This window comes from Ciconia boyciana, chromosome 5 (genome assembly GCF_034638445.1).
Source record: "Ciconia boyciana chromosome 5, ASM3463844v1, whole genome shotgun sequence".
In the NCBI taxonomy this organism is placed as follows: Eukaryota; Metazoa; Chordata; class Aves; order Ciconiiformes; family Ciconiidae; genus Ciconia; species Ciconia boyciana.
The window spans coordinates 41,762,019-42,915,451 of record NC_132938.1 but is presented as its reverse complement, the minus strand read 5'-3'; the positions used below and the strand labels follow the sequence as shown (position 1 = coordinate 42,915,451).

Here is a 1,153,433-nt window from a genome sequence, read left to right as displayed (position 1 = left end):
TGTTACAAAATTGGTGAGGCAGGACCTCTAACATTTTCTTTTCTGAGATAGTCAACATTAGGAGCAGAAAACCATCCATTTTAGTGAAGCGATATCCTGAAGTGTACAGTTCATTGAACTCATGGTATTTAAGATCACCAGCTGGCCTTTCTGTTAGTGTCTTGAGGAAACTTTCAGGGGTTATGCAAGCTGGCTATTCCCCTTTGCACTTAGAAGGTCATCTTGTGCTAAACTGTGGACTTACAGCCTGGGAAGCAAAAAAGCCAGAATGACTCAAAAGGGGAGGCGTACTTATCTCTTTGGCCTGCTGTGAAAACCTGTGGCATGTTTGCATAGGCAACACCTTCAACAGAAGAACTGAGAAGTGTGTGAGTTCAGGTTCCCCTTTAATCCAAGGTTTAGAGTAATTTTCTGAAAATCAAATTTTTGGTTTAAATCCAGAAGAGTAGAAGAAGAGTTTGAATCTTGGCATCCCACATACTTCATGAAAAATTCTGTACATGGGTATACAGAATAAGAGTATTAGGAGGATTGGGTATGTTCCAATTCCTCCACCTTTTTACAAAAATAATGTTGTTTACTTGATATAGACACAGAACAGAGTTTCTGGGTGTGAGTCCTAAGAAGAAATGTATCTGAAGAAGAAAGAATTATCCCTGCAAATGTGTGTGGGTTTTTATTTGGGCTTTTTTCTGGAGGGCTGTGAATCTCATCGGTACTGTGGTCACTTAAGCAGTAAGCCATTCATCATGCTGTTTTGACTCTTTATTAATAGTACCTAAACTTTTCTATGCAGTGAGAAGGTCATGTTCTTTACTTAGGCTTGTGAATCTCAATGAACAGTGGAGAATCTAAAAGTTAGGTCTTGTATTGGCCTGAGCCAATAACTAAGTTGGCCTCTAAGTGCCTTTGGTCTTGGAACTGGTGATCGGATCATTCAGGGAAGCAGAACATGAAGATATAAGAAAGCATATGAAAGACAGGGACCTGCTCAAGCGGGTCCAGAGGAGGGCCACAAAGTTGATTGGGGGCTGGAGCACCTCCTGTATGAGGACAGGCTGAGAGAGTTGGGGTTGTTTAGCCTAGAGAAGAGAAGGCTCCAGGGAGACCTTATAGCAGCCTTCCAGTACCTGAAGGGGCCTACAGGAAAGGTGGAGAAGCACTCTTTATCAGGGAGCCTAGTGACAGGATGAGGGGTAACAGTTTTAAATGGGGAAAAAAGGTAGATTTAGATTAGATATTAGGAAGAAATTCCTTACTGTGAGGGTGTTGAGACACTGGAACATGTTGCCCAGAGAAGCTGTGTGCCCCCTCCCTGGAAGTGTTCAACGCCAGGTTTGATGGGGCTTTGAGCAATCTGATCTAGTGGAAGGTATCCCTGCCCATGGCAGGGGGGTTGGAACTAGATGATCTTTAAGGTCCCTTCCAACTCAAACCATTCTGTGATTCTGTGATACTGAACTGGAAAGTAAAATGGTTAAGTGGAAGGTCCTGAACTGTGCCTTTATTTGCATTGGGGAAGTCAAAGACACTGCAATTAAGGTTGCAGTGAAGACAAAGTAACCCATGGACAGCTCCAAGTTACATGAGATAGAAGAGGAGAGTGTCTAATCTTGAGGGAGAGGTACAGCTCAGCGTAATACCGAGAGCTGTAATAAAACAATTTTTTGCTTTCTTTTCTTTTTTCCCCCCTCTTCCCTATAAAGGAAACTTAAACTTACAGGTAATAAGGATGCCATGAAAGACATCAAGAATTATCTCTTTTGAGAACAAAAGCTTTTATCTTACAGTATTGTTGTCCTCCCTCCTGGCCTTTTTTAAGACTTTAAATACTGTCTTTTGAACTATACTATGCTGTATTACAAGTAAGCGTGTACAGCTTAAGTACATGGCTCTTGAACAATTTGTTCTCACCAGACTTTGTCTGTTTCTTTTGCACTTGTCTCGAACACATATATCTCTTTGAATTTGTATTAATTTTGTTTAATTGCAATTGGGGCAAGTCAAGCAATAATTAATAAACTTTATTCATTAGAGGAAGGTTCAGAATTACAAAAAAAATGAAGAAAAACATAAGTGGAAGACATCTCATTTCACAGTCAGTGGTCTATTAAAATTTGCAGTGCAAGTAGAAGTGTTCCCAAAACAGTAAGTCTGCTCGTGTCATTGCACAGTATGTCTTCTACACACACCAGCTTTAGATTACTTTGATATTTGCTCAAGTCTTCCAATTTCTCTTCAGTGATATCTGAATTATTTAAGGCTTCAATTTTTTTTTTTTCTTTTAGAGAATGGGATCTTAGAAATGTGTTGGTAGTGTGACCCTGACCATTAACATATAAATAATGTAAGCTGCTCTATACTATGAGAGAGATGATTGGCTCTGTAAAGATATTTGGACAAATGTGTTCGCTATTTAATCCTCATCCACACAAAAACTAATCATGCTAGAAACAGCCTATGAAAGATAAACTAATAAATCTTTGCAAGAACTATGGATGCCTACAATATTTGTTTTGAAAAAGTAGTGAATAAAGGATATGTATTAGTGAGCAAAATATTGATTGATAAACCTGTCATTTCAAGGGGCTGAAAAAGTATGGCTCTTGGAGACTTATTGATGCAGAGATGATAGTAGTTTTTATTTTAGTAACAAATCACAGCATGACAGATACAAAGGTATTAGGTGATAAATCATGAGATAGGAGGATTCAGGTAGCAACTCTGAGAAAATAGTCCATTTATAGAATAACATTTACATTTAATTTATGTTTTAAATAGAAGAAGTATATCTGAAGCTAGATACTTATGTCAGGTGTTCCCATTCTAAATTAGTAGGGGAAAGAATGTCAAGGTCTTAAGCCACAGCATATTTCAGTGACCTAATTGTAAGAGAAGAGTAGGACACTTCTTATGTGACATTTCTACTTAGGGAAAATGGATTTTATGTTCTGGTTCCTTAAATTAATTATTCAAAATGCTGAAACAACTAAAGTTGGTTTATCTGTTCATTGACTTAGAAGTGGCATGACCTAGTATGTGTAAAGCCAGGCCATTTGGGCTCCATTTGCAGATCTCCAGTGATCTAGTTTGTGACCTTGTCTTGCCTTGTCTTACTTCTTCAACCTTCTTTCTGCCTTATTTAGGGCTTACTCTCCAGTGCAGATGCTGTCCTCTGTTCTCATTGATAGTTTCTGTCTACACTGTTCTTTAAAGGCAGCTAAATCCACCATCCAGGTGAAACACTCCTCTTCTGTACATTAAAGTCCTCTAAAAGCCATTTCAGGTTTGGTTGGAAGATGCATTCTCACACATCCTTTGGGTTAGTACATTGTCAGACCTTCCAGGGTAGGCACATGGACAGTCTCTGGGTTGTACGTGAGAAACAGATTTGTGTGGGCTCACACAGAAGATAAGGAACTTTAGAACTAAATTAGCAAAAAACTGGGGGTTTGGTCACTTTGGAAGTCACTATTACAAAGTGATGCATGCCTAACTGTAGTGCTGACTACAGTAGGATCTTGTGGTACTAATGTATTACAAATAGTGAATAACAGTATTGAGGCAGTGTTATCTTGTAGGTGTTCTCTCAAGTGATGCTTGCTTTTAAACCAGGTGTAATTCTATTCTTGATTCCTCTGTCAAAAGGTAAAAGAAGTTGCATAGACGTAGGAATTGGGAGCAAGACCTCATTAGTTTCTGCTAGTGAAGCTTGGTAGTGAAGCTTGGTAGCTCTTTATTGCAGATTTTCTGAGAAACTGTATATGAAATTTTCATTCTTCAAAATACAAAATATTGGGATTGCAAAAAAAATCAGTCTGAGAAATTTGTGACATCTGATTTGTGACATCCAGCTTCTTGAAGGATCCAACATTTTGCTCTTAAGGTTCAATACAGTTATACAAGTCTCTTCTGGTCAATCACAGCAGATCATATTTGTCTCCAAAATGGCCAGAAACTGAGTAGTGAACATGCAATATTTTTAAACAAAGTTTTAAATTGCTTTGCAATTTAAATGCTCTGCATGTAATTCCTAGTATATCAGAGAACTAATGCAATACTTCACTGTTGTATAACAACCTGTGAGTTACATTCAGTATTTGGAGAGCTCAAAACGTGTTAGGATAGTGGATGTAAGATTAGCACCTGACAGTAATAGCTTGAGATACTCTGTCTTTAGAGGATGCTGGAATAAAGAAAATGTTCAGCTACTGTGGGAAATGTGCATTAAGCTATAGCAAATAGGACAGCTTAAAATTGGGACCTTGCTTTGACTGCAAACTCTGTGAACCATGTGATGCACAGTATTGATGAGTTCTTCTGTACGTGTCTATTAATTTCTCCATGTTTGTCAGCTTTGCCACTATATCCACTGTGTAGTCTGAAGGAAGTTGAGCAGTCCTGATCCACGTAGCCACATGCACGTGATAAAGGGTGAAACATGCATCTGGAGGGGAAGGGGCTTTGCTGTGTACCCTGAATGTACCCATTTGCCTTGTCTGTGGTCCTGTTGGCCTTGGATGATGAATGAAAAATGAGTTTTCATCATTAAGACTTACAGTTCACCTTTGAACATTCATACACAACTGATACTCTTGGGATGCTCAATTGTAATTCCTACTGAGACATCATGGTCCTTCTTCCCTGCAGCAAGGAGAGAGGACTCAAAGCATTGAATGTATTTGTGTCTGTGTGTTAAACAGATATAATATGAAGTTCACTGTATGCTCTCATCTAGCTTGTATTCTCTCAGTTGGAGCTAAAATTTAATGAGATCAATGCTCTTTGTATCTGACAGTCTTAGTACGCAGCAGTCTTAAGCTGCTTCACTCTGTGTTTCACAAACCACCAATGGAGACAATTGACCTCTTGTCACAGAGGATGAGGAGTAGCTCCATGTTTGTTTTTTCAGAAAACAAGCATATGAATAACTCTGACATTTTTACATGAAGCCCAGTTCAAGGTGATACTTGAAGTATTGGAGAAGGTGGAATTCATGAATAGCCCTTTGCGAGGCCTCTCTGAAACTGTGATGCTCAGCTCAATTGGTGACTGCTTATGGCAAAGAAGAGCAAGACTTCCTCTGGGGCCCTGGGCACTCATGCTCATTTCTTTCTAAGGTTGCTGATACAGCATCTGGTAGCTTGCTCAGATAGTTTGTGACTTGTATGCTTGCTGACAAAAGAGAAAGGTGAGGAGACCACCCTATGCTCCTCAGTCTGCTGTGAGATTCACATTTCCTCAGTGTATGCTTCCATACGACTAGAGACCCTCTCTGTCAGTTATTAAAAGGTCATGACAACACCTTAGGTCAGTCTCACATTTATTGTGTGAATATGAAATAGAAATTGAAGGGGAGATTATGTGAATCATTATACCTGCTTATTCTCTGAGACCTGATCTTGGTCTGAGGAACTGAGAACGCCCTCAAACGTGCTGAGCAGTATGCAGGCAGCATTTATAGCCGATATATTAATGGAGCAGGAAGGCATCATGCTTCTTGCAAGCTATAACACATTCTTTTGTTCTCTTGCCAGCACACAGATGTCTAGTGCCATCTGAGATGCTCTAGGACATCCAGATGTAGCTGGCAGATATAATGTAGGACCTGCAGGAGAGCTGTTGACTTCAGAAGTTGGCAGGGGGAGGTTGGCTATAGTACCCTGGAGCATCTCGGATGACACTCCATGCCTATGTATGGCAAATGACTCAAGGCTTAATTGTCTTGTGTATCACAGTTTCTGAGGTTTATGAAGTTTAAGGCAAGGCCTGTGGTGGCCAGACATAATATCAAATAAGTATCTAAAAGCATTGCGATTTTGCAAAGAATGTATCTTGTGCTCATAGGAATGCTTTAATTAATTAAATTAGTATTCTCTATACAGAAGAGAATTTGAGCACATTTACTTAATTTGTCATGTACCTTTCCTTTGTCTATACTAATTGTGAAATAAAGATACCAGGTATCAAGAATCTGATGTTGGCCCCTAACCTGGGTTTCTGTTATTCAGATAAAATCAGTCATATTTTGAATTTTACATTTATCTTGTGTCCACTGTCACAGATCTCTTTAACAGAAAACTTTGCTGGTAATTATAGCAATATCTGTCCCAATCTCCATAATTTTCTTTCCAAGCCAATTGATATTTTAATTTTGATTTAGGTATCAGATACTTCTAAGTGTTCTAGATGAATTTATCAAGATAATAAACTGAACATGTTTTCACTTTGTAGTTTTCTGTGTTTTGAATTTGCAAACAGGCATAGCTTTCCAATCAGAATAAGTTAGCCTTTGATTCTTAAACTGTTCTTTTTTTAATGTAGAATTTTAATTTTCTCTAATTCTCGTTATAATCCCATCAACTGACATTTGTTAAAAGTACTGTGGCAAATCTCTAAAACACTGAAGAATTCCAATTAGTAATAAAGCATGAGAATTTAAAAATGAGTGACCTGATTTACCTGCAAGACAAACTAATTTCATGGTGATACTGGCTTTTAATCAGAGGAATATGCTGAGAGTGATCTAGTTTGGTGTTTGTACTAAAAGCAATAGTAAAACCTTGAGTAGTCACTAAATAGTCTTTAGTATTAATCTCAGAACTGTTATTTAACCTTCAAACTCAATTAGCACTTCTAAAAAGAGCTGTGCTACATCTTAATTTATATATACAGAATTAACATTACTTTTATTTATTTTATTACTATAGGCAGAGTGACCACTGTAATGGCTAGCAAAGTCTGATTTTCAATTGCTTGTTAATAATGTAAAAAAAGTTACAATTATTTCAGACCTGTTTTCAAGTTTCTTACATTGAACTTGTGTCAGTTCATATTTATTTTTCTTCTTTTTGGAGGTGAAAAAATAGAAGCCAGCATTAGTTTATATTTGACAACTAATTGGGTAAAATTATTAAAGACTGCATTTTTTTCTTATTGTTTCACTCATTATCATTACTTCCTTGGGATAACTTATAGAAAAAAAGGCTGGCATTGGCAGCTGCATTTGTGAGAATGATAAACATTTTATATAGCTCACAAAATTAGAATTTATTTTAATTTCCAAAAAACTACCCATTCCCAAAACTGCAAAGATTTTTTTTTGCCTTTGTGTCACAATATTGGAAATATAGCTAGATAAGTTATGTAGAAGAAACAATTTCTTATAATTATAAATAAGGCTGAGTGAATATAGTGTTTCATTTATTTGAATAAATTCATTACCTCTTCTGAGTTGTATGTCTAACTGGCATTTCATACATGGAAGTTGGAGCTTTCACAAGAGAATGAATACATTTTCCGAAGATATTTTTGTAAGGATTGCAGCATATTAAGACTGAGCTGTATCTGAATAGTACTAATTCAGTATTCAAAGTATCAGAAAATTATTTGTATTATCATAATAGCAAATGCCTCCTAAATTTTGGCAAAGACTGACATTTAAAAGAATTTCCAATATATGCAACAAGGGCATGTGGAAATAAGATGCTAAAAACAACCACAACATGAAAACTACTTTAAGACATATTTTACATTTTACCTTTGTTAATGCTGTGAAAAGTTTATTATGAAAAGGTATTATTAAGTCTTGAAAAGAGCAGTAGTAGATAATTCTTAAATGTAGGGTTCGCATTGCTATTTTTATTATCTCTCAAAAGTTTCTCCTTAAGTGGGAATATTAAATCTCCTTCAAAAAGCTTCAGGAAGAACTGCTGTTCTTCCAGTTCTTTCATAACCTATTGCTCTCACGTGTGTGAGGGCGGTTGGACAGCACTAGCAAAACCTGTCATTTCTTCCTTTAGTTCCTGGTAGGTGAACAGTAATTGTGTTCCAGAAAAATGTTGGTCTTCTCAGCTGTCAGCAATCAGAGGAGGAAGGAGAAAAGCAGAGGTTGCATATTCTGTTGTACTAAGAGCACAATGAGCCTATACAAGCTATGGGTTCATGTTCATGGCATCTGTATCTATAGGCTCATTTTGAGGAAAGGGAAATTAAAACCACTTAAGAATTATGCAATTTTCTTGGAGTTTATGTAACCAAGAACATTACTCTCTTGCCTCAACTTAATGAAAAATTTCTGAAGTGTAAGGTATGATCTTTAAAAAGTTATTTGCCTCCTGCCACCCTATATTGCAAATGATGTACAAACTCAAATACACTCAGTGATCACTTCTCTGCTAACTTTAATGTAAGCATAAGATACTATTTTTATATCTAGTAAGTTTGCTAAAAAGGCTGTTTTAAGATTTCTTAAACTTGTAAACTAACAAATAGATTATTTTTTGTCAGGTCATAAGTCATTCTGTACTGTAATTTTGAAGAGGAATAATAGTGCATTTTTTAGACATGAAGAAATGTAAATGTTTTCTCTAAGTGCAGAATAAACAGAGAAATCTGAAATACAGAGCCAGGATAAGGGTTTCTGCAATGAAAACAGCACAAACACTTTTCTCACAGTGGAAGCAGTACTCTTCCTGTGGTAAGGCTTCACAAGGCCCGTGTGATCCTAGAATAATCAGAAGTACATCTAGACTTAAATGTGGGATCAAATCTCCACTTTATATTCAGAGGCAAGTTTCCATTGGAGATCAAGATACTCAACGTGTTTTGAAATTGAGATAGATTTACAAAGTAGGCATAATGTCTTAGCTGTTCTTTGGCTATGCTTATACATTTTTTTAATTTTACTTCCACTTAAGATAATCAGTTAAATAAAGTTAAAGCTTAAACAAAAGACAATGAGAAAGTGACACATCCAATAATTTCTTCCTCTTGGACACAAGAGAGTTTGAGAAGTTAGAATAAAATCCAGAGGTCCCTTCAAACTTTTAAAATTTCCTTTATTAAATCAGCCATCCTTTGAATTCAATGACTGGTTTTTGCAATGATCTGTGTGAAGTGTGAATGAAGACTGTAGGCTTTGAACTCCTGAATGTTTTAAGTCCATCGTGATGCATGCTAATGATTCTTTACCAGCCTCAAAAGCCATGCTGATTTTACTGTCAGTATAGAGGGTTTATAACATAGCTGATCAGCACTGTATCTAGCTAGACTTTAAACATATGTGGATATTATTATGCACCTTTTTTCACTGGACTGGGGACAAGCTGATCCTCTTATGGTAATTGCAGTTATCTGGTCAGATGAAGTTTTAAATCCAGAGCAGGATCCTACATCCTACAGCCTGTAGCTGCCGATGCTGTTGTCCAGCACAGAGGTGGGCAGGGGGTGCTGGTGAAACAGACCCTGCAGCAGCAAGCAGAGGCTCGGAGGGGGCCTGCGACCAGCCTCGCAGCCATGCAACTGCCCCACAGCATTTGCTTCTCAAGCAGTCATTTGCTTTTTCCCCCCAGAAAAAGGCAATAGCCCGGATTCAAGTGTCCCATGGGCTGGGTGGGTTTATAGGCTGCTGCCAAAGATCACCCTGTGCACATCAGTATGAAGGAGGCGTTGTGACAGGAGAGAGATGCTGGGCTGCAGTGGTACTTCAGTCACAGCCAGTGCTCTCTGACTATAGCTTTGTTCCTGTATAAAATGAATGCTCTATTAATTTGTTAAAACAGATTGAGGAGTATTCTGAGACATCAGCAGCCCTGTATTAAATGTCCTTGGAAGGCCAAAAATTGGGTTTGAGCCTTTTTCTACAGGTATTTTCCGTTCAACAGACAAGTTGTCTCTGTATGAAGGTCTACATTCTTTCATATCGTGCTTGTGTTACATAAGGTTAATACATGACTTCATTTAATAAATCTAAAGATTACTTTAGGAGCAGTGTGTTGAAGAAATTCATTGGCAGATGGCTGAGAAATACCACTGAGGTTATTCCAGTCACTGCTCTTTCCAGCACTAGTTCTTGTCTAAGGAGTGGATTTCAGTATCACATCTGATATGTTAGCATGCAGAGTGCTGTCTCTAACCACATGTTTTAGGTGTCTACATTAGCAATAGATGTGTGTGAATAGCAAATTATTCTATTCATTTATTATTCCTGATGACTAGTAAATTATTTTAATGATGTTGACTATCCTATTCATGCATTACTTGAAAGTGATTGGAAGCAAATTGCTGTCAAAAAGGCTTTGCAGCTGCAAAAAATTACACTTCTACTTTTATTGTATTCTCTTTACCCCCAAATAGAATATACTATTTCTATCTTTCCACTTGATTCAGCCAGCTGTCACTCACAGATCCGCAGACAATTACAATGCACTCACATCCTATCCCAGCTGCCTGTGATAGACTATTGTTTTGTAGTGCAGTGTGTACAGGATAATCTCTGAATATCTGTCTCCCACTGGAAACTAGTCTTTCCTTGGCCACACTCTTTTTCAGCTGAATGATCAAAGATATTCTGGTCAGGTTCCCAGCACATCTTAATCTAAGATGAGTTTTGTATGATCTCTGTAACACAGGGCTGTCTAAAAGGAACATATCACTAATTTCCAACGATTTTGTTTCAAAAATGAATTAGAAATAGTTAGATTTAGTTTGTAGAGCTTCTAATGTCTCAGATCAATAATTTGACATGATATGCTCATTCCAAAATAGTTGTATAATTACAGATGGAAAACAAAATTGTTGCTTTTAATACCAAGTGGTCTGTGACAAGTATCATAAAGAATGCTTTCTAAAAGGCACTTGTTCTCTAGGAATACATTATTTTTATTTAGGGTCACTTGAATTGGGAAATTATTTCCTGGTCTATTTTAATAATTGTGTCCATGTGTTTGGTGTTTTTCTGAGCGTGAAGAACAAGTCCTTAAAGGAATACGTGGAATTAGGAAAAAACTATGGTCTGGGGACAGTAAAAGTTGGCTACCTTCAGCTGTGTAACCCAGACTGAGTCAAGTTGTACAAAATGTTAAGCTTATTCTGATGTCTCCCCTTTCTTCTCTTAGTGATCAGATAATAAATTTATAAATGCTCTATTTCCTAATCACGTGTTCTGTTTATAAGGCAACAAAGATGACACTTGGTGGGGGGGTGAGTGGAAAGGAAAGGTTATTTCTCTTACATAAATTCAGGTAGCCAAAAAATTATTGGCCAAGTTACTGTTTATTTCAGACATAGTAGATATAGTATTACAGATTAAGTCTAAGTGAATGTGAAAGAAAACAGTGATTGAACTATTCCTTTTTTATAATGTCATCCAAAGTCTCCAGCTGAGCATTACTGATGCTCAGGAGATGAACAACTTGAGGTACGTGATTTGCCATGTCTGTGCAAGCAAATTCTGAGGAACTGCTGGTTTTACTCCCTGCCAAGGGCACACAGATAGAGAGTGGATCTTATCAACTACAGTGCTAATCTACAGAGAAGTTAGTGTACTTTAAATCATGAGTCATTTTTCTCGTGTAATTTTTGACAGTTAGCTTTGTTCTGGAGAGAGATCCTGGGTTTTAAGACAATTTCAGGAAAACTCGAGTCTTGCTTCTTCAACAGCATGACAGACATCTTCCTCTGTCTATTATTATTTCTCCTTTAAACAATCTTTTTCACACCTAATGGTGCTTTTCAGTTCTTTAAGCCTCATACTGCACTATCATGTCCAGTTTTCAAAATAATTCTAAACTGATTGTTATATACTTTATTGGTAATATTTCCTATTATACATGGCTCTGAAGTAATCTACTAATTATTAAATTAACTTTAAATTTTTTTGTGTGTGTATACATATATGCATCTCTTAATCACTAATTATTATGTTATGTGATAGAGCAGTTTTTCAGTATGGTTTTAAAAATAGTCTTTTACTTCCCTTATGAGTGGTTGGGTTAAACGGTGATGCTTTAGGTAGGCATGAGCTGGCGCATACTTCACTGATGCAAAATGGTATGTTCAGGTTGTCGAAAAGAACATTAACATCCAGTGTGATTTATTTTTTTTCTTTGTGGTAACAGTGAGATTTACCAAAATAATGTATGATCCTTATTTGTGTTGACACTGAATTATGGCTTTAAAAATACTTAAGATATTAAAGTATGTTTTACACTTTCATTTTTTTCAGTTCTTAATTTAGAATGATTGTGTTTTTCATCCTTTTCCTTTCTAAGGGATAGTCCTTAACACCCTTGTTTCAGCTTCAGACTATGAACTTCAGTGAAGTCAGTAAATAATGTCTTTAGAATCAGTTGCTGTTAAATCATATGGTCTTTATTGTCACAAACACATAAGTGAATTAGAAAGGGTGACATCCAATTAACACAGACTTTTGCAGGTTTAATGAGCAAGAATAAATTTAAATCCTTTCTTTGGCACTCTTAAAGTAAGTGAAGTCACAAGTAGAATGAACTAAAGAGATTGTTGTTCCATTGATTCATAATAAATTATTTGTAATTTATTTATATTGGGATAGATGGCATCTTCTTTGAAAAGAAACCCATAAGTTATTTGAATAAATATGTTATAATAAAATCCAATAAAACATTAATTCCTACAGTGTGTGGAGTTGCATAGTAAGATGAGCCATGCTGTTTCATTACTTGGGTTTGGGTTTTAAATATTCAGTTAGTATCCACTAAAATGTGTGGCTTTTCTTGATTTCCATTGACATTACCTTATTAATAGCTCTGAGAAAGTGTTGCTAGTTTTGTAGCAGCAATTTTATAGACTTTGCAAAACAATTATGGTTTTAATTAGCAAGTTAGGGCTTCTGCATAACAAATATTTTCTGCTCTTATTAAAGCTAAGTAAGAAACTCTGTGGTTTTTTGTTTTAGTGTTTTGGGGTTTTTAAATCAGAACAACTTTAGTTATTCAGAAATAACAGTAGTTAAGGAACATGGTGCATTTTATTTTTTTGGTTCCAGTTTGTGTAGACAAACTAGTTGTGACTGGGGTTTGATAAGGTGCTTTTTGGTATCCCTGAACTTTTCCAATCAACAGCAGCAGAACGATTTGTATTGTTCTGTAAGTCATCTTCCTAGTAAGAGCATCTCTGCTCTGTGTTCCTTGTGTATTCTTTGGGGTCCTTCTATAAAGCCAATAATTTAGATTCTCTTGTCACATTAAGGTACACCAAATGTAGGAGCAAGTCAGCTCATCTCACTATGGTAAACAAGAAGAAAAAAAGAGCCTTACAGGACACAGTCAATGTTTATGTAGTTCAAGTGAATTCTGTGGAGCTAATTATCCTTTTCCTTAGTATGGCTTTATTAGCTCTAGATGTTGTGTTTGTGACTTGCATTGATATAAGTAATATCAGAGTTAAGGTCCTCAGAGTTTCTAAGAATACATCTGGGATGCTGTGTTGAGGAATTTTTTGGTTGTTGAGCATCCTCCATCAAATGAAAGACAAACTGATTCAGAGACTTTAAAAAACAGTGTAAACCTTCAGTCATGCCTATATCGCATTCCCTTTTGAAATGTGAAGAAGGAGGATTAATTTAAATGGCAGTTGTTCCTTTCCATGAATTTGTATTTCTTGATACAGAAATTAAAACCTAAAATTGAAGTCAGTCTGAGCTTTGAAACAATAAGAACTGGAAACCCAAATAAAAATAATAACTTAATGAGTTTTTGTGAATGTAGTTCAACTAATTGTATGTGCTAGCAAATGAACAATTTATAAACTAGTTTAAATGTATCTTGCTGTGGGTATTTGAGGGCACTTCAGCATAGTTGAGATGCTAAGGTATAGAGATATTGTCATCATGAAATACATAGTAAGTAGTTCTCAAAAGATTGAAGATGGGATTGAAAGCTCATTTTCTTAGAGATGCATACATTTTCAGATAATGAAATAAAAATAGACTGAACTTTTTTCTTGTAAGGGTTCTCATGCTTCTTACTAATTTCAGTTCAAATGGAAATACACAGTAACCTGAAATAGGCCATTATTTTACTTTAGGAGTATAAGCTTGCATAATTTAATTAAAATTATGAAGGTTCTCTCACTAATTATTAGATTTAATTGAATGTCTCCTTTTCTCCATGTGACCAACTGCCCTAGTTATTCCCTACATTTTCTCCCCTTCCTGCTGGATAGTTCCTCTAACCTTAAACTCCCCAAAACCCCCATAGTTCTCTTATCTCTTCAACTCGGTGCCCCCTCAAAGTCTCTTGCTTGGCTTATTGCTGACTCTGCCTTTTGGACACTGGGATATCTTTCCCCGTGTAGATGCCAACGTAGATTGTTTGCCTGAAATAGTGCTTCCATTCACTTTGTCTTCTTTTGAAACAAAATTCATGTATAAATGCTTATATTGATTATATTTCTGGTTTTGATCATCCTTATTTTATTATAAAGTGCTAATGCACTTCATAATTCCTCATGTATCTCAAGGGAATGGTGTGAAATGCAGCTGATTAAAGCTTGACAAACACTGAAGTTTTGTTTGAAGGGTGGAGGCATGGAAAATATAATGAAGATTCAGATAGTGGCCATGTCCATACTTGAATACTAATAGCTTTAACCAAATACACTCAAAAATAACTTGGCTTGGAGAATAAGAATGAAAAGGAATGGTGGTGTTAATCATTATAAAAGCCCTCAGGAAGAACCCCTCATGAAGGATGTGTTTTCTACCTCTAGGAGAAGCTTGTGAGAACTTAATGGAATACTGAAGGTCTGCATGTTGAACATAAGCTCATAAATGATGGCCTTTTGTTTCAAGGGGAATGCTTAGAAAGCCACCATGAGAATATGCGTTGGGAAAAAAGTTGTTCTTCCACCCTGTATTACTAGGTTGTCATTATAGTCTCACCAGTTATTTCCCACTCTAGTCCATACTGCTGATCTTTCTAGAAAGGCACACATCAGTCATCTAGAAAATGCAGGGAAGGATCCTTTCCTTCTAGAAAAATTATGGGGATTATTTAGATGACTGCTTGTAGATGGACGACTTCTTGAAACTAGTAGGCCCTCAAATTGCCATAAATTTACATATTCAACGTTTTTAAATTTGAAGCTTTTGTGTGAAACTGTTTAACGCCATTTGAGGGACCACCTACAAACCATTTATCATGGCCTCAGTGATTCTTATAGTTCAAGGATCAGGGTTTGAGATCTACTGTTTTCCTCATTATTTTAGTGGGAATTAGATATTTAAACATTCATTGCACACACTAGCAATTCTCTTATTTATTCTCTTAGTTATCTCATGTATACAGCTGAAGTAGCGACAAAATAAAATAGGCAAGAATGAATTAATTCAATTTTTTCACAATCATATCTGAGAAAATTTATTTAATATCTTTTTTCCTGAATTAACTTTAGTCTTCCTATGAGATGTTTCAACAAATAACTGATAGTCTTTGCTATTAAACATTGTGAAGCTAGACTTGAAGAAGGAAGCATTGTTAATTTTCCTCATATTTGTTTTTCCTTCATATTTCCTCAAGCTGTTCATTGACACCTTGCTTAACTGTGGAAAGTGCTTGAACTTCTTTAAACAAATAATTTTTTAATGGTTAATCTTTCAAAGAAACTATATCAAAGCCTTTTGTTTTCATCTACACTAACCCAACAAAAGTCATGACAGTTTGGGTTTCTTTTGTTCTCTTATTCTTAAATATATTCCTTGAAAATATTACATTTACATTACAAAAAAATATTACATTTTTTTTTCTGGGAATTTTGGCATTCTGTTACTGTCTTCCTGTGTTAACGCATACTTGACGGTTTACATAAATCCCTTCATTTTTATAGCTCTACTCTTCTGCCAAAATTTTTTCTCCTATGATATGATTTAGCTCAATTTCCTTAGGAAGAGCCGTAATGCTTCATATCCCCTTAAGGGAGAAGACCACATTATTGTTGTTGCTTTTTATTATGCCTAATCCTAAATTTCTAACTAAAAGTCATATTGTATCATGGATTGCAAAGCTAAAGGCTTCATTGAAATGACTGTCACAGAGTAGCTGAAAACTGATCTATGAATCAATTGGAGAATTAAGACTTCGAATTGAGAATAGAAAAGCATGGACAATCCGTGGAAAGACTGCCACTCGGGAGAATACGCTCATGGTCACTTGGCTCAGTGAGGCAGCGGGCGGCTGGATGAGATGCAAATGGGAGGATTCTGCCCATTATTTTCACAGTCTGTCCCTAAATAAAGGCAGCTATTTACCATAGCTGTCTGAATATGATGACTGTATGGCTCATTGTGGTCATGTTAGTGGGACAGAATACATGAAAGACCTTGGGGAGCTGCTATAACAGATCTATTTTGTCAATACTTGAAAGGATCAGGATGCTTTGGCTTAGCAACTAGTTTGAGCAGAACCTTTGAGCAAAACCTATGCCTTCACAGACATGTGAAGAATGAAGAAAGGGAGAGTGGGAACTGGGTAAGGATGATGCTCAGTTAGTTATCAGGTTTTTTCCTTCCCATTGCACACTATCACCTCACTTTTTCACCTGCCTTGGTCAGAGCTGAGTGTATTTCATCTAGGAACAGAGTGTTTTTCGACTTTATATACTTGCTTGGGAAAGTGGTACCTAGTAGTACATAACTCAGAAGTCCAGCCACAGATAGTTGCAACTTGACTGTATTTGGGAATTCTCCTGTTTCTTAACTCTTCCTTTGTTTCTTAACTTATACTGAATAGACTGAGAAAAGGAGGTATTTCCAGGCATGTTTTATGCTATGCGCTATTTAGAAATTCAGCTGTAAACCTAAGTAAAACTGAAAAATGAATTTCTTAAAATAGTTGACGCTGAAAATTTTAAACTACAACACTGCTTTTATGCCAGCATTGTAACAATTCTGGCAGAAATATGACAGCATTCAGTTAATAGGACTGTGACGTATAACAACTGATGTTCCCAGAGGAATTATAAATTAATCAAAAACTGCGTCTTCCTTTTTTCTGCCAGTAGTAATTTCATGACCACATTGGATAGCCCAGTCTCTCCACTTGTCTGTCTTTAAATGGCAGAGGCTGGGCAGTCCTCCGTTCCCTGCCCAAGCACAATTTTCATCACAGAAAGTAAGGCTTCAGTGCTCTCGAACTTCATGAAAGGTAGTGCTTCAGATGGTATTCCTTTTATCTGATGAGCTTTAGGAGGTTACTAGGTTTTCTGTTTTATGAGGGCCTATTAGATAATAAACCTTGGCCTGCAACTAACCAGCACAATTATAGACCAGTAATATCCTGAAAACTCCAGTCAGGCAAGTTTCAGGCCTTTATTAACTGAAGATTAAAGACTAACAGCAACCCAAGAGTCCAAATTAGAGGATGGGTTTGTAATAGTTGTTGGTAGCTGAATATCAGCTTTATATGCTATATCTGACAAACTTTTTACTTCTAAAATTTTTTATCTTCTCTCTCATTTCTTCACATTTTTCGTACCAGGTATAAGCTACCCGAATGGCTCATCTTCTTAAGACCCTCCTTTCAGAAGAGCATTCAAAGCCAAACATTAAAAAAAAAAAAAAAAAAAAAAATCAGGTGAGACTGGAAAAATGCAAATCCTTCCTTCTCACTTCCATTTAGTCCTTGTTAGCTGAAGTATATCTTCTTAAGAATCCCTTCCCTATGGTATTTTTTTATGCTAGCACTATCAGGGGTAGTAAATCCGTAAGTCTGGAACTTGTGTGTGCAGTTGTTGCTCTCAAAAATCGTGTGTAGTCAAAAGGAAGCTGAGTGTAAGCCATTTCTGTGCAAGCGGGGGAATACCTGTATTGATTTATCAAGGGGTCATTTGAAATATTTTAAAAAGAAGTAATCACTGAATATAAATGTGACAGCTGTTAAATTTATTGGGTACCATACATACATTGTAATCTTGGTTTAAAAAAAAAAAAGAAGATATTCAAGCCTAACCCCCAAAAAAGGTACCAAACCTCTCTTAAAAGGCCTCAAGCTGAGCAAGGTTTTATGACAAATATTCCAGGAGGGTTTTTTCATATGTAATTTCCAAGGTTATTGTGTACATTTCAGAAGTATTATGACTTGTATATAATGAGGGCATATTTTTAGAGATGAATATTCAATGTTCCAGGCTATTGCCTTTCTCTGTTACCAAAAAATTAAGCTAGAAGGTACAAACTTATATATAAAAGGCATGGATATTCTAGGAGTGGCTGGTATATATTGAGTATCTTTGGTACTTCTATTAAATATGACAGCTTAAACTCCTAACAAAATTACAAATTTGGGCTCTGGTTTTCATATGATGAAAATTACAAGCACTGGATTGTTTGAATTTAACCTTTCTTGTTGACTTTCATCTTATTTTGAACACTGGGAAATTTAACTAAAGCTAAGTGCCTGGAGATCATAATATTTTTAGATCCCCATCATCTTGCCAAGTAAAAGAGTTTTGAATGACCTTCTGAAGAACATATGAGAAAATTGCCTACTGTAGATAACACAGTAACTGTGACCAAGGACAGAAAGGACATATAATTCTTTATAGTGAACTTTTTACTGGCTAGTGGCAATCTATTACTGACAGTTTGAGGCTGAAATGAATATCAGACAGTTTCAGCAAAAAATCCATCTTTCACATCTAAGGAAAGCCATGCACCTTTTGATTAGTACTGCATCAGGCTGTTCACCAGAGATTCAAACACTTGCAAACAAGTCTCTTTAATGACAAGTGAACTGGCCTTTTTGATGGTTCAGTTTAGCATGCAGTTCAACGAAGTCACTTTATTTTTGGGGAGAATCAGTTTTCTGGAGTCTTTTAATGGAAGTGAGAATCCCACCTACACCCTTTTCATTTACTACTTACATTCTTTCATCTCAGCTAGCTCAATCTATTTGGACTAAAAAGCTTATTTTTCTGAGTGTGAAGGCACTGCTGTGTTTACTGGGTAACCTGTTCATATGTTTCTACTAACATTTATTAAAATATGTAGCATAAAAAACACAATATAACACAAAATTGGCCCTTTAAGCAAGCACTTTAGTGAAAGAAATTTACATATCAGCTCTGCTGTTGTCTTTCAGCTGGCATTTCTGCCAGTAACTCTAACACTTGGTGGGAAACAAAGTATTTTGGAAGGAATTCTCAGAAATCCACTGAACAATAACTCAAGTCCCCTTGACAAACCTTATATCAGAGATAAGCTTTGAGAAGCCTGTCCAACCTGAAGTATTCTAAAGAATAGATTGTGAAATATTTCATTTATATACATATGTATGTATATATTTATGTATACATATGTATAATATGTATATATTATATACAAACAGATAAGACTTTGTGCAGCATAATCCAGGATATAGAAATAGTTATTGAGAACCATTATAATCAAGTGACATATTAAAATGATCAATATTTGTGATAGATAAAATTCAAATGAGAAAAGTTAAACACTCTACCTCAACAAGGTCCAGAGTATTATTATACCTATTCATCTCAGTTCATATGTTAGAAAACAAAGTTATGATTCCTTGAAAATACCCTTTTTGTATGAATAAGGTTGGCTCATGGAGTTTTCTGTAATTGATAGAATTTCATCATCTTTTGTCTACTATGCCTACTCCTGGGGGACAGTCAGGAGAGAAATATAAATCTTTCTCTAATCTTAGTCTTTCTCTCTAGAATACATTATCTGAGCATGATTAACTATAGAATAGCATTTTAGCAATGTTAAATCTACTTTCATTTTCACTGCACATCACTTTCACTGATGGAAACAGGAAAATGTGTATTTCAATCTAAAGACAGCACTGACTAGGACAAAGTTTACAGTCTGTCTTCCATATTTTGTCAGCAAACCTCTTAAAAGTTGGTAAGTTTTTATAGTTAATTACCATAGGAAAGGGTTTAAGCAAGCATAAGCTCTTAGATTTATCATTGGTCTTTCTGTGAAAATACGATTTTCCAAAGAAAAACTTGTAGTTGCTTATAGGTTACAGCAACCTACAGATAGCAGTGTGCCAGTAGTCTTTGAATCTTATTCTTGCCATAGTACTACATACTGTTGGCAAAAGCAGTTTTCAAAAACTTTTGTAATGTAGGTCCTATCTTAGTAGAAAGATCACCTCAGGTACCAGCTGAGATCCCTCCTTATGCAATTATAATTGAGTACTAAAGTAAAAACATATAACTTCAATAGCAGATGGAGATAAAGGGAAAAGTCACCAGTATAAAAAGATCAGTTAGCTACAAAAATTATTCTGTGGACAACGGAACTGTGTGGGAACACTCTACTCTGTTTTGTTCTTGTTATAATGTACTTGGTTTAATGTACATCACTGTAGTACATTCATCCTTCCAGTAATGCATAAAGCACAGCCACATGAATGCATATTTCTTTTTACAATCTATGGTGCAAGTTGTTGCAGTCTGTTCTTTAAGGTCTGCTTATATTTGATAGAGCATTTTTAGAGTGTGTTTGTCTTGGGTGATCAGTCAGGGAGATCCAGTAGTAGTTTTCAGACCATCAGCTTTGGAAAATGGTGCCATCCTATTTTCATTCCTTTGACAAATACTAAAATTAACTTAACGCACTGCTGTTGTCATGGATGGATAAGTAACTCTTATTTCTTCTGTCTGATTTTTTTTTTCTATCCAAATGCAACAAAAGGACGGACTTCACGTTTAGAAAGTCTAACTTTCCTGTTGAACTTCAAAGAGCACAAAATTAACACTACCAGTTTGTCAGTCACAGTATTTTGTTTTTCAGTTAGAAGCTTTTATTTTTTGCAGTATTTAATTTGTGTATGAATAAAATTTGTAGCTGTTTAAGAAATTATATCTCAAGTTTTCATCCCTTTGCAGTACTACAAATTAATGAAACTAACTAGTTTTCTGCTATCAGAACAGATATTAAGATAAGCAACAGCGGGATGAACCTGTAAGGGAGGTAATTTGATTCCTCAATTTACATATCTAGCAAAGTATGACACTACAAAGATCTCATCCAAAAGGTATGATTCCTGACTTGACCAAATGAAAGCTTCTAATGTTGTCTGTAGGAATGCAACTTAATGGAAAATCATTTGCAATGTACACATTCCTCAGTTTTGTTGGCTCTTGTATTGTGATGTTCTTCCTTCCCATTTTTGTTTCCTTTGGCAGATTTAACCTTCTTCCTGTTTCATTCACTTTCTTCCCCTTTTTAACTGCACATTTCTCCACTCTTATTTTTCTTCACTGCAGATGTTGTCCACCTCCCACACCTCTAATAGTCTCCTTTTCTGTTCCTTAGCTCTGATGAAAGACCTGTCAAGTGTTGCACACCCTGCACACCTTTGTCAACCCTGTCACACCTTGACACTGCTCTTGCATCCAGCTGGGCTGCTGTAGCACCTTGCTTTGTTGATAGCCAGACAACTTGCCTCCATTTCTCTTGCTGAGGCACTGCCAGAGCATGGCTCGAGAAAGGAATTAGTAATTTTAACTGTGCTTATGTTTCAAATGCTCAAGAAAATGCCCAGAGAAACTGAGAAACATGTTATGAAGACAGCCAGCCTAAAACCCTACGTGCTTGGGAATTGTCCTGGTTTTGGCTGGGATAGAGTTAATTTTCTTCCTAGTAGCTGGTATAGTGCTGTGTTTTGGATTTAGGATGAGAATAATGTTGATAACACACTGATGTTGTAGTTGTTGCTCAGTAATGTTTATACCAGTCAAGGACTTTTCAGCTTCCCATGCTTTCTTGACTGAGAAGGCTGGAGGTGCATGAGAAGCTGGGAGGGGGCACAGCCAGGACAGCTGACCCAAATTGGCCAAAGGGCTATTCCATACCATATGACATCATGCTCAGTATAGAAACTGGGGGGAGTTGGCTGGGGGGCAGCAATCGCTGCTTGGGGACTGGCTGGTTGTCAGTTGGTGGGTGGTGAGCAGTTGCATCTCTTGATTTTTTTTTCCCTGGGTTTTGTTCCTCTCTCGCTCTCTTGTTGTTTTCCTTCTCATTATAATTTATTATTATTATTCTTTTTTGTTCCGATTATTAAACTGTTCTTATCTCAACCCATGAATCTTCTTACTTTTGCTCTTCCGATTCTCTTCACCCATCCCATCAGAGGGGGAGCATGAGTAGAATTCCCTGTTTTTAGTTCCTGAATCAGTCTGCATACTTTGATAGTGGTTATGTTTTGGAATTCCCTAATGAGTAGCTTATTGTTTCTTATAGATTTCAAAGGAAGACTATAAAATCTCCTGGAGCTTATCTGTGTAATTCCATAGGACTTGTCCATAAGGGAGCCTAAAAACATACTGGATGCACCTCACATCTCTAACCTTGTTCACGTCCTATTTGCGTGTCTATGTATGTATCTGTGTGTGCATGTGAGAGAAGGAGAGAGAATTTATGGTAGGAATAAAGTACAAACTCCTTTTCAATAACAAGGTGTAGATAATTGTTTGTAACTGTGTTGGATAAAAGAATGAAAGCTAGATGATGGAAAGATGATAACGGGAAGGATGATTTCTAATAAAATTGGAAAGGTTAATAAACTCTTATCCAAGAGAAATAAGATAGAAAAAGAATTTGTTTAATTTTTAGCAAAAAGTGACATTAGATAGTAAGGTAAAAGGCAAATATAAGATTAACAGAGCTTTAGCATGAATTAAATCCTAATTAAAGAGGATGTGGCTTATATGTGTGACTGGCAGTATTAAGGTGACTATCCATGCCTGATGGCATGGAGTTACTATGATTCTCTGGTTGTTGCAACATCACATTGGTGGCCTGAGGTAGAAGCTTTGCCTGCATTTCTGGCCAGTGAATCTTAGCTACTTTAAACTAACGTGTCAATGTTGATTTACAGTTGAGGCTAGTTATGAGCAAGAAAGATGTGATAACTGAATTGGAAGGTGGGTGAAATATAAGCATTTATTGCAAATTGGAATATGAAAAAGAACTAGGAAATGAGTAAGGCATGGAAGACTGAAAAATATGCATCTTTATCCTGGATGATCTAAATAAAAATAAAAAATATTTTGAAGAAAGTCAACTCAAAGTTTAAGCGCTCAATGCGATTTTACAATCAGAAAAATGGGTAGAAACATTTACACTTTTGTTTTAAGACTTGCATTTTAGAATTGCAGACTCCTGAGAAACACATTTGTCTTATTTAATATCTTCAAAATGCCTTGCACATTGACAGAATGATGCAAGTATTAATCAAATTAAAACATCTAAATGTAGGCTTTATTCAATGTCTATAGTCTTCATTTTATTTCATCCTATTAATCCTATCTAATCTATCCTTATAGACTCTTCAAAACAAGAAGAAATGTCCATGAAAAAGCATGCAGTACAAAAGCTGACAATCTAATAGACGTAGCAAATATATGTTATTCAGTGAAAGGACAGAAAGCTTGAATTCAAGTTCTGAGTCAAGAGCAGATTATGCCTACTGAGAATTGCATTTCGACCCTCATGTCTGTTTTTCTCAATGTCCTTACCAGCTTCACTAATCCTTTGATTCATAAAGGCAGAAGTTTCCTCTAGGGTTAAAGTGATGTGATTGACTTGTATATTCTGTGTTCTGCCTAGAAGGGTATGATGCAGAACAAGATAGTCCAGTAGACTATAATTGCTGTTTTACAAGAGAAGAAGGTTTCCTTTTCCTTTAAAAGAGCAACAATATAGTCGGGGAGAAAAATCATGTTGGAGTTCCAACATTTAATATCATGTTGAGCTGTCGCAACTTTTAAAATCATATGTGTAACGTTCTCAAGACAGTTATTTTTGCAATTTTTATAGTGATATCACTGTATAAAAAGTTAATAAAAATCAGGAAAGGCATCTGCACAGACTACAGTCCCTTTTTTCAAAATTCAAGCTCTGTGGCTGCTATTTCTGCAATGCCGTATATTCAAACGTTATACTTTGCTTTTATTTTCCATTGTATTCATGATTACACATAATTCTCTTCAGTCCACTCTATGTATTTTTCACCTCAACTACCTTCAGTCTCTCTCTTGTCTGGAGTTAATTTCTTTTTTTATTCATTTCCTTAAGAAGATTGAATTAAATCAAATATATTGTTCATCACCTCAAAATGTGAGGTTTTATCTCCAGGACCCTGAAGTATATAAATGAGTTTCCTACTGAAAATGTCACGTAGGTCATTTTTCAGTACCCTCACTTCCAGCAAAACTCTGGGTGTGCAAATATATAACTCCAGCTACAGGAAAAGAAGTAATTCATCTGCAAATCAAAAGACCCTGCCACATAGTTAGAATAATTAAAGGCATTTTACTGTAACATATTCTGAAGGTATCAGTTTAATTCTATAGGTGAGATTCTTATCTTGTTTTCAGCTGATTTTTGTACAAACCTTTTGGCCTTTCCTTAAGGTTTCTGTGAACTGTCCTTAAGTTCTTCTCTTGCACTGAAACAGTTATGGCGACAGCATCATCGGGGTAGTAACTGTGTGCTTTAGATCCAGGTCCATCAGAAAAGGGACGATCAAGACAGCCCTGGCTGGCTGGGAACAAGTGGGATTAGAGCGATGGACCGAGAGAGCATCCTGGGGTATATTCAGTGAATCTTCCCAAAGCACTGGCAGGGGTGTCTTGTTCTTGGAAACTGTTTGCTTAGTTGAACTACTTTAGTGAAGCTACCCTGCTTCTGTTAGACATTGACAGATATGACAGCAGCGTGAATGGTACTGACCTGAGGACATGCTTTGCTTTTTTTTTTTTAGAAATCATAGATAACCAGTCAGGTAAAGGAAAATAAATACCCCATGATTTTGGGACCCCTGGTTTATAAATCAAAGGAGAATTTAAAATATTGAATGCTCATTGAAACATTCAAAATGATTGATCCATAAGCTGAAAAGAAATATCTGTTACTATAAATTGTTTATTGCATGTCAAATATAGAAATTTTTTTCTTATTTTTTGTTAGAAATCATATGAATTTGTGGTTATGCATTAATTTAGGCAGCTGGATACTGGTGCTTATGGTCTCACATAAAACTTACATTTTGCTCCACCTTTTTTCTCAAGAAGGTTTTTTCCATTTTTTCTACGATAACTGGTTAATAAACATATAGATCTACTGTCAGTACTTTGCTGACAAACATGTGAGTGATTAAATTCAAAATATTATATGAAATTGTTTTCAGTGTATTTTCAGTACTGTAATTGGTTTGACAACAGTTTTAACCTCCCTTTGCAGGTATTTTTTTTGCTTGGCTTGCTTTTCCTTTTCAATTTCATCATTTACTTCTGCTAGCAACTGGCAAGTGTCTGTCCTCCCTAGGCAGTGTTTGCTGTTCAGGTATGTTCTGCTATTTACTACAGCTTTGTATTCAAATAATACAAATGTATGTTGAGCACACAAATAAAACGTTAATTTCTTACACAAAAGGAACAACAGAAGTCATTGTCAGGGAAAGTATTGGAGCATTATAAGCAATGCCTAAAACTGGTCTAAAGTACTATTATGTGGTATTTCAGATGAAATAGGCATAATGCAAAGCTGCAAAGGAATATTAGAAGATCATCCTGTCCAAGAAGCTGCCTCTGGAAGCGCTTAGTAAGCAGACCAAGTTAAAACTGAGGCTTTGCTGTATATGCAAATGCTTACAGTGATAACTGTAAATGCAAAGTGCAAAAATACTGCCAGTCTGATTTTATAACCTCTTTTTCCTTTGCTTTGTGACACCTTTGCATTTAAGTAGTCATATGGACTGCAGGATCATGCTGATTGGGACCATATCAGTGACTAAACTAATTTTTTTTAATGTGACAGCCAAGTTTGAGTGGATACAACATTCAGCGATATCCCAGCTCTGTGACAGCATCTGGTCATCTTCTTGGCAAGGCAAGTCTAGTTTCTCTGTATTGACTTATCCTGCCTACTGGTAGTGCAAAAGGTACTAATTAGGCGCATCTTCTCCCTAGAACTGCAGCAAGGGAGATCTTGAGCCTGAAAGTAATTTTTGCTTTAAGAAGCTGATGTAATGTTAACCTCCGATATAATGGTTTTCATAAAGTAGTTGTGCTTTGAGATCCTTGGCATATTATATGGCTAATGGGGGAAAAAGGTAAGAAAATTTTAGTAAGTATATTAACAACTAAACTTTTAAAAATCACAAAAGAACTTAGATAGCTCCATGCTGGCATTTCAGTGTATCAAATACATTCCTGGAAGTCAATGGAGTTGCACTGACAGTTGATTTTTGGCTTTGGCATTTCCACATTGAAAGAAGTGATGAGTGTCTTCACTTCCTTATACTCACAGTGAATTCTGAGCTCCATAAGATTATTGTTAGTCAGTTAAACTTTGAAATGCTTTAAGATAATATCTTATCTGAGCTCAAATAGGGTGCTCTGCAAGTGTGGATGCTACAGATTGTAACTATGCTTTAAACTCTGCAAAGGTAGGAAACTGTCAGGAGGCAGTTCTATCTTCAGTTCACTCCATCAAACGCAGTACTTTAAATTTTCAAGATTAGCAATCTTCACCTACAAACTGCTGAAGGACAGCAAAGTTTTACAGATTTCATTTCCAATGTGTGTGACAGCATCAATGGATTTGTCACTCTCAGTAATAGTTACTTCCTGAAACATTTTGACAGAGTTAGGAAACATTGAACTAATTTCTGCATCAGCATTAAAAACATCTAGGAACAACTTGGTATTTTTCCACCGTATTTGCAGTATGAGTGAAAATACCTACAGTAAATTTCGAGGTCACTTGTGCATTACGAGTCTGAAAGACAACACTGGGTTTCTGAGAAGATGCTGGATATTGCGGTACGCAGACTTGAGCGTTGTAGGTCAAACTCTGCATTTAGATGGTTGCCACTGATGTTGCTGGAGATTGCTGGGATAATGGTGCTGTACTCCAGACCTTGCTGAGGTAAAATGAAGCAGGAATCCAACCTGATCCATTTTTCTTCTTTGGAATTATGTACCTGCATACTTTTTGAGTAAAACCAGATTAACAGTAGTATGTTGTCATTGTTACTGTAGCGCTACTCATTTAATCACAATAAAGTAAGTTGGTAATATTTGAATTTGCATGCATCTTCCCCATCACATGCCCGTTTCCTTTTGTTTTTGTTAACCCTTATGGTTTACTTAAGAGAAAGATTGCAGGGATCAGTTAGCCCCCACTTGTTTGTCCAGTAGTTTGCTGCTGTGTTTGGGCTGCAATAATAAGCTATACAGAAATAGCTTGTGTGGTCATGCACATTTTAATGTATAGATTGATTAAAAAAAAATTAAAAGATATTTCAGTGAAAGAAATATCCCTCTGAGGAACAGCAAGTAGTTTTCAAAGGGAGAGACAAGAATTTTATTCCTTATTGAAAAAACTGGTTAAGTGAGAGAGGTAATTTTTGGTATAATGGAGTAACATTTACATACTTGTGGAAGGAGAAAAAAAATCCCCAACCCCCAAATACACCTTTCATTGTAAGTAGGAGGGTGACTATGATCTCTTCTATGCAGTGAGAGAATAGAATGAGTTTAAGATAAAAGATATTGTCTAAACTGTTGACTGATGCCCTGAGTACAGACAAGGGTGGATTACTCTGACTTAGAGACACTCTTGTAAATCTTGGCATATGAACATGGAAAAGATGCATATTGAGTTGGCTGCTCCTGGAATCCCTCTAACATCCATAGCCCCTTGCAACTGCTGAACACCCCATAACCTTACGTAAAGATGATTTAAAGTCTGTTTCATCTGCAAGAAAAAGACATTTCAATTACATTTCTTAAACAGTTCTACTGTAGGCTCTAATTTTTTAACAATGAATTGCACCAGTGGCAACAAAAGGAACAATTTATAGTGAGTATGTTCCTTGTTTTGCACATAATACCTGTTTTCAGAAAAGTGTTACTGTATATACCCATGAGGTTATATATAGAACTGATTTAGGATTACCACTTTCAATTCATTCATCAGATTTAAAATGGTAGAACATACTTTTCAATTGAGTAAATTGCAGATTGGGTATGCTGGGATAATTTTTAATAAACAAAAAAGTGCAAGTTCAAAAAGTTTGAAAATTAGGTAAATAAGAATGGACAATATTAAAGGATTCTTTACTTAAAAGGAAAAATAAGAGTCAGAGGAAATACAGATTTCAGGGAATATTTCTGCAGTTGCAGTTGAAAGCAATGTTGTAAAATAAAACTTCCATAACCAGATAAATAATGGTTTGATATAATAAAATTAAACTGAAAGCACAGTAATTTTGTTTAAGCTTATTGCATGTAATTTTTGTAGTAAAGGATGAGAAGGGAGAATGAAGAATAAGGTAGCATGTGAACACAGATTTGTGTCAATGTGAGTAACGTTCAAGATAAAGTGCTCTTTTTAATGTTTTGCAGTGCTAGAAGCTCCAGAAACACAATTCATTGGAATGTATGTGACTCCATTTTTCTGTTTTCATTGTTGTAAACAGCAGTCTAAAACTTAAAATGCCCTAGTCCCTTATGCTCAATCTGTTATTTGTTTGTTCTTTCACATTCAAGCCAGGTTATAAAGTTTTAGTGCCATATTCTCTTATTTGTTTGTAAAATCTTGGCTTTCAAAAATATTAAATGATGCAAAGCAAATCAGGAAAGATGGTGGATGTTTGCAATTTTCCGTTAAGTCAATATGTATTGCAAATTAGCAGCTGTGCTTTTCATGATGTGGCCCCATAAGTAAGCAAAATTTAATATACACTACCTTATGGAACAAAACTTTGTGAAATTGGCAAGCAACATGCGTAGTTTCCTGTTTTTCCTAAGGGAATCACCAGTTTTTATTTAGTTTGCACAGTGACCCTTCTTTTGGGTACAACATTTGAGGAAAAGGAAGCTGTGCTGTGTAGGAGGCTGGGTACCAGAAGCAGCGTAGCTGTCCTAGCATGTTATTCCACACAGGTCAGGTGAGCCTGGACCGTGTCACAGTGTCTCCTGGCTTCCACAACCATCTTATTTTAGATGAATAACACACTCTAGCAGAAGGCACTTTGGTTTGTGGCTACTCCTGGCACTGACTGGCAGCATCAAGACCAGAGTAATTTCTATCATACAACCCATCCCAGACACTTGAGAAAGGGACTGATACTACATTCTCAAAGAGCAATGCTTTCCCACTCTCACGTAAGCTGAGCAAGTAGACACAAAGAAAGAGATATTCTGACTGTATGTATTTTATAAAATATCTGAGCATTCTAGTATGATTATGGAATTCACTGAATAATTACTCAACAAAGTAGTTGCTGCAAGATGAAAGGACAGCTCATTTCCCACCTTCCTTCTTTCCCGTTATCCTGAAAGTACTCTAGTGAGCACTTTCCTGCTCCTTAGGCTTACAGGACTTGCTGGAAAAGGCAACCACTGCTCCCCTTCATCTCCCCACTCTGTTTTCCACTTGCACAATCTGAGAAGACTACAGCTAACAGGCAGATTGCTATGAAGATATTATTTAATTTCCCAGGCTTTTGCCTCAGTGTGATATACTTACTGTTTTAGGTATATAGTACCTCTAGGTATATACCCCTAGGTATAATAAAGCTAGGTATTGCTAGGTGTCCTGCTTAGTTATCTTCATTCCTAATCTCTCACATTAGCTGTACTCCTTTTTTTTTCTCCTTTATTTATATTATTTTGTACTTTTGGATGATCAGCTCTTCCACAACTGCTCTTAGCAATCCATTTCTTGCTATAGGTAACTGTAGTGCTTAGGATGGTCAGGCAGCTTGGATACATTCCTGTTGGCTTTCCCGGTTATGACTGAAGCCACTTTGGGTTTCTGAGTGGGAGGGCTGGCTCCACTGTGTATGAGTGTATGTTTGCCCTGAGTGTATGGAAACCTATAGTATTATTTCCTATAAATCCATTCTTTGGATTTAATGGCCTTAGTATAAAAGGTAGTCTTTGGGTGTAGTGCCTCAAAAGTACCCAAATCATTACAGACCAAATAGTCTTCAAGAGAAAACTTGTGATAAAAATTCTTTGCTCAGGGTTAATTTTGAAATAATGTCTTTGCCTGCAGGACTAACGCAACTGAAGGCTTTTGAGCAGGGCCATTCCCTTTCCAGGCAGGACAAACAGATGGTGTGTGTTTTTTAAAAAAGCAATACGTTGTAGGACTTGTACTCTGAAGGAATAACTTTGTTTATAGAATTATAAGCATTTAATAGATTGGTTTTACGTATCATCACCCTATCCCCTAAATAGAATAGTCTTTCATATTATTAAGAATTCACTATCATTAGCATAAATGTAGCATATAAAATTACCACCCACCAACTGTGAGGGGGGTGGCAGACGCAGGGGGGTGAAGCTTGTTACCTGAAAACTTGAAATTCTCCTTAGGGATCTAGGGGGAGAGTAACACACCAATATCAAGCAGAACAATAACATGTACATATTATGCATCTTCCGCAGAAATACACTTAGATAAAAGAGAAGTAATTGAAATGCTGAAGTTTATTGTAGCAAGATGCGAACATTTTCTATTTTATTTTTTATTAATCAGCATACCATTAATGATTGGAATATAAACCAGAATTCTTTGTCTGTAGATTTCAATGGCGGTTTTCCCCAGGGTGTAATTAGGAGTGTTGTGAGACATTTTTTGCTTCATTTCAAATATGTGAAGTCTGGTTCTACTTCTACTTAAGTCAATGGCAAGATTTTCATTTACTCTCTTCTGTGATAGCCCAGTCAAGCTCAGAATGAAGGAAATAGGTACCAGGGTGCTTTGTTAAAGCAATGGCTTTAACTGAGATTAAAAAAACCCTGAGATTAGCTATAAAACAATTTAAGATTAGTACACATAAACTAATTTATGTCCCTCCATGCTCCAGATATCTCAAATGTACATGAAACATGGAATTATCAATGTAATAATTGGAACTTAGATATCCAGTACTATGTTAGTAAAGTGCTTGATGATGAGAAGAGAAACAAAATGATGGTACACCATTAAAAAAAAAAATCCTATAAACTAAAGAAGTCTGTAAGACCTGTATAAATACTAGTGTATATATAAAAAGATGTGTTTGGAAAGAGAAATTTCCCCCTGGAATAACTGGAATATCTTTATTTTTTGAGTAACCCAGAAGAAATAAATGGAATATACAGCACATCAGAAGACAAATGCTAGGAGAAAATTTATTGTCAACAGGAATTACTTGAAAGAAAATCTTTGGACTAGTATTGTGATTGATTAGCATAGTATCCACTTAAAATAATTTTTTGTGTAAATATAGTTATCGGAGCAAAAGAAGCATTTTATTTATTAGTAAGCCTTGTCAACAGAACTCTAGTCCTCAGGCAGATTTATCTGTAATTTATTCAGATCTGGGCTTGAGTTTTACACTGTATTCTAGAGAGAAATGGTAATCTTTCTATTAGAATTTGACTCATTCAAAGTATTTTTAACAGAGGTTTTTCTTCTACCAGAAGGGATTTAATCACGATTTACTAGACTCCATTCAACACTGCCAATCTAGTCTCTTAAAATTACATTTCTTCTCTAGCTCCTGTTTTGAAGTCATAAATATTATTGTTCTGACTACTCAGACTACTCAGTCTTGGTCATATGTTGAAAGATGCTCAGCTTCCATCAGAAAGTTTAATGTCAGGGGAGATGAGTACTCTGAATAATTCTCAAGTATCCTGTAAAATAGCAGCAGTTTCAAGGTATTTATAAAGCCAGATAAAGCAACACTGGCCTATTACTACAACACAAACAATGAAATGTCATTAGAAATACAAACCACATAAAGGCGGCAAAGTATTTTCAGAAGTGACTATAGTGCTTTTATAGCTTGATATATAGACAAACAGCTGAAAACATACTAGAATGTTAGCAGACATTTAAAAAACAAAGCAAACAAAAAAGGCATTAAAAACTAAAATCAAACCTAAACCTAAAATTTTTAATTCTTTGCAAGTCCAGTCCATTGGAACTTGGGCTTTTCCCACAATAGCCACTGAATTTAATATGTATGAAAGTAATTTGGGGTGACTGTGTGTGTGTATTGCATGGCTGAGAGTATATTATTTTAGAGCTAATTGTCTGGCTGCATACCCCACATAAAAATGTAGCCAGATTTCTAGAATTTAGTTTGGAGGGATTTGAGGAGCCAATATTTAATTCTTGTGTAAATAGCTAGTTTAAAGAGCTAATTAAGAGTAGATGTATGTATTATTCATGTAAAAATGGATAAAGACAACGCTTCAAACTCACTTTCTTTAGCATTACTCATATAATATGCCTTTAACTGTTTAAATAAGAGTGGCCTGATATCCAGAGCTGTTGATTTCTCATTTTTGCTTTCGGTAGGTGATCAGTAGCTTTATTACAGAGGCTACCTGTATGCATAGTCTTGTTTGAAAAGGTTGGCCATGCTGTAAAGTGTGTTTCCTTGTGTATGTATAGTACCACATCCTGAAGTGCAGTAAATTAACCCGCCTCTTTAAATTTCACTATTGTGATTTAGTCTACAAATCTGGTATGTAAAAAGTGGATTTTATTTTCTTTATTTTTCTTCTGATATGCAAAATCTCATTGAAAAGGTCAGTCATATAGGTCTTATATCACTTTCAGAATTGTTAAAAAAAATTGGAGGTGTAAACTATTTCATAATTATTAAATTATACAATGTACTTTTTTCAGATAAACAGCATCTTTATCCCTTGTCTCCCTTTGAAGCATTTTTTAATATATCTTGATGTTACATACGAAAAAAAATACAGTCCAAAAGCTGATGTAAAAGGTTTTGACATATAAAATCAAATTATATTAAGTCAACAGTCTTTAAAGTCAATAGACACGAGTTTGGATGTTGATAACCAAATGCATGACAGGCAGGTAAGCGTCAGCAAGTTGTGAGAAGACAAGCGAATTAACATAATTTTGCTAAATATTTTCAGTGTGTCAGATTAATGATTTTATTTTTTTTAGGGACCAAAATTAGATTTTGTTTTCTCAGCTGAGACTGCAAAATTATCTTTGTAAACTGGGATTGCACATTTATGTATGGGCTGCACTAGCTATATAAAGATTTTGATTTGTTGCTGTTATGGCATCGCTAAATGTTCTTTCACTAAAGCTGCTTTTCGTCAGAAGTAATTAAAGGGATTTTTTTGTGAAAAACAGTAAGACTTGATATAATTTTGTTAGTAGGAGTTAAAATGCTACAGTTTTTGATTAGCAGTAATTGAATATGTTTGAATAGGTGACATATACTTAGTGAAAGCTGCAGCTTAGATGGCTTCATCTTAGTTGTAGTTGACCCACGAGTCCTACTCCTGAATACACTAGATTAAGTACTTTGAGGGGCAAGGGGGAGGAATTATTTTTAAAACAGGATTTGCCATTCCATGCTAAAGGAAAGTGCCCTACATCTGTCTCTGCCAGCAAAATTCAGGCTCAGCAGTTTGATATGACACTAATTTACTTGCAGAGAGATTTATAAAGCTTCATAAACAGCAGAACAATATGATTAGATAGTACTTCTGTTGATTCAATTACAACTGAGGTTTAAAGATACTAAGAAAAAAACCAAATGGCCCAAGCTGGAATTAAGCTTTCTTAATGGAATGGGAACAAAAAGTCATCAGTGATGAAAAAGAAACAAATAATTTCTACTGTGATCAAGCAGGGAAACTATTTCTTAAGATGTGATGGATGTATTGCATCAAAAGATGGACTTCTGAACTACATGTCATTCTTGTTCGGGATCTAGATTTCATTTATAACTTTAGTGAAATGTTTTAAAATTATTTATTTTGTTTTCCACTGAACTTGTGTCTTTTCATGCCGAATGAGTTATGGAGTGGATCACTCTCTCATAAATGTACCCAGAATACTGTGAAGACTTTTTTGGTAATGACATATTATGCTTTTATTCCCTTTAATGTGCAATGTCAGCAGTTCTCTGATGATGTCTGTTTTTAAGCTGAGCAAGGCAGGAGTTTCAGACTAACCTCCAGCATACAAATCTATTTGTAATATCGATAGTTCAGCCATATGTTACAGATATGACATGTCTCTTGCTACTTGTCTGCATCGGGCAGTTTCCTGTGAGAGGCGGGGGTACTCCATTGAAATCAATGGGGCATACAGTTGTAAACTTCAGCATGTGGCTTAGCGCCAGTAAACCTTCAGTCAAAATTCTCCAGCAGAAAAGGATTTACTTAAGAAAAGGTTTTAACTGACACTATGTAAAGCTTGGCTCAGTTTTTTGCCTCATCTACTTATTTGAAGAAATCTACATATATGTACATGTGTGCACATAGAAAAAAATTTTTCCGTAGTTTTCTGGCAAAAGCAATTTTTCAGATGCTAATTCAGGTTGAATTAAACATTTCATATCTGCAAAAATGCTGGAATACTCACCAGATGAGAGAAGCTGTGAAGAAAATGAGTACTGAGTGCCTATCAGTGGGTAGGGAAGTTATTTAGAAAGTTGAATACCTGTATTTCAACCCTAACAATAACAAATATTCAAACACCATATGATATTTGGTCCTGTCATTCCAAGAAGTAGAAGCTGTTTTGCTCAATCCACTAAGTCAGATTGCTTTTTCCTGTTCCTAATCAATAAAAATTAGCTCTTTGACCAATAATGCTGGATTACAATACAAGCCTAAGTATAACGTATTCCTACCCTACAGCTTTGAGCCTAAAGCAGGAGTGAAGAGAATTTGATGTGGCTGCTGCTTTTAAAAGGCTCATGTTTGATACCCATCTTTAAGCTGGTAGCTTCCCAGTGAATATGAAACTGGAGGAAAAATGGTCTTGTGAATCCCTAACACTTGTGTCCTTCTTAAGATTGCTTTTTGGGTTTTGGTTCTTTTGTTTTGTGTTTGTTGGGTTTTTTAGTTTGTGGGCTTTTTTTTGTTGGTGGGTTTGGGTTTGTGGTTTTTTTTTCTTTAGAGAGGGAGAACAGAAAGGAGGAAAGGACAAGCTGTTTACCTGTTTTTTAGTTCCATTCATGTATTCTTTATAATCTGAGCCGTTAATGAATTATGGAATTTCTTGGATATGAATGCTTGAGCAAGATGATACAAAAGGCCTCTGTAGACTTTTCTATTGAGAGATTGCATAAAGGCAGAAGTGCACTGACATGCTTGTTCTGATGTCTAATTGACAAATACATTGAATAACTATCCATGAAGAAACACTTCCTTTATGAATACAGGTCAAGGAACACAGATTTAAGAAGGGAAGAATAGAGGTTTAAAATTAAAATTATTTGGTAGTGTGTTTACTAGTAGGACTTAAGGGTAAAGAAAATTTTTTGCTATTTGAGGTTATTTTATGCTTAGCAAAGTTTGTTAATTTATTGACGCTCATGCCTAAATGTGTCTCTATGGTGTAATAATTAAGTAATAAAATCAGTATATTTACAAAGGGGTAGGAAGTTTTGTAGGATACTCTTGATGGAATCTATAGGGAGGCAGAGAGAAGCAACTGGATTTGAAGGCCTTATTTGCAAGCATGTTCTTCCATGGTTTGAAGTGATTTGAAGTTGAGTCAAATATAGTATTTGCTGGAAATTATATTGACAGAAACAGTTGTCTCCCAGTCGTATTAAGGATTATTCTTAGCAATGTCAGGATTATTCTTAACAGTGCCTCCCTATACTATGATAGTGTTAAAAAGCCTTGGGCTGAGATGGTAGAAGGGGAGAAACTCCTCTTTGAGTTGCAGGTTTGGGATCTTGTGTATCACTGTGTCCTTTGAGGGCTTACTGCAAGTGGTAAGCAGTCAAATCATGACGGAGCAGCACAGGCTGCTTTTCTGAGGCTACTGAGGCTACAGCAGCTATTGCTTCCTGGCAGGGGATTACTTAGCTAGCAATAGACCTGTGCTTGTTTGTGCTGGAAAAGCTCTCCAGAAACCTCCAACACCTGGAGTCCTTCAAGCCTGTGAAATGAACTATGATTGCTGTATAACCACTGTTAGAAGTATTTGATTACCCTGACAGTTGCTCAAAGTGGTAGGAGGATTTTACCAGGATTTTTCCGTTATGCAAGTACTCTGAGAGACCATTTGTAACATCATTACTGTTGATTGTGGTGATTTCCAAAGTTGCTGGTTTATTGTCCTTTGCTTTTTCTTCCTGAAGTATAGTGAATATTTGAACATGAACTGACTTAGCATTTGAAAATGTGGAGGTATTTCTCATGAGGGGGAATCTAGCTGTTGTGGTTTATTTCTCCGGTTTTCTGACTGCATCCTTAGAGGGATGGTAGTATCAGTGGTTAGGAGCATCTAAACATTGAACTTTTATCTGGGGCCTGGAGAAGATTAGTTCATAGGGATTAATGCAGTTGGAATTGTATGTAGAAAAGGGGGTTGTTTTGGGGAGGGTAGGTAGGCTGAAGACCCTTCCTCCTGGTGGAGTCCTTACTCTGAGCCTGTATGTATTTCAATCAATGAAGCTTTTAGTAACTTTTAACTGTTGACTGCCGCTGCCTCAGCAAACTCAGCAATGAAATATCCTATCAGAGCTGGGCAAAACACCAGCACGGAGTTACCTGAGGTTCTGTTGGGAAATTGATTAATGGGACCTGAACTTTAAAAGCTGAGCAGTTTCCTGTTTCAGAAGCCAATGAAGATACCACCAATCCTTATTCTACTTGGGTAGAAACTGTTACGTTGCAATAGGGTTGCAGAAGCCATCAAATGAAGACTCAGTAGAGCCAAGTGCTGCTCCTTAATAAGAACATAAAAAGCTTGGTCTTTCATCCTAACTGGTCTAATATAACCCAGTTCAACTGCTTGCAGAGGAAATCCTATTTGTCTGTTCTAGTTGTCTGCAAGAAATACGTTTACATACAACTTGTATAGCAACTAAGCATACTGCTTGGTAGGACAACTGTATTCTGTAAGACTCTTCATTAAAATGGTTGACTTATTCCCTTATTACTTTTTTCCTCTTGGAAGGGCCATGACCTTTCCATGAAAAATATATCCACAACACATTTGGGAATATTTGCCCAGAATCTTCTCATGTTTTCTGCAGTCAGAAGAGTTATGGTCATTTGTTTTCAAATTAGAAAATGAAAATACAGACATGTAACTTAGAAATGTGAAGAGATTTTCTTAGATGCAATCTGTCCTTTGAAGGAAAAGAAGAAAGAAGAATACCCAATGGGATTTACCAGTGACTTTTTCTTTATATTATTCTGTAAGTCCGAGCGCTTACAAATAAAGTACACTGAGAGGTAAAAACATCCAGAGGGAATAATACTGAAACAATGGTTATAGCTTTCCAGAAGAAAGATTTCTGCTTCCAGCAAGGTCAGGATCATGTTATTGGCTGATGAAAAATAGTCATAATTTGAATTTTATCTTTAACAATGCAGAAGATAAAAACTCAAAAATCCCAAACCCCTTCCACTTGCATCTTTTATACAAATAATAGAGAGTGTAGAAGTGTGACTAATAATGTATAAAATTATGCATTTATTAATTAAAAAGAATCATTTAACTATTCCAAGTGTTAGAAGTGTATAGAAAGTGATCAGATAACTGGTAGTCTTTTAAACAAAAACATTTTCATGGCAGGCAAGAGAGACTAACTTCATAGCTTTGCTCTATTCATGTCCTCTAATGTTCAACAGAAAAATAAAAACTAATAATTATTCACTCAGTCATGTAAATATCACCAAACTGATCTTTTGCAGAAAGTGACTGAATTACATGTTGCTTATTTGAATGCATTTTTGTCTGTCACAAAGCAGGGTAGAAAAAAAAGATCCTGAAAGGTTGAAATCTCTCCTCACCTTGACAAACACAAGCTAAACCAAGAGCTCCAGGTTATCTTTCAGTAAATATTAACACATAAAACATTCAGAAAAGGTTTGTTTTAAGCTAGTCACTTCTCCACAAAACTTCCTTTGAACCTTCAGGGTTCAAACATTTAACTGTATGTCAGAAAACTTGTGTGACAGTGACTGATCCCACTTCTTTCCTGTTCCCTTTGATATCAGATATAATCCTATAGACTTTCTATGAAAAAACATCTTAGTCTTCTTTGATTCTTTGGTATGCTGGACCTTTATGTCAGAAAGCTGTGGCACTGGGCTCCAGGACTGCTATTTTTAGTCTCTCAATATGTTTGGATGAGGAAAATTATCATCTTGAAATTTTCTGTAGGGGTTTGAGCTAAGGAAAGATGCAATATAAAGTGTTTGTTTACATTTCCCAGCAGACACAGCATAGTTACAAATGTCTGTAAAAACACCACCAAGGAAGGAAAATAAACCAAGTTTAAAGTAGTTAATCAAGACAAAATGATAGTACTCTCCCATCAGTTGGGGATCCTGGCCTGATTTTCTTATGAGATCCTGCTGAGTCGCATCATATCTTAGGTTGTCCTCCTCAGAGAGAGCACCTATTGGCAAAGTATATATTTTCTGTCCAATCCACTCAGATCCAATTTTCTTCTGCTTCTATTCTTTTCCTTCAATTTATTTTGCCTCTAATTCATTCAGGCAAAAGACCAGTGTCAAAACTGACTAAATCAAGGACGGATTTACCTTTTTGAATATGTAGATATTCTGCTGGTAGGTGGGTCTCTCTGGCCTATTGATGCTTTCTCAGTTTAGCAAAGGTAACCCCCCAGATCTCCATCATAAAAGTGATGAAGTGCTCCATTCACACAACTTTGTTACATAAGCTTGCTTACTAACAAATACTATTGCTAAAAACATTGCAGTGAATTTAGGGTATTGGGCACTATCACTAATACTTGCTCCGAGATGTGATCTGTTTACAGTCAATAGCTGTAGAGCGCTAACAGGTATTAGACTGACATTCAAAAAACTTTTTTTCAGGAGTATTTTAATAGCAGAGAACACATATTATCCAAAAGTATTTATGTTGAAGCTTAGCTGCATTGAAGCAGCATTACTATATATCTGTGTACACCTGAAGACTTGCATACAATCTATTAAATGGAGAGACTTATTGCTTATCTTCCATTAGGAGTATTTTTGCAGTGAACCTCATGCAAAAATTTTGTCTAGAATTTTTGTCTATATTTACAAATTGTAGAATTTAGCTAATTAATTAAACTAAATGTCTATGCTAAGTAACTTGCCTCTAATTTACTGCAAAATTTGCAAGGCATTTATTGGGTTCCAGGGCATTTCATGTGTGGCATGTTAGTTTAGCAAGAGCACCTCTGAGTTTCTGTATAGATTCTGAAAGCCATGCTGTAAACAATGTTAATGTCTCTGTTCTACACCTGCATGCATTTCATTTACCTGTCCATTTCTCTCTACTTTTGCATTGCAAACAAGCTACAGCTGCACACCTCATAAACTGGTGTTATACACACTTAAACATTTATGAATTCATAAGGTGATTGAATATTTTAATACAGCTGCCTCAATGTATCTAAAATCTGTAGTATGTATGGCTGTGTAGTAAGGTGTTAGCACAGTTTCTAAAGAATTAGTTGTCCAGTTTTCCTATTACCTTTGACAGAAGACACATGTATATGATTCACTAAGCTGGAAATCTGTGTAACACACTACATGCTTTATAGCACATCACAGAAGGTGCAGTTCACATGAGAACAAGCAGAGAGGAGTCTTAAGGTACTACCACCAAAAATAATTTTTCTATTCACATTCTATTATTGAAAAGGAGATTTTTTTTTTTTTGTTCGATTCTGAAAACTTTCTAAAATTTTCTCTAAAGAGAACTCTGTCCTGGTACTCTTCTTTCTGCATTTTTACATGCCATACTATGACTCACACAGATTTGGTGGCTTTTGTCATTTTATCAGGTCTGTGGAGCATTTGAATGGAAAAGGTTTCTTGGGCTAAACTGCAGAAAAGATTGCAGATATCAAAATTGCCATTTGAACAGCACTTAAGCAGTTAAATCCAAAATTGTGGTCCTGGAAACACTGCTGAGCTATTGCCTAATCCCAAAGGGATCTAAACTGTGAATGGACCCTAATTCCAACCTCGAGGAAAATCTCCTTGCATCTTGACAGTAATGTCTGTCTTCATGTTTAGGACCAGCTGGTCCTAAGAAAATTTTGTCTGCTAAAGTCTCCTGATGACTCAGGATAAACACCTGAGTGTGCTTCTCAGACCTATGCAGAACTGAGTTCCCTGTAAAATGCAGTAGTGGTCAACACTCAGTTTTGAAATCTCCTCTTCTCCTTTCCCTTTGCTCTTACGAAATGCACGCAAGAGAAAGGAGATTCTTCTGTTTCACGTCTTCTAACAGTCTGGTTGCTTTTTAAAATACATAAGTGATCTTTGGAAAAGGGACAAAAATTGAGGTTTCACTGCCACTGATTTTTTTTTTTCTTCATGGATGTGTCTATTAAGTGCAAGAAAGAAGTAAAGTTGACAGTGCTGCAAATTCAGCTTTGTAGTGTAATCTTTCCTACTAACTTTAGTTTACTTCAGTGTTACCTTAAAGCTTTAAAAAACCTTTAGTGTGTGCAGGAATAATAAAAATTAGTGAAGCAAGGCACCCCAAAACTAGCACATGTTGTAATTACTTCAGCTTCATTGTGTTGAGTGTAATATACTTTTCATACTTAATTGTACTGTCACTTTTTTTCTTCCAGAGTCTTTGCTTTATTATTCAGGATACCAGTTGAACAGGACTAAATGAAAAAGGGAAAGCCAGTCACTATTTTAGTTTGGTTTCATCTTGAAATGTGTGGTCTGAAGTTTTGATTTATAAATCATTCATATCTTGCTCTAAATACAAAATATTAATTTCCTCATAACCTTTTCTGGGTTTCTCAGCAGTATAGCACCTGAGTGCTTCACAAGCAAGATTTGATGAATTTCTATTTGCTGAAGTCCTCTGAGTGAGGTATGTGATTTACACCCTGCAAAGGAAGAAGGAAACTACAGCTCCCACTGATTTCAGCTGCAACTGTGAATTGTCTGTGTTTTAACAACTCAGACCTTCAGATTTCAAGTAAGGTTCCCAGAAAATAGGAACACATAAATTCTGGCTGCCTGTCAAGAGCATGCTTTGAAACTACTGGATTGCTGGGGAGAAGCAGCCAGGTGAGAATCCAGTTTTTCAGCACAGCATCCAACCATCCTCACCTATAAAAGGTGATACCAAGCCTTTGTTAATACCCTTTATTACTATAGGGGTGTTACAGACAAATGTATCTCCATAGACCTTGGAGATCGTCCATCATATGCTCTGATAAGAGGGGATTCTCTGAGTGGAATGGGATCACATAGTTAACGCTTATGCAGGGCTATGTAAAGTGCTAAGGTACAAAGATAACTGTGAATCTGACTTTTCTCAACTGTTAAATTCACAACCTTGAAACATTTATGTCTTGCTGCCACCTGCATATCACTTCCTAATCCCTTTGTGATTCACAACTTTTTGCTTATAGAAAATAACTATTTCTGTTAATTCCATTCCAGAGTTCTATTTCATCACAATTTTTTCTAGTGCTAGCATAATGTTTTTAGTCAAGTAATTTATCTACTAAAAATACAGTTCAGGACTGAATAAAAGTTCCCATATAATTGGGTTGAATTCAGAGTACATTTTGGTCCTATAAATAGGGGAGGAAACATTTTGGAAAGTTTATTTTTCCTTTTTTATTTTCCATAAAGTCAAATAGATAAGGGTTTTTTCCACTTAAAAAGAAGATTAATTAATATGAAAACCCTAGTATTTCTTAACATGGAGGCTTTAGACCAAACTGATCTAAAATATCCTGTATTTAGTCAAACAAAATCCTTAGTTTTGCAAAATGACGTTGTTTATATTTTTCTTGGTTGAGAAAAACAAACAAACAAAAAACCCCAACTCCAAGTAATTTCCTCAGTTCTTGCTCCCACCTTTTTTAACTCTTTTTTTTTTTTTCCCAAGCTGTCCTCTGCTGCTTGATTCTACACTTGCTTGTCCCAGTCTGATGGTCTGCTCTTGTCTTTGCTCCTTCACGCTCTGACTCTGCCTCAGTTCTTCCTCTCTAGCCATGTTATCGTTATGGATATCATCAAGTTATCTCCTAGCAGCTGGAGTACAGAAGTGACCTGGAGAATCTAAGGGAGAAAAAGCATCTCCCTTCCCTTAGAACCCAATCTTTAACTTCCTAACTCGTGGAGTACAATGAATACAGTTAATTACTATGCAATGGTTGTGCATACCCTTCACAGTACAGGAATATAGTCAGGGAAGGCAAGTCTTTGCAGAATTTAAATGCTAAATTCTGACCCATGTTACTTCAGCATATGCAAACTCAATTTTTATAGATTTATAATATAGGAAGTTCTTTAGGAAATCTGGAAAAGGACTGACTCGAGTCAGTCCTCTTTAAAGTTTCACATTCTGCTGCAGACTTTGGGACTTCTGTGTGAAGTGGCTCTAAGAGTTTAACAGGACATAAAACCATATTTCTTTCTGACTTTGTTCTTAGAAATGATTGATCCTTTTTTGCCTGAGTTGTCTCAAAAGTTTAATCTGGGACATATGGCTTGCAAAATTTTGATGCTATCGGTTTAAGTTTTGCCAAAATTAGTTGTAGCTAAATGAAAAAAAATTAAAATAAGAATGTTATAAACTTAGAGGTAGCAATACTTGTCAGAGAAATTCTTTCCTGATTACTTTAAAAGCCAGGCATACTTTCACCCAACACAATGACAGGACCATTCAAGTGCTTTCCCGGGAGAAAATTCCTGTAGTAGTTTACCTCTGAGATGAAAAAAACTGTATGAAGACTCCAATTACAGAAGGAGCTCTGGATGCAAGAGAATCTAGCCAGGAGTTACACATTTACAAGAAACCAGGCTTCACTAGCTAGTATAACAACCTCTAGTGTCTTTTTTTCCCCCTCTTTTTTTTCTTTTTCTTTCTTTCTTTTTTTTTCCCCCTGCACTAGTCTCTTGTTTCAGTCGTCTTGCAGTCTAGCTGCAGGTATACTAACAATGTAAATTACATTTCCATGCTTCATGTGGCAGTTTTGCCGTTGGATAGTCACTATACTATTTTCTAAGCAGCTGATGAATTTAAGCAGCCTACTCTATTCACTGAAGTCAATGAGGTTTCACTAGTGTGGCTGTAAGCAGAATTTGACCGATAAAATGGTCTTTTTCTTCTGTGCAGTATTGCTTGCGTCTGCTGGTGACAGGGTTGCTTGTTTTGTCTCAGTGCTTTTATCTGTTCTACTCTCCAGTAAGACCCTTCTTCCAAATGGCTCTATGCTTCCAGGCATATTTTAATAATTCATCACAAAAAGCTACAGTAAGCAAGATATGTAACACAGTATGATCTATGGCTGCACCTCAAAGGCAGGAAGCACAGATCGTGTTTAACCACATAAACATCAAGCTCTCATCTCACTTTACAGACAGGGAGTGGTACACTAGGTAAAAAACTACCTAATTTATAAAAACCTGACTTTTATATTAAAAAAAAAAGAGATGGTGGGAAAATTCACAAAAAAGATGGTAATTACTTAAAAGGAACAATATTCAAAAATATAAAGGTACATTCATGTGCATAAGAGTTCTTCAAAAAAGTATTGATATAAAACCAGCTAAATAAGTCAGTGGTAAATGTCAGCTCTATTTCTCTTATATTGTGGTTTTTTTGGCTTTCTGTGAAGAAAAACCTCAATAGTTAAGTTCTTTGTTAAAACTGAGGTCTTTGCATGTTATTGAGGGTTATTTGGACTATTTTAGTAGAACTGGCTGATAAAAAATATACCTGACTATGCAACTACTTGATAGTTGACTTCTCTTTCTTCTTTGTCCTCCGTTCCTCTCTATTTGCTTCAGAGTCCCTAGTCTTCCAACTACCCAACCTCTCCAAATCCATAGCAATTTCCTACTTCTATACCTGTCCTCACATCTCCTAGCTCTTCCTCTAAACATCCCTTGATGATATAGAGTTTATCCACTCATCATATTTCTAAATATTTATCAAAATAGTTAATAAACCATTCACAGTGTTCACTGTATGATCCCTGGTTTTTGTGATCCAAGGGACAGCAAAGAGCTAAACATCCCCAAATACTGGCCAGTTGGGCAGTGAAGATATAAAATGACAATGTGTAGAGGGAAAGAAGGCAGGGTTTTTGGGATACCCAGTGGAAAAAAAAGTGGAAGCTTATAATGTTCATAATAGCATTAGCTTCTGCCCTTTGCCTGCTGTTCCAGCTTATGGATAAGAGAAGAGGATTAGGCAGCCACGGGGAGAGCAGGGAGATAAGGTTCACTGTGCAGATGCCAGGGGAAAAATCTCTGGCTATGACATGGGTGCTCCAGGAGAGTGCCAGCAATGTCCAATAGCCCCATAGATCTTTAAGCTCACTGGCTTTTCTAGCACTTTTCTCCTTTCTTGGAGACTTGCAGAAACTATTTCATTTTCTACAATTTGTCACAAATCTAATGCTATGTCTTAAAAGACCCCTTTAACTTAGATGTTTTTGTACAGCAAGTTTGCATTCTGATAAACTTTTGGTCTTCACCTTATGCTTTTCCTTTGGCCCCAAGTACATTATTTGCACCTTTCTCTTCACATCCTATATTTTTTTTCCTAATCCTTTTAGTCTTATGAAGTGTCCCACTTGTTTGTATAACAGATCACAATCTAAGTCATTGGCTCAAGATACGGGAGTGATCAAATGGTTGGGTTTATGTATTTTTAAATAAGAATGATAGCGTAGTTGGATAAAGCTCCTTTCATTCACCAGGATTCTTGATCTCTTCACCAACTAATTCACCAACTGTAAGTCGTGCAGAAAAATATCTGATACCCGTGAACTCTCACATACTGACAATTAAGATGGTTTCATGTAATTGAAATAATCCTAGGCATATTAGTTAAACAGAATGAATTTGGACAGCACCCAGAGGGGTTAATGCGGTGTGAATGCTTCCAATACTTTTTTACACTTTAGTGATCTTGAGTCTCTTGAGAGAGCCAAGTATTCTTATTAATGAGTAGCCACATAATGTATGGTATTAATAATGTAACTACCAAATACAATCATCGCTGAAGGAAGTACTTAAAAATACACTGTATTTGACAGTGGTTAATGTGGATGTGTCTCTTGTCTCTCACCTTTTCTGTGCTCTTTTTAGGACAAAAAGTTGGTTATTGCCATGTTCCCATCCTCCTATTTATCCTTCTCCATTTGCAAAATGAGATACACAAATTCGTGAAAGGACTTGTTTCAGAGGAACAGAAGGGCATTGCATTTCTGACAAATTGTGCTTGGTGCGGGAAGAAATCTTTACCTTATATTTTATTCAGTAGCTAAATTATTTCCCTGATCTGTTTCAGATACTTAAGTGCTGCCTATAATGTATGCTACTGGAATTAGACAGCAGGTGTTTGCTTCAGGTACTCATAAAGTCTTTTAAAAGACTTTAAAATGTCAGTATCACTTAAAAAGTCTTGGTGGGAAGTTAGTTACTGTGGAGACTTTATGGAAATTTTCAATACAGTGCTTTTCTTCAAAGAATTATATCAAATTTTCATTCATCTATGATGGAAGATAGTCAACTGGATGCCTCCAAGAGTAAGACTCTTCTGAAGCCCGTGCACACAAGAGTTATGCTGTTACTCCTTGTGCTATTTTTAGGCGATTGCTAGTTTTGTCAGACTTATAATTTCCTGCATGCATTACATACCTGCCAAGAATTCTGCTTGAAGCAAAACTATCCTGTATTAGAGTTTTTTCTTCTCTTTCCCTTACAAGCCTTTCCTAAATTTCTTATGATTTCCACTGACCCTATTCTGATCGTGCTAATTTATTCTTTTCTCCCTTGCTTCTAAGGAGAGATCTTAGCTGAACCATCTGAATAATCACTGAGAGGATTAATGTGTTATGTTGTGTGTGTAAATATCCAGTTAAAACTAGAGTTAGGGACAGACATTGCCTCAATGGAAGATGGCTAAAACTTGTGAACTGTTTTAATTTAGAGATAATTAAAAATATAAAATTAAACAGATAGCTAACAAACTAAATGCACCCAATATACTACATCCTTAACTTTTTTCCAGAATGAGGTACATAACAGTTGTGATAATTATTTTTAAAGCAATATTTAACAAATTGTTATTCATTAGCTGTATAAGGAACATACATATATTAATATGAATATATAACATATGAATGTATTCCAACAGCTAGGAAATTTACAGAAAACATTTACAATGTTTTACATACAATATTTTACATGAACAATTTTTACCTTTTTATCTGTGATGTTCTCAGAAAGTTACATTTCACTCTGGTCTATCTTTCTGCTGACTTAGCTGCAAGAAAATCATGGTAGAATAACTGATCAATACTAATGCACATTTTAGTGACAACATCATCAGTAGAAAGGAACTAGAGGTAGTCCCTGATGTTATAAAATGGTGTATTGGATATATTTAGGTGATACTCCAAGTTTATGACAGAGCTTCTGAAGTTTCTTATATTTTAGTAGCATATTGCTTTTTACAGAACTGTTGTGGCTTAACCCAGCCGGCAACCAAGCACCATGCAGCTGCTCGCTCACCCTCCCCACCCCCAGTGGGATGGGGGAGAGAATCAGAAGAGCAAAAGTAAGAAAACTCGTGGGTTGAGATAACAGTTTACTAATTTAAATAAAATCTAATAATAATCATCATCATAAATTGTAAGGAAAAGGAAAACAACAAGAGAGAGAGAAACAAAACCCAGGGAAAAAAACCCAAGTGATGCAACCGCTCACCACCTGCTGACCGATGCCCAGCCCGTCCCCGAGCAGCAATCGCTGCCCCCCGGCCAAGTCCCGCCAGTTTCTATACTGAGCATGACAGCATATGATATGGAATAGCCCTTTGGCCAGTTGGGGTCAGCTGTCCTGGCTGTGCCCCCTCCCAGCTTCTTGTGCACCTGGCAGAGCAGGGGAAAAGTCCTTGACTGGTGTAAGCACTGCTTAGCAACAACTCAAACATCAGTGTGCTATCAACATTATTCTCATCCTAAATCCAAAACACAGCACTATACCAGCTACTAGGAAGAAAATGAACTCTATCCCAGCTGAAACCAGGACAAACACTCTTTGTTTTTACCTCAAAGGGACATAAGAAAGAACACATCTGTCCCCAGATGTTTACAGCTCCTTTTTGTGAGAGTTAATCGCCAGAGAGGTAGCCGAATGCAGCGCTTATGTTTTACATGTAAACTGCTACACAGTGCATGTTTCTGCAAGAAATAGAGGCAAGGATATTTTGCTTATTAGCCTAGCATTCCAGTGCAACAACATGTAAGGTTACAAACAAAGAAAAATCAGTTTTGTTCCAATCCAGACCCTCTACAATTCTACAAATTGAATTCAGAGAAACAATAATATATAAATATAACTGTCAGCTGATTGTATTGAGTTGATACTAGATTATATCAATTTTGTTTAACAATTTTGTTGAACTATTTTACTACATCAAATACTTTATATGGGTTTTGCATTGCAATTTTTCATTCATTTTAAAGGACTAGTATATCTTTAAAACAAACACACAGAGAACACAGTCATATTAATTTCAGCAATCCACATCTATTACAATGTAAACACTCTTTTTGGTGACCTGGTTTTCATTTTGCCTTTAAGATTTCAGCGTCAAGGCAGCCTGTTCCTTTTTAATAGATTGATTAAAGTATGTCCTGCATATCATATAGTACTGTTGCTGTCTTGAACTCTGTATTATTTAATTTAGTTATCACTTGGGGGCAGAGAGGATATAGATATCAGCAGTAAGACTTCATGCTACTTTTGTGAATAAACAATGTTTGTTGCTTTACTTTCTAAAATCATCATTGACTGTCCTTCACAACTGTTTATTGACAGTTAGGATAGGACTTGATGCAAAAGGCTGATTCAACACTTACGAAGTGGTGAATCACCTTTTCTAGGTGCTTATGTCTTTCATTTGCTGTAGAAGAGCTGAGACAAGCAGCCTGAACCGGACATTTGACTTTCGGTCATCTAAAGTTCAGTGAAACATCTCCCAGGTACGGTGTATAACTTGCATTCTCACGGCTTTTCAGAGTTTTTGTTTCAAAATTGGTCCATTCTATGCCGTCCTTGAGAATTTGGCTACTGAGAGGAGATTTGTTTAAAAGTTGGGGTTCCCTTGCTTGAAACTGTCCAGTCCAGTGGAAATGAGTATGAGTAAGGAGCATGGGTGAAGCAGCTGAAGGTGCACAGACCACACAGCTGGTCTCCTGGCTGAGCTCTTTTAGAGTCTCTCACAGAGACATTATTCATGATAGGTAGCAATGCACACACAACTTAAATGACAGGTAAATTCTTTCTCTTCTTTTCTCTTCTCATTTGTTTTTGACAGTGATATTGATGAGGTGATTTTTATGAGTTTCAGATATTGTGCTGGCATGATTTTTTTCAAAGAGTCTGATTTATGTACCATATTTGATCAATTTTCTTTTTCTCCAAGGTCCTTACATAAGAAAGAAAATTGATGTTTTCAAGCAGGCAGAAATAATATTTGCCTAAAAAAAAGATGACAATTTTTAAAGATCACGAAATCAGCACTACAGCTAAGCATGAACTTCTATGACAATTGTGGTAAGAAAAAATATTCATGACCATGTTTTTTTCTTTTTATTTCTGGTCAATTTATTTCACATTATAGCTTACTTTCATTTTATGTAGATAGTGCCAAACATAAAAGACTATTACTAACGTGGTGAAAAATGTTTCTCAATTTAATACTCTCCAAGAGATTGACTGGGTTGTCCCTCTGCATTTTGTTAAAGGGAATGATAACAATGTTTCTGATGCCAAAATTAGTTTCGGAACAGTTTTCGAGCACTTTTTAGAACACCTTATTATCATCTCTCTAATTGTGCTTCTACATTGCTTGGATGAAATATCAAGTAAGGTTTTATTACGTGTATTTGTTCATGCTGTAAATCTTTGATTATTTTACTTGTTTATCTGATGGTCAGACCATTGAAAAAATATATGAATTCTGGTCTATTTTACTATGTTTTTATTACTTTATCACACCAACTGCAAAGGGATAAATCTACTTTATAATTTTTCAAAAGGTTAATGTGACCATCAGTCTCTCTTGAATTTATGCTACACACAATATCTGCTTTATTGCATATCCATTACAGAACTAAAGCTTTGCAAATTTGATCAATACCAAACAAATTCTTTTTCCTCTCATCCTCCCCAAAACTCTTGTCTGCCTGGAAACTTTAGTGTAACTCTATTTTGTTATAATCCCTTTAGTGTTTTCAGCAAATTAGCTAGCAGGCACAGTAAGAGTGTCTAGATGACAGAGTCATTAGATATGCATATTTCCTTCTTTATCAGCCATAGCATAGTTTAAAACTGTGCTAGCAGTGAAGCTACTTCAGTGGAAGCAGTTTTTAATCTGTAGAATTGACTGTTGATATTTCTTTAAAGACAGAAACAGGATTTATAATTTTCTTCATTAATAATGGTGTCTTGGAGTAAAAAAAAGACTTTGCTATGTGGAACTTTGGCAGGTGCCAGGTCTCAGATTCCATAAACCCTCAGAGAAGGCTCTTCAGAGTGCATGGTCCACTTTAATCTATGGGCAGCCAGCTCTGTTTCAGAGATATGAAATAGGCTGTGAGTCATTTGATATTATCTATTGCCCATATAGGAAAGCTAAAGCAGTAGGTGGTGAGAAGATCTGGAGCCGCCCTGTAGCGGTATGATGGGTGCTACCTATAGAACGGCTGTTTACTGTAGGAGTGTATTTAGTGTGGCTTAGATATTTTAATGGAAGATCCCTCAGTAAGTGCTTAAGATGTGGTAAGAGACAAGGTCACAAGCAGGAAAAAAAAGTCCCCATGGAGCACCAAAGGAACTATTGTGAATTTAGAAGGGAGGATACTCTCCAAAGAGGTGCGTAATTGGTGCAGATATCTGCAAGGCGTAATGCACAGTGCTGTGTGTTGTCTCACGGATGTGACAGCTTTGGGGCAGAGTGCGGTTTAATCATGGCTGCATGTGGTAGCCCCATGTTTATGAACTCTGCTGGGAGGACTTTACCAGCATGTCTGCTTTTCTATTTGTGTACAGCTGTAATCCTTCGGACCCCAGCTGGCTCATTGTCAAACCAGCACAGATGCTTTCTTATCTTACTTTCCAGCAGTAGCATTGTGCTTAAATCACTTACTCTGTAGACATGCCTTGCAACACTGACAGGAAAAAACTTTATCTAGTCTTGCTTAGGTAACCACTGGGAATCGCAAGACAGATGTGTACATTGCTTGTTTTACAGTCCTTTTTTCCCCCTAAGTATTTTGTTTTTATTGAAGCATAAATAATATTTTGTTTTACTTTGGCCACAAGCTTTTGGAAAGAAGAATTGCAAATACTTAAATCTGGTCAAATATGTTTTCATCTAGTTCAGGCTTGTTAAAGGAGTGGGAGAATTGCAAAAATAGCAAGAATACTTAGTCCAGGAAGGAGACAGTGGCACAATTAAATCTATAACCAACAGATGGTACCAGCGAAAAAATATTGTTCAGGTTTTCCTATTAGAAACCTCAGCTGGCAAAGCATACTGATGAACCAGAGACAAGCTTACATACAGCGCCTGCCACTCAGTTTTGGAAGGTACATCAGTACTCGCTCTGGGTTGTTGCTTGTCAGTTTACAAAAAACAGCCTAGAAAGTGCCGTATGTATTACTGTAGCTGTAGTTTAAAGATAATGAAAAGATTCAGATACTCAGTTATCTTCCTAGCAAGAGCCATGTGTATGACACTGAGCAAAAGATTCAAAACTTCAGGCTCCTTTCCAAATTAAGCTTGTTATATTATCTTCCTTTCTAAGTTAAAAATAGGAGGGATCATTCCTGTGCTTTCCTGCATTTTGTTTCCTTTGCAAGCATAGTAAACATAATACGTCTGATTATCCATAAGCACAAAAGGGAGGACATGCTGTCAGCATTTTCGGCCTTATTTATTCCCAAGAATGTCACCGGGATTACAGAACTAAGTAAACGTATGCTATTAGAATTAAATATTTCACAGCCTGCAAGGAAATACTCATTTTTCTTCAACTGCTTTCTCTTCTTGCTAGCCCTGCACAATGGACTTGGTTATGACTAATTCTTCGTCTTGGCTACCTATTCATTGCCCTCTGTATTTCATTTAAAATCCCATGGGTGGCTTGGAAAGACTAGCTCCGGAGTTGCTCAAGATTCACCCTGGAAAATTTAAAAAGAAACAGAAAACATATCTACCATCCAACACATTCTCTGAAGGCATCACTTTTGGTTCCATGATTTGTTTTTCTTTTTCAAACAGAGGAAGTCCTTAAGCCCAAAATGGATCTTTAGTTTCATTGTGCAGTGCAACAGGTCCAGACAATTGAATGCCTCTGCAAGTCTTCAGCCTGTGCCCCAAGCTGCAAGACAAATTATAACAAGAAAGCATTAAGAAACAGTGATCAGCTCCAGGCAGGATACTTAACCTTTCAATAATTTATCATTTTTATACAGAAAAGAGGAAAGAGGTTATTTATGGCAATATGAGATCCTAATATGAGAGAATCCTAAGATTTTTCATCACCCTTACTAATCCTATTGGAATTAAATAAACAAAAAAGGCACTAAGGGCACTTCCCCTCTGGAAGGAACATAAGGCAGGATTTGATGATGCTTGACATCCTGGACTCTCAAGGGTCTCCCTCACAGAAGGAAAACAGTTGGATGAATGGACAAGTAAATTGTAGAGTCTTCCAGTTAACTCAAGCCACTTGAAAATGAATAGCAAAAGGCCAAAGTTTTTGCAGATTGGCTATGAAATGTTAAACATCAGGAAAACTGACCCCCAAAAACATTTTCATTCTTAACTGTTAGTCTTTTCAGTGGTTTTTCCTTACTTTTAATTTCTTCTCTAAATAAAAAGCTTTGATGAAGAGAAATCAAGGGACAGACTTGAAGATGCTTTGTCTGATGATATAGCAATCAAGTTATATCTTTAATAAAGTGACAGCCAGCAGAATGCACTGAAGATCAATTAACCATATGGCGAAAATACTTCACAGATGTATTGTGCTGCACTGTAAAGAAAATGGTCAGGGACTGGCTGTTGTAAAGGAAGGTGAACATTTCTGATCAAGTTGTTGGCCAGAAACCCCAATGGTTTTCTTTTTTCACCTGAAAGTGTTAGAGGAAATATATGCTCATTTTTAAGACTAGGCAACTAATTCTGATACTGGCTTTTTTAAAATTTATCTTTTATTTTTACTCTACTGTGGGCATTCTGACCAATTATAAAATTTGAAAATGACTTTACAATTCAGTAATGGAGAATGCTGAATTTTTTTTAATTGAACAGAAGATGCTCTCAGTACAAGAGAAGTATTTCTAGCCCAGCTCTATTCATAGTGATTTTGGATTGCTCCTGGAGATGTTATTTGGATGAAAGCTCCTGTCAGACTTGATAAAATGACTGACAAGGCCAAATTGGCATGCATTAAGGGAAATGACAGGAGAAAAGCTTAATCATGCCTGTACCAATAGATTCAAGCTATTTTGGTGATCACACTGCCATCCTGTGTGTGTCAGTAAGGCTTCACTTTCATCTCTGTAGAAAAAGCTACGAGGCAAAAAAGGCAATTGGCCTTGATTACATGCAGAGGAGAGCCCAAAGAGAAAAGTAAAGCTTTCTGGGCACTGATACCAGTCACGCTAATACACTCTGCTGTGTCCCACAAAACAAACAGGAAGATAGTAGTAAAATGGAGGAATGAATTCTTTCGCATGGAGAAAGCTTGGAAGTGAACAACTCAGTCCCTACCCCTGACCCAGTTCGGTGAGAAAAAGTCAGTGGAATTTGTGGAATAGTGTTAGATGAACAAAAACCATTTGAGTAACCATCAGGTTACTCTAATATAATGACTATACTATTACTATGACTGATACTAAAGATAAGCTGCTAATTAAGGAAAGGTTAGTCCAGCCCTTTTTTTATAATTCCAAGTGGTTCAACTGAATGTCCACCATGAAGAATTTGGGTTTCTCCATAGCCACAACCTTTGCTGGAGGCTGCAGAAACTCACTACTGAGAATTTGTGAGCGGCACAGCTGGCAAGCCTTTAGCTTCTTGGGGCAATATTGGAAATACAAGAGTCTGGCTTGCAGGTAAAACTTCTGAGTGTCTCCCTCTGTCATATTGACTTGTTAAAATCCTAACGTGCAGGATAGCCATGACAGTAGCATTATCCTGAGAAGCTGAAGGCTGTCAAGTGCATTAAGACACAGCTTTGGAAGGAGATTTTATTCCACTGACTACAACTTACCCCCCTTTGAGTATAGGTGGGTGTGATCTAGGGCTAAGTTATCTCCTTGAATATTGTTTCCCTGTTTTCCTTAAATATTGCTTAAGATTGTTACTAGACAAAAATCATCTCCACAGGACTTCTGCTTTCTGCCAATCCTTTGCTAAGCTTACAGGAGAGGTGAAAATGCTGAAGAACTATTAGTTCTCTGTGCTTGAAAGAGAAAAGGATGCTGCTGTGTCACACAGGAGTTTATCTGAAGTTCCTAAGCTTAGTTTCAGTCCTCCAGATGGGATATGCTGAGACATGCTAGTGAGAGACAGAATGATAGACAGGATTTCTTTGCTTTTCTCAGTTTTGGTTTTTATGTCTCATTGCTTCAAAAAAAGGAGTGATTGGGTTAGGGTGGGACCTTCTGGCAGGAGGGGAGCAGCTGAGCATGCCTGTGAAGGGAAGTTTAGTAGCTGGAGTTTGTGGGGAGCAGGAGAGCGAGTGATCACAGATAGGAGCCGGGAGCTAGCAAGGCTGGGAGGCTGCTGGGAGCAGGGTATAGACGGCCCTCTGGGCTCCATGCTGACAAAGACACTTCCTACAGACCAGGAGGGGTTTTGGCTTTGAGTATCCTGACACCAAGGCACAGCCTCCTCTGCAAGAAGTGGGCGAAAGATTTGTTATATATATTTTTATTATTATATCTATAGTGTTCTTTTAAAAAACCCTTTGCTCTCTACCAGGAAAATACGTAGGCAGATCTGTTTCAAAGCTCTGGGATCCTTTTGCAAGCAGAGACATAAAAAACGGAATGCAAACCAGATATTACACTTTCACAGCTTTATCAACACTGGGCTTTTTTCTTTCATTTATACGGCTTTGTCTACATAGGTATAAATCTGGCAAGAATGGCATTTCTGCCTCCATGTTGTGCAGATGTTTTTGTAATGGTGTTTAGCTGGAGTGGCACTGAAAACTCCAGTAGCCACAGATATACCCTCCTCAGTGAGAAATACAAGCGTTACCATTATGGCCAGCGGATAAAAATATTGTATGTCTCCTTCTAATTCTCACTTTGTAATATCCTAATGCACAGCAACATGGCCATAATAGTAGGCAATTACAGAAATTGCATTCATTTTAAGATGTGAGTCACGATATTACCACATGGTACCATAATTACACAGGCCATAAAGGATTTGTCTCTTTCTCTAAACCACGGGGGGAATATTAGGGGGTTCCACCTCTTACTCCTTTCAGTCCATTCTTGTATTTTCTACCAGTTTTGTCTGTTTGCACATTCTTCCCTTCCAGCCGTGATCTAAATGTGATTCCCATTCTTTTACCTCTTTGTTCCTTAGTTTCTCTCTACAGTAAAAGACACTTCATGCATTCAGAGGCATGATCCCACTTTTTTTGTTATGTTGTCACTGCTCTTTATTTACCACATCTTCAGCTTCTCTTCCCATTTTATCAACAAATTCCCCTCTTACTAGCTACTGTGGGACTTTGTCACAGTTTGGTTCCTCAGCATGTTGCTTTAATTTTATTTGGACTTTTACTTACATTTATTCTTTTCTGTTATTTTTGACCTCGTGTCATTCATTAAGCTGCCTCCCCCTTATGGCATGGCAATGTGTTCACCGTTTACTGTAAAACTGCAAAATGCTTCTGCTTGATGGTGGCTATTGCAGCCTTTCTCTGTCTGATACATTTTTTGTTATTTCCTACCCTAACTAATGCTCCTCATTTTCCATTCTCAGACCAGTCACCATGTTTCTTTGCTGCTCATTCTTAATAGTATTAAGATCCTCAGGGGATTTCTTAAGCTTGTTTAGTGCCATGGAAGTGTCTGATGTGTTTGTGGATCACAGTGCTACCCTTCAAAGAGTCCAGAGTTGCTATTAAAAACATATTTGCCAGATACTATGAGAAAAGCTATATGGAATTATAAAAACTTACTTTATCTAAGATATAGCAAAAACACCCCCTACAAATTCTTTTCACATGACATAAAAATGTGATGCTCTTTAATAGTGTGAGTTCATGCTTTATTAAGACAGAACTAGCTATCAGAGATGACAGTCCCTAAAATGTCTATGTATTAAACAGTAGCATGCATAACTTGGTTGTTTCTGACAACCTGAACTGAAGCAGACTTACACAAACGCAAGGCTTTACAATTAATGCTTAGTAGCACTAGGCTATTAAAAGTCTTAGTTGATGTTTCCTTTACGATGAGGATTTTCAACAGAACTTGGGAATTTCAGATCACATGTCCCACCAAATTTCAAGACCAAAGGGATTTGTCTGGGTTAGATTCTGCCACTTTGACATTTACCAAAATCCCAATCCCATAGAGTCAGTGTGAGTGTTAACAAGGACTTAAATGAAGTTCAGGTTTCACTCATGGGTCTTTTGCTTCCATTAACTTTAATGGGCTGTGAATCAGAATTATTGAACGATGGCAATGGGAAATCAATTACTTTTATAATAAGGTATTGTGTGTGAGAGGGACAGAGGCAGATCCTACCCTTTGATTTCATGCTTTCCTACATCTCTGAGGTTTATTTTTCATTTACAAAATCACAGATGGACTAACTTGTGTGGATTCACAAAAAAACAAACCAGACTCAGATAAGAGTCACTTTAAAGTGGTAGCCAAATCTACCTAACACATATCATGTTCAATGAATTAGCTAATAATATAACATAGTAGGAGGTAAATGAGCTAATAAAATATGTAATGTAGTTCTATGCTGGAGACCAAAACAAGTGTTAAAATAACATTTACCGTTATGTTTGTAGTAATTTGTATAAGCTGCCTGGCAGGAGGTGAGTGTGCTGCACTATTATAAAAATTACAACAGGAAAAATCTCATTATTTGTATCTGGGACAAAAGGAAGTCTGTGAATTTATCCCACAGAATGTGCTTTATGAAGAACTGACTAAGCACAGAGGTCAGCAATGGGTATTAAAATTTAAAGCCCAAGAACTAAAGACAACGTTACCCAGTGAGTCAACAGGGACTGGAGTAATTGATCATATTAACAAAAAAAAAAAAAGCGCACCATTGTATGCTCTGGAAAAGTAATTTTATGACTTACATAATATTAATTTGAGTAATTTTTGCTGATTCCACAGAAATATAAAACAAAGGAGAATTGAAAGCAAATCCTAACTGAGAAACCTAACACAGAGAGCTATATCCCCTGACTGCAAATTCTACAGGAATTGCTTTGAAATATACCTAAAAAATTGTGTAGTGAAATGATCATGCTGGGCTTCATTCTGCACCACTGACTTTAATGGGATTTTCCTGAGCAGCAAATGCAGGATTCAGCTCCGGTTAGTGGCAGTGCCACTTGACTCCAATCACATAGCTAGTCAGACAGACCTGGGAGTAGAAACCATGCATTGAATTGTATCACCTACCTAAATCGGGAAAAAATGTTCACAAAACTTTTTTTCCAGTATAATAACTGGAAATATGCTCAGTTCTTTTGAACAAAGGGTCAGTTAAGTTGTTATTTAATTGAACATGCTTTGACTATTAATGCTTGGGGATACCTGCTCAGGAAGACACGTATACCGATGTTTAAATCCAGTCCCATTGAAAACAGCATTTAAGCATGCACTAACTTTTGAGCTTAGTAACTCCACCTAAATGCTCTCTTCTGCTCTCTTTATCCTACAGACTTCTTCAGCCAGGGTTTTTTGGGGATGCAGGTGTAAAACGTAGAATAACATCTTGAAAATGAGTCAGCAATGCTCCCTTGGGGTGGAGGAATGCTAACCTCAGCTGTGCTGTAAGACAGTAGCCAGCAGGTCAAGTGACATGACTATTCCCTTCTCCTTGGTTTTCTTCAGGTTGCACCTTGGCATATTGTGTTCAGTTTTGGGCTACTTGGTTCTAGACAGGGGTTTGTTTAGCCTGCTAAAAAAAAAGACTCTAAAAGGACAGCTAATTGCTGTCTTCCACTACTTGGAGCTAAGGAAGAGACAGGCTTTTCAGGGGAATACAGTGAAATAAATAGAGATCACAGTCACAAAATGCAGCAAGAAAAATTTGTACTTTTACATAAGAAAAATATTTTTCATCGTGAGAGTGGTGAAGTACTGAACAAGGTGATCCAGAAAGGTACTGGAATCTCAGTTTTTTTAAGATATTCAGAATTTCACAGCACAGAGCTATTTTGAAGTATGAAAATAGATTTTTAATAAAACAGCTAGTATTTATTGTGAAATTAGGTCATTGAAATCTTCTCCGAGTCTTTTTAATGTTTAAAAGAGACATAGACTTGTATACTCTTACTATCTGGAAGTTATACTTAGATACTCTATCATAGATTTTTGTGTTTCAGCTGCTCAAGTTATTGCAATAATTTGCTAGTTCAGAGAATGCCAGTGGGTTTCTGGAGTCCTAGCATATGGCTAAAGTAATGTCAGAGAAAGTATATTTCAATATCATAAGACACCAGACGTTTTGCAGAAACTGAAATGCAGATTTTCGGTTGCAGATAATTTACATGCCACTTTAATTCTCAATTTATTTTATGTTCTGTTGAAAAACAAATATTGATTACTGGGATTTTTCTGTAATTGCAAGTTATAAATACACAAAAACTCAGAAGCCATCTAATAAAGAGTGTCTCCTCAAACTGGAGTATTTGAATGGGAATATTGGAATTATTTTTAGCTGAAAATCTGAGGTTGAGATTGATTTTGAAATTTCCTTAGTACAGAACAATGTAAGGGTATTCTATTGAGGGACAAGCAAATATAATGGTATTGAGATCCTAATTAGAATTGTAAATGCTGTTACAAAAAACTTGCTTCTATTCCTTTCACAAGTAAAGACCTCTGATTCACAGGAAAGTATTTTCAATAAAAGAACATAGTAAAACCATTGGTTAGCTTTTATTTGACTCGTATTTCCTCTCACTATAATAAATCTTGGTGGTTCTTTATGGCTAAGATGACGAGAGCCTTTTAAGATGTGTTGTAAATGCTGTATATCTTTATATAACCTTCATGTAATAATTTCTTAATACAGTTGTAGATGAATAATTACATGATTTTGAAAAATATATTGAGGTTATTTGATAATACAACAGGTTATTAGTATAAGAATATTGATACCAACTGGAGAAAGTAATTACCTGGCAACACTTAGGCAAATTCCTTCCAAGCACAGGAAACCCAGAGCACTCTTTCCAGAGGATGCTAACGCTGTTTCAGAAGTTGAGAGGATTTGTATAAGAATCCAATGGTTTGTTTCTTGAAATAAAACAGAAATAAGCATTTATTAAACCCAAATAAAATGTAAAAGCTTACACAGGAAATGAAATAAGTAAAAGAAAAAAAATACAGTTACTATTTAAAAGGTACTTGGAATTTTTAGAAAAAAGTTTAAATCACTCCAAGACTAATTTTAAAACATCTAGATAAAGCTGATGTGGATTACTGAAGTTGTAGTATAATACAGAAACCAGTTCCTGTGAAACACCAAGTTGTTCAGTGATCACCTGTGCTCAGAGGGGAAGCATAAGCTAAAGTTTGGTGAAAAGAAAGGAACTGGGCAATTTAATTCAGATTCAGGACTCTTGGGCAATTTAATTCAGATTCAGGACTCTTGCTGTTCAGTGATTTGCCTGTTTCAAGGCAACTTCTTATGTGCCTTTTCTAGGTAACTGACTTAACTATTGTTTTTGTATTTTTAGGAATTATTTATAGGTTACAGCCCCTAGTCCTATTATAAGATATTCAGGGTATCCAGTCTGCATAAGGCAGAGTTAACCAACATAAAGAATGTTTACCTATTTATTTCTTGCTTTAGCTCTCTTTAGTGATCATTTATATGGGAGACAAGATAGTCAGGTCCCCCCACCCAGGGTAGGCACTCCTGTGTTTTCTCAAAGTCTTTTAATCTGAGGTATGGAAGAACCCTGCAATTTTGTTTTCTGTTGTCTATTTTGTTTACATTTTTATCTTTTTAATGTAATAATAGTAATAGTGATAATGTTGATCGTTATAATTATTTTATTTTTTTCAACCATAATAGCCCTAGGGCTGGGCAAAGGTAATAAAAATAGTGGAGTTACCATTAGGTAATTGTTTCCACAGAGACAGTAAATAAGCATTTAACCCTCCCTTTTCTCAAAACTGTGAGTATCTGTTTTTAAGATAAAATTATTTGACATTTAGAAACAGACATATAGTAAGCACAATTGCTATAATCAGTGACAGGGAAGCTCATGAAAGAGAAAAAAATACCTTACTAGAGATGTACTCATTTAAAAAAATCTAGAACCCTTTGCCTTAGTTGGTTGGACAGAACAGCTATTAAATGAAGAGGATGTCTATGCTAATAGAATTGGAATGACAGAAGGCAATTTCTGCCAACAAGGAAAAAGGAATTGTTCTTTGTTGTTTCAGTCTATTAAAATCACACTGGAAAAAGCACTTTGGACTATTGTGTAGGAAATACTCCTGCACTAGCAGGGCATGAATGGCAGAAAATAGACAAAAGGACATAAAAGGTCTTATGAGTTTCTAATTAAATGAAATTAAAGCTGAAAGGGAATATATTTTTTTTAAGCTACAGTAAAGATTTAGACTTGTGGTGAATGAACTAAAATGTAACCTTTAATGACAAGGAAAGATAGTGGTATAAAAAAAATTGCCTTCTACTTACTGACACAGCTAGATCAATGTTTGATTAGTTCACAGATGGTAATTGAATTAAAGCTTGGAAGTGCAATGTATAGAGTATTGATTTTTCCTGTTGACTAATCAAGAAGCAACAATTTAGATGCTGAGAGGGGGAAAAAAAAGGTTGCCAGAAAATATAATTGCTATTAAAACACACGTTGTAAGGCAATGACAAAATCAATAGAAGACTGATACCATGCAAGTGTGGGTACTTCTAATTACTCACAATTACACAGCCTAAATTCTGTATTGGCTTTATACCACATATAACCTCATTGATTTCAGCATGAAATTTGGTCCAGTACCTACAGAACACTCCTTTTTGTTTTCCTTTCTCACCATAGGTCTTCCCCTGCTGAAATTAATAGCAGAACTCACATTAAATCTTAATAATACCTGATCATGGAATATTGCTACTCAAGGAGACATTTGTATGAAAAATGGGAGAAATAATTTCTCCATTGATAATAATGGCAGCTATATTGATGAGGCTGTTGCTTTGCTACTTTAGTTGCCTATTTTTAATCCAATTTTTTTAAAAAAGGCAGTTACATACAGAGGCTTGTGATAAGGAAGAGGACCTGAATAAAGAATCCAGAAAAGCATATCTGTGTATTCTCAACTTCAGCTATATGAGTAAAGTCAATAGAAGTCAATCGATGGTTCATTCAAGTGTAAAGCTAAGGATGTATATAAAGAATTTTTCTTGGTCAGTTAAAGCATACACAATAAGTAACTACACAAATATTTTCTGAAAATGTCCTTCTAAAGCTTTATCTTTTTCTCCAAGTGACTGTGGATTTGTAAATGTGTACATTTTGGAGGAGCAGCCTACCATCCATGCTCTTCTGAACTCATAGCTGTTTGAACAAATACATCATATTTTAATTTTTTTTTTACTGTCCCACAGAGCTCTCCGGTTACTAGGTGGTGAGAGACAGACTAGTTGCAATGTGTTTTGTGGTCCCCAGCTGCCTTTCAAAATCTGTCCAATATGAGGATTTTGTATTGCTCCCTACGTTGCTGTTTGGACTAGCCTGTGCAATTGTTGAGTTTTGTAGTTGAGTGACATTTAGAGATGAATACTTTTAATGTTTCCACATAGTGTACTTCACTTCCCTGTTGGAGCTATAAAGGCACTCCTTTATTATGCTTTAACATATAATCATTACCAAAAAGGGCTGCGTTTAAACAGAAGTACTTTCAAAATCCAAAGCTTCAGATGTAATTTGCTGAGGCCTCAGTGACTGAATGAAAATATGCCTGCCTGTCTATTATACCAGATGTCCCATTGGACATATGATAGCTATTTTCAATCTCAGTGATTAATATACTGTGACACCTATAGATGGATGGGAATTGAAGCTGATTCTATGTTAGAGAATATTACCTGGTAATTTAGAATATACAACTATATACATACACACACACAACTTTTACATTGACTATATGCAGATGTAAACGGAGTTCTATCAATTTGGCAAACTTATCATGACATTGGTGACAAATATTTAAAATCCATTTTGGTTTTTAACTTAGTAATTTTGCTTCAGACAACATCCTGCTCCCTCTCACTAGCCTTCTGAATAGCATCCATGTTAGTTACATACCTCCTGCTTTACCCTTAAATGGAACCATTGTGTGCTGGAAACCTCCAGTTCCTGAATAAGGACTTACAGCTTGGAAGACAAATATTTTTTTCCTGTGTAAGAAGAAATTAACATTTCTATCATGGCCACACAAAATGAGAGAGATGGAATCTGGCTACTCTAAGAAAATGAGTTCTTTTGGGGGATTAAGCAAAATGTTAGTCAAGATATTGATCAACACAAGTGTAGAGATTCAAAAAAGGTAAGTGAGGTGACTGATGGAAGTAGAATACAGAGTTCAAAAGTGAGAGGTAGAGGCAGCCTGGTGAATGCATCCCTCTCTGAAGAAAATCCTGTGGAGGGGAGAAGGTAAGGTAAGGTACGTGTTGGACTTGGGAATTTTGGAGTGAGTTGCTCTGGGAAAAAAATGATGCAGAGAGCAGGGATTGGTTCAGCTAGAGAAATTCCTCTTCGAACTGGTCTTGGATAAAGTTGTATTTGTGAGACTAATGATTACTGTTGCCTGTTAGGTGAGGTTCAGCAATTTTCTGGCTGAAAGTCCTCACCATCTTTCCTGTAAGTGCTCTGACCTCCAGGCTAGGGAGAATAATTTGTATTTGTGAGGTACTGAAGGAGGAAGGCACTCTTTACAGTACTTTGATTTATCTCTCTTCCTACTAATATTTATGGAAGTTTTGGCAGGTTTGTAATATAAGAGCTTATTGAGTGAAATAAGAAAGAAATAACATTCACTTTTTAGTTGTTCATAGCAAAATCCTGGTATTTTCCTCACTTGTTATTCATATTGTTAAGAAAGGTTAAGATATGAAAACATTAGAGTAAAAATATATGAAAGGCCAGTTACATGTCAGAAGTAGTTAGTTTATGCTCACAAACAGTTCTGTTATGAAAATGGTTTGTTGAGAATATTTGGTGAATATATAAATTGAAAAAAGGAACAGCTTTCAGCAAAATCATTATTCTAAACTCACCGATTTTTTTATACAATATAGTATATGCATTTATTTTTTATATAGTATAGCATGTACTCTGTGTATGCATATATATACACACACAAATACATGTGTAAAACTACTAGCATAGAACACTGATGGGCAGTTATGGTGAAGACCAATTTGAGGTGATATGCAACAAACATAAAGCAACATTGTGTAATAACAGTAATATCTGAACAGTTTTCCTTGAACAGTTTTCCTTGCCCACAGTCACCTTTAGAAATCTGCTGTGATTTCATGCAAAGTGTAGCCATGTTGATTACTCCAAATCTGCACTGAACTACTTCACCATGAAATCTGGATCTCTACCTGGAAAGACTGTGGAACATAATATGTTTGTGTGTGTTGTCTGTGCAGAGTTTAGGATTAGGCATCTGAGTTTACTCGAATGGAAGCTGTCAAGTGCTCATCACTCTTGATATTGTCTCTTGCCCTTTGATCTAAGTATAGATTCAGAAACCTAATTGTTGTCCCCTATCTTTAAAGGTTGTCCTGCCTAGGGGTTAATTTGGGATCCTGTGTCTTAGTGATAATTAATGTATTTAGTGTTGTGAATGAAGCTTCATTAACTAAAGTAAGTTTATACTTTGATTTATATTGTGCACTTTTAGCTTCATCCTGGTATCTCATTTATATTTATCAGTTTAGCCACCTAATGGGCTACAGAGTTTAAGGACTTGTCTATAATAGTTCCCAAATCTCTTTTTAGGTCAATGACCTGATGTTCATTTTCCATTTAGCAGCTATACACTGTCTCTTTTTTTGATCCAAACTCATTAGTCTACATTTATTTGCATTTTTCATCCGCCAGCCAGGTGCATTTGTCAGTTACATCATTATGTATTGCAGTGCTTTTCTTCATTTGCTGTTTCTCCCAAGCACAGTTGATAGAGTAGTAGGAAATAATCCACAAACACACCAAATCAGTATCTATCTTTTTAGTGCTTTCAGGAAAAGAAACACTGAGTTTGGTTCAGTACAATTTATTCAGTTGTTTATGACAATTTGGACAGATATTGGCAAAGCACAAAATATTCATTAATTACTGTATATTTGTGAATTATCAACCATAAATCATTGCTCACTAGAAATCTCTAGAGAACATATTGTCCTGTCTGACATCTGCTGTTCTTTAATTGTTTTTTTTCATTCCTAAAATGATTGTCATCCCATCACAGAGAAGAAATTGTCATGATGTGACTGAGGCAAGTAAGCAGATACCTCAAATGTCAATAACCCTATTTCACGTAACTCCTTTGGTGCACTTGCTTATCTGATGATGAATGGGTTTCTCTCACTAGCACAACTGTATCCCTATGCATTTCCATATACTCTGCTTCTCAGATGCATGGACAGAAATGTGTGAATACTCTCTGAATGGCTACACAGGTGGATGTTTATTTCTTGTACCAGATGCCTGCTAATACATTTCCTCATCATTCATTTTTTACTCAGTTTCCAAATATATAATTCAATTGAATCATATTTTACTGGTTGACAAGGTATAGAACTCTGATTATAAATCAGATATCCCTTTCAGATATCTGCTGAAAGCACAGTCTGCCCTATATAAAGCTTTTTGTGTTTGGGTTTCCGTTCTTGTTTATCTTTATCACTGCACTCCACTCAGTCTAATCAAAACACCACCATAAAAATCACCAATTATTTTTTAAATGTGCTTTCCTACTGTATTATGTTCAAACTGTGGCTTTTAAAAATTTATTTTATTTTTTTTTATTTCTGCTTTCTCCTTTTCTCACAAGGAGGAAAGTCCTGACCTCCTTTGCCAGGGCCTGACCCTCAGATGACTATACTCCCAACTCCCAACTTGGGAAAACATACTATTTAGTGTTTCTGATACTGTAGTTATTCCACCCTTAGTGGAGTCTGACCTGTAAGATTTATGCAACATTATGTGGAAATTCACAAGCAGGTACAGTACCTAAGTAAATCCTGAAGACAGCAAAATCCACCTCTCACTAGACAAAGATGGAGAGATACACTCAACAGTAAAAAGAGTGTATGAAAGTTATCTAAAACTGGAAACTTTTTTATTTATATGTTAGTTGTTTTCTAAACCAGTCTTATAAAAACCACCCATAGGTTTTGAGCATGCTAAGCTATTCATGAGAAAAACAACTGTGTAAATAAATGAATTGGGAAGAGGAAGAGACCAGTTCTGAGCTATTTTGGGGAAGTTTTTCCTGCTGAATGAGAAAGGGAATAAACACAGTAGTTCCAAAACTCATGTAAAGCAAAATAAGGACTTTTGGCAAGATAGATCAGGTCTGCACAGACTGAAGATAGACAGCCCAGCTAGAACTCAATCTGGCTACTGTTGTAAGAGATAATGTATTTGTAAAAACATTTTTTATTAACAACAAAAAGAGAGCCAAGGAGAATCTCCTTCCTTTATTGGATGCGGGGGGGGAACATTGCCACCAAGGATGAGGAAAAGGCTGAGGTACTTCATGCCTTCCTTGCCTCAGTCTTTACTAGTCAGATGAGTTATCCCCAGGGTATTCAGCACCCCTGAGCAGGAAGACAGGGGTGGAGAGCAGAATAAACCCCCCATAATCCAGGAAGCAGTTAGCGACCTGCTATGCCACCTGGACACCCACAAGTCTAAGGGGCCAGATGGGATCCACCCAAGAGTACTGAGGGAGCTGGTGGAGGAGCTTGCCAAGCCACTCTCCATCATTTATCAGCAGTCCTGGTTAACATGGGAGGTCCCAGATGACTGGAGGCTTGCCAATGTGACACCCACCTACAAGAAGGGCCAGAAGGAGGATCTGGGGAACCATAGGCCTGTCAGCCTGACCTTGGTACCAGGGAAAATTATGGAGCGGTTCATCTTGAGTGTGTTCAACAGGCATGTGCAGGCCAGCCAGGGGATCAGGCCCAGCCAGCGTGGGTTCATGAAAGGCAGGTCCTGCTTGACCAACCTGATCTCCTTCTATGACCAGGTGACCCACCTAGTGGATGAGGGAAAGGCTGTAGATGTTATCTACTGGGACTTTAGTAAAGCCTTTGACACTGTCTCCCACAGCATTCTCCTGGAGAAGCTGGCAGCTCATGGCTTAGGCGGGTGTACTCTTCGCTGGGTAAAAAACTGGCTGGATGGCCGAGCCCAGAGAGTTGTAGTGAATGGAGTCAAATCCAGTTGGTGGCTGGTCACAAGCGGTGTTCCCCAGGGCTCAGTGTTGAGGCCAGTCGTGTTTAATATCTTTATCAATGACCTGGATGAGGAGACTGAGTGTGCCCTCAGTAAGTTTGCAGACGACACCAAGTTGGGCAGGAGTGTTGATCTGCTCGAGGGTGGGAAGGCTCTGCAGAGGGATGTGGACAGGCTGGATCGATGGGCCGAGGCCAACTGTATGAGGTTTAACAAGGCCAAGTGCCAAGTCCAGCACTTGGGTCACAACAACCCCATGCAACGCTACAGGCTTGGGGAAGAGTGGCTGGAAAGCTGCCAGGCAGAAAAGGACCTGGGGGTGTTGGTTGACAGCTGGCTGAATATGAGCCAGCAGTGTGCCCAGGTGGCCAAGAAAGCCAACAGCATCCTGGCTTGTATCAAAAATAGTGTGGCCAGCAGGACTAGGGAAGTGATCGTGCCCCTGTACTCGGCACTGGTGAGGCTGCACCTTGAATACTGTGTTCAGTTTTGGGCCCCTCACTACAAGAGAGACATGGAGGTGCTGGAGCATGTCCAGAGAAGGGCAATGAAGCTGGTGAAGGGTCTGGAGAACAAGTCTGATGAGGAGTGGCTGAGGGAACTGGGGTTGTTTAGCCTGGAGAAGCGGAGGCTGAGGGGAGACCTTATTGCTCTCTACAAGTACCTGAAAGGAGGTTGTAGAGAGGTGGGGGTCGGTCTCTTCTCCCAGGTAACAAGCAATAGGACAAGAGGAAATGGCCTCAAGTTGCAGCAGGGGAGGTTAGATTGGATATTAGGAAAAATTTCTTTACTGAAAGGGTTGTCAAGCATTGGAACAGGCTGCCCAGAGAGGTGGTGGAGTCACCATCCCTGGAGGAGTTAAAAAAAACATGTGGACACGGCACTTTGGGACATGGTTTAGTAGGCATGGAGGTGTTGGGTTGATGGTTGGACTAGATGATCTTAGAGGTCTTTTCCAACCTTAATGATTCTATGATTCTAGGATCCAAGAATAAATGAGACATGACCGTTACCAAAAAAATGCAAACTAGCCAAGTAAAACCAGCTCTCAGTAAGTTGTTCTGATCCTGGTCATGGCATTATCCTTGTGTAAGCCTTCCATTACAAGCTGAATGCTAGGTTCTCTTTCTCTGCTCATATGTTGAAAACATGTTGATCGTTTCTTTAAAAGTCCTCCATAACCCTTCAGTGTTATAAGCCATTTTCTATTTCTTTGCTCACTGTGCTAGTTTTGGCTGGGGTAGAGTTAATTTTTTCTAAAATAGTTAGTATGGGGCTATGTTTTGGATCTGTGCTGGAAACAGTGTTGATAACACAGGGATGGTTTTGTTCTTGCTGAGCAGTTCTTACACAGAGTCAAGGCCTTTTCTGCTTCTCACCCCACTCAACCAGCGAGGAGGCTGGGGGGGCACAAGAAGCTGGGATGGGACACAGCTGGGACAGCTGACCCCGACTGACCAAAGGGCTATTCCATACCATATGAAGTCATGCTCAGCATAGAAAGCTGGGGAAAGAAGAAGGAAGAGAGGGACATTTGGAGTGATGGCTTTTTTCTTCCCAAGTAACCATTACATGTGATGGAGCCCTGCTTTCCTGGAGATGGCTGAACACCTGCCGGCCCATGGGAAGTAGTGAATGAATTCCTTGCTTTGCTTGTGTGTGCGGCTTTTGCTTTCCCTATGAAACTGTTCTTATCTCAACCCACGTGTTTTCTCACTTTTACCCTTCTGATTCTCTCCCCCTTCCCACTGGGGGGAGAGTCAGCAAATGGCTGTGTGGTGGTCAGTTGCCGGCTGGGATTAAACCACAACATTCACATCAAATCCCTCCTGATTCCGTAATACACAGTTTTAGTTGCATACTGTAATTGCATAAATAATTTCTTAGGGAAAAAGGTGAAGTATGATTTTAAGAGTTTATTTAAGCAAGCATTTTAATATTTATAATACATTTAATCTAGAAGGCAGTTAGATCCAAGCATCTTTGATAAAGTGATATTGATTTGTTCAACTGCCCTAAGCAAAATGGATAGTATAATTTCTCTTGTTGTTGATTAGTAAATGCTCTGGCTCTTCTGGTTTTATTTTTTAAATAGTTGACAGAATGTTTGGGAGAAATAAACAATGAATTATCTTTTGAGAATTGCATCATTAATTTAAATTTGTTTTAATTTATTTTGATGTTATGTTTAGAACTATGATCATTGCAAAGATTTATACTTTTGCAGAATGTAGTGATGAAATTTCAAAAAAATGCAATTGATAGTTCCTTTTACAGTATATGAATATTATTTCAGAAAGCAGCAACAACTGCGAATTATACACAGTGACATCTATAACATTCATGTGAAAAGTGAAAAGCAAATGTGAAATTTATGAAAAAACCTAATCATTCATTGTTCCTCAAAACTGAATGAAATAATAAAATTGCTGCTGGAACATTCTCAGCAGGCTTCAAATGTACTTTTCAATTATATGAGTGTCATTCACCATCTGTCAGCCCCCATATCTGGTCATTTATCTATATGATGACTCACTGCAGGGTGCCATCAGTATCACCATTACTTTATTTAATGAGTACCCTGTCTATTTGCACCCCTCTTGACAGCTTGTGTCCATATCATTCATTCATTTTCAGCGTACCATCAGCATAGCAGGAAAGGCATCTCTGGCTTCTGTCTTACAACAGCCTTCTGCCTTTGGTGACATCCGTTCTGCATCCATCCTGTCACCACCGAGTCCATTCTCATTGCAGCACCAGTAGCCACAAAGCTACTTCAGCTCATGCTGTCGCAGTACTTCTCCCAAAGGAGGAATGGAAACTCACCCAGGGAATCTGACATCACTTTTGACCTTGAGAAAAGGTGATTATCTGATATAAAGGGAGAGTGAAAAGGAGATACTTATTCACATAGATCCTCTCCATGGAAAACATCAGGAAGGTTCTGGTGCAAGGAAAAAATTGCATGGAACTTCCTTATTGCTCTCGTAGTTCAAGTTGTTCCATGTGCGAGACAATTCCTTTTCTCACTACTCCCATATAGGAAATCTGGGGTCCAGGTACACTCTGTGACACAGAATTAATACTCAAGAGTATTAATTAAAAGCTGCAAGTAATGCTGAAATATAAAGAGTAAATTACTATGACCAATATGGGCAGGGTCTGTAGAGAGGTTAGAAAGAAAACCCTATGGGAGGAAGTGCAAGGGTTGCAGGTGCATTTTGAAAAGCAGTTTCTGCTATTATTCCTCATAATTTCAAATTTTCTCAACTCATGCAATTAAAATTCTCACAGTGAATCAGCATATATCAGTACAAAGTCATTAGACAGGCATCTAGTATATCTTTCCTTGTAATCTAGTAGTGGTATGCCATTCCTTTTCCCTAGTCATCCAAACCTAGGAAAGTTGAGAAAGGATTTCCTTTGAAGTCAATTCTACTCTCTTTCTATACCATATGTAAGTAACCAGTCTGGATGTGCTTAAACAAGGGCTCTTATTCTGTGTGATAGGAATCTGTTGGGGAAAAAAGAAAATCCCACATGGAATTATTAATCATGGAACAAGGTCTCCTAGCTCCAACAGCCTCTATTGGAGGATATACTTCCAAATTAATTTTCACTAGGGAGGGTAGAAGGAAAGCAGTGCAATGTTTCTTTAAGCAAAATTAAGGAACACTCATTTGAAATGAACTTCTATTTGATTGGTTAAATTTTACAGTGGCATAAAACAATGTTTCTAGATTTGTTATTCATTGACTGTATAGTTTAAAAATGTATCAAAAGTGTGGGTCAGCTATATTAATGTTAATTTCACTAGCAGAATGAAACAGAATTTAAAATTTAATAAGAAATGTCTATCTGAAGTGGAAATAAGAGAAAAAATATTACAATTTGCAGTGGTATAGGTGTATAGGTGGTAAGATTTAACCCTGCTGATGGGAGAAGTTAGTATCATTCTCATTAATAATGAAGAAGGATAATAGCATGACATTCATAGATCACCTTCTGTTTATCTCAGATTATCATACTCACTCACACTCAGATTATCCTAAATTATAACTCTCTGGCATTGGGTTAATCAATGTCCACAGACCCCAGGAGAAGATTTTCCAGGTCTTTTCCTCTTCTGTCTTGTTCTCTGCCTCCATGGAAGGGTCACCTTGGAGTGTGAATGATCTTACTCTTTTGCCTCAGCTCAATCACAGAGCATCCTCTTGTAAATGATGAAGCAGCAAGCAAAAAAACCCCCTTTCTTCTCAGTTATTTTAAGTTAGATACTCAAAAGCATAAGTGCCTAAAATATAGGAAGCAATTAGTATTCTAGGAGGGGACGCCGTGAACACAATACTTCACCTTATATAAATAAAGCAGGTAATAAATATAAATGAGGAGATACAGCTACAGCTAAGCTATGCAGAAGAGATGTAAGAGATTAACGTATGCTAATAAATTTCCCTTGAAGTAAGGAACTATAGCCAAGGAAGGAAGAGTTGTCCCAATGCTATTAGATAGAAAAATATGGATCACAGTTGCTAGCAAAGATTCTAAATGTGGAAATTCCCATCTGTTTTTAAGTGATTCTATCTATAGTATTTGGCCGGTATTAATATCTGACACATGTAAGTGGTCAAAATTGAAACTGCCTGACCAAATTTTGAATATGAAGTTCAATACAAGAGCACATTCAGTGAGAAAATCCTCAGAGAAGACATGGAGAAAATCCAAACCTGTGTTTGTGAATCCTTGTAAATACGTGAAATAAAAATATACTTATTTCCTTCAAATAAACAGAACAATCAGTTCTGAAGCATCTGTTACATGTTATTGTACAAAACTGGCAAGTAAAGCAGCATTTTTAATGCTCACGTAATTTAAACAAATATAAATGCAATTGCCTTGAACGAGCTGATATTTCCTTGGAGTACTCTAAGCAAATACATCCCTTTTTCTAACTAAGATGCAAATGAAAATGGCTTCTTGCTCAATAATAAATAAAGTGAACTGGTTAATCAATCTCTTTCTCATTTCTTAGGCTTTGTATTTCTTTTAGATTCCTAACAGAATAAACCAAATCAAAGCCTACAATATACTAAACTGTTATCTAATATTGCTCTAACTAGATTTGCTTTTTCATTATTGTTGGGAGGAACAATTGTTTAAAAAAAAAATAATTACACAATTGTTTCCTGATTTTGAAAAAATTAACTCTTGTCAACTCTTAAAAATGTTTATAACTATATGATATAACCACATGAATTGATGAACTCTAAATATTAATTTTTGTTGTGGTTGCACAGATAGCTGCAAGCCAAATTACCCATTTTGCAGGCTTTTGCTGGTATGATCCATTATCCTAGAGCATCAGAAAGAGGTTCTTCAAAACTGTAAATACTAATAACCTTTCTATGAGTAATCTGGCTGGTGTCTGGTACGTTAGTATTCTACTAGGCAAGACAAAGCTTCCAGTTAATGAAAATCAAATTCTACTCTCTTAAATTTGCCATTCCCGTAAAATTGCCTGTATTGGCACACAGTGGTTGGTTGGTTTTGGTTTTGTTTTGTTTTTTTTTAAACAAGAGCAAACCTGAGATCTCCTACTGCATTTTTGTTCAAATAGTAAGACTACTAATGGACAAAGTTTAGTTCTTTAGGTCCTATACTTCAACATAGTCAGTGTGTGGTGCAGAAATTTGATTTAGATTTAAGTTGCATATTACTGAGAAGTTAGCCCTAAAATTTTGTAAGAACTCCATCTTAGGATAGTTTGTCTTTAAGTAGCTAGCTGTTTTAGTCAAGAACAGAAGATTTCTCAGTCAGTAGACCATTTTCCAGTCAAGTAGTAAGCCATTACTTAGTACTGGAGTGGTCTAGACATGTCACTCATTTCTGACATTTTACAACTATTCTCTTAATTTATCAAAAATAGATGACATGTTGGTTAGACAAGGATAGAGTTACTACAGAGTCAGGGTTATGTGTTAAAGAGCCAGTGCAAAGTCAGCCAACAGCACACTTGACATCTGGTGAGATTTCTTGGCATTTATTAAATACCAAATCATGACATTTAGGAAGGCAAAAGCACTTAAGCCACTCCTAATAAGTTCTCAAGACGCTATTGCCTATATGAACAAAACTAAAATAGCAGCAAATATGTGTATGTATACACACACATAAGCACACATACACCAGAAGTTACAAAATCACTAAGCCATATGCTGGTCCATGTGTTATTTAGCATATTATTACTCATTTATCGTATTCTGTTTTCAAAAGGCTATAACATATGTACAACTACTCATCAATTTTGCCCATCCACACCACTTGCTTCTGGGCTGCCTGCTGATACTGATGTGCATACTGAAGTTTGATTTTGTGAGTGAGTTTAGTCATACACCCTTTTAAAAATTGTTAATGGGCAGTCTGAAAAGAATCTGAAACACTTCAGAACCTGAAAAAAATCCACTTTTTCATGTCATTTTATGCCCAGGCTTGCTTTTTCAGGGTTTATGCTGTCAGCATTTTTCAAAATTCGTTCATTGGTCTTATTGCTCTGTAGATGTGTAACATCCACATCAGAACATCAGTAATAGGTGTGCAAGATTTTGACCTCATATGTATTGAAAGTTCACTGAGGAGAGATTTGGAGAGAGTGTTTTGTTTCTAACCATCAAGACAGGAAAAATTTGGTGGTAATGGACCTTGAGCAAGACTGGTTTGCTTGATTTTTTTTTTTTTTTTTTTCATTTTAAGTTTAATACTATTTGGGTTGTAAAAGTGTTTCTAGCTTGGGAGTGTTATATATCAACCAGCAGGTGTTATTATACACGAATAAAGCATGGTGTATTGCAAAGAAAATGGATCACAAATAATGTGTTCCAGATATGTAATGTATTATTCTTACCTTGGACTATTTTTCAACTACAATGTTGCTTGGGAATATTTACTTGTAATTCCTGATGATATATACTCTTTGCTGATATGTATCTACTGCTTGGAATTATTAAGAAGATGCGATACAAAAATAAGTGAATAGGAAAAAGAGATGCAAAATAAGGAAATGGGCAGAGGCTGTTTTTTGATTTTTATTCTCAGGTGAAGTAAGCTGTTTTGAGAGCTCTGTCAGGAGATGACCTGTCAATTCCAGCTTTTGCAAACCTAGAGAGCTTTTGCGTATGTGTTAGAACAATAGGCAAAACAAAACCAGGTTTGCCTTCATTGTATTTTTTTTCAATAGCCTACAAGCAAATAAGAAACAGGGATTTTAACTAAAGAAATGGTACAATGTAGGCTCGAAAAAGACAATGCCTAAGTCTTATACTTGTCAAACTATTAGCAGGAGCTGGTAAACAGATAGATCATGGTTGATAGACTATTAATGACTTTCCATAGTCCATCAGAAAACAATCAAAGTGTAAACAGATGAGCAGACTTTCATGAAATTCTGAGACAGTCTCTGAAGTGTCAGTGGTACCTTTGAAGGTGGTCGCATAGATCAGATTGTATGCACATACTGGAGAGGACAGGCAGCAGAGTCTAAAAACTGTGAGAAAATGCACATTTCAATATACAAGGTGCCAATTAAAAGATTTGTATTCAGGTGTTTGGGGAGGTACCTCTGCCATGATACCCTTTATTTTGCTGTAGACTGAAGTTGCTATTGCTACTGGCTGCAAAGCCTTAATGTTGACTTGAACTCTAGGAGGAGACATGATTGCATGAATCCAGTCCCTGGAAGAGACTAAAAACATATTCAGGAGTAACACCGTGGCCAGTATGGATGATCAGCTCTCCCTGAATTACTGGCTGTTGTTTAGTATTCCTTGGATGCTGGTGGTTCCTAGAGATCAGTTGTAAATCAGTGTCCTGAAGTTTCAGGAGTCTCTGCTATGCCTGCAGGTAGCTTTTGGGATGAATCAGCCAGCAAGAGAGGCTGACTCCATAAGGAGCAGGCAACAGAAGTCAAACATAGTGAATTCACATATTGCAAACTACATTAAAAGCAATATGTGCTTATACAGGAATTCTAGCTGTGCTGTGACATTACTTACTTGCTGCCATCACCCCAAATTTAAAAGCTGATCATCAAAAACAAGTGAGATGGAACAAACGTAAAATGAAGCCACAAGATTAATTTAGCCCAATCTTAATTGCAATGATTTATCATTGTCCACTGGGCATTGCAAAAATATTAACAAATCTTGCAGAAAGATTAATAGATACCCAGTAATAAACTTAGTCTCCACATCATGCATAAAATTAAACATGAAGTTTCCTCATGAGACTCAGATTATTATTTAAATACTTGAATTATTATCACTTTAGTGTTTCCATTTTGTGGAATTTCCATTTCTGCTTTAGCTTTAAATGAGATCATATTTATCCAGAGTTGTCTTGACAACCTCAAGAGTCATGAAACACACAGTGCTCAGTGCTGCTTTGCCATCCCACAATGAGTACGTGAGCTTGACCTCCACTGTTCTCATATATCACTGCTCACTGTGGGAGAAGTCAGGAGCCCTACGAGGTCCTTTACAGGTCCTCTTGCTTCATTCCACCAAGCTATTTTCTGAGGGGCTCACCATCCCACCACTTCTGAGTGCAGTTCTCTTGTGATAGGTAACCACTAAATGCTCTTGGAGTCAGATGAGGAAACGTGCTGATAGCAACAATATTAGGATGGGAAGCGCTCAGGGTTCTGTCTCCTAGAGCTCAACCCAGAACCCCGCCAGGCATCCTATGCCATGTGCAAGCAGAGGAAAGCACCTCACAATGAACCCAAAACCCTCACAGATGAAGAGGAGCAGCTAGTATGACAATACAATTATTTATATATTATCCAAAACTTACTCTTGAGTGTTAGCAAGTGGCTCAGGACATTAAGCGAGGAGCTCTTTGTGTTTAGCATATATAGACCTGAGGACATTTTTGGAAGCAACCCCTGAGTAGTTCTTTTCTTTTGAAATGTGATAGTAGCAAATTCACTTTTTTACATGTTGCCCTCTCTTCAAAGTGCTTGTGATAAGACAAGTCATGAATACTGTGTGGTTTTGGCTGGGATAGAGTTAATTTTTTCCATAGTAGCTTGTATGGGACAATGTTTTGGATTTGTGCTGGAAATAGTGTTGGTAATACAGAGATGTTTTCGTTCTTGCTGAGCAGTGCTTACACAGAGTCAAGGCCTTTTCTGCTGCTCACCCCACCCCACCAGCAAGTAGGCTGGGGCTGCACAAGAAGTTGGGAGCGGACACGGCTGGGACAGCTGACCCCAACTGACCAAAGGGATATCCCATACCATATGCCGTCATGCTCAGCATATAAAGCTGGGGGAAGAAGAAGGAAGAGAGGGACGTTCAGAGTGATGACATTTGTCCTCCCAAGTCACCGTTACGCGTGATGGAGCCCTGCTTTCCTGGAGATGGCTGAACACCTGCCTGCCCATGTGAAGGAGTGAATGAATTCCTTGTTGTGCTTTGCTTGCATGCATGGCTTTTGCTTTCCCTATTAACTGTCTTTATCTCAACCCGTGAGTTTTCTCACTTCTACCCTTCAGATTTTTTTCTCCATCACACCAGGGGGAGTGAGCGAGCGGCTGGGTGGGGCTTAGTTGCTGGCTGGGTTAAACCATGAGAAATACCAAGTGGTTTAGTGCATTCCTTGGTCAGAGGACCAAGTCATCTTCCAGGCTCCTGGCATAGCATGGCAGGCATGTGCAGCAGTTGACTACAACACCTTGCCACCAAGGAGGGCTCTTCATCCCATTTTCCTTGCTGGGGTAACAAGCAAGTCTGAGAGATTTCCTAGGAAGACTGGAAGCGAGCAAAGAGGAGGCTAACCTATGGGCTTTAGGGATACATAAAACTAGCCTCTCCTAATTTAGAGGGGCTCCTGATCGTGTGTCACCATAGGAATAGCAGCTTCATAGCTACAAGAAATGGATATTTCTCCTTCTCATAGGTTGAACTGGCAAATAATGAATGTATGACATGATGGATTCAATGGATATGTTTAATCCCTTTGGTAAAACACATTTCACAACTTCTGACAAGAAACATCCATTAACTGTTCTTCCTACCCTCAGGTCATTTCTTTCTGATGTCTTTAATTAGACTTTTAAAAATGGACTGATTTTATTGCATGACATTTTCTGCAAAATTCCTATGTGAATAGAATTTTATCAAATGCTTAAAGGTAGTTCCTGTTTGAAGCTTTATCAATAAAAGAAACAAGTAGAGATATTAGGGAAATACAAATAAAATTACACAAAGTTATATAAACATTTCATAATCAACATATTTCCTACAAGTAAAGTGATAGGTAGAATGGTGTTTCCCAGAGGATCTTAAGTTTAGGTATAGAAAGGGCTTTGCAAAAGTTATCGGAAGGCCATACCAGTCATTGATTTCAGTATGTGGGCTGAGATCTGATGGGTGGCTAAGACGTTCCTTATGTATTTGCTTAGGTGCTCCTTTTTAGGAATGTTCTTCTCAAGTATTATCTGCAGTAGAAAATCCCCCAAAGTTATAGAGTATAGCTTTCAATAATGAAGTAGCTGAGAGCTTGTATATAAAGACAATAGAGTTGATGGGTATCTGCCTGTCAGCATCCTGCTTGTGTTTCATATCATTACTTTCCTCCCCTTTTTCTATGGATGTGAGTTTTTTTGAAATGATGGAATATTTGGTTGAAGAGTTAAAATAAAAATAAAATGATACATAAAATAATCAGCAAAAAGTACAAGAATATGCAAGAAAATACTAAACTACAAAATGACACACTACAATAAAATAATAAACTGCAGTACCGGCTTTTCATTCAATATTTTCTGGATGTGCTGAGACTTTATAGTGCTTACTGCTGTTAACAGTTCTTGGGCTAATTAGTAGATGCTTAAAATCTCTAAAGATTTGGCCCAGAATTACTAATTACCTACTGTATGTCCCAGACTGAAGAGAAGCTGTAAATATATGGTAAGTGCCATGCACCTGTTAGGCATTCACTCCCTACTCATAAGAAAAAGCACATAAGGTTTTCTCAAATACCAGTTTTTGATTGTGTTAGGGTGTGGGGTTTTTAAAGAGTTTAAGATCTGGTCATATTCTCCTCTCTGATCCCTCACATTTCAACATCTGATGAACCTGATAATGTTTTGATACAAGCTTTTGACTGAATAAAATCTTCAGGAGAAACGCTGGAGAGAAATGGAAGCAGCACCTATGTTTATAAAGAGAAAAGCTACTCATTGTGTTAAATAGTGTCCATGTAATGCTTATGTGCTGTTTGACACCCACACATTTAAATCTTACAAAACCAAAAAACAAACAAAACCCCTCATTTATAACAGAAGCTTCAGAAAGTGACTTTCTTAGATGGTAGACTGATATTCTGTTTGGAAATGGCTGGGGTTTTATATGGCTACCTTTCTACCTTTTAAAAAATACATCACAAATCACTAACAATTGGCTCATCTTTAAGAAAAAAAAAAAATCTCACAACTACCTACCTTTTAAAGATGTTTCAGTGTATCTACAAACAGGTACTTCTGTATGAATGTATGTACAGTACGGAAGAAACACTGTCATGGTCTAAAGTTCCTGTTTTATTATTTTTTCACCTATTTAAACTAACTTCTTCTTTGTGTAATGAACAGAAACAGAAACACCTATCTGCAGTTAAGCTAGTTTTTCTAATACTGTTATTAAATAATCATGGCTCGTGTAACGCCCTGATATATTTTATTTCCAGTGCTTTTTACACAGTACATTATTCTTGTTAGCTCAGCTTAGCATAACGACTGTCAAAATTGGGCCCATGTTGCTTAGAGCTCCATTAGTCGTGTTGATTAAAACACTTATATCTGTCTATTCTTAGTTCAGTCCTACACTATCTAACATCTTAAGGCCTAGAAAACCTCTTAAGAGTATAGAGTGGTTCTACATGCCAGAGGTTACTGTTCCAAAGGTCTTTTGAAGGACAGTATCATATCAGATCGGTTAGAATCAAATTCATTAAATCCTGGTGAAAGCATTTTGAAGTTAAACTAATCAGATTTTCCTGAAAAGGATGTTGGACCTCTCACAGTATCGCCTCTCTATTAGAGTTGTGCATAGTAGTAATAACCAAATAGTGGCTTCTGACCTCTTTTATCAACAGAGAGGTAAAATCTGGTCCTGGCTATGCTGGTTTTGGCTGGGATGGAGTTAATTTTCTTCATAATAGCTAGTATGGGGCTATGTTTTGGATCTGTGCTGGAAACAGTGTTGATAACACAGGCATGTTTTTGTTATTGCTCAGCAGTGCTTACACAGAGTCAAGGCCTTTTCTGCTTCTCACCCCACTCCACCAGCGAGGAGGCTGGGGGTGCACAAGAAGCTGGGAAGGGACAGAGCTGGGACAGCTGACCCTGCCTGACCAAAGGGCTATTCCATACCATATGGCATCATGCTCAGCATAAAAAGCTGGGGGAAGAAGAAGGAAGCAGGGGATGTTTGGAGTGATGGTGTTTGTCTTCCCAAGTAACCATTACGCATGATGGAGGCCTGCTTTCCTGGAGATGGCTGAACACCTGCCTGCCCATGGGAAGTAGTGAATGAATTCCTTGCTTTGCTTTGCTTGCATGCATGGCTTTTGCTTTCCCTATTAAACTGTCTTTATCTCAACCCACGAGTTTTCTCACTTTTCAATTCTCTTCCCTTTCCCCCGGGCGCAGGGAGTGAGCTGTCGTGGATGGAGTGAGAGTGCACTTCACTCGTAAGAGAGAAGTAAAAATATAATGTATTGATATAGATAGGGAGTTAACAAAGTTCAATGCGACAGTGATTTAGCAAGATTTGATGGCAAGGTACACTTGATTATTTACTGCATAGAAGACAGGGTCAGACAAAACTGTCAGGGAGACCCTCCTGTTGAGTCATGAGGTTTGGAAAAGGACCCCCTTGCTTTCTAAACTTCTTCTCAGAGAGAAGTCTAAGTGTGGCTAGATCCAGTCCTAGTCCCAGACTTGGTCAACAGTTTATGTCTAAAGGATTATATGTGCACAATCAATCCTTTATATCACTTAGCTAAGATTTCAAAGTTTAGCATGCTGTTAGTCACTTACCGAGGATCTGTTGCGGCAAGGAATCTCTCAGCCTCGAGGAGTAACCTTGAGACGTGTCCCTGCTCAAGGGGAGGTCCTGGCATGCAGCCCACTGCCATGCAGGAGAGCTCAAAGGGCTCTTGGCTGCTCACTATTTATGGGGGGTAAGATGATTGACCCATAGTCATATTTCCATGCCGACCACAGATTTTAGTTTCTTAGGTGAGTGCATTGCACAATAGCCCTAGGCTATTGTGTTGTATTGTGTACAATACAATACAATAGCCCTAGGCTATTGTGTTGTATTGTGTACAATACAATACAACACAATTGTATACAATAGCCCTAGGCTATTGTGTTGTTATCTGTCTCCTGAATCCACTTTGAGCCGATGCAGCCATTGTGACCAGAGGCATCCGTTATGGTGGTTATCACCTGAGCAGGGTTACAGAAGGTGAAGGTCAGGGGCAGGGAAAGCACACCGTCACATGAGCGAGCGGCTGTGTGGTGGTCAGTTGCTGGCTGGGTTAAACCACCACACTGGCCTAAGAGTTTTATTTTGTTTGGAATACTCTTAAGGCTTAATTTTAGGGTTTGGAGTACTGTTGAAAACAAGGAGTGTCAGCCTTTGCCTGTTATGTATGTTTTAGCAAGCATGGGCCTAAATGGTGGGGAAACACGTTTTATTAGTCAGCAGCTGACTATTAAAATTTTCTTCAGACTGTAGAGATATGGACTAATGCTACTCTTTTCACTTTAATGGTTGTCTTTGTATTTTTAACATCTAATCATCCTAATGAATCTTGAAGATGTTACACATAGATATACCGATTTATTTCTTAATGAATTTTTATGGATGTCTTATCAGTAAGCTGGAACCATTCCTGACTGAGTGAGTCTGATGTACTTAAAAACATACTAGGAATAATGAGTAAGCAGTACATAAAATCACAAACCTTAACATAACAAAAATTAGGTGGCATTCTGTAATGTATTTTGTATCTGATTTTTATGGTGGCTCAACTTTTCTACTACATTTCTTCCTGATGAAAAAGGGCATTGCTCATACCTAGTGACACTACTGCCTGTTTAGCTTCACTGCTGCATTGAAATCAAATAATTTTTGCCTGAGATTCAGAGACTATATTTTTCCAGACAAAGAAGCAGGCCATTCAAATGCACAGGAACAGATCCAAAACCTACAATAGTTAAAGGGATCTTTCACTTAGAGGACAAAATCTGGGGTTTTGCCAGAAAAGAGAGATGGAAGCTCTTACAGCTTTAAATGTCATATTTAATTACAATCGTGTGCTTTGACAAAAAAAGAGTTTGATAAGAGAAGGAAAAGTTGAAAGAATATAACTTTCTTAATTTTTCATATATCTATTCATTTGTATCTTCTTTATTGACACTCTGGTATAAGGTCTGCATATATAACCATTTTTTGAGAACTCAAAAATGAGTACATACTATGCTGGTTCAATGTTGGTTTCAGTAGTATTAGCAGTAGTAGTAAATGTGAGCATAGATTTTATACAAGGAAAGTGTTAGTTTAAATTCTAAGAGATGTTAAAAGCCTTATCATTTGGAAAGAAAATCAAAGAAAGTTCTGGCTCAGGAGAAGCTGTTGCTTGCCTCTGGAGTCACTTCCTTGTTAATGTGTTTGGTATTTGTATTTGGTTTGTGCTTAAATTTTCAATATTTACACAATTTAAAGGTTAGTTTGACTTTTTGGAGTAGATGTATAAGAAATTAAATAAGAAAACAATCATCAAAATAGGTGTTTGAAATGAACAATGTAAATTTGCTATCACTGTTTAGGCTTCTGCCTGCTCAGAATTTGCCTTCAACATTGAGCAAGCCAAATTATGGTTAAAAAAGCCTGTCATTCACTGTCATCCTGCTTTCTTGGTTTCTGTTGTTGTTACTTGCATGGTGTCAGTCATCAATGTGAAGTCTGTGAAAATGCATGTGGATCACAAATGTTTTATGAATGGTAGTTATTCAGCTACCAGGCAGATTTCTTTCTGTTTTGTAATTTAAATGCAAAATTAGTTTGTGTGTGAACTGTTGCACAATTCAGTGAATTGATCAATGCATAATGAAGAATACTGGAAATGTGGAATGGGTAACAAGCAGTAGCAGAGACTGAAATTGCAATGAGTAAGTCAGCAAATATTTGAATGTTTGTTCCTAGCTTATGACATTTTGATGCAAGAATAAAATTTCTTTACTACTTACATATATATAAACAAAGTCCTTGAGAAATGACAAACTTGGAACAGATGTAAATTTTAGAAATTAAGGCAATGATGGAAATAATGACTTCCTCTTATAAAAAGGCCACTGCCATTTTCAGACCCTCATGCTTTCCTGGAAACTCTCTCCTTCAAGCTTTTTTATATTTTTTTCTGTCCTTTGTCTACTCATGCTTTATTATTTAATGCATTTCTTATTCTAACAAGTAGATGGCATCAAAACTCACATCAGTATTTCTTCAGAAATCCATACAAGACATTACAAAAATCTTTAAATTGATTTAAAATCTAAGGGATGGGAGGGTGAGGTGCAAAAGTAGTAAGACTAATGTAAAAGCAAAGTAAGAAAATAAATTCAAGGAAATGTAAAGAGAGTAAAAAGGCACCATTGTTCAAGAACATTTTATGGTAAGATCTGAATCCTCTTTTGAAAGTTTGGCACATAAAGAAGGGACACTTTTCTAATTCTGATCTAGCTAAACTGGAATAATGAATTGAAATTGAACTACAGAAAACATAAAGTTTTACTGCATTGGCCTTCTTGTCAAGCTCACATACAGTTTCTCTCTTTTTTTTTCTTTTAAGAGGAAGTGACTATAAGCCTGAATTACTTACGAGTTCCTTTCTCACTCTGATATAATAAGAATAAAAAATGAGTAAACAGCTGTTATGGTCATAAGAGTCTAGCAATATTATGCCCAACAGGTGGTGTAAAGGTCTGGGGATGTTTATGAAAGCTGGAGCATGTCAGGGTATCAGTAGCAGACTATAAAGTGGTAGCAAAATCAGACAAAGAAGGCATGTTAATCAGCATGCCTATGCAGAATATAGTGGTAAGTCATGTCTGCTTCCTACTCTCTTGACTAGCATCTTAATTTTTTTCATGTCATGGATTTAACTTAATTTAGAAAAATATCTGGCACCAAAAGAAATCCAAAACTCATTGTATTATTAGTGCAGCAGAACAACTCAGCAATTGCAGAATGTTATACTTTCGGTTAACTAGAGATGTTTAGGCATGCCACATGATGCACGGACCACACATGTTACAACAGTGACATCTGCAACTTGACAATGCTAGACAGCAAAAGAAAAAAAGACTCCCTCATTCCACTCCTGAAATTGAAATCTCTGGTAAGTTAATTAATCATTAAATATTGTTTAATGCTATATAAAGTAGACCCTATTAGGGAAAACAGAACTGATTTTATTATATCTAGCTTTTAAACCAGCAACCACTAATGTACTGGAGTGTGTGTGTGTGTATGGACGGATGAATGGATGGACTCCAGCATGGATTGCTGCTTCAAAGGCAGGCTTGTGCCTTAGGGTAGGCTCAGCTGCTTCTGTTATCATGAGGAAACCAGAAACATATCAAAATGATTGTCATGGCAGCTAGTAGGTGGCAGGGGGCAACTAAAAGAAGCCTCCTACTGCTTGGAAGCCACATCACATTGAAAATATTTGAGTTTATATTCAACTTATGTGCAGACAGGTAAAGCAATGACACATTGCCATTATTACTGTCTTATTTCAGATGAAGCTGATAAAAAACGCTCAAAATAAAATGCTCCAACCAAATAAAGACTATAGTATCTATTTGTCAATATTATTGTTGCACAAAGAATATTGAGGCAGGTTCACATGAGAAAAGTTTTCATAGTGGGATCTGTAGCTAATGGCATATGTTGGAACAGTGAAAGGTAGTTTTGGGGTAGGATTAAAGCAAAGCAGAAAGAGAGGGAGAAGGGAAAGGGAAAACACTCCCCAGCGGTCAGCCTCGGGGGCACTCTCCAGTACAGCAAGTGGAAAGAATTAAGGTGACGAGTGATGAAGGTGATGATGGTGATTTTTTTGCCGTGCTTTCTCCCTAGTAGTATATGCTTTACACTGGGGCTTGCTCGAACTCCCTACAGCTTGTTCTTGCTTACGAGGCTGTTAGCACTGATTGGAGCATGCTAAACAGGTGCAAGCACAGCATCCTGTTCATCTGTAAAATTCCTGTATGCATGTATTATTGTATAATATTTACAGAGTATTTCAATGGTTATTATCTACCTTGTTTTGCACTGTATTTAGCTTTCTCTCATATAAACAAAACCCAGAAAACAGGAGGTAAAGGAAAGAAGGGCGATGTCCCACCAGTGGTATTTGCTTCCCACGAGAACTGCCACAAGAACACCAGGGTTTTGCAGGTGCAAGATCCTGGGACCAACAGCACAAGAACAACAGCATGGGAACACAAGGGAAAAACACTGCCACAGAGGTGCTAAGAAGAGACTGCTACAGCAGCCGAGGAGAGAGGCTCCAGAGTTGCACTAAGGCACCCAAGGTACTGCACAGCAGCATCAGCCAGCATATCCTGAGGTTTGGATTTGATGCGTTTTAGAGATGATTTTTTGTTTTCTTCTCCTGTGTCCTGTAGAAGTGATACCCCAGTGAATGGCAAGACATGGGTAACTTTGTAAAGGAGAATAAGTCCATTTGCAAAGGGAAAAGACATGATAGACATTGTCTTGCATTATGTCATGAAGAGATATCTTTAAACGATTTTTTCAAAGTAATTTGAAATGTTTTGACAATTTACAATACTTCTTTTTGGTTTTTAACATTTTTATGTTGTATTAGAATATTTTCAGAACTGTTCTTATGTTTGAGCTTATTTCATAATTACTTTACTAAACACACTTTATTGTGAAAAAAATCTGCATTCTGAAATTTCTCCTTATTATTTAAAAAATGTTTTTCCATTATTTATCAAACTGATAGTGTTAGAAAATAATGTGCCATCGACCCAATTTTTCTTAAAATGGAAAACCCTTAACTGTTTTCCAAACAGTTCTTGAAAGGACGTTTTAGAAGGGAGTGAGCACCCTCTTAAACTACAGAACCAGATGACTGAATTTCCATATTAACTCTCAAAACCAGCATTAAGTATTACTGCCTCTGCTGATTCTATGCATTTAAGAAGTAACACCTGAACAGTTAGTGTACCTGGATACCTCTTACCCATGTACCCTTGTATATATACACATATGTAAACATACACACAGTGCTTTTATTTACTTTTTGTTTTATCTGAAAGGTTAGTGACAGTTATACTGATTTCTTCCACTTGAGAAAGATCTAAAGGACGAGTGAAAAAATTTCTCTGGCCAGCCTAAAGCACCGTGCTTTACAGTCAGTGCTGTTCAGTGCTGTTTGGTGGCTACTGCTGTCTACTTGCATAGAGCAAAGCAAAGACAAACTCTAAATCTAGAAATTTCAATTTCGTCTGCTGACTAACCATTTTTTAAATGCATTTTTGTTTTACTGGCAAATACTCCTACCTATAGACATTGTAGCATGCGGGAATGAAAAGCTTCCAGAGAATTTGTAATTTACATATAAGCAGATGAGCAATAAATGAAACACAAATAGGGGCATTTACTCTGGGAAACTTCCGGGATAAAAGACAGAGAAAATTGCTTAGAAAGATGCAAGACATGTCAGCGACTTTCTGTGTGTACAGGCGAAAGTCAGTGTCAAGTTACAGAGAAAGCGTATTACTGCCGAGGACAATAGCTATTTGGAGCAATTTTTTCAAGAAAGAAGGCTAGGAGTCTGTTTAATGGGGAGTAGGGGCTTGTGCCACCCTAAGAGCTGGGGAGAGGAACTGAACGAGGGCAGGATGTGAAAGGGACAAAACCAGAGGGATGAAGCACGGTGTGATGCAAGACAACAGGACAAGAAACAGAGATACAGCTTTGCTTTACTTGCAGGCTAAGGTGGGAAATTTAAATGTGGTTTATTAGGTGCCAGTGAATGCTATTCCTTTTTCCCTCACACTGATCTTTTTTTTTTCTTCAAGGAATCCCAGAGGACAAAGAATTTGAAAGCAACCTACAGTTAGTGGCAAGAAGTTTAAAGGGAGATGTTGAAGGATGGAAGAAGAGCAGAAAAAGATAATAAGTAGGACTTTTACTCCCCATATGTAACTGCAAACATGTCAGTCAATGTCAAAACAGAAGCAACCTTAATTCTTTTTGTGCAGTTATGACGGAAGAAAACAATATTTAGCTGGGGAAGGACACACTTTTCCCTCAACTTGTTTTCCTGTGGTGCTCTTAAGTGGCAGCTTACCAGTTAACTTAAAGTAAGCTTGATTATCCTTTTTTTTTTTAGAAATATAAGGATCTGTACATAAAACAAGTTTGGTTGAAACTGTCTCATTCAGACTCTTCTTGGTGGGATTTGTATTTACAGCTGTACATCCAAATTCTTAGATTATGCCCTCCTTCCTGAATATGTGCTTTCCTACATAGTGCCTTTTCAATAAGAGTCTCTTAAGGTCTTCTTCTCCAGAATAAAATTTAACAAATCCCTCAAAATCAGGTCTGGAAGGTGGGGCGATATTTAATATCTTCAAATTTATGTTATATCTGTGGCAATAAGGGACATTTCCCAAGAGCTACATTCTGAATCCTTTGGTAATGATGAGTAACACATTGCTATGCAAACAGTACCATTAAATTTCCTGTGGTGTGTCTTTTCTATCACCTTACTTTGGGTCTTAATGAAATTTGAACTTGGATTGCTTCCATCTGAGTCTGGATCATTAATTCTGTTTATGTGATGGCTTATGCTCCAGCTCATCTTTCGTGTATAATGTTGCTTCTTCTGCCAGGAAAACATGGGTTTGGGGTAAAGCTTGGCTTGTATTTGAACTCTGTCCCAAAACTCTGTTACAACTGCATGTGAATGCTCTTCCATAGTTGCCCCAGCACATTTGGTGTCTTACATTACTCTTTCTGACATATTCAAGTACTATTTTAGCACTTTTTATTCTTCTCCTCCTTTCCTTAGAGTCTCACCATGAAAAAAACGAACAAAGAACAATAACTGCAAGATAGTTGTAATCCGTTGCAGGATGAATAACTTGACTGTTAAAAAGACTGCCAAGGAGCAATATGAAAACATCTTCTGGGATCTTGTTCTTGCAGAACAGTTTAAGATACTGGGGTAAAGTTTAAAAAAAAAAAGTGAAATAGCTTTGCAGCAAAATGAAACCAGCTCTACAGGGCAGTGCCCTACATTTCCTTATACTTGAAAAGTTTTAATAACTTCTACAGTGCCAAAGACATTAAGGATGAAATTTTAAGAAAAACAGAGAGATTGTTTATTAGGAAATCAGAGCATAATTTACTAACAACATGAATTTGCTAGACTTTTATTTCCTGTGTCTCTTTTGTCCCCCTGGCCTCCAGGCAAAGTTGGAAAATTCTATTTTTAAAAAAGAATAGTTTCATTCTGGTATCTGAATCAAAGTGGTTTGCCAAGCATTTTATGAACATTGTCGTGGTTTAGCCCCAGTCGGCAACTAAGCACCACATAACCGCTCACTCACTCCCCGCTCACTGCGGTCAGGGAGAGAATCAGAAGAGTAAAAGTGAGAAAACTCGTGGGTTGAGATAAAGACAGTTTAAAAGGTAAAGCAAAAGCCACGCACGCAAGCAAAGCAAAGCAAGGAATTCATTCACTCCTTCCCATGGGCAGGCAGGTGTTCAGCCATCTCCAGGAAAGCAGGGCTCCATCACGCGTAATGGTTACTTGGGAAGACAAACGCCATCACTCCAAATGTCCCCCCCTTCCTTCTTCTTCCCCAGCTTTATATACTGAGCATGACATCATGTGGTATGGAATAGCCCTTTGGTCAGTTTGGATCAACTGTCCTGGCTGTGCCCCCTCCCAGCTTCTTCTGCACTTGGCAGAGCATGGGAAGCTGAGAAGTCCTTGACTAGTGCAGCAACAACTAAAACATCCCTGTATTATCAACACTGTTTTCAGCACAAATCCAAAATATAGCCCCATACCAGCCACTATAAAGAAAATTAACTCTATCTCAGCTGAAACCAGGACAAACATCTTAATGCTTAACAAATCCTGTTAAGACTTAGTCATTACTAGATATTTATATACAGTGCTGTAGTTTATTTTATCCTTTCAGTAAGAGTGATATTTGTTAACATATCATTAGCTAAAAAGAATAGGCATGATATTTTTCTATGACTGTCCAAGACAGTAATTATAGGGTTAAGTACATAATATAATATTTGCTACTGGGAAATATAAGAGATTTTAAATTTGGCATTGCTTTCCATCAAATGTCTTCTGAATACAATATACCTTTTTTTTCCCCTGTATTGGTTATAGGACAAAAGTTCAGCTGATTCAAATAAATAACCATACATTTTATTTTTAGCTCCTGCTATAGGTCTTCCATATCAAGATGTCAGTGAACTGAAAGAACAGGAGGTAAAAGGTCTATGACAAGGGTAAAGTAATATTTTTTTCAGAGGAAAAAAACCCCACAACTCTGGTTCACAATACTTAGTGGACTGTTTCATTTTCCTTTCAGTGTGTGGTTTCATTCTTTTTTCCATGTTAATAATTCTAAGAACAGACTACCAAAGCACCTGGAACTGTTAACTTTCATCAGTGTTTCTCATGGAACAAATAAGCAAAATGTTTATGTGTATACTGGAAATAAGAAACATTTCAGTATCCCTTTTTTGTTATGAGTTCTGGTCCAACTTTTTTAGGTAAAAAGTAGGAAGAAAGATCTCCTAGATTTAACAGATTATCTGAAATCACAGTAATTGTTGACAGTCTGAACAGCCAGTTTAAAAAATAATACAGAATTCACTTTCTGTTTTGTTTGATCGGATTCTTATGTTGATGTTACATGGCAATTTAAAATACAACAACAAAAAAATCCGGATGTCTTGTGTTGGACTGAAAAGGGCTTTGTACATTAGTGTACAGGGCTGCATCATTTAAACTGTTGCCTCATGTAAAGTGAGATGAAAAGCACAGACTACATGGATATATCTTTCTTTCTTCTCTTCCCTGAGGTTTGTGTACCTTATTCAATACTCTTCATTTAGGAGTCACAAATTGGATTTCTTTCTTGAGTGATTTCTTTCAAAACTTTCTTTCAGCTTGTCCCTTCCCAAAGGTGGTCTTAGTCTCCCACAACAACTTGGTAGTTAGCACATTTGCCCAGAATATGGGGGAGAAAAATTTAATAACTCCTTTTTCAGAGAGGGGTCCAAATCCACATCCTCTCTCTTCTGGGAGAATACTCTAATTAAAGGGCTCGCATATAGTGTCTGGGATATGACTTCTTTTGTGGAAAATCCCAATTTGGACAAAAAAGTTCAAGATCCACTGATCGATGAGAAAAAGCTTGAGGGAATATCCTTTCTCTTGCAACACTGACCTGGAAAGGCAATGCAGAATCCTAGTTCCAGTGCAAGACAATTAAGTTTATATTAATTCTGTTAATGAGTTACGTGGTTACACATGCTAAATGTTGCTAGTAAAATGTCACACATTATCAGGGATCTGGTGTACAATACGCTGGCCCATTTCAAATTGGTCTTGACTGAGGAGGGGAAGGGCCATGCAAAGATGAGTGTTTTGGGGTTTTTTTTTTGCTGTATAGATAGTAATTTATTTGAGCTATTGGAAAAGCTATATTCCATTATGATTTTTCAATTTTCTTTTAAACAGACTTCATTTTTCCCCCTAAGAAATTGTGTTAGTATACATGAAGATAGCAGTACAATGTTGGGAATATTTCTCAGACCCCATAACCTTAGTCTTTCTCTGAAATCCTATAATCTGTCAGTCCCTTCTCTTTTATCTAGACTAGTATTGTATACCCTGCTAGCTTCCTTTCTTATAATCAAAGCAGCACTTCTTTTCAGCTTCTATCTACTTTCAGTTTCCATTAGAGCTCCAAGATTCATTCTCCTTCCTCTATCTCCTACAGTTTGTCCTCAGGCCACCTCATCTGGTCCCATTTACAGATGGTATCGCTAAATACCAACCCTGAACTGACACCTTCTAGATCTACCCATCACACTTGACCTTTCGCTGTCAGTCTGCTTTCTGTCATTGCTGTGCTGCTGGCAACTCAAATTCAAACTGGCAAACTCATGTTTATGCTCCAGAGCCCTGCACAGCTCTAGTGAAAGGTGATTTGAGTGGCAGATTACCTCTCCTGCATCTCTTTTAATGTTAAACATGCAGCCAGTTCTGCCTGAGCAATGACAATTTTTCTCTTTGCTACAGAAGGACCTGCAAATTATGTAGTCAAAGCTCAGTTGTGCTACACATGATGCCAGTTTGGCAACTGGGAGTTGAACAGAGTCAAGAGGGAAAGACCCTTTGTCTGTGTGGCTGTGGAAAACATTGCTTATTGCAGGGTCCCTTTGTGGAAATCAAAGTCCTGTGCTAATGAGGAAATTATTTCCGTGCAGGCACAGCTTTTTTGAAGTATTTAGAATAGAACAGAATAGAATAGACTATTTCAGTTGGAAAGGGCCTACAACGACCATCTATTCCAACTGCTTGACCAATTCAGGGCTGCCCAAAAGCTAAAGCATGTTGTTAAGGGCATTGTCCAAATGCCTCTTAAACACTGACAGGCTTGGGGCATCAGCCACCTCTCTAGGAAACCTGTTCCAGTACTTTATCACCCTCTCAGTAAAGAAATGTTTCCTAATGTCAAGCCTAAACTTCCCCTGGAGGACCATTCCCATGCGTCCTATCACTAGATAACAGGGAAAAGAGATCAGCACCTCCCTCTCCACTTGCCCTCCTCAGGAAGCTGTAGAGAGCAATTAGGTCCCCCCTCAGCCTCCTTTTCTCCAAACTAGACAAAGTCCTTAGCCACTCCTCATAGGACATGCCTTCCAGCCCTTTTGCCAGCTTTGTTGCCCTCCTCTGGATGCATTCAAGGACCTTCACATCTTTCTTAAATTGTCAGGCCCAGAACTGCACACAGCACTCAAGGTGAGGCTGCACCAACGCTGAAGACAGTGGGATAATCACCTCATTTGACCGGCTGGGTATACTATGTCTGATGCACCCCAGGATGCGGTTTGCCCTCTTGGCTGCCAGGGCACGCTGCTGACATTGGGCTCACATTGAGCCTGCTGTCGACCAGCACCCCCAGATCCCCTTCTGCAGGGCTGCTCTCCAGCCACTCTTCTCCCCATTTATACTTGTGCCCAGCATTACTCTGTCCTAGGTGCAGAATCTGGCATTTCGACTTGTTAAATTTCATCCCATTGATCATAGCCCAATGCTCCAATCTATCCAGATCCCTCTGCAAGGCCTCCGGTCCCTCAAGAGAGTCAACAGCACCTCCCAGTTTGGTATCATCAGCAAACTTGCTGAAGTCCATTGACACTTCCAGAGAGCTTATAGTTTTATTTCTTGGTCATTATGTTCCATTAGTCCTTGCAAGGGAATGATGGCAAGGCCTGCCATTATCAGTAGGTACATAGCATCAGTTCTAATATCATGGGCTAAACTATACTGGAAGTAGCAGTGAGGAAGATTGCTGTGTGCTGCATTTTTATTACAGATACTGTATCATTGTAATGTGTACATAAGGGCTTCCTGTACCGTTCAATTGATCAAGCTATGACATATGGAACTGTTGAAATAATTATGAATTGAGGATACAAGTATAAAGGTCCTCCAAAATTGACTACATTTCTGTAATGCATAATTAAAATGTCATGTCAGCAAATACCATTGATTTCACTTGATAGTGTATTATGGGACTGTTCCATTGAACTGGCAGAGATACTTGCAAAAAATGGTTAGGTTTTTAATAGAAAGGGACTGGAAATCTATTTCATATTCTCTCTTTGTCTCCTTACCTATAATGTGACTGTATACATATATTGTTTAAGGGTAAGTATTGATGCCTGGGACAGTTCTGAAGAACATATAATAAGTATGAATGAAACAATTGTTTAAAACTTCCTTGGATTTCTAAATGTGATCAGTCAGAAGAAAAGTGAATAATCTCACTGTATTTTGAGTGGTGAATAACATTCCTTGCAATAATGCTTACAACTGGGTAGTCACCAGCCATGCCTGGCTACATGATAAATCAAAACATAGATTTTTTTTTTCTGTAGCCCTAGAAAATATAATGCTTAGGATACAATTTTGCCTTAGACAAATTTGAAACAGCGTAGTATAACACTGACTTTAATAAAGCCATTCTTGATTCACGTCATGCTGTGATCATAACCAGATTTAAGTTCTTTAATGATGTGATTAAAGAAAGTCTTCTAATATATCTCTTCTCTTCTAGTTTCCTCACCTTCTCTGTTTCTCTGAATTTGAAAATTTAAGCATGATTTTCTGCCTTGCTCTACTGCTGCTCCTGCTGAAATCAGCAATGGCCCAGTATTCATACACTCAGTATCTAGAAATCTATTAATTCCTTTCTTCTAGGTTGGTAATGATGTTAACATGCTCTATATGCAGTAGGCAGATTTTCCTCCTGGGGCAGTGTAATTAAAGTCTAAGTTTAATTCCACATCTCTTTCCTTGAAATGGGTTTATTAGCTGTGGAAGATATGGGGGCTTAAAATAACACTTAAAATAACTGAAGGTTATCCAAATTTGCACTTCATTCAAATTACAAAGAGAAACCAATGCTGAGTTTGATTCAAACTTTTTTTTTTTACTTTAAAAAAAGATGTTTTAAATACTTTTTCCCTAAACATGAAGGAATGTAGTGAGAGCCATTGCCTTTCAGCACTCCATGCTGTTTTTCAATACAGACTGAGGTGAAAAGGTTTGTCTTCAAGTTTTGTTGAAGTGAGGGAAGGCAAGGGAAGAAAAATGAGCAGGAAGCAGTGTTTCCAGTGGTTGCACCAAAATTGCCTTTTTATTTCCTATTCCCTTTGTTATTGAGATAAACACCTGCTAATCCCAATAGGCATCCTTCTGCCTTTGCTATTTAGCTCTGGGAAACTTCTTACCCACAAAGTGCAGTATTGGCCTCCGGGTCTGATGTTGATATAGCAGGCAATCAGCTGTTGATTCAGTCAGTCTTGAATGTCAAGCTGGGAATGACATGTGTCAATTTTGATACCATTTAACTCAATGTTCAGTGCTATTTAGCTCAACACATGACTTTCCAAAACACATAAAACTTGCTTCGAAAAGAATAAAGGAAATCTTTTTTCTTAATTAGCTCTTTTTGACTACTGAGATGAGTCCTTTCTCTGACCCCTGATCTTTTCTATTTGCTTTAGGGACTATATGTGGTTTTCCATATAGCACATGAATACTGACTCTCAGAATAATAAAGTTTGGAAGTACTTAGTTGGGCTTAACAAACCTGTGCATGCAAAAAGATGTACAATAATTTTCAAGAGGATATTTCTACACCATCCTTTATTTACTCCACAGTCTAGACACAGCCTAGCTTCTAAAGATACTTAGGCAAAATTTCCAAGTCACTAAAAATATAAGCAGATGCTTAGTGTAATTTTCAGAAGCAACTATGATTCAGATCAAATTTCTGTTACCCTTATGATTCAGATCAAGTTTCTTTGTGCATGAGATTCATATTTGCCAGTTCCTTATGGTTCTAAAAGGAAATTGAAATAGTTCGTGCAAGGACATGAAACTCCACTCGATGATGCATTTGTGATACCTGTGACTAGGCAGTGCTCTCAAACATTCCCTGCAAGAAACAATAACAGATAGCACAATCTTTAAATGCTTTCTAACAGTATGTTATGTATGGAACATGTCTGTGCAGAACAAAAATGTCTAGAGGAACATTACATACGAATTTACATACAATGAAAAAGGAAAAGAAAATGGGTGTTCTAAAACCAAACATTTAACGAGCTAATTCAAAACGTAACATATAAATGCAGTATTTCCACAAAAAAAAAAAAAATTGAAGGAAGCTATGTCAAAACAATAAAATAATGATATAGAATAAAGTTTTGGAATGTTTGAATGTTTTGAAAGTTTGAAAGTTTTTGAAAGTTTGAATGTTTTGAATGGTATGTTTTTGAACTCAATGTTTTGAGGGGTTTTTTTAATCCCAAGATAATATATTGGAGCACCTCTTCAGGGGCAGTATAAGAATTTGAGTATAATATTAGAATTTTTTTTCTTCTTTTCTATTTAAAAACAAACTGGAGTTTGGATTAGCAATGGACAGAGACCATCTAGGTGAAGTGCAAGTCTGTAGGCAAAGATTCTTATAACATTTTGGGAAAATGTATTAATATACTTCTTGTAGTTCTATCCAGATATCAAAATTGCATGGAAAAGACCTTAACAAAACCTTTTGCACACAACCTTTGTCTACCATCAGCACATTTGATGTGATTAAGTAAAACATCCAGGAGAAGTTCTATTCTTGGGTGAAAAATTACTGATTACACAGTTGTTCCTCCATGTATTGTAAGCAGATTAAGCAAGCATGAAAGATAGGACTCTATTATTAGTACAAAATAAAAAGGTAACTGGTCCAGTTATGGGAAATGTGACACGGATGTTTTACATTCATGTTGTAGTAGAATTAGTATTATGGACAGACCATTAGTATTATGGACAGACCACACTGGATTTCCATCACTACTATAGTTGCTATATAAGAAAAACATATCAATGTCCATCACAAACCCTGACGGCAGCAAACAACAGTGCCAGGCTGGTGGGGAGGAAACACGGGAAAGATCTGAGTGTGTCAAGGGTATGAAGCTACCATGGGTTTGGAATTAGTTTCGGTCAGGAAAAACAATAAGCAGTGTGGAGATATTTCCAAAAGGATCCTCTGCAGTGAACAAACGTATTTTAGTGGGGAAAACCACAGCCGGGAAGAAAGGACCCATCATGCTGTGTCTAAAAGCTGTGGAAATAAAGAAAAAACTTCCATGGAGTTTTCCAGAGCATGCTTGACTTAGTCGATAGAAATTCATAATCAGAAGCATCCCAGAGTTACATCTCATATGACTATATAAATGCATGCAAAATAGTGTAAATCTGATAGCATACACCTGGACATTTCCTATCCCTCTGGGTATGCTCACTGTGCTGTGATGAGAACAGGGTTAATAAATGTTTTGTTTTACCCTCCTCCCAGTTGCAAATGAATGCAAGATCAATGGTCTTCTTTCTCCATCAGTGTATTTCTGACAATGTGCACTATGAGCATAAGAGGATGATTTGACCTCTTTATTGTAGTGGGATGTGGCAATTAATTTTTTATTGAAATTTCAATTAGCTTTTCTGTTCCTATAATGTTTTACCTAAATTCTCTTTTTAAGTTCTTACTGAGGTTACCAGAAAAGATCATCTAAGCATGACTGTGTTAAAAGGTAGAGGTAAAGAAAACAAATTATTTCTATTGTGTACAAAATTGAGGTCACTTTAGGTTAACTGAATCAGATTCCTTGAAGAGATGAAGACTTTCCACATCATGAAGAATCATTCATAGAATTCTAATTGAAAAAAGAAAGACAGCAGTCTCCTGTAAAAAGAAAAAGATACCAAGATTAGTACAACTGAGCAAGAAAACCTGAAACAGATTTTACAGACTGTTGCCTTTATGACCCTTATAAAAGAAGAATTGCCAAATGAAAAACAATGGAGAAAAACCCTGCAGATTACAACTTTATATTAAGCTGTCTAGCATCCTGCACCAACTAAAGAACAAAGGCATTTGGTCTTACAGTTAGAATTCTTATGCATCTGAAATACTTAAATGCTAATAGAAATGTTAATAAAGAAAAACCTACTCTTGCACTTGATACCAAATTAAAAAATGTTGTTCACAGAGACAATTTTAAATTTCATTTGGCAGTGACTACTGTTGCTAAGATTAGGATGATTTTTCCTTGGAGAACTGTTATTTTTGTTACATGCGACTTCCTGAAAAACATAGTAGTTAACTGAAATGGTATATTATTAATGAAAACTTAAAACACTGTTCTTCCAATCTTTAGCCTGCCTCATGCAGAAGACATTTTGTACTGAGCAATGAAGCTACTTTGAGGAAATGTAGTATATATGTTACAGGAAAAGTATATATGTTAAATACAGGGAATCTGAAGTTCATTAGCCCTTGTATTGTATAAGTGCTAAACCAGCATTTACACTTAAAATCAGCTTTACTCAATACCAAAAGCTGACTATGTTCAAAAATATAACTATATTGCAGGGTCTTCTGTTTTCTGTGAAAATTTATGTCATTTGCCAAGCTTGATCTCTGGGATGTGAATGCTTTTAAGAAAGAGAAGTTCATAAATTACATACTAGTAACTTCCATAACAAAGCAAGTCATTCTTACTGTTCTAGCTAAGAAGCCAATAAGCCCATTTTCACAATGGTAATGCCAATATAACTCATAGGGCATTTAACTCTGTCCAAGAAAGGAAGAATAGATAGATGGGTGCCTGTGCATGCGTGTATGGTGCAGGAAGGTGTTTATCAACTATTTCAGTGGTATTGAGTCCCTTTAATGAAGTGCGGGGGCGGGGGGGCGGGGGAGAAGGATTTATGGCCTATTCCATACTGAAAGGAGACTTTTAAAAGACATGACAGGAAGAAATTAATGTAAGCTTAGGGATTCAGTGTATATCCTCTGATTTGCAATAACACCAGAGATTGGCTGAAATTCACGGTCGATACAAATGAATGCAAGTCCTCCGAATGGGGTGGCATCCTGCCAGCCACGCAGGTGGATGTTTTGTACTTCTCGCATTTCCAGTTGGGGATAACAATGCCGCGCGATGGATGAAATTCCTCCATGCATTTTGAAACAAAAATCTGTACCTCTGGAAAAGATGTATTTTCCTGAGTTCTTATGTAGCCTACAGGGAGATTACAGCAAGAGGAAAAATGTCAACTACCTCCACTGTAATCAAAGCTGGTTGCCATAGTAACAGCACCTCGGTTTTGTATTAACGGGGGTCAGACTCTGGTGTAGTCCCCAGCTATCTCTTGCTTCTGTCTCACAGAGCTACTCTCTTAAGCTTTGCAGATGCGCAGTTGGTCATTTGAGCCCATTTTTACTCTTTTTGGTTTTAATCTTCTAAAAGAAAACAGCTCAAAGCACATCAGTGCAACTGCTGCATATCCGTACATGAACAGCTCAGGAAAATGAATAATTCCTTTGGAATAACATTGCACGCATACATTTTTTCACCTATCTTTACGTACGTGAAAGTAGTTCAAATCCATGATTATCTGATGACAAAAGACTGATACAAACATAAGGACAGTTTTCTCTCTTCTTATTCTCCTTTAAGCATGTGTCTCAAAAACTTTACTATTTAAAGCTTATCTTTAAAGGTAAAGGAACATAAAGAATGTTTCCTTCTGGGACAATGGAGGAATGGTTTGTAGAAGGAGGGCCTACATTGCTAACTGCTTACCCTAAAATTATGCTTGTACTCAGCGTACCTAAGATTTTTACTCTAAAACTTTTAACCATTTAATTTCCTAACTTCTGACTGTTGCTATTCTTAGTATCTTAGAAAAAACAGATATTAAGTTCATTATTTTATGGTGAATTTTTATGGTGACATTTTATGGTGGCAATTTGTCTCCCTTTTTGAGAATGAAGGTGAACATAGATTTTCTTAAAACTGAAAAAATGCATTGCTCTCACAAATTGCTCTTGTAGTATATCAACACTGTTTCAAAACAGATCATCACCCATCCAAGGACTGGATAACATGCAAATGAATAAATCAATAAAGTTGCTGCCAGATCTATAGGTAATGCGGTGATATAAAAAAGCATTAGGTAACAAAAATATTTATATCTTGAAATATTTTTCCGGGTGTCTTCAAAATAGCTGAATGTCATAAAGTTCAGTAAGTAAAACAATGATAGTAAGGTGTTAATGAAGCATATTCTTCACATCTTTCATGTGCTTGGATTCTCCCTCAGAGTTACAGGGAAGTGTGTCTAGAACATAATCACTGAAAAAATAAGTTTCCTTTTAAGTAAATCTGAGCTTCACTGGGGAAGCCATAGGTCCTGACTATGTATATTCAGTAAAGTGATAAGAAAGTATACCTGGTTGTTCTGAGATTGATTTAACAAAATGTGTTCCTGTTTATTTTTGCATGAAATACTTGACACTTTAAAGTTAAATCTGAAGCTCCTGTTTACAGGGATCAATAAACTCTGTAACTGAATGCAGCATATTTTTCAGCTTAATCTGTTTCTAGCTAAAAATGCTCCTGAATCTTTTCTCATTTATTGGTCTGTTGAATGAAGAGTATTTGGGCCAGTGAACAGCCTGAAACAAAACTTACTGGAATGAACAGGAACCTCCCTATTGACTTCAGTGATCTTTGAACTGATCTAAGGTTAGTTTCAAATCATACAACTAAATTTCAGCAAATAAAATCATCTAGCATGGATTGAAATATATGGACGATGACTGTGACACTTTCAACATCATAAAGAGAATAATATAAAAATACCAAATGTTCAAAATCATCATCCACAAAAAAATGTATAGAATCTAAGCCAAGGAAATCTGTGAGCATTTAGGGGAAGATGAAAGAGTTGCTGTGCTTGACATCACTGAGTTGTTTTCAAATGCAGATGGAGTGTATGTATCTTGGACAAAATACACCACTAGTGTGAAGAAATACATCATATATCATAGGAGAAATGGACAATGTTGCAGTGGAAAAATGAATAAACAATTACCCTAAAAGTAAATATAACTTCTATTAATTCTAGAAAAAGACATGTACAAGCCTATGAGATACTAGAAACTGAAGGCAGGAAAAGAAAACCTAAAGGCCATACAGTAAGAAACTCAGGTCTTACTGTGATTAAACTACTAGCATTTTTGTTATGAACTTGTTTTTTAGCTTAAATACATAATATTGCCTGAATATTTTCTGCTAAGATGTTACTCCTTGATGTTATCTTATCAGAGTGAACATGTGAACTTAATTTTGAATCCTTCTCCAAAACGCTTCTATTCCCTTGATTATGGATTTTTTTCCTCAGGTTTTGCATTTCCTGTGAATGAGTAGACCAACTATGCTTGATTTTAGCATTCTGTTCTTTAAAAGTCAGAGCAAAACTATGGTTTCCTTTGGTGTCCTTCAGCTGTTTTCTGCAGTAAACACGCACTGCAGCTGTTTTCTTAAACAAAGGTCTATGGTTGTTTTGCTAGTATAAGCTTAGCCGTATTCTTCAGCTAGTCCATTGGATTTTGGGTAATATCTTATGGTTTGCACCTGTGTGCAGGTCAAGCAGGAGAAACTCCAGGCCTTTGCAAATTACTGGAATTATTAAGAAGTGTGTTGGTTTTGATTCTCTGAAATTAGGTCATTTTGCTCCTCTCTCACATAGCCAGCATGTCTGACAAGTGATGCTGTGGAGTATTTCACTGTAGTTTTAGCGAACAGATTGCCCACTGAGGAATCTTAAGAATGCTATGAAAAGGTGATAGTGTTTTCTGAGGTTATTTTTTGCGTAGTATATGCTAGGATGCATGTGTGATTTTTTTTTTTCTTTAAGTATTTCTGGGTAAATTTCCATTAAAAGCAGTCACTTCTTTCTTTTCATCAAAATTTAATTCTTCCCAGTTAGCTGGTTGATTTTTTTACTTCATGAAGGTTTCCATTAGTAAATGACAATTACTGGTTTTGTGTGTTAAGATTCATTGTTCTATGTTTCTCTCACTATTTCTCTTATTTCTGGATGCTCCCAAATGCTCCTGTATTATATAACCAGTTCTCCAAGTCTCCTCTCCTGCCCCCACAAAAGTGTGCATGAAGATCTGGAATGAAACTGTTTTCTGGGCCTGCTTTTCACTTCAGGTTGTCTTTTTATTACTTCAAGATCATATAATGAGACTTCTGTGGAAAAACTCCCTCAAAGGCTGGAGTTTTGTCAGAAATGTTCTTCTGGGTTTGAAATCTGATTAGGTTTATGTGTATATATGGTCAGAAGGAGACCGAGAGAGAGAGAGAGAGAGAAAGATGATGTTTCTGACATGTATTGAGAAAGGCAATTCCTTCTCACCTGAATAAAACTCACCCCAAAAGGACAGGAGAGATGGTGGGTTGGTGACGCTTTATATGAAAGACACTATTGGTTGTTAAAGTCACTGAACTCTTCAAATGCTTATGGCTTAGACTCTGAGACTAAACACAAGCAGGCATCTCTATGCTGCCCAGAATGCAAATAAAAAGCAGGACTTTCACAGGTCACACTATGGTTTTGAGATAGTTACCACCAGGAGAAAGAGACATCATCAGGAAAGAACACCAGCCTTCTCACTTTCATTATCAGGTCCTTACAGATTTGATTATTGTGCATTTGACATTACCAAAGGTCAAAGTAGATATTACAGTAACATTATCGGATTCAAGTTTTTCTTTTATCAGCAGAAGTTTTTCCTGTCCTTGATTATCAGCTACATTTAAAATGTTTCAAATAGCCTTGTGCTGTTACTGCTGGAGAAAATGCTCTTGTATTAATTTCCATTCTCCAAGAAAGCAGAAAACAGAGGAATAGGTCATTAACATGTGCCTGCTTTTAAGGAGAGGCATACTGTCCTTTCTAATTTATATATCTATATTAAAAAAAAGGTTATGAGATTTTTAAGCAATCTAAATAGCTATATACCCCAAAAGCATGAAAAAACCCCTCAGCTAGACCATTTTTCTTCTTTACATCAAGCAGGGTGTTACAAAGATTTCAAATCTGAGCAGCTGTACATCAGGCTGAAAGAAGACCCACTTCACTGCAGTTTGCATCCTCCTTTCTCAAAATCATATGCAAAAAAATTATCATTGTTGTGTTCTTTATGTACTGGTCTAGAACCATGAATTTCTGTGTCTGTATATTAATTTCTAAGTGGACCAACATAAACCTCCTGTTCTTAAAATATCCTGAGATTTGGCTTGCGTAAAAAAGAGATGGCAAATAGCATTATCTGTTTAGCTAGTTTTTGTCTGTTGGTTTATAATGAACAAACTGTGTGGCTGACGTATTTTCAACTGTCACACTGGATTTACAGGTGAAACTATATGAATAGGTCAGCATGCGCAAAAGAAAAAACATCTTTCATCACATGCATATTTTATTACTCTCAGGGTACGTAGATCTTGTTTATCCATAGGCCATTTTATTTTGCTGTGGAAATTGCTTTTGCACACAAAGTTGAGGACAACTTCTATTTAAATAAGTACCAGAGCCAAAACATCTCGGTTGCACACCTCTATTTCATTAAGACAAATGTCCTATTCACAGTAATACAAAAAGTATCCGTTAAATGATCTGTTTCCTGTCCTGAAGAGATGAAGTTTATTGTTTATAAAGCTAATAGACATAATGCTTCTATGTTTCCAGCCATATTGAAAAAGAACAACTATTACTGTATCCCACAAGAATTGAATTCCCTGTGTCACACTATTTAGTTTGTACAAATGCATCCCTTTCCTGAGAGATGGTTTGAACCAAACCACTTCCCCAGTAAGTTCCATGTGAATATGTTTTCTGCTCAACAAAAAGTTTGGAACAGTTTGGGCATTCAAAAGAAGAATTATTTGGGGAACTCTTCCAGGGAAAAAGAGTGTAATGCTGCTGTTGGATCCTGCTTTTTCTACATGCAGCAGTGAATGGCATCATCACTGTCAGGTAAGCTTCTCTTCAGGTATGCAGTTTGTATCAACTGTGCTTTTTATCCTGTTTAACCATTAGGTTTGACTATTTCATATACTATCACTTGTCACCTGTCCACAAGTACAATAGTATGCTGCTCCACTATCATACCATACTTTTAGAGGTAGACCTTGACTATATTCATGGCCTGATTCTTGAACTAGCCAATAAGCTATATCAGCTTGCTGAGCCTGCATAGGCAACTTCTTTGAATCACCAACCTTTGTTAGAATGAACCTGCAGATTAAAATTAATTCTTACTTTTTTACAAAATTTATTTCGTTTTGGTTCACTCTCCTTTTTAAAACCTTATTTCTTTTCAGATGCTTGGATAGACTGATTTCCATGTTGTCTTTTCCTCCACTCTCAATTACTCTATTAGGCACTTGGGGGGGGAGAGGGAAGAATGTGGGGGTTTTTTAAAGAAGCTGTCATTCATTAATATCATATGCATTGGTGTTCTGTTGTACTTGTGATTTGATGGGTATGTTCATACAGGAAAGGTGTGAATATCACAGCTTATCATATCACAGAAAGTCCTTCTTCTGATAATGACTTTTTTAGCAACAGCCCGTGGTTTACAGGGTAAAACTGTGACATGGCCAGTAGAGAAATAAGGCCTTAAAAACCTACCTCCTGAGCTACGTGGGAAACTCAGAACACTGTTATTTAGGGCATGATCAATGTTACTTTTAGTCTTCTAGTGTTCAAATACCATTATGCGAAGTGGATTCAAAAACCCCTAAATAGATAATGCATCTGATTTCCTCGCCGTTAGTCTGAAACACTTGGAGAAGAGCACCTGAAGAAGTTTAGCAATCTAATTCATAGAGGTAAAGTACATTCGTTGCCTATCCTTTTTTACTGAATTTCACTTCAAGTTCTCTGTTTCTTTTGGTGTTATTAGAAAGATAGGAATGAAAGGGAATTGGTGCAACTAGAAACAAATTCAATTTTTACTCAAGTATCCTAAAATACTTAAGAAAAGTCAGTATAGGGCTGTTTCTGGATCCTTGTCAAAATTAAACAAATAAACTTTCAGGACCTTTGTCTGCCAGATTGGTGGTGTTATAAAGCAATTCCTTAGGTCTTAAAAGAGTGACCCATTGATCTCTGGATAATTAGCACCAGCCTAGTATTTTTCCTGCTGACCATCTGCCCTGATAACTTCTGATAGCCTCACATGGATTTCAGCTGTCAGCGGTCAGGTAATCCTTAGCACTGCTACAGCAACCATAAAGCATTTGAGAATTTGCACAGCATTTTTCAGTTGCCCGCTGCTTAAAGTCTCTTTTTTCTTACTGAAACTGTTTTGTGCTTTCAAGTAATTGTATTTGAACCTAATTAGATTCATGTGCCTATGTAAATAAGGAGGGCTTCCTCTTTCCTTCTGCCTCTTTATTGTGGTAAGACCTAGGGAAGTGAAAGGATGGATTTGTTGTACCTGGTACGATGTTAATAGGCTCCTTAAAAATAGGCTCCTTAAACTTTGTGTGTCCTGTTTAAGGAACTATCTGGTGTATCTAATGTTAAATGTTAAATGCTGGGTATTTTTTTTAATATTTGAGGTTCAAAGTTTTGAAAATTTAAAGGGAGTTTTGAATAATTTATGAATAACTTAAAATGCTTAGCAATAAGATATTTTTTTTTTTTTACTTTAAGGGAAGGAAAAAATTAGATCAGGGATTAGAGAGTGGTTTAATCCCAGTGGGAGTGCCTTTGTGGTTTGCAGAAGAAATGACAGAACAAAATGCTCAGAGGAACTTTAGACTACACCCTCAAAACACTTAAGAAAGGTAGGAAATGGAAACAAGAGGCATCTACTGTTTTGTTTAGTATATGTTTGTGTATTTGTTGCCTTGTACAAAGACTGCTTTTTTTTTTAACTCTGCTTTTACATCATCTTATGTTGATTTAGTGAATGCTTGCATATTTATTTTTCTATTAATTGCATAAAAACTGATTGTTTTTTGGAATGCTTTCATAGGGCCTGCTAGCTGTTTGCTTTTGTTGCCATAGGCATCTGAAGAAGTGAAGAAAGCATGTATTTGAGTTAACATTGGTTTTAGGGATTACTCTTGCAGTCTGCATTAAAATAATCACAAATTTTGAGTTTAGCATTTCTCTCCAAAGATGGGGATGTATTTTAGTGGGGAAGCTTCTGGTGCAATTTGGTTAAGTAATGACTGAAGCTTTTAGAGTGCTCCTGTTGACTACAGAATTTAACTGCCATTTTGAATGTATATCTTTTGCTTTTGATGGCTATAAATTGTTCTTCAGAAATAGACTTTGTTCCATCCCTCCATGTGTTTTGCTCCCTATGTTAATCTGCCACCTGTGTGTTGACCTTGGATCACTTTATTTTCTTGCTGGAGGTGTAACTTTAGGTAACATGTCCTTCTGATAGTTTTCTTAGTGGCCATACTATCAGATTAGGCTCTTGTGACAAGTACAAGTGATTAATTTTGGATTGGGTGTAGCAATATTCTTGTTCAATTGTTGATTTTTAAATTAATTTCTGTATCTTTTCTGCATCTGAATCTGTGGGGAGAAGTAATATGCAATAACACAAGATAAGCATGCTGTTAGAGTTAAAATATTTTTAAATCAGAAAATGTTGCTGTTGGTATTGTCATATGGTACAACTAATTGGTATTTTGGAGAAGTATAATCTCCAGATATATTCACTACATTAATTGGGAGAGGTTTCCTTTTTGTGAGTGATACTAGCAAAATAAACCCAGAAGTATTTGTGCTTAAATTGAGAAATGAGAAAACAATTTTTTTGTTTTATTCTGAGAAATCAGAAAGTCAAATACCTATAATACCAGTTGTTCTGAGCAATGCATATCTTAACTTGTTTGACATTAGTACTAGACTATGCAGGCAGTTTTATATCAAGTTCCTTCTCCCGTCTCTGACATTCCTTATTGCTCATTTAGACTGATGTTGATGACTTTAAGGGAACCAGTAGAGAGCTGTTGTGAAACAGAAATGCTAGGAAAATAAATAAAACCACTGAATCTTGTTTCCAGAATATGACTGAACCCTGAATGGCCAGGAACATGGAAATGCTATGCAAGATGCTTTTGTTATAGTATACAAGAACCCAAAACTTCTATAAGGAAAGAGGTAAAATTACTCCACAATTTAATTGTGTGAAATTATCCAGAACTTGAAATGCACAGTCTGTAACTTTATAGCAAAAAGCAGCAACAGAAACTGCTTTCCCCGCGCACCCCCCCCGCCGCCCCCAACCCTGTCTCTGGTTTTTAATTTTGATCTTTTTCTCTCTAAGCAAGATTAGGCTCAAAGCGCTATGATTGACCAAAATCTGTTAAAACTGACTTTCACCCTTTCTGGACAAGGGCATTTAATACTATGTTAGTATAATTTAAAGTCCGTTGGGTAAGGGAGTTTCGTTTATACATCTGACAGGAATGGTATCGTAGGAGAACATTTGAAACTTGGGTTTTCCCTTCTGTTGTATGATTGCACACTAAACTATGGAAGTGTGCTGGGCATCATGTGATTTAAATTCAAAACTTTATTCTCTCACAGTAGTTCTCCTAACAATGAATTTTCTTGTTACAGTGATCTCTCTCTCAATAACACAAATCTGTTTTAGCAAGAGCATGATATCTGAGTTGCAACATGAAATTGATGGAGCTGCTTTTATTTTAGGAAATGTAGAGTTTCATTAATGAACATGGACACATGACTGTAAATGGTCAAGTGATCTGCAAAGGCTCTTGGATGAGAGCTTTACTAGGGATATGAAACGGATAACAGATGTAGCTAGACGTAAAGGCACTGAATGTATGATGGCTATAAAAATGCAAAACCCATTGGCTTGAATCATCACTTGCCAGGTTTGTTGGTCTGTGCTTGAAAATATAGACTGACTCATTGAACCATCTACCCATCAGGAGATTGGACGAGTCAGAACATGGCTTCAGTTTTCATGGCTGGGTTTCTAGGCATGCATGAAAGAAGACAGTGGGAATTTATATGAGTGTACACTGAACCTGGACTACAGCTGCTTCTTTGCTCGTGGTCAGAACCCAGTAGTATGATTCTAAGACTGTAGAATTTATTTTTGGAAGAGTGGGGGTAGAAAGAAAATGCATTTCTCTCATGAAATGTGCCTTACATCATATCTCACCCCCCACTGAGTTAATATTTTCCGGTGCATCCATCTGACAGTCCTATACTAGAAGTTCATGCAACCTATGTGGTCAGTTCTTCAGGTTGCATAATAAAATCTGAATGATGAAACAGTGGAATAATAACTCTCTGGGGGGGCAGGAAACAAACCCAAATGAACAACCAAAACACAAAAACCAACTTGTAGTAACTGGCTAATAATTCCAATATGAATAACCAGGGTGTTGAAAGAACACTAGTAATTCAAGGTTTGTATCTATCAAATAAACTATACAGCAATCTTCTACTGAAGGGTAGAAAGGAAAGAAACTGTGACTCTTGGCCAGGGGTTTCTTGGACTAATACTAACTCCTATTTGAGATGGTAGGAAATTATTAAATTTAGGCCAGTTAACTTTTTGCAAAGTAATTTTTCAGTCTATGAAAGCAAAACTCTTATTTAGCCAAGACACTTCAGTATGTATCATTTGCATACTGAATTCCTTTTATTGGTATTTCTGGCAAGTACAAGCCCTATGTAATGTTAGCGTAATTTGTTTATAACGTTCATGACTCGCTCTGGGATCATTCACAAGGAAAGTGCTCTATAAACATTAAAGATGACCTATGACTACAGCAATTTATCTTATGCTGCCTGCAAACTTCCCTGCTGTGTAGGAAATGGCACTTGGATCCCATTTAGCTCTTGCTTATCCACCTCTCACAACTTGCAATATAGTAAGAAACACTAAGGTGATGTTTTCACCACCCTCTCTTATAAAGCTGCTTAGTATATTTTCCCTTCATATATGGATGTAGTCCTCCATAAAGCTAAGGTCTCATACTTTTCTTCTGTATTCTTGTTAGAAGGAAGATGAAAGAAACGCATCTAGATGATACAGGGACTATTATCATTCACAAAGAACGCTGAATACAGCTTTGCTATATCGGAGAAAGGGCCCAGAGGTGCCCAAAGCTTTAAATTTTGGTTTGATTGTCATTTTATTTATTAAGATCAATTCACTACAAAAGTAAGCTGTTACATTTTAAATACACTGGCTTCAGGGAACAGAAGAGGTTCACTTCCAAATTATTTTTTTTTAAAATTGCCTACTGGCTTGTTGTGAGAATGTGGAAAAGAAAAAAGAAGGGGGGGGAGCATAATCTTGAAATACTCCAAAAAGACTAATGCTGTTTTTCAGAAGAAATGCTGTATTTTTCCATAAGGTTATCCTACTAAGATTCTGTTTACTCTGCATAATTCCAGATGGCTGTAGAAATAACCTGATTTGAATATTTCAGTATCCTATGGATATGATTTTGTTCTGGGGTTATTACTATGCCAAGACACATCTTTGATTTAAACAAATCAGTAGACTCCTGAAATAAGCTTAGTTCCAGATTTTTGCCGCACTTACCAAATTGTTCTGTTTACTACCTTCAAGATGCCTTTATTAGCCTGGTGTTGTGGTGTATTAAATTTAAAAGAACATGACTTAATCTCTAGGTTTTGTTCATAAATGGAACTCCTGTTTAGAACCTCACAATGCTACTTTTCTGGAACAAAAGTACAGATTATAATTCAAACCTCAGCGATTCTACAATGCCTACTTAAATCCTGAAGTCTGCTTTCTTCCACTGGCCTTGACAAAAACTCCTGAACTATGGAGGTTGTATGCATGGTTCTTTCAGCCTCCTTTGTTCTAAAAATATATCATTGCAAGCTTATTGATGTAACAGTTTTCACCAGTTTCTCTCTCCTTTATCCACTAATTCTTATTCTAGCCCTCTCAAACATAGCTATTGCAACTGTCCTCTGCTGCTTTGGAGAGTCTAAAAAAAAAAAAAAAAAAAGAAACCATCTGACCTTAAGCAAATTCCTCCCAGTTCTAATGGTTCTTTTGTAAGGATGGGCTTATGAACAAAATAGTTTTAAAGCAACAGTATTTCAAAATTCCAACAATATTTTGTTTTCCTTGTCCCTCTGTGATTTGCATTTATGCTATTTTTCATGACTATTACTGTTTAGTCTCAGTCTTTGGCCTAATGTACATGGCAGTGATGGGTATGTTGCTCTTTGGTCACTGCTCAGTTGGCGATTCTGTTGATTGACCTTGAAGAAATGGTCAATAGCTGTCACAGTCTGTGCTCCCTGTACAGAAGGGTGTTGAAGTTGTATATGGGAAGGCTACTTGCAGCAATGTGGTTAAAAGGGAGTTAATGTGCTTCACTGCCTGATAAATGGGTAGGAATTACAGAGGCTATACAGTGGATAACACTGTAGGTAAGGTGTGTATGTGTAGCAAAGGAAAGAATTCTAACATTTCAGGGAGAACACAGTGTGTTTTAGAAGGAAAAAATGGGATAGAGTCCTTAATTGCAACCAGAACAACGTCCAGTGAAGTAGCATGTTTCCTTGTGATTAAAGTTACCACCTAAGGGGTTGTGATTAATATTGCTTCCTAGATGGTTGTTAAAATAGACTGAAACTGAAGGTGTTTTCTTGGTCACCATATAATGGAAAGGAAAACTGAGTGGGATTTGCCCATTAAACGTGGAGAGAAGGAAAGTATGTTTAAATTGGAAGGGGAGGATTTGGAATTCTTTCCAAGCTGTTTTTTTACTTTTAAAGGCTACTAGTACATGAGCAGCTCAATTTTGAACTAATCATTGGGATACCTGCTGTCCCTCGTTATTAGAACAACCCCATAAGCATCAACAACCCCATCAGCAGTTTTTAAACAGAATATCTTCTTTTAATTTGCCTCTGTGACATCACTGTAATTTTTCAGTGGAAATATTATGGCTCCAGGTAAAGAATAACCTTCTAAGGAAAAGAACTTGTTTCCATGTAAATATCCAAGATAACAAAAATAAGAACTACAAAAATGCTTCTCATAGCAAATTTTGTTGAAAATTAAATAACTGCCTAGAGAGCCTCAGTAAGGCCTTTGACAAAAAGATTCATATTCTTGATCAACACATAGGCATGTACTTACAGTGAGTGCTACAGAAATGCTTATGTTTGCACTTGCAACACTCAGCTATTTACTGTGCATTTTAGCATTTTGAAGAACCCTTCAAACACTATGCTTCCAAAAATCTAATAGGCCTTACCTTAAAGTTCAGTGTTTATCAATAAAAATGACACACTTGGGGATATACCAAGACCTGAAAACTTGTTCTATTTAATTAGCGTATTTTAATTGGCCAGTGAATTACTGACACAGCCCAAGCTCTCAGTCTTGGTCTTCGTTATTACCTTCTGTTACGCGTCTTTCTCTTTCCCCCACTTCCTTCTTACTTTCATCCTTTAGGGGAAATAAAAATGGGTGAAATGGTGCATATCTTTTTATGAAATTGGACCTGAAAGTAACCAGCGTTAACTTATTGCAGGTGATAGAAGCATTTCTAATGCTAAAGCAAATGTGCTTCTGGAAGCCTTTTAACAATTATCCAAATTATTTTTTGGGTGATCAACATGGTTCTATCCTTTCTGTAAACACTTTGTGCACACAGAAATAATGAAAGCAAAGTCACAAATAACAGCAGTGAAGATAGAAATAAAATGTCTGCCAACACTTTTTTAGGAAGCACAGATGTCAAACACCTGAATACTTCATCTTCAAAGTTTATATTTGGAGAGGGGTGCCTAATCCAGAAAATAGTTCCAGATCTTTTTTGTTTTATTTTTTAAAATTATTTTCTAAATCTGTCTGCTTAGGGGAAAAATTACTTTAAAACAAAGTTTGAAGGTTTTGGCAAAACAAACATAGAATCGTAGAACCGTTTAGGTTGGAAAAGACCTTAAGATCGAGTCCCACATGTCACCCATAACCGCAGAAACAACCTAGAATTATTCTCAGCCAGAGGAGGTGATAAGATTTAAGTACTTCAGATTTTTGCAAAGTCTAAATGGGAGATTGTCTTAAAAGAATGTCATGCAGGGCTCTCTTTTGGGCCCTATATTAAGCAAAATCCAGATGTCTTCCTGATGCAGGAAGGTGCCTTTAGGTACTTGACTACATTGAAGTATATACATTTAGAAGAGTGGTATATATCAACATAAGAGCAGACACTGAAGCACAGGAACACAGCACATGTTGCTCAGATTGCATCATTTTTCTCAAGAAACTTTTGGTGTTGAAAGAAACTGTTGTCTCTGGAAAAACTTGAGAAATCATTTTTTCCTCCATCTTGGAGTAGTTATGTGTGTGCCCTTTCTTTAAATGTTTTTGTTTTCTCCAGACTTTTAACACCAATTTTTCCTGAAGAAAAGCAGTGGTCCTTTGCTGTGATTTCCATCTTAAGGCATAGGCTCCTAATAACTGCTCTCCACATCTGGTCATCAAATCTGTCACATCGGCAGGAGGTTACAAGTGTCTTAAGATATTATTAGTGTGTATCTCTCCACTACTGTGCTACAGAAACTGTTGTGACACCATATAATGAATATTTGCTCAAGCTGTCAGTATTCAGTTAATGTTCCCATTTAGCACTCCATATACCTGAGGACCGTGTGGTAATTTATTTTACCATATTTCAATTCACTTTTATTCAGTAAAGGGGAAAAAAAACCCCAACTATTGGGTGAAATTGCTACATGCTGTATAAATTTTGCTCTTATCATAGTTACATCAGTGGAAGCCAGTTTATTCTAGGAGAAAATAGATTTACATCCATGTGTTAACAAATGTGAAACTAAAAAGACCCTGGTGTGCAGGGACAGAAAGATAACCCAAAGCAAGCCCATGTAACACCAGGGGTGGCTGCTTTTCAGTACTGCATTTTAATCCACTTGTCTGTACATTCAGCTCTGTGTTGCACTCTGAGTCCTTTAGCTCAGGAATTACTGAAACAGATTCTCAGCTGTTTAGGTGTGGAATTAACTGTATTTTCTATCCTTTATTTGTGAACGTGTGTGTGTAAACTCATTGCTTGGAGGCTAAGTTTTACCAGCTCTGTTTTCAGGCTAGTTTTGAATCAGATTCTCCTCCTACCTCTTACCACTACAGCAAAACAAAAATAAAGGGTGTCTGATTGCATAAAACACACTGCTGCGACTAGTGCTGTCAGCTGAAACTCGCTAAAAACCCCTTAGACATTCTGTATTCTTGGAAGACACAGGGACTTTAAAGAATAACTATTTCTGGAACCCAGCAGATGTCCACTCCTGTTAATGATGCCTGAGGCAGCAGTGAAAACAGCCACTGTAATGTGCCCACTGTGGGGGTCTCACTTGGAAGTGCTGCATTACCACTGAGGCTTTTTACAACATCAGACACTTAAATGAAGTACAAGAGTGGCGGAGACATGTATCTCATTTAGATTAAGTATAAATGGAGCAAAAACATAGGGCAGACTTCCCTCTTCAGTGCACTTGTGAGGGGAAAATATCATCTTGGCCATCATTTCAGCAATGACCCATTTGTATGCTGGGTCTATCACAAAGGTCCCAGTCCTGCTAACTGGAAGGGAGGAGGGAGAGCAGTGCCTGGTTGGACTATTCTTCTTCCTGTGGAGCAGTGCAGCTTGGTTCTTGCCAAAGTTCCCATTGCTAAATGTAGGCATGTATACATATGCTGGCTTTTAAATAATAAAGACTACAAAAATACATAGAGATCAATTGTCATTAAACATGATTAAAAGTACATGTCTGTGTGGCAAATGGATGACTGGTTTGTTTCTTCAACAAGCTACTGTGTATACATTGTGCTTTTTTTAACTATTATTTAAAAGTAGTAACTGTACCTTTAGAATAAATGCTGCTGCTTTTGCTTTTTTCCTAGTTTCAGTCTGGGTTTCTTAAAGGGAGGCCCTTAGATGAGAGTGCTCAGGTGGGAGAAACTACTAAAGTGTGGGTTTGAACAGGCAGAGAAGGACTGAGCAAGCAGGGAGCTGCAGGAGCAGAGAAACAGGCTTTTGGGCAGACCGAAAGCTAAGCTGCTACAGGGCAGAAGAAATGAAACTTTTACAAGGATTTAAGAGGACTCAGAATTCCACCGAGAAAGCCAGTAAAAGTTTCCACGCTAGAAAATAAAACTGGAGGAAAGGGTCCTATGCAATACTGGACAGAGATGACATCTTTATCCGCTTCATCAATGAGTTCTCACATTCTTTGTTTAGAGTTACCTTGTTCCCGGTCACCATTTCTGTGATATAATGAGTCATCTTTAGAGGCTGAGAATGCCTAGGCTAGTTAAATAAGCTCCTCTTAAGGAAAATACGGTACAAATCCACCTCAAAGTTCTGGCTGTAGCCACACTTCTTGAGGAAAGATCAAGAATTACTGGAAATAGAAAAGTATGATCAGGAATTACCAAGTTGGCAAAACTTATTACTATTTATTGGATAAAATCTGTAAATTTTATATACTCAGGCTTTACAGTTACCATTTAATACTTAAACTTCCTGAGCTTTAAAAACCAACATCTAACTTCAAACAAAGTCTCTTGAAGTGGTCAGAATTAAAATCTAAATGGTGATCTGCATAAAGTCAGTTATTTGGTTTTATTCTCTCTCTCTTTCAGTATTATTAACACTTACCTTCAGAACATTTCTATCTGCCATTTATAAACATAAATGTTTCTAGTTCACCCTACTTTTCCACAGGACAACATTGTTTTAAAACCCTTTATTTTGTAGCTTATAGTCAACCTAATAATATAAACAATTTAATTCAGATGCTAACTAATCAATAACTTTGTTTTGTCCTTGCATTGTATGTTTTCAACACTTTAAACTTGTTTACTATGATGTTTCCAAACAAGACTTCTTAATCTTTTCTGATGACATCTGAATTATTGAAAGATTGCATCTTGACTGCAAAACTCACAGAATGTCTGAAAGAATCTAAGTCTATTCCAGACTGTATAAATAATTCATGCTCAATTCTTCTCTCAGCTGTGGGAATGCTGCTGCTTATTTACAGCACACTTCAAGGGGAAAAAAAAAAATCTCATTTTATTAACATTTCTCTGCTATTAGATAAAACTAGTCATACGTTCCTATAGTAGCCACTCAAATCCATTTACTGTGAGTTGTAATCATCTTTAATTTTTTGTGAATCAAAATTGCCCAAATACTGTCCAGTTGAAAATCTTAGATTTTTTTTTTTTTTCTGTGGAGGACTCCCTTCTTCAGAACTGACCAGCAAGTCCAGCCTGTCCTAGCCAGTGCCCTGCAAGGATTTCATGCTGATTACCTTCCATGAAGTGTTTTGATATTGCTGATAACAAGCATAGCTTGCTGGATTCCCTTTAATAAAATGGGTTCGGATAGGCTCTGACTATTGTGGTTGATTCCAACTGAAGAAATAGGGAACTAAAAAAATAAATGTTTAACATGCACTTACCCATGCTTTATTTTCTACATTATTGGTATAGGAAGACTTTCTATAGGAGGATAAAATGTTCTATGTAAGCTTCTAACTTTTGGATCTTTGTTTTATATTTCAGATCAGACATGTCTAAGTGCAAATGTAAACATAAGAGTGTTAACTGTTACAGTTAACAAAGACCACACAGATTTTGTTTAGCACTACTGCATGATATGTTTGCATGATAACTTAGAGGGCTGATACTGGAAGAAAAGCTGCTGCTGCTACAACGATGTTATATTGACACTTATAAGCCTTTTCAGTTACATAAATTAGTAATTCCATAAGTATAGTTCTGTTCTCTGCACTAGACAAACTATTTCCCTCTTGTAGCTGTAAATCCAGATAAATCCTATCAATTATGGGAATAAGCCACTATGAGTGTAAGACTATCCATCTTTGCTCAGAATAGATGTAGTAACTGGTAACAGTGTTTCAGAGAAAATGAATCCATTTGATACTGGAAATTATATAATTACCTGCTCAAGGATGTACTTGCTCTTTTGTCCCCTACAGGTAATGTTCCCTTTCAAGGAGGTTTCTATTATGATTAGTGTTTATATCTTAACTTGCAGGTATAGATGTTTTCACTAAATGTTTGCATTAAAATCTCTAACCCTTTTTTGAGTGTTACTGCTTTTTGGGAACTTATCTCAATATGTATCCCATGGTAGTGTCTTACAGGTTAACTGAGGTCTGCAGAGAAGTTCATTGAGCATTCTGTATCCACTCTTCAGTGGCATTGAATGGGTGTTACCTCCAGTAGTTACCTCAACCATTCATGTTTCTGTTCTTGCAGTTTCCAGTTTACTTAAGTTAAATATGAAGGATTCTAATAAAATGCATCTTCCTCTTTTAACCTCCAATTTGCACCTTAAGAGACTTATAGATATTTTTCTACTGACACAAAGGATTATTTTACTGACTAGTAAAGATTAATGCAACAAATACAAAACTTTTAAATTAATGTTTAAATTAAGTGATTAAATAATAGTAACAAGAGAGGTATTAAATGTCATTTTTTTCCAAATACCTAGAATGAAAACAAATAGGTACTAAGCTTTTTTTTAATGCCTTCTCCACACACAATGCTTCAGGATATTTTTCTCTGCTGAAGGGATAAATTACATTCACAGAAACTAATTCTTTTAGTCAATATATATTGTTCCTGTAACATAAAGGATCATACAGTATAACATTTTTAATGAGGTCTTTGTTCAGAATCACAGAATGGTTGAGGTTGGAAGGGACCTCTGGAGATCATCTCTTCCAACCCCCCTGCTCAAGCAGGGTCAGTTATAGCAGGTTGCCCAGGACTCTGTCCAGTCATGTTTTGTATATCTCCACAGAGGGAGACTACACAACCTCTTTGAGCAACCTGTTCCTGTGTTTGACCACCTGCGCAGAAAAAAAGTGTTTTCTAGTGTTCAGATTAAATTTCATGTGTTTTCATTTGTGCCCATTGCCTCTTGTCCTGTCAGTGGGCACTGCTGAGAAGAGTCTGGCTTCATCTTCTTCATTCCCTCCTGTCAGGTATTTATATGCATGGATCAGATCCTCCTGAGCCTTCATTTCTCTAGGTTAAACAGTCCCAGCTGTCTCAGCCTCTCCTCATGTGAAAGATAATTCAATTCCTTAATCACCTTTGTGGCCCTGTGCCAGACCCATTCAGTAAATCCATGTCTGTCTTGAACTGGGGAGCCCAAAACTGGACCCAGCACTCCAGATGTGGCCTCAGCAATGATGAGTAGAGAGAAAAGGTCACCTCCCTCACCCTCTTGGCAAAGATCATCTTAATGCATACCAGGATACTGTTGTATGCATTGATGGCTCATGGTCAGGTTGTTGTCCACCAGGACCACAAGGTCCTATGCCAAGCTGCTCTCCAGCTGGTCAGCCCCCACTGTGTACTGTTGCATTTCCCCTTGTTGAACTGCATGAAGTTCCTCTGTGTCCAGCTCTCCAGTCTGTTGAGACAGACGACTTTGAATGGCAGTAAAACTATGAGTCACTCCTCCCAGTTTTGTGTTATCAGTGAACTTGCCGAGGGTGCACTCTGTCCCATTGTTCAGGGCACTAATGAAGAGGTTCATAGAATCATAGAACAGTTTGGGTTGGAAGGGACCTTGAAAGGTCATCTAGTCCAACCTCCCTGCAACGAGCAGGGACATCTTCAACTAGATTGGGTTGCTCAGAGCCCCATCCAGCCTGACCTTGGATGTTTCCAGGGATGGGGCATCTACCACCTCTCTGGGCAACCTGTTCCAGTGTTTCACCACCCTCATTGTAAAAGAATTCTTCCTTCTATCTAGTCTAAATCTACCCTCTTTTAGTTTAAAACCATTACCCCTTGTCCTATCGCAATAGGCCCTGCTAAAAAGTTTGTCCCCATCTTTCTTATAAACCCACTTTAGGTACTGAAAGGCTGCAATAAGGTCTTCCCAGAGCCTTCTCTTCTCCAGGCTAAACAACCCCAACTCTCTCAGCCTTTCTTCATAGGAGAAGTGTTCCATGCCCCTGATCATTTTTGTGGCCCTCCTCTGGACCTGCTCCAACAGGTCCATGTCTTTTCTGTGCTGAGGGCTCCAGAGCTGAACACAGTACTGCAGGTGGGGTCTCACCAGAGGGGAGTAGAGGGGCAGAATCACCTCCCTCGACCTGCTGGCCACGCTTCTTTTGATGCAGCCCAGGATATGGTTGGCCTTCTGGGCTGCGAGTGCACATTGTTGGCTCGTGTCCAGCTTTTCATCCACCAGTACCCCCAAGTCCTTCTCCACAGGGCTGCTCTCAGTCCCTTCATCCCCCAGCCTGTATTGATACCAGGGATTGCCCTGACCCAGGCACAGGGCCCTGCACTTGGCTTTGTTGAACCTCATGAGGTTCACATGGGCCCAATTCTTGAAGTTAAACAGCATTGACCCCACTATTTACCCCTGGGGTATACCACTAGTGACTTACCTACAACTGGACTTTGTGCCACTGATCACAACCCCCTAAGTCTGGTCGTTCTGCCAATTTTCAGTCTACTTCACTATTCAGTTGTCTAACCTGTACTTTGTCAGCTTGTCTATGATTATGTTACAGGACACCGTGTCAAAGGCTTTACTTAAGTCAAGGTAAACAACATCCACTGCTCTCCCCCCATCCACCAAGCTAGTCATCTTGTTGTAGAAGGCTATCAGGTTGGTCAAGTATCATTTCCCCTTTGTAAATCCATGCTGACTACTTCCGGTCACCTTCTTGTCCTTCATGTATTTGGAAATGCTTTCTAGGAGGATTTTCTCCATCACCTTCCCAGGGATCAAGGTGAAGCTGGTTGGTCTCTGGTTTCTCAGATCTTCCTCCTTACCCTTCTTGTAGATAGGAGTGATATTTGCTCTCTTCTTGTCTTCAAGAATCTCCCCCAATCACCAAGACTGTTCAAAGATAATTGAGAGTGGCCTTAAAAAGACATGAATCAGCTCCCTTGGCCCTTGCAGGTGTAATCCATCAGGTCCCATGTACTTATATACATACTGTTTGTTTAAGTGCTTCCTAACCTGGTCCTCCTCCACTGAAGGCAAGTCTTCCTTGTTCCAGACTTTCCCTCTAGTCTTGGGGGCCTGGGATTCCTGAAGGATGGTTTTACTAGTAGAGATGGACAAATTAAGACATTAAGTACCTCAACCTTTTCCATGCCCTTCCTTTTGCTGTTTATGTATTTGTAGAATCCTTTCTTGTTGGACTTTAAATTCCTTGCCAGATTTAACTCCCGATAAGCCTTGGCTTTCTTAATCCTATCCCTGATCAATCAGACAGTAACTCCATATTTATCCTGGAGTATAATTACAACTTATTAATGTAGAATTAAAAGATATGAAAACTATGTGGGGGCATTAAAGTGTATTTAAGAATAATTCTTGAACATATACATTGTTTATATTTTGCTTACTTTTGCCAGTAGAAGATATTATTTCCCTTCTTATGAAAAATACAAACATGAATTATTTTTATTTGGGGAAAATCCACTGTTAGCTATATGAATTCAAAGTTACCCTGTGCTTTGTAATGGAGTTCTTGATTTACCATGGTATAACTGCATGCAATGTATGTCCTATTGCTCATTTGTCAGAAAACAAATGTTAGTGAATTCTGATGGAGGTTCTTCCCTAACCCATGCTCATATACTCTTCTCATATTAATACTCATATTACTCTTCTCAAAGCTTTGACTACTTAGTGACTACCCATCTACTCTCTCTTAACGATGATGGAAAGAACACTGAGCAAAGGTCATAAGACAGCCTCAGTTACCTTGGAAGCACTAAAAGGTGACTCAGAATAAAAGTGGTAAAAACCGTTATGCAGAGAGTTATGGGGTTTTTTTTAAGGTACTTTGAAGAAAAAGTACATGTTCAGAGCAGTGCAGTTACTATTTTCATACTTACTATTTGTTAGGTGCAAAAACTAAATGCTAAAAAGTGAATCCTGGGTTTGATTTCAAAAGCCATATTCAAGCAGAACTCTCACCGACTTCTCAAAGTAACTTTGAAATTCATGCCATCCCAGTGACACTGAGGAAGTAGCAGAGTTCTGATATACTTCAATGATGGAGTGCTTTTTCTTCAGCAATGATATTCTCTTTGAAAGTGATTGCAAAGAGAAGCTGTAATAATTCTATTCAGATGCAAATATGTCTGGATTTCTGCTGAACTTGATTTACTAGTGCTCTTTGCTTGCTTTAGTAATCTATACCTGTGTAAAGTGCAGAGTGGAGAAGGGAGAAAAGGAGAAAGCCTCTGCTGTATTTTAGTGAAAATCCCTGATTACAAAAGATGCAAGTCAGTGGAGAACTGATCTCAGCTGTGATTGTTCTGTTAAAGCTGTCTCTGCTTTCTTCATGGGTCCATCTTCTTTGTTTCCTTAATACAAAGCAGTGAACTCCTTGGTTTTGTTCTTCTGAATATTACATTTTATGAAATTTTACTGAATATTACTTTGTTATGAAATGATTTTTCTTCTGCCATTAATGTTCCATGAATTGCCAAAAAACCCCCAGGTTCAATAAGAATTGCATCGTCTCAGACTAAATCTGAACTGGCTGAGGAGAGATCAAAACAGTCAGTTGGTCTTAATATTTTTGTTCTTGATGAAGTTTTAGTTAATTGTTTGTTTAAGGAAGAGCTATAATTGTTTTCTCAGACCATCTGGAATAAAGAAAATTTTTCTAGTAGATTTTTTCTCTCAAAGCTAAATTTTTGTGTATATACTCAAACCAATTAAAACTGCTAACATTGTTCAGTGTTACAATAAAACCTTGTATATGTTGAATTTTGAGATTTTTTACTTTTTGAGAATAGCCTCCATGCATTTTCCTCTTTCTAACTGGAGGGGAATGAAAAAGCTGTTGTATCACCACCTCAATTTTATCTTCCAGCAGTTTTTGCTTCAGTGACTCCACTCCCCCTGTGACTGCTTCGTTTTCTTCTGGAAGAGTGTTCTGCCCATCATGACTTCTGTCACACGGATACATTCCTCACATTGTACTTGGAAGGAAACTCTCCTCTGACTTCCGCCTCCATTTACCTAGATGTAGATCAGAGCTGTTCCCTATCTTGAAAGCCCGTGGAAGGGAATCTTGTGGATGTTTCCATTAATTCTGCTTGGCATTCTTCACTGGTCAGACATAGAGAACAAAAAAACACCTTTCTTTTCTAAAGCCCTTGTTCTTTTCTTGTCCTTTTCAGTCCACTTCAAACTTTGTGAACTATGAACAAGGCTTTCTCTATATAGCTTTCACTAATAATTCTTAGTATTTCCATATATATATCTCTCCTTCTGTCACCTTCCTCCCCACCTGTTATATATCATTAGCTTTCTAAAGTAACAGGAAAAAGAATTACAGTATTTATTTTTTTGTTGGCTAAAATTACCACTTCAAGTTTGGAAACTGTAAATTGTAGAGGAGATATTTTACCACAGGAGAAAAAAGTAGTTCTTATAAACTTAATGATTTTCTATTATACCTTGGACTTAAGTGTCTTATGCTTGTGTAGTGCCTGTCACATTAGATTCTATCTATTTCACACTGGTACAATGAAAATAATAGTATTTAACTGTTTTACTAACCACATGGTTGTCTGCTGTAGAGAAGGAGCATGTTCAATTAGAAAGGGGATGCATAGTGTAACCTATTCTAGGTGACCCTGCTTTGAGCAAGGGGTTGGACTAGGTGATCTCCAGAGATCCCTTCCTACCTCAACTATTCTGTGAATAGGCCTATGGGTGGAAGGGAAGACCAGGTGCCCTGGTTCCCTATTTTGCTCTTCTACATAAGCCATATAGATCTTATGTCCAAGCCTCTCAAGATACTCTTTTCTCACAGCTGGGAACTAATCAAGAATGAATGAGACCTTAGCTCTGCCTCCAGTCCTGCTTCCTGGCCAGGTTGGCTTGAGGTTGGATGGAGTGAAGGGTAAATTATGAAGGGTCCTTTCTAAAACAAAGAAGTGTACCCTCAGAAAAAGAAAACAGGAGAGAACAATTGTGATTGACATGTCTTCTGGACTATAGTGACTCCTGGTATTAATATTTCTTGGATAGTAATAGAAGTAGCTAATATACTATCTGTATCTCTCAGCTGTGCCTAGAGTCACACTGTTGCCTACAGTGTGCCTGCTAGTATCCTGATTTGATTTTTTTCTGTCAGCAAGAAAGCTCCCACTGAATTTACTGATGTGGAAATAGGTCTGTAGCCCTTTAGGGACTAGAGGAACATATACTGTCTAACCAATTCCATTTCAGAGGTTGATATGTGTTCCCACTCAGATAAGGGATGTGCTAGTTGATGATGTGTAGAAGATGCTGGGCAGTTTGTTTTGTACTGTTACATGGAAGGCTTCCGTGAAAATTACAAATCTGAATCAATTTCTTTTGATCACCTTTCCAAAAAGTGCTATGGGAGAAATGTCCATATGTTCAAATTGCTACTCTATGTACATAGCTTATATATGGTATTTTGACAACTTTGTGGACTTTTATTTTAATCGTCATGCAACTTAGTAGGCTTTTTTTCTAAAAAAACTTAGGGAAATCTAGTATGTGGTAAAGGACACATGCCCAGACTGACTGAAAGAGAACTTGCAGATCCTGCTTCTCACTTCACTGCCACCACTCCAGAATTGTCTGTTGCGGGTAGAAGGGTGTTGTGGTTTAGCTTCGGTCGCGAACTAAGCACCACACAGTCGCTCACTCACCCTCCCCCCAGTGGGATGGGGGAAAGAATCTGAAGAGCAAAAGTATGAAAACTCGTGGGCTGAGATAAGAACAGTTTAATAATTGGGAAGAAAAAATTGTAATGAAAAGGAAAACAAGAGAGGAACAAAACCCAGGAAAAAAAACCCCAAGTGATGCAACCGCTCACTACCGGCCAACTGATACCCAACCAGTCCCCAAGCAGCGATCACTGCCCCCCAGCCAACTCCCCCCAGTTTCTATACTGAGCATGATGGCATATGGGATGGAATAGCCCTTTGGCCAGTTGGGGTCAGCTGTCCTGGCTGTGCCCCCTCCCAGCTTCTTGTGTGCCTGGCAGAGCATGGGAAGCTGAAAGGTCCTTGACTGGTGTAAGCACTACTGAGCAACAACTCAAACATCAGTGTGTTATCAGCATTATTCTCATCCTAAATCCAAAACACAGCCCTGTATTAGCTACTAGGAAGAAAATTATCCCAGCTGAAACCAGGATAAGGGGAGTGTTCATTTTGTGCAGAAAAGAACAAGAACTAGCAGAATTACACTTTTTGTTAGTCCTTGGGAGACCTAGATTCCTGGAATAGTCACACTTTTCTGTGACCATATGTAACACTTTAAAGGTGAGTTCTGTGTACCTGATATTTATTTATCCACACACATTCAGTCAAATACTTCCCTTATGTTGCCTCATTATGTTTGAAATAATTAATATCCCACTTTCTCTGTGCCCTGCCTATTTATCTTCCTCTCTCCTCTTTGTATAAATCTAGGAATGGATGGGAGTTATGAGAGTGAAGGATATTTTGAATTCAGTATCATATAGCTAATCCTAAATACCATTAGAGTTCAAGATAGAAGTGATTGCCTGTATGAATTGCTCTTTAGTCAGATAACTTGCAATAATTTGACTATATCAGAACTGAAATTTATTTTCTGTTGAGAGAATTGAAAATCTGTGGAAATATTTATGCTTAATTTTGTACTTGTAGAGTGAATCTAATCTTACTTCACTTCTGGAAACATTCAGCTTTGTATTAAGATGTGCTATCAATTTATATAGTGATTTACAGCATAAGGAATACCTGCTCTTATAGTCTCCTAAGTATTTTCATTCCAAGGTCTTATACAAAAGGTGTGTCGGAGTAAAGGTATTTTTCTTTATACTGTTATTTGCTCCAAACTATCCTTAAAAGGTTCAACTAATGTGAGTTCTGTCTTGTTTTAGTGTGGGCTTGTACTTGTTTAATAATCAAAAACGATCTTGAAATCCTCCCTAATATATAAGAATACCAAAGAAGCTTGGTCTGTTAAGTCTTAATTTTTGTTCACCTTCAGTAGCTAGCTTTTCAGGGTAGGCTCTCTCTGATACTAATAAGAGCTCAGTAATGAAGGAAGCTGCCTGTTGTACAGATTCCTGACTCTTTTCCCCAGTCAGACATGCTAATGCCTATTAAACATAAAGACATCTCTCATTTAACTTCTGTGAGCCCACTTTTCCCAAAATTTAAGAGCATTCCCAGTTAAGAACACTCTTGTAAAGAAAAATAAAGATTCATTCCAGGAGAGGTAGGTACTTTCTTGGTTAAATCTTTTCTGTCATAGATTTCCTTTGATGTGCGAAGCAAATCCCTTAAATCAGTACTCAAGGCAAAACAAAACAAAAAAACTCTGTTCCTTCCCTCCTTGTGTTGGGCCATATGATGGGGATATTGAAAAGCTTTTGCACATAATGTGCTAAAGCACATGTGTGCTAAAAACAAGCCTGCTTTTCCTCCTGATTTTCTGACCTCCAATCTCATTTTTTCTCGTCCCAAATAGAAAATATAGGTAACACAGCCTCTCCTCTTCTAAATATTATCATTCTAATAGTGATAAGGACTAAACACTGCACAGTTAATAAGAAAACAAATAATTCTGGATTCTTAGAATACCTTGTTAGTGTTCTGAAAATAATGTATGAGGTCAATATCAGATTTTTTTTTTAAATTAGCAGAAGAAATACTAGCCAAAGTAGACTTCTGATGGAGAAAAACAATTGGTGATCATACAGAAACATGTCAAGTGCATATTTTGAGATGCCAGTATGTCTTGATGTCCAAGAGCTTCACTCTTTAAAGTATTTAATTTCATGTCTATAATTTACCCTCCATGATAGATTACTTTGACCACACTTTTCACTTCTATTGCAATGGTAAGAAAAGAGATTTATAATAAAAAAGGCAATATCAGGTTGTTCTTGTCAACTGTCACAGTGTATACAAGATGTTCTAGAAAAGGAAGGAAATGCATCTTATTCACCAATTTTGAGGGATGGTCCAGTAAGAATGCATGGGGGGGAATAGACAATCCCTTTAAACTTGGAGATCTCACATACTCCTGCCTCAAACAGTTGCTAGTCACTGTCTTCGCAAAGTTGAATTTGTTTGACTCAGTTAAAATAGAAAGACTGAAAGTCATAGAAAGGAATACAGCAGATATCGGTACTAATCAGTATTCAGAGGAGGGAAATGGACTCTGAAAAGAAGAAAGAAAATCAACCTGAAGCCATATTGTTGATGAGAGGCCACCTTGACTGTCTGACAAGTACAAAGGAATCTTTGTGTCATGTGAAATCTCTTCAGAGTAATTCTTCTGAAGTAGTGAATTTGAGAAGAACCAGGGGATGCCAGTCCAGAGATCACATTGAAAATGAGTTATTCATTTCCCTGCTTGTTAAAATCTTATTATCGGTCATAGGTACATGATCTTCAGTACTTGATTGGTTTGATGAGCTGCGAGAGAGCAACCCCTCTAATTCATATTTTGAACTGTTTTGGGTTTTTTTGGACAGAACTTGATCATTGAGAGGAAAAGATGAGAAGGAGACAAAAACATACTACAGGATTCCTGAATTTATTTGAAGATGGGTAGAACACTTTGCTCTCCAGCTGATGTGGCACAAACCAATGTCTTTCTCTGTTGAAGTGGGGGGACATTGGGGGAAGGAGGAGGAACCCAAAACACACAAACTGGTACCCTCTCAGATTGTGTTATTTTATAGAAGACTCTTAGGATCAAGTTTAGGCTTTATTAGATCTGAAATTGATCTCAGTGTCCTAAATGTCTCATTCCATTGAGATTACAGATACTGTTTTTGGAACTTGCAACACTGAAGGAGTGGACTAGCAGATGTGCTCTCTCAACACAGAAAATTCTGTAGTTTGCGAAGCTAACTAAACGCACAGCAGTGAATTCAGAATCTACCAATGTTTTTCTCACTAACCTTCTTTGACTTTGACAGTCGACTTTAGTATGGTTGCCTTCAAGTCCTCTGGTGGAAAGTGGTAGATATCTGTACAGATAGATAGTCCATATATTGATATCTAATATAGATACATAGATATAAATGTGTATCTTAAGTTAAAAGCCTACAAATAGCTTTGAAAGTACACATTAGTACTTCAGACTGCTACTGGATGAAAGTCAAGTCTTCCTATGCCTGGTAGTAGTTTGGGGGATCCCTGCATTTTTCTTCATTGTAACATACCCTGATAAGGCAAAGAGTAGTGATGCTGCAAAGTGTGAATGCACAGGCATGCATATATCTTGCTAGCACATTTTACTAAATGTTTTTGATATATCAGTTCTGTAGAAATTTGAACTCTGGTAATAAAACTGTAATTCCCTCCAATAAAATATTTATTTATTGACTCTTTCTGTGGTTTCTTCATGTATCTTTGTTTTAAAGAAGAAATAATCAGACATCTAAAACCTTCTTAGTACTACATACTCCTAAAGAAGAGGAATGAATGAGTAGAATATAATGGTGAGATCTTGAAAAAGCTGTGTACCATGTTCACTTGAAAACTTTTGTACCTGCCCAAGACACAAATGTGACTTCCTTTTCCATTAGGTGAATGATACATAGCTTAGGGCTTGTACACCACTGTCACCTCCAAAAAAAGAAGAAAAGAAGGTACCAAGTACCAGCTGTTTCACCTGACTTTGTTTTGAGACTGTGATGTGATTGTTTTCAGGTTTATTATGCCTCCTATAAAGCACTATTAATTTCACTAAAGCATCCTTTTCAAGTGTGTGCCTAAAATGCAACAGTTTTTCTGTACCTGTTACTAGTTTTAAATATTTGGGTTTGAACATGTCTGTTATTAAAAAGTAGCTGATGGAAATTAACACGAGAGGAAGAAAAGAATGGGTGACAATGTCTTGAGATTACTAAGAAATTACAGAGTTCTTCAGATAGGGATGCATGAGGCACGGCAAGGCAAGAAAAAGTGTGAGATACAATGTACAACACATTTGCACCCTAGTAGCTTCTTAATACTAGAAAAACTTGCTAGACTGGATCACCAAAAGAAGTATGAGCTCCTAGTACTGCATGTGTTAGGTATTAGGGCCAGTATTAGGGTTCATTAAATCACTGGCTCAGTACAATCATGAGTTCAGAAGGTTAAATTTCATACAGGATTTTGTACACTTAACTGGAAATAAGGAGTTCATTTCTGTGTGCTGGTGTGTTTACTAAATTCAGTGAGGACACCAGAAAGCTGTTCCACTGGGATAAGGAATTTTGGATTTCACAGGATGTTCTTGGAAATGGTAAGTTATTCCACAAAATTGATCCAGAAATTTACTATTTCCTTGATTTTATTTTCTTAGATAAGAGGTCAATTCCTGTTTTAAATTCTACAGATTAACATTTACACTAGAACTTGCTGAATAATGAAAAGTTTGTTTGAAAATAATTTTTTAACAAAAAAAAGTCAAAAGTACTATTGGGAGCAATTAATCCAGACCTATATTGCACAGATAACTCCATTAAAATAATTGTAGTCACTGCTTCCTCTCCCAAAAGGTCTTCATTTTTCTTCATCTGGTCCTGACCTAAAGTCTGTAGAAGCCAATGGAAACAGTTTCTTTTTAAATTCAGTGTATTTACTTTTTAATTCAACATTGGTCACCCCTGGCTATACATGCAAGGGATGGCTTATGCTCAGTTCTTGCTGGCTACTGTCCTTGGCCATGTATGTCATGTCTTATTTGGCCAATGTAAATTTTACCTTTTTAAGTACTATGACTCCCCCATCACATGCATACAGCTTTGCTTGCTAGCAGAATTTTCTGCTTCATCTTTGTGGGGTTTTTTTGCCTTGCATACCTAGCATGTATTTGTATTCAAGTTGCCATTCTTAAATCTAAGCAACAAACTATGGGGTTTTGTCAGTTCTGCGTTGCTCTGGCCAGCTTCTGGAGGCAAGGACAGAGAGACTATGGTACAGTTTGGTTTGTGTCTGTACTTAAGTTGTAGTTGTCTACCAGACAACAGTGCCCTTTCTTACTCATTTCCAGATGATTTCTACAGCTTGTGCATTGAAGGGTTGATTCATTTGGCAAAGAATGTTTAACTCGTCTGACTTAGAACTAGAGGTCATAATAGGTTTGACAACTTTTAGCGTAAGAGAGTACATTTACAATCAAACACTTCTATACTAAGATCATGACTTTGCCTTAAACCTTAATTAGTTTACAATACCATCATGTCATTCTTCCTGTGTAATGATTTCTTCCTTCTCAATATTTTCAACATATTCATGAACCTGTGTACTTTTTACACTGTGACCGCTCAAGTTAAATGATAGAGTTGGTCCTACACCAGTGTTTCCATACAATACAAGAAGGTTATGCAGAACACCCAAGTCTCATTTGAATGACAGTTGGGAACTGGCCAACATGTTCACCTTCTCCACTCAAGGTCTAGGTCTGAGGTCTTCTACTTTAGTCCAGAGATTGGCCCACAAGAAACCAGAAATCTTTGCATATAATCAGTTTTGTTTGTTCATTTCTGTATTGCTTACATGTGTTTGTGTTACAAATTAATATTTGACTTTCCCTCATAATTTATTCCTTGGTACTTGATAATGTTGATTTGTTTCATGTTATTCCTATTTACTTTAGGTTTTTAGGCCTCACATAGGCTTTCAAGAAAGGTTGTCTATAAGCATCAAAGTTCTAACTAAAAAAAATAATCAAAAAACCCACAACTTCATCTATCAATAAAATTGAGTGGTTAATAAATAGAAGCTCTTAATCAATAGAAGAGGAATAGATAACCTTGACAATTCACTAAGTCAACTCAACTGAAATACAAACAGAAAGGAATTACAAAACCTTTCTCAACAAGTCAAGAAAGAGAAGGAAACAGATCTACATCTTAGAGCATTAGAGAAATCGAAGATTTAATCAATACCACAATCTTTTTGTCCAGTTGGTATCCAAACTTATGAAGCTTAACTAGGATGAAGCTTAACCTCATTGTTTGTGTATCTCTGTTGTGAGATAATGAAGTTGTTAGGGAAAATTTTAATTTCAGCGCATTGACTGTATTTTCCCTTTCTATTTGGCATTTGGAGTTTCATAATGAATGTACTATAATATGTTTATTTCAATCACCAGCTGTTTCACATAACTCATCCTGTTGGAATATTTTAATTGTGGAATGGGATTTGCCATTTTTAACATGAGATTAGTAGACTGATAATGCATTTGGAACAAAATTTAAGGCTATGTAGCTGAATTAGTGCCTGGAGGAATCAAGCTCATGTTTGACTAGTACCAACTTGCCAACTTTTTTTTTTAAGAGTGTATTTATACAACTTGTGTCTAAGCCAGGCAACCTTCATCACAGTGTTTGAAAGATATAGTATTAGATCTAAGGTAACTTGCTTAAAAAAAAAAAAAAATTACCTAAATTACAAGAAGAAATGGAGGATGGAATTGGCAGGTGTGGAAAGACAGTGTAATGTTTTAATCCCTTTTGACTTTTGAGGTATGTAGCAGAATCTTTCGCTGACTCTGGTTTTCATCAGTGCTCATCCATGAGTTACATTAGCTATAGGTGCTACAGTCACAGGGCAAGTTTTCTACAATATAGAAAATATATTACAGGAGCCTCTACATATGAATAATGCAAAAAGTTTGAGTGGTTCAATGAGGGGAAAAAAAGCAATCCAAATGGATTCTTCCACTTTCAGCTTTTAGGGGTCATTTCTAAAGATTTCACCCTAACAAATTGGTTGCATTTAAAAGCCTAATAAAACTTAAAGCTGTGTTACTAGACTGCATCTGCTCTTGGTACAATGGTTTATTTTAAAGCATTTAAACTGTGCCTGTCAAGTAAATTACATACCCAAGAAATACAACTGACAAGTACATTGGATGGAATATAGTCTGAGCTGCTTTGAATTTTAACCACTGTGATATGTGGTACATCAGAAAATTTATAATGAAAAACATCAATTTCCTTTTTGTGAAATGTTCTCATTCCTTGGAACTCTGGTTCCAACATGTCCTCTCACTCTGAAATCATTTGAGGGGAGATGTTGATTCCTTCTCTCCTGTTTTTGGATCTCTCTGCATTCTTTCTTGGCTTGTTAGTCTTCATATTGATTTTGTCTTTCTTTTTTGGAACCTGGAGAGAAAAGTGGAATCTCACAGACAAATTAATGGAAAATATTTATTGTTTTAAGAGATCATACTTAAAGACTGTATTTAGATAGCCCAGCAGCAGGTGGATTTGAACCTCTTGTTCCTTGCTTTTCAGACTATGCATAAAGAAACTGACCTGCTTTAGTATAGTACACAGTATTATTCATAAAAGATGGTACTTTGCCTTTTCAGGGGTTGCCAGCAAGCTCAGCTGCTGCTTCACAGTAGTTATCAAATTACTTCAGAATTTCTTAAAGTTACTGAAGTAACATAAATATTTAATGTACAATATTAATTTCAGTATCAGTCTTACTGTGATGCGGGGAACTGGCATGCACAATGAGACAATGAGTTCTTTCAACTGGTGGTAAAGGAGCAAGAAGACAACAAACAGCAAAGGGGTCATTTCAGCCATACCTGGGACCTCTGGATATCACTTCACACATTGGCTTGAATACCTAGCTTCATTTTGCTCTCTCTGTATGGTTGCCATTGTAACAGAAGGCCAAAAATCACAATGATAAAGGTACAACGGCATTCCAAAATGCTCTCTGTGGGGCCTGACTCTAAACTACAACACTAAAAGCATGAGCGTGGATAAAATAGCCAACTTCCAGAGCTCAAAAGCTACAAAAGAATATGAATTTTTTTAGCTATTAAAAGGCTACAGAGGTATTGGTACTAGAACAGCTTGAATGTGTGTGATGAAGACATGCAACTGCAGCACCAGGAAGAGCAGCAACTTGAGCTTAAGCCAAAATGAACATAAACAAATCCTATAGGTTGTATGTAATACCCTGAGCCTGTTTCTACTCATTTCCTACCCCATTACAGAAAAGAATTCAGTGCTGAAGAACTTGCTTCCTTGTTCTTTTTCAATAAAAATTAATGATACTAGATTAATGATACATTTTAATGTTGAGTTTAAGTTTACTGTTCTAAAGTGGCCAAAGGGCAGGTGAGGGGTTGGACTAATTCAAAAGTTTAATCCTCTGTGGCTAGACTGAGGATCAGAAACAGTATTTGATAATGTGGTAAAATACAAAGGCCAGGCTCCAGCTTGTCCCAAAAGGCATCTATGAAGATATCTGAAGACACTAAGATGCAGGCTCTACTTGATCAGATGTTTTGCTTTTTTAAAACAGAGTATTGTAAAGGAAGGATTTTAGGTGCTTTGAGCACTTCTAGAGAAACAGAGAAGTACTTTGTGACTGATTTTTTTTAAACTGATACAAAAATCATGAGATGTGGGAGTCAGGAACTTCCTCCTTCACCCACTGTTCGGATGAAGAGCACTGACTTGTCTCTTGTATCCTAGGCCAGTGCTAAAATAATCAGATGCCAGTAAGGCAAGTTGAGGTTCTCCCTCCACAACCCTCTATCAGAAAGAGCCAGAAGAAGGTAAGAACTTGGAGAAAACCTCAGATTTTTTGATTATCAACACATCACTGGAAATTACTTGGATCTTAAGAAGGCAGGGAAATAATGACAGCTGCAGCATTTTCAATTTCAAAAAACTTGGCATTCCAAAGAAAGACTTTTCTTCCTCTGGAGAGTTCTCAGAGGCGGTTGCTCTTCAGCTTCAGCTTGGTCATCCACCAGGAGGTGGCTGCAGGACTGATCAAGTCTGAAGCCCAAGTCTCTTTCCACCGTTACCAGTACATGCATGTCTATGTCTGTGAGAGCTCCTACATTGCAGAGTAAGGATTGGTTTGGATTAGATACCTTCCAAAGTCTCCACTGAGTCAAGATCCTTTGTGCTCATTGCTAAATGCAGATACTTCACTTGCTTTCAGAATGGCAATATGTCTGCTTCTGCTTTGCTTTATCCATCTGCCTTAATCTCTCACTTTGAGGTTAGTTCCAAAACTTTTGCACTATTAACATGCCTTTTTCTTTGTCTCTTGTTTGTTATTTGTTTGGATTTTCTTTGGCATTTTTTTTGTCTCTCAGTCTTAGCTGAGTCTAAGAACTGTATGTCAAGGATCATATGGCTAATCAAATATCTCCTATCACTTGCCTGTATCATTTAACAAAACAAAGAATTTCTTCTTCAAGTTGGAGAACCTTGATATTACTTTCAGGAGCTAGGAATTTGATTCAGATGAAGATTAATTAAGATAAATAGTCTGTCCTTCCTCATCACCTCAATTGAATGAAAAGATGGTGACTGATTTCCACCCCCCCTCCTTTTCCTTGCTGCTTCATATAATGAAAAATGTAATATTGTTAATGACAGGCAAAATGAATGGAAAGTACTTACACCTGTGTTTGTGATAGTATTAAGAGCTTAATGAAGGTGGAAGCCTCATTATTGATAAAATTCAGCTGATTTGTATTTAATAAAATGCTTTTGTTCTGTAGCATAATTGCAGTTTTAATCATTTTTTGGAGACATCAGGCTTATTGAATGTTATCTATACTTACTGCTCTCAAGAAGTGGCTAATTAAGAAGACAGTATGACCCTTTTATTCAAGGCTAAATTCTACTCAGTTAACAGGAATTCTTCCCTGATGAGATTTACCTGTATTAACCTAAGATCCAAGACTCTCTGATTCATTCTGCTCACAACAGAAGGTAGGAATTGCACCTACTTGGACCATAAGCTGACACAGCTAAACCAATAAACAATATTTAAGGGACAACTTTTACTTTAGCATTTGTATGAATTTTTTTTTCTTACTAATACCTTGCTCCGGTTACATTCTGTGCTATGTAACTCAGCTGACATTGTGTGCTGAGAAAACTAGCTGTATCGACTTTTTAATATAGATTTAAATTATTGGGCTTTAAAAGTTGTCAGAAATCTTGAATACATAAAAAGCAAAACAATCCAGAGAACATAAAATGGGAGACTTTTAAAAGGATTTTTTTAAAAAATTGATTTTTACTTTAAAAAGTTAATTTGGTGTAGGAGCCAACTCTGTTCTGTGTAAGAAACTTCAAGGGATCACTTGTATTGTAAGTGGGCTGTATAAGAAGTTGGATCCTGACTTCTTGCTGTAATCTTTTTCTAAAGGCTGTTATCAGCTCTTCAAGACTGGATGTTTTCCAAATAGACAACAAAAGCCATAGTAAGTACATGTACAAGGGCATGTTAGGACACACAGGAAGGAATTTGTACTTCCATGGTGCATCTTGCTTACACAATGTATGGAAGACAGTTTAAAATGCAATGGTTTTGGAAGATCTTTAGCCCTTGGATAAAATGAATTAGCAGACAGAAACATTAAAATACTGGTGAATGCATTTAATCCCCTTTAGAGCTGTCTTCACTGTCCTTTGCTATCCTCAGGCACTTGCAAAACTAAAAATCTGTTTAAAACCTTTTGTGGTTTGTCTTCAGGAAGAGCAGTTATGAATTGTTCATAACTGCTCATTAGCCTGAGCTCTTGAACTCCATTAAAATGCTTCCTTAACATTTCATGAAAAATCAAAGAAGAAATGGGAGATTAAGGAAAAAAAAAAGCATGAATTTGAAGACATTAATATCTGTTGAGCCCAAGGTTTAGATTACAGTAAAGGGGAAAGAGAAGATGGAATGCACTCATAGTGCATCAAGGGACTGACAAAAGAGAAATAGGGGGAGGACATTATTTGATGTGTGATAAAAAAAAAAGAGATTCAGAAAAACTGGTATATATACAAATATACAGTTTCAGAAAAACAGAGGCACAAGGGAAACAAAGTAGAACCAAGAGAAGAGAGGAGTAATGAACCAAGCTTTTAGTAATTTCTGCTTAAATTTCAGCCAAGTATGTAAATGCTGTTGCAAGCAGTTCTGCATAGACAAATATGTTTTGGTTTTGTGGTTTTTTGGTTTGGTTTGGGTTTTTTTTGGGGGGGTGGTGTGTTGTTTGTTTGGTTGGGTTTTTTAATAAAGTTTTATTTGGCCTTAGGCATGAAATGCTTCAAGTTAATAGGATCTTAAACTTTAATGTTATTTTTAGAAACCCTGTGTTTTTGTGTGTGTGTGTTTGCTCTTCAAGCATAGTACTGAACCCTTGTGAGATTTTTAATTTTTATCTATAGAAAAGTGAAGTGTTTAAGGAACCAAGGTGTGGAATCCAGTATTTGGAGGCTACCTATTTTGGGTAGGATGCTTGAATAAGAGATAGACTATTCTTAGATTTGGAATTAATGTTTACATTTGCTACATGAAGTAGCTTGACCTACCTGTGGAGTGCTGAGTTTGGACTCTCTCCATTTTTATACCTGCTTTAACTGAGGAGCTACTTGAAAACATATTTTAACCTCCAAAGCCTGTAAGTCACATACTGTTAAGGTCAAGTTTTATTTAAGATTAATTTAAAGCATAGATTGCTATTCTGATCTAATAATGGAAAGCCAGGCTGCCTAGTTATGACTCCTCCTTACTGCCAAAAGTCAACATCACCATTCACCTTGACTTGACAGGGTTCTAATAATGGTGGATATACTAGTTCATAATCAGTACATTTTATAAAATATGAGAAGGATGTTATAAAGTTCTTATATTTGAATACAATTTAGTAGAATTGCATCTGAAAGGTGGAAAAGATGAAATATTCAGACTGCAGATGTACTTAGAGGTTCCAAGAAAATCTGTTTGTTTTAATGAAATCTATTAAAAAAATTAACCTTTTAAATATGGTCTGTCTGTAAATTGACTTGACAAACTACCAATGAATACACTGTCATAATTACAAAGAATACAGAATAAGAATATTTTTTAAATGACATTAGTGCTGTCACAGCATTTTCTGTCATCTTTGTATAGTAGTTGAGATACTACTGATGTATCCATTTGCATGATAAATAATATGCCTTCTTTCTCATGTTACTAATCATCTGACTTCTAACACTTATATTAAACAGTAAGTACATCTGACCCTATATCAAGGTGCTCATATCATTTGAGTATTACAGTAAGAAAAATGCACACTGAAAAGTTGCTTTTTTCAGTGTTATTCCCCGTCTGACTGTCCAGGGAAAATGCATATTACCCTCCCGAGACATTGAGAATACAGATGAGAAAGCTGGAGAAAAAAATGTTAATGCACCAGAACACTGCATAAAAGACTGGAGGAAGATGGGAAAGTGTGACATGGTTTTAAAAATTGATTTAGAAAGCATGATTTCATGCCAGCACCATGATTACTGAGAAGTTTGCTGCTAACAAATTAATTCACTTTTCCAGGTTGAAGGAGGGTTATAGATTTGATATTTAGTACTTTGAAATTCTCATATAAAAAGATAAGGCAGGGAAGAGGCCAAAAATACAACAAAAAGGCAAACATGCATACATTTTTGCACTGATTCACTGTCGTCTTTGCATTTCTTTTCATTGCCGTCATGACTATTGGCAGCAAGACTTACCTGAACATTTAACAGCTCCAGTTCTGAAATACGGGATTTTTCCTATCATTATATTTTGTATAAGACCAGGGATCAGAGCTATAGTCTCTGTCCTGATAATCTTATTTTTGCTTTGGTTCTCTCCAATTACATATCCAGGCTACTCTGCAATTGATCAATTGATGTTATGGACCATGACTGTGTTTAATTGCTTGCATAGATAATTAGGTGATGGATGCCTAGGTGCTGTGCTTTTAGAAACTTAGGAATGGCTGAGGAAAGCTTGATTTTGAGTTCATAGCATGTCTTGTTTGTCTAATAATAGACAAACTTCCAACTGGTAATGTAAAATGGCTTCCTGGTTGTATTTGGCTAGCAGTAAATATTATTTCTTACTTTGTCACCATAATTTCTGTGCTAAATGCTGTATGTGCATGTGCAAACTAAATGTAGCTTTAGTCCTCTGATATTAAAAAAATCACAAGAGAATTATTATGTTTAAAAATTGTGGTTAAGTAGATAAATGCTGAATTAGTGGCAATGTGACCACTCACTAGAGTTTAGGTATTAGCTGCTCTGAAGAACTGTCCCCTAGTTCCAGGGGAAAGAGGAACTCAAGCATTCAACCTTGAATTCCAATGGCTACAGCAGTTCTGGTCTGACTTTGAGGTGCTGAGAGGTTACCAGAAGAGGAGCTGGTGGTTCTCCTGCCTGAATTTGGCAGTGGAGTTGTGACATGGAACAACAAATGGCTTTGCTTTAAGCTTTCCAGATCTCTGAGGAAAGCCTAGAAATAAGGTTTCACTCAAAAGTTTGAGATGTTGATTAGTGATCTTTGAAAATGAACTTAGCTTTTTTCTACTTGTTTTATACTTGCTGCCAATCAAGTCCTGGGAGAGGGGTTACATCAACAGGCCTGAAACTTCTAAATGTTCAAACAGTTTTTCAAAACTTACCTCACATTCTTAGTTTACCAAGCTATGGGTACTTTAAATCCAACCTGAAATACTTTCTGTTTCAGTTAATACTTAAACTCTTTGCAATTATGTTACTTCAGACTTTTATTCTCTTGTTTGACCAATATGAGAGTGCCTAGCTACAAAAATCTATGAGTTTCAGCTAAAAAAAATAATAAAAATGATGGGACCACAAACTTATTCTAAGTTACTTAAAGATTACTCAGTTGTGATATTGTATTTACAGATTTACTGCTTGTAAACTGAAAGCTCCACATTTTTTCATGTTCAAAGATGCTTAGTTGTAAAAGATGCAGCGTCATTCCATGGCCTAAAGAGCAGGTTTTGTCCTCCTATTCACTTTGCATAACTTCAGTGAATACAGTAAAGCAGAATAGAATGTAAGTTTAGGTGATCCCTAGTCTGGAGTTTCTGATCAAAATCCTGTATGCAGCATCAAATTAATTAAATAATAACAGGTGGTGAGGCTGATCTAGTTGCTTCAGGGTTTTTCCTCTAAAGAATAGCTATATTTCATCTATTTTTTTTAAATTAAATTACACTGGGAAAGTATATATGTTTCTTAATGCAATCTATTTACGATTGCACTGGTGTTCTAGTAGATTTTCAGCTTTCGGTCCAAATCATTCTCTGTAGATGTAATAAACTGTTAAACACTGTCTGAAGAGTAAAATCTGCCCAGGACGTGTTCTTGTTCTATCACTAGCCGTTTTATTGGAAACCTTTCCTGGTCCCTGCAGACAGAGTAAGAGCTAAGGAACTTTTTAATAAGGCAAAGATTAAAAGACAGCAGAAAAGAGAGTAACATATAGAAAGAATATTGAAGAAAGTGGAGATACAACTAAAAATAAGTGAGTAAAGAGGGGAGAACAAAAGGAAATTAAGCTTTTTTTTAAAAAAAAAAAAAAAGCAACACTCTTGTATCTGCCTGTTTGTTTATGGTGGGTTTAGAATATTAAAAGTCTTGTCCAGGAGGTGTGCTGGGGCCTTCTAACCAGTCTGGATCTGTTTCAGTCTGATTGTTCTCAGAACTATAGCACACTCCTGGAAACCATAGACCTAGGGATGGAAATATCCTGTAAACATCTGTCAACACTCCCTAAAGTATTTGTCATTCAGAATACGGAGCTCCTAGAAAGAACACAAATATTTTCATTATAAAAAAATGATGCATTTGAGTATAGCAGTCAAAGAATGTCTCTCCATGCCACAACAAAAGCCCGAATTAGTGCTATATGCTGCCTTGGTCAGCAGGTGTAAGGAAATGTGTATAAAAGAGTGACAAAAAAGCAATAATTTCCTAGCCTCCAGATATTTGAACTTTGTGAGCCTTCCAGAGACACATACATATTTGTGCATTTGATAATCCATAGCACATTTGTCATCAAAATATTTTTCGAGTATCTCCTTGAACTTTTATTAGTAGACTTCTATTAGTCACAATATCCTCTGGCAGCAAGTCCTACAAGTTTACTATCTGTTGCATGAAGAACAACTGGCTTTTGCTTGTTTGAAACTTATAATCTTTAATTTGGTGGCATTTAATTCTTGTATTGGGAAAAAAACCCCAGTGAACAAGTGATTCCTGTCTGATTTTTAGGAATCAGAATCTACCAAACATCTCCTCAGCTGCTTCTAGCCTAAGGAGACCTAACATTTAGTTGTCTGTCCCTGTAGTCATTGTTACAGTCGATCTCTGAACCTTTTCTAATGCTATTCCATTCCATGGTCAGGAAGTTTGAGGTGGGGTGAGCTAGTTGAATACCATAACTTGAAATTGTCTTCTGTTTTCCTAGAACTAGAAATATCATAGACCTGATTTCTGTCAGTATTACTCCTCCCTCTAAGGAAACGTCTATGTAACAATGGGGTTTGTATGCTCTGACTATCTAAGAGAAATTAATAAACTCTTCTTTAAGAAAAATAATAAATGAGTGCAGGAAGAGGCAGCCCTCAGGAATTTTCCTAGAATGCTTGCTGGAGCAATAAGGCAATATACACAAAACAGAAAAATATGGGCTTTTTTGTAAGAGACTACAGGTTCTGCCATCTACAGAGTTACTCACCTGAGAGAAGTGGGGAGCTAACACATAAAGCTGTATCAGCCAAAGTCCTGAAGAGCATCTATTGCTTCTAATGGTTATCATTCTCTAGCTAAGGATTGATCTTGCAACATTAAACCAGACATTGTTTTGACTTGCATAGGAAGAAGTTAAAATCTCTATTAATGAATCTTCTCCTGTGGCATTCTTTGGCCTACCTACTTTCTGACTTTTTTTTTTCCCTGTCTTTTTGAAGATTTTTGCTTTTTCATCCATTATAAATTTATTCTTGTCGGCCTATGTCCAGGAGATAATTTTAAAATAATTCCACAGTTTGATCTTGTGAAAGTTTCTGAAGACCCAAGGCAGTTAAGTGTCATGAACTTAATGTGTGCTGTGCATTTAATTTACTTTTTAAATGGTAAACATGAATTTTATTCTTCCGGTTTTCTTATGATTTACACTGTAGCTTTTCAAAACCAACTGATTTTCTATTACTAACTTATTTTGAATGCACTTTTAATATATATAAACTGTCAAGCATAAGATTTCCCTCTTCAGAGGAATCCTTAAGCAATAAGGAAGAATATTACAGAAATGACTTTAATATTTATTTTAATGCCTTTTATGAATTTTAATTTTTAAGGCATAACTAAATATTTTTCTGTTTTGGTATAGTATAAGAAGTCCATTATAGTAATTCTACCTGATGTTATATAATTAATAAAACCAAATTAGCTGCTTCTAATATTTAAAAATATCCTGAAACCAACAGATAATTGTTAATATTAGGTAGCCTGGTTTAAACTGTCAGTCAAGCTAGATGTCTTTATTGCTAGACTATTTGAAAGGAATGATGGACTAACTGTGGGCTTTGGCTTCATGCTTAAGATTTCTGTCTGCTTGTGAGCAAGTGCCAGAATAGGTGTTCACTTTTCAAAGATCCTGTTTGTGTGCTGCCATGGCTTATGAAATATGAAGGAAATCCCAAGTGGGTCTAGAAAGACAAAGGAGAGCTTTTAGAGAGGTATTGATGTTGAAAAGCATAACAATACAGATCTCCACTTGTGCTAGATGTAGAAATATGTGACTTTCACAACATCATTTTGTGAAGGCTGGCTTTTGTCTGATTTCCTCTCTACTAATCAACTTTGTAAAAGACATCTGGACCCGATTTGTAAGTTGCTTTCTAAATCACTCTATTACTTTTTTAAAAAAAATTATTAGTTTAATGGTAGAGCTTCTGGTTGATGGCTTTTTCTCCTTTCTCAAAAGGAAAAGTAAAATTGAAAGTCTTTCTGTTTGCCTCATCCCTTTTCTTCTCCTGAGAACTAGTGTTGTAATGATGGCTGAAAGTTCAGCGGAAAAAACTTAGCTCTGTGGTAATTTTACTCTATTATTAACAGTATTTTACCTGTTCAGAAAATATTTGTAATGTAGGGGGTTTTTTAATTATTATTTTTTCTCCCCTAATAGAATAGTCCATTTCAAAACTCAAAAGGAACCCACAGGGAAAGAGGAACACTGACTTGGACAGAATTTTTCTTTTTATAAATAAGTAGTTAGTCTGTATTATTAGTTTTCTTTCACTTCAAATAAAGTGTATGTGTGTACCTAAAACATCTTTTTACAATAACTACATCTAGCTGTGCTGTAGCAAGATGGCATCCATTTGTGTGTTAGTGTGACTGTGATTCCTTTTACAATTTCTCTCTGAATGGAAGAAATGAAGGTTCAGTAAAATTGCATTTCACACTTTGAAGGGAGTTTGAAAGAGAATTTAATCGATACCAAAATCACTCAAATGAAAAAGGGAATATTCTTAAATCTACCCATGACAGTAGAACTGCTAAGCTAAACTAGACATGATCCATGGAGCTTAAATACTGGAGCAGACATTCCCCTTCTGAGCACCATAGTCTGTCTCAGTGCTCTGGGACTTCTGATTTTAATCCTGGCTGAAAAGAGAGAAGATGAAGGAAGAAACTATGTCACTGTAAAAAAAAAAAAAAAAGTACAGTGTTTCAGTTCAGGTTCAGGATAATTTTTATGTTAATCATCTCAACTTTTTTCTTGTTTTATTCATCCTACATTCTTTTTCTCTCTTTTTAAAGTTTAGAACAAGCACTGACAATGGAATATCTGAGGACTCTACCTATACTTACTTAAAATGCTGCTAGTATTTTATTGTAAAGTATGTACATTTCTACAAAAAAAAAAAGCACTTTATACTGCCATGCCCATGAATCAATTGTCTTTTTTTCCTAAATATCTGGTAGATAAATACATTGTGCTTGAAAAGGACAGGACAATTTCCATTTGTTTTTCTTGAAGTGAATGTGCAGGTGGTTGCCCTGAGGGGTCTAATCTTTGTGGTTAACTACTGTATTGGAAAAGAGGCAGGCAGCTATGACCCCACAGCTAAAAGGAAATAACTCTTTAGTGTGAAATATAAATCCTTATGAGAGAGCATGCATGATTTTTTTCCACTTGATCTTGAAAGTTAGAAAGAAGTTAAATGATAGGTAGGGTCTGAACCATAAACAACTAAGATAAATGAAAATGTAGTTAGAAGAGCAAAAAGAAGAAATAAGAACAAGTGAATGGTAGGGCTTGGGGTCAGCAAAAGTGAAAACTAAATCCTTGGAAATAAAAGCTAGACATACTGCTTGCCTACTGGTAGCATTGCATAGTAGTTCTTTGCTATTGACCTGAACTAAAACTCCCTGTGGTAAACTGGAGCAGGATGGAAGGAGGAGGGCTATAAAGAGGTAACTCTTGGAGCTCGCTGAATTGAATGGATTGGTGTTGATGAGGTATGGTTTAATGCAACATGAAGTGCAAACACCTAGCTGATCACTCCTAGGAAGGAATTGTTTTAAGATACTCAAAAAGAAACCCCTAGTTTTGTCCATTTTAGTCTCTGATTAAAGACACCATTAAGTATCTTGTTTTGTGTTAGATGATGTGAAGCTGTTCTGTGCAGTGGAAGAAGTGAGAACAGCAGCGCATGGATAACCTGGCAGAGGTTTTATTTGTTTCACATAGACTATCAGATGGTAACCGCTTTAAAATGCTCCTGATTTGGAATTTCTCTGTCACACTGCAGAAATATTAAGCTTGTTTTTTCTCCTAAGGATTTACTCATTAGTTCATCTAGCTTGTTGCCTCAGCTGCATTAGATCTGCAGTTCGTACATGTTCTGCAGCTGACTGATTCATAAAAGATTATTAAATTGAACATGCATGACAGAAGCCACTAACAAGTGTGCCATTACCTAGTCATTTGCATGCTTGCTGTAAACTATCCTTAGATTGAATAAATAAGTTAAAAGAGAAAGCAGTAATGCAAGCAGAGATGAGAAAAGACAGGCTTGAGATGGGGAGGGGGGAGAACATACTGCTAATTAAAGGTCATAAAAATAGAAGTCTGATTGCAATTTTTGTTGGTTTTTGCTGTGACTCAAAAAAAAAAAAGACAAGTTCCTAGCAAATGGACAATATTCCCAAACAATTCTGTTATAGCCTAGGTAAATCAAAAAAGTTGATGTTTGAAAAGTGATTACAAATGGCATTCTGAGTGTGACAATGTTATGCGAAGAAAACATCTCTTTATTCTGGTGGAAGCAATACAGGAAATAATTTATGTTAAGTTCTGCCATATTTCTATGTTTATACAGGAAAAAAAATTAATCAAGCTTATTGATTATTTAATTGCTGTTCTTTCCAGAAGGAGAAATGAACAATAAAAATGGAATTCAGTTTGGTTTCTGCTGCAAGACCATACCATATACAGTTGACAAAATAGTATTGTCTAAATCTGAGCTTGTCATTTGACTGGCAAAGATATTTAACATGTGAGAAAAAGCAATATGAAAGTGACTGGATTATATTGCTACTAGATAGTACAGGTGTTGTGTTTTTATTTGTAATTAGGGTAAAAGCCGAGAAAATGCACCTTTCTAGTATTTGTGTGGGGGTTTTGCTGTGTTTTTAACAGATGTTTACTACTGTGATGCTTTCTTGCCTCTTGACAATGCTGCAAGCTGCCAATAAAGCTACTGTTGTCCTCAAGGCAGCAAACAACAGAAGAAAGGAACATGTACTGCTGCAGATGTACAATACAAATTTAGAACTTTTTTTGGTAATCCACAGTGCAGTTCCTAATTGGACAGTCAGTACTTTGACCTCAGATGGAATTCTGAACAGAGAGTGTGTGCCCACCCAGGGTATGGTGAAGATGCAGCACAGATCAAAGTGGTAAGAGCACTGGAATGCAAAGCCAAGGAATTTAATATAAAATGCAGATTGGCCAGAAAATACTTGGTGTGTGAATGGTATGTAGCTCAGGACTTTAAGGGTTGCTTGGTATATTTCTTAAGGACACAAAGATATGTACTGCTTTATTAAAATTGGGTAAGCTTATCTAGGGCATGATTGTGCATTTTAAATCTGATGGGATGCTTTAATAGATTCTGCCCTTTCTCTAAGCATGATTTATGCAGATGTTAGCCATAACAGCATATTGTGACATGAGTTGTCCTATATAATGCATGTAACCCTTTTCTATAAGGCCTATCTGGGACTCCAATAACTTTTCTTTAGAAGAACACTTGAGTATAACAATAATCAAAGGAAATCTCAGATGCTGTCACTGAGAATGTTTTCTGTGTCCACCAAATGGAAGATACATTGAAGGGTAGCATTAGAATGTCAGATGAGATGTCATGACATGGACCTGTACCTACATGACTCTTAGGAAGTGAACAATGAAAGAATACAGCTACTATTCCCTTAAAACCCTCATAGTATTTGTCCCAAAGTAATGAAACGTGTTTGTGTTTTGCCTTCCTTGTAGGGCATGATCTGGAGAATAGAGTTTCCCAATCCATTGGACTTGAAGAAAATTCTATGTTTGTGCATCAATGTCTTTTGCCGCTTTTTGTTTTTAACTAACTTCACAAAAATAAATCTAAAAATAATCTTTCACACCAAAAAAAAGTGAGAAGAAAACAAAGAAAAATAGACCATAGAGACTTGACACAGAATTATGATTTGGCTAGACTTAATCCTTTCCTTCCTGTCAGATGGACAGGAAACAAGTTGCATCTGCAGTGGAAAAAACTGTTCTTCAACATACAGATAGAGCACTGTGCAATTTCAACACTGAGTCTGGGAGTAGTGTTTTTAATTTGCGATGCAAACTAGCATGGACTTAGGTAACAAGAAAGTGAGTTTGTAGGCCGGCTTCTGTTGGGATGTCTATTTCAGATGTTGTTGATAACTTTCTGTGTTTGTTCTCAAGACTTATTTCAGTCTATTCAGGCTAAGCAGGCACTTTGTAGCGTCCACACGGACATTTGAATCTCTTTTGTGAAAAGGCTCTGAATTAGTTATCAACCTACCTGTGTACAAGTAGGTTAAATTGTTCCTTCCAAAGTACATTCCCTTGTACATGTTTAAAGCAAATGCTTCACCTGTCATTCTGCTGGCAAATTATACAAAGCTAACCTCTTATGGACTTTTGAACAACTAGTCTTAAAAGAACACCACACCTCCTTTTTCCTCAGAAACAAGAAAGCATATCTGTACTAATTTAACACATTCCATGTTTCCTCCTAATGCTTTCCTGATGCTCCAACAGGATTTCACTTTCTCACGTCTTCCAATCTTTCTGTTACTGAGCTGTTCGTTGTGATATTGAACAAGTTCCAAACACTACATGTGTGTGTCTTGCCTTTCAGTTTATTTTTTGGTAATGCTCTTGCATACTGCTGTTCATGTCCTCTTCAGTCTGCCCTCAGTGATAGCAGCAGTCTTGTTCTAGCTACTGTTGAACTACTTCACAGATCATAGGAGTTCAGTTATCATATGAACGGCAAGACCAAGCTGTATTTCTAAATCTGACACTTCCTTTTTGAACTTGCAAATTATTGTTCTGGACTCAGCTGGTGAACCTCTTTATTTCTATTAATTGATTTATCCAATAAATCTGTTGGCCACTTATTCATTGGTGTTTGGGATTAAGACACCTAAAATTAGCTCTCTACATACAGTCACGAGCATACTTCTATGTGTGCTAAGTATATCAGTTCCCATTATAGGTTTCTGACTGTATGAGATGACCTCATCTCCTGCTACTACTTCAGGATGAGTTTTCCATAGACTGTGTTTGATCTTGCAGCTACATGCAGATGTTTCAGATACACCCAGGCATCTCATATACTACTAGACCACTATATTTATGCAACTTGGTCTGTCCAGAATTTGGTTTGTAGAATTTTAGGAATCTTCCCTTGATATGAGGGCTGAGAGAAACTCCATTAACTCCTGTGTTGGCTCTTGTAATGTATATACTATTGTTCAAGCCCTCAGTATTCACCAGAAGGATCTAGGAAACTGTCTAAGCCAATGCATGATGGAGGTTAAAAAAAGTTACAAAACTGTTACGGCTGGCTCTCAGAAAAATAAAATTGTCTGATATAGTAGGCATGGTTAACATGGAAGGTTAGGTAGCTTTAGCATGAAGTAGTTCACAATTTCATGGTCATTTTCGCATCTCTTTGTTATAAACAAAACATGTTTTTTTCCTACTATTCAAAATCATTAAGTTTCTTAGGCTTAAATTTGCTTATGAATAAATTAATTTTTAAAATTATGTAAATCAAATGGGATGACTCTTAAGAAAACATGATGTTTTCTTTCCAGAGAGTTAGATAGAGGAATTTGAGTAATTCAAGAAATCTAAGAATTTAGAAAAAATTTTTTTTCAAGGACCCACTTTTATGTCAGATACATGAAAGTAAACTTTGAAAGTAGAAGAGATTATTGTGATCAACCTTTAAGTGACTGGATTCATTGAAAGGGTGACTTATAGCTTTAAGGCATGTGCACGAAGTAAACCAGACAACTTTAGTATTTGATGAACAACCTTCTTGATGCCAGCCAGATGCCATGCGGAACACCCTTCATCTCCCCCTTCTATTTCTCATCTTTGCCCCAATTTCTCCTTCCTCTTCCTTCATACACCCTAATTCATCCATGTTTCATTAATTTCTTAATTATGGAATAAGGAGAAAAACCCTTTTAGCCACAATGGGCATTTGTTCTAGTTTCTTTTTCCTTTGTAATTAAGAAATAAATATTTTAGTTAGAGTTTTGCAAAAGACTTGGAAGTTCTATTCCCTTGTCATTTGCTTAACAGACAGCAGAAATGCACTCTGGTTGATGTATTGCCATCAAACATTGTTGCTTTCTTTTTAATGTCCCAGTGTGCGTGTTGGATAATGAGTCATATGCTGTCAACAAAACCAAATGGAGCAAGTTATCTGTGGAGGCAGAAGGAAAGGGGAGGAGGGACTCGAACAAAGGATTGACAGTGCTGTGAATTAGTGAGGAATAAATAATAATCAAATACATGATGCTCCCTGCAGTCTGATGTCTTTTCTGAAAATAAGTTACTCATAAAAATGGAATAAAGTGGATCTAAACTAGGATATGACTTGCCACTCCCCATTGAGAATAATTAGGTTAATGAGGACAAAGTCATGAGGTCTTCAATGAGTTCTTTAAGAAGGTTTGAGCTTAGGTTTTGGTTCATGCTCCTTTCTAGCATGAACATTTTCAGGTAATAAATTAAGCTGCAACAAAATAATTATTGGAAAATAATAATTTTGGACTTCTGGTGTCTGTTTTCACATTTGCCTTGCACCTGCTATCAGACCTTAGTCAAACAGCATGGATCTTGCGTGATGAATCTCTTGTTCGTGGATAAAATGGAAGCAATATAATTCCCTGTCTCACAGGCTTTGTCTTGTATCTCTCAATGCTTCCAGATTCTTGTGCAGAACTTCTACAAGCATATGGACATCAGTGTAATTTGGTCTCTAAATTGGAGAACACAGAACCAAAAGTTGAGGTTGCGATACTAGTAACTGAGGATCAAAATTAAAAGGTTTTTGGTGTGTTGTTTTTTTTTTTCTTTGCCATTCAGTGATCAGCTTTATGTTCTGCTTAAGGCAACATGAATTCAATGTGTAAGACAGGCAACTAGAATAGGGCATAGTACCTTCTAGATAAGCTTGCAATAACAATACCTCTGGCAGATGTAAAAGTGAAGCTCTGTTAACTCAGAAGCAAGATTGAGTGAACTAGAAAAGGACATATGTGACTTGACAGTACTAAAAATCCTCAAGGTTACTTAGTCACTATGGCATCAACTTTTGGGGTTTGTTTTCATCATTTTCTTTATTAAGAATAAATTTTTGGAATTTCTTTCTTTCTCCCCCCCCCCCCCCCCCTTCTCGTTCTTGTTTCCAAGAAGTTTCTAGATTGTGAGAGCAGAACACCATAGCCCTTTTTGGGGGGAAAGGGTCACAGTAACAGTCATGACTTTTAAACTTACAAAATAATAGTGAGAATGACTTCTGAGTATATTTCATTCTATACCAGAATATCACTGAACTAATGAAAGACTCAGTAGTAAGGGAATAATGTAACTGAACAATAAAGTCTGTGCTTTGAGCATATTTCTCCCATTGCCTTCAGTATGTCTAGGATCTCCATCAGAGTAAACACCCAGGCAGCTCTGACAGCTCCCAGATCCTGGGCGAGTCATGGAGCAGAGAAATGTTTGACCTTGAATAATCTCATCCTGTGCTAATAACAAAATAAAATTCAAACATTCACAGAAAACTTCTCCAGGGGTTGGTTGTTTGTGTTATTCCTCTTTCCAAAGAACTTCCGGAGAAACCTTCAAAACCTACTGTCATTTTCTTATGTGCTTTAAGGATACTGACTTTCACAGAAATATTTGGCACAGGAGAAGGCTTAAGTCTCCAGCAGTCACTTAGAGTCCTTCAGACTGAAATGCAACTAAGCAAGAGCTATATTCTGGACTTTGTTAGCTGAAGTGCCTGTATACCAGCTAAATTACCTGCTAATCTTCCTGAGTGTGAAGAATGTGAACAGGAGTGATTTCAGACTTCTTTACAGGGAGTAACCCTGTTCCTCAGTGTTTTCAGTGTCCACAGAGGAGCTGTAACTTTGCCTACTCTTGCCTGCAGGGACGGATGCAGTTAATGTTCCTGAAGTGAGCCTACCTGCAACATCACTGCTCGATGCAGAAGCTGTAGGAGCCTTCTGACTCCAAAGTCTCCCTTGACAGAAGACAACAGGTGTCTGCTTTGACTTTGTCTCATTCTACACAATCGTGCTAGTCCCTAGATAGGCAGGGGGAAATATTTACTTCTGAAACAAGACCAGTTTAGCTTTCTGTGCTTAGTTTTACCATAGAGCATTACAGACTCTGGATTACAGCTCTTTGTAATTAAGACTTAGGCCCCTACTTTAAGGGCTAAAAGGATTTAAAGCATTGCTTAATTTTCTTTGCTCACTTGCACAGACAGCTGCACGTTTCAGATCCACAGTGAATAACCGCATGTGCCCAAGTCTCACTGTGCCTTGACAAAACACAAGGAAGAACAAAACAACAAAAAAAGTCTACTCGTGTGGTTGACCTTGGAGATCAACCATCACTCCTTCACTCCTTTGATCTTCAGGGATCTTATTAGTTCCCTAAACAAACCCGTGTGTTCTTCTGAAGCCCAGCATCCTCCTCCTGCTGCTTGCCTTCCTCACTTCCACAGTCTCTTAAACTCTACCCTCTTACGGTTATGGCAATTAAGGCTGCCTTGCACTACCAATCCTCAGCCAGTTTCTCCTTTTTCACAAATAGCAGATGCAGCAGAGCACCTCTCGTATTGGCCCACGTAGCTAGCATGTATCAAAAATAGCGTCCAATGCAACTCAAAAATTTCCTGGATTGCTAATACCACTCTATATTGCCGCCTTGTCTTCCCTGCTTGTTTTTCCTGAAATGTCTGTATCCATCTAACAGCACTCCTGTAGTATGTGCTATGGTATTGCATCTCTATAATTCCAAGGATACCACAACTCTGCGACTGCTCACTGACTTCCAGTCCCTCTCATTTTTTCCCCTATTTACATCCTTTTGTGTACAGGCACTTCAGATGACCCCGTTTCTCTGGTATGTAGTTTGAGCCAAAATGCGCTTTATGATTTGCCAAAGTTTAGTTCAGACTTACAGTTTTTAATGGTTAAATAGATGCTTACCTTTCCATATAAGTGCCTTTTCTGAGGACTGTCAAAACAGTCATAGAAGTAATAGTATTGACTTTGTTTATAAATCTGCTGCCACTGCTCTTACTTGTATGATGCATACCTGCATTCTGTGTAGTAAGCACTGTCTCTAAAGATTTATGTGAAGGAGAAGTTAGCAAAGTTACTTCCAAATACTCATGGAAAATATGTATACTTAGCAAAATTTCAGAATATTCAAATAGCTATTTGTTGTCACCTTAGGTCACGAACTGATGAATGTTTTGGTCAGCACTCCTGGTGACACAGTTTTGTTCCAGTTCTGAATGCAGCCAGAAACTTGTAGCAAGGTGAAGCTCCACAGACTTAATACTGTTAGAAATGCCTCAGCATGCTTAATGGGAAAGTTTCTGGATGTATGAAAATAGTCTATGGGCTTTAGAGGCAAAAACACTCACAGACTATAACTACTTCCAAGCAGGTGGAAGGTTCCCACTGTCTCCTGATGCTATAAATGAAGGGGCAGCCACTGAGTCAGATCAAAAGTTGGATCCTCAGTGTTAAAAAGTGTCTGTACTTCCATTAATGATATGGCAGGTATGTACAAGGATAAGGACTGAAAGATAATCTAACTGCTGATGTTACTTACTTAAAAGAGGCGAAGCTTATGGTAACTGCTTATTCTTATTATTACTCATGCATTTGATTTACCACGCTGTTTTGTTCACTACAATAACGTGTTTTATATTGGGTTAGTATTAAATAATTGGGTTAGTATGGGCATCTTATGTAAGAAGCTGATTTCTGAATCTTTTCTTTGCTCACTGCTGCCTTTTGCTATGGTAAATTGTACTCTGAATACTCTCTGCTAGTGTGCAATAGGTAAGCGATGCATTTATCAGCTACCTGGCTTCTCATTTCTCCTTTAAAATGGACAATTCTCAGCTCAGACTGTCTCTTTATGATACAAAATCCCAATTGATCAAATAGTTGAAGAACTAAATAAAGAAAACAACACTGGTCTCTGGGAGGTAAGAAAGACAATGCTGACTGGCTTGCTGGTCTGATGACCCACTTGGCAGCATAAAAGGAGGAAAACAAAGCATGCGGTCATTTCCCTAAAACTAACTTTCAGTTATTCTGCTTCATAGAAATCTATGGCCAAATGTCTAAAAAGAAGGTTAACTGAGAAATGAGGAGGTTGGAGAGAAACTCTGGTAACAGCCATAAGTGAGATGACAAAATTCCCTTTGTAGGAATTCTTCTCCTTGAAGCAAGTGAAAAACCACTATGAAGAAAATTATCTTCTCAAATCAAGTTATGAGGAAAAAGGCATTTATAATTTTTGAGTACTGAACTATAGGCAAAACGTATAGTGGATAAATCTGTCCTAAACATAGCTGAAGACAGTTATCTTTGTGCTCTGCATTGGACTCGGCAATAGCTTATTTTACACAACAGAACAGAAAGCTAGAACTCAGGCCCAGTTCAGATCTAAGGTTAATGAAGTAATAGGCTCTTCTGGGATTTTTCAGGACACTAGTGAGGGGAAGGGGAGAGGGAGAGAGATATTTTTAAAGACCTGTTTTTTCTGTACTGTCCTTCCTACTTACTTTTAAAATAATTTTTTTTTAGATGTGAGGAGTTTTGTAGTGTGATAAATGTTGAATTTTTCCTCATTGAAGAACCTTGTCTTTTTGGAGTGCTCACTACAATGAAAATGTCTTGTTTGATCCACCTCAAACATCTGGCCAGTTTGGAGTCTTGTCCCTAAATATGTTAACAATTTTATTGACGACGCTTGACAGCTTTTCTGCACCACAAAGGGTGAAATGGATTTCAGTCAGCCAAAGACTCTATTCCAGAGTGCATTACATATTCGAAGGAGTCCAGCCCTTATTGTCTGAACTTTCTATGCCAGGTTCAAGGACAGTTGTCTTTTAATGTTTTTTGTTAACTTCTGGACAAAAGGAATTTGGAAATTTATTTGTTGTCCCACAACCAAAGCTCTTCTGAAGTTTCTGAAATCCAACCCTCTCCGTTACTGTCAAATCAAAGAGCTTGTATGCATTCATAAGTGATTAAAGTGTGCAAGCATGTGCAAGTTGGAATTTTATATCAACCAAAATACTGATGATAATAGTGTGCAAGATTGTTAAGAACACATCCATTAAAATGAGGGGAGAATTATGCTGTCTGGAAAATATAGGTACTGCACTAGCTGCCTTGTAATATATGAATTACAAATTGATTTAATGTGCTCCTTGGTTTAACATTGAGCAGAAACTTTAGTCCTTACTTAGTGGTCAAAAGCTACTCTTACTATATGCAACATACTGCATTATAATCATTTCTGCTTGTCATTATGTGGAATAGTGTTGATATAAAAAGACAATTCTCACCATTAAGATGCTTGTCAATGAAAATTACTTTTATATATAAATTTTTAATACATAAATAAATTTTTTGTGTATATTTTATGTTATATATACATATAAATATATATATATACACCAAATCTACAGATACAAATATCTCTAAAAAGAATAAATACAGTTTATCAGCTGAAGTCATGCTAATAGCTAACACTTCTGATTTCAGCTCATTGACTATAATGGCATACAAACCTTGAGGGGCAATGTGCAGTATCTTCAAGACTGTAATGCCAAATATGCCCTATAAAAGATTTCCCCTCCCCCCCTTTACTCCATAAAAGTCTTTATAAAATGTTTTTGCTGTAGTGTACATTATCGACACTACATAAAAACATAACACGCTTTATTGTCAAAAGATAAAACGTGGCTCAAAAGTCTGTTCAGTGAATGAATTTTACTGAGTAAGGCAAATAGTGGGAACTGAAATATGAATATATGGGATATTTTTGGTTTAATATATGTAAGCATGGAAAAAAATATTTGATTTGACTCATTATTAACCTGAATAAGCATATTAAACAACTACTCTCAAAACATTGTAAAAAGAGAGCTGAGAGTCTTTAAGGTGTTAAAGTCTCATAGATTAAATAGTTAAGGATTCAAGAGTCCTGATCTACAGCTACTCACTTTGGGGTGGAATTGCATATAACTGAGAAAAGAATTGGACTCTACTTCTTAAACGAAGCAAACAAGGTGTATCTCTCCTTTTCACATCAACATAATAACTGTGTATGCTATACACATCCATGTTTCTCTGTTGTTACTTTTTCCAGCATGCTCATGGATATTTGTCAATAGGCAAAGTTTTATATTTATAGTGGAATCTCATTCTGCTGTAAAAACAAAACATATTTTGGGAAAGTGTTTGGTTTACAACTTTTTCAGAGGATAATAAATATAGACTTAGAGTTTAATGCTAAAAAGAATTATTTAAATACTCCAGCGGAAAGCATGCTCCTCAGGGAATTATTCTGAGAAGTATATAAGGGTGGATCCTCAAGCCAGAACTGGAATGAGAATGTGAGTTTAAAGGACTGGGTTTTTGGAACGAAAGACATGGCATAACTGTCCAGCATTAAGAGGACTATTTTTCCTGGACAAAAACTATAATATAAGTAAAGTATTCTTAAAACATCCAGAAGGAAAAGTATAGAAAGCCTTTAGGCTAGCCTTTTCCTAGACTTTTCCAAGAGATCATGACAGCAAGGGATGTACTAGTCATAATGCAAACATTCTGGGATTCATATATATATATATATATGAATGGAGTACATATACTCCAGCTACTGAAGATAAAAACCAACTTTTGAAATGCCATGAGTGCATAGGAAAAAGAGGACAGCTATGCCATGCTTGTTCATGCTGAGGCTCTTCAGTGCCAGGCAATTTTCCCAGTAAAAGGCCTCTCTTTAAAACTACTTTTAGTTAACTAAGTTCTTTTCTCAATATCAAGCACTTGGGTAAAGAAATATTAAGCTTTAAACAAGTGCAACAGGATGCAACCCAGGATACTTATGCCAAGAAAAAAAAACCAAACAACAGATTCTTACGAAGTCATGGGGAATTGTCTGCTCTTCCATGTCTCTGAAAGTGTTGAACTTCCTACATGGAAAAAGAAGTCTAAGAATTAATCAAGAGATTTAATTTGGCATAGATAGACAGTTACCTGGAAAAGAACGGTTGTTGATATGAACATTCATCTGTTCTTATGATTTAAAATCATTATTCTTCTGTATTTAATCTAGTTTTACATTTTATCATCTTGTTAATACGGGCAGGGGGTGGGGGGGGAATGACAAACCACAAAGCAACATTCTTCATGTTTTTCAACTGTCTTCATTTTTGACTTGAAGCAAATATTTCTTCAGTGTGAAGCTCCAATATGAGTACCTTTAATGATGAGCTGACTTTGAAATGCAGTCTTTGATCAGGCTCACTTTGAAAAGTTTCATTTGAGTAATGATAAGTAACAGGCATAAACCTGAGAATTATCAGTACGCGTGAAATAAAACTGATTTGAATCTAAGGTTTAAAAATTTAGTTTAGCTTGTTTTCTCTTTGTCAACTGATCTGTATTGCTAAAATAATATCTCTAATTTTTGTTTTAAATTGCAAGAAATCCATATTTTTCCCCATGGGGAAATTTTCATTACTTATTTTGTTGAACTACCTCTGAGGTATTCTGGATGATAGTTCTAGGTAGCTAAGGGCCAGTCGCCATTCTAGCCAACTGCTACAGAGCCAAAAAACAATGGCAGGAACTTTGCAATTCTCTGCATTGGTTTACTGTACAAGAACCTCAAAAATATTGGTTTATGACTTTGGAGAGGTATAGATCTACTTGTAAAGTTTCTTGCTGGTTGTGACAGTGATAAATTATCTCCAGAAACAGATGGTATATCTAAATGACACATGAACTATAACTGTCTCAAACTATTTAGCTATTTGTTTCTTGTGCTCTGATTTCATTGTGAGTTTTTCTTTCTTAGCTTCCCTATTAGGTCAGTTAGCTCAGTAGTCTCATTTTGTCAGTGCTCCATCAGGACAACATGTGTGAATCACCATCCTGCTAAAAGCAAGCATTTTTTTAATACCAATTGCCTGATTCAGTGCTTGATTGTTATTAGTCTGTCTGAAAAGTTCTTGTTTTATTATTTGAAACAAATTACTAAATCATGTCTAAACCTTTTTTAATACAGAACTCACGGCTAAATTAGTGACTCAGTGCATCTATTCTAGCATAAAACATTTTCCCTGGAAGTTTACTGAAAAGCTGCTATTCTGAGGGGTGGCTGCATAAGGAAAAGAAAACATTGTTAACCTGCTCAACTCCATTAATCTGACTTATTTAGCTAGTCTCCTTAGGCTCCCTCTAGACTCATAAACAGTAAGGGTCTCGAAGGTGATTCACAGAAGGATCACAACTTACATTTTCTGAACTACCTTTTGTAGGAACCCACCTCCCTTACTTATAAAGGCTACTGGCTCAAGTGGTAAAAAATAGGCCTTTAATTTGTGTGGTGAGAATATCTGCATGAGTCATTCATGTAGTAGAAGAACTTGGACTTAAATGAAGACGGAGTGGGGGGGAGAGAAAGGAATGGAGAGGAAGGCAATGATTGATAGGGTAATGGACAGATTGTTCTTTGTAGTTTTCAGATAGAAACCACAGATTTTTTTTTTTTTTATTGTGATAGCATTTGTGAAGTTAATGTTTCAGAATTGATTTACAACAGAAAATGCGCTTCAATAAAATTGAAATTCTTACTTTTTTCCAGAAAAATCTTTGACTTTCCATAAGTGAAATAAAAATAAATTGTACTGATTTCTGTTACCTTTTGCCCAAATAAAAATGATTAATTAGAAAGACATATTTGTAAGGTCTGGGAAAATGCGGTTTCAAAACTTATTTGAACTGTCAGTGTCTGTAAGAGTTGGTGGAGAATAACATTTGCTATGATATTTGCTGGTCTTCCTGAGTACTGTAGCTCCCTTAAAAGAAGAAAATTGTTTTCCTCAGCAACTCGCCTGATCCACATAATATCTACAAAAAGACTGGCCCATTAGGTGGTGCAAATGAAATGTATAACTTTCTTCGCAATGCGATGGGTTATGGAGAAAGTAATGTTTGATATTAAGGAAATTAAAATAAAAACATTTCCTAACTGTTCAAAGAAGGAATTAAATACTTGAACTTTGTCACTTCTTTAAATCTACAAAGTTAAAATGAAATATCCTAACTGGGATTTTTCCTCTTGTAAAAACACACTTAAAATTTGTGCTTAGCTACCTCACTTCAAATCAGAATTTTAAAAAAAGATATTTTTTTTAAATGTCAGAAATTACCATTGTTCACAGAGTCAATTTTTTTTCAATTCTAATTCAAAACCAAGGCCTCCTGCATTGTGTGCCTTTGACCTGAATGTTTCTGTAATTTCTCAGCTCCTGTTGTTTAAAGGGCAATAGGAATATGTGTAGGCAGGAAAAAATAAATGTCCTCCCAATTTCTTGCATCAGTCCCTTGAAATAGTTTTGTTTATTCTATTTTCTGTACAGCTGTCTTACACTGCAGGATTGTTTTTTTAATTAGTTTTAATATTCACAGCTTCTCATTATTCCTTCAAACGTTTCTCTGTACTTGTTTTTTCAAATATTATCAAAACCTGTGGGTCAAGATGACCACACAAATCTTTTCATATCTAATTTCAGTGAGGCTCCATCCGTAGTGCTTTTTCTTACTGTGTGGGGTTTTTTCCCCTATCTTCTCTCCTTTGGCCATATTGGCTTTTTAAACACATTGGCTTTTTAAATTTTTTTTTTAACTCCTCGCTTTATTGCTGTATGTTATGTATTCCATATCCTTTGGGCACACTTTAATCTCATTATACACATTTCAGTTTCTCTCTGCTGTTTCCTCTCTGCTATTCTATTACACTCGATTGCACTCAACCTGCTGAATTTTTTTCCCCTAAACTCTGTTATTCTGAAACCCAGTATCTTCATTCCCCCCCCTTTGGCTTTACTCTAGATGTAATTTTACACTTAACTAGATTAAAATTACAGTGCAAAGCAGACTATAAACTTTATCTCAAACACTGTCCAGAACTAAAAAAATTCAGTACAGTAAGAAAAACACAGAAAACAGAAACACAAAAAAAATGATTACATGACAAATGCATTAACCGTTCAAACAGATCTAGACGTGAGGGAGGGTAAATTAAGAACTCCTTGGAACAGCCTAAAAGTATGTTCAAGAGACTGGAAAATAAAACACAAGATAAGAGTAGTGATGTAAAAATAACAAAAAATATACCAAACATAACACAGATAAATAATATTAAACAGGTGAAGAAGAACAGGGAAATAAGACAGCTGGGATTGAATGATTACAATAAGAAAAGAAAGATGTCTGTTGGCCTTGCTCACTGTCAGTATCACTAACTGCTTCCTTCTACATCATCACCCAAACTGTCATGTCTTATAGAATTACCTGAGAGAGATGGCCAAATGGGAATTAAAATTTCCAGGGAGAAGTTAAAGGTATTTGAAATTTAAATGAACTTTTTCTCCTATGCATTAGTCAGAGGTGGAGAAGATAGCTTCTTCATATGCCCCATAAACATGACATTAGTCAGGTGTGACATACCTTTACGGACTATTTCTATTTTGTATAATTTGTACTTTACAATGGACTTTATCTAATATGTTTGTTTGCTTTCACACTCAGTAACATTATCACTAATTACATTTATATCAGCTGTGCTGTGTCCTTGCATGTGCTTTTCTTGTTTTCTAAAAAAACCTCTCTTTGCCTATAGCAAAATTAAGATTTATTAGTGTAGAGTTTGACCATCAACAGAAATGGAGCATTTGGGATCATTAGGATTTCCAGAGGAAGGAATTGCTGCTATTTTCTTCAAACATCAGAAGAATTATGAAAGGAATTAGAATTTATTTTAATTTGCATGAGTATTCCATGATTCTGTTTCTCTACTAGCACAAGAAATTAATAACAATGAGAAGTTTATTGCTTTGCAAAAAACATTAACTTGATTTTGATTCTGTTTAGAATACACTTCATATTAAAATTATTTGTCATGGATATACTTCTGTGTATTCTTATTTTTTCAGCTTTCACCTTGCCACTTTGATTCCTACGTTTTCTTTTTAAAAAATTCCTTCTAAGCAAACCTCAGTTAGATGTTATATTAGATGTCTCTAATATACTGTTATGTCTTCTTACTAAATTAAGAAATACCCCGACCTGCTTTTTCAATGGATAGCTATACATCTCAGCTTTTTTGAGAACTAATGACACAAGCATGAGCAAATTTTTAATTCTCTTGTAACTGTCTGAGAAGTGGTGGGATGCTTGCTCTGGTATTGTTTCATTTTTTTATTAGGAATCTGCCAATATATTTTTTTGAAATCTTGGTTTCTCCTAGTCCTCTGTGGCTAAAACCCGGTCTGTTTATGTCTGGGAGAGAAATATTAAATAGATTTATAGAAAATGGATAACTGTAAGTTTGAAAAAGGAAAACTATTTACCTACTTTTCCTATACATTAAAAAGGTGCCTACCTTATTTACTATGTTACCAACTTTTACTATAACATGCAGATACATTTTGAATTATATAGAAACAATTTCCTTGAACAATTAGACTTTAAGTTCATTCTGCAAGAATTTTCCTGTTGATTGGCTTCAAGCATCTTCCCAAACCAAGCAGTATCATTTTTTGGTGGTCAATAGCAAAATAGAAAATCTGAAGTTATGCAAGAGAGATCATTAACAATATTCTATATAAAAAGATTTGTATTCCAGATAATTAAAGACTTCCATAAAAGTCTTAACTACCTGTACACGATTCCTATCTGTTCTTAGAGGAATTTGAGCAGTCTGGAATCAGAAGACTGTGCAGCTAGATTACCTTGTACTCTCCACATGTCCAGCTGGACCTGGAGGGGAGTCAGGTTTTAGGAACAGGGTTTTTTTGTTGTTTTCTTCTCAACCAGCACTTGCAGGGAAATTAATTTTATATATTGCTATCTTGGCAAGAATCGGAATTCTCATTCTAAGTCCTTTTTCAAATTGTTCATCTTCAGAAAAAAGCCTTTTGCCTAAGTGGCTGCAAAACTAGAAGATCCTCAGAGGAGGGAGTTGTCTTTTACTAGATTTGGTCAGTTTTTGGTGTGATACAGGTTACGTTTAGAGAGGAGTGGATAGAGGTCATCTTGAAGGAAAATGACAAGGAGGAGTAGGAAAGGCTTCATACCCAAAACAAAAATTTTTTTTTTTTTTTTAAGCACTCAGATATGTCTACCTTAGAACATAACTGAGGTAAGAATAAGATAGAGCGTGGTTTTGGTGACTTTGGGGACTTTTAGCACTGTGGTACTCTTTCATCTAAATATATGGAACAGGTCAGATTATTCCCAGTTTAATTTTATTGAGTGATTTAGGAAACAGTGATTGCTCAGACACAGTACTCTAGCACGCTATGATTTGGATAGGATGTCCTGCTGAGAAAGTCCATTTAAGTTGGAAGGAAATGTTGGTGATAAATTGTAATGAATTTAAAAGCACCAAATCAAATGTGATGTCCTTAATGAAAATAGATTTTGTTCAGCTGCAATGGGACCATCATAGGAAATGTAGAAAAATAACTTTGAAATTGTGACCTCTCTAAAAGCAGCCTAACACAGATCAACATTTAGACCTACTCTTAACTGTTAGATACCACCATCTGAAGGAATATCTAATTTTCAGAAATGTATTTGGTTCCGTGAAACTTACTTCTTTTTTTTTTTTACTCCTACTGTTGAATGTGTTTTTCCAGCTACTGATTTTTAAAAGACTGATGAATTTAAGGACATTTAGGAACTTAGGCATGAAATTAATATCAGGAAAGTAAAGAAATAGAAGCATAGAAAAGGAATTGGTATGCTGTTAAGATGAAGGATTAAACCAGAGTAGTATGCTCATATATCAAACTAAACCATAATATTGACTTGTTCTTATTTTTCTATCCCCTCTTTTCAGGAATCAAAATGTTCTTAAATGAATAACATGATAGAAATGTTGATAGTCTACAAGAACTTACTAATTATTCATGGATCATTCCTCCTGTCAAGCTCTTGGTAATTACCAAGAAAATCTGTGAAATGGCCATTTTTTCATTTCTGCTACAATTTGTTCAATTAGAAAATTCCTGTAAACCGCTAGTCAGTAAAGAAAGCAAAGGTATTTGAAATATCGTTTTAGAACAATAATAATACTTAATTCCATGGTGGATTTGCCTTACTTAGTACTATAAAAAAGTTAGATTATATTTTCGTACATGTACAAACTTAATTTAAAAAGGGACTAAGGGACTTTCTTAGTAGAGAAATTTTCATGGTCATCAGCAATAAAGCACAAACTAATTTAGTGTTCCCTTGATTTTTGTACTTGTTTATTGCTACGTTTGCTACAAATAATTATTGAAACATATTTTTTTTGTGCTCATACCATTACTGCATATTTCTCAGCTTTTCCCTCTCTGAGTTTGTACCGTCCCTTTTTTTTGCACTGACATTGCATTGAATTTTTTTGGATTACTATCCTACATATAGAAAGGGGCTTTCACACTTTGCCATTTGACACAAGTTGACCTAACAGCAGGAGCATAAAGATATGACAACTGAAAATCTCAGTAATAAGGTATTGTTCTGTGTGTTAAATACTACCTAAAGGACAGCATAAATGGCTCTGAATTAATTGTGTATCATTATAAATTATATATAATTCACTTAATTATACAAAGTCACCATTTATCCCATGGCTGTCCCTGTTTTCAGATACATTTTCATATATTAGCACCATAAAATATTAGAAGATTAAAAACATCAGACCAGAAAATCAGATGATAAACTCAATTTAGGGGATGGACACATGTAGAATAACACGTGAAATGCCTGCGACCCTTTTTTAATACAGATTGGACTGGTTTACAGTAGAAAATCCAGCACGATTTATTTAGCTTACCTCATAACTTCAAAGATTGAACTTCCTCTTCTGACTGAAAGATGTGGCCCACTGATCTGATTTGTAGAGTGTGCAAGAATATTCTTTCTAAACTCCATTCTTTTCTCATACACCCTCCAAAGCAGTGAGGTGTGAGACATTGCTAATCTAAAGGTTCTGTGTTTGAAGAGGGCAAACTATGCTGAGAGACCCCCCGCTGATGGGAAACAGTGCTGGCTTGGAGTGCAGGCAATGCACATGTATGCCCTAAAGATTGTTTCTGCAGGGATGAAAGAGAATTTGGGAGTCACTAGTAAGCACTGTACTGTGTTGTTTCATGTTCAACTTCCCTGTGAAACATAACCGTCTAGAGCAGATAGGCTTCCAACCAAATATTGGCTAGATTTGAAGGTGCAGCCCAGGAGTACAAGAGACAGGGGCTAACAGAAGTTTTTCCCTCTCATAAAAGGAGCTGGGGCTCTGCCTGGTCAGAACCTCAGCAGATAATGGGATGGGGAAAGGTGGGTCTCTAAGCTGACATTAGGCTGTGTAGCGAAGGAGGTAGCAGCAGATGCATCAGAGATTACTGGAGCTACTTTAAAAAGTCATCTTACTGAACTGAAGTATTTCTAGCACAATTATGCTTTGCAGTACGTGATGTTCCTGGAGTTGCATATAAAAAAGTGTCTGAAGTTAGTAATTTCTTATGGAGTTCAATCAGCAATGGACTGTAGATATCAGCATTAAAATTTTTGGGGGGGAATATATTGGAAGGATGAGGAGTGAGAATGGGATTTCCTCTTTAGGGAAGGAGATGCAGTAAGGAGTTGCCATGTTGGCCAGGGAAAAGGAAAGACCAGAATCCTTCCCCATGACCAGCGCAGCATAGCCTGAGCACAAAACAGCTACCTTAGCTCTTACCTGGTTCTGGTGAATTGTAATGGGATAAGAATTGTGCCGCAACTAAATGGATGTGTTAAAATCTATCTACATGTGGTGGCGGTCTAAACTGTATTCATCGTGCTGTATTCAATTAATACAATGGTTTCCTCCTAAATTTTCAGTCTTCATATATAGTGTTACCTAATTTAGCTCTAATCGGATGAGTTTTGAAAACAAAAGTCAAATGGATAAATAATTTCCATGTGATTTCTGTCAGACTTGGAGTTTAACACAATGTTGGGTGGAATGGCTCCCAGCTCTGTAGAAAGGTATAGACAATCCAGAGGACTTGCAGCAATGGCTGTTAAGTAGTTTTTATTAACTATTATAAATGAACATACTTAAAATTAGGTTAGATTATAAATGTTTTAGATAGCACTGTATTTACAATAGGAAACACTGAAGGAAAACAGTTGTGAGATTGAAAAGTTATGACCATCGTTCCCTTATTTTTTTCTGTTCAGAGTTTTTTCACTTTTCAATTTCAGTGCTGGCAAATTAGAGGAAAAACTTTTTGGTGACTGAATTTTACTTAATGAGGAAATTTTTTCCAGTGGGATCTGAATACTTACATGCACATCTAGGGCTAGGAAAGGAAGGTAGAGCTTTTAATATTCTTACTCAGTTTTACAAAACCATGAGGTTTTTAAAGGTTAAAAGACAGTCAGCTTCTGATCTTCAAGGTGAATCGCATGAATGTAGGTGAACACTAATTCAAGCCAAATAATGCTTGTGAGAAGACCAAAGAACAAGAAAAATCTTCATATCAGTTTAACAAAGACATACATAATAATATGTCTGCTGTTGGTTGTTTTGTTCCTAATCTGTAACCATGTACAGTCACCTTGATTTTTTTCTTTTGGTACATATCCAGTTAAAAGATAAAAAGCAATAGAGAAGTTGTTATCTCCAAGGAAGTTGTAGGTTATTGAATCAGACTGAGCTTAATAACAGACCCATGGAATAGTTCACTTACCAGTAATGAAAATGAAAGCTCTACTTAGTAATTCTGGCAGTTGTCAGCTTGCTGTGCACTTTAACACACTTACGATATGTAAGTGACCCATGTGTATGTAGAGAGTTGATGGGGTTAAAACAACAAAGAAAAAAAAATTGAAACTTCATAAGTATATCAAAACGTATTTACTTCATTGTCAGGCAAAGGCAGGAAATAAAAAAGTACAGCTCAAAGTGTAAGAAACACATAGGCTACAAAACTTATGTAGGAGTATTTAAAGGTATTATGTGCATAATCTTTAGTCAGCTAATGAGATGCAATCAGAGAACCAAAGCTGGAAGCCAAACTGAAATTCTGTTTCAGTCTCTAGACCATAATTTACTTCTGGCTGCCCTCTTTTATCAAGACCCATGAGCTGGGCAAACTGGAAATTACTGTGTCTGTACACTATAGTCTGGCAATTTGCCAGATTTCTTTTGCATATCTACCATCCATTATATCTAAAGACTGAGAAAGGGACGGTAGACCTCATTACACATTGGAATTTGGTCTCATTAGTAGTAAGTCAGTGATTGCAACCCTTTCTGGAAGGTATAGAATCATAATTTAGGTCAGAAGAAACCTCCAGAGATCATCTAGTCCAACCACCTGCTCAAAACAAGTCTAATTAGATGAATTTGCTCAGGGGCATGTCGAGTCAAGTCTGGAACACCTCCAAGGACAGAGATTCCACAGCCTCTCTGGGCACCTATTCCAGTATTTAACCAGCTCTCAAGGTAAAATGTTTCAACTTGCATCTGTTCTCTCTTCTCTTATCACCATGCACCTCTGAGAAGAGTCTAACTCCATCTTCTCTATATTTGCTTATTAGGTAGTTGTAGACAGCAATTGAGGTTCCCTCTGAGCCTTCTCTTTTCCAAGCTGAACAAACCCAGTTCTCTCAGTCTCTCCTTGTATGTCATATTCCCCTGACTGAGGTCCTCTACTGGACTCACTCCAGGATGTCAATACTCTTTTTGTACTGGGAAGCACCAAACTGGACACACCACTCCAGATGCTGTCTCACAAGTGACAAACAGGGGGGAAGGATCCCTTCCCCAGGTCTCTGCTGGCTAACTCTTACTGACAGACCAACATTCAACTTCTTGTCCACCAGGAAGCCCCACACGCCCCATCTCCTTTTCTCTAAAAAGAGCTGCTTCCCACACAGTCAGCTCCTGCATGTATTACATTGGGTTATTCCAACCCAGATGCAGAACTTCACAATTGCTCTTGTCGAATTTCATGAGGTTCTGGTCAGCTCATTTCTCAGACTTTCCTAGGTCCCTATGAACAGTAATCCTACCCTTCAGCATACTAATTGCTCTCCTGACTTGGTATTGTCTGTAAACCTGACATCCCACTGTCCTGGTTGATGAAGACAGTGAACAGCACTGGTTCCAGTACTGATCCCTGAGAAAACCCATTTGTTACTGGATGCAATCTGAGCTTTGTACAACTGGCAATAACTCTTCTGAGCCTTGCAGTCCAGCTAATTTTCCACCTACCTTATCTATTAATCCAGCCCATATCTCACCGATTTAGTGTTAAAGGGACTATGGGAAGCTGTATCAAAGGCCTTGATAAAAATCAAGGTACATGGTGTCCACTGCCCTCTTCTTGGCCACAGTGCCATTCAGCTCATCTTAGAAAGCAATGAAGTTAGGTAGGCATGATTTGCCCTTAGTAAACAATTCTCACTGCTCCCAATCACCTTCTTGTCTCTTGTTTTAAGAAATAGCTTCTAAGAGGATTTGCTCCATAACCTTCCCAGGGAATAAGGTGAGGCTGACCAATGTGTAGGTCTCTGAATCCTCCTTCTTGCCATTTTTGAAGATGGATAGGACATCTGCCTTTTTCCAGCCATCAGGAACCTCCGATTGCCATCACGATAGACAGCAGCCTCACAATGACACAACCAGCTCCTTAAATCTCAATCCCATAAACTTGTCTATGTCCAAGAGGGTTAAGAGATCCATAACTCTTTCTTCCTCTACTGTGGGTACTACTTCACTCCTACAGACTCTGCTTGGAGGACCCAGGATGCCTGACAACAAGTTTTACCAGTGAAAACTGAGGCAAAGGCAGCAGTGAATATCTCAACCTTATCAATTGTCAGTAGACTTCCTGCCCCACTGAGCAATGGGCTCACATTCATCTTAGCCTTCCTTTTGCTACTGAGGAACCTAGAGGAACAGTTCTTATTACCCTTTATTTCTGTTGGTAGTTTCAAATCCATCTGAGCTTTGGCTTTTTTCCTTCATGCGGGCAGTATATTCTTATTCCTCCCAAGTAGCCTGTGCCTGCTTTCACCTTCTGTATACTTCCTTTTTATGTTTAAGGTCAAGTCAGGAACTCCACATTCATCAATGCTAGTCTTCTTGAATGCTCGCTCAGCTTTCTGCAAATCTAAATCTGCATTTTTCAAGTCCAGATTTGTAATTCTGTTGTTAATCTTGCTCAGTACTCTTAGGATCTTAAACCTCACAGTCTTGTGGTCACTGAAGCCAAGGCTGCCTTGAACTTTACATCATCCAGCAGTTCTTGTTTGTGAGTAGTAGATCCAACAGAATATCTCTTCTAGTCTGTTCATCGATCACCTGCATCACTCACCTTTTCCCTGTTGTGTGGGTATAAGGTTCGGGCTAAGCTGGTCCTGATGAATCTTAACAGGTCTTGTTCTCACCACTGCCCAGGGCACTAAATACGCCTGGAGCTGCAGCTCTGCAGGTGGGGCAGGAGCCTTTCTCCTGCTGCCAGAAGCCAGGTGCTTCCAGCCTGCCCTGCACCAACAGCCCCCACACTACCCTGGCATGGGCAGCAGAGCACAGATGGGCTGCAGCATGCACTGGCAGCACTGCCTGCACCTTGTCCATGCTCTAATCAAACTCATTGACCTTCTTTGGTCATTCTATTTCTGCTCTTACCATTTAGAGATCAGGTAATCAAGCTGAACAGAATTTTCGGAGAGTTTCAATTTCATTGATTTATATAATGGCATTTTAATGTGTTTAGTGTTACTCTCATCTCTTACACAGCCTGACACCTTCTTTGCTTTCTGACTGTTGTGCGCTGAAGTGACAGTTTCATGAGCTATCCACAGTTACTTGCATCTAAGTTGTTTCAGCTCACTTTGAAAGCTGCAAATATGCATAAATCTGCTGTTTCTTAAAATCTTCCTTAGGTGAGACTGACTTCAGCAATTGTGCTGCAGATTTTGGTATCTCAATTTGTCTTCCTTTTCTCAGGTTACTCTAAATACACTATGTAAAATGCTAAATGACATGCTAAATTGACAAGGATGTGTAAAGGATGTGTGACAAGGAAGTGCTATATGCTGAAAATGGAACTTCAGCCTCATAGTATGTTTGTGATTGCATTTATTAGTATGCTGATTGTTCAGAAGTGGAAACAGAAAGAGAAGTGGCAGGCAGAAGGTAATCTGGCCAACAAAACATTAATTTCTTTGTACCTAAGTCAGTTTTCAAAAAGCTTTTTGAACATATTGCTTTATGGCTGAGCGTCATGCTCCTGATACATTTCTTCTATTGTGTATGAAAGATACATTTTTTTTTAACAGAAGCAAAGGTACACAAAGCACTACAAACAAACTTTTAAAATAAGGCAACTGAAAAACATAAAAAATAAAGAAATAACCTAAGGAGCTAATACATGTGAAAAATGTAAAATATATATTCTGCCCTCTATTGGTCTGCTCCTCTCCTCCTTCCCCTTCATCACACACAGACAACACCTGCAGAACCTGTCAATTTCACATCATGTGTGCTGTAATTTTTGTGCCTTACTTCATCCTTTCTATTATTCTTATTCCTTTGCTTCACCCTAGTCAGCCTTCTCTCATGTTGACTGCCTTTTTTGCTAGTATTTTTTATTTAAGTAATACTTGCATGTTTTCAAATGCTGCCGTGATCCTCTTGTGGCAGGCACTGTTTCAAATACAGTTTTAGAGATGCTTCCTGCCTGAAAAGCTTTGCTTGCGAAAGAGGTAGGAGACAACAAGTGAAGAAAAGAGTCGTCTTAGTCACTTGGCTGACTTGCTGGTCAGAACTATCTGCGTGATATCAATGTATTCAGCAGGCATTGGGCTGAGTTAGTCAGGTTTCTGGTATTTCAAAAATATTAGCTCCAGCTATCTCTAAATGTACTTATGTAGGATAGGAGTAGACAATAGAAATCCTACTGTTTTCTATTGTTAACTTTAGAAAAAGTGTAAGAGTGCAATTTTTTTCTTTGCAGTATGCGTATGGCAAAATAATGTCTGCTTCTCTTGAAATCAGTTGTTTAAATGTGGCAGTTTTCTGCTAGAAAGATTGTTCTAGGCTACATGGGTCTCAGCTGTCACTCAAGCAAAGAGGTAACTGACCAGTCCTCGCATTAATAATTTGAAGTCATAAAGTTAAAAAGGGGTTTGAAGTTTTATTTAGAGATGTTATCTTCCCTTCCTCTGAGATAGGAGAACACTGCCTTTAAAGCTCTTTAGTCAGTAGAAAATATATGAGAACACTGCCTTTAAAGCTCTTTAGTCAGTAGAAATTACAGGTTGTTAATGCTGTCTGAATACTTAAAAATATGTGTCAGCATCTGTATTAGTATTCTACTGAAATGGTAAAGAATATTCATGTTAGTATGTGCCTGTACCTTCTTGAAGAACATAAATCTATATAAAGAAAAAATTACTGTAACATTAATACTAATTTTTGCATTTTGTCCTTTGTTTATATGAACTTTTCCACATCATCATAATTTCCTCTGTTATTAAAAAGTTAAAAGGAAATATTCACAATAGATGACTAGTGAAGCAACAGCAGGATAGAGCACCAGATCTGATTAAGAATATTCAAATACTACAAGATTTAAAAAATCTAGATATACTCTCAATGTTCAATAAATTCATGTGCTCAGTTAAGTGTGTGATTATCACACTAGTCTGATAGATATACTTGTTTCTATTTAATAATGGTAAAAATGGTAAAAGCTTTACGGAAAATGGGTAAAAGAATTTTAAAAGTTAAGAGAAATCTTTGAAGCTTAGAAAAGAAACTGAGTAATGTTACGGGACATCAAGGCCAAGTGGTTTAGAACATATAGTTTATGTAGAATGGTGTGTCCTTTCATAGTGAGATAATCAGCTGTGACCTAGTTGTGACTAGTCTTTGACCAGTTCTAAACCATGGGTTGCCTGGACTGAAATGTCAATAATCAGTACTGATCACTGGAAAGTGTGTTGGTAATTAAGTATTAGACACTGATCTTCTTCCTGAGAGTTTGCAATAAAAATGATCTGGCATGTGTAAAAGTAATTATGTACAAATGCATCACGATTGGACACTCACTGGAAAGACTGAGATGAACTAGAGTAGAAATAATGAATGTGTAGATGCTATTTCATTGCATTGTGTGCAGGCAGATGTCTGGTATGAAATTCACTGGAGATGCATTCAGTTAGTAATCAGTTATTGTTTGGGAATATGTATTAGTGTTCCTTTGGAAAAAAATTGTATAAAGTCTGTGGATGAATATAAGTGAGAGTTTAGAGCAGGTTGGGGTCAACTCTGGCTTCTCTAAGCAGATATTTAACTTCTGAGTTTTATAGACCTGGGAAGTAATTTGTTGGTTTAGGTTTTTTGTTCCATCAGCCCAAACCCTGATTCTGTTAGAGCATAACTTTTTGCATCTCTCTCTTTTCTGCAAACACACACGTACATGGCTTCTGAAAAATAGTATGTGTTAGATTTCAAAGAGAGGAGCTTAGGGTAAAAGTTACACTTGTGAAAGGGAAATGCACAATGTCTTACATTTTGGTTAAGTTCCAGTGATGTCTCCTTAAATATTTCACCTATGTGAAAATTGAACAGCCTTTAAAACCATTTTTTAGTAACTTCTACCTTCCTTAGTTTTTAATTTATTTCCAGATCAGTAACTGTATCTTCTTCTGTCTCAACAGCCAGGTTAAAATGAATAGCTACTCAAAATACAGCTCCAATTAATCTCTGATATCACTCTGCTGACTTTGAAGTACCTTCTTTGCCTACTGTATCAGTGGAAGTAAGGTTGGTCTGGTGTAGAATGTATGTATCGGTGTATAGGAACACATACTTTATAAAACACAAACTGACATAGGTATATAATACTGGGGAAAAAAACCCATATGTATCGTGACTATATGAAAAGTATGTACTATTATACCATCTCTCTATTATAGCTTTTCTCTTGCAGGCGTTCTCTCCCCCCATAGTCTATTAAAGTATGGCAACGCATTTGCAACCAATTTCCCTATCACCTTCAAGGTGATTTCCAGATTTGGCATAGTACTTCTGCAATACTTAAGTTTAAAAAACAAACAAACAAACAAAAATAATAAAAAAAAACAACTTCAGTGGAGGGTGCAGCATGAAATATAACCAGTTTAAGTTAGAAATGGTAGCAAGAACAGCACCAAGGGAGCCATTTTTTAAAATATATATTCTGTTTTCTCTATAGTTTTAATACTCTTCATTGGTATTCTAAGAAACAGGAATTCTGAGAAAAGGATTAATATTTTCTTAAGAAAAATAAGTAGAAAAAATAAAGAGCTTTATAAGGAGAACAGTAGTGCTGAAAAGTATAATTTTTGTGTGACAAAATAATAGGGACCTGGCAGCCTAAAGATTCCACCACAGCATAAATGCTAATCAGTATAGATTGCTATTCAAATGGGGGGAGGGGGGAGAAGGAAAAAAAAAAGATTTATACCTTCAGAAACACATTTTTAGAACTCTCATTTTTATAAGAGAAAAATAGGTCTTTCATGCTGAAATCAATGTCACATGTTGAACACCAGGCAAAATTCTGATTGTATTATATACAAGCCCAAATACAGATAACTGTAAAAAGTCAGAATTTGGTCTAATCCTTCTAGAATAATTAGTTTAAAAACAATAACAGTGTACATTAGTCTTTTTATTACAGTCTTATGCATACTAACGTTGTGGGTAAAGGAAGGTGAGTCTACCCATGAGAATACACTGTAAGTACTGTATTGATGCCAAATTGAAAACCTTCTAGCAAATTGTTCCTTTACTTGCCATTATAATTAGAGCAGAAAAGAGTGGGGAGGACATATACAAACGAGTATCCTTCTATATCCCTTAACAGCCAGTATTCTTCTTTTAGACCTTTCTTCTTCCACCAGATGGGAGTTGTCTTAGAGTCTCATCATATTGAAGAATCACATCATTAATGTAGGATAGCACTCTCAGACCTATTGCATAATTTTCACCTTGTGTTTGTATTTGCTTACATGAGCCCTGCTACTGTGCTAGTGATTTTTTTTAGCTTAGGGATCCCAGTTCAACATTTAGTTCTCTCTGTTAGCTTTGATGAGCTCAACAGTGCAAAACAATTACATTTTGAGATAACGCTGGATATCTACTGAGTCAATGAGGTAGGCTACCTCATTCCATACAGTGCTGTTATCAACAGTAACATTGTACACCTTAGATGGAATGTGTGAAAAACTCTTGAGAGAAATTTGAGAACAGTTGTCTGTCTCAAAAGATAACAGTTAACTTTGTGGCAGTTAGCACACTGTCTTTGAGAAGAGCACTCTTCAGGAATTAATATCTGAACAGGGCTTAATAAGTAAACTGTCTCTGATGCAGATACCTCGGACCTCCCATCCGCCTATATATGTCTAATGAACCAGCAGAGGAGATGGTCAGACTTTTGTAGTCTTCTGTACTTGCTCTGATTCAGATAGTCCTCAGGTCTTCCACAGAGACTTGAACAGTTTCAGTGGAAAGGACTGAATGTGTTACTGCAGATTAGTGGGTAGTGTAGTTAAGGAAGCTTCCAGGAGTGAGGAGCTGTGGCAGTCGGTAAGGGGGAAGAGGGAATTAAACCACTCTCTGTGTATTCTAACCCCTGAGCTACGCAGCAAGAATGAGAAAGATTGGCAGCTTCTCCCCCACGTTTTGAAAGAAATGAACATTTTTGAGAAATGGATTAACTTAAACAAGATAGGTCAATCTCTGGTTTCAGTGATTTTTAGCATAGACTGTTCCCTTGAAGGGGTAAATGGTGACTGTTCTTCCATATGCTCAGAGCTGCTGGAAAATTGAACATGCTGTTGATCTTATGTAAATAAGTAGTAACACAAATTCCTGTTAAGTTACCTGATTTCATTTGTGTGTTCTTCCTTTGTATAACCAACCGATAACAGTCATATAAAATTGATACACACTAACTTTGTAGCTGAGAATGTGGGTTGAAAGAATTAATTTCCTTTAAAACAGTATCATAAAATACTCTCTATCTTTCTTGCTATTTTGAACTATTTCAAAACCAAGACAGTCCAGAACACATATGATGAATTTTCTGCTGATTGTGCTGAGATATAGAAAGTAATAAAACCAGAGAAGGGCCATGTCATCTGTAAACCTGAGAAATTTTAAAAATTGTTCAGTATCTCAGCCATGAGTATATAAAAATTACATTACTGTGAGTCAAACATTTTTTAAAAATACAGACCTTTTAAAGCTGACAGAATCACTGCATAACTCTGTCTTCATGCTGACATTTTTTGTTGACTAATTGTATGTGGTTCAGAACTTCTTTACAGAAGTGTCTGATCTAAATCAGGGGACAGAGAGAGGACTGATTATACCACCACTACCACCATTTCATTCCAGAATCTAATCATCCTTATAAAAAATACCTGCCTAATTTAACAGAATCATGAATATCTTGAGTTGGAAGGGACCCATAAGGATCATCAAGTCCAACTCCCTGCTCCTTGCAGGACTACCTAAAAAATCATATGACTAAGAGCGTCGTCCAGACGCTCCTTGAACTCTGACAGGCTTGGTGCCATGATCGCTTCCCTGGGAGCCTGTGCCAGTGACTGACCACCCTCTCAGTGAAGAACCTTTTCCTCATGTCCAATCTGAACTTCCCTTGATGCAGCTTCCATTTAATTTTTTCCAATTTTAATGTCCAGCCATTGGTTGCTGGTTCCTATACTTTTTCAAAAGAACTTTTGTTTCTCCACTGTTTGTTTTTTCCCTTGTGAAGCTTTATAAATACTATAATTAAAGTAATCTCTCAAAAATATTCCTGAGAGGTAGAGCAAACTTATTTAAATTACTACACAAAACAGTTTTTTAGCTATCTCTTGCATACTCAACTTTTTTCATCTCCTCTTAAACAAATGTTGACTGCAGCTTTGTAGTGTCTGCTAGTATTCATCCCACCACTACAGCAGACAGCTACAATATCATATCCATACTCCAGCTCGCTAGTTAGCCATTTTCCCAGATTGCTGTATTAGTCACTCAGATTGAACCCTCTCCTAGTGGTGCTCCGCTAATGCTCCATTCTGAAAAAAGTGTGAGATTTTATTTCTCTAGGCAGAATTTAGAAGAAAATTGCAATTCCTTTGTGAATCCCATGTTTAGCATTTTCATCCCTCTGTATGTTATCATTTCTGTGCATCAATGATTTTATTCTCAGGGGCCTAGATTTGCAACAGACAACATAGTTCTGACAGTGTGCTGGAGGCTAGATGGGAGTTATCAACACAGTGCCTTCTGCCTTTCAATTTGGATGCTCTTTAAGGTAATGTATAGTCTGGACATTGTACCACTCCAGAGCTGCTGTAGCCTCCTTTTCCCACAGCACGCACAGGAATGGAAAGAGAGACAACACTAAACCCAAACTGGTAAAATATTTACAGTCTCCACTTCTGTTGAAATCCATCTGTGCAGTCCATCTATGATAAGAAACTTTCATCTCCCTAGGCTTGTAGCTTTTAAATTCTAGAACATAATCTTATTGCACAATAGAGTCATTGGTGTATCAGCTAAGCGAATGTATACCAGCCTTGGGATTAAAATAAAATTTATTTAAGTATAACATGGCAGTAGTTTGGTTGAAAAAAAAAAAAAAAATCAACTGTTTAGTGCTACTTTATTGTCTTTGCAGAGTACAGTTCTTGAGAAACATTTATTTTTCACAACTTGAGGCGACAGCTCAGGTAAATTTGACTGTGCTCTCAGAAAATGGTTAGCTTTTCTTAAAAGAACATTGATAAAACCTTAATCAGTTATTCACAATGTAACTGTGGATAATACTTGTCTCATGTCAACTCTTACATTAAGAGTTTGGAAATTTGAGAGAAAAATATGTTATGTCATAGAACTGTTTTTGCATACTGCAGCTGACTGCAGGCATGTTACTATAGAGATACTGCTAAAACTGGGTCTTTGGCATTCACTGTTGCTTAGAAAAATAACTTTTAAGCCTTTGGAGGTAATTTACAGGAAAACAATGCATTTCAAAGGTTCCATATCTTGCTCCCATACAATAATGCTGAAACTATTCCCAGCCAGCAATAATATTGCATTATCAGACCTGAGGACATCCTACCGCAAGTTGAGCTAGGGCTAGGATGCCCAAGATGGTATTTCTGGAAGCCAAATACAGCTACCACTGTGCTCTTTTCTACTATAAGTATATAAATGCATCTTATGGCGGGACTAAAGGAATAGTGTATGCATGGGGTCCACCTTGACAGGCCATCTGTGGAGTTCACTTATTTATTCTCATTTCTACTGTTTCTTTTAGTTTATTGCTGTCATACAACTGTCAGTTTCAGAAAATCTGATATGATTCGTACAGCGATTAACTGGAACAATTTGGAACAAACCCAGTAAGTTGCTGAGAACATGCTGTTAGGAGTCTAGCAGCACTTTTGTCTCCAGGGCATGCAAAAGTTTTAAGCAGTGCAGACATATGTGGTTTGTTCATCAGTGTTTAGCATGCCAGGGCTTAGCCCTCTGCCCAGGCAGTTTCTGGCCAGGAGAGCTTGGTGCTCTTATTTGTCTGCTCTTGCTACAATTGCTATATCCGGGGATTAAATATCAGTGGTACAGTGTTATGGTAAAGAGGCAGAGTTTGGCAGTTATGGGTTATAATGAAGACTAGCAGGACAATGCAGTGTTGTTATAGAAGACAGAAGCAATTGTACAAATAAAGCTATATTAAATCTAGAATTTGCCTTGAACGTGTCATTGTGATTGCCTCCTTAACTTACACTTGCTTTTTGAAAATGTAAACTCTTAGGGCTGGAAAAGAATTTTTGAGAAGGATTTTTCTGAGAAGGTTTTTTTTGAGAACATTTTTTATAGCCATATTTGCATTGAAACTTTTCTACGTTTTTCTTTTTTAAAAAAAGTAGAACACATTCAATAAGTACAATCCTGAAGTCTGTTCTTAAGCTTTATTCAGGTAAACTCAAATGAGTTTCAAAATGTCAGATTAAAAAGGGAATTTGTGTTGCCTAAATAGTACAGGCTTTGGATCATAGAATTTTGCAGAGTAATAAAGAATCAGTCCACAATCAGAAACACCAGTTCTAGCCAACTGCTAACATGCTACAATAGTAATCTTTGGTGTAAGAAAGCAGAGCTCTGGGCTGGATGTTCAAGATTAGAAATAAAATAAAAAAAAAAAAAAAAGGCAAGCAATTTTCCATGGAGAGAATATATTTTTAACTAACAGGAACTATTTCTTATTTTTCTTACCCTTTGGGACTCTCTCATGCTCTTGTTTAAATCATGTGTAGCTTCATTGAGTTACATTTCCATTATGCCAGTTTAGTATCAGAGATTTGAACTCTAGAGCAACCAGCACACAACATAGTTGGCGCGTATGTTTCCTTTCTTGATCCATGAATTTTACTTATTACGTTAGCCTTTGCCTAGAGGATTTCAGATGCATGTTGATGTCAAATGCCCTTCCAAAAGCCACTGTCAAGAGAAATAAATACTTTCAGAGTGATTGACTTAGGGGAGAAAATGTACAGATAATAAGCAAGTCAGCAACATACAATTTTATTTTCAGATAAATGGCCTGAAATTGGTGATTTGCCCTCCCTGGGAGATCAAAAGGGATCATAAGATTTAGTGAGTAGGAAATATAGAGTGCTTTTTTGCTTCAAGTGATGTTGGAACTTCTGGGGTCTTGAGGCAATGTTGTAAGCTAGCACAGTGGTCTTTGCATTTATTCCTCAGCAGGAACATTTGATAACACATTTTCTGAGAGTTGAAACGCATTATTGGAAGATTCTTATCATAAATCTTGTCACGGGGTTTCTGAAAGTTAAGGTACTTGAAACACTGGTAAAAGCTGATGAGGTTAATGTAAGATGAGGGACTAGGAGAGATCTGGGTTGCCATAAGATTAAAGATTCCAGACAACTTGTGATAAATTAAAAATTACAGAGAAGATTTATCTTTCATTGCACCTCAGTGAAGCAGTAAGAGTAAAGCAATGCTCCAAAGGAATTTTTCCTTGTGAACTTCTGTATGAGCAACCCATGCCTATACATAATACTCTTTAAAAGGTACCAGTTGGCAACCACTTTGAAAGTCCTTTTCCATTTACATTATTGAATTTCATTTATAAGGAGTATAAAGAACTAAAATGATGACCATATCTCCAGCATTTGTGAATTAGCCACGGAACACCAAGATCTGGTGGCTCCTGTCAGTGTAGTGAAAAGTGACTGTGTTTCTGTTGGTCACATATGTTAATGTGAATCAAATGTTAGTAGTTCGTTAGCAGCCTTTTTTCCTGTTTCTGTCTTCTAATATGTATCTCAAAGGAGAATTAATTCCTTTTTTTTTCTTTTCATGAGAGCCTGACATGTCTCCATTAAGAATTCTCATTGTAATAAAAAAGATAAGCAACCAGGTGCTTGTCATGTTCTTAGGATGTTGGCAAGCTATTTTTGCAGTGGAGCAGCCTCAACTTGTAATGATGGGATCATCAGCCCTTAATTGGGATCATCATGTGCATTTGACTGCTAAATACTTGATGATATGTATAATATATTTGTTTGCAAATTGTTCTCATGTAAATTACATTGAGATAAAAATTGCACTTATCACTAAATCACAAGGGCCAGATTCTATAATTTTTACTAAATCATCTTGCATTGTTATTATCATGATGAATAATTGAGATCAGTAGCAGTCCAGGCTTTGGGGAATTTGGTCTTTAACAAAGTCTGGAAACTAATGCGTTTTCTAAATGTGTTATAGAAAAATCTGAATGCCACTGAGGTCTTCAAAATAGCACCTGGGAAAAAAAACCCCTCTGATTCAGATATATCTTTTATACATTTTCTGCTTTTCAAATTGCCTTCTATATTTTTCCCATTAAATTGTCAAGTGCGATCAAATTTGGAAGTTCTCAGCTCCAATAAAGTGCACAAAGTAGCTTTATGTTTTCAAATGTTGCCTTCCAGTGTTCAGGCGTTTTACTGTAAGCATTTGCATTTGAAAACTGATGGTGAATGAGAGCGAAACAAACTCCAGCATAAACAGGTATGTTGATTACTCCTGCTCTTCAAGTCGATTTTAATGTCTGTTACATGCAAAGTAGGCTGAAATTCCTCTTAGAGTGCTTGAGGTGCTTGGGTTTAATTCTTATTCTGATTCTTCTTTTATATGGCTTTGACAGAAGCTGAAGATGGAGAATGCCCTAAGTATTCTTTTTCTTCTCTTTTTGGAAAAAAAGCCAAACATTGATTAAAATACAGGCAAGAAAAGATGAAGTAAGCTTCAGAAACAGACACTTGTAGGCAGAAAACATTCAACAGAACTTGAATAGACTGGCACAAGTTTATGCACTTTAATAGGAAGAGCTGAAGATCTTGTCCCTCATCTCACTGCGTTGTCTATGGTGAGTAAGTGATGACTATATCAGATATCCAGCTTTAGGCTGATGCTCTGTTCATTCTTTGTTGGCTAGCAGTGCCACTGCTTTACCGTATGTTAAGGACAACTAATTGTGCTCTAGTGAGTATGCCTGCAGTAGTATGTTACAGGACTTAGTTACAGCTGCCAATGTGCTCTGGTATTACAAAGCGGTATCTACTCCAAGTACCTTCCTTTGCATCCTCTTCTGTAACTTCATGTACATGTACATCCATGCCTCTCATGGCAGTCTTTAGCCTGATGTTCATTAATCTCATGAAAAAAGTTCAGGCAAGAGAAATACAAGAAGAAAGGAAGTGGATGGTTTCAGCAATGCTAGGTCACTAGAGTCTTCACTTCCTTGGTAAATTTGAGACTAACAAGCACATTTCTCTTGATTACCACTTGCTTCCTTGTTTGTTGACCATTCTTCACAAATGGAGAAGTGTTCAGTGCTGCTATTTCCTCTCTATTGCAAATTCTCAGGGGCGCAGGCTTGGTACTTGCCCAACCCCAGAATAAATGCCTTCCTTGTCCTTGTGGGCATAAGGATTTATAACCTTATGTGACAACCTTCAACAGCTTGAATGATGTAGCAGTTGCTTGTAACTCAAAAATATTAATTTGCAGTTTTGTTTGATTTATTGGTTGTAATTTGTCTGTGAGCAGTTTTTCATGTGTATCCATTAAATAAAATCTGACAAATGGATCCTGTTGTGTATCTCTTTTCTGATCGGCTCAGAATAATATTTTAGAAATAGATATGGCATTACATATACAAACATAAATTTGAAATTCTCTTTTTAATATCACAATTCAATAAAGATGGTGAATTTGCTTTGCAGTGTTTCTGCTAGAGCTCAGCCAGTCTCTTAAGCTGAGAGAATGATTGGCTTGCCCACTAGAGCCTCACCTGTGCTTGGCCACAGCTCAAAGCTGAGGGAAAAGTTGGAGAAATCCCTCGTGAGAATATTCTTGGAAGGATGTTTTATCTTCTACAATTTTCTGTAGCTTTCCCTGGGGTGAATGACCTTTGCAGGGATAGGTTTTCCCCTCCATTTTCTTTTAACAGCCTATGCATATTAATACAGTTTTTAAAAAGCTGGTGATGATATTCTATTAAAAATAATAATAAAAAGTCTTACAGCTTGAAACAGGAATAGTTTCCTTTGACAAATGAGAGGTTTTTACTTAAGCGGATGCCATATATATTGAGGTGGAAACAATCCAGACAGGAGACTGACTGCTCAAAATAATTGCAGTCCAGCAGGATATGTTTAATTAAGTTTTTCAACAAAGTTTTGGACTGGGTGGAAGCTTTTGAGCTTTATCTCCTTCCTGGTTTGCCATTTTCAAGACAGCAGTCAGAATTTTCCATGATGAAATCACTATAGTTGGAAGACTTGATGCTGGTACTATGCCCTGCCCGTATAGCAGAGGATCCTGAAAAAGTATTAAGCAATCTGTCTACCCTCAGTCTGACCACCCTCATCTATCATTTTTACACCAATGAATATATTACTTCTGAAAACAGCTTGTTCCTTCTCATTCACCTGAAAACCACTGTAATATCACTGTTCTCACAGAATATAGCTATGGTTTAAGAATTCCTGTCAGCCAGAAGTATATCATGGTTAGACCATGGAATGCTAAGATTTCTTGATAAGTTTAAGATGCAATGGACTCTGCTACCCGAATTGGAAGAGAAAAAAAAATGGTTTGTGTGGTTCCCCCGCCCTCCCTAAATATTTAGTATAACCTCAGTAGGTGTAAATTACTATTTTCCCACTGACTTGGATGCTGTTCTACTAATTCACATCAGCTGGGAAACTTCCTCAAGATTTCAGGAATAGTAGAGGATACCCTCCATTGCATCTTAGAAACTGCAGTTAATCTGAATAAAATGTTAAGGTATTATTTAAACTGTCTTCATAAAAACTTGTGGTAATTAGTACACCAGGGACTTGAAATGAAATGGAAAAGGGAGAACATACAAAAAAACCAGCTATCTTCTAACTCCCCATCATGAGATAAGATACTAATTTAATGGGCAGAGCAGTGCAGCCTGATCCGTACAGTATTGAATAAAACAGGACCACTTTGTGAAAAAGGACAGTGAATAAGGACATATTCTTGCTTGAGGAAGACTGTAAGTTGCATACACTCATACAAAATGAAATGTCTAATAGTTCTTCTGTGTAGGATTTTTATCTTCTTTCCTGTCTATAACTGAAATTTTTGATCCTGCTGTAATTTAGTTTCTTGGCATTGGTGCAGACACCTTTTTGTCTAAAAAATGGTTGCTCTTCAGGAGGGAGTTTTAATAGACACATCGGTGAGACCGGATAAAGTGAAATCAAGGAAGGGGGAGTGGCCATTATGAAGTGGTAAAAACCCTTCCACCTATCAGTCACTATTAAAGACCACCTTGATATGGAGATATTTGGAGTTTCCTTATTTGCTTGTGTCACTCGGTGCATATGTGTTCTCTGAAGGATTTTTGTTTTCCTGATCTTCACTCTTGAACATCTTCATCAGCACTCATAATGCTGATTCATCATTTTAGGGTTGATGCAAAGCTATGTGTGGGGATAGGAGAATTATATTTTGCCTCTGTTTATTGTAAGGTTTGTTACAGCTTGATAAAGATGAGTGGTAATAAGATGCCTCAGTACACAACAGTACTGAGTCCTAAGACTATTTAGATGCCTAAGCAAAACTGCAGGTGCCTACAGAGTTTCAGAATGACTTAGTTCAGTAGGAATTTGACAGCTAATGCATCAAGGACTCTCATGAAGTCTCATTTGAAAAACAGGCAAAATTGAAAGACAGTGAAATAATGGGCAGATTGTGGCCTTAATTCTTTGGCGAAACTAATGTTGCATATCTGTCCACAAGCAATAAAATATGTTTCAAAATCTTCCTCTCTCTTTTATGATGAAGGTGATGAAACACTGGAAAAGGTTGCCCAGAGAGGTGGTAGATGTCCCATCCCTGGAAGCATTCAAGGTCAGGTTGGACAGGGCTCTGAGCAACATGATCTAGTTGAAGATGTTCCTGCTCATTGCAGGCAGGGTTGGGCTAGATGACCTTTAAAGGTCCCTTCCAACCCAATCTATTCTATAATTCTTTCCCCTCCCCATTCCAGCATAAAATGACAAAGTCTCCCAAGTTAATTGTCATTAGGTATACTGACGGATTCAGGCTCTAGAAACATCAAGCATGGTCTTTAAAAGACATACATGTATCTCTTCTGCTGGAGTTGGTGTTCCGTCACACTATTGAACTGAACCCCCAACGACTTACTTTTCACTTGAGCGTTGCATTCAGAATTTGAGGATCATTTCCCCCAGTAGTGAAAATGCAGCAGACAGCTTTATGCCAGTTACTTCTCTGGGAGTCAATGTCTTTATGCCTGAGTATTCCACACAGGCAAATAGAATCATTCCTGACTCATAGCAGGGCCACTTAGAACAGGGTGGATGGTCTTGTTTATGAAAAACCAGACTAAGACTCAGTAGATCTGTGTTCACTTACTGGTGCTATCCTGGGTAACTTAATTTTTCCACCTTTCATTTTCGCATTTGTAAAATTATACTTTATCCTTCTTGTCTGTTTAGAGTCAAGTTGGAGATGACTATTGTTTGGCCTCAAAATTTTTGCCAGCAGTCTTCCTTTGACTGCGTTTTGGGCTTGGGGTCATTTTGATATTTACCATCACATGATTTTTCTTCCCCCCCCCCCCCCCGCAATTATTTTTTCCTATTACAATGGGTATATGATAAACTATGTTGTTTGGTTGAAAGATATTTTTCTTTCATATATTGATTCAGATGACATATGTGAGATCTAACTAGTGTCAGTACTACAGTGAGCAGAGATTGATTAAGAATGTTGACTGTTCTTAAACCCATCATGCTGATTACCAAAATTGCAAACCATTGTCTGGTCCAGAATATTTCTTTGCAAATCATCTAATAGCTGTTTTATTCTATGTTTGAAGCAAGCAGCCATCTTCTGTACTATTTCTTCATAAGGAAGTGAAAATCAATGCAGAATGTGTAATTAATTTATGAACTATGTCTGCAGCACAGGACGTTTGTCTTGCATTAAATTTTACTTTAATGCTGCCTGAGCATTTAAGATATAGATCACTTGTGCTGTGATTGCATGGAGTTTTCCAGAGCAGTGGACACTCTTTCATCAGGCATAATAGTCCTTGCCCTTTTTCAGAGGATACACATATTCAAGATAAAGATATTGGAATAATATTTATGAGGACTGCAAAGAACAGAGGCTGTGAATTACAGCAAATGGAGCTGATTTATCTACAAAAACTCCAGTGAGGCAGCTATAGTTTAGACAGGTCACCTAAAGCCAGTGTGTGTTCCTTGTAGCCAGGTGAAAGTGCTTTGCAGAGTGTTTATCTTGTATATTTGACATCTTGCAAGGTCAGAGATAGCCCTGGTAATACTGAGAACATTTGGCCTGGAGTTCTTTTCCAGTTGCTGGGAGAGAAGTGTGGTGTCCTGCACAAAAAAAATACAGTATAATTCCGAGACTTTCAGTAAAGAGCAAAATTTATATTATATGTAGATTTTGCTGTTGATAATGTGTTTTAATTCTCCTTATTGCCTTTGGTATGTGGTAGAAATTGCACACAGAAACTTCTACTTTTAAAATTATTGAGTTTGCCTGCCTATCTCCCACAGCACATGCATTCAACTTTACAACAGTGGCCCTTTCCTTTGTCAATCACAGTGTGGGTTTAACAAAGAAAATATTTGGATTATTTTGATATTTTTTCAGGAGGGCATTTTATTCACCTTTGGAAAGCATGTAAATTATTAAAGCCACCCCTGAAACTCTGCAATTGAATGGGATTTCTAATCCTTGTTTAAAAATATAAATTATTCATTGTAGGATTTAATTTAAAAGTTGGCTGTGTGGCTCCCTTGGTTGTTTACATTGCATTCTGGTGAAATTGAAAGCACAAATGAATTCCACTAGGTTTTGTTAGAGACCTTCTGACTCTATATCTGAAGGTTGTCTTTCTATTTCTTTAAAAATATAATCCCTTTGGTTTTGCTTCCTGTATCAAAATAAAATATAGATAAAAAGATAAAGTTACTAAGTGCCTTCAGCAGTAGCATTTCACTGAATGCTGCCATCCATTCACACTGGCCACAGTTGGCTCTTGGATGCGAAACATCCGAGGAAAATTGATGTCTGAAGTGGTAGTACTATTATTTCAGTATATTGTGTTTCATTGTGAGCAAGAAATGAACTGATGTGCTTAGACCCTGATAATTTAGAGATACTGAATAGTCTATGCGATTTTTTTGAAAGAGGAGGAATAGCGATGTGGGCTAAGTGACTTTTGTTTGGATAATTTTATCCAGTGTAAATGCCCTGCTCCCCCATGTCTATTCCATTCTAATGTCTTAGGAACATTATTGTTATAGCTTAATGCTAAATTTACTGAAACAAGTGAGCAGTGTATCTTCTCTTTCATGCTAGTGTTGAATGCTCTTGCATTTAACAGATCAAACTGTAGAGATCAGTACCTAATGCCCCCTCCCCAACATGCAGAGATGAACAAGAGGTATGTCACACGTAAAATAATTTCCTAGTGACTGTTATAGCAAAGGAGAGAGGGGTTAGGGAATTCTCTGATCAAGCTCTCTGTTTCTTTGTGTCTTTTTAAAAAAAAAACATCAGGGAAAGATGAGCAGAAAAGTCAAGGACAGAGTCAAAATAAATAGTATGAAACCATGGCATCCAAACCCAAGAATATAACTTTATGTCAACCTCATAGCAAGTGAATGCAAAGAGCAAATAAATTAAGGAGGATATGCTATATAAAATCTGGAGATTGTTTCTCTGATTCCATTAAAAATTTTCATAAATTGTTATATGTTATTTTTATTGCTATAGGAATATTTTAAGTATGCAGGGCTGTATTATGTCACTTCAAGATTTTTTTTTTAAAATAGCATTTATCCCCCTTATTCCTATGAAAATCCTACACGTCAGTAACAACTGGTCTGGAGAACAGAACAGACTCTATGCCTTGAATATGTAGGACTCTGAAGCAGAGAGAAGCTCCATACAGGCTGGGCTACATATGAGCGTGACACAAGGATCAACTGTATAAGTCCAATGCAGACTGACTGAGACATGATAGTTTTGTGGGAATCTAGAGAAAATTGGTCAAAGCAGCCATTATTCTGTATTTAACTTAGTTTATCTGGGATGAGAATATGGTATGCTGCTGGCTGAGTCTGTTTCCTCCAAGTTCACTCCTGTGGTGTTCTGCTTTAAAACTCATTCCTGTTGTGTTTCTGACACAATTTTCAATGCATACTGCTTCTGTAGCATGATGTTATAGTATGGTTTTTGTACAAATGCTTAGTTTCAAATTGCTTCTTCCCTTCGATCATCCATACTCAAATACATTTGTGTTTGTCTAAAAAGTGTAATGTTGCAACTGGCTGTCATGCCACCAAGCAGATTTACATGCTGCAATCCTATGCAGTGCCCCTGCTACAGGTCAAGAGCAACCGTACGCAGCCAGTTTTTATATATCTCTGTCATTTCACATCACGTCAACAAGTTTGCCTTTCTCTCCTTTTAAAAAAGAAGCACCTTAGAAGAAAGTTTATTCAAAATGTCAGCTGAAACAATCAAAAATCTGTGATTGAGGCATTAGTGCAGAGAACACTGTGAGATTATTATATGTGTCAGCAAGTCTGAGAACTTATTGAGGTTGTGCGGGTTTTGCTTTAATGCTTTAGCAAAACAGGGTGTAAGTGAACAGTTCTTGAAAACTTTCAGGAACTTAATGCATTTCTTGTCTCCTTTAAGAGACATCATTTTATTAATAAATATGACATTCAGTTTTATTTTTCTGAAAGATACTTCCACTGTGGGCAGTGTTTCCCTCCATAGTCTCACTAATGATATTTACCTTTTGCAGTGTTCAGGAACTGACAGAAAATGTCATTTTCTTCCCCACAGGATTTTTGTCAATTTCAGTGAAATGTGCTTAAGTAGCTTTGCATGGGGAGAAAAGAAGCAAAAAAAGATTGATGTCCTCAAAAAATATGTACCGAAAGGATGTGAAGGAAAATTGCGAAATGTAACTTTAGTGTTAGAATGGGAAGTGACCACATTTGGGGTTTTTGTTTGTTTTTCTTGAACCTTCTGGACGTGCGTTCTTGGTTCCGTCAAATATCACAGGTGACTTCTGCATAGCTGGGGAAATGGTTCTTTTTCTCTATTTGTTGTTTAATACCTTTTCCTGACTGCCTTTACCACAGTACCAGTATTCCATAATCTCCAGGAGTTTGTCTTCATTGACTGTAGAGTACTTACTGTAGTATTTTACTGTATGTTTCTGCTGTCAAATTTGTAGTCTTTCATATTTGGTTTGGTGTTTGGACTTTCTTTTTTTCTTCATATCTCTGATTCCAGTATATGGAATACACGTTTGCCAATGGTTTTCTGCCATGTCTGAAGGAACCCCAGTGATTCCTTCAGTATATTCTTCTAGCTGCTCCTTAAAGTTGATTATATCATTCCCTGTAGCTTCAAGCATCTAGCTAGAGTCTGTCAAATATGCAGGTTTGCTATCCTAAGGTACTGTCACTTGAATTCTTAGGTTCTTCCTCTCAAAATTATTTATGTAAAACAGAACAAGGAATGCTCTTCCTTTCCTATAGTTATAACGAATGTTAGGTTCTCTCGGCAAAAGCTAAAACGACATCAAAAAGCAACTCACACACTGAATAATTTGCCCATCTTCCTAACAGCCATGTCTATGGCCTGGACATTGTATAGCATTTCCAATCTTAGCATAAAACACTCTCTAAGGTTTGGTATTAATACCTATGGAATCAAAAGAAGAGCTGAACGGTGAACATGTGCTGCAAATGCTTTAAATTCTGAAAACAAGGAAAGTTATGTGGATTTTCTGGCTTCCAGACTATACTTTCTGGAACAATTTCTATTCAAAGAATATCATACATAGTCTCTAAGGACTTGGCTTATGGCTGAGCTTTCAGGAAGCAAAACTCAGAAAATAAGAACAACAGTTCCAAGTCAGACAAATCATTATCTAGCCTTTATCCTTTGGCTAATAGCAGATGCCTAGGGAAATGTGCAAGATCAGAACAAGTACATAATGATACTGCCCTACATTACTCTCCCAACAACAAGTGATTTGTAGCTCAACTATTCTTGAACCAAAGGTAGTTTCTTTCTGTTTAAGAGACTGTGCTTCATCTGTCTGTCCAACTGTTTTTTGAACCACTGTAGGCTTCTAGCCTCAGTAATACCCTTTGGTTGAGGCTGCAAATATAAACAGTGAGTGTTAGGTTAGCCTAAGCTTAGGCTCAAGCATATGTGGAATCATATAACAAACTGTAAATTTCTTGAAACTCCTGACTTCTTGCATGGTAGCATGTCCATCTGTCAGTGAATCTTGTCAGTTATACACGTTTTTTCTGATTTACTGTAAATGTATATAACAATTATACTCTTCCTTGGGTTAATATCTTAGGTCATGCATGCTTAACTGGCACGAACATTTTTGAGCACAACTACACAAACATTTTTGGTAACACCTTTTAGAGGGGAGAAAAAAGTATTTTATCTGAGCTGAAATATTAGCATATTGGCTTTGACACAGGTTTTCATCAAGAAGGCTTTTGAGGCCCTCAATGGACTCTGAGGAGAGAAAAGGAAGGGGGGTTACAGGGAAACAGTTTTTGGTGGGGTTTTTTATTTTTTTATTTTTTATTATGTAAAGGTGGACAAGTCAGTATAGTCCCATTCTGCTGTGAAAGAAAAGCAAATTTTGAATATCTTATAACTGCTGCAGGACTGATTGCTTTTCTTTAACCACATGGTTGCAATGCTTTTGACTAAGTGGTTATGTCTCCTTCACTATATGCTTCTAAAAAAGCATATTTTGAAATGCTTATTTCATAGTCAGAATCATGCTCCTCTCAGTGCTTTGCAGGACAAGTACAGATGAGAAAGACCTTAGACAATTCTTTAGTCTTCCCTTTTCATCCTAAAATAGATGCTACTAATAAGACTGAAAGACTTACAGTACATGAAGAATTTTCATCCTCCTTTGGTTAATATACGCCTCATATATACTACTGATTTTCCTGATATACTGTTTTATATATCTCAGAGGATTTCTCAGTGTGTTCTGGGGTTCTTTCAGTAATGATATGTTTACAGGGACAGAGGAATCTTTTCTCTGAGTCTTTCTACTGTGGGAAAGAAGTCATCCAATAATAAACAGCAGTTCTTGCCTTTGTGAAATAGGATTGCTGAAGTATAAAAGGGAAGCAAAAGATTAACCAGGTCCTGAAAGCTGGGGTAAAAGGTCAATTTCAGGTTACATTGGGTAGATAGTGATTATGATCAATTTATTACTGCAGAAAAGGACCATATTTTTATCAGAAACAGCCAAAAAACCATAAGAAATTAACAAGGAGAATGCTTTGATTCACAATGCAAACAAGAAGCTACGGTTATGAGTCAAAAACAAAGCGAGCAGTCTACATGCTGATTCCCAAAAGACATAAACAAACATTAAAGTTAGGCTTCTGGAATGATTCTGAAAGTGATTAATATTTTATAGTGGGTAGCTATTGTAAACTAGAACAAGTTGAGAAAGTGTTACTTACTTGTGGTATGTCTGATTCTGAGGCACTCTTGAAATCATGGTTCAAAAGGGTGGAAGAAAAATTTCAGAAGCACCTGTTTCATTTTGCATAGCAACATAAGCATGAGTGAAAGTACTTCTAGTCCTTAGAGAATTAGTACTATTCTGCCTTGGGCATAAGGTAGAGACCTAGGTCTTGCATACTGTTACACATAGCACAGCGCAACAGGGAAATACCAGTCTGGGCCCTGAAAGTAATACAGTCATACTAGTGCATTTTTAAACTAAAGTTTATAATGCATTTCAAGGGCACAGTCATATAATGGTAATTTGGGATTCTCTTGACTACGCTGTTTCAGGGAAGTGGATTTGTTCATGACTTCAGTTGATGTAATGCTGTAATCATTGGCCTCAAGCTCTTGTTAAGGTGTTTAAGACATTCCCAGATGATAAAACCCTCTCAATATTGAGTGTCTTACTATCTTTCAACTGGTTTAATGGCATAACTCTTGCGGCAGAACTCTGGCTTCTATAAATCTCATGTTAAACTAGAGAAGGTGGCATTGATATGACCATTTCAAAATCAATGGCAACATGTCAGATTGTGCTCAGTAGATACAATATATTCAGGGTTCTAGTATTTACATTTCTTGATGTGAGAAGGAAATCTGAGCTGGTGTCAAAGAGGCTTCACAGCAAGAAAGATCACCAGAACAGTAATAATTTCTGCATTAACTTACAATTCTATACATCTTGTTGTATTTTGTTAGTGTGTAAAAACTGCAGACTAAATTTGTAACACACATAGGATGTCTAACTTAGTAAATAAAAGTTCTAAATTAATTTTACTAATTTTTTCATGTCAGCTTTGGAATTGTCTTGAACTCTGTGCTGACTTGAAGTAGCATCATTTTATGATTTCTGTCTATGAAGAGTTTCTATTTCAGTAGTATGTGGGGAAAACTGAATAATGTTACATTTTTTTTCTCAGATTTCAGATCTGCAGGGTTTTTTTCTCACAAAATTCAGCAAGGGTTGAGGCTAATGCTGCATCACAGTTGTATCTATCATCATTGCTGGTGATAAAAGATTTTGCAATCAGAACTTGGTTGATGATTCTGTTGATGATATGATAGGTAGAATAGAGTCTCTGCATTGCTAGCTGTAGTTATAGCTAGTTTATTGTCCATAAAGAAAGCAGATATGTCTCCAAATATCATGGAATACAGGTGTCGCATATAAAATATTCATAGGATTGCATCTTTGCCATTCTTGAAATTTGAAAATTGCTAGGAACCATCTCAAACATATTTGATTAAATGTTTAACTATAAAGGTATAATTTTTTGTAAAGTGGAAATGTACTGCAGGCATAGAATTTTGACAGTTTTCTACAGGAATGTTTCCGAAATCCATTGTGGACTCCCTGGTCACATCAATAGAAAGAAACAAAATAATAAGAGTATGGTAAGCATGAATCTGAAGTTTTTGATATAGACTGGATGCTTTGACACAGTTCCATTTTTCAAAACAGTCTTAGAATTTATTTTTTTGTCTTGGAGTCAAATGAAAGCAGAGTTCAAAAACTGCATGTATGCAAAATATTTGCTTTAATACTTCAAAAACTCAAAATTTGATGATGCCAATTGTGGAATTTTTAATTTAATTTTATTTTTTTTAAGGTCAGAAAACTGTTTCTGTAATGTATTCTTCATAGTTATGATAAAATTATGTTTTAGCAGATTTGAATGCATTTAAAAATAATTTAGTCTGTCTTCTGTATCTATGTAAATGAAATGAAGATATATTCTTTAATACTTCTTTTTTTGCTTTCAGATTTGATTTTTTTTTCTTTTTTTCTTTCTCCCATTTATTTAGATAGCATAAAGTAGACACTAAATGCAGTGTAAGCAAAGGTAACCAAGTAGGAATTTATATGTAACGTTAAGCTATGATTATGACTTTATCACCCAAAACACTGCATTTGCAGATAATCTGCAAATTTTTAAACCTAACTGTGATTTTGGGTGGTTGGTTTTTTTTAGATAATGTAAGTTGCTGCATGTTTTACCCTTATGTGGCATATTCTTCTATACCAAAGAAAGTAGAAGCACTCCAAGCTAGTATGTATTCCTTGTGTATAGCCTGGTGGTTAATACGATGTCTGTCAAAGAACTGTATGATATTATGTAGCTTGCTCTAAAGAAAATAGATTGTTGCATGGTTGAGATTTGTGTATTGGGAAAACAAATTCACAATTATCAGTTTAAACATATAAGTAGTTGGTAGAAGCCAGGCAAACCCCTGATCTGCTGTATGTCTTGCACTGTACATAACAGAGAGGAAAATCTATATTGTTATTTCCAAAATTTAGGAAACATAAGAAGATGCAGATATAATACACCCTGGAAAATCTTATCTTAAATCAGTGACAAGATTGGTTGAGCCAAAAAGACTGATTTAGACTTTGCCAAAATCATGAAAAAACAGATTGTCCCAGTTTGCGCACTGAATGAATTTGATTGATTTCAGTTAAGAATTGTTCCACACCTTGAGTAAGAATGAATAGAATTTGTACTTAATTAAGTGAATATTGATTTCCTAGGACAAAAAGAGTTAGTATAATGAATTTGTACAGAGGTAAGCTGATACCACTAGCAATAAAGATATAAAAGGTTGCACATTTGGAGAGTGTGATGAGACTGTCTACTCTTAGAAGTTTCCTGGTGGAATATACTGTTTCCTAATTAGAATACTTTCTTACATCATTATCTAGAAAATTTGAGTAGTATCGTGCGTATGATATCACTTTGGCATTAGAGTGTTAGTATTTATGGGAGATGCAAGTTGTATACTTGTAAGCGCTGCACACTTTTATTGCATACTTTATTCTTATGCAGTTTTGCACTCATGGATGCAATCACATATTTCGGGTTTTTGTATTATTTATTAGATTATGTAAAAATATCAAAGATTTTCTTCAAATCTTTATATATCCATAAAATATATATTTTACTGCTCTATTGATACATAGCATCTGATACATTAACAGTATTGATAATTTACAAGCTACATTCTGACAATTTCTGATAAATTAGGGGGTTTTTAAGGAAAAATATAAAATTACTGAAAAAGATTTTTCCTCTAAGAATCTTGAACATTTTCCTCTTTTGAAAATGCACCTTTCTATTTTTTTTCAGGATAAAATAACTTTGTGTTTGTTGTAGATTGAAATTATTTTAAATTTAAGCTTTCTGAAAGCCTCAAAACATTATTTTTATATGGAATAATGATTTGTTAGTATTTTTAGTTTTGTTTTCATAATCACAGTGGGGAAAACACCTAAACAATCAGTCTTCCTTTTTTTTCTATTGAATGGGAAATCAGTTTCTTAATTATCAAAAGGTCTAGTTGAAGACCCGCACAATTTTTAACCCTTGCTACCTCTTTGATGCTCCAACTTTCTAAAGCTAGTAGGCTAACCAGCTATAGGAAAATTAGATTTAATAAAGATACTATTCATTTCCTAAACTTTCTTTACTGAATTATAAAAGTTAAACTGGCACTCGTCAATGCAGTATCTGGTCTTGAAATTATTTTGTAACTTCAGTACAAGAGTGTATTCAAGAGTGGTTATTTACCAATAAGCTTCTGTAATGAAGGTAACATCTTACAGCCTCTTTTATCTATTTTGAAAATTCATATTTGCAAAGACCACTACTTTTGCTATGAATAGGGCTGTATATTTTCCTATATATTAAAAACTTGTTGTTCTTGCATATTATTATTGTGTAAAATACTTATGTATTTTCCATCCTTGCCACTGGCAGTATAGATGTGCTACATGGTAGTTTTTCACTGTGAAACAGTGCAGTAAAGCATGAAAGATTGCTCTTGCCTCCCATACCATGACAGCTATTTGTCCTGTGATGCTGTGTGAAGAACATTAAACCGCACAATACCATCAGCAGGATGAAGCCTACAGTGGAGGGCTCCAGTTAAAATAAATTTATTCTCATGAAATTATAGAGCATCAGTCTAAGGCAATCCAAGGAAATGAAAGGACATGAAAGATTTCTTCTTTGTATATTGATTTTTACTTTAAATGGATTTGTGACATTTCTGCCATCATAAAGTTTATTTAAGGTATTTCTCAAGGTATTTGTTTAACTGTTGAACATAACATCTTGGGAATTAAATGTGTCTTTGTAGGAGGATGTGGACCTGAGCCAAGATGTTTAAAATTTAGGCTACATAAACAAGAGGAAATTAAACATTGAAATGTTGCAGGCATTGGAACTTGATTGTCATGTTGATAAATTGTTGGAACAGTTTTGCCTCGGTTTTGACCCACAGGCTTGCAGATGCTTCTCAGGTGCCCTTTGGGGGTGTGCGTGGTCAGGGACCGCTTCCAAAAAGCAGTTTGGACATAGTCACCTCCTCTTAGAGCATAAGAGAGTTTACAGAAAAAGCCATTTAATGCCAAGGTAGCTTCAGTGCCTGAGGATGCTCCTGAGCACATAAAATATATTAGTGTAAAAGTATCTTTGCAATCTATGGCACATGTACAAGGGAAAAGAAGGGAAAGCTATGTATATAAAGCTTCTTGTTTTCACAGAGTACGTTGCAGGGAATTTTCTTTAATTTATGTCATATTAGGTGAGTGATGGTTATTGCTGGAGACCTTCAGATTCATTTCATTTTTATCAAAAAATGCATTTCTTTGTCAGTCTTGTCTGGTGAAATCAGCTCTATCAAGCATCCATCCTTTAAGGGCAAGTTGTAATGACTGCATTTTGTTCTGGATTACAACCTGATTCCATTGTGGCACAAATGGGAGGAAATAATATCATAAAATGGCACATGTGTCACTCTAGGGGTAGAGAGAAGATGGGAGCTTCACAGCAAACTCCCTCTCTTGATAAATGTACAAAAAGCTTACTTCTCATCCTGTGTGGCTGGGTGTGGATGAAGAATGTCAAGCCTAAAGAAAATCAGAGCTGGAGAATGACCATTTTGTAGGGTATAACTTTTTCTGGATCAGCAGAATTTATGGTAGATTTTAGAGGAAACTAATATTTCTCCTATTTTCTGTTGAAGATATAAATCCTTCTACATTAAGGTGAGCTGGAAAAATTCCAAAGGGAAACTGGTGTAGATACTATATTGCTATCATCAGCCTGTACAGTATTCTCTTTAAACCAGTTTTTTGATACATTGTCCTTTGTCTCTATGTACGCCTACTGCAGCAAACTTAACTCCATCTCTCACAAACCACTCCTTGTCCCATAAACCTTACTTTTCCAGTTCCTTTCAGCTTCTTTAAATGCTGTTATCATACCCTCACTTCCTTTTCTTGTTCCTTAAGTACTGTCATGGTAAGTGACAGTGAGTGCTGTGGCTAGCTTCAAAATACACGTAGTCTAATTAGCTACACATTTTATGACTGGCTAAATAAAAGGTGTCGTGGTTTAGCCCCAGCCAGCAACTAAGCACCACACAGCCGCTCGCTCACTCCCCCCTGGTGGGATGGGGGAGAGAATCGGAAGAGCAAAAGTAAGAAAACTCGAGGGTTGAGATAAAGACAGTTTAATAGGGAAAGCAAAAGCCGCGCACGCAAGCAAAGCAAAGCAAGGAATTCCTTCACTACTTCCCATGGGCAGGCAGGTGTTCAGCCATCTCCAGGAAAGCAGGGCTCCATCACGCGTAATGGTTACTTGGGAAGACAAACGCCATCGCTCCAAATGTCCCCCCTTCCTTCTTCTTCCCCAGCTTTATATACTGAGCATGATGTCATGTGGTATGGAATAGCCCTTTGGCCAGTTTGGATCAACTGTCCTGGCTGTGTCCCCTCCCAGCTTCTTGTGCACCTGGCAGAGCATGGGAAGCTGAAAAGTCCTTGACTAGTGCAGCAACAACTAAAACATCTCTGTATTATCAACACTGTTTTCAGCACAAATCCAAAACGTAGCCCCATACCAGCCACTCTAAAGAAAATTAACTCAATCTCAGCTGAAACCAGGACAGTATCCACCCCTTATTCCATACCATTTACGTCATGCTCAGGTCTCACACTATCCAATACATTCTTATTACCCACCATCACCCTTCCCATCCTTTGATATAATACACACATATCATTGCCTTAGTCTATGGACCACCCCTACAAAATATTTGTAAAATGTCCATAAATGTCCACAAAATGTCCACTGAGTTCATTTAGTCCATGACTTTGGGCTTCATCTCTTATGGTTGTTACTCAGGACAGGAGAGGTGGTGTGTTTCTTGGAGTTATTGGGCACCAAAGCCAGCTCAGGTCAGGTCACTGCTGCACTTGCACTGCTTCTTGTAAGGCTTCTCCTCCATTGGTTCAGGTGGTTCCGGCTGTAGTAATTCCTATAACATGCAACTCAAATCATGGGTTACAACAATTTAAAGGTATATCCATTACAATCTCCACCCCTGGTCCCTTTGGACCAGGATATAGGGTTTAACATTGCAACGAACTCCTCCCCTTGCTCCTAGCCTGGCTAGCAACAAGGGGTTCCTGCTATAGTAATTCCCACAACATGCAACTCAAATCCCGGGATACAACAATTTAAAGGTATTTCCATTACAATCTCCACCTCTGGTCCCTTTGGACAGACCATCAGGTTTAACATTGCAATGAAGTCCTCCCCTTGCCCCTGCTCCAGCTTGGACTTATCCACAGAATGTAGTACCTTCAGAAGTAAACTTGCTCCAACATGGCCTCATGCACAGCCACAGATGCTTCAAGGTGTACCTGCTGCAGCATGGACTTCATCCACAGCCACAGATGCTTCGAGGTGTACCTGCTGCAGCATGGACTTCATCCACAGCCACAGATGCTTCGAGGTGTACCTGCTGCAGCATGGACTTCATCCACAGCCACAGATGCTTCGAGGTGCACCTTATCCAGCGTGGACTTATCCTGAAGGGCCACAATCCCTTCAGAGGGATACCTGCTGTGGCACAGACATAACCATGGCCACAGACGTTTCAAGATATACCTGCTCTGGCATGGGCTAATCCATGGGCACAGACGCTCTGGGGTATCCTGCTCCCACGTGGATTCATCCACAGGTCACAGTCCCTTTGACTCGAGTTCACACCGGAGTTCCAGCCTGTCCAGTACAGCAGCACAGAAACAGCAGTGATGTCCTGGCCATCTGCCAGCCCAGGCGCAAGGCTATTGCTGTTATCAAAATGTTCCCAGGCACAGCACAGTAAGATGATCAGCAGTACAGCAGCACGGCAAGCAGTGAAAGCAAAAAGCAGCCACTAACAAGCCCTAGACTCTAACATACAGTAAGGCAGGCAAGCCCTATGGCAAGCACAGAAGCCTGCCGATTAATAGCTTAACAGCAATAACAGCTATAAATTTTACCTAGCACATTCCAATCAAATCCGTCATTATCTCAAAGCCTTCGAGCCCCACGTTGGGCGCCAAAAAGGACTGTCGTGGTTTAGCCCCAGCCAGCAACTAAGCACCACGCAGCCGCTCGCTCACTCCCCCCTGGTGGGATGGGGGAGAGAATCGGAAGAGCAAAAGTAAGAAAACTCGAGGGTTGAGATAAAGACAGTTTAATAGGGAAAGCAAAAGCCGCGCACGCAAGCAAAGCAAAGCAAGGAATTCCTTCACTACTTCCCATGGGCAGGCAGGTGTTCAGCCATCTCCAGGAAAGCAGGGCTCCATCACGCGTAATGGTTGCCAGGAAGACAAACGCCATCGCTCCAAATGTCCCCCCCTTCCTTCTTCTTCCCCAGCTTTATATACTGAGCATGATGTCATGTGGTATGGAATAGCCCTTTGGCCAGTTTGGATCAACTGTCCTGGCTGTGTCCCCTCCCAGCTTCTTGTGCACCTGGCAGAGCATGGGAAGCTGAAAAGTCCTTGACTAGTGCAGCAACAACTAAAACATCTCTGTATTATCAACACTGTTTTCAGCACAAATCCAAAACGTAGCCCCATACCAGCCACTCTAAAGAAAATTAACTCAATCTCAGCTGAAACCAGGACAAAGGTCAGGAGAATAGATAGTGTAGAGCTTAGATCACACTCTTTCCTTCTGGGCAACACAAAATTAAGCCTCCTCGACCCCATTATAACATATGTTGTAAGCAGCTTGTTGTTTTAGTAAGTGTTGCACTCCCCCTGCCTCCTTTCAAAATTGATTGAAATGAACCAAATATCAAAATTTATTAGATGGGGGTAGGGAATGGATGGGCAGACAGAAATAGTCCCATGAACAGTCTGAGGTAGATTGAGTCTGAAAGCTAAGGATAGTGTTTATTTTCAGCAAGAAATAAATCTGTAAATAGCCAGTTGTCATTTTTATGTTCCCAGCACAGTACAGAGTAGAGTCAATATCGCTGAAGTGGGGTTTTTTTGCTGGCCTGGAGTTACAAAGGTTTTTTTAAACGTACAAGCCCTTTCCTCTCCCCTCTCTTCTTTCTCTTTTCCTTTTTCCTCTGTATAAAATCAACTTTAACTTTCAGGTGGGTTAACTTACCAAATTTGCAACAGCTATCTACATCTTAATCTAAAATATATACTTTCTTGAAAAAAAAAACAAACCCAAATAAGCTTTCAATAAGATTTCAAAATTGTCAATAGAGCATGATGGGTTGTATTTTATTGTTCATCCAGTTTACGATAGACTCAGCAGGGACATGGGTTTGATGAAAGAGTGATTAGTGTTCTCTGAGTCTCTGGCTTCCACTGGCCGCAGGCCTATTTTAAACCATGTTTGTTCACTTTGCTGTACCTGCTACATGTGATCTGGATTGACATAGCACTTTTACTCTTTTTCCACTTCCAAAAGTGGAAAGTTTCCAGCAGCTCCATCTTCTGCCAGTCTGGGCCTTCTATTAGCAAAGCAGCAACATTAGAGTAGAGCTGATACGCGTAGAATGGATCAATATCTGCAACAAATGGAGTTTTTTACTACCTACCTGTTGGCTGTTTGATTTCATAGTCTAGATATACCTTTCATTATAACAGAGTTTCTTTCTGGTCTACACAATTTTATCTTGAAAGAACTAGATGTACTGTTCTATGCTTTGATATACTCATTAAGCCATTTATTGTAAATGACTGAGAAAGATTCTTAAGTATGCCCTAAGAAATGCCTGGAACATTGCCTTGTTACAGTATGAATATAATAGGAGTCTAAGTCATGCAAGAAAACATCTATAGATAATTAATAAACTATAATCAGACAATTAAATAAAGTTTTCCTAATTTTCTTATTTTTTTAAATGGTCTCAGATGCTTTAAATTAAGATTTCATCTTTAACCTTTTCAAAGTGCTTTAAAACAGGCAGGTTCCCCTGCTCTCTACTTCCAAAAGATAATATTCTAAATAGTGATTAAGGTTTTGAACAGGTTTGACCACAACTGAAATGGAAGATTAGCAGCTGTAAGCCTAAACCACACTGTCTTTCTTTGACAGTCAGACTTTTAGCCCTGGATCTCCTCTTGGCTCTTCCACTGGGACATATCTGCCATTGCTTGGCAAGGCCTGATCCACGTAACAGGGGCAAAACAAACCAAGCCCATCCTCATGTTCTTCCTGGAGGAAACACAGCATTCAGTGACATTAATAAACAGAAACACAGAATATAGTAATTCACTAAGTGCTAACTTTCAGTGATTAAAGGTTTGTTACTCGATGCACGGACTTTCCAATTTATCTGATCTAACACATTATGTTCAGATCGTAATTTTTTTTTTTAATTCTTAGGTATGCCATCTACTATGTATATAAAAATATGAAACCTTCAACATAGAAGTTATTTTAGATACATGTTAATAACTATGATTAAATAGTTCATTCTTCATTTTGGAAGAAAAGTCATTAAAGATTCCTGAAATGTATATTTTTAAAAAGCTTAAAAATATTATCCTGATCTTTCATAATATTGAATAATCTTTCTCAAAAAGTTTGGCTGTAATTGCATTTTTATCATCTGCTTATGTTTTATTGCTTCTTTTTTAAGGCATTATGATTCACAATAATGTCTATCTATCACTTCAATTAAATATTTCCAAGGTCTATCGTAGTAATAGATTCGTGCTCATTTTCTGCTGTATTTTCAAGGTAGAGCATTTTTGTACAGAATTTTTAAACTTTATTTCAGTTTTAGCACAGTTGCCTGTCAGATCTATTTCCAGATACATTCTCTTTGTTTTTCATCCACCTAAGCTCTCAGTTTTCTTTAATCAGTGGCATTGCTGCCTTTCTGCATCTTGAGCATTAATATAAATTATGGAAAACACTCATGCAAGTGGAAGATCCTAAGAAACTCCACCATAGAGCCCAGATCTCTGGTAAAAATTTGCCACAGTGTAGCTGGAGTTCAGTCACAGCTGCCTGGATGCTACTTTATGTTTCCTGATATTTGAGTCCAGATCTATACCCTGTAGCTGCCTAAGTCTGCAATTGCCACATTACCCCCAGGGCACTGTGGTACTGCAGTCACGACTCCAACGGGTTTTGAAACACTTCCTACGTAAAGTTTTGAAACCGGCATAGATCCACTTTGGCTAGGTAGTGTGCAAATTTCAGCAATATTCATGTCAAAAATTGTTGTATTCCAGGTGTTGAAATGATGCTGTACAAAAAGCCTTGGCATTCAATTATATATTAAAAAAAAGCTCAGCCTTAACGTGTTGCATGTAAAAGTTTAAAAATATGAAGTAACACTGGACTGAAGGCAGTGAGGACATTTTGCAGAGTTCAAGAACAGGCTAAGCTGTAAACAAATAGAGCTTTCAAAAGCCAGAAGGGAGATGATCCGAGTTTTAATTTGCTTTTTTCTGTTTACTTGTTTGATTTTGTAGAAACACAGTCATGATTTTTAGCCCTTGGGACTGACAATTTCAAGCCAGCTTCAGGTATTTCACCTTTTTACAGAAAAGTACCTGTGAAGCCCAACCAGAGCTTCTCTACGGCACTTTTATACTGCTTGAACTGAAGCTTGGGCAGAGGCGTGAACACAGTTATTTTCAGTTTTGATCAGTCGTTGGTATGTTATCTTGTCTATACAATAAAAACATTGATTCCAGCACTTAGAGAGGACATCTAATTAAAGCCTTTCTGTGATAAGCATTGTGAACAATTCCAACATTGCTTTTGATACAAGGAAAGTGGGGGCAAGGATTAATGGATTGGTTGAAGGCTGGTGAATAAAAGGGAGAGCTTAGAGACAAGGTTAGAATTTACTGCTCTGTAGGGCTCACTTCTGCTGCTGGAAAAATTGGGAAAAAATACTGACATGGAGTTAGAGACTCTTTACCCATTAAAAGACATTTGAGAAGGAAATGAAAGCATAAGCCACCGTTTTATTCAGAAGAGCTGCCATGCAAGCCTGATCGCTCTCTGTTTTAACAAGAGATAATAAAGTTCTTAGACATCACATATTTTGATGGTGAAATTTAAATTTTAAGAAATTTAAGAAATCCAGTTTTAAGAAAACTGGATTTTCTGTCCTGGTTTCTGACCACTTTGGGATTTTTGTGTGCTTGAATGTTTGTGTATTTGTATATGCATAGGTGCGTAAACAAAATTGTACATGTATGGAAGTGCATTAAAGATATCGGGCCACTTTTGTTGTCCAGTCAGCAAAGAGATTGATTGCAAAAACCAGTTGCTAGGAATTGCTGACTCCAGCATTCTTCCACTATCCTTTTTAATCCAACAATCGGTTTTACTTCCAGCCAATGAGACTAACAGGGTGATATTTTGCCACTTACCGGTCTCTACCTTGTGAAGTGAAGCTTAGGTGTCCTTGCCTTAGAACTGCTTTACATTAGCAAAACACCACAGAGTACCCAGAAACAGGAGAGAAATCCTATTCACTAGTCCAGATTATCACCTCCAATCTAGGATACTAAGGATGAAGGACCAGCCAATAGTTCAATGGGTGCAAATTTCACCGCAGGGTAAACTTAATTTAAAGGAGGTGAGGACTTGCTGAATATGACTGATAAACTCTTATTTTTAGATATAATGATTTGTATTGCTATTAGCTATTACTGCAGAGTGATCCCTTTGTTAAACATGAAAGAATTGCTTAGCTTCTAGCTCTTTAAATTCTTCATGAGCCCCTGCCCAGGCAACAGACTACATATAAAAGTTCAGTGATACTGACGAGGTAGTAAGAGTCAGATTGAATAACAGAGAGGATGAGCTCCTCTGTGGGGAAAGTTGCTGAAGTTATTGTACCGCTGGTTAGTCTGTAACATCTCCAACACTAAAAAAGCTGAAATCTGGCTCTATTTCAATATTTACAGGGACCTCAGAAGAATGACCAGTCATGTAACTTGTAAACTCTTTTTTTGATATTTCCCCACAGCAGTAGCAGCACTTACCTGCTGTAAAAATTAAACTCATGTCACAGAGCTGAACACCAGGCGTTCCTTCCTCATGACAAATCCAGGTTCTGCCAGCTTCCTGAAGCCTCAAGATTATTGAGTTACATCCACAGGCTCACTTCCTCACTCTAGTGTGATGAGATAAAGCTAAACTACTTGGCTAGCTTCAAGTATTTTTTTTTTTTTTTAAGTTTAAAGATGATAGTTAATTTTAAATTACTACTGCTACTACATTTAGTTAAATTCTGAATGGATATTTTCATTGGACACAACAACCTTTAAGAATTCATGAGGGAAAGCTTTGTGTTATGTGTTTTTTAATATGTGAATCAACTAAACGTGCCAGAAAAATGTGATCTATTTAAATATATAATGAAGGGCAGAAAAGTGTCTACGTAGTCTCATCCTTGGCACAGCTAATTCAGAAGGCTTGCTGAGAATTCTACCCCAATATAATATTATTTATTTCCTGACATGACTTTCATGTTACAACTCGTAATTCTGTGAATTTGGGGTTTGCCTTATAAACCAGTAATAAAATATGACCTCTTTTCACCTCTTTCATTTGACTAATTTTGTTGTAATTAGTAGCAAAGTAATTTCTGGCAGTTTTGAGGATTCTTGTATATATTAAAAAAATACCTCTGCTATCATTATGCAGACCCACAGAAAAAAGCTATGATCACAGCTCAGTACAGCATAGACATTCGTCCTGATATATCCAGTCCTCTGAGTCTTTCTCTTTTCTTCCTGAAACAAAAGCCCAGGAAGTAGTAATCCCTGTATTATTTTTTCTAGTGCTATAAAACGAGCATTGATATCTCTCTTCTGGTCCTTAATTGGTGGTGGCTGCTCTCTTTTCTTTCTTGTCTTTCCAAAGTTTTAAAACAGCAGCTGACTCAATGGGAGGCACTGGTTTCACTACTGTGTCTGTGAAGTCCAAATGAAAGAAGAAGGGAAAAAAAAGAAAAAAAAAAGTAGTACAGGAATGTGACTGGTTTAGAAATAATCCTTAGCTGCTCTCAAATTAATACTGAGCTGGTTTTCTATCTGCAGCAGTGTGTCTGTGCTGGAAGTAATGGGAAATAATAATGACTGCTACTTCTTGTAATTGCTGAAGTGATCATTATTGCATCTCTCTCAGCTGCTTTCTGGAAATCAGGGACCAAATCTGAGTAAATACTAAGAACTTTAAAAGTAAATCCAGAAAGGTGCATTGTTCAAAGAGGGGCAGTTTTGGAAAGAAAGTAGGCTAACTTAGGGCTGATTTGCATGATTATTCTTTGCTTGCTATTGTAGCCCCAGACCAGAATACAGTGCAAATCACAGAAGAAATGGAGAGCCCTACACTCTAGTACTGACAGGAGGCCACAGGCCAATGTTCAGAACAAGCTTACACTTCTTGTTCCAACAGGTGTAGCTGCACAGGTTGATTTTAATTCATCTTCTAGACTGTAGCCACAATATGCACTTCTATTAGCCTTTCACGTTAGTCTTCCCCAAATGCAAGACAGTTGCTTCTCCAAATGCAGGACTGTTGCTTTCCTTTGATTTTTTATTTATGACAAGTAATGTCCACGTTTTTACCAATTTCCCTTTATTTCTCCACCTTCACCTTTGCAGAGAGTGTGATGCTGCTTACATTTTTATAATAGTTTTTTGATTGATTTCCAATTCTTAATTAATGGAAAACTTAAAACCCACTGAGAGCACCCAAACATTCTATTGCAGATGCAGGTACTTTTTGATTGTCATCTTTCTGTTGACATCCACTTCTTACAGATACACAGTGTTGAGATGATTAACTTATTTTATTTTCTTTTAGAGTTTTAACTTTTGCGGAAGTTTACTTGCTCTAGTGTCTTCCTCAGCTTATTTTATTTTTAACTCTGGGAATCAGTCAGGCTGTTTGGTGAGCTCTTCATTGGTGAATTACCAACTATTGCTGCCCCTAGGAAAAATGCTTCTCTGACATCTCTTCTGCATTTTTCCTGAGTTTGGAAAGATAAGCTACTTTAAGGAACAGTGCTCAAGAGTGTACATTATATACATGCTGTAGCCATTGGATCCCTGAACTGACTTCACTGATTACTCATGCAGTCAAGAAGGGCACTTCTCTATGGGCTGAGTTACCCAGGTCATTGAAAAGGGTGTATTTATGGCTGTACCACAGTTTAAATTGGTTTCTGGAATGAAGATAAAAGTATAATTTAAAAGTTAAAATAGAAAATAATAATTTTCCCTTGCCTGTTACTACCTCAATATGCTGCTGATGTTCTGAAAATTTCTTGAATAAAGCAAGCTGTTGTTTTTCATCCTTCTGAAAAAGGATCAACTGATCATCTAAAAACCTTTTTCTTAGTACAGGATTCGTAAGTCCTGAAGTTAGAGACAGGTTATTTTTAGATTCAAAATGGAGCAGATGAAAGAGAGAGCTTTCTAGAAAGAAGTGAAATGTGGTCTCTTCCAGTGTGACCTTGCTTCCTACTTATTTGAATGTAGGGGAGGGTTTTTCTCTAGAGAATGGGTCTACGTGAATGTAGAAGAAACTTTAAAAAATAATGTAAAAATGCCAGTTTTGCCAAAATCTTTAGGATGGATCAAATTCTGATCTTTGTTTTGAAGAATTCAGCAATAATCCCATTTAAATTAGTAATACATATTTGGGAAAGGCACTTGCTCTTGAAGAAAATATACGGCATGTATTACTGAGGACAAAATTGACTTTGCAATGCATTGTAGTTGGTCTTTGAATGATTTGAGCAACAGATAAGAGACTAGCTATGTTTGCTTTCATTAATTGTTTCTTTGCTTTGTTTTCTTTCTTTACCTTTTTAGCAGGACTGAGTTGTAGTTATACATTCGTTCTTGATAGATGTTCCCTCTGGGAACCATGCAACTATGCTAAGAATCTCAGTTTTAAGTAGCATTATATTTCACAGACAGTACCTTGATTAAGATGAACTTTAATTAAGATAAATAGTGGCTGCTTAGTCATCTGTTTGGCACGGTGAGACTTGTCTCTTCAGACTACTGCTAGAAGTAATGAAAATTTTTCATTTTCTTAGTGAAAGCACAAATTAGATTTTTGCAGGATTGTTGCCCACCTGTCCTGATAAGTGTACACGTGTTAGAAAACAATAGTAAGCAATTTCATTATACAGATTTTTCTCTATAATGAAGTTATATTATCTTCCCAGTTATCCTATAAGGATGCAAGTCAGCAGTATCTGTTCCGGGAATAATATTATTTAATCAAGGCTTAATTGGTACTGATGCAAATAGTCTTCATTTCTTAATTCATAGAAGAGTTGGGGGGTAGTGTTTTGTGATTGCTTTGGGAAGATGATCCATTCAGAAATCAAGATAAATTGTTCAGTGGAGAAAACCACAGAATGGATACATTCTTTAGTTTGACATTTCATCTTTGTTAGCAGTATTGAGCACATCAGCTTGAATAACAATCCATAAAGATACCATTTTGTCTGTACATCCATAGGTAGGTTTGGATCTTGTGCAATGAGAAACATTGGAAAATAGCCAGTTTCTTAATGTAAGGTTTAAACTGAATAGCCTGTTATCTTTCTGGGAGTAATTGAAGATAGCATGGTGTTATTGGTTTTTAAACCAAAGCATTCTCAAGGTTCCACTTAAAGAAATAAAGAAAAAGATGATCTACATGACCCAAATCTGCTATAGCAGGGTTATGCATGCATTAAATTTTTATCCAAACTGTGAGCTCTTTGAACATCCAGGGTCATGGAGAAAGTCTTGACCTTTTTCTGGTCTCTGGGTTGTTCGCCTGGGTTCCATCTTTCCACCTGCTCAATGCCTCAGACTTTTTCAAGGATGTGTACATGAAAAATTTGACTCCAAATGGGTCATGGAAAATAAAATGCAATGTGGAGATGCCAGTTGCCTAACATTTTTACACTTTTATGGGAATGGTGTTTGGGTTACCTGTGTATTTTGGCTGATACCATGGATTTGTTCTTATCCATATAGATATGAGAATTTATATTGGAATACAGCCAGATCAATTAATATCTTTTCTCCTACTACTGACTTACAATGCCACCCTTACAAAGGAGGTTAATTTCTCCTCTTGTGGGCAATTATCTTACATTCCAAATGTATGATTAGACAAACCACTTAATGTGTATAATAAAAATTGTATACAGGCTCTTCAGGATCTCACACTCTTCAAGGTTACTTTTTAATAAATCAGCGACAGCGATAAATAACCTGTAAAACACAGATCCAGCCTAATCTTGGGCATGATTTAATATAATACCTTTGTTCAGAAGTAGATTATGACATCTCTTCACTTGTGTATATACGTTTTCTTAGTCAGAAAACCAAAGCAGACTATCAAATGTGGAAAATAAAAACCTATTTCAGAAAGGCATATTTTCTATTACTATTAGTATACAATTGCCTTTTTCACTGTGCTAGCATAATTTGAATAATTCAATGAAACACACATGCAGTTTTTGCAAATCTAAAGGCTTGTTACTGTAGTCACAATATTAAATTTTAATGTTAATGTTTTCCTGATATGAGTAGTCATACAAACAAGTTATTAGGAGTAAAGAAACAATACAGTTTACTTTTGCTTCAGATTTGATTTAGAAATAACATATTTCTCTCAGCTTTTGTTAATGCATATTGAAAGGACAACAAGCTTTTTGTTTTTACATTTTATCATACATATAATCTTGGCTACGTATGATTTTTCAAAGGATATTTTTGTATCATAGGTTTGAAGTAATTGAACAATTGTCCATGATGATACCTAACTCTTGTAGAATACTCTCAGTATAGTTTTTGAAGTGGTTTAGAGAAAAAATAGTCAAACAATATTTTATTATATAATAATGAAATATTTTCAGTCCACTTGATTGTGAAAGCATGTTATATACACTTATGATTTAAACAAAAAGCTGAACGGAGGCCAGAATTTCATGAAAATGCATATTTTATGAAATTCTACAACTGCGTATTTTATTATTTGGTTTTAACTATATACCATTTACTACTAATTACTCTTTTGCTAAAAGCACTTTTTGCATCCAAAGACAATGATAAGGGAAAGAAACCACATAACTTCAAAAATAAGAAGCATTGTTATTCTGAAGTATTAGAAGAGAAGTAGAAACCATATGTGGAAGCTGTACATAGAAGAAAAAAAAACATCCAACCATTTAAATTTGACCTCTTTTTCTTAGAAAATACAAACAGTATTTTCCCAGACTGCTTTATTCATTTGGAATATATGTTCAATATTTACACTCCATGATTCAGTTGCAAAATGAGATTGTATGGCAGGAGGCTCAAAAAACCGAATAGCTTTCAAGTATGTATAAATATTTATTGGCCTTAGTTTATGATAAATGACAAAGGGCATAGCTTTAGAATTTCATAGGTCTTGGCATATTTTTCTATTTTAAGTGAAAGACAGGAACACTAGCTACAGTGTTATGCAATGTAAAACAGGTATGGGTAATAGTACAGTGTCCAGTTAGTTTTTATATGATTTCTAGGCTTCCTGTTTATATCTACTTCATAAGCAGTACAATGTAGTAAAGGCAGAACATTTTGAGAAGGTGTAGGACCGTTTCAGACAGACTCAAACAGATCTCAGAGGCAAGATATCCTGTACTTTAAAAAAAAATACACAAAAACCTCTTTCTGCTTCTTGACCTCTAGTAAATATCTGCAGTCTTCATCTTTCTTTTGCAAAGGCTTTCTAATCTTTAGTGCAGAGTAGCATTTGGTATTTGATTGTAGCCTTAAGCACAAGTGTCACTATTTCCGTGAGGTAAAGCTTAATCTCTTAATCTTAAAGAATCTATTTCTAGAAAAGTTGTGGTTTAGGAAGAAGGTTCAAAGCAGCTGCATTTTCTAATTCTATCAGGGACTTGGAAAAACACACCCAATAAAATGGCTTCCCACCCCATTTCTCTTGCCCCAGGTATCTGGGCTGTTATACAATTTTTGTGGACATTCTCTCTTTTTTCTACCTAGAAATGTTGTCCTGAGGTACTTGAAAGATTTACATTTATCTGGGATTTCAGTATATCTGGTAGTCTTAATAGACTTCACGGCACCAGCCAGGATATGGCTTACCTGGAAATGCTCTATATTATGGCCACATGTAGTGAAGCCATGTTCAGTAAGGTGGATTATTTTAAAAAGCATCACATGAACTACCTGGGCATGTAGTTAGATTATGTATGCAAAGCTTGGCAAAGCATTAAATCTGCTATGTCCCAATAGTACCAGGTACACTGCATCTGCAGAGCAACCACTCAGCACATGCAAAGCAGACTGTGCTTCCTTGCAGTACTGCATACTCTCTACAGACCACGTGGCCATAATTTCCAGACAAAATTTGGTGGGAGCCAGTCTTCATAGCTCCAGAAACATCTGCATGGGGCTGGAATATATGATACTTCAGTTATGGGTGACCCATAACTTTATGGAAAAGGCAGTGAGAAAGCAGGCAGGATGGTGTTTAACACCTCAGTTGACACTAGGTTCATGTGTGGGCATCCAAACTGAGCCCCAGTGTAAGGACACCTGATACAGGCACAGACTGATTCCAGAAATTCTGCTGGAACTTCCCATGTGTCAGTTATAGAAGGATATACAGAGCATCATATCTATATCTGGATATGTAATGTATGTTTTCTATGTACAGTCACACTAACTTCCTGCAGTGTGCGTTGTGGTTTTGTTTTTTTAATATAGTCTGCTATCTTGCATTAGTTGAAGAATATGAGTAAAAGCAAGTATTAACTGAAAAGGGCTTTGTACTTAAATCTTTCAACTTGGGAACATAATAATGAAAAATCACTTTATAAACTTCAAGTATTCTCATGAGATAATGAAAATTTATTGTTCTTACTAAGCAGAACAAAGGAAAAAAACTGATTTATTGGCTCCATTTTACAAAAACAAAAGAAGTATAATGTAATATTATAAAAAGTTTTAAGGTTTGAAGCAACATCTGCATGCTTGTTTTCCAGGACCAGAGCTTGGTTTTAGTTATATTTATTTGTTTATTGTTTTAATCGCACATTTTATTAGTTCTTCCCTCCCATTCTTGGTAGTGGGAGCACATGCTGTGCAGAGGATTGGCTGGGACATCTTACCTCAGTTAAAATAAAACCACAATCTTTTTCTTCACAAGGTACAGGGCATGTTTTTGCATATAGAAGCACTGTTACAAAAAGATCATGACACATTTTTTTACAGGAAGGTGTCGTGGTTTAGCCCCAGACGGCAACTAAGCACCATGCAGCTGCTCGCTCGCTCTCCCCCCCGCCCCCCCCCGACCTGCGGTAGGATGGGGAAGAGAATCAGAAGAGTAAAAGTGAGAACACTCGTGGGTTGAGATAAGGACAGTTTAATAGGGAAAGCAAAAGCCGCGTGTGCGAGCAAAGCGAAGCAAGGAATTCATTCATTACTTCCCATGGGCAGGCAGGTGTTCAGCCATCTCCAGGAAAGCAAGGCTCCCTCATGCGTAATGGTTACTTGGGAAGACAAATGGCATCACTCTGAATGTCCCCCCCTTCCTTCTGCTTCCCCAGCTTTATATACTGAGCATGACCTCATATGGTATGGAATAGCCCTTGGGTCAGTTTGGGTCAGCTGTCCTGGCTGTGTCCCCTTCCAGCTTCTTGGGCACCTGGCAGAGCATGGGGAGCTGAAAAAAGTCCTTGACCAGTGTAAATACCGCTTAGAAACAGCCAAAACATCAGCGTGTTATCAATATTATTCTCATACTAAAACCCAAAACACAGCACTACACCAGCCACTAGGAAGGAAATCAACTCTATCCCAGCCGAAACCAGGACAGAAGGCTAAGCAAGGTGATTCTAGTTCTCCTTGCTTGCCTGTGTAGTAAAGTACTAAATTAAAAAGCCAAGAGACCACACACGGATCAAGCAAGAAGTAGCAGGAGGATTCTCCTGAAAGAAGGACTTTTGATAAAGTGTAAGTTTTTAAAAATATTTTTCACTACTTTGAGACTGTTGACCAAAAAAGACAAAAAAACCTGAAAATCAAGTATTTTTTTCAAATTCCACCAACTCAAAGAGAGGATTTGGAGGCTTTTGAAAGAAAAGGGAGAGAGACTGGCAAAAATATTGAAAAATGTTGTCAAAGGCAAAGTATTTGAGGAAAAATTTCCAGTACTTTTAGACATCCTGGGTCTTTTTAATTGCCTACTTCTTTTTATCCTTCACTTCTCTGACACACATTTGATTTTCATGATGTTTAACAATCCAGTTGTTCTGAGCTCTGTTCTGAGCATGATGATTTCTTAATGCATTTGTTCACCTAAGTATTTGCAAGCTGCTTGTGTGCAAGCTTTTTCCCTCGCATCCCCAGGGTACGCCAGTTTGCAGATCATCATTTCAGTGACACACAGTATCTGAACTATATAACATTCAGAGTTTCCCGAAGATTTAAAAAGAAGTACCCTGCAATTTGGGTAACAGAAGTACACGGGTCTAGATAAAGCCATGCCCCTAGGAAGCCATCTTCGGGATTCGGATGAATTGCCTTTCAAGATTAAAGTCTTTTGCCAGGAATGTCTCCTCCCATTTCCTTTCTGAAAAGAGGGGCTCACTAGCAGTCAGTTCCTTGCAGTCCTTTCTGGTTCATGGTCAAGAAAAATCTCCAGTATTCTGTGCCCCTGGCATTTTAATCTCCCTTATGTTTGCATTGTCCACTTCTCCTTTTATGTTGGATTGCCCTGCCCTCTTCTTTTCCCCTCCTGTATAGAATGATCTTTGTTTGTTTGGGCCAATCCTTTTATCCCACCTGTATTGAGCTAGAGCAGATCAGGATTTACAGTATTTATCTTTGATTCCATAGTGGTTGATACGTGCGTGGAACCATGTCATCCTGTATTTAGCTTATTACATATAATTTTATAAAATACTTTAGAATATCAGAATATCTCACAGATTTTAAAACAATTTAGTCATAATAGAGTTCATATATCTTTTTTATTATTTATTATTTTTCTAGTCTACCTTTTCTGGGTAAAGTGCATGTGTGAACACTGGTATTTCATTCTGCTCTTAGGGCGCATCTTTTTTTTGTTTTCCAGTGCTCATGTTGGCCAGGATGGCATGTACTATTAATAATACTGTGATAAATTTTTACAAGGTCCGCATACCTTATGTGGTTATGATACGTGCAATACTGTAGCGTCAGTTGGTAAAGGATTAGTTACACAATAAAAAAATAATAATAATAAAAAGCTATACCTTTACATTACATAACAAAGTGACATGGACTCGGAAATTCTATGTGGTTAAGGTGTAGAGGAAAGCATCAGAAAGAATCTTATTGCTGTTGTTTTTTGCTTTCATAATGCAAATGACGTTTGAGAGCAAACTCCATGAGAAATCACCTGTATCTTCATCAGCGTCTCTGCACAGTCAAGCGCTGGAAGGTATACCTGGCCAACACTTTTGTCAGCTCTTATGAGCTCTGAGTGGTGATCGTTAAACCAAGGGCTACTTCCATTGACTTTCACAATGTAGCAATGTTAATGAGGTTCAGTTATTGGTATAAATAGTCGTCTAATTTTAAAATGCTGAAACCATGACAGACAGAATGAGAGCTGTCTGTCTGTTTGACCGGTGATGTCATTTTGTTGCTGTTGTGATGGAAACTCATGTGTTCACATCTCAAATAATAATTTTGTACTATTTCTAGCCTTGTTCTAAACATATTCTTGGAGTAATTTTCACTGTCTGTTCCAAATTTATCTGATTGTCTCAATAAGTCTGATAAAACAGCAGCTGACATCTGTGGGTGCTTTGCCTCTCACAACCAATCAGCTAAAATCAACTTAAAAAAAAAGCATCTGTCACTGTCACAGCACAGATTTAGTAGAGGAGTTTTGGGTCACAAATTTGTTTAAATGAGTGAGGAAAAGATGGGAAGAAATAAGTAAAGAAAGAATAGTAGGCTTTGGAGGGGGATAGATGTGTTGTTTAAACCTGATAATACAATTACTTCACAGTTTTATGTGTAATTTGTGTTTAAAAATAGCAATTGTTCGTCATTCCAAGTAACCCACAATGTTTTGGATTTTTTGCTTCGGTGGGAAGGAGGGTTCAGGGGGGAAGGAGGTGACTAACTCAGCTGCTTTTAAGATAGGAACAATGTTTTGGGGGTATTAATTGGACCTTTAGCCAGAAGAAAATATTAAAGGAATGCCAATGAATGCACTTAACAAACAACAAAAAACCTACACCCCCCTCCCCCCCAAAAAAAACCAACCCCAAACTTTGTTGCTTTCTAAAACTATTAATTGGTAACATTTACGGTTTTGATCTTGAATAGTCACTGTTCTGCTAGCTAGTTCTTCTGGCTCAAGTTAAAGGAACTGAAGAAGCTAAATAAAGAAATATATCCATAAGCAAGAGAACCCAGTGCCTATTTTATCAGATTGGCAAGAAGACAGTGACTCGATTATGTGTGCCTTGGGGTTTGTCTGTCTCTTTGGATTTCATATAAAGTTCTCATACAGGTTTAAATAAAATCAGGACAGTATAGTAGTCCTTTAGGCTCTTCCCCAGTAATATGCTGAATTGTCACAATCATAGCCTTTGCACTGGATAAGAAGGTAGCTGGTGTCTCCTTTCTAAATACCCAGTATGTGGAATTTGGAGCAAGTGTAGGCTAGGTCTATGTAAAGAGCAAACACTGTTTCTTATTATTGTTAGATGTCAAATTCTCATTCTTCAAGTTGTTCTTTGTAAAACTTCGTAGAAGACAACAGGGATATTTATTTATTGTGATAACTGCTGGCTACATTGTCACTTTTCTGTCCTGGGGAAAGGTGTTGACTTTTCTAGCAAATAAGGTTTTACTTTTCTTGGATGTCCTAACATAATTTAGTGAGGATTTGAGCTATCAGAGGTGGGACAGTAGGGAGCTGGTTAATGTGGGTTTTTTTAGGCAAATGTTATTTCTACAGCCAAATTATTAGTTCCTATTGTCTTCATACAGGCCTATATGTTAGAGGCAAGACAGTAATGCAACTGTTATTTAAAAACAGTAATAGAGCATCTAAAATTTTAGGAGTCAAACCTACTAGCTTTTGGATGGGACTGCTATTGGCTCTGCTCAATAGGCACTTGCCCCAGGAGCCTTTGCAGACTGACAGATAGAGATGACTGTCTATGTGAATCCAATTACAGCACCGAGGCCACAGTAAGCTAAATCAGCAGAAGTTGTAAATTTAGGAGAAACACATTCTGTACCAGCTAAACACCTGAAAATAGCCCTCTTCTGACTGTCTGATATGCTTCCTTCTTTTCCTTTATGTTATTTTTCTCTGATCTTTTAAGTGAGGACTGAGTGATTAGTAAATAATCTATGCCTTTACTGTTCTTTTTGACCATATAGTTATTCTCTTAAGTCTAGCTCTGTTATGTACCAGCTGTTTGACTCAGAAGCAAAATCTTAAGATGTCTAATGAAAAATTAGCCTTCAGAGAAAATTGCAAGTCAATTTCAATATAATGCTTCTGTACAACAAGTTTTCCATGAACATAGTCTCTTCTCTTCCCGCAAAAATTTCTTCCAGCAGAGAAAAGTTTGGTTGGTTGGTTGTTTTTTTTTCTTGGCACTTGATTGGAACATTGTCACTTAGATAGTAACTTCTCCTGAAAAAATATTTAGCAAGATATTTAGAATTTCTTCTGAAATATCTGTAGGAGAGATGGACCATGTGGGGATTTGTTTTCTCATCATTTTTGTGGAAACAAGCCTGGTCCTGACACTTTTCTGTGTATCCAAACCCACAGCATAAAAATACTTCAGTTGAAGTGTTGTTAATTAATCAAATGTCACCATGGAACATTTTGCCTACCTACTACCTCCAGCGACATGTCTCACCAAAGATATTAATTGAATAGAGAATAAATTAATACCTGTAGCTAACGGGATTTTTCATATAACTCCCTTGCTTTATGAAGGCTTGGGGTTAACCAAGATAACTAGGTCCTGATCTGCTTATCTAAACAGCCCCGTTGAGGCAGTTGGACTATTCAGCTGAGAAAGAATTGAACAATGGGGTCTCATTTCTTCTGTATTATGTGCCTAACTTGAAATTCCTCACAGCAGGAGAAAAAAAACATAGGCAGAGTCTAAATTGCCTTTAAGACAAATACTTAAATTGAAGTGAATTAGATGGAAGGCGTTATGCAAGATGTAGGTCTAAATCACAGGTATTGTGCAGGCCAGGCATAAAAGCTACCCTAGAGCCTAAAGCAGTGCCAGTAGTTGGAGTTGTGTGATAGCACTCTGAGTCAGGTTTCAAAGTAGTAAACACAGGTTAACAAATTCCTGACTCCTTCCACAGACTAATAAGTCTCTTGTTTTTTAACAATGCCTGCTCATAGGGATTTCAATGAATAAATGTCAGAAAACATCAATACAGTTTGGAACTTCAATGGTTAAAATGTATAACAACTTATATATTACTCTCCATTTGAAATAGAACAGCTTTACGATACTGATATTCCAGACACCTCAGCACTTTTATTTTTTTTGCTTTAGAAATGCACAAGTGAAAATTCTCAGTTGGTATCACCATACATTCCTCTTCTCTGTGATGGAAGGCCCTAGGAAGAGTCTAGTGAAGTTGTAATTATAACCTGTACATGCAGCTAATCTGTAAAGAACACAATTTATGTTATTACATTCTGACTTATCAACTATGTCGTGAAGTGATGTCTCACTTTCAAATTATTCAATATATACAGCATCTCATACTAAAATCGTTTGACCTCTATGAGATGTCCTGTGAGAAGACTCAGATGAAGTATTGGAGGCTTTGGTTATAAATTTTGGGGAACACAGTGGAACCAATTCCTGGTTGCTGTGGGTAATAAAACAATATAAATATAGTGTTCTTGAGTAAGAATATAGATGATGCAATAGTGTGATAACTGCTAGTAAATATTGATTTTTAATTAACTCTTGCAAATTGGTAATGCATGTAAGCAATATTTGAAAATAAAAAATAAAATGAAAACTATGGTGTGGCATTACCTTTCCCTTTCATCAAATGGATATTTAAGTTTTGGGGAAAAAATAGCAACAGACAATTCATGCACGCTGTTTTCAAGATAAAAAGCATATAGGTAAAGAATGGGATTTGTAGTACATAAAGCTTTTAACTCTTTTAATTCAACAGTATCTATCTCCTTTCTTGCAGCAGTGGCTATAAATGTGTTTATTTTTTCACTAGACTGGCAGCAAACATTTATGTGAATTACTGAGTCTGACTTCTAATTAACACAGTCTTTACAGGTTTAATGAGCAGTGATAAATTTCTGTCCTTTCTTTGGCACATTTTAATTAGTTGTAATTATGAGTGGAGTGACCTGAAAAGCTTGTTGTCCCATGGATTCATCATAAATTTTTGTAATTTATATATGTAGAGACAGAATGAGTTTTTGTAGAATTGAAAACACAAAGGTTATTTAAACCATTACATCAGTCATATAATATCCTTCTGTAAAACTCAGGTAAGCAAAACATTGGACATAAATATTTGACTACACTGCAGGTGATGCTTCATAAATTAGATTTATTGTCTTTTTTTGTCTGAAGAATAAGTAGGCATTGAAATCTACTTCATCTGTTGCTCACAACTGAAACATTGACTGTTGACATTCATCTTTAGTGGCGTTATACGTTTCAAGAAGAAAGAGAGTGTATGCGTCTAAAATTTATTTATAAAGATTTTTAGCACTGAATAGTTGCTGAAGTGAAATGCAAACAAATGGAAATATAATCTTAATTAAGATGACAACATGAGTATAAAGTGGTTTCCTTACTATAGCCATCCTGCAAAAGTAAAGAGGAATAAAACTTTCTAGCAGCCAAGACTATTCTTCCTTCACAGGGAGTTTTGTATACTCTCTAGGGAGATACATGAAAAAACTGTTAATGAGATTAATACAAATTTACATTACCTAACACAGCGTATGAACATAACTGAAAGGTTCAGCCATTAAAATAAACGAGTATTTCATTAATAACATTTTATAAAGATCTCAGTCATGAACTGCTTTTTGATCAAAAAGGTATAATTTCATAAAATGAGACTGTGTGTAGCATTTCTCTCCTGTTGTCATGGTTTAACCCCAGCCGGCAACCAAGCCCCCCAAAGCCGCTTGCTCACTCTCCCCAGGTGGAAAGGGGGAGAGAATCAGAAGAGTAAAAGTGAGAAAACCCATGGGTTGAGATAAAGACAGTTTAATAGGGAAAGCAAAAGCCGTGCACACAAGCAAAGCAAAGCAAGGAATTCATTCACTCCTTCCCATGGGCAGGCAGGTGTTCAGCCATCTCCAGGAAAGCAGGGCTCCATCACATGTAACGGTTACTTGGGAAGACAAACGCCATCACTCCAAATGTCCCTCCCTTCCTTCTTCTTCCCCAGCTTCATATACTGAGCATGACCTCATATGGTATGGAATAGCCCTTGGGTCAGTTGGGGTCAGCTGTCCCAGCTGTGCTCCCTCCCAACTTCTTGTGCCCCCCCCAGCCTCCTCACTGGTGGGGTGGGGTGAGAAGCAGAAAAGGCCTTGACTCTGTGTAAGCGCTGCTCAACTATAACAAAAACATCCCTGTGTTATCAACACTGTTTCCAGCACAGATCCAAAACATAGCCCATACTAGCTACTGTGAAAAAAATTAACTCTATCCCAGCCAAAACCAGCACACCTGTAAATCTAATATTTCACTTCTTGTATGAGTAACAAGGGCTATTAAAGGAGAGCACGCTGAGTCAGGGTTAAAATAATTTGAGGCCCAAACCTGTGAAGTGCTATACCCTTTGGGAGCTGATGGGAATCCAAGGCACATAGAATCCTGCAGGAATCACTGTTCTCCATGCTGTGAAACATGATGTCCTTTTCACAAGGAAGTGGGTCTCCTGGTAGTGCTAGTTTCTTGGCGCCTTTCATCCTAACTCCCCAAGTAGCAGGCAAGTACTGCAGCACCATGCAAAATATCTGAAGACATGAAAGAGAGGAGAGAACAGGTGGGTTATTTTGGCAGAATTGTGAAAAAGGGACCAAAAGAAATTTCACTTGTTGATACAATAAGAAAAATATGAATAGTCTGTATTAAGGGTGACTACAGTATTTGTATTCAGAAGTCAGAGCAACATCTGAGTGTGTCTGTTTCCATGATTTGGGCTCAAATACTCTTTCCTGTGATCACCAAAGCACTGAACAAATTCCTAGCTTCTACATTAGCAGAAATTGGTGATCCCTTTGGTGTCTCTTGTTATTCACATTTTGGGACAACACAGCTTTGGGCAGCTTCTGCTAAAGAACATATTTTATGGTAAAATTACTGAATGGGATCTTCTGTTGAACCTGAGTCTCATACTTGGTAGCCTGTGAATGGTCAGGGTGGAGAGGGAGCAGTATCCCTTTGACTATGTTTTTTGGTCACTTGAAAGTATTCTGTGATCTAAACTGTAGTCTCAGTCAATCCAGAGATTATCACTGGACTAACCTGAGCTGAAATATATAAGAACAGAACTCAAAAAGGAAGAATAGCCACAGTAAAAAGAACAAAGGACTAGAAGTTGAAACAGTACATGGATTGGGAAACTTAAAAATTTCAGAAAGATATTTTTTCCTCAGAGAACCTCTTGAAGATAATATTAAAATAAAGTGTCACTGTCAAGCTCAGGTCTTAGCTTGTTGTAGTGCCTTATTTTAATGAACTTCCTTCTTTATTCAGTTCTTTCACAGTGTTTATTACCCTTGTTTTCTGCCTTCATTTTCACAGCAATTTTTTCTATTCCTTTTATGAAAGAAGTAAATTGCTCTCAATTACTTTGCAAAATGATTGATGGCAGTGTCTTTTTTAACCATTTTTTGATGTTTTTTTCTGTCTGTTGAGCTACACAAGGAAGCGTAGCATTTGTTAATACAGACAGTAATCGCAATTACAAACAACTCACTTTTTTATTTGATGAGAAAGTTGCGTAACGTCACATGTGCAACTATGGGTTTGTTTCCTAGAGAACATTTACTGTCGCTTTATTAGGCTAGTTTTAAACAGCAAAACAGATAGAGTTTCTGTCAATTTCCTTGGGAGCCTAGACCAGATCTAGGTTAGGAGGACATTTTCTTTCTCATAATCATCCTAAATTTTCTCCTTTGGGTATGGTTTGTGCATTCTTAGAAAATGAACTGAGACTTAACATTTCACTCTAAAAGGTACAGGTAAAATTTCAGGGTATCTTATTCTGAAAGCAATTTATTAATAGCAGAGTACTTCTTTGACAAGGACCATTAGGTGGTCCTTAGAAGTCAGGAGACATGTGACCTCATATTTTACCAATTTGTTCTTTTGTGGTCTCACAAGACTTTTTTCAGAATCTGGTCCATGTTAGCCATCAATACAATATCATTCCAAGGTCTGTTTGCTCCCCTGGTAACTTTGATCCGTAGAGTTTAAGTTTGATCTGTAGCCTTCTCTTTCATGTCATTTATTTTGTTTAGTGAATTGAAGTAACTTCAGTTTTTACTGTATTAATTTAAATTAAGTTTTTCTTCTTCAGCAGCACGATTCTACAAAATGATTAAATCAAGTGTAAGTATTTTTGGTGTGACATTTTTAAACTGAACTATGAAGACATAAATGAGAGCTTCAGCAGATGGACATCAGACATGTGAATACTGTTTCTCAGATTGAACATTAACTTCTCACAGTAACACCTTTGAATATAAAGGAATCGGACTTTAGTGTGTCAATTTGTTGAGCTGGCTTTATTTTATCCCCTGCTAAACTCATCAGGAGCAAAATGATGAAATAAAATATTATGAAAATCAAAGTGAAAATTATCCAGCCTGTGAGTCTGAGACAGACTGAGACAGATCCTGGAATAATTATCTTTCCTCAAGTACTGCTGCTCATATCTTTTCCATTGCTCTTGCGACTTATGCAGTCATCAAGGAGAAAAATGGTTGAGTCCTAAATCTTCACTGTATATATGAGCAGAGATAATGAAAACTCCTTGGACTCCATTTGGGGACATAATTTGACCTTTCTTGTAAATTCTGTCAAAACTACTCTGTAAATGGGAAAGGAACAATGACAGAGGATACACATCATTGTCCTTACTAAATCTGCAGAGACTACTTAGGAAAGATAATGATGACACACATTAACTCTGACAGGTATCACTTCCAAACAGTGGAATTTCCTTTTGGGCAAGTTTCTAGTGCTTTTCTAGCTCAAAGCATTGTGTGAAGGGCCTGGCCATGCTGTTTTGGACTGGGTATGCTCATATATTTACTGTGCAAGTAAATACTTTCCCATTTGCAATCATGCAAAGGGAAGATGTGGTCTAAATGGTGCATGGACTGAATTAAACTGGTATGTGTAATAATGAGCTCAAATAAGTTAGTTTACAACATTGCAAATAAATTAATAGAAGCACCATTCATTGTATGCAAACTACCCTTCCACATGCACTATTTTGCTAGTTTTGATTGTTTTTAAATCAAACCTGTGTTGATAAAAGGATGAATGAATGAAATAAAGCTTTCCACTTAAAAATGGTCAGACCCAACCAGACCAGTGAAATCAATGAAATGCAGAAGAGGATAGCTATATATTTAATATTAGAAAAGGAGCACCGTATATGTACTCTACTGCATATTTATTGCTTATTAAAAAGTTGCATAGGCCCTTATTCTTAAAGGTATTTATTCAGCTCTTCAGAGTTTAACTGAATTAATCTAAATTTCATTGGCAATGGATGAGATTGAAAGCTAGAACTAGTAAAGGATTTAGATGCTTTAAAGTCTGTTTTAGGTTTATAAGTCCAAAATTGTTATTAAAAAATCCTAAACTTATTGATGCTGTGGGTCAGGGCAATTTTAAAGTATTTAGATGCCTTCTTGATTCGTTTAAATATCTCTCTTTGGCTGTACAGAGAGTAATTCCAGCACTGTTTAAGCCCCAGCAGAATCTAGTAACTAGATGACGCTCCTCTTAAATCTTCTGCAGGCCCAATTATTACACCTCTTAAACACAGACAAGGTCTTGCTCCTCAGCAAATACAGCCATGGCCATTCTGTTTCAGGGGAAGGTCCGTGATGATATGTTTCATGAAACAAAATGTTGTGTAGACTATTTGCCTGGAAAATAGGAAAGCCGGTGATCATTTGGAAGAGAAATAGAGTTGAATGTTTTAGCTGCTAGAAGAGTCATTGCTTTCCCTTATGCTTTTTGTGCATTTTGTCTCATTATTATTAAATTCTTTTTTCTAAAAAGTAATTGACAGGTTATTTCAAATAAGAGTTATGGTATACCGTACTTAAGGATGCTACCTGGCCCAAGGAGAACTTCTGCCTTCTTGACTGCACCTTTTTCATCTGCTATAACCATGAAAAAGAAGTGGAAATTAGTGAAGTGTAGTGCCACCTTATGTACAGGTTGTTTTTATTTGTATTAATGCTTAGAATTAAAAGGAAGGTTCTTAGTTAGGAAATGGAAATTCTGGATGGCATGACTTTTCAGAGAAGTGTTTTGAGAAATATTTTAGTTCTTAATTTTTCACAAAGCTTTTTCCAAATGGAATAAGCAAAAGATTACTTATGCACTATGTTAAATGAGCACTGTCCCATGATGCAGAAAAACTGTCTCACAAGAATGCAAATCTGCTGCTGAACTTTGTTGATTAAAAAAAAAAAAAAAAAACAACAACCCCCCCCACACACACACTGGTCTGTGTAGAACTCTAAAAAGTATCTATTGATTGTTTTCTACATGAAGGATTATTTTTATTCTGATAAATCAATTCTTGCCTTTGTGGCTCTCCTTGACTGCAACAGAAGCTATACTTGTGTAAATAACTGAGAGTATATATAGTCTTTTCTGTTACAGTAAATGAGAGGAAAGAAAAGTTTCAAGTGTTATGTGATAGAATATTTTATGTACTGTGGTTAGCCCTTTTTTTAACAACAAATTTGAAGACCTTCCTGCTCTGTTCCTTCTACATTCAAAGAAACAAAACTGAGAGAACTAGATGTTGTTCTGGAAAATGTGCGCAAAATCTTTATCTGGCTGTTTTAATAGTATATTTGTGTTTTCTCTTCCAATCATATATGCCAAAAAAGCAATCAATTATACTTTAAAAAGCTACCAAGAACCAAAGTACAATCACTAAATTTAAATATGTTTCTACACCTGAGCTTTGTAATTTTTTCTCTTATACACTGAGCAGTCATAGTTACAATAGTCCCAGACAGGACCAGCTTCTACTTCAAGTTCTTTATGATGCTACTGTGGCTGTAAGGAGCAGGATTAGTTCCAAGATTGCCATATTTTGGGGAAACTGTGGTCTGTGTATAAAGCCATGTTTTTTTTCTTGGGCTTCGACTTCCAAGTGGCTTCAATGGGTAGCTTTGGTTAGCATGCATTATAGCTGCTGTCAAAAAGGCAAAGATATGGATGGTTTGTGATGGGGGCTGCACTAAAAGAAGCGGTGGCTCTTGTCCCTTTAAAGCAAAAAGAAAGAAGCATAGCTCTCTTGGTTGCAATTACCTGAATGTATCGGGCAGCTGAGTAGCTACCAGTAGTGTAATATGCATTTACTTAGTGTTTAGCATAGACTAAATAAAGTTCCACTCCAAATTAGATACTAATATGCAATTCCAATAAAGGGAGCTGCTGATATGTAAAAACTACAGGGTAAAAATCTGAGTTCTGAGCAGTTCTACTCCTGCAATAATTGGAGATCATTTTTCTTTACTTCACCTTCAAGCATGTTTATGTGGGAAACATTTACTTCTGTTGGATCTTGATCTATTTTTTTTTTTTTTTCCTCATTCTCCTTCTTTATCGGCTTTGTGGACATCCCAGTGTCAAGGTGTAGATTTATAATTAGCAGTTTGTAAAGGTTGCTGTGTTAGCCTTTCTACCTGGTTGTACTGTGTCATCTCCAGTGGTTGTGTCCTCTCTCTCCCTGGCTTTTCTGCTACTGCTCTCTGTGTCCTTGCAGTTTCGCACAGAAAAGAAATACACCTGTATTTAGACATCTGAAGTAATTTGGTGAGACATTTTAGTGTCATGGCAGGTATAAGGCTGAATTCACTGTGCTAGCATTCTTTCTCTGTAGTAGATGAATAAGTAAAATGTCACTCAAAACAAATGAAGAGCATTTCATTGTGATCTGCATTAAGATGGTTGGGATATTAGCTGGGTCCAAAATAGCAAAAACCTAAACCAAGTCAGGACTAGAGGGGCAGCTAAAAGGCGGCTAGAGTAGGGAACAGAATCGCTACTGAAGAAGAAAACTAGGTAGACTGAGGGGAAGAGAGTTTAAGCAATCTTTTTGCTGTGGTCAGAACTGGGCTCACATACTATGCAATACTACTTGAGTAGTATACAAATATTACTTTAAGGAGGTGCATAAACCACTTCTCAATGACCTGTTGGGAATGAGGTTAGAGGGATGACTTATGTATTCCCATCAAACATCTTTGTCCTCCTCCCACATAAAGTAACTAAATACAAACCCAAAAATGAATCTTGGGAATGTAAGGTTTATTCGTAGTGCTGAATGTTGCTTAGTGCTCTATAAATAGGCTCAGGTAAAGAATATAATTCAGTATATGCAGTACAGTGAAAAACATGGGAAAAGTCTGCCATGGTTTCCAGAATTACTAATGAAGAAGTAATTAATTTACTTATGTAGGAAAACTTGACTATAGCATGCTGAATAATAAGTGCTCAGCTGGGTTTGGAACAGCCAGAATGAATATTTTTCTTGATATAAGATTTTTTTTTTTTCCCTCAAAAACCCAAGTGTTCTTTCTTGCATGTAAATATTTCCAATCTTTAATGGTGCTTAAATTAGATTTTATTTATACTTAAATCAGTACATTGGAGAATTGTCTGAAATTCAGTCAGAAATGCATTTCAGTGGAATTAATTTTTCTAAGTTTTTTATAGTACTATACTAGGGGCACCAGAATAAACTATAGCAATGTAAGAGAATGAAGGTGTAGACTTTTTTTTTTTTTTAAATCTCCCACTTTAACCATTGGGTCTGGTTCTCATCCCGCCAAATTTTTGCAGATGATCAAAGCAGGAGGAGTTAATTTAATGTGTTTAGTAACAGAATGCATCATCATTCTGGAGGTTTGCCATCAAAGAGGTGGAGATCAGAGATGCACATACTTTCTGTGCACCTTTCAGAGCTGCATATGCTTTTCAAGGTACAGGAAAGTAAAAGAAGACTTTTCCAGAGAGAAGAAATGAACAGCTATTCTTGAGGGATAGTAGGTGAAGAGAGAATGCATATGCATTATGTGTCAAAAACATTAAAAAGAGGTTTGCTTACACTTGAACGTTGCTGAAAGATGAGCAGCAAACCTGCAGCACAAGGCTTGAACTGATTTGTGTACAGCAGCTGAATGGAGATAGCGCTCCATTCTTTAGCCATCTGAGCAGCTTTCTGCTTTTTGCTGTGTCAAGCACGACCCAAAAGGAGTGTAACAAAAGGAAGAGAAATGATATAGCTATTCTTGATGCTTAAACACAATCTAAAGAATGGAAACAGCCATTGGTTTTACAACGCTAATTAACTGATGGGATTATGCACTTCATAAGTGTGTAAAAGTGTTGCCTGTTTAAAGTGAAGACTGGGTAGGGGAGGAGCTGGGAGAAATCTCCTAATAGCAGTTTTTCCAGACTTTATACTACAGCTCTCACAGGCAGTTGTGGTATACAAAGGATACTGCAGCGAGTGAGCGGTTGAATTAATGGTATTCAGCAAAGGCAGGAGGAAAAGGTAGGAGAGGAAGGGAATGTGGCATAAGATCTGTGGAGACTTCTGTATGTGATGGGAAATTGTAGGAGTTGCAGAGCCAGGTAAAGGAGTTAGAAGGGGTTAAGATGGCATCTCAGGATCTGATGAACAGTAGTTCATTTACCCTTCAGGATCCTGTGGACAAAATGCTATCAGATAACACCGCTAAGGTTTCTACTACAAATTGTATGCATGCAGAAGGGCTACCTGGATTCTATCTTCTCCTAATTTTTGGTGTTTCACTCTGAAATCACCGTGGTACAATAAGAGAGTTTTTAAAAAAATTAATTGCTACTATTGAATTTTAATAAAGTTAAATTTGTGAAAACAAATTCACTTTTCTATCAATATACAACAGATATCTGAGGACATAATCTGAACAATAAAATGTAATAAATGCTTTTAAAATCATCATAACAATATGATTTTTAAATCAGTAATACAGTCATAAAATCTTTCAAATATCAGACTGATGCTGTATACTATACAGGAAGTAATAAAACACAGATGCAAAATGACACATTAAAATAAATAAAGTTTGAACTCTTAAAATAGATGATATATAGGACACTTTAGTAAGCTTTCCAAATTATGAAGAATAAGCATCTTTCAGTGATTATTTTTTCAGACGTGACAACTTTTTAGGCATCTCAGAATTGTACCTGCCAAGGAAAAATAAAATCAAATTATTAATGACAGCATGTACCTTTCTTGTCCAAATAAAAAAAAAAAATTCAGATTAGAAACACTCCCCTGTGTCTATGGGGGAAATAAATCTTCATTTATGTATGAATGCAAAATGAAAAATGTCTTTAAAAAAAAATCCCCACATGCTGAGACATGACATGCTACGGAATGATGTTCAATGACTAAATGCCATCCTCTGAAATCTTGTCATTTTTTTTTGCAAAAAATCAGCATTTCTCTCAAATAATAATGAGATGTAGCTGGCAGATAAGACCAGCTAAACATGTTATCAGAGAAAAAGGCAATTAGAGCTATGTATGTTACATGGTATTTGCTTGGAAGTCTCTTCACTTATCAGCAAGGAGAGCAGAGCACTACAAGCACAGCAAAACTGAGTTTCTTACCAGCTTTTCAAAGATTTTCCACCATTTTTTGGTTGTCATCTAATTAGAGGCTTTTCTCTTTGCAGAAATTGGGTATACCACACAGAGTATGACCCAGTGAATGAGCTGCCAGACAAGCTGCCATAAGGGTGATCCTCCTGCACTTGTTTTTCTGAGCTATTGAATTTGATTTGAATTCCTATTCAGGTTACTTAAATGCCAACACTGTTAACCACCTTACACTGTTAACCACCTTACACTGTTAACCACTTCACTTGGATTTTGGATATATGGACCTAAAATATGTATACATGATTGAAAGTTATTTTCCCAGGTACTCTATAGATAAATGCATACTTTAAGAAGTGAGCCAGCCAAAACAGCTAGGTCATATTCAGTTTTCACTCACAGCAACAAAATCTTCTTTCTAGTCTCTCTTTTTATCAATGCAGAATTTATCCCTGGTGTATACTTTATTTTTGTGTCTATGTTCTTTTCATCTGTACCATGTAATTCGGAGACTGGGATAGTTTTTCAGTCTAACAAGTTTTACTAGCTGAAAGCTTTTGAGATACTACAAGTCATCCCTTTTATTTCGTTCCAGATCACATCTCCTCTCCAAGTATACAGTGGAGCTAAGTTTGCTTCTATGTTTCATACAGTATTTTTTTTCTTTACAAAAAGCCCTTCTTGTTCTCTTACAACAGTTGTTTTGTACATGCTCCCATTTATTTTCTGGTAAGAAGGAACTGAAATAGAAAAGCATGTTCTTAGTGCAGTTTCACCAGTGTCATGTGGTCCAGGTTTGTTTGATGACATGGTAGATCTGCTTTAATAGTCAATCTTTGTTTCCATACCTGCCAATTTGCATCTGATTTTCTCTTCATTTCCAACATATGAAGACTGCTGCCCTAGTTTCTGCTCTTCTGTAAAAATTGTGTTCAGGGTTCTTTCATATCTATCAATTTCTATATTTTCTTACTTTAATATTAATTTGCTTTACCCATATTTCTAATGCATCCTATAGCCCCTTTGTAGATTTCTGTATTCTGACCTGCTAATATCACCCATGAATGTTAATAGCACTTATGTAAGTTATTAATAGGAAATTTGGCTACAACTGAAATTTATGCTATTTGCTTGCAATAAATCTGGGAAATTTTGACAGATTTTATTGTGGGAATCAACATTAAAAAAAAATGGCTATCTGAGTTTTGCTTTGGAAACTCATGGGTGCATCAGTATATCTGCATGTATTTTCCTCTCATTTTTTGTGTTCTGAATTTTTATCTGTAGAAAGTTTACCTGGATTCCATAGCAGAGAAATCGGTAATTACAGTTTTACCCCTAAAAAATTGTCAGTAGAAAAGAGTTATAAAGTTCTAGGTTGAATCTGCCCAAGTTCCACAGTAACAGTAATGCAGACTCCCTAACAGTAGTTTGGAGGTCATTTCTGAAGTGTACTGATAGTTGGTCTTAATACCTAGTTGACTTGTGTCAGCATAACAATGCCAGCAACGTATATTTATGGATTAGCACCTTTGTGCCAGTCTCACTGCACAGAACAAGAATTTTGGGAATTAGAAATTGAAACATCCTGTCATGACTGCAGCTTCTGCACAGGTGCTGTTGAACTGTTTATTCCAAAGGCAACTGTATTGTTTCTTTTGTTTGTTTTAAAAAACAAAGAAAAGAAACAACTGAAAAAGAGACAAAGATCTGTACAGTGCAGAGTAGTTCAGTGTCCTTACATTAACCCAAGAAATGTTTTTTCTTAATGTCATTTACTATCTTGTAGAACTATTTTGTGAGGTTTTTCAAGAAGTTTGAGCTTCAGATGCTGTCCAACCTGAACCTCTTAGTTATTAAGTTGTCTCATAAGATCATAGGGCAAGTCTCTTCGGAAGGGATCTCTGAAGGCCTTTAGTCCAGCCTTCTGCTGAAAGTAAGGTCTGCAAGGTTAGAAAAGCTTGCTCAGGGCTTTATCCAGTTGTGTTTTGAAACCTCCAAGGATGGAGACTGCACAGCTTCTGTGAACTTGTTCCACTGCTTGACTGTTCTCATGGTGAAAACGAGTCCAAAACTCTTATTTCAACTTAATCCCCTTGATCCATGTCTTTCAGATACTGGGCATCCCAAAACTGTATGCAGTATTCTATGTGTGATCTAGCAGGTACTGAGCATTTTTCTTAGACTTCTTTGCTATTTTCAACCCTACTGTTAAAGGAGCTCTCAGTGCTGAAGATAGTGGCTTCAGTCCTTTCTTAATCCTCAGCAACTTGCAGTCCTTCTTTCCTGGGGAAAAATCTTGCTTATAATTGCTCTCACAAGACATCAATGTGAGTCATGGAGGATAAGGGCAAGAAGCACCCTCTCTACTAAATTTCTGCATTTAGCAACAGCATGTTGTCTATGGGATTATCCTCCTTTGACACAGCTCTTTTCCTTGGGCAAGTCACCCTGAATCACCTGAAGTAAACAGTGCTCTTATTATTGATTGTGGTACAGCCATATTTCAGGGTACTCAAGTACTAATTTACATGGCAAAGTACCATCCTCACAGAGATAGAGCGTAACAGAAATCTTTATCCAGAAGGTGGCTGAAAATTTTAGCAGAATTGTTAGTGTAATTACTCAGGAAAAAGAGCTACATTTTTCAGGATGGTTTAAGCTCAGCAGCCATGCAAAGTGATTCTAGGTTTTGGGTCCTGCAGGCCGTTTGCATTTTCTCCTCTCTAAATATCCCCTGCCCCCAGCTGCAGCAACCTACTTCTCCGTAAGCAAGCATCAAAAGTAGATATTAGACTTTCTTCCCTAAACAGCAGCTTACCAGTCCCACACAGGTATCTGCTTCCTCTTAATGTTCATCGCCTGCAAGTTACCTCCTCCATCAAAAAGCCACTGATGTATACAGATCAGCCCTTCTTGCCACAAAACAGTGGCATTAGTGGGCCTCTCTCCACACTGGGATGTGGTAGGTATAGCAAAAGCTGCTGGAACAGTAGGTTTCAACTGGGAGAAAAAAGGTGGGATTTCACAGAATCATAGAATCATTTAGGTTGGAAAAGACTTTTAAGATCATAGAGTCCAAACGTTAACCTAATACTACCAAGTCCACCACTAAACCATGTCCCTAAGCACCACTGCTACACATCTTTTAAATACCTCCAGGGATACTCCAGCCTGTTCTAATGCTTGATAACCCTTTTGGTGAAGAAATTTTTCCTAATATCCAATCTAAACCTCTCCTGGCACAACTTGAGGCCGTTTCCTCTTGTCCTGTCACTTGCCACTGTCACTTGCCACCTCGCTACAACGTCCTTTCAGGTAGTCTGGTGGACCATGTTCATTTCTATCAAAGAAGGATACCTTAAAATGTTCAGCTCTTTTGTGATGAACAATTATGAACTTTAAGGTTTGAATGAACTTCATTCAGCCCAGAGGAAGTTTCTCTGTACAGCTTTCATACCAAACAGATGCTGTGCCTGGCAGGGATCTTTTCTGCCTAAAATACAAATCACAGCAGCTTCAGGGCTGTTCAGAACTCTGCTAGCTGCTAATCTTGTCCAGTGGACGTTACCAGATGGGCTGGCTGAGTTGACTCTGCTCAGCGGAAATTTACCTATCTGTCTGAAGAGTTTCCCAGCTTTTATAGCTTCTTCAAGGACTGAATGAATGGGTAAGGATGAGGAGGAAGAGACAGAGAGAAGAGAGTGGACTTCTTGTGACAGAGATAGACACTAGTAACATGCTTGTAAGAACAGATAATGAAAAAAATTGCTTTTTATAAAGTATTTTCTGTGTTATTTTATTTGCTTAGTCAGAAATTATTTTATATCACTCCAAAAAATAACAGTTCATGGATTTATTAAGTGCTAAATTTGTAAAATATTTGGTTCTTTTAGATATCGTGACTTTCTGTTTCTTTTTCAGGTTTATTTTTTTAATGTGGAGGATATATCTCTAAAGCACGTAATAAAAATGCACCAAATCTTACAACAGCTTGTGATACTGAATGCTATTAATTAATATAGTTTTAGGTAAGTTTGTTTTTTCATAGTGTAATCCATTGAATGAGTGTAACTCAGAATAGATCCAGAAAACCAGATTCTTATCTATATCTAAACTTAGTCGGCAGCATTCAATCAGAAGTCTCCTAAGAGAGGGTGCTGAAAGATTATTCAATATTGTTAAAAAAGCATGTCTCTGCCCCTCTGATCCCTTTCACTTTCTCATGTAATTCAAACGTTCTGGATTTGGTTTGACCTGGAGTCTGATGAATTTCTTAAGATTCAGACTCACGGTCATTTCATCAGGGGAAGTAAAGGTAATCCTTCAGTGTTTCCATTAGATTCAAACCTGAGCTTTGAGGTGACCATTCTATGCATCTATGCATGTGAAACTGCAGATTGATCTGTCCTTGATGAGTCCAAGTATGATATATCTGAACGAGACCAAGTGGTATTTGTAGAAGGTATCCAGGCTGTCAGTCAGTGGCATGTGTATAAACAACTTAAACCACTTTCTCGAGACTATGTCTCGAGACACAGAATATCATCTGTGTTAATATTTTACCTCAGATCAGAAATGGACTTTTGAAGCAAATATTCTGATCCCCCTGATTTGCCAGCCTGGTATATTGCATAGTGATCCTACAGTACATAATGTGGATTTTCTTTACATGAAAGTAAAAGAGAAAACATGCTGTAGGAGCATGCATGATGTGATCTAAACACTAATGGTTATTCAATCAGTTGAGATCAGACTAGAGCTATGCCAAAATAAAACACGCTGAAATGTTTATAATGTAGATGTCAGGTCCTTGGCCTGAGGTGTTTTTTTTCTCCAGATCCGTTCCATGCTGCCTTCTAATGTCCATACTACCTCCATGCTACCACACTATCTCCTAATGTAGTCATACACAGCCTGTTTCTTCATAGGTTGGCTTATATAGAAGTAACTTGCCTATTGATGTTGCAGAAACCTTCCAGAAATCTCATCAACATCAAAATAACATTTTTCTATATTCCATACTGTTAGCAAAGAGATAAATATCAATAATATTTAAAGGCCATCTACTCTTTTATTAAAAGTGTTATTAGCCATTACTATTGAGCTTTCAATTTTATTTTTTTTTCTGATGATTTTATTCAGTTACTATTTGAGCTGCAAAACACTTTTTTTTCTTTTTTTTTTCCCCTCCTTCTCCTGATGGTTTATCCCAAACTTGTTTACCATCCTTGCTATGAATAAGCCGGGATACAATCAGCCTCCCAGAAACAGTTTAAGTGAAGTGCATTGTGGGATGGGAGTAGGACTGGTACTAGTAATAAATTATCCATAAGTGTTTCTGTTTTTTCTGAGGTGTCTTCCCATGTGAAAATAAATATTGATTAATTTGTTTAGATTGTTGATTTTTCAGAGGATCTTGTTTTTATCTCTGTGAGAAGGGAAGTTAGATGCTTCAAATTAAACCAGTATGAATAATCAGCTTTGATTTTACCAGGTGGGATTAGCATGGCTTTTATAGCTCAATTTTTGTGAATAGTTTTTCCAGTCAAGGTTTCTGTCATTTCAGTAAAAACTGGCTTTTTAATAGTCATAAATACCATAAGGTTTTTATACATATATGTAACATAGTGGAAGGTCAAACAACCTTTTCCTAAATCAAATGGCAGGTTCAGCATATAGTGAAGCCTCAAATTCTGCAAACAGGGAAACAAAAGAAAAACAGCCGACCAAAACAAACCAAAAAAAAAAAAAAGAAAAACCACCCCCAAATCAGGGTTGCAATACACTAAAAGCTCACTGGAATGATAAAAGGCAAAAAATTTCTGAAGCAAAATGAGCAGAACACTGTATCCTAAACTCCACTCAGAATAAGGCCTCCATCTACTACGTGCCGTTCAAATACATAAGATAATAAATACTCACATTCAAAGAACAAATTACACTGTATTTATGCCATTTCCTTTTATGCAGAAATGGAGGGAAAAAGCTAATTATAGCTCTACAACTCTGAAGAAAGTTGCCTATAAGCATGGCTGTGTAATACAGTTGTTTTGAATGGTTTCAACTTCTGGAGGTTTTAGATTTGTATTCCAGGAAGTTCTCTGTGCAACCACGAGTAGTGTGATCTTACAGGGTTTTTTTTCAGGCATAAGACTGTCCCATCAGTGGATTATCCCACTGGTTTGGGGTTTTTTTGTTCCCCAGCTTCCCTAAGGTCCTGCTGCTGCCATGTGCTGCTATTGTGAATTTCAGGAATAGCATATGATTTTTCAGGGGGATCTTAAGCAACAATGTCTAGGGCAACTATAAGTGTGTCCACTTTAGTGTTCTATGTTAGATAAGGAGTCTCTTTACAACTGTGCTTTGGCTCACCTCAGAGTATTTTCAGAGTGCTCTAACTCAATTCTTTCCTGATGACCCTGAATTGGTAAGAGGTGCTGTCCTGTAAGAGCACAACTAATGAGCTCTAACCCCTAATGGGCATTAGCTCACAGGATCAAACTGGAGCTAGTCAGCTATAACCCTTTCAAATATATAAAACATGGACATCTGCAGCACATGATTCACTCTACAAATTTCACTCCCCTTGTGCCGTGCTACTTGCTAAATTAGATATAGTCTATGTTCATCCTTCTTCTATTGTATTTTCTACTGCTCCAACAGCGGGAATGTTTCTTCTCTATGTCATATGACTTGGAGAGTATCTGTAAGGGGACACACAGCTTTTGAAGAAAAACAAGCATTTTTAGATCCAGTGATCTCAGCTGGATTGAGCTTCAGAAGTATCAAGGACAACACAATACAGGTAAAAATAGAGTGGACATTTAAGATTTGATGCAGCTATTTTAATGCCGATATCTGATAAGAATGCTATGTCTGAACTGATTTCTCTGCTTGGTAGTAAATGGACATTTCACTGATTTCAGCAGAGGTTATGCGGCAGAGTCAGAGTTCAGCCTTTATCCAAAAGTCACTTCTGTTGAGAATATGGGACATTCAGTTCAAGCTTTCAACTCAAGTAAACAAGCATGTTTTACAATTTTTTTCAACCTGCCAGTTTTACAAATTGGAATTTTAAACTAATGCATGCCAAGCATGCCAAGGTGTGAGAAATTCACTAGGGAAGAACAAAAGGATAATTTATTGACTGCAGTATTTTTCAAATTATTTAAATGTTATTCCTTTCCTGTCTCTGTTCTCTGAACTTACTACGCTATACCTTACTGAGGACTAAAAATACAAGGTTATGATGAACACCTCCATACAAATGAGTAAATTTGTTTTATTATTCAGAAGAATGAAGGGCACTAGAAGGTCTTGATATTCCCGGAAATAAACCCGCAAGCTGTTTGTTGTGTTTTCCCCTGTCTGTGATTATGATGAAGACAGCATTAAATCCACTATGTTTGAAACTGATTCCAGTTGAAGTCCTGTAGAAGAACTGTCAATCCATTCACTGACATCATGGCAATGTGCAATTAATAGGGCTTCCTAAGCTGGAGACCTCTGCCTGCTATCCTTCTGCCCTTACAGACATCCATCTTTCTCTCATTCTTTTTTCTGGAAGCTGACTTACTGTGGCACTCCCAACAAATGCCAGCAGTAATAGTTTACAGTTTTCGGTTCCTTGACTCTAAACTCAGTGGTCTTCCAGTGCTTTCCAGGTTTTGTTTCACCTCACTTGGAGTCCTCAGTGACTTGGACCCAGCATCTGTCATCTCAGTTTATTCCTTCATTTTCAATTCTACTTGGGAGGCTTTTGTTTCACAGCTGAGAACATTTTTCTACATTCCTCATCCCCTTGGTCTGCTGCCCAAATGCTCTAAATTTCCTGGAGTCCTTTCAGGCTTGTTCACTAGTTTTGGGCTGACTATTTCAAGGACTTTCTACACGAACTTCAGGCTTGCTATCCTCTTAGTTAAAACTGTCAGAAGATCAAATACTTGTTTGATTAAAGACCTTGCTAGGACCACCACGTGTTCAGAGGAAGATGGAAGCAGAGGAAGGTGGAGTATCCAGACAGGATGTTGCAAGAAACGTTTACCCATTCCGTATCTTATTTTAAATTTTGTATTAGTATATTCTTGTGAAAATACTCCTTGAAAAATACTCCTCAAAACATTCACTTTAAACAATTTGTACTGATTTTGCAGAATTCTTGAGAGAGGTATGTGGTATCCATTTGGGTCTTGTTTAATATATCCTTTAGCCATAAATTTCAGAGCTGTTAGTGCTGTGATCAAGAAATAAGCTTGGTTTAGAAATTGGAAAATGGCCAATATTAAGGGAGAAAAAAACCCTCTGCTCTTCTGTTGGAAAATGCTGCAGACCGTGACAGAAAACAATTGCCATTGCTTTTTTTGTATTTTTATTTTTAATTCTGGGAACAGAGTAAAATGTCATCACCTTATAAAGTACACATTTATACAGCCTTTCAGAGATAAAGCAAACAGCGTGCTCATCCTCTGTGAAGTAAACTTTGAAGGAAACTGGATGACCACTTTGTTTACTATATGCTCTGCCAACTGTGTTGCAAATTAATGTACTGAAGACTGCTGGGCAAAATGGTTTGCAGATTTTCAGTATGAGTGTGAACTGTTGCCATAAATATAGGTTTATAGATCAAACCCTTGGCAGTGCTGAGAATATCAAGAATGATGGCAGCCCTCCACAGAAGGAAATGGTGTTTTGTGTGACCTTCCAGGCATCTTCCATGTGGATTAGCACAGACACAGTCTCTGGATTGATGACACCAGGAACAAGCTCAGTAAGGAAAGTATGTGTGTTTATTTCTGAGGGTAAAGGGCATCGTTGCATCTTCGCCACAGGTTGTTCCCTCCCTCTAAAATACTGTTGTTTCCTGTCTTCCAGCTCCGATTCTCAAAACTGCTCTGGGAAAAACAGACTTGACTAGCGCAGTAGCCGTTACAGCTTGTGTAGACAGGCTCAGAAGCTGTGGTGTTGATAATGAAACGAGGTTTGAATTTGGGCCTAATTCTTCAGTGCATTAAGGACTCTCAGTTCCAATAGTAAGATCTGAGGACACTCAGCATGTTTTGCAAGGAATTCAACACCTTGCAGAATTAGTGTCTGGCTGAATTCAGATGAGATGCACGGAATAGGTAATTATGATGAACAGGTATTAAAGAAATATTTGACACTTCAAGATTCAATAAAAGAGATACTGTTGTGGCTGGTCACTAACATCCAGAAACTGTGAGTTGAACAAAAGATTAATTGCTTATAGAGTATGTAAATACTTTTATACATTTTAAAAAATTGACTCCTGGTTGTTTTTTAAATACCTGGGATCATGTTTTTGGGCTTTTCTTTTCAACAAGTAATCTCTTTCAGTTTTAACATAGACTGGAAATGCTCAGCCCTGATGTCATCCTTTAAATGCAGGCTGCCCCAAACAGTGCAATTAAAACAGCAGAAGCTGTAGCATCCATTAAAAAAAAAAAAAGAGTAAATATGGAAATTCTTGAAAATCTGGAATAAAATTATTAATAATTTAATTATTTAATTTATATGTCATTGTGCTTTATATTTAATTACATTTTATTCAAGTTTATTTTATATTTAAATAATTTAATTATAATAAATATCCATTAATAAACATTGGATACATTTAAACAGCATATTTTGTCCTGGAGTATTCTATGTGGAATAACTTCCAACTCCTACCCTGCTCTCTGCTTAGTTTCAATACATAGGATCTAGTGAAATTACAAAAGTGCCAACACTGATTTGTTTTCAGTGCTGATTAATATATCAGATAAGGTTTTCTCTTCTTAAGTCAATATTCAATTTTTTTAAACTATGATAATGGAAAACTAAGTAATTTTGGTTTAATTCTCACAACTCTAATTACTGGTGCTAAATGTAGCATATCATTTTACTGTATAATTTGCTATAAGATAGGAGATGAGTGCCATTTAGAATATTTTCTTCTTGCTTTAGAAGATCACTTTTTCTGTAGTAGGCAGTTATAGCATTAACAGCAAATGCTGTGTAAATTCATTCTTATGGCTACTTCACATTGCATGCAGGTACAGAGCGCTGAAGACACTGGAACTGTCAGGTGGCCCTGGAATTTGCTGAAGATCAGAGTGCTTTGATACTACTTCATATTTATTAATAAACCTGAGAACGGCAATAGCTTGTTATGAATTTCAGAAGTATGTGGAGGGAACACTGTAAGACATACATGAGAGAGAGGGCAACATTTACAAAGAATTGGTTGAATTACAGTCTACTCAGTTCACCTCAGAGATGACTGAGGTGACAGTTACTTGTTACCTAAAGGACAAATTCTCATGTGGTTGCTTTTCATTATTCTGCTTAAAAATCCTTAGAATTACAGAAGTATTACCAAAGATTGTGAATGAGTAATTGATGCACTTGATGTTAGGTGGAGACAATCACTGAAAGCTTTGCTTTTTGGAACAAATTGAATTAAATGGCTAACTGCCACTTAAAGTTTGAAGTTTGAAGGCATGCATAAAGAAATACAGGGCAGAGCTTTTTGCTAAGAAATAGCTTTTTACTGAAAGTATATCTGAAATTACAGTCTATTAACAGCACTGTTGCGAAAGTGCTTATGAAACAGTGTATTAATCTAATAGTAAGTCTTGATGTATGGTAATTCTTTCAGCATCACTTATTGCTGTTGGTCACCCCAAAGAGTACTTTGCATTTTTCTTGGGCTCTCTGAGCGTGTTTGTGTAGTAACTTAACCTCTAATCAGAACCTTAGGTTTAAATCTTATCTGCCTTTTTCACCATGATGAAATCTGCCTTGTGTTGGGACAGGAACTGTGCCAGTGCATTGCACAAAGTGAAGCCTAGTCCAGTGGACCTGTATGCAGTGTTGAACTGGGATGTCTCCGGCTTGTCTTATTTAAATATTCTCACCCCCAGACCTTTTTGGACTGCTTTTACTGTTGATTTTCTCACTTTCCTCATATAGGAACATGTTTACAAGCTCTTAGCTTCACTAGTAGCAGCCTGCCACTTAAAAAAGCTGTCAGGTGCACACTTGAGAACAAATAATGTGGTCAGTAACATAGTTAAGTTGAATTCAGTCCAAGCTGACATATTCAGTGACAGGATAACTGCTCATGGGGTTGTGAGTAAGTGGAGGAAGTTCCTAAGACTTAATTCCTAATTCCTAAGAATTAAGTGATGTTTATACAGGAAAGCTTCCAGAATCAATAGTTTACTTATAGTTTTGTACTGCACTCTTCATGGATATGAGTGATGAAATATGAGAGGAAGTTTAAGAGGACATATTTTTTTCTGTTTTGGAGTGGACGTTCTGCATTTGTACTTGCATGTGCATGTGTAGGAGAGAAGAGGAAACAATACAGTAACTTGATTTTTAATTTATTTTGAGCAGTGGAATAGTTCTGTGACATGGTAATTTCTTTATAAACATTGATCCTTAAAATACGGTATTGCTGTTGTGAACAACATTTTGACATGCAGTCTTGGTTGGTCAGTAATGACAACATCTTTAAACTAGGATCAAAAGAGATTGCAAATATTCATAGATACCTATAAAGAATAATGACTAGGAAAAGGACCTAAAATTATTGAGTTTAGGGTTGATTTTAAAAAGGTCATAAGAAGGACAAGTGGAATAGTAGTATGTCAATCCACCAAATATTTTAATTGTTTCTATACTAATTTGAGAAGTAAGGGAAATAAACAGGAAGAGCTGAAATCTTAATTAATGATCACAACAGTTATTCAGTTGACATATGAGACACTCAGTGGGATAATTCACATGATTAGAATATTAGTGGGTATAATTTGCTCCAGAAACATCTGCAAGGGGGGAAAATGAGAGAATGTATTACTTTGCATGGCAAGTAGATCCATAGAGAGATGACACACATTTTCTGGTTAAGGATAAAATGGTCAAATCAGCTGTGAACCACCAGTTAAGATTTGATTTTTGGGGAAACAAGACTTTTTCTGGAAGAAAATAAAAAAAGCAAAATTTTGAACTGTAAAGACAATGGTAGTAAAAGCTTTTAGAAAATAGACACAACAAGGCTCAGAATTTCCAGCATATTTTGGAAAATGGAGGAAAAAAAAGGGAAACTAAAAGAAAATTAGAGATATATTTCTAAACATTGTGGAGGAATGGCAGAAAATGTCAAAGTAGCAAAAAGCCTGGGTGAGAATGACTGTGAAAAGAGAAAGTTTACAGTCCTTAGAAAAGAAAAAAATCTTACAAAATGAAGAAATAAAGTTCAAGAAAGTAGGCTTCAACAAATTCAGAGAACTGGTAGGAAAACGTGAAAGGAAGCAAGTTTAAGTAGAAAAGGAGTTCAGAGCAGTTCCATCTCCTTAAACAGACTAAGTTAAAGACATGCATGCACTTATCCTGGGACAGAGAAAGACTAGAAAACATAAGCAGGGATGAAATTGATAATGTAATGAAATCCTCAGTGATCTCAAACAAAAGGGTATGTACATAATGTGGAAAATACATAGAACTATTAAGGACATTAGAAATAGCATAAAAACTGAGGCACAAAATCAGAAGTGTCAAGGTAGAAAATTAGATTCTTTGGGCAAAAGGTTGTGAAGGGAAAAAAGAAAATATTGCATAAGTGAATTTCTTCTACTTAGTGCTAAGAGAAAGACTAAGGAAAGAGTAGATTTACCAATCAATAGGAAGGAAAACCTATTGAAAAATAAAAGCTGCAGTTCATTTAAAAGCTTTCATGGTGACTACTTCATTAAAATTACTCTTTGGCTCTCAAAGGACTGGCTCAGGTAACCTCAGAATCTTGAACTGTTATTACTGGCAATATAAAAAAAGAGAAGGTTTTAGAAAAATGAAATCTAGTGCCTGTCCTTAAAAAGATAAACAAGAAAGATATGACAGCCAGTTTACCTTCCTAGACAAGTACTGGAGCAATAATCAACTATTGAACTATCCATATAGAAAGAAAAGGAGATAGGTCTAACATCAGTTCACCAAGAAAAAGTCTTGTGCCACCAACCCAATTTTTTTTCCTGTATCAAAGTAGAGGATCTTGTAAATAGGAAAGATGCAATAGAAGTTTTATCCCTTGACTCCAGTAAGTCTGCTTTCCTGTTTTACGACATTTCCATAAGAGAGCTAAAGGAACATAGAATACATTACACTGAGAATATCAGAGGAGGAAAAACATGCTCAATGTACCAGGGTTGTTTAGCCCCAAAAAGAAGAAAACTGAGTTGGGAACTAGGATGTGAATGAGAAAATTAGTTAAGAAAAGTCATCAATTAGGAAAAGACTTAAGTGAAAAAAAGATTTTTAGCATCAAGAAAATAAAACTTTCTGATGCTGTGGACAATGATGCACTGGAATAAATTATGCAGGACAGTTGGAAGTTTATAAGCTGTACATCTGCTAGAAATGATTTAGGTACTGCTGATCTTGCTTGGGGCAGGGAAATGGTGTAAATCATCTTTGAAGATCCCCTACAGCCACACTTTGTAGTTATTTCCATGATATCTAGCTACTTAAATTAGCCATGGTTGGTTGCTAGCTTCCACTATGTTAAACTTACCAGAACTTGTATGCAGTTTTTCCATTTCAGTCCTCAGAGAGAGTGATTCTACTAGCCTTATACAAGTTCTACTGAAAAATCTTAATTTCAGACAGTGACCTACATTATTTTCTTTACTTCTACAGGGATAAAACATAAACATTTATCTTTAAATTGTTTACAGCATTAAGTAAGTTGTACATCTGTTACTAAGAAATTAAGAGTTGTTAAGCAATACCAATAATAATAAAATAGTATCAGCACTTTTTTTTTTTTTCCTGGTGGGTGCAACATTTGGAAAACAAAATATTTAAGGAACGTTTGTACCCTCCTTTAAAAAAAAGTCAGAATTCAAAATGTACTTTTTGTTCTCTTTCCTGAGCATCAGGCTTTTTATTTAATCAAGTGCAGTTTTCAATTTTCTTGTCTTGACACCCTTTTCCTTGGGAAGGGGTGTGGATCTGGGAAGCGTGTATTATCACAGCGCTTCCCCAAATGAGGTGGTTCTTCATACAGGGGTCTGTAGAGAGCCTTGCCTCAGTTTGCTGAAGGTGCTAAAAGCTCATATGGGCTCAAGGGAAGATTGGACAAGTTTTTGGAAGAGATAAGCACTAATGGTTGTTACATGCTTTAAAAGATACATCTGGCTCGGGAAGTCCCTGAACTGATTGGAGCCTGGGGGGTAATTAAGGAGAAGTACCAGATATGCATGCCCTGTTCTTCCCACTTCTATCATAGGCGCTTACGGTCATTGCTGAAAATACGATCCTGGCCTGGAGGGATCGTTGGTGCAATCTACCGTACCTGTGAGGCTGGAGCCTGGAGCCCCAGCCAGTGGATACTCTTCCTGTTGCAGGGCAGTATTATGGTGTCTCTGCTGTTCCCTGGCAGATGCAATGCATCAGGATGATCACAGAGCTGGGAAGCTCTGTTTGGCTCCATAGCAAGGCAAAAGAAATGGGGTGATGCCAACTGAAATCGAGATCTGCCTGCAAAGGCAGTGTAAGTTGTTTTGTATTTGTTTGTTTGAAAATTGACAGGATGCTTTTTTGAATAATATTATAAAAATGTGTCTCTTGCCTACACTACATGAGGGAGGTAAGACATTAGTCTTTTAATCCTATCACAGATGGACCTTTTACTCCCACTCAGTATTTTCAGTTCATTAGGGTTAGATTTTTTTTTTAAAAAAAGGCAATTTTAGGTTAGGCAAGCATACTTGCACTTAAATTGGTATTGAATTATATTCTTTAAAGTTTAGATGTAGCTTTTTGTTTCTTCCTCAGTGTGCTGAGATTACTGTTTGTACAGCAGGTTGTTAACAATTGGACTGGGAACATTTGGAAGAAAATAGATATTGTGGAGCAGATATCAACTTAACAGCATTAACTCATCTCCATAAATTTGGATTTAATAAGTTCTCACCCTTGAGATTTTACTTTATTTTATAGTGTTACTATTCTCAGATTATCCTTTGCTATATTGTTTAATCTTGTGCATAACTTCTAAATATGTAACATTTAAAAAATATTAACTTCAAATTCATGTTACAAATTGAAGAGTGGAGCTTGTACCTTCATCAGAATATTACCACCAGTTTTCCTGTCACGTTCTAGCCTGCTGCTACTCCAGCGTTGCAAAGCTCCAGTTGCCTGAATAAACATTGTCTTACATATCATTGGTAATCACTGATGCAGAAGGAAAGGGAATAAAGGGCACCGTTTTTACTGCAAGAAAGTACAAAAATCATAGCTCTAATACCATCTTTAAAATCTCAGGTCTATTTTTTGTATGCATGTGTGGTCCAACGCGCAATGTAAGACTCCTATGTCAAGTGTGGTGTTCCTATGACTCTAGTGTCAGAACAAACAGGAATGATAAGACACATCCTTTAAGCCTTCTGTCAGTCATTATTTCCAGCTCTGGTAAATATCCCAACTGCACAGAACACTTCAGTTTGCCATCTTATTCCCTAGTCTCCTTTGTGGAGGAATTTGTTTTTTGATTAGTTGCTGAGATAATTGCACAGACTCTCTGTCTCTCTTTCTCTTGCTCAGTCTCATGTGTCTCTCTCTGTCTCTCCTCACCAGGGTGTGCTCCCTCCAGTGGCCTAGAAGGACATCCTGGAGGTGGTCTGAGGTGCTGTGGTGGAAGACTGTCACTGCCTATTTGTCAGGAAAGAAGCAAGGGGGAACTGGCCATTGGCAATTTCTTGTAGCAGCTTCTGTTTGAAGGAAGCAGGCAGGCAAAGATGGTGCAAGGAACAGGGCATCAGATAAAAAAGGATGCAGAGAAGCTCACATTTAATTTACAGGTAAGGTGCTAGAGATAACACTCAGAAATGTGCAATGACTGTTTATTTGATCAGTATGGAGTTTATGCATTGCAGCTGATTTATTGGGTGCCTCTGCATTGCAGGTCCAGTGATGGTGACCAGGGTCAGACACAGCCCAGTGATCACCCATCACGGCTGTAGTGCCAGGGCAGTCCAGGATCAAGCTCTGGATCAGAATGGCATATGGCCAGGCACAGGGAAGGCACAGAAGCAAGGACCAAGGGAGTGGCCTAAAGCAGCTCCCAAATGAAGTGGGGGCAGGTCGTTCCCTGCCCCGCAAGTCTTTTAAGGTCCTTTCTTGAACAGCTCTTCCTTCAGAGTGGTATGAATTAAGATGGGTGCCACATCAGGGAGCTGTTCATGAGCACAGGCAGCTGAACTCCTGGGAGGCAGGGAGTAAGCTTCAGGCCCTGATAGTAAGCAAAAATGGTGTTGGTATGCAAGACGTTATTGAAAAGAAGAAAGATAAAAAAATATTAACAGGCAAAATCAATTACTTGGAAAATCTGTAACTGCAGGAAACAAATAATTGCTTTGTGAACCTTTACGATTCAAAATAACTTGACTTCTTGTGAAGTAGTGTCAATTCATGCAAGTCAACATATTGTAATCTATTTATGTAATTCTTCTGTGTGGAATTAACTGATGGAAACAAGAGAGTGATCAAGGTTTTAACTGTCCTTTTAAAATTGTTTAAACAATAAGACATTTTTCAACCAGAAACAAATATATTTCCCCTTGAATGTGGAAATTTAAATTACACCCTTTGGTGTATCGCTATACTATTTTGCTTAAAGAAGTCATTTTTCTACTGCAAAGTTGGTAGGTCTCACCAAAGCTGGTTTGGTTTGGTTTTCTGGGCCACATATCACCACAGCCCTTTTTTTGTATCAATTCTTTTGCAGAGTGCAGTGACATGCAATATACAGTTTTCAGTTCAAAATATCTGTCACAAGAAGGAGACTGAATAGATTAATGACCTTTTTTAATCTTCAGAACCTTTGTATTTCTTCTGGTCCCTGGTTTATTATAGGTATTTCCCCTATGATGGTTGTTGAAAGAAAAATCCTATCTATTTAGCCTTCATAAGGATACTCCTCCTACTCAGAATTCAGGCCACTAGTTTTACGTACAGTATGGAGAACTCATTCTGTGAAATGCCCTCACCTCTTACTGGCTATGTTTAGGTTCAGTTAATGAGAATTCTAAGAATAAGCGTAGTTTGACATTTCAGATATGTGCAGGGAGGTTTAGTATCATAATCATCTATAGAGAGGGTTTATAACCCTGTATTTACAGTACAGGTATTAATCCAGTACATTTATAGGCACATACAAAGATGTTCTGAGAATATGTTATGCATACATTTTCAAGGCAATTGCCAGCATGTTTTGAAAAACAATTTTCGTTTGGTATGAACATACAGTGCAAGAGGGATTATGTGCTTGTTTTTTGATATCTCTTTTAGTTCTATGTGCCTCCCCATCACTTAGCAGTTCTTCAGAGTACATACTGCTTATGGGAATTTTCTTTCATCACCCCTTTCAGTCCCTTTGCCAGTTCACTTTCTCTTTCATACTAGCTTTGAAACATTAATTCTCAACTTCAAAGTAATTAATTTATTTATCTCCTAATATATAATTTCTTTGACTTTCCATCTCCTGTTCCTTACTGTGTTCCTTTATACTTCCAATCTCTGTTTTACAAGTGTTTTCTTGCTGTTCCTTCATCATCTCTTCACCTTTCCCCATGTCCACAGGGATATGGCGGGAGGTGGGGAAGGGGAAGGGGAAGGGATTGCATTCTTGAAATGATCTCTCCCCTTTGTTAAATCACAGCTTAGACTGATTTCTTATATGATGGTTACAAATAGTTAGTGACATAATTACATAATTATCTGACATATCAGATATGTTACTTTTACTTACAGAAAAAGAAATCACTTTTAAAATCTTACTGCTCATGTCATATATGAAATCAGTTTACAGTCAAGTAGTGATGACACTTTGTGGGTGGGCTCTATTTTCATTGTGTCCAATTCCTCATTATTCAGTACACTGCTTGCCATCTTATGCTTCAAATGATATGAGTCAGGTAATATAATTTAATACAATTATAAAATAATAATTGTATAGTAATTTATTCATTAATTATTATAATTGGTTTGAGAATAATTTTGTAGATACAGCTCCTGAGAATGAGGGCCCTCATCTAGCTAGTAGTTTCACATTATGATAGGTGAAATCATAGTTACAAATACAACCTCTGTGTGATCTTTTGACACTTACTGATAAGTAGCAGCCAACATGACAGAAATTAATGCATAAATATTTCCCAAACCTTTAAAGTCAATTAGGAATGATTATAAGGAATAAAAGCCACCTCAGTGTTACTGGAAGGGTGGGCTCTGCAATTCACCTTTAGCATTAATTCCCTGTAATAAGACTGTGGGGTCTTTGTCTCTTGTAACTTTGCCAAATGCTAAACATTTGGGTTGATGTCTTCCATGTCATGTACCTGCCCTAAAGATTATTTTATAAACGTTTAACCCCACATGGCTCATCTAGGTATGAAAGCAAGGCCAGGTTGCACATATCTTGTGTTGCAATAGGAAGGAAAAAATTCTGAAGCTCTGTTTATTATTTCATATTTTATATGCAATATATATTTTATTATAACTACAGTATTTCCTATTGTTATATGCAGTATAATGCTAACGTCTGTGTTTTTGTAGTGAGAATTTCAAACTTGACAGGGAAATGGTTTCTGTGAGGAAGTGTCTTTTGCCTTGTGCGGGATCTACTTAAATGTGTCTAAGCCAAAAACTTTTGAAAAATCCTATGTGCTTAGCCTGGCAGCTAAAAGCTTTGAGGTACTCTATTATTGGCAGGGAGCGACTGCTCTTAGTTCTCTTGCAGCTCGTGCTGCAGACAAGACAATGCTCTGTTTCCACAGAGAAGCCAGACAGGAGTGCGGCTGGAAGGAGGACAGAAGTCTGTTTCTCCTCTGCTAATAACTGAGGCAGCAGAAAATCATACGCCTCAAGTGACTTTCAGTTAGAGAGAAAGGAGTAGGCTGTGGCTTTGTAAGCCTGGGGAGACAAAAGCTGGGTCAGAAGGGGATAAAAGTTGGAGGAGGAAAAAGGGGATGGAGAATGGGAAAATGGAGAAAAAGCAGAGCTAACTGGGCAGAGGAGTGAAAACTAGTGAGTTTGACGGAGGGAGAGGCGATCTCCATTTGTGATTTGGATGCTCTGTTTAGCACCTTTAATGTAAGTTTGTATATGCAGGGGTGTCATTTTCAGTGTTCCGTTCTCTCCCAGACAGCCAGGCAGGTGTACAGGTGGATCTGAGATTGTTTTGTTTGCCAAAAAAGATTAGAATTTGCTTCTCCAAGAGCATGATAAAACTTGCATAAGATCTCACTGACACCATAATCTATTACTTCCAGGAGCTCAGGGAGAAATTCCTCCTGTGATATGCTCCCATGAGATCAACATTTAAACCCAGAAAATATAAACAACACTTTGAGGACATGAAAATTTAGACATTTACATTGAGGTGACTTCTTTTGAGGTGTTTAAATAATAATATGGTACTCTAAGGATAAGTTAGAGCTTTGTGTTGCTCTATGATTTAAAGGTTTGTTGAATATTTAGAGCCTTATTATTCTCTCACTGTATATTCGTTTTCTGCTAGCACATGTTTAGAATTAGGCCCATGTAGAACAACACTGGGAAATGTCCTGTGTTGGAAATGTAAGCTGATAGAATCAGTTCTGCTTGCGAATTGCAATGTTACATTTAGTTCACGTGCATCTCACGTGTAAACCTGTAGGTGGTGGTGAGTGGGTGGATAGTTAACGGTGAGTTACGGTTGAAATATACTTAATAGTCCAGTCAAGATGGGCACTTTGGGAAGGAAGTGAAAATTCATGAGTCCCCTGTTGTTTGAGTGAGTGGCTTAGGGTGCATCATGCTGACCAAACTGGCATGTCTGAGCTGGCTGCACAGTAGTCAGCCTATTTTTATTCTGCAGGTACAAGTCCATTTTGTCAGGCAGCAAAATCTCTTATTGTGTTGTTTTCTTCTCTCTAGTCTGACCCTAGTAAAAATTAAGCCTTTATATGTTTTGTTTGAGGTATCTTTTCCTAGAGAAGATTGCCTGCTAAAAAGTTCAGATGAAGCAAGGAACTTCACCTTTGCTTTTACTGCGTTTATGCCTCAGTATAATTAGGCCGGAGTTTGTGAGGCAGAAGAAAAATAAATACATGTTCTTACTTGAAACAGAATGTTCTACCTTCCATTCAGCCTCCAATACAACTCTCAGGGGATCCTAATGTTTGTTCCAAATATTTAATATGAACATCTATTTCCTTAATCAGCCAGAGGTGTTGCCAGTGTTAAGCCAGGAAAGCAAGTAGCTGGAACCTGGGAACTAGCAGAGCAGAACACTGTGTGTGTTTTTAATTGAAAGGCAGCTGAACAGAATCTTTCACTTGGATGAATATTGCTCAACAACATCTGAAATCATTTGAAGGCAGTCTTAAAATTCACTACCTTGGGTTCTTGCCTGGATCCTTAGTATGTGTCAGGGAAGGTAAAAAAGGCTACAAAATCTCTGCTGTTGAGACCTCAGTCATCATTGCAAATATTATTTCATACGGTATTTTCACCTACACAGCAATTGTCACTAATCTTTACCAGGAAAGCACGTAAAACTGCACATGGAAAATATCCCCTTCTTCACAGAAAGCTTTTACCAGTTGGTTCTCTTCTGAGCCCAAGGCAAGATGATCAGTTGACAGAATACCATATTTTGATGTCAGCTGCCATGCTTACTAGACAAAGAAAAAAACAACCAAAACAACCAAAACCTTCAGTGACACTTTCAGCAGTCTTTTATTTTTAGAAATCTGCAAATGAATCATAAATGAATATGATTGACTAAATGGCAAAACATGGCTACTGCTCAGGTTCAAAAAAAGAAGGTAACCAGTTGTAATAGACACCTAAGAATTGTGTTCATCTCATGAGTTCCTGAGGCTTCAAACGAGAAGTCCTGTTTCTGATGGGTGCATAAGGTTGTCTAAGCACTTATAAATAAATAAAAATCTATATATAAAATGACAGGATGCAAGAAACATTACTTCTGGTCACCTAAGCACCACATGGGCAGCTGCGCATGTATTTTTCCTATTTACTGTGCTCATATACTGTTCAAGTTCTCAGGCTGACATGGAAGTTAGAATCCTATACTAGACTAGCTTAAATCTCACAGACATTTGATGTCACAGGCATTAGTCTAGTGAGGTGCTACTCACTAAGTCCATATTGCTGGGCTACCCACTTCACTGGAGGAAGTGCATTAGGAACTGGAGCTGGAAAAATTACTAAAACTCTCTTTTTAGACACAATTTGAGAGATCTGCTTCCATAAAAATAAAACTCTCATCAAAGAAGGGCTCTTCACCAGTTTTTTTCATATTATTGCCATCCACATAAACTTGGAATGAAGACTTTTTTTCTCACCTTAAAATCCATCTCAGAGTTACTGCTACTGTACAAATTGATGTATGCAAACACAAATTAAGCCACTTGATACTTTGGGCAAAGGTATTGCCACAACTAAGTGCGGTGCTGCCATAGTGTCAGGTCCTTGAGTATGCTACTAGATCTTAACCATCTTGACCAGCTTCACCTGGGGCATCCACCTACACATCCTCTAGGAGCTTCATTTATCTCCTGGGCACCTAGATCTTGTCTGAGCTATGTTAGAACTGACCCAGCTTGATGACTGGTTTTCCTGGATGAACCATAGGCCTATATTGTAGGTTGCTTTGTCTTCAGTCCCATTTTTGGCCACCTCCTGCTGTTTGTGACTGAACTACCTGAATAGGCACTGGACCTCACCTTGTCTGGGCCTGTTCAGATACTGTGGGACTGTGGCGTTGTTGATGAGAGCACTGTCTGTGCTATGGTGGTCTTTGGCTCCTGGCTTGTCTTCCCTCTTGGAGCAGCCACACTCTTGCTGCTCCTTGACACACAGTTGAAAATGTCAATAGTGCAGGTGTTGCTGCGTATTGAGGCACAGGTGGATATTCGGAAGATGGAACATGATAAGGTCATGCAGGGCATTAAACGCTATCCCTGTAATTACCCAGAAGTTGATACTTGTCAGACAGGCCAGGTATCTTATCCTAGCGAGCGTATTAGAACTCTGTCTCCTTTCCAGCTTTACTGATGTTTCTGTTTAAATAATATATAATGTGAAATAATAAACTGCATTTTATTGGTTCTCACAGTACGTATAAAGTACACAGTCATCCTGTAAATAGTAAGCATGATTTAAAGAGAGAGATGGAGAATGTCAGCATCCTTGAAAAGCTGTCAGGAAGTTGAGCATCTTTGTTCAGCCTTTCTGACTCTTCCATTTCATCCTCACCAAAACAAAATTACAAAGGGCAAAATTATAAAGGGCAAACCACCCCAGACTATTCCTGCTATAGATTGTTGGAGTATATTGTGGTACCACAACCACTATATATGTTGTAGCGAGACTTACTGGCTCCTCTATGTTGTATTCCAAAAAAATCTCTGAATCAATCTTATCTGTATTCAAAATAAATCATAAGAAAGTATCCACAAAAAAAAAGTTGATGCCTTATAGAAGAAAAATCCATATATATGTTCTAGTGCTTCCTTTTCCCCTAAAGGAAAACATTTGTCAAGTGAGGGAGCTTTGGTGCTGCAGTTTGACAGAAAGAAAAAGGATTGTGCTATATACAGCAAAAGAAATGCATTTCCTGCTGTTTAAAAGCCTTTTCATGGGAAGGGAGGAACACACAGTTAAAACTAAAAGACCTTAAACCAAAACCTAATCTGGCAAAAATGATTGTGCTCATTTTTCATTCCTATTTCTAATTGATTCAACATTGTTGATATGCGTAAGATACTCATTGTATAAACGTTTTCTTTAAGAAATAGAAGTCAAGTGTTCAGTAGAGAGTCTAGAGGAGATATCCACCCACACACTTAATATCAGTTGTATTTTGCATTACATTTTTGGCCTAGTTCAATAATCATTGTTATAGTTATTGACATTAATTATTACTATTAACACATTAATTATTGTTGTATTATTAATAATAGCCATAAATAAAAATCATGAGGCAAAATTCTGTTACCTGACTCAAATTGGAATTTATTAAAATAAATGTTCATCTAATCCAAACACATGTGAATGAAAACACAATAAAAACTTGTCAGGGAACTCTTTTAATCCAAAGCAAAGGCAACCAGATGATTAATACCATGATAAAACCATAGGAATGAATGAATAACTGATAGAATACCTGATAGAAATGATTATTGCTACATATGAGAAAAGATACCCTACCCTCGGGGAAAAAGGAAATGAAAGAGTGATAAAGCAAGTAAGATATTTCATATCATATCAATGAAACTCATTTAATGTAACTTAAAACTTTAAAAACTAATTTTATAAAAGGAAAAAGAAAACTTAATTTATTTTTGAGCTAGTAAGTGTATCAAACAGGTTTTTTATATTTTCAAAGTGCCAAACTTCTTCAGGTTCTCCATCTCTATTGCTTCTTTATGTCTATGATGTGTTAGCATTGCTTCTTTAACCTCTAGCACAGTAAGACACCAGAGGGCACACAGAAAAGCTTTTGTCTTATAGGGCATCTTGGATTTTGCCATACTCCATTCTTTTGTCTGTAATAGAGGAGGAAACTCTTGAAATACAAGGACAATCTCTTTTTTTTTCTTCTCCACATCAATTTTTGTCTCTGCAATTCTACTATGTTTTTCACTTGCCGTGTGAAGGGTAGTCCCTTTGTGTGAAAAGCTCTATTGCTAGACGGGAAATCAAAGTACTGTCTCTTTTCAGGAGGAGATGACTGTATTTCAGATTAAAATTCAGAGGAAATAGATCTGCAAAGAAAAACGTGGGAGCAAGTTTTAAGCTTCCTTGGGGAGTCCTACGATGTGCAAATTTATTCTTCAAGAATCTGTGAATCTTTCAGATAACTTCAGGTTTCCAAATGTCTTGCTAGACCTGTTTGAAACTCAGAGATGCATTCTGAGATGTGGTAGATGTAATTTGCTTACTCCTTAACATTTGTTATTCCTGCCATATGTTTCAAAAGTTTATAAAGCTTTATTGCTACCAAGCTTTATTGCTACTATGCAACAGCAGTAATTTCAGGGTTAAAGGGAGAAGAGACACCAGTTCTTACTTCAGGGCAACACCCTTTAATTACTGTATCAGAAATTCATCTTTCTCTGCTTACTGAAAATTAGCTGCAGTGTTTTCTCCCAAATTGTTCTTTTGAAGTTCGAACGGCAGCATTAGGTATTTCCTGATATCATCAGCAAATATTTTAAATCTTACTTATGTATTCCTGATTTCATATTACTAAGAATATTTTAAAAAATAAAGCACTTTTACACTTATTTCATGTCCCTTTATTCAAAAAGGTTGTATTGAAGTTTCCTCATGTGGAATGAAACAAAAAAAATAAATACCATGTTTCTACCAAGGGCATATGATTGAAGACTTCTTGTAATGCAATATTGGTTACTGATAAGGTTCTTAGAGTTTCTAGGCAAAGCAAACTAAGTTATCCCAAGAGTATTGACTCTTGGAAACCAGGAAATCAAAATAAATAACTAATAAAAATTAAATAGTTCTGCTCCCTTGGTCTACTACTGCTAGACTCAGGTATTTATCTGTAATTAGAATTAATGTAGCTCAGTTCTACTACTTTTACTTGTGCTTAAATCAATAAAGCTTTTTGTGTCTGGAGGAGTACGTTTAGACTACAAACTATGCCTAAGTTGTCTTTTACAGTAACAATCAGCCTAGAAAAGAAGGAAAATGGCAGAGTGGGGACTACAATTTTGTATGAAAACTCAGGGTAAAATAATGGTCTTCTGGTATTCAGAATACTTTATAAAATTAGTTAGTATGCCATGTCACTGCGAGAATGGAATCCAGACAGGAATTCAGTTAGGAATCATCCTAAACTATTTAGGAATGATAACATTGCATTTAAATATGTGACACAGGCAACCCTAGCTTCAAAATACTTGGTTTACACACAGTTTACGTGCATGAGGCTCCCTGTGGCTGCAAAACTGTGTCAGGGCATTGATAATAAATACTGAACTCCAGGCTGCTATGGCAACAATGGTAGCAGTACAGGAGTCGGCTAATTTTAGACTAGCTTGGGTATGCCTACAAAGATTGCAGCTACGCTATTGCCTATAGGAAAATCATAATCTTAGATCACTTCAGCGTCTTAAAATATGAAGTAAATCCTGAATGCCCAAAAGTAATATTTAGATGTATGTGATGTGTTACTGGATGTTTGAGCAACTTCAGACTTTTTTTTCTTTTTGCTGTATATTCTAAGATGTATTGCAGTAATCAAATGTGAGGCATAAAAAAAACATTGTCCTCCATGACCAGAATAGATACCTGCGGGAAAGCCAATCTGCTTGCGATTTCTTTCAGTATTTAGTAGATTGAAAATCCAATAATCTCGTTGACAAGAATGTTACTGTCCATACTTTTCCTCTGGGAATCAATGGAATTTTTCAAATTGGTATAATATTCATAGGCAATAGTTATGACATGAAGATGGGAACAGAGCATCTAATTTTACACCAGTGGGGTGTAAAATTACACCAGTGGGGTGTACGTAGTGCAGTGATTGAGGTCACCTTGAATAACAACAGATACATCTCGCAGACTTCTCTTGTCTGGGCAGAATGTCAAAATACCTTGTGCAGGTAGGCCCAAAAATAACAAGGCCTTCAGCAGTCTGCTTTCACTTTGCCTATATTGCTGGTGGCATGTTGAAATTAGGATTTGGTTATAGACTAATATTAGTAAGCTATTATACCCCAAATGAATATGATCAGGATGCTTGAGGAAATGAATTAGAGAATTGAGCTGAACAGCTGCTGTAGGTATAAAAATACAATACCTGCTGAAGACAGGTACTCTGACACAGGTAAGAAAAATTCTATTGATTTTTTTTTTTTTAATAATTGTAGGCTGATTTAACAAAATGTGCTTGCAAATCTGAGTCATCTTAAAGGTTTTGATGAGCTATATATGCTTCCCATTTTGGAAGGTGCTTGAGAAATTTTTAGATTAGGGGGCCTAAAATAAGTATGTTTAGATTATTTGCCTGACACTGCTTCCATTATCAAAGCATGGCTTATTTTAATTTAAACAGAAGTTTGCATTGATCTCACAGCTGAGAATAGCAGTGATTCCCTTGCCAACAAATTAGCTAAATAGTCTCACTTTACACACCTTATTACCATTTCATCCTAGGTTAGCTAACTAACATTGTTATCGCATAAGCTACCTTGTTCACAAAGAGTTGCCTTTTAAAGAGCACTTATTTAATGTTTTCTAATAAAATGCAAAACCAAAATCAGCACTACTTGACTTTTACAAAGGCAAGGAAAAAAAATGGCTTGATTTATAAAAGGCTTAAATTAAAGCACTGCCTATGTGCATGCATGCATTTCCACACATGAGTTCCAAAGCCAGGAGAAGATGGTCCAGGGGGATGCATCCTAAATGGCTCAAGTGACAATCGTTGATAAATAGCACCTTGTTAGAGCAGAGAATGCAATAATGTCCACACTTGCAGCACAAACACATGAAGATTTGCTGCATATTGGAAACATGTGAGTTACTCCTCCTTAGAGTAAGAGCAGTGGGATTGCCACATTATCATTTTGGGGATTTTTTTCCTTTTTTTTTTTTGCCCTTTGTATAAGAGGGTTGTTCCAGTGTGCTGGAATGTATTTTATAGCCTCTGAGGTAGACCTTGACTAAACCCTTTTAGAACTATAACATTAGTACAGTTCTGGGGCACTGGATCTGGTAACACAGGTGCTCTCTTTCAGGATTTTTGTTTGTTCCTGGTTTACTTGCACTGAGAACATGGGAGGAGAAATGGCAAAGTGATTCTGTATGCAAGAAAGGAGGAGAGGAAATTCTTGTTGCTCAGACAGAGCAGCAAGTATTAGTCTTTTATTGCAATGTGTTTGTTCTCTTCACCTCTCTTCACCAAATAGTCTTCTTGTGGATTTGAGGATGGTTCTGATGTCTTTTTGATGATTATTTTGCTGGTGCTACCTGAAAAATGTGGGTTAGTCACAGATATCTACCAGGGGAAAAAAAGTTTTTGAAAAAAGATCACTTGGCTCTAGTGCTGATAGAACAAAGGAGTTTTGAAAATTGGGTGACAGAATGGTCATGAATGCAACTTTAGGACTAATGTAACTGAAATATATCTCAGAATTTGATGGAATTTGTGTAGGAATAATATTTCCCTACTTGTGTTATTAGTGAATTTTTAAATCTCAGTCTTTCAGAAACAGGGGTATATGTGAAAACATGGAGGAGACAGAAGGCAAGGTGGGTGAGTGTCACTACACAGAATGTAATTCTGAAGAATGTACTGACTACTGAAACAGTAAGTGCCAACAGACCATTACATTAGAAGGGGAAATGTGTTCTTGTCTCAAAATTAGCTTAAAAGCTACTGACGTGCCTATGAAGCTTTCACTGCAGAATTAAAAAATCAAAACTGATCTTGTGTCAGCAAGATAACACATTAGGCATATTGGAACAATTCCTGAACTCAATTGTTCAGAAAGCAACGTGCACCAACAGGTTGCATGGGTAAGCCCCAGCACAGCAAAATGGCTTCAGCGGTTAGCAGAAAGTACAATCTGATATTTTCCTTAATGTGCATGCTCAGAGGATCTGTTGAAATGATTAGGAAAATAAATATTTACCTCTTCGGAGGGATGAGGAGGGAATACAGGCTGGCCAATGTTTACTGAGTGTGGAGTAGTAAGGTCTGTATCTACTCATGCAGAAATTGGTAGGAGTTTTGCAAATAGGTTAGCACAAGCAGCTACTGAGATTGGAGAACATAAGCAAGAAATGAAAAGATGAAGTATGGATGGTAGACTATGGAAGAAACCCCTCAGATGTAAACCTGGCTTCTGTTCAGATTTTTTTTCTGTACAAATTTGTGCAAGGTCACTTCTCTGTATGCCGTCTCTCTCATTTGTAAATTAAGAATAATACCTGCCTGCCTTGGATTATTTATGCTGAAGTTTAATTAAAATTCATAAAAGCACTTTCAGAATTTATTGTTACAAAAATGCCAGAAGAAGATTAGTAATTTTGATAAAGAGGATACCTGTGATGAATAGTAAGAGGAAATACCTCATACTAGACAGCTAATGTAGTTAGAACTACCAAAGTTTTAGTCAGCCTTTGTGATAAACTGTTTCCCTGAATGTTGTAGCTTTTTTTCTGAAGGATGGAAGTTTTAAGAATTATTCTTCCTTACTTTTTCTTGAAATAAAGCTGTTAACTGTACAACAAAACATGCACACTGTGGAGATTTTAATGAGAAGCTGGCTTATTTTCATACTGTAGAAGTCTAATTATGGCTTTAAATCATGGGCTGGCTCAAAGAATCTGAGCAAATTATAGTATGGGAAACTGACCATCAATTACAGTGGAAAAGGAGACCCCATTTTCCTTAAGTACTCTAACTTGAATGGAGTACTTTCACAGGGGAATTTCCTTTGCAGACATTGTGACTGTTTTCTAATCAGGAAAGAGGAAGAGGAGACTCACTCCTTAAATGTTTTTCCATATACCATTTTCTGGTACCGGTGCCAGTCACAGTCTGGGCTTAAATTTTTGCTCCCAAATGGTAAGTGTACATATTGCCTGTAATTCAAGTTGTTGCTGGGGAGTTTTGCTTTGTGCTAATTGCAAATGTTACTGTACTCTCTGGGTAAGAGCCTCTTCACCTCCCTTGATGCCTTGTGACATGACCTGGTGGAATTCTATAGGTGCTTGAAATAGGTGCTTGTGTAGCCACTTGTAGAACAGTGTCAAAGCATTTTGGTGGAAATGTGAATGAGATTCATTGAATATATCTAGGAATATTCAAATAATAGCACTGCCTGCCAAATTCTTGTGGTCACCTAGATACTAAACGTTGCAGACATAAAACTCAATGAAGGAGGTACTGACTCTTCATAAATGCAGTACATTCATAAAGTCACCCGTGATGGTTCTCAATGCACATCTGTTAAATTCTAGTTTATTTTCAAGCAGAATATCTCATTAAAATATTGAAAGATTTTTTTAGAACATAATTTGAATTTCTTGGATACATTCATCTAATTATCTTGGGGTTACTGCATAACATCTATGCATATATAATTTCCAGATAATACTGCTGAAACAAATCTATTTTTTAAAAGAAAGACTGAAGAATCCACTCAAAGTTTACATGTGATCTGTTCTGTAGTGGTTTTATTTGTAATAAAACTAATAAAAAAAATAGTATCAGTTCCTGGTTTTGAACAGAATTGGTGCTTTATAATAGCATTTCAGCTTGCTTCCTTGATGCATTTTTCCTTATATTTCCATGTAATTGTAGTGCAATGTAAATGTAATAATATACTGAAATAAAATGGAAATGGTAAAAAATATAATGAAAAGTCAGAAATATTTTTCAGCAGTAAAAATATTCTCTGTTAATTCATTTCAAATACCAAGTGGTAGCACTTCTTTCATTTGGAAGGTTAGTTGAAAGAATGTTTGAGTTTATCATATCTGAAAGTCCTAACTGTACTCTACTATCATTTAAGTTCATTTCCCTAGCTATAGATTTTCAAATTAAATTTAATATTAGTAATCATTAAATTACATTAAAGGTTTTGCTGCTTGCTCTTTTCTTCTTAAAGGATTGTCAACATCACAATCATACTTAATAAAAATAAAAACATGCAAATATGTGTTACTGACAAATGAAATAAAAAACCCATTTTATTAAGGCTTTTAATGAATAGTCTATAGTTATCATCAGCCACACATTTTATTTCCCTCTCAATCTTATCTTATATCCTTTTCTTCCAGTGGAGAATGCCCATACATGTGGGTACTTCTTCTTTTATCATTAATTCAGCACTACAATAAACATTCATTTCCAAAGGCTCCTTTTGTCCTCCACAAATTATTTCCTTATTTCTTTGCTTTAAATTCCTCTTGTCCTTAAAGTTCTTTGCTACCTTTTTCTTAGTGCTTAAAAGAGGTTCTACATTTTTTAATAAATGACTAGTTCCTTGGTAAGCTTTTAAAATAACCCAGACATGGAGCTGATAATTTTTACACTCCCCACATCTAACATATGCACCCATCAATTATTTCTAGGCATGCTACCCATTCAGAAGTAGGTGAAGTAAACATTTACAAATGGTGGTCGAGTGAGTTTTGAGCAGCGTTTTTGCACTCTCCATAGCATTCGTGCTTTGTGAAGCACTTGCATATGAGAACTGCTAGTAGACAGATATTTGTGTCACAGAAGATTGAGGAAAATTGAGATTCTGTCAGATCAAAGAGGAAACAAATTCAAAGAAACATACTACCTTTCTATATATGAAGTAAGAATCTAGATACTACTTTGAAAAGTGTCTTTGCTGATTTCAAATAGATGAACATGCATCATACATACATGTGTATGAATTCCAAGATAGACTTCAAGCGTGATAGCTAGAATTCAAAGTTGGTGTTTTTTTAGACTGAAGTTATTAAGCTGAAGTTGGAACTTGGCTTGATCCTGGAAACTAGGATGGAAAACAGAGCAGTCCTGTGGACCACAGAGTTTGTGTATGCAGAATGCCATATTTCTTGTTCCATAAATTATGTATAATTAATTAATTGCAATTATTGAAAGTATATTTTTCTGTATAGTTTGGCTCAATTACGTTAAGTATTATTGTTGAATAGAACTGACCTCTGTATAGATGTAGAAGCTTCCATTTTCTCTTACGCTTAAGTAGAAACTAATTTTCCTTGTTTCATGTGAAAAAATGCCTTCCCCTATTTTTCAAGTAAACAGTCTTTCATTAAAGCTTGATTTTTCTCTGAAGTCTCATGCAAATCTGTTAATTAGTTTCTGAGTTCCAGTCAATTAAATACTGGTCTAAAATAGTTCCTGTTTGGAGTCTCATGGTATTTTGGGCCTCTGCAGTGTGAGTGTTAGACTATACAGAAAGTCAAAAACTACAGAGCAAACATTAGTTAATCTCTTTGGGTTACGTAATTATTTAGTTACCTACCAAAAGAGGAAAAATACTTGCTAAAAGAGAAAGCTTTGCAACAGCTGTGTGGAATAGCATGTGTCCCACTAGTTCAAGCACTGTAATAATAATAAAAACAGATATTCAGTTTTCTTAATGTTGAAATGGCTCTAGGGTTGGTTTTTTTAATATAGCTGTTAATATTGCATAGGTTTTATTTTTGCAAATACAGACTAAAGTATTCCTGAAAGTTACTGTGTCTGCACTTTTCCCTTAGTACAAGGCATGGCATTCATTTTACTCGTTCACATCAGTTTAACATTGGTGTAATCAATTGTATTGATTACAGTGGATTAACTGATGTATTTGTAGATGAAAGGAGGTATAGCTGCGATTGTCTCAATAACAGAAGGTGTGGATCTTACTGTGTTGTAGTATATTCAATGAAAGGAAAATAGACTGAAGACAGGCAAAAAGCTTTCTATTGTACTTTGTACTGGGAAACAATGATTTTATGACTTAAAATATGAACAGAATTATTGGTATTTCTTACGTTGCCCCAACTCTGCAAATTGTAATGGAAACCCACTGATCTGACTTTTTTTGTTGTTGTTTTTTCTTCTTGCAGTATGTCTGTGTTTGAAAGATGTTAGTATTATCACCCACTATCATTGTGGTCTACGATAATTACTATTATTATTGTTACTATGTTTCTTTTTATTAAAAAGTGAACTAGATGCACAGTACATTTTGCAAATACTGATCCTCATCTCTCTTATGTTAATAGAACCCAGGAGTAACTAAGCTCAAGGGTTAATTTGATGAATGCTACAGGACAGGAAATTCAGCTTGTGAAAGTTTGCCCAATTTTTACTGAATATCAAACTTCTACGTCCCTGTTAGAAAAGAAATTATTCTCTGCCCTAGTGAGAGCTAGGGTTTTTTTAATCCTGGCAAAGAAGATATTTAGAATTAGTGTTTTTGCCTTCTACCTACTCTTTTTTTGAGGCTTAGGCAAACTTAATATACGCTTCTTGAATGCATGCAAAGTGAGTTGTTTAGGTTTTCACATTACTGGTGAATATCTTTTAAATTAAATGGATACTTCACTTCTCTATACATTTGTATAGTGTCTGGCTTTATTTTGCTTTTCTTTTTTAAAAAATCCTCCTCCTGCCTAGCTTATTGACAAGATGAGGATACCAGCTTAGGAACTTCAATGTCCGAAAAGCTGCTCCCTGAGCACAAAAGCTAATGAGTTCTGGTTTCCTGCAGTTCTGTGTCCTTTCTTCTTCCATCACTGCTGCAATACCTCTAGCTCCCCTTCACCCTGCAGAGTATCATTCTCTTTCTTCTATTTCTCCTAACTCCTGCTGGTCTACAAGCAGCGTGGGCTGTAACTCATTCCAAGCCAAGTGCTGAGGGCCATCTGGTAGGCTTAACAGAGCAGGTAAGTCTTGAACTGTTTAATTGAATGTGACTGGAATATAATTCACTACCAAAAATTAACTTGCAAACCTCAAACAACGCTTTGGAAAAAGAGAACCTGATTAAAAATTGTGAGTTTCTTACAAGATATAGAGATGTCCAACTCAGAAATGGAGTTTTTGGATTCAGACTCTGAAAAAGTTGTTTAGATATGTGAATGAAGTTGGGAGTCATCCAGCTTGAGGAGTTTGGTTCTACAAACTAAGTTAACATATTTCATGAATTTATTTGTTAGAAACTGCATATGTGTTTACTGTAGTTATTATTTCAACCTCAGCAACGTTGCATCACTTTTTTATCCTTGTTAGTCAATCAGTGGATGCAAGTAATTGTTTTTCAATTTTCATATTCTCAGCTCATGCAAAACACATAAAGCTCTTCAGCTGCCATTCTCCTTTTTTTAACCTCTTAGAAAATATGAAAATTCAACCAGGCTTGTTTAAATGTTCTTGTATGTATTCTTTTACTTTCAAAACAGGTGCCCTTTATTTTTGACATGTCTTTTCATGAATGAATTAAAATTTTCTGATTAAATAGCTCAATACACTGCTGTGGAGAATTAAAAATCAAATATTATAAGTAGTTCAATTGTCTTTCACATGTTTCTTTAGTCATTGTCTCCCAGCTGGTATCTTGCATTGCTTTCTTCTTGTTGTTGTTATTTAAAATTGTTTGCCTTCTTTAATTTCACTTGCTGTGATACAGTAATTAAATATTCCCATCAGTGTACTAACAATTATTTAGGAAAACATCTGGTCTAAATAAAAATTAAGTTACTCATTTTCATTCTTGATTTTATTACTGATGGTTTGAAATTTCATGCACTTCTGATAATAATATGGCAATAAGAGTATTAGACATATGGGCCAAATTCCGTAAATTCTTGCATTTAAGTTTAGAGATGGGAGTAAGGAAACTCTACTGAAAATACCTCTTATAGTCTCACTTCATTATCTTTAAGTTGTCTTCTGAGAATAACTATTATATATCTTAGGAAAGCCTAACTGGCAGGACTGCATTATTATATTGAGCTTCACGGTCTTTGCAGTAGGTCAGTGGAACCAGACTGGAATAAGTTTCTTTAGATTGAAGTAGGCTACTACTCTCTGAAGAGCTGATAAGCACATGTGCTTCACTAAAATAGGTTTATTTATCAGATAAACACTCATATCAGCATCGGTTTTCGTATGCAAGCTTGACTTTGTCCTTTTTATAGTATTCCTTGTGTTGTCCCTTGATGGTGTGCTGTTTAGGGAAATGAAGAAAACATGTGTATGTTACAGTCCCGCTAACACTTTTAATAAAAACCTTGAGAGGTACTTCCAACCAATGAGGAGCTAGAGGACAACGGAATTCCAGGGATTTGGGGTAGGAGGTGCTTACAGGAGCTGAGTGAACCTGAGTGACTAGCCCAGCAGTTTTTTTACGTGATTTGAACATGAGCCATTTATATTTATTTGTTTTGCCAGCTTAAAGGTGCAGTGGTACAGGCTGGTCGAGAGGCTGATTAGCCACATGCAGTATATAGTTAGCAAGGAATGAGTATTTGTAGAATCCAAAAATCCTATCCACATACTTGAATATGCCAGGAAAAATGTTTCCCACCCTTTAAAATGGAATCTTACATTTAAACCTGTTTTGGATTGTGCCCGTTACCATTGCATATGCAATTCTTGGTATTTTATTGCTGCTGCAGGGTAATTTAGCATTCAAATATTGAGTTTATACACCATCTAAAGTGGTCGGCTTAAGAGATTCAAATATTCAGTTTAATTCTATCCTTCTACTTACTTGGAAGCATCTCTTGAAATTGTCAGTCAAGTTGTAATACCCCTACCTTTTGTTATCTCTTTAGATGCTAAAACTGTGAACATTTTATTTCACCAATTCTTTTAAATGTATTACTGTAATTGAAGAGGGATTGCTTACATATTTCACAATAAGAGCACACTCTGGAAAGAAGTTGAGAAGCTGAAGGTCTAACAACAAGCAGGTAAATGACAAAGACTGCAAAGGAACAGTATTGAAAATGATTTTAAATGTCATTAGAGATGAGTTTAGACTACCTGCTTTCTGGGATGGGTAGAAGTCAGAATCTTATTTAAAAAAAATCAAATGCTGCTTTCTGTTGCATTTTTATTCCTACCATTTTTATTTAGATGACTAGCATGAAATAATTATTTAGTATTTATTTTAGTATTAGGAATTTTTCTCCAATGATTTAAATCAGATATTCTTAATGACTAGGTACATGATTTGGTTCTCAGTACTTATTCAGGCTGATCTCCCATGTCAGGACCCATGTCAATACTGACATGCGATGATACTATTTCCTGCTAAGCTGAATGTCTTTCGGAGCTAATGGAGGACCTTAATGAATTTGTTGGAGGCTAGATTAAGTTTTGTAGAGGGCAAACCATGGCTTTGTGCACTTTTACTGTAATTATGAAGCTTAGCAAAATATTACTATAATTAGGCTAACATAGTCCATATTTAGTTAATTTCACATATTAATTGAAGTTAATAACTTCATTCACTTTAATTACTGAGACTAATTTAAATAACACACACATAACGTTTTGTATATGCATAGAGGTATATTTGCAGGATTGCAAGCAGTCACAGTATCTATAAAAATCAAAAGAATTTACTGCCATTCAGAAGGTATATGGAAACTTTCTAATCATAACCCATTGCAATGACAAATAAACATGGATTAGCTTCTGCAACCCATACAATAAAACCTAGCTAATGAGCAGCTGACAGCTGAAGAGCTCACCTACAATGGAAGACGCTGATTTGGGAAAGACACAGCTCTCAGAAATGTGAATGTTCCAGGAGCTAGTGTGAAACAGGTGCAGCAGGAACTTTCCTTCTACTTCTTTTACAGTTCAGATGGGTGCTATTAATTCAAAGCAATATGCTATACTTGAATTCCTTTCCTGTTAACAGTTTTGTTAAGACTCAGATAATCCTCTGGGAAGTATCCATTATTTTTCTGTGAGAAACCTGATAGTGTTCTTACTATGAACAGCAAATGTTCTATTGTATAAAGTGAAACATTTTTTAGTTTTATCTGGCAGCAAAAAAATGGTTAATGTATCAACAATAATATTTAGCAAACTGTGTTAATAGGTATAATAATGGAATTCAATAGCATCTGCAATCTTAGGCAATTAAAAAAATAATTTCCATTTTAAACATTTTGGTATGAAATAAGTATTTGTATATAGGTAACTCATAACAAGATTCTTTTCATTGATCCATCAAACTGGCAGCATTAGAGTTTTTGTGGATTGTGTCAATCCTATTGATTGGACAGGCAAAAGAAGTTTAAAAAAAGTTTAAATAGTAATTAAATAGCATCAAAAGAAAAATTAAAATTGGACTGAAAATGAAGTCAGGTAAAATCCTGGTTCCACTGACATCAAAGGGAATCTAGGTCCTTGATTCATGCAGTTAGGGTTTCATCAAGTGTATAGAGTCCTGTTTTGAGGAGGATGGAAATTTAACATGCTCAGAAATTTTGGATACACATTGCACCATTGTACAGTTACATATTTTCAGATATGAAATAAGAGCAATCAGTCACCTAAGACTGATTAGTCATGATATAATTGATATAACTTCTTGTTCATTAGGTTAAAGTTTAAATAGTAAAATTCTTTATTGCTGTCCCAATTCTTCACAACATAGGGCATAATTCAAGAAAAGAAAGAAAGACTCAGAAAAAAAGTAAATGTGAGTACCTTTTTATCATGTTATTTATTTAGTCTATGAGTTGATGTGGAACTGAAGGAAGTGCTGCATACCATACTATTTCTTGATTTTAATAAGGATCTTCTTGGACTGTTGTTTGAATGCTTCATTTTCTGTAGTGTTTTCAGGCTACCCATTTTCCCTTTCAGCAGTAATCCATAAAATTCATGATAGGAACTTCAACAGAAATGTAGAAGGTAACCAACTTTGTGTCTTTGTCACTTAAGCATTTCCTGTGAACACCAAGGACTTTGGAATTCAATTCTAACTTTTAATTTTATGAGTATTTTTCTGTAATACTCATTTCATTTACTGGTTTAATTTTTTTTTCTTTTGAGGGGGTTGAATAGACAATATTGAAGCTGTGAAAAAGATAACATTTTTTATTATTTGTTTCCAATAACTAAATAGTCTTACTTTTTTATCCATATCCTGTGCAAAAATTACTCTGATTATTTTAAATTTGTACCTCAGTTACTCAACAAAACAAAGAAGACTGCCAACAGCATGTTTTACATGATACAGATATCAATTTATTTAAAATGCTTTCTAAAATAAATTGGAATGCACTGTACTATAATTTAAGTGTGCTTCTGTGTGGTTACTCAAGAAGCTGTTAATAAAAAAAAGAAAAAAAAGTAATTTTACTGATACCTGCGGGAAAATCTAGAATAGTGGTAATTCATATTAAATTTATATCAACTTTATGAGGTTTTTGTCATCTTGACACATTTATGGAGCTGTTAAATTTTTTCTGCCTGGGGGATATAATGTACTTGATGTGACCCCACTTATTAAATCGGGACCATGCGAGTAACAGTGATGACATGTCATTCAAGAATAAAACAGAGCCAAGTCTTCTCTAGTTCTAGAGGAAGGACATATTTGACAGAGAAATAGGTAGGGAAATAGGTATTATGATCTATATCAAGAAGATACTTGAAAAGGGAAAGAAGGAGAAATATACAGGCATTTAATCAGGTATCTCACAAAACTTGTTCTGCAATTGTTCATGGGTGATAAAACAGGGTATGACTCATGCTACGATGGTCTGAAAGACCTTCCATTGTCCTAACATTAAACCTGAGTGGACAAGCAGTTATATAGGATTTGTTATACATTTCAAATTTCCATATTAATGTACTTTATAGAAGCTATACTTTCTATATGGATATGCAAGTGACCATACGTTGTATTGAAGCCTTATATTATCACTGTGTTTTCATCACTGCCTCAGAATTCCCATGATCATTAAGTTGAATCAAATCCAATTTAAATACAAAAATTTTTGTAAGCCTAATTTATTCATGTTGGAACCAGATCCAATAACCAAAGAATACCAGTATCCACTGTAGTTCAGAGAGATCAAATTTAGTATTCTATCTGGAATAATTCTAAATTAGGATTTCATATCATTGATCATGAAGATTTCAAGTTTATCAGTAATCAATTCATCATGAAGAAAGTGGTTGTGTTACTACATCTCTGAGCTTTGTACTTCATTCCTTACAATCACTCACTGGAAAACATGTAGTTGTTTTCAAAAAATTCATATTCATGCCTTCATATTCTCTAGAACACATGGTATTTTGGGCTAAAATTTTGGGTCAGAAGGGAACACTTCAACTTCTTTAAATATTTGTTTATGAACTTGAATAACAAAGGTATTTTGGTTAGATTCAAATTAATAGTAATACAAATAATTTTGCTGCCGGCAATTTTTTGTTGTATTACACCGAGCTGGTGTAATATAAATGGCTTTATATTTGAAATTTTAGAGTTAATTTATGGGTTTATTTTCACTAGTTCATTTCTTTTTTCTGTGGCAGGGCACATTCTTCTGGTAGAAAAATGTATTCTCTGTTTCACAGCCAAAATCTTTCTATTTTTACTAGGTACTAACTGCACGGTTGTGCACATATTGCTGAAACTCTCAGTAGAAAACATTGGTTATATAGCTTTTAGCTTCACTTAGGGAAATCTCATGGTAAATATTCCCATTTCTAAATATAGTACTATACGTTATTTACTGAACTGAATCATAGCCATGCAGATTCGTAACTTGTGCTTTGCAATGTCTGAAGTCCGTCCTTTTTATATTTTGTTTTGTGTAAAGCTACCAACACCCTGGTGGTTCTCTGATATTAACATTGTGAACCTATTTACCTTGCCAAACTGGTAAATTTGGTAAATATTTGGTAAATATTTACCTTGCCAAACTGTGTACTGGCGAGCATTCATTGCAAATTTTTTCTGCCCAAATGAAAACTACCGTGAGTACATCCTCTTCTTTAGTATTTTATTACTTTAGTTTTCTAGGTGAAGAAATTCAATGACACATGAAAACATATATGGGAGTTAATCAAAGCTTTTGTGTGTTGGGGCTAGAGAATTCACCTTTTCTTATTCTTTCCACTTTTCTCATGGTCATTACTGTTCTTAATGCATAGAAGTACTCACAAATGAAGCCCGAATGATGACTTGTTCCACAAAGGCATGTTGTATCATGTAGGCAATAGGAAACTCTTCCTATAAATTCTGGAGTGTCCCTATAGGTCATGGACTTTAAATCCTAAAGAGGTAGGTACATTCCAGCTATTAAAAAAAAAAAAAACAAAACCAAAGAACCACTACTAAATATTTCAGAGCTAAGTATGTCTTTGCTATTCCAAATAGTGGCATTTAATAAAATTCTGAATGTAGTACAAAGTACATATAGTGTCTTTTCTGTGTAGAAGATAACCAGCTATGACTAACTGTAAAGTAGCCACAAGGTTTTCTCATGAGAGTAAATTTTTTGTGCTAAACAGGCAATAGACAGGCAACTTCTACAAATCTAGTTTAATCCACGAATCTTCTTGATAGATTGTAAATTATAGCATCCAGAATTTTTCATCAGGGAGATGAATGAATTAAGCTGAAAACAAAGGTATCAATATTATCACGTCAAAGATATATATCCAGTCATGTGCTATATATTATATATAGCGCTGAATTTTAAGTTTCTTTCTTTCATTTATGTAGCTGTATTAAAAACTTAGAAAATTACTTGAGCAGTGGATATAATTTTTGTATTAAAGCCATTTTTACTGTGTCTTCAGTGCTTATATTATTTATTAATATAATGTCAGAAATTTAATTTAGCTACTTTTATTTTTATCCTGTTAGTGGGGTTTTTTGGTTGTTCTTCCAAATGATGTGTTGCAAGTTCATTTACAACAGTTTTCCTATATAACTCCGGGCTTAGTTTATGAGGAAAATATAAGAATTTTTAATGAAAATTGAACAATCTGTGTATTTTTACAACTAAAATTAGAATATGTATCAAAACTAAAGTTTTCTACATATGCACCCGTGTTTAGGAAAAGAGGGCCTTCATTACAAATACTTCTCTATTATTTTTTCAGACTAATCATAGAATTTCCAAAATTATTCTGCTCTGGGCCACATCTGTTTCTTGTGGGTCAGTAATGAAGCACAGACCGGTACAAAATTATTTTGAAAACCCCACCAGAACCATGTTCAGATTATAATGTGTTAACATACTACATGGTACTGTAGACAGAGCAGCTACTTTGTACTTATGACTTACTCTAATTAAAAAAAATACTGTATTTAATATTCCATTTCTGGTAAGGTATACAGATGTTAGTACCAAATATTTTAGAAAATAAGGCACATAATTTGAATTTTACTTGCTTAGCCATCTCTGTTTGGAAAATGAGCCCTCCATGTTTCCAACTGTTGTGGGGCCAGGCTGGTCAGGCTTGGAGAATGGCAGCATGAGTGCAACTCTCTCATCTACACTAAGCATCCCCAGCTGCTGTCCTCTGTTTCTTCGCACGCTATCAGTTCTGTCCGCATGCAGATCCAGTACAGAGTGGACCTTGATACTGGAAAGTGGACCTCAGTTTAAAAAAAAGAAAAAAGTGAGTAGTCATGAAACATGCTGGCTGTTTCCTTTTTTATCTTCTTCATTCCGTGTTTTCTTGCATTCATCAACAGATATATTTTTAACCACCAAATGGACTTAGTCTTATTGTCGTAGTTTTTTTAATAGTTAAACAGCACACAAAATATGCTTAGTAGAAATAATGTATTTATTACAAAAATGTAAACCACTGAAGAAAACTAAACTGCAGGCATTTTAAGGCATGCATATCACACATAGCAATGTGAGATATGCTACCTCTAAAACATGTTATTTTCTTACTAAGGATTACTATGTCAGCAATATGCAAAAGTACTTTATTGACTGCAATAGGTGTATCTGAAAGAGATTTTCATCCTACATGGCAAGAGGTGTCTTTTATAGCCCAATATTAGGAAAAAAAAAACTTTTAAGTTTAGATTCTTCTAAAGGAGCAGCTGTTGACTCTGTACCTGACTTAGAAAACATTATTGGAATTTGGGTGTATGGGATGACTATGTTAACATGCCAAGCATTCTTATGAGATACTGAAAAACGACTGTTCTGAGCAAAAGAAAACTGGAGAATTTTTCTATGACTTGATCTTTTGACAACTATATCACTAAGAGCTTCTAGTTCCAAGATTCATACAAGGTTCCAGATAGAAGTAAGTTTATCTATTAGTTATTTCAATTTTTTCCAGTCTGTGCTCCTGCTATTTATCAAAAGCCAGTCAGACAAGATGAGCCTTCTCAGTAAAGTAGATAAAGTATTTCATTACAAGTTCCATTATCATAGAAACAGAGAAAAATCATTCTGAACTGAAAACTACTTCAAAATATTTAAAACAAATATAAATTGCAGGAGTTGAAATATTTAGCTCATTCATCCTGTTTGGGTCTATTTTTAAAGCCAATGCTTTGAAATCTGCTTGTGGTTTTTAAATAAGCTGTTCTGTCAGGGTATTCATCATCTGCAGGATGTTTTATTTTATCTATCCACCTGTCTTCTCATTCATTTTGTTAGTAAGGGGAAATAGGTATTGAGCTATTTGAGGGGGGAAATCACCTCTTCAGGAAAAAGAAAGCAAGCTGTAAATGTACCAGCTTTTACAACACTATCTTGGTATCGGTGACAAATACCACGATAAATTAGTTATTGTAGTGGACTTTTCAGCTGCTAAGCAAAGGAGTGTCATGACCATTTTAGGTGAAATAATGTAAGGTCATACAGGAAACAGACTTTTATCACTTGGATATTGCGGAATCAACAAATAACCAGCAAAGATTAATGGAAAAGAAAAAGACTATATCATGGTTTACTGTATAAATGTCACTGAGGATACATATTAGTTTTAGAAAGTTCAAAAAAATATGTTTCTAACTTATTTTGCATTGTGTTAAACTATTCTTGGTGAGAAAACAATGTTTTAATAGTAATATGAAATGGTAATTTGTGTGGTATTGAGTCTGTTACTATCCTGTGGTAGCTAACTTCTAGTGAAGGGCAAGAGACAACAGCTTGTAGAATTGTGTGAAATGCAGGAGGGAGAGTCCTATTTTTGTGCATTTGAAGGTGCACGTATGAGAGCCATGCAAAAGGTTTATCTAGCGCAAATCACTTTGTTTTCAAAATTGATCTCAGCCACATAGCAAACCCATGTTTTTATCTGTAAAACAGTTTTGTCCACAAAACTACTCAAAATATGCTTAAGGAGTTCTGTCAAACTAGAGCCAGTATTCGACACCTTAGGCAGGAAAAGAGCTGTACTGAGTGTGAAGTAGAAGAATTGAAGAAGTACATGCAGTGATTTTCCTCCCTTTTTGCTTGGTTTTAAGAAAAAACTGCATATTTTAGAATAGCATTGACCTCACGGTAAATGGAGATAGCATAAATACAATCACAGTATTATCTCAAAATTACTACAGCCCATTACAAGCAATTCGTTCTGGTGAACGAACCACAAAACCAAAGTTACATAACCAGTATTTTTTTCACTTCTGCTGAATTAATGCCAAGAAGTGTAATTTTACTGAGTGCCTGTTGGAACCGGTAACTAGTGACTAGCCTCTGAGCATTCAGTGTCAGTTTTGGATGCTCAGCACCTTCCTGAGTGTCTTCGCGGATTCATTTTCTCTCTAGTTCTCGAATTTTGTCATATTTAGGAACATAATCTTGTTCCTAAATTAGAGCGGTGTGATTCTGGAGCAGTTGGGTAAATCAGTGTACTCGGTGTACGTTGGATTTAGATCTTGATCTGGTTCCCAAGCAAGTAAAAGGAGAACTTCCTTGGAACATCATCATCCAAGACCACGCATAGAGTCTCAGTGGAGAATGAAGTTCAGCCCCAGAGGTATTTCTTTGTCATCTAGCCAGAATACTTTCATACTTTTAATTGGAGAAACAAGTTAATCCATGTGTTTGTGAATGTGTAGATAGAAAAGAATCTTTTAAGATTTCATTTTGAAAAGAAAAGAAAGAAGACCATGAATATGCACTTGTACTTTTCCCAAGCAACAATACTGTTCAGTAAGAAATGGTATTCCAAACTGGTCTTTCACATTTACAATAGTCTTTATGCAATTTCCTAAATGTGTAAAATGTAATGAAGTGAAGTATAAAGTGTTTCTCATGTAGCATTTGAAATTCAAAGAAAGATCACTTTTACCACGCCACTCAAAGATTTGCATGTATGTAAAGGCATGTTGAAATTATAACAGGCATATTAAATTATAAACACAGAAAAGCAAAAAACTAAATATCACAAAGAGCTTAGAGGATACAGAAATAAGGGACTGGGAAAAAGACATTTTTTATGCTGCTCTTTAATTCATGTTCTCACTTTGTCACGCGAAAATTTTTATTTTGAAGGAACACTGGAAAAAAAAAATCACTTTCTTTTTCCTCACCCAAAATACTAACTGCAACCCAAAGCAATTAATGTTAATACCATGTGTAAGTGGAAATTCCCTTTTCCAGGACATTTTCTAGGTTATACTTGGTTTCAGTGAGTTTCAAATGACAAGTCTGTCCAATACACTTCCAATATTAAACCAAAGGTTTCTAACTGTTAAAAAACTTATTTGTCACGTTTTAATAAATGGTTACCAATATGCTGTCCTGACAGTGAACAATCACCGTTTCTTTTTCCTGAAAGAAGGAAGTTGTCTGTTGGTTTCAACCCTGAAGGAAGAAGGACAAATTATAGACTAGATAAAAGTGAACTTGGGGCTTCGTTCTGTCTTGCCTACCAAATGATTCCTCTGGCTCCAATTTGTAAGGCAGAACTTGAAATTTAGATCTTGCATGCAAGACCCCACTTTCCAGGCAGCATGATGCCTAAAGATACTTCCTCTGCGACTGCAGTACAGGAAGCACGAACTGTAGTATTTCTCCAGTTCTGTATTTACTTGGCACTGTATCTTCGGCTATAGTGCAGGCTGGTGGCTAACAGCCCGTATACTTCCTGAATACATGAGCTTGGCACAAGTAGCTCTAACATTGTACAGGGGCAGATTCCTATAGAAAAAAATGGGTTCAGGACATATATGATGCAACTGCATGTAAAAGTTTCATAGAAGCCTATAGAGAAATCCAGTGTCATATGGGAAAATATATTAGTCCCTTTGGAAATGCCAGCCACACTGACCACTGACAGTCCAGTGTGTTATAAAAGCTGTGACTCACATGAGATTTCACTGTGGGTCTGGCCATTGAGTCTTGTAGTCTGTGAAACTGTACTTCCAGTCTTGCCACAGAGTGCTCTCTGCTCCTTCCCGTCTTTCATCCGAATTGCTTGGTGTGGCTGGTTCAACAATGGTATGATTATCTAAATCCCAGAAGAAATGGTATAGAATTGAAAACAAGTGAATAAACAGGTGAGCATCCTGATCTCAAAATACTTAATTACAAATAACAGATGATGATCTAGTTCACGGTGTGCTAAGGCAAGATGATAACCTACCCTGCCCATGCAGGTAAGGTTGTGTGACCAGGTCAGGGGCTTTCTGTTCTCTCAGGAATATACAAAACACGTCCAATCCTTCCACTGTGACCAAAGAGGAGTGATGTGTGCTGCAGGGAAAAGACAGATTGTAACAACCAAAGAGTGGCTACATAAGGTCAGCCCAGGAGAGACTCTCTAGCCAAGCGTTCCACCTCCAGCAGAGAAGAGGCAGGCAAAGGCAGGACGCTATCCTGAACTCCCAAGCATACTTCTTCCAGCCCACAACAATTTGTACCTCAGCTAGTCAGTAGGCCAAGCTATTTTCTCAACTTTTAAAAAGCCCCTTACATTGTTCAATTGTGGGGTTTTTTAAGCCACATAAGATTTTAGTATCCACATCTTACAGCAAGAAGTTCTGTAGATTAATTAAACATGTGACCACACAGTTTAAAAAAACCCAACCAGACAAACCACATTTGTTTTCTGTCTGACTTCTTGTTTAATTTGATCTTACATACTTCTTGGAAAAGATTCTTCTTGGAAGAAAGACTTCTTGGAAAGAAAACTGTTTTCCTTTTACCTCTCTTACCTTTTTTTATAATATATAGATGCCCATCTTTTTTCCTCTCAATTGTCTTTTTTCCAGACTGAAGAATCCCAATCTTAAGTCATACCAGTTGCTTTTCTCTGGAGGTTTCCTAGTTCTTCCATAAACTTACTGAGTTGTAACCTGACTGCATACATTATTCAAGACACGGGTGCATCGTGCATTTCCATGACAGCATGACAATGTTTTTTATTTTCTTCTTTTCCTTATTGTTTCTTGCATTCGATTCATTTTTTTCACTGCTACTGAGCTTTGAGCTGATGTAGTGAAAACCCCAAGACACCACTCCTGAGAAAGCATGGAGTCCATTGTTTTCTATGTGAAATTCAGATGCTTTTTTTCCATATGCATCAGTGTATATCTATCTTGCTACTCCTAATTTTATCTGCCATTTTATGTTACAATTGCTCACTCTTCCTCCCCCCCCCCCAAATTCTTCACACTTGGCTCCTATTCTCACTATCCTAAATAACCTTATATTGTGAAGCTTCGTTCTTCACGTTCCCAGACAAGTTGTGAATATACTGAACAAAGCAGGTCCTAGTACAGATCCTGAAGTATTCTCTGCTGAAAGCTTCTCATTCTTTTTTCTTTTTTTTTTGACCTTGAATTCATCCTTGCAGAGCCTTCCTTTTTAATCTAGAGCTGGAAGAGAAACCTTCTTGAATGCCTTAGAAATAGACAATAGTTCTTCCTTTTCCACACACTACTTCATAATCGAGAGATCTGCACATTCTCTTTTCCTGATGAACCTCAACAAAAGCCTGTGTTGAAACCAATAGAGGAGAAATATTTTCCTCTGTGATCATGACTGCTGCCGATGAAAAGTGTACAGAGTAAAACGAATGTGGATTTAGTTAGTCTCAAAATAACATCTTTTATTTCTGAGATATTCAGCCATTTGCAAAGCATGAGGCAGTACAGCCTGTATATGGTTGCTTGCATTATCCTTCTTTTACAATTTTATTTAGGATTCCAGCCAGGAAGTAACAAGTGGAGCCCATTTGCCCTTAGTCATTATATATCATAAGATATGCCAGAATGCTGACCAAAATGATATGTGTTCTACTTAATGTATTACGTTTTGTGCTTAAAAGTAAAAAGATTTATTGATAAAATTATCTTGCCAGTTTTTCAAGTTGAATTCCTTCTCATTCATTCATTCATCCATTCATTCTGTTCTTTGTGGTTCCTTAATATTTGCAATTCAAAGGATAGACCCAAATTTTGCCCTTATTTTACACTGTGTTGAATCCAATGTGTAATGGACTGAATCCAGCATGTGAAAAACACAAGTAATGTTATCTTTCTTAGAAATTAAATACCCGTGATTATATGCTACTCTCTTCAGGGATGGCTGGGCAAATATATTCTAAACATCACAGAAAACAAGTTCTTTGTTCTTGGTCAGATTTGAAGAGGAACAACTTTTTTGTGAGACTGATTTGCAGTACTCTGAAAGCCATTATTGGTATCCCACTGGCAATTACTTTTTGATTATTATGTATATGTATGGTTTAATAAGAGCTGCCTTTTCAAATCAGCTCCTCCTTAGACCTAATCTAGGAATAAAGCCATAATGCCAAGTTTATGATATCTTAGTGTGTTGCTATGGAAGTGATATTAGCAATATTAGAAATCCAGCACTGTGGGCTGTGTAGCAGTAGAATGTGATAGAAACTGAAAGCGTGGATGCGGTAGAAGAAGCTTTCATTTCAACACAAATATCTTTGATTCTTTGGAAAACCATCAGAGAAAGAGGACAGTATATCAGAGGAAAGTAAGTATATTTAGATATTACAGTTTATCTTGATGAGGATGTCTAGAATGTAAGAGCATAAAGTTCTTAATTGTCAAACAATATGTTTTGAAAAAAATAAATTTAAAGGTTAAAACGACTGCACTTGAATTAACATTCTTATTAAGAAAGGAAGATTTTTTTACTGTTTGCTGTTGTGGTCATAGACTTATTTTTCTTTCATGTTTTCTTAATTTTTTTCATTTCTTTCTTTTCTTTCCATTTTGATTCTGCAAGCAGATGGTAGCAACCTAGTTCTGTTCCTTTTTATCTGTGATTATTTCCAGCGACAGTTAAGGATGCCTGGCTCTCTCTTGGGCCCTTGTATAGTAAGCCTGTTGATATTGAGTGATTATTGAATAGCTCTATAATATATTTATGTGCAATTTAAGGTACAAAATGATCAGTTGAAGTTTGTTACAATGTGCTTAGATGCATGGAAAGATGAAAGACTGAAGAATGGATCAATAAAGTCATTACTAGATGGAAAATGCTATGAAAACATATCGGTGATGTACGATTAAACTAAAGAACAAAAATCATATACAATCACTGGTTCCAGCTTTTGACAGGAAACATGAGCCTTTAGGCATAAATGACTGTGAATGGCAAAATGCAGCTGCTGCCTTCATTTGAATAGCCTAAGGAAGACAGGAGAGCAATCAAAACATGCCCCAGCAATAAGCAATCATTTCAGAGCTTTAGCTGACTTAAAAAGCGATAGCAAGTTAGACCCTGAAGAGTACTAGACAGGATCCTGTGATGTGGCGTTGCCAACCCCTTTGGAGGAGATACAGTGAATAAAGGAATATTCATGAGAAAAGGGACGTTCCATAGGGAATTAAGCAGCTGCAGAACCCGCAGTCTCTGCATGAAGCATCACATACGTTCCAGTTTCTGCAGCTGCCCTTCAGCCTCTCTTCAGCTGCTGAAACACCCATCCTTGCCTCCCTCTTTCTCATCTTAATGAACGCTCCCCAACAGCAGCTCAGAACTGTTTGCATGTTCTGCAGCAATCAGATGCAGTGCTAATAAAATCCGTTCTCAAGTGCACTGTTTTACTTTTACTGCTCCTTTTATTCTTTTTTATTTTATTTTGCTAAGAACTGAAAAAGTGACAACATATCGGTTGCCCTAAGAATATGCTGGAGCTGTAGACCTGTGTGCAGTAACTAGCACAAATAAATTTCAGTTGCGAGTACAATTTAAGTACAAGAGTGGTTTCAGGAGGAAAGATTCCAGAGGAGGTGCAAACAAGGGGTGGCATATCCTCACAGCCTAGTGCAGTGCCATTTTTTAAGAGCCCTGGAGGTAATAATAGCACACGTCTAGAAACAATAGGACCATATTAGCAACACACTGTCCCAGCTAAAATCCCTTATTTTTTTGCCTTCTGGTTTTGAGGCAAACTTGATCCGCAAGGGGTTGAAGGTCTGTATCATGCTGCCTAATGTATTTTGCAGACATGCCCGCAGCTATCTTTACTCTTACTGACATCAAATAAAGCATTTAGGGGGAGGTGAGAACAGGTAAAATTGTGTAAAATATAAAAATAAATTATCTACAGCATCAGACAAGCATATTTTATTGACCAGCATATTTTGTTGTCCAGATTTTCCTGCTTTACATAGTTCCATTTCTCTTCATTCACCATTCCCTCTTTTATTGCATTCCATAATTGCCAGAAACAAATGAAATCCAAAAATTCTGTGGAGAAAAACAAGTTAAGCACCCCCAGCTGTTCACAGCAGCATGAACTGCTGCTCCATTAATTCCAATATGTATGTGCACAGGCCTCAAGCACCGCCTTGCCCCAGCAACTGCTAGGAATGTAGAATTATTGCTTGTAATAAATCATTGTAAGCCAATCGGAGCTCTGGATACCCTGGTGTTTTGACACATGCTGTATTTGTGAGAATGGCATTTCCAAATGTTAAAAATCTATAGGACGACTTCAATTTGTTATTGTCTTTGTTGAACTTACTTTTCACTTCTGTCATCTTAACATTATTCTTAAAAAAAAAAAAAGAAGAAAAAGAAAAAAAAAGAAAAAACAGTTTGGTTGCTAGTGTAAAGAAAAAGAATTTAAGTTGCTCATAGAAGTGTAGACCATTGTATAGCTTTGCTTACACAAGCAAAAATTTAACCCAAGAGCTGTATTAACTTGTGAAGGTTTAACTATGCCTATGTCACCATTTAGATGTTTATTGTTGCCTGCAAATGAGTTCTCTATGAAGGTGAAACAAAAAATAACGCTGTATAGCAGAAATTGCTAAACTGACACCAAAGATATCGTAAGAATTTGTGTTGCCCAACTAGAATAAATAATCATCTCCAAGTTTTCTTGAAAGGTATGGTCATCAGTCATATGGCACCATTTTTTTTTCCTTAACAGATCATTTCATAGTGGCTAATGGAGTGTTCTGCTGAAAATTTCTTGAAATAATATGGCCAATAGCTATATCAGGTAATATGTCATACTTGGAGATCATAAGGAGCTTTTCAGATGCATCCAGAGCCTTATATAAATATAGGAAATACACCAGTTCTAATTGGTTTGAATTAACTAAGCTGAATTGAAGTCTGGTTTATAAAATAAGTCTCATTTTTAATTAAGTAAATGTCCTTGCAATCTTTTCCACTATTTATCTATGCCGATTTAAATAACACCTTAATCAATTCTTTGATTGGAAGATGTGAAGGTATGAAAAGGTTGTTTGGTTTGGTTCGGTTTAAAAGAAAGGTTTTAAAAACCTACTTCTGTTTGTTTACCTTATTCCACTCTGCTATCTGTCAGTATCTAAGTTAAAACAGCTCCAGTTCCTTTAGCTGCAGTGAGAAAAATTCAGCTAGCGTTTGCAACTGGCTTTCAAACTGATACTGATATTTAGCAGCATGTTTTCACTGCACAATTAACTGGACACTTTATTTGAGTTGTAACTCACCCCAACCTCACCATCTGCACAAAGTAGCTAGGTTTTAGTGTGCTCACTTATTTAAATAGGAACACAAGCAAGTGTCTAAGCTCTGCCTTTCAGCTGAAACCCACTGGTGGGGATATGGATAATGTCAATAAGCAGAGGATAGTCATCCAGTGTCAGGACAGGCGTCAAACTTAGCTGTTAATCTCCTGTATACACTGTGCATTGAGAAGCCAAAGTGTGTCACGCAACTCAGCGTAATGAAACATTGGAGCTTCCTGGTCTGCACGGTCCAGTAATAAAGTGAGGCTGGGAGACAGTGAACAGAGTGTTGTTTTGGGACTAAATAAACCTGCCTGTGTGGGGTTAATACTAAAGAGCACTCCCAACTGTGCTTATAATTTAAAACTTTATAAAACTCTCCATACATAAAGTCTGAGGTTTGCTCAGTGTATGGACAATTTCTTCAATGGACGAATTCAAATTGTTAGTGTTTACCTGAAGATACAAGTCTTAGTATATGTGCCCTGCTAAATAAACAGGTAACATATGTAGTTTGGGAAGAAATACAAAATAATGCTGGAGAAATGTGATAGCTAGTATCTCTTAATAAAAACAAATTTTGAGTAAAATATCAAAACTGTTGAGTGAATTGAAGTCAGTGGTAGAAATGCCTTTGGAATTTAAACAATTTTTCCTAAACACTGTGGAAGAATCACAGGATAATTCTGGGTGTGATGCAGATGAAATGTAGTGAAATAAATCTTGTGCAATAGATACAGTTGTCAGAGCAACCACACTGTGGAATTGCTCTGATGAGAATCAGAGAAGTTTAGTTTAACCCCTGTGTTACTAATTTTTTCTCTTAATTCCTTTACAGTCACTGGTTTATTTCTCAAACTGAGCAGTGTTGGCAACCAACAATCCAAGGGAAAAAAAAAAAATCAAGCTAATGTTAATTCTAAAACATTGTAGCTAGAAGTTAGTGCCCAGCACTGTGGGCCAACAAAGCCCAGTGCCCAGCAAAGCTTGTCTCATCTCAATTCAATGAGAGCTTTACAGTAGTTTAAGATTAATCTTGAATTCAGTGGCAGTTCTACACCTGACTACATATGACCTTCATTTGACTTTGGTGAACTCAAGAAATTCCCTATCTGTAAACTGGATGTAATTTTTCTGCTTAAAATGGATGCTGTGAGACTTAATTAATTGGTATTTTCTGCTTATAAGGAACATGAGGGTCTTGTGACAACAAAGCCTATAAACAGGCAAAGCAGACAAACTTTTCATGAGTATTGCAAGGGAGAAATCACAGGGCAAATTGTTTAGTTAAATTTTGGATATGCACTAAATTGCAAGTCATGCCTTGCCAGAATAATTTTGGTACTCTTAAAAAAATTTCTTCTTGAAGAATGATAGTGAAAATATAGAGAATTGTCTTCTGTGCTGGTGTTAGAAAGCTTTATTTTATTTTGGTTTTATTTGGGTGTTCTAAGGAGGCTGGAGAGGACAATATATTTCTCCTGAGGATTGTTAAATGCTGGTAGTGCCCTAGTGTCCCATATTATTATTATTATTATTATTATTATTATTATTATTATTATTAATTATTATTTTAGCTCTGATGATTTTTGTTATACTCTTTTGATTGTACTTTTATAAATGAAAGTATATTTCATTTAAATTATTGCTTATATAGTTGTGACCTCAATTTTTATGTATTTTTATACACATGCAATGGATATATATATTTTATTTAAACAATCTAATAATTGCTCAGAACATTAAATTTGTTTGGTTGCACAATGTTTATACCAAAAATTTTTTTTTTATAAAATTGAAAAGGTCAAGTTTATTCTATCATATCCTAGGTTAACAGATACTGAGTTTGAGTTAGGATGAAAATGTAGATGTCTATTTTGCACACCATTTTAACAGTTTAAAGAAAAGTTAGTCTACTGTTGAATTTTCTCATGTGAATTAGATTACATGATCACAGTGCTGTGAAAATACTTCATCAATCCAAAATAAAGTTCCACTTTAAGTTTCCATGCGTTCCATAATACATTCAGCCTATAAAACCAAAATGTTGTATAATAGCTGTACTGAATCATAGTTGGATTTTAGTCTTAGTATTGGCCAGAGAAGTATGGCCTCAAGACAACTGATCTACATTGACTTTTGTGCCATGACTCCAGAGCACAGCTTCCTCGTCCATTTGTCTGAGCCTGAAATTCTTTTTTGCTACTCTCCTTTTTTCTAGCAATACTGATAAACTCAGTCACAAAAGTCTATGCATTTCTCAGTTCCCCAGTGTACCAGTATTTGAGGTATACATCAAATAGCAAGCAAGATATTGTGAGATGTACGTTGTGTCATACACCTCCTAATTGGTTGTCATTACTGCATGTCTATCACATCCTCCTCTTATTACACTGTTTGGGCTCTCTGCACCACACAGTTGACCAGGTCTTCATTCCTTTCTTCAACACTCACTCTTTTTCTGATATGCCACTTCATGTTAACCTTGGCTGATGTTGCATCGTTTGGACGATGATTGCTTGTCATCATCCTGCTGGGAAGGATGTTTCCTGAACTAAAACACTGTGTGCAGATACGTGATGCATCTGTACAAAAATGATAGCCTGGCATCTTCTTTCTCCCTCTCTCCTTGATTCCCACACTACAGCAGATTTTATGAACTCCCTTTGATAGTGGCTCTGTTCTTCTGGAAACCAAAGCCAAATATGGGAACAATTATGTATATGACTCCTCCTCCCCCCCCCCCCCTTTTTTAACCTTTAAAACGTTCTGTGCTTTTAGGAAATCAAACAATGCACAGGCTTAAATGCTCTTATAACAAAGCAGCATAACAAAGCAGCATCAAGGTCATCATTTCCATGTTAAGGGTAACATTTCTATATTAATTTAAATCCTTTTGGTTCAATACTGAAGTTATAAAGGGGGGTCTGTCTGAAGACATGCTTCTCCCTTTTTTCCTCCACCAAAAGCATCTATTAGTAGGTTTATGCTAGGACCCATGAACTGCATGCCCATCAGTTCAAGCTGGATTTATATTAAAGATATTTCATTCTGAGTAGATAGAATTCTTTTCATTTTTGTTGAATTTTTCAGTGGTTAGTTGGTGGCAAGTTTTTTCTCATTTAAGCTGTGGTTTCTTCTCTTCTATCTAATGTACTCCTATGGACAGTGTAATTTACTGCATTAATTTAAGTAAAGTTTTAACTGAGTTTTGAAGCTAATCAATATTTTCTAGTTACAGGAATCTCTTTAGGTGAGCTGTTAAATACTACACTGTTACACTGGTTCAGTTAGAATGGTATACTAGTTAAATGTTGTAGAGTATGACCATTTCTACCAGTATTTACTATTCTCTGCATATATCTTTCAAACTTGTAACTTTTTCAAATCAAGTAGAAGTTGTTTTTATCATGACCAGATGTCTTTTTATCAGTCTAGAGGAAAATATGAAGCTATTTAGGTTAATTTGTGGGGGGTTGACCTTGGCTTAAGTAGGAAACTCAAATTCATTATATTTAGGAAAGGTAATAAATTGATTGGAAAGCTTAGACTGTATCATTTATCTTACATCATGACTTTAACAGTTAGGCTATGATTCTAATCAAAAAATGTCACTTTGGATTTTAAATCTATTTTTATCACCCAGAACATCTCATCTGTCAATATTTGATTAGAGGTCCTCGCTGCTTGAGACAGCTTTTCTCTGTCTGACAGATAATCTGAAGCTCTGAGACCATCGATTGAAGCTTCATCTCTAAGAGGAAAAAAAAAAAAAAAAAGAGCTAGGAGATAATTTTTGATTACACTTCAACCTGTGACTTCTGCCTTGAGCCCAATAGAAAGGCTGAATCTTCCTGTCTTATCACTGCAGACAGACTACTCCAGTATTGATTTAGACAGAGAAGTTCAAATAAGTTCCAGCTTGATTATTTCTTCATAACATCTCATCTAAGTTTAAGGGAAACTTCCTATTTTTCTTCTTTTCAGCCTCACTTTTTCTCCTTTTAATTTTCAGCGCAGTAGAATATAAGTCACCAGTCTAATACAGGCATTTGATATGCCTGTCCACAGTGCTACGCATACCATAAGAAGGTTTCTGCTCAAGCACTGTCTGAGGTAATTACTTCATTACAATACGGTAACTGTCCTGAAGATAAAAAAGAGGCTAAAATTTCAGTCTAAGATATATGTAAAATCAGAAACGGAGAAATTGATTGTTGGAGACCCTGAAAGATCTTTTACACTCATCTGCTATAGTGACAAGTTCTTGTCTTATCTGTTCATAATTATGTCTTTTGAGAAAAATTGAAGGCTATCTCTTGGTACCTGTAAGAAAAAAATACTGCATTTAATATTTTCAAACATTCAGTTTAGTTCACAAATCTGTATTTGATAGTAAGTATCACAAGCGTATTTTCCCCACATAGCAATTTTGAGTGCTGAAAATCAGTCATTTATTTAGATACGTACCATAAATACAGGGGTAGATTTCTACCTTTAGTTATCCAAGTAATTTTTTTATCTAAATGCATAGCTTATATGTATTGCTTACTCTTACTAGAAGGATAACTTGTGAGTTCTTCCTTCTACTGACATATTTGGATCCTGGATAAGGTAAATTCAGAGCCTAACAGGCAGAAATGTGTTAGCTGACTATACAAAAGCTGTTGTGTATATTTTATATTTTTATATTCATATCTACTGTGTTGAAATTTGACAGTATTCTAGGTTTGAAGTTAGATTTTATGTCAGACAGGGAAGTATTGGTGAAAAGCTAAAAGGAAGGTGAAACTTTGCTATGCCTAGGAATATTTAGTATAGACATAGAAAGAGCCAACCTTTTTGTCTGGTGTCAGAATGAAAAGGTATTGATATTAGCCAAAATAATCAGGGACAGGGGTGGGTACCCAAGATTGTAAGACATCTAAAGGTGTAGGGTCAAACTTATTCAACCCAAACATGCTTGAAAATAAGAAATACAACCACTAAAAAATTTGCCAGTAAATTTTTACAAAGAACTCAGCTCTGTTGATATTCACATTAACAGCTAAAAATTTGAATATAACATGTAGGTAGCTGGAAGTCAATATAGGACTTAAAGGGAATGTTCTTGAATTTAGCTGTAAGGTTGAAACAGTGATAGGGACCCTTAGCAATAGGTCCAAACAAATGTACATCAGAGATACTCTCAATTATTGGATAATTCATAACCATTTAAGCTCTCCTTTGGGTTTCTAAGCTAATGACCTGATTAATTTTGACTTGCAGCTTTGTCAATTATGTATTTTCCTTTTATACGTCCGTTTTTGAAGCAAATTCACAGTATGAGCACAGAGCAGATCACAGAAATGCTATCATCAGCCTTAAGTGTTTCTTAATCATTCTTGTGAAATACAGTATTTTATCTACCTCAAGTAATCTGAGATTTCCTTGCTGGTTTAAGTTTAGATTAATCTGCTCTGTCAAAAGCCTTGGAAAAGAATTAATAGCTTAAATTTGTTGACAGCAATGGGCAACAATTGTTGGTTTTAACCAAACTTCATGCTGAGTCTGGAGATTTTTGAAGCTTGAAGCTCAAAGCAATGAGCAAGAAGAATGACCCTGCTCAGATTCCTGCAGTTCCAAAAGTTGCCAGCTGAAAAGTAGCAGTAATGCATTAGTTCAGCAATGTTGAGTCATGAAATAACATTTAATGGCAGTCTGTATTTCCCAGCTACCTGAAGAAAAGGATCTTGGGTATCATGATGGCAATTATAAGTATAGCAGCAAGAGAAGCTAAAAGCAACAGGAGAAACAAAATTAAGATAACCTGTCTTTCTTTTGAAGAGAAGGAAAGCTGCTTATAGTGACAGATATGCACAAAACTTTCTCTGAGCCTAGATTTAAAAGACAGCAGAATTACTGCAGAGGAAAAAATATATTTAATTCATTTTCATTACTCCAGGAATGAAAATGTCATTTTAAGTGACATATTGAATCTGCTGCATATTTAATGTCTAACAACCATAACAATAAACATATTAGTTAAGAAAGTTAACAAAATTCCCATATTTGCATCAGTTGTTTATACTGTCTTAAAATATGGGTGAATAAGCAACAGTTAAATAAAGATCAAAGATCTTCCAGCTATTATACTCTGGAGAGCAGGTAGAAGAATAAAAGTCAGTTCTCTTTCTATATACTAGAAAATCCCGTCCTAGAGGAGAGAGTTGGATTGGGATATTTTTTCTGTCTTTTCATTTGTTCATTGATGTGTCATACATCTGTTGTGAACTTCAGGAAGGAAATAACACCTAGATGGTTAATCATTCAATCCACCTTCACACTATAAAAATGCCCGGGGCATTTTTTTTTTATTTGCTTTTCCTGAAGAGATTCAAAGGCTTAAAATGAGGTTGGATTCAACAGATGAACTTCTGAATTTCTTTTTGCTTTTCTCTACTTCCTTTTGTGTTATATGAACCTATTCCAACTCCAAAATTTCCAACTATGTTTTTCCTTGCTTTTCTGTGGCAAACATCTCTGCTTTATTTGTTTAAAAAATATTTATTTTCAGATTGCCTTGCAAGATGAGAAGGTGACATACTGTCATATACTGTCATACATGGAGATTAAGGTCAAAATACCATTCTGTTTGTTTGACAAACTGAGCTACCCATGACCTGCTTTCCAGACTATTTAGCATTACAAATAGCTCAATGGTACAGTAGTTTAATGCAAAGCTCCTGCTGACTTCTGTTGCAGATGTTACTATTCAGTATGTCCGCATATCAGGATCATAGGTCAGAAATCAGATGATCACTAATTATGTGTCCCTATTTAATGGCCATCCATGAAAAGTCTATTTTAAATGGCTTGTTCATTAGCACATAGGAATTCAGTAGCTAAGGAAAGAATATGATTTAGTTCTATGTGTTTTCATTCAGCTACTTTAATTCTGAGACTCTTTTTGTGGTGGTGTTATAATCCCAGGTTTATTCTAGGGAAGCTGAGGTTGGGGAAGGAAGGAAGAAGAAAGAACTGAGACTGAGGAGGCAGGATCCTATTATCAGTGTTAATAAACAGACTCGGTTCTTACACGGTTCTCGGATGCTGCCAGGAAAATAACTGGTGGCCTCGGTCTGAAGCATTCTTAGTACAAATGAAATTTATCAGTTACAGTAAAGCTGTCTTTTCTAAGCACATGAAGATTGTATTTTTAAAAGCAGATAATCTGGGCAGACTTCCACAGGCATGGGTATCTCATGCTTCCTATAAGAACATGCCCTGCTATATTTTAGCTGCCTGCTTTGAAAGCACAGAATTTCTATAGCTTTCCAATTAATAGTTGGTGAGAATGAATCATCAATAAGAATTTCTTTTAATATTAGGGAACAACAGACTTTCTCTGAACTGTTTTTGCTAAAATCAAGACAAAACAGATTAAAGTAATCTTGCATGGAAAATTTCAGCCTTAATGATTCTATTTTGTCAAAATTACAGTTAATTAAAACCACTGCCTTAAAAAAATACTAGGAAACACCAAAGGTGATACTCACTGTTCCACAGTTCTAATATTCAATGACAGAAGTTAAAAGAGGTTTTTGTCTCTCTCCTCTTTCAGCAAAATACACTGTGCCCTGAAACCCCTGAAGTGAGCTGAAAACCTGTCACTGGTTGTAAATGGGCTTTGAACAAAGCCCATAATGAAGCCACAAAATAATTTTTACAAAATTTTTCATCAGAACAGATATTTTTCATTCTCTATAGGATACAGGTAGAAAGAGCTTTGCTGAAATGACATTTGTAATTGTTTCTTTTTATTCCAAAGCACCTTGTCTATCAGTTCAGTTCTTTGATGTAATTTTTATAATATTGTTAAGGCAATTGGCCAGTCAAGTTTCTTTATACCTGTCTCAGCAGACGGGTTGTTGGAGGCCCCACCTCGCAAATGCTAACCTCTTTTATCTATTTATTTGAAACTTTGATCATTCAATTAAGTTCTCCACAGTTTCTTTGAGTGAAGATGTGTTTATGTGCCTATAGATGTATGTATGAATATAAGTTTTGGTGTACACACACACACACATATATGTATATGGTGCACACACACACATATATAGTTATACGCCAAAATTAACCAAAATGTTTCTGGTTTTGATTTCTGTGTTCAGGAAAAGAGCTGTCACTATGCAGTGGCTGGTCATAGCTAACTAGATAGGAAAACTCTTAACTTCACTAGTCTTGTGTGCAAAGATATGTTGACAGAAAACTGGGAGGTTTTGTATCCCTGACTAAAAGGTAAATAAGTATGTCAATTATATGACAGACTGATGGGACACAAACTGTTTAAGGAAATGTCTATCAGGTATGCTTATAGAGTTAGCTTCCAGGAAGAAGATGCAGCTAGGAATGTAGTACTTTGATGATTATATTAGTCCAGCTTTTAAGAAATCATATTCTGATGCTGTTATGCTTTTGGAACACTCTTTCCTAATCTAATGTTATTTTTTCACAACTTGATAAATATATCCCTTAGAACTTTGCAGAGAAGTGCAAAGCTTCCTTATTCTTCCTTTTTAATCATGCTCTAAAATTTAATAAGGATTTATATATTTTTATTAAATGGTCAAAAAATTCCAAGAAAATTTCTTATTCATTATTAAATTCTACCATGTTTCTTTATCTACTTAATACTGTTTCTCTTTTGCACAGTAAATAACCATGGAGACTAGTAGGACTCCTGAAGCTTTAAGTCTCTGCACTGCTCATAATGCTGTCATCTTTTGGTATTTGTAAGAAATGGCAAGGTGTTTCCCCAAACTCAAAGGCTTCTTTTCTGACTTGCCTAAAATTAAATAGTAGGAAATTACAAGACATCTCCTTTTCTGTGTATGAGAACTGACTTTTTCGGAAAGCTCAGAAACTCAGACCTTTCTAGAAATACCTTGCTATGCTTATTTAAAGTAAAGCTATAAAGTACAATTAAGGATCCTCAGGACTTTCCCTGGATAACCAAAAACTAGAAAATATGAAATTATATTGAATATCAAGGAGCTGAAATTTGGGTACAGAAACAAAGCAAACATCTCTAGAGCTTCCATTTTACTGCTTTATGTTCATTTAAAATGAGAAAGAATTATCTCCTCATCTTTTAAAACTGATGAAACCATAAATGCTCTGTATTATATTGATGTGCAGGAGTTTCCGTTCTCTTGAGCAGGCATACTCATTCTCTTCTTTTGTTTGCATGTTTGAACATCTGACAGAATGTGAGTAAATGGTAAAGAAAGTAAATTGGGCTAGCTGGGCTTTCTTCATTCCCCATTCCTTGCTATATATAGACTATATTTTTCAGGGGTTCAAGTTCAGTTTCCACATCTGTGAATGAGAGAATCTTATTTCAGACACCTCATGAAGAAGTCGTCTTAACATATTATTTCAAAAGGGGAAACTTGGGTTGAAATAGGTTACTGTGTAGATTATACTCTAGATGTATGTAAATCATTTCAGTCTTATTTGAATGTTCAGGTTCAGGAGCAGCTTTCTGCTGAATCTAGTACTGAACTTAATGTCACCATGAGTAGTCACGCATCTCATGAGAGAACTGGGTGCTTCAACAGAAACATAAATGGAAGCTGTTTGGAAAATGCCATGTTAATTCTTTCATCTTGTTTAAAGGAAAAGTGTCTTTCTGACCTATTGATCCAATTTAATGACACTAGTTGGATGTTACAAGCTCTCTATTTTTATATCTTAATGGTTAGTAGCAAAAAAGGAGTATGTGAATTTTATATTTAAAAAAAAAGTCTGGAAAAGCATGCAGTGAAAAGTACCCATAAAAAACAATCATTTAGTCAGAAACACTCCTAAACCTTCAAAACATGTTCATGGTTTTATAAGTAAATGGGTTTATAGTTTCATGTACAAAAGAAATTTGGGTTTTTTTCTGGTAATTTTAATCATTTTTTTTAAATATCTGCTGAAGCTCACTCTAAATTTGACCAAGTTTTCTTTAAAGTATGTAGTTGTCAGCTAAAAACAAATAAAGTTTGTTTTAATTCCTATCTCTAAAAATCTTCTTTTTAGTTTGGATATTTGACCTTTAGGATAGCATTTTCCTTTCATTCTGTATTAGGTTTAAGACCAGGCAATGCATTCCAAACAAAATCATTGAATCATGGAAAGGGATACATGATAAGACTGCTCAAGAAATATTTGTGTTTGGTTCTGAGGTTTGTAAATAAATATTTTGTAAGTTTGGAGAAATGAATATATCTTTATTAAATACTATTTTGGTGCTGGTGAAATGGAGATCATTCCATAAAAAGTTTATTGCATACATCAGTCCTTAGCTGCTATTATAGAAAATGTTAAGTTTCTATTCTCTAAACTGCTTTAAAGACAGTGTGAGCAGCACCTTTTTCAATACCTGCTGGTACAAATTCAAGAAATCAGTGATAACATTTTTGCATTTGAAAGTAACACAGCTGCAGTTCTGATGTTGTGGTTGAAAGATGACAAAATGTGTACAGTAGGACTAGATCAATGACTAGTATTTTTTATTCGTGAGCTTCATTGTTTTCTTTGCTCTGGATAATCCACTCAGTGTCATTCTTGACTCCTCTCTATTCTCTTTTGCAGCTCAGTAAGCCTTCTTTCCATTTTATCATCAAAATCCATCCTTTCTTCCTTTCTGTTCATAGCCTTGTGGACAATTTGTCCCTTCTTCCTTTGTATCTAAAATTTGAATAGTTGACATGTCTTCTCCCACGCTTATCTCTTTCTGTTCAACTCTGGGGTTTTTGCCTTCATATCTCTTGCAGAATCAAATTCAAGCCCTTTGCCACATTTTTTAATAAAGGGTCTAGCCTCACATGTCTAAACTAATAACTGCCTCTTGTTCTTTATCTTGTCTTGCTTCACATTACTGGTTTGTTTTTCTTTGCTACTCTTCTTGCTTCCTGTGACGTGAACAGTCATTCTATTATATTCCCTTCTTACAAAGTCTTTCTAAAAATACTTGCTTCGAGAAAACACCTTACTCCTTTTGTTTCCAGAACTTCCAGTTCTTATATTTCTGCAGCAAAGGTCTCTGAAAGTGTGTAGAGGATAGTATTTCTTATTAGCAGTGATATTGATAAGTTAGCATGCTAAAATGAAGTGATGTGACACAAGAGTGACTGAACTGGTAACATGGGTTCAGATTCTCTGACCCTGTTTTGGTTGTTTTCCATGACCTGCTACATTAATTTTACAGCTTCAGCTGTTTTAGATGTAATGATTTACAAAACATAGAACATCAGCTGCCAAAAAGATGACAGAGAGAAATGACTAATGTCCCTTTTTAGTAGGGAGGCTTTCTTTTTCTTTTTTTTTTTTTACTTTACTCTTTCAGGCATGAATTATTCTATAGTATATTAAATGAATATGCTGTTGGTCTCTAGATTTTCATCAGTAATGAAGACTAAGAATAAAAAGCCCTGATCTGAAACAAAGCCTAAATGATCCTTCCTACCAAAAGAGATATTAAAGGAAACAGGAGAAATCTAATAAATGAAATCACTCCCATCTTCACCCTTGAAATGGCTAGTATTAAATATGGTGTGCTCTGCAAAGCATCAGTATTCATGCCAGAGTAAACTGAATTAATAGCACTGAAAAATGAATTATTTCATAGCATAGATTTTGGGTTTTTGTACTGCAGTCTTTTTAAAAGAGAAAATGAAAATTCATGAACTTTCTGCTATGAATTATTTTCTTTTTTATAGTATTTAACTTCACTAGGCCATCATTGTGCATGTCATTTCTGATGGATAAAATATTCCTGCAGCAGCTGTATAACAATATAATTAAACATGTTTCCTACTTTTGATGGATAAATTACTGGAAACATTTATATGGTGGAACAACTGCACTAGCCCTCATTTCTTTGTCTGGTATATTGCACTAGAGAGGCTTGTTCTTCTATATATACTATAACATAAAATTGTGGGGAGGAAAATTACAATCAGGATGAAATAGCTGATAGGAGTCTTTTTAGTTTTGACAATGGAGGTTTCTTGGGGAGTGGTGGTAAAACATTGTTTAGGAAGTAAAAGGTCTGTTTTCAGATTGCTTGAAAGGAAGTTAATCTATTAAACATCAAATTTGCAAATGTGATTTTAGAGTGTGCCAAAATTTGAGATTTTCCTTTCCCGGGGAATTGTAAATATTGCTGTTAGTTTTAACCTTGAAAATTCAATCATACAAGTCTATTGTTGAACAAACACCAAAACTTCCAGTTGAAACATTTGTGTGGGCTTGCTTCACATTTAACCTGCATTCTTTAAGAATGTTTCTCCACCATTCTCAATGGGATCACTTAGTCCCAGCTAGCTTGTATCTTCTTTCATGCTCCATGAAGACCTGACTTATATGAAGCACAGCAATAGATCAGTAAGTGGGGACTCTGTGACCAGATCGGACATCTTACCAACCTAAACCTTAGAGACAAACAGGGAACATGAAACACCTGGGATGCATTTCCTAAGAGACACCCAACACCTCAAAGGAATGCATGTATTAATATCCTGTGATTGGTATATGCAGTGAAGATCCCTAGTCTATAAACTTGGTGGACTTACACTGGGTGGTTTGGTATTTTTTTATTTACACCTTTTTCCTCCTTTAGATGTAAAATGTCTTTTACAAAGGAAATAAAGCAAGTAGGGCTACCCTGCTCACTTTCCATTAGGAATACCTCTTGAAGACTGGTAGGAAGTAAAAAGAGACAGCCGCGCTGTTAGCTCTGCGCCATCAGAGTTATCAGGTAACACTGCAAGTTGTATAGTGTTTAGCTGGGCATCATTCCTACTTCAGTATATGGCTACTGGTAGTTATAACTGCTTTGGTGTGATGCAGATCAAACCTAGAGCCACTGTGGCATTACACAATTAACACAGAATGCATGAGTTAGGGATTTAGCATTTGCTGTCAAAAGGAAACTAAACTGCAGTAACAGTCTCTTGGAAAGGGGTGATCTGAATTATATTTGCGATAGCTTGTGGTACCTGAGTGAGGAAAGGATTTATCTTCCAGCTCTACAGATAATCAGTATTACCACTTCAGCCATTTGACCATTTAATTTAGCAAAAAGCTTCTGTGTTCTTTTCCACTGTTGTTTGTCCTTATTTCCTTTCTCTTCTTGGACGGTCAACTCTAAACATAAGTCTGCCTGAGTCCTTTCCTGAAACTCCTAACCTACAGCTTTCCCGATACAGAAACATCAATCACAAGGACAAGAGAGTTCTTTGAAGACTGGCATCAATGTGACTCTAGGTGGAAGAAAATGTGACTTTTTCTCTTTTGTATAGGACAAATTCTGCTTGCCACAGCCCTGTCAGTATTCCAGAAAACAGTCAGGTTTCAAGCTCCATTTAAAAATTGCTTCAGCCAACACTGGAAACTCGTTTAGAAGGAAACTTTTTGTCTCCACTGAAACTACATTTCTAAGCTGTGTGTGCAAAGTCTATACAGACATTCCCATAGTCCCCAAAGTACTTAAAGCAGAACAGGCCATTTGAAATAACTGGATTTTCATTATTATTATTTTGAGTCTTTTATGATAGTAAAAAGTCTTTCCTTTGAGATGGTTAGCAGTGGAACAAATGCATCTTACTGGAGTCTTGGCTTGGCACCATGCATTTATAGGTGATACAAACAGCATGCACTATAGGAGAAAAGGAACAAAGGTGACAGACAGAAGGGAGTGTGAGGAAAATGAATGGGAGGCTTTTCTGAGATCAATTCCTGCATTAACAGCTGAAGCATCAGCTCTGGAACCCAATAAAGTCCACAGGACAGATATCATTGGTTTAAGTGAGTTTCAAATATTATTTCAATTTCTTCTTTAGGTTTATACAAGCCTCCTCTTACTAGTTCACATAAGTGTATTCCCAAAACTAAAATGAAATATGAGAAGTTCAAAACTCATCCGTGATATTTATTTATTATAAATATGCCTAAGACTGTTCTTCATTAGCAGAAGTATCTATGTTCTACTAGCAAAATGTTCAAGCAAATGAAGAGATGCTATCTTCTCTGGGAATTGCCAGGAACAAGCTGGAAACTTTGATCCTGAAGTGTTACAAAGGGCTTTTCTCCTACAGATCAGCTAGGCTGTGCAGTGGATGCACTCTGACACCTAGATATCTCCTGCTGAACTTGTGATAACCTGAAGTGCATTTCTGATCTTTCGTTCAGTGTAGAAATGATAGATGTGTTTTGTTGTTCCTTTTACCCCCCCTTTATATAATCTAGGCAAAAGTATGGCATAGTATGGCTCTAGATATGCTCTGTCTATACTAAAACTAAAGACAGAAAGCTGTATGTAAAGGAGGTTGTTTATATATCTTCATGATATAGGCATAAATAAAGTGAGACTAATACTGAGCTAATATGCAATTTAACAGTGAACAAAGAGTTGGAAGATACACAATTTTGAAGACAGAGTGCATCAGAGCCATCCAGATGCATGCAGGAGGATATGCCTGTGTACTCTACTGCTGTCTTCCAAAGCACTGTTTTTATAAATTCCATTAATTAAGGAATTTTAATCATTGATGGTGTAACCTTGAGTAAAGCAGTCACTGTGTTTTGAAGCCAAAGTATGACCAGTATGAACAGTAGTGTACATGCAGAATAAGATTTGAATGTAGCTTTGAGCTCAACAAATTGATTCAAGTGTCTGTCTCCTTATGTGACTGTGCCTGAAAGAGAAATACCACCTGCAGGTCCACATAAGAAAACCGAGCACTTTGAAGTGTTATGTTGCATATTATTTTTCATGTACAATAGTGAAATTTAAATATTATTCAGAGAAGTGGTAATTAGGAATTCATGCCATTAGTGAGAAAACCTGGCCATATGTTATTGAAAGGTGCTAGTGTACTGTTTCACTCTCCAAAGTATGTTCAAGCATACATTTTTACAACCCTCAGTGTCTGTAGATACTCTTATTCTCTCTGCCTCAAAGGGAGATTTATAATTTTTGTTGCTTGGTGGTGTATCTAAATGGATAAGTAGAAAAACTTTACCAAATCTTCGGCCTATGTAAAAAAAGTTACTTCTATTGCTAAGGACAATGAATAATGGCAAAATTGAAAAAGTTACACCTTACCTGCCTGAATCGCCTGAATATTTGTTTGAACCAGAAACACTGTGCAACAATTTTGAAGTATTTTGATTTAGTGATGAATATTTCTCTGCCAACAACTTATTTTTATAGTCAAATCACTTCACTGTTTGTGTGATTAAAAATTATGAAGAACTTTTTTTAAAATATGAATATTTTTTCAAAAGCTGATTTCTGATTTTTTTCATGTAAAAACATGAGCCCATGAGGGAAAAATTTTGGAAGGTTATTGGTGATGTCAAAGGTTGAATGGAAGAAATTACACTACCTCTACTCTGGTTGTCACTATTTTACTTGATATCATCGTAAAGAAAAATGTATAAAAGATATTTTGATCATTAGTTCCTGCATGTATAAGTGGTAAGCCGTCTTTATGTTTTTGAAATCTTGAATTTATAGGATTAGCACATTAAATTTAATGCTAAGTAGGACTCTAGGACTTATACTTTTGTCAACCGGTCAATTTACGGTTCACCTTAAAATTTAGTCTTTATTTAAATACTATGTAAATATACACTGTGTAGAATGACCACAGTAAAAGATTTCTTTTTCATTAAAAATGCAGCTCAGCAGCTTTGTGATAAATGGTGACATTATGTGTATGCCAATCCCTTCTGTAAAATTGGAGCAATTCTAGACTTTGCCAAGAATTTGATATGCCACCCTAAATGTTTAATCAGGGATGCTGTGACATTCAATGCTCCTTGTATAAATGTGTCAGTCTAAATTTTATTAAACCTCTTCAAAATGAAACAGAATCTGCTTCTGGAAAAAAAAAATCATGACTGAACCACACTAATGCTATTAATATGTTTCTCAATGGATATGTTATAAATAATCTAAAATTAACTATGATCCTCACTTCACTGAGCACAAACTTCCCTAGTAAAAGTTTTGAATTGGAATAGAACTCAGAGGAGTGCTGTGTCAAATTAATGATCATGAAGCAAGGCTGACAGAGCATTAGTAGTCAGCTTCTGCCTTGGGTGAGACCAGGGAATAGATGCCATTCAGTCATCTGAACAGAATTTCTATGATAAAATCTGTCCTTCAAAAAACCCAGAAGAACCTAACGGGACTTTCCTGTGACTTCTTCATCAGTTGATTCTATTCTGCCCATGGAAAAACATATTAGATTTCAGATAAGGGACAGAGAAGCCAACTAAAAAGAATCATTATTAATCTGTTGGTGTTGATGCTGCAGATTAAAAGGTCTGTACAAGTTAGTAGTTCTAATCCTGAAAAGCTTTGCTTATATGTATTATCTCTTCATTTTTATATATAGCCTGACTTTGGTTAGTGTGACTAGCTTCATAATTTAGGAGAATTTAGCAGAATTTAGGTTTATGTGTATGAATTAAACTTCACAAGATGGAAAGTATTTTTTATATGAATATTTCTAGTTCAAAATGATGCTCTTATTGGTGTTTCTTCAGTTGTTTCTTATATACGTTTTACTTGCTACTTATCCTTCCTCTGATGTTAAAAGAAAAAAGTAATTAGGTTCTATTCTGTCATCAACAAGAGACAAATGTTTTACTAACGCCAGCTCACCCAGGATTTAATTCCCAGTGCTGTGAGAAAGTAGTGGGCCCCATTGTAGTTTCCATATTGTTGTTTATTTGTACTGGCATAGAACACTGGATCATAGGGGTGTACTCTATGAACAAGAACAGAAAAAAGCTCTGTAGGATGGACAAGGTAGAGATGTATGCACAGGGGAAGTGGAAGGCCAGGACACAGTGCTGGTCAGTGTAATAAGCAGTGGTTTCGGTGTGTATGCTCTAAATCTTCTGAAGTTTTACAGAAAGCTTGACACAAAAGAATAAAAAGATATTTTGCATACTTAAATATTAAAATATTAAAGGAAGAGAGGGAGAGGTCTCTTGTTTTTATACAGCCAAAGCTTCCAGCCAAGTTGAAAGGAGGAAAGAGATTTTCTTACAGCTGTTTTGCTCCCAGTGTTTACAATAAGTGGTACGCTATTCATTTTTTGACAAAATAATAAAATAAGACTGTAATACCTTGACCAACTGTGGATTGTAAAGCTAATAGCTAATGACATGCTCTTACTTAATCAACTCAAAACTGCAGAATTGCTGTATTTGCCAGCATTCTTTCCTACTTGGAAAGTGGGTACAGGCAGAACCCCCAGAATCCTTCCCAGTCGTTGAATGATTATATGTGTCTAGTGGCAGCAAATATTGTTGTTCTCTATTTTCTTTGGTGTAATGCCAGGATATGTACTGCAGCACTTCTACCGAGACCTGGTATCTACCTGTGCTGTTTGGCATGAACAAAAGGTAAAACCCAGGATTATATTCCAAAATACAGATTATGCTTAAAAAGAGGCATTAGGTGCTCTGTAATTTTCATGGCTCCTGTATATCCAAGGTTCTTTTGAGAAAGTTGGTACTTAGCTTTTACTACAGAGATTCTATGGCTTAAGGTAAAGAAAAACACTATTTCATTCCCTATAGTCATGGTTCAGCAAGAATTACATGATAGATATATGATCAGAAATGTATTGTTTGTAAATATAATATATACAGTTTAGTTTTGTAGTGTAATTGTAAAATAAAATACAATGGAATAGCCAGATCTGTAGGAACACCAAATTACGGAGAGCAAATTTATATAGGAAGGACGATTTGGGGCTTTTAAGAGATAGAAAAAAATATTCATAGCTTATCCTGTACAAGGTCTAGTAAAATACCAACTTTCTTGCCTGGTAGACGGATCTTTAATCTTATGTACTCGGCCATCATTCTTGTTATGTACCCAGTCATCATTCTTGTATCGTCAGGAAGCAGTTGGTATATCCAGCAACTTTCTGAAATGCTGGATTAACCCAAAGAGAGGGCAATTATAAACAGAAAAAATAATCTAATCTTTCTTACAGTTTTAAGGCTCCCTTTGCCATGTGGCTGAAGCCCTAAATTTAGTCACAAATGCATTATCTTTCTCTATGCTTGAGAGGAGATTTCTGGAAATTATAATATGACAATTCTAGAAAATAGCAGCCTGCCCATTTGTTCTTCCACCCTCTAAAATTTCCTGCCTTCCAGTTACCCTGGCATATGGTTAAATCATGACCTTCAGTCTAATTCATTATTAGATGAAGGATGAGGAGGCTTTAATGTAGATGCTGAGGGCATTATGCTGTTGAGGGTTGTTGAGGTCATTGGAAGAATGTATTGTTCATCAAGATACTTCTTTTTCCCCTTTCAGCACTTTTAATTTTCTGTTTCTCTGTGTTTATACGTAAATGCCATAATTCTGGAACTTACAAGTATTTCCAGGCAAAACTGAAGAGGCAGTCATATGAGTCATATGGTCTCTTTGGGGAACAGTGGAGAAGTTTGACTATGGGCAAAATAGTATTGATTTAGTATCCAATGCTATCTTGTTTACTCCACTTGAAATATTTAGGTTGCATTAACAGTAATGTTCCATTGGGGCATTGCTTGGCCTTTGATGACCAGTTAGGAAGAGGAGAAAAAAAATGCAGGCTGACATGAAACCATCTGTTCATTGTCTGAAGGCAGCTACCTCCCAGGCCTTTTAACACAGAGAGGAAAGAATTCTGGATACAAAAATCTTCCCACTAAAAATGTGAGGAACAACAAGCCTACAAAAGGGTTTCTGAAGAAACACCAATGAGAAATCAGATAGAAATATACAGAGAAGTATGTTTGATATTAAAACTCCCCCTGATTCGATCAGTATGTTTAGCAACTCGGGAAAAGCAGCACTTATATTTTATATATTATAGAAGAGAAGGAACAGCAGGAGCATAAAATACAGAAATGACTGGGAAAAATTATCTTTTAATGTAGTGCACAAAGTAATGTTTGTGTTCTAGGATGAAACAGCAAACAACTGGAGAGCCCTTTTAATCATACTAAAGACTGTATGATGATATACCAAGGCCACAGTGTTCCCCAGTTACTGCATTGTGGTAAAGTCATACTGGTTATTCATATCCCAGCAGTAAAAGGGAGGAAAACTTGCCTTGGTCTTGCAGAGGCAAGCTGTCCATAACCTTAGTGTGTGGAAAAGGAAGAAGTGAAGCAAAAGTTGTGGAGTCTTTGAAGTTGGCTAAGGTGCCCTTTATGGCAGAATGATTCCTAGCCTCAGAGTAAAATAACTATTACTTGATTGATGTATCACGGAAAGTACTTTATTCTGTAATCTTATGGAGCTTTGTTTAGTTCATAATTTGTTTTTGAAATGTTTTATTCTACGGCATACCCATAACAGTAACTGCCATAATTTTAATGACGTTTTAATATCATGAGATCTCATTATAACAGTCTGCTTATTCAGTTTTTGCTGATAAGTGAAGTAAGAATGCCAGCTGTTCTGGTTGAATTACTGAGTCCATCAATTACTAAAAAGAAAATTAATACAGTCATTATTCCTTTTTTTTTCTATTGAGCAGCATTTAGAGGCTCCAGTCAGGATTAGAGCCTCATTATAATAGATGCTGTATAAACATTAAAGATGGCCTTACATGGTAAATACAACATGCTCTTATTGTTTAGTTTAATGTTGAAACAAGCTGAGTTTTGTTTATAGTTTCAGGAAGAGAGGTCATGTTTAAATAATGTTGTTCATATTTAACTAATACAATTAATTCAGTCATCCAAAACCTGTGTAAAGACTAACAAAAAGTATATCTTAGATCTGAGATTACACTGAAAACTGTCTACAACCTGCTTCACTGATTTTGTACTTACAGCCTAAATATTGTATTGCATACTGATCTGGGGGTGCGGAAATGGAAGTAAAACAAATTGTTTTCCATCACAAAAAAACAGTGCATACGGTAGCACTATTTTATTTACAGCATCAATGTTTATTTAATCAATTTATTGGTAGCAACCTAGAGAAAATTGAACGAAGTTGAAAAAATATAGCATTTCATCACATACTGGAAAAAAAGAGTGTGTACAGATATGTTGCAATTTATTGAAATTTATTGCACTTTGAGATATATTGCATACTGCAGGAAAGATAATTTATCTTTATATCTTATGTTATTATTGTATGTGTCAAATAGAATTTTAGTTTGTCATATTTCTAAAAAATATAGGCTCGTTTCAGGAAAGCAGTCATCACTGTATATGTATGTTTGTCATACTTATTTTGAAGTCTTAACCATCACCTCACCTTGATTTTTCTTGGAGTGATAGAAATAAATGACCATCTTTCTCACTGTTTAAAAGAGCAATAAAGGGTTTTTAATAAAAAAAAGTATTTAGATTTTTCTATTTTTAAGAGAATTGCCATATCTGTATACATTTTTTTAATTCTTAGTGAAAATGCTACATTAGATGTAATCATTTTTCATCGGGGTTTTTGTATACCAAAATTAACCTCTCAATCATCAAATGGAATTATTGAAGTAATTCAAACATTTTTAGCTCTGCTTCCTAAAAATCATCTTTAAATCAGTAAATCATGACAAAATACATCTATTCAGAATTCTTTGGGAGAGGGAAGCTTCAGAATTTTGCCCAAATTTCACTTCTTATAAGAACTTCCATACTGTTTATGCTATCATTCGAGTTTAACAATGACAAACCTTAAATAGCAAATAACTCACTTTGATTATTTATTATAATATAATAAACACAAAGATAAGCACGTCTGTTTCTTTTCAGTTATTGGCTACAAGGAGAGAAGCTTCAAGTTTATTAGGCTGGGGTTGGAAAGGTCTTTGAGGATCTACTAACAAGTCAAGTAAGTGACTGTTTTTCTGCTTTTTGCTTTTGTAAGAAACCTTGCATTTGAAAGAAAAAATACTGTTCAAGATTATAATATAGCTACCTTATTTTGGTTTTTGGTCTTTTTTTAACAAAAAAAAAGTTTAAAAATGAAGATGTGAAAATAGATTTTACTTTGCTTTTTATATTTTGCATTCCTTTGCACATTTTCATATAACTATTTTTTGAAAAGGCATTAAACTTTGAAATTATATCATTGCAAAAACATTATGTCATACAGGAACAACAGTTAGCAATGATCACTTGAAAAAAATGCAACTCATTTATATAAATTGATAGCCCAGAGGAAGTCAAGAACCATAAAATAAATATTCATAACATTATAGCAGATAAATGTAGCTTCTGCAGAAATCACTTCCAAAACTTAATTAGAAATGGTTATTTTTGACAGAAATCTTGTGGTTTGAATTAACAAATGTAATAAAATATTCAGACTAGGAGTAAAAAATGTGTTTTCCTTTATCCTTTGAGACAGGACTTAAATGGGAATGGAGCACATACAGGGAATTTTTTATTATTATTTAGCAGTACATTAATACAATGTTATAGCCAAAAAAGAATCTTCAGTGTAGCAATCTTTTCGTACTAGTATATAGTCTATGGTTTAACAATACCAAACATGTTTGATCACTCAGTGTTTCCTAGAACCACTTCATCACTTTTAGCCACAAGTCTGTGAGTACTGGAGCCGGGTGTGGCCAGTACAGAGCACAGAAAGTATTTTCTATATTCAGTTGGTTTTTTGACATTATCACATTCTTTGAACAGTCTGTTAACAAAAACTCCAGCTATTTTTGTTATATAAGCTAAGAGAAATACCAATAACTCAGTTACAGGTGGTTCATTCATATCCAAAAAAATTAATGTCATTTAGTAATGTCAAAAATTGAAGTTCAGCATAGCAGAGAAAAATCCAAGAATAATAAGTTTGCCTATATCAGTCAATCTTACTGGTATTTTGCAAGCCTTTTTACTCCTATCATTTTGTCAAAGGTTACACATTCAAGAAGGTTTGTGTGAGCATGTCTCAACCTTCATAATTACAACACAAATGCTCAGAACATATAGGAAATGTTTCGATTACAGAAAATTTCTATTTTGCGAACTTTGTGGTATCTCTTGCAGTAGTTCACCGTGACAAGTTTCAGGGGTTTTGCAAAGATTAATTTTATGCAACACACAGGTCAGTCAGAACTCAAACAGTGAATAAATTAGACCCATGTTGCACTTTAATGCAGTGTGATTGCTGATTGACAGCAAGTATTGCAGGGTAGCTTCAGTAATATACAAGCATTCAATTCTCAGCCACCATACTTCTGTAAATATTTGATATTTTCCCCTTTCTTTCTTAGAGCTGATTCAGTTATTCCTTACCCTCTGTCATGATTCCTAATGACAGGAATTGTCTGGCAGTGTGCACCTGCAACAGAGAAACTTAGAGACACTTAAATTTGATCTTATCTAGCCAAACAGTTCCTCTCTCTTGATTCTGAGCTTTAGGGTTGGGATTTCTGTTTTGTTTGGGGGTTTTTTTGGTTTGTTAGTTGGTTGGGGTTTTTTGAGGGAATAAGAATAGGAACAGAAAGGGAATGGGAATCAGTTAGAATAGTAAATACTCTTGTCTTGTATCATATGGTATTCCAGCCAAGCGTCTAGTTTGTTTATTAATACACCTTGTCCTTCCAGGATGCCTAGACTATCAGAAACGTTAAGAGAATGTGATGAAATTTATTCTCCCCAAATCTGAGCCCCAAGGTACTCATTTTCCACCTTGCTCAGCTGATTCAAATTCCAACTGATGTATAGCATGGCCATATTACAAAAAGTTATGTCACATTAACTATGTTATATTTCAACAGGCAAACACAAGGCACTCTGTAATAGCCTCAGCTGCTTACTGGTGTAGTGATGATATCTTCTGTCCTATTATGGCTGCTTGGATGCTCAGAAGAAAGATTACTTTGAAGGTTTCTAAAAGTGTGTCTTTTATGGCAGACAGGTAAAGGGTTGTGCAAATCAAAGGACTGCTGTCATTTCTGGCTGAAGGCCAAACAACTTGGAACAATTCAATGGAGAATTTGAATTGCTCACTCCATCACCTATAGTGGAATAAGACTAATAGTCAAAATTCTTTTTAAGTGATCAAAAATTTATGCCATGGTAGGCTCAAAGTCTTGGCAATACATCTTATGTATTAGGAGTAAAAATATCAGATTCGGATACTTCTGGCAATGTCTTTCTCTGGTGTTGCTATAATTTCAGCAGCACCTGACAGCTGTAATAGAGATCTGTGAGTTATTGCAAATAAGTTGCTTATCGTGTAGCTTTGCACAGGAAGAATATTTAGTGAAATTAGTGTCAGCGTTAGCGACAGTGAAACCCTTTGGCAAATCTAGCAGGGAATTTAAAAACTAATAAAGAAATAATATATGTATCTCACCCTCCTTGTCCCTGTAATGCCTAAACCTGAGGACTCTCATATCAGGTAAGAGTAAATCTCCCATCTAATCTAAAATAAATGTTAATAATTAATTAGTTACAGAAGTATTGATATCTCTTCTAAAAACCTGATAGCAAGTTGGCTAGAGTTATCATTTTCAGATAAACCTTAGACATATGTATCTTTCCTATTGTCTGTGAGTGGCTTGACAACCGTGCAATACAAAGGCACAGTTTTCTCCCATGTTTATTAAACATTATCTGTCTTTATTTTCTTTAGACATCAAAGTACAGTTTGGTCTAAGTGGAGGAAAATACTGCTTGTCTTGGTTGCAGGTGGGGAGATCCTGGCCAAGGAAAGGAAGACCAGAAATTTTCAAAGGTTATGTACCAAGTATGAAAGGTGAGGACTGGGACCAGGGGGAGGCAGGAGCGGGAGGGCTGAGGCGTTGAAATCACACCACACAAGTGGAGGGATGCTAGGCAGAACTCACCAGGAGGCTGCTACTGTCTTTGCCTTCATCTTCCACAGTAAATCTGCACCTACTGTGTTGTCTTCTTGGTGCATCAGCATGCAGAGGAATGGACCATCTTAAAAAGCTTCAAAGGTCTTCCTCCTCTCTGCTCATGACAAGAACTGGATAATTGCCTGTCCATTGGATTATAGCAGCCACCACGGATTACTCAGGCAAGGCAAAGAAATTTCCTTTTACCTGTGCTTTTGAATGTATCTGCCCACTCCTCTGTCCAACTTTTATACCACATCAGGACAGGAATTGAACATCTAAATTACAGTAAAATTAAGCATAAGGTTTCCTGTTGTATTTTTTTAAAATGTATCACAAAATGACTTAATTAAATAAGGTTTGATTATATTAATGTCAGGCATTCACTATCAGACTTCTTGCTTTTCAGAATACCTTCAATGCTGATAAAAATTATTCTAGTGAAGGTTTGCTAAAATGTAAATTCCATGTGTTTACTTCTGCATTTCAAACCTAAATGGTACAAGCGGTTTCCTTTTAGCATTCCTTTTAGCATTCTGGGTTTCTTTATAATCTGCTGAGAAAAAAAAAAAAGTCAGTGTGAGTTGCCTTATCTTAAATGGTGGACAATGAAGCCAACATGTAAAACCATCTATTAGCATGTCAGTCAGAGTGTTATTGTACTCCCCCAAAATAGTAGGTCTACTTTGAAAAAGATTGTGAGTTATGATTCAGAATCACAAAACCTCACTTTCTAAGCCAGTAAAGAAGACATCTGGGAAGAGCAAATCTAAGCCTATTCAAACCTCAGAGATTTTACCATTTATAACTTCAAATTATCTTCTTTCAGCATTGAAATAGTGTTTCAGAATGACAGAAGGAATTGATCACTGGTGTACAACAGACTTACTTAACCAGTGGCTTCACTGGCAGTGTGCAAGAGAGGTTTTGTAAATGTGGCATTAAGAATAACTGGTGGTTATCTTGTATTTGGTGTGAGCAGGAAAATAAATTCAAGTAAATATAAATGATAGATCTTAGATGGCAGCTCCCTATAAATTTATGTCTAATATTAATAATTATACTTCTGAGAAAATTAAGGAGCTGTACAGGTTATTGAATTCAGATTTTAGATGAAGCTTTAAGAACCTTGGGGTTTGTCAAATACAGAATAAACAAAGGCAACTGAAGGATCTTCACACACTGAAAGTCAACGCGGTTGAAACAAGCTGCAGAAGCCAGAGCAGAAACATGGACCACAACAGTCTAGTGTTTACGAAATCATCAGATTCTGGTATGAAGTTTGGTGATGTTATTTTAAATGCCTGTTTTGTGCTGAGTGTGAGATCTGGAATAATAATGTGATGAATAAGGATTCTGATTCCAGCATATTTGAGGGCAAAACTTGCATTGACTTCAGCTGAGCCAGGAAAACACCCAGTAAGTATTTTGCATGTTGTTGCAAATATAGCACAAAACGTAGGAACTATACATGCTGAGATCTGGCTCAGTATTATTTGAGCCTCTTGTCTCTCTTTTCTACCTGACCACGCCACAGAATTCCTGTTCATCCCTTTTAACAGACTTGCCACACTGTCTTAAAAAAAAAAAAAGAAAAATATACAGAAATTTTGGTAACATACTATCAGACCAACTTCTGAATTAGAGTGGAAGCATTTTGTAGAAGGTGAACTGGAAAAACTCACACTGAATTTGTCAATGCAAAATGCTAAGTCTTGTTCTATTAGCTTTGTAGAGGATTTACCGACTGAATCCAAGTGCGTACACAACCGTGCTAAGAAATTTCAAACATGACCGTCAGCATCACTCTTGTGCAGGAGGCGGACAACTGTCTCTCAGAAATTGCTAATTCTGCACACACTGAAATCTACCACTGGCTTCAAGTAAGGGCAGGATTTTTCTCTGGAAGAGGCATTTCCAGTAGTGACGAATGATGTAATGGATTTTTTATGTGAGCAAATGGACGCTTAGTGTACATAATTGTATTTCCTTAGTATCATTTACCTAAGTTCAAAACGTGTAATTCATTTAGTGTTTTATAAATTGTTATTTTGGAGTTGTTCCAGAAATTAGAGCAAAAATTGAAATGATCATAATATTATTTTTTGATATGGAGTGCACATATAAATGGAAGGAACCAAATCAAGACATAATTCAGACTCATTATAACTAGCAGCTTAACACTGAAATGTGCTGATATGAAAAAAATAAGTACAGGATTAATTATACAGAAAAATAAAGTGAACACATGCAATAAAATAATTAAATGTGAACTTGATCATGGAAAAAGAATGTTTACCCTGTCCAGAGATAGATTTAAGGTCTACTGATAATTAGAAAATTCTGCTAATAGTACTACAGGACATTAAAAATTCCTATACAATATTTCATCAAATGATAGAATTTGAAACACGGGAAACTGCGTGCACTTTTCATTCCTTTTAGTACTATGTGCTTCAGCAGTTTTTAGATACGCTGCCTTCTAGAAAGCTATATCTTCCGGATGGCACTGGCCTTGCAATATTTCTGCTCTGCTCTAGTTCTCCTGTAACAGATTGGATTTGGTATTGAAACCCTTCCAGGTTATTTGGAGTATTTACGCCTCTTGCACCAAATGGAAATTAACTTGTTACATGATCAAAATTCATTAGGGCAACAAATTATTATAACAAATATTCACCTATTCTGCTCTAAGTGTCTATTCTTGGAGACTTTTGATGTGTAGTTTATGGGAAATACTAACTTTAAATGAAGAAGAAGAAATTTAGAGTTACACCAAAGGTTGTGTGTCAAGTAGTACACATTTGGTAGGAGAGTTTGTTGCTAGGCTAATGGGGAAAATAGAGTAAGGTCAATGACATGTTTAGAAGTTTTTAAAAGGCATGTAGCTGTAGACTTTCTTGTGAGACCCTGGTTTGCTTTAGCACAATATTGTAATTTGCTGCAATCCAAGGATGCTCTTATCACTTCAGCACTGTGTGCAGTGCATTCAGATGACATAATGTATCTGCTTTTCCTGTTTCCTACATTCAGTACTCAAGGACACCTTTGAGAAAGGATCAATCCTTTTGCACACATCTACGAACTTTTAGAAAGGTTCCCAGACTACTATAGGGCCACATTTTTTGTTATTGTTCATATTTTCAATTTTCAATAACATCCACAAAGCTTGGCCATTAGAATTATCAGAACACAGTTTTTTATCTAATTTTAATTACAATTGTATTCATCTTTATTATATACATTTATAAAAATTGTTGGCTAAAATAGAGATGGCCCCGAACTGAAACGTTGGTTCCAAATGTTGGTTCCAAATGGGTGAGTACAGATTCAGATTTTGTGTTTCTCATGAGATTCTAGTTAAAAGGTAATTATTTCTGCCATAATTACTGTTAATCCCAAACTTCTAAGTATGATTCAACCCTGAAGTCTCTTCAATAGTAAAGGTGTGCTGTCATGATGAAATGAATATTGATGAAAACAGTGGTTCAAGAACAATAACAGTTCTTTATTAGTCAAAATTTCCACTCCGGAGACTTCTTGGCAGAGTTTCCAAAGCACTAATCTAACTCCAGCCCAACACTCACAAAAAGGGACGCAGTAGGCACTGCTCTAAGCTGGATCTCTAAGAGATTTCTAAGCATTAAACAGGGCATGGACAAGGGTCCGAGGGTCATGGCCTTATCGCTGATCTCTTGTTTGAGCACGAGTGAGGTAAAGGCTATTCCAATGAGTACATGGAGCCAGTTGTCTCTATAGATGAGAGACGAGAAATCATAAATGGTCACTAAGCAACAACAGTTGTTCCTGAGCTTTTTTGTTTCAAAGAAGGATGGATTTTTTCATTATTATTTTTTTTTTCCACCCATCCGTGTACTCTGTGTACATATATATGTTTCAGGAACAGATGAGAACCTTGTGAAATGAAATAATTTTTTTTTTTCTTCCTTGTTATGTTTTATCCATAAGAGCTTTTTCCTTTTTTCTTGTTGTGTTTTTCTTTCTTGTTAAGGGGTATTTCCATTTGCATTTACCTTCAGACCCACTGATTAGAAGGAGTGTTTTCGTGGGTTTCAGAGACACCAGTTTTTTAAATCCCTGAGACAGCACCACTTACAGAGAGTGTTCTGGACCCTTTATGATGTTACATTATGGTGAATTTTATAATTGTCTACTACCGCATAGGGTGCTAATAAATGCCTTTCTAATAGGAGAATACTTTTATTCCTAAAATGTCGATTACTGTAAGTGATTCAGAAATCCTAATGAATAGTTACGTATAAGGAAGCAATTTTGAAAATGAGTTTTTGGAGTGCATGAAAACACAAAGAAATGCAGCTTGCTTAGGAGGTGCTGATGAGATCAAGCAAGTCCAGCAGAAAATGGAGCTCTTGGACTTGACAGGAATAATTTTGTTAAGTGTGAGCAGATATGACTCCCAAAAAGAGTAAGCATCCAAATAAGAGGCATTTAATCTTACAATAAAACAGTGCTTGAAGCATTTGCAAACATTCATCAAATCCTGTCAGTATGGGCAAGGAATATTTTAGGCTGGATTGTGACTATCCTTTCTGGCAGAATTCAAGTTATGAATACAAATGACCTCTACCTAGATGGCTAATAGTAACAGGTTAGAGGATGCCTTAGGATCAGTACTGAGACAGTATGTCTTTGCGCCCACAGGTGGCTTGAAAAGAACATGAGGAATGAGGAGGTTACAGGTATGATGTTTCTTACAGCAGTGGTTAAATTTATAAGTTTGGCTGATATAATTTCCTGGTTGATATACCACAGCTCAGATCTGCATGCTTATGTGTTTCTTCCCTGGGTTTATTTCTTTTGGAGAATGTATTTCTTGTCTGGGCTCAGTCCTAGAATTTCTTTTTCCTCTCAAGCTTTCCATAAGCCTCCTATTTCACTTGTCCTCTAAGTAAAAACTTTCTTCACTATTTCAGGAGTCATACAGTGTTTCTACTGTCCTGTTAAACTTCAAGTGCTGGGGAGGTTGGAGTTTATTTATTGGTTTGGGTTTTTGGGGTGAGTTTTTTTCAGTTAAAATGTAAGCCTTTTTTTCTGCAGGATTTTTTGAAGTTTTCCCCAGAGTGTCTGAGAAAAATCTTCTAAACAGCTTCTGGCTTGTTACTCTTCTTTTTCAGCTCTGTACACAACACACACAAAAGTTTTTCTCCTTTTTTTTTTCCTTTCTGTGGGAAGAAAACCTTCAGAAAGGCAGCCTTTCCCTTTGCTTGCTATCTAGTTGTCTCAAAGAGTCTTCTATTTGAAGTATTCAGGTAGTGCTGAGTGAAGTGTATTTATTTTTTCATTTGCTTTCAGGTAAGACTGGATTATCTCATGATGCCTTGCATTAAAATTTGAGCTATAAAGGATGATGCTGCCTACATACTGAACCCTGTGTGCTAAGATGCCTGAGGATATGATGTGCCTGATGTGCAAACCCTTCTGAGATCCTCTTGCACGTCACATACATACCCTCTTCTGTCCCCAGTTCAGACAGGATCCTAGGAGACTACACGTAGTATGAACATCAGCAATGCCACAGCATTGTGCTCAGGCTCCGGGTCCTGTATTGGTAAAAGTGATCTTTTAGTTGCTGATTTGAATCCAGAAATTAATACAGAAAAGAATTATACCAGGTGGTTTAGACTGTGAAATGAAGACAGGAACATTTGAACTGCCAACTACTAAAATACAAATGGTTCACTATTATGCCTGTAGTTTTACTGAAAAGGGTATGCTATCAATTTCACAATAACACTTCCATGCTGACTGCTGTGCACATATGCACTGATTAAACTCTTGTTTAAAATATCACCAGTGAGAATCAGCACATAGACACAGACAGTTATCTCATATTACCTTTCTCAGAAGAGCGGATTTTGGCAGATGGCTACACCTAAAAATGCTCTGTGAAAGACCTGCTTTTGTGAAAGATGATTTGTTCCATAAAGTTTAAGTAGTAGTTATTATTAGTAATTTTACTTTCTTAGAGGATGCTATTTAGCAGGCTGGCATCTAGGCAGTCAGACACATTTAACTGACGTTACTTGACAACCAAGCAATGGTTGGTTATCAGCTGCCAAAGGTTAAAGTGAGGTTTATTCATCTATGGGAAGTCAGCAGAGTCCGTTTTGATGAACTAGAGCTTCTGCTTTTCTTTTGTTACTTTGGATCAGGAAAGCAATGGCTATATCACACCATCTCAGAAAATGTTTCTGGTAGTCAGACAACCATTTTCCCCAGAAAATGCAGCAAGTAACATGTGTGCTTTCATGGAAGTACCTGGAGGAGAATCCAAGATCATGCAGCTCTTGGGAAAAAGGAACTCCAGAGCTTGACCAGTTCAGCACCTGCCTAGGGACATGAAAGATGTTTTTAGTCCTTTATGTAAGCTTTTAGTCCCAGATGACCTGGCTCTGTGCTCTGAGAACTCATAATGAGTAGCACAGAGTTTAAGCTTCCTTCTGTGATTCTTCCTAACCTGTATCTGCTTTTGTGTCAGACTTTATGATCACCTATCTTTTCAGAGTGTTTTTAAGGCATCCAAATGGATGGTACCTAGGCAAGCACAACTTGACCTCACTGAGAACTTTACTCTGAGCCCCGTTATTGGTAACACCTCATACGTATTTGATATTCTGAAAATGGTGAAAAAAGTCATGGTTTCAGTACTGAGGCAGGAGGATGGAGTTTACAGATGGAGAGGGAACACTGGAGACCCTGGAGTTTTCATACAAGTATTCAGCACATTTTACATTCCAAATTAATAGCTGATAATCAAGTTATTTGACCGTACTGAGTTTTCATAAAATTTATTAAACAGTGTAATATTTCTAAAATACTAAACAAGTAAAGAATGTTATTCAGACATCAGATTTTTTCAGAAAGCAAAATAACTCTTTCAGCACAGACACGTCTGGTGACCCATTAAAAATATATAAATCACATTATCAGTGGAAGAAGGAAACAATCCTAAGGAACATTTAATCTTACCTTTTGTATATACAAGGAAAGAACCCATACTGCTTTAATCTGGGGTTGTATTGGTTTCAGTTTGCTCCAGTGATGGATAAGGATGTGATTATTTGTGACAAATATGAATTTCTTGTAGGTATTTTATATAAAAACACAGAGAAGTGACAAGAAACGTAATAGGCCTTCAGGCCACAAGGGAAGTTTAATCTGGCTTTGAACCACACTTAGTTTGGTACGAGTATACTGCACTCATCCCTGAATGAGATTTTATTATTTTGTGCACAGATTATGATATCACCACAATAAGCATGACAAATGCTCCATTTTGACCAGGAATCCTATCTGAATGTTAAAGATCCCTTTCCAGGCATTGCCTCTGGATTTCTAATTTCCTAACCCTGTTCATTATGAAAAATATATGAGACATCGGCAAGTCCATATTTTAATAAAGAAATGGAAAGAAAGGAAAGAAGGAAATGTGTCCAATTAAAATTCCCTGGGAAAAGGCTTGTTCCCTATAAACACACAGACACACACATGTGCACCCCCCCCCCCTTTCTCCAGTACAGAATTCTTCCTTGTTTTGGGGCTCTCTCTTCATGGGGGACCTGACCAATATTGTGTTTTATCAGGTGCTCCTAGAAAGTGTTTACTGTACAATCTCTGTAGGATGGACCAAGCAGGTGTAGTCTGAAATCCCCGAGTCCAGTGTAACAAAGTGAAAAGTGAAGATATTTGCTGCCAGTGAAAGTTCTTTCACAGGGAAATGCAGGTAGAAAATTAAGAGTTTTTCGTCAGGTCTCAAATGCATATAGCTTAGTCTTCTTCCACTAAAAGAATGGTGATCACCTGTAAAGCTTTCCAGAGAAATTAGAAGAGGTAATGTAAAGAGAATATATTTTTCACTTTGATTAAGTTTATTTGTGAGGCATTATATATGACGTTAACTGACTTGTTAAAGCTCTCAAATTTAGCTTCATAAGGCATTCCTAAGGCTTATGATTAGTGATTGTGGCCTTAAAATGTCCTTGATCTGAGCACACTTGTTATTTTTTTTAGTATGTATACCTACCTTGCTGAGATTCTCCATTAGTATTTTTGTTGTTGTTTTCATTTTTGTATTTTGTGAAACTATCCACTGGCTTCAGTCTGAAATAGTGCTCTTATTTTGAACTGCTGTTGCTTGTTCACTGTAAATTTAAACTCTTTTTGGCTTTTTCCTTGTGTATAATACCTTGTTCTCATACAATAGCTGTCTGTAATCAGGAAGGTTCTGCTGAAGTTGGAAAATTTTAATGAAAATTTGAACTGGGAAACAGTGGCTGATGGTTTGGAGTGTCAGTTGGACTGTGTTCATTATCGTCACATGAGTTATAAAGCCTAATTTTTGTTAACATACTGCCATTAAACATTTTGTGAAATTTCTCTTACAAATAGTTGCATAAACCTAGTTGTCCTGTGTAAAATTCAGCTCAGTCACCCAAACCTCTATTTATCTTTTCGCTAAATTCACGTGATACACAGAATGATGCCTTTATATATGTAACTTGTATTTCCATTTGTAAAGATACTTTGATTAACTATTTGGTGAAAGATAACTGCCAGAATGCAAGATGATTCTAATAGTTAGAAAAGTTTAACTGTAGTATCTATTTAGTAATAAAGGTAAACTTATTTATTAAGAAAAATAAGTCTTTTATAATTGGAAGTAATCAGTGTACTTCATGTAATCTGGCAGTAAATGACTGTGTGCCCACAGGGCTACTTAAGTTCAAAACCAATTTGGTAATCTTCCAACTGGAAATTACAATAAATTAAGGTCATTTCTCCAAGGAATGACGTAAACACTTAAGTAATGGAGCTCCTCTCTTTATGTTGAATCACATAAGTAAAATTAGAACCTGCTTAATTACATCTATTGTTGAATATTTCGATTGGGCATTTAAATACCTGCAGTGGGGCTCACAATCACATTTCTCCTTGCTAAGCTGGAAACATTAAACCCCCAAGCAATCAGTGCAGGCATATCTTTTCTGCACAAAAGGCAGCAGAAGAAAACAGGCTAACTGACTAGTGAAGCTATCAAAAAAAAAACCCCACCCCAGCCCTACAGATTGTGGTTTTTTACATTTCGTATTAAAATATATGTTGCTGTCTATTATACTTTTACACCATGTCATTAAAAAAAAAAGATTATCAGTTGCTCATAGCAGCTTATGGTTTGTGTTATATTTTTTTCAAAAGGTATAAGGGTGTAGGATATAAGGGTAAGTAGGCATTTTCCCTTCTTGTTTCTCCACATGTCCATGTAATTTTGCAAGATATACCGTATCTTCAGAGGAGAGTCTGATCAGTGTACAATACTGTGTGGGACTACACAGTCGGATTGTCTTTAGCCTTCTCTGAACTCCTAAAATGATCATATGTAAATACTGTCAGTTTCTAGCATGACTACGTGGAAAAACTCCTTTTGGTACTCAGAATTTGCTTCTTGGCATTTTTTATTGATGTAATCTTTAATCAAACAGCAAAGTTATTCAGTGACACAAAACCAGATTTTTGAAAATATATGTTTAAGCAGCTGGAGTCCTTGATGTGCTTTCCACGTTTCATTCCTGGTAGCCTGATTCTAGCTTTTGAGATTTGCACAAGCTTTCTGATAGTAGCACTGCACTAAGAAAGATGATCCAGCTTGGGGCCACCATGTGTCTTCTAAGAGAGCAGACATGAGACTTTTGGGAGGATTCTTTGCTGTTCGGTTTACTCACTAACCTACTTAGTTCTGCACTCCATGATCCTTCATTTTCCTTCCTAATTTAAGACAGTAAGACCAGAAAATGCTTTTTCATGGGGGCTGGAGAGGTAGAAAGCATTCTACCTTTCTGCACTGAGCAGATGGGAAGGCACAGATGGAGCAGGATTTAATTCAGTCCATTAGGTTTTGTGAGCAATAGACACCAAATTTACAAACACCTGTGAATTTAATGTTTTTCATGTTTAAACTTTTTGGCCTATCCAGGTAAACTGATATGCAATAAGTTGACTCAAGAAATGCAAAGAAAGACTACATTCAGGTGGATTAGCTGAAAAAGCCTGTGCAAACTATAGTTGATGTTGACAAATGAACTATGGAGTCTGTGTTTTATTGAATTTTGTTCAGTTCAATAACATATGAAAGTGACAGGAGGAAATGTATTAAACTTATACATATGGATGTGACAGTCATGCATGAACATTCTGGACATAAAAAACTACTTAATCATCTTTCTCAGATAATAATGTTTGATGTTGTTCTCAAGTACTTTAAATACAAGCAGATAGTATTAATAAAACAATAGAATCGAATTTTAACAGGAAATTCATTTAAGTTAATGAATATGCATCCAGGTATCTTCTGCCTCTGGACTAGATATCCATGATTTTCAATGCCTGCACAGCATGACCATAGTCCTAGGTAGTCAATTAAAAAACCTATTATTCAGAAAAACATATGAATAAGCCAAGACCTCCTACATGTCTACAAGTCGTTATAAGTAACATTCAATTTCATGTAGACAAAACTGGATGTTTCTGAACAGTAATTATGCTTTTGCAATACATTATAATTGGACGAATAAAGTTGAAAATGTTTTCCTTTTTATATTTTGTGGAACCAGAACAGTGGTGGATGAGAGATATTAAAAATACATGAAATCAATTTCTCTTGCTTATTTCACATGGCATTTTATGTTTCATTGCATATTTATAATTAGACTTTGTGAGTATGAAAATGATACAATGAGTGACAAAATGTTCACTTTTTAAAGACACATCCTTATTATATTAATGTTTAACGACTGAGTTAAAATGATTTTTAAAAGCTTTCTTTGCTCTGTACAACAACAAAAGCAAAAAAAAAAGATAAAAGATGCATTTCAACCTTGCTTAGCAATTAAAAATTTTAAAAATATTTATATTCCTACTATATGGCATTATTAGCGCATGAAACATGGGGTTTTCAGAAAATAGAGGGAAAAAAGGCTAAATCCATCCATTGTGCAAAGAAGATAAAGGACTCTAAATTTACTTAATCCTTGCTTAAGGGTTTGCAAAGTCACTCTTTATTTTATCTCAATGGTGAGGTACTTGCTTCATTGAAAGAAAAAAGGTTTGCCATTGGCTTTGGTGGAAACCAGAATTTTTCCCTGTGAAGTGGAGAGTAATGTAGAAATTTCATTTATTTTCTCAATAGGGTGCTTATTATAAGGGATTAGAGAAGTTTGTCCAGATCTGTACTCAAATAAATTTCACCCAGTCAGTATTAAACATCATGATGACATTCTGGGTTCCAGGAACTAAATTACGATTTCAGAAGGATTCACTGAAAATATTCAAGTAACAGGAATTTAAAAATGCTGTGACTGTGTTTTAGAATCTATTTTAAACACAGATGGACTCGCTTCTCTTTTCAACTTCAGCCCAACTTCCCTTACCTGGCTGAGTGTTCCCACCTGGCTGGATATTTCCACAGGGATCTACATGAATTCCTGTCTTGTCTCTCATGTGGTTTTTATGTCAGAGGGACTGGTTAGAGTGAATCTCAGCGGTACTCACTGGCTGGCACCTGAGTAGAAATGCAAAGAAACACCAATATATGTGTAAAAAAAGTTTTATTTAAGGTGCATCTAAGTTAGTAATATTTTTTAACTTAAAACTGTATGCTCTTGAGTTAAGGTTGTTTTTTTTTAAATTGAAAAGGTTATGTTTTGTATTTCTGCATAGAAAGCACGCAACGGTTTCCTCTAGCTGGCTAATTTGAAAGCTCAGCTAAATATGATTGGATTGTAGCTTTCTTAATAGTGAACTGTGCTTTGCTGTGAGACTAGTCTTTTTCCTAGCCAGAGACAGAGACTAGGATATGCAGGAACTTAAGGAAATGCTTTATGACATGGCTAGCAGTCATCGCTCAGTTTATCTCACTTTGATTTCAGTGAGAATTGGAAGGGCCTCTGTACTGATTATATGGATTTTGTGGGAATGCTAAAGTATAAACAAATTATTAAGAAGAGTATTGGCTTATTACACATTGATTGGCTGAGACCCAGTATCACCTGCCTAAATGGCTGGTTTAGATTCAAAGTTGCAGATCTTGAAGATAATTTTAAAATTCTGCCAATAAACTAAAGGAAAGGTTAGCATATTTGTTCTACGTTTTCCTTCCTTCCAGTATTTCACTATTAAACTGCTCCTGACAGAAGCAGCTTTTCCACTAGCCTTCTGTAAATACCCCCCCTTTAGGACAGATATATTTAGTTTTGAAAGGCAGGGGAAAAAAAACCCTGGAAGATCTCAGAAAGATCTTAATACCCTTGCTCACTCTGCATATCATAAAGTGTAAAATGGATACCTCACTTTAATCATCTGTTAGTATTTCTATTACAACAGCGTCTATAGACAATGGTTCCTCTGTGGTAGACATTGCACCCTATAGTACAATACAATCCTACCTCCAAGAGCTTATGATCTTAAGGTCCTAGTCTTGTAATGGATCCCAGGGACCAAATGGAGCACAGAAAAGCCTAAAGAAAAGCCCATAATATCCAAACTTATGGACCTTTGATTGTAGAATTTTAAAAGCAACAAGCAGTGCTAGCAGCAATAGGGAAGAAAAATGTCAAGCTCCTTTTGTTAGTTTATAACAAGGATCCATTCAGCAGTGTCTAGTGTGCCAGCTAGCAGACTAGAGTCAGAGTACTTTAAGCAATTTCATTATAAACCCTGCTATTGAGAAATTTATAAGACTGCTATAAAACTTCACTCAAGGCTGATCGCTGCCAAAGAACATTCCTTTTCCACTTAAAAATAACATGTGGCTGCTGTTTATAAATGATAGGGTTGCAAAAGTGGAGAGAGAGTGAGATTTTCAAAGGCATAAATTGGGATTGGACACCCATTCTCTGTTTCTTGGAATATCAGTCAATAAATTCAAAACAAAAAAAGTGAGGCAAAAAACTTTTACACAATTCCTGTGTAGCAAAGCATAAATTTTGATGAATAGGAGGAAGTAACGATGGAAATTTGCCTGCATAAATTTTTTCCCCCTCAACAGGCTATTTTTTTTCCAACTCTGTCTTTTAAAATTATAATTAGATTTTGGATTATGTTCTTTTGGTGATTGAAACTTTAAAAGGATGAGTTGCTAGAGTTTCAAAATTATCTTCTATAACTTCTCCTTCATATAATTTTATATCTGCCCATATTGTCCTTTTAACAGTTTCCTGCTGTGATAAATTGTAATGACCATCTGCCCATGATCACCTGTCAGCTATAAAATATTGCAATATACATTTTGAAATTGGACAAATTAATCTTTGCATGATAGACTTTTCCACTGTCTTATTTCTTATATACCTCTGTAATATTTCTTCTTCTAAATTTGGCTGCCTTCTAATTAATAAAATTAAATAAGAAAAGTTAGACAAAGGAAATTAAATTCCAAGTTGCCAAAGGACAAAGAGTTTGAGTAATATACACAAAACATATGACAAATCAGGGTTCCTGTTGCACCTCTGTTCTTCAAGGATTTACAGACAATACAGGTTGTAACATCCCTTTTCTTTCTTCTTTAGTATGTATAGTGAGTATGCATGGTATTATTAATGCTATATATTTGCTGGGTGTAGTTTCTCCTTTCCATTAACAACACTCTAATTTCTAGTAAGGTGCAGTTGGTCCTCATTGACTTGGATATAAAAGTCTCCCTTATAAGCATTCCGTCTCCTCTGCAAGAACAAACTTGTCGTACGCTTTTGTAGCACATTCTTGACCCAGACACAAAAAAAGAAAGGGTAGTTCCAGATGTGAACAAAAGGAAAGGTGATTTTCAGGAAAAGGGATTTCTGACCATTACTCTAAAATGAACAACTGGAAAGTAACTCTTCTAACAACTCTGTTTTTAACTTCTTTTCTCTGGTGCTTCCTTGTATGGTGGAAGATCAAGAGAATGCCACTGGTGGAAGACAAACTAGTAAAAAGGAATGAATGCAGACATATTGCTAGTAAAGTGATCTAAGTCCTAGGAATACAACTAGAGGTCAGGATGTTTTTGCAACTTGCCTCCAGCCTTCTGAGTCCTTAGGTTTTGTGGGAATAGACTGACTTCTGCTTACAAGGTACAGAGCATCTACCTTCTCCCTCTAAAATCCTCAGACACTGAAAGGGAAAATCCCATAGAGTTGCCTCTTTGGAGAAGATACAAATTATGTCTAGATCAGTAAAATTTCTTAAAAGTTCTTTCAGTTGCAGCTAAACCGTTAGCCAGATCAAGTTCAGAATTAAAGACGGCCTTATGCCTCCTATTGCGTCTGATGGCCTTTAGCTCAGAAATCCTAACTAATTCGAGAAAGGAAGGAAGGACCTGTTACAAATATGAGGCAAGTTTTATCTAATCTAGCATTGTGTTATTATTTCCCTGTTTCAAGATATATATTACAATACCTACATAAGGAATAAAGGTGAAATAACCTCGTTGGATTTTCCTATACACGTGGTTCATCATCTCATATATATATGTGTACACATAAAAAAATGTTCCATATACTGTGTGTGTAGGGATGTTTTGTTGTGACATGGAAAATCTGCTTTTCATAGTAGCACATGATGGCAGGAATTTCTTCCCCATATATGACATGGCACTGAAATATGAGGCGTATGATTTTGCGGGAGAATAACAGTTTTAACTATATTACATGTTTAAAATCCCAACTGAACATAATATAACTTTACTAGCTCATTTCTCCTGAGGCATCAACACCATTTATCACTACTACTACCATCTGGCATGTCTGAACTATCATGATCAGCATTTTATGTGGAAATGAAAGCATTCAATATGGTCTCTCTTCTCTAATGCTCTGAGGTCAGATACAATACTGCTGGAGGCAGTGAAGATGCATTTTTATCACACACTTGAGAGACATCCTTTTGACGTATTTTATAGTTTTCTATGTTAAGACCAGCCAAGCTTTTTCTTATTTGCATTGACCTGGCATGGGGTCATTTGCTGTAATAACAATCTAAGATTAATTCAAACAAGTTCTGTTATACTGCAGTGTTAAAAGTTCCGCACATGCAGCCAAATACTTGGGGGCCAAAAAATAATTTCTAGTACATTTTTTGCAGAGCTTAGAAAGGCAATGGAATCACTTGCCCAACTGGTTTCTCCCCAAGGAAAGGCTGCATGTGGTTCACTTAGCTGAGGTCTTTCTGGAGAGATGTTATTTGCTCTCTTTTTCTCATGGAGGATTCATGGAATGTGGGCTGATGACTTAGTTAAGAGTATCTTGTAGTTTAAGTTTAAAACTTCAATTCCAGTGTGTAAAAATATATGGCTGTTCCTTTTTACACTGCAAATTCATGAGTCTCTGTCAATTTCTAAGCCTCTATAATCCATCATATGAGAAGCAGTGTTACCACAAATACGTTTTATCATCAGGTCCTTCACAGCCATTTGTGACCATTTTAAGACAGAAGAGGAATTATGGAATAAAATATTGAGTCTGTAACTCTCCATAGATCACACTACAATCCTTAATTTCTTTTGAATTCCTCTTAATATATATCTACTTACATAATTTCAAACTCCATTTTTCAGTGTGACATTAAAATAAACATATTGTTTTTATTGACATTATACAGGTCATGAAAAATACAGGTAAATTTAGTTTAGTCAGGATGTGGTGAGTACATGGGAGGTTTTGGGTACATCTGAAAATTTATTCTGAGCATTGTCTTTTGTTGGCCAGCCGTGACTGAATGGCCTCATGCTTTTTGTTGGTTGGGTAATATTATGCTAAGGCAAAGTATCTTCCAAAAATTGTCATTTACTAAGATTAAAGAACTGACACTTTATGGCAAGCACTGTGAGTTAGTCAGGAGAGAACAAGGTCCTTCTGTAGACTACTGCTTCTTTTGCTCATATAAATCTACTCATCGTCACTCACGGTGGTTGTAAAAAAAATAAAATTATTCTCAATGCTTATTGATTGTCAGTAATTCTACATTAAATCCACTGAGCAGCAGATAAAGGGTCAAATTCTAATACAATAGCTAGCGCTTTACTTTGCTATTGATCTTGAATTACTGAAAAAAACCTGTGGCGTATGATACTATGCTACATGAAGAAGACTAGAATCTTCCTCCACATGATCTATTTTAAAACCATAATCTTGTAAATACATTCAGAAGGCTAAAAATTACTTGATGGAAAACGTAACTTAAAAACCACACACTAGTAAAATTTCTTCATTTTTTATTATCCTTGCAAATTCCATATGTTAGATGTTGTGCTTTTGAAAAACAAACAGATAACTTAATTTCTGTGGCAAGGTGTTTTACAGATGTTTCCTAAATGAGAACCATCAGCAGTTATCTGCATTTTACAGGATACTTACAGTGTCTACCATGTTTAGAATACAGTTGGAATTAACAGTAGTGTCTCCTTCAAATGTAGTGATGTGACACTACCCAGGAGTTATAGTGCCAGTGCTTTTCTACAGTCATGTTTCAGGGTGGACCTTCAGTTTAGAAACTCGTGAACATTTTAGCAGGTATTTCCATTATTTCAAGGGCCAACACATAATCAAAACTTGGAAGAATTCTTCAGTAACTTTCCTAAATTCAAACAATAGTTTCTAATTCTGAAATATGTTTAAACTCCTGGGGAAGACTGCATGGAAAACTGACATTTTCCTTTGGTTTCAGATACTGCTAAGAGAAAGGCACAAAATGTAAAGAAATCCAATGTAAGCAATCTAGTGCAATGAAAAAAAAAATGTAGTATCTCAGTTTTAAGATGTTTGGGCTTGATACTTTTCTAATGTTGCCTGGCTGAGTTGAATGTTGCCTCTAACATGCAGCACAGCACAGGCAATGTATTTTTTTTCTTATTTTTACTTCTTTTTAACTTTCTACAATCCTAATCCTGAAAAAGCAAACAGTTTCTCTTTCCCTTTCTTTATTTTTACATTGCTGTGAAAACTTTTTTTTTACCCTTTAAACAGCCAAAATTCCTATTTGTACCTGTAGTCATCTGTCTTCTTCCACTTGCCAGCTCAAAAATTAGAAATTCTCTGTCCACTAAAATATTGAGAATTGAAGAGCCCAGAGTATGAATGTAAGATTCGTACATGGTACAGCATGTACACCATTTCAGACATTGGGAGACATTATTTCTAGGAGAGAAAATGTACATAACTCATATGGTCACCCTCATCTCTCAAATTTATCTTTTCCCCTCTCTTGTGTAGTGTCTGAGGACTAAATTTGGGTAATCATTACTGGTTCATGAAAGCATAATGTTGAAATTGCTCATTTTACTCTGATAACAATTGAAAATGGGACTTCTATTAAAGCCATCTTAATATTGTCTCTATCTTGGAATTTTATTCAGAAACATGTACATCCCTGCAGTTCTGTTATATAATATAATTGATGAAAGCTTTTTGAGGGGGGGAAGCATATCTGTGCCTACATTAAATAGGTTGACAAAATCAGACAGCAGATTCTCTCTAGAATTGGGAGCATTTTTTCTCAATTACATTTTGTTCTTAAATGTTGGTAGGTTGTTGTGTTTTGGGTTTGGTTTTGTTTTTTGGTTTTTTTTTCCCACAAATCCTACTTCATTCACAGAGTAAGCTAAGCACATAATTAGCCTCATGAAATAAAAATCAGAGGTTTTTTATATTCTTCATTCATTTCTGTGTGATTTTCAGAGATAATAAGGCTATCTTGCCAAGTAATTCTTTGTTTTCATATATCAAATAATGACGTAAAAAACAATTAAGGGGGACATCCTACAATAACTATATTGCCAGTCCACATGTCCAGTACGTAACAAATAGTGTTCACGTTCAGGTTATTTTAATGCAACACTGTAAGAAATACAGTAAACCATTTATTTATAAAATGGTGTTCATACTGGTTGTGTGTTTGTATCAAAATGTGAAGTCTCTTTATGTTATGCTTGAATTATTACAGAAAAGTCATTTTCATCACTCTTCTAGCAGATTTGAAAATAATGGAAGAGCATAAAATCCTGCCTTCCACTCTATCATTTGTCCTTTTAACATGGCATTCTATTCTATTTATTGAATCAAATTAAGGAAAATGTCCTATGTAGTGATGTTCAGATTATAGTCTTTAAACTCCTTCTTAAGGATGCTAGGAAAACTAACTTAGACAAGTCAGCTCATTGTCAGTTGGTCTCTATGCATTACTCAGGAGTTCACGACTTTATAGACTATACCAGAGGTCTCCTGTTTGAAAAATCACTTTTCTATGAAGTATTAATTATGTAAAAATTCAACAACTCTGCCATCAATTCTATGGGGAACCTGACACCAGTTCTCTAACTAAGCTGAAGTGTATCTACCTCAGACAGAAAAAAAGAAATGGAGTAAAATGTCATTTAGATTTAAAAAAAAAAAAAAAAGTAACAGGTTTCACAGTTAGGTATTCCTACAATATTACAAGCAGCCCTTTAAAACATAACAGTGAAGAGCAGGTCCCGTAAGTGAAAAGTTACTATCGGTTCAGCTATGGAAATCACAGCTGACCAGAATGCAGGCAGACCTCAAACAGATCACAATAACAGATCTGCTGAATTTACTGTCTTCAAGAGCAACCCCCAAATCATCTATCCTATGCTAGAATAAAACAATCAGCAAAACAGAGGGGAAAAAAATAAATCTCTGCTAGCAAAACCTTTGCACTAAGCAGGCTGACTCCCTACCAAATGTGTCTCTTAGAAGCTGACAGGGTTCATGTCACCACAAACTGCAGAATCATTGGAAATGAAAGAAACTGCAGATGTCAGTAAATCCTTCAAGGCAGAGACAACATTAAGTTCAAGCAAGGATACATGAGACTATGTAATGCTTTTCCAGAAGAAATTCAGAAGCAGCCACTGGGAGCGCTCACAACTGAACCAACTCCTTTCATCATCTGCTGTAATACTGCTAGTCAGTATGTCTTGTACAGGATGGTGTCTTTATTTCTTTTGCATATGTACACTATGAAGACTTCAGCTAAAGGCAACCCTTCTTTACGTAAATACAGGTCCAGCTTATGTTAGGACATAGTTAATACCAGGTTAGGGCCTGAGCTCAAGCCCCAGCTCCATATTTCCACTCCAATCTGCCAGCAAAGCTGGATGTATATACATGTAAACACGTGTCCCCCCATCCAAGAGCATTTTTGTAGAGAGAGAGCGCCTGATAAGGGAAGCTTAGTTCCTAAAGGCTCTTGGTATTTAGAATACAGGTGATTTTTCTAAATTCCTTGCCTAACACTGAAACCTGACTTAAGCATCCTATTTCAGGGTTTTGAGCAGAGGAAGAACCTCTCTCAGCCCAAGTTAACCACCTGTGAGCAGGAGGAAAACCATTCCCAACCTACAGGCTCTCTGGTGCAGGTGACCTCTCAGGTGTGTCCAGCTCCTCCTGGTAGCGGCACACGAGCAACTCCACCTCTGCCTTACCGTATTCTGCTTGCTGTGAGAACGCGGTCTCGAAGCGTGACCCCGCTCTCAGTGGGGGCACCCAGGGGACCAGGAGCCTGAGACAAGCCCCTACACATACCACCTGTCCAGTGCAGATAGATAGTCTTGATGGTGCCCAAACTTGATCTTTTCCTCTATATTTCACTCTCACCTAGTTTAGGTACTGTATCACTAAGGTCAAAATTCTTCACATGTCTTCTTGGGAAGGCTGGTCACTCATGCTAGGATCAGCAATCCTGTTAGGAAGACTTCATTTTGGAAGGTAAAGTTTAGAGATGTCTTTGAAAAATCTCATGTGTTAACCCAGTGCTTAATGTTGTGCTCAATAGCACACAGATGCAACGCATACCTTGAGGAGAAGCAAACAATCACGAAGCACTAAAATCTGTTATAAACTCTAAATTCAGCTACATTAGTTTTCTAATACAGATGTTTAGTTTACTGTTAGAAAATAGGTAATTCTGGAACAAAGGCGAGGCTAAAAGACTTTCACTGTTATCACAATTTCTGTTAATAGAGTGAAAATTACTTCTGATATATATTTATTTAAAATATATTTATATTATCACAACTACTTTGCACAAATTTTTAGGACCCATCTCTGTTAATACTGAAAAGCTGAATATTTTAATTATTTCTTTCTTAACTCACTGCCTAGCCATTAATACTTCCAAATAGCTTTTCTCATTCTCTGAAAACATACATTTCAGTACTCATTGAAGGAATTAAAATTAGGACAAATTTGGAGAATTAAACATGACTGACTAAGATAGCAAAGAGTCCTGGGGGAATGGTTCTTCCCAGTTTTGCAAAATACTGTTGGAAGCCTGTGGGAAATAACTAGTCACCAAGGTTTTTTCCTAGGTTCATATACCCTTTCATACTCTTCCCAAGAGATAAATATGTTTTATATGCTCTTTAAAGGGAAGAAGGAACAGCCTGATTTATTTATATTTGTTTTTTGAAATCTCAGACTTGGAATCCTTTGAGCAGCCAAAACAAAAATGGAAACTCTAAAAATCAGAGTTCCTAAATTACTACCATCCCAAACTAAACTGGGGATCTGTGTGATAGTCAATGACAGCACTGACAGAGGTCCTGAAAGGCTTTAAGTATCCAGATCCAAAGCAGCTATTTATTATGCTAAAAAAAACCAGAATTCATCACAAATATTTGCTTTTGTATTAGATAAGATGAGATTAGTGTAATATTGTATACCAAACAATATCTCATCAAGGGAATAATTATAATTTATACATTGATTTATATTTTTTTTTTCCAGATGGTTTTATATGATTTATATACAAAATTCATGTTGCTGTGAATTATGGTTTTGAGCTACCATCTCCCTGGTGGCTTTGAAAGTTTTATTTGATCTGACTTTATCACCCTTCAAACATATTTATTGAATATTCCTTTTCTTTTATTTTAGTTACAAATAAGTAATACCATGGGGAAAACTATGAAAACTACCTTAGAAGAACATAACTATTTGAGTGAAAAGTGCTTGTATGTTAGAATGTTTGTGTTTAATCTGCATTTATGTACCACTTTCCTATTATACAAGATATTAGACACTGATTTATGACAATTTCTGTAATTTCCCCGCAGTTTTATCATGACAAAATTATATCCTTAGGTAGAACTGAAATGTCAGTTGATGATTAGTGCACTATTACACCTTTTCACTGGATGGTAATGGAAAGCGTCTATAAATCTACCTGTTAAGAAGTCAATACAGATTACACCAGCAGTTAACTTGGGGTTTTGCTATTCTTAGGTCGGCAATTACGTCACGTTAAAGACTTATTAAGCCAAATTTCAAATACCTGTCAAATGGTATGCTTTTCTGCAGAAGCATCAAAGAGCTTATTTTTCCACTATTTTATGGTGATCCAACCAATGCCAGTTTATTGCAGAAAACGTACCTCACAAATGAGCTGAGACAAGCTAAACAAACCTCTCAAAATCTAGGACATGGCATTCACTTTCAGTGTGTGCATGATCATTTGTACAAGCCTGAATGAAATCCATTATGTCATCTCTGTTCAATGAGGCTAGAGATAGCAGAAACAGCATCACCGAACTGTCAAAAAGCAGATCTATTTGCAAGTGTTGAGTTTGAAGCACAGAAGGGAACATTCTGCACAGGATCACCAGCTTTGCCTAACAGAGGCACGCTTGAGATGTGGGGCAAACAAGTCTCAGGCATCACGGCTTAAAGGACATATTTCACAGCACATTCATGGCTGAGCTTTTTCTGGTTTTTTATCATGTTTCTCAGCAGTGTATGGTGGAGAGATGGTACAGGAGAGGAACCACCTCTGAATTAAGTGAAAGCAGAATTGTGCTCATTGATCACTTCAAAACCTATTTCTTTTAACTATGGGCAATAGCAGTTAACAGAAACTACAGTTTATAATTCTAGGTTTTTAAAGATCCTGCAGCAACCAACATACAGTGCCATCAAAGTTTCAATAACCAGTCATTGCACCTCAAGATCTTTTCCTTGGACTTCTGGTCACTGTGAAACCCTTTGTTTTCAGGGGGGAATCAGTGTCTGCAAAAAATCTTGCAAAAGAATCTTCCAAAAGAACTTGAGTGTCTGTGTAAATATAGCAAATATCAGCTAACCATTGTGAAGTCTAGAATTTATTCATGTCAGATCTCATGATGTCAACGCTACTTTAGTACAAATTAAGAAAATCGTTCAACACTATTTTAAATGTAGTCTGTCTTTCTGCCAGTTATAAACAAAATTTTAAAGACTATTCTAAAAGAAACTGAAAATCCAATTTGGAAGCCAATTCTTAAAAGCACTGAACAGCACTGATACCACTGATAACAAATGATACAGTCTCTTGCTGTATGAATACTTACCATGCATGTAGCTTAATTAATATTTGTGATATTAATAGATCATGATACAATCACAATGCTGGGATTTTTTGCCATAATTTACATAAAGTGATTGTTCTTTATCTAGTGTAATTAACTGAGTGTTACTCAATTGATAGAGCTTGGAGGCTTTACTTCCAAATCTGTCTGTTGTCTGTATTATCAATAGTGAAGACACCGAAAACTTAAAATTAGGCTAACAAACAATATCATGTACTTAGATAGTCAAATCTAAAAACTGTAAACAAAACAGTAACTAGCAGCTTGCTGTTTCTTTGCACTAAGTAGGCATTCAGATAGTAATGGCGCTGTGAATAATCCGTGGATTTAATTTTTGCTGGAGCTGCTAAACAGTCTAGAAGATGAGCCACAGTTTTTATCCTGGAACAAGAATGATGATGAAAACTAGAAATAAACTGGACATGAAACTAGAAAAGTAGATGTAAATTTTAAACAGCTAAATGAAGGTAATACTCATCAAGTCCAAAATAGAAGGATAATTAATCCTGCTGCTGAGTTTACCATTCAATATGTTTATGTAGGGAAGTTAGGGTGTAAATACATATACTTTTTTAAATTACAACCACAAATTTACACCCCATCAATCTAGCAACAGGAATAACTTTATTTTAGTTGTTTATAGGTCTAGAACAATGACCTTGCTTAGAGTTGTGAAATAGAAAACTGAATCTCTGATAGCTTTAGCTTCAAAGGTTTGATACCTGAAAAGGAGCTCTGTATAAATCCATGTTAAGTTTTACAGAGGCATTGGAACTACTTTGCTAAAATAAAAAAGATGATAAACAGTGATTCCTGAGCATGACAAAGAAATAGAAGTATAAAGACACTAAAGAAAATAACTTGAGTGAAAGAAGACAATAGGGGAAAAAATCCACTGGAGCTAAAATTGAAGAAATAGTGAAGAAAAAACATAAACTACAGCATATCTTCAAAAAATGTGCACAGGTGAAGAGTATGCTACTTAGCTCAAAAAAACGAACAGTGGTTTTTGATACACTAGATGTACTTAACATTTTTGTTTAAGTCAAACAAAAAGAGACCAACTATAAACATATGCTACAAAAGTTTGAGAAATATGACACTACACATAGAAATGAAACTTTTTTAGATTTCAGAAATTTATTTTACAGGTAAGGCATCATTCTGACAGGGTCAGACTTGTGCTGAGACCTCCCAAATTCTGCCCTAGTACTGGTTTCATAAGTAAAGCTCAGAATGGAGCAATAAACTGAGAATGTAGTTTAGTGGGCATGAGATTACATGGCTTGCAGATAAGCATCACCTTAATAATTTGGTTCTACCATCACAACCTAACAGTGAAAAAAGATTGAAGGTATCAAAGCAATGATTAGACAAAGTTGTGGAATCAGACTGAGTTGAATTTAGCATTGCTAATTTATAGGATAACAGCAGCAAAACATGTTTCAATGCTTACAGAAATTTTTATGAGTAACTGGGAATTTCAATGCCTGTCAATAGATGCTGATGTTAGAGGAACTGAGAAATCACAGACATATAAAGACTCAAAGTGAGATTGGAGAAGAAAAAAATCCCTGAAATCACTATTTCTTTATCAAAATTACACAATGCCTATCTACGATGGAAATCTTTTTGTAGGGGTATGACACAAAGTTGTCACTTTGAAATTGATAATCCAAGTCACTCTTAAAATAGGGAAAAAACAGCATATTGAATCTCAAGTCACTTACATGGGAGACTGGCAAGGAAAGGGCGGATGAATTACCAAAAAGGCAAACCATGCACAGTATCATTTTAGAGAGGGGATTTTAATATGCAGCTTTTGTTTCCCCTCCCTATTTCAGAAAAGGTCAGTGTTTCTGAACAGAAGTATAACATGCCTTGTAAAACAGCTGAGACCCTCCTAACACTGCCTGAAAGTGATTGTGCATCTCTTGACAGCAGTAAGTATGAGTGATAGACAGCACTATGCATTTCAGAGGTTAAATGGCATTAATAAATTCAGTCAGTGGATAGATTACAAATATTTGGAAATACACAGCAGAGTTCTGCAAATTGTTGTCTTCTTTGCCTGGAAAAGAAAGACGTGAAATTAAAACTTATGTGCCAGTTCCAACAAATGCCTTAAAAGCCTTAATTCCATGTAAATCTCATTTTTTATGCTGGTTAGATCTGTCTTGGTATCTTGGTTGGTTTAGGGAGTGTGAGCTTGAAACTGCAGAAGCTCATGGATTGTTTGGCAGGTATGGGTCAAACTGATCATCAGGTAAAAGGTGCATTTCTTACAAGTATGTTGGGTCCAAACAGATTTTGTACTCAGAGGCAAAACTCGTGATATATGAGATACATGTCCTTACTAAACTGTAATAAACGCAAAAAAAGCATACGCTAGGTGTTGATACCAGCAATAGCATCCATCTCTCTGGGTGTGATTAACTGAATTTCTTTAAGGATAATACCTTTCCTACATTCCTGCCCACTGTAAGAGGTAGATAGCGAGGATTTCAAGTAGGACTTTGTTCTATGTAGACCCCAGTGAGGTCTTCTGCTATACAGTTCAAGAAGGGACCATGCTCATCCAGGTTTGTAGAAACTTAGGCAAACTCCTGACTAAGTTAGTATGGCTCGTACTCCTTGCACTCACAAGAAGAAGTTGAATGTCTGAGCTAATTTGTGCAGTTTACTAGAGATTTAGGTTTTGACAGAGTGCCTTACACACAGCTGTGGTGTCTCATCAAAGCTAGTCCCTGCTCTCTGTGCTTCATAAACCAATCTCCACTATAACTTCACTCGATTCCCCAGTCGTCTTCCTCCTCCTTTCTACCTGCTACAGAGAAGTGTGATGTGTTAATTACCTAATTAACACATCTTCATTGTAATTAACCTGGCCTTCTCATTATCCTGACTATCCACACCAGAAAGAAGGATGTCAGGTGGATCAATTTACAGCAATCTAAGCTGTTTACAAGCATATAGGCAGTTTAAAACAAATAGTATGTTAAAAAGGTCTCAATAGGGAAACAAGTTTTATTACCAGCTACTGAGGTAGTAAAAAAATGACATTTTCATTAGAATAATATCTACGCTGTACTCTCTAGTGCTGAGCTTGGGAAAATCTGAGGAGCGTTCACTAGAAAAAAATTGGAAAACATGCCCCACTGGGCAGAGAAAGGGAAGAGGAAAAGATTTGTCTGAAACAATCACCTGCTGGAAGGGTGCAGGATCAGAGAGCACATTTCCTGACAGCAACCGTTGGGTGAGGCATTAGTCATTCTCCCCTGCTTGGAGCGTGCTGCTTTGCGTAGGTGGGTCTCCTGGGGAAAATCCTGCTAAAGGGTGATTAGGAGCAAGAGGTTTTCAGGGATAGATTACTACTCTATTCTGTTTGATTTAAGTGGATATTGTTATGGAGGGATTTCATTTTTAATTTGCATGGTTGTGAGTGTAACAAAACATTTTTAAAGACCTAAGGCTAATTCAAAGAAAGAGAGTTATGTATTGCTTCAAAATACTGCTAGTGCTTTGCTTTTAAGTGATTGATCTCCTGAGTGGAATCCAAAACCTGATAGGAACTGTTCAGTGTAGACATGTATTTTAAATCCATTCCCTCTCCAGAGCATAGGTGACCTACCTACCAGAGGCTTGAAGTTTTAATTTTGTCTGCTTCGGAACTATGGTGTGGAGAGATTTCTTGTCAGTTCTCCTTTAAAAAAGAAACACTTAAAAAAAAGAAGGGAAAAGGAGGGGGGGACACACACCAAACAACCCAGTTAGTTGCATTTCTGTGATGTCAATGGTAGCTGATTACTTTGAGAAGTCTAGTCCGTAGAATTTTACATATCTTACCCTGTTAATGTTTCATGAAAATATATAAATAGCCTTGGCACCTGCTGCTTCCCTTTGGAAGGAAAATATTTTTTTTCTTTCTTTCATAGTTGTACATGTTCTCTTTTTGTTCTCTTTTTACATGGTCTTTCTAGCAACTGAGTTACTGCATAAAAGGAGTTGATAATATTTCCCATGCAAGGTTTAGAAGAATTAAGAGGCCAGTAGTATAACTTTATGCATAGTTTTATTCTGAAGGCATTCTATGAACGCTTTCAAGCAGTAAGAATCACAGAAAAATTAAAAAAAAAAAAGCCAGTTTCTTATATGATATTAGGTTTGGGTGGAGATTGTGTGGTTTGTCTGCTCAGCTCTGTCAGTACTGAGGTGTTTGTGGAAATACACTGAAGAAAAACTTTCAGCGCTTGAGAAATTATTAGGATAAAGAGGTGGAGGCAACAACGACAATTGTTGTGTTTCAAGTGTGCGGAGGTAGATGAACAGGGATTTTCAGAACTATAAATTCTAACTTAAGTGCCTGTCTTCTAAGTTGTGCTTCAGATGCTAAAATCTTATTTTAAATCAGGCTACTAAAGCTGAAGTAGGAGTGGTATAAACCCAAAAGACTAATAGTGCTATATTCCTCGGGTGCAGTGAAGAACAGCAGAACCAGAATTTTTGTCTTTCTCCCCACCCTTCTCACAGTCTCACAGCCTTTTTCTTAAGAAAAAGTGAGAGTTGAGTTTAAAAAGGCTTCCAGAAAGCCTTTTCAGCTTATTCTAGAATTTGGCCAGGGTTCAAATGCAATGTAGTAATTAACTCATCCTCAAATTAGGTGATTTTTCACATCTTTTCTAAAGATAAAATTCTTTCTATTGCAAATGAAATTTCAGGAGCACCCTCCTGAGTGCAGTGCACGCTGTCTGGTGATGCATGGCATGAAGGATGCAGTCCATATGCTGCTGAGTGACTCACAGGGGAGAATGTCCTCGGTGCAACGGGATGCTGTCAGCTTATCCTGCTTTTTTAATTTGAGTTCATTGGCTGTAGTTGTTCTTCTGGAAACATGATCAACTTAAAAAATTAGCGCCCAAGACACCTTTAACAGATTTGGGTTCTTAGCTGAAAGAAAGCATAACATTTTTCACTTTGCTCTGTTGCAGTCATCTGTCTTGGCCAGAGCTTAAGACTGAGCCTGTAGATGTAAAGCCTTGCCTTATCTGTATGTCTACAGAGGTAGCTAGGATGGGAATACCATCTGTCAGAAATTCGCTTGCGTTATTCCAAACATTTACTAGTTCCAGAACAAATACGAAGTGACCTTTTGAGACATGTCATCAGGAACTGACATTAATGAGTCCAGACACTCAGTTTGCGGCAGAACCTGCCTACCATCTTGTATAACTGTAGGGAATGGACTTGTCCAAACAAGCAGATACCATTCTCTGTGTGGTCTTTGAAAGTGCATCTGTATGATTCTGAATGTCCTTACCAGCTCTGGGCACCAAGGTGTGGAGAACTGCAGTCTGGAGATGCTGAGGGTGTGCAGCAGCTTTTGATAGCAACTCCTCTGTATGTTAGGAAGGCTCTATACCTTTGAATCCCAGCTAAGAGCTGGCTGCCTCCAGACAGGAAGAAATTGGCTTCCTGGTGTTCCTCTAGGGATGCTACCTGCCTTACAGCTCTTCTTGCATGTTCTTCAATCCACTTTAAAGAAGTATTAGGAATTTGCCTTCATACCAGCACAAACACATGTTCATTGAAGCCAGTGGGGACCCTGCACCTGTGCTATGTCCTGCTGCCTTTAAAGTCAGCATCACAGAGTAGCCACACAGCACTCAAGAATGAGGTTCTTTGCAAATCTTACAGTTATTTCTTTATCGAGCACATTACTGCTCCAAAACGATGGGGAGAGATGACAAGCATGGACAGTTGTATCCATCTACATTAAAAAATCCTGACCAAGAGAGAGTGAAATAAACTACAAATTATATCCTGAGCAACAGCCAACTAAATCACCCCTGATTATTCCTGACATCAGCCTCTGGGATTCCCTCTCTCCTCCTGAACTGTGTGCTGTAAGAAGAATTTACAAAATAAAAAAATTGCCAACTGCTATTCAAATGATAAGTGGTGCATGCTAATTACATTTTATATGGTGATTAATTAAAAATAACCATGCAAATGTCTAATTTAAGAGTCACTCAATTCACTAAGTCTTCAGACACTGCCTAGCTGCCCTAGGCATTTGCTGGTTAGGCAATTTATTCAAGCTTTCAAAATATTCTCAAAATGTCTAAGATAATGAAGGTTCTTGAAAAAGTTCCAGTTAGCTTGGAATATATAAACAGAGGTTTCAGAACAGTAAAATAGCACTGCATATATTTGCATTTTTGAGCTGAAGTACTCTGTGTATACATAAAAATAGACCAGGAAGGGAATAATAGAGATTTTAAATAATCTTAATATTTAGCTGCAGCACATAGCAGATTAGTTCATAGATTATTTCATTGGCTGAATAAAATGAAATATAATCTTACTTAGATCCACCTTTTTTTTTTCTTTAAATAGGAAGCTTTGGATACAGACATAGACAGGGACTTTGCCCTATTCACAAATAAATATAATTGTATCAGGAGAGCTATGTCATAACTTTGACTTGATTCAAATATAGGGAATTTTAATCAGTGGAATATGCAATTTACAGAACAGATTACAATGGCCTAGTGGATGGGAGATTAAAATATGCACTGTGAAGAACATTTTCAGAAAGTAATGAATAAAAATTTATAGAAGTATAATTTACCATTTTTACTAATGGAAAAATAATGTTAATATTTGAATTGCTATTTTAGGGCCTCATTCCATATGCCTTTTTTGGTAGAATTTTTATTGGATTTGGTCAATAAGTAACCAAAAAAAAAGGAATTAATATGTGTCCTAGAAAACCCCTCATTTCATTTCTTGTTTCTGCTTATGTAGGAAACAGTGCTGTAATGACTATTGCCACGATTCTTCCTAGAGAAAATACTTGCGGTTTCTGTGTCATACAAGAGAATAGATGCTGTTCCACAGCATCGTACTCTCATAACTTACCTTTCTTATTAGTTTAAGTCTCTTTACCAGATACCCAAATGTTTTCCACAGAGGTGAATGAGTCTTGGATTATGATAAATGATCTTAAAAAACATCATCTGCACTGGAGCAGCTTCACCCCAGTAAAGGAATAATCGATACAGCCATCTTGGAAAAGAGAATGATGTTGTAAGGGCATTAACCATGCCATTCTGGGCCTGTTGAGAATTGTTTAATCTCTGAAACTGTTCCAGTAAATTCTACGTACACAGCAGATTTATCTGCAGGAATATTCTGGTAATAAAACAGAGAAAATTTAGATCAGTAAATGCCGAATGCACTTATTTTTCCGTACATTAGTGATGTTCTTACTGCTCTCCAAATATTCTACTCAATTTTTCAAAAAATTAATTTAGTAATAACAGATACTTGTTTTCTGGGACTATTCTAGTTTACAGAAGGCTATAAATAGAGTGATAAGCTTCTGTATCTGCAGACATTTTTACCTGCAAACACTTCACAAGCATAGAAGTAAAATTAGTTATAGTATTAATTATGAAGTATTTCTCCAGGTTTTATAAATAGCAGTATTTCTTGCCGCGTATAGTGAAACCCACAGTAACTGAGATTATATGACAGTTTCCACTCTTCTCTAAAATGAGTTTTACACACAGAATAATTATTTTACTTTTTAATGTTTAAATAAAGTTTACTGTTTAAACACTTCAGATACCAGCTGCATAGAATCATGAATAGGAGAGTTAGAAAAGACATACTGTGGCAGATTTTTTTTTAGTCATCATTTGTTTTTTTTTTTAGTTCTGAATGACTCAAGTGTTTTGAGTGATGGAATTCAGATTACTTCCCACTGGCAGCACCCGTTGTAGGTACACCAACACTGGAATCTCTTTGTTTACTAGAACCCCTCTTTGTGCATCCAGAAATTATATGTTTGCTGTCTGTTATTCTGATACTTTCAAACAGGGCTTTTTCTGTTTCCTGATGACCTGCCAGTGGGGGTGTCTAGTGTAGTTCGAGGCATATTTTACAGACTTTTTTGGGTGATACTTTGAAAAGTGTACTAATTACAGAGAAGTATTTAATAAGCTCTGTCATCTCTTGCTATTCTCTCTTTAGTTCCAAATGAAGATGCTTCTTCATTGAGCTAAGGTCTTGGGTTTTCATAAGGAGTGCATTCAATCCATAATGGCTTTAAATTTGGATAAGGTGCCACAATATGTGTTTATAGCTTTCTCCAAATTTGCAAATACACCCCAGGCCCAGTTTTTGGACTCTTAATGATCAAAACCTCTGTTTTCTGAAGTAGCTATTTTTCCTATATAAATTACCTATATGAAAATACCCTGGATCTCACCCATAGTCCAACAAGTAAAAGTGATTCCTTGTTTCTCCAGGATGTTTGAATTAGAAATGAAATGAGAAGACTCTCTGTTTTAAGCATCAATCAAATAATAAAATATCAGAGAAAAGCATAATACATATCTTTAGCAAAATATTCTATTGCACTTCCCTCTTTTGATTAACTTCCCCCACTCTGAAAGTCCCCCAGATCGGTTTTATCATAACATTAGCCAGAATCAGGTATGATCTGAGGTCAAAATCAGTGACCACCAGTTGCATATCTCCAGTATGTAAAACAGAGGTATACTATTCCAGGTATTTCCACTATTTCTCTTTCCTTTTCTCATGTTTTTTTGGACACTCACAGGAGGTTTTATTGCTGCAGTTTCATAAGTATGTTTTATTTGCACCTGGTATTTGGCAGATTGGCTCTCAGCATGGAAATTATTTCCTGGGAAGCTTGAAAACTCAATCAAACCATTGCTGAGAACCAACAGGGTAAGGAATGGAGTTGCTGTTCCTGGCAGAGCACTATATATTCAGCACTAATAAGGCCTGTTTCACATTGGCTAGCAGCCCAAGGGGTCTGGCTAGCACCAGGAAGCGGTCAGTGACTCAAAAGCATCAATGTGCTGTCTTCCAACCGTGCTCTCTTTGTTGAGCCAATGACAAAGGACAAGGCTACTTGGGAAAGCGTATTACTGCTCTGAGCCTCCTGCCTGTATGGTCAAGAAGTCCCCGACTTCCCTCTCTCATCCCGCTAGAGCCTGCTAGCGCCCACTTCCACCCTTTCCTGGTAGCCCCTACAGGCACGGTTCCACCCCTGGGCTCTGTGTGGGCAAACACAGGCAGCGAGTCTGGGAAACCATGACCGCATTAGGCAGATGTTAACTGCCTCTGTCCCGGACAGCTACGCCTGTCTCCTGTCTGTACACAACAGCTACGCTTAGCCTGCAGAACAATCTGATTCAATCGAGTGGCTAATTCTGATGAGCCCTAAATAATGCTGTTAATCCAATTGCTATTCAAATTGCCTGAAAGTGACCGATTTTTTTTCTTCCCCCCCCCCCCCCTTTTTTGGCAAATTTTGAAATTTGAGTGAAATGGGAAACTGGCTAATAGGATGTCTCGCTGAGCTTGTTCTCCCTTTTCTTTCAGAGTATACAAATGTTACGTATCCCTTAACATATAAAGAATGTAAACATAATAGATGTTTCTATTTCAGAACAATAATCATGACTCCATCTAAATCTTTGTAGTTCTTTTGTTCTGTGCTTTATCCTCTGAATTATTTCTAAAGAATTTTAATAGAAAAACTTTATATAAAAATTCTGCAGGGAAAAACACCTAAACATTTTCTAAGCTCATTTACCCTTTTTACAGAGCCAGTTACCATAACAACTTGAATTGTCGTTATGGTAATATTCTTTTATTATGAAACACAGTATTTTTTGTACACAGGCTATTTTCATAAGCATCTTGACTTTCAAAATTTAAGTTGTTTAAAAATATTTTCTGGAAAGTATTTCATAATTTCATGGGACAATATATGCAAGGGATATTTTTTTAAAAATGGGGTTTGGTTTTTATTTAGAAAAAATCAAAAAGCTTCTCCTCAGAAATAACTGAAATCTTACATGCTTATATTGTGAGGATCTTTACTATCCTCCTACAAATTTATTTTTTTTTACTCCCTTAGTTCATTGGTTTATGAAAAGTAGAAAAGGTAAAGATTTTTTTTTAATTTTATTTTTGCTTCTCACATGTTTCTCTTCTCACATTTACAAGTGCATTAGTTACTTGAAAGCTGATCATTCCTATTTATATATGTAAGAACCTGAGCATCAAAAAAAAAAAAAAAAGATAATCCAGGTTTTTAGGAAATGCCTTCCATTTCAAACAAAAAAAATATATACATCATAAATGTAGTAAAATAATGTCAATATAATAAATATATAAATAATAGAATATATATGATTGCATATGATATATCATTTATAAAATCATAACAGTTTACCCTTTCTTATGCAGCCTGGTATAGGTTATGAGAGAAATGTCTAAATTTTCTGTAAAATGATTACTTTTTTCTAGACCCAAACAATGTATTGTAAGGACATTATATTTTTCTACCAGCTTCTGTCTATTTCTCCCTTTGCAGTTTCTTTTTTTTTTTTCCCTTTGTGAAATTTCATCTTACTTTTGCTGTATAATGATAAGCTGGTTCCCAGCTCTTACTCTGGGTCTCCAAGGATAGAAGACAGTCAATCCCCAGTACTCTATTCCAAAGAAAGACTTAGCAAAGGAATCAAAGCAGTTAAAAGTTAGGTTCTCTAGAGCAAGATGTTTTTTTAAAAACAAACAAACAAACCACCTGAAACGATAGAATCGAAGTTTTCAGAGACATGTTATTCTTAAGCAAGGTATTTTAAAAAACTTACACATAAACATTGGTCTCTATCAGAATTCTAATGTTTGTTAAAAAGAAAATTGGATTAGGAAATTGATAATGCAAATTAGGTATTTTAATTTCATCAGGTCTGATTGTATTTCTGATATCTATTGTTAGAATCATCTTTTCCCCACTGGTGTGTCCTGTCTGAGGGCCACATGTTTTGAAGGTGCTGTCCTGGGAGGTGAGAGATGTGTAGTGGAGAAATGAATGTTTTTCCCCATTTTGTAAGTAAGTGATGCTTTAGTGCATAGACTCTGTGCAAGGAGGTTTAGCAATGGCATCATGACTGTTCCGAAAACAAGTAGTTGCTACCAATTCTTTCTGTTGCGAGTCTCATCCTTTAAAACATATGAGGGAAAATTTAAGAACATCAGATGGAGCTCTTTGGGGGATTTTACTGGAAGAATGTGTGTTTTGTGGCTCTTAAGCACGCTGAACATGAGTGCTAAGCAGTGAAACAGGTTTTTTTTTCATAACTAGGACGTATGTAAGAAACTTAAGATCAAAAACTTCTTTAGAAGACAGTGTAAGTAAACTGTGTTATAGGATGGAATTTGAGCAGATTTGAGTGCTTGCAATTTTGGACTTGGACTGTTGGAAAACTCCAGCCAAGTCCTGATTCAGATGTCTTCTAGTGTTAGTGATAGTTTCTGCAGTTGTAATAAGTGTTGGTAAATTTTCTCTGTGACATCACATAGAGACTGTAGAATATCTTTGTCCTGATGTAAAAAGTGTTTAACAAGTGCAGTATCTCAATATTGAAGTTTTCTGGTACTGAGCATCTTTTTAGATGACAATTTCTGCTTCAGCGTAGCCAAAGCTATATCCTCCATAATGAAGCCACTAAGCTTGTTCACTTATCTCTTGTTCATATGCAACCTTTTTTATTGGATTTTGTGTAGAAGACTACAATCACTAGTCAGACACTCTTCATTTGAGCAATTTTACACTTCTCTAATTAGGAATGTATTGGCCCGTGCATATGTAACAATGCTAAGAATGCTGAAGGTCATCTTTGAACACGTTTTAATGCCATAATTGCAAAATCTACAAGAGTGTTTCCGTTTTCTAGAAAGAAGGCCCACAAGGCATATATGTCATGAAGAATTTCCCATTTATATTCAGTTTTTTTCTGTTCACACATTTGGCATTTTGTGGATTTTTTTTTCATACTGTACAGCCTTTTAAAAAATATTCACACTTTCAGCAATTGCATCGATAAAACACCAAAATGACTTTTAGTACTGTCTTTCAGTATTTTTCATTTTCATCTTACCATCATTATCTAATTTCTCATTACTGTCTAGTCTGACACTATATAATCAGTCTTTAGGAGAAAGAGTGCTAGCTTTCAAGTAGGTATGAGACCATTTTTATTCCAAATATTTATCTCTATAAGAATATATCTACTGTATAGACAGTGATAGTATGTGCGCATAACACATTATTAGTTATCTGTGTCTTGCAATACATAGTGCACATACAGTATCAGTGACTATATAATGTTTTATTTCTATATAACACCATAGATAAACTGCAGAAGCAGTACTGCAGTCGCAAATTTACAGTCACAACATAAAGGCTCCGAAGCGATTACACTGATAGGTCTTTGTTTTAATAATGTGAAAATTTATCTTCTACATGTTGAGAGCAAAAGTTCAACAGTAGTTATTCTAATAGCTTTTCTGATAAGTTATTATATAAGAAAGGTATTAAGTCTTTGGTTTAATGTTTGCATTAGAGGGTATACTAAATTCAACAAGGGTTTAAATAGTGTATACCCATGAAATAGTTTTATGCCTTGAAAGGGCCAGGATCATATTCAGTGACAGCTACTCATCTCTGGAAATATTTCATTTTTGTTATTAGAAACAATGAGGGAGTTCTTACAACAACAAAAATTAATTTGGATTTAACTCTGGTTTCCCTTTATCCTAGCACATACCAAATTCTGGGAAAAATAGTCACCTCTCTGAGATCAAAATCTGATACTAAGTTTAGGTCTGTATAGAACTGTGTTTTACTCCCAATTATGTCTTGCGCACAAGCTGTTGGAATACAAGATTGTGCTTATGATGCTTTGGGTGCAGGAGCCAAAAAGCAATCCTACTTGCAGAAGCCAGGCAGAGGTATGCGCAGCCCAAGACTGCCACTGTATATTTCTTCTGACCTTGAAGCAACATCAAATGGTCAATGTCATGCAGAAAATCTGGGACCCTGGAAGGGTTCCAATACTGTATTTGCACAGGCCAGTAAGATCTGTAAGTCAGCCTGAGCTCAGGTTAGAGCAATGTGGCTGCACTGTATAAAACTAGATGTCATTCAGCTACTAATATAAGTGCTTGGAGCATGGGTTAGGGAAAATTCTATACTGTGACCTTTTCCTTAAATACACAACTCCTAAATGTTAATGTTAGAGGGTCTTGGGGAACATGGAGACTGAGGGCTTAATAGGTGAAGTGAACATTCATGAGAGAAAGAAGACTGACTTGATTTTCATGTGCTGTCATCTATTCATTTCCTTAACAAGGTTTGTACAGAATGAATCTTCTACATTTCCTGTTTCTCTTCCCGCATCTCGTTTTGCACTAGAGATACCATAGTAATGTCGTTTGCCAGTCTATGCTGTCCTTTGCATCTGAGATACTAAAGATGCTAATTAATGAGCTTTCTTTCCAGCCCCACCCCCCTTTTCATTTGCAAGCATTCTGTAAGCCTGCCAGAACAGTCATGCAGTACTTGTCAAATAGGTGCATTAAGAATTAGCTTGTATTTTCAGGGTCAGTTTGAAGAACTTTTTCTTTTTTTTTTGCTTTATGTTATGCACTTTCTAAATACAGTCATGGAATTTTCTGGGTCTTGTTTTGCTCTCTTATCATTCCCATTGACAAAGCTTTAATGAAAAACCTACTTATCAGTGAGGCTGTACGATTAACTGTTCACTATGTTCTTTTAAGTGTGAAGGGAAGGATATGCAACCATGTTGGGCTTTATAGTTAGTTATGGGATTTTTCTACAAATAAAACCAAGTGGTTACACCTAAAATGAGTTCTAAATTATCAAGTTACAAAAATGATGTTTCACCTTTCTGTGGTATTGGAACTAGAGACTCAGGGCACTAAATTTTGTCCCATAAAGTTCCACTTAGACTTCCAAATTTAAAAACATGGTCCATTACTGTTCAAACCTCGGTATTATGATCAGTAGTGTGAAGACATTAGCTGATTCCTAACTCTACACAAAGACCTGTTACTCATCCAGGTGGTCTGTGAAAGAGGACAAAATGTCCCATCACATTAGAAAATGTTACAGTTGTGGGGGTCTTGGGGCTCTGGTGACAAAACTACATATGATTAAGTGAAATGAACATTACATTGATTTCTCCTCCAGGTCTTAGTATTTTCTGCTGGAGGGTATTGAAGTCTCAGGTTTTAACAGCATTGAAATAATTTTGTGTGCTAAACCGCAATTCTATTAATCTTAAACTTAGTTAAGTTGAGCATGTGCCACTTCTCATTCAAAATTTAGCAATCTCTAAGACTGTCCTTTTCAGGATTTTCTTTAATGTTAGCACAGGTGAGGCTAACTGGAAATTCAGAACATCATGTGTCTGCTTTCCCTGTGGATATTTTGCTTCCATGAGACAGAACCACAGTTTTACAGCTTTTTTTTTTTTCCCACCAATTAGCAATAATCCATATGGAGCTATAATAATAGCATACAGCTTTTGTCACCCAGGAGGTCAGGTGGTAAAATATCTACTAATACCTTCCTTAGTGAGAGAGAAGCTTCATGCAACTTAGATAAACTATCATTTTTTATGAATTTAGCTACCATAGATTTTTTGAAATTAAATATTTACATAAGTCTGCACACATTCTGCTTCAGTTCTCTGCAAAACCTGCCTGTAATAATAAACTGATAGTTTGAGGACTTGCACATTATCACATTCCCATCACCAAGGACAAATTAGGTAGGTAGATCATAGTTAACATTAATGATATTTTAGAAATAAAAACACAGGACTGTAGTAAATAATAAAATGCATCATCCATCAGTTCTCTGAGTCTTATGGCAGTCTAACTGGAACAGTTGTTCCTGTTACTGTCACACTTGTTCTGCTAATATGAAAACAAATAAGCCGTGCCAAAAAGTCTCCTTTGTGAAGCATAAATCCAACTTGGAGTCATTTCATCCCCACTTCAACAAAGATTTTGAAGGCCAAGTAGAAGTATTACTGTTCAAATGGCTTGTAAAAGTTCAAACTACTTGTAAATGTTTTAGAGAACAGTTAATCTCCAAAAAACATGAAAATAACCTAAAAGTTACAGGTCTGTCTTTGGACCAGATACCTCCATTTATTTTAATCTTGTTGAATTCAAATGACATTAATGGCGCTATATAATTCATTAGCCAAGATACCGTGAGATTGGTCTTTTTTCCTGTTCTTAAAAATATCGTCCCTGAATGCTAGATTAAATTAAACTCTAATTCTACTTTTGTAAATTTCACAATATATCCAAATAACTTCAGTTAAGTCACTTAAGTTGCTCTTTCTTACACCAATATTAATTAGTGCACAATATGGCCAAGTTTATCCTTTTTCACAATGAAGCAGTGTATCTACAAGTCTACATTATGTGGTATTTTATTAACTTACTAAAAAAATTGTCATTTATAATGAAAGATGTCTATCCAGGCTTAGGCGCCTTAAAACTTAAAATAAATGCTTCAAGAATCACCTCGCTGAACTTAAGAAATTCTGTTTCCCATGTAACAGTGCCCATAGGTGGCTAAATAAAGATTACTTGAAGCCAAAATGATGAGGAGAACTGCTAAATCCTTAATGGTTATATAGAGGACCTTCTGTTATTCAAAGCAACCCTTTAAGGGGCTAATCTCAAACAACATGAGCTTGCCATTGATTTCTGAAGGCAGACGATATTTGGAAAAAGTGAAAAGTCTTAAAATGCTTGTTAAGAATCAGAGATAAATTAGTTTGTAGTTTTTAAGGGATGCCTTAGAGGTGGGATCATTGTGAGAAGGGAATAGGATGAGAGTTACCTTTGTGGTTTTGACACAAGAAAGATTTCATAATAAAATATTCTTGAATAATTTTGAAGAAATTTGCGTAATCCTGAATTGGAAAGAGAAGCATAACAGTAAGAACTTGATACAAATAAACTCCCCATTTCTCATGACTCTCACATCCTTGATTCCTAATGATTCCTAGCACAATAAAATATAATGAGTAAAAGTAATGACAGCTCAATTTCATGCTCTTCAGCAGTAGTAGCTGAGTCTTGCTCACAAATGAGAGAGCTTGAAGCCCAAATCATTCCAAAGTTCCCCCACAACAGTGATTGTTTATTTGCATTACTGCTCATGTTTTCTGTTTAGATAAAAGCAGAGCCAACAACCCATTCAGTGCCTTCTGAAGCGCAAGTGTGTTATTTTTAAAAGATTAATGGTTCTGCAAAGCGGTAATATACATAATTAAGAAGCCTATATTCCTACATATAACCTGATTCAGTACCCTGCACTCAAAAGAAATGTAAAATTTGGCATTCCAGTTGTTCTGTCACAATATGAACCAAAAGCAATTTAGTTATGGAGCTTACAACAAAGTAGAATGAACGCAAGACCAAAGTTAGCTTGATCTAGTTAGAATCAAAGGTGTCTTCTCATCAGGTAAGATACAGGTCAAATTATGCAGAACAGTGATATAATTGTTGACCCTGGAAGAATTAGGAACAGTATCACAAAAGGAAGGCTATGGCAAATGGCAGCATTTATGATGGGTACTTGCAAGGTAATGGAGCCTGCAGTGGTTAGCATGGCAATAAGCTAGAGCTAAGCTATTCAAAATAGTATGTAACTGTAACCAGCAGATAGCCATAAATTCTAAGATTACTGTACAGGATATTCAGAGCTGTCTGAATAGCTGTTTTCTTGTTTCATCATGACAAATACACATCACATGCACCAGAGATCATCAAGGGCAACTATAACTTTTCTTTATCTTTGTATTTTGTTTGAGTAGTGTGGAAGATGGGTTTTATTTCCCGATTAATGCTTTATTTTTCCCCACTAACACTATGATATATCTAAATTGGCCCTGATTATGTCTGAAACCAGGAATTGTAAAGGAATAAAAATAAGGTGTATTATGGTATGCGGAAGTTTAGCATATTCCATCCAAGAGATGTTGCTGAAATGTTGCTTATAGCAACTTGTTACAAAACTTGTATTAAATTCTTTGCTTTTAGTAGTTATTAATCTCTAAGGCTATTTTAGTAATTAAAAAGTAATTAATTCTAACATTGTGAAAAATATTTAGTTTGTGTAATAGATTTCAGAGTAGCATATGCATGTGAGGAAAAGGGGGGGAAGTGTCATGTGCAAAACCAGGATGCAGCAAGTAAAGCACAAAGATATCATGGGAGATAGAGTACTCTAAGCAAATTGTAGTGACTACAAATTTGGAGTTGATAAACATACAGAGAGGATTCTTAGCTGGTTCCAGAAATTCCAAGGGAAACTAGCATCTTTCTAAGTAATAGTTCTTTAATAATGTATCTTGAGTAAACTGCCAAGAATTACGAAATAGTATGTTATGCATTAATATAAAGATATCAGAAAGATATAAAAAAACCCCTTCCTTTTAAAAAAGGTTTTCTTACTTTTTATGGGTAAAATGGTAATCTTCAAAACATAGGGGATTCTTCTCCCCTCTACTCAACACTGGTAAGACACATCTGGAGTGCTGTGCCTAGGTCTGGGCTCCTCACTCAAGGGAGACATGGCCATACTGAAGCCAGTCCAGCAAAGGGCCACAAAGATGATTAAGGGTTTGGAACACCTTTCATATGAGGAAAGGCTGAGAGAGCTGGGACTGTCCAGCCTGGAGAAAAGAAGGCTCAGGCTTATCCATGTGTACAAATACCTGATGGCAGAGAGGGAAGGGAAGTAAAGACAACAGATGGTATTTACTATTTCTGGTTTTCATGAGTGCCCCTAATGGACGTCACATGAAAAAATTAGGGATCTTGGTAGCTGTAGGCAGCTCCAGTTAAATAATTACAAATAGTGTAAAGGTTATCATATCTGATTAGACTGGGAATAAGAAAATACTTCTATGGTTAGGTTAATGAAAACGAAAAGGCAGAGTTCTGGAGAAGTACTTCTCTGTAAGGAAATGTGCCATCATAAAGAAATAAATTTTGCATGGCCTCTTCTACTCCTAAAATATCAGATTAGAGTGGACATAATCTTCATGAATTGAATTCTTCCTGGTGTCCAGCATCTCTACAGTAAAAACTTTGTTTAAACATCTGTGTCTTACAAGGCTTTTCGTTTTTTCTTTCTTTTTTTTTAAAAAAAAATCAGCCATGTTTACATTAGTACTTTACAAGCAAATTACTCGCAGGTCTTGCATGCTTCCTGAATTCATAGTGTAGCTTCTTGACCCAGGAACTACAGTGATTCAATGCTTCATATTACACAGCATGAGGTTATATTGTACTACTGCTTGTTGTGGGACGTTATTTTGAGTTCTCAGCAAGATGCAATATTCAAACCGTAATACTCGCACTATTTTTCAGCATAAAACAGCTCCCACGTTTATGTCGTTGTCCTGTCAAGACCGTAGGTTTGGATAGCAATTCCTGATTTGTGGAACAGGTTTTCAGCTGAAATGTGCTGTCCTAAGGAGGAATGGCATATGAACGCTTTTGTATTTCAGCTATTTGACTAGTGTAGCACTTTCAGATCATTAGTCTTTGCTGACAGAAAGGTACAGTTTACATCAGTTTAAAAGTCTACAAGAAAGAATTGCAGCAAGGCAGGCTGATTCATATAGCATTGTTTCAGCTATAGAAGCTTGCCTACTAAGTGAAGATCTTCCTGAAAGCTATGATAATCCCTCAATGCCTTCAGTGGAACGTAAAAAGTAATGAAACTTTGGAACTCCACAGAAATATCCGTACAATGGGCTAATAATCTTTCAGTTTATTAGTTGAGGAGAATGTAGTGTAAGGTTAACTTGGTGATGTGCTGAGAAATTGAAAGACCAGACTGGAATGCTGTTGCAGTCTCTAAGAATCTGATACACAGCAGGATTAAAATTAGATAAGATAATTTGTAATATGATATTTAGTGATTGCTATACCTTTCAGTATTTACTTATCACATAACACAGATAGGGGGTTTTTACCATAGCCCAAAGGAAAAACACTTGAGTATGACTTGCTAAAATTGACCTTTACTTACACATTGTGACTTTTACATGGCAGTATTATGATAAACTGACTCTAGCTTCAGATTTATTACTCAACCCTGACCTTTGGTTATATTAGAATATTGCTTTCAAGCAGACTAAATAATAATGTCTCTGTGAATGTAAGGAACTGGCAGATCCGAGATGTCAATTGCCAGCTCAATTTTCCTTTCACCTGGGAGTACAGCATGTCACAGTGCTTTATTGATCTAAAAGCCATTAGAGTTCAGTGTTATAACTCTTCAGTTTTCCACACAGTGCAGTACAGTGCACTGTAAAAGAGATGAAACACGAACCGGAGCGTGACTCCAGTCAAGACGGGTCAAAATTTGGAATGATTGTTTAATCAGAAATAAGTATAATTATTTTGAAATTATTTTTCCTCCTAAATTGGAACATGCAGCCAAAATCTCTTAGGAAAGATCCTAAAAAGATCCTTCCAAAAGTATTATTGCATAGTACTTTTAGTATATTCTGGAAACAAACTGGTTTTGAGATTTAAGTGCTTAGTTTCGATGTTATTGGAACACTTCAAACAATTGCATTGTTGCAACTACATTATGCTCCTTTTGAGTACAGTATAGTAAAATATTTTGATTTCGTGATTGAATGTAATATTCAAAATGAAGGACATAATTTTACTGCAAGGAAAATGCTTGAGAACTTTTTTTCCTAAATGTCAGTGATGTTGATAAATTTTGCTGATATGTTTTGATTTAATAAAATCAGTATCCGCTGACAGAAACTGTTCAGGTAATTGGAAAGTTTTCAATCTGTTGTAAACTAGAGGATAATAATGAATGAAAACACCTCCCTGTCACTTCTGTTCATCACACTTCCAAAGAACGATTGTATTTCTGTGTAAGAATGTCTTTCAAGTGGTGCAGTAGCTTCATGTGCCTTTGCTTTTCAGATAGGGACTGAAATCAGTAGAATTTTTACTTTAGAAAGACTAAGATTAAAATCCTATAGAAACTTGCATTATTAAAATAATAATTAATTTACTTAAAATATACATAAAGATTAAAGAGTTTGGCCTACTATTATTATTATGCTGTTGGTGCCAGGATTCTTCTGGATACTGAAGCACATGTCTGCTAGCATTCAGGCCTTAGCCAATTTTTAAGCATGTTCATAAACCTGTTAGTTGTTATTGAGTCTTAAAACAACTTGTCATATGCTTCTGTGTGGATGAAGAGCAAAGCAGCTAATTTTTTGTTTTTATGAGGCTCTGTAACTTTTATAATTTAATGGTTTAATATTTAATATTCAGATTAAGCTATGTTGTCTCCATCCAAATTATTTTTAAGGTGTTCACGTTGACTGAAAGTGAAAGTGACTAAGTAGGTAGGTATTCGTAATATAGAGATATTTTAACAAGGTGTTTTCTAGAAGACACATTGTTGAACACTTTTATTCTTCCAATGACATTTAATTAGCAGTGGAAAAAGAAAGGAGAATTTCTCCATAGATTAGCAGTGTATAGTTTTGTGGTTTAATATTCCCTTCAAACTAAATACATATTGGTGGGTTTTTTTCAATATATTATGCAGTTTTGTGTAATTATTTTAAGTGTACATTTTTCCTTCCTTACTCATGGTGGATAGAAACATACTGTAGAATCTACCAGAGCAACTTAATAAAGGAGATGATAAGTGAAATAAAAAACATTGATATTGCCTTACAAATAGCAATGTCTTTCAAATTCCCATTTGTTAAAACCTAATTTTCTGATTGTTATACTTGAAGACATACTTAGGTACTGTACATAATGTTTTGCACTTTTAAACATCATCTTTAAAATTCACTGGTAGTCATTCCACCATCACAAAGAGGTCTCCAGTCATCTTCCTTGAAAATCAGAACTGTTTACAACAGATACAGGATTCCACTAGTTTGTTGTCAGCAACAAGGTTACCTTTAAAATGTTCATGTTAAAGCAGAAGTGCTTTCTGGAAACAAATTCAATATGTGATGCTTTGAAAGCAGACATCAGTCAGCAAAATGGTTGTAGAAAAAGATTCCACCAACTGTTCCTCATTTCATTTGACTGATTGATCTGGTAAGGCCAGTACAGCAGAAGCAGTTTGTTATTCCAAGCACTCTAAACTTAATCTCACTTAACAAAAAAAAAAAAAAAAGGAAAAATCAATTGTCATTTTCAGCTGTTTAGAAGACTCTACATCTTATTTTACAAAACAAATACTTGTTCCTATTATGATGGAGGAAATAAAAATGCAACTTCTGTCTAGAAATTACTGCTTAGTTTATTGCTATTTTATGAGCATTTCTTCCCCCTGACTGAGAACACAGTTTAATTGCTCAATAAAATTGTAAGGTTTTAAGACAAAAATTCTACTATAAAATTAAATGAGATTTAAAAAATGTATGCTAAACAATGTGTCAGTTCATTACACCAGTGCTGGTGGTTTTGAGAGCTGAGAATTAGAGGGTCAGATTCATTAAAACTGTATTGATGTCAGATGAAGTTGAGGCAGCGTTTTGTCCTAAGTTTACAGCGCACTCAAATTCAGCAAAACACTGAAACAAAAAATTTTGTGGAACTGATCACTACTGGGGATATGAGGTCTTTATTCACAGATAACCCTATCTTCCCAAATGAAAGAAAAGAGACAGATCGCAACACTTTGCTGTTCGGGGGGTTTGGGCTCTGTGACATTTTATCTGTGAATCTCATTTACTGGGCAGTGACGAGGTAGACAAACAGAATTCTCCACGCCTGCTCCGCTATTCAAAAATTAATGAGAAAAGACAGTAAAGCCTAGGTTTTAAAGCTCCTGAGAAGAGGGTGTTGGAGATGCACCACCGCGGAAGGATTTTTGCCTGTGGCGTTCTTACAGGTTCACAAGATTTGCGAATAAAGCCAGTGCCTGACAGATCGATGTGATGGCACTCCACAAAAACTCCTGTCAGCCATTGTGTTCACCTCCACGAGGTGTTTGGCATTTCTGTGCTGGAAGAAATGCCCCAGCTTCTTTAACCTTCGAGCCATAACCAGGGCACTTTTTCGTACCAGCTTTGGCACCCTGTCAAAACAAAGGCAGAGTTTTTCAGGGACTGTGGCCAAACCCTGGTCAGAGGGACAGGCCGGGACTGGTGTCTAGCCGAGGCTTTCCCCTTGTTCTGCTTGCGCAGGAGATGGGCACTCCTGGGTGGGGGTGGGAGCTGTGGGGCAGGAGGCCATTCTCCCAGACTGGCTGTCAGGGAGCAGCAGGCAGCAGCGGTGCAGAGAGAAGACCGCAAGAGACCGTTGATGAGACGGTTTGAGGTCAAGCGGAGGCTTCCAGTTCCATTTTGATACAAAATCAGAAAAGTTGGGAGTCACTGGGTTTTTCTAGAATTACTTATGCAGCAAAAGTAATTCTTATACAGCAAAATCCAGGGGTTTTATAAGCCAATGTGATATTAAATTTAAATTGTGAACCCTTTCCAGAATCCTGGCCATGATTAAAGCATATTGATGAGAGCAATATTATGGGCATTTTTACATGTATTTTCTTTCAGTTTTTTATATATATTTCATTGTCTGTTAAACCTTGCCTCACTAGAGAGCCTAAAATAACTTTCTTCTAAAGTTGAAACCAAATGGACTTCATTATAATGAAAATAGTGTACTTTATTCTTCATTTTTTTTGTTTCGCTGTTAACCTTTGCACCTCATAGCTTTCCATCTGCTATTTATCTTTGTTCTACAAGTTGGAGAAGAAAGAAATCTATACTGATAAGCCCAAATTGAGTAACAAGATAAACTCACTGGTCCTACCCTCATCTTTAACCATGGAGGGAGGATTTTTTCTTGCAGGTTGTACCTCTGAGTCTCAGGCACGCTTGTTGTCAGAGAAGTATAAATCTTTATAGGAATACGCTAGTAGAATTGCTGAATCTCTCACAGTTCTCATAATCTGTTATTAAATTTAGATTCCATTTTGTGGATATTTTGTGAATTTGTGCATTTCCTCCTTGATGAATGGTTACATCATAACAACACACCTTTTACCACACTGCTGAGCAAAAGGTGGTACAAATTTTGAGTCACTGACCACTTCAGGATGAATCATCTACCAACAGGGAACACTTCTCTGGACTTTGGTTACTCCCTTTGACACCTCTGTTTTTCTGAGATTAAGTCTGTTTCTAGATGCTCTCTGAATATTTGCAGTGATGAAAATACATGCATGAAGCACGTGAAAAAATGCCTCTTACAGAAATGGAAAAGGAGAGAAAGATTCAACTCAGAAAAGCCCTGGACAAGAATGCCTATTGGTGTTTCTCCACCAAAAGGGAAATGTTGGATACTATTTTATCTATTGCAACCTTGTAAAATGCAGGCAGAGATAAGCTGACTTTTCAATTCATGCTTGCAGTTCCTCTAACATACCTTTCATACCTGAGAGGAAAGAAAGAATATTTATTTTAATTTACACTTTTTAGAAACAGTGGCTTTGAAAACATCCATTAACACAGCAGAATTAATGGCCTGGTGCTGCAGCTCCTGAGTAGAGAAATCCTGTTGACTTGCATGGGAGTTTTCAGACTGCAGCTGAAAAATTTCATTTTGGATTGATCCTGAGGCATTTTCTCCTTGTAAATGTTTCATTTTATGTACAAAAAAGGTGATGATATTCATACTTCTAGCACTTCAGAAAAAAAAAATAACATCTTCCTTGCTTTGTTCTAGAATGTGGCACCTTTCATGAAAAAAAAGAAGTCCTAATATCTGGACACTAAATATTACAAACATTACATGAAAATTAAAAATATTATGGCCATTTTTACAACTATATGCTTTCAGTTTTTTATATATATTCCTTTGTCTGTTAAACCCTTGCATCACTAAAGAGCCTAAAATAACACCTTCAGATCTATGTGGGCCAAATCTTTTCCTACTCTGTTTAAGAGTTGTTAGTTGGACCAGGGGCTTTTGATAGCTCTTGATAATTGGTTATATAAGAAGACATAGTTTACGACTGCCGCTGAGATTGCAGCCAGATGTTTAATCTCACTTAATTTTCCATGTTATTTTTACCTATTTTTTTTTGAGTCAAGTGAGTCAAATATTTATTAGTGCAATAACATGTGTGATTGTCCTATAGGTATCTAACAGATGTACGCCTTCCTGCATAGAACTATTATTAAGAATGCCCTATGATTCTCTGAATAAATTGATCATTCAGAATTTCAGATGTTTTCTGAATAATGTTTGAATAACTCAATGTTCTACCAAAGAACTATTTCACCCACTTTTGTATTCCCAAGGCTTTTAATTGTTTAACACACCTGGAAAGCTTCACTGCAAGTGGACAAGGTTGTGAGTGACTTAAAGCATTGTGGGAATTAACATCTTCTATTCTGATAAAATTATATGGTAAGTAATGCACTTGTTTGTTTTGAATGAACATTGCAAAATTTGAAATTAATGGGCACTGATTCTCCCACTGTGTCATTTTCTGAAGCTGCCTCAGTACTCAGTCTGAAGCACTTTTTCATGCTTTTTGGTACATAAATTATAAAGATGTACTTTGATATTTTATTTAATTTTAGAAAACCACGACCACCAATTGGAGAGAACCCTACTGCTCTTCAGGACATGTAGGACTCAGCCAACAGAAGTGGAAGAAACTTTTTTATTTTCCTCTGACGAGACAACTGGGTCAGTGAATGAAGCAGGCAAAGCATTGAAGAGGTAGCCATCTTCACCTTAGAGCACTGAGATAATTCTTTGTTCTTGGTTATTGTGTTTTCTGTAATTAGAATATATTTTTCAATCATTCTGGATGCATTTAAGTTGTAAGTGGCTCAGGATGCACGCAGTGAATTATTATACTGCTGGTCTATACTGGAAGCTTTATGAGCTGTTCTGTATCCTGATTTGTTAAAGGAAGATAAAACAACATAAAAATCAAGCTGAAAGGTACAAAAAGCATTGCTGCTTTGGTTTTTCTATTTATGAAGCACTGAACTGTAGAGTACTCTAATGATAGCTTGTATTAATTTTAACAAACCTGAAAATCTTGCTGACTAGTCTAGTATTTAGGTGCTTTTTCATTCTGTTTCTCATCAACCTTTAGCTTTCTGCTGGAGGCACCACATTTGTTATGTTAGTGTAAATAGATAATTACAAACAGTGGTAAAATGAAACACCACCACTGGTAAAGCTAAGAGGCTTTTAAAAGCTTCATCCCACTCAGTTAAAAAAAAAAAAATAAATTAAAATACATGAATTGTGAACATACCAGTTTTATTAATACAAAACCTATTTTTGTGCTGCTTGCTAAATAGCTCCAATTCTGTTAGAAAATATTGTGTTTCCTAAAACTAGCATTTTCTGGTTCTTGCTTTCTACTTACATATGAACAGTGGAATTTGTCTTCAGAAACTACCCAGGGTATTTGAAAAAAAAATGTAATGTCTCCTCACAGATTGGTCTTTAACTAAAGGTTAAACTGTATAGCAGCGGAAACTCTGGTGATCCTGAGTCACCTGTTGGAGGTGATCTTTAGCCTTTTGTGAGAAGAGCTTTATTTTGCAAAGACACAGGGGACATGTTATAGGGGAGATAGGGTATAATGCCTGATGTGTTGTACTGGAGAGCTGAAGAAGAGAATACTAAAGAGGGAATAATAAGTGTTAAGAGAATAGCACAGGGCACAGCAAGTCCCTCCTCTTCAGTTAAGTTTAGGAAATAAAAAAAAAACTGGTGGTTCATTCGGATCCTTAACCCATAGCTGTACCTACTCATGCTGCTTCAAAATTTGCTTATGTCTAGGCAGAATATACTTTATATATGTCCCATAAACACAACAGCTCTTAATGCTTTCTTTGACCTTTGTTCTATATTCTATTATCCTGTGTGAAATTCATCCTGGGAGCAGACATTGGGCACAGGATTGCATGAGTGTCAATGAAGTTGCCAAATTAAAACCTAAATGGGACATGGACTATGTGCTGGCCATTTTCCAAGGATGGATTTCACCTTTTTCTGCATGAATTTCTGAGTCCTCTTCTTCCTTTGTGAGAGGTCTTCTATTTCTTTAAGGAGTCCTTGAGCTCTTTAAAAATGAACATATATTTTAGTCCTTTATTAAAGAATGTGGCAAGAATACTGACAATGAAGTAATGCCTTTCCTTTCTATTCTTATATCTTAGTGAGATTGGTTAGGGAAAAAGAAAAAGAGAGAAATATAAATAGACTAGCACTTCATAATACCTATTTGTAAATAATATCCACAAAATCATGTTCCCCTTTTTTTTTTTCTGTCCTATTTCAATATCAGCATATGCCCTAGGGGGACATTACAAAAAAATGTAAATACGTTATTACCATTTTTCCATTTCCATGCTATGCAAAAGAGTAATCAATATTGCAGCACTGTAGTTTTTTGATCCCCCTGACTTTATTACACATGAAGAATGCATAGTGCATCCACATGTATTTGCTACTAACCTTGTCTTCATATGATTCTTGATAAAAATAAGGATAATATCCTGTCTTAAATCTGCAGACATGGATGTATTCTGCAGTAATATTTTTCTAAACCTCAAGTTATAGAATTTACTTTTAAAGCCTGTTTAGCACTGACCTATTGATACTTGTGTTTTATAATTGAATTAATTTGCTGTTTTTTCAACTATCATCGTAATTTTTAAAGATTTTTTTTTTATACAAAAAGTTTGTAAGCAAATATTTATGCATACAGCAATTCAAATTTCTTATACTTCATGAAGGTCACATTTTCAAGGAAAGCATAGACAGTTCAGGGAAAAAAATCCTACATAGACACAAGCACACATGCTATCTTTATGTCATAGTTTGTTAGGATAGAAACAGAAATCAAGTATATTGGGTGTAAGGGAAATTTTTAGGCTAAAGAAAAAATACTTTAGTAGTTGTCCTTGTGTGAAGAGAAGAGGAGAAACACTAACCATATGCAGTTTTCCAGGGATGTTAAAATAGTCAAGTGTTAGGACTGTGTAAGCAAATGTGTACAGCAAGATGGGAATGAGGCATATGGCAAAGTTGTTGAATATCTTATTGCAGGAGTTGTAAACTGCTTTCAATTTAGGTCAGTCACTGACATTCCCCAGAACTCAAACCATAGCTTCAACAATCCTTCTTTAGCAATATTCCGTGTTTGTGTCAAATGTGGTGTTTTTCAAAAAAAAATGAAAGAATGGTCTTGCATTTTTTAAGTACCTTTAAGAGGCAAAAATACAAAGGAAGTGCTTTAGATCAAGCTAAATAACTGAAAAAAGAAGAGTCTTGTTTTGCAACTTCTTTTTTGTGCTACAGCTTCCGAGTGTGATTAACTGGTTGTTACACTCTGTTATAAATATGCTTCAACTGAAGAGCTGTTCAATTGGCTGTTAACACTTTAAATTAATCAGTGTGTACCTCACAGTCAGCTAAAGCTCATTTTTGTGACTGTAAAGTGCCATCTTTGTCGTCTTCTAGTACAACACATATACATGCTTTTCTCCCCAATATCTTTAAAATAGCTCTAAAGTGATCTACAGGGAGCATACTTGTCATGAGGTAATTACTGTCCTGTACTATATGAAACTCTTGGCTGCTCTTCGTGCTTTAGGGTATCCCAGGAGAATAATCACTGTATTACAATGTCCTTTCTATTGTGATTTAATATCTTCTTACACTGATTGACAAAGCAGTCAAGATGAAATTAATTTATCTTGTACCAGTAGTTTCCCAGCACAGTCTGAAGTGAAAAGACATTGGGTAATGCTGTTCAGAAGTGTACAACGGCCCTCCTTTCTGACATTAGACTTCAGCTACCTACATTTAAAAAGCTATGAAACATGACATCTGGCAAGCTCATTCTTCTCGACCTCTTTTTATATTCAGGCTTAAGATCTCACTGGATATTCCCTAGCTGAAGATGAACAAAGCATAGCTGCTGATACAGTCTTTAGATCTTAACATACAGGGGTGGTACGTAAACACACAGCTGGAGAAGATGCTGACATTCAGCACTTGAGCAGTTCATAGTAAGGGTCTCCTTGGGGTTAGGTCATCGCTGCCAGGTGGGGCTGGCTTGTGTAAAGCTAATCCAGATCCCCAAATACAGGAGCAAGTAAACCAGGAGGAGCTGTGCAGCCTGACTTCACTGACCAGGGAAGGGAGTGGGTAACTGCTGAGGAAACCCCTGTGGTTCTGTACACCTCTTTCCTGGGAGATTCACACACCTGCTTCTCTTAGGCACTCTAAGGGATGTGATGTACATCTCGGTCAGACTAAATCTTGGGTATGCAGCTTCTGGGGCTAAAAAGGTTGCTGTTCCTGACCACATACCACCCTCATTGAGCTTCGGTGTCATATACCAGCACTGCATGGTGCAGCTTTTCACCTTACTGCCCTCCCAGCCTCTGTGCTGCCTCACTGCCAGAACAGCCCCTTCTCACTCAGGGGGCACAGCCTACCTTATTTTGTAAGATTCTCTGATTTACGTCAGTAAAAAGACCTGTTCGTGGTATTTTGAAAGGAAAAGGGGAATCAGGTCAGAGGCAACTTGGGAACTGAAAACAAAAAAAGAAACATTTGCAAATCCAAATGTATATTTTAATTGTCGAAGGAAGGATGACTGCTTCTTAAAGACAGGAGTTTGGTTTTGTGAATGCTTTTGTGATTGCATGTGCTTTTGAAATATATGCACCTGCTTTCACAAAAAAAAAAAAAAAAAGCCTTACTTTTTAGTACCTATGTAAAGCAGCAAGGAAGCATATGGAAAGCAGGCTGGAAACCATTTAAATCATTGTATGATTTATTATGAGAGGAAAATAAAGTTATATGAGAATTTCTGATTCTGCTTTCTCCAGCTGAAAGACAGAGAAAAAGGACAATATAGTGAAGATTCGTGATGCAATTTATGATTTGCCCTTAAGATATTTATGAAACCATTATCTTTATTTCCCCTTTTTCTTCTCGTATAATTTGATTTGTGGGAAAATTAATAAAAGAAATTACATACACAAAAGCATAGCCCATAACTGCTGCATACTCAAATTGATAAATGTGAACCATACTCAGTGTGATATTTAACAGAAATGAAAATATGATGGTACTAAAGTTATATCTCTCTTTTTTCTCTTCATTGGCTCTGCTATTAAATGAAAGGAAATCTGAATATTATGCGTCTTGACAATGGACTCTTACATAGTGAAACAACATTTGGCATTATTAAAATGTGTGTTATTCTTGTAATTGCAATTTTTTTCAACACTAAAACAGTGATTGATGTACATAATATTCGCCTGATAAGTCACAGAAAATACAGTAACATTAACTTTCTTAATGCAATTAAGTTGTCTTTTGTTAACATTTAAATTACAGCCAAAGAATACTTATTAGGTTAATAAATGTATTAGTTGCATATATAATTGAGATTAAGGTATAAACTAATCTAAGCTGAAACAAAATGTATTTTTACACATAATATTCTTCTAATAATATGTCTGCTTGCTTAGACAGACAACCACAAGCTCAATCTATGCACCTTGATGCAGAAGTGGAAATATACCACTGGAGAACTCATCACAGAGAGGAAGCTTTTGAAAACTGAAAAGCCAGACCAGTACTTCTTTCTTTCACGCTGTAGTAGTGTGGTTTCTCTGTTTTCCATGTAGAAAATAAGAATAAGAACTTTTCCCTACCTTATTGCTATGTTGATCCTCTTATATAGTAAGATCATAAAGAAAGGTCTCAGATGCTATGGTAACAGTGGCTTACGAGCTGTTGCATAAACAACTAATTAAATAGGTGCGATCATCCTATCCAGCAACTAATATCCTGGACACATAGACCTGAGAAATCACTAAAATCACCTTATCATTTGAATAAAATGAAAAATATATTTGCTTGTAGAGCCTAAGAAAATCAAAAGAAGGTAGAAAAGCCTGGAAGAATGATTTGCACAAAACAAAGAACACAAGTGCAGCTCTCAGGTAAAACAATGCCATGGCAACATGCAATGAAGACTTTCATAGCCCAAGTAAGAGTGACATCCAGAACCACTTTAAAAACAGGAATTTATAGACAGCTTTCCCATTGTGGTCAAGAATCCATTTGCCAAACTTTGGCAATGCATCTTCTATGGTTGTTACATGTTTTGCAGAAAAAATGTTTAGAAAAGGTGTTATCCTTAATTATTTTTGCTATCACTTTCTGTGATCATTAACGCCAATTCTTGTGCATAAAGACTGAATACTCAGTATGTGGGGCAAAATACATAATGAGAATATTTTAGAAATCTATGAAATTATCTAAAAAAAGCTTCAGTCTTACTGTCATGAGCCAAGGTCTCACTATCTCTTTAGGTTATAAAATAGAGGCCTCTTGTGCTTTTGGGAAGTTAACACTTCTTGGATTCCTATTACTGAGGGCTCAGTGAAGCATCATGTGCCAAATATTTCTCTAATGCAAAGTTAAATGTTGCTAGTTTAGGAATGACTCTTGGAGGGAAAATTCCATGTGTGAAAGCAAAGCACCTTATTTTCTTTTAAACACCCTAGCTGTTTGAAGCTACTCAGAGGTTATACCATAGCTTTGTCAAATTTTCTACGTTTTCTTAGAAAACTTTCTAAAGTGTGTTTCTAAGCAAAGAATAAGTCTGTTGTGTGCATATGCATGAATGTTTGTTCTAGGTAAATAGTGGCACTGAAGTCTTGCCATGTTTCTTTCTGGATCTCCAAACAATCTGCCTAAAGTAGTGTTTTTCACCCACGTGCAGACTTTTGGCATAAAGAGGAAGAGAACTGAAGGGCAGGAGAAGTTTTGCTTTTTGGGACTCTAGGTCTCCATGATTTATTCCATAAAGCTCCCCATGAATTTCCCTAGATGAAGTGATAACAGGAGTTTTGCCGTTGTTCAATGGGATCAAGGCTTCGCACCAAACCACTGCCCCATAATTCAATTACACGGTGTCAGCAGCAGAAAAAAACCAGCCTTTTCTTCACATATGACTTGCCTGCATCTTTGCTTTCTACTGGTTTGTAAAGTAAGTGAAATATGCTTGTCTGAGCATCCAGCTGTTACTCTTGGCAAGCCTCCAGTAGCACAGGTTATAGCATCTCAGGGTTATAAATTAACACCATCATACTGGGAAAGTGGTTGGTTTGTTGGTTTTTGGGTTTTTTTTCATTCCAAGTTTCTGCAAGTGTAGCACAGCATAATGTTATGTGTTTGTTCTCTTTTGGATGGCAGGACTGACCTTCAACCAAATTTTTAAGAAACTCTGCAGAGCCTGACGTGCTCCACGCTGCATGAGTCAACAGGAAGGAAGCATACCTCTACAGGAGGTCATCAAGAAAGTAAGATAAAGCAGCACTCTGAAAGGAACAGCAGCAGGACATGGCTCAAAATATTATCAAAGGAAGAAAACTGTTTTCTTAAAGGGCAGCAGTCTCCATTGCAGAGGTAATGCATTTGCATTGCCACTCTTTTAGAAGGTACGTGATTTTCAATGGGGTGTCATGGCATTCAGACAAAATTCCACACACAAAAAGAGTTTTTATAATCTATTGTATGTTTTTACAAACTGCCTGGATGTGTGCCTGCTACTATGAAGAACTTAAGCAGTTAAAAGATAAAAAGTTCTGCAGCTTCCTCACCTAAATAAAAAACATTTCTTTTCCCTTTAAAGGAATGGACACAGATATGTTTTAGAAGTATTGGTTACAACTTTAACTATACATGTCGTATAGAGCGGATGTGGTAAGAGCACGTTACAGAAAACATTTATTTTCAGTCTCATTTTTCTTCTTCAGAATGTATTTCTGAAGGGAGAATTTAGGCTCTTACGTGTAAAGGTCAGGAGCAATATTTTTAAAGAAAGGTACAAGACCAATACTTTTCTGTACAACTTTGTGATTTTTGGTAGCATAGTAAGGCCTTTGAGAAGTTTCAGCTGACTCACTATGCTTCTCAAGTCCTACTTGAGCAAGCGTATAAGCAGTTAAATGATGTATCTCATAGCAAATGATGTCTACTATTTGCTTGTCTTCCTTTGTGATTTTTAATGCAATTATACAGCATTTGAGACACCCAGAGTTTTCCCATGCTCCTTCAAAGTCTTCTGCTTTAACATTGCAGCAACTACTTCAGATAAATATTGAAATTTTGACTGAAGACATGAGTGACAGGAAAGAGGACAGTGGAGCCAAGGGGAGCAGCGTAACCCTCCGTATGGTCGGTGACCAGCTAGGCTTCCTCTGGCTCTGCACGGGTGCAAGGGCCTCTTCAGGGCCATGTCTCTAGGACATTAGTTGCTGGATAAGATGATTGCCCCTATTTAATTAGTTGTTTATGCAACAGCACTATACCAGCTGTCAATTCTAGAAGTCCACTCACTGAGTGTAAGGGAAGATGTTTCTTTTCCCTGTTGTTAATGATCCTATATAATTCTACGTTAGATGCATCTCTGTTAAATGTTCAAAAGACTTGAGGAAGCATAGCAGTATCTTTTGTGTTTTTTTTTTTAAACCTACATATAAAACTCTCATATATGCATGTATACATGCAAATGTTTATACACATACATGCATGTACTTACACATAAGTGAACCCAAATTTATAATAGATTTTAAAGGGTAGATAATACCATTAATATTAAAGAATTCATAAAACATCTAATTTTAAAGTAAATTTTGATACTCATATCCACACATACTGTCATATAATATTGCAGTGTGTTTTAAATACTGTTTGAATGCTCTATGATTATAATACTCAAATATATAACATCAAGACCATCTGAAGGCAAAGGAATGTCAGGAGAAATACATGACGAGAATAAAAATTACATAAAACTAGCCTTCCAAGTAAGTAACAGTCAGGCATGGCACTGGCAAATGTCAAAACAAATAATGATTATCATGTGCAAATTTATATCTGAGTGATAATATAGAGTAACTATGCCATGAACACTGTACCTTCTCTGAATGTTATATAATCTCTCCCTCAGATTTTGCCTGATTTGTTTGCACTACTCTAGGTTTTAAGATGTAATATGATAAAATAAATGCAAACATCTAAATTTAAATGATGTGCATAGTAGTTGTCTTGTTTAAAAAAAAAACCAACACCCTCCCCGCCTCCCCCAAAAAACACCTCCCACCTTTTAAAAATCATAGCCATGACTAGAATTATTAAAAATGCTAATGGAATGATTTCAGTTTTGGACAAACGCATTGCAACTTCAAAATATAGCTAAAATTATATGATATGAACATTTAACCATCCTAGTCCATCTGAACCTGATTTGATTGCCTTAACATCCTCTTCTGCCAAAGTGCTATAGCATTAGAAATTTAGCAATAGCAGTTGGATTGGAATGATCCTACTGATCAGAGCAACAATCCATCACTGCTGTAGCCCATTGCTGATGGTGGCCAATCACAGATGCATAGGGAAAGCATATAGAAAATAAAGGTAGATGCAAGATCCTTTAATATTTTCTCCAAGTTTTTTTAAAAAATCAGTAATTTATGTTTTAGTATATTATTTTCTCCCACAATCCTATACACTAGTCTTTGATGGGTTTTCTTTCCTTACTTCTTCAATTATTTCTTAATACATTTTGGCTACTGCTAAATGCCATGGCAAAGTTATGTAATTTCACAATTGTTATTTTCTTTCGCTTGTTTTAAATCTGTTGCTTGATAATTTAAGCACATGTCACCTAGTGCAGGTGTTTTGGTAGGAAAAAGTGAATAGAATTTTTTTTCACTTCATTCAGAGCCTACATAAGCCTATAGCTCTCTATGATACTCTCTCTGAGCCATGTCTTTTTCAAGTGGATAATATATAGCTACCTATAAGTTCTTATACAGAAGCCATTCAATGGTTAGCCTCATCACCCTTTTCTCTGTCTCTAGTTCTTTTTGAAAGTACTATTTCAAATCTGTATTACAGAATTTATCAATTTTCTTTGCACATTGTTGCAGAATAACCTAGATTTCTCTAGGAAGCTGAAATTCTACCAGCAATCTTCCTTTCCTCTGGCAGTAAAGCTGATGTAAAGGATAATTAATATACCTTATATGTTGGCAAATTCACATTGAAATATTGAGCAAATATCACATGATCTGTGTGATTTATTAATATTCAATGTATTGGTCTGTTTTTAAATGATCTATTAGCATGCCTAACTGAAACGATTCCTCAGATTTATCTCCTATAAAGAAAGGCTGTGGTATCAGCTTTCCTTAGGCTTCTCTGCTATGAACATCAAGGCACTAGAATGCTCAAATTTTCTGTGATGGCTTTTTCTTCCCACAGCATCCTTTTTGTACCTACAGGATCTGTTGACCCTGAAATCACGGATCTTTGGCACAGGATTGCAAGGCCATACAGCTGTTTGCCAGATTCCATGCTTACCATAGGTCTGTAAAATTAGTCATAGCTTTGGGGTATTTACATTCCTCAAATCTTTTCTTTGTCTTGCATCATTAACAGTTTCACATCTATGTTATGAAAGGTAATTCTTCTCCTGGTCTGATTTAGTCCTAACTTCCATGTCTTTAATGTATTTTTGCTATAAGAGCCTCCTGTTTCATTTAATTATGGTACATCCTATAAATAAGATGGCCCTTTTTTCAGAGAGGGGACCTTTTAGATGTGCTTTTGGTGTGAAGTTATTTTTATTCTGATTGGCTAGTGCAGTGTCTTTAGCTATTTTCCATGCTGTATTTTACCCTTTCAGCTGCTCTTTTTCATTTCCTTCTTTTTACAAGCTTCACATTTTTATATACTTCTGCTAATTGAAGGTAAGCAACAGTATTTTGAATAGTTAAGATGGCATCTCTTTTCTTCTATAAGGATATAGATCACTGTTACAAAGTCACTATTTGATTGAGGTATTTTGAACCAAATCCTGCCCTTGTTCAGAACTAAATCAGTAATTTTTTTTCTCTTTTTGTGAGTTCTACAATGAGTTGCTTTGAGTAGCAGTCATATATGATATCAAAAATCTATACTTTGCATTATATACAATCTGACATTCATCCACTGTGGATTATGTTCTTGTTTATGGTTTTATTGACCACTCTTGGAACAAGATATCAATTAATCAGTTTAACTGAGCCTTTCTTCTGACCTAAAAAGAGATCAGTCAAACTTCTGATCTTATTTACTCATATACAGTGAACTGTATTTACTATTAAAATGGATCCCAGAATTTAGGAACCTTAATTTCAAAAGGGCCATGGGAAATCTAGTCCACAGATAAGGAATGGAAAGAAAGCAGTTTTTAAACAGGGAAGGAAGAAAGGTCTTCCATAAGCTGAAGAAGCTGATATCAAGGGATGTTTAAAGATCAAAGCAAATTTCTCCAAAGAGTGGATATAGAGATAGCCCACAGAGGAACTGTGGAATTCTAGAAGAGTGAAATAAAGTTGCCTACAGAGAATAATGGAGAATATTGTAAAACTTAATGATTATGAGGTTACACAAGGCCCAAACAATAACTCTCAAAAGCCCCCCTTTCCCCCCAGACTGCAGGATAGTAAATTGCTTTTATGTGGAGAAAGAAGAGCTAGAGATTGTGCTTTAATTCAGACTTTTGTCACTTGGTTCAGGTGGATTTTGTAATTTGATATGACAAGGTTTCAAGATAAATAGAAGAAATAAGTATTTTTCCAAATTACTAAGGTATGTCTCTGTTATGCTGAGTCTGTGCACTCACTATGCACTAGATTTGTACTTAACTCTAGTATTCCTTCTCTGAAATGGAAAACATGCCCATGGCACTTCATACAAATGTCATTGTAAATGAAATGCTAAACTGAAGTACTAGCTATGAATTGCCTAACCACATAATCTGTAATTTACTTTTAATAATCCATAAAAGGAAACAGACTGTGTCATGTTAAAGGTTTTTGCAGTATCTCAACGAGTGCAGCTCTGCAGAAGTCAGCTAAGCTCTGCAGTTGCATTCATTCACTCTGGGAAAATCTCCTAATGCTTCAGGTGGAGAAAGGTCTCCAGCATCTAATCCTTATAGCCCAGGTCTCCAAGACTGCAAGAAAAAGATGTTCCTGTAGCTGTTCAGATAATATAGTCCCCCTCTCTAGCCCACAATCCTAGAATGAATAGTTGAAGTTGGGGAATGGCATGGCATAATTGAACAAGGAAGAAATTGAAATTGTATCATGTCGTTCTGATTTACTACACAGCATAAATGCATGTTTTATATGAAAAAAAAAAAATTACCTTTCTGTGAGAACTCTGCAGAAGTGGAGTGGTTACTTTGAGGGTTTTCTTTCATGTTGATGTACTTCTGCCTCAGCTGGGTCCACTTAGAGAAGTGGTCTGTCATAAAGCTGGTGTCGGGTCTTACAGCTCCTGTATATACTAGTGAGCCTTAGTCACTGAGGACCACTTAAGTGTTTACAGTGAATTAAAAAGAATTTACAGGGTCACTGTGAGAGAGAAAAAACAAGTTTTGTCTTCAGAAATGCTGACAATCTCTTAATACAGAAAGACCACTATGGGTGCTTTATGATCCATATCAAAGAAAGATTTTGATGTTGCTGATATTTTAGTACAGCTGCATAACAACAAACAGTCAAAAGAAAAAAACTGCATGGCTGAGATTCAAATATGCTCATAAAACACAGTGTTTGGATGCTCAGTGAGTTTTGTAGCCCCAATAACTCTCAATTGTGTCGCATCAGAAGCCTTAGGCACTCTTGTCCTATGATGGCATCTTGTTAGCAAGCAGCAGACCCCAGCAGAAACAAAAGCTTAGGGCATCTCTGCCTAACTGCCCATGAACTCCAGTTTCCTTAGAATTCTGCCTAACAAGACACTTGGTTACTAATTTGATTTGTAGAAGAGCAAAACCCTGGCAAATTAAAAGCAGCAAACGCTCTCAAGTGATTTGCTGCAAAGCAGAATAAATTCATAACTGCTTTAAATGAATCATATTCCATTAATTTCACATAAAAACAAAAGTAGGAATTTTTTGCTAGTTTATGAGTGAAGTTGTCTTGTTTGGAAAAAAACCCATTATTTGAAGCATTGATAGTAAAGATGGTTTATAGACAAGACTTGATTATGTCAGTCCTTGATTCAAAAATTGCCATTTAAACAGTATTACAGATGTCAGGGGACAACCAAGTCATCATCGCCTTACTCAAAAACTGCTTCAGAGTTCATGAGAGAGATGTATTTGGAAAACAGTAGGAAGATTTTCATGCTTAACATCGTTTCCACACAATTACAAGGAATGAGAAATATTTCTCACATGTATGCCTCGTAGTCTAGTGAAATAATTGCTCAAACACCTAAGTTCAAGATCAAACAAGCTGGGCATGCTCAAAGTATATTTTACCATTGTTTTCCCATTACGAGCTTTACAGGACATTGTAACAAGAGCTAACTGCAGTAGAAGAAATTAAATAGGTGAAAACTGGAACAGATGAGTCTATTCTAGGTTTTGACATACAGAAGGATTTGAGAATCCAAAATGTCTTGACCTATTTTGCAGGATCAGAGCTAAGGCAAAGATTCTCAATCATTCCCAAAATAGCAACGTTCCCTACAAATATAAAAATACAGAAGAAATGAGGACTTCCAACTATAATGCTAGATAGAATGAAACATTTCTCTTGGCACTGGCATGCTGTGCTCTTATTAATACTCCACGCATTCATTGTCCACCATCTTACTGGTTTTGTCCATGATTTCTGTCACTCTTCCATAAGCAAAATAAAACAGATGTGTCTATTTTCACATAGAAGTCTCTGCTTTTGGTGCTCAGCATCATTCATTGTTTTCTTTCCCTTTCTTTTCAAAAGCTTTCTTTATGTTAAAGCTAAACTAAAGCTTAAGTTGTAGAAATTATTCCTCTCATGATTTTACAAACAGTTTAATCTTTACTCACCCTAGCAGTGCCACTATAGTGTAATGCTTAATTTACATTAAAAATCCCAATGACTTCATTTGGTTCCTGTCACAGGACTGAAAGCCAAATATGCATCTTTAATCACATGCCTGATAAGCCCATTTGGCATTCAGTCCTGCGACAGGAACCAGATGAACTCATTGGGATTATTAATGCAAGTTAAACATGTAAGTATTTTCTGGACTAATACTCAATTGTACTTAGCTGTTCCTCACAGTCAGCAGAGATAACTAAAGTGAATCATGATTATTATATAATTTCTAACAATCATGGAAGCAAAACACAAGTTCCCTCCTTGGAGGCTGTTTAGGCTTGTTTTTTATTCTGAAATATAAAAGATACAAACTACAGAGTAGATACAGCCTACAGAGATGCATGCTATGAGTAACACTTAAAAGTGTAACTTGCTGATATTTGTGTGAAAATCTTGAGAAATAGGGTGATATTCTCTTGTCATAGAGGGTGCTTAACTGCTATAAAGACTAGTGTTATTTCTATGTTCTTAATTATTAAAATAACTATTTCTCTATTTTAATATCTATTTTTCTATTTTAAAAATCTATTTTAAAATATCTCTATATTTTAAAATATCTATTTTTCTATTTTAATTGTTAAAACATCTCACTTATTCAACTCCCTGGAAAGGGAGTTGTTAAACAAAAATTATGGGATTGTAGTAAAGAAAAGGACCACCTGTGAGTAATTATAAAAGGACAAAAAACCCACTGAGTGACTGGGTGATAAAATGGCTGATGAAAATAATAGTATGTAATGTAAAGTAAGAGGAGGAAAATATTTGAACTTTATGTACGCAATGATGAGTTCTGAGTTGACTATTATTATTCAGGGATGAGATTATGGGACAGCAGCACATAAATCTATCCATGTTACAATAAATGTTTTCTAAGAAAGCAGCATTTCAATGTACAGTGTTCCAAAAAAGCAAACAATGTCAAACAGAGGAATAAACAGAAAAAGTCGTTCTGCTACTCTCTAACACTATGGCATCCCTTCTTTTGAACACTGTGCACAGTGCTCTGGTTTGTCTTCTCAAAAGGGATAGAGTAGACCTGTATGGCAAGGTGAGACAAGGATACAACAGGATTTAGAGCCTGATTGGGTGTTTGGTCTTGCACGTTGTGGCTGCTTTTACAGACTAGCAAACCTCTGTCAGCAAGGTAAATGCCTGGGGGAGAGGATATCCCATTTGGCCCAAATGTCCAGTCCACTTGCAGATCTACAGGGGATGGAGAAGCCCCTGTGTAAGTCAGAATGCCCCTCTGTGACTGGTGTCAGGCGGTCAGCGTGACTGCGCGTCCTAGTGCTTACTTGTAGTTTTCTGCCTCAGTGCTCCTCCACTCTTCAAGGTTCATTCAGTTCATTGGTGATGATTTTCTCATGTCCCTACAATAGGCAATCACAACTTGATAAAGGAAAACACTCCTTATGAATGATGTAGGAATCGCACTGCTTAGTCAGTGATACATCTCAACCTCTCAGCCATCTTTTCCCAGTTACGTTTTCTGTGCTTTTAAGTGCTGCCCTAGATGACAGTGGAACTAGTCTGACACTTGCTCAGCAGCAGTTAACAACAGATGAAAAAAGCTTTTATAACACTGTTTATATCTAGTTGCAGTAACATTCAGATTTTTCATGTAAATTGGAACTCTCTTTTTTTGTTTCTTCTGAAACTTGTATTCACATAGTTAAGCAGAATAATTTTTCATTCTTGATGTAGAAATAATTTTGAGGTCTGGAAAGGTCAAGCGGCTCATGGTCTGTACTATTTTTACAGATTAATTGGCACACAAAAAAAAAATTATAAAGCTTGGAAAGTCACAACAGGAAAATCCTCAGTCTGTGAAGAACTGGCCCATGGGAAGGAGCTAGGTAAGGGACAAAGGAGAAATCAATTTCCTACCCTCAGCCATTTGTGCCTTTCCTAAGCAAGAAAAAGGGACACAAGGTAGTTCTCGCAATTTAGAAGCTTTGTGCAATATCGACTACTAGAGCAGTAAAAAGCACAGTGATGATCCTTAGGGTAAGGATAGATAGTCAAAGGAACTAAATAACTAAGAACTAGCTAGGTATCACTTAGTAACTGACAGTGGAGGCTCCCTTTACCTCCTTCAGCTGTGAAATGCACTGGTTTAATATACCATGCTTTAGTTTTCAAAAATCTGGATTTTGATCATTTCCTCTGTTAGGCTGAATCTGATGCGTTTTTATTTGCAAGCAAAAATGTATTAGTTAATCATAAAGCGCGGCGTACTCTGTAGATGTGGGAGATGGTCATGGGCATAGCCTTTGACTGAGTCCTAGTACCTATAAGATGGTAGGCATTACTCTACAGCTGAAGAGCCATGGGATCAGGAGCAGCGGGATTTTCAGATATGCATAACCCTGTTTATGCTGGTCATTACAATACAAGTGCAGAGCAGTAAGAGTTGATGGTGTCTAATCCTTCATATACTCTTCTTGACAATCATTATCCACCAGAGGGAGCTGCTCTAGAAATATTAAAGAATAGTTTTTATGGTGAATTTTGGCTTCAAGATATAATTCTTCCTCACCTTCAGCCTAAAGGAATAGGGGTGTTTTAGAAGTATGTGTACTGAAGAAAAAGATCAATCTTAGTACATGCAGTATGCCTTTTTATAACCATGTGTCATGCTTTTATCCTTTTTATAAACAACTTTCAATCCTAGGGTTCATGAGAAAAGCTAATGTGTGAGCCTCTGTGCCGGTCTGAGGGCATAGTTATTAAGATATAATATTAATGGAAATGACCTCTGTCAGTAAGATGGACTAAGCTTGCTTCTGAAGCCTATCTGGTCTTTACCAGTTTTATATTTCAGATGCTCCCTTAGGCACATCAGTGCACTGGTGCATTAAGTTACAGAATTAAAGGAATGTAAATTCCACCACTAAAAGTGTTCCTATAAGTAAAGTAAGTAAAAAAGTTCAAACTTGTTCAAAATTTGTTGAGCAAATTACTTCTGAATACTAAATATTTTATTTTCTAAATGCTAGACTAGATGGTGTAAAAGTGGTTGAATCTTTCAGTATTGGACTAATTTGATCTCTTATTTTACTGGTGTGGTATCTTTTGTTTTTCTTTGTTTCCCAATGCTCTGAAAGAATCCATTCCGGTTATGATAAATTTTATTTTAATTAGTTATACTTAAAGCTTACTCATAGGAATAATCCTGTCAATCCTGAAAATTAGATACATGTGTCATCATAGATTAAGCTGTTCACATCTACACCAAATTGTTCCCAAATCAACACTTTTAACAGCAAATTACATAGTAATTTAGGTCAAGTCTGCAGTTTTTAAATTCCAACTATTTATCTTGGTCATCCTTTGGATTATTTTTCCAAATATGTGTAAATGAATAGGTGGTTTTAAGAATTTGTTGCTGGTTTTGTTTGTTTTTCCACTGAGAGTAAATATAATCATGTTTAAGGTATTTTAAGATAAGCTTTTACTTCATATTGGCAGTGGACTGCATATAGGGCAAACAGGAATGGTCCTTAGAAAATATTCCTGTCTATATAAATTTTAAATGTCCATGTATGTAAAACAAAAAGATAATAACTGGTTGCATTTTACAGTATCTAGTTTATCTGTCTCCCTCACAAAGACATACCTATCTCTAGAGCACTCTGGGAAAGGACAAAACCCAAAATACTTGGAAAGAAATACCTTAACAGCCAGGAACTACATTTCTTTCCTGGAACGCTAAAGCTCTAGTACCTTATTTTCTAAGGTTATATAAAATGGTAATATACCCTAAATGTTTAGATGCTTTGTTATCTACAGAAAATCAATATTTTTTGCAAGCAGCTGCTGAGTCTGATCAATCATTTGTCCATATTCTGCTCCAAAGTCTGCAGATATGTTTTTAACAAAGAAGATCTTTTGTATCAAACAGTAGACAGATTAAATGCAATTTATAGAGATTAAGTTTGAGGCAGATTTCTGAGTTGACTTGCCAGTTGCATCTTTTTGAAAAGCCACAGGTAGCTGCAGTGAGATGCATTTACAACTTCCAATAAGCTTAAATCTAAATGATCAGCAGCATGCCTGAGGCTGTGGTGAGAAACTAGGGCAGATTCACTGCCTTAGAAGCCAATAAAGGCAAGTTTGCTACATGCTACAGCTACTGGCAAGGGAGAGCATCCATTCAGCACCTGCTATATTTCAAGCTCCATTGAGCTTCTTCTGGGCAGCTCATCTGATAGCCCTGAAGGAGAGTTTAAATTTGAGCCAAGTCCAAAGAAAAATCAAACAAATGTTTTGTGCCTCGAAGCACTAGATAGAAAGAAATTTTATATGTTGCATAAAGTAGTAACTAACATACATTTGTACATGCTTTACATAATTTTATAGGTTAGTCTTTTGTTTAACTGACAAAGGGAATGCCACCAGTGTCAGTAAGCCTGACACCGCAGCTTTTTTTACAGTTCTGGCAGTAGAAAGAGGCACCTTGGATACACTGTGATCTTACATGATCTTTCCTGTGAGTACTCTTAGTGGTCACAGTTCCTAAGAGTTCCAGTCAGGTCTGGATACTTGTCTTAACACATAAATTTATAAGAGGAAAATTATAATTTCCTCAACCTCGGTGCCAGGGAAGGTTATGGAGCAGATCATCTTGACTGCCGTCACACGGCACGTACAGGACAACCAGGTGATCAGGCCCAGTCAGCACGGGTTTGCGAAAGGCAGGTCCTGCTTGACCAACCTGATCTCCTTCCATGACAAGGTGACCTGCTTAGTGGATGAGGGAAAGGCTGTGGATGTTGTCTACCTAGACTTTAGTAAAGCCTTTGACAAGGTTTCCCACAGCATTCTCCTGGAGAAACTGGCTGCTCGTGGCTTGGATGGGTGTACTCTTCGCTGGGTAAAGAAGTGCTTGGATGGCTGGGCCCGAAGAATGGTGGTGAATGGAGTTAAATCCAGTTGGCGGTCAGTCACAAATGGTGTTCCCCAGGGCTCTGTGTTGGGACCAGTCCTGTTTAATATCTTTATCAATGATCTGGATGAGGGGATCGAGTGCACCCTCAGTAAGTTTGCAGACGACACCAAGTTGGGCAGGAATGTTGATCTACTTGAGGGTAGGAAGGCTCTACAGAGGGATCTGGACAGGCTGGATTGATGGGCCGAGGCCAATTGTATGAGGTTCAACAAGGCCAAGTGCTGGGTCCTGCACTTGGGTCACAACAACCCCATGCAACGCTACAGGCTTGGGAAAGAGTGGCTGGAAAGCTGCCAGGCAGAAAAGGACCTGGGGGTATTGGTCAACAGCCAGCTGAATATGAGCCAGCAGTGTGCCCAGGTGGCCAAGAAAGCCAATGGCATCCTGGCTTGTGTCAGAAATAGTGTGGCCAGCAGGAGTAGGGAAGTGATCGTGCCCCTGTACTCAGCACTGGTGAGGCCGCACCTTGAATATTGTGTTCAGTTTTGGGCTCCTCACTACAAGAGAGACATGGAGGTGCTGGAGCATGTCCAGAGAAGGGCAATGAAGCTGGTGAAGGGTCTAGAGCACAAGTCTGATGAGGAGCAGCTGAGGGAACTGGGGTTGTTCAGCCTGGAGAAGCGGAGGCTGAGGGGAGACCTTATTGCTCTCTGCAACTACCTGAAAGGAGGTTGTAGAGAGGTGGGGGTCAGTCTCTTCTCCCAGGTAACAAGTGATAGGATGAGAGGAAATGGCCTCAAGTTGTGGCAGGGGAGGTTTAGATTGGACATTAGGAAAAATTTATTCACTGAAAGGGTTGTCAAGCATTGGAACAGGCTGCCCAGGGAAAAGGCTGAGTCACCATCCCTGGAGGTATTTAAAAGATGTGTAGATGGGGCACTTAGGGACATGGTTTAGTGGTGGACTTGGCAGTGTTAGGTTTATGGTTGGACTCGATCTTAAAGGTCTTTTCCAACCTAAACAATTCTATGATTCTATAATAAGGAAGAGTCATTATTACTCGTACTATTTGTAATTTCCACTTTAATTTCTTTTCTGCCTTGATTCATTGTGTATGAATTCTTGGTACAGCTTCCACATTGGGAAAGAGCATCAAAGCATGTGCTTTGAAGTTCAAAATATGTTAATGCAGGTGACCCATTAGATTCCCCCATCATAATGCCTTTCTTAAATTGGGACTGGTTGTCCCAGCTTCACACCAGATTATCAGGAAAGTATTTCATTTCTGCCTTAGGCTTTTTTACCAAGAATTATCCTTTAATTTAATTTCAGCATTATCAGCTCATGACATGGTATTTTTCCAGACACAAATGTCTTGTTTTGGACACAAACTCTGAATTTTTTAGTATTAGTTGGTTTCCTGCCTTTTTCTATACTCAACAGTATAGACAAAAATGCATGAAAATAAACATCTTTTTTTTTCATTCTGCCTGATCAAACTAGAAGGGCTGCTGAGGCACTTAGGTCCAGAAATATATGTAAGGCAAAGGAAACTTCATTTTTCAATTAATTTATTTTTCATAGAGATAACTTATTCTGAAGTGTGATTAAAGCTGAAGAAAGAAAAAGGATTGCAAGGAACTAAAAATTTCTGGACAGCAGCTTCCCAGTTACTATGGAGGAAGGATTTTAAAAGCCTTCTACAAATTTGGAGTTTCTCGCCAAAGTATCTGTCTGCTACTTCAGATCTGAGAAAACTGAGAGACACCAGGAACATTGAAATATTAAAATAAGTAAAGTTATTTTCTTTTCCCAGCACAGAGAAAAGCTATAGATGCTTCATAGAGGTATAAAGGCAAAAAGGAACATTCTGAGACTGAGGCTATTTAGTCAATATATTCTCTAAGGGAAATTACAAAGTGATTAACAACATGAAGCAGACCCAGGGCATACAGCCAGGGATTTATCTCCTCTAGTAGGCAAGACATGAGAAGAGGCTATTGCAATGCTATTATTCAAAGTTTCACTGAATGCAGGTATTATTGGAGCATTCAGCCTGACCTCTATAGTAACCAGTCCTTATCTTTTGCCAAGGTACCCTGTACTGAATTCAAAAATATTCCTGGATAAAGCATGTCTTCCAGAATAGCATCAGGTGAGTTTAGCTTCAATCGGCAACTAAGCACCACAGAGCCACTCGCTCACACTCCCCCCCAACAGTGGGATGGGGGAGAGAATCTGAAGAGCAAAGTAAGAAAACACGTGGGCTGAGATAAGAACAGTTTAATAACTGAAGTAAAATTAAATAATAATAATAATAACAACAATAATAAATTGTAATGAAAAGGAAAGCAATGAGAGAGAGAGAGGAACAAAACCCAGGGAAAAACAACAAAAAAACAAGTGATACAACCGCTCACCACCCACCGACCAAAGCCCAGCCAGTCCCCAAACAGTGATCGCTGCCCCCCGGCCAACTCCCCCCAGTTTCTATACTGAGCATGATGGCATGTGTGATGGAATAGCCCTTTGGCCAGTTTGGCTGTGCCCCCTCCCAGCTTCTTGTGCACCTGGCAGAGCATGGGAAGCTGAAAAGTCCTTGACTGGTGTAAATATTACTTAGCAACAACTCAAACATCAGTGTGTTATCAACTTTATTCTCATACTAAATCCAAAACACAGCACTATACCAGCTACTAGGAAGGAAATTAACTCTACCCCAGCAGAAACCAGGACGTCCGCCCATCCTATGAGTAAGGCATTGCAATAGTTAATCCCACTCGTTGTTGAAATTGCATGCCTTTTCTCATACGAGTTTGTGTGATTTTACATTTTCAGTGCCTGTTTCTTAATCTTATCTTTTCTAAGTGTCATGAACAGTGTTTTCTCCCTGTGAAGGGACTTAGGCACTACTTGAATTACCTCTACTGGCGGTGGTGGCAGAGGAAAAAAAAGCAGCTTGCGAGGTCTCTCACCATGAGGAGCTACTTTGCCACATCCATCAGAAGATGCATCCAATTACCACCAACACATTTGACCTGGTAATGCTTAAATCTTCTAATTTTCTGTAAGCCCATTCTACCATGCATTTTCTACAATGCCTTTAACTTTCTTTATCAGATTTCTATATCACATAAGTTTTAAGTTTATATAGATTTATTTTCTATTTCCTTCTTGCTGATTTTTTCTACTGTCAAGTACTGTCCTCACATTGCCCTGAACCAGGATGCACTTTTCAATGTACTTCTCATCTTGATAAAGGAATTGTTACAGCATGATTCTTGCTCTCTAGCAGCCATCTTATTTTTAAAGAATTTCCAAATTTCTTTTGACATCTTTCTATTTAAACATTGCTTTCTAACCTGTTTTTCTTATGAAAGCCTTCATTTTGGGGAAAATCACTCCTTTGGAAATTTATGTACTAACACAATTCTTAGTGGCTGGGACAGCCAATTTCTTTTCCTTATGGAGAAAAGAAATAACAATTTCTTTTTCCTTATGGAGAAATTGGTGGGCAGCTGCATTATTGCTATTGGTCTGTAGGTTCTGAAACAATGTCCACTGCTGTTATCGATTAATCTTCATTCAACATAATGACGTCCAAATTAAATTAGAATTGCAATTAAAAGCAGTGTCTTTTGAGCCTGGAAGTTGTCTTCTTCATTTAGCATTGCTATTATTTTACTGTTTGGTATCCTATATGCTTTAAAATCCAGGTTTTCTTTACGCATGTTAGAAAAATACTTAAGAATTACCTTGTCCTGGTAATTTTTTTTAAATAAATGTTTTCAAATATTTGTATGATCTCTCTGAATTACTACAGTTTCCTAAATATGTTTTTTTAATTTATTTATTATAGTATTTGTCCAGCACAGACTGACTCCCTCCATCTTTTTTCTTCTTTTTTTTTTTTTTAACTTTTTGGTAAACAGCTTATTGGTGACTTTTTAACATTGCAACAATCTGCCTTGTTCTGCCAGCTTTCAGGCAATTCCTTCGCTCTTCTCATGAGTCATAACAATTCTTTTCCTTAGCAAAACAACTGTCATTGGTTATATAAGCAGTTTTCTATTCCTTGTCAGCTCAGCTGAACTTGTTTGCAATATGCTGAGTAGGAGTTTGCCTGACAGTTGTCATCTCAGCACCCTTTTCTCCCTGTTGCTAATGCAACAGCCTCCTTGATGTCCAGCTAGTCTCTGAGATCATTAGCTCATTATCATCATCAGTGGAGATGCAGCCTGTTCTCGTTGTCTAGCCTCCTCCCTTATGGGGATGTTGTATGCTATTTTGCGAAAACAAATCTTCCATTTTGCACTAGCTATGCAAATAGTAGTATGTCTGCAGCACTCGCAATAATGAATTGTGCTGCAAGAATAGCTCTAGAACTTTGCTAATATCCTGAAATCTTCTGCTATTGAAGTAGGTCTCTGCCAGCAAAGTAGGTCATTAGATGCAGCATATAGTTTTATAATTCCATGCAATTTACAGTTGCATTTTTACTTTTGCTCCGGGCAACTGGCACAATATCTCGTACTTAGTACTGAGAGCCTTCACTCTCACCTTAGCTGTAGTAATGCTTCCGGCTCTTTTTCTCCAGTCTCTGAAATACCGTGTAAGTAGATACATCTCTTAACTGAAGAGCTTACAAATTAGAAAGGTGTATTTTAGTTCAAACAGTACTTCTCAGGATTGATTCTTACTTCAGAGCTAACTTAACCTCTAACACTAAGACAAATGGAAATTCACTACTAACTCACAATGTGTATTTCAATAGTTAGTTTTCCCTCATGTTTAAATGAATAGTTTAAATGAACGGAGGTGGATTGAGTATGACAGGCCAACAGCTATGTATGAAAATGTACTCTGTTAGCATTCTATACCTACCTCTGAATAGGAAGTACCCCTTCCAAAATGAGTACAAGATGTGCATGCCAGTTGCACGCACAACCTAAAATTTGATAGTCCCCCTAATTGCTAATATACTGAATGACTCTCATACATACAAATGAACACTTAACACATTTTTGTAGTTCATTTGCCTTTATAGGTATTTTTAAAGGGCACAGCCCTGAAAATTGTATCTCCAGAAATTTGCAGAAGTGACATCCCGTTACTGCTCTTAAATGAGGAAGAAATTTCATTCCTAGTGTGTTAGTTGCCGGTGAAGACACTGTGGAACCTGGGAGGATGCTGTTAATTCTTCACATCAGCCAGGCAAAACTCGGGCAATGTCCAAGGAATCTTCTCCAGCCATAACTAGGAACTGAAACCAGGGCTCTTCACCTCGAAGAGTGCTCTTTGCTTGCTTTAGGACAAGAAACAACCCACTGTAATTAGACATAAGCAAGTTCTTCTGATAACATGATTTTTAGAAGGTTTCAAAGTGGAGGTTCACAAACCCATAAAATTGTACTGCACATGCAACAAGAAGCCCTCTCTCTCAAACATATAGCTCTTTATTGGTTTAGAAGACTGTCATCCTATGCATGCATCAAACAGGCTGGACTGTCTGTGACACTCAGTGGTTCATCCAGAGTAGTAACTTGGCATTTGAACTCTGTTTCCACAAATTCACAAGCAAAGTAGTAAACTGGTAGGGTTTTTTCCTTGAATATCCCCAGTGTGACAAGAAGAGAGGTATTAGGAAGCACCCCTTCTCTCTCCTTCTAAGAATAATCTAGCCTGACAGGACATGGGGAGCAGCATCGACCTTCATTCACGACTTCAGTTTTGATGCTTTTTTTTTTTTTGTAATGAAAGAGCAGTAAGTAGCTAGTACAAAATATCCTACAATTGCTCTTATTTTACATCATTATTTTTTACTCATATCATTTTGATGTATATCTGAGCATTAACATTTATAATACTTAAAAATAACAATTTTAAAGAGCAGAACAGCTTTCAGTTTTGGAAATGAGATTAAGGCTTCACTAAAACCTGATGTATATGGTGCTTTATATTTTAAAATATGCTTGTGAATAGGGAATAATAGTCTTTGCTTTATGAAGCTAATTTTGGAGCGATACTTTAACAAAGGAGTGATTTATGCACTTCATCTCAGTTAAGATGCTTTATACTGAATAATACTTTTCAGCAGCATATAAAAGATTTATCTAAAATCAAAGATGCTCACTGTACCCAGGACATTTGATTATAGTCTGAAATATTTGTGGAAAGGCTTTGTTTCTATGATTTCCCTTCTGAAATGGGCATTTCCCCCTTGTTGTGGTATACCTATGATATAATCTACATTCAGCAGCAATGAAACTTAATGACTGGCACTCTACATAAACAACTAGCTATTTCAGTTAATGAAATAGTCTTCTTGAAACACTTCTTCAATTGCAGCTAGGCCTAAGAAATCACAGTTATGTAGGGTATGCCGGCATGAAGCATTCCTGTAGGAAGCTGGGTGCTCTCTCTCTCACTTACATTATGTTTCTGACTCTCTCTCAGCAGTAAGTGTAAAGCTCATGCTTTTGGCTCCACCATGGAGCTACCAATTGTAACTGCAACTGCACTGTTGACACTCATCATATGACTTGAATCTTAAACTTAAATGTCTTTATATTACTATCACTAGCCTACTATTTGTAGTATAACTTCAGTCGTAAGACATTTTAAAAACACACGGTGTTTTATCTAGAAATAGGAATAGTAGAAAGGTTGCTAAGCTATCAAAAGTAATAATTATGATTTGCAAGTTAATGCATTTTTGAGACTTTATTTAGAAATACAAACATGATGGAAAAAAAATCTTTTAGAGTCTCAGTGAGGAAGCTGTTTTAGTACATTCTTATTCATCAAACAACTCTTTAACTTTCTGAAGTTCTTTAACTTCATCATAATTTTCCTATGCTTATGAACTTTTGGTAGTTATAAAAATGTGCTTTCTTACTGAATCATCTCAGTAAATATCTCAAAACTGCAGAACTTTGGTCTGCTGTGGTGAAGCTTTTCGATGTTGTTTCCATCTTGAAAACTGTTATATACCATTTATTTCATGTTTCATACTGTGTCATTCCCACATTAGCCTCAGCTTTTAAATTCTATTGCTGTCTTCCACAAAGGGGATAACTCCTTCCTCACACACCCGTAAGAAAAAAATCTTTAAAAAACAAGCTCAATGCCATTTGAAATATAACAAAATGATCACACATGTCACATAATACTCATGTCCTAGTATTCCACCAAATAAGGACATAGCACAGGTCACATTGTTAGATTCACTGTGCTTTAGACACAGGTAGTTGAAATGGCAGTTATTAGTTTTAGGACATGCTTTCTATGTATTGGGAAGAATCACCAGTCCTATCTGATACAGACTGCTGTGTGCGGACTAATCAAGGAGGATGACTAACCAAGCCTGGCCAGGGTCACCATATTTTGAAATAGATTCTTCTGATCCAAAATATTGGCAACTTATTTGTGAGTCACTTTATGAATTTTCATTTTTCAGAATTTAAAACATTCTGTGACTATGCCATATTAATAAAATAAATGTGTGCAAAGTCTAATTCCACCTTTCTTCAGGCACCCTCTTTATAAAGTTACACCTCTCTGATGTGTAATTTTCTGAAACTTACTGGCATGTAAAATTCCGCTGAACTTCAGTGGAGGTTTGGCCAAAATGCCTGGCACTGCAGCCAGAAAAAAACAGCATTTGAGACCTTGTTAAGTCAGGAACTTTATGGGGTGGGGGTGGATTCCCCCCAAAAGTAGAATTTTCATGTGTTTGAATTTATCATGACATATACTGAGGAACTTTGACATTTTTCAACTTATCGTCAATGTCCCTATATAGTCCTACCAAACTTACGCAGGCATGTTAGTAATATTGGGAATTATCTTCTGGGGTTACACAGCTTGCTCCCTTCAAAAATAAGCAAACAAACAAACAAAAATCTTGCGATCTATTTTGTCATCCATTTTTGGACCTTTGCTCTGAATCAGCTGGAGAAGAAATAGTAGGCTTGTGTGACTCAGTACATAGTGGGTGACCCAATACATAGAAGCAGCTTTATTGCTTCCCTTAAAAGGCACTCTGACCCAATTTCAGCTTGGTTTCAATAAGGTTTCAGTTGGGCAAAAGCAATATTCCTCTTTCTGTGCTTTGCCTGCTTCATCTTCTGTTCTTTTCCTTTAGCAGATGATTTGTCAAAGACACTAAGCCGTCAGCAGTTTGAATTGTAAGCATTTTCAAAAGGATCCAGTTTTGAAATACTAATTCTTGAAAGAACTAGACATTTGGAAAACTAGGTAACACAATGCTCCTGGCCCTTGAGTAGGAGGGGAATACACAGTTTAGAGAGTTTTAGACTTCTTCATAATATTCATTAAGAAAGGAGGGATGGGTAGCATTAGTCAAATGGATTAAGCAAGTTAGTCAAGCCCCTCAGGCTGGAGTGGACCCCTGGATCTATCAGGCAAGGTCTCTGCTACTACATGTAGCCACAATGTTATTTTCCTAATCATAAAGTTAGTGAGATCCTTTTAAAAAAAATTAAATTGCTTTCTCCTAATACTTGATGGAATTTTAGTCTACTAGATAAAATTTCATTCCCAATTTTCAGTATCTTTTTTTTTCCTGGACATTTTGTATATGATCTTGTCCCAAACTATACTAAACTCAGTTTCACTTTTATTGTTCTAGCCATCAAGGTCATCTAGCTCTTCCTATATAACATTCTAATCTTCTCCTTTATTGCTGATGACTCTCAAAATGTCATTAGCGTATACCTACTTTTGTGCCAAGATCACTAACATAATATTCAATAGCATTTTTCCCCAAGAACGATGCTTGACCAGCCTGTACAACAGCTGAATTTTACACAGTGAAGATAGATTTATTAAAAAAAAAAAGAATGTCTATCTAAATTATAATCTGAAATAGTGCATACCCCCTAAAGACATAAATATATTTCTCAGTCAGCTTGATTGAGTACAGTCAGAAGTTCAAGAATGGAGCTGAAGGAAAAACAAAACACCAAATAACTCATGTCAATAACGAAAAGTGCTTCTAAATACAGGTCTATATGCAGATGGCATCTTTTATTTCATAATAAAATTTAATATGGGATATTGGTTAATTTTTTTATCTGTACAGAACCTCAAGAGACCACAGAAAAATTTTCAGACTGAAATTTGAATTAGCTTGTGCTAGGAATAATGTTTTGACTGACATAAGGCTGACCAAAGACTGACATAATGTTGCGTTATTAATCACCAAAACTAGGTAAGCTTGGCTGAGACCCTTTCCCTTTGTGAGAATTTTTTCCTATTGTCTTATGCATTGACAAAATAAACCTATTACCAAATAGGTTTATTTATAGGTGCAGTCTTTCTGAAAATTAGGTAGTATAAATGTGCCTCTGTAACTATAGTTATGCAATTATGTTTGCTAAACCTATCATGAAAACCACTCATAGCAGTGAAAGCACATTTTCTACACGCTGCCTGCGAGCATCTCCTCCAAAGCATGATATGATCTTAGGATACTTTCCAAGAAGGTGTTCAAACAGGTATGCTTAAGCAGCTTTTTAAGTGCACATGCATCAACATGGTCAAAAACTGTGTATTAAAAGCAGTTGGAACCCCAGCTAAGCAAGGGCTGTTGCAAAATACAGAAGATTTTTTCTTGTAAAAGCATGGGGTGATGGTTACAAAGCAGATTTGTGTTCATAGTGAAGGCAGGTCCTTAGTTGCAGTGACCTAAGTCAGCAATTACATGATAACAGATATAAGCAGGGTGGTTGACTCATGCACAATGGCAGTTGCATCTTCACTCAAAACCAAACATAAGCAGTGCTCAGAAAACTCTTTAAACACTGTGGGGTTTTTTTCCCCCCTTTTTCATCAATAAAACTTGTGCCTCTTTGCAAGATATAAGAGTATGTATCATTGTAATTCATGGAAACTGTCAGGCTTTTTAACTCTGTCGAGAAACATGAAGAGTGAATGACAGATGGGGACCGCTATCTTGGCAAGGAAGTTCTCTGCTAGCAAAATGCCATGGTATGAGACCTGAAAGAAAGAAGAGACGACAATTTAACTTGTTCTTATACACAAAAGTCAGCTGAAAAGAGGCATTTTATTGTGAAGTAGCCTGAGATGCCATGATATTTTAACTCCTATGTATTTAGGCTGATGCTGCCTTCTGTCCTGCCCTTAGAAGACAAATGGTCTTGAAAAGCTTAAAATATATAAATTAGGCTTAATACTGCTAATGCCAACCAGCTGCTCTGGTGGCTTCCCAAAGACTGGAAAGCATCTAAATCAGGTGTGCTAGCTTGAGAAAGTGAGCTTTAAGATTTTATAAGAAACTTCAAAATCCCTACCTATTGCTAAGTTGTTCAAACTGTAGTGACTCTTTATCTTGATATGTGCTTCGTATGATACGTCTTCACATGTCCATTGTATGCTCTTCAGGTCAGGGAGCTGTAACAGAGTAATTAGCTCTAGTATTATACATCTACATTCACAATGTGCCAATGTCCTCAGTGCAAGGTCCCCAAAGCGTGGGAAGGACATAAGTGAAAAACACTGCTCAATTAAGTATGTGTGTGTGGGAACACAGGTGGGCAGGGAAGGAAGCTGATGGCCTTTCTGATGGCCGAAAGGAAAACCTGAAAAAGAAAATTCATTTTGGGCTAAACAAAAGCCCTCACATACATTGAAATGGAGCCCTTTCTTTGAATTTTGTTTAAATAGATCTTAGGGGGTTTTGCTATTTCAAATTTTAAAAGTTACCTTACAGTGATCATGTTTACTTTTTTTTTAGGGTTTTTTTTTGGTTGTTGGTTAGTTTTTAACCAATCCATTTGCTTCCACATCAATGTAAATTCTGATTATTTTCATTGAGTAGAATCTATAATTACAGCAGAAAGCTTTTTCCTAATTTTTTCTCCCTCTTCTAGTATCTATAAAGTTGCAGATGTATGTACCTGGAAAAAGTTCTAGAGAATTTGGGATTTACTACTTGACAGACTTCATTAATCACTTCATAAAGAGCTCTTAACATTAGCTATTCTTAAATTTATCATTAACTTCAGTGATGGAAGTTTTTTGAAAATCCATTTGGCTCTATTCTTAGCTATTTTTTATCCACGAACATGGAATGATCCTTTTGATATTGTATTAAGTGACTAAAATTAGCTCCCCAAGGTGTGGAAGGCCCTCTATATCCTAGTTATAAAAAACGTTTCCTCTAAATAATTAGGGGGAAATATTCTAAGCTACATTTGCTAAGATTAGGCATTAGCATGGAACAATGCTTCTGTTTCAGAATGTTAGCTTTTTTAAAAAATAAGTTTGTCAAGCCACACAGATGAGTACTCTTTTATTGCCTGTAGCCTGATTCACCTCTCATTTAGTCCACATTGCTGTAGCTAAAATGAATCTGTTCTTGTTCTCACTTTAAGGAAAAACTTCAAGCCAAATACGTGTGTTCAAGAGCTCTAACTCCAAAGTGAAAGGACTCGACAGAATGCTTATTGATTCACATTACAGCAGCAGCAGATGTTATTGGCTTTCCCCATGTACATTTCAGTGTTGTCTAAGGAGTATCAGCTCTCAAGTTAAGTTACTGCAGTCCTAGCACCTGGTACTGCTGCTGACTGTTTGGAGGCAAAACAAGATTTGGAAACATACAGGAAGCTGGGTATTTCAAAACAGTGGATTCGTGGATATTTTAACACCAGAAATTGCCAGCTCCCATGAATATTCATAAAAGGGATAAGCACGTGCTCATGGAGATATCCACACATTTGTTAAAATTGTCTCTGCCCTCAGTTTCCTGGTGGTTATTATCTTGTCCTTCATTCAGGGTATGAGGAAAAAAAAAAACAACAAAACCAACAAACCAAAAAACTAAAACACCTAACCAAGTGAAAAAAACCCCCTCAGCTTCCTTACATTCAAGGCTACTTAGATTGCTGTAACACTTTTTTACATCTGATAGCCAATAATACTTTATTTTCTCACCTTTGTGCTAGCATGAAACTTGTTGAAATTATACGGTTTAGTTCAAATTTTTCAATAAGCTTTTGATGAAATTCTTTGGTTAGTTTTATCCTTCTTTCCTTCATAATATTCAGTGACGTCTGTATTTGTTATGTTTGATCCTTTAATTATTCTGAGTCCCACTACTGTTCAATATCCTATGAGCCTGCATGAAATTTGAGACTGAAAAGACAACTTGTGATGTCTGAATTGCAATAGCCAACAAAATCTTCCAGTTCTGATGATGGCTATTCTGAAATGTGGATAACAACATCCATGGAAAATACTAAATATCTGGTTAGTAAGACTGTCGATCAACCTGACAGTAACCATTGGTTATTTAATAAGCATTTTTCTGAGTGGTATTCTAGTCCTTTATGTTTCACCTTTGGTTGGCTTATCTCTAGTCTTCAAAATTAGCATGTAAAATGTGAAATATGTTAATAATTAAAAAGCAGAAAAAACTCTTACTAATACCACTTAGAAAAAATACTTTCTAATATAAAGTATTTATCTTGAGCCTTGTTTCTTTCAGCATTTATTTTCTGACTTGAATGTGGTGGAATCAATATTGCAAATCACATTCACACAGCTCATCAGAAATCACTGGATTTGGTGATTATAATTTTAAATAAAATGACATTTTCTCCTTAATGATGGAGCAATACATAGTCATTAGAATCCAGGTTATGTAATTGCTGGGTTGCACTCAGAATATATAAAACCATCATCTTGCCTTCTATGGCTTCTATGATGCCTTTCTACAGCACACAATGCAATTCAGTGCAGTAATGGAGTATAAATGTGCTGCTTCTTACTTGCTTCATGTTTTTATATATATTTATACTAGAAATTTGCACTGATGGAACTGGAGCTGTCAGCATTACGATCTCCATTTAAATTCTCTTTGACAGTTTCCTCATCTTCAAATTTGAAGAAAGTATTTATATAGCATTTGTTGTCCTAAGTATACTTCACAGAAATTAATAGTCATCCGTTGGCAAGTTAGGGAAATACTACATGTTATTAGCATTGAACTGTTAGTAGCAAACCAGCGTTTTAGTTTGCTCACTTTTCAAGCTGGTGTCTTGATCTCTGACACAACGGGGAGAGGAAAAGGTGCAGACCATTACCGTGTTTGAGGTGACATGAGGTCTCTGTGCAAGCCACTAAAGTGACTTTCTTCAGACCTCAAGGATGTGTAACATATCCTAGGGAATGACAGGAAGGCTTAGCGAGGGTTTGGGGCATGCGGTGCTCAGCTGGCTGGGAGTGCACGGAGGATAACAGAGATACAATCTGGTGCCATCTCATCCATTCATCCTTTTCTCTGGTTAACTGAAATAAATGATTCCCAGTGCTGGACCTGGGCTTAGTCTTGGAAAGAACTGTTTGGAGCAGCCCAAAAGACAACTGGAGGCAAATAAGCAACTAAGCAGTGTGGAGCTCCCTCTACCCCATTGTCCTGCCCTATTTATCAGTGCAGACGTCTCCAAAGTTTGTTGGTGATGCCTCCAGTGAGAAATCAGAACTGAAGGTGACATCTGCTACCTTTTGATATATTCTGCACATTTTACAAATTTGGAGAGATGAGACTTTCAGTTGTGTTAAGGAAGCTTTGCAGAATGTACTGCTTTATTTCCAGTAATATACTGTTATTTGAGATCCAACCTGGATCAGATTGTGTGATGAGAGTGTGAAGGCCCTGTGTATTATCAGACAAAGGAAACTCTTGGATGTGAAAAGAGCAATGTTGATGTGAGGCCTTACTAGACACCTGGAAAATATATAGTGAGCCTTCTGAAATGGGCCAGAGAGAAGACATAAAAGGAGGGTTGATCTTCGAAAAAGCCGAATGCTTTTCCTAGCTAACACAGAGCTGAGTTTGTTCTGTTCTTGTAAAGCTAATATATTGCTTCTGTTTGTTGAAAAAGATGACCTAAAAGAAGATGACTTTTTTTCATCCAACTTCCTGCAAATGCCATGTTCCTGCACCATATTTAGGTCCAAATTACTGTGGATTTTTGTGAAAGGAAGAATAAGAAATTATTTTTCCTGACATCAGTGTTTTATGATTACTGAGCTATTTTGAAATATTTGACATTGTACTGATTTTCTCTCTCAAAATAAACTTTTCTGATTACCCTTACATTTCAGTGATTTCTTTTGTGCAGTAGTGAATCTGCAGCTTGTGAGGTAACTGGCAAAAAGTCTGATCCATCAGCATTTTTGTTTGCTTTCTTGGGTTTGTAGTGGCACAGCAACAATGAAGAAGCAATCATCCATCATCCAGCTAGTCAAACAGAATAAAGATTTGAAAGTGGAAATAATTCATGGTGTTAGCATTACTCATTTAAGTTCTATGTGACTTTTACTGGAGCAATAGTTTATCTTCAGAATTTAAATCAAACTTTATAATTCTGGAATAGGAATTACATTATTTTCTAAATGCAAAGATTTGGGGGGTGACTTCCCCAATAATATTTTCATATAATCTAGTTCTTTTCATTGCTATTAAACTTTTTATTTAAGGTAATGGACCTTTAACTGTACTATGACTAGAACATCTCCACCAGCTAAAAAGAAGAGGTCTTCAGATTTATAACTACTTCAATTTTAATAAAAGTTTGTAGTGTACTTCTCAAGTAAATTTTCTGGCTCTATGCAATATTGCCAAACCTAATAACTTAAAAAATACAAGTCACAATCCAAAAATCTTGATAAAAGTAGCTTGTCTTGAGTTTCTCTCTGGGGACTGAATTTCTGTATTTCCTATATGAGTAGGAGGGCTCCTAGCTTTCCCTTTCAGCTGAAATTCTCAGTTAACTTTGAGAACAAGAGTTTGATTCTAAGAAAAACCCAACGAATGAGATTTACAAAAAATATTTCCACAAGTTAGCAGCAGTACAAATATGTGATGATGATTTTGAAACTTGATGACAAAACTTGAGACAGAGGAGGCCAAAATTACTTAGAAACAGAAGGTCAATAAAAAACTGTTACATGTATTGTTATTTATAGCCAGAGTCTATATATAAATGAGCATTTCAGTTTTTGAGGTGAATATTTTGAAACTTTTCTCTGCAGAATACATTGAAAATATATGTTCTCTGTGGGAGTTTGGAGGATCTTGGATTTTGAACTTTTGTGAAAGAGTACTTTCCTATCACATTGAATTTCCATTTCTATTTCTAGCATGCTACCAGCGTCATGCCTTTCCCTTGAGGTTTTAGTTGATCTTAAGGCAAGCGATACAGAGAGAGGGTGTGAGGTCCTGTGAGGGACCCTTGGAGGTCTGAGGATGAAAACCAGCTATGATAAAAGCATGTCAGTCCCCTAAATACGAGAATCACCAATTGTTTGCAACTCCATTTCAGATCTGGGTTATGCTAGCAGAAGAACAGACCCCTTTGCCCCTCTTCCTGCCTTTGAGAGTGGTTTGCAACACTACGTGTTGTCTCTAGCTAAGCAGACTGAAACAAAACATGGGAACAGACCTGGTCATTTTACATCCCAAGTTACCTGGTGGTAAGTACTGTAGTCAAAGCAAACTCCCATTCCGTTACCTTTATCCACTTTTTTATATGGCAATATTACAGATGGTTAATCATCATTTTACTAGATTCATTCTCTGCTTAGAGCACATCAACCTCTACTGTTTGTAACAGTGAACACGAAGGTGGGTACTTTATCTTTCATGGGAGTGCAGAGTTTGGCTCCTGCAATACATGTGCTGCATAGTGGCTTTCCTGCCTGAAGAGTATTGATTAGCCATGAGCTGGAGTCTCTTTTGAGTAATTCTATATGTAAAGGTGTGATCTCAAAAAATGTACCCCGCAGGCTGAGTTCAGCTCCTCGGTTTGAAATGCGTGGCTGAACAGCTTCTTGTAGTCATCTCGCTTGGTAGCTCTCATCCCTGCTAGCGTGTTTAACACTCTGCTCTGATTTTCTGTCGTAGGTCGTATGAGAAACCTTGGTGGAACTTTTTGACTTAGGAGGACATTTTGGTAGCGGAAATGAAAATATGTCCCCAGTACACTAAATTGTGGTGCCAAGGCGTACACAGTTTCAGAATGCACCTCTTTCATTCTTTTTCATATATGGCTTGAGATTTCAAACAGCAAATACTTGAAGGTTTGAATGTATTCCCACTGAAGAAACTGTATATTCTGCAGCTGTACCGCAAGTTCTTCTAGTATCAGCATACGTTATTGCCACATGCCTTGATGTGTGTTTGCAGCTTTTAACTCACTGAACTGTGAGGTTTTTTTTTTTCTTTTTCCTTCCTTTAAACTACCTTAGCATCTTAAAAATTCAGCAATTCTTATTAGGGCTAGATTAGGGCTTATGATTGTGTGAAAAAATTATTTGCTGAAAAATGTGCCTTTATTCTTTACAAAGCCAACCTGAATTTGCCAGTTGTGGCCTATGACCCTTACTACAAAATCATTCTCAGGATTCAGGAAATTAAATTGAATTTCATCTGCTGAGAGTGAATGTCTGCATTCACTTCGACCTCCAGAGAGGGACTTAACTGGCATGCTGTGGAATTCCAGTATGCAGTGTCTCCCAAATCTTTCCTGCCAGTAGTCCTACTTTTTCTATACAATTATTATATGATCTTGTAGCAATCATTTCTATACTTAGGATGGTTCTAGCTATTATGCTTCTTGCACTGAGTGGAAGAACATCAGGGCTGAATCCCTTCAGACAAGAAGGCAGCTGAATCAAAATCTTCTATATGCTGGGTAAGTTTCCTAACCCTGGATGATGAGCTAAAAAAGTCAGTGGAATTTCTGACAAGATCAATGCTCTCTGGTTTTGTGAATACTTCTAATCTTTTGGTGGATTCAGCTCTTGAATACAAACCCAAATTTTTCAAATTTGGTCAAAATGAATACCTTCTTGGTTAGCTGCAACAATCAAAAAGTGTAACTGCTTGCATAGCCCTTTTGGTGATCTTCCATGACATCCTTATAACCTGGCATGGGTGAAAAGAAAATTATGAAGTATATCCTTTGTCACTAAGAGAATAGAGCAAAGCCATGCACATGACACTCTTCTAAGCAAGACTAGTTTATGTAGGTCTTGCAACTATCAGGGCGAGTGCAAAATTGTCTGGAAACTACAAAGAGAGTAAAGTATCAACGGCTCGCTCTCAAGTGTGGGAGGATACATTTTGCAGAGCTCTGCAAGGATCTGTCCCGCATCTGAACACCTTAAAGTTTTTGCTAAGAGTCTGGATTACAGAATAGAAATTGTTTATTAAATTTGGATATGACAGTGGAAGACAGTCTTAAATTCGAAGTGATTTTGACAAACTGGATAAGTATTCTGGGAAAAAAATTTACGATATTCAATAGAGACAGTGCAAAAGGGAGAAGTATCCAGCCATAGAGATAGAAATAGGAACAATGAATTAGGTGGTAGTTAATTCTAGGGAAACAAAACCAACTAGAGACTAAATTGTATCACAAAATTGTCATTACTTAACAGCCTTCCAACTGTTACAACCAAAGCTTGCATTCCACATGGAAGCATGGAAAAAGAGTATACACTGTGACACATGCACAAGTATCCTTCTTTTTTTATAAACACGTATAAGGTCCCAAGTAGCACACTACATCCAGCTTTGGACTTTGCACCTCAAGAAAGATACAAATCAGTTGAAGACAGTCCTGATGAAAGCAGTAAGAGACATCAGCTGTTGAGATGTCCTGGAGTGTCTATGGAACAGTATCAGGAAGTGGGCTTTAACTATGTAAAGACTGAGGAGAATACTCTGCTTGCTGTCTCTTTGGTGGCTAATGTAATACTCTGAAATCACAGCAAGGAAGATTCAGGTTAAACATTAAGGAAAAGTTTGTGACTGCAAGTCGGAACAGATTGCCTGAGGAGGCTGTAGTGGTGCTATCGCTGGAGGACTTCAGAATGGGTTAGACAAACACTTGTCAAGAATGACATAGATGGAGCCGATCGTGCCTTGGGGCAGAGCCATGGAGGAGCTGACCTCGCAAGGTCCCTTCCAGTCCTACTTTTATGTGAAGAGCATTATGCTGTTTCCTCCCACTCCACCTTCAGCATTCAGAGTTCTTCTGTTCCTCCCACAAGCTTTCCTTTATCTCCAGCTACTCTCCTAAAAATAACCTTTAACTGCCTCTTTTACTATTTTATGGATGTGTAGGAAATGCTTTCTGCACAAGACAGTTCTATGGACGGACAAGATCGATCTCACCTATGAAAAAGGACAGGACTACTTCTCGCCATTTGTAGAGCCGCGCAGAAAGAGGGTTCGCGCTGCAGGATTTAGACCTAGACATTCAGAAATGTTTTAGCCACCGATAGAAATATGGACTGCAATTGAGGTGATAGCTTTCTATATGCAGGGCAGAAAAAAAGGAAGGTAGACAGACCTTTATTTTTCAATATTCATTCTAGACACATTAACGTTACAAGTCTGGGACACATTTTCCCACTGTTTGATGGGATGAGGCTGAAAGGGCACTAGGTCCTAGGAAGCGTAACCTAAGTGTCCTCCTGTTTTGCTGAGAGGAGTTAGTTTGAGAAGAAAGGATAATCGCCCTACGCAGTCAGAGCGAGCGGCTGAACTCGGACCAGAAGCCCAAACGGGTCTGATGCAACAAGCAGGGTAGAGCCGACAACCGGCGCGACGTCGCTTTGAGCATCTCCTTCCCTCGGTGCTGCTCCCGAAGCGGGGGATGACCTCAGCCCCCGCGGTGCGGAGAAGGCCGGGGCCGCTTGGGCTGGCGGCCGGGCGGCGGCGGGAAAGGCGGCGCTGGGGGGAGCGCGGGGAGCCGCCGGCGGGTGAACGCCCCGGCACTGCCTGGCGCAGCGGGCCGGGCCCCCGGGCAGGGAAGACGCCGGCGGGCTCTCAGCGCGGTTCCCCCCGCGTTTCACGTAGCGCCGTGGAGGACGGACCGGAACGGGAATTGCAAGCCCCGTCCCCGGTGCGCAGCGGCGGCGGCGGCGCCGCCCGGCTCCGGACCGCGGTCCCCGCGCCGGGGGCCGCCCCCGCGGGGCTCCGCCGGCTGCCCCGCCCGCCGGCGCGGAAAGGTGGGGAGCCGGCGGATGGCACGCACGGGGCGGCCGCGATGAGGGGGCGCGGCGGGGCGGGCCCGGCGCTGCCCGCCCCCGGCCCGGCCCGGCCGGCGCACGTGGTGGCGGGGGGCGCGGGGGGCGGCCCCTCCTTGCCCGCCTCCCGGCGCGGAGGGGCGCGCTGTGCCGCGGCGCCGGCCTCTGCGCGCCTCTCGTATTTTTCTATTTAAACTCCCGCGGAGCAAATTGCGCGCCATGAGCTCAGGGTGCCGCGCCCCCCCGCCCCGGGCCCGGGCCGGCAGGGGGACGTGAGGCCGGCAGGGGGACGTGAGGCGGGCAGGCAGGCGGGCGGGCGCGGCGAGCCGCGGGGGCTCCGCGCAGCGGCAGCGCTCCCGCGGCGCCCCGGAGCCCGGAGGAGGGGCGCGCTCTCGGGCCATCGCTGTTTACCGGACTCGCGTCGTGGGGGCTTTCTCCCTCTTCTTAATTTTTATTTTCGCTCTCCCCCCGGCTGTGCGTTGAGCTGTTTGCCGCTCCGTGCGCAGGTGGATCCATGAGCTCCCCCGGGAGCGGCACCGCCGCCGCGCAGCGCCGCACCGGGGTGGGGGGAGCGGCCGCCAGCTCCGGCCCCGCCGCCGCCGCTGCCGCCACCGCCGCGGGGGGCGGCCCCGCCCGGGCACGGGGCGGGCGGTCGTGAGGCGGGCGGGCGAAGTTTCTCCGCGGCGCCGGGCCCCTCCGAGGGACAGCGGGGAGGGAAGGACCTGGCCCGGCGGTGCGGGGGTAGCTGCTGTTGCTGCTGCCGCCGTCGCCAGAGCAGCCCGGCTTTGGCCATGAAGAGGAAACAGAAGAGGTTTCTGCAAATGACGCTGCTCTTCACCGCGGCGCTGATTTTCCTGCCCGACATCGGCCTCTGGTCTCTCTACAAGGAAAAGCACCTGGTGAAGCCCGCCGAGCCGCAGGTAGGTGCGAAGCCGCCCGGGGAGCGCTGCCCCGCCGCGCTCCGCGGTGCCCCGCCGCGCCGGGCGGACGGCGGGCTGCCGCCTCTCGGGGCGCGGCCCCGGCGCTCGCCCCACTGGGGCTGCGTGGGGCCCGGCGCCGGCGGAGGGGCCCGGGGCGCGGCGGCCGCCGGTGCGGTGCGGGGAGGGGAGCGCAGGACATGTGCGTGTCCTGCCTCCGCGCTGGAGAGAGAAAGTTGTGGGCGAACAAACGAGCCTGCCGGGCTGGGTTTCCCCGGGAAGGGCAAGGGTGAGCAGTCACAGAAGCCGGCAGTGAAATTAGGAGGACGTGGGGTTTTGCATGCTTCGTTGGTTAGCCAAGGGTGATGCTGGTCCCTCATTTTCATTACGGGAAGCGGAGTTTTTACCGCAACTTTTATTTGTCTGCCTATCTGTTACACTTCTTGAACTGATGTGTGGCTGTATGTCCGCTAAAATTGCTCGGGATCCATCTAGGTAACTAACCGCCTAGGTTTTTTGTTTCCTCTTCCTTTCTGTTGAAAACTCGACAGAAACGGCTGGCAGTCTCTTTCTCTTCTGAATGTTAGTAATGGGACCTGATACAACTACGCTGTGTGTAACTGCTTGTCAGACTGCTGTCACAACGAACTTTTAAATGTTTCCAGTTTACAGTCTCCTCAATCACCGTTATTAATAACAGCAGCTGACATAGGCTATTTTTTTCTTAAGTTATTCTTCAACTCGCTGGGTTTATGTATGGCTCATAAATCACAGTATGACCTGCACTAAGTGAAGTTTAGTTTTAGGGAGTTGTTGTAATGCAGTGCTTTAAAAGCCTGCCTGTAATTTACCAAAGCTTATATTTGTTCTTTTCAACAGTGCTATGCTCCTACACTGTAATTGTCAGTGTAATTTAAATATAATATAAATATTTCATAGATCATTAGTAAGAAATTATGGGATCGTTTGATCTTTTAGTTTGTTTACCACTTGCATAGCCTTCATGTTAGAGTGTATTAGCATCATGTATCATTTTAGTGTATTAGTAGTCTTAATTTCAAGGGTCATCGCCCATGTATATAATGCACTTTCCACATACTAAATGTATTTAAGTCAATGGCTTCAATTGAACAATAGCACATTTCATTCGTTGTTAATATAGCTATCCATTACAGAAGTTAGTCTTCCCAAGTATCCTAACTTTGGTTAATGAAATATGCTGAATGGAAGATACTTTATTACTACAGGAGGAAGTTAGGGATAGCTTCTTAATTTGAAGCTTACTTTATCTTTCCAATGGTTTTAAAATGCAGTAGGTGTCAGGTGCTAGATTTTAGTTGGAAGTAGTTTCTGCTGAAAGAAAATTATACACGATCATAAGTGTCTGTCATTAGTTTACAAGGTGCATACTGTAATCTTTGCAGCTTCTAATTTCCTTTGTGATTTAGGAAAACTAAGGTGTTCAATCCAAATAATGATTTCCATGTTTGTTTCATGGCTCTTTAAAAGACATATGCCTTGACATAAGATGAAATTTCTGATGTTCAAGACTGTACCCTAGGTAGAGCATGACTAGATAGCACTCAAAGGGAAATAACTTTTTTTAAAAAAAAAAAAGTTCTGGATAAATGGTGGAAGAAAACCTTGGAGATCAGCAGCTGACCATACATGAAGGGCTAGTGAGACTTGCTAATGAGACCCCAGCAAATTTTAAATCCTAGGTTTTCTGAAAGGGGCTTTTTACTAGCTTCCTTTTTTTCCTTTTTTTTTTTTTTTTTTCTTTTCTCCCCACCCGAATACTAATTGAGCAGTAATGGGACTGTTTAATGGGAAAACAATAAAAATGAGCAATGAAACTTTGAACCTTACAGTTGACTCTAACGTAATTCCACTATCACTGTCAGAATTGAAGTCATGTTGGCAATGTCATTACCCAGTGAGGATAGCAGGCTGAAGTAGAGGTGAGTAATGCAATTATGGTACTTGTGTCTTTTGATGTGCACGTTATAGCCCAAAATGCATACGAGGAACAAGGGTTGAAATACAAGTTTCGAGCTCAACTCTTTTAAATATAAAGGAATTTGTGATAAGATGGTCAGTGTATTTCTTTGAGACTACACTAGAAATGAGGTCATACTATAAAAGACCACATTAGAATAGTGAAATAGTTTCATAGTAGAAATATAACTCTTCCCCCCCCATAAAGTTAGTAGGAGATGCGAGAATTTCAACACTCAATGCAGTCATTCTTTGCCCTTGAGGTGTTCGAGTACTCAATATTTAGTGTGACAACACAAGTTTAAAGGTCAGTCCTACTGAAACTGCTGCAGACTTTTCTTATATATTCTAAAGTTGTGTTAGGTTACATAGGTATGTACGTAGAGTCAGCACATGAGACAGTGATGTACAGTCAGGCTGCTATGCTACGTCCTGACCATGGAAGAGTGGCAGAGCTGTCAATGACTTAGCCATAGGCTGAAATGGTTTTGCCCTCATGGGTAAAATGTGTGTCTAGTGGTATTCTGACCTTGGCAGTAATGCCACCTTGTTTTAATAGCAATTAAATTAATGTTACTGATCTTCAGGTTTTTTTGAGGAGATGGCATGATGAAATCCTGATTTTCTGACTAGCTGAAAATTAAACTTGCCAATGCATTGCTAAAGCAGACATCCCCAAACTTCCCTGTGAATGAGGACTCTGTCAGCCTCTCCCACCACCTAAGCTGCTTGCCACAGCACCGGAGTGAAGGAGGGATAACAGGCTGATGGAGGAGGCATTGACATCCTGACAGCAGTAAGCAGAGAAGCTGTTCAAAAGCAGTCCACGATGCAAAAATTTTCTATCAATGTGTAGAACAGTGTCCCCTGGGGACTGTGTCATTCCCAGTGCCTAGAAGAGGGCACTTGTGCTCTTTAGTGCTATCTAGAAATTCTAATGTGACAAAATATGTTGACGTTGTTATTCTTTAAAATAGTACTGCAATAAGTTACATAAGAGTATTTTTTTGTCATTGTGCACATTCTGTTTCTGAGCAGAAAAGCTCTTCTTTTCTTCTTTAGGAAAGATTAAAAGATGAGAAAATGGTATTGACAACCCTGATTTCAGACCGCGTTAATGGTTTTGATCACTGTACATTAATTCTATGAGCATTATTAACCTCTAATTGTTTCATACAAACTTACTTTTTTAGCCTATCATATTTTCCTAAGGTTTTCACCTGGAGATCTGGATAGACTTGGTCTTTATATTTTGATAATTGTTATTCACTTTTGGTTTATCACAAGTGGAACTTCAAGGGTAAGGGTACAGATACTAAGGTTCTGAGTTACATAGAGCAACGAGATCTCCGTAACATAGAGCCTGACAATAAAGTGGTACATGTGAGGAAAAAAGTATAATCAATTTCTGGTTTAAGTCTTTTTAAGTCAGTCTTCCTTGCTGTACTATGGGAATAAGGGAAATTGAATTGCCTTTTTAAAAAAAGACTTAGAAATTTCTTAACACATTATGCTGTCCTTGAGTTTTGATTACAGTTTTTACAGTTAGTTTAACTTTGTCTTTTTTTTTTTTTGTCACTGAAATATTATGTATGTGATATATAAGTATCCTCTCTGATCTTTTCTTTTGACAAAATCCCAAGCCCAGGGTTTTTGGATACAAAGTTATACTGATAAAACTTTTCATTTCAGTTTTGTTTTCTGTGGAGGAAAAGCAACAATGCAGTACAACCAGTAGGATGTAATCCTAGTCCAAACCTGGTTATCTGATGCTATCTAAAGTTAGTGCTACTTTATTTAGCTACAGTAAGGCTTTATCCTTGTCTGTTTATATACTTCCAATATATGAAAAATAACTTCACGTAAAAGAACCACATTTCCTGCAGCAGCTTTCCGCTGTCCGTAATACAGGTATTTGGTGACAAGTGTTGAGAGACATTTCTTTTTGTTTTTATGGAATGCCAGTGTGGTTGGCTGAAAGGAGGCCTAGTGAAGTAACCCCTAATGTATTTCAACTTCATTCGGTACTTTTTTTCAGTCAGTTGTCATCTCCCTGCTTCCCGCTGTCAAATCTCCTCACTTAGAATTGGATTGAACAGCAGCATCTCTTAGTCACAGATGCTCTGTAATACTTATTCATAGGTGTATTACTGAAATGCTTTCTGATGTGTAAAGTAAGGAAAAAAGAAGGTAGATTCCTGACTTTGTTTCACTTGTGCTTTGGCGCAATGGGCCATGCTACTTTAACCTCCTGATTTAGGCACTTCTGCGGGAGGAGCTCTCAATGGGCTTGGCCCTTTTTCTTTCGGTGCTTGCATGGTGCCCAGAGCAAAGACCAAACTACAGCCGTGCTGTCAGGGGAAAGCGTTGTTCCATGGGACATTCTTTCCCTTGTCCTGTGAATTCTGTATTTTTGTCTGGTTAGCCCCATGATTAGGTCTTTCTCTTGGGATATGTGAAGTCTGGATTTAAATGAACTCCTCGGGATAAGGAGAACTTAGTTCTTACAAATCCTGGGCCTGCATTGTAGTTGGCAAACAGGCACAGAATCCACCTTCCAAGCCTGGTGGCTGTGAAAGTACTGGCCTTGGCTCCGGAATCCAGGAAGCGGTTTCAGCCTGAAATCTGTCTTGCAAACAGTCATTAGTTTCTGAAGTCTGTGAAAGAGGTGAACATTTAAATTTACCCCAAAGTGCAATGTTTCCTACTGCTTAGTACCCAGGTTCTGATAATCATAATTGTTCCAGGACAGTTAACTCTGTTTACTTGCTGTTGATGCCAGTGAAGCACAAAGCTTGGGTTGGTGAATTCTGTTTCTGAAGCTGCATCTTGAAAGTGAAACTTTCTTTTTTTTTTTTTTCCATTTACCTGTATTTCCCTTGCGTTCCCAGTTGATTTCAACAGCTACAAAATCTTGTACAAAGTATGGTTTGGTTAGGACACAAATAGACACCTATTTCCTATGATTGCACTGTCGGGACACTGTCAGTTACTTATCTATGTAGTTCCCCTGTCTCGGTTACCTTACTTACCTTTGCTTTCACCACAAACTTGTGAGGCAGGAGAGTTTTTTTTCTCTTTAACAGAAGAGTAAATAAAGTATAGAGTGACAAACAGGCCCAAGTCTACAGAAGTAGCTGCTTGACTATTGCTAACATTCATTTGTACTGTTTTGGGAGAGTGCATGGCTGACCATAAAAAATACTGATAAAAATGAAGCCTCACTTTCTATGCTCAGTTTCTCAGTTTCTATGCATGTGCTGTTGGGAGCAAGTCCTCATTTCTCTCCCCAGAGCAGCAGCTGGGACCTGGTGTGTTCAATCCTCTCTTATTCTACAGCCCTGTTCATTGCTGGGCTGGTGTCAGCTCCAAGAGCCCCTATACATGGCATGGCAAAACAGAGCTTAGCGTCTTAAAACGCAGTGCATTGGCAGTCTGCATTTGCCATTTAAGTATTTAACAGTCATACAGTTAACACTTCTGTAATTCACTTCTTTATCTGAATTGTATAATTTCATTCCCCTGTATATATTGGAGCCTACTGAGGAAAATATCGTTTGAGGTCTAAAATCTTTGTTACTTTCAAGATACAATATTATTTTTGGCAATTAACAGTATGTTTCTGTTGTATTCAGTATACCAGAGGGAGCCCTCCTGTGGTTAATTTAATACCTATCAATTTTTAGGAATGTTCCTAAACAGAGTATACCTTACAGGATAAAATGGACTGGGTTCTATATTTAGTTTTCTTTCCATTTAACTTGGCATTTGTAATGCATTTCAGCTACTATTATTGTGTGTAGTTACCTTTTTTTTTTTAAGCACAGTCATTTCAGATTAATCCAAATCCAAATGCAAGGCCAAGAAACCTCTGTGCATGCCAACATTTGGACTTGCAGAAAGACCACTGCAATGAGGGGGATTCCATGGCCTTATCAAAGCAGTGAGATGCAAGATTGCTCGCTGATTAGGGGGGCATACCTGAGCTGTGTTTTGTCCCCTCACTGGGACATGGTGCTCACTTCTTTCCTAAACTTCCTCATCTCCCTGGGCAGGGAGCGTAGCTCTTGTGTCTGGCTCTGGGGACCTGCAGCGGTACCGTAGGTGCATCCCGGTTGGAGCCAGGCTGCACCGTGCCACTGCGCGTGCTGTTCAGCAGAGATGCAAGCATGTGTGTAGGCAGGTGTCTGTTCACATATATAGAAGAAAGAACAATTCAGCCTTTTTTTTTTTTTTTAAATGCTCAGACAGGTAACGTATGGTCTTTGTCTAGTGATATGCTGATGCACACATTTATAGCAATTGACTTCAGCAAAACTGAGTGTATGCTAACTATTTCGATGGATAGGGGCCAGGAGCCGACATGTTTGTTTACTTTAAATAAGGCTGAAAAAAAGTAACTCAGAGGTTGACAAGTTAAATACAATGCAGCTCAGGAATCCCAAGCTAAAAATCCCACATCTATCGTAAATGTTCCTCACTGTCAAGAGACCAAATTACGCTGACTGAAAGAAATAGCAGTCCCATTTTTTCAATGTTTCTTTAAAATGTGAAAAGGCTTTATTAGGAGATGTCAACCTGCTGAACCAAGTCCTTTCTGAGAATTCCAGTGTAAACTGGTTTTTAAGGTCAAGCTCTATTGTGATTCCTTGGTTTCAAACTGGTTTTGACAATTGTCACATTTGGAGGAGTTTCACTGGGTGATGGGCTTGGCTGGGTGATCTTTCTCAAGATATGTCTTCAACAGAGAAATCCTTTCCCTCTTCTTTATGAAAAAATGCTATAGAAGAGACCTACTTGAGGAGGTTTGCTCAAGAGGTAAAGGAGAGGAAGAAAATCTATTGCAGGAATTTAACAGGATTTCATGCTGCTTTTTCAAATTCTTCACCTTCATTTCTGTACTTTTCATACATCTTTCTTCGTAGAGAAGGTGACATGACTCCAAGTCTATGCAAACATCTGGTGATTCAAGTCAGCTATTTAATTGCCAAACTAATAGCAATATATTAAGAGATTTGTAGGAATAAAAGTGATGAGGTGTATGTGCGGCTAACATAGAAATATATAGGCTACAATGTCCCACTCTTTTCCAGGTGTTTGTACTCTGCAGGGTCAGAGCTGCCATGTTCCTGTTCAAGGTAGTGTTTCACAGGGACAATGTTCTCTTACGTTGCCATTTTAAGATATCTTGGCAGATCTTATTGAAGATATTTCCTATCCTCTCTTTCTTCTGGTCAGATCCTGTTTATTGAAGACCTCTGCCCTCACTTTAGGAAGAAGTCACTAGCAGAAATACGAGGCTTTCATCTAGCCACGTGTGGCTTTAACAGATAACTACAGCATCCCTTTCCTGCCATCACCTCCAGCTGTTGGTTACCATCCAATGCCTGAATTTTTCAGCCAAATCTCTGGTGGCAGGACATAACGGCATTTGACAGATGCTTCACTGGATCATCTGAAACCACCTCCACAACAGTTTAAGCCTATCTGCCAGACTTTTCCCTGAAGAAGCTGAAGAATATTTGCGTGTCTTCTTCAGAGCCATGTGAGCAGTAACCCTTGCAGCAGCAAGGAGTTTGGAGATTGGTGACATCTGGCAGTGTCGTGAATGTGCAGTGCCCTGAAACTTCTGTCGGGTTTGTGCCAGCTAAGAGTTACTATGTCCAGGGCAGTTTCCTACACTTTACCAGTGGCTTTTTGTTTTAATGGCAAATTTACAGTGCAAATTGGACATAGTAGACTAGAAAATCTGGCCCATACAACTTCAACGTTTCATCGATCAGCGATAAACCATTGATTCCGTGCTTAAGATGGCGATTTAACAGTTTACTTCTGTGCTATACAGCAGTTTATGACAGGATGCGATACTGCTAAGAGATTTAGCTAGGCGCAGTAATTATCTGAACTAGAATTTGGTCAGGACACCAGTGTTAATACAGGGTGCTTTAGAAATTGGATTGCTCACTGAAGTGTGTAAGTGTAGATTTATCAGACTAACTTAAGGTGCTCATTTGCTTAAAGAAGCATAATTTTTCATACTTGTACTTAAAATAGAATAACAGATGAGTTTGTTTAGAAAATTTTAGCCTGTTTACTTATTGTTGCTCTCTGAAAATAGTTTTCTATAAATTAAGTACTAGGAGAATGCAAACAAATGTTTAGGACAAGCAAGAACATTTTATAGCCAGCCTGTGACAAGTTCTGTTTATAGATGAAGATGGGGAAGAGCAAGGGCTCCCTGTGTCTCTGTTTAGAGCCAATGGCTGGGAAATACAAGCCCTGCACATGTATTCCTGCAATGCTAACAGCTTCTGTAGTGTGAGGTAAGTATTTTATCCCATATGTTTTTGCCTCACTGTGATTAAAATATCCCAGTTTTGCATTAGATAATTGTCTGTCACAGGCGGTTTGTCTTTCTGTTTTGTCATCCAATCCCTGGGCTAAAAGTTGTGCTTGTAATGTAACATTTGGGTAGTGCTGCTGAAGCTTTACATGGTTGTGTCAGAGAAGGCAAGGTCAAACAAGTGCACATGTACTTGGGAGGCTTGAGATATTCCCACCCACAAGAGTTAGCTCCAACAGATATTGGCAGCTGAAGTCTCTCTTCTGCACAGATTAACTATACCCTTGGCAAAATTTTGCCAGTCCCTGGCAAAGCCTGCACAGATGCAGCAGTAGTTAGCCAGAGATAGATAACTGGAGAAGAGACTGTAAATTGTACCAAATCTTGTGCCAAACCAGTATCCTTCAGTGGTTCACCAGCTCGGAATTGTGTCTTGCACAGAATATAATACATGGTTTAATGCACTAGTTCACTTCTTTATATATATAATTTTTTTAATATGAGAGGCGAAATACCTACTGTGGCCCTTCAATGGGGAAAGCCCTCTTATTTTACACATAGCAGCACACCTCCGTCTCTTGCCTCTTTCTCTCCTTTTTGTTTGGGTTTTTTTTTTTTTGGGAAAAACATGTTTCAGCTTCTTTAATGTTTTTGATATCTCATTTGATTGCTGGGTAAATTATTATATTGGATTGCTTGAATCTTGGAAATTTTTCGATTGCTTTTTCTACAGAGTGGTAGTTTCACATTAGCATGGGGAATGCATGAAAAAGACACATTAATGCCATCCTACAAGAAATATATTGCTATTTTTCAGGCTCTGATAAATGACTACATTTTAAGTTGCATTTGATATGGATACAAAATGAATGACAGGCTTGATCGGATGTTGTTTTTCCAGAATTGCTCAAAACAAACTAAAGTGACAGTCAAATTGCCGATCAAATTTTGCAATTATAACACCAGTATAAAAATGTACATCCAGAACTTTTATGACATTAAGTAGTGCATTCTCCACTAAAGTTACAAAATTGTTAGAGACACAGCATACACGGACATAAAAAGGACTTGGGATGGCTGTAAAAATTGTCAGAAAACTCAAAAATGACATGCAAAAGCCTCACAGCAAAATATTCCTGCAGTATATTTAACCTGTGGTTCACATCAGATTAAATCTTTCAGTATAAGGGCATCCTTGACATAATTCCCAATGATGGTGAAGCGGTGGGACTTTCTCCAAGTATATGGAGACACTCCTCCTAATGATGGTCAGATTTTATTTTGATCTATATTACTTCTTGATCTATATAGCAGTCTGAGAGAAGAGTGGTTTTATCTCTCCATTTTCCCTAAAGTAATCCATTTAAGAGATACAAGCCCAATGAAAGCACAGCCAGAACATGTATATTAGCCTATGCTTTGCTAACATGAAAGTGAAATTGCGTTCACCTCCACCAACTGCCTATATATACTAACGGAATTTAAAAACAAAATTGAAAGCTAGCGTCTTGAGCTCTGCAAACAGACACGCCGTGTGTGCAGGAAGGGCTGCAGAGGAGGGCAGGAGGGCTTCCTTGCTTCCCTCCTCCTTGCTGAGGAGAGGATGCACCAAGAGCAGTAAAGATGCCGAGATGTTGTTTAAGCCATCCATACGCAAAGCGCAGAGAGAAACGGCTTGACAAAGAGTTGTTATTAACATGAGACTTACTTTTTATAAAACTGAGGTGGTATCTCAGCAAATTACTACTCAGAAATCCCAAGTGCTGCAGTTCATATGCTGACCCCACACAGAGTAATAGTGCAGTCACTGAAGATAAAGGTGTTTTTACTGAAGCAGCTTCAATATGAACGAGTGAGAGAAATTTTTCTTCAAATGCTCAAGACGCACAACAGATGTCTCCTTCAGAAGCAATGAAGAAAAATTGTATTTTATATTGGGAGAAGGGAAATGGAGATGGCATCATGCTAAGCAGCAACCTGCTTCTGCATCTCGAATGGATGTGTGTGACAAATGAACACAGGAGATCAAGCCCAGGACGTGTATTTACTGCCTGTGCACATTGTAACCCCTTCAGACAGCAGTCTTGGAAAAACTTGCCTTTTTCTTCTGTTGTAGTGACGTTTGTTCTGTGACTTATGAGAGTAAAAACTTACCAAATTGAGTTTAAAACTAAAATTCAGTGAATTGAGACTCTTCAATGCACTGTAAAGAAATTGTTAGTAGACTAGATTCTTCAGAAATTGTTATTAGTGTGGGCTTTGAGTTTTTCCTTTAATTTATATATATATACACACACACACACACACATATGCATGTGTATGTTTGTTTATGGGCAGGAGGAGGTGAGGAGACCATCTTTGCTTCCTATAGGGAGAGGGAGTTTGTTTTCCCTAATGTAACATGCCCTAACAATCTTAAGAGGAATGGAATGATTTTGTGAAAGACACCATGCAAATACATGGGAAAGCGTATGTTTATAAGTATAAATTCAGTACAATCTACAGTGTCTTTGGCATTTTCCAGGTTTTTCTAAAATAAATGTGGATTTTTGGTTTGTTTTGGTCTCCCCTCCCTCTTTATGCACAGATTGTATGTGGGCTGGCTTTATGTTCAGTTTTTGAACACTGATAACTTTAGACGATCTACTGGACTTTTTTTTCCTTTCTAAGTCTTGAAATGTGTAGGCAATAAAGATGTTGGCTTGTTTCTTTTATGCCCTTGATTCTTTCCAATCTTTCCTGTTAGTCGTTTCTACTCTTTAGACAATGGACCCTCATATGCATCTCTTTAGGAGACCATACACAACTTTGTTCAAAAAATAATTGCCCAAGGCTGCCATTTTTACAATATACTTTGCTAACCTGCTTTTCTCCTGACATGTGTGATCTAAAATAATCAAATGACTGACCTTCTCTTCCATTTAGTAACCTTCTTCATATTGCAGATTAACCTCCGATTTACTGATCTGGTTGTTAGAGAGACCAGCTACTCTCTCTTAATGATAATGGAGAGTGACAGGATGGAAGTGACAGGAAGGAAATATGAAAGAAAGGAAAATGTGCAGCCAGGAGAAGAATAAGGACAATATATCCCATCAAGTGTATTTCTTGAACTTCTAAGTCATGTTGCTATCATGTTTCCTATGCTTTCTCTTTCATATTGCTCCAATCTGCATCTCTGGCATATATTGTTATCACAGCATGCATTTAAAAAAAAGAATAATAACTGCAACCTTGCTTCTCTATTCTAATTTATTATGGCACATTAGTAAAGCTGCTTTGGAATACCCTGGATTAATGATGCATTTTAAACTGTTTTAAAATGACCCCAGGTTAGGTCAATTATTGAAGTAGTGCCAGTGAGGAATATTTTATTTTGATTGCAGTAAGCTCTTAGTTTTATGTTAACCGCATCGTACAAACATGACCTGTGGACTTTTAATGTCGTAGTGAATTGAAAATGTGTGAATAAAGCATGCTTCATATTTTTATGTAGCAAACTAAGGCTCTTTCTCGAGAGGAGACTATAAGCTTGTTTTCTTCTGTTGTGCGTGGTCACCTTTTTGTAGTAGTGCTCTGAGAAAACAGGCTTGTCTTCTGATACAAAGGGAAAAGTTTGTGAGGTGTGGGTGCTGCTTATGGCATGTTAGGAATCAGTGCACTTGCCCCTTCTGTATCCCCCCAGCTTAACAGACCCATGCTACTACACCTGTACTTGGACAAAACAGTTTCTCTCTTCCTTTGCAGCCTGAAGGTTGGAAGGACTGAGCAGTGCAGGATATTTTGGTGTGGAAACTGTAGCTTGGTGATACTCTTAGGAGCTCCTGCCAAAACCAGGGGGAGATTCTTAGTGGGGCTGCCTTACTTTGCTTCCTAGTGCTTCGTGGTGTTTTTTGATGTCCGTAGCCAGAGACAGGCTTTGCAGAAGGTGTCTGAGGAACAGCAGTGCATGTGGAGAGGAGGGCCTCAGTTTCCCCACAGCACTGTGGACATGAACAGTGCTGATGCCTGGTAATGTGCTGATGAAGGGCTTGGGGTCCCTGAGTCACACTTGCCATGGCTGGGCAGAGCGTGGGGTCAAGCAGCGTTTAAATGTGAAGTGATGTAGCCGTTAAGGTGGTCTGTGAGGTACACCAGACTGGAAATCGTAAGAGGGAAATCGTGCCCCGCTTTGGAGCACAAGTGGGAAATCACTGTTATTTGTGGTACAGGGAGGCTGGAAGAGTATTATAGGGAAGTGAAGTTGTTTGTTTGCTGTGTATTTATATCTGTCTTTAGGATTTGCTGTTGATCACTGTCAGAAACAGATAGTTGGCTAGATGGACCTTTTTGTCTGACTTTTATAAAAGTCATTCTTAAACTAATAATGTGTAAGTTGAAGTCATCCATAGTAGCTGCTGATAGGAAATCAAGTTGTGGAACGGGAGGAGATTTTGAATGAGTTACTGGATGCTGGAGAGTGCTCTGGTAAGCCAGAAAGAGTAAGAAATGCCAGACAGGTTCAGTGTTGCAGCCCCACAATGAATTTGAGGTGTGGCACACCAAGAAAGCACGCACCTTAGACTAAGTGTAACTGTAACAACATGCATGTTCCCATTATACATGCATGTCTTGGTGCATGAATTAATATTTGAGGGAGACTAAAGACACAATTTCAAGACTCTAATCTTTAATTGATACTTAGGGGCATTGATCCCCGTCATCACCATCCTCTGTGAGGTGCTAGCAATAGGATCCCAGAGTCTTCTGTGTACTTAGTTTGCTTTTAATTTTTATGCAACATTTTCTCGTTTTCTCTCTCCTAAATAGTGTTAATTTTTTTCCTCCTCAGGATAAAACAGGGACATGTTGAATATGGTAGTGTCATAAGGAACATCTTAAGTCTGAGATCGTGGTATTGTGTCAGTATATGTGGGTTGGGGGGAGTGTGGTTTTCGTTTCAGTGGTTTTTTTTTTAATACTGAAGGGAAATATTTGCCTACATTGATATGTTGCATATAAAGAGGAGATTATGGCCTTAAAATATTTAAATCACTCTGTGGAATATGTGCAGAGATGTACATTCATTCCTCTATAACTTGAACTCTTGAGTACTTGTAGATATAAATGTGATGTTTTGCTATTTCCAAATGGTTCCCATTTTTCTGGTATTGGACTTTTTTTGATGTCAAGGCTGTATTTTGGATTTCAGTATGAATAGAATCTAGCACAGGAATGTGTGTCTTAACCAGCTAAGAATAAAGAAAAAATCTTTTATTTCCCCCCTGCCTCAGTAGAGGTTACTTACAGGAAACCTTATTCATTAGCATTCTATAGGCTGAGCTGGTCAGGGATTTGCCAGGTGCTTACCAGAACACCACTTAAGGGTTTGCTGACAGTAACTGGTGAAGATAAAAGCTCATCTCTCTTTTTTCCTTTTTTTTTTTTTTTTTTTTAAGTGAATAGCATAATGTGAAGTTGCTAATGCAAAGCAGTACATCTAAGATGGAAAAGGTGTTTTCAAAGAACTCTCCTGGAATTTAGTTTTAGAATCATAGAATGGGTTGGGCTGGAAGGGACCTTAAAGATCATCTAGTCCAACCCCCCTGCCATGGGCAGGGAAATTTTTCACTAGGTTAGATTGCTCAGTGCCCTGTCCAGCCTGACCTTGAACACTTCCAGTGATGAGGCATCCACAACTCCTCTGGGCAACTTGTTCCAGTGTCTCAATACCCTCACCATAAAAAAATTTCTTCCTTATAGCCCGTCTAAATCTACCCTCTTTCAGTTTAAAACTGTTGCCCCTTGTCCTGACACTACAGGCCTTGGTAAAAAGTCTCTCTCCATCTTTCTTATAAGCCCCCTTTATATATTGAAAGGCCGCAATAAGGTCTCCCTGGAGCAGTGCATGCTTATTTGCTAAAACCTGCTCCTCACTGTAATTCTATGTAGGATGTAGAAATTTGTTTTTTCTCTCTTTCCTAAATGCATGACTGCTATATAGTCCTAGCTTGTATATACAAGTTGCAGTGTGATACTATCAACTATACTGTTGACCAGGTGTCAGGGCTTAAGTTTTAGAATTACACAAGTAATTCCAGAGTATTTCATAGCAAAACAACAGGATTTTCAAAAAAGTAGTCTTCATTGCCATCATCCTCATTACTGGAGTAAAGCTCCCATTGCCTTCAATGGGAACTGAGTTTTGTAATCAGTGCTGTCAGTCACCATCTGGACTGACTTTCTCTTTCATATCTGAATCTTACCATAGAGTCCTTCCTTTCTGGGATGCCATCTGTCAGGCAGTTTCTTTTGACTTGTTTCCAGCATCAACCTTTGTACCTTCTTTCATGTCCTCTTTTGTGCTCCAAGCAACCTCTCAAATCTTCATTCTCCCTGCTGTTTTCAAAATACGTTTTGAAAACTGGTGTTCACAATGAAGTAACCTAGCAATAATAGCTATTACCAAACCCTAGGCAACATCACAGTCATCTGAAGAAAATCTGTCAGGAGGCCAAGGCTTGGAAGGCGTTGACCCCAAACCCTTTTCTCATCCCTACAAGTGGTATTTCAAAGCAGTGGCTGAGGGAGAAGTTTGAACCACTGATGACTGAGTCTTTTCTGTGGATAAAAGAAATCAGTTAGTATGGCAGTTAACCTAATAATAGTTTACAAAAGTGTCAGCTCTTATAGGTTTAAAAATAAGATCAGGTAGCATTAATCTAACAGTATAACTGTTTTTGAAAGGCTTTTACTCAGTAAAGCCATATTTATGAAGACTTAAAAAACCTGTAGTTTTGAGCTGACGGTTGCTAACAGTCCTGCATACAGTGTTTGCACCCTGACATAGTTAATGTTAAATGCCAACAATTTATTTGGCACTTTATAAGCAAATAGAATGAAAAGTGTGAACCCAAAACCTTCCAGTTGGAAAGAGAAAACAAATATTAGAGTATTAGAAGTAGTATTAGAAAGTATTAGAAATAATATTATTATTATATTATATATAATATTATCAAGTATTAGAAATAATAAATACATAAGTTTGAAAAAAAAATCAATTTTGAAAGTAAATCCAAGATAAGTTTAAAAAGGGATGCATCTTCTTAATGAAATAAAGATTAGTAGTTAACATGTGGTTTAATTAATGAGTTTTAAAAATAATTCAGATGTGATATTCACTGTAACTCATGCATGGAGGAGATTTGTATGTGTCTGAACAGCAGCCTTTCTTCCAAGTGGTTTCAGAGATGTGAGTTTTTCCAAACAAAATTTGAGTGAACTCTTGTTGGTTTATGAATTTGATTTGAACTATAAACAAGGATGATTTAGACTTTCAAAGAGATAGAAAAAGCAGTAATTTTTATAGCAGTAGGCTTTTTTAGTGTATATATTAAAAAAACCCCCAAACTCTCACACTGTGACTAGCTAGCCTACAGGTATAAACAAACCAATTACTGTGTTCATATTGTATTCATTCTCAAAGGAAAATATTATCTAGTATGAAAAGCCCTGCTTATTTCAAAGGTTAGAAAATGTGGCAACAGACAATTGTGTAACAGAAAATTGAAACAGAGATTTTTACGGGATCAAGGCTTGCCAACACCTTACCATGCTATATTTGCTCATGGTTATTTTGCATAAAAATAGTAGAAGACTGTTGGAAAAGTATAACTACATTGCAGAATGATTAAAAACTGACATGCAATATCAGTAGATAATTTCATTTATTTAAATGTATTGAAATGAGAATAAGCAATATTCTTTCTGAGAGGCTAAGTTGGCATAAGACATGTGCCTTTTTCCAAATATCAGATCCATTTCTTGCTGGGAAGTGGTGTGAATGACCAAGTACTGGCCTGTCCCTAGGCGACTGAGGCTCTATTCATGACCCTTCAGTCCCTCTGCGATGTGTAGCTTATAATTTCATCTCTCTGTGATTAGCTTCCCTTATCTTTAAGATGCAGCTAGGAAAACTTCCTCTGGAAAGCAGTTTTCAATGCTTCAAAGATGAAGAGGGTGATACATAAGAACCAGATGACTAAAAATTATTGTGTGACTGATGTTACTGCTCAGCTTTACTTGACAATGGTTTCTTGAAGGCTCTTTGCTCTCTGGTAGACACTGCAGGGAGCTGGCTACTTACGTGCCTTTTTTCCTAGGATAAGATAGCTGTGATTATCTTACACCCCCAAATGCATGGTGTCATTCTTGTACTATTCCTCCTTGAGAGGAAAATGAAGAAATTTGTCTGACAGAAAAGTTAGAGAGGTTTTTCACCCAGGTTAGCGACACACAAGTATTTTTCAGTCTTACATTAAATCTTCAAAGTTCCCCAAGCAATCAATATGAACTATTTCTATTATGGAAAACTGTCCATTTCCATCATTTCCCTCTTCTTTCTAAGCAGCCAAATTGATATGAAAAAAAAGTATCATTTGAACTTTGCCACCAAATTTACTTGGGGTGTCTTTCTGCAGAGTAATAATAGGTGGGAGCAGGGGTGAGGAATCTGGCTGTAGTATATCAGCTTTCAGCAGCTCTGATAGTTTACCAGGCTCATATTTTTCAAGGCAAAGCTTCGGCAGCTCCTAATTTGGTTTTTCTTTCCCTCTGTCTTGGAATTTTTCTGATTCAGTTCATGCACTCTTAGCTGAAATAGGGGAAAAACTTAAAGTCTGAGGAACAACCACTGTCCTGTTGTCACCTAACGGTTTCTCTCTCCCAGTCAAATTCCATAGGATGGTGCCAGCCCTCTCTCAAGGGGCCAGTGAGCTTGTGTTGTCATAACCTATATAGAAAGATTACATATATAATTAGGCTTTCTTTCCAGGCAGTGAATTGTATACAGTTAAGATGCTGCTTGAAACTGTAATAGGGCAATGCATGGGAGTTTTTCATATGCACCAGAAGAATTTGTTGTCGCTACAGACTTTGTTGGATGTCTCTGCTTTGAGTGATCTCTTCAAGTCTATTTTGTCAGTATGGAGGCTTTCACTTTACTTATTTGTGGGCACAATTCCATCATTTTATTACTTTTTTTAGACCAGGCTCTGAGCTGTTATAAGCCATGAATCAGTCTTGTTCCTGCAAAAGCAGCTGATTTCAAACACCTTCTATGATACGGTAATCAATTATACATGCAGTCACCAGGGAACTGTAAAAAGACAAAGCATTTAATAGTGGGTATAGGGTTGTATCTAGAGCAAAAGGATTTTGCAATTAGGAAAGATGCCCTAGTGGGCCTGGTGTACTTCTGTTTCTTACTTAAGTTCCTCTGATGGTACCTGGTCTGAGCTTCTTCAGATAGCTTAGCAACCTGCCTGTGTCTTAGAGTTCCTCTGAGGCAGTGGTTTCCCAAGGAAAGTTGCCCACTTTTTATAAAGAGTCACTTTAAAAATGTGGGCATTATTAGGAACCAGGCCAAAATTACTACTACTTAATTTTACTATGTAAACTTTTTTAAATAAACATTGGTTAGCTTTTGTTTGTAACTGTTTGCCTTTTTCACTTTATTAGCAATGAATAATGCCAGTATATTTACAAAATATGAACTTCTGTGTTGGATAAATCTGTTTTTATAACAATTTCACCAGCCCCTCTCCAGCCCTGGCTAGTAAGAGGTGTTACAGAGGATTTTTTTTATTATTGTTATTTTTTTTTTTTTGAGTTCCTGTGATGGATGATTATGGAATAACATGCCCACAGGGAAAATTATTCCTTCCTAATCCTTGTCAGTTAGTGGTTGGTTTATGTCCTGTAGTCTGAAGACTTATATCCCATATACTTTACAGCTAAGTTCATACAGTACTTCATTTTAGCTGACTTCAAATTTTGTTCATTACTGACTTCCAGCTTGGGAATATTATTATTCCTTATTGTTCTGCACTTCGACAAAATCAGTCAAGAGGCCATCATTCTAACAGAAAGCTGTGACCGATTGCTTTAAAAATAAATGATACTTGCACTGACACAAGAGAGAAAAAGGTTCATTAAAACTCATGTTGGAGAACTCTCATCACTCTTTTTCCATTGCATTTGGCATTGCCTGAGAGGCTGTTATATATTATGTTTATTTTTAGAGACTATTGTTCTCTTTAAACCTGCTCTGCAACTTGAGGAAAGCAATAATGCTTTCAAACAGAACTTAAATTTACAGAAGCAAGACATTGCATGTTTCTGTTATAGTGAGGGGCTATCTCATGAAAAATCTCTTAAAAATAAGTTTGACTTTGGCAGGGAAGAACAAAAAAAAACCCATAAGGAGAATCACAGACTGCTTTAGGGCATACAGATTGAAAACCTGTGCACCTTTTATGAAGAATGTAATGACATTTATAAGTGCAACCTTCAGCACTTCCTGCTTATTTTAATAATTTCTTTTGAAATGCTGAAAAAGCAAACTAGTTTCATTTAGTTTACTTCCCCCCCCCCCCCAAGATTGACCTACTCTGCTACTCAATGTCCTGCTTGTGTACAGAGCTCATACAAAACTAACGTGTTCTATAATTATACGATTGGAAAGGCAAAATAGGCAAAATATCCTTTCAGAGCTAAATGGTTAGAGTAAATGAATTGGAGTATGTTTCAATTCCTTTCTTAATGAATGTAATATAAACCAATATGAAAATGATGAATTATTTTGGTTTTAGCATAGATCAAAGCTAAAATACAACTAGTTTCAATTAGAACATATTTAAATACACAGAAGAAGTATATGGTTTAACCAGACAAATTGTAAAACAACAAATTTCTGTATTTTGCAAATTGGTAAGCAGATTCAGGGAAAGCCACACATTTTTTTGTTTGCCTGATTTTCTTTGTCCTCCTCTATGTTTCAATCCTAGTCACTTTGCAGGGATAAAATACTAGTTATTGCAGGGACCTTCCTTCTCCGTTTAGGTACCTTGTAGGTTTATCTCATACAGTTAACATCAAATGGACTACAGGATTGTGGTTTCCAGGGGCTATGACTTCAAACCATCTTTGCAAACCTCTAATTTCAGCCCTCAAGACTGTCTTTGGTCAGGTGACCCAGACTGCATCATCCTATTTACTTGTAAAACACGCCATGCTTCTCTTCTTTCCCATTAATACCAGAGCGTCATGACTTGCTTTTGCCTGAACTGAATGTTTGTAGGGAGAAAGAGATTCGTGACTAAATAAAAATTCAGAAAGTAGAGCTGTCATATATTCTACATTGCTGAAGCAGCTAACACATTATAACAGCTGCCAAATTACCTGTAATCAGCATCCACACAATAGAAGGCACTCCGCATACTGATGAAGTTGTGATTAACAACATGGAATTTGTCAATGAAAAAATAAAGATGATTCAGTGCAATATTCACAAAGAATTGCTGTCTGTGAAGTTTCCTGACTTTGGACATAGTAATTTTAGATTGTTGATTTTAGTGATTTTAGATTGTTGTCAGAAATTTGCTAATAGTTTAAAAACATGCCTTGAAAAACTGTGTTCATAACTGCTGAGAAAAGGAAATGTGTTGCAAAATGACGCTTTAATGGAAAAAGTAGTGGGTCTGTCCTCCTGGCTCTTCCCCTCCCTCTTCTGACTATATTAAACCATAAATTTTTTCTTGGCATGTCAGGTCTCTAATTTCCTTGCAATTGTCTGTCTAGATTTTTTTTCCCCTCTCTCTTTCTTTCTTTCCTTATTTTATTCTGCATCCAAGCTCTGTAAAACTTGCTGTAGTAAGCTGTGATAGAAGGGTGCACTAATCACTGTAACACCACCCTTGTTAATCCCCCTGGAATAATGTAGAGAACACATGGGCTTCTCTGTAGAAGAGTTACTAGAAGAAGCATGTCAAGAAAATGTGATTTTTTTTTTGCCTGTGCTCTTTTTTTTTTTCTTTTAATGCCCCCAAAATCTCAGCAGATAAGTAGGTACACTGCATAGAGTATTCTAATTATATCTCATGTTGAATTTCCAGTCTAGGACTTGTCTTGGGACTTTGTGATACAAAAGTCAGCTTAGAAACCAATTTATGGGGGTTTAACCAGCTTGGAGCCCTAGGGTAGTGTCTCGACTGTGGTAAAGTCACAGAAATCCACCTTTGGAATTTGTGAGTTTGTGCTTTGACTCGATCGACTTAAGGCTAGGTCTGAAAAGGAGCCTGGATGCTAGAAGTGCTGAGCTTTTCAACACTTAACACTTAAGACAACTGCAAAGTGTTCCAGAAGTCTGTTTGACCGTGAGGATTCAGTGTCTCGATCATATGCTTACTTGTGACCTCTTAAGGACAGGAGGAGTGGGCCTGCATGGAAGTAGCTGAAAAAAAAATGGTCCTCAAAACTTGATTCCTTCACTGCATCCTTCTTAAGAAGCCAAGCTGAGGGGAGATGTAGACAGCTTTCATTGATAGTGACCTTGGAGCCGCATTTTAACATCCTTTCCTCACCATTTTTTCTCTCAGTCATTAACATAGTGATGAGAGCATGTGTAGACTCAGGTTCATTTCCCTTCTTTGCCTGAAGGGAGCTGAGGGCCAGTTTTCATCTCTCTGGAGAAAGAAACTACCAGTTTTCAGGCAATTTTAAGACAAGAATGCTTTCCTTGCGCCCTGGTGAAGATACACCTGAGGAGAATTCACCACTTGTTGGTTACTGTCTAGGGAAATGATGTTATTTTGGTGTTTGTCTCTCAAGTGGCTTAACTTTCGGGTGTGCTCAGTATCCACGGTGCCTAACTGGTTGAAGAAATAGGGGATACTGGGCAACTTCCATGCTGTGCTTGGAGTAAGAGGTTTAATGTAACTGGGTTACCTGCTGAGTAGTCGAGAGGTAGGTGGATTTCTGAACTAAGGAAGCCTGCAGATCAGGTCAACCTATTTAGCATGAGTTCTGGAAATACAGTATCAAATCTCTTAGCTTAGTTTGGCAACAAAAAAATTAGCTTCCTTACAGGGTTTTGTGAAGAGAGGTATCAACAAAGCCTGTCTTAAAACACCCTCACTGTGTTCTACTGAGACATCTTGTTGTGTCAGAGTTCCTGGTTTGTTCTCTTTCTGCAATGTATTTTGTCAGGTTTTTTTAGACTAATCCATTAACAAAATGGGCTTGTCAAATCTCCTCATCATGGTTTAGAAAAAGAATAAATTTAGTAATTGTGAAGTTATTTGAAGATTAGTCAGTCTCTGTGGTAGTCTAGTATGTTCTGCCAGCAGAGTAGCATCATTAGCCAAATTTAGGGTCTTTGTTTCATCATTGTAATCTTCACTAGTGCTAGCAGAGGCACACAGCTGTAGGGAAGAAGAGCAACTTGAGCCAGAATATGTAAAACCAGAAGTCATATGCAGACAACTCTAATGGCAATGGGGGGTTTTTTTATCATTAAAGAGTATGTAAATTTTTAACAGTTGTGGGGTTTTTGGTTGATTTAAGGATGCAGCAGTTGAGATGGAAAATTTGCAATGCTGTGCATTCTTTTCCTGGTGACATGACAACTGGCAGAACTCATGTGCTGCTCTGATAAAACTTATCAGGGATAATTAACTTGGGGTTTTGGGCTTTTTTAGTGTATACATCTGTCACTAACGTTGAAGCTCGGAAACTAGAAAAATGTGGTTTATTAGGTTAGAAATATCTGAAATGTTTACAAGAGACAGGGAAGAGCTGGGTTCTGATGTCAAGTTATTAGACAAATTTGTATCGATATAGGACTTCTATTTTTTAATAGACAAGCATTTTAAAAGTACAAAGAAAAATTATTCCCTAAGGTCAATAGGCACCCATGTTAAAGGAAGACAAGTCGAACTATTTGTATGTCCAGAGTTGTTCTATGAAAATGAAAGCTGATGTTTTTAGGACTAGGAGAATTCTTTAAACTTTGTAGGTCTGTGTTTTATATGTGTAAAACCCCTTAAAAAGTGAAAGAAGCATGATGGTGTAGGGCACTTATCTAGTGCTATAACTCAGCTATTCTCAATGCTACTGGGAAATAACACTGCTTCTCTAAGATGAGATATTGTCTGAACTATGTAGAATTTACTGCCTCATTTCTGTGGGTTTGCTTCCCTTGGAGCTGGTGCAACATCCTGTCACTGGACCTTGATGACCCCTGTGGCCTGGGTAACTTGAACCCCATGGAGATCATCGTGAAATTATGCAGGGAAAAAATTAGAAGGGCACTTGTGAGACTGCAGCTTGAATACTGTGTTCAGTTTTGGGCCCCTCACTACAAGAAGGACGTTGAGGTGCTGGAGCATGTCCAAAGAAGAGCAGCGAAGCCGGTGAAGGGTCTAGAGCACAAGTCTTATGAGGAGCGGCTGAGGGAACTGGGGTTGTTTAGTCTGGAGAAGCGGAGGCTGAGGGGAGACCTTATCGCTCTCTGCAACTACCTGAAAGGAGGCTGTAGAGAGGTGGGGGTTGGTCTCTTCTCCCAAGTATCTAGCGATAGGATGAGAGGAAATGGCCTCAAGTTGTGCCAGGGGAGGTTTAGACTGAATATTAGGAAATTTTACTTCACTGAAAGGGTTGTCAAGCATTGGAACAGGCTGCCCAGGGAAGTGGTTGAGTCACCATCCCTGGAGGTATTTAAAAGACATTTGGATGAGGTGCTTAGGGACATGGTGTAGTGGTGGACTTGGCAGTGTTAGGTTAACAGCTGGACTTGATGATCTTAAAGATCTTTTCCAACCTAAATGATTCTATGATTTATCTGATTGTATCTGTGGAGAGTGAGGGTAGATGTGTGCTGGAGAGAGGGTGAACAAGCAAAGTCCTTTAGACTCTGGGGTATGAGTGTGTGTCTGCTGCCACACATGAATTGCCATCTGGGGAGTGCCAGCACTCTTCTGCTAGCTAAAGGGAATCAAGGCAAACCAAGGCCTGTGACAGGGAGGAAAATGCTGCATAAAAGCCAGAAATTTCAGTTGCAGTTTTGCACAGCGATTCAAAGAATCCTTAGTAAAGTAGCATGTGAGTGAAGTATCAAGAATCATCGGTAACCAGAACACTGGTCTTAGACATCTCCAGTTGTGCTGGGGAGAAAATGAGTAATTTTATCATCATCTTGTTAATAGAACCACCATGAAGCTGCTTGTTTTCTGAGGGTTTTTTGAAAGGGAGGAAAAATGGCAGTAATGCTGAATGGTGTCTTGCCAACAGCACAGACCTATACAGCCAAGTCTACATGGTCATGCAATTAGTTTTTGCAGAATGAAAAAGACAGTTCAAAGGACTAATAAGCATGCAGAATAAATTATGAGAGGGCAGAGAAAGCAATGAGCTTCAGTGGATTCAATGGTAAATCAACAAAGTTGTAAAGAGAATATAGCAAACGTAAGTAAAACCAAGAAGGTCAGAGATATGTGTCCTGTCCCCATCCCCCCTCCCCCATTAGAGATTCTTAGAACTAAATTTCATCAAAAGGCAATGCTAAAAATCTGTTAAAAATAGATATATTTTTAAATAGGTGTTCAAAAAAATGTAGTATGGAAGAAAAATTTCAGCAGCACGCTACACAGGTACAATGTCAGTGTTTTCTGACTGCTTCCACAGAAGTCTCTAGCTGGCAAAATGTCTGCTTTGAAGCAGACATGTCGGCATGAAGAGTCGTGGCCGTGGACTTCAATACCGTTGCTCTTGGCAGAATTCTCCTGGGCAATCTCCCATTCCACTTTTGTATGTGTGGTACTGCAAATATGTGATACTCTAGACTTCCCATCAGCCTGGTCATCTGTCAGGGGCTTATTCCTGTGATTCACCAAGCAACCAAGAACAATGAAGTTCTGTTTACTCATCCCTCACTTGCTTTCCTCTACTTCCTAAAACATACTGGATCTCCATTTCTTCTTTACATGCATAGGATTGGTCTTGGAAGATGAATTTTCCACTGAGAATAAATATAAAAATTTACCATGGTTTCCTGCAAGCAATAAAGAAATGAGAGAGGGGATAAAATCTTGAATTAATAGCAAATAGCCAGCACTATTTGACTATATGACTAAAATTTTGTGAAGAAGACAATTGAAAAATGTATCTGGGTGATCAGTTTGTCACAATAGAGTAAAAAGACTAACTCAAATATAGTTACAGGCCTTGAAATCTCTGTCCAAAATATTTTAAAGGCTTCTATTTGTTTTGTTGCCTTTAAAAGAAGATTTGATTCATAATTTTTTTTTGTGACAACAGAAAAAACAAACTGTAAATTTGTAAATGATTCATTTGCAACATTCAGTATGCTTCAAGAAGTTTGGTTCTAAAACACATGGTTCTGTCCTTCCTAAGAAGCTTGGAAGCACAGTGCCTGGAAAAAAACCCCACAACTTGCCATCAAAATTTCATGTGTTTCTTCTTCATTTTTAGATGAAGAAAAGAGTGGGCGAGGCTCTTTGGTAGGAATGGTGACCACCTGCAGAGTTGCAAGGCTCTTGACTGTAGCTGAGGCTGCCTACTCCCCTCAGAGGCAAATTAATCTCTGGGCAGTGCCCTGTGCTTCAGTTGTTATGCTTAAATCATTAACCTACAATGTGAACATTTTCGGGAATGGAATAGCGTGATTTGTATCTTTTGCATAATTATTTTGGTAGTACTTGAAGGAATAACCTTAAAGTGTCATAATTTCTACAAATATGTATGCTGAAAAGTAATAAAAGTTTCAGACCTAGCACGGAGAGCTAATGTCTCATCAAGGTTACTGTTTAAGTTTACTATTTTCTGCTCAGCATCTGAATAACATGCAATAAAGCAATGCAGTTGTTTGGAAAATAATGTAAAACAACGAAATATGAGATTCATCCAGCAAATGGAGGTAAGTGTATTGCAGAGAAGGTGATTGATTTGGGGGTTTTTTTAGTGCTTCCAAGTTCTGTTTTCAAGGTGATTTTACATTCTTGAAAGTTCTCTACTTATTTTTCAAGGACTAAAGGACTCAATATTGTTGTGCTGTGGGGTTTTTTGATTTTTTTTTTGTTGTTTCATTTTTGTTATAATCCGCATTTTAAACATAAGGGACCAATTTTCCTGTGTGGTGTTTGGGTTTTGTTTAATTTTGGTTTTTAAACTGTGTGTTGTCTCCTGTGTGGTGTTTGGGTTTTGTTTTATTTTGGTTTTTAAACTGTGTGTTGTCACCTGTGTGCTTTTAAAGAGGGAATAAAATGCTATCAAAACAGAACAGCAGTGTTTCACATCTGTTTTGCACCTGGTTCAGAAGGTATAAATCTTAACACACAGTACACATCATGTTCTCTTATTCTTCATTCTTGACCAGATTTTGTTCTTTTTTATGGAAAATAAAGCAACTTAAAATATTTTTCTGTTTGTTTGTTGCTGTAGGTGGTTGCCAGATAAATCTTTACTTGTTTATAGCTATAGTGGCAAACCTTTTTAAGACAGGTCTTTGCTTTTGCTCACATGGAAGTTCATATACTTTAAAAATAAATAAAATCAAAATAAATTTTATTTTGTTTTTGCAACAAAATAAACATGATGCGGAAGTACACACAATCTTAATGGACGCTCTATCTTTATGCCATGATCTGATATATGGACAGATTGGTTGCACTGTGTGCTAACAAAACCAGAGCTATTAAAGGTAAATGTTTCTTTCATGGGGATCATAACTAATGTATAGACTGAACACCCAGGGATTTTATAAAATTTGAGGAATTTGATAAATTCAGATATTGCAATCTGAACCCAAACTATTTGGGTTCAGATTGTAATAGGGTTACCTTTAATTTTTTAAGTCCTCTTGTGAGGATAATATGGGAGGATTGTAATCATGCTTTCTTCTTGTAGCATCTGACTATCTAGATAGACGAACCCTGCAATGTTACTCGAAGTGTTACCTTTTGGAAGACAGCAGCTGGTATTTTCTTCTTTCCTACAGGCTATGACAGTCTCTTGCCAGATTGGGGTATTGTGCCTCTTGTTTTCAGACAGATTTGGCTAGTTCATGAGTTTTCAGCTCTGGTGTCTGTCACCTTTTTGTGGCAGTAATCCGTCTACACCCATCTGTGCAAAAGTAAGAGGTTAGTCAGGTATTGAAGTGGAAAGGAAACAAGATAGCAAGTTGCATTAAGTGGAATTCACAAATGAATGTTAAATGGGGGGAAAAAAAAAACCTTACCTGATAAAGAAACCTCTCTGGTGGAGAAAAGCAGCTGGGAAATGAAGTTGTTGAAAGAGCAAAGAAGGGGAGGTGATTGCTAAGAGCAGACATAGGTTGATGAGCCTTTGGGTAGATCTTAATTTTGTCCCTATCATGTTGGTAGTTTGCAAAAAAAAAAAAAAAAGTGGGGGGGAATGCCATCTCTGTGTTTACAGGCAAATATACTCCTTGTTTTTAAAAAAAAGAAAAAAGAAAAAAATATGATCTCATAGACCTCCTTCACAGAGAGCTAGAACAAAACATAATAATCTGTTTCTGCTTTGGAGGGCAGCTTCTGAGCTGTATGCAAATCTGTGGCTTGTAGAAATCTTAAACAAAATTCACATATTTCAGGAACCCTAAGTGAATTCACTCTGTCACTATTGCTGATTGACTAGAAATAGTGTGAAGGATACAGAAACCTCATTATTTTAGGCTTTTTGTATCACCATGCAATGCAAGACAATAAATTAATAAAAAAATCCTGAGGAAAGTCCAAGACATACACTTACTTTTTTGGAATATATTTTCTCATGTAATTCTGCATTGCCAAAGCAGCTGCTTATACTGGATTCACATATAAAAAATAATTCAATGTTTGTTGAGCTGGATATGATATCAAATAAAAAAAGAAAACCCGCATTAGTTTCACTTATTTTATAATTTAATGTTTGAATGTAAAGTCAGAATTTATGCAACTGGAGTTAGTAAATAAAGTTTTGCTTATCCTTAATGATTTTCTGTATTTGTGGTTTTTTGTGGTGTTTTTTCTCTTCTAATTTTGTAATGAAATTGTCACCTTTAAAGAAAGGTACACCATTATTTAGCACACAAGATTCAAATGCTTTTTGTGTCTTTTAAATAAAGTTCCTTTAACCTCTGTTTTTTATATTATTAGTATCATTATTACTGTGTAGTACTTGAAGAATTTAGCGTCCTTTATCTTGGCAACTCTGGATCAATTAAGATTGAGGCACAAAAAGTATTTTGGCTTGCAGATCTTCTGTTGATTTAAATCATTAACTTATTTGCAAGAGTATTTCAGTGTCTTCCATGTCCTCCTCTCATGGAATATTTAGTTACAGTAATATTTCAAATATATATTTTTTTTTAATGCAGTGGCATACTACAGTGGGAGAAACTGGTCAGCATCACAGCTACTGTTCTTCTACTCCTTTGACTTTGCTCTCAGAAATATACGTATCAATTCCTATTGAAAATGGGAATTCAGTGGCTCTGTACAAACACTTAACCATATGCATGAGTTTCCTTACCATCAGTCTAAAGGAATTCTTATGCTGAATCTGTGACTTGAATGAAAGATTGGTCAAAAGGAGTATAAAAACCCATAAACCTTGCTGAAAGTCAGTTCCAACACAACTGTTCAGAGCCATTTTGTTTCACATTTCCTTGGAGTTTAAAATAATAATAAAAAAGCAATTAAGAGGTCTGTCTCTCCCTCCCTTCAGTCTAGCCCAAATTTCTGAACTCGAGGTCTCTTTGTTCAGCTTGGCTCACTGGTCATTAAAGCTCCATGAAACATGAAAAGCATTTGGGAAAGGTCTCAGTACAGCAATTTGAAATTAACCCAGGTGAACTACAGTTTGCTTATCCTATATTGTAGATTTTGGAGGTTTTACTTATTATCATTATGAGGCTGCAAACTTGTTGTTGCATTTATAGTTCTGAGTTAATATATGCTTTGGAAAAGAACTGGAGTTAAAATAACGCTTATATATAATGATTAACTGATTAAAATCAATTATCAACTTATATCACTTATACAAATTTTTCATTGCTTTAGTTTTGAATGTTTAATATTCCCTCTCTTGCCCATGTTTTAATATGTTCTGCTTGCCTCAAAAGAAAACATTGTTTCCTGTTGCATACGTATTGGGAAGGGGAAAAAGGCATTTTAAAAAAAATTGTTCAGAGGACTTCACCGTTGCCTCTAGAACAGAATCTAAAACACCTTAGATTAATTTTCGGTGATGATGTTCTGAGTTTGTGAGAAAAAGAATGAGTTTCATAGGATCTGCACAGGTGGAAGCCTGCATCATTTCAACAATCCCTCCTGTTCTTTTTGTATCTATCTGTGTTTTAGCAAAATGACTCGCCAGTGTTGAACCCTAGATTTAATAGTCTGGGCTTCTAGTGTTTAGATGGGAATGAATTAATCTGGTCAGTGTCTGACAACTCAGGAAATTGGAGAATTTTAAGTATTAGTCTTTTTTTTTTCTTCTGTACTTCAATTTTGTACACTGAAAGAGGAACAATTCGAGGTATTACATGGTTAACAGAATGTTAACCTAATTTTGGCTTAGTTTAGGACTGACAAGAGTGATGTTTGCAAGCTGTGGGAAAGGAGGGGTTGTGTGCAGGACAGAGCTGTCACTAAGGTAGTGGTGCCTGGCTGCAGCCCTCTGCTGGGAACACAGCACACCCCAAGAGAAATTTTCGTTTGGCAGATTCAAGTTCGCCTTTTGAATAACAGGAGCCAAATCAACCGGAGCACTGTTTTGTCAGTCTACACCAAAGAGTTCGATAGCACCCTGATGCTAGTTTTGAGGGTGCGGGAAAAGAGGAGGGATGGGGTATTTCTGTGGATAATTTTCTGTACTGTGGAAATAGTTGGGCTGACAATGTTTCAGTGCAAGCCTAAGTCAAGCCTATAGCTATGGGCTGTACTGAAGATAGAAAGTGTGTCTTACAAGCAGGAAGTCAGCCGTCAGGAACACGGCTTTGGTGAGAAAGCGCTGACTGAGTAACTGATGAATGGCCCTTGGCCAGCTCCTGGGGAAACACAGAGGGAGTGCGTGTCTTGTGCCCTCCCCGTTACACCGCAGCGGCTGGTTGAGGTGACATGGAGGGGAGGTGTTAAGGGGTATTCATCTGCAGTGTGCCACCAACCGTGCAAAACTGCTAGAAGGCAGGATCTGTGCCTGACGCTATCCACGAAGCTGCTTGGACTATGTGCGATGGTGTGCCAATGTCTGAAGTTATGCACACACAGACCAACCAAGGTGATTTAAATCAGGTATGAAGTATCAAAACCAACTTGAATAATCAGCAAGTTGTGGATTGCCTTTCCGCAGGCACTTGGTGATACATAAAACCCATTTCAAATAAAACAAACTCTTTTTCTAAAACGCAAGAGCTGGAGTTAGTACGTAAGTGCACTTCTGTTGAAAGGCAATAATTACTTGTGTAGAAGTATTTCATTAAATGAACAGTGTATTGAGTGGGTTAAATTTGCAGTGGTTCTTGACACTTTTTACAGGTTTCTCCTATTTTAAGTATGACAGCAATGAATGCATTTTGCATAGCTATCGACGTGCTGTCACTGCACGTTTACTTTTTAAACAGAACCCTTTTCCCTGAAATTACTCAGCGTTGTGGGCTAAGTCTTTAGCTCTGCTCTATTGCCTGGAATCATCCTGGCACTACAAAGCAATTTTTAAAATTGTCTTAACTGGACACTTGGGATTTTCTTTGCTGTGATGCTACATCACTGTTTAAGAGCTCATCGCTGGTGTGGCCCTCACCTGCTGGAAAGTGGTAATTTAATCACTGACAATAGAATAACGTGCTTTAATTTGAAGATGCAAACACAGTTAGGGTAGAATAATGAGTCAGTTCCTTGATCATGTAGATGGTAGCAGCACCATTGACTTCAGTGGACCTGTGCTATTATACATCAAGTGAGAATTTGACTCAAAGCCTGACTAATGAACTCATTTAACTCCTGTGACTCAGAAATATGACTTTTTTTTCTTACTGTAGCGTAAAGGGTGAGGTGTATTTAAACAGATTTAATTAACCTGTCTAAATTTGATCATCTGACTAATAGGTGTTCCTGTTCATTTAGGAAGGAGGCAGAATCAGTGTGTTTTCTAATTAAGAACTAAACTTAAGGCTGTGTGCCTGTTTGAAATATGTAGTATTTGGATTGGAAGGGGAGATTTGGAAAGAAAAAGAAAGCCAGCTGAACACTTAATAGAAAGGAACTTGGCCAGGAAGGAAACATAAGCATTGCTGGTCATTACTGCAAGATAACAACAAAAAGATTAGAGAATATACTTTTATTTCATGTATTTTGCAGTGGTCCTGTGTGAGGGTTTGCACACCTGGTGTTTTACTTCTCTTTCAAATTTTCTTCTCATTTGATTTACTTCTTTCTCATGGTTCTCCCTGTGACAACTGAAGCTGTGGGAAGGCTGGGTTTAAGGTTATTTCTTTCAAGAGAGCTCTGATTCATCCCACTTCTGCCTCCAGCTTAAATAAAGCATTTACAATATAATTGTGATTTTTTTTTTTTCTTCTTCTTTGTTTTCCTTCCCTGTTCTCCTCAGTCCCCTGTGCCTAACAGCTCAGGGCCTCCTTGTCTCCTCTGCTGAACTTACCACCTGCTTCCGTGCCCTTGTTATGTGTTTTACCAATTTTGCTGCTACTGTGGCATTTCTCTGAATCATGGGGAAATTTTCTCTTATTTCCCTCCCCTTGGGCAACTTTGTTTTCCCTTCGACTCAGTCTGAACCACTGTTGTCTCTCTCTTCCTCCTCCTGCCCCCAAAACCATCATCCCCTTCTCTGTGAGATGAAGTGACATTGCAAATGCTCTCTCTCTCTGGCTCTTGGTTGTTCTTGGGACATTTCTTTGCTTCTGGGTTCCCTGTGTGTGCTCTGACCTTGTTACAGCTACTCTTCTTTCTCCTCTTCTCTCCGGGATGCTCTGGAACTACTGCGAGGGGTATTTAGGGCAGCACAAATCAGGCACGTGAGTAAATCTTGATGATACTGTTCCTTTATAAACTGACTGTGACCATCCTGATCAGAAACATATGCTATCTCTGGCCACTACTGTCATTATTTCTTGTGCTTGCCTTTTTGTTACATAAACCTGATCTCAATTTCTGCTTTTTAGAGCCACTTTTGCTCTGGATCCTTGTTTGCCATGCAACAGTGGGATGACTTTTCTGTTCTCTTTGTGTCTCTCAGTTCGTGAGATTGATCTTATTTTACTGAAATTTGCTGTTTTGAGGGTTTTGTAGAGAATGTTTTTTTTTCAGTTTGCTAGTAACTGAAAAAGTAAGAATTGCAAAGAGTTTTAAAAGGTATAGTGAATAATCATTACCCTTCTTGTTCTCTAAAAATTAATGATTTTTAGAGATTTTCAGACTTCTGTCTTGTTTTCTCCTCTCTTGTCATCTTCCCAAGCTGGAGAATCCCAACCTATTTAATCTTGCCTCGTAAGAAGACAGGTTTTGTACTTGTGATCATCCATTCCCAGCACTACTCTAAAGCTTCTTAAATTGGGAAGGACCAAAATTTAATGCGTCCCTCAAAATGTAGATACACCTTGACTTACATAGCAGCACAGTGATGTTTTATTACCTTTCTAATGATTCTTAGCATTCTGATTGCATTCCTGGATATCTGCTGAGTACTGTCTCTAGTACGTACTTTTATTTTTCCCTAGCACATATGATTTATAATTCTGGCCAGTAACTGAAGAGAACATGTCAGTGGACTGACGATTTCAGGTAGGCAAAAACACAAACCATAGAATTTGGGTAAAATACTGCAATTAATAAACTGGTATAACTGAGTTTAAGTGTATGTATCAGCTAAAGCATTAGCGATCACTGTGATGGGAGTGCTAAGAAGACTAATTTATCAGGACAGTTCTAAACTTTAAAACTAAACTTTACTAAGCGAGGCAATCACTAAATCCATACCTCCTGCTAAGAGTTTTTTGTATATTATTACTCTTTGTCACTGTCTATTCAAAGCAGTCAGTCCTTAAAACTCACATTCTGCGGAAGTTCTGAGTATACAATACCATAGAGCTGATGCAGTAGGAGATGACAAATGCTGGTAACACAAACATCATTAGCATGAGCCAAGACAGCCTGAGGTTTTCCCACCTTCCCATTCTGCTCTTCGGCTTTTCACAGCCGGTCTGGAGGAATTTTTCTTTTACTATTCTAAATCATAACCAAGTGCTTGGCAGAGGAAAATGCTGGGAGGAGTTGGACGGCTCAGAGGAGCACTCAGGAATTCAGATACAGTTGATCTTAGGATCCTTTTGACCTAACCCTACTCTTGGCAGCATGGGTAGAAAGGACTCCCCTTTGCTTTGGTGTCAGGCAGGTCCTTACAGAGCTCTGCTGTTTTAATGGTAGATCATATGAATCAGTGCACCCAAAAACACAGAGAGAAGTTCTCTTTGTGTTGGGAACTGCAAATCTCAACTCACGCAGCACTCATTCAAGGCCAGCAGGCACTGGCTGCACAGTTCAAGGAGGCCAATATTAACATTCTGTGTGATAACGGCTGTCAACTTTGGAAAACTAAATTTTTAGAAAATTTCATATTTGTGAGAATTAGCAACATAAATTAAAAAAAAAAAACCCTGAACTACTGGTACATTGCTAATGTCAGAAGAATTTTAGTTGAGGTTAAGGACCAAAAGGCAAAGAACACATACCGTGGCTGATCTTCAGTTACTGTAACTTTACTGTAACTTGTTGTAGTTTGTAATTTCAAGCCAATGGAGCTATAAGAATTTACACTGGCTGAGAAACTCCTTAGTTTTTAAAAATACATCAACACAATTAAGTTCTGCAAATATGGCATTTCAGCAGCCAGGAATAAGAACGGTTTAAGTGGATTCTGTGTACTGAACAAGTGAAACATTTTTGGTGGGAATTCTGGATATGATGAGCACTGTAGAATAAAAAAAAAGTATTTAGGCACTTTAGGCATCAAATTCAAATACTTTGGCTACGTTTCTTAATGTACATATACACTCATATAGATGTATGCTAAGCATCTCTCTCTCTCTCTCTCATTAAATTCAGTTGCATCAGTCTAACTACAGTATTTTACCCAAATTATATGGTTTGCATTTTGCAAACCTAAAATTGTCAGAATATAGCTGTAAATAATATATCCATATATATGCAGAAATAGATGTTTTCAAGTAAAGATGGAAAGCTATGTTATAAATTCTTACTAGAACACCGGAATTACTGTATACAGCATTTTACATATGCCCTTGAGAAATGAAGCTTTCAAAGATTTAAAAAATTTGAAGAGAAGAAAAAGAAAGTGGCAGCAGCTTGTCAACAATACTTAACAAAGTACTTAAAATCTTCACAAATTTTATATTGGGAAAAAATTATACTTTTTTTGCATTCAAAATAGAGAGAATTCAAAAAAGTGAGTTTAAAGCATCAGCTAATGGAATACGGCATCTGGCATACTGCCAGATTTGCAAGGAAGAGATTGCTATGACTTCAAACGAAAAAGTTGCTATGACTTCAAACAAAATGTTTCAGGTTGTTTGGTGATCTAAAATACTTGGGTTTAATTCAAAACAACTCTTAAGAAAATACATTTAAAATTTTCCACTTTCTACTACATCAACCTGAAATTTTCCCTGAAGGAAAAAAAAAATCAATTACTGGGAAAGCATTTTGAAAATTCCCAATGAGATTAAATTAGTATACTTTTAAATTTGAATTTTATCTATCTCTGTTTCATTATAAAGGGCTGTGAAGCCATTATCAATATGGATATGCAGCCATTTACAAACTCCTTTAATACTGTCAAATTGGTATTAAGAGTTTTGACTCCTGTATAGAACTCATCTATAGTATATTCTGATTATATTGTAAATTTTGTTGTTGGCCTCAGAATTGTTGTGAGGAGGGAGAGTTATCTAATTTCTACAAATATTGTTCTAATTTTCCACATTTTTTTCCTTTAGTCATGCAACACAAGCTCCATAGCATCTGTACGTTGCAATCACAACTGTTTGCAAAATTGATAATGTGGAAGTGCATCTGAAAATTACATGCACAAATTTTCTACTCATTGTACTGATAAGCCACTAGAGCTGTATCATACTAATAATTTCATTGCAAAGTTGGGATGGTTCATCACTACAAAGAACTGAATTTTCCTGTAGTAGGGGCTAGGAATTGAAATGAAATCATATACCAAAATGCATGAGGTGTTTTATCTAGAGCTTAAGAACTTCTTCTCTAAAAAGGAAGCTCGTCACCTGGAAGTGACAGCTGAATAAAAACACCTAATCTCATCAGATCATTAAATAATTGCAATCTACTAATGTGATTCAGCAAGAAAAAGACATGTGTGGCTGTAATTTTATGACTAAAGAGAAAGGGAAGTGCTAGCACAACCCCACGCATCGCTGGCAGTACTGTGTCCTGGTCCCCCCTCTTCCTGAATGAGGACTGTAAACATGTGCAGAGAGAGCTCTGGGGTAACCAGAGGAGGGGAGATGGCACACGCAGGAGGAGATTAAAAGATCCTCTTGTGTTTTGCCAATCAGAAAAAACAAACAAACAAACAAAACCCCCCAAAAAACCCAAAACCTTCAAACATACAGCACAACTGCAGAAAAGAGCCCAAAAAACTACAAACTGGTCAGGAATACATCAAGTTGGAAATGTGAAGGATGTCCTTAAATGTAAACATCATGCAGAAATAGCCTGTCAGAGCAGTACTAAAGGTGTAAAGAATCCTTGAAGACTATGTTTGACCAGTTTATGGAGTAGATTAAGCAGTTTTTGAGGTAGTAGGCAGGTGGAGTCAGTGTCTTGGGGGTTCCCTTGCTGTTTCTACCCTACAAAATACTAAATTGTATTGAAGGCACACTCAAATTATACTCCAAAAAGTACAGATGCCACAGAAATGCTCAAGGGCTAATCTGTTTAATATTAAAGATTTTAGCTGGACAACATAATTAAAAATGCAAACAAAAGTTGTGCTTTTAAAAGACTTTCTAAATCAGTATTTTGGAGCTTGGTATTGTGATCTGCTGGATGCTTGTAACACCACAGTTCTGTGAAAGTTCAGGGTGTCAGCCCCTCACGTGGTTGTACTTTCTTTCATTTCTGATTTGGTTTGATTTAATTACGTTGGGTTTCTTTGAAACCGCCAAGTTACTTTGTGTGATAATACAGGTCTCTTATGCATAGGGGGTTGCAGACTTTGCATAAATATTCAGAAAGGGAATTTTAATAAGCAGATTTTACTATGCGTGCCAGGAACAATAATTTACAACCTAATACCAACTGACTGTGTTTCAGGACACAATTAGTGAATTAGGTGTCAGCACTTACATATTTCAGTGATGGTTATGTACTTTTTAAGAAGTCTTCTAAGCTCATATGTGCTATTTAGATACCTAATTATTATAGGAAATCTGCCTCCTGATTTTTAAATCTATTCAGCACCATTAAAAAAAGTCAGAAAAGAGGAGGGCAGCTTGCTAGCAGTATAAATCACAGAAACGAGTTTATAAGAAATAGTCTAAGTTGTTTTTATGATAAAAGATTCAACTTGGGATCTGTGCGTATTTTCTGAAGCTCACGATGCCATTCTGACAGAAATACCTCATTAAAATATTTCCATCTGTATTATACGAAAGGATACCTAGTACAAGTTTCAGGTCTCTAATACGGTGCCAGAAAGCCTCCGAAGTAGGATGTTTGTTTTTGTTTGGTGTCGTGGTTTAACACCAGCCGGCAACCAAGCCCCACCCAGCTGCTCGCTCGCTCCCCGCCGCAGGGTGGGATGGGGGAGAGAATCAGAAGAGTAAAAGTGAGAAAACTCGTGGGTTGAGATAAAGATAGTTTAATAGGGAAAGCAAAAGCCGCACACATAAGCAAAGTAAACCAAGGAATTCGTTCACTACTTCCCATGGGCAGGCAGGTGTTCAGCCATCTCCAGGAAAGCAGGGCTCCATCATGCGTAATGGTTACTTGGGAAGGCAAATGCCATCACTGCAAAAGTCCCCCCCTTCCTCCTTCTTCCCCCAGCTTTATATACTGAGCATGATGTCATATGGTATGGAATAGCCCTTTGGTCAGTTTGGATCAACTATCTTGGCTGTGCCCCCTCCCAACTTCTGCACCTGGCGGAGCATGGGAAGTTGAAAAGTCCTTGACTGGTGTAAACATTACTTAGCAACAACTCAAACATCAGTGTGTTATCAACATTATTCTCATACTAAAATCCAAACCACAGCACTATACCAGCTACTAGGAAGAAAATTAACTCTATCCCAGATGAAACCAGCACACGTGGAAAAGGGAACCAATTACAGCCTCTATGCGACAGCTTCGGCAGCAGACAGGGAAAGTTGGTTGAGGTGTGGGCATTGCCCCGCGGGTGAGCCTTGGGCTCCTGAGGAGCCGTAAGTAACTGCCAGGGTACTTCTTGCAATATCAGCGGGCGCTGCTCTACCTCTGGTACTTGAGTGAGGGCTGCCTGTCATCTTACAACTCAAGCAGAGGCCTACTTGATCCTAAACATAAGTATGCTTACATGCTATAATGGTTGAAGCGTTTTTGTACCCAGTAAAAACAATATTGTCATTGCTAATAACCTTAAGCTCGCTGTGCCTCATGTGAACAGGCATTATGCTAACAGTGCAGGGCCCAGTCCCGGCCTTTTATTAGGCTCGTTATCAACTAATTATGAGGACTTGCTGTGCAAATAGGGTCATGGTGATGTGATGATGTTGGACAGCCTAAGTGTAGGGGTAACAGCAAAGGCCTTGGAAGCATGGGCACAGGGTGCAAGCAGAGGCCCCACAGCCACCGTGCCCCACTGATGGGCAATGAAAAGGGAAGCCTGGAGATCTGGGAAAAGGCTGGTTTTGCTTGAAGAAAAGTAGCCAAGCAACAGAATGAGGCATCGGCTGTGGCCTGGGAAAGTAACACCCGGCCAGCACCTTGCAGCAGGTGGTGCAGGCCAAGGGGTGGCAGTGGTCTGCAAAATCAAATGTCTGACAAAAGGACAAGATCCCAAATGGAGGAGAGGGCAGGTCCTCCTTTTGATTCTGGCTCCACTCCTGGATGAGCCCTCTTGAGTCTGTTTGCTTTGCCCTTGAGGGTTGAGACCATCAAAGTTGAGGTCACCATCAGCTCAATGAAATTGGAAGATCTGAACAAAAAAAAAAGCACCCCAAAGAATTTCTTCTGTGGTGTTAAAATGAATGTGTAATTTCCTGTCTCATCATTTATAATGTCATGTTTGCATAATCTCCAAAATACATCTGTGTTGCACCTTACTGACAGAATATCCTTAGCTTATATTTTCTGAGTTGTGGTTAGCAGTTTTCTGTTTACATCAAGCCCTGGATTGTAGAGTAGCAGATTGCGTGGGGCATAGCTCCATCTATCAGAGCAACCTACACTATAGTAGACTATAGTAGGTATATTAGTATACTATCCTAGTATGGTGAACTATGAGAACTGTGTAACTAAGGAATAGTGTATACAAAATGCAATATACAGGTGAGCCATAGGATTGACTTCTAAATTCTGCAAAGTGCTTTGTTCTGGTCTAATACTAGTAATTGCGTTGTGGACCCTTTAACCTGTAGGTCATGAGCTCAGATTCAGTACTGGTTATTACTTGCTGGCTACTAGCTGCAGGAGGTGCTAGATCCAGTCCAGCTTCCAACAGACAAAAACTTGTTTGTGTAGAGAGAATTGCAATCCCAGAGGTGGAGATGTTCAAAAACACTAAAAATTACTCAACTACTACTTTCTTTTTTTTTTTAAACATAGTTTGTTCTGTCTTCAATCATTTTACCATCCTAGATTATGGAAGAGAGAGAGGCTTATTTTTCAGCATGACTGAGAACCAGTTCATATTACTTTAGGGAGTCTGACTAATAATTCGCAAGCGAGAAGCTGGAGTGATCTGAAAGGTTCAAGAAAAGAGAGTACTTTTTCTTTATGAGTTACTGAATATAAAAGACTGATTATGTCTTTTTGTTTTTGTGGGGGACAGAACTCATCATCACAACACTACCAACACCATAAATCTGGACAACCTAACAATTTAAAAATATTCTGTCATAGCTTGTGGCAGTGGTTGTTCAGCTCCTTTCTCTAGAGTGAAATAATCTGATGTAGTATTGAAACTGCCACTAAGAATTGTTAATGTATAATTTATCCTTGCAATTAAAAAGCATTTTTAACCAAGTGTCACAACACACTGACAAGTAAATTAGGCTGTGATTTACATTACAGTGCTTTGCAACTTGATTTAGTGTCACTCTGGAGGAACTGACAAACAGCCCCAGTGGAGTAAGACAGTGCTTTCAGTAAAGAATGAATTCATTTCCCATGTGTTAGCAAGGATTGAAAGATAGCTGCTGCCTGGTACTGAAACAATGATTCATATTTTTTGTTTGTTTTCTAAAATGTTAAGCAATACAATAGCAAAACTTTCTAGACAGAAAGAATACTTGGGTCAGACACAGTGATTGATAACTTGGTGTTTTTATAAAATAAAACTTAGTTTAATACCTTATTTTTTTTTTCTTCTTGTTGTAGTAAGAAAGGAAGATAAATATGGTTATTTTATATTTTCCTTAGTCATTGTCTAAAAATGGGAGCTTTGGAATGTCAGAATATGAAAACCATGAAGAGGTCAGGTTAAATGTTGCTAAATGAAACTCACCAAAGGTAAGTTAGGTGAAACACTATTACCATTGGACTTACTTAGAAAAAATACAGTCCCTTAAATGTCATCAGTAATATCAAATATTCACTACATTAGTATTTCGGGATGTCATTCACTGTTGGTTTTGGATGCTTCCATTTTTTCTTCTTTCCAATAAGTACAATAAGATTATAGAAAATAAGTGTGAAACTATAATGCTTGTGAGACTTTTGTTGAGGGGAAAAGGAGGAAGAAATTCTCATACAATGAGCTAAATGAGTCATTCATTCTCCTCATTAGCTATCGTTAGCTGTTTCTAGGGAAACTATACCAACAGTGATGGAGTGAGATTTACCAATTTGTTCCATCTGTACTTGCTCTGCTCTGGTAACTGGAAGTAGCTGAATTAACTTCTCCATGTCCTGGCAACGTGAGAAGTGTTCGTTTGGTCCATGGGATGACTTGGTAGTTGCAGTCACTAGAGGTGCTTAAGCAAAGACTGTTCCTGCAGTGGGAAGGAACTTCCATTATTGTGAGATATTCATAACATTCAATCTTTTAATCCACAGTTCTTCCCTCATGTGAAAAAAAAAAAAAAAAGGTAAAGGGGCAAATTCAGTTGTTGAGCTACATTTTATGGACACGTGGTTCATCAGTCAAATAGTTGCTGGCGGTGCAAGATCTTCAGGAAAGCATCTGTGCAAGTGGATGGCGTTCAGTAGTTTACTGACTAACAGCTCAGTTCTTCATTGCTGTTTAGCTGCCTGTAGCTAAAGGACAATGCAAGGAGGAAAAATACCATAAAAAGTTAAGAGTCCAGCCATGACTGTTTTGTTAAAACACAAGCTTTCACAGTCCTTAAAATGAGCAAAACATTGTGTTTTACAAATACTTCTTGTTGGAAATGTAGAAGAAAAACATATTATGATTTAACTGGGTCTGACTTTTTTTATCTTGCACTGCAAGAAAATTATCAATTGGAAAAAGCTGGTATTGTAGGGAGGGAGAATTGTGTGTGTATGTAGGTAGCATGTTGAAGCATTTGTGGGGGCCTTGGAGTGGATTTAGCAGTAGTCTTTATACAAGGGAGTATGTCTTGCTGTAGAAAATAATAGCATTATTATGATTACATATAAACAGTTCTTAGGTAAGATTTTATGACCTAGGCATATTTTAATGGTTTGCCAGATCATAGAAAAATTACAGACCTTATGAAGCGTATGTAGTGTCAGTGAATTGGAAATGTACTTTTCTGTGTAGCCAAAATGTTGCATAACAAAATTTGGAAAGGTGTGTCCTGATTGGCAAGTGCTGGAGGAGGTACCGAAAAGCCTGTGGGTAGAAACTCTTTCAAGATGGGATAAAATGAGGTTTGTGCCTTTGTATTGTCTTGGCTTACGTCTGCTATGTGAACTACATTCTGCTATATTCAGGTGAGTTTCCTGAAAACAAGGCAGGTATGTATTTTGGTTGCTTGCTTTTCTGCAGGTAATCTTGATTTCACTTCATGAAGGGTGGGAAAATACCCTGTAGTACAGGGATTTTTCTCCCCAGCTCCCTTTAGATCCTCTTCAAGAAAGATGATGAAAAACTGGCAACAAATCAATCTCATCCAAACAGTTGCAGACAAGTTAGAAAAGGTGACACTAATTCCACGTTCTAAGCACATTAACTGCCCTTCACAGTAAATTATCACAGTGGATATTCATACACAAATACACAACATCAGCTATAAATCAGTAAGCATGAGCTCTGCAGGGCATGCTGTGACCTGCTTATGCTAAGGTCACAACCTCTCAAGAGCCTGCAAGGAAAGAAGTGTTTTTCACAGTTTACAAAAGCTAGTTTCCCCACCATTTTTCAAATCAGAGTCTGAGCAAATGATGTCAGTTTTGGCAAGAAGTGTAATCCTTTATATCACTAAGTGATTTGGCATCACCATGGCTTGGGCTCAAGTGCCAGCCAGTGTAATACAAAATATAGATAAGCAGCAGACAGATCTAGTGCCTAATGGTATTTCCAAGAACTTTTTCTTCCTGCGGGGTTACTCCTGTTCTCATTCATCTGGTGTACCCTTAGTACCTTAATAAAGTGTCCTCAAACATCCTGAAACAAATTGACTAAATTTGGAAGAAATTGCATGGCTTGCTTTCCCCAGGGAATACTGATTCAGCCCTAAATACATATTCTTAGCTGGGACTTATCATACAAGATCTTGTTAGACAAATGTCTTGCACGCCAGAAAAGGTATGGCAGCAAGAAGGCAAGATGATGTTTTTGGTAAAGCTCAGGTGTAGCAGCTTGGTTTCCTGGTTTCTCAGGCTGATGGCTTGCGTACTTTTCATGCATAAGGCAAGGTGTGCCTTGGTGCTGTCTGCTCCAGAACACAGTAAGCCAGAAATGAAAACATCATAATGTGAATTTTCCTTCTTGAGGCAATTTCCTTCTGTTCCTGTTCCTGCTGTCAATGAAGTCAATAACAGGACTGACTTCAGAGCTGTAAGTTCAGTCATCTTTGGTCTTGCCTGTGCAAAAGTCAGGGAGCAGAACAGTGGTAAGACTGAAGCAAGAGGTGTTTATTATATACTGATATGTCTTAGGAGAGCTATGCACTCAGTCACAGCGAAGCAGGAAAACACTTCTGTGACCTGCCCAACAAGAACAACATTAATCTTCTGCACATTTTGTAACTCTTGGAAGTTACTAATTTTCAAACTTTTGGGGGCGGGGTTTGGTTTGTTTTTTTCCCCCCTCCTTTGAATTCTCATAGGATTCTTCTTTGGATGTTGATGATCCAATACGTTGAAAAGGTACTTAACGTAAATGTTATGTACTGAAGTGCTCCTTCAGTACCTTTTTTCCTGTGTGATCCAGTTCAAGTAATAGAGGTATAAATCCAGATGTGTGGTCAGCTTTGTAAAGACAGAGCTTCATACTGAAAAGCTGGGTGGACCAATGCCTGTTCTTTCCCCATTTTGTTATTAGAAAGATATATTTTGTTTTAAGAAAAAAGTAGGTAAGTCCTTTGAAAAGCTATGAAATACTGTTGAGAGTATAGGAGCCAAGTTTGATACTGCTGATTTTTATAGATGTGACTTGAAAGGTAGCCAGACTTTTTGATTTTCTGGGCTTAAATTAATGAGATAGGGTTATTTGTACTGTGTTCTCCTTGGTAACTTGCACTGATCTTGACTTGTGCCCTCCTTTATTTCTCTCCATGGCATAGGTCAGCATTACAGAAAACCTCTCTTATGTCTGTCTAAAGTGATTGTATTGTGCTATTGATTTACACATGAAATATGTCTGTGCTATCGTCCAGTGTAAGCTAGATTATATACGAGACGTTACCTGAATGTGTATTGTTTTCTTAGGGTACCTGTTGATACCTTTACAGTGCTAATACAGGAACATGTGAAAAAGCAGAATATGGGTAGCAATAAATAGACAGAAAAGGAAAATCTTGTAGTGTGTCTTAAGTATTGAACAGAGGAGCTGCTGGCAAACCATGCTGAGAGGAGGGACTGATTTATTTCTCTTTTTTGTGTGTGACAGAGAGACAGAGATATTGGTGGACCTTACATTTAACACTGTACTAATAAAAACAGAATCTAAGAAATACTAAAAGAGAATCTCATTTAAACTAACTAGCCGGAGGCAGAAACTGGTGTCTCCATCCCTTTATTCCTGCCTCTCTCTAAAGATCTGAGAACTGTGGGGCATTTAGTAAGAATTAACTGCTTGGAGCTGGGCTGGGCTGGGCTTCATACTTTCCATAAGACTGTGTGTGGTTTATAGATTTGTATACAAAATAACATGTTTACTTACCGTGATTTATTCTGAGTTTAAACTTTTTTTCTGGTGCAGTTAGGGTGGATTAGAAACAGAAAAGAGGCAATGCGAAAGGAAGAAAAGTAATAGTGGTAAAGCAGGAGACTTCAGGAAAAGGGTGATGTGGCAATAGCAGGAAATAATCCTTTCTAAGAAAAGAAAACATGTTTATTATCAATGGAAAGCCCGAGGTGCCTGGGGCTGATAAAGAGTGTAAAAGAAAGAAAATCACAGTGCCTTTCAGTTTTCTGCTACAAAGGAGCTTACAGGACCTTCATCACAGGACATGGACAAAGAAGGAAGAGAAAGCAAAAGGAAGGTGAAGCAGTTTTCTCTCAGGATTGCTTGGCTTGTTTCTATTTATGTGTTTTAAAATACAGACTAAATACACTAATTGCACTGTTACAAGTATTGTTATGAACAACAAAAATCAAGAAGCAAGTTTCTGTGATACGTTTCTTCCACACCAACAATTTGGGAAGGTGATAGAGGAACCAGGCATTTAAGAATTAATAAACAAAATCTTTTACAAAATATATTAAAGCAGTTTAACTTTATTTTTAATTGAATATATCACACATTGATAATTTTTACTTAACCTCAGCTCAAGCAAACTGGAGTGCACATTCTTTCCTAAAAATTGTTAGATTATTCTTAAATTATAGGAACATTTGCAATACTGTTTGCGTATGATAGGAGCTTTACTTACGAAAGACATACTGTGAATGCCTTGTTGCTTTATGTAGTTATATATCCTTAAAGCTGTTTCATATGCGGTTAATAATAGGGAGTTTGAAGGCATTTAAGTTTGTACAATGCAAAGACAGACAAAAGAAAGGGTTTGCATTATTAATGTTTGGATTTTAGTAGGTCTTGGAAACAGCATAACAGCACTGATTTGGAGGGAATAAAAGCTTGATAAATGTTGGGATAAATTGTTTAACTAAGAAATTGGTATTAAGTGGGGTGAAATTGTGCTTCTGTACTCTCAAATTCACCAGTTGGTTTCTACATCCTGGTCTTTCAGTCTTATCCAAGAAAGCATCTTTTGTCCTAAAATTTCTCCACGTACTCTTCTGGCATGCAATAGCAGTCCTCAGCACCACGTTATAAATGCACTGACAAGTTGCACGACAGCCTTCCCATTGCTTCAAGTACATTGAATTGAAAAAACACAAAATTATGTCTTGGGCCGTAGAAGGCTCCCAGCTGGGGCCAAGTACCATGCCCTGAACGTCCTTCTGTGAACAGCGTGCACGGGAGCCACTCTGGCCTGAGAAGCCACGTAGTTTGAGTACCAGCGGTTGTTGCTGAGTGTGAAAACATGCGGCAAGGTAGATAAACCCCCAAAAATCTGTAATGTAAGCCGTTTGATTTTACACTGAAGCAGAGTGGAGGAGAATTGTTCTCACAGCCAACAGCTGGTATTCAGCATGGAGGTGGAAACTACCAGCACAGCAGAGACCAAGTGAAATTCATGTCTGCTGTCTCTCAGCTGATAACAGTGCCTGTCTGGATGAGCATTTTTCATCTGCTTCCGTCCAGCTTAGAAAAGTGCTGCAGATAACATAAATTAAAGCAATTTGACATTTTGTAGAGCAGAGGAGAATTGAAACAGGCAGACTGTGGTCTCTGCTAGAAGGCCACAGGCTGAGCGCGCTGCCCAACTCAGCTGTTTGTCACCGGTGGTTCTCGGAGGCTCACCTCCCTGCTTCTTGTAGAAGGTGTCTAGCTCCACCCAAAGTGTCAGAGGAAGCTTTCTTCCCTGTGAAGTATGTATCAGGCGTTGTATGACTGCGGGCTTAATTAACGATTGTAAATGCAACCTGTGCCTTTGCTATTTTGCCGCAAGGAGGTAACTCCTAGGCTGATGTAGGGAAAAATAAGAGTCACTTCTTGTAGCAAAATACAAGTGTATGCAAATGTGCATTCAGGGAGACATCTTACTGAGAAACTAACTGCAAGTAATAACATACGGAAAAATGTTTGTGTGTGTGAAAGAGAAATATTGTGCATTTTCAAGACTTAAGCTTACAATTACATGTTATGCAATCAAAATCATGCTTTTTACTGGCATTCTTTCTAATTGTAGAAAATTTATTGTTTTGTTAGATTCTAATAGTGTATCTGAAATCCCAGAGTAGTACTTTGAGCATTTGCCAGTTTATATTAAGATAAGTATCTGTGGTCTTTTATTCCCTTTTTCATCCCCCTTTCTCCATTTCCCTTTTCTCCATTTATCTTTCTGGGGAAAACCATGGTAGCTTTTGTATTTAGGTCTTAAGTATTGTTCAGCACTGAGCAAAACATCCCAACCAAAAGAGTCCATAATATTTAATGCCAGAGAGGAGGAATGAGTCAGGGATGGTTCTAGCTGTTGTGGAACTGAAACCCAAAAGATAGAAACATTTAATGTATAGGATGTCTGTGATAGATATTAATGTTCAGTGTTTCTAAGTCTAGTAATTATTTTGTTTGAAAATTCATTTTATGTTAGCTGAGAGAGAGAAATAAGTTGTAATAGGAAGCACATCATAAAACTATCTGATCTTGAATTCTCAGTTTTTTAATTTACTCCAATAATCTACTAGTTGTAGTTTGGTTGCAGAGTTGCAAGTTCCAGCCATTTAAAAAATTATGACAGCCTTAACAATTTTATACTATGCACTTTCATTTTTTAAAAAAATATATTCCAAAGACATACAAAATTGCAGGTAAACAGTTAAAACACTTGTACCAGGTTTTAAGTGCTGTAATTTTACTGACTTCAGAATTAACTCTAATGTGTTGAGAAACTGTCTCTTCACTTTGAAGCATCAATAATTTATCACAGTAGCTGAGCTCAGGGAAAATTGCTATTAGATGCCACAAACCTGAAAGAAAATGCAAAAACTCTGCGTGTGTGTGGTGAATTCAAATGAATGTTTGCAATAATTGATGTTTGACATCCTGTTCATGAGCAAAAATGTTTATTGGTGCAGTTTATATAATGGAAAAAGCATTCTATTTTAAAACTAAGAAGGACTTCAGAAACTGCTTAAGGAGACGCTGAACAGTTTATGGTGAATCTTCTTAGAATAAATTCTTCAATGTTTGGTCTTTCAGTAGCAGCTTCTTTAATGATTTACCTGCTGTTGCAATATAGTTTTTGATACACCTTATTAAAAAAGCTATGGTTGTAAGTCCTATTGCTGAAGCAAATCATTAGCATGAATACCATTATAAAACTTCTCTTTCTGTTCCCCTAAATTCAAATAAGTGACATATGTGATGCTGATTACTGCCTTCCAAAGATGTAAATGCTAGAGAGTCGTTGGACTTGGAGCACGTGTATTTGTAGCATTGGAATCTTTTGTGTGAATCCTTCTACGCTGAAAGCAGAGCCAATGAGAAGATGTTTTCTCACATTAACCAGCAATGCTGTGTGGTAGAAGATGCCCTGTGTAGAAGACTCAGTAAACAAAGTAGGGGCATAAAAAAGGTCAGTGAAATATGCAGAACTTTTAGGCTGGAAAGAGGATTACATCAATAAGAATAACGATTTTTACTTTCATAGAAAAAAGAAAAAGAAAACCAACAAAATAAATTTACAGGTGAAAACACTCAAATAGAAGGTCTGGCATAAACACAAAATTTTGTATGTCTACATGAAGAGCAATTCATGCAGTTTTGTCATTTTTGTAGTCAGTGGCTAAGCAATATAGTCCCTGGAGCCTTTAGAGTGATTTAACTTATCCTAAGAAGGACTAGGTCTGATAGTCAACAGAGGAAAGAAAGAAACAAGCAGATTAATGCATTTGTAATTTGTAATCTGGATTATGTAGAAACTCCAGTGAGGAAATAAGTATGTTCTTTATAGGAACTTAGAAGTGAATCTATGGTACTTGTAGTAAAATTTTGTAAACTGTAGAAGTATATAAAAAAATTGTCAGAAGAAGAAGAAAAAAAAAAAAGACTTTGCAGATAAGGCAGTTATTTTGGATGCTGTGATAATAAAAGGTGATCCGCAGGAGAGGAGTAACAGCAGTGCATTAATGAGTTCTGAAGGGGACAGAATGGCAAAAGAAAGCGTTAACTGACAATTGCCACAGATGTAGGACTTTTAATTGTGGCTGCATTCACTGATCTTAAGGACAATGAGTAAGGGTTTAGTTCTGGGTTTTATGAAGGCATAAGCTGGGATGCCTCAACAGTTTTATTTTGAATATAATCCCTGCAGTTTTGTGCAATTCATAGCATTCTGTCTTTTCTATCTCAAGTTTTTTGTGGTCATGTCACTTCTTTCAGAGAGTAGAAGGACAACTGAGGGAGACAGGCACCTGGTGTAATGAAACTATCATTAGCAAAGATACAAATATTGAAAGGTTGTAAGCTAACACGTAATATTTAGGTATTTTTGCTGTGTGATTTTGCTGTGTGAGTTTGCTGTGTGAGTGGAAATACTTAACTGAAGCCTATTCAGTAAGTAAAGGTTACTTCTTTTTTTATTTTTTTTTAATTGAAAGTATATATTTCAGTTTAAAATGGGCTGCGCTTTCTATACCTCTTTTAGAAGGCTCATTCATACGCAGGCACACAAGCACATGCTTTTTTCTGCATACTGATACTGTAGCAGTTCTGTGAGAATATGAACTCTACATTGTTTGAATTAGAGTTACTTGTAATGCTGCTTTTTTTTGATTGCACAGATTGCGAAAACAAACAAATAAAAAACCCCAGCCAGACAATAGCTGGACAATACATGTTTATCGTAAAGGAATAGAGTTCTGAAACTGTAATCCATAAATTTGATCTGCTCATTGTCAAAAACGTCTTGAAACTTCTAATTTGACTTGAGGATCAGTGAGAGATCTGGATGGGAATCCCAGTAAGAATTGGGTTCCTTATTTCTAGTGGCTAACATTTTTATAGGTTTTTTAGAGAAAAACAGCAGAGAGACAATTCCACAGTGCTTTCAATAAAAATTAAAGATATACCCTTCATGTTCGGAGAGAGGGGGAAAAAGAAAATATCTGCAAACTGTAATCTGTATCCCAGAGGAGTGTAAGAGTTTTGCATGCTGTGAATACATTAACTATGCATGCTAATGCAACACTATCTATACAGTGATCTCCAGCAGTATTGAAGTACATTCCACATTTTGAGCTTATCTAAAGTTGTTAATTAAATACTGCATTTTATATTTGAAAAAATATGTTTTCTGTGCATTAAGGGCTAACGAGTGTGACACACGGCTTACCATCTAGTCATCAGCAATTTGTCTCCAACCAAATTGTAATGGAAGCCTCTGCTCTTTCCTGAATATGTCAAAGGGGGACTTTTAAACTGGAAGCTGTAGCTAGAGCAATTGTTAAAAGCAGCAAGGAACACCTGAAGAAGGTTCGGCAAATGTAGTGTTTTGAAGTAGTTCATGTTTGTCATCATAATTATGAAAGCTAGATCTTTAACTTAATATTAATAGCTGCAGAGACTTGGACTTGTAACAGTACATTTTTCTTTCATAATAAGGTTCTATAGATGGGTATACTTTTTTCACTTGAACAAAATCCCAATGACATCCACTAGTATACAACTGGTCCTTGTGTGTGCCATTTGGAAGCAGGAGCTCTTTGAGATTCATATCTGATGAAGCATTTCAAAATCTACTTACCTCTAAGCACAGGATTTTAACCAGGTGATTTCAAGGTGAGACAATGTGTTAGGCTTTTGAGAAAACGAGGCCTGAGAAATTTTACATTTATTTTTTTAAAAAAAGGGAAGACTTAAAACCCCCATAATTTTACCTACCATTAAGATTCTGAAAGTAGCTCTTTCTATAGGGTTGGTCCAGAGATGAGTATTGCACCGTTGCTGCAGCTGAGAAGGATCCAAAATTGTATTTGCTCTGTATTGCAATGAAAACAAAAACTTTTGCGTGTTGTTTGTAAAATGCCACAATCCTTCTCCAATGTTTTCATTTTAGCCTGGTGATAAGGGCAAATCTGTAGCACAGGAGCATTACAACTTCAACAAGTTCAAGGCAATGTCCTACTTGATTAAAATAAGAATTATTTACCTCAGCAACCCACCTAAAATATCAGACATACTTGAGTTGATACTGCCCAGGTAACGTAACTGACATCAGTAATGATGATTAGAGATCAGTAATGATGTTTCACAGCTACTGCTTACTACTTCTGGGTTTGAAACTGCATCTACCCTGCTTCTTTATGGTGTCATTTGGAGTCATCAGGTATTTAGGTCTAACTCTGATACTTCAGGGCTGTACTATGTAAACCTCACCCGAGTGGGAAGAGCAAAGACCAAAATTTTTCCCAGGCACATGACCGTGATCATCTGACCTTAAGGAAAGAAAGCACTGTTTCAGGCACAGCTCTGAATAACGGCATGAGGCATCGTGACTATAACCTGTCATCTTGTAGCAGGATGTGTACACTGTATATGTCTTCTAAGGTAATTGGAGAGAACACCATTGCACAAAATCTGTGATAGTGGAAACACGTGCCAAGTACCACTGAGAGTGATGGATATTTTCCATGAATGGAGTTCCTGTCTTTGTATCTTAATGAAGTTACATTGCCAACAATGAAATATGGATGCAACTACTCTAAAGTGACCGCTAATATGCTTTGTTCATTCAAGTCAATGGAGATACACAAAAGAATAGTTATTAATATATGGGAGGGTTTGCATATCAAATATTTAACAGAAGGGTTGGGTTTTTTTTCTGAAAAAATATTATCCAAATTTGACATCTACTGAAGAAGTTTTCTGAAGTCTAACAAAGAATGAACCAGAAAAAAAAGAAATAATCATTGGCATATTTTCAGGAGAGACAGGAAAGCATAATGTAAATGTGTTCTGCATAGTGAGACACTGTCTACACTCAGATTCTAACTATATTAAAATATAGATGGATAATAAAATTTCCCTGGTATAGGTGTACTTAAAAAGAAAGAAAAAAGTGATTAGGCAAAGTCTGGTAAATTTTTTTTGTTACTGAAGTACCATAGTAAAATCTGATCTAATCAGACAAAGTAATTGGTGGCATAAGGCATTTTGTCTAGACAAAAGCAAATCTACTCCAAAGGTGTTACTAGCTTAAGTATAATTTAAAAAGAAACCCCATACACACCCCAGTTATCTAGTAAAATTTTAGAACGGTAAAGCCAACTTCTCGTAAACTGTGCTGTATCAGTCCAATTTCTCTGATGTTATGAAGTGTCTGCATGCCAAATGGCCAGTGGTTACCCAGATGGGTGCACGCAACTGTTCACTCTGTAGGTAGCAACCTTCAGTGGAGAGGTATTTCAGGTCCTCAAAGATGGTTGTTTCATGACCATGCTGTGTAAGTATAAAGTGCAAAATGCAGACCTCTAAGAAGAAAGTACCATCACAACCTTATAGAGTTCAAGAGTAAACTTTGGAAGTCATTGCTCTACCATTTTAAACCATTGTTTATTTATTTCTTTAATTCAGTTAATTCAAATTATATTGAATTAATGTCTTAATACATTTCTTTAATTCAATTTAGTGGAAAAAATATGGTGTGGAAAAAGCGTATCTAATTATTAGTGAATGCCTAGTAGTGCAGTTCAAATCCTTTTTTCAAATAGAATACGCTGTATGTCTTAAAAAAAGTTTTAATCTCAAGAAAATTACCCCCTCTCCTGACATAGGATAGAGTTGTTTCTTAGATCATTTCTGTCATTTCTTAGATCTGTCATTTTTAGAACTAGGTAACTTTAATGGACTTTAACATTTTTGTTGTAAACTGATGCATATGCATATCATCCGTCTGCCTAAAATATCTGAAGCATCAAGAACATCAGCACTGAACTACCAGGGACAGTTTCATGTATAAAGTATGAATCTTTACAGTCCTTTCAAATGTAGGCTTTAAAATTATTCATAATGCTTCTTTTATATTATAAACTGTTGGCTGGAAAAGCACAACTTGGGGAAAGTTTTTCAAAAGTTTTTATGAATCACCCTATTCTATGTACGCACATATTTCTGTATGTACCTTCAGGGGTAAAAATATTTGGTGTTTTCTAACCTCTTGTGAAACTGGAATTAAAAGCAGGTATTGTACTAAGCTATTGCTTTAGGGCGCAAGAAGGTTACATTTTAAAAAGGCTTAAATGCCATAAATAAAAGCTTATTAAAGGCTTTAATGCCATTTATGTGCTTAAATGCCATGCCTTAAACTTACATGCCTTATTCAGAGGTGATTTAAACACATAAGATCCACATCCTTAGAGATCCTTATTTTTAAGTTTATCTTGGGAGCCTAACTCCTATAAGGATCTGAACAGTGGAAAACAAGCTCTTGCATAAACCAGTAGGACTTACCATTTTAAGTGATTCCTTTTCTGAAAGATAATTTCTTCATAATTCTAAAGAACTTGAAAGTACATACAAAATATTGTTAATTTTACTGTTCCCACAATTTTGTAGGGCCACATTTCACCCTGCTGTCCCAGGAGAGGCTTTTATAAGTAAATATAAATTTAATATATTTAAATATATAAATCTATATAATAATATATAAATAATATAAATTTATTTTTATCTTCTCAACATTTACTGGAAGATTGAGTTGGTTTGGTAGCTCATAAATAATGAAAGCTGTGCAAATCTGAAATCATGTTAATAACTCATTAAGTCTGAAGTAATTTTTTTGCAGATCTTGTTAATAAATGGTTAATAAAGTACATTAAAAGATCTCATCATTCTCTACTAGCTAACTGTGTAAAACTGTGCCATGCAATTTGCAGTGTGAATTCCATCAGCTGATTACCAGTTATTGCTAAAATGTTTCTTTATAGCCATTTATTTCTTCCATTTCTAATTTTCTCAAATTGCTGGGTTCTTGCAATGAATTTCGTAGGAGCCTTAAATGCCACTTGGAACAGCTGTTCTTCCAAAGTACTGACTCTCCTTCTTGTAAGTTTAGTTTATTTTAGTCTCTGCTTAAACTTGTGTATGGCCCAGTCCCATTATTTTAAAGGAATATTGCAAACAAGACAACTTTAAAATTGAAGAGTTTCTAAATGTGCCTATTTGTGAGAAAATAATGGAGAAACGAGTTTATAATGTCTCTAATTTTTTTTATATTGAATAAGCAGAAAAATAACTGTGATAAAGGTTTCATACTGCTGCCAGCTTTTTTTCACTAGGACAAGATCGGTGTGGTTGATATCTTATATGCAAGTGTACAAGATTTGTGATTTAAGAAGCATTATTGCCAAATGAGGGCTAAGATATAATGAGGGCATTACCTATGTTGTCTTTCATTTTCAGTTATAGGATATTGTGTTCAATCCTAATTGACAGTACTTTAAACCTGAGATTTGGTTGCATAAGTGGCAAAATCTTCACTAGACAGAGACATCAAGTAGAGAAAGATATTGTGTTCTGTGTTCAGATGCTTGTTTCTCATGTGCAGTTCTCTTAATTTTCAGTGGTAATAATTATTGGGTGAGAAAAAGGGGCCATTTTAGATATTTGTGATGGCGATATGTGTAAATAATTATGTGTATGACATGTATGTATGTACACATGCTATTTAGTGTAGGTATAACGTATAATGCTCACATACTTTCATATACATAGATGTAAATTCTTTCCTTAGTGATCTGTCAGATCTCTGTACTACCCACACACAGTATGGTTGATAGCATAATATTTTCATAAAAAGGTAATTCAATATAACAGATACCCAGCATAAGAAAATATGGTAATCAAAATGATAGAGTTTATGAATTACAGTAACTACATTTTTTATTATATGATACACTTTACATTTTACATTTTATTATAATATACATTTTATGATTATTACAAAGATTGTAGCTCCTGAAATAATTTAAATGTTGATTTGATACTGGTACTAAATTGCTCCTTACTTTTAGCTGATATAGCTATAGTTGTTACCTGTTCTATTGCCTGGTGGAAAAAGAATAAATAAAAATTAGTGGGAACAAAAAATTCTCAGGCCCAGACTAAGTTTTGCATGTTCAGACTGTGGTTCCAGTGAAGTCAAAGAGAATAACATTGTTGTCTGATAGCAAAATAGCAGCATGGATATAGCTTAGTGGAGACCCTGAAACAAAGAAATCCAAAGATCTGAAGTGCCAGATTACCTAGTAAGTAGCGCAGCAAAGGGTCACAAACCTATTGCTTAAAAGCTGTCTGTGACTGATGAAGTTGAGTGTCAATGTAGGAGACAGTGGGATACTCTTCATTATTTGGGTGGAGCACAACTATGTGCAATGAATGTTTTCTGTTAACAGGAGGCTGGGCTATTGCATACTGTCAGTTTCAAGCAAGGATGCCATTATAGGCATTTGTAAGTGGGGGGATGAACTCAGAATTTCTGTGTAAAGAATTAATGTTTTCTACTGTTTTGAATTATGTTTGTATAGCTTTTTGTTTTCAGCAGGGACAGAGTGTCTAGTCATACACTATCTGCTTAATTAAATGCTTTCTGATGACTTCTCTCTTCTGTGAGGATTATATGAGATCATATTTTTAAGAATAAATTTGGGGAGTCCCGATAAACAGTCTTCATTTTATCTCACTGACTTCCATAGGAGTTTTGCCAAAGATCCATTGCCAGTGGATCCAACCAATACTTACATTTGGTACTTGATGCAAGAACTGTTCAAGAACTTTAAATTTAGATGAAATAATGTGACATGAAAACTGAAGAGCAAGCAGGGATGGAGCTTCTACTCCTTGAACTACTTACCCAACAGGGTAGAAATTTGATCTGGTGAAGTGTGAGTCTGCTTTAATCCCACCTGTGCCCATTGGCTTTCATGTCTTTATTGATATGGCATAGGATTCCCACATTTCTAATCAGTGCAGCATTTGTATGGTGAGCCTGATGCTTCTGGTTTATTGCGAGTGTGTTGGCACATAGTTGCTAATTCAGGGTGGTCTGGGTTTGCAGGTTGAGCTTGGCAAGTCTAAGGAGTTGTGATGGTGCTCGATTCAATATGCAGGTGTCAATTTTACTGCATAGTAAAGTCATCGTGAATATGTTGGACTCGCTATTAGCACACAGTTAGTCCTGTGCTTATGCTTCTATAAGTTGTGGTTTTATCTTCTTTACTCTGGAGAAATTTCTGAGGGGAAAAAAACAGGACTGCATACGGCAGTTCTGACTTCAAACCCTTTGAGTAGTTGCATGTGTTTTTTGTATTGTGAGCAAAATGCTCCTTTGTTGCAGAAATGAGCTGGTATTTGTAGAATATCAAAGGAAAGTTGAGATGGCTTGTTGCGAACTTCTCCTTTCAAAACAAATTTCTGAACTTTTTCAGTCTCCACTCATGGCAAAATATAGTTGAATGGGTTGCTTTATGACTCCAAGGATTAGCTGGCAATCCAGGACACTAAATATTTCTGATAAGTAAAGACTTTTCCCATAAGAGGAAAACGTTTCTCATGCTGTCTCTAAATGGGTTATGGGTAACTATTTCCAGGTAGATTGCATAACAAAAAAAGCATAACAAAACAGTCTTTTGAAAAGTTTATGCATAGGGGGTTTTTTTTAAGGTATGCCAAGCATTAACACGTAAAGAATTAATGGGCACAGCTATTTGAATTTTATAGAACCAGGAATATATTTGAAAGGAAACAATCATGAGAGTGATACAGCTTAGTGTCATCAGCATAACAGTGAAAGAGGAGAATGTAACAAACCATAATTTGCCTGTGGGATGGGATGTAAAAAAATCTGGAGAGGAGACATATGCTAGTTCTTTGGGCCTATCCAGATGTCAGAGAAAAGAAAAAGAAACAGGTGGGCAATAGATTGAGGGTTTTGTTGTTTGTTTTTTTTTTTCCTTCCTCCCCCCATCCCCATTAGTAAGTTCAGTGGGGACTGATTGTGGAACTGATAAATCTGGATAGGAATTTCTCATATTCATTCATAAATAGTTAATCTTTTAATAAAGTGAGGCTCTCTAGTTAATTTTATTTAAATTGTGCATTTGACATGATTTCATTAGGTGATTTCAACTCTAATCAACATCACTGTACTACACAAAAGACATGTATCCTTAAAAAAATGAGGTTGTAGTCAGAATTGACAGTCACTGGAAGGTTTTTTGGATTATACAGTCTTTTAAATTTAAATGTCATCTCTGAGGTGTATTGAGCAGGGGAATAGCTTGTGCTTGACTTAGCGTATCTGTGATTGTGCTGTGTATCCTCAGATGATATTCCCTGGAGCTGAACAACTGTATCACTCTGTTTCTGAAAAGGGTAGAAATTGTGGCCATTTCTGACTTCAGAAGTAGTTCTTTCTCTTCATTTTAAAACATGCCTTTCTAATTCACAGATGGAAAATATGAGGGAACATAGGATTGAAAGGTCAGGATCTGTTCCTGACTTGGATAATGACTTGCTGAACAGAACTCCCAAGCCTGATGAAATTACACAGTGACATCTCTAGAAGAAAGTGACAAAAAATATAGAATTTTAGATATTTCAGGGTTACTCGGGTAGTTTCTTTCATCTGGTTGGAAGGGGCCAAAAAGGAATTAAAGACCTCCCTTCTAGCTTTCCAAGTGCTTGGGGGGATTCAGAGGAACATCATGCTGACCTAGTTCTGTTAAGGTGATATGTAGCTTTAGAGATGTGCCTCATTGCTTCTCCTTTTGAAGCACAGCTGAGCTGAGGTCAACTCTCTTTTGAAGCCTCACAGTTACCAAGAAGAACCCAAGCTCCTGTCTGCCTAATCTAGCCTTTTCTGACCACTATCGAGCACTCTTGCCCACCTATGCATCTGTGAGTTGCCTTTGTGTAGTTATCTGTGTTTGTTGATTAAATGCGTATTAACATATTACACTGTAATGCAATAAATTTGGTTGTTTTCCTTTGGTGTCCGTCCTTGCCCAATATTTGAAGAATTATTTCCATCAAGACCATACTAGTGTCCTGACCAATTAAGTCAGTGCTGGGCAGTAACTCTGCTTAAACATAAATGTATAGATAAATCTATCAAGAGTGTTTCCTTTCTTAAATATGGAATTTATTTCCCTAAAATTACATTTTGAATTAGGGTTAAAAGTCTTTGTTCCTAGGTTAGTAATTGCTTTAGGCACTAGGCTGAAAATGAGAGCTCTGCCATTGATATGAGAGGCATAACAAATTCAGTGGGAAAAAGGAACTGGACACACTTTCACAGATTTGTATATTTTCATAAGTCATTTAAATGGAATGAGTTAGGTTCATATAATTTCCTAACTATGAAAAATTCTGGGAATGAATCTTTGTTTTAAGTGTATTTTATCATTAAAAAAATAGTATGGGGTAATTTTTAGTTGTTTTATTTTTATTTTTTTTTTACGGTTTGAAATGACTGGAGTTGTATTGTACAATTAAAGAAAAATAAATTTAAACAAGTTCTATGAAACATTGTGGTATAATCGTTGACCTTAAAAGCATATTATATAAATTATATTAAAATTGGAGACTTAAAAATTCATATAATTCCCTTCAAAACTATATGCTCGTTGTGTGGAAGATTGTTGGGCATTTATTAGATATTGTATAGCTATACCATTGAGTAATCTTTAAGAGATATTGATGGTGAAGATAGGCAAGTAGTGTGTTGAAAGTAACTTTGCCTCACCTTCAAGTGTTCTCTCTCCATAGATTAATGCAAAGTATTTGATTAGGGAAAACTTCATTTCTGTGGTGGATCAGTTGTCTACATGTTGCTGAAACAGCCTTGTCTTTGGGCTTGTTCCATTCAGTCAGAGCTCTCAAAGTCATCAAGGTGGCTCACAGCAGCTTGCAAAAGTGGGGTTTTAAGTGTAAATCTGGATGACCTAAATTCTACCCAGGTCCCCTCTTCATCTTTGTTTCTCTATTGACTGCCTGTAAGCCTCCAGAACCGAAGGTCTCAGGAGCATAAATAGAATTCAGACTATCTGGACCTGAGCTTTCGTCCTCAAGCTAAAATGACCTTCATAGCATGTACAGATTGGTGTTTGTGTCTGTTAACTGGTGTTCCATATACAAGTGAATTTCACCCTTTAAAAATGCATTAGTGTCTGCAGTTCTCAAAAAGAGAGGTTTTCATCCTGAAGTTTTGGGTTTTCTTTAAATAGCTCAATGCTAAATTTCTAATAAGTAGGGAAAATTCTGCTTTCATCCAGTCCCATGTGACTTTTTTTTGATAAATAAATAGACAACACTGAGAGAATACAGAAGCCATGCCCAAACAGACGGAGCACATTTAATAGGGAAACTTGGGATATCTAATCTATCTACACATCACTTTTATAATTCCTTTATGTATTTTTTTTGTGGAGAAGTTTGTGATAACCTGCTTAAGAAGTGTATTCATTTTGAATTGTCATGCCTGTGAATTCCCTCTTGAAAATCATAGAGGAGAGGAGTTGTTATTCTGTTTTATATTTTAACTTCTAGTGATCTTTTGAAAGGAGTTTACAGTCTTTCACTTTTGCGCCAGGAGAAAACTATTTAGGGGAAAAAAACACACCTTAAAAAGTTTTGTTGAATAGAATTCTATCATCTCTCATTGGACAATGAAAAAAAGACTTTTCAGACTTGATGGATAAAGTAATGTAGAATAAAGCAGTGTAGAATAAAAGAACACCATACTAGTTGCAAACTCCTTTTAAATTCAATGTTTAATTGCAATAGGATCCTTTTTTATTATTTTTGTTTTACTCATGAAAATTTTTATAATAAAAAACCAAAAGCACAGAGTAGGCACGTTTTTCTGCATCTCTTTTACCTAATTAGTCAATCAAAATTTAATTTAATTGAAATTGGTAACAGTTTTTGCTAACTTTATGTGCTGTGTTATTTATCATTAAAATGGTTTAGTACTTAACTTGGGTCTAGATGGCTCACATAACTTTTTTTTCTTTTTTTTTTTTCTTTTTTTTCTTTCCCCTCTGAGATACTACACCACCTGCTGTTTTTGTTACCTTTCACAGGATGCTCTGGAAAAGCCAGGAAGGTTCCAGCTTTGCTTTGATCTCACTTCACGTTGCATGAAGGAGGCAGTTCAGTTGCAAAAAGTAGCAACTTTCTTAGATCTTTTTGTCTGGAAACCATTTCTTGGGTTCAGAATTTTGCAGCGAGAAAGTTTAGAGACTGAACCAGCTAGAAAGAAGAAATGATTGGGCCAACTGAGTTGGAGGTAGACTCATCATTTCTGCTTTTTTCCCTCTCCATACTCTTGTAGAACAAAACTCCAAGCGGTATCTTTTTTTTTTCTTCCCGTAGAGTGTCTGTGTCTATCCCTTTGTTTCAGTAGTTTATCTGAGTCCTTTTCCACAGGCTCAGTTAGTGGAAATGAGAATATTGAACAACCTTTGAAAGAGAAATGCTGGTGATGTCTTAACATCACCTGAGAGATGGAAAAGGAACAATGGAAAAATGGAATATTCCAATGCTTCTCCTCTTGCATCCTTACAGAAGAGCCAAGTAGAAATCAGTCCTATGCTAGTATTTAATTTCTCTCTACGTTGTAGTAGATAGCAACAGATATTTCTTGACTGAATACAGGTGGAAGGAAAAAATACTGGTTTTTTCATACGCTTACAGTAAATACTGCCTTAATCTGCATTCAGCCCGCTGAAATTAAAGAAAAGTCTTTTGCTACCGTGTGTCAACTGTGACAAAGTATTCCAGAATCTGTCCCAGAGATTCCCGTGAACGAAAGGCTTTCATCCCCAGTTATTTTTAAGAATATAGAGCTCTAAAAAGAGTAGTAATAAAATTAGAAAACCATTTTATTTCCCACTCAATCTTACAGAATGTTTCTCTGCTAAAGTGGGAAAATAAAGTGCTTATAAAAATGAGTTACTGCATTTTGTATAAGCAATAATGTGTAATTCTAGGTATACGTGTAGTAGATACTGCAAGGAGATTACATGTAGGTTCATAGAGGACTAGCAGGGAAACATGCCTTACCTTCCAAAGGTGCATATGGAGACTTTTTCCTGAAAATCCCCAGTAAAGATCTTTATTCCTCAAATAGAAATAAAAGGGAGTTCTACGCCCAGTAGCTGTGTAATCTTTGCTATAAAATCGGAGAAGGACAAGAGTACAGAAATTATAGCATGGTTAATAACCAAAGAGAAACGTAATGAATTGACATCAAGGAAGCAAAGACCGATAATATGAATAAATTTGAACTGTTTTAAGACATAGGTCTAAAATGCTGTATTACTTAGAAATTGCTTAATCTCTCTTTGGACCTAACTTCTTCAAACTTAAATCTTGTTTTCCTTATACTTCAATACTAATGGTATAGCAAGGTGGAAAATTTAAGCTTTGTTAATATGGTTGGATGATTAATTATAAATGGAAAGTGAATTATGATAAGTGTACTTTATTAATCTCCATTTATCTTTTCTACTATTATAATGCATTGTCTTTGCCTTGTAGCATGCCTAACAATAAAGGAACATTAATACATCCTCAGTGAACAGAGTTGAATAATCAGTCATATGCTTTTATTTTGCTATTGAATACTTGTTTCCAAACTAATCTGCTGCAGAAAGACAATTGCTATGAATCAGCAGCTGCTGTTATCACAAAATAGAGACTGTTGGTTGCTCTGAAGCTGGAGTTTTCCAGTCTTTGTAAGATTTACATAAGTGTTCTTCTGAACAGAATGAACAGTTATAATCTAGACATTTGGTGTTTTCATTTGGATCTTCCAGTTGCTTTCTCTTCTGCTAGACCTATCATAATGCAGATTAAATCCATAAAAATAATAAAATAAGAACAAGTCTTTTCTTCAGTGGCTTGCATATAAGATCTGATCTCTGTCATCAAAGTCACTGGCTAAGCCTAGAGTTAAAAAAAAAATCAGAAACAAATATGGAGTTTGAAATTCATGTCTTTTGTTGTTGTTGTTTTAGTGAGTTTATTTCACAAAAAGATACATGCTCTGTGCTCTCAGCTGGTGATAGCGTTCATAAAGAAGCTCTGGCTAAGACTGATATAATTGGAGGTTTTACAAGAGGATTTGCGTTTCTCTCGGTGTGGCAACCCCACAATAACTAGTAGCAGGTAGAGAGAGCCCTGGGAAGGTTCATGATCAATGGAGAGCAGCTGAACAAGGCGGCCTAAAGCCAGCAGGCTTGCTAAAACCTTTCAACGGCAAAATGTGTCCTGGATGGGAAACAGCTGGTGGATGGGAAACAGCTGGTAGATGAGATGTCTGGTTTGCATGAAGGTCTCCCGTTGTATAGCTCTTTGAAGACAGGGAAATGCTTTGGAGGCAGAATGGTCGTGGAGAGTTTTTTGGCACTATTTATGAGTTAATACTCATGAAAGGCTGGAGAAAATGAAATTAATATTAAAAAGAAATAAGATTCAAGGAATATTTTAGTAATATGAGATAGATAAAGGTAATATGTGAAATATGATTTAATGTTTTTTAAGTCTGATGTGTAATAAAGCATAGATATTTTAAAATAAGTAAATTCATCATGTTTATTACAGCAGTACTTAAATATTAGTGAGGTATATGGTTCCATAGCTCTGAAGTCCCCATCCCACCATAACTGTAAACACAATAGTATGTATGGAGAAAGATGAGGGGTATAGGCTATATAATGTCCAATAGTGTGATTATTGCACATTTGAGGACTATTGGCTCCCCAAGGAGGCCAGAACAGCTCATTATAAAATGGCACACAGAGATTTTTAGGATAAGAGGCTGTGATCCATAGCGGTGATAAGGGAGCAAAATATCTCTCCCCTTATTGTCAAAGTACTTCCATGACAAATGTCAACAATATGGATGATTACTATGTCATTTCAAAGGGAAAATAGAATGCTAAATAAATGTATGGCACAACTGAATATATTCAATGACGGTATTTTGAATAAAATTATCTGATATTTTCAATATTAGCCTCAATTTTAGCTTGTCCCCTGTTGGTTAGCTAAGTCATTATATTATTTCTGCTCCTTGAAAGAACGTGTGCATTCACAAACAGTTCAGGAAGGAATCATGAGACTTTTCTGTAATTTGCTCTCTGCAGAATTTGGACTGCTACTTTTTCATAGCTTGTTCACTGAGAACGTAAGTTACTTTATGGAACATATGCACTTTATATATTTTATGTGTACATATACACATTAATTCCCCCTTAATTATTGCACCTCTGACTGCAGTGCTTTCTCTGTTGGCTTCACTGATATTTTCGCAGAGCCAAGCCTGCAATTCTGGTAAATGCTAATGTTATAATGTAAGGCATAGTTTTTTGTTGTTGGTTGTTTTTCTTAGTGTTGTTCCCCCCCTCCCAAATGTAGAAGCACTGCAGAAAAAAAAAGAGCTGTAGATATATTGTCCTTCTTGCTTGCTTTTTTTCTTTCTTTTCCGCTTTCCATTTCCCTACTGCTTTCATCTCTATTACTTGTAGAAACAAAGCTTGAGTTAATAGTTGATTGAAATTGGTTTATCTTTCCTAAGAAAGCAAGAATTAATTTTTTTTTTTTTTTTTCTTTACTGCTCCAACTTTCAGTAACACTTGGGTAGGTCAACTTTTCACAGTCCTGTTGTTCCTAAGCTCAAAGAAAAAGTTTTCTGAGCAAATTTTTTTCCACAGAAGCAATGAAGTAGAAGAAAAAAACCCAAACAAAACCCTACAATATACAATGGATGATATATACTTTGTAACTTGTATCTTCTTTTGAATATGGTTCTTTGTGTGTTTTTGTGTGTATATAGTTGCAAATGAGATACAAATAAATGCTGCATACATACTGTGAAAAATGCAATAATATTGTTATAGTGATTGCAAATATTGTTCTGGGAAGAGCAGGGAAGAATTATGTATCTCCTTTTACCTTAACGCTCCCAAACTTTCCTTCATTACTTTGAATAACCAAAAATTTAATGAAGCCGTTTTGACAAGCTGAAATAAATGATACTGTCTTCCTCTGCCTGTTCTTTTGTTGTATCTCAAAACTTCTACCTAACTAGGTCAGATATTTCCATCATTTTCACTGTGATTTCTCCATGCAGTAAACTTCCTTTGTAGTCAGTGAGAATTTGAACAAAGAACAGACATAAGATCAACCTCCCTCTGTAGAAAGATTGTGCATCATTGAAGCAAAATAGCTGAGGATGTGGCTCACAGTGATTTAGAGGTTTTGTTGGGTTTTTTTGGTCTTGGGCAGCTCCACCAGACTGTTTAATATAAATGAACATGCCATGTTTAGTAGTAATAAAACAGATGGATGTAGAACTGTTATCAAAATTGACTGTATCAGAATAGAAGTTGTGCAGAACACCTTAGGCTAAGTACCTTTTTGTTCTTTTGTAACTGCATATGCAAATATATATCCTCTCAATATGTTTCTCTTCCTGCAGCTGGTTTTTGTTCCTTTATCTACAAATCATTAACCAAGCAAATGTCAAAATCCTGAGAAGAAAGGCTTGTGTGGAAAAAATACTGTGTATTATAAACATGTATACTGGCATGATTTATGTATATTCACTAAGGGAAATTTTCTTTGTATTTTTGAAGGAATAGCTTTTAAGCAATTTATTTACCTACACCAATAAATCAATAAATGTGTTACATTTATGAATAGATTTTGTAGTGTCTGTGTGAACATAAAAAAATCCTATCGGTATTAAAAGCCATTATGTTCTGAAACTGTAACATACCTCAAGCTTCTTACACAAGAAATTGCTAATATAATCAGAGATGTTCACTATAGTTACTAAAAATATTCTTCATACTGAGGTGGGATTTAATTTCATAATTTTAATTTAAATTTTAAAAACTAATAATTTTTCCATGGAATGTCTGTAAATAGTTGAGGTTGCATTTATAATTGTATAAAGTTTTTGGAAGCAAGTTTGTGTAACTTTGATTGAGTTTTGTGCATGTGTAAGTTGTATTCTTTAAAATGCGAAGCTGCACTTTGTATTTTATGAATGGTGAATGGTTAGTGCTTGCTCTTCTCTTCCCCCCCCCATGTGTGTCTATGCTGTTAATCTATGTTTACAAATCAAATACAAAGCATACTGCACTATAATCAATTTAAAGAGGGAAACCAATATCAAGAACTGTTGTAATTGAGAACACCCCTCCCCCCCGCATGAAAAGTGTCTTGTTTTTCCATTTAAGAATGTAAAATTAAACATTTTGATATAACAAAACCAAAGCAGTTCTCTCTTAATACCCTATGACTTAAGGAGCACCGTAACTCATGTTACTGATTGGCTGTGATTGATCCATTCGACTTCCCAGTAGTCACAAGCAGCAGAGGTGTCTGCCGTCCTGGGCAGGTTTTCTGTGCACACGCATGGGTGCAGGTGCACACCTGATTCTGTGGATGGATTCTACTTTGGTGAAAAAAATTATCTAGATTACTATCCTAAATGTATTGCTTGACTATTGTACCTTACACCTTCCCAGACTGCTTCCAAGAATGCTATAGAAATGCTTATGGGATTACTTACCAGCCAGCTACGTGACATCGGATTGCTGTTCTTGGCACTAGTCTGACTTTGTCAGACTTACATATGAAGTTGTCTTAGTTTTGCTGACTGTCTATGCCTGTCAGTATTTTAATGTGGGATATTGGAATATTTTAATGTACAGTTCATTAATAGAAAGTGGTTATAAGAGGAGTAGTACCTGATGTAGAAATATATAAAAATTACTTCATTTCCTCTAATTTTTTTTTTTAATCCTTACATATAAAAGCTATGTTGTTCCACACATATACATCCTAGGCTATAACATGTCTTCCTCTACTCAGGAGATTCCTTGAATTATTATTGTGGAACTAATTGTTTGGAAAAATAAAAAAATTATTGTTATTCCTGGTGAAATGCTATGCATTTGACAAAGACCATAATCTTCGAGGATCCAAATTATTATTATTTGTACTTTTCCCTAAGACCTTGCAGTATTCTGGTTTCCAAATCACAGATGACAGTGTCTTTTTATCACTAGCATTAGTTTTTTATTGCAAAACTGGTTGTACAGGGTGAAGCAGAGTCATTATAGCAGCTGTAAGTCCCTACATAGTAACAAAATGTACTTATATCTTGGGTATGATCTCATCTGGCGGACAACATAGAGAAAGGAACAAGACTCCTATGTGATGCTGAGCTGTGTTAACAAATCCCAGCTTGGAGTTAAAAGGAAGTGTAAGTGTGTGTATTCATAAATGTGCTACGTATACTTTAGAAAGTGATTTAGGAACAAGTAACCTCCAAAATACAGTGCACACTCTACAAACATTAAAGTGAAGAATCTTGTAAACATTGTATAAACCACAACATGTGCAGATTTCAACCTGTATTTAAGCTATGCTTTTTTTTTTTTTCCATAAATTTGGCAAATTAAAAGACAAACCTTGCACAACTTAGTGAGAAAAATTAGTGAGCTGGTCACTAATCCCTCTATTCTCACACCAAAGATGCAACATTTTGTTTTAAATGTTTTTCCCCCATGCAATCTGGCAATTCTCCACACGAACAATTTTCCAGAGTTGCATAAATATGAGCAGGTAGGCGTATTTTCCTTTAATCACTCTGTAAAGAGTCTTTCCTCTAAAGCATTGTGCAGAGCACTGGGTAGAATGCCAGGGAACTGATTACAAAGATATCCATAAAAGAAAAATACTGGTCTCATAATTCTGTATTGATTACCTAAGCATTAGTGACTGCTGCACACCGTGTCTCATGAAATCACTGGATATGAAGTGTGAACACTCTTTAAAAATTTTATTGACTTCAATCTGATACTTTTATTCTCACATTAGTAAATCTTCTCAAGAGTACTGTCTTTTTCATGTGACGTGTCTAGAAATTCAGTTATCATTAACAGAACAAAGGCTACATTGCAGGTGTACTCTTACCAATAACTAAGAAAAATATTATCTCCAAGTGCCTAAAACTGCAGAGGAGCCTGTGTACCTAGCTACTGAATAACTGAAAATGCTTTCTTGTAAATATTTCCATATTGTTTATGAGAGCAAATGAAATCAGTTTCCCTTACTCCACACACCCAACCCCCCAGGATCCTGTGGTATGTGGTTTCCAAATGACAAATAAGGGTATTTTTCATTGTTAGCATCAATTTGTGGCTGCAAACCAGGTTTCTTCATCTGATTCCTGTTGATTTTCATTCTTGACCTTTGTTTGCTTCTGTGGCTGCTGGCTGGGTATCTAAGCTCTGGTTCTTTCTGATGAACCAAATGCCGTAAGGTACATCCCTCTTTTCATGGTGAAGGCTTAGCTCTTTTAAAAGTGGTGCCATTTGGGTTGTAGAGGCTTTCTTACCATTTATGATATGGAAAGGTCTCCAGAAATGACAAAAATACAACTCCTGTTTTCCCTCCTCCCCTCTTTTTGTGGGTACCAGTCTCTCCCAGCTGATGGCAGAGTACCACCCACACTGCTGCTACTGGAGGAAGTAGAGCTTTCACCACACAGCTTCCTACTGTCTCCCAGAAGGTTTGTATTTCAATGTCAAGATAAAACTCAGTTCTTTTGTATGGCAGAGAAAGGTCCAAGTGAAAGGCTTGGACAGGTGTACTCTTCACTGGGTAAAGAACTGGCTGGATGGCCGGACCCAAAGAGTGGTGGTGAATGGAGTTAACTCCAGTTGGCAGCCGGTCACAAGTGGTGTCCCCCAGGGCTCTGTGTTGGGACCAGTTCTGTTTAATATCTTTATCAATGATCTGGATGAAGGGATCGAGTGCACCCTCAGTAAGTTTGCAGACACCACCAAGCTGGGCAGGAATGTTGATCTGCTTGAGGGTAGGAAGGCTCTACAGAGGGATCTGGACAGGCTGGATTGATGGGCTGAGGCCAATTGTATGAGATTCAGCAAGGCTAAGTGCTGGGTCCTGCACTTGGGTCACAACAACCCCATGCAATGCTACAGGCTTGGGGAAGAGTGGCTGGAAACCTGCCTGGCAGAGAAGGACCTGGGGTTATTGGTCAACAGCCGGCTGAATATGAGCCAGCATGTGCCCAGGTGGCCAAGAAAGCCAATGGCATCCTGGCTTGTATCAAAAATAGTGTGGCCAGCAGGACTAGGGAAGTGATCGTGCCCCTGTACTCGGCACTGGTGAGGCCGCACCTTGAATATTGTCTTCAGTTTTGGGCCCCTCACTACAAGAGAGACATTGAGGTGCTGGAGCGTGTCCAGAGAAGGGCAACGAAGCTGGTGAAGGGTCTGGAGAACAAGTCTGATGAGGAGCGGCTGAGGGAACTGGGGTTGTTCAGCCTGGAGAAGCGGAGGCTGAGGGGAGACCTTATTGCTCTCTACAGCTACCTGAAAGGAGGTTGTAGAGAGGTGGGGGTCGGTCTCTTCTCCCAGGTAACAAGTGATAGGACGAGAGGAAATGGCCTCAAGTTGTGCCAGGGGAGGTTTAGACTGGATATTAGGAAATTTTACTTCACTGAAAGGGTTATCAAGCATTGGAACAGGCTGCCCAGGGAAGTGGTGGAGTCGCCATCCCTGGAGGTATTTAAAAGACGTTTGGATGAGGTGCTTAGGGACATGGTGTAGTGGTGGTCTTGGTAGTGTTAGGTTAACGGTTGGACTCGATGATCTTAAAGGTCTTTTCCAACCTATATGATTCTGTGATTCTGTGAAACTTATTATTTATTTTTATTGGTTGTGCCTGTTACTACAACACAGCTCAACAGGATTATAGCACGATTCTTCATACCAAATCAAAACTAATGCTCCGACCATTCTTAGTGCTTGTAGAGATTTTAATCTAGGCATGGCCAGTACAAATACAGAAACCTACTGAACAATTAAAACCCAACATCTCTGAAATCGCTGTGAAACTATGTAGCCAGACTTGAGCCTTGTCATTTGTATCCATTTTTAAGTACCACATTTTGGGGTTTTTTGTGTGTGTGTGTGTGGGGGGGGGGGGGGCAGTTGTTGGGTTTTCTTTGTTTAGTTTTGTGTTTATTTGGTGGGGTTTTTTCCAAAGCTGGGGACAAAAGTTTCTCCATGGGGAAGAAATAGTACAAGAGTATTTCCTTTTTCTCATCTTGTTTGTGAAGGCATTACAAGGAAAATAAGGTTAAAAATAAAATATAATTTCCTGTGAAAGTGACAGCAAATGGGAAAGATATTTTGTTTATTTCTTTTGAACCAGTAGGAGACATAAATAAAAAAGTAAATGTTGCTTTGAGTCAGCCTGTGCTACTTGTCTTATGAAATAAAACTTTTGCATAAAGTCTTTTTATTTGTTCTGACATTACAGAATTCTTCAATTTGAAACTAAAATAAGAAGCATATATAGTAATTTGTATATGCCAGTGGCTTCAGTATTGAAGTATTGAAAAATTATGACTGAGGTCAGAAAATGTATGGTATATTTAGCAATGGTTAAACTCTTTAATATGTTCAGAAACATACAGGTTTTTTTTTCTGTGAAGAAAACAGTTTTAAAAGATGGTTATTCACTTAAATTTGCTGAGAATATTCATTCAGTATGCACGAGTTTTTCATTTGCATGAAAGAATGCATGAGAATATTCTTTTCAGAATGCCTGTTTTTTAAAACACGCTCAATTTCTAAATGTACTCACCTTGATGTAGTAATGGCAATGATCTAAAGCATGCAGAGGGCTCTGTGTGTGTGTGCTCCTTTGCATCTAGGGAGCAGTTACCCAATTGGTGAGCGTAACTAATTTCAAAATGTGTTTCTGGAGCAGCAACATTCTTCTCTTCCACACTTGCAGAAGAAACTCTTTGACTTCTCTGTAAACTGCTTTTCACTTTGAAGGCTTTGCTTGGTTTTTTTGTGAATCTTCTGTGCAAAGAGACAATCCTTCCCGAAGTGCCTGAGTTGGTGTGAATGTTTGCTTTTCAGGTGAAGTCTGCCGCTTCAATGGCACTTGATATTATCCCAGGTTCAGTGGGCTATCCAAGTACCTCCTTATTTTCAAATACAGATTTAGGAATAATTTTGTGCTTAAATAAAATTGAGGGTTTGTTTACACCCTTTGCTAAATTGGTCACTGTGCCAGGTGATAAAAGGAGATGGGAACCCAGGCCTGTAATGCAAGGTTAGTCCTTAGGATCTTAGGAGTTAGGGGTGCTCAGAGCCCCCAAAAGTCTTTGGGTTATAGGCATGGTGGAACCTTGGAGTTCTCTGTTCACTCTAGCTGTGAGAGGGCAATGAGTTTCATGAAGCTAAGATTTGCTCAGAAGATTTATTTTGTAAGTGATTTTTTTTTTTACTTCTTCTGTGGACTTGGATACTTGAAAGTTGTATCTGTTTCTTACAGAAATGTGTTTTCTTCAAAGATAAGCACACTCTGATTTAATATCATTGGCATGTCATAGACAGAAGTCATATATGTATATAAGTATTTTATATTACAATTATTTATATTATAGGGAAAGCTTTTTGAGATCTAAAGTGTCATAATGTCTTTAAAAATATATAATGAAGAGAACATAGATAAAGCAAATTGTTATCACTGTCCTTTCAAAAATAAATTAGGTTGTGATCTCTGAATCAAGATTTCAAGGTTAGTTCATGTTATTTTACAGTATGTTCTTTCTTACAGACCTTTGTAAATCCTATAACTGTATGTCATATATCGTATCTTAAATCATTTAGCTACTATACACTTGTGTGCTAGTATTGCAAAATGAGGAATACTCTGCCAGTTCTAAGGATATTTTTACTCTATTTTTTAGCTGACAGAATAGATATAATTAAGAATAGACTTATTTCCTGGATGTATTTGAAAGTCTTTATAGAAAACTAGCCATTTTCCTTTTGCTTTTACAAATAAAACAACTCTAAATGCTTTGTTGCTATTGTGTTTTGTTGGCAGAGGTGCAGTGGAGCAGATGTCTCCACATCAGTGTCAAGTCCTGCTGTAGAGATTGCAGTTTGCAGATTTCTTTTACTAATGGAAGTATGCAAGGCTGTAGGTCAAAATTTTCTTCTTCAGAGTCAGCTTACTTAATGCCATTGTTGTTAAATCTACCACTATTTCAAAATATTGTCAAATAGTATTGGTTACTTGGTAGCTTGATTAATCCTTTGTCAAAGCAATGTTCAGTTTGGAGATAGACATTTTCAGGCGTTTCATAATTTCTTTATCATAGCCCAAGTACTTTTTTTTTTTTTTTTGCAGTTTTAGCAAACTCTGAATGGCAGCAGAGCAGCAGTTATTCAGTTATGATCCTAACTAAAATGTGCCATATAAGATGATGTTGATGATTTACAGTTGTCTTCTTATTTACAAAATGTAGTGATAAAAGTGTTGGGTTTTTTTCCCCCCTAAAAGTGAAGAATTGCTAACATGAAGAGATAAATTCAATTAATTTATGGAGTTTTTTTTTTAGTAAAGAATTAACTTTTCTCTTTCCAATTTAATGTTGAGGTTTCTCTGCATTCACTTCTACTCACTTCACTGCTTTATGTGGATCACTTTTTATCGTCTAAACATTAAGATGCCCTTATTAAAAGTAGGAGGAATTTTTATGAGAAATTGTTCATTTTTCATTGAAAAAAAATCTGGTAGAACACTTGAAAATAGAAGGTGTAGTCAAATTTCTTCTGTGGGAATGTTGCATCTGGAAGGAAATTTTAGCCCTAGAGTTACCTTCTGTAACCTGAAAGCTTTCCTTTTGTTCTTTAGAATATCTGGAAAAATAGACGTTTCTACAAAACATTTTCTGTCTTCTAATGAATTTTTACCACTATCTGATCTTTAATAACCCTTTAATATATCTGGCTTCCACAGCATCCTGTACTGGATGGTTGGAATATAAACTGCCTTTGATGTATAGCACATCTTGGAAGACGGCCTTCCTGGGAATCCTTCCTCCAAAATAAACTGTTTAAAAACAGGCACCATCCTTGTCTTTAGCTCAGGGGCAAAAAGGAAATAAAATTCACCTGCTTTACTGAGACGTCCTTTAACTGCAAGGTTCATTGATAAATGTCTGTTCAATGGCCCTTCTGCTAAGATTTCCAGAAACACTTTGAATCTACAAAATACAACAGATTTCACAGTTCATGTGATGTCTGAGAAAGTATTTAGTTGGTGGTTGTTTTTTTTTTCCTACTACTATTAAGGGTGCTCCCTGACAGCTTGCATTATGAGAAACAATAAGTAATGTTTCCTTATTCAACTTCTTTATACCATTCATGATTTCTATAAGCCCACTAAGCTCTGAAGAGTCTTGGAGCTATTCTTGGAAGCTTTTCATGCCTTTGATCACCTTTGTTGCCTTTCTTTGTGCAAAGTTTTTAGTTTAATTTTAATTTAGTCATATGTTTTTGAGATAGGGTGAACATTGTGTAATACTCAAGGTGCTCAACCACCAGAGAGTTATATAGTGAGTGGCCTAATAATTTATTCTCTATTCCTTTATAATAATTCCAGAAGTTTTGTTATCCTTTTGGCTTCTACTGAAAAGAGTTTCCAAGTTCTGTTTTTTCCTAAGAGATAATGAATTTACAACTTATCATAAAAATTATCATAATAAGTGACTTTGTTATCAACACTCAATTTCATTTCTCGTTTTATCAACTTGCACCTCTTTTCCGTTTAGCTTTACTTTTCATTATTCTGAATAATTCAAATCATTGTTAATCCTTGGTATAACATTATTCATTCCCTCTTCTATGTCATTTGTTGAACATACTGAAAAATACAGAGCTCAAGACAGATATTGTAAAACTTGTAAATACTGCTTATTGTGGAAATGACCATAGGTTCGTCTCTTTGGTTTCCCATCTTTAATACATAATCTTCCACAAGAATGCTTTTGATTTTATTCCATGACAAGTTAGTTTCTTTAAGAAATTTTGAAAAACTGTGACAGCATTTTGGGAATTCAGGTAGGCAACAAGACCAGCGTATTCTTTCCATACTAATTGACTTCTAAGAATCCAAATATATTTCTGAAATACAACTTTCTTCAAGCCGATACTTACTATACACCATTACATGGAATGCCACCTGAAGTGCTTTTCTGGTGGATGAAATTTACCCTTATGAGGCCTTTAAGTTAGTGACTTTCTTTAGAAGGTATGTAATCAATTGTTTTCTGGTGCTATATGTATATTTTTATATATGGGGTAATGGTTAATAGAGATGGTACTGCATGTCCTCCTTATATAGGTTTCTGTCTGCTGGCCAAGTATTTGCCTAACGAGGCCAAGAACCAACATTATGACTTGACAATTCCAGATAAATGCTGTGGTGAGGTCTCTTATTCCATCAGTGTCTCCCATGAATTATGCCAGTACCAATACAATCATTCCAATCTACAATAGTTTAATGAGGACAAATAGGCTCTCAGAGCTAATCTGCAAAAATGTATGTCATGTATGTTCTCTGTGTGACTATTCAACTGTCTTCCATGGTCCTGATGCTGAGTTGTTAAAATAATACGTGAACTCAGTTGAGGCTATATGGTTGTTATATTATTCGGTGTAAAAGGCCGGTGATCATAACCAGTCATTACAACAAATCCCTACAGCCACAACATGGGATGTAAAAAAGTGTGAATGGTAAAGAAATGCTCTTTAAAAAATGCAAACGCTTTAACAGAATATAAATAAGGAACTACCAGGCTCGTAGTTAGATTTGTCAGCAGAAATAAACTCCTTTAACCTAATCAAACATTAATATCTCCTTCTCATTGACATTAAAGTAATGCTGTGAATAATTGAAAACTGTAGATTGTCATCATCCTGTAATAAGAAAACATTTTCTAGGTATCTTCTTTGTTAGTAAATAGAGATAAAATATTTTTTTCTAAAATCTTTTCATCTCTCTCCATCTGAGGTGCTCAGCATAGTTCTCTCCTGTCTCCGTGCTGTATTTTTGCTTTGATGGGTAAATAGAAGCTGTAAACAGGTGTGACTAAGGCCATAACTCTAAGCTTACAATTTCTGTAGCTCACTACTATTCTTCAGCAGCAAACATGCATCTAATGTAAAGCAGGTATATTTCCTGTTCCACTGCATCTCTGCTTTATCTGGTGTTCCACTGCTAAGGACAGCTTCGTAGAAAAGACCATTTAGTGGATATACTTGGAAATGTATCTTTTAAATTATTATTCTGCATACCATGAGTATGTAAATCAGAAAAAATAATTTTCCTATATGATGTGTTTGTGAGAGAGTGTTTTACATACAGATGGTCTCATATCTTAATCACTTAGGACCACATTCAGCCAAAAATACAGACAGACTCTGTGCCATAAACTGGATAGCCATAAGCTGGATAGCAGATTAAGACAGGCTTCCTAACTCATTCAGGTGGCTATAGCAAGAGAGAGGGTGCAGCTCTGTGCCTTGCATGCAAAAGAGCAAAGTAGAAAAATTGTCTGTGTTTGCCAGAATTTGTGAGAATCATCTTTAATCTTTTAATTCATAATAATATTGCTCATTCTGGAATATCTGAAGCCATCATATATAGAGTCATTCAAGCTCAGTCTGTGGAAATGTCACATAGACACTGAATTTCTGATCTTTTTATAAGCAAAGTCATGTCGCGTAATTAAAATCACAAACTCTTTTTAGTGCTTTTGTTCTAGTTCGGCATTTTTCACTGCTAAGAGTATTTGCTGTCTCCATAACTTTCACTTTTTGGCTTACTTCAACAAATGTTATATGAGTCTCAGCAAACTATATCAAATGTATAAATCATTTCCAGCTGGAAATCCTTTAACTTAATTAACTTCTGTGCAGCATACTCAGGTCTTCATATAGAGCTTTCCACTTTTTGTTGCTCATTGTATGAGATAGGATATATTGGGTCAAATGCTACCAGGGGATGTACAGAGGGATACAGTAAAGTTGCAACCTGGGAAGAAGCTCTTTCCAGCCCACACTGCATGGATGTTGCTTCAGGCTCCTAGGTACTACCTGATGAGTCAGAAAATACCGCTTATGGTGATCCTGGAAATCTCCAGGTTCACATCACTGTGAAGCGTACAGAAATTCAGGCACTGCAACAGAAATCTTGAGGTCATGGAGGATCACACTGTATTTGGGAATGATGAGAAGATCAAAGATAATTTTGGGGAAGCAACAAAAGTTTCTTTATATTTCTGAGAGATGTAGCAGTACATTTTGTGTGTGGCTAATTCTCTGAGGTTAGCGGAATTCCTCAAAATCACTGGACTGAGTGAATTTTCCAAAGTATTACATTAAACCTGTGGCAAAAGGGGAAACAGAGCAAAAATAACTTTTTTTCCCCCCTTTCATTTTAGAAATATTCTTTAAATTATTTCTTTAAATTATGATTTTTAAATTATTTTATTCATATGGAGGGGATAGTAATTCTGATGATTATGGGGCGGGGGGGCTGTTGGGGTTTTTTTGTTTGTTTGTTTGTGGTTTGGGGGTTTTTTTTGTGCATATCTTGTATAATACAGAAAGTAGGTTTGTGTATCTGACTAATGTAATACCATATGAGAAATTAAGTTCTGCACTAGAGATACCTTGACATTACAGGGTGTTGTGACATTTTAAATACATGTGCTTTAAAAGCTGATGCAGAAGTTATAGGGCTTTTGCTTTGTTTTTTTTTTTTTCCCTCTTCAAAAGAAGCTACAGTACTATTCATAATATTTGATACTTGAGGAGGCTTGGAAGAAGAGCAGAAGGGAGATCTGTACTCTTGCTACTAATAATTAACAGTAAATAAAATAATGTAACGGAGTAAAACACATGGAAGAAACAGGACAAGAGGACTAGCACGGGATACAGTGTGCTTGCAGTTTTTGCCAGGCCAAATGGTACAAGATGGAAATCCTGCTGCCTGAATTGAACGGTGAGAGTGAAAGAGAATAAAAAGATATAAATGCATATAAATGTCACCTTTGCCATGTGAGGTAGGTTGTCTGTGTATAATGGAGGCCAGAGAAACAAGAATTATCTAAAACAGTTCTTTACCTTGCTGAAAATGGAATGATTAGTAAAATAATAACCTGGCAAAAGGGCAGTGAAATGAATGCTGAGGAGACAGATGTTATAGCAATAATCTGTTGGGGGTCTAGAAACTCTTAAGTGTGAGCAATAATCCGTTGGAAATGGTTGAGAAAAAACTGTAAATGTATTACAGCACTCACTACAGAACTACACACAGATTTCCCAGTTATTCTCTCAAGTGTTGTCAAAATTTAGCAGTATAATATCTTTTGTATAAGGTGTATTTCAATTTGATAATGAGTTGCTAGTTTATCTAAATGACCCCAATAGAGAATGCTGTGCTGAGTGTCAACAGGTGAACTAGTTTCATGGTTTGGCATAGCAATGTGTGATACTCAATGTGTAGTATAGCAATGTGTGATCACAGCTGTAAATAAGGAAAAAGCCCAACATATAGATTGTGTGTGAGGGGGTGTTTTTATTGTGAAGTTTTCAGGGTTTTTCCTCCTGTTGAGTATTTAAACTTTTGGTCCTCTGTAACTAGGACAACTAACTTCAGTTGCAAAAGTTTAGAACAACTTAAAATTTTGCTTTGAAATTATTTCATTATTCTATCAGGACTGGAGACGTAGGCTTCAAAGTGAATATCTTGCAGACCCTAAAACTGAACCCAAACGTGCTGCGACACTGGACTTTCATCTGGTTCAGCTGAACTACTGTTTAGCAGTAATAATAACTTAAAAAAATATTTTTTCTTCTTGGTGTGACAGAGTAATCCAAAATAATTGTTGCTTGATTAATTCTGATCTGTTGCTCAGTCTGAAGTGTTTTCCTGCTTTTTACCATGCTCAGTAATTACTTGGAGCCAAAAGCAGAAGTCCAGCATCTGAAGCAGATGAACTGGTCTGTGTTATGTGCAATAAGCTTCCACATCTTTGGCAGAAACAGTCCTCTGTGTCTTCTTTTCCCAGTCAAATAGATTTATAATGACTAATATTTGTATGCCAAAGACTTTTCAAACACTTAGTTTGAAACACCGGTGCCTGCAACCCTGGGTGAACTTTCAGGACTCCCCTAAACATGAATTCCTGTTGGCAAATGCCGGTTAGTCTAGTAGTTTTCCTTCATGTTTTATAGCTGCTGTTAATCTGAGGGAGATTAGTTGAAAAACAGCCTGTTTGTTGATTTCTCTCTCTGCCTGTTTAAGGAACTAGAGAATTGTTTCCTATTTCTTCACGGTACATGTCCGCGTGGGTGAGAACTGCGTGTCTATGACACCTCTGCCATTTACAGCCATGGTATTGGATTGGGACAGTGCCATATTTTTAGCACTTGGTAGCAATTACTGGCACCTTAATTTGTATATATATGAAATAAAATAGAAAATAGGGAAAAAAGCTCCTCATTCTCCCTCTGTTGTGTTCAGCACCTTGATGACAGAAATTACATGGGTTCGAGCCCAGTAATGGCTTTTCCTTTCTCTTACAAATCTTGCCTTTTGCCATGTATCTTTTGTTTCAAGTAAATGCTACGTTAGTAAGATTAAAGTCACTATTATCAGTTCTTAACACTTTAGCTTGCCCATGGCTATTCACTCGCTGCTAATATTGCTGCTCCTGGCACACATGGGACTCTGTGACACTGTCAAACGTGAAACAAATAAACTGCTCCTATCCATTCACACTGATAACGCTGATGATTTTCTGTGGCAATATTTGTCCAGTCCTCCTATGAAGACGGTCACTGAACTAATGTTACTTTTCTTGTCCTTTTTGGTAGCGCTCCACTTGCTTTGCTGTGTTTTCACATTCAGTTTTTGATCCTTGCAAAAACTTGCAAAGTGGATAAAATATTGCCATTATTTGCAACTTCTTCCAGGTTTAGGCACTGCCTAGGCTTGTATCACTTGCTGAAGTTTGTGTGGCTTGCAATACATGAGCTGTTTTTTTGGGTTGTTTGTTTGGGGTTTTTTTTGGTGGAGTTAGATTTTAGTCCTATTTGCTTTTCTTTCTGAGGAATATTTCTCATAGTACTTTGCATTATATGTCCATAGCATTGCCCATAGTGCAGTGGGTTTTCTGTCAACATCTTCACACACATTATGCAAGCACTAGTGGTTGTAAACTGTTGCAAGGGAATGTAATGTGGATTGTATTTTTGTGTCGTTTTCCAGACACGGTTTTAGACTTTGCCTATTTTGTATACTATTACTCCAGAACAGGTTTTTTGCAACTCTCTTACAAAGTTTTTACCCATGGTCTCCTCTTTTCTCGTAGGGTCTTAAGCTGATATAAGATTAGAAAATGTCAGCACACTCGGCTGGCACATTCTGATAGTTTTTGCAAGAGTTATTTTGAGACATAATGCCAGGATGTATCTTTCTGAGTATCTTGTTCCAGAACAGTCTGGTCATGTTTCAGGTACCCGATAGTCTGGTAGATTTTTAGGCAGATTGCGGTATTTCTGAAATGCGTCACATTCTTAACATGCTTGCTTTAAGTTAACTGATACTCTATTGCCAATTAAAAAAAAAAAAACCACAAAAAAGTGTGTAAGAACCAGTTCTCCATTGAGAAGCAGCAATATTTTTTAACTAGTGCTCAATAATAATTTGGTGCTGTGTGAAATTCCTTTTTCCTACAAATTTCTGTTCTTTTAAAGACTCTTTTTAAATTTTCTTAGCAAATACTATTTCAGCTTGCTTTCTCTTTTCAGAAATTGCGTAGTCATGAAGATCTACTTAATAGTGCCTATAATGTAATCTGCATACCATAATTTCTGTATAAAACAGGAACAAGTTCCAACAACTAGTTTAAATGGCCCAAACCTTTTAATAGTATACTTCTTTACATATATTCTGAGTATAAATGATCACAGGGTCAAAAGTCTAAATTGTTTTAGTTTGCAGAGAGGTTGTTGCTTAGACACATGCCAGTTTTTGCATGGTAATGAGGCAATTTGTTATTGTATGTTAATGTGTTATTTTTCTATTTTAAAAGTATAATGAATGATAGGTTGAAATACATTTGCATAAACTATTATGGGTCAAATTCATGGATCTTCTCCTTCTTTTTGAGTTTGTAATGAGACATGAAAATATTCTAATTGAAAGAGGTTCTTAATATGGTACTAGAGGAATGTGGCTATGAAATGTGTCATGAGAAATGGAACAAAAAGAGAACAAGATAGTGTTTTCTCTGAAAGAGATTTTTAAAGAACAAAAAACCAACCTTCCTTATCAGGAGAGCTTCTTACACTGTTTCTTCTGTGGCTCAATACAAACTCTGTTGAGGTGACCTTGGGAAAAAGATCAGCAATGGCAAAACCAATTAAGAATTTAGTAAAAAATGTATTCATTTGTGGTGTGGACAGGGAGGACATGTACAGTATTTCAGTCAATAAGACAGAGGGATTTGCTGACTTATAAGTAAAGAAATAGGACCAAGGCATGGCTCAGAGCGCTAGCACCCAGTTCACCATACTGCTATACAGTGAGCAATGTAAAGAACATGGTGTTGCGTATGCCAGCTACCACACTCTTAAACAGTGCATCAACAAAATTCAGGGCTTGGGATGGCTGGTCACCACTCACAAATTTGTTTGGAAGTGGCTGCACTGATTTGAGGGCTTGGAGAGTGTGGCACATGGTGTATCAGTTTTGGGGGCAGAGAATGGTGTCTGACCAGTTTTATTTACCAGTGTAGATACAGGTTAAACGAGTGATTGCAAATGAAGTAATCAACTAATTTTTGTTCATCTTTGTTAGCTAATGGTAAATTTATGTACTTCTTATTCCGATTTAGTTCACACAATGTAAATACTGATTTATTTGAACTGAATTTAAAACACTTGGCCAGGACTCGGACCTGTCTGTGAATTTAGCTCATAATTTCTGAAAGTTGTTGCTCACAGCATTAAATACTTACACAACCTACGGTAACAGAGAGAATAAGAAAATCTAGGTATAGAATATTTTAAAAGTGAAGATCAATAGCATGAAAGATAATTTCTGTTTCGAGTTATGCGATTATAAGGTATCGATCAAATTCTATAATGTCATAAATACTGATAGAACCATAATTTATTTTAATAAGGCAGTCTGCAAGATTATGTGAAATGACTGAATAATATCAAAAAACTTGAGTTACTGTTTCCAGAAGCTGTCCTGAAAAAAGAACTGCTGAAGTCATGCTGTCTTGTCCTCTCAATGATGCCTTGCGCACCAGCACAGCTAAAAGAGTACATTTATCTCCCTACACCTCATTTGAGTTCCTTATTAATGCTGACATCTGTTCAAATCTTAATTACCACATTACTACAAATAGTCCCTTGTCAAATCTAACCTAATTTAAAAATAGCTCAAAAACAGAAGTGCAAAATGTGTCTCCATGTAACACAATGATGTTTTATTAATAAAGTAAATGGATAAATTGTTTGCATAATATTAAAAGCATCAAGATTACAAAGCTTTTTATTCAGATTTTGGAGATTTTTAGCTTGAAGATCTATGTTGTTGATAACTTTTATATATATGAAAACTGACTCAAATGCATCATGCTTGGAAGGATGATCCATAATCTTCCTATAGACACTTTTTTAATATGATATACAGTAGTTTCCTAGTTATGTGTCCCTAGGTGATATCTTTTACAGAACAACTGCAAACATTATTATTAAATAGAAAAAAAGTAAACCACCAAGACTGAAGTATTTTTGTGCCATTTTTGATACCTAAATAATTGAACATATTATCAAGTGTTTGAAATGAGTATTTGAGTAGCAGAACTAGAATGTTATAATAATTCCTGTCATCCAGCAAAGTTAGAGTAAGTCAATGGCCTTTCTTCCTTGATGCACATGTTTTCTGAGGCATTGGAAGACCTTTAAAGGTCATTAGCAGGTGTGTGCAGCTCCAGATGTGCCTGCCAAATGTTATCACACCGTTTGTCTGTCTTAATGATCTTGTTCAAGCCTTTGCACAATCTTGTGGCCTTTAACCGTGAGGTGACGTGGCAAAATCTTGATGGTTGAAATCACAGCAAAAGTAAAAATTTGCCTCTTAGGGTTATATAGGTAGAGTGTAGGGCTTTCAGATGCATCTAACCCTTGATCAGCTGTAAAAAAGATGTAAAGAATCTCGAAGGTGTGTTATTCGGGCTAAGAATAAAGGGTGCCTGCTGGTATACTTCTGACTAAACAAAAACAGAAAACGTGAAATGGACAAGGGAAAAATATATATCCATCTATATCTGGACCTTCCTGCCTGGGCATTTAGAGCTTGATTACCAAGGCTAGTATCCAAAATGTGATTGTTAAGTATCATTTCAGCCCAGCTGCTGGCAAAATAAGAGCTATATCTGAAACTTATAAATTTCCCTTACTACATGGGTCATTGCTTTTGGGAAAGGCTTTGAGGCAAAATCTACCAGATTGGATTTGAGACCTTGATAATCCTTAGGGTTTTCCTTCGGTACAGCTCATTTGTGCAGAGGGACTTTATTAATAGTTCTGTCAAACCTAAGAATACAAAAAATCACTTTGTAGACTACAGCTTTATAAAATGTCAGTTAGTCATTCTTGTATCAAGTTGAATTCAAGTGCTTCAGAGCAGGCCATGAAGTTGGCTGGTTGTTTCTGATGGGGTGTTTGGAGGTGTTGAAGGAACGCAGGAGGCTGAGCCTGAGAAGCGGTATCAGCAAGCACTTCTAGCCAGTGCATTGAGGGAGTACTTTGTAAGAGGCACATGTTGAAACAGTCCAAAAATTGTCTCACCCACCCAGAAGCTGATTTGTGGTTCATAAACCTCCTGGTATAGAGAAAGGAAGACGTAAAGTATTTGCTCCTTCCCTGTCACACAGAGAACCAATGGTCATATATAAAACTAGCAATGTTGTTACCTGTATGCATCATCATGTCATTTTGTGCTTCTCCAGTTAAAACCCAGCTGTCTCATCTGGACAGCAGATTTCTGTGGTGATCTAGATGAGGTTCAGAGCACTTCTAATGTGGGGCTTTAATTTAATCTCTGTTTTTTGAGTTGCTTTCAATCTGTAAAAAGTAATTACCATTTAGATACTTTTCTTCTGTTGTTTTTGGTGAATTATATGATTGCGGTAGTCAAGAGGAGGACAGTTGTAAATCAATGTTAGTGACAAAATCTATGAGAATTGTTCATTTAGTGTTTGTGCCTTAAGACCTCAGGCCATCACACTGTGTAAACTTGTGTGATTTCAAGCACGTAAGCATTCTTACTTACTTTTCTGATGATTTAATCTTTCCTTGTAAATACATTCAATCTCTGTATCTTGCCATTGGATAGGCTTCTAAATACATACTTATATGATACACTTATCTTGGGGGGTTCTTTTTGTGAAAATAGTGTACAGTAAAAAACGTGGTGCTAAGATACTGTAAAGAGGTAAATAGAGGTAACATTTATTGTGCAGTTTTAAACATATAACATGCTGTACCAACATTAAAGATCGTGCCCTCTGATTGCATAAACTTTATTCCCCCAAAATGCAAGTTTTAATCATTTTACTTTAATTTAAATGTAAAGCACAAATAGAGTGTTATATTGCCTTCCATGTTTATGTATACACTTGTGTTTAGTTTGCAAGCTGAGAATACTTATACGTTCCTATAAAGATTTACAGGTAAGCTTGTAAAGAAAAGGAAAATCTAAACTTAGGTCTTACATTTTCAATTCTCTACAATATGTTTTAACTTCATCTACCACCTGACTGTTAGAAGACTCAGATGATGATATTTTCTGTGAAAGTTTTTAAAACTGAGAATCATGTCTTTCAAGAGGTCTGGTGAATGTTGGTGTTTGGATAATCTGTTGTGTATTGAGAATGAGTTTATCTGCTGGCTTGTCATACGTTAATAACACTGAAAGTTTTTTTGTAATGCCTTTTGTGAATAAAAAACTGTAAGAATCTTTGGAAGTTTTGAATGAGACAAATCAATGAGCTGAAAAATCAAATAATGCCTTCCTCCTAAAAATTATGTTCTGTTGAGGTATTAGGAATATGAAATTATTACTAAAACAGGCAGCTGAATTTGCTATTTTCTCATCTCTATACTATCAGAAAAAAAAGAACACGTTCTGTTAATTTTCCCAAACTCTTTCATATATTGGGCATCAATTATTTTTAAAGAGCTTACGGAGTAGGAATCTGCTGAACATAAAGTGATGTGTCTCAAATAGCTTTTTATTTTTATGCTTAAAGAACAGCAACAAGTATTCGTTCATTTTTTCATGTCTTTTTGCTATGTAGAAATTAACTTATGTCTGTGACCCAATGTGTGCTAGATTCTTTCCTACAAAACCAAGACAAATCTTCTGCCTCTTCCCAAATAAAAGGACTGAAGTGTGGGGCATGCAAAAGAAACAAGTTATCCCTACCCTTGGGTAGCCTGATCCATGCTCAATTAAATACTGTGTTCTTTGGGTCAACATTGGTGTAGACTACATGTGTAAAAATGATACCAGGGTGTTGTGTAGTTTCTGGTTTTATGTATTTTGCTACATCTAGCGATGCATTTTATTTTATTGTTTGTTTATTCTAGCATACTTTAACACCATAATACAGTATCGGCTGAGTTAGCTGAATTCTCTCCTAGTGCAGAATGGCTTACCCACAACTAATGCGTTACATCTGTGAGGCTCCAGCAAAAGCAGCTGATGCTTGGAGTCCATTTTGGATTACCAAACCTTTATTATGTATAATCGCATGATAGCTAAAAGTCCACTGACCTCTCTAGCCCACAGCTGGCTGCTGGGGGGAAATAATCCGTTTTCACATTTAAATGCAGCGGATTTTTGATAGCCAGTGGAAACGGAGTGTTCAGTGATGCATAGTTTGAGTTTAAATTTTCTAATGGCTATCTAGGTAATTGCATGCTTTTGCCTGTTGGAAGCAAGTGAATGAGGCAAGAATCAGAGAATGCTGTTCAAAATTGTTTCCTAATTATTGAGCCAACTACCTCAAAATATACCTGCAGCTCTCAATCCCATCTAATTTCTGTCACCTTGCATCTGCTTTCTTAGTCCCCTCAAGAGCATTTAAGAACAACAATGCTTTTTATGAATCACAGCTTGCAGTCTATATCAGGAGTGCTAAGATCAATACCATGTACTCTACCTCCAGAGGAGATCAGTGCATTTCATGCTTAAAACTTAGTGTGTCATCAGCACTTCTGTTTTAGAAATGGTAATACAAGCCCGCAGCACTAAGGACCTTGCTGAAGGCTTACACACTTGAAACCAGCAGCAAGTCAGTTGCTGTAATTGTAGTGTGTTGTTGCTGCTTGTTATGCCTGTTGGGTGGGTTGCTTTAAATGTGTGCTTCCTTTTCCATCTTTTCATGTGTCAGTCTCTCAGAAGTTTGGAGGGGCTTTAAAAACAAAGTGGGATTCAGTAAATGCATGGATGACATTCAGTGACTTTTGATGCATTTAAAAAGGAGGTAAAGTTCTGAAATGGAAAAAGGAGCTTTAGCTTTTCTTCCGCAGCAGTGAAATATTTTAGGCTCCTGGTCCTGTTTACTCACTTTTACAAATACCATATAAAGTGTTATACCTCTATATTGTGAAATATAGTCTATATGTCTCAGCAACTAATTGATTAATCTTTTCATCCTGCAATGATCCAATTGCCAAAATTAAAGATGTGTAAAGTCAGGTTCTGGATGCATCTGTTTTTCAAAATTGGCTATCCAAATGTTTGCTGAAATGGCTAGAGCTGATGGTTGCGGTCCCTTGAACAAGAACAGGTTGTAGTGAGTCTGCTTTCCTGAGGAGCAAGCACTTTCTTGGGGCCTTGTCTTGGATCCATCACATTTTCCAATAGGTCTTAAAAATTAGAATGCCTAGGTGGTAAATAGTAAAGTTTTCTGTTCCATTAACAAAATAGCACAGTAGTTGTATGGCTTGCACACACTATAAAGAGATAAATTTACTATATTTGCGAGTATGATGCATCTCCTTGGTCATGACTGTCCTGTAGAGGTGTCCTCAGCTGGTAGAAGTGCTTATGTAACTCAGTTAATTGATTTCTGAGACACTCTGTACAGGGGCATCAGATATATCTTGCTCCTCCTTCTTTGGTGATGTTCACATCTATATACCGTACTGAAAAGACTGACTGATTTTAGCCCTGGCAATGATCTGTTTCCTAGAAATTTGTGTTCCACACTGATATGTGGGGTGACATAACAGCACACACATTCCCATCTCAGTCTTCAGCCATGGAACTTGTGTTACTGGAATTACATTTCTGAAAAGGCTGCTCACTCAGCATTGCATACTGCAAAGATAAGAATAATCCAAACCAATTATTCTTTGTTATTTGACTGTTACCTTGTTTTGGTACCTCCTGCCCATATTTATCATCACTCTATGTTGGGCTTTTATTCTAGACATACTCATCACCTTTCTTTCCAATTCAGTGCTTACCCAGCACTGGTGAAGTCAGGTATTCAGTCTCTTCATTCTCTTCTAATTCTCATTCTTTGCTGAAGGGGAATGTCTATTCATTCATCACAGAAGCCCAGTCCTCGTTGGCTTCTCAAGTGAGTATTGCTTTTCTTTGAATACACAGAAATGTGCATTCTAAATTCTTGTTCACTGATGGGATCGTATTTTTTGTTTGAATATATTCATCAGACCCCATCTGCTGTGCTTCAGATTTTCTGAGCATATACCTACCTGTGCACATGCATAATTGTAATTTATAGATGTACATACATAAATATCTACACGCATGTGTTTTTTTCCAGTGCAAAACAGTGTCGTATGAATTATGTCTTTGCTTTGACACTGTGTTTTCTTTGACTCTGCCTGATCTTGTCACCCTTGGCACTTCTTTTTAGCCTGTAAACAACATCCTTGGTGCCCACGCATAGATAGGGACAGAGATCTTCCGCGAATTCAGGTTATATTTATCTAATGGAGCATCTGTTTATTATTGCTGTTCCTGAATTTTTCTGTCTGTCCTTAAAAGCAGGACTGTCTTTTCTTGTGTCTCTGGAAGATGTGCATCTCTGACATTACAGTAAACAAATAACCTCAGGTTGGAAACCAGCATGAGATTCATATCCCAAGAAGAAATTTTCTACTCTGTTAGGCATCAGATTCCTACTTGCTGCTTATCAAAGACAAAGTAAAGTGCTGGTCTTCCATGCAGTTGTATATATTTCAAGCATATTTCTTGAAACAAAAGATAAGCTTTTTTTTTTTTTTTTTTTAGAATATTTTTAGTAATGTAATAATGGCATTGTCATTTGACCAGTTTTTGCAATTGAATCCATTTTTAGTGTCTTGGAGCTGCAGATACCTGGTTTTCAGTTTACACTACATAACCAAAATAAATTTCTTGCCATTTGTAGAACACCAGTTTTAAGTCATTATTATTAACACTAATCACTAAGCATTTAAGTATTACTATTCTTAAGTAAGTGTAAAAAGATTTCAGAAAAACTCGGGAGAAGTAGCTTGGGTAAAAACACTTTTACTTAGGTAAAAATAGGTACACCGAAGCATTTTTACCTGCAGTATTTTTCTCCCACCTATAAAATATAGATATAATTTTTGATTACTACAGTATGTATATTTTATTCCATGTAGTGTATTACTGGTAAGGGAAGCATTTGTTGCAGTTAGCTTATTGTGATTACTGTTTAAATTTCTGTAGCTTTCAATGTGCAAACAGCACCATCCAACTAATGCTCTTTGCATTTCATTAGGAAAATGAGGAAATGTTATTTATATTAAAGTGGAAATAGTTTGCTAGAATGACATCCCTATATAGGCAGAATAAACTTAATTATTAGCAAACATTTTTGGTTTTCATGCCTTTTCAAATTATAGGAAATATTTTCTGAATTCTGTTTTGGTTTAGAGGGTTTTATTCACAAAAGAATCAAAGTGATGGAGCTTTTACTATGTTTCTCTCAGTTTGGCCATGTTGAAGCAATTCTACATCCTATACAGCTGCTGTTAGTTGTTTGTGTGCTAAAAACTACTCCTTACTGACTATATTGATCCACAAAGCCTGTCACACTATGTACTGAAGCTGTCAAAATTTCTGTAGTCATCAGCATTGCATAAGCAAGTTCAACCAGTGTATCTTCCTCCTCCTGTGTCCAAAGTGTTCTGACTCATGGGAAGTCAGAAAATAATTTTCAGTGATTTAGAATGGATGAAGAGAGGTTTTCTTTCCAGCCTGCAGGTAATGCATGCTCTTTTCAAGATAATTGTGATGCTTGTCTGTGTCCCCAAGCACGTGGTCGCTCTTATCTCCACTTCACTTGGGAAGCTGTATTTGTCCATCATAGCAAACATTTCTTCCTCCGCTGCGAGTGAGTTTGCGAAGCGTACTCCACTGAGCGTAAATGTAATAAACAAATGCCAAATGAGCGTCAGGAACCTTTCCTCCTGATCTCTAACTTCATCTAATTGGTTTTCCTTGTGCTCAGAACGCTGTTTCGTTGCAGTAGGTTATCCTTCATGGGAAGAAGTACTCAATTCTGGATGTGAATTTAAGAGGATGTGAATTTAAGAGGATGTGAATTTAAGATGTGAATTTAACAGGAAATAGCAACTCCTAACTTCTTTTGGACTTGATATTTATGGAAAACGTAGTTGTCCACGACACAGATGAATCCAGTGCCCATGGCACTGCACGTGGTGGCCACAGCTCTGTGAGGTGCACAGCTTCCCGTTTAGATTTGCATACATTCTTTTCTGTAAGCATGTTTAATTCAGGAAGATAACATCATCTTACAGTTACGAGGGCTGAAACAATGCTTGGGATAACCTTCCTTAAGAAGGAAAGGGTTGCAGTATTCGAGTCTTTTTCAGGCAAATTCACTGGTTTGTATTTGCTTGCTTTGGTTTTCATCATACTTCTCTTAAAATTGAAAAACTTTTAAAATAGTATTTAAATGCAGTAGATGCTTCTTCTGGAGTGCTGAAACTATATTCTTAACCACATCTTACCCAATTAACCAGTGCGTTTCACAAAAACAGTATCTCAAGGCTTGGACAAGAAAATCTGTGATAATACTAAATAGTCAGTTCTTTGTGTGGTCAGCGGCCTTGACATTTTGTGGGGTTTAGTATTATTTTATTTCTTTTTCCGTAGAGCCTTAAATCAAAGGTACCCTATGAAGGAGTGTTAATCTCGCTAAAAGAATATTCTCCTTGGTGGAGGAGTACTAAGTTTTTGCGCTCTCAGGGAGCCTGATTGCCTGACAATTGAATTAGTTCCTGAACAAAATACATAGTTTTCATTCCTACAAAAGATTTTCTTTTTAATTCCATGAGACTTATGAATGGACTGACGCAGCAGTCATGCTGTAAGCATATACTGGAGGAAATGGCAGAAGGAAGAAAAACTAAGGTTCTTTTCTCACTTTGAAAGATAACAACTTCATTGGTGTTGGAAGGAAAAAAACTCAATTAAAATCCATTATTATGTTTGAATATAAGTGTATCTATTAAGTAATTGAAAATTGTGACTAACTAAGAGTTATGACAAAGTGTGTTCCTCTTAAAGAAGACGTTTTGTGTGTAAGTTTTTGTCTTTTAGCTCTTTACAAAAGACATCCCTAGTCTGAAAGCAAATTTTCATTGCCATTCATTTTTCACATAGCTGTCCAATATAAGGCCACCAGTTGGGTGCCAATTAATGGTATATGATTTTTCATTTATAAGTTCTCTCTTAGAAGAATTCTATTAAAACTCAATTTTAAGTAAGCTGATAACTTGCTGATGAAAACTGATTCCTAATTATTTCTCTTGCTCGTTTTGATATAATAGCTTTACCATGCCACTGTTTGTCAGCTCCTTTCTGGGATTGAGTTACCCCAAGAAATCTTCAGCATATTCAGACCCAAATGAGTTCCAGCCCTGCAAGTTGCCATGTGCTCATTCAACTCTGAGATCCTGAGAACCCTGTTTCATGCAGAATCAGGATCTTTAAGTGTGTGAATCTGCTCTCCCTAACTCAGTATTTCCTTAGAGAGATGTTTGCATATAAGAAGTTATATATTGATGTGTCATTACTTTGATATTTCTTAAATATGCATTTAAGATGCCGATTAGCATGGAGTTTGGGTCTCAAAGATTACAGCTTTCCTGTAAAATCTGTAACAATAGTGAGACCAAAAAGTGGGAGCTTTGTTTAGGTAAGCAAGGATCCACTAGGTCTCGGAATTGTTCAAAGGTACCGACGCTGATGTGAGATTCTGGGAGTTTTAAATCTGGAGTTGTTAATTAGGGCCAGATTTCAGTAATAACAAAGTTATCTGTCCCAGTTTTGGTCATCTTAGATTCTGGAGATCTGGAATATCTCCATTGACATAAATGGATTTACATCTATGACAAGTGTGGAAAATGACTGCGAAATGGAAAATCTTTGACTGCCTGTACTTTAAAATATATATATATATAAAAGAGGATGTATGCTTTAGTATTCTTACCTTTTTATGACAGCCATTGCATTTGACATTATTACTGCACTGCCCAAAGAAAAAGAACCATCTCTGTTTTGCTTTGCTTTCATTACTTGAGTTATTTCAAAGAATAAACGTAAATTGTGGTTCTGTTGTTGGAGTGTGCCACAGCTGACAGTGTTTAATTCTGCTCTCCTGTTTTTTCATAGCATAAGCAGTAGCGGAATTATTTTGTTGACATTCTCTTTATATTACATTTATTTAAAAATCAATAAAGAAGCCATATTAAATAAATATGTTTTTTAAACTGTGTGCTTTGTTTTTTCTGTAATTCTATGCTGACATTTTTCCTACGAAAACAAACAAACAACAACAAAAATGCTGTATGTCCCTTGTTACTTTGCGGTTAAGGAGTTTATTCATGAATTTGTTAGGAAGGCTTTCACGTAGGTTATGGAATTGCTTATACAATAGAAGTCAGTTAAGTCTGAAGCCTTGCGAGTTGAAAAAACTTTTTGAACTTTTACATAAGCTGTGGTCACAACTGTTTTGTAATAACTGTCTGCAGCTGTATTGGGAATGTATGAGAGAGAATTGTTTTTATACTCTAAAACCTGATTAATATTTGTAGCAACCCCACAGCATACTGTCAAAAGAAGGGGGGTTTTGCTTAACAGTGACCTTATAATATATGTTTTAATTAAGCTTTTTCCTAAGTTGATTTTCTTTTATAGAATAGCATTAAAATGCAATGACAAATTCTGTTTTCACTTATGCCGTTTTGATTCTATTAGCTGGCAACAGAACGTGGTCACTGGTGTTTCAAAATCATATATCACAATTAAATACTTTGTCTTAGGGCAATGTGCTTTCAGGAAATTGATTTTTGAGTTAAACACTGAACATGGTAAATCTGGAAAGCCTTTATATGCTACTAATGCTATTTATTACCTGTCAGATAGGGAATGGACTTCCTTGTTTTGGAATGCAGTCATCCTTTGCTTCCTGATTGAAGAAAACCTGGACACGGTGATTCGAAAGCATAGTAGTAGTCACACTGGGGTAAATCTTTCAAACTGGTGCTTATGCTGGTATATCACTGAGAAATGCCAGATGAAAATTGCTTTTTCTCTCTTTCTTCTTGATCAGTAGGAATGGACTAAAAGAAAGAGCATTAACCCTCATTTCCATTATATCTAGGAAACAGCACAGAACATTACTGTTTGTTTTGGCAGCGGTTTTGTGTCTTTAACTCTGCATGGGGCTACGAATACCTACTTAGCCACCCCCCGCCAATTGCCAGTGTTTCATGTCATGTAGGAACTGGCATTTTTTTGAGCTCATTTTATTCCGTTTATTATACCAGATATATCATGACAATAAGTACGTGAGACTAGAAAGAAGGTAAATTATGTTCAGTTGAATCAACTGGAGAATTCAGCACCATGTTATTTGGTTACATCTTCAGCTACCAAGAACAGAGTTGAAATCTTCTGGTTTGAAACATTTCTGACAATAGTTACTCATGTATAGGAAACAGAAAGACTTCAGATAACTACTATTTCAGTTGTTAAACTTGAAAAAAAAAATAGGGACATGTGTTGGTTTGGTTTTGGATTAAAACCTGCTTCACTCAAAGCTCTTCACAGAGTGTCTATTTAGACTTGATTTTCTGCCTTTCATACATTTTTTTTGCCATTACATTATTTTTTTAAACTTTTTTGTTCTAATTGCTAGTTGCATTTGCTAACCACCCTATCAGGCTTCAGGCTTTCATCAATTTCTGGAGGATTTTTTTTTTTTTAAATTAGGAAGAATCTTTCTTCTATTGGTATTTTATTGATCCTAAAATGTTCTCTGAAAGTATCCAGTTTGGTTTTTAGTGAATCTCATGATATCTGAAGCTTGTCAGTTTCTGCAACGCGGTCACCTTTTAACAAATGTCTCTACTTACGGGGTGTGAGTAAATGTTCTGATCAGTTTTGCTTTTTTCCTGTGTGCAGTTCTTCTTACGCTGCCTTGTATACCATGATAAGTTTTGAAGGTGTTTAGGCAACGGTCTACTTGATTCTGGAGGTGGTAGCGAATAAGATACTTTATGCACAGGAACTATTTTAAATGTAGTGGAAGTCTTTGTTGTAAGCAAGGGTGTGGGAAGGAAGGGTAAGAGAGGAACCTGGCATGGTTAGTAGGATTCCCAAACAGGAACTTCAGATGTTAGTCTGGAGCTTTGTAGGTGGTGGATGGACCTTGAAGGTCCAGAGATGGCTCAGTGAATGAGCAGGGTCAATATGCACTGGAGCCTGTGAAATCCTGAGCTGATTTCTCTGTAGCTGATAATCCAAAATATTAAAGCTCTGTATATTAGTTGTTCTACAATTATTTCTACTTAAATGCTGCTACAGAGAGGAATGCCAGCAAAGTGACTAAGCTAGATTAAAGCCAAGTGCAGTCTTTGAGTTTAAATCTTATCACATTTCTGGTTTGGAGTTATTTATTACGTTTTGTCTGTTCATATATCTTGTTCCTAATTACAGCCAGCTATTAAGATTAATGCTTACCTTGAGCAAGCAATGTTTGCTAGGTTTACCTTTTGTTTTGTCTGCCTGATGGATGCCCCGAAAGGAGAAGGCTTACAGGATTACCCCTCAGAAACAGGGAAGATTGATCAACTGTAGTGATAAGAACAGCAGCATCGTTTTGGCTTTACCATGGGGTAAAAGCCTATCAAAATGATATAGTTAAACAAAAGTGAAAATCAATTAGTCAGTGACTGTAGTTTTTCTGGAGGGATTTTGTTAACCTTTTATCACCTGATTAAATTTCTGTTTCATACAACTGTAGAAAATGGAAAAATATGCACTCTTTTTTTTTTTTTCTTGGTTTGACTGAAGCAGGTGCTATTTTGTTTTAGCATAAAATTTTCATTTTATTTCATTAACAGACTGTCAGTTTAATTCCTAAAGTAGAGAACATTTGCAGTCATCTCAGTGTAATAAACACACATTGAAGCTCAATGACCTAGACCACAAGTTTAGTCAGAGGAGTTTTAAAATCTACCCCAGGGTAGAGGCAAAATGACAGAAAAGCTGAAAGCTGTCAGGGTGCTTTTTGAATCTTAGACCTGTGAAATTTGATGTTTCCTTACTTCTGTAGGCTCTGCAGGTGTACAGAGGTCTGCCTTTCCTCCTTTCTTATGAAGAGAGATATATACTGTGTACAGGACGATAATGCCAGTTTGTTCAGTTAGGCCATATTTGACTTTAATTATGGTGTCAGGAGCTAAAATGATTAAAAATCTGTTGTTAGTGTATTCTTCAAGCTGAGAGACACCTTGATCTTTAATTAAAAAAAGAATAACTACAGTTAAATAATCTCATTAAGGAATGATATAGAGTCACAGATCTTCTCCCCACCCCCCCACCCCCTTTTTTTTTTTATGTTATTGGGAGAACTGAAAGACTGAGTAATCAAAAATCAAGTAATGGCTCCATCCTCTTGACAAGCTGCATCATTAACCCCATTGCCTATACATTTTAATTGGGGTAGGTGCAGTTGTCATGCTGATGCACATGGGTAGCACTCCAGTGACTACGACGGATTTTGGTTAGGGTTTGGCTGGCTGCCCATGGTGCTTTTGGGAGCATAGGGAGGGAGGGAGGGTGTGAGGTTCCTGTATCAGAGAGGCAAACAGCCCCCTTGGGGACAGGCACTCTGATACTGCGACATAGAGATAGCCATGCTAGAAAATCAAAAAAGCTGCCTGTGCGAGGTGGTTTGAAGAGGAGGGCTGTCACTGTGGTGGTGTGTGCTGCACGTCAGCCTGGCGCAAGTACTGAGAGACTTGGGATGCTCCAGGCAAAGATAATTCTGCAAGGTGACCCCTGCAGGAAGCAGCAGGGGTCAGTTGCTTTTAATACTTCATATTATATCATACATGGCATATCAGTTCAGGAACTCTTAGCTCTCAGGGAGAAATATTGGTCCATGTTGTATACAGAGTAGCATAGGAGGTTTCTCACTACTTCCAATGTAGTCCTTCTCCCATCTTGTTTTCTGAAGAGTGAATGCTCCCAAAATCTTGCACTTGTCCTTACAGATCTAATATCCCATCTAATTAATTTTCTTGATTAGTTTAAAATATTTTGTATTCTTCTGTTGGATCACAAAGTGTTTGCTCCCCTAAAACTTGACGTGGCCTGCAAATTTAATGAGTCATAAATGAAAGCACTAAATAACATGCTGTCTTATTTGATAAGGAACCATTTGCAATGAGTTTTCAGGTATGTTTCCCACAGTCCATACATGAAAGAGTTTGTTGATTAATTGCTAACCTCATTTTTTAAAGGTGCTTCCCAACACATCCCAAGAACTTGTTGGGCAGCTGTTTTCAGCTGTGTCCCTTATCAAACACATACCTGAGTAACTGAAGCTTCCCATTCACGCTAAGTCTGGGATTTTTGATGCTTCTGTTTAATCATTTCAAAAGAAGCTCTCACCCGTACTACCTTTTTTGATGATCCATAATAGAACTTTATTATGAATTGTATTTATGTATTTATATATGGCCAACTAAATAGCCTTGACAGAAAGAATGAACGTGTAGCTTATCTGTAGGACAGGCAAAACTTATTTTTCTGACTGTTGCCACTTCAGATTGATATGGTCTTTGGAGATTATCTATTTTTTAACTAATGCTAGTTTCTTGAAAATGTAGCAATTAAAATTCTGAATATTTAAAAAATGTTCCATCTGGAGAGTAAATACAGAAAACAGTTCAAAAAATTCCAGTCTTACGATATAAATTATCCCCAAATAAAGCTTTTATCTAATTTCAATACTTTTTTATTTCCTTGTAATACTTCATATGAGAAGTGTATCTTTGTATTGTAGTGGGGATGCTCAAGTAACACAGTTGTTTCCTGAAATCCAGGCAAGTCAGAAGTCCTATATTAGTATAATCTATTAAATGGAAAGCTATACAACTGATGGCTTAATGAGAAGCCTGTATTTCATTTAATCCACTTTTCTATAAATATTATATATGTATATCTTAAAACTGAAACAACAAATTATGTAATAAACTACTAAAAAATTGGGAATTTATTCCAGCTACTGTCCTTTCAACAAATGTTCTTAATAAAAGCCTAATCTGCATTGTTCCTTTTTACTGTCCTTTGCTTTTTCTCCCAAAGCTAAATGTGCCAGACATTATAATGAATTCATTATACATAGATGTCAGAATTGGCTTTGGCTCCACACATTTGCTAACAGGTAATGAACTAGAACAATTGACAATCTATGCAGATTTCTTACTGTGAAGGCAGTTTCTTTAATTTCAACAGATGACCTGAGTACAGGGTCCGTTAGCATAACCAGAGATGGGGTGCAAGGGGTATTTAGCAAGAGGAGTTTCTTAGTACTTTTCTTTTTCCTTCTTTTGACAGAAATAGATGACATTTGATTTTGCAATTACTTTGAGCCAGGAATACTTTTGTCAAGGACAGTGTTTCACTAACAGAAAACCCTAAATAATCTTGACACCAAAATCTAGAAATATGAATTTTTCATGTGGAATAAATATCTTTACTGATATGTTGTAAAATGATCATCCCACAGTATAGCACATATAAATTGCACATTGAATTAAAATAGGAAAGACAAACTAGAGAGCATAGGGATCAGATCCTGGAGTGTGACACTGTCTTTTAAATGTAATTCTGTGGGCAAAGTAGACTAATTAATGTGCATCCTTCCCAGGCATTACTTCCTTCAACTTTCACCTGCAGTGATCTTCATAGTTTTCTATTTCTTTTTCGATTGTTGTGAAAGTATAAGGATTTTCATCTCATGATTCCATCTATCCGATTTTATCCTGTTGAGATTAAATACAATTTTATAAATAGCAGTGAAAATATCCGGAGTCATATTTTGCACTTGAAGGGTCAAAACTTGGTGTGTGTCTGAATTGCACACTGCAGTGATGATAAACATGGCTCTTAGGATAATTTGTTGAGTGCTGACAGCATGATATAAAACAGGAAGACATGGCCCATGTTGTAAAACAGCTTGTAAGGGTTAATTGCTGCCTCTGGCTTAGCAGGAATGCAAACGGAGAAAAAAACCCTACAATTCACAGTTTGTAGTTAAAAGTCTCCTCAGGTGGTAGATGTCAGGATTTTGTATAAGTCTTTGGGTAACACAAAGACAAGTAGAGGAAAAAAGAAAGAATTGGAAGGAAAAAAACCCCAACAAAACCACAACGACCTGAAGGCTTGTGCAGTTTCTGTGCCAAACCCTATATGGTATTTGCCTTGTTTCTAGGTATCCTACATGATTTCCTAACCTCTGCCTGTGAGCCGTGATACTGCTTCCATTGCCTTGTCCTTTTTATAAGTTTAACTAGGAAAACAAAACAATGAAAGCAAGTCAATACATTTTACTTTCCATGCTGTATAAATGCTAGGGCCATGGGTGCCATCCTGTCCATGCTAACCTCCAAGCTTAGCTGTCCCAAAAGACAGGGAAAAAAAAGGGGACTCTGTCTTTGCTATCCCACGTAAGACCTTAAAACATTTTGCTAAATGAGGATAAGCGAGTACATTGTAAAATAAAGCTGAATATCATTAAAGGAAGATAAACTGGGTGTCTTCAATTAGTTTCTGTATTAGTGGAGTACTAATGCAGAAAATCATGGAAGAGGATCTAATTCACTAACACAAATGTGAAACTTATGTCTGAAGACATCTTGATAAAGGCTGGCTTTTTTCAGTTCTTCAGAAGTGCTACGTGGGGGAAAAATGGCCATCCCCTTCATAAGCAGGCATATTTGAAGGCTCATGAAATGTGTTTTAAACTGGAAGGAAACAAATTCCATAAAGTCACAATTTAAAATCCAATAAACTAAATCTCCTTCTGTTACTCAACTTATATTTTTCTTCTCAGATAAAATTTTGAATGGTCTCTGTGCTCTCTCTGCTGGCTCCTGAAGGCTTTTTTGCGCCCAGCAACTAATTCCAAGGTTTCCAGTTCTTCCCCTTTCTTGCCTGCATGAAGCAATAAAGCTGTGCAGATACCCATGTTCAGATCAAGGTTCAAAAGGAACAAAACCTTTTGCTTGCATCACTTGCTGTCCTGAATTTTCTCATTTTTCTTCCTTTCCAGAGCTGTTCTTTTTTATTTATTAATTTATTCATGATTTCAATTTTTCGTGGATATGCTGGAACAACAGAAAACATTTCTATTTATTAAACAAAACCTAGAATTAAATGTGCTACAGATGGAATCCCTGATTTAAAACTCCACCTCATTCAAGCAATCTGGTTTAGCAAACCTTAATACACAAATTAAGTCCAGAGCAGAGACAGGTGCTAACTAACCATTCATCTACTCAAACATAGTGGATAAACTGAAAAAATTACTAGATGTATGCTTTTCTATTCCTAACTCTGCCTTCCAGTTCTGAACAAATGGGGACTCAAGTAAAACACTGGACTTCATCAGAGTGTTAATAATTACTTGATAAGAGAACTGAAACTTTCTACATTTCAGCAAAAAACCCCGAAGAAATCAATAAGAAAGTAATTGTGGTCAAAATGAACCCTGTAGAAAATAAGCTTCCTATGCATTTGTCTGTGTTTTGGTTTTGTTTTTTGTTGTTGTTGTTGTTGTTTGTTTGTTTTAACTGTGTCCCCATTGTATTTTTTCAGATCAAATTTATCACTACTTTTTAAGAAAAAATTATTTATTTATTTTTTAACTTGTGTCCTAGCAGACACATTTCTTCTGACAACATAGCGTTTCCTGCATGATGGTGAGGGGCAAAGATTTATCCCTGGAATATTAATGACAAGTAAAATAACAGAAAGGATCCTGTAATTTTTATTAGGCTCTTGAGTATACAGTGGTAAAACACATTACCAGTAAGGTCGTAGTCTAGATGTGCTGTTCTCCATACACCCTTTGCAAATTTTCTATTAATATTGTTCAAAAATATGAATTGTGATTCTCTACCATCCCTGATGGTGATGAGATGGTGAAATGATGTTCTTTTTACTGAGATACTGAGATTTGCTGAGACGGCTGCTTCAGTAAACCTTGGATTAGTCTTTTTTTTTTTTTTTTAAATTTACTTTATAAATGCAAGAAAGACTACTGCTGCTAAATTGTTTAGATACACATTTAGAAAGGCTTCATAGAAGCTCAGATCTTGCTAGCAATATTCTCATGAATGTAGAATTTGTTTAAGAAAAAGGCAGAGGTGTATTCTTTATTTTTTTAAGTGTTACGAGCTGCAATTGCTTATCTCAACCCAAAATAAAAAGTTTAAATCAATAGCTTACATTCACAGAAGGTGAAACAGTTATACTGCTTCGGCGCTGCTGGTGGTAATAGGAATTATGCTGTCAACAAACTAAGGACAGATAGCAGTAGTTAGGCGTGAAACCAAGCTGTCATTTCTCCAGGTCTTTATTCAGTGCATAATCACAGAAGGTCTGTTGTCAGGAGATTACAGAACTCTGTAAATGAAGCTAGAGAATGTGCCAAAAAAATTGCCATCTTTACACCAACCGTTAAAGGAAGTTTAAGGTAGCTTGTCTTGCATAATTTTCAAAAAATGAAATGAACGTTCTTTCTGACAATCATAAGAAAGATTATTAAGCTGATGGGAGCAAGATTTACTGGAAAATATGATTGGGCTACTAATTCACTAGCAGATTAATTTTGTAAACTACATCCAATGGAAATGATTGATCTACGTTACCAGTTTTTTAAAAGTGAACTGCATCAGGAAGCATGCATGAGTAAAGCTAAATGGTGTAGCAAGACTATGAACATTTTTCTCTTTTTAATAGGGAGATAACTAGAGCAGCTGTACCAAAGTGCACTGCACAGAATTGACTCATGATGGTAATTAACAAACTCAGCAACTAAGTGTGCGGCCATCAATCATCCTAAAGAATTAAAGAAAAATCAATTAGCAAATTAATTAAAACTCATTTGATGACCTCAGTTATTCTGTTTAAATAAGATCATCATTTTGCTTCCCAGTTTAGAATTTAGACCAATTATTTAATTAAAATGCCAATGAAATATTGACCTAATGAAACCTTTATTCTAGGTGTTTTAAATATAGATTATCAAATTATCTTAATGACTACGTATCCAATGAGATATGAACAGCAGTGTTCCTTTTATTTTATGAAAGATTTTTCCTGCTGGTGTTATCCTTATGCTTCAATATAGAGGTGTTTTCTGGCAGAAGGGCACTCAGGCTATTTTCATCGGCTCCTCAAATTTTTCGCTGGTATCTGAGGGCTATTTTTCTTTTACTCACCTACAGTTCTTGTCCATTTTCTTTCACTTTCCTCTGATGAGAAAGCACACTTGGAGTGATTTACTAGTTTTTGTTAATTCTTTTCCAAATGTCTTTGCTGCTGTGGTTTGTCCTTTCCTTATATACAAGAGGCATCTCAGTCCTTGATTGAGTTCTGTCTCTTGTCTGTAGGAACTTCTGGTTTCCCAGGTTAAGATTTGGATCTGCAGGATGCTGTTCACACTCAGTGCAGTCATCTAGATTTTATGTTTTTTTTCTTTAATGCAATTACATTAATTTTAAATTGAATATTGTACTGTTTAAGCAATATACATTAGTCAGCTACTGTGTTTTTGTTTGATTTGGTTTTAATTTAAAATTAAATACTTTTTTTAAACTTCTACAGAGTTGTAAAGCGTCCTCTTGCATTTCCATCTCCCCATATTTCTGCTAGTAAAGGTTAAAAAAAATTACTGAATTTAAAAAGAAACATTGAAACTTAATATTCCTTGAATGCTTTCATGTCTTGCACAAAGAAAGTGGAGGAGACAAATACAGAATATAAAATAAGACAGTATATTGGCAGTCCTGTCTTGCTTGCTGACATAGTGAAGATAGTGGGGAACCTGAAATGAAAGAAGTAATTACCACCCTCCCTGCCTCTGCATTCTGCCCTGGCGCACACAAGCATCTGCGACAATGAACGTGTATTTCCCCATTGCTGTAGTACAAGTTTCTGATAACAGGAGGTTATCAGCATTATCACTGTTGTCATGGATGGGAAGAGACGAACTTGGTAACTTGATCATAATAATTTCCTAGGCATCACTTGGCACTAGGACAAGCACAAACATATCAGGCAGAAATGGGGCATCTGCACTAACAGCAGCTAGTTAAAGTGGGTATTTCCCACTATGAAACGTATTGCAAAACTCTAAGCAATCTTTATGCATTTAGCTTGAGTAAATTTCAGGAAATCTTCCTTCGTATGCATGCGTTGAGATATTTCTAACGGGCCCCGCTGATCAACATTCATGTGGGGGAAAAAAAGAACATTTGGTAAAGTAAGGCTCAGGATCATCTTTAAGTGTCCTTTTATACCAGTGAAACCAATGTGAAGGTTCTGCTTTTTGCTGTGGTCACCGGTAGGATATTGGGCTACATGGACCTACTGTAACAGTTATTAAATTATTTGGAAAAATCATTGAATCAGTAATACAAATAGACCATCAAGTTTAGTGCACCATCTTCCCCTGTATCTTTTGAAGGTGACAGAAGTATGCAGTCTTTCTGCACAGCTCCTGTACGCTAAGGAACTCTGTCCCTTCCCATCGCTCCACACACAGCGTGTTTTATTAAGTAGAAAGAATGCCGTTTACACAATGTCAGTTTTACAACTCCCTTTGCTGACACAAGGAAGCACTGATTTTTTTTCTGATTTATATTGCAAAACAAGCTTGAACTATTTTTACAAATCTCTAAAAGCACCTACTGATATCTGTGAGGACTTACACTAGGAAATGAATAATTTGAGCAGTGTTAGGTATTTTTTTATATGAAAGTTATTCATTAAACTGACTTTTTAGTTTAGACTGTTAAAAATTGGGAAGACACATAATGTGATATCTGAGTCACTGAGGTATTGAAGGTCACATTAAATATTTACTGTGAACAAATTGAAATATTACTGAATGAGTCTTTGGGGACTAGGGGCCCCCATCCTTCAATCCGTGAAAGCAAGCTTAACATTCAGAGCTCTCCTTTCTTATGTTGCATTTATATATAAAATACAACAGATATCAGAATATACAGCCAGAGAGCTAATGCTTTTTTTTCTTAAACAAAAGTCAATAAGAGTGTAAAATTTATGTGAAGAGCTGAATTATAAACAGTCACTGTATGTACATACACAGTGCACTCAGTAGTTGTACTACAGAGTATGTAAGATATCTATGCCATGGTAGATTTGGTGCTTCAAGTCAGTTGCTATTACAATTTGATGTGCTAACTAAATCTTGCCCACAATATATGTAGTTTTAATGTACTAAAATATACTTGAAATATTATTAAATTGGTTGTCAGATGCTTTGGAACATTTTACATTCTCTTGTCTATCAATATGTCTTCTGGATACGCTCACCCTTGAACGCTTTTAAATGTGTTGTTTCTCTTAAGCAATCATAGTCAGCTGTTATATGTCCATTTTTATTTCACTTGTAGACCTTTATATTACACCCTGTCATTATGTGCTGCTTTACAATTTATTTTAGAACACTCAACTGTAAGACAAGGACTGTATCTTGCAGTTTTCTGCACTAATCCAAACTGATGTACTGGGTGATTTAATAGACCAGGTCATGAGCCAGGCTTGGTTCTGCTAGCTGGAGTTTATTTATACTGCTTTAAAATGTGCATTTATCCCCTTCATTTTTTTTTCTGCCTCTAAATGTCACGATTTTGTGATTCCACATTTTCATCTTGACTGAAATCTTAAGTTTAAAGCTAACCTTACTGTAAGAGTTACAAAATCAGTTTTTCTTTTATCTTTTTTAAACTTTAATTCTATCATAGTCTTGGATGCTTAAAATGGGAATATTTTTTTTTTTCTGTCTAGACCCTGTGTCTCTAAGTTGCTTAAACAAACATCTGGCTGTGTTAAACCTGATGAAAAATATCTTTTTACAGTGTTGTACATGATTTTTATAATGGTGGTTTGCTGGTTGTTTCTTTTTGTTTGGTTGTGAGTATCTTTTTACAGGCGCTATTTTTTATGATTTTTACTTTTAGTTTCTGTTAGTTTTATGTTAATTCTTGCACACTGAATTCCCACAAACGTTGGAAATTGGGGTAGGTTCTCCTCACAGAGGCATCAATAGCACTAAAGACTGCAATTTGCTTATCAGTTCTGCTGACGATGAATGATCTTGACTAGTTTCTCTGTCATCTAGACCCATAACAGTACTGCAAGCAAAACATAGCAATAATTTATTTTTATCACTGGAAGAAAACAAATTTCATGTTGATGTATGTCATACTTCTATTGACAAAAATATTGCTGATTTACTAATACCTTTTCCAAGTGGAGGTTTACGTAAGTTTCTTTAGTTACTCTACATTAAATAGACAAAGATCTATTTGGGCAAACTAGCCTAATGCTGTTCCCCCATAAGTACCAGGTAATGTAGTATTTACACTATCGGGACATGCAGTCCTGCCTCTGCCCCATTTCCTGCTTCACTCTCTCCTGTTCTGAGGCAGTCTGTGTATTATACTGCTCAAAATGTCATGAAAAGTCATATTATTTTTTTTCCAAACAAGTTCAGGAATCCCAAATGCAATTGTAAATCCTCTTTTGTCTGCAACTTACTTAAATGTGCATTATTTTTTGCTGTTTGTAACTTCGTTGTATGTGACTGAGCATCCTTTCCTCACAGTTTCCTGAGGTTGTGAAAGTAATGTGTTCTCTTTTAAGCCATGTCCAAACACACAGTTGGTTTTAAAACTTTTAGGTTTCCATGGGTCACAATTTTGTGCCTCTTTTTTTTCCTTCTTCCAGAAACTATAGATATATTTAGCTAAATGAAAGGTAGGGTTTTCATAAAATTGGGTGATTCTAGCAGACAGGGATTAACAGAACAACTCTAATATGTTCTTTGGAAATAAGAGTCATTAAAAATTCAGTAATTTTCGATGCCATTTCCTAACTCATTAACATTTTCCATCTCTTCTAATGGAGTCTGCATGAAGCTCCTTTTATTTTGAAGTTTTCGTTCTGTTTTAAGCTTAAACTTAGCTATTTATGTGTATTCATATTTTTCTCCATCATCTTACTATATAGAAGAAGGGGTTTTATTTGTTACGTGGTCTTCTACTTTACTTTATATCCTTTTTACCACTGCTATAAACTTTGATTTTGCAAACTATTTTAGCATATGCTCTCTGTGAAAGAGATAATATTGTATGAAATTTTATTGTCCTCTTTAAGATTGTGAAGACATCCTGTTAAGTGTAGTAAATTGTTTTAATGTATGGCAATGACTATTAAGAGTAATATAGGAACATAAAGCAACAGGAACATATATTTATAGTGGAAAGTTTGGTGATAATTATCTTTCACACTGCGTGATGAATGTTTCAGTATGTCAGTGGTGGCAATTTCTCAGTGATAAATCTCTCAGGTATTATAAAGGCTAAGAGCAAAACTTTCGCATCAAAAGCTGTCATTCTCTTCTGGTACAGCTATTTGTAAAGGCAGCCTGGAAAATAAGGCTTTCTTTATAATGACATCTGAAGTTTCACAGCGTGATTTTTTAATCAGTATTTCATTTTCTTAACAGACCATGCTAAAGGTAGTTTATCTAGCTTCAGCCTGATGTGGATATCATTAGTGTAGCGAAACAATGATAATGTGGCAAAATTGTCTCAGTTGTGGTTTGTACTTCCACCTTATAATGAGAGAGGGCTGACAAAAACTTTATCTTCCCACTGCAGTTTTTCTTGAAGTGCATGTGAATTTTATTAAGCTGAAGCTTCATGGTATACTTTCTGTATCATCCTTCCTGTAAGGTAATACACATCTTTCTTTGCATGAAAATTTGGTCATATTTAAAGAATATTTAACATACATAGAACTTTTCTGGATGAAATTGTGACCTTGAAAACTTCTAGAGCCAGTAGAGCTTTGTTACACAAAGGCCACTGCTTCTGCCATTAATCATAATAGACTGTGCCTACAGCTATTGTTGGCTTTTCAAAGTGAATTATTAAAGATATAGGAACATGAGAAGTATTTATTGCAGATCATTTTATCAAGCCAAAAGGGCAGGACTCATTTTGTATGGGCTACAGAAAAAGGGATGTTTTTCCTGTCTGCATTTACAGTAGGCCTGTAACTTTGTGCTTTTAGAATACGTCAGCTTAAAATCAATGCACTGTTTAAAGGATAAGGATTTGATAAACCAACTGCTAAATATTAGCAGTCTTATGTCTTTTATTATGAATATTATGTCTTTATTCACAAAGGTATTTTCAGGGTCCTTTATTCCAATGCATGCAAGCTATGTCATCTGAAATCTCCCTGCATATTTAAGCAGCTCTCTCTTCTATTTCTATGTATTTTTGGAAACATAGAGGATGTCATCACAAACTCCTAGGGGCTGTCTGTTAGATAAAGAAACAAATACTTGGCTGCCTTTTTATCTTAATTAAATCCTCATTGATGAAATGATGTATTGATTTATAGCTCTCAGACATGCCAGGAACTTCGGGTTTTAGGCTCAAATTACAATACTAAAAATACTTTTTTAAAACAAAATGAAAATTGAATAGTAATATTACTTTCCCAAAAAGCTCATTGTTTTATTTCTGTTGGGTTTAATTAGTTGAAACAAGGCCACAAGAAAAAGCAAAAAAGTATAATCAGCAGTCATAAGAAATATATAATTTAAGTGACAGACAAATATAGATAAGAACTTCTGAGACAGGTCAAAGTGGGGCCCCTTAATGATGCATGCCCAAGTCGCTGAGCAGGTGTCATGGTTTAGCCCCCATCAGCAACCAAGCACCACACAGCTGCTCACTCACCCTCCCCACCCCCAATGGGATGAGGGAGAGAATCTGAAGAGCAAAAGAAGGAAAACTTGTGGGTTGAGATAAGAACAGTTTAATAATTGAAAAAAAAAAAAAATTGTAATGAGAAGGAAAACAACGAGACAGAGAGAGAGAGAGGAACAAAACCCAAGGAAAAAAAAAAACCACAAGGGATGCAACCACTCACCACTCACCAACTGATGCCCAGCCAGTCCCCAAGCAGCGATCACTGCCCCCTGGCCAACTCCCCCCAGTTTCTATAATGAGCATGACAGCATATGATATGGAATAGCCCTTTGGCCAGTTTGGCTGTGCCCCCTCCCAGCTTCTTGTGCACCTGGCAGAGCATGGGAAGCTGAAAAGTCCTTGACTCGTGTAAGCATTACTGAGCAACAACTCAAACATCAGTGTGTTATCAACGTTATTCTCATACTAAATCCAAAGCACAGCACTATAGCAGCTACTAGGAAGAAAATTAACTCTGTCCCAGCTGAAACCAGGACAGTATGCACCCCTTATTCTGTACCATCTATGTCATGCCCAGGTCCTACCCTTTCCAATACATTCCAGTTAATCGCCACCACTTTCCCTGTCTTTTGATATAAACACACAGACATCATTCCCTTGGTCTATGGGCCATCCCTCTAAAATGTATGTTGCGTTCATTTAGTCCATGACTTTGGGCTCCATCTGTCCTAACAGTCCTTCAGGGCAGGAGAGATTGTGTGTGGTGATGGCTTGTTGCATGCTGAAGCCAGTTCTGGTTCCATCACTGCTGCACTTTGCTTGGTTTCATCAAAGTTCATTCTTCATTAACATGGGTGATTCTTACTGTAATACCATTGATATGGCATATAACAACTATAGTAGTAATGATGCACAGTATTACGTAGCAATTAATATCATACAGTTCGAATCATTGTCTATTTTTACCCAAAAATAAATCCCTTTGAGGTACACATTGGACTTCCCCATCCTTCCACATTACTCAACAAGTGCGCCCAGGCCCTTGAGCAAAAGCAGTCCCACGGATGGGTTTTCCTTTGCCTGATGCAGGAGTAATCCAGACTGTCTTCCCCAGAATATTTTTAATGTGCACTACAGGGACTTTATCCCCCTCCACAGTAAGTAAAAGTTTTGATTGGGCAGGGCTAGCTTGATTGGCAGATCCCCTAGTGGCCTTTGTCAATCCCTAACCAGGTGGCCTTTGCTAAATGTGTATCCCAAAGTTTAAATGTCCCATCGCCCATTGCTCTCAGTGTAGCCTTTAACAGTCCATTGTATTATTCGATTTTCCTGGAGGCTGGTGCATGATAGGGGATGTGATATACCCACTCAGTGCCATGCTCTTTGGCCCAGGTGTCTATGGGGTTGTTTTGCAAATGAGTCCCGTTGTCTGACTCAATTCTTTCTGGGTTCCGTGTCACCATAGGACTTCCTTTTCAAGGCCCAGGATAGTGTTCCGGGCAGTGGCATGGGGCACAGGATATGTTTTCATCCATCCGGTGGTTGCTTCCACCCTTGTAAGCGCATGGCGCTTGCCTTGGTGGGCTTGTGGGAGTGTGATATAAGCAATCTGCCAGGCCTCCCCACATTTATATTTCAGCCATCGTCCTCCATACCACAAAGGCTTTAACTGCTTGGCTTGTTTGATTGCAGCGTATGTTTCACATTCATGGATAACCTGTGCAATAGTGTCCATGGTCAAGTCCACCCCTTGATCATGAGCCCATCTATATGTTGCATCTCCTCCTTGATGGCCTGAGGTGTCATGGGCCCATGAGCTATAAAGAATTCACCCTTATGTTGCCAGTCCAGATCCAGCTGAGCCACTTCAATCTGAGCAGCCTGATCCACCTGCTGCTTGTTTTGATGTTCTTCAGTGGCCCCACTCTTGGGTACATGAGCATCTACATGATGAACTTTTACAACCAGGTTCTCTACCTGGGCAGCAATATTTTGCCACAGTGCAGCAGCCCAGATCGGTTTGCCTCTCCGCTGCCAACTGTTCTGCTTCCATTGCTGTAACCACCCCCACAGGGCATTTGCCACCATCCGTGAGTCAGTAGAGAGATAGAGCACTGGCCACTTTTCTCATTCAGAAATGTCTAAAGCCAGCTGGATGGCCTTTACTTCTCCAAATTGGCTCGATTCACTGTCTCCTTTAGCAGTTTCTACAACTTGTCATATAGGACTCCATACAGCAGCTTTCCCTCTCCGATGTTTTCCTACAATACAACAGGACCCATCAGTGAACAGTGCATATTGCTTCTCATTTTCTGATAGTTTATTATACAGTGGGGCCTCCTCAGCACACGTCACCTCCTCCTCTGGTGATATTCCAAAATCTTTGCCTTCTGGCCCGTCCATGATCACTTCCAAGACCCCTGAGCAATTGGGGTTTCCTATTCGAGCCCGTTGTGTGATCAGTGCGACCCACTTACTCCATGTAGCATCAGTTGCATGATGTTTATAGGGGACCCTCCCTTTGAACATCCAGCCCAGCACCAGTAGTCAGGGTGCCAGCAGGAGCTGTGCTTCAGTACCAACCACTTCCAAAGCAGCTCGAACCCCTTCATATGCTGCCAATATCTCTTTTTCAGTTGGAGTATAAGGGACCTCAGATCCTCTGTATCCCCAACTCCAAAACCCTAGGGGTCAACCTCGAGTCTCCCCTGGTGCTTCCTGCCAGAGGCTCCAGGTAGGGCCATTCTCCCTGGCTGCAGTGTAGAGCACGTTTTTTACATCTTGCCCTGCCCGGACTGCCCCAATGGCTACTGGACGAACTATCTCCCATTTAATTTGTTCAAAGGCTTGTCATTGCTCAGGGCCCCATTTGAAATCCTTCTTCTGGGTCACTTGATAGAGAGGGCTTATGCGCAGACTGTAATTTGGAATATGCATTCTCCAAAAACCCACAACGCCTAAGAAAGCTTGTGTTTCCTTTTTGCTAGTTGGTGGGGACATGGCTGTTATTTTGTTAATCACATCCATTGGGATCTGACAACGTCCATCTTGCCATTTTATTCCTAAAATACTGGATCTCCTGTGCAGGTCCCTTGACCTTACTTTTTTTTATGGCAAAACCAGCTTTCAGGAGGATTTGGACTATTTTCTTCCCTTTCTCAAAAACTTGTTCTGCTGTATTGCCCCATATGATGATGTCATCAATGTATTGTTCCGGAGTTGTTTGGACTGCACTGGAACAGGTGTTCCGGAGCCTCACCCTGTTCCAGTGCCATCTGGATCAGTCCATGGCAAATGGTGGGGCTGTGTTTCCACCCCTGGGGCAGTCGATTCCAAGTGTACTGAACGCCCCTCCAAATGAAAGCAAACTGTGGCCTGCACTCTGCTGCCAAAGGGATTGAGAAAAACGCATTAGCGATATTAATTGTAGCCTACCACTTGGCTGCCTTTGACTCCAGTTTATATTGAAGTTCCAGCATGTCCGGCACGGCAGCACTCAGCAGCGGCATGACTCCATTCAGGCCACGCTAGGCTACTGTCAGTCTCCACTCTCCGTTAGACTTGCGCGCTGGCCATGTGGGACTGTTAAAGGGTGAGCGAGTCTTGCTGATCACTCCTTGGCTCTCCAGTCAACGAACCAGCTTATGGATGGGAATCAGGGAGTCTCAGTTGGTGCGATATTGTCTCTAGTGCACCGTTGTGGTAGCAATTGGCACCTGTTGTTCTTCAACCCTCAGCAACCCCACAACAGAAGGGTCCTCTGAGAGACCCGGTAAGGTGGACGGCTGTTTAATTTCCTCTGTCTCCAAGGCAGCTATACCAAAAGCCCACCAGTACCCTTTTGGGTCCCTGAAATCCCCTATCCTGAGGTAGTCTATGCCAAGGATGCACGGAGCCTCTGGGCCAGTCACCATGGGGTGCTTCTGCCACTCATTCCCAGTTAGGCTCACTTCAGCCTCCAATACAGTCAGCTGTTGGGATCCCCCTGTGACTCCAGAAATACAAATGGGTTCTGCCCCTGTATAGCTTGATGGCATTAGGGTGTGCTGTGTACCAGTGTCCACTAGAGCCTTATACTCCTGTGGGTCCAATGTGCCAGACCATCAAGTCCACACAGTCCAGTAAACTCAGTTGTCCCTTTCCTCTACCTGGCTGGAGGCAGGGCCCCTCTAGTCCTGGTCATAGGATTCGTTACCCACTTCTTGTAGATATGAGTCAAGAGATCCTTCATTAAAGTCAGTAAGATCAGCCCTTCTGCTCTCTCTAGGGAACCATCCACTGGAAACTGGAGCAGCAATCTTCCTGGAAGAACCCCCTTGTGTGATTTTTTTTTCCTTGAAACTCATGTACCCGTGCCTCTAGGGTCGAGGTAGGTTTTTCCATCCCACTTCCTCATGTCCTTTCCATGGTCACGCAGGTAAAACCACAGGGTGCCCCATGGTGTGTACCCTCTATATCCTCTCTCTTGAGCAGAGGAACACGTACTCCTAATACCTGAGATGCTGGTCCATACAGGTGGGGAGTAGGACATATCCTCTGAATCATTGGAACTCCTGGGGCAGTTTCTCCACAGCCGAGACGAGGGAGGAAGAGATACTTTCTTCATATTCCTGGAGCTGGCTATCCACTGTTGGTCCCTCTGCATCTTTCCAGGTCAGTATTGCCAATGAGTTGGCATACGATGCTGGTGTGCTCCGTACCAGCTTCTGCCACATGGGTCGTGTGCACCTGACTTCATCTGGATCTTTGGATAACTGCTCGTTGTCCAGGTTAAATGGACCTGTCCACCTGGAGGACAATAAATCACCTCCAGCATGGCTAATTCCCTCGTGTACTGGATACCTCTCTCCATGGTGGTCCATTTGCCTGGGTGATATATAACATCTTCCTTGAAGGGATACCTTTCCTTCATACCTGACAGCAGTCACCTCCAGAGGCTGAGGACTTGTGCCCCTTTTCCTATCGCTTTGTCAGTGCCCCTTCCCTAGAAATGGATCCCAGGTGTTTGGCTTCCTTACCCTCTAATTCCAGGCTACTGGTCCCATTATCCCAACATCAGAGCAGCCAGGTGACAATGTGCTCACCTGGACAACGGCTGAAATCTTTTTGCATATCTCGCAGCTCACTCAGGGATAGGGATCAAATTGGGTGGTTTCCTGTCTCATTTACGAGTTCTTCCTCCTCCTGTCCTTGTGATGGCCCTGCTTTTTCATCTTCCCTTTCTAAACGAGCTGGCTTTGGCTTCCAAGATTTCTTCTTGTGTATAGGGGTGACTGATACCAGTACGGGTTGGTTGTCTGGTTCAGCCGCAGTGCCTGGCGCCAGGGTTGGAGTAGCCGCAGTGCCTGTCATCGGGGCTGGAATAGCCATGGTGTCTGTCATTTTGTCATCCGATCCAGACCTTCTCTTCCCCTTGAGGGTACTGAATAGTGTTGAGCAGGGCTCAGTAGGCGTGGGCCAGGCCCCAGCACATTGCAGTGATTTGTGTCTCCCTAGAATTGCCAGGGTGACAGCATACTTTTTCCAAATATTCTACTAATTTTTCAGGATTCTGCACTTGTTCAGGGGGGAAGTTCCAAAACATTGGAGGTGTCCATCATCCTAGGCATTTGGCCATGCTATTCCACACACCCTGCCACTCATAACTATCCAGACTTGGGGCAGATCTCTGCTTGATATTCTTAAATTGCTTCTCAACCTTAGACAAAACCAAAACAATATTCCCAAGCAATACCAATAGAAGTACCTTAACTACGCAAGGATGTTCAAGATACTGAAAACTTAATGTATGAAGGAGAAAACATCATAGAAGAAGGTACCAAATATGCCATTCTGTATTTCCTCCATAAAAAACCTCTCAGAGGAAGAAGTGTAACTGCTAATTTTCTCCACGAGGTGGTACCCGACATACAGTAATGGCTTCAGTACAAAGCCCAAATACCAAATTAAGCTCAAGGCCAGTGTTTTAATAACAAATCTCCCAGGCAAAACATCAGTAATCACTGCAGAGCACAGCAAACTGCAAAACCCAGCAGCAATCTTTAACGTGCAGCAAAAAAAATGAGTATGGTGCAGATCAGATAAACTAATATTGAAAACAGATGAATCAATATCGTGAACCACAACTGTTAACAGGTATAAGTGCCTTAATACGCTCTGGTTAATCTGTTGTTATCTCAAACCTTTTGAGCCCTATGTTGGGTGCCAAAAAGGATTGTTGTGGTTCAATCCCAGATGGTAACCAAGCACCACACAGCTGCTTGCTCACCGTCCCCACCCCCAGTGGGATGGGGGAGAGAATCTGAAGAGCAAAAGTAGGAAAACTTGTGGGTTGAGATAAGAACAGTTTAATAATTGAAATATAATAATAATAATAATAATAATAATAATAATAATAATAATAATAATAATAAATAATTGTAACGAGAAGGAAAACAACGAGAGAGAGGAACAAAACCCAAGGAAAAAAAAAAACCACAAGGGATGCAACCACTCACCACTCACCAACCGATGCCCAGCCAGTCCCCAAGCAGCAGCCCCCTGGCCAACTCCCCCCAGTTTCTATACTGAGCGTGACGGCATATGGGATGGAATAGCCCTCTGGCCAGTTGGGGTCAGCTGTCCTGGCTGTGCCCCCTCCCAGCTTCTTGTGCACCTGGCAGAGCATGGGAAGTTGAAAAGTCCTTGACTGGTGTAAGCACTACTGAGGAACAACTCAAACATCAGTGTGTTATCAGCATTTTTCTCATACTAAATCCAAAACACAGCACTACACCAGCTACTAGGAAGAAAATGAACTCTATCCCAGCTGAAACCAGGACAGCAGGTAGATAGGATTTTCCTGGGGAGGTTTGCATGGGAATATTGGATGCTGTGCTAGGATGCACCAATTAGGAATTTCCAGTAAATTTCCAGAATTCCATTTAATGGAAATTCCTAACTGGTGCATCCAGTGGCCATGGCCATTTGGAACAGAGCATTGCTGTGTGAGATTGACTAACAGAGTTTCCTATGAAATGATCGTTTGTTTTATGTGTATCTGAAGACACGTATTTGCTTATTCAGCCTCAGGTACTTCAGAGTTAGGCTCAATACAAGTATTTTGTGCAGCAAAGGGAAGGCAGGTTCTTTCAGAAAGTTCCAGAATGGGGTGGTACCGCCGAGATGAGTTGATTGCTACAGGTAAGTCTAGAGAAATGGTGAAAGCCATTGCCTCTAACGATACTGTAAGTGTTTCTGTTTCTTTGAGCTTGGAGCATCAAGCAGTAAATGACTGCAAGTGCTAATATGCGGACTGCAAGTGAGAATGTGTGTCTTGTCTTTGGAAGTAACTTTGAAAAAAAGAGTATTACCATATTAATAGTAATTAGCAGTACAGTGGCTGATAAGGCATAGTTGTGCTTTGCTTGCTTTGTAGAACTTGGGTAGAACTTGGGTTCAAATACATTGTTGTGTGCAGTGGCTCACACAAGTTCAGTTCCCTTTTGGAAAATATCTTCACTCTCAGTATTTGGCTAGCTTAGGAAGTTTCTTTTCACTTTGTCAGTGTGAAATCAAAGCTCACTTCTCTGGGATACTGCTACTAAGGTATTTAAAGGAAAGCAAATATTTATTTTTTTTCCCATGAATAAGTTGACATCTTATTTTTCTTTCTTTTTGAGGTGATAATTTATACATAAGGTGCTGTAAACAGATACTTACGTTGGATATAATAACTTGTAGATTTCTTTTTAATCTGAAAACCTGGTTAAGCATTGGCCAGATAAGATGCTAAACCCTCTTATGGATAAATGTGATTTAAATTATTCCATACCTTCCTCTGAGAAGAAAAATCAGGAAAATAAATTTATTCGGACCTAGAAAGAGGACTGAAGTGAGACATTGCAATACAGACATTGAAAGGAGATAATAATGTTTTTATATACCTATAGTATTTTAAGCTGGATTTTAGCAATTGTTCAGTATTTTAGCTTCTACAGTTGTACAGGCTTCCTCTGAATCCCATTATTTAATGAGGACAGTACACAATGTTGGATGAAAAATGAGAATGCTGTTTTTCTGAGGGGAAAAAACAAAGGAACATTAGCGAACCTTAGTTTCTCACACTGTATTAGCTTAGGAGCCCCTCTTCCTAAGGAGTCTAAGTACACTGAAGTTCACTGCTTAATTACTGAGCTTGCAACAGTGCGTAGTTTATTCCAGAGCTTCATTAGAATATTTTTCTCACTATATAACCATGCATCTTGCAGCAGGTTAAGGCAATTTCTTCTTGACCTGTTCATCAAAGATATGTTTCTGCTTTACATATTTTAAAATTGCTATCAAGTTGTGCCTCAGCTCTTATTTGTATATGAGAGCATTAGTGTGGAAATGAGAATAAATTAATGATGAAGTTATCCAAAATAATGAACAGTAGCACAAAGATGGTGATGATGATTAGAAACGGTATTTTGAAGCTGCCCACTGGTAGGCCCTTGGTGGCAAGGTTTGAGGTCTCTTTGATCGATCAATGTTTTCCAGGGTGCTTCCAGGAGTGTGTGAAGTCCAGGGAATAATGTCAGTCTTTGTTAGTAATTCAAGTTTAAGCAGGTAAATCTAGACTGCATAAGCTGTGCGGCCAGCCTGGGCATGGGCAGCCAGGCCCCACCAAGTTGGGCTCTGTCACCCTCAGGGCCAGACACATGCGTTAAATGCATTTAATGTATTGAAATGTGAATTTGACAGGGTATTTAAACTGTATTAAATGTATGCGTGATAAAGCAGACATCCAGATTGTTAGCAAATTGCTTGTTAGTAAATAGATCAGCTAACTGTATTAAAGGTCCGATTATTGTGTTTAACTCATTATAAATTGGATGACAGGTTTAGGTTTGATTCTTATGATTTGTATATCCTTAAAATTTGGGGAGAAGTCTTGTATTTCTGAAACACTTTGCTGGTTGGAAGCCAGCAAGTATGTTGGGTGATGAGAATTTAAATTTCCTGAGAATTTTGCTTATGACAAATGGGAGAACTGAAACATAGAAACAGTTGAGTTTGAACTTTAAAGTCAAAAAGTCCCTTCCTATTGTTGTATTCTGTGGTGGATTTTAATTGTAAAAAATTGTAGATTTTTTTTAGAACTAATCTAATGACTTAGTGTTGCTGTTAGAAGATGTGAAAAAGAGCTGCATTAGAATGCTCTCTCAGCAGAGAATTTCATTATAAATAAAAATATGCACTTGTTTTAGATAAGTATATATATCAATATTAACAGGCATTTAAAATCTTGACTATAATATGTTTCATAAATTTCTTTCAGCCAAAGAAGGAAGAATGTCAGCCACTAGTAATGCTTTTGAAGGAAAGTAATACAGAAAATATAGTATAGTACTCCCAGAAGATGAAGGTGTGAATTTTCCCATACATCATCTTAATGGCAACATTTTCTACAAAATGACATGGGGCACTCCTTTCATATTTCATGACTTCTATTTGCCCAGCTTCAAAATGCCAAATGTGCCAGTGAACAGCACTTTAATATTCATGGGTTTCTGGGATGGCTTTGACAGTTATCAGCTAGAAAAATGGCTTAATTAGAAGGAATCTGACTTGTGATTTCTTCTTCATACTCAGCTACATACACAAAGATGCAACATATATCTCTACATTTGTCTTCTACAGAAAATATAATTCTTGAGTGAGAGTATTCTTTCCCCATTACACTTGACTATGTTGATTTAAAATACATTTTCATTGATTAAAATTACTAGAATAGTACCTTAATGGAAAATATACTAGAATCCAGGGGGAAATAAAATCCTGATCAGCTCTGAAACTAATGTCTTAAAATTGTAAATATGATTAAAATAGCATGAATATTGATTTATGTTATCAAAGAGACAAATCTAAAACTAAATTGCAGGCAGCCGTTTTCCAGACAGCTGAGGTATTTGTGTAAGAAACTGATTTTTGAGGAGATTGAAGAGGAAGTCAGAGTGTTTTGAAACAACAAATGTTCAGTTGGGGATCACGTTCATACTGAATTATTAACAGCAGGAGGGGATAAGCTAACAAAAGCTTCGGAAAGTAATTGGACTAGTCTGTAAGGAAAATCAAAGGTAGTGTCAGAATGTGTTGTTCTGAGAGGAGGAAACAGAGTGAATATAAGAATTATCCTTGTGGATGAAGCCCCGTGCAGTTCAGGGTTTTTATAACTTCTCATACACTTTAAAGAATAAGAAAGAGACTGTCAGTACGAAAACCTGAAAAGCATGTATAATAGCAGCTCTTTCCAGTTCATCCACTATTCATTAAAAATGAGGTGATGATCAGAACTTGAGCATGTGCTTTAAAGAACGCGCATTGTTTGGACCACACCAAAGGTCCTTGTTATAAATTAGATATAAAAATGTAGGAAGCTAAGAAGCTAAGCATCTTCAAGGTAAACATTAAATGATCACATGCTTTTAAGTCAAATGTAATGTATTTTGTAAATGACAGTATAAAAAGCAGGCAGGAAGTTTCCACTATAGTTCTGGCACACAATATTTTAAAAGGATCCTGAGTTTCATGGGTATATAGATAGAATGACAAGAGTGTAGGGTCTCACATACTGCTTTACTAAAAAGCAATACAGCCAGATGGGAAAGAGTACAGTCTCTTGTCAGTTTAACTTGACTTCCTTTCGATGAAGTGAAAACCTCCATATTTGAATTCTATTCGGATTTTGTTGCAATTTGAGTTCTGGTTCTAGCAAAAATTAAAGCAAACTGAAAAGACTTTTTTTTTTACAATTTAATTTGATTTTAATTAACATGTTAGATTCAAACATGAACAGGATTTAGATCTATATCACTAGAATTTCATGAGTTCCACTGTGCTTCCAGCTCAAAGCAATAGCTAACTACTTCAAACTGTTGCCATCAATGGAGTTTCTTCTCTGTATCCAAACTATAACTCAGAGGGATTTTTTCAGATTTAGGTCTCAACAATAAATAAAAAATGCATTAAAAAGAAATAAATATATATACTTTATAGTTGTTTTCAAGCCAGGTTTTGATTCCTTTTCACCAGCTCTGACTGTATTGTGGTGTTTTTTCTCTGCATTTTATTCAGTGCCTGATTTGGTCCCCATATCACTTGTGGTAGAGTTCTTAAGGAGTTCTGTGAAATCATGTTGTGTGTAAACTCCAGATGCTGTACACTGCGGGCAAATTGCAAAATGAGACATTCTTACCAGTTCTTGACCAAAAATATTTTTCCCACTAAATTCACAGTGAAATTTCCATCATCAGAAATCAGTTGTACTATCCTAACAGTAGTAGTACAGCATATCACATTAGTTCCTGAAATCTGAAGGTAAATTCATTATGTAGAGAGTTCTTCATAATTTCTTGTCTTTTGCTGTTGTGTAAATAGTGCTATGGGATGGTAGATCCTCAGCAGTGGAGATACTTTTGTTGATGAGTAAGCATTTTGCTGCACTGAGTAGTCAGATAGCTGAGAGAGTAGCTCCGTAGAGCTAACTTCATGCAAGACCCATTTCAAAAAAAGGAATAAACATTTTCTTCAATCCATCTGTAGTCAGGGAAGCACTTAAACACTTGTTTGAAATACATACCTAATTTCCTTAGTATTCAATGAAAAGGTGTGGCATCTGCATTAAATCTTGAATTCTGAACACAAGGTTTAGACTTGATATGATGGAGCATCAATCCTGAACTTTCTCTTCAATTGCAAAATCTGCAAAAACATCTGATCTTTTGATTGTATCATCTGTGAAATCTGTGGCAGTGGTCATTCATCTGCCCTTACATTCAGGCTTGTCTGAGTTACTTCACAATAATTTATTTGGATTTTAGTTACTCTAAGTTTCTAATACATGTTTTTGTAGCTTCTAGAAATGTTTTGCTTTTTAAATTATGCTTATTCCCTGTAAAAATGACTTTTGGAAGAAAGACATTTGACTTGTTGCAGACATATACTTTACCACAAGAGAACTTTTACTGAATGTATTCATTGTGGTCAGTGCCACAGATAATTAAACCTTGAGAGAGAGAGAGAGAGCAGAGAAGTAATTGCTTTTCTTAAGAAATGAACAAAAGATTGACAAATAACAATGAGGGTAGCCATGAAATGTTACTATACTGGCTTACTGTTTCCATTCATCAATAATTGTTATTTCTGGACTTAGATACTGATCCTCTAAACACTGTTGTGTGTGTGTATATAAATTCAAATGAACTTCCATTAACTTCAAGAAGAGTTCTCATAAAATTATATATGCATAAGCTTTGTAGAAGTGGCATTTCAGATTATTAATATTCTAGATAGAAACCAGAGAATTAACTTCCACCTGGCATTAGCTGAAATAAAGCCATAGCTTTCACTGAAACTGAAGTGATTTATATCAGCTGATTTTTTTCCTTAATAGTTTTTAGATTTGATGATTATCAAAATTTGCATTTAGTCAATCAGTAGTAGCAGTATTCAAGATCATCTTTGCCATACAGAGATGGGAGGTCAAGGAGATTATGAGATACTGAGGTAACTGTATTTATCTTGGGATCCCACGTAGGCAAGTATTTCCCTGCCTTTTTCACATAACACAGCATTGTGTTACATAAGTAATATACTATGTTCCAAGGTAATATATTAAACTTCCCCCCAAAAAATTGGAATTCTGTAGTTACTGTTGTTTGATGTGAGATGATCAAGACATTTTTCAGTGCTATGGCACTTTTAAATAATGAATACTAATCAGACTCTTTCATCATCTGGATGAGGAATAGGTCACTAGAGAATATAACATTCTTGGGTGACATGCCATTATACAACAGGGACATCTCTGAGAAATTCTTTGACATGGCAGTATTTTTTAACATGATTTGCCCAGAGCTAAAGTCAAATTTATTGTAATCCTGTACAGCTAGTAAATCTGCCATCAACCTGTCAATTACATCAGTAAAGCTACCTTTCCCCAAATGTCAGTCAGTAAATCCTTTATTGTATTTATTGATTGAGCCACAGATTATTTCACTTCTGGCCTTGAGGTTCTGATAAAAGAACAGAAAGAATTTGTTTCTTCCTCAAAAAAGGATGTTAAATTTAAATTATGGATAACACATGATGAGAAAATCTGCATACTGTTCACACATGTTGTCCTTGATGTAATTCATCTTACTTACTTCTCTTGTAAATAAAGTTTAGCAAAGTGTGGGTATTTTTCATGACATTAGAAGTTATTTTGTTAAAAGAAGTAGCAGACTTCAGTGGAAACTCTTGAACTTTAAATTATAATCTGGCAGGTTCCATTTAGAGCATGTAGTATTTACTACATGTTCAGAAAACAGCATGAAAGTGAGTGGAGGAAAGATTGCACTTGCTGCTGTGATGTGATGTATACACTAAAAAGACATGAAAGTAGTGTGAAATACACTGGACTTTTGCTCATTTTCAATTAACTATAAAGTACTTTCAGTGTGTCTAGAATCAGCTACAATAATCATGAATTGAGGGGAAAAAAAGGCTGCACCAGTTAGCTGTAAAACAAAAACACAAAAAACCTCTACTTTCAGAGCAGTTTCTCAGAACAGTAGCATTTTCAGTAATGTAATGTACATTTCCCACATAACTCTGTGATTTTCCATCAAGCTTCTGTCTGTCTTCATATCACATCATAGACATGCTCACGTTTGATATTATAGTATTTTGAACAAATCCTAAATTTTATCTCATGTTCCAGTGAAGTACAACTCATGAAAGGAGGGGATTTTATTTTTTCAATGACAGGCAGTTAAATTCATGTGTAGGTATTCTTGGGTCATTCTGGCGTTTTTTTATATAAGTGAGAATATGATATGGTAGTCATTTTAGTAAGAACAATACAATAAAACATGCCAGGTAACGTGAAAAACTAGGAACATATACCATAAGGCAAGTCCTTTTAATCTTCCCTATTATTAAGAAAAAGACATTCGTTTAAATGTATTAATTGGAATATTGGCAAGTAATGATAGATAATTAGTCATGGTAGTAAATGGAGTGCTAGCACTACGGTGAGATAAGTCATCAGGTACAGTCTTCGCCAGTGGCAGTTTTTGACCTTTTGTATAATGATGAGATTGTTAAAACTAGGTGGATGTGAGAATGCAAATTCAGAAGAAACAATTGTAGTTTGCATGTTTTCTCTCTATATCCCTTGGCAGCTTCAGGAAGGGTTCTCGGGAAGTATCTAACATGTTAGGAGCTCTGAAGTTACTGAAGATGAGAAGATGGACTTTGGGAAGTGGGGCAAAGGTGTAAATCCAAGCCAACCCTTTTTAGCCTGGAATCTGTTGAATTTAGTGTTGAGAAACTCAGCAGAATAGCATGAAAATAATGAGTTTTCAATTTATGATGTTTGAGAAGGTTGTGCTGAACACTCAACAGAATACTTTGAATTTTAAATTTGGGTTTTAAATAATAGTGATCATCTTGTATACAATATACTTCACTTACATGGTAATTTCCCCACTTCTGAAATATATGCTTATTCTTTTTTTAGAAAGATATGGTACAGGTTAATGTGTGCTGTGAGTTGGTAAAGTACTATACCATTTCAGTCGTTTATTGAGGTCCTCAGACTTGATGGACTCCCCAGAGCCACATCTCTTGGCACTTATTTCACCAGCTCTGCAGTCCTTCTCTCCACCTCAGCCATCTCTGGTCCCCATTGCACCACCCTCCCATGTCCTCCCTCCATTCAGAGCCTCTTCAGGCCCTGCTCACCCTTCGTTATTCATTGCTTTTCAGTGCCCGCTGATTGCTGTGGATCTCTGGCACAGTCATCCAAAACAGTCTGCCAGTTTTTCCCTCTTTTCTAATCTGAGTTCCCAAAAACTTGCATTGGTCTTTCCCAGCTATTTCAGATTTTCCTGAAACTCTTGGGATGTCCCCATTACCACAGAAGATGTATCATCCCTGTGGCAAGGACACTCCCTGTTGCCTACAAGCAGAAAAGTTTTGATGTAGCTGTGACCAAATTAAATTCATAGCAATCAGCAAGTAGAAAATAGAAAAAAAAATCCAATAAGGCGTTACCTTACAGCATCTCTTCTTTCTTGCCAGACCTGCATGACTATTTTTTTAATTCCTTCAGTCTGAAAATGTTTCTAGTACTTTCTGACTTCATTTCTTTCTTTCAAGTTGTATCCTAACATTGTAGATAGTTTAATAATAAGGATACTAGTAAATCCTCAAAAACAACTGTACCTACCTACCTACTTAACTGTTTGTATCTCTGTATTTCCAATTAATTCAGCTAGACTATTCATGATTATGAAGTGGCTGTACTTGTTAGCAGGGCAAAAGTTAAACAATTAAGTAATAAACAAAGGGATATGCAAGGAAGAAATTAGGAGTAGGAGTGTAATTTAGAAATTTATCGTAAAGGCCAGATCCTGTCTTTATGCCGAAGATTTAAATGGAAAGGTCAATACTTTAATATTCTCTTTGGCTCATCAGATATGCTATTAAATGTCAGGACTTTACTAAGGTGCATACTAAATTCGTCTCCAATATTTTGGTGTCTCAGTCTTTGTCTGGACCTGTTGTTTTTCCAAAGTGGTAGAAGACAGGCCATCATTTTAAGGTTTCCAATAGTAAGTGTACGCTGGGAACTTTTGAGGGGGGAAGCGAGTCACAGTTTTTGTATGATTGTAAGAACCTTACTAGGGACGGTGCTTCTCAAGATCATTACACTGAGCTTAAGCATGGAAAGGGTACCTGCCTTCTTCCTCTTCTGCTCACTGTTGCTACTTAATTGACTGACCCATCAACTGCTGTTCTTCAATTGCTGTGTCCCCTGCAGCTCTCTATTGATTTGCTGGTAAAAAAGTTCACTGAGACAGCTGCACTTGAATCTAGAGGTTTTTTTATTGTTGGACTTTGCTTTCAATTAATTTAAACTTGTCTGTTTAAGCAGACATGTCTGTGGTCTTCTCTTGCAATGGATATGTAGTGTAGAAAGATATTAAACAATTATGCTGGCCTAAAAAATTCATTAAAATTGAAATACAGTAAACAGTTATTATATCAGCAATAGGAAGCTGCACAGCACTGGCTAAATAACAAATGTGTCAAAAAGACGTATTAGTGGAATTTTATTTAGCTTTTTTTCTTACACTGTAACCTGGAAAAGAAACTCCAAATCTCAAAACACTGGTTAGGAAAGTAGCTGAGATGCAGAATGAATTGTTGAATGAATTACATAAAAATATATATGTTGATTTCATAAGAATAAATTGATAGAATTTTTTTTCATTTGTAGATTTTAGCCCAATGGTTTTATAACCAAAAAGGAAATGATATTTTCATTAATTTGTAAATTCCTTGGTAAAGGAAGTTCTATACAGTATTACCCTTCTTTTTGTTAAAATTAATAATATATTTTCAGAAAATGAAGGCATTTTGAACAGTTAGATTTTAATTTTATTAGGATTTATTTGAACAGTTAGATTTAAATTTTATTGAAGTGATTCACCTCCCTTCAGCTTTACATGGAATGGAAAAGTGTGTGTCTAACTTTTGCTCTGTAATTATCTCTATTTGCACATGCCTTAGCATCACTGCTCATCTAAATCAAGAAGGCATTCGGGATTAGACACATCCAGTTTGCACGTGTGAAAGACTTTGCTCCTTATCAATCCACATGTCCAATTTTTCCAAATTGCTAAGAATTTGGAAAACCCCAAATCCAGCTCTTTATGGAGCTGTAGAAAATATCCCTCTGCCATCTCACAAACAGTTTATTCTAGTCAGGACTGGAACACATGATCTCCCAAACCAGCACTACAGCTTATCTCCTGGTATAAAATCAGATGTGTGTCTAGGCCTTTAGATCAATAGAGAGTCTGAGCGGGGCAGTAAAGTTACTGATAGAGGGCAACCCAGATTAAATTGAATCAGGACACTTTCAATTAGGTTTAGCAGAGACATTAGGAGGGAGCACAGCGTGAAAAAGAGCAGCACAATTGTGACAGCATCACATTACTGCTGACAGCTGATGTGCACCATGAGTGTCTTTTATATCTGCCTACAGAAATATTATTTATTGACACCTGTGCTGAGTTTTTGGTGTGTATATGGGATGCAGTAGTAGTATAATTGCATATAAAAACAAATGTTAATCTACCGTTAGTACCGTAGCTGTATGTAAAACACTTGGTTGTTTCAAAGCCAGGAGTTTATGAAGCCTGTCAAACAATTCTGCCTTTCTCAAGCATAAAGCTCTGAAGAATATAAGAGAATTACTTTATCTGGAACTCTAAAACTCCACACTACATATAATATGTTAAAATAAATGAACAGAACAGAATGCAGTAATTTTAAGTGTTTGTTTGTTTGAATAGAGGGATAGAGGCTAGCCAAGAGTTTTTCCTTGATATAAGAGCCTATGACAAAATTGTCCCATTGACACTGAGGGAGTGATCCCTCGTAATTCCATTTAAAATTGTGCACTGCCTACTATGAATTAGATTTTAAAAAGTCAAATGTGATACTAATTTAAAATGTAGTAGATTGGAAGGACACAGAGAAAAAGAATACTAACAGATAATGATTCTCCTCTTTTTCAGTTTTTGGTTTTTTTAAATGGAATGGTATATATTGGATTGGTTTAGAAGAAACATTGAGGTCCCAGATAATTCTTTTCGTTTATGTAAAACTTTACTCATGAACCTTAAATGAGAATCAAGTAAATCTCTTCAGTAGTTTCAAAAGATTTTTGAGGTACCCTTAGTATTTGAAAATAAAAATATCATAATACACAATTATTTGTTCTCATTGACAACTACCTGTGGCCTGTCCAGCTGCTTTTAACCAGTTGATGTCTATATTTTGTGTGAACATTATAAACTGTGACATCTAAACTACACTTTTCAAGTTAAGAGTGTCAAAGCTTCTGCTTCCTCACCTGTTGTATTTTCAGTTGCATGAGGTCTTGCAAATGGGCATAACCCTTGCTAGAGATTGTGATATTTCAAAGGATTGCCGTATCTTTTATCTTCATTGCATTTTTTAAAGATTGACTTTCATTATCATTACCTACGTTAACTAATACTACAATGTGGGGGATAATTACAACATCGCTACGTATCAGTATCAAAATACACAAAGGCCACAGGCAGTTTTAAGGCCCGCAGCGCTGTACCAGCCTCCTCAAAGGCACAATTGTCTGTGTCAAAAAATTCTCCCGTGAGGTTTTCCAGGCTTGTTAACTAAGCCAATATATTATGTTATTATGCGTTTAGAGCCTGTGTGCGTGGTCAGCATGGGATATTCAGTGGAATTAAATACCAGCTCACTGGCAGACTGAAATTTGGGGTTTCAGACTCCCAGCCTGGTCTGAGTTCCAGTTCTGGGAGTACTTCCCAGTTCAATCTCCCCAGACGTACTGGTGGTGGTTTCCTTTTTTGCTCTTTTGCTCTTTGCCCTTACTGCTCCCTGTGCTGTATGGTAGGGAAATCTTACCATTGGGGCATGCTGCTACAGGTGAGCTGGCTGTGGCCTAAGGTAATGATGATGCAATAAATACTGTCATAGAGCTCCGTATCAATGAAATTCAGCCCCATGTGTTTTTCTCAAGAGTATATTTCTGAATATGTTGAAGGTAAAAAGCAAAATCCAAGAGAATTAAGATGACAGGAAGTCATCTTCTTTCATCCTCTTTGCTGCTGGAAGGGAGAGCTCTGATCCTGCCCTCCAGCTGCTGCATAACCCACTGCTGTCAGCTGGAAATGGAGATACAATCTGTATTTTATATATTAGCATTCTATATGTAACAGTAAACTCCTGGACTGTTGCTAAGACCCTCCTGAGCCTCTTGTTTTTCTGCCAGGATTACAAGCTCTTGTTTTTTAAGCAACCTCTTGGAAAACAATTAATGCAGAGCAGCAATGAGCTATGTCTGTGAATTCTGCAGACAGTAAAGAGCAGGAAGCTCAGACTTCAGATTTTCATTTCAGAAGTTTTATCCTGCAAATAGTAGCACACAAAGTTGCTTCTTTTATGCAGGGTAATTTTTAAGCAACTCCTCTAGAGATTAAACATTCAGGTTAAACATTCATAAGAGCCTTCATTATCTACTGAATTTTTGATTGGAGCCGTGCTGCCCTGCGCAACATGTGAAAATACTGAAAAACTGTCTGGACATTTTTAAATTATTAGTTCAACAGAGAAAAACCCCTGAGTTTTCTGATGTCTGAAGTGTACACTACTCACAGCTACATAGCTCACAGCTTGTTCACTATGATGAGTGTAAGTATGAAATGAATATGAAAAGATTAATGAAAATAATGGAAAAGTTTTGGAGCAGTGTTGGGTTTAAATTTGTTCTGGGTACAAAATATGTAGTTATAGGTACTATAATCTTTTTTCCTATAGTTATATTCTAAAAATTAGAAGATAATTAGTGCTAAGGAGTATTCCCTTGTATTCATTTCTTACTACATGCTTTTTACAACATTCTCAAGTCATTACATTCAGGGGAGTACTACATTTAAAACATGTTAATCCTTCATATTCTAACCTTCATGTGTTTTTCATGACTGAAAACAAGGAAGGACATTCTTCCTGCTTTTAAAGCCCCAAGTGGGGCTTGCATTATGTTTTCTCTTGAGCGTTACCTTCTTTTGGGGTCTGTACGTATGATTCTATATTGGCTCCAGGGTAAGGAATTGTCAAAGCTCTGAAATGCAGCCAGGTCCCCTGTGAGTCCTGCTCACCTAGCAAACGTACCTATAAGGTACCTTTTCTGTTATCGGAAGAAGAAAAGCTCATTCCAAGTTTATTCTTGATTGAACTTCCAAACTGAAATGTCCTTATGCTCTATCCTTAGTCTGAATTTGAACACTTGCCAATTCTAAAAGAGAAAATTATCACTCATAACTTAGTTTTCTTTTGAAGACTTAGTTTTCTTCTGAAGCCCAGAAAGCCGACTGTATCCTGGGCTGCATCAAAAGAAGCGTGGCCAGCAGGTCGAGGGAGGTGATTCTGCCCCTCTGCTCTGCGCTGGTGAGACCCCACCTGCAGTGCTGCGTCCAGCTCTGGAGCCCTCAGCACAGGAGAGACATGGACCTGTTGGAGCAGCTCCAGAGGAGGGCCACAAAAATGATCAGGGGCATGGAACGTCTCTCCTATGAAGAAAGACTGAGGGAGTTGGGGTTATTCAGCCTAGAGAAGAGAAGGCTCCGGGGACACCTTATTGCAGCCTTTCAGTACTTAAAGGGGGCCTGTAAGAAAGATAGGGACAAACTTTTTAGCAGGGCCTGTTGCAATAGGACAAGGGGTAATGGTTTTAAACTAAAAGAGGGTAGATTTAGACTAGATAGAAAGAATAATTCTTTTACGATGAAGGTGGTGAGACACTGGAACAGGCTGCCCAGAGAGGTGGTAGATGCCCCATCCCTGGCAACATTCCAGGTCAGGTTGGATGGGGCTCTGAGCAACCTGATCTCGTTGAAGATGTCCCTGCTCTTGCAGGGGGGTTGGACTAGATGACCTGTAAAGGTCCCTTCCAAGCCAAACCATTCTATGATTCTATGACTTATAATTAAGCTTAGGAAATTTAGATGCAGATCCCCTAGAGCGCTAGATGCTTCATTGCTAATGACATCAATAGCAACTCCTTTTGAACATGTTCCAGACATTAAATACTAGAAGGTCTAAACCAATTTAGAAATACTTTAAATTGCACAAATTATTTAATGTATTACTTTGAATTAGGTTATATTGTATTAATATGGTGTAATTAGTACAAAGGAGTTAATAAAGATGATGTTTCTTAATAGAAGAAAAAAGATAAGCAGACTGGTTAAAGCATCAAGCGGAAAAAATATGTGTGCTTGTTGCTGATCAGAACAAACCGATGTATTAGAAGAGTATCATCTTTTGAATTCAGAAACTGATATGCTTTATTTACTTACCACATTGCATGATAGTTTAGAAATTTACGTACCTACAACATTTGTCAGTACTGTTGTAAATAATTGCCATTGATGGCCTTCACTTTTTTATTTTACTCTTTTTTTTTTTTTTTTTTTAAGTTAAAACAGAGCTGGAATTTATGCTCTGCTCTGTTACTATTTCCTGGGCATGTCTGACAGCTGAGCTATTTGCTTGACCATAAGATTTAGAAGTCTGAGGAAGAAAGAGGACAATTCATCTCTCAACCCCACATTAAAGACTTTCCGACATTTTGATGTAGTACTTTACACTTCACTAAGTGAGTGTCGAGTGGAGGCACTGACATCTGACGCTACGAAGACTAAAATATTCACGTGTATTATAAATACAGAATGTAAGAAATAGTGCTCTCTACCCACATTCATTGCTAGGAGTTAAGGCCAATATATTAATCATGTCTTTGGTATCCCCTGCTGTACTTTCATTCACTTTCCCAGAACCAAAGATAAGACATGCAGCTTTTGAGCAAGTTTTCATCTTTCATTGTTTTGAATGCTGGTCGTGTTGGAACAAGGAGGCAGAAAATCTCCATTTAAAATTTCTAGTACTCATGCTTTATATAATTCCCTTTCAAAAAATAATCTTTGAAAAGAAGGAGAAAGAAAGGGAATCCAAAATGAAGTTTATATTCTTTATTGTAAAAAAGTAATTATTACAATTGCTTTTCTTTCTTACTTTCTGTGCTTCGGCAAATCAGAAACTATTGTCTCTCTTTAAAATCTCTCTAAATAATTTAAAATCTCACACTCTGTAATGATTAGATGGAGCCATTCAGCAGATCATTGGCATATCCACTACTCAAAAAAGCTGCATACAGAGGAATCGTCTCAAACTGAAGAGGGCCTAATTTCTTTCAAAAATTATCTGTTGCACACAGGAAAAACTATTCTTTCTATTCTAATCTATTCTGTTCTGTTTCCATATTTCTGTGCAACTTTTAGTTTATCTTTGGAAATAAAGAGCCAGCATTTCTTCTGTGTCTGTCTTTACTTTTGAACAGGCATTGGGGCAAGCAAGTCAACATACAGTACAAACTGTATTAGAGCTATAATTTCTGCTAACTGTTGTCCCACTACTCTAATATAAATCGTCTTTTGCGAATAGTTCTCCAAAGTGATAATAATTCTGGTTATGGCAGCTCTTGTACTACTGTTGAAATGCTTTACTATTTTGTATGCTTGCAGGAAGGAGCTGGAGTAAAGTGGAAGAGAGGGAAAGGAATTTTAGGCATTTTCCTGTCCCCACTCCTGAATGTTTGTTTTTAGCCTAATGAGAGGAACAGACAAAGCTTGCGATCCACAAAGACAGAAAATGTTCATTTGAAATAGTATTTCAAATATAAAGAAAATACAAATTAATTTTTTTTTTGTTTCAGGAAGTTATATTTCTTAGCCATATCTGTGATGGAAAAAAGAGAGGCAGATAATTACTTCTTCATTTCTAAGATCATCAATATGGCTTTTTATAAAACTGATACTTTTTTTCATTTCTGGTTTGTGAATTCAGTTATCTGATGGGTTTGTGCAAATGTCGCGTTCAGAATGAATTATATGTGAATGACTTTGATATACTAAAGAAATGCATGAATTCAGCTGTATTCAATATCTCACATGTAATTCTTAAACTTAGTCACTGCCCAGTCAGTTAAGTTTTATTAAATTTATTCACTTTTTAGCATAGATTATAAGCTATCATTCTTTGTCATAGTATCAGCATTTAAACACTTATAAAAGTGAAACAGAGGAAGATAAATTTGGTTAGTTTGGAAAAGAATATTTTCCAGTTATACACATAACTGAGTCACAGCAGATTTAAGGAGACATTAATTTTTATTTGGTTTGTGCAGAACCCAAAGATGCTGAGATCATCAATATGATAAATTCTTTCATGCCCTTGGTACCCTTTCAAGATTCCTTGAAAAGTGATGGCAAGATTTAGTGTTGTTGACATCAAGTTAGACTAAAAAACCAAACAAACAAACAAACTACTCCCTTCCCTTGTACTTCTCCCTTATAAATCCACTGCAAAAATACTTGTCTTGGTTGGTGAACTGACGTATAGGGAATTTAAGATGTAAGTTTGTGACCATTGGTAAATGTAACACTAAGAAACCCCCTAATTTTTGTTTAGCTAGAACATTGCTTTGAAAGCCACAGCAGTTTTTCAATATTAGTAAATTTTTAGAAGTTTTGTTTTATTAGTTGTGTTTAGGTTGCTTAAACTATGGGGAGTTTGTTCATCTTGTTACAGTTCCTTTGTCTTGGCCAGTACAAGAAAATGTAGTGTTTTTTTCATTTTATAGGTGGTCTTTACGTTCTTTTTTATCACTCTTACACAGCTTAAAGTTCTTGATAGAGTTTGTAATTTCTTGTTTATCAGATTAGAGTTCTTCAATTTCGTGTTTCTATGAAATCAAGCACTATGCCACAGGCTGCATGGAACTTCCCATGTGATATCTGAACCTCTGTATTGGTTAAAAAGTAACAAGCCAAAAGCCATGAATATGAAAATAGTATCTCTTCCCCAAGAACTTTTAAGTACCCCGCACGAAGTGACTATGGCTCCATGGCACCATTTTCCTCATTCTTAAGTTTTAAGTTGGAGCAAAAAGAGCTAGAGGAGGGACTAGATCCTCAAGGATATTTAGACATCTCTTTTCTATTTCAGTCACCTGCCTCCTGGATTGAACTTTGACCTTGAAATTCTTGGTCAAAAGATGACCGGTGTCAGAAAATTAATTAAGGCCAGACCCAGAGTCTGGCTCACCTCCTAATCAATGCCTCATTTGCTTTAAATAGGCACAGACATTTGGCTGAGAATATTATTATAATTCAATTAAAAGAATTGACATGCGTATTTACATTTATTTCTGGATAGAACTTGGTACTTTATTTCATGTTAATGAGAACAGTTTCACGATTAATGTTACTGTGCTCTTTTCTTCATGTACTGCCTGTCATTTTGTCATATTACCATACTCAGTAGAACCAGGACTGACCCTGCATAATACACTGTCGTTTGTTCTTTTCCACATATTGTTTTCCCCTAAATTTCTGACAACTTCACGTCTCTTTGGAGAGCTCTTTTTTTCTTAATACTTGCATCCTTCATAATTCAATACTTGTGTTTGTGGGTGATGGGGTTGGAAGGAGAGCCTGGTTCAATGACTCCATTCCAACAGCTTCGAAGTTATTTATGACTTTCTACAGAATACTCATTAAACTCCCTCTCTGCCTCTCTCCAGTTCTTTTGTGAACACTTTCCAGGATGGTGACCCTGTTGCCTGCCTTTCAGCAAAACCACCCAATTAGCCTCACTAAATATGCTTGCATTTGTTTAGGCTTATTTTTGTTTTCATACTTCGAGGGCCATTTCTTCATGTTCTGACAGTAACTACTTATATACCTTTTCATTGTTTTCATTAGCTCTCATTATGTATTTTTATAAATAAAGAGTTACTATACTCTTTCAATAGTATTTTTTCCTCTAGTGTATATTAACTCATTTCTCCTACCTGTTTCTTTATGCAGCATGCCTTCTAATTTTTATCACACTCATTGCTCTTGCATTACAGAATACCTTTTTACTGTTCTGCATTCTTGCTATCACTATTCTGCCTATACAGATTAGCAGCATATTTACAGTATTCTGTGTTTAGCTGTATCAATACATCAGAAAGAGAAATAATTGCCCCACTAGAGCTGTCTGTACAGCCTCTCTATGTACAATCTCTAGCATATAGTGCTAATTTTGTAATTCCGTTCATGTTCAGGATATTATATTTTATTCCTCATATCTTTTCCTGCAGTGCTGTTCCCTAGTCAGTATTTTCTGTGGTTTATATTTGTCCCTTAGAGCTTTTCCTCTCCAAGTGTATCTTGATAAAGTCTCAGTCAAACGATTGTCATATTTATTCAGTAATATTATCTCTTTAGTCAACATGTTAACCACTTTGTATCTTTGACTACAAATGAAGTTTAGAGTATGTTTTCTCCTCCTAATTCTTGAAAAAGTTGTGATTTTACCTTACACTTGCTTACCCCACCTACTCCCTATTTGAGAGAGCACTGGTTAAGACATAATCTTGCTTTTTATCACCTTTGTATTAATGCTGTGCATTTTTCAGATGTTCTTTTGTACTATTTTTGAAATTCAGGGATTGCCGCCTTCTGTGGTTGTGTGACACTTGTGTTCAGGGCTATAGTATATTACCATAACTGTAGCAATAGTTGTTAGTTTCTGTGGCTGGTTTTGGTTATGCAAACAGTTCTTAGGGTCTTAGTAAGACTAGAGTATGGAGTATGGACTTGCAAAAGTTTTTCTCTCTTATAATGCCTTTCAAAACCTTCCTATTAATAGAAACGCTTACTTCAGAGGGGAAAGGAACCAGTGAAGATGTTGACATCGTGAAGTAGCCAGTCTAACTAGCATGAGGGTGTCAGCAGCACATCACATGCAGAGATGTTCCAAGCAGCAGTAATTTTGTGGGCTGAATGTTGAAATCAGAGCTCCTGCCTCCACTCTCCTTTGACACTTGACATTGAATCAGCGTTACCTTCTGTGTGCTCTTCTCTTCAGCTGCACTCTGAATTTGAGCTGGATTAGATGCATGGCAGTGTTGCCACCTGTTTCATATTACTCGATTTGTTCTTCAGTTCGGTGTAAGAGAGCTCTTGAGTCTGTTCAAGAGTATCATTTGGGCTCTCTTGCTAGTAATCAGTGGCATATTTCAGTTGTGAATACAGTAGAAACAGAAAGAGTTGTTTAACTTCTTATGGAGGAAGTGGAAGTCCCTTAACATAATCACAAGGCTATTTAACTTCTGCAGCTATAGTATCCTCACTAGGTGTGAATTGTGGAGGAAGTGCTATACAAGTACACCCATTCAAGTCTTGATCTTTTTCTCAGCCTTTCCAAGACAAATGTAGAGTTTCTGCAATAGTTGTTAAGCAATTGGGAAGAACCCAATATATCCCAGTTGACATCAGCTAAATAGCAAGCTAGTGCTTGAGGCATAGAAAACTGAATATGGCATAAGATTACGCCAATAACAGATCCATTGTATTGTGAAACTCCATGAGGTGGTATGCAGAGGACCCCATTTCTGTATTTTTGTTGTGTTAGATATTTTTTTTCTTGGACCATTAATTGACAGTAATGGTATTGCAACATGAAGTATGAACTTGGAGAAGAAATGGTAAGCTGCTGAAAAACTTCAGAATATTTAGTTTATTTTCTGAATAAAAATATAAAACATTGTTCTATTGCATTATCAATGCATAATTGGTTTCTAACTGACCATTTTATTGATTTTTTTTTTCCCCTCTTTTAGAATTTGAGAAGGGAACCATCTCAAATTCTAATTGGAATAACCAGAAAGGAATAACTATCTCTTTTGATGGTTATATGATGTCTCACACACTATACAACACAGAAAGTAAATATCATAAAAGTAGATCTCTGTCTGTCCATAGTTTGCTAAGTGTAAGGAATGTAGATGCAGAGTCTCCCTATTCATGTTTCTCATGGAGTTTATGTCAAGGATTCAATTATTCCTGTTATTTCCAATAGAATAATATATGAAGGAGTATTTAGTATTGAGAAAGTAATGAATTATATTACTACTTAATTTAATGTGACTTACATTACAGTAGGGCAATAAATCATATGCATCCTTAGATTGGCTTTGAAACATTTTTATGGCCAAGATCAGGATGTAAATTGAAAAACTGACATACCATTTTAGAAATAATGATACAGCTGCAGCAGGGATAGAGATGGCCAAGGATAAAGAGGCAGCCTCATTTTCTGAGGTAATTGCACCTGTGCTCCTCTCATGATTTTTGACATTGCAGGAGTGAGGCCTTAGGAAGTGACTTCAGCTTATTGCCACAGGGCCCTGTTCTTGTTGGGGACAGGGAAAGTGTAGTCCTGGAGTCACATCTCTTATGAAGTAAGTTTTATGATAAAAAAATATTTTTATGAATAACTTATGGATTTGTAGTTTACCAGGAAGCCATGAGCAGTGGATAAGAAATATTTTGGGTCTAATTATACAACTCTTTTTTGCTAATTGTTTTTGTGCCTTTGGCTGTTCAAGTGGTTTCTTTCTCACTCAATTGTTCACTCTCTTTCTTTCGCTTTCCTCTACCCCTTTGAGGTTAGGTAAATGACGTTCGGGTTGTTATATGACATCACAGATCATCTATAGATTCAGATATTTTGATCAAGAGCTATGAAAATTTTTTCTTTAAGAAACTTGTATTTTTTCATTTTTGGAGAATAGCCTTACCTGTCTTTAATTCTGTAGCTAACCTCACAAGCTGTGAATCAGTCGAATGAGTATTAAATAAGAACATTTATTCAGTTCTTTATCTTTTTTTCAGTCCTAAGAAAACTTGAATCGTTAGCATGTCACCAAACATGGTATATGAGATTATTATGGAGCTATGAGCCATTTAAAAAGTACCAATACTGTAAGAGATATTAATGATAATCTTTATGTTTAACAAGATGTCCATGTAAAGGTAAAGTGTGTACAACTTTATTTGCCTTGGAGAACAGTTTAAATGCAGATGAGCAACACAACAAACGCACATTTGATATATGTAAGTGGAGCTGCACTATATTCAAACTTAGGAGAAGATGTCAATATGGCATGACTGTTAGTATCTAATTTAGCAGGCTAAATTACCTGCCTAATCTCCCTAGGATCTCCTCAAAGTATATGAGAGAACATGGCTTCTCCAGAGAGTAATTCTTAAGCAGAAGCCTAATTTAAGGGTCTGAATTGTCCTCTGGAGAAGTTTATTGCTCTCCTTTGAATAAGCCAGGAGCTTGGTTAATAATTACTAATTGTTTATCAGCATGCAAAGGCAGGTATCCAAAAAGGAAATAAGAATGTGTATGAAATGTTGACCTAGTTTTGGCAATTTGGGAGATTCTGTAATTTTAGGCTAAATGGCCCACTTTGGTCTCTTATTTCTGTAGTTCCAGACTTTCTGTTGAGGAGCAGCAAAAAAAGGCTTAAAATGACACTTACCAAAATGTAAGATATTAAAACAGGTCTCACATCAAGAAATCATAAGAGAGCTTTGCATAGGTGTTGGGCTAAATGCATGGGGGAAGACCAGAAGTAGATTGAAAGAGGCTGTTTGAAAGAACTCTCTTTGTTTGAAAGAATGAAGAACTCTCTTTGTTCTGTTTGAAAGAACATCAGTTTATGGATTCCTGGGTGTTACTACGATGCGGTATCTTATAAAGCCTGATAGGTAGTCCATCCCCCCTGAATGGTCTTTCAAAGACGGTCTCTGCAAGAGATGCAGAGGTAACAACATGGTCATAAATATTACCTTCGTGAAGGTAAGTGTCTTTCCTGAGACCCCGTAAATAGCAACTGCTGAGTTTCAGCCGGAGAACTCGGCTTGGGAGTTTTGCAGCTATTGCCTTGTAACTAGCTGAAGCTGTAGTGCTGGTGTGGGGATTTTACTGCATTGCCTTTAAATTGCATGATGGTTACATTAATTGAAATTAAATATTTTCTGAAAGTCTTTAAATTGATGTTGTAATCATAGGTCATTTTCTGCTTGGGAGTTGTTTGTTTGCTGAACATATATATACACACACACAAGTGCATGAGCTCATCAAGCAAACCTCTGAAGTGAGTTCAGTTTCCAGGCTAGGAAAAGCTCTTGAGCAGTACTGAGCTTCCAAAAGCTGGAATAAGTGTCTTGAGATTGAGACAGTTTATGGCCTTGAGGACCTCCTGAAGTAGACTGAATGTGAGCTAGCTCAACCTTCTGCTTAGACTGTTTCCTAAATTGGAGTAATTGCATTAGAACTGTGGAGGGATTTTATTATCCCTTCAATTCTGCCATCTAATTAATTCTGGCTTAATTGTATCCACCTGGCTCAAAAAATTAAAAAAAAGGGAAAAAATAAATGGAATAATAATACCATACTAGAAAAGTCTACCTATTTTATGAGGTTTTCTTTTTTTTTTTTTTGTGAGTGGGGGGAGGGAGGGGGATAGCTTTATGAAAACATTTAAGGTATAACCTAGGTTTTCCTGACTGCTGTGGGTATGTCTGTACTGCAGTCAGAATGTATGACACGCAGATTAGTTAGGTGTACCTGTCCTACCCTTAATCGAGCTAGCCCAGATGATTGGTGATGTCACGGTTGCACAGATTTCTATGTGGATTACACTATCTTTACTAGACCTTGCGTGTTAATTTGTGTGTGTTCACTGCTATTGCTGTTCATATTCATATGATATCACAGTTATGTATCAGTGAAGTAATTTGATAAAACCTCCAGTGAGGAATTATTGGTATGTTGATTTGATGTAGAGATTTCTAACAGATGTTTAATGTGTTAATAGCATGTCCTATTCATTCTCTGAAAAATTAGAAGCTTGTTGAATAACGTTTGTTTAGGTTTGCGTTACACAACAGAGCAGAGCTACTCAAGCTGGTAGAGCAGTATTTTCAGATGGCACAAGATAATTGCGTACAGCTGCATGTTAGCAGCTAACACAGTACTCCACCTGGGTTCTGCTCTGCTTCTCAGTGTAGGTAATTAAACAAAGCAGAAAAGATTAAATAACATTTCCCTTTTTTATATCTATAGGCTAATATAACTTCTTAATGTCCTGCTAATTAATGAGCTTAAAGTTGAAGTATTCGGAGCAATGAGACAAAAAATGATCTAATAATGATGTATTTAGTGCTATCTTTCATTGTTTTATGAGGAGATACTCTTCTTGATGCAGATGGATCATTTTGACATGATTATTTTGGCATGTCTTGTCACAAACAGTCAGCTATGTTTTGTAATACAGAAAGTTTTATTTTCCTAATTAATCAAATATCACAACTTTCCTATTCTCTAGCGGTTATAATTTGAGTTAGTAAGCTCCAGTTCCCTACCAAGATGCTCTAATTTACAGTCCTAACGTGACCAATGCCAGTAAAATGTTCTAGTATATTATCTGGCAGTAAATAAAACCTGTCAAAAAAATCGATAAAAAGAACAGTGCTTAACAAAAGACATATGCCTCATAAATAATGTCATGACAACTAGCAGCCATAGTAACATATTTGAAGGAAAAGGCTGAAAAAAGTAACCAACCAGAAGGAGCTAATGGGTTATTTTTGCTAGAGATCTGCCATAGACTTTTCCTGTCACAATATTATTGTGTTTGTGATAAAGCACAAAGGATTTGTGCCGTGATTTTTCTAGCATACTGTAGAGATTTCAGATAGCGAATATCAGTTTACATTAATTTTTATAAAGAGCAAGTATGTCACCCTATCTCTAATCCATTTATATATTAGTATTATATTACTATTACTCCTCTGTCTTAAGCCCAGATCTGACTCACTGTTTTTCAAAAATACATGATGCACTTATGCAAAAGGCACATTTAACTACTTATGAATCATTACTTCAAATCATAAAATGTAACATTTTGGAAGAAACACATCCTAATAGTTTGGAAATGACAGATAGGTTAATGGATGTGAGAGAAATCTGTATGTTTCACTTGAATTGGCAAACTAAACTTTCAAATCTCTTGATAGTAATGTTATTTTTCTTTTTTTTTTTTTTTCAATGAGCATGCTGGAAATATTTGTGGTGAAGGGGCAAATCTGCTCTAACGCAGCATATGATGGTGAAGTGTAATATGACAGTAATAGCATGGAAGAGCCACACCTCCACCACCCCCCAAAAAAAACCAAACCCCAAACCCACCCCAAGCCCCACAATCCTGTCTCCCCCAAACAAGATATAAAGGTATTGTGAAACACTAGCACTAAAAGTTAACTTTCGGGGAGATTTCACAGCAAGAGTTAATCGGAGACTTGGGTGAAGCCAGATTTGATGTCTTGGAAAACTTGGAATATGAAGGCCAACAAGTTTTTATACAGAGCATGGTGGACACATAACACAGGCGATAGGGTATAATGCAGTAGAAAATAGCAGTAAAATAGTAATATAATAGAATAATAAAGGAAAGCAATTTTGGAATGGTCGTCTTGAATTGATTCAAAACTAGAAATTTTATTAGAAAGGCTGGGGAGGAGGAGAAAAAACAAGAAGAGGCATGGTGTACAGCTTTAGCAGTTGCAGGAAAAGGAATGGATTATGGCACTAGTGATTTCAAAGAATTTTTGTGCTTTACTTTTCATTTTTATTTTTGTGTCAGCTTTGCATTTAGCAGGTAAATTAAAATGTAAGTCTTCCATGTGTTCTCTGATGCAAAGAAAGAGGAAAGAAAGCTGTAACGTAAGTGCGCGAGAGTTCCTTGAGTACTTAATGGGCTGGTTTATAAAAAGTTCGGTACTTGTCCGATTTATCTGCATTTACTCTGTGGGTGGCAGAACAGCTATTGTGAAGTATTGTCTTCCAGTATTAACATTAAAAAAAAAAAAATTACATGACATTTAAGTTAAACATGAGGCTTCACTAATCTTAATACATTCATAGTTTTCCTTTGTTTCATTTGTGGATGTACTGCACAAAGAATTCAGTGCTCCTATTACTGTTGGTGAATTGAAAGTGTGTTATTATCACATCAGCCATACAGAAGCTGGTGTGCGAAATGGTGGCAGGAGCATAACATCACAGCCCTCCTGATGTGCGAGGTGCAGAAGTCGTGCTATTTGCTAATTATGTACCTTCTCTTCTGTGAACAGAGATACTGAATAAGACCAGAAATGATAAAGTGGCGTTAACTACCTGTATCATATTTTCAGGAGAGCAGTGTGTCACAATTCAAAAAGCAAAAGAGATCTCTTCTTGAAATTTTGAAATAAGAAATTATCATTTTGGGATGAGGAATGTTATTTCTGTCAATTCAGAGGAGAGGCAAAATGACCCAGTAGCTTCATAGGTTGTTCTGGATGCTTTTCGGATATGTCGGCTTCAAAAGCACTGTGTGATGCTTTTGGTGGATAGAGTGGTAGTGAATGTGACTTCAGTGTTTCTGTATACTTACATAGGAAGCATACTGAGGAGAAATACATTTTGAGAGAAGAGACCGGTTTAGGTAATGTGAATACTGTAAAGAGATCATCTCAGCACTCAAGGAGTCTGGTCCTCTGTGTCATTTGGGAAAAGACTCCTAGTAGACAGGAATTTGGAAAGTTTTTAGTATATTTCTGTTTTAATTCTCTGTTGATGAGAAAATATATTATAAATGGAAAAATATTTCCACTAAAATATTACCAAGTGTTACTTTGTGGTGTTAGTAGATCCGTGGATGGATCTCACACTGCCTAGGATTTTCTACTGTTGTGGTCAGAATACAGAAATTTATCCTACTCAAAACACTACTGCCTGTAGATCAGATGGAAATGTTCATTACTCTCTATAAAAAGTGTCTCTTTTGGGGTGGGACTGAGATTAATTATCTTCATTTTGACTTGTGCTAGGCCTGGATGTGTCTAATGTCACATCTCCTGTGTGCTTATTGGCACCTTCCACTAATGTGAATGCAAGCAGCCTTGCACACTTCTCCGTGCCAGTATTGGAAATCTAAATTAAGTATGCTCTCGGCAAGCAGTGCCGCAAAGGTCACTGTGGGGAAGAATATTCCGTCTGCAGTTTGGGCAGCATGAATTGTAGCCAAAGAAACCAGCTGTGGAAAACAAAAGAAAATATAAGCAGATATTAAAAAAATACAAAATCATATTTAGAAACCTCAAACCACAGAATGGAACCCTAAAAAGGGATTTATGATGTATCACTTTTAATTCTGATTTGCAGTCTGTTATTATGATATAATCTGTGGTTCTCTTTGGGGAACAGCAAACAGCATCTGGTAGCTCTTTGGAGTCCCTCCAAACTGCTTTAAAATAGATGTGAATATAGTAAAGTAGCGTGAAAGATAGGCAGCTGGTGAGCATATCGGAACGATGAGAAAATCTTGTTTTTTCAGGGTATTCTGTTCTTTATATTCTGGTAAAGTTTATTGTTATGAATGCTGAGTTTAAAATAAAACTTAAGTAAGCTTCTTATTTCAAGTGCTGTACTACTGCTTTGCAGTGGGAATGTGTTCACAGCTGTCATGGAAGGTTTCCATAAATTGCAGAAGATAGAAATGTGGAGGCTAGCTGAGCTTGCCAGTCAGTCTTGAGCACTGCACTGGAGTGACTGAACCGCTTTGAGGCTGTGTCTGCTTTAGGTTCACTGTCTCTTTGAAGCACCGTGTCGTGCCGCAGCATCACAGCCAGGGAAGTCTGTCTGGGGATGAGGCAGTGTAACTGGGAAAGACCACCGCAGCCGGCTGACTTCTGCAGCTCCAGCAGCCTTTAAAGTCAATAGCTCAAACCCTACTGGCAGAAAATCCACATAACCTTTTGCAGATTGGCGTGAGCTGACTCTGTCAATAGTTTAGGCTGATGCAAATGAGTTTGCTCCTGAGAATAACTGGAAACTCTTTGGTTGTGTTTGCACAGTGCAGAATGCAAGCTGATGTATGCCATTTTTTAGGTTTGCCTTTGATGGGTGGCCATCGGTGGCTAAGTTTACATCAACAAATAGCGTTGATAGCAGAATAGCTGCTGCTGAGGACTCAATGTCTATTTTATATTACGTTCCAGAGGGGTTCAGTCTAGACTGGTCCCATGGACTGAATGCTCGCTAGCTGTTAGCTAGTAGAAGATCTGGAAAAGCTCAGTTCTGTGAGCCTGGGCAGTTAGTTTCTGTCTCTCCGCAGAAGTCTGTATAGATGTAGCCTAGAAGCCCAAGCAGAGGAAGACTGCTATGTAGGTATACACTACCACGTTTTCCTTCCTTTCCTCCCTTGGTATTTTAATAAAATATAATCACTTCCTTTGGAAAACTATATTATGATTTAATTAACCTCACTGTTATGAAATGCCTTTCAGTGTCCTGTCCGATTTCTTTAAATTGTGTCATACTTTTAATTATTTCTTATAATAATTTCATACAAGTTCTCTGCTTTCCTTAAGATGATTGTGCTTAATATATATATTAAAGGTTTATCTTCTGCACCATATGTGATTATTTTCCATTTATAGTTATTTACTTTAAAAATATGAATACTGAATAAGTGCTAAACAAGTATATAAGAAAAGTTATTATATAGGCTATCTATAGGCTGATTTCCACCCCACACACTTCACACATAGTTTCTTATATTTTCCCTTCCAGGAAATCTCATCTCATGCTTACAGGATTTTTTTGTTTTAATAGTTTATTAATAGTTACCTTCCATAGCGATCCTAATTGCTATTTACTTGTCTAACTGAGTGTGCTGATCTCCAAAGGTATTGATGCCTATTCAGTGACTTGATGTCAGTGAGTGCCCAATATTGGAAGTAAGGTCCTTATAATGAAATCCCTACACCTTGTGGTTTGTTTTTATGTTTACAACTTCCAAGCTGCATGATTAGATCATATGTACCATATAATGCAAATCAAAGATTCATATAAAATCTACGGTGAGTAGGATGTGTAGGAATTTTCAAGCCTTTTAGTGGTGTCTCTGTTCATCAAAAATCACATTAATCGTGACATGAATAGAAGAACAGTTAAGCTCTTTATTGCCACGTACATCTGTGAAAATGCTTATAGCATCAAAAATCTTATGTATGTTCTCATAGTGAAGAAATGCAATCCTGAAGATGTGGTTGTTTAATTATATGAAATATTACAGAATTTAAATAATGAAAGACATCAAGAAAAAGCTTTATTCTTAATGCTTTTGTCAGTCAACTACTTCACAAATTTGTAAAGAACTTACCTATCAGCAGAATTGCTTGGTTATTTTTTATAAGGATTTGGAGTTCCAAACATGGCATCCAAACTGAAGGTTTCATAAGTTGGGCTTTACTTGTAATACAAGTAATAGTAAAATAATTTACACACTAAAATACACTTTCTTTTAAATTCCTCATCAGCCTCTTAGGATGTTCTTAAACTAGGAAAGGTTTTCTATATTTACTATACAATGTGCTTGCTCAGAAACAAATTCTTTCTTCTCTCTATCTTTTATTCCAGGACAATTAATCTATTAATGATAGGGTCAAATCATTGAGAACAACAGTCTCTTAGCCTTTGTGATTTGGAGTGTACTGAACAAGAGAGTTGCTTAATTATTTTTGAAAGCAGAGATACACACAGTAATTGGGAATATTTGTCTATGTTTCTTTATAACGTAAAATCTACTTTAAAGTAACTTGACAACAGAACACAGATCCCTATTTGAAGCAAAGGGATTTTTATCAGGGCCTGGATGCATGAAAATGTGCCTATAACACTCCCCTCACAGAGTAAAAGAGAATAAGCCCTTGAAAAGCAGTCATTAGCATGGTCAAAAGTTTAACCTTCCAAAAATAGATGAGTGCTATTTGTCGTCTCTTATTAGGGAAGCTGTAGATAAAAATGGCTCTGAATCCCAGCTTGTGGATTCCACGGTGCTCTTTTAGGAGCAAGAAGTTTTTAGTTACATTATTACTCTTAAAAGCCACCCACCCATATCGGACTGAAAAGTAGATTACTTCACTTTAATGCAGTGGGAGCCTATTTGTTCCTAAAAATCTATGAAGACTATAATGGAGGTCGTTAGTAAAGCAATTCTATTACAACTCTGCACGCAGAGCATTAGCAGTAAGCATTAGAAGCTGCTGGATCAGTACCTTTGCTGTTTGCCCACTGACTCAAGCAGAAATTCTCCTGAACTCTGTCAGAACTTCTTGGGTGGTGACTTTTGTTGGGTTCTTTTTCTTCTTTGGTTTGTTGTTTTGGGGTTGGGTTTTTGGTTTTGTTTTTTCTTTTCTACATATAAAGCATACCTGCTTACCGTGTGCTATTACATTATGAATTATATAACACCAAGGTGAAATGAAAGCTAGTAAATCTTACCTGTGACAAAAAAGCAATTACTTCCACTTTGTAAAATTGTATTTATGTTTATTGTACGCAAGCAGTATAAGACATGATAGGCTTAGCTAATTATTTTCATCCTTTCTTTCAAGTATTGCGATTTTCTGAATGTTGTAGCAGGAACATTTATGGCTCTTAGCGATCTTTACCAGATTTTTAAATTAAGTGTTCTTTTTGTTTTAGCAATGGAAAATAGGCCTAATCCTCCTTCTTTGAAAGTCAAAAGCAACATTTTAATTCAGGTTAGTTGAAGGAACTCAGATAATTTAAACAGATTAGTTGATGACATTATTATAAAACTCTCCAAATTCATTATTACAAGTATTGTTTGTCTGTAAATCTCAAAGTGTTTAAAAGACACGTTTACAAGAGGGATGCTGGTGCCTAAATGTCCCTGCAGGCATCTAAATCAAGCACTTAAATGTCAATGTATTCATACCTCACCTGTCAACTACTGAGAACAAAACTCCTTTGGATTTTTAGTTTCAAATTCCATGGCTGTATAACATGATAATTTGCCACTTCTCAGCATTTGCATGGCTTACAAAATGTAACCAGTGAGCTGAGCTGCAAGGAACCTGTTTGAATCCTTGGCCTTATTTGTGAAAGCAATGTATGTGCAGCATGGATGCTCATGTCCCGTATTCCATGGTGGTATGCAGAGGATGTCTTTAAATGAGCTGATGAGAAAAGAGCTGCCAGAAAAGATGGTGTAAAATGGCTTTGCTTAAAATATTTTGCTGAAATATTGGAGAGACCGGAGTCACACCTCCTCCCTTTTCTAAGGGATTTACACTCAGGTTTTCATGCTAACCACTTGGCTAGTCCTTTCAGAGACTTTCATGATGGAGCTGTTCTATTTAGAATTAAGTATTTAAATATCTTTTAAGCCAGAGAGAACTCTGTAACCTAGTGATTAAGGCAGCCATTTGGGATGGGAAATCAGGCTTTCAGATTCCACAACAATGAGCATTTCACTATTCTAAATTAAGCATTCATTAGAGCAGGGACTTGAACTCAGTCCTCCCTCCTCCCAAGTGAATACCCTAATCGTGGAGCTATGTCAATTCCTACGTGTTTGCTGTGATCCAGGGAGTATCTTGGGATTCCTTGTGGCGCTGGGGAGGCGTGCTACTAGGGTACAAGGATGAATGCACTCTTCTGCAAGTGGAAAGCAAGTATTCAGATGCCCTTTAGTTGAAGGGGTTTTGAACCCGTGCTTTCTGTTACCTCATCTGTGCATTGTAACCAGTGAGCGACCAGGCAAAACAGCAGCTCCATTACACGTTTTGAAAGAATCGATGCGGCTTAGTTTTCAGAAGGAAGCTCAGGACTCTGTTTCAGAAAGTTTCAGAGTTACAAATCAAGGGATAAATGCCTTCCTCTGCCAGAAGTGAGCTGCCTGAGCCTGTGGAAGGGAAAGCACTTGGCTTTCTTGACAGCCTTTTGTAGTGACTAGCATAGATGCCCTGTGCTCAGTGTGCTGACTGTAGTAAACTCCTAGACACCTGGTTCTCCTTATACATCATAAACGTGTCATGGTCAGATATATATACGTAGATTTGTAACCTTGTCTAAAAATAGAGGTACGTTGTGCAATAGGTTTGATTTAAAGAAAAATTATACATTATTTTAGATAAACGTCAAGTTTTGAAATACTACATAAAAAAAAGAACTCTCTATATAATCTTCCCTATCATTAAACCCAGCAAATTAGTTAAGTGAAGAAATGATAATTGCAAGTGATTTGTATGGCATAAGTGTGTGCTGCTTTGTAAAAATAATTGCAGTTCTTGTGCCAAATACTTTTAAATGTCTAATTGATTTTTAATATTTTTGACAGGAGGCTCCTTTTGTGAGCTTTAACAATTAATATTGTAATAGAGCAATCTAGGGACTTCCATGATTTAGCTCAAACAGTTTATACGCTAATACATTGTAGAATTTGCACTCAATTACTGTAAGTAGAACTGATGAAATGTCTATTAACTTTGTTCAATATTTCTCAATGTAATTTTCAATTTTAAGTGGTTTATGACACTATTGAGCAAAAGGCATAATGGTTGGAATTCCTAACATGAGATATCTGCATCAGCTTGAATATTTGGAGGGAGATTTTCAGGCAAAATGCATATTTCAGAAACCTCAAGTAGGGAAAGCAGTGTTTTGCCTATTTATACATATTATTTTACTTTAAGTAGTCTTAGTGTCCTCCTACTTTGAAGCAGGAAGGTGAAATTACATGAAGGAGGGGATTTTATCAAATCTATGATTGTTGTCTGCTTCATAGGCCCAAATTTGGGCAAGTTTTAAGCCTTTTAATAGTACCACTTTTTGCATTCCCGATGAAAATGTTCCACGTCTTTGTAGGTAGCTCTTCGAAGATCTTTTTCTCACTTAGCATCATTAACACTGACCATTCCATGGAGCATCGGAGCAGAATACTATGAACTAGTAGGTGGGAAAGATGGAGAGAAACACATCATGGTGTCTGCTGAGGGAAGCTTAGAATTGAAAATGTAGCACACAAGGTCTGTGTCATAAGTGACATGGGAAAAGGAAGGGAGAAAAATGGGCATAGAATCTGATAAGATTAGGAGACGGGTATGGGGGAAAGATGCTAGGACTGAATTTACAAAGGAAAGGCACCAGAACAAAGAGAAGTTAGGAGTGGGAAGAGAATCTCTACAATTTGATCTGGTGATGGTAGCACTGGGATAGGTGAGGTATTTTGGAAACAGCGCAGTGAAAGAAGGATGAAGTACAGAAAACAAAAGAGGCAGATAACTTTGTAGAGTCTTGCTTTCACCTGTGTTGCTGGAGATTAGATTTGGGAGGTATTTTGAATTAATCCCCTTTTCTCCATGTTAAAAGATCTGATTAAAAAATAGTTATTAAGCATTGAAGATCATTTGCATTCCGGACAATACCAAAGAACGTGTTTTGAGTTCCAGAATAAAGTTACCTCCTAAGCAGGGCCATGGTAGACATGGAAAGGAAAAGATGAAAGAGAAATTATTTTAACTTGATGAAATTTATCATCAGTCCTGCTGGTCCTGCCCTTGTCTCTGGAGCAGTTAGGAACCATTAATATTAGGTATATATTCAAATGTGTGGATGGTACCTTATTGGCTGATGGCTTATTTGATTGCAGATGAGGCTGTAAATTTATTTGTATGACAGATACAGCTACAAGGTGTAGCTCTTTCAGCATGATTTTTAATTTGGTAGAGATAAGATGTCTATTTTCTCATTTGATTTAGGAGTAGAGATACACACTTGAAATTGATTATTTGGAATGTTAATGCTATGGGAATCTCAAAATAGTTTAAAATGGGAAATAACATCTGTCTGTATTTATGATTTCCCAGAGGAGACAACTGTCTCTTTTCCTTGCCTAGTTTCAGGGGTAAGTTCTAACAAAATTCAGTGTCCATTAATAATAATTATTCATTATCTTTAAATGTACTGATTGCTTTGACAATGATACATCTAATCTACAGATTTCAAGCTTAACAAACATGGTTCCTTAAGATTTCCTTGAAATATAGCATCCAGAGGGTGGGTGAGTTCATCTTTCTTCTTCATTTGGGAATGCTCATTCCTGTGAGTTTTACCTGATAGAGTGTAAGCAATACCTTGATAAATCCATACTGCCATCACCTGGAAGCAAAACTGCATATTTCCTTGATATGAAGAGGTGTGTGGGAGTTGGGGCACTTCCCCTCTCCTTGCTCCCTCCCCCCAAGCTTAAGTGATGAAGTAGTTTGTTTTTATTTGTGTATCTGAAGCCATATTTGTTAAGGTTTGTACATTTCAAATATTACCTTTTCTGAACTCATAGAACCTTATTTTATAAAAAGAAAGACACTCAATATATTTTCATAAAAACCTAGTTGCTAATGAGGAGGCTTTAACCATGTACGTTGTGATAATTAGCATTATTGACTTACTTCAATACCCTAAGTATATTTCCTGCCTAGACCTCACAATCACTTAGGTTACCTTCTTCGAATGTTTAGTGTATGGTCTTGTTTCTTAGTTGAGAAAAGTTGAAAATGTTTCCTTTTCCACAGAAGACATAGGAATTGCTTCTTTTCATTGTTTCTGTCAGTTTGCTATAAGTCTTTGGAGACATTAATTTTGCACAGGTTGAAAATTAGGCCAAAATTGGTGCCTTTTGCATTGTTTAATATAAGGTCTATTGTAAATATAAATTATGCTAAACTGCTAATTTTCAATTATTTCATCAGTCATTAGGCAATGTAATAATGTTGCTTTAGTTTGCAGTTGACAGTTTAGACAAATTCTCTTTTTCTGCATTATTTTTGAGACCTGAAAACTAGAAACTTTTTATAAATGAGCTTTTGAAAATGAGCTGGAATAGTTTTGTTTTTTTTAAATGTGAAGGAAGCATTTCATATTTGACAAAATTAACACAATTAATTTGTTAACAAGTTATAAGGTTTTTTAAAAGATAAAATGAAAGGAATTGGTGCATCCAAAATCTATAAAGACAGGACAGTATATCTGTGGGCATTAACTCAGGTCCTGGAAGACAAATTAAGGAAAAATTACACTAAGGATGAAAAAAATTGAGTATTTAAAAGAAAACTGCACCACTGTTCCAAAGCACTGAGCACTGGCACAGGTTGCCTAGGGAGGCTGTGAAATCTCTGCCCTTGCAGACATTGAAAAGCCACCTGGATGCGGTCCTGGGCAACCTGCTCTAGGTGGCCCTGCTTGAGCAGGGGGATTGAACCAGATCACCTCCCGAGGTCCCTTCCAGCCTCAGCCATTTTGTGAATCTCTAATAACCAGGTGTTAAGCCTATATTGCTTAGAGGCTAGATTTTGGACTGGACAAGATCCTTGGAAGTCAAAAAGATAGGTGCAAAAACATATATTAAAAAAAACCAAACCAACAAATAAAAAAACCCAAAACCAAACAAAACCCACCACATTTTGATTTATTTATTTTTAATGACCGAGGTTAACCAGTATTTATGGCTTTTATTTTCTTTTGCAAGAGTTCAGAGCACAGGTGAATCTAATTCAATGTAAGGAATTAATCTCTCTACTCTGATTAGTCTTGGTTTTCTCAGTGGCTTGAAAGTGGAGCAAATACAACTGAAGTCAGATCTTGGCATAATTTGGAAAAAGATTTAATTTACTTTATAATTTATTTGGGGAAATTGTATAGCTTGAGGGAATGGTAATGGGATATATAATCTATCACCCTGAAATAACCAGTGTAAATAAGGTCACCATGATTAGTGATCAGAGCTTTTTTGGCATTCCAGTGGGTCGCTGAGTACCTTTGTGAAATGAGATTGGTCTCAGTCCAGTTCACAGACTTTTAATGTTTTCTTTTTACCTCAGGAAACATCAGCTTTTGCTGACAGTTTCCACAGACAGATCAAGAACTTTCATGGTAAATCTGTTCAAGAGTAGAGCTGCAGGTGTAATGTATTTAGATACGTTTTGATGCTGCCTGCTGCTATGTCTGTATGAAGTAGGTTGTTTCAGGGTCACCAGGTTAGATAATGTCTCTGGATTTTGTTTGTTTTTAGAAATAAGTATGTTACTAATTTTAAGCAAAGATCTATAATTTTTAATGATGCTTTATCTTAATTTTTTTCTATTATAATCAATCAATTCACTTTGAAACAATTTAGTTAAAACTATTGTTAACAATATTTAATTGCACACAGAAAGCTGATTTGGACTCTAAGCTTCTCTGCTTTTTCTTCTGCTTTTTTAAGACTTTTACAGATTTCTTTTTTTAATAATTAGATTCTGTCAAAAATCTTGAGTTAGTAAACCCTTGAATTAGTAAAAATCAAGACTATGAATGGCAAAATATCTTAATTACAAGGTGTGAGTAAGCATGATTTTCCTGAGAATTTTGCTTGGAGATTTGTTGAGAAAAAAATCCTCTTCTGTATGCACTATGAGGCTGATGAAGTAATATATACTATGAAGGCTGATGCAAGGCATAACTGTGGCAACTTTCTGGAACAAACCTCTGCGACTTCTCCCACCCCATCTATTGATTCTTCAACAGAGAATCTACAAAGTTAATTTTTACGTGCCAGGGTCTGAAGTACCAGCTCCTACTGTTTCCTGTTGCCAACCATTCTAGACAATAAAATTGTGACATTTTTATACACTTATAGCAATGAAAGAATATAATTGACGAGTTATGCATAGATAACTGTTATTTTGGGTAGGAACATAAGCATATGAAGAAAGGGTTTTTAAACTAAATGCTTATGAAAAATTAAACTAATTTTGCATTCAGTTCATTCATTCCAGGTAAGAGATTAAAAACCTCAGGGTTTGTGAGTTTGAAAAATGAGATTTAAAAGCTCATAAAAAAAAATACTGAATGTTTTCTCCTGCTCCCCCCATAGTATGTATAACCTTCTCCTTCTGTAACCAAACATGCTCACTATTGCCTGTCAGTTCATTCCTTAGCATGTGATGGAGCCATTGAGATCTTTGTTGTGTTCTTCAGCTAATACTTTCATCCTAGTTTGGACAACTCTGCTGTGTTCATTGCAGTACTCATCTTACCTTCGTATCTTAAGAAACATTTATACAAAGACATCATTAGGAGTCATAAGCTTTTTCCATGCAGACATAATAAATACTTGATTTGATGGAGGGGACTTCATTGCAATATATTATCCATCAAAGTCATTGGTAATCACAACTTATCCTGAGACTTTTCAGAATATAGCTGAGTAACAGAAATAGAAGCAAGGTCATTCTCCTCTTGTGTATGAAAAGTATGAGATGTTTTTAAACTCTGTGCTGCTGATTCCACAAACATGTACTGTCCAAACAAGATAACTGTTTGCATTGTTTAGGACTGTGCAGAAAGAGAATTTCAATGGTCAGTGGAAGCTCCTCCATTAAATCTTCCTCCTCATCCTCAATGTTAGCTTTTATGCCTCATCCCCTGGTCCCCTCTCTTTTTTTCCATTTTTAACCCTCAAAGATCTTAGACCTTAATTATTCCCACTAAAAAGTTCTAAAATGGTCACAATAAAATGTTTGATAACTGTATTAAAGAGGGTACCTTGAATGTTACTTGTTAATTTTTTTTGCTTAGTTTGTATCTGAAACACATACAGTATGTGAAGGTTTTTCTATTACCATCATATATGTGTACTTGAAGAGAAAGAGCAAAAAATAGAGATTTTATAATCTTTCTGCAGAGATTTTTGTGATGTAAAGTTGAAGGTTAAGCTCCCTATACTTTTCTTGCCTGTGATATATATGTAGTCTTGTACTCATCAGTTGCACTTCTTCATTTCTATCCTGTTTTGTACTCGCCTTCTACTGACTAATTCTTTGCTGACGTGTGTCAGCCAATAAAGCTTCTCTCTCAAGTTGATTCAGGCCTATATAGAAGCAGACAGTTAAAAAACATTGCTTCAGCCACTTCCTTTTAAAATAAAATTGTCATTAAACTGTGTGTGTCCAAGGGTGCCCCAAAGTCCCATAACATCCAGGACAGCGATTTGATTTTTCCGAACATCCATGCTATTCCATTTTGTGCCAATACAAACTTGCCTTCATACCTGTAATAAATATGCTAACTGTGATGCGTAAATTTTTGGGATAGAAAGAAGAAATCATACACACCTGCCAAAACGTATAAGCCTTTATTCACGGAGCGCAAATAAATTACTGCAGTCCAAGTCTATAACAACATAGCAAGAAACATTAATCCACTTCTCCGTGTAGTACTCTGTCTCCTGACTGCTATTATCCAGCTATATGGTTATCCAGATTTTCAATATAGTGTGTAGGAGTGAACTAAGTATTATTTAAATCATCAAGACAGACCACCCGGAAAGATTTTATTTTTTTTTTTAAAGAGTTAAGTTGCAGCTCATTTTATGGTATTTGTGATTCAGTCGTGGATCTGAAAACAGGTATGGGTGCTCTTCAGTTTCTTCAAAAGATTGTTCATTTTGTTGGTAAGATAAGGCTTTTCTTTCAAGTCCTCAATGTGTGACAGTCTTGCAACTGTTGAGCTTTGGAAAGAGACTGAAAGTCAACACCACACAGAATGAAGAGCTAAAACGTCCTTGAGAAAAATTGTTGCAATGTGGCTAACTAGGATACAGGAATCTCTTGGACTTGCTAGTTGCAAATATCTTCCTTAATGTTGCAGTACAGTGCAAAAAATGCTTATAAAAGGGACATTGAAGCTAAATCCATTCCAGATAGTTTTAATAATTTTATTAATGCTCTAATATTGAATTTTAAGAAAAGGCTAATTGAAGCAATGAGTAATACTTCATCCACCTTCAAGTAGTTCTCAATGTATGTCTACTCACAGTTTTCTATTAAAGTAAAAAAAGGAAAAACCTGTGAAAGTAGTTTTGAGAGTATTTCTTTATTCTTTCTTACACAATTTAAAATAAATTCTCTGTATCAGTGGTAACTAAGATTACATAAGATAAAGTAGTTATCAGACTTTTAGACATAAACCCCACACTTAAGTAAGCCCATACATTCAGACAGTCCTCTCCTAATCAATGTCAGAAGCTGGGGGGCGGGGGTATGAAAAGCAAGAGAGGTATTGTAGTGGTGGAAATAGGGTGACGATGAATAATAGCAAGATTACTATTGAGAGGTGCAGATTATGCTATGGGGGTCAGGCTGTGGGAGACAGAGATGCTGCTCTGAGATAAACTTCTCTTTATATTACCCTTACGTATACACAAACACAGTGTGGCTGCTTCAGAGATTTTATTTTTTTTTTAATGTATAACTCCAAAGCTGTAAATATGAAAACAGCGTAAAGTGAAAAGTAAATCTGAAGGATAAAATTACCTTTAAAATAAGCTTTTGTCTAGCAGTATATAGTTTCTTTCATCGATATGGTAATGTAATTATCTAATGTAAAATGAACACTAGACTAAAACAGTGAAACATATCAAAATTATCATAGAATGCTTTGGCTTGGAAGGGACCTTTACAGGTCATCTAGTCCAACCCCCCTGCAATGAGCAGGGACATTCTCAACTCAGAGCCCCGTCCAACCTGACCTTGAATGTTTCCAGGGATGGGGCACCTACCACCTCTCTGGGCAACCTGTTCCAGTGTCTCACCACCCCCATTATAAAAGAATTCTTCCTTCTATCTAGTCTAAATCTACCCTCTTTTAGTTTAAAACCATTACCCCTTGTCCTATTGCAACAGGCCCTGCTAAAAAGTTTGTCCCCATCTTTCTTACAGGCCCCCTTTAAGTACTGAAAGGCCACAATAAGGTCTCCCCAGAGCCTTCTCTTCTCCAGGCTGAACAACCCCAACTCTCTCAGTCTGTCCTCATAGCAGAGACGTTCCATGCCCCTGATCATTTTTGTGGCCCTCCTCTGGAGCTGCTCCAACAGGTCCATGTCTCTCCTGTGCTGAGGGCTCCAGAGCTGGACGCAGCACTGCAGGTGGGGTCTCACCAGAGCAGAGCAGAGGGGCAGAATCACCTCCCTCGACCTGCTGGCCACGCTTCTTTAGATGCAGCCCAGGATATGGTTGACTTTCTGCGCTGCAAGCACACGTTGTTGGCTCATGTCCAGCTTTTCATCCACCAGTACCCCCAAGTCCTTTTCTGCAGGGCTGCTCTCGATCACATCATCCCCCAGCCTGTATTGAAACCGAGGATTGCCCCGATCCAGGTGTAGGACCCTGCACTTGGCCTTGTTGAACCTCATGAGGTTCACACAGGCCCACTTCTCCAGCTTGTCCAGGTCCGTCTGGATGACCTCCCGTCCTTCAGGCATGTCAACTGCACCACTCAGCTTGGTGTCATCTGCAAACTTGCTGAGGGTGCACTTGATCTCGCTATCAATGTCATTGATGAAAATATTGAACAGCACTTGTCCCAGTACGAACCCCTGAGGGACAGCACTTGTCACTGATCTCCATCTGGACATTGAGCCATTGACCACTACCCTCTGGATGCGACCATCCAACCAATTCCTTATCCACTGACCAGTCCACCCATCAAATCTGTATCTCTCCAATCTAGAGAGAATGATGTTGTGGGGGACTGTGTCAAAGGCTTTACAGAAGTCCAGATAGATGACATCCATTGCTTTTCCCTTGTCTGCTGATGTAGTAACTCCATTGTAGAAAGCCACTAGTTTGGTCAGGCAGGTCTTGCCCTTGGTAAAAACATGTTGGCTGTCTCGAATCACCTCCCTGTCCTCCATGTGCTCTAGCATAGCTTCTAGGAGGATCTGTTCCATGATCTTCCAAGGCACTGAGGTGAGGCTGACAGGTTGGTAGTTCCCAGGGTCATCCTTTCTACCCTTTTTAAAGATGGGCACAATGTTTCCCTTCTTCCAGTCACCAGGCACTTCACTTGACTGCCGTGACTTTTCAAATATCATGGAGAGTATGACTGCTTCTCTTAATAGTTACCAGAGCTGAGGTGAACACAGTTCACCTAAGTGCCTTGTGTCTTTTTTGTGCTTGCATCCTAACTATTTCTGATCTGCCTTTCAAGCTGACCCCTTTGTGGAGTCACGTGTCTGACAGACGTCATAGGCAGTGGCGTTTTGCAAGTGAATTGCTTGGTCACTGGAATCAGTGCTACTATTCTCCTAATGTCTGTATTTTTATCCTCTGTCTTCATGGCTCTGAACTACTTACATTCTTGAAAGTTGCTGTGTTAATAAAGCAAAGCAGAGCACATAGAATTAGCAATGGTTTCTTCTATTAACAAGCACTTTGTGGTCTTGGGTAGTGTATTTTTTATATTGAAATAGGAATGCTGAATAGAGGCTGCAGTTCCGCTTCTTAGAGGTGCTTGGGACTGTCGTTGTCTACAGATGTTGTCTTTCAAGCGCTTGGAAGGTTTTGAATGTCAGACTTTACCGTTACAGCAGGCTCATCTCTCTACACCTCAGTCTTTGTTTGCACTCAGTCATTTGTTGAGGAGGCTTCTGGCTTTCTTGCTCTTGTTTTGCCCCTGATAGTGGAACGGACTCCATTCTGCAAAGAAACACACCATTTAAAAAACAAAATGGGATGTGTCCCTCTTACTGCTCTGCTGCTGAAATTTATCCAGTTCCCAATCATCAGCTCCTGAGTAAATGTATGTTCAGAATTAATGGCCATGCTGGTAGAAAACATATTATTCCAGTACAGAAGAGCTGTTAAGTGCCAGAAGGTCTTGATTCTTCTGTCATGGTTTACCAGAGAATGTCTGCTACTTGTCAAGCTTCTGATACAAGATGGGTGCCCAGAAGTCCCAGTCTCGAAGTATATTCCTGTGTTGTAGGTAGAATAAGGCTCCAAGAGCAGCTCTTACTTCCTTTTGCATCACCTTCACTAAAAATGCTAAAACCTTTGTAGCATTGATGTTGTCCTATTTTACTCATGTTGTCTACCGTGATGAAATGTTTATACTGGTTCTCAGTTGTTGATCAGGGCATTAATAACTGATTTTAAGTCATTTTGTTATTGCTGCAGAAAAAGTAATATAATGTAACGTACTTTATTGCTCATAAGACCCTGCAAGTAGTATTCTTAATAAAAATTGGTGATTATAATTATCACCATTGAAGTAAGCAAGCAGGGCTCTAATTATAACCCAAAAGCTATAATTTCTTGTAAAAAGCTGTCATTGTAACACAGAAAATTTTTAAGAGTTGAGCCTCATTTTGAAAGATCTAAATAATTCCACCAGTAGTCCCTATGACTAAGGTTTACAATTAAGAAAAATGGTTGAAACCTGTGCTCCACGGAAAACCCCAGTCGAGTATCCATTTTTAATAGGTTTATGGTATCACAGTCCTAAGTTTTATTCAGTAGATATTCCCTTAAAATTATTCAGTCTTTTTTTTTCTCAATTTGATATACTGAAATGTCTCGTATGCTAATGTTAATAGTAATTAGGGTTAAGAGTTTAAACCAGTGTCTTATTCACTCTCTTGGGTGGGGCTGGAAAGACCAAGGAAGACACCTAATGAAAGAATCTATAATGAACTTCTAATACTAATACAAGGCAATTCTTTCTTGATTTAGAGGACAGTTTGTCTTGAAGCATTGGAGTTGGCAGTTGCCATTGTTTTCATTCCAGCAAATGTAACTTTTGAGACTAGCCTGAATTTTTAATATAAAGTTTTTAGATAGAAATATGAAAAAATCCCAATTATCATAAAAAACACCTTGAGACTAAACAACTGAAATTTTTAATCAAAAGGCTCTGAGATTCAATATTTAGAGGTTCCACGAATCTTATGGAAAGGCATAATTTATTTTAATTACATAAAATCTTCATTAGATAGAAACCTGTGGATCACTCAGGAATGTGACAGCTGAGGGTAGAAGTATTTTCTCATGAGAGTATAGTGATGGTATCAGGGAAAGAAATAAGGCATCTGCAGAATTCTGATAAAGGAAATGATATATCTTGATGATTTTAAGCCTGTGGAAAAAGCTTGTCTAATCTATCTCAACAGTCACTAAAGCAGCTGAACTCATTATTGAAAGGCTGACCTATCTGCTGTACAGCCTATTCAGTTCTGTATCTTTCAGGGACTTTTTAAAAGGATCATGGATATACTCTATATCATATGCTTCAGTCTCAACATCACTGAGTTTTTGGTACAGTGATTATAACCGGAAGACCTAAACCAAAAAAAACTCAAATGGGATTTATCTTCTCCTGTGAAATTCTGCAGTTATCTGTTAACGACATTTAAAAAAAAAAAAAAATTACTGCCCTGGTACTAATGACTCGCTCACTGTTTGTATTTCCTCTATCTACAGTTCTTATTGCAACTGCTAGTGCATGTTATTAATACTAATGTACTTGCAAATAATAATAGAAATATTATGGCATATGAAGCTGGTAAGTTTTTTGTTTAAAATATACTAGAGGTTGTTTCAGTCAGGTCAAATTCTGTCAGCCAGACATGATTATCTTCTGTTGTTATTTACTTATCTTCTTAGGTATAAGCCCGTGGAAATTTAGTCAACCTCAGATAGGGTCATGACATCCAAGTCTCATCTGTGGATCATATGAATTAAATTAAGACATTTTGAATGATTGTTTCAACTCTAGAATCCCGTTGACTAAATATATTTTAGTTTTATTTTTCAGATTCCAACATAAGTAGGATGATTGCATAGCATCACAATTAGGGCTTGACAAAATCGTTTTTCAAAGGTTAAAATGGTTTATTTTGTCACCTCTGACCTCAAATGGTTTAGTGGTTTTTGTTGTTGGTTGTTTGTTTGTTTGTTTGTTGGGTTTCTTTGTTTGTTTGGGGTTTTTTCATTTCAAGTGGTCTGGAATTTTTTTATGTCATTTTGGGTAATGAACAGGGAAAAAAAAGATAGTTATTCACACATCTGATCATATCTGCATGCATAGTTGTCTGTATTTTCACACTATATGAGTTGGAATATTCGTAGCGATTATAGCAGGAGTAGGGATAACAGTTTCTAGGTCAGTGACAGAAAAATCTCAGTTGGAAATAACATTTCCGTATGTTCTGTCCTCTTCTGTACTTGTCAGCATGTGTACGGTATATTCTTTTCTCTTCCTCTTTTTTTCCCCCTTGCTTTCTGGGGCATCCACTGCACTTGGACTCCGCTCTGGAATCTGATCTGCTCACTACTCTTATCACTGCACTACAGGTGTGAATAATGCTTGTGAGCAGGTGGGGAATTGCTGAAGGTGTCCTCTCACTTTCTGTCCCACACTTAGTTGCTAGATCCTGGTGTGGCTGAGAGCTAGACAGACCATCAGTTCTGAGCCCTGAGCTTGTCCAATGAACTGCATTCTGCTGCATGAGTTTCTTTCATCTTGTCTGCAACATACAGGAGGTGTCTGTGAGTACTCTTAATTTTACCGTACTTGTATAATACGAATAATATTGTATAATTGTATAATACGAATAATAATTCACTCTGCCCTGTTTACACTATATCAAATTAAACTTAAAAATCTATGACGTGGTGAAGGAATACGTTATTTAGCCTGTATGTTTAGACAAAAGCACATACACAGAAATGAAATATGGACATGTAATGCCAACTGGTAGTGCAATTAATATGGATTAAAGTCAAATTAGTATATTTATGATTGCTTGCTATCACAGAAATACACATTATTTTCATCATCAATATTCACACTTTATTATCTTTAAAAGGTCACGTACTTGTCACAATGTTTAAGATTTTTAATTACACAAGAAAGCTCTTGTGCTTCAGTTTAAAAATGCAATGGTGCACCGTTGTTTGCCGATCGTACCAAACTGAGTGGGGAAGTGGACACTTCAGAAGGTAGAGCCACCCTGCAGGAAGACCTGGATAGGCTGGAAGAGTGGGCTAACAAGAACCTTATGAAGTTCAACAAAGACAAATGTAAGGTCTTGCACCTGGGAAAACATAATCCAGGAGTGCAGCAGAGGCTGGGATCTACCCAGCTGCGGAGCAGCTCTGTGGAAAGGGACCTGGGGGTCCTGGTGGACCACAAGCTCAATATGAGCGAACAGCGTGCTGCTGTGGCAAAGAAAGCCAACAGGATGTTGGGTTGCATCAACAAGGGCATCACCAGCAGATATAAAGGAGTCATTATCCTACTCTACTCGGTGCTTGCCAGGCCACGCCTGGAATACTGTGTTCAGTTTTGGTCCCCACTATGCAAAAAAGATGTGGACAGGCTGGAGAGGGCCCAGAGAAGGGCCACAAAGATGATCAAAGGACTGGGAAGCCTGCCAGATGAGGAAAGGCTGAGAGAACTGGATTTGTTCAGCCTTGAGAAAACAAGGCTTAGGGGAGACCTTATCACCATGTTGCAGTATTTAAAGAGTGGCTACAAAGAAGATGGAGACTCCCTTTTTACAAGGAGTCACATGGAAAAGACAAGGGGTAATAGGTACAAGTTACTCATGGGGAGATTCCTATTGGACACAAGAGCAAAATTTTTCACAATGAGAACAACTGGCCATTGGAATAATCTCCCCAGGGAAGTGGTGGATTCCCCAACATTGGACACTTTTAAGATTCGGCTGGACAGGCTGCTAGGCCATCTTGTCTAGACCGTGCTTTAGCCAAGAAAGTTTGGACCAGATGATCCTTGAGGTCCCTTCCAACCTGGTATTCTATGATTCTATCATCTATTCTAGCAGAACTAGAATGTGTATTTTATAGTTACATAAATTTTGATCATATGTAGATTTTTGTTAGTTTACAATTTAATATGTACCCTGTAACAAAATTTACCAAGATTCAACGAGTTACTCTATGATAACAAGTAACTCTATCATAAATGTCAGACATAACTTGAAAAAGATTTATTGTACAATACATATATATTACATATGCATATTATAGATGTGTGTAATATATAAAGACAACAATCTGAAATAATTTGTTACATTAGGATAATGTAGGTCTGTTATGTAATTAATACAATTTTTTAAAATACCAGATGTTTTAAGAAAAAAATACAGTCGTCATGTCAAATACAGCTTTTGACAATAACCATCATGCTTCAGTGCACGTCCTCTGAAATCTGCCCCTCGTCTTTACATATTGCCAAATCCTGTGCAAGTGAGAGCACAATTTTAGTTGTCCTGATATCTTCACAGGGAACTTGTGCTGCTATAAGCCTTAGACACTCAGAGGTGTTCAAGACAATTTGGAGGAAGAGCAGGTGGAGAGGATGAGATCTGCTAATTAGGGTTGTCACAGCCCAAAGTGGTATTATAGCAGTTAAGCTATTTCCATGGCTCCTGTTTAAAAGCTCCAAACCCACCCTCCATATTCCTTACTCCCTTGGTTGGCACATCTAAAAAGTAAATATAAGTAAACTCTTCTGACTCTAGTTTAATTCAAACAGAAAGAGTGGATTTAACAATATGACTTGAGGTAGTGTTGCACAGTTCTAACTAATAGAAACTTACTCTCATAGCCAAAATTTAACCTGACTTGAGGAGGGACAAAGGTGATAAAAATCAAATGTTGACCAGAGTTCCAGACGCTATGCGAGGGAAGAAGCAAGAATATCTGGCAATTTGAAATTCATCGTTCAAAACATGTCCATACATGTTGCTGCCTAGCCTACAACCACGTGGTCACATGGCTGTTGGTCTGAAGTGTTCTGAAATCCTCAGTCTAAAGAGAGAAGCATTAGTTTTTTCTGTTCTGTGTTTCTGGCCACGCCTGTAGTCTTGGGGCTCTGGTCCAACATCCTTCCTTTAAACAAGCTGACTGCAGTGTTTCAACTCTAAAATTGGTGTCTCCCACGTGTCTACCCCATGCTCACTCGTGCATACGTTCCCTCAGCATCTGATGATACTCGGGCATCAAGTTTAAACCATTTGTGGGTATGTTAGGTAGCAAACGGTGTAGGCATAGCAGAGGAACTCTATAGCAATAGCCAATTTTCAAAGCACTTGGAGAAAGGTATTTAAAAAATGCAGAGAGAGCATCTTGCCCTTTATTCTCCAATATATGACATAAGTACAAGACGTGGTGTAAGTAAAAGCTGTCCTCTTCCTTTAAAAGTAATCTCTTTATTTCCACAAGTTCAGCTGGGAAATTCAACTCTCTCCTTAGTCCCACTTATCCCATCTATGCAAAGAAAATGTATTGCTCCAGGGAACAGATGGATTCAATGGCTGCACTTTGTTGTGCTGTGGGCTCCCCATCCTGGATTAGTCACGTTCCTTGAGTAGGGTACTTTTCTGCTGTATAATATAGCAAGCACTATTATGTGAGTTTACTAGATACTCAGCATGTAACAAAAAATAGAGGTCAGAATATTATTCAACGAGGCTCCATTCTCCCTCACCTGAATTTCTGTTTCTGGGTGGATTTGAATTTTAATAGTATCTCCCTAAATGTTATATATACACCTATGTGTGTGCTCATAATTTTCTTTAGTTTTGCTTTTTAATTATGTATCTGCTTTGGAAAAAAAAGTCAACAAACTGTTCTAAAAATAAAAAACCCACCCCTTGTAATTTGACTTTAAAAATGTTTGCAGTCCCAGAAAGCACAGTATTCACCATGCAGAAATTAGTTTCAAGAGAAATTTATGATCAAAAGAATCCTTTTCAGCTTGTTAAACAAGGATAGATTAAAAAAGGTGTAGAAACAAATGCGTAAGGATAGTGTATGGATGGTATCACAGATATAACATTCATCCCTTGGGTGAACTCAAAGTTTCTGTAAGAGCCTGCTATGCTATTTAGAGCAGCCACAAAGGAAACCTGAAAAAAACTTTCAAGAGTATATGAATCATCAGTAGCTACATTCCAATACTACAGCTGTCTAGAGAAGACTTAGGCTTTCTGATTACAACTATTAAGTTGTTTTAAGATAAACTTCCACATCTTCTGAGTTCAGGTTAAGTATTATATTAAATTTAAAGCAGTAACAAAAATATCTTCTTTTTTATTTTGTAGAAAAATGCATTTATTAGTGGAATAAAAATTCCACCTTTTTTTAGTACAGATGGATTTATTTTTCTTCTCAGAACAGTGAAAATAATGTATTGCATATATTATTGAAATGGAAATGTATGTTAATGAGTTTGCAAATAGCAAATTTTCAAAAGTAAACTGAGGATATGTAAAAGTAATATAAATAAAATAGGCATTGAATTCTTTATGCCAAAATATAACCTATTTAATTTTTCTGTGGTGGGAATGGGCTAATTAATAGACAAAACAAACAGGTAGAACATAGATGTAGTTTATGCTTTGCTGTCATAAACATATAGGATAACCTTGTGTGGAAATGATATGCCTTTACATCCACCTGTTTGCCAGAAAATATTCAGTCTGGCAGGTGGTAGTACAAAAAGGACCTTGTTATCCTCAGGAAAAGGGAGACTTGGGGACCTCTGTAAGTTGACAAAGCCTTTGCTAACTGATGCATCACTGCTTAGGTCATCCAGATTGCTTGCAAGCTGGAAATGCTAGAATTTTGTGCATGAGGCATATTTTTGCATAATGATGACCTTTTTTTCCCTCTCCTTTAAAGCAAATACTCATTATTCTCTGGAATCGCTGTCTTTTGACACTTGGAGCATGTTGGGGGTTTTTGGGATGGTACTTATCTTCAGTAATAATTGTAGCTGGACACAAACATTTCTGCAGTATGCCAGCATTTTTGAAAATAATTTGTTGTTACCCAAGAACCGTATCTATGTGAAAAATTTAAAAAGCTGATGAAAATTCTAGGTGGCAGGTTTTCAGGAAAGCAGACAGACACAAGGACGAGAATAACTTTAAAGATAACACTGCTTTCACACCACCCAGTTAAAATACAGATACTCTAAGGTGCTTTACAATGTTGTATAAAAACACTTCTTCAACACTGCTTGAATTAAGCTGCAGTGCACCTTCCATACTTGTTTCTGAAAACCACGTTTAAGGATGGTGTACTCTGGGACTGTAGTCTGGGCTGTATGTGCATTTTCCTACATTTTCACCCTGTAGGAAAAGGTGTTGTGCTCATCTGGGCATCTCCTGGGTCTTCCCCGTATAAAGGTACTGCACCATACTGGAATTATTTCATTCATATGGGCTAATATATTTCTTCCTGGCACAATATTTTAGGATGCCAGACTGCATAGGATCTAAAACATTTGTCGCCACTATCAGTTCTATATGCACCAACAGAACACCATGCCTATAAGCAATTATTATGTAGTATAATCCCTTGTGGACAACATACTAAGTAAAATAAGGAACATGGGCTTTGCACAACATGCAATAGGTCGAGGCCCAGGGCACATGAAAGTTTTAGATCTTCAGGAAAAGCAACAAAACACAGCAAGGTCTCCTGTCTGTGTCTATCCTCACTCCGTAGACCAGCTGTTCTTTCAGGCAGGCCCTTTACTGCATCTACAGATCCTCTTTGGTAATGGTGGTTAACCAAGGGAAAGACTTTATTAAATAAAGTTTCTTTCCATTCTTATGTCACCCTCTACTCAGCTTCACTTCAGCCATACTCTTTAGCAAAACCTTCTTTTAAGGGTGAAGTCCTTATGTTGAGATGACTGTCACCGCCGGTGACACTTGTGCAAGAAGCCATCCAGGAAGGTGACAGGCATTCCAATAACCTGTCAGCAGCTTACCTGTGACGGCTACTCACAGCTGAAATACGTTCTTGAAACATAGGTCCCACTTTTCCAAAGGCAGCTATAATGGCAAATGAAGGTCACAACTTTGATACAAATGGGTACAGACATGTGTCTATTATACTAAACCATGAGGATTAAGCAGAAAACAATGAGATGGTATTTAGAATAAGTTAGAGACCATGAAGATTTTCTTCTCTCTGCATACATTTTTGACTGTATGGTAGCTGTAATACTTCAGTATTTGTGATTAAATTACTGTCATACGACATTTGTAGTGCTGGTATTTGATATGGTAAGTAACAGGAAGGTAAAGGAAACACGTTTGGCACTTTAATAATTCTCTCTACTTTCAGTTAATAAACATCCAAGCTATAGTAGTTATCAATACATGATAAACAATGTAACTACAGGTTTTACTTCTATGTCTGCAAAGACTGTTTTATAGATTGAATTTTTTTTTACAATCTTAGATAATATTGCTGTGTCTCTTATGTGTATTTACTGTACCTGAATTGAAATGTACTAACTGATGATTCAAACCTTGTGAATTAACTGCAGTAATGAAAATTTGTTTACGTCCTGCTCAGTGCTCTGCTACACACTACAAGTAATGTCTGTAGTCTTTTCAGCAGGCATTTCGAGGATTCAACATTACTGAGATTAAAAGTGGAAGTTAGGAGTGTTACAGCTAACATATTTATAAATTTTTGTCATGCAGTCAGTTAACTGTATTTTGCAGGTATGAAAGAGTTTGGTAATATTTTTCACGTTTGTTAAACGTAACCGTTAGAACAGAGAAATTGGATTACGCAATGTGACAGCTGGTATTTGTGCTGCATTAATGCTCTGTCCAAGCAGTGCTTTTCTTGTAGGTAATACCCTACATTTTTAACTCTGCCATGAATGGTGGCCAACTATCATGGAGCGGCCAGCATCTGCACTATGCAGCTCCTGGTCTCCAAAACAGGACATCTCAATGAAAAACACCTGATGGGAATTGGTGCTCAGAATATGATCACTGCAGAAATGTACATGGGCTAGTTGGCAAGGGACGAAAGTGTGACAGAGATGGTTCTAATGGTTCGCAGTTATGAAGAGCCACGTTCCCTTCCCCAAAATGACTCCCAGGCACTTTTAAATGTATTAGTGCAGATATAGCCTGTTGCCCTTAATAGACTGCAATCTACCCTGTCAGAATATTACCCTTTTTAAAAGCAACAAGTTACATCAGCTGTTGGTGTTTTTATATAGTGCCTTGTTTAGTAATAGCTCCATTATCTAGACCTTTTTGATAGACGACAGGTTTTTTTACAATACTAATTTGACTTACATGCAGTGCAAACAATTTTTATTCATGATTCTCCCTTGCCTTGTTGGTTTTATTTTACCTTATGTTCCCCTTTTTATGACTGAGATGTGTTATGGCAAGTATATTCTGTGATGTGTGGTCTTCCTTTTTCTTTTTAGCAGATACTACTGCGTGGCTGTAGCCTCACATTTTCTACAAAGAGAGGCTGCTGTTTATGGCATTTGTTTTCAGGTGCGTTAATTTAATCGAGCACGTTATGGCCTTAGCAGTATGTTGTTTTTCTAGTAAATGATTCATGTCAGGTCCAGAAGTCAGCTGGCTGCGTGGTTTCACCAGAGGCACTCTGAAGAAGGCTCTAGGCCACCGTAAACTCAGGTTCATCACGAGCCGCAGAAAATTGACCTCCATCTGTTGTTCCCCAGATTTAGTTCACCCCAGGCTTAGTGTATTTCTTAGGTAACGTTTAACAAGCGACTTGAGCAGATGGTCTGCTATGGATGGTGCTGAGTTTTTGGGTGTTTTGTGTTGTAGATCACCATGTGGATGGATGGCTCTCAGGCCTCAAGAACAACTTTCTGGAGAAAACTCTTAAGTTGTGACTTTTAGTTTCCAGTTCACAAGGCTGGTCCTATCGCCGTGGTTGTGTGGCCACAGTTCTTCACTTTTTAGCTGACTTTACACTGTTCTTAATTCACATTATGTAACGATTAATTAATTCGATCATTATTATGCTAAGTATTAATTCATATCATTTAATGACCCACTTACCGATTTATATTTTTGTAGATAACATATCTCCAGCTTTCTGGTGAGTTGTGTATTTTTTAAAGATACTTAAATCTCTTTTTCAGGCCTTTTGAACTTGGGAAAGTGAGGAACATTTTCAGTGTAGGATTGGCCAGGGAGCAGCAAGTGCCGAACAGAAGGGTCAGGCCGCTCCTCAGGAGCCTGGTGGAGGGGCAGAGCCGGGCCATCGGCCCACGGGTGAGGGTCAGGATCAGGCCTGGTGAGGAGAACCAGGGTGAGACGCAGGCCGGGATGGCCAAGCAGGGCCATGGGGACGAGGAGGCAGGCTGTGGGTCGGGGCCCGGGGCCCAGGGCCATGGACTGGCCCGGTTCGGCAGCAACAGTCTCTCAGTTAGGGCCTGGGCCCCTGCAGCCAGACCCCAGAGGGGGAGGCACGGCACTCAGGGCACTGACAAGATTATTCAGTATTAAAAGTACCTTACATAATACAGTTTCTTAATATACTGATTCATTCTAAAAACTGTGAAGCGTTAAAAGAGTGACCGTAATATGATTATTTACCATCAAGTTACATTTTAGTAATTAAGATGCAGTGTTTGTGAAAAATATTTTAGTATAGCATTCATAGAAATTACATTATGGTCATCTAAATTCTGTTTTGAGAATCACAATTTTTTCAGGTAATATGAATTCATTGACAGAAAGAAAAAAGCTATCTATAAATACAAATTCCAGTAAAACTGTTCCAAAATATTTTTCTGCAGTGAGTTTTCCCTTTCCACATGTGCATTAGCTACAGGCACCTGGTGATTAATCAAGCACTGATTCAAAGGGCGATCCTATCCTTTAAAGAGATGTAGAAAACGTTAATGGATGAAAAAGAAGTTACAGCCACTTGCCGCAGAAATTGAATGAGTCTTGAGTTGAATGAATTGCTTTAGTTGAATTGCTTATTGAATGATTTGCTTAAGTTTCACTTGCTACAGGTATTGATATTAGATATAGATTACAGATGAAATGATGATATTTTTCATCTCAGAAGAGACTGTTAACAATAACTGAAGGGTTTTTTTCCCCCTCTGGTATGAGAAGGACTAGGTTATAACTTCTCTTGAGGCTATTATTTCCTCTTCAGGACAGTTTAAGGAGAACTATTCTCACTCATAGTGAGAATTATATGTTGAACTGAAATTGGGTGGCAGAAACATTAAAAGAAACTTTTCTTAAACGATTTATGTATGGTGCTAAATACAGACAATCTGACATAGATGAATACCTGAACATAGATGAATGACAAGTACTGACTTATACTGGAGCTGAATCAGTACTGAATGGTAGTGAATGCAGGGCAGCTGATGAAAATGAAACTGCGGGCACATGACTGGTGCATGTTTGCATGCCAGGAGGTGTGAAGGAGGACTTCTCCAAGTCAGGACATATCATGGGGGAGATGTGGCAATACCCAAGTGATGTACTTGCTGTAGGGTTTGTATGTGCAGTATGGGCCTGATACAGGTAATCAGTGAAATATAGACCTGACAAAGGGCTGTATCATGCACATATTCTCCAGGAAGAGCAGAGGGACATGAAGCCTTTACTGATAGTGCAATTTGGTGTCACTACCTGTGTCAGCAGTGCCATGCCTGTGTGAGCGAGATAAAGAGACACTGGGGGCAGGAATGCATGGGTCTAGTTGGCTGTGTAAAACCCAGCAGGCATGCTTAAGGTACAAGGGTGTGTATGAATAAAATTGTATTTTACAAAATTTCCAGACCAATTATAAGAAAAATCAGGGAGCTAAAGAGTTACTTCTGATTTAAGGATAGCGTGTGATATCTTGTTTGAAGACAAATTGAAAAATTAAGGTTTTTTTCTCCATATCTTCAGGGGGATGCAACCTTTCCTCTTCATCCATACAGCTGAACATTGTTCAGGCATCAGCATCTCAATTATTGTTGTATCTTTCTCCCTGGACTTGACAAAGAATAAGGAGAAGGCTACTGCCTCGACTATGCCGCTCTGTTGTCCCTAATATAAAACATGAAGCATTCTCTGCTTGATTTTAATTCCCAAGTGGTTCGGAGATTACCCCAGCTCTTTCATTAGGTCTTGAAACATCGACTCTCATCAGCCAATGGAACTCAGCCTGAACCCTGATCTCCCTTTTGTGTAGGTGCCTGGGAGGAGCACAAGGTAAACTTCTCTGAAATAGTGTAACTATTTCTTAATTTAAAAGAGAACTCCTTTGTTTCTTGACTGTATCTTGAATTTAGTACTAGTTAGGTTCATAGTGCACTGAAAATATAATTTTCTGTGCTGAATGATACTGTTTCATTGCTTATATTTCTCTGTTCATCTGTTTAGGCTTAGATTGTAAACACATTTGGGCAAAAACTAGGTTTTGCTGCTGAGCAAAGTAGGCTTATGATTCTTAACTAGGGTTGTTAGACACTGTCATAGTGAAGGATCTATCACAAAATAATTACAACTGTTCTTGATACTGTTGCTGAAAATGTGTCCATGGGAAAAGCTTAACAAGATTTGCTTGCACTCTGAAATTCTATTAAAAATAAAGAAATCTTCTATTCAATACATCTGCAGTTAGTATGAATGCAGAGGCGTGGGTGTTCAATTTAGTAACAAAACCGTAACCTTTTGTTTTACTTCTGTTAGCATCGTTGACACTGAGCACAGCTAAGAGCATAACCAGTTTATTCCTTCTCCTTCACCCTGACTGGATTTGATAATTCATCTGCAATTAGAGGATTAACAGGCTTCGCCTGTTGTCAACTCAGGGATGTGCGTGACTATGCACAGGTGTTTCTGGGGGCACAGATTTTGCTGCTGAGAAAATGACTTGGAGTAAAAGACTGTCAGAGGTTTGCTTCATTTGGGGTTTGTGGTGACCTGATCAGCTTTATGTAAGTGACGGGCTTCTTCAAATGGCTTTATCCAAGATCTAAGGGTACAGATATTCGTATCTCTCTTCTGAAGTCACATGTATTGGTGATTGTTAATATTAATGTAATAAAAGGACCTTACTGTATATCCATTTTTAAATATATTTCTGACATGTTTTACAAATTACTATTGATCTGTTAATATTTCATTGTATGGTATGTGTGCCAAGCCATAGTATACCAGAGTGATAATATAACACTTGGAAGTGAAAATTTTCCAGTTAAATGGATGATATGCATTAAGAATATGCTGTGCTAGCCATCACATGCTAGTAACTGTGATTTTAGAGAATTACATCTTTAAATATAGCCTGGATACACAATTCTGGTTTCTATATAAAGTTAGGGAGATCTGTGACTTTCAGTTTTGGTTGTTATCTATGGAACATCTAGTATTGAATTTTGCCTCACTATTTCTGTCAAATGTTCTAGACTGTGCCTCCAAATACTGAATCTCTCCCAGGCTGGTTTTCATTTTGTAACTAGAAATTTTTATTTTCAGGGGTGGAGGAAAGAAATCTCTATTTTTATACCTGTAGGGAGCAGTTGTGTTTATGGATAAAGCGGCAGAGGAAGAAAAGTAAATTACAAATGTATGAAAAATAAGCTGTCACTTCCTCGGCCTACGATCTTTTGCTTTCCTATTCATCCTTAGGTATTTCTTTCCTTACGTTTTGGGTATGCTGAGATGCAAATAGTGCATATTACCTTATTATCTTTTTGTATAATCATTGTGTGTTTGGGGTTTTTAAATTATTATGTTTATAGCTGTAGGCTTTGGAGTCTTCAGAACTGGAGACATGGGAGGAACAAGAGACATCAGGATGCAGCTATTACTATGATTTTGTTTCTGCTTATGAATTCCTCATTTAAGGAATTGTCAGCTTCCTCTACAAGTTGTTCTCAAGTCACCCAAGAGATGTCTGTGGGCTCTCAGTCTGAACGTTACTTTGTTAGGAATATATATGTCAATAGGACTATGTACTTAATGACTTTCAATTTCTTTGTGTTTTACATGAAATTTCTGCTTGTAGAAACACATATACATTTCTTAATAGCACTTTTAAAGTCAGATTTACTTGAATCTCTCTTTTTCATCTATTGTATGTTCTGGTTTTATGGTAGTTCTGTGGTTGTGACCTTTATTAGCTTCCCTTGTGAACTTACTTTCTCTGTATATGAGCTAAGTCATAGCTCTCTGATGTTTCACTTTAATGTCTTTGTACCTGAGACCTCATTAATGTTTAATATTCATAGATGAAAAGTGAAATCTAGTGTCTCCATGGATTCTAATATATATTAAACTGACAATTTAATGTGTTTCCTTTTCGACTCCTCCCCAGACCTGAGACATTTTAAAGTTCAGGTTTTTTGAGTAGTGAAATATCCAGCTAAGAGAAAAAGGGGACTAATAATATTAATCCCTGTAATTGTAACAGTCATCAGTAAAAAGTCAGTTTTTAAAGAACAGCTACTTCATGGTGCTAGCTGAGATAATATCATTTTTTCTCTGTATCTACATGGTAGTAATGGTCCTGGTTGTAGAGAGAATTGGCCTTTAAGGGAGCCCTGGAGTTTGCCTTAGAGCCACTGAAGCATAGCTGGATATCAGATCTGTTGGGGAACATAAGGATACTGAGTTCAGCCAAGGTAGCGCGGCGGGAATAAGTGATTTATGTTTATGCATAGAGACTTAGCAAAGGCGGAATGGAGACTTTCCTAAGCTCTCAGCCAGAAGGCCTGGTGAGAAGCAGCCTGCAGGAAGACGTGAGCCTGCTGGGATGAAAGCCACTGCAAGGGCCAGGGTTAACCGGCACCACAGCTGTGACCCAGCCGGAGGCTGGCAGGAAGGTCTGTTGTCTTGAGTTTGCTGGAAAACCTGCCCTCAGAGGAGGAGGGGGTTATGGAAATGGTCTGTAAGACCATGCTGCAGCACCTTTTCTCAGGAGTGAGGGCTATGAAAAGTGTAGTACCATTTCTCTGTCTGCCATGGTTTTTCCAGAACTTACATGGCTCTTGAGCACAGTCTTTTCATCAATTTCTCAGTGCAATGCAACAGGAAGGTCACAAGTACAAGATACTTAGATATAGTAACTAGCAGTAACATTTTCAAACTTAAGTGCTGACATCAGTAGGAGCTATGGGTGCCTATGAAAATTAGGCTGTTTATATTAGTAAGTAAACACAAATTTAAATACCTAGCTGTGGACATGGTGTGGGTTCTAGTTCTTAGAAGACTAAAAGTGTTCTTTAACTCAGGTAATGAACCCACATTGGAAAAGAAATATTATCTTGCATTTTAAAGAAGACCTTTTCAAACTCTGTAAAAGTAGCCTGTAGCAAAGATGGATATAGCTTCTTCTGACAAAAGAACTATAATTATTTTTAATGTCAGGTTTTGGTTTTTTGTTGTTGTTTTTGTTGTTGTTTTGTTTTTTAAATAAGGATTTTATGTTTAAAAACTTCCCACATAGCACGTAGCTCCAGACCTATCAATATGGTGTTTATATACTACAGGGAGAAAAAAAGTCTGAGGAAAACTGAAGGTCAAATATTTGAAGTTACGTTTGACTTGCAGTAGCTTACCCTGTTCAATGATGTGTAACCTTCAATTCCTACCAAAAGTGTGGGAGACAAGGAATTAGAAATTAAAACTCAGTGTATCAATCAAAGCTGTTCTTTCACCTTACTTTAATATGCTATTCACATTCTGGCTGTTGATAAAATTAGATTTAATTAATCATGGTACTCCGTTTAGTGAAATATACTGTGATTGGTTCTATAATTGAAAACTATTGGCATAAAATGGAAAGGTCAGCTTAAATGGCATTAGACAGAGAAGATAATCTGTTTGTCCAATTTCAACGTTTTTGGTTCAGAGGAAAAAAAATGAGGTCATTGTTTGAATTTGAAATAGTTCATTAAAATCTCTCATAAGTCTTCTCTTCTTCCACTCCTGTTCCTATTCTCCCACCTGGGGAAGAGTTTCTATGCATGTCTGAATTCTTTAAATATGCTCTTACTGCTAGGGGAAAAATCAGCATTTGTTCAGGCACAAGCAGGAGAAGTACAAGACGTGTTAGATCATCATTGCTAGTAGTTCGGTAAAGCTGTTGAACTTTAGTATCTTTTCAGGTTTGTGACATAATTCTATCTTGACTGCCTTAATTATCTATAAACATTTCAGTCATTTGTCCACTTTTAATTAAGAGAATTCACTGCTGCTTCATAAAATACTGTGAGGTTGGGTTGGAAGTATGAAGTATATGAATGCACAACATGAGTATGTTAGGCTATTTTATTGTCAAAGAGGGAAAAAGCATGTTACAATAAATAATTTAATCTTCCTTATTTTCAGGGAATTATCACCTCCAGGTCCGTGTCTTAGTTCTTTGTCCAGTTAGTATTACTGTTTCTTGTTGGTTTGTTTGGCGTTTTTTAATAAGCAGTTTATACTTGCTATTCTTAGTCTTATCCAATTACTAACAAAGTAATGCTGTTCTCTTCAAAGTTTCATATACTCCCAGGGTCAGCAACAAGAGCTGAGAAGAAGTTGAAAAAATAAGAGCATTTAGTCTAGAGGAAAGAATAATTTTCATGTCCATGAAATGTAGCTGCTGGAAAGGAAATATGTTATTCCTGTCCCTGGTGAAAAGAACAAAGAAATAAAAGGCTTAAATTATGGCAAGTAATGCAGGTTAGATGAAAGGGGAAGTTTTCTAATTGCGAGAATAATGAAGTATTGAAGTAGATTGCCTCGAGAGATTGTGCAATCTCTGCTATTGAAGGTCTGCAAGGGAAGATTAGATACTTCAGGAAAGTGATTTAGGCATACCCAGTTCTGATTTGAGGTGAGGCAAGATTATGTCTCAAAGGACCTTCCAGATATATTTTTATGATTCTGTGACTGATCGGTCAATTTCACACAATAAAACATGGCTTAAAACTTTCTGTAATGGTGAGTTTTGTTTTGGTGTTTCAACAAAAATGGGCATGATGGGGCAGCAACAGGAGCTGCCATAATATCTTACTATTAAGATTCTTCAGAACTTCTTCAGTATTAATTAGCCTGTTCTTGCAATTAACTGGATTCAGTTAAAGGACAGCAAAATCTCTTCTCTTTTGGTATGTTAAGGTATTAATTATATTCTTGTGTTATTGTTTAGTTGGTAGAAAGTAAGAGATTGAAAACCTTTTTCTCACGTGAAAGGAGTATACTAAACAATGTTATTTTGTCAAATCTCCCTCAATTTACTTTATTTTTAGAGAGTTACCTATAAAAGGGTATTTGTATGGGAATAGCTTGACTAAAATATGCTTAGAAGAAAGGAAAGGAAATGATTGTGGTAATGAGTATGAGATTGAGAATGGAATGAGCATGGAGTTAAGTCGGATTCAGAAAGCATGAGAACCAAAAAAATACTCCAAAACCCAACCCCCCCCAAAAAAAACCTAAAACCGATTTATTAATAGTAGGAAGAAGGGTTATAGTGCAGGCTGGAAAAAAATGTAATCTAAATGTAATCTAACTTTACACAGGGAAGTGAAACGGGGTCTGTAGCTCATAGCTTAGGAACTCGTTTTTTAAAAAGTAGATGACTCTTAGACTTCTCTCATAATCATCCGTGACCATGAACAACCACTGAAAATTTTAGTTCCTTTAGTTCCAAACTTCATCACACTGGGATCACTGGCAAGACTGTCATTGGCCTCAGTAAACCCGCACTGAGTTCACACAAAGCACAGAAATTGTCATGTTTCCAAAGACCTTGGAAGAGGTCTGCTTATCAGCTTCGTATTGTCTTAAGAAGGCTGAACAAGAATGTAAACCTGTCAATTATGTTTAATCGGCTTGCTTTCTGCGGCAGTCTGTGGAGTTTGTTTGAAAATCTCTTAGGCAATGGAAATTGCTATCCAATGGAAAGAATTCTTTGAGAGATCGAGTAACGATATATGCACTGCAACATCAGAAGCCTGCTGATAAGAGTTGGCACTTGCATTAGACCAGATTAGTTTCATTCAAGGTCTTCTTTAAAAGTGCAAGATAATAATTCTTTTCCAAAGTGGGTTCATTACAATGTTTTGTTTTCTTTAATCCAGTGTAACCTGAACTGTAAATTCCAAAATCGGGTATTAATGATGCATTTAATTGGTATGTTTTAATACTAGCTCTTGAACTGAGGGATGTTTTTGCAGGAAGAAAAAGACTCTTAATAGGAACAGTATTACTTTCTGTGGGTTTTTTTTGCATAGAAGTTTACTTTTTAATATAGCTAGTCTGGAGTATTTGTAAACAGATTAGCAGTATGTGAGACTCAGCAATACAATAAAATGTTTTCCTGCTCCATATGGGCATTGCCAAAAGCTTGAGTATTCTGCAAATCAGTGCCCTTTGGAACATGAATTCTGTTGTGGCATGGATAAGCAAACAGCTTCAGAAATACTATTTTCCTTCTTCTGTTTATAAAAATGTTCAGACAATAGTGTAAAATAAAAAGTTACTCTATTTCACCTGTATGCAGAGGCTGTTTCATAGTATGTTAATTTATCTATAGAGATTAGAATTTAAAGCTCATGGAAACCCTCATTAAAAAATCTACTACTCTTCTTGTAACAATTAAAAAATGTACTCACAGGAGGCTATTAGCTTTTACAAATACTCTGAGAGGCCAAATTAAGTTTTACCTTATACTGCAGTCAAAAATATGGAATGTGCTATCTCATTGCTGCAGAAACTAATTTTTTGTAGAAAATTTTTATTTAGTGCTAAAACATGCTGGGTAGCAAGTTTGGCTACAGTTGGTTTCTGCATCTAACCTTTCTTTTACAGTGTTTCTATTACAACAGAATATGCCAAAAAATCCAATTCTATTGAGTATATTGGTCAGCTTGGGTTATTTAAAAAAGCAATAATAAATGGTAGCTATTTTTTTCTAATATTGCTGGGTCTGCTGGGTCAGTGGTATCAGACTTGCTGAAAAGCTGATATCAGTTGTACCAGAGATTTGAAGAATGTTCCACTCTATTAATAAAATGAAATTTTTCATGAATGTAAGGTGCACCAAAGGAGAGCAAAAAATTAGAAAATGCTTCCGAAATCATTGTCGTCTCATGCAACAACAAACAAGTTGAAGTTTTCTCATTAGTGATTACTTAACTGTAGTGATCATTCTGTACTGTTTATAAAATGTGTTCAGTACTCTGTAAATGTCACCTAAGAGAGGATGTGTTTTTATTAAAAGAAATTCAAAGGCAAATTACTTTAGATGTAAGTTAGCATAAGAAAATATGTTTGTTAATCACCATTGAACAGATATCTCAAAGTGAGAAACAATTTCCTGCTTAAAACACCTGACACTTGAATCCTACAAAAGCACTTTTTGTCTTGAGTTGGTGCAGTGGCCAATACGAAACAGCATGATTCTTTTCATAGTGAAAATATAAAGACGTTATTCTAAACTTGAGGAAAAATGTGTATATGTGAAAAGTTTATTAACAATAAGCACTATTGTATCTTTATTATTCATCCTTGCAATATTGCAAACTGCAGTTCGTAAAAAAATTACTCAGTCCCCAAACAGTAAATAGATTTATCTCTGTTTCTTTTTTTTTTAATTAAATTTTTAAAAGTTGCAAAATTACTAACAATCTGATTCTTTGCCATGGACATAGGGTTTTGTTTTGGTTTGGGTGTGGTTTTTGTTTTGTTTTGTTTTTAAGAGAAAGGCTGTTTATATAAAAGAACATAATTATAATTTCCTATGACTGTGTGGCACATGTTTAAAAAACAAAACAAAAACCTATCACATAATAAATTATTTCAGAAGTCACTCACAATCATTGTTTATCTTGTTCATCAGAAGGGTCTTATGGAGACCTTTGTTGTTTCAAAAACCAACCAATAGCCATGCTGGCAAAAATTCTGCTGAGTCTCTTCAAACCCTTTTCATGTTTTTTGATGTAAAAAAACCCCCCCCAAACTTCTGAAAGAGGCAGTCATTAAAAATATGCAGCATTAACACAACATCAGGTATGATGTTTAAACTTGCCAAAAATGAATAGGCAAGTATGGATGCAGGCTCTTCTGCAAGCCTACCCTGTTGTGTTGGCAAAGTACTCTTGAGTTGAAGAAGACCTGGAGAAGTAGCACACTGTCAGCATGTGCTTAGTTAATTTAGATCTGTCATAGACGCTTATGTTACTTGAGTTTGGTTTCTTTTCACCAAGTTGGAATTGAGACAAGTGAAAATAAACCATTAAGAAAAGATTGGTTTAGGTGTTTTAGTTATTGAGCCAATCTGTCAGCAGCTTGGACCAGTAGGCAGAAAGAGGTGGGAGCTGCTCTCTCTGAGGACTCTTCTTTTATTATCCCTTCAGTCTAGACTCTACCTCTTGTCCTACAGTCAGTTGAAATTGTATCATTTAGGAAGCCAAGGTTCACTGCCAGACTTTGTAGGTCACCTTTGGCAATTCAGGGTGTTGCAGGTTCAACAGATATGGAGTCCAAACTCCTTCAGAATTCAGTGCATTTTATTCCCTGTCTGTGGAACTGGTAATGTCCTTGTCCCCATCTGAAGGGACTGGAGAATCTGTCATATGGGGAGAAGCTGAGGGAGCTGGGTCTATTTAGCCTTAACAAGATGAGGTATTTATACCCCTCTTACCAGTGGGTATAAATACCTGACTGCGGGGACCGAAGAAGATAGAGCCAGGCCTTTGTCAGTGGTGCCGAGGGAAAGGGCAAAAGGCAATGGACACTAACTGAAATAGAGAAAAATCTGTTTAGACATACTGTGATATGCCCAGGATAGCTATTTGGTGCTATTCTGTCCCATTCCACTATATTCTTTTGGGGATTTAGAATACTTTTGCCTGTGTTACCCGAGTTGTTCTTAGCAGTCAGGAAATACAAATGTCAACTTTCTGGTTGCTTCTGTTTTATAGGAATAAGAGATGCCAGCATGTAACTCATTGTTCTTATAACAAATTAACTGAAATTGCCATGGTCCATTCACTGAGGTGATAATGGATGTTTTGGAAATGTTAGATGTTAAAAGAAATGAGAAAAAAGTTTTTGAGGGTATTTTCAACATACATCAGAGTTGTGAAGCTCTGAACTTTCCTTGGGGTCTCACCTGATATAGTCAACATAGTAGGAGTCTGTGGACCCTTTTCCTGATAACTTGTAAAATACACGTGTTTGAAATTCTACATCCTGAATGGCAGTGCGTACTGTGAGCTCTTAATCCATGAATGATGGATGCAATACAGTATCTGTGCTAAAGAAGCTGTTAGTCTTCTCATAGCAATGTATGTTATTAAACATCTGTAATCTTCCATAATTTGATGTGATAAATCACAACTTTCCAGCATGCAAATGCATCCTTACAGAGTTCTCATTCACCCAGTGCTCAAGCACTCATACACTGGGTCAATAGGAAATTGTGATGTTTTTAAAACTCATGTTTTAACTTAGTTTTTTCTGCAGTTTTTTTTACTTTAACTATATAACCATAGTGCAGCAATAACAGCTTTTATACCTGTCTATAAAAATCTCAGTAAGGAAATGCTTGGGGAGCTTGGCATTTTCTAAATAACATTATTAACAGCTTAATTTGGAATTGATGGCATGATGCTACTGGGTTGTCCATGATATTCTAGAAACTAAAAGCACAGAAAGTCTGATATAAGTGTTTCAAAAATGAAATAACCTTGAGTCATTCAGATGTCGCAGACTAAATCAAATGCTGCCCTTTTTTTGATGTTCCAGGCTAATTATTTCTAGTAATGTAAATGTCAGTGCAATGAACACTTATTTGCTGTGGCATAACAAATAAATGGCACAGGAAATCTGAGCATATGAAGAAATTCATCATGTCCTCAACTCTCTATTATATTGCTTCAAGTCAAGGGTTTAGAAAACAATTCAGGTTTGTATTTTTAAAAATGTTTTAAAAGTACTTAAAAATAAAGTAATAAAATTAAAAGGCAGTAAGTATATCTGAATGTATTCTGGTTTTTCCTTCTTTTTGAAAGATTCTGAGCTTTAGAGCCTTTACCACCTCTCTTCATAGCAAATAGTAGTTCTCGACATTTTGCTGAACAACCTTTGCTTCATCCTCAGTGTCTTTCAACCTGATAAGTACATCTAGATCTACAGCAGTCGTAGGATGGGGTCCCTCAAATGTCCCTCTGGCTATGTAATCTCTCGAGTTCTCCCTGGGCATCTCTTGTACGTCCCTGAAGTGCCGCTCCGATGGGCAGCAGTTTTGGCGGGCAGTGGCTGGCCAGCAGCGGTGCGGGACTGACTGGAACCGTCTGAGTGGCATCGAGTGGTGGGTGCCCCAGTGGGCAGGGTGGCCACTGCCCACCCCCCACAGCCTGCCACTGCACCCGCTGCAGCCACTGCTCCCCTCCCAGAGGGACAGCGTCCCGGAGAAGGGCCCTGAGAAGCATGAGGCCTGGAGGTTCAGAACTATCACATGATATTTTCAGGCTGTGCAATGCCTGCTCTTGGTATGTCTAGAAAAGATCATGGTAGATCCAAATTACTAGGTGCAGTACTTTCATTTTATGGTGATGGGAACTTCACAGGCGCTTAAGGACTGTATTGTACCTATTCACTCTGCATAATACTTATACACAGATCTCAGTTATATTTGGTAGTTGGGATGTAAGCCCTTTTTTGTGTTTTAGTCTAACACTGAAGAGATACAGGAAAGGAGAGTCACATGGGCAATGTTCAGAGCTTAAGCATAGAGATGAGATGTTTGGATTTTATACCTTTTCTATAGATCAGGCTACCCTATATCAAGCACATCTGTAGGGGAAATAATATTTTGGTTTTCATCCCTAATTCCCTCAGCCAGTCACTGCACCAGAATGGATGTTCCTCATGTGTGGAAGCTGGAGAGCACTTGACTTCAAATTTTGGTGCTGTAGTGCTAATATTTCACTTTGGTAGTCTTGTGCTAAAATCTAGCATCAACCAAAAAAGGAGAAATCTTTCAAAATGAGTAGTTTTGATGACTGTTCCACCTCTTGGGGAAGAAGCTTCATGAGAATGTCTGTCTTCCTATGCTTGTAACCACATCAGAACAGAAATTTTGTAAATGGACATCTTGTAATATTGCAGTGGATTTATAATAAACATATGGTGGTATATCTAGTGATATCATCTCTTTAAAAGGTGATCCTTAACTTATTCTGATAAAGGAATTAATTTAATTGCTCAGTGGGTTCTGGTTTCTTTTTTTTTTTTTTTTCTTGTTGTCTTGTTTGGTCAGAGTAGCTGGTCAGGGCTTAGAGTCCTGAGAGTTATCTGTGTTAGGAGGATGGAAAAAAAGAAAAGTAAATTGTGTTCTACACAATACTGTTTACAAACATTATACAGAATCTTTTATTTCAAGAACAAAGGGGAATCAAACAGTGGTTGTTTTTATGCTTCTCTTGGAACATCCTTGAAGGTGTCTAATCTCAGTACTTCTTTACTGCTTTTCTTTCCCATGTGCATCTTTTCCTGAGCAGGAACAAGTGCATACGTTCTAGATAATCTTATTTCCTAAAATTTATTAAACAATTGGAAATGGTAGTGCTGATAAGCATATGATGTTTTTTTAAAGCCGTATTTGATTGTATATTGGTGTTTAATAAAATAACTCTAGAGCCAGTGAGCAAATCCTGAGGCTCAAAGTGAATCTGTAATTATCTCTTGGTTTTCTTAGAAAGGTGCATTTCCATTGATATATCATCTTCCTTTGCCTGAGTCCCCTCTAATTGTCTGTCTCCGCAGAGTGAAATTAAAAATAAATGAGTTATTCAATGAAGGCACTTGTTTCTGAGTTCGAGCTTTCAAATGTCACAGCAGAGAAGCTTTTTTTTCCCCTCTGAGGGATCTAATAGTCTGTGAGTGAGTTTTTTGATAATTGTGCTATTTTGGGGGCTTATCATATTCTCTGTAATTGAACCAGATGTTGAGTCTTCTCTAGAGGAGAAGGATCTTCTGAATCTGTGTAGTACTGTATCAGTCTTGCATCCCAAAAGGTTTGAGGTTAATGTGAAAATGAAATAGTAAGGCAGATGCTGTATGTAATGTTGCTGTAGGTGGGTAATCCCTTTTGGACCGAAACATAAAAAAATGCGCAACTCACAGCTGCATACTACATGTAACAAATGGTTGGATGATAAATTGTTGTAGCATTTTTTTGACAGCTAGTCAAAATCCAGTTCTTTGTATGCAGAGTGATATTTGCTATTGTAATAGTGCTGCAATAATAAAAATAGTTCTTGAGTTCAGGAGGCTAAGGGCTGTAGAGGCAGACTGCACTATTTGTGGGTGACTTACAGAAACGTTTTGGAGGGGAAAACCCTGAGTATGTTTCAGCTAATCAGCTGTGCTGGTTTCTCATTCCTATATATTGATATATCACTAAAGCATACATATAAGCATTGCTTCTAGATTAGGGTGAGGTACTGGGGGTGGGCAGGGGTGCCTGGGCCTTCTCCTTTCTCATACCTTGGTTTCCTCTGGAAAGACGCCCTACTGCATATGTTGGAAGGAACCGTAATGTTCTCCAGTCATGCTTCCCATTTCTTAGCCCCTCATATATACCAAAGAGTATTGCTGCCCTTGCAGTTACAGACACATGTAGAACTAAGTCTTCACACCAATCTTGCAGTATTGCTGCTATTTAAATATATGAGAACCCAGAAAGTGCAAATAACAAACAGGTATTCTCCAGAATACTTTGTCACCCATGATCTATGGCTCAGTAATTTGCTTAGCCACAGATTAATAATCCTTGATAAATTTTTCTTTTATGGGCTGGAACCCAAGTTTATTTGATTATTTGTTTAAATGTCTAAACTCAATTTTGTGCTGAAGTCATAAGTTATTTTATAGCATGAATTTAACAATTTTTAGTCTGGCTGCTCATATGTTACCCCTAAAATGAACAATTCCTTTTGTTGCCGCCTTTGGCATTCTACTTATGCGGTGTGATTAATTTTATTTCAGTTTAGCCCATCAGCTTATGGTTAAATATGTGTTCAGCAAAAATTCAGAATCAGGATCCATTAGCACATTCCATCTTGTGAAGTGACTTCATATTCACCTACTTGTCTTTCTGAGATTAACCGTAGAGGTTAGGATGTGGTTTCTGGGCTATCTTGTGCGTACTTACAAGTAGCAGCGCTATCTTGGTTATTATTATCTAGCCATTACACCAGATAGTCATAGCCTGTGTATAGCAAAACTTATTATTCTAGTTTGATGCATAATAGTAAATTATCAATGTATCCAAAAAGACGGAGAACTGAGAAAGAAAAGTAGAGAGTATGTAGTAAGAAGAAAAGGCTAGAATAAAACTATTTAAATTATTTTCTCCCCCCCCCCCCCCCCCCCCCCTTTTCCTTCCTTTGCTTACTTGCCAGCTGGAGATGCTTTAGAAATGGGGGCTCTTTGTCATCTGGAAGAAGGAGGCATGTGAGCACACTTAGATGTTAGATGGAGTTTTACATGGAGCCTTTTCACAGTTTTAAAACATTCCTGAAACTGTGTTTTAAGGTCTTTCAAAATGCAATTTGTTTACCCTTAGGCAGAAGTGAAATGGAGGAACCAGTTTTCTCAAGTGCTTTTGTATCTTGTTAAGCAATACAGCAACATCAAAAAAGAAAAAAAAATTCCTTCAGTTGCTGACAAGGGAGATAGCTAGTTGTGGGACTGAAAGCAGTTCCGATTTCTTCAGAGCTATAGAATTTTCACTGCAAAACTCTTGTTCTTTCCAGAGAGTTTGGCTGTGAAACTCTACATCCCTTCCTAAGCCCTATTTCATGCTCACTGCAGAAGTAAAACTCTAGTGTGCACACAGGGTGAATTTCATGAAGTCAAGTCCCTCTAAGGGCCACAATGTTCACTCCCCATTGAGATTATGCTGCCTGAATATCACTCTTAGGAAGCCACTTGTGAGGGCATTGTATTTAATTCCCCCCTACATAGAAAGGGTGTTAGAGCTGAAAAATCACCATGGTATTGATTTCTCTTAACAATATGTATTTTGATGGGAGAGAGTTAAGGGATTTATTGAAAAAAAAAAACAAAAAAAAAAAAACCCAAAGAATCCAAACAAACCGCTCAGTCATTAAACAAGGACTTATGATGGCACCAACACTACATTTTTGGATTTGTTTGTTTCCTATTTCGTCTTAGGGCAATATAACCCTTCCCAAATATGAGCCACAGCAAGACTTCAGTTAGCTTTTTGTGTATCACACAAAATTTGGATTTATATTTATCCTTTTGCTAGATTAATTTTAGTGAATGTATTTATTTAACTATATTATGCTTGCAAGAAGGCCCCCTGGTACATTAGACTTGTAAATGTTATCAGGTAAAGTAACTACAAGTAATTAATATTTTTAAGAGTATTGGCATCAAAATGCAAATAGGCAACAGGAAACCAGCTGTAAACCCTACTACTCAGCTTTCTTTCAGCGTGCTGCAAACTTGCTATTTAAATCACTATTTTTAGGGAAAGAAGCCAGCACAGGAATAAAAGGTCACAAAAGTAAAGTTTATCCTGCTTTTGATAGTTCTGATAGTCTTGAATTTTTGGGACCAAGTGGTTCACACCAGCTATATCTATATTGACAAGGGATAGAAGTTTAATTGAAGCCAGTCTGTCTGGGCCTGACTTTTAAAGCGCCAGTTAGTGCTTCAGAGTGGATGACTTTAGGAATTTGGGCTCAAGAATCACGGTTAACGCTGTTGCAGCCTACGTTCTACCTTACGCTTCTGACTTTAAAAAACAAGCAATTTAATATTACTATTAGGACATTAGCATTATTTGAACTCAAGAATTGTTGAAATTAATGAGTTCATTTCAAGGACTCATTAATGTGAAAGGTTAGATATTTTGATAACATGAAATAGTTTTATCAGGATATCTTCAGTTCTTCTTCAGTCCTTCCAGGTGTGAACCTCTGACTTGTATTATATTAAAACATGACAACAGAGTGTTTTATTGGAATATGTCCGCAAAAGTTATAATAGAGGAATAAACACAAGCTTGATTGCATTTTGGTGATATGTAACATAAGTTACCTTTAATATCAAAACTAAAAAAAGTAGGTCATGCTAGCAGAATGTGATAGATTTTTCTCAGTAACTCAGGGATTTATTGGAGAGCACTGGGCTCACAACACCTTGCCCTGAATATCCAACATTCACAGAAATATCAGCTGACCCAACACAGTGGTTTTATGCATGGATATTTGTCAGCCAGGATTTCTAGCATCCTTTGCTCAAAGGTAACCAGTCATGCCTGGCATTCCTCACTTCTTGCTTTTGACTCTGAAAGCCTTCGAATCCCAGTTTTAAGGATGGCTTAGCTACCAGGTCCACATCATGTAGCTTGGCAAACCTAAAAAGAGAAACCCTAACTGAAAATGCTGGGACAACTTCACTTGGAGCCACTGAGTAGCATCCAGTTTTGTGCTGGCAGTAGTATAAAATCAGTAAGAGAAGATGGGTGAGTTGGAATGTTCATTGGGTTTACATACTTCATACATGAAGTTCAGAGCATTGCTCTTACATATGCATAAGATTTTTGTAGAGCTTTCAGTATTTCCTAGTAGAAGGCTGATTAAATCTTGCTTCCTCGGAACTGCCTTTCAAGTGTGTTTTCACATACCCTTCAATAACAACATTTGTAACATGCATTATAGATACACCATTCATTCTAGGCAATTTACTGGTTTAAATCTAGAATTAACAGAACTAGAGTTTTCATGTTAGTCCTAAGCAATGAATCGCTTCCTCACTTTCTTCAGCACAGATACAGTAGATCACCATCTTATAAAAATTTTCTCCACTTTTTTTACCACATTTTTTGTAAACTAAGTATTTAGAAAAAGGCTAACTTTATTTGAAACCTTCTGCAGCTTTGTACTACTTCCTATAGATCTAAATTTTGTGTACTTCTAATGTACTTGTAATGGTACGTTTCTGTTTTATTTTTTATAAAGTACCAGTATTTGGCAGAAAGAATGAGAAAAAAGAAAAGCTCTGGAAAGACAGATTCGCTTAGAAGCAAAAGGCAGTCCTTAGCTTTACCTGAGAATTTGGAGTCTGGAAAGGGGAAGTCAACATACCAACTGCATGTTGCATGGAGGTTTTTTTGTTGGGTATTTTTCTGGGAGATGCATTTGTTTGTTTTTTTCCCCTTATCTCTTACCATGGAGAAAGATCTACAGGATTTTAAAGTGTTTTGAGGGTCTCTTTGCTCTGTGTCTGATGCAGTGAGCCTGGCCATATGTGAATAGCAATAACTCATCATTAGCTATTCAAAACAAAAACAGAAACCACAACAAACCCCAAACAAACACCCCCCACCCCCCCCCCACCCCCCGAAATTAAAGGGGAACATTGGAAGGCGCTGAGTAACTGGAACTCCAATTTTGTACTAGTGATAGTTTAAGGAAAAAATCAAGGTACTTTGAGTTGAAGGATGAGGCATCTTTGAAACCTGTTCAGTTTTAGTGGTCCACTTAACTTCCATGAGCTTCTTGCCAAGCAGTCATAGCAGGACACTGCTGGAAAGAGAAATGTTAAGCATGAGTTGTTTGACCTACTTCAACTGATTTTTTTGTCGAGAAGTAAATTCATGGTTTTCTCACCCTATTTAGAAAAATAGCTTAATTGACCACAGTAAAGTTTCAATATTTGCATTGAATAAACTGAATGTTTTATTTGCTTGTGCCATATTATAAGTGTTCTTCTGTAATAATGCAAACCATATATGTATGTATATATTTATTTGTTTGTGTGTTTACTGTTTTCACAGACGCTTCCATTGGGGCTGGGAGATGGACAGCTCTTTACCTGGACTGATGGCTTGAAAAGGAAGGACTGGCATGATTATGAAAGCATTCAAAAAGATGCTATGCGTTCAGGTATACATAAGTTCAGAGCAAATTTAATTGTTTTATTCATTCCTTCTCCATATTTTTTCTTTTAAGTCAGCTAAAAAGCATTCCTAACAGCCTTTTTTTGATTGCAGCATGTCACAGGGACATAGTGTTCTGAACTGAGGGGTCAGACCAAGCACAAATACCTTATCTCTGAAAATAGCCAAGTGAAAATAAAAATAATGTGTTTCATGCTAATAGCTATATAATGATTGGACAAGGAAATGGGCAAAAATATTATTAACAAAATATTTTTCAGGTTGAAATCAGTTGTTATACTGTGACCAATTATAAGCAAAAGTGTTGGTTTCCAAAGGGACATATCTTACTACTGAAGCTGAGTTGTCCTTAAATCAGCAAATAAAATCTGAGCCCAGTACCTATAACTGTCAAGAACATCCAAGGTTATGTTAGGAACAAACTTTGACCCTTTTACCATTGTCGAACTTGAATCCTTTAGTTTTGCTAAAGCTACTTCACTTCATTCTGACAGTCTAAAATTATTTGAAAATGGAAGCAAATTGTATTTGCAGGTACACTGAAGGACACTTTGTTACAGTGAGTAATGTAATTTTAATGTACCTTCCTGTGCTGTATGCTATATGTGCAAAGAAAGGTTTGTGTTCCTCTTTCTGATAACAGAGCATGTTCAGATTTCAATCTTTCTTTTATAATATAATTTACAACTATTCAACGTAAGATGAATTAAATTAAAAGGAAGGAAGGGAAACAGCAATTGAACTGTACCTTAATCAGTGTTTGAAAGTCATTATTTTACAAAGGCCAATCTACTATTATAAAATAAATTATGCTGTCTTGATCCTACTGTCAGAAGACAGCCAACACCTCCCCCAGAATACCTTTATAACTGAATGCAGTTGACAGATTCGTAAGACTTGGTAAGTACTTAATTTTGCAGGGGCCTGAACCAGTAAAATATTTCAAGTGTAGGTTAATTTTATAAACCATTTTTCCCTTTCTCTTTTGAATCGTTTTGATCACTGTCCTGGTTTTGGTGGGGATAGAGTTAATTTTCTTCCTGGTATCTGGTATAGTGCTGTGTTTTGGATTTAGGATGAGAATGAGGTTGATACCACACTGATGTTTGAGTTGTTGCTGAGCAGTGCTTACACTAAGTCAAGGACTTTTCAGCTTCTCATACTGCTCTGCCAGCGAAGAGGCTGGAGGTGCACAAGAAGCTGGGAGGGGGCACAGCCAGGACAGGTGACCCAAACTGGCCAAAGGGATATTCCGTACCATATGATGTCATGCTGAACAAAAAGCTGTGGGGAGTTGGCGGGGGGGCGCGGCTGCTGCTCGGGAACTGGCTGGGCATTGGTCAGCAGGTGGTGAGCAATTGCATTGTGCATCACTTGTTTGGTTTATTCTTTTATCACTATTATTATTATTTTCCCTCCCTTTTCTGTCCTATTAAATTGTCTTTATCTCAACCCACAAGTTTTACCTTTTTTTTTATTATTATCTGCCCCATCCCACTGCGGGGGAGTGAGGGAACGGCTGTGTGGTGTTTAGCTGCCTGCTGGGTTAAACCATGACAATCACTAACTAAAAAAACTATCCTTCCCTCCCACATGTGCTTAGGAGGAAAAAAGGTGGGGAGGGGGATGAAGTTGTTCTAGGCATCTTAGGAGTTGTCAGATCAATGTTAATTGTGCTCCAAACTGCTAAGTGTAAAATGACAAATATCTAAGAGAGAATGTACAAAATAGAAGCAGCATGTATGTAGAAACATGCATATATGTAGGCAATAGGACATGTTATCTGGTTAGAATGGACCTTTTTGAGGGAAATGTACTTTTGATTCCTGAGTATGTAATGTGGACCCCATATGTTTTGGAAAATAGACAGTAATACTTATGATTATCTCATGGATAGCTATAGCATTACCAATGAAATGCAAGTCATTGCATGGAGTCAACTAAGAAATTAGCAAAACATGTTATGTAGCTCTGTGATTTCCAGTCCTACTCCTAACATTATAACTGTAGTAGAACGCCCTAGTATGTGAATATTTTTTCCAGTAAGCTTCTATTCTTGGTAATAATAATAATACACGAACATAAAATATTCTGACTTATTTATGCTTTTATTGGCTTCCTTGTGATAGCGTTTGCTGAGTTTGACCATTTAAGAAATCTTTTTTAATGATTTCTATCTGTCATTATTATTCGTTAGATTAAATTAAATTTTAAAGATTTTTTCTTTGAAAATCACAATATAGTAATACAAATGCAAAGCTAGAGTATCTCAGTGCACTCTTTGGGGACATACTATATAATTTCTGTCCCTAATAGCAAAACAAAATACAGCTGAAATCAACTTTTAGTTAAAAATCAATCTGAAGGTATGAAAATAACATCAGTGAAAGGGCTTCTCAGGACATTTCAGAAAAGGCAGTCAATGCTCATTACACAGAAAAGAAGAAAAGACTGAAGTCTTTTGTTAATTCAGTTTAGCTGTTTATCTGTAAAGCTTACAATTTCCTAAGCACTGGGAATGTGGATTTCGTAAATCTAATTATGGAGAGGTGCTAGTTTCTCCATGGCTAGTTTTTCTGTTTCAAGGCCAAATATTTTGTTCCCATTTTATTCCACCAAATTAAAACCGATGTTCTTGAATTTGAGTGGTCTCTCCTCAATGGAAATCTTTCAAATTATTTTGAAGTTAAAGAGGAAAGCCATTTGCAACACCTGCAGGAAAAATGGCGCTATTTGTATTTATTTCAATTATTCTAGCTCATCTTTTTTGCCTCTGAAATTACAAATGATCTTGCATATAAATGCTGAAGTGAGCTCATGTTACTTTGGGTTTTGTGGGGCTTTGTTGGACCACCTGAGGTTCAAAGGTATGTTTATGGTGTTTCTACCATTAGTTCACATCCTGTTACCGTGATGATGGTACTTGAGAAGGACTGAAGTGAATAATGGAGTGGCAAGGCTTTACCTGTATAAGCTCCTGATGTAGCCAAAACGTAGTCAATATTCAAAGACTCTTGCAGAGACAGAGGCTTCAATAACTGGTACTACTTTGTCAACTTCTCACTTATATGGAATTTGCTCATGGTCCTTCTAAGGTCAGTTCCCTTCAGCTGTAATTATTTGTTGAAGTCCTTTTGAGTGGAAAACACCCATGTGGGCTTCCCACCTGAGAAAACGAAGGATGGTATAGATGCAATCACATCGTAGCTGCTGCTTACTGCCACTGTTCCATCAGTGAGGGTCTGAATCTGTCTGGTGTCCGCTTGTGCTGCACATAGTTTTTATTTACCGTTCTTTGATAGCTTAGAGTCCCACTCCGTAGGATATCAGTTTTACAGAAGAAGGTACATTAACTAGTAGCTACACATGTAATCTAAAGACCTGTGATATGTATTCATGGTGAGTATTTCTTGGGATGAGGTGCTTACTTTTGGAAAAAAAGTAAGAAACACACACTTTACTTGTGTGTTAAGAATAGAAGAAGCACATCTGAAGCTGTTTCGCATAGCAAAGTCCAGGCAAGCCTCTTCAAATGTGTGTAAGATTACACCTAGACTTGGACATCAGATCGTCTTTTTTAGTGCCCTTGTGGATTGTTATTCTGTTCTCAATGCAAAAGCAACGTACTCTTACTGGAGATACATATATATATATGCGTGTGTGTGTGTGTATTCTACTCCACTGCTAATGACATTACAGAAAGAAATGAGCTCCTCAAGGAAGTACACCAATGTAAGATATCACAGGTGGTATGGCCTGTAGTTAAGGCAGCAGTCTGCGAGTCTATAAATTTAAGTATACTTTCCAGTTTTCTCACAAGTATTTCATTTTCTCTGTGATTCGATTTCTTGGAAAGAAATAACACTTTCTGGCTCTGTTAAGAATATTGTAGGATATTGCTTCTTACTGGTGGAGAAAATGCAAAGCAGTCTTTGGAGTCAGAATTCCTTAACAGCTAATTTGTCCAACAGACATATTTTTTCTGTACCCTAGTAAAAATCTGTAAATTAGCATGTGGTGTGGGACTGCACTGCTATCAGTTTTGCTTATCACAGCAAGGTTCAGTGGGTTACGTACAGGTTTCTCTGAGATATTGCCATGATCATACTGATACTGTTACACAGATGCACAAAACAGCAATCAGCTCCTATACCTATGCCCAGCTGTATCTTGTGTAACAGAATACCTACTGTACAGCCACCACTGAAAGGAAATTATCATCCAGTCTGCTTAGATTTTCCTCTCTGACTTCAAACCATGTGTCATTTTGATTTGGAAAAGAAAAAAAACCAAACAATCCAACTCAAAATCAATAACTTGCATTTTCTGAACTTAGCGGGACACACAGATGGGTTAAAAATTCTCCACTGACAGATCTTCAGATACAGTTGGCATGTGATGATTCCTTCATCTCTAGAAATGATGATGCAATACTGGCACAAATGGTTACAATTTAATAAATGATTTCTTGGTAGTCAAATGCAAGGTCAGTGAAATAGATAATTTGGGCCATCCCAGGTAGGTCATTTTCTTGCAAAGATGAAATGACTTGGGGATCTGCAGGTTACTTGTGATTATTTTCTGCCATGAATGAAAAAACTAAAGTGGTCCTAGATAGATATGAAAAGAAATTAATTTACATGGTACTGGTAGAAGTATTAGTCAGTCGATGTAGATGGAATGCCCAACCTTTCTTAAGGAAATTACATATGGATCTTTGCTGAAAAAGAACATTACATTGAAAGCATCATGATGGTTAGTGTTGATGTTTTCCAATTCAGACATCCCAATTTTTATTTAAAAATGATGCTTTTTCTTGGAACTTGATTATTGTAAAATCCCCAAAATGGAGGGTTTTTTAAAAACTGAGTTATTTTTAAATCCCCCAAATTTTTTTTTTCTTTGTCTAGAAAAGAGGAAATCAGTTATTCATATGTTCCTGTTGCTTACCTTACCTGTACAGAACTTTTAAAACTCAGAGGGCAGCCAAGTGAGGCACAGGAATGATACTGGTCCAGGTGATTAAGAGATGAGTTTGTTATGCTTGAGAAGTTTCCCCATACTTATTTGTATTAGTAAAGGTTGTTCTTAAAAAAAAAAAAAAAAAAGCCAAGAAAAACAACAAAAAACCCAACCACACTGAGTCACAGTATTGAAGACATTTGTGCTGGATTTTGTGCTTTGGTTTATGTTCTTTAAAAGGTTCACCAAAGAGCACCCCTATTTTAAATGTATATATAAACTCACTAACCAGTGCCTACTCCCTCTGTTATTTGAAGGAACAACTACACCTGGATACACTGTTCATTTAGGAAATGCATTTCTTGCTCTTTTCAGATACTTCGATAAATAACCTTTCATATAGCCAGATTTGTCATCCTATACCTATTGTCATTGTATTCTATATTTAAAATTTCTAATTCTGTCTGGAATCTTCACAGTTCTCTGACCGCTATGATAGAATGATTTTGACAAGTTAATTGTATATTTTTTTGGTATGCTATGATGTTTAGTCTTGCTTTTTTATTATGAGTTAGGAAAAGCACCGGAACTACTTCTCTAATACCAATTAATTTGCTGTTATACTTACAGCTTATTTCTCTTTCACAAGTTTTTAATGCAGTTTCAATATTTGCAATCTCTCTGAGTGGAAATAAAACTTGCAAAACAGTTCTAAGGATTTTAGTTGGCTAAATTTGATACATGAATGCAAGAAGCCAATAGAGGAAATGTGCTGTCGAGTTGCCGAAGTACTAATTGCTATACTGTCGGTAGAACAGGGAAGATAGCCAATTAGTTGACAGTTATCCAAGCCCTGATTTACTCAAAAGCAGAAAGGAGCATTTAATGACTTATATTAAATATACTGCTCATCAGTACAGAATAGACATAGTGAAATGAAAATTATTTCATTCAGTCATCCCAATCACTTCCATTTTTCTCTGAATATTATTCTGCCATTACCTCAAAAAGCAGTGACTGAAATACAGAAAAAGGAATGCAAAAGTTTACCTTAAAAGAACAAACGAACAAAAAAACCCAAAAATCCCTTCTTGACTAAACAGTTCTGATAGATACTTTAGGAAGAAAAAAATAGAAGTTTACTTGTTTCCACTTTCTGAAGTAACCCATTAAGTCAATCAGATTTACAATGGAGGGGGTGGGAACAGAGTAAGCTAATCAGAGAAACTGACTTTATTGGAGCTGATATGTCATGCTGTCTTTTTGACAAGAAATCAGCATTTAAACTAAGAGTTGTTTCTATTAATTTAGTTTCCTCTGGGAATACCACTGATGACATGCCTTGATGAAGAATATGCTTCATTTGCATTAAAAAATATGAGAACTATAAACAAATGCAAATCTTACATCTGTCATCATTTTTGTTTTGGCAAGTAGTAAACAATGTCTTATGTATATCAGAAGAGCATTCTTGCATTGCATTTCGGAGTTGTGAGTGCACCCTGTGTAAACGCAGCTTGTGTTGTAATAACCTAGGTCGCTACCGGTATGGGTATTAGTCCAGCTACAGCAACACTGATTGTATCAGCGAAGTGTAAGTCTGCCTGCATCTCTGGATATAGACATCCTGGATGCTGAAGACCCTGATATTGGCATTTATCAGCTGCTGAGGTGGCAAGCTTCTTTGTTTCATCAGATTTCCCTACTTCCCTTCGGTTGTCTGGGGAGGGTGCTGAGGACATGTCTATCAAGATGTTCATTTCAGGAGCATGGCAACTGTTGTGGCACCAAGTGGCCGCTGATTTTCCAGGCTTTCTCTGCAGAACTAGGAGTCTGAGATCCCTGAATGCTCCCATGAGGGATGAGATTCACAGGAGAGAGCCGTGAAGGCCGAGGGTAGTAATTCTAAAGCATCCATGAGAAAATTCTGTTGATTCCACCTCTATCTTTATGTCCTGGGTAGTGAGACTAAGTCTCCTAGAGATTCAGACAATGTCATTGTTACTCCGTTTCTGAAAGTTCTTGTATCTCTTTCCCTCAAGAAATTCTCAGCTGTATGTGCTCATCAATTACGAGTAATAGCAGTAATGATGAATTACAGCCCTTCTCAGATAAGAGCAAGGACTCACATGTGTAATTCTTGGGCTTTTAAAGAAGTACAGATTGATTGTTTATATTTAAATATGGTGCTATTTCTGATCATGAAAAGCTATTTCCAGCTGCAACTGATAGCTTTCCCATTGTAAAATACTGCAAAAGGGGAACTGGAGGAATAGAAAAATGGAAACTTTCCAGCTGAGCAGAACTGGTGGAAAACAAAAAATAAGGTTTAATTTCTGAACAAATTTTTATCAATTCTATTAATTAAATTAATAGCCTATAAAGTGATGTAGAAAGATTGCATAGTGCAAGTTCTGTAGTGGTTTTTTGTTTTCAATTTCTGTTTCACATTGTTTTGGAAAGGAAACATTTCAAAGGACTATTCTTTAAATACTGTCCTTTTTTTTGTTCTTTATAATAGTTTGGAGATATTTTTGACTGCTTGCATATGTATGCTGAAATGATTATGTTCTATGAGGGGCATTGAAAATTCACCGTAATTGAAAGTAAATTTCTGAGAGAACGGTAACAGGTAAGGAGCTATGTTTATAGCACTAAATATAAATTTATAAAAACCTTTGTCTTCAAAAGATACTAGTTAAGGAATTGATAAAGTGACTTCTAAGATGTGGCTGTCAATATTTTGATATTTCACTGCTGAGCCATTTTACTCCCATCTGCTAATATCTCAGAGGAAACAACTTCTAGAATATACTGTATCACCTAATGGTTATCCCAGCAGTTATCAAGCCATTTGCACACTCTTTGTTCCTCCTATTTGTATATTTAGATAGCATGTGGAAGCCTTATGTGGAGGGAAGGAATGAAGATTTTAGTTCTGTCCTATGTTCAATATAGCCTTTACCTTTCTGCTTCTTCAAAATGTTATCTTGACCGGGAGAAGGGGATTTTAAAGATCTTGACCTTTACATGCCTCAGTGCAGGCATTTCATAAAGATTAGTTCTATAAACAAACAGACAGTATGTTCTATAGTTCTACAAACAAACATTCATACACATTAGTTCTATAAACAGACTAAACCAAGACATTGAAAAAGAAGTGTGAACTGTATATGTTTGTGATGAAAATTGAAATAGAATGAAATTGTATTTTGGGGGTGAAATGTTAAAAGGAGGCAGAAGAATCAAGAGTGCTTTTGTACAGCAATAAAAAGTAGTGAACACCTGAGATTTGACTTCTGTGTGACCTAAAGAAAATGTGCACTGGTGATTTTTTTTCCATCACTTCTGTTCAAGAATTTTTGATAATAAAGTGCAGTAGAATAATTTCCCCAAACTTGTGTGGTTAATCCTTATCGTTTTGAACAGTGCCCATTCTTAAATTCAGAAGAACTTGTCAAAGCAAAGCCTAGTGCCAGAGTGCCTTTAGAAGATATGAGGCAGCATCATACAGAAAGCAACATTAAATGTAATTCCCTGTTGGTTATGAAAAAATTAGTTCTGTGATACTTGTACAGATAAATATAATCAAAGTTGTGCAGGGAAAGAAGCATATACTAAAATATTGATTTACTTATACCATATTTCAGATGGGATTATACACTGGGAATTCTGTCAGCATTATATATTAAACAAATTTACTAAATTTAATTTAGGCTTCTGAACTTGCAATTCCTTTAGAAAGAATTTGAGACCTTGCAATATAATTGGAAATGTAGTGGTAGCCAAGTCTCAATAAACAGTCATAACCTAATTGTTCATAGAATTAATCACGAATATGCTTCATGCAGTTTACAATGTATTGTTTTGTAAAAGGGAAGAATGTTCATTGGTTTATCTTAATGCAAGTCTGACATGATTGAAAAATTCTAAAATGTAATGTTAATCATTGTTTGTCAAGGAGATGGCATATAAAGGATATATAATATGAAAGAGATGGTTACAAACTACTGCAGTTACGTAAAGTGTTTGACATATTAAAACACACTTGTTCTGTAAATGTAACGTGCTCTAGACTGTGATCTGATTCTACAACTCTTACTCAAGCTTAATGGACTGGATGTCCTATTGAAGACAGTGAGACCAGATTGGAGCCAGGTGCCAAGCACAAATAAGGGTATTATACTCTCAAATATTGATTTGGAAAGAGAATTTTCAGTGATGCCTTCTCCAGAAGTCTAAACCCTGATATCTAGAAAATACGGCTTGTTTTGTTTTTTTTTTTTCACAAGTGCTTAAGTTTTTCCCTGGACGACTACAAACTTGCTTCCTCAGATTGTGAAATGGCATCTCACAGTATTAAGTGGTGATTTGGGGTTAGTACACACCCCCACTAGACCTCAAGTTACAACCTGATATTACACTGCTGCAGAAGCAGCCAGGAAGTGTAAGGCTGTGGCTGTATGGCATTTGTCTCTGTCGGAAAACTGTGCACATGATAGAACTAACTCTTCCCCCTTAAATTGCTATGTAAAAAGGAGTTTATGTGTGGCTGTAAGTCAGAGTCAAGCTTCCTTTTTAAAGCACAATGACTCTGTGATCTCAGTACTCACAGCAAAGATTTGAGGCACTTCTTGTGGTTGAAGTTAACTAGATTCTTACCCTGTTCTTCCCTACCTCCCCCCACGCCTTTGAAAACTCATCAGTGATACTGCTTACATGTAATTGGTAAGTTAATTTTTAAGGACTGCCAGAGAGGCCAAGGAAAGGGGAACAGAGTTCATAATAAATCCCTTTGACTCATATTAATTAGAGCACTGAAAATGATCTTCAGTGTACCCATCTGTACTGAGCATTGGCATGTTGATTTTTACCATGACAGGCAGAAAGAAAATTGTATTTCCAGTAACTTGGCAAGAAATGTCTATGACTACGCTGTAAACCAAAGATACATATTCTAGCTTGTAACTAATGTCCAGATTTCAAGAAGTGCTCTGTTATAAAAATTGTTCAAGTTGCTAGTCTTTCATCTTTCTCTATAGTTTCACCTGTGGGGGGAATGGTGGTGTCAAATCCTTAACAGACCAAACTCTCCTCTCTAGTACCTTCTCCCCTTGTATTTGAATGTTGATCTCAATACTTACACAAGTTTAAAAAGAGAGAAACAAACAAGCCAAAGCAAAAATGAAATTTAAAGAAAACACCAAGAAGCAGATGCCATCTGCCAATTAACTTGTGATATTCCCAAGTATATTGTCACCCCTTCTGTACAGTGGTGAAGATCTGTCAGTGGATTCACGTCAGTATTAGTGATGAAGTGCTGATGTTAGTGATTGTGTTCAATGTTTAATACTTGTGGGTTTGGTAGAGTTTCTACCTGGAAGTAAGTGAAAAAGGGGGGAAACTTGACTTTAGAAGTTTGGGGTTGTTGGGTTTTTGGTTTTTTTTTTTGGGGGGGGGGGCAGTGTGTGTGTGTGAGGGGAGATCTCAGCTTAAATCTGTCTTTTAATTTGTCACTTGCAGTCTAGGAAGGTGTTTTGGTTTTGGACACTGTTAGCACCCTGTTGTCTTTCTCCTTTTGGTTAAACTTTTTCAGGACTAAGTGAAATTTAATAGGAGTTCATCCATAGATACTAGTTTTTCTTTCTTTTTTTTTTTTTTAAGAGAAATACATTTTGTAGTAATTCTGCAAAAGGAATTTTATCTGGATAGTCTTCTAAAACATGTGGCTCATTTGCAGGGAGAGTTTGAAATGAAGGCACAGCTGAGAGACCTTCAGATTAGACCTGTCTTTGTGTGGAAGGAAGAGGAGAGCTCTATCAACAATTAAACCGAGTTGGTTGTCTCTTGTGATACCTGTAAAAATGATCAAGTTTGTCAGTTCAAGGCAATTACTGCTTGACTCAGTGGCACAAAGAAACATTGTTTTCTTTTGTATTTCGTTTTCCAGTTGTTGCTTGTTTTGCTATGAAAACCCCAATTCAAGGAAGAAAGGGGGAAATGAATCCTGACTAAACTGTGGCAAAAGAGCTGGAACAAGTACTTGACAGCAATTACAGCATATCAAGACCGTACTTTTCAGTTCAGAAGCAATGACAAAAGGGAATTTTTCCTTACTACTTTTGTGTTGTCTTTTAAGTTTAAAACATGGAATAAGCTGCTGTCAACCAGCTTTAAAGACTATCTCTTTTAAAGATTTAAGGAAGACATTCCTTTAACCTGAATCCAAGTCAAAAGACCCATAAGAGGAAATTCAGTTTTAAAGGTTTGCCAAATGATTGACCAAGACTCTTTTTTTGGTCTAATCTACATAATACTTGAGGGAATTTGCTACCAGTGTAGTATGCCGGTGCCACGTATTACCTGCACCCTAGTCAGTAAGCTTGTGCGTTACAGACTTCATTATCTAGAATAACTATGATTATAATCACAAGCATGCCATTCCAAAGAAATTAGAAAGCTCTTTACACTCTAAAATTCACCAGTTGCTTTCCTTAACATTCAAATTGTTAACGTTCTTCAAAGATTATATATAATGTATTGCTGTATGATACTATCTATGTGCTTCTATTTGAATGTTTTTTCATGTATGGAAAATACAGTTTAGCAGAGGACATAGTTAAATTCACCAACATAATTTTGGATTATTTTTTAGCCTTTTGGCCTTCAAAAGGCCAAGATATTTGGATTTAATAATCATTCCTAAAAAAACCCAATAAATTGTGCCTACTTTCCTGTGATAGCTTTTTTTCTTTTGAGGGTATGAATTAAGCTTGCACATACAAAAGTCTAGTATAGTTATCACAATGCAGTTTATGACTTAAATATGTGTAAGGTGACTTTCCTTTCGTCTCCTTCCTGTTTTCATTAATCAAGCTGACAGAGGAAAATTATTGGACTGGTGAAACGATTTGCCTGACATCCGATCAATATATATGAAAAGGTAGAGATATATGATTGTTTTGCTATAGGCACTAGCCTTATAGACACTAGCTCATCAAATTATGCTCTGTAATCACTGCTTCTCAAGGAATGTGGCTACCTTTTGGCTGTGGTTATGTGACACAAAGTTGTCTGCCCTCCATGCTTGCAGTGGAGTGGTATCTGGGAGAATCTATCCTCCTTCTAACAAAAAGAAAGTAAAAAAAGAAACCACATTTCTAGGAGTGGCATTTTGCTCTGCCAACCTGCGTGAAAGTTCTACTGTCTGCAAGCTGGAAAAGACCTCTTTTTCTGGGCAATCTTAACTAAAAGGCCTGCAGGTGATGTTGAAATGTGAGTAGTAAGACTTGTCATGAAATTCAATGGAAAACAAACTAACTTTAATGCTCAGATTTAAAAAAAAAAAAACAAAAACAAAAACAAACCAAGGTATATTTTTAAATTGCATTATCAGTATTCTTAAAACATGGAGACAGTCTTGCTTTTGGTATTTGTCAGTCAATTTACTCTGAAAAGAGGTTTATATTTTTATATTTTTAATTGATACCTAAAGTAATTTCAGGTTACCCTCTTTTCAGGTTACTACTATTTTACATGCTGATTAATTGGATAGCGTGTATGTGTTTTGGAAACTTTGGTCAATGTCTTTGAGGCTACTGATGCTTCTGGTTGCTCCTTGCATTATTGTTCCATGGCAGCTTACAAAAGGTGAGACTGATCCTGAAGCACAGTGAGTACTGGTGTTTAAATAGGGGAAGGAATAGTCTCCAGAGGACAAGATAGCGGACATTAAGAAGGTGCTGATTCCCTTGTCCTTCCAGGTCTGTTTTCCTGCTCTTTTGAAGGAAAGGCTGTTCTGGTTATTGAATACTTTGAGTGACTCTTCAGGGATTTTGTAGTTGAGAGACTAATCTAATTTTAATATTGTCACGCAAAAATTAAAAGAAGACTCTAAATGAATAACATGTTAGTTTATTTGTTTTTTTGATGTATTGTGTTCCCAGCTTTTACTAGAGCAGTTATACTGGGAAGAAATCCAAACTTCTTATACTTCAGAAAGAAGAGTGAAAGCTGTGAGCTGTTAAAGTTCTAGAGGGCTGACATTTTAATTAGTTACTGTTAATCAGTAAGTTATACAAGTTACTAATACACTGCCACTTCAGTATGGTATTTAAATGACTTTTTTTCCCCAGTTTATACAACCATCAACTTTTTTAAAAGTTTGTAATAAACTATGATACAAACCATGTTTTCATATGTTTTTTTTTCTGAAGAACCTAATTTTTACATGGAAGTTATGAGACCCTGAGAATTTCTTGGCAATGTCCTATACTCAGGTAACATCTTTTTCATTTTGTATCTGTTTTATTTAGTGGATAATAATTACACATCTCAAAAATGCTAATAAGAGTACTGACAAAAGGATAGATTCTTGGCTACAATTTTAGCCCACTGGCATAGTTCAGTTCAGACCTATTATTTGAGGGAAGCTTAATCTCACAGTTGTAAGAACTAAGTTCAGGAGCTAAATCCCCATTTTGAGAAGGTCCTTTAATGATAATCCTTCAGGGCAGCTGTATCTCTGAATGCCCAGATGGAGAACAGTTTATGTTTTCAGATATTTCTTGGTCAACTGATACAAATGAAAGGGAAAAAAGAAAAGGAGAGGAATTGATTGGAAGGTTTCTCATTGCTTAGTATAAAACCTGAATGTACCATGTAGGGATGTTTTTTTTATTAATTTATTTATTCTTAGCAAAGACTCTCAAAGGCATATTGAAGGATAGATTCTTTCAATAAGCTTAAGTGTATTTCATGCATTTTCACAGACCATCTGGATGATGAGTGTATTGTAAAGGAAGTGAGCTCATTACTAGTGATTTCTGTCAGCGACAAGTCTGATTTTAGCAAAAGCATCACGGATTTTGGAAAATGTATTCTGAAAATATAACAAACAAAAAAAATAAAGATTCAGTAATTAGAATGAATATCAAAAATTGACAACATTTTGAAATGCCAAATGTAGCCTTATAGAGAAAGTCTTCCTCTATGTGGAGCATCAGTTCTTAATCCAGTCCAAGTCCTCTGTCATAATTTCTCTCAATTGTAATAATACACAGTGAGGCTTTTAACTGTTTTAAAGATGTAGGTTTACTATTTAAGAAAGTACAGGAAAAATTAAATTAAACATGTGCAGAAACACCTTCTGTAAGTTAAAGCATATCAAATGAATTTGGAGATGAATTAATGGCAACAAAATAGACAAGCTAAGTGTTTTTTTTTCCCTCTGGAAAATATGAGGAATGATGATTTCTTTCTGCTTTTCTAGTTTCAAATATACTTGAAAAATTAAAAGATGGAATTTCTGGTAATGCTTCTAAAACAAAGCCTACAATTTAAGTTAATATCTGCTTTATGTCCTGTTCTTCTGTTACCTGTTGTTATGGAGGGCTAGGAAAGTGTGTTTGCATGCTCACTTAGCACAATTGCTAAAGATCCCCTCCCTTCTCCTCAAAGACTGGACTTATTGAGGGGCTGTTGATCATACAGACAAAAGTAGAATTGAGAATTACTGTATGCTGCGTAAATACGTAATGAATCTGCATAATCAAATTCAGAATTTTTAAATTTTTCTCAGTGAGAAAGAAATTTTTAGGGAGTTGCTTCATATACTTCTGAAAGTTAAAGCTGTGTGCAGGTAAGACTTTTTGGGTTGATACTTGAAACTTTTTTCTGTCTGTGATAAAATGAGAAAGTATTGTTTTGGTTCACAAACAGTATTTTCAAACTGGATGTCTATCCTTTGATAGTGTTAGTTAAGTTTAGTCATTTATATAAGATTTCAGAATTACAAAGACTGTAATTTTAAAAGTTTGGTTTTCAAAATATATTTTTTATTTGCTTCTTTTACGCCAGACATCAACAAAATGAAAGAAATTTGGCAAATACTTTTGGCTGAATCCAAACATCAGTTTTCAGCAAATTCACTTTCTCAAAAAAGTTCCCAATGGGCATATGCAGGTTCCTGCTGAATTATGCATAAATGTGGGCCTTGGGATAAATATTTAGTTGTGTTCTGTAGGTGATGAGTTGTCCTTTTGAGTAGAAAATATTTTAAACTAATTAGTTGAAAATCTGTTCAGTTCATGGCTGAAGGTGATTTTTTGAGTTCACATCTGCCTCTGCTTGATTCCACAGCACATATTGACTAGAAATTTCGGTCGACTTTAGCACAGGAAATGTACTCAAATTTGTGTCAGGGATTTGAAAAATAGTTGGCAGTAATTAGAGTCCTCTTATTCAGAAAGAGGTGAATCAATGGCAAGGGAGGAAAAGGGCTGTGTAGAGCTGTGCTCGTAGCAGGTCAAGCATTAAGTTTAGTTCTGCTTACCACAAGAATGTCAGTCAGTCGTAAGGCTCTTTCAAATGAAGAATGGGTTTTAAACCACAAAATGCATGATAAAAGGCAACGTTAATGATTGCAGCATTAGTGGTATCTTATAAGAAGAGGGAAAGGCAGTCACTGGGAAGTGCGGTAGCGGTGAGTATATGCAGCGGTGTATGTAGTATCGAAACAGTTTTCAGAAGAGTAATGTGTCTGATTTGCCAAAAGAAAACATGAAAAGGAGAAGAGCACTGAGATTCAAAGTGTTACTTTGGGTGTGGTAGAAAAAAAATGTATTATGTTCTAAGTAAAGCGGAAGGACTTAGGTAGACCAATCCCAAGAAAGTGACATAACTTGAGTTTCAGTTGTTTATCTGCCATAACTGCACCTTGCTATATTTTAACATGTTAGTACAGTTCCCTGGGCTTGTATTGCTTGTCTGGAGGATAATTCTAGTACTTCTGAACTGGGGGGGCTGTCTGGTTTTTTTTTTTTTTTTAAACCACGTAATTATTTGCATACTCAGCTTCAGTTTCATATTAAACTAATTATCAACTGAGAAATATGGCACTGTATTTTAAAATGTATAGATCCAAGTGGACCTGAAAAAGTAATAAAATACATATATACTACCTGAGGATGTTACCTTCTTGGCCCTGAGTGTGCAAACTCTGCCTGCTTATGAACACTCTTCTCAGCTGTACAGAAGGAAGAAGGATGGCCTTGTCACTGAGTCACTGTGTTGGGAATCAGGTGGCATAGTTCTTGTTCCTGGGTCTGCCTCAAACCTTAACTGTGAATATTTATTATCTCCATTTGTAAGAATGGATTTTTTTTTTTTTTTCCTGGTAGGTGTCTTACAGGGTAAATCTAAATTTGCTGGGAGCTGTGACAGCTCATGTATTCTTTCTCTGTAGGATATGCATCATGGAATAGTGCTTCTAGTGCAAGAGTGACTATGCTGTTGCACACTGTTGACTCATACATAGCTAAATTCCTTTTTACAGGTTATTCCATCTTCTTTGTGCAAGAGCCACAAAGCCAGCTTTTAGAGCTAGTTTAGGTTGAATTAATGAAAAAAAATAAAATAAAAAATTAAAGAACTCCTATTAATAGATTTGTTCCATGGAACATGCTGTTTATTTTCCTGTGATGATATGTGGTAAATGACACATGGTTATAATACATCTTAGAATGAAGGAAAAAAAGAGGAGGAGGGAAAAGTCTCATGTTAATTACAGCCCTTAGAACCGTATCATTTTGTATTTCTGGGCTTTCCAAAACTGTACCTACGCAACAGTAATTTTGCATTAACTTTGTGGAGCTGTTTAGTTTCTGTATATACTATGTTAGTAACACTTTAGTTTGAGCTTTTCCAAGACATCATCTTGGACGCATGCATTAATTATAGAAAACCCACTGGTACTAGAGACTATTAGAATGCCCTTTTTGGTGCAGTTTGTGTGAATTAATTTATTTAAGCACTGAAACAAACACCTTACCACTATTAGTAGACTTTTTTTCAGGTAATCTTGTTCCATAGTAGGTCCTTTTTATCCTAGCAGGTCGTTCAGTTACTAAACCAAACTGTGAAGCCTTTTTTATGCTTGAGTTCTGTTTCTCACATGCTTGCTCATTCAGTTGGCTCTGATTAATGGTCTACAGCCAGGCTGTTCTAATGTTAAATGAAAAAAGCGTTCCGGTGACTGTGGCATTTGGTGATAAGTAGTTAGACTAAATTGAAGATGTACTGTGCATCCCTTGGCTACAGAGTTATGATTAGATTCAGCTCAGCCTGCAGAATTCTACTGAGGATATTGCTGCTCTGCTGTAGTGATAGAGCAACTCATATCAAAACAGTATGCGTTGCTGCTTGTCTTGCATCGTACACTGCAGCATTCTAAATACACCGGACATTCCAAATATTATGGGGGATTTTTTCTTCCTTTTTTTCCTAGACTTACTAAAATGGGAAAGTGGGTAGAATGAGTCATTCTGCCCACCAAGCCATTGTAGTACTTGCAGCAAGTATTAAAAGCCATAGATTTTTTTAAAACATTCTTATTTATTTTTGTGAAGTGTTTGTTCAAGCCTTCAGACAATTTACTTTTCAGACTTCATATGCAGTCACCTTTCTGCTGAAACACAGCAATGCCACTGGTTAACCTCATGATGTATTTTAAAGCCATCACTTTCCCCACACACTGTATTTTTACTCCACAATGCATATGTTGGAAATTCAGAGGCTGCATTTTTAATGTTTCAAATGAGTGAAAATGGTGAGGGATACACTACTGTAATGTTCCATAAAACACAGGCTATAAGACTTAGGAATTAATTATTGATTGAGAAAATGCACATATTTAAGATAAAGCATAGTATCTTGATTTCAAATAACCAAAACAAAATGAGTGATACAAAAGTTAGCATAAGCAGAGTTGGATTGTTCCAACTGTTAGCTGTATAATGCACCTTTTCTGCTAGGACACAACTGCCAACAGCAAGGGCCAAGTTGAAATTTAAAGTAATATCTAGTAAAATGTCTAGATACCTGCAAGAATTAATCTCGAGAGCACTGAGCTCATTTTTTCTTCTTGCAAATTAATTGACTCAGCAAACAATATTTTATTAAAGGTAAACAACATATAAGGGCTAATTCCTTAAGTATAAGAATAACAATTTTGCAGTCCTCTTTGGCAAGGCAACAGCTAGGCCAGCTGATTGTTCCCCACTCCTGAACTAAAACCTTCCTTACTCTTGGGAGCTGCAGAGTCCTGCAATGCAACACGGCCCAATTCAAGTTGCCAGAGCTTTGGTGCTGTGACCTGGGGCTTCTGCCACTTTGCCAGATGTTGCTCTTTCTTGCTCCACTTGCTATGCTGCTTCATTCTTCTGCTCACCACCACTACTGCTCTTCTCATCTTTTAGCTGTCCTGCCTCACCACTGTGTCTTTTGGTAGCAGTTTCTGTTGATTCAGCTGATTCAGCTTTTAGGAAGAGTGCGTGAAGCACTACCATACCCTTAGTGTATATGGACTACTGGTAATCAGCTTCTTCCACTTCATGGACTCTTAAAATCTCATGCTATCTTTTTCTTTGCATTTGAACACAGAAGTTATGATCTTAGATTAACATTAAGAGTCAGCCCAGGCCTGGTTAGCCTATGGAAATCTGGAAACTATATCTAAAGCCATTAAAAAGCTGTATTTTATAATTATTTGTTTTCACTTTGATATGCATTTCTTTTTACAGAAACGCTTCTCAAGCATAGTAAGACCAAATATGTAAAATCAGTCCATTTCAGCAGTTCCCATTTGTCCCTCTTATCTCCTCTTCTCTTGGAAATGCTTTTCCTTTATCTACCTCCTACCCAGTATGGGATTTCTTTTTGTTGAGGGATGGGGGAACCCATCACCATGATAAGTATAGATCTCATTTCTGTGTTAGCAACAGGTCCCTTTCATTTCTATCTCATGTGAATGATAAGCAAACAATACTATAAAGATTCAACTACAGTACAATATGAATGTATTCTCTTAACTATTTTAAGGAGCATATTATTCTCCCTTCTCTGTTTCTTTTGTTGTTGGGGTTTGGTTTTTTTCAGTTCTGGATGTGAGCAGGCAGTGACATCACAACACTTAAAGTTGTATCTTTTTCTCACTTTTTTCTCCCAAACTATGCTCTTTGTATAAAGCCATTCCTGAAGAGAGGCAGTATAGTTCATATTTCTCCTGCCAACCACCATGTTACTGTAGTAGCAGTCTTGAAAGGACAAGGCCTCGTATTTGTTCACAATAACATTTCTATACCACTTACTGAGGACTATGTAGTTCTTGAAAAGAAATCCTGTATGTGCTACTGGCATCTGAAGGTTAATAAAATAGTGGGAATTTGAATGCTTTGTTCCAGAAAACAGGAGTGAATTTTGCTGTAGTAGTTTGATATAGAAACAGTAATAAATAAATTTTGTTATATATTTATAAAGAAATGATTTATTCTTGCTTAAAAATGTATTGTTCAGGATTTACTTGACAGCATTTTTATTTTTCCCAATTGCATAAGTAAGATTTGATTACAGCTGTGTCTGTAATGCTAAGGAAAAGCCTTTCATATTGCCTCAGACCTTGACAGAGTTATGTAATAAATAATTAAAGTATTGTAAATCATACTGCAAAGGCTTTCCAAGCTGTTACCAGATAGAGTAGCAAAAAAATAGAACCAAGAGGTATTTTCGATCCAGTTTCCGTTGATGTAAAATGAATTAAATTGTTTTCCTATAAATTAGGCTCATGAAGTTGTACAATTAGTAGGATACTCTGAGAAGTTTGCGAAAAGTAGAACAGACTTGTGATAAATATATGTCAGTTTCTGCTAAAAGATTTTTGACTTGAGGAAGAATATAATTCCAGCAACTTACCCCCGGTCCTCCTATTTCTCATAGAGTTCATAGAAATTTAAGATTGGAATCAACCTCACTACATGACCAAAGTGGTACCAATAATCTCTCTGAAGCATGTTATCATTCCTTTCTTGACTATGTATGGCTTCCACAGTTCCCTGGATTGCCTATCCCATTGTTTCACTACTTTTATGGTTAGAAAAATGTTCTTACTTTCTATCTGAAAAGCCTTAACATACATATATGTGTGTGTGTATATATATATGCATGCACATTTTTTACTACTTGGATAGTCCTGTTTGATATGAAGGCAATTACTTTCATTTGAGGCATGTGCAGATTTAATTTTCTTACTCCATAACATCAGCAAAGAACATTCCATCATGCATTATTTGACTGAAAATCTTCACACTTTTTAGTGGAAATGAATATAAACTTGCAAAACCACAAAAGGCATTTGTTCAAAGCAAGCAGTTCCTTCCCTAGTATGAAAGGAGAAAGTGATTTGATAAAATAACTTCCTTTCCTCCCTTTTTTCTCAAAGACTAGTCTGTACTAGTCCCTGACTTGACTCTTGAACTAATTTTAGATTAAAAAAATGTTAGCCCAAATGTCTTCTAAAGGTTTCAAAATACAAAATTTGCAGACGGGATGAGGACTCCAGCAAGTGTAGATGCTCTAGAAGAAGCTGAGACGTTTACTGTCAAAAAATAAAAAAAAAAAGAAATCCTATTTCGTGCATTTATCGAATCACCTCTCTGTCAAGATAATTTAACTAGTATTTTAGCAGACATGCTGCACCGTGCCATCCTGTCTGTGAGTATAAGGAAAAATAAGGAAGAACATTCTTTTGGTTGTACTCAAATGGAAATTCACTTCCCAAAAAAGCAGAATGTGGTGGCAGTCTGAGTTGATAATCTGTTATACTTATATTAATCAAAATAATATTAATTCCATCTCCACAGCGCAAGATGGCAAACTTGTATACAGCTGTGCATTAGGGAAATTCAGAAATGATGTAAAAGATACTACAGGTTGCTTTAAACACAGTTTTTGCCCTCTGACTTGGCCAGTTGCACTCTGACTCCCATGTCAGGGAGCATAAAAGGTTATTGGGTAGAAGTTTATGTGGCAAGAACGTAGAAGATGATGTCTGACACGATGTTTTTATTCAGCTGGTGATCTCTATTTCCCCTTTTACTTCTTACACTTCTTTTTTTTTGAAGCTGATGTGTGACTGCATTCATTTTGAATTTGTGTTCCTCTGTCTACCCTTCCTAAGAAATACAATCACTCTCGCCCCATGGGACTTCAGTGCTGTATTGAAATATTGCTCTAGGATAAGATTAGATATCTGTTCTCCCTGTGAGAACTTTCATGAGAGAGGATGAGCTCTGAGTTTGTGTGTGATGTGCGAAGACAATGTTGTACTAGATTCTGGATGGAATATTTATGGGTAGTAGACAAAATTCCTAATATACTTTTTTAAAAAAGGCAGAATTATCACATCCAAAATAATGAGATGCACTGTAAGTAAGAAGACTTACTTATTTGTTGGTTCAGGTATTAAAATAAACTCCTATTTAGTAAAGCATTTAGCACATGGAGAATTCCTATTCCCTATTACAATTCTTATTGGATTAAAAGATGCTTGAATGCTTGAATTAAAGGGTATGCTTAAATATTTTTGTGAATTATAGTCTTGACTTGGTGTGACTGTGAAGTCTTGCCTGAGTAAACTAATAGCAGTGAGTATAAACAGTAAATAATTCAGATTTGTACACAGTTCTTCCCCACAGAGTGGCTTATGTTCTTTATCCACTTGGTTTCCTGTGTTAAGATGTCAAGCAATTGCTTAACTTCCTGGACTTATATAGCAAAGCCAATCTTTTTTACCATGCCTATTGAATTATAAATATTGTTCATTTGAATTGTAAAAACAAACCCCCAAAACAAAAACCAAAAGACCCTGAAACCAGAACCTGTTGCAATGTGTTTTGTTTATAATTTTAAGCAACGTCCCCTATCTATTGCATGCAGAAGTAGTGCAGAACTCTTCTGTTGCATGTTCAAATTGATTTACAGCTGATATATTTTGCAAACAATACCCCTGTTCTCTTTATAATTATTATACCTGGCAACTGTACCAACATGGCTGATCCACAGCCATTATTCTGCTATTACACATTTGTACTGAATATACAGAATGGTTTTTTATTTTCTTGTCTCACCCTAATCCTCTTCCCTTCCTGCCATCTGCTGAACAAGAGAGTTTATTCTCCTTCTGCTGTATCTGTATTTAATATAAGCAGAAGATGCTTTAACTGAGGTGTCCTTGAACTATCAGTTATCACAAGTTGTCAAGCATAAAATTTAAAACCTTTAGGGCTAGGTACAGAGTGTATTGTTTCCTAGGAGACAGTAACATCCTTGAGTGGGGCTAAAAAAGCCTTATAGAGCATCTGATATTTGGCCAAGCCAGTACTTTGTCTGGATGGCTATAATATCTTACTTTACAACTTTTTCATCTGAATATCTATGGAGAAGCATTTTGAGATGGTGTATTAAGACCCTTACAATAACATAATACTAAGCAATGTAGAGATGTCAACTCCAAAACCACCATAGTGGTTTTTTTAAAAAAAAGCTAACATATTTTCAAAATGTTGCTCACATTGAGTATTGAGTTAAAAATCAGTGTAATAGCTCTGTAATCACAAAGGTTAGACAGCACTGTATGAATTAAATTCTGCTGTTCGGGTTCCCACACAATGGAGCATTCTGATGGGATTTTTGGGCCCAGCTTGAATATATGTGTTGTTCTTGTGCTTTTGGGTTCTTCCCTTCCTTTCCCCACTCCTTGAAAAATCAAAATCCAAGTAATTGAACTAAAACTTCTGTTTCTCCTTAGTTTCTGGGGTTATTTACACTGCAATTGTAAACCAGCCTCAGAGAGAGTCAGTATCAAGTCTTAGTGCTGGGTTGGTTTTATTCATCACATTTTGGTAAGCCCCCTTTAAACCCAAAGAGGCCAAAAATTCACTGTCGGGCTTTTTCATTCTCTCTGTTCCCTACAATACTTTATAGCCCTGATGCACTTTCTGAATAGCTATTTTGCCTGTAGGCAGAACTAACAGCATAGGAGGGCTTATATCTGCCTATCGATCGGTTTAAAGTAGCCTTCTGTAGCCCATAACAGGACATTAAACTCCTTCATGCTCTTTTTCATGAGAATTTTATTCTTCTTGCACTGTCAGTTTCCCCTTGTCACCCTGGCATTTTAGGTAAACTTTTGCATAGGCCAGCTCCAAACCAGTGTGCAGTGGTGGCAATTTCTGTCAGTCATCTAGGAAAGCAAATCAGTGACAGAAGAGAGGTTTAATGTGCTTATGATAATTTGTAATGCTGAGGAGACTCATACATGGCAATTTTCTGTACAAAGGGAACCCTTCAGGCCTACTGATTATCCAGAAGTTGTACTTCATTCTTTTTAAGACTTACCTGCTAAGCGCTCTCTTTCTTTCTTTCCAAGGAGAGAAATGGTCTCTTTTTACCTGAGTTCTTTTAAAGAAATTAGCCAACTGCTTTCAGCTGGATCTGGTAGATGACTACCTGATCTCTAGATAGGCAGGAGGAGCTGCAGGATGAGAGAGCAAGCAAACAAGAAAGCTGTGAGAAATACCCGCTGGATTCACAACAGCCCACAAGCCTCTATTAACGCTCTAGGTGTATTTTAATATAGCGTTAGGAAAGAGTCAAGCTTCACAACTTCTAGTGCACCTCATGGCCCAACTTACTGTATAAGTGCAAAAGCACTTTGTATACTGCAATTGGTGGAATACTTCTGCAGCACGATATGAGAAAGTTCAGCCTGTTCCTGAGTTGCTTTGGATAACAACCATGATATCTATTCTTTTGGCTTATGCACAGTGATAGTGCTCCATATTCAGTGAGGAAGAGCGGAATACTTCACTTTAAAAGTACTTGTCTTAAGTTTCACTAGCAGGGGACAATATGAAGCACTGTAGTACTACGAAAAATATTCATCTCCTGAACAGCCAAATGGACTTCTTTAAGAAAAGCAAAGCAAAGAATCCACCTTTCTTAATACAGGGTGAATAGCTGGAATATACAGAAAAGTATGTTGTAAAAACATCAATTGGCAACAGTATGTCTTATCATATAGGTCATTTATTCTGGAATTTCCATTATATTAGTAACTACTTGGATAAATCTCCTATTAAAAGCAAATTAAAATAGTTATTTTGGGTCTAATTAGAATACGGATTGAAAGAGAGGGGCTAAAATTTCTATGTCTTGGGGGTTGAATGACATTAGCTTATTGTTACTGTATTATGAAACAGGTTTGATATAATTGTACTATTGAATTTTGAGTGGTATCTGACTCATCAGCTGCTTCTTTAATATTATAGTTTCCCCTCCATATTTAGTATGAAATCATAAAGATTCACATCGAATCTTAGTCTCAGATTTTGGATTATGTTAGTGTGTTATATGCATTTGGGGACGTTTGAAAATAAAAATGACAAGATGCCTGTTAGTAATGAAATAGCATAAACAAAGAGGTTTTGGTTTTTTTATATGTAATGCAAACTAACTTTTTCCCATTGTAGGTAACATTCATTATTTTCATTAAGAATTTAAATGATATTTTAATTATATGTACAAAGTTTGGAATAAAAAATATTATCTGCAAGAAATTCTAAAATTGAGTAACTACAGCATCTTCAATTGCATCTTCTATGTTTTTAATGTTTTGTGCATGTGCAATATGAAATACAGCATTGACAGAGGCTTGTGGGCTTTAAGGATACCACTGGATGTTCCTCTCAGCTTGCTGTTGCTTTCCTCTTCACCCCTCCTGCCACTGTTCCTGATTAGCTGAGGATCAGGTGGCCTTGGTCACTTATCAAATCCAGCTGGGAAGTTGATTAGTTTCTCTAAAAGAGCTCAGGTAAAAGGAGGTATTTTCTTATGAGTGGGTCCGGAGGGAGAGGGACAGAGAGACTATAAGCTGATCAATTAGATGTAGAGGAAAGTGTATCTTGAGAACCTGAGTAGGCATGAAGGGCTCAGAAACTGAAGAGTTCATCCTCTGCAATAATGAGAACGATAAAAATAGCTGAGGAGAAGTGAAGGCTTTTATGTTCTGATTTTCTTTGAAGTGTTTTTGTTTGTTCCCTGCTCTCTGACTGCAAGAGATAGAGGTATAGTTGCCTGAGGTAGGTACTAAGCAAGCCAAATGACTGATGATGAGAACTAACTTGGGAATAAAAAGCTGGAATAGAAAGTCTCTGCTTTGCCAGGGAACAAGTAGATTATTTCTTTAGGGAACCAAAGTGACCAGTTTCTGAAACCAAATCAGCAGTGCTGAGACATTAGAAGCACTGAGTACATCTGGCTGGTCCCTTAGAGCGCAAGGGTGTTCAAGGAGCCCGGAGCAAAACGTTTGGTTTCTTTACCATTTGTTCTGGAAAGTTGGACACCCTAAATTTCAATGCTAAAGTTGTTTTTTGAAAAGGTGAGTAGGGGGGAGGGGTGCTCTGCCTTCTAAAATGTAGAGTAACTGAGTAATCAGGTTCCTCATGTCAATCAAAAGGAGTATTGCTGGAACTGATCCATTTGTTCATAATTTTGCTATGAAAGCTTGATTCTGATGGAAAAAGGTTAGCTTAATTTAGCTTAATTTACAATTCAAATTTTTATGTCTAAATGGCTTTAAGCTGATTGTGTCTCTGGAAAGAAGGAAAGCTAGATGAATTGGTTGATTTCAGAGGGGCTTCTGAGTCCCATTATTTGTACCTACTTCATATTTTTGTATTGGAAGTAACAGGAGTGTCGCTAAAGACATTGCAAGAAATTCCTTAGAGGTGTTCCAGACACAGTGTACTAACTGAAGTTCAGTCTAACTTATTTTTGTCTTTGTTTCATTGTAGGGAAAGGTGAACATGGAAAGCCGTACCCTCTTACAGAGGAAGACCATGATGATTCTGCTTACAGGGAAAATGGCTTCAACATATTTGTCAGCAACAATATAGCACTGGAGCGATCCCTGCCAGACATCCGACATCCTAAGTATGTAAATTGTTTCCTGGACTATTTGATTTTAAGTTTTTATCTTTGTATATCTTTAAATAACCTGTTTTCACAGAAGGTCAAACAGGAACCCTCAGCCAATAAAAAGTGACCATTTCATTAAATAGGAAATGGAAAATTTATTACAGTTGTTAAATCATTTGCTCTGTCTGTCTTTTAAACTGACCTCTTATCTTACTAGTAGCACATTAAGACTATAGAAGGCCTCTTTTAATTACAGAATTATTTTCATGGCATTTCTGGGTAGTGATTTGTTAGGCAGTGATAAATAACATTTCACGTAGTTGTTCAGGTTCTCATTTAGTAATAGCTGTATGTCTTTGGGCAGGGTTGCATAAAATTTTTGGCTAAACGTTTGGACCAGTGTTTCCATAATGTTTCATTTGGTTTTGTTACATAAAGAGTGAAAGCAATCCAATACCTACAGCTTATCAGGTGCTGATACTACAGCTGATTTACGCAGTGTAGAATTACGTAAAAACAGAACAAGCAATGATGAAAGGCACATGCAGAATTAGGGGGGGTTGAATGATAGTATTGTTCCTTGATAGAAGTAATATCCTACAGAGAAACAGGATAAAGATTATTCTGGAAAATAACCACTAAGCTAAAAATCATCATGCAGTTCTCAGCAAACATAACTTTATTTTCATGTTCTATAATTTTTGGCTCCCTTATACGAAGAGTAAAGCTTTCTATCTGTAACAGGAAAGGGCATGTATGCCTTTCTAGGCTTCGGGCTCTAGTCTTCTAGAGTAATTTTGAGCTCTAAAGGGAGGGATGATTTGGTTTGTCTCTTTATGTGGTGTTTTTCCCTCTTTTAATTGGTTGTTATGCAATTAGTGTATGGGGGAAAGGTACAGGAGTGTGACAAAACTAATTGTCTCCATCACTAGGTTTGTATTTTCCTTGGGATTCAGTTCCCTTTATTATATGTTTCAGGTTAAGACATCTACTCACTTCTTAACCTATACAATTTTGCTGTGTGAATTAGTTGAAATTCTTCAGGGAACTGAACAGAACTTGAGAGCTTGACAGAAGTTCTTGGTGGGTGGAAAGAGAAATATTATAGCAACTAACACTTCTTGTTCCATCAAATGTGGAAGTGTTCTTTTCAAAGAATGAACAGTGTATAAGTGTTTGCATAGTAAGATTTTAAAAAATAATTCACAATGGAGGAATTAACCAATCTGTCATTGGAGGTGTTTCCTATTTAATTGCCATGTTGCATTGTTTTGAGAAAACACTGTTTATCTGTTACTTTGTATCTATTACTATTGTTTGCATAGAATTAAGTAAAAAGAAATAATTTTTAATAAGTTGTATCTTTTAGATACTTTGTTTGCCTTCTACTTTACCAAGTTACCTGAAATTATTTATAGAAAGAGTGCTTCTAAGAAGTTCGAGTTCCAATGTACAGCTGTACAGCATCAAAGCTGTGTTAAATTACATTGTTGGCATAATAAATATGCTCATCAAGCATCCTTCTCTATTAGCAAACTGCAGAGGACAATTACTAAATACAAAAGGTGCTGACATGTTTATCCTCCTTTCATGTTTTTGTAAGTTGGTCTTCTGGCAATTTTTCTCACCCACTCCTGTCCGCACAGTCAATGACATTTCCCTGCATGTCCCCAGAAGCAATGTGAGCGCTGTGTTGTCAGAAGTGACATATTAGAAACGAGTCAGTGCTACGTCAGCCTTTCTCTGCCCTCCTTCCGTCTACACCAATTCTTTAGTGACTTTCACCTAAGCATCTCATATGGGAAACCTGAATCCTTAGGTATCTGCATCATTTTCATATTCCAATTCAGCTAGGTTTCTATGGTGTTCAGTGAAGTCTTGTATGGTTGATGTTTTGGTAGTGTCCTGAGTGAACTGACTTGCATCACGTCCTTCTAACCTTCCTTGTGTTAAACACTTGTAACGCAAGTAGTCCATTAGTTAATTGACAGTATCGCTTATCTTCTACATGTAAAGAGAAAAAATGTTCTTACATGAAATTTGTGTACTAAGTAACACACTGATTCAGGTGACAAAGCTGGGCTCTATACTTCTGAGGGTTACACCTTGAAGCAAGTCTCTGTCTTGAACTTCAGGACACACAGGAGTCTGACAGTGCTTTCTGACCTACTGTCAGAAACAAGCCCATCTCTCAGCTGCTGTGTGTTAAATGTGATGCAGGCCAGTCTCAGACTGCACTTCACTTTTGGAAATGTGTCCTCTTCAGAAGCATGTGTGAAATGTGAAGTACTTCTTGCCTCATCAGGTTGCTTTCAGCGAAACTCACCGGAAAACTATATAACTTCTATGCCAGAAAAGGGTGTTCTTATTGGAATAAAATTAGAATAAGTAATTCAAGTGAGGTATAGCAGGCAAGATCTAGTTTTGTCACCTTCTGGGTATTATAAAGGGCTTTTGCTTTGTGGAGCTTCTAATTGACCTTCAGCTTTTAAGTATCTTTTGCATGTTTGTGGGGGATATTATTATTATAGACTTCGAGCTTTTTATCTTCTGTCTCTAGTGTATACCTGCACAGGGGCTTGTCTTTACTGAAAACTAATTTCCTGAAAATGTTGCCTAGGATTTGTTTTAAAGAACCAAATAGAATGGTTTTATTGCCATCAGTAGAGAAAATTCACAAAATGAACCTTCAAATACAACAAAAATTGAGTGGTGAATCCTGTAATTTGGATCAAAAGGTATTTAAATAGAAAGAGCAGCTATAGTAGTTTCTGCATTTCTCTGAAATCACTTCATCGAAAACATTTTATTCCAAAATCTTAGACCAAAGAAATTTCAAGTCCCACTTCTAAGTGATTGGTTTTCTGGGAAGTATGCAAAGACAGCAGATAACCAAAACTTGCTCTTTTTAATCTAAATGAACTTTCTCCTTGGTCTCTTTGGAAATTGGGCTCAGGATTTGCAAAATACATCTTCTGGGAGGGGGATGGGTGGCACTAAACAAATGCTTAGATGATTGAGCTCTGAGAAATTCAGGTTTTCAATTTTTTTTTTTTTACAATATTCTTGTTTTTTTCTTTGTGTCATCTATTTAAAGCACTTCAGCAAGATGTATTCAGATTGATGCTTCTTTCCTTTTTTAAGACACTAAAATGTGTGTGCTGTAAAAATCCCTAGAGAAATGAAACAGTTAACTTCTATTTTAAGGCTGACTTAACAGCTTCCCTGTGTCCTTAATATGTTCCTATTGCTTCCCTATAATATCTCCCATGATTTTTTTTTTCCTGTCTCTCTCAGCTACACTTGAAGAATATTTTTTTTCCATTTCTGAGTGCTCCTTGACATCTTATTTCTGTCCCACTCCGCAAAAGTCTTCTCACAGTGGATGCTCTCGCCGAGTTACATTAGCTAATTCTCTGTTCTTTGCCCACAATCACCCCCTGGCTGTAAGTTAAAACAAACAAACAAAACTCTTTTATTTTTTCTTTAGTTCCAAATGACAATCTGAAACAGGATTATCATCTCGGTTCATTGGGATTTTGGGAGTGATTTAGTGCAAATAAGAGTTCTGGTCACCTAAATTGGAAGGCAACATTATGACTTTTGGGTAGTATTGAGAGTTGGCAATGGAATTACTATTTAAGAGTTAGAAGTTCTGTACCAATATGAAAAATATTTCAAAACGCACAACAATTGCGTTTTTATGTTTTTCTGCCCCATGCCACTTTCTGTTGTCTGGAATACAACAAACCCGCTAAAGCTAGGAAAAATGCTGGCAGTATTGTTTTCTATTGTGGAGAGACAAATGCTACTTATTCTAATAATTTAATATAGCAGTTACCATTAACTCTTATCTTTTTAATATTATTAAATATTCTGCCATTCACACCAGTTTTGTTCAAACAAAACTGAATCTGATTCACATTTTGAATAGCATTCAAAATGTGATTTTAATGAGGGCTGGGGGAAATTGCAATCATCTAGTCTCAGCAGTGAATATAAGTTTTGTGGTATATCCTGTTTCAGACTCCTAAGTCTTTGTAAACTAGAGCATCCAATTTTTTAGTTTTTCATTTGTGAATCAAGGAATTCAAGTTAATTCCTGATACCAACAGAGTTGCGAGCATTATTTAAAATCTTCCATGGTTTTCGTATGTTTGTATAGTTTGTTTTCAACAACAGGTCTAATTTTATCTACAATTTGTAATTTATTTGTTGATAACTTGTGTAGTCACAAATCCTTGTTGGCTTTTAGTTTTCATGGGCATAGATAGATCAATTCTGTACTGAAATTCTTAATATCCATATTGTATATTAAGGATGCCCAACCTGATTTTTGTGATGTCTGTTTTTTAGCACACATGAGCTGGAGTCAGTGTTTCCAAGTGTTGACTGCTGGTCTTGCTGTTGCTGTGTGAAGTGGTAGCCCTTCACTGTCACTCCAAGGACTATTCCTTTTCAGAAGTCTGAGCTATGCTCAGTTTTTTCACACATTAAATTTTTCACAGGCCTCAGAATAAATGCATTTTTGTATTCAAAGAAATACAGGTGTTCAGCTAAAGGCTGCGAGATCTTGTGTCCTGAACACTAATGAGTTTTTCTTTTTTTTTAATAATAAAAAAACCAAATTTCACTCTACCTCTTCTGCATAACTGAAACCCTCCAACTCTCCCTCCTTATCAGTAGCAGAAGCTGAAGCACGCCTGAATGGTTCTTTCACAAAATATTTGAATGCAGTGTGGTTGCTGTCCCTTGTATTTTTAAAAGAGGCTAAAATGAATATGCGATGGGCTTTCTTAGGGTGGTTTGTTTGGTTCTTGTTTGGCTGTATTTTTTGGGGTCTTTGGAATAGTTGCAGAGTTACTGTTAATCCTTATTTATGTTTTAGTAAACTTTGCAGAAAGACTAGAATTACTAGACTAATGTGGGAAAGGGATATATTATATAAATATTATAGTTATACAGTCATGCAGTAGTTCATATCTGAATCCTCTAAAAATTTTCATTTATTACACTGAATGTATTTAATTACTTTCTTTTTATAAATACAGTGCATTTGTCACAGTTTAAGCAACGTATATTGTCCTTAAAAATAAGATTTTAAAATACATCTTTAATCCAGTACTCCAAGATAGATTCCAATGAATTCCCTCAGTATTCTGTGATCTTAAAGACAGGCTTAGGTTGTCCTACTTCAAGACACTAAAAGAAAAATGATTTAATCTAATTTAAGTATGCTGAACTTCACAATATTTAATAAGACTCATGGAAATAATTAGTTGTTTGGATCTACCTTCTATTGAATTTTTTATTATATGTTGAAAGAAACTAAGAGAGTAGAAGGTTTCTTTCTAGTTCTCGTTCACTTTGGGAAATCGAAAATGTCTTTATAGACATATACATGCTGCATTGCTTTGTACCACTGTTTACTAGTATCACCTTAACCTCATCTGGCCACAGAGCAACTGGTTAAACTCAAATTGTGCTTTTAGTGGGGTAGTAAGAAAGCTGGAGATTATTACTCTGACCACTTTTCAAGGCGTTTTGTGCAGTTACTGAATCATGTAGTGAAGGTGGAAACTCATGCGGTCAAAAACATTATAGGCAATGTCCCCATTTCTAAGCCTCACCAGATTGTTGTCTGCAATTGCTTCAGGGCATCTCATTCAAAGTGCAGCTCCTCAAAAGAGGATCAGGAATATTTTATACTCAAGAAAACTTGTGGCCTTCTGTCTCTGTCATGCCTGCTGTCAGTTCCTCTGCACAATATGTATTGATAGTAACAAATAACATGGAATAATTCCCAAGTGATTTCTGGGTGCTTTGTGTGTCTTTTTTATGGCAGCAACAGCTAAAATGTGGCTGAAGATTGATGATTCCCCTTCCGTCTGTTGGTGAGGAACCGGTTGCAGTGTTTAATAGGCCAGTGAGGAGATTCCAAGCCTGATGGGTCTGTTTCTGTTTACAGAAAAGAGTTTGATAAAAGAATAAGCTGTTTATACAAGTGGAGGAAAGTAGTTCTTGTGTGTTTAGAAGCCTTGCATGTTATCCAGAATCCAGTAAAGCCTCCCACGCTGCTGAGAAAATAGCAAGCTGCAGTAAACATAACTGTGAAATCTAAACTTAATAGGGACGGGAATACTGAAGAATATTTACCCTCTGGCCAGTTCTGTGCATCTGGGATAGCCAAGTCTATTAGCATTTGGCAATGGTTAAAGCCAGAACTTTTAACTCTCAAATAATGCAATACTAAAATTGGAAAGTACATGTAACTTCACTAAGATCTGCGAGAAATGTGGAATGTTCTGGGGATCCGTACCTTTGCAGTTGCAGGTGAAAGTGATGATATATGCTGTTAATTTAATAGTTTTATGAAAAGCTTCAGTATACCTTCCTTTTTCTTATATATCCATTCCTGCTTCCTTTCCAAGCATATTTTCATACAATTAGGCGTGTATCTAGTGTGAATTTGCATAAGACTGGATACTTCTAAGCAAATGAAATTTCAGCTCTAATATTAATGAAACATGGCAAGTGCCAGCGGTACATTCTCACTGGCAACAGAATTAGCTGTTATACCTCATGTAATAAGGACAGCAAATGTGCAGCAAGGCTGGAATGAAAAATCAACTTCTTCCTATTTTGCCTGGTTTGATTATAAATAACCTTATCAAGCTCTCATTTTCCAAAGGCTGCACTGGCCACAAGATGTGGTAGCAGGCATGAGAACTTACTGATCATGCCGGTCCTGTGGTGCATGAGGCCTGACGGCAGCACTCTCACAGCGTTTGCTCCCATGTCTACCAGCTGTGATTTTGGCGTTATAGACACTCGTCAGACCTAGTAATCTCTCACCTATTACTTTAATCTCATATACTGTGTATGGGAGATGATGTTGAGAGAGAGGTGCTACTCTGGACACATATTGCTGTGAAAGGGAGTGGAGGAGAGATGTAGGTAGATCACAGAAGGAATATCTTAAAATACTTGGGCAAACTGGACATAGGAAGTCCATGGGCCCTGATGGGAAGTAGCCATGAATGCTGAAGGATTTCATTTTAAAGCCACTCTCAAGTATCTTTGAATGATCACAGCAATTGGGAGAGGTTCCTGAGTACTGGCACAAAACCAGGATGAGTGGCTGATATGTCAGAGGGTTCCTAGAAGCCTACGGGATGGCTTTGGAGTGTAAGGGCAAGTGGTAAAAGGATAATTGAGATTTCTGAAACAGAAGTTAAAGGGTAGTTGAACGTCACGAGTTGTTTGTTCCTGAAGTAGCATGCTTAAAACGCACTTTGAGATGACAAAAAACCTGAGGGTCTAATCCTGTTTCTTCTCCTTCAGCCAGGAAAACGAACCTAGACTCAAAATAGAAGCTTTTTATTGATCTTGTTAAGGTCTGCCTGACTCTTGAGAGACAATCAGATAAGTGTGCTTGGTGTGAATGAATTAATTTTGAGTATGTTGATATCTCTGTAATCTTCCCTCTCAAAAAAAAAAAAGTGGTTTGGGGGTGTGTGTATGTGTATATATTGTATAAATTGGGCTGCTTGCTGGTATTTTGGAATTCATAGGTAATAAGGTGCAAGGTTTAAGCTGAAATACAGTACTAAGGTGCCTGCTGATGTAAGCTTGCTTGTGAGGGATTTTGAGATGGTATAAAATTACCATATGCATTCATTTTTTTTTTTCCCAAACCTAGATTTAATACCTATGGGTAAGTAGGTAAATTTCCTAAAGCATGTTCAAGAGTGATTTTTTTTTTAATTTATTTTTTTAATTTTTGTTAGATCTTTCCATGAGTAATGATGGTTTTATAGCTCACTATCTTGTAAAACAAAGCTTTGCAAACATAAACATGCTTTGTGTCATAAGGCTTGTCTGCTTCTTATGCTCTTCCCTTAGCTAGAGTAACCTTTCGGTTTGAAGGTTGAAGTGAGGCAAACTCACTGACTTCAGTTTCTTCAAAGACATGCAGTGTTGCTGGAGAGATTGTCCATGACAGATCAAAATGACGCAATTTGACATAAAGTAACAAGCACCTAAATCAGCTCTATCAGCTCGTTTGTTAGTGCATTTAATAGCAATAATACAAACTATTTCTACTGTACAATTTAATGTTTCTCTCTTTTTTCATGAAAATAGCAATAATGTTTTGGAGAAGGTTTATTTGTTCTAGTAGGGAAAAGTGTTGTGACATTTATTGAGGCCCATACCCAGTAATGCCTGCTTGCTTCCCAGCTGTGAGCCACTGTGAAAATAAAGATTACTTTCCCATCCATCAGCTCACACCCAAGCTAATTTTACAGCCTTGTCAAATGGCAGCAGAAATTACTAGTTATCACTACTTTATCAGGCTCGGTTGACAAGGCTAGATTGGAACAGAAACACGGTGTGACTGAAGCTTGTTGCTGTAAATTGAATGCTTTGACACGCTAAGACAATTACTATGTAAATCTTCACTGGAAAATGTTTTGTCCTGGTAGCTTTGTAGAGGGCTTGTCAGTAGCTGGGAGCCCAGTGGGTGCTGTGGTTCCTTTAATAAAGGGAAAGAAAAGGTCAGATCTGAAAAAGCAGCTCAGCTAAGAGAGCGTGTGCTGACAAAGCCAGTGCTAAAAAAAGGTTGGAAATCTCTTTCTGTTTTGCTCTACCTTCCTCTGGCACTTCCTGTAAGAGGAGAAAATTGGAGGTGGGCTACTTTTATGATCCCGTAACTGCTGTAGTAGACTGCTATCAGAAAGGGCGGTTTACAAAGTTGTTGATGTGTTCAGAAGGCACAGAACCGGGTAGGTGGCCAAGGCATTGCTATTGGCATTCCTTAATGTGCATAAAATATTGTTGCTGTTATATCCACAGGGTCAAACAACTTGCTGCTTTTATGAATCGTGTTTTGCTGTAAAGTGGCTGAAATAGTGTCAGCCCTGCTCTCCTTTCTCATCATTTTAGAAGCCCATTTTCTTTCATTTGGTCTTCTACAGAGGCAGTAGATTTCTGCATGTTTCTGTTAACAGAGAAGCTATAAAGATAGAGAATTTTGCAGTTCTGTGTCTTTTCTTAAGCTAGTATGATGTTTCAGGACTTTTTTTTTTTTTCCTACTTACAAACTCATCGGTGAATTAAACTGAACTATCCCTATACCTTAAAGTAAAAGGATGCTATTTCTTTATTTCTGCCCAGTAGAGCAGGCTAGCCTACAAATGAAATCATAATAGTCTTAGGACTCTCAGTAGTGAATAACAAAGAAGTGTAATTTTAACTCCTTTTCACTACCTCTCTTTTTAGGAGTGGTCCTCTTTTCAAGTTGTATTTTATTAGTGCCTGCTGCAAATAGCTTCCAGGTGTTCCTGTGACTTTTTTTTTTCTTCCTCAGGCAGGTTAGTATTTCAGGAATAGAGGAACCTCTTACTATCCTTTTAACCTTCTAAAAGTCTCCCTGCAACTTGGAAACTGACTCTAAAAGTGTTTTATTCAGAAACTTTGTTTTGATTCTTGTTTCAATCCAGCAGAAGAATTCTATCTCTCAAAGGAATAACTAAATCGGTATTAAGTGTTTTAAAGCGAGTTAAAGGGTGTGACAGTGTATTGTTTTTATGAATAAGCCTTGACCTCCTGGAGCCAAATGCCCAGCTATTATAACAAACTGTAGGAACAGCAAGTCAAATACAAAGCTGGTAGAAACTTCCACTTTGTCGGTTATGTGTATTTAATATTTTTCACTATACAAATTATTTACAAATAAATTCTACCTTACCTTTTGTAAAGAACTTTGATTTCATAGTAGCTGTCTTCTGGTGACTCTGTGGTAGGTATGTATAACAAACAGTAATGTGCAGCTTTCTGAGTTCAGTTTTTCAAAACTAATAAATGACATGCTTGAATCATACATATGATTGTTGTCCCAAATCTGGATTCTTTACCCGCTGTGCAAGAAGCCGAAAAACACACAGAGCCGAGATATTTGTTTATTTCATGTCTGCTGAGAGATGGCTGCCAGGTGGTAACTCCACAAATCTAGCACACCCTCCTTGCAAAGTTACAACACTTACATACTTTTACAAAACAAGGTAATGTTATACATTACATTCTGATTGGTTCATTGTGCTACATACTCATCTTAAAGTTGTATTACCTTTTTATTCAACTACGCGTGCTTGCTAACTGGGGGGGCAGCCAAACTTGGGTTTCGTTTCCCTAGGGGTGTGTATTTTAACATTATAATTGTATAAAGATGAGGATAGGTTACTTTCAGGTAGTTTGCTTCAGCAACTGGTGGGTTAGCAGATGATTCCCTTATCTTAGATTTACAAAGTTGTCTCTTCAGGGTCGCTATATTAACTTTTACTCACTCCACAGCAACCCTATCAGTTCCTTGCATTCTTTCTCAATCCTCCTTCGGTCATTTGTCATCACGATTAGTGCTTACTAATGGATCTAATAACGGAAGGGAGAAAGGAAGGAGATTGCTTGGCCAGCCATAGCAAAGATGTACTTACTGCTTTGAAAATTAATTTGGAAACAGCTCATGCCCTGGTAGAGAGGTCCTCTGTTTTTAAAAATCTCATCTGAAAGTCTCTAAGGGACAAATGTAATGATGCAGTGTTATTCTTTGATAAGAAATACCAGATATTAAGTTCTGAAATATCATGGAAAGAAAGACAAGATTGATCAAGGATAGCAATATTTGACAGTGTAATTCAAGGTTCATAATTTTTGATTCATTATAATAATCTTGAAAACGTCATTGTATCTGATGCATCAGCAAATTAATCATTTTGTGCCAATTTTTTCATACATACACAAGTGTTTGTGTTTATAAAATATTTTTCTGGCAAAGTCCAAATTGCTAATGTTATTTCATAATTCTGAGGATTTGTGCGAGGGAAATGCATAATGCCTCTTGCACGTTCTCCTCTTCTAAACTCCCTTTGTTCTGGATGCTAATGTAATATCATCAGTAAGAAAATATAGACGTGAGCTACTTACCTAGCAGGATGACAGTTGCTTATTGTGGTTATTTTCTTCCTAGGTATTTCTACCAAGATATTTGTATATCATTTTCAGACATAATACAGAAATTATTCTGAAAGTTAAGAGTTTATTAAATAATAAGTTTGCAGTAATCTATTGACATTTATGCTAAGACATTGTCATTCTTGTAACCTTAGCTACTGAACCTATTATTCGGCATTGTTCCATGAATAAGTGCTGGTGTGCTGCACTTAAATATATGATGTTTAAATGTAAGAAAATACACAACTTTAGGAAAGCATCTATAGTACTTTATTAAGGTCAATCTGTAGTATTCTATTAAGGTTAAGAAGAAAATGTTTATGCTGAGTAGGAGCACTTTTCTAATTTCTATCATCAGGTTCTTCTCCCTCTTGAATAGTATTCCTGCCATGACTCCTAGATATGTACGGTTGTTTCTTCATCCCCTTACCCCCCCCACTTGTTGATTCAGGCATTTGAATACTACACTTTTGAAATAAATGACCTTGCTTTCCAAGGTCTTAAAATAATCTCTTTTGATGGCAGCCACTTATTCATTTTGAAAAGTACAACCAAAAGACTAGTTATTATTTGACTGAATTCTGTCTGAAAAGTTCTGTATTTTTGAGTGTCTAGGGCAAGTGCATGGTTTAAAAATACAAAAATTTGAAATACACACTTTCTTTAAATTAAAAAAAAAAAAGTCCACCTAGAGAACACAATGGACTTCCACTTCTCAGTTTGCCTTTATAAAGGTACCAGAATGCAATAGGATTATACTGCAGAAGCAAATTATTTTGGTTTAATAGCTAACTTGCCATATGGATGAATGGTAAGCTAGGTTTTTCCTTGTTCTGTGTGATCATTTCTGACTGAGTGCAAGCACTTACTCTGTGCATATTTAGGGGTGGAGGAGATATCCTTAGGAGTAATTTGTGTATTAGTTATATCTTCAGACTTCTTAGGAGGAACAAGAATAGGCATATCAGTACAGCGTGCATGTCCGATACAAATACTCTTACAATTACATGGTAGCTAGAAACCATGTAACCAAGATCAAAACGTTGTCACTGTGGAAGCCAGTAGTGAGATGGAGTCCTTGCCACCAAGAAAGAAAGTATTGGGAAGAGGTTCTGTGAGATTAACTGAAGAAGATCAGTAGTATAGCCAGAATAGTGCTAATCACTGAAAGCCACTGTCTTTTAAAACTCTTAGAAGAAGAGTTGGCATGTTACGTGCATACGATGAGACTGTGTGGTGTAAGAACAAGAGAGATAACATTCACATATATTGCTGAATTCCAGTCCTGGCTGTGAAATGGGCAAGTTGCTTGAATTCACCACCCTAGTCTGTCAGTCTGTAAAGCTAGGAATAATCCCAAATCCACTGGAAAAGATTGGAGGCCTGAGTCTATTCAGTTAGGATGTGCCATAGGATGTGCAGGTGCCTGCTGTTCCACTGCACCAGGTGCTGATGATATAGCATGGCATATACGTAGAGATACAAGCATGTATGTGAGCTAAGATGACTGATCAGGATCTCTCAGAATACTTTGGGGAAGACATCATCAAACACTGAACAATTAAGCCTCCAGTTCTGTAAATGGTCACTTACCAACCATTGATGAGGAGGCTGCGTTAGTCATGTAACTGAAGAAAGGAAGCTGAGGAAGAGGTAGTGTGAGGTTTCTTAACTCTAGCAATTTAACTTATAGGGAGCTGTACCTCAAGTACAACGTGATGCATTTCTGAGCAAAGTGAATGAACGGTACCTCAAACATTAAACATTAAAAATTCTACTGAGCTATTTGGTTATCTGAGGAAACACAAGTATGGAGGTAAGGATGAAAGTGAGGAAAAATATAATGAAAACGGTGGAAGACTAGTCAAATAATGTGCTCTAAGCATCCCTAAATATTTATCCTCTTATCAGTATGGGCATGATGTTGAGTATACGTACACAGCCAGGACTGATTACTGAGAATACTTTCATGGAAATTATTGTGATCAAAGCTGGTGTACTAATTTCAGGTAGACTGATTTAGTTTTCCGCCCTCAATCCCATAGGCAAAATTATCAAATTTCATGTGAGGTTTTCTTCTGAGACTTTGTGTATGTTTATACTAACAGACATTTCATTCAAATGAGCTATTTTACAACATATACAGAACCAAGTTATCAGAGTCCAATGACCTCTCTTCATCTTCATTTACCATTCAAATCAATCTTGTTACTGCAAGATTCTCATGAATTATTTTGAAAGTTAATCCGGATGAAAATACCACTAGGGCAAAAACTCATCCTGATGGAAACAAACAAAAAATAGCAAATAATACCTTAGTATTAAAAATAATTTTGAAAGACATAGTAGTTGCACCCTTTTTTCAATTCCCCACTGATTTTTGTTTGTTTTTTGATTTCTTTTTTAATTCCTTAATCAGAATATGATGTGATACTAAAGCTCTACAGTAATACATTTGCCTTTATCAGTTGCACTATGATTTGATAATGAAAAGGATAGCATAAAGTAATGTTGATTGACGTTAACTATGTGACAAGCTTTTCTATGTTGAGTTAGATCTTAGAGCAAACCCTTACTTGACTGAAACTGGGTGAACTGCCTATCTGTCTGTCTTAAATCTACTAACTTTTTTTGCGTATTGATTTTAGGATTTATTTCCAGGCCTTTGTGGATTTCCCAGTATTCCAAGCTTTAATGAAAGTCAATGTGTTCTTTGGACACTTTATTCTGCCATTCAAACTACCTGAACACCACTTACTGTCCACACAGTGCCTACATTCATTTACAGTGTACAAGTTGCAGTGTCTTCAGGTGGAGGCTGACAATTGGATTTCATGTGTGCAAGTACTATCGTTTTCTAAATCGATACAAGTTTGACAAAATTTTTCACTGAAATTGTGAGGCTTTGGAAAAGAAAATTATTTTGCTCAGCAGTATTTGAAATATTTCTATAGGAAGTCAGTTCAGTTTCATTTAACATATATACCATAATTAAAAAAGTTTTACCTAATGAATATTAGTGCTCATTTAAACACTGTTAAAATTGGATGGTAATGGTAATCTTTTATACATAGCATTTTTCCTTTCTACAGTAAACCTTGCTTTATTTTTTATTTTAATAAATTTTGGTAAGATTGCATTCTTCAGGAAATATGAAAACCTCTTGAATTATAATTTCTCATTTCTTTGGAGAATCAAGAATCTCACTTTTAAAACATTGATTCTACAGGGTAGCTAAGCTATTAACCAAATTAATTTTAGAGAGTAGACATATTGAAATCAGGGTCTGTATTTTGCTTAAGAATGCTTAAAACACTGTTATCACGTTAGGATTATTTTGCTGAGAGCAAAAAGCATGTAGTCTTGAAAGTATGACTTTATGGTGCTGAAAAATAAAATAGTTATTTATTAAGAGGTATGTTAGAACCTTGGAACCAGCATAAATAATAAAGGAAGGTTAGTTTGAAGCTATGATCAAACTTTATGTCAGCACATCTCCAAATGCATTCTACAGAATTTTTGATAATGAACTAGTGTTGAAAGCACACTTCTAAACGTGTTTGATGCTGACGCAAAATTGTTGCAGTTAATGGTAAAAGTATCTTTCTGGTAGCTTGTCTGATAACTTTGCTGATGCTTCTGGGTTTTAAATGTCATTCTCATCAGTAAAATACAGATGAGTTGACATACATAGATTTATCTTATCTAATATTTCAAGATTTATGGATTTATGTCAGTTACTGTTGCATATAAAAATTATCTTTTCTGCTTAATACATTAATTGTACATCTACCTAGACTGATTTATTCTGTGTTGTAGGCACCATTAATAAATTTAAATATAGTAATAGTTTATGAGTACGGACTTCGCTCTGACCTAGTGATATGATAACTAGTTCTTTGTCCTAGGCAGAAAGACCTGATTGTTATTTCAAAGACTAGCAATGGCTTACAAGAAGCAATGTCTGTGCTTCCAAGTAGTCTTCTGGCAGTCAGGGTATTTGGCATCGCTTCTAAAATGCAGGATATAAAGAACCACACTGATGGACTTTGAACAAATGCTGCATGCATATATGATTATTCTCTTGGTAAATCCAATGTCTCAGCAGTGGATGTCTAACTGCATCTTTATGGCAATTCATGGGCCTTTCCTGAGCATTACAGATACCTATCAGATCTGTCCTGCAGCCCATCACAGCACAGAGCCAGCTGTACTCTGCTATAGATAATGCTGAATAGAACCTCAAATTAAATGGATTTCTGTGTTACGCCTTCTAAAACATAGTGGTGATCTGTTAGAGTTTGAGTCTCATGTCAGAGAGCAAGGCACTAAAAATGAGCAGAATTTAACTTGCTGAAGAAAGACAAGTAGGCCACCACTATGAAACCTAATAGACTGTCTTAACAATAGAAGATGATGAAATTTAAGGTTTCATTTCTATACATTTGAGAATATGACCAGCTTTTTTGAGAAAAGTAGGAAAAGGGCATTTTGGTGGTTTGTGGCTTTTACTAGAAATAAATTCACATATAGCCAGGTACCTGTGCAGTGACTACCAAAGTAAAAGGAAATATAAATGAGGATTAAATGTGTGGTGGTTTAACCCCAGCCAGCAACTAAGCACCACACAGCTGCTCACTCACTCGCCCCGGTGGGATGGGGGAGAGAATCAGAAGAGTAAAAGTGAGAAAACTCGTGGGTTGAGATAAGAACAGTTTAATAGGGAAAGCAAAAGCCACGCACGTAAGCAAAGCAAGGAATTCATTCACTACTTCCCATGGGCAGGCAGGTGTTCCGCCGTCTCCAGGAAAGCAAGGCTCCATCACGCTTAATGGTTACTTGGGAAGACAAACACCATCACTTCGAATGTCCCACCCCTTCCTTTTTCTTCCCCCAGTTTCTATACTGAGCATGATGGCATATGGTATGGAATAGCCCTTTGGCCAGTTTGGATCAGCTGTCCTGGCTGTGCCCCCTCTCAGCTTCTTGTGCACCTGGCAGAGCATGGGAAGCTGAAAAGTCCTTGACTTAGTATAAGCTCTACTTAGCAACAACTAAAACATCCCTGTTTTATCAACACTGCTTTCAGCACAAATCCAAAATGTAGCCCCATAATATCTAGTATAAAGAAAATTAACTCTATCCTAGCCAAAACCTGCACAAAAGGGCAAAGTGGAATGATGGAGAGACATTAAGAAAATGTTTTCCTCTTCTGTCTTCTAAGCATGGCTCTCTCTTAGGGTTAATAGAGCAATCTGTTCTATAGGAAGAATGAAACAGTTTAAAACTAGATCCATTGATGTTGCTTCTCCTTCTTATCGCTTAGAATATGCAATTACCCTGAAACCATTGATAAGAATATCCAAATCCAATGACTTTCCCCATCTGTATACACTTAAGGTTACAACATTGACCATGCAAATACACCAATTTCAGTACAACCTCTTTTAAAAATTATATTGTTATACAGGAGGGGTGACATTTTTGAAAAGAAACACCATTCTGATGTATTTGGGTGTTTTAGATACTATTTTTTTTCCCCCTCACACTTTAGAAGTTGTAGTCTGATGTGTGGGGTTCTTTTGCTTGTTTTTTGTGTGGTATTTTTGGGTTTTGTTTGTTGGCTTGGGGTTTTATGGAGATGGAGAACTTACTGGTTTTAAAATTATACTTACTGGGAGTTAAAAATGCTAAAGGAAAAATCTTCCTTTCAGGAATAGCACAAGAATTACATGCATGTATAGTAGTTGCATTTGTTGTAGTCCAAGAAGCATCACTGTTGGCAAACAGCTGGCAACAGCAGGTGGTGGGTTTGGTAGGTGATTTTCTTAATTTGCCAGCTGAAACAGCTATGTATTAATAATGGGCTTCCTTTGTCGTACTTCTTCCTACAGATAAGAAGACGAATTTTTACTTAATTCTATTGCTGCAGTGGATTTTTTTCCTCCCAAATTGTTAGAATATATGCTTAGCCTTTTCTGTCACTAGGTAATGAGCACTGTTTTCTCCAGAACTTCACATTCTTGAAATACAACTGTCCTTTTTCCAGTGTGCATATATGTTCTACCAGCAAGCTGCTTATTAAAAAGTTTCAGAAAGTATTATTTTTGCAAATGGCTTGTCATTAAATTCATTGTAGCCACGTTTTAGGAAGAAATGTCTGAATTACAAATTTAAATCTTATTTTTTAGGAAAACATCGAAAAACTTGATTGTTTATTCACAACTACATAACAGTTAATATTTTGCAAATACAACTGTAGTAGCTACGAGGTTTGGGGTTGGTTTTTTTTCGGAACATTTTTTCAGTGTGGTAGCTGTACAATAAATTGGTAAATATTGATTTCTAAGTGACATTTATAAAGTGGAAATGCAAACTAAGCTGCAAATATATGTAAATCAACACTATAACCTACAGCAGTATTTGATATGCATAGTTATTCTTTCTGAAAAGCAGCAAAGTTATCTGTACTTTTTTATACCTAGAAGTGGCAGGTCTAATTTTTTTTTCCTTTTTCTGTTGCTTTTGTTTGTTTATCGCAAGGCTGACATGTTTCTGCTTGTAGGGATACCTTTATCAGGGTGCAACTTTCTCCTGGGGAATAAGAAATAATTCAGTTACTTTGTCCCCAGAGCTGAAAATGCCATGCCATGTTAACAACAGAGTAATGTGTCCCTTTTCCCACTTTTTCAACAAAACATGAAAGATGAGATCCTATCAGTTTCAGTAACCTAAACATTATTCATGAAATATTCTCAGCTATTAGGAGAAGCTGAATTACAAGGCCATTATTTATTTTTAAAGAATGCTTTTTTGCTCAGATATGTAAACAAGTCAATATTAAAAATGGTCATGTTAAGCACTGATTTTACATAGATGCTGTTCAATTAAGATGCTGAAGGTGTGGTGCTTTCCTTTCAAAAATGAAAGGTTGTTTAAATTTTCTTGCTTGTATCAGTCTGCATCTTCAGAATCATGTGTTGTTTTATCTCTGTGTTTAATAGCAGCAATCATTTTGGATATCTAGATGTGAAGTTGGAGTAGTATTTGTGGATGCTGTTGTTTTGCATACTGTGAGCACATGTCAGCCAAGATAATACTGAATTGTTTTCTAGAGTTTGTCTCTTGGTGTAATAGACTGCTTTTACAAATTTTGTCTGCTGTGGACAAAAAAAGGATAATTTCAGATTTTCTTTTGCTTCACATTATGTTTCAGAATTCTTTCTGATAAGAGGATTTGTTTTCTGGAAATAATGTTGTAGAAGGTATGTCCTCTGTCATTTTGCAGGAAAAAGTTTCCAGTGAAGGAAAGAATCTAATTCCAGCCAGTGTACTTAAATGTTGTCATTGTTCAGATTTATTGTATGTTGTAAGCAATATAAATATTTTAAATGAACTAATTATTGTCACATGAAAGTACTGCTTGATTACACTGTTGGATTTTATGCCAGAAACCATGATGGTTGAATGGCCCAAATGGATGGCCGTATTTGCCAACTCAGACTTTTCAGTATGCTTACACAATTATTTTCTTCTCTCTCCAGCTGTAAGCACAAGGTGTACTTGGAAAAGCTACCCAATACTAGCATAATTATCCCATTTCATAACGAAGGCTGGACTTCACTCTTGCGAACAATACACAGTATTATCAACCGCACTCCAGACAGCCTGATAGCAGAAGTCATTCTTGTGGATGACTTCAGTGACAGAGGTAAGGCCCAACTGGTTTTGTTTTAACTTGAAATTTATAATGCAGCATGCTCCATATAGAAACTAAAGGGAAGCAAAAAGCGAGGAGATCGTACTGGCAGGACTGCTTACCTTGAAGTACTGTGTGATTGTTAGCTGGATTAAACATGTATAAGTGCCTTTTGTTTTACTTTGCGTGAACACTGACATTCTCTCAAGGGAAGAGACTGTGAACTGTTCATGGCCTGTATTAATAGAGTATTTTGAATATATTATTTCTGAAATGCTGCAGATTTTAGTGTTTCAACACCTTTCCTTAGGCTTCACTTTTACTCAGGAAACCTGTTAACTTTGACCGTTTTGGATGTAACTCATTAGATTGTAATCCTGGAATTTTATTGAGTCAGACAGCTTCATATACAGGTACAAAGTAGCCATACAGAGAAATGAGACTCTCTTGAATAGAATGTGGAAAAAACTGCTTTAGAATAGTCAATCAAAGTTTACATAATCTGTGTATAGTAAAATTAAGAAAACTGCAATCACTTAATGACCTTTGCCATCATTACTGCTTGAATGCAACACAAGAAATGAATGCTCTGAAGTTCCTTAAATGAAATTTAACAATTTCTTAGATAAAATTCATCCATAACAATGATATGGAACTGGGAAATAGTTTTTCTTTCAAATTTCTGTACATCTTTTAGGACTTCAAGAGTGAAGAGCTTTGGCATTTTTTTAGCATTTGGGGGTTTTTTGGTTGTTTCTGTTGAAACATCAGTTGCTAGTGTGTACGCGAGCCTTATTCCTAGTAGACTGATAGACAGCGAAAGAGGGAATTGTGCTCTTTCCTAATATTTTAGGTAAAACCTTTGTCTCGGCTAGGAACTTACAGGAGTGGATTTCTGACCTACAATTGTGAGAAGCCCCTGGGTGAATGAGAGGAATATTAGTAGAGCGCTGCAGTGGAATAATTTCTGTAAGATTTTTTTAAACTTGATATTTCAGGGGTTAGAAAGATTAGTGCTGCACACATCTATCTTACCCTCACATATCTGCTGGTTTAGTTGCAATATGTCCTTTGATGAACTGCTTCTCTATCTGTAATGTAATTTAAGTGAAATTGTAAAGTGAGTGCACTTCTGGCTATTCTATATTTATAGAATCTAGACCATGGATGAAAGTTTTCAAAACAAGAAGTATAAAGTAGCACAACATTTTTCTGCAGGCTAAAAATTTCCTAGTAGTAAACAACTTACAGGGAAGTCTGTAAGTTGGTTTTATGAGGTGTCTGACAAGTAAAAATGCTTCTTATACTGAGAGAGCAGCTATTGAGGCTATGCTTGCTCAATATGGTGATACGGTAGCATTTTTTTTTTTCTGAAGATCATATTGTTGATATACTTTTAAATGTGTTAATGTTTTAGAAAGCTTATCTACTTCCCAGTTATTAGAAAAAGAATTAATGCCAGTAAACAGGGAATATTGTAACTTCTGTTGCTCTTTCTGGCCTGCCCTAACTTAGGTTCTGCTGCTGGCTGAAAGTACTTTGGGAGTAAATATTACCTGCAATATTAATTCCTGTAACACCATTAAAATCTCCCAAATCTTGTTAATTTCCAGTTATATAAACCTAACTAACTTTTCAGTGGAAGAGTTTTCAGCTGGAAGAAGTGGTTCATATAGCATGGAAATGCTTAACATAAGTGTCTGGTTTGAAAACCTGAAAGAAACCTATTAAGAAGACTTTTATGGAGCTGGGCTTAGAACTGTTGTACCATTAGGACAATTTATCTGTTTTTTGGTATTATTAAAATAAAGATTAGAAATGCATTTTTGAATGGTTGCCAGTTTTGAACTCGAGTATATTTGGTAGCATATTTGGTACTGTATGTTTTGAAAAGAGCAAACATACAAGAAAAATGTGCTGGCAAGAAAAATCTCTACTCTGAATTCAGTAACATTGAATTTCAAGTCAGGTGAATCATTTTGGCGCATCTGAAGCGGGTTTAATTCTTGTATTTGTGAGCCTCTCAACTGTACTTAACTGAGGCTATATCATGTTTTCTTGTACTCTTTTCTTCTCTTTTGTGAAGTGGCCACGTGTAATACAGTTGGGTTATTTTATGTTGAAAAAATGCTGACTGATATCTATGCCCCTTCCCTCCCAGTTCATAAAATAATCTTTTAAAAAAGTGATTGAATAGATGCCATGTTTACTGTTATTAGTCCTTCACCCTTTAGTTGCTTTTTCCTAGACTGATGAGAGTAGGAAAGCAGTGTGAAAGACATTGAAGACAGATTAGGTCAAAAATTAAATATAAGTGTGTTCAGTTGTCAAAACTGATAGAATCATTGCAAGCAAAGTTTACTGCAATGTTGAAGCAGTATAATGATTAGTGATAAATCTGTATGCCTTTTTCTCATTGTATAATTTCTCCAGGAAGCCTCATATGTCAAATAGCTGACAAATTACTTTCTTTTGTGAAATCAGTTACATACTATTTAAGTGATATTGTGTATGCTGTACTTGTTTCACAACTTTGTGTTATAGTGTTTTCTGGTAGGAACCTAAGCATCGTTTGTAGATAGTTGAAAGTGAGAATGGGATATTTCAATAGCACTGTTATTCTAAAAGTAGTGATTAAATGACAATGTTTTTCTCTAGGGTGTTCTACTAATCAAACTTTTCCTTTTTACAAGTCTAAGAAGTTGTTACGAAAAGCCAGTACTTGTTAGAAATAGAGTAGATGAGAAAAAGTAGAAGCTTGAAAGTGATGTAAAAGATGGATAAAAATGCTGGAGCTTTTTTGTTTTCTTAACTAATGCAAATATAAAAACTGAAATGCACATAAAGAACTTTTGATAACGGATGATGAAAATGTTTTAGCGCACAGCCAGGTACCCAGCAGTTTGCTGGTTTGTCTGTGGAATTACTTGTGTGCCTTCATTTTATTCATATTCACTTCTTTGGCTTTTGTGATCAAAACCAAAAACTTTAGATAGTTCATGCATAATATTCACCATAAATTATGACATTTAGATGTTATAAAAGTAAAAGGACAGCTGCACCTTTTAAAATATCAGTGTAATGCAGACAAGAGACTTGGTATTAAGAGACAGGTAAGCAAATGTTATGAAATCTAGAAGTGCAATATTTGGCTATGGACAAATTTAATTTAAAAAACTACATGAATATAAAAAGTCATCTGTGACAGTCAGAAGGAAATGTTGATTTAAGTATAGGTACCCAAAGTTGCAAACTATCTTTATTCATATAATTTATAGAGAGTTTATATAGTTAAAAATGGGAAGGAATGGGAGGGCGAAAATTGATTGAATTAGTGGAACACTTTGTTTCAACAAAAGTAACATTTTTGATTTACGCTGTAAACACAAATGGTCAAATGGTGGTGTATGTACTGGCAAGGTGACAGGGAACTGAATCTAGAGTTTACGGGAGTTTTACCACACATAAAAGAAATACGTTGTCACTTAACAAGCTCTATAAAAGAGAGGCAAGTATTAGACTTCTACTTAGTTTGCCTTAGAAAGCTATTATTGATAAGCAAACTGGCTATGCTGTGTGCTGGCAGACACTTAAATTTAAGAATGTTTTCCTCTTCCCAACTGATTTAGCAGTCAGTTCTTCACTGGCAACTTCCACTGAATAACTCAGTTCTAGGTCCAAGTACCATAGATTTTTCACAAAAGTTTAATGATACACATACCTTTGCATACTAAGGTATGCAGAATATTTCTGACTTTGTGATGTGTTTTTGGTTGCAATTACAATTCCTGATTGATGCAAGCCCTGTATTCCAAACTGTGTGTAAATTAAAGACCTACCAGTTTCACTCAGTGTCATCTGCCATGGAAAATGACAACCTCTATGTTGGCGGTACCAACATATCTCTGTGTCAGGTAGCTCTGCAGTGGTTTTGTGTGCACCTCGGGTATTGTGAGCCTGGTTTCTGGGAAAATGAGCCTTGTGGAAAGTGGCTTTTTTTTCTGTGAGGGTTTTTTTTATGTGAGGAGGTTTTGAAATGGAGGGGGGGGTTGGTTTGTAGGTTTATTTCTGGGGATGGGGTGTTTATTGTTGTCATAGCTTGCTCTGAAGTTATGGTCTGTTGGCAGACAGATCTCTGAAAACATGACAAGAAGCAGAATGTGGGCAACAGTTTTGGAGGAAAGGGCAAAATGAAAAAGGAAGCAAGTTTTCATTGGTTCTGTTATGCAACAGCTTGCATTTACAAAGGAATACTAAAAATTCTAATTAATGTTTTAAGACTTTGGAGCAACATAGATTGGCATAACTAATTAGTTAAACAATTCATGTAGGTCACCAACACATGATAGGTTTGTACATCAACCTTTATTCCTTTTGTATTTTAATGATTTTATTAGCATAGTCAGGCCTGTGAACTGCTAATAACACAGCATGTGCCCATGCATGTAAAATTGACTTACCAAGCATTTTTACTTTACCCCGTAGTTCTCTAACTGGTATAGCAGCTGCTATTAAAAAAAACAAAACAAAAAAAAAAAACAAAACAAAAAAAAACCCAACAATGCCACAGCCAACAATGAATTTATTAGCAGTAACAATTATCAGACAGTTTTTTAGTTGGCAAAAAATCGATCAGATTTGCCAAGGAAAAGAAAAATGGAAAACTTAGCAGCCAACAGCTTCTTGCAGGACAGAACTAGTTTCTGTCACTGGCAATGAACTGGTGTTTTGGTGGAAGATGACAAACTGGGAAATTTTCATTCATGTTGATGAGCCAGTCCCTTCTCATTTTGTCACTTGTTATGTTCTCCTACCCCTGTCCTCTTGCTTAGCTATGTTTTCTGCACCACTCATTTGATTTTCAGAGTATCGTGCTGTCCCATATGAGGTACCATATGCTTTGCACCAGATCTCTGTTCTGTGAATAGTCCAGATTAATAACGTGCAGGTCAGTCTGCAAAACCAACCTGTCACTACTTGATCAGGGCTCGATTTAGTTGGTCAGTGAAATTCAATAGCAGTCACGCACTTTGTTTTATGTGAACATGGAGGAAGATCTGATCTATGGCCCAATTATCCTAATAGCCTGCCAAACCCTTTTTGGCCATGTAGAGGTTGTCTGATTTTATTTCATTTTTACTTTTTAAATTTTTAATTTAAATTTAATTTTTGACCTGTAGTTCTGTAAATTATATTGGTGATATCATACAATAACGGTAGGGTAAGGGAGTTTGTGCTAAAAGCAATGTATTTCTTGAGTGGGAAGTACTCTCACCAGATTGCCCAACTTCCCACTCAAGAAATATGTGCTGTTTGTTGCATGAAGATGAAATTCCCTGTATTTTACTTGCAGACAGCTAGTTTATGTAACATGTCACTTGTGATTCCAATTTATGGATGCTTGGCTTCAGATCATGGCTAGATATAACTTTTCTGATTAAATGAAAGTGAAGGTTATATTGTATGAATGAGTATCTTGTCATAGGAAACCTCTGCTATAGACTGCAATTCTCTGATATGGTGAAAACTCACTTCTTCAAATATTGCCATTGTTGTCAAAACAGACAACATCTAAAAAAGAAAATTGGAAGAGGACATTGTAATGTTGTGAAAGTCAACCTCTACCAAAGAAAATGCTTTTAAGTCTGTCCCTTTCCTTAAGTTTAGGAGCCTGTTTTTCAAGATGGTATAGAATTGCTCAATGACTTTTCTTTTAAGCTGAGCTCTTTAAAGTTACACAAGTGATTTGTTTTTCTTAAATATCAATAATTCTCCACCTTTGTATATCAGAGGCTATACTTTTGAACTTGGATGTCTGCCCATCTCTAAAAACTAAACAGCCTTCTCCTCAAAGAAAAGTATGCTTGTGGGAATTGCGGCGGCACCAAACAGAATGCTTCCAACAACATCCATGCTGAATGCATCCAAAGGAGTACATAGACACAGCTCATTAGCACTCTTCCGAGAGACACAGTAGGTGAAGGAATGGGACATTATTAATTATTAATGGGAAGGTGTCTGGGATTTCCTCCTGGTGCTGTGTATGGCCAAACTGGCTTCAGCCAGGAAATGTGCTGTGATGTGCCTTTCTTTTGAATAGAAAGGATATAACTAAAAAGCGTTTGGTCGGAACAGAAGTCAGAACCTGGACAAGACATATTGGAAGTGGGAGGGGAGCCCTAGCTGCCATCCATAGTATGTGTGGAGGCAGCAGTGGTGGTGAATGGAGGGGCTGAGGACAGTGATTGCTCTTGATGGCAAGCTAACAGCTGTCTAACTGTCTATGGCTTCTCAGAAAGCTGAGAAACAAGCTTTTATAAATACAGAAAAGTAATTCTGTGCAAGTAATTTTATGGCAATATTTTGTGACAAATCAGTGGGTTTGTATTTGATGGTGGGGGTTTTTGTTTTGGTTGTTTTGTTGTTGTTTTCCATGCTGTGATGATATGGGACATTGAGCATATTGAGCATTGCTTATGTGATTAGAATACCCCTTTGTGTCAGAACGTGGGAGGAGAAAGGCAGAAGCAGGAGCATCCCTGCTTCTACAGGTATTACCATCCTAAAAATGGGAGTTCCAGGTGAAGTTATAAGTGCCTAACTGCTGCTGAGTAAGGTTAATGAACTGGGGAGAAATGCTATGCTTATGGGACGACTGCTTTTGGAACTGATGCTCGCTTAACCGTCTCTCTGGCATTATGTCGTGCAGCATAAATATCTATCATAGGAGAGCTGTGCTGATGCAACTTTCTGCTACCTACATAAGATATCCCATGGTTAGAAGTTTATACAATAGGAAAAACTTCAGAAATCACCTGCTGTATAGTAGGATAGATTGAACAAGTGTTGAGAGTTAAAAAGGAATGGGATAAAGGTGCACAGAAATCAGTTGCCTTGACTGAGCACTAAACTGAAGTAAGTCAGTTGAAAAATTAAGGCTAATTCTGTTTTAGCTTTATGGATGAAAACAATTTGTTAGTTCTGTAGTATGTGTACATCAATATTTACAGCAGTGCACTTAAGTCAAGCTGACTTCAATATACAACAGTCCTCTGGAGAACACTAGTCATTTGGTACAGGCTAGAGAGATCCGCTTCATTTTGAAACAGCTGAGAATGAAAATAAAACTAAGCAGTGAACACTGAATTTGAAGCACACCTACTCTAATAGAAGGCATGAGGAGTTGCATTATCTTTTTCATCACTATATTTTGTGTATCACATTGGCAAGAACTTTGAGAGACTGCCAATGTCATACTTGGAACCAAGATCTGAGTGCAGTGTTATAACTTTCTCAAACAAACTGCTGGGTATTGTTAATAAAAAGAAACATCAGGTAATAAGAAAATAAATGCTAATAAAAGTCCTTGGATAAGGCTTGGTACTTGGTTTAGTTCTAAAATATTTGAAATGGTCACCTTTTTTTTTTTTTTTTTTTTTTACTAAGGACAAACTGAGTGTGTGGAACTGCAATGAAAACAGTGATTAAACAAGCATATGCTTTTGCAAATGGAATTTTATTAGTCCTCCTCCCCCCCCCCCCCTGTTTACCCAAAATAGAGCTCTGCCAGAGAAGATTCTGGTGAAAGGCATTGTTATATCAGTAAGGAGTGGTTCACTGAAGTAAGTTTCCAATTGGCCAAAAGTGCTAGGCCAGATCTTGCCATCTTCTAAAGTAACTGGAGACTGGGGAACCTGGAAGTGGCTTGCAAGGAGCGATCTGTGCCTGTGAAGTAAAACGGGCCTTCTCTGAAGGATGAAGTGTACAGACTCGTCTTGCCACAGAAGAGCACTCTCAGTGTTTACCATTCTTGTCTCCTTGAAGTATCTGTCCTTGTGGTCTACCATGGACAGATGGGAGACTACAGAGAACAAAAGTCAATACTGCATCTGTTAGACCTGCCCAGTTTTTACCTCTTAACCTGGGAAGGATTAATGAGCTGTTAGTAATAAGGCTGCTCAGTGACCCTATCAATTACAGTATGATTCTTGCACTAGACATGATACCTAGAAGGAGGACTTGCAAGTGAATCGGTGTCATCCAAAAGTCATCCCAAATCTAGATGCTGGCACCCTAGGTATCTGAAAGCTGTAAACTTGAGAGAGCTAACATTGCGATCTTGAAAACTCTTGTCAAGTTAAGTGTGCTCTCATTAACCACAGTGTTGGCAGGTATTTGCAATAGTAGACCTAACTTACACAGACGTTATGTGTAAGAAAGTAAGTGTGAATCCACATACCTAATAGGTTTATAGCTGAATAGTTATACCTGAGACACATAGCCTTACCAGCTGGGAAACCTATTGCTGCAGTCAAGTAATTGTACAAAGGTAAAGATAGATGTTTTCTATTCCCTAAAGAATTTGCAGTGGCTTTACCCCTGCTTAATGTAACATCATGGAACCCAGAGTGATCCCAGCAACTTCAGCTGCATTATTCATATCACTAATAGTGTAAGCAAACCTTTACAGGAGCAGAGTTTAATGCAGCAAAATTTTGAAGTAATGTTGACCTTATCATTAGCATATTACTGCTTCACGTGCACTACATCAGAAAAATTATGAGACTGACCCTCATAGAGGGTTAAAAATTAAGTCCTTTTATCCAAAGTTGATAAAACAATACATCACTATGTTTAAAAGGAGATTTAAAAAAAAAAAAAGGCCAAATAAAAAACGAAACAAATTCAATTTAAAGATGTCTATATTGACTAGAGATCTAACTAAACACAGGATTTACATTTTTATACTTGGGTTATCGAGCTATAAAATGCCTCTTTCATTTCCTCTATAATGCACTCAGATGTTATTTGAATTTTATTGAACTGGGACTTGCTTTTGGTCAAAATAAAGTAGTGTCAGTGTAACACATACAGTTTAAAAGATATCCGAGCATGAGTTGGAATAAACTGATTTGAATCTATACCAACTTTTCTGTTCTTCACTGTCCATTCTCAATTTTAATTATTTAATATTATGAGTTCTGTTATGGGTTTTCATTCTGAAATTACAGAGTACAGGCTTTTGCCTTCAGCTCCTTGATGTACCTTGCAATAGCAGTTTCATTACTGAAGGCATTCTGACTTGTCAGAATGGCTTTACCAATGGGAAAAGAAAGGGTTGCTCTGAGGTTGAGGAGAGTTCAGCTCAGAAGAATAACGGTCATCTTGAAGGCATCTGCAGCCCATCTCAAAATACTTTTCATTTGCTGGAGCAAAAGAATATTGTCATGTTGTGAGAAAGGGAGAGGTGGGAAGAACTTCAAATAATTGAAATAGTACGCTTCACCTAGTCGGAATTGATTGGGAATGTGACTGCTGTGGGAGAAAGTTAGGAGTACCCCCACATCCCAATGCTGCCTGCACTCATACAACTCAGCTGTAAAAATGAAAACCCGGCTCATGCAATATTAATATGAAAACAAATTTTTACTTTTCACGTAATTCCTTGAATTGGTCATAATAGAGAAGCAATTTCACTTTTGAGTACTTGTGGAGTCAGAATACGAAGGTTGTGTTTCCACAAGCTCTGTATTGGTCAGTCTTTCTTGGCTTGCTCATCCTATGAAATGTTTGCTGGGTGTGCATCACGCTGATGGCTGTAGGCTGCCTCCCTTTCTCATGTGAACGTGCGAACAATTTTAAAGGTAGAAACAAGGTGGTAGCAATGGGCAGCCTGTGCTTAGCAAGGTTGTGTCCTCTGCGTGTTAACTTCTAAAAATGTTTATGCTATACTTGTATGGAGTGTTGTTCATGAGATATCTGAAGTAGATTCTGAAACAAATCAGTATATGCACTCTAAGTAATCTTGAAATACTAGAAGCATATTTATTCATGTAGTAAATTAAATGTATGCTAGCTTTAATTTACATTTCTTTAAGGTTAAATTGAATTATGGCTGAAATTATTTAAAAATTCCTCATGTGGAATACTCAAATTTGATCTCATAAATAGGAAAGAAAATTTCTAAACTTGAGTAAACACTGGTTTCTACATTGGCTTTTCTCAAACATCAGCTGTTTACTTTCCACTCGAAAAAGCATAATTATATTGCAGTGATATATTAAACAACTTGACAAGAGACTTGAACAATTAGCTCACGGTTACTTTCTTCAGCTATCATAATTAATGAACTACAGAGAAGATGCACATTAGTAGCTGAAAAATTGGAAAAGATAAAGTCCTTACACATTTCCCTACATTCTTTCCTCTCTTTTAGTGTTATAAGTTTCAAGAAAATTCTTCTTTTTTCTTTTTTTTTAATTATTTTTTTTAAATGTCAGAGTTGATGCTATGAATTAGGCGATCTCGGGAATCTCATTGGCATTTAGCAATTCTTAGCTAGTACTCCAAATGTATTACTTCCACAACTTCAGTGAGTAGTGTAACGGAGGCGTTAATTAACTTTTACATCTTTGGACGATATGTCTCCTGACTAAAGTATTCAGGATGAAAACCTGTAGTCAGATTATGTGGGATAGCAGTTGAAGTCCATTGCTTTGGACCTCTTGCAAACAGTCCATCTAAACTGATCAAATTTTCTTTTCTGGGTCATTCTTTGTTATTAGGTGTCAGGAGTACAGGCCTGAGATCTTATGTAGTACTATTCTTCATAAGCTAATCGACTAGGTTTTGCCCTAGTATCAACATAAAAGGTTCTTGCCAAACATTAGTTGTCTGTTGTTTAGAAGCTTCCTTTTAATGTAAAATCGAAATGTATTCATTATCTTTTTCATACCTGACTGTTGTTTCAATGTTATCCTTGCTTTAAATAACTCATTATCTTCTTATTGTACACAGAAAGGGCTAGCAGTTTTCAGTTCTCAAAGTTAAATGCAGTTTAATAAGGTGTGACAATCTTTTGAATTAACATCTTGGTAGTCTTTCTGAAGATGGTAGTTTGTTACAGTCAGGGTTGTCTTAACTGCAACATTTGAGTTCACCTAAGTAGACTTTAAAAATAATCTTTCCCTTTTCGTGAATGCAGACTTTCAAATAGGCTTATAATCACCAAGCAAAATAATAACATCCTTAAAGGAACAGGCAATAGCATTGTGCATGCCATGAGTTACATTTTATACATCTTAAAGAAAAGAACTTCAGAAAAACTTTTACATTTTTTTAATGTATTATAAATGTTTAGTGGTTTGGTTTGTCCTCCCCCCCTCTGCCTTTGTAAATCATGGGCAAGCCTGAGATCTACTAACATTATTCCAAATATATTATCAATAGTATAAATGAGCTGTTATTTTCCTGTTCATTCACTGGTACCAAACTTGACATACAGGCAAGAAATAAAGGTGGGTAGTATAAGGAAAACTATGAGATAACCAAAGCAGGAAATTATGATTGTCACTTGTAAGAGAATTTTAACCCAGAATTCTGGTAGTAAAACACTGTGTATTGGCCTGTAAAAGCCCTTACAGTCAGATACTGGGTATAGATAGTAGCCTCTAATAATTTCTCTGGGAGATGGCTGGGAGAATGTTGCTAACTATATGCATTTTTTTTCCAAACTAAATGCTGGTGTCTTTTCTAGACTGCTTCTTATATGTAGGATTCCTAGTGAGTGTTTAATTTTCAAGTCTTAACACAACCTAGAGAAAGAAAAATCCTGTAATGAGTTTAGCAAATGAATGCCTTCAAAGCTTTATATGTGAGGAACAAAGGTTTGTCCTGTCCTATTAATTTGGTAACCCTGACAAAATCAGAAATGTTTAAAGAGCTCTAATAGCTATTCTGACCTTGCTTCAGACATAGAGTAAAACAGAAAATAATTTCAGTTTCCATTAAAGCTCTGGTATATGCTATTTCTGTCAAAACAAACAAATAAAAAAAGACTAGAGAATATTTTCTATGAGTATTAAAAGAGCTGCAATTCATTTGTATTCATTTAATCTTGATGTTTTTCTGTTGAGATAACACAATACATAATTTGACAGCATTTGTTTCTGATGATTCTTTCCTGGATAATGGCAAGCAGTTCCACCATTATCTGTATTTATTTAATTTATTTATCCTGCATAAATGAAGGCCCTGTTGCCAAAAGCATCTATTTTGTTTAGTGTTGTATGTGTTTATGCAGATTTTTATTTTGTGCAGTCAAAAATCAAAAGTGTACTTATGCGTGTTTGTTCATTGCTCTGTGCATCTTGGATGTCTCACAGGAGGCATTAATGATGTATGGAATTGTCTAGTTACAAATCTTCGTGCACAAAAATAAAATTATAATTTTGATTAGCTTGAAAGGAATATTTTGTTGCTCTCAGAAATCACTATCCAGACATTTCAGTCAACTTTGGGGGCTTTTCTGTATGTGCTGTTTTCCCAAATTGAGCTCATGCATCTTTCAGGCAGATGGGCAATTTTATGAAGTTTATAAATGGCTGAACACTTTAATGAATCTGTCATGCACAGTTTGTTCTTTAAATGTTGCTGATTTGCGAACAAAACATCAATAATTTGTATCTAGCAATTATAAAGGATTTATTTTAATAGGACTGGATCAGATCAGGCTTTCCAAATTAGCATAAGTTCCACATACAGTGGAAGATTTTGCTGAAGAGGAGAGTGCCAGAAGCAAGATGATTTGGTACACGCCACGAGCTTTTGAGCATTCCCCTCTGCCTTCCCAAGTTACAGATAGAAAATATTTTTATCTGGGATAGTGATTTTTTAAAAAAAATATTTTTTTATTTTTCCCTTTTTATCCTGTTGTATGCTTATGCATTGTGAAAGCACATGCTTCAGTTTTTTTTCAGCTTCGCAGGGCTGCTGCATAATTCCACTGAGACACAGACAGCACACAGAGGCAAACAAATCTGTTGATTTCATTTATGGTCAGTGACTTAGCAACCTTTGTTTACCTGCTGTAGGAACCTTCATATCTGCCCTCCCCGTGCATAAATTCAAGAAATAAGCATTAGGACAAATGCTTCAAACCTGAAATGAAGCTAATAAATAAAATGCATGCATCTGTCTTAAAAAAAAAAGAAAAAAGTTTATGAGAAGCTAATATATAATGTAAAGCTTGTTTGGAGGTAGTATTGTCAGTCTATTGGTATTATTTTATTCCATAATGTAACACTGGCTGGAGAGGTGACCAGACCACCCAGGCTTGAGAAAGGCCAGACTCCTGCAGTGTTTCAGCAAAGCAGAGTTCACTACACAATGTGGAAAATCCTAACCATTTAGAACAGGTAATTGTTAGGGATTTTGCTTTTATGTGATGGAGAGAACACTTCTATTTACACCTGTATAACATACTGTAAATACGTGCATGGCATTCAGGGATGCAGATTTCCAGTCTCTGCTGATTTCTGGGTTTGGAAGCTTGAGTGAGTATTGCTATTGTCAGAGAGGTGGGGGGGGGATGTATTTTGGTTTTGGTTTATTCTGGTTTTTTTAAGATATATAAGCTAATTTATCTTACTGCTAGGTCAGGATACTTTTCTACAATATTTTCTAGCTCTGAAAAAAATAATCAGAGGGAATGCATAATAATAATTTGCAGGCAAAATGTTGATTCTTTACTAGGGACCCAATAATCTTGAATAGGTAGAAATCTCTCAACAAATCTGGAAGAGGATGTGTGGCTGAGGTGTCTTTTTCCCCTTCGTTTGAAGGGCAACACACCTAATTTAGAAAACAGAGTTGACATTCTTTGTAAAGGTGCTGTTTGTGCACAGCTATCAAAATAGCAAGCGTTGCTTTAGATTTAGCAGGATATACAGGATTTTGCTGTCTTACTCCATTTCTGCCTGATTTAATTGCAGAAGAGACCCAAATTAATTGTCTTTAGATGTTTGCAGGTGTGGAAGTCTTTTGAAGAGAGCCCTACCATGCCTCATGGATTTTTCTCATGTCCTCTGGCTATATTGAGTAAAGTGATTGCCTGTTCAGTCCAGTATTTTATTGTAAGAAGTGTCGGATTTGATTGCTGATGCTTTTTCTTTAAGGATTTCTAAATGTTCTGGTCAACTAATTAATTATCATTGCCTCTAGGGAATGCAGCCTATATAATAGCTGGCTGAGAAGGGGGTATTTTATAAGAGTGGGGATCCTTTCTAGGTATCATATGTATCCCGTAATCTTAAAGGCCAAAACACCATTAAAGTTTTCTTTCTGACAAAAATGAAAGTATATATGTCTTCCATTTTAAAAGTCACATCATATATCATCCCTCTGATTGAAAACCAGTATTGATGGAGAAGGTGAGTTAAAGGAGAATTAACACAGCATAAGATTTCTAACTTCCACTAACGTATATGAGTAGCAGTTGTTTCTGCTGCAGCTCCACAGAGCAGCTGTGAGCAACTTCCCTTTGCCTTTTGCAGCATTTTCTGTATTTGTGGCACAGTATTTCTAGTCAAAAAGGAAAGCTGCTCATGTTTAACACAAATTGGTAAATATTCTAACTTCACAAAGTTTCTTTTTTAAAATGTTATGCAGTTCTAATGGAAAGTGATGGTGCTTTAAAACACGTTTCAAGTACAACGGATTCATTTAGATGAGAGTTGAAAAAAAATTACTCAAGGATCTTAGTCCCACAGTCTCTTCCATAAAGTAGTTCTAGGTGTGTAGAAAGAAAGAGATACTATGTACAAAAAAACATAATGATATTGAAGTCAGTATCCTTTAGCACTGCAAAATAATTCAGAACAGATGTTTGTCTTGTACTTTTTTGAGTGGTTTACCTATTGCAATTTTTAACTGAAGAAAGCAATGCTAGATTATGCTATTGAATGGAAAAAAGAAAATAATCCAAACTTACATTTGAGTCTAAAACTATTGTTGTCCTTGAACGTATTTGAAAACACTAATTGAAGTGCTTGCTTCTTATCTGCAAACCTCATTCTTCTGTTTTTCTGTTGGCAGTTTGATATTAATAACAGGAAATGGATTTTGTGCTACAAACTGTAATAATACATGAAAACGGCATCAAAGTGTACTATAGGACAAATTAAAATATGTGCATCTAGGCAGAGTGTTATTAACAGGACCTTAAATATCCTCTTTGGACATACTGCCTGAGTTTTTTTTCCTTTGGAAGAAAGTTAAACATGCTCTTAACCAGTGAGGGACAATCTGGATGCCAGCTGTGAGTGTAAGGGCACTAAACGTAAAACAAATTGACAGTGCCTTTACTTTTTTTAAAAAAAATGCATACTCCTGTAGTACAGGTGATGAAATTTTGAAGGCAGTTGATGATTATTACTTTTGAACTGAATGGTTTATTTCTGTAGAGTCTTGTAAGTGTTGCTAGGTTGAGGTAATTTTAATTGAATTTAGAACTTCAACAAGAACCGGGAGCTAATTTCTTCTTCCCCTTTCTCATGTCTCCAGTTTTTGGTTTGGTTTTTTTTGTTTGTTTTTGGTTTGTTTTGGGTTTTTTTGGGTTTTTTTTGAGGGGGGGTGTTTGTTTTTTGGTTTTGGGGTTTTTTTTGTTATCTATTTCAACTTTGTTTCTTGGAAGGGACAACTTATGCTGTACCTGACAAACATTATGTATTGTAAAATGTTTTGACTTGATTATGAATGACAGTAAAATAACTATAGTTATAAAAAATGCAATTAAAAGCAAATTCCCTTTATTTCAGTGGGATAGAGTTTGGGAGCCCTTCAAAGAGGTGTGAAATTCTGTAAACTGTATGCAAATATCAAATAGTAAACTATTTTAGTCCATTTGTTGGTCATGGTGTCAAGTCTTCCTTTTTGATATGGACAATCACTTGAATTCCCCTCTGCTGTAGTGGTGTTTGTTTTTCCTCTTTGGAAAAACAGAAACTGACAGAATTTATGTAAAGCCCAGTAGAAGGGATAGGCTTCTCCTAGTATAAAACAATTATGTTGACTGAAAAAAATCTGTGACAAAATGGCTTGTAGCTTTTGTAGGATAATTAAGTTTGCCACATACTGGGTTGAATTTTAGCAACCTGCTTTAGGTCAGAAAAAAAATCAAACCCATCATGCCCAAGAACTAGTACCAAAAAAAAAAAAAAATCCAAACAACAACAAAAAACCCAGAAAGAAAGGATTGTATGTTCTGTTATGAAATCTTTGAAAAAATGGGGCATGGTCATTTTGTTTTCAGTCTATTTTGCAATCAGTTTTCCTTTAGGCAGATGATGTTTTATTTCAGCTAACTATTAACTAGGCTCACAGGATAGTGTCACCTTCTCTTCTAATATATTGGTTGCCTCACAGTCTCTTTGTGATGTGAAAATAGTAACTTGCGTGGTGCTCCTGCATTACACAAGCAGCAGCATGAGCTGTGAGGGAAGTCAGGGTACAGTGATCTAACTGCATACTAGCCTGTATTAAATGATTTTTAACTCTAAGGTGCTATTTTTTTTTTAACTGCCAGTCTAACCTCTCTTGTTATTATAAGTCATGTTGCAGGTGCATATGTGGTTTGTTGGTAATGAATCTTTGCACAGTGTTTGCTGTAAAGCCACTTGAATGTGTATGCCTTCCTGTCATAAAAAGGTAAATACAGATGAGGCAGCAGAACCCTGCAAACAAAATTACATCCCCACCTGCATACAACAGGTAAGTAGTGGAGGAGAAACAGAAATTGTCTCTCTGTTTCCTGTCTTCACTCTCCTCCTTCAGGCTGTGTTCTTTAGCATCATGGGAAACAGATTTTCTCGCTTCTTTTAGATTTTTGTCCCAAAAAGAGTGTCCCTGAAGCTGAAACCCCTTCAGAGCTATGGAATGGGCTATAGAACCCCAGGGAAACTGAATGATTCCAGGTTTCAGTAGTTGAGGTGAAGGAATAGGGATGGTGGTGAAGTCATTCTCGGAAAAATATGTATGAAAGGGGAACTTGGTCAGTACAACCTGTAGGGAGCTGAAAGACAAGAATAAGAATCTGTTTTGCAGGAAATGCAGAGGGGGGATCATAGCAAAAAGGGGTGCCTGGTAGGAAAACTCAAGTCAGACCAGAAAACTTAGTTGTGATTACAGTTATTTTAACCTTTGAGATGCATTTGCTTTTTTAGTTCTATCTTTCTGCATAGGGTTGCATTTTAAGATGAATCAGCAGTATTTCTTTTAATTTCTCAGTGTATTAATCAGGTATTGATCAGATGTCTAAAAGCCAGTTCCCATTTGCTGTAAAGGTAAAAGCAGATTTTTCTGATGATATTTATATACAAATACAATATATAACTGCAATTCTTCCTGTCTGCTTTAGATAGCTGGACAGAGCTTTGGAATGATAAGGTTACCTTAGTATTTCTGACTAGTATGTGATATATAAATCTTGTTGGTACAATATATCTCTCTGTCGTGTTTTAACCCCACCCATCAACTGAGTGCCACCCAGCCACTCGCTTGCTCCCCCTTGGTGGGATGGGGGAGAGAATCAGAACGGTAAAAGAGAAAACTTGTGGGTTGAGATAAAGACAGTTTAATAGGGAAAGTAAAAGCCATGCATGCAAGCAAAGCAAAACAAGGAATTCATTCACTGCATCCCATGGGCAAGCAGGTGTTCAGCCATCTCCAGGAAAGAGGGCTCCATCACCTGTAATGGTTACTTGGGAAGACAAGCACCATCACTCCAAACGTCCCCCCCTTCCTTCTTCTTCCCCCAGCTTTCTATGCTGAGCATGATGGCATATGGTGTGGAATAGCCCTTTGGTCAGTTGGGCTCAGCTGTCCCAGCTCTGTCCCCTCCCAGCTTCTTGTGCAGCCCCCAGCCTCCTCACTGGTGAGGTGGGGTGAGAAGCAGAGAAGGCCTTGACTCTGTGTGAGCACTGCTCAGCAAGAACTAAAACATCCCTGCGTTATCAACACTGTTTCCAGCACAGACCCAAAACAGCCCCTTACTAGCTACTATGAAGAAAATTAACTCTATCCCAGCCAAAACCAGCACAATCTCTAACATATTTGTGAGTGTAAATGGAATTATTTAAGTATTGGGTGAAAATATAAACAATCTAGTAAATTTAGTATTCCAAATCAGAGGCTCAGAGGGATATTTAAAAAAATCAAGTCCAGAACTGTGAGTGGTTTTGGTTGTTTAACAGTAGCATGCTCATTTATTTGACTGTTTTATTCAAAGCCATGTTGTGAAAAGTATTATATAATGCTTTCTAAATCATTCAAAGAGTATCTTGCTGTAAAAAGATTCTGATTGAATGTTCGAATACAACTTTGTGGATTGCTGCCAAATATATATATTATTTTAACAGTTGCTTTTAGAAGTATTACACAGGAAAACCAGTAATATTAGATTTATGGAAATTGTTCTTGAATTCAATTACTCTTTTATTGGCTTGTCAATGTATAAAATAAGAAAGATGTTTAGTAAGTATGTTTTTTGAAAGAATAAGTTGTTCTAAAATTTCCAAAATGAGCATGCCTCTTCTGTGGCATGCCAGTTCTCTGCTTTAAATTAGTTACAGAAACACACTGCATGAAGAAATGCATTGAGGCTTTTATGAGCAACACACTTGCTTTTACCCGGTTTCCTAAGAAGTATTACTGAAAAGTGCTGGAATGGGCATTTTGTGTTTTCTTTCATATTTAAATAGAACTAAGTTGCTTCAGGATTGAGGTCAATATCTCTGACCAGGAGTTAACAGCTTCCTTGCTGTTTCTCATGAAAGTGATGGCTGACTGGCTGGCACCAAGACCTGGCCAAGCACAGTGAATGCAGGGGGAAATGGATTAACGTGGCTGATGATAATGACCTGCAAATCTGATTTCCTTCTTTGCATAAGACTGAGAAAGTGCAAGGGCTAATTAAAATACTTAGATTAAGCCATGAGAAATCAAAGAGATGCAAAACGGCTCATTTCTCGGTCTCTGGTGAAGCAGCTCTGGGATGATATAAAATGCCATTCTTTGCTGTTTTCCTGCATGGCTTTAGGGGACTAGTAGGTTGTCAAGGAGAATTGAAGTAGAGTGATTGATGTGTTAAGGTAAAAAGTCAGTGATGTAATCTTTGTCCCAGAAGGCATGTTGTTCCTTGGTATATCGCCTGTTTTACAAGGAAAGGCTTAGAATAGATTGATTATGTATGAGGAAGAGTAGGCTAGAAGAATTAGCCAAGAGAGTATAGTATTCACCTAGACAGTTTCCTTTTAAAATTGAACCAGAAAAATCTATGCAAGTGATGATAATGAAAAGCAAATAACCTTAAGGGTGAAATGTAAGTGAGAAATTTATCGTGTGGAAACAAGAAGAAATAAGCTGTCTTTGCATTCATTGCAACAGGAACATTTGTTTCTAACTATACATGGATCTGTTTATCCCTTCTGTGTTGGGCAACTTTGTAGGGCACACAGGGATATGATGGCACCTAGACAGTAGAGTTTCAAAAAGTGTTAAGATGGTATTGTTGCTTTCATGTTGTGTATCTTTCTAATGAAAATTACCATTTTAACTCTAACTTAATAATTTATATGAATTATATCCCAGGGATACACAAAGTTGTCAAATGCAGCATCATGATTTTTGCTCTGTGTTCTTTGAGTTTTTAGTGCTAAGTAGCTGTCTGCTGAAATTCATTTAGGGGAAAAAAAAAAAAAAAAAAAAAAAAAAAAACAAAAACAAAAAACCCAACCAAAATGAAAAACTTTGTATTTAAAGAAAAAATTAGGGAATAATACAACTTATTGATTCTTACGTTGATTACATTATTTCTTCCTGTTTACATCAGTAGGACTTCTGGTATATAAAGCTGTCTAATTTTATGCTGAAAGCTGGTGAGCGATGGGTGCTCTTGATAAATTTTATATCCTTTCTGATGAGTACAGCTAAGCACTGTGACTTTTGCTGGTTTAGGAAATATATGAAGAATTTGAGTACGAATGGAAACTTCGTACTCAAGAGTTGAGCAAAAATTAAAGTACAAGGCAATTAAATATAATTTCTGGGAAACAGATATTCAGAATTTCCCTTGGACATTTTAGGTTATCCCTTTTCAGTTGAGCAATCTGATATAAGAAACTTATGTTAAATTGGAGGATGTCTTAGAGGGTTTTTTAGCTTAATCCTGTTTTCAGATTTTTAAATTGTCTTTAAGATCTGTCTTGAATTTCATTTCTTGATGTTGGATGTCTGTGAGCTTACTTAACTCTGAAGCCTTTCTTGTGTGGCTGGTATTTTGATATTGTGCAGTAAATTTGCTTTGCCAGTGTCATAATCTAATTTTATTTTTGTCTTTTTCCAATTGCTTTTCAACAGGAAAACCAACATCATCTTATCTAATTGAGCAGAATGAACTTAGCCTCCTTAAAATTCTTGTTGCTTTGTATAATGGTTTCATACTAGGGAAAGCATCTCATTCACTACTTTGCCCAGAAGTAGCTCTAGCCAGCTGGAATGCTAACCCAGCAGATAAGATTATGCATTTGAGAAGCTTCTTGCCAAATGGGTATCGCTGCTGTTGGTATCCAGTGATATTCTACAGGCACAGAACGTCTTACGTTAACATCTTATTGTTAACATAATACGAGCAGAGAAAAAGTGATTTGCTGTGGGAACGTCCTCAGGTGGGCCTCAAGATTTGCACGCATTCATGCTTCGTTTGTGTTTTAAACTCTACACGGTTCCCTAGCGCTCTGATCAGATCTCTTGCCTTGCCAGCAGATTATCACACAGCAATTGGAAACATTTGGTTTGTGGTGCCTCAAAGCACATGTTAATGACTCCAACGTTTGAATAGTAAGACAAATGTTTGTTGGCTGTGGGATGCAATGAAAACAAGATATGTGTAAAGTGTAGTGTGCTCTAGTGGCACAACACAAACAATGCGTAATAAGGAAAGTTTAAATTGTTTTTGCAGTTTGTTGGAGAAAGTTAAGGTCTTCCCCTTATGCCTATGTTTTATTACTGTCAAATACCCACCATCTTGGGATTATGGCTATTACTTGAATGACCATGTATTTCTCTGTTCCTTTTTTTTAATGGCCACTGCAGTTTTAGCTTCTCTTTTAATCTCAGTTCTGTAGAGGTTGCAAACCTTAAGAGAATTGGTTTGGATGGGCATGCCTCAAGTAGGTCACTGCAGGAACCTAAGGCAGGACATATGTTTTCCTTAAGCCTGCATTCAGCAGAATGAAATGTCTAGGGATGATATTTTCCCTGCAGTTTACAATACCTGGAGTGTCACTATACTGCTGTTACAGCAACTTATGTAAGTATCATGTATTAGAAAAAAAGTTAACAGTATAAATGCTTTTATACTAATAAAACTGCCCACACTGAAGTGATACAACCTTCTAAAGGGGTTTCCTTAGTTGTTTAATGCAGGATAAACACCAAGGTGAGTCATGTTAGGCTTCTTGACCTTACGCTGAAGTGGAAGGTCAGCAGCTGTGTAGAGCAAGTTGCTTCCATCATTTGGCTGACCTTATTGGCATTATATCAGCGATCTGCAGTTTCAGATTATGTCTAGCCTCAGCATAAAAATCAGGTTTGAAAAGGATTTGATAAAACATTAAAATCATCGATTATGACCAAAGGGTTAAAATGGTAAACTTATTTTGGTCATAGAACTGTAGTTGAGCACTGAAATGGGTTTTAATAGAATAAATTATTCAACTATCAGTTTAATTTTTCCATAAAGTAAATGTTACAAAAGAGTAACACTTCAGGATATTAGTGAATATACCAATACAGCAGCATAGCATAAATTATGTTATAAAGTAAGTAAATAAATGAGAGGACTTTCACTTGGTGCACTTGATCCTTAAAACCAATTATCACTGCTCAATGTTTCCTCACTCATTATGGAAATCTGTTTAACTCTGCTTGGGTTTTTTCAGAAAAGTTGAGCATTGCAGCCAGAATGTAAAATGAGGATGGCAGGGATGGACAGGAAGGAGTTATCTGTGATAGGAAGGAGGGGACCAGTTACTTCAAATGCTCCCCTTTTTCCTGATGCCTCAACAAGGGCTTTGCCACAGGCTCTGCTCATTCCTCCCCTCCTTGCCAGCGCTTCCCCAATTTTCTTTCTTGATGTTGAGAGACAGCTTGATCTGGGACTGTCTAGTGATGTGATGAACTCTAGTGGTTTTTAGTAACAGACACAAATTGCTCCCGGGGTGACAATAAATTATTTGGGTGTTTTCAGTGTTCCTAATTGCTGCTTTTACAGCCTTTCTGCAGGGTTGTCAGGTGTGATTTAAGCTGACTGTAGGTCATGACTGAAGTGAGAAAAGACAATGAAAAAGTAAAGGACAAAAAGGCATAACAAATTCTTGACATTATCAGTGCTTAACTTTCCTCTTAGACCATTATAGTTACTCTAAACATCTTCTTAACTCTTAAAGCACATACTTTCATAGCAATTAATTACATTTAGCATATGATGTTGTACAAAGTATACTGTAGTTTGTAACATATTGCTATTTTAAACACCGAACAAGAAACTATACATGCATTTCTTATCCATCCAGCATCTACCAGACTTGTAGGCTGCAGATCAAGTATAATTTCTGCATTAAATGTGGTCACACGTCTGAAGTATGCTGCTAGACAGATGATCGTGAACAATCCATTTGCCTTGTGAGGTGAATGTTGATTTTAGCTGTTCAGACACTGGAGTCTTTTGCTGTTAACTTTCAAGAAAGGAAGTGAAAATAGGTTATGTTCTCTGCACAATTTCTAAAGCTTTGTACTTTTATCCAAGGATCTCCTCATTTTGTTTTTTTTGTTTTTTTGTGTTTTTTTTTTTTAAATTAGATCTTTAATGATGTTAGTGTTACACGTGAAAATGAAATGCTAGGGGCTTCTGACCTGACCAAGTTACATAGGAGAAGAAAGTAGGCTTTTGAATAAAATACAGGTTTTATTCCTTTCTGCTCCTACCTGTTCCTTAACACTTTTGCAATAATGCTACAATTTAAGAGACAGTCTTCAACTTGTATGTGTTTACATAGATGTTGTGACAGCTAAGCAGGGAATGTAGGAAAATTAAAATAATCTTCTCAGGAGTCTGAATTCAGCATGTGTATGGGCACAGTTGTCTTGGCTGCCTTCTGACTTAGCTAAACCTAATTGCTCTTATCTCTCAGAAGTGATTGTTATTCTAGGCATTAATTCAAATTTGGCTTTTAATGTTTCTTAAGAAATTATCTACTGAAACTTACAGCACAGCATCTCTATTCACTTTATATTTTTGGAGACATTTTATGCTCTAGGTAGTTCCTAACTGCCCATTAATAACAACGGCAAAATTCTTTCAATAATGGCAGAAATTATGACACAAGGGAAACTTTTTTTTTTAGAAACACACTGTTAAACTATCCTTGACACTATGTTTTTAATACTTCTCCAAAAAGTTTTTAGATGCACACAACTGTCTTGCAGGAGAACAGATGGGAGTACTGCAACTGTAAGGTAAAATAAGAAAAGAAATAAATGCCAATGGCCCTTTTAGGGCTGAGTTTCTTCAGTTATCGTTTTATCCTGTTGTATGATCCTGCAGTCAGCTGCAGATTCTCTGAAGCAAGAACTGGTTTTGGGGTGGATGTGTCTCTGTATGTCTAGCATGGTCGTGATCTCAACTGATGCATGTAGGAATTACTACAAAGCACATAAAAATATAAAGAAATGGGTTGCCTCACAAACAATTAATATTAATTGTGTCTTTTAAAGGTAGCAATGGCTTGAATATTAAAGAATGCCTTAGTCTGAATGAAGCTTGACATTATGTGAGGCAGTTATGCTTTTCTGTTCATGAATTATTTAATTCCTTTCTCATTTTGTGTGACAGGTGGTACCTTCTTGGAAATGCATGTAGTTTTCCATGGAAATAGCTTGCAAAATTTTCTAACACTATATATTCTGAAAACTATGGTATTCCAAGTAGTAAATGATAATTTAAAGAGGTTAATGGTTCCTGTTTCATGCCTATGTGCACTGTTAACCCCATGCTTCTAACTCTGTTCTTAAAGTTTCCTTCTAAAGCGTGAATGTCGATGTGTATAGCATGAGTTTCAGTACTTCTTAAAGCACTTTTGTTAGAATTGGATCATGGTTTGGAAACTTCATTTAATTTCAATTAATTCCCCATTTAGCTATGTACAGACTTTAATTCCTGGACTCTTTAGATCAGTGAATGTTGCTCATTTTGTCTTTCTTGTCATTTCCTAGGATTAATTGTCGCAACCCAGGCAACCAAATTTATTCCAGTTATGAAACATGAGTCAAACTTAATTTTTGGAGGTGAAAGCCAGTAGTGTATATTAAAGCATCCTGCCACCTCCCTCCCTAGTTAGTGCTTTTGTTTGCACTGTGAAGATGACAGCCAAAAGGGTTAATGTGAATTACTTTCTTTATCATAAGAAACTGGGAGATAATTACTTTATTTCTGACATGAAATTGGGAGAGATAAGAAATGGAAACATAGTAGCAAATTGGTGACATTTTGCAAAAGAATTCAGAGAAGCTTGTGTATGTTTGAAAAACAAAATTCCCCAGGTCCACTTTGCAGCATTTGTGTTTCTACTTACCCTCATATTTATTGAGGCATGAACCAGATCTGTGGGCAGCAAACTGTTCTCTTTAAATAGTTGTGTTAGGATTGCATCCCCACAAATGCTTTTTACTGTTTTTAAATGTATTTTTGGTTGTGAAAGTAGTAATATCCTTCTTGGTCTTCATAATGATTTTATTTATGTAACTGTTTATATACGTCTATGTATATATTAAACAAGCCTATTATCTTTAGTTGATTTTAAAGTACTTTATCATCTCTGCTAATCTGCGTACTTTGAGTTCTAGTTGAAAGCAAAATAAACAACCCCTCTGCCCCCCCATTGCAATTTTTTATATCTTTTGTAAGCCTCAAATATGCAAATTTAAGATCTACCAGGTCTGGTTGGATTGCCTGATCACAGCTGAATGTTTTCCACTGCAGATATTCTTCTAGTGTATTAATGATCTAAATAACTTCTTAAAGTTTGCTTGCAAAAGACTCTAGACTGTACTTCTACAAAATACCTTTAGTGGCCCATTGCTTGTATGAAATGCTTAAGATCTTTTTAAGGCAAGTTTCATCAGGAGCTCAGTATTATTACAGATGGGCTTTAAAGAAAGCATACTCTTAAGTAGGTATTAAGTTGATTCTCTCATATTGGGATTTTAAAATGTTCTAAAATGTTTGCTTTTTGCCTGGGAAACGTAATAGCAACTTACTTAATCACAGTGAAGTGAATTTATCAAAAGCTGTGGTATTTGCAACAATCATACAAAAATAGCAAATACAAATAGTGATTTTTAAGCAGTGTAAATCACCCAGTAAAGTCATATGTGTATCTTTAAAACTATCTCAAATAAAATGTCTAAATGCTAATGAAATGAAAAGAATAGAGAGTTTCTCAACAACCTCTATGTAGTAATCACCAGCGAGTGTAATATTAGCAGTGTAGGCTTATGTCATAATCATCATTATAGTATTCTTCTCAATGTTCACTTTCATTTGCTTCGATACTTGTCGTTTCTTGTATTAGAAGAATCAGTAAACAAAAGCAGGGTTATCTCTCTACCTTTCTTCCATTGTTCATGATTTCACGTCAGGGTTGCCATCAGCCTTCAGTCGCCTCTTTTCTACACTGAAGGCTCTTAGTCTATCTACCATTCCTATCATTCCTTGTTCAGAAATATTTTTTTTCTACCATCTCTTTTGCTCTTTCTTTCGCTGTTTCTACCTATCCTATATCTTGGGTGATGGCAGAGAGAGCGCTGTAGATAATACAGGCACCCAACAGGTTTGAGTGGCATAAAGAGGTTTTATATTTTCTTAGTGTTCTATTTCTTATTTTGATTACTAGTGAACATTGAGCTGTCATTTCCACTGACATGTCTGTCTATATCTAGTATCAATAATTTTTTTCTGCATAGTAGTAGTTGTCAGCTCAGTCCATCACATATTTGAAGTTAGCCTTTTATTTCCCATGTGAGTTATTTTGTTTATCTACGTTGAAGTTCATATGCCATCCAGTTATTGATGGCATAATTTAGAGTCTTTTTTACTAGCCTTTTTGTCAGCAAAAAATTGTCGTTTCCCTATTAACTCTTTTTTTAATCATATATGAAGTTGAAAAGCAGTCCTTAAATAGGTCTTCGGAATTCCAGTGTTGGCTTCCCTCTGATGTGAAAACTAGCAATTTGCCTACCATTAATCTTGTGATTAGGCATTAATCCTTTCATTAAAGGAATTCCTCCCCCCGTCCCCCCCCGCAGCATTTCAGTTCCTTTCTCTTTTTCTGTTTGGTAAAAAAACCCCATAGATTCTGTAGGATGATATCCATATGTGCATAAATTCTGTAGTTTTTTGCATTTTCTAACAGGTTTTTGGATACTGGTGTCAGACTTCCTGAGCTGTATTTTCCCAGATCCTGCAAACACACTCTCCTTAAGTACTGAGGCTGTATTTGCCACCTACTGTTTCTCTAGTGTCAAAATACTAAGTGATAGTTTATGTGCTGTGGTTGCAATTCAGCCATTTCATCCTAGGGTTCCCTTAAATTCCAAATGGAATAGCCTCTGCTTCTGGCATTCTGATACTGATTGTATTATAAACATGTTTTACAGCTGCTTCTACGACTGATTCATTTCAAGACAGATCTTCCACCATATCTGTGATAAATAGAAGTTGTAATGTGAAAATCACCACAAACGGTGGATTGCAGATGCCACATAACTTGCATAGATTTCTACAGTTGTCCTATCTGATTGCTTTTATACAGTAGTTTTACTTTTGGCAAGCTTCCCTCTTTGGAAAATAATTTATTATTAGGCACGTATACGTTTGCTGTTGAGCTGTTCCTCAACATATTTTTTTCTTTTTTGTCCTACCTTCTTGGGGTAGGACACTCAATTTTCCAGCCATGAGGTTTTTTAATCATTTACATTTGACTTAGAGTATAACCTTATTTTAAACAGTCTTTAATGCCTTGCTGTTTGACCAGGCAGACTTCTTCCTCTCGCTCTCTCTTTTTTTAATTTGTCGTACATTCATTGCTCTGAGACTGAAGTGTAGTTTGTTTCAAACAGAACAAAGACTACCAAAACCAAAGATCCCTCAATGCTTCAGGGGTGCTTTTTACCCTTTGAGATGCTCCTCTTAACATTCTTTTACTGAACTTTCTTATTTTGATGTAATTCTTCTTTGACTATCTTACTTCGCTATTCTGCAAAAATGTGTAATATAGGTAATTTAAAAATCTGTGTGGAAGTTGCATTAAATTATTCATACCATATCTTGAGTATTACTCAGGATCAAACGAGGACTTGTTTCTCTTCATGTAATATTCTTCACTATGTACTAACATATAGCACTTATGATATAAAAAAATAAGTCTTTGAAATTGTGTCCTGACTTGAAATTTACATAAATGGCATAGGAAATGAAGTCATTCCTGATTTTGTAATGTTTCCTACCCACAAACCTTTCTAATGTCCACTAGCATATCACATTGATACAGTCCTGGCCATCGTTTAGTTTGTAGCACAGTATTATTTTTTTCCCTGATTAGACCTGAAATGTCAGTCCATATTATTCTATATTTGATGCAATTATCTGGTTTAACTGTCTTCTCCTTAACATGTGGAACTATTCCTTCACCAGGTAGACAACTATCTCTTTCACAGGTAAAGTACTAGCTGTGAGTCCCTGTGACTTTCTCCTGCCAACTTCCTGCTATGCCTGTACTTCTTTAACATCAGCCAGTAGTTACATCTCATCAATTTTTTAGAGCCCTATTATTTGTACAGAAGCATCTATATGTTTAATCATATTTGAGTCCCATAAGATAAATTTTTTTGGAAGCAATCCCTACCAGAGAACAGCAGATTAATCCAGGGATGTAAATGTGGACCCCATTTTTTTTTTTATTATTCTCTGCAAAAAAAAAAAAAAGTCAGCACAACAAAGGAAAATTCTCTACACTGTTGGATGCTAGATTGCCAAATATTGAGAGGATTGGAGCTTTCCAGTTATACTGATAGGTGACTTACCATGGTATTTTCTTTAATCTTAACGAAAAATGAATGGTTTAGTGCTGCTCAGCAACTCAAATGACTGTCAGTCTTCATAAGTTGTTTTGGGATTTTTTCCAAGTAGGTTCTATATGCATATGGTCTTTAAGTATTTAGGATCTTGACATGTCTTCTGGCAAGCCAACAGAATCCCAAACTCACAGGATTTAGTAACCCTGCTAAGTAAAGAAGGGTAACTGGCAAAGTCCTGACAAAACAGGTGGAAGAGCTGATTATCCCTCATTGCTATTATGGATATATCAGGCTGGCCCATAATAGCAAATATTGGACTTGTTACGGTGTTTGCCTCTTCAGAGTCAGCCAATATAGTATCTTCAAGACATTCAGATTTCTATCTGATCCATTAGAGGAGCATAATGTAAATAATTATACCTGAATGTCCCTCCTAAGCAGACTGTCTACAAAGGGTAGACAGACCGTCACCCGTCTCCTCTTTCTAACATTTGTTGTATATTTTTACTTCTTTATGTTACTGTCTTTATAATAAATAGTTGAATGTACACCCAGCACTGAGTTTTCTAGTATCCTGTTACAGCCTGGCCCCAAGTGATCACATAAGGGAAGAACTCGTGTTGGTTAACCACTTCCATTTCAGCTTCTTTGCAACATTCAAACAGTTGAATTAGTCCTCTGTTGCTCTTACTCATCTGAGAGATTGACATGAAATCATGTACCTGGAGAAGAGGAACATTTCAGAAATGTTTTATAAAATGTAAAAAGCAAAGATTGTTTTGCTTACTTCTATTAAGGATGTGCAAAAACAAAGACATAGCTAATAGCTCCCTGCTCCTCTTGATCTGAATAGACTTAAGTCTTCAGTGCTGACTGCAAAATAAATCACAATGAACCAACTGTCCCTTTTGACTATTTCCTCACTGTAATTTTTAGCTGATATCTGTGTGTATCGTTAGGCGTTATCATCACTGTGACTTAAGCTTATGGAGAGTTTGTGGTGCATAAATCTTGGCTCCTTTTTTAATTGCAAAGAATTGTGACTATTATGTAGCTGATCTTGCAAATTCAAAAATATTCAGTACTTTAATTATGCTTACTTTATTTAAGTGCTAAAGGCCGCAACAGGCCTGCAATTGCTAGAATGCTAACAGCACATAATACAACCAATTGCAAACAGCAGTCTAATTTGTTGATTTCAAGTGAGGTGTAATTATATTGCTTCATTTGCTGAGCAAATCATATGAGAGCTTCTCTAAATCAGCCTGATTGTGTAATGAAGAGCTAATTACAAACAGCAGTGTTCTTGCAGTAAATTTATAGTGACTGCTAATGCCAGGTTGGCACCGGTATGACAATGGCTCATTAGTACATTCACAAAAGCAACAGTGGAACTCTGCCCAAAGCACAGCAACTGTTCTCTATTTCGGGAGACCAGAATGATTACCCCTCTCCCCTCCATTGTTATTACTTAAAAAAAAAAAGCAACAAACACTTTTGTTACTTCTTCTTGGAAGGGACTAAACAGCACTTCTAGAAAAGCCCACCATAAGATGGAATGACTTGGAAAGCATTCTTCCCAGCATTTAGAGCAAGTAGGCTTTGAAAATGTTGTTTGACTAGAAGTCTTCACCATTAGTGACAACTGGAGGTCTGGTATGTCCTTTTGCAATTCCTTTTCTCCCATTGTAACTTCACTGCATGGAGTCAAGGGTCGTCTTGGCAGTCACAAGGCGAAAAGAGAATTTCTCGTAGAATCATGTTTGTGTCAGCCCTGTGCTGATTAAAAGATTTTAGATTTCTACATTATAATATTTTTTTTTCTGTTTAAGTTGAAATTGGTGGTGACCTGATACAGCTTCCATTATTTAATTCTAAATTATGTTTACTGTCAGATGAACCAACTTAAGCAAAAAGATGAACTGGTCACTGTACAAAGTCACAGCAGAGAATAAGTTCTCTAGTTTTTCTGAAGTTTCCATTAATCTTTTGGTTTTTACTAATTTCTTTGAGTTCCATGAAGCATACTTTCTTATAGGTACTTTCAAGCAATTGGAATAATTTATTTCTGAATAGAAGTGTGTAATTGCCTGTTCGATTTTAAGCCTGACACCCACAGTAGATTGAATGCTATTTTACACAAAGGCTTCTAATCTATTAAATGGTGCACTGGGACTGATTTCCTATGAAATTGCCTGATACACTTTCTCTCTTGGCACAATAGCATGGAATAAATTTCTTCCTGTATATCTCCATCCTGCTTTCTTTCTCCTGTAACACAGAATAATGAAGCTGTGGCCTCTTATTATTTCCTCTCTAATCCTGCTTAGTGACAGGTGACCCTTGATGAATGGTCTGATTTGGACAACCACCCCAAATACAGACATACATATTCATTAGATCAACAGCAATGGACTTGAGCTTATATGAAGCAGACTTCTTTGAAAAATATTTGATATTTAGCTCCAACAAAGTAGTGGGGTTTTCCCCCACAAGCTCCAAAGTAGCTGTTTGCTCCGATGTCTTTGAGTTTTGACTGTTTGTGGAGCTTGTGCGTAGTATGAAGACAGTCCAGACCAAATTTCTAGATCAACACCTTGTGGTCAGTAGTGAATTCTCGGAGAAAGAGTATAAAAAAGTTAGTAAGAAGAATATAGTAGTCACTAGTAGTTATTGACTCTATCTGGGCTGTGATTTTATATAGCCTCCAACAGAAGGCTGTGTGTGTATGTGCAATGTTATTTTGAAATTCCAGAGAGGAAATGAATACATGCAAATTTCATCTAATTATACATTTATTAGGCATGGGGAACACCGTTGTTTTAAAAATCACTATTTACAAAGTGTTTTGCCTCAATCTTGTGAAGTATACATTCTCAATGAGAGATTATAGATGCTCTCAATTTTAGCACCATGTTCTAACATAAAATCCATTTCACTAAACAGATCTTCTGCTCCAAAAGTAATATATTAATAACTGCTAGTAAGACTATCAAAGGAACCATATTTTTATGTTTCATGACACATAGCCAAAATATTGCAGTAGAGAATTTCATAGTTATTTTTCTGTTTCCTTAATTGTTTCTTTGTTCTCTGGAGAATGTGGGAAGGGGATGTTGCAAAGGCACAGCAAAAATTATTTCCCAAAGTTATTCTCTCAGTTTTCAGACCAGACATCAGACAGAAGGGAAAGGCACTATGATTGTATATTAACCCAATGTGCATGTTAGCTGTACTACTCTAGAGAAAATCTGTAGACAACTACATTTTTTTTCTCCTCTCCCTTTCTACTTGACGGAAGAGTACTGTCAGTAGAGTACTAAATGGTTATTGTACTGAAGTATTTCTTTCTCATTTATGGGTGGTCTTCCTGTTAATCTGCATGGTTAGAATTCAGTAATTTCAAATTACTTGAAAATAATTTTAACAGAACCCTGTCATATTCAGGAAAGTTTGCACTTTGGATGAACACTGGTCTCTAACTTAGAGGTGGCTTACAGCTTTTTCTCTTGATCTTGGATTTGCAGGCTAGTGTCCTTATCCACAGTTTCAAAGAACGCACATTCATCTACTTCTTCCCTTGATCTCCCTAACCAAGATTTGTGTTAGCGATAGACCTCTCACAAATTATTCTCTTACTTTGATTTCCCATTAATCTGAATTTTAAAGCTGAGCTCAAAACAAATTATTCCTTTGGGTGGGGTGGGTGAATGGAACAGAGGAGCAAACCACCTCAAAATGGGCTGATGCCTGAGGTATCTGCATGAATCTTTGTCTAGTTTCTCATGAGGACCAGCATTGGCACTTGTTTCCCTTTGGTATTTGCATGTATCACTTTTTGTTATTGTCTTATATTAAGTCTAGATCATGGTTCCTCTGAGGAAAGGACCTATTTTTTATTGTTTCTGGAAAATAAAATGTACAAATATCTCTTTCGCTCTCTTTTTTTGCTAAAAAAAGAACAAATGAAAGTTTAGGATGCCCTATAAAGTTAGTAAAAACTGGTTTTAGTTTGAGCAAATGTAAAACAAATTCAGACACAAGCCTGTAACTATAAGAACTGTTTGAAAATCATTGGGAGGGATGAGATGGTATTATATGGGGGAGAAAAAAGTAATAAAAATAAGAAAAGGCTTTCTTTGTGAAATCCTCATGTGAACCAGCCCAGATAAACTTGATCTTGCAGAAGTTAGCATGAAAATATTGTTGAAAGTCAGAATGCTTATTATGGTACTTTAGTTTCCATATGCTGTATCCGTACCATATCTTATTTTGCTATTTTGTATTGCTTAGATTTGCTAAGTCTTTTAATTTTCATGCTTATGATGCCCTCTTGGGTGTATTTTACAAAACCGGTGTCTAGGGTTTGGTTTGCTACTGAAGAAAAAAGGGAATGACATGGCAAGATTGATTAATGATTTGGCCCACAGAGCAGGCTTCATCTATTCTAAAGTCATAGTGACTCAGTTGACTGGAGATGATGAACAGATGTAAGCTGCAGGATTATTCATACATATTTCTGTGGCAACAATACCACTGAAAAGTATTAATGTAGATTATGGATAAATATGGCATTTCTTTTAGGAATGCTAATACTATTTTTTGTGTTGTAGCACTTCACTAATTCAGTTATGTCTGATGTTGACTGTCAGGGAATGATTTTACTTTTTATAAAAAATAAATTCAAAGAGTGTTTGAAGTGTATGTGGGGCATAAGAAGTGGAAGATATATGACTTTCTACTTTGATGGTAGAAGGTTGCACATTTGGATAAGGTTTGCGTGTGAATATGCATGCATGCATGATGCATCCATTTGTACTCCTCATATTTTAGGTTGTACAACACCATTAAATCACAACTATCTTTATAAGTAGGTATCTTGCTTAGCGCTTTCATTTAAACAGCAATTTTTACTGGTAGAAATGTGTCTCATTTTGTTTAACAGATTGCTAATCATTCTGACTGAAATCATCTTGCATTCGTGATCCTTTTGTGGAACTGTTTGGTTTGAGGTCTCCGGAAGCCAGCTGGACTTGAGTGTTACCTACGTGTGTTCAAGTCTATGTCTATCCTTTAATTGTGCATTTGACAACTTGTGTATTAAAGGATAAGGGTTAACAATTGATTTCTATTTATCACTTCATTAAACTCCACTTAATGCTATCCAAAGTCATCCCCATTACACTGATTTCATGCTAATAGCGTCCTGTTTCAGTAACGCTTACTGCTGTTCCATATTGTTAGCTGAATCAGTTTCCTGGGACTTCTTAATAAAATGGCAGTCCCAGTTCAGCATATCCCAATTAAGCAAAGTATTTTGTAGCAATGTATTACACTTAAGCAGCAGTTCTCATGAAGCATTTTACAATCACGTATATAGAACCATTGGACTACAGCTCCCTAAGTGGTAGAGGGCAGCTGTTAACTGAGATTTTTAGGCTGTGCAGATTAATGACAAGAGGAGAAAGTTCGAACAGTTATGTTAAGGCAAACATATGTTATTTTAACATGCAGGACAGGCTCTTCGACATCAGCTCAATTCAGTCAGTGCTGAAGTTTGAGAACTTACCTGAAAACCCTTAGAATAAATAATCTAAGACTTTGTCAGTAAAAGACCCAGTCATTTTCCTGTTCTGTTCTCCAAACCCTGTACGGGTCTCCCTTGAAGGAGAGGGAATTTCATTTTATGTGAGAGGTTGCTTTGCTTTGAGACTTTTTTGCAATATTGCAAATATGCTATTAGTACATCTTTTGGTGCTACTGAAGCACTAAAAGCACCACTGAAGTACTAATAGCTTGTCACTCAATTTAAGTTGCCATCTTCAAGAGGAACATTGACTGGACTTTGCTCCACCCACCCCCGTTTTTCACAAATACTGGCAATAGCCTGACAAGTGGCTGTTTCTCATCCTCATTTCTTTAAGAGTGCTCATATATTTCCTCTGTCTAGAACAAACTATAGATGAATATTAATAATAATTGTAAATGGAAATATGTTCATACAACCTCTTGGAAAATAAAATTATTTATATTCGTGCCAATTTCTGGTTGAACATGGCAGAAACTTCAATCCTCAAGGCTTTTCTGCTGCCTTGAATCTAAGAAATGTTTTCTTCCTAAGGTGGAAGAGAAGGGGGTTTTGAGGTTACTTCAGCTTTAAGTATAAAGGTCATATATAGACTCCAAAGAGCAAACCTGTTGCTTGAGCTTTGATATCCTGACAATTATTTGGGGTTATTTTTTCTGCATAGTAAATATTGCTAGTTGTATTAAAGCTTTGTTGCTGTTCCAGAAATGGTAATGGATCACTCGCACTAAGATGTCTCAGCTGGAAACCATCACTGAAATAAGCAGTTGAGATTATAGTAGCAATCTGAAAGTGTCCAATTTGCACAGTTTAGGAAACTAGGACTAGTTTTCACTAATTGTGAAAACTAGTATCGGCAAAATAAATTTTGCTGAAGAGAAGAAAGGAGAGACAAGAGGAGGAAATCAGGTTTTTTGGTATCAGTTTGTGTTGCAGCTGCAATGAGATAAAGTTCTCCAAGGAAATCTCATAACTGCAAGTAGGATTCAAGTAGGGCACAGAAACTCCTTCCACTCTTCTTGTAGTGTCACTCCCAAGTTTTTGTGGTGTTATCCAGATAGCAAAAATGTATTGTGTTATCAATATCATGAGGCTAGACTTTGGGGAAAAGGGCCCAGAACTTTTTGGGTGAGCTGTCAGTTCACCCTTTAGGAAGTAAAGCTGAAAATCACATACTAGTTAAAGGAAACAGATAAGCATACAAAAAAATTTAAAGCCACCAAGTGAGACATTCTGTGCATGAATTTCAGATAAGCTTTAAAAAAAAAATCCAGTTAGAGCAGTGACACACAAATATGTTGCTTTTCTGAAACGCAAGTAAAATTATGTAGTCATGTCCACATCTCTCATATATATCAGATTCTTCTCCTAATATCTGAGGCGAAAAAAAAAGACAGAGTTGTTGTCAAACTATCATTTTCTCTTGGGTTATATAAATTGCAACATAAATTATGGTATACTCGTAGGAAAATATTAACTAGAAAGTGCTGTTGGTTTGCTTTCTTAAATTGAATGGCAATGTATTAAAGTATTTGGATCAAGGACTTGTAGTTGATACGACAAACAGTACAAGGGGTTTTAAGTGTTATAAAAATGATACTCATTTAAGCACATGGAATTGTGACTAAACTCTGATGTGCTTTTTGCTATTACAGTATTTTCAATGCTGGCTCCAGAGTATTATTAAAACATATTTAAACTTCAATAAGAAACTGTCTGAATTATATAAAATATATTTGGAGCATACTTTTCATGAATTTTCTAGTAAATTAGTTTACTGATGAAAATAGTTATAAAAAATTGAGTGCCCTTAAAAAAATTGCTTGATTTCTGTTCTTAAAAGCATCTTAAATGATAATTCTGGGGAAACAAAAAGCTGTGCTCACACCATGACAGATCTGAAGCTTGTTATTTCTGCTCAAGTTTTGACTTTGAGTATTTCAGTGAACCCGTTACCAAGCAGAAATTACTTGTGTAAGTTAATTGGCCCATTATTACAAATTCATACATGGGAGTCTTGATAAGTTCACAAGTATTGCATGAACAGACTGGGGGAAATGACTAAAGATCAGTTACGACCTTTCAGAAGATTTTTATCTTAAAGTTTGGTGGCATATGTAAAAATGGTATCTCTAACCATGCAAAAGTACCACATTCCTTAATTATAGGGAAACTGCTGTCAGATGTTGTAAAATCAAATGGCCGATATTTATGAATACATTAGTCGTCCTCCAGTATCTTCCAGTCATTCAGTATAGCCTTGAAGTCTGACTTCATACCATCCAAAGGATTTTTTTTTCATCAAACATCACCAGAATCAAAGTCAATAAACCATCATTACTTGGAGTGTATGAATCAGAACCATGGGCGAAGCCCTTTTTCCTAAGCCAGACATATTCTAAATTGACAAACATCAATTCTTTCCAACAGGAATTCAGTGCAGCACTATCTAAATTTTTATTTTAAATAAGCTAGCATGGTACAAACTGCTGAAATGGAAATTGATTTTCTGGTTTTCTCTTGTTTGGCAGTGGTGGTGGTCAAAGAGATCCCCAGTGCTGTTTGACATGTGCACACACGCTTTTCGTGATATGTTTGTAATACTTGACTCTGACACAGTGCATTTCAAACTACTGGTGAGAAGTACTTTACTGGGGAGGCCAGTATTACTGTCTCAATTCTGCAAATAGGGGCAGGGAGGCACAAACACAGTCGCAGTTACTCTGAGTTCACTAAACATATTGGTAACGGAATAGAAGTCTGGTTCTCCTGCCCCCCCCCCCCCAATGAAATTGTATTATTTGGAATCTTCTCATGTCAAATTACTGGCCTAAAAGCCAGTTAGCCGATATCTGATTTTACCATATAGGCAAACTCTTCCTACAAGCAGTATACCTTCCTACCTTCCTTTTCTTTCTTCTAATACAGTATTATAACTTTAAAAAAGTCTTATTTCATGTTTTGCCACTACTGAACATAATATTTTCAAATACTTTTTTAGTCTTAGAAATTAAGTTGGCCTTTCTATCCAGGTAAACTCAAATGCTACGTTGTTTTAATATAACTAAACTGGGTAGGGTGTTTTCCCATTTTGCCAGTCCTACTCGGTGCCTGTCAGCATGCAGCTCTGTTCATGGGAGCCTTAGGAACATCACGTTTAAAAGTCTTAGGAAGTATTAAGCAGCTGTTCGAAACATGAAAAGTCTCAGTTCTTTGCAGCATCCAGCTTGCATGCCAGTCAGCTGGAGACTGAGATAAATCTCTGCCTCTAGAACAGGAGGTAAACACTTAGTATAGCGTGTCAATATCTCCTGATTTCTGGTTCCAAGATTCGCAGTAGATTGCATTACCTGTTTAGAAATATCATGCAACTCTTTTTTTTCTTATCTGTAAAGTAGGATAGTACTTACTTTTAAAACCCTTGGAGGGCAAGTGAGCTGTTTGCAGAAAATACTCGAGGCATTTGAATTCATGTTCTTTCCTCGTAGGTCACTCTAACAAGTTAAGTATTCCTTTACCTGTCTGCAAAATTTAGTTTCACACTTTGAAGGTTAGTTTAGCTCACAGCAAAATTACAATGGCAGATAACTTAAACGTGACAACGTGTGAATGTTCTCGTATAAGAAACCCTGCCCTTGACTCTCACGTTTCTTAAGCTACATGATAGTTTAGTGGTGAACACTTACAGCCATCTGTGAAGATGGCATGTAGCCCATTTCTAATAGGTGCCAAATAAACATGTTTTTAGATGGGAATCTTGTGCAATACTGCAAATGCTATCTCAGCTACAGAAAGGTCATGCATTGTGACAGTTTTGCCAAGCATCTCTTTACACTTCATGATACTTGTTGACACTAACGTGCCAGAAAAAGAGGATTTTTTCTTAACAGTGAAAGTAGGCACCTGTGCCTGCCCATAAGGAAAATATAATTGTAGGAGTGACCTTGAATAACAGAATAGTCAGAAAACTAACATACAAAAGTCGTGTAGCAATTGTCTATTATTAATCTAATTCCAGAGTGCATTAGTAAATTAAAGAACAGGGCACAGATTTCAAATTTTTCAAAGAAACTTGTAACTGGTAATGAAAACAGAAAGTGTTCCCTCCCACAAATTGTCATCTTTGGGTTTTGGCATTGTAGTCAGAGGGAAAGGGATATTACAGATTTGCCATTTGTCATGAAGCTTAGTCATCTTTATTACAGCCAGTGTAATTAGACTCTTAATTCAGCTCAGAAAAGTTGTAACCTTTGGAAAATATCTAATTGATAAAGTTAATTGATAAAGTAAAAGTTTCTGCTTTGTGTTTTGTCATCACTTTTTTTTTTCCTTTAAATGCCTGCCTGCCTTTTAGCATTTCTCAAGGAATTACTTGTAAAGGATCATCTGCTGTAATTTTCAGCACAGTTCAGTGCACCAACTTGCTAACAGGATGTATTTAAAACGTTGAGTTATCATCACATAAAAGTCTTTGAAGAAATTTTGTATCTTAAAAAATACATATTTTTAAAAGATAGGCCAAAAACCATACTGTGGATGGTTAGTATTTGGAAATTGTTCTTAGATGAAGAAATAGTGTATGTTTGAGCAGCCTTATATATAATTTCAACCCTATTTTGTCATTCAGAAATTATTTCACACTAATTCCCTCCTTAGAATAAAAATTCGGGTATGTTTTTGCCCAGAAATGATCTTAGGCGAAGTTACTCTAAAGAGTACCGTTTGAACCGATTATTTCTCTGTGCAACATTAACATCATCAGTCTTACGTTTGAGCTCCAGTTTCTTTATTTTTCTTTTTTTTTTTCCCTCTATTGTACAAGAATATAAGATTTGTGAGAAGAATCAGTGGCATAACACAAAGTTAATCAAAACATAAATAATTCTCTTATGCTCATACTATTGCCCACTGCATATGCGCAGTTTTCACATGGCTGAAGTACCAGAAGAAAGGATTAATTTATCTAACTTGATTATCCTGAAGAGAATAACCTAACTCACAAAATGATGGGACTGGTAGAATAATTCAAATCCAACTTGTGCAACTTACTCATAAATCTGAATGAAAGTGAAGATAAAAATGAATTTATCTTGGACAGAAAAAAATGTAATCTCTTATCCAAAATGGTTCAGTTTTGAGTAGTGAAAATTTACAGTAGGAAAATGGATGAACTGATTCATTATTTGTGAAAGTTTCTGCCTTGACTATGCTGATGAACTGTGACCCTAAGTTGTCTTTTCATAGCTGGAAGGTATTTGTACAGGGGCTGCAAGATCTGCTCTTATTTTTCAGCCAAGGACATGATTATGGTGCAATTTAATCAGTACTACTAATGTCTACTAAATAAACTGCAAGGGCATAATCTGTACCATCTGTAGAATATCAGGAACCATAACAGAGTATCTCTGCATTAGTATGCGGTTGGAGTTAAGGTATTGTCCTCAGTAATGAATACAAAATTATTGTTTTATTTGCCCTCAGTTATGACAATGATTTATGCTACTCGAATACAGCAAGTAGAATCAGGCAAATTGCTTCAGAGGAGGCTAGTGACCAGCATAGAGGTCGTAGTTGCTGATGAAACATAGAAGCATAAAAGAAACCTAAACCACAGATTTGTAGTGGACTGTCTCTTGCAGCAGTATTCGATGCACGAGAAGGGTGGTCCTTGCAAACAGTGCTGAGCTTGCGTTCAGGCATCCTTGGGGAGTTGTGGCCTTTGCCACTGACCTGCTGTGTATGTTTCGGTAACAATATTTTATATCTTCAATAGCCATTCTTTTCTTAAGAAATCATATATTACTGAGCAGGGACTGTTTATTATTCTGTACAGTGTCTGGTATAACATATTCTCAAACTTGATTAGCTCCATCTTATATGTTACTATAACAGGCCCTCCTCATCACCCCATGCCCTAAAAAGGTTTTGTAAGTCTAACTGATTTTTTGTTAGTCATCTTTCATTACTCTCTGCTGTTGGTACCACATCGTTCAAGGATTTAAATTCAGAGAATTAATTTTTGTGGAACAGTGTTTCTGTTTGTTCATACTGATTTTATGTGTAAGTTGGAAATAGCCTTTTACTTTTATGTGTATAATTAAGTTTTTAGTAATATGTGGTGTCAGTATAATAAATTTTTGAGCACCTAGCTGCTACTAGGTATGTAATGAATGAAATGTGATGGAAACTGATATTTCAACTTGATTTTTTTTTTTTTTTTCTTTAGAGTGTTGATAGTATGTTGTCCTGTGGCTCTATCCTCATTCTGGTTAGTGGAGTCTTCAATCTAGGACTTTTAAGAAAAAAAGTTTGTCCTTCCTAAAAAGGACTAGTCATTCATAGGATTCAGGTATAGACTTTGAGAGTCTCTTAAGTACATGATCAGAATTAAAGCTAAATTTCACTTAGTGTTGCTGCTGTTTGTCTTCACTTTCATTAATTTCACCACCACTCCATCATGGTTGGGAGCTCTGAATCATAATTTTTTTCAATCTCTAACACATTTTTTTCCCCAAGGAGAAGCTACATTTAAAAGTTAATTAGTTTCCTCACAAATGTACAAGTCAATAAAATTGAGTTATGATTATTAAAATCATAAAAATGACATCAGTCTTACAGATCTGGAATATTTCTGAACATGTATTCATCACATGCAAATTTCATTGGGATACAGATCATCTGCACTTCATGCTCTGACAAGACAATATGCTAAGACAGAGATGAGCTCCAAAAAAAAAATAGAAGAGACAAGGTCATGTTTTAAAAGAAAAAAAAAAGTGAAATGTTAACTGGTGCCAGCCTGCAGAGCTCTTTTGCTGTCTGACCTCTCTTTTTCTTCTCTTTCACTCCTCTTTCATGGTTTTAGTTTTCATTTGGATAATTTTTGAAGAACAATTAAGTTACTTGCCTGTGTAAATGTGCTGGTAATAACAGGAAGGTAAATGCTTGAACCATTAGTGAATAACTTGGCTACAAGTAGAATATCTGAAGGAAGAAAAACAACAACAGGAAGCAAACAGCAAGTTACCAGAAATTTGTATGTGTCAAATACATTAAAGTTCCAAATTTCTATTTTTGGCAGACATGATTCTTCAGGAAATTCAGGGTTGTGTGTGGAAAAACATGTCGCTCGAAATATGTGTCCTACTACATAAATAGCATAAGTCAATAGCATGTCCAGTGGCAGGGCTATTATTGTTCCTTACTCTCAATAGTGCAATAGTGTTGCAATATTTAGACCTAACAAATGGGTTTAGGAATGGAATAAGCATGCATGTTTTCTGTAAGACATAAGAATGTTGACCCCTTTTTTCTGTTTGCTACTTTCCGTTACATGAGATTAAGCTATTTTATTTTTCTCCCGTATTCCTGGTCTAAATATTTCTGAAGCTGTTGCTGCTACGGGTTTGCAATTTGTGTTGCTACACTTTTGTAGAGTTGTAGTTATGGATTATTTCCACTGTGGCTGAGAGTGTCAAGGTATGATTTTCAGTTTAAAAACTCATAAATGACATTCACATAAATTAGTAACTCATACTATAGGTGAAACTACTCTTGCATGTGCAATTGTGCTCACAGTGATGCTCAGTGGCTCCTAATCAAAATCACAAGGTGTGTGGATATCCATAGGGTTGTGCTCCATTTCTGATAGTATTCTGTATTTTTGCTATTGGAAGATGGAATAGAGCATGTGCCTGTTAAATCTAATGACAGTCAAAAGCTGGGAGGGAACCTGAGCAGGTTTGGTTGCACAACTGCAGTTTTAAAAAAATCTTGGCTGTTTGGAGAAATGACCTGGAAAAACTAATTCTTTTTTTGCAACAAGGCAGTTCACAAGGACAGATGTGTTGCTGTTCCTTTTAACAAAAATATTCAATTTACTTAAGTATAGGATGAGGAAATCTTGGGTATAAGTAGGCTTGAAAAAATGTATGTGGATATCTGTAAGTCTATCATCTATGTGTATATATAAAAGTGATTTATAGTGAAACTAAAGCTGCCAATGAGTCAAAAAAAAAAAAAAAAGAAGCACAGTTGTATACAAAATACAAAAGCTACAGTGGACTGTATAAACAACAGTACAAAAGGGGATGCAAAATACTTTTTCCTCCAGTCAGTTGTAGTCTTCACAAACCTCCACAAAAAAATGAAGCTTGTAGATTTCTACCTAGCTTTATGTAAGGGGATTTTTTTTTTCCCCCTCTCAGATGAACGTAAACTGCCACCATTTCACGTTTGCCCTTTCTTCTGCAATGAAAGTACAAGAAAAGTTGAAAGAATCCATAGTGGTCTGCAAGTACAAGATATGTCCACATGTTTACAATGTATGTCTATGTTTTTCCTAAAGTACTAGTAGTATGGACTTTAAAGTTAACATTAAGAATGTGCCAATTGTCCTTCTATAATTTTTATATGAAATATTTTAACATAAATACTAAAAACAAGGCTGTTCTGAAGCATGTTACCCCTATGCAAAGCTTACTTCCCCCCATTTATTTTCTCTTCCTGAAAGCATAATCTAGTTCTGTGCAGTAACTATTAAATGATACTGTGAAAATAGTTTTGTAATATAACAGGGAAGAAACTGTTCAGAAGAGTTCATATGTTCAGAAGAAACAGACTTTGTTTTCATGCAAAAAGCTTTATGCTTTCTCAGTAAATAAGGTTTTTAAATATATTATAGTAGTACGTGAAAACGTCACTGAGATACTAGCATCTGTGCTAAAAGTAATAAAGGTCAAAGAAGAGACATGGACAAAATGTGACAAATCAGCGTAGCTTCCACATGTTTTCCAGGTTTTCCTAAGGAGGATTAGCAGCCTTCTAACTAGTGACAATGAGCCCTGATGTGTTTTTTTGAGTTATTGCTTAAATAATATCCTTTTTCCTTAAACTACAGTGTGTAATTTCGACCTCAGTTTGAAGAGTTTTTTCATAATGGAAATCTTTCTCAATTCTTTTTCTCATTCTTTCAAAGAAGTTGTATTTTATGAACTTTCCATCAGAATAGATCTTCAGAGATTATGTACTTGATGGTAGAAGGCATCAGCAACAAGACTTTTCACTCTGTATAAAAAAAAAAAAAAAAAAAGTCTATTTCCTTCCAAAGAACAAAACCCAGCATGTCTTCCAAAAGTTGGTGACATCACTGGTCTTTCAGGTCTAAGTTGTAACAGTCGAGATATAATAAAAACATGTTCCTCTGCATGCACTAGTACAGCCAAAAGCATTAGAAAATCTGCCAGTCCTTTTTTGTATACTTCTGTGTTGCACAACTAGTGGTTTTTCTTTGGGTTTTTTTGTTTTGGTTTGTTTTTTGTTTTTTTTTTTTTCTTTTTTCTTTTTTTTTTTTTCCTCCCCCAAAAGGAAAACCATATGGGGGATCTTTTGTCTCACTGATTTTCAAGCATAAATGAAACTTTTAAAAAAAAAAAGCTAAAGTATAATTAACAAATTGAATTGCATTGTTTAAGCTGTCACTGCCAAATACCTATAGCATATAATTTATTAGGTGTATTTAGGCAGTTATGTATTTATTCTAAATTTTTAACAAGAGAGGCAACTGAACGTTATGGGTTTTTCCCCAATTTTGACTGAATACTCTGAAGTACTTTATTTCTGTCTCACTCTCAATGGCAGGTTTCCCTGGCAGCTCAGTAGCATCTCTGCTGGACAGTGGAGCTGGCCAGACGTCCCTCATAATTATGTAGCAGTCATGTGCCAAAAAAACTAGTCAAAATATAACTACGTACTTTGGAGGAAGATAATTTAATGATATCAATTCACAGCTATGCAAGTTAATTTAATGCAAAGGGAAAATCAAACATTTATAGTGTAAGTATTTTTATTACATGTATATAAACATATACATACTTTTTTAGTATAAAGTAGTTGCTGAGACTTATTCTTTATTTTCTATTTTATTCTTTAAAGTTTGACTCTTCATTTTCAATTTTATTGACCAAGCAAGCAGGATATGCAACAGCAGTACAAGGGATATAGCTGTTGTGGTAAATCTGTAATCACAGATTTATGATTATGGTACAGATTTGTACTTCAGCCTCATAGAGTTATCTTCCTGCAGCATTACTTTAAGGAAATGATGAGGCATTTTTCAACAGCAGCAAGGATTTTTAATTTTATGCTAAGAATATGTTCAAAAATCATATCAATTGGTCTTGATATTTATTTTAACTGTTCAAATCACTTTAGCTTTTAAAGTATGTATTGCATCTCAAGCTGACATGTTTCCATAGAATCCTCCTTTAGATCAACTACTATACTACCGCTTATTCTAACTGAATTCCTCTAATTTCTTATACATTATTTTTTTAATATACTGAATTATAATTTGGCATTTTTGTTTTTTATATGTATCCTTCTAAGCATATCTTGTTGCTAAATAGACATCACAAGGTCCAAGTTTGCCTGCTGGTAGTTAGGCATACTTGCACATCCTCACATGAACATGATGGGACTATATTTAGCACCTGTTATTTAATAAACATTATTTATATTGTACAATATCTAGAGAATATCAGTTGAATCTGGTAGAAGCTGGTTTCTATGTAAACCAAAGGAAGGGCAATTTTTTATGAAACACAACTCATGCAGCTGTAGAATTTAGCAGGCAATTCTGTGTATGCTAACAGTGTAGGTGGGTTCAAGGCAAGACTGGAAAATTCATTCAGAATTACACAGAAGCCAGCTGACTCCGAAACTACCTTTCATGAAAATGGTTAGGGTCTAGGAGAGCACTGGGGGAAATATTGTGTACATTTGCCCTATTTTTTCTTTACTTTTCCCTGGACATCTCTTTATACCTTTTGGAAACAGGATAGTTGAATCAAGTGGTTGCTTAGTCTAATCCTGTACACCCATTCTTACATTGCACCATGAGCCATGGCTGAGTTTGCTTTTTGAAAGAAAATTGTTGTTGCCTTCTTCCCTGCTCCCTAGATTTATTCATAGTCTAAAGTATTTATAAAAGGCTCTTGGCACCAAAAGCAGTTCTAAAAGTTCAGTATTTGATTTTGATCTGAATGGAAATGTTGTATTAAAAGGAAGTTGATTAGAAAATCAAGTTTTTTGTTTCTGTTGGGCAAACAGTAGTAAATTTACAAATTAAATTTGTAATATATATATATACACAATATACTGCAGTCCTAGTGTGTAGTATATATCTGAATTTTATTTGTCTAAACTTTCAGTGGAGTCTAGAAGGTTATTCCTGACTCTCTTCTGAAGCATAAAGGTCAAGATGAAAAGTCAAAACCTGTAAATAGACCAATTAAAAGTAATTAGAATTAAGTTTGTTTAGGTATAGTATGACAGAGAATGGCAGACACTCCTTTAAGTCCATCAAAGGAGTAATATGTAAAATGTTGTAAGTTGTCATTGTAAAAGGATGTGTTCGTGCACCTATATTTTGCTTTTTCTTGTCCATGAGATTCCAACAGCCTACATCTTCAAATTTCCTGTGATTTACACTGTGATTGTAGTTGTAAAGTGTGTTCAAGCTTAATCAGTACGATGAACGTTATGGAAAAACTAATGTAGCTTTTAGGAAAAAAGAGTACCCTTCTGAGTAATACAAATCTGAGTTAATTTGAAGAAAAATTTTAATCCTCTTTGGGTTCTTGCTGGGAGAACAAGACGTTCTTCTGGAAGCTATGGTGAAAGGAAGCGTTTGATCATTTTATACCCTTTCAAAAGTTGTGCTAATATTTTCTTGGAGTATAAAACAGATAAGGAATAGATATCATTTTAAGTGCTGTTTTGATCATTTTTAAAGAGATTCAATACCAGAATCAAGTGTATTAGATGTCAGTGAGGAAGGCTTTTATCTTGCAATACCCACTTGGTGCCTTAACGAGGCTTAACAGGATCCTGCTGAAAAATTTTGAGAGAACTGCTTCAGGCAAATGTTTCATGGTGCATTACCTAAACATATATCATTTAGGATCTGATGGCCTTCGTTACTGGAGAAACACTGGATTTAGAGTCAGTAATGTAGCCAATTTATCAAAAGACAGAAGGTAAACAGCTTTCCTACTATTCATTTCTTCACATTATGGTAAAAAATTTATGAGACTTGATCTTACATAGCAAAGAGATTTAAAGAGAATGTGGAATTATTTTTTAATTGCTAAATAAGTGAGGTGCAATAAAAAAAAATTCTGTAGCAGATACTACTGTTTTTCATTCATGCTGTTTTTCATTCATGCATATGCATATATATATATATGTATGTATATGTGCAGCAGTCTGTTTCAATGTAGACCTGAAGTCAGAGATGGTTTACTTTTAGCTAAGTCTACTTGTAGTGGAGAAGAACAATTTCTGTGTGACTATTAGTAGCTAATTACTTTCTTTCTACTTAATTTGCTTTTATTCAAATCTTACAACTTGAATTTTATTGAACGTGTTCTTACGATGAGTAAAACTGAATGGAAAGTTGCATTTTGTGACCAATCTTTTACTAAATCAGGGAGCTGGAAAACCGACTTGAAACAATCTCTCTTTTTCTTGAAAATATGAGTAAAACATTATATAAAATTTGCTTCTTTACAGAAAACATTTAATTTGCCTCTAAGGAAAATACTCCTTTTTAATCTTAAAATGACAAAAATAAACTCCAAATCAATAAAACTTATATTTAAAACATTTTAAATGAAAATTCTGACTTAATTTTTTTTTTATCAGAACAATTTACTAAATTTAACATGAACTTCTCTGCAACCATTTGACTCCAAAATGCATTGCTCCGCAAATAAATTATTTTTAAAGTTTGGGCGAGATCTAAGATTGAGTCTGATTTAGTTATGAGTGCTGACATGTTAACAGCTACCATCTGCTTTATGTAAATGGAAAAAGGGAAATACAAAATAGAAATACTTAATGATGTACCCTTGTCATATCACAGGCTATGCATTTATTGGTCTATTCCACAGTTTGGTGAGATGAAGTTTTTACCAAAAATAAAGTTACAGATCAGAAGTATAAAAATTGTTTATATTTTTCACATCCCAAGTTTGGCATACCATAAATCATTACTGTCTCCTGACTCTGCTAGTTACTCTATTAATAATATTTCCTTCTTAGAGGTTGTTTCTAATTGTATATGTGTAATTACAGTAGCAATTTATCGGCTATACCTGCTTAATTAATTACTTCTATTTAAATTCTGTAATTTGTGCCTTCAATTGATTGTGAGCTAAAATAAATTTAAGGACCAAGACTGTCTCTGAAAAATTAGAAATTGAGGTTTAAAACCTTTTTAAACATATTCTTCCCTATTTGAAGGGTTGTTATTCATTGTATGCCACTTAAGTTAATTGTGGACTACACTCGGAAATAAAACCATAGGGTAAAATCTTTAGCATTTAGAGATATGCAGGCTGTGGGACTGACAAGCTGCTTGTGTCTAGTAGGTGGGCTGAGTCTGCTTTTGTCAGACCTACAGATGCTCTGGAACCAAGTCGTGTGTGGAGCACAAAAGAGCGTAAATCCAAAGGACAGAGACTAATGTGCTGGGATTTAGTGTCCTGTTTTACTGTGTACATACTTAATCTAGTGTGTTGGACTTGTATTATAAAAGATTATAAAATTTTAGACGTACATGCAGACTTCTGGACTTTCAGCTGCTTGAGGCAGGCCTGCCAATAAATTGCATTGCTGTTGTAATGAGTGACATCACTGACATTGCTAGATTTTGCTAATTCCCTCATTTCTCTGTTTGCGCATAACCTCCATCGTATTAGCTCTTTCCTCTGCTGACTCGCGGTTACAAGGCTTTGCAAGGGAAAGGAGTCAACAGTAACCCTAGAAGGAAGTTCCACAGTCTAGACTGAAATTTGAGGCTGTATGGAAACCCCTTTCAAGGTCAGCACCTATCTTTATCACATTCCAAAGACCAAAAATAATTTTGTATTTATGGAGTGAATTCTAATACAAAATTTATTTCAGAGCAAGACGAGATATGGAGAGCTTATATATTCCCATACATTTGTATTAGTAGACTATTTAATCATTTTTCAACAACAGCATCAATAAAAGTCAGGGATACTCTTCGTGTTGTGCTAACCCAGTCTGAACTTCGGCGTAGACAACTAACCAGGTTTTCTCATTTTGTTATTTAAAGTACCTCAGTGCAATATGTGCAAAACAAGATCTGTACAGAATCTGTTCTCACTGGCAGGGGTATGGAAAGATTGTCTCCAAACCTAGGTGCCTATTTTCTACCACTTCTAAGCTAATCACATTCCCTCATGTCAGCTAAAAGTAGTTATTATGTTATAGCTATTTTACTAAGGTTTTTTCTTCTGTTTTTTTTTTCCTTTCTTTTGCTTGCCTATAACTTTAATTATTTCTGTAAAAGTTTCTTTGTTTAACATGGTGAGCTATTTTTATTGAAGGCTTTCAGATTTCTTCAGTGGTTTTGGTTGATACCAACAAATTCATATACAGTTTACAGACATTTATAGACATTTTTTCCCCACTTTTAAAAATGAATTGAAAACATCACATGGAAAACAGAGCAATCATACCACGTAAATGCTTTATTTGCAGTTGTATTGAATGCTTCTGGACTAACACCACAGGTTTAAGCTTTCTTAAAATAACACTGTTCAAATCTCACTTGAACAATTAAGAGTTGTAATTATACCAGTGACTAATGAACAGCCATCATTTATAAAGCATCCTAATCAGAAATGTTGCTGATGCTAAGTGAAAAGTAATGAAAAGATTTCCAGATTTTCAAATTGAAGTCAAATTGAGTACTTGAATTAGTCAAAATAATTGTCTAATTTGAACAATGGATTCTTGGTTTTGATAACTCTGCCTTGAATAAGTATCTTCATTGGTAGACAAAGGATAGTGATTTCTAACTATTTGTTATAAACATTATTTTGACATGTCTATTGAACATCAGTGGATTAAATCTAATTGAATTTTGATTGCCTAGCAGATTTGTAATGGATTACATAGCAGGAGTCATCGGCTTATATTTACAGCTATAATACACTACTTAAAATTCAGCCTCCTCATAAACAATTTCATTTAATGATTCTATGTGGCATATTAGAGTCAGCAATGAATTGCAAGAACTTGCCTATTGCCTATCATAAGCATGCTTTTATAGAACAAGAAAATAAAAACGTGGGGGTTTTTCCTCTAGTTGGGTGAAGGGAAAACTCTAATTTAATTATGACTGACTTCTTTCCTACTGTTAAGTAAGGAATATGTCATAATGGGAAAATGGCAGGACCAGATGAGCAAGAATTTAATTTGGTTTTTTTATCTCATTACACTAAACTTCATGAAGAAATGTTTTCACTTTCCTCTTGATTTAGATTAACTTTTGATCTATGTTTATAATAGCCTGTTTCAAACAATAACTTAGCAGCAGCCTTCCAGTTAGCACAGCATTTTGTAGCCTCGTTGGCCTTTGACTAAATATACTATGCAAGTGTTGCTAGTTTCCAGTGGGTAAAAACACATGAGGAAAAGGTATATTCTGGGGACTTTTTAGAGAGTTCATGTTTGTGCAGAAAAGGTAGAACAGCTGAGGCGTCAAATGGAAAAGGAAGGGAGTCGGCAACTGCAGTAGCAGACCTGGAGTGAGACATGGATACATGGTTATGCTCCATGGGTATCCTACATCTACAGGTAACATGGATTTGGGAAGGAGGGGGAAAGCACCTAACCTTCTGCCTTGGTAGCCAGCCTACCTTGGTAGCCATATCTGCCCGCACTCACTCTTTTTTTTTCAGGCACTGCAGATCTCCCCTGCAGTTTTCTTTAGAGTCAATGCTGAAAACTGAAAGCATCATGTCATGATGCTAGGGTCTTTCTTAGTAAGGTCTGAAATAAAATAAAAGAGCTCATTGTCAAGAGCTGATAGTTTTACCAGGAAACAGTTTGTCAGCATGATATTTCTTCTCGCTCATGTTTCTGTTGTAGCTTGTAATGTCCCTAGTGCTTTTGCTGAGCTTGAGTTGTTCTTGAAGGAGCTTATTCTGTCACAGACTTAGGAAGAAACAGGGTTTAGAAAGAAAAAAATAACTACACATCATCCAAATATTTCCTGGGCAGAAGGGAGGCAATAGCTTCATCTCTTGGTCATTTGCTGAGGCACTGGCACTTGTCTTTCTAATGTGTTGCAGCAGCTTCTTTGAGAGTCTACACACATCAAGTGAATGGCCAGAAAGCAGAGGAAGGCATTATCCCTCTTGTCAGGATGGTGGGGCTGAGGCACTCAAGGCTGTCTCTGCTGACTACTGCAGCTCAGAGTCAGAGTGGGGTTTGCTTACCTTCATGGACTCATAGAATGCTTTGGATTGGAAGGGACCTTTACAGGTCACCTAGTCCAAGCCCCCTGCAAGAGCAGGGACATCTTCAACGAGATCAGGTTGCTCAGAGCCCCATCCAACCTGACCTGGAATGTTGCCAGGGATGGGGCCTCCACTACCTCTCTGGGCAGCCTGTTCCAGTGCCTCACCACCCTCACTGTAAAAAATTTCTTTCTTAAATCCAGTCTAAATCTGCCCTCCCTTTGTTTAAAAGGGAGTGCCTTGTACTGCTACGGTACAAGTGCCTTGTACTGCTACAGTAGAAGAAGGCTTTGCCTCTATTAGTGTTGCCCTCTCTAGGTCCAGGCTAGAGAACAGCAGAAATAGCAGGGCACAAGTAGAGTTAAAAGCTGAGGTTTCTTCTGCGTTTGAGAGTCTGCTGGATGGTGCATGGCTCAGAAGAGAAAGTGACAGAAGTTGCTGGGTTGTGACGAGTTGGGGGGAGAGGAGACAAAAGAACATTCCATAGAGAAAAGGGTATAAAAGTTCATTGCTTGTAGCAAATCTGTAAAGGTGAGCATTTTCTTGACCCTTTGCCATCTCAGTCAACCATATAATGACTTTCAGAAGAAGTCTGGTGGCTGGGAAGCCTCAGCTATTACTGCTGTTTCACTGTTGGTAACAAATTGGAACCAGAAGCTGCTAAGTTGCCTCTCTAAATGCGTTAAGTAGGAGACCTACATGACAGTCTTTTGCTGATTCACCCGAAGGAAGCTGCCAGCCTTGGATAGCTTAGAAGTTTGGCAGGAAGTAGTTCCTACAGGGAACAAGTCTAAAGTTAAAATCAAAAAAATTAATCTTGGGTTGTTCCATTTTTCTCATTTGCCAGAGTCTGCAATGCAAACAAGCGGTCTTTACATATGTCTGCTTGGATTAGTTGATTATTTATGTGAATTGATATTATCAGGTTTCATCCTGTATACCAGTAGTTTGGCACTCCATGGGCAAATGTAGAAAGATTATAGGAGGTCTCACTCTGCCACCCTGACTATACATTTGCACTGTAGAAGCAGCTGGACAAATAGCCCAACAGTTAAAGTATCAAGATTCTGTTTTTCTGCCATATAGGTGAATTCTTCAGATGTAAAGTTTTAATAGATGTCTGAAAAGAAGAATATGCACTCTTGTGCACATGGTAGGCATTACAATTAGCTATGTGTAAAGGCAAACTTTGGAGGTGTTATTTGAAAACTTGCTTTTATCTGACTTACATGGATAGTTTCCTAAACACTGGGCTGAAAATGAGCAGAACTTCCAGACTGCTTGACTAGAGAATAGTTGTGGTCTTCCCAAAGAGTGGGGACTTCTTTATTTTTTAATATAAATTCGTGTAGCCAGTATTTCATATAGTATGTATTGTCCTTTTTTATTTCTTCCAGGCTGGTAGTTTCTTTACCAGGGTGATTTAATGAAAACTTCCTCAGCTATGCTGTGCCTGGTTTCACTACTTGTTAGTCAACTGGCCAGACAGAGTAGAGATTTACAGTATTACCTTCGTGTGCTAGCTGAGCACTGTATTTACCAAATGATCTTTAATCGGTTGGGTAGCAGCAGGACAGATTCTGAACTAAAAATGTGATGCACCTTTGTTTTGACATGTTGACCTCTGTATCCCTGTTTTTGGATCTGTGTTTATCTGTTAACAACTAACTGGTCCATTTGAATCAAATTTCATGAGCGCTGCATTCTGCAAATTCTTTCCCAGTCCTTGGAGAATAAAGAAGAAAATGTATTTTTCTACTGGGTCTGTCCCTACCAGTTTCTTATGAATAAAATTCTAGTAAATAAAGCTCAGTTAAATACACTTATTCACCCTAACCCTTCTGAGAGAGTGTTTCATGTCAAATAGAATTAGAGATGCACCAGACTCTTAATTTGAGGTCTAGGTTTGGCATAAGAATTATCCTTTCATCCTTTCACGTGTGAAATTGAAGGGTCCCTGCTGGCTTAACACAGCCCTTAACTCAACAGCTGAGCACTTGGCCACAGTGCTCGAGCTGCGAGTATCTTCCTACAAATAATTCCACCCCAGGCCTGTTAATCTGGGGAGACTATGAGAGAGGCAGCCCAGCGTGTGCCTGTTGCAGATCTCTATACAGTTCTGCTGGCACTTACAGAAAGAGCCGAGCTCCGAGGGGATTTTTTTCCCTTTGTAATGAATATTTGCACCAGAGGTCTGTATTCAGAAATCTCAGACGATTTGCAAAAATGACTGTTTGATAAAGATTTTAAAATGAGAAATAAAGTAAAACTAATTAGTGTAGTTATTTATGAGTACCATAAAATTTTCCAGTTGTCAACAATAGCTGCAACCGACAGCCTGTGCGTGGAAACCTGGTTTGTGCCAAGTGTGTTATTAGCATCAGTGTGAAAGATCAATAGGTACATTGCTTAATACTGTGATTATATATTTAATGAATCAAGAAAGATTTTATTTATTTACTGTAACAAAATTGTATAAGAATGAAACATTTTTCCAGTGTGCCTGTTCTTTCTGTGAAATTTTTAGGTGATAGCTGCCAACCCTTCTTGGTTCAATCAGTGTTCTTTTCATGTATGATGTAAATCAAAAACCTACCCACAGCTGGGAAGGCTAACTTCTCACAAAAGAAAAAACTGTTTGCCAGCTCTAATAGTACTACAGCAAAGAAATTATTTCAAAGCATTTGTACAGCTAAATGATTTTTTCCTCATATTCTTGTATTCTCACTGACACATTCATAGATACTTACAGATGGTGATGTTCTATTTGAAACAATTTTGTACCTATTTTACTTTTAGATGGAAATGATCTGTGCTCTTCTCATCTTGTTCCTTACTGCCCCAGACTTGGAAGGCACCCAACTAGACAGTAAAATCATGTCTTGTAGCATGGCCACCAGGCAAAATAAGCTTCAGCTACATACATTGAGCTTCTACCTTATCACAAGTACCATACAAACACAAAACATACAGATATAAGTAAAATCACTACATCAGCCTTTCCCAGTTTCTTAAACGTGGAGCATGATTTAAATGTCTTAAAAAAAAAGAAAAAATCAAGCTATTTTTAAATTGGAATGGGAAAAAAAAATCTAACAGAGAAAACTCAAAGCCTGGACTCAAGGATCCAAGAATGGTATTATAAAAGATCTCATGACCTTTCAAGGCTTCCTGGATAAATTTACTGTATTTTGCTCTGCCTAAAAATGCACAAGAATCTAATGCAAGTGGTGATGCATTAATTGTACAGCATAATTCCTGACTTTTTTGTCAGAGTACTTTTGAAATCAGCATCCTGTCCAAAACGAATTCTGCACTTGTGAACCAAGGTCCATAAGTTTAAAAATTTATTTGGGTGCCTGTCTGGATATTTGAAGCACATCAAATAAAGTGGATGGAAAATATATATGGATATTCACAACTCAGTGTTTTCAAAAGATCGTTACCAGATATTTTTCCATTTTTTTATATTTTGAAAATATCTACTGATATTTACTAAAATAAAGCAGCTGACTGTGGCAAGTAATGTTTTCAAATGAAAGTAACATAAACATTATGTTCTCAAAGAACATTTTCCTGGCTTTTAGGAATAGTGACACTGGGCTTGAATTTATGATTTTCCTTTTGCCATGTCCCTTTTAGAGAAAAGCCATCCTGCAGTGGAGAGCTTATCAAATGTACGAGTACATGTTGAAGGGCATTGAAACATAGTCCACACAGGGTGTTGCTTCATGCTAAGATGCATAATTTCCATTCTAAATTTTAACTGGCAACAACAAAGATTAAAAAAATTACACTGCAAGGAAACACAATGAAGGATGTTTTTATACAATCTTTTATATATATATATTTTTTTTAAAAAAATTAAAGATTATTTCAACAGTCCCTTGGTTAATTTTTGCACCTGACAAATTACATCCTTTTTATAGTTCAGAAGGAGATCTTTTTCTTTCCTTCTATCTGCTGTTTTCTGTCTCTTATTGCATATCTGAAATGGAAGTGAAATCATTTTCTTCTGTACTCATGCTAACATTATTCCTCTTCCCCCATGTGTAACTTACACAATGTATTCAATAAATATATGGAGTGGGTTATTTAAAATTCTGTGATTGTACCTGGCAACATATTTTTTTGAACATGTTTTTGAACATTGACTTTTGCACTCTTCCTTTTAAATGTGTTGCTGTTTGCTGCGAAGCCAAAGACTGCTGTATTTGTCTCAGATTTTCTACATTCAAATAATAGTTTAAGAGGCTTTAGGAAAATATAAGCTACAATCTTACGTAGTAATATGCAGTGCTCATAGCTGAGGGAGCATCTCTTTTTCTATAACTTCTGGCATTATAAAATACATTCATGTCTTTCATGCAAATACTTAAAGTAGCAAAATACAATTAGGTCAAAGGTAAGATTTTGAGAACTTTTAATCAGGAGGAGGCCCTGGCTAATTGATTTTTTTAATTAAATAAATAAAATCTAATAGTATATACACACTTTGGGGAAAAAGTATTTTGTGTAGCACAGTTCTGCAAGGTATGAAAAATTTGCTAATTAGAGGATTGGCTCAATGGTAAAGAACCAGGGTTTGATTCAAGTTTTGATTGTGTAAAGAAACAGGAGACTATGAGTAATTGTTAAAACATGATAAATTTTGTGGATTTTTGGTTTGTTTTTTTTTTCAGGAGACAAATAGTAAAAGAGCATCAAAACATAAGAATTAACTGCTGTCATTCTTCATCTTTGAGATTAACATTGTAATGAGCTTAAGGATGAAATCTGAACTATTGTTCTTGTTTAACTATATTAGGATATACCATTAATTATAAAGAATATGTTCTACTAAAGCTAATAAACGTAAATGATAGTTTTATGAAGTCAGTAGTAGTATACGAAATGCATTTTAGACTAATTAATACATTGCAAGAATAAAGGTTCTATGCAGGGCAACTTCTTGAGCCTTGGAGGTCATATTGTAAATGTAAATTTTTCATGTTTAAAATGTAAAAAGTACTACACAAAAAGTACACGCTACTTGATGGGGGCCAGTGCCTGCTCACCATGTGAAATGCATTTTGATTATCACTGAACGGCCAGAATTCTAAGAATTACCGGAGTCCACGAACATGTGAAGGCTTTTACTCATTGCACTGTTGTCCTTTTCTTGGGACCACGTTGAAGGGTGAATTTTATTTTCAAATGCTGACAGGTGAATTCTCCAAGATGAGAATTCAATTTAATTTTCATTCCATTTGAAAAATTGTTTTGTTTTATTTGATGTTGTCCATCTTGAACTTTGTTATAAACTTAAAAAATATATTAACTCCTGAAGATTAAAATTTCTTGGCCCACCTTCATGTATGTGCCATTTTAATGATTCCTCAGATTATTTTACTGGATGAAGGTGTTAGTGTGGCAACTTTATTTGACCTCTACCCCAATAGGCAGGAGCAGGGAGTAAATGAGAGGTCGGTCCATTTTTATGTATGTCAGTCAGGTTTTTCATTTTCAGACTAACTACAGCAACCCAATGTGAGCATCGGTTCCACTCCAAATTGAAGGAATGTTTCAGGGTTTGGAGTTTGAGGTTTGGTTTTTAGGTTTTGTCCCCAGTCTTGAAGGGAATTTAAGCTTCAGTTTTTGAATGTATGAACATAAAATGCATCAAAGAGTCAGGAAAATAAAAATGAAGTCAATCTTTATCAGGAATCAAACATCAGGAATGAACCATGATTTTAGGCTGTATTTTAAGATTAGCTTTTTACTCAAAGAGTGAAATGAGAGTATAAAAATGTCATACTTATAGAGAACATAAACTAGAATGAACTGCTGGCCCTATCCTATCCAAGGTAATTATGCAATTAATCAGGCTTTGCTTTTCCACAGATGAGTCTGTGATCCAAGATGGCAAAAATGTTTTGTAAACTTTAAGTGATTTCTACTTATCAATAATTCTTTGTTCTCATGTCATGTCTAAGAACAGTAGTCTAGCATAGTCTGGGATTAGGCAGACACTCCTGAAAAGGGTAAGAAAGATTTCTGTAGTTGAACTATAGTTAAAACAGCTGGAATTTGTCTGGAGTCCTGCCATTTATTTCACTACTTCTCTGAAGAGTTTCAAAAGGACTTTCACTGGCCACCAGTCATTAGTTTTGTACCTGAGGAAAGTACTAATCCCACCAAAGTCTTCCAAGCACTGAAATCTGTACCTAATGTACATTACAGTGGTGAAAACTTGAGTATGCCACATGCTGTATAGGGTACGTTAATTCTATAGCGACTCAAAGGAAACAGCACAAGATGAAATTCTGCAAGTGTTGGGTAGCCCTCACTGTTCCTGAGTAAGGCCTACTGCTGTTAATTGGGAACATGAAATTTACTAATTTTTTCAGTTTCTTAGTGTACTTTATGAACCACTGGTTTCTTTGGCCTTTGAAACATTTCTAATATATTTCTCCTGCATGGTTGTACGATTTAGAAAAGTCTTAAAAAATAAATAAAGGAGGTCACTGAAGAGGCAAAAACTCTTGAATATAAACATTACATTTAGTTTGTTGATTTAAAAAGTAAACCACCTTAGAAAGATATATTATTCATTGCATTTGCCTCGTTACCTTTGCCTTGGTGCTTGTAAGGAGATGGTAGGGATGGGTCCCAAGAAAGCCACCTGCGGGGTGGCATACACTCAGAAATGGTGAACTGTTAACGCATGTGAAAAATGTGGTTTCCAATGTATGTGAATGAGAGAGTCTTCCGTGTTTTGTGCTTGTGTGGTGCTTGTTTGCTGCCTCCCTCAGCGGGCTGCTCTGTGGCAGGAGTTTCACAGGCAGCCTAACAGAAAGCAGCAGCAGAAAATCTCTGGTTGGAAAGTCACCACTGCTAATAGTGCAACTTACTGCACAAAAATCCTTAGTGGCATATTTTAATGTTCTTATCTATGTGCTTTCTCTCTATAAGTAACTGGAAAAGTAAGTAAAATACTGTACTACTGCTATTCTGTGCAAGAGACTCCCATGACAATGGAGTCCACCTGCTGTTTCTTGGGATAAGAAGTTTGGAAACAATCTAGAAACCCATGCCAGCTGTGAAAGGAGGCTTTTCAAAGAAACTAAAAGAAAATCTGTAGCTAACAAAAAAAATGTTTAAAAAAGGCAACAAACAAATCTTGTTTCAAATATAATTAATGTAGATGATTGAAATAAGGTAAAAAAAAAAAAATAAACTCACCTGAACAAAATCATAGAACAGTAATGAAAAACACTAGTAGCTACTTATATATAAGAATAAGAACTGTTTTCTGTCTAAAATAAGAGTACTTATTTGCTCCTATCTTGAACTTAAAGGGTTTGGGTGCTGTTACACATGCTGCTACATTGAACCATCCCAGGCCAGGGGCTTTTTGCTGTTTCCTTTTCCCTGAAAGCAAGCCTTGAGTGTCTAAAATTTCAGCAATAGAGAGGGAAAAGTAGAAAACCACAAATAAACATACATGTCAGATTGCATATAGTTTGCATTTTCCCATAGGCCATCAAGGGTAGGCTGTTTTCAGTTTCTGTTACAGAAAATGAGAAAGCACCATACGTTCTCTCGAGCAGAAGATCCTCCTGTGACCCACCGGAGTCAGAGCTGACAGCCTGTCCTGCTGTTTTCCTGTGTTGCCTCCTCTCCAGAGTGAACGTGCATGTCCTCCTAAAGTGGAACAGACACATGGCTCTCCCACTGGGAGGCTATTACCATATTGCCCTATATTGTCTTTGTTTCTGATGATGTTCTGTTCAGACAAACACTGCCTACTGCAAAAGCAGGTGCTCTGTTCTCAACAGCGCCTTTCCCATGGGATTCCCATCTTCACAGGTATAACACTCCAGGAGGTGACGTTCCCCTATTTCAGCTAATGGGTTGTGGTTTTCACTTTTAAGTGCCTGCAGCTCGCTACTGCTTCATCTTCCGATGCGTTCATGAGGCTGAAAGAGAACAGCTTTAGCCCTTTTCTCTTTTCCACCAATCTCTAAACCATTCTTCATTAATACTCTGTATAAATCTTGCAAGGTTAGTCACCAAAGCAGGCGAGCCCCAAGCTTTGTTTAATACCTCCTTGCAGTATCTTCACCATTTTTCTCATAAAAGCCCTTTTATGTGTGTTCTAGTAGATTTGCTGTAGTGTTTGTGTGTGTTTGGGGGGAGGTTCTGATTCCATTTACAAGTTTTCCTCTCCCCTCCTTGCTTCTAAGCTATTGCATACTTTTCTGAATTTTTTATCTGTGGGTTCTTCATCCCTTTCCTGTGATAATCCAAGCCTTTTCCTTCCTGTATTTTTAGTAACCCAGCCTTCACCACAACTATTTTCTTTCATGAAACTGAAGGAGAGATGAAAAATATTTCAGTGCCTAGCAGAATTTGCAAGGATTTGCATCTGCTCGTGTGAGTCCTAACATTTGTGAAAACAAAAGTCAGTAAAGTGAGTGCTACAAGAGTATCAAATCCATAAGGATTCATGTGAGTCAGCTTTAAGGCACGTGCTTATTTGATGTTTTCCTACATGTACTTTACAAACATGTGACTACCATTTGTGCCACATACCATGTTGTATTTACCAAAAGTGAGTTCACAAACATGGCCTCTTAACCAGACTGTGTACATCTATTTAAAAGGGTCTGTGCAGTCCTTTAAAAATATTGACATACGAAATGGAGTAGTTTTTCAAAATGTGTTTTTCTTGTGGCTCTGTCTTTATTTCGTATTTTTGTTTCTTCTTTTTTTCACCTTCCACACAAGTCTTGCTCATGGCTGTTTTCTTAGTTTTCACATTCCTACTTTATCCTAGCCAATTCCTTGCTGCAGAATCTCAGTATCTGTCAATCTGATCTGGGATATCCTATGTTGTGCTTCACGATTGTCTTGAAATCTTGCTTTCATAACTATGTATCTTATGGTGTTTTTTCCCACAAGCAGCTGTAGATTAGGTGCCATGTCTTCCTTGATTGTGAATGAATCCCAATCCCTGTATTCTTAATTTTGTGTTGCTGATTTTGATTTCAAAAAATTATATTTGTGTCCCTTTATATAGAGGGAAAATGAGAACTGAAGTTACTTGTATATCATAAGGCTTTAATGTTTTGAAATGTTTGTGGATATCAGGCAACACTCATTATGAGAAAGTCCTAGGACATCATGTCAAATAACCTTGCTAAAAGCCAAGATGCATGGCATTTCTACAGTCTCTTGTCCAGTTGGCAGGTAACCTGTTTGAGAACAAAACTGAATTGTTTGTGATGCTTTTCTGTTGGCAAACTTGTGGTGGTGGTTTCTCATCTTTTTCCTTTATAGGTGCTCGTTTGTTTTTCTATCGTTGTTTTTGGTTTGGCTTTTTTTTTCTCTTTTGCTCTAGTATTTTTCTGGGGATTTAATCTATTTGGACTGGTCTATAAATTCTCAGGTCCTCAATTGTTCTTCCATTTTATAAAAATAGGTACCATGTTTGCCCTTTTCCAGTTCTCTGGGATGCTCATCCTCCATAAGTTCACAATGATGGTGTAGAGATTGCTTCAGATTCTTACTTAGTTAATCCAGGGTGAGTTTCATCAAGTGCTGTGGGCTGGGCCTTCTGTCCTCAATTTAAGATTAATCTTGTTGAGTAGCTATACATAATTTATTGTTCTTAGGAATATTCTTTTTTGTTTCAAGTCTCCTTGAGTCATGAAGATCTCCTTAAAGCAGTTACATTATGTCCCTTCTGTCACAGTCTCTTTCCACTACATGAGTTTAGTTTTTCAGGAAAGCATTTAATGTTCCTTTCTAGCAACTTTTACCCTTGCTTAAAGTCTGTGGTTTTCTCAGCAACCCTATTTTGTGAAACTCTGTGCCATGATGTTCCTCTTGATGCTGTCTCCAGTGCTGTGCATTTGCCTCTGGTGATATTTGACGGAGTCTCCACATAGCAGAGGGATCTTAGCCTGCAGCAAGTAATGCAATGCAGCAGAAGATGCTTTGCAGAAGGAAACAGTAGGTGCTGAGGAGCCAAGATCTGTACTGTTGTTATTAGGAGTTACTTTCAACTCATCCCATTGGTTGAACATGCATGAGCAATAAAAGGATATTGGATGTGCTTCTAGAAAGCATCTTCTGATTTAATAACATCCAAGAGCAATCCAGTTTGCTTTCTCTGAGCTTGTTCCACAAAGTGTACCAAAGCACAGTAAGCGGAGACTATTGGGAGAGTCCTTTCGGAAGTAATTTCTGATTTTGGCTACTTCTACATTTAGTTCTAGTTAATGTCTTACAGTTTGGCTCCTGCCAAGTAGTTTATACAGATAATGAGCTGAACAACAGGCAATGCCTTTGTTTCAGTCCTCCTCCAAGTGATGTTTTTGTAATTTGCTATTTGGGGGAGTTGAATGCTCACCCAAAGTTTCAGAGATTTCCTCCTCTGTATGACAGTGATGCGATCTGGATCTGTTATTTAATTAGGAGGGTTTCCTAATCATCAAACCGTGGGTTATTCTAGGTTCGATGCCGTGCCATTACTTTCTCTCCTGAGGCTGCACCACTCCCTGTGGCAATAAGGCAGAGTGAGAGCAAGAATGACTCTGGGTCTGCCCCTAGAGGGTTTCATTCCAGTGCTGATTTCTGAAAAAATGTGTTTCTTTCTCATTACACTTCCTTGTATGCTTGAAGAAAGCCTTTCTTACATTGTGGACTTTATTTGGGATAGAAACTGAAAAATGTCAAATCCCAACCAAGATATTTTGTTTCATTCCTTGGCTATTGACCTCCAAAAAACCAATTATTTCCAGAGCCAAAAGTCATTCATTGTCATTGCCCTGGAATCTGATCAGCTGAATCCCATTTGATTATGGGACACTGTTTTGAGCTTTGGCAAGATGATGGGAAGGAAATGATTTGCACCTTTTCTTAAACTTGAAACCAACAAGAACAAAAAAGTCTTACAAAGATTGGTAATAAGATGAATGCTTTTCCGATTTTTTTTTTTATGTTTTTAATTGGTCTTTGATGAACACAAGACTGTTTTATCCATTGATTTGTAAAATAAAATTACCCTGATTTGGTTTTTTTAACTGTGAGTTAAGCAGTTGAAGTGATAGGTTACATGTTTTTAGCTATGAATTTCCTTCATTGCAGCATGTGTATACTTTTGTTTTACTTTTTCTATTTAAAGTAAAACAATAAGCTCTAGCTAGGATAATTTTGTATTGTCAAAAAGAAAATAGGGAAAGTAGTTTCCTGTTTCAGTATTATGCATAAGCTTAGACTAAGTGGTAGGGTAAAGAAAAATGACAGTAAATGCTAAGCATGTTTGCATACATCAAATATCTATAGGACGCTGAGCATCTTAGTGAAAGATTTAGTGCATTGTAGTAAAATTACCTAACTAGTCCTAGTCTACACAGGGATGTGCAAAAGAAGATGGTGAGGAAAATGTTGATGTTATTTCTCATTGTCTTGATGGAAGAGATGGAGAGATATTTAAGAAATTATTAGGCTGCAAACATAAAGGAAAAAAAATTGCTCTTTATCCTATGAAGTATAACTACAACGTGGAACTCATTCTTTCAAGATACTATGGATGCTGTATGTGTAACTGGGTGTGCAAAAATTTCATCAGGTGAAGTCATACAGACCAGATTTATTGATTACTGAGAAAAACGATGTTCCACATGCAACTTCGTAGTCTGTAGTTCCCCAAGTTGCTAGCTAGGGAAGCATTCCTGTGGAGGGATCACTTTATACCCAGCTGTTTCCTTCTGATTTGCTACTACTGAGCAATGTAAGAAGTGGGACAGTGCACCGCTATGCTTTCCTCTGGTCCTGGGTTGGAGCAGTTTTGCCTTCAGTGAAGCCTGGATGGATGCGAGCTGGATCTGGTCCCTGGCAGATGGCCACGTCCATGTGAGGCATCAAGCCTGGCCTTTCAGCGCCACAGTCAGGCACCTCTGTGGCTTTCCAGCCAGAAAGGCTTGGAACTGCCCAATTATAAAGTCAGTTTTGTAACACCTGTTTCTACCCAAATTCATGCATTTGCTGTGGGACAGAAGCAACTCAAATTTCCTTAACAGGAACCATTTTTATGGTATAGGTGATCTGTCTGCTTGGTAGCACCAGACTTAATCTTCTGAATTCAGAGGAGTTGAGATAAAAGGATTACACTCTAGCAACACATCATTGACTAATACATTTGATGTTTCAGGAGGTTGGACATGTGGGTGAATATATTTTTGTCATTAAATGATTGTATCCTGCTTTTAAGTGCTATTGTATGGATATTAAGGTAATAATTTCCTAGCTTACATTTTGTCTATATCTCCACTGAATCTTTGCAAAGGCAACTTAGATGTACATGGTGTTGTACACATAATAGACACAAAATAGATTATTTTCTCAACTCTTCAGCAGTAAGAATAAAATGTTCTTACAAACCTCAAATGTGTCCTAATAGGTCTTTAGAATGTTTTTACTGCTTTTCCCACACACACACTAAATTCATGTACAGTTGTTACTGGTGAAATTTTATATATTCTGGTGTATATTATAGCGCAGAAGACTCTTTTCCGTGTGCAGTAAGAAGAAAAACATAGTCTGCTTTTGATTTAAATGAAACATGAAGGCCTCAAAGAGGGACAAAAGCAGCATGTTGATGCCAAAGTCATGCTGCCTTCAAGACATTAATATCATCTTAATATGCTGAAGGAATGAACTCCTTAGTTCTAAAAGTAATTCCTACAGAAGATAGAGAAGACATTTCATCAGTGCAGTCTTGCTACTATTTTTCTTTGACTCTCTGTTTAGGAAGACCATTAACATCCATTGTAATTCCACTGGCATCTTTCATATATATTTTCCCCAATGGAAAGAAAGACATCAATATTGTATAACTATAGTTACCCTCCATAATCAATAATCTCATTAGACTATATAAACTTACTTACTATAACGTATAATGCTATTACAGTGATTTAATGCAGGGTCTTTTAAATCAGGCAAATCAACCATAAACTATAGAATACATTATTGTTTCTGAATTCAAAATAATGTAGCTACTAACGGTTATTTTTTTTTCCTTTAACGTAACTTAGGAAGGATGTGAAGGTTTACAGATGTTAGCCCATGTTATTTAGCAGGTTGATGCAATTGTTGTTATTTTACTGTGGTGTTGGTTTCCAGATAATTTTTAATCTTGGAAAGAAATGCTCTAGTCTTGCATGCTAAATCCGTGTGAAAAACTATCCCAGATTACTATGTTATTTAACCAACTAAGTATACAAATGCAATATGCTATGTATTTATTTCAGGTACTTTGATGTTCTTTGCTTTGTTTCAGTTTTCCCTCGACAAATATGTTCAGAAATAGGCCTCGTTCACAGGGGTTTGGGACATAACTACTGTAAAACAGAAATCCATAAAGTTGCCTTTTATTGTAATTGTTTCATGTTCCCAGTCCTCCCAGGATTATTTTGCTTATGCATTTGTCTTCGTCATAAATTTGATTATTCTACTACAGTGATTTACTCTAAGAAAATTAATATAATCTCTTCAAAACTCTCAGCTGTGAGCCATAACTCTCTGAACTGCTGTTTAACTTTCCAAGCATTATAAATGCATTTCCCTAGCTGCTCCATGTGGAAGTCATCTCATAGCAAAGTGTCATTTTCCCAGTGGACTGATGGCATACAGTAATAAGTGCAAACAGTAAATATTTTTAAGACTTGCAGTACAACAATCACAGAATGCCACCCCATTTATGAGAAACATTCCAATAGTAACTTTGTATTTTAAACTTAAAATCCTATCCTGAGTGTGAGGTGTGAGGTGTCAAACAGGTTCAGAGCTGTATAACCTGCTGATATAACCTCATGAATATAAACTCAGTAACTGTGGATAGATTTTTGGACTATAAAATCCAGTTATGAAGATGTAGGAAAAGTATGTATGAGAGAGATCCAATGCATCAAGAATATTCCAAATCTTAAAATTTTAATGAATAATACTGCTGTGTTGCATACCTTTGACAAAAGACAAACAGTTAGCTGACCAAAAATATATACCTTTTTTGCCATATATACCTCATCAGATACTTAATGGAATGCCATTAAAATGCTTCAAATAGCAGGTGCTTCAAATATTAATTTGTAATGCCTTCAAATATTGTGTTTCTGAGCATTATGCTGATTATCTCAATTATTTGATTACAGTATTTACAATTTATATGTAGTCAGGTTTTTTTGTCATACTGGTGGGGAGGATTCTTTACGTAACTCACTGTTAAAACTCTGAATCATGATTTCTAGAGTGATAAAAATTGTATAAAGGAGGAGACTTCTTACAAATGGGTAAATGCATACACAGCCACACACATATATGCTTTGTGTGTGTAAGGGCAACATGTCTTTCTGCATACCTATGCAGAAAAATTGCATCATTTTCATTTTTTCTTTGATAGAGTTTAAGCATCTTTAAATGAATTTGATTTCTGTTACTAAGAAAAGAGAGTTAATATGTAGATGCCAGAACAGAGATGTCAAAGGGTGAATACTGTTTATAGTAGGAGGCACTGAATTCTTGTCACCTTGTTGCCATCCCTTGTGACTATACACACTTTGAAGATTATTAAGGTGATAAATCTATATAGGATTGTATTTTGCTGAATGTTGCCCCAAGTGTGAATTGACAAAAAAATACTCAGCTTAGCTAGAAGAGCAATGCATTTTGTTCTCTCCAGATCTGAAATGGAGACTTCTCAAGAGGAGTTTCAGAAGAGTATATGTTCTCTTGGAAGAGGCATTCAAAAAGAGAGAAGATTCTTACTTGTTTTCACAAAGTAGAAGAAAAAATATATCAGTTATCACATGGTTGAAGATTTTAGTTGCTGTATAGAGACTGTGTTACCAGACCTTACTTTAAGACTGCCTGTGACAGCAAGGACTGTGGCCCAAAAGGTTCCTTCCAGACCAGTAGTGTTAAGGGTGAGGAGTGGTATACATCTATGTTGATGTGAGATAACCTGTGAGAACAAATTAGATTTTCCAGTGTTCAAGGGTGGGGGATTCTGTTCTTTAACCCATCTCAGGGTGGGTTTCCTCTTCTCTAGTGTATCTAAGCTGTTCTGCTAGGATAGGAGGCTAGGGGAAGGAATAAGTAAAAGCAAGACAGTTCCATGTTCCTCACTTGCATTTCATGGAAAGTACAGCTCTCTGTAGTGCAAATACCTTTAGAAGAAACTGCGAGCATTCTAAGGCAGTGAAATTAGTGTAATGTAACAGCTGTAAAGTTGTGTCATATTTGGTGTTTAAGGAAAAAATAAGGAAACAAGTTGTTATACTGATTTCTAATTATCTTGAATTTTTCAAGGCTCTGCTGGTCATAAATCCTGTCATAGGCAGGCATATACTAATGACTGCAAGCCTTGTATTTCTACCATTTCTTGTTAGGTATCTGTGATATTTAAAACTCTATATAAATATATTCATGCTCAAAAAAATTATCCTCCAATTATTATTTATAATGGTTTGGTTTATACAGAAGTTTCAAGTACCTGCCAGTGGGATTACTTGAAAGCATTATAAAACTTCGTAATGCATGCTTAGGACTGCAAGAATTGCTTATATTAACTTTCCTCTATTATCACAACATTATTTCAGTATGTACATTTGGGCGGGGGAGGAGGTGTTAATGCATACACAACACGTGGCTTTGGAATACGTTGCCTGTATAAACATGTATTCTTCAATTTTCCTAATGCTGCAAGTGCACATCTATCATGAATTTATTTTTCTATTTCTAAAACAACACCACAAGGTTCCTTTTCCATCTGTTACAGTGTTTCTGTATTCAGATAAGCTTCTTTATTCTACTCATATTTCCTCTGTCAGATGTAATACCTCTTCTAAGAGAAACCTCTGCCTTTTTTGGTGAGCACTGTGAGGTTGAGGTTCTCTCCAATGAAAAGCAGACTGATGGCTGCAGTAAGTGAGAGGGTCTGGACTGAAGGTGGTTCTTAGTAGCTTGCTGTGCAGTAAAAACAAACAGCCAGACTTCATTTAAAAAGTTAAATTCAATAAAGGTAAATAGAACTCAGTAATCTATGAAGCCAACCTTACCTTAGACTTTCCAAAGGATGTTATAAAAACTTAATTATTATTGTAAATTAAGGCAATGTTATGCTACTGACGAGGGTCATAAATGCCTTTTCCTGTTAGCAGTCACCATGATGTTTCTGTTTTCACAGAAATTTGCCATCATTTGTAATTTTACTGTGGCACAGTTCTTAAGAATATTTCATCAGTAGATGCACCACATTTTCATGGTCTTCTGAACGCTGCAGGAATCTATTAGTGTTCCCATTGTCCCATCTCTACATAGAATACTTGCTGCTGTGATAACTTAAAAAGCATACCAGCTTTTTATATCGGCACAGTTCCATTCACTTCACTGAAGTAGTACCAGTTTACAACAGCTGAGTTGTTATCATTTACATACCAGTGACGAGGAAAAGCCTTATACGAGGGTGGAGCTCTGTTGGGTTTTGCAACTCCCCATGCGTTATTTAACAATTATCAGATAAATGCTACATGCTGTAATAATTCTAAAATGAGTAGCTGTACATCTATGACCAAGGGTAAAGGTTGTGTAAATGATTTTTTTGTTTTGGAGCAGACCATCCTAATAATTAACTCCAAATTAGGTTAGGCTGGTTCTCCAGTCTAGAACACTTGACTGATTTATTCCTGTACATTTGCCCTTGGCTACTGAGATTCAGACATCTTCATTCCAGGTGTAAGAATTTGCATAAATAAGCACCACAAGACCATTACTGCATGAGTTTGTTTCAAGGTTGCTTTACCGTAGGCAGTGACAGTGACGTTATAATATATGTTCTCTGAGCTACTGCCCTAATTTTTATTTTATTTTTTTAGTCATACGGGATTATTCTGAGGATACTATCTTGACAGCTTTTCTTACAGCTGGCCAAAACTTTACATCCAAAATTTCTTTGCCTCTTACTAGCTCAATGATAGTGGTGAGAAATCTGTTGGCTCTTGCAATCAGTAAGCAGCAGGTGGTCCTTTTGTCTCCTCCTGGGAAGAGAACCTCCTGTCTCCTCCTGAAGACCTGTACCTGACTTCTTATGTTACACTGGTCAGAACCTCTTTCATCATTTTGTAACAAAATTTGGTTTCAACCCAAGTAGGTTGTGTTCGTTCTATCTTACTCCTTTTTATTGCCTAGCATACTCATCTTGCTAATGTGTAGCATTATATACCCACTTTAGCTTTTATTTTCACCCTTCTTGAGGAAACATGTCTGTATCAACCACAATTGCTCTAGTCCTTGCTGCTTCTAGTGCATGTAGTATCTGATTTCATGTTATGTAGTTCTCCCGCAGCCTAGATTTGCCTCCTTTATGGTGCTAGGGTACAAATTGTATCAGTTGCTTCTCACTGACCTTGATGGCAAACAGCAACTCTAGGCTAAATGAACTTAATTAGTTTGTCAGTGCTGAACTGCTGCCTTTCAAGTCTCTCTACAATACGGCAGTTGAGGGAAACAGAAGGTATTGGGGGAGACTTAGAAAAAAGACTGGTGATGCTGTACAGGCTGTAGCAGGGAACTCTGGAGATAGGTCAGAATGAGACAGAAAGGAGAAAGTGCTGTTAGATGAATGACTGATTGATTTGTCAGCATCCTTTGCAGATCTAAATTAATTTATCATTAATAACTTCCATAATTAGCATTTAAACAGTGCTTGCAAGCAAGATGTCCTGAAAACTAATATATTTTGGATTATGGTGTTCTTGGAAAAAGAAGTATTAAAATGCTGCTTATTCACAGTATTTGGGGGTTCAAGGAAATAGAGGTTGACCATTCAAGTGTAGAACAAATTAATTTTAGTCCTGCTTCAAGGCCCTGTTTCAGTGAATTGCATAAATGCCCATGTTGGAGTCATACTGGAGTCATTTAAATGTTGTTATTGTTTTACTGTTTCAGGGTATAAATGCAAATGCCAAATGAACTTTCACTGCACGTACCTTCATCTTGTCAGGATATCTTAATACAGAATGATTCCCGCTCAACTTTTCACTCTCAGCCTTCTGCTTATGTGTATTCTGGAAACATTAAAGCTATCTATAATTTTGCTGCCAATGTACGCTGCTTTTGTGGATAGATTGCTCAGCTATGTCACATTTATTAAATAATACAGTGATTGTTTCATTTGCAAATTTTTATGCTGTTGTGTTAGCCACATAAATTGTAGTTCAATGCATATGAGTTCCTGAATAATTAGGTACTGTAGGAGCTAGGTGAAAATGTGGGTGAGCAGTCGGTGTTGTTCCTTTAAACATACACAGCTTGAAAAGCAGATGGAATTGTGTTCTCATGATGTTTAAGGACTTTTAGAGCACTGCATATCACCAGCATCTGGAGACCAATTACTGAAGAGGCTCCATAGGGGTCCTGCCTCAGGGTTTTTAGTTGGATGAATAATATATAAACTCTATAGTTTCCCACAGAGAGCAACTGGAGTAGTATCAGAAGGAAATAAGCCTTTTAGGAGTTGAACTGAAAATGAAATAATAGCACAGAATTTAAAATGAAACAGTTTTGCTTTTACATACAAAGTCGAACATAGTATATTAGTTACATGAATTCTGATTTTTTTTTTTTTTTCCTTTATAATTTCGGAATCTTGCTTTTCGTAATTTTAGCACACATCTATCTGAAAGCCTTAGCAAAACGCTACAAGGCTTATTCAATTACTCCAAGAACTATCATACTAAATTTCCTTTTAAAGAAGTGGTGGAAATTATCTTTAATATGTGCATCATTCATTTTATAACACAGATTCAGCATTACAGTACTCAAACCGTAATCTGATTTTATCTCACCTATCATTGTGTTTGGCTCTGGGTTTACTCACTGCGCTTTTTAGCAACTAGAAACAGATTGCAAAATGGCACATCCAGTACTGTTCAAAGCCCTCTTTCAACTCATGATATCCCTTCAAATTCCTAATAATTGTCCTCTGTTTCAGTTTACTTGAAAGCAAAACACATTTGAAAAGGAAGTAAAATATCTGAATGGAGATAGTTGGATCTGAGAAGAAATTTATATCTTTTGCTTAATTATAACAGAAATCCTTTTCTACTGGTTCATTGCAATACAGATGCAAGTGGAAATTCACTGAGTGGGCACTTTAGAGCTGAAGAATACGTTAGCTGGAGAACACTATCGACACCTATGCAGAAAAAAACAAACAAGACTGTCACTTTTATTAAAAAAGAAAAAAAAAAAACAGCATTGTTATTGGTGCTATGCTTGATTTAGTTTACAACTTCCTGCCAGATATTTTGGGTAAATCGGGAAGCTCAGTCCTTTGGATTTTTAATTGTGGTGGTAATCTTCATGAGGCAAGTATTCCTACCAACTTCGGCTTAACTATTCAGCTGAAAATGCAGCTGAAGCATTTGCAGGTTTGATCATGACACCAAAATCTCCTAAATGAAATCAAAATTGAAGGGAGAAAAGTAGCATTAGAGTGACGTTCCTGGGAGAAAAGGATCAGAATGTACCTGGAAGCTGTATATTGTAATAACATTGATCGATTTGATTTTCAGAGCTTCAGAAAACCAAATGCAGCTTACTCTCCAGGAGAACAGAAAGTGCTGTATTATTAATTAAATAATTATTGGCATGCAGTGGAATGCTAGAGCCACAACAAAAATCAGGGTGTAGTTCTGCCAGATTACTTTCAATATCGTTTGATATGTATGTAAATTGTCCTGCTTTTTTGCATGAGAAACTACCCACGTAGTAAAAGGAAAGAAAAGTAGCTACCCAGACTAAGCATCAGGATAAATTCAACCTGGCTAATATAGCAGAGCTCAAGTTGCACTTTAATGAGATTAAAACAGTCCCTTGGCTTTGACTGTTCCAAACCCTGTATTCTTATCTGAATTGTCTCGAGTTGTTCATGTGCATCATTGCTGTCTAGGGCTGGTAGTCTATTTCTGATGATGTTTGAAAAAGTCATTCATTCTCTCTTCCATTCCCTGTTTTTTCTTTCCAGCCTCCATTTTCATTCATGAATATTGTATCCAGTGTGAGTTAGTGGTACCTAATGATCCTTTGTCTGGTCATAGTCAGTGCAGTGTGCCACTGCTTCTCTGTGAAAACAGTATCAAGAACGTTATTGACCTTGAAGCTTAAAAGTGACTAATGCTAAACTTCATGCCTCCAAGTTTTCTGTGGGAGTTTAAAAGGCAAGGAAAAGGTTTGGTTGGTCATGGCAATAGAAATGAAAAAGGATTCAGAGTGTGTAGAGATAGTCAAAGTAGCAAGAGAAATAAATTATGGTAAGTGTTGGAGCAGGGTACTGAAAACTGGGTACTGAACTGAGAGAGAAGGCTTACAGGTGTCAGCTCAAAAAAAAATTTATTTTTCTTTTTAAATTCATGCTCTCATTACAAATATGGCCTAAGGAGCAAAGGTCAGTCTCCTTTTTTTTTTTTTTTCTGTCTGTTCTTCAGCTCTTAGTCCTGAGTGTCCAATATTGATGGACACCTGAGCTACAGAAACCATTATGAACTGGCCAGGATGTCTAAGGTGATTCAGGAAAAATGAAAGCACCAACAAAGTCATTGCCAAGTCAATTATGATAGCCCTCGCTATGAGGAAAAAAAACAATGTGAGGAGGGAATTTGGGGTGTGCACATGTTGTGTTGTTGTTGGGTTGGGTGGGGGGGGGGTTAACTAAGAAAACTGAAGACTTCAAAATCAAACAATCAAAACTTGATTCATGTGGAAATAGAATCTCTTGGTACCTTCTAACACCCTCCCAGAACATGCAGGTGAGCTGAACCTAAATCCCTGAGAGCACAGAAGTGTGTGGTTCAGCTATACGCTGCCATAACACGACTTTTGAGCTTGCAATCTCGAGCGATGCTGCTTACAAAGCAATAAAGCAGCTTAGAAGCATTTCTGCTTCTACTGATGCTATAAAAGAGTAGAGAAACAATGCAAATGGTCTGCATAAGTGAATCACTATCAATTTCTGTGCAGAGTGTTGTCTTAAGTCAGGCCAGGAGGAGGAGAGCTGCTTATCTCTGCCACCTGCATGCAGGGACTTACTGTTCCCTCTCAGGGAGGTCTGTACCTAAGATGTTTCCTTTCATTATCTGTTGGTCGGCCTCAGAGGTTGCAGCCAAATATGCCACCTTCCTTCTGAGCATCTTCATGGCAAGATGAAAGCTCTGTGGGCTCAGCATAGTAAGTCCATAAAATGAGAAGTCTGTAAAAATAGTCAGTAATAAGGCATGCTTGATCCCTCTGGGCACAAAGGCACAGCTCATCCTGTCACAGTCACAGCTCTCCTAAGCTGCTGGAATGAATCCTTCCACTCTTTGGTATAATATAGTTACGTCTCTTGCAATAAGGACTGTTGGACTGTATTCAGCTACATGTGGGAATGGAATTGCGCACACCACAATAAAAGTACGAAGAAAAAAAGATATAGCACATTCATTTTGAATGCCTTTGTTTCTACTTATGATGGCACTTTTACTATGCCATTACAATTCCTGGGGATGGGAGACAAAATAATACCCGGTTTACTATGTCATCTTAGTAGCTGTTTCTGCTCCATGCCCTTCCATCTGCGAGAACTAGCTTACGCTAACTTTACACAGCAGCTGAATATAAAAGATGTAAGCTTTGCCTATGCCCAATTTTAAATCGGCTTTTATCCACCTAGCAACTTCACGTGCTCATTTTAGTATCAGATATACTTGAGAATCTAAATATCAATTAAACATAATTCTTATCCTAATTTGTCTAATATGATTCTTTTTTTACCTCAGTTTCTTCATAATTGAAATGCATTTTGCAGAAAATCATAGTTTATAAACTTTCTTTTGTGTAAAGTTGTATTTCGTTCAACTAATAAAACTGTTAGTTAATTTACAAAAGCAAAACCTTTTTTAGCAGTGGTAGAAAAAGAACAAATATAATTTTATTTTGGTTCTGGACTTTATAGCATTGAAAATGAGAAAAAGTACTTCTTGATTTGCGAATTGAACAACTTCTATATTGGACCCATTTGGGGAAAGTAGGTATCGATACCGGAAGAATTAATCTTTATGAATTTTTTTTTTTTGGAGGAAAGCACACTTCAGTGTGTTCCAGTAAGCTGAGAGATGCTTGCTTCATGTTCTGGGTCTCAACCTCTGGAGAACTTGTGTTCTCAGTAGCCTGTAGTGATAAGCAGGGCTGTCAAGACTCTGATTTTCATCTCCTTACAAGTTTAGTGCTGGACGCTTCCTTTGAAAGTTTCATGAAATATTAAAAACTTGTTTCCTCTGGTATTTCTCATCTAATTCAACACATCTGTACACATTTCAAACAGATCACTTTTTCAAATCTCTCTCTAAACTGGTTGGGTCTTTTAGGAGTACTTTTGAGCAATCTTTAATGATAAAAGTTTAAAACCCAAAGGCAGTCTGTAACTACTAATTGCAATAGACAGCTTTTTTCTTTTCTTTTTTCCAAAAGAACTGCATACGTTACTTCTTTTTTCTGTTATGCATGCTGGAATAATTTTTGAGCAAAAATAATTGTGTTTGCATGTATGTATGTATATGTATGTATATATATAAAAATCATTATTTTATATATGTATATTTCCATCTCTTTGTAATGGGTGTAAGATAGAATTAAGAATCATCATCTTTGCTTTTCATAGCATCATCCACTATGCTATAGTCTAAATGAAGGCTTGCTTGAAAAATATGTTCAGCAACTTGTTAATGAAAAATTAATTCTATTCCAAAATATGCTGCAGTTTTACATTTTTAAGGTTTGTTTAACCTTTTAAAGCTGGTTTAGCATCTTAAAGAAGAAACAAGTGTTTCAGCTGCCATATGTAGCATATATATGATTGTACTCCATACTCTTGCAGTGTTTACAAAATGTAGTATTTTATTTAAATATCTATTAAATAAACTCATTCCTTTTTTTTTTCCCTGCTGATTCTTCTGCCAAGAGATGTTTCATCAAAAACTGTCATCTTTCCAGCAAACTAGCTCCTTGTCTGATTCATCCCTTGCTACGTGAACCTGGCATTGTGGCTGCTCAGACTTTTCCCAGGAGGTGAATGGTGAGGTTCCAAGCAATTGCATAGTTCTTTCCATATTTTTGGCATTGTATTAAAGCAGACTGGTCACAAAGAAAAAAACTTCTCTTTGACCAGAGATATCCTGCAGGCTACTTTGATAAAGAGAAAGAAATTACCTTTTTTTGCAGTTTACCACAGTGTGGCAGTAGTTCTTTTTGACTCCCGTGAGCTGATCCTGGCTTCTGTTGCAAAGTTTAGCTGTTTACTACTTGGCATCCATCTGATACCTTTCAACAAATTCCAGCTCTTGTCATATTGAGAGTGGCCAGGTTCCAGGATCATTAACTACAGTATAGTAGAGATATAGTATGATCTTTTAGCATCCAGAGTATTTTCCTCCTTCCCCTTTTCATGGATAGTCAAGGAGAAATTTCCTTACTTTATTAAATGGGCAATTGAGGCTGGGATATCTCTGTCAGGATTTTCCTGGGGCACACACCCCTGGAAGTCACTACGTTCAGCTTTGAGCTGCCCCCCTCTATACTCTACCTTCAGACTCTTTGCTATTGTTTCCTCCATTTCATCTTCTTTCTTGGTGATGATGGCAATGGCCATGCTATATCTCACTGTACCAGTTGATTCAAAAGGGCATCACAGACTTGCAGCTTTCATTTTTTATGTACTTGTTATTCTAGCCTTACACAGGTATGAACTCTAGATGCAGTATTACTGTGTCAAGGGATGCCTTTGTGACTAAATTCTGTTTAGTTCAATATCACAGTCTGGTCTAAGTCTATGGACTAGAAAGAAGACAGTATACAAGGTAGCTGTGTTTATATGCGCTGTGATCAACTATAATCAATAGGTTAAATCACTGAAGTATTAAGAAGGTTGTACCATCTTCCTTTCAATAACCTGATTCAGTAGAAATGTACTTATTCATAAAACATTTAAAAGTACGGTCCCTCTAAGCTTGTGAGAGGCAATAGTATCTGACAATGTGTTCCCTTAGAAAGGTCAGTCTGGAGAGGGCAGCCTGCTGCTTGCTTCCTGCAGGTACCTGAACACCTGTGACTGCGCTCTGATTTTGTTGCATGGAGCATATGCAAGAGAGACTTTTGATGTTGGATGTTAATAGGAGTTTTCTTTTACACTCAGAGCAACCAGAGAAAGGCCAATAAGTCTGTCACGTACTTCTAAATAAATAGTTGAGTGTGTTATGAACTGGATCTTTAGAACAAATGCTAAGCATGTATTTCCTTTTGAGTGAAATGTCAGATTCCTGTGTGAATCTTGCCTATCTACAAGTCATCCTTATGGAAATTCCTGGTCTACTGATGGAAAGTGAGAGTTTCTGAGGTAGACTTGTTCACTGACTTCAAAATACAGAAGCTGAAATTATGGTTTTTTAATTCCAGCTCTGGTGACTAGGTGCAATGCAGAACAATATATGTTGATGGAAGTAGCTAGACTGTTTTGTCAGCAGCCATACAGAGAATAATACTGCTGTCTTCAGAATAGCCAGGGAGTATGATACCTGCAAGATGAAAAGGTGTTGTGTTTTGTTTTGATTTTAATTTGGAGAGCTGGTATATGTACTGGGCTTGATGAATGAGTATGTGCCTGTATCACTCATTAAGAGAGGAAAGTCTATCAAGAGGAGGCAGGGGTTTTTATAGAAAATGCCTTAAGCACCTGAATCCTGGGAGTTCATAGAAGTTGATGTGCAAAATTCATTAACAGAAAAACTAACTGGCAATCAGCTGGAGGTTTATGATACTTTCTCAAGCTATGTATAGCTCAGCCACTGGAGGATGAAAGAACAAGACGATTCTTGATGTCTGGGTGGTGTGAATGATGTCACACCTCCAGCTGTATCCGCAGTGATCAAGGGAAATAATTTCAACTACTTTGGTTGTATAAGATTTGCTGACAATTCCAGAAATCCAAGGTTTCTTAAACAGAAAGTAACGGTAAATTACCTCAGTAAATTTCTACAAAGCTTTGAAAAGTTTCATAACTCTTTCAAAAAGGGGAGGGAGAGAAGGAGGAGGGAATGAGAATTGTTATCTGAGAAACTGGCACTGTACAATAGTCAAAGATCTGATGAATCCTCTTTGTCATCTCTCATGTTGGTGACTTTTTCAAAGACAGATAGTGTGGTTATTTCTTAGCTGTTAAAAATGAAGCAGCTGCAGAAAATAGATAGCAATTTAAAAATGCCCTCTGATGTTTTGCTGACTAAAAGATGGAGCTATGCTGACTAAAATTAATTCTGTGCATAGTGCCTGGAGTTTTAGGGTATGTGTAAAATTCTGATGTAGTCCTTCATCTCACATAGTATTTACCATAAGGACCGTGTTTCCTCAGTTCCTTGAATTATAACATTATAGTTTAGGGATTTTAAGATTTTATTTTTTTTTCCTTCTCAGTGTAGTTTAACTTGCTGATACCAACTTGGAGGTATAGCTAAAAGCAGGTAATGTTGACTGAAAGGTTGATTCTGAAATAGTGGCCAAAAAAGCAAATAAGGAAAGGAGTTGAGTAAAGAAAACAGAAACATCGTTATGCCATTAATGTACCCTTGATCCATCCACAAGTTGAATCCTGCGTGCAATGCTCTAATCTCAAAAATGGCACGGCAGAATGGGGATGGATTTGTAGAAGAGTAGCATGAATGCTCAAAGATAGGAAATTGCTTTGCTACAGGTGTTATGGATGCTAAATTATTATATTGATTTGAGAGACTGGAAAAATTTAAGGCAAATTCATTGAGGGTTCATACATATGTAGGCAAGCCCTTCACCTCAGGACTCTCTGAGGTTCACATTTGTAGAAACAGAGAGAGGTGTGGGAAGATATAATGGTAAACTCATCTGTTCTCATATGCTTTCGAAATTACCTGCTATCGATCACTCAGAGGATGCTGGACTAACAACCCACAAAGGACTTCTACTCCAAACGGATTCAAGATAAAAGGGAAGCTGAGAAATGACATACATTAAAAATTCCTTTTACAATAAAATAAAATAAAATTAGAATAATATACAAGAAAATCCAGGTTTAGAAACAACTTTCACACAGGTGTGTTAAGCTGAGCATGTAACCCTGCCTTAGGGCACTTATATACCCTCTCTGAAGTGAAGGAAATTTTCCCTGGTTTATGACTACAGAGTTACTCTACTCTTTATTTTTCCAAGGAAAATAATTTCTAAAAGGGTGGTCTAAGCAGACAAAATATAGATCAGTGAGTAAATATTTAATGGGAGAGGAATATTTATGGAAAAAGAGATGCTGTTTTTTTAAGAAAGTGAAAGGGATTGAATTTAATGGAAACTAATTTTTTTGGCTTTCCTACTGTTATTGAGGTATCAGGATGAAGATTTACTGTTAAATGACCATCACATTAATTCTTTATGAGAACTCTTAAATTTAACGATTCAAGGCTGAATTCTCCAGATTTCACACATAGAAATCTGGACACTTGTCTGAAATTATTTCAGGTTTACTCCAAGTGAATCAAGGTCCAGTTTTAAGCCCCTTTTTTCTTGGTAAAAAGAGATTAATTAAATAATCCAAAGTAGAATTTTAGACTATCCAAGTAATCAAAAATTAACCTGTTCTTTAAAAGGTAAAAAAAAGTTCATACGTAGTGTGTTTTCTCAGTCTTTCATTGCCGCCTTCTCCCTTTCTTTGTCACAACAGGAATCATAGACAAGTTAGTCTTCAAAAGCCTGGTCCCTTTCCAGTTCCATGAAATGCGGGACATTATTTCATTTCTGTGAAATAAAAGTAGTGGCTTTTCTTTGTCATTTTTCCTTTTGATCTGGGATCTACTGCAAAGGAATAACACTTCAAGAAAACAGTACAGCTGGAGGTGTAGGCTTAACAAATTCAAAGAATACAAACCAAAATTATCTGCCAGAGAGCGGAGTTAGACTGGACATAAAGGAAGCTGAGCTCATGGTGTATTGAAAGCCCATAAAGGAGAGTAGAAAAATTAGAAAGGAACATTAGATAAAACTTCATCATCACTTTCTAATTATTGAAATATAAATTATTGCATTAGTATTGTCTCTAATTTTATTCTCCATATAAGATCTTAATGTGTACGGCTGATACTAGTTGTGAAAACTGTTGAGAATTTGAAACTTTAAATTAAAAAAACCCACATAATTTCCACAATGCTAAGGTTAAATGCTGAGACCGCTTGTCATTTATTTATTGCTACTTTTTAGTTCATACTGTAGTTGTATGCAGAACATGTTAATCATTATAAAAACAGAAAGACTGTTCTTGCCTCAGGAGTTTTCTGTTTGTCTTTCAGATCATATTTTTGACTGGCATTTACAGATTCTACAGCAAAGCTGTTAATTTAATTTTGACATTTGTTAGCCAAGGGAAGGAAAATAATATCTGCTGTGAAAATAATATAGAAAGTCTTCATAATTTTTTATTGAAATGTTTCCCCTTTGGAAAATAAGGTTTTCTGAAAGTCAGTCATTTCTTCTGTGAAGAATCATCGCTGTCATTGAAACACTTCAACAGTGTAATAATAGAAAATAATAAAAAAAAAGAGATGAGAATCGATTTCAAAACTATTTTCACTTTACCTTACATCATAGCTTACTCTTGGAAATGAAAACAATTCTGACCCATTCTCAGATTTTAAGATTGCGTATATTTTAACTTTTTAGCTTTGCTAAACAGTTTTGAAGCTGTTCAAAGAAGTCAGTCTGTAATTATCTCTACATCTCCTTTCTTTTTTCTTTTTTGTTGTTTTGCTTAGCTTTGCTAAGCAGGCAAATATAAATAAGAAACAGTAATAAATTATGAAGCATCTGAACACAAACTTGTACACGGCATAATGCCTTGAAAGCTTTGTAACAAAGACATAGCAAAGAGTAGCCCCATTGTTCTATTTTAAGACTTGGGAAATCTGTTTTTTGAACAATATATTAATGGAAACAGGATTTCCAACTATTTATTAAAGTCTAATGAAAGTTTAAATAAAGTCTAATTAAAGTTTAATGAATGTAGAAAATTTTAATAATATAACAGTGTTGTGCTGTGTATGTGTGCTGTGATGGTGCATGCTATTGTGAATTAGTTGGCAGAACATGGGCTTTTACAGTTCACACCTACAGCTTTCATAAAACTTTCTTTTGATTTTGCCAGGTTTGCATACCTTTAGAAAGCATGAGCAATTTGAAAAGAGAGCATTGTAATCTAGTGGCCCGGCTGAAAAAACTGTTCTCCCTTTAGTTGCAGTTCCTTATTTCCTTTGTACTTTCAATATGATATTTGTAGCACCTTGGATCTGCAAATCCATTTTTTGCTGCAGCTGTCGCTCCTTGTTAGTGGTTAATTTTAAACCCATAGCAGATATAAAAATGTTGAACTATGAACACCACCAACAAAAACAATAGTTTATGAAGAATACTGTAGGTTGTGCTAAGAGTGCCTCCTAAAAGGCTGTAAAAGCATCAAGATGCAGAAGGTCTCTATGGGCTCAGTTAAAGCTAGCCTATATGGTATCAAACCCCAACAGCTCTGTAGCTCCCACGGTGCCAAATTGCTCTACAGCAGCACAACAAGTATATGGACCATACATCACCAGGGCACTGAAAACTCTAGAAAGTCTCTTTCTTTTACTGCTTTCCAAAACGCATATTTTACAGCTTTCTCATCACTCATTTGTACAAACAGGATGAAGTCTGGATTTTATCCAGAAAATTGAGTTTGTAAGTGTCTCAGGCAGTCATGTACAAACTGACTTGTATTTTTAATTTAAACTGCCTGTTAAGATTTGAACAGCCTTTGTAATATAGAAATGTTATGTTTGAACACGTTTGAGAAGTTGGTCATCCTTATACCTGTGGGTTAACCTGGTAGAAGTAGTTACTAGAGCAGGTTCGGGGATCCACTTTACAAGATTTGTATGTATACATCTGTACAGATAATATTTTGTGTATTTTCAGAGCATTTCCTGTTCTGGAACTATTTGTCTCCTATCCTTGGAAAACAGGCCAAATAAATTTGGAAAACTGTAGCAATCATAAGCAATTATATTCTATATAGTGTAATACTGGGGGTTTTTTTCTGTAGTTCAAATAGATGTCATGAAAAAAAGTGATAAAAATCCTTGTAACACAATTACTTCCTTATAAAACCGTAGTAAGTAGATCCAGAAAAAATTTAGGGAAAAAATTGAATAGGTGTTTTATTATATTTACACATTTTGTGAGTATTAGATATAATCCAGAAAGTATAACATTTAACGAAATGCCTTGATGACTAAAATATATAGCTATGAAATGTGTCTGTTTTTCCAAATGTACTCAATGTGGGGATAAAAAGGGAGTTTCAGAAATTTTTGAACCTCTTTTCATCTTCAATGACGTTTGTCTTCCCATTAATTACTCTTTTTCCATTTGTGCCACCCCATTGCAAACACTTTTTAGGCCTTTGAAGGACCGAAGAACTCTAAATTTAGAATTTGGAAAAAAAAAAAATTTAGCACAAACAGACCTTTGGCAGGTTTAACACAATCGTAACAGCTGTTATAATTTGCCATAATTTTTTATGCAACATCATAAAGAAAAGGCCATAACTCCCATCTCTAAATGCAACTGGCATATTTCTTCCAGCTTCTCCTGCTGTGGACTGCCAATTATCAAGAGTGAGTAATGAAAGAGCGAAGCCGTTGGAGCAGCCAATTCTCAGAACCATTAGTTTTCTTTTATACTCCAGCCTAATTCCAGGAATGTGCTAGATGAGAAATAAGACATATCATGTCATTTCAGGATAATACCCTGTAATTTCGGGGTAATAAAGAATTCATTTCTGGAGAGAGAAGTGATCTGATATGGAAAAGTTCAATTTCTTTCTCTCTGGAGAGCTTTATCTCTTCAGATGTGACCTTGTATAATTAAATATATTTCAAATATCAAGAGAAATGGCAGCAGAGCAGACAATAGAATTCTCTATTTTATGTAGAAATGAAATGAAATTATATGAAGCAGTCAGTGTAATATAAGATGAAGTAGATTGCTACTATTCATTGTTTCCAGTGGAATTCCTGCTGTTTGATTTTATTCATTACAGTTTCATAAGGAGGCAATTGTATTGTGTCTGTGTGACTAGAGTTTTAGACTCACACTTAATTGCATTAATTCAGAAAGTACTGGCAAGAATCAGTACTTAATTGCTGTTATTACTTGAATATAAAAGACAAAAGAGATGGTGTCCACTATACAAGAAGTTACGAATTTCACACATGAAATACCAGGTCCTTGGAAGCTATAGTTCTGATTCTTAAAGGAAGATGTGTTTCATAAAAGAGGATCTAAAACCCCTTTTATTCCAACAATAGATTAAAAATATTTCAAAACAAATAAAATAATTTCTTTCCCAAACCACCCATTTTTTGTAAAAACAAACAACCTCACTAATCTAAGTCAGATAGTTTTGACTGTTTTAAGATGACAGGCTTAGACACAAAAATTCCTTATTTTCTGTAATTTGAATCCGATTGCATTAACATAGACGGTAATATAATGGTTGTCTCAACATGGTTTTACATCTGGTTTCATAAGTGTCCTTACTACAGTTCTTATACTGAAGGAAAGTGACAAAAGATGACGGTTGGTGACAGGTTAACTGCTAGAAAGGAGTGAGAATGGCCAAAAATACTTTTTGTGAAAGCAGCGTGCATCCTCAGTTGCATTTTCACATTCCACATTCAGTCTTTTTGAGCTGTTACTTACCTATATCGGTTAACGGTGCTCAGCTAATAATCTTTATTGTGTTGTTCATTGGGTTACTTTTGGAGTAGAGGCGTAGGGTTCCTTCTCAGGGTTGAGCTCACACGTAGATCAGGTGAGCCGTGGAGCACGCTAAGGGGGAAGGAAGGAGCATGTGTTGCTCTGTGTCCTCTCCTTGTCTCCCCTGCTCACAGCGTGGCTGGACTGGCGATGGCAGGCTTGTCCTCAGGCCACCTAGGCATGCTGGTCCTGAATTAGCAGGTATTCTGCAGGTGGCAATGTGGATGCACAGAGTCCGAGTACAGAAAGCGCTGCACTTCAGCCTGCGCTCTGACATGCTCTCTGGAAGGCACGGCAAACGTAATTTTCGTAAATGTTTTCTTTAGCTCTGATTTTACAGCTTTGGCACCAAGTGGTATGGTAATGTCAGATGCTATCTAGAAAATATATAACAGCTGAAACTCCTCACAATGGATTGTCCCTAGACCTTTTCTTTATGATTGGTGTCATTTTTAAAGCAATAACGTAACTTAATGTAACAGGGCAAATTTTATTCTATAAATGGAGCCTGCTAGGAAATTAGATTTAGATTTCCATTCACTTAGGGTACTCGTGGTTAATGGCATTTCAATACTCGCTGAAAAGGCAGTTTTAGCAACTTGTGGTCTGAGGTAGATTAATAATACAGCAAGGTGACTCTTAGTATTGAGATGGACTTTTTGTTTCCTTCTCATCATATCAAATGTTAAAGAATGTAAGGCTTGAGCATAAAAATTCATTAATGTTTTTCTGTATGTTCTGCTACAGAAATTAGTGTGCCAATTTCAGCATAAAGTCTGGGGTGGGTTTTTGGGTTAGGTTTTTGGGTTGGTTTTTTTTTTCCATAGTATTGATTATATATCACCCTCCACTCTGTTTGGGGTGGGGGAATAGTGTGTTGAAGAAAGTCTGTCTCAGAATAGTACCTTATATTTTGGTAAATATAAACTCATGGTTTATGCCAAGATAAAGGCATGAACCTTTATTAGACTTTATTCTTGTGGAAAGCAGCTTCCTGGAGTTCCACAGGGAGATGAACCTTTAAAATCTTTTGAACAGAAAGGCTTCTACATGTTCTCGACTCTGGCACGGTAGCCTTTTACTCTACAAAAAAATGTTAATTTTTCCATGGTGTTATTTCTTTTGAGAAAGATGGTGGGGTTTAGAATAGGATGCAAAAGAGAGGCATTTTGAGCTGATTTTCTTTGTTTGTGTCTCAGCTGTTGGCCAATGCATCTGTGTTCAAAAGATTCTTTTATCTTCTCTTGCAAGCGTCCTTCTGTGGGCATGATCTAAACAAGAGTCAGAATAGGAAAGCATTTCATTATACTGGTCCAAATACATGCCAGCTAGCTTAATTCTCTCTTGTTATTTGAGAATCTCGTATCTTGTGAAGTCAATGTGAGAAAGAGTTTTGAAATGGATAGATGGTTTCAACGTAACCTCAAAATTAGTGTTGCATTCATTACCTTTTGAACTATATACTACATCCTTTGTGGAAATCATGCTTTGCAGAGAGTTTAAATCATTTCAAACATACAATGTTGCTGGGTTTTTGTAACTGATGTACAGTTCAGTTCAGAAAAGTTTGTCGTCTTTCTAACTCTAGTAGAAATTAATTTTATTGAAGTTACCAATTCATGTATTTTTGTACTGCTAAAATATTCACTTTTATTCAGTAAATTGCAGGTTTACATTTCAATTGGTTCTAAAATGATATGATTAATTTACTGTTTATTATTTTTTCAACATGCAAGTTGCAGCTGAGTATCTGAACATGAATTATGCAAATTCACATTCAGTGTAATACAAAAAGTCCTAGTTTAAGCTTATTAAATTCACTAATATGACTCAGTATCAGCTACACATATGAATTAATTTGAAATGCTTAAGAGTTACTCATATTATAAAGGTCCTAGGAATTTAAGTAGTATTTTCTGCACTCCCAAGGGTAGAATATGTAGAATAAAAATATATGTGGGGAATACATGAAGCCACCATTATTTTGGTGGTTTGTACTCAAATAGTCAGAAATTGGAGCTGAAGACTTAGTTTCATACGGATGTGTGCATAGTTCCCATGTGTATATTCTTTCTTCCAAAGAAAAGATAGTCGATAATGTGGCCCCAGACTTTTATAAAAGGTAAGTGCAAAACAAAAAGATTTTTCAGTGATGGCTTAAATGGATGCTGCTACCAGCAGTATCAGGGATCTGATAATGCATGTCATATGTTTCCCCATCTGTTCCTGTGTGTTGCCACAAAATGACGTGATGATGATAACAAAAGATTTGATAAGAGGGTGACTCATGTATTGCTTATTTTTTACATCATAGCAATGCAAATATTTACATTAAATTATAGTAGTCTTTGGCAGAACAATCTCAGTAAATGACCTTTTCTAGCTACTCACCCTTACCTCTGTGTGAGCCTAGTATGCTCTCAGTTATGTTGGTATCTGAAAAAATTGCAATGATTATGAAGAATTTATATTGATAGTGTTCAGATGTCATCCTGCACTGTTATGTGCGTGTGCAAAAGTAGAAAGAAAGTATTTCTTTAGAAAAGTTTTAAATTTAAGTGCTATTATTTTATAAAAGAATGTTTAAAATAAGAAAAAAATCTTCAAATATAACATTCATTTTTGTGTTGCCAGTATCTGAAGTAAAGATAGATACAGGTTTTCAATGGAAATGTTATCTTTACTGTAAGTTTACTTATATTAATCAAAACTGTTTTTCAACTACTTACAATTATGAAAGGTTATTTGTCTTTTCCCCCTTTTTCTTCTCCTGTTCACATTTTGTTTCTTGAGAGTGTGTGTGTGTATAAAGAACATTTTTATGTGTGGTGGGGCAATAAATCTGTAGGTATATATATATATATGTAGCTGTCACTAACCTTCCTTTTGAAGTGGTGGCCTGTGAATGAAAGGCATGGAGATCACATATGTCAGGCAAGTGCAGCATCTTCTGTCTGGCACCCTGAAGACTCCTTGATCCATCTGAGTCCTACTAGTAGTTTGAATTTTCACTTTAGAAGTTCTCAAGGATGAGCACGACTGACACTGCAATCACCTAATTGTGACCTTCTAGTCAGGTTAATTCAAATATTATTCTTTGTTTTATTAACTATATAATGGCATAATGTAGCTTGCTGCAGACTGGATTTGTAAAATTCTTGTCTTGAGAAGGGATTTTGTGAATATTCACTAAAGCTGCAATCACAAGGAGTATCAAGTAAGAAGTGTGAAGGAAAGCTCCAAAGAATTTAGCTACTAAAATCTCCATCTCTAGGGAACATATGCAAACTACATTGAAAAGACTGCTTATAGGAATAGCAAAAAAGAAACCTCTGACACAAGCCTCACCCACATCTGTCAAATTTCAATTCTGTTGTGAAGCAGCAGTTCTCAAGAGGATTTTTTTCCTTTTTCTTTTCTTTTTCCAAAGCAAAGATGCTGAGAATTGTTTTCCTCAAAGAAACAATGTATTTTTTCTAGTTAATCATAAGCTGTTGAACTATTTTCTGAAGTTACTCTGATTAAAAAAAAAAAAAAAGGAAAATAAATCTTCATTAAGTCCATGAGATGGAAAATTTCAGTACTGATCATTAAATTTTGCTAAGGTTGACATATTGAAAACAGTCTTCTAACAAGGAAATGTTGAGAAGCATTATTAGTAAGTAATGCTACGATTTCCTCTGTATAAAATAATTAATGAGCACCTTCAGTATGCACAGACCACTTTTTAATAGTAATGTATTAGGCCCACTATGGATTAGTATGATACCATTTTCTTCTAAAAGGTAGATAACCTGTGAAATACAGAATTTGTTGAATTACCAACAGAGGGCTTTTGTAAAATAACCAGTAGAAGGGTCAAAATTTTTCAATTCCTTGCCCTTTGACTTACCTGTACAGTCATGATGATACATTGAGCAAAGAATCAAGTTTCTTGAACATTAGTTATCCGTGACAGTTCATATATACTTATTCATTTACAAATGTAAAATAAGACAAGTTTTTATTCCTACTGTTTTTCATTCTAATTATAAAGCTAGTAGTCAGCAGTATACATTCTCTAATATCACAGGGAAAAAAAATTAAATAAAATTTAAATTAGTTCAGAATAACTGTATGGAATTCCCGTATTCATGAGCTACCTTAACCTTAAATGAAAATACCTAACTGAAGCCCTGGATCATGCTACTTATAACAGAAAAAACATTTTCATTTTGATTAATGTTTTCCTTTGATCTTCCTTTTGAAAAGCAAAGGAATTTTTAGTGCAGGTATTATTGTTCCCGTTACCCACAGTTCTCCTCCAGTGACTCTTTTCTCATGGGTTCCTAAAAAATGCCTTGATATATATCTCTCAAGTTAGCGGATTAGAAGAGTAAAAATTAGTAATGTTCCAATCATTTTTGAAATATTATGTTTTGAAGTGCCTTTTTCTTTGGTCTTTACCTTCCAAAGTTAAATTTTTATGGAGTTAAAATTAGAATATGTCTCAGATACTAAAAATGAGACTCCTCCAACTATATAGAGGTGAATTGCATCATATTAAAGTTTTTATTTTAATAATCGTTTTCCAGTATTTACTTCCTGAGTAGAAGAGATAATAGAAAAGAACATTGTAAACATAAATAATGTACAAAATAAACCAAGTGTGTCAAAAATATTTTATTTTTATACTAACCATGCTGGAGCTGCTATACTAATAGCAGCTCCAGCAGTCTAGGTATGACTTAATCCTGAAAATATGACAGTCAGGATCAACAAGATTAATGAACCTCGAGGTCTTACAAATCCTCTGGCCCTATAAAGACAAGGATTCTTTCATCTCTGAACTCTGCACATGGATGTCCCCCATCAAACAATCCAAATAGATATAAGAAGGTAGAGTTGAACATATTGTCTTTTTTAACGTAGTGAAGCAAACCAATCATAGAAAGACTGGACAGCAACAGAGCTGATGCTTTCACAGAGCTAATTATTTGCTTTTTAAAGTGTTTTTCTGCAGAAGAGGAGAAGAATCTGTGAATGTTTGCTCTGATAAAAAGAAAGCTAGGGTATAACAGAAATGTTATACATTGACGATTATGCATGAGAGTGCCTTTTCCAGTTTGTAGAGCAAGCTAAACTGGACCATATTCAGGTGCCAGCAGAGACACTCAAAATTATCAATCCTGTGTAGATTTGAAGAGCTGCAGGATCTTGATAGAGTTTGAGAAAGTCTATTATATTTCAGTCAGGGTTCTAAATTTTTCATAGTAAAACTACTTATTGTAATCATCCTTGGCTAATGCATTCTTCATACCAGCAAAGAGCTACAAGACTTGGTAAAAGTGGTTGTGCCAGGTTTAAAGCAATACCCATAGGCTGTCTTAAACAAACCCACTTGAAATTCTGAACTTGTGCTCCCTTCTGGCTTTCATTACTTGTGTTGAGATCAAAACATCACATTACCTCTTTATGTAGACAACTGTGCGATGAGGAAGCATAACCAAGTTCCCTCTTCAGTTGAGACGATCACCAGATACTTACTGTCTCTGGAGGACAGCTGAAAAACTTAGAGCTGAGCTGCTCCTTTTTTTCTCTGCTACCATCTTCAAACATTTTTTTCAGGTTTAGGTGGATATTTTGAAAGATACAGGAGAGTAGGGAGTCACAACTTGTGCTGTATGAAATCAAAAAGGTACATGTTTATTCATAAATATTTTTATATGGAAAACAATAACAATGACATTTCCGTCCCAAATATCTACAGCTGGTTTTGAGTTTTTGAAAGTGTTCACCAGTACTAGGTTTTAGGGTTTCTTAGAAGATTTTATTTCTTGCAGTGTAAGATTTCCCAGCTACAGGGTTAGCTGTGCTTTTGTCTTTCTGCATGTCTCTGAATGCTTTTGTAGAGGTTTTTAGACATGAATATTTATTTCTCATGTGATACTTTCAATTGGAGAAAGAATGTAGCAATGATTTTTCTTCAGGTCTGATGGTCTTCAGTCCTTGTGGTTCTTTTCTTGGCTGTGGGCACTAGCATATGTAATAATTAGATGAGCCTTTTGAAATAACAGTGCTTATATTAACAACAGACAAGGCCTTTTAAGAGGAAAAACATGTTTAAAAATACTCCACACATTTATTTTCCTAAAGGTCTTACTACTTCATAATTTCTAGCTGAACAGACTTGCTTTCAGTTAACCTCGGTAAATTGTATGTCTTTCCTTGCTTTTCCTGTTCCTAGTTCCCTACTGTGTCTAGAAAATGTTACTTTTTAAACCTCGCCATTCTTTTGATGTCTGTTATGCTTCAACTATCACCTAAAAGCAGTCTTTTTCTTTACAGAATTATCTCTTAGCACTCCCTTAGTATTTGCAGAGAACTGACTTATCCTGAACGGTTCTTCATTTTTATCTTTATACCAGACCTTAAACCAAACTAATATATGTATTTAGTAACCTGTACACCAATACAACATCACTTAGGGTATGTGTAAGCAATTCTATAGTTTTTAATTCTTGTTGAAATTTTTTAGGTTAAAATGATTTTATCAACTGTCAATTTTGAGGTTTTGAGCTCATTCTGCATCTTGCAGAATAGTTTGAGCAAAATTGTTTCAACTTCTAAGGTGAGCTGAAGTACTGTCATGAAGGACCTAGCAAGACACAGACAGCAGTCTCTGTTGTGTACTGGTATCCTAACCTACATTAAATCATAGATTAAATTCTCACTTTATTTGTATAAGTATCATTCTGTCATTCTGATTAATTCAATACAGCCATATGGATTAACTCTAGCTGTGGTTCTCTTTCAGCAAATTCCTCGTCAGTTTACGAGTATGTAAGATTGGAACATTGTAACATACACAGTGGCTCTATATTATTCCAGATGCCCAGATGCCTTCAAGTGATGAAAGCGAAAAGCTGTTCTCTAAAGGATGTTATTAAACCTTTTCTGTAACTTCAATATATGACACAGAAATAAATAGCTACATCATTATTAGCTAATTCTGGCTATTGCTAACAGCACCAGACACAATAGGTCTGATACTTTATTTCTACCTTGCCACCAATAACGATCCCGTGACAGAGTTGATAAAGTTGATCAGGGAGACTAATTTCCATTTCTCTAAATTCAGCTAAAGCAGTTTTTAGCAGCTATCTTGGAACCCCTTTAATCCACCACGTATTAAGGAGTTTTCCTGACTTACACTGACTCTTAAAGATGTGTCTTCACAGACTATAATTGCCAGGTAAATCATATTAAGGGGAGTTAACAGTTTGATATTTTCTGAGTATTCCACAAAAATAGGTACTAGTGTTTTGCTTAATGCAAAGCACTGCAGTATCCAGGATTTACAAATTGCCACTGTGATGGAATGTCTTGACGTTATTCAATATCCATGAAATCTCTTGACACAAAATTAAGATAAACGGTGTCCATTAATGTACAAAATCCAAAATTAACTATTACACAATTTAATGAAGGAAAGAAAAACATGGTTAATTCACTTATCCCTAAACCAAAAGCAAAAACTTGCTGTCCCTTTGCCCCTTCCTTCATGCAGCTGACAATTAATGGGATCAGGAATTCAACCCTGGTACAATTCTGTTAGCTTTCAGGTTTTTTGCAGGAAATATTCAAATTCAAATTTTCCTCCTGAAAAAGAGTGTTGATGCTTCAACTCTCTCCTCTTGTGAAAATATTCCCTAAAATTAAGTGTCAAATTAAACTATAATTCCCAATTTTCCATGTTGACATTTTACACCCAAGAATTGATTTAGCTGAATTAGAAGAAATAACATACCAGAAGATTAGTTATGATTTTCCTCTCTCGTATCCCTCTGGTTTTTGGACTGTGGTCAATATACATGGTTATGTGAAGAAACGACAATCCCATAGGATGCAGGTAAAGGAAAGAAGTGATGTGGCAATATGCACCCTCCTTGAATTCTTTACATACTGTAAGGATAAGACAAAGTAAGAACTCCTTTCCCTTCCACACTGCTCCTGATGTCTAGCATCTCCAATGAAATCAAAAGCTATAAACCCACGAGTTTAAAATTATTCTGGCTTCTCCTCTTCATCAGAAGATCCTTTTAGAAATTGCTAATTGGCAAATATTTCAAGGGTCTCATGATACTTCAAATGGAAGCTGGATTCTGTAAAGGGTTCTGCTGTTATATGGGTTGCTCCCCCATGCTGGATTTCAGATCTCTTGTCTGCAGTCACTCAGTTATCACCATAGGTGGGAATGTTTCATCAAGGAGAGTTACTCACCATCTATAGATTGTTATTGATTATTAGTTTATTATTGGATTGGTTATTACTACCAAATTCTCTGAAATGCACACAGTTAAGAATTCTAAAGGTTGGGAATGTGAAGTTTGGTATTTAATCTAAGGAAACATTGTAATCTGTGCACTATGAATTAAAAGATTTTGCAAACAGGCTAATACCCAGACTTGCTCTCCCAAAATGCAGTAAGACTAGTGTTATTTACCATCTTGGTTATAAGTGCATCTCACTAATTAAAAGATACCACTAATCTTTTCAGAGGCATCTATTGTTATGAAGAGAGGATATCATATATCAAAATTTAAAACAAATGTAATGAACAAAATTTGAAAGCAGATTTGAAAGAAACTAATTTTTTTTCTTTTTTCTTATTCTAAAATAGATACTAAATTAGTTCTGTAACACACATACAGGAAAAATAAGATTAAGCACTTTTTTGCCCTAATTATTTCTATTTTTCATTTTTTGTTTTCATTTTTCATCTTCATTATTGGAAAAAACAAAGAACTACAGGCTTCCAGGATTTTAATTGCTGTATATTAACTAGTAGATATAACAGGAAGATTACAGGATTGTGTAAAGTCATACCTGTAAATCTGTGATTGTGAATCAAATACAATATCCACTCTTGCAAATAATCCAAAAGGACCTTTCAGTGACCAGTTTTAATGTTTAATGGCAAGGTGGTGGTTGCATTGCAAGACAGATTCTAAAAACTAATTTTCTAATACTTAATACTATGAAACTTTAACAGCTACAGAAGATTTAATTTAGATCAACTTTGGTTCTAGTTTAAGTATTTTCTTTACTACTTATTTTTACTTTGTTTTAATAGTCAGAATATCTCAGTATTACGATATATTACTCTCTGTTTCATATAAAAGGTCCCTCGATAAAAACAAAGTATTTTAAAATATTAATAAATTCTTTGGTGGAAGGAAGTGAAGCTACAGAGGTGACTCCAAAGCCTCCTGCAGTTCATAGTAATTAGTTCAAGTTAATGTAACTTAAAGTTCTGCACATGTAAATGCATATGTAATTCTACTGAGTATTCCGTGCTAATTAATTAGGGATAAGATCTTTGACCTTATCCCTTTTCACCTTCCAGCAATTTTGTGGATTTGACACATTATTATTAGTAAAATACTCTCTGGCTCACATAACTCAAATATGTTACACAGGTGCTTTAAAAGTGTTTATAAGGCTATTTACCACATCAACTAATCCGACTCATTAAGAAGTATTACAGTCTCAATATATAATTAACATTTAAGTGAGATGTCTACAACTGCTTTTTTCACTGGTTTGTATTTCAGCCTTCTGTTGTTTTTCGTATGTTTTTCGATACCACTACGTAAGCAAAAATGATGCAGTAGTTGGAGTTGTGTTTGGGCAGATGAGGTTTAATGGTAGCCATGATGTCAAGTCTTAATGTTACTAATTAGTTAGCCTTGGTTTTTAAGTTAATGGTTCTGTCTTTTAAATCCTGCCCTGATATTCATGAAATATGGAATCTGAATTTCCCAGAGCCATAGACTGAATCTTCTGTAATTAAAGCTTCCCATGAAGAAGATGCTAAGTACTTCCCAGATGGTGGATCAGGCCTTTATAATGTGGATGATTTTCAAGGGACACAAAATAAGTAAGACAAAGGACTTTTAATTATTATGTATGTTAATTGGAAATGTCCTCTCAGTATTCAAGCATTCATTCATTAATACTATACAAGCTATTAGTTTTTTGAGATGGGCATACTCTTTTACCTGAAGAAGCAGAGACCTTGCATGATTTTTTTTAATGCAGAAACATTGCAGGACTATATTTTCCTGGTAGTTATGAAGATTCCCAAAATTATGTATTAAAAAGAACTGAGCCTTGAGTATAGGAAGGCAGGCAAATAAACTTTTTTCCCCTTTTGATTTGCATGGCTTAAGAATGCTAAGAATTAAGCTGGAATCAGACAAACATGGTAATACCGATAAATTCTATTTTGTTAAGTCCTTTAATAAGTAGTACAAATAAATCATTGTGTTCTTGTTGCCAATGATTTTCCTATGATGGGGAATAGTGTAGCACAATTCTCAGTGCACGAATGCGTGGAACTTCGTTATGTAGTAGAAAAGCTCATACTGTTTTCTTGAAATGAAGAAAACAAAAATCTCTGTTCCTTTCTCTCTCTCTCTCTTCCTGTGTTTACAGTGCAGATGTTGAGTAACCAAAGTCATCTGGAAGTCAGCTTGGTCCTCAGTGTTCTGACTCTGCAAAATCATTTAAGCATTTGCATGACTGATAATTTAGTCTGAATTTCTTGTGAAATAGCCCTTGTTTGTTTTTCCACCTAAACCTTTCAAAGACAACAGTGCTTAGTCAAGGGAATTGCTGTTATTGAAACTTGGCTGATAGGAAGGGTCTAATATCAGCAGTGACACTCTGTGCTGCCACTAATATTCAAACCATATTTGAAGCAGGACTTTGTCTGTATTTTTAGATACACTTAAGTCGCTAGAAATTAGCTGAAGGGGGAAAAAATGCTGAAGACAACTTGCCAGGCCCAGTCTAATCTATATGATGTAACAGAGTGAGTGTGGTACATGCTTTCTTCAAGGTCAGTTACTGCCAGTAACCATAGTAAATGTTGAATCAGAAGGAACAAGGGAATATTTCAAGGAACTTTGACTTGAAATTTCAGTGTTTGTGGGGGAGGGGAGGAAATATGCCTCATAATGCTTATAAAGGAGACATGATCATGATGCAACACCACTGCAGCTATAGTATTTAAGATGCTGTCTATAACCACTAGATTAGCTTATGCCAGAATTGCAAATCTAATGACATAAATAAAAATTAAGAGGAAAAAATGTTCAAATGTAATAAATCCAGAAGTGACACAGTAGGAATTTCTCAATGGAACAAATGTCCCAGAGTATAGTAATTATTTTCTCAATTTTTCACGTCAGACCTACGAGTGTGCTTAGCTACAATTCCCCAGGAACAGATGTTGCTAAGTTATCCAAAACCAACAAGAATAACAGAACATAAGATTCTCTAAAGTCTAGATGTGCAAGAACCTCTGAAATGTCATGCCTCCTCAAAAGCTGCGTCTGTTTCATTTCATAATGGGCAGCGAAAGATGTTTTTATGGAGGTAGAATAACATACAAAAGAAAAAAAGCTTTTCTTCTAATTCTTCCTGTGCAAAAGTTTTACATTTGACAAACTTTTCAAAGTTTGAAAAGTTTTGTGAAAATCTTTTTTTTATTTAAAATTAGAATTTAAAACTTTAAAAGATTTAAAAATTGAATAGCTGAAATGCATCAAAAAGGCACTTTTTTGTCATGTGCCCCAAAGGAAAAAAGGCCATTGCTTTGTAATTATTGTATGTGCAGGTCTGCTTATGAAATTCATATTGTAAAAATTGCCTTGAGTTTGGCATACTTGCTTATGTCTAAGCTCACAGCAAACCATTATGCATTTGACACTATAATTTTCATGTGACAGAATAAAGATGTTAACGTGGAGAATACAGGGAAAGGACAGAAATACTTACTGAGGGAGCTAATTATTACAGGAGCCTCTAGTGGTCTGCATACAGGGTTCCATCAGTAGTCTTGGGGGCGGGGGAAACCACAAGCAGTTTTGCTGCCTGTTTCACCACGTGGGAAAAACAATACTTATCGTCCCCAGAAGGAGACTGTGAATATTAAAGTTAATATATTTTATGAGCTTAGAAGGTGAAAAGTGATTTAGCAGTACTAGGTTTTAAGGGCATCTTTTAAGATACCTGGTAAAATTGGTGTCTGTTATGTAAAATTAGAGAAAGTGTTGTATTTTGTTGTAGTAATTCAATATTACCTGTTCATTAGTAATCCTAAACACCTATTGATCCTAGATATTTCTACTTGCTTCAGTATTATGGGGCCTCTGTTTATGGTCTTTGAGTTAATCCTATTGATCTAAATAGGATATTTCAAGAATGTGGAGAAGTAACCCCTCTGATAATCTCACTGAAGAGATTCCCATAAGTGGTTTTGCACTCCTTAAATATAGTGTTATTCCCTATGGTATCTTGACAATGTAGGAAGTCTATTTATTGAGTTGATGGTATACAATTACTCCCATAGTTTATAAGCAGCCATTTTGTGCATTATGTCTGAGTAAAACACTGGCCTTTTCTGCAACTTCAATCCCTATTTAATTTGTTCTGTCCTGCTTCTATAGATTTTTTTATTATTATTATTTCCCAGAAGACTTGCTAGTAGCTGTATTTACTTCAGAAAATTTGATACAATGTGATGTTACAGCCACAACCTAGTCAAGGCAGAGGAAAAGTAAAAAATGGCTTTAGAACAGACTGTCAGAAATACTGGTTGATGGGAAGAAAGGTGAGAAAATATGATGGTGTCAGGCTGACTCCAACAGGCTAGTTTCAAGGATAAAAGAGTATCTGTTATGGAAGTATGAGTAGATGCTGACTGTCCAAGCTGTCTCTCCAGCCCTCTTCTAGTTCTCTGAAGCCTTTTTACTTGTGAAAAATGGCCTAGGACTCATCCCTGTGACATAAAATTCATTTTTGCACATTGAACTGAGGAGCCTTGAAGTAGTTCTGGCAGCTACTGTGAGGCTCATATAAGGATGCAGCTTTCAGATTAGTCTCTGGCACTCAAACTGAAAACCAGCGTAAGAAATGCACTTCCGACAAGAAGTTGGCTAGCACTGTGTCATATTTTTTTCTTTTAAATATTTGAGGTCCACTAGTGTAGTACTTTTTAAAGTTTGTTTTAAAATGTGGATCTGTTGTTTCAGTAGTAAATGCATTTGAAAAAAAGCAAGCAAGGAAAGTATGTTGTGGTTGGAGGAGGGGAGAGGGAAGGCTCATTTACCTGAAATATTGTTATTTTTTTCCAAACTGAAAGAAAGTAACTATTATGATAGGTCATTTAGAATTACATGGCTTGATCAGTCAAAGTTTCTTGTGGACTATAGAAATCAAAGGTATGAAAAAGTAATAATCAAAGCTATGAAAAAGATTACTACTTGTGTTATCCCTATTGCTAAGACCCTCATTACAACAATTCTTTTCTGCCTTTTCTTCCAAAAGCTTTTTAATCTTCATGGCAAAACTTTGACATTTAGTAGTGAGAATCCACTCATAGGTTCCATTGTCCTCTGAAATGCTGTGTAGATTTGGGCCAGATGCAATGTATTAAAATACTTATTTTCATTCCTTCTGTTTTTCTGTGAGGATACTGGCATCTGGCAAATCACCAAATTTTCTAGCTCTCATTGCCATAATAAAGAAGTGAATGCGCTGAGAAAAATTTTCAGTACTTCAACTGTCGTCATGTAGGTGGATAAGAGGAGACCTGTTGTAGCCTTGCACAGTCATCTTACCAATTGGAGTAGGTCTAGATGACCGCTGAGGGGCAAATGTAACTTGCTATATAGATTCACTGCTTGCTATCCAATGTTTTGTTATAGCATAGTGCCAAGGGCCAAGCTCAGTACTCAGTCTGCCCTTAGCAGGCTATGTTAATTCTGTTGGCTTTATGCTAGCTGCATCCATCATGTATGTGGCCTCTGGTCAGTCCAGTGTCTTGAAGAAGAGCTAGGGGTGTCCCCTGTGTTGTTTGGGTACCATTCAGAAGCTAGGAATTGGGCAACAGCCAAATTTAATTTGGAGTCTTAGTTCTAGTTGATGGACTTTGCACAATATGTATGAAGTAACAGTTTCAGAAGGATTTCAAAAGAATTTTTGTATTGAGGCTTCTCCATATCAATAGCATACTATAATATCCATAACATTAATACAGTGCAACATTTCAAATACCTATAACTGATATATGAACTAACTTTCAGTGACTCTCCCAAGGTGCCTTGCTTTAGTGTCTTGAAAACATGCTGTTTTCAAGAGGCAAGAAATTCCTCAGCTCTGGCTGTCATCTCCTCAGATGAAGCTTTCTCAGGCTGATGGACTTGCATGTTGTCTGAGACTTTCTCAGGCAAAACAGCAATTTAGTGCCCTGGATCACATTTCTTAATTTTGAAATTAAATATTCTTCTCCCTTCGGTATGTCTCTGTGTGGGCAACCTTGTACATTTATAAGCCTATCTTTTATGTCAGAAAGTGAGTGTTGTTTGCTGTTACAGACATACACCATGAGTTTCAAGAAGCAGTAGGAACTCTCAGGCCTTGATTGGTATTGATCGGCTAATGACAGAAATGATTATATGTCTAAGCAGTCTCCACTTTTCATGTGATATCAGACAGATATGCTTAGGTCCTTTTCCTTTTTCCTTTTTGAACAAGCAATCTAGTTGTGAGTCTTTCTTAGCAACATGTTTTCTTCAGGAATCTATCTCTGAAGTTGTATTTGTAAAAGGAAAAAAAAAACTGTCTGTATTTTCTAGGGAAGGTTTATTAGGACCTGCTTGGTTATAGTACTAGCAGTTTGCAGTCAATATTATTTAACATGGACTTTTCCTACCTAAGGCATGTGTTCATGTGAACGGACATTTTTTGTGCTGGTGGACTACTGTCAAAGCCAACTATTCTATATGAGTATAATAAATATGGTACAAGTATATAATCATACAATGTGTATTACTCTGTGAGATGCAAAACCCCTGGGTTTTGCTGTACCATTTTAGAAGAGTTTTACCAGGTATCTGTGATAACTTCAGTTTTGGTGGCCACTGCCACAGAGACTTAATTCTTTCAGTATCTTAAAAATCTTCACCTTTTTTTCCGTAGATTTCCTTTGTTAACTAAAGAGCTCTCAGATTGCTTCTATAGGACAAGCAAAATACAAATTTCTCTATCAAACTCGCCTCTGAAAGGAATCTTGATCTGCTCGTTATTTTGGGACACCCGCAGTGTTGTATCAATTTTGCTAATACTTACTGGCACCATTCATGTGATAAATTCTCTTGAGCAGAAATCATATACTTAGGGGAGACATTGCAATTTTTCTCTGTTTGGGGTTAGTCAGGTATTTCTGACTCTTTCTAGAATCGTTCCCTGTCTGTAGTCGTGTTCTTCTACAGATCATAATCTCCTGAATACCTTACAGCAGATCAAAAGTTATTATGTGAAGTTCTTTAGGTACTGAATACCATCCAAATGGCAAAAATGGCTTTTAATGACACAAGGGAATGCTATGACCTGGTTATAGCACCTGACAAAATCTTGCTGACATCTCAAATATTTAGCATCCACCATCTTTCCTACAATTTCTCCTCATGTATTTGTTGATAGAAAAAAATGTTCCATCCTTAATCTTCAAACACGGAAGCCCATCAACTCTTATCGTGATTAATTAATCCTTTAACTCAGCCATCCAGCAAAAACATATCACATGGTTGCTCTCACCAACCATCTCTACTGGTTTTAGCCTTAATTAGCTAATTTTAAAAATACTACTTGATACAATGTTACCTCAGTACTTTGCTGCTGGGATTCTTAGGTATATACAAGGTGTAGATACCTCAAAAGGCTAGGGAAGTTTTAAATACTATGAGAAGTTGGCTTCGGTTTTTGTTTTTGGTTTTGTAGTGCTTGGCTTGTGTTAATATTTTGCACATTTAAGAATGTGCATATTAGCAACTTACATTGAACATATTGCCAGAGAAATTGTGAAAGAAATCTGTTTTTTTAAATTACACATCAGGAATGCTATCTTGATTTGAAAACTGTATTCCCCAGCAAACAATAAAACAAAACATGTCCCAGAGAGAACAGGAGACAAAGACAATTGTGTTCATCATGTCTTTAAATGAACTGATTCACAGTGTATTGCAGGATTTGGAGGGGAAGGAGAAGGCATCATAGTAAACAGGTCAAATGTAATGAAATGGTAAGAAATAAAATATTGTCATGAATAAGGAGCACAGTTCTTAATCCCTCAAAATAAAAGTAACATAATTAAATTCAGTTATTTATGTTACACGGGGAGGGCTAGGATTAAATTTCTGATCACTATTAAAAATGCAAAATCATAGTAATTAGACTCGTGTTCTTAATATTGCAATCTGTTTGTTATTCTCTGATAATACTAGCATTCTCATATGCTTAACTGTCCTTCATTAAGTTTTATTTTCTACCATTAGACTACCCTATACATCAGCTCTCCAAGGTTTTAAAAGATTAATTATATTTTAGTCATGCAGTAGTCCAGACTTGTATGGCCTAATTAAACACATCTTCACTGCTAATCCAGACAGGTAATTAATAATAATATTGACATATAAAAGTAAACCGTTCTCTGAGACGTATATGCAGAAGGGGTTTAGCTGGGTGCTGAGGGTAGAGGTAACAAGTGTTGTACAGGCAGCTCCTGCTGCCGGAGTGACTGGGCAGTGACGGGTACCTCTCTCAGAGGAAGCTCTTGGTCTGCAAAGTGAGAGCAAGGCTGCCACACTCTAGATTTTAGAAAGGGAAAAAATGAGCCGCCAGCGTATACAAAGGCAACTGAGTTGTCAGCTGCCTGACACTAAATATTAGGAGTCTTCATTCTTGGCCAGTTAGTTCTGTCTTTGCAAAGCAGTGTATTTGACGGTGTGTCCTGCCAGGAGCTAAATAATTACTTTCTGTGAGGATCTGCTGTGCAGGCAGATCACCTCTGACTCTTTAGCTAGTTGTCCTGTAAATCCCTTCTCAAATAGCAGCCTGTGCTGGGATGCTTGCAAAATATCTCTCCTTGCTCTACTGGTGATGCTGATCATTTGATTAGTCAGACTAGGTGCACTAGTATCCTGATTAGCCTCTTATTGCCTCTTTGTCTTATCTGTAAACTGCAGAGCCTTATATGATGTGTGCTTTGTGTGGCAGAGGCTCTAAAGCTTGCTGGTGCTTCTAGAGCTGAGTCTCAGTCAAACCTGTAGTTTCCACGTTCTTTTGCATACGGTTCGCTTCCTTTCAGTGCCTTGAGAATACAATAAAGGGCAAAAATGTGACACGGTTGATGGCCACAAAAGTAAATGTAACCTCTGCTTCACCTACACAGCTTTTAAAGGTGGTGCACTGTCTTGGACAAAGTGCTCCAATCGGGCTCTTATCTAACGAGGGACAGACGGCCACATACCTTGATATGCATTCTTTCTTTGCAATGCCACATAACTTTCAGTCTTTTGTATGAGACTATGAGCAGTGGAAAAATAAACCTAGAAAAACCGCTTTAGTTTTGATTTAAGAATTAATTGAATTATTTGGGTTTGATTGGCTAGGTAAGATTTACCATTCTCTGTGTCTAGCAGCTCTCTGAATCTTCTTAATGGACAGATAATGAAATTATTTCTCATTTCTCTGCATTTCCTAAGTATTCCTGAGTTTCCAAAAAACAAAAGCTGGAGGACAAGAAACTTGTAAATTAGTTTAGCTTCTCATCAATAACGTATTCTCTAGGATATTAACATTTTCTTTTATAGTCATAAAGACACTTTTTTCTGTTAATCTGTTAAAGCTTTTTTTTTCTGAATTCATAGGCTGCTTTTCTCCTTGCACGACTCATTTCATTGTTTTATTGTCTACATTTTTCTCTGTGTGTCTTCTGCACTGTATTTCAAGCTTCTAAAGTAACTGGTTGTCATTTTGTCTTCTTTCTAACTGGTTTCAAAACTTTTCTGAGGTGGAATTCACTGACATGCTCGGGACTCTGCTTCCCATAGTTGGGGTATGACTATACTCCCACTGGCTCCACTTGTAGTTAGTGTGAAATGAGAAACTGGCAAGTAGTGCTCTGTTGGGACAGAGTTATTAGACTTTGGATACTGGATGATTAATGAGGTTTAGGTCTAGAAAGGAATATTATCATAATCTGATCTCTCTTGTATACTGTATGCAGTATATCTGTGGGTTTTTTAGAGATCATACTCTCAGCAGCGCCAGTGCAGCTAGAATGCATTTCCTCTCCCCCTGCACTGACAGTGTCAATAACTTCAGAATAAAAGACCTGCTGTGTAACCAGGCCTCTGCGGAAGACAGCAAAACTTATCTGAAGAGTTAATCTCTGGCTGCCGGTGTGTCCTCATTATCATCCTGAGCAATGATTGATTTTTCTAACAGAGCCTGAAGAGAGAATAATGCCAGTATGATTTCTAGTAGTTGTATAAATAACAAGGTGGTGTATAATATTTTGTGACTGCACAACTTTGTATGCTCTTGTTAAAAGTTTTTCTGTGGGTAGCATTTTTCCTACATGTTTAATTAATTTGAGTCTATTGATTTCTCCGAGTAAGAAAGGTTTTTCTCTTTGAAACTCAGGGTAGGGACGATGTTTACCTTATTGTGCTAAACCTATGTTGCATAGATTTTTTATATCTAGCATCTCTGACTTTCATGATGCTGTGATCTCCACAGGGTTTCTGAAGCTGGTCTCTTGTCACTTTCTTTCTCCCCTTTTGAAAGCTACCAAGGGATAGAACAGAGAATAATTGCTGCCATAATTACTGAAATTGTTTACACAGCTATACTATTTGTCAAATTTCATTCTGCTTAAAAATGGTTCTTTATAGATCCAATTCACCGAGCATCAATAAAGAATAAGGACAATTAAAAATTGAATCTCAATGCAAATGTGGCCTTTTCCCTGTTCTGCATGAATGCACATTTATCAGGCTCATAAACCCTGCTGTTGACAGCATACCATTGAAATAACCAAGAAACAGCCATACTGTTATTGTTTCATGAGCCTTTGCTATCAAGATTCATTTCCCTCCAGAAAAAGATTGCAAAAGGTCAGTAACATGTCATAGAAGTCTGTACAGAAACAGCTTAGGCACATATTTGCCTAAATTGCAAAGAGTCTGCAACAGTGATGGGCCTGATCCCTGCGAGAGTGACTTGTTTGAACAAGCACTTAACACAAAACTGATCTCGTCCTTCATTCATATATTCCATTATTACTGACAAGTTGTGATTATAGAGTCACAAAATGGTTGAGGTTGGAAAGGACGACTCAAGATCATCTCATCCAATGCTCCTGCTCAAGCAAGGTCAGCTAGACTAGGTTGCCCAGGACCGTGTCCAGTCAGGTTTTGAGTATCTCCACAGATGGAGACTCCACAACCTCTCTGGGCACTCTGTTCCAGTGTTTGGACGAATTCACAGTAAAAAATAGTGGGTTTTTGTGTTAAGATTGAATTGCATGTGTTTTAATTGTGAAGTTAATCTAGTTCTTAACCTTACAGTAATCCTATGTATAGGAGAAGATGTGACACAATCCTTCAGGACAGATCCCTCTGTGTATAGAAATCTGACAAAGTTTCAGCAAATATTGCTGCCTGTTATTTTCTTCTTTAACACTTGTATTACTTTTTAATTAATGAAATCTATACCAACCGTTTAGGCAAGGACAGGCAATGGAAATCTAGTTTTCTGTTTATTCTTTGGGACTATGCTTTTAAATAAGATTCTTTGCAACCTAACAAATTGTTGGATGAACTTCACTAAGAATATTAAAATTTACTTTTCAATTTCACACTCAAAGATTCTGTAGTAGGGAAATGTAGATGTTTAAATTTTAAGCCACACTAAATGGACTTCTTATATTTAAAATCTGAATGTTTATGTGTGTACAGTAGATGCCCTAAAATGAGGCCTCTGAAAGGCAAATGAAGAGTTACAAGATTCATTTTATCTCAGGAAAATTCAGTCATATTCTCACAATGAGATGTAATAATAACTTCTGTGAAATCTAAAATCATAAATGATGTTTAATGCATTGATGTGTGATATACATAGTGAAAAGTAGATGGCATCAGTCTTGTTGAGACTGTACCACCAAGCAATTCGTTAACGTACAGGGAGCCTAGAGGTTAGAATGAGCGCAACAGTTTGTGACTGAGCAGCTGTTGAGTTCCCAGAACAAGTTTACAGCTCTAGGTCAGAAACACATGCTGTGCAAGTTAAGGGCAGAACTGATGAGAAATTGAATGGTGCTTTCACCTTTCCAAAGTATGGATTTATTTTTTTTTAAAATTTACACCTTAATGGCAATCATGAAAATTATCTCACTCCTTATCCTTATCTTTTCTCCATTGTCAGGCAGGGGCTGGTAGTGACTGCTCAAATTTATTATTTTTTATTATTATTATTGGGTTTTTTTCACTAGCATCAGAACTCCCTTGATCAAAGCCCTCTTACAATTCAATACTAAAAAACAATACCATAGCAGTGATTTAAGAGATTTCATGGTCAGGAGCTTAGACTTCTTTCCAGCCAGCAGCCAAATTCAGAATGAAATTAAATGGTCTTCCATACTTGGAGCTAAACCTGCCCACTACGTACGATGTTGGATTTGGATTTTAAAGTTGTTGTTAAACTTTGTGATTAAAAACAAGAAAAACATGACATCAAGAGCAGTTTATTACATTAAAGAATCATTTTATGTTGTGTTATTTTTCTATAGTTAAGTAGTAGTTAAGCGTAGGCATGTTTCTGTTAGAAGAACAGACATCTGAGACTCCCATATATAGATATGATGTGTGATCCTTCTAGTAATAATAATGTAAAAAAGTACCAGTCTCATTCCAATAATGATACTGCTTAATAGATTTCCGTGGCGGACATCATTGTCATAATCATATTTTTACAGAAAGTTGTGGACTACTGTCATCTGAAGTGGTGTGCCCACAGTGACCTGTTTGCCCAGGAGATCCGGGTGCTGAGCAGTAAGGCCAGAGCTGTACAACATACACTTACTGCATGTGAGCTGCATAGTTGATTTTTGCAAGGGTAGAGTGTGTTCAATACTCTGAATGTGTTGGCCATTCACAGTCCTTATTGATAGTGTTTCTCTACGATGATGCTCTTCAAAATCACAAGTAATAGAGAGAGACTCTCTTCAGAGCTTGGAATAGCATATTTATGCACACACCAAAGCTGGAGAAGGAAGGAGAAAACACTGTGTCCCCTAAATTTTTCCTGTTAGAATAAAACCACCTTTTTCAGTTGTGTCATAAAGTGGTTTTTGCTGGAGGACAAAGTGAAGGAGAAAGCATTTGCATTTGGGAATTAAATGCAGTCATGAGTCCATTTAATTTTTTCTATACTTAAAGAACAAAATTAAAAAATCATCTCCCTACTTTTAGAGGAAACTTGTACAGTCTCCATCCACATTTGACAGTTGTTTCATTTATAATGGTAGTTCCTTAGATCAGTGTCCTATTTGGTTTTTCTTTTGCTCTGTAAACCCTTTGTTTGGATCTGTAAAAACAAGATAAAATTCTGCTGCTGAGTTAAATGTGATGGAGGATAAAGGATCGTTCGATCTCACAAGATGGAATGCGTTTGTAGGTCCAGAATTCTTTTATGTGTTTGGAACATCAAAATGTCACACTATTATAACAGGAAATATAATTTAGCCCATTGGGGAGAAAAATCTATAACTTTATTATATAGCTATTGGAGCAGAGGCTTTTTTCAATGGATAACTTTACAAGTGAAGATTGATTGAAATCCAAAGATATAATTATTAAACTCTTAGTAGCCTTGATTATCACTTATGCAACCAATTCCAGTGGATTTGAATGGGGTTATTGTTGTGAATAATTGCTCACTGGCATGAGCGAAGGTTACAGAATAAAGCCCCTGAGCATTCAGGGTCAGACAGATTTTACTCTTTGCATCCCCACCCGCTCCAAAAACAAACCCCACAATGTAAGGGTACACAAGTAAAGTTACGTAGGAAGATTTTTTTTTTTTCATCAGTAGAGATCCAGAAGATGCAAATACGTGAAACTTAAAAAACAACTTCAGGAGAAAATTCACACAGATAACTTCAGTTAGATTTCATGGAGAAGTTCATAGTGGTAGCTGGTGCAGGCAATACAGCGAGGGCTGTGTTTGCTGCTTGGTAGTGATGAGGTGGTCATTACCAGCAGGTTAAAAGATTTTATGAAGACAGCCTGTGATGCTGAGGACATGTAAATTCTTTCTGTTAGTTTCATGGTATTTTATGAACTTTTACTGATGACACATGCCATAATTTGCTTAAGGTTTTTGTTATAGGCTTTGGTAAAAATTCCAAATTGAATTGCTAATGGACCTCTGTTGTTCAGTAACATAAATGAAAATATTAGTTATGAATTACATGTGGCAATATTTATATGTCCCCAGTGCCCTATTCATTTGCATCCACCTGGATCCCAGTTGCAAAAGTGATAGATTTGCTACCAGGGGACATTAATTGGGGGTGGCACTACTTTAGTTCTGTGTACGGTCCTATTCAATTGTCTTTATTGTAGCTTGATTACTTTTCATTCAATTCTAAAAATTGCATTATATCAAATTACCATAGCATAGCTTCTGATATGATTTTCTCACAAATTAAAATACTTGTTATCGCTATACTTGGGTTAATTTAAATCATTAATCATGCTGTATTTCAGTGTTCCCTGGAGGAAAGTTTCAAGAATCACCAATAGCCCAGTACTGCTTTAGTATCATTAAATATTAGTTATTTGTGCTTTGAGTAATACAGAGAGAATTGTATTATCATGTTGGAAGAACTGGATGTCAATACTTAAAATTATGGAAAATATTTTTTAATGGATAATTTTATTTAGTTTGCAAGTTTCCACTTACCAAGTTACATGGCGCTGAGATAGGAATAATTGTCATAATGTTTAATGATTTGATTATTTGTATACCTTAATTTGATCAGCTCTGAGTTTGCTGCAGGATTGATTTTTATTTATTTTACTGATAACAAAGATAGACACATATAGCACTTTTTATTTAAAGCACTCAATATTTCTTAAGGTCTTTAAGCCTAATAAACCTTCAGTAGGTAGGATTTTACTTCAGGCTCAGTGACTGCTACTTAAATGCTAACACAAACTTTACAGACCAGCCCAGAGCACCCACTGCTTCAGCAACGCTATTAATTTAGATGTCCCTGTGCCATTACACAACACAAACAAATGGCACCTTACTGGGCTCCCACTGCTTTTTGCAAAGTCGATCTCTTTGTCAGTTCAGCAGTTACGGTTCCCAAGCACATCAGCAACAGTGTTCTCTATGACCATCCAAACCAGTTGATTTCATGTGAGACGAATACAGCTCACCAGGCCAAGGATGACGCATGTGACAGCCAGAGATAAAGTGTTCCTGGCTGAGGAGTATTGGTTGTAGAAAAAGCCTTTTATGGAGACTAATCTATGCCTTCTACATTCTGTTCACGTGGAGGGTATTTTACAGTGCCTTTTATTGATAAAGCTTTCCCACCCCATAACAAGAATAACTTGCTTTCCTAAAGGCAGAGGGAGAAGAGAATGATTTTCAACCAGGTCCACCTGGAGCATTTTAGGGCAGATTAACATTGCTTGCATGGTGATTGGTTCTACAGGTAGATTATCCTATACGTAATTTTGATAGCTAGGTCATTTTCTCTAAGAAGGTAAAATATATTTCTGTCTATTTTGAGCTGTTTATTTGGCTCATTATAGAGTTATCTTTGTGTTCTTCACAGTGTTGAGATAGGCAAGCACCCTAGGCCTGTTATAAGCCTGGTGAACATAGTTATGAAAAGTAGTGAATTCCAGCCATGATTCAGTATTAGATTTTCAGACCATATTGTTTAGTTTTATCAGCCCTAGCTCTCTAAATTTTCTCCTGTATTTAGGCTACAAAGCTCTCTGTTCAATGCAGGTGGAGAATTAGGGGGTTCACAGGGTCATACAAAATGCCATACTGATCAGGGATTCAGTCCAGAAAGGTATGAGCCTTGACTCACCAAACCTCAGCCCTGTTTCTATACCTTACGGACAGTAGGTACCACTTCAATATTGTTTAAGTTGGAAGCAGCCATGTGCTTTTAAAGACAAACTCACTGTCATCCCACTTGGTTGTGCTTTGGCTCACATCATGAAGTGTTCCTGGACTGAACCAGCTTACCTTGCTTTGCAGCCTGGTTGCTCTGCAAGGCCATCACAGACTCACAGAATGGTGGAGGTTGGAAGGGACCTCTGGAGGTCCTCTTGTCCAACCCCTCTGCTCAAGCAGGAGCAACTAGAGCAACTAGAGTCAGTTGCCCAAGCCTATGTCAGGCGGCTTTTGAATATCTCCAAGGATGCTGACTCCAATTAGCTGATCATTGCAGGGAAAAACTGGAGAACAAAAGGCAACAAAATAAAAGTATATAAAGCAAAAAATTTCAATAAATAGCCAATTCTATGGCAAAAAATAGTTTCCTATGTATAAAATAAAAATATGTCCTAAAAATGTGTTCTCTAGTAACATGGGGAAAAGAAAATTATATCACTGCAGCATGAAGATTAGGGCATTCCCATAAAAAGGATCATTTTATGATATGGGAACTTCTGTTTGGATGCTGCGCAAGTTCCACTTCTTGTTTGTAATTAGCTTTTGTTATATCATTTTTAACTTAAGTTGCCTTTAAAAAGTACTTGATTTCTAGGGAATTCAAAGCCCTTATGTGAACACTGGACTTCATCTGTTCTTTCAAGTCTGTGTTCTGAATGTCTGTAGTTTCTTGGAGGTGTGGGAACAGGTGGCAAAGAAATCTACCCCTCCAAAAATCCTGTAATGGTATTCATTCTTCCATTGTGTAGACAGGAGAGAATAAAGTTGATAATCTTCAAGATGAGCATGATGATCCTTCAAATCATAGTCAGTTATATCAGATTATTTGGTAAAATTTAATGTATTATTTCAACAATTTTTTCTCTGTCATAACAGTTTTCAGAGGTCTTTATAGAACTGATGTAATTAGAGGAATTGTAATTTTATTTTTTCATCCAGTAAAATCATGAGTAATTCAGGTCTATCACCTCTCATTACTCAGAATTCTGGTGGGTTTTGTGTGCTTGATTGACAATTTTCAGACTTTCTTGTCATGTAGTCCTTCTGGATTTAAAAAACAAACCAGTGGTTTTAAAGTGAGCATTTCTTTTTGAAAAATGCATCCATGAGGTGGTCATTAATAAAACTGTTTTATAGACAAAGGTTTAATACATTTAGTTGAACTTTTGAAAGATGGATAAGAATATCTTCTGATGTTCCAGTTCCAGTTCTGAGTTAAGCAGAGGGAGGGCAGTGAGTAGAACTGCAACTGCCCAGTTACGCGTTTAGCAAACCAGTCTTTTTCACCTCAAATATGGGAGCATGTGCTGCATTTAGGACATTAAGTCCCTTCCCTGGAGCAATGGGGAACTAGGAAGACGATTCTAACCATGTCATCTAAAGCTTTTGGTTAATGGGGCTCTGAACAAAGCTCCTCTCTCACTTTTCTTTAAGCTTTGGTGCAGTCATAGTGTTCTTGAGGTTTTCTTTCATAATACTTTTCATATCTTCAATTTAAGTGAAGCCATCATTTCAAAGTAATTTTCTTTAAATATTATTCTTACTCCTTTTTCATGTTCTCCTCTTTGTACATTTCTGTGCTCTGTTAATCATTTCTTTCCACACAACCAGTAAAACATACAGTAAATCTCTAATTGTTCTGTCATCTGCTTCACTTCTTTTTCTGATAAATCACAGGATTTTAGAGGTTTCTGTTTTATTGCCTTTCCATTCTTCTGTTTACTATCTAAAACATGAATAATGATGGATCTTTCACTACACTGGGTTTTCAGCACCTATTGAATCGAGTCCTTCATTTTTCTATGTTCATGGCATCCTCTTTCTACCAGACGTGACACAATTCTTAACAGTAGATATGCACATAGATTACTGAATCAGAAAATTGCGTTGTATGTACGTCCAATGTGGTGTTCAATAAAAAAAGAAAAAATAAAAAAAAAAGAAAAATACTCTGTATATATTCTAACAGCAGATCACCTCCTATACTCTGTAACTTTTCCTCAAATATATGCTTTTTTAGGGGAAAAATGCAGTATGTGTGGTGACTAACAACACAGTTAATCTCTAACTCATTCATTAATCTCTGTGATATCGTAGGCATTTATGCCTTGACATGGAAAAGCAATGTTTCCTCTTCCTTCTTGAAGTTTCTGCTGCGGGATAGCAGTATATTCTTTAAGCAGAGATGCCCCAAGCTGGAACTACCATCTCCGATCACAGTTTGTGTTGGGTAGGAACTGAGTTGGTAGGTTCAGTTTTGGCCATCTATGCCAACAAAAGATGTTCCAATCCTCTCAGAGATATGCAAAACGTAGGGTAAAACTCATCCTTCCCATATGAGTAACTGTTGTAGCAATGGATCTCTGATTTTGTTGTTGCTGAGATTGCTGTGTAAAGGCAGCATGGGAAGTATTATTTCTAATTTTTGTCTTTTTGGAAAAATCTATCTGTGTTGTTTTGTGAGGCCCATGAAGGACAGAAATGCTGTTTGCTGCTGTGCCCCGTTTTGTGCTTTTTTCAGCTGCACTTTTAGCATGTCTTTTCAACATGTTGATCATATGAGCACAAAATTCTGCTTAGACATTTGAAGAATGAAAACTGAATGTGATGTCATCTAATAAATGAAGGCAAAACTGAGAACAAAACTATGTGGACAAGTTGATATACACTGTTTCTAAAAAATATGTTCTGATAACATTCAGTCAGCAATGGTCATTCAACGTGAGGGTGCTTACATGTTTCAGGGATGTTTACAAAAGTAACTTTAGCTGTCCCTGAACTTTGTATCTGAAGAAAAGAACCTACAACATAGATTTTAAGGGATATATTGCACTGAGACAAAAATCTGTCATCTGGTCCTTTGGGATTTAGTATGTCAAATGGTATTAATTCTTAAGCAGTAGTCTTAAAATAACCAGATGGGCTGCAATTCTGAGTAAAACTAGGGAAGCATTGTCAGCATTGTAAACTTAATAAGGTAGGTGATGTGGATCAATTCGTGCTGTCCTTGACTTTCTGCTTCCATTAAAATTCTGGAAGATCATTAGCTACCTCTGGGATGTATGTGATTAATAGGCTTGCTTAAACAAAAGAGGTGAGGTCAAGCGTGATCTGAAATTATGAAAAATGTGTATTCCAAAGGGAATTTCCACTTTCCAAATTACAAATGAGGGAAGGTACCTTCTCTCTTGATTCTGATTAATTTAACTGTGTTTTATCATAGTGATAACCTGTGAGAGCTTTGATTTGCCTATAAATAAAGTTTTATGCTATACTGCACTGTTTAAAAGCAGTATGTTAAAATATGTGTTATTAGTATGCATGTTAAGGAATAGTAAACTTAAAAGACAGTTCTAAGGCACTAGTGTATTTAAAAACACCATACAGATTCTTTAACGTAGAATAAAACAGGTAAGTGCATATCTTTATGATGTCCTTTTTTCCTTCTGAAGATGGTGATGTAGGCTTTATTTTGCACCTGCGTAATTTCATACAGAAGACGATTCAGCTAATTCACATTCCTTTATCTATACGCACATATTTATCTGTGCCAGAGATGGAGCTATTGGCTGGTTGTTACAGATGATGATGAGGTGGTGGTGTAGAAAGAGTGAAAATGAAAATGTATTTTAACCAATGGTAGTCTCCATATTTTTCTGCTCCCCTTCCTCCTCAGTCCTTGCTCTTCCAAAATTTATCAAGCAGATCATGTATTTCAAGCAATGATGAAAAGCAGAAATTACGTAGACACGTGAGTAACGCTATAGTTTGCTTATCAGTTGCTTTGGTTTTTTTTCTATTGCTCCTGTTTTCTTCTTCAGATCCATTGGTTTGGGCAGATTAAGCATGCTTTATAGCCTAAAGATGCTCTTTCTGTCTACTTAGCTCCCCATGAGATGAAAGCAATGAGTTTCATTGTATTTATTTCGGTGCTATTCACAATTAGTTTTATGATCTATACCAAGAATGTCTGTGTCTTATAAATCCAATCCATAACTCTCACTTCCCTGATGATGGCAATGAGTCCCCAGAGATACAATATGACTTAATTTCCTTATTATAACATCCTTTTCAGCTTCTAAATTACTGCTGTCCTAAAAAATGCTGCCAACACAGGTAGCAGGTTTACACTAGCTGGATCTTAATCTGGAACATTGGTATCATTCTCCTAGTTAATAACATGAGTCATTTTTGTTTATTAGCCTCCACAGGCATGAATTTGTCTTGTTTGAATAAGTAGGTTTGCCTTTTTAATGCAATTTTTATTTGCAAAACTTTGACAGTTACATCAAATGGTTTACCAATAGAGTAAAGCTTACTGGGTTTTCATGTTTTCAGAGCCGGTATTACTCAGTCAGCATGTGCTTCCTCATAACTTAAAGATCTGGAGCAGTTTATTTAACAAGAAGGACTTGTTACTGAGATACTGTCTTCTTGCAACTGTCTTGGTTGCCTTCTAAACAAATTAGTTTAATTTTCACTAGGTACAAATGAAATTCAGTGTAATTATATATGTTTACCACAACTGTTTCCTTTATTGACAGGCTTCGCAAAATCTTCTATTTCCAACTCCATCTGCTGTTTCGAACACAAACACAACAACATACTCTCTCTTAAACACAGTCACATCAATAAAGGAAGATGTGCCAGAAACTGTTTAAAGCCTAGTAGGGATTTTATTCAGTTGATACCAGTTTTCCCAGAGTTGTTCAGATATTACGGTCATATGTTATCTTTTAAAATGCTGATCTGTTCAGACATTGGATCGTTGTACAGTCGGATTTACAAAATCAGAATTAAATTCTGAGTGCCACCAGAGGAAAAAAAAGCACTAAATATAATCCTAAGTGTCCATAAGGTCTTAATCTAATGCATATGGAAAGGTCTTTGTTTTTCAGCCCAGAGTTGTATTTTACATAGTATGTAAAACACATTTTTTTAGTATGTAATTTTAAAGTATATTACATACTATGTAATATACTTTACATAGTATCTAAGTTGTTATAAACTTAAGTGACCATCACTTTTAGGTTTTTTCTTTTTTTTATACATGGACAATCACATGGAACAAAGTCCTGATGAAGGAAAATCTCCCGTTCATTTAGCAAAAGGGCTGTTTTCCAACTGCCACCTCACTGAAAAGAGCATTTAAATTTACTTATGGGAAAATAATGTTACAGGAGGAAAAATTACAGCTTTCTCATACAAGCTTTTTAAGTCTACAACAATCCTTTTCAAACATATAATGTAACAGTAGTTTTCAGACTTTTGCTGCACCAGACAGGTGCTGGTTCATTGGGCCCAAGTATTGCCCAGGCTTCTCTTTACAGGTTCCTCTGTGATTCTTCACAGTTGGCCATGGTCTTTATTGCATAAAAAAAACTTCATATCATCAGCAAACTAACATCACCCTGTGGTTTACCCTTTGTTTTCCAGGTACTTTTTAAAATATATTGAATATTTTAATATATTTTGATATTTTAATATACTGAATATCCTAAAGGCACAAGAGCAGGCTGTCCCCAGGGTGCCGAAAGACGAGCCGGCAGGGAAGAAGGCTGGCCTGTCTGAATAGAGAGCTTTGGCTAGAACTCAGGAAAAAGAGGAGAGTCTACGGCCTTTGGAAGAAGGGGCAGGCAAGTCAGGAGGACTACAAAGGTGTAGTGAGGTTGTGCAGGGAGAAAATTAGAAGGGCCAAAGCCCAACTAGAACTTAATCTGGCTATTGCCATAAAAGACGACAAAAAATACTTCTTCAAATACATTAGCAGCAAAAGGAGAGCTAAGGAGAATCTCCAGCCTCTGGTAGACGGAGGAGGGAACATAGTGACAAAGGATGAGGAAAAGGCTGAGGTACTTGATGCCTTCTTTGCCTCAGTCTTTAATAGCAGGGCCAATTGTTCTCTGGGCACCCAGCCCCCGGAGTTGGAAGATAGGGACGGGGACCAGAATGGAGCCCCCATAAGCCGGGGGAAATGGTTAGTGACCTGCTGCACCACTTAGACACTCACAAGTCTATGGGGCCTGATGAGATCCACCCGAGAGTACTGAAGGAAGTGGCAGATGTGCTCACCAAGCCCCTTTCCATCATTTACCAGCAGTCCCGGCTAACTGGGGAGGTCCCAGTTGACTGGAGATTAGCAAATGTGACGCCCATCTACAAGAAGGGCCGGAAGGAGGACCTGGGGAACTACAGGCCTGTCAGCCTGACCTCGGTACCGGGGAAGCTGATGGAGCAGATCATCCTGAGTGCCATCACACGGCATGTGGAGGATAACCAAGGGATCAAGCCCAGCCAGCATGGGTTCAGGAAAGGCCGGTCCTGCTTGACCAACCTGATCTCCTTCTATGACAAGGTGACCCGCCTAGTGGATGAGGGAAAGGCTGTGGATGTTGTCTACCCAGACTTCAGTAAAGCCTTTGACACGGTTTCCCACAGCATTCTCCTGGAGAAACTGGCTGCTCATGGCTTGGACAGGTATACTCTTCGCTGGGTAAAGAACTGGCTGGATGGCCGGGCCCAAAGAGTGGTGGTGAATGGAGTTTACTCCAGTTGGCAGCTGGTCACAAGCGGTGTTCCCTAGGGCTCTGTGCTGGGGCCAGTTCTGTTTAATATCTTTATCAATGATCTGGACGAAGGGATCGAGTGCACCCCCAGTAAGTCTGCAGACGACACCAAGTTGTGCAGGAGTGTTGATCTGCTTGAGGGTAGGAAGGCTCTACAGAGGGATGTGGACAGGCTGGATCGATGGGCTGGGGCCAACTGTATGAGGTTCAACAAGGCTGAGTGATGGGTCCTGCACTTGGGCCACAGCAACCCCATGCAACGCTACAGGCTTGGGGAAGAGTGGCTGGAAAGCTGCCCAGCAGAGAAGGACCTGGGGGTGTTGTTTGACAGCTGGCTGAATATGAGCCAGTAGTGTGCCCAGGTGGCCAAGAAAGCCAATGGCATCCTGGCTTGTATCAAAAATAGTGTGGCCAGCAGGACTAGGGAAGTGATGGTCCTCCATACTCAGCACTGGTGAGGCCACACCTTGAATACTGTGTTCAGTTTTGGGCCCCTCATTTTGGGCCCCTCACTACAAGAGAGACATTGAGGTGCTGGAGCGTGTCCAGAGAAGGGCAACGAAGCTGGTGAAGGGTCTGGAGAACAAGTCCTGTGAGGAGCGGCTGAGGGAACTGGGGTTGTTCAGCCTGGAGAAGCGGAGGCTGAGGGGAGACCTTATTGCTCTCTACAGCTACCTGAAAGGAGGTTGTAGAGAGGTGGGGGTCGGTCTCTTCTCCCAGGTAACAAGTGATAGGATGAGAGGAAATGGCCTCAAGTTGCGCCAGGGGAGGTTTAGACTGGATATTAGGAAATTTTACTTCACTGAAAGGGTTATCAAGCATTGGAACAGGCTGCCCAGGGAAGTGGTTGAGTCGCCATCCCTGGAGGTATTTAAAAGACATTTGGATGAGGTGCTTAGGGACATGGTGTAGTGGTGGACTTGGTGGTGTTAGGTTAACGGTTGGACTTGATGATCTTAAAGTTCTTTTCCAACCTATACGATTCTGTGATTCTGTGAATGGTATAGGTCCTACTACAGGCTATGGCAAAACTTCACTGGCGATCTCCTGTGAGAAATAACCCTTTTGTTTTACCCTCTACACCATGTATTTCAGTCACTCTCTATTTGTACATGTCACATTTTTCATCTTATGCTATGCCTTATTAAATTCCTTAAAAACCTCATGGAAATCCAAGTGGACTATATCAGCTAGACCATCCTTATCTCTGTGCAAAGAAGTCTGAAAGTTTGGCAGGGCAAGATTTTCTTTTGCAGGAGCCATGCTGACTTTTTCTGTATTTCTCTAGGTGAGGTGTCCTTTGGTTATACCTTCTCATAATTTGTTACTGAAGCCTGTAATTCCCAAGATATTCTTTGAAACCTTTTCTGAAGATTGGTACCTCAATAAGAGAGTTTGAAGATGGGCAGAATTTAAAGCCTTTCTGTTCCGCTTACATATAAAGCACACAGCTTTCATAGGTTTTATTACAAGGAGAGCTAATAGTGCTGTAGCCGTGCTGGTCTGAGGGCACTGGTGGGGCAAGGAATGAGTCTTTTCAGTAAAACAACTGACGCAGATGAAAAAATAAGTAAGCATGCTTTTGTCCTAGCACTGGACCAAGACTAACCAAGAGCACAATTTTTGCAGTGAAACCTGTGTGTGTCTGCCCTGCTTTCTTTTGAGGCCAGTTCAACCACTGTCCATCTATAGCAGATGTCCCTAATTTATCTATGTGAATGTTAATGAAACAGTTTTAAAAGTATTGAAAGGTCAAGGCATTTAACTTTACTACTACTCTTCTGGTTTCTCTTATCATATTAGAGAAGGAGATCACGTTGATTTGATATTATTTATTCTGAGTTGATCTATGCCACCTTCTTATTTTCTTGGTGATTACAAGTAAATTTAATCTTTGTTTATAGGCAGTAGCCTGACAGAAACATAAATCCCTGAACCCCTCCTTTTATGGTTACATATATATAAGCACTGATTAATTTTACTGCAGATTCTAGGTGTAATTACATATACGTACATATTTATGTGTATGTATACTTTTATATTATATAATTACATGTGGAATATAAATGTATATTATATAATATGTAATCATACCTATATAAAAGGATATATTTGTGGCTGTGCATTTGCATTTGAATGTGCATATTTTTTTCAACTTCCATCTAAGTCATTTTAACATGGAATAAAATTTTTCTTTCCATGTTTTTATACATACACCTAAAAGGCCAGTTTTTATTATGCTAGGTTCTGGAACACTGACCCATGCAAGTATACAAGCTAAATGTGAGAGCCTTTAAGAAGCCTGCAAATTAGAGACCACAGGAAAAACATCTGCTACATCAGAGAACTAAGTTTGGGTTAGGGTCTTGCTTGTGCTGTTTCTACTGCTGCGTCTTTTCCCCTTACTGCTCAAGTGGAATTTGCTGCCTCCAATTGTTAAATTCTTTACATCACTGTATTGGCAAGTGAAGGTCAAGTCACAGATAGAGCATTACCATAACAGCTCTTCAAGGTACCTAATTATGAAGCACATCACTCCTGTTATCCACACGTTTATCATCTACTCCATGCGAACTGCAGTAGTCCTCTTTATCGCACTTTTGGTTGCTACATAATAATAATGTCAATCTAATGTTGTAAAAAGAAGGAAACTGTCTATAATATATATTACTTTTAAAGTCTTTAAACAAACTTTAAATATGGCGGTGCTGAGTTTCTATTTTGTTTTCCTAAATCCCTATCTTGTAATTACAGGAGGATTTTTATGAATTATAAAACACATATATTTATTTATTTATGCATTTTTAAGGAAACAATATGGAGTAACTGCTTCTGTGAGTGCCATCCAAGTCAGACAAATGAAATATGGATGAAGACCTCTTTAAAAATAAATTGGAAGCAAACATACTCATTTGCCCTCGTTATCTAATGTTTCTTTTAAGTTTTATCTTTCACTTAGGAAATTATAATAAGTTTATTGAATATTAAAATGTGTATTCCATGTTACTAGAGCTCCAGTGCTCATGTTTCAGACAAGTTATGGTTTTTTAAGAACTAAGATCTTTCAAAAAAAGAAAGTAGGCAAGTTGTGACAAGATTTGTGTCTACACTGTATCTCTTTCCCAGAAAGCACTGATATATACCTGCTTGAAATGGCAGTGTGATATTACATGTTAGGCAGTTTCACCTGCATGGTGCATATAAAATATTTGAAGTGATATTTCTGTTGGTCCATACTTTTACAAAGTTTTGGTCGTTTTTATTGTTTTCTAAATGCAAGCTAACCTTTCAAAGTATTCTTTGCTCTTTGGTTGGAGAAAGAAGGATTTCATGCCTTCAGGCTCAGGAAACCCGCTTCTTGTGCTTTTGCGGACAGCAGCAAGCTTGGAGGGCTTGCAAAGACATGGAGGGACAAGATTAACATTGAAAATAATTTTGACAAATAAGTAAATGAATCTAATAAGGGGATGCTATTCAGTAAGGGCAAGTGCAACGTTTCTACACTTTGAAACAGAATATGTTAATACATATATAAATAGGTATAATAAGAGAAAGAGAAATAAAAAAGAAATAGAAATAATTAGCTAGTAGAAAAGAGGGAAGCTTACTCAGTAGCATTTCTTTAGAACAGGAATTTGGAGCTGTGGTGCCTCACAAGCGGAGTGTGACTTAACAGTCTCTTTGTGTTGCCAAAGGTTAAAATATCTTGCAGGGGATATTTCTGTACATGCATCCAGTATTTCACAGAAATGGCAGTGCCTCTGTTGGAATACTCTGTTCAGATTTTGGTTCCACATTGTGAAAGGTTCTGGAGTTAAGATTTTAAAAAAGATGTGGAAAAATCGGATCTGGAAGTCTACACTGTGTTCATTTGTTCCATTTGACAACACTATCGCTTACCATCTAGTAACACTGGAAAAACACAAGGCGAATACGTTAATATGGTTTCAATACACAAGATATGAAGTAAAAGTTTTAATCCAAAGGCCCTGCGAGGATAGACACTTGCTCTTTGTGGAAGATTTTTGTTATTTTTTCATTGTCCAAAAAAACCCATGGTAGAGTGGCAGTGCAAATCACTCACTGCAAATCGTGCAGAAGGGCACAAGAGGCATCTTTTATGGCATCCTTTATCTACACCTTCTCCTGTTCTTGCTGTTTCTTAGCCTTCCCTCAGGTTGGTGCTTCAGTACTGTAGATGAAATGCTAGCTGGCAAACTGCTTTCAACCATGCACACCACTCGCATTCCTAGAAGCTTTCTTGGGCCACCCTTTCATTTCATTTTATTTGACGTCCATATTGAGAACCACAAAATTCAGAGAAGTTTGTGGTGAAGAATCTGTATCTATTTAGTTACACGCACTTTCACACCTACTCCCATAGTGAAATAAGCCCCTATAAGCTATTTCACAATTTTTGTTTCAGACTTCACTGTATCAAACCTTTCTGGGAAAGCAGTATGAAATGGAACAATAAGAAATCAGTAGCATTGATAAGTTCCATGTTTGTGTGTTTTCCCTTATGTTTTTTTAGAAATAAATTATTTTTTGGATGACTTAGTTTTCTCTGCTGTCTGGAGACATCAAATGTCTTAAATCATTATTTTGCTGGCAGTGTAATCTCAGGATCTATAGCAGAAAATACAAACTTCTTCCCAGTTGCTTTACTGTAGAGGTATTTATTTTATTCTTGTGTTTGCTGACCTGCTTCTCTACTAATAGCAACAGCAAAGGAATCTGGAACCCACTGTCCATCAGATTTCTGCTGTTCTTTTTTCTGTGAAAAAAGATAATAAGCAAAATTAATGGATCAATGGAACTAATAAAAAGAGAAGAAAGGATCTGTAATCAGGGGGATAAGAAGCTGTAACTTCATTAGAGCTTATAATGACTGGCAAAAAGATTAAAAAATGGTCGTAGTGTCAGTCTGATGGGAAAAAGGAGAAGCAGCCAGTTGTTCACGGTAGCTCTCTAACAAGTTGCAACTTCCTAAATATATTTATTTTCCAAAAAGACTTTGTTGTGTTGCTCCATGTGATTTAAAATATAGAATATAAACAACTGTATCCATATTAAAATCAAGCAACATCCCTGTGCATTATCCTTCTCATAACAATCCAGTGTCTCTGCACAGACACATTTATTTCACTTTTTATTATCCATAGATTGACTTTGGAGAAAATCTCAGATGGAGGGAAAAAAAAAAAAGCAGCACTAATTTCCTGTACACTTCAAAAAGATCTAATGTTTCTAGTTTTAAGATGTTAATCAAACAACTTTCTGTAATACCAGACCAGTAATTAGTTGAACTAAATTAAGGAATTTCATAGTGTGCAGCTCTTACATATTAAAAAATTTGGACACACTAATGAAGCCACAGGGTTTCCTTCCAGGTATGCTGAAAAAGTAGACCATCATATGCTTTACTGTTCTGAGCAAATCTATGTTATCTGCCGCAATAAAAAAAAAAAAAAAAAGCCAAAAATAGATTTAACCATCGCTTTGAAATGACGGAGAAGAAATGCTCAAAGCCCTACAACACTTCTCTGTAGTGTAAAACTACAAATTTTATTAGTATGATTGAGAGGGGAATAATTTCTGACCAGTAAGTAATCATTTTACATGCTGTCATGTGAGATTTGATCACTGTTGTTAAAATAGTTAGCACAGGTAAAAATGAGGTTGGAAGTTGTAAAACTGCTGGGCAGCTCTTCTAGCCCAGGAACCAGCAGCTTCCTCCACTGTTCTCCCTGAAGTCAACTGCTAAATACCTTAAAACTTCTTGTTTAGTCTGGGCTGTCCATCATAATGCGCTTTGTTCCAAAATTGGCTCTTGACTAAATTTACATGGAAAAGTGTTTCCAGGTGGTTGCAGGGATAGGTGCTTTCTCTAATAGTATATAATAGAAATTCAGCTAATGGCTTGCATGTTTCTCTTCTGAGCCTGAATGAGGGCATGGTTTCCAAATCATTACCTTATGTGAAGACTTTGTATGTCAGTTCTGGATGCATGTAATTTTTTATGTAGAAAGTCATGGTACTTCAGGTAAAGTCTGTAGAGAGTTATAGCCATTCAACTTGTAATTTTAAAATGATAATTGAGGTTCTATAATTTTGAACATATGCAATAATTGATACAAAAATTAAATATTAAAGTTCAAGTGGATTAAGGTATAATTTTAGTAAGAACGTAATTTTAAAGATCACTTTACATCCCTGCTGTGCACAGTGTATATCTAATCATGTATGTGATAAAAAATATGACTTGACAGTTCTGCTTGAAGAAATTCTTACTGACTTAGTAAGACTTACTGACTTACTGACTAGCACTTACTTTGTGCTAGACTCTGAGAGTCTTTAACAGAAAGTTGGCACAGTTTGCAAATAGTTACCTCTGAATGTTGTTTCTGGCCTTTTCACTTATCCTAGAAACATCGTTAGGAAGTTTTCCCCCCTGCTAGTATACAGTGTTAATGGGAAATTATATATGGAAAATTCTTTGGTTTATATGTTATATGACAATTTATTAAGAATTTTAGATAATCTCTTAGAGACACAGGAAAAAAAGGCATTTTTTTATCCATTTGTAAAAAGAGAGAAGACAGGCATGAAAAAATGGCAAGTGAAAGATGGTCAGCATAAATATATAGTCTTCCTCTGTATGCTGTTGTTAAGTATAGGAATGAAAAACGTAGGTATTTCTGTTTTTCTGTGTAGTTAGCACAATTTTGTATTAGGGCATACGACAGATAATTACAGCTCTTCTTAATCTCCGAAAAATTCTGTAGTTTGACATAATCAGACAACTCTCCCTTCATAGTAATGGTTGTTTTCTAAATTATCTGGCCATATTAGGTTATAAATGTTACTAGAGCAGTAACTCAAGTAACAATAATTGAAATATTAATAATTTAAATATTTTTAATTTAATAATTTCTAGTTAAGTTGTTGCTCTGACATGCGTCTGAGCTTAAAAAGAAAAGAATATTGGGTCCATATTTTTGAAACCTAAATTACTTCCTTTCCCAAATAAACGAGAGTAGTGTGAAGTATTTTAGCAATAATATATAAGAAAGTATGCCCTATTTCTCAAACATGCATTTTATGGCATGCCAACCACCTGAAACCATACATTGCCAGGATTTCATCCACAGCCTATAGGTAGGAGTTTTTCAATATAAATTACCCATAAATAACATAATGTGAATAAAAGAATCAGTCTTGGCCATGATGATACCAGTTTTGGATATCTTCATTATTAACAGCAGAATACAATATATTATAGTACAAGGTATTTCATTGCTTACAGTTCATGCATAAATCTGTTCTCATGAATTTTGGAAGCCATGTACCTTTCTGCACAAATTATCTGTTATGAATAGTATTCACTATAAAATGGTGATAAGTGGTGTAACATTTCCTTGTCTCACATGTATGAAGGATTTTTCCAATATGAATGAAGACTACAGGTAGGATATCTTTAGGAGAATATAGGATCTCTCTCTTAATCAGCAGGTTTGTGGATTGCTTAAATTTGTGTTAAAACACACATACAGCCCACTCCCTTCTTTAAGGTGCTTGTATATTACCCTGGAATTTCTCCTACAATGCCTGACAGCAGTGAAACTGAACGTGAACCTGTGGTCGTGGAATAGAAACAATACATACGATTCAGTCCTTCCCTAAAAATCAAATATTTCCATGGTAAAACACATGTCAAATTACTTACAGAAGAGAAATTTTAACAAAGATGTATTAATAACAGAGAAGTTTCAAATCACAAAAGAAAAGCTTATTTAATTACTCCTGTTTACCATTACTTGTGAAGTGAACCACGACTGATATTTAAAGACCTGATTCCACAGGTTTCTTGTTTCACAGAAATAGCGGTGTGTTTCTGTCAGAGTGTAGCCATCTGGCTTAAAACTTGCACAACCTGTTACTGTTCTAAAATGTGCTTTGTTGACATATATGAAAGTCATAATGCTTGCTGGCAGAAAGAAGCTCCATAGAAACACCATAGTGGAATAAGGGAATATTTATTTCCTTATCTAGTGGAATGTAGTCCCTACATAATGGAATATCTATTGCCTAATCCTGTCTAATATTTAATAAACCCGTGATATTTGAGATAATCAGATATATTTCTCATTTTCACATAAAGGCTAAGTTTTCATGCATTAGCTTTACCTACAGTTTAGGATGTTTTCTACGGGCAGGTTATTGTCATGTTACAGTGTTTTTACAAGTCCTAATCTTTGGCTGTTGATCCCTTATACAATTTAATATCATCATCTTTACTGTTAGTACAGTAATTACAATTTTTTTCTTGGCTGAGGACATGCCTATTGAGTAGATATTGATAAACAAATGATGGGGTTTCTGACTAAAATTTCTCAGTGTAGTCTTATTAAAAATGTATCAGTTGTATGCTTTTTGCAATGCAATATTCAGAAGAGTTCTGAGCAATTGCAAGCTGCCACTGTCTTCGTGCCTTACCAGGCTGATTCACCACCCATATCAGACAGTGCTGTCATTTCTTTTATAAAAATGGAACACTCTTCAGTAAAACACCCTTAGTTTTAAAAATAGCAACAGCAATAGAAAACCGCTTTTTGTTTATTTTTTACCCAGTTAATTAGATTACAGCTAAATTCCTTAGAGGAGACAGTACAAATTTCTGTATGCGTAATCTCATTTTGTAATTTTGCATCTGCAGTCATTAGTGAAAAAGTACAAGAATATATTATAGCTACTGAAAATATTGCTTACGATGTTCTAAGTACAGAGCACTTATAGTTGTTATTCCTGATTGACCCAGTTGTGAGAGCAGTTGGGTCATTGAATAGCAGGTCCTCTTCATAACTAAGTGCAAGTTGATCTTAATGCTACAAGAAAACTACCTGAAGGCATCCCTTCCCTCCCCCCCGCCCCCTTTAAAACCTTTCTCATTTTAGCCTGCCGCTCTCATGCAGTTAAGTTTCAACACATGACTCAGTAGCGTGCAGCCAGCCTATGCTTGACATGGTCTATCATCATATATCACAAAAGAGCATGCATACCCATCTTTCCCTGCAGCAGAATTTTTCTTCTCTATTCCCACCATTCTCATTTCACCTTAATTAAAAGCTCCACTCAACAGTTATATTTCTGTTAAAAAGCTCACACTAGGAGGACAGGAGAATAAAAGGTTATGCTTTGGAGGGCAAATTCCTTAGGAGAAAAAAATATACATACCTTTGTTTTGTAGCAATAGCTGACCAGTGGAGCTGAGTGCCCATGCCTTTGTCTTCCATACAGCATATGTGTCTGGTTTTAGCAGCATTGAATCCACAAGGGACATGAACTGGAGTAACATGTTTTGAATGACCAAATTATTTACGTCTTGAGATGCCTGTTGCCTCTACCTACTTTCCTTTGGCATAGGAAGCAATGTAAAGGACGAGGTAGGCTCAGAAGGCAACGGTCTCCTCAAATTCTTCGAGAAGGCCACTAAAGACAAGTGAAGAGTGCAAACACAAGTTTGAAAGCAGCCTTTAGATGTCAGATTTATGAGCATGCCACCTTGTGTGACTGAATTTGCTGTAGCCTACTGAAGGGTGAAATAGTAGGTAGTGCCTAGCCCCATCAATAGGTGTCCTTCTGTTGACCTGCTGACTTCAGTTTTAAACTCTAAGAATTTGTCATAGTTCAGAATCCAATTTTTCTTTGTCTTCTTAAGAAGAAAGCCACAGTCACTGTAAAAGTTTCAAAGTTTTCAAGTCTTTTTATGATTATAGGCATGGTTCATTCTGTCAAGGATCAGAAACAGTGACATAATTTTTAGAAACAATTAGCAACACACTCAAATTCTAAGTGTTGGATACTATAGACTATAGAGTCTATAGACTCAGCATCTAAAGATGCTGCATTTCCTAAATGATTTGTTGTGAATTATTCACTCTGCTGTCAGCTATCTGTTGTTCCCTATAGCTAAGGCACTATGCTAACTGCTTTGATAGGTCTTCCTTTTTCTAATTACATTTCTTTGCCCTGTCTTACAAAATATTTTCATTCACCTCTCAATCCTACTGGTTGGTTGCTCCAGTAACAAGGACTGTCAATGACTGGTTAGTAATTATGCTGATGCAGGCAGACAATCCATCATGGTGGATTTTGCATGTGGCGGCTGATAATTAATCATGGGGTCATGGTGCAGAAACTACACAGCAGAGCAGAAATTTGTCTTCTAAAGGCCAGTTCAGGGTTGGAGCATAAAGAATAATGAGCCCATAGCTGGTAGCTCTTGTTTACCAATCAATCTTCTTATTTTGCCTTTTAAACTCTTCTGTAGGGTTTGATGAAATCATCCATGGAAGTGATAATAATAGCTCAGTGGAAAAAATACACATTTGAAGTTTTCGCTTTGATACTCTCGGGTGGGTTTTTTTTTTTATGTTTGCATCTAGTACATAGTAAGAAGAGTTAGATACTTGATAAATTAGAAACTGGATATATTAGTTTTGGCACCAGGTGAGGGGGGAGAAGTCTGTGCAAGGGTGGAAGGTCTTGTTGCTATACTCACGACAGACATAAAGTATCTCAATAGAAGATGCCTGAAAGTAACATGAATATTTGCTGTCATACTTTGGCCATATATCCGGAGGTGACTGATGTTCCATCAGGGCATCTCCACTCACATTCATTGAAAATGTTCTTCCTTCTATGGATTCAGTATCTTGGCTGTAGGTTATTGTATGAAAACCATTAGAAAGCATGAAGTTTCTTGTGGCTTGTTCCGTGAACTTGCCTAGTACTGCCTGAGACGGCGTTGTTCCCACAGACATTGTAGTCCAGTGTTTCCGTAATGATAGAATCCCTCAGCCACACTGCATGTAGTTGGGGACAACAGGCTGTACTTAGCTGCAATAATAAAGGTTTATGGAGATTAAGAAGAAAAAAGAATGGAGCAAGCCAATGTTCATGTTTGTCACTTGATAGTAGGATCTCACAGCTTCTCTTTGACAATTTTGTCAGTTTCTTCTTGTTGATTTTTGTTTTACTGCTAAGTTTCTTCTTCCTTAAAGGCTTTCTCAATCCTTGCTGATTATTATTCTTCTACTCCCTCCCACCCCTGGCAGCGGTCAGTAGTATCAGCTGATAATGTGGACCCTTCCTCATGGTGTTTGAAGATAATCCTACAAGAAGATCTGTCTCACCTATAACTTCCAGTCTTAGAGCTACTCAGTTTTACCCATTGAGTCCAGGATCCCACGTGAGTGCATCGTTGCATCTGAGTGTTACAGTGCAGGATGCGGACACGGCAAGCACTTGCAGAGCAATTGCTAACTTAGTGAACACATCAGAAGGAAATTTGGCCTAGTAACCGATAAAGAAGAGCAGGCAACAATGATTTCTACATAGATTACTGCAGTCTATGCTTGTTTCTACCTGAAGAAGTTTTGTCACAAAAGGCAGATGAGATAGGATTCCACTTCTTTTTCCTTCCTGATGAACACTCCAGCTGAAGCTCGCCTGGCAGAAAGCCAGTGCAAAAGATCAATCTTTGATTTATTTTTCTTTAAAGAAAAATATAAAAAAAAGTCTATAAAGAGCAGCACTTTAGAAAATCGTTAAATTGAGTGTAGTTTTTGTGGTGTTTTAAAAGTCAGTGTCTGTCTGACAGCAATAGGGTATTGAGTGAGATGGGCCTTTAGTCTGAGTCAGTATGGCTATCTTATCAATAAGAATATGATCCACACTTCTTTGAAAGCTCCATGGCCACTTATGTTCTTTAGACCCAAAGTTGTATTGCATCCATTATACCCAGTGAACCTTGAACTAGTTGCCAGATATACCCTAAATAAGCCTTGCCTTCCAACCCAGCGGGTTGAGCAGGTGACTTCTGACTATATGGTGTATGGTTATACAATGGGTACTTAATTACACCGTCCTTTTCTCCTAAAATGAGAGGTGATTGTTTCATCTACTGATATCAACCTGGAATTCTAATGTTCTGTCGCTGGTGGCATTTCCATCACTTTTAAGTACACATGAGATAAGTAACTGCCATAAAAATGAAGTTACAGTTCCTCTTGCCTCAAAGTAGAAGAATGGACTAGCTACCTCTTAAGGACCCTTTCAGCTCTCTTTATTATATTTTGATCTATGTTTTGCATAAAAACACAACAGCTTTTCAGTAGTGCTTCTGGACAAAACTAGATGTATGCATATGCATGTTATTTATTGGCACTATATCATTTACAATGAGTATCTAGTCTGCTTCATGTGCTTCTTAGATGATTTCTAAACATACACGTTTTGTCTCATGTAGTTCACTGAATGGAAAGCATTGAGTTCATTGTTTCATTATTGTTTAAAGCCCCCCTTTAATTGTTGGAGTTCACACAATGTGTATGGACCTTCCTGTCTCTATTTTAACTGATAACTGTGTAATTCTGCCAAAGTTTTCTTTCATCCTCTGTCTTTTCTGTTCCAGTGAAATCTTTCCTAACCTCAACATGTTATACTAGAACTTCATTTGCCCTCTGGGATGCTTCTTTACCTTGCTGTTACAACCATTCTCAAGCATTTTTTCTCAGATTCTGGATACTTTAAATCCTTGTTGCTTATTTGCTAGAATTCTGTAATACTGACCTATTCTATAATAAATAGTAAGCAGTTTGATAACCACCTAGGGCCTTTTTAGAGACATTATTGTCTGATGATAAGAAAGTAGTGAAAATCCAGAATCCAGAGGACTCTGAATAAAATTTTTCTTCTGGACTTTTGTGCAGCTGCTGCCTGATGTTAAGCAAGTCATTTTCCCCTCTGTGTTTGTTTTCCAGTCTGTAAAGTGGGGCTAGATTACCCTCATCTTTGACAAATCTAAAATTAGAAAGTGTTCTTGATTTTGCTACTATTTAGGCATCCTAGGCAAGAATGGTAGAACTTTTTTTTCCTGTATAAATGATTTAGCATAGGAAAGACCCTAAATAAAGAATCGAGAGGATGAAAGACTAGAGAAGGGTGTCTGTTTTACGCTTTTAACAGAAAAGTAAGGATCTAAGATTTAGCCTGAGAGCTTAGTCAGATCAAATGCACTACTCAGTCAGGAGGAAGCTCTGTCTGCGAGGCTATACAGGAGCAAACAGGGGAAAGTGAAATCAGGGTTTGCTCCAAAGAGGGGAAATAAACCACAAGCATCTAGGCTTGATTGTAAAAACAGAACTTTTAATGTTGAAAACTGAAGTGATGCACATAGTTGTCTTATCATATGTAATGGAAGTCTGTACGTGAACAAATAGTTCTTTTTGGTAATATGAGCTGAGGTAGCTTCTCTGCTGCTTTTTTTCCCCTCACTCCTGAACTTCACAGAAAGACTTCAATGAAGAAATGAGGTCCTGTTCTCTCCCAATAATTTGTTCTTCCTTTTACTTCTCAGTTACGCTTCACAACTTCTCAGCAAAACCAGCTTTTTTTATAGCTTGTTTAGAGCCACTACTGCTTAATCTCTTCCATGTCACCCTGTTTCCTGATCTGCACACCTCCCTTCACCATTGCATTATAATGTTAAATGTATTGAGTGAGGGTAAGAGTACAACTTGCTGCCCAAGATCAACTCATCTTGTAATTATCACATTTTTGGCCTTTTTTGTATGAATTAATAATTTGTCCATATCTTAAGTATTATCATCATCTCTGGAAATATTTTTTTTTCTTTTACAACAAAAAGGTTTTCAGATTTGGGTTTCACAACAATTCCATTTTCTCCTGCAATTAAAAAAGCCCTGATATTTATTAAAACATTGTCAAAATTGTCATCATACTTTCTATAAGTAACGTCGAACAAAGCTAGCCCAGTGGTCTAGATTCACTTACTGGCAGCCTTTAAAAAAAGCCGAAACATACAACAACAAAAAAGCAGAGCAAGAGAAAGGAAAAATAGAGAGGAAAAAAGCCCAACTTATTTGTTTTATTGTTCTTTTCAATGAGAATTGGATACTATGATTAGATTATTTTTATGTCCCTATACATAAAAATGAGATAGATAAGTAATAAAGTAGTACTGTCATATGTACTGACTTTAAATTTTTTTAAACCCTGACAACAGTATTAAATTAAATGTATTATAGAAATTAAAATGCAGAAGTAAAAAGATCACTGAAAAGCATTCAATGATATCACAAGCAGTTATGCTCTAAGGACAGATTTAAAAGTTGCAAGAGCAAGATGCATTTTAATTAAGGCAAAACTATCTGTAAAAGGGAGGAACGGCAAACCTGAAATAGGCTGTAAAAATATTTTGTAAAACACTGAGCTCTTATACAACTTGCAACTACTACACTCCGTGTTCATTTCTGCCTTTTGCATTTTCCTTTCCTTCACCTGTAGCACCCATCCACCTCTACATCCAGTCAGTCTCTCCATTGTATCTTTTCACAAACCTATAGCTGTCTAAAAGGGACCTCTCTCCTTTTCACTTGTCTCTATTCCGCCTTGGCTTGTTTCCCCCTTTAGGTCATTAGGACCACCGTAAGACAAAATAATAATAATAATAACTCTCAAATATTAAAAAAAAAAAATCCTATTTGTCCTGTTGCTTTAGAAGCAAGAGCAAGGAGATGGGTACATATCACAACATGAAGTACAGGAAATATATTTAGGAGTAGCACAACTTGGTAAAAGTGTCAGCGGTTGTCTGGTTTATGTCAGGAAGAGTTTTACAGATTATTAAAGCTTCCTTTGAATTTCTGTAAACCTACCTGTAGGCAATGCTGTCACCTAGTGAAGAGTAAGATTTTTTCATTCTGTTTGTAATTAATACTCCATAGAAACTACCTTTGTAGTTTCTACCATTGTACCATGGAAGCCCTTCTTGCCCTTCACCACTCTGCCTTTGCTTGTTGGACAAAAATTTGGAAACAATTGCCATAGTATGAGGGGTAAGAATGCTACCCGTGAAGATTGTTTCCTGACCCTTCATCTCATCGCACTGTGGTTACCATCATGTAATTCTGTACTTGAGCAGATGCCAAGAGGTGACTCTATCACAGGCAGCTGTGTAGCAACAGGATTTAAAATGCATAAGGCTGACCTTGATAAAGCTACATTAATTGAAGTTAGTACACCATAAACTGGTAAGCAGAGTGGCACTAATGAAATGTTGAGGTTAAAAATGCATGAATCGGCATAGTGGTATCATTAAACTGTAATAAAGAAAACAGCCTCAAAATGTTTTGAGACTGCCAAACAACTGTTTTGGCTGTACTGTTAGAAGAAGATTTGTAAAGACCCAACAAGATTCAGTAGCATTGTGTTTTGTATGAGTTAAAAATTTGTATGGTAGCACCAAGCATAAAGATTAGAGGTACAGATTAGGTTAGTAATGCCTCATAATATTAGGCAAAATATTTATTGTTTACCAATATATATCCTCTTTGAGACATGACCCCCAAAAATTCTTAATATTTCTCCTAAGTCACTGAAGTGCTGCCTACCACTGCACTAAAAGTACTAGAGAATCTGTTCTGTACAAATGAGAAATCAGTTTAAAATAATAAATAAGAACAAAAACCTCAGTTGCTTTTATAAGAGTGTTTGCCATCACAGAGTAGTTGTTCTTCAGGTGTAGGGGAAAGGCCTAATACCCATTGCATCCCCTGCGTAGTATTTCTCACTGGTTATGTACATAGCGTCAGTTTTTAAAGATATGCTGCATCATTTACCTGTGGGGGTTTTTTCCCCACTGTGCGTGGTGTAAATCAGTACTGTCCTACCTGTGATCCACTTAACTGTGACAATTCTGTTTACACTGTGTTTTTTATTAATAGCTGTTTCCATATTTTTTTCACTGGTTGAAAGATGTGATACTGGGTTTATAGATGTATAAGAAGAGGAAAACGTAATTAAGTGAGAAGGGGCTTGGAGCTAGACAGTCATCAGAGAGGCAGAAGAGGAGTAGCAAGCTGATGCAGCAAAGAGGTATGAAGAAATTGAGTTGCCTGTGTCCGGTAAGAGAGGCAGTTGTGTCGACATGTAGTTTCCAAGGTGAGGTCCTTGCAATGCATTGGCTTTTAAGGGTGGTTTCCAAGCTTCAGTAACAGTTTTAGTTGGTGGGGAGGACTAAAGGGGAGCGAACAGAATGCTTTGGAGTCTGATCAAAAGAAATCTGGTTTGAACAGAACAGCTCCTGGGACCACTGCAGGATTGCAAGGTAGAGATACTATGTGTTTTGGGGAACTGCTTTGCATGAAGGAAAAAATAGGAATTTTCTTCATGCTTAGGTTTGGGAAAAGTGGCAGCATAGTAGTTGTAGGAAGAATGTAGTGATGAATAACTTTTGCAGACAGGGACTGCCCGCAGACAGACAGACTTGAAAACTGAACCCGTTACTGCTTCTTTTCCTTACCCTACGGAGTTTCTAGGACTTAAGCCTGAAACTTGGTGTGAGACACAGGCTGGGAGTTGGTCAAGAGCTGGCTTCTGATCTTTATTCAATCCCTAAGAATTTAGGAAGGTGAGGTAGAGATTGACGATTAGAAAGGCCCATTGGACCTGCTTTCTGCCTTCTGTATTTCTCCCAAGTAGAATAGACTGCAAATAATTTCTGAAGATTTTTAAGAAGTGATAGCACAGTCCAACTCAAGAGAAATTGAGGGGATGTTAGTTTTTATTTTTTCATGAAGGAGGATTGGGCAACAGCTATTTTAGCAACAAACTTGGAAAGGGCATGGTATTTCCAGGATAAAGAAAATTAAGTGCTTCAGAGGAGAAAGAACTGCTGATGTTGTCCACACGTTGCATTACTACATCCCCATTTTGGGATATTTTTGACAGTGATATTCACATTTATGCCATATTTGTTTCATGCTTATCAAAGTTTTACAGAAATTTGACATATCTTTGAATGTTGCTCTGGGGACAGCAGAAGTATGTTCATTATCTACCATGTGTGCTAGTTTCTTGGGAGATAATATAGAGGAGGAGTCATGGTTGTGTGTGACACCCCCAGCTGGAGAAGTCAGGGAAGATTGCTGGCTCTGTGTATGCTCTGTAAAAATGTGGTTGAAATGGTAAAACGTGTCTCTGTAGCTGGAAGAACAGTTTTTACTTAGGCAGAAAATGCTTTTCTAAAAGATGCCAGTAAACAGAAAAGTACAGTGCCAAATATAATTTCAGATGTAGCTCTATTTCAATCACTACTAAAAATCTATGAAAGAAAGCAAACAAATGGCAAAAAAGAAAAAGCAAAAGAGATAGAAACTAATGTTTCCTGAAATTTCTTACTGAAAGCCTACAAAATAGGGGAAACAAAGGAATATGTATCCAATTTTCAAGTTGTATCAAAATTCCAGCTACATAACCCTTAACAAATGTCTCCATAAATACCGTAAATCTCCACTGCTCAATATCATCACAGTTTAGAGGTTCATCTTTGTCTTTGGCTCTGGGAGAAAAAGTGTAGTAGATCCTTTTGAAACATTAGCAATTATTTTGGAAGCATCGTATCAGATGGCTTCATTACTTTTTTTCCCAAGTAAACTGTTTATTAGCTAAAATATTAAAACTTACTGTTCTGGATTGAGTTAAACATTTTGATTAAAATGAGACATTTTGGTTTTGAGATTTTGTTTAAATATTTTTCAACCTTTCTTTTCGTGAAATTGTGGCAAGAAATTGAAATGAATGATGAAGTCAGAGAGTGGAAATGTTTCATTTGAAAATTGTTTTGACTGTACATTTCAGCATGTGGGGGTGTTACTCAGAACTGGCATGGCTTTTTGCACCATTTGACATGAGTGGCCTGGTAACTCTAAAACTAAAAGGTTGCTATTGTTAACTCCACATTTTTAGAGGAAAAATATTTTAGTTAGATTTAGTTTTCTGTAATTGTATATTATGATACATATTTTTAATCTACTGTGTCCCCTGTGTTCTCTTTGGCTGGGGTTTGGAAAGGAAGAAGAGGAAATGGAAGGAGACAGTTGCTCTCCATTCTGACATGGACCTGTTGAATCCAGTGGAAGAACAGCAAAAATGCAGACAACAGGCTCAAGTCTGCATGTTCTTGGGCCTCGTTTAATCCTTTACACCTTTGCAAAACCAATGTGAAGCAAAAGCATACTGATTTTTGTAGCATGCCAACTTTTCACTCAGTTTTCACAGAATGAATTACAATGAATGATTGTCCTTTGGGCAACCAGAGCACACCATGCTTTGACTCTCTTCTGACAAATAGTAGTAGCGTGCATATAATTTTTTTCTGCAGCCTGTAAGAGCACGTTAGAGTGTTTGCCATTTTAAATAACGTTTTTAGTGGCAATGTGTATGTTGTGACCCAGAAGTTAGTTTAATTAGCCTTAGTCCAGCAGGTTCATTCAAAACTAAAATTATGGCATGACCCAATACACTTAAATTAAACAAAGTAAGTGTGTAAAAATGGCTTTATAATCAAATAATTAATTGAAGACTCTCAGGGACATTTATTGAGATAGGTGCACAGAGAGCACAGGCAAATGCCAGAGAGGAGTCTGTAATCAGCACTCCAAATGTTTATTCGTGAGCTTGCCATTAACTCAAAGTAAACTTGACGATTACTTGGGGAAGCATTTATTCTGAGATCGTACCAAGCTGGAGGGAAGACCACTAAATAAACTGGCCTTCAATGAGCCTGTGGAAGGCATTGACAATAAGCTCCCAAGACTTCAAAACAATGGTGCAAAGATCTGTAACTGCTATCCTTCATGAAAAGAAACATGTTTTTCTATGCACACATAGTCACACATGTAAATCATTTGGGTACAAAGGTACTACCTTGAAGGCACTAGTCAGAGGAAAAATTCATAGATTATGCCATCCCAGTTTTTAAATACTAGGATTCAGTTGTCATGTTACAGATTATTTGGTTATTTTTCTTGGATCACTTTTAATTGTAGATTGCAAAGAAATTAATGGGTTTTGTGTGGAAGGAAAAAATAGCTGAACTTTGACAAAGTTTCTCCAAATGCTTTAGAACTGTAAGAATTTTTTTTTCTGAAACACAATGAGGTGCAAGTATTTTCTGAACTCACTAACAGTATGTATCACATATCTGCTTACTGTATATTGCCAGCTTCTTACCACTGTCAGATGGGCTTATTGCTTTGTGTTTAAAATATCAACCCAGATCAATCAAATTAGGCATTATCCCTCAGGCTTAACTAAATATTTGTAAAGAGAAAAGAGAAAAGCTGACCTGTGCACATGGAAAAAAAAATTGCTGTTCATTTTTAATTATTAAGACAGAGTAAAGCAATTTTGTTTGTTTGTTTGAAAGTATTAATATTAATATGTCCTTCTGGAAATTGCTTAGTATGATTTAATTAATAAAATATAGTAATTCCTAAGCGGAAAACCTTTTAAGTTCCATAAATAAAATAATTGCATTAATGGGTAACTGAATGAATTACACTTTCCTGTGAAGAAAATACTGCTAAAAAGAGAGGAAGTTTGGGCATCTTAGTCAAATTCTTGACTCGAACAGCTTTCATGCCTAATTTTGGCACATTTCTGGTTGTCTTTCCCTTTCCTCATCTAAAAAAATCATCAGCTTCCCTGATCTCCAGCCATGCGGTCAGGAGTAATTCACTAATGCCTATAAAAGCAAAATGGCCTAAAAATAAATACATAAACAAAATCATTTTGACCTGGATTTCCCTAATCTGATTTACAACACAGCTGCATAAATGCTTGTGCCAGCATAAAAGGAACAAGATCAAGTGGAGGGGTGAAAGGTTGGGCAAATTGCTTCTTTTGGAACTACCATCTTAAAATGTTCATGAAACAACATCTTTAATGGTTCTTAGGGCCCCTGAATACACAGAGGAGTCACAGCTTGTTTTAATCATACATGCCCAGTTCTTGCTAAAGTTACAAGGAAAGCTTACCAGGACTTCAAGACAGCAAGGTTTTAACTCACCTGAAAGAATATAATTGCCTAAGCTGTTCCCCATCACATCTATATAACTCAAGCTTAAAAATGCTTAATAGTATAGAAACTCTGCACAAGTACTAATCATTTTCCAGATTTGGAAGCTTTTTCTTTTGGCCTTTTTTTTTTTCTTTTTTTTCTTTTTTTTTTTTTTTTAGGAATCAGAAAGTAATTGAGGTTGGAAGGGAAGAAACCAACTTCAGAGGTAAAGCAGGTTGCTCAGGACCTCGTCCAGTTCACTTTTGAATATTTCTAGTGGTGGAGATTCCACAATCTGTGTGGTCAAGTGTTTGATCCATGAAAAAAAACCACTGGTAGTCAAGCATAAGATTTACATATCTCGAGAAATAATGGGATAAAGCTTTCCTGTTTGATCAGATCAGTGATTTTAGAGAAGTGCTTCAGATCATTTGCACACAGTCTGACTTGTCCCCATCCCATTCCTCATCCTTGTTTGAAAATAACACTTTTTCCAGGGTTGCTGGCTTTGCCTGCAGGTTGTCACGTGTGGGGATATGGCAGTGTTCAGCAGTTATCATTCAGGAAAGCTAGGGTTGGTTTAATGGAATTAGTAACTGTGTCACTTTATTGAGAGCCTGCAATACCTTTAAAAACAGTAGTGTAGTAACAGTCCATTCACTAGAAAAAACACCTAAACGCTACAGTGAATTTCTTGTAGCAAAACATCCAGGATTTAGAAGAGACAAACAGTACAAAAGGCATTTAATTAGATGGAAATTTAAAGATAATTTAACTAGTGTTTCTTCATCAATTCATTGGATTTTGCACATTGAATTGCTTCTGTTAACGTGCCTTTTCTTTTATTTCTGTCCATTGAATCAAAATGGAACGGAGGTCTGTCTTTGCTTCTAAAATATTCCAAGTGAAATCCTTCTGGTGCTGAATCTTTTTTCACAAGTATCCCAAGAAGAATTGTCTTTTAACTTCACTGCCCCTCTCCAGTGTGCCAAGGTGTGGCAAGATGTGTGTTCAGGAGTTTGAGAACTACTACTACTACTATGGTTGCAATTAAGACAGCTGCCATGTGTTGTTCGTGCTGTAGTAGCAGCTAAATCGAGAGGGGCTAAGAAAATCTGTCAGACAGGAATCTAGTTTTCCAAGCTTAAGAGCTGCATGGGAAGGCTGGATGTAAGCTCAGGCACTTGCACCTTATCTCCCTCTGAATTCTGCGGAGGACATGAATGCGGTCCAACAAGGCATTAGTACTTAGCATTGTAATATTTACAGACTGGCATGATTTACGAAAGTGCTTTTAAATATTCAGTATTTCTGTGGGCTGCAATAGGAGTTATAAAGATGCATAATAGCTCTTGGCTCTGCTTCCAGACTATATTAAGATACATTGCTTTTTCTATACCATTTTGTACAGAATATGTGCAGTATTGTCTTTTTATGGAGGATGAAAACTAGTCTCGCTTTTCTTACTGCTTTGGAGGGGGAGATTGTGTCTACTTTTGTAGGTAGGTACTAGAAAAGTAATTACACTCTCCCTTAATAGAAAAAAATCAGTCTCTGTACCCATATGTCATAGCTGAAGAAGCTGTAGCTAGTTTATCCTAAGATACTAGGGTTTTGAAAGAGAAAGGGAATAAATATAATGGATTGTGCTTCTTATTTTTGTTAATGTGTAGATACATTCAGAAGATCAAGAAAGAAGATTTTTACAGGATTATGTGTAGCTAATAGTGTTTTCCATTTACTAATTCTAGGTTTCATTACATGTAATCTAAACTTGATTACCTGTGGGAAAATTTATTTTTCTCTTATAAATTGTGGAACGGACACCAATTCGTAGTAAGCAGGGCAGAAAACCCCACATCATTGGGAAGAATGGCAAAAGATCTATTGGTGTAGAGGGCTGTTCTCATTTGTCTTACAAAGTGATACCTGAAGTATTTGTGGCAAGGTCTGCAGTTGTTAGCTAAACAGTACCAGGCACATGCATGAATACTTAAACTCAGTGATCTAGATGGCTAAACATTTTAAATTTATAGAAGGGTTCCTGGTACAGCTTTAGCCTGGGCCAATCAACCATACAAAACAGTTCCCATGCATGGTTTGCAAGATAGCAAGGACTAGGGCTATTCCTGTATGCAATTTGGGGATCGGTGTGGTTGTTTTGGAGGTTTAGAGAGGTTAATAGCATGGTTGTCACCAATCATCAGCTGGCCTGAGGGCAAACTTTGGCAGCGAGTATTTCATTAGTACAGATTCAGTCTGTGAGCTCTATGACACATTGACCCGCACTTCATAGGCTACCTGGTTATGCCTACCTGCTGGCTAAGCTTCTTTATACCACGGTGGTACCGTACTAAACCAACAGACATCCTGAGGTGCCTGAAGCTCTACCTAAGGCCATGCTTTCAACTTTGAAGTGAAGGCAGATGTGGGTCTGGTCTTGACTTTGAACCACCCCTCTTATGCAGTCAACTGGGCCTAGTTTCCCATTCCAGATTTCTACAGTGTAAGAGTCAGAATAACTCCATGAGTAACCGAAAAACAGAGAGGGAAGATCAGGGAAAAACCTTAACAGGAGGTACACTAGCCACAGTCTGTGCATTAGTGGGAGGAATACATATAAACTTCCATGGCTCCACCTTGTTCTTTGTCAGCTCTGTCAAGTCCATTGCCATGGACTCAAATGCAGATTCGTTGCTGAGTAGCATAAGAATCATAGCATAATTCTGATCATATGCATAGTAGCATATAGTGAAAGCCAAAGAAAATAGTGGAATGCTTATGTGAGACATTCCGATATCCAGATTCAGTTTGCCCTGGAAGTGGGACATTCCTACCATTTTAGATGTCGAACAGGAAATCACTGAGTAAAATTCTGTGATCTATATTATGCAAAGAGTCTTGTTAAACAGTAGGGACTATTTATTCTGGTCCTAAAACTACTGCTTTTATTTAGCTGAATGTGAGCTTTTCTGCAGTCCCTTCACTATGATGTTGAAACATCTAACAGTTATTAATCAATGCATTCACACAGCCTCTTAATCAAATAGAATTAAATATAAACAGTTCAGGTTTCAAGAGCAGGAATTAAGCAGCAGAGATCCCATGATTTATTGCAAGTGAGAGAATCTGCAGCAAAACCAAAAGCAGAACCCAGCACACACTACTGTGAGGTGCAGCAGACAGATACAGACACACATATTATAAATAAATTTTCTATTCCAGAAGGATCGCTAATATTTAATAAGATTGCAGCTGTTCCACTGCTAACTGAAGTTAGCTGAACACTTTGTAGCAGTAACAAATGCAGATATCTCTGTTCCTTCTTATTATACGTGTGATGTGATGGCTCCTTGCAGTCAAATACAGCGGTATGTCTGTTACCTCAGACTCCAAGGGATTAACCCATAGCCAGTCATGAATAGCAGGATTGGAAGAATCCTCATGAAACCATCTTGTCTGTCTCCCACTTCAAGAAAGGATCTCTGTGTGCTTGTCCCTGCTGACAGATGTTTGTCTAACTTGCCATTGTGGTGCTCCCAGAATCACCTAGGCTTGCTTATTCCTCTGCTCGCTTCCCATTTCATTCATATTTCTAGACTGAATCTGCTCTGCTGCAGCTTAAACCCGTTACTTCTTTTCTTACATGCCATGAGTAAAAAGAAAGATCATTCTGTTCCAATTTTAGTTCAGATTTCTTCAAGCTTTCCTCATGTTTTCCAGGCCCCTGATCATTCTCACTCATCTCAAGTTCAGTGTCTTCTGGAGCCACTCCAGTTGGCAGAAATTGGTGATGATGAGCGGTACCTAGAACTGGGCACAGCATTTCACCTCAGATTGTGTCAGTGCTGAAGGCAGCTTGTGGATTTCTTCTCCCTGTTTTGAAGACTCATGTTTATATGAGTCTTGTATGTTTATTTTTTTTTTTCCCAGTGTAATGATTGCCTTTTTCATAATAACTTGACCTTATTGACTCGTATTCAGTTTCCGATCTACTATAAATCAGAGAACTGTTTTGAGGAACTACTAGATGAAGGAAACCGTTTCCCATCCAGCCTTTGTACACCCGCTTATTTGTCCCTGAATGTTGGAGGCTTCCCTCTGTTGAATGAAACCCCTTTTCTTCAGTTCGTCTCTCCAGTTTGACCAGATCATTTTAAATTCTAATCCCTTAATCTCATATCTTTTAGCATTTTTCAGCTCCCTGTTGTATGGAAACTTAACTGATATGCTGAAATGTAACTGATAAATGGTATGCTCTTTTCCAGATCATTAATGGAAAAACCAGCAAATTCAGGGCAGATTGTGGCAAATCCACATATGATACCTCTGTTTTATAAAATCAATGATTGACAATGAAGAAAAAAATAATTGAAGTTACACTATGTGTAATTTTCAATGGCTGCGAAAAAAAGTATGCAAAATGAGATTCACATTAGTAAAAGGTACATGTTTCAAGTTCAACTCATTTAACCTCCTTTAACTTAAACAAAATGTTCTGTATGAATTTGAAAGGTGTGATGGGAATGAATGACAAGTATCTGGCTCTAAAATTCAAGTTTTGTTAGTTAAATGTTCATATATAGCTCGAGTTTGTCATCCTTCCCTGACAGGAGGACAATTTCAGTTTTTAACTTTTCATCCCATTTCCTTTCTGAGGCCTGATTTTAGGCTATAGGAGGAGTATGCTGAAAACTGGGGAAAAATAGGGAGGTAGTGTGACACCTTTCTGACCCCTGGTATCAGGAACCATGTACAGACCATCAAGTCGTCTGAAAACATTGAAGCCATGCAGAGGAGCTTGAAATAGGGTAGAGGTACAGTTCTATTAATCAGCCTAATTGAAAATCTCATCTCCTCTGTTAAGCAGTTTTTCTTCTATTTCTTTTAGTACATTCCAGTATTATCCTGGAGTCATTTATGGTCAAAGAAACACCTCATGAATTTCTCATATTAAAAACAAGCAGATGATGTTAGGTAGCACAGGAGAAAAATAACCTCGGTGCAGGTTTTAACACGACAAAAAGCAAATAAACTCCTGAGGTATTTGTTCCTTTAGTCCAAGCCTCCATTAACACTGAAGGCTGATGATGTGCTGCATTACCTGGTCAGTCTGTGACAGGCACAGAGCGGTTCAGTCATTCCTCTGGTAGACTTGTTGAGCTCCTGTTTCTGTGATTCCTCCTTCAAACTGGACAAACTGCTTGAGAGAGTGGGGACATGAAGATAATGCTTTTTTCTTTGGCTAACAGCTGCCAGATACCACAGAATATCAGATTTCATTCCTTTCCTTAGGCTGTGTGGAAGCATCTGAGGACAACAAATTCTGTCACATATTCGCAGCCTCATAAATATTGAAATCCCAGATTTTCTCTGTAAAGACAGCGACTGTATTTTTATACCCATAAATAGAGCTGTGAGTACACTCACCAGGAGCTTTATCTGATTGCTGTCTTTAGCACGTATCTGAAAAAAAAAAAAAAGAGTCATAAGGATCCAGCATTAAAAGATAGTAGTTAAAATGCCCTTTGATATTTATATGTAGAGAGAATTATGAAATGGCACTCTCAGGCACAGAATATCTTGCTGCTATTTTCCCTGCACCTGATATTTTCACTTGCAGTCTGTCAGATGTGGAGAGATCCCATTTAAATTCCGTGGAAGCATGTGGAAGCAGGTGTGCCAGAGGAAGCCTGCACGGCTTCCCCAGCTGCAGAGCAGCCACTGAGGACTTGTGTACGGCAGGTAGGACTTGGGTTTTCTCGGTGGCTCATGTGGAGTACAGAAGACCACTGTTCTGGTCTGCAAATTAGAGTTTTCTAACGCAGAAACTTGTCCAATGAGAGGTCTGCTGAAACTGGAAAGAATCAGGAGATTACAGACCAAGGGGTTTATTCTGTCCCACTGAGCACATGAAAAGAGCATGTAGCAGCTCCTGAATCACCACTTGCTGCCTATGTTATTTTCCCACTGCAAACTGGAAGAAGCTGGAGCTGGTTTTGATCCGCTGACTTAGAAAGGTTTGCTTTTTGCTTTCAGTCGGATCAAATTGCAGCAATTGTGAAATCTCTTATTCAGCCTTCTGCGAGGATAAGCAGCTTTAAATCTTAAATCTGTAAACCTTTACAGAATTTTTTTAGGCTGACCAAGCACAAAGCAAATCACCGATGTGTGAGAAGTTGTCCACTGGTCACCAACAGCAGGCAGCCAAGAGTTGAGCTAGAAGTCCTTCCAGAATTTGGCAAAGTTTCAGACGTGGAGATTTTTTTAAAAGGTCATGAGATGTCTTAGATGTCTGCACAGAAGGAAGTGACAGGTCTTCATGTACATAAAAATCTGCTTTGCAGAGGAAAAGACCATCTCAAATTCATGGTGGACAGGAGAGGACAAAATGGGAGTAACTGCCTGCAGCAAGGTAGATTAACTTTGGACTGTAGCAAAAACTTTCTCACTGTAGGAAGCATAAAGCATTGGAGTAGATGGCTAGGGAAAGTGAAGACATCTTTATTCATAAAACGAGATTAGACAAAAATACATCAGGAATTATGTCCGTATGGGTATCCCACCTTGGGTAGTAGGGAGAGACTTGTAATCTTGAAAACAGATGTACCTTACTTAGATATTCAGTCCTAATGCACAGCTGCTGAAATAAGGTGTCTGATTCTGGAGTTTGTAATTCAGGAAAGACAGTGATAAAAATTGAAAGAGTTTAGAAGAAAGCCATAAAAACATGCATTCTACAGGAACACAGTCTACGTAAATTAACAATGCAAATTTTAGTTATCTATAGATGTCCACACAAAAATAGAAATGTGATACTAGAACCTTAGACCTGTGAAACAAAGATATAATCCAACAGCTGGATACTGAATGTAACAAGAACTCTGCTGGAATCACCTCCCTGGCAATATTTAAATCAAGTTTAGATATTCTTCTTTAAAGACAGAACAAAAATACCCCAGTAGGAATTAACTGATGTACAGACTATTATCAGAATAGACCAGACAATAGCTCTGGATTTATGTTGGAAGGGCCGTCATGTAAGTGTTGACAGAATCCCACCCTTCATGGGTTCAAGGGGGGGGGAAAAAAAAAAAAAAAAAGGAGAGAGATGGAATTTTTTTACAACTATCTTAAGCATAGCAATAGGAAGCTGTTTCTATTGTTTTGGGAAGGTAGGAGTAGAAAGGAAGTAAGAAAGCACAGTCATATATTTGTATGAATCTAGAAGAATTTCATTGTAAGAGTGCTTCAAGCCAGTTGCAGGGGATGGGGAAGGGAATTGTTTGGATTTTGTTTTTCTTTTTTAATCTAGTGTCTATTCTAATGCACACAGTAATGTAATTAGTTCTAATGAAATAATTAAAAAACAGAGAAAAACAAGAAGTGATAGAGATAAAAGAAAGATTTTTTTTTTTTTTTTTCCAATAAATATAAGAGGGTTCAGGGACAACTGAGTCATAGATTACTGACTCTTTATATTAATAGTCAGTTCAACAATCCCTTATCCATCAAACAGGACTTCTGTGTTTATCAGCTTGGGAAAGGACTGTATTAAAAATAATACATATGATAGTCATAATTATCTAATCTATATAAATAATATATATATAAAAATAATTAAATATCAGTTTATGTGGTAGACCATTTCATGGTATAATACAATCATCAATTAGTTTTTAATATTTCCTGTTGATTTCACGTGCCCTCTTTCTTTCTTATTATCTTCTTAAAGTCTCCTAAAGTGTAAGTACAAAGGACAGGGTGAAGTCCAAAAGCACTATGTAAGTCTTTCTAGACTTCAAACTCACAATTTTTCTATGTTCTTTCAAAGACTGATCTTTTACATTAGCTGCTTTTATAGCTGCCCCTGGAAAAGTATTCCACATTTTAATTGTTTCTTTGGGGGAGGCGGGGGGCTAGCTTGTATTTCTGCTGAAAGCTTTCTAACATGAAGTTACAACTCCTGAAAGCTCACCCTATGGCTTGCTCTTTGTAATGTAACACCTTTAGTTGTTGTCTGTATTGACAAATTCTGCTAATAGAGGCTTTCCTCTGCATGACAGCAGCTGATTGATCAACCTGAGGTGTTTTGATTTTTTTAATTTTCTTTTTATGAAAGAGCTTATTTTGAATCTTGCAAAATGCAGACTTTCAGACACTGCTTAAAAAGTAGAAAAATGTAAATACATTATTTATTAATGTGACTTCATAAAGTTTGGGGATTTTTTCCTCTGTGAAGTAGTCAGTAGATATATAGGATGTTATCGGAAACTACTTTGGAAGTGATATACAACATAACGACTTCCTGGAGTTGAGGATATCTATGTGCAAGTTAGCTATTTAGAAAGCTTTAGTGATCAAAGTATTTTAGGTCCACATGGATTAGTATTTCACCATAATTTTAGTAGCTTTGTAATGTAATATAAACTTAAAATCTAAGCGTTCTCTCAGTGATTGCAATGGGGAGCTCTAAGAATTAATTCATAAATCTCTTTACGAATGTACTGTATGTGTTGTTGTAGAAAGGTACCCACCATAAAATGAATTGTTTATTACAAATATTAAAGTGGTTAGGGTATGCTAATGTATGAGACGTATTTCAAGCTTGGAGTGCTTAGCCTTATCAATGTCATTTGAAAAAATGTTCAACCAAGAAAGAATACAGATCTTGAACAAACAGATGTCTTTTATTGTCTTTGTAAGCTATGCAAGATCAATTTTCAAGCTGTCACAAACAGTTTTATATGTATTTATCATAACCTTGTTTTGCTAAGTTTTGGGCACAAACCGTGCAGACGGTATCAGTGAGCGTATGATGGCACGGGAATGTCAAAGTTTGGAGCTAGGATTTGCTACATATAGGGGTCAGCTGAGTAACACCGTATGAGCCAGGCTTAGTGTCCTGGCTGGCTGAGCCTCCGTCATTCAGAGTTGTCAGAAGCAGACACGCAGCCTGTTTGAAAATCGTCTGTGTTTAACTGTTCAGAATCGGCACGGGCCTGCTGCTGTTCAACCACACCTGGCAACTGCAGCTCCCCCATCACTTACTTGCAGCGGTTCAAGGCAACTCCCCTTAGCCAAGATCTGGCTTGTCTGGTACGTTTGATACTGTGATGCTGGTCGTATCCTGAGTTGAAATGTATGCTTTGAGAGCATGGAAATTAATATCCAACAATGTATTGGGTATTGGTCAGGTCTACAGGTATGGTGTCCAGCAGACAGTTCCTCTGAAGCATGCTGTTCTGCTTTAGAATGACTTTTTTTCTAGCTAAATGATGTTACTTAGAGAGAGGTTTTCCCTGGCCCGTAGTGCACTAGGAGAGATGTACTAGGAGGAGGCTTAGTACAATATTTAAAAGAATCATAAACTGTAGATTATTCCCGGGCTTTTTGATACTTCCTTATTTTGTTGTTTCTGGGCAAATGGCCAGTAGGGTAACAGTCAGACATGCTGACTGACATGTTTTTGTGATTGGTGTTGGCTCTTCCCAGTGCTTCATTTTCCCCTCACACTACCAGGATGTACCTGCGAGTGATAAATCCTTCCATTCAAATAGCCCTTGCATCGCTTCTTTTATGATCTATTGAACTATAAAAGGACTTGCACATATTGGAGACTGAATCTCAATATTTTCTAGGTGCAAGCACACTCTTCTATCCCAGGCCAATATCTGATGGGAAGATGATTTTCAACTTTAGCATCTGTGGAATTATCAACCCTTTTCCAGAAAGAATTCATCTGGGAAAATATGGGTGTGAAACATTAAATTTTAAGGAGAATAAAATATTTTAAAATATTGCCAAGAATTTCCTGCATCACTATAATCCCTTCCCAGCCAGAAGTATAGCTCATTTCTCTTCTGATGTATGAGGTTTTACAAGAGCGCGCTTGATTTTCATCCAACGGTGTTGAAGTTCTGAATGATAAATCCAGCTTATTGGAGTACTGAAGGACTTTCAGTGTTAAATTACTCTGAAGATTCCTTGCCTGCATTTGAACCTCTCCTCGAGACCTAAATGAGCAGCAAGAACTAAAAGCAAGTGTGCTGCAGAAGCAGTAAAGGCAATTTCTTTGTTTCGTTCAAGCACAAATCAGAACAAATAAGCCTTTCTTTTATGTTCTGTGAAAATAGAAATGGTTCCCCCTTAATATTGCACTGCCATTAAGGCTTCCTCTGTGTATTTTTGCAAAGTTGCAAAAATAGAGGCACAAACTTTCAGTTCACTGCAACAACAGTGAAAAGCCTTTACTCTTTAAGTAACAAGGAATTGTTAAGAAAAGCTCAAGAAAGTATGGAAACAGCTGTACATATGATAGAACAAGCTGGGGCAGAGCTGACAACAGTCTGTGAGCCTCCAATTTTATCCTCACACAACCACAACTTGCAAGCTAAACATAATATCCAAAAAAAGAGACACGGGGAGAGAAGAAAAACTGATTGAAAAATGACCTGTGTATCACACAGCATCGCATGCACTCAGAATGCTTCCCTTTCCCCATTCCTTTAACAAGCAAGTCTTTGGGAGCTTTTCTGGGGGCAGGCTTCTGTAAAATTTACCAGACTGCTTTGCACTGAATTTTTGCTTTGATTTGAGAAATGTTTGTGCTGTAATATACATTAGAGGAAAGTGAGCTGTATTAAATTGATATTAAATTTGTAATTTATACCATCAAAATGAACAAAATTCAAAATGCTGCACGTCCATGTTTGCTGCAGTTAAGCTACCTAGAGATCATGGTATGTATGGGAAAAGATACTTCCAAAGACGTTGTGGCACTTTCAAGGGATGTAGTGCCATTTGAGAAGCAGTTTGCAGGTTCACCTTAATATGGAACATTTTTAAAGCTTTTTTGGAGGGAAAATCATTTTGGGGGAAAAACTGGGATTTTGGACTGAATTTTAGCACCCAGTTTCTACTTCAGTGCCACCATTTGAAACAAAGTCTGCCTGGAAAACAGAAAATTCTTGGAAGGAAGTCCTATAAAAAGACACATAGGTGACAGCAGAAGTAAAGCCAACAGTCTTCTGCGGTACGCCTTGATATGATGTAGTATGCTATGTTACTAGTTCTGACATTTTTCAGTAATACTGCAAACCTAAATTCTCACTATGAATCCCCTGGCATGCTACTTTCGTCCCCACTCCCACCTACCTCCCACTGATACAGTTTGCAAGTTAACTAAGTTTTCTTGGTTCAGTTCTGTTGTAAGAATTACTTACATAAGTGTGACAATTAGCTTCAACTGATTATGGCTCTGGGAGCTTTTTGGTGCTTTCTATCTTCAGTTGCTATGATATTGTTTGTTTTACTCTTGACCTTAGTAACAGATTTTTGTTTATGAAGAGTATATCTTTTGAAATGAGATTAAAAATCGGTCAACTTAAAAAGCTGTCTGTTTACTCAGTGTCAAAACTGCATGGAGCAGGAACATGAGATGCCTTCATAGACATGCCCAGAATGATTTTAAGGAGGAAGGTATCAGTTTTGCTGTAGATGAAACGTATACTGTAAAAAAAGCTGAAATAAAAAATATAAGGCGAAATGCAAATTCAAGGACTACAAAGAGAATGAAAACAAAGTGAAACCTGCAGAGACATAAAAAGAGAAAAGTAAAAATGCAGATGCTATTACACACTGAATTCCTCTCTGTCGTAATTAGGTCTGCCGGCAATGTACTCTGCAAATATGAAACAAGATGTCATTCTAGAGTTTATAAAAACAGTCATATCCAAATAATTATGTGTAGGGCATATTTAATTAAAAGATAATCTACTGTCACTCATGCTAAAGGTGGTACACCTATTGCAGCAAGACATTTCTAATACAGCTATATATAGCCAAATATCTTGTAACATGTCAAGTTCAACCTTCAACAGTACCACAGTGGAAGGTCCTCTGTATCTAAATCTTAATGTCAGCATATCTCTTTTTGTAGGTCATGTTAACAACACTATGATAAGGGTCATCACTTTTTGAAAGGGAAGAACATCGTTTTTATATTGTAAACTTGTGGCACATGAAACTTCTACAGAAATCCATAGAATTTAAAGTATAATTTTTCCTTTTCTTGGGCAATCAAGTATTGCAACCTGAGCCTGATGTATACTAATATATTGCAATAAAGTTGAAGAGTAAATGATCAGGTTTTCTGGCTTATGTATGTATTTAGGTTATTAAAATCTTTAGATGGATGTAAAGTACTTTGGAAGAACGTTAAGTCTGTGATAATGTTCCCTAAGTCACTCAGGTGCTCACAGTGGATAAGACCCTGTTCCCAGACAATGGTGGCCTTGGGAACAGGTCTCAAAACTCTTTGGAGGACAGAAGACAGTTTCAAACACTTTCCTACCTTTGATCTCTCCTGTGATTGCCATGTGGATGAATTATGGGTAAAACCTGCATAAACTTGTCCAAAAGTGTGTGTAAGGAACAGCACTTTAAGGTGCCCCTGTACCTGTGAACCAGCTGTAGCTGGTGCCTCTCTCATTCCTCTTGACTGTGAAGTCAGTGCAGTGTCTTCACCCACGCCGTGTAAATAAGTCTGTCTGACTTGGTGACACAGTGGAGGAGGAGCACTCGCACACTTGGGCATCAGTTTCACCTGCGAAATGTGGTTAACGGCTAAGATGTAATTTAAGATGTTCCTTGCTGCTGGCCGCTGTTGTTGTCTCACTTCTGAGATGAAATAATTACCATTTCTGCATTGTATTATGCCATCACCTAACTCATTAGTGTCCTTTAGCCTAAAATTCTCAGGTTACGAGGCAAAATACTACAGGCAGAAGAAGGAAATGTTTATATTCTACCAAAGTGACTTTTGAGTTAAGGACTTCACATCTCTCTAGCCAAACTTGAATATCTGCTTATTACTCAGTTTTAGTAGCACTGTGTTGTAGTCTGAAAAGAGGGATTTATTCTTCTTGGAGTTGAGGGAAACTTTATCATAGACTATTTTTCCATTGTAGTCTTTCAGGCCCTAAGGGTCTCAGTTTTTGAGTTTACAGGGAGACTATAAAATGGAAAACTTAGACTTCAAAGTTATCAGGTTTCAGGTGTTTAACATCTTTGTACGAGTCATATGAATCCATTAATGAACTTCAGTAAAATTCAGTAAAATTTGATTAAAATTCCAGATAAGAGTTGTAAGCCAAAGCAGGTGACTTTCTCTTGGATTTGCATTTATTTGCTTATACTTCATACGGTTCATGTCATGATGTCTGTGCTATTAGTTTTTGTTAATTAATTGGCTATTAATTGGCTAGAATTTGTTAATTCTAATTGGCTATGCAAATTAGAATTTGCATAGCCAGTTCCTTTCATAGGAACTTCAAGCCAGTTTTGTGTCTGTATGTTGTGCAGGGGAAGATAAGAATCAACAAGACTATTTTACTAGAATGACGTCCAGAAAATGTGTTTGACAGTACTATATAACTGTCTATTGTTTTGTTATTTCTTTTTGTTCTATATTACTGCTCTTGCGTCAGTGGCACAAAGTACTTTCTTGTTTGCAGGGCAGTCTATTACAGATGAAAAGAATGAGCCAAAGTGAATGGCAAGCAAAATAAAACTTTATATAAGCCCTGAGCTGGCTCAGGACTTACTGTTGTCTTTATGCTGAGATCCTGAGCTGCTGCTGCTCCATAGCCTCTGCAGTGTTCCTCTTGCATCACAAAGTTTTGATAAAAGTACGGAGGTTATTGTTACAGAAAAGTCAGGATTTTAGAGAGCAGCTAAATAGCAAGCAGTAAATGGGAAGGGGGGACGGCTACCAGAAACATTGTCCAAAGTAACTATTAATTTGTTTACAACTCAAAGTGTTGAAAACACGATGACAAACTTTTAATTACTGGTGTGGAACATGGACTTAATGGAGCAATGAAAGCAAATGAGGTTGCTAGAATAACTAGAGTTTTCTATATTGCACTGTTATTTCTTGTGACAATATAGTCTAATCAGTGCCATGTAAGATAATTTCAAAAAAATGTCATTGTAATATAAACAGAACTGTAAGAGTGCCTTCTTGTGTTTGGTCACATAGCTGATGATTTCACCTATTCACTTCTGCTAGCCTTGAAAAGCCAAGGCAATAATGAATGATTGAACAGTATTGTATTCCAAGTCAGCAGAATTGTTTCTCAAAACAAAGCCAGCCCAATGAATAAGTTAGTAGAGATAATTTGGCTCCTATCTGCAGAATGCATTAATAAATACTATATTTTGGGGAGGATAAACAAGAATGAAAACGTAAGGTACCCCTAAAAATATGACCTCTTTGGGGGCGAGTGTGGTACTTTTTAATGGTGCTATATGGCTGAATTATCCCTCCTGAGGGTAAAGCCCTAGAAGAGAGAGAGACACGAAGGCTCTGTCAGTATCCCTTTTAGATGCTTGCAGAGTGCTTCCTCTGTCCCAGTTGAGGCATTTAATGACTGTAATGTTTATGCATATGCATGTCTGCACAGTTAGGGATTGCTGCTGCTAAGTGGCATTCAAAAGAACCAGCACACTGCCCATTGCTTCTGGTAGGAAACTTTGATTTGAGGGATTTCTGTAACATTCCTTCATTATCTTGGGCAGGCTACGAGTGCCTGTTTGCGTGCCTTTGGCAAGAACTGCTCTGACCTGTCTCCTGGAGTTATGTACTTTCTTCCAAATAATAGGAAAGGCTGAGACCATTCTTTTAAAGTATGGTAAATGTGGGAGTAAAAATGATGCCATATATACTTGCCAGAGGAAGGGAAAGTTCCTGACTTATCGTTATGTAGCATAGTTTCCCTATGGAAGTGGAAGTTCTTATTCCACAGACTGTTTACATATTTTATTCAATGGATATTTTATGCAATATTGGCAACAGGGTGTGAAATAGTTTTACCCTGTATCAGGCAAAGTGGATATTTCCCTATAGCTGGATATATGCATGTTCAGGCTCACACACATGCAAACATATACGTACACTGCTGGGGGCCTTGAAAAATGGATTACTGGCTACTTAGCTGCTGCAAAGCTTAGGTGGATTCCAAGGACTGCAGTCCTAGACAGAGAAACATATACTTTTCATAGCGGTTTTTGTGGGTCTCTTCTTAATATTTATTGTTATGGGTTGAGACTGAAGATTTTCTGTATGTCAATTGTCTAAAAACGGTAGTACTTAGTGTGATTAACTATGTGTATGTTGTTCACTGGAATATTTGAGAAGCATCCATATATTCAGTATTCTTTAATCTGACAGCAATGGATATAACTTTCTAATCCTCCCACCCAGTCTATCATTTTCAAACAATATTTTGGCCCATGCTATCAAAATTAATTTTTTCTTCAATAAGTACTTTTTAAGAATGATTTCTATGCTGTTAAATCATTCTAAAATTCAAATCACTATCATAAAAGCAATGCATTAAAACACTTGCAATTTTTTAAAAAACACTACTCTCACAGCGTCAAAATGGATATAAGCCAATATTTCTTCCTTTGAAAGGCCTCTTGGCATGAGTCTGGTGAATTTCTTGAACACTATATAAATGTAACTTACAGCCAAGCATGGTTTACAGCTTTGAAAGCTAACTGAATTAGATTTACTGAACTAAAGCATTAGATACGACATTGGTTTATAGCCAAAAAGTTGTTGTCTATGGTTTCCAACAGTTTATATTTGTATTTTTATTTATGGGAAGGAAACTTCATGCTATGCAAGGTATTAGTCTGAAGCTTGTAGTTAGTGCTGACGAAGATCATCTCACTGCTGTGCTTGAAGTCAGGAGCACTGAACCCCGGATCTTTTCTACCACCCAGAGGGCAGCTGGATTTTTTGAAGTTTTGGTTCCTTTTTGAAACCTTGCTTCTTGGCTCTTGGGTTCACAACTCAAGTATCAGCTAATTATCAGCAGCTGAATTTTTGATGGGTCTGTGTTTCTGTTTGTAACTGAGCTCCCTTAGTTTGGAAGCTGCAGCCTTACCTGCACTGCTGTGTTGGGCATCTCCCACGGGAAGCATCACAAGGAGGGTTTGGCGTTTCCTGTCTTCCCAGCAAGATAACAGTTGTTTCCCTACTATAACTCAAAATTATGTTAAGTCCCTGGCTAGTATTTTTGCTCTGTCAGCACAGGAAAGTTTAGAAGGTCCCTGGCTTAACCCCTGCTGGTGGTTTCAGGCCAAATTATGATGAGCTGTGCCAGTGAAGTTGGCCTTATTAAAAATACCAAATCATTTAACAAAAAATGAATAAAATCTGCTTGTTATTTCCCTAGCCAGCAAAAAATATTACAGGGTATAAGCTGCTGTCAGACTGCTCCTCCCACCATGCCAACTCCTTGTTCTCACACCACTGGTGGTATCAGAGAGTCGCCAGAGGAACCCTCAGCAGATGACACTGCTGCGTCTGAAGTGCCTGCCACAGCTTGTCTCGGCTGCCCGCTCACCACTGGAGATGAACATCAGCTGGCATGATGCTGGCACTGGCTCTCCACTGCAGGACTCGCATGCACGAGGTGTGTTTTAGCAACTGAGTTCAATCTTAGCTGGTGCTGCCCTAGTTCTATAAAGCCCAATCCAAACTAACATACAAAGAACCCGACCACTTCAAAGCACCTTCTTAAAATAGACACAAACAACTGATCTGTGGTGTACATCCCATCGCTCTGTATAAAAGGATCTCGTCCTCAGCCTTCTGCCTGCAAGTCCTTCATTCCCTAACCTATCAAATCCTTGCTTCACATCTTTTTTCTACTTCTTTTCCTGATTTTGTTCTCATCAGAATCCAAATAAGCCAATCACTCCAGCCGTGGCTAGCCCCTGCACTCCCAAACCCTAGCAGTGCTTTCAGTTTGCTACTTCTAAGGATGCTGGTGACAGGAGGTGACAGTCTCTCCTTGACGTCATTGATAAATCTGTTGCAGAACATATAGTAAGTCTGAAGTATATCTGTAGTGATGGGGTATCAGAAAGTTTCCCTAGGGCCTCTGCTGCCTTGAGTTTACTACTACTCTGTCATGGACCAAAATCCCACTTGTGACATGCACTCAGCAAGTTCTTGTGTTGAAAGGTATGGTGCCTGATGAGAGACCACAATGTGCCAGTAATGTAGTATGCTGACATCTCCTCTTTTGGCAGTTAGGCAATTGAGGCCCATCCTCATATAAAATTGCATAAGCTCATTAAAATGTTTAAAGTACTGAGTACTTGTGATGTTCCTGAACTCTGCAGTGGCCTGAGGTGTATGCTTAAGACACTTGTGTTTCAGACAGGCCAGATACTATCCAGTGTGAACCAAAAGCCGTACAGCAATTGTGGTCATAGTGTTAAGTCCAAACAAGCACGATTCAGTTGTGCAGAAATTGTGCCTGTGTTGGAGCTGGATAGTCTCAGGTCTGTTTGCAGAGTGGCCTGAGCAAACACACACAAAATCTCCTATGTAGATACATAAACCTTATGAGTGATCCTCAGCTTAAAAAGCCATTGTATTTTTAGGCTTTCAGGTTAACTTCCAGTAGCAGGTCTTGAAGTCTATTCACTAGAATGACGATGAGCCAGGCACACTGCTATTGATTCTCAGTACATTATTTTTCTTGTCTTTGTCCTTGAGACTTTTGGATGGGCAACGAGGTCTTGACCACTTGGGAGAATGGGATATGATCTCATTTATACTGCTGTATCTTCTGGCTTGAATCCAAAGAAGTTATTTGACCGCAGGACTTGCAGGCAGTGTGGTTGATCTAGATTTATGTTAGAGTACAGTGTATGAAAATCTGATCTGTTTTATTTAAGAGTCATAAAATTATGGGCATTAGCCTTAATATCTTGGGGACATTTGAGTTCATGCAATTTTTTGATAAAAATAATGTCTGTACTCTCAATTATGCATAGTAGTCTTCTCTTTCTCCTCTGTACCTCTCCTTTGAGTAATGTGCTGTGAAACATTTCTTAAGCTGCTTGAGAGCACCAGTTTTTAGTCCTGAGAAGCATATCCTCTGCAGTTTAAGAACAAAATGCAACACTGAGTTACACGAGCATAAATCCAGGTTAACTCCACTAGTTTCTGCTGCCTGTATTTGTAATGATAGAACCAAAGGCAAAATTTCATCTTATGTAAAAACATTTTTGAAAGTCAATTTTAACCTTTCTCAAAACACTATTTTATATACAGTTGTTGGTGCATAAATCATTAATCATGTTATACAATGCTCTGATAGGGACATCTCAGTTTTTCCCCAGCTTGCACCCTATTTTGTTCCCCAATATTGTAACGTATACATGATTTACGCTACAAAACATCTTGAGAAATGCTACATCCCGCAGATGGGTGTACATGTTGGAAAGGCACCTTACCTCATTTTCTGCCTTCCATCCTACCTCAGATACCAGGACAAATTTAAAGCTGCTCTGGTGAGCTTTCCTTCAACCTTCACACTTTTTCTGCATTGCTTAATTGTGTTTAATAACCATGAATGGTATGCAGTGTCATAAAGGCTGAACATCGTTTGCTCAGACAGAACCCAGAAAACATTTAACAACATATTGAGAGTGAAGTCATATCAATTCAAATGTTTAGTAGCTATGCATATAAAATGGCTGTTAGTAGAATCATCAAAATCAATCCTTCATTTGTCTCTCAGGATGTGACTGCACTGGAGTTTCATTCATTCCTTGTCTAATTATCTGTAATCTGCTGCTGTACATGCTCAGCAAGTGAAGCAATTGAGATAATAAAGTTGTATTAAGGCGACCCTGGCAATAATGCAAGTGGTTTGGATAATAGAAGAATTTTGTTCATTTTGTTGCTTAGTAACAAAAATATTGCAAATAGGTTGTGTAAAAAAAAAAAGTAATTTTTAGTCAGGTATTCATATTCTGCATATTTATAGATCATGATTAATGTTGCTGCTCAATTTTGACAAGACACCGTGTTTAGGTTTTGAATCTGCAGTAAATCAGCAAATGGAAAAGCCACTTGGCTTGAAATGGTGTTTACATAGTCATTCGTTAAGATCCCAAAGTTAAGTGGCAAATATTAATTTGTTTGAGGGCAAAATGATTTTAAATGTTATATATATGGAATGATCTTTTCTCCCCTGTAGAGAACCCCAAGTACGGTTTCAAAAACTTTTACTGGTATTTTGTTAGGCTAGGCAAGAGGCTGTCTAATTGGTGCGAGTGCTGGCAAGAGAGGAATGCAGAGCATGATATAGCAAGTGCATATGCACATGCTTAGCTTTCTGTACCATGAGAACATCTCATGTAAAGTGAGAACACCTTGATTTGTCCTTGGGTCCCTCATGCTGCATACAGAGTAGGCACACGAGTTTGTAGCTTTAAGCCAGTGGATTCTTCTACTTCTTCGTTTGTGTGATGGGATATGTTTGTTAACCTGGACCCAGTGAGAAACTCAGAAATGTACTGCTGGATCTCAGCAGCAGTTTCAGTGAGAAGAGCCCAGCACAGTGCTTGACTAGCAGAGTAGAGCTGCCAGTACTAATTTCCATAGAATAAAACCAATTGCATACATAATAACTGTAATCTTTTTTGGAATACTACTATCCCATTTTGCATATGAGCTTACGTGCGTATTTTTCTACAGCCTTGGCCTTAAGAGGCAAAATCAATCTCTGAACTGTAATCCTGACTTCTGTACCTAGTGGGATGGCCATGGGCACCATAGAGCCTATACCCCCTCATAGAATTAGTGCAGGGTTTGTTCGTCTGAACTGTAAATAAGGAGAAATCTTTGTCTTGATGTGTAGGAGGTTTGCTGTGGACTTCAGTGAGATGATTTCACCTGAGATTTGGGAGTTTTGGACTATTTCCCACACTTAAATAGTGTTGTGAAAGGTTTGCAGTGGCTGTTATGAATTGTGTATAAAAAAATATGGTGAATTAACGTGTTACTTGAAATACCACTAAAAAAGTGGTATTTGTGAGTTTTTCCATCATAAATGACCAGCCTGGAGGTCATTTTCAGTATTTGCAGTTCTTCTGACTTTGTTTACTAAATGCATAAAACATTTGCTATTGTTACTCATCCCAAAGTAGCTTAGTGTAAGATATTTTTAAGTTGTTTCACTCTCAGTAATAATAACTTATTCCACTTATTAGTGTGGCTGGCAAAGAGTGGAATTACTACTCTCAATAGCAGAATTATAACCATCAGCAAACATGATTATCTAACCCTCAAGTATTCTAATAATATATACTTCTAATGAACAGTCAGTATTTTGAGAGGAGCATTCACTTTTTCTGAATGCTGTTGACTAATAAAGCCTGTGTTGAAGTACACTAGAAATCTGAATGTAAGTTCTGGATTTTTTTAAACAATTCACTTTTGAATTGTAATTATTTGTGATATCATTTTAAACAATATTATTTCTTTCCATGTTATTTCTAATAATCTTTAAATAATTATTCATAGTACAAAAATTCAATAGGAAATCAAAAAAACTTTAGATTATTGTCTTCCAAGACACCCTGCATTAATTATTACAGCGAAGTAAACAAAGTATATTACAGCAAAAAATACTACTTAGTTTGATCTTGAATTTTAACTGTCTTTCAGTAAAAGGCAAACCATTTCAAAGGTGCTGAGTTCCTTCAGCATTTCTGGGGAGCCCAGATTGTTAGAGCCTGGAGTAAAAGACTTGAAATGTTTACTCTTTGCTAAAGGTCAGTGAAAATAATTATTATAGAGAAACTGTTGCTACTGAAGCAAAGGAAAAACATTTATTTTTGTAGAAAAGGGATTATCAGCGTTATTCCAGGGCTTCCTGCCTTCTCAAGAATTCAGTTGTGATTGAATGTTCATGATATCACAGTTTTATAGAAAAATCGTTAATTGTAAAACATTGTGGTCCTTGGACTAAATTGTTGAAACTTCATGGTTTCATTGAGAGGTCCATTTCTGGAGAATTAAAACTTACAGTTTCACACATGGGTACATTTTAAGCATTCAAAGTGAATCCCAAAAGCCACCTTCTTATTTGGTTTTCAATTTGTATTTTAAGTATATCTGATAAGATCCAATTACTATAAGCTTTGACGCAAACTTGTCTGTCTCTTTTTTTTTTTTTGTAATTATGCTATTTCCTGGTCTGTTGTCTTGTTACTTTGAAATATGCTGTGAGGACTGGATTTAAGTAGTAATTTCAGTAGCTTAAAACAAGTGTGTAAACGTTCACATCAGACATGATTTGTGTAGCAAGATGCTGAATTTCTTTTATTTCCAGTTAGTTGTGAGGTGGAGTAACCGTGAAAATGCTGTTATAATGGCAAATACAGAGAAAGCTAAGATGTGCTGCTTCAAAGGTGTGGCAGAAGGGACATCAATGTTTGTGTAAGTACAAGAGAATAGTTCCCTTTTGGGAGCTGGCAGTATCCAGGAGTGATTGTGTTGTTTATGCTCGTATCAAGGAATAATGTAAGCCTCATCCTAAAGTGGTAGGAATATGCCAGTCAGTCGTTCCATCTATCTCTTCCTTAATCAAAGGACACTGACACAAATAATACAGGAAAAAATACTGCTCAACCTGATAGAAATCTTTAAACAGCTGAAAAATTCCTTGAACTTCCTTGAAACAAATTTGCATTGTATTTATTTTGTCTATAAAATAATACTACCCCAATATCTATAGCAGATTATTCATAAACCTGGATCACCGGCCCATCTGTTCAAAGACTATTTTTCTTCTTACTCCACATTTATGTTTCTGTTTATTTTAACTTACTCAAGGGTAAAATATTCATTGCTAACATTGGTAGCAAAAGATCATTTCATCTAATAGGTCTATATTCACGCCTTGAATTTTTTCTGCGCTGTTTGAATTATTTCACAGCAATATTCATACAAAGTCTTTCACGTCTATAAATGTTTGAGCTATTGTGACTCAGCAAGCATTTAATTTCTCTTCATTATTTTTCTATTTTTTCAAAGTGTAAGGAAAGTATTACATTGTTTTAATACAAGAATCATGAATTATCTTCTACAGGTCACTTCAGGGCTATGTTACCTGAGAAATCAAAAATACAGTATTTTGAATCTTTTGAAACTTCTGTATTTTTTTTGCAAGTATGTGTTGCTAAATGCCTTGGACATGTATCCCTTCAAATTATAGACTGCTAACCTGAATTCATCCCACTCACTTCCTTAAAGTGAGATTACTTTTTATTAACATTTATTTTATTTCTGTAACATCTTCTATTAGACCTGATGATCTAGTTGGAAAAAAACTATATTCATTATATCACCTACTTTAATGAAAGATGTGATCTGTACTGCAAACCCTTGTTTCCCCTGTACTCCAACTGTCGCAGCTCCTTAACACTGATATTAGTAATTCTCATGCAGACATAATTTTCCTAGAGCATCAGGGAGTCTCTTGTCATGAGTGGCATTAGGTATCTAAATTACCTGTGTACTGTTCAAATGAATTTACATGAAGAGAATGAAAAGATAGGAGACAACCATCAACAACAACTTTAACCATTTTCTTTCTCTTTCTCCCTTCTGGGTTTTATCTTGTGTCTTTTGTGTCTTGTATCTTCAGACTTCTGCCTTACCATAAAATAATGGGTAGTAGGAACTTGGTGAAACTTGCTCTCAGCTCCTCAGGAGTCCTCTCCTCATATATTAGAAAATAAACTGGATGTCTGCTCTTCGGGAGTAGCATTAATAGTTCCTGACATTGTGTGTACGCTACATATTTTAAATTACCAATTCTTGTATAGGCATACTGAAGGAGCTTCTCAGAATTGATTTCTCATGATGTTCAATCAATATCTGACTCAAGTGCCTATCACGCTGTTCTCTAATCACTCGCCTGAGCAGTAGCCTATGAAATTCTTCAGCTAACTTGAGTAAGAATATTTTAAGGACATCTCTGAAAGCTTAACATTGGAAGTTTGTTTTTGCCTGTTTTCCCAGTCTTAGCACTGACTGTGCAAGCTTGTAAAAAGCATTTTAACTTTAAACAATAAAGTCCCATTTACCTGAATGAGACTATCCAGATTCTTAAAGCAAAGATTGAGCATAAATATCTGCAGCATTAAGTCTTTTTATGGTTGTCTCAAAATAGATAAGCCTAGTTTGGTCTCCTGCAAGATCACACCATGTTTTCCAAGTATTGTGTTAATGCAAAATATTTAATATAATCTGTCTTTCTCAGAAATTAACATTTTATTCATCCTTGGTAAGTCATTGTTAGGCATAGTTGGGCATAATTTGTAATGTTCTAGCACACAAATGAGCGTGTAGATACTAATGCGAGGACATCTACAGTACAGAGTGCAAATATGGTGATGTGGTAAAGTGTAAAGGTTTAAATTAGCAAGAGACTTCCAGTGAATCCTAAGTTAATGTGTTACTAAAGCTTCTAGTTCACACCGTCATGTATTTTGTATATGCCACATGTGACATATACAAGATACTTAAGAAATTTTTCAAATTTTGAAGGATATATGGTTTTTGGCACCTTGACTCATAATGCAAGGGATTGCTGCTAGGATAAATATAAAATTCCCTGAAGGGGTTAATATCTTTTACTATTATTATTGAGCGTGTAAGGATTTATGTTAATGATAAATGCTATTACCATTACCATCATTATCATCCTATATGTTCATCATTATCATCATTTTCTTTTCCTATATCCAGTTCAAACATCATAGATCTCTCTCCTCTATTTTTGCATGCTCCAAAAGGCAGCTGCATATTGATATTTAGTATCCTTCACGGGCCAAAGTTCAGAGATGATAACCACTGGAATTTTTATTAGTTAAAACTGTTTTTGTTTTCTAGAGTCACTATGATCTTAGGTTCAGCCTTCACAGGCAGCCAGGGTCAGTTCACCTCTAAGCAGACTGCAGAGTCCCAGACATCCCTAGACTTGTAGAGATACGAATGCATGACTGGCTTCATCCTGATTTCAGTACCTGGACATGTACCTCCCACTCCCTGGGCTCTGGTTTCCACTGGAAAGGGACCTATCTGGACGGGGGCCGCAGAAGGCTGGCTCAAAATGAGGAAGAGGGTAGGACGGACCAGAACTGTAGGCACCCTCCACACAATCTGACATTCCACAACCTGACTATCAGTGAGCCACAGATGCTCATACAGCATGGTAATTACTTAACAAAGGCTAAATTGGCCAAAAGAGCTTCCTTCTTTTGCAAGTCTGATAATGCCTAATGACCAAAAGTGATTTCGCTATTTAAATTGCCTTGTACTACATTAGGTACATCAATAGGAATTTTGTCAGAGTGAAAGCTGTTGGATCAAATTGTTAATTTGTGCAGATATTGAGACAACTTTGCTTACAGTACACTAACTTCTGACTAAAGTGTTTCTTCAATGTGTACATTTGATTTTAGTTTAACAGTAGGATGTGTTAAAGCAGACATAAAATGTATAGTCCTGCACTGTAAATATCAGAGGCTATAAAAACGTCCTTTCTGTGGCATATGAAATGTAGCTATGTACCATTTTGTTTATCTTTGTCTCAAAACCTGCTGAATAGTTTTTGGTCACCAAAACTTGGTTATGTCAAGTTAGAGAAAAAGGAAATATTTCTGTTACTTTTCCACCTCTCTTTCCCCTTGTTTTTACCACTGAATAAATGGATACACTTTAATAGTATCTTAACAATTTGGAAACAGTTCCAGAGAAATATTTCCACAGTGTAAATCAGACTGATAATAATCAAGATAACACATGCAGTTAGCTTGGAAGCTGATGATAAATTCTGAATGTCGTGAGTCACGGAGTGGTAATTATCACTTTTAATGAAGAGCATCTTCTAAGACCTTGTTTAGGATGTACGGATTAACATTCTACTTTTTGAGGAGATCTGTCAAGATCATGGATCAAGTCTCTTTCTGTATTTTTTTTGCCAGTGATGACCTGCTTCCATATCATTAGTATTACTGGATTATATTATCCAGTAACATTTGCAAACCTAATTGAAAAATTACAAAGCCTTTTCTGAATGTGCTAGAAAGTGTAACAATGATACTTCCTTGCTGTCTTCATCTGCCTGAAGCCACCAGTGTGCAAGGTTTATTTCTACTTGTTATCTACTACTCTGTCAATCAGTATTTGTCTGGCCTCCATGTCCTTGTCCATGTGCAAGTGTTGTCCCCTGCACTAGTAAAGGTGCTTTGGGTTTTTTTCATTTTTTCTGACATTTAGGACATTTGAAATAAGCTAAGCTTTACTGTCTGTCAGTCCCATCAGCATAGTTAACATATGTTCTAGCACGTGTATGTGCAGCTGTTCTTCAGCGTGTACTTCGCACTTCAGTCTCCACATCCCATTGCAATGCTCTGCTTCACTGTCGGCACCACTACCTATGGCAAAGCGGATAGCATGTGGAAGGAACGAGAGATTTTTAGTAACTACCTATGACCAAAACATTTTGTTCACAAAGGAAGATAATTGTAAAGCATAGATAATTCATAATATAATAATCCAATCAGTTAAATTAATAGCAATACTCAAAATTCTGGTTTTGCTCATAACTCTCCTTATCTGAGTTACAGTGCTTGGATTAGTAAGTACTTGTGCACTGCTTTTAAGTCATTGTACAGTGATAAATATTGCTCGTTAATTGTACCCAATTCCATTTTTCAGGTAGCTTTTACAAATTAACTTGCTGAAGAAAAATAGCAGAAAGTGAGGTCAGAATATTTTTACCTATTAAGCTTTTTCATTATTAATGAAAGTCTTAAAAGTATTTAAATACCTATCTCTCATTGTTATCAAGGACTGCTCAATGCTTGAAGACCTTTAGCATTCTGGCCATTACTTACCAATTAGCTTATCTGACATGGTGATTGCTTGTTAAAGTATTTTCTCTACTTAGTTTAGCCATATCATTTAATGAGAACTTACAAATGTAAGCAAGGAAACTTTTCTAAAAGCACCTGGCTGACTACCATTAATTCCTCTCACTTCAGATAAAGAAGCAATGTGATCTGCAGAGATTAAATAAATGACATTTCTTTTCCTAATGCTCTGCAACATGTGGCTGAGCTGTGAAAATTTTAGATTATGTAGAAAAATCTTCCTGCCTGGTGTGTGCAATTCATAGCCGTCTGAAGTTGTTAATGTGAGGAATTGTTGCTAAAGCATATATTCATAAGTTATCCTTGCAGGGATGAATTGTGCAAAGTAAAAAGAACATGAATCTTTCAGTGGGTTCTTTTTGAAAATAGTCTTTGCAGTTTGGCTTCAGCAAGAACATTTATAGGATCTAGATTACACTTGGGGAGAAATTTTCAGTTCCGCAAGGCAGTAATTTAATTGCTACCGCAGGATGTATCATTCCATGCTTCCCATAAGCGTTGATCTGTGATAACAGCAGGCAGAGTTTTCCAACTCTACATTGTCCTGTGGACAGTTCGGATTCAAGAGCAGGTGTTAATGTGACAGTTAAAGGGGAAAACACAGCAACCAGGTGGAAGGCAAGTCATTTAGATGACATGAAAAATGAGGAAATATAGACTACAGTGATTTAGAAAGAAATAAAATTCAGCAAAGCCTGGATCCACGTATTTCTGATGGGTCAAGTGCTGTGTCGTTCGAAGCCGAGATGTATAACAGAAAGAAAACAGAGAAACAAGTTGCTCTTTACATACGATTTTCATGACTAATGACAGAAAAATCTGAGAGAAATTATACTGTGGATCAGATGACTATATACAGCTATTTCTGCTTTGATCTATTAGCTGAAGTTTTCCAGGAGAAATTTAGTGGAAGGTAACCATTTTTTAAACACACATATATTCAGCTTAGGTATGTTTTCAGAAAAATTCAGAACATTCATAGAAACTTATTGGGTGTTTAAAAGTGCATGTGGGAGTATTATAAAATATTTAAAAAAAAAAAAAACAACAAATTTGGTCCTGCAGAGCCTTTTTGGTTTAGGCACTTTTGCAAGTCTTACACAACGTGAAATACCTGCTGTCATTCCAGTGCAGAATAAGTAAGAGTGTTTCACAAAGTTAGCGAGAGTAGCCATTCTCCATTTTTACTTAGGCAATCATCTTTTTCACTCAGAAATATGAAAAGGGGATTAACTTTAGCTTTTAATAATGAAAAATAACAAGTGATGTCTGTCTTTTTCCCTAAAACAATGCCCACAGTCTAGTTTTATTCTTTAATCTCATGTAACCGTAGCTCTCCTGGCAATAATGTAGAGTGTGTGAAAATGTATTAATACATAATTGACTGACTTTAAAAATCCTTCTCCATTTTTTTGCAATAGGTCCATTTTTGTCCAGGAAGGGAGACTGTGAAGAGATGTGGAACCTATGGAAAAATAAAATTAAATTAATCAGAAGCATACAATAGATTCAAAGTTACAGTTATTCTACAGAGATATGTTTAAAACATAGGTGAAGTTTTGGACAAACAAACAAACAAACCAGGCTTCATTGAAAAAAAGAAATTAAAGTTTCTGCAGCCTGACAATTAATTTGGTGAAAACACCAAAATGTAGCAGAACTACTTATAAAAGCTCAGTCATCGTATTAAATTGACTCCTACTGTTTTGCCAAATCTTATTTATATTAACGTGCAACTTATTAAGTAATAGTGAATTATTTCCTCAGTGAACAAAATTTATTTTTCAAAGTGTTTAGAGTTCTGAAGGGTTTGACTGTTTTTATGTATCTGTTTCTTCTTCAATATTATTTTCCACATTACTTTTGTGAAGACGTTTTGGTGCATGTGTGGTTTTTCCCTGTGTCTGTGGACAAATTCATGGCAAATAGTTTTGGATGAGCTACCTAGTTCACCAGTGGGGGCATCCCAAGGTATAGCTTACATTCAAGGACTCTGGGGAGGTGACTTAGAAGAAGGCCTCTCACGCGTACGTTTACCATTATTGGTTCCTGCAGGTAACTTTGGCTCAGAAAACTTTTCATAAAATAAATAGCCCTGAGTTTGAGTAGAATTATTTGTTCTCAGCTTTAGCCCCCTGAGATGGTAATTCATTCGCTTTTGTTGTCTAACCAGTCACCAGAGTGAGGCGGGAGCTTCACAGGGAGTGAATTTCCCATCTGCTGTCACCTCCTGTCCTCATGTATATACATACACACAGGTAGAGTGTTTTGGATTATTATCTGGGGGCAACGTCTTAAAGACCTGGTGCTACCTTCTGCAGTCCTTAGGCTACACTGGCTCATTGGAGTCAGAAATTGCCCTGCCTCCCTGGCAGTTCGTAAAGCTCCTCTTGGTAGTGATGCTTGAGCCCTTCACGCTCCCCAGAAATGAGACCCAGGAAAAATGAAATGAGACAGGAACTGAATTGGGATCCTGTGGTACCTTAGTGAGTCTGGTGAACAGCAGCTCTCGGGGAGATTGTACCTGGCTGAGGTTTAGTGAAGCTCGTGCCTGACCCGTCAAATACAGAGATGGTGTTATAAATTCTACCTCCTGTTCTTCTGTATATGCTGAAGTTTTCCCTGTATAGTTCACAAATTATCTGTGTTACATGAAAGTCCTTTTCAGAAGATCTTGGTTTAAAACAAAGTGCATTTTCATAAAGTCACTAGATCTATAAAGCTATTGCTAGTGTGTGTAAAGCTGCCGCAGTCTTACGGCAGATACTGAATCATTACACTAACAAGCCCTAAGTGTCATGGTAAACCATTGTCTGATGAAACAGATAGCTCTGGTGTTCGGAGGCTGCAAAGGGTCTTAAAAGTAAAAACAATATTGACATTGACAAATAGATGAAATACTGCCTTGCTGACTTTGTTGCTTTCAAAGTATTCTGCAGAGTCGTGCTACAGTAGTTGCTGAAGAAAAACACACAGTAGGGTTATTGAAACAAGAGATTATGAAAAGTCACTAAGACATGTTCAAAGGCAACTGAAGCATTTTTGATTTTCTCCCATTCAGTGAGATCCTTCCAAAAGCATAATGTAAGTGTGCCGTTATATATACAATTTAGTCATGGAAAACAAAAGAGCACACCTTTGTATGTTGATTCAAGAATTAGAATGTATTGTTAATCCAGTGTTTTAATTGCCTACTCAAAATACCACAATAGTTAATTTAGTGCAATTTGAATTGTATTTACAGTTATGCAAATTATCTAATTATTCCTTGTTCTTATTAATAATGCAGTTAAAATAGTTGTAAGCCAGCATCCTATTATCTACCTTTTTCTCTGGTGTTACGCTCACCCTCCCTATGCGTTGCTTCATTGAGTTGCATTCTTTGCTAGCAGGAGTATGAAGCTGAGGGTGAGGGTTTCTTCCTCCCAAGGTTAGTTACTTAGGTTTTTTAATGCTTCTCTGTAGATGGTATGATTTCCTTTTAGGGGCAGAACCATGCAACTACACAAAGCTAAACAAAATGCAACAAAAGAAACCCAAATAATGTAACTAAAGCTCAGAAACACAGGATAAGCAGCAGCCAATTTAAGACCAGTGATTGTGGTGTTATAGCTAGGGCAAGCTAGACAATAATCATCAGATCTTTAAGCAAGTTGCAGGTATGGTCTATGTTTCTTATGTATTTTTACAGATAGAGCAAATCAAGATACAGTAAGTTCAAGACACAGCATAACAAGTCCTCTGTCCTGATGTGTTTAATTTTTTTTTTATAAAGACTGAGGCCTATTGCTAGCACTTGGCAATGCCAAACTGAGTGGTCCACAGAGCTACAATATAAATGAGCACTTCCATCCTTAATTCCCTTGAAAATGAAATTTACACTTGTGTAAAGCTCTTGCTTTAAAGAGTTGGCTGGTAATCTTAATAAATGGAGTGCATTACCTTTGTACCGAGGGAAATTTCCTGTTAAGGGAGTCTCAACCTTGAGAGAGTTTCCTCTGGGCAAAGTGAAGCATGTATCAGTGAAAGAAACCAGGTAGCACGTTATTTTATTCTGAACATCTCCAGCTGTGCTTTTGGAAATCGGGTTCATTTGTACTTCATTTGTCTGTGAGTTTTAAGTGTTCTTCCTTTCACTCCAAGCCACAAAGTGAACCAAATTACGAGATGTATTACAAAGATGCAGTCTGCCCTTTGCAGCAGAACTAAAAGCCCAACATGTTCTTCAGCAGAATGATGGCCTAGTATGAATAGAAGTCATATTCATTTCAGAATATTGTAGTTACTTGTATTTTACCTTTTACTTATGTACTCTCTACTGTTTTGGTTTATATAGTTTTCCCGTATTCAGCTTTCCCCACTGTAACTTTTATTTACACTCCTGTTATTTTTCTATTGCTCTTATTTCCTTTCAGCCGCTTCCAAGAGAATATGAACACAGAAACATAATTCTAGAAAAGAATTCAGAGCTCTTGCTCTCAGGTAGCTTTGAAATTAAGCTAAACGTGTTCCTTGACCTATAAGCGCTGTCGCAGTTTACTTGCCAGAGCCTGAAAAGCATCTGCCACTCCAACTGATGACAGGTGAATCTAGAAATGTCTTAGAAAACTGAGTCAAATTTAATTTTTTTTTTGCAATTTTATATTCATTTCTAAAAGTAAATCCTCTAAATGAGAACAGTTACAAAACTGGTATCTGGGTCACTGCTGGCACTGTTTCTCTGTTTGACTGTACCTGCTTTTACCTATACCTATTCTGTGTGGTCTCCATCTGTTTTACTTGGGCCTAAGCGATGCCCTTATGAGAAGAGGAAAAAAACAAATCTTGGGGAAGAAGTTATTAAAAACTAAAAAAAGAAAGAAAACAAAAAGGGGGAAAGAAGTGATTACAGCATTTCCATGGAAAAAATACCAACTCTACAGGACAAACTACAGGTAAAATGCAAAAGTACTTGTGTTTTTTCCAGGCAACCCATTGCTGGAGATGCCACGGAGATTAGTGATTTGACTATTGGAAAGGGCCCATGTGATTCTGAGGAGGAGGAGGAGGAGGTTATCTGTAACACAGTACAGCTCTTGATATGTGACTGGCACAATTCAAAGTTTTCCCAGGGAGAATATTTTCTGCTTTGATTTTTTTTGCATTGCACTTACAGGCTTACTACAGTGGATCTTCACATGGCTGGTTTTCAGCTTAGAGTGCAGAGGACACATTGATTAAAAATATTAAATGTTTGCAGTGAATGGCAACAACTTTCCCACTCCTTTTATTACACCTTTTTTTAAAAGACTTTCTCTGCTAACGGTGGGAAACCTCACACCAGCACAAAACTGGGGGAAAGTGTAAGTGACACACTATGTGTGAACCACAACACTTCCAGTTCAGCGAAAAGGTGCTGAGGGGAAGATGCATATAGTTCTGGTCAGGACCAGTGGAGTTTCTTGGGTCAACCAAGATATTGACAGTCTGCTGAATACTTTATGTAAAAAGTGCTTTAAAATGAAAATGAGACAATCTTTTGTTTTTCTGTTCATACGTTTCTTAAATTCAGGCATTTCTATTATAAATTTAAATGCAGTTTTGGACAAAGTTATCTTTCATATGTTAAGGAAGTCTGAAATACAAAGGTTATTTCCTCTATTGAATCTGTAATCTGCAGTTTTAACAGTAATAAAGGTATGAGAATTGTGTTCAGAAGTACAGCATTTTGTCCATTTTTAAAGATCAGTAAAATGCTGTAAAGCAGATACGATCAGTTTGGTTTTGAAATAGCTTTACGCTTTCCAAGAGCAATAAGACATGTTCATGGCAATGATTTATTTTTCACTTGATATCTGCTAATCCGTTAATCCTTTACTTATGAAAGATTTGAAAAGATCACTACGAGGAGACTGTGTTTATACAAGTAAAGGCCGGATCTAACAAATTCTTGTGTTTGGATCTGGACTCATGTGGCTGTCTGTATGGAGGTGGAACGAGCCTAAGGCTCAGCTTTCCAAAAGGATTTAGAACAGTCCATGCCATCCTTATTCCTTGTATCCAGAGATGACCACGTTAGCGTAAACTTTGTTAACATATGAAGTAAAAAATACTAGATTATATCCTATGTCACATCCTCTGTCTTTTGACATTGCAAGACAGACAGCAGTTTGGGGGAGGGAAAGTGGTGGAGGAGTGTTCAAAATAAGCTGTATAGAAATGTATGGGCGTAGTCTGAGCCTAATCCCATTGTCATCGTATGAAAGCTGCTAGGAGCTGGGATCTACTAGTTAATATTCAACATAATATTTATTTATTTATTTATTTAAACTTTGGATCTTAGCTGTTCGTTTAATATTCAGCATGTCTTTCTGTTTCTTAAATTCACATCCTTAATGAGGGAACCTGCCAGACTAAAGAGGATGTAAAGAGCTTCAGTGATACTGCAGAACAGTTGTGACAGCTGAAAGATAGGAAAAGACAGGTTGATTCAATGTGTAAAACAAAGGGAGAAAAAAGATAACAAAGAAAAGAAAGAACTTGATGTCTCCTCTTCCAAAGCTTGATTTATGCAGCAGCTCATTTATTTGTTCTTTTTCTTGTTTTAAATAAAAAGTGAAAAGCCAATCATCTATCCATGAGAAAAAGATGGTGTTATTGTTTGATTAATAGCTCATACTGATGTTAGGAGATGCCTAATTATGCATCGGTGTTTGCCTCGTTATGTAGGGGAACATCATCATAGCAGATTAGTCTATGAACAGAGAATGGTTTCCTTTTTGATAATTAATTCTCATGCTTCAAAGTGTATAACCCAAACAGCAGTCTAGTTCTTTCACTATAAGATTTCTATACACCTAATTTTGGAAGCAAACTGTTTGTTGCAAGTAATGAAAGCGGGGGGGGGAAGACGCCTGACCTAATCTCAAAAACATGGCTCAAACAGATTGCTTTTCTTTGCCAGTAGGTTGTCAGAGAATTCCCATGGACTGCAGCTTTCTGAAAATCTCTTCAGCAATATTAACTCCATCTTCTTTCACTGCACTCCTTGACATACCAATGACTACAAAGGTTATACCAATAACATGTCTAACTTTTGCAAATAAATGAGTGAAACAATTTTGAGAACTACAGTTTTAGCTTAGTAAAGACAGAGACTTTTTAGTATAGAATTTTCAGAAGAAGGAATGTATTTCCACTCTAGACAAAGCTGAAAAAGAGAAAACTCTTGAAATCACTAAGAAAATAAATTATTTGGATGATGGAATGCAGCCGTCAAGAGAAGTAACTGGATATTTGCTTCTTGAAGCTTATAAAGGCCTGCACTCCAGCCGTGAAAGTAAGTCTAGTAGTGGCCAGGTGCTGCGTTGGAGGTGTCATGGTTTAACCCCAGCCAGCAACTAAGCACCACACAGCCGCTTGAGAGAACTGGAATCATAAAAGTGAGAAAACTCGTGTGTTGAGATAAAGACAGTTTAATAAGTAAAGCAAAAGCCATGCACACAAGCAAAGCAAAACAAGGAATTCATTCACTGCTTCCCATGGGCAGGCAGGTGTTCAGCCATCTCCAGGAAAGCAGGGCTCCATCACCGTAATGGTTACTTGGGAAGACAAACGCCATCACTCCAAATGTCCCCCACTTCCTTCTGCTTCCCCAGCTTTATATGCTGAGCATGATGTCATGTGGTATGGAATAGCCCTTTGGTCAGTTGGGGTCAGCTGTCCCAGCCGTGTCCCCTCCCAGCTTCTTGTGCACCCCCAGCCTCCTCACTGGTGGAGTGGGGTGAGAAGCAGAAAAGGCCTTGACTCTGTGTAAGCACTGCTCAGCAAGAACAAAACCATCCCTGTGTTATCAACACTGTTTCCAGCACAGATCCAAAACATAGCCCCATACTAGCTACTATGGAAAAAATTAACTCTATCCCAGCCAAAACCAGCACAAGGAAATAAAATTCAGGAGATACAAAGGATATTTAAAAGCTTATGGTTATATACTTAGTTCTAGCATTTGCACTACTAGGAATTTAAGGCCTCTTTCAGTAGGTTAGAGAAATCTCGTTGAGTATCTTCATGTTTTATCCTGCTGCAGTGTGTAGAGCTTAGGTAAATTCATCACTCCATAGTAAAGACTTGGTGCCTCAGAACTCCAATCCCTATGTCAAACAGAGCATTTTTAAAAAGACAAACTTTGATACAAAAGTTGGAAGACAAGAGCAACTTCTTGATATAATATCACACTTCCAGGTGAATAAGGTATTGCCCAAAATCTCTTTTGTATTTTGAAATCTCAGTTTCAAAGCACATTTCAAGGATTTCTCTTATTTACAAGAACAAACCCATGCACTAGGAAAAAGCACTCACTGAATTCGTGAGGAAAAGGACTACTTGCAAGCTGTGTTTAGGACCTGACGATTTACCCAGGCCGGTTAGCATATAGAATGGACAAGAAGTACAGAAATGTAGCATCTTCAGTTAGGCAGAAAGTTATTCAAATATTCTGTTAGGAGATGGCCATATTCCAATACCCTTAGATTAATGGAGCCTAAGGTTTGCAACGAGTTATAATGTCAGTAGAACTACTCTGGGAAATAAAAGTGTTCAGTGTAGGGAGCTGTATCGAATCTGATGCCACTTAAAAAGTAATTACCTGAGTTGTGTGACTCCTATTTCCCCCTTTCCAAGGACCAGTGTTACTGTCCTCTGCAAATATAAGGTCAGTGTCATCCTCGCAGTAGTGTTTCACCAGTTCTCCAGCATAATCCATCCTTGGCATTTGAGAGGTTAAAAAGAGCAGTATGAGAGAAAACTGTTCTCTGAAGACAGCACCTACTGTAAAAGTCAGTGATATATTTTGCAGGAAGAACTAAAAATATGTCAAAGAGTTTCAAGCAAAACAGAAAATGTCGGTATCTCAAAAATCTGCAAGACTGTTTGCAGTGTTAGAAAGATGTTCCAAAAAAGTCTTGCTTGACAGGTCATCATTTACAATTTTTAACAATATCGTCAGCATGCAAAAGTGTGACTCTGAAAACAAGAGGTTGGTGTTTGTGAGCAGTGTATTGATCTCAAGGAAAGTTATGCTTTCCTGGATTCACTTCAAAATAACATTCTTCTAATTGGCCTTGCAACCTGGAAGAATCCTCGCAGCATGCTTCCCTTGGGGACAAGTTACTGTATAAATACCTGTGTAGTAACAGACCTGTTAAAAAGAATCAAATTTTAATGCAGCAAGGTCACCCTTTTGACAGGTCTGTACTACATAATTGTGTCCAGAGAATGATCTGTAAAGGCAGCTGTACATTTCTTTGTTATCTTACCCTATACTTATCATATTTTCCCTGATAACTAATCCAGTTGCCCAGATTCTTGTTTGAGCTGTAGCCACAGTTACATTTGTTGAATTAGTGGTGTAAGAAAGTGCCAAAGCAAGTGCGTCCATACATGGTAAAGTCTTTGTTGTAAAAAAATTGTCATAAAAAAAGCTTATGCAAACTCTTCTGCCTTCCTTCTTATCACCTGTGTGGGCAGTATGTCTCTGAGCATGCTTGCGTAGGTCACGTGAGGTTCAGGACTACCAAGGTGATACAGGGAACAAATTCTTCCCAGTTTGGTTGAATTTTATTCCATGAGCCATGCTGCTGCAGCAGTGAAGCTATTCCAGGGAGTGAAATGTTCTGCAAAGTTCTATTCAACATGAGTTGTATGGGTTCTTTTCACCCTTTAGGTCAGGCACTGTACTGTAGTGCTCTCAACTTTCAGTGCTTGCAGGAGGACAAGCAGAGAGGAACGTAGCTTTCATTTCCTGTTTGTGCGCTACGAGCTCTCTCCCGTTTAATCTGCCGTATCATTAATTGGGTTCGGTTTCTTGATCACATTCCAGTTCAGGTGATTATTATGTTTACCTTGCAGCAAAAATAATTTCCTGCTAATTAATTTTTACTTCCTGTTTAAGACTGCTTTGCTGTATGTTCTTAACCAACTTCCTCATCCAGCATAAGGGAGTTGCGTTTTATAACATGTTATTCCTTTGGTGAACAAAATTATTCCTACGCATATTACAGCTGGCAAACCATTTGGATTCAACCAGAGGAACAGACCTATAAAAATAACATATTTCCTCACTCCTTTTTTCAAAGCTTTTTGCATAGAAAATACAATTTTGGGGAAATAGTCAGAAATAGGTACAGGCACCTATATGAAGAAGTGGGTCATAGCCTTTCTTCAGCCAGTTCCAAAACCCTTTTCTGAGCATGGACACCAAAGGGATGTGAACAGCCTTAATATGTAAAAGATAATTGCTTTAAAATTAAACACAAAGAAAATAAAAAGAAATAGTAACTGTCTATTTTAAGTATTTTAGTTAAAAAGATCTTTTACTTTTGGGGGATATATTTAATTGTCATGGCTGCAAAAGACAGGCCGAAAAGCAGAGGTAGATACAAGCGTTTTTTAAAATTTGTTTAATTTTGTGTATTAAGCATATAAGATCAATTAATAAGGAGTAAGTGCTTAAGTTCTTTTTGCCTCAGTTTCAAGGTATAAAATACATTGAGCATTGATTAATTCGTGGAAGGGTTTAGCTCTGACATGCAAAATACAATTTTGGTAATTTTGTTACTTTGGAGGCTTTCAGAGGAGAAATAATGATTAGATCATTTTGTCTTTGGGTAAAAGGTAGCCCCATCTTTCTCTTAGCTGGAGACCCCTTTCTCAGAGCTAGACTGATGCAAACACAGCAAATGAAGGAGTCTGCTCTCAGCTGTGGAAAAGCCATGAGTTATCATACTACAACACAAGTGAGGGTATCAGCAACTACCTTGTACAACTGGCAGATGGAATAAATCCATAGAAACAAATAACCGTCTTTCATTCTTCCCTTATGAAAAGGGAAAATTCAGAGCCATGCCAGCACTACCAACAAACTAGCAAGCCAGCCCTAGCTGCTCATGGGGTGGTCTAACTTACTATGCTAAATTCCTGCAACCTAAAAATGAAGTGCTTTTCTCCCTTCCCTCTTTGCAAAACCTGGAATGGAAAAGTACCTCAAGAGTTTAATGATGCTTCCGTGGCATCTGTATAAGAAGTCACCACACCTTGTATCTGAGTAACCTCCTGCGTGCATTCAATTACCTGAACACTCACCTTGTTGACAAAGAGGTCCTAGGTGCTTCTGTGCTGGCGACAGAACAACTGTGATAACAGTCACAATTACATGGGCTCAGGGAAGTGGAACAAAGAGGTACCAGGATCTCTGCATGTCTCTATTGACTGGAGCTATAGTCTGAGAAAGTCTCGGCAAATCTAACTAGCCTCACAGATTCTGCAGTCCCAGCCACTCCTTTCATGACTGTATGAAAGCCCATACACTACAAAACAGATTTGTTCGGAGAAGTTTATCTTAAGTCTATCATGAATGAAATCAAGCTAAGCTAGGTATTCATCTGCTCTGTTCAGCCTCCTGCTCTCAGTAATGCTGACCTTTTGAGGCTGTAGCAAAGGAATGTGCATTTACTGTCAAGTTCGGAGGTTCTTTCAACTTTAACAGGCTGTAGTTGAAACTCAACATCAAAATGAATGTGCTGTCTGGAAGTTTATAGTCATTGATGTGCAAGTGATGAATGGAACTATTGCACATTCAGGATACTCTCCACAGCCTTGTAGTATATCACCCAAGGACTTTGGCTCATTATGAATATCAAAAAAGAGACTGCATTTTAGCTCGCCCTAAGCCAGCTAACCCAAACATCACAGCCAGGAGAACAAGTTTCCAAGTGATTGGCACAAATGTCTCTCTAAACAGTGCTACTTACAGATCAGCAGTAACTACATAGCTTTTCTCAAGTGATCTTATTCTTAGGTGTGCAAAACTGTTTGGAAAGAATGAGTTATCTAGTGCTCAAATGAGATTGCTGTTAGCCAATGGCTATTATACCAAGCAGTTATAAATTTTGCTCTTATTTATCAGTCTATGTCAGACTTACCATAACCAACAATTTTCACTGTTCCTGTCTGCTTCTGGAACTTATTTTAGTCTGGCATGGCTATGGATCAGATGCTAAAGTCTGTTTGGCAGAAAACCTCCCCATCCTTCCTCCAGGATTACTCAGTCAGGACTAATTAGGAGTAAAAGACTTTGGATCTGGGTATCTGAAGAGACAGTACTATTACACTCTTCTAGGTGAAAATTAAAGGCATGGTGGAAGATGATAATCAAAAGACTGGGCAACCATTGGAAATGGCAGTCAACTAGAATGGGTGACCAACTTGAAAAAGGTGCTACTTACATCTTTGAGAAAGAGAAAGAAGTGGGTCCAGTAACTGCAGACCAACAAGCCTCAGCTCACTGCCTGGAAGGATCATGAAGCACATCTTGTTGAGTGGTGCCTAGCCATCTGCAAATACATGAAGGACTAGAAAATAATATAGGATGGTCATCACATTTACCAACTGCAAATCATGTTTGAACAGTCTGATTGCCTTTTATGATGATGATGGTCAAGGGAAGGGTGATGGATGTAACATGGCTTGACTTTAAGAAGTTTTAGTCCCTGTAACATTCTCACTGGTAGACAGAGGAAGCATGTGCTGCACAAAAAGACTCTTAGATGGGTTGGGTTGATGGACTGAAAGGGTAGTTAATCAATGGCTTGATGTCTGTTTGGCAGAATACCTTAGTTAAGTACTGGGGGCAACGCTAGTCAATATCTTCACCAATAACCGTGAATGATGAGACAGTGTACCCTCAGCAAATCTATGGATGATACTAAAATGGAGAAAGCGGTTGACGCATCAAATAGTATAGTGTCAGTCCAGAGAAGCTCTAGGATTGGGCAAAATAAATCTCATTAAGTTCAACAAGTGCTAAATTAAGTGCTAAATTCTGCACCCAGGTGAATAACCCCATGCACCAGTAAAAATGTGAACTGCCTAGCTGGTGTGCTGTGAAGGACCTGCAAAGGTCATAGTGGATACGAGGTGAATAGGAGAAAGTGGTGGCCTTTAATCACCAGGAAGGCAAACTGGATTGGGCTATGCTAGGATGAGAGTGAGCAGATAAAATGAAATTATGCTTTTTATGATGTTGGTGCTGCATACACCTGTAATTCTGCATCCAGTTTTGGGCTCTGCAGTTCAAGAAGGATGACAAAAGCTGGAGTCAGTTTAGTAGAGGACTAGTAAGACTGTCATGGGCCAAAAGAATGTGACCTTTGAGAAGAGGCTGAGGAACCTGAGCTTGTTTAGTCTGGCAAAGCAGCAGCTAAGTGGTGATCTAATAGTTTCCCACAGCAGCTTGAATGGGAATTGCACAGATGGCAGAACCAAATTCCTCCTGGTACTGGCAGATGGTACAGTAAGAGACAACAGCCCCAAGATGCAGCTTGGAAGATTCAGCTTGGACGTTAGGAAAAAGTTATTCACCAGAAAGGTAGTGCAACAGTGGATTAGCTTATCCACAGGTGTAACCAGGGGAATTGTCCTTCTTGGAGTCTTTGACTTGGCTAGAAAAAGTGGCAGCTGACCTGGTGCAGCCTTTGCAACGTTTCTGTGTCCAACCAGCATTTCCAACCAGCCTTCTGCAAATAAGAAACTTGAAGGGAAACTGGAAGAAAGAAAGGTGATGTACCCAAATTCATGGGCTCACCTTGTATTCTGTCTTCAGACTGATTAGCTTTTATGGTAGCATATATACAGGCAGTGAAAGTAAAAATAATGACAATGCACTGGAGAGGGCTATTTTGTCAATCGCAGCAGAAAACAAATAATTACTGAATAATCATAGGCCACTAAGTTTCCTTTATGTATTTTCTGTCAAGCTTAAGACCTAAACTAGACAGCATTTCAGTCATCAAAAGATTAAACTGAGGTGTTCCAGGAAAAATGTATGCTCAAGGCCTCAGGAAAGGAATGGAGGGTATCCTTGCTAATTTTACCTGGAAAGACACTCCCATCTTGCAGAAAAGGACATGAAGTGATGGAGATCCTTTTCATAATGAGAGCTATGGATGTTGCATAAATGTACTTGCAGGTTTTTCTCTGTCTGTTGGGCACAAAGCTGCTGGCCGGAGAGAAAAGATTGAGAAAAATCTTCTTGAGCTGGCCTTATTGTTGCATGTCAAAACAGCCATTTGACTGCTTTAATTTTCACCAGCAGAAATAGTCACTCGCAGATTATTTTACTGACCTAAGATCACAGATTGCTATGGTTTTGGCCACGTTGCTTCCTCCTATATGCCTGTGCTGAGGTAACAGGAGAGGCCAGCATATGTTTTCCACTATTGTAAGAGTGGTTTTAACTATTTTTATATGGTTCATGTTAGGAATGGCAGAACAGCTCAAATTACATACTTCTCAGTCAATTAAAGTTAAGAAGAAACAGATTTAATTAAGATTGTTTATCAGGGCATTTAGCAGGCTCTGTTGCTGTTCTTAATTATTTGATAACTTACAGGTCAATGATACTGTAACAGAGGTTGTCAGTATTTGGGGGCAGAAACTGGAGGTGCTACAGAGGTACAGAGAGTAAGCTGTGTTACAGGCACAGATTTGGGATGGACCTGCCTGGCTGTTGAAAGAGATGCTTAACAAACGGCTTTATTTTCTTTGTATTTTCCTTCCTCTTTCATGGTCCATGCTGCAGTCAAGCAAGTCCTGAAGATCAGCTTCAGCTTTCACATCATCTTTTAAGTCTCTCTTAACACCTTCTCAATAACCTTGGAGGGACATTGCTTGTCACATAGCACATGTTGCCAGGGGTACCAGTGTTATAATGAAATATTCCCTATATGCATCCCAACAGGAGAGAATCGCAGTTCTGCTTTCTACTACTATGATTTTTTTTTTTTTCCTGACAAAGGCAGAACCTTGATTTCCAATTTCTTTCTGGGCACCAAATTAAGTAACTGGGTACTCTGCTTGAGTAGATCTTTAATTACTATGACCAGGCAATTGTGTCTCTTCTGTTCTTTTAGGAAAACTTCTCCAAACTTTAAATGAAGACAGAGAAGGCCCACACAAAACAATTACAATGGAGAATTTGTTTACAGACTATCGCTAGAAGAGACATAATGCTTCCCTTTATCATCACTTGTCATAGCAGTGACAGCCTGTAAACCTCCTGCCTCTGCATTATTCTTTATTTGTCACTGCTTGTGCCAACTCTTGCCCTGGCAGGTGCCTGGCATGTGTCAAACATATGATTCATGGGTTCATTTGATCAACACTGTGAAGAAAAGAATGATGTATTTTCTTTTAAATTACAAATTAGACATTTACTCCCCATATCTAGTGACAGGAGCTTTGGCTTCTTTATATCCAAAGTGCACCATTTATAGCTCACTGTAGAATTTAAATACTGGCTTCTCTCTCATGCCTAACTCTGAAAGTGAAATTTATGTAATATTACAGCATATAAATGAAACCATCCTACCTCCCTGTTTTATTGTCACGGCAAGCTTGCTTGAACTGTTTCCTTTGGTAATAAATGGGCAGAAGCCGTAGTCCCCTGGACATTTAAAGGCCTTTTTATTACAGGTTGCTTTCTATTTTACACACCATATTACAATTTCTTTCAGAGAATTTCTTTAGAAATATAGTTTTGCTCTGACAGATTGATGCATGTTTACTTGCGCACTTGAGTTTACTTGCTTCTAAATATATATGTGTAATATATAGCTTTTGTGTGCGAGATGCTTCTTCTGGAGATAATATTAGCAACACAATAATTGGGAACTGTGAGAAAATGCAGTTGTACTATCGGAAATAAAATATCGTTTGGTTTTCTCTGAAGGAAATTTATGGAGTTCAGTGAAAAAGGACAGTTTATTTTTATATTTTTGGGAAAAGACAAGGTTAAAAAATCAAAACTTGTTAGTAATCACAAACATCTAGATCATTTGTTAATCGAAATTATTCCCATACAGAGAATTTGGACTGGATATTAGGAAATTTTACTTCACTGAAAGGGTTATCAAGCATTGGAACAGGCTGCCCAGGGAAGTGGTTGAGTCACCATCCCTGGAGGTGTTTAAAAGACGTTTGGATGAGGTGCTTAGGGACATGGTGTAGTGGTGGTCTTGGTAGTGTTAGGTTTACGGTTGGACTTGATGATCTTAAAGGTCTTTTCCAACCTACAGGATTTTGTGATTCTGTGATTCTGTAATTCTAAAGTCTTGTCTAGTCTGTTTTAAGCAAAACTTGAGCTGTGAGATTCCCAGGTATTGTCTTTGTCAGAGCATCTATGTCTTCATGACCCCTGGCTCAAAGATAAGCTCTTTTATTAAGTAGCTAGCCTTTAAAGCCAGCTGCTGACTGCAGGTCCTGCAGAATTGCCGTTTTGCTTTAAAGAGTCTCACCTATGATAATACCAGTATATTGAGTAATGCAGGGGTGGCTTTAATGAGTGGTTCAACATGAAAGATATGTTTTTACTACTTATATAAATAGTAGAAAATACTACAGTTTTCTTTAAAACTACTACTGTTCTACTGCCTCTGGCTATTACTCTGTGTTTGTTTATGCTTTTAGAGATTGGTAAGATTTGAAACAGACAGTGCCACAAGACATTGCATGGGAAAATACAATATGAGAGCATTTTCATATTGATTTAAGTTTAAAAAATCATTATTTATGGATCCAAAAGGGATTTTTTCCTCCAGTTTAAGATATTTTCATTCTCACAACCATATTGGAGTTGGTCATTGAACTTAAATACTTCATGACATTTTTGTAGTTATTGAGAATTTTTCCCAAATAAATTCCCAAACTGTCTTCTTGGCCAAATCTCAAAACTAAAGATATGGTAGGTATTGTTACTGGTATGTGTTTGATTATGTCATGACCTGTCGTTAGGATATTACTAACATGTAGCTGTTTTAACAAATCTAGATACCTTATGTATCTCTAATAATCCATATGCTTTGATTTGTATGAAGACCTGATCTTTTTATGTCACTTGTCTAACTAAACTCTATAAAAATTAACACTTATTACTTTTGCTTTCTTCCTGATTGCTTCTGGATATGTCTAAAAGAGGATGCATTTATAATTCTCTGTGAACAAGACGTGCAAATTTTGTTTGTATACTTCTGCTTTCTTGTGAGTTGTTCTTTGAGCGACAGGGATAAAATAATAAAATTATTCAATCATGGGACTAATTGAGTAGATGAAAAAATTTGGAGATATGTGATTCTGGCATCAAAAGATGTGCTGGGTGTTTTAATGCAGTTCTCCACAAATCAGATGACATGCTGTCTGAAATGTGTGAAGACCTGTCTGAGAGAGAGGGAGGAAGGTGGTATAGAGAACTCTTGTTTGTTCCACAGAATTTCAGGTATTATTCTGGCCAAAAAAAATTTAAAATATTTAAAATTTGAAAGACCTCTTTCCCTGAGTTTGCAAGGAACCTGAAGCAATGAAAGAACAGTACGAACTACCATTGATTTCATGGTGTTCAAGCTCCAATACAACTGACGAAAATCAAATTATATTATTCAGCTCTTTTGTTATTTAGCAATTGATATAAGAACAGAAAAGAATGTGTCGTAATATGATAGTTTACATCATCTCTCGCTGAAGTGTTTTCTTGAAGACATAGGCACTCAGCTTTCAGAATTTGCTCATTGTGAGATGTGAAAGGAATGAAATTAAGTCCTTTGTATGAGACTGAATTTCAGTGAATTTATTTGGCCCAAGACAAGTGATAACAATCAGAATGCATGAAAATAGTACATTTGTATTAGTTCATTTAAACATCAGTGGTGGCCATATTCAAACTGTCTATTGCAAGGGCGTTACCTTCACCATTGTGACACCTAACTAGTGAAGGTCCAATTCAGGTGTGCCTTGAATTTCTATACAAGCAACAGAGAGCCTACCAACACCACGAACAACTTAGGTTTTCCACATAAGGCTCCTGCTTCTCTCCATCAGAGAGTTTAGGTGCTTCCTTGGTAGCTGCCTTCGCATACAAAGAGGGAAACTGCCTAGAACCAGCTCACAGGGATCAGTAAAGCAACCATATCTGATACGTAGCCAAATTCAGAGCTATGTAGTAGGATCCTCTGATCAACTGGAGTCTCATCAGTGAACCCTCCTCTGAGGGGAAGATGGAGGATTTGCATTATAGCCAGGGTGTTCAGTGCTTGATCACATAGTTGGAGGGCTGTGTTCAGGCTGAGTAACCTGAGTCTTCTTATTAGTTGTCTGTACAGCATGCAGCAATGTGGTCCTGCTCTTGGTGCAGGGTTCACCTGCACTATTCAGTGCAAACAAACTTAAGACTTGTGGGTGGAAGAGATCAGAGAGGAAAGGGTTAGATGACCTTAAAGAACTACAGGAAATTTCTAGTGCCTGAGGACTAAGAGAAGCTATGGTACCTAACAGATTAGGTTTGCTTTACTTTGGAAATATGTAATATCCTGTCACTTTGAAACTGTTTTATTTTTCATGGCTATAAGACGATACAATTTACAACGTAGAAAAAAACGCAGCTTGATAGCCCTAACAGACTTTCTTATATTACCTGCAAGGTCTTTGTATCTTTGTTTTTAAGGTATGTTTCCCTTCTTCTATATTCCTACGCCATGGGAATAGCCTCAATGGAGCTCATAAAAACAGGAAAACAGTTCAATAAATATACGCTTCAGACAGTCTTGCACGTGGGCACAAAATGATCTAAGACTTGATTTAACCTCAGTTCAGTCATGATTCTGAATTGTGGCTGGTACCTAAAATGAGTCAGAGTGGCATACAGCCCTTGTCCCGTGAATATGGTCGGTCGATAAAAAGATCATCGTTCAAAAACATAGTACATCTCTTGTCATTGCAACTGTTGGGAGATTGTGTTGGTTTTTATTGAGTACATAAGTAGCAAAATGGGATGAAAAAAGGGATACCTCTTTTCTTCTTATTTCATAGAATCACAGAATCATTGAGGCTGGAAAAGACATTTAAGATCATCAAGTCCAACTGTAGATGAACCATATTTCAGAATTTAAATCTGTGTATTCTACAATCAACCAGAGTAGATAAAAACATTTGATGTTTATCTGAATGCCATTCTTTGGGGTTTTTTTGTCTCAGACTTGGCCTTTCTCACTTGATCTAATACTTCTCCCGGGTAGTGCTGTTAACACAAACCACTCTCTTGACTCAGCAGGTCTCCAAAGTGTTCAGTTTCTCCCTCCCAAAACCCCTGGTCTGTTCTGTAGTCCTTGCAAGCTGATGTTCCCAGGTCTCGGGCTGCTCCCTCTTCTGTGTCAGCATACATCAGAATTCCTCAGTGCAGAGAAGCATCCCATGCAGTACTCTCCCACTAAATACATATAACTACACACTAATGTTTCTACTCCTTCCTAATCTGCAGGTAGATTTGGAAAGTCTTGTGTGTTGGTCAGCTAGGAAGGAAAGGAGTAGAGACAAGAAGGAGCATGTGCAGGAAGCGCTGCTTCAGTGGGGCTTGATTTTATTTTAACACAAGATTCTGTACTCTCTGCACTGTGACTTGTTTGCTTATTGCCTTGAGTCTATGTGTTAGCCTTATATGCTCGCAGGTACTGCTAACTGATAGTCCTTTCAGGTAGTCCATAGCAAGCTTCTTGCAATCTCTAACGAGGCAAGGTCTGGATCGAGGCCTGTACTGACCACACAAGTCCAAAGAATTAGTAGCCAATATAAGAAGAAGTCATAATCTGGCAACCCCGTTTCAGTGAGACTTAGCTTGCAACCCTTAGCATCACTAAATGTGGCTTATCACCACTTTTAATCATTGGAGACTAAGCTTTTCTCTCCCTCTTTCCCTGCTAAATGAAATTATCAGGTATTTCCAAAGTAATGAGTCTGACAAGCTGAGGTGTTATATCAAAGACAAAAGATCAGTATTTCTATTGTAGATGCATTCAGGAAGAGGCAAAACTGTAGGGTGCTTTTTGTTGTTGGGGGTTTTTTTATGATTCTTAGTGTGTGTTTCTAGTCAGAAGAAAAAAAGTTCCCAAAGTTGCTGTTTTGTGATACAAACAGCCAGGTTATGCAGACAAGAGAATCTATCAACTGCTCTACATTTGCAGCTTAATTTTATTAGGAAGTCAGCTGTCCGTTTGCTTCACGCCAGTATCCAACTATTAAGATCTTCCTTCATGTCTGTTTCCCTTCCCATTACAAAAACAATCTAATCATGCTAGTTTAATGCTTACTTTTTAAAAATTGCTTTCCACACATAGTTCTTCATAATTAGTTGATATACGAAACCCACTTGGAAAGGACACTGTTTATGAAACGGCATGCCAGAATGTTTATCTGGCCTTGGGCTGCAGGAACCAGAGGATGGATGAATATCCTGCAGTTGTTTTGGCCATGATTATCTCGTGGATGGCAGGTTGCCAGTAGCAACTGCAGTAAAAGGTCCAGAGTGTTAGTGTCTTCCTCTGTGTGATAAAACAGAGAACATTTGCACTTTCGGAACCATCTCAGAGAGGATTTGTGGCAGATTTTGGAGGACTTGAAGTGACAAGAGATGGAAGTAGATAAGCTGCTTGCAGGTTGTATGCCAACCTGTCCTTCTGTTGGCTCCTCCAGGCCTGGCACCACTGACGCTTTTTTTGCCCTTCTTTCTAGAACATTTAAAAGAGAAGCTGGAGGAATACATGGTCCGTTTTGCCAAAGTGAGGATTGTACGTACCAAGAAACGAGAAGGGCTCATTCGGACCAGACTGCTAGGAGCCTCGCTGGCTAGAGGAGAAGTCTTGACATTTCTGGATTCCCATTGCGAAGTCAACGTGAATTGGCTGCCTCCCTTGCTTAGTAAGTGTCTAAGTGTTCATCAGCCATTAAAATTAGAGCATACAGCATAGCTTAAGCAATCAAAGCCATGTCCCCAATAAGCAGGACATACACTGTATAGAAGTGTTTGGAGCTGTGCTTCAGTATCTGAAGAGTCAGTATGAAGAGAACTCAGATAAATGCAAGCAGCTCCATTTTATGGTTCTTGTGACTAAAGAACTGGTAAAACTTTGAAGTATCACTTTGGCCTATTAGAGTTATGATTTATTTTATTATTACTACCACTAAACACACTGCTAAATCTAGTATTATGCTATGCCCTTACTATCTATGTGAAAACTTTTGTTATGCAGGTATTGTACTCCTTCCTAGTCCTTCACATTCCATTAAAACAGCTTTTGCTGTAAACATATCCAAGACCTCAGAGTTAAATCCAATAACAACTGCATTCACAATAGGAAGCTCAGAAAGAATGATTTGCTATTGACTGCTTTGCTGGATTCCAGCTGCAGCTGGCAAAGCTCCATTAGTCAAAGGAATGGAAAGAATCAATTGTTGTAGTCTAGGATTTCACTTCAGGAAACAATGTCCCCTTTTCTACAAATGTCCCCTTTTCTACCAGACTACATGCAAAGTGTATGTGCTTTGGAAAGTGAGTGCTTTTTTGCTAGCAAAACCAAAGAAAATTTCTGAGTTTACTATTGAAGAAATTTGTATTAATTAAAAGAGTATGTTATAAGTACATGGCAGGGTAGGGTTTCACCAATTAATGGTTATTGTTTCTTGAATTTTGTTGCTAGAACTGGTTTGGCCACACAACAAGCTGATAAAGCATTTGCAGCCAAGAAGAGATGCTGTTCTGCTAATGAACTATCGCTTGAGACCAAAAAAAAATACTAGTAACTAGTTTTTCTTTAGATCAGTAACAAGATAATGTACAAAATTCCAAATTTACATCCTTTCTAGCTTCCATATCAAATTCCACATACAGTCTATCCCCTTGTTACCACTTTGCTGCTAATTACATCAGCATTTTTAAAAATAACCTCCATGTCTTCATGTAAAGCCCAAATGGCATAAAGGAGCAGAGGGAAATACAAGTTTCAACAAGCCTTCCACAAGCAGCCCTGACAAGTAGCTATGAAACACTCTGGCGTGTTCCACAGCCACCTTTCTTCTGCTTTCTGATTTTGCCCCACAATGCATAATACATTGCCACTAATGAAAAAATCTCAGGAAGATTCTCACTCTTGTCCTCTGAAATCTTTTGCTAAGTTACCGTAGATGAGACTTAACCCTTCTATTTTGCTATCTTAGACATAGGAAAACTGCAAGTTGCAAAACCAGTTCCTTTTCTTGCTTTCTTGTCTGAAATGAATGTACATCTAGCTGGGTTTCACCCTATAAAAACTGAAAAATAAATAGAATGGTCACTAAGCATTCATAATTGCAGTTAGGTTGCAGTTGGGTATTGAACTGATGATCGCAACCCTCAGCCTCAAGCCAGAAAACTGGAAAGATGAGAGAAGTTTCATCAGGGATGAAGTCCCAGTTCTTAGTTCTCAAGCGGAGTGAGATCTTTCTTGTTCCACATGTAGTAGAAATACCTTTAGCTAACCAGCCAGAGGATCTAGAAATTTATCTTGAGGAACACTGGAGCCCAGGATCAATAGGCTTTATTTTGAAATAAAAAGTAGAGCATTACATGAAGAAGGACAAATAGATAATGAATACACAGCTGGTGTATTTAAGGATGCCCTGTTTTCCAAAAGGGTTGAGAGAACTTTCTCATAACCATTAGGTGGCAAATATTTGCTATACTGAAATCAGATGACACCTAGCTACTAATAATAGTGAAGTTATTATATTTTTGCAAGTATTTATCTAAAGATCTATCTTGTGATTCGCTCAACACTACATTTGACTGAATGTCATTCAAGGAAACCAAAACAGAAGATATATTGGGTATTTATTGCTTTGAAGCTGCCCTATTTTAGCTCTGATTGTATATGCCATGTGTAGTGAAAAGTCCTCAATAAGAGCCCAGTTCAGTCCTGCTCTGAAGTGAAGACTGCTAGTCTTTGCTGAGAGGGGCAGTGGTTTCCACTGTTCCAAACCTTTTTTTTTTTTTTTTTTCAAAATTAGACCTTGCAAGTTGGGGAGGAACCAAGAGCAATCACTTAAAGATGGTTCTCAAAGTTATTTAGGCATCTAACTTATATTTTCAGAATTGGCTATCACTTTTTAGACCAAAGGAAGACTGAGTTATTTCAGTACTTGTTAGGTATCTAAATAGCTCTGTGGAGTTGAGCCACAGTTGTTTTCAATTACAGTCCTTTGTTTTGTTTTCTTAAAAACAGGTGCAAAATAGCTTTTTTAAATTTCCTTTAAGCTTTATTTAGTTTATTTCTGTAGCTTAAATGGGTTTCTAAACTGAGATAAGCCACTCTCAGATCTCAGAGAGTTTTGCCTGATGTTCACTGAGCAGGCAGCTGTAGTCATGTAAAGATGTTGGCAAACACAGCTGTTTGTTATCACTCCTCAGTAGTATAAAGTCAGCAGAAGGAAAGATGTGACTTGGGCTCCAGCTGCTGTAGTTGAGAGTCTAGTGTAGTGTGAAGTGGCAGTTATTGCAGGTAAGAAACTGAGCGGCAAGCCAGCTGAAAGATGCAGGCACATCTTTCCTTCTGCGGATGTTGCTGTGGGAGCAGTAAGAGGGCAGATGGACAATAGATCAGTAGTGCCATAGGCTACCAGAACTAGGTTTGTCAAAACAGATGTTTTTTCCTGACGAAGACTTAAAACTATACCATGAATAGATCATGCTTAGCAAGTTCTCAAGATACCTGCTAGCTATAGCTGTCCATCTCCACAACATTTATATGATGCATTACTTGCCAGTGGGGAGACTGCGAGCACAAATACTTATGACAACTCAGATAACAAGAGATAATTTGCTGAGCCACTCAAAAGTTGTCACCATCTGTAATCACATATTTAAGTAGGAAGATAAGACTATTTGCAACGTGGTGTTGTACTTTAACCAGGCCATTTTGAAATGAGCATTTGAAATTAAAGGGTGCATCTTTCTCATAAAGATAAAACCTACATTTTTGAGATAGTGACTTATCCAATATTGAAAACTTCTGCTTATTGTCACATGTGCACACCCTGCTTAATAGTAAAAGTGCTGAATTCAAATATGTGTGTATATATTGCTTAAAATTGCTAGGGAGAAAGCTCTGAGCAATGTTCTCTCTTGGTCCCATGCTTTCCCTCAAATCTGCAAGATTTTTACATGTATGATGATGCTTATCTGTCCATTCTTCCCTTTATCTGCAGCATATGTGCATTGAAATAATGCATGGACATTTTCAGACCAGTAGGAATTTATGAGAGGATGATGAGTAAAGGCAATACAAAAGATGCTGTAAAGCATTTCAGCTGTGACTTTCAGACTCTTGTGTTAGGAGCAGGTGGGATAAAGAGCAGTGGCTGGCAAAGGCAGCAGCATGTTCACATCTGTACAGCTATGATACTCTTGTGAAATGTAAGCTACCCCTACAGCCCTTTTTTCTATCTCCTAAATTCGTATTGGGCCTACGTCTGAGCCTAAGAAGTATGTATGCAAAATTCATTATTTTAGGCATACTGAAAGAAACATTGAGGCTGCAAGTTTGATTACTCTGCCTTTTGGTGTGCACAACTACAAACACCTTGGTTTCTTCAAAAGTCAAGATCTTCCTGTGGTTCCTCATCTCTGAAACATTTTTGGGGCTGAGAAGTAAGTTCTGCAGATACAAGAACAGGCAGGTAAGCGTCATCTTATATGCAAAAATCTTGCAGAGTTGTAGGAAGGAAGACTGGGATTGAGTTTGAGCATTGCTCAAATAATTTTCTCCCTGGCTATCTCTGCATGCGACTTGGAGATTTCCAATCCTTCAGTCTATTTAAAGGCAGCGGCTTTTAAAGATCAAGAGAAGGATGCTAATGTATTATGAGTCTACCTTTGGCCTGCTCCAGCCAAATCAATCCCATTTAGTTTCTCTCCTCCAATGAATTTAGAAGGGGGGGATCAGAGACAGATTATTATAAGCCCTATAACTATTAGCAGCACCATCACAGGAAAGAGATTATGTAAAAATGACTTTACATAATGATTACAGATAACACTACACAGTATACCAGTGAACATAATTATATTTGGCAATAGCAACAGTAATGCAGCCATTATGTCTGAGATGAGTTTCCTAGAATTTTGTGAGAGCCTGTGCTTTAAATTTATTTCACTATTAAAGGATAAGGATGTAAAAACCTGCTGAACTTCCAGGCACAGTAATTTCTTACTAGCAGTCAGCATTGTTCCCTATTTGGACAGTCTGTAAACAAGAACTGAGAATAAATATGAAAACTACAGATGCTTTGCTAACATAATCTCTTTTCTTAATTTCAATCCTTCAGAAGCAAGGAAGCAGAATCTGTATTATTAATCATTACACCACTATTACCTGCCTTCCTATCCATGTGTTCATTCCACACTTAGCCCTCTGGGTTTTTTAGGGTATTATCAAGTACCAGTGAAATCTAATCCTTAAAAACAAAAAACAAGTTTTCCTCATAGGTCCTACAATGTACATTTTGTAAATAATCTAGGCTACCATTTGGAGAAAAAGCTTTATTATACTTGGAATTTTGAGATTTTGTTTTTTCAAGGGTTCATAGATAGTTTTTCTACTGTCCTTTCATGCCAACGCAGCTACAAATTTTCCCCTCTACTTCCTCATTTCAAACCATTATTCTTCTGCCTAACTCTTGCAGCTGGAATATCTGCATTTCTTTCTTTTCTGAGGAGCTCTATGGGATTAAGCAATAGGATTCACCAGAGAAGACTCAGGCCCACCCTGCTCTCAAACTAGAGATAGGAATTTGGTTTAGCCTCACAGTCCTAATTTAAAAAAAAAAAAAAAAAAAAAAAAAAGCAACTCCTTTCTTTGGAAAACAGGTGAGTAAGAATAATACTGTGGGGCCTTCTTTATATCTCAAAGATAGGTACAAAAGAGGACCCAAGCCCTGTTTTGTTCCTCGTGTTGGAGTTTGCCTTTAATTTGTAGCATTTGATCTCAAAGCTGATGCACACTAGAGCCACAGGAACAGCAGCTGAATGGTTGCAAGGGCTGAGATTCACATTTGGGAACACAAATCTCTCTTGCAGGAGCTTGCCATACACACTCCCCACAGCTGAAGGAGTTATTTTTACATTTTGCTTGCTGGCTTGTTCCGTAGCTGACAGATTAGGGACAGCTCAGAGTAGCAAAGTGACAGAGATATAGATGACTGGACTCCTGTGGGTCTCACAGGGATATGCCTCCCTTTAAAGAACTGTAAATGCTTCTAATCATTGCCCAACTGCATTAAGTCCACTTCAGATAAAGGTTTGATACAGATTTGAAAACTGAAATGATTTGGGGGCCATAGGGAACAAAGCAAGCAATCTTCAAACATCAGAAAACCTGTGGGATTCGCTTTGCAGTAATATGATAGATGGCTTGACTAGACATGCCGTTTCCTATTTTCTACTTTCATTTTTCAGACCAGATTGCACTAAACCACAAAACCATCGTGTGTCCTATGATCGATGTCATTGACCACAATCACTTTGGCTACGAGGCACAGGCGGGGGATGCCATGCGAGGAGCTTTTGACTGGGAAATGTACTACAAAAGAATACCGATTCCTCCAGAGCTCCAGAGAGCTGATCCCAGCGACCCCTTTGAGTAAGTAGCGATAAAGGAGAGAGTGGGAACATGAATCAGAACAAGCAAAGAAGGTAATGGTAGCAGAGGAATCCAAGCCCAGAAATTTCCATGTAGGCCACTTTGTACTAATGAAAGCTAGTAAAAGCAAACAGCTTCTATACAGGTTTTATAAAACCTCAAAACTAGGAAAAAGATCAGGGCAACAAGTTGCAGAATTCACAAGCTGTGCCTGGAAACGCAAATCTTCCCAATCTTTCCTGGCTCAATGGTTGTGCATAAAAGAAACAGGCACATACTTTTAGTTAAGAGAAAGTATTGGCATTGGACAAGGAGTGAATGTGACTGCAGTTATTCTGTTTATTCCACAGAGCACTTCCTGAACAGACTTTAGTTTAATGTTTTCTTTGCTGGAGATTGATACAATACGTGCATCAATAGCTGAGTCTGCATTCTGCCAGCAGATGCTTTGTTTATGACTGGTGATATTGCTACTGTATGTGTATTGCTGTAACTTAAACACAGGGCTGTCAAACCTGAACAGTGTCAAGCTGATTTGTAGATAATTTTTGATAAGCCAGCCTCCAATCCCAGCATTGTATAGATCAGCTCATTCGCAGGAATTATCTTCTACTCTTCACAAAGGTAGATCCTTCTTTCTTTTCTTTGCCTTTAATTATTCTCATGTAAGGATCAGCTGGGATTAATCTGCATCAGCAGAGGGAGGACAGACAGACAGACGTGGTTCAATGTGGCAAAGTCTCCAGGTCTCTCACACAACATGCATCCCAGCAGGGCTGGCAGCAGGACTGGCTCTGATTCTGTCAGTAGCCTGCCTGAAACTCCACGCTGCAGGTTTTGGCAGTTTAAAAACTCAGCATTTTCCCCTCCCCGAAACCTGGAAACAATAGCAACAGAAAACCTGCGTCTGTGTCCCAGACTCTGCACTCTTTTGAACTGATGGATCTGATTCATGCAGAAATTGACCCTTATATCCAGGGAATGACCAGCTCTGTACAGGGAGAAGTAGGTAATTGTGGCATTCAGTGGGTTTATTTTCATTATTCTACTTGTTCCTTTTTACTTATCTCCATCTAGGCCCATCAGTCTTCATCTTGCATTGGTATAAGTGCTGATGAAGTACTTTCCATCAGCTGCCAGTGTGACCACTCCACAACACAGATGCAGCTAGTGCAATCACATAACACTCTGGAGTTGCCAGAGCCTCCATTGCTCTTCCACAAGTCTTCCTGGTCCTCTGAGCAGTCGTAATTTCTTGCTGCTTACTGAAGGTCACCTAGCACATCGTATAATTTGGTTCAGCATTCAAAGTTGGTGTATAAGTAAAACTTATATGTTGCCAGTGTAGCTACAGTGTTGCTTATCAGCCATTTCACACGCTTGCAGCTTGTAGTATGCGTCTCTCAAAGACAAGAGAGGCCTGAAGAGGAGGTACTCGTAGGAAACTTTCTAGAACAGACGAGGCTTTATGCAGTACAGAACAGATGTGGCGGTTTTGTGTGAGCTGTTATTACAATCAGCATGGCAGCAGTTGATACCCACCTTGCCCTGCCTGCATTCGTAAGACACGGAGATAAATGGCTTTGCAAGGAACAACATATAGGACGATGCAACCTATAAATATCTTGTAATCTGAGTAGTCATCTCCCCAGAAAGGTGGAAAGGCTTCCCGGTTCTTACACAAGTCAGTGAGAGTCTTTGTTTTCCCCATCACAGGATCCGCATCAGAGCGGTGCAGGTGGAAAAGCAGCGTTGCGCATGGAACCACCATGTCCGTCCCCCCACATGGCAGCAGGATGGAAGGCTGGCTGAGCTAGGACAATATCGTTGCTCAAAAGTACCCTCTGCCTAGAATGGTGAGGGTATAGAAGTGTTTTAAATAATCAGTATGAATTTTGCTTAGGGGAGGAATTATTTTCTAATTGAAAGTTAGTACTGCTTTTCTCACAGGGCCTTCTCTGTTGACACCTCAAACTTTTAATACCTTGCTTACAACAAGTACGGTAAACGTTACAAACCATTTTAGATATCAGTAACTTAACTGAGCAAGACAGCTTCTACAGAATTAAAGAGACAGACCAGTTTTCCTTTAGGTGCATATACACTAAAACTAGAAATGGCTTCAGCCAGCACCACAATTATTATGTTACCATTTTGTAAGCAGTAGGGATTTTTTTTTTTATTTAGGTTAAATATTTTACTATTGGTATCCTAATAGCTTTATTTCTTGCCAGCAGCATCAGATCTGAGCTGACCCTTAATGAACTGGAAAATCGCCAGCGTTTTTAGTAAAACACCAGCAAATAATGGGTACGTGATCCAAAAATTGTGCTGATGAGTTTTTCCCGTCACTTAAAATGCCAACTCAGTATGTGGGTTAAGCAGAAAAGGTTGCATCAGCCTAAGAAATAATGTACATAAAACCAGATCAAACTACAGAAGACCTAAGAGCAGTCATTGTATTATCTGAATGATACGTTTGCTTTCCACCTGCACATGATCAAAATACTGCTGCAGCAGACATCAGCAGAGTGTGTGCTGTTGACACGACACACTGAAGTGTTGTCAGGTAGGCTTTTGGTGTGACAGTAGCACAGAGCTTACTGAGCTCCAATGCCAGCTGAGCTAGTGTTTCTGGAATTAATTTTTCCCCACTTTTTTTATTTATTTTTTTTTTTAACTGTACTCCACTATGGTCAGTGTTTGACAGGCACTCTCCTGTTGGACAGTGTCTATCTGGACGCAGTCTTTCAGTTCAGAATCCCTCTTGTGAAGAATCTCGACATTCTCATCCATCTGCGGTGTGAGCGTGGGCATGTTTTATTGTTCATACACCTGCAGTGCCACTCAGCCAGCATCTCTACTCTTCGCTGTGACAGAACTTGGAGCTTCATTCCAGATCTCAGCTTTTCCTGATGTACACCCACAACCATTCTCAGGCCTTCTGCAGTTGTTCACGACGAGTAGTTTTACACCAAGATTTGGCTTGATGTTTATGACTTTAGGACTGTATAACACTCTCAGAAGCTTCCAGCCTGCCCAGTGTCAAATTCAGGTACAGACAATGTACCAGCACCAACCTGGGAGACACATGACAAATTTGTAACTGCATTTGGATCAGGCTGCATTCATCTACAAAATTTATCATTTTGGTTCACATGTAGTTTGTCACTGGGCACACCAAGTTTCCCATAGGTTTCACTGAAACAAACTATAGCCATATAAAATGTATTTTCAATCAAAGCTCCTATGTGAATTATTGGATATTGCTCTATGCTCATTGTAGTGTTTAGGAAGGTTTAACAACTGTTCCATAAATGGATAGCCTTTAAGGTTAGCTATTTTTCTGAAAGATCTGTGTTGCTGTTTTTCAGGATACATTGAGTCCTTAGAGGCATGGAAATTGGACTTCACCCCTCATAATGTTGCCTTCCCATCCAGAGACTAAATCTGTGAACTTCTTGTTGATTTTCCTTTTTCATGTGCCACGGAAACAACAGAAGTTTTATATTGCATTCAACTGATCTGTCACACTTGCAGCTCATCACAGTTGGATGTAGTGATTTTTCTCTTGTGATTCATGTACAACTACCCCAATATATTCTGAAGGGGGCTTCGTGCTATTTTCCGCTGATGCATTCAGGGTTGTGTAAACAGCATGGAGCAAATTGGTGTTCTGATGTATTGTGGAAAATTGTCAGACAATTGTGAAATCATCATCATGTCATGATGATGCTCCCTGTCTTGATCCCGGGGTCAATGATCATTCAGCAGAATTTGAGATTACTTGGGAAATTTTCCACTAGTCTATAAGTAGGGAGGACCAGAAATGTTTATCTCATTTGTGGCAAGGATCACCTAGGCTTATTATCTCTCGCTGGTTTGTTTCTCTGTCATGGCAGATGTTTGGGAGCATGCCCTTATGGGTTATATGGGTTTGGGACATAAGAGCATGCTCTTGTGTGGCTGTTTTTTTCTGTGGTCCAAGCACTCTAGTCTCTGGAGGAGTTTGCCTAACCCAAGCGATTGCCACTTAAAGTAATAGGGTAACCTTGTTACTATAATGGACTGTGATATACAGCATGTCAGTTTATATGATTTAATAGCCTGCCTGGGCTAAAAGCTCTGTGGAAGTTTAAAGCAGAGGTTTGATATGCTCAAGCCTGCTGGGGATGACTGCTCTTTATTTCCTGGCAGCGCTTACATTACATCAATTCATGTTATCACATGCCCGATCTGAAAATGGGCATCAGTGTCCATTCATGCCAGCAGCAACATATTTTTAACCAGACAAGAAAACATCTACAATTCAACTCAAAAAAATATTTGGAAAAACCACAAACTAATCAAGAGGATTAATATAGCACAGATCGGTTAGGGTAGGAAAGGGCTGCGCAGCTCCTCGGAGCAGTTTTATGGTGGTGTAACTTCATGATACAGGAGGGAGGGAAAGGTGTGTGTGAGACCTAACAGCATTGCTATCAAATTGCAACTCAAGATGGAAAACCTAACCGATGAGAGAAGTGTTGTGCTGCTTACTGGATGCCAAGACTTCTAGCACCTATCTGGGAAAGTTAGTAGTTTTTTGGTATATGACCACTCCTTGCTCTCCGAGGGTTCCTTTCTATGACAGCCTGTTTAGCTTCTGATGTAGAGCTGTCATTTCCAGACCTCCCTGAAGGGCGATGAAGCTGGAGAATCATGTAATTCTAGCAAAGGACCAGAACAATAGTTTGGCAAATACTGGGCTAGCCGAGGAAGTACAAGCAACTTTGTAACCTCTGGCGAGACATTTTGGTTCTTGTACTCAGTTTCCCATTTATAAAATAAGAATAGAATCACCCCACCATAGCAAGGCTACTTTGGATATGAGTCTGGCAAAGGTTATAAGATTGAGGTCTGGGGCTATTTATGGTTTATGGATGCAATTTTCGGTAAAATTTTGGACGTACTCAAGGGATGAAATTAGGTGATCAGATTTTGTCTTCCTTTGCATCACAGACTCTCAACCTTGGATATAACATATGACCTTAATGTAGCCAGTTGTGTGTTCAATTGGAAGATTACCTGGTCCTTTCTGTTGATTTACATATGCAAAATCATATTATTATTAATATGCAAGCTGTTGTCAGCATGCTTTTATTTGAATATGACATGCTCTCAGACAGACTTTCTTTTTCTGCAGCTCCTTACTTTCGGTATTTATATATACTTTTAACAACATGTTGGTGCAAAGAAAGTCTTTGCTAAGGCTGCATTTCAAATCTGACAAGTACTTTTACAATTTTATGATCATTTTCTGAAGTTTAGAAAGTGCTTTGGACAATGATTTCTGTTCTATAGCTCCCAGTGCTTTATAGTCTGTGTCGTTTATGGCTGATTTCTGCCTATAAACATATTCATAAAACCTCTCACAACCAGAAACATTTGTCTATTTATTTAAAGCCTGAGTATAATCTACTGTTTTGAACTGTGCTACAGGAATGTTTGATGCAAAGGCATTATTCTGCAGAGAAGCAATCTCCAACCAGTGTGAGTTTCTGTAATTTAAGGTCTTGATTTATTGTTTTGACAAGCTATGGTCTGTAGAAGACTGTTAGTGGAGATAACAATAGCTTTTACAAACTGCCGTCCACCTGTGGCACTATGAAAATCTCTGAATTTTTTCAGTGAAAAATGCTGACACTAACATACCATTTATGAGTGAAGATATGAATATTCAATCATTTTCTTCTGCCTTTGGTTGGATTTCAGTGTAGAGGTTCTGTACAACCAGTACATTTTCCCTGAAAGCCAGGTCAGAAGAGATAATAACTCTACAGAGAGTGTAACCTGTCGGAATAAAAAAAAAAAAAAAAAAACAAACAAAACCATCAAAGATAAAAAGCTGCTGCTGGTACAATTTTTATAACCTCACAAGAATAACTCTAGCAATTAGTTGAGTCCTACATACTAGTTGAATTGGGTAGATTCAGGTTTGATACACAACTTTTCACTTAAATGTTGCTAGTGGCTCATGCCTCCCAAGACAAAAGGGAACAGATTTTGTTTGTAATGCCTTGATGCTGCAGTGCCGAAGTAGCTATGCTTTTTCTGCTTCTGCAGAAACTTGTATTTCCAATTTTCTTTCACATTTCGAGCTTCATGGTTAGCATAAAAACATAAACATCTTGAATGTAATGTTTCTAGAGCTGTTAGCCTGCTACTTCACACAAGTATTAACTTTAGAGCTTGATAGTCTATATGCCCATATGCTGGGGCAGATTCGTAGAGTGGGTCACCAAAACTACCAGTAATTAGAAAACTAAGTAGTTTCTGGACATGAATTTAATATTTCTTTATATAAAAAAGACTGGGGTGGTGGCCAAGAAGAAGACAGAGATATGCTGCTCAGTGATTACAGGTGAGCTATTTAATGCTATCAACATGCTATTGTACAGATGACTTGGCTTTCAAAATTATAAAATCATGTCTGAACAATTTTCCGTGAAGAAAAAGAAATCACACTTTTAAAATAATCATCTCTATTTTTAATTTTCTATTTTGAAGCCATTTTCTCTAGAACTTTGATGCAGAATTTGGTGATACCTATGGTGTTAAGAAACAGAAAACCAACACCCTTCTCTTACATTTTGTAGTGTATACCAGCATAAAGTAGGGATTGACATCTGCATCCACTTCCATTTCTGTTTGGTTGCTGTTGTGGTTTTTTTTAAAGAATGACCTATTGCTTTCTAAAGCCCATATCTGTGCTACTGTTGCTTCCAATAAAAGAGAGAACAAAGACTAAAACCAATGACTAATTTTGTCAGACCCCTCAGTGTGACAAACAGCTTCCAAATCTGTACATTGATGCAAGTTCCATACATGCTCGTTGGCTCAAGTGTACTAATACTCTTTAGCATCTGTCCAGTATGAGCAGTTGGGGTTGGGGGGGTATATGTGTGTCTCATTTCCCCCTTCCTCTACAAGGTCTGCTAGATACCCCACAGTATCACAGTGCTTTTCTTCCTTTCCCCTCCAGTGCCCATGGTTCTTTTTTCAGAGGCAGCAATCAACTAAGCATGGCATAGAAGCATTTTCACTGCCAATATATACCTCCTAATTTTTTGCCTACATAGAATATTTGTGACTGTCCAGCTATCTTGGCATAGGACCCCCTTAGCCCTGAGGTGAAGAGATTTTTCTGGCTTCTACTCTGAAGAAATCAAGCTGCCAATGCAGTGTGTGCTAGAAGCATGAAAAGAAGGAGCTGGGAAGAAATTTATAAGTAGCTAGTGTTTCAGTACTATTCTTATAATATCTAATCAGAAACTTTCTTGCCTTGGCTTTAACCGCTTTACGTTTTGTCATGTACACTCTACACTGGGAGAAGAACTTTTAAGTACTTGAGGACTCATGTCAGATCAGTTCATTGTTCATTTTCAAGTAAGTTATCTTATATTTTTCAGCCTCTCTTAATAAGTCATGTTTTCTAGATCTCTGATTATTATCTTTGCTCTCCTCTGGATCTTTTCCATACTGAGAGCAGATACTGCACCAGCCAAAGCCTCAGCAATGCCTAGTAGAACAGGCGGGCTGCTTCTCCTGTCTCAGAGGCTATGTTCCTGTTTGTATTTCCTTGACGTTGTTGATTCATGCCAGGCTTGTGCTGTGGTGTAACCTCCACATCATTTCCTGTAGAACTGGTATCTAGCCAAGTGTTCATCATCCTCCTCTTGTAATTCAGATTTATCTAGCCAAGTGTTCATCATCCTCCTCCTGTAATTCAGATTTTACATGTTTGAAGACAAGGCATTTGTCTTCATATCTATTTGAAGTGCCATGTCCAAAAAGGTGATCTGTCTTCATTATCCCTAGATGAATGTGATACTTTGTAACTGAACATTTTGAATTTTATCTTTTTTGCCTTTGTTTACTTCACTTCTCCAATTCGCTAAAATTTTTAAATTCTGATTAACCCTCCAATTTTTACAGCCTATTGCAATGTTATTTGAGCTCTATTTGAGGTTCATGCAAATGGCAAACTGTTCTAAATCCTGATTGTAAGAATGTCTGGTCCGTGCCAGAAATCAAGATATGCGAAGTCTCTGGCTTTCCAACAATACATCCAGTGGTTCCTCCATTTTCTCAGCCAAAAATGCAGCATGTACCACTTCTGTGGCCCTAGAAAATTTGTTAGATTTGGAAGCCTTGCTTCCTGCTGAGCAAACCTTTATAAAATGGTACACAAGACTTCCTCCACATGCTCTAGATGCCATCAGATTTACAGCACAATGGCAGCTGGCTCTTCAGGTCCCTTTCCAGACCTAGGACCTCATGGGCACATATTCCAAACTGCAACAGTTATGCACAAAGCCTATTTAAAGCTCCATGGAGTAGGGTTGCTGAATTGCCTCATGCAGGTTTTTAATGCAACGCTGAACTGAATCAGACGTAGGACAATGTTTGCAGATACTCTCTCAAGACAATTTCCATTTTGATGTTGAGTTACAGGTGATTGCTTTTTAGTAATGGCTATCAGCAGTTTTTGCATCTCTCTGACAGTCATTGTGTCTCTTCCATATTTCTGTAGTTGTTAACCCTGGCAGTTATCTGTGAATCAGATCTTTTATCTGACACTTGAGTGAGAAAAAAAGAGTGAATACAAATTTTGTTTAAAATATTAGGAGAGTTCAGTATAGGTATTGATATGATGAGGACCTTAGAAATAAGACATGCAAGATCACATTCTGAATTATCCCCAGACCCCCTAGCATCTGTTTTCTTTTCAAGTAAGTAACCAAAATATCCTTATTCTAGCTGGAAGACAAATTTTGTCAAGAGGCAAAGGCAAATGCCTCCAGCAACCTGTGAGGTGAAAATTATTATAAACACTCCAAATTTTTCTGTGTTAGTTTATTTATAAAATGCTGTGCATATCTTTTGAGAGACCAGGAACAAATGAGGCTCAGAACAGTTGACATTTGTTGTTCCATAAACTGCCAACACAGTGTCCTTTATTAGGGAACAAGATTCATATATCAGCTTTGCTCATTTCTAAAAATACCTATTTCCTTTGTGGGGAAACAGCATATAGCTATCTCTTCAAGTGAATTATTTGGAAAATCAACGCTCTGATGTCTTCTGTTGTTAAGTTGGTGTGTCAGTGTTATTTTCAGTGCTGGAGAGGCACTGTAGGCATTAAATTACACCAGTCCATTTGCCCCCTACAGAGAAGGAGGTGCCTGCAAGGAGAGAGGAGACCCTGCTCCCTCTGCTCTCCTGGTTCTCCAGCAGAAAGTTTAGCTGATTCTGCAGAACTTCCCTGGCATTTTCGTGCTACGGCAAATAACCACTCTGTTTTCCCATGAGTGCAAATGACCTGTGGACATGCAGTGAACTAGGAGTGGAAGAGATGGTGATAAGCCAGGAGCACAGTGGGAGAACAGTAACAACATTTTTCCTTTTCAAAACATTGCGAACGTGCAAAGGACCTTTCAGAGTACCCGAGGAGAAGGTGAACAGCGGGGAAGAAAGTAGTTTGGAGCAGTATTTTCAGACCACTGTCTGGGGACCTCAGGGTAGTGGTTTCAAAGAGACTCCCAGAAGGCAGTGAAGGAGCGCAAACTTCCCAAGTTCTCAGCCCACAGGAAATGTTTCAAGTCCCCAGCTCGCTGCTTTGCAGTAGGTTTTAATGCCTAGCCCATTTTGTAGTGATTCTTTTTGACAGAATGACAGTTTAAACAGCAAAGCTGTTCAAAGCACAATCTTTGTTTGTTCCTGACTTGTTCAAAGGGCATTCAGGGAAGAATAGTCCTTTGTTAGTTGTAGTTACAATATATATAATTAGTTGATATAGCTAAATCATATGGGCCCTGTTATTTCAGGGCTGTTCTCATTTGACCTTAAATCAAGCAGCATAACCAAAACAAAGAAATTATTATAAATGTCCAACTATATTGCCTTAATTTTTAGCCTTTATCTTATATTACTGTAATTGTTTGCATTTCTATTACTGCTAAATAGGGATATTATTATTCTATAGCAGTGATGTTAAGAGACATGATTATGTTTTTCGTAAATCACAAGATATTATTGTTATTGCAACCAATTTCCAATATGAGTTCCTATAATGATCATTTAATGGATTCATAAATTTTTAATACCAAAACAGAGTATTGTGACTCTCTCAATGGAAATGGTAATACTTTAAGAACATTCATATATCCACTGGAAGGCAATAACATGCTCATGATTTCTGTAGGCATGAAAGGACTCAAAACTTGTCAAAATGTGTGTATTGGGATGCCCAAGACTATACATTTTTTTATGCTGCTTTTCTTTTTTTTAATGTGGTATATAACAGAATACTGATGAAACTATTTTAAAATACTTGACAATACGTGGTCAGGTGTTAGAAAATATGTCTTTTGATCACCTATTTAACTTTTTGCCTTTTTACTTTCATTAATAGCTTGTTGAATATGAAAGTCTCCTAAGCTCCGCAGGCACAGCTGACCACAGGCTGTAAGAATGTCCGTGGAGAGGAAGGCTGATAGATGGGCCTTAACTGCAGACAGATTTCATCTGTCTCATCTAATGCTTATTAAGAAATCTAACCTCGGTTAAATTGTATTATACAAACCTTCAATTGTATCAAGGACTGCCAAGTAGCTGTTTTCTGCAGTAATTACTGGACTTACATCTCCACCTACTGGCTGATGGGGCAAAGTCCCATTCAAATGTTAGTTTAAATGAAATACAAGTAGTGTTTTGCCTGTAAAAGCTTTTCTTATGATATTAAAATTATTTACAGACACGATTTTCAGGGGAAGTTTGTTCAAAGTTGTTCGGCCACATATGTAATGAAGCCACTGACTTCAAACTCATTGACCTATGCATATTGGCCTAGGTCTTCCTATAGAAAATATGACAAGATTTTTAAATCAGAAAAAAAAAGTATTTAAACCCACCTATAGATCCTTTCAGTGGGAATGCATGAGCACATCCAAGAGCCAAGCACACAGTAGACCTGTAGAAAGTTATTCCTATGTAACTCAATAAAGCTTAATAACATAACAAGAATGATGTCACTAGAGAAATGATTTTTTAAAAAAAGAAAGAGAAAAATCTGTTGTAGCAAAGAACTCAGACAACTGACCCATAGGGTGATTATCAGTGTTGGCATCCAGCAGAAAAAAAAAAGGAAAACAACAACAACAAAAATCCCAATAGCAGTCTAGAGGTTAGCAAAGAGAAGAGGTGGAAATTTAGTAACAAAAAGTTCAAAGTCAAAGTGGACTGATAATGAGAATTTCTTTCAGAATAGATTTCATCCATTGGTAACAGTTTGTAAAATCTGATGACCATAGACAACGACTCTCCAGTGTGATAACAGCTGTGAAAAGGGCAAATGCAATCCTGGAACTTATTTTGCTGTAGCCTTTGGCCCTTCATGGTTACAGAATATTTCAGAATCTCAGCTGTCCCCTACTCCTTTTCCTCACAAGTCAGGATATCATCTCCTCTCAGCCTCAGACGGAATCTGTCATGCTTCTGTTGTCTTTTAGACACTACAACATCTTCCTCATTTCCCCAGGGAGAATGGGAGAACACAGAATAAATAGACACAAAATTACAGCATAGGGTGTTCTCTTACACCTTCATTTTCTGCAAAGATTTTGCTTTCTCATTCTTTATGGTGATATGATTCACCTGTGAGAGCTACTGTCATGTCCTCTCTACCTGCACCTTAAAATCTTTTGACTGGCATTTCTACTTAATTTCTGCTTAATTAGCAAGTTTCTGGCTTCAGAAAGCTTCCTACTGATACATTGGTAAAATCTTAACTATTGTGAGGAATATTAAGTACACAATCTCCCTAGTAGTCATATAAATAATAAATGCAGTACAGTGCATGGTGAAACTAGAAACCTGATGCTTAGGCTGAGTAATAGTAACTCTCCCACACACACTCTGTTAGTTTTACAGAGACTTAGTTTAGATCAGATGCCCCATCAGGTGCATCTACAAAAAAGTCATACGAGCCACTTAGAATTAAGTATCTTTTTCTACAGAATTTTGTGTTAAACAGTGCTAGAATTCAGATACTAAATGAAGTAGGTTTCTTCTAAATTATTTTTTTTTTTGCCCTGAGCAATTTCTTCAAATAGTTTCATAAATAACACAAAATAGGAGTGTGCCCTGAATGGAAAAACAGCTATTACCCAGCTGGAAAAGAAATTTTCCAGAAATGTGGAAGATAACTGAAAGAAGCTTGAAAGGCACTTTGCTCTGTATCTGTAAACAATAGGCACCAGCAGAAATATTAATTACCCAGTGAGACGATAGCTGTAGTTCTCAAGATAGCTGATTTTTGAATGGTTTCATTTGACTCAGATAGAGAAAGTTAATTATGAAACTTTATTAAATGAATTTGTAAATTTCTGCTTGTTGTGACATTCTGGATGTAATAGAGAATCCAGAATACCCCGAGACCAGAACTGACGCAGAAAGACGTGGAGTTCAACCCCTAAAGCCATGACACCAGCAGGACTAGAGGGCTTCCTGCAACTTGACAGCAGCAGAGATGATGCCTCAGGTCTCTGAAAATGCTGGTCTTTCTGGAAATGAATTGAACACACCTAAGCAGCCAGGTTGTTTAAAAATATTTGATCTGTCAGATAACTCCTGGTCTGTCGCTAAAGAGAAATCACGTCCTGTTTCAGTCTTCACTTCAATGGCCTCTTCAGCCTCTTCTCATAAAATACCAGATCCACAATTCCTCTGATTGTTCTGGCACAGCTCTAAGTTTAGTTTCACTTCTCCTTTTTTGAAAATAGCAGGCCAGATTTGTATGCAGCATCATACTGCATGCAATCCTCAGCAGTGCTATTGATCTATATCTGCTGGAAAGATCTCTACTAATAGATCTTAAAGTTGCATTTGCCCTTTCCAAAGCTTATCTGATATTTGTTTCATCCATTCCTGAACTATCTGACGCTGCATATCTCAGATATTTGGAACAGCTATTCTTGCAAAAGTTCAAATGGTTCAGTCCTGGTTCTGATGAGGTAATGGGCACAAGATGTACAGGAGAGCAGCAAGATGAGATGTATTTGAAAGAATCCCTGAGAACTTTGATGTTGCTTTTCCGATACTTGAGTCCATTTTCGTTCAATAAGCGTTGATGGTTTTTCACTTCCATTTCTAGTGAAGCCTGAAATTAACATAGCTTTTTTGTTTACTTTCTTATTTGCGACAACATCGTTGACAGTAGTAGCAAGGCACTGGGAATAGTTCTCGTAAAGCTAGAGGCAGAAGTGAAAAGTACTTTGGATAAGTCCTGTGTGTTGGGAGGAGGGGTGTTCTGAGTTATTTGATCCTTCCTGATATAACTAATATTTAATATATTTACATTTAAGTAGTTTAAATTTTGGGGTAGATTTAATTTGTTTGGGGGGGAGACAATGCATGTGAATCTAAGTTAAAAGCTATTTTGACTCTGAACTCTTTGGTAGCATCAGATGCTACCAAACACAGATGCTGTTTTACTAAAAAGCTCAAGTAAACACATCAATTTTCTTTTTGTGATTTAATTTTCTTATTGTGATTTGCATGTGTAATAGCATGGAAAAAGCAATACATTTTTAAGGGAAGAATTATACCAGTTAATTATTCTGAAATTTCTGAAAACCATAGATGAGCATTTATTACCAGTGAGCAAGATTTTAGTAAGTAAATTTTTCCAGCTGAAAGTGTGACAGGGATGACTAGTCTTTTGATATTCAAGATACACCTTCAGACTTCTGGTGTCTTGTATATTTGCTATCTGTTTAAATACACTTGGTGTTAGCCATAAGGTCAGAGTCTGTTAATACTTACTTTGGAGAAGTCTGCCTTTCTGAGCCTTTTTTTTGTCTCTGTCTGGTTTCTGTCTCTGTAAGAGTAATGTTAACAGTATACACAACCTTCCAGAGATATGATAGTAATGGAAAAAGTAAACTTTGGTGTCCTTAATCCATTTTTCAAAGTTAGGTATTTCAGTCTGAAGAATGTACTGTGTTGGAGGCTCTCTTTTTGGGACTCAGAAAATCAGTAGATGATAACAATAGCTGGAGCAATAGTAGCTCATCGCAGTGCCAGAGGCAGGGCTGATAACTGATGTGCTGTCAGATTTGTTAGCTAAAACAGACCCCTAGGGATTTTCATGACAGCTTTCCTTTCTGCACATTTTATATTCCTTATTTCTGAATTATTCAGCATTGCTGCTGCTAAGTCAGATGGTGTCTCTGGAGCATAATTAGCTAAGCAACAGTTAAAAACAGGAAAAAATAAATGTCCCAATTATATATTCATTGTTTTGTGAATACTTGAATAGCAGTTTAAAATACCAACACAGGAACCTGCAAGGCAGGGCTGGGAAATTCTGGAAAAGATATCCTGGTCTCAGTCAAGTTAATAACAAAACTCCTATTGTATAAAACAGGGCAAAAGTTAAACCTCTCAAGATATGTAAAAACTGATAGACGTAAACTAATGCTGAAATGTGATCTATTCTCATCTGTCTCACTGTTAAGAGAAATGGAAGGACAGTCCCTTTCTCCGTGTGTTAAATGCTTTAGTTGTTCTTCGTCCATGCCTCACCTTTTTGGGAAATTGAAGTTAATTTAGTTCTCACCAAGATAATAATGAGAGTATTTCGCTAGTGTTTGATCTACTGATTTTATTGCTGGAGCTATGTTTTGCTACAAAAAGGAATGACATTTCAGGATTGGGAGCTTGGTAAGCTTTTGATTAGGCATCTAGGTGCTTTAATATTTGTCTCATGGTAAATCAGAGTATTCCCAGTTGGATTCCTTTCAATATGAATAGGCTGGTTTAGCTTAAAAAGCATTGTTCTTCTTGACAATCATCATGCATCTCTAATCTATGGCAAAATGTACTATCAGGTATGCAGAATATATAACCTCTGTCTTTAACATGACTGATGTGTATGGGAGAAATAGGCATTGCTGCTGGTCCCTTGGTCAGCACCAAGTGAACCCACTTTGGTTTTTCCTTTGGAAGACAGATATTTGTGTCAGATGGCCGCTGGCTAAAATGAGGCCTTGAAAGTCTCTGAAAGACAGTGGACACACTTCTTCTTAGGATCGAAACAAAGTTTTAAGAAATGAAATGAGAAAATTATTTTGTTAATTCCATGAGCACTTAATGAAAATAAATTACTTTTTGTTTCTTTGACCTTTCACTAGGAGCTTTTAAAGAAGATCTTTCTTAAAAGCTTTTGTTTGCATCACAAGCTTTAGTGAATGTGTTATCAAAGCACCCCACTGAAGGAGAAAGATATTAATATTGAATTTAATAGGTGAAGCACAGAACAAGTGACTTACTGGACAGGCATGGGGCAAAGCTAGGAACAGAGCAAAATTCAGTGTACTTATCGCAAGTATCTCCTCCCTGCCTTGACAAAAGAATTAGACATTTTGGATTTGGGTCATTTTGATATTTTGAACCATTATTACTCCTAGGGTCTTGAGGAAAGAAGTACCACTTTCCCACAGGAATACAGGCCTTAAAGGGCTGTGCTCCTTCTTATTGCTGGATGTCACTGGTAGTGCATACGCTTTTTGCAGCTATCTGCATTTGAATTTGTCAAGAATTTGTCAACCATCCAATTGTCTATAAACTGTCTCATACTAAACTCAATACACTATGGTGCTGAAGTGTTAAAGTCAAACAGAAGTGTCCACTATTGAGGCCAAACTTTGCTACCACATCTTAGACCTTCTTCCCCCATTTTCTCCAGCTGTTAACTTTCTTTATAATTTAACTAATTTAAACTAACTAGTTAATTAGCTCTTTGGCAGAAATAAAAAAAAAAAATCAAGAATTTCCTAAAATATGTTTGGACATTTAGCTGTCATGTATAAATTTAAGGAAATAACACAAAAATAAATTCCACCAATATTTAAAGTCAGCTACAACCCCTTTCAGTTTGTCTTCAGTTGATGCACACATAGCTTTATTATCTCAAAAATGCATGGAAATTATATTTCAGCTTTCTGTGTACGGGCCTTATTGGAAAGCAAATGGGCAGCTGTATATTTACACTGAAGCAAGGAGAGAGCAGTATCGTACCAGGTGACTTGGTTGACTGGTCACAACAAATACAGCTCAGAATATAGAACTTGTGATCCATGAAGATAAGTTTCAAAATATTATTAATGGAATAATTTTGAGCAACAAAGATACTTGGAGAAAAGCGCGCCGCGAGTATTTTATAAGCCTAAAAAGAAGCTGATTTCAACAAGGAAAATGTTTTGAATTTGAGATTTCTGAATGCAAATGTCAATGTTATGGAAAATAAATGAGAAGAATCAGAAATGCTGGTATAAAACCAAATGTTTTGTTAGATTTGTTATGTTTTATCATTATCAGAAGTAAACTTGATTACTGAGTAGAACATCCTGGAGGTCAGGCTTAAAGCCAAATTAGCCATCTGTCCATATTAGTTACCTGCAGGAGTGGTGTCAGAGTTGGCTCCGGGGACACTCCAGCCGGTGGTCTCCAAGGGAAATACTGGATGTCAACAGTCTGCGTGCACCTTGCAGACACACTTTCCTGCCCTGAATGTACGGTCAACACACTCTGATAATAACAACAGGCAGAAGAGGTGAGCCAGGGAAAAGTTGTTTGAGATGGAGGTTGTGCTGGCTGTGGTTTCCACAGGTTCTTCCAAAACTGGAGTGATTCTGCAATTCTGATTTTAACCACCCAGAAACCTGCAGATTTGGGGCATCATTGCAGGTGCAAATGATACTGCTGGGTGCAGCATAACTGGAAAGGGTGGGCATACTGTTCTGGGTCTCAGAAGCAGCCTAAAATTCAGAATGCTCCCAGGAGTGCTCTATCAGGTATGGCAGACGCCGGGGTTTCCCCAGTGATTTGCAAATCTGATCTAGAGAGTGAGAAGGACGAGGATTTTTGTTGTATACAATATTATGTATACTTGCTATGAAATTTGGGACAGGCAAGAGGCAGGGTTATTGAATGACTCTGCATGAGGGAAGAAGGGAAAGGGAATGAGGGAAGAAAAGAAAAGGATGATGGTTGATATTATAGAATACTTTATGTTTGGAGGCTATTATAAACCACCTAATCGGAAAGAAATTAATAAGGCTTTCTTTGAGCATGGATCGAAAATTAGAAAAAAACCTAAATAATACACTTGCAGTTATCTAAAAGGTAACAAAATTATTAATAAGGGCTTGTCAGGAACTGACCCTGTCATAAAACTTTAATTTCCCTCTTCGGTAGAGGATGTGGTGCCATGAGACACAGGGAGAGCACGACCAGCTCCCTGCCACCAGGCTGGGGAGAGGATGCTCCTGCTGTGGGGCAGTCTGTCACACTGCTGACTTAGTGCTGCCTCCTCTGCTTTACAGCACCCACCTCCAGGAGCCGAGTAAACTCACTGAAATGGCAAAACACCCACCACGCTCAGGAAAAAATGTCTAGTTTTCTAGCATTCAGGTGAATTAAGCAGTTTGAGGAGGACAAAGCTGGTCCATGGGGAGGAGACCACACACCTGCAAGGTCCATGGGGAGGATTAGAGGAGTGAGTTCTCCCCCTTTGGTAGCAGCAAGTCATTAGATGTGTTAAGCAATGTTAGGAACTTGGCTGCTTAGAAGAATAGGGAGGCAGTAAATGTGATCTTCTTTCCAAGGCTTTTGGTGTTGCCACTGTTGCTTTCTCATAAAGTTGATAGAATGTGGATACATCTTTAATTTTCATCAGATGACTACACGACAGGTTGAGAAGAAATTGCTGGCAAAGAATGTGAATGGTTTGATGTTAAACTGTGAGATTGTCTCAAATACTGATGCAGGCCCATGAGGCAAATGTCTCTGCAGAACCCTACATCCTAGTTCTGTTCAGTGTCCTCATTAATTATCTGAACAATAAATAGGTAGTAAATTTTTAAAAACCAAGCAAACTGGCATTGGCAGGGGGTTACAAGTCATTGGGCAGGCAGGGTCAAAATGCAAGTAGGTCCTGCCAAATTGAAGAAATGATTAAAAGAAAATAGCATGAGATTAGGCAATGAAAAGCATTGAGTGCCCCAGCTGAGGAGAAATTTAAAGCACAAATGCAAATAGCTAGTTAGTCAGCACTGTGGCAGAAAGGATGAGAGAGTTATATTAAATAAACAACAAAGTTCAGTTTTTATTGTGCGATGTGTTAACATCATAAGAAACTGCAGGTAACTACATGCTGTGTCCAGGATCACTGTACCTGGGAACCGTGCAGTAAATGTTTGGAGACTCCAGCTGAACTTCAGTTGTTTAATCTAGAACAGGGAGGACATAATATCTGTTTTCTGATATGAAAAGGGTCATTAAAAAGGGGATAGTGATTAATTGTCTCCATGGAGACTGGGGCAATTTTTTCAAAAAGTTGTAGCTTTGTCCTCTCCTTTATTTATTTACTGAAGTTTGCATCAGGCAAAGGCAGTGTGTGAAGTGGTCAAGGAGAAGACAATCCGGTTTATCAGCCCTTAATATTTTAAGGAGTGCTATATAAAACTTCAGTGGTGGTGGTTTACTTGTGCACAACTGTCTGTTTTGCTATGAAAACTGCATTTCCATGGACAAAGAACAGTGCTTAGTGATTTGTTGAACTCTTCAGCTCCATCAAGGGGCTTAATTTAGTAACTGAGGTGTAGGAAGGAGCATTCTTAATCCACTGAAGTACCTCATTTTTGTGTTTGTTTCCTAACACGGAAATAACATAGTAGTTAAACCTTTTGTGATAAAGTTTAAAGTCAGTTTGCGAGGCTTACAATAAGAGGAAATGTTTAACTTTAAAAAGTTTTATCTTACAGATTAAGAGGTATAGTACTGGAAAGTAATTCAAGCAAAAATTCAAACAACATATTCAAAGTTAACATTAGGGGCATGTGTGAAGTCATATTTCAAAGGGGCATGTGTGAAATCATATTTCAAAGGATTTTTTTTAAATGTAGTTTCCTGCATAGTAGCTCTGAAAATATTTTATTTGCTATTCTAGGTCAGTATTTTAAGTCTTAAAATTAAAAATAACGCTTCTTAAAATAAGGTGTTTTCAGCAGCTAACTAGGCTGGCATGAATACAGGGTGTCTAACTGCACTGAGACTGTAGGAGACAGGCCCAGCTAGAAGAGTTTGGCGACTGAGGAAAGCCGTCCTCATGTATCAATTTCTAAACAAACACCTTTTTGCCAGAATTGAAATTTCAAAGGATTATTTACATCAGCAGACAAGCCATGCACTTCCTGAAAATGGATTATTTTTCTGTTTTGCTACTTACTGCAATAGATTGCATGCTGACTTCTTATTAGAAAATATATTTAAAAGATCTTACATTAATCTCCACCTAGAGTACAAATTAGGTGTGCTTCATCAATAAACTCTGTAGCTGGAAAACTAAACTGAAAATCTTTCATGCAAGAAGAAAAATGTTCTTGACTATATTCCTTTCTCTGAAACAGGAGCTTTTTATTACTTACTCTATTTGTCAAGAATATGATACATACTTCTTGCTGAATACTTGGCTGATGGCTTTTGTCTTGATAATGAAATACATACACAGATGCTCTGAACATATCTTGACAGTGGAGTGAACTTCAATATTCCACAGAGATGTGAAGATCTATTGTAGGAATATTGGCTTCGTTGCGTAGTGTTTATCATGTGGACACCATTGCTCATGGCAACAGGAGTTTCTGGAGGCTGATATTATTCATTTGGAGTTTTGCCTGGCACCCATCTTTATTATTAGCGCACGGCAAATAATGCGTTGATCTTGAAGAACTACTAGGAGTGCATACATGGATCTTTTGCTGGCATCTACTGTGTACTTTCAGAGTTCCTCAAGTTCCAGAAGCAAAAATAGGAAGACTTTTGTCACTGTTTCTTAATTTTCTTCGTAGTCGTTACTTCAGGTGGCACCTGTACAGTCGGTACTAAGAGTATGTGTTCTACAGCAGTTGTCTTTAAAGACTGAACCCCAGACAGACGGCGCATCTCTTGCTTCATTGCTCTCTGATTTAATAAATCCCGCAGGAAGTGAAATCAAGTCTCAAGGTGAATTCCTCCCCTGTGAGGCACGGAGAGGAAGGTTGTTTTCTATGTTGCTTCTACATGGGAGGTTGGACTACACTGAGTTTTCTCCTTGGGAAATGCAGGTGTGTGAACCACTCCCAGATTAATGGGAAGGGATCTAAAGGGTATTGGTACAGACAGGGTGATGTATGACGGAAGAAAACCACTAATGCAGAGCATGCTGTGTCAGATTTGCTTGAAGCTGCTGTCCCTGCTCTGGAAAGAGAAGGAACAAAGACAAAATGCTGACCTCTGTGAAGCTCATTCTTCTTTTAAGAAAATGTACTCAGTCTTTCTTTCTTGCTATTACTCTTTGTCAAGAAATCGTATCTTCCAGCTAGAGCAGGTTGTGGCCTCCAGGAATAGTTGCATCTGCAAGTGATTGAAAGATATTGTCAGGAATCCACTTCACCTGACCCCAAAACACAGCTTAGCTGTGACTGTATTGCTTTTCTGCCTCCATTGAGAGATTAAGCCTCATCACTAAGCAGCAAACTCAATTATGAATGAGGTTCTTTTAGCAATACTTGGAAGCAGATTTTTTCCCTTTGGCTTGTTTGTTTTCCCACTCGCTCCTAATATTAGTTGTTAATGGAATAGCATCTTCTGTAATTACAGTGGAGGCATGGTTCTGCTTTTAAAGTATAGTTATGAGGGGAAAATATTTACAGTGTTCCGTTTCATTTTATCTTTATTTATAAGCGTAGCATTTAGAAGAATAGCATCCTGTGTATAGCTTCAGAAGGAAAGCTATAAAAGTGATTCTGTCAATGCTAATAATTTCAATCTTTGACCTGCAATTCTGTGTTTTATAATGTACTTATTTGTGTTTTGGAATTTGTATTTAATTGCGTGTCTGAGAAGGCTCGTGCATAACATTCTTCCTTTAAATCTTTCATTAGTTTTATTTTCTTGCCAGAAGAATATGGCTGAATGCTACAGCAGCTGCTTTGCAACTATAATTCTTCTCTCTTATTACTGATAATGACAGCCAACAATTTACTGTGTGTATTAAGTTTGGTTATGTGTTGTTGTATAATGGAAGTTTCAGGAAAGTATTTTCACAAACGTAGGACAACAAGTGTCAGACTGACCTAATTACTGTTCTTCTCTACAGTTTCTATGGGCTCTCTTCTGCTAGCTGGAGATGAGTGGTTTGAAAGTGTATTCGTTAGCAAAGTATTCAGATTTATTATCCTGCTGTTTATGGCATCATACTTCTCATTCCTGACAGCTGGTAGTCAGGGAATATTTTTACTTATGAAAGTAAAGGAAGGACTGCTCTAAGTGGAGGGAGTGAAACCTGCTGGTGAGAGCCACGCTGCCCGGCTTGCACTAGCCGCAGAGAGGAGCGTCCCCTGAGAGGTCCCCCCTTTCAGGGGGGCTGGCGGAGTTTCCCGGGGAGAGTTGGGGAACAAGCTCAGATGGGGTCAGAATGGGTAGTCAGGGGACTCGGGTCAAGAGATCAAAAAGAAAGAAGGTTTCAGTGACAATGTAGACACAAGCAGTCCTCTCATCAGGGGACTTCCATCCTTCAGAAGTGTACAGCTTTTATGCAGTTAGCATAATCCGTGTTGACCCTGGCCATTGCCACTAAATAACAGACAATAATCTCAAAGATTAAGAGTAGATTACTGAGCAGTACAAACAGAGGTAATGTAGTGCCTGCAGGGCTAAAGTGATGTCCCGTGGTGAGAAGTTTCTGGGCAGATGGAGAAGTTTGACGCCTTGGGGAGAGGCGATGATTTGAGGTGTGAAGCCGGTCTCCGTGCTGACGCTGCATGTGGGTTACAGCAGCACCTTGATCTCTTACCGAGATTCGGTTCACACTTCCAAGGACAGCCTCTGCATTCGAGGCCAAGAAGCTGGGGAAAAGTGGAAATACCTCAAAGTGGGTGGACTCAGGGCCTTAAAGCAGCCACTGAGAATCCTCTTTGAATCTGCATTTGAAGTATTTCCATGAGGAGCTAAGAAACCCATTGGATCAGAAGCACTGAGGACTCTTTGTGTAGTCTGTAAAATAACAGTATTACCAATTCCCTCCTATGAATATCATCTACTTAATGAGACTATCTGTCAGTAACCATCTAGACAATATAAAGCCCATTTGTTCGTGGTGCTGAATGTGACCATGATGGAGGAGATCAGATGAAACGACAGTTTCATTGGGGCTGGTAGCTGCCATTTCTAACAAAGATTATTCTGATTATTTGTTAAGGCTTTGCTTTTTCTGTTTATCTTCTCTCTTTTTTTTTTTTTTTTTTGTAAACTCTTGACAATAAAGCCTTTATAGGTCAGATGCAAGAGTCCTTATTACTGTCCAGCTTACCTTCCTGCCAGTTCAGGATTTGATATGCCTTTTGCGTGCTTTCTAATTTAATTCTGAAGTGATAAGGCTTTCACTAGCAAATTTTTGGAAATGAGTCAGGGATGACTGATTGTCCCAAATTTCTCCAACTCTTCAGATGTTTCTTAAAATAATCATATAATTTATTTTATCCATATACTACTAGTCTAGAAAAATGCAAAAGAATAGTATTTCCTGGAAGCGAGTATAGACAGGAGTCTTGGGATTTGAGTTAATGCAGTTGCAGTGCTTATATGTTATTGTTTTCAGTTCTCAGTTTTTTCTTGCAGTATTTTCATTATAGATACATATAGGTTAGGGTGACCCCTTCTGATCCTTGCGCTGTCACGTGGCAGGCTGTGGGACGATGCTGGTGCAAAGGTAGCTGGGCAGCGTGAGCCTCTGAATCCAGGAGGGAGAAAGCTGCAATGCAGCTGCGGTCTCTATCGGTGAGTTGCCCAGAAGCCAGCCGTGTGCCCAGTCCAGCCCTATCCCACGAGGCAGCTATACTTCTGGGGAACTGCCATTATCCTGCCTTTGAATTATTCCCAGAGGTCCCCGTCGGCTTGCTGTTCTCAGAAATATATGTTGTACCTTCCAGCTATATGACAATTTTAGTGTGCAACTCCTAGGGTCAGGGAGGTTGGCTGTCTCACTGATGTAGGTACTCTTCTGTGCGTGGGCAGTTACACTACATGGGGATTCTTGTTTCCAGCTCTGAGATCAATGTGGTTTGCTCAGAATAGTTTGCACTATAGCCTGTACAAATTAGCAGAACTCTATGGCAAATTCATTATCCTTATTTGCCTTCAAGGTCAGGTCCAGAGTTCACGTACAACAGCATAATTTCGCTGCCAATGTGTTCTTCGTACACTTAAACCATCTGAAGACCCAGCTGCAGGTTTGCAAGACATATTGGTTGGAAACAGAATCATGTATTTAGCCATACAGATTTCTAGTGCTTCACCTCTAGATGTGACCATTTATCAGTAAATAGTGTAATAACTGTACTTGAGATACTCATGTAAATACGCACTTATTTTTAGAATAAAAGAAGAATGTGGTATTTCAACTGATAGACCATTTTCCTCTCAGCTGCGTATCAAAATATTCACATAGCTGAGTTTCTAACAAAGTGAGCATTTATAACAGCAGTCAGCAACTCTTGCCATCAGAGCATTTTACTAACAGTCAATGAAAACTGTCTATACTCTGTTTTTGAAAACAACCAGTTCACATCCAAATTCTGAATGCAAAACACTAGCTATAACTCTTTTTTGAGGAAATAAAATAAGCTATTGGGTATCATCTGCAATTCTTGACAGCCTTGCTGTTGAAAACCTCAAAATATTAATCTCCCATAGATCACAATGTAGATATTCTCTCTTCCATGCGCTTTTAGTACAGAGTGAATGAGATTATGCAAATACGGAGAGCTATCTCTAGACCAGACTTTCATTTTATTTTTATTATCAAATGGAGATTATTTTTTTTTAATGTGACTTTCTATGATGATAAAACAGGAAGGTTCATTTCCCTGGGTTTCCACAGCCCTGCCTGCCCATCTTTACAACATTAAATTAAAAGCAGATGCTGTCGTGGGACAATGAAGTGCTCAACCTCATCAGTTTTCAGCCCCTTCATCCTTCATTGTGAAGTGCTTTCCAGTGTTTTTCTGTCACTTCCATTTTTGAAAAACTGCTTTCACTGTTTCACAATTTTTACAAGAAGATATTGTTGTGCCTCTGGTGCAGACAAGGAGAAATCTAATTTCATTGTAGTTAAGTGCCTGCCTCCCCATTACCCTCCATAATAGGGTAAAACAGCAAATTACAGAGCTTTATTAAATAGCAATGATGCATCTAGGAGCACATTTCCAGGATCCCAGAATACCTTTGGCTGCATATTTGCCTCTTCAGGCATCATTTTTTTTGCCTTCTTAAAACTTAATGATAATGTTCTCGAAATCTTTGACCACTGGCAAATGGATGACCTGCTTTTTGTAGCAATGGCATAGCTATACAGGCTCCAGTCTCCCTCCCTGCCGGCATGTAATCATTTCAGGCTTCTGCATTAACCCCCAAAGACAGGCATAAATGAAATATTAAAATTACCTTTTGTCCCCATTTCCTGCCTGCGTTTGAAGCAGCGTGTGTGCGTAAGGGTAGAGTGGGGGCAGTTGCTGACAGTACTACTGACGGACTGATCAAAGGAGTAATATGCATCCACGTACTCAGCTCCATGGCGGATCACAGGCCGTGTCGTTAACTGTATGTCTCATTCACTTAGCCTAGCGTGAGGGCTCTGTCTGCTCGAATCAGAGTCACTAGGGGTATTTTGCCAGGACCCTGAAGAAAAACTGATTCCATCAGCGTGGTAGGCAGCAGTATTCTAAAAGACTTTGCTAAAAAATCAGAAGCAGGTTATTGTAACTATGCTTCCACTTATTTAAAATCTTTGCAACTCAGAAATGTTCTGGAAATGTCTTCACTAAGTATTCAGTCTGATCTGGCATGTAAAAGGTGAGGTGAACAAAAAAGAAAACCCACTGAAACTCCTGTTCCCATTTCCTTGCAGTGCTTCAATGCTAATTCTTCACATTTGCCCACCTAAATCATTCAGTGTTGAACAAATAAAGCCTCAGTCTGAAATACTGCAGGAGAGCGTTGTGGTTTAGCCCCAGTCAGGAGCTAAGCACCACGCAGCCGCTCGCTCAGCCTCCTCCCTGGTGGGATGGGGGAGAGAATCGGAAAAATAAAGTAAAACCCATGGGTTGAGATAAAGACCGTTTAATAGGACAGCAGAGGAAGAGAAAATAATATAATAATAAAAATTATGATAACAGAATGTACAAAACAAGTGATGCACAATGCAGCTGCTCACCACCCGCTGACCGATGCCCAGCCAGTCCTCAAGCAGCGATCGCTGCTCCCCGGCCAACTCCCCCCAGTTTCTACACTGAGCATGACGGCATATGGGATGGAATAGCCCTTTGGCCAGTTTGGATCAACTGTCTTGGCTGTGCCCTCCCAGCTTCTTGGGCACCTGGCAGAGCATGGGAAGCTGAAAAGTCCTTGACTGGTGTAAGCACTACTGAGCAACAACTCAAACATCAGCGTGTTATCAGCATTATTCTCATCCTAAATCCAAAACACAGCCCTATAGCAGCTACTAGGAAGAAAATTAACTCTATCCCAGCCAAAACCAGGATGGAGAGCCAGAAAAAAAAAAGGCTTCTGTTTTGCGTGGAGTTTATGGTGATGATTGTAATTCGATTGACTTTTTTGTCTTTTTTCAAAGTTTCCCAACTGTTGCAAATATGCGTATGGTGGTACACAGTAGCGTATAGTACAGTTATTAGAATGACCTCTTTTCCTCACCTGGCATCCACAAAAAGACCCAAGCGGCTGTTTTGTCAGCCTCCGTGGAGTGCATATGGCACGGGAGGCAACGCAGGCCTGATGGACGCAGCCCCGCTGGTCCTGCCTGCGGAGCGGACGCCACAGTGAGCAGTGCTGCCGGAGCACTCTGTGGGGTTGTGAGGTTGTGAGGTTGTGCTGGAAGGTGTGAGCAGTGCAAAAAAAGGCTCTTTCTGGGGCAGTTTGTAATCCCCAGTTGTGAAGTCACTTTTACACGTATTTACGAAGCTTTTTTTCTGGGCTGTGGTGCCTTTAAATCTACTTTAATCTGGAATAAGTACATAATGTTTTAGAGTTACAGAAATCACAGTCATAGAGTTATAGTCATCTGAATAATTTAACCAAAATCACCTGTAGATTTTAATAGCAGATTGCTAACCGGTTGGATTTGTTATCATTATTTATCTAGGAATCTCTCTTGGGAGGACATGGTCTGAATTAAAGGAGGATTTTGGAAATAAGAACCTATGTTCGGGCCAGTGGCTGTGTTTTAGTCATTTATCATCTTTAATGAAATTTAAAAATTTCTCCTCGAGTTTACATTTTGCTTATGATGCTATACTGAGCTTAAGTAAACCAATAAAGCAAAAGTAAGCACTGGAAAAGGAAGATAGTTCTCTGGTTTATACCTCTAGATCTAAAGAGGGGAAGATAGCATTGTAATTGGATAGTAATTCTGTTCAGCTAGTGCCCCCATATATTCTGAGAGAACATCCTTGAAGGTAGTGATGGGATTTAATGAACTGTTGTTACTCCCTAATGCTTGGGAGGTGGTGATGGAGTTACTGTGCAACCAGGATGGATAATCTAAAGATACGCTGTTGGCCTTGTTCCTTATTTGAAAATAGAAGTTTAATTTCAAATGAGATGTCTATTTACCTAAGTGTTACTTGCCATACACCCTGATTTCCTTGTTAGCTTGAACAGATTTTTCCTGTTTAAAAGTAAGACGTACACTCCGGTTAGAGTATTGGCACTGCCTTAAAATTCCAGCCTCATGTTTCATAATAACCCAGAGGGAAAAGATGCTAGTAGGAGGTTCATTGTGCCTTCATAATCAAAATAATTGGATTCTTACAAGAACCAGAAATGGGGTGACTTCCTCTACTTCCGAAATTCTTAGTCTGTGGAAAACACTACTTATGTTTGGATTCTGACCTTGAATTAGAGTTAAATGCAGAATCTAGTATAGTTGAGAATCTAGACAAGTTGAGAAAGAGTATATCCTTTAAAAAAAAAAAAGTGATCTATTTTGTGTTTAGTTTTAGCTATGCTTCAAACTGAAGCTTACCAAAAGCCAGGAGGGCTAAAGTAAGTTCCTCTTTTAGGGAAAGTTGGTAATATTTTGCCTCCAATCAGTCTTTATTTTTACATTCAATTTTCAAAGATTATATTTTCAAGGGACAACCCTGAATACAAATGATACCCATCAATATGAAAAGGTACTGTAAATTGACAAAGTTGTTTCAAATTTTGCTTAGAGGTCGGTTGGGGTTTTTTTCCCAGCAGTTCTTACTCACTTCCTACTAATAGGCTGAAGGTTTTCTTGCTGCAATTGAGCTCTGCATGTCCAAGATCCATGCCTGCTCATGACATGAATGTGGCTCAGCCAAAGCACTGCTCTAAGCTCCCTTTCTTGCTTTTACAGTACTGAGGTCTCAATCTTGTAAGACTGCTCATGCATTGGGCTCATCTCTTTAGTATGACTTGCAGCATAATATTCTAGCTGTTCTTTTGCTCCTCAGCTTTATCCTTCTGAACACCTTTGCCTGTAGACATTTCCAAAAGCTTTGATTTTCTTTTTGCTTCAGGATGATAATTTCTGCTGACCCACCTCCTTAGTTTGAGTCCTGTAGATCTCCTCTAGCAATAATTCAGATAGATTTCCCTTGGATTATGAGAGGTAATTATGAGAAGTTAAAGCCTTCTCTTCAGAGTCTTCCATCTCTACCCAACTGACTCACGTCTTCTACAGCTTCATTAATTTCCTAAATTTTGGAGGGAAGGCTAAATGGGCCTCAACATCATTACCCCACATAAGGGCTCATCACTCTTTACAATATGATTTTTTCCATGAAGCTTAGCAACGTGCTAAGAAAAATATGCAAAATATGCAAAGAAGCCATGTGATGAAATTACAGTGCAAATTTTTATAAACTGAACCTCAAGTGCTTTTAGAGCTTTCTTTGTAGCCGACTCTCTGTAGCTGACTTTCTGGCTGTCCATTGGAGAAGAATGGGATTTTATCTTAATATTTCCAAAAAACAATGTCTAATTAAAAAATGAAATGTAATTGTATAGGGACTTGTGAGTTAATTTTAAGTAATATGACTTGGCTGCTACATGTTTCAGCACAATGATCTATTTGAATATGATTTGAATTGACTGGTTACATAAAAACTAAGCCTGATGCTTTTTCCTTTATTTTTGATACTTCATAGAATCATAGAATATCTCAAGCTGGAAGGCACCCATAAGAATCATCGAGCCCAACTCCCTGCAATTTTACTTGTAAAAATATTTGCTTAAATACCAAAAAAAATTTATACCTTTAAGCTTAAAGTGAGTGAGATGGGTATAATGCCACTTACACAGGTTTCATGTAATGAAACTAACTGATGATTATGTAGCACTTTCATAATCTCCAACAACACTCACTACGTGAGAATGCAAATTTTTATCAGAATTTTTTTAACTCAGTTGGCCATGAGATATTTGCCACATTTGGGATCAAAATTAGGCCTTGTTGCAATTTTACTAGAGAGACTGTTGATTATGTGGAGATGCAGGCTACAAAATCATAGAATCATAGAATGGTTTGAGTTGGAAGGGACCTTTACAGGTCATCTTGTCCAACCCCCCTGCAATGAGCAGGGACATCCTCAACTCAGAGCCCCGTCCAACCTGACCTGGAACATTTCCAGGGATGGGGCATCTACCACCTCTCTGGGCAACCTGTTCCAGTGTTTCACCACCCTCATTGTAAAAGAATTCTTCCTTCTAGATAGTCTAAATCTACCCTCTTTTAGTTTAAAACCATTACCCCTTGCCCTGTCGCTACAGGCCCTGCTAAAAGGTCTGTCCCCATCTTTCTTATAGGCCCCCTTTAAGTATTGAAAGGCCGCAGTGCAAGTCAAAGTAAATTAGCCCTGATCTCCATCCTGCATAATAGTGCCTTCTGCGCTGGGAAGTAGCAGAGTCAGGAAAAGCTTGCGTGACTTCGTCACAACCTGTCACAAGCAGCTACTGTCACTAGTGGGTACTGTTGGGTACATACCCACTCTTCTGCCACACTAGCATTTCACAGGTTTGAGTTGTCCAGGAAAGATGTCACTTTAAGTTAAAACATAATGGAACTCTGCTAAATCTGAATGTAACTCTGCTGTGGAAAAGGGAATTATTTCATTGTCAACATTGACTAGAATTTGAATGGAACTGTTTAAAAAGCATGTCATTGCAAAGTTAGTAATTTTGTGCTAGCCTGTGGGTGAGCACTCTTTTAGACTGAATACTTTAGAGATTGTTTTGGGAAAAAAAATCAGGAGAACATTTAGCACAGAAATAAACATGGGTGAAATTTTAGTGCTGTGCCTCTTAAAGGACAGATATCTCACAATTTAATTATCACTTGTAAAATAGTTGACTGGATGCCAGTGAGTAAAAGTGAATGAAACGTGCATGCATATATGCAGGTATGTATTGTAGGTAAGATGGAGACAGTGTGCATCTATATTAAATCTATCAACATATGATGGATTTGGCAAACAACTCATTAAAAAGATATAGCGAAGGGAAATTAGCATAAGAATATCCCAACTGCTTAAGAGTGGCAATAAAATTATACAACAGTTTAATAAGAGAATACAGAATACTGAAACCAACTGGATACATAGAAGGTGTCTGCACAGTGGGGTACAGCTCTACAAACTCAAATTTGTGCGAGAGTAGCTTCAGTTTGCTTCGTGAAAATTGCTGGGGTACCTGACAGTAAATAGGGAGGACTTCAGAGCTACATACATTAACAGAGGAAAAAAATCAGCTGTCAATTTGCAGTGTACTGTGGTGACAGCTTTTAATGTACAGTGAATGAACTGGGGTGGAGGCAGTTTTTATGGGGAGCAAATCAACTTTAAGACAGACCCTTTTCTTACATAGTTGATCTGCCACATATTTTAAGATACTGTTTCTAGACTCCCTAAGGAGATAATGATGTGAACATCAGGAATGCAGTGGTGTGCAAAACCTGTGTGATCATTTGGTACAGACACAAATTAATCAAGGGGAAAAGTTGTTCAGAAGACTGGACATTTGTTCTTGAGGAAAAAAAGAAAGAGTAAATCCCGTAGGCTAATGTCACAGATACAGGTTTTACTTTTTAAATTTTGATGATTTTATAAACATGGAGATTACTCACGTTGTTAGAATGGATAAAAGATAAAAGAAAACAGTGCCTTACAGAAATATTAAATGTTTAAAAGTCAGTACACTTAAAAATACGTTTTTAAATATATTTGGTCGAAGACTTAAGTATATAAAAAGTTCCACTTTTTATTTTACTTTGGAAAATTCAGTAAGTCTGATCCATATTCCTTCCAGCTACATCAATATCTTTTTCTATGCACAGGATAGAATCTGTCCCTCAATTTGTCTTTAGCGGGAGCAACCTTTAAGTTCATATTTTTGTCACTTATTTTATTAATCAATATCACTTCCTTGCTATTGATCAACTCATCTTAATTTCAGTTTCTTTTATTTCTGCATTCACTTCACTTCATGTGAGTGACCAAGTTTGTCTCTGACGTTACACATACATAGATTTTAATTTTTAGTTTTATAAGAACCTTTTATTATCTAGGATTAGTGTCAGCTTCTGCTGTTTGCTTTAAGCTTTGGTGCAGTGTCAGGAATCACTGCAGAGAGCACCAGCAGCACCAACCACTGAAACAAGGTATTATTCACTCTTCTGAGGTGCCTTTGTGTGGTATCACTAGGGTGGAGGGGCACACTCCTTGATTAACAAGACATTGAAATTCACTATAAAAAGCGCACAAGCCCAGCTTAAAGCTGCGCTCAGTAGGTCACCAGTCATTTCTGGGACTGCCCCTGGGCCAGCAGCAACGCAGCTCCCTTCCTCCTCATCTATCTCATCCATGACTCCACAAGGTCAACAGGACCCTTCCCTGACTCCTGATGCAGGCTGATGTTTACCCTGGTTCTTGTACTGCATGCCAGTTGGTTGGCACTGAAGATCAGTTTGTCTAACGTATCCTGCCTGAGGTGGACGCCTCTTTCTGGCATTCATCTGTTTCTGTTCAGTAGTTCAGCACAGAGCCTTCAATCAGTCTGGATTACACAAAGACATACATAGTGCAATATGCCATTCACCGGATGCGATTATAATGACCAAATTTCAGCTGTTCCAAGCAGGTGATTCCTATCCGTCCTTTTCAAAGCACCCCAGTATGCAGCAGCATCTCAATTCAACAAAGATCAATGCACAGCATAATATTTTCTTCATGTTGAATAATAGATGACACAAACCCACGTTCATCTACTGACCTACGACACCAGACAGATGTGTCCTACATTGGGCATCTTCCAGTCTCAACATCAGCATACCTAGATGCACACTTCATCTAGCACAGGTGCTTTCCCATTTTCATTTCCTAAGTGTCTTTCTGCATGTTGTCAAAGCTCCTCTTTCCTTTTCACATCTTCACGAATCCTTTAGGTCCACTGTATGTATCAGTCTTGCGATGTAATGACTCCAAACCCTGCCATGCAGTTCATTTGTTTCCAATATACCGCATTCATTTCTAATGCAAGTAACTTCACGCTCCTTGTAAGTCCGTGTCATTCTTCCTCTTACCTTGAAAATTCATAGGCGGTCTCTTTTCTTCCTCTGCATGCAAATTATGAGAAGTTACAAAATTCTCTGCTGTCTACATTTAAGCTACTGTTACGCTTCTTTTAGTGCACTGTTTTAATCTGTTTGTAAGCTATCTTTTCACATTAAGTGTTTGCCTGCCATTTCCTCAGTCGATCTTTTTTTGCAAAAAATAATCTTGTTGGGGTGGGGTTTTTTTTGCACTCCTACTAAATCAAACTCTTTTTCCGTCTCAGCACAGGAATCTATGGCCTCTTGGGCCATTTTTGGATCAGCTTTTACTTGAAATATTGTTCTTCTAGGTCTAGTCAGTAAGTCTGTGCAGTACTTCTCGTGTGGAAGGTTTTTATAACTATTTTTAAGTTTAGCAACTTTAGCCTTTCCACCTTTTCTGATGTTTTGGGAGTCTTTGTCCTTTTAAGTTTTTGACTATTTTACAGCTTTCCACTGTAATTACATAATATTATGCTACAGTAGCTCAAGTCTGATTGTTTAAGCATCTGACTAGGACGTTTCATGAAAAATGACTTCTACAAACATAGCATTGTACTTGACATTTCTATACGGAAGCCATTAAACAAGAGATTAATTCTTCTCCTTTGGGCTCAGTACAGTTCTTATTTGTGTGAGTGATCCTATTGACTACAAAAGGACTTTTCATATTAGTCGTGATTGTAGGACTGGACTCTTGTCTTCATATTTTGGAGACAATTTAAGGCCTGTTCAGCAGCAGCTGCCTGTGGCATGGAGTGGAATACGTACCCTGTGCCAAGTGATCAGGTTCTCACAGCTTGTTGCTCATCCCACTCCAATGAAAAGCAAAAAGCCATCTTGTTTGTCCTCTCCATCACTCTTCCTGCAAAGCAACAAATGTCAGAACATGTTGTGGAATAAAAAAGAATGGAGCAACATTACATGAAATATCTTGTTGTTTTGGGTTTTTTTTAAGTGCAAGAAACATGAGTTTGCTTCTGTTCCAGTCATTGTTTGGTAATTTTGCTAATAGTAATAAATGGTCTGAACTTTCATGAACTAGCATCTAAAAAACAAGGGGTTTCTTTACTCAATATTACCACTGGAAAAAATCTACAGATTAGTTATAAAGTATAATTTGTAAGTAGCTGCCAATTATTTTGCAATTTTTTCATCTTCCCTCTGATTCACTTGCAGGGATTGTCTTTTTCATAGGCCATTCACTGTGTCAAGAGAAATGCTCATGAAAGATATTGTACCTAAGAGAATTAGAGAAATCCTACATTTCCCCAGGGATTTCTGGGACTTCATTTCTTCTGCCAGTAAAGATTCAGTTATAAGCATTCTCCATGCAAGTCCATCTTTATAAAAGGACATTGTGTTTTGATTATTTAGAACCTGGAGTCACAAAGGGCGTGTTGTAATTAGATTTACTTCGGTAGGAATTGAAAAAGTATTGTAGTAGTCGGAATCCCCAGGGGAAGGTTTCTAATAAAATCTCCATTGAATTTATTCATATGTGGAAAGAACAGTCAATATTTGAGGTATGAAATGTCAATAAAAGTAAAAAAGTATTAGCATTCAGTGTATGTTACAGTGCACGTCCTAGCCAGTTAGAATATTGCAGCTTTGTTTCACAAAGCTTCTATGTGTTTTTAAAAATATAATCTCTAAAGTAAAATAGAATTAATCTGTTAAAAACAGAGCTCCCTAGTTGTGAGAATAAGTAGTTTAATATAGGATATAATCTAAAATACATATATATATATTTAAAACTATCTTATAGAAGCGAAAGGTAAAATATCCGTAATGTTTTTCATTACCATGAATGCAGATGAGAGGATCATCTTTTAACATTCATGCCTGTGGGGCTTCGCTGGCATTCAAGTGGTGGCAGAGGCCGCTCAGCTGTTTGCTTGCAATTTTATCTTCTCCACTGGCTTGGATAAAAGACAGCAATATAAAAAGTGTTAAGGCAGAGAAAATACGGCAGAATGTTGTTCCATTAACTTGATGTCCTCTTTAATAAACTTCTAACTTACGCATAGATTCCTGTGATACCTACCAGGCCTGAGTTCACTGCCAAATCCTAAATCAGTGGCAAAGGGTGAAGTTTTTATTTTCCAATCAGTTCTTCAGGGATGGTACCATCTGCTTCCATAGCCCCAAACAAACCACCAATAGTAATTCAGAACAAAAATGCCCCTAGATGGGATAATTTTCCCATCGTTACAGCATTACAAAGCACACGGCATAGGATCCAGGTTCGTGTCTATTCTCCCATAAGGAAGCACTGGCTGGGAGCCATCCAGGTCTCTCTTACATTATGTGTCTTTTCTCTTGCTGATCAGCCATCAACAGGAATGTGTGCCTTCTCGCCTCTTGCTCTAAAACTCATAAGGCGAGTGTTGGCCTGCATTGATTGAATTGAACAGTTGGATTGGACTTTTTTCAGCCTGTTGTCTCCTCCCTGTTCAGTGTAGATCCCTTTGTACCCCCCTTCCACTACAACTTAAAGGAATCAGCGAGCAACATTTAAATCCTGAGAGCTGTCAATGTATTTACTGCATTAGAAACATGGTCATCTTGGTAGTGGGGGGAAAAAAAAAAACCTCTTAGTTTTCAGCACAACAATTCCTGCTCATAAATTTAAAATGCACTTTTCATGACTATTCTCTAACACTAACTTTAAATATCCCTTTTTTTTTTTCTATATTATCTGTGGAAAGGGCTGAGTTAATTCAAGTAAATTCCACGTGTTTATTCATGGAACAAGTGGAAGCATGGGAAAGATAGCAAATTATTTGCTTATGAGTTAAATCACCACTGTGAGACAAAGTTTAGGAGTTTTAAATGCTGCTGTAGAAAAGCAGATGTTTAACTCCCAACAGCTGCTCTGTAGCCATCGCTGTCACCTTTCTGCCTTTCTCTAGCCAGCACCTATGAGACTGAAATGAATGGAAAAGTTTTGCTAACTTTCAAATGTGAGTTACTTCACATGGAGTACTGAGACTACATTAAACACTTTGGCGGGTTTCCAGAGTCCCTTTCTTTTTCCGTTATATGGGTTTGTTTGGTAATTAACATAATTTGGGTTTTTTTACAAAAGGCGTTTGTGCATGACTGTCTACCGTGCTCTAGATCTATCTACATGTCTATCACATTGCCTGTTTCTCATCTAGAGTCCATTTTGGGGTGAATAAAAGTAAATGTTGTTTGTTTACAGTACCCATTGTCTATGCCTTCCATAGCTTTGCAATTGTGGAAGCCAGATCACCTACATTCACACAAACACACACACAAGCACACGCACATGGTCCAAACATCTTCATTATTGCTTGTCCATGTACGTTGCTAATCTTCTCAGTTTCTTAAGCATGGTATGATGGTTCCTGTTATTCACAATTTGTTTTATTCATCCTTCAGGTCTCCTGTAATGGCTGGAGGTCTATTTGCCGTTAACCGGAAATGGTTTTGGGAGCTGGGAGGCTATGATCCAGGATTAGAAATATGGGGAGGAGAGCAGTATGAAATCTCCTTTAAGGTAAGTCATCAAGTCACCTTATATGATAATTCCTTACTTGTTTGGTACAAGACTCAGTCTTGCACCTCTGGATTTTCATTTCTCATATGCTTTGTGATCATGATGCTTTCATTCATATTGGCTTTTTTCTTCTGACTAACGTTAATTTAGTATAATACTACTTTTTTTCCTTTAGGAATTTCCACTAATTTCACAGAGAACTATGCCATAAACATACGCCCCTCAGAAGCCGTACAAAAATCACACTGAGTGCAGTTCCCTCTGAAAATCTGGTAGCTTACCACCATCAAAGAATGAAGTTCTACCTTGTTCCTTTTGTCACTCACCTTCTCTCAGACGCTGCATTTACTTCATGCTCAAGTGTTGAGCTCAGCTCAATAAGCCAAGAGAGAACAAATCCAGAAAAAAAGAAAATTGCATAATTTTCTGCCCAGGTCAACAAGTTTAATCATCTCTGGGGGTAGGCTCCCCTGGAGTCACTCATGGAAATGAGTGGAAACAGAAAGAGAAAGCTGTAGGAAGAAGAACCCCTTTCAGTAGCAGTGAATCACTAGATCAGCTCAGCTGCTATGAGCTGTTATCTACTGGCCAAATTTTCAAAATCCGATGATTTTTTAATTGCATTTGAATAATTGTAATGATGAAATATATGGGGAATTTTCAAGTGCTCAGGTTATGTACAACCAGCCATGGTATGTCCTCATATCCTGTATGTCAACATGTGTATTCAAATCAGTTACTTGGCTTTTACATGGTGAGTTGAAAGTCTCATTACCTTCCACATGTAAAATAGGTATTTGCATTAGTTTGATGAGGACTAACATGTCTAATTTTGAAAATTAAGTTTATTGTGTTCCAGTATACCCAAAGACATAAGAACTCTACATGCAAAGATTTTCAATGACTTCATAGAATTTCATGACATAGATGAATTGAGTCAAGCATATTTGGATAAAGCTTGGAACTGAAATTAGAATTCACATTTAGCTTCAGGATCTTTCCAACCTACTTCCAAACTCTGACAGTGTAAAGCTCAGTAAATAAATTTAGTATGTCAGCCATGACTAATATCATACATCTTGCTGCATCTGAGTTTCAACAGCGATTAAAACAACAGAGCTGAGGCCATTCTGTTGAACAAAACACACAGCGTGACCCAACACTGGACTGCCAGGCTGTCTTTACAGGATTTATCAAGAACAGCAAAATAGTTTGTATTAACTGTGCTACTCTCATGTTTCTCTGAATCATTTTTATACCCCAGCAAAAAAAACAGGAAGAGAGGGGAAACTCAATAGCTAGACAGTGTATTTAGAATATATTGATTTACCTTCTGTCCATTTAGGTTGTTTCAGAGGCAGATGTAAGTAGTCACTAGTAGCTGTCACAACGGTCTCTGACAGGTCACCCAAGATTTTATTATCCTATTTCAAATATTCCTTTTATTCGTCATCACAAAGAATATACTTGTAATGCTCTCCAGTCTTTGTATAGAAACCATGGTAACAGCACTGGAAATTGAGACACTGGATTGTCCCAGTGTGTTTTGCTCAAGTGATAGATTTTTTTGGAGGCAGCTGTGTCACACTGGATCTCATTTCAGTCATATCTCCTGATTGATCTCATTAGTATACAATAACCTTAAGGTCCCTGTCCTTTCTTACTAGTGTTAAAAGAAGAAAAAAGTACTTCTTAGAAATAATTGCTAAATAGGAACAACTTTCTATTGGAAGAATTTAACAGATGTAAGTTTTAAAAAGAAGACTGCTGTTTTGTTTGGAATGACAAAAAATGGGAGAAAAATCATGGAGGCAGAAGGAAGAAACAGAAAGGACTGGTTTTTATTGTATCAGAATCACCAATATCAGCTTGGGAAAGGTTTCTGTTTCAACAGTGTCTACTGTAGCTATAGATTCAGTCATCTTAAAACTTATTTAAATGAGGACAAGTTAGCTGGACAGTTTAATTTACCAGCTTTATTCACAAAACTTGGGAAGATGGTGGACTTGCCATCTGTCTGTTATTCACAAAGTCAATGAAAAAGCCAGATGACCAGCCTGGTCCAGTTTCCTCAGCTTCTTGAGTGCATCTGAAACTACATCTTACCTTTCCTTAGAGTGTCCACATCTATGGCCTGTGGAAGTGTCATAGGATGGGTGCCTTGTGTTGATGCCATGGCTCACGTTAATGGTATTTTGCTTGGCAAATAATTATGGGGAGTATCCTGCCTCAAGAACATGTCTAAACACCAGACATTTAGCTGTTCTCACTCATTTCTTCTTTTACTCCATTAATTCTTAATATTTTATAAAAACATGACTGGTTTTCCTTAAAAAGTTGTAAAAAGCAGCTGATTTGAAATATCTCGTAATTGTGGGAAGGTCGTATTTAGAGGACTGTTTCAGGCTGATCTTTAACCTCAGTGACAGACACGGTGTTCCTTTTATGTTCTTCATATATCATCTTGTTTTTAACTTTGAGATTCATTTGTACAAAAGCTGCTATGTAACGGTAAATAAGTAAACAGTCTAGTTCCTATAAACAGAGACCATGCTGATGACACAACCTTCCCAGTGTCAGACTGGAGATTCTTGTGGCTAATTCCAATACAGTGATGTAATCACGAGGGGGTGCATGCCAGAGCAAGAGCTGTCTCGTGCTCCCTGAAATGAAGTAGTGTCTGGTTCATCTCGAACTGCTTGCCCTGCTCTGCGAGCTGGAGTGAGGAGTGTTCGCAGATCGTGTCTCTACTCAGTGATGCATTTTCAACTCCATGGATTGACAGACTACTGTAACCCTTCTGCTTAACATTTTAACAGTAGGTCCAGGTACTATAGAATAGACAAGCTGTGGCATGTGTCTCTAATTAGCACCACTAATGTTTTGAAGCAAAGGTAAGCTTACAGGTATGTTAAGGAAGATTTTTGATAAGTGTGTGTGTCAAATATCATGTTTATATGTCCAAATTCACTGGTGGCAAATGTGGAATCATGTTTAAGAAACAGTATATGTTTGATATTCTCTGGCCTAATTTTATTTGGAGAAGAATTTCCTATACGTTGGAATGAAACTTCACCCCACAGAAACATTTGCACACCAAGGGGAAAAGATCACTTGATAATCAATATCCTATTAAGGAAAAGCATCTTCTCGACCAAAAGCCTCTGCATTACTGTACCAGAGACATCCACAGTCACCTCCACAACTCAAGTTACAGGAGTGTTTGCTACAAAGCAGGTGGGAAGCCGTGAGTGCAAAGTGTGGGCTTAGAGAGTTAGAGAAATTGGATCTTTCAGAAAAATACGATGGCTGGGTCTGTGCTAGTCAAGACTCAGTAAAATAGTTTGTCTAAAGTCCTCTGACTTAAGGAATTATTAGCTTCTTCATCATGAACTTAATATCAACTACTCTGCTCTGCTCACTGTAATCTTGTACTGCGCTTTGCAAACCCCAGACACGCAACGAATTAAAGTCTGGTGCTGGATCAACGGCCATCATGCAAGCTCAAAGGAATCACTAATAATAGCAAAGCCATATTGCTGTATGAGTTCAAGACGCTAAGACAGAGTTCAAGGACTGACTAAAAATTAGATTAGCAGGACAAGTGGTTGCCTGGGGAGTCAGGCAGCAGTTCCTGACAAGAAGAGGTCGAACCAGATTTAGGAAAGGTACTCAGGCTGGGAAGCTTGGAGGGAAAGTGTCGATTTTGATGTTTCTCTCTGGCTGTTTCACTAGATGTGACCGGGGGTGACAGACACCAGGCTTCAGTGCTAACCAAAAGCCTTTTTCTGGGAGGGGAGGTTGCATAATCTCATTGTACAGGGACAGAAGGTGGGTGGTGTCAGCAAAAATGTATGTTTGTGTGTGTTTGAGGGGGAAGGGCATTCGATGGAAAAAGAAAGATACGACAGAGAGTGAGTCTGCAGTGAATCTAAATTTACTGCAGTGTAATTCAATAAGTTTCTCCAAAATACAGTACGCTTTGTAATGTTTCTGTGACATTTGGAATTGTGCCATAGCAGGAAAGGAAACTTCCTCAAACTTCAGGCATGACTATTGCAGGTGCTGAGTTGTCAGGAACACAGAGAGACAGGTTAAAAAAAAAAGCTGCTGCTTAAAAATTTGCTTGACCTTTATTTCCTCAGCTACAAAAAACAACGTATTTCTCTTTTGTTCTTTTCTTGCTTGGAAACATTGCTGCAGAGGACAGCAGCAAGCGTAGCACTGGGTGCCATGCTGATTAACTGCTGTTTCCAAATGGGAGCACACATATGCACATTCAATGGATGGTGAGGCAGCCGCAACCTGTGTCTCAAAATATGACCTCTTCATTAAATAGTTTCTTAGATTAATTTTTACATAAGAAATAATGTGCAGCATTTTAATTTTTTGACAGCATAACCTTAGGATCAATTTTTTAATTAAAAAGATGTATGATATCTTGCTGATGATACCGTTCAGCGCATGCTAGAATTGTGAAAGCTGGCAAAACGCTGGAACTGACCTGATTACTAGCGTCTCTTCTCAATAACCAGGGAAGCCACTATTTAGGAAATCCTAAATTTAAATCTGTTAGAAAGGTACAGTTTATGTAGTAATCTCCAAAACACAGAGCAGTGAAAGACACTCATTTCCTGTGTTTGCTGAAGATCCTTTACACTGGGCATTCCTTACACATCATAAATCATACCTTAACAAAAATGCTAATGGTGCTACCCTAGCTAGTCACCTATGTCTAGAGTTGTTTTATCCTTATCCATGCTGATACATCTTCCAGATTCTCTTCATCCCCATTTTCCAACACACATCTCCAAGTTCATTCATCCCTTTCTTTATCATCATTATCATCATTATCAATTCCCTCCACTGCTGGCAATCTTGGCAGGAGATAGGGAGTGGGGGAGCATTACCACTTCTCAATGCAGTTGAAATCTATGTGAAGAACTGACGAACATGGAATATTGCCACTTTTCTCAACATTTTAGAGGTGCCGGTGAGTATTGTTGAAATATCCACAGTCGTCAGTTCCCAGTTTACATGGTACGGTTTTAATATCCCTGACAGGAAATCCCACTGCACCACAAGTAAATGGTTTTGCTGTTTGTGAACCCATTGACTGCAGATTTGCAGTCAGTGATCCTATTTTTCAATTTTTTCTTGCATTTAGCTGAACATTCTCACTACATGGAAAAGTTCACAGGAAAGTATTCTTCTTTCTCCTTTTCTACAACTGCTAAATCTGTTCTTTTGGCTTATATTTCAGGAAGAGTGCCTGGAAAATCCCATAAAGTTTTTATATTCTTATTTTCTACAACTTTTTTCAGCCCCATTGTGGTAATCCATTCCTCCTGTTTGTAGTCAGAGATGGTATCACAATGCTCAGAGCACCAAGCTGACAGTTTTGCATGGCATACTTTATATTCCTCTTCCACCAGTTTGCTGTTTGTTTGGGTTTTCCATCCATTTCAGTGTCTCTTGCTGTTGTCTGCCTTGTTACTGACTCTCAGCAGCAGTATATTTCTCAATTAGTTTTGAAGCCTGATCCAAAATGCATTCAGTCTCCCCTCAATCTCTTACATAATTTGCTGTATGTTTATGTTCTTTTTCCACAGCACACATCCTCCACTGCTCAAAAATCATGAGTCTCTTACTGCAGTAATTATGATTACAGTGTAGCATATGGATTGGAGTCTCATTCTCGTGTGCACAGTATTTACATTTTCCAGATAGTCCCCAGGCTGGATCACTCCTAAACTAGATAGACAAGGCAGGGGGAAAAAAAAACACAAGAGCAAGCAGAATTCAATTTGAAAGACAAAGAAGTCATGTGAAAAGAGGGTGATTCACCCAAAATCCCACAAGAGCTGTAGAACAGAGCCAAAAAATGCATCTGTGACATCTAAGCTCCAGTCAGGAACAAAGCCACATAACCACAGCTTAATCTCTTTTAAAGCTTGCGTTAACACTTGCCATTTGCTTTCAACCATCCCTATAAAGTGTTTTGCAACATTCTGTTGGAAGGAGTTATATAAAGATAAATTGTGATGTAGTATATAGTTGACACACAAACTACTCTTCTTTTGCTCTTTTGAAGCTGAAATTGCATTGTTTTGGTTTTGTCTTCGGTTTTTATACCTCAGCTGCAGACCAGATTCATTGCTCTTGCAAGAAGGAGACATTAGCGGTCTTGAGAGTTTCATTGCTTGCTCCTTAGATAAACAGAGAGGCATCGGTGTTGTAATACCATTTCGCCAAATGTCCCACAGCACCTGAACTCCTTTCATGGTCCACTGGAGGTCTGTAATATTTAACACAGACGTCATTCTCCCATTTCTTGCATTTAGCGCAGGTGACATAAAAATGCACATTTTAAAGACAAAGTTGCCAGAATTGATCTTCCCAGAAAAATATAAAAAATGCTTTTAAAATCATTCTGAAGCTAAAAGATAAACAGGAACAGCTGCTAAATGTTCTTCAAGGCAGCCCCAGATTCATTTCAATTTCCCTGCACAGCACACCTCAGGTGCAGCGCAGCATTTTCAAGTTTTATAGCTATCAAATATAAGCCCAACACAAAGCGTTATTTCCTCCCACTTGTTATTGCCTCAGCATATCTGACAGGTTTTTTTCTAATTCCTTTTCTCCTTTTCTTTTCTTTTTTTTTTTTTCACCAATATCCTACTGCTTTAGAGGAAATGCAATATATGTCTACTTCAGCTCTCATTGTCTGAATTAAAGTAATGCTGGCCTATATATATATATATATATATATGTATCTGCTTTCTTGTCTTTTAAATTTGTTCAGTGGCTGACCTTCATCTGAGTCAAACTGCTATGCTGTCTATTCTTCAAAGGCTAAGAAACTTTGATTAATCACTGTAGTATCTTGTCTAGCCTTTGAAATAACACCTTAATTTAAAAAACAAGAACAAATAGTAAATATAGGTCTGCACTTTCATTGGTGCACTGGGTGGTCTGAAGACAGCCACAGAGAGGAGAATTCCGCTAAAAAAAGGTACAAATGACAAAACATACAAACAAAGTATTCACAGAAAGGTGAGTAACTTTTTATTTTTTAAATGGTGGTACTACCCACCTTGTTTTAACATTATCATTTTTATCATTTTCAGTATGTTTATGAACATGTTTTTCAGTGAATTAGGTGACATGGGATGAAACAGGTGAGGATTTCAAGGTTTTCTTTAAGAAGTAAATTTCACAAAAAGTTTTTGAAAATAAAATAATGACCATGTCTACATGCCATAGCAAGACTGCTCTGGGCTGCAGTGAGCTATTTTGGCATGGAGGAGAAGCACTCATTTGGGTCTCCATTTCCAACCCACCAGTAAATCTCCTCCCTGAGAAGGACTGTGCTCACTAGGAGACCAGACGGGATATCCTCACCACAGAAATAGGTACTGAAATACTCCTGATTCTGTCAAAATATGTGCTTCGGCAGAGTGATAGCCAGGCCAGCTGCCTTTATTAGCCTGTACCACTAACCTGCAAAATTTGTCTCCTCTTCTGAGAAGCTAGCGTGCACCAGAAGTACCTCCCCAGAGCTCCTGTGCCTTAGTTAAGAGTTAACTAACTGTGTTGGGAGGTGGTAAGTAGCAGCTTCCCAAGGGGCTCTCAGCTGTACCCAACTGCACCCAGGTGTCCATGGAATTTCAGGACAAAGCCAAGCATGTCATCTTGCCCCACCTTTGATGGTTTCAAACCTTCCTTAAGCATTTACACTAGTGTAGATAGGTTTATCCTGTAATGTGGTGTAGATCCTCAAACATTTCATTACCAGGTGTCAGCTGGATGCCATAGCTAACAGCTAAGGGACTGTAGGGGCTAAGGCACAAATGACCCATAAGAAGCAGCTTCCTAAATCACTTTGCAACTCAAGCCTTCACTCTAAACCCCCTGTTTTCTCCATTTACGGTATGAATAGCACAGTCACTCTCAGGGGCTGAATTCCAGCGTGCTACCTTCAGCAAGTGCTTTAAGTCACACTTAAGCACCGAGTTATCCCATATTGCAGTGTTTGGCATCTGCATGTTCAGATTACTAAAATTTAGTCCCAGACTCACAGACACACTGCCAGGACCAGGCAGATATGCCCACTGTAACACAAACGGGCAAACACAGTGAAAGAGGCCAAACTCTTGCCCATTTCCACTATTGTTTTAAATGAACAAAATTAATCATTTTGTTTTCCTGTGATTTCAAAAAGCCAGTAGCTACAGCCAGCTGGTGGGCAGGACAAAAGAGATGGAATGAGAAATTTATTGTAAAAAAAGTGTAGAGATACGCATTGTTCTCTGCAGGCTTCGTGCAAAAAGGTCAAATATTTGTGATCACATCATATTTTCCAATACCTTTTTTTTAAGGGTCTGGTTACTGTTGTTTTAATTCAGAGTGTATCAACTCTTGGATTAATTCCCTTCTGTATAGCAATTGTTGGTGAAACTTTCAGTTGTCTATGTTCTGCTCTGCTTTAGCCTCAGTCGCAAACTTACTTCATGCTGTTTCACTCCAGAGTGCATCAAATACAGAAAAAATTCCTTCATATATGTAATGCACGGACCTAAATTCTCATCCAGATTCATGGAGATGTTTCATGAAGCATCTTTGTGTATGTCCACATAAAGAGACATGGAAAGGACAAGCCATTTCTCTTTCTCAGCTTGGGTGTGCTTTTCTTTTAAATTGGGTGGGAGGAGGGTGTTGGGGGCTTTCTTCTTTTCAGTCTAAAGGCTGAAAGCTGAGGCCACAAGTGTCCCTTACGTGGAATAACTGCCTTTCTGTTCTAAGATTTGTGGGGAACAAAAAATTGTTTTGCCAGGATTAGGAAATTATTTTTATAATTCCGATGTTTTCACTCTAAATTCATTTTAAATTCTTGCTGTGTGGTTGGTTTTAGGATACTTAAAGAGTTCTGCTTGGGGGTTGTGGGGGGTGGTTTTGTTGTTGGTTTCCATTTCCCGGATTTGCAAAGTCAAACTGCTGAGTTTGAAATCAGAAAGTTATGAATGTTGTCAATATGCTACGTAAGTCCTCTAATAGCCATGTTGGAGCTCCGTGGCTGTGCATTGGCAGGGCATAGAAAATCATGCCCATAGGTGTTACTGGCATGATTGCCATAGTTCCTCTGGCATGACACACAACCCTGCTCTCACGTATGCTTGGTAAAACCAAGTCATGCTTGGTGAAGAATTGTGAAGAATTCCTTACTTGCTTCCCATCAGGATACAGCTTGATTTTTAGAGCCATGAAGTACTTGTAGGTCCCATCAATGTTGACTGAGTTTTGGTTGCTCAGACCTGAAGCATCAAACCTGCGTACTCCAGATGGTTCCATCTGTTTCAGTATTAAAGTATTAGTGATGAAATGTAGCGGCATGATCTTCCTTCTCTGCCTACATAAATTTGATCAGAAGGAAATTGATTTTTGTTCCTTTTTCTTTATAAAATGAAGAGCATCTTAGTATTTGAGCTTTGTAGTCACTACTCAAAACAAAATATAAACCCGGTGTTTTGGAAAAAATTTTTATTTACTTCCGATTGATGGCTTGCTTTACTCGTATAACCTTCTTGTGAAATTTTGGTCCCATATGTTTTAAACAACAGACACAATAATATCTTGGTTGTGTTGCAGGAGGATCATTGGTAGAAATTCTAAATATGTTTTATGACTTTATTTTGAACATACTCTGCTTTGCACAGTGAGATTCTGGGTAAGAGAGTCTGCCATATTACCTAATCCCACCTATCAGCATGCCAAGAAGGCCACCACTATGACTGTGGGAGGGGTCAGTACAGAACAATGAGTCATTTTCACATACCCATTACTTAAAATGCCTTCTTTGCCCCATTTGTTTCCAGGAATCATTCTTTCATTTGCTTTGTGTCCTCTTTCCAGGTATGGATGTGCGGAGGTGGCATGTTTGATGTTCCATGCTCTCGAGTTGGGCATATCTACAGGAAGTACGTCCCGTATAAAGTTCCTTCTGGAACCAGCCTAGCACGGGTGAGTAATTGGGTCTTGCTGTTTTTAATTTTCATTCATCATCAGTCTCTTAATTCCCTGTGAACTAGTTTCCAGTAAACCAATAAAATGGAAAAGGAACGTTTCTTTATTTTTCTGAAATGAGATGTGCAATTGCTGCAGTTATGCTGCCTTCCAGAGATAAGATTGCCCAGAATAAAATGAAAGCTTAAAAATACAGGGTTGGACATTTCAGCACAGAAGCGTGTTTCATGCTGATTCAAAAGAACCTACGAATAACCTAAGGCTTACAGTTCTCGAATTGCAGTGTTGTCAGTCATAGTTTTTACAAGCAGGACCAATTTGAATGCACATTTTCTTATCAGTCAGCAGAACAGGCAGAATCTTGCGAAAGGAACGTTTTCTGAGGCAAAAGGACTGAGTAACAATTATTTGAGCGACGAATTATTGTGTAAAACCTGGTTGTGGAATACAGCCAGCTTGGAGCCGTGTGAGTGTGAAATTACAAGACCTCTAGACGTTTCTCAAAGACCACTGAACACGTCCATATCCATGAGGGGCTTTTTGCTCAAGAGAAAATGTTCTGTAACTTTCTGGAGATGTTCACAGGATGTCAAAAGATGGGAGACAAAGGGCACAGATGTAGCTTCCAGGCAGATACTAGTATTTATTCATGCTTGAGTTTAATCTTTTCTGGTTTAGAGCTTTTTTTTTTAATATAATGGCATTAATATTAAAGTCTGCATATTGCCATAGGGTAATATTTTATGAATCATATTTTTTCTTAATGATGAAAATGTGGTAGGAATAGAAGAATAAATTTCTTGCTTTAAGGGGGAGATATTCTTGGTTTCAGCACCACAGGACCAGGCTTGCTGTAGTAACTGCAGCAGAGGAAAGAGGCCACCTGTGCTGCCCGCTTGACAGCTGGCCAGACAGAGAGAAAGATTTGCCTCAAAAGAGCATCCGTGCAGACAGTGAGACACACGATACAGTAATGGGATTAGTGGTGGTGTTAGTGGCGGTGTCAGAAACCTTATTGGTGTCAAAAACCTTATTGACTAAATTGTGAGATGAAAATCTTCCCCCAATATAGCTCTGTGTAGTATCAGAGTTTCCCCATCCAGATTTTTGCACTGGCTGAAATAAACTGCTTCGGTTTTGGTATCCCCTGCAAAAATCACACACAACTTGAAATGAGAAATCCAAACCTCAGTCTCTGTTATTCTCTGTTACAGCACAAAGTATCTCATTAGAGAATATGCTGTCTCGTGCATTACCTGTGGGAGCAAAATACAATCATTTCTATTTGGACTGTTAGCATCTCGTACAGTTCGACACTTAACTAGCTTTCATAGAGGCACTGTGGATACTTAGAGCCATCAGGTAGCCACAGCCTGCAGCCTCCCTATACTATTTATTCTAGCTTGATTTCAATAAATCACGTGTGAAATATTTTAAAAAAAAAATTCCCAGTTATAAAAGTTAAATCTCTGCCCATGCACAGACTGACTGCCCCTATATCTTGTGGGAAAAGATCTCGTGTGCTGATAGGGTGGGTCTTATCCTTGCCATTCAAATAATGGATAGTTTCTTCTGTGTTGTGGGTGTCCAAAACATGATGCTAAGGTAAATTTCTGGCATATATTTATCACTGAAAGAAAATTTGAATTCTCAGGTTCCCAGCTTCTTTCCAGTACAACATTCTAAACCAAAACATTGCTGTTAGGATACATTGCATCAAGGCTGCCAAGAACACAAGATCTTCTGTACGTTTTAGTGTTTGGGGCTACCAATAACTAGCCAAGGAAGAGAGTTTGGTCCCTGACCTATCAAATTGTGTGTATTTTTGAGCCTAAAAATATTCTCTTTCTCTCATCCAAGCCAGAAAAGGAAAAGCAAGGACATATTAATCTTCAGTGTGTCAATCCCTTTGATACAGACCACTTGTGATTCCCAAGAAACTGTCCCAACTGGAGCTGTTAGCCAAAGTGATACTAGGGGAGTATGCACAGAAGTGGCCTGGATATTTCAGCTATCTTTGCATTATCCTCCAAATATTATATTATATCCTCCAAAGATTATAGTCTACCCCTTATGAGTATATTATCTAAAACTTCCCCCTCGTTCAAGAAATATAATGAATAACACACTCAAGAATATCTGGAAGTATTATCCCTGCTGCCAAAAGCAATAGTTTTCAGTACTAAGTAGTTTCCACACAGTTTTTTACTAAATCCTTTTCCATCTTCTGCTATGTAAAGGAGGATGCTGGAGATGCAGTTCACAAAGGAATGAGCCCCAGGAAGCCCAGCTGTGATTGTATAAATGATTGCAAGAGCCCCTTCATTAATCAAGGAAGAATTTCCCCTTGTGCAGATACTGCATTAAAAAATGACAGATTTTCCCATCCTGTCCCACAGCAGCAGCACAAGGGATATGGAGACTGGAGTTAGGAAGAGGACAGAACTTCTAGACAGACTCAGGCATAGCCCAAATCATGCCATGGGTTTCCTTTCAAGCTGTTTCAGCTTATGTTTGCCCTTAACAAATAATGCTTGAAGTGAGCATTTTACATTCCCTTGGGATTTCACCTCTCTATATCTTTTAGCAGCGAGTTTCGGCACACAGTTTCAGCTAGCTACACAATGCCTGACCAATCTAGATATCTTTTTAAAGAGCCGTAACCCAGCATGAGGATCACATATACTTTATTAAATGAGAGACTTGTCAAAAACACTGTTCTGCCTCCCCGTCACTAAATAACGGTTAGTGTACCACACACAATAATATGTATCATGACATCAGTTTTCTATGTCCTTCTTATCATATTTCTTACCTTCTTATCTGTCACTCAAGACTTGCAAGGCCTATGCATATTTTTTGCTGACACATACCGCATAAATTGAAAAGCATCCACATATGAAATGTTCTGTCAGTAAAACTGTTTGGTGGTACAGAGCAAAAGTAAAGCAAGCTGTAAACATGTGTGGTAGATTTATAAAACAGATTGTGACAACCAAATGCAGATAAAAAAGCTGAATATTTTTTCTGGAGATGTCTTAAGATGTTGCTGCTTGCCAAATGCAGTCAGTGTCCAATTTAGAGGTAATTGCACATAAAGCAAGATTAATGGGCATGCAGATGTCAACACCGATTCCGCATTATAATGTGGAAGCACCACATAATTATTCATTCATTCATTCCAAACCTGTCAGTCTCTGCACAAAACTGCAGTGACTAATAACCAGTTTTGCCTGTTTGTTTTAGGTAAAACACATATACAGAGCGAATCCCCAGATCTTAAAGTCCTATGCAAGATGTTGCCCTATTTAAAACTTCTGAATTGTTTTACTGGATTATTTTAGTTGCTTTGTGGTATTCTTGACTGTTGCTTCATTTTTAACAATTCTAGCTAAGTCATTTTCTTTTAGCCAGTTACCTATGAAATTAGACTTCAAAATATTATTAGCAATTTCTTGTAGGTGTATCCCAGTGTATTATTTATTTTTATTTTCCTCGGGGGGGGGATTTTTTTTCTATTTGTAATTCTATAAAAGCCATAAGAAATTTATCAATAAAAGCTCATTGTTCCATAGGATATGCAGAGATAAACTCAGAATTTCAAAATATATCTACAGAAATTTTTTTTGTTTGCAGGTATTTTACACAGCATTTTAGCATTAACTACAGAACATTAGAGCATTAGGCCTTTCTGAAGGGAAGGGCAATCCCACTGAAGTTCAAGTCTGGATGCTAACCCAGCAGCGTGGTGAATCCTAACCTTAAGTTGAATTCCTCCCTGCACGCCAGGACGTGGGATCCCAGAGCACAGTGATCCTCTGACCCAGCAGGCACAAGCACGATGACATTTGCCTCATTACACAGTGTCGCTGAATTGGAACTTGCACGAGTTTGGGTTCAGGAATTCAGCTGATAAAGGTGGGTTCAGATTCCCACCTGAACCATTCGCTCAGCCTTTTTGTGTGGCTTCAAAAGGGATCTGTAAAGAAAACTTCTGTAGCTATACCATCTGGTGCTGTGACCACGTTTGCATTTTTGACAGAGCTTCCTTTAATATTATGACCATTTATTTTTTTTTTTCCAGCTGCAAATAATGTTTGGGGTTTTCTTAAAGCAGCTCATGAACATTTTCTTTTCTGTTTCCAGCCAACTTAAAGAACCAAGGAGAATCGGTTAGGTAATGGCTATGTTTTCTCGTGACCAGAGTGCAAACTGAGAGATGTGGCATGCTGTTAAGGGAGCACTGCTGGCACTTTTGCAATCGGCTCTTTAGTACAAAAGGCCGTAGCATGAAGTCGGTTATGATTTAGCAGTCAAAGTAAGCAGCTGAAACATCAGCTTAGATTAAGCAAATTATTTAGGAATCAAGCAAGAGTTACCTGCTTGCAACAGCCTAGTTACAATACATGTTGATGATGATTATACACTACAGCTTTTAAGTTTCCATTCTAACTTCTTTTCATTTAATAGATTTATAAATTCATAATTAAAATTAATTAAACCAAGATCTCAAACAGAGCACTTACCAAAGAAAAACTTCAAATTAATATCTTCTAATCCTTGAATACAAGGAAGTCAAAGTAATTTTTTTTAATGCTAATTTTTTATATTTTCTCCAATCTGAATAGAAGTTTTGCTTTTAAGATAATAAATGCAACAGGACAGACAGCTTAACTATCCGAAAGGAATACAAAGAAGATGGAGAATTAGATGTTTCTGGACGATAACAACATCAAAGTGGTGGTAGCTATTTTCCAGGATTCGTTCAATAGGCTAGCACTGGAACCCAAGTTACGCGGCTAAAGACACGTATTTGGAATCAAAGCCCTGAACTTTCTTCCAGGCTGAGCTGCAGAGGTGGGCTATGGTCTATATGCGCTCCCAGAGCATGGGTCTGTCAAGTGCACGTGGCAGTAATCAACAAGCTTGTGAAGCTGCTGTCGCGCTGGCACTCTGCGTTCCGCAGCTCCCCGGCGGCCAGCCCGCAGAGACCTGCAGCCGCAGAGCTGGGGGCAGGCAGCATTCTCACGGGGGACCGGGGGCAGGCAGCATTCTCACGGGGGACCGTGCCCACCCCTGCCCCCCAAGCCCCGCAGGCTGCCCTCGAGTGAGCCACTGAGCAGAGACGTAGCCTTTAGTCAGCGGGCTGCTCTGTTGGCTTTTTTTCACTTTTTTCCAATGTGTAGATCTTAAGATTTTTTGCAGTGGAGGTGCAAACCTTTACAGAGAGCATTAAATCCTGGCTGTTTTCAGATGACATCTGTGGAATTTCAGTTCTAGGTATTCGCAGGCTACAGGTTGAGAATAAATAGTCTCTTGCTTCTCTGCCAGCTGTGCTAACTCTCGCAAGAGTTATTTATATACACCACCAGCTTTGTCACCTAGTTAGCATACTGTCTTCCATGGAGAAGCATTTCTTTTATGCCTGCAGACATCTCTTTATTTGGCTGGGGTTTTTTTACACAAATACAAACCAGTGCTGGAATGAAACACAGTTACGTTTTAAACACAGTTAAGCGTAAAGGACCAAAATAAGATACCCAAGAGGGGGAGAGATTGACAAACACTAGCACTGCCTAAGTTAAAAGGGAGTTAGGCAAGAAGGGGAAAGGGATGAAACCCCCCATTTAGACTTAACTGATGTGGGCAGCTTAGATATTGAGACCTGAACATCACAAAGCTGTAATTAGTGTCCAGGAAATGTTTTATCGTGCTTTCACTGTAGAAATACACAGAAATGAGAAATGGTTGTGTTCCGACACTGATGGAAGGACCTTTGCATGAAATTGAGGGTACTCCTCCTTGTGAGTGCTTTAGAGTTTTGTACCTTGCTGCCTCTGTCATATTAATCCAAATTTGTTGGATGGGCTCCTCCAGTCATACTTTGTTCTCCTCCTCCATGATGATTTATTGTGACATTTTGCTACCCAGATTCCAGAGGAACATAAAGTATAGTTGTCTTGGCTGGATGGATCCCAGTGTGCTTTTTAAATGCATTTTACGTAAAACAAACTCTATATCATATTATTTCCAGCCAAATTAGATACAGCTGCTTCCAGAAGTTAACAGGGCACCCATTTTGAAGTAGCAACAACACTGTGCTTCACAAAACAAACAATAAAAACCACTTAAATTAGGAAGATGATGTAGGTGGAGTAAAAATAAACCCACTGGAATTTTACTAGGAAGGAACAGAGATTAATATGTCAGTTGTTGCAGAGACTGTTGTGTTATTTTTGGCAAATAAACAGTCATATCCTCTCTTATATTTCACAACTGAAATACAGTCAGGCCTCAGACGTGCTGTGCTGATTCATATTTGATTGGTGTAATTGAAAGTGATTTTTGATGTCCTGGCTGATGAGAGAAATGACTAACATGACAAATAAAACTACACCAGCTGGTGACATCCAGCTTCCTGGAAAACGTTCAGATTAAATGTAGGACAACAGGAACTCGTTACAGGATCCAAATGTTCCTGTAGTGGTTTAATATTGACAAAAGTAAAGTCTGTGGATTGGGGTCAGGGTTGGTTTCATGCAAAGAGTGAGATAGGCACAAAAGCGGAAAAAACAGGTTATGCAGGTGAAATGGAAAAAATAATAAGACCATTGTGCTGCTTTAGTGCCACCGGATAACAAAAATCTACTTTAGAATATCTGGAGAAACTGAAAACAGAAATTACATTTTTATATTCTGTTATAACTGCTGCATCTAGAATGTCAGTTGGAAAAAATGCAACTATAGGATGGAGTTGTGCAAGCTCGCAACACGGAGCAGCGAACGGCTAGGTAGCTCTCTTATCAGTGCTGTCATTGCAAGCCAGCACACCAGCCAGAGTTATGAAATGTGGAACTACCCCTCTCGTATTGGAGACCTATCTAGTTAAACCTTGCTTAGAGGGAATATTTCTGAATCTGTCCTTTGCCTTGTCCCTGCCTCTGTCCACTTTTCCGTTCTCGTGGCCAGCATCTACTTTCTTCTCACTTGAGTAATATTATGTCTCTTGAAAATGACAGGTGATCTTACACACTTAAAAAGAAGGGACAGTCATTTGATCAGAGAGATGTATCTTCCCCACTCACGGAAGAAAGTGAAAGGGACAAAATGGTCCATGAAAAATTTCTTTTTTTCAAGTGGAGAAATCCTCATTTATCTCTGTCTTTCTCCAGTCAAGTTGATTTAAACTCTTTTATTGAAGTCCAGGTATCAGTGACATTGTAACTTACTGTCTTGTAGACTATTGCTGAGTGAAAATACAAAACAAAGTCACAGTCTTAAATGTGTGAGTTCATACAAACTTAAAGAAAACTTGTCCAAATATAAGCCTGATGGTAGAGGATTTACCAGAGAGTTAAACTGTAACAGTGACACAAAACTTAATTATATCAGGAATGCGTACATGGGCAACTGATGACAGCTCATGAGTCAGTCTTACTGTGGTTGCCATCACTTTTGTATGCATCTCACAGCTTCTTGGCGACAGCTGTCACAACCTTACCTACAGAAATATGCATCTACTGAAATATCATTGGGCCTTAGTTATTCTCATACAGAAATTTTTCTCTGAAAATGACAGGAGAGAGAACAAATTATCATTGGCCTGTCATGGATAGGTCCTGAGAAACTCCTCAGATGTCCATCTAGAGTCCCTGTGATTTCCTTACATTGTGTGTCAATTCATGTAACTGATTAATATGGAATTGATCTTCATTTAATTGCTCCTATTTAATTTTTTTTTTCCTTTTTTTTCTATTAAAAGACCAGCGTAGCCAATCTGGACATCTGTAACTTTGCAATGAATTTGACAACCAAGCTAAGCTACAGCAGTTTTTAGCTGTAGAAACACGTTTCATTTTTCCTTTCCGTATGCATTTAGATGAGGTGTTCAGATTGAAGTAAAAGAATCCAAACAAGTGTGATCTACCACAAAGATATCGCAAAACTGTTTCTTATTATTGATAAAGCCATTTGATGCTATTTGAGAAACTGGCATGTAAAGGAGTTTTCTTTAGAAGATTACGCAAAGAGTAACAGACACAGAAAACAAGAAGATTCAAATCTAACTCTTATTTTATTTTGTTTGTTGTAAATTCTTTGTAGATTAGCTTCACTGTGAGACTGAAGTGCTTAAATGATGCTATACGACATTCACAAAATGCCACCTAATCTGATAGGCTCTTAAACTCCTTTGACCTGTACGTTCTGCAGCAGTATACACACACAGTAAAGTTCTAACAAAACTGAACTGCTTAGCACCTATTTTACAGCTAGGCTGTGTGAAGATTCGGTAGCTGTTCATAACCGTTCCCACTAGTGAGGCTTAATATGTCAGCATGCTCAGATTGTGTCTAGTCTTGCCTAAGGCTCAGGCAGGGAGGAAGTGGCTGTCCTCCTTTCTCCACCATGTCAGACATTCACCCAGATTGTGGGAAGGACAACTCTGGGAGACTCATAAAGGACTTGCAATCACATCCTTACCTTACAGTAAGTCACTTGATTGGTAGGCCTTAAAGTGTTCAGAGATGAGCGGTCTCACTTTGGTTGTGTTCCTCTACCTTTCTGTTGTGATAAGGTGAGTAAAAGATCAGCAGCTCACCGACATAATTTGCAGAGCAGAGTTATGTTCCTAGGAGGTTCTTCGCGTAGGGCAACTTTTCATGCTGTTAGACGGCCAAAGAACAGGGATCTTCAGCTTACGAGAGCTCACTCATCTCATCTTGGACAGCCTGTATTTTTGCTCCAGGAACACGCTAAGTTAGCATGTTCTAAATAGGAATGTAAATAATGTTTGCCTTTATTGTTCAAGGTCGCACCAGACTACCTTTCAGGACAGCGGCTTTACCTGACTGCATTCAATTCAAGTATGGGGATTAACTGCAATTAGAAGTTTTACTACTAGTCTGTACACGTTTACGTTAAAAGCAAGTGTGGTGATTACTGAGCTTGCATAGTGATAAGAAGGATAAGAAACCCATGCTAACTGAAGTCAACAAACCTCTTTGAAACTAAAGTGTTGGGATGCCGAGTGCTTGCTTCCTGGTAACTGGCAACTTCAGAAAGAGCTTCCCGTTCCTCCAGAACACAGAGTTCCTTGCAGTCATGTAGACAGCCTGGAGATTTAGAGCTAGCAATTCAAGAGTTTATATTTTTAAAAGGGAACCTATTGAAATTCAAAGGGCTGCCTCATATGGGTTCAGCTTACCATAGCAATGTATAAACATGCTAAGGATAATATATAGGTTCATTACAGGATCTGGCAAGATTTGGGAAGATTTTTAGTACGATGGAGAGAACGGTCTTGGAAGAACTGGGAACAAAGTTTTAAATAGATTTCTCTAAAGTGTCTTACCTGATACTTGGGGAATAGTGGGAAGAACTGTATTTCTTTTTTTTTTTAATGCAATGTTTTGGTGGGTTTAAACACACACACACACTCAAAACCTAAACAGTGATAAAGGACTCATTAGAAAACAAAGGTTTTGACTGGTGAATGAGAATTTTGAGCTAGTGACCAGGTATAATATCAATATTTCTGTTGGACTCCTGTTTTATTCAGTTATAATTATCTGAAGTAGAATGCAGTTCTTTTAACTTAGCCAAATAACTAGAGGAAACTCCAGCAGATACTACTCTTAATATTGATGGGGTAAGTCTTTACTGGAGTTACACTGAATTTTTCTTTCCTAAGATAATTTTTTTAATGTACTTTTACTGTATGGTTCTTTTTACAGTATGGTTTTTAAATATGCAAATAGCACTATCAGATAAAGTGATTACAAGGAATAGTATGATATTTTCTAGAATAGTCTTAAACTGCATTTGCATTATAGTAAATAAGGTGTACAGCATTTACAAGTGGAAAATATGCTAGAAAGATCACACCTATTTTCATTATTTTGGCTTCTTAGTTTAATATGCTTAATCATATTTTGGTTTCATCGACAAATTCTCATCACATAGTATTTTTACTTTTCAGGAGATTTCTGTGTTACAGGGTTTCTGCCAGAAAGGTGGGATCATCATTTAGATATTGTTCTTGAATTTGTTCTGGTTTTCTTTGTCCTACCCAGTTCTTGTATTCTTGAATTGCAATTTCTTGTAAAGCAATTTAAGTTTTCATGAAATTACAACAAAAGTCAACTTTATGTGGGGCAAGGGCCATTTTTTAATAGGGATATCAGTGTTGTGATTTCTTATACTGCTTTAATTTTACTTGCTTTATCCCTGCAGGTTTTTGCTTCACAGAAAGCACATAGAAACTTATCTTGCAGTGTCAGCTCAAAGTACTTTGTTTTTTCTGTATCTTGCTGTCTTTGTATTCAGATAAGCCTTATTAGTTCAGAGACATTTAGTTTGTGTGGATTAATAAAATTCAGGAAAGGAATTTTCAAATGAATCTTGAAAGCAAATCAGAGTACGAATCAGGCTTACTTAGATGCAGAGAATGTTCTGAGAAGAAACATTACCTTATGTTGATGATAATCAGATGTATATTGTCCTCCAGCTTATTATGGAGTGAATCTCAGCATTTTGCGGTTAGTGTTCTATAAAAAGAATATTACAAAACTTGATGATCTTGTTTTTACAAACAAAGCAATAAGAACACCCTAGTGTCTCGGTGTCATCCAGTGAGATGTTGCTTTGTTGGTGCGATAAGAGGTTATTGGGCAGCTGTGGAAATGCAGAATAGACTAAGCCTGTACTCCACTATGACATCTGCATATAAATTTGTATGGATTAAGTTGTAGGAAGAATTTTAAAACCAAGCAAAAATACAGAAAAATTTGCCCCTAGCATATTTAGACTCCATGACACTAAATAGCAATAAAATATATCTCTTCAGTCTCATCTCTTCAGGATTTTTCCTTACAAGTCTTTTTTTTTATTTTATAATTTGACTCAGGTAATTTAATTAATTATAATTTGAATGAATTCTTATGCAACAAAATAGGTACTTCTGTTTCCTGTAAAACACCAACAAAAATAAACTTTGTGGGACATAAGCCAGAACTGGGTTTCATGGAACAGAGATAGTCTTAGATATGTCTATAGGATGAGTGCAGAAAGCGACAAGTTGCCGTACGTATCCCATGAGCTGCTTTGCTTCAGGTCAGCTCCATTTCAGGGTTATGTGCTATGCTTTTGCACAGACTTACTAGCACGCCAACACAGCGAAGTTTCCAGTCCAAAGGCAGGGCAAAACCAGCTGTGAGATGGGGCAGAGCAAGCTCATGACTGTTTGCCCCCATACACACGCATGTAAGACCTGACCCTAAAATTTAGGTAGGAATTGCTAGGTGACTAAGCAGTATGATGACAGCTGAAAATTCAGATGCCTTTTAAATGCAAAGTGAAATACATCAGAAGGAATAATTTGAACCATTCATGCACATTAGTAGGCTCTGAACCAACAGGAAAAAAACATAGGTACCAATGTGAGCAGCTGAAAGAAAATTTCTGTTCAACATCCATCATTGATCAAAAACCCATGTGAAGATGCATAAAGAATATGAAGGAAAATAAGATATTCAACAGACAGAAGACTGTATCTTACAGAGTCAGCAGGAAAGCAGGGTACTTAATACTCTATAGTGTTAGCTCAGCACTGTAATGAAGGTAGCATATATTTACCGGTCTTTTTGCATGTTTTAAGACTGAGAAGTTAGACCAGCTAAGCTTAAAAGTTGTGTGGACTACTGAATTTTTTTTGTTTAATTCTCCCCATTAGAATGCCACTCAAAGCATGAAGAATTTAATGATTGCTTTTTTCTGCTGCACAGAACCTGAAGCGCGTGGCAGAGACATGGATGGATGAGTTTGCAGAGTATATTTACCAGCGACGGCCTGAGTACAGACATCTCTCAACTGGTGATATCTCTGCCCAGAAGGAACTTCGCAAGCACCTTAAATGTAAAGATTTCAAGTGGTTCATGGCTGCAGTGGCTTGGGATGTCCCCAAATATTATCCTCCTGTGGAGCCTCCACCTGCTGCCTGGGGGGAGGTGAGGAATACACAAATTAGATCAAATTTAAATGACTCTAACATTTTACATTACAGGAAATTAAAATTATGAAATTAGATTTAGCTCCTATGATAAGTAGCGTTATTAAGGGAGTTCACAGTGATTGGAACAATCCCTGGACTAGCCATTAAAATGAGAAACCATCATGTCTTAGAACTATCGCTGTCCCTTTTATACTTCATTACAATTGTGTGTTCACAGGCCATAAGATGCATGCACAGTGAGGACAAGAATGTGGAAAAGAGTATGTAGCACCCATTATTGCATGCCACAAAATGATTTTTAGATGCTGAGAATCACCTTAGTAAAAAGGAGGTCTGAAGTCAACACTCAGACCTCCATATCCTCCATATCCACTTTTGCATATCCACTTATATATACCTCCTCCTGTTCTTACAAGGACAATTGTATGTAGGTGGAGTTAGGTTTGCTCGGTTTTGCTCACACGTGCAAGTGTGACAAGCGAAGCCTGGATACTTTTCTTTTAAAAAGACTAGTTTTGCTCAGCTTGTCTGCATTCTGTAGGTGTTGTCATGACCAAGTACCAGTAGCAGACAAATGCAACTTCTCGGTTGGGGGATGAAGGGAGGGAGAGACCACCAAAGAGAAGCCAATATCTGAGCATCATTCCAGAGCAGGGGGCGAGCAAACAGCCTGCTGGAACTCTCCACCCATGATCAAAGATGTTCTGCATTCAGACCTCTCTGAAGAGCAGAACCATAGCACACCTTGCTTTGACTGTTTTGTGTAGAAGAAATGAAAACACAAGGAGTGCAGGGGCAGGAAATTACTTCAATAGCTGCGCTGAAAAATTGCAGTGGCCTTTTACCTCTAGGAACTAAAGTGGATTCACTCCATGGAAAGGTGGCATGCAGAGGGCTTTTTCCTCTCAATTCATTAAGACTTATAAAGAAGGCTTTGCTCTTTCAGTGTATTGTGCTACTTTTTTTAAAACCATAGGAATATCTGTACTGTGAGTTCTGGCCTTCTCTGATTTTTCTGGAGATGTTCTTGGGGCTCTCAGACCTTTCCTATTTGAAACCAAAGGATGAAGTTGAAACTTTGACCAAAACATTTGGTAAGACCCCTCATACGTCTGCATATCCCCAGTGGTCAAGGCTGGACCATGCAGGGGATTTCTAAACATAGGTGCCTCTACTATTCTCCAGAATTTCTTTTTAAAACAGCAAATTACCTAATTGCAAAATTTTAAAAATAACTTTAGGGTTTTTTGTGGTAGTAGCAGTCCTTAATTCTTCTTTGTAAGCTACCAGTTACAGATGTTCAAAGGAACTTCAATTTATATGCGTCTCACTGTCTGCTACTTCTTGGCAAGAATTAATTCCTTTGTTGTTAATGTTTCTTATATCTTTGATACTGCTGCCCACACTTTATGGGATTAATGTATACCAAGAGGTAACGAGTTTATCAGTAGAAGTCAGGCTGGATCTTCCTTCATCATCTTCCACATGTATACCTATGCGTCCTTGGAGGACTGTGATCATGGGATGTATAATTTCTCTGGCAAACTGAACAATCCGTAACTCAACCAGAGGGTCTAAGTGGAAGAGATTGTGATTCAGGTGTTAATTCTATTCATGGCAATATTAACATACTCTTTGCATAAAAGCAAGGCTTTTTAAAAGTAAATCAAAGATCATAGCAGTGGTATCAAATCTGTACCTTAAAAGCACTTATTGAGTTCTTAGGAAAGAAGTGAAGGCTTTCTGTTTCCTCTAAAATGTACTTTCTCTAAAATGGCAAGAGAAGTTTCAGTCCTACTACTCTATTTTTTCCTGAGACTGTCACATTCCTGTGAAGTTTTAATTAATTTGTTGGCACTTGCAAGGAACTTGAACAAACTTGAAGGTCAATGGCTGTCATAATTAGAAGCTGAAAGAGGAAAACAGACTGTGTGTTATTGCTTTGTAAGAATCAAGCAGCTCTAGAAACCTTGCTGATTATGCACGCCAAAAGTCTGTGCCAAGACGGACTGTCATTTAGTACCCTCTCTGCTTCCACTTGGAAAGACTTTTCATCTGCTTGCCTATGCCAGTCTGAGAAAGAATAAACAATAAGGTACTCAGACAATTTTTGGCTCCAGTATTTTGATACCTAGCTAGTAAAAGCATGTGGTGTGAAAGCAGACATCACATAAACAGCCTCTGCACAACTCCTCTTTTTTTTGCAAACACATTTATTTAAAATCTGACTCTTGCATTTCTTGACAAAATCTGTTCATGATGGAAAAGAAGGAAATTTGCAAAACAAAAACCAATGTTCTTTGCTACACTTGTCACGGCCTTATCTCTTCTGCTTGTTTGTGCCTTTTGTCCTTTGTAGCTGGCAGGGTGTACATTCCCTTGATATTCTGTTCTGCCTTGTAACATCTGAAATATGTGCAGTAAAACAATGTAGCAGTGAACTCAGACAGATTAAGGTTAGTGAGACTGTCAGTTCTGTGTCTGGGTGAGATAACTGTACTCTTTCCTCTCCCACCGTGGAAAAAAGGAAAGTTTTCAATTAGGTTTTGTTCTTATCCTTCCGAATATATTGGAAAGTATGCTACCAGTTGAAAAACAGTAATACCCATCCCATTCTCTTTCTAAGACAGAATAATTTATTTGTAATGTGTATTTGAAATCCTGTCAAAGGAAGTTAAAACAATAGCTGCATTAGGTGAGATTTGGACACCAAATCTTTACCTAGGAAGTACTCATGAATCTACAAGCTGTGATCCAGCATGAATATATTGTGCAGATATCACAACTTCCAACGATATCTTTGAAAACCCATTTTACAGTAAATCAATCATGTAATGTCAGCCATTGTAATTTATTTTAGACTTCATGAGTCCTATAGTCAAGGTGATATGAAAAAAAAAAGTGTTTTACTCAGTCAAAAGGGAAATATTTAAGCTTGGTTTCATTTGCTGTTACCTGAACTTGTTATTTTAATACACAGCAAGTCTCTCAGTCACTGCAGCAGTGCTAAGCTGTAGGACCTGAAAATACTCCTTCCTCAGTCCCGAACTCATGGATTTTACCGAATTGTTTTACAGCACTGACATGAAAATGTCATCCATGAAGTTAAGTCAAGTAGCACATTTGAAAAAGGATTAAAGCCTAAGAACTCACTAACTTCTCTTTTGATTACTTTCTTTTTTTAAAGTGTCATCCTCATACCCTTAGTAAGTCAATCTCAGCACACCAAGTGTCACACATCTGTTGTACAAAAGCGATATAACCAGCTATTCCCCACCCTGCACAGACCAAGTGCTGCACAGCTGGGCTGTTCAAATTCTTTCATCAGGATCAGTGTCGCACTGAATAACAGTCCCCTGTTTCTTCAGTGAGGTCTTTGGCAGTGCTTGACTTCTTTTAACTTCTACTTTTCTTTTTTATGGCTTACACAAAGGATAAATACTTTTAAAATTACTATGTATCAGTTGACAGGAAAGGTGGCTCATTTTTCCGTATTTGATCTGTAGACATTGATGGCTCTAGGGTTATCCGAGAATGTAAGCAGTGCACTAAAACTGGCTTTAAGTGCTGCTCAAACAAAAAAAGCAACATAAATGAACATTGCTGATGTCTTCTAAGAGCTACAGCCACTTTCTTATTTGAGGAATTAAATCAGATGTATGGAAAGTATCATGTAAACTGATAGCACCAAGGTGCCTCTCTTGTTGCTCTATTGGGGCACCCTGAGGATAGTCCCAGCACCATCTCCACATTCATTGTTCTAACAGATGACCATGTTGAACATAATGTTGTCTTTAGACTGCTATGCTCTCCCACTTTTTGCTTTTGGTGCAAACAGTTTTGTGCCATGGTGAGCATGCAGGGTAGCTCCCAGGACCCCTGGGAGTGCCTCTCCCTCTCTGACTTGTCCTCTTCTGCCCCTAGGAAGGCTGAAGTGACCCTGGGTGACAGCCTGGCTCTGGTACAGGCAGGGCAAGGCTGCTGGAGCCAGGACATCACCCACTCCCTCAACAGCAAATCTTGCAGGAACTCATTTGCCTGGGAACAAAGTTGTAGAGTTTTAGAATTATCAAAGAAAATTGGTCAATATAACCACTGGACCCTGGGAAGCTTTAGTTTTCCTCTGTAATTTCTTTTTCAGCCTAAAGTAAGGGGGAAATTCACTTTGCTTTAAAGTGTAGGGGTGTGGGGGGGAGGTTTTCTTGATTTTTTGTTAATTTAACATGGAGCATGCAAGTGTGCCATTACACAGCTCCCACCACAACGTTTAAAAATCTCAAAATTAATCCTAGCAGGCTGTATCAATGGCCTGAAATCCTTTGTTTTCCTCAGAAGACTGTAATCTTCTGACAAGAAGATTATCATGGTAATCAACACACCCATTGCTTTCCAGTTTCCATTCCATGCTTGCGTACTAATGGCAAATACGATGTTTTTGAGAGTGTAGCGCTAGACCATCTTAATCTGCTAGACCATCTTAATCTGCCTTTCCCATGGGAAGCTTGTTAAATCATATAACTGCTGGCTTTCTGCAAAACTCCAACATTCATTTAGCCAGAGGTCAAGTTATCTGGGAGACCATATATTCTGCAATATGTAAACACTGTTTGGAAACCCCTGGTTTGGGGGGTTTTTTTGGTTTGTTTTTTTTCCTTTCTTCATAGGTGTCCAAATATCTCTTTTTTTTTTTTTTTTTTCTTGAATACTTGTCTATCAAATCAGCAGCTTCAAATGTCAAGAGGTAGCAGTGTCTTCTTCAAACCTAAGGTCTAGGCTTTCAGGCCTTCTGTCCTCCCGTGTTCCAGCTCCTATTTTACATCACATTCCTCTTTCCCCATCGCAGTGCCAGCAAGCTAAGCTACTTCTTTCTCAAGGCCTGTCCCACTCTGGAGAAAAGTCTTTTTAACACGGGCTGGCTAACTTAGAGAAAGCAAGCTCTAGTTTTAACGTAAGTTAACTGCTTTTCGTAAAAACCAAGGATTATTGTATCCAGGCTTACCCAGTAATTTCTCCTTATGGCTTGCTACCTCATTTAAAGCACAGAAGTCAGCTGCTACACAAACAGAAATCCCACTCAGGTGACATGTCTTTGTTCCCAAGCATCGGTGCAGCACTGAGAAGCATGTACGTCCTTGCTCAGACACCTCCAGTGTAGAAGAGGGAGAAAACAGACCCCTTAGAGTTTGTATTCTCTGTGCTTTTACGCCTCATGTGCTCTCTATAAGGACTACAGGGCCCATAGTTTTAGTATGTATGTCCCAACATGTGTTAGGATGGCATTTCAAGAAGGAAATATACATAATGACTTAGCTATAGCATCCCATGCTTTTTCTGGAATTTCTTTAACTCTAAACCAGCCTTTAAGATCACTGCTAACCATCCTTGTTAGTCCATACAGACTTCTCGGAAGCATGGTTTTCGCATACACTTATCTGTGTGTACAAATGACAGCATTTAATGTTGAGCAAATAAGCGTTGTATGTAGCAACTCAATGCCCTACCTGCATGGGTGATAAAATCTGTCTCCTGTTCATCCCCAGTCCCTACAATTGCACAAATATGAATGTTGGTAATGTGAGTGTATTAGGACTACTGACTATTTCTTTGCTCATTGTAACTCATAACCTTAAAAATTCAAAATCCATTGTGTGAGTGACTGGAGACAAGGCAGTTCAAATGCATATTGATGTATAAATGAGAAAAAAGTCTCTCCTTGCTGTGCTTCTGTCTTCCTTCCTTCTTCCATGGAAGCATCTTAGGGGACTTGCAGGCCATGTAGTGCTGGTGCTCAGCAGAACATTCCTCGCGATTCTGTCAGCAGCATGATGGCTCAGTTCAATCTCTAGCAACTGCTAAAGCCACACAGAAATGCCAGAAAACAAAAGCACAGACTTGACTGAAATGCCTATATTACAAAAAAAAAAAGAAAAACAAACTACAACCCTTCTGCAGTTGAAAGGAAGGATAAAACAAAAAAAAAGGATGAGCTAACATGTAAGCTGCAACAAACCAGAGGAAAAACTACCTCAAGGAAACTTTTCAGGAGCAGAAGGAAGAGGAGAGGAAATAAAGAACAAGGGAGACAGATTCCAGCAGTGAAGGAACTAAATGTAGCTTCAGCTCAAACCTTTCACAGAAACGCATAGAAAAAATTTATGACCTAGTTGCCATTACTGAAACTTGGTGGGACGAATCCCATGACTGGAGTGCAGCTATCAACGGCTACAGGCTGTTCAGAAGGGGCAGGTGAGGAAGAACGGGTGGAGGCATTGCCCTCTACATCAAGAAATGGATAGAATGTGAAGAGCTGTCCCTGAGGAACAGCCACGAACAGGTTGAAAGCTTATGGGTAAGAATCAGAGAATGAGGCAACAAAGGGAACCTTGTGGCTGGTGTCTACTACAGGCCGCCTGATCAAGGAGAGCCTACTGATGAAGCCTTCTTCCTCCAGCTACAGAAGGTTTCACGCTTGCAAGCTCTTGTCCTACTGGGGGACTTCAACCACCCTGACATCTGCTGGAAAAGTAGCAAGGTGAGCTGTAGGCAATTCAGGAGACTCCTGGAGTGCATTGAGGATAACTTCTTAAGCCAGGTAATAGACAGCCCTACCAGAGTGGATGCAATACTGGACCTGTTGGTCACCAACACAAGTGAGCTAATCGGTGACATCAAGATTGGAGGCAGCCTGGGCTGCAGTCATCATGCACTGGTGGAGTTCGCAGTACTGAGGGATATGGGTCAGGCAAAGAGTGAAGTCAGGACCCTGAATTTTAGGAAAGCAAACTTCAGCTCTTCAAGGAGTTAGTCAATAGGACCCCCTGGGAAACTGCCCTCAGGGACAAAGGAGCAGAACAGAGCTGGCAGATCTTTAAGGACGCTTTCCATAGAGCGCAAGAGCTCTCAATACCCAGGTGTAAGAAATCGGGAGAGGAAGGCAAGAGACCAGCATGGCTGAGTCGAGACCTGCTGGTCAAACCAAAGAGTGAGAAGGAAATGCACAGACAGTGGAAGCAGGGACAGGTATCCTGGGAAGAGTATAGGGACAATGCCCGCTTGTGTAGGGATGGGGTCAGGAAGGCCAAGGCGCAGATGGAGCTGAACTTGGCAAGGCATGCAAGGAATAATAAGAAGGACTTCTACAGGTATGTCAGCCAGAAAAGGAAGGTCAAAAAAAGCATCCCCCCTCAATGAGTAAGAGTGGCAAACTGGTATCAACGGACGAGGAGAAGGCTGAGGTACTCAACAATTTCTTTGCCTCAGTCTTCACTGGCAACTTCTCTTCCCACACCTGCCAAGTGGATGGACCGCACGATGGGTCCCTCCCACTGTAAGAGAAGATCAGGCTCATGACCACCTGAGGAACCTGATGAGATGCATCCCAGAGTCCTGAGGGAATTGGCTGATGTAGCTGCCAAGCCACTCTCCATGATATTTGAAAAGTCATGGCAGTCAGGTAAAGTTCCCAGTGACTGGAAAAGGGGAAACATTGAACCCATTTTTAAAAAGGGTAGAAAGGATGACCCTGGGAACTACCGACCTGTCAGCCTCACCCTCTGCCTCGGAAGATCATGGAACAGATCCTCCTAGAAGCTATGCTAAGGCACATGGAGGAGAGGGAGGTGATTCAAGACTGCCAGCATGGCTTCACCAAGGGCAAGTCCCACCTGACCGGCCTTCTGTGATGGAGTGACTGCATCAGTGGACAAGGGAAGAGCTATGGATGTCATCTATCTGGACTTCTGTAAAGCCTTTGACACAATCCCCCGCAACATGCTTCTTTCTAAGTTGGACAGATATGGATTTGACGGGTGGACTGTTCAGTGGATGAGGAGCTGGTTGGATGGTTGCATCCAGAGGGTAGTGGTCAATGGCTCAATGTCCAGATGGAGATCGGTGACAAGTGCTGTCCCTCAGGGGTCCATACTGGGACCAGTGCTGTTTAATATCTTCATCAGTGACACAGAGAGCAAGATCGAGTGCACCCTCAGCAACCGTGCAGATGACACCAAGCTGAGTGGTGCAGCTGACACGCCTGAGGGACAGGATGCCACCCAGAGGGACCTGGACAAGCTCGAGTAGTAGGCCTGTGCGAACTCCATGAGGTTCAAGTGCAAGGCCCTGCACCTGGGTAGGGGCAAACCCTGGTATCAATACAGGCTGGGGGATGAAGGGATTGAGAGCAGCCCTGCAGAAAAGGACTTGGGGGTACTGATGGATGAAAAGCTGGGCATGAGCCAACAATGTGCACTCGCAGCCCAGAAGGCCAACCATATCCTGGGCTGCATCTAAAGAAGCATGGCCAGCAGGTCGAGGGAGGTGATTCTGCCCCTCTGCTCTGCTCTGGTGAGACCCCACCTGCAGTACTGCGTCCAGCTCTGGAGCTCTCAGCACAGGAGAGACATGGACCTGTTGGAGCAGCTCCAGAGGAGGGCCACAAAAATGATCAGAGAGATGGAACGTCTCTGCTATGAGGACAGACTGAGGGAGTTGGGGTTATTCAGCCTGGAGAAGAGAAGGCTCCAGGGAGACCTTATTGTGGCCTTTCAGTACTTAAAGGGGGCCTGTAAGAAAGATGGGGACAAACTTTTTAGCAGGGCCTGTTGCAATAGGACAAGGGGTAATGGTTTTAAACTAAAAGAGCGTAGATTTAGACTAGATAGAAGGAAGAATTCTTTTACGATGAGGGTGGTGAAACACTGGAACAGGTTGCCCAGAGAGGTGGTAGATGCCCCATCCCTGGAAACATTCAAGGTCAGGTTGGATGGGGCTCTGAGCAACCCGATCTCGTTGAAGATGTCCCTGCTCATTGCAGGGGGTGTGGACTAGATGACCTTTAAATGTCCCTTCCAACCCAAACTGTTCTATGATTCTATGAAATTTACTGCATAGTGCAAATGACTGACAACAGGACGGAGTGATGACATCGAGACAAAATTATGAAAGCCCTTCAATCCAATGAGCATTCATTGGATGTGGAGTGTATTCACTGTCCTTTTACAATTCTGAATCACATAAATATACCCCAATTATTAATGGCAAGTGTTAGCAGCTCCATTTTAATCAGCTCACATACTCTAAGAACAGGACTGATGTATCACTTAGTTTTCTATTTAGGCCAGTAATCTTTATTTATACAATGTAAATTTAAGTGCACTGAGAAATGATTGAACACTCTCAGAAAAATTATACTTGGAGTAGGTATTTCACATGAAACTTTAAAAATGTAAAATTAAAATCTCTATCCCTCATTATTCTTCCCTGCCCCTTTTGCTGGGTGATACGAAAATGAAGGCAGGGTTGTTGAGAACTAATTACTTTTCATCCTTTTTTTCAGTTAACGTGACCCTTTGTACTGTGGGGCTCAGTGCTGGTTTTCTGCATCTAGTTGCGTGTATGAAATGCTAGTGTTTTACCTCATCTATAGCAATTTTTATTGTATCAAAATAAGAAAAAATACCCTAGAACTGGGCTCGTCCAGGTTTTAGAAGAATACTTCTCTGAGCGCCGGTGAAGGCTCAAAGGTTCTTGGAGCCAGTCGCTCAAACTGGTGTTCCCATCATTTGTCCAGTCTGCTCTTCTCTTAGCTAAACAAATGCAGCTCCTAAAACGTTTCCTGAAGGTGACGTTTTTTACATTTTCTCCAGTTCCTGTTGCTTTCCCATCTGTCTATATCTTTCTGAGAACATGGTGAATAGACTCAATTCCAGTCCTCCAGAATGAGCAAAAGAGCAGAGTAGCTCTCCCATGTGCCTTACAAGCATGAGGATTGCCCCTCCTTGCAATGTTTTGTGCTGTGCTGAGAAGTTTTCCATCCTTTGTTTTTGTATGTGAGGTATGCAGTATTTAAGAGTGGCAATGTTTACATTTGTCTAATGTAATACGGCAATAACGGTGACTTCTAAAATATCTTCCATGGAAAAACACAAATGTCAACTCAGCTGTATCTGCATTTGGCATCTAGCTTTTCTTTTTTTTAAGTAAGGACCAAAGTAGTGGCCAGAATGTCAAAATGTGCACTTGCTTTCTATATATTATACATACAGAATTTGTGTGCATGCCCATTCATGTACGCAGACTTTGATTACTCAGTTCCTGTGTATGTCATTGACAGGGAAAGTTTTTTAAGAAATCCTCCTCATTCTGGAGGTGTCTAAAGGATTTTTAAATAGCCCAACTAAGGTACTTAAGGGGAAATGTGCGTGTATTTGCAAAATAAATTTGGGATTTTCCTCTGTTTGGTGGCAGTGGGCAAGCCACTCCTTTTCAATCCAGTCTTCTAGAAAAATACACATGGCAGCAGTGGTACATAACTGACATGACTGATAGTCACAGATGAATTATTACTCAGTTGCTTCAGTCTCAAAAATGAGATTTTCCTTTTAAGTTACACTGTGGAGTGTTTGCAGAAGGCATGCAGACAGCACAAGGAACCTCCATGGGTAAGCACAGTTTCAGTACGAATTTGTTAAGTACTTTTTAATTTTATGCACTTTGAGCCCTACTGTGTGACCTTCTCTACAACGCTGTTATTGTGTCAAAGTAAGAACAAGCATTGGAACAGGACGTGCCTGAGTTTTCAAGAAATATTGCTCCAAAGCCTGTGAGAGACTCATACGGAAATAATTTCCTCTTAATAGAGTTGCTCTCTCTTGCTCTGGTAGTGCCATGGTTTAACCCCAGCCGGCAGCTAAGCCCCACCCAGCCGCTCCCTCACTCCCCCTCAGCGGGATGGGGGAGAGAATCAGAAGAGTAAAAGTGAGAAAACTCGTGGGTTGAGATAAAGACAGTTTAATAGGGAAAGCAAAAGCCGTGCACGCAAGCAAAGCAAAACAAGGAATTCATTCACTACTTCCCATGGGCAGGCAGGTGTTCAGCCATCTCCAGGAAAGCAGGGCTCCATCACATGTAATGGTTACTTTGGAAGACAAACGCCATCACTCCAAACGTCCCCCCTTCCTTCTTCTTCCCCAGCTTTATATACTGAGCATGATGTCATATGGTATGGAATAGCCCTTTGGTCAGTCAGGGTCAGCTGTCCCAGCTCTGTCCCCTCCCAACTTCTTGTGCATCCCCAGCGTCCTCGCTGGTGGGGTGGGGTGAGAAGCAGAAAAGGCCTTGACTCTGTGTAAGCACTGCTCAGCAAGAACAAAAACATCCCTGTGTTATCAACACTGTTTCCAGCACAAATCCAAAACACAGCCCCATACTCCCGTATGTATGGGGCCCCATAGCCCCAAAACATAGATACTGTGAAGAAAATTAACTCCATCCTAGCCAAAACCAGCACAGGTAGGAGAGAAGAAGCAGTCAGACCAAGCTTTGAACTTCTCAGGCTTTTTTCTTCCTAGTTTCTTGGCATGAAAATATTCCATGCAGACCTACCTTTCATTTGTTAAGCAGAGTATTTCGAATTTTGCTGCTTCTAAAGCTGTTCACAAAAAGAATAGTTCATTCCAGGACGTGGCTCTCTACCCTGAAAAAAGTAAGTTCCCCTAGGTTTATATAACTAATGGTCAGTCTCAAGCCCTTCAGTTTCTAACTAAGAGAGCTAAACTCCTAACCCCCTAATGTTGGAAGCTCTATTCCGCAGCCTGGTTTAACATGAAGTGTTGCTGCTTGTGTTTGCAGATTCGAAACGTGGCAGCCAACCTCTGTGTGGACAGTAAACACGGAGCCATGGGGACTGAGCTGAGGCTAGACATCTGTGTGAAGGATGGCTCAGAACGGACGTGGTCACATGAACAGGTATTTTATCGGTGGAAAGAGAAACACAGTGTAAAATTGTTGCTTCTCTTCTCCAGTTTCTAAACATTTCTCTGAGGGCTTCTCCTTTTCCTAAGGCAAAGCAGGGTGTAGAAATAAATTGTGAATGATTGCTGACTTTAATGGCTTTTACAAAGTGCTCTTTAACATAACCTCAGAAATTCCAACCACCACCTGGGCTGTATATTCTTCTTAATTTCCAAAAGGAATTGCAATGCCCAAAGAGCTTTTGGGTGCCCCATTCTCACCCACTGTGTCATGAAAACATGTTGATTGTGGTTCAGTTACCTGAAAATATTTTAAATATAGTACCTGGGCTTGTAAAGCTCTAGTGGTTTTCTGCTTCTATGCTTTCATCTCAATAAGGTCAATAAGCAGTTATATTTTAAATTAACATGAGGTATAAGTGAGATAAATGAGTAAAAGCTAGAAAGAAAGAGTTTCACAAAGACAAGGGATGATAAAGACTCAAAAAAAGCTTTTATCTAGGCTGGTTAGGTAGAAAAATATTAGCTCTCAGGAGTACAGAGGAAAAGAGCTCTGATTTGTATTCATTGTGGCTGTCAGTGCCTTAGGAAAGGGATCATGACCCACAGGCTATGGGTCTGGCCAACGTGAGCAAAGAGAATCTGGATGAAAAGTACAACCTAACCATTTATTAGCAATTTTAGTGAATGTGCCTTTCACAGGGCAAGGTCCCAGATTAGAAAAACTTCCCAATGCTGAGGAGAAAAATTGACCTGGCAGTTGCACATGACACTTTGTAAAAGCTTAAAAGCTCAGGAGAGAGGAGTTCTGAGAGGTATCTGAAGTGCTGAGGTCAAGCAATCATTCTCTGAGGATACCGAGAAATGCAGGGGGAGAGGTGCAAGTCAATGAAACAGGGAAGCTGAAGGATGATCACAATTTAGGTAAGTGCCAACGTGGGAAAAAGAAAGTTGCTGAAAGAAGGCTTCTTCACATAGCTACCAAAGATGTAGCTCAGTGATAGGATGCCAAGACTAGATAAATATAATCCTGTTTTGTTTTTGAAAGACATCCAGTAATTCAAGCAATTAATTGAAGGAAGTTGTATGGTCCAGACTAGATCATCACAGTGCTCTCTGGCTTTAAAATCTGCAAACCTGAAGAGCTCCAAACCCTCCTCAAGAAGGCAGGGAGTCCTGAGGCTGCCAGAGATGAGAGAAAGGAGGGAAGAAAACTGGATGAAAAAGTGAGAGAAGAAAAAAATGTAGCAGGGAAAGCAGAGAAGAGGGAGACTTGAAATATCCTTTGAAAGAGTAAGTGCTTGCGAGGAAGGGGAAGGGATGCAGAGGGAGAAGGATGGGGAGGAATCTGTGTTTCAGTGTACCCCAGTGCATTGCGACGTTTGGGATCAGACTCGATGTAAAGGTCTCATCCTATACTAACGACGAAGAGTGACCTCATTAAAATAAAGAGGGTTAAGCCAGCACGAAAGGAGTTCAACCAGCCAGCTCCTCGGAGCGCAGAACCAGAACTAGGAAGCCTCAACGCGTGCTCCAGGGACAGCATGCATTACTTCTGCCGGGCCGGTGCGGAACGGCGCGTACCTTCTCCCTGCAGGGCAGCGGGGAAAGCACCGCAAGGGAACACCGCGCCCACCCGGGCCGCGCGGTTGCGTTGGGAAAGGTCTGCCAAGACGCAAGGCAAGCCATTTCATCCAGTTTGCGGAACAGTTCAGTGACTTCTCCGGGCTGCCGAGGCGGGGCGGGGGCGATGCGCCTTGCCAGGCGTGCCTCCTCCTCCTCTTCCTCCTGCTGCTGCTGCTGCTGCTGCTGCTGCTGCTCCTGCTGCTGCTGCTGCTCCTGCTCCTGCTGCAAGTCGGCAGCCGGGCAGCAGAGGGCAGCTCCGGACAAGCGGAAGGCGCCTCGACGCAAAGGCAGCTTAATGCACTGGCAGCTCTGACACTCTTTAACCCTTAAAACAATCTCTTTTCTTTCGTCTGGATTCGTTTGTTGGGGGGCTTGGGGGGGGTTGGGTTTGTTTGGTTTTTTTGTTCCCCAGGAGGGAGCACTGCATTCAAAGGTTGTTCGTCCCACTGGTAGGAACACAGTTACCGACAGTTTATCCACTTGTCAATCAAAATCCTAGAAATAATGCAAGAAATGTTAAAGAATCTTAGAAGATAATTAGGGTAATAAATAAATAAAATTATAATGTATTTATAAATATAAATAATATAAGTAAATATAATGGAATTTCTTATAATAAATAAATGTAATTTCACTTTCTCCTAGAAAGGAACTTTATTTTCTAAAACTAGAAAATAGAAGTTTTAGAAGAAAGATGATTTTGTGTCTTACCTTACCAGATAAGGACCTGGCATAACATCTACTACTGTATTGCTGGGCAACTTTTTATTTGCATAATTTTAGTAGTGGTAATATCCTCTTGGTTTCTGGATGAGTTTAGAAACAAAGAGAAACAAAGTTTACTCAAGTATTCAGACTCCTGGTATGAGACACGTTCATCCAGCTGATATATTTCAAGGGTGAGTTTGTGCAAGGTACAGATTTTAAAGATAACAGGTGAGAAAGAAAGGAAAGAATTACAGAATCTTATAAACTAAAAGATGAGGCGAACGAGGGAGTAGGCCTGGCTAAAACTCAGAATTTCTATCCCATAGGAAGTTACAGTATGTGCAAAATATTTCATCCAGAGGAGAACCTTCAGTTTTCCTCTAGAAAAGAAATTCTGAAAAATTTTAATTTTAGAAGGTCAAAATATTTTGGTGATGCAGGGCTTGGGGGATTTTTTTCAGAAACAAGATAGCATCCTTTTTCCTGAAGTTTCCCTGGGCTGACAGTGGAGGGACTGTGCGCACTTGTGTTAGCACCTGGGCTTCCACTACTCCAGCCATAGCCAACACCTCCGTGCCCTGTAGCCCCCCAGGAACCTGCAGGGCAAAATCTCACCTTCCAACCTGGCAAGTAAAATCTGTCTCTATATTGGTGACAGTTGACAGAAGTGAAAATACTCCCACAAAGTGTGTCTTAGATTGGTATATTTTGGTGGAAATTTCTTGACTGACTCTCCATACTCAATCCCAAAGGCTGCCCAGTCAGGAACATTAGCACATGTAAGACTACAGTCTAACGAAACATCTCCCGAGGAGAGAAGGGTTGTGATCTTCCACTTGCACCACAGTAAACTGTGAAGATTAACTTTGTTAAAGAGTGTTTGGGAACAACTGCTGAACACCTGACCAACCCTTAGAGAGCTCCTCTTTATTGCTTGTATCTTCTTGAGTTTGTTGCCTACATGATTTCTATAGATGCCAGTAGAAATTAGCAGTATTAATGAAAATATCAAGCATTTTGTTATCATATTTCAAATAGCGTGAATTGAAACTGAGCTGGTCTTGTAACTTCTGGTATAAATTTACAGGGAGTTCAGTGGCAAAATATAGTAGCTTGATGTGATCAGTGCAGCAGGTGTCGGTGCTGACGCTAGATAGAGATATGATCCTTTGTGCCACTTGACGCGTGTCACGTTACAAGGGCAGGAATTAAAAGCTGACAGTCTCAGCAGCTCTGTTGGGGGACGCAGCCCTGTAGCAGCCCCCAGAGAAGGAGGAGACCTTCCACCCCAGGGCTGTACGAGCCCCGGCGGGCAAACAGCAGACAAAATGTTCATGGGGCACTTGCAGGCTTTCTGGTGAACAGGAGAAGGGTGGGAAGCGAGGATGAGTGTCGCTGTGGTTCCTGGAAACTTCCCCAGAATTAAAAAACAGAGGGGAAGGAAAGGGGCAGGAGGATGGTACGGCATGGCGTTCTTCCACCTCTGTCTTCCCAGAGCTAACTTCTGGCTTCAGGGGAAACTGGGGCTCCACGGGGGTGATAACCAGCAGCAAAGGAAAATGACAGGCATCGCTCTATCTTCTCAAGTCCCCCAGCCTGGCCAGGGAGTAGGTGGACAGGCATCATCTCTAACACAGCACAGCAAGTAGCCATGCAGCCTGCCCAGCTCTTTCTTCTGTACTTGGAGGTATAGTTCAAGGCAGAGCCCAGTTCTGAAACATGGCGTTTCATCTTTGTGCGGGGCACATGTCCACTCAAGTCTTAACGCCGTAGTCAGAGTGCAAGGGCAGCTGACGGACCCCAGCCAGGCAGCAAGTAACTGAACAACGTTGTCAGGCTGGAAAGCATTAATGGTATCAAAAGGGCCTTTGTCCTATAGATGGTCCCAAGCCAATGGCTGTATCAGGCAATTATTTTTCAGGCCCCGTGCCAATTATAAACGAAGCTGGGAAGCTGTATTTTCCCCAGTTACTGCATGACAGGGCTAGGCTGCATGAAAAGCTAAAGCATGAGGGCTGAGCACTGCTTGGTTGCAAATGCAGAGGATGGGGCCATGTTTTACAGGCTCTGTGGTAGGAGACAAGGTGGAGGAGGAGAATGAGCATCCGCTGAGCCAGGGTAGAGGGTTTTGTGGGTCCAGCAGGGAGCAGTGAACAGCAGCCCCACAGATGGAACGTGAAGAGCCAGCCTGCTGTTTGTTAATAATGTGTCTGGAAATTTAGGTGCAGCCTTGTTTCAAATCAACAAGCAGACAGGAATGAATGAAGGGTACAAAGCTTAGGTCAAAGGAACAACAAAATCCAAAGTGACAGGTGGTGGCAAAGCAGAGCATTACGTACCCAGGGCTTTAGCTAATAACATGTAGCATTGTCGCACATTATGCAGAGGAAAGATAATTTTTATATCAGCCAGATTTAGTGTTAAATAGAGAGAATTTGCTGTATAATATAGGATAGCATAGAATTATGAGATTGGAAGGACCATAGGCCTTCAAATTTTATCTATAAGTACAAGATTTTAATATTAATTGGGTGTACAGAGAAGCATAACCTTTTTTGTGATCAATTTTTTTCTCTTCTCCCTCCTAGTCCTAAAACTGTGTTTCTGTCCCAACTAGGTTGATTTTATAATAGTATCACTAGGGAGAAAACATACTTGTTGATTTAAAAATGAAACTGTTTTACAAAACAGGAGGCTAAGAAAGAGGAAAAAGAATATGTGCTAGTCTAAACATTGAGATCTGGTATTACAAGATCCTGGTTTTCAGTGGAAGGGAATAAAAAACCGCTATCTGTTACCACGTCTTGACTTTCAAACAGGACAGGGCCCTGGCGGTCTTCAGAAACCACATAGGAGTGGAAAGGGCAAAAGGATGCTCTGAATCAGTATGATCTGATTTAAAAGCTAGCTTGAGCTCTTTCAGGTGTACCGATGCATTCAGTGGGGTAGTCGTCCTCAGGCCAAGGTCCAGAGAGCAGCAGGAATTGGCCCCTCAGCTCACCAGTCACGCACAGAATGAGAAATTTGGAGAGCCACCCACTGGGAAAGCTGAGGAAGGTCCTGCAAGAGGATCTCTCTCTTGTAGTAGCGATGAGAGTGAGAATGTCGCAGAACCACTGTTCCACGCCATTCCTCTAGGTATTTGTTATTCATCACTTTGAGCTCTAGGTTTATTACTGAGCTGTAGAAAGGTAAAGGGTAAGAGAAAGGAAATGGCTTTTGTTGTTTTTTTCCTTATAGGAAAATCATCTCAGGCTTCTCTTTTTCTAAAGAAGCAGCAGCGTAGCTTTTTTCTGTACCAAATCTTACTTCTGAGTTTGCTTGTGAAATGATAAGTTATCTTTGTAAGGAGTCCATGATGCTGCTTCCAAGAAACATGAAGAAGAGTGGAAAAAGACTTAACCTTTTAAAAAGCAGGATTTGGTTTGAAAATGAAGTTAAAGCTGCCCACTGCATTTTACTGCAGATAAATGAAAAATGCACTCTGGGAGAAAGAATAAATAAGCAGGACATGGGGCAGACTGAGAAAATGCTGTCTAGAAAACCTGTAACACAGAAGTAAATAGGGAGTGACAGCAGCTAACAGAGAGAACAAGGGCTTACAGTGAGACACACACACAAAAAGGGGTAAATCTTCAGATATATGCTTGTATTTTGTGCGTGCAAGCTGAGGGAAACAGTAGCGCCTCTCAAATGTGGCATTTGGAGGATGGTACAGCATTGAAGATGAGCATTTTTAAAAGCTGTATCTTTTATGAAGACCATGCAAAGAAGATAGCTATCATAATGAAACGGGTCAAATCTGGGAAATGCAACAGAAGTATTCAGGATCAGACCCATAAGACACCAAGCTTCAGTTTGGGTTTGTAGATACTGGTTCTATCAGGGAACGTACACGCTGCAGGGAGCAGGGTGCTAGGACCGAAGCAACCCTGAGATGAGGCAGCTGCGGTGCTGGAGGCAGTCTGAGCACAGTGTGGGAGCTGCTTCTCCGGATAACGAGCCTGAGTGCAGTTCCACATAAACCATCACAGCCAGTTTCCACTAGCAAAGTTTGCTCGTTTAAAGAGAGCTTCACTTTCTCAATGTTATGTTTCTGTTTATACTATGGAAAATCAAAAGTCACAGAGAAAGCCAAAGAACAGCACTGACACCAAAAAAAAAAAAAGGAAAGAAAAAAACCTCTCACAGCTCTCAGCAGAGCTTCTAGGTAGCAGTTTACAACCTGCAACCTGTTTTCTGCAAGGATTGGTCCATGGGAAAGGAAAATGCACTCTGCATCTTTAAATTTGGTGCTGTCAGACCTGTCACCTTCATCTGATGACTGAAAGGCTGCAGTGTCGCAGCATCATTTCAGACAGCTGGTGTCTGATTGAGAAAGATTCCTCTATTAACTGTGAGCCTCCACGATTCCTCTTGGGCAGCGAGAAAAAGGGCTTTAACAAGCTGCCTGTAGCTCACAGGTTTCACAGTAGAAGGATGAAGATCAATTAACGTGTGTTGTTTGGGGGAAAAAGACAGTCGAGAGAGGATATGCTAAGTGTCCTGGATCAGCAGAAGGAAACTGTTCATTAAACATGGGAAGAATGCTATGATGGGAAGATCTCTCTAGGTAGCTTCTTCAGACCCAAATGAGAGCTAGAGGAACATCACTGGCAGAGGCTTTCTGAGTGCTAGGTAGCGGTAGTCCTAGTGCATACGAGTGCTGCTGTACCTGGGGTAACTCAAGGCTTTAATACAGCATATCCCCTCTCCTCTCCACGGTACTGTGTCACCAGAGATTGTTTTCTTCCCTGCCATAGGGACTGTGCCTTCCTGGGGTATATTCCACATCACTGTTGATCCACTTTAATTAAGGCAGTTGGCACCACCAAATCGTACCCAGGCAGGATCTCATTTAACCAGCAGCTGGGATGCGCAGAGTAGGGAAACGTGCCTCAAGCTTTGTGTGTGGTTTTAAACGTTTTTGACTAGTAATACATCGTGATATCGCCTGATTGTTTTTCTAGCTCTTCACCTTTGGTTGGAGAGAAGACATCCGCCCTGGGGAGCCACTTCACACCAGGAAGTTCTGCTTCGACGCCATTTCGCACAGTAGCCCCGTCACGCTGTATGACTGTCACGGGATGAAGGGAAACCAGCACTGGAGCTATAGGAAGGTTGGAGTCACTCTGGGGCATCGCAGAGGTTCAGACTGTCTTGAGCCTATATTCAGTTTAGCACAGGCTTGTGTTTTCCATCAGAGAAGTTTTGTTTTAAAATCCACCCGGTCTTATTCCAATTTAATTTTGCGGTAATCTCTCTAGATTATGTTCCTTTTGAGCGTTCAGCTATTTAGGTCAAATTTAAATGAAAATGGATCTGATCCAGCTCAGAGGGTGTCTGTGTTGGATCTGTTCCCTGAAAGGTGTTTTGCCATTCTGGTGCTTCAAGATGCTTGTGTCATTTTAACAGAGGCACTGTTGGAAATATTTTTGTCCAATATGACAGCAGCAAGAAATGCTGCTAATGAGATAAATATTATTATTTTACTACATTTTAAAGATTACAAGTGGCAGAAAAATCTCCCTCAAAAAAAAAAAAAAACCCAACCCAACATTAAAAGCACTGCTGGAAGCCCAAAGAAGGCAGGAGTTTATAAATTGAAGATAAGCAGCTTAGACACTACTTTGATCTGCTAAATTTCAGCCCATTTTTATAAATCACTGGAAACAGGAGGTCAAGCTAGAAACTGTCAGAGCCTCATTTAGGGCAAAAAGTCCTGGCAATGCTACCGAGCTGTTGTTGTTAGGTTTTTTAAATGGTTAATCAGCAAGTTGCCTTGATTAAAGATTTCACTAATAAACTCCGTATTCCATGCAGGATAAGGACATGCATGTCCCTGAAGCACTGAGGATTCCTCTCACACATCCTTCACTCTTCTGTGACCACTGTGCCTTGCCCACCACCTTGCTTAAGCTGAGGCCAAAGTGCCAGGAATTGGACTTTGCCAGATAAACCTCAACAGTGGTTTCTAGTTTGAAATGATATATAGTAGAAAACTAATTCAGAACCATTAAAAATAGGTTTGCCCCAACCCTTTTTCTGAGTGCCTACTTATTAGCCTGTGCCTTTTTACCCTATTTATGTTGCAGTTGGAGATCTACCACAAGATTTTCCAAAACTGTAATCCCTTTGAAACTGAGGTATTACTTATAATAAAGTTAGAAGGTATGGGCCAGATATTTAGAGGACATAAATTGTCTGCACGGCTGTATTGCCGCATATCTAGCTTTATAATGCCATAATAATACCTTCTTGCCTCAAAACCCTTCTGATTTTATCTTTTTGCCTACCCAAGCTGCAAGAAAGAAGCTTTCATACCTTTAGCACTTCATTGGTGCCTAATGTAGCTGGTTCATAAGACAAAATGGAGGTCTGGAGCTGCCCTCTATAAGGCTCATCACCTTTGATGTGGACAGAATACAGCAGATAACTAAAAAAAAATGACATTTGAAAAAATACACAGTGTGATTTCTATTAAATCCTCTGCGCAGCTTCATTTTTCATTCCCAGAAGGCTGACAGGGCTCATATAAAAATTCCCAGTGCAAGGCAGGCATTTCCATCTCAGCAAGAAACACCACAAAATTTTGTTATGATGGAAGTATTGACATAGTCTTAACTGTAATACCAACCAGACAGCAAGCTGATTAGTTTGCATAAACCTTCAAATTAAGAAACTGCATTGGAATAATAGAATTACGTATACATGGTTTTCTGTAGGCTTAGTTTTAGTTTGACTACACAGTAAGTAGTTTTTTATTGTTTCACATAGTCTATTTTCTCAGATATAGGGCAGATTTACAGTAGAGATTTTTGGTGGTACAGCTATACCTCCAAAATCCTAATGATATAATCCTTATCTAGTTTTGAAAGCATCTTGGCAATAGGATTTATAGTGTTTTCCCCCCCGCAAAAAAAAACTGTACAAGAAAAGGATGTTATATCAGTTTAACTGCATCTGTACTAGAGCCCTTTACCTAGAGAATGGTGTGCTATTAAAATTGCACCCTAAATAAATAATAGTAGTAGTCTGGTTAAGCAAGAAGTGCCTCCTTTTACAAAACAGAGAGCAGATCAGCAGCTCTGTTGTTCTCTGCATCACTTACAGACACTGTAGCTTCCTAACGGTCACATATCCATCCTGCCAATAATTCTCCCCATGTTTTAGGAAAAATGACCTTGTTTGTCCGTATCTTATAAGATGCTTAACATGAAGCATTTCTTACCATACTGTCATACTGTTCCTATAAAACTAGAAGATAAGAGGTTTTTATTCGTTTAAGGATGAGTTTCTTCTCGTGATCATTTGCATCCTCAAGCCTCTGGTAAGAAGTTAGGGCTGTGAAGTGATTACAAAGCGCTGCAAATAAATACAGTTTGAAGCCAGGCACTGTTTTAAGATTCCATATTCTTGTAGCATAGAAACCCTAACAACCTGTATTTGGATACTGGCAGATAAAAACAGCTTAAATATTTTAGTGGCAAGTAGAAGATATTAATATTTTACTTTGGGTAAGGAGTGCTCTTCTGAAAAAATTTCCAGCTTATCCCCATTACCTGCACTTTTTTTCTCATTGCAGTGCAGTCTCAGAGTGTGCAAACTGAATTCTTTTCAGATGAATGAAACCAAAACTACCACCATAAACGTGTCAAAAAAGTATTCTTATTCCCATACTGCTAATTACATATACGGCTACACGTTAAACTACATCTGAGCAACTATTTGAAAGTCTAGTAAGTCTGTGATATTAAATAATCAGGTTTTTTAGGACCAATCCAAAATATTGGTCTATAATAAAACAGGCAAGTATGCCTTTAAGAAATCTCTGTAAGCAGCAATGGAGTAGAATGAATCCATGTAATACCATAAACACTACTATGGGTTGGAAATAGAAGAAAGTGAGTTTAATACTGGGAAAAAAAATATTGACACCATAATTGGGCTCCCATCAATGATGGGAGCAATGTGAGAAATTAGATAGACAAATGTAAATAACCTGAAATTATTAGAGATTTGGGAGAATAGTGGCTTTCCAAGTGAAAGCCATTTCCTTGACTCTATTTGAGATTCCTAAGCATGCCAGAGCCAAAGATCAATAGTGCCTACAAATTTCCATTCCTCCCAGTGAAGGAATACGCCTTTGGTTTTCAATATAGCATCATTCTGGGTTGCCATCGGTTCTGATAAAGTATGATTCAATTTACGTGCTCTAGTTCCATTAGTGCTATTTGTAGAGCACAAGTACCCAAGAGGGGTCTGATTTAGTAGGTCTTTAAAAAGAAACAATTGTGCAAAATCAATTTCATTATACTATAATTCTACTCTGAGCCTAGTGATTATGATAGATGCTAGATTGACGATGTCAAAAAACATGCCCAGACCAGCGTGGTTTGCTCATACTCTCCTGACAGCTTCAGGGACAAACTGTAAGAGTAAGTTCACTCTTCACACAGTAGGTACATAGATTATTTCCTCAGACAACCGAAGACATGACATTTTGATAGTGGCTTTTATCATATGGACATCTGTCCTGCTGAAACTGCGCTGGGGCTACCAGCTAATTTCAGATGAACTACTGCAGCCACCAGCTGATAATGACTTCCAGTTGCTATTGACCTTGGCCATAGTTATAGCAGTGACCTAGAAGAAATGAAAGGTTCTGTGTCTCATTACCAACCCCCTGAACTGTCGAAGCCCATTATCTTATGGAGAAGTTTCTCCTTCTCTTCAGACTTGCCTTCATGCAGAACAAAAAAAAAAAAATTTGCTCTGCTGTTTTCAGATGTTAGAAAAGTCTCCACAAGAGCTCTTGTGGGTTTTTAATATTGGTGTAAAGAGGAATTTATGTATTTCTCTTGAAAAGTTCTTCTTGGGGATGCACGCAACTGTTACCCCTTAAAGTCCTGAGCGTGTTTCCATTGAAATCTGTAAGAGCAGCAGGCTTTGACCTTAGGTCAGCGTAAGCTCAAGATGATAAAATTAATAGGCCTTTACATATGGCTAAGTCAGCCAGAAGTTTTTCCAGAGTGGTAACTGTGTCCCTGTTCTTAAAACATGCTCTTCTTTCCTAATAACCAGACTTTCTAAAATAAAGTATCAAGAATGCTTCACTCAAAAATTGCATCCCCTGGATATTTCTGTGAGAAGAAAGACTGTCAGCTCTCTTCGGAAAGGCTGGAGTGTTTTTCACAGCACCCTTTTTGTACTGAAGCAGTTTCCTTTCTTCTTGTACCAGCTATCCTATTAAAGCTTCTAGTATTCCAGCTGTGGCTTCCTAATAGCTTGGCTGATCCTCGTGCCCAGCTATGACGCAAGGAAAACCAGATGCCACCTTCCTCCAAGGCCCTACAGCAGGTGGGGTGGCCGTCGCATAGTCACCATGCCCTGGTTTTGGGCAGCACTGCTCCATCAGTCTCTCACAGAAGGACAGGAGGAGCTGGCAAGGTGCAAACCACCGTAGGGTGCCTGGGAGTTCTTGCAGACCTGCCTCCTAGTAAGGACACGACAGCCCTTTGTACGCTGTACAGTTATCCCCTTCTTGCAAGATAAAGTATCCTACCTGCTCACCTCGTAGAGCAAAACGGAGCACGGCAGAAAGGCCTCTACCCATTTGATTTAGTCCCGTCGGCTTTGATGGCATCCCTCTGAATTACACTCTTGTGTGTGTGTATTTACCCACTGTTTTGGGGGAAGGACAGATGCTGGAGGTGAAAACCAGTGTTTGTGAAAGGCAGATGTAACACCATCACCCTCAGCCAGAGCACGAGATGCTTTTGATTTTGCTTTTTGTTGCGTATGTTAAGATAAAAAAGGGCATTATACTTTACCAGTGTTTCACAACCCCCAAAATAAATCAATTTCATCTTTCCTAAATTAAAAAAAAAAACCTTTCTTTTTCAGAAGTGTTTTTAAATATCTACTATTTCTTATTGGTTTATTGTGTTATATTTATTTTTGTCTTCATGCTTCTTTTTTGAATGTGGGGTATTTTTAGTTAAAGAGAAGTTTCTGTATGATTGTCACTCAGCACCCAGAGCACTTCTGTGAGTTTTTAATCAATTGCAATTTGATCTGTACCTTGCTTTTTTTTTCTCTCACAAACTGGGCAAGCAGGCACATCCTGGATTACTATTAAAATACTGGCAGGGCATGTTTGGCATGGAGGGGAAAAGCCTGGATGCATTTTACAGGGAGTTGTCTGAAATTTATTTGAACAGATACAGTAAATGCATAGTCCCTGGAAACTTTCAAACTGTCTAATCACTCCCACATCTGTCTCTCTCAAACACGTGCCTATGTAAATTGAGTACGTTGAAAGTACCCAACCCACAAATACCAGTTGCTCGTCTGGGTAGTTCCTGCTTTAGCAAAGATTCACAGGTTATTTACAATTCTCTCCAGTTTTGTGACGTAAAAATTAATAAAACCAATCATCATAAATATCCTTTTTAAAGCAACTTAATCCATGCTTATCCTCCCAAAATCTCCATAGGGAGCTAAAACAGTGTTAGGATTTCCTTCTTATTAGGAGAGAGAGAGCATATTTCAGTGGCTGGTCTTATCGAGGCCATAGGCAAATTCTGCATTTCATGGGGTGAGAACTGAGGTCATCCGTCCTGGCTCTGTCTGTCCATTACACCACTTCAGTTAATAACTCCTTTTTAACGTCTTCCTCAAGTTTAAGAGTGTCCATTTTCCAGACAGATTGTTACAGATCCTCCTGCCCAGAAGCACAGTAGAAACTGTCAAAAACAAATCCAAACAAAAAACCCCCCACTCTTCAGGTTCAGACATTTAAATAGGATCCAGGGAAGCACATGATATGCAAAGATTATTAAAATACATTCTGTTTTTTCATTATATTATGTGGTTGTTAGTTAAAGACCAGAAGATGTCTCCTCATTCTTTCTTGAATCCCCAATTTCGTGAAGGATAATAACCCAAGGGAAAAAAACCACTCCATTCTCTACAGCTATTATTCTCTCTAATAATAGCTGCGGTTATTACACAAGGTTAGTGCAGAGAGACCAAAAAATCATTTCAGATAGGGCTGTGTTAATCCATGTTCTGTACAATGAGAACACTTCCGATGACTTGGCATTTGCTACTTAATTCTATTTTTTTCTCATTCCCGTAGGACAAAACTTTGTTCCATCCGGTAAGCAGCAGCTGCATAGATTGCAACCCAGCCGAGAAGAAGATTTTCATGAACAGATGTGATCCCTTGTCTGAAACTCAACAGTGGATTTTTGAACATATTAATGTGACTGTTTTAGAAAAATTTAACAGCAAGGCCAGTTCCTAGAAAGAAAAAAAAAAAATGAACACACCCAATTACATACAGACTGCAGACTACTTTTTCGCCAGCATCTGGGTCGAAGGAGTCAGGAATTAAATTTCCTAGATCCAGGAAATCTGTTCTGAGGATTAAGAAAATGCCACAGCAAGAGCCAGCAGGCTGTCCTTGTGGATGTACAGTATCTGAAGAACTTGGCCAAGAGCCTCACCGGATGCTGCTGAGAACTTCAGGCTGAAAATTCCCTTGCTGGTCGAGGGAAAAAAAATTGTTTAAAAACTGTTTAAAAGTACTCCAAGTTAATAAAGTAAAACAAAACTCTAGAGTTTCTCAGGTCAAATCCTGCTGTAGTGAGTAGCTCAGAACAGATGCTATAATTTGGGATGGGTATATGGTGTGCATGACGGCTACAGGAACCTGAAGAAATCCCAGGTTTTAGAACTAAACATGCTGGTAGAAGAATAATGATGTCCCAGCACTCCCTAGACAAGATATATGCTCTGTTGACATTCTCTTAATAAAAGGCTGGGTTAAGCAGGTTTAACCCTCAGAACTGCTGCAATTAATTTTAAATACCTCCCTTTTACATTCCATTCATTACCAAAATAGGAATGGTAGAAATCTTAGGGTCTAGAATTACACTGTAGTGAAGCATGAAATAAACTGTAAAGTTTTGCCCTCACATTTCCCCCCTTCAGGAAAAAAAGTGAAGCAATCGAATTTCTATACATGATATATTTAGCAATTATGATTCAAATCCCATTGTCACGCAAGGTGAGATTTTTTTTCAGTGACAAATATAACAGCAGCAGCTGCAGCATAATGGAAGGCTTGTGGACTAGCTGTCTTTTCTAAATGTAGAATCCTTACCAAAGTATAAATTAAATTCAAAATAGGCTGGAAAAAAAAACATCGGGAGAGTAGGAAATATTTGCATACTGCATGCTGAACTAGGTTAGTCAAATTAACGTTGGTACACCGCCATCACCTAAAAGCGTGTTGACTCCCTGCAGTGCAGCTTAAAAGATCTTGCAGAGATCTTGCAGTGCTCTTGACAGACAGGAGCGGAGAGAAAAATTGACATGAAACAAGTTGGGTGGTTTCAGAGTTTTTTAAATCCATGATGGAAATCACATGAACTTTCCAGAGTTAGCGAGTGAATGGTATCATAGATCTCATGACGGAGGAAACAAGAAGTGCAAACAAGTTAAATGTTACAATATTTTGATACTTTAGGCACAGGCACAATTCAGGGTAAGACAGACTTCTGTCACACTGATGATCATGATGGCCTGTGGTGTCCCTCAGACCCATCAAGCTGTTGGCATGAGAGGCCTCTAAAGCTTGTTTGGGGGGCTTATGGTTCTTCTCAGCAGAAGTCAGTTACTACCGATGTATGGAACATAATTGATAGGTTTGGGATTTTTCAAGGTAAGAGCAAGTATAAATTTATTATCAAGTAAGTACGTAGCCTGCTTTCACTTGGAAGATGAATTTACAGATGAAAGCACCATAAATGCAGGTAGATCACATCCTCTAAGAAGTGGCTGTAAACAGTGCTTTCAGGTTCCAAAAATATCATATGTAATTAAGTTGCTTATTCTGATTGCTGGAGAGGTGGCTGACTAACCAAAATACTGATGTGCAATCTACCCTGTTTTGAGGGAGCAGGGTGACTGTGTTTTGTTTATTGCTCCTCAAGCTGTGTTTATGCACAAAGGGCATTGATTGCATCCAGAGGATGGTTCTAGTACCAATAACTATGTGCTATTTTATGGCAGCACCTTGTACTTGTAGATTAAGACCCAAAATTGCAGGTCATAGGAGCTTTTTAGGAGGGGAATGAGAACCTGTAGCATTCAGGATGCATGCACTTGGAAAATTGTGGAATGCATCCATACATTGAGCAATTGCTGCAAGATAGCGAAGAGATCTTTCAAATAATCTGAAAGAAATGTGTCTATAGAGTTAGACTTCTCATTTTATGATTTTAAAATAAGTGAGGTTATTTAGGTATTGTTTACATTTGATTTGAAGATATGGTGCACTCAGGAATGGAAGCAGTAAGGCTACTGTATGAGGATACTTCAGATTTGTTTAGCTATCAGTACACAGAACCAGACTAGGCACTGCAGACTGTCAGCCTTCCCAGGTGCAGTGCTCACAGCATCATTTATTTGCAGCCTGAACATGAGGAAAGAGGGTTTGGAAAAGAAGAAAATGGCTGCCTAAAATCTAAATGCAGCCCTCAAGCTGCTGATTGTAACTGGCCCCAAACTGTCAAAGTCCTGGAAGCAACACTGTATGCCCAAAATAGAGAGGCAAAGTAGAATTGCTAAACCAGCTAAGCAATTTATATTATGCACAGATTGGTAGGGTTATATCATTCAGTGTCTGACTGCATCTCAGTGGTCTGATTTTGAACTGTCTAATGGGAACTAGGCTGCTGTTGGGGCAAAGAACTTCTATGCCTTTTACATCCTTCGTTGAGTAATATTGCACAGCATCTTGCACTGCCAAAGGAAACCTTCCCCTTACTCATAGCTGGATGCTAATTGTAAGCTCTAGCAGTCCTGGTCAGAAAATAATCCACATAACTAATATTCAGATGTTCTGGGGAAAAAAATATGATCTACATAATGTTTTCAGGTTTTATAGGCAAAATATAAGAAAAATATATTGGAGTTTGTTGTGGGTCAATAGTGAGCAAATGAAGGTCCGTATCTTGAGGAAAGTTTAATAAGACCTTGCCCCAGTGCGGCATAGAAACATACGCACACACACACACATATGTGTGTGTATATATACATATGGATATGTGACCAGTGGAAAGAGGCAGATGGAGGAAAGAGGTTTGTTTTCACTTCACAGGCTGATCTTTCAAATATTTCGTATAACCAGAACTGCACAGAAAAAATTGATAGGACACATTAGACTAATGACGAAGACAGTTTATCTCACTGTTTTCAGCTTAAGCAAATTTCTCTTTTTTAAAAACCGAGACAAAAAAGCTAGCTAGCATGCAGCTTCACCACAGACAACTGTAATCCTCCTACCACGGGTATAAGGTGACCCTAGGGACAGAGCGCTTCAGAGCTGCGCTCCCGTAACGTTTGGGATGATGGATTTGCAAAATGGTTCTGACTTGCTAAGCACAGGACTCCTTCAACAGAAAGTTTTATGAATAATAAATTATCATCCCTACCTCTAAATTAAATTCGGTCTTGGGTGTTCTCCAAAGCTTTCCACTGATAACAGTATTTCATGACTAATTTAACATTCAGAATGTCTTTAAGTGTTCCTACAACCATCTTTTCCACCCAACAAACATCTGAACAACTCAATGGGATGGACAGATATATCTTCCTCTTGTGTCTCACCAGGAGCATTTAGCTTTTATATGCATTTCTTCAAAAGACTATGAAGTTTCTTCACAGAATATTTTTTTTTAATACCAGATAGTTCTGAATATATTTTGAATCTAGGGCACAGGTAGCATTAACTGCTGTGGGCTCATCATTTCAGTGGAGCTATACTACTCTGCCCCAACTGATAACTTGCTTCAGGTTTTTTCAATTAATTATTTTATGGCTGAGAGGGTTTTAATCAACATGCCTGAAAAGAAGATCTTTGTATCCTAAGAGTTCATCAGCACCTACCCTAAACTTTTTCCATTTAAAGGTTATCTGACTTTTTTTGTGGCCATCAAACTACTACTACAGGAGAGAGCAACTGGGAAAGTGGAATAAACACCAAGTGCAACTAAAACTCTAAAATCACATGTGTTTCCCTGCGTATATTCCAGAATCTAAACTAAATAGAAGCCTTGTGGGAGAGGGCTTAGAGGAGAGAGGAGGAGCTGGGAAACAAAGCGTTTCACAAAGCTGTCAGGGAGCAGCCTTGTTGCAGAGGCATGACAAGAATTCATTTTTCATTGGGCACAGTCTTATTTCAGAAAAATGAGATTGCTTTAGAACAAATGTTTCTGCAACATTATGGATATTTTAATCACATAATGCATACTTCCTGGGTGTTACCAGTTTACGACTAAATGGTCTGTAGCTGCTGAACTAGGTCTTCCTCATGATAAAGATAGACTAAGCTTGAAAGGAAGCTGACAAGCACTTAACAACCTTTGATTACTGGCAATTTACCAGGCATCAATGTCTCCATGACCTCAGTGAAATCGGATGCCACAGAAGATCATAGAAGAAATGTATATAAATAGCTTCACCAAACTGATTTGATGGATTGCACCTCTCTAAGAGTGGGTGTCACCTTTGTTTAAAAAAAAAAAAAGTCATAATCAGAATGCATTTGCATTTTTACTGATAACTTCTGCAAGGGACTGAATGAATGGGACCCTTTTAACCTACCCAGACAGACTGGGGATGGAGCATTTTAGGAAGGCAGTACTGGGAGGCTTTCAATGTGGCTGCCACCAGGGGTGTATCCATTTTCTGTTCAAAGAGCATCAATCTTTAATGCAGTTAGCCCAGCGTTTTTCAAGAGAACACAAGATGTACATTAAAAAAAGAATAAGATAATGGGTTTATTTTTGTTTTTTAATCCATCAAGGTTGTTAGGGAAACCATTTCAAAACCCTTGAAAACAAAAAAGTTGTTCAGAAGTAGCTTTTTTATAGCTGGTATTAGTATTATAAAGTTCATTAATTCATTTTTTTAACCCCCTTCCAAATCTGTTCCATATATCCTCTTAAAAAGAGCAGAAGGGTCCAAGAGTGCTTTTACATAACATTTTGAGGATCTTGCCCTGTCTGAAAGAAAGTTTTGAAAGACCTTTAGAAAATTAGCAAGTATAAGCCAAAAGGTAACAAAAAACCCCAAGGAAAAATACCTGGCTATTATGCCTAGTCTACCAAGATTTTGCTAAACTTCTTGTTCTAAAATAGTATTCATTGACTGGAAAATTTTAGATTAATAAGTAATATAGTTTAGTAAACCTTCAGTGTATAGTGTTTTCTATTTAAGATTTTTACTCTTAAAAAAAAATCAAGTTTTAGTGAATCTGTATAGTTAGTTGCTGACAGGGTTTTTTTTAACCACGTGTAATACATAAATCTGTCCTGAGGTCTCCTGTAATCTCGTATTGCATAGAACCACGGAATAGTTTGGGTTGGAAGGGACCTTGAAAGGTCATCTAGTCCAACCCCCCTGCAATGAGCAGGGACATTCTCAACTCAGAGCCCCGTCCAACCTGACCTGGAATGTTTCCAGTCATGGGGCATCTACCACCTCTCTGGGCAACCTGTTCCAGTGTTTCACCACCCTCATTGTAAAAGAATTCTTCTTCTAGTCTAAATCTAGACTTCTAGTCTAAATTTAGACTTCTATCTAGTCTAAATCTACCCTCTTTTAGTTTAAAACCATTACCCCTTGTCCTATTGCAACAGGCCCTGCTAAAAAGTTTGTCCCCATCTTTCTTATAGGCCCCCTTTAAGTACTGAAAGGCTGCAATAAGGTCTCCTCAGAGCCTTCTCTTCTCTAGGCTGAATAACCCCAACTCCCTCAGTCTTTCTTCATAGGAGAGACGTTCCATCTCTCTGATCATTTTTGTGGCCCTCCTCTGGAGCTGCTCCAACAGGTCCATGTTTCTCCTGTGCTGAGGGCTCCAGAGCTGGACGCAGCACTGCAGGTGGGGTCTCACCAGAGCAGAGTAGAGGGGCAGAATCACCTCCCTCGACCTGCTGGCCATGCTTCTTTAGATGCAGCCCAGGATATGGTTGGCTTTCTGGGCTGCGAGTGCACATTGTTGGCTCATGCCCAGCTTTTCATCCATCAGTACCCCCAAGTCATTTTCTGCAGGGCTGCTCTCAATCCCTTCATCCCCCAGCCTGTATTGATACCAGGGATTGCCCCGACCCAGGTGCAGGACCTTGCACTTGAACCTCATTAAGTTCACACAGGTCCACTTCTCAAGCTTGTCCAGGTCCTTCTGGGTGGCATCCTGTCCCTCAGGCGTGTCAGCTGCACCACTCAGCTTGGTGTCATCTGCACGCTTGCTGAGGGTGCACTCGATCTTGCTCTCTGTGTCACTGATGAAGATATTAAACAGTACTGGTCCCAATACAGAGGGACCCCTGAGGGACAGCACTTGTCACCGATCTCCATCTGGACATTGAGCCATTGACTGCTACCCTCTGGATGCGACCATCCAACCAGCTCCTCATCCACTGAACAGTCCACCCATCAAATCCATATCTGTCCAACTTAGAAGGATGTTGCGCCAGATTGTGTCAAAGGCTTTACAGAAGTCCAGATAGATGACATCCATAGCTCTTCCCTTGTCCACTGATGCAGTCACTCCATCACAGAAGGCCGGTCAGGTGGGACTTGCCCTTGGTGAAGCCATGCTGGCAGTTTCGAATCGCCTCCCTGTCCTCCATGTGTTCTATTTCCTTGTTATAATTCTGAATGCACTGGGCTGAAGAAAATCTAAAGAGAGGGGGAAAAAAAAAAACTCTAAAAACTATCTATGAAACCTGTGTAAAAACAAACAAACAATGAGAAAGTTTAGCTAGAGATGATCAGAAAAATGCATTACATTTCCAAAGCTTCAGCAACATCCAGAAAATACACTTACTCTGTGTAGTGGCTTTCTATTCTTTCAGTGTATCATTAATATCAGTGGTACTACTCCTGAGGCAGGACTTCTGAAAATGGTGTGCTATCATTTGGCACAGTAGATGGAAGCATGGTGCCAGAGAAAAAAAAAATCACTTTCCAGGAACAGTTCCTGAAAAAATTACATTCAAACATTGCAGTCTGGTATGTCTTAAGAGTCTTAGCTATTTATAAGATTCCCATTACCTTAGTATTTTTGTCTTTTTTACAGGACCTGGTGGTGCGGTAGGTGCTTGAATGGCCCTTATGAAAACAATGCAGACAACAGACAACAGGAGAACAAAGAGGACATAGGTTAAAACAATAAGAATTTTTGGTTACCTAAAGGTGTCATGTCCACAGCACTGCCAAGCAGGTTAACTATACACAAAGAGAAGTTTGTTTCTTTTGTGTGGCTACTGTGGTAGATGCCCAGCTTCACAGAATATATGAATGAGAAGGAGCCTTGCAAAGCAGGCCAGCAGGAAAGCTCGTACTCAGCAGAAGGTATAGAAAAAGTCACAATGATCCATTTTAGAGAAGCAGATGAATAGGGCATTGAGACAGATATCACGGATAGTGTAAGGGATGTGAGGGGAGCTGCAATGAGGCAAGTCTGGTAAGTGGGACTATCTAAAAGACATAGGAAAGGAAAACTTGGTCCTCATTAACCTTAGCCCTCATTAACCTTGGCAGTATCCCTAACACTTTGTCAAAGTATTAGTTGATTTAATTAAGTTAATCCTTCACCTCTCCCAGTAAATGACTCAAGCTGGAAGGAATCACAGCCCAAGCAAATTTCTGTTGATCAGCTTGGAGCATCTAATTGGCACAAAACACCACTAGGCACAGTTTAGTCAAAAAACCCAACTGGCACCAGAACTAAAACAATATTAAGAGCCTGAAAGATCTGTAGGCCTCTGGCATCCCTCTGTGAAAAAAGGTTTCGCTTGCCTAAAGGAGTGATTGATGGTAATGATCCTAGATTAAGAAGATCAGGAATCATGAGCTTGCGCTGAGGTTAAAGGCCAAATGGTGAGATTAGGAGTTGGCAGTTTAATTGAGAAAGGAAGGAGGAAATAGGTGGTAAAAGGGAAGAAGCAGGAATCGGGTTTATTTCTGGATATGAAGGAAGCATGACCTGCAAAGGTCAGCTACTGATAATTTTGGATACCTCTTCATACCAGGGCTTGCATGTTTATTTCCATCACAAATATTCAGGAATTGAGAGGCAATCAATTCTATCCCCTCCTGCAAAGGACTTAAATTTAGAATAAAGAGAACTGCATAATCTGAAATGTATTGATCATGAAGTACATGAGTGCAACTAGAGCAAAGCTTTGCTGGACACCAAGCCAATGCTGAGTTTCCCACCAAAGGTATGTATACGCGTTCCTGAGGATACTTTGTGGATGGTGTGTAGAAGCAGAACACTATGGTCACTGTTTTACCTCAGATAGATTGATATTTCTCTGCATCTCAGGCTTTTTTGAAAGAGGAAAAATGTTTAGCTAAATTTTCCAGGAAATGTCAACCCAGATCAGTACAAAGTAGCTCTGCCTACTCCCTATGTGAATCAAGACAACCCCTGTTTCTCTCCAGACATCACATACATCTCCTAAAGAAAGAATAGTATGGCTCTGCCTTCATGACTCCTTGCAGCATTCACCTCTTTTTATCCGTTTCAGTTATTTTCTTTATTCTTTTTCCTTTTTGGTGTTTCTTCTGCTGCCCCTCCATCTCCAGAATTCTGCCAGAATGCTGGTCCTCTTTCTTCTCTCCTTTCTGGCTTGTGCCAAGAGGTGTTTCTGCTGTTGCAGATCCCTTCCTCAAGATAAGAGTGACTAAAGCTGCTTTGATCTTGACTTGGCAGAGCCACAAGCTCATCTGCCTCAGGTACTTCGCTTGCCACAGCTTGTGCTAGCGGAGGGGTGCGGAGGAGAAAGGCACCTGAGGAGAAGGGAGAAATTCTGTCTTTATGGGTCAGTCTCACTACAGATTTTGTCCGTGGAAGAGTTATAGCTCATAGCACAGACAGGCAAACATCTTTGAGGGATAAAATTGCACTGGTGATCTACTTTCTTACCCCTCTTCAAAATTCAGTGCTACCCAGAGAGGAATATGTAAGAACAGAAGCATCTTATTCAGTGGATATACTTCTTACGAATGTTTAGAAGCAGCTGAACTTAACCTTGGCAAGCAGGTTTTAACTTGTGATTATCCTTATTGAGCTAACATAGGCAAAGAAATTGAGTTAGAATTATATTAAAATGTGGTTTGTATAAGCCACCAAGGGGCTATAACAACTTTAATTGAAGGCATTATTTCAAATCTGAAATGGATGTGTAATCTCTGATGAATGCATGATACAGGTTAACCTCTAGTCAAGCTGCAGAGAGTCAGAGGGGCTTTTTTCACAAAACTCCAAAAAAAGAGAGATTGTCCAACATGCAGCAGCTTTTGCTTTCAGCTGTACAGGGTTCCAGTTTATTCCCAGTATGTCAGCAAAGTTAGTATCTACAAAAAGATGTCCCCATGATTCTCATTATCGAAGCTGCATTTGCAGAGATGGCAGTAAAACATCACCTTTTCTTTCCTATTAGCAGAGAACCCTTTCATTTGTTTCCTATTTGTTTTTATACACCTCCAGAGTCATTTATTTGTAACCAGAACACATGGATAGAAGTTGTACCCTATCCCTTCACTAAATGAGTTCCTAGGAAATCAGAGCACCAGTGTGAAGGCTATACAAATGCACTGTTAAAAGGATTGTCAGCCAAGAAAGAGGGATTTCATATACAAGAAAAATAAGCCCCCCTAAAGTTTGTTTTCCTTTATTCCTGTGGTATCAGCCTCCAAATTGCAGCTACTGCTCTACATTGAAACATACCATGGTAATCTACACCTGGAAGGATAATGACGCTTCATCAGGGCTCTGCTCCCAGGTTTCCATACAAGTCTCCACCATGGCTATATAGACCTGATCTTTGGGGTTGGGAGACTTTCTGCACACCTGCTGTCCCTGCAAGGGGCGCATTCCTTCCGCCTTTGGCCTGACCTGCATTTTTCCACCTCAAACTCTGTTGGCTGAAGTAGCTCAGTATTGACGAGCTCTTCAGACCATCTGGTCCATTGTACATCTCTTAACGCTTCACAGCAGTCCAGTCCACATAAACACACACAGGGTTTACCAAGCATTAGGTGGCAAAATAGGAATTTGTGGTCCCTTCTGAGCCTCTGAGATGCTTCTATTTATCAGCTAGCCTTTCTGATGGTCAGAGTGTTTTCCAGGCATCTCTGTGAATAAACAAACACCCTTTCCTGCAGGTATCCTGCAAAATATCCATTTCTCTCGCTTTTCTGAGAGTCTGGAATTACAGCCTTCACTCGCTGTTAAACAACATTCAGGACAAAGCATTCCCTGCCAATTCAACTATTATAAACTATTTTTAAAGGGCCAAGAAGAGCTGGAGACAACTTTGTGTAATCCCTATCCAATGTGCTAGTAGGCAAGGCAGCCAGTGATGACCTGGGCTGATAGGTGGCTAGTAGAGCTCAATCAACAAGTAAGACAGAGTTGTCTAATTTTCTGGGAATCAAGGTGAAATTCTTTGGTTATTGTAATTTAGGAAACATAGCTCTCTGAAAAAATGGGGAAAATATTTTCAGGTGTGTGCATTTGAAGTATTATACAATAGACTACAATTACTAATATATACATTGTAATAAGTAAAAGGAAAACATACACTTCTGTGCTGACTAGTCTGATATAGTTGGCTTAGATGTTATTAAACAACAGCTGTAGAAGCTTTGACCAACTTACTGGTGCATTAAAATAATGTTTTCAAGACATGCTTAAAGGATTTACAGAGAGCACATGCCTGTAAATTAGTAGACTGTAATTAAGAAGATGAACTATGGAATAAAAATTGTACACCTGTCCTATTTTATATTTGGATGTATTATGTGACGGAATACGAAGTAAAAGATTGCTGAAGTACAGTTTAAAAAAAAAAATTACCATGATCTGAATGAATAAATACCTCTCAGAAGCTACAGCATTAATGTTTCAATTTGTTGTACATCTACTGCTGCTAAAATAAGCTGCTATGTCGAGTGGGTGAAGGACCGGACAAGCCCAACCAGCTGCAGGGCTGCCCAGGGCCATACAGCTGTTTGCCATTCCCACAGCCCCCGGCCACACCGGCTGTGTAATATCCACAGAAAGAGAAACCAAAGTTGTCTTCACCAACGAAGAGACTGTTAGCTCTGGCAATATCAGAACTCTTCTCTCGAATGGCCACTTAAATAAGAGGCAAATACAGAACTGAGTACAAAACAGTCACATACAAAAAATAGTCCTCAAGTGACAAGTAAGGAAGCATAGGAAAAGTCAGTGAGGACTTGACTCTAGTAAAAAGTCATGTAAGTAGAGATGTATTTGTCCCCCTTCCACATCAAAAAAACCCCTCCACACTAGAAATTCCCAGCACCACTGGTTCTTCTTCTAAGATAGATATGAATACATCATCTTCCTCTAAGATAAGATATAAAATACGTCATCTTCCTAAGCAGGATTAGCTTACTGAAAGTGGATACCTGCACCGCAGACGTTTAGGAGTCATAGGGGAACAGCAAGAGTCAATCAATCATCTTCAAAGACTAGGGAAGGAAGAGTTGCTTATTACCTATTATTTTATTTATCTTTAAAGGAATTATTTTTCTTTTTTATTTGCATCTCTCTACTTTAAGCCCTATAACTGGATTTTATGCATACCCATACACTTCAGTTCTTCAATGCTGTACCTCTACCGTAAAACTTTCTAATCTAAATTAGTTGGTTAAATTCATCCCTGACATCCACTGCATATGACAGAGTTGTGGTAGGATTTAACTGGACACAATCTAATTTTTATTTATTCAGGCAGCTTTCTGAGGGAACAGTTAAAGTGAAGTGAAGACCTCTGAATGTCAAAAGTAGCAAAAATAAGAAAACTATAAGCATGCACTGAAAATACGTGACTGTTCCTTGTCTAGAGAGCTTAAAAGGGTGCTGTAGTCAAATGCAAGCTGAAGGCAGCCCAAACTGCAAAAAAAGAAAAACTGTTATTTTCCACCTAAACTTTCCACCTAAACTGTTTGGGACTAATTCCTTACAGGCAGTTCCACTGAGCAAGCCTTGGTAAACATCGTTCCAGAATGATGATAAACTGAAATGGTGATTACAACAACAAAACAAAATATAAGTGAGGGGGATTTGATGAATAACAAAAACTCTTATCAAATCCCTAATGGGGCCGGAGTCGTTAATGTTACAGGCACTACCCTTGGCAAGTGAACAACTAGGAGCAAAGAAAAATTATTATTAAAAGAACAATAAAGTGCTTTAGATACATCAAAAACAATTAGACATTAGCTTTAATGTAGCCTAAAGTTAAACACAGTAAAACAACAGAGGATTCTCCCATTTGCATCACTTAAAGTTCACAGCCTGGGGAAAGCACTGTGTACAAAGCAAGCAGAGAGCCTTATGTGAATTGTGTATCAATTATCTCATTACCTTTGATAACATCAGGTGCAAGCCTTCAAGGAACAAGCTTTAAAGAGCTTTTGCAGGTAAGGACACATCAGGAGAGTAGTAAGACCTGAAGTGGGGAGAAAAGAAAGGAGAAGGGACTGTATCCCATTCTGAAATGAGTGGCTTGTCCCTGGTTGCAGGGACAAGCGATGGGCAGGAGTTACCCAGTTACTGGTGCATGATTATCAACTCAGAACACAGCATTTCAGCATGGGAAGAGGGATAAGGAGGCTGAGCAGGTTTCTGCTTTGACTCTTCTTTTACTTCAAGGCTGAGATGTTGCCACACGTATTCCTGCCCATCTGGAAGCAGAGGAGGGTCCAAGCCTGGCTTCTACCTCCTCACCTGCCTCCCTCCTCTGCAATGCCCACGGATGGGGAAGGGTGAGGGCAGTTTGTGATCCTCCCAGCTAGGCAGCTCCTTGTGCGGGAGGGAGACTTCTCCAACAGAGCAGGTCAACAGCAGCTACAAGATCTCAGCCTTCATATACAGCTCCACGTCAGCAGCAGCCGTTCAGAAGCACTTGCAGAGTGCAGCCACCCACGGCCTGAACTTCCATCATGAAAAGCCTCTGACACCACCAGCTCGTGCAGTAGCTCCGTGCAGTAGCTGCCTGTTAGCTCCATGGTAGCACTTACATCCCTGCTTCTCGGACTGGTAACTCCCTGTGCCAGTCAGAGACGTGTCGCCTGTCTGCACAACTGGTAATGCTATGAGCTCTGGTCAACAAGCTGCCCCAGCCGGGTGGGAAGGAGACACATCCGTGCACTCCCGGTCAGCAGCAGGGTCTGCTCCTCGGTTTTGAAGGGCGGTTGTAGTGGCCTCTTCAGCTGGAGGCCTTGGGGAGAGGAAGCAGAAGAGGGCGTCTGGTGGGGTGTTTGTGTTTGGATTACTCTAGTTTAGTTAGACTCCTTTTTGGCTTTTGAGATAAGGCGGGAAAAAAATCGGGATTTTTTTTTTTTTTCCTCTGCCTAAGTGATTCTTAAGCAACCTTCACCACTGGCTTAGTTAAACGTGTCTCCTGATTTAGAACTAATAAGCTTCTACTTTAAGGACATGCCAGGGTGAACTTTCATTCTGGCAGGGGGAAGTAAAACTGACAGGTAGAAGGAAAGCAGCTCCCAGCAGGCAGACAGACAAGCGGGAAGAGTTGAGAAAGCACAGCCAGGAGACTAACCCCAGCAGTGGTACCAGCAAGCTAGTAACTCTCAGCCCTTTGCCAAAGAGGTTGGCTCGGTAGCTACTGTCTGAACTAGACTAGAAGATGGGCACTGTATCTGGATTATTTGGTTATCCTCATCTCCTCGGTGCTTCCCAGAACTCAAATTGAGAGCAGGAAGCCAGTCATCAGTGGGCATCCCCCCGAAGCACCTCCTTAGGCCACCCCACATGCCTCAGGTGGACCCAGGAGGGTCCATGCTGGCACCAGCAGCACCACCAGCACAGGGGGCTTTAGTCAGGGGGGAACTGCTGTCACCTGCACAATCCCGTACCTCCCAGCTCCTCACCAATCCCACGTAGCAACAGACCATACCAAAGAGTATATAAAGCTGAGATTCACTCTCAGGGTTTTTTTGAGCTGTTTTGCTTCAGGGGCTCCTGTTTGTACCTCCTGAGTAGTGACCAGCTGTGGCTCCACCATTTTCATGCCAAGAAACCTGCATTTGCAGCTTTCTGAGAAGATATGACCCTGACTCTCCAAGTGCTGGGACACACAACTGAAAGGAGACCATGCCAACCCAAAATCAGGTCAGTGACTAAACTATTTGATGTTGGTAAGTCAAATGTCAGTACCATAAGGGAGCTTATGAAGTCATTTGCAGTTGTTGCTTGGACCTGAGAGCAAGAGCTGTCTACTTAACTGTACCTGAAATAGCAGCAGGGATGGGGAGGAGAAGGTGGGGAGATAGGGGTGAGTGGGAAGACAAAATTGCAATGTGATCCACTGAGAATGCAGCTATTTTTTGCTAGTAAAAGCTTTTGAATGTGGTACCAACAAGGGACACTAGCCGACTGGCACACAGGTCTTGAATAACTGTGGACTGTAAAAATTCATGGCAAGCTGCATTTGCTGGTTTCAGTTTATTTCTTTTAAACAGCATGCTACAAAACTAAGATCTGTGGCCCTGAGCTTTGAGGAGCTCTAACCTGCTTTTCAAGACTCTAGCTCAAGAAATGACAGCCTGACATACCTGCACGCTGGCCGCTTGGCAAGGATGATGGTGCCATGTGCGCCTTGTTGAGCAAAGGCAAAATGGCATTGCTTCCCATCCCACCTGGCTGCCAGCATGCCCAGTGCTATTTGTGTTGCTGCTGTGCTTGTTGACATTTCTGCTAAGATAAGGAGAAGACGCTTTCTTTGCAGTATAGGCAATACCAGCAGTCTCAACATGGCATGGCCTAGGCAAGCTACAGGATGGAGAAAAAAGGGAGCTTTATGTGTATTACCTGGCAGCATATCTAGTGAAATGTGCTGCAGTGTGGCAGGTTAGCAAACACTTCTCACGTAATTTGTGTGTGTGTGTGTGTAATTAGAAGGGAGTTTAGTACTTTGTTAAAAGCTGAGTACAACGTCCTGCCTCTTCCCTCTTTCTGACATAGCTTTTGCATTAAGAAATGCAACGTACTAGAAGAGCACGTGTTGGTTTAGGAGCTACCACATTCCAACTTCCAGTAAATGAAAAGCAAAAACCAGAAATTTCATGTCCTTTGTGCTAGCTGCTTTTGGTATAAGGGATGTTGCTGAACGTTGTTCCATGCAAAAAATCTTTCTCTCACATCCGTCTTTCATCTGACCCATTACTGGATAATCTTCGGCTAGTTTACTCTTAAAAGGCTGAAGCTGTGGCGATTCTTAGGACAGACTTGTCAATGCATATGTGAAGAAATTAAGGACAGTCTAGCCATGAATAAGGTCTATAATGTTTTTGGTTCCCCTGAGAGCTTCCATCAAAGTAAACCTAGAGTAAAATATTTCCCTCTTAAAGTGCATGTTTGAAGCAAGGTGAACTAAACATTTTTCTATTATTTGCCTGCCACAATATTCTTTACTGGGTGTCTGAGCACAGTGGTTGGCATATGCAAATATTGCAGCTAATTTTTTAAAAAAGCATAAGTCTTATATCAGTAATAAAGAAAACAGTTTGCATTTCAGATGAAGAGACAACAATATATCACAAAATATTTACCCAGAACAGCAGCAATTTACAGACAATTTAACACTTTTTTGTCAGTATGTTTATACATTAAAAGCTTACAGCTTTGTTTTTAACTAAGGTTTTCATTTGTGTGTTAAGTAATTTTCTTTAAGTAAAAGATTAGATTTTGACCAGCTCATATCTTTGAATTTATATTCTTACAAAAGCAGTAGTGATTTAGATCTGAGTTTTTATAGCATGTGGCATGTAAGGCATGTTTAGTTTCTTGTGGAGTGTTTTAGATTTTTTTTTTAATAGATCATAGTCTTTATTCACTTTTCTGGAGAGGGTTAACATAAGCTTGTAAGTGTTCTGCTTTTAAGCAAGGTATAAAAGCTAACCTCTTTGCCTGAGTTAGTTTAGTGGTCTTAGACCATTCACCAAACAGGAACATTTTCACTGAGAATGGATCTTAGTCTTTCTCCTCCTCTCTGGCTCTCAATTAAAAAAAAAGAAAAAAAAATCATTATCTCATTGATCAGCTGGAGGAAAAAAACCTCCCTGCGACATCTATTTTTCCAAAGATAGAGGTAATGACAAGGTGGGGGAGGAAGTAGCAGGGTGTAAGAAAGGATAGGAAGAGCCCAGTTAATGCATAGCCCTCGGGCAGACTCTTGCAGTCCCTTGGTCTTGCTGTGTTGCATGAGCAGAGTGACCAAGGGAGTTTTGTACTGCCGTCGTTAGAGTGCACCTCGTCCCAAAACTGTATTTCAGGCCTCTCTTTAAGCTTTATTGATGGTAATGGCAACAGCTGTGCGTGAGGACCACATATGACCTTACTTGCACGGAGACGTTCCCATAAGCAAAGCCAAACCCCAGCGAAGGTGCTTGGGCTCTGCAGTGCCGAATCTGCAGCTGCTCACGTGGTGGGGGCAAGGAGTCTGCTAGTTGTTAATGAAATACAGTTTACAAGGAGAATACTGGTTGGGGCTTGGCTTCTCTCCAACAACAAGATGGAGCTGGTGGGGAATGAGACTAGGAAACTGTTGCATGGTTTGGTGTCACACATTAAAAAAGTGACAGTAACATTTGGTTTGTGCAAACAAAAAAAATGTTATTTTGTCTGAATGGCTGAGGCAAAGGGGACCTTGCTGCCTGCACAGGCAACTTCCCTAAAAGGTAGAGTTTTCTAGGCGGTTTTAAATAACTAAGGTTGTTTCTGCCTTTCGTAAATGAAGAACATTATGTGCTTAACAGAGAAGGAAATGTTAACACCAGCTGCTTTTGAAAGGGCCACAGGATACTGCATTGGCCCAGCAGAGAGGCGAAGGGGCAGCTGACAACCTCAAGTGCAGGTGCCGGGGCTCCCCGGAGGCGCGGGGTCTGCTCCGGAGACGGCAGGCGCGGGAGGAGGTCCCCACCTCCCTGGTGCTGTAACTGCCCTTGCAGGGTACGCCACCACCCACCGCGCTGAAACACGCGCTCTCAGGCCACGGGGAAGTTAATTAAGTATAGAAGAGCTCCCAAAATAGACCTTTTGAGTTACCAAATTCACAAAAAAGTAATTTGCTCCACAAACCACATAGCTGTCCATCTGCAGCAAAGGATGTCATGTCGGATAACCCAGGAAGCATGCATATATCCTTGCGATACCTGAAGGCTTTACCTAACTGCTGTCTTGTGGCAGCAATGCCTCAGAAGAAATTCCCCAAATCTTTTCACTGGAGCAGGGGCCCTGGCTCCCACTGCCATAGCAACAGAAGTCCTCCCTGCTGACAAAGCCACCTGAGTCCAGAAAAGGTCACCAGAGACCTTTAGAAAGTGCAGGAAGCTTTATCCTCAAAGAAAGAAGAAAAGGCACAACTCTGAATCTGGAAAGACAGAACGGTTTGCCAGTGGCAAGCATCCAAAATTCACCAGTTTACCTCATAAAGTATGTTCTTAATGTGTTAGCGTTGACTTTAGGGCTATCTGAGCTCTCAGTGGGTTTTTGGGGGGAATGGAGGGTGATGGGTCTTGGGGAGCAAGGTTGGGAAGATTGCGTTTTTCTTTAGTTGTCATGGCTAGAAGTTCATAAAGCTGCAGGGACTGAGGCCCTATGGAAAAAGCCCCAGAGCTGCAAGAGCTGGCATCAAAAAGGAGAAAAATATCCTTCCTTTTGCTTGTTTTCTGCACTCTCCTGCTCCAGTGCTTGGCAGAGCAGATGTAAAACACGGCACGTTGCTTTCGGGGACGCTGGTTACAGTACCAGGTCTGGGGTCATCAGAGACAGCTTAGTCCTACCACTTCTGACAGGCTGAATTTGTGGGAACTGTTGGGTCCATTTACCAGGTCTAGGCAGGATCATCCTCTGCTTGGAAAGATTTTTAAAGAACTACAATTTTTGATGTACCCTGTCATGCTTAAGGTTGTATGTGATTACAGGAGTTCACTCTTGTGTGCTTAAAGCATGTGTGCCACTTCTTTAAACCTGCATAAAGTATAACTGAACATCTGATGATAACTATTTTGAGAAGAAAAGCATTTTTCCCCCCAAAGGTGAATTAAGACTGCTGGGGTTAATACAGGGAAGAGGCTGAATGCACAGCAGCAAATGCAGCCTGGCTCACTGACCTGAAATGCTGCACTAGCCGAGGAACAAAAGCTTGACTCTGGTCTCCTTTCCTTCGCCTCTCCTAAAGAGGCGATGCCAAGTAACCTCACTGGGCAGCAAAATGAAGGAAAAAAAAAAAAAGACATACCCCCCATCCCTCTGTATTTAAAGAGGATAAACTACAGGGTGCTGGATGGGAATGTGTATTGAGGATTTAGCCACATCCTCAGTGTTGCAGCCTCCTCTACTTCCAGTACATGCTAAGCACATAGGTGATTCTGAATGCAGGAAACTTTTTCTTCAAAACAAAACCACTTTAAAATACCTACAGAACATGCTTGGTATTAAAGTTGTATTACTCAGAAGTTAAGGATTTAAAAAATAATTAGAAAAGCATAGTTGTTAAAAGGAAGAAATAGAGCATAGAATGAAGCCTCATAAACACCTTAACATGTGGAAATACTCAACAGTCTTAACTTTTCTTTATGCTTTATCTTTCTACCTGTCATTCAGCTTTTCATGTCTATCTGTAATGCATGCTGTTCTTGTAATCCTAACACTTTCCAGGGTCTTTAAGAAGTCTGCAGCTAACAGTTTAATATTTTTTTTTTTCTTTAGGGAACAGTTAAATCCAATCAGTGGGTATTGCCATCTTAATTATGGAAAAGCCAATACACTTACACAGCTTCAGGCAGCGTGAAGAACAGACCCAGCACAAGCCTTAGTACCTTGGTTATCAAATGATGACTTAGGCATGTGTGTAACTTCATGATAACAGGGTCATCATAAAGTCACTATCCCACAATCCCTGAGGAAAGGGGAGGGCAAGTGAGGCCATGCGTGAAAACCTATACATGAACTAGATAACTTTTTCCTCTCCTTCCTCCCCTCCCTCCCTTCCAGGAGACTTGCATAGCATTCTTATTCTCCAATTACTTGTAATTATGTTTCACATAGCTCATTATTAACAGAATCAGCTTGTTAACCAAAAAGCTGCCAATGAGGCAAAAACTTGGAACTCAAAATGTGGTATATGAAGGAAGCAGCAGAATAATATGCTTTTTTTGGGATGCAAAATGCTTCAGCACATGCTTTGATTAGCTCTGAAGAAAATAGCAGGATGAGAGCTGGTTTAGTTGTGCAGGGGGAGGCAGGTAAAGGAGGGAAAAAAGCAACAAGACGTGACTGTGCCCCGGCTCACATTAGGGAGTGCTAACCTTGGGTTTAAGATTGACAGCCAGCCTGCAGCACCCGGGGAGAGCACACGCAGCGGCAGGCGTGGAGGGAGGAGTGCCGGGGCTACCTCAGACAATGCGAATACTCCGGGACCAACGGGCGCAATCAATGGAGCCAAGCCACCGTGTTTGGCACGGCCAGCCAGCCACGTGGCACGCTGGCATACCTGTGCTACAGCATCAGTGGGAAAGTGAACGGAGACATCAACGCTGAGGCTCAGCAAATCCAACCCAAGTTACCAGGTCAAGCATACTGCCGGCAACAATCAGATGCTAGGCAGGCTTACTTGTCATGAAACTTGATGTGAAATAATAATACAAAGTATAACAGACTATGAAATGTCAGGAACAATTGTGACTGCCAAGCCAGCCTGCAAAACCCAGGCATTTTAGATTAACATTTTAGGCATTGCTAACTTGAAAAATGTGGCACGTGAGTCTGCCATTTTGGACCGGACTGAAACTTCACAGTTTTCTGTAGTTTTCTACAGTTTTCTGAGATATCTACAAGTTACTGCCACTTACACTTTACATAAGATACCTACAAGTTGCTGCCACTTGTCCGTGGAAATGTTGGTCATGCAAAGAACGAGCATGCATCTCCTGTTAAAAGAATGCCTAGTGGAAATGTTTGACGCATACAAATGCTAAGTGCAGACTGGAGGCAAATTGGAAAAAACTGCAGAGCATATCAGCTGCTACTAAGGATGACACACCTTTAAGTTATAAAGTTGAACTTTAAGGTTATATGTTCACAAGCTCTTCAAGCACAGCAAGTATCTTGGAAGAGAAAAGGGTAACTGCGCTGTAAAGGATGCATGCTCTGAGCACAGTGTTTACAAGCCAGCAGCACAAAGAAACTGATTTTTAAAAAATCTTTTCACTCTAAAGAGTAAATCTTTAAAGCAGTGCAAGGGAGTCATGCACACAAATCTCATTATTCTGAAAGCTGCTTAGAAACTTTAGCCCTTAGAGTCAAAATACCACAATGCATTCAGAAGTACAATTTCAAAGAGTTACAAATGCTTCTAACAATTAGCTAATTTAAAAAAAAATGAAGAAGAAAAAAAATAGGATTTAAAAGGATTTAAAAGGAAAGAATTACGGAGGGGTTATATGTTAAGAAGGAGGTAATTGAAAGGGATTGAGGGGGGTACAGTAGGAAGTGGATGTGGGTAAGGCATTTGCAAGATTAGTTGAAGAAAAGTCTGGTAAAACTGGAAGTAGGAAGTCAGATCCTGGGACAAATGAATATAGTTCCTTTGATGTATTTGGAGCTGCATGATTTATACATATTCAGCATCTGGCCTGTGGACCTTAAGAATGGTGGGGTAAAAATAGTGACGAAAGCTTATTAAAATACAAGTAGAAAAATAGTATATCATATTTGATGCACAAAAGCTACTTATATTTTCAGAGATTAAATACCCAGACAATGGTACTGATCAGCTGCAGGTATTTTAGCCTAAGGGGTCCTAGGGAATTAAGCAACTTAACAGTAATGGAAGCTGTGACTTGCTATGCAAGCTGGTTTATTGAAAACAAAAATTTTCCCAGGATTTATTACTGCTTTAGAGATGGACTGTGAGTGTGAAACTCATTTTCAAATGTGTCCTTAAAGAAGCAGAATGACATGAGTATTAAAACTTGGGGGGGCGGGCAGTTGGAAGTGATGAGGAAAGCTCTGGCATGCAAACGATACAGACTCTAATTAGTGCAGATACACCTTGTGAAATTCCCGTGGGTTTTTTGTATCTATAGAAAACATATTGAAACTCCCATGTAAGTAGCTTGTGTCTCAACTTCTTCCAGGATTAAGAGACTGTAAGTACGTGCCCCATCCTGTAGGTGCTAGTAACAGACTGGACTAGTCCGTGTTAGGCACTGAGCAAACATGGGACAAAGATACACAACAGACAGTATACAAAGCAAAAAGACAGCAGAGAAAGATAAATAAAGAGCTGAACCAGGTCAGCATGACAGTACCCAAACCTTGTACTCCCTTGCTGTGCTGCAGAGCTCCTAGGATCTTTTTACATTTTGCATACTGAAATTTCAAAGCTAGAAGGCAAGGGAATCTCTGTCCTGACATTAAGCAGACTCATTTCTATGATGACTCTTATTTCATTTTCCTTGCTTCAGTGAGACAGTGCCATGTTCAGAGCACTGTCAGCATTGAGGAAGAATAGACAAGCACTAAGTTTCATGGTCATAAAAATAAACACTGTCAGCAGGATACATAAAATAATGTATTGAATTTGAAACATGACATCACAGGGGAATGAAGAAAACCAGATGCATCTGCTAAGGATTTCAAGACAGATCGATTTACATAATGCTACTCTTTAGCTATGTAACTGTCATAAATACGATAGGACAGTGCTGCAGATCTGGGATAACCAGCAATGGACACCAGATCTTTATTATGTCAAAAGAAACAAAAAAAGCACCATCTTTTCTACCTCAGTACCAAACTCATCAGGATGATCGTCCCCAGAACCCCTGATCTTATACTTGGTGGAAAGTTGGGTGAGTTCAGACAACTATGTGAAAATTTGCCAGCTTGACTTCAGCCCCTTCTTTAGAGTCTTGGTGTCGGTACATTTAATACAAGGACTGTTGTAATGAAGGCATGTGCCGCTGTGCAGAGGTGAGGTACCCCAAAGTCATGAACCTGACATTGTTAAGGACTTTGCCCATCAGAAGTTGTTGAATGGTGAGAGACACTTACTGAATGCATCTGCCTATTCTTTGGCTTTTATGCCAGGCCTCAGGATTCATCAGCGGCAGGCTGGCTGGTATTACTCTGAAGTGCTGGAGGCTTGTTTGATCACTGTGAGAAAGTTCTCCCACGCCTGCAAGTAGCAGGGAGAAGGCTGCGACACCAGAAGCTTTAAAAGGTCTGGATTTTTCTTAGTCTATGTAGTGAGTGTAGATGCTGATGCTATCACTGCTCCTCTCCATGCACCATGGGGCGGGATGAAACACTTGCCTTCATAATGGAGATTATTGCAGATACTTGAACAGAGAGAATCATTTAACTCTACCCAGATAATTGACGAGGAAACTGGAAATCCTAGTATCAAGGTTGGAGCCTGATGAGGAACTTCTATTGTACAAAACAATCATTTTTTTGAGGGAGAGAAAAGAATGACAGACTGACAAAAGGGCAGTAGCAGGAAAGGAAAGATTTGGTGAAAGCTTTGAATGATCAGAGAGGACACCGTTATCAGATGAAGCAATTTCTGGGAGGCACACAATGAACTATTTTAATTTTTCAACAACAATTCACGCTGTGCAGCCACTCATAAAAACATAAAAGCTCTTTTAAAGATAATTGCATGCATTTTACATGTACTATATGCGCTTACTCTTTCAGAGAGTGCAAGTTATTGATCACTCCTGCCTAAGTTAATAGTACATCTCTGTCTGGATTGCAAAGGAATAACTACTTGTTTAATTAACTTCTGTAGGTATTACAAGGCAAATTATGCCTAACAGAGTCTAAAATCCAGATTCCTGAACACAGGGAATATTTAAGTTAACTTGACTAATACACTTTTTGAATACCAACTTTGTGTTGTTCTGCTGGGTACAGGGCAATAACACTCAAAGTTTAGAGTCTGTATAATCCACACAAATAACCCTCCTTTTCAGCGCCCATCTACTTCTGTCTCATCAAGCTGATATGGAAACAATAGTTAACTCCAAGAACTGTAACTTTCACTAATAGTCTACAACCTGCTCAGCTACTTGAGGCTGATGAATTTGAGAGGCTGGTCAGAAAAAAGCAGTGAAAATTTAGTAGCCTAGCGGCATTGTATGTGATGGGGACTGACAAGGTTGGAGAGCATTTTGGTGTCTTCATATTGCTACCACCACCAAACCACAGTTTGTACAGTGTTTGAACTGAGTGATGAAGCACAAGAAGGGGTACCATCCCTAAAGCAAAAGGTCAAACATGCTGTAATCTCTCAGTAACTGTCCTCTGTCCCACACCATCAAGCTTATTTTGGTATATTACTTAATGCATAGCATCAGGAAGCCCACCACTGTTAGAAACACTTGTCCAAATCTAGTTCATCCATCAGCTCTGAATTTAGCTGCATTATCAAAATCCAGGCAGAGCCTGCCTGCCTTAGCGCACACTGTTGCCACGTGTGCTTGCAGGACTCTCAGATACAGCCAGAAACGTGGGCCACGATGAAAGAGATGAGAGTCCCTCTCCTATGGTGAAGTCCAGTATCATAGTAGGGGACCTTGGTGGAAGAGCAATGTGAATTGTGACAGCTTAGACTAACTTGGAATATTATTAATATCACATCACCAGCCTGTGGGGATTTTTTACCTGTCAAAATGACATTATTTTATTACCTATGCGTGGGTTCATCCTAAAACATTAAGTGCAAGACAGTGGGATTTGGTGCTTTCACAGCAGTGGCTATGTAATGCACTACATCTATATGTACTTTTGCTGCAGCTGCACTCATCCTACATCTAAGAAAAGCTGCTTTCCTGCGTCTAATGTGAGCTAAAACATAAGACGACTTCTAAAACACGGTATGTAGATATGAGGCATGTTAATTCAAGTATCAGCTGACCCACGACCGCACCTTTGAACAGCAAGTAAATCTTAATTCAGGCAAAACTCATGGTTGATACTGATTTGACTATTTCTCAAATGGAATTAAAAAAAGAAGTTTTTCAATATGGATTTTTTAATGTGTTGGTATCAAGCATTTATGAAAAGCATTTCCTGCTTTAGTAATCAACTCACATAGGAAAGGAAAACAAGTATGTGAAAAATCTGCATCTTATTTATATTTGTAATATTACATAATTCTGAAGGTATCAGTAGAAGCAGTTAAATGAGGATTTTGAGAACAGTGCTGTACCAAATGCAGCAAAAATCCTTTTGATGTTTAAATAAAGGAGATTATAAGGACATAATTTGAAAAGCTGAGGGTGGGGTTAAAATACATACCTCGCCCACTACAAAAATGCCTGTGGTGTTCTTGGCCTATGTTTTAAGTGCATATTAATAGATCTCCAATAACAGGTATTTCTTGTTCTGCAAGTGATAAACTGTCTTGTCTTCTGTACTTTATCATCAGGTATAAAAAGGTCAGCTGACTGTGTGTATACTAGATGAATGCATGTTTATAGAGCATTGATTTTAAAAGTCACAATACTTTGCCCTCAGGCTGCAAGCATGGTACTTCTTGAGACACCCAGCACCTTGCATAATTGCATATAAATTTAGCATTGCTAATTAATGCTTTATTTTTAGTACTGTGATTCTGTGCATCACTATTGTGATATACAGAGCGTGAAAGCAGTGCAACCTTAGTTCAATAAGTGTGCTGGATTATTTTTTTATTTGTCACCAGTTGTCTATCCACTGCTCCACAGTGGCAGCTCATCTTGATTTAAGCACCTCCCCAAGCTGATGAGTGTATTTGCAAACTGTTTATGAAATTCTGGTAATGACCATGGAAGACTGTAGACTACAAAAGTGCACAAATACAACTCAGCCCCTTAACTTCTCCTGAGCTGCAGTAGGCTTTTAGGTGACATTCTTATTTATTTTGCAGCTCTCCTCTATTTTCTGGTCTTAATTTCATTAAACACCTTGTATACATGTTTGGCCTAGAAAAAGAAAAAAAAATGTGATTCTTTTGAATAGCAGCATCAAAATTAGAGTTGAGAAGGCCATAGCTGGTAACTCTTATCCTAAAAACAATGGGAGGTGAAATCTTGGCTCTATTTAAATCAGTGGCAATATTCCACTAATTTCAAGTGAAGGTATTCACCCCTACTAAATACTTCATATCCTAAGGGCTCTATAAATTGTTGCATAAATTGTTGCATAAACATTACATAGTTAGACTATGAAAAAAACCCGCCCATTTGCCTTTAGAAAAGGGAAATTCCTCACCTAAGGTAAAAATCTTTGCTGCCAGGTTTCCGTGGGAGAAGCTGACAGAGGTAATCCAGCAGTGATGGAATATTCTGGGATTAATTAGACGTGGCCTAGATACACACCAGAGAGCATCAGAGCTGACCTAAATGTTGCGAGGAACAGTGCCTCTCTCTCCTCCTTTCTGTTAATCAACCCTGACGCCAAAGGCTTAGCAGGGCAAGTTTGAAGAGAGCATTTGGATATAAGCCTGAAACAGAGGCAAAGTGTTACATTAATTTTTATTCATATTATAAGTCTGCTTATTTAAATCTAAAATGTATGGAAAGCATGTTTTAGCTTCCTGTGTCTTGTAGGTTAACAAGAAGTCAACCAGGTTTTTCAAGCAGTTAGCCAAGAGTCTGCAAAAGCCCTGCTCTGGATCACCATGCTTTAACAGAACATGAAGTTTTCCTATCGTTTCTACTTTGCCCCAAAGCATCATTTCAGGGGAAAAAAAAATCAATTTATTACACAGATATTGTGTTCATTTTCAGTTATATTCCAATATGTCAAAGTTGTTGATAGTAAATGAGGAATGGAATCAACTTCACTTTGGCCTAAAGTTTACAGGCGCAGCTTTCATTACTCAAAAGGTCAGGGAATGCGAATAAGAATAAAACAGTGATTCTTCAGTTTAATTTGAAATAATGTTAATTGGAATAGTCTTCTGCTCTATAAGCATGCTTTTCAAGTTGCAAGCAGTGAAATAAATTGATTTTTTTTTTTTTAAGGACAAAACTCTAAATTAATCTTTTCCCACTTACTCTGTAAACTCCAGCTAACTTCTAAACCTAAAGGATGTCCCTGAGTTGATCAAGCTACTCAGAACAAAGATTTAGTTAAGCCAGTATTAAAACAAAAGTACAATCTAGAGATCTGATCCTGCTAATTGCATGCACCTGGGAATTTTAGAAAATTTTTTGTTTAATTGGAATACTCAGCCACCCAGTTTTTAAGTCACTGCAGTTATAAATTAGAAAAAGGAGGTTGAATGGCAGTGAATTGAGAGATCTGGAGACCTGCAGTATTTGAAGATGGATGAGAGCCTGCCATTGTCACTGTTACTTGTCACAGGTGACTAAAAAGCAACAGAGTTCAGCTTGCCAAGATGATGACTTTATTACAGTTCTTCACCTTTATTTCAAAATCTTTTTTGACAGGTCTAGGAATTTTTTTCTCTTAAGTTTTTTGGGGTTTGGGGGGTTTTTTGTTTAACTTTGAGTTTGGGAAAATGATGGAAAACATACTCAAAAAAAAAAGAAAAAATAATTGAAATAAATATCTATATCAATACCTGAGCTAAAGCTGTACAAGTTGGAAATTGTTTAATTCATATCAAGTAAGGATATCTGTATGCAACTTTGCACCTTGGAAGAGGGAGAAACTTCCACAAAATGATGCATCTGCATGTTGTACTAAAGCCCTTATGAAATCTATTTCATCATGATTATATTTAGTAAAAGACTTGAATGTGTGCAGTGTTGTGATCCAACAGCTGCTATTGCCTGCAATTCCACAAGCAATTCCCACAAAACATGCCTTTTATAACAGAATCATTTCATTGAATTACTAATCAATACAACTTGGTTTCAGATGATACATATTAGAAATCATCTACTGTTTAAGAATTTCTCTCCAAATAGCAGCTCGGTAAGAAAAAGAGGCTGCTCATCACCCTGGCATAGGTTCTCAACCACTTGCAATATCAACCTTACAGTTCATGAAATCTGCAAAAAAAATAAGAAAGCTCAGAGCTGTCTAGCAATGCTTTTATGATTCATTGCTACTAAGACTTTCAACTTCCAGTTATCCATTTGTGATGGAGGGTCTGTACCGCAAACTTTACATGACTAATGGCAATAGTCTTGCTGTCATTTTTCTGTTGCAGACACCTTCCCCATTCCCCAGGCATCCAGGGACCCCAGTTTGAAAATCAGAGTCTAACTTAATCTCTGTGATGTTATTCAGTTTCTATTATTTCAATGTTAATGTATAAACCTATCTACTGGACTGGACTTTTACAGTAATTATTAATTGACCTTTTACGTATTTATGTAAAATGAGGCAGACTACACTTTCTGAAATAGTACTTTGCTCACTTACCCTGTGACTAAGTTAAGGAACAACAAAAAATACTTGCTTTAGGGACTAGTAACTGTTGCACTTCCATGCTTTTCTATATAACAATTTTTGAGTGTCTTTATTTGCCTATGAAGCTTCAAAGGGCTTTATCTTGTTCAGATTTGACACGCTGACTTTCTTTAACTCATTCAATGCTTCAGAAATGTTTAGTATCTTCAGTGGCTGGGTTTTGTTTAATTTTGAACAACATAACAGAATACATCCTGAAGAAAAAGCTGTCAAACTTACTGAAGATTTATAGCCGATATAGCAGGTATGATACTGAATCGATAATACCGAAGTTACCAGTTATTTGTTAGACTATCAACAGTTTATCACTACATAGTAAAAGTCCACAGAAATATGAAAATCTAATTCATTTATAGTTGTAAAATGTTCTATTTTGTACCTCAAATGCACTGTGGGTCTTGTTCAGACTGACAAATTCATTGCATTAACTCCACTAATTTACCGTATTTTAAAAGTTTTTTGGAAAAGTAAATCAACATCTGAAATGTGGGTGTTTACACCATTCATTTTTTCAGCATAACAGAAATTGCAGCAACCTCTTTCAATTTTCTCTGCCCTAGATTCAGGAAATGATGCAAGTTAATTTCTGTTCAAAGTGCTCAGAAATATGGCACCTTGGAAAAGGATATTTTCTGAACCTGAGATATATGACTTCTTATACTTACATCTGGCTCAAAATATGGGTGAGAGTTCCTAAAAAGAGCCATTTAAAATACATATTTTGCTTTTACTTTTAAAGTGGCCAAACCATGCTTAAGTATCATTCCAATTCTCTTAAAACTTAAATGAAACACCCACATAACAGACCATCCCATCCACTATTTTAACGAGATCTAAATCTGTCAAGGATTGTCAACAGTCATCGCAGTGTGGATATTTTGAGGACTTGCAAATCCGAAAGAAGTTCAATTTCTTTAGACAAAAGCAGTATTAATAATACAACATCATTCATAAACATTGATTAGTACTCAATACCAGAAAGTTTAGCTGAAAAATAATATATAGATTTTTTACAATACAGTCTTCAGGACATAGGTAGAATCCAGACCAGTACAAAATAATGAGCTCTCTTACTGTTGTTGTGTGGGAAAAGAGAAGAGGAGCTAAGAGGTGATATTGTGGGAGGAAAACCGACTAAGTAGGCATGACAGGAGTATGGGCGCTAAATATAATGACAGGAACTTCATAACATGTTCTTCATAAAAGTGACAGGAAAAGCAAAGGAGGCAAACTGCACTCTGCCAAAAGCATCCATTCAAATCCTGAAATACTGAAGGTAGGACACACATTGCTAACCTCTGGCTTAAAAGAAGAAGGATAAATGAGAATTGCAGGAAGAATGGTACTAAAGACTAGAGATCATGAACACAAAACAATGAAGATGAAGCACATTGCCGTCTAATTTGCAAAAGCATGTATTAAGTATTAGCGAGAGCCGCTTACTTGATGACAGTACATTTAAAACAATCACAGAAATTAAGAAGAACTTAAAAACCTGTACTTCAGTTCCTTTTTATCAACTCTGAAGTTAAATGTACATTATTGGTAAATATTTAGTGCATAGCTTTATCTCCATCACAGTGTATGTCAAACTTTGCCCTTCTGGATTATTCCAAGCAGCAACCACCTCATTAATCCGGAATCTCTCTGCAAATCCCTCAGTGCTGGGGACAGTGTCAGAAGGAGGGTGAGTCTGTTTAACAGAAGTTAAGGTAGATCTGGCCCGGCTTCTCCAGCCGTACCTTCAGCTTCTGCCTTCTCAGATGCAAACTCAGGCAGGAGTGTCTTGGATTCCTCCTGGACACCCCGGGATTTCAATACGCAGAACTAATAGGTCTGCCACAGTGCTAATACACTACACGAGTTTTCCGTAAGTGTCAATGGCCAGCTTGCCTTAGATCCAAAGTAGCAATATGGAAAACTGCATAAGCTTCGTTCAGAGATGACCGCTTAAATTCATGTAACCTGAGAAATGCTGACAGCGGAGTAGGGAAGGTCAGAAGGGATGGGAAAAGGGATTGCATGGAGCTGGAAGTTTTCACTGGAGCAGAGGTGCTGCTTGTGTTGAGGGTATTCAGTTTACGAAAGCAAGTTACTGTCTGCCAGCTGGCATTTTGCAGCACTTTCTTCTTTAATCAAAGCATGACCAAGTTTGCCGTTACATGAAGCCTAGAGTATATCATGTAGTGAAATACTGCACTAAATGAAGTGTTGGTAGTTAATTCCAGAAACTTCTAAGGAAAGTGAAATTGCTTGAGGTCTACAATGCATTGCTAATTTCAAAGAACCTATTTACATGAAAAAAACCCACTTGTGTTTTGTGCTCACTGCACTCAGTAGAAAGAGAAGTTGGTCTCTGACTTGCAGATTTTACAAAGGAAATCTATGTGTTGTTGGAAAAAACCCCACAGATGAGCAAAATGGGGGGGGGGTGTACAGCAAAGCCTTTACAGCCGCTTGTTGTATTATGGAACTTTGCACTACATGACTTTCATCTTGATAGGTCCAATAGTCTATAGGAATTTCCTTTCAAACATTGTGTTAATGAACAAGTGGAGCGCTTTATTGTGGCCAAATATTCAGGACAAGAGATAAGAGGCATATCCAGATCCTGATGCTTCTCCGATGCAAGCAACTGCATGAGATTTTTATGTTTGCTAGTGACCTTGCTCCAGACACCATCCCCCAAATCCCCAGCAATAAGGCAACTGCATGGCTTAGGGGATTGGTAATCGGATACTTCACCTCCAGGTCATCATAGGTCTCTGGTTCAAGAGCAGCAAGGCTTTGTAATGACTCAAACACCATCAGATATTTATTTGGAGGCATATGGAGAAGTGAACATATGATTTCTGTGCAGCAAGCAGCAGACATGTCCACATATAGATACAAACATTATGACAGTTGCCAGTCTGTTAGAAACACTTGAATGACAGAATATCAGTCTAACAGAGGTTGATTAACTCCCTAATAACAGTCAGGACTGTGCCTTGTTTTGTGCTGGCTGGGTAGTAAAAGCGTCATGGTTTAGGCAATATTTTGCCACTGAGAGAGGCAAAAATCTGTGTTTAACCTTCTCTCTCTCCCTCTCCAGGTCATAACAGACTTTTAAAAGTGGTTTTGAATGTTACTGGAGACAATCTAAAGCCAACTTTAATTTGAATTTTTTGTCTTAGCTGGTACAAATTCAGCAAGAGCAAAAATGTGTTCTGCAGGTATTTTTAGGCACTTTAATACGTAGGAGAAACTGTATGTGCAGAATTTGAAACCTCAACGCGTCCTTAATGAGGTTAAAACTGAACAAACCTACTTCCAGGGTCAGTATTAACCTGATACTCCTGGAGCCAGACTGTACGGCCTGCGTGTGAGAAAAAAAGGTGGATGATGCTCCCTGTTGTGGAGGGACCAGGGCAGGCAGGGGTAACAGCAAAACAGAAACACGATGCCTGCCTTCTCCCATCTCCCGTCAATGGCAGCTCCAGGAGAGAGGGGCTGGCTGGCATCAACACCCTGTCCATTGGCCCGCACTGCCTCCCAGTGGGCATCAACTACTTCTCTTTCCCGGGAAAAGGAGGGTTTGTTAAGATGCCCGGTACAGAAGCCAGTGTCCTGGGACAGCTAATGGGGGAATTCACTGACGGCGAGACTTCTGGTTCCTAAAAACAGAGCACAACAAAACTCTTGGTCACTTCCAAGCGTGCAGCTCTCTGTGAGAATCATCGTGCACCCATCGTCGTGCACCCAGGGGTTTCTGCAGAATGCAAGCCTCCATTTAAAAAAAAAAGTTTCAGCAGGCAGCCTTACAAATGTGAATTCATGTAGTATCGACTCGCACGCAGCGGGCTCTGTCCCTGTCACTCACAGCTTTGACAAGCAGCAGCAGAGCGGTATCATATCACATGCCTGCAGCCAGTTTTACTGTACCCTCCCTGCAGTGTCAGAGTAACTTATTTTTTCTTTTCACTCTTCTTGAGTGTGCTCAGAGCACCAGCACAGGACAGTAAAAAGGGATCCCCAAAATGGAGCATAAAACAACAGGAGGAAAGAGCACCTTTCACCGCAGTAAGGTCTCTGGGAAGCAGCAAAAGAAGAGTTGGGGGGAACATTTCCGTACCTCTTTGCCAGCCTCCAGAGCTTCACAGTTTGTAGCCCCAACCTGCCCCTTCCTGCTGGACTGAGCGAGCCAAGGGATCTGTTCAGAGCCGGGCACCTCAACTCTCTGCCTTTCCCACCAAAAAACCCAGTCCCTCCCAGCCCTGGGCAGGTGCTGTTATCTACCTGAAAACAGTCACGTAAACCTTTGTGTTGAGATGTTTGTGTGGTTACTGCAACCGCAAACAGGGAGGGGGCTTTGGGGAAAACACCTCTGGGGAACCCGTGGAAGTCACAGGGCTGTGCAAACACTCGTAAGGATTAGAGCTGTTGCCCACGCTTTAAACATCGCATTTGTCTATGTCTCATACCATGATCTTACAGAACGGGGGGGAAAAACTGCACGGTGCTAGAGCACTTTTACAGGTTATATGAATAAACAAAGACTTCTGGGTCTAGGTGTGTCCAACTACAAAGGTCGCTTAAGTGTGGGTTGGTTTTCTTTCCTCCAAAGTGATCCTGTTCAGGGTGTAATACCCTGTTTTATTTCTACAGTGCTTATCGTTGAAAGTTAATGTTCAGGATCCTTGGATCTGATATCCTCCCAGTGCGCACAAGAAATAGAACTGAAAAACCTCAAAGCAAGCAGATAGTACTGAGTACACAGAAAAGGCAAAATACGACATTGGAAGTACTGTTCTTGCATCACGCCACTTTGTGGAATGCTCACAGGATCAGGTTTGTGTGTGTGCATGTGTGAGGCTCCTTCAAAGGACGAAATAGGATGCCTAACTTTCAGTGCAGAAATTTAGTAGCAAACGACACACATGCTAAGGGCTGGTAACATCTCGGCAACCTCGCACTTAACGTGCAATCCTCAGGAAAATCTGTTGACTTTTCAGTGTTATTTGCATACAGTAATTAACGGGCCTGTGTTACCCTGGTCCTATGACAATCACTAAAGCTACACGTTTACACCTTAATCTTTACAACTCGGTGCCCCGGGCGGAGTTGCCCACCCAGCTGAGAAAAGCCAAAAACCCACTCGAGCCCTTCCATCCCTTCCCACCTTCCGGGCAGGGTGCAGGCGGGGTTAACCCAGCCGCAATCAGGGCTGGAGCAGGTGCAGCGGGAGCGCACGCCCGGCGGCGGCGGGGCGGGGACCGGAGCCGGAGCGGCGGCCCGGTGCGAGGCGCCCCCGCCCCGGTGCGGGGCGGCCACGTGGAACCGCGGCGGCTACTTCCTGCTCCGCATCACCCCGGCCGCTGCGCCCAGCGGGGAGGCGGGCGCGGCAGCGGAGCCTACCGGGGAGGAGGGGGGGAAAGGAGGAGGAAGCGGGCGGGGTGGGGGGGGAGAAAAAAGGAAAAAAAAAAAAAGAAAGTTTGTACGTGCAGCGGCGGCGGGAGGACAGCCTCCGCAGGCGAGCGGCTGCCGGAGAGCAGCGGCGGCCGGGGGAGGTGGGGAGAGGAGGAGGCGGCGGCGGGGCCGCGCCGTGCCGCGCCGGGCGGGGGGCGGAAGCCCGCCGGTGCGCGGGGCCGGGCGCTGCGTGCGCGGCGGCGGGCGGGCGGGACGATGCGGCTGAAGCTGGGCTTCCTGCTGCGCGCCGTGCTGCTGGCGGGCGGCTTCTTGGGGCTGCTGCTGCTCTGGTCCTCGCTGTCGCCCCGCGCCGAGGAGCCGGCTCCCCCGGGACGGACGCGGGTGAGTGTCGGCCGCGCTGGGCGGCGGGGCGGGCGGGACGGAGCGGGTGGCGGGGCCGCCGCCCGGAATGTGACCGGCGGCGGCTGCGGGCAGGGGGCGGCGGCTGCCCGGGCTGCGGCCTGCGGCGCCCGCAGGCCCGAGAGGGGAGCGCGGAGCGGCGGGGCCGTCCCCGGCCGTCCCCCGGATCCGGTGTCCCTGCCCGGGCGGCGCCGCGCCGTGGCCCGCCGCCGCCGTGGGGCTTGCCCGGGCCGCGGCGGGGCCCGGGGGCGCCGCGCTCCGCTGGGGCCCGGCGGCCGGGCCCGGCGGGTGTCCGGTCCGCCCCGCCCCACCCGGCGCGGGGCCGCCGCAGCCCCCGTCGTTCCCCCCCGCCCGCCGGGGCCGGGAGCGCGCCGCCGGTGTCCGCCGCCGGCGTGGTGGTGCGGGCAGTGCCTCGGCGGGGCCCTTGCCCGGGACCTCCCCGCCGGCCATGCCCTGGGCAGCCAGACCGCGTGGGTCCGTGTCCCCTTCGGGGCTTTTCCATCCCTGAAATAACGGCGCTGGTGTAAGCTGCGTAAGCGTCCTGCAAAGGTCTCCCCCGGAGCTTCCACCAAGGGTGCAGGTGTTCCCCTCTCCCGCTCACCCCGCCGCCACCGGTCAGCTTCCTGACGCTTACTAGCCAAACGGCAGGTTTCGCCAAGGAGAAGCAGCAGGTCAGGTAGTGGAAGAACAGCGCACGGAAAGCCAAAAGGCGTTGGATTGATCGTGCAGGCGGTGCAGATCTCCCACCCCGAAATGGTGGGGTAGCCCGTGAGGCAGCGCTTCAGAGGGACGGTAACCTCCAGAAATGCTTCGGGTGGTCAGGCAAACAAATCTGGGGCGCGAGCCTTGCTATGGCCTTGTATTAGTCGCATCAGGTGAGAATAGCCTGACACCTCGACACCAGGGTCTCAGAAGGAGTCAAAGCGCTTTTTCCATTTTCCCCAGATGTTTTAGAGCTGTGGAATGTAACTGGACTTAAGGGGATCTGCTTGAAGTGAGATTAGTCAGGATTATTTTAATCTTGGTAAAGTCATAAAATTTTACAGTGATTATCTTAAAAAGTGATCTTTCATGATGTGTTCAGTAATGATCTTGGTCCTCTCTAGTGGGCGGCTTTGAATAATTGTGGAAGGCAAGCGAGCTGACAGAATTTCTTGCTTTTGAAAACTGGAAATGACTTTGGACTCCTTCAGCAGATGCTCTGTCTTCTGAAGCTGTTAGAGTTTGCTGTATCTTGGCAGTTACGGCTGAGATAATAGACCATAGCCGTTATTTTGGAGATACGCAGTTTACTAAAGGGTGAAGTTTCTGTAATCTGTTCTTCTAGACACTACGTGGGCTCTTCTGTTTACAGAAAAATCTTTAGGAATTTTATTTGCATACCTCCCAAGAAAACGTTAGGCAGTAAACATTTGGTGTCAAAACCAGTCAAATTACTTTTCCTGCTTAGGAAAGGGTAACAGACCTGTAAAGTGACATCCTCTGGGAAAAAAAAAAAATAGTTACGGCTGTGTTGGTGTGTAGGGCAGTGGCCGTCTTCTGGTGATTATTCTGGGGTGACAACTGAAATATTGCAGTCCTAGAGTGTGTGTGCTGTACCAGTTTATGCAGGTGCTGTCATGAATTGCGCTATCCTTTCTCACAAGCCTGACGGCTTTCACTCGGAGGCTTCTGAGCTGAACCTTTGCATCCACCTCCATTTGCATGTGAGGTGTAATTCAGAAATGGTTTCTAGCTTGTGCGCGTGGCAATAAAGGAGTCGGAAGAGTTTTTACAGTCCGGCCCTGATAAAGCAGCATTCTGTCCTGATTACCCCTGCCTTGCCTGGCAGAGGAAATATCCATGACGGCCAGCTCAGGAAATAATTCAGTCTTTGTTGGGAACAAATATAATTATATTAAGTAAACACTGTCAAAGATGAAATCTAAACAGAATATCTGGTTCATTAGCTTAGATCAGCTGTTTACTTCTTGTTGTGATATAGATGAAAGTGGGTAGCACATGCTTCTTCATCATTTTCTGGGAAACGGTATTGTTATTACCAAAGTTACATTTTGGTTTGGACTGCTTTCCTCCTCAGAAGCTGCTCAGGTGATGAATACTAGTGAAACAATAGTGAGCGGGCTCGCTACTAGCAGTGCTCCAGCGTATTTCTGGGGAGCTGGCAGAGCCCAGGAATGCGTCCGAAGGTGAGGGCCTGCGTATCCTGCATCCTGCTGGGCGAGACAACGCTGACCCCGTGGGGTGGGCTTGTGTGTCGGGGTACACTCCCTGCAACACCTGGAAACAGGCTGTGCGTCGGTACGGTTTTGGCATGTTGGAACTGGGAGTTTAATCATAACGGCTTCTCTGAAATGCACTGGTGTGCACTTTGTGCAGTCATACAAATGTGTATGTTTGCTCTGTTGTTAGCTGCTGTAGTCTGTTAAGCTAAAGATAACAATAATTTTTCTTCCTGAAAAACATTCTCCTCCCTTTGCTTGTGCTGAAAGCTCTAGCCAACAAATGTAAAATTCCTTCTCGGACAGTACCAGCTTAAAATAGAATTTAACTTTTTATAGCTAACCTCAGGCAGTAGTACCCTTTCCCTCCCTGTACCATAACCCTGGGCACTTTTTAATAACACCGAGGCATTAAAGAAGCAAAGATGAAAAGTTCTGCTGTGTTGTTCTTTTTATGGTCATAACCTTGAATCTTTTCCTGCTTACAGCAGCAGACAAGAATGGGATAGACAGTAATGCTGAAGATCTTGTAGTAGTGTTTAACTATGTACCTTTAAAAAAAAAAAGTATATTCTCCCTTCAAGTGTTGTTACCTTTTTTCTGCTGATCTTAAAAGATTTCAGAGGCTCTTCTGGAGAGAGGCAAGATGATTAATGTACGGAGAGTTTTCAAAGAAAAAGTGAAAGTTGAGAAGTGGCTGTTTAGGAAGGAAGTGGGAGAACACAGAGGTAATAGCAGCAATACAGACAGTTGGAGAGAAGACCTTTCTTTCTAGTAAAGACTACCACAGATGTATATATTCACTGTTGTTGAAAGCATATTTGGAAGCTGGGGAGAAAAAGCCCTTCCCCAGGTAACCTGCCCATGGAATGTCATTTCTGCAAGACACCATTTGAGAAAAAAGTGCTTGTAGGATTTGGAGGGAGAGGTTAAGTATCGATTTATCTACATTATGAGAAATATCCAAACAGAATAAAATAATCCTTATCCTAATGAGCTTTTAGTTTCCAATATAAACCAAATAGAAACAATGAAAATATATTAAGCTTTTAAAGACTTTGAGGACAGACCTTATCTGCTTTTCTGTAAGTAAGGACACTTGCTATCTGATAGTAAGGATTTACAAGGGTACCGAAGATTTAGGCAGGGACACTCCTGTTTATGGCTGTGAGAAAAGATTAGGTAGAATCATTGATTCGATTATTATGTGCATGTTGTGGGGTCTTCTGGATGTTTTCTGATACCTTCTGCTCTTCTGGATCAAGGGGTCACGGTTTTGGAGCTAGCAGGAAATGATTGAGGCTATTCATCGTAAGAAGATTGCTGTAGAGATCCCAGCTATAGTACTTGTTGGTCTCCAGTGAGATATGTTGCTAATGATCAGCCTCAGAGGTACAGCCTTAAAAGCTGGTGTCATCAAGGAGTGGTAGTACAGCAGGCAGAACCAATGGACTGAAACAGTAAAGAAAGATTCATTACTGAAAAGTTGAAAACAGCGTATTTGGAAGAGTAAATGTATTATGGGTCAACTTTAACTCTCCAAATGTGACCAATTACAAACTGTTAAAGTGACCAAATAGTATTTAGAAGCTTTAAAAGTTATGTATAATTGAGGTTGGTGGTTTGGGGGTTTTGTGTTTTGGGGATTTGGGGGTTTGTTTTTTTTTTTTGAAAGATCTTTTTAGCCTACCTGAGGCAAAGCTCAAAGTACAACTTTGTGTGCTCATAGTCTGTGTGGTAGTAGTATAACCAGTGGTCTCATACTTCCTCTAATCTTCACTGGAGCACTCCAAGAAGCTGATAGAAATGACCCTATTCATTTGTCCATGTGAAGCACAGTAAGTAAGGAAGAGTGTCCAGCGTGTTACTAATCCCCTTCGGAGCCTAGGAAGGTAGTAAAAGATTTGCTGGAAGCGTGTGGCTGAGCTTGTACAGGTCAGAAATGTGGTGGTGAGATTGCAAAACCCACAAAATAAATTCCCTGTTCTGCACTCTTCTCGAGTGCAGCGAGGAGAACTTCCTGAAGTCTTGGCACGGGCTGCCTGGCCTTGTACCTGGGAACCTGGTGCTTCAGATTGGAAGCATTACAATACTTGCGGTATTTCCCAGCTTGAGCTAGCCCACAGCCACCGCACCTGAGCCACCGATGGGCTGCCCTTGCCTTGCCTTGCCACGTATTGAAGGCATGTAATGTTCTATAAGTGACGTGTTCTTAACGGGCTGTTGTTTAGGGAGTATTTGTTTATCAAGAGTTCTCAGACTTTCTGGACTAGGTTCCCAGGGGGGTTTTTGTGTGTATAAGTAATTGGACAACTGTCCCCTTCCTCCTACCACCCCTGAAAGTGCACGCGTCTCCTGCACCTACTGCTCTCAGTGCTCCATAACTTAACAGGAGCTTTTGAGGTCTCAGTGTCCCACCCTTAGACATTTATACCCTCATCCCCTGGCCAGGGCAGTTAGCTGTCCTTGCTGCCCGCTGTCACGGCAGCCGTGCCGTAGCGAGGGAAGAGCGGTTGCCCTCGGATTGGGAAGGGGGGCTCTGCCGAGGGCCCTGCTGCAGGTGGCAATTCTGGCATGTCCCTCTGGTGCAGGAAACCAAATGATGAGCTTGCAGCCGGGGCTGTGGGCAGTCACCAACCACCAAGTTTAAATGTTACAATTCCCACGTGGCCACTAGAAGGTGGAGAATTTATGATGTGGGGGTGGAAGAGTTAGGAAAAAAAAAAGAAACAAAAGCTGAATGGACATTTTCTGAGCTTAATGGTGACACCCCTTCTCCCCCACTTTAAAGACCGCTAATATCCTGTATGCCTTGGCTGGATTGTCACTGAGAACTTAATGACAAGTTGCAGACTGAACTTGAAGTGTTACCGTGGTTTAAATTAGACTCTTTGCAGTGGAAGTCCCAGCGGAAATTCTCCACTTTCCCTTAAGGAGTAACAGCAAATATGCTTAGAAGAGAAACCGAGATGCAGGAATTTGAAGTTGATATCATTACTGGAGGAAAGGTGGGAATCTGAATAAGATGATAAATCTGATGTAACAGGGAGAGTGGTGTTCAGTAGTGAAGGGATTAGAGTTGTCTGAGTTTGGTAAAAACGTGATGCATTGTGATACACAGGTGATCAAATAGCAAAATAATCTCTCTCTCTCTCCAATTGCTTTGTATAGTTACCTATACGTCGGTCACTTTTTTTACTGGTTTGCCTTTCTGTAATTGGGTGAGGCCTAACACAAGGAGTGCCACATCAGTTCTGCCACTCTGGCATTATCTGAAAGCTCAATGCAATCATTCATCATCTGGGTGTGAAAAGCTGCCTACAGGTGCAGGGCTAGACATAGGCATGCTGCCTTCTACAGTCAAAGCCGTAATAAGCCACAATTTCTTGTGTGACACTCAGCAGAAATGAACACTATGGCAAATTTTTCATGTTCAGCAAGTTTGGTTTGAAATCTGTGTGCAGGGAGGCAGTGAGCTTGCTATAGCCAAAGTATGGCTGTTGTAGGAAGTAAGCATCACCTCCTTCTCCCCCCCCATTTATTACAGTAATCTTTAGTGTTGCTAGCGACAGTAATAGGCAAAATGTTTTGAGATATTAAATGCTAATTTTTTTTAATGTGTGCTTTCATCTAAATAGGCTTTGAAAAAGCTTGTAAAAATCTGTCACCCTTGGGAGCGTGTTAAAACCCCAATCCCTATCATATTAAAAGTGAAATATTTTGACAAATGCTTCCAGTTATGTTGCAGAATAAATGACCACAAAGCAAATGATGTGAAGAAATGGGGGGGGGAGCCTACATAATTCCTACAATTGTGTATAGATTGTATGTATGTATAGATTGTATGTATAGATTGTATTAAAACTTTAACTCTTTTGTCATTAAGATCCCTTGTAATTAGTTAGCTAAATAACTCAGCATCTCAAGACTATTAATTATGTAAATGTCTACTCCTCTAGAGAGAGCAGTTTTGCACCATTTAATGTGTATGTGACAAGATTCCTTTTGTCCTAGTCTAGCCCCAAGTGTTACCATTCATGAGTAATGTAAAAGAACTGAACAGCTGAAAAATCAAAGATCTTAAGGCTGGCATTTGCTTTTCAAGAATCCCGTTGCAGAAGGTGATCTAGAGCATCCAGGGGAACCTTTGGCAGGATCCTCAGCATAGGATGAAAGGTGGTTCTGCACTCTTAAGTAAGATTATGCAACAAAAAACTTAGTAATTGTGTCTTGTTTGGGGATTGCACAGGTAAAACTATTCCACTGTTGCAGTACCTAATGGAGAAACCATGAGTAAGACCACAGAAATCGGGAAGGATCAACACAATGGGTTGGGTAGGTTGTCACTTGTTTTAAAAAATAACAGAAGTGGCAATTTGTGCTGCTTAGTGGCCAAACAATGGGGCATTAAAAATATCATGTAATAAAGTCCTTTTTTAAATAAAAATCTAGGTAATAGTTAACTGTCTATTTTAAAGGTGGCAAACTAAGATATGATGGCTAAGCTGAAGTACTAGAAATTCTGGTGCTAGTAAATTTAGTTATTGGAAAAGGCTCAGTGGTTCATCAGGATGCCAGCCTTGAGAGAAGGCATGTCATATCCAGAAGTATGTACGTGGGGTTTTTGCCCCATGGCCAAGCAGGATGCACCTACCCTAACCCAAGCTCAGCCATTAAAATTGCTTGTGTTGAGCTGACGTTCCCTAATGAAAAATGACAGTATCTTTGTCCTATTTTTGTTTGATATTAAATCAGCATTACGGGAGACTGCCAAGTAGAAATAGGGCAGGATAAGCTGTTACATTAATAGGTTTGACTTCTACCTTTGGGGGGGCGGGGGGAATGCTTTTTACAGAAACTAGGCCATATAATCTGAGAGAAGGATTCCAGGTCTGGTAACAGTTACATTTAATTACTAGATTTCCTCTCTAAGTATGGAAAACAAACATCTACTGTGAACGATTAGTTTAAAAATAGCAACATGCTGCTTAAAAGGCTGCCTCCTCCATCAGTTTTCTTTAATCTTTTTGTGAATTAAAGGGAATTTATCTTGCTTGAATCTGCCTTTAGCAGTCCACCTCCGCCCCACAGTGCTCTAGATTTAGGCAGTTTTGGTGAGTGAGGTTTCCCCCCACATGGCTAATAGCAATGCCAAGGTATTCTAGCCTTTCACCTAATACAGGTTTTAGGGGGGAAAAAAAAATTAAACTCGGTAGATTTCTGTAAACTTAAACCAACGGTTAAGGTTGTGCTTTATAGCAGATTTCTAGACTGGGATTTATCAGTTTAATTGCAGCCTCCTTCTTGAAAGAGCTTGCTGGGAAGGTATGTGCTTTTGTGGAAAAGGGGTGTTTTGTTGATGATAATTGTAAAAAGATCTAGAGGGCAAAGCTAATACTGGTATTCTACCTTTGTTTTTCAAATAAACATCCTTACTGTATTCCTTCTGCTTGGGACCGAACAGTTTTGAAATGTTTGCTTACTCATTGGAATATCATTTGAATTGGTAGGTCTGAAATTTGAAAAAACAAATTCTTTGCTTAGTGCAAGCTGGTTTTGGAATAGGTTGGTGCTTTCCTAGGGATGCATTTTATAGCACAGAATTCCTGTTTTCTGAAAACCCATTGACTTCCCATGTGGGAATAAAAATAATATTCTTACCGGGCTACATACATACATTATTCCTAAAACAAAAATGGTGACTTTTTGTAATTAAGAGATGATGCTTAAAAAAGGATTGTATTAAGCAGGAATTAAGCATGCTTCTCCATGCATAAGCATGCTTTCTTGCAACTCGCAGAACAAATTGCCTTTTTTTTTTTCCTCTCTGTTATAATAAACTACTTGTTTGCTGCTCTATGTTGGTCTGTATTTCTTTTAAGTTTGTCTCTTACCACGTCGTCTTGAATCCTTCATTCTAATTGCTGACTCCAGTAATGTTTTTTAATATTGCTCTGGCTTTCCTAAGCTACAACTTATTTTCCTTTGATTTCCTTGTGGAACGTTCAGTTGCCAATGGCAGCAGTCAGCACTGATGTGCAGTAAAGCCCTGAGCAGCAGGAGGGGATTGTAGGAAGGTATAAGGTAAAACCAGTATACCAGTTTACATGCTGTTTACATTTGGAAAACTTTCTTTACAGTTGAAGGTCTCAAAATATAACTGTTAATGAAATTAAAGCATAAGCAGATGGTGCTCAGCCCACAAAGTTTCTTTCTTACTTTGTTGTCTTTTAAAAAATTGGCAATGAAAATGGCTCAGCAAGAGCTGTTCTGACTTGAGTGAATACAGTTGATTTTTTTAATAAGGCAGCAAGTATTATGTTAAATAGTGTGCTTCAGAAAAAAATACAAGATTTTTAATGAAATTGAATAGAGTTTTCTTCATATTTGAACATTTTTGTCACAACTTGGGGATTAAAATTTGCTTTGCTTTTAACCTGTTGTAAAAGATTTCCCTTTTAAGGATGACTAAAAACCACAAGGAATAGCATTTCAATAGGACTGAAGCAATGTCTTTGTTTTGAGCTAGTTAATAAGAATTCTAGATAGGTGAAAGAAAGAGGTATTTATCGTTTTAAGTTGGCTGTAGAAAATGCCTCATCTGTAATAACATTTTGAAGCAAAACCAAGAACAGTAACCAAGCTATCTCTTAAAAGTGTCTGGGATGGTAATCTCAGAGTTTTCTATTCTTCCTAGTGAGGAAGGAACACCAAGGAAGACAATATTGAGATAACGTGTTCTTCAGAGAAAATAAATTGTTCTCTGTATGCTTTAGTCTTGAAACAAGATTTGCTACACTCTCACTTAAATGAGACCTTGAAGTCAGCTCTTCCAGGCTTGTAATATATGTCTTTTATAAGCCATGCATGTGTCAATGGTGCATTTATCATGCACCTTAGACTGCTTCACCTGCTCTGGCTCTGCTAATCCATCTCCCACAGTGTTATTCTAACATGCCAAAGCCTCTGAGAAGCTTTAACAGCAGCTATGAAATATGTTGGGTTTTTTCTCGCCTCTTCCACATTTTCCATCCTTATTTCCCTCCCCTCTATGAAATATCTTCCTCCTGCACAGAACAGAGACCTTCGCTAGTGATTAGCTTAAAAACAATGTCTCAGTAATCGGCAGAGATGAAAAAGGATGGGAGGTGGGGTTTGGTTTTTTTTTTGCTGTTTGCTTCTTTTGATGGAATATGACCTTCTAGTGATTGTCTAGAAGTGTATCACCTGCCTCTGGTCGGAGAGTTCTTAGCCAGCAGCTCTCAAGTCCAGAAGGGTGGTGCGTGGGTTTCCTGTGCCTCAGCTCCTGCTGGTGAGGGAGAAGAATCTCCTGCTGCCTATGACTTTTTGGAGATCCTCAGATCCAAATGCTAATATTTCACTCAATGTAAGATGTTCCTATGGCATGAGATTTACTGAGTTTGTAAAGTGGTCTTGAGTACTCTCAGTGGAGGTATTCCAGCCCTGAGTGTTGGAAGTGAGACTGCAGATTAGTTTCTGGGATGTATTTGTGTGATCTCGGTGTCTAAGAGTTGAAGACTCCTTGTGTCTTCCTTCTGTCCCTCTCTGTGTTTTCCAATACCAATCTAAAATACTTGTCTTGAAGACTTGCTTATTTTTTAGTTATGTAAACAGTACAAGAAAGGCTGGGCTAAGGAAAGCCAAGAAGCGTTGACTTGACAGTGAGGCTGTGAAGCTCTTTGAGCAAGTCCAGGCATGAGCTTCTCCTTCAGGCTCACCAGTAGAAAAAACATGCTCAAGGAGTGCAGCTATCCATGGGGCTGGAATCAAGACTGGGAGAATACTTCGATGTCAAACCTGAGGCCAGTGGTTGCTCTGGGCCAGCTTTGGCAATGTATGATGAGATCCTTGAGTGCTTACATACGGAGCAGTGAGTAGGTGTCCAAAGTGTCGATAGTACCACTGTTAGTTCCTGTAGAGAAACAAAGGTGGGGAATCTGTAAGATGTAGAGTCGCCGTATCGCTAGACTTGCCTTTTCCATGACTCGTCATGTCAGTCACCTCTCGGGGCGTTACCAAGTTGTGCTCCTGTTGTTATCATCTACCAAGGCTGGTGATGACAGGGGAGTTGTCAAGCTGTTGTGATAAAAGGGAGCAGACTGCCAGGATAGTTCATGCAGCCTTTAATCTTTGTGTATGCCTGAGGGGCCTTGGGAAAGAGGATGGCAGGGAGCAGGCGGGATTAATTTTTCTGGATGAAATTGATATGTCCTGGGGGTTGGCCTACTTTAAAAATAATTAGAATTCTTTGAAATCTGCTGTCCTTGAGCACACTTCATCTGTCCTACGTCCCCCTTCTCTGACTCCCATATGCCTCGATCTTGTGGTTGAGAGGTGTGAGAGATGTCTCGTGCCTCTTTGGGAGGTGTTTGTTTTGGCGATATTTCCCAGAGGTGCACAATTTCTAAACCCAAGCTGACTTGAATATATGTGTGTGGTGAAATGCGCACAGGGACTGCAGGTAATCAGAGGTACCTAGTTATGTTTTTGCTGTTAAGCTGAGAACAGAGAGGCTGCTGGGCTTACAGTAAGGCATGCAAGAAACCTATTTTCAGTTCTTAACATAATTTTTGCATTTACTGGAAACAATAAGATATCTTTTTGTTTTAAAAATTAACTTTTTTGAACAGTCCTGTATGTTTGCATTGGGTGATGAAGGTATGATTGGATCCTTAGAAGAAGGCTTGATGATGATCATTGACTGCAGCCAGCACAAGTCCATGTTAGTGTAATGAGGTGCATTGATCTTTTGTTGTTCCAGGTTCTTATTCCAATCTCATCCTCAGCTGAAGGATGAATACCTCAATTTATTTCTTTTTTCCTGGTCAATTTTTTTTCCCTTATTGATTCTTTGTGGGAATTTGGGGAGTTAATTAGGCTTATTCTCATGACCCACTGTTCAACAACTTAAGACTTTTCTTGCATTGCAGTAATGATAAAATTAAATAATATGATATGAATAGCATTAAATGATACGGATATCTGGAAGTAAGGAAGGAAGATAAATGATCAGACCACTTCTCTTGACTTTATCCTCTGTAATAGATTGGGCAATCTGTCTTCTAACAGGTTTGTCACGGGATATAAAATGCTAAGGATTTTATGGAGAAAAAAAAAACGGTTTCATTTTAAACTCTACAATTCATGTCTACGATTAAAGAAGTCTTTACAGCCTTAAACGCTGAGCACCAAAGTTTTCACTGATAGACCTGGCCATTTAGCATTGCTGCAAAGGAGAGGTGGCTTGAACAGGTTTTTGAACAGGTTTTATCGTGCACAGTATCTGCAAGAATTTAGTCTGTACTGATAACTTGTCAAAATACAGTTTGCAATTTAATCCCAGCAATCCTAATTTTCAGGAATTGTTCACAGCTGTTAATTTCTAAGAAACAGACAGAACTTTTATCTATTAATTTGGTTTATCTAACAACCGTAATGTACTACTTAATGTTACCAAAGGCATAATGTTGCAAGCAGAATTCATTATACTTTTTAGGTCAATGCTTTAAAAATATATTTTAATAGCTTAACTGAATAATCTTGATTCTGATGCCTTAAAAAGTCCATCAGTGAGAATACTTTTGAGTATCAGAAAGAATCGTGTTTTATCATCTTCCTTTTTTCATTTTCAGACCTGAGATTTCCTGAGTCCAGAGTAAAATAATTTTTACGTATTTACTAAAATGCATGGGGATGTATTTTCAAGCCCAGTTTTACTAATGAGGGAGTTAAGGTTTCCGGTATGGAATCAGTGCCTTATAGGTGAACCCATTAAATATTCCTGTATGTAGTTGTATGTAGCTGACTTCCTGTAAGTCACTTCGGCTTTACAAATGGAAGCCTTTCAGCAGTGTATGCTTATGAGATCTATTCATAGCCTAACACCAAAACTCAACAGCTTTCCTGTAAGAAGTCCATTTGCTCCCCTGCATGCATTTGTTCATTTTGTCAGACCTTAATGTTGCTTAACTGTTTTTATACTCTATATCGGCTATAGGACTCGAAGAAACTTTAAACTGTATGGAAAAGACCAGTTATGGCAACTCTAATGTTTTATAACCAGTGCTGGTTTTATCCCAATGCATTTTAACCTCTGCAGTGTTCCTTTCTCTTCATACATTTTTGCTTTTGAAGTTTCGGTTTCTTTACTTACTTTGATTTATTTTGTCTGTAGACTGAAGAAATGTGGCCAGCACTAGACTGGCACATTCCCTAATACCCTTTCTTATTGAGCTGTAGTGGCATAAAAGATTGGATACAAGAGTGAGAAAGTACATGCTAATTCTGCTTAATTCTTTGTCTTATGTGGAAGGGAGTTCTGCCTGTCATTTGGGTGCATTTTGTAAGGAAAGGGTAGTACTGGAGATCTAGAAATACCTGTTCACATCATAATGCTGTGTAAAGTCACCATTTTTATATATTTTTAATGAGAACTCTGTTGATGCTTGGAACTTTCCTGGAAAGGGAAAAGTGCCCTCACCTAATGCAGGGCAACCGCTGGTTATGCACATCTTCCCTCTCCTCCCAGAATTTAAGAACATGCAGCTATCTCCTTAATCTGTAGTAAGAGGAAAATAATCTTTTTTTTTCTTGTAGCTGTATTTTGGTTTAGACGAATAAAGGGAGACGCACACTGCTAAGAATATTTAACAGAAATATCGTTTTGTTTAGAGCATAACTATGTTCCTGCGTTTCCATTTACCGTGGAAAGCACTGGAAGAGCACTCTGGGGAGTCCTGGGAAGGGGAACAGCAGCCACTGCCCAGACCACCCAAAACAAAGTCTGTTTTACTGTTACGGGCTCTCCCTGCATAGGAATGCTTGGATTTTTTCTTGCTTCTGTGGCTGAGATGGGGTCTGGCTGTGGTGACTCAGAAAACCACACAACTGGGCAACCCTGCCTATTTTTTTCTGGTGCTCTTAGTGCACCGTGTGTGTCTGGCCCTAAATTTGGGAGGGATATAAGTGTGCTGCCGTTGTGCCTCCACTTCCTCAGCCCAGCAAGCGGGTCTCCTCCAAGGGAGAAGAAAGGTTTAGAGAGGCGCACTCTGGGTTTTTTTTTTTTTTTTGGTTGGTTGGTTTTGTTTTAAAGGTACAAAAGAAACAAACCCTCTCTTGAGCCACACAGCCGCTCTCCTGCCAGCCTGCAGGTACTGGTTCTCCCCGCAGAGGTCCCGGGGGTGGCTTGTAGAAATGTATCCGTCCTTCTCTGGAACATCAGCTTGAAAAATCCAGCACCTATCAGACAGAGCTTTAAATCCACAGCAAATTAGCGAAAACAAAAATGTAAAGGCAGCTTGTCTGTTTCAGCTAAAGAAATACAGTTTTCATTAGTTTTCTGCAAGAGCTAGGTGCATTTTGTAATTCGTATTCCTGGTATTCCACAGTTCACCTTGCAGCAGAGATGAAAAATACCACCTTCAGGCTTTACTGTATATCTGCAATCTTGGGAAGAGAAATGTCAGTGTAATGCATTGTAGTATTGACATTCAGAAGTCTTCCAAACTTTGCTTTTTAAATAAAACAGGGAAGTCAGACTTGAGTCCCTTTACTCAGTAGGAAGAGTAGGCAAGTGATTTTTTTTTTTTTTTGCCACATCTTATATAAATCTGACTTCCTTTACAAATCTACAGTTGTGTCACACTGTCAAGAATTATTGAACTGGAAATGCCATGCTAAACAAAAGGAAAATATGCTGTTTCCAGGTAAAATACTATGTCTGAAGTGACGTTTATTGCTTGTGGCTTTCAGCTGCTTTTTAGTAAAGAAATGCACAGAGTTTCTGCTATTCATGTTCTGTTGAAATTATTAAAAATGGAAAGCTGAGTAGTACCTTATTTTTGAGCTTTCATATTTTTTAACTGGAGTGAGTTAAATGCAAAGTGAAAAATTCCAGCTTTACTGAAGTCGGAAAGGCTATCTAAATTTTTTGCATAGGATCATAGGATAATTCAAGCTGGAAGGGACCTGAGGAGGTCCCTAGTCCAACCTCCTGTTCAAAGCAGGGTCAGCTATGGGGTCAGACAGGCTGCTCGGGGCTTTGTCCAGGTGGACCTCGAAAACCTCCAAGGAAGGAGATGGTACAACCGCTCTGCTGAACTTGTCCTATTGCTTGGCGGTTCTCATGGTGCAAGTTGGTTTTATATTCAGTTGAAAATTTCCATCAGTTTCACCAAAGAACACACTGACACCTCTTCGTCGCTGTCCCTGATATTTTTAGTTTGTGATGACACTTAAAACTGTAGAACTGTTTAATTGTAATTTAAGAAAAAAAAATAGTGGGTTCTCTGGTTTTTGTGTTGGGGATTTTTTGTTTGTTTTAGTTTACTGGAACTGTGTAGTGGGATAGTGGCTCAGTCTGGTTTTCTCTATCTTAACTTAGAAGATTTGTCCTAGTCTACATTGTGTGGTAAAGTAATGTATGGAGAAAAATGTTGATTTGGGTAACTTGCATATGACAGTTTTAAACAGAGCATATACCTTTTATATTGTGCTGTTGTCACTTATGTGCAAGAACTTTTAAAAAAGAAAGCACCTTATCTTAAAAGCCAACTGATTAATGACAGCAATAATACTGGCTTGGTTGACAACCATGCAAATGCATTGTCTCTTAGAGAAAAGGCTCTTCTGTGTTCCTTTTCCTTACCATTTTCAATATAATAGTTTTGCAGGTTATTGAAAGGTAGCAAAACACAGTGGATTTTCTTCCTTTTATATTTCGATTAGAGTGTCTTCCTTGTCGATTTTTGGATTTGTTTTGCTGATTGTGTTTTGATGTACAGTAAACAAGTCTGTATTGTTTACTGTCCTGTCCTGGTACATCTGTCAGTTCATCCTTCTCTGGTATTTGATGGCTCATGCATATAGCTTCTCTGTCATATAGAAGATCGAAATACTGCCATCTTTCTTCTTTTGCAGTTCTCTCGGGAGGCACCGTCTCTCCCCAGCTAGACATAAATGTGAACGGCCTTACTGATGCTTCCTTCTCCAGCTGCTGGCCAGATTGTGCTCTGTTAGAGACAGACTCTCTTTCTCAGGGACTGCAGAGGGCTTTTGAAATTGGTTGTCTGACAGGCTTTAACAAAATTGTCTTTGTTGGAAGTTAAAAGTGCAAGGCTAGCATGTAAAGGTCTTGATTCAGCGAATTGCATTCCGATTTAAATACCCATTTAATGAACTGGATAGATCATAAGTATGCTTCACTAATATCTTTGCTGTGTTCGATGCAGTAAGCAAAGGGCACAGTTTTTATAAATGCAGTTATTAGCAGCTCCATTTGAAGCCTACCAGGAGCGTGCATGCTTTGTGCTTGTGGAAATAGCTCCAGCTGGGAACAGCATTACTGGAGCGAGTATAACCTGAGGAACGGCTTGCTGTCATTTTGAGATCAATTTTTAACCAAAATTCCATTCTGGTTATTTACGTGGAGGGTCTGAATTGCCAAGACTTCTGATTTCATAACAAAAATATTTACAAGGAGTGAACACTTGCTAAAAAGATTACAGTGCTTCAGACAAATGCCTCTTGCTTATGCTGTTTGGATGGTGGTGGTATCCTGTGGTTAGACCCAGCGCTGAGAACACTGACTTCCATTTCTTGCAAGCAAGAAGGATCCTCGTGCATCTTTGTGTGTGCTGTACACTAAATCATTTAAACAGTAGAATGCTACAGTCCAATTGCAAAAGAATCAGTGCACACAGGAGGATGACGTTCGTTTGCATCTTCTCCAGGCATGTGGTCAGAAATGCCAGCCTGAGTGTACCTGAGCTGGAAACTTTACAAAGGTGATGTGAAAACTCTCTTCAGGATCTGACAGATGTAGGCAGGTCCCTTGGAAGATGTTCAGGGCTAGAAGCTGATCCTTGGTGCCATGTTAAGAGAAGGCAGTAGGATGTCGGTTCCCAAGGCAGTAGGATGTCGAAGGCAGTAGGCAGTAGGATGTAGAAGGCAGTAGGATGTCGGCTTTGAAAGTAATGTTTTGAACGTTAGTATCGGGCAGCTTCAAATTTAGATTGCACCACCATGGAACATCTGCACTAACAAAGTAAATGTCAAGGTAGTCCGTTTCTTGAAGTCGAGGTGCAGCGTGTCTGCTGCTCTGCTAGGTCTTGTGGTCTCAATGCGAGCGTGGCGATTTCCACAGTCGAAATAAAAGATATTGCGTGGAGAGTACAGAGCTAAGTGCAAGGCTGGAAGCATAGTGGAGAGCAGACAGGTTCAATGGAGTCCACTCGAAGTTTGTGGATTATATTACAGTATTCTTGCTGGCTATCGAAAAGATGCAAAGAAGCTGGCTGTGCTCGCACACGATGTGGCTTCTAAAGCAAAGCTATGAAATAGGTTTTGATATTCATCATGTTTACTTCACAGCAGAACAAGTAATGTTACTAGCTGTATATGGCACAGGAAGAGTAGTCAATTTACCAAGACTGATTTACCTGTTCAATAACTTGGTTCTTACTAGTTTAGTATTGTTGCAGATCTTTTTTCCTTCTTATACTTCAAATGCATGTATTGTGTTGATTTTTTTTTTTTAAGTATTTGGGACAGATAAGAACTTACCTTACCTCAACAATTCGGTAGAATATAACTAATTTATTGGCAAATACCACACAGACTGTCTTTAATATCCTACATAGAAAAGATACGGGAATGAAGGGTCAAGGAGAGATGAGACAGAGAACGCAATTGATCATAACAAGTGATTTCCCCTCACTTATCTAGTCAAGCAGTTCACAAGGTAATTATGTAAATACTCTGAATTTCTGAAATCTTTTGGGAGTTCAGATGAAACTTTCAGAAACAGGTTTTAGACTGTATGTGTAATTTTCATACAATGCAGCTTTTGGCTTCAGCTGGCTGTTTCTTTGAAAAGGCTTTCAAAATGGTAGAGTTGATCAAATTGTGAAATGCAATTTAAAAAAAAAGGACAGAAATAGGCTGTTGTAAAGCTGGAGAATGGTAACAATATTTCAAGATAAATGAAAATCTAATCATGCAGTTTGCTTCTTAATAGCAAGAAATATGAAATGAGATTGATGTATGTGTCTTTAAAAATTGAGGCAGGCAAGATACAGCACAGAAACCTGCATCCCTTGATCAAGCATGTCCATCAGGGATGGATTTATTGTATTGTAAATGTCATTTACTCACTGTGGTATATAAAACAAATGCATGATTTTTAAATATCCATCTGTCAGATGATTGAGAAACAAGGATGAAGTTCCTCTGCGGGCTTTAACCAGTGCAATGTTCATAGCTGATGCCTGGAGGGCCAGAAAAGCTGTCCGCAGCCGCTTGGAACATGAGGATTGATGGTAGTTTTTATTCCTTTCTGAGGCTTTTTCCCTGTGGAGGGAAAAATAATAGAAGTTGCATATTTTCAATAGCAAAGTTATGGATTATAAATTGTAACTCTTTGGTCTCTTACTTTTTAAATTCAAAGCATATGCTTGTTTTTACCTGCTTATCTCTACAGCTTAAAATTTGATTACTTAAATTTTGATTGTTTAAGTCCAAAAGAAACAGCTTCATCTCTTTCATCAGTCTACAGAGAACATTCCTAAAAGGGCCTTGGTCTTAGTAAAATGAAAAACCTTTCCCCCTCATAGTCTACTGTGTAACACTACTACATGGGAAAAGGAGGAGAATAATCCTTCCTTTATGAAGCAAATGAAGCTGGACAGAGGGCATCTTCAAAATCCTTAAGAATCTCTAATGTCCATATGAATAAACATGAGTTCTATTTTTAAGATCTTGCTCAAACATATGCATAAAATGAAGGATATTCCTGGAGCGAGACAGAACGTGGAAGGAGCAATGACTCAACTAGGAAGGTCACAAGCTTCATTTAATGTTGAAGTGCAGTGACGAGAACAAATCTTGTACTGAACCTCTTCAGTGATGCTGTGTGTTAAGCCTTTCACCTTGGAGGACACAACTTTGGGGGGGGGGAGGAGAGATGAAAGAGGTTTTCGGGATGGAAAAGAGGTGGCTTGTTATTGCTGAAGCGTTAAGGGCTGTGGAAGAAAGTTCTTAGCAATTGTGGTAATGCCTCGAGTGTAGGTGTAGGACTGGACGAGACCAGCTGCTGGGCACAAAAAACAGGGCAATGCAGCTGAAGATCACGGAGTGCAGGAGTGAAATGAGAAAGTACCAGAGAGAAGGTCCGAGTGATAGAAATGATAGTGTTCTGGATTATGGCAGTATTGCAGTGAAATAATTCATTCTTATGGCTGTTTTCTCTCTTTGTCTTCCATTTGATTGCAAAAACTATTGGAATTGTTTGCCAAGCACTTAAAAGCATGTGTGCGTGGCACTGTAGAAACTGCTACTACTGTAGAAACAGTTAAACGACATGGACCAGCATATACTAAATTGACAAGACGACAATACAACACTATACTTATTTTCAGGTATTTAGGATCGTTTGCTCTTAATTTTTATTAGTTGTTAAAGTTGAATAGCCTAAGGGATCTACAAGGGAAGGAGGTCATTTAAGCTAAGAAACAGGACCTGCTTTCCTGTGTGAATACCATTCTGCTAATCTACTTTACTAACAGAATATCTGTTATTCTGCTAGCCTCTAACTGGCAATACAGAGAAAGATAGTAAACCTCAGATGAAAAACGAATGGTTTTGGGTTTTTTTTCTGAAGAAAGGAAGACATAGTCCAAGAGTCATAGATCTGGAGGTCCTTTTGCATCTTGCAGTGAACTCTGATGCAGATGATGTCTTAAGCAATTGTTCATTTTGTTCTTAATACTCACAATTTTTCCAGTCAAGCATTTACAAAATGCCTCTAGAGAGAAAAATTGTGGACAGTTGTCTAATTATGGTATGCTCCTCTTTTTCCTTGTATCCTGGGGGAAAACTTTATAGGCCAGGAAGGTGTTGGTTATTCAAATTATTATGAAGCAATCTATTATAGCCCAAGTATGCTTCTGATTAATTTTATTGTAAATGTGGGATAAAAAAATGCCTTTATCTTCACTCTGATTTGCTGGTCTTGACTTGAAAGTCTATTTTTCTCTTAACAAAAAATGCATTTCAGTTTGTCAGGCTGCATCAGAAAACTGTATCTTATGGTTGTGACGCGTTCAATAATATATGGTCCAAATGCATGTCTCTTAGAAAAAGCTTAGGGAAGATGGAGAACAGCATCTAATACTTGACTCTGAATCCCTTGTATGCAAGTTGAAGGGCAGAGTTATGTTTCCTTTTTTGTTGATGATTTTACTGTTTTCTAGATGTGTTATATGAGCCATTCAGCGCTGTTTTCAAAATCTGATCAAATGCTTAGCGTTGCTCCAAACCACATAGCCATGTACAAATGTGGTACTCATAATCACTTGGAGGAGGGAGACAGGGAAAAAAATCTTGCATTTTCTGCCATCCATTTCTGCAATCCATTTCTCAAAAGGGATTTGTTGATATTCAGCTTTTGCCTAGAAGAAAGTCAGAAAAAAATTTCGCCTCCACCTTCTGCCCCTCTAAAATAGGGTAAGCAATGGCACCATCTTAATCAAAGCACTGTAAACAAAACTGGAAATTTGAGAGAAATTAAAAGGAGAACAGAAGGTTGCGTTTGAACAAAATACATAACAAATGTTTACAGAAATGAGAGATGATAATCTTGATTAGAGCCAGAATTCTGAGCATTTGGAGACTTCCCACAGCCTTCATCTGCTTAAACATTTTTCTGGGGTTGGCTGTGTCCCTAGAAGCCAGTTTGTTGCACTTTTTGTTTAGAAATGCATCACTTCATCTACTGCTTTGCTCCTCCTGTGATACTTAACTAGGCTGATTTGCCAGCAGTTGGCATATTTGCTTCAGGAACAAGTCACCTTGCTGAACCTCTTGCACAGCAAGGTACCCCATGGCATGGATTGCCTCCAGGTTGAGAAGTTGAAAAAGAATTCTTTTCATTAAGTTTCTTCAGAGGAAACAAGGTTTAACTTTGTAGGCAATAAGCATTGTCCTTCCTGTGAGTAGATGCAGCTTGACATCTCCTAAGACTTCAGGTGGAGAGTTGCTTCAGGAAAAAAAAGAAAACTGAAAGCAATTGGGTCCTTAGAATCTCCGCTCTCCAGGCCAGGCAAGAAACTAGACTTCGCTTTGCAAAGACAGGATCGGCGTCTGGTGGGCTTTGCTTACCTGGGATAGTTTTTCTCCCTGGTGCTGCAGTAGAACACTGACTGTGCCCCAGGGCTTGGTGCTCGCCTTGCTCTTTGGCCTCTTCATGGGACTTGGCTGTTATCATAACAGCGTTCTGAACAACTAAATGACAATAAAATATTTTAAATGGCTGGATTTAGCATGAAGTGAGTCAACCAGCATACAAATTTGATTTTTATTTTTTTTTTAAATTTGTGTGGAGTCTCATCTGTGGTATAGCAACCCGTATGGTGCATTCAAGGGTAAACATACCAAACAGGTGCTTCTTTGCTGGCTTGGAGGTCTGAGTCACTGCAGTCTCTGTTTGAGAATGAATTACTGTGGATGACGCTTTACAGAAGTTTGCAGTTGAAATACCATGCTAAATACATGCTAATGGCAACATAGGCAGCAGTATGTAGAAATTTGTTGTGCAGAGAAAGAAGGAAGGTTATGGGTATTTGAAAAGCAGTTGATGGCAGACTCTTACAGTTGAAGCACAGTCTCTGGGTCAGCTGGTGGCTGATTAGACCAGTCTTAAGTACTTAACCTAAAATGACTTACCTTGTATGATGTACAGTTTGCCTGTTCTCGATTTGTGTCATGTTCCATTAAGAAGAACAGGCCAGGATCAGTGCAGGTAATCTTCTTGGCAGGCAAGGAAAGCGTGTGGTCTCTTGTGGTCTCTGGTTTCTTGGGGACCAGAGAAATTGCACTTCAATGCAACAGAGAAAGCCACTTAATTAACAAGAGGCAAAAACACACCTGAAAAGATGCAGTGTGTAGGGAGATACTTGCTTTTATGCTCTTTTATTTATATTTTGTCCTACTTGATCACTAGTTGTAATAAACTTATAATCAATTCTTGCTGATCTGAGTTTAAAAGCCTTTCTGTCATCTTTGGTGTGCTGTCTGTAAGGAGAGGATCTAGGAGGCTCTGGATCGTACTTCTGTCTTAATCCAGGGTCTTCTAACAACTTTTCTATTATTCTGCAGAATAAGCAGCTACGAATGTGGTTTGGTTTTTTTATTGCGCAGGCTACTAGTGCCACCATCTTTCCGTTTCTAGAACATGGGAGAGACTAAAATACAACATCACCTTAGGTAATACAGCAGCTTCATTTATGATTCAGTTTAAGAATACTTGTGTTACTTGAAAATGATTGTAATCTTAACGATAAGAGGCTATTTTGCTTCCTTTAAAACTAGCCTTAAGTTACAAAGTTAAGCAGAGATTTCTTTAGTATCTGTTTATTCAGATATTTATCTAAGTCTTTCTATTTTAGATCTCCTTAGTTACTATCCCAGATTACATGGTGCTCTGCAGAGCCGCAAGGAGAGGTGCATTGCTTGTGGTTACCTCCACAAAGTTCTTGGGCATCTCTTAAGTGGAGGCATTGGGTGAAGTGGATCTCTGGCAAGACTTCTGTAATGCACCATGACTACTGAACTACAGATGGGACCGGGGCAGTATGGGACGATAAACTATGACAGTACCAGGAACGGAAGGATGGGATGTGTAAAAGCTGAGTAAGAGGTGAAGCTCAGGCAACACGGAAGGCAAGTTGGAAGGTTTAACAGCTGGTTCGATATTCTGCAAACGCTGAGTGCCAGCAAAAACGAGGACAGTAAAAGACTCCTATTTTTGACATTACTTAGTTCTGAAGCACTCAGTGTCTTTATTTTTACTCGCTTTCAGTCAGGCAGAGTCTAATGGTGAAGCTGCCTGTCGCACAGGAATTCGGGAAGTACTGCACCTCTCCGAAGGAGGCACATGTAAGATAGGTCAGGTACAGGCCGTGTTCTCACTGTCCTTTTTGTACTCCTAAATCTCACTGAAGGTGAGAGAGACAGAGAAGTTTGCAAGTTTTGGGTGGCCAGCGGCATCCGCAATAAGAGACTGGGTCTGGCACAAGACACTCTGGCCAGGTCTCCTGGTCATCTCTGCTTTTGATGAAGGTGACTGAACTTTGCTAAGTGAAGGAAGTTGCTCAGTCTGGACCAGATGCATATGAGTGACCATTACATTTACACAAAATCCCGACTCCTCCAGGAGGAGAGACGTGTATAGCAGGAGCTTGGGGGGGAGCAGGGACGTCAGAAAAGGGAGTGTAGGAGCAAGGGCAGTGGGTAAAGCAGTACGAGCTGAAACAGCATTTGTGGCAGGATTGCGTCGCTCTGCAGGAGTTTGTGATATGTGCACAGCAAGGCCAAAGAGGATGACGGAAGCATCATTAGCTCAGACGAATTCCCCTTGCAAGTGAAAAATAATATTGCAACCATTTCATTTAAATGGGATGCTTAGATGGGTATCATACTGACTTATCTAAATGTGGATATATATCTTTAAACAGGGTACTCTGCAGGTAAACTTGGGATTTAATGGTGTTTCCCCTCTGTTAGGGAAATAGCTGGGCAATCAGGTTATTTCAACTGAAAATAAGTATTCTTGCATTGTTAGAAATTTGAATATTGGAGTTACTTATATTTACAGATATGCCACAAAAAAAAAAGGGAAGGACAAGGGGCAGAGGTGGTCTCCATATGATTTGTTACCTGAGGGCTTCCATAGCTTGATACAACTTGGTATGCGATGACCTTGTGAGATGTTGGCTGCAGACCATGGCAGTATGCAGCAATAGCCTGAAGTCACTGTCCTAGATGAATGCTTCTGCTGTAGACAGTTCTGAAGTAGACAGTATCTTCACAAAAATCCAAGAAGACAGGAAGAGCTAGTTGGTTTTTTTTTTTGCCCAGGGAACTTTTACAGCAACAGCAACCATTTAAAAAATAAAAAGTTGAGAAACTGAGCCTTATCTTCCTCTGTGTCTTTCTTCCACTCACAGGTTCAAACACCAGCAGAGATGACCTCAGATGTTAGTGAATATTGTTAGTTTTTTAGACTCATTACTAGGTAATAAGTTGTTTTTACCATTTTTTGGAATTGGTGATACAGAGACTCACGTAGATTAATGCAAGTCACTCAAACTTGAATGCTAGATTCTGTCAAACTCCTTCATAATAGCAGAACATCGAGCTGTTGCCAAATTCACATTTTTACGAATAGTTCCTCTTCTTTATTATTTTTGAACCTTTTAATTTTTTGAACATGCCACTTGCTTTTCCATAAGCAATGCTCTCAAACCTCAGGCATGTCAACCCTAAGACGGAAGAAGATTGCTGATCTTACTCCTCTAAGTTGTTTTGCCTCAGCTAAGTCAGGTAATTTTGGGGCTCAAAGATACTGCTACTTCATTTTTTTTTTTTTCAATGGGCTGAGTCGATATTAACAACTGTGATCTGCTGGTATCTATTGAAAACTTAGTTGCTTCTGTAACTGTAGAAGTGTAAATACTAGCGATTGTGCTGTTCTGCCATATCAGATAGGACATAAGAAATGAGTGGGAAAAAGGATTTTCCTCAATGCTGCTGACTAGCAGTTTTATTACAGGTATCTCTCCCTGGCAAAACAGTTCCCTCTTGAGGAGCTACTCGGGAACTGAGAGAAAGGGGGCAAGAAAAAGAAAGCTGGATAAAGGATGGTGCAGGGCAATGAGTAGTGCATCACATATCAATCACCTTGACAGATGCTGTGAAATCTAGGAAGCAGGTGAGGGGGGCAGTTCCCTTGCTTTTTTTAAATTAAAAAAAACACAACATTTTCTTTTTCATTCTTCAGATGTAGGTGAGGGTGCAATACACAGCCGTATAAACCTACTGCTGAACACGCATTTGTCCAAAGCTGCTTGTGGCCCTTGCACCTCAGTTACACTTAAGAGTTACGTATTTTTTTAATGAATAGAACATATATATATATGTGTGTGTGTGTATATGTATATATAAAAATTATGCATATAATGTCATGCTTGCTTGTTTAGATCATCAAAGTTATTTTTAATTGTTTGGAGTTTTCTTTGTGGCTCATAAGTGGCTTCTGACTAAGTCTTGTGTTGGACACTCCAAAAAGTAGACTGTGGTCATTGTCTGGTAGGATTACTTGCTCTTTGGAGATGCCATCACAGTAGTGTGTTTGTGGTACACAACTGTAGTCAAGTGAGTTCTGTCTACCAAAACTTATTCCAGGTTGGTATAACACAACTTACACAGCTTTAGCACTAATAGGTATGATTTAAGTCTTGTTTAAGTATGTTTTGTTTCCCCTAGAATATTTAACAGGGCAGAAATCTACTATGCACAGATGGCATTGGTTGCATAATGGACTTTCTTGTTGTCAGTATATCTATCAAAATTGAGGGCAGCTATGAACATAACTTAGACTTATGTTTTCCTGGAAATGCTGGTGACAAATACCATCAACAGTACGGCTTTTCACTTGGGTTGCACAAAGCATGCAATTACTGTGATTTAGCAATCTGTTATTTTTACAAACATGGATTTTTAAACTTCAGAAGTTTTCTATAATTTAGAGTGAAATTATATTTCTCTCTATACAGTTCCCATAAGTGCTCTGTTCTAAGTTTACAGAAGTTTTAAAAGTCACTGTAGAAGCTACTGAGCACATAAGTATGCACTCCGTCATCTTTGGAGTGCCTCTGAAATACACTGAGAGAAGCCAAAGCAAGAGAGGGACAAGTCTTGCCCAGGCACTGTGACAGCAAATGCCCCTTTCGAGCCAGGTGCTCATATTCAACAATAGAATTCTCCTGGTCCAACTTCTGCCTGAATTGGAGTCAACGCCGTTACCTTGTGATGAAATTGTTTGATGTAAGCTTTTGCAAAATATGACTTGAAGGCAGTGCTGCATGTGGAGCCTAAAACAGACCTTTTTGTGCAAAAAAAATTGTAATGATCACAAAGGGCTTTTTAATTTATATATTTATTTATTTACTGATGTGATGGCAGTTGTTTGAGAAGCTGTGTTTTTCCATCTGTGTGTGTTTTTGGTTTTGCTTTCCCCTCTGCAGCTGGTCCTGCAGTAGCAAGAACTTCTGATTGCTTGGATGGATGTTTACCACGGGTGGTGGAAGTGGAGGGAGCGTGCAATTTTATGGGGTCCCTTTGGCAGTCAGACAACTGTGTTGTGGGAATCATTGCTTATTTATTTATTCTGAAGTTAGTGGGTATCTAGAGTGAAATCTATTCCTAAATACATTGGTTTTCCCTTTTCTCTGTGCTTGATCCTGTATACTGAAAAGTCTTTGGTTTTAAAAGTGTTGCGGAGTCTTTTTTCTGTTATGTGGCAGAAAAATAGTTGCAGGACTAAGTAATTCAGTGTGGCACATTATTTTTTCCATCTATGCCCTGAACTGTAACCTGGTAAGACCCACGCATAATGATTCAAAGCAAACCAAAATATACTACGTGCTGGAGTGTTTTCTCTCTCTTATTAGCTGGTAGAGCAGAATCATGCTAGAAGCTTGGCTGAGAACAGGCATTATTTTAGTATCTTCCCAGCATGAGTCTAGTCAATAAGGAAATCTCTGAATCCAGCTTGTAGTCCTTTTTCTTTTGTGGGTTTTTTTTAAACAAGGTAACTGAATAAATTACATCCCCCTCCTATTTATTCAAACAACTGAAAATGCTAGGCTCTATATCATTTCTCACAAGTAGCCTTTTTTTCTCCAATAAAGTAGGAGTGTGGCTGCATTAAGTTGAGGTAAACAAAGCAAAATACTTTTAAATATGTTGAAATCCTTGCTAAACTGATAGCTGTGTGGTCTCTGTCAGAGTGTCTGTGACAGCAGATCTATTCAAAATGCTGCTTTTGTGCATAGAAGAGGAACTTGCATCAGGGGAGCTCTGAGAGCTATTGATTCATCCTCAGTTAAAAGTCCTTGAACCCTTCCTTATGGTAGAAGAACATATATTCTATTTGCCTTTCATTGTAAGTGCAGTGGTGTAGATGCAGCCGAGAGTTAAGAAAGGTAAAAAGCTGGACTGGAGAAAATAGAACTACGTAGGGATTGGCCTCCTAGGTTACTAAAATATTAAACTGTATCAGTTTTTATAGGTTTTTCATGAGGAACACCAGAATATTGGAATGCTTGGTATCTGTCTTTAAACAGCTGGGTATGAACACGTATATTCTGAGAATGCAAGGGTTTTTTAATTTCCTTTTGCATCCTTGGGTAATGAGAATACTACTGGATTCTACTTAATTATTCCCCTTTTCATTTTTTGTGCATCACTGATTTTTGTCTAGATGAGCAAGTTGCTTTTATAGAAGTTGCTTTGAATTAGCAAACTTTTTTCAGTATGATAATCTTCCATTTTAGAAATGAAGCAAATCCACTTTTTTAACATCAGTTTGTACTTGAGACATTATTTCATAGGGAGTTTTAGGGAGTTGCCAATCTTGAACTCGTTGACTGAAGAAAAGCAGATTATGCAACTTCTACATTTGCAGTTTTAATGCCAGCTACAACTCCAACCCTCCTAGCATGTGACCAATCTTGTGGCCCTATGAAGACCTCTCCCAGTTTTTCCTTTTACATTGTATAATTTAGAAACATGTTTCCAAAGGGATACAGTTATTTTCCCTATACCTTTAATTGCATTCCTCTCTTTTGCAAAAAGGAACAACCTAGTTTGGAAAAAAAAAAAATTTACACCAAATACCTCCTTTTTTTTTTTATACAAGTCAGGGATTGACTGTATTTCTGTCATCTCACTGTTTCCGAAACACCCATTGCAGTGACTCATACGTAATCCCCTAATGAGTGAAAAGAACATTTAAAAAATAAAGAAGCATGCACTGAACTGGAACTAGAAAAGCTGGCAGGAAATCCTAGATCTATCCCTATAGAAAAAAAACAATGATCTGTGGAAAAAACATTTTTCTATATTACTGTATGTAAACAGCTTACTATGCGTCCTTTATAAAGATGTAATGAGATTTTGTTCTTGTTTGTCTTCAGATGTGAAAATTCACAGGTTTCTTGCTTCTCTCCCCTCATTTTTGGATAACCTAAAGTGCAGTGTTCAGATGTATGTTGCGCTTACTTCTTCGAAGCCCTCCCTTCACCTTGTTGTCATTGATTTGTCTCTTCCAAAGTTTTTCAAATAATTTTAAGACTATCTTGTTTTTCCCCTTTAGAAAGGTAGTTGTCGTTTATTTTTTTAATATGCATGCCTTCCAGTTTGACTGTCATTGTTGTATGAATCTTTTAGAAGTTTGATACTACATTTTTAGCTAAGCCAAACTTTTAATCGGTGAGGCACACTGATTAAAAATTATTTCTTTTTTTTTTGTATGTCATTAAATAATTTAAAAACAAAAAGGGGGGCAGGGAGTCATAATTCATAAAAGAGCAAAGGCTCTAGAGGTTCCTAACTAAGGCATTGTGGCTTATATGATGACCAAAACAGTTCTTTGATTGTGGTTTGACTTTGCTTTTTTCCCAGACAGTATTTGGAAAACCTTTGTCTCCATTATCTCTGGAGAAATTAATAACCTCCAGGAGCTGTGGTCTGCATGACACAACACTGCTAGTTCTTAGTTCTTTTTCTTTTTTTTCCCTTTTTTCTTTTTTTTTTCTTTTTGGTAAAAATGCCCATAAAAGACTGAGATGGAGTTAATTTTCTTCATAGCCTCCCCTATGATGCTGTGTTTTAGATTTGTGACCAGGGGTGGGGAGGGAGGAGTGAGCAGCTGTGTGGGGCTGAGCTGCCTGCAAGGACTAACCCACAGCAAATGCCTTCTATCATATTTGTTCTAGGTGCATTTAAAAAAAATGGAGGAAAGAGGTGAATGAGTGTGTCTGTGTGTTTGTGTATAATTTTCTTGTTTTACGCAATATTTTCCCAGGCCTGCAAAAATGGAATATATTTAGTGTCTGGAAGGGAACAGCAAATAAATGCATTACAATGCAAATTGTGCATAACAGTTATAATGAGGCTAAATGTACTATAAGATAAGTCATAGTTCTCATGACAGCAAAATAAACAAATTACTTTGAGAAGTGTTATGTTTCAGTCAGAGAACTGGCTAAGTGGAAGCTTGTAACTGTTTTATAGGTGATAGAAGTGGAATGAAAGGATATTTAATTTCATAGAGGTCAGGGGCATAAGAAATGCCTGCCTGATTGAGACTGGTGATCCAGGATGGTGTCTGAGAGTGGCAGCATGTAAACCTGGCTGCTTCCTATGCTCCCTTCCCTTTGGACTCTTCCAGCATCCACAGCTGTTGAGTTAGAGTTTTTAGAAGGTACCTCCCTGCCCAGCCCTTTCACAGTGCATTTGATGGACCTGTCATCCATCACGTTGTCTCATCTCTGGTTCAACTGTTTTGTACCGTCTCTCTCCACAGCCTCCGGTGCAGCATATTCCAGGAAATCACTGTGCAAAGAACATTTTTTTGGTTGATCTCCTATCAATTTTGTCAAGTGCCTCTAGTTCTTGTATTTAGGGTAAACAGTGGGTTTCCGTTCAATTTATCTGTCACCTTCGTGATCTTCTAAACTTCAGTTGTATACCCCTCAAGCCATCACATCTCCACACTGCAGAGTCTTAAGATGAAAGGCCAGCCTTTCTAGCCTTTCATCTCAAGGTGCCTATCTACCTTCTCCTTCATTCTGGTTGCCCTACTCTGTACCTTCTTTAACTCCTTTTGAGATGCAGAGACCAGAACTAAATATTACTGAAGACGTGAATGCCTCAAAATTGTATGCAGTCAAAATTACGCTCTCTTTAAGCATCCTTCCTGATGATGCCCACCATTTGGTTGGCTTTTATAGCTGCCTCCGCACTCAGAGCAGGAACTAGACGCGAGTAGGTAAGAGCTGAGTGCTCAGCAGTGTTCTGCCAGTCGAGGGGCAAAGCCTTCCTTTTGATTTCTGGGGTAAGTGTGAGATGGTGCTCTCTTCAAAAGTCCTCTCAGGGCTGTATTTAGATCCATGGCAGCCTTCTACCTCCTTGCAAAATGTACTTTTTCACGTGCCCTTGTCCTTCCCTTTCCCATGCTGGCTTTTGAGTTCCTCAGAAAACAGTGATGGAAAAACAGAATACTGTAACACTTCTGCATTTTGTAGGTCTTCCCGGTTTAAACTAGAACAAGCAGAGAGGTCAAAGTTTCTTGAATAAACCCTTATTATTTTGAATTGGAGCTAGTCTGACTCCTATTGTTATCATGTTAACCTATTTTACACTGTTAATGTATCATGCTAACGTATTTTACACTGGATTTTTCTTAATTTCTGAAGTTGTATTATGCAGAATGATACGTGAAGAAAATACTGTAAAGTAGTAGTAAGTATTGTGTGGTTTAGTTAAACGTGGACATGAGTCAGCATTGTGCCCTTGCCGCAGTAAAGGCAAACTGCACGGTGGCTTACACTAGGAAGAGCTCAGCCACCAAGTAAAGGGATGTGGTTTGTTTCCTGACACAGAGCATTAACAAGGCTGCGTCTGGAGCACTGTGTCTGGTTTCTCCTCCTGCACTGCCCGGCACAGGAGAGATGTTAACAGATGGGGAGGAACTAGCCAAGACCTGCTAAGGAGGCTGGAGGGCTGCAGCATGTGGCACGGTCGTGGAAAGGGTAGAGGAGCTCAACTTGCTTTGGCTGGAGAAGTTCAATGGGAAATCTAATTGCAGCTTATCACCCTCAAAAGTGAGGTTACAGAGAAAATAAAGTCTTCCCGGGGGTGCACGCTGAAAGGACAAGAGGCAATCATCACAAGATGCAACGTGAGAAATTTCTACTGAGGTATGAGGAAAAATACATTCACCATCAGACTGGTCAAGCAACTGGAACAGGTTGTATAGAGGAACTGGAGGGTTTTGGGGTGTGACTGGACAAGCCTCTGAGAAACCTGCTCTAACTGAAGCTAGCCCTGCCTCGAGCAGGTTTGACTAGGTGACATCCTTGTGATCTCAATTTTTTCTTTGATTCTGTATTTGTGAATAGACAGTGAGACATTGCTAAAATGTGTGCATTGTTAGATCACACTGGCATCTGTAGAGAACATCTATCCTGTTTACAAATACATAATTTTAGCAGGAAGCCTGAACTTTCAGCAATATTTCCCTGTCGTCCTCTTGGACAGTAGTACTGGAAAAAGCCGTGGCTGTATGTTTTGGTGAGTGTTCATGGGTGAGGCTGCTGCACTCAGGAGACTTCACACTCGGACACATCAAAGCCTTTCTGTCTGGTTTCTTCTAAAATCACCCACCCATATTCTAACCCCACCAACCTTGCTGATCACTGAACATGCCGAGCAGTTTTCGAAATCCCAGCCTTTCTTCTCAGTGAGAACTTCAGATCTCTTGGTGAGGAGGCAGGGAGGAGTGCTGTAAAATGGTGAAGTTGTTTTAAACAAGGATGCGGGGGATATCGGCGCCAGTGCCTGCGGCAGCTCTCTCCAGCCCCAGCGCTGCTTCCCCAGGCGGGTCTGTCTCTGTGGCCGGGCAGCAGATCAGGGCCGCGTCTCATTTTTGCCATCTGTCACCGGTGCTTTCAGCTTACCTCATGGCTCTAAAAGCAGCGCTGCTGTTGCAGTAGTGCTTGGTGGGAGCCAGCCGGGGGGTGAAGGGTAGGGATTAGATGTGGCTCGAGGCTGCCGCTGATGTGCGTGCCAGGTTACACGTAGTCATGGCACACTTTTCCAGGGCAGGAGTGTGTTGAGGCTGTATCTAGCAGCCGCCGAGACCCTGTGGAGGTCTCAGCAGCCGGTACGTGTAGCCTCAGAAACACCCTGTCCAAGAGTAGCCCCAAGGATGCCGTGCTCCGCGTTGCAGCATCGTCTGCCTCCGTACCACCCTCTCCTTCCTAAAATGCTCCGTCGGTGCTCCCTGCACATTGGTTTGGTGTGCAGCCTGAGCTGTGTTCAAGTTAACGTGTCCTGTGTGGGTAGCTGGTCTTTGGGAATGCTTTGGGCACCACTCCATTTCCAGGACCTACTCACCAAGGTAAGTGTGGACACCAGCTGATGATGTTCTCCAGCAGCTGGTTGCTTTAGTAAAATGTGTTCATTCCGCCCCTTAACAGAGACTTCTCCCTTCTTGCTTAACGTATATTTAGTACCAACTCTCAGTGTGTTAAGGTCCTGGATTTAAATAAATAAAGGGTTGTAAATTTATGAGATGTCCTGCTGTTTCTCTGTGTGTATATATAGGATGACAAGGAAGCCAACAGACTTATGCCAAACAAAGGAGACCATGGACTGGGAAACGAGAAATTCAAACCTGTGGTACCTTGGCCTCATGTTGAAGGTGTGGAAGTGGACTTGGAATCCATTCGAAGGAAAAATAAGGCCAAAAATGAACTAAATCATCATGGTGGTGGTGATAAACAGCAAAACATCATCCAGAGGCAGTATCTCACATTTAAGCCTCAGACATTTGTATACCGAGATCCTGTTTTACGACCTGGAGTCCTTGGTAATTTTGAGCCCAAAGAGCCTGAGCCTCACGGAGTTGTTGGTGGCCCTGGAGAGGAAGCGAAGCCATATGTTTTAGGACCAGATTACAAAGAATCCATTCAAGCCAGCATTAAAGAGTTTGGGTTTAATATGGTGGCAAGTGATATGATCTCACTAGATCGGAGCGTTAATGACTTGCGTCAAGAAGAGTAAGCAAACTTTTTGTTTTCTTTTAGTTCTGTTTTTACAGGATTTAATTATTTTCTTTCTATATATCTTAATCGATGCTTAAAACAATATTATTAATTAGTCCAAATACTTATGGCTTCTTGTCCTGACAGGCAAGAGTGCTGTACTATACCAAGTCTTTCCATATATTATTCTCAATGCTTTTCCAATTATTCCTTTCATGAATATTAATCTATATTGATTTATCTCTGAATTCATTCATTTTAGTGTCTAATTGCATGTGTTTGCATGTTCCAGGTCCAGCCACAGTCTTCATGGTTGTATCTTCTTTTCCTAATCCATAACTTAAGATTCGTTTTTAAGAAATAATACTTTTTCTTTATTATGTCTTGAAGAAGTTCCTATACTACAGTTAGTTTATTTGGTTTTGGTTTCACTCCAATGCTTTAAAAAATTAAAAAAAAAGAGAACAGAAACAAAGAAATATTGTTGCCTTTAAATAACTCTGCTTAATTACCTGCATTAACGGAAGTGCAGATCTGCCATAGTGGTGTTTGGGGTTTGGAGCTGATGGAAGAGTAGTCTTCTAACAGTTTCTCACCGCATTTGTCATAAAGAAGGAATAATCTTAGAAAAAACATTTTTTACTTGCTGGGAGGGTGTCTACTTTGGTGTGGGGAAATTCTGGGAAGTTACTAGTATTTGCTCAGTGATTACTAACAGGTTTACATAGTCTCTTCTGATCTTTGGTATATGCTGGAGCCAGATTTGCTCTCAGGCTAATCTGCATTTGATATAATTTTCCTTGTTAAATATCAGCTAAGGACAGGTCTCTGAGCAAACTGATTCATGGGGGGGAGGGGGGGTGTTTGATTTTGGGGTTTGGGGTGGTTTTTTTATTTTGGGGCTTGTTGTTGTTTGTTTGGGGTTTTGGTTTTTTTTTTCATTTGGAGGGGAGGGTATATGAATTTAGATGCCAAATGAGGTACTTACCTGTTTTCACTTCCCCCTCATCCCTAGCAATGGCGCCGTGCCGATCCCTGGACTGGGTGCCAGCCTCTGGGTTGTATCCCTGGCTGGTTACTGAGGCTCTGCTCTGGCCTTTCGTAGTGGGTGTTTTTCCATTTTGCAAGGTAGGAGAGAACTGGCCAGCTGTGAGTCTGTCTCATGCCTCTGCACCCAGCTGCATCCAGCACCTCTACGGCTGCTGGAATTTACTACCTGGTGCATACTCACTGAAAGCGAGTGAAGTGCACAGAGTCCCGCGTTCCCCTTTCTTTGTGCCTTGTTCCTCGGGTGACTCCCTGAAGGTTTCCACGTGCTGGCACTCGGAGGAGAGGACCGTGCCCGTCCGCTGCCGGTGGCGAGGAAGCGTTGGCTGTCCTAGGGTTCACTTCAGTTTTCTTTCTTCGCTGCGGTCAGCAGTAGGACCTCTGTGCTGAAGAGATTTTTCTGAAGGGGAAGAAGCAATCTGGGTAACCTGCGTAGGTCGGCGTTTTCTTTCAGGAGGTCATTCCCTAGACACTGCTGCTTCTGCTGAGGCATGTGCAGCCACTGGGACCCCTTTTGCAGGAGGCAACAGGACTAAGGAAACTCGCAGAGAAAAACCGTTTCCCCGTCGGGTGTTAGCAGAGCTCGCTGTGGCCCTGCCTTCCCTAGAGAGAGGAGGAGGAAGGAGGTGGAAGGCACTCCCCTCCTCGCTCTCCGCTCCCCAGGGACAGCAAAGCAGGAATGGCAGCGTGTCGTGGAGGTGGGACCAGGCTGCCTCTGCCCGGGCTCCTAACCATATCTCGGGCAGCAGAGCTCAAGTACTCCCTTCCCTCCCGTTTTCCCCAAGGGGGAGGGCATCAGAGAGCATACTTATCGGCCAGGTAGTTCCACGCCTATAGCTTCCTGAAGTATTTTTGGCATAATCTCAGAGTTTGTCTTTACTTCTGTTCTGAAGGAGAGTGATAAATAGAAATTCCCAAAGAAGAATTAAATACTTCGCATACTTTGACGAATAGGAGGGACAGCCATGTGACTGATCAGAGCAGAAAAGATGACTTTTAGAAACGGTTTCCTCCAAGCACACTTGCAGCTAAAGTCTTCCATGGAGGTCACAGCCAGCAGCTCAAATCAAAGTTAGGTTTTATTATTTAATATTCTAAGCAAGCAAACAAAACAGCATGGAAAACAAAGTGAACAAAAGGCATCTTTCAGGCAACTTTATATCAAATATTTTATGTATCGAATACTTGGGATGCTTGAAATTGCCCTAAATAGGTTAAAGGTTTATAGCTTCCATGTGTCTCCTGGGAACGGTGGAAGAGAGGGGAAACAATGTAAGATTGGCTGATATTGCTATATGCTTTCAGGTATCAACATACTCAATTTCCTGCTCATCCCCCGATACCAGCAAGAAATGCAGCAAAAGGTAGCAGATTGCCTGTTGGATGCACTATTTGTTTTCCTCCCACTGATCTGTTTAATAAGTCTAGAAGCCATTGTGGCTGATAAGGCTGGTCAACATTCAGTTTAATCCTACTGAAGAGCAGTGTATAATAACCTTTTTTTGGTTCATGGTATCTTGGCATTGCTAATTGAGGAAGATCTTTCAGGCAAAGACCAGGTTATTCATTCATGGACATTCAAATCCAGGTAGACCTCACCTCACCCTTCTCCTTTAAGCATCAACATTTTTTAAGCATCACCCTAAGCAGTCGGGTTTGTTCAGTGGAGCATGCCAAATGCTTCCCCAGGCAGTGCTAGCGGGAGTGAAATAGTGCTGCAAGAACTGTCTCTCTCAGCTTAAGTCATATAGCCTTAGGGCTTGTCCCTGCTGGAGAGGGAAGAGGGAAGACATGCCAATGAAGGGGGATTCAATCCTGCTATGTTTAAATTTGAGTTTGGGGTCGGACGTGTTGCCAGGATGATTTGCCAGATGCCTTTTTGATTCAGTAGGAACTTTGTTGGGATTCTGGGCAGTCTCGGCTGCTGTAAAAAGCCTTAACTCTTGCTGCACCCTGCAGAGAGGAATAACGTTGAAGTTGTTGCATGTTGAAGTTGTTTGTCAGGTACATCAGAATATTTCTGTTTTGCCAGTACTGCATACTCTTGCCTCATGGATTTTAACCAATCTGTTTTGAGGTCAAAGCCAAGCACTTCTGTTGGCATACAGCAAGTCATAGGTTTGGTTAAACAAAATCAAGAATGTATGGGGATAGGTACAAGTCAATGTACAAAACCTCAAAGATGGCATCATTTCACTGCAGCCTTCCAGCACTCTGCTGGAGGGCCAGCGGAGCCATAAACTGGGTTTAGGTGGAGCAATACCTGTGTTCCACCGTATTTCTAGTTGCAGAGAAGTAGAGCAGGCTTAGAAGTAGAGAAGTAGAGCACCCTATCCAAAACCTCTGTACAGTTGCTGGAAGCAAACTTTTTCTTAAAACTTGGTGATTTTTTACCATTGTTGGATCTTTTTTTGTTATCTAGATAGGTGACAGCCTTTTACTTTTAAGAGCAGTCATTTATATTGAATTTTACATGTTGTCCCTGCCTCCTAGTAGACCTGCGATAAAACTAATGTTAGCTTTAGGGAAGAGGGATATTAATTTGATTGCTCCCTGGATTTTTTTTTTTTGTGATCAGGAGTCTGCACAGAGGTAGAGCTGAAGTAAAAATAGAGTGATAAAGTTTCCGGATGATCTTGGATTCAAGATAAACACACCATGCTAGGGGAAAAAAAAATGGACATAGGTTTGAGGATGAATGCTGTCAGGTAACAAGGTGTGTCCTCTCGGAAAAAAAAAAAAAAGTAACTGAAGAGAATTACTGTTAGGGAGAACAAGAACGGAGTTGTTTTTCCAGCATAATGAGCCACTTGTCCAGAGTATTTTAAAATAAAATGAAATTAAAAAGACACAGCTATACTGGGTCTGACCAGAGATCATTTTTCTTGACAATCTTGTCTCTAGGTCTGGCCAATAATATATGCTTGGGAGAAAACATACGAGAATGGACTAAGTTTCATTCCCAGCAACCAGTGGGCTGGGACGCTTGAGCCAAAAATTGCAACAGGATTGTCATGCTTCATAGACCTTTTTCTGTGCACAGACTTGTCTTTTAAATGCATTTATACTCTTGGAATTAATGACATCCTGAGTCAGTGACTTTTTCCAGGCTGAAGAAGATGGTGTTTGTTTAACCTCTTCTCCCAGATACTGGCACATACCTCTGTTACTCTGCCGCCCTGTGATGTGGGAATATCGGAGATACCGACATCAAGCTGCTATATAAATGTTTCGTATTCCTTCCTTATTATTCCTACCATTCTATTTGCCTTTTCATTAACTCTGAGCTAAAATGCTCAATGAGTTATCCACATTTGACTCCAAGATTTTTTTTTTTTGAGTGGTAATGCCAAGTTTAGGGTCTATCACTGAGTATACGCACTAAGAGTGGTCTAACGCTCCATGTACATTCATTTGCACTTGCAATGAGCTCTCCTGCCAACTCATTTCCTTGGTAGTATCCTTGAATTATTCTGCAGCTGTTTATAGTCACTTTAATTGTAACTACCAAGAACTTTTTTTTATTATTCAGTAATGACCTGGAAGAGAAGGTGGACAGCTTGGATCCCAGCACAGACACTTATGCTGCTACAGTTATAAACTCCCTTAAAAAACTGAAATGAATAGACAGTTTTTACACTTCAGCAGTTATTAATCTAAGAGATCTTCCATCTTACCCTACCATACGTTGAAGAACTTTGCTTGTAAATGAAGCAAAGAACCTCATCAAAGGCTTTGGAAATTCAGTCACTCTAATAGGCTCACCCGCGTCCACATAGTTTTTGAGTTCTTCAAAAGATAATATGTTTCTGCAGCATGGCTTTCTTCCACAAAAGCTGTGTCAATGGTTTACTAATTTTGTTATTTTTTACTAGCTTCTTGTCAACACAGAAGTCAGACTTAGTGGTCTGCAATTCTTTAGCTTCACAGGGCCCTTTTATAAAAATGGGTGTCGTGTTTTCCTCCTTCTGTTAGTTTGATAACAAGGCTGGTGTCAGCAATAGTTATACACCACAATAGTGTGTCAATTTATGTTGCATTCTCTTGGAAATACTGGGTTTATTAAAAAAAAAAAGGCAATTAGGCTATTCATGGCAGAAGAATCCGGTAGAAGCTATTATGCAGATATGTTATCTCTGAATTACAAAGTCGCTAAGCTTTAGGTACCTGAAGATAGGAGCGTATAGTGGGTAGTATCCCTGAGTGCTTGCCCTGTTTTTGTTCTCTTCCCTGGGTATCTGGCGTTGGTCACTGCTGAGAGTTCAACGGAAATACTTAATTTAGCTTTCCTGCTTCTGAAGTGGTCTCTTTTCATTTTGATCATTTATCAGCCCAACAAACTTTCTGGCAGGCATCCTACTTGTGTTTGAAAAAAAAAAATATTTCAATAGCAGCTTTTATATGTCAGTAAGCTATTTCTCAGACTTTATTTTTTTTTAAATCTATCTTATTATTTACATTCAGTTTGCCTGAATTAGTGCTCATTTCTGTTTTCCTTGTTTGGACACCACCCTGTGTATTTAAAGAATGTCTGTCTTACTGCTAACAGCATCTGTGTTTTAATCATGCTGGCTTTCCTAGTTCCTGTCTAGGCTTTTTTGTGATTAATGATAAACACTCTCAGCTTCTAATATGGTGTCTTTTGAAAAAGCTCCATGCTACCTGAAATCATTTTACCCTTAGTTTATCTTTTCAATAGCCTGCTCAGTTCTTTACAGCTCCCCTTTTCCAAAGGAGGTGTTAGGAGGACACCTCTCTTCTGGCATCAGACCTTAGCGATTTGGCTACAATTAGAGCGTGGCTCCTACACAGGTATGTCTTCAGCTGAGCTCCCTGTTGGGCTGAGGACTCAAAGTGTGCTGCTCCTCTTCTGGGTTCTCTGATGTGCTGCCCTCTGGAAACACTAACTAGTGATGCCTGAGACTGTAGTCTCTGGAGCTCAGGTTATATTTACTGTGTCCCCTGGGGCAGTGGAAGTCTCCTGCCTGTGTCTTCTGTCCTCGTAGGTGCTCCAGGTCCTCCCTACACGTCGCAGGTGCGGTCTGAGTCCTGCTTGGGCAGCCAGTACTTCTGCGTGGTTGTATCAGTGGCTTCCCTTTGTCTGCATGCTAGAAGATCCCTGGCAAATTTAAGCTCTAGTAATCTGGTTCTGGTTTATTTTAGAGAGGGCAGTCCTTCAATTCCAAAAATTTCACCAGGTACTAACGAATTTAAAGCACACTGCTCTACACCATTTTCTCATCCAGGCACTGAAGCTCTGCTGCTTTTTTTGCCATTGCCTAGAAATTTGGTAAATCTAGCTATTTTGTCCCTCTTTCCATCCAGAAGAAAACAAAGAAATAAATTGTCCGTGTCCTCTCAGCCCTGTGACTGAGGGCATGAGATGCTGAATGAGCCCTTTGGCCAGGCCTCTGTTGTGTTTCTTCCAGCCTGTTTTATTACTTTCCATGGTGTAGCTCAAGATAGGAATGGCAAAGCAGGCACAGTGCTGGCCAAAGGGGCTGTGGCATTTGGAGCTGTGGGTAAAAGACAAACTGAAGAGACATGCTGCAAAATCAGTCCTCCAATTAATAGGTTTAAAATAGAGACCTAAGTGAAGTGATTATTGCTCTTAGAAGTCGAATTGCATGAAGTCTGTGGTTAATTGTCATGTCAAATCAATGAAAAATGTTCTTTCTTACGTTCTCGTGGAAGACATTAGTTCTGCTGCATGACTATCTAAGCAGGAAGTGTTGTATAATAATCTCGGTATGTTTAAAAAAATATTAGTACAAATCCCAGTGTTAAATGTTGTCATTGTGTGTTGCCCTCCTTCCAACAAGGAAGAGTCAAACTGCATTTTGCTTTTTAGATCATTATCCTAAATGGATCCTTGCAGGACGTAGCCTTATGCTTTTTATTCCCAGTGGCTGTTGTTAGTAGCAGGTTTGTTGAGGGAGAAGGCATTAATTTGGAGTTTGAAGCTTTTTCACGGTCAGGGTGATGGATATGCCCTTGGTAAAACCACATTGGCTATTCCCAATCACTTTCTCCTTCATGCACTTGGAAATGGCTTCCAGCAGTATATACTCTGTCATCTTTCCAGGGGCTGAGATTAGGCTGGCTGGCCATAGTTGCCTGGATCCTCCTTCTTGAAGGTGGGCATGGCATTTGTCTCTGCCAGTCCTCAGAAACCACTGTCAAGCACCAGGACCTTGTACAAATGGTAGAGCATGACCTCATAATGACATCACAAGCTCCCTCAGTGCCCTCCAGTGCAGCCCATCCAGTCCCATGGACTTGTGCTGTGTTTATCCCATTTGCTGTGATGTGTCCAGTGAAGTGGTCCCTGTCCCACCCTTCCTCTATGGATATTCCTTCACTTCTGCAGACTTTGCCACTAGATGCAGGGACGTGGGAGGTGTGACAGCAAACCTTGCCCATAGAGACTGAGGGAAATCAGGTGTTGAGTTTCTCAGTCTCTTCTGTGTCCTTTGACACTAAGTTGCATCTCATTCAGCAGTAAACCCATGTTTTTCCTTTTGCCTATAAGCCCTTCTTGTTGCCTTTCCCATCTCATGGATTTCAGCTCCACCAGAGCTTGCCTTTAATTCTCTTTGCATGTGCTCAGGCAATATTTCTGTACTTCTAGGTAGCTAGTCCATGCATCTACCTTCCCTGCTCTTCCTTTTTGCATTGGAGCTCCACCAGGAGTTCCCGGTGCAGCCAGGTGGGCTTTCTGCCATGTCTCTTTGACTGACTGCATGTGGGAATGGGCTGTTCCTGTGTTTTGGGGAGATTGTCCTCAAAGAAGCCATTCCTGGGCCCTTTTTGGCAAAGTTGTAACACCTGAAATCATGAACTTCTCATGACAGATGTTAGGAAACATTTAAGTAATGGTTTCTTTATGAAAGACTCAAAAAAGAAGAGAAAACTGCCTGATGGACAAAAACACTGATGACTACAAGTGTGGAGCTCTGAGAAGAAGCTGTCTGGTGTATGGTTCATTTCAAGAGCTGCACCTGGTTATACAAGACCAAAGCAATGCAAGTTGTTCCAAAGAATCTGCATTCAGTACTTCTAAAAAAAAATACATATCTACAACGCATTAGTTGCAGTAGTCTTTGTAGTTTATCTCAAAAACACTAAGAAACAATGCAAGTTTTTCCTTTATGAAGCTCATGTTCCCAGTAGAACACCCCCATCCATATCTGCTGTTTCCATTGGTATATTTTGCTGGGCTTGGGTCATGCTTATTGGACTTTGGGTTGAAATTTAAGTCAAGAAGCATTCTCTTAAAGTACGTTGTAAGTGATGCTCTGTGAAACTCCCTGTCTGTCCTATGAACTAACTTACATTACTGTAGAGCCCTTAAGCCAGGCATGTTCATACTGTTGATCAGATTTCATGCCAGGGTAATTAACTGTGGTGGCTGTAAGAAAGGATCAGTGCTCAACATGCTTTGCTCAGATGTGATATGCTGTTGTTATCCAACCCATGGAAGACTTGCTTACAAATTACTCTTACTGACCCAGAGGGGTTTAGTCTTATGACTCTAAGCTAGATGATTTTTTTGACAGCTTCTTTTGACAAACATTACAGGAATTTTATCCTAAGTAGTTTGACTGGGAGAGGAAGCATCATGACTGTGAATGTTTATGGCATGAGGCAAATTAATCTCTTACTGGATTTTTTTTTCAATATGACGATAGATTACTGCTGTCTGCTCACCAGCGTGAGCCAGAACTTCAGCTGCATCACCCACACACATCTGTCAGTCTGATCATGGCAAAATAAATATTTTTAAATGTTTTTTCCTTTCATGGATTATCCAGTTTGACTTTTCCTTTTTAATGACATTATTGGTGTTACAGGGCATGCCCCCTGGGCCATACAAATGTGTACTTGAATAATTGGATCTGTTGTTATGGGTCACCTTTTTACTTCAAACGGAACAACTGGCAATAAGCTTTTGTTGAAAAACCTGAAAAAGTAACTCTTCCTTGCTTGAGTACAATGCTGCTTGTGTACAGAAATGTATTTTTGGACAACTGTTTTTGCAGCTCATGACATTTTATAAAACAAAAGGGAATGAGAATTGACTTGTTTTTAAAAATCATATGTATAGTTTTGAAGGGCATTTGTTCTGGTTTTTTGTTATTGTTAGTACAAGCAGAGGAGGGAATTCTTGCCAAAAATAAAGACTTCGGACTTCACTTAAGAATACACACATGCAGAGCTGTGTGTTAGTAAAGCAGAGCTGTTAGTGAAGATATTTTTCCTATCATAGTTCGATAGTGACAGCTTGGACCCTTTATTTGGTCCAAGTACTATTAGAAATATCAAACTGTATAGAAAACTTCTAGTGCGGGACTTGAGTTGAAAAAATACCGAAATCTTTAGTTATAAACAATTACTCAGCGTATGAAATAAGGCAGATGAATCTTGGCTGCTCATTAGAAATGGATGGTCTTTTTACTCTGGGCAAATAACATGAATTTAATATATTCTCTTATAGTAAATAGTTAGCTGTCCAGTCAGTCTTCTTGTAGCTAAGGAGATTGAATAGAAAAGCTCTGGAGTGGAGTCTGCTTTCTTCAGCAATGTGATTAGTTCCTTAATTATAGCACTGTACAAATTACATATTTGATACTGTTACACGAAATAAGCTTTCAGTAATTACTGTTGGTATCTGTGTCATTGAAAATGGAGCTTTAGGGATTTGGTTTCATTTCACATGGTACCTTGGGAAAAATTTTTATTCAAGTGCCACATAGTACACTGGAACATTTCTGTAACCAAGAAAACTGATTTTATATTATGCACATAAATCTTTGTATGCCTCAGTGAGAGCTGGGGTTGAGAATCAAGTGAATTACAGTGGTCACACGAAATCAGGAAGGCTGGCTTTCCACTGCAGGTTATCAGCTGCCTTACTGCTGCCAAGACTCCTGGAGGAAAAAAGTGCGCTTAAAATGTAATTAGCCACGTATTGTCAGAGCATCTCCTTGGGGCCAGGAAAGATTTTAATTCCCGGCATTGGCCTTAAAGCAAAACCAAGCATTTTCTGCTCATGTTTCAGGTCCCAATAGTGAAAACTACAGTGAAGATGGATCCTGTGTCTCTTTAGGTTGGCTGCTAGCGTTTCAAACTTTAAGTTTCAACAGAGAAATAGTTGACCCGAAGAGTACAAAGAAGTTGACAGAGGCACCGGGTGTGCTGTCTGTAGTCGGATTTATTTACCTCTGTGTGTGCATCTGAAATGGGAAGACTGAGCTCGGAACAGCACCTCTTGCTCAAGAAAAATGTATAGTGCAGTGCCTGGAGTATATTTAAATTCTGCCTTAAACCTTGACTTAGGAGGAGGGGGCAGAGAAAAGCCTGAGAGGTTTCCTGCAGCTGCTTGTGTAACCCTCCAGGTGCCGTCTTGCATCACAGAAATTTGGAGGCAAATGGAGGGAGCACTGTGTCAAATGAGTTGTAATCTGAATGTGAAACACAGAAATGAAATGAACTTCTTATGCTCTGTCTTGTTCCTGTTAACCAGAACTTACTGTGGTAGAGTGTTTAAATAAACTTGCACGATATAATTCAGTCCAGCTGAGCATGGGCAGGAGCTTCAAGGTTTAATATCTGAGCCAGGCATGGCGGAAATAAAAGTATTTCCGTGGGACTGAGCCCACTGCCCCAAGCTTCAGTGCATGGTGTGTCACGGCGCTGGAGGCATGTGGGGAGATACCACACTGCTTTAAACCGCGACAGGAAAGAAGAGGGCTTTAGCTCCATCTCTCTGTAAGGTGGCTTGCCCTTCCCCCAGGAAGGGCATTTATTTTAGCTGCCCAGCTGCCCCAGCTCTCTTGCCCTATTGTGTTTATTGCTTCAACATTTTCAGTGCTGGGCAAGTGATACTGTGGGCAAGAATCTTGTGATTTTAAAAAAAAAAAAAAAAAAGGCAAAGTTTATTCCTTTAATTTTCCTGTTAGCCCTAATGTTGGGTCTCTGCACAAACCTTACCCTGAATTGGGATCGTGGCACTTTCAGAGGTATGACAGGAGATGTAGTTTGTGCTTCCAGGGGCACTAATGACAAAATTCAGTCACATAGCTTTGCAGGCTACTTCAGGAATGGAAGTAGACAAAGCTTGTAGCTATTCTAAGTATAGGAAATGCTGTTTCAGCATAGGTTTAAGCTCTTAGGTAGTGTGTAGTAGAGGTTTTGCTGCTGTCTGCTGAAGGGGAAAAAAGATACTCAGCTGCGCAAAGTGTCCTTCTTGGGTTGTCTGTTCACTTCTCTTCCAGAACCCCTGTTTCTTAAGTTGACTACTCTGAATTTATATTAATGTTGATGATGCATAAAAATATCTTGTAAGGATTCATAGGTAACAAATACAGTATTAACATTAGATTTACTTAGTCATATCTTAACAAAATGCCCCGTTCTGTAATCTGCTTCTGTCTACTCTAGCCTTGGGCAGTGATCCCTCTGACTTGCAGGCGATCAAGCAGCCAGCCTCGGCCAGCACCATGGTGGTGTCAACTGTGTAGATGAGCAAAATGTTGAAGGTGTTTTGTGAAAGAAACTCTCATTTGTCGTCTTAGGGGGTAGATGCAGTTTACTGCAGTAGTCATAATAAATTGATGATTTAAAATACAAGCAGCCCAGAATTCAGTATTAAACTATGTGAACAGCATGTTTTCTGCTGAACAACTGTGTCCTTATAAGATAAGAACAGGGCTTACTAGAAAGGAAGCTGCAAATGAAAACAGAGATCCTAACTTATTTTTAGGCTCTGCTAGTGCTAGAGCCCCTCAGAGTGAGAAATTGCATGCACCATAAAGCAATTATCAGTAGGTGATAATTGATATCACTATGAATCTCATACCACTTTAAACATGAAATAAAACTTAAAATACAATTTAAAATTGTGAACAGTTTTATATTAATGGAGAAGAGAGGTTCCATTTTTTAATGTCAATTACAACTTCGGGATAAATGCTAAATTGAGACTTTCAGATTTGTACTGATTGAGGGCTCTCAGCTTGGAATGGATGACTCGAGCTTCTTAAGGAGTTGGCTGCTGGAGTGGTACAGGAATGCGATGGCAGCAGCCCGCTCTCTCGGAGAAATCTGTGCTGCTGCGTTTTGGTCTGAGCACACAAGTACAGTGCTCTGAAATCCAGAGCGGGGACTGACATGCCTTTGGTAAGCACAGGTGCTAGTTAGATAGTTGACCTGAGGAAGGTAGTATCAGGATATGGAGTTGCTTGCGGCCACGTTATCTCTTACTTTTCTCTGGAGCTTAGGTGCTGCTATGCTAGGGAAGTTAGGAATTCAGGATGACATGAGAAGCACTTCTCTTGGCTCAAGATCTCAAATTGCCCTCTTAAGTATCTATCGGATTGGGGCTCACCCTTAAATTGCTGTCGAGGTGCTCTCCATGTTCACTTCTTGCATTTTTGCTTGATGGCTGGATTACTCTTCTGGGAGAAGCAGCCTCTAGCCTGGGCTTTTTTTAGCCTGGGGAAATTGGAGCTGACACTGGAGGGTCATCCACGCCTTGGAGCACGTACCCACGATCGCTTTTGTGGGGCCAGGGGGCATCAGTAAGAGCAAGCCAATGAATAGGGTACAAACCTGTAAGAGCAGAAATGTCCTCAAGCCAAGGAGCGCTCCAGCCTTGATCTCCAGCTTCTCGTGCAGAGCCATTCTCTGTAAAAGGGTGGTTCTGCTGTGGCTGGTGCACAACTTTGTCATCGAGGTGCAGGGACATTAGTGTGGTGTGGTCTCCAACAGTACTGTTCCCTCCCAGGGGTGGAGAGGGAGTAGGACTAACTCACATCTTAAGTATGCAGGCTAATAGAAGAAAGGTTAACTCACTCTGTTTCTCCATTAGATCACTACTGTGTCTTTCAAAAGGTTTCTTCTCGCTCCAGTGATGAGTCAATCCATGTTTTTGCTCAGTAATATCAGTGCTGATTTGGGAACAGGAAGTTTTTATTCATGGACTGATCTGAAGGTGTTGCTTCCTTTCACCCATGAGTTCCCTGAAGAAAGGAAGCAAATGGAGCTGCTCCTTCCTGCAGCGCTGCCCAGGGAAGGTGTCACCAGCCCTTCACAGATCTGTGCACGCCTGCTTCGTCTTGCCCCATGTAATAACTCCTTACAGGGGTCAGGAAAAGTGATGAGAAGTGTCTAGAGGTGAGACTAGCTTAAGGATGCTACCCTCTCGTTCCTGCGTATCTGCTGCAATGTGCCATCCTCTCAGCTATACCCCTCAGCTATAGTAAGAATTCAAAATAATTTTTTTTAAGTAAGTTTATGTTTACTAATTTGGTTCACAGCATATCCCCACAGCTGACCTGCAGGCTCCACCTGAAAGGGCACCCTGCTACCGTATGTGGGCACGACAGCACCCAGGGGATGAAGCTAGAGGTTGAAATGTATTTAAATCCTCTTTCTCACAGACCCTTTTGTATTCTGAATGTGTCCCATGCCGGTTTCCAGTAGCCTGCAGCTTTTGCCTGCATTCCCATATTTGCTTGATCCTGTCTTTCAAAAGTGAACCATGAGTCTGGAAATTCAGGCTTTTTCCCTTTCTGATGCCTAAAATTTACAGGGGCACTAGTACTGTAAAATTCAGCTTCAAACAGAAGGAAAATGCATTAATGAGTTACTTGGTATTTGGTTTGCCAACCACTGGATGTCAGTGCTGCTCCACTGAAGAAAGGCTCTTCCCTGCTTCCTTCCCTGTGGATGTGAAGGAAACGGGACTGGAGGCTCCTGATTTTTGTCGCTCAAATAATTGAGCAATGTTTGAATTTCTTGGAAAAATTGCCACAGAGATGAAAATGTGCATTAATTGCATATATGTAAAAAAACTACTGTGTTTCAATCCTCTGATTCTCAATGCAAGACGAGAGACAAGATAGTGCATATGAGTTACTGCAGTCTGTTGGAGCTTATGGGCTTGATGAGTCAGTCTGTGGACTGTCCAATAAATGAAATAAAGCCTCTGGAAAAAAATAAAAGTATGATCTTACTAGAGGTATAAATGTAGTGCTTTTATGGCTTGCAAATGGCACATTTAGCAACACATGATTTTTCAAGTTTAAAAAGTAAAACGTGCTGACAGATTTGAGGAGATTACGTTGGATATGTAGCAAAAAGCCTGTCTAGACCTCTGGTTTTGTTTTAAAAATGTATTAAGTGCAGATCAAAAAATGCTTATAAATGGCTCACAGATGTGTTGTTCAATTCAGGCTTTTGTAATAGGTTTGGCTTTTTAAAACTATGTTAAGTCACTTACTGTCTTTCATTCTTACGCTCTTCGCCGTTTTGTTGCTAAATATGACTTACCTACAGTACAGAAAGTGGGAGGAAAAAAACAAGCAGAAGATTTGGGGTTTTTTGCAGAGTTTGCTTTGTTTCTGCTGCTGAAATGCTTTTGTCTGAAATGTTGTAGCTGTCTTTCTTTTTAATTGGAGAGCAAAAAAAGTTTCCTAGCTAAACTTCTGAAGGTGCAGGTCAGCAGCACAGTGCAACCTGCACAAGATACTACCTTCTCCTTTGAGGCAAAAAGTACTATTAATTTCTACTACTTTTTACATGGAACTCTTGCATGGTGTTCAGCTGGCATGCCAATTTTGAATGTGTTAACACTCCATTTTCCTCTATTTTAACATGACTGTATCATCACCAAAGTTAATCCAGGTGAATAGATGTGTAAAACAACAGTTCTGTTATTAATCTGTTATTAAACACACGATGGAAAAATCTTTCTTTACACAGCCGACTTAATGCACCTAGGTAGCTAAGCGTATCCATTTTATCTCTACAAATAGCCAAGTAAGTTGCTGACAGCTTAAGTGCTTGTGCTACAAATGGAAGTATTGCGATCTGTAATCAGCTGAAATCTTTTGAGAGGGATCTGTGAAGGCAGGCATCAGTGGCCTCGACCGTGCATTCTAAACGGTCGGTCTAGCACTTGTGTATTGGTTGCTTACAAATATGATTAGCTGTGGGTACTTCAGGCATAAAAACAATTGAGATGAAGGATTTTAGTCAGTAAACCATACTTGTAGACATCATGCTGTTTCAGAGGTTGCTTACAGCATGCCTAAGAGAAAAAATGCCTTATTAGATCGGTCTTAGTTATAGACTGTTTTGATTCTGTAATTTTCTCTTCCCACAGGACCAAAATGAATAGAATGTTTATATCGTTTTCTTTTTTTTCTGGTGGGTTGGAAATATATATTGGTGCTGTTCCTTGACAATAAGTGAAATACATCCTTCTTCATCAAAGAAATGCTCTTTAAATACCTATAGCTCTGTTACATGAGTTCTTTCCACATTTAACATAATTTAGTTTCAGAAACTGTGGTGATTTCTGATGATTAAGGTAGTTTCTTTTCAAACACAGGAATGTTTCTGTGCATTTAAGGTTTTTATTGTGTATAGAGAAATACAATTATGGAAGCTTGTGCATTCGTAAGTTTAAAAGTTTCCATTTGTCAAGAATAATTTCTTAATACATGGTAGTTGTCTTCAAAAAGTCAGGTTCTCTCTAGTAGAGACTTTACTTGCTGAAAGCTGAAAAAGGGAAGTCATTTGCCTATTGAAATCAAAAGGGGTATGTCTCTGGGTTTGGTGATAGGAATTGTATTATTACAGTTTGAAAAGGGGCTAGTGATCAGGTAGGGAAACTTCCAGGTAAGGAAATACCTGGACTGGTTGTAATTAGGGAGACTGTGAACACTCTCATTTAGGGCTGCAGTTGAGGAAATGGGACATTACAATTGCAAATGAAATGCATCATTGATAAATGTGATTAATAAATTTCAAAAGTGCAGACTGAATTACTCATGTTGCTTGTTTCTAAATCATCTGTAATACCTCCGGAAAAAAGACCTGAGTTCAGGTCCACAGTGAAATTGAAATGCAAAACGTCTTCAATGGATACAGAAGTGCTTTTCATGGCATGCCAAGCTGGAACCCTGAATGGGTTTGGTGACTTTTTTTTTTTAGCTACATTTGTTATACCTGGAAGTTTAACCATGAATAATAAACAATAAAGATCACATCTTGTCTGCCATGGGATTATATTTTTCCCTCAAGCAACTATGCTTTTCTGACAGTTTTTGCAAACGGAGATAGTTTTATGCAGAACAGCTGACATGAGCATTTCACATGCTGCTGCTGTACATCCAGCAAGTTTGCTTACTATGTTTAAATCTATTTTATTGTGAAAGGGCAGAAATTAATGACTTTTGATTGCCTTGCCACAACAATGTTTGTAACTTTGCAGATCATGCAGATTCTGCGTGTGGACTGTAAACAGAAACACTTCATAGACAGTCCTTCTACTGGGTAAATCTGATTTAAAGAGGCTTAGAAAAAAACCAGCACTGTCTTACTGCGTGTTATGCAGTAGGTGAGCCAGATGCACAGTCCATCCTAAATCATGGTATCTGATGGTTTGAAGAAGACTCCCATCTTGGCAGCCACAGTTTGGGGCTTTTCTTCTACTGTTCTCTACTGGCCGCACAAGCAGTGTGGTGGTGGTGGTGGTAGGGATGTCTGCCGGCGGGGTCCGTGCAATGCCGTCCACCTACACAGGAGGAAGCATGTAGCAGCTCTTGAGGCAGCAGTCATTCACCAGCTACATCCTGTCTTTCTCAGGAGGAAAAAAGCCTCACTGGCTGGAAGCAAGCTGCTATTTGGGCCTCATACCTCTATGATGCACTTAAGCTGTATTACCTTTTATATCCTGTTTCTCTTTAATCTGAAGGATAGGCATCAGTGAAGATTTCATTTGCACAAAGATGTTGTTAAGCAGTTCTGTAAATCATAATGTGAAAACTAATAAAATCCAATCTTTTTACAGATGCAAATACTGGCATTATGATGATAACCTGCTCACCTCCAGCGTTGTCATTGTCTTCCATAATGAAGGATGGTCCACTCTCATGAGGACAGTCCACAGTGTCATTAAGAGAACACCAAGGAAATACTTGGCAGAAATTGTGCTGATTGATGATTTTAGCAACAAAGGTATACTTGGAATATTAGCGCACTACTTGTAGAAAAGGAAGTTTCATTTGTTTTAAAGATGGTTTTCTTTTTATTTATTACTCTGCCGTGGATTAAGTTGACTCTGCAAGAAAAGTAAGTTGCTTCTGCACAGTCCTTTCAGTTTTCAGTGAAGGGAAAAGCTCTTTTCTAATGAACCGGTTTCATAAAGGTGGCAATCCTTTACATGTATTCAGCTGTTTGAAATACAGGATTTGTGGTGGGCTCTCTTCCACAGTTATGGAGTTGTATATAGTAGAAAGCTAGCATAACTAGTACCTCTCTTAGCCCTCGTGAAAACAAGTATTTTTAAGACAATTGAAGGAGTTTGAGTTAAGCCTGTTAGGAATAATTTCTTTCTTTATTCTACATAGGAATCCAGATTCCTTTGGTTTTTAATACTATAATAAAAATGTATCTAAGGCTATTGAATTATTCTGATTAATTTTCACTGTCTTTTTAATTTTTAACATCTTTTTTTTTATTGAACATCATGTTGAGGTGGTTATTGTTTCTTATTGGGGGGAGAGGCTTTTAAGAATTTAAGTGCGTTTTAATTTCTGCCCTTTCTTTGCGTCCTGCATATCAATGTTTTCAGAAGTCCAGAGATATTCCTCTTCTTTGTAATATACATTGTGGTCTTGGTTTTTAGTCATGATGTATGTACTTATGTGTGATTCTTATAAATATAAACATACACTGACTTTTTTCTTTTAATGGTAGTATCTTCAGCGTTAATGCAAATAGAGGCTGAATACAGAGAAGAACTGAAAGTGGTATGCTAGAGATATAGGATGATTTATATAGAGGAAATCAGTCTGGTTTTAAACTTTAAACAAATATGAAAACAGTGCACCAAAACTGCACGCTCTGCAAGATTTTATTGCAGCATAGTTCTTGAATAGAAGTTGACAGAGAAAAAGAGTAGATGCATAAATAAAAACATAACTTTGAGTGTGTGGGGTGACAGTCTCTTCCAGATGACAACTATGATGGCTTTTAGGAGCCTGCTCAAGTTTGAACTGCTCAGCAGCATAGGATACATTCTCTTTACCCTCCTCTTTGTTTTTATAATAGCTGAACTGGGTAGTGGCATGGAAAGCAGATGACTCTTGTTCTGAAACTCTCCATTTTATCAAGTGATCTGGGCTTCTCCCAGTTCCAGCATCACAGGAGGAGTTGTTTTCTGCAGGTCTACCCACTATAAATTTTAAAACCGAACTCATCACATAGTCAGGGTTGCCTTTTTAAGTATAAATCACTATTAAAAGTAATTACCGTATGTTAATTTTTACATCATACCTGTAGGTAGGTAGGTATTATTTTCTGTTTGTTTTTACAGGAGAGGTAAAGTTACCTGTATTGTAAACTTGACTACATCTGGCTTAGTCTAATAAAGATACTGAACACTACATTATAGTCTCCTGTATCCTTTTACAGCTTTTGAGAATTTGGCTTAGATATACACACACGCTATAAAACAAAAATATCTTCTCTCCTAAGGGATATAATTTTAATAATTCAGTCCGCAGACATGTGCTGTGTTTTTCCTTTTCAGCTAGGATCACAGCTTTCCCTCAGAGCTATTCAAGGACTGAGTTAGCTGTATAAAATAACTATGACACTGATGGTCTCTAGAAAAACTACCAGATTTTTTTACTAATGATTGGACCTCAGTACTTGGGTTTCACATGAGTTGTAGCTGACTCTGTGTTATGTATATGTGATTCATGAAATGAATTAGTCTGGCATAACAACTTGTACTACAGTATTCCAATACATGACGATTGTTAAATAAAGGCAGTATTTTTCAAGAAATTTGTTTTGAAATACAGAACTTTACTTATGCTCTCTGCTCATATATGAATGGTTAGCAGATACAGCTAGCCTGGATCTAACATCCAGCAGACCCTTGTCTCTGTATTTCCCACACTTCATTTTCCCAAATAACTTTCTTGAATCAGAAAATTCAGTAAAGCAAGCTCAAGATGCAATTTTCTCATGTATGAGTGACTGTAAAACAAGCATGGACTGGAATGGCTCTGAACACCTTGCTGCAACTGTACTGTTTCACTATAATAATTCTTTAGACTGCTCTAGGCTATTACTTGGTAAACATAATTAACTTAATTTCAATAATTCAAATTGCATTCTAGATGAAAAGTGGCCAAGAAAAATGGCACCACTTCTTTCTCCCCAGAGAGAAGCATGAACTAGTACAGGCTGCAGAGAGTGCCAAGCCGCCTGAAGAGATCTCCAGTTGTTAGGAGAGCTGCAAAACACACACACTCTTAATCATAGCAGAGCTGCTGGTGGCTTTTTGCTCTTCCAGCCAGAAGAAAAGCACTGCTGACAGCACAGATACAGGATTTTCTCCTTCCCCACCTGCTTTCAGACTGCACACTTCATATCTGCCTTTCCACCCAGCAGAGTGGAGTGTCTTAGCTCTTTGAGACCAATGTTGAGGGACACAGATGCTGGACTGGGTAGATGTTTGCTCGCATTCAATGGGGCTGTCCCTATTTCTTAGCCGCAACCTTCTCCAGCAATAGAAGATTAAAATGGAGCGCAGTGGCTGCACACACTTCTAAATGCTGGCTCATAAAGAGACCTGCCTGTCCTTCTTTACGAGAAATCCTTTTTCATCAGAAGGGAGTTACAGCTGCATAGAAGCTTATATATGTTATGCCTTACAGGGAGGAACAGTTGCAATGCTTGGAAAATGTTCTTTTCATTATAATTCTTTGTATAAAGTCAGTTGGGAGCAGTCTTTTTGCTGAACGATACTCTCCCTTCCTTCCTTAATCTCTTCTGCAAACAGCAGGGTTTGACTGTGGAGAACTGCGCAGAGAGATGTGCTGAATTCTGCTCAGGCATTTTTTCCTTTGTCAAAATACAAAGGGAACTGTAACAAGAAGATGATGCCAAGCTAATTGAATGATGCTAGTTCTGATATTTTCAATGGAGACTTCTGTATTAATGCACGTTAGAGTCCAAGAAGTATTGCAGCAGCTTCTACTGCAGTGTCAGTGTGGCCATGCTGCTGCACGTGGCGGGGGGGGTGCCCAGTTTTTCTTGTGTTTCTTGATAGAAATAGTTTATTTTGCTGTGAGTGCTAGCTGTTTGGAGGATACAGCTGTTGTGGAAGGGCAATAAGAATTCATAACACCAGATTTTCTGAAGCTCCCTACAAGTACTGTTGTGTATATAGGTCTTCAGCAACTATTTGTTATGTATTTAGGTATCAGCTTTATTTCTTTCTGAAGCATAGAGGTCAATATCTCAGCTGGTGCAGCTCGTAGTGCCTGCGTATGTAGTGCCTCGTATGCACCTGTAGTGACTGCGAGGTAAATACCAGTGTTCCTAGTAGCATTTAAAGGCTTTGTCTACCTTTTGTGTTTACTTATTTTTTCTTTATCGCTATCTATATTTCCCACTGATGGAGCATCCCATAACATAACCATAGGGGAAGTAATGAGCATAGACAGGTAACAATATTTTTATTAACTCGTTTAACTGTGCTCGCAGTGGGGAAGCTGAAGCATTAATCAGTGCTTGTGTTAGAGCTGAGAGCCCCACGTTAGCAGTATTACAGTACGGGGGACTCGGAGGCAGCTGCTTTAGGGAGGACTTGTGATACCACTTTTCTGGTTCTCAGACTGACATCCATGAGTTGAGGGGGGAAAAAAAAAAAAGCTTTCTTCCTTCCCGCCCATAATCTGCAATGCCTAAGGTCTTTTGGAGAAAGGATGTGTGTTTCAAAAACATTGATTCATGCTTTAATCATGCACTGAGACATGAGAGAAGAACCCAAGGAAGGGAAGACCAGATTGGTGGTTATAATATTTGTGAAGGGTAAAATATACATTTTTGAACAAAAACCAGAATTCTGTAAGGCTGTTGACAGATATCATAAATACACGTTCGAGGTGAACAAAATTTAACACTGCCAAACGGTATTTCTAACTGTAAAAGTATCAGGATTTTATACACTACTGTCGTGCAGTCTTTGTAGTATGGGAAGGGGGAGAGATTCAGTTTTCCTGTGGGAAATAGCACTTGCTGCTAACCCTGGCACGGTTTCAGATAATAGACTGCAAAGTCCTGCGACTTGTACTGTAGAAAAGCTTTACACAATTAATATGACAGGGTTTTACAGCTCCCTGTGAGCCTTACATGGTTGAACATTTGATAACTAAAACATTTGGCTTCATAGGTAGGAGAGCTGGAAATAACTTCAGGATTTAAATCTTTAAAACATTCCTGACAGTCTTTCTGTAACATGTACTTGGAATTTGCAGAATAAATAGTGGTGTGGTATAAAGATTTTCTTAGTACCACTTCAGTATGACCTCATAACTCTGTTGAATTTATCCTATAAAAATTTATACCACAGCTATCGTATCATATATTCTGTATATATTACATGGCGTCTTATTCTATACAGCATACATGACAAAATTGTTCTTCCTCTAGTTAGATATTTATGTATCCTTGAAGTTTTCCTAACACACAAGGATTTACAAACGAAATTGTAACTGCATGTGGGAAGGGAGAAGAGGATACATAAAACTTTTAGTTGAGAAAACTTACTCTTTTATAAAGGTAAAGAGGAGGGCTAAAAGATAGTGGTTTCAGAAGACTGTTCTTTGGTAGAATTGCTGACTTTCCAAGTTTGGAAACTTCACTTCCAAAAAACGCCATTTCCATTTCAAGTATTATGTGTAGCTTTTGTTTAAACTAGAATTTTTTAAATACTTTTGGCAAGAATATAAAAAATACTGAAACGTAAGTTGCAGCAAGCTCCAGACTTCAATCATTTTCGTTCAGGGTGTGGAAAATGTTGCTGCTGAAGCAACCTGATGGCTTGTTGCTGCTGAAAGGGACATCCTTCTCCTTCCACCTCTGCACGTCCCCTCTCCTGTTAGATCAGCGCAGCCATGGCATGCAGCTGCCCCTCGGAGCTGCATGGATGCCTCAGCTTAGGTGGCTTATTTTGGTTCCCAGCTGAGAGGAAGTGAAGCTGTAGGCAAATCTTTCGAGCCTTTCAGTACAAAAATAGATTTTAAATGAACACCAGTGGTTAAATCAGCATCGCCTCAAATGGCAAAGTGCCTGACTGCCAGCCCTTCTGCCTTTGTGAGTTTTCTCAACAGAATCATCTGTGCAAAAATATTACGCAATACTAAGATCCTTTTTTCAAACTGTGTGGTAGGAATGTGGTTTCCAGATTAATTTGGCAAAGACCAGTGTGCAAATACAAATCTGTAACCATTTAAGCGTAGCCCATCTTGATTCTTATGCAGTTACTCGTCCCTTTACTGACCAGGTCCCTTTGGCTAAAGGTTTCCTGTCTCATCAGTATGATGAGCCACAGCTCGTTCACGGCAATTCTGGCCCTCCAATTCTTATTATTAATTGCATTAGAAGATTAACATAAGACCACCCCAGCCCTAAGAGGCAACAGGTCTAGATGAGGGAGGGCAATAATTTGAGTACGGTGAGTTTCTGTCTCAGGTTTCCAGATTTAATAGACTGACAGAGAATTTTGTGAGACAGAAAGTGAATTAAGACAAATGTTTTAACTGCAAAGTGGTGCTTTCCAACTGTACATGTGACATTATCTGATGAGGAAAGACCATGTGCTGAAGTGTAGAAACTTCTCCGCCTGCTTGAAATACAGGCGAAGACCTGAAAGCCACTACGTGATACATTGAAGTGACTGGGAGTTGTCCACCCAGCTCCCCCGTGGTGTGGCCAGCCACTTCAGCTGCTTTTTCTTCAGACGTGCCAGAGACAAACCTGTGCCATGAAGTCGGAGAGCTCCAAGTCTTGAACTCTTCAGGTTTAGCGTTTGTGAGCGGTAGTACAAGCAGTTGAATTAAAGATTCTCTTAATCCTAAACGTCTGTAGATGTTTTTAAGTAGAGTTGGATTTAGGTTGTATTAAGAGTACAAAACTGTTAATTATTAAACCTCACCAAGATAATTTTTTTGTTATTTGATAGCACACTTAAAAGAGAGGCTGGACGAGTATATTAAGCAGTGGAACGGCCTTGTAAAGGTATTTCGAAATGAGAGGAGAGAAGGTTTAATCCAAGCGAGGAGCATTGGAGCCCAGAAGGCTAAACTTGGACAGGTAGGAGCCAGTTCACACGCAAGTCTGTCGTCTGTTTTCTTTTTTGGGGAGAGAAGTGGTGGTGGTTCTGTGTGCAAACAGATGTGTAGAAACGTAGTATTGTATTATGGATACTGTTTTAAAAAAGAGATTGATTTTACTCATTTGAGCTTCATTTTTTTTGTTTATAATATGAAAGTATTTCAGTGTAAATAAGCTTAATTAAATCATCGTGATCTCGTATACAGAAATAGAAATGACTTTACTTTTTTTCTTTTGAAGGTTTTGGTTTACCTTGATGCCCATTGTGAGGTGGGAATTAATTGGTACGCTCCACTTATAGCTCCTATATCTAAGGACAGGTAATGTTCTCCTGTTATTTCCAGTGTCTGGCCTCTTAGAAAGAAAAAGTCACAATAACAAACTTCAGTAACTTCAGTTTTCAAACTATAGTCAATATGTTTTATATCTATATCAATATATATCTATATGGAACTATATCAATATTTGCTGTATGGTGATTTTATTATCTCCCAGCATAAAAGCTATGTAAGGAGGAAGAAAAACAGGCAAATAAATCTTTGGATAGTTTATTTCAATAGGCATACTGAATATTTTGTTTAGTATAGATTAAATATAAGATAACTCTTGTCTTCTGCAGCCATCTGAGGGTCTGTTATAAAAATGTTCTGTTCTCGCTGAATAAGGAGCCTGATTAAACAAAGTAACTAAAGGAAAACGTGATTTTTGGTAGAGGAAAAGTAGCAGCAAGTGTTTTGATTTAACAGGGATTTAAAGCCCCTATGATCTCAAGAGTTTTATAACTTTCTCATCTTTGGTCTTGCAATATGGTCGTCTTTGTTTCCTCTGAAGCACTTGGAGGATTGCCTCTAGCGAACCGAGGCCAGGGCTTGAGCCTGTCTGCCGCAAGCCCAGAGGCTTGCTAGGAGTCAGCGGTGGAAATGCCTGCGCTGCGGGCGTGGGGTCTGTGAGAGGTGACAGAAGAGGGAGATCCCCAGGGGCTTCATTTCTTCCAGCTGTTGAAATGCTGTTGTTGCTGTGTGCTACCGCACTCTTAGCTTGTGTGGTTGGGGGGGTATGTGTGTTTAGGAAACCATGTGCTTGTTTAAAGTCTTTAATCCCATAAAATAACTGCTTAATCCTAAAAACTATTTGTTAACCTGTCGTACTACCAGAATTTTCTTGATTTTTTTTTTGGTGTGTTTTAAAGGCTGTAACTCAGCTTCAAGACTATATTTGGGCCAGGATACTAGACAGAAGGTGGAAGTGCTTGTGTGCTTCCATCAGAGGTGTGTTGCTCTTTTACACGAGGAAGGCAGGTGAGGGCAGGCAGCTTTAGAGGCATCCTCCAGCACCGCCCGCAGAGGCGGAGGGTACGGGAGGACCGGGGTGCCGAGGGCAGCACTCAGCAGCCTTCTTCCAAACCCTGGTCCCCTGGGTGCGGCGTGCTGCCGCTTCTGCCTCAAAGAGGAGGACAGAGTTAGCGTTTCTCTCCCCACCACCACTTGTTTTTCTATCTCATAGGATTTGACTTAAAAAGATGGAGGTGCTCCAAGTTTGGTCACCGTGGAACTCATTTGGAAAATTTGGGGAGAATAACGAGATTAATGTCTTTTCCTTGGTGAATATTCTGCATGATAGATCACAATGAGGAGCATATTGCAAATAGAAAAGGAAAAATTCTGCTGAAGACTGCTGCTAGGAGCACTACTAACGTTTTTTTGTCCTGAGAAGCTGGATTTGCAGGGCAGTTGAATAGGACACAATAGTGAAAATCCATGTTTACGCTAGTAAAAGCTAAGAGCTTATCATACTTGTTGACAGCTAAGATCTGATATGAATAGAAATTATGGGAAATAATAATACTGTGAGAACCCTAGCCCTCTAAAGGCTCCTGTGTTGCCTCCAGCAGTGCTTTATTAGAAGACTGATGTCAAGAAATATACATAAAGGAAAAAGTATTGATAAATGAATTGACATATTAGCATTTCAGACCTAAATTTTCTGCTTTCAGAACCTCTTAAAACAACATAAGGAAAGGACTGTCTCTTTCTTCTTCTAATGAGGCTTCACTTCTTAAGATGTTTACAAGTGACTTTTCATATAAACTGCTCTATAAGATTAATGATTAATGGTGTAAATTTCAGATTAGACAGATTACTCTTCTGAAATTGTATTTTGCTCTTTCTTTCCCTTCTATAAATGTTTCAGAACTACATGTACTGTACCTCTAATAGATTACATAGATGGGAATGATTATTCCATTGAGCCACAACAAGGTGGGGATGAAGATGGTTTTGCCAGAGGGGCCTGGGACTGGAGTTTGCTATGGAAACGAATTCCATTAAGCCACAAGGAAAAGTCCAAACGAAAACATAAAACTGAGCCTTATCGGTAAAGAGAGCTGTTTACATACTGTGAATCGTGATGAATAATTGTCTAAACCCTTTCGTTTTTCCCTCCCTCCCCCCTCTTTTCCCATGAACTACGGTCGGTGCACGCGTGCCACGCGGGTCCTTGCGCATAACCGCGTCTTCCCTGCCACCATCCGCCACCCTGCAGAACCACATGCACTGTGCCGCTTATAGATGTCATAGATGGCAACACCTATAAGATTGTGCCGCAAGGGGGTGGTGACGAAGATGGGTTTGCTAGAGGAGCGTGGGATTGGAGTATGCTATGGAAGAGGGTTCCCTTGACCAAGCGAGAGAAGGAAAGCAGAAAGACAAAAACTGAACCGTATCGGTAATCACTAAATCACTTACCCTTTTCTGTTTTTCTGAAGTGGGTATTGATCCACTAAAACTTGCATGTAATTCTAGCCTGAAAATCTTCATATTTCTAACCACACCAGCTGCTTTGTTTAATTAGGCCTGTTTGCCACAACTGACTATGTGTTCAAAATACCTTTGCTACCTTGTGCTGCCTCTCCATTCCTGCTCTTGTGTGGTTAATAGGGTGCACATTAGAATGACAAGATTTTGTTTGGCAAAATAAAATACTGTATGACTTTGTTTCCAGGGGAAACTTTATTTAGCTATGATACTTTTTTTAAAGTAGTGTTGGAAACAACAGTGCTTATTTAACCATTTGATTTGAAATAACGAGCATGCTGTGAGTATTTATAATAGCCAGTAATGCATAAAATCTGTAGCCTGCTGTCATGGCTTGATGCATGCATACAGCTCATGGATTATGCATGTGCATCAAAAAAATCCCTTTTGTCATATTTCTCCCACTTGCTTCATAATAGATCACATCTGACAAAGAAGCATACTATTTAAGAGTCTTAGCTAGATATTTTCTAAGGTCTCAGTGTGTGTTGGGATTTTAATTCAATACACATAATATAAAAAATTAAAAACAAAAAACCCCACCACCTTATTTTCTGGGAAAACTCCAATAACTTTCACAGAGGTCCCACCTTTTTCTTTCGCTTTGTAGGGGGGTATGCTTTCTTCCCAGCAAACAGAAACTGGCTAGAAACCCTAGCTTAGAAACTAGGGTTTCGAGATGGCTTTTCAAGACTGGGAGGCTGTGGTTCTGCTGTTTTTTATTACTTTCCCCTTCACACTTAACTAATCGTGTTACTACATTTGAAAGCAATCCTCACATCTTCAGAATCTAATGTCTTCTATTGCTTGTATATATGATTTAAACATTGTAAGAACTGATGTTGGTAATTCCCTATCCTCACCCGTGATTGTTCTCTGCTAAAATGGCAACACATGCAAGGAAGTTATGAAGCTTTGATCTGTTTCGTATACAGTATAAATAATACCATTTTCTGACAAGGCTGTCCACATTGGAACTTTAATATTCGCTTAGAGGGGGATAAACTATTTCAAACATCACTGTTGTGCTCTGTGTTTACCATCCAAACAGGTCTTAAAATCCTTTAAACTGTTTCCAGAAACACAGAACACATGTTCTCAGAATGGTTTAAAAGATTGCTTTATTTTTAATAATACTTTCAGAGTTACAGTGCTTCTTCTAAAAAGAGACATTCCCTGCATCTGTTTATTTCCAGGCTGTATGCATTTTGTTGCAGCAATACCAAGGCAAATAAGACAGAGTAAAAGTCTTGCTGAAACTGTAGCCAGGATTGCCTTGTTTAAAAAGAAAACAAATAAAACCCAAAAACCTCAACAGCTTAAAGCGCAGAAACAAACCTTTTGTAATGTGAGAACTGCCTCAGGACTGGATCCTTCTTTCAGAAATATTATGCTTACCTCTTCGTATCCTATAAAATAAACTACTGAGCTTATGCAGGTTTTGCTGTGTTCTTTAACACACTTGACAGCACGTTGGAGGCCAAGACTGAAACTTCAGCATCTGAGGCCTCTGCGCTTGCCGAGTCTTGATGGTGCTGAGGAAGACCAGTGGTGCAGGAAAGCCCCAGGGCTGTGCTCTGCAGCCTGCTTCTCCCCGCTCTGCTCGCTGGCTTCCTACCCTTTCAACCCCTGCCATGCAACAGCAGTGGTGGAGGAAAATGCAGTAAGCAGGCACGTAGCAGCGGACATGTAGGAGTAACTCGGCATCTGATCGGGTGATTCGGAGAGCAGCTGAGCTGAGAACCATCATGCTTAACTCGGCGGCAGACCCAGCAGCTCTGTTTTTGTTGTTGCCCTGCCCCTGCCCCGCGGAGGGGGTATATGCTAACCCAGGGGTTATTTTTTCTGAAGCAGTTCTCCGGGCATTTATGTGCAGAAGGGGAATACGTAATCGTTGCTGTTAAAAGCAGCACCACCAAGTTAAAAATCTAGTGGAATGAAGAGACTGAATAGTGCTAGAAAGGACCCGTCTCTCAGTACTTTGGTCATGAAGGAATATTGCAGTTGTGTTTTACTTGGCTTACCAGAGTGATCTGGAGTCTTGGATCCTCCTCCTTTCAGTGCTGCGGATCATCTGAAGTCAGAAAGAATTCCCTTTTTTCCTTACCAGCTTTTTTTCTAAATTGCCAACTTAGTGGGGACTCCAGCTTTTATCCATTTGGATTTTTATATATTTATTGATCCTCAGGTGAAAAACACTTGGTATGTGTGCTGGAAATGGCTTAACACATCCTACGCTCTATTTCAGCGTGAGCAAGCAACCAAAGAATTTTGGTTAGAGCCATTTTGCAAAAGTGCTCTAATCCAAGCCACAACGTCTTTTTAACACATTAAAACTTGCTAATTGGACCCTAGCATAACATGGAGGGATTTACAAAGCCATATTAAAAAAAACCACTAAACCAAAATGGAAACCTTGTACAATTTGATCCAGGCCCTCTTAAAAATTTCACTGAGGATAATGAAAAGTGTCTCATATGGCAGTGGTAGAAAAAGAGCCAGAGGGACAAGATAGAAAGGTATCATTTAGCTGGAAAAACTGTGTTGCTTGTGTAATAGGCAATAAGTTTCAATGTGGCAGTTCCTCAGAGCATAAGCTTTAAGTCTGCTATACGGTCTCATCTGTTACCTCAGCAACTTCAGTGACTTTCAAGAGAGAAAGTCTTGCCACCCTGATTCTTACCTTTTTTATTTTAATAGAAGCACACTGGCTGGCTGAATGGATAATTCCAACCAAAATTTTGTATAATTAAAAAAAAAAAAAAAAAAAATCTGTAACTTCACTAGAAATTATGCAGATGTCATTTCAGAAAATAGCTGGAAATCGATGACAAAGCTTTATGATTCTTCAGTGTATTGCCATTTATCTCATCTTTATTCTATGTTAACAGTGAATTGCTTCCTTAATCAATGCTTTCTCCAAGTGTTATCATATCCTTTTGGCAGAAGGAGTTACGTTGTCTTCCTCTTTCAGGTCCCCTGCAATGGCTGGTGGATTGTTTGCTATTGAACGCGATTTCTTCTTTGAACTGGGTCTCTATGATCCAGGTCTTCAAATCTGGGGTGGTGAAAATTTTGAAATCTCTTACAAGGTAACACCAAAAATTGAAAACTAATTCAGTATAGTATGTACCTTTTTCGGCAAATACTTCTCTTTGGAGTTCAGACAGACCTACCTCTGATTTGCACCACCTCTGTCTCCTGAAGCCCAGGAGGTTTTGTTGCGAGGAGGTGTTGTGGCAGACGTGTGTGTCCTCGGTGGTTCCTTGTGGGCTTTGGGGCAGAAGTGTTCAGACAGGTGGCCTCCTGCTGACACCCGAATGCTGAGTAATCTAGATTTTGTTAATGGTTTGGGATCACACGCAACCCTAAATATCTAATCTGAAACCAAACTGGCAAATTTTATGGGGAGGAACTGAGTGCTTTTGTGGTGAGTACAGAAAAATGTTGTTTCGAATGAAAGTGGTTATAGAGAACAAGTAGCACTCAGTTTATGCATAGATGCCTGTAAAGTATATAACGATGAAACAAAAAGTAATCTGCCCTGGCTTCCTCCTCCCTACCATTTTTATGGGTGAAAAATGATCTCATATACTTTTCAAAATTTCAGGAACTTCTTTACAAGAGAAGTCTTCATAATTGAAACACTAACTGCATAATTCATAATCACTGCAGAAGATTTTATTTTCACTACTAGGCATATGCATGCTCTTCAGTTAGCAGGAAACGTAAGATGATAATCATAAGCTTCTTGTAGCTTCAGTATTCATAATGACACAAGTGGTAGGCAGCAGGAATCTCTCCCAATTAACAAACAAAAGTGGAGACATCTAATATCCTCAGCAGCGATCTGTGAAATAGTAGCTGAATTTTACTAAAAGTACATTCAGAGCTCCCCTAGCTACTCTTGCTCTTCACAATTTTGAGGAAAGCTCTGTGTGCACTTGCTCAGCTGTAAATCCATATGCAAAAGGTAGTTATTGAGGATGTTACACATACAAGGTCTTTATCCTTCTAATTCTCCATCTTGCTTAGAGCTAAATCATGATTGAAATTACATACAGTAGTTTTGTAATTGAAGTTCTGATTATGTAGAGACCTCCAAATTGGTTTCATGTAGATCACAACCAATCTTCAGAAGAACTAAGTGACATTTATCAGTCTTGCATGCTTGCTTCCCAGATAGCAAATATAACGGCCTTGCATATCTGAGGGGGTTTTTTGATGCAACTTAAGAAAATTAATATGATGATGCAATGAAGGAAGTAAAGTATTCCGCGCATCTTTCCTAATACTGTTAAGTCATATTTTTAATCTGGAATTCAGACTAATTTGGAACATCCCCAAAGTTAGCTTGAATTTCGATTTGATGCTGCATTTCAAACTTGTCAAAACTATGAGCAACTAAATTCAGATTTAGGTATGTTTTCTTTTCCCCATAAATGGATTATCCAAGGACATGTGGGAGAGAGGGAATTTCAGAATGGTAATATGTTTTACACATTTTTTTCTTTTCAGCTACTATAGTTAAAGAAAAATCTGTTTGTACTTGGAACAATGGGTTACCAAAGACATCCTTATCTCCTACTAGTCTTTATTTCAGTCTTTAACTTAAATGTGATGGGCATCTAACCAAAACCCATCTTAGTGATGGTATGTGAATTGCTTTAATAAATCAAAATATTATTGATTCTGTCATAATAAAAATTACCTAGTTCCAGATTTTGTGCACTCATTCATTACGGTTGTTTTAAAATAGCAATGGAATGAGATGGCAAACTTTTTTAAAAGCTTTTTTAAAAAGTAATTTAGTTGAGTAATTTCATGGCTGAGTTGAAGATGTACTCAATACAGCCTTTCATTTCAGAGACCTATTATGTTTATGCTTACATCTGAAGCAAAAATATTTAAATATATCACACAGTTGGTACAGTAAGAAAAGTAGTTGACACTTCTTCCATAATTTATTATCTATTTGTCTGTCTTAAATTCCTGTGCATATATATTAATATCTCCACCTTTGCTTTAACTTGTAGATCTGGCAGTGTGGGGGAAAACTGTTGTTTGTTCCCTGTTCTCGTGTTGGACACATCTATCGTCTGCAGGGTTGGCAAGGAAATCCACCCCCTGTGTATGTTGGGTCTTCTCCTACATTGAAGGTACTGTTTTGCTGCAACCTTGAAGGTCGTTTTTGATTTTAGGTAACAGTTTTAGATAAATCTTTTTAATTATCAGTAGCAATTTAGAGAGCACTTCATCCAAAGCTATTTAGTGTCTAAAGCTAAGATGGTCATCCCCACGGGAGGGAAATCTTTGTGCCAATCCCACTGTTATTAAGAGCAGAGATTCCTGGAACCCGTCTTCTTGCTCCACGCCTCCCCATCTTTGAGGTACAAATCACGTTTCCTCTTACTTACTCTCAGTACCCCAAGCCTTTGCTGCGCTGTGCCCAACTGAAGTACAAGCAACTCTAGTAACTACAGCACACTCCTGCAGATGATGATCATGGGTTTGAAATGGATCGATAGGGTATGATCCTAGGCTTGATAGGGTATGATCCTAGGCTGAGTTAGCGAATGCTGTAATCTAGCATCTCTCAGACCTTTGTGGCTGCATTTGTTAATTAAGAAGCAGTGAATGACACCCGGGCCAATGGCATGCTCTGCACTTCATCGTAAAGGTTGGTAACTGCTCAGGCACCTTGCAGGTTCGGAAGTGTTGCTCAAGCCATTGATGTTAAAAGTAGACATCACCTCAAGAAAAGAGTGAGCCAGCTGTCTGTATCTGAAGAGATAACTTGAATCAAGAAAAACTGTTTCATCTAAGTTTCCACCTACCAGCAGGAAGAGAGACGACCCTCCTGTTACGGTTTCCTATTGCCTGGTTTAAGCTTCCTCTTGTGCAGTGTTTTGGCATTAGTAAATCCTGTTCCCAAGGACCCAGTTCTTTGTAAATTCCAATCCCAGAGCATCTTCCTAGACGCTACCTGTGATTATGACTACTGGTAGGGTTACAGAGTATGGCTTGAGCCAAGCTAGCAGTTGGTTCTATTGAAAAGGGAATGCCCAGCCTTGCTTAATGGTAGAAAACTAACCTGGCACCCAAAAAAAAAAAAAATCCTCTATTAGTAATGTGGGTTGATTAACATTTCGATCAAACAAGCACGAGGACCAGTACAAGGGAGGGTAGGGGTAAATGGGCACAGCTGGGAGTGGAGACAGGGTAGCAAATGATAGCTCCATTGCTCAGTGCAGGCAAGATGTTTGTTTGCCTTGTCTGAAATTATAAAAACCATTTCACTTTTCTGAAAAGCTGATCAAAAATACCTTCTGCATATCTAAACACCTTACATGAGTCTGCTCATCTGCTTACTGAATACAACAAAACACTGCTGAGTGTTCTTAAATATTAAGTTGCTTCTCTGTACAAGGCAGGATGCAGGAATAGCTTTCTCCCTCTTTGGGCACCCTCCTATCCCCATAGTAAATGTGCTTTTTTATAGCTTTGTTCAGTTTGTGCTGGATGTAGATTAAAGTAAAACTCACAATAATTTGTGCCTTTAGTCAGACCTATTAAGACTGTTTTAACACCAGGTCATTAATGCTAGAAGAATGGTACAGAGGGAGGTGTGCGTCTAGAACATGTACAGGTAATATAGAGATAGGAGCCATCAAAGAGACTGAGAAGAAAGATGTGAGGGAGAGGCTTGTTCACCAGGCGAGCTATTCACTTTTTCCCCTTCTCCAAGCAGCACTAAACTACTTTACTTACGAAGATAAAATCTCCTTGGTGTGTCATAGCTGACCCGTTTAAGACTTATTTTTTCACCCTTAGTGGACTAATGCATATCATTCTCTGTATTAAAACTGTAGACAGTGAATACAAACTCTGAATTGCAGTTCTGGTACACAGCAAATAATTGCAACACTTTATTGCACCCATAACTGAAGAGTATTTTCAAATAAACATTCTCTAAACTTAAAGAAAGACTTCGTACTCTCATTAAGCAAGACAGTTTATTTTGCTGGCTTCAGTCCTAACCTGTCGTTAGAAAATAATACGCATGTGTCTTGTATAATCTGCTGAAGGTGATAAATTACTAATGCTATATAATAATTTCATGCTGTCACTTTTTAAGAGGAAAAATCCTTAAATTTCTGGAATTAACATGCAGTTATGTCTGACCTGTTGTGTGTGCTTTGAGGTAGCAGCAATGTCCTTGTTCTTCACAGAACTATGTCAGAGTTGTAGAAGTGTGGTGGGACGAATACAAGGATTATTTTTATGCCAGTCGGCCAGAGACAAAAGCACTACCCTACGGAGATATATCTGAGCTGAAAAAATTCCGTGAAGATCACAACTGCAAAAGTTTTAAGTGGTTTATGGAAGAAATAGCATATGATATAACTTCATATTATCCACTACCACCTAAAAATGTGGACTGGGGAGAGGTAAGTACAGCACGTAACCTATATTTATTTTAGGAGCTTTTTTTAAAAAGATGGGGAATTCAAAAGGAAGCGATTGTTACTTGACATCAATCTGAGAACAGGCTCTTTGATTACTGCTATACTAAGGTACATGATACTAGCCAGAGAGCTATAGAGATACGACCCTAGGAAAAAAATATATATACTCTAAGAGGTGCGATTTTTCGAATTAGCTCCGTAGTTCCTTGAAGGATTATTTTATCTCTAGCCCTGTCTTCAGTTATCTCTAAAGCTCTTTTTTCCATAATTGGAATGTAGTTTTTCTTTAAAAGAAAAAAACGTGAATCCTGTGTGTGTAGGAGTATTGGCAAAGATTAATAGGTGAAAATCTCTTTCTGTGAAGGCCTAGAGAATAGATCATGAAATCCAGGTGGAGTACATTCTCCCAACGTTTGCTAGCCTGTGATGTGCTCATACAGTTACAGCCTCAGTAAATCCCTTATCTGCATGGAATAGTTTGATGTGATTCTGTAACAGTCATCTCCAGCATTACTGTATAAGAGTAAGGTTGTGCTAAATTAAGGATGTGGTTACAAATTCAGCATTTTCCCCGTGGTTTGACCCAGCATTGTCACCGGGCAGGTGGAGGACGCTTTGCTGAACCCTGGCTGTTTCATTCCAGCTTTTAGTCCACACCTCAAGGAGCTCCTGCCTGCTTTCAAATGAGTTGAGGGATTTTTTGTTTGGGTTGTTTGGGGTTTTTTTAATCTTTTTCATCTGGTTCCAGCCTTGCCTTGTCTCTCCTATCAATTTTACTTTTGTAGGTCATGGAGGCAAAATCAGAAAATTATCTCGCTAGCAGGGGAGGAGTGCTGTGTCCCACCAAATTTAACCTTCTTTCCCAAGATATGATGGACCCATTTCTGTAACTTCAAAAGAGCATTAGAAAGTACAGGTGTATGCTGTTTCCTATGGCCAAGAGTGTGTCATCTCTAACTTCTCTGAGGAATTAGTGATATAGAGCATGTGCATGGTGGAAGGGGATACAAATAGTCTTGTATCTGAGGGATCAGGTGAACAATCCCAGCTTTATTTCTTACCTAAAAGCTAGCACAGAGCGTCAGTTACTACATTAGCCTTAGACCTCATTTTGAATCCACATAAAGGCTTAGGAAGGCATGTTATATATTACTATTCACTGAGGCGAAAGTATCTGAAGAGAATAAGATAATAATGGCCGCCTTGCGGGAAATCATCCCTGATAAAAGTGAATGGTTCTGGTGAAGTAACAGGAAAGTTGGAAGTTCAGAGACTTCTCTGAAGCTTTCTTCAGCTCTTCTTCACTGGCTGCCAGTTACCCTACATCTGAGAAATTTTTTTCCCCACCTATTTGTAACACAGCACTAATTGCATTTCCAAACTGTCGGGAATGAAAGTGTGGGGTTCATCTTCCCTAATGCTCTCTGGAAGTCGGGTCTAAGCTTAGTGCTCCAGACTTTCTTCTGCCGTCACGAAGAAGAACAAGGCTCTGGCAAAGAAAATAGGTCTGGAAAGAATGTTATTTGTGTCATAAAGTCTTTGTAAAGCTGTTTGCTGGCCCTTCTGAGAAGGGAATGGGATAATCAGCAGTTCCGGCATGCTTTCTGACAGGACTTTTGTTCTTTATTCCTACGCCTGTGCCTGCCCCTCATCAATTTTATCTCTTTTTTTTCCACATAATTGCTGCTGCAGAAGGTACTTCTGAGCAACCAGGTCGGTGGGCTGTGCATGGCTGCCTTTAATAACGGCGTGCGTAACTTCTCTGCATCACGTTTCACTCAGCCACATGATGAGAGCAACTTAGCTGAGCTCCTGCTTTATTTATGAAGACCTGGGAGACTGAACATGCTTTGATAGGAGATTGAATAAATTAAAATACTTGAAAGTCCTACATTTCGGTGTCATTAATTTGAAACTGAGCTTTGCCACTCTCGCTTTATCAGTGTCCTCTAACTCACGTAAGAGCCCACAAATTAGCACAGGCAGCTCAAAGCTTCCATCTCCCAGAATGGTTAACATCGGTATTTAAATTTCATACACAGGCTTGTCTCATATCTCTGTGGCAGATATCTGTTTCTGGTTTGAAAGATAAGTGGGAATTTTCTGAACTCCTTCACACTTATTTTTTCCTTGAGACTAACTTAGAGTGCAAAACCTCTTTTCCAGATTAGAGGCTTTGAAACCTCTTACTGCATCGATAGCATGGGGCACACCAACGGTGGCTTTGTTGAGCTTGGACCGTGCCACAGAATGGGAGGAAATCAGGTAAGAAGCTTGGAGGCAAGTCTGAAGGAGAATTGCTTGCAGTGGATGATAACAGGCCAGTTTTCTGTTAAGTCTGTACATAAAGTCACTTGGGTGCCAGCTACAAAAATGGGAGTTAGGGATTTTCCATAAGCATACTGACATTGCTAAAATACAGGAATCTGAAAATGTCATTTCAAACACAGACGGTACAAAATTGAAGGCAAATTCATAATCTCTTCTTCAGTGAAGCAGGTATGTGAGGAAGCAAGAACTGTGTTTTAAAGCAACCATATCACCGCATTAGAACAACTGTAGCTCTTAACATTGCTGCTGATTCATCATTTATCTTCACCTAATTAATCCTTCAGGAAACAACCCCCTCACTCAATTATTTCACAAAGTTGTTTTGCTCTAATGGAAGTATAAAACACTTTTGTGCAGTAACTCATCTTCCACCACAGGAGACAAGAAATTGAATACAAATTTGTCTCTGCTTTATTTACAAATTAATTGGCAGAACATAATTACTCATAGATGGTTGCAATCCAAGCTGCTATCGTGTTTGACCTATATCTTCACAAACCTACCCACACTACCACAGAAACATGCTGTTGTGTATTTACATCTCCTTTTTTGGACAGGAAACTTTTCAGCATTTAAAGTCCTTATTTATGCTGATGTAGACATGAACCAGGCAAGTTTTGTCATGGCAGTTGTGAAATCACGTGCAGGATGATGCTTTTAAAAATCATATTTGGGTTAGCTCCTAGTAGCCCATGGATATGTCTCTTTTATTTTGATATTTCATTTAAAAGTTACCTAAATTACTTGTTCTGTATATGTTACCCCCAAAAACCCTGTAACAATTATTTCATAGAAAGTAGCTAGGATAATATTTTTGTATCTGAATGCATTGTTTGATTTCCTCCATGGGTAAAATGCCAAAGTTTTACTGTCTTCACATGAAATTACTGTTCAGGACCAAGGACTTGCTGCCAGACCTTTAGAAAAGAGAGCAGGTTGTTTGGCCATCAAATCATCCAAAGGCTTTTAATCAAACACTTTCAGAAGTCTCCCAAACAGGGATCCCTTTATTTTTATCATTTTTGTCGTGCTAGGTAAGTTTCTTAGCCTTCTGAATCCTACAGGAAAGTTATCCATGAAATTGAGTGTCATGATAGTAAAAGTGCGTTACATCATGTAAAATAAAGAGCCCTCCTGAAAGATAGGTGTAGTAACACCAGAGAATATTTTGAATGATGCGATTTTGTTGGTATTTTCAGTGTTTCTAAAATACTCATTATTTTGAGGCAACTGTTTAAAAAGTGGCTTTTTTTTTTTCTATTAGCTTTTCCGAATCAATGAAGCTAATCAACTCATGCAGTACGATCAGTGCTTAACTAAAGGACCAGATGGATCCAAAATTATGATTACACACTGTAATCAGAATGAATACAAGGATTGGCAATACTTCAAGGTATGCAACAGATATATAGCAGAAAGAAATTACAATTTGCATCCTGCTTTTATGCACCTTTTTTAAATTATGTATATCTGAAAATAAAGATCTACGACAAGGTTAACTGAACCAAGTGGAGTAAATTGTTAATTGCACATTCTCGGAGATGTGTGCTTGCCAGGAAAACTTCCTCTAGGGAAAGATGTTTTTGCTAGCGGTTCTAGTTGCTGTCTTCTGTAGCAAAATCTTTAAGGAAAATCTCATGAGGCTACACGTGCTGCCGCAGGTATGTTAGGAGTTAGCACTTGTCTCGGAAGAAGCAAAGAGGATGCCCACTACCAATGACAGAGTTTATAAAAGCTTTTTGTGCCATCACCCTCTCTGCTTGTATGCTTTCTATCAAGAAGGTTTCTTTATCTAATGGATGCTGTGGGAAGATTACTTAAATGCTGAGCTGCATTTAGCAGCTAGGGTCAATATTAGGTCTAATTTTGGGAGGTCTAAATTGAAGTGTGGTTCTGTTCAAAGGCAGAAGATCTTTTTAAGCTTACATAGGAATATGTAAACATAGTGTTACTCTTTGCCTTTTTGTGTTGTCTTTGCCTTCTTCAGCATTTCTTTTCCCTGTTCGTTAGCCGTTCTCTAATAACACGCTCTGTTGCGAATTCTGGGTGTGGTGCCATTATAATGCTATTGCAAAATCTATGAATCTTTAATAAAGACTTGGAATGTTGGCTGATATACATGCGAGGGCTGCTACAGTTTATTTAGTCGCTACATCTGTAAGTCTTCTATTAATTGTAGTTTTGAAAGTTATTTTAAGAAATGTCTAAGTTTATATTTCTGTTTGTCTCTTAAAAAATGAGACTGAATAGTCTAAGGGTGATGTTATCCTTGGAAATAGCCACACGTAACTTGGTTCTGTGTCTAAGAAACTCTTCTGTGTCGATTTTTCTTCAGTCTGTCTAGCATATTGCATCTTTATTAATTAATTAGCTGTTTACCTGGATTGTGTTTGTCTGAAAGACGTAGGCATTGTTGAGTGCAGAGAAACCTGTTTGCTACTCTTTAAGCCACCCTACTTTTTCTGATATTTGCATAGCTAGGAAATACCAAGCACCATAATGTCATTTCCACCCAGCTTTCTTGTGCCATATAGACAGACAAAATTCTTTAAACCTAAAATTTAAAAATAATAAGCAGCGTTCCAGTGCTTGCCGACTTCTGCTTTAATATTGGAATAATATATAGCACTTGTTAACTCTCCAGCCATTCTAGTGTGTCCCAGCATGTTACTTGGCTCTTCTCTAAGCATTTCTTTTATGCAAGAAGATCCATTTCCTCCACAGTGGTACCAAGTTGTGTAATTGTTTGCTTATTACCACAAGTTATAAGGAAGCCCAGTAGGCATGGTCTGAGCTGTAGAACAAAACACTGACTGGCTTCCAGAAGACAAAAAAAAAGGGGGGTGAGAGCGAAAGGACCACCAAGGGTGTGTAACCGAGCAGATACTAGAAATTTGGCACACTCTGCTGTGCAGTACGGAGGGTATGACCATTTCTTCTAACGAGGAGGGTGTAAGGAATGAAAAATGTTGTGGCCTCGTGTAAATGAAAGCTGCCAAGAGATTTTATCTGGTTGGTCGGTTGGTTGTTTCTGGAATGAACATTTGCGTGCCAGTTTGGTGAGCGTAACAGCTGTGCTGCTTGAGCGTTGAGCGGTAGCAGGACTTCGGTGCCCATAAGCAACCATCTAGAACAGGGCTGGCAGCGGTCTGCTTATTGCTTCGTTCAGGCATCTCTTTACCTCTCCAAGTAGAGGACACCCATGTCTGGCCACACGGCAGGAGCAGATATCGAGCCGAACCAACATTTGGACACGCACATGCACGTAGGAGTGACGGGACGATGGAGAGGGTCCCCGTGCCGGGGGCAGCGTGTCTTCCCATGGGCGCTGGGCCCACGGGGCTGGGCTGCGGGGCTCCAGCCGGCCGCGGAGCCGCGGCTTTGCCTCTGCTCCGTCGCTCTCCACGCCTGATGCAACTGGTCAGCGAGTCAGGGCTGCATCTGGTGCGCGGGGTCCGCAAGCGGGAGAGAAGCCACAGGCTGCTTTGCCAACGCGTGAGACTCGGGCATGGCAGCACAGGGGGTGTGGAAGGAGCCAAGCGTGCGAGTCTCAGCCTGAATGTGCTAGGCACAATAGGTCTGCAGTTACTTCGGCAGCCTCCTCTTGCTCCCAGGCCAGACTTGCTCTCATACCTTCTTCTCTTCCTTCTACCAGTCAAACAGGGAGCAAAGTTACTGCCTTCCCCCCCCCCCCCCACCAGTGTGGTTAACTTTGGTGTTGGTCAGTTGCTTTATGTGAGGGCTAACCAAGGGAGGATCTGCCCAGTGGAGTCGGTTCTCAGTGAGTTAGCTGTCCTCAAGAGTTACTCTTTCGGTTACAGGATGGATGAAAGGGCTGGGAGCATTTTAGACACAGTTTTGCTGATTTTCTTAGCAGTTTGCTGCCTAAGAGAGATGCAAGGCGTTTCAAGTGGACCTACACATATCAAACGTTTTGTAATATGAAGGCAGTGAAAATCTAGGTTTAACAAATAGTAAAATGAGTATAGAACTGATCTGTTCTGGGCCCCTGAAGCCTGCTTTTGTAAATAGCTCTATTACAGCTGTGAAGAAAATGTAAAAACAAACAAACAAACAAAACCCGCAAAAACCAACACATGTTCCTGATGATTTTGTTTTCCAGAATCTGCACAGATTTACTCACATTCCATCAGGGAAGTGCTTGGATCGCTCCGAAGTCCTCCATCAAGTTTTCATTTCAGAGTGTGACTCCAGTAAAGCAACGCAAAAATGGGAAATGAACAACATCCTTAGTGTGTAGACAGACAAAACCTACCTACTGACACATTAATTTGTACAGGACTGAAAATAGCCTGAACACTGCTGCAATTATTAACTTTGTACAGCTGCGAGCCTCCTGGCTTGGTTGAAGGACATAGACGAACTGTGATTATTACAATAACATTATCATCCGCAGTTAATGTTTACAAAACTGCTTTACCTTAAACTCTGTAGATGTTTACATCTTTTTGTTTTAAGATGTTGGTAAATTAATGTGCTGTTAGCTATGTTTCATAGGAACATAGTTAAAAGCGTTGTCGTCTTCTTTGGGATTACACTCAGGGGTCTGAAGGCAGTTTTTTTACACACACTTGAAAAGGTTGGAGTAACCAGATTTTCATAGAACTTGGTGGTTATCAACCTGTTGTATATTTTTATTTAATTTCACATCTTACTAAGCACTGCCACAGGTTATTAGCCAGGGTGGCCTTCTCTCACAGTCATGCTGCTTTTTTGGAAGGTGAATTTTCAACATATTTAGTGCCTCTTTCATTTCTCTCTTTCACAAGAAAAGCATTTGTTGGAAATTATACAGTGGATTTTTCTGAGCTGTCACCAGGGGTAGGGACCAGCCATACCACCCCATGTAATTATTGTGTTACTGAAGACAAATTTCTATTGCCAGTTTGGCTGCTCTACTTCGACTGAATGCTGTGTACAGTGCAAGGAAGAGCTTAGCATTGAGTTTAGCACTAATGTGGTACATTTTGATGGAAGTAAGCACCCTTGTGATTCCAGTTAAGAATTTATAAGCACTAACTTGCTTGTTTAAACCATGCCTTACATAAAAATAATTTTTAAAAAAAGAAATAAAATAAAGCTGCACAATTATGTAAAACTTAGAAAGAATCCAATGCTTCATTTATATTGTTATTTTAAATGGAAATCACTTAGAGGTGGACTAAAACTTTTAATTAGGAAAAAACATCCAGCTCCTTAACACATCTATGTAATTCTTTACAAGGACATCTGTCAACTAGTTTGGATGCCAGATTTAGATTTGAAAAGAGAAATGGAAATCCTGAAACCGCACTTATTCATACTAATTTTCTTCTTATTTTTGTCATTGGAAACTTTTCCTGAGGGATTACGAACACAAAATACAACCACTTGGTGCTATAGTGTACAGAATACAATGTGAAGAAGTAGTTTCTAAAAATGTTCTGGAAAGGAGTTCATGCAAACTCCCCCAGGAGTATAACTATTTACGGTGAATGAACAGAGAGGTGGAGGAGAAATGACTTATCCTCACTTCCTTAGTCCAGATTTTGTGACTGTTAAATGTTGACATCAGTGTACTGATTTCGTAAGAGTTATGCCTATAATGTCACAGTATTAAATATGACTAAATACTTCCCTGAAATCTAGAATAGCATTGCATGCAGCTTCCGTTGATGTTAACAAGGGTTATGTATCATATTTGGTGACAGAGTTTGATCTTTATAGGGCTGTCTGCACTGATCTATTAGTTCGGGATCTTTCCTAGTTTCTTTAAACTTCTCATCTATCCTTTCAGAGCTATGAAAAACAGAAAATAAAGGAGGGAGAAACTGGAAAAAAAGGAAAACAAGGGTGTGTGCCGGTACTTGTTCCTTGTGTGTATGAAAACTGACTCCATTTTTGTGTGTTGGGTAGATTAATTTAATCATACGACTATGCATAAGAGAAAGAATGGTGGCACATAAATTGTGCGGGTGTGCATTTTAAATGCGTATTTTGTGCAATTCATTGAAAGCTGATGCTGTATGTGAATATGAATCTGTATGTGAGACTGAAACCTTACAAAACATGAGATCATAAGAAGCTGTTGCTGTAATGACTTTTTCCTACTATAGCAGGCTTGGAAAAAAATAATTCCCATATTCTTGCTTTGTAAGTTGATGATAATATCACTATGCATTTCTACATATTTTATAAATTTGATTTATGCAGATTTTGATACACTGTATGTTTCTGTAGAAATTGTATAAATCTTTAAAAAATTTATTAGGGATAAATCTGGGAAACCTATGTATATCTTACTTATGGGTTGCTTGTTTTTTAGGTGAAGTAAATAAAATATTTGAATTTTTGCGTTTACTATACTTTTACAGAGTAAAAATGGATTATTATCTTTATAGAAACCCCATCTCTCTAAATCTAGACATCTCTAAATCTAGGCAACTTCAATATTACAAACTTACAAATATTGAAAGTGTTTTGTTTTATTTTTTATCTAGGTACTTTTTGTCGTATCTGTGGGGACTCGGGGTTTTTTTCCAGTGAAAAAAATGAAATTCCCACTGAGAGTTGCCATGTGGACACATTTGGATTTTTGTATCACCTGCCCTGATCTAACTAGGTAGATTTAATATGCTCATAGAAAATGAACGTGAGAATGATTTCTAAAGTAGAACCAAAGGTCAGGACTAGTTGGTAGTGTTTTGACTGTATATTTTACCATAATCCGTGTATGTTTCCACCAACAAATGTGTTTCAATCAAACATTTTTTTTTTTTCCTGAGAAGGTTTCTTAGCAAAAGAGTATGTAATTAAACCGGGACACAAAGACACGAGTTCTGGCCTAAGAGCAAACCTAAATGCTGAAATCTACAGCACTTTTTTACAGATGAGATTCTTCTTTCCCAGCTATGTCTGTCAGTGCACTTTTGTGTGTTCAGATTTCTAAAGGCTCCTTTGGCAAAGCCCTGGGGGTATAGCAGCGGCTGGTTCATGGAGGAAATACCCTCTTATGTACAGAAACAGGGACTGGTAGGAAGGAGGGGACATCTTTCTTCATTACTGGAGATCCTAGCACCAGGAGAACCAACAGCAGCCTTTGAGCAGTAGCAAAGACGCTGTCCCCATTGATGGCATCCTAGAATCAATTCATTCTCTTTCTCTAATGCCAGTCAATCCCCTTTACGACTATCTGCTTCTTCCATACCATCTGCCTCCAAATTGCAGTCCCTAAAGACAACAGTCAAGATCAACTTACTGCTCTGAAACTAGACCAAGAAGCCTGAGATCTGTTACACTGTGCCAGGGACAAAATTTTATGCTTATCTCTGATCTATGAGACTTTTCACAAGAAAAGAAAAAACACACCAGCAGCCTATAAAAACAGAAAAGATGCTTTGCTAGATGTTGCTGTATATCAAGCACCATTTTTCCTTTAGGTTAAAGAAGGTCAAATTACGCAAGATCCATAGAGGCACAGGAATTTCAGAACATGTAGGTGAAATTATCTACACCATTGAACACAAACTGTTTTTTTGTAAAAGCATTTATTGTTTGTTCCCTGCTGATGAGCTTAGATCCATCAGTTGCAATAGGTGAAAAGAAACAGCTCAGGAAGAACAAATAAGCAGTGTTTCTGTTTCTGGTTGTTCTTTTCCTTGCTATAAAAGGCATGGGAATACTAGGTCTTGCTGCGTTCTGAAATCTTATCTTGCTACATTTATGAAAGCAATCCTTGAGAAGTGTCAATGGTTATCTTCCAGAGTAATATTTACTTTCTGGGAACATCAGAAGTGGTTGCCAGCATTTAGTCCTTTGGTTGTTGACTTTACTTATCCTGCAAGCCTCCTCTGAACTCCTGTAGTGTTGCAATAGTAAGTTGTGTAGCTTGACTGGCACTGTATAGGAGGACTCTGTGTAGATTGAGTCTAGGTAGAAAAAGTGATAGGCTATCAAAAAATGTAGGTGAGTTTGCCTGCCTTTGGGTTTAAAAAAAAAAAAGTACATAAACTGTGAGTGACCCCTGAAGACTGAAGCCACTTTGGCCCTCCTTCTGGTCATCTTCCCTGACAGGCTGCTGCCGCAAGCGTGTGCGTTGGTGCTTGCTGCCTCGCTCATCGCACCGTCAGCTACGTTAACTAGTATGGAGCACAGCAAAAGTGGAAGAGGTGTTTGTGTGGATTATACATCTCGGTAGCCCAGTTAATGGTTAGTAACCTTTGTTTTTTAAATCTTAAAAACATAGTCCATTCTCACACCGAGAAACAAAAATTAAGTATTTTTCATTACCATGTAACGTGTCCTGGTAAAAGAAAAAAATAAGCTGTCTGCACAACCCTTAGGTTTTTCACCACGTTGCACTGCTCTGTGTCTGTTCTGAACAACAGTGTGGATGGAGACTCTTCAGCAAGGTAGTAGTGTAGCTTATGGTCTGATGGACCTTAACTGACTGATGAAAAATGCACGTTCCTTCAGTTAACAGGTTCATGAAGGTGACGAGGATCAAAGCCTGTAAGGAGGAGTTAGAGCTGTTCGAACACCAAGATGAAAAGGTATGTTTGCATGTTAGATCCCTTCTTTTTCTCACTAATATACTTCACTGAAAAGAAATGCAATTGCTTCAGGGACAAGAACCATGCCCCTTCTGAAGTGGAGTGCAGGTAAAGCAGGGCTATGGGCAAGGTGGGTCCCGCGGGTCTCGTGAATGCGATCATTCAATGTGAAAGCAGAACTGCCTCCGATGGACTGCCAGTTCAAACAACTCTGCGATGTTTCTTGTGCAAGAGCAATGTCTCCTGCACAAGAAAGGAGCAGAAAGGTGAGAGAAGCAGCCTAGCACTAACCCGTATTAAAAAAAAAAAACAAAACAAACTCTAATGCCCAAGATGCGCGTGATGGCGACAGCAGCCCTACGGCTGAGCATCCCAGGGGTCCTGAATGGGAAGGGAAAATGAATGGAGAGATGATATTTTACTTTCCTGGAAAGGGCTGCTGGTGGCAGTGTGTGTCAGTCAAGAAGGCAGCGTGCCCAGACAGTTGTTAAAGCACAGCCTTCAAATGAAGATGAAGAAGTCCTGCTTGGAATAGGCTTTCTGAATCACTTGAAGGCACTAGAGTGGAAATAGGAATCAAAATACAGCCTTTCCATTGAAATTTGTGGAAGGATTTCCCCGGGAAAATGGCGTAGGCCAGTGTCTTTGAACAAACCCTGACATTAAACGGTGGTGGATCTTTCGAGTATGAAGTCTTCTGGATCTTCTGCGTGTGGGTGCATGTTCTCTGAGTTAGGCCAGCCACAGAGGTACAGCATTGGTGCTTATGGGCAACAGCTACAGCCAGAGCCATGAAGACTGGTGCCTGCATTTCCAAGGGCTGTGGGGTGGAAATGTGCCCTCTGCAAGCTGTGCTTCCACACAGCCATGGATCTCATCCCGCTGGGGAAGCAGCGTGTCATCCTGTGGTACGCTCAGGAGAGCCCGTGGATGCCTTGCTAGCCTGAGCCTGCAGGATGGCTACACCCTCTGGCCAGAGTCCTCAAGGCCATCACGGTTGCCCAACAGGCAGCGACAATTGCAATTTTCATATTTCTGTTTCTGAGGCAGCAGAAACAAGGAATGAATGTAGAACTGGATGAAAGTAGAGGCCTTCTGGAGGATTCTTGTGCGTTCGTAAGAAGGGAAATTTGGGAAGAGCTGACCAGGAGAAAAAGCACAAGCAGCTCTGGAAGTGCTTCTGGTTGTACTGCTCTTTCAATTGCATGGAGGAGTGCCCTGAGGTCCCAGCTGTCCTGTAGGTGCCAAGGAACCTCTAAAGATGGAGCTAATCAAGCTGGCGATGGAAGGGAAAGCTGTCTGTCCTGCCGTCTGGGAGTGAAGGTAAGATGGTGTGGGGTGTTGCTGAGGAAAACAATTCTGTAACCCTATAGCAGAGTGGGGTCTGGTTACTACTGACACTAAAGCTATTGGGGACATAGTAATGTTGAACTGGGCCATTCCCAGTTGGAGATAGGAACCACTCCTGCTTTTTTTATGTTGCTTGTTACGGTATCCCTTTATCTTCCATGTGATGACTGAGAGAGGAATGGAGTCTGTGCTCCTGAAATATCAGGACCTTTTGTCTCTGATGGACAAAGTTGAAAAATATTTTTACTTAGGATAAGAACTGAGCTTAACATAAGAACTTTAGAAGTACACGCAAGATCAGACCGAAGGTCCAGCTAGCACAGTAGCCTGTCTCCCTCAGTGGTCAGTCGGATCAACGTGGTCAAGGAGCACAGGGCAGAGTGAAAGGACGGGGCAAGGACACGTGTCTAACACTGTCCCTACTTCTGGCAATACACACCTCAAGCACTTTCTGAGCTAGAGATGGTATTTTCTATTTAATAGTCCAGAATTTGGCCAACCACGGTTTGAATCTAGGCAGACTTTGGTCATCCATCAACACCTGATTATGCAAAAAGTTTCAAGGTTTCAGAAGAGGCACACTAGCTCTGCAGTTCACTCCTCTGCTGAGACCAGTCAGTGCGATACAGGAGATTATGAAGGCTCGTTAAAGGTCTTAATTCCCAAAGGAGTAGTTAGTGCTAGGTCAGTGCTGGGTCCAGCCAGCCCAGAGCTGGCTTTAGGGTGGCAGCACGGACAAAAATATCATCACAGCACATTTTTCAAAGGGCCTTTTAGAAGGATGTGGTCTTGTCCACACAAACATCATCCCCTCAGCTCTGCTGGAGAACTGATTTATGGATACAAACTTTACCAATAGATGTGTGGGCCAGGAAACATTGAGAATAGCCATACAGCTTATAGGTAGAGCATGGTGGTAGAGCATAGGTAGATTTGCTGGCTAAAGATTTTTCTGGTGGTTGACTCCATACTCAGTCCTGGAACATCAAGAGCCTCTCCAACACTGAGACTAGGGAGGGTAGTTGATCTCAGGGTATCAGGATAGTCAGAGCAACGTACAGGTTCAGTGACTAGTTGGTGCTGGCCCGTGACAATTACTTACTTGCACTGATGAAGAGAAATTTGTGTAGGCAGTCAACTTTTTGACTGCGTAGGTCTGAATCTCGTGCACGTCCCGCAGTTAGCAGAGTTATGCGTCCCTCAAGGGCTGCGTGCATTGGAGAACGCAGCAGCAAGCTCGACATCTGGGCTCCGTTACAGGATTCTTGACACCGGATTCAAAAGGAATAATGGAAAAGCAGACGGGGCTGTGATGCGGCTCATACGAGAGGCCCAGCAATTTTGGAAATGCAGGGGTTGCTGGCAAAACACTTACATATTTCAATATGTGGAAAGAAATACAAGCCAAAATGAGAAAACAAACAGCAGAATAAATGTATGCTAAGGATGGTGAGGCAAGTGAAGCAGGATCAGTGACAGTCCCCACCACAGCAAATAATCCATCACTGAGCAGTAAGTACTAGGTTATGTACCAATGTTCTATACAAGATGCCTGCCACAGACCGTTATGAAAACAGTTCAATAGATCATTAGGTAATCAAAGATAAAACTCCTATTCCATTTTTTCTGATTTTCTCTCCATACCTGTTTGCAATTTCTTTTGTGTTATTTGAGTTCTAAAGCCTGTATATACTGCAGTCAGTTCCCAGGTCTGTAGCTGTTCTGATCAAGGTTTTCCTTTTGAAAACGCACCAAAAAACCCAAAAGAGGCATATTTACAGTTCTTCAGACCATAGGTTTTGCTTGGGAAAAATAAGACCAACTTTGTAAATAGGCTTTCTTCTAAGTTGATCTAAGAAAAAGGAAACTTTATATTACTTTAGGAAGACGGTAAGGAAATACTAAATATTTGTTTTGTTCTTAACTCTTTACCTAATAATGCCTAACATGCTATTTGCTTTTCTAGCAAACATCTATTATGTCTTCAGAGAATTATCTATTACAGCTCCGGCATCTCCTCCAGACTAATGTAATGTAGTTTATTGTCTGCTCTCATTACCCATGACATAAATGTTAGGCCTGCTTTTTCCCCTTCACATGTGTTGGAGGATCTCATATTAACATTTAATACACTCTGTATTAACGCCGTATTTCACCTGCTGGTTTTATTATCCTGTCACTTCAGGCTGCAAGCTGGCTTTGCAGTTCTTTGCTGCTAGCTCTCATCTTTCTTGCAGCACCATTCACCACTATTTTTCCAAGTCACTTATGTGTATATTAAACAGCCTTCACTAGCCATTAACCCCACCTGCAAAAATAACCTATGGGGTTTCGTAGGTGATTTTCCTCCACTGGTGAAACTGCTGACTAATTCCTGTTCTGTTCCTGTATTGTTAACCAGCTATTTATTCATGCAAGGTCTTTAATGACGACTTATTTCTTTTCTGAGAAGTAGGCCAGACCAAACTCAAATAGCCCGGAACTACTGGTCGTCTTCACTGATTTCTTCAAAGAATATTTACAGGTCTGTGGAACAGGATTGCCTCTTGTCAAAATTGCAAGTCCTACTTACCCATTTGTCCAGCAACTCTCGGCTGTACTGTGGCTCCTACCAACTTGCCATATGGACATCACTGGTCTGAAGTTCCCTGTATCTCCACAGAATGCTTTCTAAAAATTAGTGTCATATTTGTGACCTTCCATTCCTCTAGCACTAAGGCAGTTTTAAGTGAAAAAATACAAAGTACGGTTCATAGTTCAGCCATTTCATTCTTGAATTTCCTTAGAACTCTTGGATGAATACCATCTGTCCTGTCATTTTGTTTCAAAACCTTTTACACTTGGATTTGAGACAGATGCTCCACCATGCCTCCCCTATTAAAAAGTTCTGTCATGAAAACTTCCTGAAGCGCCACTACAAGGTTAAAAAAAAAGAAGTTTCCTTTTCCTGAAATCTTCTCTAGGCATTGCCACTATATCTTGACCATCCATAGTCCCTAGGACTGCTTGGCAGGTCTCCTGGTTCTGATGTGTTTGAAAGTTATTATTAATACTTGTGTTTTTTTGCATTGCTCTGATGCTATTTTTCCCTGCCACACGTTGCTGCGTCTGGCCTGTCAGGGTGCAGGTTTCTTCTGGTTTACTGGTTTAGAAATAACTTCAACTTTTGAAAGACCGCTTTCCTACATTTGTTATTCTCTCATACCTGCTCTTTATCCACCTCAGTCTTATTTTTGGTGGTCTTTTTGTCTGCTTTACTGGGTGGTATGCCTTTTGCTGGACCTCTAATGCAACGTGAGCAGTCTCCCTGATGCCTGCAACCATTTTGGGCGTCCCTTTTAGTTTTGATTTGAGACAGACCTCCCAGTTCACCTCCAGTGAAAAGTTTCCAGTGAGTAATTTCATAAGATTGTCCATATTGAACACGGATGTGAAAAACAAATTTAGCTTTTCTTCTACGGCCTTATCTTTTCTGAACATTCCTGTTGCACTTTGATCGCTTGCTAGTCCTTTCCAGCTCTAGTTCTTTCAGTGCTCACAGATGGGCATTATCTGAACCCCCTGACCTAACATACCATCCTTGTTAAAGCTTAATTTGAAAGTAGTAATTTCCACATGCTCCTCTCCATTTGCCTTTAATCTATATTCAACATCCTTCTTATCAAAAGGACAAAATATTATCTTAAAAAATTACTGATTCTCTTTAGTCATGATATCATTCTTAGTTGGTAGATCAGCTTGATGCAGAGCTTTGCCGTGGCTTGCTGCAGCTCATGCTGACGTGGCGTGCACACAAAATGATCTGTGTAATGATGTGGGTCAGGCTAGTAGAGCGGGGCAGTAGACTGTTTTTGCAATGAAGGTCTCCAGCAGTCAGGATATATTTGTAAATGAGGTCATAAACAAAAGTAACCCGCAGGTGGCTTTTCATAGAGCATGGTTAGGATGTGGGACAATAGGGTGGCAACATTAGGCAGTTCTGCACTGATTTGTGCAGAAGGTGGGTTGAAGCTAAGTTAGCCAATTAATGCTAAATGGAATTGAACCCAAAAGTCATTTTACCTTACCGAGGAAAATATTAGAAGAGCTCCTTTATTCTGAATTACCTCAAGATATGCTCTTATTCTGACATAGTATTTAAAATTCTGTAACCCATGCAGCTTTCTAGGACACCTGAAGGGTTATATTTTGTTTCAATTTAAAAGCACTTGAGCAGAAGTAAAAGACATTTCAAATAATCAGACTAGTCAATTTACTCTGATGCTACTGCTCCACTGCAAAAGATTATTTAAATCTAATCAGAAAGACTTCTTGAAGCATCACCATTCTGTTCAGGGAGGGAGTCTGAGAACTGAGAGGAGGTGACGGTGAGTTTCTACAGGGAAATCTGAACAGAATATGCTGAAAATGAGACCAACATAGTCTCGGCTACACGCTACGACAGGGAATTGCCTCTAGCTGGAAGAATTTTTGAGTTAAGGATAAAGGCACCCTAGGATTGCAGACTCTCTACAGAAGAAAATGTTCTTGAGCACTGGATGTACTGCACAGAGAACAACTGCCTCTCACTTCCAGTTTATGCCTGTGGCTTCCCAAAATCTGAGCCTGCAAAATGGAGCTGTTTGTTGATCCCGCCTGTGCTGAGTATCTCTGGCAGGTCCAACATGTAAAACAGCAGCTAATCCTTCTGATACTTTAAGTATCTCAGGGGCAGGGTAGGGAGGAAAAAACAACTCTGGATTTCTAAGGCCTTCAAAGGTTGGTACCTGTTGTGGTTTAGCCCCAGTCGGCAATTGAGCACCACAGAGCCGCTCGCTCACCCTCCCCCTGGTGGGATGGGGGAGAGAATCGGAAGAGCAAAGTAAGAAAACTCGTGGGTTGAGATAAGAATAGTTTAACAATTGGAACAAAAAAATAATGCTAAATTGTAATGAGAAGGAAAACAACAAGAGAGAGAGAGAGAGGAACAAAACCCCGGGAAAAAAACAAGTGATGCAACCGCTCACCACCCACTGACTGACGCCCAGCCCGTCCCCAAGCAGCGATCACTGCCCTCCGGCCAACTCCCCCCAGTTTCTATACTGAGCATGATGGCATATGGGATGGAATAGCCCTCTGGCCAGTTGGGGTCAGCTGTCCTGGCTGTGCCCCCTCCCAGCTTCTTGTGCACCTGGCAGAGCATGGGAAGCTGAAAAGTCCTTGACTGGTGTAAGCACTACTGAGCAACAACTCAAACATCAGTGTGTTATCAGCATTATTCTCATCCTAAATCCAAACCACAGCACTATAGCAGCTACTAGGAAGAAAATTAACTCTATCCCAGCTGAAACCAGGACAGTACGTACTTCAATATAAAAATGTTTGAATTGCCTTTACAGTTACCTTATTTCCATACTTTCAGGGATACACGAAGTGTTTTTGTCAAGACTCTTGTTTCAGAAAGTGCTACATTATCTTTAACCTCCTACCACGGTGACATTTGCCGTGGTCATAGTCCTGAAATCACTTTTTATCTTACACAGGCACAATGACTGTATGCAAATTTATTTCAGAAGCTGATGTACAATAGGGAGACACTTTAAAAACAAAAAAAAAAAAGCTGCAAGCCTGCCCTTTATAGTACTTAGTATTTTAGACATTAAATGTTTTCCAGTGCTAGGCTTTCAAAGGCTAGTAAAAGCTATTGCCTAGTATTTATCTCAACAAATTAAACAAGCTATTAGTTTAGCTGTGGGATCTCCAATTCCCCACTTGCAAATATTGTTAGATATCTAGATTTAGACTTTTAAATATACTAAAGGTTGAGTAAAAACTGAAAACCAAGAATTAGCGTAACTGGCAATAGTTACCACCACAAACAGGAACATATCAGGAGCACATGTTCTTTACAAATGCCGCCTCTTTCCTGCAGGAATCTATTGGCACGTGCGGAGATAACATTCCAACATTTTTCATGCTGTTCTGCAAGCTGTGTATTTTATGAGAAGCCACTAATACTGGGGCCAGGGCGAGAGGGAAGGAGCAGGGAACATCTGGGAAGACATACCTCTAACCACATCTGTCTTAAAGCCAACTTTCCCATCCTGATACAGACAGCAGAAAAGGCCAGTGACCCTGAGCTCTGGGAGAGAAAGTTCCTAAGATTCTCTCATTATCAGCTAATACACCAAGACAAAACTTTAAGACCTCTGCTTCTAGTTTGGGGGCAGAGGGGGACACAATCCAGGGGTATCAGCAAAGTTGGTACTTCTCATGAGAGATACTTTTTTCACTCAGAAGGTGATACAAGGAAATGCTCGCGTAAGAAAAACATCAATTACCACTAAGGGTAGTGTATGTGGGAGAGACAATTGTGGTTAAAGATGGAAAAAAAAGTTTCAAATCAAGTGTACACTTCGAGACTTGCAGTTTTGTGGCAACAGCAATAGCCCAAGAACAATGCAAAGCCTTATCCTGCGCAGGGCTTCAGCATTCTGGGAGTACCCAGCCTCTCAGAAACATCAGGAATACAACAATAATCATGTACAACATTTTATTACAAAATTGTTAAAAAAGTAATACAATGCAATATACTACAAAATATAAGATCAGCTATTAAGCTACCTCCTTTGTTTTACTTAGCTATAAAGAAACACCTGGCTATCAGTCACTGAATTTCAACAAAACCATTAAATATGCAGAAACATTCCACAACTTTTTCTTCTTTTTTTTTAAACTGAACTGCAGCAGCCCTCGGCTACTACTTACATTAAAAATAGAGGTCTCCCTACAAAGAACCACATTACCTATACACAATTCTGTACAGATTTTTATACTGAAGCTAACAATGAGCTGCACTTGAGTTCACATTCTTAGCAAAATATCGGATTTTGAGCATAAATCTTTACAGCAGGACATTCATTTATTCCTCATCCTCATCTTCTTCCTCCTCTTCATCATCTTCCTCCTCCTCCTCCTCCTCTTCTGGTTCTGCTTTCTTCTTAGATCCTGCAGGCCTACCGGGGCCCTTTTTGCCTGCGTCACTCTTGCTCTTGGCACGATATGCTGCAATATCCTGCGAGAAAAACGCTGTTTAGTTGCTGGCAATGTAACTCTGAAGACAAATTTGTACTGCTTCAATAACTTATACTGTGCAGATCAAATACACTGTGTGCGGAAAAGCGGGGTTTCAAGCTTGGGACTTTCACGCTTACACCTTTCGGCAAGAGAACGCACGATCCAGTTTTAAGAATTTTATGACACAGTGTTTTGGAATATGACTGTCTTTTTCCAAGCAGGTGACCTGTTTTCTGGAAGTAAAGCATCTTATTGGTAAAATCTCTAGACATGTAAAAACCACATCCAGCTTCACTGTAAAGGTTCCAGATACCTCCCACGCCACACCCTTCCACGCATTCTGAAGCCTGGCAAAGGCTGACACAGACATTTAGAATTATGAACCATATATGGTTTAGGTGCAAAACAAAAGTCACACATTTACCGTGACCTCTACAACTTTAACCATTATTTTATCACTTTCACTCTACCTTTTCATACTTCTCCTTTAGTTTTGCAGCCTTCTGTTCATATGGCTGTTTATCTTTGGCTGACTGTTCAGACCACATTTCTCCTAATTTCTTTGCTGTATCTCCAATAGACAAGCCAGGATGATCATTTTTGATTTTTGGACGGTGTTCAGAACAGAAAAGGAAGAACGCAGATCTAAAATGAGAGACAGCGATTAAAGTTAAGTGTCAGACTATTAGAACTAATCTTTTTTTTTTTTTTCCCCTGCTCATAGAAACACTCACGGTGGTCTTTTAGGAGCATTGGGGTCCTTTTTCTTTCCCTTCTTCTCGCCTTTGGGAGGAACGTAGTTTTTCATCTCCCTGTCATAACGAGCTTTGTCTCCTTTAGCCATTTCTTCAAACTTTCCTTTCTCCTTGCTAGACATTGTCTGCGGACACACGGAGGGGAAAGGAGAAGAGTCTGGGTCAGCTAAAGCGCCTGGTGACCCACTAACGTCTAAGCAGCAGCTGCTACCAGGAATCTTTTCCCAGCAGCCCGCAGCAGGGGCGGGGGCCGGGCCGGCAGGGCTCGGCAAGCACGGCGGGCCCGGCCCCCCTCACCTTCCACCGCTCCGAGCACTTCCGCGAGAACTCGGCGAAGTTGACAGACGAGTCCGGGTGCTTCTTCTTGTGCTCCTCGCGGCAGGTCTGCACGAAGTAGGCGTACGAGGACATCTTGCCCCGCGGCTTGTTGGGGTCGCCTTTGCCCATGGCGAGGTCGGCGGCGGGTCCCTGTGGGGGGTGGGAGGGAGAGGCGGCGTGAGGGCGGGGCGGGGCCGCGGCGCGGAGCAGAGCCACGGCCGGGCGGGCGGGGCCGCGCCTCGGGCCGCCCCCGCCTCTCGCCCGCCGGCACCTTCCCGCCCAAGCACGCCCCCCGCGGCCGCCGGCCCCTCCCCCGCCGCAGCCCCTCTCTCTCCCGCCCGCCCCGCAGCACCTCCCGCCGCCGGGCGCCTCCACCCGCCCCCCGCGGCGGCCGAGGCGAGCGGCCCGCACGGCGCCGCCGCCCGCGCCCCAGCCCTCCCCGGCGGGGCCGCCCGCCGCCCTCCCCGCGCCGTCGGCCCCACCCGCCCGCCGGGAATTCCCCCCTCAGCCCTGGGCGCGCCGCCCGCCCCGGGAACCCCGCGCTCCCTCCGCGCCCAGGACCGCCGGCGGCGCCCTCCTTCCCGCCCTCCCTCCCCCTCGGCACCCTCCCGCTGCCCCGCGGCCTCCGCTGGCGGGGCCGGCGCGGGGCCTTGCCTGGCTGGCGGAGCGGGCGGCGGCGGCGCGGGGCTCTGCTCCCTCCGCTGCTGCTGCCGAATGGTTTCCCGGCGGCGCACTTACAGCCTCTTGTTTTCCACAGCCCTACCCGCCACAGCAACTTGACCCGCGGCGCCCGGGGGCCCGCCCCCCGCCGCAGCGGATTGGCTGCCGCGCCGGTTCAAACTGCCTGCGGCCCCGCCCCCTAGGGCCGAGGCCGCCGGGGATTCGCTGGCTGCCGTCCCGACGTCAGTGGCCGAGCAGCTCCTCGGCTAGGTCGAGCGCGAGGGGGTCGTTAGCGCTCATACTCGTTGGAACCGGTTGGGGTGAGGATAGTGGAGGGGGCGGAACTAAAAGCGCTGGGCGGTGATTGGGCGAGAGGGACGGTTTAAAAAACCGCGGGGACCCCCGCCATTGGCCGCTGAGGACTGTGCGCGTTTTGATTGGGCGGAGCGGGATGCTGTAGCGTGGTTTAAAAATACAAAGGGAGCGAGGAGGGTGGTGGGGCGGGCAAAGCAAGCGGAGCCGCGGAAGGGCGCGGGCGGGGCTCCGGGGAGCGGCTGGTGCCGCGGCTCGGGACAAGCCTCTGCCGGTGGCCTCGGGAGGCGCGGCAGCGGGCGGCTGCCCCGGTTGCGGCCTGGCCGCCGGAGGGTGCGGGCCCTCCTCGGACGGGGGAAGCTGGCGCCCTGGGCACTGTCTTCCTCCTGCCCGGGGGGCAGCCGGGGGCGGTGAGCGCGGCCGTTCCTCCCTCCCTTTCGGGCGGGGGCGGCGGGCCGCGGCTCCCCGCGCCTGGTGCGCAGCAGCCGCCGCCAGCTGTAAAACTGAGCTTTAGCTTCGGTTGCGCCGCCCGAGCGAGGCCCGCTCCTGGGGGGCTGCGGGGCCGAGCGGCGCGGCGGCCCTGCCCTCGCCCTGACCAGCCGCCGGGTAACGGCCGGGGCGGCGCCCGGCCCCGGCTCGCTCCCCGCGGGGCCTGGGCCGCGCCGGGTGAAGCCGCGGGAGGAGGGCTCGGGGTGCTGCCGGGGTGCTGGGCCCGGCTTGCAGGAACCCGCGGGCAGAGCGGCCTGGCGTGCCCCGAGGGACCGCCTGCCTCCTCTCAGGCTGGCGGGGTTTAAAAGCAGAGCCCGTGGCGGGGGTGGGTTTTCCCTCTCACCCCGGCCTAAAAGCACCGAGGCTGGGGAGGGAAAGCGTCGCCACTGTTCGTGTTGTGTTCTCCCTGTAAAGTGAAAGCTGCAGCAGTGGAAAGCCAGGAAGCAAAACTCAGCTGCAGATGTATCGCCTGTGGCTTGCAGTTCGTGCTTTCAAGGGAACCACCAGTGGTGAATCTGGCCCTTTCGGTTGGGGGATAAAACTGAGGTTTCCGTACAGTCATGTAGTCTGTTTTATCATGATTTGGCCGTAGTGTACATGATATGGGCTTTGCTGATGTTGTTTTTCATCTGGCTGGTTATTTTCATCCAGTTCTCTAGTTAACATTAGTTTACATAAATATTCTTGCTAATCTAAGGAGTTCTAACACTTGCTTTTTCAGGTGTAGTTATAGCAGTGCTGAAAAGCAGCCTCTGGCTTTGCTTACTGAAGATGCCATGCCTTCAGTAGAATTTTAATCATGTTAACCTAGCTCAATCATAAAAAAAAAAAAACTTTAAAAGACAGCAGCAAGAAGCCCTAAGCTATCTGAGTGTATTGACTAGTTACAGGTGTGAGATTGGTCAATGCCTTCATCTCCAGAGTCTCCCCCATTCCAGATCTGCTCACTGTAAGGAGAATGGAATAAGAAGCAGTTATCAGGTCCAGTCCTTCAAGCTTTTTTTTTTTCCCCTTCTGATGAGGACATGTTCACGCAGAACAGTTCACCAATACAGTAGTAAATGCCTCCTTCATCCCTGTTTCATTTTAAGCTTTATGTGTTTGCTCAAACTGCAGCCCTAAAAGCCATAATGGAAACTGGATAAAGTTAGCCAAAATCTTCTTTGAAGAGAGGGTAATTGGGAGGTGAATTGACAGAGCGATGTGGAGATACGTATTCCCTTTGCAGATGTTAAAGCCTGTCAGATACCAGTTATCCAAATTCTTATATCGGCTAACTTCTGTGGCTGTTCCTTTTGACAGTGTTAAACCTACAAAAAAAGCTTACACTTACCTTCTAAAATAAACCTTTACACAGGGGATATTCTGTGTTCCAGTATTTATTATAATAAACCATTCTACTACTTCTCGGTAGCAAATCCACGTTCTCAGTTCTGTGGTACTGAATTGTGTGAAGGCCTATCCACCTTGCAAGGAGTTGTTTTAAACAGGCTTTAAAAATGCCTCAACTTCATATATTAGTTGGAAAGCACTATTTTGTTTGGTGAATTAAGCTGCCAGGTGGGTTACTTATTCACTTTGTGGTAAACCAGCTGTATATGACAGTTTCTTGCGGAGTGTTTTCTAGTTAATAAAGTAGTTTTGTAACAGATGGTAGACTCTTACAATACTAGTGTGTACTGAATGAATCATAGCACAGTCATTAGTATCTCTGGTGTAAAAACATTCTTTGTCCACCACTTACCTAGAGCTTTCCATATTGCACCATTCAAACGAGAACAAATTCATAGGTACCTTCTGCATTGTTTACAGCTATATAAAATGTAGGCTAACTCCATCAAAATCAGTTTTACTTCGGAATCCTTGCCGATGCAGTTGAAAGAACAATGAAGTGGTCCACTAGTCTTGAGGAAACCGAGTTCTCTCAATGTCAGTGCTTCTCAAATAGCAAGTCATGACCTCTGGGAGTTTGTCACTGAAAAGTTATCAGGATGGCTACAGACACCAGAAATTCTTTTTAACAGTTGAAAGGAGAGAAGAATTTTTCTCATTTTACCCTTCCAAATCCATTCTCCTGTCAGTTCTTGAACAAAAAAAAAAAGCTTTATATAAGTTTATTATTAACATATTTCTACTCTTCCTTTTAACATTAATATAGCAAGTTCATGGAAAAAAATCCTCTGGAACAGTCTTTGGAAATTATGGGATATAATTGCTGTGAGGCTTCCTCTGTTGCATCTGTTTTCATATCTGCTCCAAGAATATGAAGAAAATGATTGTGGAAAAGCAGGTAGGGTGAGAAAGTGTAATTACCGCTATGGGAAAAAATGAGACCTGCCTTTCAAATGATTTAAATGTTTTAAGAAAGAAATTAGGTCCTTTGTTCTTTTAAAGATATTCTTTTTCTAGATCCTCTTCTCTGAAAAAGAAGGCTTTTGTACAATTAAATATATACATAGAGGGTTATGTCATGCAACATAGGGCAGCATAAGAAACCAAACAGTTGTGCTCTAACATCTGTCTGTCCTCCAACAAGGAAGGCAGTATTGAAAATTTTCCACGCTTGAACATGATACTGGAAGCTTTCCACAGCAGCGCTGATGCGGAAAGCTCCACGCAAGAATGCCGATATTAGAAACTTGTCAGTCCCAAAGCTGTGCCTTCTCCCAGCACCCTCGCGCCTGGAAAAGCGCTTCTCTCTGCGCCTGGTTCCACAATAAGCTGTCACCGTTTTTTCATTACACCACACTGTTCCTTCTCAGACAAAACCACAAATTCTGTCTCAAGAGATTCAGTCACTGTTACTCTTCTAAAGCAGTGATCTATGCAGTACTGACTTGGGTCAGTCCGCGTGGTTAATTTATTAGCCACATGTGGATGACAGTTGTGGGGAAGAAGCATAAACTCCAGGACTTGAAGCTTACTTCTGCTTGAATAATTCAGCTCGTGAAATGTCTGTTAAGTTTTATAGCTCCCTGGCTTTGAGCCCTTTTGAGTTTCTAATGTGGTCCACAATTACAATTTTGGGAACTATTGTTAACTTCACTTAATCTTAGTAAACTGTGTGTGAGGAGAGAGAAGCAATGTAGTGACTAGAAACGCTGGATAGAAGGAAGAGAAAAGACCAGGCGGATGAGACCAGGTTACAGAGCTGAGAAAGGGATTTGAAGAAAAGTATGTCAACAGACAACAAAAATGTGTGATTGGAGTGATACTACTTTACATCACACTGTATCTCTTGGTTTCTGTGGGCAGCTTCTACAGCTTTTCTGGATACCGGCGTCAGCGTGGATAAAGCAAGGGAAGAAAGTAACAAAGACCTTTTATTTGAATTAACGTTTCAGTCAACGGGTCCATTGCAACAGATACCGTTCAGCTGAGGAAATTGCAAACTACAGTTGCATGACCTTAGCTCTGACCAAACTTTCATTCTGGTGTAAGTGTATTCTATGGTGATACTGTCAGTTTTAATTCAGTCAGTTGGATGAAGAAGCTCTACTGTCTCTCCTCAGAGACTCTGCTATTACCCAAATTCCTGTATGGAATATGCTTAATGTAGCCTTAATGGCAATGAAATTCTGCTTTGGAAAGTGATCGTTCTTGATTGATTACTGCTGAAAGGGTCTCGCTTATGGACCTGAGAAGTCAGTGTTTGCCGGATGAATAATGAAAGCGAGTTACAGCTGCTCTTGATTTTAATGTCACCTAACCTCGCTAATAGTAATGCAAGATGTTGAAAGAAAAAGCAAATTTAGCTTTAACCAGCAATTTTTTGTTATAGAAAAAGATTAAAATCCAAGATACAAAAAGCATTTAAATAGGTCACTGCTTTAAAAACCCCTTTTTAATGTGAGTTACGAAGTCAGACAGCAACTATGTTTTTTTGGCCTATTTCATGTGAGTGTCTCACAGGAGATACATGGTAGGAGCTTCAGGATGAAAAGTAAAAACCAGAACTACCTAGGCTACTGCTTACCTAAATTCAATGCAAAACTTATTTTATTTTACTGTAGTGTTCCAGTTATAAGCAGTGACTTTCTTTGTACTTCAATAAAAACATATATAACTGCAGCTGCCCAAAAGTTTGCAAAACTGCCATTTCTGTCAATATCTTAAAGAATTGCATTTAAGATAATATATTAGAACGTCTCCTATTTTTTTCTGTTGTATAACGTGCAAATAATATGTATTTTATCAAATGAAATATATTTACCCTTTAAACATTACAGTTTTATTATATCTGCTATTGTAAAGCCTGCATAACCAGTTAAGCAGCTCATAGGCAAACAGCAGCCGTGTTACACCAGGCTGGTTTAGTCTGAAAGCTCAGGAACTTGTTTTGACTTTGTGCTGTGTACCAAATACCTAAAACAAAGGCAGCCTACACTGGACACTACCCGGGACAGCTGCGGAGCAGAGACTGAACTGCAGCGGTCATATGATAGGAAATAAATACAACAAATCTCTCGTAGTACTAATGCAGATAATATTAGGAACACCAGCTGTTCCTGGTCACAATAATTGTTAACTGAACTTTTTCAGTCTTAATTTGATAAGAACTTTTTTCCACTTGCGTTAGGTTTGCAAGCTTTTTTTTTTTTTCTTCCTAACTTTTCTATTGCTAGACCTCACTTTTATTTACTTTCTTATTTACATTCAAAGCAATACTTGTGTAGCACTTCTCCCCTGGAGATCTTAACAGACCTCCTTTATATTTTGCTATATTTTTAATCCCTTTTTACAGGTATGAGAAGAAAGCAGTCATTTGCCTTTGGTCATCCATTAGATAGCTTCACAGGCAGTTCAGAGGGGCTTTAAAATGTGGATAGCTGTAACTTACTCTACTAAATTGATTTAAATGGGTAAAAAAAGTTTCTTTCCTTCTGCCTCCACCCCCCAAACTCTTCCAGCCTTGGTAAACATTGGTACTTTACCTGAAATGTATACATGACTTCCTTTTAAGAAATAAAATGTAATTGCTAATAAAAATGTTGTACCGTTTGGGAATTGGAGAACATAGTTTCAGGATATATTTTTTTTTTCCCCTTCTAAACAGTAAGGCAAAGGGTGGGACTGTGTCTGGCCCTGGAGGTGTGACATCCAGCGAGCAGACCCGAGGAGGCTGTAATCACTGTCCATCTCCCAAATAGTCCAAGCACCCATGTGAGGCTAGCTGCTGGTGCTCGCTGCTGCCAAAATGAAGTACGTGTCAACTGAGGGTGACTTACAAACGTTGACACTTCTACAGAACAAACCAGAATGTTTTGTTTGTACCTTGTCCCTTCTGAGGGAGTGTTTCCTTCTGCAGCCATGAGGGTTAGATACTTAAAAACAAGCTCAACCTGGCAGGAGAAGCTGTTTCCTATGTAATTACAGCTCTAAAATCTTTTAGGAAAGAGAAAGATAGGGTGAGTTGACAAGGCTGTGTGCCACGGGCCACAAGAGGAAGGAGGACTCGTACCCTCCTGTCTCCCACGGCCAGAAGAGAGAAGCAGATTTGGCTGGTAACAGCCTGGTTCCTTGCAAGCGCTGTGATACTCGTCAACACGTTGGCCTTGCATCCAGGTAGTGGAAAACCTTAAATGAATTTCAGTGGGTCTCATTCAACTTAAATGGGTCTCAAGTTTTGGTCATGTGGAGTACATCCTGTGCTGTTGATAATGTAGACATTGTCTTGGTAGGATAATTTATTCTGTTATTGCTGGCAAATAGTGCTGTCATATGTATCATAGAAATGATCATAGGATACACAGGTAATCTGCTGAGACTAGAAAGAAAATGCTCAGCAAATTTTGAAATTGTTGATTCAGTCAGTCTCATTTTTAGTCATTGATCCTGTGTGATTTTGCAGCAACTGATTATCTAAAATTATAGTTTCTCTAGAAGATCCCATTGTATACTCTACACTATACCATTATGTTAAGTGTTTTATAGTAACAAGAAAGTTTGTTTCAGAGATCTTATGCTACTCAGAAATGTGTCTGTCTATGATACCGGTCAAAAGCTAAAGCTCCTATTCCACAGCCCCAGCTCTTGTGGAAAAAAAATCTTAAGGAAGTTTGATAATAAACCCTTGGGTCTGTGATTAATCCTCATCATTTAGTGTGCCCATGTGTGAAGTTAAGTAGAAGCTCTCCGTAACCACTGGCAGGGATAAATGCCTACTACAAATGAAAAAGAAATAGGGAGCGACACAGTCGTGCATTTGAAGAAATAAACACGGAAATCTCAAGTAAAGCTGTTCCGTGTCAGAGAAAGGCCGGCTTATTCAAAGCTACTGAGAAACTAAATTGCAGTCCAAACCATGTCTTTTCCAGTTTTCAAAAGTTGAAAAAAAATGTAAATCCTTAAAACCTGTAAGCTCTCAACTTCAGCATAAACCTTTAAAGAGAGAAACCATCTTGAATATATTCCAGTCCATAGGCTCGATCGTGTTGTGCAATTTTTATGTCACTACACTTTATCGTAATAATTAGCATTTATATGTTGTTAAGTTATTGTACAAATATTAAAAGCATAAAACCCCCATTCTCCTTTCCCAGTAGTTAAAAATTTACTTTGTAAAGATATAGTTCATTTTGGAATGGACTTTCATGATATAACTAGAAACACTAGTTATAATCACAGAACAAAGAAGTTAAAGTTGTTTAAGAGGTAAAAGATCTGTATTATTATTTTCCTAATTCTGACATAATTTACAAGATCATATAAAATCCTGCTCCAGCAGTCACTTCTGGAGAGAGGTAAGGATCTTTCAGTGCCTGTGGATAGCTGTAATAGCAGAGTCGGGTCTCATCTGTGGTGTTTATAATGTTAATAAATATTAACAACCAAACACTTGGATTAAAAAAACCTTCTAAAACCGTATCTGTTTAAAAACCATAATGTTGAAACTGGAGGGTGGGAGTCTCTTTTTGTGTTCTGTGCTTTAGGATATGTCCTTGACCAGATTTCAAACTTACCTTTGTGACTAAAGGCTAGAGGTGTTACCAGTATGGAAGCTGAGCCTCGAACGTTATCTTTTGAGTAAGGGACTTGAGGTTAGAGGAGCATTGAGGATGAATGGTGTTAGCTAATGAAGAAGCAATGCTTTTGATCAGCTGCTGTATATTGAATGAATGATAGCAGCAGGTAGTATCCAAATGTAGGAAACCTGGTACAATCTGCCTAGTGGCCAGTTTTTGTGAAAAAATTTGCAACACATTTTATCTGACCCTTTTCCCATAATATTTCTCAGTTAAGGGTTTATTGTCAAGTAACATCAGCAAAAACCAAGTGCAGTTCAAAACTATCATTATACTTGAGTTTGTTGGAGTATAAGCCTATATCTTTTACCCAGAATGAGCTCTGCAGGAGGTTCAGGAAAACATTTCAACCCCAAACCCACGTGTAATTTTACTCATTTTATTTTTATAAAAGTATCTGTATTAGTATCGGACTCTATTTTGTTTTTACTGACAGAATCCAAATGCCTTCTAAAGACCTTCTAAATGATGCATTCTGGACGCGGGTGGAGGAAGTGTTCCCCCGCTCCCAAGGGGCACTCAAAACCTGCTGTTAACTTCAACAAGAGCTGCGTCAGACCTAGAGATGCTTGTAACTGTACTGCAAGGACAAGGGCACTAGAAGAGGCTTCAGGGCCACCGAAGTTTCCCATTTTCCTTTCTGAAAAATGAATCCATATCAGAAGAGGACATGATGGTGTAAAGGAGCACTGTAGTTTCTAGGATCCTCTGACCAAACTGCAAAGATGCTGTAATATGTGTTATTCAAAGCAAAAAGCAAATGATTAAAGACAGTGTCAGATCTGAATTTCTGTAAGCAGAAAACAGTGGTTCACAAAATGTAAGACTGTAGCAAAGATTATGCAGTGCTGTTTGTGGTATCAAGAGTGCATTTGAGACCAGCAAAATTTACTGAAAAGTTATGACAGTGTTTCTCTTACTAACAAAAAAAAAAAAAGCTGAGCAAGCTTTTTATTTCTTTTCAAGGGGTTAAAAAGTAACTTTTAAGCAATATACTACAACTATTGGCCTGTTACTCATAGCTGAATTTGTATTGCATTACTAAACAAAACCTCTGGAGGTGATACTTTTTCACTACATGTTCCAGATAGTTGCATTACATTTCAGAAAAGCACTGATGGTTTTGTTGGGTCTCTTTCTGACTGCAGGATCTCATACAATATGACACAAAATGTTAATCCAAGCAACCTGGATGGACAAATGATTGGTGAAACAGTGACTGAAGCAAGCAGATGGATGTGCACTTTTAACTTGGCTGAACAGGCTTGTGAGGAGGAGGGGTGTTGAAACCTGGTGGGTACCTCAGTGCCAAGCTGGAGGGTGGCTTCTCTGCTTCTGTGCAGTTGCGTTTGAGGTAGCTCCCTTACGCCGTGTATTGGGTTTGTGTGGCAAGGTTTTGGTACCGGGCGGGCTACAGGGGTGGCTTCTGTGAGAAGCTGCTAGAAGCTTCCCCTGTGTCCCATAGAGCCAATGCCAGCTGGCTCCAAGACGGACCCACCACTGGCCAAGGCTGAGCCCATCAGCGACAGTGGTAGCTCCTCTGGGATAACATAGTTAAGAAGGGGAAAACAAACTGCTGCGCAGCAGCAGCCAGGAGAGAGGAGTGAGAATATGTGGGAGACACAACCCTGCAGACACCAAGGTCAGTGAAGAAGGAGGGGGAGGAGGTGCTGCAGGCACCGGAGCAGAGATTCCCCTGCAGCCCCTGGTGAAGACCATGGTGAGGCAGGCTGTGCCCCTGCAGCCCATGGAGGACCCCACGCCAGAGCAGGTGGATACATCCGAAGGAGGCTGTGACCCCATGGGAAGCCCACACTGGAGCAGGCTCCTGGCAGGACCTGTGGACCCGTGGAGAGCCCATGCTGGAGCAGGTTTTCTGGCAGGACTTGTGACCCCATGGGGGACCCACGCTGGAGCAGTCTGTCCCTGAAGGACTGCACCCTGTGGAAGGGACCCACGCTGGAGCAGTTTGTGAAGAACTGCAGCCCGTGGGAAGGACTCACGTTGGAGCAGTTCGTGGAGGACTGTCTCCCGTGGGAGGGACCCCACGCTGGAGCAGGGGAAGAGTGTGAGGAGTCCTCCCCCTGAGGAGGAAGGAGCGGCAGAGACAAGGCGTGATGAACTGACCACAACCCCCATTCCCCGTCCCCCTGCACCGCTGAGGGGGAGGAGGTAGAGAAAATCGGGAGTGAAGTTGAGCCTGGGAAGAAGGGATGGGTGGTGGGAAGGTGTTTAAGATTTACTTTTATTTCTCATTATCCTACTCTGATTTGATTGGTAATAAACTAAACTAATTTCCCCAAGTCGAGTCTGTTTTGCCCGTGACGGTAATTGCTGAGTGATCTCCCTGTCCTTATCTCGCCCCACGAGCCTTTTGTTATATTTTCTCTCCCCTGTCCAGCTGAGGAGGGCAGTGATAGAGCGGCTTGGTGGGCACCTGGCGTCCAGCCAGGGTCAGCCCACCACATACCACATTTACTGTTGCTCTATCAACCAAAAGTAGGTGTCATGCTTCATTAAGTCCCCCAACAAACAATTTGTCATGTATGTTCAACAAAGAACATCTAAAGTTTCTGTATCAATGTTTCTGTAATTTTGCACGTAAGAACGAAGCCTTCTAACAGAAGGTCCTTTGATGCCTCCTGTAAGTAAAGGCTTATTGCAAAAGTGAATTGGCACAAACAGTTAAGGGGCATGTATTACAAATCTTTAAAGCTTTTACAGTACACAGGCTTATCAGTTTTAATCCTGTAACACCTAGATTATTCTTAAAATACAATGTTTATTTTTGGACCCTGTTTACGGCTTTAAATCTTTTAATAAAAGCCTGTGTTACATAAACTCTTTCATACACCTTTAGCTTCCATTGTACAAGGCAGAATGCTTAAAAAAGGAACAGTGGCTTCAGCTGGATTACTCAAAGACCTGGAAATACCAGTTTTGCACCAATATCACTATTTTGGTTAAAGGTATGATTTTTTCTCTTACTGTGTTACTTGACTCATATACAATAAGCTCTATGGGTGCTAATATAGATTAAGTTTTGTCACACAATTAACTATCCAAAGTTACATTTTAGCTATCCTAGTGTAAAACATACAAAGAAGTAAAAAAAAAAAAGCAGTTTGTAGGTAAATCCCAATATTCCTGTGCTTTGGGCTCTATGCTTTGACACATTTGGACAATAAATTGGAGGCAGAGCAATAGGCAGTAGCACGGTTAGTTGGTGCTGGAGTGGGAAGGGAAAATCAGAGGTTCGAAAATCAGAGAAAGGAGAGCGCAATAAAAAGAACGGGACTTGTTTCTGATAAGGAAGGAGAGATTGGGTCACTGTTCTTTATCACAGCCAGTTGCTCTTTTATCAAAAACACCGGGGCGTGTGGTGGAATTTGCAGAATTTTTAAAGTGTTTTAAAGGAAACTATGTTTCATTGGAATAGTTACAATCCAAAACAAAGAAAATGTGTGTTTCCTGTGAAAAATGTATAGTAATAGTTTTCCTTATTATTCCATTTGCAAACAGGATAATTTCAGGTGCTGCACACAAGTGCACTAACACACACTTAGACTTCAGATGAACGGTACCTGTTGGGGAAGGGAATAGTCATCCCCAGTCCCCAGGTGAACTTTATCATGTGGAGATGTAGATACAGTTACAAGCCATATTTCCTTTCCAAGAATAATTACTAATAATACGTTTGCAGTGTGCTTGCAATATATCCAAGGTGATGCGTCCAATTATCATTCTTCTCTCTCAAATTACAAAACACATCAGTCAAAAGCTAACAGGAGCTGGGACATATGGCATCTCAGAGAGGCACAAGCTGCTCTGCTCCCACCTGCGCCTGGCCCACCTCGGTGCCAGGAAGGGCCACCGAGTCCCACTGACTTTGGATCCTGGCGAATTCAGGCACATGTTTCAAGATGCTGTAGCTCCTGCTCCTTCTGCATGCCACTTATAAGTCATCCATGCTGTGTTTTTGGCACCCATAAGGGATGTAGATTACTGCTGCTTTCTGTACGATTCAGCTCTGCTTGTGTGCGTGGCCCGTAAGTGCTAGTGAAGTCTCACGCAAAGAGTGGCTGGTTTGGAGCTGCCATTTCCTTTGAACTGATTTAATTTTTAAGTTTAGTCAGTGTACTGTTGCAATACTGCATGTTTTTATGTTTATTTAAAATATCTCCCTATATATGCTTTTGTTATATCTGAATACTTCTACTAACCACTACTAGAGCTTATGTTATAAAATCATAATTTTAGACGACGTACTCTACGATAAGTGATTTTTTTTATTTCACAGGGCCCAAGCTTCATGTAAGTTTGCAAATCCATCCTGTAGTAAGCTTCATACTGCCTGATAAGCCCATGTAGCTGCAGCTCTTTGCATTTTCTGATCCCACATATGATGCAAGATTAAAAGTGACATGATTTCTTTGTTACTGTAAGCAGGCATTCATACCAAATGGGGTGGTCATCCCCCTGCACCGGTCACATGGTCCTGCCCTTCCACTGGACCTTCCTGTGTGCTGGGACATCATGCAACTGAGCAGTAAAGCAGATCAGGGTTAAAAACTGATTTTCTTGTTGCTGGTTTAGTTGTAACCCAATCCAGTTTACCAGCCACAGAAATGCTTTTACAAGCACAAAGGACAGGGCACAGGTGTGAAAATGAGCAACTTACAGCAGAAGCAGAACCATCTTTCTCATCTTACTGTCTTATCGTGATCTAATCATGAAACTATGATACTACTGTACTTGAAATTCCACTTCTAAATTAACATATTGGCAAGCATGGCTGGGCAAAATAATCAGGCTTTTAACTCCTCCCAAACTGTACAAAGAGGATCAGAAACATTTAAAACGCGCAAGTGATCTTTCCATCGTACCAAATCACAGCAGCCAGACCCAGATTGACATATTTTATGCTCACAGTAAGGTCAAATCCATCTGCAGAAATAAAAGGGACCTCAAAAAACATAGCCTAAGAGTCTAGAATTTGCTATTCATGATCCAGCATTCCTGGAAGAATTCCTGGAACTCACCCTTGTCCCACTTTTCCCAGCTCGTGCTTCCTATGTTCTTCTTTAAGGCCCACTATCATTGTTACTGTCTTTTTTTAATTATTATTTTAACACTATTACATTTTTTGAAAGCGTGAAATCACAAGGAACTCAAAAAGTGAGTTAAACATCTGTTGCCTGAGATTATACAGCAGCAGAGCATGGAATTAAACCCAGGCACTCCACATAGTCTTCAGCTCGGCTGATAACAAAACGGGGTTCGTTATTTTTTCCAACTCTTACCCAATTCCCCTCTCTAAGCACTGAAACGTGCCCTCTAGGTAACTGCTGTCTGTGGCTTTATGTTCAGCTTAGCTTCAGTTACTGTATCCTTCGTTCAGTTGCGACTGTGGGGAGCGTGACGTGGGACCTACCCTTATTCTCTAATACCAGGTTATGCAATCAGATTAAGGAGCCATCTGCAGCGCAAAAACCGAAACTGCGCTATAATCGCGTTCCCTGGCTCATGCAGAACTTTGGCTTACGCAGGATCTGTCCCTTCTCGAGTCATTCACCGGCCTCCCCGCTACTCGCCTCCTCCATCTGCAAGCTGAAAACACATGGCAAGCGATACGGTCAAATACTTCAGCGATTAAATCATGACACTTTGAGTACGGTCAGCTCGGTTGCCGTTTCTGAGATTTAAAGGACTATTCGCGGCAGTTCAAAAGGAAAGCAAAACCTCACCCTTTGCTGTGTGCGCTTTGAATGTGCTTGAAGAAAAATAGTAGGTCAAAGCTGGCTGCTTCTGCCGCTCTGCTGTCGACAGCCGAATTGTTAAGTGGTTTAATGCAAATGCATCTCTTACATAGTTTTGTGAAGTCTCGAAACTAAAAATACTTGCTTTTATCGAGTATTTTCACAGTATCTATTTCAGGTGGTCGCATGTACAGCAAGGTCTTGGTTCATCACTAGCGAAAATAATTCTGCGTTCTCAGTCCTTCCTGTAACTGTTAAAGTCACCTTTATTAACAAAAAGTCCTTTTAAATGACAAAACTGGAAACTCGCACTGCAAGTCGTCTTTGCCTCCGAAGACCTTCGCTACAGGAGCGCAAGGCTGACCCCCAGTTACACATGTTTTAAAAGCAGCTTTAACAAAGGACCGAGCTCCGGCTCCTCTCGGGCCGGAGACACAGCCGGCGGCCCCGCGGCAGCTCCCTCCCGCCGGCGGGGCAGGAGCGCCCGCTCAGAGACCGCCCCCGCCCGCCCCGGCCGGCGGGACCCGCTCGCCAGCCATGGCTGACAGAACGAGGGGAAAAGAAAGGCGGCAGCGAGGCACAAGACCCAGCCGGACGGCAGAAGAAAAAACAGAACTCCTACAAAATCCCAGACAAGTGGCCCGAGACGCGCGGCTCAGACCGAAACAGCAGAGCTAGAACAGGGAAAGGCGGGGAGCTGATGCCGGGCCAGAGCCGCCGGCGGGCAGGGAAGAGGACGGGCGGGCGCCGAAGCCTTTTTTGGTCGAAGCACGTCTCCGCGCCGGCCGTGCGAGCGCCCGCAGCCTTCGCTGCCCCCGCGGGGGACGCCGCCCGCCCGCCCCGCGCGTTTCTGGCCTTCCCGCCTCCGCCCCGGCAGGGCAGGGCCGGGCCGGCGCCGCCGCACGGCCGCCTTTCAAATCCCAACGGCCGCGCCGCCGGGGAGGGGCGACGAGGGGCGAAAGGCGGGCGGCGAACGGGGCCTTTTAAAAGTGGGCTGAGCCGCTGCCGCCGCTCCCGCGCGGCGGGCCCGGCCTCCTGCCGGCGGGGTAAGGCAGAGCAGAGCAGCGCAGAGCAGGGCAAGGCAAGGCGGCCCTTCGCCGCCGCCGCCGCAGCGGAAAAGAGCGGCGGCTCGCCCCGCCGCCCCCGCGGGACGGCACCGCCGGCCTGAGCACCGCAAAGCGGCACGCCGAGCCCCCCGCCCGCGCTCCCGCCGCCGCCGCGCGGCACCTCGGGAGCTGTAGTTCCCCCGCCGCGGCAGCCGCGGAGGGGGCCGTGGCGGCAAGAACTGCATTTCCCGTGGCGCCCCGCGGCGGGGGAGCCGGCATGCGCGGCGGGCGGGGCGGGGCGGGGCGGCGGGCAGGTTGCTGTTGTTACATAGGAAACAGCTGAAGAGTCTCCACATGACAGGGGGGGAAGGAGGAAGTGGGGCGGCCCGCGGGGCGCCGCCGCTCCGGTAGCCGCGGGCTCGGGCAGCGGCAGCCGGCGGGGAGAGCCCTTCCCGCGGCGTGCGGGCTGGCCGCCCTCGAGGGCGGGCTTGCGCCCCGGTGCCGCCGCTGAGGGGAGGCGGGCAGGGAGCGGGGGAGCGCCCCGCCGGGCCGCGGCGTCTCGCCGGGGAAGTTTGGTGCGGGGCGGGATCCCGCCGCCCTCCCCCGGGCTTCCCGCCGGCTGCGGAGGTAGCGCCGGGCATGAACGGCTTCGCCCCCGAGGAGGTGACCCAGCGCGGGGCGGACCCCGCCGCCGCCGCCGCCGCGGTGGTGAGCAATGCGGGCTCCGCCGTGGAGGTGCCAGCGCCGCCAGCGCCGCCGGGGCTGGCTCCGGCCGCCGCCGCGGGCTCGGCGGGCGCCGGGGGTGCGGGCGGCCCCGGCGCCGGGCAGCTGTGCTGCCTGCGGGAGGAGGGGGAGCGGTGCGGCCGCGCCGCCGGCAACGCCAGCTTCAGCAAGCGGATCCAGAAGAGCATCTCGCAGAAGAAGGTGAAGATCGAGCTGGACAAGAGCGTAAGTCCGGGGACGGGAGGGGAGGGCGGGCGGGCACACGCGGGACCGCCGCCGGCGGGGCAGGCAGACAAAAGCGGCCGGCGGGTCCGGCGGTGCGTGCCCGGGCGGCGGCGGCGTGTCCGGCCCCAGCCCCGCTCCGCGCGGGCCGGTCGCTCCAGTGGCTCGGTTGGTTTGGGGGCTTTTAATAAAGTTTCGGGGCTTTTTTGGCGGCGGGGAAGTGTTGTTCCCCCCTTCCCCCCCCCCTTCCCCCCTTTTTGCGTAGCACGGCGGAGTTTGGCTGGCGCTGCAGCAGCATGGCCTGAAAGTGCTCTCCCTCTGCGAGAGAGGGTGGGGGGAAGCGCCCGCCCCTCCTGCCTGCTTCTGGGGTCCCTTCCCGCCCCCAAGAGCCGGGGACACCGGCTGCGTGTCCCTCCTCGTGTAGCTGGAGGGGGAAGAAGCGTGGCCGGGAAGCGCTCCTCCTCCCCGGAGCGGAGCCTGCATGGCTCCCGGCGCGCTAGTTTGTGTCTGTTCCTGGCGAGGGCAGCGCTGGGCTGCTCCGCCTCGTGTTGCAATGTTGCACGTCTCCCCTTGCCACTGTATCTTCCGCTCGGCAGCCATCAGGCGCCGCGCAGCGCGGCCGGGCAGGGGGAGCGGACCCCCCCACGGCGGAGGGGGCGGCGGCCGGGCCGCCTCCGGCCGCCTTTCTGCGGAAGGAAACGCCCCGACGTTTCGGAGGGGTGCTTGCCCTTGCCCGGTACCGCGGGAGGGCTTCCCGGTGCGGGGGAAAAGCGGCTTAAAATGCGCGGCAGCCGGCGTGACCGCTCCGCGCCTCGGCCAGAGCTTCGTGTGCCCCGAGGGACCCCCCACGTCCCCGTAACCCGGCCCGGGGGTTCTTCGCCCCGCAGGCGTGGTCCCTGAACGCAGCTCCCTACGTTCATTGCCATTGAAGCACGCAGCTCTGAAAATCGGGTTGGTACGCGCCGAAGGGTTCTCCCAAAGCGTGTAGATCCGTACAAAGGGGAACTTTTAGAAAGGAAAAAAACCCAAAGGGTGTTGCTTGACCTCGCCTAGGTTGTGGAAATAAAACAAGGAGTGGGGGATATAGATGGGAAATAGCTGGTGGGAAACGAGAGCCGGCTTTTTGCCCTCCAAAGAACATCTGAAAGCTTGCTTTTTGTTTGTTCGCGTCCCGATCCCCGAGTTGCGATGAGTGGCCGGAGGGAAGGTTGTGCTCGTGTGCCTCTGCAGCCTGTTACTGTTAATCACTCGATTGCAGCACTTCGGTGTCCTCTGGGCCAAGCTGGTGGCAGCAATCTGTAGCGTAACACATTCTTTATTTAGAAGAATCCAGTAGGAAAGCTTCCTGAACTCAGTTAGCGTGATTGTGGCTGCTGGAGGGTTGTGCATTTATATCATAAGTCTGGGAGATACTTATGTGGATTTGATTGAAAGATGCAGTATTATTTTTTTAGGCGAGACATCTGTACATTTGTGACTTCCACAAAAACTTAATTCAGAGTGTGAGAAACAGAAGAAAGAGGAAAGGCAGCGACGATGATGGTGACTCACCAGTGCAAGACATCGACACTCCAGAGGTAGCTAAATAGTTGGGGTTTCTAATTGTTGTGTTAAGCATGTTCTTAATGACTACAGAGTCTGCATGGATACCGCTTTTCCACCCTTGGAGCTCTCCTTGTTTTGGAGCATGCGGGAAAGGGAAGGCTCCTGGTTCACTCAGTTCTTAACGTAACAAAAGCTAACTGAATTTTGTGGTGTATTTTCTGTATTAATTGTGCAGAGTAGAATGAACAAGATTCTCTGGATTATTTTTAAGTGTCTGCTAGTTCTCTCAGAAAAATTGCTGTTTTCAACTTTCTCCTCCTTAGTGCATCCTCTCCAGAGTGGTGCTTTGCCACATATCAGCAAACTCTGTCTTCTGCAGGAGTTGACAACTTGAAGGGAATTGCACATAGGGCTTGGGATATAAACGCTTCACTGCCCTGGCGCTCCGATCCTTTCCTTCTGTGCTAAATGTGTTGCAGATGGCTCTTGCAGTTATTTCATTGCCTTAGTTTAACTAGGAAAGCTTGACGATGGTAGCTCTTTGTTTTTACCCCTTGTTGGGGGAAGAGATGTCTGGGGAGCTGTGCTAGAAAGGAGTGGAGAAGGATGGTGCTTTTCCAACCTGTTTTCTCCACTGCAGACCAGTGAAACCTTACCCATTATAAAAGTGAACTGCAGCTTTCAAACCTTTTGCGTAGTATAGCGGGAGACACTGCACCTAAGGCTCTTTTTCCTACACGTGCTCTGCATTATTTCTGCTACAGCCTGGCTTAGCAGGTGCTCTTCAGTGTGTTAATTTTGAGCAGAGGCTGTCATGCCTACCTGGTCCCTTCTAAGAGGGATTTTTTTAAAGCATTCTTCAGAAATTGCTCCATAAGTGTTAATTTAATGGCATCCTTATGGTCAGCATCTGCAGATATCAGCAGCATAAGTGATGAAGCTTTGTGCAAGAATCCTTGCCTCAAGGCACGTGGCTCCAGTCTGAAGGCTCTGACTAAGAGGATTTTAGGGGATTGGGAGTAGTTTGATGCTGGGCTGTGTTGTTTGTTAAATACGTGGGATTGCTTCTTTGAAAGTTCTGTCTAAAGCTAATGTTCTGTGTGACTTCAGGTAGCATGCTGGCACAGTGGTAATTGCAGCTCTCCTGCAAGGCTGTTTTGTTTTCTCATGCAAGAATTATAAAACATGTCACAACCGATGGATATCTCTAGAACAAGAAAGCGAGCTTTTTTTTTAATGGTACTACTGCAGGAAAGAAGACTGCCTGAGCAGTATTTTTGAGAAGCTTCAGCTGGCCATTGGGACAATGGCAGTATGTTGATCCCATGTGATTGCTGTATGCCTTAGATGCCTGTTGGCCCTTGACCTTTATTTTCAATCGCTATCCAGTTTACTGAGGGGGAAAAAAAATACCATTCTTCTGAAGACTTGTAAGGCCCTCCTGTTTCCATCTCAGTCATGACCATCATTACCTGTTAGAAGTGATTCCTACAGGAGGGGAAGAGGCTTCTGCAGTACTGGTAGCTTCTAGGACTTGGTGGAAAGCTGCTGCTACTCCTCTGCATGATGTTCTAGTGTGGGGGTTCCCCACTGTGACTCAGGAAGTGGAACTTGTGCCATGTAAACTTTAGAATACCGAAGGATGCCCAGCCTCTATCATGCAAGGCATCAAGTCTGGCCAGGTTACCAAGTATGCGGCAGCACTGCTGTTTAAATATTCTGTAGTTGAGGCCACTAAATGAATTTAAAGCAGAAGTGAATGCCTTAACCAATCTTTAATGCAGTGAGTTTGGAGAACACTACTGTAATTGCAACTGATCTAGCAGAATTTCTCATTCAGCCTGCTTTCTCAGCTTGCTTTCCCACTCAAGTCATCTGATTAAGCTTTCTTAATATTGTCAAGGAGGGTGGGAGGGTAAGCTGTTGCTCAGAGAAGTGACTGTTGATCAGAGTTCATGGGATTGAAAACTGAGGGAGTACTGGCTTAAAGTTGTGTATTTGTATCCCTAAGAGGACCTTGTGCAATTCTCTCAACTGTCAACTCACGGTGAAAAATAGTTTTGGACAACTATGCCCATGCACATAACTTTTGCATTGTGCTTATGTAGCACGGATATGTTTGCAGAGCAAGAGCAGCTGTTTTCTTCTCTCACCTCAAGCCAAGAAAACTTTGTGCTTTAGGCTTTTTCCCGATTCTAATACGTGCTATGTCATGGGGCAGATGTGCTATATATTGCATGTAACTTGTGTAACATTTGATGGCCTAAATCACAATATAGGGGCCTCCTTTGAGTCAGCATCTTCATAGATGTTATATGAAAGTTGTTACTGGGCTTTGTGTTATCATGCTTGAACCAGGGAACAAACAAAAAAACCCAGAACTGATTAAAGTACAATAATGAGTTCCAAATATTGTCCACAGCTAAAGGGAGGCAGAGCCATGCTCGGTCACAACAAAAAGCTCTTTAACCGAGCTGGGCTGTTTTCCTTTCTGCTGGAAGGTGCGGGGTGGGGTTTGTTTTTTGTCAAAATGAGATCTGCTGAGCTGATGGTTTACACTTACGTATCTGTGAGATTCCAAAATGTTTTTGAGAGGCGAACTATTAATGACTGAATCCTTTTCAGTTACATTAGATTGTTTTCTTCCCCTTTCCCCCCTTTTCTTATAGGTTGATTTATATCAGTTACAAGTAAACACACTTCGAAGGTACAAAAGACACTTCAAGCTACAGACCAGACCAGGACTTAACAAAGCACAGCTCGTTGAAGTACGTATGAGTGTTTGTTCCATAATAGAAAATGCAACTTGCTGTGGCATGTGGTTTTGTATACAATGTGATCCTTGCATAAAGAGCATATGTAATCTGGGTTTTAGGAGAACAAAAGGAAACTGCTTATCTAGCTTCCTTCATTGGCCACAGCTCCTGAGCCAAGTAAATCAAAAGTAAAAGCTCTTTCTAGAGGAGGGACTCCTAACTTCTGAAAGGAGTGTATGCTGCTTAAAAACACAAAGTGTCGAGTTGGAACAGTAAGATGATCTGCGTGTCCCTGAATATCATAGAATCATGGATTTATAGTCTGTGTATCAGTCACACCTTCACCTGAAGTGTCCTGCTGAAAAGAACTAGAAACTGAGAGGTAGCAGTGAAGTTCTAGCAATGTTCAGTCTTTGCTTTAAAAAGCTAGTTAATACAAACATAGGTGTTTCTGTGTATGTAAAGTGTGGAAATCTGAAAAACAGGCTCCTATTGATAATTATGTTAACTAAAACTACTGGGATCTGCAATCAGAAAAATGGAACTTTATGAAATTAGGTTTTTTTCTTATCAATATTTCTAGAGGTGCTGAAGCTGTGTGTGAGCACAGCTGTATGCAAGCATCTTTGCTGCACGTGAGTGTAATTTTAAAGGAGTCCTTCTGTGCTGCAAAGATGCAGTTTCAGCGTGCTGATGTAAGTACGTGGGAGAACTGGTGATCTTCTTTTCACAGGGAGATAGAGCAACTGTGTTTTCACTTTTGTGCAGTGATACACTGAGTTGTACTTTGGTGCAGACATTTTGTTGGTCCCTGCCTTAATCTGTGTGGTTTAAAGGCAAGGTCCTTAAATGTGTGGGAGATCTCAAGGCTGAGCTATAAAAGAATAGTGCTGCTGCCACTATGAGTAAGAATTTAAAATTAGTCTTCTGTTTTCTTATATTTGAGCTGAGGTACAGCTAGCTCTTGAATTAGCAGGACTGTGATTTGAAAAAGCACAAGCAGTTTTTGTTCTGCAAAACTAGCATTTCTAAGGGTCTGCTTTAGGTACATCTCACGAGATATTTGCGCTAGCTTATGCTTCTTAACGCTGATTGATGTGAATAGGCAAAGCTTCTGTCACGTGCTTTGTTTGACCTGCAGGTATTTGTGAGCCATAGCTGCAGAACTTCCTTAGTTTACAGTGCATGTGATTCCTTGTAACGTGTCCTAATGTACAATAGACACTCCTCTAGCTGTTACTTAGAAGTCTACTTTACAGGACTCTGTTTCTCTGTGAATTTTTGGGGGGTGGGGTTTAGAAAGCTTTCTAACTTGCTAATTACACTAAACATTTATACTTATACCCTGTGGTAATTAAATGAGCAGTCCCATTTTTCTCACTTCCTTTTGCTAATTTTAATCTACCAAAGTATTCTGTAAAAAGCCAGAGAATAGTCTTAGGTAGGTATAGTATTTTGAGTGCTTTCTTTTAAAGCTTGTGTTCATTTTGATGAAAGGAAGGACTTCTGGAATGACAAAAGTGATTCAAGAACTTTTTAGAGATTGTCATATTTTAGTGGTTACAGCATGGTGAATTTTCACTGATAGCTCTGTTTTGAAGAGCTGAATGTTCAATTATAATTCTCAAAGAGTCTTGTATTGTCTTAGATGTTTCTATACATGACTTGCGACAGACACGTGCTCTCCTCTCCCCCCCGCCCCCCCCGAGTGATGAGCAGTAGCCTCTCATTTCTGTGCTGTAGCTCTGTTGATATTCTATAGTCGTTACTTGCTTTATAGTCAAGTTTTAACTATGCAGTTGTAATGATACTCCCATGCTTGTTTTAACTCTTTTTTTTTTCCTGAAAAATTTCTGGGCTTTTTACTTTGGAAATTAGGGTACAATCTGCTATATTTAGTTCATAGTTCTCAGTAAAATGGTTCCTGTTTACTTTTTTCTGACTTTTAAAGACTTTTGAAGAGAGGTAGCTTTTCTTTTTTTTGAGCTTCTTGATCAATCTTTCAAACTTTAATGTAGTTCATTTAAATCTGAATCTTCAGTTTCTGCATATAAGAGTGGTTATTTAATTTCCTTGTGTTCTTCCTTTGTAGATAATTGGCTGCCATTTTAGGACAATTCCAGTGAATGAAAAGGACACCTTAACATATTTCATCTACTCGGTGAAGAATGACAAGAACAAACCAGATCTAAAGATGGATAGCGGGGTTCATTAGATGGAAAAGGTTGGGACTGAGACTCACACTGCAAATCAAAAGACTGAGGGTTTTTGTTGATATACAAAAGCTTTCTTTGTAACTTTTTTCTCCCCAGAGAGTTTGTCTCTGTTTTATTTTTCATAACCTTGCTGATTTGTTTGAAAACCATCTCTTATGAAACAAATTTCCTCAGCAAAAGTATTTTAAATAAATATCACTGATATTGTTGCTCAAGTGGGTGTGTCTAACTTATTTAGTGAGTTACTTGTACCTAATAGTTAAGCTTTGACTAATTCTGTAATAATATTAAAATATTTTTCAATTAAAGTGTGCCAAGAATATATTTATGAATGTACTTCAAGTTCTCATGATGCAATGCCTTTTAAAAAAAAAAAAAGCTCTAGCAGACTTGGCAATAGATTCTTTTTCCTAAGGTAAAAGGCTTTAAATGACAGTTCCAGTTGTTAGCTGGGCAGAAATGGCTGAATAACATTTTCTTTTTCCCTTTTGGAAACAAGAATTGATGGGGGCTTTTCTGATTTGTTTACTCATCTTGTCATTGCTGGGATATATGCTTCCAAGCACCGAGGCCTTCCTGCTCCTATATTAAAATGGAAAAAAATGCAGCTCTCGAATTTCAAAGCTATAAGTACAGATGAAAAGACTGCTGCAGCTTACTGTGCCGAGAAATCCTTCCACTTGGTAAGAAATCCTTTAGCTGCTGACTTTTCCATTCATCTACATACAATGTGGCTAAGAACTTAATTGGAGGATGGAAGACAGAGTCTGTGCTGGGTCAATATGGTACCTTCTAATAGGCATACTATTTGTTTTTCATTGCATGCATTAGCTCAGGCCTGTTTAAAAAGAAAAAAAGGAAAGGGAAAAAAAAAACCAAGCCAAAACTTATGGTAACATATGAGAAAAATATCCAGCAGTCTTTTGCATTTAATTGAATATCTTAGTAAAGTCTGATGTTGAAGATGGTATTATGAACGACTTCTTGTATTGTTGTTTAACTGTTGTGCCAGTCTAAATGTGCGGTATATGGAATATGATTTCTTTCTGCTTTAAGCTGCGCACGTAGGTTGAAGAAAAGGCAGAGGGAGAAGAGTTCTTATCTTAAAGCAGAGGACGACATAGCTTCAGCTTGTTCAGTTAGCATTTGTTGCAACTCTTAACCTTATCAGATGTTTAAAAGCTTTTTCTTAATTTGGGAAAAATGAGAAAGCAGTATTTCTATGGTCTAATCTGCTCAATGTTAATCTTGTGAATTTTTTTGAAAACTACTACTTTGCTGGCATCACTGCAACTAAGATGCTCCATTTAGCTTTTTTGACCCATGACACTCGCATAGAACTGAATGATGATAAACCCTAACCTCCAACTGGCTGCCTTCCCAGTAGCTCTCAGTGGCCTCATTTCTTTCACTTGCAGCGTCTTATGTATTTCCACAATAAAATTCTGCGATGTTGGCCTAAGTTCAAGACAGTTAGTGATATCTAGCTAGTGGTAGCTAAAATTGGTATTCCTTTGAAGAGATGTTTTAGTGCCCATTTCACTACAGTGACTGTAAAGTTGTTTGCTAAATATCCTTTGCACAAATTGGGCTTCAAAGCACTAGTTGGAGAAACAGCCAGGGAACCTGGCCGTGGATAGGACATCTGAAGGAGAAAGGCTTTTTCTCCAGTGTGTGGCAGGGGTGAGTGTTCTCACCTAGGCCTGGCAGGATCTGTAGAAGAAGCTTTGGGAGGGAAGGAGAGTGAGGAGAGAAAGAACAGCAAGTTTCTATGGGAAGTCAGTCTTGGAGTAGTAGCCCAAGTGACCCTATCCTGCTGCACATGGAAAGGGGCAAAACTGTTCTCCAGTGGATTATGCATTTTCCTTAGCCAGCAGTGGTGGAAGGAAAGTAACTGAAAACCACCTACTAACTTTACTACCCAGATTTGCATCTGCCTTAGATTTTTTGTTACTGCTGCTTTGGAAAGCTGTGAATGCTGGGCATATGCAACATGATTCATGTAGAAACTAGACGGCACAACCAACAAAAGTTACATGCACTGCTAGAAGCTTACAGAGGACTCTACACAAGAGCAGATACCATATGTTTTCTTAGCAGAGCACTGACTTTGGATATTTTGGCTGTGGGTTGCCAGGTCTATGGGTTTTTTTACCCTTAATTGATGATTTGGTGGGAAGCCCAAATGACTCAGGAATAATTACACAAACCAGGCTTTAAAAGCCTGGTGACACAAACTGTTTGTTTAACAGTCAGTAGCCTAAAAATTACTTGGCAAAAATAGTACACACAGATTTACTTGAAACATTTATTATTAGCTATGTATAATCACCCCCCCTCCCCCACTGGCCAACCCTTGTTTACTAACAGAGGAAGAAAAACACTCATTGTGATATTTCATACTGCATGTGAAATAAGTCTGGTGAACTGCTGGTAGCAGTTTTCATGGTGTAATGTTGTAAGGTTATTAAATAAGCAGTACACTTTAAGTGGAAAAAAGGAAATATTTACATCAGTACTGCACACCCTCCATGTGACTCACTTGATAGCTAAAGAGCTTTTCTTTGTAAGGCAATAAGCAAGGCTTGCTGCCTATAAGCCTGGCTTGTTCAAGTGGCTTTCCTTAAACTTACAAAGGGACATAAATGATGGGCTGTTTTTCTCTTGCACCATAATCAGTATTGGCACGTGTTGAGAGGTGACTGTATACCTACAGCGTAGATCACGATACCTCTTAAATATTAAGATGATTACTCCTCATATTTTGAGATACCTCTTCGTCTTCACTTCGCGAGCTATTTCCCTACAGGGCTAGCCTAAAAATAAAAAGCCAGCATTTTAACTTAATTCTGAGGTACTGTATTTCAAACAAGGCTTGATTAAAAAAGCTGCTTGAGTGTGGATTTTTATGTTGCCTTAACAGACCTTGCATCAGTCCCATCCTTTTAGATGTCTTTCTGAATATATATATACTATTGTAACTGTTCTAGTATTTTAAAAGTTCAATGTTAAGATTAAACAATTTAAGGTTTTACAGGTTCCATAGTTAATGCAGGTGACCAGTTAGACATAATTAAGACCTAAGTGTGCTTTAGTACTATTAATGTGAGTTTTGACTTTTTTTTTTTTTTTTCCCCCAGTGGAATTTTCAAACGTGAATGGTGAAAGTTTGCCTTTTGTATGTGCATGTATTTTGTTTAAAATGCCCAAATAGAACACAGGAGGCTGTCTGCAGATGTGCCAGGTACTGAGGAGCTTCAGCTTAGAACAACATTAACTGTGTGGTGGCAGTAAAGCAATAGAAAGCTGTACTTGCAGAAGGTTGCTACAGGAGGCACGTTCTTAACTGCATGAAGGCTTAAGCTTGGAGTTTCTTCATCAAAACTAGTTGAGAATGTTGTGCTGAGTAACACGAGTTAGGCTTTTTGCTGGGAGATGCATATTAGGATGCATTAAGAGCTTGTACACTCTTTTACACCGTTATGGAAATTAAGGCAGCTACCACATTTGAAAGGAGAATTTCTTACATATTTAAGATTCCAAAAAGGTATAGAAAGGAAATTTTTCTACAGTGCAAAAAGAGGCACTGTCTTATGGTTAGGAAGGTTTTTTTGTTGGTGGTTGCTTTGGTTTTCCCCTTGAAAGCATTATTACATGATTGTAAAATGATGTCTGTTGTCTTCACCAGCAGACTTGATGTCCATCACTGACTGCTGCAGGGAATCACAAAAGATATCTTTGGTCCAAAGAAAATATCCCTGAAAGATATTACCAGATATTTAAATAATTAGATTATTGCTTTATCAGAGCTTTAACATGACATTCATTTCCAGTTGTGGGGGTTTTTTTAGCTTTTGGTGGGATATATGTGGAATTAGGGTGTTTGTGGGATGCCCTTCCAGCAATGCAAACGCAACTGCAGGTCTGTATGAAGATACTGTATTTCTACTTCTGCTGGCCTGGTTTGGAAGTGATGGCAAAACTTCCATTGACTCCACTGAGAGTGCCAGGACTCTGCCCTGGTATTTTAGCTTTGAGAAAGTAAACTTAACAAATACATAATTTTAGAAAAATAAAGAGCTTCCGCATGTGCGTGCATACTGTTTAGTGCAATTTATCCTGAGAGCAGACCTGCAAAGTAGGTCCTCAGTCCCTCAAGGTGGTTGAAGGATGACCTCCTTATGTATTTGTATCAAAGTAAGAGGCTTTCTTAGGCTGCTCAAAGCTCAGAGGTTGAAGCTGAAAACCCAAAGTGTGCTTCAGGGTGAGGACACCATATCTAGTTTTAGGGAGAGTCAAATACGAAAAACTTACTTAAACCCTGCTGTCAGGTTGAATGTGAGGTTTCATTCCTACTTCATTCAAATCTGATCCCCTACAAGAGTGCTGAAAAGTTGCCTTTGATTGGATTTTAGGGGACTTGAGAAACTTGGACGGTAAGAGGAGCAGGCATAAAAAGTCATTTTTGCTTGCCTATATAATGCCATTGCATTTGAGTGTCCCTGAAGTATTAATAAGTTTTGAAATGTTGATATTTTTAATCTAAATTTCCTGGAGAAAAGATGTTGCTGGAAAGCTGAATGAAATAATACCTCTTAATGCATTGTATTACCTCAAACCAGTATGGGCTGGTGGTGTTTATAAACTCAATATTAATTTTGTTGGGATGTACGTCCTTTCTGTAAAACAACAACAAAAAACCCCACGTTCAGTGAGAGTTTCACCATTCTGCTTTGTCAGCAGTGCCAGCGAGCCAGAGAAGTGTTGATGTTCTTGGACTGAATCTTTTCCCTCCCTTGCAGGCATTTGTGAACCTCTTTTCCCCCCTGTGTGCTTTCCTACTTTAAACAGCTGTCTTTACAGAACCATTTATCCAACTGACGTATGTGCAATACCGTTCTTTACCGTGGAACAGAAATCAAATGGTTTTGTTTATGGTCCCAAAACCAGCTTCACTGCAAAGTGCTGTGAATAAGGATTTGATGTAGTTCTTGTACTTAGTTTAGATCAAACAGAAAAGTCAAAAGTTGGGTGATTTAAATGCTAAAGTCCCCTATAGTAGGACATGCAGATTTACAAAATATGCTAAGCGAGTCCTAGGTGAGCCCCTGAAAAACAAAAACTGAAAACTGTCAGCATATCAGGTAATTGGCTATATCTTGATATAATTTCAAACCATCTGAAGTGACGCATTTCTTTAAAATGATCGCTGATTCCTCCAGTGGAAACTGTAAAACGATGGAAATATAATGGGTGGTCATACAGAACTGTACAAGTGTGTATGAAATGAGCATGGACTTACTTTGGGCAGCAGAGCAATTCATTCAAGTTGCAGTAACAGATCACCTCGCAGCCCTTTCCTTCCCAAAAGTGATCTTGCAGACCATCATCGATTTGTCGAAGGTTCTCCATGCCTTCGGGGATGTTGTGACAGTTGTGGTCTCTGAGGGCCCTCTTGTAACAGGAGGGACGCCGGGAAGGCACGGCGGGGGTACCCAGGAGGGTGCTCAGCAGAAGCAGCGCCGGGACCATCTTCATTTTTGCGAAGCTTCCTGCAGCAGGGTGCTAAAGAGAAATGAGGTATGTGACACAGGTATAGCTGTTGAACAGATCTCTTTCCCCAACTTGCTTTCTGGCTTGCGTTTTTCTTTTCTTTCCTGTGAACTTTTAGATGTTTGAGCCTCTGTGCTGGAGAGTGTTTTCTCCTAGGAGGTAAATAATATTGCAGCAGAATTGATATTCATTACTTTCTGTACAACCTTGGGAATCCTTTCATCGGGAATTGAGGCTTCTGTTGCTGGCAATTTTGTTGTTTCTTTGGCCTCTCACCTTGAGAAAATTGCTTTGAGCTGGCCATGTTCTCTCAGTGGTGTGAGTGTATTGATTGCTACCAAACCAGGGGAAAATGTCTGGGTATGTTTCCTTGCCTTCCTGGCCATTTTGCCTGTTGAAACAGGATTCACTCACATAAAATTAATAGTATCTTTCCCTATCAAAGTTGTGGAAAAACTGTCTGCTGATTGGATCCTCTGTCATGGACTGCTCAAGAAACCGAAGCGTTAAACAGCAAAGGAGGCTGAAGCTCCCTGCAGTGCTGTCCAGGACGGTGGTCTCTGATTCCTCCACTGCAGGCTCTGGTATGATACAGCATTGCTGAGAATTTTCTTTTTTAATCTTTTTTTTTTTTTTTTTTTTAGTACTGCAAACTGCTTACCTGAGTCTTGCTACAGGAGGTCATTATGGTTTAATTGATGCTGCTTTTTAAAAGACGGGATAAATTATCCCTTGCAAAACTGCTGTTGGTGACTAGGCTTTCCATCATCTGCTTGAGCTTGTTTAACTCTGGCTCTGCTATTCTGTGCTGCTTTGCACAGAGAGTGACCATGCCACAAAGCTTTGGATAAGACCCTAGAACTTGCATTCACTTTTAAATTAGCATTCTGAACAGTGCTTCAGCCTAGACTTTATTGGTATTAGGAGAGAGAGTGGATTTTTTTACCTTTCCTCATGCTTGAATGAAAGGAGTCTGATACCTTACTGAATTTAAATAGGCATTCTGCTCTGAAAACTAACCTTGAAGCAATGGTCAGCCCTGCCCAGGGAGCTCTCCCTGAGTGCTCCTCACTGTACTTGTGTTAGCCTCAAGGAAGACTTTGCTGTCCTTCATCCTGTTGGCGCTTTGGAGTCGATCCCCTGACACTACAATATTATGGCCTGGTTCTAGTCTTTCTTGCAGGGCTGCAGACTAGAGTGCTCTAGACTAACCCAGAAATAACTGGGAATAAAGCAACGTCTGATCAACAACACTGAAATGCCAAGTTAAGATGGCAGAGTTATTATCTAGATAAGAAAAAAATAAGGCATGCCAGCTGTAGAAGTCACTAAGACAATAGTCCCACTTGGGTTATCTTGTAAAACTCTTGAGGTCATATTTGAAAATACAAACAATAAGCTATTAGATGTATAAATTTACTGTATTTTGTAGTAATTTTTCCTGGGTGGTTGCATCACCACCATACCTATCTTGCTGATCTTCCATTTCTTCAGCCAATGGATGACACACTGGAGACTCTAGCTAAGAAAATCTGGGAATTTGGATTCATATTAGGGATAAAATACTACACCTCGATGCTCTTCAATTATATTTTTCCATGAGATTTTGTGCAAACTTGTTTTTTGAACACCAGTAGCCAAATAAAATATTAAAAAGCGGCCAATATATTGAAGAACATGACTGAAGTGAAAATAAGCTCTTTTGTATTTTTGAACTTCTGTCATAGAAGCAAAATTCATTGAATGATTCCTTTTAGTTTCCATGAACTTGTATGTGAACTTTTGAGTAGGAGACTCCTATAAACTACTAGTAATGGAGCCTTGGGGATCTATTTTTTAATTACCTTAGAGTGCAGTATTGAATAACATACTGTCTTTATTAGTTTTAAACCTCAAAACTACTTCTCAAATAAAGTAAACATTGTTCTAACTTTGCCTGATGTTGTTTTTTAGACTTGAGTAAAGAATCTGTATTATTATAATAATGGTTTTATTTTGTAGGAGTATAAACACTGCAGTTATGAGGGTTCTGCTCAGAGAAGTCTAATGCTTAAAGAGAACAAGTTTGTTTATACTATACCTTGATAAATGCCAATGTCAAGGAATACAATTTAACATTCTTCTGTTCAAATAATTTAGCTTAATTATTTAAGTATTTAATGGAAGAAAACTTCCATGAAAGAGAAATTTAGGAAGCAGGGGTTTATGCCTTCATTTCTTGTGATTGGATTATTCTGTGAGTTCTTCCCCTAAGGGCGAGGCATTCATCATATCTTGCTCTTGTGTACTTTTTTTTTTATTGCTAATAATTTGGGTGCTCTTTCCCTACCTGGAGTTCAGCTGGAATGCTCATTTGAATCTGTTGCCAGCTGCCTGTCTGCTCAAAATTCGTAGGAACTCATTCTGTCCTGAAAACAGGCAGATTTTCTATAGACTGTCAAATGGCTGGATTCAAAAATCAGAACCTACAGTTTAAGGTAAATCACTGCTTGCCTTGGAATAGAACAGGATATTGCTATCGTGCGTTGTCAAGAGGGCTTATATGGATAACTGCCAAAATCAGTATTAGCAAAGTCAATATGCTGGTGAGCTATAGACAGACAGCTTCACTATCGGGTCCGTTATACATCTTACCAATGCTCAGCATTGTTGTTATTCAGAAAAAACATTGTATATATTTTATTACAATGTTATTTCTGCTTAAACGTTTCCTCTGTTTTTTGCAGTTCATAACTAAAAGGAAACTTTTAGTCAAAAGATTATTCCTTTCCTGTGAGAGAAAGGTCCCTATTTGCAGATGAAAGACTGGCAAGGACCTGAAGTGTTTCGTCAGCTCCCTGCACAGGATCGATGCTGATAAACTTGGCGGACCTTTCAGATGCAGCATCTTTTTCTGACTAACTGCTGCAACTTCTTTTCCTGAAGATGGTTGCACAGATGATGCAACTGATTGCCTAGGTAAAGAACAGAGCTGGTACGTGCATATTTATTTCAAATACATGTCAAAGACCTTAACTGCTTTTTGCATACCACGGAAACAGTCTTTTCTGATAAAGCAAATCGGGGAAATGTGATGAACAAATCCAATCTCTAAGGTGACTCAAAGACTCATTGCCAGCAAGCACCCTTTTACACCTCTTTATTTTATAAAACGTTCTGAAAAAGTAGCAATGCCAATCATGCTAAGCCTGACCAGGTTGCTCTATCAAGATTATATTGTTTCAAATTCTAGCAGGAGTAAAACCATCTAAAAATATTTAAAATTAGCTCCCTGCATTTGTATAAGTTCTTTTCAATTAATTACTTTGATTACTTCGACATGGTGTAAGTAAAGTTTAAGAACACGTGCAGCTGGGATAACAAGTGTTTTGAAATAATTTGGAGTTTTGTGTAAAGAAAAATGGTTGTTTTGGGAAGATGCACAGTGAATCAGGAATCAGTCTTATCCCTGCTCGTTCAGCTGAGAGCGTTTGAATTATCCTGCCAGGCAATTTGGCACCATATAGTCCTTGGATCCGCTAGATGCGGAGGTAGTCAGAAAAGACCAAAGAGAGAAACCCACGTTTCAGCCTCCTTGGCCAAGAACAACAGGGTAGTATTTCATGAGAAGTGATGCCCTTTAAAGGTCACATGGTATTAGTAGGAGCTCAGGTGTTGGAAATAGGGGATAGAAATAGAGAAAACTGAGAAATGGCACAAAATGTGTATTTCAGCACCTCTAGAGATCCTGCATGTTTGGGAAAAGATAAATATTTACAATTTGGTCTGTCAACTAGTAAAGAAAGCCTTCAGAGTTATTAAGCAGTCTGCATCTCCAGTTGCCTAATGTGGAAAACAAAGACTACATTAATTGGTACACTTTTGGTGTATGATCTCTTCCCATCTGTCCAGTGGCATGTGCTGGGTTAACAAGTTGCACTTCAAGTGAAGCACATTTGATATATATTTGCTTCTTAATGTGCATTGAGTTCAAGGGCTAAAAATACCTATTCAAAATAAAATGTCTTTTATTGTTTGTTTGTTTGTCAAGTTTCCACTTCAGAAACACCTGTAAAATGCTGAGCTAAGCATTTAATATTGAGGTGCGTTAGTGCGTAATAGTTAGGTTTATTAGTGCATTCCTAAGAAATCATTACACAAGAGCTGCATAACTGATATTATTATTATGAAGAAGTTTTTTCCATTAAAAAAAAAAAATCCTTCAAATCTATTTTGCTTGAACAGTTGGTGCATTGTAAGGGCAGCAGCTAGTCCACTGAGGATGAATTCAGTGAATTACTGCTTTGTAATTACCATCAATACCATGATTCTTTCCAGAAGTTGAGTTCTCATTAAAACCCATTTAGTTTTCTTAAAGACAGCAATTCATTGTGAACACACCTCTCTCCATATTCACCCATTTTGCAATAATATTGAGTACTGGAAGGCGATATAGTATGTTGAATGACTTCAGATGTTAATATGTAGTATCCAACTTTGAAGAAGAGCAAGATCGAGAAAGAATTATCTTTAGCTGGATCATATCCATGCATCTGTCTTGAATAGCATCTTTTGCCTACAATGTATCTGCATCTCCCAAATCTTCTCCTGCATGTTCCCATATATATTTCTAATTCCGTACTCTCTAACTAGCATCAGCAGAACAAGCGCACAAGGATAATTTCAGGAGCAAGACGTACCTTTCTCTTCTGCTTCGCTCCCTTTCACTTTCTTGGCAGCTGTATCTTTTCAGATGTACGCAGAGAGAGCAAGAGCTAGCGGGGATGAGAAGAGGGAGGGCTGACGGGAGATGCTGTACAAACAGCCCTTTGTTTGTCCTGACTTCTGCCTGTGACTGATGCGTGCTCTTCTCCAGCGAGGGGCCAGAGGATGGGCTTCGAGAACTACCTCTTTCAGTCACTGGCAACCTAGACTGGGGGAAAAAAAATGAACGTATCCTTTCCAGCAGGAAATGATTCGTTCGTCCAGGATCTGATGAGAAGGTGTCTCCTCAGAGAGCAAAGCATAACATCCAGAATGGGGAAAGAGGAAACACCCTGTGGAATAACTGTGTCTTGCTGTGGAGCATGAGCAGGCTGGGGGGAGCAGGAAGGAGTGGGCTACTGGGATTGCCCAGGCAGAACGTCGTTGCTGGACAGATGCCTTATTTTGCATTGGGCGGGAAGAACAGACCTCGCCAACAATCTCATGCAATGCTTTAGTTCCTGACTTCGGGATTCTTTCAGTTTTTTGAAACTGAAATAATAAAAAAACCCTGTAATTACTTTAACCAGACTGCTAGTACAGTATACTCAACGATGCCATGAACTGAGTTCCTTACTGATTAAGCATTTAATCGAGTGCTAGAGAATTACATTGAACAGTATTTCAGGGGAACTTACTTTAGACTAATATAGCTAATCAAATGATCTGGTATCACAAAAACACCTAATGAGGTTCTTAAGTGGAATGGAAGTATTATATATTAATGAAAAAATAGTCTTGGGGGTGAAGCGTGTGTCCCCATATTTCTGTTGCAATTTGGCCCTTGTTCTATTACAGCTATTCTGGATCTATTTTGTGATGTAGATAGAGAAGTATGATTGCACTTTAACTGTTGAGCTGTAATTTTTACACTCGCTAGTCTGCATTGCTTTGATTCTGTTGTTGCTGTGTAAGAGCTTGGTTTTCTCTATCTGTTGGGCTGCTTCCAGTACAGAGGTTTGTTAGGAGTACAAAAAGGTGCTCAGCTGCCTCAGTTTACAATTTCATGTCTTGGCGCTTGTTCAGTTTGATTTATCATATGCCAGAAGTGAACTAGGGCCTGTGGAAGAAGTGCATGTCCCATCTGCTGCTGCCTCAGCAAGGAGAGTAGGCAAAGGGCACAGATGCTTAGAAGCAAACCTCTTGAAACTGAGCCTACCTACTCGTGGTGGTCCCAGCCAGCACGGTATTCCCCCTCCCTGCTGGAGATGGGCCGCTGGGACAGCACCGAGCAGGATGCGTGGCTGTACCTCCACCTCTAATTCAGATACGCAGGACATTTTTTACCACTGCTGTTACGGGCATGGCAACTGAAAAGGCAGGCAGGAGGTAGCTGCGGGCAGCTGCTGTCAGAACAGGACATCCTTGCCTTTTCAGGGTGACAAAATGCCGGGTGCTGGCTTTGCTTTTCTACGCAAATTCTTTCCTGGTGCGGATCCTGGCCATGGCGGTCCGTGCCTTGAAGGAGACTGTCCTAATGGCTCTGGGAGTAGGCAGTGCCGCAGGGCAGCGCGCTCCTGCGGGAGAGGCCGAGCGCCTGGTGCGGATGCGTCGGCAGGGGACTGGCTATAAGCAGGGATAAAACGCAGAGGAGGGAATGAGAGCATATTGGGCTGATGCTCTGGATTTGGGTGCCTTTTTAGTTAATTGCAAATACTTTTTGGTATGAATAATTTAAAGGTTTTGTCAGAAGGTGTAATAAAAATTATTAGGATTACTCACTTGTGTTTTCGGGGGAGTATCTGTGTTTCCAGAACACATTTTGCTCCCTGGGAGAGCCCTGTTTGGCCAGCAGTCCAGTGAACTGATAGTTTTGTTTATAAAGTGAAGTGTGTGAGGGATAGTTTTCTTCAGGAAACGTCCTGCTGCATTTTGAGAAAAGACAGTTCTAACAAAACTGGTGTTTTGCTGGTGATTATTTTTTTTTCCTCTCCCTCCATAGCTCGCTGTATGATGTTTTCAGTCACTGAAAACATTCAGGAACAGGAGGAAATTTTCTCCCTCGTGATGCTGCTTCAGAGCAGAGACTCGGAAGCAAATTGGGATTTGGAGGCAGCAAAAGTTTTAGGGAAGTTTGGCAGGGAAATGCAACCCGAAAGGAGATAGGAAAAGGCTGCTGTAGGAACAGCTCTGAGGTGTGAAAAGCAAGGTAGTTTATAGGAAAATGCATTGAAGGGCGGGGGAGCCTGCAATGGGAGAAAGCAAAGTGCAAAGCAGTATTTCCAGATCTTACCTCCTTTCCCCTTTCTCCACTTTGCCCCTAACCCATTGCCCTGAACATCTGTTTCTATACTGACCCTGTCTCCCTCCTTGTCTCCAGCCCTGGTGGCCCTTTCTTTATTTTCAGTTTCCTTCTGCCTTTTTGCTCCAGCACGGCGTCCCCAGCGGGCTCGGCAGCCGGTGTCTGGCGCAGGCTGGCGGGGTGCCAGCCGTGACAGAGGGGCATTGAAAATCGCAGAGGCTTTTTGTTCCCCGCCATGGCATCTGGAAGCTGCAGGAGAATTGCAAGGAAATCTTGCTTTTTCACCCTCCTTCATCTGTGTAGAGACTGTAATCGTGAATCGCGTTCAACGCCTTATATTTAGAGACCCTTTTTTAGATGTATATGTAGCCCTGTTCCTGTCTGGAGAGGTATGGCATTATTAGAGGTAAGATGCAAAGTAGAGCTGCTTTGGCTTCCCCCACCCCAGGCTGGAGCTGTTGGAGCCAGCAAGGAGCGATGGCCCATGAGGAGGCAGTGGCAGATGGAGGCAGGAGGGGGTGGTGACAAGGTAGCAGCAGCAATCCATAGGAGACAAGTGGTTTTCAAAGGAGAATGGCCCCTGGTAGGGTGAGAAAGAAGAAAGAAAAGGCAGCACTGAAATTCAGCTGCAAAAGCGTGGCTGCCTCTGACATATAGCTTTACTCTAGACTAAATTTGTGTGTTGTGCCCTGGGAAAATAATCTTACTCTTTCATTTTATTTTTTTAAGTACTCAGCATTCTAAATGTGCTTTGCATTTTTAACGTGAGCCACACAGGTTTAGCTTTTTCCTGTAAACATAAATCACTTTGCATCCTACTGTATCCTTGGTATCAACACTCAGCTCTTTGCAGGCTGACAGTGAGAAATACCGATGCTTCTCCACTCACATTAAATCTTCTTAAAAGATACCACTTAACCTATGAGTCAGCCGGCTCATTAACACGTAGAGTTTATATGAGGAGATCTATACGGAACCTTGGAACCTGATTTTGGCAGATGATGCAGTCTAAAACCTATACTTGAAGATTGTAAAGGAATGTAAGTATTGTAGGGATACATAAAAGCCTCAGACTTAATGCCAGTAGTAATGACAGTGCCAGCACAGCTAAGACATTAACTGCTGTCATCATTTGTTGCAGGATCACAGTGGGTAGGGTGCCTTGGAGTCAATCTTCTGCACAATGGATTTTTAAGGAAAGATAAAAATCCTATATGCTCATTTTGCAAATATTCACGTGTAAGATAAATATAACTTGCATCGCACCCCTCATGTCATGCTTTCCATCATTCAGCATCTACATTGTCAGTCAGAAAAAGTATTTGAAAACAGGTTTTTGTGCTTTTACTTTGTGTAATTTTAATTTTGTCTCCTTTGTTCTGTTGATGATTGTTTTTAGAAAATATCTGTGCTGTTAAATACTCTACAATTGCCTTTGTAATTCCTGCATCTGGTAATTTGCTTTACACCTTGTACCTGCATTAGCGGGGAATTCATCTGAGTTTTGTGGAGCACTGTTCGTTGTTTGTTCTGAAGAAATCGAGGGTTACAGTAGTTCTTGTTCATGCAACATTTCTTCTGTCTCCTGCCTTTATTGTTGGGCGCTGCTTTACTTCCAGCGGCTGTTTTCTGTGGAGTCCCAGAGCCCCTCTGTTTCCTCTCTCTCTGATTTTTGGCTTCCTGGCTTTGCTGTTAGTTTTCTCAACTTTTTCTGCAGGCTGCAATCTGTGCTTGGTTAAAATATGCGACACAAAGCACTGGGCTAATCAAAGGCATCTTTTAGTGTGTTTCCTCAGATCAATGGTCTTGGCATGCTCAGGCTGTTGCTGCTTTTCTATGAAGGCAGAGAGGATGCAATATATTCAGAATCTGCTGATGCTGTGAACTATCAATTCCAGACAGGCCAAATGAGTTAAAGTTGTACGTGTGTATGTATAAAGTCTGGTGTCTCAGGCTGGCAAAAGAATCTGAATGTATTATGGAAAAATTACTCTAAATTGAGAAACTGTTCCCAGTTACCAGCCATCACAGATATTGGTTGTCTGATACCTAGAAATCCATGCCTCGTCTGATTCTTCATTGATTCAGAATGTTATGGGGTTTTATGTGGTGGTGGTTTTTTTTTTTTTACTGCTTTGCTAGGAAGTAGCTATTGATACTTAAAGGCGCTTGGCCTTGAGGGTGTGGAGCATTCTGCAGCTATTGAAGTTGGTTGGTGCCAGGAGTCTTATAGAAAACTGAGAGATACCTTTGCCTCTATCACCTGTGCTAATTTCTCTGTAGTTAAAGAAAAAAAAAATGAAAAAGCAAAACAAAAAAACCAAACTTATGTTAATTATAAGGTCTGACTTAGTTTTCCTTAATCATCACCACTAAAAACATTACAGATACTGCACTAACTTTTGAAGTCCTTGACCACACCACTGCCTTTGGCCTGTTACAGGGTAGCTCTGACCCTACACAAGGCTGCTTGGTGGGTGCTCAGCTCTGGAGTGTTGCAAAGAGACCGTAAAGGCTTCCCCAGCCCTCAGACTTTTACCCCTGCTGCTCATTCATGTGGTCACCAGCAATACAGCCAGCAGAGACCTGGAAAGTATCAAGTGTGACTGTGTGGGGCAAAGGCGTCTTTGCCAACAGGCTGGCCAATCTGGTGATGAGGGCTTTAAAGAAGGAACAACAGGGGAGGCAGATGGCAACCCACAATTGAATGAGGAAGTGGTGGGAACCTCAGGAAACTTGCAAAAGAAGCGGGAGCGGAGGGAGGAGACCGTGCACCTAATGGTTAGGCTGCCACTCAAAGGGTCTGGAGAAACAGGCTGTCAGGAAAACCATGATGTTCAACAAAAGCAAATGCAAAGTCCTGCACCTGGGGAAGAATGACCTCATGCACTAGGATAGGCTGAGGACCAACTGGTTGGAATGCAGCTTTGGAGAGTAGGACCTGAGGGTCCTGGGGGCACCAAGTTGAACATGAGCCAGCAATGGACCCTTGCAGCAAAGAAGGCCAACGGTATCCTGGCCTGCATTAGGAGGAGTGTTGCCAGCAAGCTGAGGGAGGTGATCCTTCCCCTCTGCTCTTCACTGGTGTGACACGCCTCAAGTGCTGGATCCAGTTCTGGGTGACCTAGTATGAAAGAGATGTGGACAAACTGGAGCGAGTCCAGTGAAGGGCCACAAAGGTGATTAAGGGACTGGAGCATCTATTGTACGAAGAGAGTCTCGGAGACTTGGGACTCTTCAGCCTGGAGAAGGGAAGACCTAGAGAAGATCTTCTCTATCTATCTATCTAAAAATACCTAGTGGGGATTGAGTAAAGAAGATGGAGCCAGACTCTTCTCAGTGATGCCCAGTGACAGGACAAGAGGCAATGGGCACCAGCTGGAACACAGGAGATTTCATTTCAAAATCTAAAGAACATTTAAGATGTTCTTAGAACGTCTAAAGACCTGTGAGGAAGGTCACAGTGCCCACAGAGGCTGTGGAGATCTACTTAGAGATATTAAAAACCCAGCTGAATACAGTCCTGGGCAACCTGCTATAGCTGACCCTGCTTGAGCAGGGGAGTTGGACTAGATGGTCTCCAGAGGTGCCTTCCCACCTCAACTACTCTGTGATTTCAGCCCCATGCTCAAACGGAAGGCAGTTAGCAGTTCCGCATAGGCTCCAGAACTGTAATCACCTCTACTGAGTGCACCATCTTGAATGAGCTCATGTAATTGCAGTTTGACAGAGCAAATCTTTTGTTTGCAGACTCCTTATCGGTCCCTGTCACTCTTTGTCAGGTCACAGCCCAGATGCTCTGTGAGAACAGCAACCTCCCTGCATCATGGCAAGTGACTGTGTATGCTACCATGTGTATGTTTCTGAACTTTAAGTATGAATAGACAATTTAGTTTCCTTAAGAGCCTCTGATGAGGGATTTTTGCCAAAAACATTCTGGAAACTGAAGTACCACAACAGAAGCTGAATCACCCTTATCCACTTAGTCACAGTTCATCTCACAGTGGTGTTCTTCCTCCTGCTTTACCTGCCAGAAATGGTTTTGGGCATATAAAAGCTGAAAGGACTTTTTCCTTTGAGTATCACCAGAACCTCTTCATTTGGTGATAGATAGTAATGACGTGATTTTAGATGCTTATTGAGAGGGAAAGGATTTGTTTTTCTAATAACTAACATAGAGTAATGGTTACAGTTCTTTAGTACTCATCCCATTTTTGCAAAGTTGTCCATCCAGACTCTCTCATCAAAGGGACTGTTACCTTCAGCATCTATTACACAGTCCTTTGGTAACTTCAAATTAATTTACAAAGGTTTTGTATCTGTAAAAGGTTGTAGCTCCTGAGCAGAACTGCTGCTATCTGTACCAGGTCTTTGATTCCTATAGCTGCTGATAGCAAATGTTACCAGCTTTAGGGATAATACAAACTGGCTAGCAAATCCACTAGTGTTAATGGAGCTAACAATGTTCATAGCTGTGTGCTTAGATTATTTCGTATCTTGTGAGAGGAAGACTTTGGAGACTTGTTAGCTATGCCTATGTATGTACCCCAAATGAAGCCCCATACAAGGCATTTAGAAGTTTCACCCAAACATTACTGCTGTTGGCAGATAGAGCATTCTGCAGCCCTCTGAAATATATCTTAAAAAGATAGATCCTTGGCTCTTAGGCAGAAGTGGCTCTATTAGAGGATGGAGATAGAGAGACCAACATCTCCACAGTCCCATCTGGGGACTTCTCCATGCAAAGCGAGACTGCGCTTTACTGCTGGAAGGGCTGTCTTAAGTATGCTGGAGGCCCTAGGCTAAATGCTGTCTGGGTTTCTCTACCATAATGAATAAAGAGGAATTTTACTAAGATCACTTTTAAATCCAGACTTTTATTCTGGACTCAAAACAACAAGTCAAAACATCAATGTCTTGTGTGTACAAGCTACAGATTGCAGTCATAACTGACATTGAGAAAGACTGCTCCCTAGACTTTTGGGTAGCAAAACTACAAATCACAGCTGAAACCTTTTTTGAAGGATATTAGACTTGACACTCACCAGAAACAAATAATATGGTCTTATGTAAAGTATGTCAGTGCAGCTCATTTTTGATCAGCTTTAACTACAAAAGACCACCATTTACTGTTGTAGTTTAATATCATCATAACCCAGAAAAATCCACAAAGGAATGTTATTTGTGGAAACGTGAAATTCAGCTTATCAATCTTTATTACTGAACAGAAGCTGAGTGGGGATGATGATTGTTCTCTTGCTGAGGTATACAACTTAGAGTGAATACCTTTCACATTGTTTTCCCAGGTCACTACAGTCAAGAGCATTACTTTTCTGATACTATTTTATTTCCTCAATATTCATAGACCCTAATTAAATTGAAAAACCAAGTCATATACTGATGTCTTCATATGCCTTTTTTGGTGACCCTTAAGTCAATAAAGAGTATATTTTTACTTTCTGTTTCTGTGAGGAACAGTTTTGGTAACTCCTTCAAGTGTACTTAGGCGACTACTTCATCGTTGCATGTTTCTTGTCATCACTGTAAACAGTTTCCAGAGCTTTTAACTTTGCATTTAAATTGAATATGTCAATCTCCGATTTCCAAGGTTTGATAAGAATATACATCTTAACAGGGTATCTTTTATGAGATATCTAATATACATGTATATATGGGTCCTCAACTTCTTATGCAGTCTTCCTTGGGTCACTGGAATGATTGAGAACTTAATCCAAAGAACAGCCACAAATACTTTCCAGACTGTCCCTGCTTCAACGGAGACTTAAAAGCTTCATGTTCAGAGTATCTAGAACTGAATTATTACTTTATAATCTTTGCACAGACCCTTGATTGTATTAGCAAGACCTGACAGTTGAGTGTTAGGTAAACATTATGCAAGTCTTCAATTTGGACCTAGTAGAGTTCAACATGTTTTGACAGTAAGTAGCTCAAGAAAAAGGACAATTTTGCATAAAGCAAAAACTATGAAGCAATTTACTGCTGTCTTCAGCAACCTTGGCACTCATTAGGCTTAAGATATACCCAACACATGGAAAATGCAAAAATAATTTGACCTGAGAATGCTATGTATATTTATGTAAATGTTTATATAAAATTAATATTTTCTATGTATTGCCCTATGCCTGTCACCACCAAATTAATCAGGACATATCTTTCTCCTTAAAAAAATGTCATCACCATATTTGCAAGATAGCTCTATGGGAGTAAACTATAGAAACAGTTCCATCTGGGCTTTTGTTTATATATCACAGCATAAAAGTTTAATTGCCTGTATGACATACATTTACAACTGAGTTCCCACTAAATGATTAATATTTTGTGGGTTTTTTTGGTTTATGGTTTCTTAATAGTTCAGAAACAATTACAGACAAACCTTTCTGTCTGGTAGGGTGTAAACCCAAGTGTGAGCATTCTTCACATTTCTTGAGGCATGCTCTTTAAGGAGAGAGCTGGTTAACTGGTTCAAAAGGTTAACCAGTTCCCTGTTTCCTACATACTTTTGTCTGTTTTGTTGTCCTGTAATGGGACTGTCTCCTTGGGATTCACAACTCAAGTGATAATGATTATTTGAGTTGTCATTACATTTAACCCCTCTTGCCCATGCTGTTCCTCCCTGTTGAACTTCGTTTAATTCTGAGTCAATTTTACCAGATTGCTTTTGTCAGTACCAGCACATTAGCATGCACAGTTCAGGGAGACCATTTTTTATACCCTGAAACATAAGCTGTCTCAGCACAGTCACTAAAAGAGTTTGTACAGTTTGACAAATCTGTACTTGAAAATAACCGGCATGCAAAGAAGCAACCTGACTTCTAGGTGGTGAATATTCACCATTTATAAATTCATCATGAGGAGTTCATGCTTGAAAGCTGTTTGCATTAAATATCTTGGGTTTGCTTTCTCACCAACTGAATAAACATAGGAAGGCTTACTTAAATCCTAGTCCTCATTCTGCCAGTTCTTGAGGGCTTTTAGTTATCCAATAGGAATGTAATTCATTGTTAATTGTATACTATAAAGCTGGATTTGCTGAAAAGCGTGAAGACTCTCATGGTTTGAATACTCCTGCAGTGTTTACTGTAATGCCCTTTTCTTTGCTTGCCTTCTCCATGGTACATCTTATGTAATTAATGACTTGGTAAGTTCTTCTTTTGGATAAGGATTCATTTCTGCTCACTTATTACTTGATGATGAGCCTAATATGAAAAATATAATGTGAAAAATAGGCCTTAGATGATTTGCTCCTTTTTCTTATCTCTTTTTGCTATTCCTTTTCTATCACTGACCTATGACATGTAAAGCTCAGACAACACTTCCCCCCCCCAAGCATTTAAACTGTAAAAGTATGAATGCTGTTGACAGCACACCATAGCTGCATCCCAAAGGTGGATTCTGGAGTGGAATAAATCAGCCTTCCAGTGACCACAACTTATCCCTGACTGGTCACACTTAATCACTGGGTAGGTAACGATTTTTCTAAAAAAGTCACTTTAGTAGGCATCAGATATTGCTTTAGGCTTTTATTTTCCCAATTTATTTTTTAAAGGGTACATGTCATTTATAGGTTGTTTTGGCACTGGCTGCTCAGTGGCTGGGATCTGTCTTAAATTTAAACCCCAAGGCTTAGTTCTGCTCGGGCTGGCTAATAAAGGAGGGGGATAATGTTTCCCTGTACCAGCTCTGTGGAACATCTGCCCTTGGTCTATTATCATCATTAAAAGTATGCAAGACATGTATGGGAGGGGGAGGTAGGAACTGTGAGGAACTTCCTTCCTTGACGACTTTCCCTAAGGAATGAGATTTTTAACAAAAAAGGTTTTGTGCGGAAAGATTAGTCCATAAAGGGTAATGTTGTTGTCAGATGGATGGAGAAGGTGTTCCTGCACAAGATCAAAAGGTTAGAAAGAAGATGAGCAGAGAAAGACCATAGAGTTCAGGAAGATCTAAAGTCTGTGGCTGTATCCATCCTGTGAGATCTTACAGATTAAATATACCAGGGGTTTTAAGAGCCCCCATAGCCCAGTATTTTTTGGAGGCAGAAGCCTAAACTCTCTCACTTGAAAAGAAAGCAAGAATCTGCTCTTCCCTTTCCTTGAGCTGGGAAGGGAACCATGCAGTAGTTCAGTAGTTAGCCACCCTTACCAAGATAAGAGAGGCAATTCCTTTCTCTGCAACTTAAGAGAGTGCTCTAAGCAGTAGGGTATAGTTTGTGTAGGATAAGTGGCAGCTGTTGTGTTTTGCATAATTACTTTTCTGTTTATGGAAGGGAAAGAGGAGAGAATAACTTGTCTCCATTACAGGTAAGATGAGCTGGCAATTGCAGATCAGAAATCTCGGTTCTAGACGGCCAAACTGAAGCATGACTAATTCCACCCAGGCTGATCTTTGTGGTTGTTGTGGGTGAGCTATTGCATGAAACATGGCGTTCCCCTTGCCACCACCTGCAATTTGTTCGGTGATCTGGAGGACACCAACCAGACTGGGCCCTAAGGGTGAGCGCTGAGAGGAATGCTAGGCTTCGGATAGAGAGAGTTTTGATCACAGTTTTAGATTAAAGTAATTAAGCCTTTTTGTAACTCTGGCCTGCTACTGCTTAAATTTGCAGCTTACATTCTAATGATATAACGGTGGCACAAAAGCACTGATTTTTAATTTTTTTTCTAGGTGTACAGTCTGCTAGTTTAATGCATACTTTATTAAGCATCAATCTCTTGAAAACTAGGGGGGTTTGGTTAAAAAGAAAAATGAGAAGTTATAGCAAAATTCTGTAGAATGCAATTTTTTAAAAAAATCTTTTTTAATTCTAGCAGGCAAGCACTGTATCATTGTCATAGGAGTTATAAGTTTGGAAGTATCTAAGTTCACATAATACTCAAGAACCTGGTCTTGTCACGTTGTTCATGTGAGTAGCTCTCTGAGAAAAGTTCTTTATATGACTTGCTTGAATAAGAAATGCTTTGTAGCAATATGCCTTTGACCTTTTATCAGAGGGATCTGATCTCCAGTTCTGCATATTGTGAGATTGGTGTCCAATCTTGCAACCTTTTACTCATGTAAGTAATATTTGCTTATTTTAATTTGTCTTTATGGAACTATGTGTGGATGGAGGAAGAGCAGAATTTGTTTCTTGGTAAGACAGGCAGTTTCAGAGCAGATAAGTGGGAGATTTGGCTAATAAGGAATTCTTAAAAATAGATCCTTTAAACTTTTTTTGCCCTGTCAAAAGGAAAAATATAACCTAAATCATTACTTGCTTTAGACATTAATGGCCAGCGGAGAACAGTGCAACTGCCACAGAAGAACATCTAAAAGTTGTTATTTACTGAAGCTGGTATTCAATTTCTTATGCCCATCATCATCATCACCCTAAACAGTAATCCTGATATGCAGATATTAAGTCTGAAGTTTGCAGAATTGCATCACTCCTTCCATCCTTCCTGAACAACTACTTAGAGGAAGGAAGTTTCAGCAACGCACTTTGCTCTTCAGCGGTGGAGAGAGCGAGCACCTCTAATGCTACTGAATTTAGGAAGGACGCCAATTCTGCCATTTCAGAACATGAAATTCAAGACTGCTGCCTGATTGCTCATTATGATAGAAAACATTTTAAAAGGTTCATGGCCTAATTGAAGGTCTGAAGACGTCTAGGTACAGAGAATCTGACAGGCATGGTCTCCACCTCCGATTTGAATTGTACCCCAGCAGTGTAAATCAGAAAGGAAAGAGGAGGCATCACAGGAAACACATTGCATAGAAAATGTACCTTGTTACTGTGTCAGAAAGCAGTGAGGTTTATATGATTTGGACAACTTCACCTGCAAAATGCAGTGATAAGTGCATAACTGGCTTTCCTTATGGCCATTTCTTAAACAGGCTGTATAACTTTTTTCAAAATTAATTCTCTTTTAAAATTATTTTTATTAGTTAAAGCCTGGCTTGTACACAACTTTTTTAGCTGATCCGACAGGTGGCATATGTCTGTGACTTTGTGCTGGTTTTTTGCTTGTTCTGACTCTGCTAATCACAGCCCCAAACCTGCCGTTGCCTGGAGAAATTACATCGTGATAATTGTGAACCTGTCCATAGGGTTAGCTTGCTAGCGTAAGGGTCATACAGCATGTGTGTATAGTAGGAACATACATATTTTTGTAGATAATATGGTGTATTTTATCCTGCCTCCCGCTGCGCAGCTGCAGAGAACATGGGTGCCTCCCAGTTGCTCTGCCCCGAGGCTCTGGGGACGCGCAGCCTGAGAGAGCTGGTACCCACGGTCGCATCTTCCCCCCGAGGGGGAGCGACCCTCTGCCCAGGATATCCGCGCCCCATCTGGTGGGTAATCTCTAATAACGGCCTGAACTTCTTTTACGGTCAAAACCTGAGGAAGCTTCAGGGTTAAGTGTCTGCTTGTGGGTTTAAGAGCAACCTCTGTCCATTAGCAAGATGTGAGTATATAAATTCTGATCGCTCCCCTTGTCATCTCGCAAAGGAAATGAAATTAAATCATTGGCATTGGCTTGAGCACCTGTGGCATGTAAAAGACAATTATTCAAATAACTGTATTAACTTTGTGTAATCAGGATTGCCTTTCCCTCAGTTTGGAAACTCACCTACTGCAGTATTGCGGCTTCTCAACCACTTACATGGTGGTCTTCAGGTGGGCTTTTCTTGCACGTGTGCGCACGCACACACACACTAAGTCCAACCAGAATAACTTTATTGGTTATATCAATGAAAATTCAAAGTAATTTCACTGTGACCAATATAGGGATTTATGGCTACCTAACAGGTAACAGTGTTCTGCATTTGTCCTGGCTGTTTAATGTTTTTCCTAATCCAACTATTTCTGATTTTGTTAAACAAGAAACATTTTCTGAGGGCCTGGTTGACCCACTGGAGGCCCGAGCAGCTGTTCAGTGGAACCTCCACAGGCTGGAGGAACAGGGCAGCACCAACCTCAAGAAGTTCAGTAAAGACAAATGCCCTGCCCTGTACCAGGGCTGGAGTAACACCATGCACCAGCACCATGGAGTAACACCATGCCCTGCCCTGTACCAGGGCTGGAGTAACACCATGCACCACCATGCACCAGCTGGGGACGGACCAGCCCTGGGCAGTTTAGCAGCAGAGGACACATGGGTGCTGGCAGACCATGTTGGGTGTGAGCTGGCACTGTGCCTCAGTGCTGGTGAAGGGCTGAACATCTACTGAGCTCCAGGAGCAAGAGATGATTCCCCTCCTAGTGCTTATGAGGCTGCATCTGGGGTACCCCACCTGGGTTTGGGCTCCACAGTCCAAGGGGGAGGCAGCAAACCAGAGAGAGGATGGTGGAGAGCAGCCAGCGTGGTTTGGGGGCTGGAGCAGGTGATGTGTGTGGAGAGGCTGGGTTTGCTCAGCCTCAGGAGGAAAAGGCTTTGGGGGGACCCCCCAGAGATGGGGAGGAGCGTTGAGGAGATAAAGCCAGGCTCTTCCCACAAGTGTGTATTAACAAGTGCATGGCAAGTCGCAACAAGGGAAACCCTGACTGCGTATGGGAGTGGCAGAGAACTGGAACACATTGGCCAGAGATACTCTTGGATTTCTACCTTAGAGGTTTCCAAAACTTCATAGGAAAAGCCACTGAACTACCTGGTCTAGCTTAAGTTAGCCCTGCGCTGAGCAGGATAACTGCAGTCTGTGACTTCCAAAAGTCCCTTTCAATAATTTTATGATTCTGTGAAACACCACAGTGCAATGCCTCCATACCAGGTACAGTTACAATGCTTCTAAAAGTATAACTGAATATGGAAACATTGATAAAAGCAAACCAGCCAGTTCATCCTCCTGTGTTATTTGTCTTCTGATCATTATTCTGCAAGGGAGAAAGCACCACCCTGTCTACCCCATCGCAGCCCAGTAACACGTGACCCAGTTTTGTGCCGAGCGTGCAAAATTTGGTGGTTAGGCTATTGCAAAGAGGGCAAGCTGTCAGGCTGACCAAAGCGTGGGGCTAGAAATCATGTCTGTTGGTTGTCCAGCATGTCCCATCTGCGCTTACATGCTCTAAAAGCATGATTGCTCCTCTCCCAAAGTACTGCTCTTGCTCTCGTTGGCGTGTTACTATCAGATTGAGCAGCGTTAGCCAATGTTGGTGGCAAGGAGAGCCCCACTCAAAAACCTGGTGACTTTGTAGCAGTTAATTAGGAGGGATATGTGTTTGTTGTGAGCTACTCAGACAGTTACTGCTGTCAGGTCCCGGGGTGAGCATCTGCACAGGCAGGTAGAGCCTGGGCTGCCCAGCCGCCCTGCCGTCCCTTCCCATCTCTGTCTAGATGGAGGCATTGCTCTTGGTGAACTCACCCCAGATTCATGCGGAGGTTTGGTGGTTGTGTGTGTGTTTTGGTTTGCTTTGGTTTTTACACTATCACACATTTCCGTGAGGCCTTTTCACCAACCTTTTCAAAAAGGCAAAAAGGCCACGCTCTATTGAAACTTGTTATTTGGTGCCACCTGGTGTTGAAATGCCCAGGCTGAGGAAGGGGCCGTGCCTGCAGAGGAACGGGCTCGTGGTTTTGGGGTGCGGGCAGAAATCCTCGCGTGATGCGGTGAACTGGAGCTACGGCTTTGCTGCGTCTTGCGGGTGGGGAAATGCGCACAAACCGAGAAATCTCAGTTACCCTCAGCGGCTTTCTGAGCTGGTGCTTCTCTTCGGGAGGGGTGGTCCATGTTCACTGAAATTCGCCAAGGCGGACGGCAGAGGGCATTAATGAATGCCTTAAGCATCGGGGTTTGCTTCCCAACAAAAATCTGAATTTCAGCGGGAGTGTAAATGTACCCTTTTCCTTCAACCTTTTTTTCCCCTTTTTTATCATGATGATGGCTGTGTTTGTCATTAATTCGTGCATACCTTGTTTTCATTTCTGCATATTTTCTATATACCTCCTGTATAAAAGATAAAGCAAAATATTGCTGACAAACCCAGGTCTACTCTGCCTGAGGTGGCGGGAATGTACCGAGCAGAAAAATACTAAAACGTTAGGCAGATGGTTGAGCAAGCCTAAGCTTCATGAAGAATAACAAAAAAGCTTAAAGCCGGTTTTCCCTCCTTACCGTTCAGTTATGGCAAAAAGAGTCAGCTGAGACGTCCTTTTGATGGGAGTATTGCTGGTTTTACCAGCCCCGGTGGACTGCCCTTTTAAAGCTGTAAGACTGATCAAAAGAAAATGCTCAGCTACTCTAATACTTTATAGGCATGTTTCACTCTTGTACTATTTAATTTCTGATAGGCAAGTTCAGGACTGGACTAATTTACTCCTGGCATGAAGCCTGGGATGTAACATCCCAAAGAGCAGTATATAACAACTACAATTGGACGGAGGAGTGTAGGTCAGCACACGTTTCACACCCCTCCTTCTACTACTGGAGTCATGGGGTCAAATCTACTCTTTTTGCCAACTTTGGTGAAGGTGTAAATGCATATGCACAGTGTAATGGCTTTAAATCTTGGATTCCTACTTGTATGCACCAGATGGATCTTGTATAAATGTTCCACTTTACAGCATGTTAGCATTTGCTAGTAGTTAGCTGGAGGTTATAGCTGCCAGACTTTTCTGTGGCAGTTTCCAGGCTTAAAAAAAAAGGCAAAAAGAGAAAACACGAACACAAACAGACAAAACGATCGCCCACACAAGAGGGAATATCAAGATAATAGATAAAACTAATTCTAAGAACTGCGTGTACCTGTGTTTGTTCTTGAACTATATTTGATTTAGCTTGTCCTGATTTGATCTACATTGGGTACATGAATTTTAGGATTTGTAAGGAAAACTATCTCCGTTTATCAATAATGATTGAAAAAGTCTTACAAATGTTAGTATATTGTACGCAGGATAGTGGTTATCTTAGGAAATGTATATATAGCTATATATGTGTATGTATTTTTATTGAAAACAAGTCTGGGACCTAGATAGGCTACCAAATTAATTTAATCATCATTTAATTTGATGATATAGGCCAAAAGTATTTTTCAACATATACACTACTGTATGTGAAATGCATTTGTACTCTCGGTATTTGCTAAATGCCTTTGTCTTTGCTAACTAGAAGAATAATTCTTACAGACTATATCTTTAAGACATGACGGTATGCATTTTAGTAGGCTACTAATTCTTGCCTCAAGTTCAGATTTGCTCCTCTGTATACCTGAGGTGTATATTAATGGTCTAGTAAAATATGCTTTAGAGTGCCTACTTTTCATGTTTTTCCCTTTCCCTTGAAATTAAACGTGTAATTGCTGAAAAAAAAGACAAAAGGACATTCCAAAAAAGCAGAAGAAAAATTGACTGGGTTTATGATGCACATGTTTAAAATCTGCAATATTGGCTGGGCAAATAATTGTTAAAAACAGGGCAAAACCAGGCCTTTCTTAGCTGGCTTCTTTCTCTTGCTCTCCTTCCACTGCCTCTTTCCCTCTCCTCCCACAACTCTCTCATACTCCAACAAGCATATTTTTGTCCTCATAAAAAGCACGTCAACACTTTAATTCCAACCTTACCATTACAGGTGTATAATAAGAGGTCTGTGATGCCGCTCCAGTGACTTACAGGAGGATTTAATCACGATCACATAGAGGGATGGGGGGTGCCTGTGGCACTGCTGTGAGCCCACCGAGCGCAAGGGGCATCTCCTCCACCCTTCACCCTCTCCCCCGAGCGTGTCGGCAGCAGAATGGCTTGGTGTAATCCGGCTGAGACCCTGAATGGCCAATGTCTCTGGAGGCATGGAGAGGAGCGTTCAGCCGTGTTTGATGCTGGCCCCACCACACTGCACCTGTGAAAGTCAGTGGCTGCAAAATTCCCCCTGCCTCGGAGGAGAACAATTTCGATAGCACTGAAGGCGTCGGAAGTCGCGCTCCTGGGCTCCCACGCCGCAGAGAATGACACGCGTGCCCGGTTTATGTGCTGTGAATAGTCCCACTGAAACCTCTTGTTTAGCTTAGGGAGGTACGTACATACTTGGGGGGATTAGGCTGGCAAGGCCTGTTTCTGTCCTCTGGGCAGTACTACTGAAGGCAGGGGGCTCTCAAGAGGTGATGCTTGTTGGTAGCATTGTGGGTTTTTTCGTCTACAAGGGCAAGTTCAAAGTCTTTTGCTGTGAGGGAAAATTTACGGTGTTTTTTCCTTAAGTTCCTCCTGTATGTAAAGAAGAAAACACTCACGGCTGTGACCATAGCCGAATGTCACAATTGCATCTATTGCCTTTTTCTGCAAGGTCTTGCCACTGTTCCTGGGTTTAACATCAGATACAATCTCACGTGTTATTTATGGTTGGTAATGTCTCATTTTTTTAAATGTAGTGAAAAATGTCTGGAAATTTAATAGTTGCACTTCCCACCGTGGAAAGCGCATTTGCAGAAAAAATGAGTTGTTACCAATAGCTCTAATTGCCAGTTTGATCATTAAACTTTGCCTTGGGTCAGCCTTTCACTCTGCCAGAAGATTATTAAGTACAGATTAAGAGGCCGTTGCTAGTATTAACTATGGACTCATAAGGCATCGCTGTTCGCAAATACTGTGCATTTTATTTGAGCGAGCTTCGGCAGTGAAGCATTTGTCTCAAAACGTTCATTAGCGACCGACTTTGAAAGAGACTGAAGGCTGTAATCGGATTATTCGCTTCCCGCTGGATGCAGAGGATACAGGCTTCTGCTTGTGTCGCGCTGCCGTTGCATCCCTCCTTGCTCCCTTTAATAGCTGAGGTATTGTCAAGTGGCCGCGGTCCAGGGGCCGTGTCCTTCTGTGCTGCAAGGTCTCGCATTCCCTCGTGCTCTCCGCCGGCATCTCCTCACTGGAATGCTCGGTGGAACATTTTAATCATTGGAAGTGTTCGCTTCTGAGCTCACCGTGCATTTTAGTTCTGCGCTGTTGGCCAGGATTGATATATGCAGAGAAGAGAGCTTTAAAAGGCCTTTGGATGTGGTTTGCTAAAAGCTTATTTACTGTATGAATGGTAAAAAAACCGAAACGTGCACATCATGCCGGGCCGTGTGCAGTTTCCAAGCATATTTTACCGATAAAAAAAAACAAACTTTCCTGCCTGTTGAATTTATGGCCGAGATAGCCAGATTACTAGAAACACTTATGTGTTTAATCTTTTCATGTTTTGAGCGGGAGAAGGCAGGGCAAGAGAGTCGCCCAAGGAAAATGCAGTGGAATTGCTTTTTATTTTGTGGAGATTGTAAATTCTGTTATGGAAAATGTAATAAAGAAGCAGCTTAAACAAAAAGAGTGGCTGTGTGAAATCGCAAAATTTCCATTGGGTGAAAACAAATCCTAACTTTATGTACATTTCCCCGGAGAGATGTAACGTGAATGCTTACAGCTGTTTTTACTTTCTTATTCCCTGATTAGGTTTAAATTAAAGGAAGGATGTCATATTGAATTATGAAGAATTACTTATTTTACGTATTTTGGTTTATACATACCTTCTATCATAGTCTCACTGTGGCACTTGCAAGGACGTATTGAACATGTGCACGCAAATAATATTAAAAGTAAACCGGCTGCAGCGTAGCGGTTCTGACAGAAAAATGCGTACAGCTCCCATGTCTCCCTCCCCAGTACCTTAACTGGGAAGGGAAAACTACCCCACCATACCTAACCTTCCCCTGCAAGACGGGTCATTTGCTGCATGGGGAAGAGGGACCATGTCTTTGGGAAGCCTCCCCTGCGAGTCCCTCTGCTCCATGGGGTCCCGCTGAGGGACCGGCAGCCTGGGGCATCTCCCCCGACCTGGATCAGAGGGGATGAGCTCCCCGAGACAGCCGGTGTGTCCAAGTCTGCGCCATACCTGGAGCGAGCTGAGCGGGAGGGGAGGGGAGGAGGAAATGCCGCGGCCAGCTGTGCCATTCCTAAATGCAGGCTCTTTACTTTACGTCTGCTTTCAGCAAGCATCCAGGCCATCTAGCAGCCCAGAGGTTTGAAATTCACTCTCCGGGGAGATTTATGTCTCTCTTCCAAAGGGAAGTGCTTTCTTGCTGGGGAAGATGGTGTTGTATGACTTACCTAAGCAGTCACAGCTACGCGGCGCAGCTCAAGCTGGGCGTAAGTTTGGTTCAGCTACAGATGAAAAGATTAGAAAAGCTCAGTTTGAACAATTGGCACATTCACAGTTTCACAAATTGGTTTCAAAGTATTCCATGGGATGCTTCGACTGTTATTTTTCTTGCAAATTATCAGCTCTGCAGGAGTTGCAAGACATAAAGGATTCATTAATGAGAACTACTGTGGTAAATATATATATATATATATACAGACACACACACATATATTTAAAATAGAGGAGGAAAAAAGAATAGAATTAGTGAGTTGGACAGAAAAAGTGCTGATTTGAGTAAGGGGGTTTACAGAGCTGTGCTGTGTAGTGCAACGGACCATTTGGGGTTGGGATCAAAGGGGAAGAGATCTTCCAGGAGCTCCGTGCCTGGTGGGTGTCTATATTTTGCACAAGGGAACAGCCTGCTAGCACAGCCTCTGCAGTGCGAGCTGCAGTAATGTAATCTAGAGGTGCAAAAAAGATGCTGTCTCGCTGCAGCTGGAAATCATGCTCCTCTTAGATGTGCAAAGAGCTGAACATCCCATCTGCCTCTTTGTGCTTCTGTAATCGTCTCTCCTCTTTCTCTTTCCCCATAAGAGGTTGTTTACACCATGTTATGTTTTTGAGCGGAGGACGAGGAGCCTGCTGCTGACCTGCAGGGTAATTGCATCAAAAAGAAAGGACGTTACTCTGAGTGGTATGATTCTCAAAGCTGGCAGGCAAGGGAAAAGGAGGATGGAGATGAGGGTGTGAGAAGCAGTTTTGCCGTGAGCCTCTGGGCATCCTGGGGAGCAGCACCTCTCAGGTGTGCTTGCCTTGGCCTCCACTGGGCTTCCCCAAATGCTCTGCCCCCCAATCCCAAACAGCAGTGACCCTCCCTCCTGTGAAGACAGGGCATTTGGGCCAGGTCTGCTGGAAGGGAAGGGCAGACCAGCTCTGGAAATGCAAACAGCGGCAGAGTCTGGCAGTGGGGGGCTGCAGCCCGCTCTGGGGTATCCTGGCAGCTGAGGTCTCCTCTGTGCCTTGGGGCCTGGTGGGGGAAGAGGAGGCCATGGAGCAGGACGTGGGGTGAGAGAGCTGCGGGTTGCCGCTGAGCTTTTTGAGAGACACTGCTTTAAGGAAAAGAAAAATAATAATCCTGGGATTGTTATATAACACAGCTGGCCATTCACTTACAATTAATTAGTGTGACTTTAAGAGTAATTCCCCTGTCCTACCATTCCATCTAGAATAGAAAGAAGTAAAAACTCCTTAGTGTGCTTAGAAACATCTAATCTGATGAGCCCTCCAGTGACCGTCGGCACAGCTCCCGCTTTTCATCATCCCAAGTAAAGAACAGTCTGAAGATGATGCCACGTTGCCAATTTGCCAGTCACAGCGTGTAACGCTACTTCTAATGTTCTCCAGTCAAGTCCCACTTTAGGTCTGACCTGCGCCACAAGGCATGCAGGAACTGGAACCTACACAGCCTCTGCAGGGGCCGGCCGCTGCTTCCTGGTCCTTATCCTCTAGGAACGGAATATATCTTGTTATATAAGTTATCTTGCCTTACCAATGTCTTATTCATCAGCTCTTTCTCATCTGCTGGTCTGGAAAGTCTTGGGGATGTTTGTAGTCTCCAGCAACAGCTTTGTATAGTAGTAATAATAATAATTAATAATAATAATAATAATAATAATAATAATAATAATAATAATGCTGTTCTCTTTATCCTAAGGATTCAAGGAGGCAGAGGCCATCATTCTGGGAGAAAGGGTGACCAATGACTCACACTCTTGCCCAGAAATTTCCAGATTCATCTTGCTCTATCACTGTACATATCCCATCTGACATTGACGCAGAATATTTCTGTACCGGTTTCCCCTCTGTAACATGGAGGCAAAAGAGACATCTGCTGCTCAAAAGTACACTGTAAAATTAAGTACCTTACTGTTTTGAAGCACTCTAATGCAATATGAACAGGAGCCAGAAAAGTACCTCAGACTGAGAGAGAGTGTCTTTTATTACACGTTTTGGAAAAAAGCCCCTGCAGAGGAGACAATGGGTACTTCATCAGTTTCTTTACCTTCCTTTTTAAATCAGCTATAAGACATATAAATTTGTAACTTGAATATGTTGATGCTTTTTTTCCATTTCTTTCATTCTATGTGCATATCTATAGCTTATTGCAGCTTCCGTGAATCCTTTCAGCCAGAATACTTTTTCCTATTGATCTGTGGTGTTTTGCTGAGCAAATAAAATATCCTTGAACAATACCACTTTTTAGTCAGTCATGCCGCTGATTTATTTCAGCATTGGAAAACTGAGCCTGTTAAGTTCCCAACGTACATATTGTGACCAGTGTCATGTTTTGTCTGCACACAGCAAATGCAACTGGATTAAAGTCACTGGTACCAAAGCAACTCCTAATTTTTTAGACAAGTGGGTAGGTCTCTGGCCTTTCTCATTCTCAGGCTTTATGGAAAATAGGGCAATGGCAAGAATGGTTAAAACGTACAGGTAGTTACTCTACACGCACACACACACAAAAAAAGTTTTTTAAAAAAAAAGTTCCCTCTACTTTGGAAAGCTGGGATTTTTTTCTCCTGCATGTTCTTAAATGAGATAGCAACCAAGAAGGACGTTTCTCCTGCCTGTAGGTGCCTACAGTCCCTGGTCTCAAAAAGAGAAAACAGAAAAAAATTTTCCAGTACCAACTACTCAATTACACCCTCGCCGTCAGGCGAGGTGTTATATGAAGTGGGTTGGTGTGTTTTGGACATGTCACTGAGTGATGCATTTAATCAAGAACACCTCGCAGTTGTGAGGCTTGCTTTCTTTTTTCTTTTTTCTTTTTTTTTCTTTTTTCTTTTTTTTTCTTTTTTCTTTTCTTTTCTTTTCTCTTTTCTCTTTTCTCTTTTCTCTTTTATCTTTTTTCTTTTCCTTTTTCTTTTTTCTTTTTTCTTTTTTCTTTTTTCTTTTTCCTTTTTCTTTCTTTTTCCTTTTTCCTTTTCTTCTTTCTTCTTTTTTCTTTTTTCTTCTTTTATCTTTTTCTTTTTTCTTTTTCTTTTTCTTTCTTTTTCTTTTTCTTTTTCTTTTTCTTTTTCTTTTTCTTTTTCTTTTTCTTTTTCTTTTTCTTTTTCTTTTTCTTTTTCTTTTTCTTTTTCTCTTTCTTTTTCTCTTTCTTTTTCTTTTTCTTTTTCTTTTTTCTTTCTTCTTTTCTCTTTCTCTTTTTCTTTTTCTTTTTCCATCCTTCTCTCCTCTCTTCTCTCACCCCTCTTTTGCTTCCCCCCCCCCCTTTCCTTAACAGCTGAATCTATTGACAAGTAAATCCCCTCCTTCAGTTACTTTAATATGCTTTCATACTGTGTTTGCTCCACTTTATTTCTCAGCTTTGTTATTTCCACTCCCCAGTAAAATCTATCACTTTTGAGTGAGTTATTTGCTTTTCTGGACTGCAGCAAATACCACCCACTCTGTTAAGGTCAGGCTCCAGCTCCTTGACTTCGCTATTGTTCCGTCCCTTCCTTACCCACTCTGTCATTGCAGTACGACAGCTCCAGCTGGGAGGGCAGGGAAATCACTCCCTCAAGAGCAGTTTATCATGGCAATAAATGTTATGTGTTTTACTAGGATGCCATCAAAGTTCACCATCATGCTGAAGCTGAAACAATTCTTTCTTTTATTCATCTATTATACATACTGTATTGGGTAGGTGTCTATATCCTGCAGAGATCAGCATCCTGAAGGTGCAAGACATTACTTCTAGCTTCTGCTGTGTTGTGAAAATTACAGAATTCGCAGAGAGAAACATCATAATATTTTTAATTAATTACTGCTTCTCAGTTTTCTTCCTGTTCTCCCTACTGCCTGGGTTTTAATTACTTTGCTCACATAGGCGTCTCCAAAGTCACGTCAATTAAATGGTGTACATGGCCTTTACGTTTCTTTCTGGTTGTTTTCTTCTTTTTATGGTACTGCCTGTGCACAGCTCTGTTGACTTCAAGGCATCAGAGGCCTGAGACTTTTGTGACTGCAACTGGTACTCAGCAGAATCTGGCCAGCCAGCTGAATTGGTCTGTCATTCATGAAATTAGAGATTTTAATTTTTTTTCGGATACTAGACAGAAAAGAGAAACCTTTCTGCTTGCATTCCCTCCCCCATCTTCCTATTAAATATCGATCTTTCCTCAGCAAAGAGAGCTTAATAAAAACTGAGAATACACTTTACTACATTTATTTCATCCAGCAGAATTGCTTGTAGCAATATGAAAACAAGTTGTTGGATGTGTGGGAGGGTAATTCACGGAGCACTAAAGGAAATTGCTTAAAACAAAAAGAAATTTGGTATACTCTGAGCTCTCATATGAGGGCTCCCAGTATTCTGGTGGGAAAAATGGTCAGCAGCCTCACACTGACATATATTAGGTATCTCAGCTGCCTGAAACGAAGGTTTGGATTCACTGAAAGTACCTGGGACTTTAGGTTAAATTCCCAGCAACATTTTCAGTCAAGAACATGAAGGAAAAATCTGAAAAGTCAGAATATTTCATTTCAACATTTTTCTATAGAAACTCCTTTCATTCCTTTTTTTTCCAGAACACTGTGTTTCTGAATCTGGCTCAGCTCAGTGAAGGGAAGAGAAAGCAACACCCAAACCTTGTGTTCCGAGCATCCCTCTCTCCTCAGGCAGAAGGGGCTGGCAGCTCGCCTCACTCCCGCTGTTTGCTCCATCCTGCCAGGGGCACTGCAGTTACCTACAACCATCCGTGCGGAGACAAGGCTGTGGCTCCCAGTGCTCCGGATGACCTATTTCACCATGAAGTACAGGCTCAAAGTCAGCCAAGCGAAACCAGAGCCACCGTTCTTGAAATCACCTTTGGGATGGACTGGGGACTTTTGCTGTAAAGACAGATCAGAGGTTCAGTGATAGGTCTCCATCCCCCTGCCCTCAGTGTCAGGCTAGGTACACTTGAGAAAACTAAGTATTCACTGCCGGGATCTTAATTTTGGGACTGCTGTATGATTTATTTCATTTTATGTTATGTTATGCAGGAATGCCAACTGCAGACAAATGGGAGAAAACTTTGCTTCGACTAGTGAACATTATGATGCATATTGAGTCTGCCAGAGGAAGAAAGGAAAATGTATCACTGGTGGATGGGACTCAGCTTCAAGGAGGTAATATCAAGTGCAAAAATAGAGGATCATTAAACGAGATGATACAGCAGGACTGTTGCCTTTGGTGTCAACAGCTGTTTTCTTTCTCCTGATATGATCAGTGTTCACTTATTGGCGCTCAGCTGAACTGGATTAAAAGCTTTTGATCAAAAAGCAAAGAAGGACTTATTTTCCTGCTGCATATTTTCCTGTTTTGGGGGTTTTTTCTGATGGAGATGGATATTTGGCCACAAATACTATAAAAAGTTTGTGTCCTTGCCTCTGTGGGCTTTCAAGAAAGAATGCTGACTTGGGGTTAGGAAGGTTACTCAAAGTAAGTGCAAATGCTTTGGTCTGGAAGCAGTGTTTTTCAACTGTGTTCCTGTTAGGATGTAGTGTGCCTCAAGTGCCACCTCGGCTGTTGAGTACTGATGTGTAGTTCGGTAACCAGGTCAGGGTCTGGGGTTGTTTTCTGACAGGCAGTTTGGTGGTCTGTCGTTAGAGCAATAACAAGAGCTGAATGAGGCTTTTCAGGTGAGATAATTCAACATTTGTGCGGCACTGACTTGAGTGATTCCATGGTTTCCATGGGTTTGGTCAGCTTCAGTCAGCACAGGTTTTGTCCTCCACCATACTCCTGAACTAGGGTTTCAGAGCTAGAAGCAGGAGATCCAGAAAGCACAACACTCTTTCCACCTGGCTACCACCTCTTTGTTTTCAAGTCCAAATGCTGCCTCCATGTCGGGATGTGCATTTATTTCAGGGCCGCCAAGAGCTAATGGAGCCAGTGTACTGGCAGCCACCAGAGGGGAACGAGTTTCTCCAGTGCACTCCCCTTATCCATGGTTTTACCTAAAGCTGAAATGCTTTTGGGCATCGTTGAGGTGTTATCCCTAATTTTTATCTCTTGGCTCACCTTTGGCTCTGACTAACCAGCTGAGCAAAAGGTCGTAACATAGACTGACGCTGATGGCAAAAGAATGATTGCTTTTAAATATTGTTAAAGGTTCCTTAGGGCTTTGGGTGGCTACACAAATAGTGCAGTTTTGTATGAACAAAAAAATATAAACAAAGCATGAATTTATTTATAGTATCCATGCTGAGAGCAAAGTCGAAGAAATGGACTGTTACCCACCTCAGCCAGCTACAAAATGGGAGATTATTTAAATTCAGCATATCAGCAAAGCTTTGCAGTAAAGGCATAAATGGTTGGGGGGTAGCTCTAATGCTTTCTAAGGTCATAAAGAATAATTTGACTTACATTTTTGTTCAGATGGTCAGGTCCCAGAGACCAATAGCCGAACAGTCTTGGGAATATGCAGGTGCTCTTCCAGTCACCTGACTTCTGTTTAATTTGGTTTAAAGTGTTGCCTCTGGTCAAGGGAGTGACTATGGCTTCCTGTGTTGAAAAGGCTTTTCACATCCCTTCCCTCTGTAACCAGAGCTGTTCAATAAAATTGTGGTCTTCCTGCCACTACCTTTTAGAGCTGTGTTACATCACAGCCAAGATAGCCCACTATTTTGACCCCCCAAAATTAAAAACAAAAAAAATAATGAAGTAAAGCCTTATCAAGCCTGTAGTCCTTTTGCATGGCTCTGCTATCTGCAGCGCAAACCTTGGACAACTCAATATGCGCAGGTTTGTTAAAATTGTGGGGTCCAAATGATAGATGGAATGGCTGCATCGTATCTTGGGAAAACATTTAAAAGGATGTTTTGTTTCTGTGAGCACACTTGGGATTTGATGTAATAGTGCTTGCAAGAGTTAATATAGAGGAAATTATTGCTTCTCAATAAAATTCTCCATTTTTATTGGCTCACGTACAGAGAATGGCAGCCAGCTGATAAAATACTCAGTGGAATTTTCCTTCCATCTAGCCATGTATTCTACAGCTATGAAGTGTGTATTTTTTTAAAGTGGGCAGATTATGATTGTTTGAAAGCATTTTATGTTTATCATACTACTCTTTAGGTGGGAGTCTTTACATATTTTGTGCTTTAACTGAAACTTTGGCTTTTAAACCTGCTGGATGTGACAGTAAAGTAAAGAATAATCATAAAAATAATCATATAAATCTCTTATCTCTGTCAGATATTTACAGGCAAAGTAAGAAGTATATTCTGCAATAGGATTTTTAACTTTTCACAAGCGATATGGATTCCTTATAGAATGTCTAGTTAAGGAGATATATATATACACACCACACATACATATACACATAATATGGCTCTGTAAGACTGAAACTGTAAACAACATTTGCAAAATATTACTTCATCAGGGGCATGAAAATCTAGAAAACAGATCAGCCCTACTATCTTCCCTAAAATAAACACAGACTTCCTCAGAAATTTAAACTCTGCAGCATTACTTGCATTTACTAATAACAATGCCTTAACTTTCCAAAATGGAAAAATCTTCAATTTCCTACTCATTTAGTTACTGGAAAGGATAAAACATTTCATCACATTAAACTGGGTTTTCTTTGTTCACAAGGGGGAATTTGATTCCTAAGCGTTAGGGCCAGAAGAGGATGTAGCTGATGGGTTTTTAGGTGCCTGCCCTCTGGAACAGATGCCAGGCGCTCCGTCTTCCCAGGCTGTGCACAGAGAAAGCCGGATTGCCACAGGAGGGAAGCCCCTGTAACCAAAATTGCACAGAGCTGCCCTGCTCTGTGGCAGGTACAGGGCACCGGGTAGCTTAAATCTGGTCCCCTCCGCAGGGCTACAGGGGAGGCCCCTCTCTGCATGGCACCTATGCGTGGTTCAAGGGACATCTCCAACAAGAAGGGTAAAGAGTCTCTTTTCCACCCAAGACACCAAAGAGCACTCTCCTGGTGGGTAAGTGTGAAAGCACTGAAAAGAACTGTCATGTCAGTTTTCACTGCTGCTTGTGAGGAATTGGAACTTGGCAATGGGGTGAGGTGTGTTTGGGGGGGGCCTCCTGCAGCATCTCCTCCAGGCAGCTGGGGTAAGGACACTAGTTTTTCTGTCTGGTTAATGGGTGAGCTGAGCTCTTCTGCAATCCCGGCAGATATGGCTGCCAGGGAATTGTTAAAATACAAAAAAAGCAAGGAAACGGTTGAGCTCGATGCTGCAGAGCTCAGGTGAGTAAAGGTTGCAGAATCACAGTTTTGGACTTAAGCAGCAATGTATCACCTGAACTCTGCTTTCCTGACCTGGCCTCCTTTTTTAGTGACATTTTGGCTACAACTTGGCAGGGGTTGGGATCAGCTTTGTAAAAACCTGCTTATCCATGGCAAAGCAAAGCAGTTCAGTGCTGTCCAGACCTGGCCTAGAAAGTTGTAGATGTGCAAGTGGAGGTGCTGATGTATTATACCTGCTTTCTGGGCAAGCAGCAGCTGAGAAGGGGATCTAACAGTGGGGACCAAGGTGTCTTAAGCCCATTTCTTGGCCTAGCCCTCTCCAGCATTTATGTAGTAGTGATACGCTCAGTCTGCCTACTTTTCTGTCACTGGGAATTTACAAACCACCTTAGCTTTCTCATCACTATCCAGTTTGGTGTGTTGGTCAGAGGACGCTCCCCCTGGAAAACAGATCTGTTCTGTTGATTAGCTCCAGGGGGGGTGGAAAAACCAAGCAAAGATGATGGTGGCCATTTTCATATCAGTTATCAGGTCAGGCCATGACTGGGTTTTCCCCATAGCCATGGAAAAGACAGATCCTCTGGCTGCTCCTGCAGAGGCTAGCAAAGAGGACAGCAATGGGGGAGAGCCTTAGTCATGGAAAACCATTTCCTTTAATGTGCAGCACCCTCCACACAGAAGCCCTGTAGGACACGTCTCAGCCCCTAGGCATGTTAGCCCTGTTTCCAGCTGGCTGGTGTAATTCACCTGATTCACCCCCTGAAATGTGTCCGCATAATGCCTGTTTGCCCACACTTTGTATATATAAATCAGCTTTCACCTGAAGAACAGGAACTCCTCTGTTCTGTCTTTGTTGTTGAATGAGTGTGAGTTGTGAAGAACCTGCAAAGTGCATTATAGCACTCCGGAATGCTTGCCAGCTTTCCAGAAGGGTTATACCGTTAGTTGGAAACGTCTCCTTATTCAGTTCCTGGAGTTCTCCAGGCCTAAAGTGTCCTCGTTTGAATTGTCAAACAATTCGTTGTCACCAGAGACAGCTGGCACGGGAAATAATGCCGTGGAAGGATCAAGTGATATGGCATTCCTGTGAAACATTTTACAAATCTGTATTAAAGCCAGCCTTTTATTTCTAATTAAATTAGCATCCTACCATGCTGAAACTTCTATGCGCTAGTTTAAGAGTTACAGCTAAATGATGTTATGAACTCATTATGTCAATATACAGCAGCATTGACCCAGACTTGTCTCCCAGTCCTCCAAATCTTATCCATTCCACACTTGGTTTACCACAAAAATGGCCTGGATTACTATAAGCTTAAAACAAGAGGACACGCTTTAACATAGCTTCTGTGTTTCAAATGTGCAATGATGGTCTAGTTAACAAGAAGCAGATTCAAGCATGCTCCAGACATGCTGGCAATTAGGCATACATTAGTCCTCCATTCTGCCAGAGCACAGAGTGAAAGGAGATATCCCTCCTCTGGAGTGTGGAGAGGACCAGTTATGAATCTTAGGAAGTATCGAATGGAAATAGTAGTTTATGAGTAAATAAATGTTAATAATGAAATTCTTTTTTGTGCTGCCCATTGCTAGGAATCACTTCTTAATGGGAAGGTGTAGAGAAGATGGAGCCACCTTCTCAGCTGTGTGCAGCAGAAGGACAAGAGGCAACAGGCACAGGCTGGAAAACAGGAAATCCCAACTCGGTATAAGGAAAAGTTTTTTCACCCTGAGAGTCATCAGACCCTGGCGCAGACTGTCCAGACAGGTTGTACAATCCCCATCTTTGGAGGTATTGAAAACTTGACCAGACAAGGTGTTGACTACCTGCTCTAACAACCTTCTTTGAGCAGGAGAATGCTCTGGGTGACTGCCTGAGGTCCCTTCCAACCTACATGTTTCTCAGATTGCATGTGTGCAAGAACTGTGTGTCCTCCAGTGCTAGGGCCATGGGAAGCTAGTTGCAGACGCTATTCGATGGAGAAAGGGAGGAAGCAAGGTTGCACTGGATGGAGCTTTCTGGACTATACTTGAGAAATCTGCTGGAGAGCAAAGGGATGTGACTTGGTCAGATGGGTGTTGGTTCCTGCCCAAAACTGCTATTTTGGTGAGCTTTTTTTAAAATTTTTAAATATTTTTATTAATGCACTTGTTCTTCCTTCTGCTTCCCTTAGTAAGATCTAAACTAGAGGAAAATATACTTTTTTATGCATGTAGTTACAGGGACAAACAAACTATGTCAAATATGGTTGGGGTGAAGATCCAGCTACAGCAAGAGAGTAACTAACTCTATTGTGAAAAGATACAGGAAACTGGAACATGGTGAGAAGGCAAGAAGTTGCAATGGAGAAGATGCGCAAACAAAAGAGACTGCCATAGATGGTAAAGACTCAGTGATGCCTGTTATCATCTTTGTATTTTTACAGTGTTTGCTATAGCAGAGCACAAGAGCCAAGGGCGCACAGTCATTCAGCAATAGTGTGGTGGTTGCTGTTGATGCCAGCAAATTGGCAGTAAAGTTTAGATAGTGGAACTACACAATGTGGTTCTTTAGAGCAATAATCAGTATTTTAGTGATTACTTTCAGAGTGAGTTCTAAAAGATGATTTGTGACTGCCCGTATGGGGTGTACATCTCATGTTTCTCTTAGTGGAGGGAGCCATAGTTTGAGGCACTGGTGAGGTACTTTGTGGTTTTGTTGATGACTGTCATTCATTTCTTCAGTAGATTTGGGTTAACATCACTGACTGGCTTCAAGCAAGCCTCCTTATAACAATATTTTTGACGACAACTGACACACCTACAAAAATGGGCATTTTAAAATTATTGTAATCCTAATAATGTAAAGAGCATTGCTTTCTCTTTTTTTCAGATTCATATTCACAAGTGTATAGAGATGTCATTTATGTCCTAGACACATTAATTTCTGATTTCTTTCCTTTAACTCTCTTAATTGGAAGAAAGTATGGTACAGCTGATTTATGAACTCTTCAGAAGTGCCAGGGATCATTTTAAATGTACACAGCTGCTCTGCAGTAGTTTAACTTGGCAGATAGTATTAAACCATTGAATTGTGTCATTTATTTGTGTATGCACACAATAAGTTCCTTGTGCAGGTTCTTCAGAAATAGTCTCAATGTTGATTCGGAAATGTGGCCTAAAAATAACCTAGCCCCATGATTTATTGTTTTGGTGCTTGTCTCCAAACAGTACATCTAAAATGAAGAATGGGATACCATGTATACCCCAGATAAGGCAACGGAATGGAAACCATCCGTAAGAGGAGCTGTAGACCGAGGTCTAAAATGGAAAAGTTCCCAGGGTGAGCGAGCAAGACACATGATGGGAATCGACCTGTGTTGCTGGTATTTGGGAATGCTGCAACTTATTTCATTGCTAGGCAAGGGAGTGTATGATGTTGTGTAATGAGAAAGAGCAGCAGTCGTGACAGCAGTATCACTGGTTGTAATGGAGTATAAATCAGGGCAATTTACTCTGTCATTCCATTCAGGGCATCATAAAAGTAACGCCTGTCGTCTGGAAAAAATCTAAACTCAGAGAATAATATAATGCATTTTGCATACGCCCTATTGAATATATGAAATCCTACAGCACCAGAAAATAAAACACTTAGAAATCAAGTCTCTTTATACTGAGGGGTGACATCTGCAAATATATTCTACAATCAATACTATGTGACTTGATTTATGTCTTAAACAATTCCATGAAAAAAAAAGCAGTATAGATTCTATTATAGCTCTAAAAAAATAACTTTTTAGGCCATGATACTAATCCCTTTGATCCACAGCACTTAATGTATTGGAAAGCAAAAGAACTTCCCTTATTTCTCCTTTGGCTGCAAAATGGAATAAAAATAGCCTTCAGGGAATTGTAGATTCAGTTACATCCTCAACAAGAGAACCTAACGGGCAATGTTTAAAGACTGATTGATAGGCATCATCTCTTGATGATCATAGCAGAACTTTTTAGGCTGCTGATTGCAAGCACAGACATGCTGGAAAGCAAAATTTATGCCTGTCAGACTTTCTGCCGTGCTTTGTCTCCTCTTTTCTTTCCTTCCCCTCAAACCAGATTTCTGCAGTCTGACATGGAAATCAAGAACAATGGCCAAACAAACCTGGGCCAAAAACTAATATCAGACCCGTAAGTTTCAAATATTTTTCTTTGGTAAATGGTATAAAAGAGAGAAATTAAAAACTAAATTGAGAGTAAGTTTGCCTTAATCCTCTAGAAAATGATGGAACTTTAGCACGTCAGAAGTTTTAGGAGCCATAGGGACTTTAGAAGGTAGGTGTAGCATCATTTGTTCATGATGATTCAATTCTTTCATCCATCACTGTCACAAAATTTTCATGTGCTCTGGGCAGGCACAACATGGAGAATGAGTTGCTTTCAGGAGATCATGAAATTTCTGTTACCTTGTTATGAAGGGCTGTGAAGCATGGATTTACTTCTTATCCAGGATCAGTGCTGGTAATAGCTGATGAAATTGAAATTTCATCAGTAGGATTTCCCTTTTTGCTCCTTGCCTTCTGAGGTGGCAACTTGGTGCTACCTGTGAGGCGGTTGTGGAGCCATTCAGCTGCTGTACCCAAGATGGCAGTGTAAGGGAGCTCAGACTAAGGTGCAAAAACCGGAGCACCTTGAATCTTCTGCTTTAAATAAACTGGGCTAGTATGCTACCGCTCAGAGAGTTAAAGCAGAAAGTAGTATTATCAATGATCTGAGTGAAGAACTTGTTGGACAGTGTTGCCTTCTTGTCTTACACAACCTCAGCCCTCAATGCGGAAAAATAAGAAGGCCCAGGTACTAAGACTGGGTACACAAGGCATGCACTATGGCAACTGGGTTGCATATTTGTGAGGTGGTGGGCAGTATGCCAGAGAGATCACCTGGGCCACCTAATTTAACCCCCACTTTTATATGGGACTTCTTGGTCCTGTTCATCATTCCCATTACTGTGGTACAAATCACGAACCTGGTCTATACTGTTTTTGTAACTTCTACTTCTCTGTTGCAGTAACAGGTTTGAGTTTTTTTGAGGCACACATTGTGCTTTGGAGAGTAGAAGAGGCTTTTGCTTAAGTCAATAGGGAGGGAAGTAAACACTGATATAAATAACAGAAGATATAACAAGTGCCTTGGTAGATTCATCTGCTGTTGTTAAATCTTGTGCTTTTTAGTTGGACAACCACAGAATAACATATTTTTTTCAACACTTTTTTTAAAAAATCTGATTAAATCTTTATGACTGATACAGAACATAACATTTTTAAACAAACTTATTACTAGGCCAACAGTGCAGATAATCCATGGATGACATCTTCATCTTCATGAGTAAAAGTCATGTACCACAGGCTGAGGAACTAGTCAACAAATAAGTCCCAGAAACCACCTTTAAACCTCAAAAGGACTAAGGTTTCTGTTTCTGGGATGCCACGTTTATAGCATCGGCAGTAATGACACCCAGATAACTTGGTAACCAAATGATGCCCTTGTTCAGAATTAAATTTGCTGAATTCTAGGAATAAAAAAACAAGTAGTGTGAATTTGTTATTTCAGTCTTTTAACTGCATTTTATAGTATTTGTGATAAAAAGAGGAGGAAGAAATAAAAGTGTTTTAAGTAGGTCCTACAGAACCATGGGAGGTTTCTATCCGACACTATTGCAAACTGTGGATATTTATATCACATAAACAGGAGTCAGCCACAGTGGTTTTGTGTCCAAACACCAAGTCACGATTAACAAGTGTTTGGAAGCCACTTGCCCCCGCCCCAACAAGGAGAGGGATAAGTGTAAGGAGAGCAACTTAAAATAGTGAATTTGGTTTGAGGGTGGGACACTTATGTGGGATGTTTTAGAACTGCTTCAGACACCAAAGGGTAAACATGCAAGGGCAAGGGGTCTGATTGCACACCCAAGGAGCATGGCATGGACCTTAGTGCATGGAATGAAATGGGGACCATGTACAGCCCTGCTGCTCCCCCACCTTTGTGTCCTGGTATCTTCGCCTCCCCCTGCAGCCCAGGAGCCATAGAACAGTCCACACTATGGACTGGCCTGTGGTATGGATGAGGTATAGCTATATCATAGCCTCGAAAGTGCTGCAAAAGTCAACCCTGCGAGAGAGCTTGGTCTTGGGTAACCATTCATAAAGAAAATTATTGGGAGAAAAGCTAGTGATTTCTCTCCTTCAGTCTTAGAAGGCAAATGTCAGTGTTATTCCCTTTGCCAAAGATACGTTCCACTTTTGTAGCAGTGCTAATGCACGTTAGCAGGGATAAGAAGACTTAAAATGTCTTTTTTTTATCTCCCTTACGCAGGACCTTATAAAGGCACATATAAGGTGCAGCATGCAGCCTTACTCTTCATAGATGGCTGTGTTTCTTCAGTGGTATGGTCTGAATACCTCTTGGTGTGTTTGAAATGCAAAGCCAGATTTTGCTGCTCTAACTTGCTAATGTGAATGAGAAAGACTGTCTTGCTGGCACTGAAGAGGGACATGCTTTTGGCTGTGATTCCAAAGCTCATCAAATACTTGGCTTTGATTTCAACACCTTTCACCGATCTGAATGACACCCTAAAATATTTTGAAAAATTTGAAAATATTTTGAAATATTCTATCTTAACACCCTAAAATATTTTGAAAAATCTCCCTCTTTGGCCTTTCAAAGAAAAAAAAATATTTTGAATGCAAACCAGCACAATGAATATGTTAATTCTTGTGCAGAAGTGAGAAAAATCAAATATTCATGGCTCAGGAGGGTGATAATGTTCTAACGTTCAGATTTCTAGCAATTTTCATTAGGAAGAATCTGAGGGCACCAGAGGGAAATAGCAAGATCCTGACCTTGAGAGAATTTGGAAAATGCAGTAATTGCTGCAGAGACACTGCCATGCCCACCCAGAGATGCCAGGCGCAGGTCAGTGGAGGCAGGCACTCAAAGCCTGCCTATCAGCTGGATGTGTGATCTAGACAGTGATGGAGAAAACCTGTAGGCCAAGTATCAGCTTAGAAAAGGCCATATCCTCAGGTGTTAGGACTAGGAAAAAAGCTGTATTTTTGACAATAAATATTGGTAGTCTTAAATTTTTTAAGATCAAGTATTTTTAAGAAGGAAAGAAAACCATGCAGTTGTAATCCCTGCTGAGCAGAACCTTACTTCCTTGACCACTAGAAAAAGCCTGACCCTCTAATGGCTGGTTCACCAGGTACTTCTGAGTAAAGGTGTGCAACGATTTTATGACAAAACATAAAACCAGGCAAAACCCCACCTGAGTTCAGCTTTTTTTAATGAGCCTGAAATTCAGATTCAGGTTTACTGAAAGTTGCCAATTACTGGACAGAAATTTGCTGTTCAGGTTTGAAATATAATTCTCTGCTTGCGAAAACTCAAATGCATGGCAGATATAAACTAAGCATCATAAAAAAAACCCCTGCCACTGCTATTCAAGCAGGAAACTTGCAATGCTGTGGGTTTTGTTTTTCTAGGACAAATACCTCCATAACCCCATTTTTGCAATTCTTCATTTTCTATACAACCATATGTGAGAGGAAACAAAATTTCTATGAAATTATGGTAACTAGAGATAAACTAAATGACTCCCCTCTGAAAGTCCTCCCCCAGGTGTGTTCGAAAGATTAGGTTAGAAGCTTCTCAGCTTTGCATGGTCTAAATTAGTCCTGAACAAGAACCCTACATTAAACAAAATGAATGAAAATTTTCCTTTAGCTCGAGTGGTAAGAGGCCTGTGGTTTGGGAGCAGAAGGTTGTGATTACTGCTCGTCAGGCTATATCCAGACTGAATTCTTCTCTGTTACACTGGTGTAAATCAGCAATAACTCAGCTAGGTATTGGGATTTATATCACAATGCATTGGAAGTCAGAAACTGATCCACCTCAAAAAACACTCTTGGAAACGAACTTTCACTGATCATTTTAACATCAGTATTACTATTGCGATTCTTCCGTTAACTAATTCAGACGCCCATTTGGTAGGCACGCTGGACAAACAAATGCTGATCCATCCAGGGCATTGGAGGGCAGAGGAGTTACTCTAACTCTTAAGTGCCAGTTTTGGACCCTTTCATGCACCTTCCCAGCTCCAGAAGAACAACCTCTGAAAGTCCCGCTGTCCCTTCTCCTACTGCAGTCCTTTCCTCTGTGCCTGTGAAACAATCCTTTTAGACCTGCTTCCCAGAGTGGTAAGATGACTCACGCAGTAAGGCTTCAGCAGGAAAACATCAGCTGATACCTATGATGCCAGCTCCAGGCTCCAGCACTGCAGCCCCAAAGCCATAGAAAACTTGAGGGACTGGAGCTTGATTACACAGCTGCCACCGCAAGGTCCTGAGACACAGGGGATGAGTTATGACCTAATGAGTTGGATAGCGGTCAAATGTTGCATTAACATAATAATTTTGTTTATCAACGCTGTGTTAAAGTTAACCAATAATTATTTTAAAAATTAAGGCTCTTTTTAACACCTGATGCTCAGTGGTTTTAGATGTATGTGCTTGATCACTGTCAGGGCACAGCCGAAAATGGTCTTCTTGAACATTTTGGGGAAGGAAAGTCTTTGGAGAGCTGCTGTGTTGGGATCAGTGGTGCAGTACACACCATGGGAGGCGAGGTATCTGCACTGGAACACTCTTCGCTTCCCTGAAAGCACAGGCCTTCATCCAAGAGGGACTTTGTTATAGCTGGCCAAAGCTTGAGACTAGTTATCATCAGAAAAGTTTGCACATACTCATCTCAGTGTAAAGGTCAGAACTTCCCACTCCTTCCTGAACCCTCCTTTTGTTTTCCCCCAGGTCCTCCCTGCAGGATCTGTGGGTGGAGGGATTCCTTCGGCAATCTGGCTGTTCCCAGCAGGCAGCGAGAGCCAGCCAACACCTCTGCAGGGACTGGACGTGTGCTTCCCCAGCAGAGACTGAGAGTACGTGCTCACCTACAGAACTTCAGCTGTAATGCCATTCTGCTGGAGCTGCTGTTGGAGATTAGAGGTATCTAAAACAGGCACAGCAAGATCAGATTTGGACAAATTTCGTTAGCTCATTTGTTAGTTTATTGTGTCTTGAGTACCATACGTGTGAGCCAGAAAAGTGGAGTGTGTTTTGCAGGGAAACATTCATGCAGGACTGACATAATTATTGAACACGGCCTTTAATAACAATCAACAAATTGTATGTAAGAAAGAAGTTTAATGAATATAACATAACTCCTTTCTTAAATGTTGCTATAAAATATGTTGACTTAGCTATAGACAAATCATACATATATGTAATTTACTAAATTTATATAATTATAAAAAATTAAGACAAACAAGATATAGTCATTCAACAAAATTTGAACTTTCCCTTTTCTATGTTTTTGCCCTCGTTAGACTCCAAGAACCCAGACATTCCTTTCCCTTTATTTCTGTGAAAGCTTATAAAAATGGAGGTCAATAATCCAGCAATCCTGGATTTAAATTCCTGCTTAAGTAGATTAATTCTTTATTCTTAAAATAAAAAAAAATAGCTGAGATGTAAGAATTGCAAATAGTAGCAGTATTATTCACGTATTGGCAGTTGCTCTTTTCCCAAGAGCCTTGTGATACTGAATGCTTCTCAATAGGACTCCTGTAACCTGCTTATGTGTTTTGTTTTGAGCCTTAGCTTTGCAGCTCTTTTTTCTCCTGAGTTAGATTGGCAGGGATCGCTGATGTTAGTGCGAGGTGTGGGTCACTTCCTAGGCTGCTGTGGGAGTTGTACGTGATGATTACCTGCTGGTGAACAGAACAAAAAAATTAAGAATATTCTCTTCCTCTAGTATCTTATAGTTGCAGGTGCTGGGTTTTTACTGTGGATGTTATGGTTGTTACAGAGGAGAAGGAAAGAGTTTTGCAGGTGTGAGAAGTAAATATCTTGTGTCTCCTGCCCAAGTGCATGCTTGCACACTGGTTAACCCGGATGGGTTAACCCAGGATGACATTGCTGTGGCTGTGGGGCTTCCTCTCTCTTCTGGGTAGCTGGCTTCCTTCTCCCACAACCCAGCAATCTTTTCTCTTTTTTTTATAGATAGCGCTAAACTTTGCGCTACATTCCACAAAATAATCTCCATCTTCCGGACACGTCAACAACTTTCCATTCTCCATCCCTCTTACTTCATTGTGGCCAAATGCTTTGCAATAGATGAATAATGGGTTTATTCTTCCTTTGAGTATGTACCTTTATGTTATCTCTTGGAATATTTTTGCTTCACAGGCTGGCACCAAAACAAAATGAAAAACATTAATGGAACTTCAAAACAAGCCACCTACTCTTGGAAACCTTACTAGTAACTTTGTCTGCTTTATTTTGATGGTAATGTATTTTAAGATGTTTATCTTGGAAATGCGAATAGTGGCCAATTCCAGCGTTCATGCCTCTCATTAGTTTATTGCATCTAAAAATGACTGCAAAAACTAAAATCTATTTCTAAGTACAATATTATGGTTCTACATATCTGTTTGGAATGAGGTTGGAGGCACGGCTTCCAAGTGAGCTGACTCTTTGGTTTGGTCCTTGCACTGCCATTTACATGGGTGGAAACGCTGCGTACTCCAACACTCTGGCTAGGGTTGCACACCCACTCACCTCAGCCTGGAGTGGAGTGGAGTGGAGTGGGTGGAGTGGAGTGGAGTGGAGTGGAGTGGAGTGGAGTGGAGCGGGTGGAGAAGCCAGCACGCAGTGTTCAGCTGGAGCAGCATCAGGCTCGGACCTTCAAGCCAGACTTCCCCACGACACGGGGACGAGCTGCCTGCTGCACAGCGCGGGGGGTTGTCCTGCCGTAACTTCGGGCAGACTCTGGCCCTTAGCCATTTTATCTGAGCAGGGTGAAACTCCTGCGCTGTATGTAAGGAAAGATGGAAAATGTCCAGAGCAACCCCCTGTCCCCTGACAGGTACACTTGGGCAAGCTCAGGTCGGCACTGGCTTTGGAGTAAGCACTGGCCCAACCTGCCTCAGGAGTACGAGTAGTAGGAGCATAAGTCTCTGAGCACGGACTCTTTCCTGGCAGCAAATCCCTCCATTAAACCAGCACTTGAGGGAGCCAGCACATGTTACTTGTGCCCTTCCAGAAATGGAGACCAACTCACAGGATTGCGTTTGGACGTGGGGACAGAGCTGGGCATGAACCACCAGATGTGCTGGCTGCTCCATCTGCAGCCGTCCCTTGGCCAGGAAAAGGTGCTCCTGCCTTGCGCTATCAAAATGTCCTCCTAGGAGGCTCTGTTTCATTGGCATCTGTGTCCTGAGAGCCAAAGAAAAGGAAGTTGGATCCCCTCCATGAGGTTTTATGTTGTTCCCACTGTTACTATGATAATTTTCATATCTTGGATACATTTCAAGAACATTTTGCATCTTCCTTTTTACTACAGATACGAACAGCTGTTTTAAAAGAAACTGATAAATAGATGAAATCTTGTGTGTTTTCCAAGTATTCGCTTAACTACAATGACTGCATTGGGAAAAAGCAGTTTCTGGACTGAGGCTTGATTTGTAAATAGCCAAATTATGCAAACACTTGATTTATGATCCAGTGGATAGTAATTTATTCAGAATCATGGGACCAGACTGCTGGTCTCGTATTCACCATTGATATACATAGTTAAATGAAAATTAAGAGAATTCTCTTCAGGAAATTCTCTATTCAAAGAGAAATCTCAGGCTTTCTCTACACCACTGATAATTTAGAATTCCCCCTGGAAAACACAATTTTCACCTTGGATTAATTCTCAGTGCTTTGACGTTGGCAACTGGAATTCCCACTGATTTCTGTGGGGACAAAATTTCATCCATGTATATAACTGAATTTGAGACCACAGGGGTAGAAGAAATCTATTTCTTTCCTTAATGAGAACTAAGAACTCCCTTCTATCTGTTACCAAAGAGGTTGTTTCTCCTTTGCTTTGCACAACAACTAGTCCAGAATGATGTAGTCTTTAAATAAAGATTCCAGCAGAGGTATTCAAGTCTGGAGTTATTTGTCAAATTAATCATGATACTTACTTGTAAGTACTAACAACTGGAAAACTTCACATTACATGCTAGAAGGAAAATTAGGCTAAATAATTCTTGAGCAATGTTCAGATGTCAGGCAGGAAATCCTGCTCATGTGGGACCACATCATGTTGCACACCTTTTTGGGGCTCTATTGAGAAAGGGTTTCTGTTTCCTTTTAAAACAGCAGAAGGGTTGTAGTAGAGAGGTGAGGAGATGCCTTTACCTGCCAGGGAAGATCTGGTGTCTACTGAGGGCAAACTCAGGCAAGGCTCAGATTCCCAAGCACGGCACGATCTGGGACTGACTGAACTGAGTGAATTTGGGGTGTATGACCACTGGAAGTGGACCACCTGAGCCTGAGACACCCCGAGGCAGCTCTGGCATGCCCTGCAGCGAAGTAGGAGAGAAAACGCCCATGGCATGAGTGCACCAGCCTGCCCACGAGCATTGCCAGGAGATTTTGCTCAGGACCAGGAGCAGGTTTTTGATACCTAGCACACAGGACAGCAGATAAGAAAGGGTATGATACGGAAAAGCACCCATATGTGTGTGTCGGGTGAGAGTAGAAAGGGTGCTGTACATGCCACCACCGGAAGATGCTGCTGGCTCTGAAAGCAAAAGTTACCAGGGTACTGAGCTGACCAAATGTCTCTGGGGGTCGATGGGGTACTTGCACTGGGACTGGCAAGCGTGGCCCCGCAGGACTGCTGCCAACCCTGGCCAGCCGAAGGGCAGGTTGTGGCTGTTGGAGCTGCGCTGCCTCTCCAGAGTTCAAAGCCTGCAGAGGTGTCTGGCACCTCGGCAGCACATGAAAATACACCCCACAGGGATTATTTTTGCTTGTTTGCTTTTTGCTTAGATACCAGCCCAGGCTAGGCCTCCTGCTTTAGACGCTGGTGCTCACCCTGCTGTGGGGCTCGGCTTGCGCTGGGGCTCGGGCAGGCAGGGAGGAGAGAGCCCTCCCAGCCAGTGCTGCTGATGTGTGCCCAAATGCCCATCCTGCCTGTGAGCAAGCAGCTCAAGCCAGAGCGAGGTGGGGCAGCCAGGCATGTCAAACCCATCAGGGAGGAGAGGGGAGAAAAAGCAAATTTAAGCTTAATTTTGCAGTCCAGCTGTGGGCTGAGGAAGACTGGGAACTTACCCTTTCCCCCTGTGACGGTGTATATGGATTCATTTTACACTAGATAGGCACCTGATTGAGAAAGAGGGACGACTCCGTTTCCCCTGGGTTGTCACCAGACTACTGATGCCAGCACACTCCTGTCAATTTGGGGAAGTTTTGTGTCCCTAACTGCAGAACAGCCGAGTTTCAGCTGAGAGTTGGGTGGGAATGTCCCACTAGCCTGGTGTTTTGGGTATCCTTGTAAGAGGGTCGACCCTCTCAGGCTGCAGGCGGACCAGGCACTACATCGCCCAGTTCCACACCAAGTGCTCTGATGGGGACGTTAGGAAAAAGCAAGCTGCTATGACCACTCCTGGCAGTTTCTGAGCCGAACTCACCACTGTCAGTGGATGATAAGCATGCTTAGGGGAAGCTTAAGGAGCCAGAACCTTCAAGACACTAACATCTCCTCAGCTTAGTCAAGAAAGGGTATTACCAGCACAACTTTTGGTACCTATGTTAAGACTGTGATTCAGCTATAGACATCTATAAAGTAAATTTCTAAATCTGACTTACTCTTTTAGAGTCCTTTTAGAGTAATTGGAAAGAAATAATCACTTTTAAGCAGTGATTAATTTCACCCAAGAGTAGCCATACAAAATGGATCACACGGATTTGCACCCTAAGAGGTTTAGAAGGACCCTTAATTGATTACTGTATATCTATGTATTTTTTTTTTCCTGGCTCGCTGTGCTGAACATAAATGCTTATTATAACTTATTATAACATGAGGGGCATGGAGTTCTGGGGGAATTTAAGCCTGAAACAGTTGCTCAGACTGAACGGGACCGCCTTAGCTGAAGACTTTTTCCAATGTGTGCTAGCAAAGCTCTGCGTGAATACCTGTGATTGTCTGTAAGGCAATGTGATTATTCAGTGCAAGGCTGGATATAGACTGGAAACGCAAGACTGAATGCCCATCAACAGCAAGACGGCTAGATAGCCCAAAGGTACTTTTCCCTAGCCTTTTCATTTCAAACATAGACTTCTTAGGGCCCACTTCCATAGGCATGTGCAGGGAGTTGCACACCTGCTCTGCCCATGCTTGGAACTGCTGGGCAAGGGTCAGTTCTGGAAGCCATTTAACTCTGCAGCAAATGCACATTCCTCAGGCCTCTTTAGATCTCTGCTGCGGTGCCTAGAAAGCCAGTCCTTTGATCAGTCTTAGGGGCTAACTTTTAACTATTCCCTCCTTCCCTTCCTCCCTCCCTTTTCCTTCCTTCCTCCTTCCCTCTTTCCTCCCTTCCCACCTTCCTCCCTTCTTCTCTCTCACTTCCCTTTCTCCTCCTCTTCCCACCCGCGTGCCTCTATGTAACCCCAATAATTTAAAACAATATCTTGATTTTTCATTACAAATAAATGAAGAATGGTTCTGGTGCTTCCTCCTGTGCTTCTATGCAGTATCAATGTCGTTCAGCCCTTCTGTGTGACTTCTGGTTTTCTTTAAGCCAAGCAGGACACAAAATGTCTATGTTATGTGTTTATGCAGCAACCATTGCAACCATCTTTATAGGCAATTTTTTTAGTGAAATGAAATAAGTTTTACTATAGTAGTTAATGAAACTACCTTAGAATAATAATTTATTAGGCAGAGGAGCACGTGAATATTCGCACTTCTAAACACTGATATCATGAAAGGAAAAAGAGAAAGTGCATACCTATTCCCCAGGAGGATATTTAGATGATCAATGTACTAGTAGGGATGCAAACACAAATAACATGCAGAAAAGAATGGAGACAAAGCAAAAAAACCCAAATCATTTGATTGAATCACATACAGTATTACTGCGGTGCTATTTTTCTTGTTTGAAGAAATCCATATTGAGCTGACATTTCTTCCACATTTTGTAGGATGCATGAGCTAAAGAAATGACTTTATGAGGGATCTCAACTCCTTTCACGTTGTCATCAAGCCTATAAAAATGTTGGGCATAACAGCTTTTCTCAGTTTATGTTGAAGCACTGTACTGAGCCTCTGAAGCCATAGGTGCTCTCGCTGCCTCGCCATCAGTCCAGTGCGTGACCACCTCACTCTATCTCTGCTGCATTTTCCCCATCTGTAGAATGGGGATAATAAAATTGCCTGCTTTCTATAAAAATGATAAACATAAATAATTTTTTTTAAGCTGGCAAAAAACACTATGAAAATATTATGTATTATTTTTTGGAGTTTAAAAAAAAGAACAACCTTTCAGATTATATAACAGCTAATAGAAGCAAATTATTTCTAGGAGCAAAATACATCTTAGTGAGACTGAAGAGTCAACATTTATAGCTTTTTTGAAAGCCACAAGTTTGCATGTGGATAGTGCTTGAACTTTGCCTTTTCACTTACAAAACACTTCAGCGTCATTCAGTAATTCAGGAAGTGAATCAAGTACAAAGGTGTCAGAGTACAAATTTCATAGAGGAAGCGACACTAAGGTCATTACCCCTACTAAAAAAAATCAAGCCAAAATTCTTCAATACAAGTTTTTTTCCTGTGGAGAAGATAATGTACAAGGACTGATTTCTTAGTCATAGGGCTTTTCTGGGGAGTGTGTTTTTGTTTTAGTTTCCTTCTCGAAATTTGCACAGACTTGGTGAAAATTAAAATTGAGCCTTAATTTCCCACTATGAACTTCCAGCTACTGTCAAGTAGGCGTATATAGAAATAAGCTGATTTGTTCTTGTAGCTCCATTTTGCAGCCTAATCTGCAGTCCAACCCACAGCCACAAAAGAGAGGTTTCATCCTTTCTGAAAATATGTCTAAGGATAATTAACATGACAACAGTTAGCAATTACTTCATTCTTCATCTTCAAAGCACTTATCAAATCTCTGCTGCTAGTCCACTTAGGGTTGTGACAGCTTTTTCTGTAGGCAAAGTTGTTTCTCTCAGTTTACTTGCATCACAAACTGGCCTCTGTGAGCTGGGTTTGTGCTGTTAGAAACTACAAAGCATCCAGAGTGTATCAGCAAATCTGGACCTCATTCGGTAGCTTAGGATGCTTTTACTTATTCAAATGACCCCTGTGCAAGGCTCACCTGAATTTAAATCTCTGAATAAATGTAGGGAGTAAAAGTGTTGCTTTGTTAATCACCACAAATTACTTGTTCATCGAGGTGCAGAGCTTTCTAACCTCTGCTGGCTGCAGACTGTGATCAGAGCTGAAAGTACTTAAGCGATTGTAGTCTTGGTTAATATTTGTACTGAGCGCATCTGCCCGGCTCCCACCTGCCCCGGGACGGAGGACCGCCTGTGTTCTGGCCATCGGACCCAGCCAAGCAAAGTGAGCCAGCTCCAACTGGAAGTTGGTGGGGTGGAGTACCTTGGAAACTGCTTAAAGAGAAAATGATTCTTTAATGGGAAAAGTGTGATTTTTCCAAGTAATTTGACCCGAGTGGAAACAAAGCTTGTCAGAGACTGTATTACGTGAAAATGTTTGCAGAATGATGTCAGTGTGTTAGCACTGTAAGTAGACAGTTGGGGCTTTATTCACAAAAAGGGCACATTTTCACTGCATGTAGTAGATTCATAAATGAGACTTTCTGTGTGCAAGTGAGCTCCGTGAAAATACAGCCCTTCCATTTTGAGGAAAACCACATTTTTTGTGTAGATGGGCCAAACTGGTTTGTGGCTCTGAAAGCAGGTTACCAAAGGGCCTTCAAAGGTTTGTATGTGGACACGAGTCGCTCTAAGCAAAGGGTAGGGGAAGGAGACTGGGGCAGAGGCTCAGAAGGGCTTCCCAAACCCAAGGTGTAGCCCTCTGCTCTTGCTGTGGTGGCTCAGGTCAAAGATCCACCTACCTCTGCCTCCTCTCTCCCTGGCGCTTGTTTAGGGAAATGTGTAAGAAGCAAGGAATGTATGAAGTGATCCGTTCTCAGATATACTGCTGTGGCTCTGACAGTCTCCACAGCAACCACATCACACAATCCGCTCCGTAAGACAATTGGAAAAATATGGTTTGTTTGGGTGTTAACAGACCTTCCAGCTCAGTGAGGTTTTCTGCTGGAGATGATAAAATCAAAGACAGTGCAGACAAGAAGTGAATGCGGGGCAAGTGAATTAGAGGGATGTTTTGCAGAAAGCGGGAAGCCTGGAGTCAGTCTCGAACTCAGAGGCAGGCAGCCAGTTCTCAATAATATTTTGGGGATGCTCAGCCACCCGTTTCCATGTGGGTGGGAGTCTATGAGTACTAATGAAAGGACGGGATTCACAGTGCTGGGCAAGCGGAGGCAAAGGCTACTTGGTCAGCTACTGTATGGGTCACCTTTTTCAGTGCTCCTGCTGTCCTTTGCCTTGAAACCAGCAGTAAGGAGCCTGTGGAGGAATTCATCCAGGAAAGTCTTCAGTAAAGCCTTCTAATTTTCTGTAGCTGGCCCTTGGTCCTCTCTTTGGGAGCGAGGAATGAATATTGCCTGTATCATTTACAGCTTGCTGCCATCAGTTTCTGTGGAATAAAATAATCCCCTTTCCCCTCTGCACCGGTTTTTCTGAAAAGAAATGATATATAATCTGCAGGTGGTCTGTGGGATGGTCCCTTGCCGGTGATTTCATTTTCGTTGTGGTGCAATATATTGCTGTTATTTGCACATCTTCAGTAGTAACATGCTAGGGAAATACAGATACTTTTATTAGAACAGGCTGAAGCATCTTAGCATTTGGGAATGATTTGGCTTTACGGTACTCGCTGTGCCACAGGTTCAGCGTACACTTGTGCAAACACATCCATAACGGAAGGTAAATCCTACTTCTCCAGCATCATTTTCTATGCCCTCCCATATGGGTTCCTACCCTGCACTGTTCACTAGTGTCTGATGCCCAGTGCAGTAGTGCATTAAGTGATGTGACTAACATCTGTCATGCGTTGTGCTCTGAAGGAAAGTGTGTGCAGCAGATTTAAATCCCTCCTCAGGCCTAATGCACATGTATTTCATTTAAAAGTCTGACAAAAAAAAAAGGCAGAAATAAATCAACATGGTCTTACTCTCACTGTTTAATTAGTTCTTATTGTATTCATAGCCCATTTTCACTTCATTATTCATAACTGTCAGTTCACTTTTTTTTCCCCATGTTTAATTAAAATTATTTAAGAGAAATCAGAGCTAGGCGCGGGTGCCTGACTTCCAGGCTCAGGGACCAAATTCTTTCTTTCTGCATAGGTCAAGTACAGTATAGGCAGCTGCAATGAAAGCTGATCTCTGCTAATCTGTCACAAGCCACAATTAAGGGAAAAGACAAGGTAACTGTCTCCTGATTAATTTCTCCAGCCCGGCTTCTTCTTCCTTCCTTGGTTTGACTTGTGCCTGTTGATACCTAACTTCAGTGCACCAAGAGTGCGGAGGTGAGCCTCGGCCCTCCAGCTCTCTGCTCTGCTCAGGTCTTCCTGAAAGACAGTATAAAGCAAGTCCAAAGTCAAATGGAGACCTTCACAGCAACCTCTTGGCAGAAATCATGAGCCAATAGGCTTCTGACAAAAGCCAAATCTCTTTAGTTGCATCTCTGCACTCGTCGACCTGTGGCACGGCAGTCGTAAAGGCCGGAAGCCTTCTTCCCTGGAAAGAGGACCCTAAAGATGGCAGTGATGATTGCTCATTAGCCCCAGGAGCTAGCTCTGCTTCGCTTGTTTGCTTTGCTTGTTGGGCATTTTGGGAGACCATGTCAACAATACCCAGATGAGACTTCTGCCTGTTCGGTGGTGCAGGTGCCGGGCTCACACCATGCCACAGGGAGCCTGGGCCTCGGAGCCCAGGTGGCATCAGATACGGGGACCAAAGGGGACAGCCAGTGACAGGGCTGTGGAAACAACAATGGCAGCTCCTTGGCTTGGGGCAGTTTACCCACCATTCATTCACACTGGGGCACTGGAAGGTGTTTCCAGGCAGGGCAGCCTCCAAAGTCATTGATGACGAGACAAGAAGCCGTGACCACAGACAGCCAGGGACCAAAAGGCCAGCCTAGCTCCTCGGGGTGCCTTCTGGAGAAGTGGGACCCAAAGGGGCCCCCCCCTTTTCCATGTTCTCCATCTCAGCAGAGGAGCAATAACAACAGGGTTTGCTGGGGAGGGGTTAAGGGCAAGGAGAGGGCAAGGCTGTATGCGGGTGCTGGGAGGGAGAGAAAACGAAGTGCAAAAACCCACGTGTGAGAGGTACAACCATTGCATCGTGTGTAGCTTGCTTGGTCCTCCCAGGGAGCAGCTCATGCTGGTTTGCTGCTCATTTCCAGGTACAGTTGACTCACTAGCAAAATTGCCTATGCTGTACCACATTTCTCTGTGGTATTGCAGCAGCTGAGGAAAACATTCAATCTCAACATCTGGTGGAAACCATCCTTCGTGATGAACCCTTACGTGTTTTCATTTTCTCCTTCCTAAAGTCTGAATGTGCCTGTTCAGGTAACGCTGTCAATATTTTTATTGAGGCATAAGGGCTGCAGGGGTTTATTGGCAGAGGAAAAGCTTGAAGGACTCAGGGGCGACCAGGATTTAAATATTTGCTTTTGATTTTGAGCACCCCAATACTAACGAGGCTCTAGAGTCAGCACATTTCTTTGACCTTGAAAATGAATGAAACTGTGATCATTGTAAAGAGCTAAACTGGGGCATTACTCAGCTTGTGTATTTTACACAGTGAACACTCGTTTTTGTGCCTTCTGCACTGGCATAATTGGGCCACTGTTCAGGTGCATATTGCCCTTCAGGAAGGACACATAAGCATGTGTTTAAGACCTATGAAATCACCAGCCTTTTTTGCCTTTCCTAAATCAACAGGACTTAAGCATGTGCTTAAAGTGCTTTTTCCGAACTGGGGCCTTAAAGAGCTGAGTTAGCTTATCCACCTTCCTCTTTAAAAGATGGATGTGGAAAATTTCCCAGATTATACATCTGCTCTTCCAATTTACATCATGGAGGGTAAGGCTGAGTACAGAGGGAACAGAAAAGGGGAAAGAAAAGTAAAAACAATCCTGCGCTGGCAGCCTGGCAAAAAGAAACCGAAACAGCTGCCTGCCAGATTCGGAGGGCTGCGCGCCGTGCGCACCACGGCGGGGCCATCTGCACGCCAGGCTTGCACCAGGTGGTGTGTTTAGAATAGAAGGAGAGGCTGTCAAGAGAAAGCAAACCTGCTTACGGTCAAGAGGTGTCTTATTTTGCAGTCTCCTCTTGCCGTTTCATCTCCATCTGATATGTTCCTTGCTTCTTTCCTGCAAACTGTTGCAATGGTACCAGTCGAGGAGAGGAATGATGGGCTTAGGGAGGCTTCTGCCTTGGGTTTGCTTTTTCTCCCCAGCACTGTATGTTACCAGGGCATGCAAACACAAAGGGAACTCCTGCCATTTGAAGATGTGACATTTGGGGTGCCCCACAGACAAAAAAGGGTTATTCTGCTACAAAGCCAGCCTCTTTGGTGGAATGACACTTCCCGGGGGTGGTAGGGCAGTTCAGGTGCAAGGAGGACAGGCAGCTCAGTGCCTGTGGTTGTGCGTGCGCTGCCCACAGCTTGCACTTCAGTCACCCTGCACGTGAGGTTTGCATTAGCTGCATCCATGCTGCCTGCATGGGCAAGGAGAGCCCGTCTCCCTGCGTTGGTAGGGAAGCTATGTTTGCTCCAGTGGTCACACCACCGTGTGGGTCACCAGCGAGGCTGGCTCAAGCCTCTAGTGAACAAGACACTATAGACACAATCTTTGATCCTCCAGCTTTGACCCTGGCAAGCTTCTCATCCCAGACAGTTCCAAAGAAAGCTTTTTTTGTTTACTTTCACTGTATTTCCAGCCCCATTCCTGAAAGTTTTCTTTCATTGCAGTGAGGATTTGGTTAGTCTTTCACTAAGGCTACGACAAAATAAAGCAGGGGCCAATACCAATTATGCTGTAGTCAGTCTGAGTTCATTGCAGGCCTGACTGGGTGAAATTTAGTGGCCCACGATATGTGCGGGGTTGACATTCTGGCTCCTCTGCCCTTAAACCTGGGGAATTTATGAGTCTTATCTTGGCCGCTAGACCATCCTTCTCTTCCTTTACTTGCTCTTTACTTCCTCTCTAATAGTTTTAAAACTTTATCTGGACCTAGGCTGTTCTTTACATCACATACTCTCTCTTTGATTTCAAAGATGGAAGGGAAGTTATTTAAAAATAGGCTCCATCATAGACAGCATTCTGGTAATTAGGCACGGAGCTAGACCTCGTAAGTACATCTGTGGCTCTGAGGGAGGTCAGCATGGTTTAACTTTTGAGGAAGAGAAGAAAATCAAACTGTTTCACTATTTGAATGGTGAGAGCCAGAGATCCCTTTGTATGAATTTCTTCATGTTGTTGTGTAGCCTTGGCTTTTTTATTCAGCTTTCCATTTACTTTGACAATGTAGTAGGTAAAAAATGAACTCCAGGTAAGGGCACTAGGTGCTGGGGGGGCTGAGTGGCTGGCTGGTATGCTATGGCTGCAATATACAGTTCCCAAAGAGTGACCAGAGCATTGCCCTGAAGATACTTGTCTGTTTGAAGCTGGGATGAAACTGCCAAACTGACCTCTTATTAAATATCAATTGGATGATGATCTCTTATTGCTCTTTTTTAACCATGCTGACGATGCTCTGGGGCTGACTTTCTTCTCAATAGGTATAAATCACTGAAATCAATGGATGTGTTTCTCCATTCTTTGCATCTGCAGTAGCAATGGGCTGCAGAGCAGTCAGCAGTTTCAGATGACAGCATTTTACACCCAGCATGGGTCACTTGGGAGGGTACTGCTCAGGGACAAGCTTTGGCACTAATCTGCAGTGTGACCCCATGGGGCAAATCAACCCATCTCCTGTGCCTCCATTTCCCATCTGCAACATAAACATTAAGTGTTTTGCAATCAAAGATTGAAAAGCGTCGTAAAAGAGACATAGATTATTATTACTTTGCACATGGCACAAGCAATGAAGACTCAGTCCCAGGGAAAACAGTGGAGGTGAGAGGAACATATGGCTATCTGTATGTCATTAGCAATCCCCAGAGCCTCTTGTCCTCCCAAAGCTCATAAACGGCAATATGAACAGTTTAAAAGTAACTTTTTAAAAAAATGTAAAAGGCTACTTTAATTAAATGAACATATCTTTTCTCTTAGATCATAACCTTGGATCCCAATAGCTATGTTGGGAATTCAGAAGCATTTCAAATAATTAAAAAGAAGAAAAGAAAGAGTGATGTTCTTTTATAGTTGGCAATTTTTCAGGCTTTATATATTAAACCAGCTTTTCCTTTTGTAAAAAGCAAGCTGAAAAGCTTTTGTAATAAGATATTAAAAATTGTTTAGCATCCTGGATCATTAATAGAAACACTTACATGTAGACTTTAAGACTTTAAAAGGGCGGTGCAAATCTATATATAAAATTGATTCCTTTATCTGCCCCTTTTTTGTTTGACAGAACAGGATCTTACAAAAATAAAAGTATTGTGTGCCAAAGTGGGACTTTCATTCTGAGTAATAAATAGAACAAATAATCTTACTTTTCCACTGTTTAATCTACTGCCATCCCCATTGTAAAGGAGAAGAGAGCTTGGGCTTGTGGTTTGGGCTCAGTCTGAGATGACACAGTGGCTTGAAGTGAGCAAGGGAGAGCAGAGCAGTTACCTGGGGCCATGGGGCAGCAGCTGTGGGTTTGCAGCCCCAGGTCCCAGTGGCGGGGCTCTCATAGTGCTGGGGCAGCACCGCATGGCCAGGCTGCCAGAGCGACCGCCTTGCTTGACCCACGCAAGGCTGCGCATGGCCTTGCTTGCCTATGGCATCAGCATGGAAAACCGTCTTGGGAACCAGAGAAATTCCACTTTCTCACCACCCCATAGCTCCTTTTCTCCCAGATCTAGAAAGTCTGCTGCTGCCAGTTCCTTCAAAATAACGATGGACAGAAGATATTTGTTTCTCTCTCTCCTGCTGGGACAATGTGGTAGCCCTTTCTGTCCTTCAGGATCACTGAATAACATGAGACACGGGCGCCCTTGTTGCAGGCACTAAGACAAATGACTATCATCTGCATTGGCATTCCTAGTTTTGACTAGTTTTAAGTTGTTAAACTGCAGCATTTGCTGTGGAGACCTGTGAAGTATGTGTGGACACTGAATACAACATTTCTATGTGCTTCCTTAACCCATCAGGCTTCTGGTCTTCACAACATACAGACAGGAACATTAAATTAAAAATGTTGAAAATATTGTTGATATTTCCCAGGTGACCAGTGAAAGTAAGACACTTGTCAAGGTGGGTCTTATTTCCAGGTTAATTTTGGCTGAGCACTCTTCTCTTGTGTTCAGGATGATCTCCACTATGTGTAGTGACTTATTTATCATTGTTTTAATGTCTGTCTTGACCTGACAAAGTTTTCTAATTATGCAGCCCAATTTTAATGGCTTGTTTAATACCTACTGCTAAGATGGCCAGAGAGCTCTGGCTACAGTCACCAATTAAAATCAGTATTGGACTAATCCTGACAGGTCTTGTTTCCCAGGCCATTGCTCCACCAAGGTGTCTCCCCCATCTGACACCTCCCCTCCTTCACTGAGAGAGGCTTACATGAAATGTGATGCCTGGGGCCTCTTTGAAGCTTGAAGATCAGCTTCATGGGAGTTCATGCCTCTCTGCTGCTGGAAATCTGCTGATCAGGGCTCAGAACTTTTTGGTCATCTTCAGTCATCAATGCTTTTCGGTCATTGCCCATTTCACTAGACACTATAGAAGCTCAGTTTAATAGAGCAGTGACACTGCCTAGATGGAAATACATCTGCATTATGTGTTTGCTGAATGGCTCTGAAGGAACTCATTTATAAAAGTCAGCATGTTGGTAAATGGTAGCTAGTTCATGAACAACAACAAAAAGAAGTTGGATCTACAAGTCACTACAAATTATTTACTGTGTCCAGATTCATTTGCAACAATGGGCTTGGGTGCAAGAAAATCTTGAACTTTGGCCAGAAACCCTTTCTTTTGTTGTTAGCAGTTACATCTGCTGCTTCTTTCTTCTAGTGCTATGCAGATCTCTTTAATCCCTAGAATGTGTTCCCAATTTGATTGTATTTACATATATGTCTATAGCCTTACTGAAAATACCAGCCCTACTCTTCATCACATTTCCATACTGTGTTAAGGTTTGATTTGGATAATGTCACTTTTCTTGTGCCTGGAGAATTTGGCTTCCTGTGAGCTTTTGGAATTTGACTTCTTCCTTTATATATCCAGAGGGGGGGGTTTCTCTCTCTTTCTTTTTTTTTTTCCTTTATTTTCTTTGTAGTTCTCTTTTCAGTCTACTAAGGGAACCAAGGATGTGTACTGCATACCCTCTGGCCTGCCACATTTAGTTTAGATGAAGCCTCAGTATGAAAAAATATACGTGAGAATTTGCATTGTGTTTGAAGTGGGTGCAAGCCATGCTCCGCGGCTGAGGGTCCTGCAGGAACCAGCGTGGAGATGCAGGAAGTGGCAATGAGTCATGTCTGAAGCAAATCCAATTGAACCAAACAAAATAAAACCAAAAGAAACCAAAAACTATTATATCTGAGTTAATAGATTTTAGTGCTTGACTCCTGTAATCAGAGCTAACGTCGCCTCATGCAGACTCCTGGCCAATGCAATCCCTAAAATAAGTGCTGCTGGTTGCAAGCTTGCGCTCAAGAAATGTGATGATTCACTGTCCCCCAAGGATAGCCTGTGCCTCATTAAGAGATAAAATCCAGAAGCCTAGCACTCATGTTAAATACTAAGCTGTGTGCTGATATCTGACACGGTCAGAGCAACAAAATCTCTCCCACGGGCCTCAGAGCCAGCAGCCGTCGTGTGTGCTAGCAACCCCCGAAAGGCAAAGATGCCCACGCCATGCCACCACCCGCCTCCTCCTGGCTCTTGTGTGGAAAAGGAGCCGACATCGGTCAAATGCCCGTGTGGGCCAGGGGTGCGCAGCAGTGGCACAGCGGGCTTCTCCGAATCCAGTCCCAATGCAAGAAGTTTGGGTTGAGAAGACACTGGTTCCCACAGTCCCCCTGGTTGACCCCCCAGGGGTTTGCTCCTAGTTTCTCAGGTAAGGAAAGGCAATGAAGGTGCTGTTGTGTCCCACACCAAACCTTTACGTCGTGGCAGGGATTTTTCCACATCATGAGCTGCACACCCATACACATGGGAGTGGGTTTTCTAAGGGTCCAAAGTCCCCACAGAGGCCAGTGCTGATAACTTTTTAGAAGTCAAACATATATCATGACAATCTTGAGAACAGAATGATTCTTAACATGTATTTTTTCCTGTTGGTACAGAAAATGCAAAATATTTTTGTCCTTATATTCTTAAAATTGTACACTTAAAAGAACTCTGTTTCCAGAAAAGATACCCCACTCATCACTCCAGGAAAATATTGACTATCACGGCTGGTAGTAAAAAAAACCCACCAAGCCAGTTCTGTGAAAAACTACTAACCCAAGGTTCATGGAGCAGATATATGTAACTTTATCCAACTGATGGGATTTTTCCCATGTTTTACCACTGAGCTTATGAGGGAAAGGTAGATTAATTTTTAAAAGGTATGATCAAAATTTTTCACATTAAAAATCAACAAATTATATTGCATCACATTCCCTTGAAGTTTAAGTAGAAACTCAGAGTTTTCCCAATTCAGAAGAAGCCATCCTGCTTCTCTGGTTGAACAGATCTGTTGCATTAATGTACCAAGAACATCCACTTGATTTAGTTGAAATAACACTTATAAACTAATAAATGTTTAGTTTAAGAGGAGGTTAATAAACAAAGTTTATTACTTACTGGAAAATAATTGAAATTGAAAGCCACATATATTTACATAAAGTATGCAGCATCTGAAATAAATCCAAAGAATTTTGTTATTAATTTCCTGTGTTGTTTACATGCGTTAGAGCTATGTTTATTCCAGAAGAATCACTCACCAGGAGTGATAGAAATCAAAGTGCAAACTGGTTTATTTTTCTCAGTAACTTATTAATAACAGCATCAGTTTTTAGTGTTAGATAGATGATATGCAACAGACATTTTTCTTCAAATATATACAAAATAAGTGAGAAAATAAAGCAAAGTGCAGTCAAGTGAGTTTTTTATTAAATGAAATAAAATAAAAACTAACACCATTTTTGCAAACTTGTCATTTTTTTCCTATTAATTCCAAAAGATATTGGATAAGTCGCAACAGATTTTACAGTGCAATATTTAGTGTATGTTTCAATAACCAAATACTTATACAATGAAGCACTAATCGAGATCATAAAAACATCAAGGGTTTCATTATGTTTTCTCACAAACTTATGAATTAAAAAAATAAATATGAAGTTGCTTTAACAAATCAAAGACGGTAGAGTTTATAAAGTCTCCTTTTAAAGCTGGAAGGGAATACGTATCACATTTTTATGGCAGGTTACTATATGTTAAAACAATTTCTCATTTTTCACATTTGGTATGAAAATTATCCCACGTGTTTCTTAACCTCAGACCATCTCCTCTTAGTTTTGGCATGACTGTATAAAGCAGCTGGCTTTTTCTAAACCAGCTACGAAGGAAATTATTCATGTCGTTTCCTTAGCTCCCAGTCCTGACTCCTCAGTCCTTAGGTCTGCAGAATCCTCCTCAAAGGGAGTTTTGTATAGAGTAAATATAACAGTGCAGGACTCCTTCAATCCACTTATGGGCCTGGAAAAAGAAGAGGATAAGGAGTGTGTGGCTTTTCCAAGAGTGTGGATTGTAGCCCTGGAGCCAGCTCTCGCTTGTTTCAATAAAGACAGACGTGGCCAGGATTGAGCCCTTCAAGAGTCTTCTCCTAACACCAGACAAGTAGGTTATATTTGTGTTTTACTGTGCAATATGTGGAATCACTCCTTTCTTCATCATCCGCCAAATGTTTCTGGGTTTGGACTTTGTCTTGCAACAGCTGAGATAGATAGATACTCTAACAATTTAAGGATCAAGTCCTCACACCGCCAATGTACGTGCAAGCAACCCCTCTGCTACCAAGGGCCTGGCCAAGTGCTCCAGACTCTGCACGTGCAAGTGAGGGATGGGGGGCGATGAACCCACCCCCTCCAGAGGGCTTGTGAGCATGGCGCTTGGCTCCCAGCGAGAAAGAAGGGTTTTAATCCTGCCTGGGGTGCACACACCAGAGCAACCTTCACACCAGAGGCACGGGGGCTCCAGCTCCCCGCTGGCGGCTGTGTGCGCCTCCTTGGAGCAGGCTCTGCGGTACCCCTCTGCAAAGGGAACAGACCTCTAGCTTGCAGCCCTATTGCCCTCCAAACCCAACTCTGCTGTGGGAGGTTTAACACTTACTTAATGAGGACTATGTGTGTGCATACATATGGATGTGTGTATATCTGTCTACACATACACACAATATAAATTAACTAAACATGTTACTAGGATACATCAGGAAAACCACATCCAAACAAAGAGTCCAATATGGAAAAAGCTATTAAAAGATCTCAGCGTTTGAGCTTGTTGTGTACAGGAATAAATATGATTACAGAACACCAATTTTACATTTTGTTCTTTTCCTGCTGGCATTTATAATAGGTGCTGTCCTTCTGGGGGTAAAGGGAAGATTGCAAATGATAAAGCAAATCTGATATTCACAAATAACGTGATGCTCATAATTAAATTGGCCACCTCAAGAAAACTTGGGGATGAGCTCCATAGTTAAAATGAAGTGTGCCAGCCTTTGTTTAATGTTACAAAAAGCCCAAGAGGCCTCAACAGGCCCCTGAGCTCTGCCCTTAGAGCTTTTAAGAGAAATGCAGGCAAGAAGGACCTTTGCGCTCCAGGTGCCCAAAGGATCAGCGTACCCTCACATGAGCTCAATACTGAAAGACAAAGATAGGCATGAACTTTACAATCTCCTTTTCATCACAACCTTCTTTTAGGCTGCCCACTTAGCCTAAATAATTTTCCTCCTTCATCTTAAATGCAAAGATGCATGGTCAGAGGACACACGCATTGCAGGGCTCAGCACTGGCGTGCACCAGCCCGAGGCAGTGCTCAGGCTCACGGGATGGAGGAGTGCCTGGAGATGCTCTTGCAGCCCTAAGGTGATGATGGCCCCATTTTGCCAGGGCTCTGCCATGGCCCTTGGGTAGCTCACAATGGACCAGGACATGACAAATTCGCCAGCTGGCAAATACTCCTTGCTGAGTCAAGGAACTGAACCAGATATGCTTTCCCTGTCACAGTTCCCTATTTAGGTCTTGTAATGCTCTACGTAGCGACAGTCTGGTTTTTGAACACCCTGCTGCCTCTCGTACTACTTCCCCCGAGCTCTGCACCCTACTCACAATGCTGTAAAGACAGAGAATTAGCCAAGGTACCAAAGCTCAGCCCTGCAAGTCAGGCTTGGATAGCAAGAACAGAAATCTGGGCAGTTAAAATTGAAAAAAAAAAAAAAGTCTCATAAGTAGACTCGTAGAAGGATGTGATACAGGCCTGTGGCTCCCCTGGGAGCAGCACCTGATCTGTCTCACGTGCTTCAGATGACATGATGGTGTAGGAGCTGGCGTCTCCACCGTGCTCAGACTGGTAACGTGCAACTTCTCTGGGCAAAGCCAAATGCCCCAGCCCCAGATGCTTTCTGAAGTGTCAGGGCGTGTAATGAAATGCTAATTTAAATGGCACTAGTCATGTGACTAAAAGGCTGAGATTTTTTTTCTAGTCATTATTTTCCAAACTGGAATTCCTCTTGGAATTGACTTTGCAGTCAATAATGAATCCTCCCATCAGGTTTAATGCAAATAGAATCAGCCCTCACTGGAGATTTTAGTGGAGCAGAGAAAAACAATTTTCCTGTTAAAAGATTTTCCTATTAGTACAGACACATAAAAGCCTTCTCAAAGCTATAATGTTAAATATTTTAATGTCCTGCCAAACCTCATCAATTCTCATTGTTTAGCAAAAATGGCACAGACATTCTGAGTTGCTAGCTATGGCATTTTCTGCATATTAAGATCAATAATACGCCTTACAAGGATTAAAGGGTTGTCTAATGAGAAAAGTCTTTTAAAAGTCAAGACAATTCCAACTGTTATGAATGATTACGAATTATGTGGTTAATTTTACAGGGGGTGGGGTAGGGGGAGATTAAGGCCTTGGGCACATGAACCATACTGCCATGCTTCCTTTCTTTACCAGAAATTGTACCTCCCCAAACCCTCCCCTGTTGATCAGCTGTGTGAATTCTAGGAAAAGTTGGTTTGACTAACAATGTAAGGAGCTAAGTTTTCCATTTCAGCACCGTCCCTGGGCTCTTAAAATATTTATTGGAATAAATTTCTTTGACAGGCTGTACAGACATGTACAGAAGGAAGACTTGGTTCAGATCTCTCAAAAGTTGTGCTTTTTGGATGCTATGCTCTACTCCTTATTCAAGCAGCTTCAGCAACTAGTAGGTGCATGGGTTTGGGCCTTTGAGTTATTTTACATTAAGCAACGCAGATGCACGTTCAAAGGCCCCCTCACCTGTACAGTGGTTGGCCTGGCTCCACAAAGGCTGTATGTGAGGCCAGGCTGAACTTCAAGGACTTAATTTTTCAGATGTTAAGGGCAACGCAAGCTCTGAACAAGGAACCTAGGGAGGGCAAGGAGCCACAGCGAGGGGATGGCAGCATCGGTGGGTGGTGGCGGAGGTGGCTGCACACAGCCTGCAAGATTTGTCCTCAAGAAGGAGAGGTGTCCGGTATGCGTGCACTCCCTGGGGACTCCAGCAGCAGTTAGCTCATGCCAGCGATGCCCCACATCAGTGGTATCCTGCGCTGCTGCCTTTGAGGACATGTGTTTCCTGCTTTCCAGCCACATGGGCACAGCTACTAACTGTCCTTACCCAGTATCTGAAAGTCCATCACCACGTCATGCAACCTGAACAGAGCAGTCTGGTTTGGACCTTTTCCAAAGCCTCTTCACTGACTGCTTGAGGACAGCCTGACATATCAGAGGCTTAAAAACCCTCCCACCCTTTTTCCCAAGGGAACAAAGTCTCCCATCACTTCCCTGCAAGCAGCTCAGCACTACCTAGGTCTGTCAGGGACCTGGCTGCCCAGCTCAATGGCTTCTGGTCCTTTCCTGCATTGTGGTAGTGGAAAATAAATCTTTTCAATCGGAAACTGAAAAATATGTCATTTCTTGTAGAAATGAGGCTCTGGGGACCTCATTCAGTTCCTTAGGGAGGTTAAACTTCTGCTTCTCACCCTCTGTAACAGTATACTGATGTCTGGGTAGAAGCTGTTCTGGTGTTGGCACAGAAGGCAGAAGGGAAGAGGGACCAAATCATTAATTGTAGCATGCAGATTAACGCAGCTTCAAAGGAAAGGAGACTATTTCTTCTCCCCGTCCTTCAGATGCCTGATATTATGTAAGCTACACTCCACAGTGATGGGAGATGTGGTTATGAATTCCCTAAATCAGAAGAAGATGGACATTGCTAGCTCCCTCAAGTCCTGCATGACTAACAAGCTACTCTGCAAAATGGGGCTGACTGCACTGCCTCACTGCGGGCATTTCCCTACCATGCTCCGGTGCCACCGTGTTTTGTGCAGACCCCATTTGTGTGAGCATGTGTTACATGTGCACTGCCAGAGCCAGCTCTCCGGGAAGGAGGAATGCTTTGTCTGCGAATCCGGATGGGATTAGGTGCGAGATATGCACTTAGCCCTGTCAAGACCAAAAGGCTTCAGTGCACGTGCAGAGCAGAACTTCAGGCATCTCAGAGACTTCCCTGGTGCCGGGGGAGTTACTTGGTAAAGGCATGATGATATGAAAAAGATAGTCTGCATTTAAACATCAGATTTCCACCTAATCCCCAGTGTTGGTATGTTTGTGAGCTGGACTTGTGTCCCAGTTAAGTAATAGGAGCTTCCTAGGTGCAGACGGTATGAAGTATTGTAGTGACTCTTTCTAAATGCTGTGTCTTGGAATCTCTGCAAAAACGTTAAGTTTTTCTCTAGATTTGTTATAGCAATGAGAAATGAGTACACATATAAATATGTAGCATTTATTGTAGTATACTGCAGTATATTAATTGATGCACACAAACCTATTGCTCTTTTTTATAACCTCTCAAAATAACATGGTGTGAATGAATGAAAATTTTTTTTAAAAAGGATCTAAACAAATCACTAAAATGTGCTACAAATTCCCCATTCCCTCCTAAATCAGAACTTTATTTAACTTATTACCTAGATGTTTGTAAGACTGTTTTCTGGAATACTCACGCAGAACTGAACGGTCTTAATTTCATTTCCCATCTCCTCTCCGCTCCCCACCAGTCCAGAGCCTTAAAATCCTCCTCCATTTCCCATTACAACCCATCTCGGATCCTCCTTTGCCTCCAGACACTGGCAGATCACCGGAGGGGCCACACGCAGTCGCTAAGCAGGGGTAAAGGGATATCTATCAAGCCCTTGGACCTGAGGTGGAGACAGTTGCTGTGTTTGGCTGAACTAGGAGTTGGCCGGTGGGATAGATGCGAAGCAGTTGAGATATTGATTGCAAGGGCTGAGTTTGAAAGTGAATGTTGGATTGATGCCCAGTTTGTGCAGCAAAGTGGCAGAAGATGAGTTAAATCTGCAGAGGCCCAAAAAGATAATTAAAAACACCCCTGGATGACAATGGCTATTAACTTGCTGCAAGTCACTGCATCCCACAGAGGAAGAAAAGAAACTAGCGGCTTCCCGGGCTCACTTTGAGAAGCTATATGTATGCTGTAGGTACACATAGCCCATCTCTAGAGGTCTATAGGTCCCTGCTGCTTCTCCATAGTCCTGCGAGGGTGCTGGGGGGCTAGCTCTGGTAGGGCAGGAAAACGCTGGGAAATGTGTTTTGACAGAAAAGGCTTTGCGAGCCTCCCATGTGCGCTCCACATTGCCTATCGCATGTCCTTTGATGTCGGGTTTGGTTCATGGGAAGGCGTGAGGCCGGATCCTCACCCCGGGATGGACTGTGCCAGCCCCATGCACCAAGCCACACCAACGGCTGGCACCGTCTGTCCCGGGGTGAGGATCCAGCCCTATCCTCAGCGCTGTTCCTGCAGTCCCAAGCGCACAAAGCGGTTTTTTCCTCCCCCCCTTTTTCTTTTTTCCCTCTTTTTTTCTTATCCTTTTTCTCACTCTCTTTTTTCTTTTCTTTTTCTTTACTCTTTTTTCTTTTCCTTTTTTCTTTTTCTTTTTCTTTTTCTTTTTCTTTTTCTTTTTCTTTTTTTTTCTTTTCTCTTTTTCTTTTTCCTTTTTTCTTTTTTTTCTTTTTTCCTTTTTTCTTTTTTTTCTTTTTTCCTTTTTTCTTTTTTCCTTTTCTTTCTTTTTTCCTTTTTTCTTTTTTCAATTTTTTCTTTTTTTTTTCCCCCGCTAATACTAAGAAAGAGCTTTCTGTGTTCCTCGCTGGAAATGCGGTTGTTTCCTCCCCGACTGAAGCACGGTCTGAAATTCCTGCTCTACCCGGAGGCGCAGCCCAGGACCTGCCCCGGGGCTGCCCGGGCGAGGGGCCGGCAGCCGTGCCCTGCGGGGAGCCCCTGGCCGCCGGCCTGGCCGCCCACCTGCCCTGGAAGGCAATGCCCCCACCCCGCGGGAAGGAAGAGCTGCTGAACCCCCCGACTCACGGCCGGCAGCTTGCAGCTCCCTGGCTTCCGGCGCTCGGCAGCTCCCTCTGCCTTGCTCTGTGCCCGCTCTCGGCTCTTCGTGCAAGAAACCGATGGGAAAATACTAATAAGCAAAACGGTGAGGGATTTTTCTTTTTCTTTTTCTTTTTCTTTTTCTTTTTCTTTTTCTTTTTCTTTTTCTTTTTCTTTTTCTTTTTCTTTTTCTTTTTCTTTTTCTTTTTCTTTTTCTCTTTCTCTTTCTTTTTCCTTTCCTTTTTCTTTTTCTCTTTCTCTTTCTTTTTCCTTTCCTTTCCTTTCCTTTCCTTTCCTTTCCTTTCCTTTCCTTTCCTTTCCTTTCCTTTCCTTTCCTTTCCTTTCCTTTCCTTTCCTTTCCTTTCCTTTCCTTTCCTTTCCTTTCCTTTCCTTTCCTTTCCTTTCCTTTCCTTTCCTTTCCTTTCCCTCTTCTCTTCTCTTCTCTTCTCTTCTCTTCTCTTCTCTTCTCTTCTCTTCTCTTCTCTTCTCTTCTCTTCTCTTCTCTTCTCTTCCCTCTTTTCTCTTTTGTTTCTTTTCTCTTTTTTTCTTTCTCTTTTCTTTACTCTTTTCTCTTTTCTTTTCCCTTTCCTTTCCTTCCCTTCCCTTTCCCATATTATTATTGGTAGCAGTGTGTGTGTGGGGGGGTTCTTTCTTTTTTCCTTTTGGCTAAGTGACCGATTCAGGTTTGAAACCACTGTTCTGAAATGTTACACGATGAGTTTAGAGGAGATTATTAAAGGAGGGATGGGTGGAGGCATTTATCCATGTCTTCTGTACCCCGCAGCCAGCAGTTATAGGAGCAAAAAAAAAGTCAAGAAGTCGGGGAAATGCCTGTTCTTTCCTAAGAAGGTGTTTGAAAGCCCTGGTCTGTGCCACGCGAATTTTGCAAACGGCAGTTTTGAAGGAAAGAAAGGAAAGGAAGGAAAACCAGCCTCGCCTCCACGCAGCACACCGAGAAGGGACTTCATCCCGTTTGCTTACTGCCAGCAGTGATCGCTCTCCTTCTAACTTCTTTTTTCTTTTTTTTTTTTCTTGGCGGGGGGAGATCTGCTGGTGACGCCGGGCGCCCCTTGCCTCCTTGATAAATAAGGCTTATTTCTGCAGGGAAGAGCGGGAGATGACTCCGTGCTACCAGAGCAGGCACTCCGGTCTCCCTGCCCTCCTCGCCCGAGCACGGGGCAGCAGCGGCCGGGAAATCGCGCCCCTTTCCCACGGGCCGCAGCCGGACGGGGCCGGGGCCGCGGCGGCCGCAGCCCACGGGAATCGAGGGGGGGGTGCCCCAGCTGCCAGCCCTGGGAGGGGGATCCTGGCAGACCCCCCCGCGAGCTTCGCATCCAAAGGGACACTGTGTCATGTCGCATCGTATCGCATCACGTCCCACCCTACCATATCATCAAACCGGAGCATTTCAGTGAAATTCGCGTGTGCACTTATGCACACATGTTGATATGTGTTTACATATATAGAGCACAATATGTTTGTATACGTTTGTATATTTTTAATATGCAAAATGTATATTTAAATATTCCCCAGTTTGTATTCTTGCAGATCTCCAAGGGTACGAAACAAATGAAGGGAAACAGTGGGACTAACTCACCAGTATGAGTAACTAAAAGTAACTAAAACAATATGGTACATATTCGATTGCATTAATTTAGCATATATTAATCGTACCTGTGCATGTATTTATACACACGTATGTATAGATATTTATGCAGACGCACTCACACGCACGCACCTACATGCTTTGCCGTGTCCAGCCAGGCTTGGTGTCCCCTCCCGCCGCGCTGAGCCCACGCGGACCCGCCGCGCACACGCGGGGAGCAGCCGCGCCGCTGCGCCGCCCACGGAAGCACCTGGGACGGGGGGGTGGAGGGGGGTGTTGGCTCCCACCGCTGCGGCTCTCAGGCCTGTGGGGAGGGCGCGATATTCGGCTTTAAGCCGAGCATCCGCCCGGCAGCGCCGTTCCCACCCTGCCCGCGCCGCAGTGGTTCGGGCGGCAGCACACCACCCCCCAAAAAAAACCCCAAAAAAACCAAAAAAAAACCCAAAACACCACCAAAACCCTCACAACAAGAAAACCCCCAAACCACCTAAAAACACAGTTGTCCATGCCACGGTTTTGGCATTTTTCTCTCTCTGCTAGTTTTGGGGAAGGAAGGGAAGGGAAGGGAAGGGAAGGGAAGGGAAGGGAAGGGAAGGGAAGGGAAGGGAAGGGAAGGGAAGGGAAGGGAAGGGAAGGGAAGGGAAGGGAAGGGAAGGGAAGGGAAGGGAAGGGAAGGGAAGGGAAGGGAAGGGAAGGGAAGGGAAGGGAAGGGAAGGGAAGGGAAGGGAAGGGAAGGGAAGGGAAGGGAAGGGAAGGGAAGGGAAGGGAAGGGAAGGGAGGCGCGGCGAGGCGAGGCGAGGCGCGGGGGCGGCCCGGCGGGGCAGCGGGAGCCGGGGTCTGCGGGCCCCTGCAGCTCGCTGGTGCCTCCTGCCACCTGCCCCGCGGAAGGCGGAGAGTTTGCGGGTGCGGGCAGTGAGCGGTGACAGCTCTCCGCGGGTCACAGCTGCTGGTAAGGGCCCGCCTTGACCACCCAGCGGCAGTGCCTTCTGATGCGCGGGTCCCTATCTCCTCACCCTCGCCTGGCATCTGACGAGAGCATCCTTTCCCTGGAGATCCTCCTAGCTCTCGACTTGGGAGTCTATATGCTATTTGAATAAACGACATCAAGCTGAAACGCGCTCAGTGTGGGGCAGGGTACGGTTTACACCTCCCCTCGGGGATCCGGCCTGCAGCAGGGTGGGAGAAGAGACCCTCTGCAGTTACACCTGGGCAGTGAGGACATCTGCCTGGTTTACGCAGCACCCCCACCGCAGGTCCCTCACTTCGGACAGGGTTTGGGGTCCTGCCGAGGCCTGGGGAAGGTGGGGGAGGAGGTGGCCCTCTCCACAAGGCCATCCGCCCTCCGGCCTGGGCGAGAGCCCCGAGCGCGGTCTTGCACTGGGCACCCGGACCCGCAGCGGCTGCAGGGCTGGGTGGGCGCGGGGCGCAGCCGGGGGCTGGAGCCCGGCGGGCGGCGGGGAGGGTCCCTGTGCTGCGCCCGCCGCCGGGGAGGGTGCCCGCCGCCCGTCCCCTCCGGGAAAGCGAGGAGCGGCGGGCTGAGCCGCTGTGGGATCGAAGCCCTCGGGCCGCAGAGGGGGTTTGAACCAGGTCGTTGTCTCTGTGGCCGTGATGCCTTCCCACGGGGTGGGTGGGGAGGGGAGAGGACCTCCTTTTCTGTCTGATCTGATGCTCCGGCTGGGGAAAAGCAACGTGAGGGCTTGCAAATTCAATGGAAAGCTATAGATGTTGGTAAGTCTCGGGCACAACCGAAGGGCACCCCTCCCCGGTCACACACAGAGATCCCCGTGTCACTTTGCGAGCACAGCCCGTGGGATGTAACCCGGGTGAGGCCGGGCTGGCCCCCAGGAACGGCAAGGAGAGGCTGCAGCCAGCCTGGGCCTGCCCGGGGGGCTGTGTGTCCCTCGGGCAGGGGCAGGGGCAGGGGCAGGGGCAGGGGCAGGGGCAGGGACAGGGGTAGGGACAGGGACAGGGACAGGGACAGGGACAGGGACAGGGCGGCCGGGGAAACCTCTGCCTCCCCCGCCTGGGAACCAGCCTCTCTCGGAGATCTCCGCAGCCCGATCCCCGGGAGCCGTCCTGGCAGCGCACCCGCGGTTTCCCCCCGTGAGGCACACACCGCAGCCGGCCTGCGGTGTATTTCCCGACGGCGACGGGAAGAGCCAAATCAGGGCAATAGAGCGTCCCGCCAAGTGCATATTACTGACGGATTTCCCTTCCCCGCCACAAGGTTTTAAAGGGTTTTGAACGGAGAGCAAACGCGGAGCTGAGGGGTGCTGCAACGCGTACAACGCTAAGAGCGCTCACCGGGAGGCTGGGGACGGAGCACCTAAAGCTGCACCCCGCACACTTAATGCCCACCGACCTGGTGTTTCGGCCTTCCCCGGACTTACTGCAAGAGAAGGACTGGTGGTGAGCTGCGGGGTGCAAGGAGAGATCATCCCTGTGGGTACCTGCGGGGCGGGCAGGGCTGGAGGGGAGCACGGCGGAGCTGGGCTCCAGAGGTGCGCTCGCTTTGCGCCAGGGGCAAGTCCCTCTTTTTCTGGGGCCAAACCCGCCGAACAAAACCCTTAAGGCTCGGAACGCCAACCTACAAGTCCCACTGCCTCAAAGGCTGGGCACAGCTGGCCTGCCCGCCAGACATCGCAGAACCAGGCCTTCTGGATGAATTTTGTGCTTCTCGGAGGGGAGTGCTCTTGCTGCGAGCCTGGGAGACCCCAGACAGTCGGTTTTGCTGGGGATAGTGTTTGCAGGCTCGGAAAGGAGTGGCAAGAAATGTCACCCGGAATTTCCCAGCGATTACTTCAGTGGGAAAAAAGGACGGGAAATGCTCCCCCGATCGGCTCCTTCCTGCGGCATGGCTTCAGTTACCGCACCGTCCCTGTGAGTGTAGGGACAGAGAGGTCCCCTCCCTGCCCGTGGCCTTGCGGAGTGGGTGGTGAGGCTGGGGACACCTCAACGGCGAGGTCGGGTCCCGGCCTGGCTGCATTTTTGCTCTGCCGGAGCGGAGCTGCTGCTCGCCCCGGCCCGCCGTAAGGACACCGGCGGCCGGGCCGGGGCCGTGCCGCGGCAGAGCGGTACCGGCTGCCGGCGACCGCGGTGGGCGGCGGCTGAAAGGTGCGAAGCTCAACCACAGACGCCGAAAACACCCTCCACCTTCAAAAAAAAAAAAAAAAAGAAAAGAAAAAAAAAGAATCCGCCGGCCACAGGCAAGATCTAGCCTGCTTTTGATCCACCCCCGGGACCCTTCCCTGCCGCCCGGAGCTGCTGGCTGCAGAGCCCCGACCGCATAGCTGACCCCGAGCCGGCTCTCCACGCCGAGGGACTGGCATCTGAAACATTACCCAGGGAGCTGGAGCGGCTCTGGCAGTATCCCCCAGCTCTTCCCGAAAAGGTATCCCGGGAATCTTTCCCCTCCCCTGCCCTCCGAAGCCCCTGCAAAGAAAGCAGGCCCGACGTGTTAGCCGAAGCACGAAGCATGCGAGGAATTTCCACCAGGGAAACGAGCCCTTTCCGCGGGGCTGGCGCTCCCCGCCGCTGCGGCCCGGCCTGCCCCCGGGGGCTGAGGGCAGGCAGGAGCAGCCCCCGGCGGGGCGTACCTTCAGGCATGGAAGCGTTTAGCGGTTTCGGCGGTATTAACTCCTAACAGGGTGTGAAAAGTATTGGGGATTGAAAAAGCTGTGGGAAAGTGGAGGCTTTCCAAGTCAGGCGGGCTGGAGCTTTCCTCCCCTCTGCAGGCGGACACCTTGCGCTGCTCCCGCCGCCGGGCCCCCAAAGGAGCAGCCCCTTCCCGGCAGCGGCGGGTCAGGCAGCCCGGCAGGTGCGGTTTGACCGTGAGCTTTTATAGCTGGAAAACGTGGCATCGCGTTTCGCCACCAGCCCGCTCGCCCCCGTCACCCTGCCAGCGCCATGTCACCGGGCGCGGGAGATGCCGCTCGGTGACAGCTCTGCCGAAAGGGCCCTGGCCTCGCCGGGCCGGGGCTTCCCGGCCTTTTTTGCTCCGGGAGCGGAGGCTGGGCCTTGCTCTGCCTCCAGCCGCCGCGGGCCTACACCCCCCTGTCCTTTCCGGGGACCCCCTCCTAGCCCCGCCGCCGCAGCCTCCTAGCCCCAGCCAAACGCCCGCCCTTCTTCTCTTCTCTTCTCTTCTCTTCTCTTCTCTTCTCTTCTCTTCTCTTCTCTTCTCTTCTCTTCTCTTCTCTTCTCTTCTCTTCTCTTCTCTTCTCTTCTCTTCTCTTCTCTTCTCTTCTCTTCTCTTCTCTTCTCTTCTCTTCTCTTCTCTTCTCTTCTCTTCTCTTCTCTTCTCTTCTCTTCTCTTCTCTTCTCTTCTCTTCTCTTCTCTTCTCTTCTCTTCTCCTCTTCTCCCAACACCCTCTTGCCGGTTTTTTGTCCCCAGAACAGCATTTTTGGGGTTGGTTTTTTTAGTGTGAACGGTCCGAAAAATAGACGCAGGACAAATATTTCAGATCTGATCAAATTTAATCAGCCACTAAGGCTCGGTCTAATTAAAGCGGAGATTCACACCGCTGGCGCGGCCTCCCCGAGCGACCATTTCGGCCCCGTAACTTGTGGCTACGTTCAGACTCTCCCTTCTCCCGGGGCGGGGGCAAACAACGAGGTCTGCAAAAAACTCCTCCGCGGCGTAATCTTAAACCCCGGTGCCAAAACAAAAATAAAAAGAAAGTTTTAAAAACAGGTTTGCCTTCTCCCCGCCAGCGAAGACGGTGGATGGCGCAAGAGCTCGCTGCCGTCAACCTGCGCTCCCCCCGAGCGCGGCTGCCCGGCAGAGCGGACCAGCCGCAGGCTGCGCGCCCCGCCCGCGCTGCCGCCGGCCCCGGTGCCGCCGGGCTGCCCCTGCCCGGCCTCCCCCCGCTCGGGTCGCGTCGGGGCCCGGCGGCGGTACCGGAGCGCGGGGCGGCGAAGCCGCCGCCAGGAAGGAGGCTCCGAGGGCTCCGGGGGGAGCGGTGCGGGGCGAGCCCCTGGAGAGGGAACCGAGCACCGCATCGCTTACCTGGCTTGGGCGAAAGGCACAAAGAGGAAAACCCTCCGCTGGGAAAAAATAAAAAATACAAATCCTCCTCGAGTACTCACGGAGCCGCGCCCCGAGCCGTGCCCGTGGCCAGCGGCGGGGAGAGGCACCGGCGGCGGCCCCTCCGCTGGCCGCCGCGCTCCCATCAGCCGGGCAGGGCGGGAGCCGCGGCGGTGTCTGGCTCGCCCAGCGGTCCGGAGGAACCCCGAGATAAAAAGACAGGCTCCTCCTGTGAATAAATCCATTTCTGAGCATCAGAGAGCGGTTTTAAAGAAACAAACAAAAAGCGTCCTCCCTCCGACCTGTGGCTGAGGGACAGTTAAAAATAATTGCCCGCGTCAAGAGGCAGAAGACCAGGTTACAGGGAAAACTACCTTCTTTCAAAGCCCGCTAATGGCCATACGATTCATTAGGTTACTTAATCCTCATAACCTCGCTAGCATCAGTCCCGGTGACCCAGCCCATTAAGCACCACCAGTGAAACCCTATAAAACAGGCAAGGGGAATGTCCAACATATGAGCACATTTATTAGTATTATGTTCCCGAGATAACATGCCCCCGGCTCCTCTGCGTACCGCTGCAGACAGGTTGGGGAAAGAGGGAGCCCTGTTTTGGGAAGGGCTTGGGCGCAGAACCAGGGCTCCGGGAGAGGGATGGCTGGTCCCACCGTCACTGTCACCCACGGTCTCCCGTCCGCTCTGCTTTTCCTCCTCCGGTCCCCGTCTCTCCAGCCAAACAATAGCTACATTTGTGGCTAGAATTTTTTCCCTCTGATTAAACCCAGGCCAACCAATGGCAGCCAGAACGAAACAAAACGCACAGAGTAACATTTCGATCATAAACGGGGGTTAACAGCTTAAAAAGAAAAAAAAAAAAGGGGGGGGGGAGACAAAAAGGCTGCCTTCCACCGAAACGTGTCAGTGAGTCATTGCGATACAGGAATCCGTGGAGGAGGCGGCTGAGGGGGAGACAGGGGAAGGGGAAATCAGGGAAGCAGCAAGCCCGGTTTCTCCCGTGCCTTCCCGAGCTGCAGACAAACCGGACGCCTCCCCGGCATCTCCCTGCCAGGGTGAGGTCTCTGTAATTTACGACACGCGAGTTGTTACGGTATTTGCCGCTGCTCGGAGGGGGCTGCCCGGGGCGCAGGCACATGCAAGCGATTAGGGGAGCGGGGGGCTCCCGCCGGCCCGGCCGGGGGGGGCCGCTGCAGCGCGGATCCCCGGCGGGGCGGCTGGGCCTCCCCCCGGCCCGCCCCGGGGAGGCAGCTCCGCTCCCGGCTGGGGATCGCCCCCCGGCCGGAGTTAGACCCCTCCCAGCATCTGCAGAGAGCAAACCGTCTTCAAACTTTGGCTCTGCACAATTCCCCCACCACCAGCTTTTTTTTTCCCCTCTCGATTTCTGGAGAGAAATCCGCCCCCAGGCAGCGGGATGCCGTTGTTCGCACGCTGGCCGCACGGTTAGCGGTGCTGGCCCGGGGTAACCAGGGCGCCCGGCGGAGACCGGCCCCAGGCCCCCGCCGCTGCCCGCCCCAGGCAGGAGCGACGGGGCGGGCGGGCAGGAGCCGCGGGCGCGTCCCCCGGAGCCGGGATAACTCCCGGTTGAAGGCGGCCAGGAAGCGTCCAGCCCTCACAGAAAGCTGACGCGATCCCTCGCTGTTTTCGCAATCGTTTTAACACGCTGGCAGCGACGAAAGAAAGAAAAGCGGCGGGGAGGGAAGAGCAGCGCCCTGCCGAGCTGCCCGCTCCCGGCGGGCCGGGTCTGCAGAGGGTTTGCCGGTGACAAACCCTGCGGGCTGATGCCGCAAGCCCTCCTTCCCGGGAGCGGCGACCGCCCCGTCCCCCGGGGCGCCCGGGGCACCGGCAGCTCCGCCGCGGTGGGGCTGGGGGAGAGGAGCGCCCTCGCCGCTGCCCCACACCTCCGCAACTGACAGCGCTTCGGTTATTAAACCCTTTTGCTTTTTTTCCTTTCTCCTCAAGGGTTTTTTTAACTCGTAAAATGTTGCTCTGGCTTGGAACTTGTCATAACAGGAGCCTGCTTTATTTATTGGGTTATTTATTTATTTTACGCGCAACAGCAATATCCCGAACACAGGGCGTTTGAAAGAAGGAGTTTTCAAAACCAAGAAAGAAAGGGACGGGGGCGGGGGGGGGGGGGATGAGAGGGCACGAGAGAGAGAGAGAGAGAAAGAGGGAGAGGGGGGGAGAGAGAGAACCATAGAAAGAACGACAGAAAGAGAGAAAGAATGATAGGAAGGAAGGAAGAAAGGAAGGAAGAAAAGAAGGAAGGAAGAAAGGAAGGAAGAAAGGAAGAAAGAAAGGAAGAAAGGAAGAAAGGAAGAAAGGAAGAAAGGAAGAAAGAAAGAAAGGAAGAAAGAAAGGAAGAAAGAAAGAAAGGAAGAAAGGAAGAAAGGAAGAAAGGAAGAAAGGAAGAAAGGAAGAAAGGAAGAAAGGAAGAAAGGAAGAAAGAAAGGAAGAAAGAAAGGAAGAAAGAAAGGAAGAAAGAAAGGAAGAAAGAAAGAAAGGAAGAAAGGAAGAAAGAAAGGAAGAAAGAAAGGAAGAAAGAAAGGAAGAAAGAAAGGAAGAAAGAAAGGAAGAAAGGAAGAAAGGAAGAAAGAAAGAAAGGAAGAAAGAAAGAAAGGAAGAAAGGAAGAAAGAAAGAAAGAAAGAAAGGAAGAAAGGAAGAAAGGAAGAAAGGAAGGAAGAAAGGAAGAAAGGAAGAAAGGAAGAAAGGAAGAAAGGAAGAAAGGAAGAAAGGAAGAAAGGAAGAAAGGAAGAAAGAAAGAAAGAAAGAAAGAAAGAAAGAAAGAAAGAAAGAAAGAAAGAAAGAAAGAAAGAAAGAAAAAGAAAGAAAGAAAGCACACATGCCAGCCCTTCAAAATTAAAACAAGAAGCCCCGAAGTATTCTTTTTGGTATTACTATTATTTAACATTTAAAATTCCGGGAACTTCAAACAAACTTTTTGCAGGGAAAAGAAAGAGAAAAGAACTATTTTCTGGAAACCATTTGTTCACGACTCGAACTGTGCCATTTTGGCTTAGAAACAAAACTCGAGACGCCCAAGCCTGCCCCCCCTCCCCCCGGCACATATCTTTTCAGCGCACTATTTTAAAATAAATATCCTTACGAGCCTTTCCAGAATGCCTCCTTGTTATGAATTGATAGGATACAACATACCCCAGCTGTGTGCCTGGAAGTTGGGATTTAGTCCTTTCAATACCAGCACAACATCTGCAGGGAAAACAATTACGGCGGCTTCGCCCCCCGCCCTTGGGCGCTGCCGGCGGGGGCTGGGGCCGGGCAGCGCCGTCCCTGCGCCCGGGGGATGTGCGGGGGCTCCGGGCACCGGGCACCGGCCGCGGTCCCGGGGGTCGGGGCCGCCCGGCCGAGCAGCAGGCAGGCGCTCCGCGGGCTGGGTGCAGATAACCCGGGAAAGGAGCCCCCAAGTAGTCTGTGCTGCGGCGAAAGGGAAAATGACATTTTTTTCCTGACTCTCCCTGCAAGCCCTTTTAATTTTACCACGCTTTTCGTCCCGCTGCTCAGCAAGTAAAAATAAACCCAAGCCAATTCAGCGAACTAGTCTCCACAGAATTTAATAAAATAGCGAAAAGCCTGCCAGAGCTCTGCTCGGAGGTGACCGGCTTGGGAAACACGGGGCGAATCCGACACCTTTTTCGTCCCAACCAAAGACTAATTCAACCTCGAGGATATTTCCGTAGGGCGCTTGCTTAGTAAAGCTTTCCTGTAGCTATTTTGTCTGAGAATAGTGTTTATCGTTTTTAAAAATGCAGAAAGCATTTGCAGTGTGATCTCCTGTTCTGAGGCTTACAACAGGTGTCAGAGCTCTCGTCGGGAGGAGTTATATATATGTATGTCTCTATATACGTACAATTAAATAAAAAGACCACTTTGTCTATTTTAAACCATATGTGTGCAAAAGAAATAACAGAGAAACGTTAAAGTTTTAAACACCTCCTGTGCTCATACAGCTTGGACTCGCTCCGAGTATAGTATATGACCTTATCATGTTTCAATCTCTCTTTTCTTGTCGCTTTTAGTGAGACGTTGCAGTAGGAACTATCGCTGCCCGTCTTTAATAAGCTGTACTTTTTAAACCTTAGGTTAGCGTACGTCTTCTTAGGGCTGGACAAAATACCTTTGTTTTCAAAATTAAGAAAGACGCGCGAGTAATGGCATTGCGAATGACGTAATAAACTTAACGGTATTGACATCTGGTACGACGATCGGCCATCAGAAATAAAAAGTATGACTAAGCACATGCTTGAGGTGATTTACCTGTAGAAAATGAGTTACAGTTAGTTTATGTGCCTCCTCGCCTCTGTGTATCCAGCGTGATATTCCCTTCCCTTCCCTCCGCCAAGGCGGGGGGGGAAATAAAGAATCTCCGAGCTCCTTGTCCGGCAGGGAACATCACTTCTAACAGCTCTTTTACAGAGCGGGAGCCAGCGACCAAAAAACCCTGAGGACCGAACCCCTAACCCAAGGCGATGCACAGGTCCCTTAGCCATGCCTCAACATATACGTACGTGCCCAAATACTCCTATAGCTAGCGCCTGACGCACCAGCGGCGTGTCACTCTGGGTCATGGAGAGGGGGTGCGCATACAGCCCTCACCGGTCTGCTTATTTTAGGTTGCTGGTTGGTTTAGGGAAGCTCCAGAAAGTTTAGAAAATGTGACTGAGGTTATTTTTCCCCTTCTGGTCTCTGCAGGCGCCCGCCGCGCCAGGCACCGGCTGGGCAGAGTAAAGGGGGTCCGAGGCGGGCGGACCCGGGCTCCCCAGCCCCCGCCTGCCTCCGCCGGGGGATGCGCGGGAGATGCGCGGGCCGCCCGCGGAGCTCCCGCCGGGGCGCAGCCCGGCACCCCCGCCCGGCCGCGGAGCGCAGGGAGGGGGCACACCCCCGCCTGCGGAAACCTGCCCTCCAACCCAGCCCACGGCTTGTCTCTCCTCCCTGTCCCCCACCGGAGTCAAGCCCGAGCCGGTTTCCTAAAGGCGAACTGCCTGCTTCAGAGCCCTTTAAAGCTCCCAGCCCGACCCCAGGATACAGCGCACAGGAGGATGCTGCGCGGCTGCGGGAAGGATGCCAGGGTAGCCCCGAGGCGGGGTCTGGGGAGGATTTAAGGAGGGGAGCAATGAAATACTGGCAGTACTGGCAGTACTGGCAGCCTGCAGCGCACTGCAGTGCCCACGGCAAGGCGGGCTCCGGCGGGGACCGGGGCTCCCAGACCCCGGGGTGCAGCCCCGCACACGCCCCGGCCAGCGCGGCCGCGGAGCTCCAGCAGCGGCGGACCGCTTTTTTGCTTCTTCGTTTTTCTATTTTTCTCCAGAAAGTGCCGAATTCACACTCAGAAAATGGCAGAAGGGGAACGAGCGGTTGCCCTGCCCCCGCGCCCTCCCTGCCTGCCTCCCTCCCTCCCTCCGGCCGCAGGAGCTCCCCGAGCCTGCCTGCCTCTCCCGGAGGATGGATGTGCTTCGTGCCCCTACCGCGCATGGAAACCCAGGCCATCCTGCGAACGACATGTTGCCTAAATAAAGATAAAACGTGCTATACATCACAGGCTTTCCCGGTTATTCTCAATGACTTGTCGATTCCTTCCCCCCTCCCCACCCCTCCGGCACACGTGCAATGATAGAAAATGGTTTTAAATGACGAGGGGTCACGTAGAGCCATCCTGATCGTTTAGTAAAAATAACAGAGCTATTATAGAGCCGAAGGAAGGAGCCGGGGAGTCCATCCACACATGCTTCAATATTGTGTCTCGGCTGAACACACACACAGGCGCACATATATATATATACATGCAGCCGGGTCGTCCCATGTGAGCCCCCTCAGCACCCTCTCATGAGGCCGTGAATGCGCCCACAGATGATGGTGCGCGCCCATGTGTGCCGGGGAGGGGGGGGACGCGGAGGGGCGGCTTGTGTATCTTCGGGATGGAAATGCACGTAAACACTTTTATGAGAGCTCGGGAGACAGCATTTGCTCACTAACCTACACTTTTTTTTTTTTCATCTCTATTGCCGAAAACTGGAAATAATTAAATTCTTTAAGGGTTTACTTTTGAAACCATGGCTGGAGTAAACTATGATTCAGGTGTAAATAATTACCAAAGTCATGAAAGCAGCAACTGCTACATGTGGTTTATTCATTGCTTTTTTTTTAATCGTTTGATCATTTTAATCCTTAACTGTTCGCCAAATTCACATATTTGTAATTTGCTAAACTTTACCATCTCTACCAGGATAGGGATGTTCTACATTAGATTCCAGAGCCGCCCTGCCGGCCCCGGTGGAGGAGCCTGGCTGGAGCGAACTGGATGCTCTTCAAGGAGGGGTAACGCTATTACCCCGGTATTTGGAAAAGCTTTCCATATCAGATTAGAGACATTAGAACTGAATAAAAGATGCTTCCCCTTTCATAAACGCTACCAGACCTACTCGATTTTAGACTCCGGAGAAGAAATGGGTTATTCAAGAAAAGAAATTGTTTAAACACAATAGATCCATGCCCAAATGAAAGCATTCCCTGGGGCAAGACAAGCAGGATTTGGCCCGAGAGCATGAAAATAGAAGTATCCATTAAGGGAAAGCCTTGGAGAAAGAGGAGAAATGTGGACATATAATATACACCATATAAACAAAAGCCCAGGATTGATTTCATCCCCGTTTTCTTCAGCCTGCATCTACTTCTTTTTTCTTTTGCCTACACTGCAATTTCAACCCATTTGTCTCTTCAGAAAGCCATGGTGGCTTTTTAGGCAGAGAAATGAACTTTTTTTCTTGCGTGTGCCCTCTTTTAAAATCTTTTTGCATAGTAAGACACCACTTGAACATGTTCTGGTGTTGTAAAAGTGTTTTTTATCAGGCTGTAAATTACTGCCCCTCTGACAGAGCAGCCGGAAATGTAAATCACACCGTAGAGCTAAAGTTATGAAAAAGTTTGTTCCCTTTTCTGCGTCCCAGGAAGATCTGGGGCTGCTGGATTGGGAAGGGAAGGGGGAGGCTTGTTTACTATTTTCCTGCTCCACCAAACTGTTGGCTCCACGGTGCCTGGGACTTTGATGAGAAAGAATGGACAATGTGCAGAGTCCCTTCCTATGACACCCAGGCCACCGCCACTTGGGAGGTCCTTTGGCCTAATGCAACCACAGCTAACTGCTCCCAACAGGAGGCTCTGTGGATCAGGCAGGGTCACAATTATACTTCTGCTAAAGGCAAGAGCTTTTTTTTAAAAAAAAAAAAAAGGAGAGAGAAAAAGAGAGAGAGAGGGAAGGGGGCTGGGCGAGCGGTTGAATTAAAGCCTTTCAATTCATCTGGGGAAGGAAAGACCGAGAGCGGGGTTAGCAGGACCCGTTTCCGAGAGGCATGAGCAAAATCAGGTTGTTTCCATCCAGAGGAAAGTGAGGGGGATGAGGTCCGGGGCGCTGCGCACGGGGGGCACCCCCGACCCCAGGCTGTCCCGCCAAATCGCCCGTCGGGAGCAGCAGGCCTCCCCCGCCGCCGTGCTGGGGGTTTTTGGGGGCTCATCCGCTGGCGGGAGACCTCGCTGGTGCCGGAGGGATGGCATCTGCCTTGCTCCGCTGAGGCGGGGAGGAGAGGGCACCGCAGCCAGGGCCCGCAACAAGCCCTTAAGCATCACCCGCTTGCGCGGAGGGGGAGAAGGGCTCCGGGAGGGGACACCCCACCCCTTGGCCTCTGATTTCGGCACTCGGGGGTGGCGAATATTTTGCGGGGGTGGGGGGGAAGGACGGGAGGTTTGATACACGTTGTATGTCTCGAAGAGGGGGTCGAGTTTCGCGGCGCTGTTAAACCCCGTGCTTCTTGCCGTTTACTTGCAGCGGTGAGGAAAAGACGGGGGGGGCGGGGAAGACGGGGGCTCCCGACCTCCGCCGCTTCCCGGGGCGGCGGCCGCCGGTGCCGGTGATGGAAGCGGCGCCCTGGGGCCCGCAGCCGGCCCGTCCTCCCCGCTCTCGGCGGCCCGGCCGCCCAGCGCCCGCCGGCTGTCCTTCCCCTCCTCCGCCCGCTCTCCCTCCTGTCCCCGCTCTCCCTTAAAAGCCCCCGAAATCACCCCCTCTCCGTTACCCGCCCCGGGAGCCCGAGCCCCGCCGGGCCGGGGTCTTTGGGCGGACCCGGCTCCCGGTTGCTGCCTCCTGCCGCAGTCGGCGGGGCAGCGCGGGGGGTCCCACCCCGTACCTCGACACCCTCCGTCTTGCCTGGGGCAGGGGGACCCCTCATTTGCCGCCCAACTCCGGGTAACCTCCCCCGGTCACCCCCGCCAGGCAGCGAGACCCGACCGAGGGAGGGGGGACGGGCTCCGGGGACCACCCCAGCCCCGGCAGCCGGCCCCGGCCCCGCTCGCCGCCGCCCCCCGCTTACCTGGACGAGGGTCCCCGTGCTTGGCGGCGTGCTCGCAGCGGGTCGGGGGCGAGAGGGGAGGCCTGGGCCCCGCGCGTGGGGAAGGGCCCGGTCATGGCCCCCCCCGCACCCCGGAGAGATCCGGCGGGAGGAAGAGAGAGGGAGGGGGAGAGGGAAAGCCTTTTTTTTTCCCCCCTTTCTCTCCTCGTTTGAGCCGAAGTGACCCGCAGTATCTGGAGAAGGTTTTTGAAGACGTTTGGGAGGGAGGGAGAGAGTTTTCTGCTGAGAAACTCAATCTGCCATACAGTAGCGGCTGCATCTGGGATCTGTCACCGCTGACAGCACCACAGGGCACAGACATGATCTTCCGCACAACACTGCAACTCCCCAAAATACCCTCCTCGCTCCCAAGGTGTCTGCCGGGTTGCATCGCGCTCCTTCGCCAAAAGGGGGAAAGCAACCTGAATCCCCGGCAAACAAACACACCGAGGGGAAGGCGAGAGAGCGCAATCCCCCCCCTTCCCCTCCGCAATGTTAGACGCACGGCGGCGAGGAAGCAGGGCGAGAGGCGATGTCATGCTCGGATGGCGCAAAGGCCATAAATGTAAGCGCCAGCGCCGCGAGATTCCCGAGAATGACTTTAATGAATAATTTCGGAGACAGTTATGGCTTTAGGTAATTACTGTGCAGCTCTATGAAAACCAGATTTGGGAGAGAGGCAGTCAAGGCCGGGCCATGCGCCTCGGCTCGGCCCTGCCGGCCCGCCCCGGTCCCCCCCCCCGCGTCGCTGCCCGACCCCCGGGCCTCCCCCGACCCCCGCACCCGCCCAGCTGCCGGGGTCCTCCTTCGGGCAGGGCTCCCAGCAAACCTGCGGAGGCTTGGGGCTTGGTTTGGGGGGGGGGGGGAGCTAATATTATTATTATTATTTTTAATCTTCTCTTCCGCCTATTTTCTGGCAGGACATTTCATTGTCTTTTAGGCCAGTTTTAGAAAACTGCTATGGGTTTGCTTGCGTATTTAGCTTTTTTAAAAGTTCATTATACGCAGCTGTTTCAGCCTATAGCCACATATGGCATGCAAATAGAGACCCCTATAGGAGAATCGTCCTCTCTATTATCCCCACATGTTTGTTCAATATACGTGGCCGGGAAAACGACTCTACTGCTATACATTAAAACATAATTTTACATTTTTCTCCCGAGTACTTTGGGCAGCGCAGGGGCTCGTTCCTGCTTTGAACAGCCTGCAGGGTTAGCAAATACAGGCTCCGAGAGGCGGGCGCGCTGACCTCCATTGTTTCGCTAACGCTTTGCCGCGGTTCCCCCAGCCCGGCTCCCGGCCGCGGCCGTACCTACCCCCCCGGGGCTGCGGACCCCTGCGCCTTCCCCAGCCGAGCCCGGGAGGCGGTGGCAGCCTCAGGGCCAGGGGCTCCCCGGGGAGAGGTGCCGGGCCGACAGGCTCAGCCCTGCCGAAGAGCCGCCAGCAGTCAGAGCTCCCTCCTCAAGTCCAGCGATGGGGTTTGCTGGGTTTTTTTTTCTGTTCGGGTTTGTTTCACGGGGTTATTTTTTTTTTTCTCCTCTACTTTTACTTTCTTTTTTCTCCACTTTTTCCCCCCGCCCGAGCCCTGGGGTTGGTGGCCGTGGTGGGAAGCCGAGCGCACAGCATACCGTTTGCACTGATTCAGAAAGGAAATGTTCCTTTTCCTTTCGAGATTACAGATAGACAGAGCGGACCGTTGCGGTATCTTAGGGGGTTTCTTTTATTTTATTCTGCTGGAACAAAGAAGTGGAAGCGTATTTTTAATTTATTTTTAGGGTCACGCGGGGCGTATTTTACCCCGAGAATGTAATCCTTCAGACAAATAGTCTAGCATTATATCTTTCCTCTGGAGACGAGATCAACTGCTTTCTCATCCACCCCCCCCTTCCTGGTAGTAGCACTGATTGCAGCGTACAGCTGGACAAGTGTCAGCCGTCCAAAACTTTGAGAACAGCCGGCGGAGGCTCAAGTTGTATTTATTCTATTATTATTTTTTATCTCCTTGGGGCGCGGGGGGAGAAGAGTGGTACGATACATACAAAATCGTAAAGTAAAGAGTTTGTGGAAATAAGTGTGGCAAACGTGGTCTTGGGTCCCGCCGAGCCAGAGCTGCCACGCTGCACGTTCGGCGTTACCGTCGGCCAGCCCTAGCGCTCAATTAGAGGCGATTCATTAGGATTTAATAGCAGGTGCAAAGCCATCTCCCCGCCAGCAGCAGGGCCGCTCGGGGAGGGAATCCTCTTGTTTTACAGCGGCCTCCAGCTCTCCCGGCTCGCTGTAAACCCGACTACCGCTTTGGACAGCGGGGCGTCAGCGCGCCTGCGACTGCCCGCACGTAAGCGCTGCACTTTGCTTGGCTAATTTCTCCCTGCCAAGACATAAGGTGGAAATCTGCCTGGCTCCATATTTATTTTGGAAGACATCGCTGTGAGCGAATGCGCCGGGAGAAATCGGGCTGAGATAAAGCAAGCGCTGGGCCGGGGGCTGGGCAGGCAAGAGGGGCGGGGGGGGGGGGAATGCACCGCTTTTGCTTTCTCAAAGTCCCAAACAGACAAACAAACGAACAACCTCGGCGGCAAACTCCAGAAGAGCCGGAGCCTCCGGGGGCTCAAAAGCGAGCTGTGCCGAGGAGCCCCGGGGCGGGAGCGCCGCGTCCCGCTGCACCCGCATCCCAGCTGGCGGCAGCGGCCGGGGCTGGAGCTTGGAAAGCGCCGCCGTGATTACACCCAAGTGGAGAGCAGGATGGCTCCTAGCCGTCTGATCTGACGTCAACATGTCTCTAGCTCCTCGCTGCAAGATAGAGGGAGCAGAGCCGGGGGAGGGAGGGCTCTAATCATTCCCAGATGTCTCTAATAGCAGATATAAAGACTTATATAGTGTCTGAGAATAAATTTGTAATCAATGCTCTACAATCGGATCATCAAAGCAACGACATTTCTAGAGGAAAATGGGGAGGGGGGGAGCTGGGGAAGAGGGAGACACACACCACGCTGGTTTGGAAGGGGGAGAGGGGGGTACAGGGATTCCCAGAGAGGCGCTGGCCCCGCGCATCGCCCGGCTTTGCTAGAATTTATGTGAATATGTAATTCAGATAACAACTCTGCTTTAATCTCCGTTGTACGGGACGAGCTGGAACAGTTGAACAGTAATTGGCCAATTAGAAATAGAAAAGATGGGAGCCCGTTTGCAAAGGCACATACTTCAAGGCCCGAAAAAAAAACCAAAATCCCAAATTAAAAATATATAAAACATTGATAAGCCCCTCGTTACAGCAGAGGGGATTATGTCTGCAGGCGTGCGGAATGCGTTTCCTTCCCATCGCTACTTGGAGGTTTCTTCTGGGTGTATTTGTGAGTCGCTGGGCGAGTACGTGTGAAAAAGGAGGATTACGGGTAGGTTTCCAAGCGCAAAAGGAGGATATTTTGCTTAGAGGTTTTATAATTAACCTTCTCCCCCCCTCCTCCCCGCCCACCTTTCAAGCTCACGTTGTCTCCATGGCATCCCCTGGCCGTGTTTATATCCTTACAGTTGCCCGCGGATGTCTCGGCGCTTGTTCTAGGGGTGTCTGCGGCTTGGCCGGGGAGGCCCCGTTACACCTCTTTGACAACGATAGCAAATTAGCACTAATCATTGCAATAGTCTTTTGACGCACAGAAGGCTCCTGGGAACGAGGAGGTGAAAAAAACTCCACAACACAAAGCAAAACGAATAAAAAAAGGCCCACCACAGTTTATCTTCCTCGCCTGCAGGAATGCGTGCGTACCATGCACGTCCGATAGCAACGAGGGCACGTAAAACAACCCCCAAAAAAGCAGGGGCAGGGCTGGGGGTCCCGCCCGTTGCAGAGAGCCCCCCGACATCCCAGTACCGCCAACGGCTGCCTGGGCTCGTTGCAGCGCCGGGCCGGCCCCTCGCTGCCTCCCCGCTCCCCAAAACCCTGACGAGCCCTAAAAAACCGCGCTGCTATCTGCCTGAACCGGGCGTCCGCGGGGCCCCGGGGGGACAGGCCGCCACCGGGGAGGTCTTCGCCTCCCTGCGGGGGAGCGGCCGCGGCACTGCGGGCGTGCAGCCGGGCCCGCACCCCGGGGAGCCGAGGGGACGCTTCCTGGGAGGGCCGGGGAGGCGGGACGCCAGCCGGGGGAGTTTTGTTGCTGTTTCTCTTCGAGGGGAAGAAAAAATATTAAAACGTTGTTTTCTCTTGAGGCAGAACAGAGAGCCTCACTCCCGCAGCCATGAAACTGGCGAGAGAGCCTCACTCCCCCAGCCAAGGCGACCGGCTAAAATACGAGTAAATTGGGGCCATGAGCCCGGCTGCGGGGACACGGCTTCAACGACCCCCCTGCACTCCACCGGCCCCCCTGCCCTCCTCTCTTTCTTCTTCCCCCCACCCGCACAGCGCAGAGAGATGCTGCAGAGGCGGACAGGCTGCCATGCCTCCTCCTGCGTGCCTTTCACCTCTGAAAAAGCTCCCCAAAATGCTTTGGCCCCCAGGAATTACCGGGCAGGCCGCCGGGGCGGCGATGCCCCCGGGTGCGGGCAGGGTGCGGGCGCAGCGCTCCGCTGTTATCAGGCCTCGGCTCGCTGGCGGAGAGCTGGGGCCAGGGCACTGACATCCCCATCTACCATCAATTTACCTTCTGCTTCCCCATTTAGCTTTTAACGTCAAAACCTACATTTTTGTCGGCTCCGGCCTGTCTAGGGCTGCGGGAATGACTGCTCCTGAGAAAACGGCAAGATCCTCATTAGCGAGCAATTAAGAGATGGTCCTTAGCGGATCCAGAGGAGCTCCCGCTTCTGAGAAATTAACGTTTCAAAAATGGAAAATTGTTGATGGGCAAATCTCGGAGAGGCGATTCTCCAGGCGGCGGGGCCGGGGGGCGGCGGGCGGGTCCGCACCCCCGCCCCATCGGGGCGCGGAGCCGCCCGCCGCCCCCCGGCCCTGCCGCGCATCCCCCGTGGGAGCTGCAACCCGGTGACTCGGTCAAGGGAAGAGACAGCATCTGCAGGGATGCTGCCCGGGACGTGCCGCACTGCAGCCCTCACAGCCATCCTTCGCCCCCCCCCTTTTTTTTTGGCGTGCCGTAAACAGAAAAAAAAAGAGATTTGGGCAGGGGGGGAGTGCGAGATGCTCCAGTTTATCAGCTGGGCAACTAACAGGCAAGGAAAAGCAAACATGGGGGGGGGGGGGAGATTCTTCTCTCCAAGTGTTATAAACAAAGGCAAGTGTCTGTAAACACAGACCCACGCCGGAGCGCAGAGCCGGGCTGCCTGACCCGACGGGAGGGAGGGCACATCACTTCTGTCTGGTTGTTGTAACCCCGCAACCTCCCCACTGTCAGCAGGGGCGGCGAAACGGCGCAGGGGCTCCCTTATCTTTTTATGGGCAATTGCACATCTACCTACGCTTAGCGCCGGGTCTCGTCGGGAGCCACTTCCTTAGGCGCGGCGGCAGGGGAAGGCAGGCAGGTATGCAGCCCTGGACCTGGAGAGAGAGCCAGCTTGGTTTAAGTCGAGATGATTTAAGCAAGGGTTTAAAATACGAACCCGAATTTTATTATGGAAAAGGTGGAAAACCTTGCGCTTAACCGGGAATTGCCAAAAATACCTGGAGCAGCTTCTTTATGTAAAAAGCTTTAATTTTTCTCCTTGCCTGCCTACGATAGAGAGGAATGCCACGCATCTCCCAGCGCTGAATGTCTGCAGCTCGCCCCGGCACCGGGGAGCAGAAAAGCCACCGGCCTGGCACCGGGAGCCTTGTAAAGGAGCCGGCAGACGGGGCTAGAGGTAACTGCGCAGATACAAGGGAAGAGAGATCATACTGATGATGGTACTAAAAGCAGATGAACGTACGAAAAAGAGCCAGAGCACGGGCTGCTGCAGTTTGCAGTCAGAAAAAAGGTTAAAAAAAAGAAGTAATGCTCGCTGTGGCGGACTGGAAACGTGCAACGCAGGAGAGTTTTGGGAGCCACAAAGTTAATATCAAGTCCACCGTAGCTCATTGTAAATCTTACATATCGCCCCCCGCCCGCAAATCCCTCGCCTTGTTGGCTCTTTCTTCCCTGACGTAAAATTACCTGCTACATAATCACCCCGAGCAAAGCCCTCCGGCCTCCCTCGCCTGCCCCCGGCTCCCCTCCGGGAAGCCGCTCCCGCGGGGCCGCCCGCCGCCCGGCCCCGCTCCGGGCTCGGCTCCCGCCGGCGCCCGGCCCCGGCGGCCAGAAAACCGCGCGTCTCTGCCGTTTCTGCTCGCCCGGGGTTTGCACCCTTGTCCGTTTCCCGTCAGCAGTAGGTCTCCTGCATGGAGAACACCACCACAAGGAATTCCTATTCAGCTGAACTGCCGGTTTCTGTTCAACACTCACGGGGCTGGCGAGATCCCTCCCTCTACCCCTCCTTTCACTCAGTCACTTGTTTAAAAATAAACTTAGGAGCCATCTTTATAATTTAGTTTACTTCCGAATATTTTAAATATTATGAAAAAAAGCCATAAACAACGCTGTTATTCAAAACATTTTGAGGTATAAAACATAAAAAGATTTGGGTTTTCTTTTTTCCTTTTTCTTTTTTTTTTTTTTTTTGGTTTTGTAAAAAACACACACAGTGGTTTATTGAGTACTTACAACGTTTACACCTTCAATATTAATTAGATTCCACTTTTTCCCTTACGGACGGAAGTGCACATAACCAATAACTGTTGAAAACACCTTCAAATACTGAACGACCACAACAAAATTACAACACTAAATACCGAGTCAACCGAAACATTGGTGCAACTGCTTCTGTTGAAATATAACTTTATAATCCCATGAATATTTATATCCAAAAGGCCAAGTATTAAAGATACACTTCACATACACACTAATGCCAGGGAGGGATTTTTTTTTTCTTTTTTCCTTTTCTATGGTTCTGTTTTCCCCGTGTGTTTTATACAGAGCAAATAACATTCACGAAACTATTAGAGACATTACCCCTTACCAAGCTGGAGTTTCCTCTTCATATATGGAATGCTTTTTCCCTCTCCTTCAAATATCCACATGTGGGGGGGTTGGGGGAGAAATTGCACATAAATAAACTGGACGATTCCAAATACAAAGAGTCCTCAGAGGAGAGCTCGCTACCGAGACTAAGAGGACGGCTCCTCCAGTCCTGCCGTGCTCACTGCTTGAGCTCCAAAGCCCAGACATGCTGCGGCCAGCCAGTCCTCCCTTTGGTTTTCTTATCGTTGCTGCTAACTGTGCTTTTCAAGATTTCGTTCTGGGGAGACAGGATGCGGAGGGAGAGAAAGAGAGAGAGAGAAAAGAAGGGGGAGAGGAGAAAAAAAGGTTAGAGAGATTCCTCCCCTTTCTAGGTCGCCTCTGCCCTGCCCTCAGAGGGAAAGCTGCGCCGAGACGCGGGCTCCTGACGAGGCCTCCGGGCTGCAGGGGACAAAGCGGGACGGCCTCCGCGGGGCCTCGCTCGGGCCAAGCCGCCCCCGTGGGAGCGGCCCCGCGTTCTGCGCGGCCGCCCGCGCTCTCGGGCCGAGGCCGAGCCCTGCCCCGCGCCACCACCGCTGCCCTCCCGCGGCGGGCCCCGGGCCCCGGAGGCACGGCGGGCGGGCTGGCGGCTGCGCGGAGACGGGGATTACGGGAAGGTCCGCGCTACCCCTCCCCGCCCGGGCCGCGGGAAGGACCTGGGCGCAGGCACGGGCCGTGGCCGGACATCGGGCCTGCGGCCACCGGCATCTGCGAGAACACCGCCCGAGCGTGCCGCAGGGCCTGCCCGAAATCGGGCTGCGCCGCCTCGTCGAGGCCGACTCTTCCCGTGGAAGCCAAAAACGTTCGAGCGCGGAGCGCAGGGGCAGGAGGAGAGCCCCGCGCCGCGAGGCCAGGGCTTGCCGCGGGTTTCAAGCCGGGCTGGGCGCAGCAGGTAACGGCGCCTCCAGCCTTTTATTCGAGAGCGCGGAGGCTTGTCGCTGGCGGGACCGCGCTTTGGGATCCGGGACAAGCCCGAGCCCGGGAACGGACCCCCCGGGGGCCCAACTGTCGCGGCGTGTCCCCCGCGGCTGCGCGCGGCCGCCGGGCCGGATCCGGGCGCTCTGCGAGAGCCGGGGGCCGCCCGGGGCTGTGCCCTGTGCCGCCCTCGGCCCGCAGGTACGTCCAGGGACGGGCGGGACCGAGGTGTCCCCCACGGACATTACCCGGCGACCCGACCCAGCCGAGCGCCGGGTGCGCGGGGACGGGGCGCCGGCGGGCGGCCGGGCAGCCCCCTCTCCGCGGCCCCCCCGCCCCGTCGCGTCGCGTCCCGTCCCGTCTCGTCCCTTCCCGACCCGTCCCGTCCCGGAGCACTGACCAGCTCTTTCTTCCTCTTCTCCTCCTTCACGTCTGTCTTCTTGATCTCTGCCTTGAAGGCCTCCGCCTCCCCGTTCTGGTCATCCTTCGCCAGCAGGTCCATGAGGTAGGCGATGTAGCTGGTGGCCAGGCGGAGGGTTTTGATCTTGGAGAGCTTGGTGTCGGCGGGCACGTTGGGGATGCACTCCCGCAGCTCCGCGAAGGCGCTGTTGATGCTCTGAGTCCTGCGCCGCTCCTTGCGGTTCGCCGTGCCCCTGCGCTTCACCGGCCGGGGCCCCCCGAGCCCGGGCGGGCCGTTCCCGGGCGGCACCCCCCCGTAATGGGAGTGGTCCATGCCCGGCGCCCCGTTGGCGTACTCGGGGCTGTAGGACAGAGCCATGCTGTAGTCGGGGGGGGACATCTCCGGGTGGCTGCTGATGAGCCAGCCGTGGAAGTAGGGGTTCTCCTCGTGGCCGCAGCGGGTGGCGGCGGCGGCGGCGGCAGCGGCGGCGGCGGCGAAAGGGTAGCCCTCATGGTGCACCACCGGGTGGTGGGGGAAGCCGCCCACTAGACTCATCCCCGCTCCCTAGCGCACCCCACCCCGCCCCCCCGGGCCCCGAGACAAAGGTTTCCCCTCCCCGCCCCCCACCCCCCGCCGCACCGGCGGGAGATGCTCCCCGCCGCTCACCCCTCAGCACTGCCCCGCTGCCCGCTGCCTCTCCATAGGGCGCTGCTGCAGAGTCCCCGCGGGTGCCCGAGCGATCCCCCCTCCCCAGGCGCCGCCGCCGCCGCTCATGCGTTGTGCCTCCACCTCCTCCTCCTCCTCCTCGCCCGGGGCCGGGTCTTCGAGGAAGCGCGCACAGGAGAAAAAAAAAAAAAAAAAAAAAAAAAGCTACGGAGAGAAGTCGACCAAAACAAAATGGCTTGGCTTCCCAGCCCGGGGTCTTCCTGGCCTCTTGCTTCCCTCCGCTCTCGCCAAGTCCGCCGCGGCCCGGCCGCCTGGTACTTACACGCGGCCCCCCTCCATGCGCCCCCGGCTCGGGGCGGGCGGGCGGGCGGCGCTCCCCTCTGCCCTGCGCGGCGGCGGCGGGGCCGTCAGTGCCGGGCGGGCGCAAACATCCCTGCCCGCCGCGCCGCGGGGGTCAGCGCCCCGGCGCTCCTTGGGGCATCCGCGCCGCTCGGCTCGGCCGGGCGCGGCGGCGGCGGCAGCGGCGGGCGGCGGCGGCGGCGGGGCTCGGCGCGGCGCGGGGCACTGGCAGGGCTCCCCGGCACGATCTCCATGTACAGCTACATGTTTAGGGCCGCTCGGGTTAATATATGTCGTCAGAAGCGGCGGCCGCCAATGGCTGGCGGCGGGGGCGGGGCCCGCCGCCCTCCGCAATAAAACTTTTTGATGTTCGCCCTGCTAATTGCCGCGCTCCTCTTTTAGGATTGGCTGCCCCTCCGCATCCATAATGTAATTAAAACAAGGGGGGAAAAATTGTCATGGAGGCAGAGGTTAATGCAAGTGTTTAGCAGATGCCTTACTGTAAAATCTGCATTAAAAAAAAAAACAAAACCAACAACCAAAAAACCAACCGACTCATTAAAACTTAAATATCGGATAATCTCAAACCAGGTACAGTATGGATCCGAGGAGCTGCTTGGCAAAAATCTGTGTGAGAGCTCGATACGCTCCGAGGTCGCTTTTACAAAGCGCTTTGTGCCGGTCGGGTAGAGGAACAAATAAAACCAGCTTCGGAGGGCACTCTGTCGGCTGCCCGGCAGTGGTGGGCATGCCCCAGCCACGCTCCGGCTTCGGCTTTTATTGCTGGTTAATGTACACAAAGAGATCACCAGTCCCCGTGAGGAGGGAGACGAAGCCACTCTGCCGTCTCTGCCACCGGGCTGGCGGTCCAAGTTAGCGGAGGCTGGCTCCGGCTTCGCGGCCGCTGGCTTGCCGAGGGAGCGGAGAGCTCAGGGTTTGGCCAGGGACGGTATTTTCTTCCCGAAAGAATTGCCTTGAGACACTAACAATAAACCCGACTCTAACTGATTCTCTTCCAGCTTGCTGCCTGCGCCTACGCACCTCGACCAGTATTCACCCGAATCACTTATGCTCCTGAAATCAGTTTCATGCTTGTTTAGCTGGTCTGATCGGTAAGTAACCGAATCTTTTTTTACAGCATGTTCAGAGCTTATTTTCTAGCTTTTACTAACAAATACATACATATTTCGCCGCATTCCTGCTTCTGCAATAAAAAAGACCAGCATCTGCGGAAAGCAGGTTTAGTTATCAAAAGGGAACAGTTAAATGTTTGTTTAACGGCCAGGCCGGGAGGGAATCTCCCGTAGCTATTTAGGTGTTTTGCTTTGGTAAGCTTGAAGACATTACAAAGGGAAAATGGATCTCAAGCTGCAATCCATGGATAACTTGGAGGCGAGGCGAATTGTTGTCATCTTCAAATGGAGCCGAGCATTACTAAATAGCTGCAAAATATCAAATACTCGCCCTTAGGTGTGTTGCCTGACGGCTAGCCGGATTCGGCGTATGTTACAATGCAACGCTACAATATAGGCAGTGTGGAAAACTGTGTCAACAGGAGCTGAGAGGTCATAAATTAAAGAAAGAGAAAGATAGAGACGGAGGAGCCTGCGAAAGGAGGCAGCAAGAACCGCAAGTCCCATTTCTGCAGCAGCTCAGCGCGCTCTCCGGCCCCACTGCAGAGGCGGTGGGGATGCCTTGGGGGGAAGCGCTGGGGGGGGGAGAAGGCGAAAAAGCTCCTCCGTGGGGAACCGACCCGCCGCCTGGGGAGAGGGACGAGCTAAGCCCGAGCGGTCCCGGTGCGGAGAAGGGCTGCCGCCCCGCTCGCCCTCGGAGGTGCCGCCGGGGCACGGGGGCTTGCTGGGGCCCGGGGGCTTTGCGGGCGGCTCTGCGGGCTCTCGGCGAGGAAAGCTCCGCGGGGCGGTGGCCGTCTCCGCCGACGAGGCCGCCCGCCCAGGAGCAGCCCGCTGCCGTACCGGGGGGCTGGCTTCGGCGGGGAGATACCCCAGGCGAAGCTGGGCGCCGGCCCCGCGTTTCGGCGGGACGGGGAGCACAGAGCTGGACCCAGCGAGGGGACGAGCACGGAGAACAGAAACGCAGACGTACATTTATATAACTATATACACATATGCGTGCGCGTCTGGGTGTAAACTGAGTACGAAAGTGAAAAACTAGTCCAGATGTAGGACTGATGTATATACACGTACATCTTATACGTACGCGCACATGCTTGTACTAAAGTGTCTGATGGATATCTGTATCTATATATGCACACGCACACACGTATATATTGTGTTATCCTAAGGAAATAACGTGCCTCCAGGGTGGATTTTTCAGTTGAGGAAAGGCCGTGGGCACAGCGCGCAGGCAGAGCCCTGGAGCGGCCAGGCAGCCTGCCCTGCCGCTCGGCATGGAGAGTCTGCAGGGCGCAGCCTGGAAATCCGCCGAGCTGCTGCAGCGGTTCTCCAGTTTTATTTTGCTGCCGTATTTTCCCTGATGTGAAGAAGAAGCCGGCATTGTCAAGGCCGGAAAGGTATATTGGCTTCCAAACAGGGTTGTGTTTCTTTGCACGCTCCTTATTTGTGTAGGAGCTTTCAAATATACTGCGGGCTGGGCTGCAACTGTGACAGTCTCTGTGGCAAGCCACTACGGTCACTGGGATAACATCTCCAATGATGAAGGAAACGGAAAACATGAGGCAGAGAAAAAGTAATAAAAGATACAGGAGATATCGATCAGCGCACCAGTCTCCAAAGCTAGCATCGTTATTGCTTAATTAGCTTTGGAGAAAGAGGGTCTCTAGATAAAGGACCCAACAGGATCTTACATATATATTTTCCTCCTATCCCCCAGCAGTTGTTTATGCATTTTATAAAGCCAGTTTTAGAGAAAATGCAGCTCTTGTGTCCTCCCTCAGCTTTTAACTACTCAGACTGCCTCATCAGGGGTTACAGCCTTTTCTGTTTGATCAACGCCTTGGGAACCGCTGTAGCCCAAAGTATCTTCCCCGAGACCAGGCTTAGAGTCCGCTGAAAAGCACCAGCGTTTTGCCGATCTTCCATTTATTGATTCGATTCGATTTTTTTCGCGCACGAATCATTCGCTAAAAAAAAAAAAAAGGTCTCGCCTTATGTCACTTATTTCCCTGCCAAAATGGTTGCATGTTAGGCGGCGATCTATCTGGGCTCTGCTGCCAGATAGGACTTTCCTAGCTCGCTGTAATTAAGAACTTTTGGTGGCGACTGTGCCGAGGCTGGTTTTCCCTTTCCCTCCCTCCTCCGCTTACTTTTTTCTACATGTTATTTTGCCGGGGGGGGCTGTATCGTCGCTTTTGCCCCACGGTTGTTGCACCCCCGGCACGACAGCCCTCCGCGGCGCTGGGCGGGAGGAGGGGGCTGCCCTTGCCCCCGGTGGGCGCCCCGCGGCGCCCGGGGGAGCGGGAGGCAGGAGCCCGAGGAGCGGCCCGGCGGCGGGGGGCGGAGGGGGCGGCGGGGGGCGGCGGGCCGGGCGCCCGCTCAGCGGGGCCAGCCCCGGCCGCACCGCCGGGGCCACCCGCTGCCTCGCCCCGGCGCTCAGCCGCCGCCAGGCCGCTTATCGCCAGGTCGCTTCTCTCCTCCGGGCCAAGGGCAGGGTGGCGTTTGGGGATCACGAAACGACAGAGCTGCGCCGCCGCCCCCCTCCCGTCCCCGGCCCGGGCTTGTGTGAATTAAGCTAAATTGCAAATTAAGCTCATTTCTCCGAATCAGACGAAACGGTACGGAAACGGGGAAGAGGTGCCGACTCTGGGTGGTCGGAAAGCCACATCTGCTGTGGACTCGCGGGCTAGCTGGCTGGGAGAGCTGCAGGCACACCGGGCCGGGCCTTTTAATGAGCAGGCCAGGGGCATAAAAGCGCCTGGCCGGTGCCTGCGCAGCGAGCCTCTCAGTCCTTTGCTCCTTTTCTGCACCTCCTTGTCGAGGAGCGTCCGATATCGGCGGGGCGATTTTGGGGGTCACGAAGCCGCCCGGGGCAGGGCAGCAGAGGGAGCGGCGGGCCCCGCGCCAGCGCTGCGGTGCCCGGTACCGAGCCCGGCCCCACGCGTCCCCCGCTCCGTGCAGCAGCGCCGGGTCCTGCCTTCTACTCCGTAGGTGCCGGTAAAGCGAGCAAACAGTCAGACCCACAAAAGCACCCCAAGGGCGTCCCCTGCATCCGAGGCGCAGCCCCGGCCGTACAGTCCCCCCGACGGCTTTCCGCCCCGGCAGCTCCTAAACTCCCGGGGGTGCGCGGCCGGGGCTCAGGGGCCGCAGGGTGCCTCTCCTTCCTCCTCCCGCCCGGCTGCCTACCACATCGCTCAGCCGCCCGGTGCACGGCTTGAAAAGTCGAGTCGCGTTTGAATTTATAGAGTGCATGATGTCATTGACCCGGGACCAAACGTATCAGAAAGGGGTATCGTTCTCGGGTGGATTTGGGGACGCCGAAGCAGCCCGTGTCCCAGGGATGCGACGCGTCCTATCCCTGGGCCGTCGCTTCGGAGTTCGCAGAAGAACGTAAACCCGCAAGAAAACGGATTTTTGTAAAGAGGCACCGGAGAAATATCATTTGAAGGTCAACCTGTCAGTGCGGGTTAATGAAAAGGACTTGTGCCTAATGGGCCTACTTATACCCTCCGTTACGCTCACGCAACCTGGATTTCAACGTCCAGGGCAGAGGGCAGAATCGGGCCCAGCAGGCCCGAATTAATTGCTGCCATTGGAGGTGGAGGAACCCTGGTTTACGTTACTGTTATCGGTAATGAACGCCCACATATTTCAGGCACGATAATCTCGAAGCCGTTGTGTATACAAAAAAAAAAAAAAAAAAAAAAAGGAGCAGGGACGAGAAAAACCCAAGACACTGACCATTTTGTAAGTCGCAGTGATTGGCGGTAAGCGCGGGACCCTGCGCCTTTTACCGCTGCATGTGTAAGCAATTATTCGAGGATTGCTTATATTTGTGACCGAGTATCCAGAGTTGCATTTAGACCCTAGACAGGAATCACAGAAAGAAAAGAAAAACACAACGAACTCCAACCGAGACCCCTTCTTTGTCAGAAGAACAGTAATAAAGGGCTTATAAAATTCTGCAGTGAACGCACAGTGTGTCTCTATTTATTGGGTTTGTCACGTATGTATCCTATACATGCACATGTATAAATACGCACATGTACGTATACAGACAGGCACAGGTTTTTGTCACGTAATGTTGTTTGCATTCCTGGGGAAGAGCATCTTATGCCGCTCTGGAGCTCGGCGCTGACGAAATAGCTCGCGAATGTAATTGCCTTCATTAATACATATTTTGTCCTCCAGCATCTGAAGTTCAGGCGTTGGAGGAAGCAGAGGTTAGGCTGGCATCGTTTGGCGTTCACGCTAACAAAAGTCAGCATTTCTATTGTCATTCTTCATGGAAAGTCTCCATTTAACAAGGCTGGGCTTTAAGCCGCGTTCATAGATCAAAGGCAACCTGGCTTGGCTTGAAAAAAACAAAAAGATCCCTCTGGAGCTGTGACAATTAGCTGCAATTTCGCCCTAACTGCACGCCCCCAAACGTCGGTGTCGTCCTGCCGGTGCCCCCCGCCCCGTGTACCTGCTGCCCCGCACCCCGCTCCCGCTTGCCCGGGGCCGGCTGAAGCACACGGGCTCGCCTTAAACTCAGCAGCTGACTCCTGCAAATGTCGGCTGCACACTTGCTGGAAGCATCAGCCTGGACCGCAATTCCTGTGCGCGTATCTCGGTGTAATTGATCTGGCTGAGTGAGGTCTTTTTGGTAATTTGGATACACCAAGTCTCCAGTTAATGACATATAATCAGCCTTTAGGTCACTTGGTCATTCTCTTATTACAAACCCCTCCTGCTCTCTCTGATCTCCTTTCAAACTAAATTTCACACAAACAAATAAAGCAAGACAGGGACAAGTCCTTAAAATACAAGAGAGAAATATTGGAGGATTGCTCGTGGGGAACTATAAACATTTTTAAAAGAAAAACCGAAAAGATAGGAAAGAACATCTTATCGAGAAAGAGAGCATTGTGTACAAAACACGGAGGGAAAAACGGTCTGGCTTCTGTTAAAAATGACATAAAATTAAAATAAAAATAATTACAAACAGAAATGGCATAACATAAACAGAAGGCAGGAGGCTTTACTAGAAATGCGCGGCCGTACTGTAATTTGTTCTTACAGATGATACAACCGATCCGTGGATACGCAAAATCTTTATTTGCTTCACTTTAGATGGAAAAAAAAACCCAACAAAAAAAATTTGTCTTTACTCTTCTCTTCAGGAAAGTAACTGAAGAAGCCGGGAAACGGAGACCTGAGTGTCACGTACCTCCTCAGAGCTGCAGGGAAACGGAGCCGCGGCCAAAACGTTGGGTGTAAATGCGACAACAAAAATAAATATTTTACATCACCGTGCAGAACGTATTTTACTAAGTCAACACTTTGTTTTTCTGCTTTTCATTTCTCTTCCCTCTAGGAAGAGACAATGCTCCCTTTTTACTAGGTATTCCCTAAAAGATTATTTTGATCTCCGTCCAGGTATATATATATATATGTATATATAAACACACATATAGACGTTCAACAGAAACGCTGACGGTGATGTACGTGCAGAAGATGGTGCGGTGGCCGGGGAGAGGAGCGAGCAGAGCAGACATGCCCTAGGTAAGACCCGAGGGCCCGGCAGGCTGCGGGCAGTTCATTGCGAGAGCGAGCCCCGTTTTTCGGAACTGCACTTGATTTCTAAAATCGAGAGCGGGGGGATTTCAATATCGTTCAAGTGCTAGCGCGTCGAGGAAGAAACCTGAAAGAGCGCTGCAACCCACACTCCCTTACGGGCACTGGCACCTTTCAAAATATTATCGACATGCGTTCTACCAAAGATCCCATTTGTATTTAATACAGGATTCAGAGGCGCTAATTGAGCATGTACGCCTGCGTGAGGTTGCGAGAGTGAGTGCCGGGGCAGGCTCACACAGCCAGAGAAAACGGAGCCACGAGAAAACGGAGCGAGGAATACACGGACGCGAGTGTCACAAGGCCCCAGCGCAGGGCATGTTAATGTGACACATCTCGTTACTTGCTCACTGCATGCCCGCTCTTCTCAGCATTGCTAAGGGCCCTTTTTTTCCCGCCCGCCCTTGAGCTGCTGGGCTGAAGCATGAGCCCGTAGCCACCCGACGATCCGACCCAGTGAACCGAGGGGCGGCGGGAGGCAGAGCCCCGACGGCGCGGTCCTGCCGGGCGCGCTCCCGGGGCCACCGGCCGCCCCCGCCGGGAGAGGCCGGGGATGCTCAGCCCTGCCCCGGCACTGTCCCGGCGGGGCCCGCCGCCACCCCTCCCGCTGGCCGCGGGTCGAAGCCCTAAAGGCCGAGGGGGAGGAGGCGGGCTGGCCCCGCTGCCCGCCGCGCCTCCCGGGGCGGGCGGCCCCGGCCCCCCCGGCGGCCCCGGCGGCGCCCCGCGGGCGGTGCCGCGCCCGGGTGCAGCCCCGCCGGGCTGGGGGCGGCTGGAAAGGGTTAAGCGCTTCCCCTCCTCCTCCTGGAGCCCCTGAATGCCACTGCTTTCCTCTAGAGGTCTCATTAGGGAAACCCTAACTGCTATTTTCAACGTTTCCTCAATCAAGCGCCTTTAAATAGAGCTCCACAAACAAATTGGCGGCAAAAAGCGCAGATCTTGTCACGGGCGAGGCCGATCCAATATTTCACCCTTGTTTGCTTTGTAATTACGGCCCGGCTTGTGGCTACCTGCCCGCTGGGGCGAGCTCCCCTTGCCTCCCCCCCCGCCTCTCCCGGCACAGCCCCGCGGACACCTTTCCCGGGCCCGGGGGGTGAGCGGGACCGCCCGGAGGAACCGCTTAGCAAGTGATCTTCGGGAAAAAAAAAACCAAAACCAAAACCAAAACCAAACCAAAAAATCAAAATCACAAGCGGAATCTCCCGGTCCAAATGCTGCCCGAGGTTTTTTGCAACGCGTCTCTGAAGCCGCGAGCTTTGCAGCACAAGAGGTTTCCCCCAAGCCCCCCTCGCCTCCAGGGACCAGGGCAGGCGTCCCGGCTGTCCCCACGCAGGGCTCTCGAAGCGGCTGGGTTCGCTTTGCGGGCTTCGCTCCCCCTCGCTCTGTTAAACCGCTCTTATGATTTGTTATATTTTCCACAGCTGCTTATTCTTGTTTGACTGTTGTACAAAGCCGCTTTAAATCTTCGGCAGGAAGAATAAAAGTTAAAACTGCTTGGACGGGTTCCTGCAGACTTGCGGGCTGGTGCGGGTCCATCTCGGTCCCTGCATAACGACCCCTCTGCACACATCAGGTCTCGATAAGCCTCGTTACTGCGGCTCGGGGCAGCAATCCGCTCGCTAGTTTCAACAAAAATAGGAGCTAATTCAATTACATCTGAAAGCCGGGGTGCAACAGAGGGAAACTTTGGCGCTTATGAACTAGGCTGCGTATTTGCTTTGCTATAAACCGACGAGAATATTTTATGATGGAGGGGAACAGTACAACACAAAAGGGAAATATGACAATAAATCTCTTTTTATGGATTCTCTCTAGCAGCAAAACACAAGGATTCAACGGTTTTACGACTCAACTATTTCGCAGGTACATCTGAAGACACCTACATAGAAAAGAATACCCCGTATCCCCCCTCCCAGCCCCCCCCGGATCGGGGAGACCCAGCTCTGTCCCCCCACAATTCAACGACGAAACTCCCTGTGACTTCCATGGGAGCAGCACTGGCACAAGAGTTCACATCTGACCACTGCAGGGATATGCTCCAATTATTTATGGTGCCACTGGCAGTACCCTTTTACAGTTCACTGATATGCAGAACTTTAAGTCAGAAGTAATACTCCACCGTCCATCTCATAATGAGCACATTAGGCTATTTTCTTTCCAGTTACTCCGAAACTGTTAACGTTTGAGATCGTTTATCCACCCGTGGAGCTGAATTACAGCTTTAGTTTCACAGGGCCAGTTTTTTAGAGATTTTCGCATGCTAAAATAAAGATAGGGGAGGGGACGATTTCAGAATGGCAAAGGGTCTAACACTCCTTGGAATAAGTGCAGGTTCAGTATATAAATCCCTTTGAGGATTTAAACCCTCGATACTTTTGGAAACCAAAATACACAGCTCTCTGCATCTTGATACCTTTAAAAATCTACCTCATGGAAAATATATTTTTTCAGAGTCATGTTCCACTGTAAAACAGCATTCATACATCCTAAATCTGTTTTATTCAATGCAAGCATGTTTGCACCTAAGGTGCTAGGAATGTTTTGTTATCTGTCTCCATGCCTTGTTTTGGTTCTTTCTTATTATCAAGTCCTGATATTGCTTGCCCTGAGCACCCAAATCCGGGTTTAGGTCACCTAGAGAGCAGGGAATAGCTGGTAGGTCCGGGGGTTTGCTGCTGGGTTGCAGTGCTTTGGAAGTGCAGGGCTTGAAACAATTGCTTCGCATATAATCTCACAGTGCAGTGCTTTTCCTATCTCAGCACACACACATGCACGCAGCATGGCTCTTTAAGTGACCGGTCACTGGGAAGTCTAGCAACTATTAAAGCAGAAAGCAGAGGTAGCATATGCTGTTAAATGTCTTCTTTCAAATAGAAGTCCTTTCAGTTAAAAATTGACTTCCATATTGCTAACTGAAGGTCATACTGCCATTTTCCCGTGCTTTTCTTTTTTTTGAATAGAACAGGCAAGTGATTTCAGAGCTCTAGTTTTATTAAGAAAGGTTGTAGAATGATCTACAGTTCAAATATATCAATCCTAGTCATGTATTGAACAACATCTATAAAATCCATCCGTGGGAAAAAGAAAGATCACAAAAACTCACAGACGCAGACCTCATCAGTACCAGTTGTGCTACTTAAGCCAACAAGACTGCTCATCAGAGTGGCACCTATTTGTATGAATTCAAGTTTTGCATGTGCCTACTGTTAACGGAAACAATTTCTACATACTTGAGCTAGCTCGTATACCATTACCAGTCTTGCACAGGGAGGCAGAGCACAGTTCAGGCTAATTTTACTCAGTTTCTCACTGAGCAAAGTAGCCTGTGCTGATCTCTATGCTATTGCAATAAGGCACTGCAAGCACTGTTTTACAGCCACTTCAAGGACCTCTACACTAGACTGCAGTCTGCAGTCTGCAGTATAGACAGAGTAGTGGGAAAAATCAGTACTGGATATACATACATTTGTGCTTACCTGTAGGCCAGGGGCTCTGCCTTGCATACCCTGGAGCCCATGAAGGGCTTCCCCTGACTCCATTCATGTACTATTCATAAAGATATGTCCTAGCTTGTAAAAACAGTACATGCCCATTTGGTATGATATGTGCATGCACACATCTGGGCTGCATGTGTGGAAAAGTAAAGGCACACACCACAAACAATTTTACACGTGCAATTTTCCAAGTATGGGTCTATAGGTCTATAATACGGCATATCTACAGTGCAGAAAATGACATTCTTCTGCACAAGAGGGCATTTTTAAGTGGCTTTCAAAGAAAAAAAATGCAGCATTATTCTTGGTAGCACAGTTAGTAGCAGCTTATTTCTCCTAGTGGCTCCTGAATTTTTCTGCAAACCCACCAAGATGGAGTGTTACTCCTAAACAGCAACATGCACACAGCAATCAGAATATTTCAGATATTCATTTCTATAGGCTGATGTTATTAAAATTAAAACCATCTGCTTTAAGGAATGCAGATTTTCTGGATGTAAATGCTTCTCTACTCCCACAGTAAATTCAGCTACTCGGGAAACAAAATGTGTTTCTAAACAGTCATTGCATTGTTTGACACAGTAGCAAATGGAACAATGCTGCCCTTAATGTTGTTGTTGTTCAACCAACAATTGGAATTGGATAAAGGCTTTCAGCTGGGAACACTTTTCTAATACCTCTGTAGGTAATGGGATTCCTATTGTGTGCTGCTCTCCGACCATTAGGCCCTGCATACCGGGCAGGGGTTCACCCTCACCTTGCCAAGACAGCTCCCAAAGAGATGAGTTTGTGACTGCGATAGGCTTTCTAATGTTTGTCTGTTATCAGCTCACCAACACAGTACAGCAACGGGAGAGAGCGGTGAATGGAGCCCCAGCTGCCTGCATTTCAGATACCATCATCTAATCCCGCTTAGAGGCACCGTGGGCTAGAAACTCCTCCGCAAAGTCAGGGGGGAGAAACCTCCTCCCTTTTGTGAGCCCCTTAAAAATCATTGGGAAAAACTTCAGTACTTGTGTTAGCTTCTCTTATATTGAAGCTAAGCTGTGTGTGCCTGTTTAAAAATGAGTGACTATGGGTATTGACTACCACATAACACCTTGATTGCTGTGCTAATGACATAAGTGCAATCAATATTGAAGGTGGAGTTGCACTGGACACTGTGGTATGTCCATGGGACAGTTTGTTGCTTTTGCCTGTCTCTACATAGAAAGACTCTATTAGAGTCTAATAGAAAGACAGGCTGACTCTAAATAGAAAAAAATACATTGCCGAGGGGAAGTATTGATCCTGCTGACAAGGGCATAAAGAAAAATGGGAGATAATCCGTAGGAGGACATTGCCCTAAACTACATGGAGCTGGCACATGACTAAGAAAGCATTATGTGACATAGGAGTGTGTATGGTGCTACCAAGAAGTAAATAATGGAAGTTAAAGTCCTTTTCTTATTCTGACTCCTTATAAATCTGCCACTGGGTAAACTTTGGAGTTTCAGAAATGATGTATAAATGGAAACTTAGATGAAACATAGCGTTAGTGTAAACAATGTAAAAAAATACCTTGATGCCTATCTATCTTTTAGAAAAGAGTATAATATGTTCAACTGCTTTTCTGTATTGGGAAGAATTGGTCCTTCCTTTGGATCATAGGTAAAAGAGTTTGGAGACAGGTTCTCTTCCAGTGGTCTGAAAGACCTCCAGGCCACTTTAAATACCGATTGCCACTACACCTTCCCATAGTTGCTGTCAACAGGAAATCTGCTATTTGTGGGATGGATGCTATGAAGTTATAAATAAGACAAAACCAGGACTTTAAATTCTAATATTGTTTATATCCTATATAAGTTGATAAACACACGTATGCACATGCACATGCACATATACATATACATAGGAATTTGAAAAAAATAGGATTTAGTCATTTCCTTTCAGTATTTACATCTTAACCATGTTAACCAGTGTTCTAGTTCAAAACAAACATTGGGATCTGGCAGGATTAGTAATATTTGAGAGCTATCCAGCTCTTGAAAAATGTCTGATTCTACTTCCTTGGGATTCTCATGGATCATGGTCTTTGTGGAGGCAGGTGTCTTCATTCCAGCTGACCACATGAAGTTTCACTAAGTAATGTTCACACAGAGTACTTCAGATGTCGGTCACTGTAGAAATGTAAACTATTTGTGCCTTCAAAATTGGGGATTAAAATAATGAGAAAAAGAAAGTAAAATCCATTCATTACATCTGACTTGAAGGAAATGCTTAAAGAAGGGAAACAGCTGATTATGAGACAAATCTGTATTTCTTATGGTTATGGCTGTGAAACACTGGCTGCACTTCCTGTATGGAGTAAGGAGTGTTGCCAGTGAACTGCAGGTGAGGTGCTTACTCTGAGGACAGGAGAACCACTTTTTGTTTCCTTGATATATGAAGAACAGAACGATAGTTGCCAGGCAGAACTCCACTGTTGAAATCTAGAGATAGGTCTGAAGGGGCACATGAACACAAAGATTCATTGCAGTCCAGGGGATGCTACCTAGGAGGATAGATACAATAAAAAAAAGAAGTTAGAAAAGTTTTTTTCAGTGACTTAAAAATACTGCAATTAAAACTATTATTAAACTAGGTTAAATGAAGCGGAAATTTGCTTTCAGGTTTTAGAGCCAAGAATGTTCTTTTTGCCTCTGTCCATTTCTGTGTTCCACGTACCCTGTGCTGTTTACACAAGGATTATCTTGTTTATTTTACAGTTATTATGCTTCATAGAAACTAATCAAAAGAATATTTCTTTTTTTATGACAAAAAGTGGATGTTGAATTGCTCAAGTTGCTTTTATATAACATTCTTGGGTTTGCGATAGTGTGATATTTAATAAAGTGTTTATAAAGGCAGATATAATAGTTTATCAGATCTCAGGCAGTCGTAATAACAAAACTGCCCTTAGCCTGAGTGCTATGTACTGTACTTTGTAATTTACAACACAGCACTTTCTAAATTACTTCATAAACTAAGAAAGTTGCCTACCAAAGAATCAATCTTATAAGAACCAAGAAATCTTTTCCTAAATATTTTTTCTGTTACTTAGTCTTCGTACAAATCATTATTAATAGCTTGGACTCAGACAGAAACTGCACTCCCTTGTAGCATGCAACACATGCATGCTGTAAGATATTTTCATGCAGTCCAATCTATTTAAATTTCCAGCGGAATAGACTTTTCAGGTTAAAATACTACGTGTCTAAAATGGTATCCTGCACAAACAACAGGATGAAGTGAAGAAAAAAGACCAAAAGGAAGCTGAAGACCTTACAGTGGGAATCTAATGGAGCAATTCAAGTGGGAGTTAATAGTTTATGAGACCATGAATAGAAAATGAAGCCTTTCATTTCTGTGTTGCTAGTCTGAGTCCCTACCAATTTATCTCAAGTCTGTTTGGTGGATTCATTGTAACAGCATGTGTAAAGGGTTCTTCAGCAGGAGACAAACCCTGTGCCAATGAGTCCAGTCTTCCTCTCTGCTGAAGGACCTGCCCTGAGAAATTCTGCCAGCAAACACCGGGAGATCCAGGTATGCATCCCAAGCTAATACCACCCTCTCCCTATTCTTTCCCAAATTTCACAGTCTTGTTATTCCCTATGCACAACCTGTCTGCTATTGAGAAAGAGAAGATAGACATTTAAAAGTGGAGAACTGTTATTTGTAACTCAAGACCAATTTTTGGTCTTGAAACAGGCAACTACTTCCTTGATAGTCTAGCATTTACTTAATCCTCATACTGGAAGCAACTTCTGCAGTTATTCATGACATGCACCTGTAGATACAAAACATGCCTTAGATCTTCCTTATGGTCACTATGAAATCATCATCCAATTACACTTTAACCTTCTATATAGTTTACACTTTAAGCTTCTATATAATAGAGGAAGAAAAGTGTAATTCATGCATGTTTCAATTGCTCATCTTCACATTTTTAGGCAGCATAAATAAACATCAAATTCACATCCCTCTGTAAGCAGATATATCTTCTAGCTGGGCAAAGCTTCTCCTCATGTTTCTAACAAGCAGTCTGAGTGCACAAAATTGCTGTTATTCGTTGCAAAATGCACTGTCGATTTTAATTCTTGATCAGGCTTTGATCTGAGAGAAGTGCAATCTCAGAAGATCAACTGATAGTTGTGAAAGCAGTTTCCTTTCACATCTAAGAATTTCTTGTCAGATTGCAAGAAGTCTAGGAAAGATTAATAATTTGTGTCCTTACTGCTAGTTTTAGAGGAGATGTATGGGCAGTACAAGATGATTATTTGATATCAGAAGAGAAGCAGCATAGAAAGGAAAAGGTTTTGTGGTTGAAAGTGATACAGGTAGATAAACAATTTTCACCTGCAAGACATGGTAAAACATGTTCTTAAAGGGTTTTCTGGGAGACCGTCAAATACACCTGATCTACTGAATGTTTTTTAAAAATAAGGATTGCAGTTAGGACTCTATCAGGATGGGGGCAGCTACTTTGGTTCTTGCAACAGTTCCGTGGATTCATACCACATTTTTACCGGTAGATACACTGAAGGATAAGAATCAACACTTTACATGTCTTCATTGAGGGATGGATTCCAAAACACTAGGTGCATGAATAGGTGGTTTTCTTATCCTCAATAGAAATATATGCCATTGAAAAGCTGCAGACTTGTAATACAGAATCACGCAGAATCACAGAATCGTATAGGTTGGAAAAGACCTTTAAGATCATCGAGTCCAACTGTAAACCTAACACTACCAAGACCACCACTACACCATGTCCCTAAGCACCTCATCCAAATGTCTTTTAAATACGTTCATAGATCATTTCTTGCAAGCAGATTTGTTCTCAAAAGTTGTGTTTTCCCACGTTTATATAATGTGGTCAGAACAATATTGATATTTCCCTGTTCCATAACTAGAGTTGATACTGCAACAGAATGATTATTCCAGGACGAAGAAATTTCTAATGGAGAATACCTTTCTCCACTAGAAATCAAATATCTTCATGATAATTGTCACATGATTATCACAAATATCTTCGTGATAATCAAAAGCCTTCTGCTGTAGATAGAGAATGGATAGGACTCCTGATGAATTCCAAGAACCAAAATTGCCTTCTTCTTAGCCCTCTTGAGCAAGAAGAGTTCTTGTCCCCTCGCTGGTCAGAAGATGTAAGCAACAGATAAATTTTTCCTGATGGGGTGGGTTAAGAAGAAAACTGCAGAGGTTTGGGTAACAACTTTGAAGTTTTGTATGGAGATTTATCATAGTATGCCATTTTCTTCACTTTAAGAACTGAGAGGATGGAGAAGCAGAGCAGAGACAGCATCAGATGGACAGACACCATGGCAGTAGAGAAGAAGGTTATGTTTGGATCTGGGCAGAGTGTGATGATTTAGAATTCAAAGGAATGCAAGCTGAAGATGTAGAAGAGAGAAATGAAGGATTTTGGTGAAAACCAAACTTATAATGAAAGAGTAACCTAAAAAGAGCAGAAAAAATAGATTTATTGAGTGGGAGTGAGATTACAGACTCTGAAGAAAGAGCCAGAGAAAGAAACTGAGTAAAAAAATGGACTGGGAAATAAGAATAGAGAGAGACAAGAGCAAAGAAAGAAGAGCAGACTGAAGAAAGTAGAGGTAAAAGTACTATAAGGAAAGGACAAAAAAAAAGATAAGATCTGGAACATGAGAGCAGAACATAGTATAAAAACTGGAAGAAGTAGGGGAAGTGGCTGAAGAGCTGAAAGGTAAGGCTTGAACAGCTCCTGCCATGGGAGGTGCCCAGTATGAGTGTACAGGGCAAGCCTGCTTGTGCCTATACATGCCACAGGGCACCGAGACCCTATTCTATGTACTCTGCATGACTACTCATGTTCCAGCTGAGTGGCAGATACTTTGCGGAATTTCCTGTTCAAAGTCTGGTTGGCCTTTGCTGTAAGCTAAGTCAGTCCTATGGCTGCTTTAATAAGGTCACCTACGACCCTCTGTGGACACCAAAGACCATTCCCAACTTGAGAACCAGACATGCACAGTCTGGCTTCTGTTTTTTGATGATGCCCTGAAACTGGTACCAGTGATGACCACCAAGTCACCACTGCTACTCTTTCTGTGATCCCCCTTTGCAATGCCAGTGGTGCAACTTCCTGGTCCTTTGATGAACTAGCATCATGGCTGCTGCTGCTGGCTCAGGGGGGTCCCAGAGCCGTTAAAAAAAAGTGCTCATATAAGATGTCTTCCTACTGAAGACCTTCAGTGAAAAATTTGTCGTGAAAAATTTGTCATGAAGTTTGGAATGACACTCCCTGGAAGCTTGCCAGTGCCTCATAAACTAATATAGCTAATCAGAAAGCTTGCTCTTAGGCATTTTGTTTTGCCCTCATGTCACATTCCTAAATCCCACCAAAGTCAGAGGGAGCCAGAGTGTATTTGAAACAGAACCTGGTCCCAGGTTAGCTCATTTCTTCTGGTGGCTGCTGGAGATTTTGTGAAAAGGTGTAGTATGCAGAGTTACACAAGAAAGTTTGTCAAGAGCATGGATGTAACACAAAATTCATAGTGTTGTGATAAAATTAGGGACTACACATTTCTGGAGGATTTTGTTCAAGAATTGAAATGAAACCAAACCAAACCAAACTAAACTAAACTCAACTAAAATATGAAGACAGACTAGTAATGACCCTGTCCTTTCTTTGACACTTTCATATAGCTGTAACAGCATCTAACATTTCTTGTGCCCATCTCATCTTGGTGGACAATGGTCCCACTTCTATTACACACACCTTTGCAATCTCCCATATGAACAAAAACAATATCACATAGCTGAGAAGGGAGATGTGTGTGAGGAGCTTCAAGCTAGTAACAGAGCATCATAGCAGGTCTCCCCACCAAATGGTAGTGCCTCCTACCCGCCCTGCACAGTCTTTGCTGGCTTTCTGTGGAGTGGCGCAAGGTCTTATCAGGATGTTCAACGGCCTCTGGACACTGCATGTAAAAACACCAACTGTAATGCTAGAATAGGTAGTCTGGCCAGCAAGTCCAGTCCTTCACCTGGAAAGATAATTCCTGTCACCATAAGAAAGTTAGTCTGTGGAAGAGACAGAGTTTTCCTGGGGTCTGTTAAGGAGTGTGGGGTAACTTCCCACAGTTACTAAGAGCCATCAGAAAGGTGGCCCCACCAGCTCCAACATGTGAAGTTTGCTTCCTGTTTTTCTCCTTCAGACCTAACCCCCTAATATGTGTACATTTCAGAAGCAAAAACAGAATTAAAAAACCTCCTAGCCACCAAACAGTTTAATGCACACAGGAGACAGGATGAGAAAGACACCAAGTCACTGACTATATCCCGTCTCTCGATCCTGCGTGCTACTGCACGTGGTGCTGAGGGCTGCGTGCCTCTGTGAAGAAGACAGCAGGCTGGAAAGCAGAGCATTCCTGAGAACATCCCTGTCACTCTGCCTGTGTTGATAGGCTTGAGTAAAAAATCTTCTGTCACCTGTTGCATCCATGATGGGACAACAAAATTAGTAGCTTGGGACACTCCACTTCTGCTCCAGAGGTTCTCCATCATTTTGGACAAGGACTGTCATTTTGGGCAAGCCAAAATACAGGTGCCTGAATCCCCAAGCCAGGTATTCCACATATTTATCAGTCTGGAAATCATTCTTAGTTTGTAAGTATTCAGAGCTCTGGACAAGCGTCATAGATATTGTTTTGAATGTAATGGTTGCCAATCCCTCCACTGACTTTGTAAAATCACATATTTTTCAGAAACGTCACCCAGGCTAGGAAAGGAACAGGCTCCTTCACTACCTGAGGTGGGGTTTGGACCATGCAGATGGAGGTAGAGGGTCACTTATCCCAGGGTGAGGAAAGAGGTGCAGGTGCCAACATTCAAGAGAAGACTGTGAGCTTCAGCGACACCTTCATAATCTTAGACTTCGTAGACTTAAGGCTACCAAACAGCTGGATTTCCTGAACACATTCTCTTTTTCAGCCTAGAAACATTGTTTTGGCAGCTGTTGAAAAATTTATACATTTGTTAGGATTTCAAGCTGTTTGGGAGCTGTGGCAGGTCAGATGCTCTGCCCAAGCTGCTCTAGAAGCAGGTTGTATACAGCCTGGTGGTAACCACAAGTCTGCATGAACCCTTATAGTCAGGCCAACACTTTTAGAGAGCATCATATTTATTGTGCACATGTGACAAAGTCACCGCATGCCTGCACAGTAAGGCTTACACTTCTGGGGATTGTCTAATGGACCTACTGCCCATGTGCTGCCCAGTCACTGGGAACATGCACAGTAAAGGCTCTGTAAGTCAGATTTACTGTGAATATGCAGAGCAATGAAATGCTGCATGTGCAGCAGAACACGTTGCTTCCTGAAGTGTGGGGTGGAGTGCACATACGCTGCACAGATTTCCCAGGCTGAAATATGGGAGCTCTATACTGGCCAAATGTTTAAGTCTTGAGAAGGGGCAATATTTTAAGATGTGTTCAGCATGAGGGCCACAAGGAATTTGCTGCTTGGCCTGGTGATTCTGCCGACCTCATTGCAACGTGCCTCATACGCACTGAGAAGAAGATGCTCGGTGCTTGACTCATGCTGCCAGGTTCCACTATCAGGCAGGCATTGCAACTCTAGGTGATGCAGAGTGTGTGTTGCTCTGTGGCATTGGTCCATCTGTGCCTTCATTTCCCATCTGAATAGGAATATATGAGTTCACGATAACAAGGATGCCTAATAAAGATGCTATTAACATAAATAAAGATCATGAGTCATTCAGACTTTACATTGAGTAGGCACTATGTAAATTATTTTTATTCCAAGAACAGCAACAACCCCTGAAAAGCTGAGAACACCTTTATGGTAATCCTCAGTCCCTCGTAAGGGGGCATTTGGTTACAATTAAAGACGAAGTCTCAAACTACTTATTCATACCTCCCTGAACTTCAGACAAAAAGAGATCCTGATGTGAGCCACCTCAGGGTATTGGCTTTGCAAAAGCAAAACAAAATTCATGGAATTTTTTAAACCCAAACTATCCCGACTTTTGATCACTTTCTGTTTCAATGCAATTAACTATTTTTGTTTTATTCTTTTTGTCCCCACACAAGAAAAATGTGAACAGACTAGAAGTTAGGTTGATTTTGTGAGGTTGAGCTGAGGTCAGTGAAAAATTGATAGCAACTTTTGAGATGAAAAAAAATCATCAAAGCTAAAGGAAGCTTCTCAAAGTGGGATTTAATAGCAGCTATCATATTGCCTTCAATGGCTTGACCATTTCTTCTGCAGCTGTTTTATTTTAAAAGATTTCACCCCCATCCACATGTACAGGCCTATACACTGACCTAAGTACACACATCCAAGTACTTTGGTCACTCATGATAACTATAAACCCTTCAGTGAACTACCAGAAAGGTAGTTCAAATGGAAATGGTGAAATTCAATATAGCGTTTAACTAAGTTACTGTCTAAGGTTAAGCCCAAGGAACAATCAGTAACACTGGGAGGAAAGGCAAATATATTAATTGGTACGTGGACACCAGATATATGTGGCTTTCCTGAAGGCTGTCAAATAACCACGGTGGTATTTCAGTATGAGTGAAGCAAATGAGTCTATTCAAATTTATACTTTAATTCATTTCTACATACAAGTGTGTGTGTGTGTGTATGTAAAAATCCCTAGATACAGATTTAGGCACAAAAGAAAAATTAAAAGACAAGAGGGTAATTTTAGCTGGTAGTCCTGTTGCCTTTCTGCACGTCTAATCACGGACAGAGTGAAGTTCTCAGAAGATCCTAAGTGTGCCAGGCACCCAAGCCCCATTGACTCTCAGGGTAGACTAGATTTCTGAAAACTCTGCTTTTGTGTGTCATGCAAGCCATAACTGAGGGCCTTATCTGTATCTCATACGAAGATATCACCTTTTATCACAATAAACGTAGCTTAAGTAAGACACAGGGAAATAAGATGATGATAAAATGATGGAAAGCCATGTATGTGTATGTGCGCGCATGCAGGCAAGTGGACAATAATGGGTCCATATATGTGTTTATTATGGTACGTTTCCACTGCTATCTTTTTTTTTTAAAGTGAGCTTCCTCAAAAGATGATAAAGCAGCATTCCTTAATCTCAGTGGAGGTTGAGCAAAATTTAAAATCCACATTTAATTAACTAAATAAATATTTCTATTTACTCATTTTTTCCCTCATTGATATGAAAAACATACCAACAGTTTTGATGCAGCCTTGTACATGGAAATAGTATGACACAATGTCAACCATAAAGATGAGGCTAAAAGAAGAACTGAGAAATAACCATTTCACTACAGATTGACAGATACAAATAATTTTACCTTCTCTGAGATTTTTTCATCATGCAGTACCTCCTTTTATAGCCAAATATTTATCAATAGCAACAATAAAAAATGAATTGCTAACTGGTCTTCTCTCATCCCTTGCTTATTCTACACTCCAAAATCAAACAACACTCCTACAAAGCCAGCCTATAGTTTATAGTTTAAAAATGGGAACTTCAGTGTCCTGCCATGGTGTGGAAGGTAAACAAATTGTAGTGTGATGGATCATAGTAAACCACCAAACAGGCAGACACAGATACTTGCAAGGCTAATTTTTTTCAGAGCTTTATAGTCTCTTCCTGCACATACAAGTAAGCTGCTGTCATGAGATGGAAAATCTGTGAAACAGCTGACCTGTCTCACAGCTTTCTGCCTAAGTGAACGGTCCATACTCTTAATTTCAAAATTGAAACAACTTGAAATTTCTTCACAATCACCCTAAATTTGAGATGCCATTGATTGCTACTGTCTGCAGCTGTCTGCAATCACTGAACAATCAAGGCTGAAGAAACTTCTGGAGGTTCCTAGCTCAAACTCTGTCTCAAAGCAAAGTGAACTATGGGGCCAGAACAGGATGCTCAGGGCTCTGTCCGGTTGGGTCCTGAAAACTCTCGAGAACAGAGACTGCACAGCCTCTTTGCACAACATGTCCCAGTGCTTAACTATCTTCATATGATCTTTTTTCCACAATATTCAGAACATCCCATGCTTCATTTTAAGAAATAGTCTTGGTGGCCTTCTGCTGGATTCGCTGATGTTTGTCAGCTGTGCTCCCTGTCTGTATGCTGCTTGCTCTCATTCATTTCTGAAAGATCACTGGTAAGATTTACTAGTTGAATACATTGATCAGGCTAAGCTAATTTGAGAGATTTTTTTTCCTATGTCTTTCACCTGCCTTGTGCTTCTGCGAATTACCCAGTTGCTGGTCTAATTAGCTTACTCTCACTCAGAACCTGTAGCATAACAACTTAGAAGATACCTGCAAACACCATTATAATTCAGTTTGTGAAATGAAGATTAAGACTGAGGCAAACAAAGGTGTTAATTTCCATCATACCAGCTCTTCAATCCTTACAACATAAGAAAATGAGTAACTCACAAAGTGTTGGGAGTGTTGTATGTATGTTCACATTTTAGCCTGCCTTACTGCTAGTAGAAAGGTAATTTATTGCAGCAGAACATTTATTTCACTGTGAAAGGAAGCAGTGAATAATTCCCAGCTCAACTTGCTGGCTGTTATTTTGTGGAGGATCAGATATTACAGAAGAGAGCACTGCGTCTTCACTAGTGTTGTCAGAGAGGACACCTAGGTCTAGTTAGTGTAGACAACTCTCACACTCTGTAGCATATCTTAATTTTACACAGTAGATATATCCCCAGACTAAGCTGTCACCTGTGACAATCTATATCAGAATTGGTATATTTGGCCCTATTAAAAGAAAGAATTACCGGAAGAGATGATCTCTAACTATTCACACTGTGTTTTTGATCACTTGCAACAGGAAGAATGATTAATGATGCTAGGGAAAATATGAGCTTCATCATGTTTAATTGGAACTAACTGAATTAGTTCATTCACAGATGCTATTTTGAAAAAGCTCAGAGCAAAAGATTCTAATTGATAAAATAATAACAGTTTTTTTCTGTGTGCCATGGAGTGCTTTTAAAACATATGGAAGAGCTTATTCAATATAAATTTTTAGTGTAAGGCATTTAATGTGTGGAAACCACACTCAGCAAAATCTTCCAACCTATAATTTAGCACCTAATGTTGATTCGTCTTTCTTTTTGAATTCTTAGGCATTCATGAAGTGCATTAATGTCAGAAAACCTTAGGTAGTAAAGCCACCAACACTTCCCCTCTGTGTGAAATCCTGTCTCTTTAGAAATCTGTAGTAATAAGTCTACTGGTGCTTCATCTTCACTCAGTACTTTACTGATAAACTCTCTAACTTGGTTTCTATAAAGTAAAGCATTCAAGTCTGCTTAATACTTCATTATTTTAAAATTACCTTGCTGTATATTAGTGCTCCTGCTCAGATTTTTGTTACTGTCTGTAAATAGATTTACAAGTCAAAATGTTTTTAAAAGTAATACGTATAAATACTGGAGGGATCTAATTTGTCACTAAAAGTCTGACTAATAAAATCTGAGATTTGAATGCACAAGACATGCAGAATTATTTAATAGCTGAGACCTTGTGAAGTAATGATATTTTTTCTGATATCTGTTTTTGAAATAATAAAACAAAAGTTGTCTCACATTAGTTTATAGGCCTTTTTTACAATCACAGTGATAGCCACTAGTATTATCCTTTAAGTGCTTTCAGCTATTTGCAGGGCTTTTATGAAGTTTTAAAAATAGTATCTTGTGGTTGTTCACAACTGAACAGCAAACTGAATGTGCGATAGTTATCTGTGTTACTAAAGATAAAACTGCGAAGTTATTAGGCTACATTTATCTAAACGGCCCAAGGAAGTTGACATACATTTAAAGTTACAGCCCAAGATCAAAGAACACAATAAATGATGCAGGAAACAACAATTTAAAAAGGAAAATTTCTGTGAAGCAAAACCTCATTTGTTAATATGAAGGCTGGTTTTAAGGTGGGAAGAGACATAATTTGTAATAGGACTTTTTTTAAAAATTATTTTTTAATTTTTATTTATGTAAAAGATGCTCTAAATTAGACTTGTATTTTTGTAGAAGTAGGATTCTGTTTGTCCAAAACAAAAGAATACAAAGTGTCATAGCTTTTCACCTCAATTTCTTAGGCATTGTGAACCTGGTCCAACAGCCAGAAGGTGATGTGCACCAAGCCTTTTGAATGGGGTACCCTGGAAACTCAAGGCTGGTTTCCGTTTGCTTTGCTAAAAGCTGGGGAGCTGCCCTGCTTTTCCACTGTCCTGACTACTGGTTCCTCAGGAGGGGAGCACACAAACAAGACAGAGGGCAATCTGAAAGCTTGGTAGTGCCAGAATGATCAGCATCCTTCTGCTGGAAAAACAACAGCATCCAGGGAGGAAGAAAAGGCATTCAGATCTATGGTATACTATGGGATTAGTCTATTCCTGGGCAAGCTGACCTACCATCCCTTCACTGAAAGAGAAATGAACACTGCTTAGACTGTAGAGGGGAAGTCTTTCCTTCAAAATTCTTTAAGATCTTGGAGAACCTGCATTGTCCTTTTCAGGTGGCATGATGAAAAAGCCTTCTCTTCTTCAGCTTTTAGAAATATGATGTATTTGCATTTATACAGATATCCCATTTTTGCCATACATAGATGGTATTCCAGGTATGTGTTGAGAGCTGAGTACACAAGGGTATATGCAAATGCATATATTTACTTCTCCTAGGCTAATTATGAGCTTGACTGCTCTCCTCTCTCCTTCAGTTCTTGTGCACCCAATGATGAAGATCCAATGCCAGCATACCAACAACTAGAAACGTTGGTTATTTTCTTTTCCTGAGCTTTAGTCGCTGTCTGAATTACCCTGGTTTGTTGTAGACGCTGCTGAGATCCTTAATGTCCTCAAAGGAATCTCTTCTTCGTCTGTTTTCCAGCATCAATCTTAGCTCAGGACTTGCTAGTCCGTTGCTCAATCTTTTGCCACTTTTGTGTCTTTCATTATGCCGTCATCGGGCCTGGGTCAGTTTCTTTTCTTCTTCACCAACAAAAGATATTCCTCCACTTCTCTACAGTTGGAACAGTTTTGGGATATTAACTGCTTTTCTTCATATATCTGAGAATGCAAAGTAAATTTGGTACTGGCTGTAATAAATGTATGACGAGCAGTTCTACTAGCAAGAGATGGGACGATTTTTCCTGGAACTGCTTTTCTCATATTACAGGCCAAATGTACTGAGGTTCTTCAATGTCTTTGAACCTGCCATTCTGATGGATATCAGTACCAGTTGGGAACTCTTTATCTGTGTTAGTAATTGTTTAACATTTCACTGACTGAGGCTTGCAGTGTTTCAATATTAGACGACAGTAAAATATTTGCAGAAATAAATAGGCAATTCTGTTGAAATCTAGATGGTTCTTCAGGCTAGCTGGATAAAGGCATGGCAGCTCACTAGGAAGTGGCACAGATAGGATTGCTGTACATAGTACAGTGTCCTTCAATGTTTGACCGCATGATCCATCTTGATGACCAAGAATCAATTTATACATGTAATACCTGGAAGGGGCCTTCTGTAGAATTTTGGAGAGGGACCTTGGTATATGCTTCAGGATCTGTTGAGAGATTCATTAAGAACAAAAATATATGTTTAAATCAAGAACATACATAGGGTAATGGGCACAGGAAAAGAAATTAAAAATAAAAGTTTAACTTAAATGTGGATACAAGATATGATGCTGTGTCTAAAACAAAGATACTGAAGCTCCCAGTTGTTTGTCAGAGATGGCAGTGAACTCTTTTTTTACCACAGGAATCTCCCAGTTCTTACTGTGACTTACTGGAATTTCACCTGCTTAGGAGTTAACAGTGTGGAATTGCTCCTACTGTAACTTGCTCTATAATTGCTTGCTCTATAATCTATAATCACTCTATAACTGCTCTATAATTGGTTAAATCTACCAGTTCATTTCAGTATTAATCTAAATATTGCTGAGCTTTATTTTTTTGCAGTTATCAGAAGAACTAGATACAATAGGAGTCCCATTCTGCTCATACTTCTTTTATTCTTTTGTAGAATGACCTTCTTTCTTAGTCTAATGTAGATATTATTTGCAGTTAATTTCCCCCAAAAGTTTAATATGTAGCCTAAATTTTTATTACAAGTGCAAAACCTCATTTTGAAATACAAGTATGCAACTCCCCATCCCAAAAAATGTATCCTCTCCTTTGACTTCAACAGTCCATTTCATCTGTTTTTCTTCAAAGTTGTTTTGCTTTACACATTCTGTAGGTAAGCTTTACTCTGCATTATTTAAAAGCTGTTTGTAATAGCTCCGATTGCCTTAGCACATGGGTATATTATACCACTTCAAGCAGAAAATGGTTTTGTCTTCCTCCAGACTACAGAAGTTAATAATGCATCCCCAATTTCTGTTTTAAAATAATGGCTTAATAAGGGTCGATAAAAGGCCTGATAAAACAGATGGTCTTGGATGAGGTCCCAAGTTTTCAAATCTGAGCTCTGTTTGACTGTAAGAAGGAGTACAATGTCCAGTCATAAGGAATCCACTGAGAGGGCTTAGCGGGAGGAACAGAGTTCTTGGATATTTAATATCAGTACGAACAAAAGTACTTGTGTATGGCAAGTTTTTTTTTAACTACAGTCACTTCATACATGATTACAAAGGAAGAGTAAAGGACTTAAGGCAGGATTGATGACAGTTGGTAGGGGCTACAAGGGGAGTTGGGAGTATACTTGTGAGCATGAGTAAACAAACACTACACTCAAGTTGTGCTCTCAGTGAAGAATCTTCATACACATAAATAGGGATGACTGTAGAATGCAGCAACCAAAACAAAAGCAATTACAGATTAAAAGGAAGGAACTATGTGCACAATATGGAAAAGAATAATTTAGGAGCAAAAGAAATGAAGAAAAAAGAGAAACATGCCTTCAATTAAATGCTTGTTTCCAGATAGGGAACAATCTCCTCTACGTCTAGTTCAATGCAACTCTGAGCAATACAAAACATTTTACAAAAACTTTTCAAATCCATCACTACAGGCTTCGCATGCTAGCTTTACAGTTCCGTTGCATAAAAGTTACTGTGATGTAGGTAGCAATGGCTGGATTTATTTGTCATTCAATTCTTACTATTAGAGACTTGAAATATAGTACATCTAAACAAACACATTTATAGTGTTTATACCATTAACTTTTACTGAATATGAGAGATCAGATTTATTTGTTTGTTTTATACCAAACATGACAGAACCACATTTACCAGGAAATGGAACAAACTTTGTTGAAATAGATTTTGTAGGTAAAACAAGATATTTTTAATTAAAATATTATTGCAGGACTAAGCCAACTGCAAGTATTGGGGGGAAATTAGTGGAGTGGTTCAGGAGAAAGGTAATTGCTGTAGCCCACAAAATATTTTCCTTTAGCACCATCCTAAGGAAAATTAGTAACACCCTCCACCCACCTTATTTGGGAGTCATGCTGATCTTAAGGGAAATGCGCAGGAACCCAATTTTCTTAATGACTTTTGGTGCAAGGAATCTTTAAAACATCTGATATTACACCTCCTGCATATGAAGGAAAGAGCTGAAGTGAACTATTTGTAAACAATGAGATACACTCTAAGAGCTATCCACTGCTATGTCTATACAACTTATGAAGTTTTGCTGTATTAAATTACTAACCAGTATATTTCTTGCTGCTTTGATAATAAAGAAATAATTTGTCTTTTCCTTTCAAAAAGTGCCGTCTTTTTTTCCCCCTCCACAACAAATCTTGAAGAGGTAGTTAAAGCATCAACACCTATTAAAGAAAATGGAAAGAATACATCACTAGAAATCTTGGAAACTTTTCAGCAGTGTGTTTGTTTCAGAATAAATGAAGGCCTCTGAACTAATCCTCAGATGAAAAGAAGTTCATATACATCTTTAATTAGATCATGCTATTGGAACACAATATTGTGATAAAGAAGATTTAATAAAGCATTTTGTCCTTTTATTACTTTCGTTTCATGCAACATATCTCCTTATCCAAGCAAGATGTTTGACTTCAAAGGAAGTGCTATCCACCCTCCCTTTGCTCAATAAATAACTCCCAGAGGAGTAAAAACAATATATGTTTGTAGCTTTGCCGACGCTGCTGAGTGGTGAGAAGATCAATCATCGTCGTTCTTTTCTGTAGCTGCAGGTCTAAGATGAATCTCTTCCTTAAAGAAATTTCTGTATAATTTGGTGCGTGTCATTAACCCCTCACCTTCAGGAGAGAGCACCTTAATAATAAAATGAAATCAAGTGACTTCCCTTGCTGGAGAACATTCATCTGAGCAGAGGCTGACCCTGTGCAGAGGGCCTGGTCAAAATTCATACTAATAAAGGGACTGAAAGGTAGCTGAAGAAGTGTGTTGGATGGATGGTGGCATAATCAGAAAATGAGCGCTTATTTTTCTTCAGTATGAATATGATGACTAGGCTGTTGACATGACAAAACGGCCCTTCTCTTCTATTTTCAAATAAACAAACCCAAAGTGTTTTCAGAAAGAAAGATTAGACTCCAAGGCTGTCAATATTAAAGTTAATTTGTCAAGATATCTCAGCTTACACTGTAAAGACTAAAACAAGCCAGAAAAAACAAAAGGCTGGATGGTGTCTGAAGAGGCATATATTTCACCTTTTGCTGCAAGGTGTGATCATCTATCAAGAACAGCATACCTGGCAGAGGTTTGTATTTTCACAGATTTCCAGAGAAGATTGCTTTCTTCTCCAGGTGATTTATTTCAGTATTTCTTTCTTACTGACAAAAGTTGTCCCTGAATCTTCGCTGAGTCTTCTGCTGCTGCTACTGAAGCTCGTTGCATCCTCTAGTTACCGTCAACATGGAGAGTGGTTTATTCTTTTCTTCTTTATAGCTGACTTCTACATATTTGATTAGCATGTTCCTCTTTAGCAATCTTTTCTCTACACCAGAAAACAGTTTTAAATGTTTTTTTTTTATATTACACTTCTTAAATGTCTAATGTGTTTTGCTGGCTCTTTAATTCAGCTGTATTTTTCTTGAAATTGTGTCGCTAAGACTGGACACAGTAGGGCAACTAGACTTCCCCTGCATTGAGTGGAACTGAAGGTTTACCTCACTTATCTTATAGCCTGTACATCTGTTAATATTTCCGAGTAGCTGTTTGCTTTTTTTTAATGGTAATTTGACATTGATGATTTATGTTCAGCCTGTGTTCCACAATAACCAGTAAATCCTTCCCTAAAAAATTATCCCAAGTTGGGATCTCTCCTTCTTATTACACAGTTGATTACTCCAGAAAGTGTAATAACTTTCTATTTTTCCCCCAACCACTTCTCCATTTTATCAAGATAATTTTGAACTCCAGTCTTGCCCTTCCACCTACATGGAGTTCTTGCTAGCTTGATGTCGTCTTTTATGTATAAAATTTATGTATGAAATGTATGTATATTCTGTAGTTTATAATTTGGATCATTCATGAAGGCATTGACAAGAATCAGTCCCTGGACGGATCTCTTCAGAACTCCACTTGATCCACCTTTCTGTTTGCAAAACAAATCATTGATAACTGTTCTATGGATACCATTATCCAATCACTGGAAATCTGAAAGTCAGGGTCACATGGAAATGAACATCCAGCTACCATATGATTAATGAAATTTTCCAGATTAAGTGGTTTGAAAACATACCCCTAAAAAGCTCAAACTGAAGAAGATTTCTTAATGCTCAGATTTTGTTCCTCAACACCTGCAGTTTCCCAAGACTTGTGTGGAACTTGGAAATGTACAGCTTTCAAGATGTGTCTAATTATTTGCACATAACATCATCTGTGGAATGGAAAAAAATATAGAAGGAATAATACCATGGCTACCACTGAGGATTTTTCAGTCTAAATTAGGTACAAGATTGCATCTGAGAGAGAAGCATGATGTCAGACAAACAAGAGTGAAGGAAGGTTATGAGCTAGTTGTTTTGAGATTGTGCTTTTCCATTCTTTCTCTTAAAGTTTACTTTTAAATGATGTAGAATTTGGCAGGGTTCTGAGGGATTGTGTGCTTTGGCAGCAGGTTTCAAGGAGGAAACAGGATGGAAGAATGAAATTACCGTTTACAGTTTAACTAGAATTCAAGGAAGAAGGGGTAAATTCTGCTTTCAGTTGCACTACAGGAATTTCAGACCTTGTATATATGTGTAGCAAGCTTTTATTTTAAACTACTGTGTCACTTCATGCTGCTTAAATTAAAACTCCCATTGAATTTTAATTTACTTGTAATCCTCAGAATCTATTGCAATAAGGTAAACCTTTTTAAAGGCATCCTTGTGTGTTATTTTTCCTCGTTTATTCAGCTTGGTTTAATATTGTTTGCTTTTCACTTTGTATTTTAACAAGCTTGCTCTTCAGTTTTAGAGTAATTTGTGATCACCCCCAAATGGAAGTTTATTTTATTTTAGTGTTTCTTTCACAACTAATTTGAACTTACATCTGGCTTTAAAGAAATATTTACATAGAAATAACACGAAATTGCATGGTGTAAATGAAGTGCCATTCAACTATGTAAATAGCAGCAAAGATGTTTAATTGAATATAAAACACTGGTAAAATGTAAACATTGCTTGTTTTTGTTCCAGTTGCTTTATCCTTGAACTTTGATGATACAAGTGAAGAGAACTAATTGATAATGGAAGTTACAGTTCAAAGTGTATTCTCACAACTTTACTTTACATGTAGAAATCTTTTCTACAAATAGTTGTTCCCCTGCTGCCACTCACTGTGCCTCTAAAATGCTTCCACTGTCTTCAAGATGTTCAGTCCTCGATTTATAACTACAGTCACCACAGTGCAAAGTCATGCACTACCGTACATAAAAACAAACAGGTAGAGCCCCCCTACCCATACCTTTCAAGGTTGTCTGCTGAAATAACAAAAGCTGCAAGATGCAGATGGATCTGGGACCATTTTTTTAATAACCTCTTATTTGCATCTGCCAAATTTAAGGAAGGATAAAACCCCCAGGAAGATGGCCAAACAAAAGCAATAATGCCTGGGCTTCTGGCAGGGGGTGAAGACTGTGTCACCTTCTGCTGGGGTCACTTTAGGCACCAAAGCCTAAAGTTTTGAAGACAGAGGGGCCAGTACTGTGAGAGATTATTACTACCGTAAGCACTGTGATCCAGAGGGCTAGCTCTGCTTTTAATTGAAGGTTTCACCCATTGGTTTTACCTTGCTGAAAAGCATACCCACCTCTTTGACCTGGGAGAGCCTTTTGTTGCACAGGACCGACAGCCTAACTTCTTGTTCCATCTGTCTGCACTCGTGTCTCATCGCTGCTGTGATTCATGGCATGATTTTCACAGCTTCAAAGGGAAGTTTAGAGACATCTGAAGGCAGTGAAGCAAGGAGCCGTCAGGTCAGGCAGCTCCATCATGAGAGAGGAATAAAAAAAAATGGGGGAAAAAGGAGACTGAGGGCAAAGTGTGTTAGTCCATTCTCATTCCCCTTACCCCTCCTATTCTCAGTTGGGTGCTGCCACCAACTTTCCCAGCCTGCTTGTCCTGGTTTCATCTGGGATAGAGTTAATTTTCTTCCTAATAGCTGGTATAGTGCTTTGTTTTGGATTTAGCATGAGAATAAAGTTGATAACATACTGATGTTTTAGTAACTGCTGAGCAGTGCTTACACAGAGTCAAGGCCTTCTCTGCTTCTCACCCCACCCCACCAGCGAGGACGCTGGGGGTGCACAAGAAGTTGGGAGGGGACAGAGCTGGGACAGCTGACCCCAACTGACCAAAGGGCTATTCCATGCCATATGAAGTCATGCTCAGTATATAAAGCTGGGGGAAAAAGCTGGCCAGGGGTCCGTTGCTTGGGAACTGGCTGGGCATCAGTCAGCAGGTGGTGAGAAATTGCATTGTGCATCACTTGTTTTGTATATTCCTTTATCATTATTATTATTTTCCCCTTCTTTTCTGTCCTATTAAATTGTCTTTATCTCAACCCACGAGTTTTACCTTTTTTTTTTTTTTAATTCTCTTCCCCATCCCACTGCGCGGAGTGGGCAAATGGCTGTGTGGTGCTTAGCTGTCTGCCGGGTTAAACTCAAACAGTCTTTCTGGCACCCAACATGGGGTGCAAAGGGTTGAGATAATGACAGATCTGACCAGAGTGTGTTAAAACAAATTTATTATAAGCATTCATTATTAGGTTAATAGTCACTGGTCGCAATGTTGATTTATTTGCTCTCAGAGTTATTGTGCTTGTTCGCAGAGTTCTGTTACATAACACCTTACTTGCCATATATGTTCCCTGTTGTGTTCTTTATCACCTCTGGGAGCTGGATCAAGGTTATAATTTTGCTGTATTATGTAACACTGGCTTATGATACGATAAAATTACTGGTAGAGAGACTAATCTGGTATTTGTATTCAGCATTGCCATCACCTCTGTAGTTCGGGAACCATCTCTTGGAAACTATTAATAATTACACTCTTTATGTTTTCTCTTCCGAGAGCCAATTTATGGGGAGGCAAGGGGGCACACTTTCCCCAGCTCCTTCACCTTCCCCTTCTCCTCCAGGCTAGTTACAATAGCTCTTGAGAATTTTGAATACCCTTGGGATGTTCAAACCAGCATGTTCCTATTGTTATGTCTCCTGAATGTGCTTCAGGTCTTGTTTAAGGTTAAACAACTATTTAAGAATATCATCCAGGGTTCTGCCCTGTGGCTGGATAGTTATGAGTGGCAGGGTGTGTGGGATAGTATAGACAAGTACCTCGGACAGTGGGCACCTCCAATGTTTTGGAACTTCACCCCTGAACAAGTGTAGAATCCTGAAAAACTAGTAAAATATTTGGAAAAAGTATGCTGTCACCCTGGCAATTCCAGATAGACACAAATCACTGCAATGTGCTGGGGCCTGGCCCATGCCTGCTCGGCCCTGTTCAACACTATTCAGTACCCTCAAGGGGAAGAGAATGTTGTCTGGATCTGACGACAAAGCAACAGGCACTGTGGCTACTCCAACCTCAGCGACAGGCACTGCAGCTGAACCAGGGAACCAATTTATGCCGGTATCAGTTGTCCCTATACACAAGAAGAAATGTTGGAAGTGAAAGTCAGCTCGTTTAGTAAGGGAAGAAATTCTTCCCCTACTAAGGGAAGAAGTGGATGAGGCAGACTACTTTGAAGCATGGCCACCACGAGAACAGGAGGAGGAAGAGGCAGAACTCATAAACGAGATGGTAACCACCCAATCCCTATCCCTGAGTGAGCTGCGAGACATGCAAAAAGATTTCAGCCATTGTCCTGGCAAGCACATTGTCACCTGGCTGCTCCAATGTTGGGATAACAGGGCCAGTAGCCTGGAACTGGAAAGCAGGGAAGCCAAGCAGCTGGGATCCCTTTCTAGGGAAGGGGGCGTTGACAAAGCAGTTGGAAAAGGGTCACCAGTCCTTAGCCTCTGGAGGTGACTCCTGTCAGGTATGAAGGAAAGGTATCCCTTCAAGGAAGATGTTATATGTCACCCAGGCAAGTGGACTACCATGGAAAGAGATATCCAGTACCTGAGGGAATTAGCCATGCTAGAGGTGACCTGTGATGACCTGGACAACGAGCAATTATCCAAAGATCCAGATGAAGTCAAGTGCACGCGACCCATGTGGCAGAAGTTGATATGGAGTGCACCAGTGTCGTATGCCAACTCATTGGCAGTAATGACCTGGAAAGACGAAGAAGGACAAACGGTGGATGAATTGGCTGGCCAACTCCGGAAATATGAAGCAAGTCTCTCTTCCTCTCTACAGGCCTGTGTCTCAGCTGTGGAGAAACTGTCCTAGGAGTTCCAGCAACTCAAAAAAGTTATGTCCTACTCCCCACCTGTCCGGACCAGTATCTCAGCTATTAGGAGTAAGTGTCCTTCTGCTCAAGATATAGTGGATACACACCACGGGCCACCCTGTTGTTTTATCTGCATGACCATGGAGAGGACATGAGGAAGTGTGATGGAAAATCTCCCTTGACCCTAGAGGCACAGGTACATGAGTTACAAAGAAAACCAACTTTCCTTGCAATATTCCTGGGATTCTTCCAGGAAAATTGCTGCTCCAGTTTCCAGTGGACAGTTCCCCAGACAGAGTAGAAGGGATGATCTTACTCCTCATCTTAGTAAACGGACTTCTGGTTCACATTTACAAGAAGTGAGTAACAAATACTATGACCAGGACTAGAGGCCCTGCCTCCAGCCAGGTGGAGGAAAGGGACAACTGGGTTTACTGGACTGTGTGGATTCGATGGCCTGGCACATCAGACCCACAGGAGTATAAGGCTCTAGTAGACACCGGTGCACAGTGCACCCTAATGCCATCAAGCTATACAGGGGCAGAACCCGTCCGTATTTCTGGAATGACAGGGGGATCCCAACAGCTGACTGTACTGGAGGCTGAAGTGAGCCTAACCGGGAATGAGTGGCAAAAGCACCCAGTTGTGATTGGCCCAGAGGCTCCGTGCATCCTTGGCATAGACTACCTCAGGAGAGGGTATTTCAAGGACCCAAAAGGGTACCAGTGGGCTTTTGGTATAGCTGCCTTGGAGATGGAGGACATTAAACAGCTGTCCACCTTGCCTGGTCTCTCAGAGGACCCTTCTGTTGTGGGGTTGCTGAGGGTGGAAGAACAACAGGTGCCATTCACCACCACATCAGTGCACTGGTGGCAATATCACACCAACCGAGATTCCCTGATTCCCATCCATAAGCTGATTTGTCAACTGGAGAGCCAAAGAGTGGTCAACACAGCTCTACCAACAACCCTGGCAGGCATGTCAGGGCAGTCTGTCTGCTTTTGATATGAATTAAACATGAGGAAGGGTCAGAGCACAGAGCTCAGCTACAACTGGAAAGCTCACAGGGCAGGACAGGGCACCCATCCCCACCAGGGCTTAGGGGTCTCCAGCCAAGCCAGCTCCTGGTGAGGCTGATTATCCCAAGGGCAGGACCCCAGCAGAGCCTGATGTAGTTTAGGAGGTGTTTACATCCTTTCCTATTTACGCTCCAATTTTGTGCCTAAAAACACTCACATTCTTACCTTACAATCAACTTATTTTTGGTAATAAACGGTACTTGCTGATAAAAAAAAAATCTCAGAAATATTACTTCACTTCTAAACCTTTCTTCTTCCTTGAATTCACTGTTCTGTTATCTTCAGCTTCAGGGTAGAACAGTGCAGCACCATAATTATTAGCAAGGTTTAACTATTATTGCAATGCTTTTTTCCATGATTATTGGCTTTGATGTTTGCATGAATGAATATCGAGCCTGCTAATTCTCCTTCAATTAACTCTGGATGGAAGCTGTGGCTATAGAGATACACAGACCCAGTACACACCCTCCACACTGAGCTATCATTTTCCAATGGATGTTCTAACAAACAAGAATATTTGCTGAAAGACAGCTTTTTAAAGTGAGAATTATTGAATGGTCACAACATTTTAGATCTAAATGTGAAAATTATGTCAGGATAAACTAATTCTGAAAATCTTAATCACCTTATCAGGACACATTATTACTACTTAACAAATAAAACGTAGTAATGCTACTAAGTAAGGCCTTTATTGCAGCATAAAATACAGAACATTCATGCCTGTGCACCACAAGAATAGTGTAAGACAAGACTTAAGATTTGGGTGGGAATGAGGAGATGGAGCAAAGACAAATAGATGTCTTTAGCAAATAAATAGAATAAATTAGAAAACAAAAAGATGTTATTCTTATGAAATTATATAGCTTGGTCATGAAAATATGATTGGTGCCTAACCACATTAGCTTCTAGTTTTGTCTTTTAAATGCTACCTGTGGAAAACCTGCTAAGTAATGGGTAAAGAAAATGAATTATGAATTTTAAGAAAATATTAATTGAGTAATTTTGAGCAATTAATATTGTTTAAATCAATCTCATCTTGTTTTGTGGATAAATTATAAAGAGAAAATTAAGTGGAACTGTGTCAAATTGTTTTACCTATTACTCATATCTAGTTAACATTTACCAGCTATGATATTCTTTCAAAGTAGAAGTTATACAAACACTTAAAAAATTGTTAAAGCTCTAAAAATGCTTACAGATGCTTTGATTCAGAACCACTATACCCAGTCATTTCTACCCTTACTTTTCCACAAGGCATTTCTTTTCTTTTTTTTTCCTTTCTAACATTTTATACAGCTAGACACCGAGAAAAAAATGTGTTCAGGGAAATGAAAGTGTTGTACGTATCATTAAGATTATTGACTTTAGCCCAGAGAAGCAAGCTCATTCAAAATTAAGACTGCAACTTGATGTTCAATCAATGTAATTGTGCCTCAGTAGAACAGGAACTATAAACAGGAGTGATTTCCCAAGCCCTGTTAGGCTTGCAGGGAATAGAATTCAGACAGGGTGAAGTAAGGACAAAGTTGCATATTTCTCTTCACTTCTTCCAGCTTTTCTAGTGTTTGTCAATCTTTGCATTATTTGAATAGTAATTGAATTTATAGATTATTTTAAACCATGTATTTAAAAAACAGTATGTCTAGGGTGATGTTATTAGCTTGGGTAAATGCAGATAATTCTGCATGTCAAAGACAATTAACACGTATCCTGTGGTCTTGATTACCAGGTTCAAGGAAATTCTGCCCAGAAGAAATTCTTACTAAAGCCTCATGGAAAGTTAAAGGCCCCTGCCCTACAATTAAAAGGGGAAGGTAATGGACCCCCCACTTTTTTTTGGTGATTGACTATAAACTTTGACTCAAGGGACTGTTCTCAGAGGACAGAGTTAAAGCAGTCAAGAATAAAAAGAGGTTGTTTTAGTTGTGAATGTGTCTACATTCCTCAGTTGCTTTTCTTAAAAAAAAATCTTAAAAATAAAAGCAGGTAATGCCATACTAAGTCTCACACAGGAAGAACAAGCAAGAGAGGCACCAAATGTAGGTCAGGCATGTTTGTACTTGGACTATGTGAAAAGTCTTTTCTTTCTGTGTGTTCCACATATAGGCAAGTCACTTTATATACCTGTTCCAGAATAAGCAGTCCATTTCTCATAAGCCCTTGAAAAAATTAAATCATTAACTGACATTAAAAAAAAAAAAATTAGAATAACTCTTCTGTGGCTAATATTTTTTTAGCCCATTGGCAATAATTAATCCTTAAGTGTGCAGAGAAGAAATCTTAACAACGGAATCTTAACCTTTTAAGTCAAGAGCTGAGGTGGGCTGTTAGCAGGCTTTTTTTCTGTTGTCAGGAAACTGTGCTCTAAGCCATGGCAGTATGCTGTCCAATGCAGGAGTTCAGCTCCACTCCAGTGCAGGGTTGTGTTCTGCATACTTTGCCCGATGTTAGAAACCTAACATAGAAAATGCCATACAGATGACACCAGTCAACTTAGAAGAGCTGATTACCAGACAGGGTAACCATGATAATTTTCAGTGTGAATTACTGTATAGAGTGAAGGGAGATGAGGTCAGGAGGTTTGGAGAAAGCTTTAGGCAGTCACACGGAAAGATGGAGGGATTGGGCCTGAGTTTTGGGCTAGGATTTGTCCGAGAAAGCCATATAGGAGAAAGAACACTGGGGACAACAAATAACTGGGAATGTAATGGAATAATCAAGAAAAATGACAACGCCGAGGGGAGAATTTAGAGATGAAACATGTCTACTTTTGTGCACATTTAATCTCCAGAAGCAAGGCAGGGGTGTCCCCTGTCACCCACATTAATCTTGTTCCCATGCACCAGTCCTGCTCATGATCTGCGCCTATTGCCTCTCCAACAGCCACTTAGCAGCCTGGCCGACTTCATTCTTTTTGGGTGCATGCAGACTCATCTCTGCTCCCTCCGGGATATCTCCATGTCTTTGCCAGACTGGGGATCGACCTTGTCACTACTGCAAGTGCGCGGGAGTCAAGGGAGAACAGCACAGTCTCAGCCGCATTACCAAGCCTTGAAAGTCCAGGGCAGGACAGGGACGTTGGAAAGGGGAGGAGCAGAATTGCTCAGAGCTATTGGTCTCATTCAGATGTCTCTTCCCCTCCTGTACATATGCTGATGGCTTCTTGAAGGGGGAAAGGCTCATGCCTGGTTCTTGAGTAGCCCTCACTGACTGCTCTGTCCAGAAGGCCAGGCAGAGGGCAAACAGCCACTCTTAGTTTAAATTAGGGTGCATTCAAGTGGGGAACTCACGTCTGAGGAGAAACTCTCTGATCCACAGTGGAGTTAGTGTTGGCTGAATTTAGGAGCTTCCAGAGTTAGGCTGTCCTCAAGAGCAGGATTTCTGAATCTCTGGCTTAGATATGAGGCAGCTAAAATCCTCCTGATTCCTGTCCTGAGCACCAAAGACAATGTTGGTCTGGATACACTCTGAATCTCATTGTGGATTTCTCTTTTTGCAGCAAGAAAGAAAAGAGGAGGAAGCGAGGAGAAGAGTTACTTGACTGTGAGGGAAAAGAGTGAAGGAAGCTCTAAGAAGCTCAAAGGTTTAAGAAGAAGAGTTTGGTCCCATGTGTTGAAGGTAGCAGGGATTTCAGTAAAAAGGAGTGGGATCTGATGAAGGAAAGGTTGTTAGTCACTTTAATGAATGCAGTAGAGAGGACAGAAGCTAGATCAACATATTATCAATGTTAATGCCTAGTGCAAGTTTAATGGCCGTCCAGGAATACATTGCTTCTCTGTAGATTTTTTCTTTGGACACAGCCCAAAGGTGAGCTCAAGTCCTCATATCGTAAAAGGATAAACCCTTCACTGGATGATTAGTTTTACACCCACCCCCTCAAAAAAAATAAAAAAGGAAACTAAAAAGAAAGAAAATAAGGAAAAGTCTGTGGTTTTAGGGGAATGAATTATATGCTTTAATGACATTGGAAGTAAAGCAGCAGCCTTTCCATTATACTTAAAATAAATAAAGAAATAAAACAAAAAAAAGGCAATGTCAACCTTCCCTGACAAATAGTACAGGTTAGGTGTTTTCCACTTCTGGTTAATTTTTTCTAAGCTAATTGCATGTCTTATGTTTATGTACCCAATTTATTGGTGTGAATCTCCCCTTTGAAAAATCCATGACTTGTATGAGCGCAATAGGTGTTTCTACTTCTCAGTTTGGCCCCACAGCACTGTATGCACACAGTTGCCCAAGGCTCACTTTACAAATCTAGGCTGCTAGCCGCCAGCCAGCTTCTATGGTTTTTCTGCAGTGTCAGTGGCACCTACTAGTAAAAATCGTCGTGAGGAAAAAAAATGGAGTTATCAGCTAGCTATACCATTCCCTACAAAACAATGGCAACAAATGTCATGAGTAGAGGAGTGGGAATATATTTATGGTTTATTTCAGATAGACCCACTTGTTTCTTCAAATGAATGTGTATTGCTGTGAAATCTCTGTGTAGAGGTGTTAGAAGAGTGAACTGAAAGCACAGCAAATAGGAAATCTGCTGGGCCATGTAGACTCTCTTTCATATACACTCTTTAAGAGCTCTGCTTGCACATACTTCATCATCAGGATTTGTGCTAAGGATGTATACTCTTTAAAGACTAGTTGCTCGTGAAGGCATAAAGTCTCTCTTAAAATCTATTAGTTTTGTTTGTGCTGAAAGCATATAGTTGCCATTCAGGTACAATGCTCCATTTGTATAGCTTTCAGCAAATGTGCTGTCACATAGTTAGCATAATGATTAAGGGCACTTTGAGAAGCTTACCACCTTTGCTTGTAGAGAGGGTACCGTGACCTATAAAAAAACCCAGTGGTACACTTAATAAATTTATCATTTTGCTAGATTGTTCCATGGATGTTTTATTTATAATTCATTGTTATTAGAACATTTCTACAGTGAACGCTTGAGTTAACTCTTAGGTCTCTTAACTGTTTTGAAGTATTCGGTGGTGAAATAACAGAGAGAACAGCTCAATGAACCATTCTGTTCCTATGAGAGGAAAATGTTTGTGTGGAGAGTGCAATTTTGAAGGACCAAGACCTTAATGTGAAAGGTGCAATATTACATAATCTCAGGTATTTTGAAAAACACTTTCTTCCACCAGAACTGAACAAGAAATTAAGTTCTTGCTCTGAACCTTGCTGTAGATCATAATGGTTAGTTCCACACAAACTATTCCCCATTTCCCATATTTAAGGTGAACACTGGCATATTAATTTCCAAGTAAATATAAATATTCTGGAAATAACCAGACCAGAATCTTTGAGGCAGTGGTTTGTGTGGTCACATTTAGGTATAGAAAAAGATTGAGTGTAAAAGAAAAAGAAAGTATGTCTTTCAAAGAGATTTGAAAGCTATGATGCAATAAAGAACTGATGAGCTTGAAATGATTCACCTTTGTGAGTCAACGAGGTTAGGTCAATTACCAATAAAATACTAAATGTCTTTTGTACTGATTGGAAAACACCCTCTCCTTGAATACCCAAAGTAGCTACAGAAGCTTCTGGGATTCAGGCATGGTCAAAACTTAAAGGCTGATTTTCTTCCAATTTTTTTATTATGTGTCAAACTTTCAAATAGAAGGCAACATGCTACACATGTGATGACAACCAAACAACGCATTTTTCACAGAAATAGATGGTTGGTAGTCTCCATGTGTCTAAATATCAGTCAGAGCAAAGGCAGGTTAAGTAATGGTAGCACTGGTAATGATTGTGGGTGTCTTGTGCATATCTCAAATCAACAATGACAGAGGCAGTATAAAAACAATTTATGAACCACAGTCCTCTTGGGAACTACATTTCAAGCTATAATTTCATCTAAACTGTTTATCAGCTGCTTTTATTTAATGTATGAAGTGCCAAAAATTTTCTTTGACATTAGGCTTGTTATTGTCTTTTGATTTATGTATTAAAGCAAAGCATAGTAAATACAAAGATTGCTTAGTGGTTTTGTGTTTGAAAAAAATATTGAAAACATTTGCTACAGTGGTAAAATCATTCATACAGTAGTTAAAAATTAAGAAATTACAGTCATGAACTTTTAAAACTTAAATAGCTTAGGACAGAGAAGACACGAACTGTAAAAATTTTTACTGTCCAAGGCCCATCTTGCAAACACAAATGTTTATGCTGTGAGGAGATCCATGACCATATACGTGCAAACAAATAGCTGGGCATGGTTTTCAGAACTGAGAATGCAAAACATTCCTTGGTAGGTGTGTATGAAGGCATAAATCCACGTACCCAGAAATGCCTGGGTGGACCTCTCTGTGTGTTTGGCATTTAACTTGACCGGTGGCTATCTACATTCTCTTATCTGTAAGGCTTTGATTTTAACAACCACTGAAGTATTCCTGAAATCTTAAACACACTTACAGTGTGAAAAAGTCTTGTGATGAAATTTCTTGAAACCACACAGAGATCCGTTGGTGCGTGCCTGAGCTGCACCCAGCTCCCATCCCAGGAAAGCGGGTATGGCAGAGCAATCGGAGAGGTGCCCCAGTCTTCTGGCTGGGAATGGACAAGGGGAAAGCAATCCCCATGTGAACAGAAGATTATTGCATGAAAAGTGTAAGTGGCAGCCTTGGATAGCACACTGTGGTGGGACATGGCAGACACATGACAGCTGGGGAGGCAGAGCGCCGAGCCAGCACAAAACCCTGCAGAGTGAGTCTACTTCCCCTAAACAGAACACGTCAAAACAGCATGTAATCCCAACTACAAGCCAAACTCCCATGTATGAGAGTTCCCATATAACTGCATTTTTCTATGTGTGTCCCGTGATTGCCCTTGAAGGCTGGTACATAAAGAAGGGTATAAACAGCTTTAGAATTTGGCCACTGAGTATCTGAAATATCAACTATGGATCTGGAGGGGGAAGCTCTCTTATTGCCCCCTCCCTTCACAATGCTTAGCAGGAACTGAGGCACTTTTCCTAGATCAGATGCATTCCTGCGGAGGAGACTCATCCTGAGGATATGAAGGGAACAACCTGCTACAGGTCTCCATAAAGAGAGACAAAAGAGCCTGGGACACTTCAGCTTGGGGTGATGGGGGAAGCGTGTGGAAGGAGTTAACAGTTGGCAAGACCATCATCATGTGGTATGGGCAATTTGGGCAGCGATTCACCAATAGCTTTCCTGGCACTGGCTGGAGAGCTGTCGCACACAGAAAGACTTGATGTAGGACAACGAACTCGTGTAATACAGGAATGTCAGACTGAAATGGGGGAGGGGAACATGAGCATTCAGGAGCATCTTGTACTACATGTTCAGCCCATCTTTATGTAAATATTCAAGCACCTGTTTTCTATGTTTTTTTGTCCAAGAGTTTTTTACCTTGACATGCTTTTCCTACAGATGTATAACCCACATGTACAAGAAAAAGAGTGTGAAGAACAGCCAAACAATGGACTTGGTTTTAGTACCATCTGTAATCGTTATGAGTAAAGTTCATAAAACACCAGCAGGACTGATATTTAACACTTATGCGAACTGGGATGTAAGTGGAAAATTATGGTCAGCTGCCCGATATTAGTGCAATAACACAGAATTTACCCGGTTTTTATTTTCGCTTTCTGGCCATGAAGTGTATCTTGCAGATATCAAGTGGAGGAAACCTGTGCTTAGCAGCCTGCTTTGCTTGTCTTGGTTTTTGAACCTCCTGCATGTAAAAAGAACACCAGTGTTGACCCAGCGAGTGCATATAGCATGCACTTAACATGTATGTAAAGGATCCCATTAACTTCATAGCTTTAAAGTAGACAGGTTTTGTCACTTCAAACTGGAGGTTTACTGGTCTTCAGCTTACGTGGAATTACATCTGAATATTTTCTCATTGGCATCCTTGAAAACTAGAATGATTTTAGGCTCAGACCCCCTGTGAGTAGATCTCTGGGAGGACTCATAGATGGAAGAACTGCTAATTAGTAAGATTAGCAGCTGCAATAGACTGAGAATGCAAGTATGCTTTAATTATATTTTATGCTTACCTTGCATGCCTCTCAACTTATCTCTGTTCTTTTTATTTGTGAAGGGAAGCTCTCTGGGAACTGGGAGATATTCACTCGCACCCTGTGAATGAAACTGGACTGAAAACTCATAAAGTCTGATGGGTTTGTGCAGCTCCTAAAGCCCTCTTCCCTGTAAAAGCACATTTTTAATGAATTTGCTGGATCCAGCAGGTTGTGTTCATTTAGAAGAGGAGAAACCCACTAAACCACTGTAACACCAACAATTCAATGTCATTTACTTAATAGGAAATGAGAGTTTTGGCAAATAGGTGTTGAACTTTTTTTTTTTTAAAGATGCATAAAATCTACCTTTCCACATGGCTTTTAGGGTCTTTCTAAATGATGCAGTTCTTTTTCAGAAGTAGGGACTAAATGCAAGAGGCTTATTTGTTTATTTGTGATCCAAAGAGGTTTAGATTGTAAACGATAGAGGTTGTGGCTGTGTTTGGGAAATTTCTCTTTTCCCTTTTGTATAGATTCCAAAGTTCTATACTGCACTTGCAAGGAGACTTCTCTTGAGGCATTTATTACTGTTATTCTCTTAACCTGAGCCTGTCAGAAAAAAAAAAAAAAACAAACCCAAAAACATTTTGAAGACAAAGAAGTGACTTGCCAGCTGAAGGGATAGGTTTCTTTTCACTCCATGAAGAAAAAGTTGTTTCACACTACTCTTTCTTTATACTAAATGTTAACCTAGACAAACAGACATTAGTGTCCTTTACATAGTGCTCTAGCTGGATGCCTGCATTAACGGGATGTAAATTTCTAGAAAATTTATATTGAGCCCTAACTTTCCATTTAGCTTTTCAGGAGAATTTAATCTAGCAGATATGATAACGGGTCTAAGTCTGGTCTCAAAACAGCTGTACAGTATGTTCATACTTGACAATACTGGAGATAACTCCTCATCTTTGCCAGAGATGGAGCAGAATCAGGCCCCCCATATTTTAAAACTCCATTTGTTAAAATTGATCAACCTACATAAAACCAGCCTAAACTGAATCAGTATTTCTGGGCCTTAGAAGTCTGGTAAAACTGCAGTTGTAAAGTGTTACTGATGAGTGCACACACACATGATTGTATTTGATGCATGTTATGAATGATAGAAGTGAGAAAAACCACTCCTGACTTTTCAGTTTTTAATGAGCTCTGATGTAATGTAGGTTTTTTTCTTTCTGCTGTTAAAGATCTGTGAATATCGTCTTTGGCAAGCATGCTACTTCGGGCAGGAGCCTGCAGTACAAACGGGAAAAGTATGGCATCAGACTTTCACCAGAGAATTAAAGGCACAGTATTAAATGCCTAAGTTGTAAGTATGTATTGTCTTTAACAGGAAGGTATATCACATGGAATATCCTTTCAGTGCATTTGGAAAAAATACTCTTTTCAGTTGAAGAAATATATATTATAATATTTTTAAAATCACAGCTATAGAATATAAATTGAAACAGTGAGCTCAGAACAGAGCAGCAAATGCTTTGGGGAAATTTATCAGAACACCATTAAATAGAGGTATTAAATTATAAACAACTTACAAGTCGAAATTTTTATAGCTGAAAAATTTTCCTTTGCAAAATGCTGACCTGACAATTTGACAAGTTCAATAGAAAAATATAGGTTTTGCTGACTTTTTGTAAAGACATAGGAAAATGTTTTATTTTGTAAAAAACCAAAACCTTTACAAGCTATTTTATTTTATGAAAAACTCCTAGATTCCCTTTTTTTTTTGTCCTTCTTCAGGTTTTCAAATTCATTCAAATCCACAAGCTAGAAATTCAGTCTAAGTTCACAATTAATGAAATGGATTCATTAGTTCCTTAATTTTGCCATGGGGTTTTTATCCCTTCATCAACTGCTTTTATTTAGGTAGTCTCTCAAAGCTGTGTCTTTTCCATCTTGTCACTATCAAACCAGCAAAGGACCAGAAAGCTGAACTGCTGCAGCTCAGTGTGTGATCTTAATGTGTCTGCAAACAACAAGAAGAGAAACACAGTATTCTCCAGAGTGCTATTTGGTGTTGAAATGATTTAGGTCTGGAAAATCAATCTGTTCATCCTTCTGGACAATTTCTGAAACAAATATTTAGCAAGATTTATAGTGTTGTACATATGCAGGCCAAAGGATTCCACGGGAAGGCAGATTTTTGTAATACCATATAATCGACTACTCAATAAGATGTTTTATTGTCTTGGGTTTTTTTCTGAGTAATAAATACAATTCTGCAACATGTTTTAGGGCCATATAAATATAACGAATCATTCAACTTTTCATTTCTTCTGTAACTAGATGATTTTATATTATCCTGTTTATAGAATAGATACGAAAACACTGGAGGCCTTTAGATGAAAGCAAACAAACAAAAACCTAAATGAAACACCTCCCCTTACATGCACTTTAATTACTGAAATTTCATTTTCAACGTAGTCATTTGAACCCATTAAAGTGTAGACTTCTCAGAAATGCCTAAATAACCTAAGTTCAGCTGAAATCTTAGCGCGTAAATATAATGTGAAAACAGGGTTTAAGAATGAAAATCATTAAAGTTGTTTTCAACATGTTAAGGCTATTTGCTTGCTGTTAATCATACTCTTAGTTTACTCCAGTCACATAGTCTGGGAATATTGTCGCACAGCAGTATCCCCTGGCACACTTCCTCCCTGCAAACACAGAACAAAACCATCATCTGAAAGCTTTAACGCTTGTGCATGAGATGAGACAAAACAGATAAATGCATACGTGTGTAGCCAGGGGAGCCCAGGCAAACAGTGCTGGCTAGCATGACCCACGCTGGTATCAGTGCACCTGTATCCAGAGAGGTGTGAAGTGTTCAATCACCGTCGTGAAGATTGAGAATGTTGTAGCTGGAGACTCTTACAGGGAAACCCTGCCAGGTCTGATGAGCTGCACAAGGAAGGCTTCAAGGCTTTAGTTTTAAAATGCAAGTGGTTAATGAAGCTCAGAGCAACCTCAGTGGCTTGGGCAAGCAGGAGCCACAAGGGCCAGTTAGGCATGAGCTTGCACAAATGAGTAAAAAGAGGCCCAAACAGTGTATAGTTCACCATTGAGGGCAATGGGAGTTTTAATCCTTTTTGGTTTGGCTTATGCTAGTCGCTTGCAGTCTCCTCAGGTAAGTATTTTAGCCGTTACGAGGTGGAGAGGAGGAAGCAGGCGAGCTCGGCTGAGCCTGTGTGCACCCAGGCACCGCAGGGACATGTGCAGCCCTAAACAGAGACCCCCAGCCCACTGACAGCACCATTTGCAGCAACAGAAGCTACAGCAAGTCTGTGTGTAAAGCAAGGTGACATTATTTTCAAAACACAAACCCAAGACACTTTTGCAGCAGCATTTTTTAGGGCTGTGAAATACTCAGGTGCTCTGCATTCAGCTTCCTCTGATCAATTCTGTGGGGACTGGGGATGTCCCAAGCATGGGAACTGGTTTTGAAAGCCCTCAAAGCTCTCCCTATCCCTGCTGTGGCCATCCCTGCCTCTCCCTGCAAGGACAAGCTGCAGCATGGCACTGACAAGGCACCTCCACCGTCCCTGGCTTTGATGCTAAAGCCTTGTTGCCTCACAAGCCATGGTGCATCTCAGGCACAATCTCAGATTAGGCTGAAACATGGGCTCATAATGTCTAACAGGAGTCTGACAGGGGCAGAAAGGAAAGCAAATACTTTATATCGGGGTGGTGTTGTAAGCAAATATTTTATCGCTACGAGTAACTTCTCTTTATTTATAGAAAACTTTTCACATAGCTATAAATTTGAATGTACTCAGAATTTCAAAAGTGAAATATGTGGCATTATAATGAATAGAAGAGACAGTCCTGGCAAAATTAAGATGTATCTGCACCCAGACACCAGACTTCTCCATTCTCTGTATTTTGATAACAGCGGTGAAGCCAGTCAGGGTCCAAGACACCAGTCTTTTCACAACACACAGAAGAAGCCTGAAAATGTCTGCTATAGTTATAGCAGGCCAAAAATTATTTTTGAAACCAGAGAAAATAACTACTGCATCTGATCAGCTCTTTAAAGTGGTTAGAACAAGCTGCACAAAAGCAGGTTTATTGTCCCTGCCCTGAGCCTAGTGCTTTAGTTTAAAAAATTAAGATTAAACTAAAAAAAAAAAAGAGATGCAAAAGTTCTTTGAAAAAACAGTGGACTTTATACATAATAATTCTTGAAACTCTTGTTAACCATAGAAAAGACCAAATTATTTTTGAGTCTTGCTATAGCTTGGAATCACTCCTCAGTCTAAGTATGGGGTGAATAAAAAAAAAAAATCCCTTCCCCAGTTTTGACTTTGCTACTTTTTGTTTTCATTGAACCTTCTCTTGTTATTATCTTATATAAGACAAGACCAAAAGGTCTTTTTAATTGATTTTATTGATGTTTTTATCAGCATCTTTCTATGATCTTTCAATGACATAAAGAATCTTGCTAGTTCCTCTTCATATGAGAGTTTTCCTGCAAACAGCAATACTTAGAATTGTTAGTGAATGCATTATAATTCTTCAATAACCTTTAAAAATGAGGAGAACACTGCTGCACAGGTTATTACAGTTGCAGAATACCATAACTATTATCTTAGAAAAGTCCATGTTCTCTCCCGACACATTATGTATCCATCCAAACAGTGTGTTTACTCTTTTGACCACATTGGCTCCACTGGAACAATTTTTATGCAATACCATCCTCTCCTGTTTTAATTATGGTGAGCTAATAATCCTAAAAAGTGGAAGAATCAGCTGAATTTTTCACTTCATAATCAATAGAAAAGTTTTTCCTATGTGCCGTGTCCTCATCTTTTGGCAATTAATTGCAGAATTAAGTAGATGTAGTGAGAAAATCCTCCTCTTTGCCTTTAAGCAAGTAAATAAATTTGTTTATTTCTGGATAGGAACATTTTTGAATCTTCCTTGGTCCATCTCTGTCTTAGAGCACTCAACAGCTATCTCCCCGTAGCTGGTCATATCCCAAGTAATAAATCTTCTTGGTGTTTTTTCTAGATTATTATAACCAACCACGATTTTTTCTGAAATTATTTCATCAAGAGTACAATTGAAGCTGAATAATTTGAGTCTTTATTTTTGATAATGATGGTTATTCTTCTCCAACATGCATCTAAGACATAAATTGGTCTTCCTTTGTCACCAAGAGAAGCTCTGAAGATTCACTGGAGCCATTTATCAAACACTTTGAATACTTGCTAGTCAGCTGCATTTGTTTCTCTTGATCTACATCCATCCCCATCTGGGGAAATTCCTCACCAATTGAACCTTTCTATGTTTTGAAATACTATGCTTATCCTACTTTTTTGTCAACTTAGATGTCCTTAGGTAGTGCATCGAGATGGAACATTCTATTGTTAATTTTTATAACAATTGTGTTATCAAATTTCCTTTGTTTACCTGTCAATTTTGAAAGCAAATTTTTGCCTTTCCATGATGAATTGGTATTTTTCTGTTGCGCTGACCTCTGTTCTGCCTCTGTTTCTCATTGTGCGACTTTCTCTGAATTAATGCAGCTATTGACTGGAGGCACAAAATCAAGTCTACAAGTTTTCCTTTGCCATTCTGTTTCTATGAATAATCATTTGTCAGTTATTTTCTGCTTTCAACATTGCTCATTTTCAGTTATACACATGTCAGTAGGCCAGACCCTACTGATCAGACAGCTTAACACTGAATAACACCACTCACTACAGTGGAAATGTATACTGTCATCTTTGGTAACACTGATATGGCCATATGGGTGCAGAACTGTTTGTATAAACTTAAGTTACACCAATAGAGATTCAAATACATTCTGGAGATGAAAAGACAAATGTAAATTCAGGCTCTTTCCCAAGACAATGCATAAGCAGGTGCTTAAGTTCAAGCCAATGGGTTTTAAGTGTGTGCTTCTCCTCTAAGGGTATCAAAACCTCAGTAGTGTTTGGTAGGGTTAATAGCTAATTTTCAAAGATACTGAACCTCCATTAAACTGGCTGAGGTCAACAGAAGCTGCATATGATCAGAGGGCATTGAGACAGAATGACTAAGTCCCACCAATTGGAAAGATACATTCTGCTCTACTTGCCATGCCTGAGGAATGCCAGGATTTTGAGCAAATAGGTTTGTTTTTTACCTGGAACACTCTTTTCTGAAAATGGCATAACCAATTCATGCCAACAGCAGACAAGCAATCTAACTTGCAGATGAGCTTCAGTGTCACACATACATATTGCTATAGATATCGATTGTTTTTGAAATGCTTATAGTAGCAGAGCTGAAAAGCAAAACCATGCACATAGATTGCAGCAGTTGGTCAGAAAGCAATCATGTGATTGGTAATTTTCCAGGGAGACCTGAAGGGGGCAAGTTGCATTTATGTGATCTAAATCCACTGGTCACATTCAGGGGGGATTAACATCTGTTAAAAGTATTATGTTTATCATGCAGGTGTTTCAATATTTGTATTTATTATGTGTTGCAGCAACAGTCTCTGAGAAAACATTCATATAACAATCTGGTTGTTTTATTGTCTGAATCTGTCAGGACAGTCATTTTGTTACTCCAACATTGTGATCCCCTTGCAAGCTGTAAACTATTTAATGAAGTGAGTATATGGAGAAAGATGACAGACTTTCAAACTTTTGGAAGACAGTTTTACATCAGAGACATTAGTTTTTGCACTTGGGATTGTTCCTAATACATGTATGGCAAAAATGTTGAATTAGATTGAACATTTCCAGAATTCCAATGTATTCCCCTGTGTAGTTCTATATTTGACATTGCTTTCATTTTGTCAATAAACAACGCACTTAAATTCCAATATTAATGGAAATAAATATTCCATGAAGTACCTCATAGAAAGTGTAATTATATCTGACTTTGAAGAGCTATGCTTCATGTGTCTATAATGCTTTTATTGCTCAAAAAGTAACTCTGCGGATATAGTGACTTGCAGGAAAGGCTGTTGCCTGTTAAAAAGAAAAAAAAAGATAAAATTTAAAAGCCTGACATCTGCTGATTTGCATTGCAGTGTAACGTGACGCTGCCAGTATCACAGACAAAACAGCTATGTTAAAAATGTTAAAGTTGCAAAATCAAGTGCTCAAAAGCATGAGGAAATACAACAGTTTAGGTCACCTGTGCGATCTTAATTTGGCCCCCTTGAATGATTACATTATGATGCTGTCTTTATTATATTATCATGGATGTTTTTGTTCACAAGACCTCTTGAATCTGATCCAGCTCACACTGGAGTGAATGGAAATATTTTCATTGACTTCAGTGAGTTTCAGGCTGGGTTCCAAATGGCCATTTTTTTCTTATTTAACTCATATTTCTTGAAATAACATAGGTGTATACAATGACAAAGTTTATCCGGTGAATAAGACATGATCCTTGTCCTAAGCAATTTACAAAGGCCCTGTTCATGTGATGAACTGGAAGTGATTGGTTCCCTCTCCTTAAATGGATCACTATTTTGCTTTGATTAATCCCCAAAAAAGTAACTCTATTTTTACATGGACTTCATTGATGTACCAAAAAGAAACAAACAAAAAAGAAAAAAAAGGCACTAAGCTGGGGTTTTTTTGAGCAAATAATTTATACCAAGGACAAAGGCAACACAGTTCAGCTGCAGAAGGGTGCATAGTGGTGATGGAGCATGGAAAAAGTAGGAAGTAGAGCTGAACAAAAGGGTATTTTTTTTCTTTTAGCATTTGCGGACCAATAGATTATACAAATTATAATGATTACTGTAGAAAGATAATTTTCAATAATAAATGTCTAGCCAAAAATGGTATTTAGATGTGGTATGATCAGTCATGAAATGACAGAGTTACTGTCAAAGATTGGGATGGGATGAGATTTGTAGCAGCCACTTCTGTTAGATAAGTTATCCAATGTACCATTTTGCTTGAATTGAGTATCAGCCAACTTGTTCTCATTTTGGTCCTAAATTTGGCCAGGCATTAGCTGCAATTAAATGTCCTGTCTCAAATAATTAGAACTGCATTTAAAGCACAGCTTCCAGGAACAAGCTCCCATTTTCCCCCTCCATGTATACTGAGAACTAAGATGATTTAATATATCACCATCTCACCATAACACATCCCCTCATATACTCTTTCAGATGATTCCCATCCATTTCTGTTGTGGCCTTCAGAAAAGCAGGATCACGCTCAATTTATTTTCTATTTTCCATCAGCAATTTAACTTACTGCATGTCCTCATTCAGTAGGACTCCTTGCTGACTATTGATGTCTTCCAACAATATCAACAGCAGCAGCATTCATTGTTTTAACTCTTGCATTTATTGATCCTATGGTCAAAAGAATATGACTGAAATGTTTATAAGTATTATGTACATATAATTTTATTCTTTCTTTTGGCCTTCTGAATTAGTAACATCTGTTACCACTGATGGAAAATATCCTCTGGGCCACAGAGGAATCACAGTCACATGTTGCTGCTGGAACAGCCTGTGTGAATCAGCAGTAAGATAGACTCATCACTCTGCACCTAATAGATATAACACCAAAATGGAGCCAAGACATTCCTGTCCAAAGTGGGAGGTAACGCTCTATCCTCTAGCTTGAAAAGAGAAGCCTCAAACCATTTTCCAAGCGCTTGCAGCCTAACAGGCAGAGCTTACTTAGTCTGATTCAATGTAAGCTTCACATTTTCATCAGAGCTTTATCTTGCCTTCTTAATATAAGGAATAAAGTGGTCCATAAGCTAACTGTAAGAACAAAAACAGCAACAAAAGCATTCAGGAATATAGAGTGCACAGCATGAGAGGTCCCTGAGTCCTTGTGTTTTTTGATTCTGAAGGATGGCTTTGGAGTAGTTTTCAGCATTTTTCATTCATGTCAGATCTAACATTTCAAAGATCTATAAAATATCACACATTACCAATGTATTAGTAATTGTCTGAGGAGGCTGCAGCAAGTAATCAGCAAAATATTACCCTTCAAGAAACAAAAAGAAAATTTTGGTTTGCAAAGGGGCAAAATTTCTCCACCTTTGGAAAAATGACCCAGGATCTTTCATATATGGTACCCAGAATTACTGTCTTGAGTACCAAATAAATGACACAGTTTCTTACTCAAAGTAGTGCTGTTGTAAATGTGGTATGCATTGATCTTGATGTACCCTAGTGATTAAGGTAGTAATCAGGTGTTTTGTTTTATGTTCGTACAGTGTCTAGCACACACAGCTGAAGCCTGTCACCAGGTCAGCTGCTCAGGTAAGCCATGCACACTCTAAGCCTCTTAGTCAGATAAATAGTAGAAGCATAATAAATATTTATAATTTTGGTTTCAAAAATTTATTTTGAAAGACCCTCGGTGAAAGGCTGTGTTGAGTGAAGTCTATGGCAGACTGGACCTTTGAGTCTTACATCTACAGTGAAGACAACTTTTTGTGTAAGCTAGCTCATATAGATCACAGATGACCAATAAGAAGATATATATATATGTGTCAGATTTAATTTATAGAGAGTCTCTATTTCTTTGCAAAGCTTTAGGTGCATTATATTAATTTAACAAAATCAGTAAAATATTATGGTCTCCAAACAGACCGATGAATGATTTATCTAGTGTCTTCCAACCCTATATGTGCAGCAACCCCATCTGTGTCATTTGTATGTACTTGTACAAACAGATTTCTTCATTTCACTTGGCACATATAATAATTTTTAGTTAATTCTGTAATTACTTTTTAATATTCTTATTCTATCTCTCTTTCTTTCTACCTTTCTTCTGTATTTATCTCAAATGCAACTATTCTGGGTGGAGAACCTCCAGAATGTACACAAAAAAAACTTTAAAAAATC

At 38.8% G+C, this 1,153,433-nt stretch overlaps 6 protein-coding genes and 3 long non-coding RNA genes across 13 annotated transcripts; 4 read left to right on the top strand and 5 right to left on the bottom strand.

The window, feature by feature from the left end:
- The first annotated feature begins 375,463 nt into the window (after positions 1–375,463).
- GALNTL6 (polypeptide N-acetylgalactosaminyltransferase like 6) lies at positions 375,464–864,663 on the top strand. Its single transcript, XM_072862275.1, has 13 exons — positions 375,464–375,592; positions 513,055–513,063; positions 553,507–553,615; positions 579,279–579,417; positions 597,957–598,123; positions 775,961–776,146; positions 781,716–781,899; positions 817,079–817,196; positions 827,109–827,216; positions 839,003–839,224; positions 850,858–850,974; positions 858,323–858,472; positions 864,496–864,663. The coding sequence occupies exons 1-13, from the start codon at positions 375,464–375,466 to the stop codon at positions 864,661–864,663; spliced, it is 1,806 nt and encodes a 601-aa protein (XP_072718376.1).
- A 32,873-nt stretch (positions 864,664–897,536) lies between these two features.
- GALNT7 (polypeptide N-acetylgalactosaminyltransferase 7) lies at positions 897,537–971,881 on the top strand. 3 transcript variants are annotated; one of them, XM_072862516.1, is made up of 12 exons: positions 897,537–897,723; positions 929,214–929,668; positions 946,563–946,729; positions 952,755–952,885; positions 953,147–953,226; positions 955,097–955,279; positions 958,694–958,811; positions 960,756–960,878; positions 962,952–963,170; positions 965,355–965,453; positions 966,784–966,912; positions 969,643–971,881. In XM_072862516.1, the coding sequence occupies exons 1-12, from the start codon at positions 897,598–897,600 to the stop codon at positions 969,778–969,780; spliced, it is 1,968 nt and encodes a 655-aa protein (XP_072718617.1). In that variant the 5' UTR covers positions 897,537–897,597; the 3' UTR covers positions 969,781–971,881. The 3 variants fall into 3 exon arrangements, with proteins under 3 accessions (XP_072718617.1, XP_072718616.1, XP_072718618.1); XM_072862515.1 differs by lacking the exon at positions 955,097–955,279 and adding an exon at positions 955,448–955,630 and having other exon boundaries at positions 969,643–971,880; XM_072862517.1 differs by lacking the exons at positions 897,537–897,723; positions 955,097–955,279 and adding exons at positions 898,311–898,417; positions 955,448–955,630 and having other exon boundaries at positions 969,643–971,880.
- A 10,058-nt stretch (positions 971,882–981,939) lies between these two features.
- HMGB2 (high mobility group box 2) lies at positions 981,940–984,365 on the bottom strand. The gene is made up of 5 exons (XM_072862514.1): positions 984,205–984,365; positions 983,530–983,700; positions 983,212–983,357; positions 982,948–983,122; positions 981,940–982,475 (listed from the first exon to the last, which is right to left on the bottom strand). The coding sequence occupies exons 2-5, from the start codon at positions 983,677–983,679 to the stop codon at positions 982,323–982,325; spliced, it is 624 nt and encodes a 207-aa protein (XP_072718615.1). The 5' UTR covers positions 983,680–983,700; positions 984,205–984,365; the 3' UTR covers positions 981,940–982,322.
- Positions 984,366–998,954: 14,589 nt separating this feature from the next.
- On the top strand, positions 998,955–1,006,512 carry SAP30 (Sin3A associated protein 30). Its single transcript, XM_072862742.1, has 4 exons — positions 998,955–999,789; positions 1,001,241–1,001,363; positions 1,004,001–1,004,099; positions 1,006,180–1,006,512. Exons 1-4 carry the CDS (start codon positions 999,481–999,483, stop codon positions 1,006,300–1,006,302), a joined length of 654 nt encoding a protein of 217 aa, XP_072718843.1. The 5' UTR covers positions 998,955–999,480; the 3' UTR covers positions 1,006,303–1,006,512.
- A 3,411-nt stretch (positions 1,006,513–1,009,923) lies between these two features.
- SCRG1 (stimulator of chondrogenesis 1) lies at positions 1,009,924–1,012,242 on the bottom strand. The gene is given in 4 exon segments (XM_072862621.1): positions 1,009,924–1,010,061; positions 1,011,606–1,011,868; positions 1,012,133–1,012,185; positions 1,012,188–1,012,242. Coding segments are annotated over 4 exon segments (426 nt in total). The 3' UTR covers positions 1,009,924–1,010,006.
- Positions 1,012,243–1,062,349: 50,107 nt separating this feature from the next.
- Positions 1,062,350–1,092,555, bottom strand: LOC140651661 (uncharacterized). Its single transcript, XR_012042470.1, has 3 exons — positions 1,092,013–1,092,555; positions 1,070,149–1,070,201; positions 1,062,350–1,062,757 (listed from the first exon to the last, which is right to left on the bottom strand). It is a non-coding gene; the product is annotated as an uncharacterized lncRNA (long non-coding RNA).
- A 1,175-nt stretch (positions 1,092,556–1,093,730) lies between these two features.
- On the bottom strand, positions 1,093,731–1,096,901 carry LOC140651885 (uncharacterized). 2 transcript variants are annotated; one of them, XR_012042567.1, is made up of 3 exons: positions 1,096,704–1,096,901; positions 1,095,503–1,095,691; positions 1,093,731–1,094,820 (listed from the first exon to the last, which is right to left on the bottom strand). It is a non-coding gene; the product is annotated as an uncharacterized lncRNA (long non-coding RNA). The 2 variants fall into 2 exon arrangements; XR_012042566.1 differs by lacking the exon at positions 1,096,704–1,096,901 and having other exon boundaries at positions 1,095,503–1,096,387.
- A 1,671-nt stretch (positions 1,096,902–1,098,572) lies between these two features.
- HAND2 (heart and neural crest derivatives expressed 2) lies at positions 1,098,573–1,100,944 on the bottom strand. The gene is made up of 2 exons (XM_072861980.1): positions 1,100,359–1,100,944; positions 1,098,573–1,099,284 (listed from the first exon to the last, which is right to left on the bottom strand). Exons 1-2 carry the CDS (start codon positions 1,100,911–1,100,913, stop codon positions 1,099,186–1,099,188), a joined length of 654 nt encoding a protein of 217 aa, XP_072718081.1. The 5' UTR covers positions 1,100,914–1,100,944; the 3' UTR covers positions 1,098,573–1,099,185.
- A 792-nt stretch (positions 1,100,945–1,101,736) lies between these two features.
- LOC140651884 (uncharacterized) lies at positions 1,101,737–1,109,681 on the top strand. Of its 2 annotated transcripts, none has more exons than XR_012042565.1 (5): positions 1,101,737–1,101,954; positions 1,102,383–1,102,475; positions 1,107,662–1,107,754; positions 1,107,918–1,108,043; positions 1,108,284–1,109,681. It is a non-coding gene; the product is annotated as an uncharacterized lncRNA (long non-coding RNA). The 2 variants fall into 2 exon arrangements; XR_012042564.1 differs by having other exon boundaries at positions 1,107,662–1,107,800.
- The last annotated feature ends 43,752 nt before the right edge of the window (positions 1,109,682–1,153,433 follow it).

What these genes read in the sequence shown, in the direction of transcription:
- GALNTL6 (XM_072862275.1), top strand. Translation starts at nt 375,464, where the DNA reads ATGAAGAGGAAACAGAAGAGGTTTCTGCAAATGACGCTGCTCTTCACC. An exon ending in GATCCCAGCGACCCCTTTGA is followed by an intron (nt 781,900 to 817,078) that starts GTAAGTAGCGAT and finishes TTCATCCTTCAG; the next exon opens with GTCTCCTGTAATGGCTGGAG. An exon ending in CTGGAACCAGCCTAGCACGG is followed by an intron (nt 827,217 to 839,002) that starts GTGAGTAATTGG and finishes TCTGCTGCACAG; the next exon opens with AACCTGAAGCGCGTGGCAGA.
- GALNT7 (XM_072862516.1), top strand. Translation starts at nt 897,598, where the DNA reads ATGCGGCTGAAGCTGGGCTTCCTGCTGCGCGCCGTGCTGCTGGCGGGC. An exon ending in TGATGATTTTAGCAACAAAG is followed by an intron (nt 946,730 to 952,754) that starts GTATACTTGGAA and finishes GTTATTTGATAG; the next exon opens with CACACTTAAAAGAGAGGCTG. An exon ending in AGGATTGGCAATACTTCAAG is followed by an intron (nt 966,913 to 969,642) that starts GTATGCAACAGA and finishes TTTGTTTTCCAG; the next exon opens with AATCTGCACAGATTTACTCA.
- HMGB2 (XM_072862514.1), bottom strand. Translation starts at nt 983,679, where the DNA reads ATGGGCAAAGGCGACCCCAACAAGCCGCGGGGCAAGATGTCCTCGTAC. An exon ending in AGTGCTCGGAGCGGTGGAAG is followed by an intron (nt 983,358 to 983,529) that starts GTGAGGGGGGCC and finishes GTGTGTCCGCAG; the next exon opens with ACAATGTCTAGCAAGGAGAA. An exon ending in AATGCTCCTAAAAGACCACC is followed by an intron (nt 983,123 to 983,211) that starts GTGAGTGTTTCT and finishes CTCTCATTTTAG; the next exon opens with ATCTGCGTTCTTCCTTTTCT.
- SAP30 (XM_072862742.1), top strand. Translation starts at nt 999,481, where the DNA reads ATGAACGGCTTCGCCCCCGAGGAGGTGACCCAGCGCGGGGCGGACCCC. An exon ending in AGATCGAGCTGGACAAGAGC is followed by an intron (nt 999,790 to 1,001,240) that starts GTAAGTCCGGGG and finishes TTATTTTTTTAG; the next exon opens with GCGAGACATCTGTACATTTG. An exon ending in AAGACATCGACACTCCAGAG is followed by an intron (nt 1,001,364 to 1,004,000) that starts GTAGCTAAATAG and finishes CTTTTCTTATAG; the next exon opens with GTTGATTTATATCAGTTACA.
- HAND2 (XM_072861980.1), bottom strand. Translation starts at nt 1,100,913, where the DNA reads ATGAGTCTAGTGGGCGGCTTCCCCCACCACCCGGTGGTGCACCATGAG. An exon ending in AGAAGAGGAAGAAAGAGCTG is followed by an intron (nt 1,099,285 to 1,100,358) that starts GTCAGTGCTCCG and finishes CTGTCTCCCCAG; the next exon opens with AACGAAATCTTGAAAAGCAC.